This window comes from Catharus ustulatus, chromosome 3 (assembly GCF_009819885.2).
Source record: "Catharus ustulatus isolate bCatUst1 chromosome 3, bCatUst1.pri.v2, whole genome shotgun sequence".
Classification (NCBI taxonomy): Eukaryota; Metazoa; Chordata; class Aves; order Passeriformes; family Turdidae; genus Catharus; species Catharus ustulatus.
Genome location: NC_046223.1, coordinates 31,571,004 through 32,706,012, shown reverse-complemented (window position 1 = coordinate 32,706,012; position 1,135,009 = coordinate 31,571,004). Strand labels below are relative to the sequence as shown.

The following is a 1,135,009-nucleotide window of genomic DNA, read 5'->3' as shown; positions in this document are numbered from 1 at the left end:
TTGCAACAGGGTATGTGCTCAAGAGGGACATGAAGCAGGATCAGGTCCTACAGCACAGACAGTGCACCGTGAGATTTTGAAAATCTCAGAGCAGGCAGTGCATCATCCTTCCCTTGTGTGGCTACCAGAAAGCAGCTCAGAGGTCCATGGTCCTTGTTATATTTGAAATGAGGGCATCCTCCCTGCTAGCCTTATTTACCTTCAAGGCCAGCTTGGCTGTGATATCCTTTGCAGAGGGAACAACCAACACCCCTCCCAAGTAGACACCCCTTCCTTTGGAGGCTGGGAATGCTCCCAGAAGAAGAAGGCGAGGAGTGGGAGCAGGGGTCAGCTGGGCACGTGAGGGCACTTGGGGAATGAGGCACGTTTTCCATCTCTCAGACCCTTGGTGTCTCGCAGCAGCAGCTCCATATATCTTGTGTCAGGAGCTGTAGGGCCTGGTGTAGGGCAAGTGGCAGGAGCAGAAGGGGGCCCTGTTCAGCCCATCACAGCAAGAACAATGTCGGGGCGGTCGCTGTGGTGGGAGTTGGACACTGATGGGATAGGACAGCCTGGGAGCTTGTGTGCCAAGGGCTGCTGAGTTGACACTGTCCTTTGGTGCCCTCTTCCCAACCCAGCAGAGCCCAGCACTGGTAGAGCTGTGGAGCTGCCAGCTGCCATCACTGTCCCTCCAGAGCCATGCTCTGTGACAGATCTGCTTCCCGCTGCTGTGCCCAGCTCCCGGGCACTCCCTGGCCTCACTGCAGGGATGGGGGCCATGGCAGAGCCACAGTCCCCTTGGTGCTTTCTTTCAGGGCTTGGCTGGTGGAGCAGGGCCCCAAAGCATCATGCTGTGTGCTGGGGGGAGCTGGGTGCACGCTGCCAGATGTCCCCCGCTGCAGCTTTCTGCCACTGCCTCCCTGAAAGTCACTGCCACGTCCAGCAGCATCACAGGCCAGCTCAGGCAGAACCGATGGGCTTCCCTCTTGTGCCCCATTGCTGCATCTGGATTGCACTGGCAAAGGCAGCTGGGCTGGCATGCTGCAGGCTGGGCCTGCAGCTGCTGAGCCAGGCTGTCTGCAAACCCTACACTTTGTTTAAGGGTCAGAGATCGCCTGATGCCTGCAGGGTACTTTTGAACCTGCAAGGAGCAACCTGGAGTGTTCCCAAGGACTTCTGCAGTGCCAGCAATGTGCCAAGCCCAGCTGCTGCCTCTGTGCCTGGTCTGTCTCTGGGTTATGCCCTGTGGTGCTTCCTCTGGACCACTAAAGCTTTCCATCCCTGGTTTTAAGTCCAGCTGCCCCCCTCTACTGTAAGGCCTCTGGCTCTGCCTGCTAGGGCCAGCTCATCCCGCTCAGCTGTGGTTTTTGGCAGTGCTGCTTGGTGGGTCTCTCCTTCTTCCATGTCCCTGGCTGGGTGCCCAGGCTGAGGCTGCTCCCCCAGGGCTGGGAACCCCAGCTGCAGAGCACTCGCTTTGCTGTCTTTGCCACACAGAAATGCCAGTGTGAGAGCTCCATGGCTCTCAGATGTGCACAGGGGGGTCTCTTCTCCCAGACCCTGACCCTGGTAGGGAGGAGTGGTGCTCCTGGTGGGGACACCCCAGACATACCAGCTCATCCTGCTGCTGCAGTGCTGTGAAAGCCAGAAACTTTTGGGTCACTCTTGGGGGAACCAGCTCCAGCAGGAAGCTCTCCTGGCTCTGTGGATGTCCAGTCTGTTCTAGGTGGGTGATTCCTGCTCTAACAAGGCAGGGGAAGAAAATTAAAAGCCCAAGTGAGCAAAGCAGCCAGGCTGAGCCAGGAAACATCAGAAATGCCTCTGTCGACACTGCAGCTGAAGCAAGCAGGCAGGCAGGCAGCTTCTTAATTATTGATGGTGCTTATAAATAAATGCTGGGGCAGGGAGGAGAAGGTTATAACAGAGCAAGGAGCCACTTCTGGTGGGGGAGGGAACCTGAGAACTTGCTTGTTTTAAAGGTCATTTAGTTTTGCCTCTGTTTCCCTTTTTTTTTTCTGTAAAACTCAGTGATATTTGAGTTGGTGGATTATCTTCCCTGTGCATATTCTTCCTGAACCTGCCTAACCTGGCCAGCCAGGAGGAGGAGAGAGGAAAGAAACCCATGAGGGAAGTGAGAGAAATAAGGGGGAGGGAGGGAGGAAACACTGTGTGGAATGTGGGACAAACAGGCAAACGAGGAGACAACAAAATTAGTAGAGCAGCAAATCCCAACCCAAGTGTAAATAATTTTTCATCATGTGAAAAGAAGGTCTACGTAGGCTCAGATTTATCTTCCTGTTCCTGGAGCTCAAGCCCAGGCAACCTCTGATGCAAAGCAAGAGGAAAGTGCGTGACATGAGGCTGGGGAAGGACGAGGAGATGTAGGGATCTTGGTTGGGTACTGGAATAGTAACCCAGTGTCTGCATAGCCTCAGGGACTTTTGCAGCAGGCTCAGGGTGGTGTGTCCCAGAAAAAACCAGACTATGTGATGGCAGTAGTTCTGGGATATGGATCCCACAGCCAGCTGAAAACACGGGAAGGGTTTTGGATTAGGATTTTCGACTGGAATTACTTACAGTAATTACTGGAAATTACACCAGCACTTTGAGACTGACAGCCTCAATAGGAGTCTTAAGTGATTGTGCATGGCAGGTCTTCACAACTTGGTCTGTAAACTTCAGCTTACAAAAGTGAACACACAGGCACCGGGTGCAGTACAGACTCAGGCACAATGGAGCTCCTTCTAGTCTGCACCACAGCAGACTCCACAGGGTCTTCTTCCATCCCCCCCAGTCTCAAGGGAGACACTACATGTGGTGGGCAGCAGCACCCCAGTGCCTGGTGCTGCTCGTGGATGCAGCTTTGCGTGCAGGTTTGCTCACCTTTCCACTGGAGCCTGCCATGGTTACACACCTGCAGGATGCATGGGGGGCTGCAGCAGCATATGGCTCCCTGGATGCAGACTGTGTAACACCATGACAGCATAAGTACTTTCCCTCTGTGCTGACAGCCTGGGACACCACAGCCACCCTCCAGTGACTCAGAATGACATCAATCAATCAAAATTCAGCCCTCAATGGAAATGGGCTGCTCCTGGTCAGGAGGATGCTCCTGACAACCGCTGGGATGCCGATGGGGAGGAGATACAAGGGGCAGCAGAAGCGTTCTCCCAGCTTTCTGAAGGAGAGAGGAGCTTTGGGTTGCAGCTGAGGAAGTCATGCCTCTCTGCAAGAGGCATGGAAAAGCCAGCTGCAATCCAGGCTGAGGAGCTGAATGCAAAGTGCCAGTGCTCTCATGCAGGGAACCAGCTGGGCGTGAAGGGCAAAGGCAGGCTGCTGGGATTCCCCAGGAAATGCCTCTCCCGCCTCCTTTGGTGCTCAGCATGCTGCTGTGGACAGTTCTCCGGAGTGGAAACTTCTCTTCCCCAAAAATGCCCCTCAGAAACTGGGGACCAAGAGCTGGAGGAGTGATTCAGCCATGGTGTGTTCCTGTGCAGCCCATGCTGCCTGTCCCATAGCTGAACACCTCTAGCACAGAACCATCTCTCTCCTTTCCCAAGCATCTGGGATGTAGGTGAGCAGCAGCACTGGCTCGACACAGCCCTGAGCTGCTGCCGAGGGATGGGAAATCTCTCCTTGCCATGGCTGCTGGGTCCATGGTTCCCCTGCACAGCCTTGTGTGTGCTGTGCAGCAGCTGCAGGAACAGGGAGCCTGCAGTGCAGGGCAGTGTGAGGGTGAGAGCCTGCAAGCGTAACCCAGAATCGCAGATATGTGAATGCTTGGGTTCCTGGATTACATGTGTGCATGTGTGATGTGACCAGTTCAGTGCACACTATCACTATGCATGTAGAATCACAGAACAGTTTGGGCTGGGAAGGACCTTTAAAGGTCACCTCTGGTTCCCTGCCCCTGAGGTGCTTGCCCTCCCTGCAGGGCTCAGCTTGGACATGCTACATTATGTTCAGTGTCTCTGGGAGATGGCTCAGTACCAGATCTGATGGATCAAGCCCTACAGCTTTTGAGCCCGTGGCTCAGCATGCTTTTAACATCCTCTGCTTGGCTGGGCTCTGCTACTCAACAATCCCAGGACCTTCCTGAAGTGAGTCCTATGGCACCCAAGGTGCAGCATGTCAAGGCCCTGCAGCAGCCTGTGCCAAGGCTTGGGGTGGCAGGGGTGCCTAGGGAAAGCTGGGCTTCTTCAGACACTGTGTGCCAGCCTCCCAGTCTGCAGCCCGGGCTACTGAGAGCAAAGCTCCAGGGGCAAAGTGTGTGAGAAGAGACACACAAGTACGTGCTTTCTGCTCCCCGTTTGCCAATGTCAGGTAGTTGCTTGGGGTTGATGCTGGCAAGCCCTTCCATTGCAGGTGCCCTTAAGGGACCTCGGGGTCCATCTGGCCTTGTGAAGGTGTTGCCAACATGACAGCACTGGCTCACAGCAAAATCCCATCGTCTTTTAATTAGTTTCCCACTTCCTGCCTCCCTTCTGTGTGCACAATGCAGCAGAGGAGGTGCAAACGTGTGCCCAGGACTCTGCTTGCACCTCAGATCTTTGATGTTTGCAAGGAAATGTAGGCTGCAATTTTGGCCAGAGAACTCTATTTCAAACTTGTTTCATTTCCCCAAAGCCTTCCCAGCTAAGCACTGCTTGACCTGCTGCTGACTTGCAGGGCATGCCAAGCACAAATGTGGCAGCTAGTGCAGCTGTAGCACAGCATGTGAATGTCTTGTCCTGCAGAAAGAGGGAAAGAGGAGGATGGGATGTAAGTCTGCACATTAGGACTTCACCAGGAGACTGAAGGAAATGCCCTCTCATAGAATCAGCACCCTGACATGGCTGCAGCACAAACTCCAGCATTTCTACGTCAGTGACCCACTTTACCAGCCTGAGGTGATGTGGACACCATGGATGACTCCACAGAATCACTCTTTGGTAGGACAGGACCCATTTTCTCCTTCAATTCCAGAACACTTTTTGTGCAACTGCACTTAAAAGATCAGGACTTGGTTATGCTGTGACATCATTGATTCTTGCAAGCTCAGAAAGGATACTGAATTTCATGTCTGTAACATCCAAGAGCAGCAAAGGAGGAGGAAGAAAATGGGGTTGCCAAGACAGCCCCAGGTGAGGCAGAAGAGCACCACAGCAGCAGCCACAGCCCTGCTTACAGACCAGGTAGTTCTTAAGGCTTATAGGAAGGTGTGCAGGAGATGCAGCAGCCCTGGGTGTGGCAGGTGCTGGGGCTCCTCTAAATACCCTGGGAACAGTCATTTTCCCATGGAACACAGGAGGGGACGAACAGACCTGAAGTGCCAAGGCATCGGGTCTTTGCTGCTCACTCACCACACAGTGCTGAGACCCAACAGGTCCCACAGTGGAGATGGATCTCCTTCCAACAGCTCTAGGAGCCACTGCTGTGTGGTGCCTCTAGCAGCATCTCTTCACCTTCTATGGGAGTGGTGTCAGGGGCTCAGTAAAGGCATTACCTGGAAAGGCAGCACCCAGACCTCTGCCCTTTGAGGGGCTGGGCAAAAGTCTATGAGGTCCAGTGGCTTTCAGGCTAATAATCAAGCCAAAGCAGGTTAATTCCCTAAGGCCACTGCTGGCAATCTCAGACTCTGCTTTTGGAGCATCATGCAGGAGCAGCTTAAGCCAGCATTCCTTTCCTCCTCCTCACACCTACTCTCCAACACCGTGAGGAGACATCATCTCCTGTAACAGCTATTAATAAAGTAACACAACAGCACTCTGGGAAAGTGCCTTCCCAGTAACACAGAGCACCCCTTCCCAACCCCACCTGGTGCTGCTGGGGCCCAAGTGAAACATGGGAATTGCGCAACACAGGGCACCGATGCTGCTTTCAGCTGATGGCATGAACCATCCTCTGGGACTCCACACACTCTCTCCAGCACTCTACCAGCCTTGTCACAAGGCTGAGGTGTTCCAGCTCTCCCCAGTGCTCAGATGCAGGGATGTTGGGAGTACCAGCAGCACCTCTGCATCCAGAAATGGAAAGAATTTTGAGAAGGCACCAAGCTGCTCTGCTACAGTGGAATGCAGGCAGGGTCTGAGATGAGCAGCAAGCTGCCCTACTGGCAGTGATGAAAGAAAGGGCCTATGCACCCCTCTGATGGGTGAACTCTTGGCAGAAGCAGCAGATATCCGTGACTTTGGCTCACAGATCCCTTTGCAATAAGCCCTGCTTTAAGCTTCCTAGCTGGAAGCATCATATACTGAACCAAAGGCTTAAGGTCTGCACTCTTGCTGTAGCTGTCAGGGATTCTAGGGGAGAAGGGGAGGACAGCTGGGAACACCACCAGCCTCCAAAGGGTCCCCATTCCTTCTGCCTCTGAGTCCTCATATTTATATCCAGCACTTTCCAATGCACAATCAGCTGCCTTGTAAAGCTGTAGGGACCACATATGAGATTTTGGGCTGGGCAACCACTGGGATATGGAAGAAAACCCCTTATCTGCTAATGATGCCCCCCAAAGTCCACATCCCTTTTTCTCCTAAGATAAACTGTTCACTGAAGAGAAGGGAAATGAGGCTCTGCTCACAGCAGCTATTCCCCCTCCCTCAGGCAGACAGTTAAGTGGGAAGCCTCTCATTCGGACACAGCCATTCCCCACTACATCCTCTTCACTAAATCTGTATCTATGTGACAGCCATTTCCTGCTGCCCATCCATCAGCATCACTGTGCTTCTAGCCCTCCTTCCTCTCTCCCCAAAAGCAGGCAGCCACTGGTCCTCCATTTCCCTTCACAGTAACAGGAAACCCTACCTGCTGGTGAAATTCATCTGTGTCAGGCTGCTCTTGCTGCTCACAGGGTGAAAACCTGCTCATATCACTATCCTGTTGCACTTTTGCCTCAGGTACCAGTTATGATCTCTATTTAGGTCAATACTGTATCTAAAATTATGATGCTTTGGTCAGGAGCTCTCAACATCACTAACACTGAAGTCTGAAATGCCTTTATGAATTCAATTTGCTGGGTCCACCACTGCTTGTGAAAAATAACCACTTTATAAGACCTGCTCACCTCAACACAAAGCAGGGTACAGTCCTGCTGCAGGGATTTCCATGCTGAAACACAGTAACAGTTTCCATTCTCACAACTCATCATATCAGTGTTGGTTTTTAGGTATGAGCCAGTAAGAAGCCAGAAGGAAGGACTTGCAAGGGAGTGGTAGGAAGAAACAGAGATAAAAACACTCATCCAAAGCAAAGAGGTGAAGAGGGGGAACAATTTTGCTCCAGTCCCCAGAGGACTGGCTTCAGCACTACCCATTGCATAGCCTAGCAAGCCTGAGTCCAGAAGTAGCGTGGGATTTCTCCAATTTCTAAATTAGAGTAGCATTTTTAATCACAGGGGTGTTGTAAATTCTGCAGTAGGAAGGAACTACTTAGACAAGAGTATGTGCTGACTTCTGGAGCTGCAGGGGCACAATGAACCCCTTTGCCAGAGCAGAAAAAAAAAGGTGCAGCTAACAAGAAATATCAGGCGATACTCTCTACCCTTTAATGGCTTTAAAATAACAGTGCCAACTCCTCATACTCTCACAAAATCTCTGTGCTGGTCTTGTAGCAAGATCTGCAGTGTTCCAGGAGAAGCAGGATCTGCTGCTGCAACTAGTGCTTTCCAAGGCTCCATCCCCAATGCTTGTGCTGAGAACAGGCAGCATAATTTTGACAGTGGGGGTCTCTGCTGATCCTGGATGGTCAGAAGTCAAGTGCTCCAAGGCAGTGGTTGCAGCAATGTTCAGCTGCTAATTCTTTCAGATGGGCAGAATATAAGCTTGGTATCAAGAGTCCAGCTGGGTGCATTCAGCTGTCCTGGTACTAAAGCATCACAGTTTGCTCTGAGCGAACTCCAGTGCAGTAGTCAGGGCTCCCTGCATGCCCCTGGCATTTCCACTGCCCTTAGCTACAATGGGAGAGCCTCCTGCCTTCCCTTCCATCTGTGTACAGACAGCCACGGCCCAGTCAGCAGCAGAGAACGTGGGGACGCAGTTCTGGGGAAGAAACACAGGCAAGTTATTTGAACTGTGGGGCAGCCTCCAGTCTGTGAATAAAGAAAGGTAACAGCATCCTCCCCTCACTCAGCCTGAGGCAGTAATGACTGTGAGGACCACAAAGGCTGAGCTTACATGTTAAGGGGTGTGTCTTGCCCCTGGGCAAACACAGCCTGCAGGATCCAGGGATATCTGTGCCCAGTAGAGACTGAAAGCACATCTGGTCCCAGTACAGTCATCTCAGGTCCTGCTCTGGTGTGATTAACCACCAACACTGTGCAAAACCCCAGGAAAAGCCTCAAGCCTTGCTGAGCAGTGGGTCCAGACCCCCTTGGCAGACAGGTTCCCCTTGTCTCTACCAGGGTTCTGCTTACCTTGGATACCTGACAGGCACAGAGCACCTCACCCGAAGCCTGAGGGCTGAGCAGCAAGACGGATGTGCCAGGAGACTTGTCACACAGCTGGTTCACTACTTTCATTAGGATCTAGGAGAGGCAGGGAGAAGAGAGGTCAGGCAACAGCAAAGACCAGCATCCAGCAGAACATGTTCCCAGCAGCTCCCTCTTGCTGTTTGCAGCACCTGAGGTACCGCTGGGCCAACAAAGAATGTGGAGTACTCACAGAGAGGGAATCAGCTGGGACAGTATCAATGATGATGGGCTGGTTGCTGTATTTTGCTAGCAAGATTTGTGCTGCCTTCTCAGCCTGGAGGGAGAAAAACACAGCACTTTGAAGGGCTACCTACAGGTGGCACACAGTGAGCTGGATGGGGATATATCCATATAATATATACACAAAGGGAATGCAAGCACTGCTCCGTGGGACAGGAGATGTTTGATAGCTGAAGTCAGACTACCAGACTGAAATCTCCATGTGGAGACCTATACAGCTCTCCTTCCCCAAATACAATGATGAACCCCTGTCAGAAGAGGAATGGAGAGTGACTCATTCAGTCCCCAGCCTCTCTCCTGGACCTATACACAGTGCCACGTGTCTCAGGAAAGCTTCTGTGGCAAGATGATCCTACTTTACGAAAGTGATAACTCTTCCTGAGATCTCTAAGTTACCAGTAAGTATTTCTAATCTACTTTTAACATAAATTGGCAGAACACAAACACATGTGGGAAGCACAGCAATATCCATGTAGCTGGAAGAAAGACTCTGTCCTGCCACTGTCTGACTGTATAACTTTGTTAAGCCCACTGTGAGGACCATCTCATCTTCTCCATGCATAAACAAGGAGGTGATGCCCAATGCCTATTGGTGTTGGCCAAAAGTGCTGGTATGGGGCTCTCTGTTCTCACAGGCAAGGAGACATGGAAATTCTGCAGCTGCTGAAAGCCCAGCAAGTCATTCTCTGCATTTTAAACAACAGCCCCATAAACAATGGCCAGTGAAATCAACCCAACACAGGGCTTGTGTTGCACTGTGTGTGATTGTAGGGGCTTTCTTTGGCCTTCTGAGATCCTGAGTGGCTGTGAAGCATGCCAGAGACACCAGGTCCATTGGTGAGTGCTATCAGCTGGCTGCAAGTCAGAGTGCTGCTGCCTCAGTACCTGCTGCAGCTCCAGTTTCTTGACGGCTGTGTTGGCTGTTCGCTGTAGTGCTTTCAGGATGGTCTGTAGCTCTTTTCTTTGCCACTGGGGCATTGCAGCGTTGGCCACCACCTGCAAGACAGTTTGCTCTGTAAGAACATTAAACTGTACCCCTAGACATAAAGTGCTTGTTCTCTGGAAGGTCAGGCTGGAGCATGGTCTCTTCCCAGACCTGCTTCAACCCATGTGATCAGGGCAGCCAGTCACTGCTCAGCAGCCTTCTCTTTTCAGCTGGCCATGTGCAACACAGCCACCTGGACACTGGCAAAAATCCTTATGAACAAAGAGGTAACAGCAGGTAGCAACTTGCCATGGCTACTGACCATGGTAAGATGGGAACCTGATAGGGAAAAAGTCATGTGTCTCATGTGCCCATGCTGGGCTCTTTCTGTACAGGAGTGTAATCCTTACTTTGGTCAACTGGCCCACTTCTTTGGAGAGGTTCTGCATCTCAGGAATAGAGGTGATCCTCTGCTTCATTCGTAGGGAGACAGAGTCCACTTCTGTAGCCAAGCACTGGCCTACCTCCCGGGCCTGCAGAGATGGAATGAATGCATGCTTCAAATGCAGTAACAGAAACAGCCCACAGGGATGGAGAAAGTAGAAAGACAGAAAGGTCAGAACCCTCAAGTGCTGCTCAGAAGCCAGTAAGAAGAGAGCTACAGATGGTTTAGGAATGACTGTTTCTGCAAGACTCTGAAACACAACATTCCTCTCTAGATGTGCAACCAACACTAGATGGTCACACTCAGGCAGACCAAGCTGTCGAGCTTTGTGTAGTATTTATGGTCGAAATTCATGTTTCCTCAAAAATTTGCACCAAAATCATCAGGATTTCATTGAAGAAAAAACTGGGGAGCTCTATGGAGCAGCTTAGAAAGTTTTTTCCATTAGCAAATGCAATCTTGAAACAGCTGACTGAATAAACAAGAGAAAAACACTAACACTAAAAGAAACCTTATCAGCTGTTCAAGCATATTTTCTGAGTTTATCTATCCTGATATATTTCTTATTGCTTTCACCAATAATGCTACTATGAATAACTTTTAAAACAGCTATTACAAGCTATTTTCACCAGTGCCAATCCTTATGGTTTGGAGCATTTCTTCCCTGCTATCTCTGTGCCCAGGATGGTCCTGGAAGACTTCAGAGCAGGACAGCAGAGGACTGCTCTGCCTAGCTAAGATACACAACCCTTGTTTTAAGTAATTCTCTCTTGCCTGCAGCGTCCCTTGTCTCATTAACGCTTGCACAGAGCTCCTCCTGGGGGCTCTCCAGGTCACACGCAGATGTGCCCTGCAGCTTTTTGTTCTTCTGCATGAAGAAAAGCCTCTCTGGGACACAGATGCATGGGATGACCAGCCAAAAAGTAACAGATTTGCAGGGGTGGGCTTTGCCTTCAGTCTTTCCAATTCCAGTGACTATGAGTCACTCTCCTCTGACAGCAGCCCTAAAGGAAGAGGGAAGGCTTATGGGGCACCTGACACTTCCAAATGCTCAAAGGACAGAGTGATCTCACAAACACAATAGTAGGTTGCTTACTTTTTATACAGAACCATCCTGACCAGAATCACAGTTTAGCAAGAAAAAGACTAAAGAAAGGAAGCAAAAGGGTTGTAAAAATGAGGCCACAACCCTGTAATCATAAAGCGCAAATCCAACTGTGATAGACAGGAGGTGAAATCAATGCACAAAGAATTACACCTTAAAATACCTACTGGGGGATTGCAATTTATAGACCAGAGGCTTCCTGATATTTTGTGCAAGTTTTTATTTTGGAAAAGGGGATCTGAAGGGAGAAATGAAGGTCAAGGAAACAGAGAACTACGATGGGAGGGAAAGAAGGTGAATAGTGAGGTTCAGTAGCAAGGCTGAAGCAGGAAGCCAGATGTGGGCACAGCAGGGATGCTCCAACCAAAGCAGTGGGGAACTAATTGTGTATGAGGATCCTACAAAGTTTGGTCCTTCTGGCATGCCTTGACATGGCAGAAATCTCAGTTCCTTCTTTCTTACCTCTTTGGCTTGTCCCCCTGTCACTGCAATGACACGGCTAATCCCTTTGACAAGCTGACGCTCGCTGATGATAGCCAGATCTTCCACAGATCCTGTTTGCAGAAGGTGCCTAAAACGTCAGCAGAGAATAGGAAAGAAAGCAAGTTGCTCTTTGCAAACAGAAATCAGGAACCCTGCTTTCTTTTCCAAAAACTCTAAAGCTCAGCAGCCTTTTCCTAATCCTAATCCCAATACCTTGAATCCTTTCCCATTCCTAAAATCCTGATGGTACCTGTCAGGCAAGAGAAAGCAGAGTTGAGGTTACTCCACAGGAACCTCTGTGCTACCTGACCAGCAGGCTCCAGTTAAATGGTGCAGCCAAGTTCTATCCTCCTCTCCTCTCCTCCAGCAGTGAGATGATTTGGCATTTTTCTCTTTCTCCTCAGCTGCTACTCCACCACTGTCTTGTCAGGCCAGCTCACTGCCTGGCCAGTAGACTCCAGACAAAGGACAGTTGTGCAGTCTCAGGACACTCACAACCTCCCTTTTCCTTCTTGTTTATTCAGTACTGCATATGAAAACTATAGTGCCTCAGGTTCTTTTACCACAAGTAATCATTCCAGACATCTTCATAAGAACTGATCATCTCTTCTCCCATGCAGTTTCTTGTCCTACTACTCCCACAAGAAGATCTCATGGCTAGAAAATTGCTCATTTCCAGCTCTATCTGCTCTCAGGCCAGTTTGTCACCTTCTTTTGGTGTCAGCACTGTCCTAAGACTGATTAGCTTTTCTTCTACTCTCATTACTGCTAAAAGCAGAAGAGAATGAAGATAATTAATTAAAATAATCAGAGCAGTCTCAAGTTCTCACAGCTGAATTGGAGCCTTCAGCCGGGTCCCCAACTCTTCTGCAATCCCAAAGGTAAAGCACCACAACCCTGGGGTGACAGGTCACACACAGCCTTTCCATATTCTGCTGGTGCTCTGTGGCTTCCAGGTTAGTTTCAGACCATGAAGTAAGGAAAAATGCTGCGCATTTCATTAAAGTTTGCTCACCCTGGAACTTCCAAAGCTTTGTAACTAGCCCATCCTGTCCTCCCAATATTTTTCCAGTGAGGAAACTTAGTTTAACAGGGAGAGGGAGGTAAGCTTGTAGTGATGTTTGTACCTCAGCCACTAGTGCCCACAAAACTGGCTGCAAATAAAAGTAACTTACGTCCCACAGCAGAGCTCCACAGAGGTCTGCATTGCAGCCTCAGAGTCACAGGTCAGCACATTCTCCACAGGGACCCCCAGGGACACTATCCTCACTGGGTCTGGATAGCCCTGACAGAGGAGACAGGGATCAGCAGCTAACAACATGGTTGTTCAGGGGCACCTACAGACTAACTACATGGCTTCAGGTGTCTGCCTCATTTTTCCCCTATTCTAGAGCAGCCCCTGAGTCAGGGGTGGCACTGCTTCTCCCCCACATCCAGCCACCAATAGGGAAAAGGAAACTATTGGTAACAAAGGCTTTTGGTCCACAGGCATAAACAGAAAGCCTGTGCATCACCGGTCTCCATGTTTTACAACAGTGCCCTGAGATCTCATCTCTGTCCTATTTTCCCTTCTGAGTTTTAGGAGACAATTCCCTTGCAGAAACATGTTGTGTCAACATCTCGTGTCTCAGATGATTCCTGCTGAAGGAGAAGGCTCATGAAGATGTGTGCTGCCATTCCGTCATACCTCATCCACTGCTCGGAGTCCCTGAACTCTTCTTGCCTGTGTGAGGGGGACTTCAGCCATATGCACCACCTCATTTTTTTGGATCAGATCCTGGACCACCTGCTCCACTTGCTGCAGCTGCTCCACAGTCACATGGCCCTGAGGAAGCAAATCAGCTACACTCAGGAGAAGCCTCCTGAGAGGTAGCGAAGGAGGGAGAACTGGGGCACAGCCACCAGATGACTCAGCTTGGGCACACCACTCTTCCCCTGCATCTCATCATCTCTGCTTGTGAAAGGGAACTGTGAACATCATGGCCCTCCCACCTTCTCCTCCCATGAGAGATAAGGATTTTTGATGCAAGAGCATCAGCCAAATTCTTCAAATGAGATACTGGAATGAGTGACAGGTTACCAGAGTCAGCACTCAGCCTGACCCAAAGCTTCACAAATTACAGACACCAGCTATGTGCCACAGCTAAGCAGCATCTCTCAAAGACTCCTTTACACTATTTTGTGTCAGTCCCATGACCACTGGCCTTGCTTTCCCTTCTGACTCCCATTCATCCCCTCAGCAAGCCCTGCTCAGGGTCAGGTCAATGCAAAATGGACACAGCCACGTCCAGAGGACCAGGCTTCGTCACTCAGATAAAATGTGACTTGTCTCTAAAGGAGTGATTATGGGGAGAGGAAAAATCCCTGGAGAGAAGAGCTGTGCTGGAATGTTGGTACAGCTGAGAACTAGGAAACTGGACTTCAGAGTCACCTTGGTGTCAAAGTCGAAGCGCAGCCGCTCTGCCGTCACGTGGGACCCCCGCTGCTCGGTGCTGTCACCCAGCACACGCCGGAGCGCGAAGTTCAGCAGGTGCGTGGCAGTGTGGTTCGTCATGCAGGCCAGGCGCTGCGCCTGAAAGCACACACCAGTTAGCACGGAGTGCTGGCTCTCCACAGCTCAGGGAAACGGGATGGCACGAAGAGATAAGGAAAAGGCTGCATGTGAGGGGATAGAGAAGATGGAGGAAAAACAACGGGTAGTACAGCTGTCAGATTAGTTATGTGACAGGGCAGATCTAACTCCTTTTTCCATGGGATCATCTTCGTAAAACAGTAAAGGGTAGGCTGGATACTTTTGTACAGACCAATGGTTCACAAAGATTACAGAGTCAGTTGTGATATCTCCTTCCCACTGCACACTATGATGAACAGTCTCAAGGATACAGGGACAAAGACCTGGTGTGCCCAGGTTACTTAGGACATCATAAGGAAAAGGTTAAGAACATTAAGTGATCACCTCATCCACAAAGAGCTGCACTTGGTCACCAGCACGCAGGGCTTCCACAGCAGTGACCTCATGGATCACGTAGCCACCACAGAGACGAACTGACTCTACAGGGAAGAGCACATCCTGAGCAAAGAGACAGAAAAATGAGTTAGGATACAGGGAAGATTCAAATACCTGTCTATGTACCTTGACCCGAATGGGAAACAGAGTTTCCACCAATCCCTAAAAGACAGGGATGGGGTGGGAAAAGCAGAGAGCAGCTTACTGCAAACATAACCAAAGTGTCTCAACCTCGCCTGTACCCAGCCACTCACTACACAGTATGTTGAGGCTGCCAGCTTGCAGTGGAGGGGCAGTAACACCATCCATGCTGACAAATTTTCTTAAGTATGCTCATCCATGAGAAAATGAACAGCATCTGCCAAGGCACCTATCTCTGGCATCCAAGGTACCATTCCTGCCTCACTGGAATGGCAACAAAATTGGACCACCACTTGAGCTTGGGGAGAAGCACTCTAACACTCTGCAAGGCTAAAAAGGCCCAGGACTGCTTATCAAGAGCTGGAAATAGGGAAAGGAGAAAAGGCTGCACCCTGTGTAACTCCCCAGGACAGGGTCAAAGCTGTCCCTTTGGCAAGGCTGAAGGAACTTGCTCCAGAAGTGGATGTCCTCCCTGACGCTCTTACGAGAAATAAGAGTTTTTGCACCGGGTCTCAGGTCAGGCAGCACTTGCAGCTGTCCAGGACTGACCAGAGAGAAGTTACTCAGTTCATAGATTCTCTGATCAATGATTGCCTTCCCTTAGCATTACAACCCCAGCTGGCAAAAACACAGCACACTGAAGGAAGACCTGAGAAGACTATTATCCTCCTCAGCAAGATGAAATGCAAAGGGCTGTGAGAGACAACCAGAGGAGCAAGAATGCCCTTGTGAAGTTACTGCTGATTCTGCCTTACCCCACCAACTCTGATTCTAAGCCAAGGGAACTGTCAAGAGTCAGCAGCTTGTAAATTAACACAGTAGAACAACCCATCCCTTCGGGAATTCTGCCTGGCCTCAGAACTCATGGCAGCCTTGGGTTAGGCAGCAAAGGGCCTTACCTGCTGTCCTAAACGTATCATGTAGCCTTGGTCAGAGTCTTGCCCTCCCTGCTCTGCATAGAAGTTAGTCCTGTCCAAGATGACACCACAGCGTTGCCCTGCCCCAACCTCCTTATGGAGAGACTGATCTCTGTACAGCATCAAGATAGTGGCCTGGCAGGGGCTGAACTCTGTCAGGGGAAGAAGACAGCAGCAGTTAGTGCATACAGCCTGTCAGATTGCAACAGGAAAGGAGGGATCACTTCCCCGTGCCAACCCTGCCAACCTCCCGGGCTATACTGAAAGCTGGCACTTGGCCTTGGTAGGAGAAGAACAGCTACTGGCAGAAAGGACAAAGGACTGGAACTAAGTCACCCCTCTCTTATCTAATGACAGAACTGCTGAGCAGCAGCTAAGCAGGCAGGGACATCCAACCTGGCTCCAAATGAGCCTGGTAGAAGAGAATGTGGCACAGACTCATCTGCATCTTGCTACACTGCAAGCTTGGTAAACCTGACTGACTTTTATGAAGATGTTGTGGATAGGGAACAGCAGAGACGTCACCTTCCTGGATACAGCAAGCTTCTAATATGCTCTCCTGTGGGGTCCTTGAACCCAAACTTGGGCACTACAGACAAGTGGACCATAAGGTGGGTGTGTAATTGGCTGGGCAGAGGGCCCCAGTGACAATCGTTCAATAGTTCAATGTTCAGCTGATATTCAGCTACCAGTAGTGCTACTTGGTGGCTGATGTAAGGGACAACACCACTTAACACCTTCAGTAATGACTACCCATGACAAAATGGGATGTACCCATATCCCACTTAATTGGCAGGGACTGGCTGATACACTGAAGAACTGGACTGTTTTTTGAAGGCATCTGAGCACTCTACAGAAATGAGCTGACAGAAATCTCAGGTTCCCAGGAGCAAGCTGAACACAAGCTAGCAGGGTGCCCTTGCAGCAAGGAAGGCTGCCTGCCTGATGAGCTGTACATAAAGAAAAAAGCCTTTACACACTAAGAGTGATAAAGAACAGGGAACAGAGAACAGGCTGTAAGATTTTTGTCCCTGAAGATACTGAAAACTTAAATGGACAAGGCTCTAAGCAGTGTGAGCCAACTGATGTTACTTTTAACAAGAAATTGGACATCTAGAGATCCCCTTCAATCCAAATTATTCCATGATTCAGAAGCTGAGAAGGTGGGACAGTTCTAGCTTGGAGAGTTCAGCCAATGTCTATGCCAGGCTTTTTTCCTCTGTTGTGTTCTTGCTGCAGTATATATAGCTTAAATTACCTCACTTTCTGCTTAGCGTGGGCTGCCGCCAGCACACTGGGTAAAAGGGAGTTGGCTGTACCCAGCCATCTCTAATTGTCTGTGACAGCCACATCACCTCTTGCGCCCTGTGGCTCATCCTCATGCCTTCCATAGAGCATCAGCAACCGCAGTTACCCTAGATGACCAAAAGCCTGCGCTGGCACCTAGTGGTCTGCCACGGAAACAGCAAGGGCACGGTTTCACACAACTACCTAAAACCTTTGCGCAATTTATCCTTCTTTCTCCCGAGTGCACACACCCAGAAACCCAATTGTTGGAGACAGACTTATCTCTAGGAGAAATCAACAATCCCTGTTTCACCACAGCACCCAGTGTTGCCAACCCTGAGCTCAGCCTTGTCACCAACCCAGAGCCTTCCTAGGGACATACCCACAGCATCCAGTTTGGGATGAGGTACAGGGGTAGGGAAAAATGTGGCAGAAAAAGCAGTCATGCGAGGGACTCCAGCAGTGCTGGCTCTGCAGGTGGGCAGGCACTCACCGTACTGCCCGTGCTGCCCCAGCCTGTAGGCATACTTTGGAGAGTCATCAGTAGCAGGCACGTTGCTGCGCTGCAGCCAAGCCAGAGAGTGCACATCCAGGTGGGTGTTTGTGTTCCCTGGCTGTCCTGCCTGCAGGCCACCAGCCTTCCGCTGCAGCAAAGCAAAGGCAAAGTTAGATGGGAGATCCCTGGGGGCAAGCAAACAAGTAACTGGAGGTATAAGGCTGGGAACGACTTCTTCCACCTTCATGGAAAAGGCTTGTTCAGATCCAGGCTGATGTAGACTACTGCTAACTAACCCCATCCCTTCAAGCACTGAATACCACTCTGTGCTAGCCTTGAGCCAGGTCATACCAACTGTTAACACATCCCTCCTGGCACCACTTGCTGTGTAGCTGTGAAGCTTCCAGGCCATTAAAGCTCAAGAGAGCAGGGCCTCAAACCAATTACTGCACTGGGGAGTGGTGGTGGTGGGTGGGCAGTGCAAGTATTTCAGCACTACAGAGATCAAGGAGATTTTGTACACTCTTAATAAACAATTTGCTGCTTGAGCTGTCTAAGCTGGTTCTATTTGTGTGAGAAGTTAGACTACATGACTAAACAGACAACTGTCCTAACCTACATAAATATTTTATAACCTTCACTCCAGCAGCAGTCAGCATCATAAAATACCTGAAGAAAAATCACCAACCAATACTTCAGTTCCACATTCAGAAACAAGGGGATTGTGATGACACTGCTATTTCAGACTCACTTTCCCTTCAGGGAGAAGGCATGTAGCCCTCTGGTGCTCTGAAGAGCCTCAACAGTGAAAGGGATCCTGCTTCCATGTTCTCAGAAGACAGGTAAGGCTTTGAATTATTCTGACAAGGCAGGTCAGAATACTCCTTACCTTTGCATCTTCCAGAGCAAGTTCATTAAAAGCAGCAGAATCCAAACTGATTCCCTTCTCTTCAAGCATCAAGTCAATCAGATCCAGAGGGAATCCTAAACTCCCATAAAGAGACCAGGCTACTTCAGCTGTAAGACAAAAAGAAGGACAAGAACTCTGTGTGAACACAGAAAGCAAAGGCATCTCTAGATTTGTCTGGATGGACCAATCTAGTGTGTGCTTTGGTAACTGGATCCACCTGTTTTGTGTGCAACTGTACAGTTAATGGGGAAGAGAAGCAGTGGAGTTGTTCTTGCACGGGACTGAGTATTAATAATGCTCCACAGCCCCATTCCTGCTAAAATTCGGTACAGCACATCTAGACAGGCAGCTGCACTAGTTGGGTCCTGTGCTACTCCTCTCAGCTGCGTCTTACAATGACCTCATTGATCAATCAATAAAACAGCAAGGGAGTGTTTCTAACTTGCCAGGTGCCCAGTTTGTTGTGAGGACAAAGTACTAGAAAACAAACGCAAATCTGAAGAAAGGAACATCTGCTCCTTTCTCTGGGGCTAGACAGTCACAGGAAATGAAGGGGTAGCAAACATCCACCAGTTTTGACTGAAATGCTTGTGAGGACCTGGAGTAAACTGTCTCTAAGTGCAGCTTGTCAGAAGAGGGACAGTCACCTGGGAAATTTGTGGAGGGCTCCATCTGCTGCACAGTCCGCTCGATGATGCGCCTCCCACGCTCCAGGGAGGACAGGAATGCAGCCTCATTGTCATTGATGATATCCTTGATCTGCCCAAGGATCAGAAGAAGGGTTAACCAGGGAGTTCCCCAGCTCAGCTCAGCCCTGCTCAGTCAGCTCAAAGCATGTCAACCAGCCTTTTTGTTCTGCATGCATCCATCACAACACGGCTCCGATGCATTATTGAACAGTGCCAAAGTCATTGTGCCTCCTGTCACCATTCCTGTCAAGGAAATATTGACCATCCACGCAGGGAAGGCTTTAAGCTGACAAATGTTCCCTATTGGGCATTCATATCTGTGACCCAATTACAGCTGTATGTCTGGAACAGCCAGAGAAGTTGCTGTCAGGAGAAGCAAGCTGGGACTAGCCTTAAATCATCACTCCACTTTAGACAAAGGGTACCCAGGCGAGGACAGGCTGTACTCGCACACAACATAAAAAGCTACTGTAGATTTTTTAGAACAACAGCCCTCTTACACAGGACATGCAGTCCCTGGTAAGGATCTAATGGAGCTCCCACATAGAAATCTGCCACAGATACTTCTTGTGCCCAGTGCATCTCGGCCCACCCACGAGAACGCTGTTATGGAGGAGGCTACGTAAACTCCTCCAGCTAAGTCCCAACGGCGAGAGCAGTCCTCACAAAGATAATGAGACAGGGATTCCACATTACTCACCTGGTTGGCATTCCTTGTCAGCTCTGGGTATGCATCTCCCTGTGGAAGTGAGCTTCAGTTAGTGATAACATCCTCAGCATCTTCCTCAGGGGATCTCGCAGCATGTCACAAACATTATACAGGTTACTTGCATACATTTACACATGCTTGAGCTGACTGTACCACTGATGACACCACGCCCCCTCCCTCCCATCACAACTGATACGGGGACAAGAGGTTTTTAATGCTGGAATGCACAGCATCAGGTACATCTTCCCGGAGCTCCTTCACATCCCAGACTGACTCCTGACAGCATGCAGAAAACAGACGTGGGGCTGAACAGGATGTGTGATGACCTTTTTCCCCCAAGACAGCAGTTTTACTCACCAGCACTTCCACAACAGTAGGGACTAGGGAGGCCAGGAGCCCAGGTGGAGCCTGTAGAACTTCGGAGCAAAAGCGTACAGCCCTGCGCAGGATCCGACGCAGCACCAGTCTGAAAAACAGTGCAGGATTCCTCAGGCAGCCTTGTGAGCATCTCTGCCCAGCTCCCACATCCAGCATCCCTCAGCCTCTCTGGTCTGATTCACCAGCACAGGCCAACTGCTCCCAACACTCTACACCCATCCAAGGGGAAGTCTGCAGATTGGAATCGCTTCCCAACGCTCATCTTCCTCCCTCCCCAAAAGCTCATGCACTCCCTCTTTAGGGCCCACACAAGAACCTCTTCCCTGGCTGTTCATATTCCTTTCTAGACCTAACATCCTCCATGCCATGCCATTTCCTTATGTCCTTACTCTGCTCCAGTGAAGCCTGGGTAGATGCCATCAGTGATGCACACGCACAGGGTGCGCACGTGATCCGCCACCACGCGGTAGGCCATGTTCACACGCCCAACATCAGCATCCCCCACCAAACCCTGGTATCTGGGTGCCCTGCAGCCCTAAAAGGGAAAGTAGGGAGACAAATCAGCAAAATGTAATGGCTGCAGAAGTTTCAATGAAAGAGGCAGACAGTCACGCCTGACATATTTTCCAACTGCCTCTGAACTTTGTGTACCTAGGATGTACTCATTAAATCCTTTGACAGCACTACAAACCAAGACTTCTGTACCTAACACAGGTCAGCCAATGCCCTGGCACTGAGAAATTTAACACACTTTGAATGAAAAATGAATCAGCAGTGCTGATATTCCAGCAGATTTCCAAACTGGAATTCTCTCTTTTTTCTAGAACACTGCATTGGACTTGGCAGGACATAACCCCGTCTCAACATACTGCTCAGTAATATTCAGAGAAGACTGTACTATGCTACCCAGCAGTAAGTGTCTGTTCAAGGAGCTTTTGTTGAGCTGTGACTAAGCAGAAGCACCATCACCTTGTGAATGGCATCCAAGATGGGAGTGAAGAGATCTGTGTCATAGTTGGAGCGTTTGTTCTGCAGAACTGTCACCAGCCTTTCCAGACCCATTCCTGTATCCACATGGTGCTGTGGCAAGGGAAGGAGATTCCCCTCCACCTCTCTGTCACCCGGGCAGGAAAAATAAAAAAAGGCAAAAGAGAAGCAAGAATCAGCTCATGGGCAAAAATAAGGAACAGGTGAATCAAAGAGAATGGGAAAGTGACAGGGGATGGAAACAGTGGGTGACCCAGCATAAGGAAGCTCAGGGACAACAGTGACAGCAGCCTGTCTTGGCCCCATCAGGCAGCCAGGATCTGACCATCACAGAGTCAGGATAGGCTGCAATGTAAGCAAAAATGCCTTCCCTAACAGGGCCAAAGGCCTTCTCCTCCTCCTCCTCTTGGCAGCTGCAGATCTCTCTGGAAGACAGTATTAAGGGAGAATAGGCAGTGAAGGTTGAAGACAGAGAAATAAAGCAAATGGGACCAAGAGCCATGCTGGACAAATCTCCATAGCTTCTCTCTTTCCCTAGTATTGCCACCTTCTGGAAAACAGTGATAAGTCTGAGGATATACACATGACTTTGGAGTCGGGCTAGGGGAAAGGCTCTGGAGTTCAGATGAGATGCTTGGTACCTGCTGTACTGCATGAAGACCAAGTTCCAGATCTCTACTACATCAGGGTTGCCCTGGTTCACCAGTGCTGCAGCATTTCTGCCACCACCCACGTGATCATAATGGATCTCTGTGCAAGGACCGCAGGGACCTGTGTCTCCCATCTCCCAGAAGTTATCCTTCAATGGGAAAGGAAGCACGTGACTGGCAGGAACCCTGGGAAAGGTAAACAACAAAGGTGAAGCATACACACAAAGCACACAGTAGCCTAGATCACAGAGAAAGCTGAAGAAACGAATACCTTCTTCCTGCTACAGACTCAATAAGCAAACACATCAGAATTCCTCTGCTTCTGCTCACACAGAATTACTCTCTTTAGTGAGATTAAGCGGGCCAAACCAGACAGGACCCTAGTCTCAGGCCAGAATGACTGGCAAACACAGCCTGGCCCTGCTGACCAAGACAGGCTCTCCACTGGGTCTGTGGAGCACTTTACTCTTTGGAGCAGAGGCAAGACCTGAACACCATCAGTGGCACAGAGCTGGCTGCCTTGGATTCAAAGCCAACATACAGCCTGGAATAAGTTCCCTTCAAAGCACAGCAGTGCACTCTGCAATGGCTGCCCCCTCCCACTGAAGATGGAGAGGAAGCAAAGGATTGGAGATCCTGTACACACTTCACCCAGGCCAGCCAGTTTCAGGCACATACTCATCCCTACTGATATTACCTGAGAACTAACCAAAAGTTCAAGAGACTCAGTGAGCTCAGAGCCCAGATGACTTTTAAAAGCCCAAAGAAATCAGACACAAAATGGGTTTAAAACATAATCTCTGACCCCTGAGAGCAAATGTAAAACTGTGGAAAGTGAAATGTGAGCACCTGCTGCTCAGAACCTCTTCTCTAACACACTTACCCCAGGCGGAGCCACACGTCCCTGCACTCCTCATCAGCACTCAGCCCCAGCGAGGCGTCTCCACCAAAATAGGTGACGTAGAGACGATCTCTGGGGATCTCATAGACCTCTGTCAAGAGCTCCCAGGCCATGCTACATGCCTCCTCCTGAGCAGGTAGGGAACATAAATGAAGCACAGTAATTCAGGAAGGGTCTTTACAATGGGAGTCAAACAACAAAAGTTAATTTCAGCTGTTTCTCTCCCTTTCTAATTGTCAGGTGTATTGTAAAGAGCAGGGTGAAGGTCAGGAGAGTGAGACAACTCACTGCAGCCAGTGGAAAACTGACATTCCTAAAATGTTGTGAGACCTTCAGCATGGTGTGCATCTATGTGCTTACCGGCAGAGTTACATGGATTATTTTCTTTCCAAAGAAAAATGTATTTGTTACCTAAAAAACCTAGCATCCTTTATTCTTCTTCCCTTTTCTAGCATCCTTTATTCTTCTTCCCTTTTCAAACTTTCTAGCAATACCCGTCAAATGAACTGGTAACCTCTTTTCACCATATTAAGTGGTCAACACTGGCATTCTCACAGAAAACTTTGATTTTTTTGTGTTAGTCACAGCTTTGACAGGCTGAGTGCTTTAAGAGTCTGCAGCACACATTCAGCAACAGAGCCCATGAGCTGACCACCTCTGTTCCAGGCCACAGAGCCCCCAGGAATGAATCTGGATCTCACCAAAATGTGTTCTCAGGCAGTCCCGTGGCACAGCTCTGAAAGAAAGGCTGTTTTCCCGTAGAAAGGGCTCACTCCTATCACCTCACCTTAAAGTAATCCCCAAAGGACCAGTTTCCCAGCATCTCAAAGAAAGTGTGATGGTAAGTATCTCGGCCCACATCATCCAGGTCGTTGTGCTTCCCTCCTGCGCGCACACACTTCTGGCTGTTCACCACCCGCCGGTGCTGGGCCAGCTCGCTCCGGGGGTGCACCGTGCCCAGGAAAATGGGCTTAAACTGGAAATGAGACACAGCCGCTATTGACAGATGTCACCCAGTGCAAGGGGCTGCACATGGGGCTCCTGAAACACAGGCTGGAAGGGACACAGTGGGTCATCTGGTCCAACTCCCCTGTTTAAGCAAGGCGAGCTCTAGAACACACGGCACGGGATTGTGTTCAGACAGTTCTTAACTATGGCCAGCGAGGGAGACTCCCACAGCCCTATGACAGGGGTCTGGGAGCGCAGCAGCACGGGCAGCCAAAGCAACACCCCCCCAAAACGGCCGCAAATCCCCCTAAAATTCCCCCAAGAAAGCCCCAAAATTCTACAGAAAATACCCCAAAAATTCCCCCGAAAAAAGCCCAAAAATCCCCCACAAGGGACCCAAATTCCCCCAAAAAACCTCAAAAAACCCCAAAATTTCATCCCAGCATCTCCCAAAATGGCCCCAAAAACGGACCCAAAATCCCACCCAAATCTCCCTAAAATTCCCCATAAAGCCCCCAAATTCTCCTCCAAAACGCCCTAAAATTTCCCAAAGAAAGCCCCAAAATGGGGAAAAAAATCAGCATTAAAAGGGCTTCAAATTCAACTGGAAAATGCCCCCAAATTGGCCAAAACATGGCCCTAAAATTCATCCCAAATCTCAAAAGCCCCTAAAAACGGCGCTAAAATCCCTCTAAAATTCGGATATCTCCCTGGCAGGGGACACCGCAAGCCGGGCCGCGCTCCTGCGGAGCCGCCGGTGAGCCGCAGAGGGGAGGTGCGGGAGCAGGGAGAGCACCTGGTTCATGCCCGCGTTGACGAAGAGGAGGCGCGGGTCGCCGCGGGGCCGCACGGGGGCCGAGGGCAGGCGGCGGTGGCCGTGGCGCTCCTCGAAGAAGCGCAGGAAGGCGGCGCGGACCTGCCCCGCAGACGGGCCGGCGGCCCCGCCGCGGCGGGGGCTGCAGCGCCAGCACCAGGGCACCGCCAGCAGCAGCCGCCGCCGCAGCCGGGCGGCCGCAGCCATGGTGCCCCACGGCGGATGGCGGCGCCGGGGCGCCCGGAAGGGGCGGTGCGAGAGGGAGGCGGGACGCGGAGCAGCGCGGCGGGGCTGCAGGGAAGCGCCCCGGGGCAGTGGGAGAGCGCCGCGGCATCGTCCCCGCGGGGCCTGCGGCGCACGCACGAGCTCTGGCCGCGGCCCGGGCTCCGTCGGGGGCGGCTGCCCCGGCCCGGCCCTGCCGCAGCGATCGCTCCCGCCGGTGGCGGCGGGCGGGCGCCATGGCGGTGTGCGGGGTGCCGTGCCTGGCCTGGTGCCTCCGCCGAGTCGGGGCCAGCTGTGACTGGCTCCTGCTGGAGGCCGGCACGCAGGTGAGCCGCGCCGGGCTCCGGCCCCTCGGAGCGGGCGGGTGGGCAGGGCTCTCGGAGCGCAGTTTGGGGCGCTCTCGTTGTTTGTTACAGCGCTTCCCAGGAGGGAGAAGCGCCGCCTCGTCCCGCTTAGGGAGCAGCCGCCGTTCGGGGCCCTTCGGAGGGGCCGCCCTCCCGAGCGGGCCCCGTTCAGCCCCGCAACGCCCGAGGGCGCGCAGGGCGGGCCCAGGCGCTGCAGTCTTCGCCTATTTTTATCTTTAAATTCTTACGTCGTGTTTAGTTAGAGTTGTTCGTGTGACGGTAACGTAAGTGAGGACGAAGGGAGTCCGTGGCCTAGTTAACAAGGTGATGCTTTGGCGAGGTTAACAACATTCAGGTGTAAACGAGGTCACGTTCAAATTATTTTGGTTATGTTTTGGTGCGGTACAGGAGTAGCTGTTTTCTTAGCAATAGTGTTTTTTAATTGAAAAATGGGCCCTGGTGCTCTTCTCTAAAACCCAGCAGGCAAAGATGTGTGGTGAGGTTGGGACAGTGTAAAAGGATTGCTGTTCTGCTGGTCAAAATCAGACAGGTATTTAGGTGGTGCGGGTGATGCTGTGGCCAAGGCCTTGTGCTCACACACTGCGAAAGGCACCCATCCAAATGTATGCTTTTTTTACTCTTCCATCATGGATTTGAAGCCCTGAGATGTGCAGATCTCCTCAGTGAAGGACTTGGAGGTAACACAGCTTGCAGCCAGGGCGCTGATAATTGTGCAGAGAATCCAGTTTGGGATGTTACTGCTCTCATTGTCTGCACAGTGGTTGTTACATGCAGCAGGGAGGCTGATGGCGTTCTGGTGCTGTGCCAGGCCACAGAACACAAACTGCTTTTATTGGAGATTTAAATCATAATCATAGACTATCCTGAGTTGGTAGGGAACCACAAGAATCATTAGTCCAACTCCTTACTCTGCACAGGATAGCCCTAAGAATCACACCACGTGCCTGAGAGTGTTGTCCAGCACTCCTGGAACCCTGTCAGGCTTGGTGCTGTGACCACTTTGGTGCCAAAGGACACTGCTGAGGTGTGGGGATGTGCTGTGACTTGCCAGTACTGCTGTGAGCAGCCCTGAGCTCCAGCAGGAGAGTGATGACATCTTGGACCCCTGTGTGCTAAATGAATTTGATCAAGGGGGAGTTTCTTCTGGCCCTGCTTGTTCTCATATTGATGTGTGAGGTCTTGCAGATATGTGTGTGTCTGGGCCTTGAGGATGCCACCGCAGGGATAAATGCAAAGCTGTTTTTATGTTTGAATCCTCATGAAGAGGGGAGTGTTTATCCATTCGAGTCTCTGTACCTCTTACATATACACTCCATGCTGACAGAACACTATAGGAAACATTTAAGAAGTAGGCACTAATGGTGGTTAAGTTTGCTTTTGTCATCTTAGGTTGCTTCCTTGCCTTTGGTTATGACATGGGGGTCTGAGTTCTTACTCTGTACTCAAGGTGAGACCTGCAGTGCACAGATGAATTAAGAGGAGTGTGCAGAGGAGGCAGCAGAGGGAGGGAGAGCAGGGATGTGCTTTAAATGGCAATCTGAAATGAGATGGGATTTAGTAAGATACTGTGCAAGAGTACAATTAAATTATGTTCCATCTTCCAAAAGATACTATTAGAGTCTAATGCACTTATTTAGATCACTTTTACTACTGATTATGAGCTGCATGTAGCTTAGATTCTGAGCCATAAGATCAACGGTGTGATTTACAAAAGTATTGTGTATTTAGGGCAGTGTTGAGTATGCACTTTTTTTGATGGCAGTTTTCTGGGCTTTTTTTTCCCATATCTTTCCTGTTCACAAATGGTTGAACAGATGCAACTAGCAAAAGAGGGTAAGAAGTAATCTTGAGACCCACACACAATAGTGCTGGTTTGAATAAATGGTGTTTGGTTAGGTAATGACTGAGCTGGGACACAGATGGTTTGAGAGTGGCTTTGAGCAGCTTTGCTGCTGAGGAAGATTTCCACAAAACCAAGGCTGTAATATGGCTCAGAGAAATCAAAAATTCCTCAGTGGGAGAAAAAGATAATATGTCAAACTTTGTAAGCTTCCATTTTCTATCTACTCCTAAATTTAAATGAAAAAAAAAAAAGTATTATGCCAGACTTTTTGTAAATAACTATAAAACATTGATCTAGAGTTTTGCTGTACTTAAATTGAAATGACGTAAACTGAATTTATCATGTCATTACTGGTTGCAGTAACTAAACTACTTTATTTTTAGGTGACTATAGGCCGAGGAGTAGATACCACATACCAGCTGGTGTCGAAAACCTGTCCCTTGATGATCTCTCGTAAGCACTGTGTCTTCCAGCAGAATGCAGAAGGGCAGTGGACTGTCAGGGATAACAAGGTACAGAGGCCAATTGAAGACATTGTACTCTGAGATTCGTTGAATAGAATCCATTGTTTTGGATCTAGCAGTGTATGATATAGTATAAGTGTGATAAAAGGTCCATGGGAATGTGTCTTGCCTGTTGTACACTTCCAGCAGGAAACTTCAGTCTGCTGCAGTTGGGATGCAAAGTGTATTACTTTCTCTAGGTAGATCCAGCTCTTGCTTTAGGATTTTTCATACCAGTATGGCCTTGCCAAGGGCACTTTGCAGTCTGTGAACCTATTTGATGTTGCTTTCTTAGAAAATATCATATATGAATTTTGACATCAGATTTTATCCTTTCAAAAGGATAACATTCTTGTAGTGCTAAGGAAAAGGTAAAGTGCAACTCATTGTAGTGATATAATTGCTGTAATTATAATCAACAAGAATCTAGTGTTAGAAAAGCCACGCTTCCATGTTGTGTGCAAATGAGTTTCTCCTGAAAGTTCTTCTCAGCTGATTGGGATGAAATGTTGATGTCAGTGTCTTCACTTTGACTTCAGTAATCTGTTTTTTATATCATGATTTCTCCACTTTCTCATTTGGTCTGAAAACAGTAAAATGAATGATTTGCTTTAAAACAGCACTGGTAGAACAAAAATGTTCAACACATCATGCAGATTTGAAGGATGTTTGGATCAATAGCAGATTTGTCAGGAGGGAATGGAATGGCTGCTATTAAAATTACACTGCTCTTAAACAAAACCCTCTTATAGTACATGTATAAACTTGAAAACTTAATGTTACTACATGATAGGAAACATCTACCATAGATTAACTATTAACACTTCCTGACTGTTTTCACTGTTGACCAGTTGGTCAGCTTGTTTCATTGAATCTCATTGAGATACATGAGTTCCTAGTGTTTCTACAGTTCATCATGAGCACAGACCAGTTTTGCTGTTTTTGAAAACTATTTATTGAGCTAGTTCTGAAACCTTTTCTGTACTTTGAACATTATCTCTAGAATAACATTTTCCTTCTTCTTTATAGTCTCCTTGTTTTTATGGAAAATTTTGTTTTCTTCAAGGAGTATAACCAATGCTTCATTCTCTTACCTTTTTTTTTTCCCCTGGAATTTCAGGTAACATTAATTGTCAAGAATAATTACTGTAGTATTTTATGTTCCTGACAATGATCTATTGTACAGTCTTTTTATTAGTTATTCCTTATTTCTGAAACTTTTGTGGAGGTTTTGCCCTCAGAGTTCATTGTTTTCCTTCTGCACAAGCACATATATCAAAATGTTGTTCTTGGTGCTTTTACCCAAAATCTCTAATGCAAGAATAATGTGCAGTAAATAATACAGTGCAGTAACTGTAATAAATGCAACACTGAGCCAATAAACTGGATATTACAAGGTTTATTTAAAGAGGTAGCTTGTTCTGATTCAAGCACTGAAGAGGTTGGCTGTGTTTATTTACAGTTGCCAGAAATAACTTTCAGAGGACTCTAACCACATATTAAATTTTGGTGATTCTGTATTTATTGGCAGAGTCTAAATGGAGTCTGGCTTAACAAGCAGCGCCTGGATCCATCAAAAGTCTATACTGTTGCTGAAGGAGACCGTATCCAGTTGGGAGTGCCTTTGGAAAACAGAGAGACTGCTGAATATGAGTATGAAGTAATTAAAGACGAGTGGGAGAAAATTAAGCCCTTTTTAGCCCAAAGAAGTGACCTGGGGAAAGCTAAGACTTCACGAACTAAACGTAAATTTGGTTTGGAGGAATTGGAGACATCTGGATCAGAAGGCCCTTCAAGCTCCAGATGCAAAAGAGACAGAATGTCCTGTGACAATGAACCTTTAGATAAATCATGGGGACAGGCAGAAGAGGCCAGACGACTAACTGAGAAGATTGATGTCAAGCTGCCTTCTCCTGGACCCAGTGAGGGGGATAGTGGTCCAGTTCATGGTAGCCTTGTTCACTCCAAGAAAGCTGTGACTGTCCCCCAGAAGGACGAGAAATGCTCCAGTCTTGCTGAGTCATGGACTGGCTTGAAAATGCTGAGGAAATCTCTAGTAGATACAATGAAATTAAAGGTCAAAGTTCAGGAGAAGCAGACTGCAGTTCTAAATGTGAAGCAGAAGCGCAGGAAGTGTGATCAGAAGGAAATCCTGGTAATGGAACAGGAGCTGCAGGAGTTGCAGAACCAACTCTGCATGGAACAAGAGCATCAGCAGCAGCAGGTGGAAGAGCTGGAGAGGACGTTCTGCAAAGAGCAGCAAAAGCTAGAGGTATTATGGTGGTAATAATTTTGGCCTGTGTCTTCACTTTTATGGAATGCCTTGTATAAGACAGTGATCCAAAATAGCCCTTGAACTATACAGTAACATAAATAGTGTTGGTGTGAATTGCTCCTGCTAAAATTTTCATGGAAGTATTTAACTTAGCATGTAACACAGTGAATGTACCAAAAGAAAGTGCAGAGACAGAAGAGATTTGGCTGCATGGGGAATTCAGAGAAAGGCGCAAGATAAAACAACTTGTTTTTAAATTAAAAAATTAAAGTCTTGGCCTGTTCTCTTGTGCTTATAGAGAGGACAAGTTGAAAAGTAACCACTTTAAGTGTGAATTTCTCTTAGTTTATGGCTGAAGTAATGCCTGGTTTGCATGGCAAATGCACTGTCTTTACAGTCAATGAAATACTGCAGGCCTTAATTCCTGGAGGGAAGGAGATTCTTTTCCTACTTTCAAAAACCCCTAAAACCCTTCCTTGCAATCTGTAAGTACCTTTAAGCAGTAAGTATATATGATAAGGTTTTTTTTGTAACAGACCAAAATGTGTTTGAACTTGAGACTGTTCAAAATCTGGTTGAAAGAAAGTGAGGATTCATCTTGGAGTGAGTCTAATAATTTATTAGTTACTTCCTTAAAGTCTGCTGCTAAAGGCACGATACCAGTATCAGAAATACAGGAAGTTTGGAGTTGTGTCCTTAGAAACAATGGGATGTTTACCTGGAGCTTTAGGTATCTCTGACCAATTTGAATGTGCTCAAAGACAGTTGCAGCTTTTAAACTCATGCTGATCTCTTTACTTTTATGAATATGCTGGTGCCTCTTGAGCTAGAATGATGTGGAGGTATTCCAAATGTAAATGAACTGTAAATCCATTTTAACTCTTCACAGTAAATGATAGCTGTAATTTCTGTTGTACGCATGTAACCCTAGAGTGGAACATCTTGCCGTTTGTTGAAAATCTGTGTTGTTTCTTTAAGCATATCCTCTAAAGACAGTGGGCAGAATAATAATTCTGTCTCTTATGTTCAAGTCTTTTTTTTTTTTGTCCCACTTCTTAACCCATCCAGGGAGAAAAGTGTGAACAAGGGGAAGAGAATCTGAAGGAACAGCTGGCCCAGGTCCTACAAGAGGCAAGTGATTATGAGCCTAGGTTTGGTCTAATTGTGTAACTCAGATATTTGAATCTTTCCAAGTGCTGTGGCCTCAGGGTAGAAGACAAAGACTTTGCCTTAGGTGACTAAAACTTAACTGAAGTGAAAGAGTAACCTGGAAAGGAGAATGCAAAGTGTGGTGGCACTGGGAAGATCATAAAAAATTGACAGTGCATTCCAATTTTAAGTTGAGGATAAATTGCCTTAACACCTCAACTCTTATATGTTGCTCTTCTGGGAGGAGTATAGGAGAAATGAGTATGCTGAACCTTATGACTATGACCACATATCTTTAGTAGGATAGCTTATAATGGTACTCTTATAACTTCTGGAATGGTATTGTTACAGCATCGTGCTTTGATGGAAGAACTGAATCGTAATAAAAAGGATTTTGAGGAGATAATTCGAGCCAAGAATAAAGAACTGGAAGAAACCAAGGTAAGGAATACAGTAGTTTCACGAATACAAGCCGCACGGATTATAAGCCGCACCCCCGGTGCCTCGACAATGTTGCTGTCTTTGTCAATAGATAAGCCGCACCCCGAATATTAGCCGCACTTTCGTTCGTCGCGAGAATCCGTGCGCAGCTTTCACAAATTGGCCAATTAGTAACAGGATCGCGGCATAGCGGGCTTTACTGGCTCGGGGCGGGGCCAGGAAGGCTCGGCCCGCTCATGGTTGCCGACGGGGCCGGGTGGCCCAGCTCAGCGCCACGGCTCGGTGGGGCTGGCCGGGTGGTGCTGCCGCCGCCGCCGCCGGGCTCGCCGGCCCCCCTCTCCCGTCAGCACCGCCCCGCTGCCGCGTTCGCTCGCCCGGCTGGCAGGGCTGCTGCCGCCGGGCTCGCCGTCCGCCCCGCTGCCGCTTTCGCTCGCCCCGCGCCGCGCCTCGCGAGCGCCGCGCCCGCGCCGCGCCCGCCCCGCGCCGCGCCGCTTTCGCGAGCGGCGGCGCGCGGCGGCGCTTTCGCGAGCGGCGCCGCTTTCGCTTGCCCCGCCGGCAGGGCTGCCGCCGCCGCCACCAGGCTCGCCGGCCGCCCCCTCCCGTCTGCACCGCCGCCGCGTTTCCTCGCCCTGGCCGGCACTGCAGGCCCCCGCACCGCTGGGCTCCCCCACGCTGCTGGCCCCGATTCTGCTGGGCTTCCCCCGCTGCCAGGCAGCCCCACCCGCCGGCCTTCCTGCTTCTGCCATGCTCCCCTGCACTGCTAGCCCCAGTTCTCCCGGGCTCCCCCGCCATGCTGGCTCAGGCTCTGCCGCCCTCCCTGCCCCGCCCTGCTGGCTCAGGCTCAGCCGCCCGCCCCCCACACTGCTGGCCCCGCCTCTGCCAGGCTTTCCCACCTCAGCCGGGGCCGGCCGGGCTCCAGCTTGGCTTGGGGCTGCCGCGGGCTCTCACTTCCGTGTTGGCAGCTTTTAGAATTTTGTTAATAGATTAGCCGCCCCGGAATATTAGCCGCACTTCCGGGTTTCCACCAAAATTTTGGTCAAATTGGTGCGGCTTGTATTCGTGAAATTACTGTAAGTGCATTCTTAGTTGTATTCATAAAATGATATGCTGCAGCAAAGGAAATAGTTTATTTAACATTTGTCTTGCCTCTGCCTGGCCTCCTGTGGTGCAAAATTTCTGTGTTTTGAGTTGGCGGCTGACTCTGGTTTCCAGCACTCGAGGAGGAGGCACCTTGCCTTTTTCATAAATTAGTGCCAAACAGTTGTTACTAGATCTTTCTCGATCATAAAGACAGCCCAAAGCACTTGAACAGTGCATTGTGGAAATGAGCCCATTGCACCTTTTCCTTAAAAAACAAACAAACAAAAAATCAAACCAGAAATAACAGGAAAAAATTCACTGACCAACTAAGAGTGTTTGAAAAGTGAGGTTCTTCATATTCAGTTAAAGTGCATTCCATGAAAGCTGCATTGTGACAGCAGTTCTATAAGGGAGTGTAGGACTGAAGCAACATGGAATTTGAATAATGAATGAGATAAGCCACAGTTCTTCCAGCCCTTGACACAAAGTGAGGAGTGGAAAATAATTAAGGAGATTCTTTCCTGTGTCTTCCTTTTGGAAATGATCACATTATCCACCACTGACACTTTGCTTTGTTTTCTTTGTGTTATCTTTGGAAATTTGTTGTTTCAACTATAGCTTCAATTAGAAGAATTTTCCTGTTATTTTTAGAAGATAGAGCAGGTACCTAGCCTAATCAGCCTAATTTAAATCTTAACAAGCAAACCAAAAAATTTAGGTTGTTAAATGCAAGTAAATGTTTTAAACTTTATTGCTTCCTTTTTTTAATATTTAAGGTGTTTATTTTGTTGGGTGTTTCACTTTTTAGATCAGACAGCAAAATATATTTATGAAAGCCAAACTCTTGCCAGGAACAGGTTGAAAAAGATTCTGAAAAGATTCATCAGCTGGTAGTTCCTTTAGACTGAAGGGAATTTTGGTAATGGCTGCTGTTCTTTATTCCAAGTTTTCTATAGTGGGTGGGAATATTCTCAGTACTGCTGAGACTACATAGAGATTACAGATCTAGGTATGTGATAGATACCCACTACACTTGACATATAGAGATTTGCAGTATGATTTTCTTCCCCTGCACAAGCACTTCCTGCTAATTGAAAAAAACCTTGTTCTCTGTTGATACACAACCACATGTGCTTTTCCACTAGGAGGAGAAGGAAAAGGTGAGAGCCCAAAAAGAAGAGGTGTTGAATCAGATGAATGATGTGTTGGAGAATGAGTTGCAGTGCACAATATGTTCTGAGCACTTTATTGAGGTATGTTGAAATGGGTTTACCAGTTAAAAAGAGGCTTGACAAGCTTTCCATAGTTCTAGTGATGCAATATTTAAGCCCTTTTTTTACTTCACTTGTTTAACAGTCCCAACAGACCCACAGTGAGTTGTTACGGGAAAGAATTGATCCAGAAATGTATTCTGTATGTCCTAACTCTACTTTACTTGACAGCAAATTCAGCTTTAATGTCTCTATCTGCATAGACATGAGTGCTTAATCCTAAAATGCAAATAAGTTTGGAGCACTTGTGTAGGTTTTTGAACTGGTCCACTGAGTTGCTGCTGACAGCTGCTTGGGGAAGAATTATTTTGTAGTGGACCTTGCTTTAAGCTGACTAGAGTTGGTCTGTTTGAGGTTTACATATATGGAGACGTTAGTGAGGGAAGGGAGGTACAGTAAATACAGTGAAGTTGTGGTATGTTTATGTTATTTAGATAAACTAATTCCTGGAGAAATTGGTCTGTTTTAATTTGATTCTACAAGTAATAGGCTGTGCTTGTCATGTAGACTGTTATTTTTATTTGTGTTTTGCTAGAAGGTCAGTTTCATTACATTATTTTTTACTATGGGAAACCTGATGCGTTAGCCTTGTTATAATGGCTTAAGAGCTAGCTGAAATTTTAATTTCTGGTTTCTCAGTACAGTAAGATGCTGTTTTGCAGTACCTGAGTGTTTTCTATAATTTATCCTTTTCAAATTGGGGTAACTTGTAATAAAATGAATGAATTTTGTCAGTTTCTGACTTGCTATGACTTACAGTGACTCCATTAACTGACTTGTAAGCTGGCCTGACCTCTGGCATGGGGGAAATTATGTGTGACTCCTGTGAAGGCCCTAAAAACTTTGGGGTCTCCTGTCCCTTTCCCTATACAAAATATTCATCTAGTATTTCCCTGCATTCAGTGTGTTTTTGCTTGACAGTACCTGTGTGAGCATGCTGTGACCAGTATCCCTCTGCTGAATTCCACAGGCGGTCACTCTGAACTGTGCACACAGCTTCTGCTCCTACTGTATCAATGAGTGGACGAAGCGTAAAGTGGAGTGCCCTATCTGCAGGCAGGAGATTACATCAAAGACACGCTCTCTGGTGCTGGATAACTGCATTAACAGGATGGTAGAAAAACTGGATGTGGAAATGAAAGAGCATCGCCTGAGCCTTATCAGAGAGCGGAAAGGTGAGAGGTGGGTGGATGTGGCATGATGAGTACCATCTCTTATTCCATCTATTTTGTACAGCTTTCTTTGGCACCTATATACCAAGAAGATGCTCAGGGAATGCTTGCAGAAACACTGAAAAACAAATCATGAGATCTCTTGACTAACTAGCTTTACTGCACAGTAAAATAAAATTAGTACAAAGTTTGGAAAAAGACTTCAGTATGAATTCCATGGTCTGATGGGACAACTTAATTTAACCATGCTAAAGGTTATGCTCTTTCAAAGAGATCACTTAATAAAAGTAAAAATATATAAAATGGTCTTTGAAGATTTACCAGGCACTTTCAGTTAAACTGTGGAGTATGTAATTACAGAAACTCAGCAGTCCTGACAAGAAGCTCTGAATTCTTTTCTGTGTGTTAGATTTATGTTGGAAATCTCTGACAGAGGCACTGGTATATCATGTAAATGTATGGTTGAACTGACAGTTGCTCTGACATGTTTATTTCTGTGGAATTAAAGCCACAGTGGCTTACAGACATAACATCTTGCCTAGCTGTTGCTAAAACACTGTGCATGATGGAGATTGCTTTAGTAAAAAACCCAGTATGGGTTATTTGTAGTCTGCTTCCATCTAAATTTCTTTCTTGAGCACTTGACACTGGTATCTAGGTGCTGAAATGTAGATGTCTGTTCCTGCTACCCCTTAAATTTCTATTGCTGTGTTCTCTTAAGTAGTTGTCTTGTTTTCCCTTCATGGAGATGAATGCATAATCCTTAATTTTGCAATGTATCAAGCCTTTTACCAAAATAAAGGTGCTTTTGAAACCTTTCAGATGTGCCGTGGTGACATAGAATGACATCACTAAGCAGTGCTAGTTCAAGCCTGAAATTATAACCCATGTACCCCTTTCAGTGTGATTCCCTCAGGAAATGCTGCTTTGCTGAGAAGCTACAAGAATTGCTTTTACCTCTGCAGCCCTTGTGCAATGCATATATCTGCAGAGTGCCACAGCACTCTTGAATTGTCTCATCAGGTAGCTAATGGGCACTGGCTGAAATGCTGCCTTCATTGGAGCCCATTGTAGACTAAACCAGTGGTCTTCATCCTTGTTTGAACAAAAAGCAAATGAATTCATAGCCTACCTTCAGAAATAAGTACCAGTAGGAAATTATTTAAATTTACCATGACACACTTCAGCTGGAAGGTGAAATTATTTCTATGCCTCTTCTTGTGTAGTGATGGAAACATTTAAGACAACTGTTTGTCTATTTAAAATTAATTCCTAAGAAATAAACCTCTTGAAAGAAGAGTGATGTTGCAAATGGCACTTGGGAAGCTGTCACGGCTTTCCAAGCAACCTTTCTAAGTATCCTAGTAGCCCTGGCTCTTAGAAGGACAGTCTTAACAGATGAAGCTTTTGGTGAGACTGTGAATGTCCTGAATAATCACTACTTGCTTGAGAGTCCCTTACCAATTTTTTCTTTCCTTACCTAGCAAGACACTGAAATAGTTAGCAACTTCCATTGCCAGTTGTGTGCCTGTGAAGGGGTGGAGAATGTCTCCTCCTCATCTGTGTTACCTTAATGGGAAAAGACATACAGAACACTTACAAAAACAAGCAAACAAATAACTGCCATACCTTTGTTCTTTTATGCTGAAAACAAAAAAAAAGGCTGTGTCCTGCAGCTTGAAAGACCTATTGCAAACTGACAATGAGAAACTAAACTACAGTTTCAAAGACAATTAGTAATTTAGCACTTGTGGATACAGTGGTCACAACTAATTTTTGTATCTGTGTGTTTTTAATGCAGAGAAACAGAACGTGAAGGTGAAACCAGCCACAGACAATAACAACAGTGTCCCTGCTTCCACCTACTCCATCTTTACAATGAGCAGTTGTGACAGTGAGGACTCTGAGGAGGATTCCACTTACAATGAAAGCTACTATATTATCTGAACGTTGTTACTGCAGATAATTGCCACTGTGCTGCCTAGAACCAACCTCATGGTGTTTGGTTGACTGCTGCTGGAGGAGTGGACTGGGCACCTGGAAGGACCTGTGAAGAGGCTGGAGCTGTAAACTAGCAGCATTTGGAAGAAGGATCTTGTTTTCCAAATGAATGCACAGAAGCTTGATCTCTAAACCAAAACTGGATTTGTGAGAGAACTGCCTGCCATTATTCTTGCTAACTGACATACAAACCCTAAATTTCCATGTTAGCTTGTGACCTGCTCAGTGTAATGAAATAGTTTGTATTGCATCATTGCCCTTTCCTTAGTGAATTACACGTTTACATCAGCATCCCTTATTTCAGGCAGCAGAGGCAAAATGTCCCAAGCCATTTGAGAACTCGGCCATCCCCACCCACAGGCAGGAGATAGGTATATCAGGAAAAAGTGCCAATGTGGGTTTTCCTCTTGAATTTCATGGCAACTAAAGTAATCCCAGGCCTTTGCATTAAAAGTAATAAAGGGTGGGATATGGACACTGTTGGCTGCAAGAGCATTTTAAGCTAGCTGCTGGCCATCAGCTTGCTCTGTTTAGGTAGCCCATTTTCCATGAGATAGGGAGGGAGGAGATTAAATCTTCCAGAAGTCTTCAGGTACTGTTCTTCTCATGTAGTATCTTTGGTTTGTTCCCTCTTCATGCTTTTGCATAAAGGGTTTTAGAACTGGGAAGCAGCATATCCAGAAATTTTTAGCAATGACTTTAAAAACATAGCAGCAGCAAGAGAGGAACCGCTGCCTCTTCAGGTGCGCTGCTCTCCAAATTATTGAAATGTCCTGTTGGCAGGGTAGGAAAGCAGCATTTGTAGACAACCACAAGGTACAGAATGAAGCACTTTGTTTTATTGTCTACGAGACAACTGTTGAGCTGTAGGTTGTACTGCCCTCACAGCAAATCACTCATTCATAAGAGGCTGATCAAGTCTTGCCTCATCCTATTGTGTATTTGTCTATTGAGTTCCATTTTCTAGTGACTTACGCTTTTGACTTAGCTGTTACATGGAAAGGACTCTTACACTGTGAGAACAGGATGGGGAAACCCTTCTCATCTGTAATATTTCTTTGGCTGTTTGTATATAGTTTTGTTTATGCTTATTTTGTTTAAGAATGAAAGTATAAATCTACATGTGCATTAGTCTTTTTTGGTGCAGCCACTGAGATGAATGTCTTCTAGTTGTCTTTAGACTTTTTTTGAGAAAACAGACTATCTCATTAAATGACTTTGTGTCATGTTTTGATTGCTGTATGCAGTGTGACTACTTTAAAGTTATTTTAAAGACTTTTGTATTCAGGAACTGATCAAAGGCAACCTAATACTTCAAGAATGTGTCAACCCTAATGCTAATTTAATAGCTACAATCATACCTCTTACCTTCTTCCACCAAGAAAAATCCCATTAAAAAGGTGCATGAAGGACATCCTAAGGAAGTAGTGTATTCTGATTAATTTGGTCAGTAGGATTTAAACAGGGGAGGCCTGATCTGTGGGCCAGGCAGCTTCCTTAAAATTTTAGTGTAATGTTTCTTTTGTGAAGACGTTTAAAGAGAAGAATACAGAAGATGTAATATTCACTTTCTGTATGTGCTCTTGATAGTTTCTTTTGTGAATAGATGCTTTCTAGAAGAAAGTAAGAGAAGAGCATTCCTGAAAATGCTCATGAAATAGGCTGATGTGGAACAGGCATTTCCATGAAGAGGAGTAGAAGGAAAATACTCTTGATTGCGTAGGACTGCAAATTCTTCTACTCTGTATCTCTTCCACAGTGCTTTGCTTTTTTTCTCATTTCATTTTGCAAAATATATATTTATTTTATTATGGTGGTGTTTATGCATATTGCAGAGAAGTATAATGCTTCCCCTGGTAACAGAGTGGTAATTTTTGGTTTGATTTCTGAGTGTGTCATCTTTTCATTAGAACATGAAGAATGTAAGTGGTGTATTCCAAATTATTTTTGGTCCTACTTATAGGTGCACAGTGTGTAAACATCCACAGAGAGAGGTTAAGTTTGAATACTGTCTGCTTACAAAAACTTTTCACTGACAAAAGCAGACCTGTATATCTGCAGTCTGCTCTCTTTTGCTCTAAGGTCTGGATCCTTTCTTCTACTTGGTTCTACTTGGATGTGCCCTTGGAGATGTTATGCCCTGAACTGTTACTTGTAGTCATTGTTCAAGTTGTTCTTCCCATTCCAGGCAAGCATCCTGCTACAGAGCCTTAGAAACAACTGCCAAATTAAACTTTGCAGAACATGTAGCAGGCAATTCAATAATCCAGATGTGCTCCCTTTCTCCCAAAGTGAAGTGCAGGTTTTCTTTACCAAAGGTATGCTCTGACTAGTCAATGTTATACTTCCTTCTCCTCCTCCTGTCCTGCTGTAACTCAGCCTATTTAGACACAGTTTACAGCAACCACATAACCATGAGCTACACTTCCCAAGTAGGATCCTCCTGTCGTTTGATACTACAGTGCTTGCTTTGGTTTTGTGAGACTAAGCATTCAGGCCTGTGTGCTGAGCTGTGTCCAGGTTTGGAGCTTAATGCAAAGTACAAGACGGCTCCCAGGATCAGGTTGGAAAAGATCTCTGAGGTCATCGAGTCCGACCCGTGTCTGAACACCGCCGTGGGAACTGGACAATGGCACTGAGTGCCACATCCAGTCTTCCCTTGAGCACCTCCAGGGGTGGTGACTCCACCACTCCCCGGGCAGCACATTCCAGTGTCGAATCACCCTTTTTGTAGAGGAACTCCTCCAGCTGTGACCCTGCACCTCCCCTGGTGCAGCTGAGGCTGTGTCCTCTTGGCCTGGCACTGGTTTCGGTGGAGAAGAGGTCGATCCTGACCTGCTCCTTTCGGGAGTTGTAACGAGTGACAAGGTCTCCCCTGAGCCTCCTGTTCTCCAGCCTAAACACTCCCTACGCTACGCTACACGATCGATAAACATTTTTATATCCAGATGTGCACAGATTATTAAGTCTTTGCACCATTTGCCCCATAGTGCCGGTGTTTCAGCCCGGCCGGGGCTGCCCGGGCCCCGCCTGTGGGCCCGTGGGGCCGCGCGCGCGGTGCGTCACTGCCGCGCGCCGCCGGCCGGGGAGGCCCCGCGCGAGGGGCGGGCCGGGGGCGGTGCCGCCGCCGCGTCAGAGCGCGGAAACGAAAGCGGTGGCGGCGGCCTCGCGCCCTCCCGTCTCCGCGCCCTGAGCCCGAGCCCTTGGCTGCCGGAGTCCGTCGGAGCCGGTCGCAGCCGCCCGCCTGCCCCGCTTTCGCCGTGAGTGCCGCCCGCTGCCGTACGGCGCTGTCCGGGTCGGCGCGGCCGCCGGCGGCTCCGCCGTGTCCCCGCCGCCCGCTCTCCGCCTGCGGGGGGGTCTCGGCTCGGCCTCTGGGACCGGGGGCTGCGCGGCGGGCGGTGCGAAGGGGGTGAGAGGCAGAGGACGGCAAAGCTGGTGAAGGTACCTGAGGGTAAGCACTGTGAGGATGAGCTGAGGGAGCTGCGATGTTCTGCCTGGAAAAGATGAGGCTCGGGGAGACCTTACCGCTCTCTACAGGCACCTGAAAAGAGGATGTAGCCAGGAGGGGATCGGCTCCTTCTCCCAGGCAATCGGGACAAGAGGGCACAGCCTCAGGCTGCACCAGGGGAGGTTTAGATTGGACATCAGGAGGAATTTCTCCGCAGAAGGGGTGATGAGACATTGGAATGGACAGCCCAGGGGAGTGGTGGAGTCACCACCCCTGGAGGTGCTCAAGGGAAGACTGGATGTGGCACTCAGTGCCATTGTCCAGTGCCCACGGCGGTGTTCAGTCACGGGTGGGACTCGATGACCTCAGAGGTCTTTTCCAACCTGAACGATTCTGTGACAGGCCGGTGGTGCGGTGCAAGGGGGCTAGGGGCATGGGTGGGGGTATGTAGGGGCTTTCTCTCGCAGCTGCGGGGCTCCTGAGGGTGTCCCTAACTTGCACCTAGTCTTGCATGGTTTGAAATTTGCTGGGAAGTCAGGTGTGCTGAGGCACCCTTAGTGGGGTTTGGAGGGTGGGGGTCTCGATAGGGAGCTGGCAGGAGTGAGCTGAGAGTGTGTTGGTCTCTCAGAAGAAATAGAAAATGGCTGGTTTGTTAGAGATAAACAAGGGGAAAAAACCAAAACCCTCAATTGAGGCAAGAGCAGATGAAGGTGAGTTGTCTGTCACAGAACTTCTGGTGGAAAGGATAGCCATAGTGCAGTGAAGTTGTGAGATCATTTTGTAGTCAGAGTTGTGGGGATGAAGAAAGGATTTGGCCTTAAGCTGCCTTGTAGGTATTTGTGGAAATAAGTTTGATAACTAAAGGTTTGCGTTGGTGACCTGGGGCATTTTTTATAGCCTCAAAATCCTATCTAGGATAATAAACGCTAATCAAGGTTCAGTTTTATTTTGTTTTTCAGTAGCAAGGAGGTTTTAGCTGGTGTGTTAAGCATTTTTGCCTTTAAATTTTTACCTGCCTTCCCTTTCCTTGCTACTTGTCTTCTGCAAGCCTTCCAAGCTGGCTTCTATTAACTCCATCTTAAGCATTAGACTTTGTCTGGGTTTAATGCAACATTTATCAGCCACATCCAGAAGCTGGGTATCTTGCCAGTGATTCCTGGTGAAAAACACAGCTGTACACACAACTTGAGCACACATGTTTAATAAAGTTCTACAATAAAAGTAATGCAGAAAAGCTCCTTTATTAATTAAGATTTGCAGAGGTGAGGTCAGAGTCATTTAGAGTCTCATGAGAAATTGGTTCCACCTTGCATATTCTCCATTAGATTGATCTGACTCTTTTTTAGTGTGTTTGGATAAAATAAATCTGGTTCAGTAGTAGTAGTAATGAACTGCTATATATTTAAGTTATCTGAGTGTGTATGTCTGGGCTGACTTAATCTATTTGCATTTGGGATAAATAGGTTGTAGAAGTGATTTGAAATTCATCAGCTATAGTGGAATTTCCATATCAGTTTCCCATCTGATTAGTTAGACTAGGTGTTTAAAAAGGTGGGTTCCAAAGAAGCTAAGACTTTTACTTAAAGACATTTACATTGAGAAGCCTAATACTGAACAGTATAACATGATCTGTGCCACCAAGCTGCTGTGCATTACAGGAAGTTGACTTGCTTAATGTTTGCCAAGTGTGATATTCTTTTCTCATTTCAGGCCAACATGAAGAGAAGGACAGAACCTGAATTTAGCAGCCCCCAAAAAAAGCAGAAGAAAAGGGTGGAAGACATGGGATTAACCCTCAGTTCTACTTCAGATGATGAAAATCAATTTAGTAATCATACTACTCAAGGTAAGTTTGGAGATCTGGAATGTGCTGCTTCAGGGGATGTAAATAATAACCAGGAACTGAACCTACATCTCCTGAGTCCTAATCGATAGCCTGAATTTTAAGGGGTATCCTCTCTCTTTAGGAAAAAAGCTACATTATTTCTTTTCTCAATCTTGGATTGGTGTGAATTCTTTTAGGCTCTTAAAAAAAATCTTACGTAAATCTTTTCATCTGGGAATTGTATGAATTCAGATATATAGAAAACTGAATTTGGGGTAGATGACATGTGCATGATCCAAAACTCCAAACTTGTCATATTGATCTTTTCAATCTCAGCAGTTATTTCTGGTTTGGAAACTCAGTACTGAGGCATTGTGGGTGTTACACCATAAGGAAGCATCATAATAATAATTTTGTTTAAAAAGGAAGAAAGAAATCAGTAGTCTTATCATATTTCTGCAGATGGGAGAAATTGAGATGAATACAAAGGGGCCTGTTTGTTGGGGCTTCCACTTTTTAGGACCATCTCTTATGCTGGCTCAGTGTGGTTTTTCCAGGGGAGAACAGAGTTGGGAGAGCTCACAGGTGTTTTATTTCAGAAAGAAGATCTCTTTCAGAGTTAACTAACTGCCTACTTTTTCTTGGAGAGTGCTTTCTTACCTGGAGTTGGGGATATACCACAGATGAAGTACTTGATCTACACAATTGGTGTCACTGTTGGGGGACACTTTAAACTCTCCCAGGATGGTACTACAGGTTGCCTCACTGTTGTGCCTGCTGCATCAGAGTCCTAGGATTTCTTATGGTCATGAAGTGTTCAAGTGTCTGAACGCATAAAAAAGCCTTCCCTTGTGAAAGTGGAAGGGGGCATGTGTGGAAAATGAGTGGGTTGATTTGGGAGTAGCTGTAGTTGCAGAGTATAGTGTGTGTTACCTGTCTGACAAGGCCCAAGGTGAGCAAGGAGGCCAGAGGTGCAGAATGTGAGAGCTGGAGTGGGCAATGCCCTGTGCTCTCAGGGCTGAGCTAAAAAATTCAAACCAATGTTTTTTTCATTTTTTTCCCCCCTTTTGATTATTGACTTCATACATGAGTCACAGGCTGTAAGCCTTAGTGTTAAAGAAACAAATTGATATAGTTCAGGGGCAATATTTTGGGTAATTGTTTAGTAGTCTATTACACCCATTGTAGTTTCTAATGAAATAAGGGAGGTTGGGGAAAGAAGTGATTTGAGGTTTAATCTCAGCTGAGCATGGCTTAGCAAATCTGAAAAACGAGAAGAGTTGTAAAGGGACTCCATCGAAACTTATGCAGTGGGTAATTGTGTTTAAAGCACTTTATGAGTCTCTAGAAAATAAGGCACATTTCAAAAGCAGGTAGCAAAATTAACTGAAGCTGTGTACCAAAGAAGTAAAAAGCAGTAACTGACCCTAAAGCAAAAATCGTTTGTGAGTGTGTTCTTAGCTAAAAGCTCTGTGACAAAACCAGAAATATATCTTGTGTGATAGATTTTGAAAATCAGGATGGGTATAGAATGTTGCAAACACAGGTTGAATCATAGCCTTCCTTGTCTGGAGCTGGAAGCCTCAAATGTTAATATTGTAAAACTCTAGCGTAGTAGTTATGTGGGGATGCAAGTCCTGAATCTTAAAAACTGTAGGCTCAGCAGCAAGCACTCAGGACACATTGAAAGGGTTTTAACTACAGTTGTATATTTTACTGTGGTGTCTTTCATTTTTACTTCACTTTGTTGTAATGGCCTTTTTTTGCTGATTTTTCAGTTGTTTCCTGTTACATCACTGATGCTCAGTTTTCCAGAACAGGAAATACAGAGATCTGTGAGTTGAGAGAGAAATAGTTTGTGTTTTTTCTTAAATTAGACAAATGTAAGAAAAGTTCAGTCCTTCTTTCTAAGTATTATAATATCTTTCGGGGGTTTTTTAACAATCTGTGGAGCTAAATTATTCCTTCTTAAGAGATAAACAGAGAAAGATCAACTCTGCTAGCAATCTTCCATTTTATGTCAGGGCAACTTTTGTCGTTCAACTTCCCCTAGTTGTACAAAGCAGCACAAAATGATTTCTAGCACTTGGCAGACAAGGGAGTTCAAGAGGCAGAGGGCCAACACAGAGCATGGCTGTGCCTGCTGTGGATTGCTGCTCCTGTGGTCTGTATGAATTAGCTGTAGTTAGAAACTTGTACCACTGCTTCATCCTCATAGTGATATTACCCCAGGGAAAACAGAAGGACTCGTTGGATTGTAGGGCCTCCCTTGGCACCCAGCTGGTATAGAGCAGGCTGAGACAAATGAGACTACCATGATTTCTGACCAGATCCCAGTGACATCCTGCCTGGAGTGAGTAGGTTTGAGTGTCTCACAGCTGGAGAGCAGCAGTGAGGACTAGGCAACTCATACAGACCTAGGTTTTACCAACTAGATCCCAAGGTGGAACTGAGCACAGACAGCTTCGTTATTTGGTGCCCATAAAGGTTCTGGTGAGAAAGGTTTATTTTGAGTGCTTGCTGTGTATGTTGGTACTTACTACCTTGACTGAACCATTGACTTGATTAAGTTCTTTCTCAAACCTCTCTCAAGGTATTTTAAAAAAGATTTATGTCTTCTGACCTTATCTTTCACTTGAGTTTGTATGTATCAGTGAAGTCTAGCGGTGAAAAACTCTTGCTTGTTGTAGTGAACTCAGGGATCCTTGCTATTTAACTGGATAGTGGTGGTCAAACTGAAGTATAATAAATTTAATTTTCTCTTCTTTCTGCAGTGTTTACCTTTTAGTAGATGCTTATGTACTTGATGTGAGTTTTTGGCTGAGTTAGGGATGGATTCACACTGTAGTTAGGTAGGGTATGGAAAAAAAATTCAGTATGTTTCATCAAGGTGTAATTGTCACTATTCTTGGGAGAGAATCCCTGTGGACCTTCTCAGTTCCTCAGGATCATTGCAAAGGGCAGGCACACTACAGTACTACTGTGGTCATGCTGTGGCTGCTCTGGTGGGGTTTGCCCAGCTCTTTGTGGGGTCTGGAATCCATGGGGTCAGAGAGGTTATGTGTGTCCCTGAGGTAACAGGGAAGATAACCAAGTGTTCGTTGCACAGGGTGTGTTATATTACACCTGCATGCTTCCTGTAACACATTTGAGATACTGAAGTGGGTGTGTTTGGAGAATTTAATGAGTCTCACTGTATTCTAATGGGATTACTGAGATGTCTTCCTTCCATTTTATTTTTGTTTTCATTCTCACTTTTCTGTTTGTTTTCAGAGTCTTCCAGTAGCACCAGTGGGTCTGACAGTGAGAGCGATGAAAAAAGACCAGTCTTCAGCAATGAGTTCAAACAAGACTCCCTTGTGGAGGGTACTTCATCTCGCTATTCGATGTATAACAGTGTCTCCCAAAAGCTTATGGTAGGTCAAAATAATTTTGGACCAGACTATTAGGAACTGATGAGAGTGAAGTGAAAAGACCAGTTTGTTATAAAAAATACTTTGATTCTGATCCTCTTTGTAGCCGGGTTCTCTTTTATTTACTTACTGTCTTGTACATACATGAAATTGACTGCATCCCTGCTTTTTGTTATTGTTCTCTTATTGCTAAAACTTACTGAGAGAAAAACCTGAAAAACTAGCAGATAATGAACATAGTTCTTTTAACCTGAGAGATGTGTATGTGTTTCAGGAGCAGTGTCTTGCATTCCTCCTCTGAGGTTTTACATGAAGTTTTACCTGATACTTCAAATGCATGTGAATGCATGTTCACAACAAAGAATATCATCACAACATGAATTTTTCCTATAACAACATCTTTTTTTAATGAACCATCCATGTTAACTGAACCCTGTGATGAATGGCTCCAGGCTCCTCACTACTTTTCCCTCTGAGCAGGCTGTTCCCGCATTACTGAACCTTTTGTAATTTGCTGTCATCTCAAACATCATTCCTCAGATCTAGTTTATTTGTATCCTGCCTCAGTGAAGTGAACTCACTTGAAAGCCCTGAAAGCTACAAGTGAGGTTAAAAATGCTCAGTGCCTTCAAGTCACTTCAGGGTGATGTGCTGTTTTCCCCCCTACTCTTTTACCTTAGCAGTATACATAAACTCAAGTCTTGCCTCAGAGTGCTCCCTTTGCTCCCTTTTTAGGCCAAGATGGGCTTCCGGGAAGGAGAAGGTCTGGGAAAATATGGCCAAGGCAGGAAGGATATTGTTGAGGCCTCCAACCAGAAGGGAAGGAGAGGCTTTGGTCTGACCCTCAAAGGGTTTGATGGGGAGCTCAATATTGATTGGCAGGATGAGCCAGAGGTAAGTACTTTCTGTTTTAAGTCCCATTTCTCTTGCATTTGGCAAAAACTGAGAAGGAATGCATAACGCAAGTGTTGTTTTTATTGGCAGCTGTCTCTTTTCCAATGTCTCTAAACTGTACTTGGAGTGCTAGACTTCTGTTTTGCCTTGATTATCAGACTCTATTAAAGGGGAACGTGGTGAGGTTTTTTTTTTGTGGCAGAGGTGTCTGGGGTTGTTTTTAATTTTAAAAATAAATAAGACATGTTTTAGTCCAGGAGGATAAAACCCTACAGTTGGCATTAAAGTCATGGAATAACCCCTTATGCTAGCATTGGGAAACAAACTTTTGGGTAGCAATTAGTTTTTACATTTTTCTAGTAAAAACATCTTTGGCTTTTCCGATGACTTGTGTTTGCAGCCTAGTGCCTACGAAAAGGTGGACTGGTGCCCTGAGTGTACCACGGAGATCCCAGATGCCCAGGAGCTGAAGGAGTGGATGACTGTGGGGAAGGTAATTTTTTATCTCAGTACTTACCAGCCTAAGAAAGCATGAGTACTCAGCTGGGGACAGTTGCCATGTCAAATAGCTGTAAAATGGCATAGACATAGAACTTCTTGAGGTTAATAGTTTAGCTTCGTGTTAAAAGCAGATCCCGCTACATCTGATCGGGTTGCTCAAGGCCTTGTTTAATGGAGTTTTGAATATTTTCAAGGATGGAAACTTTACAGCCTGTTTGTGGGCATCTGTTCAGTGTTTGACAATCCAGTTGACAAAAGAAAATTTATGTATGGCTAGTTGGCATTTTTTCATGTGGCATTTTTCCATTGTTTCTTGTCATGTCGCTGTACAACTCTAGGAGCCTAAGTCAATCTTTTCTCTCTCCTGTTAGGGACTTGTCCTGTTGTTAGGTACAGCAATAGGCTCTTCCTTTCTGCATTCTGAAAGAACTGTTCTCAGCTTTTTTTGGTACACCAGGTGTTTTTTCACCCTTGTCCTTTTGATGGCCCTTTTGCTACTTTTGTTCCAGTATGTCTGTTCTTGTACTGGGGAGGGCTAAACTCGATGCAGTATTTCATATGTGGTCTCAAGATGCCTAACAGAAGAAAATTCCTCAGCCTAATTGTCACGCTTTTGTTGATACAGCCTAGTATGTGAGTGGCAGCCTTCATCCATTATTGGTACATGCTGCATTCTGAAATGACAATATCATGCTTGCTAATTGCTCTCTGTGCTATTGTCCTGTTGCAGAGGAAGCTGGTAATTGAAGATGAAACCGAGTTCTGTAATGAAGAACTTTTACATAATGTCCTGCAGTGCAAGGTGAGTCCCCTTTTTAGAGAGGAACTGAAATTTTGGGGGAGCAAGTGAAATACATAATTAAAGAAGATCGAGTAGTTAGGTAGTTGACAAGAGCTCAGAATGTCCTCTGTTGCCTCGATGTCACTGGGATGACCTAGCCTCCTGTTTTTTACTATCTGTTCAGCATCCTGTTTTGAACCTCAACCTTCTAAGAGATTGTCTTGGTTTAACTGCAGCTGGCAACTAAGGCTAAAGGCTTGAATGAGCTAAGGAAATGGGCTCCCCTTCTTTTCTGTTCAGTCTTCTGTCCTAGATTTTATCATGCCTTTGTATACTGCAGTACAAAGTGTGTGTATATGTGAAAGAAATACTTCAGACTGGGACTACTTTTGAGGTGGCTAACCAGATTATCAGGCTCTGGAGCTATCAGTACAGATTTTGTCAGTGTTATTAAATTTGCTTAAGAGCTGAGGTGGCTTAGAAGAAGAGCAAATATCATTATGAGAAAGAAAAACATTTTGTATTGGTGAACCAAATCCTGCATGGAGTTTGCTGTCTAAGGAACGAGAATCAAGAAAATAGGAAATGCTGATGCCTGCCTATCCCTCCAGCCTGTGCCAGATCCAGCTGAGCTTTGTTTCTGTTTGTGCAGAGTGTATTTGATGAGCTGGATGGAGAAGAAATGCGTCGAGCCCGAACAAGGTCTAACCCCTATGAGATGATCCGTGGAGCTTTCTTTCTGAACAGGTTTGTAGAATGTCTGGTAGTGCAGTCCCTTTCCCTTGTATGTCCATTTTCAGCTGTGGAAGCCAAGGATGAGGCCCTATTTATGTGTTCACAGGGCTGCAATGAAGATGGCAAATATGGACCATGTCTTTGACTACATGTTCACAAACCCTAAGGACTGCCATGGGGTGAGTGCCTCTAACTTTCAAACAGCAGTGCTTTCTTAGAGAATATGGAAACTGGGAAGAAAGAAGAATTTTTAGGATACTAGATGGGAAAACAGGTCCTTGAAAGATTCCTCTGAGCAGTGTAGTTTATGGTTTATGTTGTTTGACCGATGGGAGCTGTTACAGGTCAGTAGCATTTCCTCAGTATCCTTTTGCAGGTGCCTTTGATAAAGGAGTATGATGCAGAGCTGCTCTACTTTGCTGATGTGTGTGCTGGTCCCGGAGGCTTCTCTGAATATGTCTTGTGGAGGCGGAAGTGGCATGCGAAAGGATTTGGCATGACCTTGAAAGGACCAAATGATTTTAAACTGGAGGACTTCTATTCTGCTTCCAGTGAGCTCTTTGAACCTTACTATGGTATGTAGTGCACCCCTGAGTGTTACCTGATGTTTTTGCTTATGCTGCAACCTCTGTTAGTGGCAGGGCTGGTATTGATACCAGCAGGGGGATCTAGGAGAAGCCTAGGGAAGCATTTTGCAAGTTAGAAGGGAGCTGTCATTGGAGAAAAGGGTTGAGATTGGTGAGCTTGCATATCAAGTCATTTTTCTGACAACTAATTTGCATTTTTTCAAGTCATTTGCATTTATTACCAGTCTGGCCTGGGAATATATTTTATTGTAGCAGTTACTATTTGAGTACTTTGCTTATCTGAACATTATAGAGTGCTTAAAGATTGCTTGGCAATGCTTTTTCTCACATCACTGATCTCAGCCTGAAACATAGTGAATGAGATGACTTATCACGGAATCGTAGAATTGTGTAGATTAGGAGGGGCCTTAAAAATGATCTAGTGCCAACCCCCCTGCTGTGAACAGGGACGCCTTCCACGAGACCAGATTGCTCAAAGCCCCATCCAAGCTGGCCATGAACAGAGACTGGGCATCCACAGCTTGTCTGGGCAATGTGTTCCAGTGACTCATTACTCTGAGTAAAGAATTTCTTGCTAATGTCTATATTAAACATAGCCTCTTTCAGTTTATAATCATTATGCATTATTCTATCACTATACTCACTGATAAAAAGTCCCTTCCCATCTTTCCTGTAGCCCACTTTAGGTACTGAAGGGTGCCTGGACTTCCTAGAGCCTGTTCTCTGGGCTGAATAGCCTCAATGTTCTCAGTCTGTCCTCATGGGAGAGGTGCTCCAGCCTCCTGATGTGCCCAAAGATCTATTAGCCGAGCCAGAGATAGAAACCTCATTTGTCCGACTGTCGGCATGTTTCTATATCAGACCTTCCTCGCTGTGCTCTGATAATTGATTGTGGGCTCTTAGTAAAGATAAATAAAACAGATTTGAGCTAGAGGCTGTATTTGAATCGCTGTGACTAAATGAGCTGCTTAATCCAAGGAGGTTTTTTATGTTAACATGTTTTACCTTGCTTTGAGACAAACTAAACAGGCGTACGCAGACAATTGCTACATCTCACCTCATGCATTGTAACTTGTTAATCTTGATAATGTGTTTGAGCTATATGCCTTGCCTCTAGAACTAGGAAGGGAAATCCAAGGATTGCTAGTGCTTCTTATTTCAGAGTCTATAAAAGAAACTGGAAGGTGACTGTCTTATAGTGCAGAAGGTTTGCTTCTCCGTTATTATGCCTTGTGTGTTTGTTTTTTTTTCTCTCTACCACTGACTCTCGTTGGCTGCCACTCTTTGACACCTGACTATGAACTCCTAGAGAATGGCTAGTAGTGCTTAAGGATTGCACCTTAGTTAAAGTGAAGGTTCATGGCAAGGGCAACAAGGCAGATAAATACCTTGTTCTTATGGTTGCAGTGTTTGGATCTCCATAATTCATGGTATTACGGAGAGGAGGAGATACCTAGAGAAATTAATAGCCCAATGATTTTGATTAATTTTCTTGATCCTTTTCTGTTACACTATATAGTCTAGTCAGGTGTGTACAGATTCTCTTCCACTGATGGGAAGGAAGTAACGTGCCATGATATTTCTGCTGTGAAGAATGGTAACAAATTCCAGTGTCACTTGACTTATTGACAGGATGGTAGGTGAGGAGTTTAGTTTTCAAAACCATATCATGCATCCCGATCTCTTCTGCTTTCTAGTCCTCCAGCTGAGGTAATGGAATCTGTAGTTGTAGAAGATTTACAGGGACTAATATCGAATGGAAGTTCGGGCTTCCTTAAGGCACAACTGGTGAGCACTAGACTGCACCTTAGGTCAGCTTTCTAAAACACCAGCTGGGGGACAATGTAGCTTGCTTTTAAATGAGCCATGTTGGACAACTGTATGGGTATGTGTGCACAAACCCTATGTCTCTTTCCCTACTCCCTTTACAAACTTGTTCACAGGTTTTTTTTGGGGGGTTGCCTTTTTAAAGCCCGAATTACACTGTATTTGAAAAAAGACTATTATGTTTCCTTGGAATGATTTGAATTCTTAGTAGGATATTATAAATGCACAATATAAAGAATTTTGCCTTGTCTGTAATAACATGTTTTTAACAGGTGAGCTGTGCAGTGAGGTTGAATATTACATTTTCTGTAGGTTCAGCTTTGTGCCATTCCTGCTTTCATGATAATATTATGTTGTCATATAGTCTTCATTTGTCTTTTGCTGAGGCTAATGTACAACTCATCTTGAGCATGGTTATTGTATGGTCTTGTTTTAGCCCGACCACTCAATTGGAATAATTTTTCTGAATGAAAAGGTGTATTTGGTGGTGAACAAGGGACTTTGTTAATGGTTGTTTGCCTATCAAGGTCTTTGTAATTTCTGACTAAATGGTGATTGAATACAATAGATCATCTGCACATACTGATCTTTTGTTTGTATTTGCAAATATGTTATGTCTCCTTTTTTTCCTTAGGCGAGGGTGGGATTGATGGAGACGGAGACATCACTCGATCAGAGAACATTACTGCTTTCCAGAATTTTGTTTTGGACAATACTGATCACAAGGGAGTGCATTTCTTAATGGCAGATGGGGTTGGTTAATTTCTTTTTCTCCCTGCACTAAAAAAACCTGACAAAACTGACACCTTGGTCTGCATACCACAGGGTGTTTGACATGTGTCTGTAGCTACAATATGAAATTCTACAAGCTGTGCCATTAAAATTTCTGGCATTGATTCTTTTACCTTAAAGAAACAGAAATGATCATGATTCCAGGATTTAGTTCCTCAGAATCCTTTGCTTGACCAACAGGTTTGTGGAGATAATAATCATATGCTATGCACTTTGCAGGGTTTCTCAGTGGAGGGTCAAGAGAATCTGCAAGAGATCCTAAGCAAACAACTCATGCTTTGCCAGTTCCTTACAGCGCTGTCCATTGTCCGGACAGGTATGTTTTGTCCATTAACCTTCCTCCTTCTGGTCTGGGTCTGGGTGGCATTGGGGAATATTACTGTACAGTTTTTGTTAGTGCCTTGAACTCTGCTCTGCCGTGAGTTGCACAGAATTGAATGTGTACACGTAAGTCCTGACATGGTTGTCACAAAACTAAGAGATCTGGTCAGAAAAAGTTAATCTATGTCTGTTTTTCTTTTAAGTAAAAGCATAAACTAAAACACATTAATTTCAAGCACTTAATTTATTGGGTTTTGTAGCTGTCTTGGGGGGTAGGGTCAATGCAGTGTGGTAACTGGAGTCAATCTGAGTTTTATGGCACTAGCTGGACCAACTTCCTCAATATCCCAGCTGATTGGAACAGAGTGGTCTTTATCCAGTTCTTCCTTCCCTCTAGCTTCTGAAGGCTTTTCTCCTTTAAATCTGCCATCTGTGTGATAAGAAAAAATCATGCCTTACCCTGTCTTAGCTGCACCTCGTTGCTAAATGATGGACCTTACAGTGTGTCTTCCACTGAGTTTAGTCAGCCTTTGGCACTGATATAGAAGACAAATGGTAGCAAAATGATCATTTTTATCTTGTGCCCTATGTTTAGAAGAACCTGAGGCAATGATATACTAAGGAGTAGTCTCAAATGTGATGTGATAAAAAGGACAGCCTTCTTTAAGTCTTTCCTACATGGGTAGATGATAGTTCTATAAAAATGCCTGCTTTTTGCTTGGGGAAATTGGAAATCTTGTTTGAAGGAGAGGGACAACACAGACTTTTCTCTCTAGATGGTAAGTTGTTCTGTTTACTAACAGACTAACATCTGTTAGCCTTCTCTTGTCTGAGGTTCCTTGTTGCATATATCAGGCCTCCTCTTCCCTGGAGGCTTTGGGATAGCATGCTGCCAGACCGTAGGGCACAGTCTGGGCCTGGAAGGGAAGGATGGGGGTGAGATAGAAGGTTTGCTTGTGAAGACAGCCTACATACAGATCAGATTCTTGCCAAGGGATTGCTTTTCTCTCTTTGCTGCAGAGACAGGGAAGATTTTTCATTAAGCCTTGCTGGCCAGCTTCATAACTGGGTTCTGGATACTGTTAATTTGCACAAAACCCCTGTTACTAGTTCTGCAGAAGGATTGATGTTCTCAGTGTCTCCTTGTTTCCTTATAATCTGCTGACATTGGTGTACTTCCTCTTTTTTTTTTTCCAGGAGGACATTTTGTCTGCAAAACCTTTGACCTGTTTACTCCATTCAGTGTGGGTCTTGTTTATCTGCTGTATTGCTGCTTTGAGAGAATTTGCATCTTTAAACCTGTGACAAGCCGCCCTGCTAACTCGGAGAGGTGAGATGCTTGAGCATGAGGGTCTACTAAAGAAAACAATCCTCTAAATACAGTGATAGATGGATTTGGATAAGCCTAGTGGAAGCTTTGTGACCTGCCTCAATTAGCAGCTGTCTTGGAGGAAGAAACATTTTAGATGTTCGGCAAATTACGGACAAAGTAAAGATGATATTTGCCAAATTGTCCTTATGGGAAGGAAGCTGTAGAATTGGATATGTAACAAATCTTGTTTTGCTTGGAACAACTATGGTTTCAGTGAAACCAGAGGATATATGAGAGGTTGGACATGAGCTGGCACTGTGTGCTCACGGTCCAGAAAGCCAGTTGTATCCTGGGCTGCATCCAAAGCAGTGTGGCCAGCAAGATGAGGGAGGAGATTTTGCCATGCTACTCTGCTCTGGTGACACCCCACCTGCAGTACTGCATCCAACTCTGGGGTCCCCAGCACAGGAAGGACATGGACCTGTTGGAGGTAGTCCATAGGAGGAACACCAACATGATTTCAACAATGAAGCACATTTCCTATGAGGAAGGGCTGAGAACTGGGATTGTTCAGGCTGGAAAAGAGAAGACAGGGGTGACCTTACTGGGGCCTTCCAGTACCTTGAAGGTACTGGCTGATCTTTAAGATCCCTTCCAACCCAAACCATTCTGTGATTCTGTGATATTATCTGTGTTTCATTGTACCTGTCAAGTTTAGCAGAATTAATTTACTGTTTGAGGGAGATCTGTGAGGGGGTTACATAGGGTTGTATTTCACTGTCTTTCCAGAGCTTAGAAAATGTACAATGACTCAGTGATAGGTGAGTTTGCATCTTCGTAAGGATATCCAGGAGGAAAGAGTTCCTGGGATTTGGGAAACTGTCGTTATAATGGAAGTGTGGCAGAAAAGTTGGCTGTGTGAAAGAACTGAGCCCACTTGATGTCTCTGCCTGCTCTGCAGGTACGTGGTGTGCAAAGGCCTGAAGTCAGGGATTGAAGATGTGCGGAGTTACCTCTTCACAGTGAACATCAGACTCAACCAACTGCGCAATTCTGACGTGGATGTGAATCTTATTGTTCCACTGAAAGTGATCAAAGACAACCAGGATTTCTACAATTACATTGTCCAATCCAATGAGAAGTGAGTTACTATGTGATGAGGGTTGCTGGTTGTAGGTAGATTAATTTAGCGTTCAGGTGTAACTTTCTGCACTCGTGGAAGTACTTGCTGATGCTGCCACAGTGCTCTGCTTTTAGTCCCTGAGAGGCTGAGCAGAGCAGAGGGACTCTGTGCAGACAGAAATGCCGTATTACTGTTAGTGACTGTTTGGCCTCTGAGTACTGTGTAAAAAAGAAAGGAAAGTACTGCCTAATTTGTTGCAGTGATCTTCCTGTCAGTTTGAATCATGTTGGCTAAGATCTCATTGCTCTGTGAATCAGACTGGCTTCTCCCTGTTGTCCCAGCACTCTTTCTTGTTTTGAATGGTAGAAAAATGTTGGTGGTGATTAATTTGCTCCCTGACTGAAACTTTTCTTCTCTTTTAGCCACTGCAAAGTTCAGATAAAGGCACTAGCCAAAATTCGTGCCTTTGTTCAGGACACGTGAGTATATGCCTCTGGCTTTTGGTGAAGACTGAATTAACTTACTGTTAATGAATTGTTTTGCCCTTGTTTAATAAGGTGTTGATTTAAGTTGGTACTTGTCTTGGTCTTTGGAGCAGAAAAGTGAAAAGTGCTTTTAGGTAGCTCAGTTTTTGTCTCTGAGTTATTTGCAGATATGTGTGGGTGGCTGGAGGAATCCTGAAAACTGATGGTCTGTTATCACCCTTGTTGAGAAGGATTCCATGCATTGCATGATTTCCAGTTACCATAAGTGAGCTTGCTTCTTAACAGGAATGTAACCAGAAAAGTAACTTGCAGCTGGTTCAATTCAGCAGTAACCATCCAAACTGAGTGTGGTTCATAGTTGTTCATTTTTCTAGGGGCTATTCAAAACATGTTACAGACCTAGAATTACCTTAAGGTTGACATTAATTTCTTGCATAAAACTAAAGCCATTGCAATGTTTCCCTGCCATGGCTTTTCTGTTCACAGGTTATTCAGACATAATATGTGGTAGAAAGCTGAGTGAATATGGTAGATAGAAATTGTCTTAGAGCTGGTTCTAAGCTCTAAGACACTATTTTTGTATGGCCTTCAGCAGGTCTTCACTGTTATTCTTAAGTAGGGCTGTGCTGTTGGAGATTAGCATAAGTTTGTATGAATTCTTAACTTACTGAAAATATTTATACCCAGTGGTACTTTGATGGAATGAAGTGATGGCTGATAGTCAGTAGTGCAGACCATGAAACAAAGCTAAACACAGGAACTGGAGAGTGAGGAGGGAAGGCAGCATCCTCTTTCATACAACCCTTTGTGGAGTAGTTCAGGTTTGTTGTTCCCAAGCCAGATGCTGAAAGTTCCAAATTTTATAAGGCTGGGATATATAATGCTACAAGATCAAGGAGGTTTCACCATGTTAACAGTCTGCTGTCTTTCTTTAGAACGCTGGTTGAGCCAAGGCAGGCTGAAATCCGCAAGGAGTGTCTCCAACTATGGGGGGTAAGTAAAGTGTCAGGCAGATTATGAAGGTGTCCTTGCTATAGTGAAACAAGAGCGGAGCTGCAGTAAAGATGGGACTTTCTAGACAGAGGTCTAATTTCTTGTCTTGTGGGAAAGCCAGAAACTGTTTCAAGCTGTAATGTAATCAAACAGGATGTCCCTGATTTATTGTGTATGGCTTTACTGAACAGGCTTCTTTGCAGTTGAGAATATTTTCATCGTACACAGAGTGAACTCAGCACCTAGATGCCAAGCAGCAGAGCTCTCTGAAAGGTCTTGTTTTATGAGTCTGCAGTTTCTGTTTCCTGAACTTTTGACTGCAGTGGGACCATAGATAAGGCAGTTCATTTCACAGGCTGGTGGTGTAGCTGATGAAAGGATATTTCGTCAAAACATGCATGACATCAGAGGTTTAGACTAAATCTTTCTGGAGCTGCCAGTTGGTTTCTGTGAGATGTGGTATGCCTACATTAAATTTGCAAAACATATGAGACATTTTATTTGCCACATGACATCTCTTCATCTTGAATCCCAAGAACACGAGTTTTAGGGACAGGATGTGCTGTGATATATTGAAACCAGAAATGTTCCTTTCAATGTGCTGAAGAATAACACTCAGTATCAATGATTTGTATTTGTTTTCAGATTCCTGATCAGGCTCGTGTTGCTCCTTCATCTTCAGATCCCAAGTCCAAGTTCTTTGAGCTGATTCAGGTGAGACCTTGCCTAGAGTCCTTTCATACAAATACAACTTTTCTTTCATATTGGAATTAAGAGATGAAGAAGCTAGTCTTGGATTATTGTTTAATGTAGAAGTTGTTGATGTTTACTTGTCTGTTGATGTGTTGTTTCTATCCTGCCTTTTCTATCCTTTGCTCTTTAGGGCACAGACATTGATACCTTCAGTTACAAACCCACTCTTCTGAATTCCAGCACCCTGGAGAAAATTCGCCAAGTGTTAGATTTCCGGTGTATGGTGTCTGGAAGTGAGCAGAAGTTCCTCTTGGGGTTAGGGGTAAGTGCTAAGAACAATCAAGGAGTTTTGCTGATTTATTTTAATGCTACTACTCTGCCTTGCAGTTTCATCCCATCCTTTCCTGTCCCTAAAGGCCTAAAAGAATCCTCATCAGCAGGATGACACTGCTAGTTATTTATGTTTCTTTCTCCTGATGTCACTGCTTTTCACACTAATTAACCCTTTTTCTGTAATCTCAGCCTACACAGACCTGCACTCCTGCTAGTGTCTCTAATTATCTTCAGTGGCCTTTTAAAGGTGTTCTATTTCTGCTTCTTTGTGTGGGTGTGAAAAATCACCGGTAGATTAGAATCGGTGGTTTTGTTCCTTTGCTGTAGAGGTTAAGGTTCTTCCTTAAAACTTATGGCAAAGAAACTGCCTGTGACAGCCTAGGACAAAAAGATTCTCTGGGGGTTGCTCTGCAGCTAGATGTCTCTTCTCCACCCCTGCCCTCAGGAAGCCTTGGCTGAATTTGACTCTGTCTTTATGTACAGAAATCACAGATCTACACTTGGGGTGGTCGCCAGTCAGACCGCTGGACAAAGCTGGATTTGAAAACTGAGCTGCCACGAGATACTCTTCTCTCTGTGGAGATTGTTCATGAGCTGAAAGGAGAGGTAGGAGCCTACTTTCTCTTTTTACAATCATGTTGCTGCAAATACAAAGAGCAGTTTCACCTACCCTCTGTAAGATACTGCACAATAAATGTTCCATCCGTGCTGGGTCCAAGGTTTTTTTTTTTTTTTTAATATGATATTTAGAGTACAGTAGTTTCACGAATACAAGCCGCACGGATTATAAGCCGCACCCCCGGTGCCTCGACAATGTTGCTGTCTTTGTCAATAGATAAGCCGCACCCCGAATATTAGCCGCACTTTCGTTCGTCGCGAGAATCCGTGCGCAGCTTTCACAAATTGGCCAATTAGTAACAGGATCGCGGCATAGCGGGCTTTACTGGCTCGGGGCGGGGCCAGGAAGGCTCGGCCCGCTCATGGTTGCCGACGGGGCCGGGTGGCCCAGCTCAGCGCCACGGCTCGGCGGGGCTGGCCGGCTGGTGCTGCCGCCGCCGCCGGGCTCGCTGGCCCCCCTCTCCCGTCAGCACCGCCCCGCTGCCGCGTTCGCTCGCCCGGCTGGCAGGGCTGCCGCCGCCGGGCTCGCCGCCCGCCCCGCTGCCGCTTTCGCTCGCCCTGCGCCGCGCCTCGCGAGCGCCGCGCCTCGCGAGCGCCGCGCCCGCCCCGCGGCGCTTTCGCTCGCGGCGGCGGCGCTTCCGCGAGCGGCGGCGGCGCTTCGCTCGCGGCGGCGGCGCTTCCGCGAGCGGCGGCGGCGCTTCGCGAGCGCCGCTTTCGCTCGCCCCGCCGGCAGGGCTGCCGCCGCCGCCACCAGGCTCGCCGGCCGCCCCCTCCCGTCTGCACCGCCGCCGCGTTTCCTCGCCCTGGCCGGCACTGCAGGCCCCCGCACCGCCGGGCTCCCCCACGCTGCTGGCCCCGATTATGCTGGGCTTCCCCCGCTGCCAGGCAGCCCCACCCGCCGGCCTTCCTGCTTCTGCCATGCTCCCCTGCACTGCTAGCCCCAGTTCTCCCGGGCTCCCCCGCCATGCTGGCTCAGGCTCTGCCGCCCTCCCTGCCCCGCCCTGCTGGCTCAGGCTCTGCCGCCCGCCCCCCACACTGCTGGCCCCGCCTCTGCCAGGCTTTCCCACCTCTGCCGGGGCCGGCCGGGCTCCAGCTTGGCTTGGGGCTGCCGCGGGCTCTCACTTCCGTGTTGGCAGCTTTTAGAATTTTGTTAATAGATTAGCCGCCCCGGAATATTAGCCGCACTTCCGGGTTTCCACCAAAATTTTGGTCAAATTGGTGCGGCTTGTATTCGTGAAATTACTGTAACTATTTTGGATTATGTTCCTTCTTTCTGTCCAGTGCTAGAAATATGAGCTTTCAACAGTGTTTTGAAAACACTCTGAACCTGATGTGTTGATGTTCTAACTGGAGCTGCACAAGACATTGGCCACCGTGACTTCATGTGTCTGTGGCTCTCTGGGTACATAACTGCTCAGTAGTGACTGCAGGCTATGGGGAGAAGATCCTTGTGGTATATTTAGAGTGTAAGGTGAAAAATCCCAGCTGCCTGGGAGTTTCCCTTCCCTCTTGCACCTCAGATGAGGGTACTGTAGTGTGCTGGGCTTTGTGATACCTGTGAAGACACAGACAGCTGGTGATGGCAGCTGTGGTCCTGCCCTCTCTCCCTCCCCTAAGACAGAACTGCATATTTGAGATTCATAAGCTCTTGGAGGATGCCATGTTCCTGTATGATGGGCTGCAGGGAATTTGTGTGTATCTGGAAAAGTGCTTTCTTGCTAGAAGAGATGTCCTGTCAAAATCAAAGCTGAAATATCAACAGTCTGAATAATAAATTTCTGTATTGCCCTCCTTAGGGGAAAGCCCAGCGAAAAATCAGTGCCATCCACATCCTTGATGCCTTGGTGCTGAATGGCAATGATGTTCGAACCCAGCATTTCAACCAGAGGTATGTAGGGTCTGGAGAAGTTTTTTGCTGTACATGTGTAGGAGTGACTGGGAAACAATGTTTAGACAAAAAGCAGAATGCTGAGCACATGGAGACAAGTGCATTCAGCTGAAACACTGCTATAGAGATGAACAGTGAGTGAAGGTGCTCTGAACTGAAGTACATATAGGCTTTTCCAACTGTATCTTCTCTGTGTATAAGGGCAGCCCTAGCTTCTATCTTAGTGTAGGGTGAGCCAGGCACAACTGGGGAAAACTGGGAATATAAATGAGCTGAGAGAGAAGGAACAAGCCCCTCTGTTTCCTTCCTCAGGGGCACAATGTCTCTGCTAGACCTGCTAGCCTGATAAATATATCAGTGTTCAACAGCATGTGGACTTAGAGAGTAAGTTATGGAGACTGATTCTTAATGGATAATAGACAATATCCTGAGTTGGTAATGTCCTGAGTTGTCTAATCACTTACTCTGTTGAAACTGTTACCGATCTGCTGTGCCAAAGGCCTTCTTAAATTGCTGGGCTCTCCATGTTCATTCAGGATTCGGCTGGCGGAGAAGTTTGTCAAAGCTGTTTCGAAACCCAGCCGGCCAGACATGAACCCCATCCGGTGAGTGACGCCTCCTTCCTTCAGCCTCACTTGCTTTGGTGTCAGTGTATTGGAGGACCTGAAGGGGAGTTAAATTTCATCATTCTATTATGCTCTGAAATTCATAATTCTGTTATGCTCTTTGGAAAGAGGCTAAAAGCTTTTATATATTTATGGTAAATATTGTTAATGGAGAAGTTGTACCCTCCGTTCATGTCAGTCACATTTTCATTGTAGGTGTTTGGCTGGTGTGGATTCCAGATATGTGTGATTGCAGTTCTAGCACCCAGTGACCTTAATCATTGCAAAGAATTCTGTTGTCTGCCCTGAAGGGTCAGCAGCAGTACAGTGATGCTGACTGTTAGTAAATGCAGGACTGACCAGCATCTATGAGGACATGGCTTTAGTGACAACCCCCAGGCAAGCTACTGACAAAGGGCTTCAGCTTTGGTTGTCTCCTGGCCTTCCATTTCATTAATTCTACTGCAGTGTAGCATAAGAGCACCACTGTGAAGGCATCAGATATGTATTAGGGACAAAACAGCTTCTCATTCACAAGCTGAAGTGCAGCAATACAATGAAAGAATCTGGAGGAAGGGAAAGAGTATCTTCTCCTTGATGGCTTAATGAAAGGTAATGAGTGGAATCTCCACGTAATAACAAACAGATAGTTGTGGTAATTGGAGGAGCCCAAAATGCTGGGGAAGGCTGAAGGTGAGTGAGAAGAGAGCTGGGGAAATGGATTGTAGAGGGGGCATTTGCTGCTTTTGTGGAAAGGTGACAAAGTGTTCCTGCTGTGCTCCTTGAAGTCTGATGCTTGTAGCAGTATGTGGGAAATGGGTGGTTGGAGTGTCCAATCAGTGGCAGTGCTTTTTAAACTTACTGATTGTTTTTCTGTGTCTCAAAACAACAAAACCAGTTTGATGTAATGACAGAATGAGGACTCAAAATAATTTTTACTGATTTAAAAATAAAGCTCTTTTTACCTCAGGATAACTAACAAGTTTCTTGTATCTCTGAGGATAATAATGGAGATAGGATAATTAAAAAGATTGGGTTGTTTAATTTTACTGTGAGGCAGCATGCTGAGGCCAGAACCTGCCTGGGACTGACTTTGGTCAATTTATCTGATGGGAAAACAAAAGCACCTGACTTCCACTGTTTTTACTTTTCTGTATTGTGAACCTGAGGTAAAAAAGTGCAGCTTCCTTAGCAGCAAGGATATTTATCTGCTGCTTACAGCAGTCCAGCCATGAGCAGGCAGGTGTCAGGTTTTCTCAAGCCAGGAAAAATTAGGCACTGAAGCATAAGACAGAGGAGAAGGATGAACCTCACTTGTTCCTGACTACCTCATGCTGTACAAAATCAACCATTTGACTGCTCCCTGTTGCTGGGCAGAAAAAAAAGCACAATTTAAACTATTTTGAAATAATGTTTTTGTCTTTCTTCCCAGAGTGAAGGAAGTATACAGATTGGAAGAAATGGACAAGATCTTTGTGAGGTAAGCGATTGGTGCAAATAAAATGTCAGGGCACATGGAGGTTATCAGTCACTAGTGCACAGGACTGGGAGGGATCTTCTGATCTGTGCTAGTGGAATCATGGAGAAAGAGGTGTTAGAGCTTGTGGTGGCTGCTGTTCCTGAGATGCTGCTCACTCAGAGCATCATTCTGCTGTATTCTAATGCTGTAGATGTGGCCAGTGCACTTCATAATGGTTGGAGTAGCAACAGTGCCTGAGTTTGGGTGCAGAAGTATCAGTGGCTTCTCAGTGGCTTGAAAGGTCAAGAATTCACACTTGAAATAGGAACCCCATTTGGATTAATTATGGTATCTCATCACAGATTTTTTACCACAGCACTCAATTTGCAGCCTGATCTAGATGGGTCTGCCTGGTTTCTCTTGTCCTGTGTGGGAAGGCAAAAACCCCAATTCTTCAGAATGTGATAATTTGATCTTGTCCTGTGCAGTGCTCTCATTTCTCGCTGTAACACCCTGGAGAAGGGGTGCAGGTGATAGGATGTGTGTACAAGCACAGTGAAGGAAGAAAGACTCTATCACTGCCTTCTCTCAAAATTTAGGTTAGAGATGAAAGTCATCAAGAGTTCAGGGGGAATGCCCCGGCTGTCCTACACTGGCCGAGATGACCGGCACTTTGTGCCCACAGGACTCTACATCGTACGGACTATGAATGGTAGGAAGAGAGAGTCCCCACTCCCTCTAAATTTTTCTTTGTCTCTCCAAAGGTATTGACCAGGCTTGCTCATCTTGTAACTTGGTAAAAAAATTAATGGCAATATTCCAGTGGCTATAGATTAAGTGTTTGCATTGTAGTGAGGGTAGCTTGGATTTGAGTGAGGTTTTTCTGTTGTGGGTTGATTAGCTATCATGTAGGTAATTCCATTTATTTATATGACTGATTACCTTCTTTTTTAACAAGATAATAATTTTTCATCAAGATGTTTTCCAGATTAATAGGACATGAAAATACCCTGTTTCAAATGTCAACTTCAAAATGCAGGGAGAAGGGATTTTTCTTAGTGAATAGAGAACAACTTGGGAAGCAGGTTGTCTTGGGGGAAGGAAGGAGGGAAAAAGGAGTAATGGAAGGATCACAATTCTTATAGATTCCTTCTCCCTGCTTGCACTGTTTGTGCACTACTTCTATGATTTTTTCCCCCCCTTTTATTTTCTACCTAATCCCTGTAACCCTTCTGCTAGATCCCTGGACAATGGCATACAGCAAAAACTTCAAGAAGAAATTCTTCTTCAACAAAATGACCAATGTAGCAACATACAACCTCCTTCCTGAAGCCATTGCACCCTTTCAGTGAGTATGAGCCAGAGCTGAGGCTCTGGATAGGTCTGTGTGCTGTAGGTGTGTGTCTGAATGGTCTGCGGGTGTGTGTGTGAGCCTGGATGTTTGGAAGGGAGCTCAGCAGCGCTGTGTCCTTGCAGTCGTTTGCAGTGCAAGCGCAGCTAGTCACCAGCAGGGTGTGCTGCAGGAGCCGGCACCTTCTCAGGCTTTCAGGAAACTGCTGATGTGGAATCATGGATTTTGCAATTAATGACTACAAATAAAAAACGTCTCACAACTTTGTTCTGCTGTCTGCAGCAGACTACAAGTTACTGAACCTACAGCACGTGGGAAAGTAGAAATTGAGCCCAGAAACTGTATTTTGTTGCACCTCTGTTTTTAACGTTTGGTTGGAAGTTGCTAATTTAAAAGCAAATCCCAGTTCATTTAGCCCAGGTTCTAGAATAAGCTGGGAAGCTGGGAGCTTTTTTTAAAGAGAGTGGGAGAGAAAAACAGTAGCTCCTTGGGAAAGCATGGAGTGCCTTGTCATTGGACCGTCATTAACATTGTGGTTGCTGAAAACCATCTCTATCTATGGTGTACTAGGGTGAGGGCATTACCCAAGTATAGCACGTCTTGAGTCTGATGCCTAAGGGCTCCTGGGTAGAGATGTTCTGCACTACCACCATTACCCAGGACTGTGTCTCTGAGTGAGAACTTGATATGAAGTAGCACTCCTGATTTTCTCACTTTGAACCTCCTTACCTGTCTTAGAGCAGTGCTTTCAAGAATCCTTATGCCTTTCTTCATGTGGTGAATAGCAGAACAGTTTTAAAAGGAGAGGCACACGATGCATTTTCCCTCTTTATCAACATGGGGTCAGTTCTGCCTATGCACTCTGAAATAGGCCAGCATGAACTTGCAGGAATGGCTGAGGAGGTGGAGGGAGTGCCTGTGTGGGACTCCAGAAGGGATGTGTTGTGGTTAGTGAGTACTAATATGTCTGTAATTAGCCACTGACATGTGCTCTTGTCGCTGTGCTAGTACTGCTTTGTTAGAACAGAAGCACTAAATAAGCTATGAATATTAAGTGTCAGTAATTGTACAAAACTAAAGGCTGCTGTGTTGGCAGTAATTAGCAGCTCTGATTTCATTATGGCTGGGACTGTGTTGATGCAGTGAGGGAGGGCTGTGCTTGATGGACGGAGTGGGAGATGGCATTGTAGGACCAGAACTCTTGCAGCCAAGCAGAGCTCAGTTATTTTACACGAGGGGAAAGAGGGAATGATCCTAGCTGCTCTTGTGCAATGGGAAGTGCTGTTTGTTTGCAAAGCTCTATAGGACAGCTGTTACTGATTATAGTAGGTATGTGGCGAGGGATTAGGTTGCTATTCCTGGCAGACTTTCTAAATTCTTCATTAAGATCTTTCCATTGCCTGCAAAGACAGTTTGATCCTCTGAGAAACTTGGGGGGAAGTAGGGTTTTTCCCTAGTGACCTGACTCCTTCCAGCAAATACTGAACTGAATTTGAGTGAAGCTAGAATTAACAAGTTTGTTTCCATGGAAATCTCTTAGGCTTGGCTGTTGCTGTACTTTGAGGGCTGTAGAGTTTGTAAGGTGAATGAATGAATGAATGCACTAGTCTTTTCTAAGGCACCTGTTCTGAGTATTTCTGTGTGGCTCCCAAAGCAAGGGCAGCTGTCTCCTGCCCTGGGATGGAAGTGTTTTCCTTTCCCTTCCCTGCCAAACTAATCTTGCTTTCCTCTCTGCCCACAGCATCTGCCATTACAGCCGCCTCTTCTGGGAATGGGGGGAAGGTGTCAAAGTGCACGACTCTCAGAAAAGACAAGATCCAGAGAAGCTATCAAAGGAGACTGTCCTGTCTTTCATCCAAGCACACTACCCCTAACCCTACTCTCTTGAGGGTGCAGGGAGGGGCTGAGCCCAGCTTGGATTCTTCAGGGACTGATGGGACTGGGAAGGCTCCACAGCTTCTATCCTGGTATTCTCCAGAGCTGATTTCCTGGAGATGACTGAACCAGAGGGTGGTATGCAGAAGGCAGAGGATGAGGCTTTACCCTGGTAGTGTATATAAGAGTACAGCCCAGGTGGCACCTGGTGCTAGAGTACCCAAGGTGATTCCTGGAGCCGAGGCCTAATGTCCTTTTGTCCTGACCTACTGCATGCGTGAGGCCAAGGGGCTGGCAGCTTTCTTTGCTCCTATTCAAACATTCAGCAAGGTTTGTGGAGCTCTGTGTGTGCCAGAACTCCCCAGGCTTCTGCTTCTCCTGCAATGTGGGAAGGAGCAAAGATGTTTTGATGTCAGAGCTGGGCAACAGCACATTGAAGCAGCCCTGCATTGCTCCTGGCAGCTATCTCCTTGGCCTTGTCAAAGGCTACCCTATCCAGAGGAGGATGGTAAGTCTTTGGCAAGCTGTGGGCAAAAGTTACATGTTCTTGTCAGTGTCTCCAACACCTCTGTTTATCAAGGCACTCACCTAGCCACTGGCAATTCTTTTGTCATGGTTCCCCGCTGGACAAAGGCCAATGCAGGTGATGAGTACAGTTCCTGGCACAGATCTGATATGCTCACACCTCTGCAAGCTGCTGTGACAAGGATTTCCCCTTTCCAGGTTAGTGACTGATGGCAAGCCAGCAGCCTGGGGCTAATTTGTGAAAATGTATCATGGTTGGTATATGTGCTTCATGGTACTTCTGAGACCAAGGTGCTTTGATTCTTGGTACTCAACATTATTACCTAAACGTTCAGGGAGGAAAATGGATGTGGGAGGGAAAACACAGAAAAGCTAGGATGCTGAAGTCTCTGGAAGAAATGATGGGAATGTCTAACTTAGTTGAAAAGACCCAGGCCTTCAGTAGAAAGATATCTTAACTTTAACCATGTAGGTTAATCAGAAGCAATCTTGTCCCCTGACTGTGCCCACTGGAAAGGTTGCCAGACTTTCCTTTTTAAATGTTAGAGTGGCTTTGAAATCCTCATTTGGCTCTGAACTGCATCTGAGGTGAAGGCACAAAGCTGGAAACTCAGTATGGCATTTGTGTCAAGACTTCTCCATGCACTTCTGTGCCAGGCTCAAAGTTGCATGTTTTACCTTCACTTCTGGCTTCCCTGGCACTTTGCCAAGTCTTCCACATAAATCAGTAGATAAAACATAGTTGAATGCTTTTGGACAAGCAGCAAGATAGTCCCCTTTTTTGTTTGTTTTTTGTTCTTGGCTTGTTTTTAAACACAGATTGGCAGTAGAGAGAAAAGTGATTTAGGGGTTTGTCTGAACTGTGCCTTAAGGAAAGCTATAGTTCTAGAATCTATAGCAGTTGTTTAGACTTTTTCTCCACATCCATATGAATGATTTGAACAAGCCTGTGCAGTAAAACATAGGCATTTTGACTTAGACACAGGTCTGTCGAAGCAATTGAAGGACTGCAGGCTTTTAATGCATTCTCTTGGCTGATCTGTAGGCCCTCTCTGCTCTCAAACAGTGGTAAAACATGTAAGAAAGAAATGGTGGCTCTTCCCCCTAAACAACAAGAGGTGTGTCATTGGTAACTTTGTCTTGGCAAAGGCACTTCCATGAGGGATGGAGAGGAATCTCTCCCAGTGGGCAATAAAGTACCTCAACCTCTGGTGTCCAGGCCTGTGTAGTGTTGGCTTTTTAAACCAACCAGCAGTTTGAGTTCTGAGGACCTCTGTGGACTGCCTTGAGGCTGTTCAGTGCCAGCAACACACGCTGCTCCCTCTGCCGTGCTTCTTTGTGGAGTGCTGTATCCTCAGCTCAGAGCTTTGACTCCTGTGGGCTGGCAGACAGAAGTGTGACTATGAAGTAAACTAGGATCAGTGTAGGCCTTGGAGGACCTGGTCAGTCTGCAGGCTAGCTTTTATGAATGGATACTTTGTTTACTCAGTTATCTCTAGTTCCTCATTTTAATTTGCTTTTATTTTTATTTTTGATGCACTGAACCTTGATTCTAAATCTCCCTTCAAGAAGGCAAGCATGAACCACCAAGCTACTTGCTTCCCTGCTGAGGGATTATGTTGGGAAGGGCGGGTGAGGAAGGTCTTGCTGAAGGGAGTATTTATGTATGTTAATTGCACAATGTATTGTTATTAGGCTTTGTATCATTTTGTGTTGACGCCAATGCTTTCATGTTCTATTACCAATACAGCCCCTTTAGTTCACAGCAGTGCTTCTTTCCTTTGCTTCCCACAAAATTCAGTGGCAGTGATAGACACTGGGCCAGCAATGTCTGTCAGTGTGGCAACAGAGAAATGCCAGCAGAGTTAAATTTTCAAGGCAGTCCCTTTTAAAGGTTTTTCTGGCAAGTTTAGAGCATTGGAATGAGAGGCAATTACAGGGGACGGTATCCAGCACTCCTGCAGCATGGGTAGGCTCCTCTTCCACTCAAAGGAAGTACATTCCAGGCCCCAATGAACCAGTAACCCACTTGAGAGCTCACTGACCAGGGGGTTAAATGCCTAACCTAGTGTAGGCTTACCATGGTGCAATCTGTGCCAGTAGGGAGATAGCAGGATAAGAATAAAACAGTGGCTGAGAAACAGGACAGAACAGGGGAAAAAAAAAACCCAACCAAACAAACAGAACAGGAAATTAAAAGGTCAAATTATTTTATTTAAATCTCTACAGAAGCACTTCCATCTCTGGAGGTTGATAGTAAATGGTCTACAAATGCTGATTCTCAAAGGCACAAAATGGCTACCAAGCTCTGATGCACTGGAGAGACAGGCAGATCATCTCACAGCCCAAGCACCCAGATCTTAATGTGGATGCTGTCTGCTTGCAGAGACACCTACATCCCATCTGCTTTTGCGGACGTAGGATTCCTTTGGTCCTGGAAGTCAGGGTGGAGGAGGAAGCATCTTTAGCTCAGCTCTGGGAACATAAAAAATCACAATACCTACAGATTATCCTTTGAATCAAGAGCTTGGTCCCTTCAGTTTGTGACTGTGTCACAGGAGCCACCTGGTGTTGGCAGTAAGTCCAACTGGGCTGGGCAGAAAGCACTTGTCTGCAATCACAAAGGTCCTCTTCAAAAAGGAGAATGTATTGCCTTCCTGGATCAGGCTGGATGGTCCTGACTCTGTTTTGACTAAGATGGCACCACCTTGAGCTCTGCTTGACCTGATTTCCAAGCGCAAATGTGCTGTGATTTCTGGTTTGTCTCCTGTCCTCAATTTGCAGAGAAAAATCTTCCCTACAACAAGGCTTGGAGACAGTAAACAAGAACAGTAATTTGAAATGCTGATCCTCACCCTTGGGGGAGGCACAGTGGTGAGAGGAGGAAGAGCTCCTTGCAGGAGTCATTTGTTCAGCAGGGAGAATTCTTGAGTGCAATCACATCGTCCAGCAGGCGTAAATAAGAGCAATCAGCAATGCCATGGCCACAGCAAGGGCAGCATTCTTGCGATTTTCCTTACGAAGCACACTCAGTTCTTTCTCTGGGAAACAAACAAAAGACTTGCCTGTGAAGGTTCTTCATGTTGCAGCTACACCTCCTTTCAAAACTCTCTTAGAAGCATAAAGCTACCTTGGCCATAGGCAAAAATTTTGGGAGCAGTATGCAAAGCTGCCAATTATAGAATGTTCTGAATGGGAAGTAACTACCTAAACTAGCAGGAACCCTTTCATTTGCTCTCATCCTGACACTCTGGTAGCTGTGCTTGGGAATAGTTAAGTGCCAGAGCAGTTCCTGTTGGCAAATGACATTGCTGTAGGCCTCTACTAAGGACAGACTATCATTAGAATAACTGCTTGTTCCCTAAGAGAATGAAGGAGACAGGAGGGCAGAGAGCTATTTCTGTTATCTTCTAGGTTTAACAGCCTGGTAGCTCTTTGTACTGCTAAAATTTAAATACAACTGTGGCCACCTATGAATGTTCCAGAATCTGTATTTCCTTACACCTCAGAAGGATCAGTAACCTGTGTTTCCGTACACCTCAGAAGGATCAGTGTGGAAAAGGTCTGGAAGCTCTTTAGAGATAGGTAAACAAGGGTGAAGGAAAGCAACCTAAGAACAATAGATACAGAGAGAGGAAGATGGTAGCTACTTCAAGTATGGAGTCTTGCCAATCTCCATTTCTGTTTGGTTCTGTTTACCAAAGATGAGAACCCCACTCTTGCTAGTTCTGTTCCACAAAACTTTGCTGGCTGGTACAGGCAAGCAGTGAGACCTCCAGCCTTACACACTGCATGGCCAAACAACACTAAGTGGCAGGCAAGGTTGGGTGTGGACTGTCTCCAGAGACAGGCTGCTTTTACTGCCGAGTTTATCTGCAGAGACTGCACAGCTTACTGCCTCTACAGTTTGCACAGGCAGCCTCGAGCAGTTCCCCAAGTGGTGTTGGTAATCAAAGGAGACTTTTAGCTGTTCTTTCTGCCCAATTCTTCACAGAATACAAGCATTCTCATGCAACCATGGAGCAATCTGCTTGAATCTCCAAGGCCACAAAGGAGGTTACAGGGTCACATAACCTCATGCACAGCAGTGCCAGCTTGAACTGATGTTGACAATGGCATTGTCAGCAGCTGCAGTTCATGGCCTCAAGGGAATCAGCTGGAATAAGGAAAGATTTAATCAGGCCATAGCAGTGATGTCACCATTAGGTGAGGCTGTCTGAGCTGCTGTCAGACTGCTCTGACATGCCAGCAGGGATGGCTGACTGCTAGCTGGTAAAAGGGTGGCAGCAATTTTCAGTTTATCTCTAGTGGTAGGCCCTTAGGGAACAGCTTTCAGTTTGTTTAAAGTAACTGTTAGTCTTCTGAAAACAGTCCTCTAACATGAGTTATAATTACAAATTAATTTAGAGGGTTGGCCATACCCCAGCTTTCAACCCTCTAGACCTGAAACAATACTTGTGCCTCTTTCCCTTGTGTGAGCTCTGCTGCTTGCACAGCTGCAGAGTACTGCTGAGCAGGTAGCACACTGATCAATACCAGGAGCCTGACGATGTGCAGAGCAGCACCTCTAGTTGAAATGGAAATGCTGCCAAGTGTGGTATCTCAGAGAGACTTTCATTCTCTCTACAGCAGGACTTGTATCAAGGAAAGACCCTAGCTCTCTAGAAGTGCAGGTAGCACATCGGTGTGAATTGCTATGCCCTTGTGGTGAGTGGCCTCATAAATTGATGCAGTAAGAACCTTCCCCAAGGAAGGTATACTTTGCTACACTCCTGACAGCAGCTGCCTTCTTGCCTAGCAAGCCTCTACTAGGAGAAAAAAAAATGGTTCTGGTGAGGGATGTTAAAAGCTACTCGAGCCAATCTGTTAGCTATGATTATCTAAGGACTGGTAATTTGGGGGTATGTGGAGGGGACATTTTCTCCCCTTCATTAGCTGATGCTTCTTTTTTTCCCTATGGAAATACAGCTCAAGTAGGAGGATGCAGACTCCTATTATAATATGCTGACTACATTTCCATTAGTCTAGCTCCCTTTGGTTGAAGCTAAATTCAAAGGCAGAAGTCAGAGGTGGCAGGAGCTTGAAGACAAAGCTAAGCTGCAGCACTGATCCCATCCTACCCAGAGGGACCATTTTTAATGAAGCTCTTACCATAGTTGTCAGCTTTGGTCATTAGTAAGTTTCGCTCTCTCTCCAGTGACTTTCTGTAATGAGAAGAGGAGTTCATTACCTGCGAGGCACAACACAGCCTATTTCTTTGCTTACATGATGGAAGAGAGACTGTCCCCACTGCTGGGGATATCTGCTCAGAGGATAAACCCCTCACCCCTCCCTGTTGGAAGGGTGACAGTTTAGAAATACCCAATTGTGCAAGAGAAAAATGCAGCATTTTAGATTATTTTTTCCTTCCCCCAAATTACTTCCTATCTCTCCTTTCAGGAGAGCAGTGTAGACAAACAGCTAGAAAGGGCTCTTGGGTCAGTCCCCTACTCTAGGTCTTCCTAGGTGAGGCAGGAAGTTCTGACACAGCTACAGGATGGGGCAGAGTCCTTATATGCTCTCTGGAGGATCCTGCCCCCTTCACCACATTTGGCTTAGTGCTGAAAGAGTAATTCTTCTCACCATTTGAAGCTGGGACCCCTCTGTCAGAGGTATCCAGTTTACAGAAATTGGTGAACTCAAGGAAACAAGCTCAATCCAAACCCAGTACTAATAGGTTAATTAGACTGAAGACTCGTAATAGTAAAGACTAAGTCAGGCCAATGCAGTCCTTGTCTTAAACTGCACAAGATGATTAATCAATATACAGCTTAAAATATAAACCCATAATCAAATTCCTGAAAGCAGCAATGTTTCCATTTTCCATTAAGGCAGTGAGGACACAGTCAGTCCTTTCCGACTGTGCACATAATTTGTTAGTGCATATTTATTTGCTGGTTAAGAGAAGGCAGCAAGTGTAACAGAGTTTGTTGTTTCCCTTGGGGCACAGCAAGAACAACCTGTAGGAGGAAGAAGATCCAAATCTATGTGTACAGCTAGTTAAATGTAAGGGAGTGCAAGAAAGCAAGCTACGTCAGGAGAGGAAAGGGCTCTTAAAGAAAACTGGGAGAGGCAAGGTGGAGAGCAGCCACAAGAAGTGAGAAGACAGATCTACCAACATGACCGAAGCTGCTACTTAGAAATTTGCCTTGTGAAGAGAGTCAAGGGAAGAAGGTTTGAGAATGAGACATGAAGAAACCATGACAACTGAACTTAAAAGTGGAAAAGCAGGGCTCCTCTTTTTGTGCTATGCACTGAATCAATAATTTTGATCACAGTACCTTTCCTCCAGAGTTTTTCAAAGGGTCTGGAATAGGACAATGGAAGTTTTGTTTCTATTTTCATAGAAACTGTAAAATTCATAGAAGGCCCCAAGAATCCCAATTCATAATTCTTTACTCTAGGCCCTGTATTTGAGACAGCAACCATCATATATCACATCCTGTCAAGTTATCACAACTGTAGATTTGGTGGTTGGCTACCTAACTACCAGATAAAGAATACAGACAGTAAACAAGGAGAATTTAGGCCAGAAAAGAACTGTTGAGATGAGGAGCTATAGAGAAAAGGGAGAGGGAGAGACAGGACCCTGTTTAAATATGGATGAGGATATAAAACTCCAGTAAAGGAAGAGGGGACAGTGCAAAGGAGAGTTTAAGAAAGAAGTTAAACTAAGCCTGATAACTATCAGGGGATGGAGACATCGCTATTGCTATGATCACTTCTAATGGCGTTCTACAGGACACCATTGTAGAACAAACACTAGGATCATCAGGACAACTCCCAGGGCCTGACTGAGCTTCTCTGCCTTTTTGTGCTCAGAGCAGAGCAGTAGGATGCTAGTGACTGAAAAAATGTCCTCAAGCAGAAAGATTTGAGAATCAGCTGGGAGATCTAAAATCTCTTGCTTCATACTCAAGAGAAACAGCAGGTTCTGCCTGTGTCTGCTACAAAATCCAGGCCAAAGTCCTTGCTTGAGTCCCAGCTCTAGAAGCCAACAGTTGATACCTCTAAAGCAGCACAGTTTTCAGGGGAATTGTCCCTCTTAGCTTTCCCAAGAAAAGCCAATGTGTCAATACATCCCTACATCCAGATTCATTAGCAACACAGGCACAGGTATTTTCCCTCAGCTGCTTTTGCAGCTGGATCCCAGCCTGGTTTGGCCCTCAGTAGTAGTTGCTGCACATTTCTCTGATTGAACCCGGGTGGCTTCTGCAAGGCTTGAGCAGCAGTGTGCAGAAAACCTTTGCCAGACTCACAGAATAGATTCATAACAGGCCAGGAGCCAGATCTGCACATGAACTGGCAAGTTTCAGGCACTACATGTCTGGTTGTGGCACAGGCTGTGAATAAGCTCTCTCTCTTTATATCACTACACTTCTCACAGAGGCAATTCCCCAAGAAAGCTCCAAGCTGTGGGAAGAGAGTCTTGCCATGGGGAAATCACACATTCCCACCCCTTTAAGAGCCCTTGCTGGTTCCTACTGTAGGATGATAGCCAAGCTGAAGTGCACACACACAGCAGTGAAAGGAGCTGGTCAGTAATACCTTCCTTCAGGGCTGAGCTTCTCCCTGCGCAGCTTAAGATCCACCTCTTCCATGCTCTGTCTGCAGCGTGCCAGCTTCTCCTCCAATCCATCAATCTGAAAAACACCACACCAGTCACCATCATTTCTTCTCCCAGCTTACAAGGATTCATTCCCACTCAGATGGTGGCAACTCAGCCACTCTTCCTCCCCAAATCAAGGGAAGAACCCCAGATCTGTGTAGAGATCACAGCACAGAGAGGTCATCTCTCAGATGAGCCTGTATTCTAGCCCAGACAACTGTACCATCACCACTCCAGATACAGCCAAACCAGCTCTGTTGCCTATTGTGTGGCTGGCCAGCACCCTTTTGCTAGGATCTGATCCTGTTCCAGCCTATTACAGTTTCTTTGCATGTGGGTCCACAAGCACAGGTGTGATCTAAGGTATCTTTATGCAATTAGAGGATAAAAAGAGAGACACTGGCCTAAACCAAAGCCTGAGGGACAGGGTTTTGATCTAGCACTGTGAATGGATGCAGAAGTCTACAAAGCACCCTCAGCTGTCTGGTTGGCTGAAGAGGGAACAAAGGGATATCTCCAGTTCTCTTTTACCCAACTAAATCTGCAACAGGAATCTGTACAGTATGCTCCAAAGAGCATTCACCACTGCCTCCTTCAACCTGTACCAAGTGTTGGCAGGAACATATTTCCGTACAGAAAAACACTGGTTATCTCCTTGTGTCTCTTCATCAAGCATCTAACAGCCACCCCTGTGTCTTTCTGTGGAGGGGAGTAACCACAGCTAAGCACAGGAGGGCTGATTTCCTTGTATGCAAACATACTGCCCAGGAGGGAATCCTACCATGGGCAACAGTTCTGGGAATCATTTCTCTCTTCTGCCTGGCAACCACAGCATGGACATCTCCAGGAAAACTTTGTCTTTCAAGCTTGATTGCGGCAGGGAAGCAGTGGGTCTAATTGGACAATGTGAACACAACAACCTAGCCTGAAAGAAAATAGCCTCGGTGCACTAAGGTGGCAATGACCTCTCTTCTGAGCTACTCAGTGCAACACTCCTGCCGTGCCTGGTTCTCCAGGGAAGGCAAGGCTGGAAGCACAGCGTCCCTGTGGTGGGAGCCTTCACACACCAGACGCTAAGAGGCAGCACAGTCCTGGGTAAAGGAATGTGGAATGTGCTGCCTGGACACCATCCTCAGAGGCAGCCCAGAGCACAAACACACTCATAAACTGTAATAAGGGAAACAAAATCAAAGGTAGTGATCCCTAATTATTGCTGCTTTGGGATCAGCTCTGTTCTGATCAGCTCCTGTTAATGAGCTCATTAACAATCTCACACCTTCTGCTCAGGAAAGGCAGGCAGGAATTATAACGAAGCAGGATGGGAGAGAAGAGGCTTGACATAAAGCAGTCCACAAAAAGAAGTACAACCAGTCAGTTAAATAGTCTGGAAGGAACACAGCAGAGCTGGGCAGGGGGACACATATAACAAGGCTCAAATCTTTGATTTTTCAGATAGCAATTTCAAAGTCCTTGGTTATTAGGTAACTCTGCCAGTGCTCAAGATGCCAAACTCCCCAGTGGCACAAAGCTTCCTGAGCCCAAGGGAACACCAAGGCATATCACCTCGCCTGATCCCAAAGCTCAGGGAATAGCATTTCTGTGTTTGGCAATGCTTGGTTTGCCTGGATGAGGATCATTGTCCTCCTCCATTTCCAGCTGTGCCAGTTAAGCATGTTAACTGCAGCTGCTCATTGCCATGTCATCCACTACAACTCAGGCAGCTTGATGCATTGCCCCAGTCTGCTTCAGGGCCAAGAAAGGACTTCACCCAGGCCAGCTCTGACCACACTTACCAGCAAGTTAATTTAACAGCAGAGTGTGGTACAGCAGATGTGGGGTGTGGGTCCAGTCAAATTTAAGAATTACCATCTCCCTCACCAGTTCCTACCATTTGCAAATGGCTGGTTCTGCTCCCTTAGCTGCTGGAAACCCTTATGTGCATACACAGGAAAAGATGCTTCAGCATCTGTTACCTGGCTCCTCCTTAGCCTGTTCAATTATTACAATGCACCATGGCTTCTCTGGAAATGCATTTTAAAATAATGTTAAATAATGTATTAATGAATTAATGAGAGCTTTAGTTAGTCAGCTGTCAACTCCACCACTAAATTATCCATGCTACTGCACTCCAATCCTCTCCTCCATGCCTGCTCCTCCTGCTCAGCTGGCAGTTGCTCTCACTAGTACATTCTCTGCCCATACTTCCCCCATTTCATGAGGCTTAACAAGTGTATATTCTGCCCAACTTCGCAAATCCTTTTACTTTCTGCTGACTAAAAATCTCCAGATTCCACATAATACTTTAAAGTTTCAACTGGTTTTACTGCTCTTAAATCAAAACCCAAGTTTGGGTCCCCTGCTGGAGAGCAATAATTTGCTAATAAACCACATGCCCCTGAACTGCACCATCAGCTGTGCTGAGCTGAGGGCACAAGGGAAAAAAACAGGGAGGGAAAAAAAAAAAAGCAAGGAAGGAGGAACAGACTGCTGAATGAACAAAATACTTTTCTTTCAGAATCTCACTACTTCTTTTCTTCTGGCTAGCCTGCGTTATTAGGGTTTATAAGGAAGGACAAGAGTGGGGATTCACAGATGGTATCCATTCACTGTGCCTCAGTTTCCCCACTTATAAATTAAGACAATATAATCTGCCTCCTGAAGGCAGCTCATTTGAGTAACAAGCCTCAGACACCGACCCAAACTATGGGCAGAGCACTATCTCGATATTGCTTGGCATTTAGGATGTGCTCCTGCAAGCCAGGAGTCTCAGCAACTCAGCCATCCAAGTTAACTCTTCAGTGCAGGACAAAAGAAAGAAAATAAGCACAGGGAAAAATCAGAGTAATGCCTGAGAACTACTGATTATTCTCTGGGCTGCTGAGGAAACTCCTAGTTTCAAACTCACAGTCTGTAAAATTGTAGCACAAGAAAATCTGTAGGGTTTTGCCATAATTCCCTGCTGCAGCTAGCTCTCCAGGAGAGCAATCCTAGAAGCCGGCGCTCACCTGAGCTTGCTGTGGCTGGAAAGCTTTCCCTCCTACTAAATAATACTTGAGGTTAGCTGGGGTATATACCTGGGCACAATGGAAGCTCACAGGAAAACAAACCACCCTTGCACTTCACACTGCCTTATCCCTTAAGTTGCAAAGATGAACCCTTCCTCCTTTTAGCTGTCCTTTCCTTGAAGGAGATCCTCTGGGACAGAGCTGAAATGTGGCAAGCAGAAAACTCACATGACAGCTCCTCAGGTTCACACAGATGGTAGCAGGGACACAGGACTTCACTCACAACAACTTCTTTAAGTAGTTCCAGTTAAAAAGGGGGAGTGAAATATGTGCTTCATACCCAGGCAGCAGATCTGGGCACACAGGGCTGCCCTTTTGAAGCTCCTCAGGAGACACTCCAGAAAGTCAAGTCCCAGCAGCTTTAGATGCACACCAAGATCTAAGACCAGATGCTTCCTTTACTCCACAGATATGACAAGGCATTCAGCTATTTTTGCTGAATTCTGGCAACCTTGCTCATGATCTGGAAACCTTTTTAAACCAGAGAGACCTGGAATGGATTTCAATCCAAACTGACTTACATGCTTATTACAAATTCCATTTGTTGGGACCATTTTGGGCAGGGAGCCCAAAATGGCTCACATAAAGGCAGAGAGAAGTGAAAAAGAAGCAGCTTTGCTTATAGAATTGAGCTGGATCCCATTAAATACATTTTGTAGCAAATTAATGAAAGCTTTCTTTCCAGCAGAAAGGCTAAAAGCGCTTTTCAAGAACTGGCATCCACCCTCCGCTTTTATGAATTCCCTAATTAAGATACTGGCAAAGAGCCATATCACACATACGTCGACATCCAACAGCATTAGGTAATGAGGTTTTCATCTTCTGACCCTCATAAAACAGATCAAAGCCAACTGAAGAGGTGGGGGCAAAGAAAAAAAACCTTCCCTGCACAGTCTTTACATGCCTTGTCACCTGCCAGCACACTTGAGCTGTTCTTTCACAGAAGGATTAATGGTTTCTGCATCCACAAATTTGGCTGGATTATTAAAATCAGTCCAGCAGAGACAAATTTTGTTTAAATTCAAGTGCTAACTTGCTATTCATGGACATACTTCCATTTTCTCCATGCTCTTGGAATAATTTTGTACGCTGGAAAATAACTTCACAGATATTCCACCCACAGCATGCTTGGAAGTATTTACCAGACAAGCTATTCACAGCAGAGGACGATCCACCAGCAAAGTCTAAGATGACTCCTGCAGAACAACCCTGTGTGTTGCTAAAGGAAGAAAGGCTGGATCCTACCTACACCTCCTCCTTCATCCTTGCATGGACCATCTTGTTAGTCAGTGCATCCTGCCTCAGTCCAGACCAGCAGCTTTGCAGGATCACACACAGACGTGACCACAGAGCACAAGACAGATTTTTGAAAACTTCTACAAGAACAGCTTTACTGAGTATGAACTGTGTCAGCATTTTCCCTATTCTTTATGCTCGTTCAGAGATACCAATCGGCCATTGCCCCGTCAGAAGCAGCAACACATGTAACAATACTTTCTAGAAACACGCACCTGGCATTTTGCTGTCCAGACACTGCCTTTAATTTGATGCACTTTCCTGCTTCTGGTGATTGTTTTTTCAGTTGAAAAAAACTGTTGCTTGAGCCACAAGTGTATTTTTAATGGTTACAATATCCTTTGGGAAGAAGTTTCACGGCAGGTTATGGGAAGAACCAACCCCTCCTATTTGTTCTGAGCTTGTCAGCTGCTGGTTTCTTTTGATAGCCTTAACTTTGTATTGACACTATATGTTCACTCTTTGTTTAAAGCTCCAAATAGCATGCAGCTTAAAAGGACCTGGAATGCTTGGCAGTTTCCTGCACAGCTCTCCACACCTTTGGTGATCTGTGTTACTCTCTTAAGTCAGCTCCATTTTCTCTATTTTGGTACAAAATGGACCAGCCTTGCCAGTTTCATTTTCCTGATGAGTTTTGTCAAGCAAGTCCTATGCAGCTCAGCATTGTCAATAGGGCTGCCTGTCAAAAGACTAGAGCTATATGAAAGCAGTGGCATGAATTTAAACCACCACAACATTATGGAGACCCATTTATATCTATTTAAACCAGATCATATCAATTACATCTGCAATTTGTAAGTGCAAGCTAATCTGATAAATGTCCATATAGAAAATTGCATTCATTTAGCATCATGACTTCAGTTAAACAAGCATGACTCTGCCTAGATGAGGCCTCTCAAAGCTAGTCATGCATCAGGTCATATTAGGACTAATTTGAAAAGTTTTCTTTACAATTGTAATAGCTCAGAAGGTAATACTGAACAGAGTAAGTTTAAATTATGAATCAAGTATCTTGGTTGTCATGCACGCTGAAACACAGCCCTCTCTTCCTTTGACTTAAAGGGATTTTTATTTTCTTCCTCCCTAACCTCTCTTCAGCAGTGTTCACATCACTGCAAGTGGAAAGAATTTTATCTTGTAGTAATGTCTTTGCATGGAGATTTTCACCTGTGACGTACAACAAAGAGTAGTTCTACTATCCTCCAAAAAAACTAATCTAAAGCTACTACAAGTCCTCAAATGCTTTGCAGGAATTTTCTGTGGCAGCTAAAATCAGTCCCTTTTAATTCTGTGAATAGCAGGCAGCAGGTCCCTAACAGGCTGAGCCATTTTGCCACTTCTCTTTTTGTAAGGTAGACCTACATTCTCAACTCTTCTTGACTGCCACCTCTCCAACCACAACCACAAAAAAACCCAACCAAACAACAAAAACCAAACAAACAAACCCCACAATTCTCTCAGATAGGCTCACCAAAGGAAGCCTGGACAGTCAGCACACTCCTATGGATTCCCTTTGGTGGTTATATTTGGGTAAGAGTGCCCAGAACTGTGTTTCTCTAATGAAAGTCTAACAAATGAAACACTTCAAAAAACCATAAACCAAACTCCCATTCCACACAGCAGGATGAGAGGGGTTCTCATCAACACATAGAAGTATCTTAAAGGTGCATGTGTAGAGGCTGGTGCCAAACTCTTTTCAGTGATGCCCAGTGACAGGATGAGAAGCAATGCCTGTAAACTAAAACACAGGAAGTTCCACAATGTGAGGAAAAACTTTTACGCTGAAGGTGGCAGACCATTGGAATGGGCTGCTCAGGCAGGCTGTGGGGTTTCCCTCTCCGGAGACATTCAAAATCCACCTGGTCATGTTCCTGTTGTGATCTGCTCTAGGTGACCCTGCCCTGGCAAGGGAGTTGGATGAGATGACATCCAGAGGTCCCTTCCAGCCCTAAGGATTCTGTGACACTCACCTTTATGTTACTAGCTGATATGACACGCTTTGCCATCTCCCTGGCTTTTCCATTCTGATTACCTTGGTCTGTTGTGCATGTGCTCACCTGAAAAGACTTCAGGGCAGAGAGGCAACCAGTGAGATTCACTGAGTGAATTCTGCTCCATTGCAGCCATTTGTGAGGAACATTCAGGATTTGCTGTCCCCAGAGTATCCAAACCCACTGACTTGAACTGGAACACACTTGAGTCCAGACAGCACTGTTCAGTGCAGGAGCCAGTGCTTCAGAGAGACCTTAACCAACACCACTCAGTTTGTTAATAGAGATACGAAGCTTCAACAGGGCTTTCTGGCAGCCCTCCTGCCACCCAGGATCACAGAATCAGAGGATGGGTAAGGTTTGAAGGGACCACGGTGGGTCATTTGCTCCGACCTCCCTGCCCAAGAGGAGTCATCCTCAAGCACAAGTGAGGGAGAGAGAGACAAAACACCCCAGCACAACCATTAAAAGGCAGCTTTAAAAGGGAGGCACACTCGTAAAACCTCGGCTTTCCCCTTTCTCCTGGCTGTGATTTACAGGCCCCTCACACGCTGGTTTATCACTGGGCTCCTCTCCAGGAGCAGCAGCACACGGCTGGCTTCCAGCGCCGCACGCACACACCGGGCTGGTGGTCACGGCCCGCCGCAGCACCCCCACGGGCACACACACCCACCGCCCCGCACAGCGCTGGCTCGAGGGCTCGGCAGGAGCAAGGACACCACACGCCGGCTGTAAGGACGCGGCTCCAAGCCCCCCGCCAGCCCGGCCGCAGCAGCCACAGCCACCGCCTGCCCCTCACCTCCCGGGCCACGCTCGGCCCCGCTCGCCGCCTGCCCATGGTCCGGCCCCGCCCGGCCGCGCATGCGCGGGGGCGCCGCGCGCCGCACGGGGCGGGTGCCATGTTGGGGAGGGCGTCGGTGGCTGCCAGCACCCATGGGGGCACTGGGCCCGGCCCTGGCACAGGCCCTGCGGGCCCTCTCGGCGCGGTTCCGACACAGCCGAGGGCGAGCGGCAGCAGAGCGGTGCCTCCCGCCTTGTGCCGGTGCTGCCCGCATGCCTGCTCCGCCCTCTCTGGTGGTAGCGGATGGGATGGCTGGGGGAGGAGCAGCAGGCTAGGAACCAGGTGGGAGTGCTTGGGTGTGCCTGGTCCTGGGCACATCCCATGGCATCAGCTGGTTTCCCCACGAGTGGCGCCAGCGCATTCCTGGCCACTCCAGACCACTCTTACAGTGCTGGGGGTCACTCAGGAAGAAGGCAACCTCAGAAACACAAGGCAAACCCAGGACGGCTGCTTTGCGGCGTGTTGGGATAAATGAGAATTTTTTTGGACGTAAGGAGGAATTTCTTCACTGAAAGGGTTGTCAAACCTTGGGTCTGCCCAGGGAGGTGGTGAAGTCACCATCCCTGGAAGTGTTTAGGAAAAGATGATGTGGAAAGCAGTGTCATAGTCTAGTTGACACGGTGACATTTCATCACGGGTTGGATTCAGAGGTCTTTTCCAACCTAACTCATTCTGTGATTGTCTTATTCGGATTGCCCTTGGGGCTTCCTACTCAAACGCTAGTGCTGTGCTAAGGCAGCTGAGAAGCCGGCTGTGTGATCTACCTGGAGATAGCACTTTGTGCATGCCAGCCACTTCAGTGCAAGATGCTAATCATGATGTTACATATGCATGACAACACTTGTTCTGACCAAGAAAGCTTTTTATGAAACACCGCTACCTTGTATTAAAAAAGAAAAAAAAAGGAAAAAAAGGTAACACCACTGAAATGAATCTATCTTCAGGGTAGGACATGGCAGCTACATGACAGAGAGCAGAAGCGCTATTTGCTGGCAAAAAAGGAAGGCTGGCTGGGCAGCAGCAACATTTATTAGACATACAGACTGAATTTTCATTTTGACTAAATACCCTCTGCTGACTGAAATTTTGCTAGAATGACGGGAGTGCAGATGTGTGTCACACAAGCAGTACTGATACCTAATTAATGTGTTTCATTTTTCTTTCAAACACCCCCCCTTCCTTCATTTTTACTGTGTGAGATGGCGTGTGCTGGTAACAGCATCACTCTCATTTTGTGTCTGGAGAAAAATGAGGGACAGCTGTACTCTTTTCTGCTTCCCAATGTGGTACTTGACTCTGTGCAACAGAGTTTATACTTCTGAACCCAAAGGAGCCAGAACTCCCACCTCCAAACTGGGACACTGAGAGATAACTGCAGCTAGTCAGAAGGCAGTAAAGAAGCTGAGTAGGACCCAGCCAGCAGCCCTGGGGAAGCTCAGCGTCAAGGGAAGGGAGCAAATGAAAAAGTGGGAGAATGTTATTTTTTCCCCTCTTAGACAGAAGACTTGATTAGTGAGTGTAAATACAATCTAAAAATGCATAGAGGTTTGAAGAAACCCATCTGTTATGGTTTACAATGGGCTGAAATAGCCATTAGTTCAACAGAAAGCATTTTCTCCTTCACAAGGGTGAGTATTGATTCAGGGGAGGACTGTCAATTCTCACATACACTTCTCCACAGAGAGACAAACATACACCATTTTGCGGGCTGATGACTGTGACCTTTACTGTCACATCTTTTGGGAAGACAGAAAAGTAGAGCTGGTTCCTCCTTCACAAGCAAGCCACCATTCCCACCATTAGAAGTAGCAGTTTTCAATTTGTATATTACTCCTCCTGGCATTCCTGAATCCATCAAACTGATAACCTCATTATGCCTGTTACCTGATCTTGTGTCTCCTGGTTCTGCCCTCAGCTGACACCTTTTCTTCATCCATCCCTGTTATGTCTTCATTTCCTATGTAACTTCATTCATGTCATCTACATGCTAATGAAGAAATAAAAACTTCATTTTCCTCTACAAATTTATGGTATTTTTCTTCTTTAAACCTGAAGAACAGGAAGTTGTTCACATGCAATGACATCAGCTTCCGTGTTTTAGAATAGTCACGGACATGAGTATGGATTTGAACTACTCCATATCAAGCAGCTGCTACTGTCAACATGCATATCTAAACTGGAAATCAAAAGTTTTGTTTTGAGAGCAATCATATTATGGAACACACCTCCTGCCAGAAAGGTGGAAGGAAAAGAATGAAATAGTTTTTAGTGGGCTCTGGAATGGGATGTTGAGACAGAAAGCCTGTAAGAGGAAGGTGCAGGATGTGATGACATATGCCAAATAACATATCCAGTAACGAGACTGGATATGGTCCTGGTGAGCCCCTGCTCAGTGTCTCTGATTATGCTGTCCTTACTGCATCCCTGCAGCCAAAATGGGTGGCAAAGTGGTGTTAGAAACCCAAACCACACAACTATCAGCCTTAAAGGAACATTCAGGAGACACTGCACCCACGTGTGCAGAGGCAGGATCAGATACACTGATGCCACCCAAGCAGGTGTTGCCATACCTGTGCTTTGTACAGTAGAAATGCTGCCACCTCCTCAGTGCCTGTTACACTGCTCTGTTTGCCTCCTCCCTGTAACCTAATTGAACTTGTTGCATGTTGATCTATTCTCAGCACACATGGGGAGCCATTGATCAGCATCTTCTAACAACCTTATGTATTTGAGGTTCATTATCATATGCCCTCTTCTGTTTTCTTCCTGTTAGACTCAGTCCTCTTCTTTCAATCCGATGCATTTTGCACCTCTAATACTGTGTGTTACCTTTCTCCAGTCCAAACCTAGACTAATCCTATCCTATCTAACTTGGGTGTATCGAGAAAGCAAAAAAGATCTCCTTTGTCTTATAGGCAGTGTGCCCTACTAATGCAGCCAAGAAGGAGATTTGTCTTTTAATGCAATATTTGAACAATCGCAATTCATATTTGGTTCACAGCCCTGTAACTCCTCAATATTTTCTCAGTGCTGAAGTCTAGGCAGGTGTTACCCATTTCTTTATTGGTGCATCTAATTTCTTCCCCTTCTCAGTTTAGTATTTTGCAACAGTTTTATGAAATTTTAGCTGGCTGAATGTGAGCTATTTCTCCAATTTGCCAAAATCTCTTTTTTCCCCTATTGTGCCTTCTGTCTTGCAGGATCTTCCAGACTCAAGGCAAACTATGCAACTAAACATAGAGTTTTTGATTATCCAAGTCACTGGGGAAACCAGCTGATAGATGTGTTCTTTGTAAGTCCTCCTGATCTGATGACAAACTACTGATAACTAGTTTCAGAGTGCATACCTGTGACAAATATTGTTTCAAAAAGCCTTACTACACACCAGGATAGCCTGCATTGCTGGGCTTGCTCTCTCTACTATTTCATTTACAAAGAGAGCTAAACAGTTTAGATGATTTGTTCTTGGTTTTTTTCTCTGCTGGCTTTTTCGTATTACCTGATTATCTTTAAGTGATAACAAATTGATTATTTAATTTTTCCCCCCACATTTATTGAGGAGATGGGAAGGTAATGACTGAGGAATCAAAGTTTTCAGGAAGGTCTAGGGACATTTGCTGATTTTTATCAGGGCAATGCTGACTTCGAGAGTAATTTAATAGAACAGACATTAAGTCTTCACTAGTAATTAAGTCTTTACTAGTAAATTAAGCAACATCAGGAAACGTTCCTAGAATGCAAACTCAATCATGAGATTTAAGTGTCAGCATATCCCTGGCATGATTTTATTTGGTCCTACTAGGAGTGTCCCAAACAATTTCCAGGCATGACTTGGGAGTTACAGGCAGAGGACCATTCCCAGTGGACTGTTCAATGAGGTCATGGTTTCAGAGATGAAGAGAGTTTAATAATATGGATCTGAGCCATTTGGTGCTAGTTTACAGCATGTATCTAGGACAATGTTCCTGGGCATTCCTGATTTACTACCTTCCTCCCTCTTTTTACATTCTCCATCTGCAAGATTCACTGTGCTTTGTAAGGACAAATGAATCAGTCCTCTGACAAGTCTGAGAGGAAGCTGAGGTCAGATGTCTCACTTTATTGATGTGAGGCAGTATCTGACCCAATCTTCACAGCAATGAAGTAGCTGGGCTAGCACTGAATCAGGGGCCTGACCTCTTATGCTTGGCTATACCATGGGGAGCAGCACTTTGTGTCCCACCATATCCTTCCCCAACTTGTTAGGCAATGTCTCAATGGACCATGAGGCACGAGGGGACCTTCTGAGAACAGGTGTCCCCCAGCATAGTGAGTGTCCAGCTCTAGCCCAATGCTATGTTTCCTCTCCCCTCCCAGCCCTGCTGTACCACATGAGCTGGCCACTGGCAGCACGGAAAAAAGGAAATCACTGTGCTGTGTCAGTGGAGAAGCCTCTGCAGGGAAAAGCAGAGGTGAGAGCAGGCAGGGTGAGCTGGCCTCTCTCTGTGTAGTTGCACGTATGAAGAGGTGGAGGGCAGCATCCTGATGGGACTCGCCAGGAATGGGGAATCCCTGGGACATGATGACTCCTAACACATTGCAATAAGTAGAAGATTTCTCAGGGGTAGAGGTATTGTGTTGACCTCCTGGGGGTAACAAAACCTAAGTGCGAACAAGGCAGACAACAAGCTGAGAGATGCTGTGAGCTAGAACTGGGCTATGGAGCTGAATTATTCCCCCATTTCCCTCCTGTAGGACCAACGTATAAATTCCCTGCCTTCTCCCCAAACTCTATAAGCAGGGATGAAATTGCCTCTTTGCAATGATAACCAGAGGACAAAAATTCCAGTGCAGACATGTCTGCCCCTACCAGCAAAGATAGTAGAATTAAATGCCACCAGAGAGCAGAAGAGGAACAAAAAGCACTGTCAGATTTCAGATGTCTGAAAGATGCTCCTGTAGTGTGGGCTGATTTTTTTCCTCTGGGAAGATAAATATTGAGAATCCAATGGACTGCATCTTCAGTTTGTGTGCATCATGTTCTCTGCTTCCACCTTGATGGGCTTCACACAGATTCTGGGAACAGCTTGAGATGATAGAATTAATTAAATGAAATTAATCAAAACAACCTACCGGAGACAAAACTGGCATCGGTGAAATGCGGAGTTGGACCAAGAAGGGATTCTGTAGTTCGGGCTAATGCCTCCCCTCATCAATAGATTCTGTTTGGATGAAAGCCTGTGTCACAGACAACTGGGTCAAACACGAGGGGCTCTGAGGAGTTGTGTGCCTCGTGCAAGATCACGTCTGCCCATGCAGTGCAGTAATTGTGGTGGGAACAGATGGAGTCCTGCTTTTCACAGAGCCGCGCACAGCGTGTAATCACAGATCTTGCTTTGATGCTGAATGAAGCTGAACTCCAAATCGTACTGTGTTAATGCAGAGGAAGCAGGAGGACTGGAGCAATGGCTTTTAGAGATGTGATCTAAGAGGGTTCCATGGGTCCAGTGGATGTGTCCCACTCTGCAGACCTGGAAACAGAGGTACAGATTTGCCCCGATGGATTACTGAAATTGGAGATTCCCTTCTGCCCATTCCCCCAGCACATGTCAGCCCAAGTGTTCTTATGCCAAGTACCAGTTTGGAGTCATTCTTTTGGGCCTGTCCCAGTCATTTGTGTTCTGTGTTTTATGAAAGTATTGCTGTCCTCCCCAAACCACACTGCATCATCTTGAGGGTCTAAGAAATTGTGTGGGCATGGTTTCTATCTATTGAGCAAGGATAAGAGCACAGTTACAAGAAAAAAATATCTGTTTGAGTGTGAAATGGTCAGATATATTGTGGGGATGGGTCCCTTATAAATATCTGAGAACACAGAGAGAGACCCAAGCAGCTTTATGAAGTGCTGTGTTATTGGGGCCACAACCCTAAGGCTGAGTTTATTCTGCAGCCAGCAGAGGTGCATCCATCACAGAGACGGGCAGCGTGATGCAGAGGCAGCACAGGGTCCTGCTGGTTGCCTGGGAAGTCACGAGGAGCTGTGCATTTCTGAATCAGGGTATGGCTGAATAGAACTGCATGCCCTCCTTTTAACATTTGCCAAATATCAGGGGAGGGGAAACGTGGCCATCACAGTTTCCCCAGACAAGTTTGCTTCTGATGTGCTTGAGGGATCTTGAATAGTCTCTTGAGGAGAACCCCCTGGGCTCCCCTGCCAGTTCAAAATTGTGTGACTTGGCTTTATAGCAATGTTTTTAACTTGGGGTGCCTCAGCTATGTTCAGAACCTGAGCTCCTTCTTGGAAATTTATACCCTTGAATAGGCTTCAGGCAACCACAAGGTACTTACTTGGCAAGTAGGCTGCAGAGATTTAGGGTGGCAAGATTGATCTGGTGATGCAGAGCTCACACACTGCATTTGTGGTCCTGTGCTGGATGTCTCATTTCTAGCTCAGTCATCTGGTGCAGTGTCTCCATTCCTGCCTTGTCACCCCATTTTCACCTGCTCTATTTCCTTGCCTGTCTGTTAGGAGATAATGGGTGGGTGGCAGATTCTCTTCTATTTCCATCTTGACTTTTCTACTCAGTTTATGTGTGGCATTCCCCCATCTCCTTGTCCCAGGGGCATTAAGATCTCTGGTTTCAGTTGACAGTGCTGTAAAAGGCATGAGGAAGCTGAATCACATCTGCTGTTTGTCAGAAGCAGCATATTCTCTTGTCCAGATCCCATGGGGAACTTGTCCTATAAGGTTCCAGGTGCTGTTAGAGTAGTGAAGTGTTCAAGGACTCTGTAGTCTTACTGACAGAGGCAGGAGAAACCAAATCTGTACCTCTTCCCCCATTGTCTCTTCTGCAGGCCTGTCATGTGGCAGAGAGGCTGCTGATCCTAACAGAGCTGTCAGTTGTTATGAGAGAGGACAGCCATGCAAATGCATTCCCTGGCTCATGCACCTTGCTGTGCAGTCAGACTGAGTCCATCCTTGTCTGCAGGGACAGTGAGGGACTTGTCCTCTAAAGTGTCCTGTGGATACTGAGATGTTTTTTGAAAAGAAAGTGCCTAATATTTATGCTAAGCACTGTCCTTCCCAGTCACCCTCCTCCTTCAAAGCTCCTCTTGTTCATTCTGGTGGTCATCAGGCCCCTGCACTCCTAGGAGAACATTGGTTGACTCTTTGCTTCTCTTTTTCCCTGGGGTAATGGGAGAGAGGCTTGTAAGGACAGGGGGTGCTTCAGGCTCCCTGAGGAGGGAGAAGAGAGGAGTTTGCTCCTACATGAAGATGTCTGCAAATGGGAGGTGACAGCCCTGTGCATCCCTGCATGCTCTTGTCTTGTTTAGGTAGAAAGAGAACGATTAGATCCTTCCAGGTCTCTGCTGAGCTCCAAGGGAACGTGCGGCTCACTGCCTCTGATCAAGAGGTTAGTAGGGAGTCTGAAAATAGCATTATTTCTCATGCTATCATTTCTGCTTTCTTAAGTGACTTACTGGGTGATTGGTGGAGACAAATGCTCCAGAAATGGGAACCTGGCAAGAAATCTGAATGCCCCCAAGTCTGACATGACCAAAGAGCTGAAATCAGACAGACAGACACACGCACACATCATTAGCTGCTAGCCTGCATGTGAAATCAATTGAGATTTCCTGAGCTGGGATCCAGCTGGCACCCTAATGAAGACTTCCTCTTGTTCTTGCAAGCAGACAATAAAAAACAACCCTTATACACCCCCAGCTTCCCCAGCCATTTCTGTTATATAAGTAGTCCGGGTCTTGATCAGTGTTTCTTTAATTATCTTCGTGCATCCACATAAATATACTGTGTGTGTGTTCACACAAAATCCATCTATTTATCCACCCCACCAACCATTTTGCTGGGAGACAGCATGGTCTCCTGAATTTTTTATGGCTCTGCTTAGGTTGGAAACAATCCAAAGGTCAAACACTGTGCTATATCTCCAGTCACCTTGTCAGTCAGCACTGAGCATGGGTCTCTGATACTTTCTGAATCTCTGGATCACCCACAGGGCACTAAATTACAGCTATTACACTGCAATTCGCTGTACAATTTTATTCTTTGATACACTACCTGCCTTTGTCTGTCTGCAGAGCAGTGAGAGCAGTATGCATTATTTACCAGGCTAAGTACACTGCTGCTGCTGCTGAAGGGAAAAAAATAGAGAGAACAGGAACAGGTTTGAAATATAAAAAGATGGCACAAATACAGCTTCCTGGGAAATGGTTTCACAATTATGTAAAACTTTCTGAAATTTTGCAATGCCTTTTGCTCCCTTCACAGAGGTGTCTGTGGCCACCCAAAGTTCTTTAGGAGGAACAGAGGTTCTATGGCAGATGGAAAGTCCAGTCTGACCAGTGTCCTGGCTTCAGGAGGACCCCATGGCAAGTGCTGTGTCTGAAGGGAAAGAATAATGAAAAGCACATAGTGAGGAGAGCAGGATGCTGCTTCTCTCCTCATGGGATACTCCAGGCCCTAAAGTTGCCTGGCTTCTTCTATTTTGGTCAGAAATGCTTCTGGGCACTATGAAGCCATTCCTATGTTATTCAGTTATGTTCTAGCCTTTCTTCAACCTAGCCATGGTTTGTATTCCCTCCAGGTTGTCTCTTTGAACCTTGAACCTACTGGGGCAGGCATCTGGGGAATAAAATCAGTTTCAGAAGATTTCCTTTAGGTGCAGAGATCGTCAAAAAAGTGCTTCCTCTACTTTGACAGCCTGAGAAAATCAGCTTTTGCTGCCCTGCATTGGCTGCTGTGTCCTTTGGGCTTCATTCCAGGGCAAGAGTCTGTCTGCCAGGCAGCTTTTGGAACGTGCCTTGGTGGAGCTGGCTGGGTGATGCTGGCCCTGGCTGACCTGCTGAGATGCAGCTCCAGGCTTCCCTGTAGTGTAAACAGCTGGTGGAGGTGGCAAGGCAGAGTCAGGCCAAATCCTGGCAGGAAGGCAGGAGTGAGTGGCAGAGCCGAGGCCAGTCCAGAAAAGGTGAGCCTGGGCACAGGAAGGTTTGCTGTTTCCACCTGGTGAGAAGAGGTGGGATGTGCATGGTGACCCACATGTTTCTCTTCTTCCTTGCAGATGTTCCTTTCATTTCCCCCTCATCAGCTGGCAGCAACAGCCTGGCCAGCTTGCTGTGTCCCTGGTTTAGGCACTACACAGAGCAATGGTCAGAAATCACCTTATCTATCAGGTTGTGAGTACAGTGGGTGCTAATCCTGCAGGGAGAGTGAAAGCAGCTCTGCACGAGCCACCTGAAGGAAGAACTGAGTGGAGTCATGCACTCAGGCCAGCTCCTGATCTTTTATTTGTTGAGATAAGCTGCAGACAGTCTGGTTTTAAATCTACTCTTTGGTCAGGAGTTTGCTTACTGTTTGAATGTCTTGAGGCAGATTTGGAGGGGAGAGAGAGCTGGGGCTCTGATTAGTGCAGAGCATCATCCTGTACTGTGGCAGTCACTGTTCTGATTGTTTCCACTTTCCCCAGTGACTGGAGCCTTATTCACTTTCATTCTATCTGCTTTCCATCTCACCTGGTCCCATTATTGCTCAGCAATACAAAGTAGATTGCAGGTTGCTTTCTCTGTTTGGCCCCCAAAGCAGTCCTTACAGGAGATGTATTTCTGATTGAAATTCTCCTTGTCAATTGCTGCAGGGGTGGTTCCTACACAGCATGAAGACACTTCTTGTGAAATTGCTAGCAAGAGACAGCTGTGTTTCTGTGAGGCTCAGGCTCCCACTTTTTTCATTTTCCTGGCAATGCAATACTGTCCCCATTTTAGAGATGCTTTGCACCTCCTTCAGCCTTTGGAGGTTCCTGAAGTGGGAGCATCAAAGCAGCCCATGGAGGAATGTCCCCAACCCTCTCCCTTCAACAAGCAAGATTGCAGGCTGGGGCACCCTAGATAGGTATCTTCCTGAAATCAATGCTGAGAGCTGAGTGTTTTCCCTTTCCCTGCTGAGAGAAACCAGTCCTGGGTGAATCCCAGAGACAAAACCCCTAAACTTCTGAAACACAAAGCTTCAATTGTCTTCCTGTCCCTTGTGGGGAGCTGGGCTCAGGCCACCAGATGTGGGCTGTGCTGGGCAATGTTCCCCTTCCTTGGGCCTGAACTGTTCTGACTATGGGAACAGGAATTGAACCCACACTTGGATGAGATACTTAAAGCTCCCTTGCTGAGACCCCATTCCGGCCAATCTCAGCGTTTGTTCCAGGCTGACAGTGTATTTTTTAGCCCAATCAAAGTGTGTTCAAATATGGGAATTCCTAGGACACCAGGTGAACCTGTGCATACAGGTTAAATACAGTCTGAAGTTTGGATGGGGCCCTGTCTACAAGCTGTGCTAGAGGAATGCAGGAGCGTCCTTTTTGTTGCTGGTTTTGGAGGCTGCTCTGGCAGAGTGATGTGGATATAGTTGAAGAGACTTTTTAGCTCAGCTAGGAGGTGGTCCAGGAACAGTTTGATATGTTCCTGTCTTGTTTCAAGGGTGACACTTCAACCATCAGGATGGTGGTGTAAAAAGGGACTTCCCTTTGCTGTGATGTTTTCCTTCTGGGCACAGCAGAGGCTGGGGCTGTGTGAAGCAGACTAATAACCTCATTACCTTCTCCTCTCAGACTGTCTGTCTGATGAATGTAAAGAAATGAAACATCAGCATCATTTTCTCTGTCCAGTTCTTCATCTGACATTATCTGCTCGTGTCTCAGACCTGAGAAAAGCCTTAAGTGTCCAAAAGCTTATCTGTCTTTTCCAGTTAGAGCAGCTAGAAAACTGATTCTCCAGCCTCACTTATTAGGGATAAAGCAGCTGTCCTGGTTGGGCTGATCCTTCTCTGAGGAAAAATATGGCACCTTCATGCTCTTCTGATGGCTCTGAACCTGGGCAGCTTGCACATCGAGATAAGGCCAGATACAGCTGTCTGTGCTGCTACAGGCTGTGTCTCACAGCCATTTCCTTGGCTGTGAATGTGGCATTGGCAGGCAGGAGGGAGACCAAGGCATGGGGGATAGAGGCCACAGCACAAGGTTTGCATTTTCTTTTCTAATTTGGAATTTGAACTGTGTGTGGCACGTGCAGGTAGAATTTGAATGCTTTTTGATAACTTTACAAAAGGAGTCCACTGTTCCTAGATATCACAACCAGGAAAGAGAAGAAAATTAACCAAACTACTTAGTTCCAGCCAGCCTCCAATGTCCAGTCCATAAAATGACGTAAAGCATGTTGCTTCAGAGGTACTGTCAGGGTTTGGAAGAGGATGAAGAAATGTCATGAAACAGAGCAAGAAATCTATAGGGGAAACAAGTAGACAGACAAAGCTGTTTTGTGTACCAGCTGCTGCTAAGACTGACAAACATGGCTTAGCCGCATTTTGCTCCCAGGTAGAGAGGACTTGGGTGTTTTCCACACATGTTCATCCCTGCAGTTTAACTCAAGAAGGCAGTCCTTTCTCTCAGCAAACACCATGCCTTACTGACCTCACTCACACTGGCAGATGCTCTTTTGAAGGCTTTGTGGATAAACTGACCTGTATCTTACTGGAACATATTGAAATCTTGGCCTGGAACACCAGTCTCTGATGTATTAAGATTGATGTAAATTCCTTTAAAGAAGGACCCATGCTGGGACTGGAGATGTTGAAGTACCATGAAAATGTGAGGTCCTACAGCACTCCTGACATTTTGCTTCTGTGACATAACTTGCTTCCCATGTGGGGAAATTTGGTTCCCTCACTGAAAAAACATGCTGTTCCTCTGCTTCACATTTTGGACTCTGAAGGTCTCTGCCAGCAGCAGAGCTTTTAGAGGACTAGAGACAAGGAGCCTGGGAAGAGATCCCATTCCTCCTGGAGTTTCCCACATGCATTTCCTACACTGCCCATGGGAGTGTGCTGAAGGCACCACTTTCCTGTGCAGGCTGCCCTGACTTTGGGCAGCCCTGGCAGCTGACAGCTTTGTTCAAGAGCTCTGTGTCCACTGGTAACCCAGTGTATGGGCAAAAAAGAGACAGTGTGATAGAAAATCCAGCTTTTGGCAGCCCTAACTCTGTGTTGAGCCTGGCTGCTTTCCTCTGACTGTCCTGAGGGACTGTGGGGAGTAGGGGAGAGTGACCTGATGTCAGAGTAAGAGAGAGACAGGGGCAGCAGTAGCTGTGAACACCTTGGATCTGTGCTTCCTCACCACGGGGGCAGAGGATCCCTGTGGAACAGAGGGTGATGCAGAGTCTAGTTGCAGGAGTCCCTAACACCCAGTGCCAGGTGCCTGGAGGAGCCTAGGGTTTGGTTGGGACCTTCTGTGTCCTTGTTTCTGCTGAGGGAAATGCTTTTTCCCCAGCAGGCATATGTTTGGCATATGCAGGCAGCAGGTACACCAGCAAAGACTCATTCCATGAACTGCATTGAGGTAATGCTGCTTCCAACTTAAAAAAATGCTCAACAGGAGACTTGACTTTTAAATTAGCAGGAACAGTGTTTCTATGACTTCTCTCACAGTCCCTGAGTGGCTGCCAGCCCTGAAAGCAGCAGGGACCCCAGGCTGTCATTTGAAAGCCCTGACAATGGCAAAGTGGTAACAGAAACACTCTGGATGAGCTTGTTGGAGAAACCCTCAGAGCAATTCAGTTTAGAGACTGGTATTAGCTAATTTATGCTTTCCTGTGCCCTTTATTAGGAGCCTGGAAGCAGACACCTCACCCCTTTGAAATGTCTCCTGACTCCCTCTAGTCTCCATCTCCTGTCACCAGCAGCCCAGGCACCTCCAGGGAAGTGAACAGAAAAGCTGTGCATGTCAGATCTACAGGCTTGGTTAGAGAGCAAACACCATGAGCTGGTAGGAGTTTGGTTCAGAGGTTAATATTCCATACGGGAGCGCTCCAGGAACACAATGTGCACAATACCTGCTATGAAAGGAAAATTTACTCAGCAGGATGGTAGTTGCAGTTCACGAGGAGCCAACCTCTCATTAATTTTGTTCTGTGTGTAAAATAAAGCTGTTAATGATATTTAGTCCTTCTTTTGCGCCTTCCCTTTGAGGAGCTTGAAAGCATTTTGCTGGCACTAATTAGTAATGGGTTGCAACTCTTTGGAAAAACACAGCAAAAATGTAATCTTTTATACCTGGGGAAACTGAGGAAGAAGGACAAGGCATTTCCTGCACAAGCCCAGGGGAGCACAAAGCAGCAGGTAACTAGGTTGGAGACACAGTGGGGGGTTCTCTATCTGTGTGTGTGTAAAACAACCAGCCCCGTTTGCTCAGAGCAGGCCAATGTGGGATCACAGGACAGACAGCACAGGGCAGTCTGCAGCCATCGCCTGAGACAGCTGTCCCAGGGTTTGCAGGAGCAACTTGCAGGACTGTAGGAAATCCTGACCCTTGCTGTCTGCTTCTCAGCTTGAACTGTAGTATCTCTGTCTGCCCTGCTCTGGCAGAAGGATGGAAGCAGAAATGAGTAAAACTGTTTTGTCTGTTGAAAGACAGGCTGAACTGAGTACCTACCAGAATGCTTTCGAAGCTTCTCTGCTGAGGGTCAAAGAAGAAAAGAGGAGTGAGGAAGACAAGATATTCCCCTGTCACTGGGTGGCTGATGCCTCAACAGCAGACAAGCAACAGTCAAATTTCTACCCAGGAGTGCTTTTAATTGGAAAAGTTCTGGGAGAAGGACTTCACTCTCCCGGTTACCAGGCACTGCTCTTTAGGTGGTGTTGGGTGTGCTTGAGTGTGACTCAGCCTGTGCTTCAGCCTGAGTGTGAGAGGGATGTGTGGAAGGGTCACAGGCAATGACTCTTTTGTGGCCACACTGGAGGTTGGTCTTTCAGAGCTTTACAGGCACAGCCAGTAATTTTCAGGCCCTGCAAGCCAGTAGCTCATCCCACGGCATAAAACAGGCTATAGAACTTCATGCTGGTCCCTTGTGTTGTGCCCAGCTGAGGAAAGAGTCACACACATTAGCCAAGTCCACTCCCCCCCTCCTCTCCACTAAGCTCTGTTCCTCACTGCCAGCTGGGATGATTGTCCTGCAGAAATATTCCCAGTATTTTATTCTTGGTTTTCTTGCCTATGCAGTGACAAGCTTGGTGTTTCCCTCCTACCCTTTTAATGAGCACTGCCTCTGCAGGACTTGTCCAGGAGTTCTGCTCAGGTATGCTCAAGACGTAGCATAAATCTTGCTATGAAGGGCAGTGGGATTTTGAACACAGGAGGAAGATAGGAAGTTATTTATTTTACTTTTTTCAGTCTTATCTAAGTTTAGTAAAGGTGACTTTTCATCCAGGGAAAAGGCTAGCTGTCCTCTGCTTTATTCAAGTGAGAAGAGATTCTCTTGGAAGAGTGTATTTTCTACTTAGAAAAATATTTGTCAATTATTGTTATTAGGGCCTGGTGAATGCATGGCAGCTACTGTGTGAAATGAGTTTGGCAAGCTTATTTCACATCCTAGACTGTAAAGTACAGGTGTCAGAAACCAGGAGCTGTCGCTTGCCTGGCTGTGGCCACTGAAGAATCCAACAGCCTTTGGGATCTGGGACCTTAAGAACTGCCAAATCAATTGCAAGGCAAGCCAGGGGGAGAGAAGCAGACAGTGTTCTTTCTCAGTATATCTGCAGACAAATCACAGGCTTTCTGGAGGTTTCAGCTGGCTGCCTTAGTCTGGGGCTACACAAGAAAGCAAAGAAGAGGCATTTCAGGGTCTGACAGGTACAATCTGTAAGCAGTTCACTGACACCCCGCCTTTGCTATCGTTTTAGAAAGGTTGACTGACTATGGGTTAATTGCTGCTGAAAAGCCTCCCCCAGGCAGCTCTTACCCTAATGTAGCAACAGCATGGCTGCAGTATCCTCTGATCCATTAGAGCCTTATCTGGAGTTCTTTATTCATCTTATAAAATCCCTTTAATTCATGTCTTCCCGGAAGATGATCAACCGTCTTCTGACTTCATCCTACTTAGCCATGTATATAATCACCTAAAGTAATTCACAAAAACAGTCCTAATACCTTGCTGCATGGGTAATAAAAATCCATTTATCCACCATAGGAAGAACTTTTTTATCTCTTTCTTCCTTTTTCTTTAGGCAGATTAATAATTTCCTGGGTTTATCACAACCCCCATGGGTGCCAGACTATTCGTCATGCCTGGTATAGACTGTACTGTTCTTTGATGCTAAGTTCAGCATCGCTTCCAGTATTTTAGTAGCACTCCATCACAAACAGTTATTTACTATTTGCTGTGCATTCTGCTCTCAGTTCTTTCCTATTCTTTCCCTCTAGTATCACAGAGATTTGATTTATTCCCTGATGGCGGCTGTGGAACATCTTGATGTAGCCCTCAAAAATACCTGGGAGCGAGGACTACTGAGTGTGGTTGTGTGTGGTGCATGAGAGTGAGCAAGCATCTGCCACTCACCTGGATCTGCAAGGACAAGCTGACTGGCACCTCACCTGGACCCACAGAGCCCTGGATTAGGCACCTTAGCTTTATGATATGGGGAAAGAAGGTCATAGCTGATCCAGTTTTCTTTTAGGACTCATGCATCCACTTCAGCCACTGCAATCCTCCCTTGAGGCCAGGAAACACTGCCTGGAACACAGCCTCTCCTCTCACCAGCTTTTCATTTATCACTTATCCAATGCAAAATTCAGGAGCTTGTCAAGCTGTGCTGACAACTGGGAGGTTCAAAAGAGGAACCACGTGTTCTTCACACGTCATGTAGCTAAGCAGTAGAAGTCCTTACCACAGGGTGTTGTGTATGCTTAAACTATACTTATGTTCAGGAGAAAATTGGATAGGCTCCTGTTGGCTAGATGGGCTTTGGTGGGACTGAGCAAGTTTCAGGATATTTCTTAGAGTCCTTGATCCAAAAGGGAAATGGGTTCAGCTCCTAGTGGTGTGCTTGGGATGATCAAGCCCAAATCCCAATAGGAGCTGCCTGGCTGAGCACCAAGGCTGGTGTCAATAGGTCATTCCCCAATCCTTCTCTGGGGAGAGAAGAAGAAGCCAGATGTGGGTTGCCATGTCTTGGCTGTGCCTGTGCCTGCTGAGCTGAGCTAAGGCACTGCAGGCACAGCAGCAGCAGAGTTTTCCCCAGCTGTGCTCTGCACAGTGGCTGGCTCTGGCAGCATGCTCTGAACAAGCCTAGCAAGGGGAAGCACGCAGCTGGAGGGTTGCCTGGTTGATGTATTGCAATGCTCTTAGCTACTCACTGAGCAATAATTGTGCCTTACAGGCCCTGCAGGGATGTTTTAAGCATTTGCATTTTGTGCTCACGAAGGCTGCTTAATTCACATGTTAATTTTTCAGGTCCAAGTGGAGATGGTTTTCACCTACCTGCTTCCTTGGTGTGTTGGGCTGCTGAGGCAATCTTAAAGAAATCTTTTGCATTCTTGGGATGAAGAGAAAAGAGTTTACATGATCATCCCTAGGCGGGGGAAGGTGGCCACAGAAGCCACAGAATGAAGACCTAAGAGATTGGTTACAAGTTTTCTCCTTGGGACAGATGGCAAACCACATTCCTCTGCCACTCGATTCTTCTAGAAAGAAGGGATAATGCAACATGTCTCATGGGGAACCATCAATGCCGATTTCAGTGACCAGCAGTAAGTGAAGCTGAGCTCTTCTGAGTGAGGGTAAATACTGAATGCAAAATGGCACACAGACAAGGCCAGTCTCCTCTGTAAATCCCTTAAAGAGTCACTAGCACCTAAGTATTTACTGTCCAGCTTCAGGTAGGCATAATTATTTTATAACTTTGGCTTTTCTATGAAAATACTGAAGTTATGGGTGATGTCAAGATGATTAGCTGAAAACCAGCCAACTCTTCTGCCAAGGAGGTATACTTTGGTCAGATTTGCAAGAGCTAAAACAATAGTCTCATCTGGCAAAACGCAGAAAGCAGGCTGAATTCTCCTTTCCTACAGAGAGATAGTAAGCTGCTTCTTTGGCCTTGGGAACTGGCAGATGGCTGAACAATGCAGGGATGGAAATGAAAAGCAATTAAAATCCCTTCTACCAGACTGCTGGAATTATGAGAGCATCTCTGGTATCCCTCTGACTGGTTTCTGTCCTCTCTCTCTTCCCAACACTAAGACTTGTAGAGAAGGTGGCAGGCACTGTGGTGGACATCCACAATTTAGAACAGAGAACATGCCCAGGAGACATCTCCCATCTCCCCTCCTAGTCAAGTAGCAGAGGTTCTCACTGGGCCTGGAGGAGTTAAATTCCTTTCCAGAGAGATTTTATTCTGTCAAGTGTAATGGTGAATATTTTCATTATTCATATCAATGGCTTTTTCTCTTCTGAATGCTGCTAAGCCTCTGTCCTCGGTAAAATCACATGGCAGTGAACTTTACAGGTTAAGTATTCATTGTCTAAAAATAGTTTTTCCTTTTATCAATTCAAAATTCATTGCCTTTCATTCTAATTGCATGTCCTCTGTTCTGGTATTATTGGGCAGTCTGTATGAGGGAACAATTTACTTCTGCCTGTCCAGGGGTTATTTTCTACCTATTTTTCCCATTCCTTGTATTCATCTTCTTTCTATATTACACCACCTCAATCTCCTTATTGCTCCCCATCAGAAGGCTCCACTGTCTTCTAATCATTTTTGCTATGCTCTCTGTTTCTTACTGTGTCATTTTGCAGAGCTGTCACAGACAAAGCCAGAAGATGGGACTCACCCTTGTGTGTCCTATGCTTCAGTCCCAGAGTCAAAGAGGGCTGCACTTGGGTGGCACAGTGGCAGAGCAGGCACAGGCCATTATCACAGAATCACAGAATCTTCTGAGTTGGAACTCATCCCAAGTTCCATGAGGACCATCAAGTTCAACTCTGAAGTGAATAGCCCATATGGGGATTGAACCAACAACCTTGGTGTTTTTAGTACCAGGCTCCACCAACTGAGCTAGTCTGGGTCTATCAGGTTTTTGTTCTTTGTATCTCGTTCTTTATGCACCTATATGCTGTGTTGACCTTGACAACACCCAGCCCAGGGAGCATTTGCCTTGTGGACACCCTTTGGGGTGCCACATCCTGCAAGGAAAGGTGATTCCTGTCAGCATTGTTTGCTGTGCTCCACTTGTGCCTGTCATTAAGAGTCCAGCATCATCCCAGCTGTGGTCCCCCAACACATCACAAGGCAACAGGCAGCTCCAAAATGAATTGGCTTCAAAGTCATGTTGCTGTAAATACTTTTTTTGTTGTTGTTGTTGAGTTTCCTTTTATCTGGGCATTTAAAAAATGCTTAGCAAATGCAACTTCCACCTTCTGTTTCTGTAATTGTGTGGTTTGAAAATCTATAGAGGGATGAGACAAGCTGAGATGCTCAGGAAAAGGTATGCCACCAGGAAGTGAGGATTTGAGACTCCCCCTTTTCCTGTCCTTTGAGTAGTAAAAGATTTATGGAAGAAAGGTAGACTGATAACAAAGGCTCAAATGGCTTTCCACGGTTTCCTCCAGGACAGGTGAACACAGACACTTATGTGTGATCTTGAAAAGGTGGCAGAGGTGCTCTTGTAATAGAGCTACACAAAGGGAGGAGAAGAATGCTAAAGACTCCTTGGGCTGTGATCATTTGTTAGTTCTATTGCCCATACAGCTGCTTCTACCTGTGAAATCACTCACCAGATTGACCACTGATTGTGTTTTAGCAGTTCTTTGAACTTGTTTTTGATCTTCAATAGCTGCTTACATCTTGCTTTTGACTGCTTTGCTTTCAAATAGTGCCAGTCAGCTTGAGGACTGTATATGGAGTTTTTTTGACAGTCCAAATAAACCACCTCAACTTTTCCTTTATCTTCTGTTTTGCTGACATGCACAAAGCATTCTAGAAGTTGTGTGAGGCATGAATACTTTTGCTGAAGCAGTGTTTGTTTGTTCCTGTTATATCACCAGTGTCATCTAGATGTTTTATTCTTTGAGCTTTAATTATCTTTTCAGCTAATTTGCCTAGTTCAGAGTAAGGCTCATTGGTCTGTAATTCCCAGGATCATCACTAATGCCAATTTTAAAGATAGGTATGCTTTTACTGCCCTCTAATCCTCCTTCAATACAGTAGCTTACTTTAATGAAACGTTGTAAGCATTAGAAGGCCTGAATAAAGCATTGAGGCTCTGTGCATTCATGATCTCTGGATACATTAGGTTCTTCTGGCAGCTACTCTCTGAGTCTCTCAATCCTTTGCAATCCCTTTTCCATTTTGCTCAGAAAGAGTGATCCCAGACTAGCTTCATGTCTTACTCCCCTGTCCTCCAGACTTGTGCTGGGAGGGATGCTGAGAAGAGATCACCTTCTTTCCCTGCAGTGTCTTTCCTTGCTCTAGCAATCTCTCTCAGTCTTCTGCAGCTGACTCTTGGTAATGCTTCCTGCTCCTGGCAGTGCCTTGAACAGAGATTTCCCCTCCATTTTGATCACGGACTGGCAGTTGTGGTCCCTCAGTGTGGTACAGTACCCAGCAGATGTAAGGCTTCAGGTGGCCAGTGTGCACTCCTTCCTCCTCTTTACATCCTCAAAGAGGGCACAAAGGCCGTGGGGTGAAACTGCCTTGTTGCAAGTCTCATTTCTTCAAGGCTGAGTTTCTGCTATCACTTCAGTGGTTCTCTGCAGCCTTTTGGGGCTAGCATTTCCTCATGTCAGCTCCCCCATGGCAGCAGAACTACTGTGGGCTGGTGCCAAGGCAGGACCTGCATTTCAGACAATGAAACAAAGAGAGGACAATCTGCTTTCATCACTTTCTGGGTCTTCAGGCTGCCACTGACTTGTTTCTTGCTTCCTTCAGTAGTGCTGAGTTCTCATGAGTTGAGGTGAAGAGCCCCACAGAAGAAAAGGTCTTCATGGTTTGAAGACTGCAGGGTTTGGTGCCTGACTCGTGAAGGGCTGAAGGGCTTGCTGGGTTCTAAGCCAGGACCAAGGCTGTGCTGTGAATGCTTGTGGAGTAAGACAGAAGTCTTTCCTCCTGTGGGCTCGAGGTGGTCCGTGGTACCTCCAAGCCCAGGTGCAAGAGGCTAAAGAAGCTGTGCATGGGCCACATCAGGGTTTAGCAGAGTCTGTTGTTATCCAGCTTCTCTCAGCAGCACAAAGGGATGATACACATGCTGAGGCCTTATCAATAACCTCACAGGTGAATAAAGCCTGGAGCAGTTCTCTTAGTGCAGCTGAATCCTTTATGAGGCATAAGGGGAGGCAGGTACACTGCTTTTTCTTTCACCTCCTCCCATGCTGAACTGTTCTTTTCAACTAGGATTGATTTATTTACATAAGAATGACATTTAAGGGCAATCTGTTCACATTTGGTACCTAGCAATTTATAACCCGTATCTGCACCTTGTTTAATCCTCCTGCTCTAAAGCAAGTCTCTTTATCATCAGCTGGAAGGCTCAGTAAGTGAAATGATACATCTTTGCTCATTAAAAACACAACTCCCTTTCTCTGTGATGAGTATGTAGCATAAAATATTTTAGCATCACATTTGCTTTTCATTTTCTCATGCTCACTATCTGTCAGATGGGTCTTTTGCCTTTTAATATACTGATTTTGTGTGTGTATGCATCTGCCTTTCAACAGCCTTCTCCATTTCTGTAAAGTGCTATGTCAGAAATTGCAGAGCTGATGGTGATTTATAGACAGTTATTCATGTGACCCCTGGTTGAATTTTCTCCTCGCCTTTCCTGGTAATGTCACACCTAGGGACTTCAGTATATGTGTTTGAGACCTGAGTGTGTGTGTTCTGAGGATGACATCTAAGCATAAACTCAGTCTCGCTGGCACAAGATAAGCTGTGGTGACTAATAGCACATCTAAATCACACCATGATCACCAGCAGTGTCAAACCTCGGTGTCCAGCGCTGTCTGGAGATGGGGCCAACATGGTTTAATGGTATCTGCTCTGTTCCACAGGAGGCAACCTGCTGACCAGCTTGGATTGTGTAATGATTAGCCATGGGATGGAGAGGATACCAATTGTTCAGTGCCAAGCAGGGGCTCAGCAATCCCATTTCAGCCAGAATAAATGGAGTAAAGGTAGCCAGCACAGTCTGAAGGAAAATGCCACACAGTGAGCCGTGCATCTCTGCAGGCTGCTTAGGCAAAGGTAAGATTTAGCTGCTGAAATGTTGATGGATGCTTGAGCTGTTTGAGACACCTTGGTGCATCCAGCGTGTTCTCACTGGACTCAGAGCCCCCTGAGGGGCAGCTGAGGGAGGCTGGATATCCACAGAGTCATTATGCTAGAGTAGTGAATGGCTCAACTGTGTGGGAAACGTGTTAACTTGAACTCTTATGCTGGGTTCAGACTGATTTTATGATAGGCAAATGTGTGGTCATAGGCATTGATGTAATGACAGAAGGTATTCATAGAATCTCAGGGTATCAACTCAGACAATGGTATCTGAACATCTTCACCCTGCTGCACTGTGTCAAATTGGGTTGGATGTGAAGAAGAAAAGATTTTTAAAAAATGCACATTAGGGAGCTCTTAAACTTAAAAAAGAGAGTCCTTATCAATGCCAATAGAAATACACATTTTTGCAGGCACTGAACAAGCATCAGAATCTGCTTCTTTTCTCAACAGGATTTTTAGTTCAGAGGGGGGGAAAAAAGCCATAAAATAAAGTCATGTTCTGGTATCCTCAGCAAAGTGCCAGATACCTCTTTTATACACATCCACATAATCCCTGCACAGAGTCCGTGTCCCGAGGACATATACTGATGACACAGCTTCTGGAGAGATGGATCTTGCAAAGATACTTTATGGACTTGCTTTCTGTGTGGGCATAGAAAATAATCTGGCAGCAACATGTAAGAAACCTGCCTGGGTAGCTAAGGGACAAATGAGGACAGTGTGTTTAATTTTAACTGTCAATGCTACATGCTGTCCTCATTTGTTCCTCAGCCAAGCTACTAGCATGTTTTTCTCTTAATTTGATCTACTACTCCTAACCTACTTTATTTCTAGCACAACCTTTCACCACAACAGCTACCCATCTGCCAGCTGCACAACCATTCTTAATGCAGGGAATAAAATAAAACACCTCTTTCTGCGCTGGAGTTCTCAAAAACCCTGGACAAAACCTGTGGGTGATGCCTGTAGGGAAAGCTGCCCTGGTGCCACCTGGAAGAGGCTCTGAGCATCTTGCACCCTCTGGGCATAAGCCACTGGAGACTGCTGCCATCTCATTCCCACTCCAGCCCTTCTCAATTTGCTTTTCAGCTTGAAGCAGCTGTATTACACCATCAGCGTGTTCTCCCTCTTTAGGTGACCAGCTGTGAGACAGCATTAGGTACCAGGCAGTCAGTGATCACATCAGGGTGGAAGCAGACTTCAAATGCTGGATGTGGTCAGTTTGGGTAATTTGCATTTCCAGACTCTGAAAGACTTGCATGCAAATGACAAGCATCTGGCATGGAGCTTTGATTCATCCTTCAAACTGTGAGTAACACCTGATTAGAGATTAGCAAAGGTAGTATCTCTAGTTAATAAGGGTGATAAGTGTTCTCTGGGCATGTGCTTGGCCACTTCTGACCTCAGCAATATTTAAAGCTTTTGAGCCACTTGTGAAAGATGGACAAATTAGCAGAGGTAAATGGAAAAGGTCGTACAATAAAACATGAGTTTTGCCCTTGGCAGGTCATGACAGAGCAGTCTGATACCTTTCTTTGAGAAGACAACTGTTCTTCTAGACAAAAGAGATATGGAAGATCTACTTAACTTCAAATGCAATTCTGATAGGATGCCACTGAGAAACCAATGGGACCGAAGTATTTGGAAATCAGTAGAGCTGACAATTAAGGTAAAAACCTAGCTCAAGAGGAGATGACAGCAGAGCATATTTCACAAGAGTGTACTGACCAGACTTAAGAGTCTAGGGATGTTTCTTAGGGATGAATCTAAGGACTAATGTTTTCATGAACAGAAACAGTGGTGTCCTCCGGTAGAATTTTATGCTTATGGAAAGATAGGAGAATCAGCAGGGCAGAGGAGGATGAGAATATAATGCAGAAGAAATTAGGTTACTTTCAAGTCTGGAGAAGTTTATAATCTGCTACTACTAATTGCAGTGTCAGAAAATCTGAGAAACTGCATATGAAAAGCTCAGCTATTGGCTTAGAGTCTATGTCCTTGAAAGAGCCATGAAGATAGAGATCCTGGGAGTGCTACTGCATCATATTGCCTGGCAAAAATGAAGACTGGTTTCTCATATGTACCTGAAAAGAAAGCAGAGCCAGGCTCTTTTCAGTGATGCTCAGTGGCAGGACAAGAGGCAGTGGGTGCAAGCTGGAACACAGGAGGTTCTTGAACTGCAGAAAACACGTCTTTGCTGTGAGGGTGACCAAGAAGTGGCACAGATTTCCAGAGATATGGTGGAGTCTCTATTCTTGTAGATGCTTAGAAGCTGTGTGGACACAGACCAGGGCCACTCTTCCAAACAACCTTTCCATGAGTTTGTGGGGAAATGATACAGCCTGGAGAAAAGCAAATGGCAGTCCTCTCAAACAAAGCATTTCCTGCAAAGAGTGGGAATTACTACTGCTCTCAGAAGGCCTGCTTACAAATAAGAGTAGGCTGAAAAAAAGCTTTGTGGGTAACAGAAAACAGTGAGGTTCTGGAATGGTTTCTCAGCTAGTTTAAGGGGGAGAAAAAACTGCAGTGGAATCCAAGAAGCATTTTGTCAACATGTGAGAAGAGTATGGTCATTTGCTTGCCAGAGGGGACAGGGGATTTGGCTCAGATACTGCAAGTGCAAGCCTGTGTTTCTAAACTGCCAGGGAGGGCAAATCCGCCTTTTAGGGTATTTTGCCAAACCTGAAGCTTCAGATGGTATCAGCAGGCCAATGTTATGTATTTTCTCACTTTCTAGATTATAATTTTTAATCCCATGCTGAAAGTTCACCTCTTCTTGGTGGCTTCCTATATTGGGAAAAAGTGCAGGCATCACACACTTAAAATACAATCTTCTGTGCTTTTCTAGATTGTTGTAAGCCTAGGTTTTGGGAAGTCAAATATGTCACTATAATTGGCCTGGGCTGCCTCCCTGATGCTCCCTGCTCTCCACAAGAGATGTGTGCAGTATTTCCTGTTATTGGAGGGTCATCTTTTATAATAATATTCCAAATATATTTAACGGTGCACTCTGGGAAAATTACTCCATTCAGCTGTTTCACATTTCTGGGACACCTGCTAAGAAATGTAGCACTTTAAGGGCATGAACAGTGAGCTCAAGGCCCTCATTCTGCATATTGAATCAGGAAATATTTGCATTCCCACTCTGAATTTTCCTGCTCATGGTGACTCATACCCTTCATGGGTTGCTCTGCATCCACCTCTGCTCTCCTGGAGTTGCCACAAGCCTGCCGCAGGCCTAGGATGGCAGGAAGAAAGGTGAAGAAGGCATTAGGTTTGTGCCACTTAGAGGTGATAGAATCTGGGGGAGAGGAGGATCAGGGACATCTCTGTGAGCTGACTCCCAGCTATGGTCTCTGTTGTGCCTCCCTGTGCTTGCTGTATATGCCTGACATGAACCTTGGTGCTTGCCTTGCAGTGCAGAGCCTCCTGAGCAGCAGCCAGCCTGCTACAGTACTCAGAGCATTAGGGGGACAAGGTTTCCTGGAGAAAAGCTGATTCTAGACAGGTCTGCACACACCCACCCCTGCCTCTGCCATGAACTCCAGGCCAGCCCGCTGTGTATTGCTAGAAATTTCTAAACACAGGAAGAAGAGGGATGAAATTCAGATGCCTTCATCCAGGCAAGCATGTGATGAGTGTGTCCTAGTGCCCAGCCCTGCATTCAGCTGCTGGTCAGTGATAACATCTTCTTTTGGGCTAGTGGAAGAGCTGTGGCATAGACTTAACTGCAAGCCATAGGGAACACCACAACACTGATGGATCTGTCAGTGGAGATGGATTTTTTTTTCCTGTTGAAATGTCTGTGTGTATTTTACTGACAGTTTCAGCTGTAAAAGAGCAGCAGAAAGATGTTTGTGCTACAAGACCATAGTCTGTGACAAGCTGGGGATCTGTGCCTCTCTGCTTCCTGCATCGTAGATAACAGTAATGTTACAGTGCATCTCCACAGCCAAACAGAAACACCACCACAAAAGCTGCTGCAGCCCAGAGTAATGATGCCATTGCACTCATAACTATTACTCAGAGATATTCTCCTTTCTGTGAATATGCTGCATGCATTCAGGCTTTCTCAGCTGTGGTACATGTTCTGGTCAGCTGGTGAGGCAGGCTGAGAGAGGCTGAGAAGCTGGATTTTGGTTCAGCTTTCTAGAGCTGCTGGGAACACAGAGAAACTGAAAAATGAGGAAGGATCTGACTTGCATTGCTCCTGACACTAATGGCATTTTTTTACTGTGGTCAAAGTCCCACCTGGCCAGGCTCACATTGTTGAGAGATGCTGCAAGATGCAGCCCTCTTTGTAGCCAATGCTCAGAGCTTTTCCCAGCCTTGCCTTGCTCTGGGAGCCCTGTCAAAGCTGGGATTGAAGCAGAGGGGGCTGAGAGCTACCATTCCTTGCACCACAAGAATGCAGAGGAAGCGACACAAGAGCCTGGCACTGTTTGCTTTCTGGAAAAAGCTGGAGCTTTTGAGATCTTGCATTCTTGGGCGAACTTTTGGTCCCCGAGCAAGGTCTGACAGCCACATTTGTTGTGCCAAACCCCCAGCCAGAAAAAAATGGGATAATGAGTGCACTAGCAAATACTTTATTTACCTCTTGTTTCCCCCCCACTGTTTCCAATTTGCAGAGCTCACTCCTGCGTGTGTTGCTGACTGACTCGTTCAAAGTGCTACCCCAATGCAAGTACGTGACGGTGACAGGTAGAAGGTCACCCAGCACAGCCCTCCAGCAATCTGTAGATCCCTCTTCAGTGGGCTGGAACTTGAACAGGCCTGGCCCAAGAAGCCTGTGGAGGCAGCATGGCAGCCAGTGTGGAGGTGAGGAGGGTATCACTCTGTTGGGATGCTCCTCAGAAGCTGGGTGCACAACAGGGCTATGTACTCAGCATTTCTCTGCAAGCTGTCTGAATCCTTGGCTGCTCTGTAGGAGCACACAAAAGCTTTCTGGGTGAAAAAGACTGTGGAAATAGCCTATGATGCTGCTGCATCTCCTAGCTTTGCTCAGAAGGGGCTTAACTGAAGAGCAAAAGTACACCCATGTACCCTGAGGCTCACTGGTGCTCACTAGAGCAGCACAGGAGCAGTGCCTGAGCTCCTCATTTGCAGGCGAATCATGTTTCAATGGATTGAGTCTGGAATTTATCTGTGCCTCACTGAGCTGTAGCCCAAAGCCACTCCTGGCTTGTCCCCTGTCTGCACTGTAAGCTCCAGCCTGGGCTGGGAGTCTGCCTCAGCATGGGCAACAGGCTGCTATTACATGCTGGATAGATGGAGCCCACATTGGTACAAGGCATGTCCCAAGCTTGCAGTCCCACAGGCACTGCAGGTGTTTTAAGCCTGAACTACCAGCAGCACCATGAGCAAAAACATGTGGATCACAGAGCCTTAAGGGCTCATCACCCTCACAAATCTCTTAACTGCTTTTCTCACAGCATACAATATAGGCTGATTGGAGTGGGAGAAACCTCCTCAGGGAAACATGATACCTTCAGATTTCCCTCTATTTCTCTTGGAAGAGTGCAGCACCAACCAGTGCCAAGAACTGAGCTGAGCCCGTCAGCTTCTCTTTTCTTGGGGAATCAGGCTGAGCTACTGCTTCTTAGGATTCAGGAGACTGTAGAGAATATTTCAAGACTCATTGCACCAAAGCCTCCCTTGCTTCAGAGCTTTGATACGCAAAATATGGAAACCAATCCAAGCTTCGCCTTTTCTAATTACTGCTCAGTGCTTGAGATGTGTCTCTCACATTTCTGTCTGCCATGGGAAGGTGGTGATGTGGAAAGCTGATGTATATTTAAAGAGTGCCGGTTTGGCTCCCTGTTGCTGCTGGCTCTGCTTCTCCCAGAGCCTGCAGTACACCCTGAATTTCTGTAGATGTTGCTGCATGCCTACAGTCTCCCAGCAAAGCTTTCCACAGAGGGAAGCCCATAAGTCCAGCGTGTCTGGAGGGAGCTGCACTTTCAGAGGGGTCTTTTCTTTCCTCCCTGGGCTCCAAAAAGTGAAAATTAAGGGTGGGGAGGCTGTTCTTGGATGGTTGACATTGAGCCTTGAGAGAGCAGCTAGCTAGGATGGATTGGGATGGGTGCTGAAAGGTCACTGTGGCTTAACCTGTGAGTTGGAGTTAAAGGTTTACTGAAAACCATTGTTGATCACTGTTGATCATTGCCTGTGACACTGGGTTCCTCAGCACTGGCCATACAGTGGTGGGTAGGGCTAGTCTGGAAACACGCCTGTTCCTAATGTCATCCTTCCATCCTGGGGAGTCAAAAGGTTTGCAGGTTTCCCAGTACATGTCCCAGTACCTGTCCCAGCGCATCCCACAGTTCTCAGCCTGGCCTTTCTCTGCATTGCATGTACCCACCCTCTTGGGTTACCAGGTCTTGGAGCAGGGGGAATCCCTGCTGTAACTTTAGACTGCACTCATGTGCAGAGTTACCCCTTGAAACTCTTGATGTGCAAGCCCATGTGCTCCACGGTGCCCTGGGGACATTAGCTGAAGCCACACTAAAGATTGATGTGACTACTCTTGATTGAGGATGGGTCGACAGGAATCAGCTGGGTCCCAGGAGCCTGGAGTAAATCCCAGCAGATGGGAAATACTCCTTTGTGACAGATGCAAGACTTTAGAAGCAAGGAGCCTTCAAAGATGATTACCCTGAGATGTGATCTGTGCCAGGCACACACAGAGTGACTGGAAATACTCACTAACCTCAGTGCTACATGTCATGGGGCTCCCCAGCCACATGGGATGGACTCAGTGGGTTGGGGGAAGAGGGGAGGGAGTGGGACAGCAGGCATGCAGCTAGGGAAGGAGATAGGCTGCTGCACAGCTCTTCTCCCTTCATACCACCTGCAGCAAGCAGAGCACAGGGTAATGGAGGCAGTGGAGCTCTGCCTCCTTTTTCTATGCAACTGTCAAGTAAGTCCACCCTTGTTTTATTAATGCAAGTCTCTAATTTGCAAACACAGGAGAAATTTCTCATGGGAGAAATTACTTTGGTTTAAAAAAGCAGACACAGAAACATGGTAATGGGTTTAAAGAAACAGCCCTGACTGAAAAACACATAGAGCTGGAACAGAGAACTGAGATATTCATGTCAGGACCTGCAGTAGATGGTAGACTTGGCATGAAATTTTGACATGTTTGTTTGTAGGTGTTGTTTCTTTTCAATGTTTATGTCCTGAAATGAAAGGTATGGTGTTTTGGGGAAGCTGACAAGTCACTTGTCACTGTCCTGGAGTAGGGACAAAGCTGTGAGCCCAGAACAGAGGCTGATGGTACTCAGAATAATCAGGCAATTGTAGTGGGGATGCTGTTATAAAGGTATGGCTCTGTCCTAAAATGGTGGTAGCCAAAGGTCTTAGCAGTAAATCTGGCAAAGGTTGGGATGCAGGGGTTAGCTCTCCTCATCCTTACCTCTACATGTCAGAACAGCCAACCCTGGCTGCTGAGGAGGAAGTATCAATATATTGAAGGGAGTGCAAATAGGTAAGGAGTGCAAGGCTCAAGGAGTGGGCAGTGCCACCTGCAGCAATCAGGGCATGGAAGAAATGCACCCCTGTGCTTCCCCTTCTCTCAGTCCTCTGCTCCCTGCCTGTGGCGTAAGTCATGGATGTTGTGAAGGGTACAGCAGTGACCATGGGGCTGTGAGACTGGGCTGTCCAGAGCACAGCCTGGCTGGTTTGATAAACTTGCCACTTTTTGTGGTTTGACCTTAGCTTGCAACTAAGCAAAAGAAAAAGAAGGGAAAAATAATTAGAATATACAAAACAAGTGATGCAGAATGCAATTACTTACCACCCTTAACTGATATCCAGCCAGCACCTGTGCAGTGGACCCTGGCCAGCTTGCCTCCTAGTTTATATCCTGAACGTGATGTCATAAAGAATGGAACATCCTTTGGACAGTGGGGGGTCAGCTATCCTGGCTGTATCCTCTCCCAGCTTCTTGTGTCCAACAATCTCATTACTGGTGCGGTGAGGTGAGAAGCTGAAAAGCCCTTTACTCTGTGTAAACACTGCTTAGCAACATCTAAAACATCAGTGTGTTATCAACATTATTCTCATCCCAAATCCAAAGCACAGCACTGTACCAGCTACTGGGAAGTAAACTATCTCTATCCCAGCCAAAACCAGAACACACTTCTGGCTCAACTCAAGTCCTGGAGCATTTGTTTGTCCTGCCTGCCCCAGGCTTGCAAGGATGTGTGACTCCTGTGGAAGCTGAATGCAGGAGCAACCAACAGAGCAGAACTGAGTGCTGCTGTGAAGGAGACACAACGGGTGTTCGTGCCCTACATATGTATGGGTTTACATGCCATGCAGGTGTGCAGGACCCAGATAAATGGCTGTCCAGCTTGGCATCTCACCAGCTGGTCGTGTGTGCTTGGGATAAGTGCGAGAAAGAGACAAGTGTGCAGTGCAGCCTCTCCAAAATATTCCCTCAGTATTCAGAAGCCAGAGATCTGAATTCAGAGATTCTCTGATCAGAGCTGCTTGGTTAAGCCACTGATAGGTTTGCCTTCCTTGACTTTGGTCCACTGCCATTTGTATCCATGTTGAGCATCCCCAACACCCTGTGGCAAGGAGTCCCACACCTGAGAAAGCACTGCAGGAAGAACCACCATTTCTTTCTGTCTTCAGACCTACCCCCTCCCTCTGATGCTCCCCCTAGTTCTGATAGCAGCATGGACAGCAAATATCTCTGCCTTTGGCAGATGCACTGAAATCTGCTTGGCTTACCCTAGATCCGGCTTAGAATACGTTCAGCTTGCAAGCTGTAGGTTGCCCATCACTTTGAGGGTTTTCAGTTTTCTGGACTCATATGTCACCCTACAGCTTCATCATTAGCAAGGAAAGGGAGACCTCATCAGATATATCTACTGCCATGAAATGTCATGGTCAAGGCATAGGCTGCTGAAAGAGGTCCTTGCTCTGCAGGCAGAACTTGAAGGAGGACAGAGACCAAAGCTATTCTGAGCTCCTGGTATTGCAGCCCCCTTGCTCCTGTAGGCTCTGTCTGACTGACACCTGGTGAGCAGATAGGATCCCAGTCTGGCTATGTCACTTCATGGGGCTTGAATACCTTGCCCCAGACAAAGTCTGATGCAGAGATAAGCCTGTTCTCATTGGCATGTGCATCAGGGGAGAGATAAGGCAGCGAGCTGATGGAACCAAGCCACTTTTTGAAGGGCTGCAGCTCGTGGAAAGCATCCTTGCTCTGTTCACCAAGCAGCAGTAGCAGCAGCTCATCTCTCCTGGGATCTCCTGTCCTTTTAGCGTTAGCCCTGCACACAAAGGGAGGCTGCTTTGCATGCCAGCAGGAGCGAGCCTAACCTTTGATCAGCACAATCGGCCCTTTCACTCATTTCGGCTGCCTTGCTCCTCTCTGTACTCCCTGAAGGGCTGGAAGCAGACCCTGGGGCACTGGGAGCCTGGGGATGGGGAGCCTTTGGCCTGGAGAACTGCTGCCCTGGTTATTTGAAGCAGCTGCTTGGCCCCTTTCAGATAGGCAGTTCATTCTACCAAGAGCTGCAGCACTGAAACAGTGACACAGCTACTCTAGCAGCTGGGGTCATTGCCTGTTGTCACCTGCACCTCCCGTGCTGGCACCCAGAAGGACAAGAGATGCTCAGCAGCCCTGCCAAGCCTGGTGCTTTGACCTGGCTACCAAGATCTGGCACTCTCTCTTTGGGGATGGTGCTCTGGTGTTCCATGTCACTCTTCAGGGATAGGGAATAGTGATCCAACCCCTCTCCCTGGCCAGTCTGTAATGTGACAGCTTGGCTCAGGGAGCCTTGGTGCTCAGGACAACTGATTGTTCACCCCTTCTTTCCTCTTCCTTGTGTCTCAGGTACTCCATTCACTCTCTTCAGTCATTCATGTCCCTGTTTTAGAAGTTTGCCCTCTGTTTAGATAGTTCCCCAGAACTGCCTTGCTTCAGAGAGGCGTAACAGGGAGTGAGGGATTGGGGACCAGCTGGTACCACAATCAGTCAGGCTACAGGGAAGGCAGGTCTTGGCAGCCAAAAGTAGTGGAAAAAAATAATATATATATATAAAAGTGTATTTTTTTTATTTTTAAAGCATATCATAGAACCTCTAAATCCTAAATAGAAATCTGCTTTGTCAAAGGCCAGCCCAGCCTCCCAGAGTCTGCTGCTTCCTTCAGTTTCTTTGTGCTCCTGAGCAATCTGCTCCTGCATGTTAAGAAGCACTTAGTAAGTGACTAAAAGCCTCAGAAAAGGAATAACCTAAGGATTTAATATACTGCAAACAAAATTATATAAAAAGATTTCCCAGGCAGTTGAGTTTTCAGTGATTAAGAAAATACAATTTCCTGTAATTAAATCTTAACAAGAAATGTTATTAAAAACACTCTGTCCTGGCTTTTGTAATAATTGCCCATTCCCCCAGAACAGTAAACAGAATTAGAGTCTGCAACACACACTGTAATCCATGTGTCATTTTGATCAAATTTACCTTAATAACTTTATCTGAGAGAAAAGTTGAATCACAGTGTCTGAAATGGAAACTCCTGCACAGCAAATGCAGCATGTGGCTGCTTCAGGGCTGGGGCAGCAGCCAGACTTGGTGGATGATGCTGCCAGAATGGTTCTGTCCTTGTATGGGCTCCCAAGCACTGGGGATAAACAGGCTTGGTGCTTCTCTCCATGTTGTGGGACATGCATCCTCCCTGTGGCTCTAGCCCTCAGCATCTCCATCCCAAAATTCCTTGGTGCCCCAGAATGCACCATGGCACCCCAAACCGCCCTCCTGGGAAGCTCTGCTCTGCAAGGGTCATTTCCCCACATCTGTGGTTTCAGTCCCTTCCCACAATGTCCCTTGTGCCTCATAAAGCACTTCTGGTGCTTTCTTTCACACGGTGTTTGACAACAACACTGCCACCTGCATTTTAGACCTGCTGTGGGGCTTTGTGCCAACATGTCTCTGTCTCCTTTTCCTTGAGTCTGTCTGCCAGGGGGCTCTGGCTGTGTGGCTGCAGCCTTGCCCATGCTGCTTGACTTCCCTTCCCTCTCCTTGCCCATGGCTACAGCCCACTGTGCCATTTCTGCCCTTGCCCCCTTACAGCAGTATCTCCCTTCTCCCCTTCCTCCAGCCCTTGACTATTCTTTCAGGCTCCCCAGCACTCTCCCATCACCATCTGGTCCTGGCTGCTGGCAGAAAGGAGGATTTTCTCCCTGCCCAATAACTCTCCCCGGTGTAGATGACAAGGTGCCATGCATTTCCCCCTTCTCCAAATGCCAGGTTTGGGAATAAAAGTTGAGTGGAGCATAGTGTGGGGAGCGCTGGCACATCTTTCCCAGGCAGCAGAGACTAACCAGGGGCTCTGTCAGCTGGCTGACAATTTCCAGCCTAACCTGAAATCAGTCTGACAGCAGCTGGGCAACCCACTCACCTGGGGGTAATTTTTTCAGCCAGTAATTGCCTGTCATTGCTGTTGTGCCAGGCTATGCCATTCACCCTGCAGCAAAGTCTGAGAAACAGATGAGGAACCTGCTTGCAAGAGGATGAAGGTTTCTCATGTGTGCCATGGGTGGCCATGGTAGAGACGGGGCAGAGCCTCCATATGCTGGGCAGGGTTGTCCTGGCTGCTCCTGCTCTGCATCTTGCAGCACTGGGGAAAAATACAGTCCCTGCTATGAAGAGGAGCTGTTTGAGGCAATGTGAAAGGGGCCTTGTGAGAGGCTTGCTGCAGAGAGCTGCTAGAAGATTTTTTGAAAAGTGATGGTCTGGTACCAAGGGGAGGGGTGTGGGCTTGGATTCAGACTAGTCTAGCTTCAGGTACTGCTCCCAGCCACAGGAAGAGGCTGGGTTCTCTTGGAAATATTATGCAGATGTGCTACAGGGTTGAACAGCCTCTGCCAACAGTAGCAGAACAGAGCACTGAGTAAAACCTGAATCCAATATCTGCAGGGACTTCTAACATTCCAGTGGCTGCTTACATCACTAGGTGGAGGTGAGCATAGAAACTGGGGAGGTTTGAGGGGGGAGCAGAGAAACTTTTGAACTACAATTCCATTTTTTTTTGTCAAAAGACAAGCACCTGGACATACTGTACAGTTTTGTTCAGTAGGACATTGCATTTTTCCACCCAGCTTCATTGTCCCTTTCAGCAGTAGTTAAAGAACCTACTGTCTTTGTTCCCCTCTAGTGATCCAGCTCCCCAGCTGGATGCACCCCAGCTCTTCTGCCTCCTATGAGAGCCTGTAAACCCGTGGAGGCTCTCCTTGTTGCGTTGCAGGAGATACAGGCTAACCCAAGCAGAGAGGATTCAGCTTCTCAAGCAGAATCTGAAGTATGAACTATGAGCCCTGCCAGGTCTCTCTCTTGCAAGGAAGCATGGGTCCAAACCAGAAAGACCTAATGAACCGGTGGCACTGTCCCTGGTTCTGTCAGTAGGTTCCTGGCTGTGAGAAGAAGACAGATCCTGCCAAGGTGTTGCTGCCCAGCCAGCATGGCAAATAGGCAGAAGAAAAATGGTGGAATGAATGCCTCTCTCTCTCTCTCCTGACCTACTGACCTACCTATTTTTCATTCCAACCTTCCTTCTTCTGCAGGTACACCAATCCATTCGTCCATCTCTCTCTAATATAGAAATGCCACATTGCACTGTTTGATGGTAACATCTGCCTCTCTGAGTAGTGTTTCTGTAGGGACAATCATTACAGTATCATGCCATCACCTACCTACAAAAGACAAGTCTTGGAAAGGCTCTGCACCTGTGAAATATGGTGATGAACCATTTTCTAGCTCTGAAAACCTCCAGACAAATAAACAATAGATGCTGGCTTTTTAAGCAAAGGTTCCTTGCAGGAGCAAAGTTATTTGCTGTATGAGATACAGCTGTCCTGCTAGCCTGAAAAGATGCATGCCCCTATGGGACTGAGTCCTGCATTATTTCAGGGAGGTGGCAGGGCAGACTGCACAGTCCACATACTCCATCATCAATGCATTTTGCTGGCCAATTTCTTATCTTTCAGAGTCTAAAATGCCTGCTGCTGTCAGAGTGTTGAACAAACTGCCAAATCCTCTCTCTGTGTCACACTGCTGGCATCTGTTGCTTGTTCTGGCAATAAACCAGTTTATACTGTCATGATCCAACCCAACGGTTCTCCTGAGTCAGTGCAGGATGGCTCAGGAAGGCAGTTTCCTTTTCATAAGGTTTTTATTAAAAACAACAGTGGAGAGTAGAGTTTCTGTGCTGAGATGGTGGAAGCAGCTGGGGATTGGTTTTTTTCCAGCACACCATGCAGCAAGTATTTTATGTGCATTCTTCCTGCAGGGAATGGCCTTGATTCTTCTCTTCGTTCTGCAGGTGTAAAAGAGGAGTCTTTTTAATGGAGTTACCCTGCTGTGAAGCAGGTGTAAGTGAGAGGAAAATCATGCCCCTCCTAAAAAGAATTGGCAAAGTTAAAGTCTTTGGGAGTATGTTGGAGATTGCTGCTTCAGTAGGTACTTGAGGAATATTCTGTGTCAACCCAGACAGCAGGGCCGTTGGCAGTAGAACCAAGTTTAAATAAAAACTTCCTCAGCTATTCAGTGAACAGCAAGGCTAGGGCAGGGCTAGGCTTAAAATATAAGGGCAGCCTCTGTGGAAATCCACCTCCCTCTGAGGGGAGGAGTCAGTGCGACCAAGCAACTCTGATGAGAAACCTGAGGCTGGTTTGAGCACCAAGTGGAATTTGAAAACAGGCGGCTCTGAACCTTCCAGCAAAGGAGAAATTATTTCAAAAGAATCGGTGTCACAAGTGACTCAGACATGGTGCTTTGAATTAGAGCGTCTTGTGGCATCTCAGCACCGGAAATCTGTTGGGAGTTGTTTCATGCTTGATGTGTCCACAGCAGACTTTAGCTGTGAGCCTTCAGAAGTACAGAGAAGTGCAGCAGTCCTGTCTGGAAGCTGGGGTCCAGAGGACTGAGAAAAGTTTGTTCAGAGCAAAGTCGGTTTGTGGTTCTCTCATCACCTGCAGAATTCCATCTTAGGTCGATGGAATGCTCCTGGTATTTCACCTTGTACCTCTATTTTTGGAAGCCTGGCCTCATTGCCTGCTGAGAAGTGATTTGAAGCCATTTAGCTCCAGGCACAAGTACAAGACTTTATCAGTATCAAAGGAAGGAGAAGGCATCCATCTGGGTCACAGGAAATGTTCCACAAACCCCTTGGATGCGTTATGAAAGCTGGAATGGAGACCTCAGGTAGCACTTGTCAGGGAAGCAGCTACTACACCTTGTGCACTCTTGTGCCTTTTGCTGGAGAAGCTTAATGGTCACCAGTTTCCCTGGGCTACAACCCCCAGCACCTCTGACAGTGTGAAACAGGACACTGAACATCTAGAAATTGATCCTAAATTCTTGTCCATCTAGTGTTCCCACTCCTGGAGACCCAGCACTGGCAGATGTAATCAGAGCAGAGCTGTGCTGATACAAAGCTGTGACATCAGAGGTGTTTATCCATCAGGAAATTGTCACACTGATTTCAGCAGTGAGGGTCTTTAGGACCACCTCTGTGGTCTTGCCCAGCAGTATACAGGCTTCCCACCTCACTTCTTTCCCCTGGCCCTGAAAACAGCTGGTTCCCCAGCTCACTTGTCTTACCTCCAAACTTCAGTGTTCATTGCTCTTCCTTCTTCTTGGCAACACAGTCCCCTCCTGCCTCCACATCCTCTAGGGAGGGAACAGCATGATGTGAGTGAAAGTAGAAGGCTGTAAGGAAAGGTGGCTTTTCTGTAATAGCACATACAAACAAGAAAACCTACAGAGATGGTGTGGCTGACTCAGTTTCTTTAAGGTTTTGAGCTTTTGGCTGATGACAGGTGTTGAGTTAAATAACTTTGATCATGTCTTATAGTCATTAAAAAAACACCCCAAAGATAAAAACTGAGAGACTGTAAGCCATTTTCAGGATTTCCTCTTCCTTGGTGTTACTGCAAAATTTCAGTTCTCTCACTCTGCACTTTGCACTGATCATTGGATGTTAAGACTGAGACCTTAAGCTAAGGATCATGCTCTAATTTGGCATCACTGTTGCATGGTATTACAGCTCCCTTGGCACTTTTTGCAAACGGTGAATTCTTCTAAATGCTGCACTGGCTGTTGGGACAGCAGAGCTCTCTGCTTTGGCCATGGCTCTTTTGAACATCATTCACTGCACCCACCCCTGCCCTAGGAGACCATGCAATCAAAGTGACATTCTTCAAAGTCAGCCTGCCCTGCAGATCTTTGCATGCAATTAGTAACCTCCCTGCATTTTTGGTATCAGTCCTTGCTTCCCTTTGAAAACACCTCAAGAATGAGTCCCTGTGATCTTTTTCATCCATCTGAGGTCCAGAGAATGGTGGAGTCAAAAGAAATGTGAAAATAGTCTGTTTTTCCCTAAGTGGACCCAATGCAGGGAAGATCTGTGGGGCTTTGAAGATGAGGAATTTCTCACCAGAGGATGTTAAGCTGCCAAAATTTATATGGGTCTGAAAGAGACTGGACGCAGAGGCAGCTCCCAATGAGTATCTGCTTCTCCTTGGTCCTGACACCCCTTCCCTCTGGCTGGTAGGTGGGCTGGGCTGATGCCCATCTTGCAGACACAAAACTGCTGCATGTACCCATCTCTTGTGTCTCTGCCCATCCGAGGGGCAAGTATGTTCCTGCAGAAGGGCGTGATGAGCAGGCAGGTGTAGGAATATATAAAGTTGGTGCAGGTCAAAGTTACAGCACTTGCTTTCTGGAAGCCACAGACAGACATTAAAGCAAAAATGTGCCTGTCTGTTTCCATTCATTTGAATTTTGCTTGGCTGTTTTTTGAAGGCCCTGAAAGGGCTCTAAGTTTGTACTGTGTTATGCATGTTCAATAATGCATTTCCTGCTCACAATGTTTAAATGGTTATCTTCATTGTTATTTATTAAAACATCTTCAAGAATGTCTGGACATTCATGGCTCTGCATCTCAAATGATTCATTAAAACACCTGCTTTCCCTGTTGGAAACTCCACTCTTGCATTATGTTTTGATCTCCACCACTGAGTGAGTGAAAGGCTCATGTCAGATGGAATAAAATCTTTATCCCTCTGCACATCCACAGGACAGAGGTGTCTGTGCAGTTTCTTGCAGATGGAGGTGAGCACAGACTTGCAGTTCTCCCCTCTAGGTTACAGTGAGTCAGCCTTCCCCTCCTGTTAACCCCTGCTAGCAAGATGCTGAGCTGCACCTGCCCTGCCTGTCTCTTCAGCATGGCTTAGGAATTTAAATGTCATGCCTTGATAAACCATCTACATGGCTTCTGGCTTAGAGCTGGCTGGTGCCAAGCTCAGAACAGGCAGACAAAGCTGGCTGGCAGAGTCTGCACTGGTACCTGCAATAATCATGATGGAAAGCTCCTGGAAGTGCGAAGATGCTATTTGCAAGCCCAGGGAAAGCGTGCTGTCTTCAGTCATCTGTCCCCTCTGTCTGGCACTTGGAGAGAGCATCTGGAGTACCAGGTCCAGTTTGGGGCTCCCTGGGAAGAGATAGCAACAAAGTGGAATGAGCCAAGAGGAGGGACATGTTTGGGGCTGGAGCACCTGGCATGTGAGGAGAGTCTGGAGATTTGGGGCTCTTTGCTATCTTCTGCTATTTAAAGAGCCATTGCAAACAGGATGCCAAGAGATACATAGCAAAGGATGAGGGCTAAAAAACAGCTTCTAGGAAAATTTTGATCAGATAAAAAGGAGAAAAAGTCTTCCCTTTGAGAGTGGTCCCAGCACTGAAAAAGGTACCTGGAGAGCCCGTGGGATCTCTGTCCTGAAGATACTCACAGAAGGCTGGACTAGATGATTTCAGAGGTCTCCACCCTTAATTCTTACATTTTTTACTTATTGTTGGCAACATTTTATAAAAACTCTTTTCATAACAGTCCTCTCTTGATTTCCTGACAGAGCCTGTTTCTTAAGCTATAATTTTTTTTGCCTCCTGCCACCCTTACACAAAACACAGTCAAGGAAGACATTTCTTCCTTCCCAGTGCCCAGACTTGCTGGCGGATTTCCCTACCTAAGTTTTGGTCTCCCAGACTCCACCTTGCTCTCTTGAAGGTAAAACCACCCTCACCTCTGCCAGGTGTCCCAGAAGGAGCTTTGCAGGTCTGGGAGTCAGGTCACAATGTTCCTTAAAATCTCTGGAGGAACAGGAGCGGCACCGGATTTTGGCTTGTTCCTTCTATCCTCCAATTCAAGAGCAAGCATCATCAAATAAAGCTGGTGGGAGCTGGGCTTGAAAGAAGCAAAAAGAAGCATCTCTTCCCAAAAGAGATAATTACTCTGCCTGACACTGCTGAAGGAGGTTATGATAAAGTTTCCACTAAATCCAAAAGAGGAAAGCCCACAGCTAATTAAGTCTACTTAAGTCTACACAGTCTACTAAGCAAGACAAAACTCCCTCTGTTTCAGCAAGTCTCTGTGCTGAAACTGCATGGAAAGGAAAGGGATTAGGAGCAAGTTTTAGTACATGCTTGTCCTGCTCTGCCCTAGTCCCTGGTCCCTGACTGGATCCTGGAATCCTGTGGGATACCTATACATATGTTCTTGTAGGGGGAATGGCATTTTCTTCACTGCAAAACTTACTCCATTGCAAAATGCCAAATAAAAGCCTGCTGTCTTTTGTTGCACAATTAGCTAAGACAACAAGCAGCCTGGGCTTTTGTATTTCTTGGGAGAGTGTGCCACTTCCACCAGCAGCTGTGCAGTCTCTGGCTCTTAACCTGGTCTATCAAGATTTTTCAGGGATGTAACATTTCACCATAGCTGTGCAAATAAGTGCTGCTTTTGCTTGCTACAGGAACAGCAGCATTACAAAAAACCCAACAAAACAAGCCCACAACTGGGGGTCATTGGGAAATTAATTATTTTTTCTGTTTCCTACTGAAATGAAAAGCAGAAAAATCATCTTGTGTTGAGTAAATTACTCAGTTTGGAAGTAAATGTTCTGCTTAGGGATATATAAAAATAAAGGTCTAATGGGCAATTAGAAATCTGTAAAAATAAATTGCTATTTCAAGAAGCTAAACCATCTAATTCAGAAAATGTTGAATTGGAGCCTTTGAACTTCTCAATTTTCTTCCCCTAAGCTGAAATAATTCACTGATTTTTGCAGCCGTGCGTGATTTGGTTTGGTCAATGCAAAGCAGAATCTTTCAGTGAGAAGCAGTGACCCTGAAAGTTGTCTCCTTCTCCTCCTCAGGACCACCCCTAAAATGTCCTTCTGCTCCTGCCACACTCATTTTCAATTGCTGCAGCTTCACTGCTGTCCTTGTCACTAATCAGCTCTCTGGCACATCCCTGAGACACCGCTTCCCTGGTGAAGGTCCTCTAAAAAATAAGCTGTTACAGTGTTGTCTGCCTCATTTCAGCCTTATCCTCCTCAAGGATATATTTTTTTTCCCCTGAAGTGACTGGGTGGCTTTAGGTGTGCTTTCAGCCTGACAGTACACAGCATTTATCATGGTCCTTGCTTTTCTGCCTGACACAGAAAGTGCAAAAAAGGCAAAAGCAGCAAAGGTTGCAAAACTTTTGTGGAAACCTGTGTTGTTTAGGAAGGATGAAAGTGGGTACATCATCTGGCTGAAGGTCCTAGGATGCCATGATGCTTATGCAGACCTCCAGAGTAGATCCCCATAGCTGGGCTCAGCTGCTTTAAGAGAGGGCAAAGTGGATGCTAAGCATTTGTTTTTAATCTTACAGTTCTAGATGGATATGGAGCAGTGGGGTGCACGGAGCTGTGGATTTGGATGTTCACTCAACAGAGGAACATTTCAAGCACAGGCAGGACTTCTGGGTATGTCCATGCCATCATGGTAGCTCAGGGCTTAACTCTGCATGCCAGCCCAAGCTCCCTGGTTGTGCTTTTTCCTTGAAGCCTTGAAGACAAAGGGTAACCTGTTTCCAGGGGGCTTTGAGGCTGAATTCATCAGTGTCCACGAGGAGTTCAGAGGTGGCTGTGGGGAAGGTTCTGGGGAGGGCATGGTGCTGATTAGTCACTTATGAATGCCCCCGTGGTCACAGGGATCCAGGCATTTGCTAAACCCCATTCTAGGAAAGCAGAGTCCCTTCTCTCAGCCGCTTTTCCTTCTCAGCCCCCTCTCACTTCCCAGTGAGGAATGAAAAATTAACACATTTATCACACACCGTCTGAAAAAACAGAGAGCGATCAGTTTGGAACAGGTTGTATTTGCAAATATCTGAGCCCAAAATAACACAAACAAGCAGTCTCATGACAACTCCATGGCTGCTTTTTATCTGAAGCCTTTCACTGAGGTAGAACTTGCCTCTTGCTTTGCTTTTCACTGTCCTCTGGAAGGTGATGCAATACATTTCCACACTCATGTCTTCAGTTAATCCAGCAAAAGCTTTTCAAGGGGCAACAAGTAGGATCTCAGCCAGTGACCCATGCCCACTGCTGGCTGCCCCACCACCCTTGCCTGCTGCAGGGTGCTTCCCAGCGTGGTTTTCTCTAGGCAGCCAAGGTGTCCTTGGTGCTCTGGTCCTCAGGAGGAGACATTTTTGTCACAGTGGACCCTCTGAACTGGGAGAAGCTGGGAGTCGTTGCATTTCCAGGCTGGGAGACACTTTCTCCTCTGCAGTAAAAAGCAGAACCTGATTTTACCCACATTTCCCAACATCAAACAGAAAATGTGGTGGTCCTGGAGGCAAATGTCCCATCTCTGTGAAGACATACATTGCAAGAGGAACAAGCTCCTTTTCCAGTATGGCACTGCTAGTACGTGTAGCCACACCCTCCTGAGATTCTGGTGGCAATGAGGAGCAGCCTGAGCTGCCGTGGTCCTCAGAGCTCTCAGCTGATCCTCTCAAGGGGCTCTGCTTCCTAGCATATTTAGGGTGGGATTTGTTTTGCTGTGATATGGGTCACTCCCATGGGGCTAAGGTCTGGAGAGGTATCTGCATAGAAGAGACTCTCTGTGCAGAGATCTTGGAACATCTGTGTGAGGGAAGGCAGTGACTTAGGAGGGAAGGAGACCTGTGGGGTGGATGGGACAGTCTCTTAGACTCCATTCCCTGCTGTCACTGGCCCATGCAGACACCTGACACTGGAAATGTCACTCTCAGGGGTTTGTTTGTACGGACAGGAGTGGATGGAGGTGCAGACATGTGGGAAGAACTGTTTATTTTTAATCTATGCCAAGTCTTCAGAGCCAACTCCCTTCATTATACTTCTTTCTCAGTTCTCCTCTCATCCCACCCTTCCTCTTGTCACTGTCAGAGGCTCACAAGGATGATGGATGAAAGGCCTTAAAAGCAGCTGGTTTCGCATTTCATCACTGTCACATAACTTGCTTTCCTCTTTGCCTGAAATCACTCCTGCTGCCAGAAATGCCCTTGGCATCCCAAGGTGTTTTCCCTTGCTGGTGCCCTGCAGGGATGGCCTGCTGGAATCAGGTACCTCTGTGCAGAGCCCCTGGATGCCTTGAGAGGAAGGATTCATCACAGCCCTCTGCTCCTTACAGCTGGAGACAACAGCATTACTTTGATCGTGGGAAGAAGGGCTGATTTGAGGTTGGCAGGGTTGTCCAGGCAGAGGTGACTGAATAGGTCTGATGAGAGAGGGAAGGGGTCTGGGGTGGGAAACCTTGGTGGTCCAGGGATGTATGGGAATGCCTTTGGGACTCTCTGTGCTTGTGTAGCCCAGCCTCCTGCTAGCTGTGTGCTGGGTAGCTCTGCCCTGCCCACAGGGAGGTGTGCTTCAGGTGCAGTGGGAATGACAGTGACTCCTCTGGGGATCAGCACTGGCTGTCTGGGGTCCCCTTGGCACCAAAGAGGGTTCCTGTCATTGGCAGGAGCACCCTTGATGTGGGGGCACAGGAAAGCAAGTCCCAGAAGGACTGCAGTGCTAATGCCCTGGTGCCCATGGATAACCACACTGCATCTCCATGTCATCCCCCCATGCCTGGGCATGGCCAGACCTCAGCCTAGATCCCCTGTGCTGGCAGGCTCAGGTCCAAACAATGTCTCACAAACAAGCCCTGATCCTCAGGATGGATCTGGGCAGGAACTAGGTAGAAAATATTTATACGGTTGCTTCTCAAATTTCCTATGTTTGCAGTGCAAGCAGGTGAAAAGCTGGGTTGCAACCTCCCCTGCAGGCAGCTGTGATTGAATGCCTAAGGAGGGGAGGGGAGGGAGGGAGAGGAGGACAAGAAAAGAAATGATCGAATAAAAAAACCCTAAAGTAAAATAAGAATCAGTGTGAAGCAAGAGAAGACATAGTAAATCAAATTCTGCAAAAGGAGGCAGAGAGCAAACACTTCAGCCAGGTCTAAGCCACCACCAGTTATTTATTCAGATAACATATTATTAGTGAGGAGAGACACTCACATCTGATATATATCTCCCAGTCCCAGAGAAATATGAAAAGGCAGCTGGCTCTGCTCCTATCAGAACCATTCCAGATGTTTTCAGCTGGTGTCAGATGTGCTGCTTAGCATGACAAAGCAAAGGGAGGAAAAAGCAGAGAGAAAGAAGGGAAAAGAAATGTCATAATCTTTTTTTTAAACACAGAAGGAATATAAATAATGGCTTCACATATTAAATGTTTCCCCTGGCAGCTCCTGGTGTAGTTGTCATTAACAGTTGAAACAGCAAGGGAGATAGCAGAACACAAGGCTTCTATTTACCATTGTTAATCAAGCACTAATTGGTAGTTTAGACATTCTGAAATTATTGTGGGGAACATTTCAAAAGTGTCAAGAACCCAAGATCCATTCTCAGAAGTGTCACCCAAATCTGATTTCCACATCTGAGTCATTAAAATGTTGTTGAAAATTTTTACCTTAGCAGTCACAGCTGACACTGGAGCATGAATTCTGGTGCCAGGCACTGCAGCACAGAGCAGTGGCTGTGCCCCAAAGGTTTTGATGAATGTGCAGGAGGAAACTCAGCCACCTTGTTCAACATCTGAGGGATTAAGTTATGCAGGGATTAAGGATGGCATCTATGTTGCTTTAGTGGGTAGTCCTGGAAAGCACCCAGGCTGGTGTGTGTGCACAAGCCAGCAGTGCCACCCCACCTGTCCTTGCTGCACGCCTCTGGTGTGGCACTTGCTGATGCCTGCTGGCACCTCCAGGCTGCTGCCAGGCATCAAACACTAATTCTGTGCTTTGGTGATTAACCATCTCTGCTGTGGATCCATAGGGACTCTCAGGTGATGAGCAGGGAAGGTGTTGAGTGAGGTAATGCTTTACCTGTGGGGATCTGCTTCTCTGTGGTTAACACTGTCTCTGGGAAAGGAGGCTGGGAGCTGCTACAAGACCTCACTTTTTGCCTTTGGTCATGAGAAAGAAGGAATAAGCTGCAAATGGAGCATCGAAGATAAACACAAGCACTATTGAGGAGAGGCAAACATGGAGCTGGGATGCAGCCGGAGACAGTTACCATAGTTACTCCCCATCCCTGCAAGGAGGGAGGCTCAGGCAGCTGCCCACAGCTTTGGCACACAGAGCAGAGGTGTCTCCAAGGGCCCAGGGGTGCTGCTGGAAGTGGGAGTCAGCTGAGGGGGACATCAGTCTCCTTGTCCTGAGCTTAACCCCTTACCTGTGCTGACGTGGGCAAGGGAAATGTCCCAGGCATGCTACAGCTAGCAGCCTTGGGGGTGGTGGGGCACAGCTGGGCATGCAGGACCAAAGCAGGGATTTGCTAAAGGATGGGCAAAGCTGCAAGACTGCAAAGAGCACCCAGAGGTTGGTTGCAGACTTAGCTGGGCTGCTTGTGTAGATATGGGCCTGGGAAACTGAGAGGGAAAGAGGGCTTTCCTTAAAATTCCTGATTTGGGATCAGGTCAGGGTTTGCAGGATAATTGACATCTCCCAATCCATTTGGGGGATTGAGTTTAGATCTCTTTAGAGCCAGTGGCAAAGGTGCAGTCAGGATGATTGTGCAGATGGACGATTGAGATGCATGGAGATGATTATGCAGCCCCAACTCTTGGGCAGTCAGTGGAGTGATATGACATGGAGCACACTTTACTGGTATTCACTATGAGCCTGAACCCCATAAAATCCAGCTAGAAGCTTGAGTCATGCTACTAGGTGACTACAGAGAAAGAGTAGTAATTTTTCCCCGTCAAGAAAAAGCCTTTTATTCACATCAGCTGAACAGTGATGTACAACTGATGTACAGTGACACCTCATTAGCCACTAGCTGGCTTTTCCTCTTAGAAAGATAAAGAGAGAGATGAACACGCAAGAGATAAGCAGCCTGCAAAATGAACCACAGGACCCTGGAAGGTGCCTTTTCAGCTCCAGCCTACCAATGTCCATCCCAGCATGTCAGCCTGTCTCCTGATGGACAGCCCCAGCATCAGCCAGACCTGCTTATTCTGGGAGCAGTCCCACTGCTGCTTCCCTTGGGTGCAGGGCTCACTTGGAGTGGGATGTGCTCAGTGCTTTAGTGCAACAGAGATGTGTTTCAAAGCCAGAAGTCTGCAGATACAGAGAGCTGATGCAGAGGTGGCAAGAGAAGTTGTCAATGGAAGGTGGTGCCAGGCTGCAGTGTCCCCTGGGAAGAGGTCAGCATGGCATACAGGCTCCCAAAGGCTCAGCCCACTCCGGAGGATGCAGCTGGGAACTGGATATTGGCTGGTTGGGACTGTAACCATGGCAGCAGCAGCTTCTGCATCTCAACATGGCTTGGGGACCCAAAAAAAAAAAAAAAAAAAAAAACAAACAAAAAACCAACAAAAAAAACCCCCCAAAAAAACCTAAAACCAAAAAAGCCCCAGAAAATAAACAGAAAAGAAATTAGAAAGTCTAATAATTATGTAAGCTTGGTGGCAGATCAGGTTTGCTGAATGTCTTTCACCTAGGCAGAGCCCACCCCTGGGCACCAGCTGAAGATGTGATTTCTAGAGCAAGCCAAGCATGTGCTCTGGGAAATCAGGTTGTGAGTATTCAGCTGAAGCCAGGGAAGGGGCTCTGCTGGCTTCTCTGCTCCTGCAAGCTCTCATTACACTAACAGGGAACATCGTGGGCAGAGACACGGGTACCAGCACCCTTGCTGTGCACTTAATAAAGTGCCTGAAGCTCCTCTACGTATTTTTATTAAAAAAGTGTCAGTGCCTCAGCGAAAGGCAGGAGGGAATGACTAAATTGCTGTTAAGTGACATGTTCAGACACCAAATCAAGCAGAGTGCTGCATTTTTAAATTAGTTTTTGACAGTATTTTCCCCAGCATCTCACCAGGCTGCAGCTTCTGGGAAGAAGTGTCCAGTCCCTCTCCTGTCCCCTCGATTGGGACCTGCAGTACCAGGTTCTCCTTTTGTGGAGATGACCACACTGCCTTATGGACCCTGTACTCCTGGAATCCTAGGTACCTGGTGAGAGCTGGGACAAGTGTGGTGGATGCATCCCCACGTGTTGGAGCTCCTCTGGGCTTCCCCAGCTCATGTGGGTGCACGAGTGGCTGTGTGAGTGGCCTGTGACTGCTTCACACCGTTGTGGATCTCATGCCAGGGTGATGGGCTCTCTCTGGGACTCTTTCTCCCAGGAACTGGCTGTGATGACCATGCCAGACTCCTGCTTGACCTGAGTAAGTGACTTGATGGTGATCCCAAGTTTCATGGCTCCTCAGTATGAGATTCTCCCACTGACAAAAGCAATTTTGGTCCATGCTTACAGTCCAGCCCACGCCCAGCTGCCCATCCCTTGCCCCACATTTTGCCACGTCCCTGCTCTCCTGTATGGCAGCAGAGGCTGGGCTGATGGATAGGGTATTGCTAGGGAGGATGTAGGTGTGTTGGACTCTCAGCAGTGCGGTAAGCAGAGTGAACTGTATGTGTAGAGACGCAGACCTGCTCATGTTGCTCAGCACTGGAGAACACCCCCCTACCACCTTCCTCCCAGCAGAGGGGGAAGGGATTCAGCCCCAAATTCCTGAGCTCAGTTTGCTTCAGCTTGTCTGGAATTTTCATGTAGGGAATTTAGATTGCAAAAAAAATGGCTTTGAAAGTTAGGAATCAGGGTAGGAGCCTCATTAGCTGTTGCAGAGAAGACAGCAGAGACAACAGTGGGGAAGGGTAAAGGAATGAAGAGAAATTCAGAGAGAAGCTGTGGACTTGTGGAAAGCGCTGTATGTCTTCAGGGTCACTCTGTCCCTCCTGTCCCAGCCCAGCATGCTGCAGGGGTTCTGTTGATGTCTGTGAAAAGCAGGAGTTGTGAGCAAGGGGCCGTGCTGCCTTAGCACACACATGCCAGGTGATGTGCTAGTGGATACCAAGGGATGCAAATTCAGGGATATGCTAATGCAAAGTCAGGGATAGGCATGTACTTGCCCAGCCAGGAGCCAACGTGCACATCCCCAGCTCCTATATCTCAGCATATGCACAGCCATGGCATCTCTCCTGCCTTGAGACAGCAGGGCAAGGGGCCCATGCAAGCTTTATGGCACACACACCTTCATCCCTGGCAAACAGTCTTTGAGTTTAAACCTCCAGAAAGCATCTCGAGATTTCTCTCTGAGATTTTCTCAGAGCTCTTGGGTTGCATTTCTGGTTGCAGGCAGCTCATATGTAGAACTTAAAATCTCACCTGCAGTGCATCTCTTGAAAGCCTCTTGGGTCAGAGATGTGGTGACAGTCCATGAGGGAACAGAGAGGGCAAGCTGTCATCTTCGACAGGCAGGGCGCTGCGAAGAGAGGAAGTTTCCTGTCTGACACCCGCTTGTTTCTCCGATCCATCGCTTCTCTTATGGACTATTAAAAATTAACTGAATCTTGTTCGTCATTAAAATGCCCTGCCTTTGTTCTCCAGGCTCCTAGTACCCATTTGTAGGGCTTTTGCTATGTATTTTTCAGCACTTTGTCTCTTTAATTGCTCACTTCTCTCTGATGTGCTGGGCTGTGGTTTGCAAGTCAGCTGGAGGGAACAGAGGGGCATTTTTATTGCTCCAGACTGGATGCCAGTGAAAGGAAAGGCTCGGCAAGCCCCAGCTATAGCAGCTGAAGCTGCTATAGACCCTGCAGTCTCTGGCACCTATGCACCAGATGCTCCTTGCTTCCAGGCAGGCAGACAGACAGCTCTGGAGTCTTTAATCCATTACCAGGGAGAGGGAAGGAGGCTTTTCTGAACCTTAGGCTGCCTTTGCTCCTTTTTACCCCTTTCCTCCCAGACACAGTCCTGCTGCTTTTCTGACTCTCTGTTTTTAAATGATAGAGCTGTGTTTGGCACCCTGAAGTGCAGTGCAGGGCTGGCTGCAGTTCTGTGGTGCTGGATGCCCTGGGCTCTGCTGCTGGCTGCACTGCAGGGACTTGCATGGCTGTGGAGATACCTGCAGTCAGGACCAGCCTGGAGATATCCCCTCGGGCCTTTCCTGATATTAGTCCCTTCTTCTGAACTTAAGTGCTGCCTTCACTGGAGTTTAGCTGGGCCAGGCAGGCCTCCTAACAGCTTGTATGATCTGAATCCCCACAAAAAATGGATGCAGCATAGTAATCCCACCAGCCGGGCTGAGACTGAGCAAATGCCAGCAGAAGGTGTGAGCAGCTGCCCCAGTCTTGAGGTTGTGCTGTGTGCTGTTGCTAAAGGGAGGTGGGCATGCAAGACCAAGGTGACCATGGGTCCTGAGATGCCTCCTCCTGTTGAGGGCTCCAGAGAGAAGGGGTGAAACCAGAGAGTGAGCTCAGTGTAGACACATAGGCTGCTCTTGTTGTCAGGAGAGCTTCCTCCTTTGCTGATCTGGGAGGAAGCCAGGAAAAGAGATTATGGGATAGGATACTATTGCTGAGTCTCCTGGGGCACCCCGTCACTTGAAGCTACCAGTCATGCTGGCAGTCAGCTGGAGAGCATGAAGAGATGGGTCAGCTGTTTGATGCTCATGCAGAGTGAGTCACTCCTCTGCCCACAGCTCCCCACTGGGATGCTGAGCAGAGCTGACAGGCAAAAGCGAAACATCTGCTACAAACCCTTGCTCTTTTTAAGATCAGAAATTCTCAAGCCAAGGGCTCACCTCGTGGAACAGAAGTGCCCAAGGGAGAGGTACCAGGACCTGGGTTCTCTGGTTCAGGAACAGGGGTCTGTTTGGCACTGAATCCTTTACTTTTGCAACTTGTCAGGGAAGAAAGACTTCGTTTCCTTTTGGGTAATTCCTAACGGGCAATTAGGACTAATGCTGGGACTTACCACTTTGATCAACAAAAAAAGCCTAGACAGCATGTCTGCAGTTCAACAAACCATGCTATTAGCAAAGGCAAAGATAATAAGAAGTTTCTTGTGCCCTGAACCTCCTCAGTGAAGGAAGATCTTTGGTCTCAACTACCCTTATTAGTGTTCCTAATGTTCCTTACCAGAAAGGTTGTAGATCCCCAAAGCACTGATGTGTAAAAGCACGAATTTGAATCCTTCTGAAAATGATGTAAATATTTTCCTCAGCTTTATCAGTCTTTGGATCAGGATTGGAAGCATTGTGGTCTCTGCATGGCCACTGTGATTAAAACACCCAGTTGCAGGGGTGATGGTAGGAAGTGTTAAAAGGGGAAAGGCTGGTGTCAGCATTCCTTCTAAGAGCTTTAATGCCCAACATGTTGAAATTTAATAATTAAGGAGATACTTTCAATTTTTCTTTTTCTTTCTTTTTTTTTTTTTTTTTTTTTTTAATAGTCTAACAGCATGAACTAAGCCATTCAATAATTAATTGATAAAGTTGAACTGCACATGCCAGCACCTGAGCTGAGGGTGTGGGCTCAATCTTTGCAGACAAACGAAGTGAGAAATAATTGCTTGATGAAGAAAAGGAGGATATTAACATTAGATTTGTCAGATCCCTCATAGGAATTCATCATAGTGGGTATGGGGCTTCAAATGGGATTTGTGCTGCTAATTAATCACTAATTAACACTCTAAATTGGCCCAAACATGAGGGAGAGAGGGAGAGAGCTGGGGTGATTCTAGATTACAACAAGAGGAGGCAGAAAGAGAAAAACCTTTTTTTTTGTATGGGGGATGATTCAGAGGGAATAAGGGGGAAATAAATATGGATTGCTCATGCTGGACAACATGTGCACATGTGTGTTTGCCATTGGGAGGGGTTTAGCAACAATGACATTCTCAGGGATGATCCCAATGCTGGATGGAGACTCAGTTCTGAGAAAAGGAATTCCAGTTCCACTCCCGGCTGACTGCAGCTCCTTCCTTCTCATCATTCTTGGGATATCTCTGCTGTTGCAGATGTTATATCTTGTCGGGGTGAGATTAGCAATTCAGCCTGACTCTGGTGCTCTGCTGCCTGAGCCTTGCTCCATGTACAGCCTGTAGAAGGAACAAGGTGCCCCGGCAAGGGGAGGCACCTCTCCAATGCAGGCTCAATGCTGTAATATGGGAAATAACAAATCCTCCCAGCTACCACCTACAAATGGCAGCTCTACCAACAATAAAACGTGACACCTCAGAGCTGCTGCAATAATTTAAGTCTGTCTCACCAGGCTGTCTCTCTGTCTCTATGTGTGTTATGTGACTTGGGTCTCTCCTAATTACTTGTTACCATGTGGGACAGCTCCACAGGGACAGACAGTGAGGGCTCAGTGTGCCCAAACTTGGCAGCTGGGTACTGACTAAACTTGAGGTGCACTGTTTCCCTCCACATACTCTGATTCCCTAACTATTAGAGGAGTGTCACCTTTCCTGTGAATTTTTCTTCTTTTTTCCTTTAAGAGAAAGCGCAAAGGCCTATTTCGACATGATAAAAACACTAAAACCTTGAAAAATGTTCCTGGGAGTGCAACTTTCTCCTTCCCATCTCCAAGTTTATTCCCAGGACAACAGATTAGTAACATTTAGAGCTACAAAGGATCACTAGTTTAATCAATAGATTAAAAAAGATCACAACCATTAGTGCCAGACTTTGATTTTTATACTGCCACTACATTTTACGTGGCTGCCTCCCCTTTTGTGGCATTTTATAGTGCACAGGATACTTCTGTGTTATCCCAGTCTAATGTATGCCCTAATTTTATCCTATTCATCTATTCCTTTGCTATTCCTCATCTTCTCAGATCTTCCTGGATCCATGTCCTGCTGTGTATCCATCACTCACGGATCATGCCAGGCGGGAAGCAGTCCCCTAAGAGGCTGGCAGTGTTTGTGTGACATTTGCAAGACAATACAAGGACAGACTCTGTACTGCCTGCTTTCACTTCAGGACCAGCAACTCCTAATTTTGGCTTGAAGCTGACCAGGGACAATGTGATTTGCCTCCCCAGACACTACAGCAGAGTCCTGAGCTCAGCCTCTTCCCCTTGAAGGTGCTGATGTGGACAGAGTACCTGAGCAGGCTGCCAGAATCCCCTGAGATGGGACTGCTGGGAATGGGGTCACTTCAAGTGAAGAAAAGGAATTCCTCTCCTCTCCCCATTTCACTGTTTACAGCAGCTGAGCTACTTACTCCCTCCCCACCCTACATGTTTTTGATCTTTGCCTTGTCTGTGGTGACAACTCTGAAGCACGCTACGGAAGGACAAAGTCACAGGCTTCAGGCGAAACGTGCTGCTGTCAGCTGCTGCTCCAGAAGGGGCAGTGGCCAGAAGTGCCTCTGTGCCTCATGTTTGCAAAGAAAAATAAATGGATATAAAGAACAAACTTGTTTCCTCAGAAAGTCAGCTATGAAGGTCTCCTGAACCTGTGTAATCTTTTTGCTGCCTGAATGTGACTAGATACGTGAATAGATGGATTGAGGTGCTGCAACAGGACGGGCTACAGACAGAAATGAAGGCACTGACAAATTGCAGTGTTTCTTTGGTGTGGGTTATTCCAGAGACCTTGCTGCAGCTTCTAGGGAAGGAGTTACTCTTGAGGGAATGTAGCAATTTTTTTTAAAGTCTCAGGAGATAAAACCTTCCATAAAAATGCTATATTGGCTCCCAGCCAAAACCCCTCTAAGAAATATCTCAGTGCCTTTTGGGCTTTGGGTTATCCATGGATTGTATGCACAAATATACCCCTTCCTTGTGTTATATACCCTGGAAAGGAAAATTTAGGTGTCAGCTGGTTTTAAGACTTTTGGAAATTTTGAAAGCTGGAAAAACATAGGCAACTTCATTGAAGAGATCTACAAGTCCATTCTCTTACTTCCTGGTACAAGTCCCTGGATGAGTTTTCTCAAGTTCTGCTACACAAGAATGCCAATTTCTATCCCAATCTTAAATTAATTGGCATTGCAGTTCTCTACTCCATTATGTTTACGGATGGGAAAATGAAAAATCCCCAAATGAGGTTTCCAGTTCTATATTTCTGTCTCTGGAGAATCAATCTTCATGATGTCCCCTTGGGCATTGCTGATCTAGTAGAAAGCCCCCCACAAGATTTTGTTTTCTGCTGATCATCAAAGCATCTTCTTCATCAGATTTTCTCTTTGGATTTCAGGGTGAGTTGGGAATCTTAACAGCATTTGAGCACCATCTGTAAGCCCAGAACAGGTATGCCATCTGATAAAACACTTCTAGTTAGTCTTCTTCTTAGCTACAGAATGATTTCTGTGTTGGCTTGTGTTTGCTCTGGTGGTGATGTGAGTTATACCTGTTTCCCATGCATGAATAATCAGACATTGATTTGAGGGGGGTTTCTGAAAACACTGCACCTTTTGTGACAATCCTCAGGATTCCATGAGGTCAACACCTCACTTGTACCTTGGTGAAGACACTGAGGCCTTTTTTCCAGAAAACACCAGGGGAACCTATAGCTATCAGTGCTATAACTTCAGGAAAAAGTTGTCTCTCTCTAATGCTCATCTGGGATGCACAAATCAGCATTGATCCAAAGGATAACCTCATGGCAGACTAAAAATACTTGTTACTGGATCCCCACTGCTACCTGTGGCTTCTGGATTCTCCTGGAAGGTTTCCTGTCCCACAGCCAACCAAGGACTTAGATGAGGGTGTGAGCATTGCCTCAGTATGTACACATGGTCCACAGGATAGTGCAAGCTTCCTTCTTCAGTGAGAACAGCAAGCAGTTGCAACCTTGAAGAAGATATCAACTCCATTTACTTCCACAGCAGGATTTTTAAGACAGAAGAGCCAGAGGACAGGTTCTGCTCTATGAAACTCCTTTGGAATTGTGTCTTGCCACAGTAATGAAGGTGGGTGCAAGCTGGGAAGAAATGTTTGGATAAAATAGCTCTGCTTTTGATGTGTGCTGGGAATATGGCAACTGGTGGGGAAAAGAATGACCTGACTGTGGATATTCCTGTCCCTTCAGGTGGGATTTCTGTTCTTTGCCGCATGCTGTGTCCTGCAGGATTTAAATAAAAAAGTGTGAGAGTGAAGGTCGCTGATGCCTGGAAGGAAGAAGATTTCCAGTGAGTAACTGGACCAAACAAAATTCAGCCAAACTGGGGCTCATTGCACCAGAAAAGACTCCAGATTGGGAGGTGGGGCTGTGCTGGCTAACAGGGATGCTGTTCCCATGTCTTTCACACCCTGGAATGTTTCCCTGGTCTCACAGATGAGAATACCAAAACATATCTCAAAGTGCTATAAATCCTGAACCTTTTTGACTTTAAATGGTACAAATCAGATTTCCACTTTCCTAGCAACATGGAGGCTAGAGAGTCCTGGTTGCATTATTGCTTCACTGTGTCAAGAACTCCACATCAAGCCTATTACTTTTACATTTCTGCCTTTTGAAAAAGGGATGCAGGTAGCAGTAGAGTGTACCTGGAAAACACATCTGCAACATTAGTTTAGGCTTGTGGCTCCCTGGAAAGTCCTGGTGAACTGCAAGCAATAGCAATGCATCAGAGTGTTGCAAGAAAAAGCAATGCATTAGCTCTGTACAAGCAATAGCCAGCTCAAGTGGCTCTAATGGCTTTCCACTGACTTTGCTGAAAGAATGACTCTTGGCTCAAACAACAGAGATGTATCTGTGGCCAAGGGAGGTTCCCTTGTACCACAGACTACTGTGAGCTCTGTGAGGGACCCTTCAACACTTCCAGATTAGAAAATCTGCAATCAAAATGACCCTAAAATACCTACTTCAGTGACATTGAAAAGAAAGCTTACAGTTTCATAAATCAAACTGTGGTGAGGAAAAGAAGTGGAGGTTCTGCAGTCTGAGTCTGGAGGGTATAAACAAAGGAAGGGGCGCCTTGAGCCTTAATGCTCGGAGTCAGTTTTATCAAATTTTTAGGAGTTAGCAGTAGTGTCCTGACTGTGTCTGATAGTTAGAGGATGGACGGCCTGGTACAGTCCAGGACAGGCAGATCTACAGCTAAGGAAATAAAACTGAACATGCAATACATATCAAGCAACTCAGCCTCTTTTCCTCCTCGGGGAAATGCCAGCCATTTACCATTTCACTAAATCCTGTTAGCATACAAAATAATGGGAGTGGCTTGCAGAGTGGGGAAATAATCAATTTTTTTTTTTAAGTGACAGCAAAAGGATCAGCTGCCAGGGTCTGATCTGCCATAGCTTGTGGCATGGCTCTGTAAACTTCTCCTGCCATGCCTATGGGAGTGGTATGTATGGCACTGGAGGGACCCTCCCTTAGACACATGTAGTGTCTGCTTTGCTTCTGTTGGCTACTTAGAATATTTCCTGCCTTAGGTAACCTGTCCCTCTGCCCCCCTGGGGACTGGTGCCTTCCTCTTCCTTCCAGTATCAGGGATGGAACAGAGGATGGGGATGCTGCTGGTACTTCACCAGAGGTGAAGTCAGCAAGAGGTGGAGGAACATCCCACAGATGCCAGGGATGCTCCTCCACCACAGGAACTACAGAGCTGACACTGATGGGCAAAGTCACCAGAGCAAGACCAGACAGGGAGAGCAGAAAGGTGTCACCTGTGCCTGGGGAGGAAGCTGTGGTGTTCCCTGGTCCCCTCCACAGTCCTGGCTGGTGCAGCTTGGGAGAAACCATGCCGTAGGGTAAGGCAGCAAGGGCAGGAGCCACCCAAATTTCCTTAGTCCGTCACCTCTTCTCCCTCAGCAGAGCATTCATTCCCTGTCCAAGAGGAGCTAAGGGGCAGCGGGATAGGGATGTGATATAAGGAAGGAGTGACCCAACTCTCATCAGTGAAGTGGCAGCAGGGCTGTAACTCTCCCTCTTGTAAACACTCAGCGGTTCCTTCGTTCAGGCAGATGTAAAAGGAAATCCAATGCCGTTTACAAGCTCCCAGCCCATTACCGAACGGGTTCATAAAGCGGCGAACAAAGGCTAATCAATATGCTGAATGCTGGGGAGAGAGAGCTGAAAGCATTCGCTAATCAGGGGGATGCTGCCGGCCTTATAAATAAGGAGGGTGTCTGTGATGGGGAGTGGGCCCGGGGAGCAGTTTGGCACCTTTCATCTCCATCGCCTCTAAATGTCTCACTCCGGTAATGAGCCCGGGCTCCCTTTCCTCCGCAGCGCCGAGCGGAGCGAGGAGGAAGAGGCAGGCGGAGCTGCCGCTAATGGTGACTTGCCACAGGGATCAATAGATGGGAAGCAAATTAACTAGGATCCCGTGGGAAGGGATTTGTTGATATGCGGGGTGACATCGGATCGGATGGCTGTGCCTTTTCGGAAATACCAGCCTGTAATGAACCCCCGAGGGAGGAGGAGGGAGGGGACCTTCCTGCCACTCTGGAATGCTGTCTTTCCTCACCTCATCCTTCCATTAGCATATATACCGCTTTGATTCCTTTCCCCTTAACGAGTTCTCTCTCTGCCTCTCTGCTTCTCCTAAGTGCTGCTCTCTCCAACAAAACTTCTTCCACAGATGCCCCTGGAAACAGGGTAGGATTGTCAGAGCCCAGGGAGAGTGACCCAGGCAGCTTTGCATTGGATGTATTTGTAGCCCTTTCTAAGAGGCTTGCAGCCTTTCTGCCCTGGAAATGTGGCATGTGCCTGAAAGAAAAGCCCTGGTCTATTCAGCTTGCCTCACGTCGTGGCACTATGCTGTGAGGTGGGCAGGAGAGGGCTCTGGCAGGTGTTGCTCACCCCTTCCTTCTCTGGGTCTGGGGAATGAGGGACTGCTTCTCCAGGCAATGATGCTGGCAAACCATGCTCCTTTTCCAGCCAAGGCTGGCAGCTTGGTCAGTCTTTGATTCCTGAGTGAGCACTCCCAGAGATGGAGATCTCGGGCCCTGCTGCCAGCAGCCAGCACAGGAGGCTGGAGGAGGAGACTTTTCCCAGCCAGCTGCTCCACAGAACAATTTCACAGCTGTGGGACTGTGACAAGGCTAGGATTAAGGAGCAAGCATCTTCAGCAAAAACTGATGCAGCCTGTCCAGACTGTTAGAATCAGAGAATTATTTAGTTTGGAAAAGACCTTTAAGATCACCAAGTCCAACCATTAACACAGCACTGCCAAGTCCACTGCTAAATCCATGTCTGTAAGTGCTCCAGCTACAGCATCAGGGGAACAGCCCTCTTGTAGAGTTTCCTCTCCTTCTCCTGCCTTTCTTCCTCATCTGGCACTGTGGGTGTCAGTCTTGGCATTCTGCACCTCAACTGGAGCCAGAAGAGAAGGCAGGAGGAAAGGTAAGGCTCAATTGCCTGCTGGACCAAGTCTGGCTGGGAAAGGGCAAGAGCTGCAAGTTGTGGCCCTGTTGGAGATGGTTCAAAGAGGAAATCTGTGCACAAGTGGTGCTTTTAAGAATTGGAACAGCTTTCATTATCTTCATGCTCATATGAAGCAGGAGAGTGGGTGGATAGGAAGGGCAGTAGCAGGGGAAAACACTGGCCTAAGAAAAGCAAGTCCTGAGCACACACACAGAGCAGGATGACCCTGCTGCAGTGTCAGCCACATCTGCAGAGCAGATAAATTTTTAGTGCCTCTCATTCACTGCAGATTTCAAGGCACAGCATAGAAAGGGATCAGTTGTTTGCTGAGACAGCCAGGAACTGGATTTCCCAGGGCAGTCAGCCAAGAGGAGGGAGCCTTGGACTCCTGGAAGCCACTACCAGCATCTTTGCAAGACAAACTTTGTGCCTGAACAATGCTGAATATTCCTCCTGGAGCTGACTAAGGAGACCCTCATAGACCTGAGCTCAGTCAACACAGAAGTCATGAGAGGGATCTGAGCCAGTGAGATTTTGGAGGACACCCGAGTTCCCTTGGAAGTCTGGGGAGTGGGTGGGCTGGAGATGTGTCCCTAGCCTTGCAGAGGTGCATGTCCCATGCCTCTCGCTCTCAACACTTGTGGAGGTGACAGCAGGACAGAGACCATCGGTCTGTTCTGTGGCAGGCAGTGCAAGCTGCATTCTGGCAGCTACTGATCTGAAGGAGCGGGGGCAATTTCCCGGCTGTGCTGCTTGTGCCGCTCTGGCAGGGAAAGTTCTCACTGTGCTGGCGGCCCCTCCTCCCTGCCTGACAGCTTATGCCCCGGGGGGCTCATTTGGTGCACATCCAGCAGCGAGTTCATTTAATTTTACCCACACACACAAAAGAGAAATTCCTGTTGTTTCTGCTGCTAGCTGCTTGACTGGCTGCCCAAACAAACAGGCAAGATAAAGTGACCCTGGGCATCTCTGCTAAACCACGGCCAAGACTCAATAGAGCAAATGAACCTGCAGACAGAGAACAGAAAATGGCATGAATTTGCTCTGCCTTGGCTGTCCTCCCCACCAAACACTGCTCCACACCAAAGGAGTGGAGTCCCCTGGGCGCCTTTCCTGCTGGGAGGGCAGGAACAGTTTTCCATGGTGGGGAGTGAAGGAAATCCTCATTTGGGAAACCAGAGCACTAAGTGATCAGTATCTAGCTTACAAGATCAAGAACAGAATTTCTTTGGGAGGTATCCCTTGTCCAGCTGCTGGGAGTACAGCTAGCTCATCTGCCCCACTTCTCTGCTTTCCTCTCTGCTTATGGCTGAATGGTCCAATGTCTCTGGGCACACTTAGGAAGGTCTGTTAGGTGTCATGCTACTAACAACCTGAAAATAAACCTTCCATCACTCCTTCAGTGTCCCCCTCACTGCCTTCTGCATCCTGCTTTCTCATACTTCCATCTTTCCTTCCTGATCTCTACCTGCCTTCCTTATCGTCCTTCCTGTCTCTCCCTCCTGTTTGATCTCATCCTCCCTTTGCAGCGGAGCTGTGCTTTTCAAGCAGCCTATTGAAGGGACTTGCTGAAGGAGCCATTAGTTGGAAGCAAAGCGGAGGCCTGTGGTGGAGGGCGGGGAGGGAAGAGCTGCTCTGTGTAATACAGCTCTTCTCCACTCCAGTTAGAGTGACCCCCTCGCCAGGCATCACTCAGCCACGCTGTGACAGCCATTTGTGAGGAGTTCAAGCATTCCCATCTGCATTCCCTAATGAAGACCGAGACTCACAGAGCCCCAGCTGCATCACTATTCCTTCCTTTCAGCCCCAATATGTGACGCATGAGTATCTGCTGGAGTTTCTGATCCTCTGGAGGAGGTTAGCTCTTGCCAGGAGGTGAGAGGAAGGTGTGTGACATGAAGGGACCTAAGAGACATCTAGAAGTGACAGCAGAGACTGGCAAGCTCCTGGCTCTTTTAGGCTGGTAGGAAACAGGTGAGAATGACTGCATTGTCCCGACAATAACACATTGCCTTGTTGACTATCAGGGGCTGGGTGTGAAGCTCTCTTGCCTCTTGGTCATTGCTGGCAGTGACAAAAGAAGGTCTGTGTATAAGAATGGAAAATAAGATGGGATTAAACATTCTACCACTCTGTGCTAAAGCCCTTTGAGGTTAAAATGGTGTCTGAATTTAGGGTGAACTTCTGTTGGGACTGCTTGCAGGATCTTCTGGGTTCTTTCTGTAACGGCGATGCCTTGGCTGTTTCCCCAGCACCATCTGAGCAGTTTCCCTGCGCAAAGCTCTGTCCTACCGAAGAGCCAGTGTGTGCCTGCAGGACTGCTTGCTCTTTCTGTGGTATCTGTGATCACGGAGTGCCTGTGCTTGGGCAGAGAGAGGGTGCCGGCAGGATAGCTGCAGTTCTGTGCTCAGGGCTTGTGCACTGCAGCCAGTAAAATATTGGGATGCTATAGATATAATTTCATGTAAGAAAATGCTCAAGATTCCAAAAAGGCAGCATTGCATCACTCTCCATCTGTTCAGTGCTTTGAGATCACAGAAAGCAACGTTTGATATAAATGCAAAATAATTATTATTTTAAAAAAATTATTAATTTCCTTCCATTATACTCAAACGCACCAAGGATCACATTCCCATTTCCAGGCATTTGTACACAATCTCTAGAGAGTGGCTTGTCTGATGTGTTTATTCAGTGTAAATAAGTTAAATGCTGGGGAATGAATGGTTCTACTAATTTAATTTATTCTTGTAAATTTAATATGTCATCCTCGCCAAATGTGCCATCAAAAATGTGCATTATTTTGTTCATCTGCATGGTCATCATTGAAATTCAGAGAACACGTTTAAAATCCTACTGCATGCTTGGAGGAAATGGTCTTTCCAGCAACCCATGGAAATACTGTGTGGGATTTCAATATTTGTATATCCAGAATGATGGCAATTGTAATGCTGAAATGTGCTCACTGTGAGAGAAAGTACAGTTTATCAGCTTTTCTTGTTCCTTGCATATTCCTTCTAGGCTTAGAGTCCCTCCTGTGCAGTGAGGAAAGGGACAAGGAAAAGTTATCAGTTTGTGTGCTTTGCACACATTGTAGGAATTGTGGCTGGGTGCAACTCGGCATCAGTCAGATATCTTTTACTGTAATTCTCCTGCTTTGTCACTTCTTAGGAGAACTGACTGCAATGAAAGAGCTGCTTGTGAGGACACAATTGATTTGGATGATCTGGCTGTAGGAGTTTCTTTTTGAATCTGAGTGCTAAGAGGGTCAGTTAGGTTTCTTTAAACTCTTCATCCAAATCTTGTACTGCAGAAGGTCATGGATCTGCTGCAAACACGGTATCACACTTTTGAGCCTGTTGTGTGGTAGTTCAATAGGACGGTTCAGAGGTGGAGCAAGCTTCTGCTAGCCCAGCCAAGAAAGGAAAATAAAGCAAAGCAGAGAATGCCATTGTGCCACTGCCTGCGTGCTGGGTAGGGTATACCCTAGCTTCTCCAACTCAAATGGCTTTTATGTAACAGAGCTAAAACCAGCTCAGAGCAGCAAAGGTGACCAAAGGTGGGAAGTGACCTGGGTGTGAAAAATTATTAACTGGGCTAGGACTCCCCTGTCTGTAAGAGTCTGGTGAGGAGGTGTGGAATTGTGAGTATCACAGAGGAGGAGAACAAAGAGCAATCTGTCCCAGCAACAGGACTGGGCTAGGGATAGGAAGGAACAGGCAGAAAGAGTTTTAGAAGAGACCAGAGGATGTGAGTCCGTGTCAGGGGCGTTGAAGAGCTGTGAAATGCCTGGCAGCAGGCATGTCGAGCGTCCCAAATGTGAGTGGACAACTCTGTGTCAGAAAAATCCAGGAAATATTAAAGGCAGGAATGATACATGTGACTTAGTATGTCTGGAAGCCAAAGGTGGCTGGGAAAGTAATCTGGGTAAATCCTGTGGCATGCTTGCCCTGCCCTCACCTGCTGCTGTTTGGAGGCAGGCTGTCACATGAGATGGCTCTTTGGTATTATCCAATATGATCATTATTGCACTTCTATGTCCATTGCTCAAGAAACACCCTGTGGTAGTGAGTTCAGCTCTAAGACCACTCAAGTTCAGAAAGTTATGTGACTATTAACTGCTTTATCTTCATGTCATTAAGTATCATTAGGTCCTTACTATAGGTTTAGCAGAACCCCTATGAGCCAAGAGGGAGAAATAATTGTAACCTATATGCCTGAAGTCATCCATCCCGCTAAGGACTGCAATTCAGCTTATGAGCTGTAATCACATCAATTAACCTTTGTTCCATTGAACATTAGGAGGGCCATAGAATTACAGTTTTTGTAATTAACCTCCTAAACAGGGGTGTATCCAAAACAGAGAGAGATCCCTATGTCTCCCAGGCCTGTGCAAAGGCAGGGAGAAGGAGAGATTAAGATTACTGAACAAAAAGAAAGAGGGATTAAAATGCCCACTGAGCTCTGTTGTTGCCTTGCAAAGGGAAGGGCTGCTCTGAGCCCTCTGGTCTTGTATGCCTCGCAGACAGGTGGCAGTTCTGCACCAAGGACCTTGGATCCAATGCCAGAGAAAGGAGAGATGTGGGATTAGGAGTGGAGAAAGAGGAAGCTCCCAGAGCCTAAGTAAGGGTGAATAAAGGAAGCTCCTGCCCCAGAGAGGAACCCTGTGAGGTACTGCAGCTCCCCTGGGATGAAGTGCTGAGCTAAAGATGCATGGAATGCTCGAGACCTGGTCTCTGCTGCTCTGTCAGAGGGTCAGACAACAGAAATGGCCTCAGGGAGGAAAAAACATGGTGCAGCCAGTTAAAAGAAAAAATGAAGAAGATTCACTGAACAGTAATGGGAAAGTAATTGAGCTAAACTGAAATGTAATTGGAAAATAATCATGGTGAGCAGCAGTTTAACACATTTTATTGTAATCTGAACAGAAGGTGCTTTATGAGTTTGTGTTCAGCTCCATCTTGGGGCTTGTGGTGTGTCTACAATGTAGACAGAAGATGTCTCCTGTGGCTTGGAACTGAAGCCAGAAACAGACTCTGCTCCCTCATCCTCACTGCCACCTCTGTCTCCACATTCATCTCTGCAGCAGTGCAGGAGGAAGAACCTGGTTTCTCCAGCAGTGTGGGAGAAGGATGGTGGGTGATACCACCCACAGCAGACTGTGCCAGCTGCTGGCCAGGGGGGACAATGCTGGGAGACCTCATTTGGGTACTCCATGTTAGTCAAGAATATTTTCCATCCATTCTTCATGGCTACTGTTCTGCTCAAAGCAGCTTATACAAAGTGTTCAATAAATACCCCCCAAAAGTGGAGAAGATGAACAAAATAATGTGAAGAATAATGAAATGTCCCTCAGCCTCTAGGGAAGCAATATTGACCAGCTGTGGAGAGAGCTCATAATGAGCCCACTTTACCCAGAGAGAGCAATAATACCCTTCCTTTCTGTAGCCCCTGCTTGCCATCCCTGTAAATTGTGTTTGCTCAAGAAAATGATTTGTGCAGGAAAGGAGCCAGGCAGCAAATGCAAAGTGGAAGGGATGGTGTGGAGGGAAAGAGAAAGGTTGCAAGGGGAGCCATGGCTTGGATACAGCTCTGCACAGTCACTGTTGCTGACGAGGTCTGCAAGATGTAAAATGCTCCTCTGGACCCTGCTGGCCCAGGACTCTGGGGGAAGAAGACTTTGGGAATGTGGGAGCCAGAGCTGGCAACAGGGAGTGGGTGCTGTGCTCAGTGAGTGTGACCCTCATCCCAGTCATGGTTTTGCCTTGCTTCACCCAGGTGTCTCTGTCCAAACCCCTGTTCTTTATGCAGGTGGTGCGATCTCTGCAATGGCCACACTCTGTCCTGACAGTCATCCCAGGTCCTGAGCAATGCCCCTGCTCCTCTGTTCTGCTGCATCCATCTAGATGGAATCAGGGAACTTGCACGCTGGACTCACTGACCACTCTCCTCTGGCCCCTGTAGAGATCTCCTGAGCTGTGGCAGAGCATTCAGCTGAGATTGTGTGTCTGGGCAAATGATCAGCCCTACAGGGCTGTAACGCAGAGTGCCCAGTGACAGGGCTGCAGTTTCCCACCCACAGTGGCTCTTGTTTTCTAGCCCATGACCTGGGGCTCCTGGTGGCCTCTCCAGCACCACAATGTCTCTTGTTTCAGCAGTCATGGAAAGTTTTAGAGAGCACCAGCTGCGCACCTGGTTTTAACTGTGCTATCTGTTCAGTGCAGCATCCTGTCTACATTAACCTTGATCACATCATCCCTTCCATTCCTCATTTCCATTCCTTGCCCCCTTGTTATCTGGGGATGCAACAGGTCTGTCACTTTGCCTTTCTGTTCTTCCTATTAATTTCTCTGCCTTTTACTGTCAGAGCTTCCTTTGCCCGCTCCCTCCTTGAACAGCATGCCAGTTGGGACCGGCATCTCATTAGACTGCAATTCCCTTTGCCTTGGTCCAGTGTACAAAGTGCCAGAACATCTCAAATTGAGCTGGGACTGTTGCCTCACAGACAGCAAGGTCACTGCAATCCAAGGAGTTCCTGAGCCTGTGTATGTATGAGGCAGCACATGTTCACACAGTGCAAAAGGCAGCTCTGCAAACTTTAGAGCTGTCTGAGTCCCTAAACACTGCATCATTACTTTGGCAGATTTGGTTTTATTATCATTATCATTGAATCATTTATTTCCTCCGCAATATCCAGAGGACAGACTCCTTCCTGCTTTCGTAGCAGGTGAGAAAAAGGTGCAGGAGAAAACCCCAAATGGTTGAAGCCTGGGATAAGGCAGGAACCTGATAAGGGTGACTGGTGATGTAAGATTTGAGTGTGTGGTAGATCACAGATATATGGTGATCTTCTTCCCTGCTGCACTCTGATGTGGCCCACTGTATGGCCAAACCAGACTGAGTTTTCCAACACCTTGTGGTGTTCTCCATGGTCTCACCTCAGCCGTTGCCAACAAGGCCAAGGGGTTTCTCTCCCTGAGATGTGGACAATCCCACCCTGGCACCCTCATGCCAGGCAACAGAGGGCTTAGGCTTCACTGTGCCCTGAGGAAAAATCTCTGGAAGCTTTTGGTCTAAAGCAAATTGGAAGAGGCCTCCTGCTGTGTTCAATCTGTTGATTAAAGCAGTAGCTGATCTTATTGTCGTTCCTAGCAGATCAGCCTGAGTTTTCCAGTGCTGTCACTGAGGCTGAGCCCATTGTTAGTTTGGCTGGTTGCAATGATCTGAATTTATCCTAAGGGTTTTTGGTTTTTTTTCTTCTTATAATTTTGAGTCTACTTGGAAAAGAACTTCTTTTTCATTTTGTGTTCATTGGGATTTCATGTGGCAGAACCTGCCAGCCTGGCAAAAAACCTTTGATCATGAGTTGCTGAAAGCTGCTGAAGCAAATCAAACTAAACCAAGCTATGTGAAATCCAAAAATGCTAAGCTGTGACCAAACCAGACCAGATTCAAAAAGACCCATCTGACCAGCCTCAACCAGAGCAAACCAGAGACCTTCTTTAACTTGACCAAACCTAATTGAATTAGTATTTGAGTTAGGGGGAATAGAAAGGCTCTTGGGCAGAAAGGCATTTTCTTTGCTGCTTCTACTGACTCCAGGAAAAGCTCTGCTCTGCTTTTCCCTGGGAAGCAGGCCTTCTGCTCAAGTGCAGAGCTCCCTAAGGTGAGACAATTGCTTGAAGAACTTGCCACAATGCCACAGCATTTCAGCAGGGATGTCTTTTCTATCCACAGTAAAAGCCAAATGAAAACAGAGAATCATCCTTACCCAGTATATACTTCCTTAGGAATCTCTGGAAAGAACATGGGAAATGGTGTCTGTTACCACAGCACTGACTATGACTTTTCTGCTGTGGTTGACACCAGACACTAACCTGGATTTTCTCCTGCCTGGAGGTGACACACAGCTGTGATCTAAAAGAAGGGATTAGGGAGCTTTGTGCCTGTGCCACATGATCACAGTCAGCAGCACCAACTCATGGCCTTGCTGCTGTCCACTCAACAAGGTGCTCAATAGCAATGCTGATCAGGAACAGTAATTGTCAAATGGAGCAGCTCCTTGGAGACCAGGTATTTGCCAGGCTGTCACTATCCCCTGAAGTCCCTTATGATTTTTCTCATAAAAACAAGGAAATAAACAAACAACCCAGAAGAAATATTTTTCTACCATCCCAACAGTTAGGATAAAATATTTGCATTTAGACCTTCTCTTCTTCCTCATACCTCAGGTCGAGCTCATTACTTTCCCCAGCTAATTAGCATGCAGCCTGCAGGTTCCACGGCATCAGCTAAATATAAACCATCCTTTTTTTTTTTTCTTTTTGTTTGAGGGCTGTTGACAGAGCTTTTTGTTCTCTTGAAAGGTATAGGATTAGCCATGTGAGGTTCATTCCTCATGTCTGTCTCCTGTCATCTCATTAGCCAGGCACACATCCAAGGCAATGCACTGGGCAAGGTGTCAGACAGGAAAATGCCCCAGCTGGACTCAAGGGAGTGAGTGCCTGGGCTCTCATTTGGCCACAGTCTAGTGCTGAGGACAGGAGCTGAGCTCCCATCACTCCTGGCTTTTCCTACCTGCCTCTTGGCTGTTACAGGCAAGTTACCTCTCCTCAATGTGCTTTGTGTTCTCCACGTTGTTTTCCTGGAACAATCCTGTTTGGGGAGAAGAGTGGCTGAGGTCTATGAATAGAAGAGTTGGAAGGGTATTGATCCCAGTCATCATCCTTTTGGTTGAACCAGCTGGTACCTGTAAAATGCTATGATTTGCTAAGAAATTATCCTCCAGCATACATGGGGCAATCATATGTGTCCTCTCCATGTCCTTTCATGCTTCTATCAACAGAGCTGGCCCCCATATCTCTCTTGTCTGCCAGTTTGTAATGTTTGTGATGTGATGACATTCCAGACTGAGGGAGAGTGAACACAGTTTCTGATGTTAATTTCTCATCATTTGGTGCCCCCTGTGTCCTTTTCATACCCATTAGGAGGACAGGGTGACATTAAGGGAGCCGCAGACCGCATTTCAAAGCCTAAGGGATCCCATCTTGGCTGAACTGTAGCTGACATTTCACCCACCCTGGGCTTTAAATTGCAGCAAAGACCCTCTGGGCATGATACACAACCATTTTATAGAGCACTGAAACAGCATTTTCCAGCTGGGATAATAAAGGAGGGGATTCTTTTTATCCAATGGCTCCTGTTGGAACACATTATGAAATCCTTTGTGAGAGGCTTTAAAAAGTGCCTTTAAAATTAATTCAAATGGAGTGAGACTTGGCAGAGTTTGAAGTGGAAGAAAAATGTGGGGGATGGAGAATCTCCAAACCAAGGGAAATAACTCTGGGAGCATGGAGAAAGCTTATCAGCAGGACTAGATCTCTTTCCTCCTCCCAAACAATGAAGCAGGTGGCAAGACTCAGATTTCCCTCCCTGAAGTTGACACACAGTTGTCCAGTTTATCACTGAGTCACAGGTTTGGTCATACATTCGCTACCGTACAATAACAAACAGCTTGGTGTGGACCCTCAGAATGTGCTTGGAGTGTTAAGATTGGTAGAGCCAGGGCTGATGTGTTAGAGGCTTTCTGGGGCTTTCTGCTGGGGAGCCTGGTGAAAGTAGGTGCTTTCTGATAAAGGCTTGCTTTCTGACTCAGATTAAAGGGTTTCTATAAGGAGTAAGGGATGATTGAAGAGAGGGATGAGTGTGAGAATCTGTGTGAAGGTCTCTTCTAACATATTGAAGTTTTCTTCAGAGAAAAGAGATACAAATTAGCCCATGGCTGAAGCACGAGAGAGCTGTAGCTTTCTTTGGCCTTGGAAGAGGAAGGGAGGAAAGCAATAGTGATCAGGGATCTCCACAGTCTGCCAGTGAAGCCTTCTGGTGCAATACAGGTCTTGTGTCATTGCTGTGATTTCCAAAAGCAGCATGATGGCACTCAAACCAAAAAGAGAAGCTAGAAATCCTGTGGCTGGATCACTAGCCTGGCTCTGGTATCTTTTCCTTACATCCAGACTCATTGCTACACTAGAACCACTAGTTTTAAAACCTTGATTCCTCTGTGCCTGCTCCAAAGTTGATCCATATGTTAACTGTGCAAGCTGGGGTTTTCAAAGCTGAAAATATGCCTTGGGCTGTTTTAATGTTTCATCTAAATTGGGTCATTCATTTCTGAAGAGAAGATTAGGGAAAAAACAAACACCACTGCTCTGACCACATTGAGCAAAATTCTGACAGATGGGTGGTTGGGAAGTGCAAGCCTACATGTTGGAGATGGGAATCAATGTTCGTAAAATTCCACTCAACCTAACTAGAGCTGCCCAGTGAAAAGTCATGCATCTTTGCAAACTCCATGGCCATCTATTTTCTGTGTAGACTGTATCTGGACTGCTCTGTCCTCAGAAGAACCTGTGTTTGCTGAGCTTGCTCTGCCTTCCTGTAGTTCCTGCAGCCCAATTTGACAGCACTTCTAGAGGCTGAATTTTTTGGTGCAGCTGTTACTCTGTTGTATCACAGTAAAGTTTTCAGTCCACAAATCATCCTACAGCACTACTGCTGAGAGCTGTTTCCCCACTTCCCCATTTTCTAGAGGAGTGTTCCCTGGGATGCAGGTGATTGTAAGGCTGGAGGAGGCTCCCCCTCCAAGTGCTGCCCTAGCTACTCCTCATGGTGAATATCAGGAAGAACTAAATGAGGGAAATGCAAAATGCAGCAGAATGATCTCATTCTGCCCACCTCAAGAGACTGTCTTTCTTTCTTCCTCCGTCACTCCACTCCTTGCTGTCAGGGAAAGGTGTCATAAGGTAAGACATTCATTGAGAGCAACTTATTTCTCCTTTCCTGGATAATGAGCCTGATTTGCGCTGTACCTTATTATAACCAGATGGATTCATGCTTCAAACATTTAAAATCTCATGTAAACCCTGAAAAATCAGACTTCAAGATCTTTGCAAATCTAGCATCCCAAATTAATGATAATTTTGAATGAATTTGGCTTTTTTTTCTGTCCCTCAGTTCATCAGGTGTGAAGATAATAAAGCCACTGGATTCAACAGGGAAGCACTTATGAATAATTCATTAATTCAATAATTCACTCAAATGCTGTCATGAGCAGAACTTGGGAAAGGCTTTGAGGAAGATCTTGACTCTGCTGAAGGCTGTGAATGCGCTGAAGCCAGAAAGGCAGAGGCAAAACTGGGGGGATTAGAGCAGTGGGAGCGAAGAAAAATGACTATCTGTCACTGTGGTCCCTCAGTATGGAAACCTTCTCCCTGGTTCCTCTGAGAGGAGAAGACATGGGGATACTTGTCTGGAGGTGCTTGTTGGTAAGACTGGAAGTGCTGAGGAACAGCCATGCCCTGATACTCGGGAATGGGATCCCCAGATGGGATAAGTGGGTCATCTCCATCACAGCATTCCATCATGCAATTTCCACCTATAAAGAAGCAACAAGCTGAAGAGAAGAGATAAATGGCTTTCCTTGTGGGAATGTGGTATTAAAAGAGGAACTCCACCAAGCCCTGGCTCTACTCTGTGTGCCAGGCTACAAGGCAGGACAATGTCAGCTGACTGTCTCCATGCTGCTGGCCTTCATGACTCCTGCTCCCTGTCCACCCTGCAGCCAGGCTTTAGACTGGGAGCAGGCAGCTTGTGCCATCAGCCCAAATGTAACTAGCCTGCAAGGGAAGGAAGAACATGTGTTAAATATTAAATAGTGCATAGCCATTAAGCACTTCTGAAGAATTTCAGCTTGGGTATACAAACTCATGTAACTGCTAATCAGTGGATGATCTCCCAAGTGGTAATTTGTGTCAACAGAGTGGATTAAATGCTTGTGCACACAGTGCAAGGCAAAACCATCCCCAGAGCTCTGCTCCTCAGATGGGCTTCCTCCTGCTGTTTCTGACCCCATATAGACAGTTTTCTCAACCCCCAAACTGTGTCTTTTCCCACAGTCCCCTTGAGATGCTAAGTTATTGGAGGGTTTTATTTCAAATATTGACACTACAAAATGGCAAGACTTTTCTGAGAGGTGGCTCACATATACAAAAAAGAAAAAAAAAAGGTGTTCTTTGGCTATAATGGGGTGGTTCTCCAGTTGCTGGGCAATTCAAAGCATCTGACATGCTTCTCATGGCACAGTGGTAGTATGAACTCCCTTTACGCCACAGAAATCCATATCTTACCAAAAAAATCAAAGTGATCTAAGAGATGGGAATAATTCCATCATCTGGAGGATTACTGGAGGCAATACACATCCCCAGGTGATCCAAGTGTCTGAAACCCTGGGCACTCCAACTTCTTCCATGGTATATCACCAGAACATCAGGACATGGTTCTGCAGGTGCCTCTTGACTGTCTTGGCTCCAGGTGGACAGCCTAGGTCAGGTCAAGCAGTGAGGTACTACTTTGGACCAGGTCAGAAATTACCTGCTTGGGATAGAAGTACACTTTGCAATAACCTGAGCAGTTTGAGCTCATATTTGATCAAGAAGTGCCACAGCAATGGTGTTTTCCACTGGAAGGCTCCAGTTTATTGAAACCCAGAGTGTGTAGCAATAAGAACTGACTTCAGTTATGGGGGAAAAAAAAAAAAAGGTGCAAGAACATTCATTTGTAAGGAAGGAAAAGTTCCTAGACTGTCAAAACCATGATGAAATATTCGGGGCTTTCAGTTTGCAGCAGCTTTCCATTCTTTAAATGTTAGTTAATTCATACATAGAAAAAGAAGAAAAAGAAGCCTTGAAAGCTGTAAAGGTTGAAGAGGCTGCATGAATAGAGGTCTGTAGCCTTGGAGTTGTTGGAGAGGCACTCTTGCCATACAATAGTATGTCAGAAGAACAATATCTCCCATCTCCTCAGAGGAGTGCCCAGGCAGGCCCTCAGCCCTGGAGTGGTGGCCAGCAGCTGGCTAAGAGCACCCTGTCCAAAAGGCCTTTGGCAGTAAAAGGACATATTGCCACTGGACAAAGGGAAAGACACTGACTCCCTCTCCCTGCTGCTTTCCCCTCTCAAGCCACAGCTGGATCCATCTCTCTGCCTCTCAGGCTCAGGGAAGGAGAGAGGGGAAGATCTGCCAGCAAGGAGGGCTGGGTGATAGCAGTCTGTTTGTAACCCTCGATAAATGCCAGAGTGCAACCAGCGTGAAATGAAGAAATATTGCTTCTGGTAAATATTTATTTTATATCAGAAATTAGCATACCAAATGTAATTAAAAACAAATTTATGTGCACGTCCCTCCCCCCACCAAGTCTGTCAAATTACAGCTTAGAATAACTAGTCATAAAGAATGTGGCCTAATTAGCAAGCATCCCAGCCTACTGCTGCTGTTTGATAATTACCCTACAATGAGCTTCTGAAATAAGGATTTCATTCCTCCTCTCTGCCCTCCTTCAAACGAAACCAGCACCTTTTTTCTGGTGAATACCTGAGTGCCTACATGCCAGAGCCAGCCTGGAAATCCCTCGCTTTGCTGAGCTGGGGACAAGTGAGTGACACCTGTCAGCAGAGGCACCCCTGTCATGTGGGGCAGGCAGTGGGGTGTCACCTGTGCTCCTTAACTCCTTGTCCAGGCACCAGAGAGCTCGCCTGGGATGAGAAGAGTGATGGGATGGGAGGGCTTGGATGAAGGGAGACTGAAGAGAGGCATTGGGAAGAACAATTAGAAAGGTCTCAAGACCAACAGGAAAGTGGATAATCCCGATCTGGCGTGTGGCTGCTTAATTGCTTATCCTGGGGCTGCTCAGGGAGTGCCTGCGTGCAGTGAGCCTGCTGCTTCCGTTCACCAAGGCATGCATGAGATAAAAACCACTTTTAAAGAGGGCTTGCAAGTCTTAAATCCCCCAGAAATGACCCATTAACGGCAGGAAAAAAAAAAAAAGAAAAAAGAACCAGATGGTGCCTTGTGAAAGACAGCCTTGTGGGTATAATAAAACCAAGGCTGCCTTCCCCAGCCCTGCACAGGTTGAGCCTGTGGAGAGGGGCTGCTGGCTCCTGGGGACCCGAGGTTTGGGAATGTATGTAGTTCATTTTCTCCTCCTGAGATTTTTTACTGCCAGTAATGCCTGCATCTTGTGCTCATGTGCATTCCTGTCTCACTCTGGCCCCTTCCTTGCGGATCCATTCTTCCCCCACAAGCATCCATGGGCTCCCAGGGGCAGGGTGGATGGGGGACAGTCCCTGAGCAGGGAGACTGCTGGCCTCAGTCTGCTTGTCTCTGAGCCCCTTGCCCCCTTCTCCCTCGGGCAGAGGACACAGCGCCTTTAGGACCTGCTTTGTCCGGCTTAGTTTAAGCACTGACCTTAGTGTGAGACAAATGATGTCATGGAAGAGTTTGTTTTCCTCACCTGATCAAGCAGAGACCACAGGGTCACTTGCTGAGATAAGAGAAACAGCAGTGAAACGAATCCTGTTCCGGGATCTTGTTTTCCCACAAATAGAAGTTTAACCAAGACAAAGCAGAGGAGAGGGGCAGATAGAATTAAAGAACAACAGAATTAACTCTAATGGGAAGCGTTTCCCAAGAGGCTTTTTGAAAGACGCTTTTCATCAGCTCACAAAGAGAGGCACTGGCTTTGTCTGCCTTTGTCTGGGGTGCTTTGCCAAGAGGAATGAGGGCACGAAGAGATGAGATTTTGGAGAGAACCACAGCTGAAAGGGTCACACTGGAGCCGAGTTCTCTGGAAATGCAGATCATTCATTGCTGGGGGTTTTGGTAGCTTGGTTGAAAGGAGGGGGTGTAAGGGAACCAGAGGCTTTAGGGAGAAACCTTGTGCATGTCTGGGAAGGCCCTAGGGACTTCTGTCCAAGCCACCCACATCTCTAAGGGCAGAAGATCAGCATTGTCATACTCACTGCTTCCATCCCATGTGGGACCAGAGACTCGGGATCCCCTCATGGGTCACTGGCTGGTGGGGCACTTTGGGTGTGAGGAACACAAAAAGTGCTGTACTGCTGCTGGGCTGAGACAAGCTGGTAGCCTGAAGGAGGGCAGGAACAGAGGGAAAGGGACCTGGATGGCTTAGGAAAGCCTTCCTGAGATTCTGCAGCAGCATCTGTCCCCATCCTGACAGTGCTCCCAACTTTGTGGAGACTTCCTTCTTTTCCTGAAGAGGGCAGAGAGGATCTCCATGCTGACACTGCAAATGCAGCAGCCCCAGGCACTGGTTTCCTAATTGCTGTGCATGGCAGGGTTCTCTTGGGGATATAGCAAGGAGGGTTATTGAAGATAGAGAAGGCTGGCATTACATTTAAGTCATTAGAGAATTCCTCAGGGAGCTGGAGGGAAGACAAAATGAGAGGTATGGTGGGGGGTAGGGAGAGAGGGAGAGGCAGGAGAAGAAGAGAAAAGGAAGGAATGAAAGAAGGTGTGGGCAAAACAGGATGGAAATATGGTGAAGTATCTGGAAAGCAGAAAAAGAAGGAAGAGTAGAGAGAAAGAAGAGAGGGCAAGGGAGGTGGAAGGGTGTGATGGAGGAAGAACATCCCCATGTCAGAGGATGAGGAAAATAACCCTGGTGCTTAACAAAGCAAGGAGCAGGAGCACTGCAAGTTTTTACCCTGGTGTGTGCCCAGGTCCTGTGGCCATCTGCTTCTTGCACCCCTCTTCCCTCTCTTTTACCCTGCTCTTTGTGTCACCTTCCCAGCGTTTCTCTCCTCAGTTAGGGCTCTGCAGCCATCTCTCTCCCCTGAATTGGGCAGCATCAGGCAGATTTTAACCTTGGAGGTTTTTATTTTTATTTCTAACAGCAGTGAGAGCAGCATGATTTCATTCACTCTTTATTTTCCTTCTTTCTTTTTTCAATATTTACCCTCTTTTATCCTCCTTTCATTTTTTCCCTTTTCGTTTTTCTTCCTTTCTTCCTTCCTGTTTTCTTTCCTTCTCTCCCACTCCATCTCTCTATGTCTCTCCCTGGTTTTGGACTCCTAAGGTCTTTTCTATCCCCTGCCTCCCTACTCTCAAAGCAGGCAGCTGCTTCCAGAGCAGGGAAAGGAGCTGACCAGCAGTGGAGTGAGCTTAGCATCACAGGCTGTACTCTCATGAACTTCTAATTGGAAATAATTAGCTTGTTTTCTTTGGAAATATTTTCTCATGAAAGAAATAACTCTTTCCTATACACATTTTTTGGGGGGTGTGGGTGGGTAGCAGATTGGTTTTTCTATCAGATATTATGCTTTGTAGATGGAGGAAGATCACAAATTTATATAACAAGTATCTCCTCTATTTCCACATAGAGAAAAATTACATGCCTGAAAAAGTGAAGTATTTTCATGGGTTATTTTGAAGTAATCTTTTTTAGAGGTTGTAAAACAAAAGATAAAAGATAGTTTTAACGAATTCTGCTGGCATTCTGAATATACAAAGCAAAATAACCTCACTGTAGCTATTTCACTGCTGTCTTTTAGCAGGGGAAACTGAGACATGCCCAACTTCATGGGCTGTCTCAAAGGCAAGCTGTGAGTCTGAAGGAAAGTGAAGCATCATTCCTGGCTTGCAGGCAGTGCCACACTTGAAATTACTTCCCTGCTGGCCATGAATCCCATGCATCTCAGCAGCTCAACATCTCTGAAGCCCAGGAGGCAGAGGGAAACAGTTTTGCTTGCCCTGAGGATGGGGGAATGGGAGAGGGGCTGGATTAAACTAGGCAGCTGTGCCTAGTTGCCTTACAAACAGTTACCTCATTCCATGCTGAATTGCACCGTGCTTTTTCCCCACCACACACAGTACATTTGACCTCACCTGCTCCAGCTGCATCCCACCCCAGTGCCAGCTGCACCCTTGCCCTCAGGGCAGTGGGCAAACTGGTTAGGAGCTGTCCAACAAGGATGTTTCTGCAAATGAGGAGGCCAGGGAGGAATGGGAAGAAGATTTAATTGCTGAACCTCAGTATGTTTTCCAGACCTTGCAACACAGATTTCTTCAAATATGGGATGCGTCAACCCTAATTGCTCTCCAGGCTGGCCTGCTCCTTAATTAGAAAGTGTTTTAAAGCCCCATGTCAACTCCCTGCTGATAAAACTGCTTTGCAGGATGAAATGAGATCCAGCTGCTCCAGCTCCTTGCAGCACTGCCAGGACAGAGGAAGGAACACAGGATGCCCACAGGGCTGTGGTGTTGTGGGGCTCAAGGGTGGCCTCTGCTTCTGGCTAATTCATCTTCCCTCAGTCAGCTTCCAAACAGAACTGTCCCACAGGATATGGGTACTTCCCTGTGATAGAAATTCTCCTACTAGAAATCCCAATTCAGTGAGGACATGAGTGATTGTCTTGGGTTCAGTCTTGAGGCTGAACAAAGGAGAGCATTATGGGGCAAGCAGGGGAGTTGCTCCCAGGCTTTCCCTGGCATGGAGCACTGCATCAGCCCTCCTGTCTGAGCTGGTCCAAGCTGTAGCAGATCCGTGGGAGAAAGAGGGAGCAAATAGTTTCCAGCACAGCTTCTTCCTTCTGAATGTGCCCCCCTCCTCTGCCTTTCCCCAGTCTGCCATTGTCATTTCCCAGTTGGCCAGCTCCACAAACATCTTAATTTCATGCCTGCTTGTCAGGGCTGCTTTGTGAAACATCTGAATGACATTAGCACAGTTAAAGAGTGTGACAGACTGAGGAGCAGCAGCCTCCTGTGATCTCCTATTCCAGATGGTTAAGTGACAAATCTCACTTCTGATATCTTAACTAGAGAGGTGCAGAAGGAAAACATCTCCAGGGAACACCAACACCCCACCCCCAGCTCTGAGGCTTTACTGGGACCAGGCAGCGGTTAATCCAGACAGAAGGAGACATGCAGCAGATGCCATATTCTTCAGGGACCCTGGAAATATTTTCCCCTCCCTCTGACTTGTTGCTATCTCATATCAATTACATGCACAGCCATAAACAGCTCATCCACACCCAGTGCTTTTTCCTGCAAGTGTCTTTCACCCAGAGACTCTTCTCACTGGGGTGATACCCTATCACATTGCTCTCAGAGGGGATTTGCAGTCTCATAGGAATGCTCCAAGCCTCAAGCCATTGAAGGACATTTGGGAAATGAAAATGCATTCACAGCAGTAGTGAGAGACAAACATTGCTGAGGGTGAGTTTAGAGGCAAAACCTTGGGGAGGGTGTGTGTGTGAGGGTATTGCAGTGGAGGCTCGTGAATCCCCTGGCTCAGTGCCTGCAATCTGTTTGCATCTCAGCTGCCTTGCTGGCTGCAGCTTTACTTTCCACTGTAACCTCTCCTAGGATCATACCTGGCTCCTGGATGTCTCATTAGTGTAAGAGTCTCCTACTACCATCACCTCTGGGAGTGATAGAAATGCACTGTATGACTAGTGCTGACAGGCTCAAACTCTGCTAGCAAGAAAAGCTAGAAGTTTCTGGGTCAGCACAACAGTCGTGTGTGTGAGTGTGTTTATGGGTTGCTATTCTAACTCTTGAAATGCAGCTGACCTCAGCCTGAAACACAGCAGATGATTGGAAGGACAGGACAGGAGGTAACAGGGCAGGAAGTGAAGCAAAATACTGTAAAACTGGGGAGGGGTAGTTAGTGATCACCAACAGCTGGAGTTTTGTGCCTTCTCTGCAGCATAGCAATGTTACAACACTTCCTTTTGTCCAGGCCGTACAACGTAAATTCCCATCCTGGCTCGGGATCTGGATCCTGAGATGATGCTGTTCTTTCTCATGCTGTAGCAACAAATGTATTGTGGGTCTGCAGGCCACAAAAAATTCAACACATAAGGTCAATATGGAGAGGCTATATTCTCCTATGCTCCCAGTTCTGTTCCTATTGCTATAGTTACAGCATCTGTGTGTTTGCTTCATAAATGCCCATGCCTCCCCTAATCCCTGGTACCCTCAGCCTCTATTCCCAAACTCAGACACCTCAGGGGCAGAAACTCACAGAGCCTTTGCTGCCAGCTCACCCGGCTTGCTTGTGTCAATAACCTGTGCAGGGAGCTGAGCAGCTTTGCTAGCCTGTGAACAGGGAAAAGTGTCCATCCTTCCTGACCTGATTCAATCTCCCATCCTTGAAGAGAGGACTCCCTACCTCCAGGAGTGAGAAGCTGAAGTCATTAGCAATTGGTCTGGGCAGTGGGAATGAAAGACAACAGCTGATCAGAAAATAAAACCAGAGCCTCTGGGGAGAGGAACTAAATCTGGCTTTTACTGATCTTACATGAAATAGCAGCAACCTGGTAGTTAGATAATTGCTTTTGTAAAATGCTTGGATTTCAGTGTAATGGTTGAAGGTTTCCTGGTGATGCCACATGAATAAATTTGGAGTCAATGCAGGAGTGCACTGCTTTCATCTCGATGAGATGTTTGCTGTTGGTGGCAGGTGACTCACAATTGCAACTAATGCTCTGTTCTGTGCTTGCACTCAGCAGCTGCAGTCTGGAGGCAGGTCTGACTTGCAGACTCCTGAGAAGTGCTCACAGGAGGCGTCCATGAGCGTCCTGGTCTCTGTCTGCCTTCCTCCTGCTGTGATGGAGCACATCTGTTACTCCAGAAATATCCTTTGAGCCTCTTAGAAATAGAAATACATGGGAATTAGTATATGCTGTTGAAATCCTATCTTCTGCCCTCTGCAGATAGGAGGCAGAAATGGGGCTGGATCCAGACAGGATTACTCTGGATGGCTGAAACGATCTCCAGTCTGGTCCCAGAAGAATGATAGGCAGAAAAATGAATGCAGTGGGAACAGATGTCTGAAACCTTGCCAGTGGAGAAAGGTTTCAAGTTAGACACTCAAAGAAGAAAGGAAATGTTCAAGGGCCCAAGAAAGGTGACCTGGCCTGATTTAATTCACCTGAGTGGCTCTGGGTGTGAAGAATCCCCTGCCCCAGCCTTGGCTGGGACATGGTGTTGCTCATTATCTGCAGCCCCTGCTTCCCTCCCCGGGGATCCTGGAGAAAAGTGACAAGCAGAACAAAATGGAACCTGTGGGACTCGGGAAGACACAGCAAAGTCCCCAGCCATGAGTAAACTGTGCATTTCTCAGCGCTTTTAATCTCCTTATTATGGTAATGGGCTGATAACTGATTGTGTAGTTAAAATGGAATTTGGCACAGGGCTGCAGTTTCTCTGACTTCAGAGAGATTCTGCAGTAAACAACCTGGTAAAGAGCTATAAGAGCTGATGTTCTGCTTCAAACCTGTGCTAATGGGAATATGAAGAAGTGCAAGAGAATAAAGGGAAGCTGAATTTATGTGGATAGAGGCATCAAATGGCCCTGGATAAATAAAGCATTTCTTGGCCTAGAAAGGGGATGGTAAGAGAGGTCACCCTGTGGGTGGAGATGAAAAGGCACAGGAAAAGTGGGAGCTGTTCAAATAAAGAACTCTAGGGCCACTGCCTTCAGTGTACAGCATCTGCACAATCCTGCTGCCATGGCTGCACACATAGCCTCAGCAGGCAACTGGCTGAGATTACATTGGTGGTCCCATCATCCTCTTACCCCTGCAGGGGCACATCACATTCTTCTGATGTGGTTCCCCTCTGTTAGTCCCAGCTGCTCACCAAGTCTTTTTACAGCATTTCTTTTCTTTTTATTCTGCTGTTTTATTAATTCATAGATGCTGATTTTGTATTATCTGCTGTATTGCCTGCTATGAGCTCTAGTGTGAGCCAGCATTTTGGCTAGGCATTTGCCTTCCATGGATTTCCTTTGAATTTTTTAAACATTTCAGAACTTAGCTCTATTGCTTTACATGATCTGACAGCTTTGCTCCTATCCCATCCTATCCTATCCTATCCTATCCTATCCTATCCTATCCTATCCTATCCTATCCTATCCTATCCTATCCTATCCTATCCTATCCTATCCTATCCTATCCTATCCTATCCTATCCTATCCTATCCTATCCTATCCTATCCTATCCTATCCTATCCTATCCTATCCTATCCTATCCTATCCTATCCTATCCTATCCTATCCTATCCTATCCTATCCTATCCTATCCTATCCTATCCTATCCTATCCTATCCTATCCTATCCTATCCTATCCTATCCTATCCTATCCTATCCTATCCTATCCTATCCTATCCTATCCTATCCTATCCTATCCTATCCTATCCTATCCTATCCTATCCTATCCTATCCTATCCTATCCTATCCTATCCTATCCTATCCTATCCTATCCTATCCTATCCTATCCTATCCTATCCTATCCTATCCTATCCTATCCTATCCTATCCTATCCTATCCTATCCTATCCTATCCTATCCTATCCTATCCTATCCTATCCTATCCTATCCTATCCTATCCTATCCTATCCTATCCTATCCTATCCTATCCTATCCTATCCTATCCTATCCTATCCTATCCTATCCTATCCTATCCTATCCTATCCTATCCTATCCTATCCTATCCTATCCTATCCTATCCTATCCTATCCTATCCTATCCTATCCTATCCTATCCTATCCTATCCTATCCTATCCTATCCTATCCTATCCTATCCTATCCTATCCTATCCTATCCTATCCATCTCACTGCATATCCCACTGTTCAGTGTAAGATTTTCCCAGCAAAGCACAGACTAATGTCCGTGGCCAGTGGTTTGTTCTTGTATATTCACTCCTGCCATTGATTTGTCATCAAGCTGTGTTTCTACAAAGGAGGAAAGGGATCTCTATCATGGTCCTAGCAATTAAGTTGCAGAGAATAAGAAACACCAAAGTGACAGGGCTGTGAACCTCTCTTTGTCTCCATCCCTATAAGCACATTTCTCCCACACTACAGAAAAAGTAGGCAAAGAACTTCTCGCCACTCATCCTTCTGAGATAGGTGACAGCTGATAAGGCAAAGTGCAAACCCATCTGAACTGCTGGGCTTCTGGTACTTTTCTAGTTTCTCAATTCTGAGGAATTTCAGGTTGATGACCTGATGGCTGCAAGGAAAATCCTTAAGCAGTGCTGCTGGATTTACCCCAGCGAAGGTCTGTAGTCACGCTCTATCAATTACTTTGCCGACTCCATTCTCCCTTTGGAAAACAGAAAGGAAAAAAAAATCATTATGATGATCAGCTTTTACTTTTTTCTAAACTCACAGTCAAGTACATTTGTGGGGGGACAAAAGACCCATTGGATTTCAAGGTCTCGGGCAGCAGCTATTTCCTCCATTAAGCAAGCAGACATGGGGAAATGAGGGAATGTGTATTGATTGTTTTTACCAAGGTCCATTATAGGTTGTGTGGATTGAAATATCAATCTGACTTTGACATTAGGCAGAGAGGAAGCTGGACTCCTGAGAGGATGCTGTAATGAGAAGGCAGAGGCTTGGGTTTTTTGGTGGGCTCAGCAAGAGGGGGACAAACAGCGTCCCCAGGTGCCAAAAACTGAGGCTTTGTTCAGATGCTTCAGGTAGTCATGTAGTGCTCACAAGCAGCCCCCCAGCCCACCCTCTTCCACCCAGAGAACCATGGATGGTGTAGCCATGGGGTGTGTGAAGCCTCAGACCCTACCATGAGTGTATAGAGATGGGATTGCCTGGCTCCCCAGACATCCTCTGTGCTAGTGCTGAGAATGACATTTAACACGGCTCCTTCACTGGAGAAGCTTGGGCACTGCACTCAGCCTGTCCCTGAGTATTGGAGGACTCTGGTGCTTGATAAAATAGCAGTATTTATGGAGGAGTCCACTGGAACCTACAGCCTGAAAGGTGCTTCTGAGGGAAAGGGCTGGCTGTCTGGTACGATTAGGTGAGAATGCCATATGGAGGTTTTTATCCAGCTGCATGTAGCATCTTCATGTAACGAGAGCAGGATCTGCAGAAACTCCTTGCTGGCCTTGCTTTACAAGTGCTGGGAAGCAAGCAGGTCTGAGGGCATTATACTGTGATGCCCAACAGGGTTCATGGGCTAATGGATGTCTCACATTCACCTTTTACTCTGGGCATGTGTACAATAAGGAGAATTCACTGTGTAAATAAGAGCAAGTTCTGCTCCTTTAGGTGAAGCACTACTGCAAATCAAGCTGTGCTGATGCACACAGCACATGCTAAGCTGTGGAACTCCTTGACACAAGAAATTAATGGTGAGAGTAACTTAACCAAGCTTGATGACACACATAGATAGACAAACCAGCATGTGTAGTAATACAATCTTTTGATCCATGGCATAAGATGGAGTTTCTTTCCTAGCTGTTATGTCTAGGGGGTTCTCCCAGCTGTGTTTTCAGCCTGCTGAACACATACATCTTTGCTGTATGAATGCTATATGTATACTTCTCTTTGCACTAATTTTTTTAGCAGGGGATTATAGAGGTAACAAATGCTTATAATCTGCAGGATGCTGCTTGGCTGATGTATCCTGAGTCAGAAATGCAGCTCACAGGAGTCTATGAGATTCCTTTCCTTCCCAGAGCTGTCAGTAAATCCACCAATTCCACCCTAGAGGTCAAGCCCCTTAACCAGCCTGGCTGTTGTTTGGGAGAATTTGTGATCTTCTTCAGTGAAAGCATGCTCTATTCTTCTTCTGAGAGAATCTCCTTGTCCTTTTTTGTCTACACCCCAGCTCCCTCATCCCAAACTTTGAACATGTCACACATTGTCCATCAACTCGGAACAAACAGACCCTGCTGCCTGCTCGGCTGCCTCCTTCATATCCCTGCACTGTGGTTGCACACCAGATTCAAGGCAGTGTTCCCTGGTGTGAGCTGGGCTCCTGTTTTTCCTTCCCCTCCACTGCACATCATTTGTGTCTTTGTCACCTGTCTGATGCCTTCTTGCCTTGCCTTCTCCCTGGCCTCTCCTCATTAGATGCCACTTCCAGCTGTCACACTTGTCTCCTTCCCTTGACACAGTCCAAGGAGCACCCATTAGCATCAGACTTCCCCTCCTTGGAAGTCACAGGCAGACCCACTCCTTTTGGGCTTAGTGTCTAGTTTTAGCATTACTTTTTTTTACAGCTACTCTTCCCATAAGGTCAGAAGTGTGCCTGCCCTGTCAGGGACATTATTCTCTTGGTAGCAAGCAGATATTTTGCTATCATAAAAACCAGGCTTCTCAGAAACAAGCAACTTCTATCAGGCATTAGGTATGCTGTGATGCAGGATTATTAGGCTAGGCTGGCATGGAAAAGCTCACACACACAACAGCTAGGGGTCCCTCCCCAGCACTGGGCAGCAGAGGGGTCTTCCTTTCCTGCCTGGCACTTCTCTATGACTGTGCCTCCTAAGAAATTCCACACATGCACAGACCTGGACTAATGCCATCTAAGCGCTGCCTCTGGGAGCAGCTCCCTCTTTTTCTTCCTGGTTCCCAAGGGGTAGGTGATGCCTGCAGACTCGCCTGGGGATGACTCTAATCTTGGTCCTAACTCAAAGGTTTTTACTCTCTTTTTATGTTTCAGAGAGGTATTTAAGTGCTGGGGAGAGCAGAGTGCAGCAGAGGTCTCCCCTAGCTCCTCTGGGAGAAAGATGTGCTTCCCTAAGCAGGCATTCCCGGGTCATTCTACATCTCTTTGAGCATGGCTTTTCACAGAAACTGCCTCTGTCGTCTCTGAGCTGACTAACACCCTCTGTAAAGTGAGCTGCTTTTTGGTAGCACTGCACTCAGGGTATGACAGGGCTGTGTATTGAGGTTCTTCGTGAAGAAAAGCAGCCTATGAATTATTTAAGCACCTCTATTTCTGATTAGCTTATGACTAATACTCATTGCACTAACCCCTGAGATGTAGCACGTTAAAACTAATGCAGAAAATATAATGGATTTAATTGCTTTCTAGGTAGCAAGGTACACACAGAGCTTTTGTGGACTTTTGTGTGTTTGTTTTGCTTTTAGTTCTAAATAGGTATGCTGAAAGAGAGCTCAGAAAGTCTGCCCAGGGAATGGGAGTCCACAGTGGGCCTGAATCATTTTTCAAGATCAACAGGGAACAACAGGGAGTGAATACCACAGCAGAGGGGGGAATAGGAAAGAAATCTTTTGATTTTACATTAAGGTTTTAAAAGCCTTAAGACCAGAATCAAGCAGGAAAGATTGCCTTGAGATAGTCTAGGGAATGAAGGGTGCATAAGCAACACCAGAAAATTTTACATCATGTGGAAAAAACAAGGAAAATAGTGTCGGTGGAGCTCAGAAACCAGAGCCTGTTGTTAGAACAAGTTAATAAATGCCTGGTGTGACCTCTTTGTGGTCTGTGGCTGAAACTGGAGGCCATTTCTCCTGCTGGAGTGATCTATGACAACCCCAAGTACCTACTTCTTACCAGAGTGTGAGTCTTACCTAACAGCTCAGCTACTAAATGCTGTACAGATTGAAAACACCAGCTCAGGACCTGGCAATTCAGATATTTAACTAGCAGTTTCATGTATGATTTGGATTCTCAAACACTACAGTTTTCCAAATTATTTTTGTACCTATTAGCATATCCCTTTGTCAGGTGGCAGAGCTATCTTTGGGTCACTGGAGACCACAGACATCTTGTTGTCTGCTTCCCTTTTTTCTGTGAGTCAAATGAGTTTAAAACTCTTAGACTGTGCCTCTTTATTCACATGCACTGACTGTTAGCTGTGTGTCCCTCTGGATATGTGTGTGCTGGCTTATTAATCACCTGAGTTATATTTGCTAACTAAGGGTCTTGATCACAAAACCCAGGGAGCAACAAAAAAGAGAAAACTTCATTATTCATTGTATTATTCCACAATATCAGAGCCACCTGTGCCATGTTCCCATGGTGTTGGTTTCCAGCAGACCTTTTCCTCAGCTGAGCTCCCTGTAGCTAAGACAGCTAGAACAAAAGCTGCTTAGAACAAAAGTTTGGGGTCCAGAAGGAACATCAGGATATTCCCTGCTGGGAACCTCAAACTCCTGCAGCCTCCTTCAAAACTTGCATCTGGTTCCAAAACTCCTTTCTTTTTTTTTTTTTTTTTTTTTTTTTCCCCCTCCATATAGGTCCTGTTTGGATTCCTTCCATCTGAAGGAGCAGTATTTCTTGGGTTTATCAGGATTGTCTGAGACTCCACTTAGCATCAAGAAAAAGGGAAAAAAAAGTTACAACAAAGCCAAGAAACAAGGTCTCAATAGCACAATGTGCCATTCATTGAACTAAAGAGCATTTTCAGTGGGTACTTCATCTATTTTCTTTGTCTGGAATAAATATCTTGTCCTTAGAATTGCTCTTCTCCAGTAAGAGGATCCTGGGGTGAATATTTCACATGGAGGCATTTGCACAGCAGACATGTGGAGGGTGAGCAGGAGGGGGCAGATTTTGCCCCTGGTTACAGAAGCAGATCACAGAGATGAGAGCTGTCACCCAGCTCTTCTATTTGCTGCCTTGTAAAGCAGGAACCAAAGCGGTGCTTCCCAGAACAGACCTAACTAGTGAGTCCCCATTCAGACTTGGGAGCTTCCAGCTTTTAATGTAAGCAAAGGCAGTTTCAAAATGTCTTCCAAGAGTTTCTCAGTGGTTCAGTTCATTTGAGGGATCCCGCTGTGCAGTGGCTTGTGTGTGCCTGCTTGGTGCAGGTGAGAAAGTCAAGGGAACATCTGATCCACAGCTCATTTTCCTGCCATGGGTGCAGAGGGTGGAGCACAGGCTCTCCCATCCCTGCTACCCTTGCCTCTGAGGAAGCCAGCTGAGTCCCAGCTCTGAATTCACGTGGGTACCTCACTCATCAAGGCCTCTCCTCACTGTGTGGTGAGCCCTTGTTTTCCTGCCACTTTGCAGAGACTGCATATCTCAGGTTAAGGCAGGAGATGTGGAATCTTCTTATGCGTACTCCCTTCACTATCTTTGGGGGACTAACTAGGTCTTTCTAGCCTTCTGAATTCACCAGAAGGTCAGGGTTTCTCCAGATTTCCCAACACCCATAAGATTTTGCCTGGTTAGTGTCCCTGTGGGAAACCTGCAGGGCACATGCAAAGTTTCCTGGAGGCTTCCTGCTAAAACAAACAGCAGTGGCTTTCAGCATCACTGACATGGTGTGACATGAAGGGAGGCTTAGGTGCAGGATGAGCAGTCTTGTAGTTTAATCCTGAAATGCCAACTGCAGTGATGCCTTCACAATTTTTATCCCTGGTTTTATGACCATACCACAAACCTTGTGAAAGTGCTTTGTGCACCATAGTTCTCCTTGGGGTATTCATTGTTGCTTGCCTGATTTCTGCAAGTGCTGCCTCCCAGTCCACCCCAGGGGCAGCTGCACTGCAGCACGAAGGGACCCTGTTACTTTTGGGAGTCCCTTGAGAGGGGAGATGCCATAGCAGTGTGTTGATGGTGGCACAAGAAGGGCTGTTGCTGGGGACCAGCTGCTCTCCCTCTCTGCCATATGTCTGTTTCTGTTTGCAGCTTGAGTGCAAATACATTTTATTAAATAAAAAATGTCTTTAATCCAATGAAACTTCCAAAGCTGGTAGGACTCCAAAAGCAATGTTAGCTCTAGGCACTGCTTTCCTTTTCTCTTTGACTTTTACCCTCTTAAGTCCAAACATCTCTCAGATATGATCTCTCCTGCATTTTCAATTGGCTGGGCTCACAGGTTCAAAATATTTCGGTGCTCAGTTCAAGGAACACGCTGGCCTCAGCACTGCTGCCAGCAGGATGCATGTGTGAGGCCATCCTGCTTTAGGAGGAGTTAGGTTAGCTGCGTGGATGTCAGCACCACACCATGCTGTTTGCTTTCCTCACCAGAGAACTCTCTGAGACCAGGAGAAAGGGTGCTTTTCTGTGCATTTCTGGTCCCCTGATGTTCCCTGCCACTGCTTCAGACCATTGAAGCTGGGCTGGCTATGGTAGGAGATACTTCACCTCCAAAGCCACCATCCTAGGAAAAGGATGGATAGAGCAATTATTCAAGAAGAAGAAAGCACTCAGAGAGGAGATGTACAATACGTCCCTCAACAACATCTTAAAGGCATGGCACCAGTGTGGGGAAGAGATTCCCCTTGTCTGAGTATTGCTACAGGAGCAATTTTCTACTCTGTATTGTTACCGTCACTTGCAGGAAGATCGTGAGTCTTCCTTGTGCATCCTTGGAGCTTCTTTTCCATAGTGACCTTTCTGCAAAGCATCTTGCTGAGTCTGTCCTCTCCTTCTTCCTATCAGTGTCAGCTGCTATGAGAGGGTACCTGTCCCTCTGCTACGCTTTGCTACAGCCCACTAAGGAATCTCTCTTCCCTGAGGTCCTGATCCCCACAGTGTATGTGCTGTGCTGAACTAGCTCAAGCATGAGCAGGTGCACTCACCAGCTGCAAGGGACACGTGTCCCATATGGGCTGGGACCCCTGTATGGGGACTTTGAGGGGTAACCAGACTCCAGCAGGGCATTTTCTTCGTTCCTATATCAGTCTATGGCTGCCACACAAAACTCCTGGCTGTGCTCTTCCCACAGACACCCGGCCTTGGAGCATTACAGAGTGATGTGCCCTGGCACTGTGCATTAGGCAACCTTGACATACACTTAACTGTTGTTTTCAAACAAAGACAAAGGTAGTCATTAGTGCACAGACATTATCTCATCCATCCTAGCAGAACCCACTCTGGCTCCTCAGCATTCCTCATGGCAGCCTTTCCACGATGACAAGAGGATGGCTCATCTGTCCGATTCCTCTTCATTGCACTTAACTGCTGCTCCCTGTAGCCAGCACCACAAAAAAACCTGTTTTCTCCCCACAATACTTTCAGGTTTGGGATTAAGGCAGCAAGAAGCCAGGGATATTTCCCTTCTATACAGTGAGATGGTTGCCATTGAGACACTTCATTTGACTGGTTGAAATTTAAGAGTGGAGCTTGGGGATCTGCAATCAGAGCCAATTGCTTCTATCACTGGATGCTTTCAGCACTCACCTGAACACAGTCCCCAGCCATTCCTACTAGCATCATTTCTTGCAACGAGAGCACTTTGCTCTTGACAGTTGTCCACGCTGTGCTTTTTGCAAGACTCTTGCTTAATGTGTTGCACAGAGCATACGATACAGTCACAAATCCCTGGCATGTGTAGTGCTTGTTTCTGGGGATATTCCAATTTCTTCAGCAGGTTTGGGGTCAGATCAGCCTCACTCTATAATCACTGGTCGGGGGTTGTTTTATTTCCCTGAACACAGAGTACCCAGTTCCTTCATGCATCATTTATATTCCCTGCACCCTGGCAAAGCTCTGGCCATTTCTCTATTCCAGCCACGTTTTCAGAAATATTCATTTTCTTTCAGATTCTCTTTATAAAAACAGAGCTGCTCTATCATCTCGAATGACTCTGAGGATAGGTGATTTTATGAATTTTCCACAGTCTCAGCAAATGCTTTGTCTGCAGATTTAATAGACACTGTTAAACTATGCAGCAGATTATAAATTTTAGCCACTATTGTGGTGAGTAAACTGACACATTTTTTTAGATGTTAAGCATTGTTTCCTCTCATAGCATAGAGTGAGCAGTTTTCTACCAAGACACTGGAAAAGCCTATTTTGCACGGAGCTGAACATGTTTAATCCTTTCTCCTTTGCTCTCTGCATGGGTGGGTTCCTCACATCGCTGTACCTGCCCTGTGCAGCTCCCTGTGCTGTACAAGTGGGTTTTGTGGCTCTCCTCATTCACCAGTAACCCAGACACAGGATGGAGCTGAACTGCAATAATGGATGGGGAGAAAATTACTCTAAGTCCTGAGGGCTGGTTTATATCAACAGCTTTACAAAGAGATGGTTTTGTGCACCCACATGGGTGGAAGAACTGTGCTCTCACCCTTTGTGCTGCTACCCAGGTCTCCCTCAGTCTTTTCTGTCTTGGAGAGTCACAGCAGAATCCCTGCCAAATCCTGCATGGCATGGACCATGTTGTGGTTTAACCCCAGCCGTTCCCCAGGGAATGGGAGCCAGGCCCCACACAGCCACTCACTCACTCCACCACCAGCCATGCCAGGGAGAGGATGGGAAGGGTAGAAGTTGGAGAACTCATGGATTGAGATAAAGAGAGTTTAATAGGGAAAGCATAAGGCAAACACAGGCAAAGCAAAACAGGGAATTAATTCACCACTTCCCATGGGCAGGCAGGTGTTCAGCCATCCCCAGGAGAGCAGGGTCCCACCATGAGTGATGATGACTTGGAAGACAAATGGCATCACTGCAAACACCCTCCCTCCTCCGTTCTCCCAGTTTCTATTCTGAGGAAGGTGTCATATGGGCTGGAATATCCCTTTGGTCGGTTGGGGTCACCAGTCCCAGCTATGTCTCCTCCCAACATCCCATGCACACCCAAGTTCCCTGCCAGCCATGGCATATGGAAAGCAGGAAAGGCTCAGCTCTATGGAAGCCCTGCTCAACAATAACAAAAACATCTCTATACTATCAGCCTTATGTTCAGCACAAATCCAAAACATAGCCCCATACCAGCCACTGGAAGAAAATGAACTCTAGTCGAGCTGACACCAGCACAGGCCAGCACCCTCATCTTGGCTGGGACCCCAGCTGCCATGGCTCAAACAATGCCAATCTGCAGGCCAGCTGACAGCAGGCTGCTGACACTTCCATGTTGGAAAAATGATGGAAAAAAACCCTGGTGGACTCTGTGCAGGTTGTTGCCTTAGCTGGACTGTGTTTGAAGCTGGGGGTGGCTGGCAATTGAGCAGGTGAGGCATTACATGTACTTCCTCCTTCCCCAGGCCTAGATTTCATTCTGAAGGCTGGGTGCTGGCTGGCTCATGTGGCTTTTCTGTGAGCCTGGACATCTCCAGCCAGGAGACAGCTTCCCACCTCTTTAGATTTTATAGGCTGGCTGATGAAGATCTGAGGATGCTAAGCCAGTGAGCACAACTCCAGGAAAGCTTCTGAATCCTCTCACTGTCTCCTAACTCTCTGCCTTTGGATCTCATTGTTTTCACATAACACTTCCTCTCACAGCTGGATTTTTCTCCTGCTCAGATCTTCTCCTCTTTCTGCTCTCTGCAGCTTGCAGTCAGTTCAGTGGATGGAGGCATTGGGACAGGAGCAGGACAGGAGCAGGAGCTGGATGGACAGAGCAGTCTGTGAATGTGAGATCCATAGTCTCCTCAGTGTCTCGTGTAGAGGGTGAGACCTAGGAGTTATGGTGCTGTTCAGTATCAAGAAGCTGGACGCAAAATCCCTTCACTGCTGTGTTGTGAGATGGCAGTGTTGGGATGGCCAAGTGGTGTCTCAGGCAGAAGCAACTGAAGCAGAAGGAGAAGGGCTTTACTGATACCTCTCAGCCCCTGGCCTTCACACTGAGGTGAGGAGGTTCCATTGACCATGCCAGTCCCACTGTTCCTGCAGAGAGCTCTCTGCTCTGGGTTGATGTTGTCTCTGCTGAACCATTCAGGCCCCTGGAGTCCTGGGAGAGATGGATTAAAGCAGAGCACACCTGAGCTGTGGGAAGCCCACAGGCCATGATGCAGCTCAGCAGAAAGGCAGCTAGTGAGGCTGCTGAATGTTTTATAGTGCATTCAAGTACTGAGACCACCATCAAAGTTGGATATTATTTAGAGCCTTGTCTTCAAAATAAATTATAACCCTTTCAGGATGAGCTGCTGATAAGTGAAGAGAGGTTGTGTGTCTGATACGGGGAGAGAAACTATACTAAGAAGGCTGAGCACTCTCACCTGAAGGGCAGAAGAGATGGAATATGAGCTCACACAGCCCAGGCATCCCTCCAGATCATGGCATCATCCAAAGCAAATTTCCCAGCAAACATTATTTTTGTATTAAATTGGACAATTTTGAACCCAACACTCCCCAGAAGAGAGGGTTAGCTTAGCTTCTGGGATTTTTTTTTGTTTTGTTTGTTTGTTTGTTTGTTTGTTTGTTAATTAGAGAGGTCAGTAAAGCCTGACTTAGTACAAATGGCTTGGGAAGGAAAGGGAAAATAAAAAGCACTGTGCTGGATTGGGAGTGTGTAAATCTCACTGTGTGCCCAGCCTTGCTCAGACACACAGACACAACTGCTGCATAGAAAAACACATGAGCTACGAATCCAAGCAGTAAACAAAAGGGGTGAGGGAAAGGAGAACAGGGGGCCATTGTGAGCACAGGAGATGCTGCACTGGACAAGATGAATGTCCCTTTAGGCCCTTATCTCAATCCTGACAGTGGCTGATATCAGATGCTCCAGTGAAAGCTGCAAAAATCTTCACAACGCATCTGGGCATCTGTGTGATAGCATCCCCACAGGGGCTCTTCCTGCCAGACCCCATTTGCTGATCAGCCTGCACGTGGAAATCAGAAGACTCAGAGCTCTTGTCAGTTTTGCTCTGGCTGATGTTGCAGCCAAAAGGACTTTCACTAATATAGCCTGCTAGCCCAGCTGGTGTCCTTTCCTTGCTCTGTTCTGTGTGTGGTATGGGGTCACCAGCCCTTGTGGCAAGTGCAGACCCATGAGCTACATCCCTAATCCCTGTGTTCCGGCAGACAAGTGACTATAGCCTTTCTAGCTCCATCTAATTGCCTTGGGTTGGGGGCTCACCCATTCTTCGTCCTGCTGTTTTAAACACTTTGTAGCAACATGGCACCATTCTTTTCCTCTGTGAGGGGTCATTCCTGAAGGATGGGTTAGCAGGAATGTGAAGAACAAACCAGGTGATCCACATACCACTACCATGGAAGTAATGAAGGTCCAACAACGCTCCATGACCCAACTGGAAGGGTGTATACCAACGTTTCCAGGTGCTTGAGGCATTAAGTCTGCTGCCTTCATCCTGCACGTGGCAGGACTGATGAATAGAAGAAATAAATTTGAGGAAGGATCCCAGGAACATAGGACAAGCATCTGGGATTTACTGGCAGATGCTGAGCAGGTTGATGGAGTGCAGCATTATAGCGAGAGATCTTTTACAGGCCCTAGGATGACATTCCATAAGATACCAGAGTGTAATGTACAGACCTATTGTATATAGATCTCCTAAGTGAAAACTGACACTATCTGTTCATACTCAAAGCACAAGCAGACCAAACAAGGAGAGGAAAAAAAAAAGAATAAAAGAGCTTTAAAAGTTTTGTTTGGCAGTAAATGAGAGTTGCTCCTGGCTCTCTTCAAAATATGCTCTTCTGGAGAATTTCTCAGCAACTTGGGTGATCACAAAATCACAGGTGGTGAAACTCTGATCTAATAGATTTTCTGGGCTAAGTCCTTCCCATGGATGTGATTAGATGTGAGCCTGGGACTGCCTTCAGAAAGACCTTCCCTCTCCTCAGCACTGCGTGGGAAGTTGCAGCATAAACCACAAGGGACCACTTGGCTCTCAGCTAGTTCAGTTCCTCTGATAGACTGCTGATAACACTGGGAGGTGTGGGGCTTTGTTTTTGGCCCTCCTGTCCCTTGCATGCACACACGTACATACATGTGCACAAGTACCAGTGGTTTTCAGTTACTTGATGCAGTGGTTTGAAAGCAAAACCAGTGAGAGACTCCAAGTCAGAAATACATTTTGACAGGAAAAAAGAGAAAAATAAAATGCATGCAATAGTACAAAAGAAAATCACTGACAGAGTCAGAACACAACCTGATATCCTGCTAGTTAGCGTGGTGGTAGCAGTCCAGATGAAATGGTCTTCTTGAAGTAGTGATCCTGTAGAAAGGTCTGGTAGCTCTTATCCTCTGGAAACCAGTGGGTAAGGGCTGCCTTGGTGTTCCAAATCTCAGTTTTTATCTAGGTAGGAAATGTTTGGCTCCTTCCTCTGGGTGGAGCATCTCACAATGGGATGATGCAATTTTAGCAGTCATGCAGTGCGACTCAATGGTCCATTAATGGAAGATACTTCCCTGGAGGAAGGATGGGTCATGGAAGAGATAAAGAACACTGCCCTACCTGGTTTTTAACAGATGGCCCATTAGCAGAGGATATCTCACACAGAGATAAGGATCACTACCCTTCCTGGTTTCAACAGATGGTGATAGAATACATACTTTTGGGCACATCTTTACATTATAACTTAGGACACTTGAATCTCTGATTTTTCCCAGCTTCAGGATTACACACTCAGCCAGCAGAAGTGGTTTTGTTCTATTCCCCATGCTCTCCCTCAAATAACTGATTTTGGGGAACACACTGCACCAATTCATTGCTGCTCATTGATGTCCCTACTGTAACATCCTTGACCATGGATCACAGTCCCTCTGTCCTGTTAAGTGTGTTTGGATTCACACCACTACAGCCCCAGGCAGTGGCTGCATCTCACTGTGCCCACTCCTGGAGGAGCCCCAGGAGGTTAGCGCTTATCTCTCCCTGCTGCCAGCTCTCTGGATGCCTGTCCACATCTCCAATCTGCCCTCCATGCCCTGCTGCAGCCCCCAGAGGAGGTGGCTTTTGCTCCCTGCCTGACTGCATCATGGGGGCACGGCTGCGCTGGCTGTGTATTGTCACTGCATGGCATGTGAGACCAGCAGGGGACAGCGGGTCATTCACAGGAGTTTTAGCACATGGCACTTGGCTGGGTACTCCAGTTCCATTAAAATCCATTGGCAGATAAATCAACAGCTCTCCAGGGATGCTCTCCCCATGTACTAGCCCCTTCCCTCTTCTTTCTCCTGGCCTTTGTGGTAAACTCTCAGGCTCATAGGGAGGTAAGTAAGGACACTTGAAAGCTGTAATTTACACTTTTAGGCCTATGCTGCCTGATTTTTTTAAGGCTCAGAATTATTTGCTGCTGGGACACCACACTTGTGCTTTCACAGCTGCTTTAGTGCAATGGTGTTCATGCAAAAGACAGCACACAAAGCACTGCCTCGGCAAGAGCCTGCTCTCCGTGGGTTAACACCGCCCTACCTTGGGAGCAGTAGCAGCTCTGCTCACTGCTCTTTTAAGTTCAAGGTAATGACAATAGGCAAGATTTCTTGAACTGCTAATGGCTCCTGGTTTGATTCATGTGAGCTTTGTAGTTTCTGGTACTTGGTTTGTAGTGTGGCTTATACTGCCTAATGAAGAGCAGGAAGCAAAGCCTACTCACAGACCACATGAATTCTTGCACTTTCTTTCCCTTTAATTAACACTTGCACAGTGTCAACATGGAGTTTTTCACTCCACAGGGATTCGGGGACTTTATCCCCACTTTAATGTAATTTTTTCTTCAATACTCATTGTTGGTTTGTTGATTGGTTGGTTTAGGGGTTGGGGGACGGGGGGGGCTTGTTTGTTTTTGTGTTGGTTTAGTTTGTTTTTAGAGGTAGTAATGATTATTTCTAAGCTGCTTCCCAAACAAAAAAAGCCCCTAATCAGGCTGGGAAAACCCATGAATAACGCCAAGGCAGCTGTGTGCTGACAGAAGATACTGAAGCACACTGGACTCCACCACCCCTCCTTACAAGAGCAATGTCTGCCATTAATAAAAAGCACAAATTCATGAAGTATTCCTTACATGGTTAAAAGAATCCTCTCAACATGTCCTGCCCTTCATATAGACTGTAATTACCCCTCTCTTTCCCCCTTTCCCCTGCCCAAAATAAAAGTGCGGTTTGGAGCGAGGGTAACCCTACTATCCACACAATGCAGTTCCACAGCTCAGGGACTGCACCAGCCAGCTCTACACTGCTGCTCTCCAAGGTCTGCAGTGGGGCAGGGGTGACAGGGGAGCAAAGGTTGTTCCTCTGAAAAGACTTTGAAACAAAACCTTGGATTTTGAGCTTGGATACTCAGGAAGTCAGAAAAGGTAGAGATGGGAGAAGGGCAGAATTGTGCCTCTGGCAATACAGCCATGTAGAAATGTGTTTAGCTGAATAGAGTAAGATCATCTCAGTGTCACAGAATGTGTCCATGTCCAAAAAACTTGCCTCTAATGCTGCTAACATACATGCTGAGGTGGAGGACTGAATGATGGATTTGTAACTCCCAAATTGCTCATAACAAAGATCCCAGTAGTGATCCATGCAGATCCTGTTATTTATTCTGTGCATAAACAAAAGAATTCATCCTCTGGGGACTCTCAGTCTAGTTTCTTTCATTAAGAATAAATGAAGTATTAATAACAACAACAAAAAAATTACAGAACAAAAAATTTTAAGTGCGTGTTTTTGATTGGAACACATTTCTGTAAAGCTCTGGCTGAAATAAGCAGCTTGTAGTGCAATGTATTTCAAATAGATAGAAATAATGCCCTAAATAACCAGGCTAATTAGATGTACTTTCTCTACAAAACCACAATTCTAATGTTCCTGTCTTGCTGTAATTAAAGAAGCATTTACCATGCACTGGAACTTTTAATTAGGTCTAACATATAATAAACTTGGAGTAAACTAACAAATATTTTCTTTGCCAGTGGGTAGTTTTTAATCAGTGTTTAGAGGTTTAAAATTTCAGATAGCAGACATCAGCCAGTGTCTAAAGAGCTTGAAGAGGCATTTGAGCATAACCATTTGAGTAAGTGTTGTGCTCACCCCTGTAGTGCTGAAGGAACCAGTTCCCAGCCTTTACCCTTTGGTAGTTTAATTTTTGTAGGGAGAATTATTCTAGAAACTGTATTTGCACGAGTGGAGTGGATGTGGGTACCTGCTGGGTGCCAAGTGTGGGCTCCTAAACCCTTTCAGCAGCCATCCAGAGGCTAGACCAGCACTCCTGCTGTAGTCAGTGGAGGGAAAGTAGGCTCATTCCCTCCCAAACAGTGTTTAGGAAAGGTGACACCAACCTCCTGCCAAAGATTCCTCTCTTTCTGCATCAAGACAGAGCACCTCGGGAGCCATCCCAGATTAAATATCTGAATTACACACATCCAAAGAAAGGTAAGAGGCCTCTCCCTGCCTTGAACCCCAAGAAAGCTCTGCTAGTATGAGATGGAGTTGTGAGTTTGCTGACATGGCCCTGCACAGAAATCAGAGCATGGCCCACAGGGGAGATATTGGGGAGGAGAAGACATCTCTCAGTGGCAACAGGATTGTGGGAATCCAGTGGGGACAGCTTGTGCTAGCCATGTAAAGAGCTGTGTCCCTTTCCTCAGGAGGGAAGGACAAGGCTGGGGGAACTGGGACCTGGATGAGGAGGAGGACAGAGGGACTGGGGGCAGTTATATCCATGTGCTGTGCCTGTATGGGGTAGGGAAATGGACATGTCTCTTGGTGACAAGAAGAAAGGCTGGCAGTCCATCCTAAGATGTTTACTATAGCTGTGTTGAGGTTTGCATGGCAGTAAGATAGAAAAGACATTGCAATGGCCAGACATGTACACAGATGGACAGCAAAAGTGCACAGAACTGTCTGTGGCTGGCAGGTGTGAGTTCAGGGAAGGAGGTCACCTGAGATCATTAGGACAGAACTTCCCTGGCAGAGGAGTAGAGTCTGCAATGGAGGAGCGCATCCATCTACTTTTCCATGGCTGTTTCAGTGGGATCAGACAAGTGTAGACCCTTTAGGACTTGCCCTCCCGGGAAGTTTTCTGTGCAACAGGACAGCCCTTTCGAATCATAAAACGCAAATCCTTCATGTTCTCCTCTGGAAGGTGCGGCATGATTCTAGACCTCCAAAGCATAGGAAGCAAATTGTGTCTCTGCAGCATCCTAAACTGATATCTTCCCATGATGAAACAGCTCAGAAATTTCCACATTCTCTGCAGAAGAAGAAAGGGCAGGGGAGTAGAGCATAAGAATATATATTAATGGACCTACTGAGGAAGCAGAGAAGTCAGGAGGCACATGCACAGCATAAAGACTGAGGGTATGCTCTTGAGAAAGAGAGCGCTATGGAGGATTTGATACAGTGAAGAAAACTGGCAGGATGTGGAAGGGGTAAAGACTTTCAGATTTGGTCATGGAAATGGGGTTAGGACGCTTTGGAGGGGCAGGATGAAACCCCGGAGCTGCTGAAAAACACTGAAAAAGACAGTGCCCATGAAGGTAATATTTGCTTCAGTACAACTGACACTTGTGGAACAGAAGGTCATACATTATATTTTTTAAGTCTCCTGCATCTAGGGAATTACTTTAATGTAGTTTGAAGTACCGAGAAGTGGAATAAGTATGTGCCATTACCAATAACAATAACAGCCCTGGAATATTTTCTATCCAAAGATCTCAAAGCACTCCTTTTTGTGATTTATTTATTGACTCTTTGTGTTCTCAGAGAAGGAAGGGATTATAATGATCGCCCACTTTGCTGGTGGTGAAAGAGAGGGTAAGTAGCTGAACTGTGAATGGAGCCATGACTGTTATCTCTCATCATCAAGTTCCCAAGCCAGTGGTTGGGAAGGAAAAAGTTGCACAGGTGTCAGGAAAAGCTTCTGGCATCCCAAGGAGCATGCCCAGGGGGTACCTGTTGAACCTTATTGATATGACTGTGATGTGAAGACAGACATTCAGACACCATGAAGGCAGAGCTGAGCAGGCTCAGCCTTGTGCCAGGCAGGCTCTCTGGTGCTCTGGTGCTTGTGGCCTGAATCCCAGCACCATTTGGAGGTGCTCAAGCTGCAGAACTGTTTTTGAGAAACAGATTTACATGGGTGAACCCCAACTCTCTCTCTCCTCACTCCCAGGTACCAGGCTGGTTTCTCAACCACTCACAGTGTCAACTCACAAGTCAACAAGGGTGTTTGGTGTGATCTGAGAGTGTGGAGAATACTTGGGGTCTGCTACCTCCCTCTGGTTATAACTGATGTTCAGGTTGACTCTTAAGCTACCAGACCAAAGAGAAGGGCCAGAGGTCCACACAGCTGTGGGTGACACAGAGAGTGGTGTCTACATGCAGTACTGTGTGCAATACATACAAAGTAGAGAGACTTACACACCTTTCTTCATGGCATCTGCTTCAACCCCTGTGACTTAAACTGCCTTGCCTAGGGTGAGGGTTATGCTGAGGGTTAGGGTTACGCCTAGGGTTAGTTAGGGTTCCTTAAATCACGAAGACTGGAGATTCAATGACTCTGCAGCCAACAAAGGAATGCAAAGAGCAATCCAGGGCTGCCACAACATGGCTCCCTCCACACCTTTCTTCTTGGCATCTGCTTCAACCCCATGTGGCCTTAACTGCTCTGTCTAGGGTTAGGGTTATGCCTAGGATTTGGTGGGGTTCAGAAAATTTGATAGGGAGACTTATCTTTGCCTATATCTTTAAGAAGCCTGCTAGGATCTTATCTGGGAGCTATTAATGTAATAGAGAAGTTCACCAAAGGCAAGTTTTCACTATTGTGGAGAATGTTGTCTCCAAATGCAGTGCAGAATTTTAAAACATTCCTGTTGTGGTGGGAAAAAGCTCAGACCCTAACTGAACAGGATAATGTTAAGCTGCTTGGACACCACTGAAACACCATCAAAGCCTGGTAGGAGGCTAGTGAAGCCTCTGTCTTACCTCCTGACCCTTTCCATCAACATGACTGTTTCTTTCTGTACTTACTGCCTTTACTGTATTTGGCTGAAAATACACACAAAAAATGCAGATCATCAGAGCCAAGTCCCCAAAGAGGTTTTTTTCAGTGGGGACCAGCAGTCCAGCTCATCCTGGGGGTGGAAGGTGGCCTAACCTTGCTTACACTGGCTGGCTCTATGTCTCAAACTATTACACGCTAAAGTGAAAAGCCTGAACTTGCCTTCTGCAGCTGAGGAGGGACTGGGGGAGTAGTGTGGCAGCACTGAGAGTTATTGCTGTGGCATTTATGGAGCATGTTGCTATGAATCGATATCTCACCATAATTACCTCATTTGCCCGTTTCTCAAATTAGATAACAAGGTTCAATGCTTGACCAGATCATTCTTCATCCATTTGCATTTCCTTCTCTCCTTTGCAGTGGAGAGGAGCCCCTCTCCTATTAATCAGAAGGCCTTGGCGTGAGGGGGGGTTTGTACCCTGAAAACTAGTGGCTCCTTTTGTCTCTTATGCCTGAACACAGTCACCAAAAGGTGGGAGGCCAGGCCAGACTGCCCACTCGGGGAGGACAGGGGGCTGTTGGTCCAGCTGGCTCCACGCTGAGACAGGAGGCAGAAAGCAATGAGCTCACGCTCTGTTCAGACAGTGACATTTCCATGGGGCAGGGCTCATCCATCATGATGTGGTGGCTGAGACGAGCTGTTAACTGTTTCGAGCTGGCTGCCTGCCTTCTGTGCTGCTGCAGCTGGGATTGCTCCCACGGAGCACTCAGGATCTGCAGCATCCCTGGGGAAGCAGTGTATGGAGTGTGGGGAGAACCCCTGCCTGAGCAGGGGGACAGTAAGGAGGACAGGAAACCCCCACTATGACTCGGTGTTTGGGGAGCAGAGTGCATTTGTAGGGGAACTGCTTCTGTTTCACCCCCAGCTCTGGGGAGATTTCTTTTCCCTTTTGTACCTGCTGTTTTCTATGCAGAGGACAGCATACTACCCCCAACATGTTTCCTGCCTGTGCAGGAGCTCGGTTTGCATCACAGACTGACACACACCTACCTCTTATCTCAGAGGTTGATTTCTGGCTGATCCCATCACCCTCCATGCTGTGGCTGGAGCTTTTTTGTTTGTATTGTTCTGCAAAGCATCATGCTCATCTGGGTGGTGATTTGGCTTTTGTGAAAACAGCACTTGCTCAAAATCAGAAGATTAGCATATCCTCAGCCCCTCTTCATGCCTCATTCTCCTGAGCCAGCCTCCAAGGCAATACCTATTACCAGGTATTACAAGCAAAGCAAATTCTTGTAGTCAGATGGCTCATTAGCTCCTGCTTCTCTGGGGACGCCCCTGTGCCTTTCCTCTGCTCTCTCTCCCCTGTGAGGAGCAAAGGACTCCACCTGTGCCAGGGCAAAATAAAGAACAATTAGACAGTCATTAATCTGCAAGAAGGGAGGGCAGGAGGAGCACCAGCTGCTGAACTGCTGTTGCACGGCTGAAGTGTGGTTTTCCAGGGCCAGGTGGGAGTGCAGCTTGGATCAGAGATGGGGGAACTGTCTTGTGTATCTCCCTTGCTGTCAATTAGTACAAGAGGTTAGCCTTATCTCCAAGTAGCCAGAGACTTCAGGAGCAGCTCTCAAACCTGCAAGCAGATTCTTTGGAGACTAATTGGGGTCTTTCACCTCCTTTTAGCTGCTTCTCAGCAATGCACTCCGGAGTGCAAGCGGGAGAACAGATGCTTAGTTTGCCAGGGAGTCAGCAGGGCTTTACCAATTCCCTGGAGCCCAAGGGGTAATAGAAGCAGACCTGGGGGACACGGCCCTGAAGTCAGCAAACCACTTTCAATCATTTACCTGTAGTCCTGGCAAATCAGGGAGGTCCCAGATGACTGAAGGTTAGCAAACGTGATGCCCATCTATAAAGGTCAGAGGGATGATCCAGGAAAATACAGACCTGTCATCCTGATCTGAGTTCCAGGGAAAGTCATGGAGCATGTCATCTTGAATGTCACCATGCAGCATGTATGGGACAATCAGAGGATTGGGCCCAGCCACCACAGGTTTATTAAAGGTAGGTGCTGCTTAACAAACCTGATCTCCTGTGACAAGGTGACCCACTTGGTGGATGATGGAAAGGCTGTAGATGTATCTGCCTGGGCTGTAGTAAAACCTTTGACACCATTTCCTCCAGGAGAAACTGGCTGCTTATGGTTTGTGCAGGTGCACTCTTCACTGGGCAAAAAGCTGTGTGGATGGCCAAGCCCAGAGAGTGGTGGTAAACGGAGTCACACCAGCTGGTGGCTGGTCACAGGTGCTGTTCCCCAGGGCTCATTGTTGAGGACAGCTCTGTTTAATCTTTATTGATGATCTGGACAAGGGCATTGAGTGCACCCTCAGTCAGACTGCAGGTGACACCAAGATGGATGGAAGTGTTGATCTGCTGGAGCATAGGAAAGCCCTGCAGAGGGATCTGGACAGGCTGGATCAATGGGCCAAGGCAAATTGCATGAGGTTCAACAAGACCAAGTGCTAAGTCCTGCATGTGGCTCACAACAACCCCATGCAGTGCTACAGGCTGGGGAAAGTGTCTGGAAAGCTGCCTGGCAGAAAAGGATCTATGGTGTTTAGTCTGGAGAAAAGGAGCCTCAGGGGGCACCTTGTTGCACTCTACAATTGCCTGAGAGAAGGTTGTAGTGAGGTGTGGGTTGGCCCCTTCTCCCAAATAACAAGTGACAGAACAAGAGGAAATGGCAGTGGGTTCTGCCAGTTGAGCTTTAGATTGGGTAATGGGAAAAAATTTACTGAATGGGTAGTAGAGCATTGGATGAACAGGCTGTCCAGAGAAGTAGTGAAGTCGCCATTCCTGGAGGTGTTTTAAAAGATGTGGATGTGGCACTGAGGGACATGGCTTAATGTTGGACTTGGCAATGTTGGGTTAATGATTGGGCTGAGCGATCTTAGAGGTCTTTTACAGCCTAAATGATTCTATGTTTCAATGAGGTGCTTTGTGGCTGGAGACAGACCCTTGCATGGCAGGTTGGTACCTGCAATGGCAGCCAGCATGGGACCTCCCCATCCCCAGCTTTCAGAGCCTGCATGAGGCTCCCTGCTCATGTCCTTCTCTGTGCCCAGGTCCTTGGGCTGATGCTCATCCAAACTGTGAGGGACCACCTGCCTTCTTCTGTACCTTCTCCTCCATGGAAAAGTATGGGGAGACCTTTATACATGTGGGGGAAGCTGTTGTTTTATCAATGTGCTGCAGAGGAGGAACATGTGCATCCACATGGAGAAGCCCCCCTTTCCCTCCTGCTGCAGGAGGCTGATGGTGGCTTATATGAAACAGTAACAGAAGTGTCCTATGAAAAGGGAAGGGAAAACACTGCCCAGAGGTCTCCTGCAGGAAAGGTATTTCCTCCTGGGGGGAGGAGAAAGGGATGAGGTTGTTCTGAAAAGATGCTCTGGACTGCACCAGAATACGCTATGCAACGAGTTTGAATGGCGTCTGGTTATGAGCCCCAGTGGGAAGGGCAGCAGGATTCAGGCTCAGTTATTAAGACCATAAATCATGGAGACAGTCATGGGAAAGGCTGATGAGAAGAGTATATGCAGCCAGGAATGCCAGCAGGGAGAGACGGTGGGCATCAGAGGCACAGAGCTTCTACACATTGTGTTATTTTAAGAATTCTTCTTTTTTATGGCAGTGCTGTCAGTTTTCTCAGAAGAAGGGACCAAATGATTTTAGGTCCTATTTCCTGAAGACCCAGGCATGAATTCCAGGTTGCTCCTGATAAGAGCAAGAGGTGGGGACTGGGGTTGAAACAGCATTGGCAAGGGCTGCAGGGCAAAAGTGAAAGGCAAGGACAGGGCTGGAGTGAGGCACCGAAGCACCAGGAGCTACCCATCTTTGAGGCAGGGGCAAGCCAGGATTTGGGATTGCAGTATTTTCACTGTCAAAAGCAGAAGGCAGGTTTTGGTGAGGTGGGGAGGTCAATCCACAGCACTGTCTGCAGTAGAAGGTGGAGCTGTTTGAGGTAGCTGGGAGAGAGTCTCTGCAAAGCCAGGTGTGCTGCAGCCCCTTCCCTTGGGCAACCCATGTGGCACTGATGGCTTCTCTGCTGCCCGAGCCCTGCTGCTTGTGGTCAGCTCTGATATCTCTGTGCTGTGCTGTAGGTGTGATGCTGAACTACCTGAAGGAAACAGCAGGCAGATCTTTGTCCACTTGCAGCTGCCCAAGCCTCCCATATCTCCTTAGGAACCATCAGCTCTTTCTGGTTAAATGCTGAGGTCTCTCAGGAATATCTGGGGCAAGGAGAAGGAGCAGAGTTCCCAGAGATCAGAGATTCAGCGGTAGCGAAAATCCAGGAACGCTCTGTAGCTGCCATCAGCACAGGGCTATTGCTGATAGAAAAGGACTGGAGTAGGGAGTCAGGTTCAGTCAGAGCCCTCATGGGGATGAATGTGTGGCATGTATAGAGGGCCACATGATGGAAGAGCGTGACAGTGTGGAGAAACACAGCTGGAGGGAGGTGACTCCTCCATCACCAGATATCCAAGCATAAGCTAATCCAACAGGTCTCCCCCTTGCTGTCCTCACTGAGCTGATAGACAAGGCTTTTCCAGCCAGACTCAGGACCCAGCTCTGCTTTGGGGCTCACATGGGCTGGCAGGATGCTATTGTGATAGGCTGCAGTTGCAGCCTGTATCTCTAAATCTTCTCTGCTTTTTAGGTCACTTTGTTCTGCTTATAAATCCTGGTCTTGTCTTACAAACCATAAATCTTCCTCTACAGTCAGCACCATTTTTTTTTTTTCTCTGGTCTTGTTAAAATAACGGGGTCAGAATATTTAAAATCCAGATTGTTGCATTTTCTGTGGTTTTGGCTCATAACAAGTATTCTCTTCCATTCTGGGAAAATGCCACAGACCTGTGGCCAGACAGCCTTGCTTAGGAATTTGTAGGAAGAGAGGAATAAGGAAAAGGGCTTCCAAAGGATATGCTGAAATAATCTGCTACTCACACAGCCCTTGCACGTATGTACAACTCCATGCATGTGTGTGGAACACCTGATGCACCTATGTGCATGCAGCCTTACCTTCCCTGCTTACACACACTAACCAACCTCACTGGCACAGCCTTGCACAGATCAGAGCTACATCTTGTCCTTCCAACTCTAACCCTCATATCCCCATATCCAATCCCAGGCATCTGGCAGGGAATGAGTGGTTCCCATCCTCCCCCTTGCCAAGCACAGCTGTTCACACAAATCTGGTGTCTGTCATCCCAGCTTGGTGCTCTGAGCCTTTACACCCTCCCTAGTGTCAGGAGCTACTTCTCAGCAGCCTCCATACCCAGATGTGCTCCTCACCCCTTCCTGCAAGACTAGGAGACACTGGTGGGTCCTCCCCAGCAGAAGCAGCACCTCTCCTCTGCTGCCTGCCTGGGGAGGGGGAGAGACTCTGTGAGTTGGGTTCATGTGTCGGCACAGTGGTAAATAACCTCTGCCAAGCATCAGGACAGCCCTGCACAGGGCCAGGAGCCTGCCAAAAAGTTGTGTGTGATGGTGCAAGGCCAGCACTCCATGCTCAGCTAGCCTGGAGCCCGCAGATATGCAGTGAAGCATCCGTGTGTCTGCATTACAGTTCTCTCCTTAATGACTGTAAAACTCGTGCTTCTGCAGGTTTCCCGTGATGGGCTCTACTCACTTGAGCTTGCAGTCAATACTCCTTTCGATCTTCATCACTCACTGTCTGGCTCCAGGCTTTATTTATTGCACAGCATCAAATCACCAAGCCAAAGACAAAAATGGCTTGCTCCCTCGTGGCCCTTTTGGTGGGCATTCCCAGAGATCCGGCTTTAACGAAATTAGCATTGCTTCTACCTTTGGAGGTGATATTGTTGTCTGCAGTGCACACAGGAGGGACTGAGCTGTAGCAGCTGTACAATCAATAGTACAGAGCACCTTGCAGGAACAGCCTGAACCTCAGCTTGGTTTCTAATCTGCCAGCACATCCTCTTCTCCCTTAGGGAAGAATTGAAACATAAAGCTTGGGAATGTATTAGTGTGTAGGTAGTGAGAGTGACTGCAGATGGGGGATCAGGCAAACACAAACTAAACAGTAAATTCTGGGTTATCAGAGGTAATCCCCAATGGTGGTGCCCTGTCTGAGAGAGCCAGAGCCCAGGCTTTTACAGTATGTGTCATTTTACAGCTGACAACACACTAAGAAATTTGAGTGCTTCTGCAAAGCAGACCTAGTGTGGGGACAACTAGTACATCAAGAATTAACAATTAATGACAAAAATGCAAAGTTCCAGGACAAAAGTAAATGGCTGGAGTAGACTCCAGCTCTCTGGGTCATTTTAAACAATCTTACACTTTCCTTCTTTGGCTGCCCTCCTCTGCCTCATTTCCCTCCCAGCCTGTGCCTGTTCCTTCAAAATACAGCCTGCTTTCCTGCCTAGTCCCTGCCCAGCCTCACAGCTGTTCTGGCCTGTGTGCAAAGGGAGAGGGAGTCTGGGAGGAGTCATGGCAGAGTGCGACTCTGTGTCTCAACATGTGCATGACAAGGGTGAGCTGAACTTGGGCAGGAATGACAGATGAGTGCTATGTGCATGCATATATATGCAAATATATAATATATATGTATGTTACATATATATATATACACATACACACATGTATTTGTTTAATAGTGCTTTCCAGTACCTTGACCTGAATCACCACAGTAATTCCAGTATCTAGCTCCCTTCAGACTCCAATCTGGAACAGTTATTTTTTATTATGAGAGGAGAAAAAGGAAGCATTTACTAGGAATGATTACTTTTATAGAATCATAAAACCAAACATCCTCTTTGCCAGTGGGTTTCACAACTGCTTGCTGTGAGGGAAGCATAGGAGTAATCCAGAAATGCTGGATTACTTTGGAAGACCCTTCTCCACTGCTTTTAGCCCTATCCCCAACTTTCTCCAGGCAGCTCAAGATACCATGGAGTCATCATCAACACCAGTTCAAGTGGAGGGTATGGCTGTAGCTTATGTGATCCACTGCCCCAGAGTCAGGGTAGGCACTTGGGTGCTGTTTTTATTTTAGAATCTGGTGAGGTTCAGCCAACAGCAGCTTGTGTGAAACACACCTACTAGTTTTGGAGCTGCTGCCTTGGCTCATCTTCTTGTGGGAGAAGTCAAGAGCAAAGGACAAAAGAATCAGTTTTGAGTAGTGTCATCCATCAGAGGCCAGCAGACTCAACAGGTGCAGGTCTGGGATGGGAAGGAAAGATTTAGAAAAGGCAGAGGAAGTGCTCAGGAAGAGAACATCAGGGGAGGTCTCTGAGGCACTCCCTTCACAAGGGTTTCCCAGCACTAACTGCCCCAAACCTGCCTGTGCCATGTCCTATGCCCAGCTCCTGTGCTGGGGTTTGAGCAAATTGGAGAAACCTTCCCCAGCAACTTAACTAGATGTTTTGGGAAGACTCTGGGTCAAACACCGGCACATGCCTCAGTGCTGGGCAGCAATACAAGCTCCTCCCTGCCCCAGGCACTGTGAGTACCAATGGCAGGCTGCACCTTGTCACCCCAACCCCACAGAGAGGGACACACAGGCTCACCCACTCGAGTACTGCAGCTTTATTTGAATGAAACAATCCACGTGGAGAGTCTGTAGGTTACACGGCGGGTGCACTGGGGCTGGGGGGAGGTGGTGGATGAGGCAATGCTTATAAAACATCTCACCCTGTTTAAAAGGTTCAGTTCAGTCCCTCTGTGTTTTGTGCTTTTAACATTGTGGACGGCTCGGTATCATGGTGGCAAGAGGGTCCCAGCTGCACTCAGTGGTGATGGCACTCTGTGAGATGTGGAGTGGGGATGGGACAAGACATGGTGGCCATGAGGGAGGAGGGTGGAGATGAGGCTCTATCCCAGGATCCCCACCTAGGATACTGATAGCAAAAAACCCAAGAGACACCAGAGGACCCCCCTCCCTCCTCCACACTATCCCCAAACACACAGACTCTGTCACTCCGTTTGGGGGGCTGTTTCCAAACACTTCTGTCAGGTCAACCAACACTTTCTTACTGGTCTTGGTGACCTGGAAGTGTGAGGCAATGCAGTCCCACTGGACCTGGATCCCACTGAAGTGGCTCACTGTTGGGCCTGAGCTGGTTGTCCCTGCACCTTGGAAGCTGAGGATGGGATTTTGGTGTGATCCCCTTCTATGGGATCCAGGGATGAAATCTACTGCTGTCTCTCCAGGCTGGAAATGAAACACTTGGTGAGGGTAAGTAATGAGCAGGGGGATGGAGTGAGAAGGAGTGTGGAAATCACTGTGTGACGCTCACTTTTGGCCAAAGGCAGATGTCAGAGTTGTTTCCCCATGAGACAGCTGTATCTTGGATGATGGCCTGTTTCCTCTGCTATGTGTGCTGCGACGCAGGCAGGATGGTTCTGACTGGGGAAAAGGAATCAAAACCATGCTGGCACCAAATTTCCCATTCCATCTAGAGATCAGAGGTTCTCTCCATGCTGTCAGGCAAGGGCTGTGACTAAAACCACAAAGAAGAACCATGTATCTGCAGCATTCACAGCTTTTAGGGAATGTCTTGAGATGAATGCATCCTGTGGAGCCCCTGGAATGAGATGGTACATCTAGAAGATCCCAAAAACTGGAAAACAAGCCAAACTCATCTATTTGAAAGCACTGACATTAGGTCACTTTACCAGCTTTAACACCAACAATTACATTAAAGTGCTAAGAAGCTGGGGATGGGCAGCAGAGAAGAACAAACAAGGTTTGATGAGAGGAAAAGGTCACCTCCAGCAAATTCTGAGAGAGTCTTCTTGTCTCAGGATGCTGCATGCATAGGAAAGCTTCTTTGCTCCAGATCTGTGAATACCTTCACTCATCAGCATCTGAATTTTCCCAGGGAAATGTCTAGTGCTCACCCTTTCTTAGTCTCTGTGTGGTACGTGCTGCCACCCATACAGATGACACAATTACTACTCCAGTCAATGCCTGTGGGATTTTATAGACAGAATGGTATCTATATTCTCTCAGCACAAGCTAGGTGCTGCCTGAGCTGACCATGCTACTACAGCCTGGCTGTTGCTTTGTTTGCTGGAACCCCCAGTTGGTTCTTGAGAACAAGGCCCAGTGAGACATGATACATCAAATGCTCACCTTTGAAGGTGCTCTGAGTTAGAGCATGGACTGTGGAGAAGGGAAAGGTGGGGACTCCACCTCCAAAAGTGGCCCTGTCTCCTCCCTGCTGCATTTCTGGCAGCTGCAACACACCCACACCTGAGCTTTTAGTTTTGATCCCTCTACAAGCTGCTAAGATAAACACCTTACCAGTGCCAGATCTACAGTGCAAGCAACACCTGGAAACAGCTTCATCTCAGCACCACATTACTTATCAGGGTCACCAAAAGAAAACAAGCTGGTGCCTGCCTGCAGAGGCTGCAATGCAGAGGAGGAAGAGGGGTTGCACTTGCTCTTAGCTAGTTTGGGCTCAGCCTTGAGCTGCTGTAACACAGAACAAAGGAGGTGCAGCTCCCTTACAGTGGCAGAGCAGGACTGCTGACATCTGGCATGTTCCAGCTCCTACCCAGAGCCTGCCTTTGCTAAGGCTTGTTGTAGTTATGCAGCTTCTGAAGATCTTGGAGTATCTCTCCATTGTAACAGCTGGGCTTCACACAACTGGAAGCCACTTCACTGCCTAAATGGCAGGATCAGAGCCCATCTTCCCCAGCCAAAGCAGATCCCCACTGGCTCACAGCAGCAGTAGCAGGGGAGCTTTTATCCTCCTACAGTCTTGGCTGGCAGACAGGACAGATGCACAGGGGCGGCAGAGCAGACGGGTACCCTTCACTTTGCTCCAAGCTTCAGGCAAGGGCCCAGCCATTACAGCATAAGGCACATCCATCACTATGAGCTTTGGGCACTGGCACTGCCTGGGGACTGGCACTGTATGACAGCTGTCCAGCTGGCCCTGTCTTATACTGAGTTTAGGCCATCCTGGGGGTAAAAAATCCTACTCTAAGTCAAACATTCATAGCCCAATTTCCTTTCAGAATGATAGTTAATGGAAGCACTAAGTTTTGTCTCATTCCACAGGAGCAAATTAGCAAATAGGCCATAGCAAATGCAAGCAAAACCTGGATTTACCACAGCTCTGTACAAAAACCTCTAATCACCCAGCTCTACCTTTGCACCAGTAAAGAAAGCATCTCTCCCTTACCCTTGTTCTCTGCCCCATGCTGGAAAGCTCTCACCAAGAAAGGCAGCAGAGAGAAGGACCAGCCCTTGCAGTTTTTCTCAGGGATCACCCAAGGGAGGACAGTGGCTTGCCTGGCTTCCTTATGCACAGATGTGCTGAGGATCTGGAGCTGGACTAATGTATTTTACTGGGAAATCTTGTCTCAGGATTTTCTTTAGTCTCCTTGCCCAGCATTTGAGAAGCTGCAGGTCAGAGCCTGCTGGCTGCCATCAGTGGAACAAAGGACAATGCACTGTGGAGTTCATCTTTTCTGTCTCCTTTTCCAGAGAACACAAACAAGTTCCATTCGATCCTTTCAGCCGCTGCTGTGAGCCCTCCTTTGCCTCTGATGAAGCCAGGACATGACCCACACTAGGTCCCTGATGGAGCCCTGAAGTGCTCCTGCTCCACCACCACCACCAGGCAGCCCCACCAGCCCCTCAGGCTTTGCCAGGGGTGCAGGGAGCGAGATGGAGAAGGTGCCAGAGCAGATCTAGGTGATCTGCACCAAGCCCCCATTCCCTGCAGTCACACAGCACAGGGACACAGTAAGCCCTGCTGACTTGCTGTCTGTTCTGGAGTCCTCTGTCCTTTTGGGGAAGGATGCTTGATGGCAAAGCCACTGAGCAGGCACCTGAATCACAGCCCAGGGCCTGGATGTCAGGCACACATCTCAGACAACATGGAGGGGGATGGCACTGCTTTTCCATGGCCAAGAGGCTGTCCTGCACACTACAATCCCCTGCAAGCTGCATCCTCCCCCTCTCTGGAATGGCAGTCAGAAGGGGCCCTGGGCTGTCCCACAGTGCTCCTTGGGATGTTTAAAGCCTCCAGGGCACAAGTGGTCTGATATGACCACACCAAACTATAAGTAGCCATCAGAAGACCACAAAATCCCCTGTGGTGTGCTGGGTGTGGCAGATGGTCAGCCAAACCAATCTGTGCCTTAATTCCAAGGGAAGTACTGAAAACACACATATACCACAGCTATCATTTGGGATGCTGGGTGTACCAAGGCTATTCAGCACCCTGCTGGAAAACAGCAGCTGCCAGTTATTACCACAGAGTGCAAATTTGGTCAGGTTAAAATGTAATATCCAGAGCTCTCTAGCATTTTTTTTCTGTAAAAGCCTTTTGTTTCAGGATGAACAGTTGGGCCAAAGCAAATACAAATACAAATTATAGCAAATACAAATCATGGCAACAGCCTGCATGGGGTCCTGCTGCTGCACACTCATCATTATGAACAGGCATGCACCCACTGGAAGGCAGCCTGGACAAGACAACATATTGGGGCTGTTTAAAGGGCTAAAAGTGATCTCTCCCAAAGGCAGGAGTGCCAGAAGGCCTAGTCTTTGCACAGGAAATACTCACAATGTAATCACTGCTTGACATCACTGAAAAGCAGGGTCCTTCTCCCTGGGTACAAGCGCAGGGCACCAGTAGGTGCTGTGGCACCATGTCCCACCACACCCAGCTCGAGGCACAGAGCCCATGGTGACATGTTCCTCCATGCCATTCCCAGGACACCCAAAGGCACCCAGGAGGCAAAGGGATGCTGCAGCATTTCCAGAGAAAAATGGATATCTGCGTGGTGCTGACAGATAAAGGTGACTACAACATCCTGAAGCAGCAGCTTCCTGAGGCTCTCTGCTTTAAAGAAAAAGTTTGTCTCTTCAAGTGGGGTGAGGTGACACCATGTACTCCATGGAGGAAGGAAAATGCCCTGGTTCCTTTCTTTGCCTGTCCCTGCCATGGGCAGCATGAAGGACCCCTGGCAATTCCCATAGGTAAAATTCCTGCCTCAGCCTCGCTGAGAGCTAATGGGGAGCCGGGCTTGGTCCTGACACTTCATGCTCGAGACAAAGCTCGGGGCAGTGGTGGAGTGATGCTTCTCCCACCACCTGACCCCCCCTAGGCTGAGAAGCACCCAGCACCAACCCAAAACTTGGGTGCTCCAGGGCACAGAGTGATGGGGATAGGCTAAGGAGGAGGAATCTCTCTGCTCTCCCTTTGGTAGTAAAGTTAATTTTTTTTTTGTAGTTCTGGAGTAGTGCACCCACAGGATTTTGTGTAGAAAAAAATTAAGTTTCAATACTTTGAAAAGCAATAGGGAATAAAATATGATTTGTATCATGTTTGCTACACTCATTCTCATATGTTTAAATTACTTTTGAAAAAAAATTGCCAGCCTAAATATCTGAAGGGCCTCCCCCCTCCCCTCAATTTTTCCCTGATTGCTACTATATTTTTTCCAGAAGAAAACTAGTTCCCAGAAGAAGGGCTCCCTATCACTGTCACTACAGCTGTTCTCCAGGCAGCACGCTGTGCAGCTCTGCTGGAGCAGCTCTGCATGCCTGCCAATCACGGAATCCCAGAATATGCTGAGTTGAAAGGGACCTGTGAGCAGTTCCCAAACCATTTGTGCACTATGCAAAGCTTTTCATATGCATGAAACATTTTTTCACTCCCATACAGCTGGGAAGAGTTGCACTCAGGTGTTCCTAATTACTTAACTCCAGATCAAACAAAACGTATTAGGTCCATCGCTTTCCAGTGGCTGATCTCAGTGGAAGAAAAATAGTCTATTATTATTACCAGGCAGCAACTGCATTTCAGGGCAAGCAGTAGGAATTGATGTTCATATTGTTAAAAGCCACGGATTAAAGTTCTGTTGATGACCTGCTATTTGGACTTGCACTGAACTGTAGAAAATTATAATTAAAAAGTGTATTTTTCAGAACACGATGAACAACTGCAAAAAGAGGTTTCAAATGCAAGTTTCTTTGTAAGTCCCACTTGTAACTACACAGCAGCATTCACTACTTCTAATATCTACAACTTATACCCAGGAGCCTGCACACTCACATATTTTCTGTTCTATACCCTGAAAAAAAATGAAATTGAGTATATATCGGCTAACACCCACACAGCATTCTTCCTAATGTATTTCTACAACTACCAAGCAGAGGTCTCCTTGTAAATAAAAGCAGTCTCTTAAATTTATATTGCACTTTTCTTCTGCAGGGACTTTCATACTATATACAGGAATAATATCCACCATTGCTGAAATGTAGCCACTTTTGGAGTGGAATAAAGCAGCTACGATAGGCACAGAGCAACATAAAACATCAGGAAGAGAAACATAACATTGGGACTGCAACAGATATTTAAGAAGACAGACAGTAATTAAGTTTAAGGACTGTAATTTAGCCAAACCACAGTGAAAAATGTGAAGGGATCTTTAATTGGAAGGGGTAAGGAGCATGGCTTTACATCTCACCTGGGATGCATTACCACCACAAGGAGACTTGCCTCTGAAGCATGGGGTAGTAAACCTCAAATACCATCACCCTCAAAGAAGAGGGACCCTACCTCCCCTCCACCCCATCACTGCACATCTTTCCATCCTTGCTGCTAAAGTGCCTCTTTCCTCTGATTCCATCTCTCAGCACATCTGCCAGGGAACTGAAGTCTTTCCTTTTGTCCTTGGTACTTCTGACAAGCAGAAGCACTTGGGTTAATGACTTTCCCCGCAACTCACCACCAGCTGCTTTCTAGCCAGAGATAAGTGCAGAGGTCTTAGTGGGAAGGGGCTTCTTCAGACTTTTACTGAAGCTGATGGACACCTGACAGCAGGAGAAGGCTTCACCTCTGGCTGGGGCAATCTCCTTGCTCTGCCCTGGACCTATGACCACCAAAGGGCCTCTTGCCCCCTGTGCCATGGATTGGTGGTGAGGCTCTTACGTCCTTCCTCACAGGGGCTGGCAACTGGGCATGGACTCCCTCTCTGCAGGCATCCCTTTCTAAAAGTGTGGTGCCCTTTTGCTGACACTGCCACATGTGTAATGCTCTGTTCATCAACCTGAACCTTCAGGCTGCACCTCCCCAGCCCCACAGCACCTCTGATGCCCACTAAACACCAGCAAAACCTGGGTGCTTGTGCAGCCTGGGCTGAGCAGTCCATAGAAGCAAACCCACAAGGGCCTCTGCCTCAGAGCTTAGAAGGTGAGGTGGTTGTCCTGGGCTGTCTCTTATCAATGGGGAAGCACTCCTGTCTCCACTTTCTGCCCAGCAGAAGCCTCCTGCAACCAGCAATGCAGCACAAATGTTTTGCTGCTGACAGATCAGGCACCACTGAGAAGCTCCCAAGTGTCCCTGGAAAGCACTGTCTCTCCCCTAGGAGTGAAGGTGGACTCTTAGCAGGAGTGGGGTGATGACTTCTGACCTCCAACAAGCACAGAGGAAAGGAAGAGCATGAGAATGAAAGAGCTCAGCCTAAAAAAGGGCAGCACTGGCTGCCCATAAAAAATGGCAACAGACAGCAAGACACAGAATTGCTGTCAGGACCCACTGCATCCCATGACACTGCCTGGCCCTGGGCAACAGCCATGGGTTTCCTGGTCAAATGTGCACTGTGATTGAGGTCTGGGCTCTGGAGGGAGGAGTGGAGACAGAAAAGAGACAGTCCCAGTTCTCAGAAATGGAGAAAAGCAGAATGAGCTGGGGAGACCGGTATCATACCCTCCCACTGTCTTGAAAGGCCTCCTGTGAAGAAGGTCTCCTTGTCCCTCAGAGCTGATGTCCTTTCTCTCTGATGGTGGCTGGATCTCCTAGGAGTTAGGTCAGAGCTTTCCCCCTCCATCCGTGAAGGCAATGAGGTCCCAGCTGTGGCTGGAAGCTGAGCAGTGCAGGAGGCAGCTAATACATTCAGGTGATTTCAGACAAACACAGCTGTCCTAGAGAAGCTGATATATTAATAAGAAATGGGTAAGCAGCCATGGGTACTGGGTGTTCAGTGAGACAGCTATCTTAACTGTGGTGCTCCAGACAGGGATTTTGGATGGGGTGTCCCTTAGCAGGAAGAGTCACACTTAATTAATTGACAGTGTGGGCTAGTAAGCCCCAATTCACAGCCTTGTGGGACTAACTCTGCCCTGTGCAGGGAGGTAAGTCATGCCCAGAGCTGCTTCCAGATGCAACAAGGCTGTCACAGCTCCCGTTCAACTGGGGCAGGGCAAATCCTTCTCCTGGGGGTTCCTCTGGAGCAGCATGTGCCTCCACCTTGAGGAGGTTAGGTCAGACCTGCTACAGGTCTGCAGCAGAGACAAACAATAGCTTTACCCACTCGTGATACCATCAAGAAAAAGGTGAATTTTCTCCATCCCTGTTCCCTTGTTCCTCAGGGGCAAACAGGGCCACAATTCAGCACAAACCCCTCTTTCGGGCCAACTTCCTGCTTGCATCCTTCTTGGAGCACCTTCCTGCCTGTTCTGCCTTTCAGCTCCTCTGCCTGCTGCCTTGGCAGTGGAAACTGAGTCCCTGTTCACCCAAATTCAGCAACCTGAGCAGTGATGCTGTTGCCACCTTTCGCCCACACTGCAGTGAATGCAGAAAGGCCTCGGGAGGGGAGAGGGCAGCATTGGAGCTGCCTGAAGTGCCAGCCCAGGGGCTGGGTCATGAACACAGGACTTGGTGTCTGGCTGAAGAACATGATTTTTCCCATCATCCAGAGAACTTGAGGTGGAGGAAGTAATGGAATACAAACCAAAATAAATAGGTAACAGAATAAAGGCAGAGAAGCAATCCTGTGTTTAGGGCTGAGGTGTAGTCATCCCAATATTCACAGGGGGAAGCCAATGTGCAACTGCTCCACCCTTCCAGTCCCATCTCATCACATCCCATCCCTCAGCCCCATAGAGACCAGACTTTTCTGTCTGCAGCTCAGACCTGCTCCCTATCCAGCAAGAGTGCTGAGAGACAGACAGAGGCTCTTGGAGGCCAGTGCTGCAGCTGGATCCAGCCAGGACTTCACCACTCAGCGTGCTCCGTGTCATCGGTCCCTTCCTTGCTCCATCTTCTTCAGGCTGGGGGATGAGAAGCACAGAGCAGTGGGGAAAGGCCAAAGCAAACCACACTGGGGGCAGTTAAGTACATGAGAGCCTGGAAGATGTGGATGGATGGAGACACTGAAGCACATGCGGTGCGAGGCAAGGCGCTCCGGCCGCCGGCACGCGGGGTGGCTGCTGCCCCAGCCAGCAGGAAAGCATGAGGAAACAAGGGGAGTGCTGCAGGAAATCATCCACTAAGCTGTGGGCTCTGCAGCAAAGAAGGTAACTGTTCTGGTAGAAATTTGTGCTTTAATATATTTTTGTTTGTTTGTTTAAAACAAGTTCCCATTTCCCTGAGGAAGCCCTGTCTGACATTCCCAAGGAAACATGGGGGTGTTTTTTTTCTTCCTTCATTTGCTCTTCACATTTCTTCATTCCTATTTTTTGTGTTTCATTCCTTCTTTTCTCTGTGTGTGTTTCTTTCCTTCCTCTCTCTCTCTCTCACACTCTCTCTCGTGCACGTGCTTTTTAAAAAAAGTTTTGTCTTTATTTTTAAGTTTTGTTCTAGACATTATGACTTTCTCAAGGAGTGCTCCAGTTCTGAACCAGATCCCTTTGCATGGTCATGCCTGTCAGTCTTTGGTAACATATGGACACTTTGGTGTGCCAGTGAGGAAGGGAGGAAGAGGAGCAGAGGTGGCTGAGTAGGAAAGGAGCAGGAATGTCTTGGTCCGAAGACAGGAGCGCTCGCTTGCCATCATCTGAGCAGCACGTAAAGGAAGAAAGTCAATGGGCCACAAAGCCAAGGGCTGTGCAGGGCTGGGACACCGCTTCCTGGAAGAGCAACAGCTGCCAGCCGAGAAGGGAGAAAGAGAATTAGTGATGGGACAGATACAGACCTCATCAAACAGGTCAGCACACATCCATGTCTTCTCCCACCCTGAAGCACAGAGAGTTCCCTGATCTCAAGGTTCCCCAAAACTAACTTTGGAAAAAAGGTTGACTCTTGGACACTTTTGCAACCCAGTCCTCCTTTCTGCCCCAGAACTTTCAACCTGAGTCAAACAAAAGACCCTCATTGTGCTATGGTTACATCCTAGGCTAAAAGAAACTTTTAACTGCACCTAAAATTTTGAAACTTTTAGAGTGTTCTGACTTTTGCATCCCTCTTCATCTCTGGAGTTAAGAAAATTGCTAGAAGTGACTCTTACTCTGAAGGCTTTCTTGATTCAAAAATAAATACACCAAACTGAACCTTGCTCTCTAGTGCCTGTGTGGCTCTGGTTTGCATACCCTGAGCATCTGCTGTCTGACCCACCTGAGGGCACAGGCAGGACTGAGGCAGACAGCACGCCAGTGATTCCCTATGTACTGCTTACACACACCTCGCTGTGGCTTCAACCCACACTGCACCCTAGTGAGAGTGGAGTTGTCTCCACTATTGTAGTGCTGGCACCAGTTTATGCGGGTGGACTGCAAAGGGGCTGGTGGGATTTAGCCTGCCTGTGCCTCTCTCCTCAGATGGCAATGGAAGGAAGCACAGGGCCCCCTTGTTCCTTGCCCCAAAGAGTAATTTTTTTTTTCTTGGAATAGGACTGACTTAACACTACAGAGGCCTTTTTCAAAGCTTTCATAACTAGAGTTTCCAGGAATTGCAGAAGTCCTTTTCTTATTATGGATGACACCTCCTGGTTGCTCCTTTGACTCTTGTGAACTCCCGACTGTATAGAACAACCCCATGAGTCTGACAGCCCCTCTGGTGACTTCTGCTGGATGGATCAACCCTCCTGTTGAGTGCCACCAACACGTCAGTGTGCTCTGAAATCTGCTGTGCATCCCTAGAACGTGCATTTGTGAATGCACTCCCACCAACTTGTTTGCCTCTGAGGCAGACACAGTCTCACCCTTATTTGGTCCAATTGGCTTCCTTGGGCAGTCTCCCTTTTTCAGAGTGACGTCATCGATGGCAATGTCCCCCTCGTAGCTCGTGCCCCGGACACCTTCAAAGATGATCTACAAGCAGAGCACGGGAGAGAGCCCAGTGTGAGGCTGCAGGTGTGGAGAGCCCTTCCTGCACTGCAGGGCTTTGCAGAGACAAGCAGGACACAGAGCCGATCTTATCAAGCCCCTAGGAGAATTATTTCCTTTGTGTTTCTCCAATATTCATAGGATCTGGAAAGCCAGATCCCACTGTTTATGGGACCTACCTCTTTGTGCTGAGCATCTGAGCTCTGCTTTATTACGTGTCCTGCTCTATGGAGCCAACCAATACCAAACAGAACTTTAAAGAGTAGCTACATTCTTATTTACTATTTTGAAGTATCCAAAAGCACACTGGGCATTTTGCCACAGTGCCACAACTTAGCCAGCCTGTACAGAGCAGCTCTCACAAACAACCCTACAACAGCAAAGTAGCCTGTGGGGTAGAAACCTTAGCCATAAAAGCAGCCCACTGCGTGGGTACACATGAACAACTCTATAAGCACATGCAGAGTGCTTAGTCACAAACACTCCTGGAGTCCCAAGCAAGGGGCACAGCGGGTTCTGCAGCACATGCTAGAAGAAATCTCTAGCACTCAGTCACTTTACACCAACAGGTCAGCATCCCCTGGCTGCTCAGCACCAAGGCACCTGTCTGTCACACAGACATATCCAAAAGGAGCTCCCTGACAAGTAGTTTCCAGACTAGCAATAATCAGGAAATTTATAGTGCCAAACTGAGGCTTGCACATTAAAATCTCAGGGAGGAGAGGATTTGACTTCTGTGCATCCACCAAGCCTTTGCCTTGCCCCAGTGACCCGTAGGGTTGAGAGCTCCCAGTGCCCTCCCTTGTGCCCCACTGGCCCTGTGCTACAGAGGAAGATGTCTGCCAGGAAATCTACATTCCCGGCACATGGATAGGGCAGGTGGCTCCTTGACTGTGGGCTTGGCTTACCTGGAAGGGCCCAGGTGGGTTGATGGGCACATGTGCTTGCTGCCACATGTTGCCCCGATTCCCACTGAGGGACCAGACCTGGGTGTCGATGGCTCGCTTGTTCCGCACACGAACTAGCAGGTTCAAGGAGCCTGTAAGAGAGAAACAGGCCTCTGGCATGCTGGGGCAGGCAGCCAAGCCTGCCTGCCAGGCTGGCTCCTGGCACAGCTCTGGGCTCAGCCTCGAACCACGGCTGTAAGCCCCAGCTGGCCCAGAGACAGCCTGCAGAGCCCCAGTGGTCATCTCTGAAGGGAGCCAGCTTTCTCCTCTGCTCATGGATAAGTGCCACTGGCAATGTTTCATCCACCTGGCCTTTCCCAGGGAAGCACAGACCCGGACAAAGAGGGGCAGGATGAGGAAGAAGTAGTGTGCATGGCTGAAGTGGCATGAGAATGGGGTGGCAGAAATGCTAGTATCCAGAGGCATCCCATCCAATCTCCTGCTTGGAGCTGCCTCCTGCTCTACATGAGGGCAGCATGGTTCTGCCTAGCCAAGTCTTGAACTTCCCCGAGGAAACCAAGTTTTCCTACTGTCCAGTATGAATTGCAGCACTCCCACTTTTGGACACATTCTTATCATAGAATTTAATACTGTGAAAAGATTTTGGTTCCATTATCTTTGAATTTGCCCTTGAAACAGCTGGGAGACAACAGCTGATAGCAACCTTCTCTTTGCCAGACTGAGCAAGTCCAGCTCCTTTGACTTCTCTTCCTAAGGACTTCAGCTCCTGGCCCTTGACCATCCTGATGCCCTTCTGCTGGACCCCACCAACTTCCCTACATTCCATTTGAAATGGGGAGCCCAGAACACGTATTTGTCTACCTCCGTTCACCACTGACACCTGAAATATGCAATGCAGCTAGCAGGGCTCTCCCTGCTCTGGCCCTGGCCATCAGCTGTGGAAACACGACCAGTGTCCTCCTTCACCTCTTGCCCTGGGAGCAGCCTTGGAGTGAGCAGCTGTTCTTTGAAGCACCAGACAACGCTGCCTGTTCCACACCACCTGGTACCATCCCAACGTTTTCAGAGGTTCACAAAGATCTGTGAATCAACGCCAACTTCAAGTTCTTTTAAAAAAAGCAATTCCCAAAAGGTTCTGTCTGTCATTAAACCAAAACCAAAGCCAACAAATCTCAAAGCATTTCCAGTTCTCACTTTGAAAACAGTGTCACAGCTTCCTACCCTCCACCCACACACAAACCCATCTCAGTTTGTCTTCCTGCAGCATTTTGTTAGTATGCCCTCAGATTACTTCTTTTCCTTTTTCACTTCAGTGAAAAAAAAATAAATTAAACATTCAGTCAGGGTTGACCCGAAACACTTTTTTTTCTCAAGAAATCAATCAATTGCAATTCTAGCCATGCTGTTGCTCATCAGTGTTTCTGGTCTCCATACACAGATATATTACACCTGAGAGTATGGAAGAAATAGTAGCCCTTACTTATCCATCTGTAGTCTGTCTGCACTTGGGATGCTGCATTCCCACATGGATATGCCCTTTGGAAAAGCAGCAGAAAGAGGTCGGGGACGAGATAGGGGAACAGACTTTCCTGTATAACCTGCCTCCTACATGATACCCCCAAATCCTTTATTTTTGGCACATCCACCTTCAGGGCACTGTGTGAAGGACAGGGTCCTGGAAATACTCTCATCAAGTGCCTGGCTGTCAGAAACTGAGAGATACATCACAGGGAGTTCAGAGCATAATAAAGATGATGAAATGTTTAGATTATTAGTAAATGACTTACAAGAAAAGGTTAAAAAAATGAAATATGTATACAATTTAGTGAAATGAGGCTAGAAAACACATTACTGTCTGGAAATATTCAGAAGCATTAGCTGTAAGGCCAGCTGAGAAAACTAGATGAAGGCCTGACAGGACGTAGACAGCATATCCAATCCTCTTCCCTAGTGGTACTAAGTTTGGGATGCACACCACAACCCAGGACAAGGAGAAAAATAGCTTGTTTCTCTCTCTCTCTCTCGACCAGCTGGCACTGCACAACCTTGAGGGATCCAAGCCAGTGACACTTCCCTCCTGGAAACACAGTGCCACAGATAAGAGAAGTCACTATAGGAGTCTCTGGCAAAACCAGCACTGAGCTGCTGATCTCTTGGCATCTTCCCTGCCCTCAGCAGCTCCCTATGAAGGAAAGTCTCTCTAAGGATACCTAGTTCTCAAGGAGCACCTTGTCCAAACTGACAGCTCATGCAGGAACTACATAACCCCATAGATCAATGTCAACAGGAGTGTGTTCAGAGCAGCTAATTACAGACACCAGAGCCGGTGAGGTGAGGGATTGAGAGCAAATGAAGAATTAATATGAAGCTGCTAGCAAGCAAGGATTAAAAACAACCATTGTCTATTCTATCCTCATTTGGGGACTTGTATCTAGGATTTGCTGCACAATAGCCTGGCTGAGTAGTCAGCACTGGGACAAATCACGCAGCAAACGAACTTTGATGCCCTAGGAAAAAAGCAAAGGCGAGATAGAAAGAAACCCAGAGAAGCATCTGGAATGCAAATTAGTGCCTCCAAAGCACGAATGTGAATGCCTGGCCTAAACCCAAACCAAGCTGAGCACATCCTGGCTGACAGCTCCATGTCCTTGCAGCATCAGGAAAAACAACCTTTTGGCCCCCGAACTCCCTAATTCAACAATACTGAATACGAGCAGGCATTCTTCAAATTGTTTACAATTGGAAAGGAAGCTCCCTTATCTACTCACAACATGCAGTGTTTCACTACTCCTACCACACATGGAAAACTGAAGGTCAAAACAGAGGAATAGCATGCCCATGGCTATCTTAGAAATCAGTCAGAGTTGTGAAGGGCAGCCAGCTCTCACAGCCCTACCTGAAATCCCTGCTAAGTTACAGAGGCTGGGAAGGAACTGCAATACCTCCATTTCCCAGTAACACTGTCACTGGGAATCTGCTTCTGGGGGGCATGGAAGAGGCTCCTAGACTTGAAACAGTGATGAAACCTCTATCCCACCTGAACGAGTCCACAGTGTTGTAGATGTTAAAGTTTTACAGCTCTTCTACTTTACTCCCTTCTACCACGTCAGTCTGCCACCAGTTGCCAGTCAAGTTAAGGGCACATAGCCTGTGATGGAGGTATCTGTAAATGAACCTCCAGATCTGCACTCTAGGCAGAGCCATAAAATACTGCAGACTTGGACTGTGGGAATCTCCAAGTCATCTTCCTTTCCAGAGGTTACAAACTGAAGAAGAATCAAAGTGTGACCTGCTGTACAACTCCTCATCACTAGAGATGAGAAAGACCCATCTGGGGTGGTCTCCAGTGCCAGTTGCAGCAGTCACTGTTTTTGCCTGGTTTCGCACTGCAATCATGCCTGGTTTCCTCTACCATAGTCCAAAGCCAGCTGGACAGTTTTGTTACCTGTTTCTCTCCTTGCTGCCCCTTCCCTATCTCCTCTGCCTGGCATTTTCTAAGGGCATCTGCAGGTGAGGCACACAAAAAGGCAGACCATCTATCTGCTGCTGTATCTCTCCAGCTGACCGGAGACAGACAAACAAAAGGGAGATCCCAGGACACCAGCAATCCTGTTATTACCTCTTCCCATACAAGGCAATCTTTGCATTTGTCTTGTAATCTGTATTATTCCTTCTCCCCAATCAAAAGGGAGAAAAGGCAAGTGATGAGTGATGAGGAATTAATTATAGGCAGAGCCAGCTGTACCTTCTGCTGCTGCCTTGAAGACCAAAGCTGGCATTTCAAAAGAGTGGCACTCACACAAAAGACCAGCTGGGCTGCAAGATAGGGTAACCCAAGGGATGCCTTTAAATGTTACCTTCTCACAACAGAAAAAGGTCTTCACTCAGTTTCCACAGGACAGGGACTTCACTGTCACATTGAATTGCAGTATAGCTCCAGCAGAACCAGCACAGGCAGCAGTGGGAGGGGGACAGAGCCTGTACAGGCAGAGCCATCAGCACAGCTGGTGTGGGATGGCAGAGAAGGAGGAGGTTTCCTCAAGAATTCTCTTGGGGAGTTAATGCAGGGTGATGGGGTGGGGAAAAGGCCAAGGAACAGCTCAGTTTACAGGGTTCAGATGGAAAGCAGGCAGCTGGAGTAGTCAGGAAGCAAAGGGAGGATAACACCACGCACTGAGACATGGGGTGCCATGCCAAGTGCAGCAGAGCTCTGTGGGATGGGTAGGGAAGGCTGTTGGGATCCACAGCCAGGAGCTGGCATGCAGCCTGGTCTCTCTGCAACTGCCTGCTGCACTCCTATAAGATCCTTGCTCCAGTACAGGGCAATCTCAGGAGATCAGCTATTGATGAGAATTCCTGGCTGCAGCTACAGTTTAGATTTGGCACCCAACTGGGAATTCAGGGCTGAAAGCTCCCATGGAAATTCCCATGGCATTTCCAGTGCAGGCAAGACAGTTGAGATAAGAAGCTGAATGATTGCAAGAGATATCCAGCAGCTAAAAGGAGATGCATAGTGCGGAGAGGACTTAGATCTTGCACAGCTTAGCAGAGTCACTCATAGACCAAAAACGAGGGCTAAAACCAATCCAGGGAGAAAAGAGCTCTTACATTTCTAACACAGGCTCTGAGGACATCTGTGAGTGTTTAATGTTTATGCCACTGATCAAAAACTAAAAGCCCGAAGCTTAGTGGAGGCAAATACCAGGAGCAAACGACAGTCTCCAGAAAGAATCTATTACTGTTTATAATCTCCACAACAAACACAGGTCTCTCTCCCTCTCTCATTTAAATGGATGTTAATGAATAGCAGTCAGCATCAGGCTGGTTACAGAGCTGGGGGGAAAGTTATTGCTCTGAGAGCTAGAGAGCAGAGGATGGAAAAATAATTGTAGCACAGACAGAGATGCAGAAATAATACCAAGTGGTACTGACTCATAATTTCTAGGAATGTAAGTTGTCTTTGTACCATGGCAGGATGTATTTACTCATTCACAGTCTCTCAGGATGCTTCACACATTAACATATGAGCAGTAAGACAATTAAAGCCTCTGGGCTTCTTTCCACTCCTGACTACAGAGAACTTTATTTCTACATGTCTTTCCCTGTTCTCAGCTTGGTGTGCAGGGTCCCCTCTGTCCAGTCATAGGGTCACTACACAGACCTGTTTCTGCAGCCAACTCTTCATTAACTTCAGAGCAGAAGGGTTCAGAGAGCTCATCCTGGTCAGAGTTTGGGAAGCACCATGATCCAACCTTTACTCACAAGGTATCTGCACTGGGGCAAGGAGAACATTCAGCCTGTGCTTCCAGCTGATTGCTGTGGGACACTCAATGCTTTGGTACAGTAGGGAGGCTACAGAGAAAGGAATCAGGGGAATCAAAGCCTCCCGTTTCCTGCTGTATCTAGGACTTTCTAGGGGTATAAACAGCAATAAGGTAAGTTTTGATTGGCAATGTTTCCCCTACAGCAAACCTGTGAAAATTACTTATATATGCCTACAGGGAATTTTCTTTGTAGTAAACTGTGGATTTCAAAAACCCAAAGAAACAAACACATTTCCACCTCTGACCTCCTAAACCATCATCAAATGAGGCTGGGCTTGAAGCAATATTCCTTGACATGGCAAAGCCATAGATCAATTGCACAGATTGATCTATGTTTCATCACTATCTGACTAGTCAGGCACATACAGGAATGTTGGGATGGCGGGAATGTACCAGCAGAGAAGCAACAACACTCTAGAAAGGCAAAGCAGACATATGGCTGGGCCCCTGGGGAAACACATTGGGCAGGGGGAACCTGGCCCCTACAGTGGGGTAAGTGCAGTGGTGGTGTCTCGTGATGAGGAATAATGGGGGGAAAGCAGGCAAGCTACAGCTATAGCTCCTTCTCTCCAGCATATCCCCACCTGTCTGTGTACATAGAGAGCAGATGGTGATATGGCAGGAGCAGACTTGCAATGGAGCTATGCTTGAGCTCCTTTGCTCATTTGATCCACCATTCTAATTAGAGAAACTGTTAGCACAGAAAGATGAATGATACAAGACTTCCATCTTTGATACTGTGTTTATAGAACAAAATCCTGGCACCCCTTTTCATGGAAAATTCCCTCAGAGGTTGTTTGTGACCAGTAACAGGCTTTCTATGTGTGGACAACAGGATGTGGTTTAGGAAATTCAAAAGAGGGAGAAAAAAGATCTCCATGCTCCAAAATGTTAAATTTATGCTATCTCAGAAGAACAAAGGCCCATCTGATATGCAGTTGAACAAAATAGAGGGAGGGTGACTCAGGGATAAGTTCAGAGCTGGTCACTTGTTTGGGCCATGGCTATGTAGGAGCCCAGTGCTCCTGGTGACAGCTCCAGACAGGGCTGGGGGAGCCACAGGTGCAGGGAAATGGATGCTCTCCTTCATTTCTCCTGCAGCTGCTGGCAAGCAGGATGAGAAGATGCTGATGGGGGAAGTTCCTTCCCTCTTTCCTCCTGTAGCTACTGGTCCCCAGAAGTGCTGGGTACTACCTTAGAGAAGAGAGGCCAGCCTGCAGGAAAATCATAGAATTGTTTACATTGGAAAAGACCTTGAATATCGAGGCCAACCATTAAAAATTAGAGCATGATAAACCTAGAAAGAAAGACCATGTTTAGGCAACTTTTCCCACCAATTTTGCAGACTCAAGAAGCAGAGTTAATCTGTGAGGTCTGTTTGCTCCTCACTCACCCTCTGTTTCGTGACATACCCAGATGCCTTCAGGCAATGCTCTCTCTCCTCCCAGCTTTGATAACGTGCCCTCTCATCTTTGGCACCAGAGACAGCTGGGTCCTCATGTGCTCATGTGCTCAGCTCTCAGACTGAGAGCACGCACTGTGCTCAGCACTCTCCGAGCTGAAACAAAGTCTGCTTCATTGACACTGCCAGGCTTGAAAGAGCACAACAGCCAGACAGGGGACTCTGCCTGTCTCCCTTCTGTGGGCAGGCTCTGCAAAGACCTCAGCAAGAGAGGAAGCAGCCTCCCAGAGCCCCCAAAATACAAAAGATGTGTGTGAAAGGGTTCCTGACAAAAACCCTGCAGACACAGATGTACTTATGCTGAGGAAAATTCTGCCTGTCTCTTCTCTATCCCTATTAACAATTTCCCTATTTCCCCATCGCCACTCTGTCTGTGGTGTCTCAGTCCCGGGAGCCAAGCACAGCAGCTGCAGGGCTGCAGGGCTTGGAGCAGATGGGCTGTTTTACTGCAACGCTGAAGCCAGCGAGACAGCAGGAAGGAGCAGCTGAGATCACATATTCTTCCTGCTGAACTGAGGACACCCCTCAAAAGCTGTTCTCTGGCTTCCTCCTCTGCCTGACCCAGGGAGATGTGAGAGGATGAACACTTCAGGCCTCGAAGGTGATTTGCTGCAGGAAGGCTGTTTGTTAGAGCAGGCTGTGCTCCCACCTTTGAGCTCATTATAGCTGGGATGCATTATAGGATGCATTATAGCAAGAGACTTTTCCCACTTCATGCCTGCCTTTCTTGCACGACAAAACTTCAAGGTGACTAGCTGAGACAGTGAGACTCCAAACCTGCAGCCACAAGCTCCTTCAAGGGTTGGGGTGCCTGTCACTCTTGCAGAACTCTCTTTGGGAGAGGAAGTCACTCCAAGAAGTGATGGTGGTGACTGACACTTGTTGAGCTTTTCCTTGATTTTCTGGGACACATTTCCATACATTACAAAATCATGTCTGGTCGAAGCCTGAGTACAGATAGGGATGGATGTACAAGTAGTGTATCATAGTTTGCACTCTGTCTCCCTTTATCCTGTCAGAGCACCCAGGGGGATGTCCAGATGTGAACCTCAATGACCAACAGTGAAATAATTAATGCTCTATGGGGAGAATAGAAGAGTGACAAGGGGGTGCTGAAGAAGTAGCTGGATATGCTCTGAGAGCTCCTGTTAAGTCTGTTAAGTTTTGTATATACCAGTTTCAGAGTCTGACTAATTGATGCAACACCTGATGTCCCAGGAGATGATCAGGTTGCAGTGTATCCTTTGCACAAGGCTGCTGCTGTGATTAAAGTCTGAATGGAAAGATGTTCTGCTGAATAAAGGGAGGGGGAATCACAGCAACTGTCCACCAGAGGAATACCTGCATCTCCAATCAGGTGATCAGGAGCAAAGAAAATCTGTGGGGATTCAGGGCATCTGCAAATGAATGGGTCCCAGCAATCTGTGCTCCATTAGTCTTCCCAACAAAACCTGCAGCAGCAAAGTAGTCAGACATTCAACTGGTAAGACAGAAGAGGATTTTTGAAGAAGGCAGCATTTCAGTGCCTATCTGCACTGGGAACTTGATTCACTGATGTCCTTTTAGTGAGGGGCAAGGAAAGGCAGAGATCAGTGAGCTCACATTCAAGGTACGAAACAGAACGCCTGCATCCACATGAGAACACAGTATTTGTGGAAGGAAAATGACATGCAGTCAATCCACATCTGAACACCTTTCCCTTGTCTCCATGTCTTCATTTTCAGATGTTAAACTCTTTGGCTTAGGGGTGATCCAATCCTACATATCAAACATGCTGTTGGTGCTCTTTGTAAGTAAGCATCTAATGAAGGTATAGAGACATAGTGTTTATTGGGCTCCAGCAAAAGTAGCTGAAGGGAATTCTCTGCCCTCATTTTTACAGGAAGTTTGATTAGATGATGTATCAGTACCATTGGGTCTTAATAATCTTTAAATCTATACCTCTAATCCAAAGTTCACTGAATTCTTTAGAAAAACAATGGCTTCATTTGTCTTTGGTTCAGAGACACTGTATTGAACCTAGAGAGGTTGAATGACACTTTACAAATACATGGTTTTCTTGCTGGGCATTTAAAATCCTTGCTCATGATCATGGTATTTGACTAACCTCCCAGAAAAACCCATGTAGATAGTACTAGATGAGACTATGATCTATCCAAAGGGTCCACACCACAGCCCACAGAAAGGTGCTGGATCTCTTAAAAAAACATTAGTCAAATACTTACATATTGATGGCCAAGAACACATCTGAGTAAGTGGAAAAAGAATGAATATTTAAAAAATTGAATACATTTTTTTCATTGCAAACTGTTTTCTTAACTCTAACTGCAACTTGTTTTCAAGAGCCTAGAGGAAAAGTGAATCATACTCATTAGGAAAATCAGCCTTCCCTCAATCAATCCAGTGATGTAATCTCTACTGAGTAGAGTTATTGCACTGGAGATAATGGCATGGATTTAATGAACTACACATTCCTGTATAAGGCAGACTTCATGTATCCAAAAGAACGCAGCTACCTCCAAGGTGCCACGCGTATTACTGTGCAGTAGCAGAGTGCTGTGCTCGTAAACAAAGTTTGGGTAGAAATGAGGGAGCTATGATGCTGAATATTACAAAAAAATAATGCCTTTGTGGTTCAAGCTGCTTTTGCATTGACACCTCTGGTACCTCTCAATCTGTGTGGCCTGACAGCTCTGACTAACATCACTTGTCAGAAACCACACGGCACCCGCTGGCTCCTACGTGTGATCATCCACCACGGCCTTCTAGACACACCTTTGCACTGATTGTCTGATCTGAGTTGAAGAAGTAAAGAAGCAATTCAGTTTGGCAGGCCTTCCACACCTGTGATTCCTCCTCAGCAGGAGGGTTTCACTGGTGACACTGCCTGTGTAAGTGGCCTGCCCACAACCCAATTCCCTCTGTGAAACAGCCGTGGCTTTCTTGAACTCAGATGCTGTGGCAAGTGATCTGATCAGGCCTTATTGTTTCCAGTGACTCAGAACTAAAATCCTTCCTAATCAGTCCCCAGCACTGTTCCTCATAGGATATTAGAATAGAGTTGAAGAGAAAAAAAAAGGGAAACAAAGGGAAAGAAAAGTTGCAAAGGACTTATGACCACCAACTGCCTGACACGTTGATGACCTCTCTAGGAAGCCCATTCCAATGTCTGACCACCCTTTCAATAAAGAAATTTGATCCTGCCCAATGCAGTTTTGAACCATTCCCATGCAAGCTGTCACTGGATACCATGGATCAGCACTTTTCCCTCCTCAAGAAGCAGTAGAAAGCAATGCGTACTTTATAATTTTATTGGAAGCTTCCCATCCTGATTATACAAAGACCAGACTTAGCACCCCAGCTAAGATAAGGTCTGTGTCAGCACTGGGGCAATCACACCCTTAACTCTCCATTCGATGGCTGAAATGTCCATATCTCTCTCAGTAACCTTCATCTGTGAGCTGACCATGAAGACATCTCTTGCTGCAGGGCCTGCAGGAGCATCCAGCAGCGAGCAGGAGGCCATACAGATCATAATCTGGCTACCACTGAGTTAGGAGGCATGAGAGAAAGGTTGCAGGGGCACTGTGGTGGAACCAGTCTGTCAGGGAAACTGAATTCTTGAAGCATCCTCCTCTCAGGCAGCCCCTGGGAAGGGAGGAAGAGGAGTCTGATGGCTGAAGCAAGGACTTGAGGATTTGCTCCCAGCCAACCTGGCAAAGAGGCTTTTTGAACTTGGCAAATAGTTGCTAGCTGCCATGGCTAGTTTCTTCCCCCAGAGAAAACAAGCAATTCCTCAGAAACAAAATCACAGAATATTCTGAGCTGGAAGGGACCCACAAGGATCATCAAGTCCAACTCCTAAGTGAATGGTCCACATCAGGATGGAAGTCATGATGATGGCATCATTAGCACCAGCTGCAAGTAAGACACCCTTGCTCTTGAATGCATGTTGGAAATGGGATTTCTTTTCTTCCCCTCCTCCTGATTTTTGTGCTGGGGCTGGCAGGATCATAGGGCAATGTGAATGCTTGCTACAGAGGAGGCCAGAGGAAGAAAAAAAGATGGCCAAATAACTTCAGAAGAACAGGGATTGCCTCCAGGGAGCTCCCCTTCATACTGCTCTCTCATCAGCTGAGAGATATTCAACAGCGTCCTGCTCTGCTAGTCACTGAATATTTTATATCATGGCTACAACCAGTGCATTTGTATTCTGTTTCTCTCTTTCGTCATATCTATTATAAACGAGTAGTGTCTGGGAACTCTCCCAGGGAAGATTTGCCTGGATGGCCACGGATATTTTATAGTCAAATTGTGAGAGTAAACCAGCTTTCAAGTTCTGTAGTAGAGGGAAAAAAAAAGGTAATAAAAGGGTTATTAAAAAAATAAATAAGTGTCAGGATTTTATACAGCTACTTTTTGTAGTGACAGAGCTTCAGTTTATTCCACGATGGAGCTGGAGTTGCTGGAAGAGGCTTTGGATGGGAGACACCATCCCACCCTCTTGCTGGTACTGTCTGCTGACAGGAGCAATCTGATACACTCCTGCTGGCACCTGGCTTGGCAGGACTGTGCTGGCACCAGGTGAGCCAGGGGTTGTGGCTGTCACTAGAGGCATCAGGGATAGCCGGTGTATGGAAAGCAAGGCATGGCTCGGGATTGCAGCAACTCCACCTTTACCTTCACATTGTTGTGTATGTGAGATGGATGGGAGGGCAGGGTCTGCCTCCTCATTTTGCAGAAGTCCTACTGAGTCCTACACCCTCCTCTAAACCAGGGCTAAAGAAGAGATGAATAAACTTGTTTTGCCTTAAGAACTCAGGGAGGACTTCAGCCAATAAGGGCATCAAGGTACTGAGTTCCAATTTGCACGCAGATATATGGTGGGTTTGCTGGACCACGTCATGTATTCCACAGGCCAAGAGAAAAAAAACTTTTTTTCTCATTTCATTCTCTTTCAATCTCTGTCTCTGTCTAATCAGTCTGATTTTAAAATTTGCTCTCAGCTCAGCAACACCCACCATGGAAATTATATGGCATTAAAGAGTCACAGAAATTTATCGGCTCCTTTGTACAACAAGAGGAAAAACAGGGTTCAGGCAGGGGCCATAACATTGGGTATGAAGGAAAAAATAAACAGATATAAAAGGTGTTGGAAATTGAGGAACAGAAAACGGCACTCTGAGGCTTTCTTAGGTCTCAGGAGCCACCATCACTTTTGGGTAATTTGTGGGTAGAGCAAATCAGTAAAGAGTTAAAATGCTAAAAGCAAAAAAGCCTGTAATGAATTGATTCTCTGGCATGTCCAGCCCACCCCATCTTCAGACAGACCACCACAAGAGAACTGTTAAACCAAGCTCTCTTCCAAAATAAAGCAAACGTTGAGCTTTTACTTCACCTGTGAAATGAACTTGGGAATATGACACAAGAAGAAAAGCAAGAGAGGCCTCCTCTCTCCACATCTCTTTTTTGCCAACTTCCCACCAGTCTGTGCCACTCTTCATCAAAGAATGAGACCCCTTTCCAAGCCTCCAGGAGAAGATGAGCAGGAATTAGGCAGCAGAGCTGACTTACCATAAGGGCCAGCTGCAGGGAACACGTGAGTTTGCCAGACAGCATTAGCAGCTGGACTCTGTCAGCTAAGCAGGACCAGCAGGTCCAGGAAAATCTGGTGTGAGCCAACACTGACAATGCTCCGCCTGAGCAACCTGCCACCGCTGGCATGACTACAGCATGGAGCAGCCTGTCTCCAGGGGAAATCCAGGTGTGTGAAAACACCTCTGACCTAGCCCAGTTCCAAGTGCAGAGAGCAGATACGAACCCTCAAAACACAGACATAGATGGAGACCTGCTCAGTGAACTCCTGACACCCAGGGTGTCAAGGTTCCAGCCTCGCCCAGATTTTGCAGTTTAACCTCTCACATGTGCACAGAGATGTGGGCACACTCAGGAGCATGTTCCCTCCCAGTGACATCTGCAGTACTGAGCAGAGAGTGGTTAATTAACCCCGCTTATTGAAGGGCGGACACATTCCTGCCTGGGCCCTGATTTTTCAGTCAGGCTCTAGTCCAGCAGGTGATTAATAACCCTGTGTGCTGAGGAAAGAGTGCATCTATTATTCAAATTAATGAAATTATAATCAAGAGGTGACGAATTAGCAGTTGCTCCTTGACTGGATATGGAAACTCATTAGTGTGCCGGGCGCTTCTGTGGGGCTTGCTGCACTCGAGGCTTACAGCAACGAGAGGAGGGAGCCAGGCAGAGCAGGCAGCCCCTTGGCACAGCGGGGGAACACCCATCCTGTGCACCCCGATGTGGCTGTGCCCACCCCAGAGCTCTCTGGCTCACGAAGCCCCTTCGCTCTCTTCTCCTGTCCAATGGACACACTGACTGTAAGGTGCTGCCCAAGGACGGGCTGTGACAGCCTCACAACTCTGACACTACCGGGCTACAGGACAAATATTTGAGTTCAGCCGCCCCCCCTGCTGCTTGGAACACTGGAGTAGGACTCCCACTCTCTGGAATTGCTGGTTGCCGGCACAGCTGCTGGGGCAAGAGGTTGGAGATGCTCCCCAAGAGCCCACGTGAGGCTGACTTTACCCTTCCCTAGGGGCACTCACCAATGTGCTTCCCGTACATGTGGTAGTAGAAGGAGACACAGTAATACTTGGCAGAGATGTTGTAGAGGGGGCTGATGAGCCGGGCTTTGTCTCCTGTCACCCGGGGCCGGGACGCCTCGATGAACATGTAATAACCTGCAGAATGAGAGGGAAAGGTGGGCAAAGGTAGCATGCCTGGGTCTCCCTTCCTCCTAGTGATGGGATGCCAGACCACCTCTCCTCTGGGAGACATGGCCTTGATGTGCCCAGTGTGATCCTGGCCAGAGATACTTGCAGGATATCGGCAGTGCCTCCCCTGCCTTGGCAGTATTTAGGGAAGCGCAGGAGAGATGGGAATCTGCAGAGCTGCTGTGAGCACACGTAGCTGGTGAGCCCCTGAAGATGCACATGCACATCTGGGTGCACAAAGAGCCTCAGAGCTGACTGCACTGTGCAAGAACACCAGAAAGAGAAACCATTTCAGACTAATTTCTCTGCCTCAAGTGAAGGGAGAGAGGGTTTGGTGTATCTAGCCTGAACAGTATTGTTGTTTAAAGAGAACAATACCAAAACAGTTGTTAACAGCCCAGGGAGGAAGAGATTAGCCATTTAATTTGTTAACATCATTTTCAATCCTCAATCAGGCTGGTATACTGAACACTAATGGGAAAAAATACATTTCCTTAGTGAGCCATTGGATGTTTTCCATTTTTTTCTGAGTTCAAAGATATGTGTTTGCATACAAATTTACTTTTCTTATTAGAGAAAGAGGGATGTAGTATCCAGCTAAACTGGGAGCATGTACTCCACACACAGCTAGGGTGAGCAATACATAAGACCAGCCTCCTCCAGCTATAGCTGAGGCTTTCTCCTGCCCCACAGGCAGCTCCTGTCTGGTCTCTCATGCCTCTGTGCTTGGTACTAAGGAGATTGGTTTGCATCACTGAGAACTTCTTTGAGGAAATAGCTCACTAAAACCTACAGGGCCATTTCTAGGTGTAAGAGCTATTCTCCTACTTGTTTATCCATTTTTTTCTTCAAAACAAGCATCAAACAGTGCAAGGGCATTAGGCATCAGGCAATTAGCTGACAACAAGAACTAATGCTCACACTGTTCCCTTCAACAAAGTTGTGGGTGTTTTAATTGTGGTTTTAATTCCAATCAGTAACATGCAAATTAACTGCCTGCTCCCTGTGTGAAGCAGGAAGCAGATCAGCCCTCCATCAGCTCCCAGAGCTGCAAGATTCCTGACAAGAGATGGTGTGCACCTCCCCTCCCCTGCCAAGCCAGAAGAAACCCAGAGTTGTTCCTACCCTCCGGCGTCCCGCTGATGTCCGTGGGGGGCCCTGTGTTGACGGTGCGCTTGGGGTTCTGGGTCAGGGCGTTCTGCCGGGTCCAGTCAAAGTTGTCCATCTTGTCCTGCATGAAGCCGCAGATCTTCTCGTCCTCAAAGCGGCAGGTGTTATCTGTGGGGATGGGGAGGGAAGGGGCTGCTCAGCTGCTGCACTTCAAACACCTCCCCAAGCTGCCTGGCTGCTCACAGAGGTGTCACCACACTGAGGCTCTGTGACAAGCCGGGGGCAGATGGGCAGCCCCTGACCTCGGCAGGAGGCTGAAAAAGAAAGCATCGCAGAAATCATAGAAATCACAGAACAGGTTGAGCTGGAAGCAGCCTCAATGTCCATTCAGCTCCAAATCCATCGCCATGGGCAGGGATGCCATTCAGGTTGCTCAGGGCCCCATCCAACCTGACCTCAAACACTTCCACAGATGGGGCACCCATAACATCTCTGGGCAGCCTGTTCCAGTGCCTCACCATTCACTGAGTAAAGAATTTAGTCTTAAAATCTAATCTAAATGTCCCCTCTTTTATTTAAAAATGTTCCCCCTTTTCCTATCACTACCCATAATACATCAGGGATTAGTGTTACTACAGAAGTGTTAATCCAGGCTGATGGATGTGATGGTCTGACAAAACGGAATAAAGCTATTATGGCTAAAGAGAAAGAGATTCTCTGAGAGATCTGAAGGGCCAAATGTAGAGGAGAGTAAAAAGATCACCAAAGGCAAACTGGGCCTTTATATCAGAACAACTTGATGGTAGAATAATTTCCCCAGGAGAGGGCAAAATGTTGAAGCAGATGACCCCCTTCAGGCTATATATTTAACTAAACTATGACACACATGAAAAAAAATCAGCTGTGGAGAAGAGGTCAGCTCAGCACGGCAAATGTGTCATTTAGCCAGAGTACATCTAATTCGCACCAGCTGAAAGGCACATTTGATTTTGCAGCTTATGCTGGTTCCCCTAACAAAATAAAACACATAGGTAAAAGATTTTTATGTAGGATCAACCACATGTGCAGTAGGGCTCACTTTTATTACTAACACAAGACAGCTACACCCTACAGCAATATTGTAAGACAGATGAAAAATGTTGTGCATAGACATAATCCAATACGGACTTGCAGAGATTGGAATGAATTGGACATGACCAGACTGAAGACTGTAACCTTTGTGTTAAAAGGTAGTTTTGAGTCACAAAAGCAAAGGTCAAGAACCAGCTTTACACTGCTGGCACAGTAGGAGAGGGATGGATAAAACAGGCAAAAAAGAAAGAGAAAACAGGTCCAAGAACTGATGTGCAAACTGTTTTGTGTTTTGAAAGGTCCCTGGGCAGAAACCAGAGCTGGAGAATGAGAGAATGAGCTGGAAGTGGGATCTTGGACCTTGTGAGTGATGTCGATACAGCAAGCACAGATATCTTTAATTGCTGCTTTTAAGTAAGAGCAAGGAGGTGTGCTATGAAACTGAAAGATAAAGCCATGAAAGAACACATACACAAAGGAAAACAAGGCTCTCGGCAAGGGCTGGAATGTGCTAGGAACCTCATCCACAGCATGCTGGTACAAGACTCAACTTTTTGGGGTTTACCTCCCACTATTATTTATCATGCCTAGATGAAGAGAAGCCCAAAAGCCTCCTGGGGCTCCTGCACTCTTCTATCTTCAGTGATGACTTGCTCTGGTTCCTGGACAGGAAGCTTTCTCTCCTAGCACGCATGGCTCCAGCAGGACATGTAGGATAGAGCAGGGTCCTCAACCTATGGGCTGAGTGCCAAGGATGGGACACACAAGGGAAGTTTTCTGCAGGGTCAAAAGTTCCAGATGCAGTACAGTGTGATGGTAGGAGCTTCATACACCTACCACACACAACAAAATCTGTTATACCAGAGGAGAGAGATTAGCCATGAAATGAACAGAATCTTGACTCTGAGATGCTGCACCTTCTGGTGGCTACCCTACAGCTAGCATCCTCTCCATCCCCTCCCATTTGGAAAAGAAAACGACTGTAATACAAACAGACATCAAAGGTCTGCACATCCCTGTGGTAGGGAATGGGTTCCCCCTTCTTTCCCATTTCTTTCCAGCATCCCATCAAAGCAGTGAGAAAAGAGGATGCAGCCTCCTGCAGTAACCTGCAAAAATGTCTTTGCCAGCACAGGTTGGACAATGTCTAGCAAGTCAAGGGCCTGGTTCACAGATCAGGGCAGCTGGGTTTTCAGTAAACTCAGTGGGAACACCGCATGCCCACTCCTTTGGGCTGAGCACAGCCATCGGGAGTTTGTCTGGGCTGGCCACTTAACTGCTGATTAACCCTGGCTAAGTGCTTTCCGCTCAATCTGCTCATTTCTAATTAGCATCCAAATCCAAATTAGCCACTGCTCTGCAGTGCCTAACACAGGGGTCGGAATGCCATCTGGAGCTGAAGGAGAAGGGAGCAGAGGACAGGGCAGATGCTTGCAGGGTCTGAGACAGGGTAACTGTGGGACAGGGGAGCCTTCTTTCATCCCCAGAACAAAGAGATGGAAGGAGAAAAGTCAGAAGGCAGCTCCTAAGGGTCCATCCTCAGCTCTTTTGGCTGAGAGAAGGGAGTCCATGGCTGTACCAGATCCCCAGTGGTCCTCAAAGGAGAGGCTGGAGCCCACAAGGTTGCTGATGTTGCTGGGTGGTGTAATACCCTGGTTTCTCTCCACTGGACCAAAAACATCTGCATAATTCCAGCTCATGGGTTGGCAGCTGCAGTTAAAAGAGACACATTTTCTCTTAGAATGACATTATTTTACACAGCAGGATCCACAATGACTGTCTTTTTGCAAAAGCACCAGGGCGGGTTTCCCCTCTGACCCTGCTGAGCACATGGACTTTCAAAGAAAGATGACATCCTTCTCCAACAGAATTACCTTAACAGGGAATATCAGGTGGAAAGCAGAGCTGAAAGCTGTAACACAGAGGTCAGTCAGGCAACTGGTTGAGAGGGAACAAATTACAAATGAGGAGGCACAGAAATCAAAGCAAAGGCAGATTAAGGAGAAAGCACAAGCTCAGGTGGAGATCAGACAGAGTGTGCAAGTCAAGAGGACCTGAGGATGGCATTCCCAATTTGGCACCAAGCCCTGGTTGTGCCAACCTGGTGAACTACTGTGCCTCATTTGTAAGAAGCCACACACATGGGATGAGACTGCTCAGAGAAGTTGACTCAAAAGCCTATGAAGAGCTCTTTTAACATCCAAATAGGGCTCTGAGTGCATCCTCTCTTCTCATTCAAATGCAGTTCCTTCCAGAAGGCAACACTTCTAGCAGAGCACATAAAAGAGAGAAGGGTCCCATGCATCACAGATTGAGCAATGCTGTTGCTTAACCAACATGATCCATCTTCTGTGCAACACCACTTGCTGTGCAGGAGTTTGAACCTCCAGCACATCACCTCTGCTTATCTTGGGAGCTCAAAGCACCTTGCAAAAGCTAAAGAACAAGGCTTAACTTCTCTATAGCATAGCAATGCCTCTTTCAGTGCATCTTTTGTGGGGAAACAGAGGCACAAAGTATAGAGAAACAAATTTAAGGTCACAGCAGGCAGTGCCTAAGCAGAAAACAGAACCCAAGCGCTCCGACTCCTGGTCCTTTGATTTAAAACAAGCCACAGGGAAGCAAAGCTCTGTGGTTCCTCTGAGTTACAAGTGGAGGTGCCATGAGTAACTAGGAAGTGTTCACTGTGGTTTGGGACATTGCCAGCATGTCACCTCTGCATGGCTATCAACAAGGTTCATCAGGACAAACCTGGCAGATCCAGCCAAACAAAAAACATTTAAAAATCAAGTGCTGTACTTCAGACACCACAGAAGTGATCTGACTTTTGACCTTGACTGTGTGATGCAAAGCGTCTTGAAGACTTTCACCATTTGCCAGGGATCCTGGCTCATCATCGTGGCTTAAAGGAAGTTTACTGTTTAAAATTTAAGCAGTGGATTTAAATATTGAACACAGAAGTTGTTCTCTGGATTGTTACAGGTAAGGTGGAGGTGACAGGGGAGTTGGCTCCTCAAAAGCTGGATTTAGTGCTGTCTTCACCAAACAGATTTCCTCGGCAGGCTTTGCAGTGGTGGCAGCTCAGAGTGCAGAGATGTTTGCTCTCAGTTACAGACTCCTCCCTGCATTCTCAGGGGAGAGACCCTCTACTGTGGCTATTAGCATTTCTTGTTGCTCTGCCTTCTTGAGAAACATAATGGAGGCTTTCCTTTCAAGTCCTTAGGGGAAAGCCATCCCTAGTTCTGAAATTCTGGCTGCCAGATGAATGCAAAAAGTAATAATCCTATTCTAGCTGCAGACTGTGGGTGAATAGCAGATGGAGTGCACTTGAATAAAATTGCCTTCATCACTTAGCTGTGGTGTGACAACTGACACTGGCTTGGAGCATAAAGGACCATGCTCCAAGCCCCAGCTCTGTTGCAGATCTGCAGACCACAGGCTATCATTTTCTGGACATCAGTTTCCCCATCTTCAGAAAATGAAGACAATGAGAACTGTACTGAGACCTCAAAGTACACCGTGATCTAAGAAAGAATATTTAACAGTCTCTCCCACTGCCATTTTCCAGGAATTTTAAAACCAGTAACGGAAGAAAGCTTCACAATGCTGTAAATGGTTAAGTCATTCTATTTGCCATCAGGATACAAGGAACTGTCACCTTTTTTAACCTTTGCATTACAAAACATTCTTGAAGAATGGGCACAAACTTGAGTAATCCAACTCTAAACACAGGCTGACATCTCATTCCCACATGTTCTTACCTGAATAAACTTGGATTCCTCTGGATTCTGAGCACTATCAGAGACCAGACACACCAGCAATAGATGGTAAGCAAGAAACCAGGCTAATCTGCAACAACCAACATCTGCCACAGACCACCACCCACTGTACTTGCCCAGGGTCCCAAAATTGTGGTTTTAGCACCACACACAGTGAGACTGCAGGTATGTGAGAAGGTGTTGCTGCTCTCATAGGGCAAGACACCTTGGCCAACCAAAAAAATAAACCAGCTATGCCATATATTTCTTAATGATTTCACCACCAAGGTTACAAGGTTACATCTGATAAAATAAGGAAACCAGGCAGGGATGAGGAGCTGGAATGGCTTGTGGGGCAGCACTCCAGAGTTTAGCTTAGAAAGCAACCGTTACACCCAAATAAAATTGCAGAGAAGGTAAGGACAAAGCAGATGCCCTAGCACTGGAATTTGGTCATGACATTAAAACAATCAGTTATTCTAAGGGAACTTTAAGGTAAAATCTTATAATTAAGATAATTCTTAGGCAGTTTTAAAAATACAAATTCTGTTTATTACAACACTGATTTTTAAGAGTCAGTCTTATTTGTAGCCTCTAAATATTTGAAATTCCCAATGTCTTTTGTTCACTTCCTCTGCTCTTCCTTTTCTTTTCCTTTATAACCCAATACCTGGGTCTGTCACCATGCCACACACATGCCTGCCCCAATGTTATTAACATCTTATTAGGCTGAGAGAGAAAATGCATGAAGAAGTAATTGTATTAAGTGACTCTCAGAGTTTGTAAATTAATCACCATTGTGCATGCCCTTGGATCAGGCTGCCAGAGGCATTAATCATCTAATCTTTGCCTTTCACTCCAGAGCTTTCAATGTTTGCTCCCGAATTTGGCTCAGCAGCCTAGTCTGAACTTTTCCTTGAGGGTGGTGGTAGCAGGGGAAGCATGAAAAGAAGAGGTAGCAGGAGGGATTTCCATGTTTTTGTGATGAGAGTCAGGGAATTCAGCTGTGGCCAAAGAAAAAGCTGAAAGCCTTTGGGCTTCTATTTCACTGGCAGCAGGTCTGGAAGGAAAGGGTGTATCTGAAAGCAAGTGTGATAGGTCTGATTTTAGACAGTCAGTCTCAAGGTGTGAACTCACAGACAAGGCCCTCAAAACTGCCCCAAAGGTCCCAATATCCACCAGAGGCTGGACAATTTATATCAAGGGAAAATCATAAGTGTTTGGTTTCCTGCATGAAAACCAGGAGTGGCTGTGTTTTGTTCCACCATAGGCAAATTTCCTGCAGTTGTTCTGGACTCAATCAAGCTGCCAAAGCTACCCCAGGCAGGCAATCTGAAGGCTCAGTTTGCAAAGACCCCAAGAGATTGACACAATTAGGACTGAAGTTGCTCTGGGTTTACCAGTGATTTATTCAGTGTAAAAGCAAGTGGCAAAAGGCCAGATTTTGTCACTTCCACCTATGGGCTGGGCTGCTTGCCTCCTCTAACAAGTATTGAGAGACACATTCTAGAGTAGGTCCCTGGCAATATGCTCTGTGTTTCCCAGTGAGTCTTCTGTGGAGAAAACTTAAAGTAGATCAGGAAGTAAGGAAAAGAAAGCAAATGGAATCAGGAATTAGAGCCACAAAATCCCTCTGACTCTGTAAGCAGCTCCTACTCTCAGGAAGAGTATTGTTCATCAAACCACCTTCAGGGTGTGAACGTGCAAGAATTAATGCCCTGTAGCTGCCTTAACAACATAGCTCCCTATCCTAATTCTGCCATCACCTAATCCTGGCTTCTCTTCCGCACTGCTAGCCTGTAGTGCAGCAGTAGCCCTTACCTACACATTAAGTAATACATAAAAACACTGAACACTCACTCAGCAGCTGGAAACAGGGAGAAACAGCCCCATGCTCTCCATGGAGCACTAGCAAGTAGTCTGCCCATCTCTGCCCAAGAGCTTTGCCTGGGCTTACATCCTACAAAGTGAAAGGACCTTGTTGCATCCCCTGGAGATCCTTCCCCCCTACTTGCAGCAAGCTAGAATTCCTCTTTTATGCTCAATGGACACTGTCATGTTGGTATTAAAGAACATTGTTCTTAGACATTGTGTATTATGCTCTCAAAATCAATGGGAACTCTGGATGCTCAATACAGACAGGCCTGCATCTTGCCAAGAATAACCAGAAGGTAAATAAGCAAGTTAACAGTCATGACACTGAAGGGGAAGAAGAGAGGGACTGTGCCCAAATAGTTTGCAAGAAGAGACAGATCTGAGCTGGAGACTGCTCCACACAAGCATGCAGAGATACCAAGTGGTATCAGTCCTAGTCAGAAGAGGATGGGAAATATTCCTAAACACAGATGTTTTGGGGAACATTCAGTAACCTGCTTACTGGAAGTAGATTGTTTGTGCTAGGGCATAGGGGTGGGTGTTCAAGACCACAGCCTACCCCATCACAGAGATATCAGGTGTGAGTGAGAGGAATATTCCTGGCATAAATCTCCTGGCAATAACTCGAGGTACAACAAATGGCAATATTTACTGGAAGCTATAGTGTATGTGATTTCATCCTCTTTTGGGGGAAAAAAATTGACAAAGTCAGCTGTGTATTCCTGCTGCTTGTCTTGCCTAACCTGCTGGAACACTCAACTAATGTACATTACATTCAAAGCATTAACACAAAGGTCTTGCTGCTTACCTGTTGGATTGGGATAGTTGATTGCTGGAAAAAGAAATAGAAAAACAAGTCAAAATAAAGGCACAAATCATAATCAAAGTCTGAAAATAAAACAAACACATCAAGACAAGTCACAAATGCATGAGTCTCCTGGCAGCACCCCTGTGAGAAAGCAGTGCTTGGTGCCTGTTTTGTGATGGAAAAAGATGCTGACACTCAGATCCAAGCAGCAAGAGACCTTAAGAAAACCCCACCTAAGGGGTGATCCTGGGATCATAGGGAAACCCTTCTGGCAGCTCAAGTAGTTTCCTTCTGGAGCACCCAGTAGGATAGCATCCACTTAGATACCAAAGCTTGGTATCTAAGAGGGACATCAAAGCAGTCGGATGCACTGTGGAAGACTGGCATGACACGTATGCTGGGGACGCCCGACATGCTGTCAGTCCACAAGAGGGACAAGAGGGTTGTCTGAAATCAAGCAAACATAGAGGAGAAAGATCTGCACTTTCTGCTGAAACAGAGGGTCCAAACTCCTGTTGGAGAGTAAAGGAATCATAGAACTGTAGGAATATAGAGAACTGGGAGCTGTTGGGATGATGGGGAGAGAAGTATGGTCAATGTATACCAATGGGATAATCTGGGATTCAAGGTATTGGACAGAGCTACAGCTTTTTGTATGACTAGTTAGAAAAAGAATCATACATTCAGCTGTGGAAATAACTGAAGTCTCCCAAAATCCTCTCAATTTATAGCTGTGTTGCTAATACACAGCATTCAGTGGCTATCTTGTATAATAAGCCACTGTACCACTGGGATTTGAAGCATGGCCAGACTGGGGTTTTGAGGATCTCCTGTCCACAGAGTGCAGAGTGTGAGTCAGCTGATGAGTGAAGAATGACTGACCTTCAGAGGTCTCTAGTGCTCCGCATTGATGTCAGCATCCAAAATACATTCAAATGCAACAGTGCTGTGCCATCAGAACTCCTCTGAGCACAGAGACCCACCCAAGGGTTAGAGAAGACCACCTCTCTGCATGCCCACATCCCCAGGGCTGAGGCTGGAACCTGCTCTGGCAGGCAGGACCGAGGAGGAGACACCTACGTTCCATGTACCGGATGACGCGGGCTGCCATATCTCCAGCCCCAAAGCTGGTGATGGGTGTCAGGCGGACTTCGTAGCTCTGAGGCACTTTCAGGTTGGGCAAGATGTGCTCCAGCAACAGGCCTTTCTCCATTTTCTTCACAGGAATGAAGGTTTGGATGGTGTTTCTCTGAGACAGCTGCATGGAAAAAGAACCCATAGTGTTATAAAAATCCTGAGACTGGAAACCCGAGCGATTGCATCCATCATCTAACACCCTATTCCTCCTCTTTCTATACAGATGTACACCTGGTTGATCCATGGGATCTTCATGCAGTATTGGTTTGAAAATTGCCATCCCGGGTACAGAACAGTCATCAGGAACCTGAGCTCTCCCTGAAGGGAAGCCTTGGTATCCTCCAAGGGAGGGACTGTAGGGATAATTTGAACTACAGGCCCTGAAGAAACTTTGTGTCAGAAGCAATGGTTTCAGGAGGGAGAAAATGAGCCCAATTCACCCCCGTTACTGCACCCAGGTCCTGTGCAAACACAGCATGGCATTGCACCAAGATACCCTCAATTCACAATCACTGCTGCATAATTCATTCATTTGCTGCCTGGGCCATGTGGCACTTCATTTGCTGGCTCACTGAGAGCAGTCTACAACCATACTTCCTCAGAAACCTTCCATAGGGTCTATTCTTGGACTGCCTCTGCAGACCAGAGCAAGGGGTCTAGTTCAAGTTGATGGTTCTCTGGGGTCACTCACCCCAGTGAAGGCTCTGCTTCCTCTGCTTCCCATTGGAAGGAGCTGAATTATGCTAGCTGAACCATACCAGCTAAACATTGTTCAGTTTGCTAAGGCAGCAGGGAAGTTTCAAGAAAACAATGGGGGAAATATCGTTATCAAAATCACCACCACTAAAAATGATGAATTACATGTCAGTGAAACTTCCCTGCCATGGTCATGCTTGCTTGGCTGGGAAAGAACAAGAACGAGGATTGCATTGTGAAGACACAATTTCCTGCCTGCTGCTGCGCAGTGCCTGGATCCTTGTGGCAAAATATGTTACTGGGGATGCTGCTGCTGGTAAAAAGACTTTTGGCAGGACTTTCCATAGTCTAGCGTTCACTAAGCTTTCCCTTGCCTCTGATATATCCTCTAGGCTGAAGTTTTCATTGCAAAAGAAGTTCTCCTGACAGGCAGTCTCAGTGTCCGTCATTAACTCTGACGTTGCAGGATTACTGGAACCAGGATGCATGGAGGAAAGTTTACAGCAAATCTGTCAGTGTAGACAGTGTGGGGCAAGAAGATGGAGTGAGGGCACAGCAGAAGCAAAGGCCACTATCAAAGCAGGGTAGGGGGCAATGGTGACGTGGCACTTAGCAAAAACAAGTGCATGCAATCCCTCCTCTGCCTGTCTCCAGCTCTCACGTATGTAAGTCTAAGTCCAAACTCAGAAGCAATGGCTGCTGTAGAGCTTTATGTGCCAAAGCCCCTTCTTTTCCAACACAGCCAGGACCTATTGACCCTTGATCTGCCCACAGTTTGGATGCTGGTCCCAAGTGAAGGGGCAGGGACTGGTCTCTGGGAACCTGTGGCTCTCACAGTGAAAACAAATTTTGTACCTGCCTTACAGATTGTACCTAAAAGAGACTTCTGTACCTGAACAGATCAGGGTGTAAGTTGCTTGAGGAATCACTTGCTGCACTCTCCTCCTCCTCCCCTGGCAAGATGGAGCAGAGAGCTGGGAGCTGTTCTGGTGCCTTTCCCCAGCTTGGTGCCACCCTACAGGGCACGTGGGAGCAGTCCTAGTGGGCAGGACCAGGGCAATGGCTCCCAGAGGCACCAGGATGCTGCCAGGATCTGTTAATATCAACAACGCCCTATCTCCACGCAGGCCAGCTGGGTTCTGACCCAGCTGGCATTCCTACTGCTCAGCCCTCCCATCTGCCAGCCCTCCACACCATCACTCTGGCCAAGCAGTGGCAGAGCCGGCTCCCAGGGGCAGGGACTTAAGCTGGGATCATTAGCATCAGACCCCAAATTATCTGGGAGAAGAGAGCAGTCAGATGCCAGAAGCAGAAGGCTAGAGTGGTACAGCTCCTGGCATGAGACTTTTTGGGGAGCAGAGTGTGACTGGGAGGGCTGTCAGCAGCTCCTCCCCACAGGCTGCTATTTGCTGGGATGTTGGGAAGGCAGCCAGCAAATAAGAGGAGGTCAGGAGCCATTTCCCTCATCCAGACATAACCTTTAGAAGAGAAACAAAATGGAGAGTCAGAGAGAAGCTTGACGGTGAAATTCAGACAGTGCAAATTCCACCTCAGCTGGGAGTTAGGTGGAATTTAGGCATCTAAAGCCTCCGGGAGCAAGGTCAAATCATGTACTCTCCCACATCATCTAATCCAGGACAAACTGAGAAATCAGCCTCCAGTCTGGATCCCCTGGTTGAGTCTGTCCTCAGGGACTTGTGTAACCAAATAAAAAATCGGCTGCCACCCAGGTTTGGCTGCAAAGCAGAAATAATTAAAGGCACATATGCTTCCTGTGTGTTGCAACCTCCCTGCTTTTTAGAAGAGACCTGAATCACTACATAATGGGAAAGGCACAGCCAAGGCTTAGCATGTATCTCCTCTTGGTGCACAGAGGTAAAGTTTTAAGAAGGTCTTTTCCCTCCACCAAATACTTTGCAGCTATATTTTCTCCCAGCGTATGTCCTGTCTCTATCCAGTATGCAACTTGGACTGACACAGAAACTGGCTGCCAGCAAGACTGACCTCTGCACATCTTTACTACGGTCTCTACAGTCCTGGCATCACAACAGAACTGGCCCTGGATGTCTTTGGAAAGGTTGGCTTCTCTGTGAAAGCAGCATGGGCCTGAGCTAGCTGCAGCTGTCAGTAGAAAGAGCCAGGTGCGCTGCCAGCACTGTTTAAAGGGCATGAAATTAGTGCAAGGGAGAAAAGGGGACAGCTCCAGCCAGCTGCTTGCTGTGTGCATGTGGAGCAGGTACTGGCTTGGAGTCACTAGCACAGGTCCAGCAGACAGAGACATAAAGGCCAAGGTCTGCCTCTGCATCCCCCTCCTTAAACATCCTTTGCGTCCCTGATTGCCAGCAGCAGGCACCAGCAGGAACCCATTTTTCAATCCACTTCAATTGCCAGCTGTTTCCCTTTCTCCTGCTCCATGTGTTCTCATGCTATCCTGGTATCTCCGTTCTTCCACCCCCATCTCAGCATCTCTCCTCAGGATCACGTTGACCCGTGTTCCAGTTTAATATTGCTGCAGTGCAGTTAATAAAGCAGAGGCCAGCACAGAGGACAGGGAAACACTGGCCACCTTATTAGAGAGGCTGAAGCCTCAGTGGAGGAGCTCATGCTACAAGCTCATTCATCACCAGGCTCAGGGAGCTGGCTCAGGGGCCAGAACAAGAGCACTGTGCAAAGCACAGATTCGCCTCTGCCTTTACCTCCTTCCACTCCCAATAATCCAAGGAAGGGCGTGGGAAAGGAAAAAACCGAAACAAATCCACAATTTCTACCAGCTGGCTGTGAATATCACAGAGGCTGCAGAGGTGAGAATGTTCTTGTGGAATGGCTTCCCTAAAAACACCTTACAAAGGGCAAAGTCAGCCCCATGTGGTTTGTGTGTATTCAGGTGCAGTGTATGTTACCTGTCCCTTTGCCTGTCACTGTAAGCAGTACCAGTGATCAGGGGAGAACGAACTCACATGCACTCAGCCACCAAACCTCTGGGAGCTGCAAAGTGGGGCTGTCCCTCCTCATTCCTCACCATCACCCACCCTGGTGGTGGGCACTGTCTGTGGGCACTTCTCCCTGTTTTATCATTTGAGCCAGCTTGTGATGCTTGCAGAGTGCTTGTCCCACTGTAGCCAGCTGTGGCTGTGGACCAGGAATACACACCAAGAGTCTCAGAGACAAAAGAAGGATGCCACAGTACCCCTGCCCTGCTTTCATTCCCAGCTGGGGCACTGTCACAGCAGAGGCCCCAGGTATGACACCTACATTTTCTGTTTATACAGGCTATTAAAGGAAAAAAACAAGGATGACGTTTTCAGACTGAATGTTTACTCCAGATATGTACCAGACAGCAGCCTTTAAAAAGCTAAAGGATGTTAATAAACACATCTGTCAAGAGTAAGTGTTGTGGTTCTGCTCTACACCGTCACAACAACCTGCCTGTGCTGAGACCGGTGTGACTTGTGAAGCATGCATGTTGTCTCACAATCAGCTGTATATTCATGCTTGTTTGAGGGAGTAATTAGAAAGAAAATCTGTTTCATTACCAAGCCCCAAGGTATTTCTAACAAACAACAGCTAGAAAAATGAACATTAAATACATGTAGATCCCCCAACAAATTGACCAGAGCAAAGGAATTTATTTGCAGGCATCCAGCTTCCCAGCATTGCAATTTACTCTTGATGCTCCCTCTTTACTTGTCCCACTTATTCAGCAACTTCTCAGCTCAGAGCACAAGCACTAGCTCTGCTTTCCAATATCTCCATTCAAATCTTTTCTACACGTGCTCCCTCTTTCACCTTTTTTTCTCAGCCTCATTCAAATTCCCCTGGCTGCTCCCTCCTGCAGCACAAAAGAGTCAGGGGTGGCTGCCTGCATTCCCACTCCATCCTCACTAACTGCAGATATGGGCTGCGGGGACAGCTCCCAGTTCCATCTGCAGCCTCTCCAGCCTCTCTGAAGGCAGAGGAGGCAGCAGATAAAGGAATGCTGCTGTGGCACATCAGCCTTGCACACAGGCTCCATCCCTCTGGCAGATTCTTTCCTCCTGTGCAGCTCAGCACACCAGACAAATGCTGTTTCTGCATGTGTGCAGGAGGGGTGTCCTAAGCTCCCCCATGCTCTCTCATCCATGAGTGTCAGGACACTCTGGAGAGCAGAAATCCACCAGACTAGGAGCTGTGGAGAGCCTGGTGATGCAGGAAGCACAAGTATCTCAAAAAGTCTGAAAAGAAGTGTGGGGCAAAAAAAAAAAATATCTTTAACTGCCTGTGCAGCTGGTGGGCTGCATTCTGCAAGCAACCAGCAATCAAGATGGTCTTCAAAGCTGAGTGCCAAGCTGCCCAGTTTCTCAGCACACACAGACATCCCTGTTTAGCAAGGTCCAGGGGCCAGGAGAAGGTGAGAATAGCAGAAGGGCACTTCTCCTCTGACAAGCAATACCACTCAGGGTGTGACAGAGCCTCCTGCTTGTACCATTTCAGCCCGTTTGCAGAGTCTTGGCTTCACTACATAGCTTTGTCCTAGAGTGCTGCAGGCATCATCTCTTATCAGATTTTCCCAGTGGCTTCGACTGTGATGACCTCATCCCAACAAAGTCCAGCTAAGATACAGCTGCTCCCTTCCTAAGGGAGTGTTGCTCACAAAGACCAGAAACAATCACATCACTGCCCTCACCGTGATGAGACTGGCAGTGTCTGTGGCCTTGAACTGGTGACAGCCAGGAAAGACACTCCCAAGACACTGGAAGGGGCTGAGCTTGTTTATGGCGCTGGTAACAGCTCCTGGGATGAACATGGAGCTCTGCAGTGCCAAACCTCCTGCTACTTCATCAGACATCCCCTGTCCTCAATTCCTGCCCCAACTGTGCCTCCAAAAGTACAGGATATGTGGCAGAGAGGCAACCTCAAAACATTTAGGAACCATGGACTTCTTAAAAAAAAAAACAAACAAAAAGTTAATATGATTATAGAATTCATGTGTGTTGGAGTTTATAGTACCAGAGATTGAAAACAAATTATCCAGTTCTCGAGAGCTCAGCAGATGAGCTCCATGGATAGAAGTAATTTCTTGGGAAAAGAGGAATGAAAACTTCTCAGGAACAGGGTCAGGTGGGGATTGGAAATTTTAGGGAACTTCCTTGAACATGCGGCTCCAGTATGTTCCACAATGCTGGAAAAATACGCCATAAATCTGGCCCTTCCTTTTCCCTTCTTCTATTCACTCTGACACGCAGCAGTGGATTGAGATTGTAATCCTTGATGTCACCTTGGCACCACAGGGCAGAGCAGAGGAAGATGTCTTTGACACTCCTTTTAAGCACCATGAATTGTGTGCTTGATCTCTGTATTTTGGCAGAGGGATAAAACCCCTCTGCCCCCAGAGTTCAGAGAAGGGCAAAGCATGGCTACAAATCTAGGACACAGCAAGGGATATACACACCTGGCTGACAGGGTTCAGTCCCCTGTCACCAGAGGGGTTGCCTCTGCTTATTAATTTTATGTATGTATCACATCTTCTCTTAAAAGTGGTGTGTTCCCTTTAGGCCTGCTCCTCCCCGGACATCTGTTCTGGAGCCTGACCGCCCTAATGTTCTCATTTCCAGACTGAATTTATTCACATGCAGCTTGCACCCAGTTATCTTGTGCCAATATTGTCCTTAGCTTCAATGGCTCTTTTCCCTCGCTGCTGCTTGACCCCCTGATGTTTTACAGCCAGCAATCTCACCACCTCTCAGCCTTTGCTTTGCTGGGCTAAGGAGGCTGAGCTCTCTGTGACTGCTCTTGTAACACAGACTCTCACTTTCCAGGATTCTGACTCTACAGTGTTTTTCTGTATGATCCCACTTGCTGGAGTTCAGTGCCCCAGCCCTGCATATAGGACACAGTGGCACTTCTCCACCTTGCCCAGAAGTGCCTCGAGTTTCACCTAGGAGTACATTTGCCCTTTCTCTCACCCTTTCTCTTCATTTTATGAGCTGCTCCTTGAAGTCAACTCACTTGCCCACTGCACTCATTTTCCAAAGATGAGCTCCCAGCCTTCTGCATCTATGACCCTGCCTTTGTACCACTGCATTTCATCCCACCAGAACCACTCAAATAGTTTTCTGTCTTTCAAATCTTTCTTCCAATCTTCCAAATTCTTCACCAAGGTGGCATTGTCTCCTGACCTGGTGTCAGCTGCACAAAATTTCACTAATAAGGGATTCTGAACTCTGGCTGGTATCAGGCATCAGGAAGACGCCTGCCTATTCTGGAAAAACCATTTGGGTGAGTTTTGGGTCATGAAGAAATTTGGTTTGGATATGAAGACAGTAATTTTGATGCTTTTTTAATAATCCCCCATCAAACTTTCTCTGCCTGTCACATTGAATTAAAATATTTTCTTTGCTTAATCACCATCTTGGATGGAAGCATTACCCTCATCAATTAAAGGACTAAGGTAAGTTTAAAGTTGGATTTATTTTATTTTCCTTGCTTGATAGCCATTACTCCTAAGGGGTTTCCAGAACAAAGAATCACATTGCAAGCACATTTCCCAGACAAGAACATTGGTGAACTGAAATTCATGCCTATGTTTTTCCTCAGCCAAGCACACAGGTTCAGATCCTGAGATTAAGCAAGGATGGATGCCCAAACCAAATCCATTATTCAGTCTAAATGAGGAGTCCTGGAAGATTTTTGTACTAAACTGTCCTTTATCAGGAGACCCAGTTTCTTGGCTGGAACATTCCCAACTCCAGAGAGAGAAGGAACTGCAACTTTCAGTGGCTTCTGAGGACAGCTGGAGCCATCAAGCCTGGGAGTCAGTCTCTCTGTCTCTTCCTCTTGCACAGGCAATCAGCTGCCCATCCTCATTAGGTGCCAAGAGCAGCAGTTTATGGCTTCCTAGAGAAGCCAAATTGGTGCTGTCATGAATTACTGTAAGTGCTTGTTCTACACTCTTCAATAATGTCTTTCATTAGGATCTGATCAGAAAGCAATATGTATTTTATTAGTGTACATTCCCTGGTCTAAGGAAGAACAGACCTAGCCTTCACTCTGTCAGAGAGGCAGTCAAGCACAAGCCTTAACTGAGGCTCTCTTCTACTGTCTCACAGCCTTATTTTCAACCCTGAGGGCACATGCAGCCCTACTGTTTCAGACTGGAAGCTCTCTACTCTTACTGCAAGTTCCTACCTGTACTGCCTTGACTGTGCACTGCAGAGCCTGAGATCACCTCTGTCTATTATGGGCACGAGCTGGGTAAGAGACAATACCTCTCATGTTCCTCCACATCCCCCTCTTGCAGAGAGCAATGGTTCCAGACTCTTTTGAGCCTCACATCTGAAAACCAGCACTGCTTGGTGCTTACTGGATCCAACTTTATACCCATCCCTACATGAGTAAGCACAGTCTCCTCTTCCACCAATTTCCTTGCACTGGACACATCTGCTTGGAGCCAGACCCACACACGTATCTATGCACTGTGCTGCCAGCCCTTCTGGCTCCAAGAAAAAAACAGCAACTTGGCTCAGCACAGCCCAGCTGTGCCCAGCTGCAGTTAGGATGAGTTCTGAGCCACTTTGCCTATAATACAGGTGTAACTTGCAAGCAGGACGTGCTCCACCAACAGAAGCTTCATTTCTTCGGTTCTCTACAGACCCTGGCAGAGCCCTGGCAGAGCAGGTGTTAGGGCACCTTCAGCCTTGAAAACTAATAAAGGATGGGGCTGATGCTTCCTGGAGCAGAAATAGCCTTTTCATGTGACTTTGGGCTTTCCAGTCTGGTACCTGTAATGAAGGTATGTAGGTATCATTCCAGAGCCTCTAGGCTGTCTTTGTAGAAGAGGCAGAGGCAGCACAGGATATGCAGGGAGACCCATAAAGCCCTTCACATTGCTCCACACTGCCACTTCATTTCTTTATGATACACAGCCAAAACATCCATCTAGTGCCTACTCCTTTCATTCGTGACTAGCTATGGGAGACACTACATCTCTCTTCCAAATCCTTCCCCTTCACACACTCTTATCTCCAATGTGTTCTAGGAAGTGAGAGCCAGCGGAAAAAAAAAAAAAAAACAAAACCAAAAAAGGTAACAGAAACAAAAAAAAGAGGTGGGATACAGGAAGGGGAGCAAGAAAATGCACAAAAGTCCACAAAGAAAAGATGGTGAAGCAGTAGGAGGAACACGGACTGACTGCGAAAATAACAGATGAGCAGAGTAAATAGGGAGAAGACACATCACAGCCTATCAACAGGGACTTTCAGAAATATTCAATACTACCATATACCCCTTAAAGCCACCGAAGGAGTGTGGATAAGTGATGCACAAAAGGAGATGCACAAAAAGGACTTGATACCTGGCAAGAATTTTCCATTCTGTACTCAGCTTTGTAAAACACGAGCCAAGAGCCTGCTGGATATGAACAAGCACAGTGGTGTGAAAGCAACATCTATATCCTGCAAAGCTGCTATGAGGGGTCTGTTGGTTTGGGGAATCTGATTATCACTTCTCTCATGTTTTTCTTTTCCAAAAAGAACACTGAACAGTAGTGCCAGAAGCTAGAAAGACATGAGATTTTCCTTTTAGATGTGTTTTAAGATCATATGAGCCTTTCCCGCAAGATTATTTTAATTGCTCTTCTCAATCACTGAAACTGTTCTGAACACAGAACTGGGACATGTGCTTGAAATATTCCCTTGTACTAGGAAAGCTGAACAATATCCTGCTTTCTCTTTTTCCCAGTCGAGTACTTGAATGGCACTAGGAGCAGTACTTATGAAAAGTTCATGTTAAGACAAAATCTCTCTGCAAGGTGCCTTATAAATGGCAAGACACCTCGTAACACTGTCAGCTACCCTGTTTTGGGCAGGTTACCTTATGCTTTGGGTCTGGCTGAGACAGAGGTAATTTTCCCAATAGGAGCCATCACAATGCTGTGCTTTGTGTGAGCAGCTAGAAAGGACTTGATAACACACCAGTGCTCTGGCTACTGCTAAGCAGAGCTCCCACAGCACCAGTGCTGTCTCTGCAGCACTCTGCCCTCACCAATAGGCTGGGGGTGGGCAAGATCTTGGGAGGGGATGTCATATCCAGGACTGCTGATTCAAATTGACCAAAGGGATATGAAAGTATGACTGTGACATCTGTCATCCTGAGCAACTGCTACATGTACTAAGACCTGTTTCCTACCAAGTGGATGGACATTGCTTGCTGATGGGAAGTAGAGAATTGTTTGTTTTCCTTTGCTTCTGCACATGTCTTTAGCTGTTGGTTATTAAACTGACTTTATCTTGACCCCTGTGTTTTTTCAATGTTATCTTCTCTCCCCCTGTCCTGCTGAGGAGAGGAGAATGATAGAGCAGTTTGGTGGGCAACTGGGATCCAGCCAAGGTCAACCAGCTACACTTTACTTACTTTGGATGATCACAGAAGAGAAATGATACCTTAAAATTTAAGCACAACTAATATGCCACTGCTCATATTACTGATTTTCCCAACTAACTGATTACAAATGATCTGTGGACTAGGGAAAACCAGCTCAGGAAAACCATGCATCATACTGAAGAGTAATTTGTGAATGCAAAAAGACAGAATTAATCAAACTAATTCAGCAGTTAAGCATCCTGTGCTGAGGTCTCATGGGCAAAGGGAAGAAGTCCCAACAGTGGCATTGGAAGCTGTTAGACTACTGAAGGGGGAAGCCTTTTCCCATGGTTAGCAGTCCCTGCCACTGAAATCAGCACCATCAGTGCTGGTCAAGCTGTGCCAAACTTCCCTGGCCACCCTTGTAGAAAACATTCTGATCCTCTGACAGAGCCAACAACAGCCATGGCCAGGCAGAAATCTCCATCTGCAGTGAGTAATGGCCAGGGGAAAACTCCCTTCCTTTGTGCTGGTGGAGGCTCTGCTGTTGTCAACTTAGCCAACAGAAAGCACAAACATGAAGCAAGGAAAAAGCTCCTTGTTTCCATCCCCACCAAACATTCAGCTATCCTGTGATCTTCCCTTAAAACAGAGGTGGAGAAGACCTTGTTCTAGCAGCATCTTCTGTGACAGATTGCTAGGGATGAAAAGAGAGATGGCTCCATGTGCTATCAGCTGCAGTGACTGATGGTGTGTCCCACTTCCAGGCAGCAGAGAGCACAGCTGAGGTAAGATCCTGCTGTCTTCACTCCCACACGCCTGTGGCAAAGTCACTGCTTCACCTCCAGGTCCCACACAGCAATCTTACTGAGCTTCAAGGACTGCTTGTCCACCATTTGTTATTGGTCAGCCAGCTGTCCTTTCACTGGCATGTAGCTGACACTCAGTCCCAAACCCCTCCTCCTCTTGCAGCCTAGAAAGGCAGCACCTCCTCTCCCCTCTCTTGCTTTGCCTGGCTTTGCATCATGATGGCTGTTCAAAACATCCACCAAGCACAACTCCCAGTGGTACTGGCTTATTTCTGCATCCTTTTCCACCTCTTCCTAAGGAATGAATCCTGTCCAGAATCACATAGGCCACTAACACAACTGAATGCAATTGTCTTGAGAGCGCAGATATAATCTGTCTATTCTCACTGCCTGACCAAAAGTTGAAATTAAAAAAAAGAGCATCAGTGGGGAGATAGGACAGTTAGAGCTAAAAAAAGACCTTTTTCCAGTACAGAGGATGGCTCTGCAGGTAGACAGAATTGCATTGATTTAACATCCCATATGACAGCAGCCTGTGATCAAACATCAAACTGGCAGACAAGGTAGGCAAAAAAGAAAAGAAAACTAGAGAAGCTTTCTGACAGATGTGACTTATAACCCATCCTGCAACAGAAGGCCTGCTTTGAGATTCAGTGGTGGGCAAACACTGTGAAGCCAAGTCACTGGAGTCTCCAGTCCTAATACCAGTGAGGAAGGACCAGCAGAGCCCATATCACATGCAATGATGAACAGAAAAAGGGTGTGGTTTGTCACACCCCATGAGTATTTCTGTCTGCACAGCATCTCACATACAGCCAAGGCCACCATGTGCTGCTTCAGGAAAAGCCACACTCCCTTCCTGGTTGCAGCCAGCTGGTACTGTGATGCTCTTGGTAAAGGGACTCACACATCCCTCTTCTACGTGCTCTGTCTGTGTCCTACCCTGGACACCAAACTGGCCTGTCCAATTCAGTACCCTGTCAGCTGGAGGATTTTTTGGTGGATGTGGCATCACATTCCCTTTTTCCAGGTAACACCAGGCCAGTGCACCACAGAGCACATTTTATACAGAGCAGGATGGGTACCTCCCTAGCTCACAAGCTGCAACTCTTCTTTAAATTTTCATTTTCTAGTATGAAAACAAGGATAGCCCTGACTGCTTCTTAAGAAGTTGAGTCCTAAACCAGGTATCCCCTCCTCAGCTCTTGTAGCATCCCCCAGCTGAAAACCCTGCTGCAATACTACTGTGGGAATGCACAGGACGGGGCCAGTGGGGTCACAGTGCACCAGAGAGCCTTGGGATGAGAGCTGTGTACCCAGCTCGGTCTGCAGTGGTTGCCTTGGCAATGGCAGCGTAGTGTGCTGTGGAGTCAGCAAAATGTCAGAGCCTTTGTAAAGCGAGTTCAGCCACCCTGAACTCCGCCTTGTGCAGAGTTGGTTTCTCACTGAGCCTTTGGTGTCCTGTTCCCCCACCACCCCTGAAGTGCAGACCCCAGGCAACCCCCAAGGCACCAGCTGCTCGTTTTCCCGAGAATCTTTGCCTGAAGTCATGGTTGCATGTACAGAAAAAAAGGAATTTTTGTTCACCTCCCAGGAAACGTGGCTGGGCTGCTGCTAGAGCCACCACCCGCTCAAGTACATCACCTTTCAGCAGTCATAGCCTTTTCTAATCTGGGACCCAAAGGCATTCTCAAGCAAACGTTTAGGGGGAAGTGTGGGTGGGTGCACTGCTCGTTCATCCTCCCTTTTGCTCAGTACAACCCCTGCTCAGTGCACAGAGGGAGAGACCTCCCTGCCCTCGGATGGGTGGCTGGCTCAGGGACGTGATGAAGCCAAAGACAGGCAGCAGTAGGCAGACACTGCCGTAGTGGGCTCAGAGGAGAGAAAAAGAACAACTGAGAGGCAGAAATGAAGTGATACAGATCCATAGTCTGTGGGCCTCGGCATAAAACCTCTCCTGCTGTGTTGGGATGGCCATCAGCAGAGTTAACCTTCCACTCTAATCACAGTCATTAAATTCCTGCTAACGCCCCTGTCCTATGTCTGTCCCAGCAGCTCTGTTATCTGTCACCTCCCCACATGGTATGCAGGCTCCCCACTGCCCCAGCTCTCATTAATGCTGCTCTGGCTGGCTGATGAGGCAAGTGGCAGCGGCTCCCAAGCCCAGATGAGTTTTGTAGACAGCAGGGAATGTTTATCCAACATGGAGGGGATGAAAGTACAAACAAAAGAGAGACCACACAATTACTCAGGCATTGCACAGGGTCAGTCTCATTAAAGACGGTCTCCCTGACAGGAATTAATCTGAAGTGACAACCCAGGGAGCTAATTTAGCACATGGGTCTAGGGCCTGGCCCAGTGCAAATTTCAGGGGTCTGTCTGGCAGGCAGACTCAGCCTGCTCTGAGGAGGGAAAAGCCAGGAATATGCAAAGCTGGCTCAGTTCTGGCCCGAGCCTGTGTATGAGAAGGTACAGAGGAGACAGCAGCCTCAGGTCGCCTTGAGGGGAACAATGAAGATTAAACTTTCCCACTGCACCAAGAGCTTCTCCTTCCTCTTTCTCTTGCAGCCTCGGGTCACGGATGGGTTCCAGCTCTTTAAGTGCACAGTTATTCTGCCACTATCCCCCAAACCATAACACCAGCCCAACTTAGATCTTTCCTCCATGATGCAACCTGCTTGCAGTATTAGATGGCTTTTCATTTCTCTTTAATGTTAGAGCAGAGCCCTGGGATGGGTATAAAATACACAGAGAGAAACAAGCAACTTAAAAGGCTTTTTATTTTTTAAGCAAAGATCTGGTATGGGGAGGCTGCTTTGAATCCCCAAGCAATGAAACTAATTTTCAGTTGGAATGCAGTACTTCAGTGCCTTTTCTACACTGCAAGAATACATGGTAGAAAAAAAAACTTGACCAAATAGCCCAAAAGCCTTGTGGCATTTGCCCACAACCAAACCATTCAAGGCTGTGACCTCACTGAGGTCACTGGCTAAGGTGAAGTAAGGTGGTTGGCATTAGGATTGGTTGCCTTGCAGCAAGAAAGGAAAAACCTCCCAAGCTGCCAGAAGAGACGGCTGTGAGGTCCCTGCTGTTCTTCATTGGGCACGTTTTCCCCTCTAAATTGTTGCTCAGCAATGCCCCTACCTAAGCCCACCTGAATGATACCCTCCAGGAAATTACAGCCTCTTTGCTGAGACACAGAGGCTTCACAAGAAGCTGGCTCCAAGTTGCTATCATATGCACTTTCCTGGGTCAGTGGCTTCAAGCTGCCAAGCTGCTTCTATGGTTCTAATCAAAAGTTAATTCTTATTCTGCTGGAACTGGTGCGTCTGTTGTGCCGCTCAGCCTGCTCTGCAGCACTGGGAACAATCAGCTCTGGTAGAAGTGCGTCTGCCCATCTTGCAGGGAGCCCCCACACATTGTTTAGAAAACCAAATTCCCCCAGACTGCTTGCAATCCCCCCAGTAATGCCCTAAGAAGCTGCTGAACAGAAAGAACTGGAGGAGGCACAGCGCCAACCAATTAATAAGCAGCACTCTGACTCTCACCCAGCCCCATTTTCAGCAGCTGCAGCAAGCAAATTTAATTTAAGTGTTCCCAGGTGCCTTGCAAAGCATCCTGCTACTTGGGGATCTTCACATTACATATGCCGAGAGCTCCTTGAGCAAACCAGGGAGTGTGAAATGAAAACCAGCAAACTAAATTGCAACCAGTGGGCATCCCAGCTGGTTGCCTTTTGGATTCCAGCTCAGCAAGAGTTAATTCTCCTCTTTCCATCCCCTCTTCCTCCTGACAGCCCCTCTCCAACCCAAGACTGCAGGCTGCTGCATCCATTCATCCTTAAGGTGCTGAAGAGCCCCTGCCATGACCACGAGGCTGCAGAGCTCCCAGGACTGGGGGAGAGGGTGGGCTGCCTGGCTGGCTAAGCTTTCACCAACTTGATGCTGGCAGCAAATCAGTTGTGAAAGGCCTGTTTCACCAAAGGAGAATATTCCACTCCAGTCCGAGCTCTCTAGGACTATTTTTGTGCCACCACAGCTAGTGCCTGGAAAGCCAGCATCTCCAGTGAGGAGGGTGCGCAGGCAAACAGCAGCTCCATGCTCAGGCAGACAAATCCCCTTTCTTAAGGGCTCTCCAGTCAGTAACACTTTCAGGGCTTTTGAGCTTTTCAGTTATATTCACTAAGGTCCCTATGTTTTGCAGTCCAGCGATGGAACAGAAGGATGCACGGCTTAGCCCAGGTCCTCCAGCACAGAGAAGAAAGTGTGATAAAACAGAAAAATCTGCAGGACATGGGAGAGGCTGATGGAGCACGGGAAGGAATGAAAGGTCAGAAGGTGTCACAAGGCTGCTTGGAGCCCAAATGAGGCGTCACAGAGAAAATGCTGGGAAGGCAGCACGTGCAGAGGGAAGCAGCAGGCTGGATGTGAGAGGGGATGTGATCCTCTGGGACAAGGAAATGAAAAGGGCTTCTTAAGACCTCAGTACGGCTCATGGAGGTGGAGAATGCCAGTGTTTTCATTGGAGAAAAGCCAGGAGGAGGCAATACCATGAAAACATTTTCCAATGTGTCTTTGTTTCAGCCAGGAAGGGGTTAATTTTTTACAGTAGTATCACAAAAAAGTGTTTCCTTCTTATGTTTGACGGAAGTGGGAACAAAGATTCCCTCTCTCCTCCTCTCTCTTTATTTTGGTGGCCTTTCCTTATTCAGTTCCAGGCCACAACTTCCCATACATATGACTGGGCTACAGCGGGGCCTCCGTATTGTGCTCCTCTAAAACACAGCACTCCGTAGTCACAACTGTGTCCTGACTAAACAAAAACAAACATTAACAGCAGTAACCAATGGGGTACACACCAAACTGGGTGTGTGTGTTTAAATTTGCACAGCACTCAGCTTCCTTCATGTCGTAATTTAAAAGCAGAAAAGTGATTTTCCCTTTTCTTGATCCCTTTTAGTAGAAGCTCAGTGAAGGCTAGAACCAAGATTACTTTTAGACACTGTGCAAAAAGGAAAAATGCCTCAGCTTACTGGAGAAGGATAAAACCCACAAATTTGTTGCAGTGCTGATAATGGCGAAACTTGGCTCAGAGGGAAGATCTACTATGACAAACTGCCTTCATTATTAGAGGCTCCCCCGGGTCCTGTATTATTATTAAGTACTGACAACGTGCTCCATGCGGTGTGAGTAACAAACAAAGGCTGTCCCACCCCAGAGAGCTCACAATCAAACGGAGACATAAAACTGGAGCCTACTGTGCAGAACTAGAGGAAAGAGACACTTGACTCTTTTTAATTATTTTGTTTTCTATCTACAGTAAATAAAATTTTCATTGCAAAATGCATTTTCTTCCCAGCTACCACTGAATGGCACAAACCACCAATTTTATGTGTCCCTGGTTTTCAAAAGTGTTGAATGCAGGCGCTTTGCTGGGCGTGGATGAAAGTACCTGGCAATCCTGCTAAGATAATGTGCTCTTTAAAAGCATCAAACTCTTTCCCCTAACCTTCTCCAACCAGTGATGTCTTCAGATTTCACTCAGTTCTCTCCCCCAACTCCCAACCCCCAGTATGATTTCCCTTCAAACTCAGAAACTTTGAAACCCACTTCTCTTCCCCTGCAGAGTTCATATAGTCCAAATAGCTTAGTTAGTGTGGCAGGATGAAAGCCCTTCTGCAACACAAACAGCCATTGACTTTTTCCTGCAGTTCCTGCCTGGAGAGCTCTTGAGCTTTTCCCTTTTCTATACGAGTGAGGAGGATGGAATTCCACTCGTTTGAATCTTTGGCCTACAAAATCTACACCACCAATTAATGACTTTAAGGCATTGTTCCCACTAAAACCCCACTCAAAACACTGAGCATGAACAGCCCAATGGGGGCCGCAGGGCTTTGAAAGACCACAACTGCACCAGCCCCGGAGGTAAAAATGAACACCAAGCTGAGCACTTGGCCTTTCTCTTCCGTTCAGTGGGAAGGCGCAAGACCATCAGAGCTGCCAATTTCATCACTTTCAGCTCTTAATCAGCAAGGAAACCTTGATGTAATTGCCTCCTGAAAGCCCATATGCCAGGGTTCCAGGAGAAGGAACCTTACCTGCCGGACTTCCAGGCGGTACTTGAGGATAGGATCCACTGCATCAGGCTCCTTCTGAGTCCACTGCAAGACGTAAGAGTAATTCTTGGATTGCTTCTGGCTCAAGGTGGGGTTGGGAGTGTCATAGTAAAACTCTGGGCTATAAGCTTTTGCTGGAGGGGAAAAAAAGAAAAAAGAGGGAGGAAAGTAAAAGAGTAGGATCAAGGGGAACAAAAATTGCAGAGAGACTTGGTGAGAGTGGAAGAGCGCCACTCACCCAGCTTATCGACCTGCCTCTAACACAATGGACACCTTTACTATTACACAAATGTGCCACTCTTTTCTGTGAATCACTACTGCTTTCCAGCCTAAACTGTTGGGAGGATTAGCAGCCCTGCAACACCAGTGGGACATGACCAGCACCTGAGAAGGTGGGGACGACTTCAGTTCTCCAGCTGGAACCAGCTCTAATCTTTTCTCTCTTGCTTTGTAGTTTAGATTGAAGTAACAGCTTTAAACTGGCATTTCTCCCGTTTCATCTGCTGCTTTACAGAGACTCCTGCTAACAAGCCCTAAGGAAAGATCATTTGGCCAGTAGGTCATAGGAAAAGTGTTATTTATCACACAGAGACCATAGCATTAAAAAGGAGACCTTGCTCCTTCTGCATCTCCCCTGCCTTGGCAACACAGCGCTCCAGCCTCTTTGTAACACAACAGTCAACTCGGCGGCAAAGAGGACACTGACCTCAGCCTGGGTAAAAGCAGTGGGAGCTTTGGCAGGGGCGGAGATGTCTTTTTTAAACCCATTTCTCTCCTTAAAAACAAAGTGCAGCAGGAGAAGCGAAAGACAGAAGGAAAGACGTACCAGAGAGAAAATGAGCAGTTCAAAGAAGAAGGGATTTCCCGTCATTTCCCCAGCAGTTTCTGTCCTGAGTCACTACCAAACAGAATTTGAAGGCTCCTGCCATGTAGTGCAGCAATTTGCAGACTAATGCACAGGGACCACAGGCAAATCAAGGTCTTACCTCTTACCCTTGGTTTTGCCTGATTTGAAATTACAATCATTTCACTCAGTGAACTTCAATTTTTGGTGGGTCCTGTCTTGAGCTAGGCAGGATTTGGACCTGAATGAAAGCTCAGGTGTCTGGGTTCAGGTCCAATCTGAACCAGCAGAGACCACAAAGATGCCTGGGCAGCAAGGGATGTTGGAGAGCAGAATGGGAATAACCACCATCTCCCCAGGATGGCTGCTGCACCTTTCCACTTGAATCACAGGCCCTGCCATTCTGTGTGGTTATAATTAGGTTTGACAGGATTCAATGTTTATTTTTTATGAACTCAGATATATAATATTGATATTTATTTCCAAGTCCTTTTTCTCTTATTATTTTTATTGACTTGAATTTTTGCGCAAGCAAGAAGTTGAGAACCACCTCAGAGACTAATTGCTGCTTATTCAACTTGTATTGACTATGGAAGTCAAGCTTTATAATGGATTTTGAAATAAAATCAGAACTGATGATAATCATCATCTTGCATGATATTAATTCATTATTAATTGACTCCAAGATGGAAATAGAAACTAGAAAAAAAAAAGGCACTTTTTAATAGAAATGCTGCATATCAAAATACTTTCAGAATTTCCTTCTGGAAGATTTTACTACTGCTCAAAAGTTTTGTCTTTTGCTTACAGGTGACGGGAAGCGCTGAAGATTATCCATGTCTCTCTTTCAGGGTATTCTGTGCTTGTGGCTAGTGATGGAACAGATGATGACCACTATGGGCTGCCCTCATAACTTCCTCAAGAGGAATGGGTTGGATGTTTCGCTGTTCTTCCAAAACATCTTGGAAAGGTAATCACTCATAGAAGAAAATAATCCCATCCTGGTCAGACACATGTACTGCATTTTCAGTGCACCTGAACACCCCACAGTCAAAAATGAGTCACTTTCTTTCACAGAGAAAAGTTTATAGTACTTTTTGGTTTTTTCCCCAGAGAAGAAACAGAAACAAAGACACGATGCCATTTTCTCTGCTCAAATAAGAAAGCTGTGGCTGATGGGAATTAAAACCCAGCAATCCTGAGTCCAAGTAGAGCAGTCTAATCACTGGAACATTTTTCAGGTTGCTCTACAGGCTCAAAAGGTCTAATTAATTTATAACTGTCCAGGACACAAGCAGAGATGTCTGGAGTTGAACAGCTACCATCAGATATCAATGTCTTGGAAAAGGAGAAGGGATGCAGGAAAAATAAAGGCTTGCTGCTTTCCTGATCAGTGCTCTCTAGGCACGAATCCTTTCTGCTGAGGGGATCTTATCTCCAGCACCGCATGTCACACCAGGTGCCAATATGTATTTGTTGTTGCCACCAGCCGGAAATTCCTGGGAGCATTCCCAGGCTTGACAGGCATGCAGTTTTCTGTGATGGCTCATAGAGGGATATGGTTTGCTATCACTTAGTGATGTGAGAGTTACAAGCATATGAAAAGGGTAGAGAGGGCAGAGAGGGCCAAAGCTCTCAAGCAAAATTCGCTGCCAGACAAATGCCAGGAAACCTCAAGGGGTGAGAACAAGGTCCTGAAAAGGGATCCAAATAGTACAGGTAGTTGGGGCTCCCTCAGTTCTGTGGGCATCCCAGACTTACAGCATACCTGAGCTTTCCCAAACCCTAGGAAAGACCTGCTTCAAAATCAGGCCTCTCTGGATGTTATTCATTCTCATTTTTTCAACCCAGGCTTGAAATGTGTTATAAATTGGCCCTGGACTCAAACCTGAGTATTTGGACTGAATTTATTGCTTATTAAGGCAACTTAATGGGAGAGTTTTTCTAGAAAATTTTACCCAAGTCAGTTCTGGGGTCATAGGAAAAGCAGATTTAATGATCAGCTGGAGAGGCCAGGTCAGATGTAGTTTTAGATGCTATAACTCTGCCATCCCTCTTTGCAGTTGCAGGTGCTGGAGAGGAGTTCTGTCACAGTGGATGATGGATTCAAAGAAAACTGTGAGCAGCAAATCCACTGTGTATTAGTGTCCATTCCCAGCTTGTGTTTTTTTTCTAGAAAGCACTGTGAGATGCAGATAGACAGGAGTCATAGGGAAGGCACAGGATTACATAATACAGCTTTTGTTTCTCTGTTTGTTTGCTTTTGATCCTGTTGGAGGGATGTACAGAACTTTTCACTACCCCTTGGTCAATACTTACCAATTATACAGCTTGTCCAAGCTTGAAAGCTCATGGCAGCCATGAGTTTAAGTCTGTAAGTGGTCAAACACTGCTAAATTGTAGCAGTGGCTAGCACTTAGCTGCTCCAGGTCCATCTGCCTGAATGATGGAGACAGATCTCCCTGTTGACTTATGGAAAATCATTCCTCTGCTCTGATGTGCACCCTGTGACTTACCAGACACCTGGAAGAGGCAGGTGGAGACCCCCACATCGTTGGAAATGCTGCACTCGTAGCTCCCACTGGTCTCGCGGCTGACGCTGTCCACCCTGAGCTCTGAGTAGTCCTGCTGCTCTGCCAGGGGCTGCGCCAGGAGGCTCCCGTTGAAGCGCCAGACGGAGGTGGCCACCTTCATGGGGCTGCCCTTGAGCATGGTGCAGCGCAGGGTGACGCTGTGCCCCATGCCCTGCCGCACGTCCTGGAAGGCTGGCTCCACCACGGGGGGGACTGGAGACCCAACAGAGCAACAGACAGGGATGCCATCAGGGAACAGCTGCCTCATCCAGCATGGTCACCCCGACCGCCTCTGACAAGACAGGTACCTACGATTTCCAAGGGGTTGAAGCCAGGATCCATCACACCAAAAGCAGCCGCTGTCTGACATTCCCTCCCGACTGGGCTGGAACCACATTCTACCTCCCTCCCACTTCATGAGTAACCTTTAGCAAGTACTCATCCCACACTGAGCACTGCTTGGAGGTGCTACCAAGCTCTGCTCTCTCATGTGAGAAGTGCAATGCCAGCAGCTGTATCACTGCTTGGATTCAATCCTCAGATCTAATCAGAAAGACTGGTCCTCTTATACAGCATAAAATCCACTCCCCGAGCAGGCAGGTAAGTTCCCAAGCAGTCATTTCTTCTTGTCAGTGTTTGGCAGGGTTATCAAGGACACTGTGTTTAGATGGAGGGATCTGCACTGGCTCTCCCCACAGACCTGAAGAGGTTTTGGAGGGCCTCTCCCAAATACATCAGTACAACACATCACAGACAGGCTACAGGGACTCGGTCCTATTTTTATCTCTGGCAACGATTCCTTTGGGATGTTGGGAGGCGAGCCACATCTATCCATGTCAGCTTCTCTGCCACTAGTGTGAGAATGGGAATGGTGATGTGCGTTCACCTCCTCAGCAAAGGGAGACTACTACGTTTTTTGCACTTCTTTAGCACCTGTAAAAATGTATGGGAACCTCATGATTTAGGCACGGTTGAGACACAGCAAGGAGAAAGTTGGATTGGTACCATTTGGGTTATTCCTTATTTAATGCAATGAGAGAGGACTTAAATCTCCACTGTCTCTGACAGACATGTTTCACTTGCAATAAACTCTTAATTAAAACATTACAGCATTGGGATAACCAGAAGCACTCCATCGAAAATGAGAAAAGATTTCTGAACAAAAAACAGCTGTTAGCCTGAATGTAAAAGAGGGAGAACTGATTTATAGCTGCTTCAGCACAATCCCAACTGACCTTCTCCAGGTCCAAAGCAACTGCTCTTCCACAGACAATTTCTATGCCCTACAGATTGACAGAGCATCTGCCTCCTCTAAAAGTTCATCGAGTTGCCAAGCACAGCCAGGCCCAAAACCCCAACATCTGCAATACCCAGCATCTGCAGCACCACAGACACAGGTACACCAACAACCATGGGTCACTCAGCATCCCTGCTACCCTGAACAGAACTATGCTTGGAAGAGCTTCAGCACACCAGTCTCCTCCCATAGTCTGACCCCAGCAAGACCCAACAGCTCTGTAACATGAGTGACAGACATCTCCATCTTCACCACCGATGAAGGCGGTGTATGCACTGTCCCACAGGTGGGCATGCAGTGCCCCATCCCCAGGGAGCACAAATGCATCTGGGTATCCCACGTACAGTTATCCCCATCATCCCCTCCACCTGGCAGCCTTTGTTTGACATGGCTGATTGTATTCAAGGTACCTGTTCTCAACCCTAAGTCTCTGGGCCCTTTGCTACACTTAGGTGGATTAAAAGCATGAGCTGAGGCTGCTGTGCTGAGTGGCATGGTCAGCTCATTACAGATGGCTTTCCTGGGGATGTGTTTCTGTGAGTGCTTCAAGTGCTGACTTGCCTTTGGCTCACACGTCTCCCACCTCACAGTGAGAATAATGTGAGAAGTTGCTTGATTAGACCTAGTGCCATGCATGTGTCATCTCAATCCTAGCTGCTATCCCATTTCTTCAGTCACATCTGATCCTTAATTGAAGCCACTGGGATCTCACATTATAATCTAGGCCAGCTGGTGATATAGGGAAAAGAAAGGGAAAAAGGGGAGAGGAGAGAAAAAAGAAGGCTCAAAAAAATGGCACGGCCACTTCAGATGTACTCAGAACAGTCTGTCTCCTGAGGAGGAGAGAGAGGGGTGGGAAAGCAGCTTCTCTCACTGCATCTTGCTGTGCCAGGTATGGGGCTGGGACAGAGGAAATGGTCTGAAACTGGACAAAGTGCCACCTGCAAGCACTTGCGCTGCAAGGAAAGTGCCCTCCTGGGCCTCACTGTGGGAGTGTCTGGGGCTGGTAAAGGGTCACGGAGGAACAGGGCTGGGATGCTCCAGAGGCTTCCTTAGGTTACTGGAACAGCAGGGCAGACAAGGATGCAGAAGATACTTAATGTTCCTCAGCTGGAAAATGGGATTTACTCGATTTGCACTGGGACAGGCTCTGGGACTATGTTACCGTCTTGCAAAGGGAATGTCTGAAAGAATCTATCAATTAAAAATTGATTACATTTTCTCCTCTTGTCTCTGGCACTAGGAAACACCTAAAGAGCATTAACTCTGCAGGTAGTCCTGGAGCTCCTGGGTTTTCTGGAGAGAGAGCTGAAGTAGGCTAAACCAACACTACAAAGTATAGAGAACTATACCAGGGGTCAGTTATTTCCCCAAGGTTCCCAATGGATATGAAAACAAAGGAAGGTCAACAGCAATTACAGAGTCAGACATTAGCTCTGGCCTCCAATGCCTACTGGGGGAGCTCACACTTGTTCAAGGTGGTTATACACAAAAGGCAGAATCACCACAAAATCAGGCATCCAGTCTGTAAAACCTCACCGCTAACAACACAGCCTTTTCTGTTTCTATTCTTTTTCCCTGGCTTAAATGAACTGGTGCTCCTGCTCCCCAGAACTAGGAACAGAACAGCTCCAGTACAGCTGAGATGGGGGCAGTCTTGGAGGAGAGACCTGTGATATGAGCCCTGCACAGACACCTTCAGGGAACTGCAGAAAGGATAATGATTTTCAAGGTGCTTCTTATACTCACAGGGAAGCAGCATTCCTGCTGGGTATAAGGAAGTTGTATTTGGCTATTCTGGCTTGCTGAGGTGCTATGATACTCTCTGAGTTTTTAGCCCAGTTCCAAAGGTGAGTCCTCATCCAGAGGCTCCTCAAATGTGTTTTTGTATCTCCCTTGAAATCCAGCACCCATATCAGAACTGCTCTTTTAAGCAGCCTCCACATTGCAGGCAGCAAGTTACTACGCTTCCAGAAGGTAAAAAAAACCTCTGTGCACATAGAGAGCTTCAGGATCTCCTGGCAAGAAAAACAGCAAACAAATACAATTACTCTTCTCTCTCAGCCCAGAGATTAACTCTAGAAGAGCTTGCTGGCAAGAGCAGTGATGAAAGAGGTAAAGAGGCAATGTTGAAGCAAGGGTCCTCCACCAACCTTGTTAAGACATGGCTGCTGTGAAACACAAGGCAGGGCAGCCTGCCTTTGCAGCAGAATTAGCTAGTTAGGAGCAATTCCAATCAGCCAAACACAGGCAACCTACTCCAGCGTGCCAGGCACCCTAAAGCAAAGCTGGGCTGCAGGCAGCTCCTCGCTGTGAGCCAGAGCAGATGCTCTGCACTGAAGGGTTGCTAAGCTAATGCTGCTCACAGTCATGAAGGCCAGCAGTGAGGGAAGGACAACAGCGAAATGTCAAGCACCAAGGAGAGTTGCTTTGTGTCCCAATAACCTCTTCTTTTCTTAGTTTTAGTGGAAATAACCAGAACAGAAATGCTTATCCTGCTAGGAGAGTGAGAAGCCTTCTCACAGTTTAGAGTTATGGTCTGCTTGATTTAAGTCTGTTTTAGTTTTGGCCTTGAGAAAGGGTAAAACTAAACTAGGGCTCTTCCTTACAAGAGCCAAAAAGCTCAGTGGAGAGACCACAGCCTCCTTTCACTGTCACTGTGCTGTCCTGCTCAGCAAGGGATACTGTCGGATTGCTGCAGGTTCCCAACAAACTCAGATGCCTCCAGAAGGCAGAGATGTTTCTTCCACCAGTGATGAAGTCAGAGCGTTCCAGGTTAGCAGAGATGCACTTGGAAGCTTTTTTACTTCTGGGGGAAATAGGGAAAATAAAAAATTCCCCTAAATAAGAAATTGGCAATGTTGTCAGGAGACTGTTTAATCCAGCATGGATGAAAGATAAAGAAAGGCTCCTACTGGAGTGTACTCATGCTGATATCTAAAGATACTACCTAGAACAGAGGCTGGACAGAGTTAAAGAAGGAATAAAGTAGGTATTTATTAAAAGGCCTTTAAAGGATACACCTTGGACAGTACAAGAGCCTGGGCATGGCTCCACCCAAAGTGGACCCAAGATGGACCTAAGACGGGCCGTGTGTCATGAGTTCTCACATTTTTATAAGTTTTGGTCCATCTACATATTGGAGCTAATTGTCCAATTTCAGCTTCAGGTCATGAAGTCCCATCCTCCCAGATTGGTCTCCTCTATTTGTTGTTGTTTACACTTTTTAGGCCTGAAGCTGCAATGGTGTCCTTGGTTCTCAGGCTGGAAAAGGATTGTTTTGTCTAACTAAACTGTGAAGAGAACTTGCTAACACTTTATATGAAGTTCAGAGTTACATACTAAAGCAGCACAGAATCTGGAAAATATGAAGGCTAAAACTTAAGGCATCAATGCACAGAAATCAGTGACAAGCTTAAAAACATACCAACATCTGCAGAACAGGAGAGCACTGAGTGAGAAGACCTCACACAAAATGAATATCCTTCACATCACAGGACAACACTACTATGCAAGACACATGCAAACTCTGCTTCCCCACTGCAGTTTAGCAACAGTGAATAGCATAACCTGATCAAATCTCAAATGCTGGCTTGTTTTAGAAAGGCTGTCAGGGCTAGGGAGCTCTCTCAGAATCTGCTTTCTGACTCACAAGCAGCCTTGTCCCCTGTGTAGCCATCTCTGGGTGGTGAGCTGCCAGCATTGTGCTGCCAGCGTGTGCAGCTGCCATGGGCTGCTACTTTCTTATTTTGCTATAGGAATTTACTTCCCACAACACTTCCTCTGCTGCAAAGAGCACCACAGCACAGCAATGTCATGGGGAAAAGGAGAGGCACAAAGAGAACGATGCCCTAATCAAGGTCACACGCACAGAGATCAGAAAAAAGCAGCACAGGAGTCCTGTATCCTCATCTCCACTATCTGGCATCCTGAAACAGGAAACCTTCCATATTGGGACCCATATCCTGGTCCTTCCACTCTTAGCCCAGTCTTCCTTGTCTGTGAGAAACACCCTCTCCTCTATCCTCCTGAACCAATCTTTAATTTTTTATTTAAATGCAGACGGTGCTGTATGTAACACAAGTGATGAAAATAGCAAGCTGTGCTAGATTAGAAAGCTGCTTCATTTCAGAAGCTCTCATCCCACCCTACTGACTGACTACCTCAAAGCTTAGCCATGCATCACAGCACCAGTGGGACTCCTGACTTTGGTCTTCTCACCTTGGTGAGATCCAACTGACCACTCATTTGTAGGATTAACATTGCAAACAACACACAGATAACCTGGCACGAAAGGCTGCACATAGTGGATTACAATTCTCAGCTGTGTCTTGTTATCCAAATAAGCTAATGACACCAGGAAGTAATTTCTCTCTCTAGAAAGCAAATCAGCACAGGCAGCTACTTGGACCTTATGAAACCTATATGAGTCTATCCAGTATCCATTTATTTTCTTATAGGTATCTTTTAGCAGTCATGCTGGATGCAGTCTTCCCTAATCTTCTCTAGACAACCAAAGCAACCTTAGCAAAGGACGCCTCCCTTTTCCAATGCCCAGTCCCATAACCTGGGGTAACACAGATATCACACACAGCAAAGGTACTGCAACTCTTTTCTCACAGCAGGTAGAAAACTCCATGGTTTCAGCTCTGGGAGAGACCAGAACTCTCTACCCAAACAAGAGGGAAGCTCTTTTATTGTAACAAGGCTGGGAAATCACTGCTGAGCAATTCTGTTCCTTGCAACTGCACCTAAACCCCACACCCTGGGAACACACATTAGGCACCAACAGTTTTCCATGTGGAGACAAATATCCAACCCATATTTACAAGCCCAGTCTCATATGCTTGTTTAATACGTAATTGAGTGGTTAGAAAAAGGGAGATCCAGGAAGGCTTGCTCAAGCTGTTTCACCTAAAAGCCAAATCTCATTCTTTTATCTTATATGACTTTTGCCTTTGCACTTCAGTCTCTCCATGTATTGATGCCTTGAAGAGATAAAACATGTGGTTTTTGCATAGTGCTTGAAAGCCAAGTTGCAAATACTGTTATTTCAAAGAAAACAAATTTGGGTATATTTTCTGCTAGATAAGTAAGTGCAGGATCTGGAGAGGCAGGGCTCAGAGAATGCTTAGATCTGTGCTAGCTGACTGCTCTTAAAAGAAGACCGAATGAAATATATCCACTACCAGCTTTTCTGCTTTCCTCTTTCCCGAACTTTCCAAGCCAATTAGCTCAACCAGTCATCGCCTACTAATAAAGAGGGATTTACTAAAGGACTTCCTCTTCTGCATGATGAACTGTGCTGATTAATACATGAGACCCCTTGCTCGCTTTATAGAGTGCTTTGAAGAAAGTCCATCCTGGGTGGGAATTTCCAGCCCTTTAGCCTCACAGATATGCCTCCTCAAAAAAAGATCTGTCCCAGACATGCTGGAATGCCACTCACACTCACTGCCCAATTAATTCACGCTAACAAGACACTACAAAGACAAGTATTCTTCTGCAGTGTAAAGCCACCTCATTCCCATGCCTCACTTACCTTCTAGTGCCTTGTTTTAAAACAGTACACTCCCCTAACTGAAAAAGATAAGTTGAAAAAGATTCTGCATGTACAGAAAACACAGACACATTTATATGTGAAATGCATGCTGCTAAGCCTTCCCCCACCCACATACCACCCAATCAACCAAGTTGTTCACAGGAGAAACATAGAGGGTGAGAGTGGACATTTCAGAACTAATACCTTCACATACTGCCAGACCAACAGCATAACCCCAAACTTAATGTTTTTTTTCCACAGACTACATGAAAATATTTTCTCTAGCTCACAACCAAGTTTGCTAATTATAACACGGTGAAGCAGCATGACAGCCAGGGTGGATCTGCCCACCCTTCATTCTCCTGCCCACCCACACACCCACAAGAGGGGAGCCCTCCCATGTGTAGCAGTGTCAGACCACCAACGCTTCGCTCAGGTTCTGCCTGTCATCTACAAGATAACAAGGTGTCACCTCATGCCCATGCATCTGTTACTGCATGCCTCTGTTTAACAAATTGGGCTGGCAGTGACACGCCGCTCCCAACAGCATATAAATAGTTTAGATGCAAACATTCACTAACAGTCAACCAATGATACTCTTTCCCCAAAAGCATCCTATATGCATTAACTTTTGGCAGAGAAACAGTTATCTTACTATTCAATAATTCATACGTGAGCTACTCAGCTGGGCAGTTCTGGGAATAAAAGAACTCATTGCCAGTGCAAACTAAGGAAAAGAAAAAGAAAAAAACCAAAACTAACCCCACAAAAATGAATAAATTAGGTTCTTCCAAAGCAAAAAATTCACATCTTTACTACTACTTCAAAGTTCGTCACTAATTTTTCTTACCATCTAACCTAATTCCCTTGCTACAGTTAAAGCCTACTGCAAGTCCTCCCCATAGGTGTTTTCAAGTCCTAGTAATCAATTCTGTACTATCCTCAGGGTTTAAAGAAGGGAAAATAGAGGGAAAACTGCCCATCTATCATCCTAGGATAGGCCCTCCATATTCCTGAGAAAGATTTGGAACAACTGGGAAAGGACTGATAACCTCCCATACCTATGTTTGACAGCAAACCTGGTGCTAGTTGAAGCAGGACTTTAAAGCCCAAATTTATCACATTTTTCTTCACCAAAACACTCATTTTAGGAATGCCACCTCCCTCCAAGGCTATTGAGTGAGAGGGACATCTCCAGAGGATGTTCCAGATGGCAGAAATTCCTAGCCTCTGTCCTGTACCTGCACAGGTATCTTAAGACGATGTCAGCTCTCACAGCTCTGCTAGGTGGGATGGATGCAGAGCAAAGCAAATGCATTGAAGTGGCCAGTGCCCTCCTTCCATATGAGCCTGTCATGAACTCCCAGTGCACTTTGTTTGATGAGCTTATCAGTAAGCTGAGTCTAACACACAAACCTGGGCAGTGTGTCCTGCTCTTGGACAGGAGACACCTCCTGTGCTCCAGCTGCTGTGTGCCACAACAGGAGAACAGACACATTCCCTGTAGCCAACACAGTGAGAAATCTTTGGACTCCAGGAAATAACCAATTAGTGCCACCACCAGGGCTCACATCCAGAGTACACAGTTGCCTCCTACAAGGAATTGTCTGAATTGCCCCTTGTCTACTGGAGGCTCTCATCCCCAACCAGAGGAATTACTGGGCAGTGGTGACTGCTGATTCCAAGCATCAATCCAATAGCTCCTGTTCCATTGCCAGCTGCCGTAACAATTCAATTACTTCCATATATTTACACCCCTTTAATGAAAGAACTGAAATTTAAAAGCCGGGAGGCTGGAGGAGAAAAGGACCTCTGAGGACTGCAATCCTGTCAAAACGGAGAAGAGCCCCTGCTTTAGAAATGCAATTATTGTCAGGGCTGCAGGGGATCAGAGGCTTCTGCTCACAGCTGGACCACAGCATTACCTCACCTTCTGTTTTCAGTTTGAAAACTAAATTGGGACCACAAGACAATCCCTCCACAGCTGCTTTCCAAACAGGCAGGCAAAGTGGGAGGTAGCACAGCCAGAATCAGAAACACTGATTAAAAAATCAGACCTGCTGCAATGTTGGTGTGGTGGGATCAGAGCTGGAAAGGGAAGAGATCCAAGGCAGAAAGAGCCTGGTAGGGGAAGGAAGGCCATCCAAAGCAATTAATATAATCAAATACTAACCAGCACTCCTTAATATGTTTACTTTGAAATCTTCATTCACAGTAATTAAAAAAAAGGATGCACAGGGCAAAGCTAGACCAGGAAGAGTTAATACAGTGGTTCACCATTTATCTACAGAGTAGAAAGAGGACAAGCTTCCCCACACAAAACAGGCTGTTCCTCAGCTTCTCCTTCAGGCCTAGCAGGGAATTTGGACCAAGGATGAAGAACTCTGTGTAGAGCTATGCTCAGTTCTCCATCACTTCTCTATCTTCTACCTAAGAGCTCTGCTGCCAGTTGTTTAATATCCTGCTCTACTAACTGCCATCATTACCCCATTTTTCCATCCTTCACCCTTGATTGGTCTTGATTCATCTGAGGAAGATGACGACAATGAAAACGTAACTGTTCAGAAAGAGGCTGAAAGGATGCTCAAACTAAAAAGATTTATGGCAAACGTTCAGTCTCATAGATGAAACAGCTGAGGTCAACAGATATCAAAGCAATTTTTCCCATAAGAATTAATGTAACAAGGGAGGCAGTGCATACAGGAACTCAAGAAATGCATGCAATTTAAAAACACGGGATCAGTATATATAGCATAGAGAAAGGAAAGGTGAGAACATTTTTTACTGTAAGCATTTTTACTGTCATTCTCTGGATGGTTACCGCTTCATCATTGTCATCATCATTTTCAGATGAATCAAGGTAGATCAAATCAATCACAGACAAAGGATGGAAAAATGAGGATGAGTTCAGAAGGTCTTCAGATGAAATGGCTGAGGCCTTTCAGAACAATGACTGGCTTCAAAAAGCCAGCTGCCAAACAGCCACCATCTCTGCCATCTGTACATCCTGTTTTTCCCCTCCATCCTTCACACCATCACCTGCACACATTTAAAATGTGTGACATCCATCAGGACCTTTGCCCAACACCCCTCTATTAATTAATTATGAAAAAAATACTTTATCTGTCCTATTAGTACTGTCATAGCTTTTCATGAATGTATCTTCAACAGATTGCTCATTACAGAGAATCATCTCCCTGCACTTTATTCCAAAAGATGCTGCCTGCCTTTGGAGACAGCAGAGGATCTGGCAGGAATGGGTTATGTCACCCACCTCAGAAAACAATATGGACTCAAACTATAGAGGACTTACTCCTCCACTGGAAAGCTCCTGTCTTCTCTCAATGCTGGTTCTGTTTCCCAGGGCACACCAGCCCTGCTGCTGAAGCAGCTGCAGCCCTGTAGCCCCCGTCTTTCCCTGCATGAGGGAGACCACTTTCACTTCTAGCAGTCACAGGTGCTTTAGGCTCCCAGAAATCACTTTTCAGGGCTCAGGGTCTCTTCTGCAGCACAGGGCACAGAAAGGAGGCCAGTGAGACAACTGGCAACCATTCAAGGACAGCAGCCTGCTCCTCAACCTCCCCATCTGGCCATCGGCTCTGTCCCATCCTTTCTGGACTTGGACCAGGAGAGGGAAGTTTATTAACAGTCCCACTCACTGGATAAATCTGATCTGACATTCTATTTTCCATGACTGACCTCAAACTGAGCCAGTACAGCAGGAACTTTCTGGATGAGCAGCATCCCAGCAATGTGGTCACTTGCCTATCTCATACAGACACTTGTTTGTGTTGGCCGAGGAGAACTTCAGCTGCAGTCAAGGTGATGTGAAGGACAAGTGGGAAGGACACATCATTTCTTCTCCCAGTTCCTGGATATTGATCCAACACATAAACATCTGAAGTTGGTTCCATAAGTTTTAATTTCTCTCATTCTCAACTCTCCTGGGACACAAAAGTTAAGGCTGTTAACTTCCTCATTCTGACCCACTGCATCAAGATCTGAAAGTGGATCCTGGCCTGAGTCAATTCATCAGCAATCATCATTCTGAGGTGTTGCACCAGCACAAATTGCAACACAGCATCCTGCTCTTTTCACGTTTGCCATAATAAACAATAATGCCTCCCAGAATCAGCTATCCCAGGTAAAAAGGGCATTTTAAACCAGTTTCAGCAATGTTTGCTGAGACATCCTGCTGTAGTGGGAAGGAAGTAAATATAATTCTGCATGCAGTTTTGGAAAGAACCTGTGTGGACTTGTATCTGGAAATATTTGTGGCTAAATCTGTGATACAAGCCAGAGAAGATGTCAGAGAAGACAGGCTACGTCTGTTTGTAAGACTCTAGCTAGGTCTACGTACCCCAATCTGAATTTGTCAGTGCAGACTAACAACAGATCATAAAAATCTTAAAAATGACACAGAAAGTAGTAAAAGATGAGGGAAAACTTCATCCAGTTAGGCCTTTGAGGGAAAGTTTGTGATAGCACCTTGTGAACAACAGAGGAGATAAAATTATTCTGTACGCTCCATGCATGTACTGCCTATAGAGGTACAAACAAATCAACTGGGTCAACCTAAGCAGATGAAACCTCAGAACAAACAGCAATAAACCTTTTTATTCCTCACTGATTCCATAAAAAAACTCATGGAAGATGAATGTGGGATGCAAGATTCAAAGTTAAAAATGAATGATGATTAATATAGTTTTATGGGTCCTTGGCAGACAAATTCGGGTAGTGTTTGAGAAAGCAACAAGAAAAGTAACTATCTTGTCATAACATCCTCAGGCTTTGGAAAGAACCTGGCCTGCTTCCACACGACAGACTAATTGAAAATGTAATACTACTCAAATGCAGCCCACATTAAGCAGATTAAAACCACATTAACTGAAAGAGTTCAAAAATAAATTTTAAATGGCTGCACATATCATTGGGATCTCTCTAGAGAGAAGGAACACCTATTCTAGGAAGACATCTCTAGAAAGAACCCACAAGAACCTCTTAAACTGGTGCTATTTCACATCTCCATCAAGGTCAGAGATCCAGAGAGCAGGCTGGCAAAGCTGAAGTATGTCAGTTATGAAAGTTCCCTGCTCAGGCTTTGCTGCCAACATTGCACATGACCACCTGTAGTGTCTGAATGACCTAACATCTGTTTGCAGCTGGTGTGACTGGGTGCACACTTTGGCACATCTGTGGCATGTGGCTTGGGCTTTGCCTCATTCCCTCCCACACAAAGGCAGTGATAAGTGACAATCACCATCCCTAAACCCCTGTGTCAGGGTAAGAACCAACACTTCTAGATGATACAAAATACGTAGCAGTAAGCAACATTAACTAAAGAAGTACCTCTTACAGGACAATTCAACCCTCCTGATGGAATAGTATTTTGGTAACTTCATTCAGTATGTCCTGGATTTTTGCAGAACCATAGAAAATGTGGGGTGATAGGGACCTTTAAAGGTCATAATGTAAAGGTTCTTGAAAGAAAAATGTTGAAGAAAGAATGTAAGGAAAAAAACAATGACTCTTAGAGGACCCTGAGTTAATGTAACCCATTAACATCAGCTTTCAGCTTAATTCTGCAGTCCAAAGATGGCCAAATCCTTGGATGATTAAGCCAAAGCTTACTAAACATATCGTGAGATGGGCATCACATCTACACTGGTGAGATCATTTCTGAAAGCCTGTTTAATATGTGTGGCCATGCTGACAGAATGATGTTGAGAAAAAAATGAGATGAGGGCTATAAAAATAAATATAGGGCTGGAAAACATGCCTTGTGGTGAATGGCTAAAGAGACCCTTTCTGGATTGCATACTGAAAAGGCTAAGAGATTACTTGTTCTGGTGTCTGAGACTACATGAGGAAGAGACTGCTGATAACAAATAGCTCGTTATGTGAGAAGACAAAGGCATAAAAAGAGCTTGTAGATGGAAACTGAAACGAGACAGGCTTAGATTAAGTGACGACAACTGAACCACAAGAGTAAAAAATGACTGGAACAACTTACTGAGCAACATACTGAATTCTCTGTCACTTCAGGGTGTGAGGAGATGCTGCACTGAAAATGTACAAATAATCCAAGTTTAGATGCACAAAGGTAAACTCTCCTTGTTCCTCAGCTCCATCAGTGATAGGTACTACACCTGGCATATAAATAAGTCTCCTGTCCAGACAAAAGCACAAAATGGTTAGAAAGGGATTCAAAGAGCTCTTGCTTTCTCATAGTGATTGGAAAGCTGGAGTCACAGCATTTTGGATAAGCAGATTGGAGCACATAAGTTTCTCCAAAGGGTTTTTTTAAAAAAACAAACAAAAAAATCCCAACACAAAACCCAACTCTTTCCTCCTCTCTTTAAAATCTGTAGGTAGTTTTATTTGCATTTTTCATTTATATATGTAAGCTGGTTCCTAGAAAGTGAATCAGTATGAAAACTTACCCACTTCCATGCATAAGTTTGGACTTTTGCAGAGCTTCATTACAAACAGCCAAAGGGAAAGAGAAAGATTTCCGAATCACAAAACTCTGTTTTGACTTGCTCTGTTTTCCTCTGATCGAGCCAACTGCCACCATTTTCTTGTCCCTTTAGATCCACTACAGTCTCTCCAGCAACCCATCTTAGATGGAGGGCTGTTCACTTTCCCTCAAGCCCCATTTCTCAGTTTTACAGCATACCAGAATGTTGGCTGAAGGGCCTGTATTATGCATAAACTATGAACTGCTCAGAAAATCCCAGCAGACTTAGTGCTATTAAACTCATCTATATTGCATTAAGTTATTAGCTACTCTATTCTAGCTTGAGATTAGGACAGTGGAGTATCTCCTTGCAATCAGCACTTTGCAAGGAAAAATCCCTATTCAGTGCAAATGCCACTGTCATACTTTGTTCTCTTGACCTCAATCACAGCCACTGTTGGGAAACTCTGTTAGTTTTGACACTCCAAACAACTCCTCCTCTGAAATGCTTGTCAGTTTGGGCCCAGTTGTAGCATATTTGCATGAGATTTGCAGCACTCATTTCATCACCTGTGAGAGCAGGTCACAACAGTTCATGAACCTGAGTTTTCCTTCCACCACTTTCTAATCTGGACCACCTGTAAAACTTGAGATCTGTCTCAATCCCAAATTGCCATTGTGGTCTAGCAGTAGGTTTAGGGTTCAGAGAACCATGAATGCTACAGCTGCAGGGATACTGGGACTGGAAAAGGCATACCAAGTAGAGCACAACACTGCACCAACATTGATCTCTCCATATCTTTCTTAATCTGGGCCACCCATGGTACTGGGGACCTCTGTCCAAAGCTGCAATTAGTGGTAGGGTTCAGAGAAGAAAAATGCTTACAGATCCAAGAATACAGGGGCTGGAAAGCCTGCATTTCCAGGAATAAAAAAAATCCCTAGTCACAAGTGCTGTTCCCCAGGGCTCATTGTTGAGGACAGCTCTGTTTAATCTTTATCAATGATCTGGACAAGGGGACCAGGGGCATCGTCAGTCAGGCTGCAGACACACCAGTTTGGGCTGGAGTATCAATCTGCTGGAGCACAGGAAAGCCCTGCAGAAGGATCTGGACAGGCTGGATTGATGGGCTGAGACCAGCTGTAGCAGAGCCAACAACGTGAAGTTCTGGTTCCTGCCCTTGGTCACAACAACCCCAGGCAGCACTGCAGGCTGGGGCAGAGGGGCTGGAAAGCTGCCCAGCAGAAAAGGACCTGGGAGTGCTGGTTTACAGCAGCTGAACATGAGCCAGTGTCTGCCCAGGGGGCCGAGGAGGCCGATGGCATCCTGGCCTGGATCAGCAATTGTGTGGCCAGCAGGACCAGGGATTGTCCCCCTGTACTCGGCACTGGTGAGGCCACCACACCTTGAATCCAATGCTCAACTCTGGGCTTCTCAATTCAAGAAGGACATTGAGGTGCTGGAGAGTGTCCAGAGAAGGGCAATGGAGCTGGGGAAGGGTCCAGGACACTAGTCCTACAAGGAGTGACTGAGGGAGCTGGGGTTGTCCAATCTGGAGAAAAGAAGGCTCAGGGGAGATCTTATTAGCTACAATTATCTGAAAGGAGGCGGTGGCTTCTCCAGGCATGTAGTGATAGGACAAGATGAAACAGCCTCAAGTTGTGTCTGGGTTTGGGTTGAATATCAGGAAAAATTTCTTCACCTGAAGGGTAGTCAAGATTGGAACAGGCTACCCAAAGAAGTGATGGAGTCACCATCCATGAAAGTGTTCCAAAAATGAGTGGATGGGGCACTTTGTGATGTGGTTTAGTGGCCATGGTGGTATTAGGCCAGAGGTGATCTTGAAGGTCTTTTCAAATCTTATGATTCTAAATGAAAAGTTTCAGAAGTCAGCTTCCTCCCAGTCAACAGCAACAAAAATTTCCATGGTTTCCTGTGACCACGTGTGACCCTAGGAAACAAGGACTCCAAAATTAAACATAATGCAACAGCTAGACATGCAAATAGGAAATTTAGGCATGTCTGTCAATTCCTGGGACCGATGATGTATTTGCAGACCCAAAACTGGGATCAGGAAAGAAAACCAACATTTTTTACCTCAAGTAATGGAGGCCAATTATATTTGAATCAGAAGCAACCACTGAGATAAGGAAGGAGTGTGTGCACACTTGTGCTTATTTGTGTTTGCAATGGAGACGCAAAGAGGAATAGTAATCAGGAACTATATGAAGTGAAAGAGGGTGAAAGGGGTCCATGTTGTAAATATGATTTCTCTTGACTGAGGAAACACTATTTCCTGGCTTCAAAGAAAAAACTTGGTCAGAAACTGGCCCAAGTGGAAAAGCCCAGAACTAGTCACTGAGCAGCTCTACTGAAAGCTCCAAAAAGTTCCTAGGACCTTGCTAAAAATGGAGCCCTCCACCACCCTGCCATGTGTCCCAGCAAAGAATTGGAAACAGAGAGACTCACTGGGATGTAGAGAAGCATGAGCACCTCTGAAATTTAATTCTCATTTAAACAGTTTCCCTATAGGGGTGAATGTAATTAGTGTTGTTCCAGAGCTCGGGGTCAGGATGGTCACAGCTAATTGGAAAAACATCCAGGATGCTCAGTTTTCTACTGGGCCTTCTGTTCATATCAGGAATGTCTCAGGGGTTTCCCTGCATAAGTCCCCTCCTAAGAAGTGGCACCACTATTCTGTGCATTGCTTCCATGTGCCTGCCACAATCCTCCAGTCCTCCTACATTACTGCTAATCTAATACTAATTCAACCACTAAATTGTTCCTACCTCAATCCACAAGTTTTACCTTTTCTTTTTTGGATCTTCCTCCCATCCATAACAGATTCCACACAAACTCAGATACCAGTGCTATTTATCGCCCTTAGCAGAGAACATCCCATAATCCCACATTCCAGGATCCACGATGCTTTCTCTGCCTTGGCCAAGTTTCCATGTCTCTTGCACCTGTACTGGTGCTGCACAGGCCCAAAGAGAAAGCAACAGCTGCAGTGTCAGACTCACTGTCTCTGACCTATTGACTGGAGATAAGCACATGGCAAAAGTACTCACAGTGTATGTTACATCCCTGTGCAAACAGAAGCAGAGCCAGGACAACCTCTCCCTCCAGCTAGGCTGTCTTGGTGCAATCCGGGTATCACCAGCTGTATTGCACTTTGGAAAACTTTGATACAGGTGGTTTTACCCATGGTCTAAGCCTAGACAGCAACAGGACTCAAAAACAAAGCAGTTTCCTCAGAATGGCAAGATGGGAAGCACTGGGAAAGTGTCTGACAATCCTTTGGCAGCAGAATGCTCCTGTGACTCGGAGACAAGCACATGTGTGGGTGAGACCCAAACATGCACAGCCTTGCAGGATGCTCAGTACAAAGCATTTGAAAGGATTCTGGAGTTGTTTCTTATCCCAGCAAGTTGATATATACCTATGTCCTACAGGGAAAATAGCTGCCATGGCAGGAAAACTTTAGAAGGAATGTCTGCATTAGAACAGTATGAGATTTGGTGTTCAGCTCTGAAAGGGCCACAGGCGAGTAAATATTTGCAGAGATGACCAAGATTGTCTGCCATCCACTGTGTCTATACAGCTCTTGTCTCTCCCTTCCTGACAAAACTGTACAGCTTGAATGTGTCTCTCTCAATAAAATTAAGTTGCCCTTTCTGCAGAGTCTGGCCAAAAAACAGGATAATGGCAGATTATGCAACATGTATTTGTTTCTCCCAACAACATCAGAAAAATGGATTAACTGATTTAAACCAGTTCTCTTCTGAACAAACAAATTTATCACTCTAGGCAAGGAGCTCTCACACAAGCTTTTACTGCAACCACAGAGGTGCTGAGAAATGAGCAATGAGCTGCACATAAGCTGAATGGCAGCGCAGGTGGGCTGCAATCTCACATAGCAGACCCAGGTTCCAGCTTTAAGGAGGGCTCCCACATCCCTGACGCACATATCAGGGGATTTTCCTCTCTTCTTTCACGGTCCTTTACCCAGGGCACAGTGAGGAGGCCTCACTGTATTTTGCATCTGATGTGTGGTGCCACAAACTGGACATGCCAGCTTTGCAAAATCTGTTCCCTGGCCTCTGAAATCCTCCTGCCATCTGGGCCTTTTGCTTTATGTCTCAAGTCTCTTGTATCTCCTGGCCACCACAGCGTGCAGACATGCTCTGTCAGACCAATTTCAATCAAAGAGGTAAATCAGAAAAGCTCTCAGGGCACAAGGGAGACTTGCCATGAAATCTGAGTGGGTAGCAGCACATGGGAACCTTCCCCACAAGGCAGCAAGCAGAGAAGAGACCCACAGCTCTGCAGGGTAAGACCCAAAAGTTAAACACTGAGGACAAAAATTCGAACCAGCCAAAATTCATACAACTGCTTTACCCTGTGAAATACCAGTTTGGTTATTTTTTTTAAGCTCCATATAATAAATGGTACAAAAAACACCCCAGCACTGGGAGTCCTGGGGCTTTGCTGTACGAACATAAAGGTGTTCCAAAGAAGAAAGCTTTAGTTAAGCATCCTTAGCCTGCCGGACTATCTGCCCCTTAATGCCCTTAATGCCATGAGGCTGGCAGGAGGGTAGGGCCAACGAGTCCTACACAGTAAGTTTTGGTACAAGCCCATGTGAGGACCCAGTCCTAAACTGATGTAAGCACTGTCACAGACTCCACGGGTCAGGCCCCAGGACAGTAGATGGTAATTGTCATGACAAATCCGGGCCCAGCTGTTAGTCTCTGTGGTTGTTACTTTGCTCTGAGCTGTGGCCATTTGGGTTTACAGCCATGACAGAGTAAAACTTCAGCCTGTCCCAAGACTGACAACTCTAATTAGCTGTTAACAGCCCGGGCATCAGGAAGCAGAGTGAGCAATCCTAATGCTCTATCACCCAGGACAGGGCTGTGTGCACCAACATGAGCTCCAAGGAGCTTAATCCCAAACATGATACTGCAAGAAAAAAGTGTGTTGTCAATCAGGAATGAAATCCTCTGCTCTTAACAGAGGGGAGTAGAGGGTTGCTGAGTATTAAGAGAAATGCAGAAATTACATGTATACTTTCAGCTCAGACACACAAACCTCTCTATCCGGGGTAAATAATAAATAAACTTATTTGGGGATAAGCAGAGAGAATTTCCATCAAAGTGAAACCTAACTGCCAGGTCAGGCTTTGTTCAGACTGGTGGTTCAATACCATGCCCATGGCTATGAAATAATTCATGGCTATGAATTATTTTATTCTTTTTACCAGTTAAAGTCTCTAAGTTTGCAAACACTGAACTTGCAGAAGGTTCAGTTTTCTTTTGACTTTGAATACAGACACATTTGCCTCAGAAACATCAGTTCATTCTTAAGCCTCTGATGGTGTAAAATGAACCAGAACACACCAGAGTTCTAGCTGGCAGGAGAGCCCGAGGTTTCCCTCTCTTGGCAGCAACACATGTACCATGGAGAACAGCAATACTGAAATGTGAATGAAAGAGCAGGAAAGCTCCAGACACTACAAGAGCAGAAAAACCACCTTATGCCCCCAAGTCAGCTGCTGAGCTGTGCTCCTCAGCTTGGAGGAGGGTATCAGGATGGATTTCACCAATGAAAATAATAAAGAAAAAACAAAACAGTCACAATAAATAAATACAGTCAGAAATTAAACCAACCAGGTCTAAAATTCTTAGCAGATGGCTCCACAGTGCAGTTCACATGGCCAAGCAAGACAGATAAGCCAGCTCAGCCACAGACAGAGGGGTCAGCTCTGGCCCCTGACAGTCTCATTTCTCAGACTCCCTTCATAGCAGGGAGAGCTGCAGGGAGCTCTTAGGAGCCAAAAACTCCGTCTTAACACTCTGCAAAAACATCTCCATGCCCAAAACATGTCTCAAGAGCACTTTTAAGAAAGCAGTTAATATCCAAGCTTATATTTCAGGAGGGGGCAGGGCACCAGCAAGAAGCACTGACATTGAGCTATGGCTCCAACAGTTGATCGAAACAGTTTAATGCATTTCCATTTCCAGTTGCATGGATCCAGCGATGTTTCTTACTTATTTACAGTATCACCCCCTCCCCTGCTCCCCGCTCTTGTGTTTGCCACATAGATAACAGGGGAAATTGATGCTGACTATCGCCTGCCTGATGTACAGCACTGCCAATGGGTTCAGCAGGATTTTAAAGAGGAATGAGTCAACAGTGTGTGACCAGGAATAACATTTGCTTGTGTGTGAGCTTGAATAGGAAAACATATCTGTGCCCACCTGAACATTAGTTAAAGTGACAATGGCAACAGATGCCCCAGCAGGACGTGTTCTGGCAGTCTTCCAGGCCAGGGCAGAGCCAGACCTGCTAGTCACCAGCCCCAAAGCAATGCCTGTCTCTAGGACTATAAATGGCTCCTGAAGTTATGGTAACCATCCCTCCAAAGGGAGTGCCAGTCTGCTTTCCTGATTACACCTAACATTCACTATGCTTTGAAGATAAACACAATAACCCACCTGCTGCCTAATGTGGCGGAACTTTATCTAAGGACAGTAAGTGTAATCCTTTGGAAATCAATCACAGATGGTTGTGGGCTATTTAGATCCAGAAGAGGTAAAATTCACAGCCCATGTTATTGCAGAGAAGGAGATACTCAGGTGAATTCCTTTTCTAATCTCTCTTCTTGCAAAGATCTCACCTGCTGCATGATCCCAACATGGGAAACAGGACCAACTTTCAGATTTGACTATCAAAAACAAAGTCAGCCCAATATAACTATCCCCCTTTCCTTCTACTCTTCTTTCATTGGCACTCAGAGACACCAAAACCTCTGCCAAAGACAAAAACATCCACAGCAAAAATCTGCTTATCCCATCTTCAGAACTTGGTGAAATAAATAACAACTCAACAGAAGACACAGGTGCTCTTCCACCAGGCGTTGATGGTTATCCAAAGAGGAAGAGGCCATTCAGATGATCAAGTGTAGGCCTGAGACAGCAAGTAGTGAGTGCTGTGAAGGAGGATAAACCCACCTGCGGGAAAATATGGGAGTAAATGTATTGTGGATCTGGTGGGATGAGGAGTGCAGGGTTGAGCTGGACTTGGACAGAGCTGTGCAGTAGTTTATGAGATGTTGTTCAGGACCAGCAAAGCATTAGAGCTGACATAATATTATTTGAGCAGAAAATATACTAAGAGTGCAATTTTCAGCATACTGTTTTATGAGGCTCTAGCAGAGTAAATGTCATATTCACCATGGTAAGACAGTCATCTCTAGCAACAGCCAGAGTTTAGAGTCACTATTCACCTTTATATTTCCTGGAAATACTGTTTTGACCCAGTCTTTTAGGTTACATGGCTAATACACATCTTTAAATTTGTTGTTACATACTTGCTAAATTAGTATCTAAGTAGCATCCTTTTCACCAATCCACACATGCATGCTTTCTTTCCTCTTCTCAACATACCAGCTCAAATGACAGTATTGTGTTCCAAAACCGAGACTGCTGCACATTCTCAAGCCCAATGTCTGTTTCATAGCCTTAGACTAGTTCCCCTACACAGAGTGGCCCTGCCCTGATTTTAACACACCTCTGCACAGGATTCATTTTTCTGCTGGGATATTCTCAAGTAACTGGTCCTGAAAAAAACCCAAAACCTTAATAACAGCATCAGTGATAGCATTGATATTATTAATAGCACTCTGCAACTCCATTAATATTTTTATTTCAAGACTTCAAAGTGCTATGTTTATTATGCTCCACAAATCTTTGATGAGATGGGTCGGTTTTATTCCTGTTTTGAAGATACAGGAAAAAATGATGAGACATTGCCAATCCAACTGTAGATTCCCAGGAGTTCTGACAAGTTCAGTCTCTCGCTCTAACCATTATACAACATTTCTTCATCTTAAGCACAAAGATATAAGGCTGCACAGGCTTTCATAAACTTATTAATCTTCCAAAGCCCTATACTACAGACCAAGAAGTCCAGGGAAAGATCATCCATCCTGTCAGAGAGCTGATGATAGACAATTTCAGCTCATAAGCTGAAAGAAAAGCAATTTCTTCTGCTTTCTAGATACAAAAAGAAAAGCAACTTTTTCTGCTTTCTAAATACAAAAAAAAAGCCCTAAAAAGTCCAAACACCCTTTTTTGACAGCTGACTTTTCTTTTTGTCTTCTTATTCTCTTTCCATTATTGCAGTCCAGTTGGAAAAGCCTATTTCTGGACTAACAATACAGCACTATATGCACGAGGATGAAGGGAGAAAACCAAGGGAAAAAGGAAACACAGAAACAGGTTCTGACATCTAATCAGATCTGCTGTATTGATTTTGCAACTTTAGCTTTGGAGCAAATCAGAGAAACAGCCACATTACCATCCAGAAAGTGCTGCTCCCTGGAGCGAGGCGGCTCCGGAGGAGCTCCGCAGCTCCCACAAACAGGCGGCCGGGATGCGCACACACGCGCGGCCCCCGGGATGCGCGCCCCTCCCGAGCGGCGCTCCGGCGGGATGCGCGGGATGCGCCGCGTGAGAGAAGCGCTCATCACGGAGGCTGCGGGAGCCACACGATCCCCATTTCCAGCAAGATGAGAATTCCAGAGCAAACCAGCGAACTAATGAGCTGCCCACGCTGGAAAGCTGTGTTTCAATTAACCACAGCAGCCCCTGCTCGCACCCACATCCTTCCAGCAGCATGAGCAGGGAGGAGAGGGATAAACAGCGACTGTTGTTTCTGGGTCTATTTTCTGCATGAAGGGAAAAGGAGGAGGCTGTTAATGGGACGAGGGCAATTCCTGCCCTACTTTCTTGGTTTGCTGTTTCTTTTTCGTATTTATGGAAGGAGCAATTGGTGGCACTGAAACTAAAACTGCCTGCTGAGGTACAGAACAGGCTGTGCCACCATAAAGTCCTTCCATGTTTTCCAGGGAGGAGGAGACATCTCAGGTGTATAAACACTCAGTATGCACCCAGCTTCCACGAAGGGTACAGAGAACTGATTGACAAGGTAAGGGGGCTCTTTGGGTGGGCTGGCATGTGGACTATGTGGCCATTACTTGGGCAAAATCACAATATAGAATTGCTTGGCCATGGAAGAGCTATAGCAAGAGCATGTTCAGCTACTCTTTACACAGAAGTTCATCACATCTTTGCTTTCTTGAGGGTCACGTCATAATCTCTGCCTCAGACAACTTCTGGCTTGCAGCTACCATCTTTCCTGTGTGGGCAATCATGTCTTTTCCCGTCAGCCCAAGATTCAGGTCTGTGATCCCCCTCCAGACCACCCAGCAAGACTGAATTCATCCTAGGCTCAGCACTGCTGCTCCCTCTGCAGGGACAGTGAGGGTCAAGCGAGGTCCACACAGCTTTCAAACAGCAACACCAAACCAGGGACACCAGCAGTTCTGATGGGACTTTGTTCCCAAGGGAAGTTTTGTTTTATCTCTCATCGTCTCTTGATGAGTTAAGTAACCAAGAGTTACCTTCCCTGCCATGTCCCTCCAAGTTCCATATGACTGAAGCAGGCTGCCTTCCTGAACAGCTCAAACCAAGACACACATTTTACCCTGCTTAAGGGAAGCTTTTCCACACATACTTACCTGCCTAGAAATCTTCACACATTTCCCTATCTCATCCTGTAATCTAAGCCCACCACGCTCTTGAATAGACAGATAATTTTAAAAGGGGCTCTTCAAATACTCAAAGTGCCTTCAGGATTTCACACGTCTACTATTGCTATGCTCCCAGCAGCTCACATCTGTGAGCAGTTTGTCTGGTTGGTTTCAGCCAGGTCTCACTTCTCTTATTCCTAGGGAGTGAGCCTGGGAGAAGCGTGGCAGCCTGTCTAATGAGTGCTGCTGTGCTGTGTCTGGAGGCTCGTCAGTCACAGCCCACAGGCAGCATGCCCAGGTGTAAATGAACCTGTTCCCTGCCCGCCCCACACCTGTCAGACGCGCGCCGCTCAGAGTACTCTGCCAGTGTTCAACAATCGCACCGCACTAATGGGACGAGCTCTGCAGGGAGAGCCAAGGCATTTTGTCAGGCTGCCTTCCCCCAGCCTGATTTGAAATCCTGTAAGAGACAGAGCACAGACTGCTGCATGTCAAAACACACCTCAACACCTGTGGGAGCTGAGCAGGCACTCACTTCTCTGGGGGGAGAAACCACTGCAGGGAAAGGATGGAGATCCCACCCTTTATGTTCACCTCTGTTTACAGATACTGCCTTCAAGTGGGGCTGGGAGAGCCACCCAGAGCTGAAATCACCCTGCACACCTACTAAGAATCAGTTTCCTGTTACTCACAGCCTGGTTGAAATGCATGAAAACCATCTGGGAGTATACATTCCCTGTTAGGTCTACCTGTCACTGCTTTTCAGGCAAAGTGATTCAGGCATATCCAGGGGTAACTAAGTTGAAGAAAGCATGGTGTGGAAATGGTCTAAATATTAATTTTCTCCCTTTTTGACTTTACAAAGTTACTAACATATCCTGAGGGTATTTTACACACATGTAATGCACATAAACACACCTGGTAAAGCTCCATTTATCCCCTGACACGGAAATTGAAACCACTGTACACAAATACACACAACACCTCTCCCTTCCACTTGGAACATGCTTGCCATATGGTACCCTGCCCTTAGCCTTGTGTAGCCTGACCAATTAAATACAAACTGTTCAAAGGTCCCCAGACAAAAGACGTATCTGCTCAGCCCAGTAAGAAAGGTCAACCCTGCCTAGCCCCCAGGCTTTTGTGTACGCAGGCATTCAGGCAGGCACTCCAGCGCTGCATGGTTGTACTCACACTGCACATTGAGCTGCACCAGGGCTTCCCGGGGTCTGATGTTAAATCCATTGTACCTGGCTGTCTGACACTTATAGGTCCCGCTCATTTCTCGGCTCACACTCTCCAGGTGCAGCTTCCCATCGTAAGTCTCCATTGTCATTGTCCCTGAAGGCATGGGGGTTTCCTTATCTACCCGGGACCAGATGATGGGTGGCTTCGGCTTTCCTCGAACCTCGCACTGCAGCTCGGCCCTGGAGCCTTCCCGCACAGTGATGGAGGACTGGCCCTTAGGGACACTGATTGTTGGTGGCACTAAAAGAGAGAGACAAGAAGGGAATAATTTTACATTGGGTTGTCAGCAAGTAAGGAATATTCTTCAGATGCTTCTTGTTGAGTCACACCAAGAGCCTTGAACTCCAAAGGTTTCCACTTGACACACTGCAACACCTCTACAAACACACTGTCCATGCAAGTTATCTTACAGGGTCTGGAGCTTCAGGGTACCAAGGAGGATTCCAGCCTTTCCAACAGTGTGTCCCAATATCAATGGTAAAGAGACAGCTGTATTGGGGCAGGCTCCAAGCTCCCATTCCTGTTTGCAAAATGCTATCCAGCAGCAGGGATAGCATCAAGGAACACAAAGGCAAAAAGCCTCTTTGATCCACTTCTCAATTTCTGGTCAGTGAATATCTCAAGTGGAACTGCAATCTTATGGCCAAAAATAGAAATCGTATCTGCTGAGGTATCTAGACCCCTTATTCAGGTCAGACCAAAACTAAGACTTGAAGGGTAAGTTCTTGTAGATCCCATCTCCAGCCTTCTCAGAGGTTCAAGATCCCTATTTGTTCCTAAACCACAGCAAGGAGTCAGCTCTGTTAAGTGTCTTTCCTTATTTTACTTTTACTGCATATTTTATTTTATTATCTATTTTTCTTTTATTGGTGAATGCACTGGGAATTTGTCATACCAATAAGCCTCTGGCTCATCTGAGTGAGAGATGGGTCCCAGCAACAACCACTCCTGGCATCCCTTCAAGGCTGGGAAGAGCTCACACAGCAGAACCGTTGCTGAGCTGAGGACAGAGTTGAATGCATAGTAACACTCAAAGAAATATCCAGCTATCAACTGAAAACCAAAACTTTGCTGATAAACAAAGCTTAAAAGAAATCCAGTGAATACAGGGTACAGAGATGTCAGTGGGAAGAGGTTTGCTGTTCATATCCCCAATTCCACCAAGAGCCCAGAAAGGGGATTTTTGTGCTAAACCACACTAATATTGACAATTTATTTGTGCTAGACTTTAGAGTCAACAGTTCAGCTGAGGCAAATATGGTCATAATCTTTTCTGAAAGCTCCCTTTTCAGCTCTTCCTGCTGACAGTGGCAACACTTGGATTGACACTTCCATAACTGCAAGGGCCATGTACTTCGTTTCCATTTAAATCAAAATATAGAACTACAGAAGCTGTAACAAGCTGCTCTGACCAACATTAGCTCAATTCAGCTCCAGCAAAGGAGAGTGTGCTATGGTAATTGTACATGTTACAGCCTGCAGCTCTTTATGAACAAATTTAGGATGGATCCAGCCTAATCTCCCTCTGCAGTGACCTCCCTATGCAACAGGGAGGCCACATTTTCAATTTGCAGGTCTCCTGTGGGCTGGGGAATCTCATCATACCCTGTCCTGCACAGTGTGAAAGGACAGCAGCACTTTCAGTGCTGACGCTGCCAGCAGCCGCTCACCTGGCGAGCAGCAATTTTCTCCACAGGTAAAGTTGTAAATTGCATTTGAAAATGGTTTTTTTTTTTTTTTTTAATTAAAACTATCTCCTTGGAGTTGCTTGGTGGAGGCAGCCACTTTGATGAGCTCAGGCTTTGCTCAGTGGGGAAACATGGAACCACTGCTGCTGTCCTCTTGGTCTGATCCTGTGGTCTGGGGGAAAACCTGATGTTTTATATGGGAATCACATGATGGAGGTGGCTCGTTGCTGATTGTGGGGATGCTGCATGTTGGACAGCCTTGGCTGCTGCATGGAGGGCTGCTCCAGCAGGGATGGCTGCTTTCATTCCCTGGGACACAAAGCAGTCCTGCTAGCCAAGGCTGCCTAAAATAGGCTTCAAAATGCCCCAGGCTGCCCTCCTCCCTTCCTCATTGGCAGCAACCACACAAGCACATGGGACTCACTCTCCTCCAGATAGGCACAGGGCAACCTGTCACCACAGACACCTCCTTTCAGGCAGAAACTGGCTGGTGCTTGGACCAACACCTGCACTGACAGACACTGCCAAGCCTCTTGGTGGAATCATCCAGGGTCTCCTAGCTCTTCACAGCCTCCTACCTTTGCAGTCTTAAACACAACTGCACTCTGCCATCTAGTGATCTTGGGCAATAAGAATTGTTCCAGGTGGTATCAGCCACACAAGTTTGGGAGAGCCAATTTTGCACCAGGATCGGAGAGTTCCCTCAATTTTGTTCCCTGTTGGTATAACAGGGTTGGTGTCAGCTGGCATGGAGAGGTCCTGCCTTCCATGGCTGTCCACAGAAAGGAAGGACCATTCTTCACTGTTTAGTGGATCCATGGCACAGTCAGGGCTCAGCCTCCAGGCTGCCAACAAGAACTGGATACAATCCTATTGGGAGCAGTATCTCTAATTTCTAACGGGAAACAAGGGCTTCCCAAAGCATCAACAGTAGCTGCAGCACTTTTTTCTGAGGAGCTGAAGTGAGCAGCATCCAGAATCAATAGTGAGATCAGCCTGGCCTGTGGATGCTGCACAACCAGGGACTGAGAAGTACCATTCTGTGAAGGTGCAGGTCAAAATCTGTGCGCAGCTGACTCCCCTGAGGAGTCTTCCATCAGATTACTAATGCAGCGCTTCTTTGTGCTGTGTCCTCATGGTCCTGGAAAGGCAGCACAATGGCATGGATGCAATGGAAAGCACAGATAAACTCACCCCTTCCCCAGAAACAGAAAGACAGCCCTGAGACTCTATATTTTAGTCCCCAAAGTGACTGACACTGACATATTTGTCCTGTCCTCACTGAGCTATGGCGTGAAGTTCTGACCCTGATTTTATGGGGGAGGTATTTATAACACTGGCACTCCTACAGAGAGTGCTCAAGACAGGCTGCATTTGCATTCCAGCAAGTATTAAAAGTCTTCATGGAATTTCTATCCTGGACACAATGCCAAAGAAAGGAAAGAGTAGCTTTCTTTCTCTCTTACTCTCTTCTAAGTAAAGGCACACTTGAAATTTGCTGGAATGCTACCACTTTTTCCTTCCTTCCTTCCTTCACAGTGTGGAATTTGTTTGAACTGTAAAGCTGTCTCTGTAGCTTTGACTGGAGTGCGCTTCGGACTTTTCATAGGGAGAAAATACAAAGGAAGATCTGCTTGGTACATAATAGATCTGACAGAGAAGTTGTAACAATTACCCATCTCCAATCCGAGCCAAGTGCTTGCCTGAGGATGTAAGACCTTTCTCCACTAGCATTCAAGACATGTATGTGAGGTTCTTCAAAAAAGCCAGAGGCACGGGGCTGTGGGGCAGCCAGTGATGCCAAACACTTCTTTGGGGTCTCCACCTGCCAAAGAGGCTCACCTGTCTCTGAGGAGATGTTCACCTCCACACTGAGGTCAGGAATGGGTGCTCCCTGGAAGGTAGCCACGCACAGGTAGGTGCCATAGTCACTGAATCTTAGGTCAATAATCTCCAAGCTGCAGGTCACAGGGGGGAGCTCGGGGTCATTGCGGGTGATGAGCAACCGGTCCGAGAACCTGGCTGGTTTTCCGTTCTTGTACCACGAATAGACAACCTTCTCCTGGGGGACAGCATCCACATGGCATGAGAGCTTCAAGTCCTGGCCTAACTGGATGGTCTCACTCTCTTTGATCACATCAGGAGTGATTTGGAATGTGGCATTCTTCATGGCTAAGATGAACAGAAGTGAAAACTGGTTAGGGATATCAAAGTATCTTGCAAGGGAAAGGAAAACGGTCCTTTGTTCCTCAAGAAGGCACCATTTCCATGCAAAATCTGCCCAAACACCTCTCACATTATATTCCCACAAAACGTCCCAAGTGCCTCACATCTGGCAGTCTGGGATCATCAAATTCAGGATAATGCTACAGCCCAGGATGAAGCTGCAAGCAGTGCTTGCACAGCTGTTGGTCTGGGAGCAGAGAAACTTGCACAGGCACTTCTCCAGAATATTAATTACTACTAAATATCACATTCGCCCTCAGCAGTACAAGAACAGCCAGGAGGAATGCAATTCCCCTGCTCCCTGAAAACACATGCTCAGAGAAAAACAGCAACTTACACCGCACCAGCAGGTTCACAATCTTCTTTGCCGGGTTCCCCACATTGTTGATGGCCGTGCAGTTGTAGTAGCCTGAGTCTTCCACACGGATCCTCCAGATGGTGAGGTTGCCTCCTTGCACAAGGCTATTGGGAGGCATTGGGCCAGGAGAGTGGGACCAAACCACTTCTGGCTGTGGGTCACCGCCCGTCAGAGAGCACTGCATAGTGATGTTGTCACCAGGGTTGACCACCAGAGTCTCATTGACAGACAGCTTCAGAGCAGGTGGGGCTGGAAAAGCACAAAGAGGGACACTTCAGAGCTTGAGAAGGACCCACCCACTTGCCTGTGCATAGCTTCATACTTTTTATGATTTGCTCTTGCTGATGGCTGGTTTGAGCAGGGACAGCTGGAAAGGCCTATGAATTGATTACAAATATGAGGTGTTTGTGCATCTAAAGCATGATCATTACCATGCCTTCAAGTGAGAACACTCCACTCTTTTATGGTTGCAAACAGAGCAGGTAGCACCTCACTCTGGCCCAGAAAACACTCTACCAGTGGTGCTTAGGCCTAGGGCACAAAGCAGATATGACATTTTATCAGTGCTCAGTGCAGGTTCTGTATGGCTTAGGAATGCCATAGGTCAGAAGAAAAGCCCGAGAAACCCACTTTGCCTATACAGGGGCGGCAATCAGGCAACATTTGGCAGTGACAAACCCAAGGCCTGAAGTTTCTTGACTCCTGATGCAAAGAACTGCAGCCAGCCATAAGGGCAACGGAAGCCTTTGTAGCCTTGATGGAAAGGTGACGGAGAAAGCTTGAACACAACCACTGTTTGTGCTCAGGGACAGCTGGCATTAAACCACTCCTCTCGTTCAGAGTTTCCATCCCAAGAAGCAAGCTTTAGGGAAGGCGTATCATTAAAAAAAGCTATCCTCAGCTATGCCATGATACGCCTCTCTATCTCTCACACCCAACCAGACATCTTTGAGAGGCAAAGGCTTTGCCAGACAGATTGTCCTTGAAGCTTGGGGACTAATATGGAGGACCAGGACTGGTCTGAACCTTAACAGACCATTAACAGCAGCTCTGAATATGTTCCTAATCTCCTTCACCTCCTCAGGTGTCAAACATGCCTTTCTGTACACAGCAAAGGGCTATCACAATCACAGCAATTCTCCTTCACATTCAGTTGAGCTGAAACTGATTCAAAGTGTCTAGACAACCTCTCATTTTAATGTCTGGTACCTGTTTTTTGGTTTTATTTTATTTCTGCATCCTTCTCACTACAGCCCCTTCCAGAAACTGATCCAAAATCCTTCCTTTTGTATTCTCCATTTCATGAAAAGTCTTTCAAAGCCTCTATGAGCACTATCACTGGCTCCATCCAGAGAGAGCTGAGAAAGTAGCAGTCCCCAGCAAAAACGCAGGGAGTATGTTTTTAAGTAACAGCCATAATAATGCAAAATAAGACATTGTTCCATATTCATGAAGCCTGATTTAACAGCATCATTATTTCTGCCTCTTCTCTCCCTGGACCCTGTGTTAATGAGCTGTGCTGGATTTGTGTTGGGTCTCTGAATTACAGCCCATTCAAACAAGGCAAGGAGGACTCTTCTCTCCTCAGCACCAGTGCCATAATTTAATAGCACAACTACTGCCATGCTGGGATATTGCTTTGCTGTACTGAATATAATGTCCTCCCTGGCCACTGCACATGCTATTTGTGTCAGAGGTGGCCAGCTATGCCCAAGGAAGAAGGTGGCTCTTTGGCTACCTGCACTGGCCATTCTGAGGCCAGTGGTTGGAGCCTTTGAATTTCAGGAGGCCACAGCCTGCACTCAAAGAGACTGGCAGGTCTCTTTGCAAGAGTCTTGTGAATAGTGTGCAAGGGATATTGCTTATTAAATAGCAAAGGAAGGATTTGTACATTCTCACCAAGCTCCACATGGTTTCATGAGATAATATGAAGCTCGGAAATGCAATAGCTCAACTCACCATGGTTGGGCAGGACACATTCCTGTCACTAACTCAGCGTAGCTGACACCAAATAGCTGTTTCTGCCCTCGGACATTGAACTGGTCTCAGGTTCACAGTGCACAGACAAACCGGCAGATGCAGCATCTTGCCTGGGAATCTCCATCCATCCCTGTCAGAGACATGGAAAACCTGAGACCAGCCCATGTCCAGAGATAAGGTGTCAGAGTTGGAGAGCACAAGCCAGAGGTCCTGCAGGCTCTGGTTAAGATTTAAGGCTCTTGCAGATTTAGGGTTGCATATACAAATATCTGACCCACACTCATCTTGCCCAGCTCTGGGCAAGGCAACATGTTAAAAAGGCTGGTGCTAGCACTACATCAGGGCAGGCTGTGTGTGCATGCATGAACAAGGTAGGGGATCTGCAAATCTGCCACCTGCACAGCTTTGGGAAGCAAGCTCCCATGACATGCCCCAAAATGGAGCCTTGGCTATGGCAGCCTGCATGGGCTACCACTCCCACTCCCATCAGTAGACAGAGGTTAACAAACTGCAGACATTGTTATGCAGGAGATGATTCTCATTTATTTGTAACCTGTGGCAATTCCTTTTGTTCTTGGCTCAGAAAACCTGCTGGCGGAGTCTGCCGAGCAACGAGGGGACCATTAAAAACAAAGAATCGCTTTCAATTCCCTTTGAAGTCCAATTTGCTGCAGTAAAACTGCGGGAGAATTAACCAGCTGGGTGGCTTCATTTTGCAGAAATTGAGGAAGGGGGAAAAGTCAGGCTGACCCTGCTGGAGTAGGTGATGGCAGCCTGGTGCTGAGCTGGTCCTGTGGCTCTGTGGACCCAACCTGCTGCTCTGGAGCCAGGCAACAGCAGCAGAACAGAGGGGGAGCAGGGACACCTCCTTCCCACTAGGGTTGCAGACAAAGAACCCATTCCCTGCTGCAAGGCCCAAGCTGCTGAACAGAGCTTGGGAGAAGTCCATCTCCTTACCAGAGACTATGATCTGCCCAAAGGACACAGAGGAGCCAGCTGAGGAACAGTAAATGAGCTGAGGAGATTCCCCATGTCTGACCCATCAATTCACCTCAAGGACTGTACTGCCTGGACTATAAATATTTAAGAGAGAGAAATTTCCAAGCATTTCAGCACCCTTTGGGCCCTTCTCAGTCATAAAGGCAAAGGCATCATGAGTGAAGCTGCTCAGGATTCTGGGCACAGCCAAGTTTTGAGAATCTGTGAAAGCACAAGCACAAGGGGAACAGAAAAGACCTAAGCAAAAAAGGAGAGAGTTAAAGAATTTAATTTAAATATTTCCTCATCTATGCACAATACTACCTACAGGCCAAGTAACCCATATAATATTTCATGTTAAATATAGTCATGCTATTTAACACAAACCCTGCACACATAGCAATGCCAGCTTCATTTTCACTGCCAACTTTTAATATAATTTGCTAAGAACACATTTTCCACGGCCCCTTTGAGCCTGTAGTGCCAGGCTCCACTGTAACTATGTATAAATATGCATCTATAATTAAAAAACAGGGGAAAAGAAACCAACCCTAGATAGATGTGCTAAAGAAGCTGGTGTAAATTGAGCCATATCGCTGACTTGTCATCGAGTACAACCTGAAAATACATTTTCCCCATTCACTTAGTACAGGGGCTGGATTGAAATGAAAAGTAGTTTCCATGTGCTTGGACTGGCAGGGGGAGCGGACATGAAGAGAAATTTGATTTTCTAACTCTTCAAAGGTAAAGGTACACAGGGAAGAAGAGCTGCATAATATCCCCTTCTTCATAATGAACAGAAAGTAAGTTTTTAAAGGGAATATTTCAACATTTGCTACACTCTCATCCTGAGAGAAATTCAGCTAATAGGGTGAGTTGTTCAAGACATGTTCAGAGATCTTACTACAAAGAGAATACTTTTTTTTCTGACATTAGCTATAATTCACTTTCTTAAGCTCATTATTTTTATTCTTCCTACCTAAAACGAGGCAACTATTGTTCAGCACCTTGGAACTCAACTCAGATCAATAAACATAATTTAAACAGTATCAACAATATCCTGTCAACAGTTAACAACATTAAAAAAAGTTCTGTTTCCACTGCACAAAGATGACACAAGGGATGCAAAATACTTTGTGTTACATTAGAGAGGTGAATAATTCAAACAGCTACAACGCCTTTCTCTCTGATCATGGAATACCCCAGGGCTGGAAGCAATTTCCTGACATTTACTTATTATTTGCAAATATTCAACACACACGGCGGCTTTGCAGGTGAGGATTTTTTATTTTGCATGTGGTTTTGGTTTGGATTTTTTTTTAATGGACCGGTTGCAATCAAGTCCTTGGCAGTACTTGATACGTGGCACTCAGTTATCATTCACTCACTGCACGTCAAGCAAGAGGCACCAAACTGAATCTGCTCACAACTGGAGGTGCCCTCAAGCACTGATGGTACGCGTACAAATTTATTTATTGTGAAGGCACTGGAGATGAAGGCTTTCCACAAACACTGGCACCAGCAGAGCCTGTTACCTGAGAGGTGCTTAGAGCACAGCCTGGCAAACCAGGCTGGAGTCACACACGGATGAATTATTTGTAAGAACTCCTGCAGCACTGCCCCACTCTAGGCTGTATCAAATCTATTTTTAAAGTCACTTAGAATTATAAATAAATAAACCAGTGTATGAATTAGAGGCTACATAGTGCCTCAACACCTACACATAGTCTGTTTTAATGATGCCATGGCAGGCCTGGCCAAGGCAGTGGCTGTATGCAATGCTATGAGAAACTAGAGCAGCCGCAAGACTTCCATGGGAAGGATCTGAAATCCCAGCACCATGGAAATGAGGTCGAGGTGCTGCAGGCCCTGGACAGAGTGCTGTGCTATCCTCCTGGAGGAGTAATGGCTGTTGAGGAGGTAAAGGGCCAAAGGGCTGCAGGGACCCTTCATGTCCCCTCTTACCTGTGGTGTTTGTGAGCTGGAAGGTGATGGCTTTGTCGGGGATGCTGCAGACATTGCGGACAGACACCTGGCATGTGTAACTGGCATAATCCTGAGGTCGAAGGTTCTTCAGCTTCAGGACTTTGGTTTCACCCTGGGATTTGGGAAAAACAGGGGCAAAAAAAAGGACACAGTTGTCCAAGGCACAGATCATCATTCTGAGCCCGTATCCTGTCCCAAAATTCACAGATTACTAGCAGTTCCCATGAAAACCTTAGGGAACTGTGCAGATTTCAAGCCCCCCACCAGCTCTATACATAGGAGACACAAAATGTTTGCAGTGGTCATTTCACCTACAGCATTTCACAAAACAGCAGCTGTCTGACATGACCTGAAAGCACTGCCAAACAGGCCTGGGCATAACTTCTCATCAACTACTGCCAGAAACATCTTGTAGACCCATGACAAACCTTAGCCATCACAGAACAGACACTGAGATCTAACTCTGGGATGTCAGTAGGAAACCAAAGAAGTCACTGGGACTCAACATGGCCAAACCAAAGTAAATCAGAGCACATTGAAGCATTAACACTGGCCTAAATATGACAAGTTCAACAGTTATGCTCTAGAAATCTGTAGTACAGGAAGAAAAAAAGTCAGAGAAATACTCAAAGAACTTCCAAAACTTTCTGATCCCTCCCCTCCAGACTCTAATCTCATTTATGCTGATGTAAATCCAGAGTGACTGCAGAGACTTTGATAGCCTTTTCTCATTCTAAGGTAACAAATAAAATCACTCCCTGCACTCCATTAGTTACTGGTTTGTTATAGAAACAGAATCAAGTTGTTACATTAACCATAGACATGTTCTGTAGACTTTTATTTATGGAATGCAGAAAGCTCTGAGAATCACCCTATAGTCTGCACACCCTGCAACTCGTATGTCTTCCACTGACAGCTTGGTGCTATTGTTCTCCTTGAGTTTGTCTAAATCTCTTGGAGAACCCATTCCATAACTGCCTGCAAGTGTAAGGAGGTGTCAGCATGACAAATCCTCCTGAGGACAACCTCAGGGGACTGGACAATGAGCTCAGGAATGCTAATATGCAGAGAACAAGGATGTGAAGTGAATAAATTACAATTATAAAAGCTAGGGCACTGATAACCCCAGGAAAGTCCTGTCCCCTGAGAACTGTTGCTATGCCACACAAATTATGGCATTTATGATATGCAGGTCATCTACATACTTACAGGGTCATATGTATCCTGTTTATTGATTAGTGAATTTAGCTATATCTGTGTAAACCCTCAGTGTAGGTAAGTTTTAAAAAGCTTAAACCTTCACCTTGTTCTTAATGTAAACGCCTATTTAAACCTGACACTGATAGAGGTTCATCTCTAAGACAACACTGCAAACTCCAGTTTACTTTGTTGACCATTCCAGCAAGATTTTCCCCTTCCAACAGTGTTGCAGAGGTGTGTTTTTGTTAACTTCAACTCTTACCAACCCAAACTTACAGGCTTATGCTGGTGTTAAGGAGAGGACCACAGGGCATGCCTGTCTGAGCACGGCAGTCCCAACACCCGCTTTCAGAGCTGGGAATGACCCATCATGTCAGGAGCATTGCCTGACAGGAGCTGCAGCACGCTAGGTCATTTAAACATTAATGCTGCAACATGGGGAATTTTTGCCAGATGCCTTATTTAGCTAGAGAAAATATCCCAAGTCCTAAGACATCCTCTCATTAGCCAACATCTCCTGTTAATTATACTGAGCCTAGTGAAAAATGGAAGAGCCCATGGTGGCTTCCTCCAAGGCCAGGGATGTCCTAGTTGGGAGCCACATAGCACAGAGACACAGCTGTCTTCAGGGCCAAACAGCAGTGCTGACCTACAGCGTTTCTGCAAATCTGCCCTAACCTGCAGCTCTCTCCTCCCTCCTCATCCCCCCAAATATTTCCATTTGGATGCCCATTTCCATGACCTACAGAGATGGCGTGTTTCAATAAAATATGAACATGACTACATTAACTTAAAGGTTGCCTGGGGCATTGCTCAGAAATCAAACTCAGTCAGAATGTGCTCTGGGCCCAGCTTTGGGAATGCAGGAAGGTGCTTGGGATGAAAACAGGTGCCCTGGGGAGCTGCCCTTTCCACCCTCCCTTCCCACCCATGTGCTTCCTAGCAGCCTTGCTGGAAGTACTGGGACTGATTAGCATCTAAAGGACATTCACATGCTGAGCTCAGCTTAGGGTAACATGCCCAGAGTGCCCTGGAAAAAGCAAACTTCCCTTCCATCTCCCATCGCATTGGCAGGCTAATTACTGTGAAGAAAGTGGTGTTTACAGGGGAAGCCTGGTTGTGTAGGGCAAGTCCAACATAGGCAAGCAGGAGAAGGAGAAAATATGTGGAAACCTTGTCACAGGACAACAGTCAGGTAATGCCCAAGCAGCTGGGCTCCCCATTACTTGTGGCCATTAGAAAAAACCCAGATCCCCACAGCAATGCCTGCCATTTGCTCACACTGTGAAACAGGAAGCCCTTCCCTGATACATGGAGACTGGGCACTCAATAAAGAAAAAAAAAATTAGTGATGGGAGATAGAGGAAATCCAATCTTGGGATTGTTTGGATTTTAGTCTCAGCTATCAAACAGCTGCATAACCTCAGTAGGGGAGCAGTGTCACTGCTCTCGGGGACAGTGATAAAAAGGGAAAGATCCTCCTAGGCCACAATCCATCCTACTGCTCTGCTCCTCTTGCACCCTGGGAATTTGCATGCAGAAGGAAGGTCTACCAGCCCTTCTGGAGGCAGCGCTCCCTGCTGCAGCCTGCACCCTCTCCCCAGCATCACAATCCATGCAGGGAAGGAAACACCACCCACTACGGAGCCCTGCATCAGCAAGACACTCAACACAAGCCATCAGAGGTTTGCTTATTTTCACCTGTGTGTAAAGGGGTTCATAGATGTCCACACCATTGTCCTGACTGTGAGAAAGTGTCTCCGCTCCCCGTTTCCAGATGAAGCGAGCTGGCGGGTTGGAGTTGACGGTGCAGCGGAGGAAGACGGTCTTCTCCTGGTAGAAGCTGCCACGTACATCACTGATGGTCTGGTGAACTGTGAGAACAGGTTCATCTAGATCTGGAAGGGAGGTAAGGAGGGTCGCAGCCCTTGTTAGTAAAGCTTGGTCTGTGTGCACAGCCTGCAGAGCAGATGATGCTCCAGGTACCACTGAGGAGAGGGGAAGGTCCCACGCATTTGGCTGATGACAGCTGCTGATTTAAGAGCTGATCTGAGGGCAGGTAGTACAGCCAATATCTAAAGGGAACAGACAGGAGAAGCCAGAATTCTCCTGCTCACCACACAAACCTTCAGAGAATAGAAAGTCTCTTGTTTGCAGTCCTCAAAAAAACCACTTGCCCGCCACATGAGTCTCAGGGCTGCCTCACATTCCCCAATGGCACCCCCCTACAGAAAATCACTACTTTCTACTTCAGTGAGAGGTCAAAAGGATCCCAAGAAGTCTGTTCCATCATAATTTCTCCATCTTCTGAAATCTGAAATCATGGGGCTCAGCCTAGGGCTGTGAGATGTCCATACAAATGTCATGACAAACTTTCAATAAAAGTAAAAAGTCAGGACAAGATCAAGGAGCTGAGTTGGAATGTCATCTAGACAGAGCAAATCTCATGAGGAGTTATGGTAATATGAGATGCAAAACACTGTAATAGGTATGTATAATTTCTCTCTCTTCCTATTAAATATCCTCTGTGTATTTTCTTCGAAGTCTGTATCAAGTGTCCTTTGGCAACCTCTAGTTGCTGCAACTCCATTACCCTTCCCTAAACTGATCAGGTTCTTTAGTTCTCTTTCTTTTCAGATGGTCCTTTCAACTCTCTTATTGTACCTGCACCAGACACACAGCCACCATGACTGAATCAATGGTGATCAGTGGCCACACTTGCAAGGACAGAAGCAATAGCCCTGCAGGAAGAGGATTTTCTCCATGCACACAGAGCATACTGCCCACCTGCTAAAAAGGGATGATTTTCTCCAAAGTAGCAGCAGGTATCAATGTTTGAACATCAAGGTAGCATGGGGGACACCTTAGAGGCAGTGGGTCTTTCTCCTCACAAAACCACTTTAAGACTGAGGTTAAATGTAAAGATCCCTTCTGTCAAGAAATGGCCCTCTAAAATGGAAATCAGTCCCTGTGTCTTTAAGTATGTTGTATAAAGCACCTTTTGAGCTGAAGTTGAAGCAATTCTATATTTTCAGGAGTCTTATCACCCCATCTTCAGCTGCAAGGAAACTGAGGTACATGTACCCAGTGTCTTCTGCTGCCAGCATGATCCTCTTCACGTGCTTAACGCGCTCATCACCTCCTGCCCTCCCATGCCACCTGGTTTTCATGATATTTTATTTTATAAATTTGTAAGTTTGGAGATCTGATTCCCAGAAAGGAAGAGGGAAGCAGGGATGAGTCTCTGCCAACAAGTCATGCAAACAACGTATGCTCTCTGCTGAATCACAGAGTCAACTTGTGGGTTTGCATCTTTTAGTGCTTTTGTATGCTTGGCAGACAGCAATTGGTATGTGACCTCAAATTTGTCTGCTTGACCATACCTCAGAGATATGAGTAGAGCCATTAGCGGAATAATGACAAGACACAAAACATATCCCAGAAAAAAACCTCTGTCAACCAAAAAATACCCATGGTTGAAGAAAAACATATGCAGACAGAAAAGTCTCCTCTCCAAACAGTGCTGTCTTCCACTGTACTGTGGCTGTAGAGTGACATCAAATTCTTTTGGACCAAGAACCTGAGCACAACCTCTCTTCTTTTTCTCCTCTTAACCCTCCTTTACTTTTAAAACTTCATATGAGTGACTCTGCAGCTACCATCCTTCTGAGACTGTTTCTCAGCAGGTAAAACACTTCCTTTACTAACCAGAGAAGCAGCTCACCATTCCAATCTCCTGGCTCCCAGCTACTCCCCACACAGAAAACAACACCTTCTTTTTGGTTTGCTAAAACTTTCCTCCTTTGAATCCTTCAGCCTTCTTTTGTAGAAGTCAGCTCTAGGTCTAGCCCTCCTGAGAAAAGCTAAAATAAGACCTACAACAATGCGTATGTCCTTGGATGTACGAGTAATGCCACTGATGTCAGTGAGCTGCTCAAATGATAAATTTGGCCCAAGGCTGTTCAAGGAGATGATCACATGGGATATTTCATGAACAATAAAAGCTTGTAAACATTCATTCTTTTCTTTACTTTACTTTCTCTCTCTCCCACATGGAAATACTCAGAACAGCAGCTGCCTCTCTGCCAGTATCCAACCAATACTTTAAAGACTTACCAACGCCCACTTGGAGCAGAGGAATGTCATGCTACACAGATTAGTGTTTCCAGTTTGATATCCTCTGGGCACCAAGGATGCTCTCTGAGCAACCTCACTGTCAAACACTAGAAGTATGACCGAGGACTAGCAGCAGCTGTCAAGGACACCAAGGTACACATGAGGGTGATTACTTACCTCTAGCTACAAAATGGGATGCAGGAAAAGAAGGGGTTTGTTTTCAAATTCTGGTTCATTCAGCTGAAGGTTGCCTGGGTGAGCGTTCAACAAAAACTGTGGCTTTTCCCATGTGTTCCCTTTGTACCTACTGCAAATACTAGCAGAAAACAGTCTCTCCTCCCCAAAAACCAAGTGAGCAGAACAGAGGTGCAGTACCAAGTCCATCTGCAGAGTAGATGTTAGTATGAGAAAGCCCTTGGCCACCCCATTAGCCCCACAGTTCTACAGGTCAGAGCTGCACGAGGGACCACGGGACACTACATCACTCTAGCTCCAGCCAGCACCGAGGGAGCACCCTCAGGGCACGAAGAGATTCACGGCATGTCCTGTTCCTAAAGACACAGGCAAGGTGTCACACTGAGTTTTGAGAAAACCAAGTGTCCTTTGCAATGGAGAGTTATCATATGCCTCCACCACATGTAGGAGAAGAAACAGGCAGAGAAGCCAAGCAGATCTAGGGCAGGTGCCAGAACTTCTCCAAACAAAGTGATGCAATGCCAGTGAAAGAACACTCATCCTATCCGCAGTGGCTGCTGTTGAAGCAATCCATTTCCACAGCCTAGATAGCATAGTGCCCACACTACACTACTCCAATAAAAGGTAGGGAAAGGAAGGAATAGATGAGAGCTACTCCCAGCCATATAGTACCATAGCGGATCATGAACCTGCCAAAAACTAAGGGTGCCCAAGTCTGTGGCACATTTTGTGAGAGTCACATCACAGTGGGGCTGGACAGCAGGACTAAAAGGAAGCAGTCAGGCAGCAGTAGCTGTCAGCTAAAAGGTCTGCCCAGACTCCAGGCATGTACTGGGGTTTTGAAGAGTGGAGGTTGTTCCACTGACAGACAACCACAGCGCCCCTCAGCTCAGAAGGAAGTACCTTCTTGCTAGAAGTAATGCAGAGCAGCTCATGACAGGTTCAGGGACAGATTCATCTGCTTTATCACACTTTACAACTTTTAAGCATCAACCTCTTGCCTTCTCATATAATATGAGTGAGGAGAGGGATTTGGTGTTAGTTGGGCTGGAGAAAATTGGAATACTGGATAGTCAAGGACAACGTAATGGTAATCTTCTCCAAGAGAACAAAACAAGTTGCCTAGACATTAAATCTTGGATTTCTCCCATTTAGGCCTTACAGAATAAGTTTAATTTCCCTCCCATTTGACCACAGCAGCCCAAAAAAAATGTCCAAGAAAAAAACATTATGAGAAACACTCAAAACTTGAACCCTAAGGTGGAAAAGCACTAGTAGCATCTCCAGGACTCAAGAAGGATCAGTACTAGCCAGAGAAATGTTGGGTCACCTTCATGTTATGGGCACTATGACCAACCAGGGCAATGTTGAGCCACCTTCACATTCACTCTATCACAGCTCAGCCTCCTCAGCTGCATTCCAGAGTTTCCAGCTCTGTTTCCAGCATGCTACAGAAGTAATAATGCTGGGAACACGACACTGGTTTCAGGAACACCCCCAACATTCAGGGCACTACCAACTGCAAGAAACATTGCTTGCTTCAAGTTCTGTCAGCTTCAAAACGAAGACAAAGAAAGCAGAATCCATGCTCAATGCTACATCCCAGACAAGTGCTGGGGAGCCCTGTCAGTGACAGACACCATGAACACCTAGGCAAGAATGACTCACAAGGACAGCAGTACTGCATCTTGCAGGGATGGATCTAATCTCCTAGGCAAAAAAGACACTGAGGAGACCATGCCAGTCCCTCTGCTCCTGAGCCAGGTGCACGTGGTGCTAGGGCAGTGCAGCTCCCTGCTGGCCCCGCAGCGAGGCACAGACACGCAGTAGAACTGTGGGAAGGTCTGGGTTGCCGCTAAACGACTTACACTGCACATCTACTCGAATGGACTTGATGGCAGGGACCCCAACCCCATTTTCTGCTTTACAGTAATAGCGGCCCCCCTGCAGCCTTTGGATCTTCTCAATCCGAAGGGTCTCGTTAAGCACTGACGTCTCTTGGAATTTGTCCGATGCGCTGCCAGCAGTTTTGGTCCATCTCACCTGCATGAGAAAAACATGACACATGAAATCAGGGACACAAAATAGAGATCCTAAGATTCAGCAGAGCTCCCTTTGTTGCTCCTTCCCCTCCTCCCTAGCTACTTCCATAAAGAGGTCCTACAGCACTGCCAGACTTACCAAAGCTCAACTGCTGATCTCAGTATGTCTCAGCAGCCCAGCAGCTGATTCTGGTCCATTGCCAATCCCTACATCCAAGAGTCCAGGATAACCTCTCAATTCACCCAGACACACCCTGCATGCTTGCCACTCCTGCTCTGATCCTGCAAAACCAGCAGCTTGCTCAGTTTTATGCCACTATCAGCACAGGACGTTCAGCATTCAGCCTGGAGACCCCACATGGCTGGTAGGCCACGACACTACAGCAGACACCTGCTCACAGCTACAGAGCTTTTACTGCAGTCCACACTTATCTTTTTCTGGACAGCAAGGCTATTTCTGCTTTTTGCGTTTCCATGAGTGAGAAAATGCAGTTGCTATCTGACTCTTGCCCCTTTCCCACTGGGAACCCCTGTGTATTTTATTTTTGTAAGTCATCCTTTTGCAGTACACAAGCTTTTCCTCTGCTTTTAAAGAAACAGAGAAAAAAAAAGAGAAAAAAATCCCTTCAGATTTCAAGCTTTTCATTTCTTTATACTTATGTTACATGTCTTAAGATCCTGGCTTGCAGGGGCAACAGAGCTGCATGATATTTCATGGTGAATGGTGGCAAGAAGGCAGCAATCCCGAAGACTGAAGAGTTTCTCTTTTGTCTGGAATGAGGCACAGCCCTCGCAGCGGCAGTACAAGCCTCCCCCTTGTTTTGTGCACTCCACAATGAAAGAGAGATGGCTTTTCTCAGCCCATTGGTTTTCTATATCTGCAACCTCCCTTCTAAAGGCTGCTGACCACCAGCCTCCTACTCTGGGACAATTTAGACTCTAGAACTGAGATCCAGCAAGGTCAGCCAGCAGAAAGAAGAGGGATTTTCATCCAGCATTGGCCATAGATAAGATGGACGAAATACCTTGGGCACTCTGTCAGACTTTGCCTAAAGCCCACTGCCATCACCTGTCTGGTGCTGATGCTCTGGAAGAAGCAGGGGAGTCCACATCCCACTCCAGAGCACCAGGCTGAGCAGATTTTTGGAGATTTTGACCATGGATTTATTCAGCCTTTATAGGCTTATGAAATTGTCTGGGCCCCAAGACTCTTGGAGTCTCCTGTTTTGAAGGACACTCCAGCCAGCTCTTTAATCTTTTTAATCACAATCTCATTTTTGTATTTTGGCCACATTTTCATGCTTTAATGACTGGCTGATAGAAGGGAAAAGAGAAGATTAAACAAAGGTTAGGATAAGAGCTTAGCTGGGGAAGAAATCAATCCATTAGGAGGGAGGGCAGAAATAGGATAAATGCACATTTTATACATGCAAGTTCCAGTCTCCCTGGTCATGCTTGGTTCCAGGCTCTGCTGTCCTCTGTGCAGGTCTGGGCAATGACAAGCCAGAGTGTTGCCCACTAGCATGCTGTCTGCAACAGGCTCTGCTCCAGAAATCTCTCTAGCTACTCAGGCTCAAATCTCTACAAGGTGCCAGGACCTTTCCACACAATCAACAACCTCAGGCAGGGCCACTACTACCAAATATCCCATTTCTGATGCACACATTTATCATTTGCCCATTTGTCACAAGCCTAGGCTGGTTGTTTTTTGCTGACTTGGCTCGGGTAATTTTCTTTTTGTTTCCAGGATATTCTTTTGTTGGAAAAAACATTTCAAATCCTTGCCTTTGTCATCACCTCATCGCCAAATGGCTCCTCACAAGCAAGCCCACAGAGGCATTGGCTGGCATAAGAAGATGCATGGCTTCTTGCCACAAATATCTTTGGCAGGACTGAGGAACGGGCCAAGCACGTATCACATGTGGCTCCCCTGAGTGTATTCTGGCACATCCAGACTCACAGTGTGCACCAGCTGCCACTCCAAACATGGTCTGTCCCAGGGCTGGCAGAGCCAGGCTCTAGGCCAGTACCTCTATGGACACATCCACAGTGACACTGAACCCTGAGTATCTGAAGGGTGCTGAGCTGGCTGCAGGGGCCTGAGGCTGTGCAAACCTCTGGGCATCCCAAGTAAGGACTGCAACCAATAGCCAAGCTCAGCCTTGTGCCTCCCCACTGGACTGTGTCTGTGACCACAGCATGGATGTGTCCAGTACTGCAAGTCTGACTCTGCTTGGTGGCCACAAAGCAATGAACAGCAGGCTCTGCGTGGGGCTCAGGGAAGTTCATTACCAACAACTTCCCAAACTCCCCCAAGCAGCATCTCTTTGGTTGTACATCCAGAGAAGCTGAGAAATGGATGGACCATGAAGGACCAACTCCTAAGGCAAGCACATAATGGGAAGCATCTTCTAGGATGTTCCTATTTTGTAGTAAGAGGGTTAAAGATTTGAGATTTCAGTTCAGATTTTCAGTTTCTGGATGGACTTCACATACTGAAGACAAGTAGAAGGTCTCTGTAAGCTTCTGCAAAGCTTTGTGGATTGTTTTCCACGAAAGTGAGCTTAAATGTTTCATTATCTTAACAAGCTAAGTGCTTACAAAATGGGGCATCCCTACCTGAACCAAACATGTAGGAGAAAGCTGAACACTGCCCACAGTTGTCTTTTATGTGAAGACTACAAACAAGTGCCATGGGGGAGCAGGGATAACAGGTGAGACTGGAGGCTTACCTGTGGCCGGGGGTGTCCTGTGACCAGACACTGCAGGACCAGCGTGTCCCCCTCCCGAATTGTGTAAACGCGTTCGCTGATGTTGTCTTCCTTCACCACGCATGCTTGCCCAGCATGGATGATTTGGGCCTGAGCAGGAGCTGTAGAAAGTAAAGAAGAGGTAAAGGTGGAAATGAGCAGTACCCCTTCTCCTTATGCTCACTGCCCAGGGTGGCTTCTCCCACCTCTTAAGCCACAGAGGGGAAGAGCCAGGCAGTTCTGGCAATGAGTCTTAGGAGATATATTATTAAACAATTTTCCCCATTTTCTGAGTGACTGATATCAACTGCTATTTAAAAACTTTTGGTTCTGTTGGGATGAGCAGCTCTAGACACTGAAAAGCAGAATATGGAGCTTTTTTGAGGTGTACCCTCCTGCACGGGTTGAGGACTAAAAATGTCCTGCTGTCGTCTCTCCCAGGAAGGAATGTGTGCAAGCAGCTATAGCAGGGACCTGGTCAAATCACAACTGCTCCATGCCTGTCTAAAATAAGCCTGATTACTATGATTTACCTTGCAGGGGGCTGGGATAACTACTGAGCAGAGTCAGAAAAGGCCTTGAGCTCTGTACAGCTATTAGCACATATCCCTAGAATAGGTGTAACAGGAAAAACAAGTCTTTCCCATATTAAATAGCAGCCTGTCAGCCCTGAGCCAGAGGAAACAGCCTCTGCAGGACCAGAGGACCCCATAATGTGTAGGGGATTTCTCCACCTAAGGCTGCTAATGGAGACCAACTACTGTCAGTCCAGCCAGGAAAATGGATGAAGACCAGTTTAGTGGAAAAGTACGTAGACAGAAAGTTCCCAAAACAAAGTTATAAAATGCCACAACCCCAAAAAGCACCTATAGCCCACAACAGCTCTGACAAGAAGCAGGAAGACACAAACCCTAGCAGAACAGGACTTTATGAAGAAAAAAGCCTCAGCTCTGAACTTCTGTGCAAACAGTCTTTGGCTCCCTATTCCAAAGCGTTTGTGGGATCAGAGAAGGGGCTGAGATGCATTGAAGGTGACTGTGAAGCCCAGCTGCACACCTGTGCTTGTTTGAGGGGGAAACTCCAGTTGTTGCACTTCAAGATACAGAGAAACCCACAAACATGCCTCAGAGTTGGTGTCTCACTGACAGTCCCCTGTGATACTGACACAGCTTGCTAGAACGCTTTCAGGTGACTCTGGAGTCACAGCTCTAGCTCCCATTAGTGCAATACAACAAAAATGAACAAACCACAGAGGACATGATCAAAGGATTTAAAGCAATGAGCCTTGGAGCGCCTTCCTAAACAAGAATAAATTTTGCACAACCTGTTAAAGCTGAACCAAGCACCCACTTTTTCCTGAAGGTTAGCTGAGCTTCAAAGACTGCCTTTTAAAAAATTATTTTCATTCCCTTGGCATGACCAAAATGCTCTAGACCTAATCACCAGGGCAAGAGAAGCACTTAGATTTTTTGCTGGTTTGATCCACCAGCAGTACAGACAGCAGGACAGGCTGGGCTCAGGCAGTGGAGAAGATCTGCCTTTGAGACCAGCCTTTATAAACTGATGTCACCACAATGCACTGATCAAACAGCAGGGACGTGAAAGTAGACTCAGGGTTAGTGGGAAACTGCCCTTGCTGCGGGGCTTTACAGCCTGCCATGGCCACCCAACATCCAGGCAAGCAGCAGTGCACATACAGCAAGCTAATCTCTCATTTTCCATCACTTCCATCTTTCCAGCCTGGTGGCACTTTGTTAAAATCATTATTACTCTCCAAACTGTTGACAGACAGAAGCAACATGCCTATTGGAATAATATGATGGCACAAACATGGACAAATCCCTCAGCCCCTACTGTTTTCCTCTTCTGCAGGCCTCCTAAGATTCCTGCCATCGCTCAGGCACCATGGAATACCAAAACTGACTGTTAAGGTTTCACTGACACCACTGAGCAGAGGAGTGACCTTCCCCTGGCTGGATGGTAGAGAGTCTTTTCGAAGCCAGGAGAAAGCACAAACCTGTATATCATGCTTACACACATCTGTGTGTTGGTACATACATACATGTGTGGATATACATGCAGATATGTAAATAAATTAAAATAGTGATTTATCAAGAAAAGACATCATGAATGCTTGTCAAGCCAACAGTTGCAGGGGAGGAATTCAGAAGCCTCCATAACCTTTGCTAATACACCTTGATACAAATGACAGCCTCTTGTGCTGTTTCAGCCCTCAGATCAGCTTTCTGCAGATCTGCCATAACACCTTTAGCTCCTGTACTGTACTGCAGAGCACTGCTTACAGGGCTGAGACACAAGCTGTGATGCTGATCGATCTCTGCTGAATAAAAGAGAGACTCCATCCCTTCCCATCCTATGCCACATTCCCCCAACCCCCAAACTGTGCTGCCTGCATTTCAGCAGGTCCTGGCACCCTGAAGCAGCAAGGCTTTGGTAACCTCTCTTCACAGTCTCTGGGCTGCATTTGCCAGCTGGTGGCTCTATTCTCCCTTTGCAAACATGACCTTGCTGTAAAAACTAATTTCCAGACATCCCATGGAGAATCAGAATATTTATCTGCAGCTCTAGCTCCCAGTTAAATGCTGCTCTTAAGTTGCTCTACCATGCCCCATATGCTATACAAAGCAAGCACTGCAACTTCCACTCTTCCCTTTGTCTATTCCACTTCCATTATTTCACCTGTGTTCTGTAACTCTCTTCTACCACTTGTCCAGAGGCACTTCCACATGGGGAACTTCCACGGTAAAATCATTAGTTAGAGTGGTAGAGGATTAGAAGGCTTTTGTGCAACTATTCTGGTGCCAAAATAGCTGGTGTAATTTGCTGGCATATCCCTGAGTTTGAGAGAAACATTATTTAAACTAATCCCTGTAAGGCGCTAGACTACAACAAAACGACAGCCCTGGGGATAAGCCCTGGGTCATAATTTTGTCCTCTTCTCCCAAATTCTCCCTGGATACACTGAGCTGCAATGAAGCTTACGAGCAAGGGTACATAAATCTGGCTTTGTTTGCAGGTGTCTGAACTTCCTTGTGCCACCATCACTAACAACTTTCAGCTAAATCATTGGAAAGGGATGTCACTTTAAGGGAACCTCCACTGATTAAGCTGTAGCATTCCTCTGACAATAATAGCACCAGGTCCTCAGCAGAACAATCACCATTATTCCACATCTTAAATCCCATGTGAACTCAGATCTCTCAAAAGGGAACTCAGAAAGCTTGACTTGTCTTGGAAAGAAAAGCACTCAGGTAGATGGCACAGAATTGTGAGACACTGCCTCTAGTTTGGTTATAACTTGACATTAGTAAGTGGGGGCTGAGCAATGAACAAATTCAGCTCTTTGGGGACTGCATTAAGTCACAAGATGAGACTCAGGAAGGTCTCTGTTTCAAGCTCAGTCTGCCACAGCACACAAAGGCTGGGAAAGTCTCCTCATGCTGTATTACAGATGGGCAGAGAGACTGCAAGGATTAATTGCACTTTTAATGTGCTTGAACAGAAGGAATACATTATTGTTTGACATCATCCCACGTCTCCTGGAGGATTTTAGCATGCAGACAGCTTGCACACTGCCAGCACAACAGGATGGCAGGACCATGCCTGTCAGAGTAACAGTTCCACAGAAGGCCCTTAGGAAGGCAAAGAAAGGCTGAGATGAAGGAGCAACCGCAGCCATTCTCAGCAGTGCTCCACACAGAACAACTCTTGAACAGACAGCCTCCCTCCCCTGTTGAGTCCTTCTGGGGCAGAATCCCTCACTTCAGGCCAGCCAGCCCCAAAGCAGAGACCCAAGGAAGACCTCTGATGGCCTCTGTGGGGGAAGAAGGGACAGATTGTCCCCAGGAATTTTCAGGGACAGAGGTATCATTACTTTTATTTCACTTTCAGGTAAGACATTGACTTAGGGAAGGCTCTCAATACAAAGTCCCGCAGAGAAACTAGGCCAGTCACATATTGAGTGTCAGATGCTTTAGAAGGCAAAAAAAAATCAGGCTATGAACATGCAGCATTAGGTCCTTGCTCAGAAAATGGCTGGCCTGTAATGCATTTGGCCTCTGTATCAAGATTTCCTACTGCGCTTTCACTTGATATATTTACACATTAAAACAAAAGGAAATTGAAGTGGATAAAATAACTTTATTCCCAGTGCAGTGTACTGTACAATGTTGTTATTACCATAACTTGGAAAGTTTATGAGACTCTTGGTGCTTAGAGGTTACTAATACCATGAAAGTGTAGAAAAGTAGAGAGAAACGGTCTTTTGGAGAGGACTGAGTCATCTGTATTTGGTTCACAGGTCTAGCCATTCATCTTTTTGAACCTCAGATATCATCAGTATAATGACAACGATGAGAGCTCCCTCACAGAGAGGATGGTGAGTGACAGATACTGCACTGACACTCTCTCAGTCACTGTCAGCACAGGGGCTGCTGCTCCCCCGTTTTGCAGCGCAGCACCTGCTGCACTTCTCTGCTGCCTGCTCAGCCCTCTAGCAGCAGCCATCACTGTTTGACTGTCCCACCACTACCCTTGCCATCTGCTCGTCCTGCTGACTGCCTCAAGGATGAAGAATGTTCATCTCCAAAGCTGCAGCTGAACGCACGGGGCATGGAATCCACCCACCTCTGCTACCATCCTCCTCCAGGGTGGGGAGAGAGGGAAGCTGCACTGGAGCTTTCATCTTCCTCAGACTGAATCTACCACCCTGCTTTGCAAGGCAAGCAATGATCTTCCATGCAGCTGGTGCAGACATAATTCAGTCTCTTCTGCACATACCCTCAGCAAAGAAGCCAAGGTCCTTCCCATTCCTGTTCACAGGCTCCCAAGACGCACACTGCTTAGTTACACTCAAAGGAGGAAGGCATCAGCTGCTAATCTGCAGCTTAAACCTCTTAAGAACCTGCCTGTCTCCTTTCCTCACTTTTCCCATCCTGAGCAAGTGGCATGTAACAGATGCATCTTGAAGGGAATTCCTAGAAACGGGAAAACACTTCATGGTATTTATGGACCATGGTGGGGTTGAATAAGCATTTCAGTAAGGAAATCCACATGTGGAATTTCTCACTGAAGAGGCACTGTCAAGACCTGTCTCCCCAGGAACTGCCCTGCAGCACTGTTAGCTACAGAGCACCCAAGGGGCAGCTCAGGCCTCCAAGTTGCTGCTGGTAGCATTTTATCCCATCTGCTCAGGCAATGCACAGATGTGTGTGGAGAGCAGGGGCGAGCTCCGAGGAAGGGGTCATGTCCCCTCAGCAGAGCACAAAGGAAAGCCAGCACACCCATAAAGGGAAGAGATGTGCTAGCAACGCTCGGCAGCAGCAAGGAAGCTCTGGTACAACGGGAAGGGTCTGCAGGGTCAGCATCCTGATGGCCAAACAAAACACCCTGCTCTGGGAGGGGATGGACACTGCCTTGATGAGTGCTCCAGCACTGCTCACCTGGTCTCGCTGATTGCTCCACCAGGGATGAAGACCACAAGCTTTGCTGAAACTTTAGACAAAACAAATTAAGCAGGCCAGATCCAGCCCACAATGCAGGGCACGATATCGATGGGCCATTTGAAAAGGAGAATTCACTCCAGCTTGAGGACAATTATGGAAATAATAATACACAATCAGTGTCCATTAACACTGTCAGCAGGGCTGTGGATCAATATTGTATTAATGGCTGAAGAAAAACCTGCCATACCCATCAGTTAAGACCAGCACAAGAGCAGAGGCAGAGGAGGTGGCAATGGGTGGGTGTAATCGAGCTCAGGCATTGGATGTCTTTGTGCAGCCTGCCCAGGTGAGCCCATTTTACAAACCAAGTGCCACCACCATTTTCCAAACACATTCCCTGGCTGCTTGTCCAGGGGTCTCCTGCTCCTCACCTCAGCCCTTCACAGCCTCTTTGCACAGTAAAATGGCAAAGGGAGCCCAGTCCCTACAGGGAACTTGCCCCATGGGAGGTGCTTGGTACAGTTCAGTCTGATTAAACTCCAGCTTTCAACACAAGGCTGGTCCCCCAGCACAGAGACAGGCAATGCAGAAGGCCCAGGGACAGCTGAGGATCAAAGCATATCCGTAGTCAGGCATCTCCTCCCATTCCTTGGACTTGTGCCTTGTCCAAGCTCCTCCTGTTGACTCTTCAATGTCATCTGCGGACTTGGGAGCTCTGTGCTACCACAGTACTGTCCAAAAGCAAAAGACATCAGGAAGCCTTCCCTAACTACTGCTACTAAGGGGTACAACCCCAAACAAGGCAGATCTCCACCGAGGCTCTTTGGCTCTCATGCCCTGGTGTTTTCACTGCAGCTCAAACTACATATCCTCAAAAAAAAAAAAAAAGAATTAAATATATATATAACATAAAATTTTAAAAAGCTTATCAGGAAACACATCATGTTTCAGTGGCAAAACGTCTCTGACTCCTTTGGTGTTTGTACACTGATCATGATTAAAACACAAACATCAATTCACCCACAAAAATACCACATCCAAGATACGCAAAGTACGAGGTCTGCCCTACACAACACTTCACAGCTACTCTTGAGCAATAACAAAAAAAATAAAAATTTCAGTGATAAATGACAGAGGTGTGGAAAGTAATCACATGCATGAAACTTGGCTACCTGAAATAGCATGGGATTTTTCTTCCCTTGGAAGAGACCAAGACTAAATCTTTACATCTCTGTCTGATTGCATCTCCAGAAATCGAGTTTCTTTTTGTAAAGCACAGCCAGATGATTTCCACAGTCTTAAAATAACTTTTTGCTTAATCAATGTCACTTCCTTGAAGCATCTCTATAATTTTGTTTATTTTAGAAAAATGCCAGCAACCAAATCATGAGAGATGTCATGAATAGCAGGTACACCCCCCAGTGACTGCAACACCTGCTCTTGAGACCACTGTTCAACTTTAAACCAAAGCAAGATTATGTGCTTTACTGAAGTACCAGATCATCACTGATCACCTCAATCTCCAACTCCACTGCCTGCAGCAGCTCACTAGCTTTCCTAGATGTTCCCAAAATATTCTTACATAGATCCACCTAACTGCAAGAGGGTTAAGCAGAAGACCAAAATTGTTCAGCAGCTTTGTTTGGTAAGAATCAAGTGACAAATGTTACACACACACAGAGCATTACAGTGTCTTAAACACTACATTACTGCCTAACTCTTATGCCTGAGTGGAATTTCTATAGACGACTCAATGCCAGCAACATGAAGTATCTTGTCTTCAAATCTTAGGGGCTCTGGATGCAGGGGCAGTCAGAGCCTGCACCTCAGTAACACTGTCCTGGAAGATTCCAGCTTTGGTTGGGAAATGAAAAAAGCATGGTTGTCTTATAATGGTCCTAAAAGAGACTTTATCATCTCTCCCAACCCAGTTCCTGCTGTGCCAGCTACAGAGCCTGACCTGTATCTCTATATCTTGGTGCAAAACCCAATGAGACAGAGAGCTTGGTGATACTTGGGTGAGGAGATGCTCCCAAGCTGATTGCTCAAAATATTGCACATTTCTTCTCTGGTTACCGCTCTAAATCCCCTGAGTGATTTAGAGTGAAAACACAAATCAGGCAAGCAGACTGGGGATTGGAATCCTCTAATCTACGAGATATAGACCACTAACAGAATGACTTGTTTGTCAGCTGGTAAAATACCCAAAAATGAAACAGTCCAGTCGGAGAAAAAAGGGCTACAAAGAGAGGAACTCAACTGGACATGGGCAGCGCAGACATTTGTTTGTCTGGTCCCTGTGCTGCAGGAACAGGTGAGTACTGCAGGACAGGCGAGCACCAGGTTCCTTAGTAGGTTTGATCATTTGTCTCCATTATGAAAACTCTCACTAGGTCTCCAGTCCCCTGAGCCAATCTCCAGCTGCTCCATGCATCCACCACCCTCTGAAGGGCAATGAACAGCTACAGGCACCCAGAAAGACTGCAGACCCTCTGGCCTTTGGTTTCAGCTTTCACTGTGCCCAGCCCTCAGGGCCAGCTCACCAGAGAGCCAAGGCTGGCTCAAATGGAGATGCATCTCACACTTTGGCTCCCCCTCTTTTGCCTCTCCGTCACAGCACCACTGAAGCTGCATATCTCCACTCAGACAGGAAAAATGCCTTGCACAGACATGCTGCAGTTTGCCAGCACTGGTAGCAAAGTCCAAAAGATGATGTCCCCACCATCTGCTGCTAATAACTTGTGCAGGCAAATAAATGGGCTTTGTTCGAATGGTCCCAAGGGCTTTACCCTCTCTCCCCTGAATTCAAGATCAGCTCATTTCCGAAGCACACTTGTGCTGCTGCTTCTGCTTTTTCTCCCTCTTTATACTTTGAACCCCTTTGGTACAACAGTGACTCTTCAACAAAGGGGTCTATGTGCACAGATCTTTAAACCAGAGTACTTTGAAACTCATCTGTTGTTTCATGGCTGGATCATTTGACATAGGAGATGAAAGGAGAGCACAACACAGACACTTCAGTCCTTCAAAATGGGGGAAAAAAAAGTCAATTTGCTAATCATCTGTAGACGAGATTAGCAGCAAAGGTGCATGAAGTCCAATCAATGAATAACTACAGGTTCCTTTTCATATCAAAACCAGAAAAAAAAATCAGATGACAGCTGTTGTTCTTGAATCATGAAAAGTAAGGCAAAGCAGAGGTAGTGGTTTCAAACTGGATTCCCCAGCCAGTGGGACAGGGAGAATGCCCCAGACTTTGCTGATGAAAACTCTACAAGAGTCACACTCACATGTTAAAATTCACTCTGGAAACACAGGAAGAGAAATTAATTCAACCTCTAGGTATACTAAAAACAATAAGAGAAGAAATAGAACAAAAACCAAACCAGTATGCAATCAAAGCACACTATCAGAAATTGCATAAGAATAGGATCATTTCCACGAAACACCAGCTGGTGCTGCACAAAATACTAAACCCTGAGGTGCAAATTCTTCAGTGCTGAGGTGGAAACGGGGGGCTGATGGACAGGAGAAGGACTGACAGAGAAGAGCTGTCAAAGGAGAGGTCATCTATCTACATGGGGAGCCAAAGGGGATGATGTATGCTCAGGGCTGCTAGCCCCAGAGGGTGGGTGTGCAGACATGGGGCAGCAAAGCAAGGCACTGACTACCTGGTGCCCCAGCTCTCCTGGAAACCCCCCTAAGTACATGTCCAAAGCAGTTCCACCTCTGCCAAAAGAGTTTCTGCAGAGGCACAGAGCTCTGTGCAGACCACAAAGCCCCTGTGCGAAGCTGGGTAAATACTCAGGCACAGAATCAATGCTAAATCCTCACTTGTCACAGCTCCACTGCTTCCAGGGCCCCATCCAGGCGGCTCAGAGTGAGCTGGGGATGTGAGAGCAATCATGCCATGATGGCAGTGCAAACATTCTCTTCACGCAGGAGAGGAAAGATTCAACAAATGGCCATGTTTACCTACTGCTATCCCCATCTTCCACGGAAAGCAAAAGGCTATTTCAACTGTGAAACAGAGGGCAGGAGGGGGGACAGGGGAATGAGAGCAAGAGAGAGTGGTAAGAGCCACAAGAAAAAGCCACTGAAATAAAATTTCACTGAAAGCCTGTTTAGAACTAAATGAAAGAGATAGAAGTACAAATCAAAAGCCCAATTTTACTACTGAAAAATGATGGGCAGCAGGGACTTGTCTCTGTCCAAAGCTGTAGGAAGAGCAGTGCCCATCCCACATACACCCCACATCCCCTGCAGCAAAGTCACCTCTCAGGGGATCAAAACACAAGATCTGCTCTCAGCTCTGAGCCACTTGGTGGGACAGGACAGGCAACCATCAAGCCCAGCACAACCAATCACTGGCAAACTTGGCAGAGATGCCAAGGACCATGGGGACTGCAGAGACTTGGTACCCCTCTGCCGAGCACCCCCCTGCTCCCAGCAAGATCAAGGGCTGGAGACGGGTGCTGCTGATGATCCAGGGAGGCTGCTTGTGACACAGCCCCTCAGTGGAAAGAAACCTTTGTGTTTTAATGAGTTCCAATGAAGGCTCTCACAAAACACCAAGGCTTTTATTCCCCAGGTTGTTAAGCAGGGAAGGGCTGCTCTTGTGCTCTGGCTCTGCCATTGTTGGGGAGGAAGCCTAAAGCACAGCCAGGGATCAATCCATACCTAATTCCAGTCTACAATGCAAAGGCCAAGCTCCACCCAAAAGGAAGGGAGAGAGCATCAAAAGCAAATGCCAGCAAATTGTCAACAGAACTGAGGCAACAGAGGCCGAGTGACACCCCTGGAAACCAAGCCAAGTAATGTTTTATCTTGACAGCATCTTTTACGTCCCTGCAGTGCCTTTGGTGAACAGAGTCCTAGAAAGTCCCTGGCACTTTCCCTCTTGAGTACCAATAATTAACAGCCACAAACTGGCAGACAACCGAGCAATTCCCTCTGGTTCCGATAAGAGGAGCTGACATCTCTCTAGCTCCAGCGCCCCCATTGCTTTATTCTCTTTGTTTATTGATCCTTTTATGCACATAATGCAAATTGACATTTAATAATTCAGCCAAGTTAATGGTGCTTAAATATTAAAAGGCTTTTCTCTTTTAATTAGCTGTAACAAAATAGGCAACAAAGGAGTGCTAGATAGACGCCATCTAAAATACTCTTGTCCAAGTTCCTTGGCATTTTTCTGGGGATGGAAAAGAATAGTTCAATGGAAATTTTGTACAAGTCTCCTACTCTCACCAGGAAGGTAACTAACCCACAGAACCATTTCCAGAAGCTTTGATTCATAGAGCATATTAATCTCTGTCAACTCTTTGTTTTCTCTGCCTTCTCCTAACAAAGACAGAGAGGAGTGGAAGGAGGGGTAGAGGGTAGAATGAAAATCCTTCCTCCTAAGAAGTGCCTGAACCCATGTAACATGTTGCGGATGTGGATGGAGAAGCCTTCTGATGCATCATTGCAAGACCTGCATCCAGGTGAAAACAGAGCTAAAAGGTACCAGTGCACACAGCTATTCGAAGAGTTCCAAACTGCACAGAAATCTTGCAATTATTCCCTGAGGCAAGAATAGCTTATTCAGAAAATTAATTGAATATTACACTGGGAAAAAAAAATCCCATATATAGCAGGGTAAGGGAGCATTCATTTCTCTTCTGCTCATTACGCCAAGGGTTCAGAATAAGAGGGAAAATACATGGTATCTTTAAATCTCAGTTCCATCTCAGCTGGAGCTGATGGTAGTAATACATCTTAGTCATAATGTTGCTGGTGTGAATCACCATAACTGAAAAGACTTGGTATTATTTGGGGTGTTTTAACTGTGCATACCTCCCCTCTGAATTAGTGCTCATTTGAAGTCCTCAATTGGTTTGAGTTTGGGATAATGATTTCCCACCTAAACCAGAGGAAAACCACACAGTCACAATAATTAGATATAGAAACTGTTAATAACTTAGTTTAATTACAAACTATTTTCTTCAAATTTAGCCTAGACATAAGATTTCAATGAATTCTAATTACATGCCATGTTTGAAGAGCCTGTGTTATTACGTTATTAATTCCAGACAAAGAAACAGACTGACAAACACTAAACTCCTTACTGAGGATACTTTAAAAAAATTAGTCTTAATTCAAATCAATTAATACATTGACTTGCAAATTCTGTGCAAATTCATTCTTCGAGGAAGGACTACACATTGTAAATCTGTAGAGGGTAAGCTGCAATTTTCACACATAACAAAAATATCAAATTCCCAGTTTATGTGCAAAGCAGAGTTCATTCTTACCACCAGATCTGCTAGGGGCACTTCCACAAAACACTGAGTCATCGTTCTGAAGCTGCCAGGCAGGACATCGTGCCAAAGGGTGTCCTCACGTGCAAGGACTTCAGGATGATGGCAGTGAAATTCGGGTGCAGGAACTGCTACTTCATCTCCCCTTGCACACAAAATCTAGAAGAAAGTCTTTTACAACCCTCTTGGAGTCCCCACTGCTTTTGGCAAAACATGGGGAACCCCTCCTCGCCTCTGTAAGGTTCTGCACACAGAGCATTTTCTGTCACTCCACATGCACCACATGCAGCTCACGCACTGAAATGCTCTTGACACTGTAACAAGTTTGCATTGTCTCCCTTTAATAGAATATCCATCTACTCCTCTCCAGCTGTGCAGCACATCTGGCCCACTGCCTCTCCTGGGCATGCACTCCTTACTCCAATTTTCTGTTTGTTGTTGCTCAGGAGGCTTTGGAATTGATAAGGGAGTAAATGCCCAGTGGACAAGTGGCATCTCCAGGCATTTTCGGAGGCAACAAAACACAAGTTCACTTTCAGCCTCTTCAGTTTTGACCTACCACTTCTGGCCTTCTGTAGCTGTCAGGACTTAAATAATGCAGTTAACTTGTCTCAGAGCACTGCCAAAGAAGGAAGTTTCCTTAAGATAAGCCACCCCAACCGGCTAAGATGGGAAACAGGAGGGTGAATTTCAGTCCTGCATGGATGTGAAAGGTTTGGAATTGGCACAATGGACAAAATTCCACCATGCACACTCTGGGGGAAAATGCAGATGGCAACAACAGAAAGATGCCAGGCCTGGTAAGAAGGATCTGAGCAGCCTATCTGGGCAAAAATTTCCATCATGGCAAACTGTGAGAAAAGGAAGCAGTTGCTTACAGACATACCATCCCAAGTTGTGCAAAGTGCACATACATCTCCCAGACAGTATAAAAGTGCTACCCCCAGAAGAACATGTGGGGACTCCTACCACCAAAGAGACCAGCAGGAACCCATGTGGTGGTGACTACAATGTGCCTGTCTCCCTCTAACACCGTCTCCTCACCCTGCCCCTTTCTATCTATCTCTCTCTACATCACATTTAGTGTTAAATAAAATCCATACTATTGACTCTGGCATGTGCTCTCATTTGCACCTTAATTTGGGCAGAGGTATCTTTTAATAATGAGACCCTAACATAATTTTGTGTCATAACATTATTTTTGTGTGAGAAGTGGGATCATAACTGTAGTCTCCTTTCCACTTGCAGCTATTCCCAGATGGGGCCACACCCTGGAAATACATGTGATTAATTAACTGGAGCTACTGTGATTAACTAATACACTACTGGAAGGCTATTCCAGCAAATAGGATGAACTTTGGGTCATTACTATAAAGACCTCTCTCATTACTATAAAGAGCTCTCTTTAGCCACAAGGGCCAGATGTTGGCCTCAAGAGCATCCCCCAGACCCTGCAAAATAAGGGTAACTCTGGCAATGCCACATCCTGGCTATATTGATGGAGCTCATTCTGACAAACAGCTGGAGCAGCTCAGACAATCAGACCGCGGGAAGGAGGGGGGAAAAAAGGGAAAAATGAAAATGGATTAGCAAAGAGTTTTGCAAAAAAAAGAAAAATCTGATTACAACTGAAACACAGGGAAGGAGAAGTGAGGCAGGCTGATGATGGTTTGGCTGCTCCCCAGTGAGAGACCAACAGCAATGAACTTAGGAGCAAAAGTTCCACAAAGCAAGGTTTTGAATTTATTACTCTGCATCTGTGCAGAGTCAAAAGATCATCTGAAACACCAGAGACTTGCAGAGGAAATTGGGAAAGCACTAATCCACATGGGATAGTGTTTAAAATAATTTCTCAGCTGGCTGACTGCACAGGGGGTAAGAACAGGGATTAATTCTCTACCCAAGATCATGCATTTGTGCAAACATTGTTGAGCAGCTTGTTCAACAGGGGACTCAGGGACTAATGCAGCTGTATCAAAGCAGCCAGGGTCTGGCTGACAGCTTTGCAAAGGAAGTAAGATGATCTTTGACACGAAGGAAATAAAGCTATGAGAGACTAAAATGCTGACAGGCACCAGCCTCAAAGCCAAAGCATCTCTGAAGAGGAAAGCTCTTTAAAGACTTTTGTTCTCAAGCTCTCTTCTGCAAGGGAAAAAGCTTTGGCCTACTTAGGTGAGGCCAAGGGCAGGCTAAGACCTCAGTATATTTTGAAATCACTTATCCTCAGCTCCATTTGAGGTTTTCTTGATATTAATAAGAAATTTCACTTTATTTAAAACACTCCTGGTCCTTCAGCTGCATGTGGAATGACACAGAGTAGTCCATCCCTTGGAGAACAAAATGGTCCCTTGGTCTCTGTAGGGGACAGGAGAAAAGCAAATCCACACAGAGAGCAAAGTCTTGAAACCAGCCTTCTTTCTTAAAAAACCTCAACCAACCCAGCCTTCTGCAGAACACCCTGGGACAAATGAACACAAAACTAGGGAGTGGGTTTCCAATTTACAAGACCAATGTCTGCAGAGGGAATGATGCACAGCTTCTGAAAATGTGAATTTACTGGAATTTCCACCCCTCAGATGAGCAAATCCTTTGTGCTGTCCATCAGGCAAGGAATTGGTTTACTTTCTAAAATCTAGTTTTACAACCAGTTTCAGTCTACTCCAATTTTGCACTGAGGGTAAAAACTTTGGATCTGATTATGCCCCAGAGGAGCATACCTCTCTATCGGTCCACCAGACTGACAGCTGTCAGGGACTGTGAAGCTGTTTCACAGAGTTTGTCCCACAAGACTTGTCACCAACCACGAAGGCACCACCAGTCTGTTTCACTGAGATGGGCAGCACACCTACCTTGGGGCATTTCGAAACCCAATGTCATGAAAGTTTGCTTGGTATAAATTTTGGGGAAACGACCAAGAACCATTTTGAGTCTTGCAAACCACTTTTGCTAATTCTCATCTGGAGAGACAGAAGTTAGCCTGGACAAACATAAGAAACTGGCTGGGGGAGAAAAAAACAAGTCATGTCTTGCTCCTGCAGTGGGTACAACCAGGACTGCTGCTCTTTCCCCAGGCCAACAAGCATGTGTGCTGCTGAACACCCAAAAATGAGCCACTCTGTCACATCTTACAACCATCATGCTCCAGACTTCTCTCCCTGTTTGATCGTATCCCAGAACATGTGGGGAACAATAGGCTGTTATCAGCTATGTGCTTCCCGTGTCGATGCCTGCCACAGAGGAGGCAGAAAGCCGCCGGAGGTAGCTGGGGAGTTGCTCAATACACTTCAAAGGATTTCATTTGCAGCAGCAATGTTCCAAACCAGCAGTCACCACTGAGCACTGATGTGAGCTCTTCAGGACCCTATTAATCTCAAACTACCCCAACTCCATCCAGGAGACATGGTATCCTGTACTTTTGCTCACTTCTATGGACCTAATGGTCTTCAGATTATAGTTTTCACCCTCTACCAGCCTCATACATCCCTGCTCAGCCACGACACCAAGGAAGACAGAGTGAGAAAGAAACCCCAAAACCTTTAGTAATTGCCTTGATGTGTGACCTTGGGCAATCAGGTTCTCTCCTTTTTGGTGCATCTTTGTCTCACCATGTGTTATTTGACCAATTGCACTACCATGGACAGGGTATTTTAAGGCTTAGTGTTTATATGAATTTTTTAAGATGCAAAAATCATATAAATGCTAAGTCTTATTGTAGTTATTACCTTCCTCACAGGGGGGTTATGAAGCTTTGTAATTAATGTTGGTAAAGCAAACGTCTGTTATTGGATAAAATGTAATGTGCTAGAGAAGTGTGAAGGATTAATATCCTCAGTAATCTGATGTGGGTTTTACTGTTCTGTGCAACATTTAAAAAAATAATTAAAAACAAACCTAAGCTGATACTGATAGGAAGGATGAGGAAGCAGAGACAGATGCATGTGGGGACAGACTGCTCTCCATTAATTAAGCCCAATAATCATCCATCTCCAAGACACTGCCAAGTATTTTCTTGTGTCTGGTGATAATCATGCGTTCAATTTAAGGCTGATTTTGGGTAACTAGAACTCTTGAGCACCCCAGAAACCCTTTCAATGCAGTGAGAAATACCAAACACAGCTAAAGCAGCACAGCTCTGACCCTACAACTTTTACACAGGAACTGCTGCCTGGGGTAGACAGCAACCAGGTGAAATATGCTCAGAGACGTGTAAGAGAGCTGAAAGAAAGCTGTAAACCCACAGGGTCACACAAAGTTCTGGCCTCCAGTCACTAGCTTGGAAGTGTAGAGAAATTTCACTCCTGAGGCTGTGCAGGATTCAAGTCCCCTGCAGCACCAGCAGCTACCAGTCCTATGCATCAAGAGCCACCAGCTCAGTGGCACTGCAAAAAATACATAGCAACTTCAAATTTCTTCAGCATGAGAAATGTGGCTGCTGAAGTGCTCTGCAGTACAGTTACTTCCAAGTGCACAAAGATGGAGAAGCATTTGGAAAGTCTCTTGAAGAACAATTACCACCAGAAAAGGAAAATTGCTGGCGATTGCTTTAACTGCTTGAGTACTTTCTCCCTAGCACAGCAGATGCAGCCAGAGTACCTCCCTCCCAGTGTCTCCATACACGCAAACAGCCCTCCAGATACTCACATGACTGAGTTCACATCACACACCCTTATATTTGGGACTATTTGGTACAGGTACTATTTATATATTGTACATGTACTATTTATATACTATATAAAATGATAGGGGCTATCCTGACTTTACACACACAGCTTGCAACAGTAGCTCCCTGGCAGATTCCAAAATCAACAGGATGTCCAAGAGCTGGAGGTTTTTTTTGTGCAACTGTTCATCAGGCTTCACTCTTATTTACTGCATTTGCCCACATGGTTTCTTCTGGTGCCAATTCTCTTTGGTTAATGCCAAAGGGATAAAAGCAATACTGGTTTTCCCCTGAACATGTGCATACAGATATGCCAACACTTTCCACAGGCAAACAGGCCAACAGTAAAACTCAGAGAAGATACAGATAGATTTCAAGGAACCACACGTATTTCAGAGTCCCTGAGCACGGCCAGGTCATCTACAAGCCTTCCCTACAGGCTGCTCAACAGTGACGAGTTTGACCAAGCTTTAAAATGTCCCCAGAGAAGCATCTCCACAGCTGCTTTCATCAGGAACTTGTTCTGGCATTCAACCCCAGTCGTCCCTGCAGAGAGAGGGTTAAGACAGGCTGGAACAGCAGCACCCAAAGCACCTGTCTTATAGGGGACATGACATCTTTTCTGTTTATCTCTTGAAGGCACACAGCAAGGGGATCTGAGCTCACATAAGGTATTACAGTAATAGGTGTGATTATCAATTACCTTGGTAGTGTCTGATACACCACCACAGCAAGACATCCTTTCTCTTTAGAGCACTTCAAGTGATGATGGGAAGCAAACTGCACCACAGCAAGAAAGACAACAGCCACTCAAGAGTCCATGGGATGGGAAACATGAGAACATTGGAACATGAGAAACTAAACAAACACTGTGGGACTTCACTCATTACTCACTTTTAAATCCCGAGAAGCCACTTACACTGACTCACTTGAGACTCAAAAGGAATACAAAACATGTGGTGCTACAGAGCAGTGTAACACACCTCCTGTCCCTGCCCTGTCCCTTCACCATCTTTGGTTTTACAGGGGAGAAGCTGGAGGGGCTGTGCTTCATTGCAGGAAGCTCTGCTAATCCTTGCTATACATGAGCAATAAGGGCAAAGGATTAGCATCACCAGCTGCTCTGCTGGAAAGTGCAACAAGGAAAATTAGATGCATATATGCAGTGTGGAGCCATTAGGAAGAACTGCCTCGAGCACCTCCCCCTCCCCATATTGCAGCTCATAATTCCCCATGCCATGAGCACTGCACTCCCCTTCAATCCTGCCTTTATCTCTCTCTCCTCTGCAGCCTGTTACCCCAAATGCCATTGCCACCCCTGAAACACAACACCCCCCTTACTTTCCCATCAGCACTGCTACAGAGCCTGATACTCTGATCAAAACCATCCTGGACAGCTGGTGCATGCTGCAGAACCATGAGTGAATTCAGCACCTTCTGCAGCTTGGCCTTAGCCAGAGTGGAGATGCCAGACACCCCAGCTGTGAGAAGTGGTCACTCTGCCTCACATTTTTCTATCATTTGTCACATCAAAAAGACTTCATATGTACACAGGTTGGGAGTCAGGGGCTGCTTTCACGAGAAGCAGAGCACAGCTTCCTCTGAGGTGGAACACAGCTGGTTAACAGGGCTCAGGAACATTATCTAATTGCTCAGGCTAGAAAGGGAAAAGCAATCTAAACTGATTTGAAGCTTCAGAGGGAATTAGGGAACAGAATATAATAACCTAAGTTGGAATTTGGCCATGACTCATGGGAAATAGAAAAAAAGTGATTCTGGTCTTTCACAAACACAAATAAATTGCAACTTGGTGCTCCATTCCTTTCCAGAGTGGTACAGGCATGCATTTGATTTTGTTCACACTAACAATGCTCTTTAAGAAGCAACTTTGAGGTAAGGAAAAATGCACCAGCTTTATACCAATATAGCTATCAATTACACTGGGACACTATACCAGAGAGGACACAATTGCATAGGTGACTTCAGCTTTGGGAATATGCAGACTTTCAATCCTTGAACTTCACTATTTTTAAAATCCTCCAGCAAATCTTCCATAAAGCAAATACACCCTAACAACCAACTGCAGCCAAACAATTTTCAGAATATTCTGTATCTGTCACCTCTTTTCACAAAGCACCCATGGGAGAACTGCAGGTTTCCTATGACCAGGTGTCAGCTGCACAGCTCTGGCTCCATGGCACAGGAGACAGTGGCACTGCCCTGGGCTTGTGCCCTGGATGAAGGTCTTGGCAGCAAAAGGCTCACTCAGACTCTGAATCGCCAAAGCAATGTAGGTACAGGTCTTAGCAGTCCTAAGGTGTTGTCAGATAAGACCAGAAAAGTGTGCATTATCAAGGCAGGAAAGATTTCACCCTCATTATCTCCGGCACATGGCTACTTTGAAGCTTTCCTGGTATTTTACAAATTGTGAGAAGCAGCCAAGCCAAACCTGGTCTGTTTTAAACAGCCAGACTCCCACACAGGTGGGAAACACTGCACACTGCCTGCAGCTCACATGAAGTCCACATATGGTACAGGCCATAGCTAAATAGTGCTTGGAAAAAGCTGTCAGCAGTGTCAGACTGCTCCTTTTCCCCCTCCAACCTTACAAGTATCTGTGAACAAGTAAAGACAAGGCTGGGCCCCTTATCCTTCAGCCTACCCAGAAATTCAGCTCTGACAAGGTCTAAGCCTTGGCTATTCCTGTTGCAGACATGGCAGGAACAAGCTGGAGAGCACAGAAGACCCTGGAGAGCAAAGCCCACTTCTCCTGTTCCCCTGAAGAGAGGGATTTTTCCCACAACAGCCACTGCCAGCCCTAACTTTGAGAGCTTTGACAGGCATGAAGTGAGCACGAAGGCCAGAGCCCTCATCATCCCTACGTGTCCTAGCCAACCAACACTCCTTGATGTTTCATCCACTCCTTGATGTCAGCCTTGTCTCACCCTGAAACAGCAAGGACAGAGCCAATGCTGGGCTGATTGAGCATTTAGGCTGATTCATCTGCAATGAAATTCATGCTCAAGCTTTACTACAGCAAGGTGTCCACCCCCAGACAACCCAGCAGCAGTGTTTCAGCCATGGAAATAAGTTCATGTACTATAAGCTACAGCCAGTGCAAGTGCCACGCCAATGTGGGCTTGAAGATGAGTCCTCTGCTAGAAGGATCACAAGGGGACAGGTAGGACACCACCACCACCATCTCTGCTCTTCAGCAGCAATCACACAGCTTTGATAACACTGCTGTTCTTTTCTGAAGTAAAACACAGAGGAGGTGGGATTGGAGCTACCTTGTGGGGGGAAAGGGAGGTCTGCCAGGAAGAATTAATTTTGACAGTTTTAATGCTTAATATAATCCAGAAAAAACAAACAAAAAGAAAAACAAACAAACAAACAAAAACTCCAAGCCTTCACGTAATGGAGACTGTTAGAAAGTAAAACAAAACCCATGTACAAACAAAGGAACAAAATAAATTGGCAGCAGCCTTTGCTCTCCACCCCATCCCACATAATGGTAAAGCAGGGTGGTGGGATACACTGTCCACTGTAGACTGAGTGAAACACTGGTCACAGAAACTTGGAAAGTGCACTGACCTTGGAAAAAGGCCCAGTGGAAGCCAAATGATGGGTTTTCTGTGTCAAATATGCAGGGATACAATTCCACCTTCTGCTGCAAAATGGTAACTTTCACTGCAGTTGATGGGAATTACACCTATTTAATAGACGGACGAATTGATTTTGTGATCCCACGTGCCCGGACCTGCAAGATTTCCAGCCCACATAACTTCAGATAAAAATCCAGCAAACCCCAAGATAATGAAGTCTGAGATTCCACAAACACTGCTTCACTGAGCAAAGCTCAGATGTGCTTGGAGCTCAATGCAATCACAAGCTTCTGCTAAATTACCTTGGGCCAGAAGCATTGCAGATCAGGATATTTCCAGGCAGGTTAGGGACTAATGTCATGAGAATTGCTACCTAAGGGATATTTTTATCGCTACTGTGTTGCTCCTGGGCAAAATGCAAAAGGCATTATGTGTACAGGGAGCTACAATTTCCATCTAAGAGCTGAGCCCAAGCTCCCACATCAAGCTGTTTGGCTTTACCCTGCGAGCTTTGCTCGTCATAGCGCAAATGCACGGATGCGTTTAAGGAGATCCCGCTACCAGGCAGAAGAGCGAGCGAGGCTGCAGGAGCAGCTGTCACCTGCTGAGACCAGGCTTGGCAGCTCAGCCCGTGTCACACTGAGGGCTCCGAAGTGCCTGACGGGGGCAACAAAAGTCTTAGAGATCCACTTCATTCGTTGATCCTGGCACCTTGATCAAAGCACTCTTGGGAAATGGGAAGACTCCTCAGCTTAGCTCCCCTCTGTGTTCTCTTTGCACTCCCCTTGCTGAGCTGCTGAGCATGAGTCCAAGGCAAGAGGCTGCTGCTGGAGCCAGTGGGTGCCTGGCAGCTGAGGGAGTTTGATAGAGAGAGCAGAAAAAAACCTGAGGCACGAGGATAAGCATCTACACACTCTCTCCTGAAATACTTAATCTTTTCTGTGGCATAGGAAGACTCAACATGCTGGAACAGCACGAGGCATCCCCACAGCAGCAGTGGGAGTGAAACTGGAGCCACACTGACCAACAGAATGGGAGCTCAGTGGGGCTCACTTAGCAGTGCAATCCCATGGCAATATCTGTTCCAGACCTAAAGGCTGTTCTAGAGTCCTAAAGATGAATTTAGAGTGTTCAAGCAAGACTTGGGCTTGCAATCCCTGCTCCCTCACAGAGCACAGCCTCTGCTCTCCCTTTCCCTCAGGAGCACTCAGGGAGTGTTAACTGCGCTCAGTTCAGCATCCTGCATCCATTTGCAGGGGACTCTGCAGACCTTGTGTAACATTGCTCCTGCTGCACAGAAATGACACTGATTAGCAGGGCACTGGTCACAAACTGTGTCATTTTGCATTATTTTGTTGGTTCTTGGTCATAGTGATGGTGGCCTACTGGGATAAGAGTGGATGCAGCTTCCAGGGAGCAAGTCCTGCTCCCGACCTACTGCTCCTCTCCAAAGGCAGAAGTACTGTGGCACCTCGTGGGAGCCTGCATCACACCTGGAGAAAGGGAGGTGGGAGAAAGGGGAAACAGACACATCACCTCTCCTCTCTGGAGGGCAAGTGCTTAGACTGAAGGGATTCAGACCACTGCCTTTCCTCTCAGCATTGTACAGGCCTCTCATTTGGAAAGGGGCAGATGCTCGTGCCTCCCTGGCAGGCTGGTCAGGAGCTGCACAAGTAAGGGAACAGGGCACAAAGAGAATAAGGATTGTGACGGGGATATTCAGGGAGTTAGCTGTTCAGTCCAGGAGCTCACTGTATTCATTTGCTCCCATAGCTATGGCAGTATTCAGCAACAGCGCAGAACAGCCACTTTGGTGCTCATCCTTGCAATTCCCAGTCCAACAGCCCAGTCACACGTTTACCAGCCTTCCACAGAGGGAATCACAGTATAGGAAACAACAGGGCCCTCAGGGTCCGTTTTCTGTTTGGTATCCAACACAGGTTAGCAAAGCTGCCTGGTCCATCCCTATGGTAACACTCACTGCAATAGCTCACGCCCCAAAACTCCCCAAGGGCCCAGAAAAAGAGGTGCTACAAAATGGGGGGGTTACTCCACTCATAAGCAACCTGATTTGCTGCTGGAGTAATCCAGCCCCTGAGGAATAACACAAGGGAGAGAAGTGATGAGCAGGTAATAGGTGACTGAGACAGAAAGCCTTTCTGGTGTTTATTAAAACAGTGTCTGCTAGCCACCTTCTTAGCAGTGGTGGCATTTAAGCAGTAAAGCACTGCCTTGAGGCAGAAGCCAGCACTCTTGGTGCAAATGCCTGATTCCCACAGGAGGCTTCCAGCACAGCCTTGCCAGCAGTCCACATGGTTGCAGGTCTTTCACTTCCAAACTACCCAAACACATGGAGCCCCTCAGTCTCCTTAAGCCCTGTTTCACATCCCCATAGCTCTGCGTGCCAGGAAGGGCTGCACTGTCTGAAAAATCCAGGGGCAGGGAGGAAGGACACAAGTGGAAAGGGCAGCTGGAAATGCAAGAGCTACCTACCTCAGCTAGAAATGTAGTCAGCCCAGCCATGAGAACTTGTTGGGATTGCCATGCCCCACAGCAAACACTGGCACTGCCCTCCCAGTAACCTAATAACACTCATTACAGTAGGCTGGATCCTTCATCAGGGAAAGCACAAGGTCTCCCATACAAATTTTTCAACAATGGGTTTCAGGCTGTGGAACATGCAACCTGTGATTGACTCTGATTCATCACTTGAGCCAGGTTCTTCCAACTGGAGGCTGATCCTTGTCCATTCACCTTTATCACTTCTCCCTTTCCAAGCTCCCTTCTTCCTTGAACAATTAGACACTTATAGACAGTTTCATGGTCTGTCTCACCCAAATCAGCCCACTTGCCACAGAAATGCATCCATGTGGGGGCAGAGCTCAGATAGTTTAATGATCTGTTGCAGTATAAATACTTGAATAAGGCAGGAGAAGGAGGAACATTTAGTATGATCTCACATAAAACATGAAAATCCTTCTGTAGTCATAAAAAATAAAGCCTAGAACAGAACATAAACCCATTCGGTGATTTTTGTATTTTTTTAATCTGTAGGTAACAAGGCAAGCCAAAAGACTAGTGCAATGTTGGACAGCCACACTGACACAGACAGCAAGACAGCCTTTCACCATTCACTGCCCACTGATGCTACCAAAGCACTGGGAGATGTTTCCATGTTCTCCCAAACCAGAGATTTTCTGCTGTATCCCATGTTCTGATTCATGCAACTGAAAAAAGAAAGGGTGAAAAAACCAACCTAGCAGCTAATGGCTAAAGGCTCAGAGTACCCTCACCTATGCACCCATGGCAGTAGTTCCTTCATAAAAGGCATGAGTTAGACACCCAGGGAAGGCACATTTTCAGTAGCTTTAAGGGAGGGTTGGTGTCAGGGGTTGAGGAGAGTGGGAAGCAGTGAGGGTTTTTTAGCCCAGACACAGTCCCATCCTAAGTTGTTAATTCTCCTGGGGTGTGTGAGTGCTCTGGGAAGGACTCACCTCAGGAGGCCACTGGAACCAGCCAGATCTGCAAATGGATTTCCCTGGGCACCATGACAAGTAGAAATTCCAGGTTTATCTGGCTAAAGGCATACATGCTGTTTTCCTTCTAATACCTTCCTGACTAATGCTGCTGGCTGCCAAGCCCAAGTGAGGCTGGAAAATGAGTGGGTAGTTTCGGTGAAGAGTAGGGGGAAAAAAAAGGGAATAGTCTGCTTCAGTTGTTTGGAGAGAATTAAGGTTACTCTCAGAGAGAAAATAACAGGGAGCAGCATCAGACCTGCCTGGGGAAAAGCAAATCTCTGCTCACCTGGGGGATGATATTTTATTGAAAGACAGAATAGTTAAAACTCAGTTCTCTGTTCTGTATCTAAGACAAGAATAGATGTGGTATAAAGAGCAAGTCTCATCCTGTAGCATGAGAATTGCCTTAAGTTTCTTTGGATTACATTTCTCAACCTTTTTCTTCCCTCCATGCCCACAATCCCTTCCATAACTAAATCATGACTCTTATGCAGATATAAGGCTGGTGAAGAGCAAGGAAGCATCCAAGCTGGGAGCCAAAAGCTCTGATGGAGATTCTAATGGAAATACAGTGTGTTACAGTGATTTAAAGGTGAGTTATTCTAGCTACATGTTAAGGCATTACTATAGCAGGAACCACCCTAACCAATGGAAGACAAGCATTTCAAGGAGCAGTGCAAATAAAGTAGTGCCATGACCTGAGCTGGCGTTGGTGCCCAGTGAGTCCATGCAGCACAGCACATCTCCTGTCCCAAGTGATCACTCTAACAGATGGAGCCAGAAGTCATGGACTGAATGGACATTTTGTAGATATTTATGGACATTCTGCAGACCTTTCACAGGGTTGGTCCATCAGCTATGGGAATGGTAATTGTGAATTATACCAAAGAGTAGGAAGGGGAGTGCATTGGATAGTATGGACCTGAGCACAACAAACAGTATCTTTAAGGGATGAAGAATGTGCTGTGTTTGGCTAGGATAGAGTTAATTATCATAACAGCTAGTATGATCTGTTTTGGGTTTGTGCTGGAAACTGTTGATAACACATGGATGTTTTCTTCATTGCTGATCAGTGCGCAGCATCAAGATCCTTCCTGATTCTCACCAGCAATGGGGCTGGGAGTGCACGAGGTTGGACAGGGACACAGCCAGGACAGTTGACCCCAACTGACCAAAGGGACATTCCACACCACACACAATTGTGCTCAGCATACAAAGCTGGGGGATAAAGGAGGAAGTGGGAACATTTGGAGTTGCTGTGTTTTACTTTCCCAAGGCACCATTATGCACGATGGAGTCCTGCTTTCCTGGGGATGGCTGAGCACCTGCCTGCCCATGGGAAGCAGTGAATTAACTCCTTGTTTTGCTTTGCTTGCATGCACAGTTTTTACTGTCCCTATTAAACTGTCTTTAACTCAATCTATGAGTTTCCTCCCCTTTGTTCTTCCAGTTCTCTCCACATCCCTACATGGCAGGAGTGAGTGAGTGGCTTTGTGGTGCTTGGCTGTTGGCTGGGTTCAAACCATGGCACAGGGTCAGGAGCACTGGAGGGAGGGCCATTGGACTGAACAGATCACTCTGGTGGGCATCAGACCCAGTCAAGGAGGAGATGCAGCCCCACATGTGCATACATACCTTGTGCAGCATGAGACTCAGAACTGGAAGAGACTTTAAGATGAGCAGTGCCTTCCCCCTGAGTCAAACCAAACCCACAGCAATGTGGGCTGGCAAGCACATAAATAGGCAGATTGCAAGTGCAGCCTGCAAAGAAGACTTCCTCTCATATTCCTGGGGAAATAACCCTGACAGTGGTATCACCTCCTAAAAAAGAAATACACCATACAAGACATTAAAAGGAGCACATGAATACACATCAGCAGGGGTGGTGGAGAAAGCAGGTGCTGTTTGCTGTAGTCCTGAACCAGACAGAGTCTGATATCCTTTCTAGGAGAAACATGATGAATCTGTCTTGCACAACAGCAGGAACACCAAGAGGGTGTTATTCTGGAGACCTGTAACAAACTGTGCTGTGCATCCCAGGGACACACTTGGTTTCTATATACACCCTGTATTACTTTCCCAGTAGTAATTTCCAAGCCATACTCCACAATATATGCTACAAAACTTTAAATGTTAATTGGAGAAAACAGTTTCTCTAAGTCCTTATGATAACCTGTGAGCACTATCCCTCTCTACCCCTGCTTCCCTCAGCAAGGGTCACTCCCAGCATTTTCTCCCTACATCCAAGGCAAGGTAGCCCCCAACTGCTTTCCTGCTTGGTGCTATCCCAGCAGTCTGCTCCTGTCAGGTTGCTGTGTACCACATCCCCCCATGGGAGCAAGCAGACAACCTGATACCAGCTGAGTTCCATCTCCTCAGTGCACTACCAAAGCACAGTTTGCTTGCTTTGCTACAGGAACCAAAACTGCAAAATTAACTGGCAACAGAGACAGTTCAGTTCCCTCCTATAGCTTGTGCCACAGCCCAGGAGGAAGGAGGCAGTGGAATGAAAGGGCAACACATTCAAAGCAAGGCCAAGCACCTGCAGTTTGACAGCTCTGTTTCATGAGTCATTCCCCTTTCTGCTGAAGCCTGGGGCATTGGTCATGCTTAGGGCAGGCACTGGACCAATTAGCTGGCATGAAAGACTTAAAATCCAGCACCTAATGGGAGCCAATCACTGGTGCATGTCAAGCAAGTGGTACCTTGGATTTTAATTGTCTCCCTCTAGCCCGCTCAGAAAGCCTGGCACAGCAGCTACTCTGCCTGTTGTCCAGAAAGCCATGACACAAGCTGGAGGAATGGGAATTCTCCTTCCCTCTCCTGGAGGAAGGAATTCTCCTTCCCTTGGGAATGTGGCCAGCAGCCCTTCTGCAGCAGCCAGCATCCTTGCCAGCTGGGCAGAGGAGCGTGTTCTCTGCCAACCCTCCCCTCCAGCACCGTAACAAGCCTTCTGCTAAGCAGCATCAGCTCATTCCACAGCCCCAATACTGTTAAATACTCTCCTAAATATTACAAAATGCTGCTGTCATTGTACCCATGCACATTCCCCTCATGCCATCAGCTGCAGGGACCTCTACCTGACTGCTTTAAAATCTCATAAACTTTCCCACTCTTTCTCAAAGCTGGAGTTACTCTCTCCCCAGTACTCAGGCTGGTTCCCTGAAAGTTATAGCCAAGTCAAAAATAAACCTGTGGTTTAAAAATTGCACAGATTTGAGATTTAAAGTGATTATTTATTTCTACTTCCTGCCTCCTTCCTCCCTCTAAGTGTTTCTGTAACCAATACTAAATTAAAGCAAGTATAAATAAGGCTGAGGAGAATTCTAGTCAATTTTGAAAGCTAAAAGCAGCATCTCTACCACCCTATTACTCCCTCCTACTCTTACCCTTGTATTTTATACAAAGGATGGTTTCCCCCTCTTCCCACCTTTACTAAACAGATTTTCCAACTCATGCTCCCACATTTGGGCAATTAATGGAAAATAGGCAGCATAGTGTCACTTATTACCATGGAAGCCCAATATAGACTTAAGGACCAGGAGCTTGGTCAGGGAGCTAAGTTTAGAAGTGAAAAACATTTCTAACATATTTCAAGACATAATCCTGATGCTTCTGGCCTTCTCAGAGTGGATGCTTGCATGCACATAAAAGGTCTTTCCAAAACCTTTGCACATCTCTCCAACCACAGCTTTACAACTGACTCATTGCCACAACAGAAAGGCTAAACTCCAAGCCTGGAGATATCCAAGCTGGAATGGGGCTGGCAGGAAGCAGTTGGCATCAGACCTGCTGCAGACCCAAAAGGCACTGGAAGCCGTGAGTCTTGCTAACTTCATCAGTTTTTTCACCACTGTGATTTCTTGGTAGCTGCAGCATCTGGATTTAAGGGATACTGAGACTATGTTTCTTTGTCTGGATTTCTTCTAAAGCAATCATGGAACAGGCAGCCAACAGGGAGGAGTGAGAAGGGACCTTCAGCACAGCTTTGGAAAGCTGGGACCTCAAGCTTCTTGCTATCAGACAGCTTCTGTCAGACTCCAAGAAAGCACTGAGATCCAGAAACCCCTATTGCAGGCTCTTAACTTGAGAAGCACCACCCACCCTGGCCCTCTCCAGCAGGAACAAACTGGGATCAGTTATGGAGCTGAAACCCAGCAGTGGAGAGAGCCATGCAGCCATCCTCACAGGAAACCTGTTCCTGGCCACATGTGGAGGGAAGGAATGGGCATGAGGCAGGAACCACTTTTGCCCTCTCTCCCCATCTCTTTAAAAGGCTGAAGAAGGGCAGCTTTCTCCTTTCTGGGGCAGCTTTGACATGCCAGGTCTGTGTCCCCTGGGCTGCAAGCTTTCCCACTGCCCTCTCAGGCAAGCCTGCTGCAGTGCCCAGTCAGCCCAGGGAGGCACATGCAGGGTGCCCAGCTCACAGTTTAATCAGGCTTTTTCAGCCACTTACCTGGCTCAAGCTTGATTCCCACTTGAGAAGCACCACCCTGCAAACCCCCACGAAGGGGCCCCCCTCTGTAGGCTGTGCAAATTGGAATACAAATCAGAGGAAAAAGCTTTCTTCTGTTTGAACAAATTGCTATAGATTCACCCCCGTCTCAGGTCAGAGCCCCCGATGGGAAATATTTTCACTGGCTGACTGCTAATAGACTCTGGAGCAGCCACTGGATCGATACCTGAATAAGAAAATTAGCCAAAGCACACAATCTGATTTTACCTTGTTTTGAATTACAGCAGGTTTGTGTTTATTTCACTCCCTTTTCCCTCCTTCTCTCTCTAGCATGCTTCCCCCATCCTTGCTCCCTGGCTACCTATCTATCAAATCTAGTCAGATTTGTGGGAATATAATAAAGTACGTGCAGGAAGATGTAATGCCTTTTGAAAAATGTTTACATGCATTAATATTTTCTAGTGACACTGCAGTGCTACCACTCCCTCAGAAGAGATAGTTGAGAAGTAACAGCAAGATTTCCATACATCCCCCTCAAAAAAGCCATATGCAGACAATTTTTAAAAAAATCTTCACAGGAGGATGGAGACTCAGGTGCACACTCCCCCTCAGAAAACCCAAGAGGTCAGTAGCAAGGTTTCAATATCAGGAATTTAATATAATAATAGCAACAACAACAAAAATAACAACAGCTCAGTCTTTTCATTTGGTGTTGGTAGCAATGGGGATGTGTAACCACACCTGGGCTATATTTCAGATGCAGAGGGCTACATAGACACCAGAAGTCATCCTGTTCTATGAAAGACTTCACCAGCAAAGGGACAAGCAAAATGCTGCCTTTCACAGAGATTCAGTGCTGTTTCTGACAGCTGAAGACATGAACCATCCCAACTTCCTAATCCTTTCTTGCTGGTTTAGAGCCTATTTCATTTTAATCTGGGAATTGCCCTACAAGAAGGGGAGAGACAGAGAAATAGATCACAGATACTAAGCACATTAAAGAAAAAAAGCTGCCAAACCAACTGTTCACATAGGGCATGTTGCCCAGATAAAATTCAGAGGGAGTAAAATAATTCCTTCTACTTCCTACCCCAGCATCCCACTCTTCATGCCACCTGCAATTGTGTCAAATGAAGAGAGAAAGCTCGACTCAATCTTCAGCTTCCTGCTCCTGCACATCATGCTGTGAAGCAAAGCCACCAGCCGGGCACCCATGGAGAACTCGAAGTATAAAGAAGCCCTGGAGCATTTAACGTGAGATGAGGTGCCCCTGTCACATTACCACACCACAAGTGGCTTCGAACTAAACAGCCTGAGCAGAACCTCACACCATCCTCTTTATGAAGCTTCCCTGAGAAACTGCATGTCTTTCTTCCTACCCAGTCGCTTACTGCTGCACTCTGGGGACAGGATCCTCTTCCTTTGACTTGGCACACAGCACAGGGCATCTGCTGGACATCCCCTGCTTCCTATTCAAGGAAACAGACTGGGTATCCCAAGGGCAGCCCTGCAAAACCACTTGTGTGTCTAATAAATAAATATATATGTGTTATATATACATGCAAATACACATGAGAGTACACACACACACACACAGCTATTTTACTCCCTGTCATATGTAGTCAAGGGGTTTAATACCCTTTCCCACTGTCTCTAACCCCATCTTTGTTTAATCTTTATGTTACACTTGTGGAAGACTACTAAGTATAATTGTCAGCACACATTATGCTACACATAATGGAATATGTACACACGTCTACCAGTACATCTTCAGTTTCCCTCTTTGTCTGTAGCAGACTGCACCACAAGTTCGTTAATCACAGTATGTTAATCAAGGAACTTTAAAGAGGAGGATAGGCTATAAATACCTTGTAGCAAAGACAACCTCAATGAAAGAAAATGTAAGAGACATTTTTTCAGAAAGCAGTACTTACAGTATGTGATACTGGATCAAGTCCAGTGAAGGACCACCAAAATGGCCAGGCAGGTGGAGCATATGGTATATGAAGAAAAGCTGAGAAAAATGTGGGTGGGTTTCTTTGGTTGGTTGGGTTGGGCTTTTTCCTAAGTCTTAAAACAAGACAAGCCGGAACTTACTGGCATTGCTTAATTGGGAAGGGGTGGATGGAGGGAAGATGGACACAGAGCCAGACTCTCCTCAGTGGTGCACATAAAAGAAGGGCAAAACCCACCAGACACACCCAGGAAATTCACATTTTTAAAGACAGAATCTATTTCACCATAAAGTTGGTCAAACACCAGCAGAGGGGCCCAGAAAGTGTGTGGATCCTCCATCCTCAGGGAAGACCAAAGTTCATCTGGATGAGGCATTTAACATCCTGCCTTAACTTCTAACATCAAAGTAGCTCAGCTTTGAGCAGAGGACTGGACTTCCCAAGTGACTTTCAGAGGTTCCTTCCAACCTCAATCATTCCATGAAGCATCCACACACAAAACAGGTTTAAACTTATAGATTTATAAAATAGGTAAGCACCAAAGCCATGAAGGACTATCATGGACATCAGACTTGTTAGCGTATACTTTTCTTTTGACTTAGTTGGTATGGTTTGGTTGATTTTTAAGATTTGTTTTTATTCCAGATGCTATCAGAGATTAACAAGGGTTTTTATGGTTTAGGACCTCTAAACCAGGCTGCAATGCAGGAACTTTTATCAGTCCTTTCACTGAGATTCAGACTGAGTCCTCAATTACCATTACTTTCATGGAGATTTAAATCTCTGGACCTTGCTGTCTCCCAGAGAAATGTAAGAGGAATGGAAAGTTACCACAGACTAGCTGCAAGCTCAGTCCTGCTGAAACAGAACTTTTTTTCCTTTAAAAACAAACATACACTTTGCTCTGTTTAGAGTGTTGATTTTCCCCAGTAGGAAGTCACTGTACCACATCCCTCCTTGAGGACCATAAAACCCAGAAAGAGCTTCTGGGAAGGTGGCCACAGAGCTCCCAACACAACACAAAATGTCACAGCTTTCCCCAGGCAGGGATTCTAGAGAAATCCAGCAGATTATCAGAGACAAAAGCAGTTGTTCCCAAATGGATGAGTGATGCCTTTGCCGCAGTGCCTACAAGTGCACTGCTCCTCTAAGGCACCTGGCTGCTGCCATCCAGGGGCTGCACATTCCTGAGGGAGAGCCTCCAAATACTGGGGAGGAAGAACAGACCTGCTATGAAAGGAGTCACAAACCTGAGACTCCTGAAAGATAAAAAAGGAGGGTCATTCTATGATTTAAGTAGGTGAGAACCTCCTGCAATTCTTTTCTTCAGCAAAAAGGTCTGCACTTACCTCAACTCAACCTATCCATCCCCAGAAGAACTGCAGATTTGGATGTATTACTCATTGGTTACTCAAGAAACAACAGTACACTGATCCAGCAGCAACAAACATTATGAGCACAAAAGTATCTTGAGGAGACAGCTTCTTTCTCCACCTAGGGGAATTTAGTGTCTGGAGTTATTCTGTCCTAGAACATGTGGAAGTTGAGTTTTGGCTTTGTTCCAGCATCAGCACTGGGCTGAGAGGTACCCTGGCCCAGCTGAGTCCCACCAGGCAGGGCAGTGCTAAGGGACACACATCAGCTCCAGAAGCACTCACAGACCTAGTGCCCGCACTTCTTGGAGGGTGATGAGATGATGGACAAGTGATCCGGGAACGTATCTGCCCAAGAAAGAGGCAACAAAAACATTTCTAAAACAAAATAAAGGCAACAAGAGCAAAAATGCCTGTGTTACGAATATCATAGAACTGAATTTGTGTGTGCAAATCAACACGCTTAATTGGACAAAGAAGATGGTGAAGCTGGAAAGAAGTCTCTAGGAAGAAAGGCAGGATAAGGGAGCGCTGGGAGTCTGAAAAGCTATTTGACAGAAAAAAGAAAACAAAGCAGCTGACAGTAAGTTTGTTCTCTCACCCTTGCTCTAAAATGGAAGCAGTGATGAAAGCTCACACCAGCAAACACTACAGTAGCGATTGCTGCTGCGGCTACAGAAGCAGCCCTGGAAAACTTCAGGGCTCAGATCACATCTGATCTCACTCACAGCCCCCAGGAGACCCAGGAGATGGGCCCTAATCCCAGACCCCCAGCTCCAGCAATGACCACCAGGCCAGGTTCTCACCCCAGTGAGATGGTACATGTAAATGTCAAAACTGTACAAATAAATACAAAAACATTAACAGAAAGGAAAGGAGAGATATGGACACAGTGGAGATGTCCATCCACTCTGGACACCAGGGCAATCTAAGCACATGATACCCAGGTCTTTCTCAGCTGTTTCTCTGCTGTGCTGAGCTCTCCAGCCACCAATCCTTCAGCAGGTGCTGAGAACACCCTGTGCTTCTTCACAAGTGTTCAAAAGCTTTGTAGAAGAGGGTCAGGAAAATACCCCTCATGAGCACTGTGCCTGCTATTTAATCTTATTCATACAAAAAGATCAAACCAAGCTTCCAGCTGCTGTTTGCCTTCAGTGTTGCAACTCAGTATAAAGGCATCACTTGGGTTTTCTTTGCTGCTGCTTCAGCCATAGGAATTTCCATTGTATCTGGAATTAGCATGCAGGAAGTAGGGGAAAAGGGCTTTCTTCAGTTGCAGACCTCTTCCAGGATTTTGTTGACATACTCACTTTATGTACGAAGGCATACAGTCCCTTCCTTTGCAAACTCCTCTCCCTCAGAGCCAATATGTGTATTTAAAATAATGTGCCCCTTTAATACAGTTTTTATTGTTCAAACAAGTATTATTTTAAGCACAGTGAATCCAGGAAGAATTCTGAAGGGGAAGCTACAGGAACTGAGGAAAGAGAGAAGGCACATGAGAAGAAGGTGGTGACAATGGGATAAAGACTCCCCCCCCGCCCCCCAGCAGGCCCTTATCTCCAAAACAATGTGAGATCCTGAACACTAGCTCTATTTACGTCCCATCCTTCTAGCTGCCCTTTTTAAGGACACCAGAAAAGTTAGGGAACAAACACAGGTGACAAAGGAGAAAAAACTTCAACAACTGTAATGCAATTAAGAAACAGGAAGGAAATATCCCTCTTATTCTGGCATAACAATCCAGTGAGAAAGCAAAGGCTGGAGAAAATAAAAAAGAAATCCAAATGATTCTTGCCAGCTACCTCCAAGACAGCAAGGAGAGACAGGCCTGCAGTCACTAGAAAAGGATATTTGAGTGGTATCATATATCAGATAAAAGAGCGAAAAATCTTCTGGGGTAAGAAAGACTGCTTTTCCCATTATTCCAGACTGGCCAATGTAGTGGGGGCATGACTTGCAGAGAGTTAAGATCTGTAGGTCAAGTGTAAGAATTATCCCATTCTGGAATAACCACAAGCACAATCCAAGTCCTCCAGAGTAGTGGTGTTTGAAATCCAAGTGCCCAGGCACTTTTCAAGCCAAGAGAAACAAGAAATCCCCCTACCATGTCAGAAGGTAGATCCAAAAACCATGACTACATTTCTTGGCATCTCTGGCAGCACATTACCTGGAGAGCTAAGTCTTGAGGCACTGCACTCTGGTTAGACAAAGTCAGCACACTTTCTGGAGGGGTTCATACTCCAGGATGTTCTGTGCTCTGATGACAGATCTGCTTCAGGTTCTCCAGCAGCAGCTCACCAAAGGCAGTTTAGGGAGTGCCTGAGATTGGCAGAAGCAGTGACCACAACAACTAGGCAGTGATGAAAAGATATTCACCAATGCAGCCAAGTGGAAACTAAACTGAAGTTTAAAGTTAGAAATGTCTTGAGTGAAAATTTAATGGTGATGGGATGGGGGTAAAAAAATATCAGGTGTCCATGAAAACTGTAAACTACTGAGGCAGGATACCACACAAAAAATGTGGCTGCCCTGTCTGTGCCCCCTCCTTTCACATCCCGATGGAATCACCTCACTGAGATCACCAACATCATCTCCAAAACCTCTGTCTGAGGCAGACAAATGGCACCACCTTCCATTCACACAAGCAGAAAGGCAGAAGAAATAAACAGATTTGAACTTTTTTTGTGTTTTAGAGTCAGTTTATTTGTTGCTGGTTGTTATGTTTTGGGGTTTTTGCTATTTGGCTTACACTGAAGTCTTTAAAATAAAAACATCATGAAGAAAGACTGACAGCAACAGGAACCAAGTCATTATGTGCAGCATTTTAGGCCAGCATTTTTATGAGAACAACAGCTCAGTTGGATTTAACTCCCTTGTCTTAGAATTAAAATGCCATCTAAAGGAGTAGCACAGCAGAGTAAAAAATTGTATCCAGGAAAGCAAATTCTCTAAGATTTCCTCCACCTTGCTTCTAACTGAGGAAACTCAAGCATTTCTCCTGGTCAGGCAGTAGCAGAAGCTTGAGTCAGAGTTTGGTCAGAAGTTTTTGCTCACAGATCACAGGCACAAGGGCCGCTTGCTCACACCCCCACAGCAGCATCACTTCTCCTGGGCTAACGAATAAAAAGCCATCCGTGTCATCGAGGTGAGCAGGTGTGACAAAGCACATATGGGCGCTAAGGTATCAACAAAAATCCAATCAGCCAAACATGCCTTGAAAACTAACTACAATGACTCACTGAATCAGACAAAGAGGGAGAAATACAATGCAGGAAAAATCAGTTAGTTCAGCAAGTGATCCCCTTAATTACAAAGAATCACACATTTGACACCACCTTGGTATTTGGGCTCCAGCCTTGGTGTCACCCACATTTGTTCACCCACAGACATCAGCAATGCTCACAGAGCATCTGGGACTCAAAAAAAAAAAAAAAAGCATCTAGAAGTTCATACATAAATGCTACATTTATCCCTCTCTTTCATGCAATGGAGGTGCTAAGACAAGAAGACCCCAAGACCCCTTTTACATGACCCTGAACTTACTGCTATTGCTTTCTGGCAGATGTGCAATCCTGCTCAGGGAAGGCTTCTGCCTGATGGGGATGGCAGTTCTCACTTGCTCTTCCAATCTTTCACTTTCAACAGCAACAATGCCATGGGTATTATCGTGAGATCAATGAAAGAAAGAAGTATTCTCATTCCTCAAACTTACACACCAGCAGCATCTACTTTTTTTTTTTTTCTCTCTTTTTTTTATCCAGCAATAGCTAGAAACATTTTCTTCTCCTTTCCCTGTCTACCTCACCAAGCACATCAGAGATCCTAGTACTTTTTGGCATTTTCCCATTTCCTTCTTCTGCAAAGTTGTGATTTAGGGCTAGCAAGCAAAAAGCTCATAAGCATGGCCTCCTTCCTCCAACATTCTCACTTACAGCTTCCTCTAGACTTGCTTTGAGACAATCAAATGTAATTCTTAAATCAAACTCTGTCTATTAAGTATCAGTTCTGCTGGAGCTTTATGGCACACTGTTCTATGCAAGGAAACAAAGTTTGCTGTGATGCAGGGCTGGTTCCTCATTTTTCTCTACTGCTCTTTTAAGTGTCTGTACAAAATGCCCTGCTGACCCAACTGAAGCTGAGTGATAAGCAGCTGATCTACTGCTTTTTACCCAACATCTCCTATCTAAAACCATCTCTTTAAGCAAGCCATATGCTGCAAACATACTTTGAAATGTCTCCATGATAATCCAAGAAGCAGAACTGTTTGTCAAATAGCACACGCACTACTGCTGGCCACTTGGAATAACCATCAGCCACAAGTAGGTACATATGCTCATTGTGATCTGCAAAAATCAGCATGGCAACTTTGCCAAGGCTTAGCAAATGCCAGAGTGGTTTCTGGTTTCAGAAACTAGCATTCACTTTGGCTAATTTCTCCTTCTACATGGAGTTCCAAGCCTGATTACCAACCACAAATATGTAACAAATTGCTTCTTTCAATTTGTTGCGGTGATATTCATGCCTCTCACCCAACATCCCAACATGAAAGATTTATGGTATTAATCATGCACATCATAGTAAACAGTCATTCTCTACTGTCAATTGCATTTTTCTGCTGAAATAAGGATGAAAGTGCTGAGCTGCTTATCATCTGACCAGCCAGAACACAAACTATTATTGTGCTATTTTAATCAAAGCTGGGGCTTAGTTTCTATGAGTAACATCGTCATATGCAGTTACATGGTACAGGAGCTTGACTATCCTATTTTGAAAAAACAATTTAGAAACTTAATCACAGCTAAACACAGGGCTTGTCTATGCAAGGAGTTATTCAGAAACAGCTTTTCAAAATGAAAGATTAATTCCCGACCTGTTGTTCAGGGGCTCTCTTTCACCACAACAAACTGCATTAAGCCAGTTTACACTCCTGCATCTATGCTTGCTTGAAAGACACCAGATCAAGAAGAACCTTGGCATTTGTCTTGCTAAGCTGCTGCAGCCGTCAAACTTCAAGCTGCACCCCACAATAAGCCAGCGAGTTGGATTTACAGGATTCCCATGCACAGGCAGGAGTTGAGTCGACTCCATTTGTTTGCACTGCAACCCAAAAGGTTGCATGAAAACCTGGTGTAGGTGCCCCCTGTTTATTTATCAATGGGTCAAGCGCAGAATGTCGCTGCTGGGTGACCCCAGGCACAGGGGAATCAGCACACACCACAGGGCTCACTCAGGATGTTGCACGAGTGGCTGGAGCACAGGCCAGGCTGAGCTCCACGCTGTTGCTGCTGCACTGCAATCAGTAATCAAAACTCCTAATTTAAAGCTAGCTCAAGAGTGCACCACAAGTCACAGTCCCACTTCTGCGTAGGCGTAGTGTGTGTGCACCGTAAGTCAAATTGTCAAACAAATACCACTGACACCAAGTCCTTTTGGTCTTCATTGGCATTTGGGAAACAAACACTAGAAATTTCTCTCTGTCTTCATACTTGTAAGAAAACTAAGAATACGGTTTAGCACATACTTAAAATGACAAAATGTGTTGGAATATTCATGTAGCCCTTTTGCTTCTTCAAAAGCTGTGCTCTGCTCTGGCACCCAGCCATATTTTAAGAGTCATAGCACTCAATATCACATTGTCTCCTTTGTCCTAGGCACTGTCCTTAATCATGTACCTGCTTTTCTTCCCATCCCAAATCTTTGCTCCTTCATGGCAAACACAGCCTTTCTGTCTTTCCACTGGGTACCATCAATAGTCATTTAACCTCCTCCATTCATTACAGAAGTTTTTCATAGCAAGAAATACTGCTTCTTTGATCAAGTGCAAAATAATTTAAATTGTTGCAGCAAGGCAACAGTTTCCAAAACTGATCCTTCTGCAGATCCAAGCACAGCAAAGCCATGTGTGTAGCCACAACTGAAAGATTGCTGTCTCTCCCTGTGCTTCACAGTAAGGCTCAACTTCTAGAGGAACTTGAAAGGGTGTCCTAAAATAAATCCTAACCTGTGTCAAAGATGAGTGAAATTAGTAGTGAATGACAAAATACGGTTTTGTGTTCTTACTAAAATGCTTGATTCAGCTATAACTGGATCAGAGCCTATTTTCAATGGCTTATGCCTTCTTATTGAGGATGTATTTACTTGGATCTATCAGCCACAGGGATTGCACTTAATACCAGCTGCACTTTACCAGAGAGAAAAGGATGGTTAAAACTTTGTTGATGTTCGATTCTCCATTCTGCCATGGGCAAATCACTTAATCTCCATCTCATTTCACCACACACAGAGTGGAATAACCAGGCAACAGAAGCTTTGTAAAGGTGGAAGTTCATAGATATTAAAGGGATGGGAAACACATAAGCCCACAAGAAATCCTATATGCACACTGTGAGAGGAATTTTAAGGGTCTATCAACTGCAGATGCCCCTACCAGTTAAATATTCTTAAAACCCCAGCTGTATTCACTTGACTGGCAGGGGAATTCAGTCTCCCATCCCCAATTGGCCCTTGCTGCTCAGGTTACTTTTATGAGCCTCATCTTCTCACTTTTTTGCTATTTTGAGGAATGCTCCAAGTCAGAGCAATCCATTTATTAAACTTAAGAAAAGACACTCATTCTTCACTCTAAATCCACGAATGCCTTTTTCTGCCATGCAAGGCACGCAACAAGCACCAGAAGGTGAAACAGTATTTGTAAGCAAAACCCATTTTGACACGTTTCTCAAACATCTGTCTGAATCACATCTTTGTTTTTCCATTTTATTTCATCACAAAGGCACACAAGAGATGCACAAGATTCCCATCCACATTTATTTTAAAACAATTTACGCTAATTAGTGAAGGACCATTTCCTTCTGAAACAGGAGCTGCAATAGCAAGCAGTTACTCTTGTATTAAATGTCCACCTGCAGACATCCTAAAGCTTTTCTCACAGCTTGACTTTAGCTTTCAATGTTTTGTCAGTTCTTCTTTAGGCAACATTTGCTAATTTGTCTTCAGAAACTGCCGTTCCTACTGCACCTTTGGCAATTGCTATCCTCACCCTGCCATTTCCATTTACACAAACCCAGCAAAAGTACCTGGATGCCATTTGTCCTACACTACAGCTCACAGAGGAGAGAAACCACAAGCCAGTAGATCACAGCCAGGAGGATTTTTAGTTACATTGGTGGTGTCTCCCCTATGCAAGCTGAAGCGAAGGGTAACAGCCATGAGTGATTTGCAGCATGAGAGAAAAAGGAGCCACAAGAAAGCAAGAGTCTGGCCAGAGCAATAAAAGCTGTTTGAGGTCCTTGCTTGCTGCCTCAATGCACACTCTCCCTGGAGATCTGCAACCCAGCACAGAGCCATGACCTGCTCACAAAGCAGTGCTGGTGACTTCACATCACCAGACCACTCCAGCACCACAGCTGTCCCCAGTGGGATGTCCTGCCCTATGCACAACCACTGACATATATAACTGTATATAACTACACAACTATTCCTTGCTAGCACAATGCTGAGAACACTGAGTGCTTCACAAAAGGAGCATCTTTCTCAGAGGAGTTCAAGCATTACCAGAACCATAAAGCTCTCTGTTCATTTTGGGAACACAGTCACAAGCACACACTGGAGTAACCATATTGCCTAGTCTAGAGGAACAAGTGGAAAATTTAAAGAACTAATCATTTATATTCAGCTGCCTCTCTACTTCCCTAGTTAACTTTAGGTGTCTCCTTCTGCCAGCCACGGGATATAGCATTTGGGCATTAAAACTAAAGCTTTAGTAGTCAGAAGCTGACCTTGGATACAGCGTGGCAAATACAATGGTACAAAGAACTCCCTGCAGGCAGCCACAATGCCCAGAAGACACTGTTGCTCTAGGCTAGGGTCCCTAAGCCATGTTTTCCAAGGGCCAAAGCACGAGCATGAATCCTGTACCTCTGCTGTGGGCCATTCAGCTCTGTTGCATCACAGAATCAAGACTACAGATAAATTGCATTAATGACCTCAACTGAGAATTTTAAAGCCTGATAGTCAGACATCACCTTGCCATCTTTTCTTCCTCTCCCAGAGCAAGGCCATGCACGCCATCCCTCTTTCCTCATATCCATTCAGATTGCATTAATCCTACCTTTTTGAGAATCAAAACCAAACAAACCCAAACAAAAGCCTAAACAAAACAAAACAAAACAAAACTCCCCAAACCACAACTACACTGCACTCACTTTTTTGCATAGTCTTTGTTTGGAAATGGCCAAGAAGGGGTGGAAGAATAGCACATTCATAATCCAGGAGAGAGTGGGACAGGAAGGAAAGAGAGGAAAAACAAATAGAAAAGGAGAAATGGTCAAAAAACCAAACAAACAAAAACGAGGAGGGGAGGTAGTGCTTGGGTACAATTTGAGGTCCAGATCCTAAAACAAACCGGGACACAGGCAAAGCTACGCGCCAGAACCTGGAGGCGGCAGCTCCATGGCACTCAGCCCCCGGAAGATGCCGGGAGGATGGAGAGCGGGTCCCGCCCGAAGAACGAGCTCCCTGCGGGCGCTGCCGCACGCGTGTCCGGCCGGGACGCGGCTGCTGTCCCCGCGGAGGCAATCCCGGCCCCTGAATCCCGGGAAAGGGGCGCTCGCCGGGCAGCCCCGCGCAACGCCTCCCTCTGCCGGGCAGCGGCGGAGGCGCGGCCCCGCCGCCCAGATGTGCTCCGCTGCCACAGCTGGAGAGGAGCCCGCCGGCAGGACGGGGAAGGACGGGCAGCCTTTGCCTCGGGTGGGAGGGGGAGCAGCAGCCGCCTGCTTTCTGCCTGGGCAGAAGGCACGGAAAAGAAGCGGGAATCTAGAAGGAGCTGACACTGGGCACCAAGGCGCTCTGCCTCCCATCATGGGCTGTCCCGGCTAAGCTGGTGGTAACAGCCCTTCTCCCGATTGAATTTCGTTGAGACAAGATCAGCTATAGCCCAGAATCTCCTTTTCCTGCTCCGTTTCTCAAGCTCTTTCCTAGCTCTTTAATGCAGCACTTTTTTGAGTCTCAGCTCCACACATTAATTTGTTCATTTAAACAGTAGGCAAGTGCTTAGCTATAAGAAACAAACTTTTGTTGTTTCTTCAATCGCTTTTCCCAAATGAAAGGCAGATGAAAGCTCTTTTTTCTTTTCAAATCCAAGTACTTTGAGTCCCACCAGAGTAGAGATGTCACCAGTTAAACATGGGCACAGGGACACAAAACACACAAATTCTCCTTTTCCACTTCTCAACCCATCACTATCTCTGGTGGATCCTGGAGGCCTTCCCAGATCAGCATTCTGCTGTGTGTTGTCAATGCCTTAGCTCTCCCCTTTCCTCCACAAGCCCACGGGTCACTGGCACATTTTACCCTTTTGAATTTAAACCTGTACCACATCAGAGGATGGTGATCAGCAGAAAGGGTCTGGGACACAGGCACTGGGTGTGTTCACCTTGACTGCTTGAGAGCAGAAACGGTGTCAAAATTTTCTTAACAGTTTCAGCATACCTAAAATCTGGACTGCCAGGGATGGCCTAAAGAAACAGGTATTGTATCACCAGATGTGAGTACCCACAGCCTTTCCAAGAACAAGCCAACATTATCCACTCCTCTTGTCTAGAGGATTCAAGGGCTCACCACAGCAAAACACAACCCCTTCTGACAACAACACAGATGCACAAAAGATACCAACATCTCACCTGATGAGAACTTCACCGATGAGCTGTCTCTCCAGAGCTGCACATGCAAACCAGTTGCCTGTGGACTCAGCTTATGCCACCTAAAAAAGCCTTTTACAGGTAGGTTTCAGGACATTTCCATGAAGAATAAGAAACACCTTCCACCCCAAGCTGCCTTTCACTGGTAGAAATGCATCTCTCCCTACTGCTTTTATCAGCACACTGGCAATGGGTTTTCCCTGCATCCCCCCCCACCTCTGCCCTTCTGATAAGAAGCCATAGCCATGCAGGCATGATTCTTAGCTTAATGCTAATAGACTATGCTTAATGAACCAAGAGAGCACAGTGTGTATGGAGGGAGGCACTGGAAGCCTGAAACTGCTCTATTCAAGCAAGCAGAATAGCAGTAACTCATCAAAACACAGGCAAAACAGTAGGGCTTCTGGTTGATGGGAAGTGTCACAAGATCCCTGAGTTACCAGCATGGAAATCATTTTTATCTTTAAAATAAGAACAGCAGCCTCAACAGCACAGCACCCCTTACTGCCACTACTGAATTACTGTCTTGAACCTCCCGAGCCACCTTCTGCAGCATCTTCCACTTATTGGGAGTCACTTACTACACCCACCTTCCCCTCTTTCAAACTCATCTGAAATCATACATATATATTTCAGAAACTCCAGTACGAACCTGACACGGTGATAATTTTAAAAGCTGTGCTGCTCATGTCAAATTATTCAACATCTGTCTTCATGTTCCCACAAAAATTAGCATAGGATGGTGGTTTCTGATGACACCTATAGTGAAATATTTTGACTTCATCCAGCAAGTTGCAAACAACCTGTCAAGAGGATAATGTCAGTTTTCTAGTACTGCATATTAAAGTCAATTGAGGGCTTATCTGGTGTGTGAAGCTACTGACCTGACCTAAAACCAGAGGCTCTAGTGTCACAGAAGAGTGAATCTGACACATTACAACTGAAGAACAGCAAGGCATTCTGAGCACTGAGTTGGACAGATTTAATGCCTTGACCTTAAAGCGTTGATCAAGAACTATGCAAATTTTGCACCAAACCAAATACCATTGGTGAAACTAATCCTATGGCACTCCAGTTAGAAAACTCATTCCTCAAAAGACTGTATACAGCCTAGGCCAACACAGATTTAAGATCTAGACAACAAAGAGAAATGATTGATAACAAAGAATGTGTATACATCCATGTAAATATGTATACACACACACATTTTCACATATTCAGTTTGGAGGGTCACTGTGCTCAAGCATTGCATTTTCCCAACACAATCAACCAAGAAGAGGCTCACAGGTGCCAGCTCCATCTCTTCAGCCATTTCTGAGGACACAGGGTGCACTGAGAGGACAGCAAGGTAGCTGAAGAGCTCCATGTCTTGGTCCCCTGTTACTGCTGGCAAAACAGCTCTAGGCAGAGGCACATGAGAGGGATGGATTCAGATCAGCAGGTTCCAGGTGACATTAGAGTGCCTGTGCCCCAGAAACTGACAGCAGAAGACATGGACGCATACAGGTTGCAAGAGGGTGTGAGGCAGCCTACATTAAAAAAACTCTAGGAAAAGTGGTTTTACTTAAAAAAAAATAGGTAAAAGGAGAAGGCAACAAATCATGTCATATGTACATGAAATTAAAAAGCTTGGATATTTACGGCCTAAACAACTGCATATGTTTTACTACGACACTCTCCATCACAGACACAAGAAAAAAGTCTTCCAGTAGTTTGGGGTTGGGGTTTTTTTGCTGTCTGTAGTGGCATCTCAGGGTCGATTCAATGTGATGGTGTCTCTTAAAACAAAGAGCCTTCACAGGTCATTTATTCCCCACCTCTGAGGTCAGGGCAGGACTGTTTGACACTCCAAGTGCTTCACTCTGCCATTTTCAAGAGCAGCCCATCCAGTTCCTCTGATCATGGCGCCAGGCAGTTTTCCTTGCTTCTCAGCCTAAACATTTCCTTTTATTCCCTTTCCATCACCTTGCTCTATGTACCTCCTCACCACACACTGTGATGCCCATTCCTGCAATGCCTTTTCTGCAGCTGAATTAGGAGAGGCAGGGGGCAAAACATCCCACTTTCTTATTCTGCCTGAAAGGCTGCTGCTGATCAGTGGGACTGTGCTAATTGCAGGACAACCCAGAAATGTTAATTATACACTGCACATGGAGCAAGCACAGCAGCAGCACTGTGCACACCAAACCAGAGCTACCCAAGTTCTGGAATCTAGAAGGCAGAGTGGGAGGTAAGAGGCATACTTTTCCCTTTCAATGCCACCACCACGCCCCAATCCTCCCCTCAGTCTAACTTACACTCTGTAAGTGTTGGTAACTCCAAGCTGTGAAGGGCAAGTCCCCTGTCTCCTTACCTCTTCCTTCCTCCTCTTCAATTCTGACATTTTCTAGGGATCTATTACAGTTGGCTTTTCATCTTGACCAGCTGCATTAACACACCAGGACTGAAAAGCACATGCAGTCTGGGAAATAGGCTACCACAAAAGACTGGTAAAAGTTGCCTCTTGGCAGCCTGCTGAATTGCCTTCCCCATCAGGCCAGCCTTGTCTCACTGCAACAAACAAGGCTGAAAGAATGGGATCAGTTAATGAGAAGAGGGTTTCAGACACACTTCAGTCATTACAACAAATGCCAATTCATATAACAAGCCTCTTCAGGTAGCAGGCAAAAAGCACCTTGACTCCTAATTAAATTGCACCTCGATTGCAAATGCTTCTTTCCCAGAACCCCCCTTATACACATTTTATTTATACCATTCATCTCAATAAACCTCTCCAACAACTCTGCTCTCCCAGACAGAGGTCTTTTGTGCGCATCCATGTGGGTGTATTATTTAAAGGGTACATCACATGGATACTTTATCTTGTTTAATCTGATTTAATCTCAGGAGATTTGCTAAAGTAAAATATATTTATAGACCCATATAGATGTCTCCGCCAGTCTCCACTGCCAATATGCAAAGGCAGGAAAAGAGATCTGAACCGTGACACTTGAGTTCCCATAATTTTTACATTAGGTGCCACATGAGATCGACATTCACAACACAGAATGCTGAAGCACAGCTTAAAGCTATGGCAAGAGACCAATATAGAGGAAAAACCCAAGTGGAGGGGGAGCAGTGGGACTAATTTCTAATCCTGCTTTTTATTTATCCTTGCACATAGAACAATATTAATCCAGCTCTGCTTGAGCCATCAGTAACAGCCATCTCACATCCAAAGAAACAGTGCTGGCTGCAGAAGGCATGAAATCAGCCCAGGGTAGTGGACTGAAGGCAGAATTAGTAAGGACAATATGAAAACTATTAGTCACCGTCCAAGTTTGCAGCGTGCTGATTCCACGAGACACTGCTCTGGGTTGCACTCAGCCACAACTGCGTATTAAGGCTCTTGTTGTTCGATAGTTTGAAGAGGTAGGGGTGGGAAGAGGAAGGAAGACACTAGATTTCCCCTTTGTGTAGCTAAGAGAACAGATTGAAGTAGTGGACCATTTTGGCTTAAAAGGATGCCTTCTTCTTAGTGTATGTCTGCATCTGTGCTTTCTTTTGTACACAGCTTCTTCACTCTCTCTCTGAGAGAAAAAGACAAAAACATCAGTAAGTTATTCTGAAGATCTAGTAGCAGCAGCTCTGTCAAATGCAAGTTCACTGAACTGTATGAAAAAATACAACAGGCAACCCTCTAAAGCGCATTTAAGCAAACCTGGATTTAAGCTCTGTCCCTCTTGCTATAATCCTAAGCAGTGAGTCCATTCTACTGACAGCTACACAGCAACAAACACGCTGAAGTGAAATAATAAAAGTTCAGCTAGAAGCAGATTACATGTTTTAAAGGATTAAATTATATGCCCTGTCCAGGTTTCTGTACCACAAAGTCATTCTACTCCTCATCTTTCCAGCCTTTCAAGGGTCATACAATTTTCATCTGGATATGCAGACTGGGAGAAAAGACATATACTGAGAAGAAGAAGAAAGAAAAAATAAAGGAAGCTAAACACCCTCTATTTAAAATGGTTATTTTACAAAACAGACCCAAACTCAAATTAACATCCCAGTCCTCAAGGAGAAAGGAGGAATTGTTTCCATTAAAGAAATACATCATTAAAAAGTGACCTACAAAGACTTACCCATAGTCAGTGAGACTGAACTGATCTTTGCCAGAGCTCACACAAGAGACTGGCTGCGTGCTGTTAAAAAAGAAGGAGCGGGGGGGCTGGATTCTCTCACTGGGGTCTCTCTTCAGAGCTCAGAGAGCTTGGCTTGTTAGAGGCAGTGGCATGCCTTCCAGAAGGACTTAACAGCAACGCACAACTGAGTTGTAAGCTAAGATAAAGCCGGCTTGTTATGAGAGACAAGTCTTGTGGGTTGCTTTTATTTATTTTTTCCCAGTGTATTGGAAATGCAGATCTTGTAAAGCAAGAATTCAGAGAGGGCTGGGAGAGGGAAAGGGGGGTTGCACGTCTGGCTAAAGTAAATCCCGGGTGTTCTCTCAGCCCGGGGCTTGTGCTCGGCGGCACGGGGTGTCATCCCCGCCTCTGCCCTCGCACTGAGGGGCTGCGGAAGCCAGACCTCTCATGAGGAGACCACCCGAGCTCGCCATTCGCCACCCTGCCTGCATGCAAGGAGAGGAAGTAAGCTCCGTAAATGTAAAAATAATAATAGTAAAAAGGGAAAAAAAAAATCAAGCAGCTCGGCATCATCTCTGCCACAGACCACCACCCACCATCACCATCACCTTAAGAAGAAAATCAGCAGCAAAGTTCCACAGCGTGCAAAACCAGAGAGCCTCGCCTCTCCCTCCCGGGGATCCCGGCGGGGCTGGCCGTGGGGAGCGGGGGGAGCCGTGCCGGTGTTGGGAGCGGGCATCCCCCGGCACCCAGGGAGCCAGCCCGGGCAGCCCGGCCGCCCTTCTCCCTGCTTCCCCGTGCCGGTGGTCCTGAGACCAAGGAAACCCGCAAGCGCATCTCCGAGAAGGGATGCTCCGTCCTCCCCCTGCCCCAAAGAAAACGCAACTCGGAGGTGCTCCCGGAGCCGCCCCCGCCGGCATCAGCGTGGCGTCCCCACGCCAGGCGGGTGGGGAGAGGGGAGGCAGGGCCGGGGCTCCAGTCGCTCCCCCGGCGGCAGTCCCGCCGGCGGTCCCTGCGTGCCATCTCGGCGGACTCGTACATGGGAGGCGGCCAGAGGTTACGGCGAGGAATTATGAAGTAGCTACAGGCGCTGGAAGCCCTATTGCTGCGTCAGTCTCTCCGCTCAGGCTGAGACGAGGTTCGGCGGCATCATTTACTTTCTCCTGCAGGTGCTTTTTAACTTTGATCCCACCGCTGCCGTCTGCGCCCTCGCCCCCCACCCCTCACCCCTCCTTCGCAAACAGCGACAGCGTCTCTTACCGTACACTCCTTGTCCCCTGCTGTACACCGGCACCAGAGACAGCAATAAAAAACAGATCATGTCCATCTTCAAGGCAGAGCCTTCATCGCCGGCGAAGAAAAACAGCCAAAAGAGCTCAGGCAGCATCCGGCGGGGGAGCAAGGAGCAGCCGAAAGCCTTCTGAAACGCCGCCCCATGCGCCCCGCTCCGCGCCGGGCACCGGCGCCCCTCGGGCGGAGGAGGGGACCCCCCGCACAGGGGCAGCCCGGGGGTAAAAATTGAAATTTAGGGGAAAAGAAAAAGAAATAAAGAATTATGAAAGAAGGGAGGGAGAGAGCTAGAAGGAGGCAGCGAGGGCAGAAACGCGGAGTGCCGCTTCCCGCTTTTCCTGGCCAGGTTGATCGAGGATCTCCAGGCGAGCAGGCAGCCGCGCCCGCACTCGGGGTACGGGGAAAGGCCAGCCCGGGGGCACCGGGCCGGCACCGGGCTAGGGTAGGGGCAGGGCCCGGGCCAGCCCGGCGCTATCCCCCGATCTCTGCGGGAAATGGGCTCCTTTGTTCAGCGGGAGCTGCCGAGCGCTGCCCCAAGTCCCGCGCTGCCCGAAGTGCTGCCAACTGGGGCCAACTTGAGTGAGTCCTCACCCTCCCTCCTCCTGACGAGGCTCTGGCCGCAGCCCCTGGAGCGGACGGGGAGAAGGAGAAGGAGGTGGAGAAAAAGGGGGGAAGCGAGGGTGGGGGGTAGGAGCCAGCTGCTGAAAGGCGGAGGAAGGATAGGTGATTCTCGCTCCTTTTTTCCAGATCTTCTGAGGAGGGGATTGTTGTAATTAATCAAATCCAGGAAGGATTTTTTTTTTTTTTTTAAAGCGGCTCCCAAGAGCTCCCCCAGCTGCACTGCACCGCCCCAACCAGCCTGAAGGGAGAAACAACCGAGGAGCAGGCAGACCACGCACCCTCGCTGCGCCTGCAGCTCAGCCCGGGCTCTCCTCGCCTCCTCCCCAACCTGCCAGGTCCTTCGCCCTTCAAAACTTTCCCTGATGTTGTGTGCCAGCCTCGTGTGGGTGCGTCGCCTCCGTGCTTGCCTGCTCCGCCCGCCTCGCAGAGGATTTGCAGCTGTACAGGGGCCCGTGTCTCTCCCTCGACGGCTGCCGGAGCTCCTGGTGGGAACTAACAGGCTGCGACTGGAAGGTAGCCGACAGTGAGGGGACAAGAAGACGGACAAAGTTGAGCTACTCCTGCCAGACGCCAGCTGGAGGCCGCTTGGGAGGTCTCTACTCCACCCTTTTTCCTGAAGCGCCAAAATCTCCTGCAAAAGTTACCGGGAACGCCACCGCTCCCCAGCCGGCCCCGGGGCACTCGGCTCCGCCGCCCCCCGACGGGGCGTCCGGGGCTGCCCGAGGGCGCCTCGCACCTCCCTGCCTGCGCCTCTGCCAGCCGCGCCTTATTTTCTGCTCTATTGGCTTTCCAGGTTTTCCCCCTACCCTCTTCACCATTTCATTCCCCTTCGCTTAAAAAAAAAAAAAAAAAGAAAAGAAAAAAAAAAGGAGCCAATTAAAGCGGGTGTGCTGGGGAGAGCCCTGCCTCCTGCCCAATTCTGCGAGCCTCCCCACGCCTCGCCTGGCCCAATTATAGACAAGACCGCAGGGGTGGGAGAAAGAGGGACTTGCTTCGGGCGGGAGACCGGCTGTCAGTCCGGGGTACTCTCATCCTCAGGACCCTCGCGACAAGGTCGGCTTCTCCCGGCTGGGACCTGAGATGCCAAGGGATGGGGGGCAGCTCAGGTTTCCGGGCCGCCTCCCGTGCTGGCGCTCGCTGGTGCCAGCAAAGTTTTTTGGGGCCCCCCAGGTAGGTTGCAGGCTGGCGGGGCTGCCCTGTGCATGCTGCTAGGGAGCGGTGTGGCGGGGCGGGGGTGCTGCGGGGGACGCTGCGGGGCCGCGGTGTCGCCGGACTGGCGGCCGGGCCGTGGTGATGCTCCTACATGAAACCTGGAATGGGGAAGCTCTGCGTGCCCAGCTCCCCGTGACCCAGCGTAATGCCCGGGCCAGAGGCCGGGAGGAGGAAGAGGATGCTGCGCTGGCCCCGAGCATCACCACCGGCAGCGGGGGCTACGCGGGGCCCTGCTTTGCCATCCCTTTGCTAGGGAGATAAAACGCTGCTTTCTGGGAAGCCTAGAGCTGCTCGCCCCCGAGCTGGCGAGCCCACCCGTGCCTGGCCCGGGTCCATAGCAATGAGCCAGACCGTAAAGCGGAGCCAGCGCCGTGGAAACCCCTCTTAGCGGCGCGCTCTGCTCCCGGGAGCCGGGCTCCGGCTCGCCTCTTCCCCAGCGCTGGCCTAGCCGGGGCTCCCGGGGACGGGCTGATGCGGGTGTCCTTAGCGACAGCGGCTCCTCTCCGGCTCCTCCTCGGGCCACGCGTGGGCTTGGCTCGCAGCCCTGGGGCTCCCGGCCCCGCATCCGCGCCCGCTCCCCGCGGCGAGGGGTGCGCGACCCGGCAGGCACTGAGTTGTCATACGAACAAGTGACTCCCTGGATAAAATTGCAATTAAAAAAAAAAAAAAAATCAAAAGATACGGCCCAAAGAGCGGCTGGCAGCTCAGTCGTGCTCTAACAAATAAGCAATTAATAGATATAGCCCCTAATTAGCAAGTAGTTATTCCCACTGTAAACGGTGCTCGGAAAGAGCAAAGCAGTAGCATGCACCAGGAAGAGAGCAGGGATACTGACAGTGCCCAGCGTCCATGCATGTGGGAGGTATGGCAGGAAATTTCCCACTGGACTCTATCCTATCACTTACCAGGATACCACCAGAATAAAACTGCCTCGTTTGTTTTTGAGGTGGTTTAGGATATTTTTTCCTTTGTATTTCTTTTTGCTATAACTAAGGGAAAATTTGCCAAGAAACTGTGATTTCACACTCTTCAGATGCCTTTTCCATAGCCGATGGCATAGAGCAGGGTGCGTGTGAAAGCACCTGATGTGAGCAAATTTATTTTTTAATAAAATAAACCCTTATCTGAGAAGGATTTAATCCTTCCCACAGTGGGTGGTTGCAACGTTAATAAAGGGTGCATAGGTAGAAGGAGGCAGCCAGCACCAGGAGGACGGCTGGATCAACTCCTTTGCTAGGGCATGAGGAGAAGTGGGAGCTGATGATAATGAGACAAAGTAAAATTGTCCACATCTCCACAAAGCAGGCTGAAAGCAACCCAAGGAAAACGACATGAAGAGATGTTTGCAGATCCAGGAAGCTTTGTGGTGATAAAATAAAAATGTGGAGATATGAGTCTTGTTCCTTTTCTGTGCATAATTTTGAAACAAAGATATTTATGTGGCATTTTGCAGCCTTTCCATTATTTTTTTCAGGGATTCTCATTAAATTATGGAGTAGTGCCTCCTTGTTTGAATTAGCATGAATTACATATCTGGCTAATGAGTAAAAAAAAATTCCAAAAAAATGTATGCTTCACACCCCTTTTTTGTGTTAGTATTCAATGCACAAGCTCATGTTTCACTGGCATGAAAGATGAATTTCAAAGTAAACTGCTGAAGTATATTCTGAGTGGGAAAAAATACTGCCAAAACCCAAGAACAGAACTGCATTTGCTAAATAAGGTGATTAATAATTATTGCTTGAGGCCTAATAAATCATAGCATTCATAATTATGGAGTTTCCAATGGGTGACAGCGAGGCAGCACTCCCATGCACACTTGCTAAGCAAGCTACTTGTTACAGGGAAACCATAGCCTGTAGTGATGCTACTTGTCAGAAGGCAAAGATGAAGGATGCCTTTCCTCCCCTCCCTGACTGTTTCCACAGAACATATTTGTCCCATCTTTCCATCTGGGAGTCAGTGTCTCCGGTCACTTCTCAAGACCCCACTTGTCAAATGAGTCCTGTCTCTGAAATATTTATACATACTCCATCACCTATATTTCACAGCTCTGTTAAGAGGTAGACAGTCTCTGGGACAGCTGCTGTGTTCAAAGAGAGCAAATCATATCAAACACGACACCAGGCAAGAAGCGATTGAAGGACTGTGTGAGGCCAAGGTCCAGTTGCACAGACATTAATTATCCCTGTGTCAATGTTTTCATGTTCTACTCTGGTGCAGTCAGTCATTTTATTCTTCCCTGGGATGATGCAACTATCTGGGCCCCAGTGATCTCTGCAGCTTGTGGCTTGACATTTCTATCACCTCTTTCCTGTTCATTTTCTTCTCAGCAACCCATCCAAGAATGTTGCTAGGATCTATGAAGTTTGATCTCTTCCTCCCCTCCCTCCTTCCACACATATATGGAAGCTTTACAGCAACATTTCCTTTGCTATGCCTACTGAAAGGGAGTAGAAATGGAAAGTAGGAATAGAAAAGAATCATAAAAGTGCACCTTAAAGGCAATGGGCAATGCCAGAGTGACTCCAAATGCTGCAGGAGAGATGAGTGGGGAAGGGGAAAGCTGGAGGACTCTGTAGCATTGCAGCAGAGATGTTAGCAGGGAGATGGGAAAACAAGGGAATTCCAACTGCATCATGGGTCTGCATCATGGGTCTGCATCAAGGAGTGGAACATACAGAGTTGTTCCTGTGCTGCTTCTGAGCTGGAGCAGTTCTGCAGCAGCATGGAACAGAGCAACTGTCTGACCTGAGGCTGCAAAATCGGGCAGCAAAGGAGCCAAAGAGGGGGAGCTGGGAAAGTCAGTGTGTGTGAGGAAGGGGGAGCCCCTTTGAACTGCTACAAACCAACTAGACACAACAGCACCAGGTACTCTGCAACACACAAACTCCTGGAAGATGAGAAGCTGGGCAAAGCTACAGTGACATGATGCAGCTGAACTGTCTGGTGTCTGTTTTCTTTCTGTTTAATTTGTCTTCCTAGGCAAACTATAAAAAAATACATTAAAAAATCCTAGTTTGCCATTCTGAAGTACTGGAATCAGAATCTTTGTGCAAAATAATTTCCCCAGGCCTAGATCAGTGTTTCCCATCATTCATAACACCAGGCTGGTGCTGCTGCAGTCCTAGATTCTCCTGGGTATCTCCTGCTTTCAGTATGAAGTGTGCCAAGATAGGGCTATAAATCCCAAGGGCTCCGCTTTGCTGTCCTCAGTTTTCCTTATCTCCACTCTAGGGAACAGATCTATGCTGTGCTCACTTTCTTCCCAGATGCATTTTACACCACTAGTGTTACCTCTGAGCCTCTTGTGTATTCTCTGCATTTTTGATTATCTCTTCTCATCACAGATAGTATTTGGTACTGAAAGAAGTGATGGAGAGGGAGTCCATCTCTATTGTTCACCCAAGGTATTCATCCTACCTGAGCTTTACCACCCTTCAACCCTGCACTTCCCAGATGCTGTTAGTCACAGGGCTGTGCTGGGATTTCAGACAGCTGGTTGCTATTGTATCAGATTCTGCTATTCCTGCCTCCTGACTTTACCCAACTGTACTTTGATAAACTTCTGTTTCCTGGTTAAGGCTTATTTGAAAGCCATTGCAATCCCATGCCCTGTGATCTCAATGTGTGGCCACTCTTCTTTCCCTACTCAAGTGCTCATCCCGTGCCCTCCCCGCTTCCCCCCTCCCTGCTCATGCACTAAACCCACAGGTTTTTAACACAACATTTTCTATCAGTCTCTCTGCTTCTTAGCTTATATATCTAGTTTGACTGAGATCCTGCTGGTTTTTTTTTTTTTGCTCTTATGCTTTAGGACAGATTTGGGCTGGTATAGGAGTGCAGACAAGCGTCTCAGCATCACTGGGAACATCTTCTTTTTGTTTCACCTTTTCTTTGATCTTTTTTTTCTTCTGCCTGCTTCTCCTTCTACATTCATGCTTTCTTCTTCTTTCCCACCCTCCCTTTCATGTGTTAAAAGTGAGTTGAGAAAATGTCAAGCTGGTGCTGGTCAAAGGAACTTGTTCTTCCTTTCTTACAGTTCCTTTTATTGCCTCGGTGCCCTCTCCTAGCCCACGTCTCCCAGGCGAGAGGAGAGGGACACTTTTTCACAAAAAGCAGATACAAAGGGTTTGGACATGATTTTCCCCCATTCATGACCTCTGCCACTACAAGCAAAAAGTGCATCGATTCCAGCTTTTGTCAGTGCCAGGCAGCTGATCTAAAACATGTGATCCTTGCCCCGAGGTGGAGGTGCTGGTGGTGGAGGTAAAGGAGCTACTCCTGAAGTAGATGCCTTCAGCTGCAGGGCTGTGTTTGAACCAATTGTCAGCACTCCCAGGAGAATGTGCTGCTTGAATTTCCCCTGAGGGGTTTTAAACACGACTCACAGCATGGGGATGGTTTATTGGCTCACACAACTCTTAGATGGGACCTTCCTGTTCAGGCCTTGGTGGAGGCAGCCTTTGGCTGCAGATAGCACATGGTGTCTCCCCGAGGAGAGGAGGAAGCACTCAGGTGAGGCTGTGTCTCACGTGTCCTGGCACCTCTAGTTGGTGGGAAAACACTCCAGCTGGTGTTCGCACTTGTTTCCCATGGCCTTACTAGTTTTTGGGAAGCTGATCCTATCAGCATACAGTGACTTAAAATAACACACAAGAAGTTCTCCCTTTTTTGTCCTTAGAGAGAACCACCCTCACTTCAAGAAGTCGAGCATTAGTGTTTTGGATATTAAAAGGCAGCTGCAGAGTAAACTATTTTTCTGCCAGAATCTCTCTTCACTATCCATCCCAGACCACAAGAGCTGGCAGAGCTGGTTGCAGAAAGATCCAACAGGATCCCACCTTCTCTGTGCCAGGCAGGCTGCAGAGAAGAGCATCCCATTCAATGTCTGAAGGAGCCCCACTGCTTCCTGGGGAACCATACCCTGCTGTTCAGAGGTGCAGCTCTCCACCAGCCTCTCGCTGCAACACAACAATGAAAAAAAATTGAAATCCGTAGCTGTCAAAGCCAATGTGCACTGCCAGAATCTGAACAGCTTGGGCAGTCAGACCTTCACAGGGATGGGCTTTGTTCCACCCAGGAGAATGGGTGGGCAGTCCCCAGCTCACCTGGCCATCATTGGCTGCTTTGACTGGAGATACCTCAGTCAGCCCAGTGCCTGGTGGAGGCTTCCTCCAACTCTTTTTTTGGCAGATCTCCAGCCGATTGCTATTTTCCTTCTCTACCACAAATCCACTCTCCAAGTCTGACCCATCTTCCCTCTGCCCAGACTCCTTCCAGGAGAGTTATAAATAAACGTGGCTTTGACCTGAGTTTTGGAAATCCTGAGGCCAGAGTTCTTCTTGGAAATATAGTGGCCCCAGTGCACTTATCTCTTCCAGAGGCACTCAAAGATGGATGTGGACACTTACATTTTAATTCAAAATGACTTATATGGCCTGTTTCACTGTCATTCCTTGCTCTGCTCGTACCTATAGCTCAGGGTGGCAGGTGAATACATCAGAGGGGTTCTAGGCTTATGGAGAGAATGCAAAGAGCTACCTGACTGGGCAATGCATGTCTCAGTGCCACTGAACTTCCTTGCTTTGGCTCTGTAAGCTGATGAGGTGTGGAGGGATAGAGTGCTGCAAATCTTACTTCCGTGAGGGAGGGTGCTCTGAGCTCATCTGCAAGGGCTGGGTCTCTCAGCTCTCATTTGTGTTCCTCAGCAGTCTCTGCACACACACCACTTGTATAAAAACATTATTTCATCTCAGTGTTTTGATCCTGTATTAAATTAAGAAAATGTGGATGCCTGAAGTCCAAGTGCTTTGAGAAATGTGGAACACAGAGAAAGTCATGGGTAGTTGGCCCCTCTGACTAAATCTAAAAGCCACTCCCTTCTCATGACCCAAATCTAGCCCATGGTGCAAAAGTAGCACACAAGCGCAGCAGCTTTAAGTGAGTTTGAGAATAAAGCCCCTGAAGTTAACTTGTGCAGAAGTAGCTTCCCTGTTGGATATTATATACAGTCTATGAGCTACCCTTAAAAGTTGCTATTGCCTGTTCATTTTCAGGTGTTGTTTGCCACTGCTGCAATACTTGATTCAAGGATCCAGTGATTTTTATTTCTGTGTTAAACTGTGTGTGTACACACACACACAAGCACATCCTTTTTCCTTCTGACCAGTGATACACTGCAGCTACATTTTTAACAAACCGCCTGTTGAAGTGAGAATATCTTAGAAACTCATTGCACGAATCCAGAAGTTGCACAAGAAATGTTGAAAGAAGAGAAAATGTTCAGAGCTGTGCCTGCTGAAAGGATGGAAAACACAACATGCACACACACACACACACATACACACACACCAAGGATTGCTGCTCCCTCTTTACCTTTGGGGTGAGTCTGAAACACAATTTCATCTTGCCTCTGTGGTTAAATATTCTCGCATCCTTAAGACACAGCCATATCCTTGGTTTTTCTCTGTAAATTGATCCATTTTGGAAAATTCATGGTGAAATACTCTGTTTCAACTCAACGTGGCTATTTATAACACAATTGTACAGCAATTCAGAGTTAGAAGAACCATTTCTGTAAAACTAAGTAACACAAGGTGCTACATACAAGAAATTAACAGAAAAACCCTACTGGGAGGAAATTGTAGAAAAACCAACTCCATTTACCAACATATTTTTCATTGGAGCTGCTCTGATCATTTTAGAGAAGCTGGGGCTGAGGCTACCTGGGGACACAAGACAGGTGTGTGAGCTCTGTGTAGCATTGAAACACTGCTCCTGGGGAGGCATTTTACCAGCAGAGCTGCTCTGGCCAGGATCACCCATCTCCTCCCTGCTTCCAATCAACTCATCAAGTGAATTTGCACTCACACAGAGGGGTCTGCTGGCATGGCTGTCTCAGCCAGGAGCTGCACCCCTGATCAAAAGTGAGCATGAAGGAGCATTCCCCTGTGAGAGGAGGGGGCTGAAACACAGAGCTGAGGTGTGACTCACCTAAACTCAGACAGCAAGACAGGGAGATGAGCAGAGCTGGAACAGAGTACTTTCTTTTCTCAGCATGGCTGCAGACAGACAGCATAGCTACTGAACTGTGTATTCCAATGTATAATTACTTGCTTATTAGCTGGCTAGCTCATTATGCCAAGAAAGTTTTTGGGATTGTGGAACAAAGACATTTCTGCTCTTCCTGCCTTTCAGACCAGAGAAATGACAGACCATGCAACCTTCTGGGAGCCTCCACCTTCTCCACTCTTCATAGGCTGGCAGAGGTTGAAGTTTGATTGATTTCTCAGTCACACCTAGTCCTCAGAAGAAAAAGAGCTAATCATGCTAGCTTGATTGTAAAGCCAGGGACTTCGATGGCTCTTGCTATTGTTGCTTCCAGAGTGATGTGCTGGGCACATGGGTGATCTTGTAGCAAGCCTTGACGATGTTGGGAGTAACCAGTTTTACCACACACCATTGCTTGGTACCTCACAGGTAGGAAGCACTATGATATGGAGTGTCAGCCTGAGGCAAAGCCAAACACAGGGCCACTGGAGCCAAGGCAGGGATTGACTTACCTGTTGTTTTGCTAGCCCTTTCCTAAAGCTTAGAAACATAATCCCCTCTGTTGCAGTCTCCCTCTAGGGGCTCACCAGTCACTGCAGTGTTTCAAGGCCTGTCAGTTCATGTCTGAGGTGTTGCACACTCATCCTGTGGGCTTCCAAAGATGTTTGTCCCTGCAGCTCCCCAGGTGGCTGCCCTCCACTGAAAGGTGGGGGCTTCTCCTTGCTAAACCAACCCCTGCACCCAAACTTCCCCAGGCACATCAGCTGAGGCTCTGAGCAGCAGCAACAGACTTCCCTATTAGCTATGTCAATCAGCAAAATTAGTGGGAAATAATTTTCAGATTGACCAAATCATTCAGATTACAGAGACAGAACGAAAAACTGCTGGCCTGATCTCCTGTTCTAATCAAAGTGCATTGTGAGGAACAACCTCCAGTACTGATTTCTGATAAGCCAATAATAAACCATTCATTTCTGTTTCACTCAGAGCAGTGCCATATTCCATCAGGATGCACAAACCAGTATTCTGAAGGAAAAAACCCATTTGGAATCAGATTTACAGCTCTTCAGCAGCCCTAAGATTTGCAGGTAGGCCACAATATCTCACCTGCTGGAAGGTTTCATGGCATGTGATGCTGGCCCTGAGGAATAGGTGTCTCTGATTTCCCCACTCTGATTTTTCCTGGTCTTTGGCATGAAGAATTAGGGAGACAGGTGCCCCCTCTCCACTCAGCTTCAGAGAGGACTGGGGGAACCAGCAAGATCCAGGTGAGAGAGAGGATCTAGTGGGAGTCAGGTAGCACTGACTCAGGAGTTAATGGGGTGGACAGAGAAAGAAGGGGCTGGAAAATGGCCTGGGGGAAGGATGAAAGCAGGACATTGGAGCAGCTTGAAATATGGGAGGAGAAACAAGGAGTGATGGAAAGGTTTTGGGAGAAGTGGACAACTGAAGCTTGGGGCAAGCTGGGATGAAGAAGGCACTGCTTGCTGGGCAGGGTCTGGTGGCCACTGGTTGGGCTGAAATGTGGTCCTGTGCCATGGGTGTGGCAAAGGAAGGCTTGCTGGGAGGAGGCTGGGCAGGGTCCCCAGGACCTGGAAGCTCTGCCCCTTCCTCGTGCCCAACTAGCCCGTGTTTTTCTCCATCCCACCTCTGCTGCGCCCCCTCACGTGCCTCATACCCTACCTTAATTCACTTACAGTCCCGCCCTTGCAATGAAGCCGGTGGAGTTGGAAGGGCTGATATGAAGGGGGAGTCAGAAAAGAATAAGGTGAAAAGTGTTTCCTTGTGCCTGAAGATCCAGTCCACTGCCCTGGGCACGCCTGCTGTTGGGAGTAACATGGACTTGGGTCATTGCAGCTGACAGAGGATGAGCTCATCCCTGGTCCAAACATCCTGTGTGAGGTGTCTCATGTTAAACACTCCTCTGTATTCCCCATGTACCTCTGAGTCCCTGAAAATAGCAAATATATTGATAAAAGATGCCGGAGAAAAAATATTTTACAGGAACAAATAGATGCATTTCTCTCTGGAAAATGAGCATTGGTTAATCAAGAAATTACCAATAAAAATTTCTCATATGAGCACTTTTCTCCCCCTTGTTTGTCTGGCTAGAGGATCTCATTTCATTTTCAAACCGCAGTTCTACATTTATCATCCCTGATTTAGCAAATTGCCTGTTGCGGAAGCAATGTCTAACCTACCTTTATTTAAGATTTTGCAGGATAATGTGTTTATGTTGGACTCAGAGAGGCTCATGAAAAAATGGCAAACATATTGCAGTGGAGGTAATATAAATGATTTTAGATTCAAAATATTCCTCCTCAAGTAACACTTTCAGAAATATTGTATTGTCAGTAAGACTTAACTCTAAAATCTTGAAGCAAGAAGAATTTTATTGTCCTTATCCTTTACTTTTTTCCTTAACAGGGGTCAGAATCAACCTTTCAATAAGCCTCTCTTTGTAGTCAAAATAGAAGAAGGTGAAGATACCTCTTTAATCAGAGTTTGCTCAAGGCTTATCATCAGGGTAGGTAAAATTTAATTTTGCAGCCCAAAGATTTTCACTTCACCCCTGGGCAAGCAAGTCAACTCTGTGGCAGCAGCAGAGTGGGTCCCTCCCTGGATGTGCTGCTTCTTTTCTGTGCTGTCTATAGCACACAGCTTGGAGGGGAAAGGCTGGACACTGGGGTCATGCCTGCTGCAGCCACAGCCATCCCCACCCCTGCCAGCCAAGCAAACCAGGCTGCTGGTAGCCCCTGGCAGGCTCCTGACTTTGGCAGCCAAAAGCTTTGCCCATGCTGGAAACTGCCCTGTCTGTAATTAGGTGGAGAAACTCGTATCTGCAAAGCTGAGTCCGGAATCTTATAGTTGCAAATGGAGCCTCTCACTTCAACGGAAGGATGCAGATAATTGGGCTATCTTGTGAAAAACAAATTCTTCTGCCCTATAAACCGCAATCAGTACACATGATGTGATCTCATTGTGCCAAGGTGGAAAGGGGAGTCTTGGGAAAGGGGGTGGCTTGCTCAGCCCAAGCAGGACTTCTGTGCCCTTGGCACACACAGCTAAACTCCAGGAGATCTTGACACTCACACGTATGATCCCTTTCCATTTAAACTCCATGGGAATACTATCAAGCTGACGATTTCCAGTGAAATCAATAAGAAAGTAAGAGGGCATCAGCAAAATCATTAATAATTTCTCCCAATTATATTCTAGTTTCTTCAAATACAGCTGTTGCTGGAGCCTCCAGTCAGAATTAATGATACGGAAAATCTGAAGGACAATAAACAGTATATCCTTGAGCTAGCAGGACGTGAACAAACAGTAAACAAAAATGAAAATGTCAAAGGGGTTAAATCTTTAATAAACTACCATACCGCTATTGTTTGATAAGCTCCCCTTCAGATGTTGCACAAATATTCTCGCTTACTTTCAGAGCCAGCCTGGTCTTTTTCAAGCCAAACACATTTCACAAGATAAAATTGTAGAGGAACTGAAACGAGCCTTTAAAAGAAAAACAGATTGTAACTTCATTCTTACATTTTAAAAGCAATAACATGAATGCATGATTACACATTCCTCATAGTTGGGATTCCTCATTCCTCCAGTACAGAGCCTGTCCTGCATTCAGCACAGAGCTCACTGATGTTCAGAACATTCTGCTTGTTTATAAAGTGAAACGAGCAGGTACATATTGCAGTTGTTAATACCAAGGGTAATAATGTACACACACACATGCATCCACCCACACAAACACAGAGAGGTTAATTCCAATCCAAAAATATTTTGTATGGCAGAAAGAATATAAAATCATTGTCAGTGGAGTTGTTGGAAGGCAGTGTCAGTTAATGGAAGTTTTGTAGTCTTGGGCACACTGTCCATCCTGGGAAACCGCTGCATCACCTCTTGTAAAGTACTTTATCAAATGCTTTGTGATGAAAAATGCTACAATCCTTGTCTGTCTTAAATAAGCAAACAGCAATGCAAATGAAAGAGGCACATTTATGAAGCCAAGGAAGGAAAGGATAAGATATCTTAGGCCTGATCTTATAGCACAGGTGCATTTTTGTTACTTTTAGACTTGTCATGAGTGACTCAAAATGCCAAATTCTAATCTCCCAAGACACAGAGACAATCAATCAAAGGGGAAATGCTGAATTCTCAGTATCCAGCCTTCTCTAAGAAAGCTGGTCAGCTGTGTAATGCAAACTAATTTGTTTCAAGCATCAGTTTTTTTGTTTTTTTCCCTGGTTCACATATATATATACACACATCCAGTGGGAGAGAGAGAAACTAAAAAAAAGGGAGGGGAAGAGAGAGGCTATATCTTCACATATCTATAACTGTTGAAAGAAAATAGCTAATAGGTGGAGCTAGACCTGGAGAAGGTGGGGCTGCTCTACAATTCCCTTGGTGCACTGTAATTAAGATTGGTCCAGAATGATAATAAATAAAATACTGCATGGAAGACAAAAATCAAGGCATGTTTTTAACAGTCTGGTGGGGGGGAAATAGCTGTAGATTCTGACTGGGAGAAGCAGATGGCCATGAATTACGAGAACAGGGCACTGCTGCTGCAGCTGCTGCTGCCACTGCCACTGCTCAGCTCTTTTCCATCTGACAGAGTGGCCCCTGGGCAGCCACAGATGAGTCAGACTCGTGTGTACAGGCATCTCTGGAGAACCCCAGGTTTTCCCTTTTGTTTGTGTGACATTGCTTCAGGGTTTGAAAAGAGTCGCACAGCCCATACATCCTAAGAGCACCCTTTCCCCTTGCACTTACTTTTCCCAGTGTCCAAGATGTGGCCAGCCCTGACCAGCACAGCATGGCTGGCTGGCATCATGCAGGAGGGAACTCTACAGTCTCCAAGCAAGGGTGGTACTGGCATCCTCTGAGTGGTGCACCAGAAGTCCTCAGCTGATGATGAGATGCAGAGAAGGAGCCATTGAGGGCACCCACGTTGAAGCCATCTTGCTGCACTCCCTGGGGAGACCTGCACCCAAGGATGTGCAGCAGCCACTCTGCAGAGCATCAGGATTTGGCTGACACACTTAAACCTGTAGGTTACCTGTTAGCACTGGTGAATGATCCCCTTTGCTGTGGGAGACACTGTAGCCCCTGAGCAACGCTGGCCCAAAATTCCAACAAAACAGTGGAAGCAGAAGGAGAGTGCTTTGAGCTGGAGACTGGCCAAAGTACACATCCAGAGCATCCACAGTGTGAGAAGCTCTTGCCTGCTTGCAAAAGAGAAATTATGCCAGCACTGGCACCCTGGATTGCTTTTTTTTTACAGAAGACATAGATGTTGGATTGAAGCTGAGATGTTTCCTATCCTCAAAAGACTATTTTAAGCTCCACAGAGAGCAGTTGTTGAACAAGCTCTGTAAATACAGAAGAGCAGTAGCAAATTCATTTCACCTTCTTAGCTAATGGCTTCCCCTTCTGGAAAAGAGATTGCTGAGTAAAGAAGCAAACAGTGTCTGCCACCAAGCCTGACCTGAGCTTGCAGATTGCAGCAGACTGCTCCCTTCTGCAGGTGGAAAGGAAAGGGGCGCCTCTCTGCTAAAGGTGTCTGCCTTCAAATACAGGACTGCAGGCTGAGGGCTGTGGTAAAGGAGGGGAGATAAGCTGGGTGAGGAATTATTGTTTTCTGTTCTTTGATACCTTCTGGGAAAAAAAATAGGGATACTTAGCTGCTGTCACACAAACATTTTATGCAAATCTTATCTTTATCTTCTGCATACTGGTACATAATTTGCATCTGATTATCAACTTTGGGTCTATTGTTTTATTCTAAACAGAATTCTTGCTGCTGAAAGGTGTTAGATTGACAACCCCGGTGAATAAAATCATCTCATCATCCCTCTATCAAGAGGGTAGGAGAAGAACAGCTTCTCACACAGGGCTGTGCCATTATTCCCCAGCCAGGGCCAGCAGTGAGGATGCCAGCCCTCAGCATCTTTTGAGCTTGCCAGCTGATGTATAGTGGAGCTATGAATATGGAATCCCTGTGAATTTTCTACAAAGACAACCTAAAATCACTTAAAAAGGCAGCAGGTCAGATTCACATGTGCTACACACACGAAGGACTCCAGCACCTAGCTGGTTCCAGAGTCACACCCAAGGATCGTGAAACAGTTTGCATGGTGGGATCTTCAAACCCAAAATGAAAACCTTTACACTCTTGACTTAGAGGACTGGAGGTATTTGCTCCCTTTAGCACATGCACAGGTATTGCCAGCTGGATACAGCCCTGCCTCCAGCAGTAACACGCTTATTCTTTTTCCTGACAGTAGCAGGGTGTCTTGCCTTGTGTCTTAAGTTAAAAATATTTGCCTGGAGCTTAAGTGTTTCAAGTCCACTGGAGTCAGTGGCTTGACTGTTCTACTTCAGTTTACCCTGGCTGACAATTTGTCTCAGGTACACCACATTAGCAGGAACATTTTTGGAAGCCCCATGCAGGAATCAGTGATGAGCAGAGATCATGGCCTTCAAGTTTCACATATTGATCTTATCACTTACCTCTTCTGTCTCTGGAAAGATGCTTTTCTTTCAGAGTGCCTTCCCCTCCCTAATTCTGGGGAATTATTTACAGTAGCTACAGGATGAAGGCTGCTTCAGTCAGGCCAAAGGATGAGGACAAACGAATGTGAACCTGATTCTTAGGCTTCAGCAATCACTGAGCAATAGGAGTCTGTCCACTTGACTTTGGGATGGATGCCTGTTCTAGCTGTGTTTGTCCTGTTGATAAAATATTCAGCCCAGTAACAGCTGCTAGTGTAAGAGCACCAGATTAAGACAAATAATGCAGACTTAGTGCTCTTTACATGGATTGCATGGGCTGACCGTGCTGCAATATGCACATCCACAAATCTTCTCAGCTCATTACCTCATTGAACACGGCTGCTGCTCTGCGAGGACAGGAGCCTGGTGACACCTCCACAGAATTTGAACATGACATGCCGAGTCAGAGGTGGAAAGAGCTGACAGAGCTCAGGGCCTGCCTTGGTGGGAAGGTGGATCCTGTCAAAAGATGCACTCTCAAGAAGAACACGACAGCCCTGATGGACAGGACCCTTGATGTTGTGGAGGAGCTCATTAAGACATCCCTCATTATTTATGTTATTTTTTCTTTGCTATCACCCCCTCAGTATTTAATTTCTCTTCTTCTCTGCACAGCCAGTTTTGGGTTAAGAAGGGAGGAATATGGATTGTGCAAATAAAGCTTGTTGGTTTTCTTTTAAGTATGTGGGAAGGCTTTGAAAACCCAACTGTAGCCGTTCCCAATAAACTCAACTTTCTGCTCTATTTCTCTGGTTAACCTTGCTGACTCAAAACAACAAAAAGCATAGCCTCAAGGAAATAGTGTTCAGTGCTTTCTTAACTTTCCAATGGCATTTTCCCAGAGATGTTTTCTTTTTGATCTTTAAAGTCCATTCCTCTCTTTCTGTGTGGATTCCCACTGAGACCAAATGACTTCCCAACCTGCTTCCCAAGGCCTCCAAGGGGTAGGAAGCATGGCTACCTTCCCCAGGTGACAACATGAATAACAAGATAACAAGAAGGAAGAGTCAGTGAGGGGGCTACTGAGATGACAGCAGTAAACAAGTGAACACAGAGATGTGTTTTGTTTTCTTCCCAGAAGATGGTAAGAGTGAGATCTTCCCTCACACATCCCAGCTAGAAAATGATGACATAATCTATTAGGATTCTTATTATTTTTATAATTTATATTTTTAAATATTAGAATTTTCTCTGCCCATCTAGTATGATTGAGCAAGTTTCTTTCTCACATTTCTTTGCAGTCAACTCAAAAGGTCACTCTTAACTCAAGCAAATTTTCTTCCCCACCCACACTTGTTGCTCCTCACCCCTAGCTGCAGTTACAAACTGATTGACTGAAGAAGGAAGTGATGGGGACTTCACATCAAGGCAGGCTCTTGTCAAGCTTTGCCAAGATACCTGCCTGGATGAGCCAACAAGATCACTTGAGGTAAGGCAGACACTCTTCCTTGCTCCATTCCTGCTACAGAACTTCTGGGCAAGAGTATCTCCTCCCTCATGTGAGCCCAAAGGACTGTGGCTTCTTTGCCAACCTCAGACACTTTTCCACATGCTGGTCAGTGGCTTGACAGGCAACCATCCCATGGCTGCATGGCATAGATAATGCTTCTGCCAAGGTACAAATCCTGAGTGTGAGGAACGTGATGGAGAAGGACATTTGCCAACTGTGAAGTGAACACCATAGCACTACACTGCACTGCAGGCTGAAAACAGGAAAGACACAGCTGGGAGATGTCTCTGCCATCTGTCCCATAGGTAGAGCTTTCATCCTGACCAAGTCAGCAGAAACACCATGTACCCACCACCCTCTGCTTCTGTCTCATCTAAGGAAATTTCTTCAGGGGAAGATGAAGAAAAAGACATGTTCTGCTTCCATAAACACCAGCCCTTCCATCATAGATGTGATGTGTAAAGGGAGGGAAGAAAGGACTGTACAAAGAGGCCCCTTGAACATAATTGGAGAACTGGACTAATTTGGCTTGTCTTTATAAACAGTCCAGAGCTGGGCACTAGACTTACCCACAACAGATAAAAATGAGTAACTACATAATGAGGTTAAAATATTCATTAAGCTAATTGCATGTTAATTAAGTAAATGATGCTATTAGGGATCCATTGAGCTCCATCTGTGTGTGCAAACAGGAGTGAGAATAATCACATTAGAAAGCAGGGCACAGGCACAAGGGGTGGAAGGGACAATCAGTGGGGGAAGTTCCAGGTCCTGGGGGTACTGATAGCTGTGAAAAGCAGAGTGGTCTCATGAGAAGAGGGGGCTTGGTCACAAGAAATCCTACATGCTGTTGCCAGCACTGCAGGTGGGCATATCATTTTCCCATACACGTAAAACATGGACCATAGCCTTGTCTCAAGTGAGAAAATCCATGAGGGAATTCAGGAAAGGATCTGGCCAAACTCACCTTCACTGTTGTGTCTGTTGATTCTATGAGAATTGCTTGCAGGGGCAGAGATCCATCCCCCCAGAAAGAGCAGCAGGACTCAAGCCAAGAGGCCATAAGGCACGGGAAAGGTCTGTTATTGAAAATGGCCAACAAGAAGGCTAAAAATAAGGAGGCAGAATAACTCTTGCATTTAAACTTTCTCTGTCAGCACCAAGGAGGACAGTTCCTAATAGGTACTTTCTCGAGAAAAAATTCCGTCTGACATAATTATGGCCAGTGTTCTATATGGCAGAATAGGGAAAAAGCCTACATATTTCATGTCAAAATTCATTAATAATGAAAGGCAGGGGTTAAATTATATAACTGTCACCCTAAAGTTAAATAATATTTTCAGCAGAAGGAAAGGGAGATGGGACAACTCCATAACCGACACGTTTATTTCAGCACATGAATAATTTAGGCAAATAATACAACAGCTTTTTAAAGGGGAGAAGATTGGAGGAGGAGATCAGGTTAGAAAGGGCTCACACTGCATTTGGAGATTTGAATGACTGGGAGAATAATTCATAATCAATCATTCATTCAATTAATTTGTCCTTTCTTTCAGGCCATTAATGGGCAGATTGCTCTTTTCACAAATGCACTTACAGTTTGAAGTTACTGGAATAAATCTGGCCCATGGTTCCCCTTGCATGGCCAGTTTTTTGAAAGGAGACACTGCACAAAATGGAAACAGGTTTGGATGGGGAAGTCATCTCCCAGTGGGCTTCTGATCTCAGACTAGTTCCTGAAGTACTTTTTCTATGAATCTAAATTTAATATCTTGTCATTCTTCTGCAATAATTGCTTAAAATTTCTTCTTGCCTGGGTAGACCTGGCAGCTCACCCTAGTTATCCCGCACAGGTTCAAAGTAGAAGGCAAAACTGAACTGAACGTGAATGAAGCAGATTCATTAAAAATTTTAGCCCGTTGTTAATGAAACATTAGTTTATTGTGTTAGCTTGTCCCCAGTGAAGCTGGCATTGTTCCAAACAACCCTTCTGATGAGTGGGAAGGAGAATTGGTTAAGTCATTCATATTTCTGCAGTGAAACCTGACAGATGATGCTTTATCCAGAGGCTGATTATTGTCTTGGGACAAACAGAAATATCCCTGTAGATTCTGCCAAGTGCCCAAACATATGTGCTCTGCTGTGCAGACCCAGTGCCTCCCAGACAGACTGGCTCATGAAAGATGCCCGGGAGAATTGGCACAGCCCTTCCCACAGGCTCCCAGATAAAACCTCTGCAAAAGTTAACCAGATTTCTCCGAGTGGTTGGAGCCCTTGGCAAGAGCTCTGTGTGGGTCTGGGATGATGATCCCTGCGTAACAAAAGAGCTCTGGTGCCCAGAAACCATTCCTGTGACTGACTCAGCAGGAAGCCTTAATCCTGATTATTTTATGGCTCTTAGAGGCCTGTGCCTAATGATTTTTGTCTGGGTTGCCTGCCCATTTCCAGGTAGATAAATGTCTGTGTAGCAAAAACAGAAGTCTGTTTGCCACTGAGATGCCTGCCAAGCCAGGGATCTCAACAGGCAGCCTCAGGGCTCCTGCTCAGTTCAGCCTCCACTGCACATGCAGGGAAAGCTGTTTTGCAGCAAAGGGACAGACAGCCAAGGAGGCACAAATACATGTTGCTTCTGCGCTGGTAGTAGAAGTAAGCAAAGAAAACCTGTCTCCAAGGATGCTAATTAATTTTGCACCACATTCTCTTCATTTTAAGAAAAACTATAAATAATAAAAACTTCTGAAAATATTTCCATTAGGTTTGACATGCAAGTGAAATATAGGGTATCCATATATGTAGGCAAAATTAAGAGTGAGCAATAATGAATGAGAGTGTGTGCAGGGGATATGTGTGAGCAGGAAAGACTGTTATTTTATCTGAACTCTTTTGTGGGGTTAGAGGACCTAGTAAGTCTTTTCCATCTCTATTTTCTCTGCTTTACTTATCCCTAGTTTATCATTAAGGAATCACTCACACAAATTCTATTAAGTATTTAACATTTTCTTTCCTGTAGCTCTCTGCCTCACCGACTTTTCATCCCATTTCAAATCTCAGCTGACAACATATCTTACCTCTCTGGCTCCCTTCTTTGCCCTTAGACTATTAACTCAGTAGGTGTATGACTTAATCCATGGAAATATTTTGAATTCTTTCTTTCTTGCAAAGGAGACGCAAAATGAAGCTGTAGTGTAGGGCATTACCAAAGCCCAGCTGCTGACTGCACAGTTGTGTGCTGCAAAAGATTACCCCGCTGGTCTGTCAGCTCTGATGACCCCAGTTCAATGCTGCATTCAATGAATGTAGGAATGAAAATGAGGTTTCACTTCCCATTGTTTGTGTTCACTGGCAACATATGGGGCTGAGTTTAGCAGAGTGCATTCATGAGCTTGGGATGGGAAGAAGCAGGCTGTGACATGGGCCAGAGGATGGGAAAAACCTGTGCAATGAGGAGTTAAGGGCTGGAATAGCAGAAGGTGAATGAATTGCAGGATGTACAGCAGTGGTGCACAGTGGTGGTCAGTCTCAGCCAAGAGATTCTTCTCTGCTGGGCTTTGAGAAAGAAATTTTAGCTGCTTACCACCTTGGTTTCCATCTTTCTGGGTTTTCTACCATTAGTCTTCTGGGTTTTTGCTCTCTCTGGCATATGCTATCCTCCCTTACCACATACGTGTTAATGCAATTAGATGTAAACTTGCCCAAGTTGAAAACCAGTGTTCTACAAAGGCTCAGGAGCAAGTCCTAGCTCTGTGCATAATTACATAGTATTTGGAGTAATTTTCCTTTTCCTCTGAAAATGCTCATTTGCTCTGATTTTTCTATCTGCAGATTGTAAATTCATAATTAGCAGTAAATTACTCACACAAGTGACAAATCTTGTGATTTCAAGTAAACAGACAAGATACAGTTCACAAATTGCCTCGTGGTGGCACAGGCACCTGGCTTTTCCTGCTTCCATCTATCCCACTTGCGAGAGGGATGGATGGATCAGAAGACATTTCTTCAAGGAGCTTGGATGAGGATATCAACTGAGTTACTTCAAAAAAGCTATAAAAGGCAACTGCTGAGCTAATACTGGCCAGTCCCTGAGGATTGTGTGGCTTGGCTGGGTGTGAGAAGGAGAGCATATGGCATAGGGACCTCAGGAGCAGAGGGTGTCCCTGCAGCCACCCCAGAGTGTCTGAGAACATCAACAAGCCCTCAATGCAACAACTAGAACTTCCCCTCTCAAGCAACAGGAAAAAAAATGTGGTCTGGAAAGCTGCTGCAGAACACCGGAGGAAAATCAAGGCACTAAGCTATTATGGAGCAAGGGCCATGTCATCCTTGAGGGTGGAACAAACTTCTCAAACTGCACTCTGGTCTTGGGCAGTGCTGTGCAATGAAGCAGTGCCAATACGATTTGTTCATCACAGTTAATCGTGGTTGCTGGGGGCAATAGCCCAGAGTGGGTGGACTTCAGGGCAAACAAGGCAGTTATTTTCCAGTTTCAAGAGTCATCAGCTGAGAAATAGCTTCTGGAAGAAGCCCCAGAGATGGGTGTAGCTGGATGGAAGATCATCTGTACTGATTGGATATCTGTCTCAGACTCAGAGAATGGCAACAGACCTGTTCATCTGATTAATGAGCTGTATGTTTTCAGGGGTCTGACCCCATGGTCATCAGTGTCTCTACTACATAGTGAGAAGGTGTCTCAGGAAAAATTGCCACAGCAATTATCAGAGAGGTAGAGATGACTGCAGAAAAGAAATTTTTCCTGGGGTTAAAAAGCATTTGTTTGGCAATGTGTAAATACAAAGGAGGGATTATTGGAACATGCCATTAGCAACAGAAGCATAATGTGAGGAGGTTCTGCATGAGGGATGTTGATTAGGGCTAGAGCGTCTTTCAGGAACCAGTGTATACAGTGGCAGAGTAAACCCAGTTCCCTGAACACATGGATGCTGTTGTGAGTTTAGGCATAAGCAAATGCAAAAATCATATTCTTATTTCATCTTCACTGGAAATTCAGGGGGGAAAACACATAATCTACCCAGCAGCAGAAAATAACAGAAAAAGGAAAGGAAAGGCATTAAAAATGGAATTAAAAAAAAATAACAAAAAAACTCCCAAACAACAGGAAAAGATTATATGAAAAAAAATTGAAACCAGAGGTTGCTGTTGGCCTGGGATCATAATCCCTTTGTTATTACATATTAATATGTAAGGGATGTTTGCAGGGAAAGGATTGGATAAAACAATTAATCTAGAACATCCATCCAAATAGAGGCAATTCTTTCTTAAGCATAGCATCATGCAAATGCATTGGAAACAGAGCTGATCACAGAATCATTTCATGTAGAACTCACTCACATTTTTAAAGGTGGACTGAAATTTTTCAATATATATACATAAATACATATTTTTAGGAATACTGTGCAGGTCCTTGAATAATAGTACTTTGCACTATTGCGGCAACTTCCTTCTGAAGAACTCAAAAGAACTTTACAAAAATGAATGAAGCAACTTTCTCCAACCCACTGTGAGGAAGATAACTGCTTGTGCCTTGTTATACAAAGGAGAAGGAGGGGAAAGAGCAAGACAAAGTAGTTTAGCAATTTGATGGAAGTCATGCAGTACATCCAATGGTCTGAATGAATTTAAGAAGGAAGTTGCTAAGTTGCTGCAGAAAGTGTGCAGCCTGGCTGATATCAGCTCCAAGGAGAATCAGGAGGTGGCAGATGTAGCAGCAGCCCTCTGCAATAGGTGTTTGGGAAAGCAGAGCAGAAGTGTTAGTTACCTGTGATGAAAACAACAGTGGAATGACAAAATATCTGAAAGTTGCAGATATAACAGGGACTCTGGAAGGGCATTTGCAAAAACCACTTGAATCTATTAGCACTCTTTGAGCGTGTCAGCAAACACGGGACAAATGAAAATTGTCTGCCTGTTTTCCCTTGGATTTTCAAAGCATTCTCGACAGGATCCAAACAAGAGAGTAGGCAATCAGGTACTCTATTAATGAGAACATCATGCCATGGCAAACAGACAAGCTGGCTAAGCATCCAAAAAAACAACTACACAATTTAGCATCAAATCTGCCATTTCCAATGCAGAAAAATACTAGAAGCAGCATGCATCTACCTCTGAGAAATATCTCTGTTGGTTTGTAAATTAATGGACAATGTGGTAATGGCAAATTAAGGTGGAGATACTTGCAAATGGTAAATATTCTTTGTCAAACCTAGAGAAATATGTGAGTAATCAACCACATAATGGGGCAAAGTTCCCTCCTAATAAATGCACATTGGAAGAATTCATTTGAAGCATCCATATCTGATCCTAGGGTCAAAATCAAAAGGATCTGAAGTCCTCTGAGGCTGCAGTTTACATCCTTGTAACATCATGCTCCTCCAGGGTCAAACAGTGCTCTCCATTTGTTGGTGCGTGCATAGGGAATAGGGTGGAATTTCTTACCAAAAATGGTGTGAGACCAGTATGAAAGAGCATTATGTCCAGAATGCTGTGTTCCATTCTGTATTCAAAGAAAATTATAGCAGAAATCAACAGGGTCCAGAAACAGCCAACACAATTGTTTCAAAGAATACCATGACTTCCATGTAGAAAGCAAATTAAATGGCAGGTGTATTTATTTTAAAAATCATATGAACAAAATTGGCATCCAAAATAGTTAGAATAAATTATGTAGAAAAGAAAATTCAATGTTCCTATTTACCTTGTCTTTCACACTCTAGCACCAAAGGCACATCTCATTAAACTGAGAGATAGGGAAAGTATTCCATCAAAGGGAATACTTTTCCTCAGGCGTCCTCATTCACCTGTGGAAATCTCTTCCACAAGATATCTCTGAGGTGCAGGGTGTGGAAGGATTCAAATAAGAAAGAGATATTTGTGGATATTGAAATCTTCCAGGTTTACAATAGAAGAAGTTAAGATACGAATGATGAATATAAAAGCTTCACAGCTTCACTCTACAGCATGTCAACCAACCACTAATGAGGATGCTGGGGAAGCTATTTCCCTAAGCAATGGTTATCCTTAACTGTTCAGCATGAGATTCTGTAAGCCTTCCTTTGAAACTTCTGGTACCCATCAATATCAAAGAAAAAATACCAAAAAAATGAATAATTGCCCAGATCAGACGTGGCATTTCCTGTGTTCTTGAATCTTCTTTTCCTTTATTTCTTTCTGTCATCAAGGCCAACCTTCCTGTCATCTAAAGTGCATGGAGGTACAGTTGAATCATTTAACATTTCTATCCGTGGTTTTTTGGCTCTTTTAAGCACTTGAACTCATGGCGCCCAGCATCAGCCTCACTGCCAATTTTGACTTGACCTGGTCACAATTTTGCAAACACTGTCAATGCCAGAGCAACAGCTGAAATGGAAATTTTAATGATGTTAATGAGTAAGAGCTTAAGCTGTGCTTCCTGCACCTGGGCAGCAAAAGTGCATTTATAATTACTCACTGAACAAGCCTCCTGGCTGCATTCTATCTGCCCCAGGCAAGCAGTTAACTGAGGTTCTCTCCTTTCACCAGGATTATTTTTGAGTGAATACTTCTGCCAGTGAAAGCTGTTGGATTGACAGCTGTGGAGGCTGAAGTCCTCTATTATGTGACAGAAGTGAAAAAAATCTGTAACAACAGTTTTTATTAGGTCACCTAGTTCATCCCTCTGTCAACACAGGATTGTTCGTTATAATACATTCTTGAGTGATTTCCACCGCCCCTATTTTCCTCCTGCTCTTAAATATAAATCCCTAGGTCTTTTCCATTTTGCTGCACAGTCTCTTCTTTACTGACATTGTAGAAAAAAACCCTGTGTGTGTGAGTGTGAAGATATGCATGTGCATCTTCCAGACTCCCAGACTTCATTAGAGAATGGGCAACAAGAAAGTTTGAAATCTGCAGGGAAGATGCTAAGAAAATATCAGATAGCAATTTCTGTGGAACAATGATTTTCCTCCTAGAAGCATCCTGAAAAACAATGTTCTTTTCCTTGCTCTGATGCTAATGCACTACAGATATTGTCTGAATGATCACCATCTTTTTACCAGCAGAGCACCCTTACAACTTATCATAGCAACTTTGCATTTGTTGGAACACAGAGAATGGAGGCACAGGGGGGTTAAGTGACTTGCCCAAGCTTACAGTGGGTGAAAGGAGTCTGCTACCTTCTAGACCAAACCCTTAAATCCTCCCTGGGACTGCCTGAGTAAAATTCAACTACCGATGAATCTTTGTCCATGACAGGATACTGGTCCCACATCAGTGAAGTAGGAACAGAGGAGTCCTTCAAATCCTGCCTTGCATGGATTTCTGGGAGTTACGATCTCCTCTTAGCCCCTTCTCCCCTTGCATATCAACAGGATTTACTGCCTCCATAGTGTAACATAAAGGTATTTCTTCCAGAATACGTCCTCCTCTCTGTCAAAGTCAAACCAACAGATGAAAACAGGAGTCTGCATAGCCTCATGAGAACTGTGACAACTGTTTCTGTTTGTGCAATCATAGACTCACAGAATGGTTTGGGTTGGAAGGGACCTTAAAGACAATCTAGTTCCAGCCTCAGTGCCATGGGCAACCTTCCAGCAGAACAGATTGCTCAGAGCCCCATCCAACCTGGCCTTCAACACTTCCAGGGTTGGGGCATCCACAGTTTCCCTGGGCAACCTGTTCTGCTGTGTCACCACCCTCACGCTATTTAGTACATGAATGGGAGTGGGAGCAGGAGCTAGAGATGACCAGTTTATATAGATGCATTTTCTTTCTGTTTTGAGGTAATGTATTTGCAAATAATTCCAGTAGTCAGCAGCAATTACCATACACCCTTTCTTATCAGACTCCTTTCACACTACCAGTCCTTGTACTGGAACAGTCCTGTGCTAGATAGCTTCCTCCAGAGAGGAACACCCTTAGCTTCAAGAGAGCATTACCAGTATATAAAATGGCCAAGACTACTGTCCCAAACATGATCCAGTTTGATTAGCATTTGGGTTCCTACTGTTTAATTCTATACATTTAGTTTATAAAAGGATCTTAGCTGGCCGGTGTCAAGCAGTAACCAAGTGTGTTCAGTCAGGGAGTTACAACTGATTTATTTATTGCTGTGATAGTGCACATGGATGGATCCTAGACTGCGTGCCCAAAACCAGAGGGCGTCTTCTGCTCTCACACCACAGAGCATATGTCCATCATGCAGCGCATCTCATGCAGAAATTTCCAGGCTTGCACGTCATGATTTTGCTTTGGTTTCAGAGGCACTGGAGCTTCACTGTGTGGTGCTGGCTCCAGGGAGCTGGTCCTGCTGGGAGCAGTCTGCTGGCATTGCTATGCCACATCCATGACCCGACCTAATGTCTCCATGCCACTCCCTGCTGTTGGGCTCACTCAGTGCTTCAGCACAGCAGTGCACTCTGCAGTGTGGACGTGCCCTCAGGTCACTTGCCAAAGTAATTTTATTCCTCCCAGCTCACGCCATGACAACAGTGCAGCATCCAGATGTGGTTATCAAAAAAGAAGGTGATTACAAGAGGATGTAACAGTCTTGAAGAGCTTATACAGGAGAAGGGCTGGCTCAAGAGAGTCAGAGCATGAGTAGAGCTTAGAAAAATGACTAAGACTGGGGACAGCCTCTGCTGGGATTTCACTCTGCAGGAGAAAGGTACATGCACGGGCCAGAGTCAGCAAAGAAATAAAGGATATTGGAAGTGAACCTATGCTGAAAAAAAATCAGCAAGGCACTTTAAAGAAGGTGAGAATCTGGGTGGCAAATGGGGGTTGTGTCAGATATCTGAATCCAGCCTGGCCACCTGGCCTCCTTCTGTCTTATAGCGTTACTTTGTGCTCAGCAGAACAAGGTCTGGCTCGCTGTGCTGAGACACCTGGAGCCTGCCCGATCCTGGAAGAGATGCTGGGCCTGGCTCCCAGCCACCCTCATGCACCACAGAGCAGCCAAGGACTGCAGCTACAGGGACCACCCTGGGGTCCACACCTCACCCACGGTGCTCATCCAGAATCACACTATCTTGTGCCTTGGCAAAATTCATGCCCTCTCTAAGTGAACAATTTCCAAAAGAGTAACACAAGTGATTCATTCTGTCTTACAGTCTTTCACATGTAAATATTTTATATTCCTATTGAATATTTTTAGATGATTATGAATTCTTGATGTGATGAGGACCTTGCTATGAAACGCAGGCAATACCAAGGACTCCAGAAGGAGGAAAAACATCCAAGAATAAAAAAGATATTACAAACAACAAATTAGAAAGAGCTGGGGTAAAAACATAGTCACATACCACTCTTTCTTTCTCCCCTGTTTGGACATTTTCAGAAACTATCTGGAGTTCACATAATGAGCTTTGCACATGGGTTGATATGGAATTGGCTGCCTCTCACCCCTTCCATCCCTTTCTCTCTCTCTTTCTTCCCTCAATTCAGATTTTGTTTCACTGTTCCTGTTGAAAGATGCAATACCAATAGCCTGAGGGACCCAGGAACTGAAGTCACTCCAGAGCTTCTGCTCTGTCTGCAGTTTGACTCTTTTTCTGCAGTGCACCCAGAAACCCAGACTGAGCCTCTGAATCCATGTAGGGAAGTGGGACTGAAGGCAGAGAATTTCTGCGAAAGAGATAGATCCTGAAAGGATCTGGACAAGACAATGATTAGTTTTATAGCCCTAGTATTGATAGCGCAAGTATGAGCTTCATGTACAAGTACCAAAATGCCTCAGTGCCAACAGGGGGGACCTCTGCTAGATTGCAGTGACCTCTCTTTTAGGTTTCAATCATCCAGTTGGTCAGAAGGATGTGCACACATACAGAAGTGAAGGGGTGAAAAATAGTCAAAGTCAACTTAGGACAAAGTTTGTCAGCAGAAACCTATCCTCCTCACCGAACTGAAATAAGCAGGGTGAGTTATAATTTATGTTTTACCCTATGTATCCATACATAAGCTTGTCTTCTCTTCTAAAAGTCCATTCGTAATGCCAATTGTTTCTGTGATGTCCTGACTGACAAGATGTCAGTGTCTGTGTGTCACCTCAAGCCAGCTGAGGCCTCACCTACTGGTCCAGATCTAAAAGTACATTAGCCTGAGCCTATCCAAAGAGCATGTAATTTGTCTTGTTGGTATGTCTACATAAACTAGGAATAATAGTCTTCCCAAGGTTTCTCCAAGATCCTTGTTGTCCCTTGTCCAAGGTCCCAGCAATTGCATCTCCATAGAAATCCTATGACAAGGAGTCACACTGCTATCTGTACAAGAATAATTTCTCCAAGCCAGTACAGAATACCAAGATGCCTTAACTTTCTTTATGTGGTGAGAGAAGAGAACATTCTCTTTGTCAGAGACAAAGCTAATTTGCTTATCTGACCCATCTTCCAGACCTGTCCACCTCTGCTCATGCTTCCCTAAGTAGTTGTCTCCAAGCACAGCCCCCCATGACTGTGTGCTTAGCATGTTTCCTGCAAAGACAAGAACATCCCACTGTCTACCGGGGAAACAAGGCCAACCAGCACAGCAAGGGAAGTTCTCAGCTGAAAAAGCCCAGATAAGGATTGCACAAAGGACCCTGATTATCTGGTCCCTGTCATGCTGGTATCAAAGTCCTGCACTGAGCATTAGGGTTTCCACATGTCCCCAGGGTGTAGTACGCTGACTTTGCTTGAAGTGCAATTTAAGATTGATGAATTCACACATTTTAAATCAACTGCAAGCATCCGGGCTGGCCCCTTGATGGAGGCTATTAACTTAATGAAACTGAAAGGCTGTGAAGTCAGATAACAGACATTAGAGTCTTTATTTACCTAGAGATTTAAGGAGACCTTTCTGAGATAGCTCATGGCTTGTCTTCTGAGAAGTGTAAGCTACTGCCTAGCAGCTGTTCCCAGACACGTGTACACATGCACTCAAGCTGCCAGGAAGGCCCTGAGTGCTGACAAGTGCTCATTCCCTCTCAGGTGGGCTGACAAGTGGTACATTGTGGCACACAGAAAAAGGCTTATTTTAAAAGCCCAGGTTTTCTGCTGCAGTGGCTGTCCAGTATGAAAGGAAGAACACCCAACAAGTGTCAGGAATTATGCAGCTGGATGACTAATGGATGGGATGGTCTTGACCAGGTGTGTGCAAAGTCACTCAGCAAGTCAGCAGCCGGGCCAAGGGTGAAGTCTGACTCTGTCAGCTGCTGCCTGGCTCTGTTGGCCACCAAGCAGCACAGCCACCCCTCACACACTTCAAAAGGAAGAGCCAAAGCAGTTCTCCAGCTGAGCAAGCCAATATCTAGCAGCCCCTGGGATCCCCCTGCTCCCCCGCCATGGTTAATGCATGCAGCGCAGCACGTGCGTGCTCATCCTGGGTACAAATGTTGTCCATTTCAACTGCTATCAGACAGTCTCTCTGATAAGCTCAAACATTCTGTTTGCTGCCTCTGCCCCGCTCCCACACACAGCTCCAGTGCCAGGGTGCGCAGTTGGAATGCTCGGGTGGCTGCTCACGAGGCGGGACAGGCTGGGCCATCTGGCTTGCTGCTTTCAGGAGGGACAGCAGAGCAGCAGAGCAGCAGAGCAGCAGAGCAGCAGAGCAGGCGTCCAGCATGCACAGCAATCCCAGGGCACATCTCACACACACAGAGCAGTGCTGCAGCGGGCCCCATGCAGCTTCCCAGCATCAGTGGTGCAAACAGGGAAAGAGCAAGGAGTACCAGAGCAGAGGATGGAGAGCAAACAGATCTAATTACCCCCACAGCCACTTGCCTCCTGGGCAGTCAGTCCAAGAAGGAGAGAGGGTGTTCAGAAAAATAAAAGTGCACCAGCCCTGAATCCCTGCCTTCACTGCAGTCAGTTTACACAGCACTGAAATCCAAACAGACTTCATGAACCATGGGGATTGTGATGAGAGCTGTAAGAGTTAGGGAGTAGCCTCCTGCAAGGCAATAAGGATGCCCTGCTCGTGAGATAATCTGAAAGAACAATCTTAAATGGAGCACGGGTATTCAGATGTGTTTGTAGTCATGCCTCCTTTTTTTGAAAATAGACCCTTACTCAGTCACTGAAATGAACCAGAGCAAAATCTTTATATAAGTCATTTTTGTCCTGGAACACCCACTGCAGACCCTGGTATATCTTGCTCAAATGTACTTGGGCTCTTCCCAGCATCAGACAGAAGAACTCTCAGAAGCATGTGATAGAGGATTTAAATGTCAAAATAGCTAAGGAGTATTAGGGAATTTATTTTGGCTAAATGACATATGTTTCAATTTGCACAAGGCTGAGGACTATTACATTTAGGCTCTTATGCAAATGATTTTTGCTCTTGTTCACCTAGATCTAGCCATGTTTTTTCAGAGAAAGTCAGGGGTCATTCTGAAACACACTTTCTATTCAATTCTCTTAAAAAAAGGAGCAGTTAAAATTCACCTTTTAAATTCTTTCCAGTTTCCAGTTTTCTTCTTTTAGTGATGTAATATCTCTTTGGATTTTCCTGTGGGTTGAATGCATTAGTTAGACTGTAGCAAGCAGACTAAATTTAAATTACAGAAAAATCTTCCATCTGCAGGAAGTTTAAATCAAATATTATATGCAAGTTCTTGTTTATAGGCACAACGGAAATGCGAGCACATGTACATATATTTTTATATATGTATTGAAACCCAAGAATCCATTGCTAGTATAATTGAAGTCTTAACTGTGTAATCCAAGAATAACACTCCAGATCCAACTGTAACACATAAAGGAAGCATACTTCTGTACAGAAAAAAGCCCTCAATAATAGTAATAATGCACTTTAAAGCATCTTAGTTGGCACCCCTTTTTCTGCTCCTGTGCTCCCCTTTCCACTGTTCTTCTGGTTCTTGATGGTGGTGGTTTCTCTCTGGTGGGAGACATCTCTGTCATCAACATCTGGAGTCCTTCCCAGAAAAATGTGATATTAATGTTGATGGCTCCTTCTTCTTCACCCTAGGGTCCTGCTGAGGTGTATTTTATATATCTATTTCTACACCTTACTCTTTTTTTCACTGGTCTGCAACCCCACATTACATCCAAATGTATTATGTATGGATAGATACTTGTTCCTTGCTCTCTTAGTTACCCAGGATTACTGGTAGCTCCAGAACACCTGTACAGCTGTTGCTGAGTGGTTTGTAGCCATGCAGCTTCCAGTGCCAGCCTCTGACCCATCTCCTGCCACCCCATATTTGTACTCTTCTAAGTCTCTTCATGCCTACAAAACTGACAGAGATCCACGTGCAGCACAGCCCTGCTGGTCCAGGCATTTTTGCTTCAGTGTTGTTCTTTACTGTCACAAAAATCTTGAAGACCAAACACGAAGATGGGGAGCTTTTCCTTTGAAACCCCTGTGGCTTTCATTCCTCTTACCTGCTGTCTGCCATCTCTAATTGAAGTGAGAGGACCACGTCATGAGGATGGTGAAGTTGTACCCAGACTGCAAAATTTGTTTTTGCCCTGTCACCAACTTCCCAGCTGACACCAGACAAAAACACAGTGTGTGCCCTTTGTTTTTCCTGTTGTAAGAAAACGATGACATCGCTTGTATAATCTCTGCAGAGACTTTGAAGGAAGGACAGATAATGTATTGACCCAAGTTTGCAGATGAGCTCTGACAACTCAGATAGTGAAGGAAGAGGCTAAACCATGGTAATTCTCTAGCCAATTTTTCACTGGTTGTACGTCCTGGAGCAGAGAAAAGAAATCCTGGGGATCACCAACAATGGCAAATTTATGTACAGTAATTTCACGATTATAAGCTGCACCTGACTGTAAGCCGCACGTCCAGGTGTCGGCAACTTTTTGTTCTTTGTCCATATACAAACCACACTGGATTGTAAGCCGCACTTTTGTTTGCAGCGAGGATCTGTGTGCAACTTTCACAAAGTGGCTAATTAGTTACAGAATCGCGGGATCACGGGGTTTACTGGCTCGGCTGGGGGCTGTGCAGGCTTGACTCGGCGCTGCCTCGCCACTGGGGCTGGATGGGCTCCGGCTCGGCTCAGGACTGCTGCAGGTTCACACTTACGGGTTGGCAAATTTCTGAACTTCATTCATATATTGGCAGCACCTGATTATAAGCCGCACTTCCGGGTTCGGACCAAAATTTTAGTCAAAATGGTGCGGTTTATAATCATGAAATTACTGTGATTCCTTAGGGATTATCCACCTGCAGGGGATAGTGAAAGTACAACAATTCCTCACTTTTCCCATATTCCTCATATGCTCAGTGCCAGGGATGGTTTAGAGATGATGACTTAATACACGAGACCTGTGCCAGCTGAGTGTGAGGAGCTCCTCAGCAGCTGGGTACCCATCCCCTCTGGCAGGACAACAGGATGGAGAAGGTCTGCTAACCTTTCAGAGGCTGTAATAACACCAATAAGAGGAGCTGTCTCTCATGCAGCCTGCCTCCCAGAGAGAGAATTTCTTGCTGAGGTTCTCATCCTAATTCACTGCTTCATGCCTCCTGGGCTGCAACTACAGAAGCGTGCCATTGTGCTCAGAAACATTTCCAGTGTATGGCTTCTGGCTCCATTATAAGAAAATTGTGCATTATCTGCTGGTGAGTGACTTGCATGGTAAAAATCACCCACAGGGCCTTGTCCCCTGTGCACACAGGGGTTACAGCCTCTGGTCACTAAGATCCACCGCATTTGTTTCAAGCCTGTGCAGATCACATTTCCTCTCCTTCACTGTGTCCTTCTGCCCATCTCATTGCAGCCATAATGCTGTATACCAAAGAGCTGCTCCTGCTAACCACAGTGCAGATGGGCAGCAGTCTTGCGGGCAATTGATGGATATGTTCCAGGGGGGAGAAAGCAGAATTCAGCCTTCCAGTTCTCTGACACATCTCCTGCAGCAAATGCAAAAAAATACCATAATACAAAATAATTATATCTCCTACATCTTACCTTTCAGCATTAGGAATAGTTATGGACCTGGATGCAGCCCATATCCTGAGTCAGGACTGTAAATTTTGCCTTTTCAACACAGCTGATAATAGGTATCAGAGAAGAAAGAAAAAACAAAAGAGCAACAAAGTGATAATTATTCCTTCCCCTATTTCCTACTGGAGGATTTCTTCCCTTTGGCTGTTGCAGACCCAGAGAAATAGCAGACTGACTGGCTGTCAGGTTTTTTCTTTGGCAACTGGCCTTCCAAAGGCAGTGCCTTTTTCCTTCTTCTTTCTGTCTTGTAAGACTGCTCCTTCCTGTGCCCTCACCTTTGTTTTTTGTCCTGCTTGGGAGAAGCAGCCAAGTCCTCATGCCAATCTGAAGTCAATCTGAAGTGATGTCAGGGTGATTGATACAGCAGTCCTTTAGCTTCACAGAATCATTTAGGTTGGAAAATGCCTCAGAGATCATTGAGCCCAACCTATGGTCAAATAGCACCTTGTCAACTAGACCACTGCATTCCATGTCCCGACTTTCTTTAAACACCCCAGAGATCGTGATTCCACCAACCCTGGGCATTCCAATGCAAATGCTTAACAACCTTCTCGGTGAAGAAATTCCTTCTGAGGTCCAGTCTGAACCTCCCTTGGTGCAGCTTGAGGCAATGTCCTTGAACTTTCTCTGGGGAAATGAAGGGGAGCTCTGTAAAAGAGAATAACCAAACCAAACCTATTATCATTTGTGAGAACAATTATTATTATATTCACTATGAACTACTCTATCCCTCCATTCCGCCATCTGCCAGGTTACATGTCCTAGGGGCACAAAAATAGCTTGAAATGAGAGACCACCCCAAAGTGAGATGCCCTGGAGTTACCTGAGCACATGCCATGTCTGTAGGAGCACCTGGGGCAGTAGCCCAGCCCATGGGCAGCTGCCTCCAGCTACCACAGAGAATTAAGGACTCTCTCAGCTGCCCTGCCCAGATACCCTGGGCAAATGTATCATTTACCCTGTAATACATGAGGTGGATTTTACAAGGTGTAACTTCTGTTTTGTTCAGGAGCAAACCCAGAAAGGCAGCTACAAGAGAGCCCTGAAGAGGAACATATTCTCCCAGCTGTGAAGAAAACTTCTGCATTGCCTGCTGCTCAGGCAGGGGGGGCCATAGCCATATAGTGAATGTGCTGCCACGTGCTGAGCAGAGAGCAGGAGAAGACCCCCAGCTTCTGGCTCTTTGAGTCATTCACAGCCCTGCCCCGGCCCTGCCTTCCCCACTACCTTCTCCCTTGGAGGGGAATTAGTGCTTCTCCAGCCAGGCTGGCCCTGCCCCATGTATTTAGCCTTTTCACTCTGTCATAGCTGGATTAACCCTCCTGCTCATCTGGACAAGCTGATTAGTTTAAAGAACTTGTTTCATCCCTCTCTGGGGCTTTATTTTTCATCTGTCATTTTCCTCTTTATTACCACAGTAAGCTTCTGCCTCTGCAGCTCTTTCCATGCTTTCCACTCACTGTCCCTTTCAGTTCCTGGCCATTGGACTTTACCAGCCTTTCCCAGCAGGGGTGAGAGTGCAAAGCCTTTCCATTCACCTCAGTGTGATATTTCTCCACGTTCATCCTTCCTTCAGATGTTCCCTTTCACCTGAGTTAATCCCCAGTTTATTCCTTCCTTACTCCCTTCTATTTCATCCCTCTGGATCCATGTTGGTCCCATGGACAGCACTGTTCTCAGAGACTCTGGTGCTCTTGCACATTCCAACACAACTGGAGGATGACTTAGGGGCTTTTATCACTGTGTTTGGTAATCCTGGGTCAGGAGTCAAGGAGGAAACAGTATGCAGGTAGTTGTCCTGTACAACACTTACACATATGTGCTTGTTTCTGGCCAAAAGCTGCTTTGGATCATGAAATGGAGGCTCTGGGACTTTGAAGTCCATTAGAATGACTGGTACTGAACCTGGCTGCTTCTCTCAGCCTTTTGCAGACCCAGCAACACCACTCCCTCCACTGTCTTATTCATCTTGGCAGCTGGAACATGCCCTTATTTCTCCTTGGCTGGTTACCTTATCCTGACCACTGCTCCCTGCTCCTGCCATCTCCTCTCTCTTTTGCTGTCCTTCCAAGTGTCCCTGCACATCCTTCTCCATCTCTGACCAGTAAAGGAAACACTCCAAATGGTGGGCAATTGAAATGTATCTTTATAGGGGAAAAAAAGCAAAAAGAACCTATGATTATGCTACCCCCGTGGCTGCCAGCAACAGCTCTGATCACTTTGATTGTACATTGTGACCCCTTTTGCCATGCTCCATCTGTTTGTTTTCATAGTCTGGATTTGTAGCAGCAGCAAAAGGGCAGTGTCTTCTTATTTGTATCTACATGATCTCCTGTGCAATCTGCCCCAGCTCTGACTGAGGCCTTGCTCTACAGGAGAGATCAGGAAGAATAACAGTAAAGAGTGGGAGCCACAGCCAGCAGCATAGCCCTGCTTTTGGGAGCAGAATAAAACAATTAAGGAAAGAATTCTCAAATAATCCAAATGAAGAATACAAGGGAATAAATATTTAATACTCCCTCATGCTGTTTCATCCTCTCTAATAGTCCCTAATGTTTCTTCAGCACCTCTCAAAAAGAAGCAGTGCATAAAGGGCAAATTCAAAATGTGGCTCTGACAGGCTAAGATCCTCCCTCTTCCCCAGTGGGATGGTGAGTTTGCTGCTAGAGCCAGGACATGAGGGAGTCCTGTCAGTGGCAGCCACAGCTGTAATCCCACAGAGCTCTGTTGGAAGGATATATTCTGCTTAAGCCATAGCTGTGGCTATATTTCCTATTCTTACTCCCCTTGACTGCACAGGCAGGATCATGCAGTGATTATGGATTTAGAATACAGTAATGCTCTGTTCAAAATTGAATAAAACCCATTCACACTTTTTGCAACACAGTCTGTGTTCCCGTCTGTCTGGCGGCTCAGCAAGTTACTCTTCCTGAAAGGAGAGGGTGCAAGAAACCCTCCATTACACAACCCTCAGGAAACTTCTCCATTGCACAGACAATTTCTCTGTCCTCCTCTTGCCCATGCATCTTTAGGTGTCAGGCTCCACTGAGGAATTCCGGTACATACCAGTGTTGGTATGACAAGCACTGATGTCCAGGCTGGATCAAGGGGAATTGAGGACAGTGGGAAAGGACAAACAGATTGCTGGGGGACCGGGCTCTCTATTCCCAGAGAGGGGGAAGGACAGGCAGAGGAGCTGTGTGTTCCTATTGGAGGATGCTGGAGCCGGCACCTGGGATATTTTGGATATTTTGGAATGGGAACATTTTTCCTTTGTGTGTGGAGAAAGGGGAGGCTTTCAACAGTCTGATTTTCAAACCTTTTTCCCCTTGTCTGATGAAGAGTTGTGATCATAATCAGAATTAACAATGCTCCTACTGGGTAGGTAATGTCTGTGAACAAAAAGGTCACACACACACACACACACACACACACATATATATATATATATATATATCAGGGAATAGGCCACCTGCAGAGCATCTGCAGTCTTCTCCCCTCTCTAAAAGCAAACTTGTTCTAGTTTCCTTCTTAGTACTCTAAGACTAGCTGCAAGCAACTGGAGGGAGAGGGAAGAAGTTACCAACGTGCTGCATCTCTGCTTCTGAGAATACTTGAGTGTATTTGGGAAAAAAGAAATCCCAATTGTAAAGGATAGATCCAGATAAATCTAACTCTGGGATCTAATAGGCTTATTGGGGATTGTGTTAGCTTCCAGAGTCTTGGACAAAGGAACCATATTCCTTTCACAAGTTCTCTGGATTATATAAACCTTTTCAATTTTCAGCAAAATCTACCATGCGAAAAGCATGGAGAAAGCACCTGCTTTGTAAGGTGTTCTTAAGGTGGTTTTATACAACTCAGTTTCAGGTCATGCTTCCCAAGATGAAGACAGGATGGCATTTCAAAAAGGCATTTTTTCAGTAGCTCCTATGTAACCATGAGTGCAGCACTGTGTAGTGGCAACCTTGGGTGGAGAAAGGAGCAAAATAAGGAATTGCAGAATAATCCAGGTTGGAAGTGACCTTCTAGCTCCTGCTAACTTCAAAGCTGAGTTGGGTTATACTAGGCCTTGTGCAGGTGAATTTTGAACATCTTCAAGGATGGGGTTTCCACAGCCTCACTGCTCACCTCTCTCATGATTGCCCTCCTGGGAAAAATTTATGTTCAGCTGGAATTCTGTGTGCTGCAATTGATGTGTGATGACTGCCTTGTGCCTTTTGATCTCTGGGAAAGAGCATTTTCATTATCAATGCTTTTAGGCAGTAGAAAACAGCAGTTAGATCTCCCATCTGCCTTCCCTGCTTAAAACTAAACCGAGTTTCCTTCAGCCTCTCTCTCTGCACTGTGTGCTGCTGCTTCCAACCACGCTGGTAACCCTGCACTGGGCTCCATCCAGTTTGCCAAGCTCCTCCTTTTATAGAGCAATCTCATACTGGACACTGCACACTCGGTGTGTCCTCACGAGTGCCAAACAGAGGGACTAATCCCTTCCCCCAGTTTGATAGCTCAGCTTCCCAGATCTGCCCCTTATAAATGCACACCATGGATGTGATCTCTGCAGTTCTGCTCTATGCACTGCATACATGGGAGAAAAGGAAAAACTTACTGCTGAGCATCAGACAAAATTTCCTTTAATACAAAAAAAAATTTAAAACTTGAAATAATTAATGTTTGAAAGCTACAAAAAGAGAAGAGCTTTTAAATGTCCAGTAAAATTTAAGGACCAATTGTGTGTGCATGCTTGTGGGATGTGAGTAGGTGGCTGAGTGGGTGTCAGTAACACTAGAAAGGAATTCTTACAACTTTTTAAAATAAAAAACATTAAGGATCAAGCAGTATGAAATAGCAATTATTATGAAGCATGTTCTCATTTCTGAATTGGGTATGAATTTCAGGCTCTGCAGCTATTACATTTTGAATAAATAGCAATTAACATCTAAGGCTTTTATATTTCTTTTAATTTCTTTTTTTTTTTGCCCCCAAACTTTTGGATAACAGACTAACTTCAGCCATTCTGAAATTCAAATATCTCTGAAGAGAATGTCAAGATCTCTACATCACCACTAATGAAAAAAAAGAATCCAAAGCACATTCTCCAACTTTGAGATTTTTACTTTATCTTCCTGGACTGACAAGCGCTGACCACTTGTGGGTTGTCATTTATTGCAGTGTCAAATGCCTGCAAATCTCATACTGACTTTGAAGCTGATTTGTATTTCAGCTTTTCATTCTTGTGCCTCACTGTCAAGTTTCGACTTTTTTTTTCCCCTTGTTTGTACGATAAGACCTATAGAAAAGTTTTGCAGACCACATTCTGCTGTCAGTGGTATCTGGAACAACTCTACTTTCTGTGGTTCACTGACAGTGATATAAGAGCTCTAAATTGTGCCTGAAGCAGCAGGTGTGGGATGCCCCCACCAACATGGAAAGTGTGAAAATGCAGTGTGGAGATGAAGCATGGAAAGCTGGAGCTTCAGGTCACCCTTCCAAGTCTGTGATAGTGATGTAGGAAACATAATATGGAAAACCAATGAAAATGTAGTTATCAGAAAAAAACCCAACAAATTCTCAGATGGCATATTTTCCATTCACTAGAAAATCCTTTCTGACCCATCTTCTTCCCTTAATGTCTCCAGTCAGTATGTCTAATATCTACACTTAGAAAAAAGCCTTGAACATGAGATGAAACATCAATGAATTAAACCATTCTTTTCAGTTTATTAGCTTCTTTAAAAAAATTCCAGTGTAAGTGTTATTTATTTCCTGTAGAACAAATGTGACACTGCATTCATGTTTCTTTGTTATCATCTGAACATCCTGTGGGAGCAGTCTGTGGACTTCCAGGAATCTGCAGAGCCCAGACTGCAAACTCTTGCAGTGATATATGTGGAACGGATACACCGCCTGCAGAGCAGCTGTTGGACTGGTATTCAGCAAGATATGAAAGCTTTGGAATAGACAAAACACTTCACTATTAACCTCTGTTTAATAGAAAGTGCTGTTGCTGATGGAAGTTTTGCTGCTGAAGAGGAAGCAGTACTACAGCCCACTTGATCCTAAAATGCATTAACCTTACCAAGTGATTACCTTACAAGTGATGCAGATGGACCAAGACCAGGTACTGCCTGTTGGAAGGAAACCACAGTCTGCCCCTCTTTCACATATTACCTCTCCAAGTGTACTTTTCAAGCCTCCTGTGAGGCAAGCTGGGGTGTTGCCAATACCTTCAGAGTGTGACACAGACTCCAGTCAGTTGTCCTTTACCCTCTTGTCCTGCTTTACTCCACGTTACACTCCAGCAGACACAGCAGGAAATCTGGACAAAGGAAGATTCCTGGAAAGTTTCCTCCTGCAAGTGCAGGGGGAGGATGCAGCTTCTGCTGTGGTTTCCAAGGGGCAGAAGCAGGGAGCTGAGTGGTGTTGCTGAATCTTAATTCATGGCCATTATCAGAGGTCACTTTCAAATGCTTCTCCCTTAATGAAACATTGGCTGTTCCTTCCTGGTGTTTCATTAAATCACAAGCTGGAGCAGACAAAGATGCACTGGAATGAAATCAGGGAAAGAGGGGTCCCAGCTGGGCCCCTTGGGGGTCTTCTGGGACCCCCCTGTCTCCTGCAGCTGGAATTCTCCCCCAGCTCACAAAAGAATAAAGAAACTATTTTCTGTTTTGAGGGGTTTTGTTGTTGTTGTCACCTTTTCCCAGTGCCGTGCCCAACGTTCCAAAGAGAGAAGAGAATATTTGATTGCAGTAATTAGTTAATCAGTAACTGGCATAATTTTTTTCCCTGATTAATGTTCTGAATAATCATTGCAGCCCTATCTGTAGGCAGTCCTGTTATCAGAGTCACTTTGAAAACAGCTTTGAAAAGATAGATCTGCATCCCTACAGATAAAATTAGACAGGTCAGATGCTCCACCCTCCAAAAACTGCTCTTTCATTGAAATTGGCCAGGGGGAAAAAGAGATCAAAAATTCATTCTCTTCTCTCAGCTCACTCATTTGCACTTCCCTGTAAGCACCATTCTGGAAGAACCTGGGGAATGAATCCACATGGAAAATTTCAAGCTCATAAGGCAGATGGAGGCACAGGATGGGCCTTCCAGGAAACGATGACCAGGAAAAACATTTATACCAAGACTAATCCATCTCTGTCCCTAGAGCTTATTCCACTGCTACAGGGGAATGCTGAAGCAGAGGACCATATGCTGATCTCAGGGAAGGGCAATCTCAGTGTGGACTCTGTCTATTTATACATATTTACAGTACATGTATAAAAATAGGGGTGTTTTTTTAGATATATACTATATTTTTGTATAATGTGTGTTTCATATGTCTTAGACATAAAAAAAATGCATGCATGAGATAAACAATAAAGTTAACTTTGGAGAAAGAAAAAGATGTGATCTTTTCCATCCTGCAGGAGTTAGACCAGTTCCTAAAGCAGTATCAATGTTCAAATCAGCCTTTAGAGGCATGAATAGTGCAACTCCAAAAATTTTTTGTAACAAATTATTAATTCTGAAAAACTAAATCTCTCTGGAAGAACATCCCAGGTTCAGAAGCAGTCTTTTGGCTCCTGGGTGAGATTTCTAAATTGCATATTTCCAAGAGAAAGACTTCTGTGAGAGGAACAGTACAAGTGAATATATGCAATGCTCAGAATGCTCAATGCAAGATAGTGCTCATTGGGAAGGGCCCAGCTGTCAAAACCATGGCTTTTCCAATTGACTTTGAAAACCTGGACCTGAGCTTTACTCATTGCTGGTCAGTGCTGTAGCATCTTGCACACAAGCTATTTTGAGTGTTCACTCCCAGTCTGTCACCTCTCACCAAAAAACCTTGATAGAATGGAAGTTTTCCTTTTTTGTTCTTTTTCTCCCATGAATCAGGGATATTTCCAAATTCCTGAAGGTGCTGGGAGGATGAGATACCATTGACCTGCCCCCAGAAATTGTAACATCTGCAATGGGCACATCAGTAGCTGTGGGAAGAGCCCAACAGTGACTTGATCATCACAGATACAAGTTGAATCCCCTCCCTGAGTCAGTTCTCAAACAAGCCACAAGAGATAAGGAGAAAGAGAAAAGAGAAGAGAAGAGAAAGAAGAGAAGAGAAGAGAAGAGAAGAGAAGAGAAGAGAAGAGAAGAGAAGAGAAGAGAAGAGAAGAGAAGAGAAGAGAAGAGAAGAGAAGAGAAGAGAAGAGAAGAGAAGAGAAGAGAAGAGAAGAGAAGAGAAGAGAAGAGAAGAGAAGAGAAGAGAAGAAGAGAGAAGAGAGAAGAGGAGGCAGATTGTATGTGAGGACAGACACTGCATCATTCGCAATATCTGGACCCAGGTACCTTGTGTGACCCCACAGATATCAGCAGCAAAGGGGTGAAAGAAACTCCTCTATGAAACCAGGATTTCTGTAATTTGTGTGAAGAAATATATTTACCAATCTTACAATGTGATACCACAAGTAAATCAGGAACAGTGCGATAGAATTACAATCAGACCATCTTACCTTTATCTAAACTATGTCCTCAGTTATGTTATAACTTTAGTGAAAAATTGCTTCTTGGCAATGAGGCCATTCCTTCTGACCTTTTGCTTGTGGAAAGCCTCAAATCATTTGTCTTGCACCTCCAATATTTCCTGGACATTTAACTTCCACTTAGCCTGCCTAATGCTGAGCTGACAAAAGCTGTCTTGGTAATGGGTACTCATATGTGCAAAACTACTACCTATACTCCTATCATATTCCATTCCTAATGATTATTGTATAATATTTCCTACTCTCTCTTATGCTTAATACTATACTTAGACTTCCTAAAAGAGTCAAGATTAAATGACATGTGAACAGCTATCAAAATGGATAATACTACTCCCCTTGCGACAAGAAGACTCCCAGAGTGATATGGTCTGGCTGGCTGATGCATTTGTAGTCATGAGAAACAGAGCAGACAGATCCCTCCTCATTTCTGTCTCTGGAGGATGGAGAGCAGCTTAGAGCTGCTTTTTGTCTGCTTAATGGGTAGTGGCCACTTATAGGGATGAATACAGTAGGACCCAGACAGTTACTGGAGAGGACTCTTGGACATCTCTGTCTCGTTCCTGTACTTGGAAGAGCCAGGTCACTTACTGGTAAAGCCAGTAAAAGCTATGAGATTCATTCTTGGTTTTATGATTTCAGAAATAGTTATCATCTTCCAAAGACTGTTTATGCCTTAATAATTGACCTGGTCCTGCCAGTGTACAGATATCTGCAGAGAGGAAAAGATTGTAATTCACTAATGTTTCCCCATTCTCATCCCAGTGGGAATGCAAATACAGAAGGTCATGGCCTCCCTTGTCCATTTATTTAACTAAGGGAATTTCTGCCTCCAGCTGCCTGGCAAACCCAGACTGGGGAGAGCTAGGGCTGCTGTCCTGTCCCTGCTAGTAGCAACTCCACAGCCCCAGGAGACTCAGACTTCCCTGCAAATGCAGGGAGCAGAAGCAGTGTTAAATTTAGACAACGGCGTTCATTCCCACTGTCTGATGGAAGAGTGAGCAGCTGCCTATGGCCCGGATTCCACATCTGAGCTGTCTCTCTCATGCTTGGATGCTTGGGCACACAGAAAGTCTGGGAAAGAACTGGGGGCAAAGGCAGAAAAGCTGGAGGACCCCTGTGCAATCTCATCCCCAGGGAGAATCTCCCCAGGCTTGGATGTATTTTTAATCTGTTCCATCAGCAATAACAAACACAGTCAGAAGAAGTAATAACAGGGATTTTGCTGTGTATGAACTTGTTATCATGAAATGTAATCTCTCGATCAAATTAGAGCTGTGTTCACACATTCTCTTTACTGACCTTGGGCTCATCAAGAGAAAAACATTTTCTTCCAAAGGTGGCCTGTCACAGCTGTGTCCTTTAATCAGCCACCTAAACACTTTGCCCTTGTAACTACCTCTTTAATCTGTTGATGCCTTACTGTGTCTGAGTCAACAAGTAAGGTCAAAGCAACATGAGATGTTGTCTTTCAACATGAGATGTCCCATAAAAAGCACATTTGAGTCTGATTACTATCTTGTTGCTTCTCTGCCTGAACCAAATACCAAGTCATAAGAGTTTCAGTCCATTCTGGATTTATCCTATTGTCTTAGATGGCCAAGAGTAACTCTTTCCTTCACACTCTTAGCTGATGTGTAGCTAAGAACTGAAAGGCAACTGCTGCAGTTCACATCAGGGCTGTGACTGGACTGCAGTGCGGGGCAGAGTGCTGCCTGAATGCAGGTAATAAGTTGGTGAAGTTTGTTAGATATCTAGAGTGGAAGATACTCACTCATCACTCACTGAGACACAACTCCTTAGACAATCAATTCAGGATGTCAGACATCCTCCATCCCACAGTGCCAGTGCTGAGGGGCTCGCAAGGACCTTACAGCTACTGCATCTGCTTGCTGGGGCAGTATGATAAATGTCTGGGGGGGTTCCTGAAGCTGATCAGACAATCCCGTGATGCAAGCTGGCTGAATCTTTGTTCAATGCTCCAGAAGACTTGTCTAAACCCACACAACAGAAGTTAAAGGGTAGAGGTACCAAATGACCCTGCTGTGTCCTTAATGTGCCGGCATGCATAATTCATCATCTTCAGATAACCTGCAGTCCCTCCACCCTTCTGGTGACTGTATCAGCATTTGCAATGCAAAGCACTCCTTTAATTTTATTTATTGAGGGACTGATTTGCACAGCAGGGCATCACTTTGTTTATTCTCTGCTATCATGGTTACCTTTAATGAAGACAATGAAGAATTTTAAATAATAATTATAAAATAAATCCCCCTCAGTTACCGTGGCAACAAGCTGGAGCTTTTTAACACTGCCACGTATTCCATCTGTTTCTTTCTTTTAAATGACAAAACAGCTTCCTCCCATACCAGCATTGCATGGAGGAGAGGAGACTCTCAGGAGGAGGAAAACAGAAGTTCCAGCTAACAAACAGCTCACTTTACTACCCTAAAGGAAAGCCTAGTCAAGAGTGGTTTCCTCCCACCAGTGCTGTCCAACAAGGCTTTCTCTAAACAAAAAAAAAGGACACAGGTCTTTTAGCAGCCAAGCCTCCAGGACTTCATTCACTTCTTCAAGGAGCAATAGGTACAGTGGTGAATGCCTTCCTCCCTTACCTCCATCTAAAGCTAAATCAGACACTGTCAGCTAAATGTCCTTCAGCTTGGTGCAAGTCTAGACCTACGTATGACTCATCCCAGTTTGGAAACAAAAGTAAGTTCTTGTGATACTGCACGAGAGATGTCACAACAAGGTGCTTTCCAACAGATTTTTGGGATGCGCATTAAAGGTAAATAAAATTTCATAAAAATGTTGTTTTTCTAGACTCAGTTTCTCTCAGTATTCTCCCACCCAGATTTCAAGGACTGACTTTTTTGTCTTCCTCCTCTTTCTCAGATTCAGTTTTGGGGCTTACCCCAGCTCATCCCCATTCCCAGAAATTTCTTAGCTCTCTAAAATGAACTCTGGTCTTCTCTCTCCGTTTGTTGGCAGATACACCCTCTCGCCCTAAAGACTGGCTGTCTGCCACTGTTCAGATGTATGTCACACCTGCCTCCTGCCTAGCATCTGACTCACAGATGGAACCATTTGTTGTACGAAGTCTCCATCTGCAAGATTTTACCCTTACTTGTAAGGATGTAAAGCCAGTGCAATTCTCCCAAATTTCCTGGAGATACTCTGTCTCTTATTCTTGCAGTACCAACACCACAACTATGATCAAGTGTTCCTCTTGGTCTCGTAACTGATGTTCCACAGAGAAACATCAATGGACAGAACTGAATGCTTAGAAGGAAAGCTGGGAAGTGACCTTACAAGCACAGCAAATACAAGCCTTATCTTCAGAAGATCTTCAGATTCAAAGAGTTTGCACTCTCCCATCATTTCCAGCTTTCAGGGTTCATTTTGATTTGTGTGGAGTTTTTTTCCCCTATTATCTAAATGTTTCCTGCAGTCTTCTGTCTTCCTTTTCAGTTTTTTTCATTTTCGTCTTGTGTCCCAGTGTTTTTTCCAGAGTCCAATTTAATTACCCACAATTTTATTTTCAGGCAGGCTGTGTAGTGTTTTGGGGTCTTGCCTCTCCTCATATTCATCTGTTTATTGGTTCCTTCTGTCCCTCCAAATGAACAGCAAATTGCAGCTGAGGATCAAGAGGAAACTAACCAAGCCTGAAATGAGAGTCAACTAGTGGCCAGGAGAGTTTAATGCCTTTTGCCTCTGCATATGTGGGTCCTGGCCACAGCCAGGAGCACTTGACCACTGCTGATGGACACCAGATAAACCATCATGGTGGCAATCTCTGCTTTAGAAAGATTCAAGGCTGAACAGCGGAGGATCAGGACAGCCAGTAGCAAGGATGCATCTGCAGGAAAGCCTGGAACTGTGTAGTGGTTGCAGTGGAGCACTGTGGCAGTGAGACTGGTCTGACTGGAGAATGAGTAGGAAAGTCTAGGTGAGGACACACAAGAAAGGACAGCAGAAGAGCTCTGAGAACAACCAATGTTAATAGCACCAAAATCCAGAGGTCACCAGGATCATGAAGATCAAACTAAGAACAAACTAAATCTGAATATAACTTCTCTGTTTTGTTTTTGGTATCATAGCCCTGAAAAGTAGCACTAGCCTTTCTCTGTCACGCACAGACTGAGGTGCTCTTTCTTTTCTTCTTTTCTCCTTATCCTCAAAAGCAGACTCCTATAAATACTGTTGGTTTCCTGGAGGAGCAGACAGTTGTGAGAGCAGAGGAGATGTTTGCCTGTGACCTGTTGAGCCATGGAGCTAAGACTTGGGAGCTGTGAAGCTTGTCTGCTGATCAGTAGAATGTGGGATGAATGGAACAGAGCTCCTCAGTGAAACATTGGACAATGGTGGAGAAGAAGCAGAAAGGCCATGTGACCTTTTAAAATTGGGATAGAAGAACTACTAGGTGACCAGTAGGAGATGGAAAACCCAGACTTCTTTTGAGATACCTTGCCTTGGGATTTCTAAGGGCAATGTGCAGTGTCTGAATGATAAACTACCAGAATTGTGGTTGATATCAACCTTTAGAGATGCTGTGTTGAAGTTTTTGAAGAGCAGAAGGGGAGAACAGATCAGTAACATCTTCTGTAATATCACACTCCTGAGCCTGGAGGGCTTGGGGCAAAAATGCCACCATCCTGCCTTGGCCTTGCTGTTTCACAGTTGTCCATTACTGGGGATTTTAACCTTCATTCTGAGGTGTCCCTTTGTGTCTAGTGCAATAAACAGGACCCTGGAGCCAGATGGTCCCATTAGCAGTCCTGATGCTGGCAAGACAAGGGCATAGCACTTGGCACTTTACTACTCACTCCTTTACATTGCTTATAACTGATGGTTGTGCTGCTAAAAAAGGACAAATATGATAAATAATCATGGGAAAAAATCTATGTAGATGGATATTCTACTGTAAACCATATGTCTCTGTCCAGGGCTACTGCACAGTTGTTACAGAAAGCATCAGGGTTATAAAAAGCAAGATTTCCTACATTTTCAATGATGTTTTCTGACCATGTGCAATATCAAGTGTTGAGAGACTGGCCAGAATTTCAGCCCTGGAGGCCAGACAAAACCTCCTCACGTCACACCTTCTGGGATCTTTTGCTAAAAGGAGGAATCCATTGCTGCCAGTCAGTGCTTGCCTGGCACCAAGCCCTCCTCCTCCTTCTGGTGGTGAATCTGCCCCTCCAAAAGAAGCAAATTTTTCACTGCAATCCCGGTGATCATAAAGCTGAAGGTGTTGGCCCTTGAGATTAGCTCTTCAAGGGCAAAAATCTTCCTTAGAGAAAGAAAACATGCACAATCTGAGGAAAGTGCCAGCAGAGACTTAAACCTCCAGTTTTCCAGGATCCCTAATGACAGAGTCAGCTCATCAAATTACTTTGTTGTACACTGATGAGGATGTCCTCGGGGCTTCTGGACACCCGTCTCCCAAACTCCACTCATGACTAGGCATACCAGCTCAGGTTCCCCCAGAATACCCTCCCTTTGCTGCCTGAAAGCGAATCCAGCTAATTATTCACCTCAATTAGCATTGATACAGAGAGGATTTACTAGAGTAATTTCTGCTTTAACAATGCCTTGACCATCAAGTTTCATCTTATTGTCTGTAATAGTTGTCATTGTCAAGCTTTCCATCTCTGTTTGCTCTCTGAATTCCTTGATTTATATCTTCTGCAGCAAAACCTTAGAGGATGAAAGCTAAAAGTGCTTAGCCAAGCAAGGACTGAGATCGATGAAATCAAAGGTTTGGTACTCCCAGGTGAGGAGCAAGACATGAGTAAACACGATATGCTCCAAGTTAGAAGCAGTTCTATCCTGTTACCTGCATCCAGGGAGACATGGTGAGTGGGCAGTTAATTGTTGCCCCCAAACACAAACGTTTTCTGCAACTGAAAATCAATATTTTTTTATCTTACAAATCTGAAATCTCAGGTAATACTGGTTTATTGCCCTGTCACAAAGAGCACTATGAGTAGGGAATCCATAAAAATGGAAATAGTCAGAGTCATTTCCTCCTCTACCTGAGTAGACGGAATAAAGAGTCCTTCATCCCTTGGAGCTCTGGTTCTTGGGAATTGGCAAACTGGAAAGATTACATTTTTACTAACAACTGTGGATGTTAGAGGGGTTTTCAGTTGGATTTCTGCCCCACTGGGTTGATGGAAGTGAAGCATTACAGGAGAGAAGAGCATTTGCAATCCTTCCTTCCAAGCCTTATCATCTTTTCCTAGCTGTTACGATGAGCTGAAGGATTTGTTCCCCTACCTGTCTTCCATGAGCTATTTTTCATAGTGGATTGAGAAAGGCTTAAACGTTACAGATGGCTGAAAATCTTGTGGCATCAGCATGAAATGGCTGTTTCTGTTCATGCTAATAGCCTGAAATGAACAGCAGCAGCAGCAGCAACAACATACCATTGTGAGCCTTGCCCTGGCCCCTTCAGTGTCTATCAGCTGAAAAAAATGAACCAAAATACCTGGTAGCAAATACTGTCCAAAGCCTTTTTGGCCAAAACTTGCCACTGTTTCTAAGACTGATTTGGCTACTTCAGTGATAGCAATTGACAGGTGACCCATCCAGAATGCACATATCCAGAGAGCTGCCAGCATTTTTGATGTGCTTTCTTTTTCGCAAAGATGAACCTAGGAGGCTGTTTAGGATGCTTGTTTTTTATGTGAATTTGCAAAAGCTCTAGTTGTATTTGAGACCATTTGTCTACCAGGTCCCATTAAGACCAGCTCTCTACAATAGGTGGGACTCCTCAGGTCAGTGTCACATAGCCTTTTCTTTGCTGTATGGTTTGGGAGCAGCGTTAGAGGTGACCAACATCTGACTAAGTGCTTGCTGCCTTTTAACCAAAGCAGCGGGTAAATGTGCATCCTATATATCTGTACTTTTGCCTGGAGGGCTTCCCAATCTGTCCTTGTACAAGTCCTTTCTCATACCTGGTCCCTTCATGACCTGCCTTCTCTTTCCCTACTTCCTCCTTTTATGAGAATGTAGCTGTCTCTGGTATGATGAAAAAGCAGCACAGCAATCTGATTTTCATTCTCACATCAAGGAAAAGCAGTAAATCCAGGTTCTTGGTGCAAAAGCCATCACTGGAGCACTGGAGACTTCTGCTTCCCATCTTCCTCCTCCATGCAAGAAAGGTAAATACCTTTCTTTTACATTTTCTCTTACCTGCTGTTTGCCAGCAGACATTGGCACACACGGGTGTCATCTCTACAGCCTTCTCTGACACGAAGTGTGTAAGGAGGAGGTCAGCCATGCCTGTGCTTGAATTGTTGATTTAACAACAAAATGAGTCATCCTTTTAAAATAAAAATATTCAGATTAAAAAGAGATGTGTTCGTTGGAGACAGATTTCAGGGTGTTTCTGAGCAGTGATTATTAAGTGACAGGACTAAAACTCAGTTTCCATGTTTTTCTGCGGATATGTTTTTAACCTCAACCATGATTATGCCTTGGACTGGCATCCTAGGAAAGCAGATGGGTTTTCCTGGCATCAGGTTTCCTAGGCTTTTGACTGTTGGAGTCTACTGCATCCTGTTGTAAGGAGAATGTATTTTGCAGTGCCATAACAGGATTCAGTCTATTTCCAAATATAGTGGTTCTCTTCTAATTCTCAGGCATGAGGTACTGCCCGGAATGGCTCAGCTTGACACCATTTTACTACAATGGACATGTGAAAATAGCCTGATTTCTTCACTGAGATTCCAAGCCAGGAATTAATTGAGCCAAGAACAAATAAATAATTCTTTGTTTATTCCTCAGCTAAGGTTTGCTGCTGTTGTCAGGCCATAACAGGTCAGGGAGGAAAATTGCTCTCTCTGCCTCAAAGAAAATACTACTCACAGTTAGAGATAATTAATAAATGGCAGGACTCCTTTTCCTCCAGGAAAAAGATGTGCCCCCCCCCCCCCCCCCTTTTAATTTAGTGTTTTTTAATTTCTGTCTCTTAACTATAAGTGGTTGGACTATCATTACTACTTTATAACACATGAAAATCTTCATAACTTCCCTGGAATTTTCTCCCACCTCAGACCCCACAGTAGTTACTCAGCTGGGGAAGATGTTAAGGTCACAGTTGGCTTTTGGGGAAAATGGAGCGATAATGTGCCTGGAGGCAGTGAGCTTGTGAACTGAACCCATAAGTTTCTATGTGGAAGTATGGAGGAGTGAGTGAGTGAGTGAGTGAGTGAGTGAGTGAGTGAGTGAGTGAGTGAGTGAGTGAGTGAGTGAGTGTGTGTTCTACAGAATGCCATTGCTTCACCAAAGCCATGAGATACAAATCTCGACCTCCTTCTGAAGCTCTCCTTTCCTCTATCATGCTGGCAACAGGACCTCCTGGTACCCACAGACCTCTTCCTTCATAGATACTATTGAAAAGCTCCTCACCTCGTTGTTCAGGCTCTGATCACCAGAAGTTTACTCTTGGCTTTACATCTCAGGTGAGTGCAAGAACATTTCCTAGCAATGTGAGCACTGCTTCTGCATGGCAAACCCTGAAAGGAGAGCTTTCCACAGCGCTCGACCTCCTCTGTTGCAGGCTTCTCTCTGGCAGCTGAGGGCACTCTCCATGGTCTCTGTGCAGCAGGACAGAAGATGTGCAGCTCAGGAACCTGGCTTGTGTCCCAGCAGGGGAGACACACGCACTGCTAACACCCACCTGTAGCACAGCAGCAGCCCGTGGTCATGTGCTGGAAGTCGCCACGCTATGGGGGCACTGCCAAGATGCCTCCTTGGCTAAGATTGCCTTCAGGAGCAGGGTAATTAGAGGGGCACCTGTGAGGACACACAGCAGTCCTGCCGCAGCAAGGGAGGTGCCCAGGCTGCCTCTCCCTGCTCAGGGCTGCTCAAGATGCTCCTCTGCTTGGTGAGACAAGGGGATGCATCACGATTCTGCTCCACACCTCTGCTACCCCCCTGTCCATGTGGCTACTGTTACTGCAGAGGGCTTTTACCTTAGTATTTTACATTTTTATGCAGCTTTTAGTTTTAACATCATTTGATGATCAACTGGCCGCTTCCATCATAGTGTTAAGCACCACTAGAATAATTCATAATTGGTGGAACCTTCCAACAGAACCTGATTTTCCACCAGCCTTGAGACAAAAACTTGTGGAAAACAAAAAAGTGGCTGTTTAGCGATGTCCACTAAAATGATGCAAGAATATAGGACAAAAAGCAAAGTGAAAATCTGCTCTAATCTGTAGTGTTGGGGATGTGGCCAGGAAAAACCTTTTAAGTGCCTCTCTCTCTTTAAAAAAGGACCTGAATTTTATGCATGTAGCAAATAAAGAATTTACCAGAATATTAGCAACATCCCCATTCCTATATTGGGTACAAATATAATGTTCAAATAGGCACCCTTGGTACAAATAGAAAGGTATTGCTGTCCACCCATGGTCTGTCTGCTACTTAAAGACCCCAGGCACTTTGCATTTTGCCAGCCACTTGGAATATATATACTAGCTATAAAATGATACTTAAAGAGTTCCTGCACTTTGTACAAATGGCTATTTATGACCTGCCATCAATGTTGTTCTACAGAGAGGCATGAGGAGGGGGGATTGATGAAGCACTGAGCCCAATCCATCAGTCACTTTGCTACAAACTCTAAACAGATTTTAATTGTGAGGCCAGATTTACTCCAGCCATCTGTATACGAAACGTGTCTCCCCGCTGAAATAGAGAAATACTTTATCCTGAATGTTCTTTTGCAATGTATATATTGTATCAATGTCAATAAAATATTTGTCACAGCAAAAATGTAAGCCTGTCTGCTGTGTAACAGAGAGCCCCAGTGGAAGGCAACATTCCCAGATTTAATGCTGACTAAACTTCTCAGTTTCACAGGAAATTAATGGGGCTGGGGAAGAGCCTTGCAATTAGAGGAGCAGGGCTACAAATTCTTGCCTTGCTGTTGGCTTGCTTTATTGGAAAGATCTCAGTTCTCAGAGCAGTACTGGGCTGATGGCTGGAATTGCTGGGAGCTTTTATTTCTCCTCAAAGCAATAAAAATAAAGCCACTGGCATGATAAGCTTACCTATGCCTCCATCCCCTGCTTTGCCAGAGCACCCCAGGTTGTTCCCCACCCAGAGCAGTGGATTTACTCCCCACAACCCCTTTAAACTACAGCTTCACTGCTGAGACTGCCAACATGGGAGCCAATTAGGTGGTGCTGCAAAGATGTGAATGCTTGTGGTGTGACATCTATCAGCTCATCTCAAATATCCCCTGAACTGCTGTAAGTGGTAGCAGCTTTTAATCATTGCTGAGCTTGACTCAGTTCAGGCCATTTCCTTGAGCTATCCAGTCCTTTTGTCCACCTTATTTCCACGATGATTACAACTCTGTTTACTGTAAGAAGGCAGTATCTTCTTTAAATGTTATTCCTTTCCTCCTTGCTTGCCAAAATACAATTGCTTCTGAAGATCCTTGGGTTATGTGACTTCCCCCTCTCCTGTGGTAGACCCATTTTGCCACCTCAGATCTCTGGGCAGCCCAGCAGAGTCCTCAAGACCGGGTATGCAGTCCTGCCCTGCTCAGCTCTGTCACTCAGAGAGGCATTGCATTGCACCCTCCTTTCTGCATTGCCATAGACACTCACAGATATGTTTTACCCAGCAGAACAGTTCTCCCTTGCAATCTGGAAACAGATTGCAAACAGATGCAATCCTCCTAATGCATCTATTAATAATACAGACAAAAAGTGACCAGTACAGGCTGAAAGGTTAGTCTCTGGGACTCCTAGAAGTGCTGTGCGTGTGAGAAACATTTTCTCCACAATCAAGTGAACACTGCATGGAGGTGTCATCGCTATTTCTGTGAAGGTGCAAACCCTACCAGCCCCATTACATCCCCATTAGTACTTTTTTCTCCTGTGATGTGGGTGCCACTCACTCATTTGTTGTGATTTTAGGTTATTCACTGGCTTGTGGCACAAGACTCCAGTCTAATTAACCTGAATGGATGCTGGCATGCTAAACATTGCGTACTCAGATTTATAGAAGATCCCTCAAAAGCTTATCCTTGCAAGGCTTTTTGAAATCCAATTTGTTTTTCACGTTCTGTGGTTTCCTTGTTCCTTGGCATTTCTCTCTGATGGACAATGGAAACAGACGTCTGGCTTCCACTTCAGTTTCTAGTCAGGTTTACTCTGAATTTTGTGCGCTAACAGAGCAACGTTTGTGTTTGCAAGTTCCAAAAGGGGATTTTTCCTTGTTTTTAAGAACATTTCCTTCATGTGAAATTTTTAATGAATTGCCATGTGATATTTTTATTGGTCTGTGGTATTTATGGGGCAAAAGCTGGACTGAGGGTTAAGCCCCAGCCTTGGAGCTTCCCTCAAAATGGTGGCCCCTGGGCCACAGTTACTGGATCGAAAACATTCATCACAGGCTTCTGTGTGCATGAAGGGAGAAATAGATATCAACACCCTCTTATCTCCATTTCTGGTCAGCCATGCTCATCATCACGGCAGCTAATTCTCAAATCACCAGATGAACCTCTGTGCTGTGTGATTCACAGAGATCTGCCAAGGAAGAAAATAATAGGTCAGTGTCAGTCGTTCTGCGTTAACCTGGCGGTGTTCATTGCACAGGCATGAGCCTTGTCTCCTGGGTGATATTGAACAACCTAGGAATGATTCCAAACACCTCAGGCTTTGCTTTTGCTAGGCTGGCAGCACATGTCACCCTTCTCCCATTAGTGGTGAAGTGAGACATGGAGTATATGGATTTGAAGATGGGAAGGAATCCCAGTGAGGCAGGCAATAGTTTGGCAGTTAAATTCACCATCAAAACCACTCTAATGTATTCCAGAGGCACTTTAAGTGCACTGCATTAAACACAACTGGTAATACAAAAACAGAACAGAAATATGTCTTTGATTTTCTTGCCTGTTTTTTATTGCTCCAGTGTAAAGCACGTGAACATTTGCATGCAGGATAAGGCATTAAATGACAGTGAAATTCAGTGGGCAATGTTCCTGCCTTTAGGCAGCAGCGTTGAAGGTCTGTATTTTCCTTCAAGCTCATACCTGCTAGTAGGAAAGCAAGAAAAGGCTGGAGGGGTAAGTTGCTTTTTGGACCAAGCATTAAACAGAGAAACATTGTGAGATGCAACAGGGTGAAAATGAGGACGCACATCACTCATTCCAGAAACATTATTGCAGAGTATGTACATCTGACACATAACAAAACTTATTAAAATGACAGTACAAAGTCAAACACTGAAAAATTAGGAAAAGGCAGGGATCTTCAGGCAACCATTAGTTTGCTCCCTTATGCATTAACTATGTGGCTACACAGTGTTTTCCCCGCAGGGCCCTGTTTCATTCACTGCACAAGGTAGGCAGCACAAACTTAATAAATAGTATTTCAGTATTTCCTTTCTCCTTGGTGATCGCTCTGCTGCCTTCACGGTTGGGTTCCTCATCTCCTGTGTCCCTTTCTGCTTTCTCGGTCCCTGTGCTCCCAGTCATATTCCCCTCCCTTGCTGGTGTTCCAGTCCAGAGCCCCTCCACAGGCACAATGCCAAGCCTTGCTGCCCTTTCCCGTCAGTGCCTCCAAGACATTCTGTCACATTTGTTTCTGCTCCCCTCCATCCTCTTCAACTCCTCTCCAGGGGTTGCTGCTGTCTCTGTAGGGTCCCACCACGATCTCCCCACAACCCTTATCCTTCTCAACCCCATCAACCCCAGGGAAGGACCAAGGAGTCACCACTGCATCCAGGGGCTGCAGGGCTTGGACTGCGACATGGAGAGATGCCCTGCAGAGGGTTTTCGTGCCAGCCTGGGACCAGGGATCTGCCATACAGTCAGATACCCAATTCTCATCAGCCTCGGAGGGTTTAAATACCCCTGAGGGCTCAGCAGCTGATGTCCCTCCCGCAGGCTGTGAACCCAGGCCCCATCTGATCAGACACAGAGGTGTCGGTCCGAGCTCATCATCTGACGAGCCTTTTCGTCAAGGCAGAGAAAACACAGCGGTCCTGGGGCATGATTCATCCTAAACAGGCACTTTATATAGGTCAGTCGAAATGTTCCCCAGGAGTGCCACTGGCTGTAAACAGAAATAGAGCCTGCAAAACTGTGCAAGCCCAATGCCACACTGGTGGTCAGGAGAGGGAGAGCACACAGTCGCCTAGATGTGGTCTCAGCCTCTGTAATCTCAATCCCAGCCTGACTCCCTGATCCCACTTCCTTCACACAGATCATTTTCCAGGCCCAATCCCTTTTCTCATTGTGTTTCAGTCTTTCATCTTTCTCCAAAGCCCAGCCTCGTTTGCCTCTCTCCCTCTTGCTCTCACCAGCTCCCAGGTGAAGTTCCAAACCTCACCAGGCTCCTGTAAAAATCTGCTGCCCCAGCAGCCACTAAAAGCAGCTCCACAAGGCTACTGACCTTGAACAGCAAATTCTGCATAGCCTGAGGTATCAAACAAGCCCAGGACAGATGGACTCTTGGGGTAATGATGCTTCTACAATCCAAGTAATTTCACGATTATAAGCTGCACCATTTTGACTAAAATTTTGGTCCAAACCCGAAGTGCGGCTTATAATCAGGTGCGGCTTATATACGGACAAAGAACAAAAAGTTCCTGTTTTAGTTTGGAGGACAGGTGTCTGTTGAGAAAGGCAGGAGCTTCTCTTTGAAATGGAGAATGTAAACCCCCTCCCTCCAAATTATTATAATTTTGAAATCAAACGGCTCTCAGGCAAAGACATGGGAATTAGGAATAACAGTTCTTTTCTAGAGAAATTAAAATAGAAATACAGTACTACAAAGAAACAAACTCCAAACCCTGACAAAGTCAGAGTACAACCTGACACCCTGTCAGGCAGGGTGTTGGTAGCAGTCCCATTAAATGGTGGCTGCATCCTCCTGCAGTGACAGATGTGGCTCAGTTGGAGCAGTGCTCCTGCAGAAGGTGCAGTTTCCCTCCGGAGGTCCAGTGGTGATGTGGAGAAATCCGGTTTTCCTCTGGAGTCCAGTGGAGAAAGGGGCTCCCTTAGTGTCCCAAAACCTCTGTTTTTATCTTGGTAAGAAATGTTGGGCTCTTCCCCCTGGCTGGAGCAACTCCCAATGGGATGCAGTAATTTTATCAGTCACACAGTGGGACTCAATGGGCCATTAGCAGAAAATGACTGGCTGGAGGAAGGATGGGTTGTGAAAAGATAAAGAACAATGCCCTGCCTGGTTTCAATGGATGGCCCATTAGCAGAATATCTCCTGCGGAGATAAGGATCACTGCCCCCACCCTCAACAGATGGTGATAGAACAGATACCTTTTATCACACTCTGTATTGTAACATGCGGTTTATAATCAGGTGCGTCTTATATATGGACAAAGAATGAAAAGTTGCTGGCACCCGGAAGTGCGGCTTATAATTGGTGTGGCTTATAATCATGAAATTACTGTAATTCCCAGTAGGCATGTACAAATCACAGTTTTTGGGGACCACATTTGGGGCAGGTTCATAGAGAGACAACAGTTCCCGACCCAGAGGCTACCCAAGTGCTCAGTTTTAAGTCTTATTTCCACAGCATGCTGGACACAGAACATTTAAAGGAAAAGGTCACCTTTATTTTTTAATGTGCACAAAGGCATAATTCTTTCCAGGCTTCATTCTTGAAAACTGTTACATCATTTTGGATGTAACAAATGTATGTATCCCAAAAAGGAAGACTGAGTAACCATGAAAAATCTCTGCCTGGAAACGCTCTTACATATAGAAAAGTAAGATCTTATGATGGGAAGTGCTGGAAAAGCTTAATTATATGTAGGTCTAACAACCTTCACGTAAAGATGAGGCACTGTCAGGAACTGATGTGTCAAAAGAAAAAAATGTTAGAATAAATGCACTACATTAAAAAGTTATAAATCACCACTCTCTGATGGCCCAGGTTAAACAATTCTGAAGGCACCTAAGAAAGAAATTTTGGAGGAAAATACATAATCTCTCAATAAAATTAGTTAGCTGAAAGATAGCAAACACCAAGTGTACCTCTTTCAGAAACACTAGGGTTACTCATCCCATGCAAATCAATACATCTTACTCTGATAAACAAGTTTTGTAATGAAAATTTAAAACGTAATTACAGTGCCACTGATTGAGATACGTTAAGGTCTAACAAGCAAATTTTCGACACGGGGAAATCATGCTTCATTGTTTGGACTTCAGATAAAAAGGCAATGGAGAATTGGTTGCTACAGGTTGCTGGATTCCTACAGAACTTTTGACAAAGTCTTTCTTAAGACAGAATTGCATAAATTAAGTAGCCAGAGGCAAAAAAACCCATCATAAACTAGAGCAAGACTGCAAAGTGAAAGAAAATCAAGAACAAATGACCAATTTTCATTATGGTAAACACCATTTGTGAGATACAGTAAATTTTAGTACCAGGGGATTGTACTGTTTAACAAAGTCTTCAGTGATCCTGAAATGTGAAAAAAAAAAAAAAAAAAACAGCAGCAGAAGGAGCTAATGGGGTCCCTTTATCTAGCCAAGGCTTTGCAAGACTGTGGGGTGTGCTAGGTGCCTGGGCTTCTCAAAGCTCCAGGAGGCCACCACTGAACCACCAAGCCAGAACTTGGGTCTATAAACCTTGCTTAACACTGTATTTGCCTGCACTGCTTTCACAAGATTGCAGCTGCTACTTTAATTCACAGTACAGTTGGTCTTCAAACGAATGCTCCTTTAAAAATTATGGATATTTCCCTCCTGGAAAGCTGTCAAGCATAGCCCATGCCAAACTCACTTTGGACATTGAGGATCAGCATTTGTACAACAGGGATCTGTTCCTAGAAACCTTTGCTTCAAACTCTGTGAAATTTCAAACACATTTTTAATAGTATTGCATCATGTACATTTATAGCATTATAAAAATTAAAATAGTCTTTTTACAACAACCAGTCCACTCCAATCAAGGGTCAAGCTAAGCCAGGTCCTTTGTCCTGGCCCGTTTGGATAGGAGTCTCCTTAAACTCCCTGCAGGGTCATCCAAACTGAAGCCAGTTACTTTAGTGTCTCACCTGTCTCTGCCTTTGAAGCCTTTGCTCAGGGTTGCTGAGGACAAGGCACTTTTAATCCCAGAAGCTGGGCATGCATCCACAGATCACAGCTCCCATTCTCTTGGGCCTGACCCCACTTTTTGTTTTGGCATGAACAAATCTCCCAGATGGTGCATACAGTGGGTAATAAATACGTCTTGTGCACCCAGGCATGCCTCATTGCTGCAGCTGGGGAGCCAAGGAGGATATGCTGTTTCTTGTGGCCTCAGAAATAATTCTCTCCTGAGATTTTCCTCTCTCCTCCGGTAGGTAGGAATAGCAACACCAAGAAATTTTCAAAAGCTTTCTACCCACAGTAGCTCTCCCCTGCGAAGAGGGACATGGGGAAGGAATGGAGAAAGAAGAAGAGGCAACATAAACTTGTTGGGAAGCAGAGTCAGACATGGGAAGCATTACTAAGCCTTCACCTGAAATTCAATACTCAAAATGGGCAGGCTGGTTTGGAAGCTGTAGTTCTGTGATAAAGTTTGGGAAGTGTCCTGGAAAGAGCTGGGCAGTGCCCAGCTTGGTGTCTCTGCTGTACGAAGGCAATATGCTCTGTGGCTATTCACCTCCGGGCAGCGCCAGCCACCGGCGTGCCAGACACTGCCCAGGCTCTTGAATCAGCTGTGTGCTTCAGAGGTGCTCCTTTCTTCTCTCTGTGGTCATTTCCTTCTCTGCAGACAGTGCCAGGCGCTCAGCTGGAGATAATGGGGATCTTAGTGATCTATGTGAGACAGCCTTCACCTCTCCTGCCCCTCTACCTCTCTTCCATACCATATAAGCCACCTCTTGTCTGTACAATCTGATGTTTGAGCCCAGTTTACCGTATAGAAATTCATGTTTTCCCTGTTTGACTTCCACAGGGGTCCTTCCCCAAGACCCTCTTGATAAGTGAACAACAATCTACATTTTTCCTATTCTTCGACAGCACAAAAAACAAATAAAAATATTTACTGTTCCTTCAGCTATTTACAAAGGCAGGTGGACATTCCCACACCAGAGAAGGCAGGAAGTAGTGAAAACTGTATTTCAGGACTACTGAATAAAAGCAGCTCCACAGAGCAGCCAGCTGAGCTGAGCTCTAGCACCACTCCCCTGCCCCCACTTTCACTTCTCACACCTTTCTCCAAATCCCCAGCTGCAAAGAAGAAAAGAAACAAATCTTTGAAGGTCAAACACTTGTGCTGGCTTGCTGGAGTGGGAGAGTTTGATGTCAGTGTGGGGCTGTTTTCCCTAGTGCTCACGTCAGTATGACAGATTGTTTTGAGGATGACACCTCAGAAGTAAGATAAATATTTGGGGTCTGAGTTGGATGGCAGCTGTCTAACAGATTAGAAAAAGTCTAAGAGGACAGTCATGGGACAGGCAGCAGGGGACCAGCCCTCTGCTTAGTATCTTCACATATAGGCTAGAAAGTAAGCTCTCCCCTCCTATCCTTATATCTGACTGCTTCAGAAACATGGGGAAGTGTTTTTTGAAGCTCCTCTTGCAGAAGAACATCTCACAGCAAGGAAAACATGGTCAAAAGCAAGGCAGCTGTGGGGCATGGTGCACTCAGGTCTCCCTGAAGTGATGTGCTGAAATTACTTGCCTGTATGCGAACAGTTTAAAAAAACCTCTCAGCTGCCTTAAAGAGGGCCCATGGAAAATAATAAATTTCACATTTTTGACATGAGTTTTGTGCTAGAGAGTCTGTATTGGAGGTCACATGTTCCCCTGTCTTGTAGCTGCTCTTAAAAGGGGAGGTTCTGGGGGGAAGAAGATAGAGGCAGGCCATCATCTCCCATGCAAAACTGGATATTGCCAGCTAGATTCCACAATCATTTAGGAAAGGGGGGTGATAGGGACTGCTGCAGCCTCCCATCCTGACCCAGCATGGACATGTGTGTCATGCAGCTGACAGAGCACATCACAATACCTCCAGTTCCTGGGCAGTCAAGGCTAGGTAGGGCAGCAGTGCTAGGTAGGGCATCTGCACTTAGACCCGGGGTGGAATTGTGCCTGGCCATCAGCACACACATTGACATGTTTTGGTTCTGTGCCTAAACCATGTCTGGGGGAAGGGAGATGTTTCAAACATACCTTCTTGCCCCAGACAGGGGCTTATATTAATGCATCTATTGACATAAGCAGTTTAGACTGTTAGAAACTGAGGGCAATCCCCACCAATTTTATTTTTTCTTCTTTGCACTGAAAAAATCACCTGAGACTGAGAAGAGTTTTGGAAAATTTTCCTTATTGGAATTTCTGAGAGAAGTTGTAAGTTGGTGAGGCACTGGAACAAGTTGTGGATGTTTCATCCCTGGCAGTGTTCAAGGCCAGGTTGGATGGGGCTTTGAGTAACCTGGTCTTGTGGGAGCTGTCCCTGCCCATGGCAGGGGGTGCTGGAACTAGATGATCTTTAAGGTCCCTTCCAATCAGAATTATATTATGATTCTATGAAGTTTGTTGGGAAACCCAACAGGTAGTGCAAAATTCCTCTGATGCTCCAACAGGACAAATGCTGGGTCCCAACACAGGGTCAGGTAAAGATCAAAAGCAGCAGTAGTTTGACTTTCTTGACAATATCATGAGTCCTAATTAGCAACCTCAGGCATCTTTCTAGTAGTGCATCTTTTCTACTAGGGGTCAGGCTTTCACCTCTTCCTTCTCTAAGTAATACCCCAGGGGAATTAAAATAAAGGTCCAAGATAGGCTCTGTCAAGTTGTGTTCCCTTCAGCTAAGCTATCCGAGTTCAGCTCCACAACGTGACCACATACAGCAGTTAAAAGTTGGTCAAAATGTACTATTTTGAAGTTGAGTGGGAAGCTGAGAAGTTTATCCTTTTACACCATTCTGTCAATGATTTTCTCCATTAGAATTTCTCTTCAATAGGAATTGTTTCAATTTAGACCCTTAGGAATAGTCTGTGCATAATTTTTCATTCTGACTTAATGATATTAGCTTCAAAGCCAATGTAATTAAAGTAGTATTCCCTCCTCCTCCACAGTCACACTTTAACTGGTACAAAGGGACTTACTTATAATGGTACTATTTACATGAAAATTAACTGCATTAATTTTTCCTTCTCTGCACACCTGTATCATATGCAAACAGCTGCAACATCACAAGGGGATGAACTGGGGATGAAATACTGAAACCCTTTTGACAAATTAAAATGTGTTCAGGACTAGGCAGGTGATACTAACAAGGCAGACCACCTCACACTCTGGTCTTGCACTTAGACAGAGTCAGCATCCGTGGGTTTGAGGGAAAGGAATCCAGAAGAGTCTGATTTGGGATACTCTGTCAAGAAATTCCCAAAAGAATGGGGAAGTTACAGCTTCTGGTGTCACCCCAGCATGAATCAGAATCTCCACTCCTGACAGCAGAGAACAACATGTTGGTTTCAATTACTACCTCTCACTATCTTCTCCTACACATGGCTCTGTCAAGTCTCACAGCTCCTTGTTTGGGTATTGAAGTTTGCAGCCATTCCTCCACCCTCCCCTACCCTGCTTTTCCATCTCCCAAACTCCAGGTCTCCTTCCAAAGTAGCCAGAGGCATCCCTCATCAGGTAAGCACCTCTAAGTCACCACAGTCATCTTCCTTGCACGGATGCCAGACAAAGTGCAACATAATTTCACATTTGTCACTTCCCAGTCTCCCTGATTTGTGATTTCTATTTCAGGAGTTCTGCAAAGGAGCTCCACTGATTAATCCTCCATCCATGAACTAAAAGCAGCTTTAATCCCAGGGCATGGGGGAGGGACCCTTAAACATTCCTGGTGGAAAGAAGCAGTATTAATTCTGGCATAGGAACAGTACTTAGCTTGCCTGTAGAATTGCTTAATTTGTTTCTTAATGGACACAATGCTTTGCTGATAAAAGCCCTAAAGTGCCTTTAAAAAAAAATTAAGAAAGAGATTGTTCCTTCTTTACCCATTGGAGATTTCATTTGTAATGTTTATGCTCCATCCTAGAAAGTGGGAAGGGTTATGCTTTGGATGGAAAATTAACAGGTGCAGGCTCAAGTACTTTGTTAACTTTGAAAGGGAAGGGAGGAGCCCACCATTGAAGAAATGCTGAGAGCAGCTCCTTGTAAGAATTACTGTCCAGCCAGAGGACAGCCCCTGAGTGGGGCAGGAAGGATGCCTAGATATCCAGGGAAACGTTTACCTCTGATCTTGTGTGTTATCGGAAGAGGAGATCAGAGATTAAACCCAGTCTCTAAATTTCCCTAATCTGGATAGTAAGGAAAGTCAGTTCTGCCACGTATCAGGTAAAAGCTGGGAGCAAACACCACTCCCTAGGCAGAAAGGGTTACCAGCCACTTGGCTCTTTCTTCTGATGCAGCCTTCAGGTGTCATCATTTTCTTGTAATTGCTGATGTCTCAGCAAAATGGAAGAGGAGGAATGGTAGATCCTAGAGATGAGAATAAGGAAGAGCTTTTTAGATGATATATATGACATCAGAATATCAACCAAATACTCAGAAACTGAAAACAAGATCCCTGCCCAGCTCTGGATCCTGTCCCAGCGCTTTGTTTTGGCCATTTCTTCAGGCTGAATTTGTGCTACTGACCACTGCCAGGCAGTCTAGCTCTGAGACAGACGAACCATTTATGTAATCTAACATGACAGGTCCTGTGTTCTGTAGTGCATGATGTATTTACAGATACCCCAGGCTTTCATCTTAAGCCCAACTGCCAGGTTTTGATATCCAGGCTAAACTGCTGGGGGTCCTGCTTGTATGCCTTGCCACATTTGCCTGGAGCTGCTGGGTGGGTGCTGGACCCAGCACAGCCATTTTTCCACATCTCCATGGCAGGCAAAGCCTTTCTGGCATCCCCTCAGTACGTGGTGTGTGCTGGGTATGGTGCTGCAGCAGTGTTGCTCAGGTTTCCTGTCAAGGTTAGCGGATCACTCGCTCTCACCCCTTCAGGTCTGGGATCCCTCGTTCAGCTATTCCCATGCTGGACGTCTTGGAGATGCATGACTAAAAGGACACCATCTCCTCTTATGTCTGGAAGCCTCTTCCAGGAAAGAGGGGAAAGCAACCCATCCTCTGAGATTTATCTCTCTCCAGGATGGGGACAGCAGGCTGGGTTGGATGCAGAGAGTTTGGAGGTCAGTCTCATGCTCTGAAGCAGTAAGCTTCCTCCCTGTCCAGGAGATGAGGATGGGACAACAGAGCTTCTGGAAGCTGGATTAAAGTAGATGAGAAACCAAAGTAAAACATTTGAGCTGACAGAGAAAACTTGATGATCCAGGAGTATCAGTGGAATGAGGGAAGATCTTGCAGAGATCAGTGCTGTAAGAGCAATAAAGCAAAAGAACGTGACTAGCTACTCAAAATAAATCTCCTTGAATCATACTGCTTTAGCCCATGCAGGAGAAGAATATCCTGTGCAATGTACAGAGCAATTATGTACAGAAATCCTGGGCCAAAGCTGAGAGAGGGGGAAAGTGCACAGGAGTCTCTGTTTTAGTGTCACTCTGTCATAAGCACTCACCAAGGCACAAATATCAATGAAAACTGCATATCATCCTGCTCTGGTGAGCACAAAGGGCACCCTTGTGTCTGTTGAAAGAGATGGGGATGTGGCACCAGATCCAACCAACATCGAAAATTCCTTGACATTGAGAAAAATCTAGGTTGAAATCAGAGGAAGCTCCCTCGGGCTTCCCTTTCTCTTGCCTAGCAGGTAAACATATTGGTAGTTGTTCAAACAGGAGAAATCAGTGAAATCCCATTCCTAAATGCACTATTTTCTGGCACTTAGCATCTAACCCAATACTGATCTCACTTTTATGGGCATCAAGGCAGCATTAACATCAAGTGAGGAACTTCAGACTTAGAGTGGTACAACCACAATCAGAATCAGGCCTTCAATAATTTCTGGCATAAGAGTCTGTTCCCCTCCCCCTGTTCCTCCCATTATTTTCTGTGGTCTATAAGATAATTCACTAAAAATATTACTCTGTGCTGTTTGTACCGCCTGCCTCTTCAAGGTGTTCCTATGCCGTCATCTCTTCCCCACTCCAATCTGCGGAAATTTCATAAATCACTACAGGTTACACTCACCTGCCATGGGGACATGCATCACCTAAATACCCTCTTCACAAACTAGCTTTCACTTCAAGGACATAAGAAAAGATGTTCCTGCTGGTTAGTCTGCTTCTTGCCTCACAGAGGATGTGTGAGGAAAACTCCAAATGCAGGAGTATATTGATCTAAATTAAACACACAGACACAATCTAATTACACTGACAGGAAACTGGTGTTTAAAGGCAGAAAATTAAAGCTGTTAATATAATAATGAACAGTTGTGCTTACTGTCTGTTCCTCTGACATTTCATATTGTCATCTCACAGCTAATCACCACCTCTCCCTCTTTTGTGGGAGTTAAAATGTTTTCATCCGTTCACCCAACAAGGTAGCTCTCCAGTTCTATGACAGTTACTAATATATCCTACCTGCTAATGAGCCACCAAGCTGGAGCTGCCCAGGTGATGGAACAACAGCTGCCCACGCTCCACAATAACCCTGGTCAGGTCAGGCACAGCACGCTATAAACCTCCTGGCTGCTTGTCTTGCTCCCTCAGATGAGAGCAGCACCCCAACAGCCCCACTCACCCCCTGATGGAGGGACATCAGGAGCAGCTCTGAACAAGGCTGCCCTGAAGGAGCAGGGGAGATCCACTGCCTTTGGCCAGGGAGGTTCCTTCCTAGCTCAGGGATGGAAAGTCAGACCCTGGCCATGGATGTGAACTCCAGCTCAGCTCAAACTGCTGCACCACCCATGGCTTTGCAGGGGACCTGCCCATTCCCAGAACAAGCTGCTATTCCCAGAAGAAGCTGCAGAGGCTTTTGAGGCAGTGCACTTGACACTGGTCCTGGCTGTTACAGTAATTTGGCTCCCCTTATCTCCATCCAAGGGCTGTGAAAACTTCAGCCTGCAGCCATTGAGGCTGCTGGGCTGGGTCACTGCAAAGGGTCTCTGAAAGTTCACTGGCCAGCTGCCACCTGCCTGCTCTCCCAGAATCAGGGACACGAGCACTGCAGTTCGATGGCTTTTTTCGCCTGGGGAACTGTGCTCACTGCTAAATATCTCTGCTGCACAGACAATGAGCCTGGGGGGAGGCAGGAGGACAGACTTGCCTTCAAGTCAGCAGCTGGACTGGGAACTGGACCCTTGCCCCAGCCTCCAGCATTGCCAGTTCCCATTTCCAGCAGCAGAAGAGGGAGAAGGGGAATGAGGCTCATCTGCCTTTAAAGACAACCTGCACGCTGATTTCCTTCAATGATTTTCCAATAAACTTGGCTACATCGCTTGAGTGGATTCTCGACAGCCTCAGCATAACAGAAAGGGCACCACATTCCCCTGCAGTAGCCCCCACAAGGGCTGCATGAGCTGAAAGCCTGTGGAATAAATGTTACATTACCCAGGCCAAATCCTGCTTTGTGCTGCCCGCCAGTTATGTCCTAGGTGATGAGTAATGACCTCGTTAATGGTAGAGGGATGAGCTTGGAGTTGCCAAAGTGATTGGACCTATGGCTACAGATCAGCCTGACTGGGAGACACCTTCTGCTTGCACAGCAAGTGTGTACAGAATCCCGCATCCCACTGCAAAGGAGTAAATCCAGAGAATTAGGGGAATTTTCATAATCCATATTCATGCTTTTTTTTTGTCCCATTCTGTTTTTTGGACACATTAATTTTTGACTCAAGGAGTTCCTATGGACCTGGAGCTATGTATTACACAAAAATAATTTCCTAGCTTTTTATGAGCAGCTTTTCAATATAATGAATCATCTCTGAGAAAGAAACTAATTAGGAGCCTCCAGTACACCTTGTCTAACCCATCTATTGTTTTACTCTGGTCTACCACAACTTTGTTATTTATCTCCTGTGCAACTAAAAAAAAATCCAGTATTTTCCACCCTTTTTCTACCTGACTGTCAGTTCCTTTTACTTCTCCTACACCTTTTGTGGAGAGATCTCCAGGGCAGAGTATAATATTGCAGGTAAAAGCAAGCCATCTAACAGTATCATGGCATTACCACACAGTTGATCTCCTCTCACATTTCCAGCTGTTCTTTGCCTTGCTTCACCACCTTCCTGCATACTGGAGGGGTTTCATGGAGTTCTCTGCACTGGAGAGCTCATTTTTCCTTCCCTTAAGTGAAGTCACAGCAATGTCACTGAGCAGTTTAAATTACCTCTCCTTGCTCCTCACCTATGATGGCACCCACATCTTTAGGAAACAGACTGTTGGCTTTGCTTGGGTTATCAGTTTTCCATCCCCTGTATTTCTGTCCACCTGTCGCACTATCTGGCAGCTCCCTCTGTTTATGGGCTGCATTAATTGCCCACCAGTCCCTCAGCCAGCCCCACATATGCAGACCCACACCTGTGGCTGGGAGCAGTGCTAGATGATAGTCCTATCTCCTGCAGTTTGCCATAAACCTTCCACTGAGGATCTACAGGAAATCAGCCTCCAAGCCCAGACTTTCCACTAGCAGAGACATGAAGAACAAAATAAATCTTCATTCACCCATGAGGGAAGCAATACTCATGGGTGATATTCAAGTTGCTGTGGGGAACAACAAAATAGTCAGGAAGCCTGAGCTGCTGCACAGCTTTCCCAGGTTCATTCCAGTGCTTGGGTTGATTAAATCCAGAGGACAGTCAGGAAAGGCTACTGAGCAAGCAGGGACAGCAGAAGTCGTGTTTCAGAGAGAGAGTAAGGACAGCAAGGCAAAGTGTAGGGGCTCTGTCCTGCAAAGCAGAGCCATCCTCACCATCCTCGCCATCCTCACCATCTTCACCATCCTCACCACCCTCACCATCCCACACCACAGAGCATTAGTGCACATAATAAAACTATGGTAAGAATATTGCTTACATTTTTCAGATAGAACAAGATAGACCATAGGTGTAGTTTATACGTAACCTGGCATGCTAAGAAACTAGAATTCTAATAGGTTAAGAAGAAATGGTTTGAGTTCATGTTTTTATCTTGTTGGGTAATTTGTGTATAAGAATCTATGCATTGGGGAGAGATTTGCTCTTACTTGCTTTTGCTCTCTTTCTTCTCTCCTCTCACCACTATCATCAACACCCTAGAAGAAGACAGGAGCTGCGGCAGCAAGATCAGCCTTCTTAGGACTTTGACAGGAGCAGCTTCTGCTTCTATTTGGGACTTTATTTCTATTTAGGACTCTGCCAAAAACTTTTAGTGTGGATTTTAATGCTTGGTACTCTCTGCCTTTCGAGACTGATGTGCCTTTAAAATAAACAACTTTAAAGCAACTAAAAGCTCTTTTAAAGAAAACAACTGCAACCCAACAGTGGTGATGGGGAACGATCAGAAAAGCCAAAATGTGATCAGCTGTAGCAGTGAATCAGCATTTTCCCTGGTCTGGTCTTGCCAACATGGAACAGAGAGTGGACACTGGAAGCAAATCATGGCTACTGCACCTGCCTTTCCCATCGGGAGTGAGCCCACTAACATCCTCCTACATATGGATCCCATCCTCTGAAGGTATGCTTGCCCTGCAATTTGTCACTCAGAGGTCTCTTCTGGGGCACTCTGCTCCTTACTTGGCCCACAGCATAACCAAGAGGAATGCAGAGAAGGATGTTATTTCCCATTGCCCAGGCAATGAAAGTATCTTTCCCCGTTTTATAGGCACCTGCCGTCAGGCTTTAAAAATAGGGGACCCAATTTCCATTTTCATGGTGTTCCCTTATAACATAAAGGAGCTTTAAATTGGAGTGATCTATATTCATCTCATGGTTCCTTTCCACTGCCATCATGCTGTAAAACCTGCTGTAGTGTAAATGAGAATCGGGTCCTAAGCGTTCCCCCATAGCACAGAACAGGTCTTTGAGCAAGGCACCTGGAAAGGGGGAGAAAAGGAGAAATTCTGTGGTCAAAAAGGCAGGGAAATAAGAGGGCAGGATGGCAAATGTGACCTTGATAGGCCCATTTGAGAAATAACTCTCTACCAGCTTATGGCTGTGGGATGAGAGCGCTCAAGCTGTTCACACATGGGTGAATTAATGTGAGTCCAGGCTTGTGAGAGAAATAGGCACCATGCAGGTGACACCTTCAGTGACACAGTGTGTTTGTGTATGTATAAATCTATATATTTATACTCATAGATATCCCAGAGTTTTGGCAAATCTCTTCAAATTTGTTTCAACTACCACCAAGAGCCAGTGGATTACTGATATATTAGAGTTGTCCTTCCTGTACAAGATAAGCAGTTTCATATGCAGTGTAAGCAAATATGTCAAGCAATTTCTTGGTTCACCCATCTGTAGCTGCCAGTCACACTGGGATTTATGTATTAACTGCTTTGGATCAAATGTTGGCTCAAATATTGGATAATTTGGTGAGAGAGGCCAGTGTTTTTCCAACTGCAGAGAGAACGTGATGGAAGATGGACAGGACTGTGAGCAGTGGAATAATTTTACTTTTTTAACCACAGACAAATGCCACAGGCAGCAACACTAATCACCTCCACTCTTAAAACTGGGAGGACTGTGGGTTTGGTGTATGCACAACTTACATGGAAGTAGCCACTGCCTTGGGCAGCACTCCCCTCTGACCACCTCTGCGGTGCCTGTGGATGCAAACCTGTGACTCCTGGGCTTGGAGGAGGAGGAGAAGGCAGTGCAGAGGTCAAGAGTCAGAGAACAGCAGCTGCTCAGCAAGAAGTTTCTCTAACAACTCTCAGCCTCCACAAAGCACATCTTTTTCTGTCAGGGTGTCTGTGCAGCCTTTCCTCTCACTGCTAATGGGTAGGCCAGCACAGCTAGGAGGCATTTTGGTTTTATGACCCAGATCTACAAAGTTTCTCAAGTCACTTTGTGCATTCTTCTTCTAAAGAAATTGGTATGGAGAGAGAAGAGTAACAGTGTCCCATCCCTTGGACCCTCACTGAACCCAGAGAAACTTTATAGCTTGAATAAATTGTGCTGAGCAGAACCCTGGGATCTGCACCAGGCCAGTGGATCAATGTTGGCATGTCCCAAGTCCCCCACAGAGGTGCTTTGAGAACTGGAAGAGGGACAACCTCTCTGACCCTTCTGCCTTGCTCTGCTTGTGGTACCTTCTGCCCTTCTAGTTCCCAGTGGGACTCTGAAACCTGACTGCCTCTCTCCTTGGAGTACCATGAAAAAGTCAGGTACAGGATTCTGGCATGTTGAAAGAGAAAAGAAGGAAGAAGGGATTTTCCCAACCTAGCAAAGGTGAAAGATCATTAAGTTTGTAGAAGGCAGCCTTCAGCCAGAAGAGAGGCTTTGTCTGAAGTCTCAGATAGGCTAAAAAGATGTGTAAAGTGCAAACACACTGGCCAATGCTTTGCACCATGAAGTTAACACTGCCATAATGTGACACAGCATTTGGGGTGACAGGGCTATGTGAATGTCAGTGGTGTGGGTAAACAGACCAGGAGACCCCATTAAGTCACTCCTTTAATGGATTTCTGCTTCAAAACAAAATGTCAAGTTGGCTTGAGGTTCCCCATACAGAAAGCAGGTGGCTGATTGGTGGTCTTCTCATTCTGCAAACATCCATTGCTCCTCATCATCAAAGACAGAGGTCAGGCACAGCACAGCAGCTACGAAAATACTGCACATTTCCCAGCCAGAAATTCTGAAAACAGAGTGGGTTAGAATGTGTCCAGGATGCTGGTACTCTGTCCTAGTAAGAAATGCTGTGGCATTTGCCAGGGATTAAAGATATCACTAGCTGTACAGTTTGACCAGGTCTTGCTAACTGTTTTATTGAGCGTGAATTCAAATAGCAGAGCGTGGCTGTTTCCTGCAAGCACAGACACAGCAAAACACCAGTTCCATTTCCCACAGCAGTTAAGTTTTCCATAGTGGGGTAATGACACATTCTGGTGCTGCTTACTTTGTAGGACAGGTCAGAAGCAGAGTCCCAAAGGACATTATGTGCTTATCTTCTTCCTGTAACTTTCTCTTGCTGACACTGGTCATACCACTCTCCAGCCTCCTTGGGCCACATATTTCAAGCAGAGAGATTGCTGTCACCAGTTGAATCAGACCTGATTTAATAAAAAATCACATCTGCTGGCTCTTCCAGAGCAAGGCCTGTTCGCAGCAAGCCAAGAGATGAGTCAAGAGTGGTTTTCCCAAGCTCCCAGGCAAGAAACTGTTCATGCCAGGTAGTGCTTCCCAGAAGACTTACCTGGTTGGCATTGTTCCTCCAAGACTCGTTTTGCTTTTGCTATTTCCTAGCTCATATTTGACTAGTTAAAAGTTTTATCAGCCAGGGCCATAAATTATCATGACAGCTTCTAGGGAAACTCGGCCCTTTCGTCTCCTGCTCATTTCCTCTCTGTCCCTTGCCATTGATCAAACCTGCAGAGTTTTAGACTTTACAAAAGCAGAAACAAAGAAAACGCCAACCCTGTCTAATTGAGATGTAGGTAAAGTTAAAAAGCAGCTGCCACGCACGTCTTTGCCTCAATTAAATTGGCTCCTTGATATTTCTGATAATTCCTTTTTCTTCTTTCCTTTTCATATCTTTTTCTTTTCTCCTAGAGCAGCTTTATGATTAATGGGTGCTGTGATGTGGTGACATTTCAGCTTTTCGCATATCCCACGCCCCTGTTAAATGGCAGGGGCTCGAGCTCCTGTTTACAAGGAGCAAAAGGACTGCAAGTTGTACTATTAATCAACAGGGTAATTCAGCAGGGGTGTGGAGAGAGAGCTCAGATCCCTGCTCCTGGCAAACATGATACCCCCCAGGAAATTTGAAAATGTTTGCATCCATTGCAGTCTGCAGCTGAGAGCAAAGTGGCTCAGCTGAGCAGCGGGCTCAAGGAGTATCACTGCACTGCTTGAAGGTCATTAATTTGTGTCTGACGAGGGAGAAAAAAGCAGTGAAAGCCAATGCTTTTCCAATGTGTGGATTGAGGGCTCTAACAGGCCCTGAAGAGCTGATGCTGGAGAGCAGGAGTTGTGTTTCAACCCATTAAGCCCTGGCCTGACTTTCAATGTCAAAAAGGAGATGGATGATGGTGCTGAGAGCAGTTTCCCTGCACAGGAGTTTGGAGGCTGTACAGTAAACTTTGAACTGGAGAAAATGTGAGGAACATCAGGCTTTGCTGGGGGCTACCTCTGTAATAACTGTAACTGTCTCTGATCCCAAAGGGACTTGGGGAAAACTGGGTTCAGGAGTGCCTCACTGTGCTGAGAAGGGAAGGGAGGCTGGTCCAGAAGGGAAACAAGTGCAGTGGAATAAGACAGCACTGCATGCCAGGAAGGGGGGACTGATCCTTCTACTTAAAGGGCTCATTGAGAATCCAAAAGCAATGAATGAGTGTAAAAGTAATGTTTAACCATGTCCCTAAGAGTACATCCTAAGCTGCGTGAGCATTATGATTGCCTGGCAAAAAGCCACAAATTTCCATAGATGGGTTTCTTGGTCAGATCTCTACTATGTGCAGCTGGGGAGGGCAGATAGGGTGGTAGCCTGACATGACTGATAAGCTTTGTGCACAAGCAGAGGAAAGCAGAGCTGAGGAATGGGCTATCAGGATTCTCCCTTTCTTTCCCTGATGCAGCATTTCTCATCAGGGTTGCCAGCCCAGCATCTAGCATCTGATGAAACATCAAAGCACAGAATGTCCTTTCTTCTGAATGGGAGCAGAATAGACTTCCTTGCCATTCAAGTGGGAGTTGCACAACGTGGCATGTTCAGCAACAAACAAAAAGACACAGGTTAAAAATAAGACTTCCAGAAAAGGCTGGAGAAGCTAACTTCGATCTTCTTATCAAAACACAGAACACAGCCCTATAATCATCAGTGTCAGGACAACTGAGGGGGCTGTAAATATGTTACAAGAGGAGAAATTTCTTAAGTCAATTTTCCGAGTAAAAGAAACTTATGATGTAATTACACCCCACCAGCAGGCACAGCAGCAGCAGGTCTCTGTTGTCTCTGTTGTCTCTGGATGTCTCTGTTCCTCCCTACATGGGTGTAGTCATAGAAGCAATCCAGCCAGCCCAAGCTATCCCACGTAAAATAGCAGCAGTGAAGAAAATAATCTAAGGCTTTGTCTGCCACGGCCATATAGGGCTTGTAAATGATGTTCCCAGTTCTGAGAACAGGAAAGGCTTCTCTAAGGGACCAGGACACCTAAAATCAGTGTGTTGTCTAACAACTGTGGAGATGGAAGAAGTTGTGCTTACTCTCTGGGAAGGCTGGTAGAGCAGCAGCACTCAGAGAAAGCATCAGAGCTGGTGGAGCTGTTGTGTGGAGCTATTGCAGGGATCACTGTGGTTCAGCACCACAACAGTGATCATCCCACAGTGGCTGGGAGGGGAGCAAAGAGAGCAAAGCAAAGAGGAGAAACTCCCAGTCTATTCTACATTGCCACCTCTCTTTGCAAAGCACCAGCAGAGACATACAAGAGATGAAAGAGTCCCCTCTTGGGCAAGCAATGTCCAAACATCATCTTTTCTGCTAACTCAACTGTGAGAGATACTGAACAAATACTCTCCAACATAACTAAACCAAGGGATGAGCACCAAGTGCTTTCCCTGAGCTAGAGGTGCTCCCAAAACAGGGGTTGGCAGGCCTGGGAGGTCCAAGAGAAAAGAATTTAAGGAGGCTTTGGCAGCAGGTTCAGAGCCACAAGCTTCTGAAGGGGGAACATCAGAGGGACATGTTGGCATGACACCTTGCCCGGGGAGTTTCTGATATGGGCACATATCTGCTGGGAGAGACCCAGCTCTAACCAGCCCTGCTGGGGTAGGAGAATGGGCTAGCAGATCTCATGGTTTCCCTTTTACTTCCATTTTCTGCAGTTCCTGTGAAAGATACCTCTTTGTAAATAAAAGAAATCATCATCTTAATTCTTCCACAACCAGGCTTAAGCAAAGCAAATAGATTTAGATATAAACCCCAAAGGACAGAAAGCTCTGTTGGAGGCCACAGCTTTATCCAGTAACCTCAGCCACATCCTCTCCTCCCTCCCCTGCTGAATAATTCAGAGCTTCATTTTCTTATCTGCTCTAATCTGGGTTTGTACAAACCAGCCCTGCTGTTAAGTAACATGAGGAAGATAAAGAACAACAAGGCATCTTTGTGCAGGGGGAGCCTCAGCAGGCAACAGATACCTCCCCTTTGTGTTGCTGCTGTTCAAGAGAGGAATTGGCAGCTTTCCTCTGCTCTGGCACACTTGTTTCCCTTCATTTTTTCTTCATGCTCCTTTCTCCACAAGGATACATTATGTGCCTAGGCTGGCCTGTACCTGAAGCAGGAAAAGCCAAGAAGCACTGAGGGGGGAAAGGAAAAACAAAAAAAAGCCCCAAGCTCTGTAATAGACTTTCCATTTACTAAATCTTTTAGAAGTTTTCCTTCTTTCTGCACTAAATATCAGTTGCTTAAGATAATCTGTGAACCTGCAGAACGACCATTAGGAGCTCCCTGGTGACTCGGTTAATTCACAGTAAATTACAGTCCCTGCCAAGGAGATTGCAGGGAGGTTAGGAAGAGATTGGAAGCGGCAGGCAGCAAAGCACTGTAGCATTTACTAAAACCAGAAAATAGAACAATAATCAAGGATTGTAAGGAACAAGGAGTCCAGGCAGCGAATGCATGTTGGAATAGTCATTTCCAAACTCTGACAAATGCTGGTGAACACTAGAATCAACACTGCACAAGTTTTCTGAGTGACAGATCAGCAGTAGCCTGTGTTACCATACACAGGAAGCATGAAGAACAGGCATAAAGAGTCTGCCTTTTTCCCAACTATTTTTTAATATGGGAAACATTATAAAATATTAACAGGAATGCTGGGCAAGAGCCAAAAGCTTAGCTGCACCAGGCACTGTACCCATGGAAAGATGTTCTTCAGGAAGACGACAGTCTTTTCCACCTCCCCTTTCTCCTCACCATCCTTCCATTCTTTCCCATTTGGCCATTATTTTGATGACACTGACCTTGAAATCAGCCCCACCACTGGTGCTGCTGTGAGGATTGGGCCCTCTGACAACCCAGATATTTGCTAGTGCACTGTGTGTGCTGCTGCTCAGAGGCAGGCTCTCTGGGTGCACCATCCTGATGAAGACCAGCTAGTTTTAAGCGTAAAGTGGAACACAAGTCACATCCAGAGCACACTTTGCCTCCTTTCTTCTAGCTTCGTTTAGAGCCCAGGTTCCTCTCATTTGCTTGGCTACTCTGAGGCTGGGAGTAAGGACATTTCCATAATCACACTCGAGAGGAAAAAAAGGGGAAAATGCCACAACCCAGGCAATCCCCAAATTACTGAACAGTAGTTTCAGTCACAGCAATGTCTAAGTGCAACAAAATTGTGCCTGGAGAGCATTATAAGAATGTCAGAGTGGTCTCCACTGTAGGACTATTCCTATCTACCTGGAGACTACAGCTGCCCACTGCAAAGCTGCTCAGGGCTCCCATAACAATTGTGTACATCAGAAAACTGCCAGGATTTCTTCACCACAGCTTCCAGACAAAAAAGACTCCCTCAAAACATTTGCCTAATGTCTGCATCCCTTCAAGATACCAGCATAGTGAGGACCAACTTGGCCCACTTGGCCCAAGTGGCAGTGTGGCCAAAGAGAGGTCACACAGCAAGTGTCACCATCCCACAGTGGCTTCTCTTCAGCCTCCTACCCAAGATTTGTTTCCTTTCTCTTGCTATTTCCAGAGTCCCTTACAACAGCCACTGCTGTGGCTACCAGCCAATATTCAGATCCCTGTGATATTCTGGTTGTGGCTTCCTAGGGTATAAAAGCCTGGTATTCAGCACTTTCCCACTACGTTGTAGTAGATCATCCTCCAGTGTTCCAGGGTTTTCTGCACTATTCAGCTCAATTAATTCTCCCACCTTCCTGGTGGGCAACAGGCAACAAGGTATAGAGGTCTCTGGAAACTCAGTTACCATCTCACGCTCCCCTCCCGCCTTCCTTTTCTTCTTCCCTCCCCCCCACCAGGCATCTCTGGGCTGCCAGGGCTTTTTAAATATTAACTTTAATTTTTTCTGCTAGTAAAATATAACTGTACCAAAAAATCATTTCTGCCTTTTTTCTTTCTTCCTGAAAATATACATATTAACCTATCGGAAAGCCTTCGTTTCTTCTGCCAACTGGTATCAACAGTCAATCAGAATCTGTCAACATACCAATTTTATCATCTCCAACTCGGATAGCAGTGCAGTCGTCATGGGAACCAAAATAGTAACTATGGAATAGCTGCCTTAGTAACAACAACAAAAAATGTGTTGGTATAAAATTGCATTTGTAGTAAATTTCAGTTAACACTTTAGAAATTAAACAGCTGCTGTGTGAATCCTGTAGTTTGTAAAATCAAGGGCCCTTTCCAAGGAAATGGTGGCTTTTAAAGTTCCCCAAGATCTAACCTTCTTGCTGGCCCCTAGTGCTCTAATTTGAAAGAGAAGTAACAGAGGGAAACACATATTTATTTTGATCTGGGCATCTGTGTAACATGAGATTAAAGATGCAGAAGCTGTATCCTGTTTGAAGAGGCAACCTGCACTCCTTATATAGAGTTAAATTTGTAATGCTGAGGAGAACTACTAACTACAAAGACTTTAAAGACAGCTTGCTTTGGTCCTTGTGAAAATCCAAAAGAACATGACCATGGGCAAACAGCATGCTGGAAAGGAAACATGGAAATTGCTGTATCAGTGCTGACCTGTGGCCCAGTATTCTGGGGCATATGCACATTTCAAAGGAAAGCACATATTCTCAAAATGCTTAGGTCACATATGCACAAAGATTCAGCTTTTCAGGATGGGGGTCATTCCCTTAGTCCATTTAATGCTCACATTACATTCCCAAAAGCAAGTGAACAGAAAGGGAGGGTATGGCTAAGAAGAGCACTTGCTGGGTTTGTCTTTTCAGAGGACAGGTTAAATACACTCAGTGCTTTTATCCCCTCCAGACCTCTGGTTTCTGTCCTGAAACACCTTCAGAAACAGAAAAAGTCAATCCTAGCTTTAGTTTGTACATGACCTGTAAAGATCCTGCCAGATCTCCTTGCATTGCATAGATGAACATGACTCTCTTAACAGCAAAGATGAATAGCTAATTTCCAGGTCGGCTTTTTTAATTCACTGTCAAGGAGGTGACCTGCTCAGCTGAGCATCAACGCTACCCACAGCAGCATGTTCAAATCCCAGTACTGTCTTCTCTGCCCTGCATAGACAAATTCAGTTCTCTACCAATGAGGTCCATCAAACACTGTGGACAGTTGAGGAAGAGTCCCCAAAACAGTAATAAAGTCCTTTATGAAATGTCTTAGGGCTCTTTTTGAAATGACGGTATTATTAATTTCAGTTCACCAAAACTAGCAAATATGTAGAAAGCAGATCTGGCACTAGAAAGGCTGAGCCACAGGAGGTTGAAGGCTGGAGAAGACACGGGGAACTGCCATTATCTTCTTACACTGGTCTTACATATTTTCTGAAAGGTCCAATTTTTTACTCCTGACAGATAAAAGATGCTGTGCTGTGGGGATTTTTGACACACATGGTTTAGGTATTATAATATTCTTCCATACACACGCCCAGTTCATACTGGCCTACAGCCAAAGAACAGTTTTATATAATCGGTGCTGTATTAAAATTGTGAAACCATTGTCATAAAAAGGGAATGGATAGGTAGTAAATGTTTCTCTTTCTAGAATAAGAGGTAATTTAAATATTTGTGTAATTCCAGTGTCACAGGGTTATAATCCATTCACTTGAGCACCAAGACACTCTTTACTGGGAACAAGGCCATTGAGACTGTCAGTTTGCAACAAAGGCCAGTGACCCAAACTCCTGCTCCAGTAGATCATGTCCCCAAGTAAAGAACAATCATTTAGAATAATATAAGTGCTACACACAATTTAAGTGACCTTTTGGCCAGATGAGTGTGTCCTAGTGACTAGTTACCTAAAGAGAGCACGCTCAGAGGACAGCAATGGTCAGAAAGGTCAAGAAAGCTTTCCATTCTTCCACCTTTGTAAACCTTTTTGTAAGAATGCCTTGGGATGCTCCAGAGAAATCAATAGAAAAATTCTGCTGGAGCGGTAACAAAATCTGTGTCATGTAAAATGAATTTAGACCTAAGGTTTAATGCCCTTATCTTAAAAGGGCATCTCTCTACATTCTTCCTAGCACTGTGATAGTACAGTGGAGAATGGTCTGAAAAGGTGTTTCTCAAGAGGAGGTGTGCCTACTGAAGGGTTTGGAGGATTAACCTTTCAGTTTTGAACCAGAGCTGTGAGAAGTGGAGCTGCAAGGCTATCAGCATGGACAGAACTGGCAAGGTTACAAAACAGTTTGGGTGATTAGCCAAGAGCCCCAGTGGAATCAGTGACAGAAGTGAAAACAGATTAGAAATGCTGCAGCTTTGAAGACATGAACCAGGACATCGGCTAGAGAATGAGTTTAGTTTGCTCAGAGGCATCTCTGTGCTAATAAACAGGGGCCAGGGGACTGTGGGGGGAGAGAGGGGCCCTGTAAAGCTGATTCAGAAAGCAGAACTATGCTGGAAAAAGGACCAGCTCCGGAGGCCTTAGCAAGCCTAGGGTGTACCCATGAAAAAGCTTGTAGTTATTATTTCCTTACTCTACACACTTACCACTCTCTATCACTTGCCCCTTCTCCCTTTCATCCTGACATAGACAACCACTTTTCCAGACAAAAATGGAATGAGGTCAGAAACCTTTGCAGTTTTACCACTCAGGAGAGCTGAGCACTACCTGGGATGTCCACATGGAGCTGTAATGGACTAATCAAGTTCAGGGACTGTTTGCCAAACTTCCTGTGTTTTTCTGTGTCTATGAAGCCTGTGAAAGATGAATGCTACTGTTCTAATTTCTGAAAGAGAAACTGTGATTTCCTTTTGCATCTTGGAGTTATGGGTTGATCCCAGTGTTAATGGTGCCTAGCTACTGCCTATAATGTGCTCTAATCCTCAAAAGTTTCCATATCCCACATATGCTACAATTAAAATGTTTTAGGGAACAATTTAACACCGAGAAGAAAGAAGCTTGAATATTTAATAAATCCACTAAAATCTAGTGGGATATGAAGGCTTTAGGAAGAGCAAAGGGAGGAAATAAAGTTATATCAAAAGACAAATGAGGCTCAACATAGGATGTGCATGAGAACCAGTTTGTCACTGCTCCTCAGTGCCACCTCTGGCTCAGGAGGTCGCATGACTGCAGTCCACAGGCAGACAAGGAGAGCACACCAGGGAAGCTTCGTTGTCTAGTGGCTTATTTCTGGTGCTCTTCTCTAGGCCATTGCTGCTGCCAGATACTGGATTCTGAGTGAAACAGCTCTTGGGTGTCACCCAGAGCAGCGGGTTGGATGGTGGTGTCCTGATCCATTCCTGGAAGGCAGCTTTGACTACATGAGGTAGAAAGGGAAGATCTCAGTACAGAAGGAAACAGTATAAGCAGTTCACAGTCTCTGTGCACTAAAAGCACGTTTACTTTTGGCACGTCCAAGAAAATGTTTCTGAAATTAGGTCTGCAACTGCTGACTTATTTTTCCAGTTACAAAGCATACTATTTTTGAAGAAAAAGTGACCAATATTGAAGCCAATTTCCCCATATCTCAAATAAGGAGCCAAACGGGGAAGACGTTACCAGTATGCCCTGCATGGCTCTAAGCAATATTCCTTGTAATGCAGCAGCCCTCAGGGAAGGGAGAGGGAGGTAAAGCCCTGTCTCAGCCACATGCATGTCCCAGCACCGCCAAAGAGCTCAGCTGCACTTGGGTGAGGAGTTCTCTGAATGCCACAGCAAATGGAAATCCAGGCCTGAAATGGTTTCACGCCAGCTTTGTGCAGCAGTATATTATCATTTGATGCAATTATGTCATTAACTAATTTGCAAATTTGCATAGAACCATTCATTTAATCTTTAAATAAATAGCATGGATTTAGCACCATTGAAAGCCCTCCAGATTAACTGCTTGGTGAATGAAGCCTTCCACTTATCTGTGAGACAGCAGCAGGACTAGCTTTATCCACATGCTGACCTGCCAGCACATTGCAACCTCGATGTGACAGATAAGTGCACAGCTTCATCTGAGGAGCTGTAGAAAGGAGCTCAGCTCCCTGGCTCAGGCACCTCATAATCTCTCTTGGACCTTTATTGCACATCGGGGCAGAAAGTGTTCACAAAGTGCAGCTGGCACTGAAACTTATCTCGGTTCCTGTGCTCAAATCTCAGCATCTTTGGAATTGAAATGACTAGCAAGTTGTCACAGGGAGCCAGAAATGGCCCCTCCACAAAATGAGCACTCTGCATCTGTGAGCAGCCACAGCAGAATAACATTTTCACACATTCTCATGCTGTCTTATTGTCCTTTGCCAACCACCTCACTTTAGTTACACTTGTGTGCTGCACAAGATACTCACACCTCCTTACACAATGTCTGATGGTTGCTTTATGACAATCGGCTGGATTAGCTCTGCAGCTTGGAAGCTGCACCAAGTTGCAGAGAGGCAGCCATGGTGTTGAGGAGGAGCAGCAGATCCTTGTGCACCTCTTTGGTGGCAGATGGAGCTGGATTCCTTCACCTACCTGCCACAGCCGGGCAGACTGACAGACTTTCTCCCTTCATCTGGAAAATACACAAGGCCTACACTGTAGAGGCGAAAGAAGAGGAGGATCTACTCTACTGTCTTTCTGAAATCCCAGGACCACGACATAACCATGACAACTGCAGCTCTGCAATCAGGGGGCTGAGTGCTCAAAGACAGTTGCAGCCAGAGGAGAAGAATGGCAGAGGAAACTCAGAGGCAGAAAACTATCAGGAAGCGGGTGATTTTGCAGCCTGTGTTGTGAAAGGAGACCCTGTGCCTCAAACCACTGCCAGGCAGGCACATGCAGAAGCTGGGCACACCTGGGCCAGCCACTTGGCTCTCGGCTGCTCTTATTATTCTCTGCAACCCTTCAGCACGACTCTTGACAGAAAAATTACCAAATGTAATGCACTTGTGACTTAGTTAATTTGCACCTGTATCTAATTTCAGACCTGCTAGAATAACAGAGCAGTTCTGTAATCAAAAATGGAGAGAGAAAAAAACCAAACCAGAGCTGCCAGTCACTGGCTGCTGCAGGAGAAACTGTCCCCACTTCATAGAGTGTCCTCATGCAAGAGCTTGCATGAAGGTCACGGCAGGATGCAGAGGTTTCCCTGAGAACACCCAAAGCAAACACCCTATATAGGACTCAGAGTGAGCCCATGGCAATTCCTAGTGGCAGCTGGCAGTACTGTGCTCCTCCCTGCTTTGCCAGTCAGCAGTTGCTTCAGTCTAGTACATGTCTCTCCATTTTCATTTTGGGAGATTGTTCTGAGCAGTTTACAATTGTCTACTGTGGCTAATGGCCATGACTTTCTGGATGCCAGAGAGTGCCTTGCCTCATTGTCAGAGAAAGCACTAATGAAACAAAGACCCTCTGGCCCATGGCTGTGGCTCATTAGGGCACTAGTCACGATACCTCAGTTTCCCCTCCAGGCTCTGCAGAGACACAGATGTTATAGCTCATGTGCCATTTTTAATCCTCTCCCTCAGGCTCTGCCAGAGTCTAGCTCCTCCAGAGTATTCAAATCCTTAAACATGAGATTTAAGGAAGTCAAACCCACTTTACTTTTGCCAGCTCTCTGAGTACCCTTACCCATGCTGGTGCCAGGGTGCTCTGCTCAGCCTGCTCACACCTGGCCATATGTGGTGTGGCACACCAGCCCTCAGACCTCTCATGGGCTCTTGTGTGGGACCTTGGGCTGGCCTCATCCTGCCCAGCCAGCAGCTGCCTCTCCATTGCCTGGCACAGAGCTGTGATTCCAAAAATGTTCTCTCTGAAGGAAATCAACAAAGGTTTTTGGTTTTCTTCGTGACCAACTTGTCTGTCCAGCCCTCCCCAAAGAGGGCCAATCCATCAGCCTCGTTTCCTGCTCTCCCTTCCCTTTGTGGATCCCCTTGCATCCTGATACCCCTTAAACCCGGTGCAACTCTACCTTGCCACACGAACCACCATTTATACTAAATCATCTCAAGCCATACCCAGCCATCTTCCTACACCTTCCCTCAATGGCATCTGCTTTCCTGTAGCACAATCATCCAGCTCATCCCCAGTGTGTGTGGTAACTAACCCCAGCCACCTCCTCTCAGGGGGGACCTGAAGGCAATACAGACACAGTACAGCCTGGAGCAGCCTGCACTCTTTCCCCTGAAAGGCCAACAGTCTTCAACAGAGCTGCACAGAGCAAGCAAATCAGGACGTAAAACATTTTGAGATCTTCAAATGAAAGGGGTTAGTACATCATTAACATCAATTTCTTTTGCTGAGACATATGTTAAGCACAGCTCTGGGAATATGAAAGTCTGATGTTTTAACCTTGGCCTTCTCACTGACCTTATCTCTCTAACCCTGGTCATACATTTTAATACCCATATCTTAATTTCCAGCCTAAAAGGAGTTGGGTTCTAACTGTCCTGCCTTGCCAGGCTGCTGTGGTTCAGGTACAGCCCATAGGTACAGCCCATAGATTTCTTTAAATGTAAGCATAATCCCTCTGTAATAGCCTCAAAACTCAGTGTCCTGCAATAGCAGGTGTAGCACAGCAATGTGCTCCCCGAAGAAACAGGTCCTTCCACCTCACTTTTTTTTTGCTTTTCTCCACATGCAAGGGGTCTCCTGGGCAGCCTGTGCAGGCAGTATCTGCCCATTACAGCTGAAGGTGGAACCGAGAGGAAGGAATTTCAGACACTGTCTTGGGACATCCTCACATATCATGCTGTATCAAATAGGCCTTCTCTGCACCAAATGCAATCACAGGAGTGGTTGCTCACTCACCCAAGTGAGAACAGTGCAAAGCTGTTCCATGCTGATCATATCACTGCTGAGATTTCCTCCCTACAGCAAGAGCTCAGAGAAAAGATCTGGGTGAAGGATATGCACTTCTGTCTTCAAAGGGACCCCTGAAGCCACTGTTCCCAGCCTGCCATAGGAGCACAAAGGTCATGAAAAGATCATGCCAGCATTCACACCAGATCCACAAAAAGAATTATTTGGAGGAGTAGGACAAACTCAGGGCATTGACTGATGTCGAGGACTTCCTTCATGTCATAATTGGCTCCAGCAAACTTTCTGCTTTAGTCAGCTGAGAACTGTTTCACATTCACAGTAACTGTGCAGAAATTCTTCTGTGCCAAGTAGCCTTTATGTGAAACAGTCTTAGTATGCTTAGAGCAAGCAACTAGCAGAGGAGTGGAATCCTCTGAAGCCATGGTGACTCATGACTGGGTAATTACCTACAGTCCTGCTCCTCTGAGACATGCACCTACCTATGGGCTGGCATTCATCAGTACTCCTAGTTTCAGTCCCTAGCAGAAAGGCCAGGCCTCAAGTGCACCAGGGAAACCAAACAACTGATCCCCGGAGGTGATGTCCCCAGGGCAAGTTTGAAGGCGTATTAACAGCGTGGGAGAGCTGTAGTTTATCTCAGGATCCAGAGCTATCAATACAGCGCTGCAGTGGGGAGATGCAAAATCTTTAATTAACTTCTGCTCACTCGCTCCCAGCACTGGTGGAGGTGGGTGGATGTGATTGTTGCTCAAGGGAGGATTCTCCCCTCCCCCTGCTTTTGAATTCCCAAGCAATCAGTGCTCTGTATAGAACAACATAAATAGAGCTCCTCAGATCTGGTGGGCTTTAGTTTTGTTTCGTTCTGTTTGGGGTGGGTTTGCCCCCCTCCCTGTTCTATCAAATACCAAGCAATTTATGGACCACTTTGAATGTGTTTGCACACCCTCTTTGCATCTTAACTGACAACATACATGCTTTTTAATTAAAATTTTATTGGCTTTTCCATAAGTGATGTACCTACTGTAAGTAAGCACAGTTTGGTACAGATAACATGTGGTTTGTTTAGTTATCTTGCAGGAGATTATTTCTGTTATCATTGTAAGTTGATTATTGTAATTATTGAGAGAGAGAAGGCTGACAGAGAGAGAGCATGCAGAAGGAAAATGGGGGGAATTAAAAGATAATAATAAAAGATAATAGCAGTCTCCTTTGTTCTTATTTTTTTCTCTTGACAACCTACTGTACATGTTAAATTTCAGTTTAATGTTAGAGTCCCTCCTTTTTGCTAACATACCCCCATCAATAACACAAGGTCTTTAAACCCTAGATGCCTGTAATTAACTTCAGTATCAAAAAAAGACAGAAACTGTCTCTCTTGTTACTACTACCAACCCTGTGAATATCTCAGAATTATTCTCTTCACCTCTGAATTAATTTGATATTTTTAACTCTCTTTAGAAATTGTATGGTTTGGGTGCACAGAAAATTAAAGATAAGCATTATGTACGTAGGGGATGTATGTGCATGAAAAGACTGAGGGAGAGACATTATAGACTGCACAGATAACCAGGTGCTCCTGGTATCGTTCTGAGCAGCCAGTCACCATTCTGTTGGTAGAACACTGTGCTGCCCTGTGCCTGTCTGGAGGGACACATGTTCCAGAGGCAATGAACATTCCCTGTTCGTGTGAAGTGCAAGGGAATCTGTACGTGCAGGTAATCTCAGAAAGAGAGGTGCTAGTCGTCTCAGGTAAGATTATTTTTTCCTATATTTCAGAGAGACGCTGGGCAATGCTTAAAACTACTGGAGGAGGGTGACAGAGGGCCACCTCTTTCCTTTTGCTATAATGGAAAATGGCAAGAGTCTCATATAAATCAGATGGTGCTAATAAGGTTACTTTTTTAGATACTTTGATCCAGACTAGTAAGGCTCTCTAGGACTGAGACTTTGAACTTGGCCATGTATTACCTTAAAATGTGAGAGAAATGAATGGCACAACCAGCATGAGCTATTGAAGTGTTCTGGGCTGCAGCAATGTCCCCCACACCTCAATGACTTTGAGTTCAATTGGGTCAGCAAAAAAGGGGAAAAGCATAGGTCTTAGTGGGACAGCACCACATCCAGGCATTAGTAGTATTGGCTTATGTTTCCATCTCTAGCAACTGGGTATGTTCCACTATACCATTACCACCAGACTGGAAATGCCCCCCTCAGCAGGGACATGAAGAGTTTCATGGTCAACAGAGTCAAATGAGAGATACAGCAGGAAATCTATCCTCTACGTATCAGATGCAGAAGTGCCACAAAAGCAGTTTCAGCTAATGTCCTGGCCTGACTCCAGCCAGAGCCCCTGTGTCATTCCAGGAATACTGCGAGCGGCAAACCTCACTTGGCTCAGAGGGTCAGAACTGAAGCCATCCAGATATGACCTATTCAGATGCATCTCAGAAAATTCTCCCAATAGACCAAAGCCCGTGAAACCAACCTGAAAAAGAAAAACCAAGAAATCAATGCTGTGCTCTTTACAGTTTTTCTGTGGTAAATAAATACTGCATTACCTACACCGTGCTCACATTAAAGGATTCTCTTCACTCAAGGTAGTTACTCACTTCAGCATATTTGGTGTTTGCTTCCCCTCTTTGCCAAGGGACCTGATTTGTGATGTCACATGAAACTTCAAAATGAAGTGCAGCTCTCCCTTCCCTCTCTGAAAAGGAGGCTAACAAGCTGCACACCCTTGTTCACCTTTCCCAAGGAAGGAGAGCTGCAGCCCATTTTATTGCTTTATAATGACATGACTATTTATGGTTTCAAAAGCTCTTGTCAGGGTTCCTCTAGTGAAGAGGAGAAAGACAGGAGATAAGGCTTTGAAGGTCAAAACAAACAAACAGACAAACCAGGATAATTTTCTTTTTCCATTGGGGGAGGGGTGAGAAGTGGGGAGAATACATCCCCTAAGATCATCTGTGGTCATAAAAAATCAGTAGGGATCAAATCAGCTGATTTTCATTTGAGGTGTAGAAATCTGGAGATCAGACTAAATATATTCAAGAACAACCAATTTTCCCGTGCCTTCATTATCTAGCAGTGCCTACCCTGATCGGCGGGAAGCAAAGCAATGAAAGAAACAGAAAGGAAAATATTTTAAAATTAACCCAGATTTCTCAAGCCACCTCAGATAGGCAAACAAACAAATAAAACAGGCTGAACCGTCACTCACTTCTTGGATGCAAGCTCACGTCAACTTTTATTTTTCTGAATTGATTTGCTTGTTCCTATTGCTTGCCATTTTTATTTTTTGGTCCCTGAAAACGTTGTAAAAACCAGCTAATAGGGGTACAAAACAGTAAGTTTTATGTACATTGCAGAAACTTGTATATGATGCAGTTTGTTAAGATCTCCGCTGTTCCCCCAGCAGCGTGTCAGGTTTGTCTAACACCCAGCCCCTGAGTTACAGTTTTACGGCGCCGATTTATAGCGTTGTAAGTTTAATATAGTGGCGCATTGTAAAAGGCCTTTTTTTTTTTTTTTTTTTTTCCCCTTTCCCCTTTCCTTAATTAACATTCCAGACGCCGGGAGAGCAGCGCACGGGCGGGCGGCGGGAGCGGGGCCGGGGTGCGGGAGCGCCCGGAGCGCGGGCGGGCGCGGGCAGTGCTGCCCCCTGCCGGCCGCGCCGCTCCCGCCGCCGGGGGCGGGCAGCTCCGGCCCGCAGGCCGCCCTCAGGCCGCCGAGCCGCCCTCCGTGGAAAAGGCGGCATTTCAGAAGAAGAAGAGAGCTCTCCCTCGCTAATGAAAAGAAAGAAATAACCCACCCCGCCCAAGAATATGGCAACCGGGAAGTGATGCAAATTGAGCAGACGCAAACCCTTCCATTGCCTTTCGCGGCTAATGATAGCATTAAACTGTAAATAACCTAAAACGTGGCAGCCCTTGTGCACTGAGAGTAAAATACCAGCTTTAGGCAGAGGAGCTCTTTCCAGTGCTTCTCTGATCCTCCTGGAAAGATTGTTCCGTGGCTGGGATCGCGCCACATGCTGGGGCCACCTCTTCAAGGCCTTCACCGTCCTGGAGCGTAATTACCTCCAGCTCAGCAGGGCTCTTCTGGGATGCTAGAGAACACCTGGATAACTACAGGAAAAACAGCAGTGTTGCTGCTACTTTGTAATGTAATCATGGACTAGCCTGGGTTGGAAGGGACCCCCGAGTATTCCTGAAGTCCAGCTCCTGGCCCTGCGCAGGACTGCCCCATGAATCACACCATGTGCCATTGTCCAAACGCTCCTTGAACTCTCTAAGGCTTGGTGCTGTGACTTTTAAGTCTCCTTGTTTGCCATCCTCAGTGTGTTGTTCTTTCCACAGACTAGTGGGACCTAGCAATGCTGCCAGCAAAACCAAGCTGTATTGTCTTACAAGGGAGGTGATGTGCCAGAAGTGAGTTGCAAAGTGAAGATACTTCAGGGACAGAGGAAAGAAAAGACGCTTTGGCTTTCACTGCAGCCCCTCTTCCACTGAGCCCCCTCTACTCCAAACAGGTGTTTGCCATCATACAATCATCATACATACATCACTGGAGTTGGCTCCTGCTTTAGTCCCTTCTCCCCTCTGTCACTCTTCTCTACTTCCCTGGATCACCAATTTGTCTGATTGTTTGCAATTAACTGTTGATTATGGTGCACCAAAGTCCGAGGAGGATAATTAAAAACTGCTCAGCCAGCAGCAGTGGAAAGACTCTGCTGCTGCAGAAGAGAGAACAGTGCACAACAAGCACATCCCTGCTTCGGGTGGCAAGACGTGGGCTGGTGAGGACCAGCGAGCCTGGTGTGCACAGGTAGGAGGTGGGCTGCAGGAAAGGCAGGGCAGGTCAGAGGCTGGTGGTGATCTCAGAGAGCTCAGATGAAACATTGCCGCTTACTGCCATGGCCCCTGGAACCATGAAAAGAGTGGTAATTCCCCACCCCAAGTATGATTCATGAATAACAATGTAATCCTGAAATCAGGCAATGAAGTGAAATCAACAGACAGAGGAGGAATTACGGAGTTGAAATAAAAGGACCGTAAATTGCCCAGATGATACTTAATGAAATCTTGAAATCAGGGAACAAAGTGAAATGAACACAAAGGAGATGTATTATGATGAAATAAATTGCAACTGCAAATCACCCAAAAATTCTGAAGTGAAGTGAAAACAATTAAATGAAATGGGATGACATGAAATGGACCAAAACTGGCCACAGTGATAGTCATTGAATTCGTGATATTTCATTTCCTTTTTTAATTGCATTTCCTTCCATCATATGTCCTCTCCAGTCTTTTCATTCCAGTTTGTTCCCTGATTTTGAGATTTCATTTCCTTTCATGAAATGGAATGAGATGACATGAAGTGCAGTGAAGTGGACCAAACCTGGCCAAAATTATACTCATTGAATTAGTAAGATTTCATTTTCTTTCATGAAATACCAGTGGGACCGGGAGCCCAGGAACTGCAACATGCACCTTAGGCCATAGCAGTAGCATTGAAGCCTTGAGTGATTTCCTCATTAACTTTGCTGAATGGGTTGAAGAAACACACTTCTCTGTCTTCTTGAGCAGCATCTCTTTTTACACAAATTGTCAGTGGAAAACCTTTCAAGAAATCACCTTGCTGTGAATTACGCTTTTGTTGCATGAAATAAAGCACAAAGGCAAATGCTGGAGCTGATAATGCAAAGTGCCCAGTCAGTACTGTGTCAACACAGATCGTTTTTATACACAGTAATAGATAACATGGGGTGTTGAGGAGAGGCTTGGGCAGGAACAAAGTACAATAAATTTAAACCTTCGAGGATCGAGTGTGAGAAGCAGAATTTTACTGAGGTACGGGCATTTTGCTTCCCCAGTTATACAAAAAAGAATTGCAGATCAAATAGAATGAAGAAAAGTGTGACCAGTTATATGTGCTGAATGGACTCTATACACAGAGCCTCTCTCAGATGCCACCTGTAAACAAGAACAGCCTCTGACTCTACAAGGCAAGTGGGAAAAGGGATGTGCAGGTAGGACTGCTGTTTGTCTCCAATGGCATCTCAGAAATTTAAAAAAAAAAAAAATCCTTTCCCCTTGAAAAATAAGTAACTTTTCAAATGAACCATGCATCCAGAAGGAGATACTGAACTTGCTCCGCCATGGGTGACCATTGATACATGGTCAGCTGAGCCCGCATAGTCTTTTCTTCTTAAAGGAAGGGATCATCTCCCTCACATCCTTGTCTTTCTTTACTGCTGCACTTCCCCTCCTCTTGTGAGCTAAGCTCTCCTTCCCCTGGCCCTTTGAGCCCATTCTTGTTGCCCACCAAACCCTGCAGTGAACTATATGAATCATTAGCCTGGCAGGATGTGATCCTAATTTCTGGGGTGGTTTCTGCTATCTTAGTGAGTTAAAGCCACTCAGGGTATGACACGTGCAAGGTAAGAAGATGTTAGATACAGCTGGAAGAAAAAAAATCTTTCTTCAAAAGGGAATAACACAGTGCCAAAACCTAATGAAGTGTTTCAATAGTTTGCAAGAAATAAACCTAGACTAATTCCCAACCCTGACCTGTATTTGTCTGACCATATTGTACCCCAGATAAAACCAGCAATACAGAAATGGGTAAAAATGAAGAGTAAAAAGAATAATTGAACTGCTTTGATTTTCAAAGAGGGGTTCAGGACAGCCCAACTGTGATTATAATGAGCATCTTTGAGCATCTTTTGTTTCCTCTGTGAGAGACCTGTAGGGATACAGTTGCTATAAAAATAGGGGCTCAGCAAACTGGTAGGACATGATTACAGGAACTGTGCCTTGCTGCTACACAAAGCATAGTTCAAGACACAGGCATAATATTTTCTCTGAAAAAGGTGGATTTAATTGCAAATTCTCTTGGTTTCACCGAAATCAGCATCTTGGATTCATTTTATGAAGCCTGAGCAAAGGAAATGAGAACAGTTGGAATACCAGAGGTGGAGTGAAAACAAGAAGGAATTCAGTGCAGGGGAAAATGCAAAAATGCAAACTGAATGAGGCCTAATATATCAGGGATTAACTCTGGTTTGACTTTTTAAAGTAATATCCCTTCTTCTGAAGACACGATGCTAGGTGTTAGAAAATTACTGTCCTCTGAAGCCTGATGTTTCAAAATAATGAAGGCTAAAGTCCCATTAGATGTTTGTTAAAGGACTAACACATTTAGCAGCTGTAAAACCTAACCATAATGTCTTGCTGTTTGTCCACTAAATCCCATTATTCTCTATCAGTGGGATGTGTATTCTGTTTAGCTGTCCTGCCTGCTCCTAACTGGAGTGCTCTCACTGAATGCCACTTGGTTGTACAGTTCTTGTTCTAGACCTTGAATTTAGGACTGGTCAAGAAGGATGTGAGAAACATCTTTGAAAGAGCTGACCTCCTGCCAGGCAGCTCAGGAGCAACACGGGCAAGACTTAGACTGAAATACAAAAAGGAACAGTTTTTCTTTTGTAACAATTTAAGCAGCAAACAGTAGTTCCTGCAATACAGAGCTGTGGGACACTCATTCATTCCAGTGACTCTTGCCCAGTGTACTGCTGTCTGCACCATGGAATGATGGACAGGTTGGAGCAAATGGGAGTTTTCTCGTGGCAGACACTGTCCTAAAACAAAGCAGGCTGCCCATGTTTCATTTACAATTTCAGTGAGAGTTTTTGCTCTCTTGAACCCCATGTGCTTTGTCAATGGATCCTATCCAGCAGAAAGTTTCATGGAAGCTCAGCTACTCACTGAGTCTGTGCTTGAGTGGACTGTTAAGTCTCAATGTCCTGGCATTCAGGCTGACGGAATGCAACACCTTGAAGTCTCAAATCTTCATGTCAAGCTTCTCATTTCAGTCACTGACAGGCTTTCATCTCATTCAGATAAACTGCTCTCAGGGTTTAGAAAGTCATCCTTGCAGCCCAGTCTAGCTTCTCTGCTGAGACTCTTAGCCCAGTGACACTTTTATATCTCCCTCTCCTACTGTGGATGTGCCAGACCCAGAATGACAATCCTCAGAACTCAAATCAATAAATTGTTCCCCAAAGTTGTGAGTTTTGTCCAAAAGTTCTAAGCTCAGATTACTTAGGGATAACTTTTATTTCTCTTAGTCTGTATTTCCCTGTCAGTTCCTGGCTGGAGATCTGGGCTTTAGAAAGAAGGAAAGAACAAAGACATTAATTCCATGCTCCAGCAGACAGACCTGCAAGACTTCGGAAATCCGTAAAATCCTGAGCTGGCACCACCCCCAGCCCTGGGATCTCAAAAGTGCCACTAGGCAAAACCAGGCACCACAGCTCATCAGCACAGAGCAAATGCAAACTTTATTGTGTAACCATTGTTGCTGGAAGAATTATCTATTCTTTATCTCTGTGAGAGCGTGAGAGATTAAGTTTGGAAGCCTATTAGCAACCACTGAAATGCCATTGTTATCATTCACTGTTAATCATCACGCCTGGCTCTAATGCACTTCATCAGAGCAGTTGACGCTGGGGCTCTAAATGAGAGTCAGCCAAGCGGGAGAGAGGTGGAAAGTCCCCATGGCTCTTGCATGGGGCTGGCATCATCTGCTCATGGCAGCTTTTGAGTCAAATAAAGACCCCAGCAGCAGGGTGGGAACTCCTGGCAGATCCTTCCAGATCCCTGACTGATTACAACTGGTCTTGGCAGTACGTTTTAATGGCAAAGGGAGACAGCAGAAAAGCTCCCTGTCATGAAACATCCCACACAGGATTCGCAGACATGCAGAGGAAGCCAGCCCCTGGTCAGGGAAAGTGTTTCTTGGGGTCTTTTTGGAAACTCTTGCCTGCCAGCTGTTAATGGATGGGGCTGAACTGCAGTCTGCATGTTAATGAGCCTATTATGAGCGGCACTTTATCTTGTGACAAAGGTGGATTTAATGGAGTTGAAAGGTTTCCCAGAGTAAATTCTAAATGTCCTAATAATGCAATGAAGACTCTATTAGTGTATTTATTAATTACAACACAGCCACTTTTCAGCAAGCCTGTTTAAGCACCCCAGTATGTGACTTTCCCAGTAGAGAAAGCTCACAGGATGTGTCCTGCAACCTGAAGATGGGAACCTGCAGTCTGTGTCAAAGCCCTTCTAGAAGCCCTTAACATAGTGCTCCTTATCTCATCTTGCACTTTTACTTCCACTCTACTTTATCTGGCAGTAATTCTAGCCTTGATGTCTATGAGGAGTTCTGGGTGCTTATCACCCAAATGCTCCAAAACACCCCTTCAGCCTATGTGTCACTGCCACAGTTGTGGAGTGGACTGAAGGCTCATCTCATGTAGATTTGGGCCATATCTCACAGCTCCCCAGGCATACCCCATTGTTTCTCTGGGCTATTTTGATGAGGCTTTACCTGTACCATGAATCTTCCAGCAGAAGTGATGGCCATGTCACCTTCCACAGTGCTTGCTTTTACAAGGTACTATGGCATGTACCAATTGTTATTCTTTGCATGCCTGGGCTCAGATCCTTTAAAGTTCAGGTCAGTCTCAAAGCTAAGATGAATTCCTTGTCTCAGGACTGATGCTGTCTTTTTTACACTACTGGTCAGAAGACTCTTCTATCTTAGACGCTCTGGCTAGGTTTCCATGAAGATTGATCAGAGGAGAAAGGGACCATGATAATTGTTTTACAACACTGTCAGATAGAGGACATCTTTCTTTGTCTTTCAGGTTCTGATTTGCGTTAATAGTGAAGTGTGAAAGACTGCAGGCTTTCTGTGGGTTTGCTGGAGTCAAGCTTTTGAACTCTTTCCTCTCCTAGGAACTAGAACATTCAGAGGTGAGGAAAACAAGATGTGCAATTAACATAAAATTCTGGCACAGTATCATGATTCACCGTATCACCTAGGTTTTTTCTTTCTGTGCTCATCACCTTTGTCTCTTATTGAATGGCATCTGTGCACAGAATACCTGTGTTTTCAGGCTGCGATCCACATCTCATTTGGTAACCACACATCTGTTGAAAAAAAATACGCTAATACAACAGCTCACAACTTTTCACTGACAAGGAGAATATGATCTTTCCTACCTCCACCCAAGACTACAGTTGAGAAACTTGTGGTGAAAGGACCTGCACAGATCTATAGGAGATGCTTTCCTTCATGCCAATGGACTCATTGGTAATTTTAAAGAAAAGGTTTAAAAGTCTATTCCAGTTGGAAAATGGGACTAAATAATCTCCTTCAACCCAGTTTCACTCCACGCTCTCAGCTGCGTTGTAATTAATGTCTGCTGTATAAGAACATTTTCAGTCAAAATAAGAAATAATGCTTCTTCTATAGTACTTTCTATCCAAGACTGTCATCCTACTGTCTGTTGCCTTCCTTTGCAGTGAAGCAGCTTGTCTCTGCTGACAACAAGCAGTGGTGGGACAGAAAGACTCTGTCTCACTGGCCCTGACTCACTGCCCACTCGTACGCACTCTGCTGTCTCATTTGAAGACATCATGAGAAAGACCGTTCTTCATGAGCCCTTCTTGGTGGCAAGCGTGCCTTGCTAAGGAATTACAGATCTCATCATAGGTCTAGCAAGTTTTAATACTGTATCTAGAAGAAAAATGGCTGCATTTTGGTCTTTTAAAGAAAGGAAGGTGGGGGCATTCCATCATTTCTTTAAAGCAAAGAAGAAATTTCTCTGAACATGGAAAGCGCTCAACTCAGATCGTCTGGATCATGCCTGGACTCACATGCCATCATATAACTGTGAACTTCCACATCATCAGAGCAGGGTATCCTTACAGAAGGAGGTCAGTCCTGATTAACAAAAGTATCCACACTCTTCTGAGAAACAAAAGGACCATGACAGATCTGAATATCACTATTCTACCACTGTTCAGCGGGTAAATCGCAGGCAGACATCATGAAGGAAGAGATTCGCTTCCTGATTCACTTCCATAAGTGATCAGAGAGGCACATTAAACCACAAATAGAGCTGTTTGTATTTCTAAATCAGTCCTGAACATGGTGGCTTTTCTGGAAAATAGAAATAATATAAATTAATTTGTCAGCTCCTATCTAGATCCCAGCCTGTTCCCCAGCAATACATTGAGAAGAGCTGGTTGAAATAATTATTCTCGACTTATGCAATCATTCTTTTTATTTCTGAAGGCTAATGGAGTGAAAACATGTTTTCCAGACCTTTGCTAATGACAGAGTCAGAAATAATGATTGGGGACCCTTATGTTCCTCTCATAATGAGGAAAGCAACACAAAATGATAGGGATATGAGTCCTCAGAAATCACTTGTTCTTTATTTAAAAGGCAAATGGAGCATTCAGAGGAGTTCTTTAGGTTAATGGAGCCACAAATAAGGTTTTGGGGCAAGAATATTTCACAGATAATGCAATACAGGCAATCACTTCTCTGGAGGACAGAATTATTTACAGATGTTGAAATTTCTCTATCACAGAGAAGCTGAAAAGACAACATTATGAGGACAAGTCAAATTAATCCTTTATTTCTCATTGCCCCAAGTCTTTGCACAAAGTCCCTCGTGGTGCAGAAGCACCACATGCCCAACCTGGGTGTCAGCTGCTGAAGTGGTACGGGATGGTCACAGGAAATGAGAGCCCCAAAAATATTCAGAGAAGGGGACATAGCAAATTTGAAAATCACTTCTCATGTGCCTTTCACCTGAACCTTATGTCCCTCTGCCATGCACTTTCCTGTCCCCTACCCTTCCCTAAGCCCAGATTCTGGCACTAACCCAGCTCACACAAGACCTCCAGCAAAATTAAATGACCCAGAGACTCCTGTTCCACTGTTTGCTGGGGGTCATGAGACTGGACAAAGCAAGCCTAGGAGATCCCTCAGAGGAGCCCTGAGTAGGAGCTCAGGCAGTTTTATCCCAAGGGAGAAGAGGGCAGAGGTAGTCATCCACACAACCATAAAGCTTCAGAGACGAGTAGAGTGTGGGAAGTCCCCCAGGCTCTGCTGATGGTTAGATTCAATTTCCTTGACATCTTCTAAAAAGAGCTGAAAGAAGTGAGAGCCTGGAAAGATTTCTTCCCTGCTGGGTCATTCTTGCTAAGGAGATTGTACCTGTTTCTTTCTCACAGGCTGATGAAGGCAGTGACAAAATGGAGCCCCCATAACCTTGGAACAGCAGTTCAGGTCCAGCTCTCCAGAGGCTTCTAATTTTTCGCCACATCACCACATGAAGCAGGTTCATGTTTCTTTTATAGTTCTTGTTGTACTCATCAGTACTTCTGTAAATAGATCTGAAACAACATCCATAGGCTGGAGACTTTTAGGGAAAGAGGCCTAACTCCTTGGTTGCCAGCACCACAAAAATTAATTTTACATCACTGCTTTCCCCTCTAGTGCAGCAAGAAGGGAACCTCCTGCAGGTTCATGCGGTTAAAGAGTCCAATGCAGGTATGCCCGTATCATTGATTACTCAGCAGGGGGAAGAGGAGGCAATATGTAATCCACTGAATAAGTTCTGAAAGATACATGATCAGTACAATTTACAGTATCTCATTCCTTTCAATATGAAACCATCACAGGGAGAAAAAACTTCTAAAACAACTTTTTAAACAATCACTATAATGTTTATAACTGGATATGTATCAAGAAGCAGTCTCCTGGACAGAAAGAGAGAATAGTTCACAGATGCATTTGTTTTTTATCAAAGCCTGCCTAGCCTGTTGGAAAAAGAAATTTAAACCCATTGATCTGTCAGGGTTAATGGCAAGAGAAGCACATCTGAGAAATTGGTTCAATATTCAAGTGGCAGGAGCTTTTTGAATGTGTTCAATGGGGTGCCATGAACATGTAGGGGGGCATCTTGAAGTGATGGGGGAAGAGCTGACCAGTCCTACAAGTCAGAACTTGAGTCCAGTACCCTTGTTGACATCTGCTGGTGTAGTGATCCGTGAAAAGAGATGTGGAGACATATGTGACTATAAAATATTCTGCAAGACTTTGTGGGCTTACAGTAGAGTAAGTGGTGTTTCATTTCAAGATGGAAAAAATTACTAAAGTAGAGCATCTATCAATAGATCCATTTTCATATGTGCAACTACTCTGTTAAGATTTTTGACTTTCACTCCAGATTCTGCATGAAATCAAGATATTTCTAATAATTAATTGGAAATAGACTCTCCCTGTATAATCTTTTTCATTATTCTATAGAAATATGAGGTTTTGATGCTGTAAAGCAAATATGAGCTGCAGAAATTCTGCTACTGTGACTTTTCCCACCCTGCCCAAGACAGTGTGAGATGCTAATCACCCTTCAAACCTCCCAGCATGAAGACTGAACCTTGAGAGTCTATTAATGAAGACCCAGCTGCAGTAAGCTGGGTTTGTGGCTTGGACAGATGGTATGAGACTGCCCAAATAATGAACTGGGAAGGGCAGTTGTCCAAGAAAGTGCTTCAAGTAACTTTAAATGCGCATTTGACTCTGTGCAATTTATCAGCCAATGTATGAATCTTTAGTCACAAGCAGAGCACCAAGCTCAGGGATGATGTGAGCCGCTTTAATCAGCTCGCCCCCGGGTAGGAAAAGCACACAAGGAGAAGAGTACTGTCAGCTGCAGAGTGACATGTGCTGAGCACAGAGTAGGTCTCAACAGTCACCTCCACCAACTCTGATTCACTCACTGCTGGTACAACACTGTCACTCTCACCTGTAAGAGACTAACACTAACATACGCAACCACCTAACAACAGTCTGTGCTGGCAAAAAAACATTTGCAAAACAGTCAGTGATCATATCCAAATGTATTACCCTAAAAGATATTTTAAGATGGGGGAAAAAAAAAGAGGAAAGAAAAGGAAACAAACTATGTGCTAGGGCTGCCATGAATAAGAGTTGACTGTATCAAAACTGGTTTCCCTGCAATCCAGGTGAATGACTTAGCATTTGGCAACATTAAAAAGCATTTTATTGTAATGGGCACTGCAGACTGCACCATCCTATCTCTATGTAACCACTCTGTCCGCATCATTATTGGCTACTCTTTCAGTTTGTGTGTCATTCTCAGATTTATCAGCAGCAATTTTATATTTATTTCAAGATCACCAATAGAGAAAGGGAAATAACACTGGACACAGACTATTTCCTAAAAACCTCATTCCTATCAGTCAGCATTCCCTATCTTTTTAAACTCAAGTCAAAATATTGTGCTGGGACATGCTGAACACAGTGCAAAAGCACATTATCTCTCTGCAGTCTCTGTTAACAACTGAATTTGTAATCACATACAAAATGGAAGTTGTTCTGTTTAGTGGGCTCTACCTCCTTGAAAGCTAAGTTGCCTGATATTAATTATACCTTCAGTTAGAACCTCATATTTCCCTGTGCACTATTTTGCCAGATATTAATTCAGGTTGTTCAGCTTATAACTATCTTCACTACTCCTGTTGTACCCCTCTGAAGGTGTGGCAAACTACTGGCAAAACTTAAGACATTTGCAGTTATCTGCAATATTGCCAGCACTTCCAGGTTCATTAAAAACAGATGTTTCCTGAGCCAACCCTCTCAAGACTCCTAGATATATTTGGTCCTAATAGATAATGTTTAGCAGACTCTTTGGTTACTTCTTCTGGGAAGTAATCAACCTTATCTAAGTCCATATGCTGTGGATTTTTAAATATAGAGTGGAAATCATGACATAATGCCTTTGACTCCCTGCCTTCATTATAACATCTTTAATTATCTCTGGCTGATGATGCCAGCATTCTTACAGTTCCTAAACCTACAGAAAGTCCTCACTGCCTCTACCTTCTCTCACTAAATCAGAGGGTTTATGTGTTGTGTTTAGCTGCTTCCCACTCCAGCAACCATTTTTCTGCTGCCTCTTTCCCCTCTCTGATACTGGAAGGGTGTTTGTGGTCAAGGAACAATGGCAGTTTCTGGAGGGGGATCACAAAGGATGCCTAACAACAGCTTTGGGATTCAGAGTCTTTCTGAAATTTCATCAACAGTTCATGGGGTGAAAAGCCCTGCCTGCAATTAGAGGGAAATTATGTGAAGAGAAAAATTTGAAAACTCCCGTTCTCATGGTCTCTGTGCTGTTGTACAGGGTTTCTGTCTGTCAAAAAATGGTAATGAAAAGTAGGTTAATAGATGGCACAGAGGCCTAACAAAGACAGGGACAGAAGTCATCACTCTAAACTATTAATTTTGTGTCTTTTTCCATTTCACTCATTTTTCTTTTTCCAAATTACCTGGTGCATCTTGCCTTTACTGCCACATGCACAACAGAACTAAAAGCTTTGCTCTCAGAATAAGTTACTATAAGGAGAAGTTTGTTATTGTAATAGCACATTTACCACACACACACACCCACCCCATATTCTAATAACTACAGGTGTGTAGTGAAATCCTCTTAAATCGAAGAAATACCACAATGAATAATGAGAATGTTCAACAAAACTCACTGAAGCAAACAGGGAAATAGAAAGATTGTTTGACCTTTTAATACTGTAAATACATCTGGAGTGCCAAGGAATGGCTGCATCCCACAGCCTCCTAAACAAATACCTGATGCCTCTAATAACATTGTTTTCCTGCATGTGTCTATAGCAGCCACATGGCTCCACTAAGCAGCAGGACAGGACAGGTGGGATTATATGGAGCAGCATTTCCCAGATATTTTTATTTATGTGGGTTTTGTTTTGTTTAGCTTGGGTTTTTCTTCCAGGAACTGGGTTCATTGAATAGTCTAAGTCGCTGAATACAGTACCCATTTCTTCTCAGTAGAGTTAGGCAATAGCAGAACACCAGGGATGCACATGTGCAGCCAGTCAAGGGCTACTTTGGTAGTCATGACAGCCTGAAGGATCAGCTGCAGGGAAGCACATGTCCCACTGGGCAAGCTACACTTTGCTGGGAGAAGGAACATAAGCAGACTGATCTCAGAAGTCTCCTAGCCCTGAAGAAACTGTGAGGGTCAGAGGGGAATTTTGATGAATGTCTGAGGCAATGGCATGTTCACCTCCTCAGTATCTCCACGTGAGGGAAGCAACCTCCATAGGTTTTGGGTTCACCCCATGCAGAAGTGGTTGCAGAAAGAGGTTCCTCCTTGTCTGAGATGGGGCATGAATGTATACACTCTCCAAAGCACTTTCTAAGGACTTCCAAAGCACAAACTTGTCTTCTTGGTACAATCACACACAGGACAAAGGCCACCAAGCTAATTCTGCTCTAATTATCATCCAATTTGGAAGGTGAATAGCTATGAAGCTGCTTTTCTGTACTGAAAGGCTAATTTTCTGGGCACTGAAAGGTCTACTGGATCTCTGGAAGCTGAGTTTGTTACCTGCACAGAGCTGGTCTGTGCCATGAAGACTCATCAGCTTGTTAAGAGGGGCCAAAACACAGCTCTGGGTCAGGTTTCCAACATAGTTCTGTTCCCACTGAGTTAGATCTGTGAAACTCCAGGCCTAAGTATTAGTACCGAACTTTTTGGAAAATCAAGCCTGAAACTCTTGAAATCTGTCCTTTTTCATGCTCTTCCAATTACTACTGATCTTCATATTCAAAAACCTGGTTATGCTGAGGGGTGGTGTGATCAGGATGGCAATATAAATAGATTTTTGGAGTCTGATAAGCTACATTTGGTTGAAATGTTTTAGCCATCTTTCTTGAAAGTAACATTAAGAATGAGAAGAAAATAGTAGCAGAGTGTTTAAAATGACAGCCAGAGAAGGCAAAAGTGTTTCACTAATCTCTCATAATTCTTTGGCCATGTCAGAGGAAAGCCATGACCTACTGAGACTGTCAAAATGCTTTTGAGCAAACATCACAAGAAAGAGAAACTGTAGGAATTCAGAGAAGGAAGTAAACTATTATTCTGATGAAACTTTAATAAAGGGAAAAGAAGTGAAGAATCAGATGGCCTATTTTTGCCCTGGAAAACATCATATGCCTCAAGGTTCCACTCTGGATTCCACACTGTTTAATTTGCTTGTATTTATGAACAAACTAGAAAGGACTGGAACTGAAATAACAAAAATGAACCAGCTGCAAAATTTTAGGTGGGTAAGTAATAAGAACTATGATGACACTCAGAAAGACCCTAGGCAACCAGATGACTGGCTCAGGTAACCAAATTCCAGTGCCAAAACACTAAAGATATGTGACACTGGAAAAGGAAAAAATACTGCTTGCACAGCAATCTAAATGAAGGTGGGAAATCTTTACCAAAAAAAGCAAAAAAATTTTTATACCCATCCCATCATCTATACCTCCAAACTGTTGAGGCTGCACAGTGCCTCCCCTTAGCAGCCATGTGCCCAGGATGCCATAGCAGCTCCGAGCAGCATTTGTCCCTGTCACACCATGGAGAGGCTGTGCCCCACAGCAGGACAACACCTCCCTCCCTGCTTCCCTCCCCCAGCTCACAGCACGGGGCTCTGCCAGTTCATCCAGACAGGTCCTCCTCTGCAGTGTCTTGCCCACCACACACCAAGACACACATGGGGCCCTTGGGTACCCCTCAGCCTCTGTCTCAGTGAGGGGCACCAAGCAGGAGAGAAGATCAGAGGGTGAAACATGAAAGAGAAAGAGGTTCTGATGTTATAAGGAGAGAGAAAATAAAGGATGGAGAAAGAGCAGGGAGGAGGAATGGTCAAGAGCTGAGGTTTGGGAGAGAACACCGCACTGCAGGTGGTACAAAGATACAAAGGTGACACAAGGAGGCAGTCCAAGTCATCACTATAGATGTATCCATGTAGATCCAATCTGTGCACAAACGATAGCAGAGAGCTAAAACGAATTAAAAACTAAATAATCAAAATTATTTGAGAAATTGTATGTAAGCCCTACAAATCCAGCTGAAATCCTACACATTACATCACTTCACAGGCTCTAAAATTTCCTCAGAGATACTGCACAAGTTAAATGGGGATATTGTTCCTGTTAAAGCAAAATATTAATAAGACATCCTAGGGAAAGAGTGGAAGAAAAGGCTATTAGCAAGGGTTAGGTTTAAAAATCACTGCAGTAAGTGCTACAAATGGTGCCGGGTAGAAAGGAAGCCAAAGGAACAGGGAAGCTGGAAAACCATTCTGGATTGACAACTCTTCTACCTCAAGGATGCCTGAGAGTCCTGGGAAAGGCTGTGCTAACAAAAAGGGTGAGGGGAAGGGTTAGTAGAGACACAAGGTACTGCTCCAGCTGGAGTAGGGCAGGAAAGGGCTGCCAAGGGATGGATGGTCTGCGAAAACAGCTTTCCTATAAGATCTTGCTTATCCTGAAAATAACTGGGAAAGCTGGGACAAAAGTCAGCCAAGGTCAGCAATTTGGAGTGAGGTATGGATCAGAGTTTGTGTTGGGAGAGGTGCAAATCTGTCTGTATTTTTGAGTGGGGCTGGAAGCAGGCTGCCAAACCAGTGCTTCAGCTGCTGAAATAATTCATCTCATGAGACCTTTTGTACAATAATGTGATGAAGGAATGTGTAATCTTTAGAGTATACTCACTTTATCCCTCCTCCTTAGCTCAAAATGTCAGGAAAAGAGACATACAGTGAAAAAAAATCACAGCAAAATCACCACAGATAGAAAGAAATATTAAATACCTTTTGCAAACAGGTGTTTAAGCCTATGTACTCATTGCTGTAGTAGACCAAGGACACAAGGTGATTCAAAATGAAAATGTATTTGTCTATGGATAACATTAGTTTCCAGAGTCATGGGAGTTAATGATAACAACAATTTTTAGAGTATATTAAATGCCATCCTTCAAGACTTAATCCAACCTCTAACTATTTTGGGATCAGGATGAGATCTAATGGGGCTTGAGAACAAGGTTGAAAGGATTGATTATCCTGCATCTGCCTGCTGTGAGGTTCTTACATCTTCCTCTGAAGCATGTAGTGCTGGCCAGGGTCAGAGGCAGGCAGCTGGATAGGAAGGCACCCTGGATTAGCTTGTTTGTACTCCCACTGCTCTGCCTTGGCTGCAAGCTATGCAAGGTTTTATGTCTGTAATCCACAGCTCTCCTTGAGGAACACATAGGGCTTCTGAAATGCTAAATAACCCAGGGAAAGAAGCTTACCTGAAGCCATGAGTAAACCCAGCAGTCAAACCTCTGCCACAGATTTTGGCTTCTTCCTCTTCTAAATGGCTCAAGGTTTGGATGTCTTTGTTTTCAGCCCTGTATCTGAAAGATAAAGGAATTAGCAGGATTTCTTTAATCTTTGTGTTCTCCCAGATAAGTGTATTAGAGGAATTTTGTGGGTTATGAAAATATTTATTTTGAATTAAAATTAAAGCTGCACCACATTGTGTTCATTGTATCTTAGTGTAGGGCACAACTGAGCCATGAAGTCTCCTATATCTGACTGCAGAAACACAATTCCTTTTGCCCAGACCTGGATAAATGAAATAACGATGCTCATTTTCAGCAAAACCCAGTTTATAACTTGTTGTGATGCAGCACACACAGCATCCAAAATGTCTGCTTAAATAGGTATTTTATTTTCAAAATTTCATGGGGAAATTGATTTTGGCTTTCAAGCGGCAAAGAACTAGAGGTGTAACCTAGGGCATTATGGAGTCAGCATGCCCAGCTATTGACAGAGGAGACCAGTAATTGTATTTTTGTGTAAACTTCTTTTAGTGAACACAAGAAGATCTCAACTGTCTTTAGCTGAGCTCTCTCTAGCCAGTTTCCTCTAATTTAGCCAGAGGAGAGGTTGCGGCTACTGTCAAAGATAAAGAAGAATACAGAAAAAAGTGATAGGTAACAGGCAGGCATGTTTCTTCTCTATGAGCAGAGTTCTTGCAGGTGTCCACAAAATTTCCTTCCCACCTCCAACTGAAATACAGTTTTCAGAAAAGATCAAGCCCAGAACACACTCTAAATCTCACATGCAATGATTTGAAAACCTAGTGACTGTATTTCTGGGGTGCAGTGCTCCTCTGCCTGAACATAGGGCTTAGAGGGGAAGGTGAGGAATACAATATGAACACCTCCCATCTCAGAACCTATGGCGTCTCTGGTTCTTCCTCATGGCAGTGTGATGCACTCCCTGAACAGAGCAGCCCACCAAGCAGCATAGCCCAGCACCAGCTGAACTACATTGTCACCTAAAAATCCTAACAATGCTGTCATAACCTTCTGAAAATCTTGCACTCATAGCCCTGGCCCAGTCAATAGTCAGGGAAATGTAATTTAATTAACCCTTTGGCATAAGGACTCCATTTAATACCACATCCCAATAAGCACTAATGTTGGCTCAGTTGTATTGCCTCAGTTTCTCTTGTCAGTCTCTTTTTTTTCCCTTTTGCCTCTGGTAAGCTCTTTAGATTCAAGCACTAACCTCAGGCCAATTTTTTATTTCAAAGCTGGATTACTGCCTTAACTCTATCTTCCCACTTTTCTACCACTTAGTTCAATGCTCTCTGACTGTGAGGATGTAACACAGCAACAAAGGACCAGGAAGAAAGACAAGGGATTAAAGTATAAATGGATCTAAATACTTAATAGCTTGAAGGAAGAAAAGTGTGACCTACCTTAATCAGAAACAAAGTGGTGACAATAGGCTTCAGCTGGCTGTGTACCTAATTGTTTATTTGTTTGGTTAGTCATATATTTATTTATTTTTAAAGCAGCAAGTATCAAGAAAACATGCTTGAAAAGCTTTCATTTAAATGTGGTTTCAGACATAGTTTGGAAGTTTTCTACACTTTGGAAATAATCAAGGCATCATTCAAGGAAAAAAATAAAATCAACTTCATGAAGTCCAGCCCACCCGAAAAGGGCATCAAGAAATGCAGATGGAACCCACTGTGTGTAAATTACATAGATTTAAATACACCACAAGGATCTTTGTTGGCAATTCTTGAAACTTATCCACATTCCTTTAAAACTGCATCTTGACGCTTCAGGCTCTGGTGTCAAGAGATTATGTAAGTCTCAGCTTCCATCACAAAATAACACTGAATGTCAAGGTTCAGATATCAATAAAAAGCCTCCCAACTTTCTCTTTTAGGCTTATGATTTTTGAAGGCAAAGTTATGGGGATGGTGTACTTGTCTGTAGAATCACTGGAGTGAGCAATGCAGCTCACATGGGGCTGCTGTAAATGTGGTAGATCTCTCAAAGCTGCTGGCTGCATCCTTTACTCTTACTCCGTCTGCACGGAGAGAGGGGACAGAATATTTCAATGGCAAGTGCAAACACCTAGACTTGTGCCGCCTCCTGCTTTATGGGAAATCTGGGTGGAAGACTTGTTCTGCTGAGACTTGGCCTGCCCCAAACAGAGTATGCCTTTGGGGTCCCCCAGATTGAAGCAATGAGCAGCTGAGAGCAATGCATGGATTGCTTCAACCTATATCTTATTTGCTCCCCTCCTCTGTAGCACTGCAGCTTGACTCATCACTGTAACTCATCTCAGTAGCCTCTTGAGCCCTGAGCTGGATTGGGTTTCCTTTAACAAATCAGCCTTCTAGCCCCCATTTTAACATTAATTGATTGGAGATGCTTTCAACTGTTCCTTCTGGGTGTATTAATTTTTTACAGATTGAATTTGGTTTGATGAGGCAGGAAACCTGAAACTATTCCTGGCATCTCCTGCATACTCAGAATAACCACTCTAATGCATTCAGAGCAGCACACAGCAACAGGGTGGTAACAGAGCAGGGCTGCGGATGGGGGGGCAGAAGTGGGGCAGGGTGAGCCTAGGTAGTCACCTATCCATTTCCAAAAGACATCAGTAAGTGATTGCTTACCCATTTCATCTTTTGTATTAAACACTTTTTTTTTTTCCCCAGCAATGCAGGCATTCTGATCAGGCTGGGGCTGCTGACATTAACAGATATTAAATAGACTCAGGAGAAATATGATCAAATGTTTGAAGTGTCTAGTAAATGTGCTGTTAGCTGCCCTCCCAGGGAGGCTTAGTGCAAGCTATTGTGTTTTGCTGAGCAAGAGAAAGGCTGGAATATTAGACAAGGAATCCAAAGGCAATTTTATCAGCAGTGTTATGCAGCCCTGGAACACATTGCTTTTCTATTGGAAGCTTTTCTGTTATAGCCATCAAATTACTTGCTATTCTTAAACATTGAAATGCCATTTTGCATTTTAAACCCTCCAAGCTGGCATGTGTAAAGGATTGCTGTGCTCAACAGCAATACCTCCTTCTTCTGCCACTATGGTGAGGCTCTGGACAGGCTTTGATGCTCTGTTAAACCAGATGGAGGTTTCATCCTTCCTGCTCACCCAGACGGGAGTGGGAGAAAAACTTAGCCAAGTTCTTCTCTCACATAACCCTGCTCAGGTCAATGTTTAGCCCTTAGATGAGGTTGACTGATTACATTCCTAGCAAGGTACCCTGAATCACCAAATAAGCTTTGTCCATCTCAGAGAGTGTTTGTTTCTTCCCACAGGATTTGCTGTCCTTTTATTTACAGAGATGCAGTACCAACAAACCCCAACATTACAGCTCAACTGTTCTGCTCCTGAAGCAGAGAAAATAACAGATGAGAAGATAATTGCCAGAAGAGAAAGAGAGGTGGCCAGAAGTTGTATAAAAGGACATCAAGAAAATAGTCTGGGAGAAGATCCTCCCTGAAAAATATATCTCTGGCTATTTCGTCTCTGTTTTTCAGCTTTTGGTTTCATAAGAAGGAGCTTGAGGCTGCTTCTTCCTCTTGGCACAGGATACTGTGTCTGAACCTGTGAAATCTCTGTTAGGTTGGGCGATGTAAAACTCCCTTGCAGAGGTTTTCTCATCCTTAAAGCAACATCTCTGTCCTGCAGGACTCTTCCACAGGGCTAAGAAGGAAACCAAGTAAAAGTAAAGGGCCACTTTCTTTGGTAAAACAACAGGTTTTCCTTAGGGAAAAATTCCTTTAGGCTGTTACATTTTACAGAATAAATTCCATTTATTACTAAGTTACATACAGTATTTTTGGAAAGCATCCCCATTCCTTTAAAACTTCCCAGTATATCCAAATAATACATATAGAACCATATCTGGACTAGATGCAGTCTTTCAAAATGCTCCTCTCTAGCCTCCTCTCTAGCCAAAAGCTCAATTCAATCAAACAACTGAAGGACCAGCTTTTATTTTGTATTAAAGAATTCAAATACCATACATATGGTATATATCCATACCTTACCTGAGGGGGTCAGTCCCAGGAGCAGCCTGAGGCCTAGAACTATACATCCAAAGAACCCATACAGATGATTTGAATTCATCCTGAATTCAGTCCTATCCACCTTTGCAAGAGGCAATGCTAGTGCCTTGTGAGGAAGGACTTGAACATCTCATCTGTCCAATCAATTGTGATGTTGCTACAGGGCACAAGTGAGGACAGCAGAGCCAAGTATCATGCTCTGGGGGTCTCTGCACCCAGCCAGCCTTTAGCACCTGTTCCTTTTCTCCCTCTTCCCCGTAACCTGAGCTGAGCAGCTGAATTAGTCCAGAAGTAGCCCAAAGCAGCGATTGAGCAGCCTAGACAGCCAGTGCAGTTGGCTTCATTCAGGTCATTGAGATTAGTCATTAGCTGGTCATGATGGTCAACAAGAATTGGCCAGTGCACTACAGAGGATTTTAACCCAGTGTCCAAGCACCAGCAGGTGCTGGCTTTGGTGAACCAATGATCTCATTGAGAAAAGTGAGCCCTGAGGCCTCCTGTTTTTTAAAGCAGCATGCTTATTTTAAAATTCAAACCTGCTGTCTTTTTCTGCTCCTCTTTTTCTATTGCTAAAAATGGTTTTATGACAGATCTTGATGGATGCGAATTGTCTGCCATATGTTGTTTCCTTTCCTGACTGTTATCTCCATATGTCAAATGTACTTGGATCTGATGATCTCCATACAAATGATAACAAAACAAACAGACAAGGAGAGGCCAGACTACAGGGGAAACAGAATCTCTACCGGAGAACTGAAATACCAGAAGACAGCCTTTCTACAGGAGATTGTACAGTTTACATGCTGTCACTCAAAAACAGTGACTCCTTCTAGGCACTCTCACACATTAGTTGCTCTGTGCTAAGACAGGATGTGTTCAAGGGGAAATTCCCTGGGGATCCACCACCAAGCTTAGGATATACAGAGTGGTGAGAAACATAATAAATAAGATTTGTTTTTTGTCCTGCATAACCAGTGCCAAGCTTTTATAATTTGGGGGTTTTTTTCCCGGTAAATTGCGTAAATTATCAGAAGGGCCTCAAGTGACTTAAATTTACCAAATATTTGATCTCTTAAGTCCCTTAGACACTTAAGAAAAATGGATCTCTTCTCTCTTACAGTCACTTCTTTTCTCCTTGGTTTTCTTTTTACCATATTGCCATTTTTTGGGTGTCTTTGAGACCTCTCCCACTCTCCAAGGCATCCAACAGCAAGGTGTATTTAGGAAACACAGGATCACAAACGCCTCATAATAAAAGATAGTGTAAGGTTGGAATCCTACCATGTTGTCCCTACTTACTTTTTCCTAATGGTCCCAGTTTTGCTTTCCTAGAACAGACACGAGAATTGCTGCTCATCCTTCAGGCTGTTCCCCTTCTGCAATGGGCATCTGTGAGCATGGGAGTACTTGGCCTGGCCAAAGTCTCTTTGTCATGTCTGTAGAAGAGAGGACAGGATATTCCATGGAGATAGGGGTCCCTGAGGACAGGTGAAGCCTTGCTCCACAGTGCTTTCCTCTTCTCTCTGTGATGGGAGCTTTCTCTGAGGCAACACAGGTCCAGAGTCATGTTGTGCAGCCCCTGTGACCATATTACATCACTGTGAAGGAATCATCTTTCCAATGGGAAGCATACCTGTAGCCCTGCCTCCTTCCTTCTGTTGCCCAAACTTTCCTCAAGAGAGCATGACACAGTGCCTTTCTTCCTGGCTAAATCCACAAGGAATGAAATTGTTCTTTACCAGCCAAGGTAAATTTGTGCAGTTCCTGAGAAAGAACCCACCACAAAGGGAAAAGTTCAAAAACATATTTCAGGTATGATAGCTTTTGGCTTCCTCAAGTTCTACATCTATGAATCCTTCTTTTCTTTCCTTCTTCCCCTCAAAATTATTGCCCTGCTGAGCTGCTCAAGAAGGGAAGCACAGTGTTGGAATAGAGATCTTTCCAAGGTTAGAGAAGACACCTTTCACTTTAACAAATGACAGTCTCCATCTGGTTAGCATCCCTCTCATGTGTCTGTAACAGATACAGGCAGAATTGATTATCTTTACTTCAGGCCTACTAATTAAAGCCCTGCTCTGATGTAATGGTATCACTAAAATTTCCACTTAGGTCATCTGTGTTTTTCTGTGGATCCTATTTTTTTTCAAGAAACAGGAGATTATAATTAAGGGAGTAAATTTTTTAAGGGAGACCAGATAGCAAAGAAATGAAAGGGGATAATGAGTATTAATAAACAATACAAAGGAGTTTTAAGATGTAGAATAATTCTGGTTTGAAGGGATTTTAGGAATCCATCTAAACCAAGCACAAGCTCAAAATCATCTTCAAAAGCAGTTAGATTGCTGAGGGACCTGTTTAAAAGTTTTGAAAATTTTCAAAGATGGCAATGCTGGAGCCTCACTGGAGACTTGTTCCAGTGCTGGATTTCACAACCTGATAAAGGGGTTTGTGGTTTGTATCTGTCTCAAGCTGTCCTTTCAAGGCAAAATATGGAAAGCAGGCTGGTATTTGCTTGGGGCTCAGTATCTACCCAAGAAAATTTTAGGTTCCAGAAGAGGAGTTGGTAAATTGGTGTTTCAAACATTTTTACAGCTGCAAAGCACATCAAGGATGCTAACTCCTCAGGAAGTGTAACTCAGCCCGTACAGCCATTTGGTGAGCAGAGGAGGAAAAAATGTAACAATTTCCCTTGAAGAACTGCTCTTGTGTACCCAACACTTCCCAGAGCATCCCTCATCAGAGAACTGGCCACAGTGCTCTTCAAAACCAAGAGGGTTTAGGGACTCATTTATCACTCATCATGCTACAAGTGTTTTCATTAGTCTTCCAGTGTTACACAGACCTACTTTTCTAGATAATATGGCTACAACAGATTTCCTTCCATCTGTCCCATAATCTTTTCCAGGACTCTAGTGGGAGATCCAGGTCCACAGTACATTCAAGGGGGCAGTCACAGAGGGTGCACAGGCAGATATGAGCAGCAATGAGCGATCCAGATCAGAGGAACAACAAACCAGTTCATGCCAGCTTCAGTGCCAAAGTGGGTGCATTAAAATTGTGCTCTGAGTGCTGAGCCACTGAAAGAGATCTCACTGGAATGAGTACTGATGCTTGTGTGAGCACTCAGGCACATGAAACAGACTGAACCCTTCAAGAAGTGCCTGTTTCTAAAACTCAGGTTACCACTTGCTAGTTTGAGTAATTAACAGAGGTCAGAGGTTCCCTGTAGCTCCTGGGTGAGCCCCTCACTTCATAAACCTTGTCACCATTTGCTCTTGTGATGATGGTAGTTCCTCAGACCTCTCTCATCAAAGGAAAGAAGATTGCAGCAGATGTTTGTATAGTCAGAGAAAGTTGAGATGTTTCTAAGAAGTTTCAATACAATGTAGTTTATTTTTCAAATTTACTAACACCTAAGATAAAAAGCTTGCTGTTGGCTCAGGCCAATACTAAGCAGACTGGTTGGGTTACCTGTCTTCTACTTTTTGGTTGTTACTGCTTGCGTATTTAGAATATTAAAATAAATTAAAAAAAAAAAAAATGTGTCTTTTGAGCTAGTTGAAACCATAAGTTGATCCAAACAGAGTGAATAGACATACAACATGCTTGTACACACTGCAGGCTTTTTCTGAGTAATTCTTGAACCAAACTCTCAAACCTGAAATTTCGGTATTTAGCAGTTAAGTTCACACTTGTTAAAATTCAAATCTTCTGGGCCACTTGCTCATAAGCCACAGAAGTGCTTTTCTTGGAAGTGCAATATAAGTAAAGAAATAAGGGATCATATACATAATTCAGTTTAAATTCAAGAAAAATTACCTTGGGTAATTTTTTTACCCAGCTTTCCAGGACTCTGGCCTTCTGACTATGCTTTGACACGTGCTCTGAAAGCAGCAGCCAGTTAAGCAAAAGGCATTGGGATATGGGAAGGGCTGAGGACCAGAAGGGATCACTTTGAGTGGACTGCGATCACCCCAGCATCAGAGCTGAAAGAAAGCAACAATTTCAGACCTTCCTTCTCCACAGCCCCAGTTATCAGAAGTCTGTCTGTCTAAAAGGATTTACATAGTAAATAACTCCTAGTTTTGTCTCTGAACATTAAGTACCAGTGTTACTGCCCTTGGGGAGCACTTAATGTCTCTATATATTTTAATTTCATATTATTTTGCACCAGTTCTTTATAAATGCAATTTAATGCATTGCTTTGTTTCAGTCAATACCATCTAGACAAATTGAAGTCACTACATACACAAGCTCCTTAAAGGTAATAATGCCCTGGGATGAAAAGAAAATATTTGACTGCTTCATATGCTTCAACAGGAAGGACTTGAAAGAACCACTGCCAACATCAGACATCCTCATCATTTCATTTTATATTTCAAGAATTTGATTATGTTTTGTTGTCAAACTCTTGCAGCTCAGTTCAGTACTGTTTTTATCAATATACAGTGCACTTCAAAGCTGCTGGTGTAATTGCTTCTGTTTAGATGGTGGCTTTTAATCAACACAAGATCTTGCACTACAGAAGCATATGTGGAACTCCTAGAAAGCCTTCCAAGCCAGAACCTTCACAGGCTCTAAAAAACCAGGCCTCTCTGTGAGTGGAAAATAATAGAAATCATACAGCTTCCCTAATTAGTGCATTCAGTTTTGGTGCCATCTAAAGACTGAAGCATGTAAGTCTCCATGTTTAAAATTAATTTTACAAGACAGAGAGGAATCACTGTAGTGCACAAGCAGAACCAGGAAAGATGAGAGAGGAGGAAATGGAACAGCAAAATGACCATGGCAGTAATGATTATGGCTAATAACTAGATGTTGCAAGAGCTAAATTGTCCAGAGAGAGAGAGAGACAGAGTATATGTGTGTGCGTGGCGCGTGCGTGTGTTTGTGAGAGCATGGGTTTGAATCAAAAGGGTGAACTCTCAAATCTCAGTGGAGTTGAGCAAGTTTTTTCATATAAACAACGTCTTAAATGAAGTTTATATTATAGTCTATTTAGTCATTGCAAAATGTCTGTTCACAGCTTTGAGGTTTTTTTTCTGAAATTAATTCACCATTTGAAGTTGTATCTGAAAACCTGTTAATTAATTCAAGTGATCTACAGTTCATTCACAAGATGTTTTTGGAAAAATTCAGTACCTAAAATTGTGCTAGTTTTGTATAGATTTCTAGATAGATTATTATGTTTCTTTATCCCTAGCTGCTGTGCCTCATTAATTGCTAACACTGGTTTTCAAAGGCAGAATCTATTGCAAATTTAAAATTCACTGTCTGAAAAAAAAAATCACACATCAGCTAAAATTAATGGTAAAATGTAAAGGATAAAATTTTTCCTTTTTCTAAAATTTCTGTGGGCACATATGCTCCTGTGAACTCTGACCTCCAGCTTCCTTTGGGAGAACATGGCAGGAGCAATGATAACAACATCGTAAAACAATAGAGGGCTTGCAAACATCACAGCAAAGGACTAGAGAAACCAACTTGTGGGAAAAGCAAAAGTTTGAGCCTCCATCTCTTGACATGAAACACATTTCAAACAGATGTTTTGCATAAATTCAAGAGGTATCCCAAGCAAGGACAATCCCAGCACGTTAATTTGGAATCAGAAATGTTGATGGCAAGTAAGTTAAAGGAGTCCCTGAAATACTTGATATTTCTATAGTGCTAATGAGTTGAGGCATCCTGAGTTTAGGTGGTACATTTCTCTGCACTAATGAAGGATGGTCACATCCCATCCTGCTAAAGCAGTACATCTCTAAATTTCCCCAATATTTGGGATGACAACAGCACAGATACTACAGCACGTGACTGCAGCTGCTGAAGTTTAATTTTATTAAGTGACAGATCTAAGGAGGACAAAGTAACTTCCTGCATGTATTTGAAGACCAGAGTTGAAAAAAGGCACTGTAAATGGTACCTAAATATAACAACGTCTGTATGGTGCTAAGCAAGTCAGAGGATCTGACTGCAACATGGTGAGGACTCACACATGCCATGCATCTTAAATACATTACAGGTGAGTTCCCTGATTCAGCTGCTCAGATGGATATAAAATGTGAAGTATAATTTTTTTTAAAAAAAGAATTTCTAACAGTGCAATCTACCAAGCCAAGGGACAGAATTGCCAGAAAAGGGGTATAACCCACAATTTTGAGATACAGACATTCAATTTGGTAGAGGTAGCTAGAGGGAAGGTGATTCAGTCTTTTCTGTGTCTAGCCATGACTTTCTAGCAGCCAGTGTTACAGAAAAAAAAGAAACTTCTGTTTTCCTGAGGGTAAAATAATCTACTCTTTCAAATTCATTTCTATGGCAACATTGATGACTCCCAGAGAATGGGACAGTGTGTTCTCCACTCTGCTTTGTGGTCCATCTTTAGACAACTCTTCCCTTGCTCAGAACCTCCTTCTGATACTTATTGCTTCCTTGTCAATGGCAAATCTACACCCATCACTGCTGCTGTAGGTTATGGCATCAGGCTAGACTCTGAAATCCTTGGAGGCAGGACTGACAACAGGCAATAATTTAAATTAATTGAGATTTCCCTCCTTGTTTGGAAACAACTCAGGGAAAACATAAACCTTGTCATGTTTGAAAGACGGCTTAATTCTGCACTCCTGAATGAGACATGACTGAGTCTTAATCCCACTGAGTGAAACTTGACCTCTTTGTATTAAGGGTTTATTATTATCTCTGATATTTCTCTCACTCCAAATCCTGTGTGCATCATTTACATGGGATTTTTAAATGGCAAAGCAAAATCCATTTGGAGAGACATTTTCCCATTTTAATAACATTTTCACACACACCAGCTAAGTCAGTCACTGTTGCAAGCTCAGCCTCTCTTTTCTGCAGTGATCAAAATTAAATGCCAGCTGAACTCCTGGGAGGCTACAGATTGAGTCCAGCAGAGCAAGATGCTGTGGTAGGTACTGATGTTCTTGGTGAATCCCATCACTACTTATTCATGTGCTTAGCAGTAATTCAACACCATGTTCTTATGGAAATCACAGGATCCTAGCCCAGCAATTTTTCCTGAAGGAGTTTCTTTATGCTCTGAGAACAGACTTCAAACCACCTTGCAAAAGTGCCAAGTTAGAACCTACCTCCACAGTGGATCAGGTGAAGAAGTGGCCCTGAAGTTAACACAGGAGCTTAGAGGTAAAGATGGGAGGTCTTTCCTATCAAGAACCTAAGAAGCAGATGTCAAATTCAGGCTTTGCTCTTGTTTGGACAAACTCAATTATAAAGCTTCTGTTTTTCAAGAAGGAGCAGAATATAACTTTCTTTATTTCTCCTTCCCACGGAACAGGTCTCTCTCTGTCTCTGCTGTAAGGAGTTGAAAGGAGAACTAGAAAGACCAGAGTGCAACCTCCCTAAGTCATGTTCAGCACTGCTTGGCTTAACCAGAGCTGGCCAGGGTCCATCTAAAATAAACACTGGGACTCTTAGCACCAGCCATGTCTTTTTACAGGTAAGGTCCTTCTTCCTAAATGCTGTGATCACATATATCATGCTCATTTCCTAAGGATAATAGCCCAAAAATAATTCAATACCTATGGATTTGCATTGACAGAGAGTATATACATGTTCATCTGAGGACACCAGAGGAGAACAACCTCACTTGCAAAAGGAGGAAATACTCTCACATAAGGGGTTCTTCCACAGTTACTACCTCCTCTCATCCCCCAAGAATATCTGTCTTCTTAATAACCTGAGCCTGAGCCCTTCCACTTCTATAACAGAGAGCATTTGCTGTGAGAGTAATCCTTAAGGGAGGGTCACTCTGAATTTTTCACAGAACTAAAAACCATTTAAAAAAAAAATCCGAACAAAACCCAAATATGCAGGATCACTGTATAATAAAAGACCTTTCATTCTCTCTGAGATATGAAATGGATCAGAGGTCACGCAAGTGTTTTAATTGTGAGTGCATGCCAAATCCTTTGTCATCCATTATGTGCTGCAGTTATAGGTGATCACAGGACACCCAAAAATTATTGAGGGTGCAAACTGGCACTCTTATAGTTCCTACTTGGGCTCATATTTTAAAAAATTAAATTTTGTTTGCAGGTTGCAAGTGAACAAAGTCATGGGAAATGCTATTTTGTACCTAGTAGCTTTCTAATTTTATGCCAGTTTTGTTGCGTGAGGATTGTGCTCAGTCTCAGTAAGCCTGTCTTCAGACAAGAGGAGAGGAACTAAGGAAATGTGCTACCATGTTTAAGCATTTGCTAGTAACATTCTGTGATTGGGACTATTATAGCATCTGAGCTAGTCTTGCTTTGCACCTTGCACAAGGCATTCATGCTTGAACAAAGAACATACAAAATGCTACTCTTTGGATTTGGCAGCATGTTATAGGCATTTGGCACAAGCATAAATTTCAGTGTAAAGTGCAAGGCAACAAAGAATCCAATTTCATTCACTCCACAAAGAAAAGAGGGAAAAAAGTATTTTGCACTTACCTAATGATAAAATTTGCCAGGGCTGAAGAGCCTTTTTTTTTTTTTTTTTTTTTTTTTTTTTTTAACGTTCCTATCAGCCTTGCTTTTAAAATTGAAAGAATGGTAGTGAAGGCAACTAATAGCTTACAGGGTCAATCTCAGCAGTGGGATTTGAATGAGGAGATGAAAGAAGTCTAAAGGGAATGAAATCCCCAGACACAGAACTATGATCCTTTTGGGAATCATTCCCATAGGGCCACTTAGCAACAGGCCACCATCCAAGCACAACACCCCTGAGAGTAGAAGAAAAACTTTCTTCTTTTTATCTGCCCTCTCTGTTGAAAATAATGTTTTCAGCTTATTCCCTGGGGAGTCAGAGGCTCATCAGGAAGAAATAAAGCTGGCCAGTCTGGGAGTGATTGTGTCTCATGTTCTGCAAAGGCACACATTTCTCTTATCCCCAGGAAGAAAATTGCCTCATTTTATATTCAGATTCAAATGTACTGAAATTATAAGCAGTAGAATAATTACGTTCAACATGACACTCTAGATCTGACCTTAATAAGACAGCCTGGTGTCCTTAGCTGTTATGGGACCAGCTCCTTATATTTGCAGACCTGGAGATCGTTTCCACATTCTCCCTCCAGTAAAAATAAGTGATGTGCTTGCATCATGTCCATGTGCTCTGTGTGACCCAGGGGTAAAGCAGTAACTCATTCAGTTCTGTTGTGTCTGAGTGCTGGCTTGGCCAGTGCCACTAACATAGATAGAAAGAAAGTAAACTTTTACTTAGAGAGAGTAATAGACACAGCTGTGGTGTTATTTTTAACCCTTATTAGTTTGGTACTGAATTTTAGCAATGCTAGGAGAAACAGTGATGCAATGAATTTGCTGTGAATGTTGATGGCTCCACTGGACTAAGGACATACCTCTTTCACAAAGGTATTTGGTATCAAAACCTGTCACAGACCAAAATCTACCAGCTTCTTCGCTCCTGACCTCGAGGTCACATTGGTATTCCAGTGCTACCCCCACACATCTCTGCCAGTGCTGCTCAGCCATGACCCATAGACCCTACTATTAAGCACCCCACACTATGCAGACAACTCATTTTTCTGGTGGGATAGGTGTAGCACAAAACCATCACACTAGTTGGAATGGCTTGCGCTTGTTTGGAAACCTCTGTGTACTTAGAAGATGGAAAGCTGCAGATCTGTCCAGGACATATCCTTTGGAACCTGCAGATGTGCTTTTTAATCCCTCTTTTCCTTGGGGATCATTTAATCAAAAGTACCTAAGAGATGAAAAATGAACACATCAGCTTTCTCCTCAGTAACAGGAGCAGCTGGAGAGAAATGTGTGGATATAACTTAGATCTAATGACTATGTGCCAATTCTACTCCCTGGAGAGGCTCATACACGAAAATTTGGGTAAGAGCTTGCCTTCATTCCCTCCCCCCCTTTCCCTGATAGATGAGAAATTAGGGGTTTTGCAAGTAAATAGCAGAAAACAGGTTATTAAAGTGCTTCCTTCTAGAATTTATGCAAACATAGCTTATTAGCAGTTCAGCTTTCCATATAATTTTGGATTTCTTCAAACCAAAGGCATAAGGCATGCCTTAAAACCCTGAATTGCTACTTGCCAGGTGTAAAAGGAGGCACTCTAGCATTTCCTTCACAAGGATTTTGGAAGGATAACACTGCAAATGATTGAAAGGTGTTCAGAGGCCGTGGGTATAGATGTTGTAGAATATGAGGAAATACAAAAAGAACTGACTTGTGTCTTTACTGGGAAACTGCATATGTGTGCATCAGACTAGGAGACTTGGAGAAAAGACATCTGTATTATTTTCCCAAGTCTGTGCTTGGTCTTCTAGGTGATAGTGGAAAAAACACTTTTCTTCTCAGTACATCCATCTCTCCAGCCATAGTACGGGAACAATACTACTGACCTTACTGAGGAGCTGAGGAGGTTGGGAAAGCTGAATTCACTCACTTGCAGAATGCTTTGTGATTTGCACCACAGATAGTGGGTTAGAATTAACAGTGTCATTGTCCTGGTGCAACCCCAATGAAGCTGATTTTGAGTCTCTCATATTTCAGTGTTAAAGCAAGGAAAGCAAAAGTCAGTCTTGCTTTAACTGCCTTGAGCAAACTGCCTGTGCTTTTTCGTCAAGGACAACCACACAACACGAGGTTGCCTCTACAACAGTGACAAGCCATACCACCTCTTGGCCCATCCCTGTTCAGTGAGCTCTACAAAACAAACTGCAAACAAAACCAGAGGCTGCAAGAGAGCTCAAAACCTCTGTTGTACCTTGTCCTCCAGAGCTTCCCTGGCAGAAATTCCTCAGTATCTTTGATCTGCCTTGGAGAGTCTGCAGGACAGCAGACACCTCATGGCAGTTTGTCATTCAGCGTTACAAGTCAGAGACTTGTGTTCTCTTCCCATAGAAAGCCTCTGACAGTTATTTCCCAAGCTTTAGTGTGTTCTTTGTCTCTGAGGAAGATCCACAATCTGAAGTTGGAGAGGGTCCCCTGCACGGTAGGAACTGGTCAGTGCCCTGCTGCTTCCCAATGACAGGGATTTTGCTCCTTGTCCTATTTCTCATGGCCTCAGCATTTATAGTCTGTAGCCTCCTATACACCCCGCTCTTTGCAGTGCCACCATGAAAATGTCTGTATAAATGTGCATTTCAATAGCCATTATACTCCCAGCAGCAGCAATTGCTGTTCAGTACCTCAGAGCCTGCTAATCTGTAGTAGTCATGAGGTTACTTATCTCCTGCTCTTTTCAAATACCTCGGCAGTGGATACAAAAGGGAAATGGCAGGAGCTATTCTTCTCTGGAGTCTGAGAGGATTTTTTTCCTCTTTTCTCTTCTTTTTTTTTTTTTTTATGGTATACTGTTGCTACATTAGCAAGCATCACAATCAAAATCCAATGGCAAAGTTTGCAAGAGAGATAAGAGATGAAAATCTCCCAAATTTCTGCTGGTGTAAAGCTCTCAGCCCACAAGGGCAGCAAGCTGCAGGTTCCAGAGTGTTTAGCTGTCAGCTAATTAAAGCACTGTGATCTGAGAGCTTTGAAAGATTTAGTTCAGATCTTCCTTGGGGTCATTTTTAGCTCCACTACCTATTTGCTGATGAATCCTCAGCTCCAGCCTACAGGTGTTGAGCTACAAAGGATGTTTGGAGAGGGGTGCTTATAGTCATGGACTTAGGCATTGTTAAAAGGCAAATAGAGATGTGGATCCACAGAGACTTCTGGATAACGAGAGCTAAAAATGTGCAAAGAAAATAAAGTATGAAAAAAATAATTTGGATTGGATTTAGAATGCTGTTGCTATGCCTCTTATGGTGAAGAATTTGGGTTACTCATTCATTTAATGTCTGCCACTGCTGACATCCGAAGTTGAAGCCATTTCAGCAACTAAAAACTCTCCCTGAGAGCTAGCCCTCATCCTTTTTATGTCCCTAGGTGGAGTGTCACGGAGTAATAGAACACTGGAAGATCTCACTGTGTGGCCAGCTGTGACTAAAACAAGGCCACAAGAAAAAGCATTGAGCCACGAACTCCATGATTAACCAGCTAGGTTGGACACCCTGTTTTTTTCAATAGAAACTGAGGAAAATTCTCTAATGTGGGATGAAGTGTCTCAGACAAGATCAGAGATCTGCGAGGTGAAAATCCAGCTGTGGAGCTGAGTCTACAAAAACAAAGGAAGGTAACTATTCTTGCACTTCCAAACACACCTGAGCAGAGCTGGGTCCTGTAAATGAAGAAGAATAGAGCTGACTAAGGTAGGACACAGAGTATAGCAGATGTGAAGGAATGAGGAGGATGCTGAAGATGCCTAGCAAAAAGCCCCAAAAGATGGGGATGATCTGGTTCTCATGAGGATATGGTAATAATACAACCTTATTTTCTGTTTATAGAAATTAAGAAACAATAGTTCTTTCAGTTCAACTTTAATAATTTGGTAAACGAGAGACCCTTAGTCAATGGACAATAATGAAATCTTCATATTTGTTGTCCATCACTCAGGCTTTGAAACAAAGGGATAGAACAGGATTTTCTTCTATCCTGCTGCCCAGGGTCCCAGAAAATTCAGTAAAGGACATGTTGAGCTCTTTGAAAGTATCTTTATTTCCTACTGGATTTCTGCAGGCACAGTCATATATAAAAATAAACAAGACAAGGCAAAATAAAAGCAAAGAACAAGGCCTGGAAATCTAAGATAAACTGTGCTCCTTTTGTTGTTGATCACCTGAACCCTGCACTTTCATTCTTAGTCAAATTGGAGAAAGAAATAACTTAAGGATTTCAGAGAAAATAAGCCTAATATGGTATACCTGAAAAAATATCTGTCTCAAAAACCATGGGCCAGGAATGGATAAATGAAGTTCAATTAAAATCTGGCTTTCTTCTCTTCCATTCTCCCCACTGAACTGAAAAGCTCTGCCATCATCTGCTTGTAGAAAGACAAAGGCTTCAGGCACCTATCTTTTTCTGTGCCAGCATCATTGTAATTACATGAGCAGCCACCAGTATAGTAAAGGAGTCATTGTCTTCAGTGACTCTGCCTGTTTGTCCAGCCTGGAAGGAATATACTTTTTGGTGTCTTTCCTTGTACATCCTCATGCATGGCAACTTGGCTGCTACTAGCTTTTCCTGCCTCACAGGGATAGAAATCCAGGAGCAAGAAAGTAAATGAGAGAGTGCCCAAGGTGCCTCCCAGCATAATTCAGTTTGCCTTCTGAATTATTGCTGCCACAAGCTAATGAACATTTCTCCCTCAGCTTTCTCTTACAAGGATGGAAAACTCTCTTGGTTTAACAGGATTTTCCGCATGCCCATTGTCATGGGTACAGGCTATACAAGCCAGAAATGAGAAATATTTTCACTGTTTGAGGCAGCTGCATTAAAGTAATAGAAATCAGGAAATGCAATGAATGAGCTCAGATTTGCATTCAAACATTACCTCAGACCTCAAAGGCAGAGAAATTTGAGGTGATCTTTGCAGCATGATTCCCTGACATCTTCTGATGTTCAAGTGCATGATTACAATTTTTTGGTATATGTGTGAGTATGTATATGTGGCATGAGTGTGTATTTACATGCTGATTATTTATGTGGACTCTGGCATGGGTATGTATACACATGTTCAGGGCTTACTCTTTGAGCTGAGGGTATTTAGCCTGGAAAGAAGGAGGCTCAGGGATGACCTGGCTGCTTTTACAACTACCTGACAGGAGGTTGTAGAAAGGAGGGGGTGATCAGCCTCTTCTCCAGGTAACAGGAGTGACAGGATGAGAGAAAATGGCCAGAAGTTGCACTAGGGAAGATTTAGATTGGATATGAAAAAATTTCTTCACTGACCGGGTTACCAAGCTTTGGAAAAGGCTCTCCAGGGATGTGTTGGAGTCAGAATCCCTGGAAGTATTTAAAAGTCATGCAGATGTGGCACTTAAGGACGTGGTTTAGTAGCGCATTTGGCAGTGCTGGGTTAATGGCTAGACTCAATGGTCTTAAAGCACTTTTGCCATCTAAATGATTCTATGATTCTAAACCTATTTTCTGATGTTTACTTAAGCAAATAATAATCCGGTTGTACTTACAGCACTTTGCAGCCAGAACACTTGGGGCACTGCAGAACAACAATAGAAACGCTTCAGAACACAATACAAATGCAGTATTAAAAACATCTTATAATTCAAATAAAGCATGCTGAGTTCCTGAGAGGCAAAGCCATGGAGATGTCAGAAGGGAATAAATATGTGGTTCCAATGGTTTTGTTTCAAAGCACAGTGTGAGAAAATGTGGTTTAGATGGATTTAGAAGAGGAGTGATGGTGGGGTGAGTTCTTCCTGCCAGAGCCCTCTCTGACAAAGACTGACTATAACAGCTGAGCTCTGTCTGGTGCTGACACACGGTCAAATTAAGCTTGAAGGAAGCAAGCCTGGGTTATTGCAAGGATCAGCTCTGTAAAGGGCTTTCAATGAGCAGTATCAGCATGTGACAGTTGCCCTGCTTCAGAGAAAGCAGCCATAGTGCTGAAATTTAATCTTTGCCATTTTCACCTACTAGTAAGGATTGAGGGAGTGACCTCCTAACCAATGTGGGAGCCATGTGAAGAAACAAGGAGTGACACTGTGAACACAGAGGTGAGGGCAGCTAAATAAACAGCAAAATGTTGTTCATATCCGTGGCCCGTCCCAGGTACAAAATAAAATCCCCTACCCTCCTCTTTTATTACCATGAGCCCTCACTTTCTCAGAGGTTTACCCAGAGGAACACAGGTCAGCCCACTGGGAGCACCAGCTTCCCTGCTCAGCCATCAAGGAAACCCAGCAAATGCCACTGGAGCAGTTGTTACTCCTCCCATGAAATATCTCTGAACACAGCACAGAGATATAAAGGCAGCAAAAGTCTTGCAAACAAGAACCTCATGATTTGTTGAGAGCCTTCTCCAAGGCTAGTGCTATGCAACAGGAGCTGCATCTGGCGATAAGCGCCTGCCTCCAAGGCTACTGAAAGCTAAATAAGCCCGTGTTTGTTTGTTGTGCAGCAAATAGAGCTCTAAGCTGGATGCTGCCCAGTGCTTTCCCCATGTAAATCGGGGAGTTCCTGCTCAGATGCCAAATGTTAGAGCTGCCTTTGAGTGCTTGACATTGATTTCAGTGGAATACAATTGCTGAAGCTTGATTGTCACTGAACAAAATGAAAGACCTGAAGCAAAGTTGTGCCTGGTGGAGCTGAGTTTGGTGTAGCAAGAGAAAGGAGGAACACTGCCCTCTGGCTTTTCAACTCTTTGGAATAGGCATTTTTCACGCCCCGACTCCCATGCTATTCCAGGAAAAATGCCAGGAAACTCTCAAAGGAGCTTAGGGTCAGGGCTGAGCCCTGCTGGGAGTGTGCATAGTGAACTAGAAATAGTGCTGAGAGGCAAGAGTACTGAAGAGGGAAAAAGTGGTAACCAGGAAAGCACCAACAGTGCAGTGGAGCACAAGTGTTAAGTATCAGCTGGCTCAAGAAGGTACCAGGAAACCATGGATCACGTTGGTTGTCTCAGTGTCATTGCAGCAAAAGATCCCACGACCATCTCTCTGACTGTCTTGACAACTCTCTGCCAAAGGTCCACCCTGTGACAGACCTGAAGTAGTGTAAAAATAAACCCTGTATTTTAATATAATCCTACTGACATAAACACGAATTTCACATGCCAATTCAATCACAAATATGACATCCATATTTTCACTCTAATTTAAAGAACATTGAATGATCTTGACCCAAACTTTAATTTAATATAACCAGATAGGGAAAGAGCCTTCAGCATATGGACAAAATTACTTGTTTGCTTTCTCAGAATAGAATAGAATACAAATTAGTTACCAATATTTGTACAGCACTTAGACAATGAGTGCTTGGGCTCTTGGAGTCTCCTCTCAAGAAAAGGACACAAAAGACACTGTTCTACCGTCTTTGTGCTCCCTCCAGCAGCTTTCCCTGTGTGATGAGTAGGAAGGGGGTCTGTCTGGCATGGGGCCTATTGGAATTCCTTTTCTTTTACAATGCTAGTACTCCTAAATGTCTAATTGTTAGCTGATGTGTAGGGTGCTGTGTGCTTCAGGTGCAGTGCTCAAGCTGCACTCCCAATGAAATTATTGGGGGTAGAGAGATTGAGAACTTGAAGTAACATTGAATCAAGAACCAGAATAGTTTTAAATTTATACTATCAGAGTCACTACTGATATTTTTCAGTCTGTGCCTTAGCTGGAAATGTTCCTCTGCGTCTCTGAAATCAGACTCAGAGACTTCAAGCTGACCCACCCAAATCTAAATTTATTAAGCGGGACCGTGTAAGAACAGACACAGCAGCTTTGTCATTACAAGGTTAAATGTTTGAAATCTAATATATGAAAGAAGGTGAAACACCAGGATATATTGGGCCAAATAGTATAATTAACCCCCAAAGGAGGACTGAATTCCACATGTCCAGAATCTCTTAAGTGCTACCTTCCTCTCCAGAGACCTCCCATTATAATGCCTCATGTATTATTAGTGACATTAGACCCATATCTATGGCCTCTCTCCCTGTCACAGTCCCTACACATCACACACTGACATTGTCCTTTCCTCCTTCATAAGGAATGACATTTTTGACATCACCCTATGAGCAAGGAGTAAAGAAACAGCACAGCAGCAAGCTATTGCAGGATGAAAATGCAAAGATCCACCTAGTTAGTGATCTGAGAGTTTTACAGGCAGGTGATGTAGGTTTCTTCTTCACATGGAAGGAAAAAGGACACATGGAAGAAAGAGTATCTCCCAGTCCAGGGCACCTGGTGAGAAAGCAAGAGTGTTCAGAAACTTCCAAAGTTCATTTCGTTCTTTTAGGGCACAGTTACACTTCTGGGTGTTTGAATTAAAAAACCTCCTGGGGCTTCCTTGTTCATTTTGAGAAACTCCTTTCTTATGTGAAACACTTCCCTTGGACATATGGGCATGAGAAAGTGTAGAAAATGTACAACCTGGGAGAAAAGTCTGGAAAGGCTGGCTATTCTGGGCATAGGTTTGAAGATGCTGAAAGAGACACTGAGACCACTTCTGCTTTCCTGTTCTATTATTCTCCTTTTACCCCTTCTTTTTTTTTTGCCTGAAAAGAACTTGAGGATAATAATCAGCAGCAATACAAATAGCAGAAAATGACAGATACCTAGAAATTAATAAAGGAGATGCTTTTCTGGGATTGAGCTGGGGTCCATAACAATGTTGGAAGGTACTGAAGAAACTGACTGCCACATTGCTGCAATCTCTCTATTCAGTTTCTCACTTTAGTTTTCCTTGGTGTTAGCACTGTATCTATACAGCAATGTTATATGTAAAAGAAATTAAAAACCCCAAACATTTAGTGCTGCCCAATTTTCTGTGATTCCAGCTCAGTTTTAAATCAGTCTTTACTCAAACTCCTTCTGGAGAAAGAGCTGAATGATGATTAAACAATGGGCATGTAAAAAGGAAATGGATAAACAGAATATGAAATGTTTCTCATGGAATTTTGTTCATCCTTCAGCCATTACCCTCTATTTACGTACAAAGAGGTGAAAGGATGGTACAAATATGTTCCACCCTAGACAAAGTAAAATTGATGAAGGCTAGAATGCCAGAGCAAATGAGATCTCTGAGGGCTCAGAAACAAATTCTCTGACACATCCACTCAATATTCATTGAAATGAACTCGGGAAACTTTGCTCAATTAAAGACTGGCTGCAGGGGAAAGCAGATCCAAGCTGACCTCTGCAAAAGTGTTTTTTCATGGGCACCTAAGATCTAGGTTAAAAGACATGTAATTGTCCAAGGGATGCAATATGTTATAATGACATCTTCCAGAAGCAGTGTTTTGGAGTGCTATGGCTTAATAATGTTCATCTTTCACAGTTAGACCACTGCAGTGTTAACGTCTGTACAGCTGGCTTAGCAGCACAACAGTACCTAGAAATGCATATTTCCATGGACAAAGTGGACTTTTGACCCTATGAGTCAGTGAATAACAATTAGGACAGATTCTTCTCCTAGTGACATTAAATCTGGAATGAATCCCTGGAATTCATTGAAATTTCATCAGTTTTATAGCAGTATAGACTATTTTAGCTTATTTAGTTGTGATATTGCAGACTTATATTGATAAAATCATATATTTCATATCCATTTCATTTGGAGAGAGGAAACTACAGATGGCTAGAGCCAGCACTTCTCATCACCTCCCCAGAGTTCCCATAAAAGCTCCAGAATAGGCATGACATGACCAGGTTAAGCAAACCTGTACTGTCATACTAAACAATGCCATATTGATGGCACCACTGCAATAACAACTTACATTTCTGTAGTACCTTTCATCCCAAAGGAACCAGTGAGGGAACTTGTTTACAGGCTTTGGTGGAATGCTTTGACTCTCCTTTGTTGCACATGAGCTTATTAATTAATGGTGTTTTCATAACCAGCACTTGCAGCCCATTCTGTTTCCCACTGCTGCAAAGTCCTTTCCTGGAGCCTATGCTGCTCAGCCTGAAGCTCTGGAAGGCCACATCACCCACTAACCACCCAGCAAACCCCTATGTCCAGCTGAAGCAGTGAATGAATGTGAAAGGCTGCCAGAGAAGAGCCACACTTCGCAGGTGAAAATCAGCAAAATCTCATTGCCCTATACAATGATGCATGAAGTGGATTATAAATCTTAAAACAATGGATAAATGGCCTGACCTATCAAATACGAAATTGGATGAAGCACACACAGAGACTTATCAGTCTTAAGAGAGAATCTAGGTCAGCTGGGGGCCAAGCAAAAGCTGAGTACTTTCGTCATGTTGCATTCTCAGGTTATGCCATGAATATCTAAGACAGAGAGAAAAATCTCTCCTTTACCTCCATTTTTGGTAATAGCTCTCATGACACTGAAGCCAGAATATCATGTAAGTAAATTTGATAACTAACTCTGGAAATAAGGGAATTAGAGCCATCAGTAAATCTTTCCACCTCAGAACCTAAACAAACAGGATCAAATTGCTATCTGGTGTGATCTAATTGAATTCCGTGGATTTACAACCACAGATGAACTTTAACCAATAAAGAGAAGAATGCAAATGTTTTATTCTGATACTTGTGACATCACAAAACTAATATAGCTATGCAATGAAGAGAAGATTTCTAAGCACATTTGTCTAATTTAACTCTCACTTATAATCGAAAGTAATTAAATACGTTCCATGAAATTGGAGAAAGCAGAAAAGAATGCTGAAGAACATCTCTTCATTTGTGGGACTGAGATGTATTTTGTTGTTTCCTGCTGTTTATCTTTAGCTCTGTGAGCAGGAGTTCACATTTATGTTCAGTTATCAGCTGCCAACCTAGAGCCCATTGGAAGATGCATGTCATTTCCAGATGGATCTTAATAAACACCACCAGTGGAGAGGCATTTCACACTTGGCAGTTCATCTGTCAGAGCAAGGCATAAATTCAAATTATTTCCATGCCTATTCTGCAAGTGTTTGTGGAAGAAAATTAATGCCCAGAAGATAATACTTAGGGAAGACGCAAGTTAGAGAGGACTCACTGGTTTCTTTAGGAGACAGCACAGCTCAGCAAGCTCAGTGGTGACACTTGCTTTACCATTGATATGCTACACCAAATTTCATCAGGCTAGTGGAAGAAAATGGAAATTTCCTTGCAATGAAGAGCTCAGTGCTGCTAACAGCATTCCATAGCTCTGGAGTGCCACAGCCAAACCACTCTCAACAACATCGTGGTGGACAGAGCATCTGCAGGGGGAGATAGGGCCCAGACAAGTGCTTGCATTGCACAGGAAAGTTAAGAAAGCACCTTTCAGTCTCCATAGGAGCCTGCCTCTTTAGCAGGGCCTGCCTCTTTATAGTTACAGTCTTCTGGAAACTGACAAAATTACTCCAGTTTAAGAATAAGACCATATAGTTCATACAAGAATCAAGTGGGTGAAAGTGGTAGCACTCACCGAGCACTGCCCATGTCCCTCCGGACTGTGCTTCCACTGCCTTGTTTATCTGGCAATGTTCCTCTCTCCCCAGTTTCCCCTCTCTTTATCACCTTCCTCTAATTCTTGGGTAAAAAGGAGAACAGGGTGATAGCAAACAGAGAAAACAGGGTGGCTGAGTCACAAGCCGGCAGCAGAAATTGAAGCAAGTATGTGTGTCTTGCATTCCCTAGCCAATGGAGAGTCAAAGGCACAAAGACATGCATCCACAGAATCTCAGGAAAAGTTCTATATCTATTTCTATTTCACTGCATATCAGCAGTGCATCTAAGGAAAGGCATGGCTGAGAGTATGTCCCCACAGCACCACAAGGTTGTAGTAGGTCTTGAGAAACACGAGCTGTGCTATTCTGGACATGTATCCCAGAGGTTTTTTTTTCCTTTTCTGCTTGTCACCATGGATATCACTACATCATTACACTGCAAGTTCACCATTCCCAGCTACTGCAGCTGGTAACTACTGAGTTTGGGGACGCAAACACACACACACACACACACACACACACACACACACACACACACACACACAGTCACACTCTCTGAGTGTGTAGCTCTTCTCTCTCCCAACAACACTTTGACAACAAGGGTATTGTGACATTTTCCTGTTCTAAGAAAATCTATCCATCACCTTCCCCCAACTCATGAAACATTTTTTCTGGGGCACTTATACAAGAATCACTCCATTCTACAAAGAGTTAATGTGGAATGCAAATGAAATATGTATTTGAAAGGCTGGAAAAGGCATGACAAAGCTGGAGGCTACTGAGCAATATCTGCTCCTGTGAAGTGTAAACCCACTATATTTTTTTGCCCCATAGCTTAACCTAGTTCTGAGCCTCACTGGTTGGTAGAAAGGTGAAGCGCAGGGTCTTTGGACATGGCAACATCAGCAAATTTCAGAAAGTCATAGCTCAAAGGTGTGGGTGGTTTTACACTTCTTCTTTAAGCCCAGATGCTAACCATGCTAAAATGCAAGTTTATTATGCAGCCTGGCAAGATTTCAGCAATTTTATTGAAAGGGCATTTTGTTATGTTTATTAGATTTGTCAAAAAGGCTTTTTATGATGTTTATGAGATAGCATATAAATTTATGAAACTGTAACATTTTTGTCAAAAATAGCCTTTGCTGGAAATCAAATAATGCAAGTAGTAAAACCTCCCATCAAAAAAATCCAGGCAGAATTTTCCATCAGGCAAGGTACAGACTCATCCCAAGAACAATCTGTGAAATACTGTCAATAAAATCCATGCTGTAAAGCAGTGTAAAAGATGCTGGGTGCATGCAGGAAGACTGCAATGCTCCCAGCTGGGTGCAGATGTGGCCATTCTGTCTGATGTCCTTGCCTGACTACAAGTGAGGGGTCTGGTTTTGTTGCTCCTGCTTTTGTCGAAGGAAGGAACAAGCTTCTGGCTTGGGTCTGGCTTTGTGTTGTGTACCTCTGCCCATAATAATCACTTGTTCCTCTGCTTTCCAGAACATAGGTGGATGAGGTTGACAGCTCTCTGCTTTGTCTCCAGTCCAGAAGCCCCTTCTGCAGGGTTGTTCTTTCTCTTTGTTGCTGTTGTTGCTTTTCATTTACTGCTGTTCATTTCTCTCTCACTCCTACAGCCCCTTCAAGTTAAAAGCTGTCTTGTATTTCTGCTCAGAGAGCTCCCTTCTTCTCCTCATTTTTTCTCTTTTGTTCATCCTCCGCAATACCATCAAGATGATCCAAAACACTTGATCTCTTCCCTTCTCTTTCTTACTTAGGAGGTCAACTTGGCACTCTGCAATTGATGCTCTCCCCTTTCTTGGAGACTGTGATGTGGCAGCAGGACAGGCTGACAGATTAAGCCATTACTGTGGCAGCTGGGATCTTGATCACAGCCATGACAATGTTTCCACAATAAGGATTTTGGAATGCCGCTCCCAAGACTCTTCCCATTGCTTCCATTGTCCTGAGGACCCCTAAAAAGTTGGAAAGGTGGGGATGAGAGGCATTGGGAGGTTAGGCAGGAAAAATCCATGCACTAAGGAGCTGAAAAGTAGGGATGGGGAGAGAATGAAGTCAGCCCTGCCTGCGTGTCAAGGCACACTGTTTTTGTGCTGGAGAAGTTCATCCTGCCATGAATGATAGAATCATAGCATTTCTGAGCTTGGAAAAGTCTTTCAAGAGCCCAACTGTTAACCTAGCACGGCCAAATCCACTGCCTAAACCACATCCCCATTTCTGCACTTACATTTACAGCTTGCTCCACGATATATCAAAATGAAACAGACCTGATACTCGTACAGACTTAATACCAATAACCCCTGCTAGAATACTGGAAGAAATAAAAACTAAATGTGTGAAAGCTTGCAATTTCCAACTGGTACCTTTTGCACTGTTTATATGTATTCTAAGGAATGCAGTGAAAATAGTATAAATGTACTACTCCTAGAGTGACTGCCGTCTTTTAAACAGTAGCTTTTCAAAACACACAGGATATTTTGGTATTGGAAAAGCAAAAAGAGTGTTGCAACTACAGTATTTCAATTTCAAGTTTTTTATTAAATAAGGCCCTGAGGGGCAGAGAAGGGAGCTGTTTGAAAGCAGAGCACAGATAAGGGACATATGGTCACTTTGTGTAACCAAAGAGTCGTCTCACAGGTCGTCACTTCACCAACAATCCTTCTGGAACTGCTTTGTCTTGCACTCCTGCTGAGGAGGTGCAGCACTGCCTTGCTCGCTGTTCTCCCTCATTCCACTAGGGGACACATTCAAAGCACAAAGCCAAGCCAAGTCCTGCAATAACCTTACTAGACCAAAACTCTGATGATGCCAAGAGTATGACTGTGACAGTGATCATCCCACGGGTATTTAACCTCCTTCCATTTCCACACATCTTTTTTTGGTAAATATACCTCATAAAATGCCATGGGAGCTGAAAGCTGACAATGTCTATCAAATAGCAAAGTGCCTTGTTTACTGCCCGAGCTCTTCCTAGCTGCAGTAGACTTGGATGTCCCTATTAAGTAATTATCCATCTGAAAGTGCTACACTGTCATTAGTTTGATTGAGGTGCAGGCATGTACCACAGTGATTGGCCTGAAAAGTATGAAAATGCAAAAGGCTGGGAGAATGGGGATGGTAAGTGACAGTGTGCAATTACTATGCAAATTTTAAGGGAATGATCATCACCAAAGAAAACTTCCTTGGCATGGATGCTGCATTCAGCAGACTTAGAAAGCACAACCCAAAAAGATTGAGGAAACTGCCTAATTCTTTTGGACTAAAATGGCTTCAATTGCAGGGCTCACAGAACACATTTGTGTGCCTTCCCTCATCCCTCCCTCTATAATCCCAAGACACACCTGAAAGTGAAGTCTACCGCCACCATATTGAGCACTTTTTTACTGTAGCTGTACAGCAAGTTTATGCTGCATTTAAGGAGTTTCTTGTCTGGGTCTGCCCAGGGTTTTTGTTTGTTTGTTTTTCCACAGGGAAAAGGTCCTAGGTTTACAGGAATTTTACATTCTTGTAGCCCTGACTAAGTTAGGATAAGACTCCTCTCTTCCACCAGCACAGGTCACAGCACACAAGCTTCTGCACCAAATATCAGACACAAAGCCTTGGGGAAGAAGTTGGTATATGAAACATTGGCAGAGAACTTGTTTACAGACTCTGAGGTTATTCTCTCATTTTTGCCAGTTTTATTCCATCCTTGTTTCAATGAGCTATATCCTAAGCACATTCTTCTCCATTATTTTAGTATATACTCCTATACCTCCAGGTCACTCTCAGCATGTCTGATCAGCCTGCTTTTCCTGGGTGTATGACAACCTATGAATCCTGGATGACTCCTCATTTAATGGGCAAGGAGATTGTGAGGTGTGAATTAGTGCATGAGATTTTGAGTATATATTCACAGGCTACTTTTGGGTACATGCACCATTAGCTGAATCCCATTAGCTTGGCCCTTGATCCAGCGAGAGCCTACAGGTAGGCAGATGAAACAACCCTGGCATGAAGAAATATCATATGGGATATCAGCAAGAGGCCAGGCAGAAAAGTTCAAAGTATATATGTGTCCACACAAAACTTAATACACCGTAGCTCATCCAAAGATTTTTGCACAAGCCCCTTTTTAAATTAATCCAGTGTATCAAAAGTGAACATGGGTTTGCTGTAGTTCACTGTGTGATTTCAAAGTGTTTCAGGTTTATAAGGAGAGGGTAGTACAAAAGCACAAATAGAATAAGCCGGCCGTTAGGTAGCGTTTGTCGTGTGGCTGTGAATAACTGAGGAAAGCACGTGAGCAGCACATATGAGAGAGCCACAAAAAAAGGAGAATCAAAGTAATGTTAGAGCTTCTTCCTCTTTAGAATTTATTTAACCACTGACTGCTCATTTGTTTAATTAAAAATAAAAGATTACTGAAAGATCTCCATGGTTCTTGGATGATACATTAAAGAGACCTTAATTCAGCACTTTGGGCTGATACTCTTTGGACTGAACATTGCCTTGGCATAACCCTACTGCCTTCTACCAAGATGCTCCCCATTACAATAGAGTTGACTTTGCCCTTTCTTCCTGGGGCCACATAACTGTGCTCAATAGTTATGAAAGGAATGTACGAAGCAGAAATTAAATAGAAAGAACAGTATGACTGCAGCTTCATGAATTTTACTCCAGTCCAAATGAACTTGGAAAGATTTCTAGGCAAGATTTTAAAGTCAGGGAATATTGAGGCATCAGGTTTTTAAAGTCTATCAGCCCTGACAATGATATAGTATTTTCCATATCACTTTAAACACCAGATTCATAGACAATCTGTCAGACTTTCAGAGGAGACTGTCCAACCACTTTGAGGTCACAAATGTCTCAGAAACCAGATGTCCTTAATATCTGCATGCTGTTAGCAGGTCAGAAGATTTTCTTATCCACTGAGAACCTTGTTTTGCCTGTGGTAACTTGATATGGATTACTTGACCAAAGAGAATTTGCTTAATACATAAAGGTGGCTATTGCCATTCCTGGTGAAGACCTGAGATCTTCCGAGACTTGTAGCATTGTTTACTGTGGGAACAACTTTACTGCACTGTGCTTTAGGGCTTTTGGAAAAGAGCCAACAGGGGTGGGGAAAAAAGCATGTCTCTGAGGGGCTCAATCACCCCTCCCCAGTGCAGTTTGCCTACCTCGTGATGGGATGGCAGTGGGTATCTGTCAGCTGAGTCCCACTTTGCCTTTCCTTCCACCTGTGCTGCCCCAGATAGGTTTGCATCCTTTCCCTGAGTCTGTGGAATCCTCTGTCTGCACACCACGAAGCCTTGATGCTCCTGTAAGATAAGCAGAAGGGTATGTGAGAGACTGGATGAGTTCCAAACTACTCCCTGAGCAGCTCAAAGCAGAGCAGCTTGTGGCTGAAGAGATGGCACCATTCAAAATACCTGGGCTTCCCACAGGCCAGTTCCAACAGGGCCAATTCAACCAGCTATTTCCAGTTACTCAGTTTCACTCCACATATTTTCCTGTCTCTAATGCTTTAGATAAGACATCACATCTTGAAGCTGTGCCTGCTTTGTATGCCTGCAACATATTTTGAAGCACTCTGGATGAAAGCTGGGTTCCCCCCCGTGATTCTGGGTAATGTTTGCACCAGGAATTATCCAAATATCTAACTGACAGGAATCCTAGACCTTCTGGGGAGTAAATTTTCTGGGGAGGTATTCAACAGATAAGATATTCTACTATGTATCTATCAATATTTACAAATTCTAGGACCAAATCTGGAGTCTCATTGAGTAAGTGGAAGAAAGCACACATATTTTGACAGTGCTATGTAAGCACTTTGGACCTTATTTCTAATTTATAATGTGCTTTGGGATTAAAGGTGTCCTATAAATGTAAGATAATTATTAGTAACAGTATCTCTGCAAGTCCCAAAACAGTCAGCTAGGAACAGAGACAGGACGTTCTGCATGTTTGTCAAACCAAACATAATCACTATAGGAGAGTATTTCTTGTCTTTTATTAGAATGAAGCAGAGAAACAGTATGAACAAATAAAATTAAAAATACCTTCTGGATTACATGTACCCTGATTGCTCTTGCAAGCCAGATATCAAATTTTGCACTGTTTTCTAGGGGTTGATTTTTACCCAATAGTCTTCATGTGATTTTACAGTCAGCATTACTTCAAGCTTATTACATTTGTAACACAATACAAATGCAACACCATTAATTTAATTTTATTTACATTTCAGAGTTATTCAGCCAGAATAAATTGAACACAATTTGATTGAAATTGTCCTGCAGGACTGACTTTAGAGTCAGCAAGAGTGCTTTATAAATAATGGCAGCATTTAGTACACAAAAGACACCCTCTTGAACTGGAGGATTTGCAGGAGTCATTATCCGATGAGGGAAAAGCAACATTGCCAAGCATAGAGCTAAGCGGAACGCTTCTCTGGAGTCTGCTTTTCACTGCATGTGCCTTCAGAAGAGACCTTGGCTGGAGAGCATGATGTCAACACATATAGCTTCTATAGAAAGCAGTTCCCAGCTTGGGTGTTTCACTGGCACAGAAACATCAGCACTCTGCTAAACTCTTCAAATTATGGAAAAGGAATGAGAAAGGTCAATGTTTGTTGTGCAGTGGCCCTCAGAAGTCAGTGACAGGGAAGCTATTGTGAAGACACTTTGCAGATCCAAATAGACCATCCCTATCTTCCAGGTGAATGTAAAGGGCAGCAGGTGCACCTGGGCACACAGGGCAGTGGGTTGTTTGGTCTGAGTCCTGTTTGTCAGTGTGATGGAGAGTGGCCACATGGCTGGCAAGCTTTTCATAGGCAAACCCCAACAGTAATTTATTCTCTCTCTCCTGCATGCATAGTTTTCATAGGCAACACAGTAAAGGAGTGTTTTCAACAGAGATTTGGAAAGATAATTAGGGTATTTTGCTGCTCTTTACAAGGATTCTTCCCAATAGCAGTAAGAAAAAAAGCCCAGAAGTTGTTTCTATAAAAATGTTAACAAGTGAGAAATAGAGACTGATAGAATGACGAGAAGGAGACGACATTGTCATAGCAAAGGAGAGCTCCTTGGCAGGGTGGGAAGGGGCTTGACAGGAAAGATAAATAGCTTGTATTTGATGGAGTAAAGAAGAGGAATGTAGTAGAGAGGAGCAAAGAATGTGCAAAATCCTCAAACTGATGGAATAGGAGGATGATCTTTATAGCAGCATTTTCCACACACACCAAATACACCTGGCAAGACCAAAGAGAAGGGTGTTTCAGTAATCAAAATGCAAGACAGTTGAATTTTAGCCAGGTTAGATAAGGCCATCTGATGCTTTTTAATGGGAAGACTAGACTACTAGCAGTAACTGTCTTATCCTACCTAGAAGTGGAAGGGTTTAAAATCAATTTTTCCTTCTGATTACCATTGGGTTTTGTTCCAAATTCTGAGAGCCTGCAGCATCCATGAGACATTCCCATTCTCATCTCTGAGAGGACATAGAATCATAGAATTGTTCAGGTTAGAAAATATCTTCAAGATCATCCATCAAGTCCAAGCATTAACCCAACATTGTGAAGTCCAACACTAAAGCATGTCCATAAATGCCACATCTACACATCTTTCAAGTAAGTTTAGGTATGATGACTCCATCACTTCCTTGGGCAGCCTCTTCCAATTCTTGACAGCCCACTTGGTGAAGGCTGAGGCATCTTTGGTGTCCTGCCACCTCCCTATCTGAGCTCGTGTAAGTCCTGAATGAGAATTGGAAGATACTACTGTTAGAACAGGTAAGTGAGATTTGTTGGCGCTGATTTGGTGGTGTCTAATAGGTGGGCAATCAAGTTCAATTCTCTTACGGAACTAGCAGAAGAAAAGGGGAATTTTGTTACAGACCACTGAGACTTTTGTGATCTGTCAGCAAGACTTTTGATTATGAAGAAATAGAATTGCCACGCTATACCAAACAAATGGACCATGTAGTTTAATAATCCTGCTGCGATAGGGCCTGTAGAAATAATTCAGATTAAGTACAAGGAAACTAGCAGAAGACAAGTAGGGAATGACTTGCCAAAAGGGGAAGTTTCTTTTTAATTCTTATCAGTTAGCAACTAGCCTAGCCCCTGAAGCAAGAGGGCTTATATCCTTCCATAACAAAAGAAAATATGTATTCCGTTTAATAAGAACATCCCCAATTACATTATCCATATAAATGTCTAATCCCTTTATTTAAATCCTACTAATCTCTTAGGCTTAATGTTATCTTATGGGAATGAGCTAATTAGCCATTGTATAAAATATACTTCCTTTTAACAGTTTTATATTTGCTGCCTTATATTTCCATAGAATGTTCCCTTGTCCTTGTATTCTGGGAGCATGAATAGGAGCATCTATTTCTCCCTATTTCTCCTTTCTACTACCCACATTTTTCACATCCCAGTCAGGGACCTCCTATCTGATGTACAACTTTCAGTGTCTCCAGATGTTCCCCAGCCAAACATCACATTCAGACAGCTTTGCAATTTCTGCCACTTGTATCTGAGAGCCTTATTAAGTATCTTTACTGAACGGAAACCAGAGCAGGGAAAAAGGATTGTGCCATTGACCCAGCCAAAGGCATTACCATGATTGCAGGCTGGTTTGGCCATTTTGGCCAGTTTGGCATACTGGCATTATCTGCAAATTTGAGCACCCCATTATGCCTCGAGCAGGAGAATCCACTGCACTCTCGCAGTTCTTTTCCTGAGGCATTACCGTTCCAGGAAAATCCTGCAAGTGCCTGGGTGCTCTCCACCACCACTTCCAGAAGCACTGTCCTCTGCCTGCTCATGCAGGATGCCTCTGCCATTGCTCCATCTCCTCCACATGTGAGGAGGCTCTGTGGCAGTGTCCAATCCACCTCTAACGCCTCACTTTCCCCTCCCTTTTCCAGCTAAATAGTAGCCACAGCAGGGATTAAGGAGGTGTTTTGCTGCCAATCTTCACCAGCTTTAAAACTGAATGCTTATTCCTGTGCTTTGTTTATAGCCCTTTTGCAGATGTTTGGTGCTTCTTCCTCTCATCGTTTACCCACCTCTCTTTTTAACAGTATCTTCGGGTGGGGGGCGGGTGTTGATACATGTTTTTAAATGACCAAATAAAATCTGACAATTTGTTCACATCCTGTACAACCCTGCAGTGGTACTGGAGTCATGATAGTAAAGCTTTGTTCTTGCTAGACTATAAAGAGCCTGCACAGAGCAAAATACAGAAATTGTGAAGGATTTCTATATTCTGGATTCAGTACAATATTTCTTCTGGCACTCATCCAAGCTTCTACACATTGATTTTTTGGTTTTTTTTGTCAGAGCTTATACAGGAAGCCAAAAAACCTTTACATTGAACCCAGAAGTAAACTGATCACAAGCCAAAGATAAGTCCTCTCTCTGCAGCTATCTGAACCATTATAGCAGCATTTATTGAGTGCCTTTATTTTTCTGGTTTTAATCTGCAGAGTGCTGACAGCTCCAGAAAGATCTTTCTTAATGGACTTCAATAGTGATGCAGCACTAAACTTATATAGCACCTGCCACACCAAGGCATCCCAGTAGACTTCCCAAATAATAGAGTTTAAAGCTTCTGCTTTCAAAAGCCAAAGGCGAGGCTCAAGAGAACAAAATTAGGTTTAGCTTTTAAAATATTGACAAACTTGACATTATTAATTTCAAGAGGTGAATTCATCACTGCTGGAATCGATTGCAAGGGATAAACCAGAGGAGGATCAGCAGTGACAGTATTGGTCAGGTCACAGCCACACACCTGTATGGGAACCCAGGAATGAAAACCTTTGTTCAATGTGCAGCAATTGCATGTTTACAGCTGTTTAACCCACTACAATTAAAATCAGTCATCCAGAAAAGCAACAAGAAGTCTGAAGTCAGACTTGCTATATGTCATTTGGAGCTTTCATGCAGTACTTTCTCTGCAATGGTCTCAAAGCATTTTACAATTATTAAGAGGTTACATCTCCCTGAGAGCAAAAGCATTAAAGGTATTGCAAACCAAGACACACAAAGATCAAGAGATCTGTGGAAATAAATTCATAGTAGTACCAACAGCAGAAACTCAGGAACTCAACTTCTAGATTCTCCATCTATCACTTAGTTAACAAAGCTTCCTGAAACTCCAAGAGACCAATGTGTTCCAAGAGTAACTCATCTTTCATTTTGGTCCTAATCCTAAGAATGGATGTTATTATGGCTAAGATAGCATTAATAATTGTAGGTTTTAACTGGTATAAAGCAGGTGTCTTTTCCTTTCATCAGTAGGATCTCATGCTTTGAAAGCCAAGAAAGCAGGAAAAGAACCAGATCTTGTGTTTTCTGAGCAAACCAGTCTTTTGGGAATAAACTAAACATGTCAGAAACAATTTGCAGACCACCTGAAGAAAGAATACAATGCGATGCTGAAATGTTTAGAATATTTATGAACACATTTGAACAGATCCTGATTAGATATTTTACCCCAACAGAATAGGAAACCTATTTCCTAGTTGTCTGCATGAGCTGATGGAAACTGCTTCTGAACTGTAACAACAAAATTCAAGACAGGTCACACTTTCCAGTAGGAAACAGGGCCCAGGCTTACTTAGTGTTACACCTAATATATACTTATTTTTGGTTCCATATCTTTCAAAGTTAAATGCATCTTCAATTGATTACAGCTATTTTCTCATTCTCAAGTTACTTATCACATGTCTAATAAATCTGTGAGCACCAATCAGTACATCAAGCTACAAGTTCCCATTTGAAACTCCTGAAATATTTTTTTTATAATAGCAAGAAATGTTTTTGATTCAGACAGAATAAGCAACTGCATCTTACTGGTGTTATGCAGAACTGAGCATGGAATAAGGCCTTTTTCTTTCTCTACTGTAAGATGGTCCTCCATAATTTTCAAACCATTCTCAGACATTTTGCTACCAGGTCAAAGGTGACATGTAAAATCAGCTACTGGAAGGAAATGGTATGACTGGGCAAAAGGTATGCATCAAAAAAGGCTAAACAAGCTCTTCTCTGAAAGACAAAGTTTATAACCAAACTCAGTGGAAAAAAGGTAGTCTGGGGATTCAAACTATTCTTATCATCCCATATGGGAATTCCATCCTTCCCCAAGGTCATTCTCAATTTCTGCCTCCTATGAAGTCCATTTACAATCCTTTTTGAGTGTTTATTGAGAGTGTGAAGAGGGAAATATCTCTGACTGAGCTATGTCTAGCTAGGAACCAATTTCACCTTTCACCTAATCCACAGATTTGCAGCATCACTTCTTTATACCTATGAGCAGAGCATTTGATTGTGGAAACCAAAATGCTAACTTGGAGCCCTTGGGTTATCCTGCTTTTTTTTGTGTGTGTGTTGGGACAATAGAGCTGGGTAAGTCAGATAACAAATATCAAAGGCCCAGTTCTGTCACTTTATGAAAATATGGGAGTACTGTCAGTGCTATTCAATGAAAAAGGTATATATTTGGATTAAACAGATCCAAAATATGAAGTATTAGTGTATTTGGATGAGAAAATTATAAAGAGATGTATTATCCCAAATGCCTAAGCCCCACAAAGATACAGCATAAAGCGTGAGGCACAGTGCACAGTCAGGCTCCCCTTGGTTCATGTGTTAGCCTGCATGAGCTGGGAAAGAGGCAGTATAAGAAAAGAAAGGTATGCTACCTTTCATATCCAAAGCTGGGGCAAAAAGTCATCAAGAAGCAGTTGATGCTGGTACTGATAAGGGAGGAGATCAATCTAGGTTGGGTCATGGAGAAAAGGATCAGAGAGCAAAGGGGACAAAGAATACTTGGTTGTAGTACATATGGCTGACGTGTCTAATCGGGTGGGCCTTCCAGAGAGACACTGCCCCCCAGGCAGAGAGTTTGGTGGGGGACTGAGAAGCAGCTTTAGCACTTTCAGCGGGGAGAATGAACGATCACAGCTTTTTGCTGTGTTTTGTCCAGGATTGGCACGGCATGGGACAACAGCAGAGGGGAGAGGAAGTTTAATAAATGGGTACTTAAGCTGGGGCTTTTAGTGGTTTTGTACCTGTAGAGGATTTTATGCGTTTCATTCAGGAGCCCAGTACTTCTGGGCGCCGTCACAACATAAACTACACAGGCAGTTCTGCCTTGATAAAGTTACCAGCCAGGAACAAGGAGCCCAGAACAGATCAATATATAATGTGGGAGTCATTGGCAAAGCACCTGCTTAACCAGTGTCTAACAGCCTGTCGCCAGAAATAGAATACAGGAGACTAACATGGGTGTGAGAGACTCTGCAGTTAATAATTATGGATTAAGCTACAGCTAACTACTGGTAGTTTGTCTCTCATCCATTTTTGTACTGCCTTACCTATGGTTGCTGTCCTCATGCATTTTACTTCAATCCCCAGAAAAAGAGAAAGCTAGACATAGACCTTTTTGCAGGGGTATAAATTAGAGCCTAGATTTCAGTGTAAGCTGAACCCAAACTGGATTTCAGGACACAGCTGAAACCTAGACAGCAGAGTTTAATTTTAGTAGTCCTTCAATGCCATCACTCTCCTAAGCCTGTATTTTCCAGACTCTCTATTGCCCCTCCTTTTCCTCCAGCTTACTAGAAGCCACCTGCTTGTTTCTAGCAAGGCTGAAACCCAAAACATCACAACATTCTCCATTGCTTCACTGCTCAGATCTCTTCAACAGCCTGAAAACTCACTACCTGAATGGACTAATTGCTGGGTGCTCAGTCCTGGGTGCTCACTTGTGAGAGAAGGGGAAACAATGTGGTTTGGGTAAGCACACTGACATGGGTGTCATGACACAAGTGAAAATAGACATGGGAAAATGGCAAATGAAAGGCTTGGGCAGACATATGTCCTGCTTTGGGGCAGGTTGAACACGATTAGACCACCTCACTATCTGCTTTACAAGGCAATGTACTGCAACAGCCAGAGTTGCCACGAGGCTGTCCCAGAGCAAGGTGACAAGGCACACGGGCAAGTGTTGATACAGGATCAAAGCAGAGAGAGCAGAGTCCTTGGGAGAGTCCTTGGCAACAGGAGGACCAAAAAAACAAGAATAGACCTTGGGACAGATTGTGTGGTTAAGTGGAGCTGGAGAAAATTTTGTTTTAAAGATCTCCTGGGGAATGGGCTCAGAATAAATGCAGCAGGAGAGTTGGATGTGTAGCTGTGTGTAAAGCAACGGATGCATTTTTCAGCATAAGGCAGGAAATGGAGAACCATGGTCTACATGAGTACATTCCTTTTGAGCAGGTCAGTGTGCTGTTAACCAGATGTGCCAATACCAGTGATGCAACATTGTCCCACACAGGCCCTTACAAGTCTGAGGGCTATACTGAATGAAAACGTTGACAGGAATACTAGTCTCCAAAAGTTATTGTTCACAGCCTGCTATTTGGGAATAATGCAGAAAGTTGGAGAAGAAATAATTTTTAACCATCTTCTGGTTCTTGGTTTCAACACTACCTGGATGTTCACTCCCTTTATTCCTTATTTCTGACTGAATGTCCTTTTTATTTTTTTTTTTTACACATGACAGACTTGCTACAAACAAGTAGGATGAATATTCACAAGCAGGATGAATGTCCAACAGGTGCCAGCTAGCTCTCCCTGTTCATTCATATGATGATCAGTCAACAGGTGCTGAAATCTGCTGCCCATGCATGTGTGCAAACTAGCAAAGCTTTGAACCCCTTGCTGGAGAAGTCTCCTGATCTCCTCACAGATGTTATGCAGATGCACTGTGTTTCAGTAAAGATGAGCTGCTTCCAAATGGGCTTTGCTAGCAGCATGGCCATGCCTTCAGTGTACCAGAAAAGCGCACTAGCAGCAGCTCAGAAAATACAAACCACTGGCTCCCAGGTACTTAGATTTCATAATTTAACTTCTGGAACCAGAGCAATGCTGTCTGCTTTTCTCTATAAAGAGATACCCAGCTTTCAGTTTCATCAATACAGCCTCCCTTGCCTGGTTGCTGGAGCCCTTTAATCCAATGCACCCAAGGGCCAGGTGAATGACCCCGAGTGTGAGAGCAGCTACGGCCCCCTCTGCAGTAAATCAGCATTGCCAGAAAGTGCTGGAGTAGAAGTGAGAGAGTCACAGTGTGTGGCCTTCAGGAAGTAGGGAAGTGATGTGCCCATCCCAGAAATCAGGGATGCACTTCTCAGAGTGAGTAATGGCTATCAACACCTTCTCCCAGTCATGCTCCTGAACGACTTGTGACACCTTCTGACCCTAGAAGTGAACGAGCTTACATGGTAACCAAAGTTGGTGGCAACAGTACTTTTCTAATAAGCACAGGCACCTCACACCTCAGAGCTGTTGTCTGTAAATTGCCTTCAAAAGCTGGTAGAAATTCCTGAATAGGCTTTTTCAAGACTTTCTTTGATCAGGATAGCAGAAAGCTTTCTTCTCTAGTGAGATGATTAGGCCTGCACTGACACAGTCTTAATCCAGCCTTGACTATGGATAACAGAATTGGAAAACAAAGCAGTTTGTCCCAGATTCCATTCTGAGGTGTTGAACTGTCACATTTTTTCAGACATGGAAGTCATTATAGACAAAGCCACTCTGCCAGCTCTTCCCTTGGTCTTCTTAAACCTCCCATGTTAACCGCTGCTGGAGGTTTAATAAAGAAATTAATAAACTCAGCAGGTAACACAAGTGACAGTCCCAGCAACACAGACAAGCTTCAGAAGGCTAATTGTGACAGCAAGGGCTTGAGGATCCCTGCTCAGAAGTCTATCAGTTTTTGTATTGCTTCCTAAGAGTTCGCCGATAACTTCCTCTTTCCTATCCTTCTGTTACTCTTCTCTCCAGTGCTATGGTTTCTGCCTGTAGTAATTCACTTAACTATTTTTCTGCTTGTTAACCATTGACCTGCCCCATGTTCCACCTCTTCCCCTCAGCAGCCTTCAAAATGTACCCTGTAAGTTGTCTTTTGTTGAAAAGTTGTCTGTAAAATGCAATATTCCTCCTGAGACTGATATGCAAACACCAACAGTGATTTATTCTCTCTCTTCTGCACACATAGTTTAGACATACAGGATCACCCAGTGTTTTATTCCTGTGCCAGCACTCAGCTCCACACCTGAGTGTAGGCATTTGCACTGGTCTTCTAGCCAGACTCTTACTTCACTCAATTTAAATCCACACATTTGGAGTCCATACAAGTGAGACTCACTGCTGAAGTTGAAGATGTGTTTGGGAAGCTGGAACGGTAAGTTGAGCTTCAGAAAGTGAAGAAGCTGCAGTGAGCCCATTTCCATCTCCTCTCCTCACTCCAAGACCTCTACCTCCCTCACCCTGCTCGTAAGAAATACCCCCTCTCACAGCAGCTGTGTGACTCTGGGGCCACCTATGTCCTTGGTGTGTTACAGGCTACGAAATCTGGGATGGAGAGTCCCAAAGACTTTGGAACAAAGCTTGCCATGTCTGATGCTGTAGGTAGGAAAAGGATGGCTGCTCCTTGTGGTTTGGGGAGACAGCATCTCCCTGTCTCCATCCAGCAGCAGCCCCCCACCATGCAGGTCATTCCTCTTTCTGCATTGCTGATATCATCAACAGAGCTGTGCAGGAGCAAAGCAAGGATCAGCAGCTGGAGTTTCCCAGCTGCTCCCACTGGGGCTTGTGGTCATGAAGTTCAGGTGCTGCAGTCTGTCTTCATCCAGTCTGCTCCCCACTTTCCATCCCAACTCCAGTGTTGTTGCACAAATCAGTTTCTTCCTCTTGCAGCTGGGCCAAGGTTTCTCATCATGGCTAGTATCTTGTCAGAAGCATCTCCCTAACTGCTGCTTCACTTCCAGATTCTGAGTCGTAACTCCCCCAGTTCCCTGGAAACTATTCTTTCATGGCTTATGTCCCGGTTTAAAGGGACAGTATTACCAGGAAAAGGAAATTCAGGAACTTGCAGGCACAAAAAAGGTATAGGTTGGGAATAACAGTTCTTTACTGATATATTTATAAGACAAACAAAAACAGCATCAGCTATATGAAAGAAAAAAAAAACAGTGACAGAACAGAACGGAATTCAGTCCCAGTCCCTTTTTCAGTCACCGATGGCTCTCCGATGGACCAGGGCGGGCGGCTTCTCAGTCGCGGCTGCTGTAGGGGCAGGGGAGGGGGCCAGGTGGCCTCACCGCCCCAGGTGGAAGAAAGGGTGAGGAAGGAACTCTGCTCACCGTGGGCGTCCCAGTTCCCAGTTGTTCAGAGGAAGCAGGAAGCTTTAGCAGTCCAAATCCAAGAAGCCTGATCCCAACAGGAGAAAAAGAACCTCTCTCCTCGAGTTCGGCCGGCGAGCTGTAGAGTTCTCTTACCCCCAGTGTCTTCTTACTTGCCGAAAACAAAAGCAGGACTCCACCTTTCCCTAATGGGACCATCAGGTTGCTTCAGCTAGTCCTTTGTCTCCAGCTCTTAACGGCTAATAGGAGAGCCATCCCGGCTAGCTTAACATAATAATGGGAAAAATTTCTAAACCTCGCCAACCCACAACAGCTTACTGCTTGGATTTCTTACCTGTTGCTTTGCTGTCTAGGTTCTCAAATTTCTTGCCTGACTGAAACAAAATGGGGTATCTGGCTTTAGCAGTAGCCTGTGAAATGCTTTGCAGCTTGACAGAGGGGGGTACAGAAATCCCCTGCTGAGTTTCTAAGGAAAATTCAAAGCCTCGGCATACTCCTTACCTTCAACAAGCACGATTTCCTCACTCTACGGCAAATACTCCATCTCCTCTAAACTGGAGTAGCAGTTCTGCCCTTCGGGTGAAAGACTCCTTCAGATCTGTGTTTTCATCCCAGGGAGAGGAGAGTAGAGCACACTGCCCCAGGTATGTTACTGCAAGAGGCAGGACAGGATTCCGCAGCAGCCCTTCACCAATTCTCTTCAGTATCTGTTCAAGGCTAGTGGTGGCTGTTCTGGCCTGGGGAGCACTAAGCTGGTCAGGGCCACCACCTTCTCCAGCCTTTCCTGCTTGTATCCTGCCATCACCTTGATGTGACAGGCAGAGTGTGAAACACTTGGGGCTCTCTGGAGGTGTGACTCCCTGCCTGGAGTCAGAGAGTGACACATTTAACAGGATGGGCAGAAAGTTTGAGGACCACAAGCACTGCTCAGCCCAGCAGATGCTGCTGCATGGCATGATAGTTTTTGTTGGCTGCACGGCACTCCTGCAAGTCCAGGAGTCTGCCCAGACATTTCCAGCCCATAGCTGGAGAAATGCATCTCAGAGGAACAGCAAGGGAGCTGAGCACAAATGTGGTAGCTCAGTTATATGGCATAAAGGAAAGCTGTCAGTGTGCACACAGCAGGGGAAACTGTGCCATGGGTACAACTGTTAACACTTTAAACTTGTTTTATAACAGCATCAGACAAATTTGAAACAGCTGCTCTGTATGCTCTTCATTTCCAGTTGCAATGTATTTTTTTTCACTTGCTGTAAAAGAAATTGGTGCTGCTGCTGTTTACAAAATTACCCAAGCTGCACTTATGACTTCTAACTTCTGATCTTGCTGTGATCACATGGATACCATAAATGGCAGGATCAGGGTTTGCTCTGCTAACACTGGTGCCACAGCCCTGAAAAAGCTAAATGCTGGATACATTATGGAGGGGAGCAGGCAGGGCAGCAAGGGAGAACTGCCGCCTCTCATTTCAGGTTCTCTAAGACCTTTTGTCATTGAACTACCAAACACTTTCTCATGACGCCAAGCAATTAAGCCTCCCTGACACTGGAGTGTTTATGAGGGAATTATTGCTCATCTCAGCCGTGCTCAGAAACACCAAGTCAGAGGTCAGAGAATTAATAAACCTATTGAGGTGCCAAGAAATATGTTCAGTGCCGTGTCCCTGGGGCTGACATCTTCAGAGCAGTGGAGGAAAGAGCAGAAATAGCTTATATTCAAACAGATTACCAGGGGCAGGCACCTTCCAATCTAATGAAGGGTGAACTTTTTCATGTTTATACAAGATGAGAGTTTTATAATGCTTCTTTATCTGTGTTGCAGTAGGACCCAGAAGACCTAGGTGCAGACAAGATCCTTTTGCACAAGGCATTATGAAAATCCTGAAGACAGGTAAAGAAAACAGAAGAAATATATAATTATTATTAATATTCTACCTTTCCATTTAACCATATTCTTTCGTCCTAAGCTGCTTTTTCAAATGGAAAGACATGTATAGTGCTTTGTTAATTTTTATCCATGCAATTTATAAACCAAGCAGCTGCACAAAGATGATTTTGGGATACCACTGTTACGCAAACCTGGACACTGTGGCAGAGGAAGCAGGTCCTAGGAGGTGCTTATAGGAGCACCCAAGGCATGAGTTCTGCAAGGCAGCACAGACTCTGCATCGGTTGCTATATTGGGAGTTGAGCAATGTGAATGCTATTACTAGATCTGCAGGTGCCTTCTTGTGTGACCCGAGGCAGCTTGTTTCACTTTCCAAAGCTACTTTCCTCCTCACAAAATTGCTGCCACAATGCTTACCTTTAGTTTAGTTTTGTTTTGTTTTTAAGAAGTACTGGAGATCATTTGCTGAAAAGAACATTCAAAGGCTAAGAATGGTCTTTGCTGAGTCTGCCATCCAGCACCAGGAAATGCCTAGCACAAATTCAGCATCATTACAGATTCATAAGTCTCATGGTTTCTAATAATAATGAAGGTCTCACTTATATAGAACATAGAACCATTGTATCATTTAGGTTGGAAGAGACCTTTAAGATTGTTAACCCAGCACTGCTGCCAAACCATGTCCCAAAGTGCCACATCTACATGTCTTTTAACATCTGCAGGTTTATTTTTGTTTGAGTGATTTCTGTATTAGTCGCTGGCACCCCATTGTGTGAGGTCACTACTCACTTTTGTTTTCCAGGCATCCTCACTCCTTTTACTATATCATGTCTAATATTCTGATTTTTTATTTGAAATATATTATCTGGAATTTCTAGACTAGCCTAGAATGTTTGTTTAATTGCACTCCAATTTTTCCATCCGTGCTTTTTTCAAAGTGCCCTGGATTACATAAGGGGCAGGAAGGGGAAGAAATACATGTGTGAAAAAAAGAGAAGTATTATTAATTGCCGCTGGGTTAGTCATAATAATGCAAATTGCAACTGGTTAAGAATTTTCTCTTTGACCTTGGACCCTCCATGCAGCCATTAATTGCAAAGAAATGGCACTCTCTTAGTCACAGCAATAGCAACAACAGCAGATTTTCATTTCTAAAAACACCATCCAATGTGTTACCAGAGTGCCCATGAGATTATTGTTTCCATTTGAGAAAATGAAACTGAGGCACAGAGAGACTTAAAATAACCAGAAGAATGTCGAAGTCCCAACTCCAAATTTGTGTTGTAACTAAACTTGTCCTTTAGTTTTCAAGCTTATGTTTTATGTTTTAAAAAGACACAGCTACAAAAACCTTCTAACCTACATGACTCATGAATTAATAATTCATGGCTGGTTATTTTTTAATTTTTTTTTTTGCTTTGTCAACAGAAGCAGTGTTGAGAGCCAAGATGAGCTCAGCTTGCTTTCTTTAATCTGGAGATTTCCTTTGAGCAGCAAAGAAAACTGAGCTGGATTCACTGAGGCCAAGCCAGAGGCTAAGGTGCGGGCACTTCTCTCTTCAGACAGCTTGCACTGACACCTAACTCAAACTAAATGAATAAACAAATGCTGAGGCATTCAGCTGGATCACACCCTGCCAGGCCAGGTGCATACAAAACCCAAGGTATGTGTTTCAAATGGAGAAAGTGAGGTGAGCTATGCAGAGAAGAGCAGGCACTTGCAAGCCTGGCAGCCTCAGTCCTGTCCCGATTCAGCCAGCCCTTGGCGCAGTTCAGTCACCTTTTCCAGGGTCAGATCTATGCTGCTGACTTGCTCCAGGTTAATGCCTTCATGGTCTGCAGTCTGTGCCCTGGGCTCTAGTGAATCATCATAATTGTTCACTTTTATTGTTTGCTATGGCTAGAGCTCAGACATGTCCTCTCCACTGCCCTTTCCTACATGGCTCATTTTATTTCACAGCCTCAGTACAGGTTTTAACAAGAATGATCTTCCAAAAGAAAAGATTTCACTATGGATATCTGCCTCCTGAAGAGGAATTAAAAAGTGGTGATTATTTCAATCAGTTCAAGAGTCTCTCAAACAGACTGGCATCACGAGTCACTTTTATAATTTCATGGTAATTTAGATCTCAAGATGAGAAGGAAGATGTACAATACTTGTGACATTCTCCACCTGCTCCACTTTATGGTTGTGCACATGTATTTCAGTCAGGCAATCATGTTTATACTAAAATAAACCACCCCCAAATGTTCTGATTATATACAGGTACAACCTTTTCTAGCATACTGAGAAAAAAAAAAGGCAGCTCTTGAGAAACAATAGTATTTAATAGATGCTTCTAAATTTGGTGGAGTTTTGCCTCCTGATTCTGTGAGGTCTATTACCTCATCTAATCCTGCAAGGGGGTCCTGCTGAGAATGATCTAGAAGTGAACGTCAGCGAGAGGTTAAAATCAGACTTTACCATGAGAACACTTTCAGCATATGTCCTAAGCATTTATCTCTTTAGAGACATCTGTTTGTATTTTTTACTAAATTTTGTGTGCCCTGCTAGCAAATACCTTCTATTTTTGGTGACGATTTTAAATAAGAAAGTATGGTTATAATCTCTCCCCAAGAGGCCAGACAGTAAACATCAGATTTTTCAAGTATTTCAGCATCTGCAGCCTGTATTTTGGCTGCTTTTCTCTGTATTCTCTGAATTGTCTGAAAAAATATGCCTGGAGAACAGCTGCAGGATCACTCATTAAAAAGGATTAGCACCTTCCCCATCTCTTTCATGCATTCAGATACACAGAACTAAAATTGCATGAGCTGTTTCTCTTATTATGTACTTAAACTGTTGCTCACTGTTCCACCAGGCATCACTCTTCTCCAAATTACCTTCCTATCACTCAAGAGATTCCCTCCCCCTGTCGCCCCATGCATGTTTACAATCATATTTGCTTCCAAAGGCTGAAACATGCTTTGCTGTATCTGGACCATTTGACAACTTTCTGCATATGAATATTCCTAGCTCTGTCCAACTATACCTCCATATGTTTCCTAAGTGCTGTTTATTCCTTTGTCTGTGGATGTTTGTACATTGTTGACAAGCATCCAAGGCCTGGATTCTGGATCAAAAAAGCCAGAGAAAATGTCAGTTAGCACTGAAACTCCTTAGGGGCCAGAGGCCTGGCGCAAGAGGAGATCTGTTGGAAGGAGAGCCCGCACACTGATTGGAGGCTGCAATGCCCTGTTCATGACAGCATTAATTTTAGATCAGCTGAACCAGTTTTCTCCTTGCCAGCCTCTAAAGAAGCGGCGCTCAGTCGTACTTCCCCTTGCTGCCACATTTCAACACAAAAACAGATGTTCTGCTGGTTGCAAATGGATGGATGTGATTAGCAGACACATGACACAAATCAAAACATTAAAGGGTTTAGAAAAGCAGGTACAGATTAACACACTGAATTTTCAAGAAATGCTGAACTGATACATCAGTAATTTTCTGTTGTCTAAACAAAGTAGGAAATATCACACATATGTAATACCAGTGTTGCAAAGGTCATATTTAAAAAAAATAGGCCAAATACATTATTACAAACATGGCATGAAATCAAAGCACATGCTTCCCTCTTCTGGGTCCCATAGCATTCAACTACACTATAATCCTGAAGTGTGTAATTTGTGTATCCCTGAGATTATTCTTCCTTAGGGCATTAGTAGTGGCCAGAATTAATTGTTTGTGTATCTTCATTGGCAGCATCCTTAATAAGTGTGTGTGTAACAGCATTGTCCCCAAGTTTTTTTGTGTTAAACTTTGGAGTGAAACACCACACCCTTGCAGGGTTTTTAAAAATCTGAACGGCTTGGAAAACTGGAATTTTGACATTATCCCAACATCATTTTACAAAATTATAGAATGGCCTGGGTTGGAAGGGATTTAAAGAGACTTCATCTAATTCCAACCCCTCTGCCACAGGCAGGGACACAATTCCACCAGACCAAGTTGCTCACATGCTCAGCCATCCAGGCTAGCCTCTAACATTTTCACGGATGGCGCATCTACACGTTCTCTAGTCAACCTGTACCAGTGCCTCACTACTCTCACAGTTAAATACTTTTTTTTCTCCTATTATCTAATCTAAATCTACTGTCAGTTTAAAGCCATTCCCCCTTGTCCCTACATGCTCATGTAAATAGACTCTCTTCATCTTTCTTCTAGGCTCCCTCTAGGTGCTGAAAGCCAAGGTTTATTTGAAATGACACAAGAGTGCTGAGCAGAGTGACTGCTTCTCCACAATATTTGTAATAGTTGAAAGCTAACTCAGTATGAGCTTACCTTAATAGCAATTGCAGACATAAAGCCTACTAAATAATCTTGAAGAAGCCACTCCTTATCTGAGGGGAGTTTACAGCCTCTGGTAGTAGTGCAGGTAACCAGCATAGGAGACCATTTCAGTTTCTAGCTGACATGATGGCTTAAAGGGCTGAGTTAACAAGGCCAAGGCTATTTTTTTGCACATACCCACTTCTCTTGGTACCCTCAGCAGTGCTGCCTCAGCAGCTCAGCTTTGTCCTCAGAGAGCTGTCCCAGGCAACAGCTTGGTGCATCAGTACACAGGGTGGACTGCAGCCACAGACACTTTAGAGTTACATCAGTTGGGAGTCAGGCAACCCAACTAGAAAGGTTTGATAAAATCACCATCAGTAAACTGTCATGAACCAGCCCTTTCACAAGAAATCTGTTTACATGATTTCAATTAAATTCCAATTTTTTATTTAAAAGTTTTAAGTGTGTGTGTACACGTACTTTGTTATTGCTTTTTTTTTCTGTAATGAATTAATTTGATAGAAGATGCTTTAGGAAGCTTAATACTAAAGCCCTAATATCTTTGTCAGAATTAATTAGTTGTTCACAAAGATTCACATACTCGGAACTTTTTAAAGAACGTTTATTATTTTCAAAGTTTAATAACTTTGGTTTCAAGTGCAAAGCAAAAATCAAAGTAGAAGACAGACAACAGCAGTCAGGAATAGATCAAAATTCCACATTCATTAATGCCACTCCAGTGTTTTTTCCACACATTTTCCACTCAGATCTGAAAGTTCTAGCGGGGGGCGTCAGCACTATTTCCATTTCACAGACAAAACCAAGGTACAGGGAGTGCAAGGCTGTAACTTGCTCAATGCTATTGGCTAAACCAGTGCCAGAAGTAGAATCTCCATTACTCAAGTCCTCAAGTCCAGGTGCTGGAAATTCCCCTCTCCTTTCCTGTCTGTCAAAGGGCGGCAGGCAGTAATGACCGTGCCCGCTGTGCTCTTCCCTCCCTGCCCTACCTTACCTCTTGCAGGTGCCAGGGAATGGAGCCAGCGCAGCCAGCCCACAACTCCGTGTCCTCACGCAGCTAGTGGTGTCTCGGCGAGGAGACCCCGAGTACGTCAAACACGTACACGGCCTTATTTCGGACGGAGGGAACCGAGGACGAACATCTACACACGATAAGAAGGCGATAAGAAGGCAATCAGAAGCCCAAACATCGCCCTCGGGGCCCTCCAGACCTCTCTCCAAGCGGAGCCCAAAGGGAACAAGTCCCTGTCCTCACCCTGCACTGCACCGGAGCCCCCCAGAGCCGCCCAGCCTCCGGGGAGAGCTCCCGAGCGCGCACAGCCGGCCCGGCTCAGGACACTGCGCTGGCAGCGAGCAGAACAAGTGAAAGATATACAGTATTCCCCCCGCGGCGAAGCAGCTCCCGACACTGCGGGAGCGGCAGTCCCGGGACGGGCCCGGCCTGGCCCCCCGGGATCCGCTCCCTCCAACACTTCCGCGTCGGGGGCCCGTCCGCGCATGTGCGAGCGGCACCGGCACCCCCCACCCCGCCGGCCGTCCCTGGCTGTACCACTGTGTGCCCAACGTATGGGTAGAGGCAGAAGAGGGCAGCGGCTCCAGGCAGCTCTGCGCGCCTCAGCCCCGCTGAGACTCGTCATCGAGAATCCTGTTCTCTCCTTCAGCCTATGGGTGCCCTCCAAACTCGCTTCTCCCTCAGTACCCGCACGCGATCTACCCCAACTTCCCCCGGGGATGTGCTGTGGTACATGCCGCTCCCAGCTGATTCGGTGGCTTGACGAAACCATCGCTCTCAGGACGGGGGGAGCCGCGGTGCCGAAGGGGGGCACGCATTGTTGCGCGAGGGGCCGAGCGGTGCTCCGGGGAGGGCGGGCGCGCGCCGCTGCGGCACCGGGGCGGTCACTGGCACCGGCGGGCGGGCGGCGCCGCCGCACGAAGCTCCGCGTCCCCGTGCCGCCGCCTCTCCGCTCCCCTGCCCGCCCCATCGGCAGGGTGCGGCCGGGCCCCCCCGCGCCCTCCCCTCCGCCGCCTCCCCAGTGGTGCCGCCCGGCTCCAGCTGACCGGCCTGGAATCCCGGCCGGGAGCCGCGCGCCCCCCGCCCGCCGCCGCCCCGCGCCCCGGCCCCACCATGGGAGACGCCGGCAGCGAGCGCAGCAAGGCGCCCAGCCTGCCCCCGCGCTGCCCCTGCGGCTTCTGGGGGTGAGCCGGGCCCGGGGCTGGGCTGGGGCGGAGAGGGACGGAGGGGGGCGGGTGGCCAGGCGAAGGGCGAGGCGGCGGGGGGCCGCGGCCGGGCGGGGGGGACACGGGCCAGGTCGTAACCCCGGGCGCTGGCCTGTCGCGGGGGCCGAGCCCGCAGCTCGCTACGGGGAGGGGGCGGCCCCGGGCCCCTGCCGGGCGGGCCGCGGTGTTCCCCCCACCTCGGAAGAGGGATGTGTCCCTGCCGGTGGGTGCCGGGTCCCGGGGGGCCTGGTCCGTGCTGTCGGCGGCGGCTCCTGGCTCGGAGGCAGCGGGTGCCCCGGGGGGAGGTGGCTGCGCTGCCCCCGGCGCGGAGGGGGAGGGGGTGCCCGCGGCCCCCCCGCCGCCCGGACACCGCGGCCTTCCCGGCAGCCCGGCGGGGGAGGCCCGACCGCTTCCCCAGGCACGCAGGTTTCGTGGAGAGGCCGCCCCTCCTCTGGGGCTGCGGGCTGCGCTCCGGGGCCTGCCTGCAGCTCCTCAAAGGCGCAGATGAGTAATGCGGGCCCCTGGGTGCCCTGACGGGTGTCCCTGACACATCCCTGCCCCGTGCCCGGGAACGGAGAGCTGTCGCTACGATTCACGCAGGGCAGCGTAACTAATGAGGGAAAAAGGCTAAGGACAAAAACATACTTCTTTCTCCACCTTACGAAAGCGAAGTGGTTCATAATAGATAAGGCCCTCGTTAGCTGCTTGCTGATACCCTTCTAGGAAGAAGGAAGTAGGGGTCATTACTGTTTGCCGAAGGTGAAAAGAAAAAGTAAATCTGTTCCTTCCTAAAGTACCATTTCTGGGGTCATGTCTGTTGAAGACATTTCCGTTAGTGATTTTTAAAAAAAAAATCAGATGTGTCAGGGGAGATGGTGTTCTAGCAGATACGCATCGTCATAAAATGTCTTTAGTGTCTATCACAGCAACATTAGTCCCTAATGTTCTTATTTATGGAAAATTCAAAGAATATGTGACTAAATAGACTTTTGAGGGCCCACCTGAGATTTACACTTGTCTGATTGTACCTTCTTGGGATTTATGTAATGCAATTTAAGGTACTCTGGGGAAGTGGAGGCTGAGAGAAAAGAGATGCAATAAGAGTGATTTAGTGATGTCACTGTACATTTGGTTGGTTTATTATAGTGGCAGGATTTTAAATGAAATCCCATTTTTGAGTTATGACAGAAGCCTGAATTGCAACAAATGCCATGGCCCTTTTGGGAGTCATCTTACAAGACAGATTATAAATACATGGTGAATTATTTTGTTTATTTTTGTCTTGTTAGGCTCCCATATTTGGGTCTGATATTTTTTGTAAAGTAGTGGAGAACAAGTTTTTGGTATCTCTAATGTGGTGCACAGACTTCTGTAATGTAATACTTATGGGAGAATTATCAAAAGTTGAAAGTGAACTTTTTTCTTTGGGCTCAACTTCTTGGCTAGTTCAGCATGTTTTGATAATGAGAAGAAAATCTGGTGCTTTGTGTTCAAGGATCTGCTTAATAGTTACAGGAGGCTCTCAAGAAAACCCATTGCCTTTAAAGCTGATTTTTTTAAAACATGCTTCCCTTGCACAAGTGGTATTTTTTTGCCCTCTCCCTTTTTTTTCCTTTCAGAGTGCCATCCATGCAGGGGTGTTTTTGTATGATAGTTTTGTAAGACAGCAGTGTGGAACAAAACCCTCACTTTTTCCACTGATACAGTGAATGAATTAGCCTGTTTTGCAGTCTCTTTAAGTGTCTGCCAGGTGCATTTCAATACACAGTGGCAAACTCAATATCTATTTGTCAGCTTTATAAAAACTGTGCTGTCAATTTTCAGAGTTGATTGCTGTACTTTTCAGTCCTGAAAAAGCTTAAGTGACTACATGACCTTATTTACCTAGGCCTTGCTAGTACTTGGACGGATTGTCTGGTAAATCAGTGCAGATGTGCCTTCCTATTGAAGTTGCATTGTCAGGAGTTCTTAAGGGGTTACAGTTTTATGCCAGCTTTTTGAAGAAAGTGAGTTGTGATAGCAAAAAGACTTGCATTCATCTGAAGTTGAAATTCTGCTGCTCTGGATGTCTGCTAGGGTTATGACCATCAACACATGTTAGACAGCATCTTACCTGTGACTTTCATGTCATCTTAATGTCTGTCAAGTCACGTTTTGGAACAACAGGGCCAGGACACTTAAAGCTATGAAAAGTTTTGAAACTTGAATTTGAATTCGTAAATGAGGTAACGTTGAGGAACAGTATAGTTTTGAATTTTCCGGTCCCTGTCAGTGCAATGGTTGAGAACCCTTTCACTGTTCTTGAGTGAACCCAAGCCAGGTGAGCAGCACAGCAATTCTTTGTCTGGGTGTCAGACAGTAAGGACTAGATTTTACCAAGTATAAAAGATGATGCCTTTTTTTTTTTAATTGATTTTATGTAATGCTTACAGGACTGTTTGTAGTAATGTTTGTGCATGTTTTCTGTAGTAAGCCACAATGACAAGAAACATTAAAGACTGAAAGAAGTGTTAAAATTGAAGTAAGCTGTGGGTTACTGTGCTAAAGCTTGCCAATTGGTTGAACCAGGGTTAGAAGTAGCTCCAGAGACACGTGGTGATAGTGATGGCATGCAAAGAGATTACAGAGCAGACTAGTATGTACCATTGCATTGAAGTTGGAGGGGTTCTTCTTTTAAAAGACTTGGGTTTATATTAGAAATTCAGATCCTCAACATTTCAAGAATCTCTAGAGACTGGAAAACTACTAAAATCTTGATGTTTCAAGATCTAAGAGACTGAAAAATGAACAGCTGAAAGAAGATAGTTTGAGTGAGGCTGTTAAGAACTTCTGAAACATCTGCTTAAGGTCAACAACTAACTTTTGCTTGCCTTTTGTTGAAGATCACGGAATCCATCCTTAAATCTGCAGACTTGCCCTTCTTTTTAGAATCCCAGTCTGTCATTTCTGCTCAAATAAAGTTTAAATGGAGCACTGAGATGGTTTTTATATTTTACAAAATCATTTCACTTACCCGGATAATCTCAATTGGGAAACCTCATCAGTATTCATGTTATTTATGAAAAATTCATACAATTTAGTGTTTGGAAATATTTTGCTTCCCTTTCTCCCTGTTTTTATATCTTCAACTTCGATCATTAACAATTATCTCACAATTTATGGGAATAGTCTTAGTGTACAAAGATTGGAAAGGGTTCAGTATGCAAGTTTTTATTTTAGATTACTTCATCTAAAGTATGCTGTACTTAACTTCTGATTCCTATGACCCGGAAAAATGCTTTCTTATTTTCCTGGTTAACAGACCAGAGAATCACAGAATCGTGTAATGTTTATTTTTTCTTGCACTACTGGATTTCAGAAGCCTTTCTCTCATGGTGTATATGAGCTCGAGGTTTAAGATTTTATAAACACATGAAAATATTACTGGGTGTATTATATTCCAGTTGAGCCTTTTTGCTTATTAGAAACGAGGCTGATTCTTAATGACCTACATGTTGGCAATTTCCCACTGGCTTTTAAAGATCTCCATGAAGGTTTCATTTGAGTGAAACCATCAGAGGACTGGAGATACTACTGTTAAATGGTTATATACATAGAAGGGACTAATGAGCTGGTGGTAGCATATACTGTGAAAAGAGCATGTCACAGAGGGTTATACTTCTACAATTCTATTTGTACTGTAGTGACTGCTGCTTATCTTTTTTATTGTCTAGGCTGATACCATACCACTGCATTTAGTGCCTTAGAACCAGAAAAGAAGGAAATGTGTTAATAGATGTAAAACAAATGAATTCCATTCTTGAAATGGTGGCAGCCAGCAGGAAGTTGATTGAAAACACAGTATGATTAGTTTAATCTCATCTTAGTTCTGGCAACTATAAGGTACTGTAGTCAACTAAAACTGATAGCAATATTATTTGAGAACATGCCAGGAGGGCTTTTGCAGGATCTTACCATTTGCTCTGCCTTTCTGTGACACTGCATGCATCATATGTGTGATGAGACACTGTGCCCCAAGCATTTTGTGCAGGCCCAATTCAGAGTTTATTTCTGAGTCTGGATTTTCCAGTCACTTATTTATCATCAGATCCTTACCATGCCAATCTGGCTCTTTCCTCAATTTTGTTTGCTAAAATTAAACATTTGATCAAACAGTGAATCATTTAACATAAGCATGATGAGTTTGTGAGTGTATATCACCAAAGCTTGCTTTTAGCTTCTAAACAAACAGTGGTTATATATATGTGCCATTTAGAAGCCTCTTTTCTGACTAGTCTTTTCTTTTTTTTGTGATTACAGCTGTTCATTCCATAGGAACTCTCAGTGTTCCTTTTTAATAAACACTGCCTTTTTAATAAACACTGTAATCTCACAGGCAGTGTAGGTCATTGTGAATGCATAATGCCTCCCTAAACCTAATTTTGCGTTAATTGTTGTGGCAACCTCACATAGATGTTCCTAAATGAGGCTTGAGCAAACTGCTGAAATATGTACCTTTCCCTCTGAGAATCTGTTTTCACTGGGCTTGGATCATGCAGTTCCTTAGCCAGGCTTTCACTGACTGGCACTTTGGATCAGATGCTGGAGTAAGCAGTGAATTTGTTGGTTTATGTGAGACAGTGCTATTTTGCTCTTATGTTAAGACAAAAATAGTTTAATATTGTAATTTTTTAATATTATGCATCTGTTAAATTCTTGGATAAAAGAACTTGAAGCAGTTTATATTTAAATCCAGAATTAACTGGATATATATATATAATATATATTATATATAATATATTAACTATATTATATATATCTATGATGTGTTGCACAGACAGAAGTGACAGATTATTTAACTGAGAAACAAGGAGTCTGATGAGAAATTGATTTATTTACAACTTTCCTACAAAGTGCTACAGTGTATGATAAGGGATATTGGAGAGACACTGAAATTACTTGCTTAGATCCTAATTTTAGATGATATTGAGAGTTATGAGATAGAGAAACTTCTGTCTGACGAGAGAGTGGTGGTGAGGAATTGAGCTTTGTCATGTTAATTTTTTGAATAAAAATATGCAGAATAAAGAATGATGATTGTGATTTCCTTCAGTCATAATACAACTAGAAGGACATATCAAATAAAGTCAAAAGATACAAATTTTATTGACTTTTTTGTACCATGAGCACTTGCCTCTTGCAACTGCAGTTGCAAGGTACCACATTTTTGCTAAGTTTTCCATTTGCTGTAGAAGCTTACCTTGTGAAATGGGGCTTATTGGCACTTGAAGTAAAAGCAGATGAACTGGATTTAATGCTTTAACTGTAATAAGCTCTTTTCTAGGAATGTGAAAACAATGCTTTCTTTTGCAGTACTTAATGGAATAGACAAAACAGAAAGGAGATTTTGTTATTTGATGAAAACCATCTGTTCTGGATCAGACCGAAGTTGCATCCAGCTCTATTTCTGATTTGGGTGATAAGTGATGCTGAGGGAATAGCATAAGGACAGAGCAAGCATGCAGTGATGCTTATCTTGGTATACCTCCTTTGCTTCTGGCAGTCTGACGTAAGGATGTCCTCTGTTTTATAGATTTACAGCTTAGTAGGTCTTACCTATTTTTCAATAAATTTGCATAATGAATTGGTGAAGCCATATGTACTCTTGACCCTTAAAATGTCCTGCAGGAAGACATTCCATAATTTAACCATTCTCTCTGTGGGGAAAAAAAAAGTAATTGATTTTGTTTCCTTTAAACTTGCTGTGTGATAATTCTAAGGAATGAATTAATTCAAACAGCCGGTGTATGAGGGCGTTTTATTTAAGAAGATACAAAAATAGGCTTACTTGATTAAAAATGTCTGTTAACTTAGTGCAGCCAGAATTTGAGGAAAAAGCCCTCTTGTGCAAACCATGAATTTATTCAATATCTGTATATAAAATGTTTTATAAATATTTTCTAATTTTAAATGGGTGCTGTGTTAATTATAGATAGGCATATCAAGCACCCTTTAATCTAATTGTAACTTCCTCATCGGTGAGAATGAAATTCACTAACATAGCTGCTGTTCTTAGAAGTGGAACAAACAAGGAAGAAGTAGATTGTCCTCCTTTTGGAAGCTTGGAGGAGTTAAAAGTTACTGTGTCTAGGTCACCTTCTGAGTTTCTGTCTTCCTTTGTGACAGAACCTTCTTCATCTCTTCTGTAAATGGTGGTAGTCAAAGGCAGTACTGTTTGGGCAGTGCTGACAATTATTCCACAGGTAATACTAGGAAATATCTGTCTTAGTGCTAATTAGTAAAATGTTCAAATGTTGTGTGGTACCATAGATGAGATTTGTATATATAATGCTTCATTTTGACGAAGATGCTTTTGGTTCTCAAAAGTTTCTGATAAGCCTAGTCAGTCAGAGGGTTATAATATAGGTATCAGTTTTGGGGAAATACTGATGCTGATTTTAATTCCATAAATTTCAAACAATTAACCACTTCCGTTGAAATTTGATGTTAATATTTTTGCTGCATGTTGGACAACTGTTGAAGTCTCAAATTGGTGGAAGCCTTACGACCCAATATTTCTTTTAAGGTGTTGAAATCGGTGATGCAGAACATTAACTAGCGAGAATGATCCTTGATTGATGTATTTATTGGACGTGTCTAGTTTTCACTTGAATGTTTTCACTAACATGCTGTGCCATTGCTGAATTTTAATTCCTTTTTAAATGGGAAGTTAGTGCATATAAATAGACACAGGCTTTCTTTAGAGCCAGTGGGTAAAAATTATGAATGTGATGTACTTTCTCAGCCAATTACTGCTTATATTCTTTGAAGTTAAAAATGTAATTGTGTTCATGTGTCTCCTCAGATATGCAACCTTGACTGATACAATTGTCATTATTCTTCACTAGTTAAGACAAATGTCTTGTGAGTGTTGTTTTTTCCCCTCTTTTTTTAACTGAAGTGTCAGAAATATTTCCTGTGTATTTTGAACAGGCAGGGCTCACTAGGTTGGAGTCCCTTCTTTGCTTTTGGAAGAATTGAAAATCAGGCAGTAGCTGCAGCATGAATCAACTTTTCTTGATGATAGATCTGTGAAGAAACTTAGGTCACAGTAGCTGCAGATATTTAAAATGGCATCTCCTCAAGACACTGAGAAGGCCACAGAACAAAATATTGTTGGGGACACCATATGCATTGAATAATAAATGGTTCTGACAAGTGAAACCTTTGTGTGAATGACCACAATGGTTTCAGGCTGTGGAGATGACATTAATGTACAGAAGTAGTGGGTTGGTATTTTTAGGTTCTGCAAAAATGCACTATCATTATCTTCTAATTTAAGATTTTGATGTAAAGCTATTTTTGTAATAGAGATGAGTCTTTTGTTTGAAATGCTGGAAAGTTTATATACTTAAAGAATGTGGGGTTAAACTTCTGTTTTTTGACACTTTTTTGGAATCTTGAATGTCAAACAGTGTACTGTAATGCATAGCTCCATTAACTCTTAAGTTATTCCTTACCTGTACTCAGGAAAACATAGTAGTTTGAGAGTTGCAGTATTCCATGAGGAGAAGGAATATGTTTGCAGTTATCTGTTCTGTTTCTGTTTATAGCATCTGCCTAGTAGCATTGTGGTGAGTGCAGTACTTGCCTGTACAGAAAAGTTGTATTAGAAAATGGTCAATGGATTTTTACACTTAAAGTGTCATCTGTCATCTTCTGTGCAGCAGGGAATGCTGCTCCATGTTGTGTGGGAAAGACTTTTCAGTATCCTGTTTGATTCCATCTGTTTAATCTGGCCACCATTTGCATGCTCTGAACTTGAACAATATAAGTCAATGCAAGGAAGATAAAATTCAGTTTCTAAGTATTGTAGTATTTTTATTAGTGTTTTAAAGAAATCTGTTTCTAATATTACTTTCATCAGTGTTATGTCCTTTAATAAATGTACTTTGGCTATAGTGTTGCATTTCCAATGTTTGTGTGGTGTAAATTAGAGACTAACCGGAAGTGCTGAAAAATTTTGAGTGGAGATAAAAACCAGTTGTCCTGAAATAATTTTAATAAGCAGTCAGACAAACAGAGAAAAAGAGTTTGGTTGATGATTACTGTCTAGTTTATGGCTCTTTAGATTATGTAGTCTCTAATGTTGGGTGAATTGTTTATTTGAAGACCTGTCTTAGTAAAGTATATATTTAACTTCTGCTTGGTTGAATGTATGATTTAAGTTGAAAGTCCTATTTTAAGTCCTGAGCATCTAAGGAAGGGAGAGGAGGAAGGAGCATGATACTAGATTTGAAGCAGTGTTTAAAAGAACAAAAAACAGAAAAAACAGGTTTCAACCTAGTTCTGCCCTTGGAAAAGCAGAGTCCAAAGTCATGTCCTCATTGACTTTATTGCTAAAACACAACTGTCCTTCACAATATGACTGTTATTGGCATCAACTCTGTCACCATAGCTGCAGCATTTTTAGCTGTAATTATTATATTCAGGAGTGTCTCAGAGGAAGTTGTATATGTAAAGTAGGCAAAATGCTGTCATTTAGCAAGAGTCCCTCAGTATTGGAAATTGTGTTGTCCTCTAACTATTGATTAGATGTTATTTTAGTCCAGGATAACGTCAATATTAAGGAGCCTGGCTTTTTGATGAATCAATTAAGTGTCTTTGAAACTTTTCTTTAACAAGTATCCACTATTACTGAGTGAAATGCATTTTTTACCTGAAGCAAGAAGAGTTCTGGGTTGGGTATTGCTGACACCAGTTTGCCAGATGAGGCATTAGTAATGCTTGTTCATTGCTTAATGCCCTACTGTTACCGGTTCCTTAGTAATCTCCTTCAGTGAACTAATGGATAGTAATGGTTTCCAAAATTGTCTGGGTGTTAAAAATGCTTGCTTATTCATGCAAATAGGTTTCAAATGTTCTCCTGAATTGTTAACATGTTTATCAATTTAGAATCTATTCATTTCTATTTTTAGAATAAACTTTTGACTGTGTTCTATGAAGAAATTAAAGCAATTCTCATGTAGCAAGTTTCCATAATGAAGATTCTCTCCAATTTTAATTTGTAAGCATGTTAGTACAATTATTTCATTTTTAATAGGAAAAAAGCATCATAATTTGAGTTTTTTAAATGCACAGAATTTTACAAAATTTAAGATATATTTCAAATTCTTTGAAGAAGCTGAAATATTGTTGTTTTTTTACGTAGATGTGTGGATGACCATTATTTTTGCCGTTACTTGTAAAGGACTTTTAGGATTAGTCCATGTATACTCACTACCTTCCCAGGTGCTGACTCATTTTTTAACTTTTGAAAGAAAGCAATTAACAATAATATTTGCACACTTCAAATATATTTTTCTTGGCATTGAGACTTTGTGATTAGTAGTTCTTGGCAAAATAATTGAAATTAAACTTGCCTTGGAAATAATAATTAAGATGGAGCAGGTTGACTCCTTTTATTTAGGAAAGTGGACTAACTGCTGTTTGTTAACTCCTGGCATTGTCAAATACATGGAGTATTTGTGATACTCCTAGCATATCTATTTTGGAGTATAATTCTTTTCCAAATCTAACATCAAGCTAAATGCTAGAATGCCTCTGCATATAGTGTTGAATGTCACTATGTATTCTTGTCTTATTTTGACTGTAGTTTATTAGAAGTTACTTTATTTTGGACACTGGATGTGTTCCTGTTTTACTTTCTCTTGGGTACTACTTTTAGATGTTGAGCTCTAATGCTGATTTTTTAAAGACATCTCTTTATTACAAGACTTTAGAGACTATAAACCCATAAAGATATGGGTAGTAGGATATTCAATTTATAATAAAAGTACCCTTCCTGACATTTAAGTTTGGAAAGGATTTATTGCTATTTCTGCTGCTGATACACTGTTTGACAGACAGTCCATGTTTTTCTCTGCATGGACTCTATCTGTTTCCATTTGTGAACCATATATCCTCCTTCATTCAATTCCACAGGAGCCTTGAATGAGAGATGTAGCAAGGAGTATTTAGGAGCAAGGACTATTTTAATTTAGAAGCAGGTGTTTGTTTTAAATCAGAACTTGCTGTAGGACAATATTGACCCATTGACATGTTGTTTCCCAAGTGGTTCATCTAGAAGGAAGTGTTTGTGGTGGGTGGAGGAAATCTCTTTCAATCAGAGGAGTTGCTATGCAATTAGAAGAGCAAGAACTGCCTGCATTACACATCTGTGAGTCTCAGGTGGTTTTGCAGCACTCTCTTGATGAAGATAGGACCCCATTATTATCCATTATTCTGTGATGCAGTCTCTCCTTTGACTATTAAAGTTCTTGTGTGACTAATTCAGGAAAGACCAGAAATCTTTCTGGTGAATAATTAACGCTTCCTGTTCCGCTCAAGTGACTTGCAAAGAGAGATTCAAAAGGTAAAAACAAAACCACAGTGATGTATATTATTATATAGCAAATTGATGCATTATATTATACTGAAAATGCCATCACTTAGTGGTATAACAAGAACTCCAGCATTACAGTTTAAAATTCAGTTGCCTTAGCTGAAACAGAGCTGAAATTCAGATAACAAAATACTCGTTGGTGCTGAAACTGCTGTAATTGCAATCCCAAAGTAAACAGAAATAGACCAGTGCTTTGAGAAACTTAAGTCTGCAGCTTTCAGAGATTGTTTTAAATGTTTTTTTGGTTGCTTTCTGTGCTTTTTTTTGCCCCTTTTCAGTTCAAGTTTCCATCACACTCCTAGAGCAATTGAGACAGAAAGTGATTGAGCTGCTTTCTTATTAGCATCCTTTTTGACCTTATTATTTCAGTTTGCCGATTTAGAGTGGCTTTCTGACTTCTGCTAGCAAGGTTTTTTGCAAACTTGTATGAAGAAGATATGTTCTATTATTATTATTATTGACTATTTGAGGCCGCTAAACAACCAGTGAGTATTTAAATGAGTTTATGGTCCAAATGGATTTATACTTTTAAGGTTGCCTAGTAAAATTCTGACACAAATGGAAGCTTCAAGGACTTGTGTTCTTTGGGTGTCTGTGAAGGCAGTTAGAGAAGAGGGCCTGGGAAATGTGAGCATGATCTTCATCTTGTGATTATTAGCTGGTTAATCAGTGGTGCTTAACTTTCTGTGGCTTAGTTTTCTTGTCCCTCATCATTCTGTAGGACAAATTCTGAAAGTAAGTGTTACATTTTTAGTAACACAGCTGACTACTTAATTTGGAAAAAGTAGACCAGCTTTTGGAGGCACAGGCATTTCTTCAGTGTATGGGAAAGTTAATCTACTTTTTCTAAGAATGTACCTAGATATTACCTCTGTCCCCAAAATCAGTCTTGCCCATACTCTTAGGTCATCATGGTTGCAATGACATGGCAGTCAAGTGTGTTCTACCAGCCAGGACAGGTGGCCAGATTTAATGTTTCTTTATTTTTTTTCAGCTGTTTTATGTGTATGTTGTTCAGAAACCCCTGTTTTTGGCATGATAAGTAGCAAAAAATGTGGTGTTCTCCTTACCACAAAAGATTGAACTGTTTGGTTTGTACCATCTAGAAAAAACTAGAGATGTGTTGAAATTGCTTTGAGTCTAGTTGAATTAGGCAAGTGTAAACATTTTCTTTGAGTGGGTATAGGTAGTATTTTACTTTCCCAAAACAGAGCAAAATCATCTACATGAATTGACTGGAGAAAAATGATCCTTAGCTGAAAATCCAAAATTGTCATCTGCCAGTCTACTGTTTGCACAGTCACATGTTGGGTAAAAATTCTGGGAACTAAGAGGGCAAGAAAACCATGTACATGAAATTAGTAATTCACATATTTACTATTAGTTTAATAGCTGAAGACACTTTTTTTTTGTTCTGTTGCATGTCACTAAATTTCCCAGATTTCGGTCATGCATTAGTGTAAATGGAGAGTGACAAAAGATTCTGTGGGCCCTTTTCATCAGGGGCCTTCCATGTATAAAGGATGCAACTGAAGAAGGTGCACAGTTTTATGATAATAAACCTAAAGTCAGGCAGAATCATTGAAATACCAGGTTTTCTTTTTTATTTTACTCAAAGACTAGAGATGATTGAAGAGTTATGGGCTGATACTGCTACTTACATTAATTTTTAAAACTCATTTTAACTCCTGCTTCTGTTTAGGATTCAACATTAATTTGAGGTGGTTAATGTACCAGTAGTAGAGTTGCCGTTTGCAGCTGCAGCCTGGCACAGTGGTTAGGTGGTTAAAACTTGCTTGTTCTTGTGTACTGAGAAGGTTACACAGCTTGGACGAGAGTTCAGGATGAGGTAAGGTTTCGGGGCTCATTTGTATTACTTGCTGTTAATGATCACTCTGCTTGCTTACCGTGCCTTTGCCTGAGATTGCCTTCAGAGATGCATAAAAAGCTGCTCTAACGAAAGAGCCTTTGCTGTTTGCATGCATGAGAATAAAATATTTAACTTGGCCCTGATTTTCCGCTGTCAGAATTGGATGAAATAAATGTACTGACTGTGATTTATTCCCTCAGTCCCCATTATTAGAGGAAAATAAGAAGTTGAGGATTGTTCCCACACTTTCTCCATGTTTTTCTAAAATAGGAAAATGGTGAGACTAATAATGGTTTCTCTGAGTACTGTGATGCCCTTGTTTTTGTTTGTGTAAATAATTCTAGGCTGTCTACTTTGAACACTTAGAAAATAGTAGAAGCTACCTTGTGAAAATGACAGCTGTGAAGATTACAACTTACATTAGTTTGGATCAGTGAAGATGGAAAAGCCAAAATATCACCCTGCTTAAAGGTTTCCTTCTTTCATAGGATGAAGGATGTAGGATGAAGGATTTTTTTTCACTAGATGTTTAAAGCCCTTGAACTTTAAAGCAAAATATGCATTCTGACTTCTTTTTACCCTGGTAATTGAAATGCAGTTGCCTGAGACCTGGGAAGTGTGCTATGTGAAATAGGAGAAGGGCACAACGCATTACATGGGGGGGTCTCATCCCATCTTCACATCTGTCTGACTCCCTTTCTAGAAAGTGCTGTTCCCTGACCTGCCAGCCACTGAAGGGCACGTGCAGCAGCTCATTTTCTCCCCTTCCCATGGAGAGATGACCAGTGCAAACCTAGTGGAGAAGACTGAGCTGCCCTTACTGCCTTCTGTAGTAGCTGTGGTCTTGCTTAGGGGGCTTTCACCTGAACAGCAGTGCAGTAAGAGCTCCTGACTCAGCTTCCTAGGCACCATGTGAGAAAGACTGTCCACAAACATCTACACTCGGGAATAAATTTAGGCTGGCAAAACTTTAAAGTAGATAGGAAGGGGGAAGGGTAAAGCATGTTCACATTTCGATTATTCCTTTAGTTCCCTTGTTGCCGCCTCTTCTAAGTTTTCCAAGTACAAAAGAAAAATCTAGATATTTTTATTTTTGTCAACGAAAGAATATAATAGTTTTGGGTGACCTTGTTCTGTCTGTCCTCCAGCCATTAAATTTTAGTTCTGCTGCACTTGCATAAATGCTTTAGTTATAAATTTATAAGGAAAATGTCAAGTGGCTAGTCACAAAGTGTGATCTGTCTTATTATGTAGATGCTGCAAACTTCTCCACATACTGCTTAAAACTCTTTAGAAAAAAGTCACTGCTTATGTGCAATTGAATTATGACACCAAGAAACACATTAGAGAATGGTAAGCACCAATGCTTTTTGCAATTTTACTTTAGATCCTGACGGAGTCAGTAGGACATCGGAGGGTAAGGTTTAAGATGTTTGAGAGATCCTAATTATTTACTTAGAAGAGGCTGCTGATGGGTTTTATGTAGCTTTGAAGTACTTCTCTTCAATTAATTGTATGAATTAACAGAGCTTATATATTTAAAATGCAAAAGTACCCTGATGTAGATCCATCTATTTAAATTTTGGAGTTTAAATTTTCTGGGTCACTGACTAACTCAACAGATTTGGTTGTGTCAAAGTTGTTTCCAAACAAGACTTACTGCTGTTGATAGCATATTTGATGATTGACCTAAACACTTAACTAACCCCCCTGTGATTTAGCATGCATGGTGTTTACTTACTTGCATTTCTCATTAGCTAGATGCTGAGAGGAAATGAGATTAGCGGGTTTTGTTTATGTTTTGGCAGATTCTTGTATAACACTTTGTTGTACTGCTGCATTGCGAAGATGATAAATAGGAAATGCTGGGTTTTTCAAAATAGAAAAACTTCTACTTGTTTCTTTGCGCTTTATGTGATTTGTTGCAATTTACAAGTGATAGCCGTGTACATCCTGCTTTTCAGAGCTGCCACAGAGACTGAAATATAAGATAAATACATTTTTCGTTGATACTTCGGTTTTACTAAACCTAAACTTGCAACACCAATCACATGAAAATATTTATTTGTACTTTAGGGACGCAAAGAGTTCCCTAAACTGGAGGAATCATTTGTCAAGTTGACATTATGTAGAATTGTCATCTGTTAATAAATCGGTGTGTTCTGCACTAGAGTAGTTCAAAATCCTAAAATGGAATTACTTCCCAAGGCATGTAAAAGAAGTGTGATGCAACATAGACCAGGAAATACCTGTGTCTAGTAGAGATACAAATGAGTTCAGCTACAAAAGTATAACATTGGGAAGAATGCAGAGGAGATTGAAAATCAAATTATTTGTTATCCTACTGCAAACATAAAGGGAGATCTGTGAATCTGTGAAGGTGTGTATGAGAAATGCTGAATGATCTCTACTGGGTATATAATTTGCTGCTTACAGGAGCAAAATTTGCATGGTGACTGGGTAAAAGCAGAGGGCAGGGTTGCTTGCACACTGTACAACCTGTGAGGAATCATTTGAGCTCAATTTCAGAGAAAGCACAAAACAACTTTATATTGCATTGGATGGGTGTTATCAAACTCCATCTTTGGGAGACAAGCAGTAAGAAAGAACTTGAGCTTTATTTTCCCTCTCTATGTCATTAAGAGGAGTGAGAACGATGCTGAAAGGCATAAGGTTGAAAGATATTTGTGAGAAAAACAGCTACAATTTCTCACTACACCTTGGAGCATGAAAATGGAAAAATATTACATTGGTAGAAATCATGAATCAATGGGTATTTTCATTCTAGAGAGTATTATAGTCTTGTCTTCTGTGTTTCTCTTACTGAGGTTGTTTTTGTATGATTTCAAGTATTGAAAAGCTTAAGACTGATGTAAACACAACTGAATTCTGATATAGAGTCACAGAGTCTGTTGTATTTTTTTCCTTGTGCAGCTTGAGTTTTGAGTGATTCCTGAGAGGGCCTTTTAGGTAGCGATGCCCTGAAAATAACATGATTGGGTTAAAACCAAGAGAACTCATTATCTTTCATGAGTAACAAAGCAAACATAGTTCTGGTAACTGAGTGTCCTTCACTGAAAATCTAAATATAATAAATGATTTCAAAGCATTTAAATGACTTGTGCATTAAGCCCCCTTGACACTCAGGAGCTTTGGAAAATGTTGCATTATCATCCATACTTATATAATGTGATCAAACAGCGATTTTAGGTTTGTAGGACTGCATCCAGAGCCAGAACTGTGCTGAATTATCTTAGTGGAGTGATTTACTTCAATGGCAGAGTCAGCACTGGATAGGCTTATATATGACTTGATCTAAGTACATCTAAAATGTAGTTGTGCAGTCTTACTTCTTTTAGAAAACGTGTATATGTTTAATATTGAACCAGCTTTTAACAACCCTGAAAGGAGTTGCATGTTGGAATAAATAATACAGTTTTGCATCTTTTCCCCAACTGACAATACAACAGAGCAAAAACTCCTGTATATGCAATCTGTAGTTCACATTCAATCTAGTTTTAAAAATTGAGAACATTTTAAAGGAATGTAATGAAATAAGTTAATTAAATAAGTTAACTATGATTCTGTCCCTGGTTTGCAAATCTGAAAATAAGTACATGGCGACATTCATATTCTTAAATATCCATACAAAGTGTTTTTCTCAGGAGTGCAGTTGTTTTTTGTTGTAGCTTCACAATAATTAATTTCATAAGGCAGGGTTTTTTACTTCTTACTGGTTACTCTTTTATGTGTTTAATTACCGGCAGAGATCATCTTGTGTGCATACAAAAATGTAAATGTTTTCCCCACTAGTAAGATGCATCACTCCACAGTAAACTACTATTGTTTCTGATCATAAACTCTTTTGGAAGAAATACTTTATCAGTATTATGTTCACATTTTTTTTATGACTATTTTTTTGACAGACCCTGTAGCACTATGCCAAATTTTTGCATCGTTTGACTTCTTTTCAGTTTTGAGTTGGAAATTTCTTCAGGTATTTGTTATCTTTCAAAAAAATACAGTAATTTTTCTTTGCAAAACATTGTGGATTTGTTGTGTGAGTATGTTTACAACCTGCAAAATAGTCTACAAGTTCAAGGGAAAAATTTGGAAATCCCAAGTGTAGTGTATCCATTCGGTTGCATTTTAACTCCTGTGTGAGTTTCTCTGCAGCCTCATTGTGCAATATGTTTAAGTATCTCATGGAATCTGGCAGCGCTGGTAGCAATAGGATTTTTTCTGAACAGAGCAATCAAATAAATTGTTTGAAGTAGGGGACAAGACAGGATTACTGAACACATTGACTAGTGTGAGGGGAATAATTTAAGTGATGGTAATGGGAAAAAAGGGTGTTTAAAATATACTTAAGTTTGGGTGTCGTGAAACAGCAGGTTTTCAAGTTCCCATACTTCTTTGTTAAATTCAGAGGAGAGGTGGCAGTGCAAAGAGGCAGGGACAATATCTGTCATCAGTATGCATGTTTAATGTTCAATCCTGTGAACTTAAAGGTATTTGGAGTATTTTTGCCTTTACCTACAGTGTTTACCATAATAAATGCACCCCAAAAAGCTCCTCTAGTTTCAGTGAAGTGTGGATACCTGTGCTGGGTATGAAATAGTCCATGAGCCCAGGCAAGCTGTAAGCTTGACATTCCAGGGTGTGATGTTTGATTCAGTTTGAAAAGCCTCAGTAACCTGGAAGACGAGTCAGTAGTGAAAAAAACCTACATTACTCCATCCACACAAATTCTGCTTTTGCGATTATATATGGGGCCAACAGAATGTAAAGCTTTCATACAATACAGCTCTTATGGAGAAGACTAATGTTTTTGGCGGTGTTCTTCCTTCCTCTAAGCAGCCTTTGAATTATTTAAGACACTTCTATAAAATCATAAAAGTTTTTTTTCTAATTATGCTGTATATGCCATAAGTACAGCTGCAATCACTGACCTTCAGCTGTATAATAAGGTAAAAAATTTCAAAACCTTTGGGCTTTATGTATAAGTGCATCGCTTTGTACATCAGGGAAACTTCACTGAAGAGTGAAGGCCAGATTATTCAACTGAATATTCCAATTCACAGGATCTTTTTTTTTAACCATAGATGTAATACTTCTATTCAAACTGAAAGTGATGATTCAAAATAAGACACTTACCTTTAGGGAACAAAAAGCAGAATGAAGAGAGACAGGTATGACAGTCTGTCCAATTGGCAGCTGAGAGGTAAGAAGCAGGTAGTTCAAAAACTTGGTTTATTTTCCTCTTTGGACCATTTGGTCACTGTTACTGAGGAGGCTTCTGGACCTTGTGCTTGGGGATGAAATGTTCACACTGTATTACAGGAACAGACCTTGCCCACATTGTGTGACCAGTTTTAGTATAGGTGTTAGAAAGGAAAAATGAAACTTGCAGTGTAGTTATGGTTCTCTTGCACAGTACCAAAACCACAAAACTGAATATAACTTTTATTCCTCTGAAACTACTTACTGTGATGCTTGCTGTAGCTGATGGGTAAACTGTGAAAGGTGATTTAGTTAAATGCAAGCTAGAATTCCTATTTGCATCTTGAAGATGCACTTTAGGAAGGTGTTGGTCACTGATTCACAAATAGTAAAAAAATTTAGCTTTAATAGCCAAAACAGTGTAAGATAGCTAGGGAAATGGGAGGATTTGTGAATTTTTGTTGAAGTTTTTTGAGTGTTTTTTGTTGGGTTTTTGCCCTTCTTTTTTCCCCCCTAGAATGAGTGTTGTAACAGGGAAGAGCATAGTTTCATAATTTTAAGGCATTTTATTTCAAGTGTGAGGGTTTAATGTATGTTTAGAAAGTTGTCTAGATAAAATGACTTGTAAGCATTTTGTCTTTATATTGCTTTGTACTCTTACATTAGGAACGCCAAGAGCTGACTGCTTATGATTTCTAGTCAGTTTCAGGTTTCCAGGCAGCACATTTCACAAGCCATGAACTGTCAGCAGCATTAACTGTGTACTGATACAATATACATATCTATTTTTTTCTCTATCTGTCTACAGATGTGTATTTCTGTCTTGTTTGGAGCATGGTGGTAATGATGCCAAGGTTGTGGGTTTGATCCCTGTATGGGCCATTCACTTCAAGAGTTGGACTTGGTCATCCTTGTGGTTCCTTTTCCAACTCAGACTATTCTATATTTTTCTCTATATCTGTATATCTCACTTACTTTGAAACCATTAACCTTAGTGCTTTCTTACTAAATTCAACATTTAGTCTGCTGTAGCTGACTTTAGCAAAGAAGCTGTCTTACCTTTTTTTAAACTTTAAGGTTGTCCTAGTTTGGAGGACAGGTGTCTGCTAAGAAAGGCAGGAGCCTCTCTTTGAAGTGGTGAATGTAAACCCCCTCCCTCCAAATTATAATTTTGAAATCAAGGGGCTTTCAGGCAAAGATATGGGAATTAGGAATAACAGTTCTTTTCTAGGGAAATTAAAATAGAAATACAGTACTACAAAGAAACAAACTCCAAACCCTGACAAAGTCAGAGTACAACCTGACACCCAGTCAGGCAGGGTGTTGGTAGCAGTCCCATTAAATGGTGGCTGCATCCTCCTGCAGTGACAGATGTGATTCAGTTGGAGCAGTGCTCCTGCAGAAGGTGCAGTTTCCCTCCGGAGTCCAGTGGTGATGTGTAGAAAATCCAGCTTCTCGCTGGAGTCCAGTGGAGAAAGGGGTTCCCTTAGTGTCCCAAAACCTCTGTTTTTATCTTAGTAAGAAATGTTGGGCTCTTCCCCCTGGCTGGAGCAACTTCCAATGGGATGAAGTAATTTTATCAGTCACACAGTGGGACTCAATGGGCCATTAGCAGAAGATACCTCGCTGGAGGAAGGATGGGTTGTGAAAAGATAAAGAACAATGCCCCGCCTGGTTTCAATGGATGGCCCATTAGCGGAATATCTCCCGTGGAGATAAGGATCACTGCCCCCACCCTCAACAGATGGTGATAGAATAGACCTTTTATCACACCCTGTATTGTAACCCAAGACAGGTATAAGGAAACAAAATTTCTTATGTGATGCATAGAAAAGCAAAAGCTTTACCAATGTTTAGAAAGTCCAGTAATTACAGTTCTCAGATGACCTGCAAATGAAATTTGAAGGAGAATCAAAATCTGGAGTCTAAAACCCTAGCCATTTAATAATACTAAACCACTTACCTTTTTAAAAAGGGACTGCTGAAAGAAAGTGTCTCACTTGCTTTTATTCTGTTGTTTTAACCTTTATAGAGACACTTGAAGACTGAAATTTTTCAGTAGAACTGGTGGGCCTGTCAGACTACTACTTTGCTTCTGCTGAAGTTACAAAAATCTCCAGTGCAGAAGTGGGAGTTCCTGCAAACCTTTACTGAGGGAGCGGGAAGTGAGTTGAAATTATGATTTTATGCACTTTGGCATTACTCAAATATTTTTGAATGACCCTCATTCTATTTAAATAGAATAAATATTTTTTTTTTAATAGATTCTTACCTCGGTAGTAATACCTTCCAATGTGTTCATTCTTTCACCTTCTGATTTGCTAGTTTTATTGTCCTGAAAAGAAAAGCAGAAAAAAATAAACCAGGATTCTTGTAATACAGTGTAAAAAGGAGGCAAACAGATACATGCTTGTGTAATTGCTTGTATTTTCTTTCCTATACTAGCCAAGTTTTCTGGGTCGTTTTGCTTGTGCGATACTGAATCCTGTAATATGCTAAGTTGTAATATTTATCCCATTTCATTTAATACAGTATTTAACATTAACCCTTCTAATAACATAAAAGACTACCACATCAATAAATGTATTTGATTACTAAATACTAATTTTGGTGAGTTGTATTTCTTATCTATAGATTTATTTGCAGATATGAGCAAATAATATTTGCAGGCTAAGTTATCGTATAGTTGTGCCCACTGCAGATGGCATTCACTGCAGCCTTGCAATGCAAATGCAAGCAGGTTATGATTTAATTTGGATTTTGTAGAGCTGAGGGAAGATCTGAACATGCTGTAAGTCCTGTTGTGACTAACCCATTGGTACTGGAGTGTGGTAACTTGTTTCTGTAATGCACATTAAATTCTTTTTAGTGTTTCTAGTAGTTCAACTGATCCAGTGTTTACAACAGCAGAAACCCATGTGTGTTGGTAGTTTGAGTTGTAAAATGTTTCACAGATGTTAGAGTACCTAGAGAATTATAAATGTTCAGTGCAAACTAGCAGAGACCCAGAGTACGGGTTTAGTTAACACAGCAGACAGGCACTGTGTTAACTCCTGCCTGTGTGGGTACTTTTCTGTGATGCCACTTCATTTTAAGGGTGCTGGGTAGAACCCATGGATGTTAGACCAGTGGTGTATTTGAAAGTATATTGAGTCATTAAGAGTTTTCTGACCTTAGTTATGTGTGAAGGCTAAGGGGAAATGACCACCATCTAATAAAGGAGAAGCAGTTTCTCCCCAGCTTCTTTTACTGCTTTTGTATTGCTATATCTGATATTTTAAATTTTTTTTAAGCTCCCCAGACCTTTTAAGCCAAGAACTAAACTGAGATTTGGAGTCCAGTTCACTTTCCCTCAGTAAGGTAATTAGATACACTGGAACAATTTGCCAGTTCTTCATAGGATGTGCTCAATAAAAACCAGGTTGGAATATTTACTATTAAATATCTTCCTGTATTAGTGAACACTGTGGGACCCAACTTGTCTTTCTTAGAAACACTTTTGATTGAATGCATACTGAGCTCATATCATACACATCATAAACATCTCTTAGGAAAATGAGTGATTTTAAGAATTATATTTACAAGATGTTTTCAAAGTTGCTTTCGTAGTTGCGTACATATCACAACACCTGCATTATTTATTTTGTACCAAATTCACCCTAATACCTTTAAGAAAACAAAGATTAAACTTCTGATTATAGAGTATTGTTGTTGTAGATCTGACTGTCTTCTCAGGTAGTAATCAAGTAAATAACAGAGTTTGATGTTCATGCCACTGGTTCCAATTTAACAAATTGTAGCAGTCCCCAGGTAAGGTGGGTGGTAGCTGGAAGTTAGCCCATGCGTAAGTGATTAGAATATGCTTGCTGTAGATTGTGAGCAGTGCTGATTGACAGCATGATTTATTCTGTGTCAGGGATAACAGCAGCAGCATTTACAGTGATGAGTGTTAGTTAAAATTTCAAGCAGAGAGTCCTTTAAGCCTGAGATGACAGGCTGTATGGAGAAAGAGAACTTAAAATGTATCTGTGAATCTGTTCTTTTCCCCAATCCTTTTTCTGCTTTTCTGGTACAGATACTCATCCTGGAATATAAGGGATTGATTTTCAGGCATGCTGCAGTTGAACATGCAGAGAGTACAGTTCTTGGTCACAATCAGAAACAAAACAATTGAGGACCAGATCCCCAACACTTGGATATTTAAAATAATTGTAATTTGTTAGGATAACTAGATTAACTACCAAATCTGGTTATGTGGAAACAAATTGCTGTTACTTTCTTTTAGAATTTTGAGAAATGTGGTTTTTGGTCATATTTTGAAAAGGTATAGAGAGTTGAAAGATGCAAAAATAAGAAACTCAGAATAATCTGGCATAAAAATACCAGTGATCCATTAGGACATTGTGGCACTTATCTGATAGATCCAATTCAGCACTGCTGCTGTCTGGGTTGTTTTCTGTGTGCTGTGCTCATTGTGTTTCAGTTCTTGTGGAAGATACTTCATGCTGTTGAGTTCCTGATCAATGCCATGACAGCAGTAGTGACCATATAGCTGCAAAAGGGAATGAAAAGATAGTGGTCTATTTAAAAAACAAAAAGAAAAACATCTGTATAATTATTAACATTTACATATTAAGACTCAGAATACTTTTATTTAATTGTATATTTTTGTTTCATTGTTGACAGAGAAAGGTAAACATGCAGATGTTTATGCAGTAACCTTTCCCATAATGGAGAGTTCTGCTTTTATCAGGTGTTTGTTTGAAGAGTTTCAATTTTCTCTGTGGAAGAAATGAATAAAAAGAGACTAGTAATATTTCAGTTTTATTCAGTGAGTCAGGTCCATGTTAACTTGAATTAACCTGTGATAAAAGAAAATAGCAAAGACTGGAATACTCTCTACAAAAAGAGCACATATGGTGCTCTTCATCTGTGTTTTGAAAAAGCTTTGCTACAGTAAATAAATAAACTTAGTTCTTCTGTAGTAGAACCAAATTGTATGGCTACCATTACAGAAAGACCAGCAGCCAGACCTATAAGCTAGCTGTAGGTAATGAGAAGATTTAATATAATCATAATTTAGAATTTGATATTATATCAGTGATAGGCAAGTTTAAAATCTGCATTTAGCAAATAACTTTTTTTCTCACTCTAGAATTGTAGTGGGATATTTAAGATGCTTTTTCTTTCTGAAAAAAACTCGGGGTACTATTTCTGTTGTAATTACTCTTGGAGGTCATGCATTTGCAGTCAGAATGCTGGAAAATGCAAAACATGGACACTGTGGTGCATTACATTATTTTAATGTTTTTTCCTGTTTTTCAACTACAAATTCTGGACATTATGTCTCAAATCATTTGGGCTCAGGATGTTTATTGCAATCTACTTTTTAATGTGTGGTTCTTTAGCCCAGTTAAATTTATTTTAAGCATTTTTCTATGTAAAGGAAAATTGAGAAGGGTTTTCAGATAACATACTTGGATAAAGTAGAGTTGAGGCAGCTGTTCCTCCTGGGCACATGAATCATAGGATTTGAGCAAAAGAGCACGTTTACTTGCAGTTCGGTTACTGAACTCTACCACGTTGTTTACTCAGTAACTTTCCAAAATCCCTTGAAAAAAAGAATGGCATGGAGCAGCATTTCCTGGGTCAAGCTCAGGTCTTGGAAATTGTGTTGAAGATATAGGGAGGAGCTGAGATTTTCAGATATTAAAATATCTTTCATGTTTAGTGTTTTAATCACAGCTTAAGAAAACCTCAAAACTAACCAAGCAAAAAACCCAAAATAATGTTTCCCTTCCCCCTAAAAGAACTACTCAAGTCTTTCATGCACTTCCATTTCATTTTGGATTTCTTAATTGTGCAGATTTCCTACACCGCCACTTTGGGATTTGTTTTTGGATGCACTGATTTGGGATGTTTCATAGAGCATACCCCTTCAGCAAATGAAGGGTCTTGGGGCTGATGACACTTGCCATGGCCAGTGTACACTGTGTTTTAGAAGCTCCTGAGAAAGCAACTTCATACAGAACAGTGCTGAAAAAAGGATGCTGCTTTATGTGAGCTGTTAATGGAGCTGTAGGTCCCTGCCTAAGTTTGGTGTTTCACTGAACTAATGGTGGTATAACTGCTGTTGTATTTCTTTACCTGTGGTTGTGCCTGGGTGCACATGTGGGAAAGAAGAAATCGCGCCTTTTTCTATGTGCTGATTCATGTCTTGCTTTGTATAAGTCGTTGTTATTATCGGCCTCATTCTTGCTTATAGTGTTTTGGGTGTTTTTTGAGGGCTTGTTTGCTTTTTGAAGTGGTGTTACCAAACATGTTTGTGTTGCTTTGTTCCTTAACTCTTTGTTCTAAATTTTACCTGTTTTATTTAGTCTTTTTCAGATACTTTAGAAGTTGAATGTTTAACGCAGAAACACTGTGAAGAAAATATTTATATACAGTTTTATGCTGGTTAGAAATTCTATTTTGGTTGGAATTATGCTGTACTGTTAGAAAACGTCAAAGTTACTTATGAGAAGATAGCTCTTCTTAAGGTTAAACATTCAAAGTATTGTTCTGAGCCAAGGGTTTGTGTAATGTGTTGGTGAAAACATTAGTTAATAACATTTCTGCAGTATAGCAAAAGAGTTACACTCTTTCTTTACTTAGGTATAGTTCTTTTGAGGGTGGGAGCTTCTGTTCATTACCTGATAGATACAAAATCCGGGACAGACATCTACCTGAGAGCTATTAGGAAATAGACCCAAAATTTTGGGGTAACCAAGATGAACATGTAAACTTGTTTTTGTTAAGAGTAGCATAGTCTTGGGTGGTTTATTCCAATTTTAAAAGTGAGGTTTTATGTGGTTTTTTTCCCCTGCTTTCTTTGTCTTATTTTTCTGCTATTGTAACAGCAGTGGGGGAATTGTTTTCTGACAGTGTAGGTAGATCTGCTTCCAGGAATGTTTTGTTTAGTTAACTGACAGATTGTTCCTACTGTAGGCATAATCTTAATACAATCCAAATTCATGAGGAGGAGCTGAAATACTCTAGTTTTCTAAAATAGATCATGAGACATAGCTGCATTTTCACACCTGAGAACTGAAAATGTTTGCATGTAGTCCATCAGGTGTAGAGGCAGCAGTGACCAGAGTAAGAGCCCCATTGCTTCTTGACTGTGCAATTGAATATAAGGCAGACTAGGATGAAAGAAAGTGAATTTCAAATGGTGAAACTTCCCATCCAACTAAACTTTTGGGGACTACTGAAACCTGTTTTAAATGGGGAGAAGGAAAAATGCCTGCTAACTTCTTTTTGCTGTGTTCATGAACAATGCAGTAAGATAGGACTGCAGGCACCTTGTCAGATTTCTTCAACTGCTTTTCAAGAAGTGCTACAATTCATATGTGCACTTGTGGAAGGATTCGATGACCAAGGAGTGCAGAAAACCATAAAAGGGAGCTTGTCTCTCATTCACAAAATGTCTGTCATTGCTGCTTTTTGGGGTTGTCTAGGCAGGTGAGAGATCCTGCTGGATAACTTGCTCGTTACTAAATAAGACATAGCTCCTTACCCATCTCAGAATAATAATGCTTTCTTGCTTCGTCTGAGACATACTTTTTCCTCTTGGTTTTGGCTGCTTTATTTCTGAACCTAGCTTCCTGTGCTTTTTAAGTCATAGACTAACTAACTCATCCTGTCAGATCTTTTGCATATGGTGCATCTTCAGATGCTTTCTCTCTCCATGTTTGGGATGGTTAGCACTTGAAATTCCTTTTTGTTTGATTGCAAGACTTGCTAGACACAAAATGCAGAGCTCAGCAACACAGTACTTTGTTCTATAATTTTGGTGTTCTGCTAGCTTTTGAGAGAATACACATAGCACAGTATTTATACCAGTATTTATTAGTGTGATTTGTTAATAGTAATGCAACAACAGCATTTTAAAACCAGTTTACATACCTTGTCCTTTAAAATGTTATTTGACATAAACCCTGCAGTCTTGAAAATACTTTGCAAAGCTGTTCCCCTCTCCCCCCACGAAGAATTCCAATATTCTAACCATTCTAAGCCATCATAATGGCAGGCATTTTTAAGTATACTTGTACCATAGAAAAATAACTTCGATTAAAAACCTTAATGCTTCTCTATGTATTTGCATAGAGAAGAGACACATTGGGCTTGAAATCAGCAAGAATCAAATATTTTCCTACTTTCTAGGCCTAATCTGGCAGTTCAGGTCAGGAAATATTTTAGGAGGATTTCCTGGCAAAGTTTGATGTGTAATTACCCATACCTTTAAGTCCGAGGACAAAACAGTTTCTTTCTTGAGGTTTCTTCCAGCCACTTTTTTTTTTCTAAGAATGTTTTACTATTTAGTGTCTATTTACTGATCCTGTGGTAAAAGGAATAACTGAAACGGAATAGAGTTTTGAGTAGTGCTTATCAGCAGAGCATTTATTGAAGTGTCTGATCTGAAGAAAAAGATAAAGTTGATACCCCATATTCTAAATCTCAGGAGGATGATTGTGTTGTCGTAGGGCAATGTTAGTTATTACCTGCAATATACAGCAAAATAATATCCTTGAGGAATTGGTGGAAGGCGGGTAGATCACAACTTTCAAGTTTTATTCCTACTTCACTTAAGGCCTCTTCAACTCCTAGAATTCCAACCTTTTAATTGTTCTTTAAATAGTAGACTACACATCTTGAAAAAGATTTTGAAAAGTTATCAGAGGAATGTTTGCTATATGATTTTGCTGCTGAGATTGTTTTTTTTTTTTAAGTGTAGATTTGTGTATTTATAGGAATATGAACCTTTTAGCTTTGACTGGAGGGCAACAACATTGTAAGTTCAGATAGAAACCAGATGAATCAGATTGAGGTTCTCACAACCTGTCTTAGCTAGTTTAAATGAACTGGGTTCTTTTGCAGTTTATTTTAAGAATTGTTGGAGAAGGCTTTCAGTGAAAACTCTCAAGTGTTTTTGTGTGTTTTGTAAGACTCAACTACTTCACTGTGTATTTTCCACATTCTCCCCTCTTACCACTTGTGTGTTTGTGCTGTTTTCTGGACTAATTGTCAACTGAGCACTTCAGTGTCTTTATGTATTTAAAACACGAGAAGTCTTTCAGTCATAGAGTTTTAAAAGGATGCTTCAGTGTACCCATTGGAAAAAATAATGAATTAGGATCCAGCTACTTCATTGGGCTACATCAGCGTATCTTTTGAGCATGGAAAGCTGTCTGAAGGGCATTGCATTAGTACACTGTAATGTTCATAAAGATTGCATTCCATTTAATTTCAAATTGAGGTATGAACATGTGACTTCACTGACTGAAGCACCATTTTCAACAGCATAACAAAAGTTTGTAGATGATAAGCAACATTTAAATTGTTTGTGGTGAAAATGAGAAGTCCGACATGAGAATACTGATGTTTTTAAAACAACCCCCTATAATAGCTGTAATAATAAAAAAGTGTTACTGGTAGCACTTTTCTAATTGAACTAGAGTTATTAACCCTGAACAGATGATGAAGTAGAAGATTTTGAATACACTTGTGGGATATTTGATTTCAGATCCTAATTCACTTAAAAATTTTTTTCTGAATGCATATAACCTTCTTGTTGTCAAGTTCTCTGTAGGACCACCTGTTTGCCATGCTCCACTTCTACTCTTTTATTTGAAAGGAATTTGGCATGCATCATTTATGAAGAATAATTGAACTACCTCAGTTAAAAAATATAAATAATTACTTAAACTGCCCCTAAAAACTTGCCTGTATTCCCTTAACAAGATAATAAATTATGGAGGACCTATAAATACCAGACATGCAGCATATATGAAATCAGTGAGGTGACTTCTGATTTAGAAAAGTAAAATGGCTTTTTTCAGAAGGTAGTGTACAGAATATATAGAACTTTCAAAGGACAACTGAGGATCTTGTTAACAGCCTAATTAACCTCCCTCCTGTACAAGGTGAAGCGTTAGATGCTCTGAATGAATGATGAAAAGTGTCAGGCAAATACAGAATTGGATCGATTTTCTTTTAATAATAAATAATCCTTCTAATTTATTTGGATGAAAGTAAATGTGTCTGCTAAGGTTTTGCTTTTGCCATGTGCCAGGATTCAGCTCAGAGTGAATTCTAAGCAGAGGTCTAACGCACTGAAAATTGCTTTCTAATGGAAATGGTGACAGATCATTAACTACAGTAGTATAAATGCATTGATTTAACATGTGTATAGTCGTCCTAAGTTGCAAAATGCATGACATAATGTGTACTGAGCATATAGGGAGTATCTTTGTGGTTTTAACTAATTAATGACATGATTCATACTATGTTAATCTTTCTCAAACATAAGGCTTCCTGACAATGTTGGACAGGTATCATTCAGGGCTGAGATACATTTGTACTGTAGTGACACTGTGATCCTACTGTAATTGCTGTGCTGGAAGGGGACCAAGAAGCATTTAGCGTGCTGCATTTAATCACCAATGCAATTACAGGGACACTGAAGTAGATATGTTTTCTTGCTACCAAGTCATAGCAACTTCTGAATCATAACAAACCATTACTAGATATGCTGGAAGGCTTTGTTTCCAATAAAAAGGCAGAACTGGGATTTTATAGTCATACTTAATTAGCATCTGTGGTTTTAATATGTTTAAAATTAAATGTCTAATACACATATGCTACATTACAGCATTTTTTTTCTCCAAAATCCTTATTCTTCTATCATCAAAAAGCAGGAGAACAAAAATTAGTTTCAAGAACTGTGATTATTCTAGTGTTGTTCTTCCAGCATTGAGAATGCATACCTGTATGTAGTAGAACTTTTAGTCTGAGACAGCTGCACAATTCTTGTCATTGTTGAGCATCTGCACTAATAATGTTAGTTCACTGTTACCTTAAAAAGTGTAGTTGACGTGCTAATACAGGTGAAATTGAGCATTTTGTATTGCCCTTAGGCACTTGGGTAGAGTAAAGCTAGCATTAGTTTTTAGTGTTTCTGGTCTCCTTTTGTTTTTTTTAATCTTAAAGATGGGATGGGGAAGTTATGAAACACCTGACCGTCTGCTGGAAGATGGAGTATTCTGTTACCAAACCTTCATTAATTATTAGGTGTTCCTATCTAAGCTTCTTGGCAGAAGTCTGTTTTTGGAGGCTGAGTATCTTGAGATCAGTCAAATTTTGGTACTCTTCCTTTTAACTCTCTTCAACTGCACAGAATTTCCACATGTAACTTGTTCTTGAATCTTCAGAATGAGATTGTCTTTTGATTCTGTTTATTCTGATCAGCTACTGTGCATCTAACAGTTGTGTCTTTGAGATTTAGGGCTAGAATTCAGTTGCATTCTCTGAATGTGGTTTTGTTTTGGTTGTCATTTACTGGAAGAGGGGGAAGGAAAACCAAACTTCCGGTGAAGACAGAGTAGAATGTGCATTGATTTGGGTCGTACCTTGGAATGATATACTGTAAAATACGGATAAAATAAGGGATAAAAGGAGTAATTGATAGTATAGAGCATAAAATTAAGTTTATAAGATCAAGTCATCTTCTTGGAGCAGATAAGGCCACTTCACACCTTCATAAGAACGTAAGGGAAGTACCATATGAAAATGGAATCAGGGAAGCATTCTCTTCAGTTTTCATAATTAGTTACATATCAATTGTGGCACATAATATGACCATGTATAGAATTTGAAGTGTGGGATTTTAGCTATTTAATGCCCATTACTGTCTCTCAGTTTGCATTACGCACCTTTAACTGGAGATGCAGATGCATCTCTCTGAGGTTGGGACCTTATAGTGGTCTGTGTGCAGGTCTGTCTGAATGCTCAAATAGTTTATTTTCTGTGGCAAGTTGTAGGCACAACAGCACAAGAAGTGGGTGATGGTTTGGAGAGCCTCAAGTGTGCATTTTATTTTTACCCTTGCATGCAATTTATTTCCTGCTTAAAGTATAAACATATTAGAATTTCCAGGATTTCCCATTTCTGTGAATTTCTTCCTTTTTCAAAGTCCCTTTGTCATTACTACTGCTTTCATGGCCGTGTTAAGGGGATGGGTTTTTTCCTTTGGCAGCAGAGGCAATTTTAATACTCTCCTTTCAGACCAAACCCTGCGAAACTGTTGTATGCAATCATTCTGTAGCCTCTGGGCCTGAAGTATCCTCTGCGTTTAACTTAGACTGCCACTTGACCTTCTGAGTTTGCTTCACCTTGTGCTTTCCAATCTACATAATAATTTTGTGTCACACTTTAGTTAAATGGTTTCTTTTTGACAGATGGAAGTATCTTCAAAGAGAGTTTAACTGTATATTCTACTTCAGCAATAAGGCCATTCTATTTGACTTGATTTATCTATAAATATGAATGTCTTTCTGCATACCATCTTAAATTATGTACAAACAGAGATTATAAATTATCTCTATAAAAATTACTTTCTAGGGATATTGTACATATAAAATGTATACTGTGAGTAATTCTGGATTAGGTGCTGTTCAGCATGAAGGAAATCCAGGAATTACTATAATATGTCCAGTTAAAAACCGTGGTGATTTGATATCAGATTCAGAAGCATATCCCAAGCCAGCTGTGTCAGAAGGGTGTAGAAGTATTGGGTGTCAGCCTAAAGACTTGCAAACTAAAATAAGCAATTTTCATTGCCAGGACTAACTTAAAATTCTAGCTTTGCTGTGCCTTATGCACCACTACAGTCATGATTTTGCTATGTGTTCCTAGAAACAGAAATTGTATTGCCATCCCTGAAAGTCATCCAGGACCAGTTTTTCCCTATGAAGTGGAAACAGAGGATTGTGTCATGATCAAGACTGTTGGATATTTCAAAACTTTGAGTGTTTCAAATAAAATTGCCTCTAGAAATAACAGATATTGCAGATGTATGATACATTTGAGAAGGTTGTTGGGAGCAAAGGAATTTTACATTTTTGTGTTCCTCCCTGGCACTATGAGCTTCTGGTAAATTCTGGAGTCGCTGAGAAATAATTAAACCAGTGATGTGGTTAACATGTGCTTCACAAGAGAACAGCAATATGCAGGTTTGCTCAATTTTAAGTCTGGTGAGTGAATCCTTGCCTGCTGAAAAGAGGAGATCCTAGCAATGAGAGAAGGGATTTGCAATGTAGCAAAAATCTGTCAAACGTTTTACTTGACAGTCAGTGACCTACTAAATTTGATGTATATAAACTGCATAATGCATTTTCTTCATAAAACTTTTGCTCTAATTTAATACTGCATTTTCACAAAGAAGCTGATTGTTGATCAATGCTGTTACTCTGCTGTCTTCTTAATTTTAGTGTAGTGTGTTTCTACTTTCACAGAAGTGGCTGTGTAAAAGAAACTAATAAAAAAACCACTCAAGGTTCAGGTTCTCATTGCGGTAGTAGCTTCAGACTGCCTTGGATGCCTTGAAAAGGTGTATACAATGATCGAAGAGAAAATGATCCTTGAAACTGTAACAGTGTTACTTGGCTTACAAGGTCACTTGTCCAATAGTGCTGTCCTTTCAGAAAAATTTGATGGAGTTTTGTGTGTTAGAAGAGCATGGCAGCCTTTTTTCTCTTTTTCACAGAACTTTGTGTTATGTTTGCATCTGTGTTTTCCATTGTGGGTGTGCTGATAAGTAAATATTATATGAGGCTTTGGATTGATATTTAGCAGCTGAGATGGTTGATTATACCACTGAAACATTTGTCATTGCCCATTCCAATGCCATCAGTATGAACCAGCTGAACTCTGCCTTTCTTTTTCTTTGCTGCCCCTGGGGTTTAATGGCTTTTCAAAGAAAGTCCTGCTTGCATATTGAGCTGCTCCAGAAGGTCTAACCCATAAGCAGTGAGTACTGAACTGCAGCACACTAATGCTGTAGGTGTTGACTCACCATGCTGTTTTTAATTGCAGTTCTCTTGAAGGTAGATAGTCTGTGCAGACTGTCATCACATTAAATCTTTGGGTATCTACCAATCTGATGATATGTTTGTATGGCTGCAAATGCTGATCTGCTTTTCTTTTCTTGGGAATTAACTTTTCTCCTGTGCACATACTGTTAACATTTAAAACTGGCTTTCATGTATCTGTGGCTCTTGCTACAGCTGGCAAATGGTTATGTCTCAAATCTCTGGTGATATGTGTTCTTATAGAACTTCTCAGCCTGAGGTAAACCAGCTTTCAGATGTGCATGAATTGAAAAGCATCTGTAATGTTTTGATGTAATTGATTCCAAGATGTGATTGACCAAGACGTTATTACTGGAAAGTCATTCAAAATAACTATCTGCAAATTCGGGCAGAGGAGTCTATAATTCTGATACATGTTCATTTGTGATATAATTGCTTTGAAAAAATTGTCAATTTTTCTTGTCTCAAAGTAACAAGCAGTTTTTAATTTATGTGTTGTTAGACATAGATCACCTCTCAGAATTCCATTCCTGTTTGAGTGGAGGTAGGAAACAATTGTTTTGGTAATCTCAGTTGTTTCTTTGTATTCATTTTTCTAGAGAAAAAGATGCAACTAATTTGGCAAAATTATATGTTCCAGCTGGAGGTTGCCCTGGGAAAGAAAAAGGTCTTGTGGTCATGGACAGTTTTGGTACAACCTTGCCTGTTAATTGGTACTTTCAGACTTTCCCAGGATGGCATTAATGCCTGTAAATAATGGCAGAGTTGATTCAGTAATGTTGAATAAATCAAATATTGGGCAGTGTGCAAGAAATAAGTTTGTTCTTACCTAAGGATACTCTAACACAGAGAGAACTTTTGAGAATATTCTCCAGGTCTTTTTGTAAACTGGGGGAAACATGGTGTATTGCTTTGGTTATTTGCATGGGAGCTCTAGAGAGGTCTTATAACCTTTTTTTTTTTTTGTTTTATTTTTTTGGTTTTGTTTTTTGTGAGGCTACTGACTTTGAGGTTTGACCACCTTGTGGTATAATTGCATATGCACTTCGTAGACATCTGGGAGGCTTAAGATACTGCAGTTCTCCTGCTGTTTTTCTTTCAGCTCAAAGTTGCTGCCCTCAAAAGCTGAGCCGCCCTTGTGGATCTGTGAACTATACTAGTCCATGTCAGTGCAAAGTCAGCCAGGTTATTTTAAATTACTGCTGAATTCAGCTGAAGGTAGTAATGAACAGCTTGATATAATAACTGCTTAAATCATTCCAGCTAGACTTCCAAGTGCACATCTGTCTGTGTCCTTATAAGTAAAATATTTTAATCTCTCCATTGCTGTATTGTATTCAGGATTTGTCAGGACTGCAGAGCAGTTGCCAAGGGGAGTCTAATATTCAAGTGGATTGTATTTGTGCTTCCTGTCTATCATTATTATCACATTGCAATATGAGGATTAGAATGATGAATGCGTAACATATACATTGAATGGTAAAGTAAGTTTCTTTTCATATATGAGGTTGTTATAGTTATAGTAACTAGCACAGAGGTAAATGTGTAGAAGTCATATTTTGGAAATCCCTTGGAAAGAGATTGCCACACAAATTCTCTTTCCATACCCTTGTTTCTAGTTCAGCCACTTCTAGCCACTTACCTTTGATTCCTAGGAATTTAAGTTCTTAACTTCTCTATACCCTTGCTTCATTCCCCCCAACACTTCCCTGTATTGATTAGAAGTATAATGAATTTTTTAGCTCTATTTTTTTTTTATTTTTTGCCCCAGGTCCAGCAAGACTATGAATCTCTGTTCCAAATGCTTTGCTGGTAAGTGCAGTAAAAGGTTTTGTGTTTCCCTTAGATTATTGAAACCACATTCTTGGCATCTCCCTTAGGATTTGTGCATGGGTTTATCTTCCTTCAGTGTGTATATATAATCAGATTTTCCTCACTTTGGTGCTTCCTTTATTTGCTAATCAAAACCCTCTTGTGTAAATGTACCCACCAAACCTTGTTCTTGAAGTTTAGGGAATTAAGGTACATCCTTGCCTGCACAGCTCCTGTACAGATGATGTGGTTTCCACAACACATAAGTCTGAATTGTAATTTGGAATTTTATAGGATTTATTTTGTAATAACCTGTGATATATAGAATGGATAAAAAAATTTAAAAGGAAAAGTTGGTATAGAACACTTAATTCAATTTCCTTTAACTTGCAGCTCTTGAACATTAAATCATCAGTAAGTCATCAGTAGGCTGTTCTAATTACTTCATTCTATTTTCTTATTGTAAGGTCATTGCTATTGTGTAAAATCTTAGGAATTGTTATTGACCTTTTCCTATTACCAACTTCTGGCTTTGCCATTCTGAATTAATTTTTTGGTATTATTTAGTATTGTAACCTTCCTTTTAATTGTAATTAAAATCCTGTCATAGCTCATGATTTTTAACTGCCTTGGGCCAACAGATAAAAGGTTCAGCTTTTTTTTTTAACTTTAAAGATTTTTAGCATTTTTTTAAACAAAAAATGAATTTTGACTTAGATTTCAGATCTTTGATTCAGCACCACTTCATTGAACAAACACATGGGAAATAAAGACTGTTAAAAGGTTGTTCAGTAAAATGTATTTCTCTGGCTGTTTTCCAAAGGCATGGGTCTCTGGAAAGGGTATATTGAAGAAAGTGTAAGTCGTTTCTTGTACTCTTTGCCTACTGACCACAGTCACAATCAAGTGTTTGATTTGACTCAGTACCACTGTTATGTTTCATATTGGCTCGGTAAATAACTTGTGTCTGTGTACTCAGCAATGCTGGTGTTCTGATTACTGAGAAATCAAAACAGCCCATCCCTCATTTGCTGAGTTTAGCAGAGTACCCAGCACTTCACAGCCAGCAAACCAGGCATTAGGCAGAGAATCTCTTCTTTTGGTTTTTACAGTTTGGAATTATTTTTTGTTTGTAATTTTGTTTCTTTTTAACAAGAAGAAAAGATCTTGGCTTCTATTCTGCAATTTTTTTGAGATGCCATTACCTCTGATAAAGTTAATTTTTCTCTGCTGTAAAATTGTAAGATGAGACCTTGTGTGATTGGCGGTTTGGGGGTGGGAGAGTTTATGTTTTTAAAATTTCAAGATGTTCCCTGGAGCCTTTTTATTTTAATGACATAAGTCTTTGGAAGAGTTTTAATAACGTAAAGAGCTACTAGTGGTTGGAATAAAGGTACTGTAGAAGATACTGTGGAAAAAGACAAATTTGCTTTATCTTATTTAGATCCTTTCTATGGTTCCTTCAGCAAGTAGTATTGAAATGACCAGTTCTGTTGGAGTCATAACTCAAAACCTCTTGAGTGTCATCATTCCAACATAGGAGTGATTTTCTATTTTTTCTTTTTTTCCCAGATGTTACTGAAATACTTTTAGCATATTTTTATACTGGGTTTCTAGGTACATATTGATATAGAAAGATAGGTACTCCTGTTTCTATAAATTTAACCACCACAGGTAGCAAGATTTTAGGCAACTAAGGTGTTGAAACATGTTTTTCACTCTTTCAGGCACTCCAGGGAAAGAATATGAAAAATAGTTCCTCTTTTTTTCTCTTTTAATATGGCAGATTATGTTGAAGCAGAGGGAGAATTTAAAAATGTTATTTCTCTTGACCATCATTTCCTTTTTCTTTTATTTCAGAAAAAAGAAATCCACACAACGAAAAAGGTTAGTAACTCTTTAAATTACTTGTTTTGTTAATTTTTTTCTATACAGAAGAATCCAGTCTTCCTTTTTTAAAAAAAAATTAATTTGAGACATAGCAGGAAAGACCCTTACATTTGTGTAAGCATTCCTTTTTTCCATTTCCTGGAACAGGAGGTTATTCTGTACCACCTCCCCTCGTTGTCAGGGATGGGGGAAAGAGACACTCCTCCAGGGAGAAGGGGCTGCCTTCCAGCCAAGAAAGACTGGCAGAGGGAGTGGTTGGATAATGCCAGTTCTGTGCATTTTGCATGTGAACCACTCTCCTCTCTCTGGTACATTTTTGTTAGTAATATTGTCACCATTAGTGTTCATTTTCTTATCTCATTGCTGTTTCCAGTAAATTGTTATCTCAGCCTGCAGACTTTCCTTTTGTGCCTCCAATTCTCCTCTCCAGCCTACCACAAGGGGAGGGGGAAGTGAGGGAGCAGCTTGTGGTTTGGAGTTTCAGTGGGACACTAAATTTGGGAATATCATTCCTAAACCATTACAGCCATCCCTTGGGGAAAAATAATCAAGCTTGACATCCGTCAGAGTAATTAGCCCAGAGCAGGAGCAAAGGGTAATGCCAATTTGCCTTATTGTTTGACCAAATACTTCTGTATTCTAAATTTATTGATCAAAATAATTCACTGAATTTTCACTCACGTTTCTCCAAAGATGAGACAAACTGCAAAAACAACCAGATAGTATAGCAGGGAGACCAGCATTCCTTGTTTTGGTTATCTTTTTGTACTTTTTCTTACATTAAGTGTGGGAATACTGCTCACAAGTTATTACAGATATTGTTCATTTTTCTATGTCAAGAACGAGCTGCATATTGCACAGATACATGCAACCCTTTTGCCTGTAACTGTCCAGTGCTTTGATCTAGTTTCAGGAAGTTCACTAAGCTCTTCTGTACGACCACAAAATTGCTGTTCATTTGCCACAGATCAGTTCTTAGCTTTTACATAAGGGTTGATAAATACTGCAGAAGAACTTGAAGTTAGCTACCCTCTTCAGTTGTCTTTGCCTCCTCTTCACACCATCTGCCTGTTCCAATAAGGAGCACCTGACTTGTTTTACTTAAACCCTGTAGAAGCAACAGACTGAAATGTTCAAGAGCTTCTCTCAAATAATTTCAAGTTAATTGTACTCCTGCAAAGTACTTTACAACATTCTGTCTCCAATTCAGTGCTGACCATGTGTTATCAATGCCTCAGAGTCTCCAGATACAGAACAAGTGTAACCCTGCATATTGAAGTGCTTCAAATAAATACGGTCTTTAGATGGTGAAGACATAGTTGCTTTAGACTTCCCATGCATCAAGAATACAAATGCAGTGAAGTGGTGTGGGTTTCAGAAGTTTTTTTGGGTTTGTTTTTTTTTTTTTTTTTCTGAGAGAATATAGGCTGGTGAGGAAAAAAAAAGTTAATTATGGCTGGAGTATCTCTCTTTGTGACACTGCATTTTTCAAGAATGCTGCAGCCTTTCTTCTTTCAATACAGTAAACTGTGAATTCTGAGTCATTAAATACAGGACAGTGATGAATTAAAATTTTCCAGAAGTACTCTTTATTAACCTATCTTTGCTCCCATTAGGTTTGTGGAAGTTCTAGTATCAACTTCAAGTAGGGACATTGTTTGAGTACTTTTTGAAATGCCACTTGATGGAAAGTAGTATCTTTCAGGCAGGAATTCTGCATTCGTGGAAACAGCACCTGGTACCTCAAGAATTCAATTTTAATTGGAACCTATGGGAACAGTCACAGAATGAACTATTACAGAGTACAAACAAAAATTTAAATAGAGAAAATGATAAGGCTACACTTTCTACTTACATCACCCTCCAAAAATGCAGTCTATCTTTAATCCATTTGATCATGAGCCAGGAAGGCTTAATTTGTGTTACGTTCTATCAGCAATGGAAAGAGAGGCACAGGATGTGGATTTCAGCTTGTTCAGTAGTGTATGAAGCTAAAGGTAAGTGCAGCAATGGATGGTTTGGTGGACAGATACAATTGCAAAACTGGAAGATGATGAAGTATGATTAGAGTATCTTGGATTTGTGAATCAAAATCATAGACATTCTGTCTGAACATGTAATTGAAACTTCTGGAGGTGGGTATCCATTCCTTAATCTAGCTGTGCAATATTTATATTCATTTGGGGTGAAGTACTAGAACAGTGTCACTGAAATTGAGAAAATAACACAGCTATATAACCCAAAAGTTGTCTGAGTTTTAGGAGCTTCAACTCATAGTTTGGTCTTACTTGTAGATTGAAATAAAACACATATTTTTAATTACTGGATTCTTGATGAATAAAAAGTTAGAAATTTTTAGTCTTCATTATACTAGCAGAAAGTCAGTATTGCTAGAACAGCATCTGTATTTTCAGTACATATTCTTAACTCTATGCTAGGTTATTATGAAATTTTGAAACTTTGATAGTATTTTTATGTTCCTGAATTGAAAAACTCTAAGAAGGAGGTAAAAAGAAAAATAGACATTAATATGTATTATGTATTGTCTGAGTCTAGAAGTGTCAGATTATTCGTGTATTTCTTGAACTCAAATGTCTGGCTATAGAGTTAGTTCATATTTTTGCATATCTTAACCTTCCTCCTTTGTTGAGCAGACCTTTATTTTGTCGTGCTTAAATCACACACAGTTTTTGGAGCTTACAAAATTGGCAGTTTTTTGTGTCTCAGACTTGTTGAGTAGTACAATTTCCTTTTCTCTCAGTTTTTGTAGATCTTGGGCGCTCTTTAGAACTTGTCTGTTATTGCTACCACGTCTGGCAGTAATGATTCCTATTGTAAGCATGAGCTGGCAAAAATCAGCATTACTACCTAAATAGATTTTGCTGTTAATTAACTGCTGATTTGATTCCTAGTAAAGCTTACAGCTTGCTTGCTGGAAACCTTTCCAGCAGGTCCATCTTGCATGTTGCTAGTTCAAATTATGCTTTTTTTAATGTACCCTATTGTATGGTAATTACTAAATTATGCTTCATTCAGCATTGTGTTCATAAAGTTTTCAGTCCTGAATGAATGATACAGATCTGTTATGTTTGTATTTTTCATATGCTTGTAATTTCTGATGTGAATCCACAAGTTTTAGTACTTTGTTAGAAAAGCAGCAAGAAGTGTTTCCAGAAATTTGAAAACATCACTGAGAACTAGTTTTCTTTACCACTACACAAGATATTTCTTTCTTCAGTTTGGTATTCCCTTTGTTGGCTCCTGTAAAAGCCAGTACCTCAATATGTTGCTTCATTCGGTTAGAATTTGCTGCTGTATTCACATCTGTATTTGTACATTGAAGTACATGGACTGCTTGCTACAAAAAATTGCCCTCACTGGCTAGAGTTTGAAAGTAGTCAAGCTTCATCTTTAACTTCTATTGAACAGTCAAGCTTGCAGCTAAATACTTCTTTGGAAAATTGTGTAGCTGTTACAATGGCAACAATAACGTTTCTTATTTCTAGAGCGCCTTCTAGTAAAGACTGTAACATTTCAGACATAACCATAGATATTGTTTGGCATACATTCAATTTCTTTTACTCTGTACCCAAAGAATGGGTAAACCTAGTAGGAAAAAGATGTTTTTGCATAATTAGTAAGCTTGAAATATGAGATGTATGCTGAGCTTGAAAAAGAGAGTCACCATGAAATGGAATTAAGAAAAAAAATTGATAAATCGGCTCAGTTATTTATACACTTGATTTGCACCGCTGACCCCAGTCATTCCTTTTACTTTGTTAGTATGCGTTATTCTTTGGCATTGAAAAAATGTAAAAATCTGAGTAGTAGCTCTATTTGGACTGTTAAAACAGGGTAATATTTTATGGAGTGTTTGGGAAGGGATTTTTAGTTGACTCCTTTTACCCTAACCTCTCTTGAGGGTTTGGAGGGGAAATACAAATCAGCAGAAAATTAATTTATTCAAATACAGTTGTATGATCTAGGGACTAATCATTTTACATTTGTCAAAAGTAAGCATCAACCAAATCATCCAGCATGCAGTACCTTCCTAGGTCTCAGTATATGCAGGAGAATTGGAAATTCTGGAGAGAGGGATACCTGAAGCTTTCTAGCCTTGCTGGAGTTAAATACAGATCACAAGTTGAGTGAAGTTAGTAAAACATTACTTGAGAGGTCCGTATCTACATTGTCATGGCGTGGAAGCTGCAGAGTACAGTGCTCCTGTGTTGCTTTGTGTCATCAATACTGCTCTGGTTTAGCTGTGCCTTATATAAAAGGTGGGGAGGACGCTGTGTGGAAGGCACAACCCTCACTGACCTGGGACCTGGCTGTGTGAAGGCATCATGTGCACAGCAGTGCAGTGAAGGGTGTCAACAGGGCCAATGGCTCAGCTGCTGGTTTGCTGTGCTCAGTTATTTTGTCCTTTTTCGTCCTCCTTTGATTTCTCCTGGATGAAATAGTGGGAAGGGGCAAGTGCTGATGGAGGACAGACCTATGAAGTTTCTGTGCAATTTTTAGTGGAAGAAAGAATTTCTTTCACAGCTGTCACTCAAATGTTGTGTATTCAGGTAGGACAGATTTTTCTGTATCTCTTCTCTTCTTTCTGGCTTCTTTAGGTTAGTGGGGCATTATCCTGTCTCATAAGTGTCTTTTTGCCTACAGAGTTTAGAAAATAAATAATAATAAATAATAAATAAATAAATGATAAATAAATAATAAATAACTATTATCATTTTACAGTCAATCAGTTCTATCAGCAAACTACCCTTTAGGACATTAGTTGCTGTTAGATTGTGTTTTGCAAAATTCAGTCTAGTAGACTGGGGCTAATTTGTTAAAAAAATTAAATTACACTCAAGCAAAAATATGACCTTTTCTCAGTACTGGCTACTTGAAAAGACTACCAAAGAATCTTAATTTTTTGCTCTGTCTTGTCAAGACATCACTGATGTTTTCCATGTGTTTTCTTTTCTTCTCTCAGGGTATTGCCAATCCCATTGTATAGATTGATCTACAAGCCAAGAAAAGCACTCAAGCCCTTTTTTTCATAGCTTTGTTTTCTAGTATGTTTTTTTCTTTATGGGAATGCCGGTTTCTTTCTCTTTTCTGAATATCTTGTTCCCCTTCTAACTCGTAACCTTTCCAAATGACTCGTTGAAGCACCAGCTGTAATTTAGTCTCTTGTGTATAGGTTCTGTGTTGATGTAAAAAAAATGTTTAGAAACATGGCTTAATTGCCATGATGTTTGCACTTTGCCAGCATGAAAGTGGAGTTACCTATCGAGGATGTGCAGCCCATGGGTTTAATTTATTTAACTTTTTTATGACTCCATTCTCTTATAAATGTGTGCATAAGATAGAAGGAGGAATGTTATTTTTTTTTTTCTAATAAAACAATTTGCTTGATTTATGGAAAAATCTGTGCTCTTTTTTGTGGATTTGCTCGTTTGGAACCCTTCTATAGTTTATAGAGACACTAGTGATTTGTTCCTTAGCCTCCCTGTGGAGTTTGTTCCATATTACAATCTAATTCCATGTCCGTGTCGTGCACTCCTGAGCTGTTAATTTGTACATTTCGATGCAGTTTGTTTCATCGTGTTTTTGTAATCCAAACTGAATCTAACGAGCTATGTGCTTTAGGGACCCAGCCTTGCCTTGCCAATTAGAACAAGTGGTTACTGAGAGAGAGCATGTTTTAAATAAAACATGGCACCTCTGTGTGGGACCAGCAGCCTTCGGGGAATAAAAAGAGGATATTTAACTCTTTCTGCCTGAGGAGCGAGGGGCAATATCAGAATGCACATTTTAGAAACATTCAACTCATTCCTTTAAAAACTATTATGCAGATTCATGGTTTGTCTTCTAAATAAAATGTAGTTTACCATTGGAGATGTGTTGGGTACTACTGTCTGCAGAGTATTTAGGAATTCATGAGGATATCTGTTGAGCTGACTGCATGTTTTCTAGGATTCTGATTGCTAATGCCACATCAAAATTGTACAGGACTAGCAGCTACCTTTTTCTTTCCCCTTGTACTGCTATACAAGACGCTAAGAGAGAACAGGAGGAGTGCCACATGGTGAAAGAGCTGATTTCAGAAGGTATTTTAGAAGGAAAGGAGACCAGAAACAGCATTTTTTTATTTAGAGTGCTAAGGTTATGTGCTAGATGACCAATAGGAAGTTACCACTTCGAGGTAGCTGGGAAGATGTGCGTTTATGATCAATATTTGTGATCATTGAAGAAATTATCCAGCATTCTACTGATCTTCAAACTAACTTATCTACTTGGTGCATTCAAGCAAGACATAATAATGTTTTATGAAGTTAACTCTACTTTGCATTTCTTTCTTGCATTCCACTCCCAGCATTTCCTTCCCTTTTTCACTTAATTGCTATTAACTTGTACATCTACACGCTTGAGCATCTCCAAATGGGAATAGTTACTGTCCAACAAGTCTTAGCTAAGAACAATGAGAAAGAATTTAGGTGAACAGTTATGGCAGTTAGACAACATTTCAACAGTCCTTGCATACACAAGGCAGGCAAGACCAAGAAAGACCTCCCTTGTGAAAACCGTTTTGTTGAGCTGCTAGCTGTAAGAGAAGCACAGCTGTTTGCTGATGTGATTTAAGCTGTTGGAGAAAACAGGTGTATGGGACAGATGTTCTCTGGACAATAGAATAAAATGTAACTGATGATTTTTCAGTTCTGCAGCCATTTCGTATGAAAGAAATGTGATCTAGCAGCTAGACAACTAGCTAGGATCCTGACTTGATTTCCTTTTCACAGTCAATGAGGATTTCTTTGTGATACTGGACAGATTGTGTTTGTTTTGTCTTGGACTTCTGTTCCTCATCAGTTACTGAGAGATGATACTATTTCCCTGCTCATTTTGGACAACCTGGTTTTGGACTTGCCTTTCATACCCTTGAGGAATGTATGCAGTTAGGACCTTTTGTTCCGTTATTTAGTCTTGACCTTCAGAAGTCTTAGGCAAAATTTTGGAATTTCAGTTGTTTTCTGTATGTGTCTTTTCTGCAGTTGAATTTCTGTTCATCTTCTTGGCACTTGATCTTCAGTCCAGTTTGTTTCTCCTCTTAATTTAAAGGAATTCATACTGCACTGCTACAGTTAATGCAAACCATTTCTTTTAAAACTTTTAATGCTTTTTCTCATGGAGCCTACAAACATGCCAGTCGTCGTTTATTTGTACCGGTCTTCTTACATGTATTGCAAAACGTTCTCACAAAGTTAGTCACCAGAGGGCAAACTGCTCATGCTGATTTAGTCAATACAACTATAACTTCCTGCTTTTTTTTAAAAAGCCCAAGAGTCTATGAGTGAGTTTCCATGTAGTAATAATTAAATGAGAAGCTTAATGACTGTTGTATTCAGAGATAAAGAAGTTACAATTTTATGCTGAATGAGATGGAGTTTTTAAAAGGCAACATTAAAACTGTTGGACTAATTTGTAAGTATTGGGGGAAAAATACCCCTTTAGATAATCTTTTCCTTGTTATCACAATAAATAGCCCTTACTAAATAAGTAATTAAATATAATTTAAGTATTAGGGAGAAAAAAGTAGCCTAAAACAGTTTTCAGTAGGAATATCTTTATCCTTAGATTTAAGTAGATGATTCTCTTATGGTGGCAGGTGTGTGTGTGTGTGTAATCTTATGCTGCAGATACAGATATGGCCTTTCTTGAAAAGTCACCTGAAATAAATGCATCTCTAGTAGTTGAACCTTTAAGATTTTGTTCATTTCCTTTGCAGAAAGTGTAGGCTGTTGACTGAATCTGGCACTGAAGATTTAGGAAATAGCGAGACAGATTATAGTGCTGTAATAATTAATCCAATCTGTGTGTATGCATTGTAACTGTCTTTTAATTATGATAAAAGGATCAGAGTATAGGAAAGCACAAGATTACTGGCCTGATCTCCTGGTTTAAGTCACAAGTCATTAAATATCATTTAGGTAAGCTCTGTTTGCTGAAAATTTCTCCTTTGAACAGCTACTCTGTCTTGATGTGAGGATGGTGGGGGTTCTGAATGCATCATGGTTGGTAGTATTTCTAATGAATAGTCCCCCTCACTATTAAGTAATATTAAGTTATGCCTTCTTAATTGCAACATTGTAGGGATGACATTTGTACATTGAACTGAATAGAGAATAATTATTTTCTTTAGAGAATTTCTTTAAAGAGCTCATTAGCCCCCTAGTGCTTTCAGAAAACAAGTAATTTACCATCTTGACATTTGTGTGAGTCAGAGGTGGCGGTTCACTATATATACATAGATAAGAATCTAAAGCACAAATGTCAAACATCCACAGATATTGGGTATCAACTTTGAGAAACCTTGGAACTGCAATCCTTTCTTAATGTCTCTCCCCCAAGACATAAAATTTTTTGATACTATGGAACTTCAAAGATATTTAATGCTTCTGTTACTGAACCCGAGAATAACTTTGAACATCCTGAAAATAAATACAATAAATACTTTACAAAAATCTTGTCAAAATTCTGTAGCAGAGAAAGTTGGTAGAATTTAGTTCGCTTTAATTTTTCTTTGGAATCTTCCTTGGGGTTAAAACAAAGTCAAGAGCAGAAAGGAGCTTTGATTTGCTTTGCTTTCTGTAAAATTCCAATTGCATGTTTTGAATGTCTTTCATTCTATCCAGTAAGGAAGCTAAGGGTCCTCTAAAAGAGAGGTTCTGTGACTTGCATGCATTATGAAGTAATTTAAAATTAAATAAAGAGGTCAGATCACAAGTGTAAAAAATTGATTAGATCAGGCACTTCTTTATTTCAGACTGCTTGACGTTTCAGGCTCAGTGCAGGATTTTGCCATCCTGTAATGCCACCCCCAGTCTTCTAGTATAAAAAAATGCAGTTATATGGAACTGTTAACTGTTACTGGGCCAAAGCATTTGGAAAACATGGATCAGGAGTGCTGATTCTGAGCTGTTGGGTTGCAAACTGCTGTTGGACCCAAACACTGTCATGGTTGATCAGAAGTGGTGAAGCTGAACAAGCAATCTTATTGGGATCTTCTGTAGAGTCCATCTTCTGAGATTGCTCTTTTCTTGCTGCAACAAAAGCAGCTCTAGTAATAGTCTTCAGAACATAATGCAGGATTTTTTTCTCTCTACCATTAAGGCTTTTGATCAGACAAATATTGCTATATTTTAACTACTAATGTTACCCACATTGTAGCTGTTTATTACTTGAATAAGTGAGATGAATGTCCTGATGTGCTAGGTTAATGATCCCATGTATAAGGAAGAACCTCGGGGCTTCCTATACATTTTTGTATTTATGTACATTTATTTACATTGATAGCTTGGCATCATTGTTAGCATTTTTATTAGGTTTCAGCTCCTAAATAACTGGAGCTTTTATATTTTGAGCTTGGGACATTTCTGTCCAGTTCTGTGGAGGAGGTCCCATAAAAATGGAGAGCAAATTATGAGCAGACAATAGATGTCTTGGGGCGTTGGTAAGCATTAGAAATGATCAAAAGTACACTTGTACATCTCAAATGCTTTAGGATTGCTCGAAGTAGACATGGTATTCACTGGAAGTTGTTTGTGGTGAGCTCAATCAGCAATAAATGATTCATTTATTTTTTTGGTAATTCTGTAAGTTACAGGCTTTACTCTTTTAACAAAAGATGTTGGAGTTTTGCCTTCCATCTTGTGTTTTGCTTCAGAATAGAAAAAAAAAATACCAAAACAACAAAACTTTGAACACTTTAGAGGGTGTTTGTAGAGGTAAATACCAGTCTGGCTCATTTCTAGGCTGAGAAGGAAATACACTGTGCTCTTTGCCTTTGTGTTCCAGCAATGTTTAGTATAGCCTTACTACTCTTCATAGACAACTGCTCTTTCTACTGCTCTTTCATTCTCCTCTGTTGACATGTCTTGCCCTGCAATATGTGAAGAAATAGAAAGTTGATCCCAGTGTAGGAGAATGCAGTCTTTCACCATGACGTTTTTTGTGCCTCAGCAAAGTCAGTGCTTAGCTTCAAGTTGTCAGCAGAACTGGCATCTGCTGGAACTTTGAACAGCAATTTGAAAACTAGAGTTTGACAATGCTGGTAATTTTTTTTCTTTCCCCTTGAGATTCACTGATATCTCGGGAAAATTGTGATAGGTATAAATAATCCCAGAAATGCAAACGCATATAATAATGTTGACATCTACTCAATTGACACAGATAAGTTAATGTTTAGAAATTGCTCAAACATTGTTCTTTGTTCTGCACTGCTTCTGTTAGTGTCCATAATTACTATTTCAAAAGAGTTAAAATTACGGTATAACTGAAACTTTTGACCGTAAATGTTTCATTTAAGATAGACATAGCAGTGACTTGTTTTGCTAATTGGCACATGAAAATCATAACTGATACGTGGCTGCAGCTAGTTGGAGGCAACTGGATGTGTTCCTGTGTGAATATTTTTTTTCTTTTTTTTCTAAATGAGCTCTTAAATCTATGCACAACTGAATTGTAACAAAAACTAACTCTGAATCCAAAATCAAGGTGATTGGCAATATTCTCCAAATCAATGTATCTGATAGCTGTGGGTAGCAGTAGGTGTCCAGTGCATTTCAGTCTTTTTGTTCCCCCTCTTTTTTTTTTCTTTCTCTTTCTTTGAAAGGGTCCTGGTGTGCTTTAGTTGAGGGCAAAATATGTAAGAATATTCATCTAATAAATTTAGAAATGCAGAGTGCTGAAAGCTTTTCTAACAGAACCAGTTTTTCTTGGTTGTAACTAAATGAGCTTTTCTTCATGTAAAGGTCAGATTTCATGTATTTGTTCCCATTTGAGTTCTTTTTTGACAGAAGGAAAGCTATTTTGCACTTGATTTATAAGATATTTATTGTGAGTTAGTACTGCATAAACATCTGACATTGTGAACAGCACTGTGTACTGCTGACCATGCCTTGGTGAAAGGAATTTTAAGATATTTATTCTGGTCTTTTCACAGGTACTGTTACAAAGTAGAGAATGTCCATTTACAGGAGAGCAGGAGTAATTGTTTTAACTTGAAGCTGTTTTCTCTTTCATACAGCAAGCTGCAGTAACTCCTTGCAGATAGTAATGGCCAATTGTGACTCATCCATGCACCTGGGCCTGAGAAATTAATTGTGACTTAACTTACAAGGAAGGGAAACTTATGGCTCATTCACTTAAGGCTTCTGAAGGTGATGTTGTCAGTAGGACTTGAGAGTGTATCTTCATTTAGGAGACTTCAGAAAATAATTAAAGTACTAAATCTTGTATTCTCTTATGGCAGCTTGTTCCTTATACTTAGCAAGGTGTTCAAATTAGGGTCTAGCTACTTTATATTAAAAAAGGTAACCAGATAATTGTGTTGATGTGATGACACGTAATTTATAAAAATTCAAGTTGAAGATGATTTCTGTGAAATTTTTACTATCATTTTATTATAAAAGCAGTCATTTTTGCTAACAATGGTGGTGCCTCTAAATAAATACAAAGCATTTGAGATAACGTCTTATTCAACTAAGAATCAATTTTAATTTCCTATATTTGTGAACCTTCTGTGAAATTCCAGTTTGCTGTGTTCCTAAACCATGAATAGATAAATGAACTAGAAGACTGTAAGTGTCCAACAAACAGGACAAATAGTAAACTTAATTATTTTGTAAATGCATGTAGGTAGCCCTTAGGTTTTTTTAGTTAACAAAAAGAATTTCATTATTAAATGTGAACAGTGACTAAGAAGCAGTCTTTAAACGTGTTCACCAAATAATAAATGGTTAAAATGAGTCCTTGTGAACCAGGATTAGAATAACATTTTCTGTGTTTAAAATCTGAAAACACTTTCTAGAACTGCCAGATTAGAACCTATTTCTTCCATTTCTCTTTTATTAGTGAAACTCAAAGGAATTCAGGCCCTGAAAATTGAAGAAAATTGTAAGGTACTGTGAGATTGTATTCTTGAGCAGGTGGGGAAATCCCATGTTCTGTTGTGTGTTCTTCATTGAGGCTGAGAAGCTGAAGAACCTATGTAAGCAACTAACTGCAAGGGTTGAGATGTTTGCTGGTTTCTACCCAGCCTTCTTTTTTGCTTTGCCAAAAGGAACTTTGTCTTCTAGACCCTCAGTGGAAGCCCTTTAGCCTGGCATATGTCTGGGCCACCTTCCTCCCTCTCTCTTTCCCCAGTCTCTCAACAACTCAGGGTTGGGTAGGTGGAGATGTTAAAGTGACATGGCATTTACTGTGACCAAAAAAGACATGTTTCTCCCCTCCCTTGTGTTAGAAAACTCTTCTTGCCTTTTATATTGTGCTTTATATTGCATTCAGCAAGGTAGTGTATTCTAGTAAGAACACGAGCACCTTTACAAGACATACATGTATAACTGAATTATTGAAGAGAAAATTTCCTGAGTTTTGAGTGTACTTGCAAGTTCCAGTTGGTTGGATGAAATTAGTAACAAGTTAGTACTGTGGCTATTCTGTGCTGTTCTGACTCTCTAGGTGCACAGCTTTTTTCACTAGAGCATGTCTATAGTAATATTTAGTATCACTTATTAAATAGAGGCTTAATATGAAGTTGCATTTCATGGTTAACTGCAACTCATTTTCTACCTTTTGCTCAAGGGAAAGCAAGTAGGAGGCTTCCCACTTCTTTCCCTAGTTATACTGCTGATCAGGGAAACAGACTATAAAAGTTAGCTTCTCTTTCCACTGTGTAAGTTGTGCAGTAAGATATTAATGATTTTTCAGTTGTGCCCTGGCCTATTAGCAGGAATATACAGTGGTACAAGAATGAATTTGTTGAAAATTTTATGCCTCCATGACCTATTGAAGAATGGTATCCTTCTGCAGTGTTATTAAGTAGTTTTTCTTCTCTTAAATTAATGTTGACATTCTGTAACTGGATTTGTTCTTGTCTTCCAATTGGAACATAACGGGGAAAGCATCTTACTCCTGGTACATTAAAATTAATTGTTGAAATATTTTCCTTGAAGTAGAATTCAACTAGAAAGACTATAATGTAAATCAGTGTATGATTTAGTTTTTCTTTCATGTATGAAAAAGTGCTTGTGGAGCATTCAAAGCATCAGGAGAATGCAGAAGATAGGATGAGTGGAAATCACAGTGAGAAAAGGGCAAATTCCTGAGGTAGAGGATATACTCTTGTCCATCTGTGTTAGTACTACAATGGAAAACAACTCTTCAGAGTTCTGCCTATAGTGAGCATTATAGTGCCTTTTCAATAACTGCCTTGTGACACCAGTGATGTGCATTTTGTGCAGTGTAGGGAGAGGTGGGAAAGCTGTTTGATATTGAAATGTCAGTCCTGGTGGTTGGGTTTGGTTTTGTTTGCTTTGAACAGAGCGTTTTTACAAAACTGGGTTCAGGTTTGGAGCTGGCATTTTGCAAATGCTTTAGCTATAGATTTTTGCTCTGATTCAGCTCAGGTCAGGCTTAACTAGAAGTTATTGATAAGGGATTTCTGTTTGCCTATGGAAGATAAACAGGCTTTATAATCCTGTTTCTATTGAATACTTTGTAAAAAATTCAGAATACTCCAAATGAAGCATTGTTTTTTAACTTCAGCAAAGAGATAGTTCTGTATAGATGCAACTGGAGTGCTCATCAAAACCAGTAAGAGGTTCGTGATATGGAAAGGAATTATTTGTTTTGCTTATAAGATAATCTAATCATCCTACTTGAAGGCTTAAAGCCTGGAGACAAAGCTTAGGTATAAGTGCAGGTGAGCTAGTATTTGACAAGGGGTGGAGCACAGACTTCTGTCAAGGGGGGGTGGTGTGTACACGAAAACTACTCAACAGTTTTACAGCAACAGAAAACAATAAACAGCCCTAGATAGAAGCACTCCGATTTTTGATAGTTTTTAAGTTGGACATTTTAGAATGTGCTGCATTCCTTAGACATGTGGGGATTTACTCTTACTGTTTTGTATTTGTTATGGCTTTTTTGTCCTAGTGGGATGGCCAGCAGCTGAGGAAAAAGGGAGTAATCTTCAGTTTGTTCTCTGGGACAATTGTGGTTTTCCAGTTTTTTAGTGTCCCGTCATTCTACTTGCTCTCTAAGGTCTATTATTTTAATGCATTTGACTAATGTCTTCAGTAGATACTCAGCTGGCTAAGTTATAAAATGAAATTTGCTTTACATTGGTTTTAATAGTTTTGTGCCTGAGACTTTTATAACCGATGCAAACTGCTGGTTTTAACCAGGAGTTAGAAGCGGAGTCATGCACTGAATGGAGTGATATGTTGAGTTGGGAAAGTTAGTGAGTTAGTTTCTTTACAAGGCTGATACTGCTAAATGAGATACCAAATGAAGTTGAAATACATATGCGTAAACCCTGACAATTGCACTGCAAATACAAAAAAAAAAAAAAAAAAAAAAAAAGAAAAATTCATGTTATCAAACACTATGTTTTTGCTGTTGGGCTAGGTTTGCTCCTAGAGGATTCAATAGAGGTTTTAAAATAATAACATAAGGTTTGTCAATATGTTAGCTTACCAATAAAGCACAAGTGTGAGTTTTCTGGGGTTAAAATAAGTTATAGGTAACACTGAAATTAATTTTTTATATTTTTCCTTTTAAGCATTTTCCTTCCTTCTTAGAAGTGAGACCTGAATTCACAGACTGTCAAGTATAGCTTGGTGCCCAATAGGCATGAAGAATCTGAGGCATGTACCTTACCTTGGACTTGTCTTCTTTCAAGAATTTTTATAATGCTGTCAGTCTAACTTAGCCTCACAGGCTCCTGCTTTAGAAAGGTACTCATGACTGAGCCCAACTCAGAATGGATCATTACCTTAATTTTTTTTAAAGGTTTGTATGAAAGATCACATTATTCTACTTGATCTTCAGAAATGCACAAAAGAAAATGGGGAATCTGTTTGAACAGAAGAGCTTTCATCTAATGAGGGACTGAGCTTGGGATCTCTGTGTTACAGGTGGCAATAGTTTGTGCTGCTGTATCTGCAGGTGTCTGCTGGAAACAGTTCCCTTATAGTAGACAGTTCTTTGTAATGCCCCTGTCCCTCTGCATTTTTATTTCCTGGTTTAATTCAGAAGATGACACATATGTCAGTGTGGAAATACCTTACAGAGTGCAGTACAAAGTGGTTAAAAGAAAGCATCTGTATCTCTGATAGGTTTCTGAGAAGCAGTTTTAATCTGTAGGATACAATGCATTGCCTGTCTTGTATGATGAGTGGAAAATGTTCCTTTAAAATCAGCTGTTCTCTGGTAACATTTTAAATTCTTGAAATCGAACCCACAGTATTCAAGAATTGTAAAACCAATATTATGAAGGTTCTCTGAGAGGCAGATGTGCATTAACGTTGTGCTCCTACTGTTTTTTCACTGAGAGAAAATAAGTGAAACCTTAACAATTTTTGTACTTTGTTCATGTGGTGAGTAATTTCCTGACATTTTTTTCCATGTAGATATAAATGGTAACTGTGAACTGCATTTTTGAAGGATTTTTCTGCATCAGTGCTGTCTGGTGTTAAAATTGATTGGACCTTTTTTTAAACTCTTATAATGAGATTTCAGAACTGTTTTCATTTCTAACTGAAGCTTTCAGATACGTTCACGCTTGAAATGTACTGACTCTGAGTAACTGTTTTTTTTCTGTATGTATGCTTATTACTTTTCCAAAGAAACTGAAAATTAATCTTAACTGTAACCTGGCAATAGTGTATGTGTGTGGTATGGGAGTGCTCCATGATGTAAAATTTAGGGTATGGTTAATTTTCTAGGTCCTGACAGACAAATTGTGAAAGATGTAGGAGCTAACTGGAACAGAATCTGTAGAGAAACTGTGCTCCCTTTTGAAAATCGTTAATATTTAATTTTAATTTTAGTTCAGTAGCTTGTATCTGTCTCCCCTGGACATTCCGGGGGAATTGCAGCTGTAGCTTGTCTTCTGCCAGTATCCAGTGAAGTGAATATACAGAGCTCTATCCACATGCCTAAAGAGATGAGAGAATTGTGTAAAATAAAAATAGAAGCTTGAGAATTTATATTGAATCTTAGGATTCAATTTAAACAAATTGCCAAAAATTTGAGTTGCTGTTTATTTTCAATAGTATTTCACACCATTCCTGTCAAATTTTTTGAAAACATCAAACAATGGTGCTGTATTCACTTATGTAGGGTAGGCATCTGGGTTGGAAAATCACACTACTCTCTTGGAGCACAGCAAAGCTCTTCAGTAATCAGTAAATTTAAAAACAATTGAGTCTGCATGAGTTGGTGGTACCATGTGATACCACTGATAAAAAGCTATTAGGAAGCCTGAAAAAATTCTTTACTCCCTAGTACTCCAGTCACAATAATGAATCTTCTAGGTCATCTTAATTAAAACTGGTTCCTCTTCTCAATGTGGAACTCACGTGGGCTTTTAAGGGGTGTTTCTTGCATGATGCAGGAGAGCGAGACACATTTTGATGGCAAATGTATGTCCAGTTTGAAATACTGCCTTGCTGAGAACCTGGATGTAGAATTTTCTCTCTTCTTTTTAATTGTGGTGTCACAGAGAGGAAGATTTTATGAAAAAATGTGGGTGCAGGTTAAAGCAGAGCACACAGAACACACTGAAGTTTCTGTATGGATGCAGGATTTTTACTCAAAAAGTAAAACTTGGAATGTTGTGAACAAAAGATCCGGTAATGCTCCTGAAGTATGTAAGCATGTACACATCAGGGTTTTTCCTTTTTCTTGATCAGATGGCCCCATATATAGCATATTTTGGATTTGTTGAGAGTAAGGTGCTTTAAAAAGAACTGTTCCTGTTTTTTCTTTCTGAACAGAATCTCCTCTAGTAAGTGTACAGATTTTCTTGCATTCATCAAAGCAAAACAAGAAACTACCAGAGAGGTGGAAGTGCAGAACTCTTAAGTGGCAGCGGGGAAGGGTTTTCTGCCTGAGGTTGTAAAAGGCATACTTGTCCTGTAAAACCATGTAGGATGTAATAGCTTCTGGAAATACTGATGGTGGCAAATTATTAAAACTGTTGCTTGATTATTTTTTTTGGGGGGGCAAAATATATTGGTTTTTAACTCCTAGAGCAACTTCTTTCCAAAGATTTTTCATTTGTCATAATTTGATAGAATAGATTTTTTTACTAGTTTCCAAATTCTATTATATGGTTGTGGCTGTCTTAGGAGAGAGAGGAAGACTGTGCATGTGTGCACAGCCATTTATTTTTATTAGTTTCTCTTATAGAAATCTCTTAGATGCTGAGAGCCTCCTGTTTTGGCAGTTTCCATAGAAGGAAGTGACAACTATCCCAATCTCAGTAGAAGAAGGAGGTATTGCTCAGTCCTTATTCCTGGATTGAAGACACTCCCCTTTCTCGGAGTAACTACCTGGCGCATTTTATTCTTGTTACTAGTCATTGTAGGTAGTGAGATTGTTTAATCAGTAAAATACCTTTCCATCTAATTCCAACTTGTTTCTAACAACATATATGAAACACTTGACAGAACAACAAAACGTGTTCATCTTTTACTGGAGTTCCGGATGGACCTTTGCAAGAGGACATTGTCTACTTTATGCGTATTCTGCGCATAATTTATTTTCTTTCCCTGGTAAAAGGCTCATTAAAGGACATCATGCATCTGTTTAAAAAGGGAGGGGAAATGTGTTCAGCATGGCCTGAAGTATGCCCTCTACTACCTCAACAGTTCTAATTGAAAATTTCTCCTTTGCTAATAGTGAGATAATTTATCAGCTGCATTGTTTGACAGTGAATGAATGGAAGATTGAGAGGTGAAAACAGAAGAGGGAAGGTGAGAGCACCATAGTACTGGAGACATTACTAAAATATTAGTTCTGTTGATGCACTGTGCTGTGTCAGGGCCATAGTGAAACCTATTGACTCTTGCAGAGATTCCATTAACCAGATTTTTCTCAATTTAGGAGGCTTCTTAGTAGAAATGTATTTTGCTAACCTGACACAGACCTTTTCTTCTGTTGCGTTGGTGTAGAAAACTCATTTTTTATCAGATGCTTTATTCTGAATTTTAGTTCAAGTTCTTAGAAATAAATCTCTATTTCTGTATTCAGACAAATCAAACTAGAAGTTTCCTCTGTGAGTTCTGTTTGGTGCTGTCACTAGCATGTAGTTATTCTGCTGTGTGTGAATCTACATCTTAGCTGCCGACAGGTTTTCCCTTCTGGAAGGTGCAGTTGAGATTTGGAATATAGAAAATGGACATCACAAAAGTGTTTAGTTAAACAGTAAAGGGAAGAAAAAATCAGTTTCTACTTGCATAAGAACATCAGCATATACAGTATTAAGTTGGACTTTCATTCTCTGTAAGAAAATCTATCTGAAGACAAAAGAATATAGTTGAAAACAGTTTTTCCATTGATAACGGTAATATAAGTAAAACTATACATTTTGCTATTTGGTTTTGAGTAGCAGATTGCAATACATCTTGCACTATGATAGCTTCTAAACTCATTTTATAGTATTTAAATATTTTCATATACATTGTTTCCATTTTTTTTTTTTGCATTCTTCTGTGAAATTCTCATTTAAATTATCTCTAATTTTTTCTTCATTTCATATATGGTTTTGTATCTTTGTGTTGATTGCACAATGCAAAAATTTTAGCAGATCAGAGTTGCTTTGAGAAGTTAAGAATTACCAGAACTATATTGTTATAAAATTCTGTTTCAAAAGTAAAATTTTCGTGAGCTGAAAAATGAGAATAGTGATGGAAAAGAGGACATCAGTCACTGTCATTACAAATGCAATAAATCTCAAAGCAAGATAGCAGCTCTGGAGAATAGTAATGGAGCTATGCCTTACAATTATTGAACTAAACAAAATTAATGGGTGATTAATACTGATTATATTTATGCAATGTTTTCTACGTGAGAAGAAACAAATCTTTTATAAATACACTTCCTCCAATTTATCAGTTGCTATACCCTAGTTTTGGGTGTAGTATGTGGGCTAGAATACATTTTGTCCCAAAGTGTAAACATGCACAAATATTTGCATTGGAGAAAGGCTTCAATCTTACACTTATACTCTATGTACTTTTAGTGCTTGTGATTATTACAAAACAAAAATGAGAGTTAGTTTTCAGTGTAATGGAGATGAAACAAAAATCCCCATAAAATTGATTCTAAAAGGAGAATGTTTGTAAACAAAAGGGGAACGTGTTAAAATTCATGAGATAAATTACATATTACATGGTGTCTTTAAGAGAAAGCCAGAGATAGTCTCAGTTAATACAAAAGTCATCTTTATTGTGGAATGTTGTAAGGATTGCAAAAACCTGTGTCCAGTGTGTCTTAAGTGTGTCTATTTGTATTTAAGTATCTACAGAAGGCTTCCAAGCTGTTGGTAGCCCTTCCTGGTAATGTTCTACTCAGCAAGAGCACGGCATTCTCTCGATTCTCTCTGGTATTATGTGATCTTCTAGTGGGATTGTGTTCTAGCCTAGCTGCTCATCGGCCCTAAATACGTGTTTTCAGTGTCCTTGAATGCTGATTGTACTGGCTCAATTGTGACACTTTCTAATGAATTTACCTTCGTATTGTGGGTTATTGTTTCATACGCAGCTCTCCTTATTGTATTGCCTGAAATCAAATAAGCAATCTGATTAGCATCTGCTGTGAGTGGTTTGTTCTTTCTTTCCCCAAACTAAGTCCTATAGGGTTGTTACTAAATACCATTCCTTTATTCTCTGTTCTGTATTTGTTAGTGAAAGCTACATCACCAGAGTATACCTTGCCTTTAGAGAAGATACTGATAGTATTTGCGGTGGGCTTAGTTTCTGTAAGAATCCATCACAGTGAGTTGAATTGACTGTGGGGAAATCTGTGCTCTGAAGATGAGCTTCACCCTTGCTTTAGGCAATTTGTGGTGTGTTCTGCATAGTTCTCTTCAGGTACCTTCTAGTACCAAGTTGGCAGATAACACCACAAAGATAAGATCTGACATCTCACCTGAATTTCCTTTCTGTGAAGCCAGGATAAAGGTTTGGACAGGTTCCATGTGCTACTGGCAATATGATGATGACTGCTATATTCAGCACTAGCTGTAGTTCCCTGAGGGTTTGGACTATCAGCATTGCTGTAGAGCATCCTGAGTATGACAGAGTTGAATGTAGTTCAGGCCAGACCATCACCATCAGCTGGGCTGCAGCCTCCCTTACAGCAGCCATTTCTTAGAGATCATATTTACCCGTAGGTAGTGGGTATTTATAGGTTGTTGTCTCCTGTGGTTTTCACACTGACTTAATGTTCCATATGCTGTCTAATTTTTTTTTTTTTGTTCCTGTTCTCTAACAGTGGCATCAGGAATACAGTCTTAGTACTGCAGGTTACTCTGCCTGCAATTAATGAGAACTGCTTTATGTTGAGAGGGATTCTTTTCATTGGTCAGAGTGCTGCATATTTTGCAGAATCACAGACTGCCTGAGCTCCGAAGGGACCTGATCCCTTCTTAGGCCGGGCCACCTGCAACTGATTGCTCAGGACCATATTCAGATGGTTTTGAATAGATCCAAGGATCTGAGACTGCAACCTGCCTGGGCAACCTGTGCCAGTGCTCAGTCACTGTCATAGTGAAAAGTGTTCACAGGATCACAGAATATATGGATTTGGAAGAGACCTGCAAGGATCACTGAGTCTAAGGATCATCCTCCTGGCCCTGCACAAGACCATCCCTGACAATCACCTGTGCCCAAGAGCATTATCCAAACCCTTTTTTGAACTCTGTCAGGGTGCTGCTGTGGCCACTTCCCTGGGGAGCCTGTTCCAGTGCCTAGCTACCCTCTGGGAGAAGAACCTTTTCCTAGTATCCAACCTAATTCTCCCCTAACACAACTTCAGGCTGTTCCCTGTGTTTATTCATATTTGGATGGAGGCTCATGTGTTTCAGTGTGTGCCCATTGCCTGTATTTGAAGGAATGTGGTTGTCAGGGAAGGAGCAGGATGAGCAAGTAGTCTTAAGTACATGTTCTTCCCATTCCAAAGTAAATATTTGTGAAGAAAGAAAGAAAATATAATTAGATTTTTAATAGTTCACATTGCTTCAAGGAATATTCATTGCTTCCTTGGGCTATTGTGTGTTGAAGTCATGACATGGAAGCAATATTGTTTCAAAGTTCTGTTTGCTTTGACGCGGTCATGTGTCTAAATGCATAATAGTATTACTAGCCAAATATATCTTTGAATTTCCATTCTGTGCTGCATAACAGTATTCCATTTCACTTAACTTTTGTCTTAGAGCTCAGTCAAGCACAAGTGTATTTCCTGAAAAGGATGAAAAGCTTTCTTTTTCTTTAAAGTCCAGGTGTTAGAGGTCACATGACAGGAAGCAATAGGAGACTTTTTCCTTCATGCCTCCCAAAATTTCAATCAGGAATAGATTTACTTGAGGTTTTAATGATAACAAACAACTATTCATCCTCTGTGCTGTTACAAGAATTGTAATACATTAAATAATTAGGTTAGCTATAATGATGGATTTCAGAAAACATCTTAATTTACATACAATTATTGTGCTACACAAAGTAAAGAATTTGTAGGTTGTCATATGGCAAGCAGTTACTTCAGGTAAAATCAGTATTTGGCCCAGTTCTCACCATCTCAGTTTTTCCTGGCAGAGAATTAATAGCAGTGTCCCAGTGTTATGTCTTGTCATTTCCAGGAGCTATTGAAGCAATTTTATAAGAATAGGCAGAAGTTATTATATAATTTGCATACAACAGGCACAGATACCAGCCATGTGAAAGAGTACTTAGGTCTATTTGTCTCCCTCAAGGACTGACCAGGATTCTCAATCCTGGGTATTTCTCATAAAGGAGCAGTAAGGTAGATGACTGACACTCTCCAGGTTACCTACAGAAGATGTAACTCCAAAAAGTGACACTAGAAGAACATCTAAAATAATTTTAGGTTTGTATTTGAGTGACTTTGAGCAGGAATGTATCATACCCTAGAGAAAGGTCAGGTTAATACTCTAGCATTGTGTACTTTATACCATGTTTCCCGTAGAAAAGAGTTTAATGAACCATCAGGTAGTGTTTAATAACTGAGAATGTAGGTTAAATTGTCCACCTGTTACACATCTTTGCATTTGCTGCTGTGGCATGCTGGAGAAATTTCACACTTACTTTGTTTCAGATTGTTCTAATTGTTTCTTTTTCATGCAAAGCATGAAAAGGCTCTCCCAATTAAGAGAATGCCCTCTCTAAATTAAATGTGAACCCAAAGATTTAATCAAACTAAGTCCCAAAATACATTCACTTGGCTTCATTGTGGTGCCTTGAAGGGTTAACGTATTATTTCATAACTGAGTTGAAACAGAACTTCATTGCAAATGATGCCTGAGGTACCTACTGAGTCGTCTTTGTCCCTTTCCTTGACTGATTTGCATTTGTTAGAAGATTGCAGTTTCTCCTGAGTTACCTGTCTTGGGGTTGACTAATAAGCTGCATAGTGCTTAAAAATCCTGATAATTTGCCTTTACATATGTTTTATGGAGGTGTTTGAGGTCACCGAGCTAACTGGAGATTCTCATGAAGAAATTACAGTAAATAGTATTCAGTAAAATTTTGTCCATGTGCAAGATATGGGGAAGAAGGTGTTAATTTGAGAGACTCAGTATAATTATGAAGTTATACAGTCCCTTGGCAACTCTTATATTCTTCGATGGACAGCAGAAAGGCTGCACCATATGCTAGTGGAATAAATAGCACTTCCTCATTATGGGGAGCTGTAGCATCTTGGTGTCAGCTAATTTGAAAAATGTCCAGAATGAAGTCATGCACCATAAATGAGGGCCCTCTTGAGAAGCTGGTTGCTAACTGTTACACAAAACCACTTTCTAAAATCAAAGTTGCTTCAGGGATCAACGTGTTAGTTGAAAAGTGCCCTGAAGCTGACATATATTGGAGGGAAAATCAATGTTTTATCTACAAAGTCTCTTTGGTAGTGTTGTAAGGGAAATACTGTTCACTTCTTCCCTGTACCTAGAATTAAATGGAAACCTATCCTTATAGGGTGTGTGTTTGTGCAACTGAACTGTGTAAGGGACTGATAAGTAAAAATCTAGCCTTGGCATAAATTGGAATTTAATTTTCAGTAGGTTTTTTTTTAATTGTCTATACAGTTTTAAGTGCTTTGTAACTGAGAAAATATTTTTATTAGGAACTAAGTCTTTATTTTCTGTTATTCTGCATCAAATAATTACAGCTGGGTAAAACAGCAGTAAAAACAGAACCCATATTCTTAATAAAGTATTAAATAATTATTGGGAGCTGTTTTAAACTAGTGATTTTGGTCAGATAATTGGCTGTGTGAGATAGCAAACTAAACCTAAATTAATGAAATGTCTGTATTTGGTTCAGAAATACTGAAGTTGCTGCATGGAAAAGCATGTTACTGATTTTGGGTGAAAAAAATAGCATTATCTTTCATTTAAGGGTGTTAATTACTACATGTGTTTACCTAAACATATTTTTGTTGCTGTAGTCCCTTCCCTGACCCCCACAACAACATATCCACATGATCCACTTGTGACTTGATACTTAACATTAGAAATACTAAATTCTGGCCACTGTGCATTAGGTGTGGGAATGTGCAGTGTGGGGTAGTTGTGCCACTTGGCACCCACTGATCGTGGGTGGTGTGAAGTGTTACCTTGTCTGATTCTGAAGGAGAGCTGACATCGCTTTGACCCTTTTCGAGATGAGGTGATGATCGTATTAGGCATATAAAAGTATCTCCTTCCTGAAGAAGGAAGTGTATCTGTGGGTTCAAGGTATATGCAAGTTCTGCAGCTGGGGAAGACATTTCTTAAGCTGGATCCTAAGGGTGTAATTGTTCAATTACCTGTTTTATCTTTGCACTGAACAGAATTTTAGTGCAAAAATACCTTGGATTTATTTGGCTTAAAATTAAACTACTTACCAAGAACCACAGATAATGTCTGCCAGTCCTTTATTTTGAATTCTCTTTTGGTAGACAATGATAGGAGCAAATTCTCAAGTGTGTCTGTATGTTTTATTCCCTAATAGAAGGCATTTAAGTGTTTCAAGGTCTGCTTTTTAGGTATTTCTGTAAGAATTGCTTACGCTGCTTGTCAACCCATTAAGGTAAATGGCTATTGATTGTTTCTCACTTGTTATTCAAAGTTTCCTTTACTGTACATTACTGTCATAGTAATAGAAACGAGGGAGAAAGCAGCTGCACCATGTGGCTTCCAACACAATGAACAAACATCATTGATAAAACAGTTGTGTTTATGTAATGTCTTTTTTGTCATGCAATGGGGAAAGTATTTGCTTAAATCCAGTGTGCAAATGACAGAAGCAGTGTCCTGTATAGTCATACTTGTACACACTAGTATTTGTCATAGATGATATTTCACAGTTGGTCTCTGTGGCATGGTATCTCTCCCAAAGCACAGCCGTATATCTGCTGAGAATGACTTCTCTCCCAGCTCACCAAATAGTTGGTGATAACAGGTGAAACAACTTAATGCTACCATCGGTAATAATAGATGAAACAATTTAACTTTTTAAATATCTTATAGCTCTGTTGGTTTTGCAGCAACCTGCCAAAGCAGATTTCTGTGCTTTGTTACCTGTGTTGTGGTCCTGTAAGTTCTTTATTTCATGTAGGAAATGTCAGCTTCCTCATCTGTCTCCAGGCTTCCTATTACTAATGTGATAAATATTTGGATGATTAACAAAAGTTTGTACTGCTTTACTTACTTGAATTTTTAATTTTCGGTTCCCAATTGGTTCCCAATACATTTCATCAACTATGAAGAATAACAACTTCTATAATTTCTGTCACTGGTAAAGAGAAGTTCCATCCCAAAGTTTTTTTCCCAGGAGACAAAATTTCTAAATTGAGTCGCAGCCAGCACTGGACTTAGTGCTAAGACGATAATGAATATGCATATGTTCAAGGGATTATTCTGTTTTCACTGCTGGGTGCTAATTCTCTTGCTTTCCAAGTGTCTCCATGGCTTGGACAATACAAGAGATTTTGGAGAGCAGAAATTACCATTAAGGAACTGAGATATTAATCTTAGGTTCTGCTGTAAACTTCACAGTGTTGCCTCTCTAAACTTTCATCTTTTAATGGTTTAAAAATACTTTTTGTTGACTTTATCTGCTAGACTTTGCATTGATAGCTGGGACACATATTTTGGAATGTTACATTCTGACTTCCATCAGCTAACATAGGAATTTGTGTTGACCTCAGGTAAGTAAAATAGTTGTAGAAACTTAAGTACTGCACCATACCCAGTGAGAACACGCTTGGTATCCCAGCCTGACAATTAAATGAGGCTATATGTGGTCTATAACTGCTGTAGACGTGGAAAAAAATAATAGGGAAGTCACTCTCACTGTTCTGGATATAAGGAGAGTAAAAAGCAAGTGCTCCTAAACCTAATCTAAATCTAAAAAAAAGTTTTCTCCAGATTCATAATAGTTAAATAAGTGTGACTTTATTTTCATAACAGTGATAAGACTTCCTAACTCAATCAAAACAACAGGGCACTTCTGAGAGTAAAAGCCAAGCCATGAGTCTTGTACACAAAATAGTTCTGAAGTTCCACTTACACAAGTTTGTATATATTAGTTTTCATTATATGCAATAAATAGAGAGATAGACTCTATTTATTTTACATATTAGCAAATATATAGTGAAGACTTATATTATGGGGTTTGTGGACAAACAAGTAGGAGTAATGGAAAAATAAGCTGTTTTTCCTGCTTGGCTTTTATTTAGTTTGGCTGTCTTTCCATTATAGAACTCCTTCAACTGGTGTTTGAAGTTCTTTATTAGTGTGCCCAGCCAACCATGTATTCAGTGCTTTAAAAATACAGTCTGAGAGCTTGATCTGCTTAGTTCCACTATATCAATGTTCCTGTTTTTGAAAACACTTTACTGCCTCTCTTCACTTTGTGCATACAGGAATTCAAGATAAATTCTGAAATGTATAATTTTTCTTAAAGCTTTTTCTACTGTCTCCTGACAAGGCAGAAGCAATAGAAGGAAAACAAAATTCCACATCTTTGTAAGAATTGCCTAACCTGAAAGCAAGAGCAGAAAATCATATAACCTCTCAGAAGCTGTGGAGCTCACTGCTGAAATTTCTCCCAGTGTTGTTCTTGGGGTTGAACAGATGACAGGATACAGGTTTCTCAGCAGACAGTGAAGTGACACTATGATGTGTTCTGTTTTTTTGTATTGAGGATAAAACCATCCTCTAGAGACATCATGTCATGTTTCAGGTTACTGCTTTTTCTGTAAATCCCTTTTAGAAGACTTGTACTGTCTACTGATTTAATAGCTGCTTTTATCTAGTATCTTTTGCACTCTAAACTGATATTTTTCCTGTTTTGTTTTGGACATCACCTTATAGGTGATACAGAATTAGACACATGGTGGTATAGGTTGCTTTATTAGACTTTATGTCTTCCTTTCCTCATTCTTGCCTGTCAAGCAATAACCATGCCTCAAAGTGCTTCAGTTACTGAGCTGTCCAGTTTGCTCTCTAGGTTTCCTAGCCATGTTTTTGTTTTGGTAAGTTTGTTTATATTTGGACCAGTGTTACACTCCTCTCGATGGCTGGTTCCTGCCTCAGTGTTTGGAAGTTTCATCTGAAGCTGTAGGTGATCAAGCTTTCTGTTTAGATGATTGAAGTCAAGTTAGCTCAAATGTAACTCACTATAGAGTTTCACTATCAATATGGAGTGGTTTAGGTAAACTGACTTGGAAAGCCTCATATGGTATTTCTCTCCGTGGGTGTGCCACACAACAGACTGAACTAGGGATAATATCCCATCAAAATGCAAACACCTGGGTGACTTCTGTATTTCAGTGTATTTCACCACCTCACAAGTAACTTTGAGACCACAATGGAGGAAGCAGTTATTCGTGGGTTAGAATAGATGGGTACTGGAACTTAATAAACTAATTTCAAACTAAGGCTATATTATTAAACTGACAATGAATTTAGGAATAAATAGAAATGTCTTGATTTTGTCATCTGCATCTTAGAATGAAGGAATCAGTAGTAACGACCTGTTCTTACATATTTTTAACAGGGCAGTGCCTTCCAACCAAAGTAATACAGTAGTGAAAGCTGAAATATAAAAATAAATTTGTAAATTCCCTTCATTATTGCCAAGAAAAGTTCAGAATATCATGGAAATGACACTTGAATTGTATTGCATTTAAAATCTTATCTGGAGTGGGAGGTATCCAGGACTTCTACTAAGAAAAGTAGCAAAAAACTTATCTAGAACACAAAATGCACAGTTGTCTAGAAACTGATAGCAAAGGGAGTCTTATTTTTGACCCTTGTTGGCAACTGATTTACCTTGAGCAGGAGGATTTAATTTATAATTCATTTATTCTTTCAGAGAAAAGCATTGTCTATGTCCCCTCTTCTAAATCTGTCTAAAATGGTGACTCCCTTTATATATCTAGTAAATATATGTCTGACTGCAAAGAAAAGAACTCTGTGCTTTAGCTGAAAAAAATGGAAGAAGGGAAGGTTGTGGAAGATGTGTAGTTGCATTTAGTATGTTTGTTACAAATACTTGACTGTGTCAGACAGACAGTAGTAATTGCTTATGGTTTAGAGAGTTACTTCTAAAGGAGAATATATTGAAAATCTTATATGAGATTGTCATGCCAAAAGATAAAAGGTATTTTAAAGTTTTGCTGTTAGGAAGTTGAAGCTACATGGAGGGGAGGGGAAAGGTCTAGGTTGTTGACGTACTATCTCCAAGTGTGGAACTATTCGTTGATTCGTACTAAAATATGTATGCCTCTATAGGTAGAGGGTATCATTTAAGAAATTTCCCACAAAGCTGCTGAAGTAACTACATTAGTGGATTTTGCAACCAGTTTTCAGATACTGAGAACACAACTGCTCTGAAAATTTATCACTACTTACTCTAGAGATACATGAAACTGAAGTCAGAGTTTCAAGTACATTTCTTCTGCGATGGATACGATTTCAGGGACTCACTGTTGTTTGTTTCCTCGTACAGCCACAGTTCTTTTGTGTAACCTAGGCTGGGAAGTAAGTGATCTTGACCAGAATAAAAACGTGTGGCTCTTTAGGATGAGAGGAGGTGGTGTATTTTTTCCACATTCAGCTTTCTGTGTGGTTTGTCACGCTGGTGTAGGACAGTCGCCTGAGGAACACGCAGGGAAAGCTGTTGGGAGAAACGCTTTCTGAACTTTGGCATGGTTATCTCTTCAAGATGAAATTTTTTAATGATGCAATCATCTTGTTTTGGATATAGTTTGGGTGGAAAGTACTTTGGTTATTTTTGTATTGGACAGAATTTCAGACTTCTTGCTCTTGCAGATAGTAGGGTGGGATAGGTTTAGGATTTTTTTTTCAACTAGAGATTGAATTAACTGTATTAGAAAAAATACTTTTTAAAAGTGAATGAAGTTCTGTTGTAGCTAAGGAGAAAAACTTCAAAATTTTTGCGTAAGAAGGGAGGATGGCAAGGCTTACCATTAACCACAAAATTGTAAAACCTAAGGAAATGCTGCCTAATAATGCTGTTATGATATTTGGGGACTTTTTAGTTTTTGGTGTACAGATGGTTCAGAGAGAAGGTCTGGAGGAGGAGAGTACTGGATTTGCAGGTTACTTCAGGGTTGTGCAGGGCAATGTCGGATGCCAGAAAACAGACAGCCTGATATTTTCCTTATTTTTGTTATTGCAAGGGATTCATGCACTTGAAATGTCACTGCTCTGCAATAAGAAGTGCCACAGAAAGTTGCTTAAAAATACTAATGAAGAGGATGATTGCCTTTTATACTAGATCATAAAATCGCTTAGTTTGATCTTCTAGTGACCAGAAAGATGGAATCCCTCAGAAATGCTACAGAAGACTGAATTTGTCATTTCGTTATGTTATTTGAAGTTGTCTGTAATATCACAGATACACTTCTCTGCAGTCTTGCCTTTACCTGTTTTTTTTGTTTACAGCTCACCTTGTGCAGTGGAATAGCAGCCCTGACTTGTTTGGGCAGCTGATTACTACTGCAGTATGAATAGATAAAGAACTGGGGCTTTTTTCCTTATTTAACCATGTAGAAAGGTTTTGTGGTGTTTGGGGTTTTTTTAATTTGTGTTTTGGGATTTTTTAAATCATTATATGTTTCTCTCTATTTCCCAATACCAGTAGTTGGTATAATTCAATATACTGGTTTGCTTTTCTGTCAGTAATTGCAAAAGGTCTGAGAGTGGCTGAGGTTTGCTTTTTTAAATGGTCACAATGTGGGAGAGAGACCGTGATTTCTATTACAACCACGTTCTGAAGTGTCTGAAGAAAACATGATATGGTGGCAGTGTTATTAGCATGAAAATCTCCTTTTAACTCAAGCAGTTCTGTGACATGCTCTGTCCAGGGAACTTAAAGATTTCTACAAAAGCATTTGCTTTGCAAAACAGAGGCAATGGTTTCTGCACTGAAGCAACAAGGCTAAATAAAATGACTTGTGAAATTAAAGACTACCATCTCCTTGAAGAAATGCATCTTGTTTTCCTTCTTCCAGCTTTATACAGCCTTATATTGTCCAGATTGCTTTGGGTCTCTTTGTTAAATGCACTTTGCATCTCTCAGTTAATTTTGTGCCAGTATCACTTTGGAATGACGACTGTGGGTGTTTGTGTATCCATTAAGCACACTGCCAGGACATGTCCACCACTTGCCACCTCTCCCATTAAATGGCTGTCAGCAGGTTTACAGAGCTGCTCTCTTGCTTTGCATTAATTTCTGCAACTCAGTAGATGCAGTGGAAAGCACCTATAAACAGAGAGCACAGTTTGTCTTGAAATTTCTAAAGGTAAATAGAAATGCCATGAGCAGTTAAGTCATATTTCATATATAGTCATATCAATATGATTAGCAGGAAAGAAGTGTCACTTCTTTTTAAATTTTGTTTTTTCAACTAACCTTTCTCCTTGAGCTCTGACCTCCAACAGGAAAATACTGCAAATCTAAACAAGTATATGTCAGCAGATTCTTACATGAGACTGTCTTGTTGAAGTTGTATATAATTCCATGCTCAGATTTACAATTGGTTCTGAAATGAAAATCTGTTGGGATTAGATCAAACGTTACCCTACCTCAGATAAGCAGTGTGGGGAAGTTTAGTGATTTGTCCATGAAAGTCAGTATATAGATGGGTTATTACTATAAGACTTTTCAAGAAATGTGCTAAAATGCAGGTGGTGTGCTATCTTAATTTAATAGGCTACAGCTAGTTTGCTGCATATTAATGTGGTGTACTTTTTTGGGACTTAGGAAATTCTGATTCTAGTTCTTAAGATAAAGAATCTTTTTTGGGGTGAAAATTCCTTTGTACTACTTGAAGCAGTAAAAGCAATAGTAAATTAAGGAGTGAAGCAGTAATTTTGTATATCCAAGCTCTTATCAAAATAATACTTTGGAAATCTACTGCTGAATGTGTGTGGAAGGCCAGTGCAAGACATGGGAAAATTTAAGTATATGGACTGGAGGTGTGACGTTGAATCTCAAGCTTATCTTGGAGAAATTTATTTAAGACTTTACTGTGCTTAACCCTATGCTCAGACTTTAATTCATTTTAGTTTAATATTCTGGAGCATCCTTTGTAGATGAATTTTGAGAACAAATCATTGTGGTGATGAGTTTACAAGCTAATTTGACATGACCAGCATATGGAAAATGCTGAAAGAAATTAGTGACTTGTGCAACGTCACCCAGAGCACCAGTGTTGGAGAGCTGAATAGCTCCCAAGTGCTGTGATCCAAGTAAGTATCCTCTATGCTGGGTGGCCCAGTCTTCTAAAAATTACCAAGAATTCTATTTATTCAGCTTTGTGTGTCTTCTTAGACCATGCAGGACTGAATTTTTCACCCAGTAATGTTCTCTTCAGAATCTGTGTTTTATATATTTGGCTGAATATGTGAATTGGTCTTTTGAGGGTTGTTCAGTGCTGCTTTTCAGGTAGCCAGTGGTTGATCACACTCACTCTCCTACCAGACCTGCTGGTGGTAAGCTGCCCGCTTCCACTGGTCACTGCATATTGGTGAAATAAACATGTTTTAACAGTGATCAGGATCTTCACTACCTTCTCTCATAGAGATTTGCGTTCTCTGTTTTATCCCTATGCAGTATTTCTTTTTACCCAACATCTCTATGCTCTCTACAAATAGAGTTAGATAAACCTATTCCTGATGCAGGAATAAAATCAAATTTATCACTAGATATGTTCTATTCCAAGTAGTTTCTAGACCACTTGAAGATAGCACTGTAAAATAATGGTCAACATCTGATTTAAATACTTTGACTTCCTTTCTGCTCTTTAGTAATCATTGTTGCTGATAAAATATTGATGGTTATGAAAACGTGAAAAACAAACCAACATCCAAAACAAAATACAAAAATAGCCCTTCTAGAAATGTTTATGTTCAACTTTCTTGTTTTGTGCTTCATATTTTCTTGTAAACTATAAACTTTTCTGTGTTTTTTTATTGCCTCTCAAAATCTTTGGAGTGCCTACTGCTCCATCTTGCGCAGCATTAGTTAAAATTAAATCAGCTCTAAGGCGTGTCTGTATAACATTTTATGCAAGATTCTTTACCACATGTCAGTGTATGTTTTGATCATTTTCTGTCAATGCTGGAAAAGTATGATATTTTCATGCTGACAGTTCCCTTGTTCTTTTGCCAGGGGTAAAATCCTGCACAGGCTATGCAAGTGGTTTTTTTGTTTGAAATATTTTGGGCAAGGGCTGGGACTGGGCAGGTAGATGTGTGTATAAGTATGTTACATGTTAGGATGAATATATATATAAAACATACTTGCATATGTAGATAAATGAATTGAACTGTTTGTGGTTCATTGACCTGAGGGAGCTCATTGCAGCTTTTGGTGAACAGTTTGCCTCATCCATTTCACTTACCTGATTTTTTAGTTAAAAAATACTATTACTGCAGAGATCTGTCAGCCACTGTGTCAGTGCCATCTCTAGCAGAACACCTTTAAATCTGGCCTTTTTGAATATGATTCCAACAGTTTTGGTAGCCATATCAAAACTAAAGATCTGTTTAGTCCTACAACACCCTCTGGGTTTTGAGCAGATGTGCCTGTGTGTATCCACAGCTGTGTTTCAGTGTACACTTAGAAAACATACTCAAAAATCAAAATCAGGATCGTCTGCTACTGAGATGGGAAAAATTCCTGTAACCAGGAGAAAATAATAGCAGTAACTCTTTGTTTCCCATTGATGGAATCCATTGGAGGTGAAAGCAGAGCTCTTTTAAGTGCAAATTGTCCATTAGGAATCAAAAAATCACAATTTCAAAAGCGACTTTTAGGAATCTTTACATGTAAGATGGTAGAACACAGCTTTGTGAGGTCTATTAGGCTTGAGTCATTTAGGGTCTTGTATTTTTTATTTACTTATAATGTGGTGATACATAGATAGATATAGATATATCTGTTCACCCACTAATTATCTAGGAAACCAAGTTTATAAAATAATGTTAAAATGTAACAAATTAAACTGGGAAAAGAAAAGGATCTGAAGATGTGGGATAAGTTTGGAATTTCCCACAAGTTACTTTTCTACCCTAAATAAAATTATATAATTTTCCTATGATGTCTGATTTGTCAAATGTGTATTTATGAGGAATCAATAGCATTTAAATATCTGAGATGAAAATTCAGGTCAGAGTTATCATGTAAACAAAAATAGTGATCCTTGCAATAAATAATAAATCATCTTAACAACCAGGAAAAAAGTAGTTTAAATATTTTTCTTTATTCTAGATTTTCACCCCTGACCCTAGACATAGGGCTATGTGGTGATTACATTATAAGTTCAGAATTTCACTGGGGCTTGAAGAAAATTTTGAACTCTGGAAGATTTGAGCAAGAGAAATTTAGACTTTAATATTTAACATAGAAATAGCAAACCATAAAATCATAAGTATATTAATCAAAGATCTTTGAGACTTGCACTGGAAAGCAAGCTACTTCACAAGTACAAGGATTTGTTCCATATTGAAAAGGTACTAACTCAGGTTGCCTTTCTTTGCTTAGATAATTGTAACTGAAATCTGATGAATGTTTAACTGATGTCTGACACAGATCCATTTATTTACTGCTTGTAACTTGAAAATTGGTGGTCAGATCTTAAAGTATTGACATCAGATGTCAGACACGTTCAGTAACTTGTTTGTGCGAAGAATTTTATCAGTAGAATCAAAATACTTGTGTCTTTTCCAGACTGCTTTCCTTCCCCTTTCCTCCTTTTTAATCAGAAAGAAAATAACTCAGCAAGTGCTGTGGACATGTTATGACTGTGTTAGATGTGAATGTCAGAAGATGTTCTGAAGAGTTACACTGCTCGCAAATTCCAGAAATCTGCAGGTGAATTGTGTAAGTCATGAAAAAGTGAATGGCAGCTGGGAAGTTACATCATTCTTTTGAGTCTGGTGCAATAAAGAGAACAGAAATAAAATGCAATTTGGAGGCTTTGTTTTCTTCAACATCTTAAATTTTCATTGCAGAGTTCTTTGCTACACAATCTCCTAAAGCACACTTTTTGTATACAAAACACCTTGAATGTATGTATTTTTAAAATCCTTATAATCAAATATATAAAATATTAATGAACATACAAAGGATTAAAATCCTGGTGGAATTCTGTAACTAACTCAATTTATATAATAATAGGTGAAGTCACAGAAAATCAATATGAAGTTTTGAAGAAAATTTTTCACAGCTGTTTGGCTTTGTATATGAAAGACTGCTGTTAGCAGAGACTATGCAACCAATAATAGATACTGAAGGGGAAGGTTTCTTAATCAGTAAAAATAAGATGTCATGAAGTCAGCAAAATTAAGGTGATAGAGGTTTCTGAAGCCTACTGCAAGTTGCCTCTCTTGTACTTCTGAGAAAATTCAAGTTTTGCACTTGAGTATGGATTTGTATTTTAAAAAGGGCAGAGTAGTATCTCTTGTAATTCTAGCTCGTGTATTTACTGAGAATGTGGTTTGACAGTATAGTGTGTATCAGAGTCTCTGATAATAACTGCCTGTCGTGGTACTCGATTAAAATAACTTGATGTTTTTTGGTTTTCAGGATATTTTTGTCATTTTCTTTGTCTTGTCTTTTTACAACATGTTGATTAGAAGAAGCAATGTTATGCTGGCTAGAGAACACAGTAATTGTTACCTTCTTGCTCAGTAAAGCCCTAATTAGTGTGAATGAGCATGAAAAATAGATACTAAAATACAGTAGATAAAGGTAATACTGTGCCACAAGAGAAAAGCGTTTTTCATTGGGACCAAATTCTGCCATATTTAAAGTATTAAGAGGATTAAATGGGTGAATTAAATAGTTGTGCTCTCACACACCACATTTGCATTTGAAAAGAGGGACTATGTGGTAGAGTTTAGAGGAGGAAATGGGTCCCAGCCTGCTTGAAGTCTCTACAGGGGCAATGGAAACGATAATGGACCTACTGGGTCTTCTCACAAGAGTTTTTCTTACCAAATCATTTTTAGGAGAGCAGCAGAAATGCATAAATATAATTAGATTTAAGGTAGATTTACTTCAGTTGTATTTTGTTTGTAGATGTATTTTTGTTATAAATTTTTGTTACTAAATTACTTTTTAAAATCATTTAATGAGTGCATGGTGTATATATGTGTACAGTAATTTCATGATTACAAGCCGCACTGGCTATAAGCCGCATCTCCAGATGTCGGCAACATTTCGTTCTTTGTCCATAAATAAGCCGCACCTGATTATAAACCGTTCTGTCGTTTGCAGCGAGGACCTGCGTGCAACAAAGTTGCCAAGTAGTAACAGAATTGCGGGATCATGGGGTTTACTGGCTCGGCTCAGGCCGTGCGAGCTCGGCCCACTTGGGGCCAGGTGGCCCAACTCAGTGCTGCCGCTCGGCGGGGCCGCTTGGGGCTGGCTGCCGCTGCTACCAGGCTTGCTCACCCCGGCCCGGCGCTGCTCTGCGGTGGCAGACAGGGACGGAGCCCGCTGGCACCCGCGGCAGCAGGCGGGGAAGGAGCCTGCCTGCTCCTGCAGTGGCAGGCGGGGACAGGAGACCCCGCCTCTCCCCCGGGCTGCGCTGCCTGAAGGAGAGAGCCCCCTGCCTCCCTCCCCCCCACGCTGCCGGCACGGAGCCCGCCTGCGCCCGCCGTGCTACAGAGTAACCAATTTGTAACAATCATGCAATCCTGGGTTTTACTGGCAGGTGCTCGGGTCGGCGCCTCGGCTGCACTTCTGGGGTTGGAAATTTCAGAAAATTTTTCGCATATTTGCTGCTCCTGAGTGTAAGCCGCATTTCCGGGGTGGGAGCAAAATTTTAGTCAAAATGGTGCGGCTTATAATTGTGAAATTGTATATATTCCTCTAATAATTTTGAATCTTGATTAACCTAGGACTGTTGAGTACTTTCGTGTACTCAAGATGAAAACTATGTTTTTAAAAAGATATATGCAAATTGCATGCTGTTATTGCAATATCTCTTTTCAATTTTTATTTTCTGATAAAATTGTTTTTAGGTTCATGATACCTAAAGAGGATCTTTTCTCTTGTGGTATAACTAATCACTCTCTGTTTATTCCCTTTTCTCTCATTATATTTAGTTGCTGAATAGAATCTCAAATAAATATATTTTTTTGTTGCACTTACAATTTTGTTGGAAAAAAATTGTGAGGTTGTTATTATCTTTGCTGCTTTTTCATTTGCATCTACAGATTTCTAATCACTTCATAATTCAATTATTCATTAGTCTGGTGTGTTTTTAAAGAAACCTCATAAGTTGTTGTGATATACTCTAAACACTTGCAAGAAATAGCAACTGTTCTTAATTGGGTACTACGTATATAGCCTAGTGTTCTTTGCTTTTTCTGATGTAAGTTCTAGTGCTTTAGCTTAGATAGTATTTCCAGAAATACATTGTTGGCAGCTGAATACAGACTAGATGCTGGATTTTGCCTAAACAAGTCATGTAACCTCTTGCTTAAAACTTTCAGAAATTCATAGTTGTCTACTTTGCACATCTGACTCTTTCTGAAAAACTGAGCAAGTGTAGGTCCCAAGGAACTTCTATGCATCAATGGTAGATCCATGACATAACACACTATAGAGAGTTCATCTCCTCTTCTTGTGAAAAATGGCAAAACTTTGTAAGCAAGACAAAATAGTCTGCAGAGGAGTTTTTGCTTGGCACTTCCGGCACTTTCATTTGAACTTCAATTAGACAGCAATTTTGTATTAACGTAGAGAGGCTGTGCTACCAACCTCTATTTTTAAAAGCAGATGTCTCTGAAGATATTTTAGTTCTAATCAGGCATCCAGGTGGAAAGTTACAGCTTTCTGTTCTTCACCACATGAGATTTGATGAAAGCCTTTCATTCTGCTGTCATTGAACAGGTAAAGAGGAGAATAGAAACTCTCCTTTCTCAGCATCAGAGTAGCAGGCCAAGATTTGTTTCCCTAAAGAAACTATGAAAACGAATTGAGGATGCAGGAGAGCTCTGTACCTTTACTGGATTTTCATGTCTTCTTAAATGTGATACTTCTGGCATGCTCTGCTTTGACAGGATTCAGCTGCATTGGGACTGCTTTGTCTTTGCCTGGTGATAACGTGTTCTGCTTTCTCAGCAGGTTAAGAATAAAGTTACCCTAACTTGCTTCTAGCCATGGGGATTTTTTTCCCTTATGCTTGGTAACAGAAGTAAGAGAATGACCTAAAGAAAAAGAAAGTAGAATTATGCTCACATGAGAAGACAATGCAAATATGATGTACAATGGTCTTTACTCCCCTTTTGTATAATGTCTTTAAGATATTATTTGATTGGGGATATTATCAAAAAGGAGGGGAAAGAAAATGCATGAAGTATCCATCAGTGTAACACTTGATACTGCTCCCTAAAAAAAACAAGTGTTGAAAAGAGGACGTGTATCACTGAGATAAAATACTTTTTACAACACTGAAAGAAGGCTAGAAGGCAGCTAATGCAAAAAATCACAAACACAAGTCTTTAATTTAGAAGCTGATGGCAACGTCATTTCTGGGCATGTACAATTACCACTCCCCACTGGCCAATGCCTGCCTCAGTCTTTAGCATGACTATAACAGAAAGCTTTAGAGTCCAACATTGCAATAATTTGATAGACAAACCTAGTCCTAACTGTCTTTGTGACTGTAATGCTTTTTAAAAAGTCATTACTTTTCTACTATTTAATTTTGATCTGAGAACTAGTCTGAAAATACCTAAGGTGAGTGCCTTGTCTTCAGCATGAGGGACTGCTGCAGATTTTCAGATTGATGCAGTTTTTCTCCTGACTTGTAAAGCAAATTTGATGGGAAATACTGACTGTGTAAATCATCATTAAATTGACGTGGGAGCATAAGATTCACATTTCTAAAACTACTTTTTTGAGGGAGTGTGGAGAAGGAAAGAGGTTTCAGGTTTGATAAAGCAAGAATAAGAGGAAGTCTCTCGAGAATCAGATTGGTAATTTTCCCATACATTATAATGAGCTACTTCAGAGTTCTCTGGAAAAGGAGAGCAGAAGTCAGGGACTGAAAAGCTCTTTATGTCAACTGTGCCATTACATCATTTAAAGTTATGTTAGTCACTTTGCTGTTAGCAAAATAGCTACTTAAGTATTGTGTAATGTTTATAAAGATGTTACAAGTGCTGTTTCTTTTCAGAATGGCTGGGTGATCTCCTTTTCAAAAATAATTTTTAAAAACAGGTTTGTTTGTCTAGAAGGATTAAGATAATTAAGCAAGATAAAAGTGGCAAACCTTACACTTTGCAAGCAAAATGGCTACTTTCAGAATTTTTAGATTAATTGATGTGACATTGAATTCTTCACACAGTATACAGTTAGGAACTGCATTATTTCTTTCCTGTTCTTTCCTCCAATTTTGCGACAACAGTGCTTACTCTTTTGAAACTGTTTCCTGTGTACAAGTGAGCAACTCCTAAATAATTCATTAATTTAAATAAAATAATGTTTGTACAGGGCCAGCCAAAGCTATGACTAGTCAGCACCCTCTCATCAGTTGTGACCAAAGTGCCAAACTAATCAAATATGGCAAACTGCTTTCAAAATTTCTAAAAATACTCAACAAAGAAACCCTTCCTAAATTGGAAATGAATGTTGGCTTCCTGACTTTGCCATTCATCTCCAGCATGAAATTGGGCTAGTAGCTTAATTTTCCTTATGCATGACTTTTCCCTATCTCTAAAGACAGTGGGATACCCTTGGAAAATGTTTATGAAAATATAGCTAACAGTACTGAAAGTGTATTTGATAATGCTGAAAAGATCAATCAACAGTAAACACAACTTAACCTTCAGTCATATAGCATCAGACATTTTTCACTCTGGTGTTCAGTTCAATGTAAAGCAGCTTGAAATAATCCAGTTGAACAAACTACAGGCTTGGATTTTGTCTGTCACCTCTGCCACCATGGTTTCTTCTGGGCTGCTAATTTATTTGTCTCTGTTTTTATAAAAATCTTTTAAATGTGCAAATTTGAATCTGCTAATTTAAGTAGCAGCACAACCAGAACTTAGTCTGTTGGTAATTTAATAGAGCAGAATTCAACTTGGGACAGACCAGGCAAAGCAGAAGTAGCCCAGCTGTTACTGTAAATGTCTGCAAAACATAAAAATGAGTGTTCTTGCTTAAATTAAATATGAGGTCTTGAAATCTTGTAATTGAAAGTTCAGCTTCTGTAATCATACTGTTTATCTCAGATGCAGCTGACACATTCTAGTATAGCCTGGGGAACTTGGAAATGAAGGAAGCAGGAAGCCAGACCAGTGTTGCAGTCAAGATTGAGTTATGTTCTGAACTGGAAACTGGAGGAGATTATAAATTGAAATCCCAGAGTGCATTGTAGAGGTCACAAATTAATTAACAAGGGAGTATGATGATGGCATTGAATATATGGGTTTCATATCAGAGGGCTTGTAGTGCTAATGTGTTCTTAGTCATTGCTGAATTTGGCAGGAAAAAGATAGGGCATAACCAGCAATTCTCTTGAGTCTGTGAAATCGAGTGTAGGAGATTTGCAGATGATTTGCCTTTATGAAACAAGATTTAAGATTCAGACTTTGAGTTCCTGTGGAGTATCAGTGTAGTTAGCATGCAGGTCTGCAAATTAATTTCTTAATTAAAAGTCTTGGAGAAAGCATGCATCAACTTGGAATTTAGTTCTAGGAAAAGAAAAATGCAAATGTTGGGCTGTGGATTGATTTAATTACCTGAAATCTCTTCATTTTACTTCTGCTTTCAGTTGAGCTGCCACTGTTATTTGCTGTGAATCTTAATGTACTAATGTTTAGAGAAACCTTGGACAACTAATAGAAGGACAGATGTTTCCTGATGTTGTCTTCCAGAATATCTAGTGCAGCCTATTTTTTATTTGAATAAACATATAAGACATATTTTTATGTGTGTAACCAGTGCTTCTAGAGATAACCTAAGCCCATAGTATGAATAAAATTAATGGTTCCATTGCTCCTGTCCCTGTAGAAAAACAAAAAATTCTTATTCTTTAATTTTTACCTGTGCTAAATATATTTTTTTTGTTGAAGTTTATTTTATATATGGGCATTACAATGTATCTGGTGTTATATATGTCACTATGGTCCTAGTATATGATTATGGGAATAAAATCTATACTTAAAAACAGTAACTTTGTTTGCCTCAGATATTTTAATGTACAGACAATTAGGCAGGATTGAAATGTTACCTTACAGCATTTTACATGAGGACAAACACTGGAACATCAGTCACAGAGTATTACAAGTTAGATTTACTGTTGCTGTTACCAAGAAAATCCATTTAATGGGTAAAACTTCACTTCCCTTTTTTTCTTAGATATATTTCTGCTTCTCCAGCAAGATCAGATTTAACATTGGAGATTGTCCTGATAAAAGTTACCATCTACTGTTCATATTTTGAAGAACTTGCAGACTTTAGAAATAGTCAATGCATTGGATGACAGATTTCTTCTCCTGAAGACTGGCATTTGGTGTATCCTGTATTTGAAGTGATACAGGAAATCCTTGTTCTCTATTTTTCATCTGCATTATTATTTGCTGGTTTGAGTGTTGCAGGTTTTACCTGTTTCAACTCTCTAGGAAACATACAACTTTTGTCTTTTTTTTTTTTTTCCAAGCAGGAGGTTTGTTTTTATTACTTAGGCAAAACAGGAGTAATCATTGTAAAACAAGATGGCAGGGTTGTGACATATTTTTTTTTTCCATGCATGAAGTTGCTCACTGTAGTCAGTGGAAGTGTGTATTTCAAGAGAGCCATTTAGGCACTGTACATTGTAGTAGTTATTTTACTAGTTGTAGGCACTCTGAATGTTTTTTTGTTGTTCCAAAGGTGTCTGCCTCACTTCTCTCAAACTTATAGAGAATTAAATTCTTGCAGTTAGACATTGTTGGTATCACTCCTTTGTCTCATGAAAAACTACATTACTGGTTGCTCCCACAGATTTGTACAGCAGAATTATACAGCAGAATTTACCAAAGATGAAATTACATCAGTCTTGCTTCTGCAAATATTTAATTTAAAATTTATTTTTCAAGTTTGATAATGTGCTGACTTCACTTTTTTCCTTTTTCTTTTCCCCTTCCCTCCTCACTGAAGAAAGTAGAAGTTTTTGCAAAAAAAGTCTGTAATAGTCCCCAGTCATACAGAGGATGAGCATTTCTGCTGTCTTTGTTTTATGTGTCAGAAATAGGATCAAGAGTAAGATTTTTGTTGATTGTTTGAGATGGGAAGGATGGATTTAGTTACCAAGTTGCTTCTGTTAAATAATCAAATTTGCCATAGCAGTACTTATTCTAAAATTGATATACATAAAAAGAGACTCTTCAAAATGTCTTTACAGAAATAAGAAGCTCTTTCTCTGCTGAAGATGATTAGAATAGAAAGCAATGTGTAGGGAAGGAAGGTTTTGGAAAATGCAGCCTAATAGAACACCTCCCTCTGGTGGTAGATATTTAGTCTGCTCTGTCACACCATGAGCTGGAACCTTCAGTGGGGAATGCCACTGCTGCTAAGGAGGTAGGGGAACTTTTTAAAAATATAATTGAATTGCATATATAGTTTCCTGCACCTGTAGCTCTTTGGATATGATGGGGGAGGTTTAGGCTGCTTGACCTCCTTTACTCTTGAGTTTGTTAGGTAATCCATGCTTTCTTCTCTTCCTCTCTTGCTGCTGGGATTGGTTGCATTTTGCCATTTTTGCTGGGCTGTAGGAATAGGCTCTATGGATGTTGGTGCTTCAAGCAGGTAATTGGAACAGTATGCATGGAACAGCTCATTGCTTCTAGCAATCATTTGGCTCGTTCTGAAAATGTAATTAATCTCTTAGTTTATTCATATTTGGCTGCTTGGTCTGAATTTCATGTGTCAGTCCTCAGTTAGTTTCCAAAGTAATGTCTGTAATTACTTGTACTTGAAACACAATTAGCCACCCTAACTGGACGAGAAGGGTTGCTGTTAATAGGTTATCTTGTAGGGTATTAATGCCAAGAAACAGATTATTTCAAAGATTTTGTTTTTATAAGCTGTTCAGGGATGGGTTCAATCTATCAATCAGGCATGTGAGCTCCCAAAGAGGCTGTAGAATTGTTATTTCTAGCTCTGTTTAGGCATAACAAGAATGCTTTAAAATACTTCTTGAAGGCATATTTTAGTTCCTTGCTTTTCATGCCCATTACACTTCAGAAAGTGTAGCGAACTAGCAGAATGTGTGAGAATGACATTTTTGATCCATGTTTTCCTTTCCTGTTTTTCTTTCACAGCACAGTGAAATCTCTTATCCCCCCCATCCAGGCTGAACACTCAAAACACTTTTAGCTTTGTTTTGTATGTCATTAATAGAAGAACCTGTGAAACCTTGTAAATCTTCTCCAAAACTCCAGTTGAAAAGCAAAAAATCTGGGAGGTTTCCATGAGTAGGAGTCCTAATTCCATGACTGTGACCCTGTTAAACTCAGAGATACGAAACTTTGGACATGGAGAACTGGCTACAAAAGCATGATTTTATGTGCGGGATCCCAATGTTACCAGCATTTAATTAATGCATTGGTCAAGGTCAGCACGTCAGTCTTCTGGTTTGCAGGTTTATGCTTTGCTTCTGAAGACTCCCTTTTAAGGGATTCCACACCTATTGTGCCAAGTAACAGCCATTTGTAAGCCAGAGCTCTGGAAACACCACTGTGAAAGGCGACCTTTCCATTAATCTGCATTTACTTAGAAGTGATAGCACAGGAAATCAGATCACATCAAATGACAAATTATGGATATGAGGAGCAAAAGGACTGTTTTTTTCTTATACCTCTTTTCTATTGCACTTTGTCTTAATATGGAGATACACACATAGACAAGAGTGGGTGTTTTAGGCAATCTCAGCAATGATCCTCCAGCACTGACAGGCAGAAGGATCACTTCATCTTCATAAGAGATGCTTTAAGTTCTCATGTCTTTGTTAAATAAAAATAAGGTGAATTGAGGAGAAGTGTATTTATCTATGTTTTCCACTGGGGGGACAGGAATGCAACATTCTGAGGAGAGCAGTTTTTCCATTCCTTTTTATTTTCTATACTTCTCAGGTTTCTTTGCATTAAAAGAAGCATCAATATCAAAATAGTCAGCATTTGTAAGGAAAAAAATACATTCAAACATCCATGAACTTCTGATATTAACTCAATAGATGACTTTTTTGCTGCCATTTTATACCAATTTCAAATGTTGAGATGTGTTTGAAGTTTTTCTTTGGAAACAATTGACTAATAATGAAAATAGATGTTGTCTGTGACTTATATTCAACACTTCAAATGCCTTCTTCTAAAAGACAATTTTGGTAAGAAATAAAGAAACTTTTATTAATTCAAAACATCATGTTTTGTTGCTCACAGAGAGGCCTAAGCAATGTTTATTTTATGTAGGCAGTCAGTGTCTGTGTCTGATATTTTTGTTCCTAAAGGACTTGAAAAGAAATATGTGTATTTAAACTTTACTGAGAATAAACATGGTGTGCTGAAGTATAGGTTTGGTTTCTGAGCCATGATGTTCCATAGCCAAAATTTAATGCAACGCCATGGTTTGTTGGTTTGTGGCAAGCGCAGCTAGGGAGTTCTCAGTGTTTGAGCTTTGGGATTTATAAACCGAAATCAGCTTTGCTTTTCTTTGGCCTTGAGCTCTTGCCTTTTTTTTTTTTTTCTTTGTTTATTTGTTGGTTGGATTTTTGTTGTTGTTGCTGGCAGATTGTACATTAAACTCCAGCATTTCTATATGATTATAGAATGTGATGGAGGGGATGGTAAGTGGGAGACTACAGCTACTCCCTTAAGCTTCTGGACTCCTTCCATAATTATTGAGCTCTGGAGCTTGAGGCTAAGACAGAAAGGTGTCAGATGAGACTTCAAGAGAGTGTTCTCACTTGTATGATTAAAACATTACTTCAGTTTTCTTCATATTATTGTAGATTGTTGAAGTCACAGGTTGCTCATATAAACTCTAACCATTGCAAAGTTGTTGCCCCAACAGCTGAGGACTGTCAGACTGGGAATTTCCTCTCTAGGTTTCCTGTACCTACTTCCTATAAAAGGCAGTTGTTTATTACAGGAAGAAGCATGAGGTTGCAGTAAGGTTGAGAGCAGTGGGAAGATTACCCCTTATACTTCACCATTCATTGCTTTGGTGGTAAAACCTAAATGTGAGAAAATACTAAATCTTCGTTACAGACATACATTTCAAGTATTGGTTGGCTCTGGGGAAGTGAGGCCAGGAAATGAGACCTGCTCCCCATTTTCTTCCAGAACAGCCTCTGGGCTGTTCAAAGGAAAAGAATCTGGCAAACGAGTGATTCTGGGAGATGTTTTAAGAGCTTCAGTATTGAAAGTTATTAAGGTGCCTTAACTGAAGATAAGGGAGAGGAAACTGATGAGTGGCTTACTTCTAAGCAAGGTTTAATCTGCTGCAGGGGCCTTTAGTCCCCTGTGAAAATCTTGTCAATTTATGGCATAGTCAAACGTTTGGGAGTACTTGAACCATAAATGTGACTATTATTGACAGAAAATGAGGCAAATGTACACGTTAATTGGAATCACATAAGTTAGACTGGAAGAATTAATTAAAAACTAATAGACATGTGTCCTGAAATTGGAAGGTTCTCTCTAGATATTGGAAAGGGCATGGTAAGGTGATGAAAGATAACTCCAGTATAAGAAAAGCTAATTGAAACATTTCTTTTATTAAAATAATATTTCCTATGTGTCCAGAATAAATATGAGTTGTAATTAAATTCTATCAGTTAACAATCCCATTTTCAGGATCTCTCATTTATTATAAACACACCTTGAGAAGTTCACTTCATTAGTTTGTTTCATAGGACTCACTGCTGTTGCAAAGTTCTTGATTTATGGGTTCATGGGTCAACTTCTTCCATCAGAACAAAAGTTTCTCCCTCTTTAGGAGCATAAATTTTGATGTCTCATCACTCTGAATTTAGTTCAAACTTGTACATTTACTAGTCTGTGTAGTTTCATAAAGGGATACTAATACTGAAAGAATTCTAGTGATAAACATACTGAAATTCAGGGGAATAATAGAGGTGCGGTTTTTATAGGTTATGTGCTGCTCTTAGTTTTATGCTTACATTTTTGAGCATTTTCTAGAATTGTCTCATCTGTTGTCACATCACACGTTTTCCAAGTTGTCTTAGAGAGCAAATTCTACAGATCACAGCTGCTTAGATGTTTTCCCCAGGTACTTTTAAAAAATTTTCCTGTATTTAATTGTTATATCTCCACTTTATTACACTCGGATCATAAAGGAAAGGAAATTTAAAGTGGATTGTTAAAGTAGGAGTTTACTCTTCATGGCTGCAGCACTATGGATGCTGTAACAGTCAATAATATTTATTCTTTATGTTGATGAGTTTTCTGGAATAGGGAAATTTTAGTTGAAATAATTGTAAACCTGCTACTTTATGTAAGAATGGGAAATGTGACACGAGGGTACAGAGGTTTTCAGTGACCTTGTTCCTGGTCTGTACTGAAATAGCTACAGTAAGCAAACTGTCATTATCAGGCAGAGCAAGGAATATTTGTTCTGTGGGGAAGCTGCTCTCAGGGGATACTTTCTCGATTATAATGAAATTCCTATTTCATCAATTTAGGATTTCACAACTGCTTTGGAAATGGTGGGATCATATGCTGTAAAAACGGCAATTTTTTCATGTCTGTCATGCAATGTGTTATAAGCCTGGTTAATACAGTTGCTGTAGACTCTCTTGTGCAAACCTGCATTTTCCTTCCTTAAAAATATGTCTGCATATATAATAATGACCTGATCTTAAGTTGAAGGTCATCTGTAACAATGGTATGCTTGTTGTCTTGATATTCCTTGCTTATTAGCTATTCATGAATTTTCTTGTTAAATAATAGGCAAAATCTGGTAGTCAAATCTAGAGCTTTCTATGTAGCTTTGGGGAAGAATCATTTTATTGAGCCAAGGGAAATAAGGTTTATTATGGAATGTCATCTTCAAGCAAGGAGTGTCTTTTTGGAGAGAAAATTAGCTCAAAACACATCATCATCATCAAACTTCCTGGGGAGAGCCCCCCAACCTCCCACCCTCAAAAACTCAAGCAATGAAAACAAACAAAATCCCTACAGCAAAACCCTCTCCAAGCTAAATTCCCAAATATTGATACATTGCATAAGCTTTGCAAATGAGATGGTGTTACATAACTTGATCCTTATTCCTGACTGATAAATATATGTAATTGTAGCTGTGTTGTCTCAGTGTTTGCCACCCTTTGCACGTGTCTTTTTAATTTTGCCTTTGTAATATTTCTCTGCGTATTTGAAAAGACAATGGAACGCTTATGAAAAACTCAATATATGCAACATGCAAAGCTCAGTGTTATTTGAAACTTATTAATAATGTGTTGTAATATTAAAAAGTATAATAATCATAAAGGATAACTTAGCATAAAGAACTCATTTCAGTTTTTCTTCATGAAGAAGAAGAGCTGAAAAAAAGAGAAAATGTTGTATTTAATAAAACCCCTAAGAGCTGAATAGCTTTCCTGTATCATATGTGCTCATAACTCTAAGTAGTTTTACAGAAAATCACCTTTCTAGTATTTTTACTGTTTAATTCTTTCAGTACTTTGTACTGTGAAAGCAATGAGATCTGCTGATAGCTCATATAAGATATACTGCAATTGTAATTTTACATTTTCCAGTCTAATATATTTTATTTATATATTTATAAATATAATTTACTATAATTAATACGTACCTCTGATTCCTTTTTATGACTTTGTTTGTCACCTCTTAATGCAAATGCTTGTGCATATTCTATGGTGCACTCCCCTAATAGCTGGATATTTGTGTTTATTCTCCAAGTGGGCTAATGCATCTTTCTATCTGCATGCTATTTAAAAAGAAAAAAGCTTAAACTTCTCTTTCCAAGTGGAGTTTTATTGCCAGACCATTACTGGAGGTCTAGATTGCATTCAAGTATGTACTGAAAGTGAAGGTTTTATCCATCACACCTTAATTTATTATTCAAAAAGTAGTTATGTATGAATGACACTTGAAATGCCTAAGTCAGTGAAGAGTTCTCAATTAGTAAATAAAATCTTTAGGACTTTCAGTACTATTCCCAGGCCATATGTGAACAATTTCTCTGTTCTCAGTTCTGTGAACAGACAAAAAAGGCCATCACTTAGATTTCACAGTAGCAGTTTTAATGTCATAACATTTGTGTTACTGCCCATAGAGTACTCTATGAAAACAGTTTATTTTAATTGTGGAACTGTTTTCTGAGTAGACTGCAATAAGTCTGTTGTGTACATTGGGATGCTAATGGACTGGAGACATTTGATGTTATACCGACACATTAATTTATGCTCTATAAAAGAAGTTGCTCTGGGAATGAAAAACATGCAGATTATGCATTTAATGCGGTGTAAGAAGCTAACACTCTCCAAATAACCATTTTGCTAGTTCAAATTGCTATATTATGGGAACTGTAAGATTGAAGAGTAAGGAAGTGTAATATTTCCTATCAGTTAAAATAATTATGTTAAAGACTGATTTTCTCCCCTTAGCATGCTGTTTACTCTGACATGTCTTCTATAATATATTTGAATGAATTGATTTCTTTTTAATGAAAGATCTTTTATAGGTCAGAGAATAGGAATTGTTTGTAACTTAGACTCTTAACCCAAAAGGAGATTTTGGGAGATGTCATGATTTCTTATACCATAGCAGGAGTGCAAATGAGGAAACAGTCTGGTTTAGGATTAAGTAATTTCAGGCATTTTGCCTGTCTTTTTCAGAAGAAATGGTTTGTGATATGCTGATAATATTCATTCTTACCTTTACCTTAAGTTTTAAATAATTGTAATCACGAAAGTTACCAGAAGGTGTGAAGGGCTGTTTCTTGCTTAGTCACAGAGCCCTTTGTTAAGCAAAAGTTGAGGACTCAAGATTTTCTTAAGATATTTTGTTGGATATTGATGCCTAAAGAAGGCTAGGTACTGGAATTGGGACTGATTTATTGTTTCACAGAATCAAGTATTTTAGGTGGTGGAAGGGGTTTGATGTCCTAAATTTTCTTGAGACAGTGGGCGAAATGAACAGGCTGGGAAGATGGACTCTTGCAGGTTGCTCACCTTAACCTGGTAACAGTAACTGGACAACTGAGCTTGAAAATTTTAAGGCTGTGCAGAAGGTGTGATATTGTGTGGCAAAAGATTGTCCTGCAAAAGAACTTCTTACCTGAAGTCTGGAAGCAAATGCAGCTTCTTGCCTTCCTTTAGTCTAAGCTATTAGAATTCTTTGTATATATAGAATATGAAATGTTTGTATCATGTCTGTCTATTCACATAGGGGTTATTTTGTTTATAAAGAAACACTAAGCAACAGAACAAAACACTTAGTATGAATATTCAGTGCATGAGAGCTCTGAGATATTCTGTTCTTGCTCAGCTATTTGAGATACTAGGTGTGTAACCCTTGAACTCAACAAAGCAAAAGGATTTTGGAGCTTGAAGACTGACAGCTGCTTATTCCCCACAGCTTCTCTACAATGCAGTAATAGTTTATTGAATGCATTTCATGCATTTTATTGATAGGTCTTTCCATCTACTATTTCCCCATATTTGCAGAGAAGAGGAAATTTGCATGTGTTATTTTGATGCTGACTCTACCATATAGTTAACAATGGGATACTTTGCAGTTTAACAAGAAAAGCCACCCATCACAGCCGCCCCAAAAAGCCCCAAAAACCAAAACCACCAAACCTGAAGGCAGTGGAGAAAAGGAGAGAATATCAAGAGGAAAAAGAAAACATATTTTCTGACAAATAAAGAAGGTTTGTGTTAAAAATTTCAAAGATGCATTTCATTAACTGGGAAAGGGCAGTGCAGGTTTCATGGACTTTTGGTCACCCTTGTGCATTTTGGCACAGATTTTGCTAGTAGTGAAAGTCTCAGGAAAAATGAAAAAAAAGGTCTGTGTTTCTCATGCCTTTCCAATTAAATAGGAACTTCTGCAAATCGTGATTAATGTCTTGCCAACTCTTGTTCTAGTTTTTCCTTGTTGAGATTATTAGGCGAGGTCATTGTTCTGTCAACAGAATTGCATTCTGATTTTAATCAGAATAAAGTTTACCTTTCAAAACTTGCCAGGGTCTTGCCTGTATCATGTGTGTATTTTTGTTTTATTTGTTAAGCAGTTAAGGCTTAACTGGATTTATTCAGGCTCAGCTCTCCTGGAAATACTGCCAACTTTTATGGTGCTTGCAGGGAGAGCAAGGTGATCTGCAAGTTGTGTTAATGAGAGTCCTGGTTGGCAGAAGCCAAATGCCCCCCCCCAGTACATGGACAAAATACAAGGCAGCTTCAGTTACAGTTCTTGTGTTTCAAGTACTTGGGATCATCAGTCTTGAGGCTTTTCTCAAGTACTCTTGTCTGTAATGAAGAAAGGGTTAGAACAGGGGCGGGAGGTGTTCTTGGGTTCCACTCAACTGAGCAGGCTAAAACTTTTTTGAAAGTTAATTGATTTGCTGTCTGAGTAAAAGTTAGTTCTGAGCAGGAGGTCATGAGTTCACGGAGGCAAAGAGCATTTCTCTGCCATGGTGGATTTGCTGCTGTGGCAGCTCTGAACCGTTACGTGTGCCACAGCTGCCTGATTGTGGCTGATGCAGAAAAGTGTCTGAAGCCTTCTTGATTGCACAAACACACAAATAAAATCCAGATGCCCAATTTGGGTTAAGCTTTGTTGATAACTAGTGAGACCTGAGTAGAACATCTTCCTGAGTCCTGTAACTTGTGCCCTGATAAAAAGCTTCCCACAGGTTTTTCAGAGCTGTATTGTGGAGGTGGATGACTTCCTGTCTGCCACCTTCTCTTTCCTCCCCCTCCTCCTTGGTTTTGAGCTTGTTCCTCTGCTATCTGGACTTCTGGCTGACTCTTCTACAGCAGAAGTTAAGGCTTAATTTTTCTGGCAAATCACTTAAATCCTAAATCGGCATTTAGGGTCTGTTTGGCTGTTGCACTTCTCAATCCCAGTGACTCATGGTTGGCAACCTGTGTTTCTAACACATCATCTGCAAATATTTATAGATTGCTCTATTTTCTTCTCTGTCATGACGTAATAGTGAGCAATCAAATATTGATTTATCTATGTAGTTGTGTATTGAATAAATTCTACCCTTGTATGTAATTTAGAAAAAATATACTTAGATACCAAGTCGTGGTGTACTTCATCTTCATCTGTCTCTTTACGAAGAAAAGATGAGAGAACTAGATGCTAAGCAAACGAAAATTTACTTGGTTGGCATGTGTGCTTCCCAGAGGCAGAGTGTGCCAGACTGAAATCCAGTAGTGTAGCTGGTAGACTGGTGCTATAATCGATCATTTATCAGGACTGCAGATTTGGGAAGAAGCTTTCAGTGGGGGATTTGCACTTGAAAAATACTGCCTCTCAAACCTGAATCTGGGTTGGAGGCAAGGTAAGCTGGAGGGTGACATTTGTCAAACACCTGGGATTTGGACTATGAGAGCAGTTTGGAGACATGGCATTTACTGATAAAAAAAAAAAAGAAAAGTTTGAAACCAAATCATTTGTACACATCTTTAATGTATTGTAGTGATTTACTTTCTATACCTAACTCTCTGTTCTTAGATCAGTGCGCAACTTTTAGTACCAGTGTTGGAGTAAATGAAGGAAGGAGGAAACACCCCAGTCTTCCCCCACATTCTTCCCACACATTCCCCCCCAAATACCCGTCAAACCAGAGGCAGTCCCTCACCAGCTCCCCATGCTAACCTGGAATTGTAGCTGTCTACTATGGCTTTGCCAAAACTGTCACTGATAGGATATTATATAATGGCAGAGAAAAGTGTAAATTTCCCATAGTGCTGTATTATATGCCTTGGTTCTTCCCTCACTGGATGTTTGCTCCCTTTATGTTTCTATACATGCTTTGGGTAAACCCTTAGACAAACAATACCGTGTGCTGTGGTAAGCTTTGAATGCTCTTGGATGGCTAGGGAAACAAGACCTTTGTGTAATTCTGAAAATATTTTTTCTGCAACAACTAACTCCTTAGATATTTTAAATCTGAAGTAAAAATTGGAAGGGCACTGTTTGTGTTTATCAAAGTGATGATACCTCTGGCAGTGGTTTGTTTTTGTTACATGGGGGTTTTGCATAAAATTTGATAATTAGACCGAGCAAGCGTGATGACATATGAAATCTTGGTTTTGATAGATTTCCAGAAGAAACAGCCAGACGATGACTCTACTCCCAGCACAAGCAACAGCCAGTCAGATTTGTTCTCTGGGGAAACGAACAGTGACAACAGCAATACCTCTCTAACCACGCAGGCCGCTAACTCCAACCAGCAACTTTTGACAGAACTGAATGTAACTTCACCGAGCAAAGAGGAATGTAAGTGCACGAGTCCTGAGTGAAAGCAAAGGAGGCATAAACATTTTGCTTTGTTCTCAGTTTGTTTCACTGACTCCCTCTGGGAGCTGATGGCCTGGCTTTTGGGGTAAAGGGAAGGGTTAGAAGCTATTCACAAAATTGACATTGATGGCTTTAACAGAAGAACAAATAGGAGTTTTTAACTTGCTTTACATTTGATGTGTTGTATTTATTGTATATGTAAGCCATTTGATGTGTGGGGAAGAATTTAATACGTAAATTCTTACGTATATTCTAGCATCAATACAAGTATCTTGTGAAATTTGACTTTTGAACATGTTGGTTTTTAATTACTGTAGTTGCACACAACTCTGATTATAATGTGTGTTTGTCTAGACTGCTACTTACATATTACTTGTTTCATGTGGTAATTTATCTATTCTTTCATGACCTATCTTTTGTCTTTATTGAACTGTCAGGCAAAAATTTTCCCTGAAGGTAAGTTAGAATGGTTAGCAAACACAGTGAGATAAAATTTACTTTTAAATTATTCTAAACCTCTATATAGAGTTCATCTTGCATCTGATATATTGAGTTTTAAAATCTGCATTTTACAACCTAAGCTCCAGTGTGTAATTTGTAGCTTCATTTTTCTCCAGTTGTAGATTTATTTTAGAAAGTGCTCTATGGAGAGAAGCCCCCTTGAGCTGAGATTACTTTAGTTTGTGGCTAATGAATATTGATCTACACGTTGCAAGAAAATGCTTGGTTTCCAGTAGAAAATTTGCTAACTACTCTGGTTCTTGAACATTTAGGTAACTGCTGGATATAACAATGTTGACGAAGCACTAGGACTAAAATGTCTTGCTTTCAGTTGTATTAACTATTTGCATAGCATGGTTTTGCTGAGTTGTCCAAGTATTTATTTTGGACAAAGCATTAAATGTCATTTTGGGATTGTGGTGGTTTCTTAGACTAACTAAAGTAAAACTTTTAAACTCTGATGTTGTTATCTAACTGTATTTGAGAATATTTTCAGAAATACAAGTATTAAATGTGAATACTCTGTGACAAGTTCTTGTAATAAGACTAAACTTGCCGTGTAATTTTTGTCTCTGCTTCATGTACCATTGCTGCTGACCACCCTTCCATCTCTTCCTTCTGTTCAGTGCTTCTTCAGGGGAAACCTGTAGCCTACTGTAAAACAAGGCCTTAAAACAAGTTTCCTGGAGAATTCAGGAAAACACATTATGCTTTAGCCACACATTTGGGCCTTCATAGTGCAGGGGATTTCAGCACCCCACTCACTTACTAACCAGTGTCACAGGATGCTTCTATAGTACTTACTGGGTCAGCTTTTCTGAAAATTTGTTCAGGTAGAAATGAAATTGTGTTACAACAAAGTGTTTCTGTTGTGACTGAGTAAGATTTGGTAAGTGGGAAGGCGATTACAGGAATGGGAAAGAAATTAAATAGTGTCCTTCATCCTGAATTGCTGTGAGCTTGTGACTATACACTGAACGTGATGGATATCAGGCAGCACAACCTGCAGAGGATTTAAAAATATTGCCTGTTAAAAAAACCTCTCTTTATGACTTCCTGCTGGGATGTTTTTAAGTGAAATACAGTGAAGAGATTTATTTACAGCTCTGCCTTCTCTCACATCCCCACTACCTCTTTAATGAAGCTTAATATCATTTATCAGAAATAATTATATACAGATGGAGATTTTCTGATGGATAATGACCTCACTGTGCAAGGTTCTTTCCTTTAATGAAGACTGCCCAGACTTAAATGTCTTTTTGATTATAGTTTGAGGGTGTCTTTTTCTGTGCAATATTTATTTATTTTGCATCATATTCTGTAAAGTATGCACTGCTCTTAGTCCAGCTGTGTTCTTGAAAGACTGATACTTTTTATTGCTCTGTGATGATGTACAGCTCTGTTCTGTTCTGAATAGAATTGTGGTAATTCACCAGAAATCAATTGTGTGGGATCACTGTGGTAATCCCTATCCAAGTGTGAGAAAATTGATCTAATCAAGAAGGATCCTCATGTTTCATTCCATTTGCTTCTCTTTCAAGATTTTGAGGAGAGTCTTGCATCAAGGCCACAATACTTGAGTCCACAGGGTAAACAGAGGGGACAAAATTGCAGCAAGTCATGTAGGCAATTAAACTCATTCATGCTACAACAACTGGAGAAAACCATAGAAATCACATGTGGTAAGATTCATACTCAGTATCAGAAAAAGTGAAAGGGTTTTTAAATAGCTATTTCCTTTTATATCACAGAATGAATTATATATGAGAAAAGTTCCTTGCAGTAAATTTTGCAGGAGTTCAGTTTGACAGTGTGCAAGTATTTATGTGTTTTTTGTTATTGTTTTTATTTTATGTGGGAGTTGCATTTGCATTCCTGGGTGTCTTAAATATACAACCAGGTTGCAGTGACTTTCCATCTCCCACCAGCCTGAAGTCCTGAAGAGTTACCTACCACAGTGGGCTGCTGTGCTTTCTAATATTTCTCCCCCTTATAGGTGAAAGGTAGTTCTCAATATTATATTTACAGTCAACAAAAGTGTGTTAAAAATTTATGCGCAGAGACAGTGACACAGCTTCAGTAATCTGTTTGATCATTTCACATGTGTTTGATCTTTTATGAAATATTACTAATCACTGAGTTTTTTAGGTTTTTTTAAATGCTGTTGAAATTGGTGAGGGGGAATTCTATGGAATTTTTTCCCCCTCTACATATACTTCTTGAATTGCCTCTTTTCTGTCTAAAACCTTCAGGTCTCACCAGTTGCAGTAAATTTTCTGAAATCAGTTTGCAGTCAAAGAATAATATTGATATTAGTATAACTCTAGTTAGTCTAGAGCTGCATGGATTTTACTGATCCATTTTTTAACTGGTAGTTAAATCAGTCTAACTTTTGTTCTGCTGCTGCTTTATGTGGAGATAAGTTTAATCTCTGCTAGTTTTCCTTCCATCTCCTCCTTTCATTTAGGAGCTCCTAATGGTAGTTATTTCAGCATCAGTCACTATATCAGCCAGTTGCTCTGTCAAAGATTTCCTTTTCATATTGGTTAGGCAAGGTTTTTGATTATTTTTAGCAGACAGGAAAAAATGAATTTGACAATGGCCCTCACTTCCCTATGTCCTTACCTTCAGCCACCAACATTCTCTTTAAAAAAAAAAAAGCAGCTTATTAAGCAAGGTTCTATGTAGTTTGGTAGAGAAAAGGTCACACTGCACATGGAATAATTTTGCTTAGTTTCAGGCCTTCAGTGCTTTCTTTGGGGCTGTCACATCATTTTTCTGTCACTGTATGAGCAGAGCTAAAGCTGGTTCTGTGCAGATTTGAAATTAACTGTGTTGTTATGTGACAGGAGAAATGTCAATGTGAAGAACACTGACTCTGGCAGCTTGATCAGATTTGGTATTTCAGTAGTTTTTAGCTTCGGCTGACAGGATTTTATTTTAATTGTGTGCTTAACTTTTCTTGGCCTTCTTGAATAGCGAGAACCACAATTGAAAAAGGACAAAAGGAATATCTTCTGTTTCTAAAACAGTTAAATGCTCTTCATTTCTGTGTTGAAGAATTTCTAAGAAGATAAACAAAGATCTGAGCTACTGCTGTGAATGTCAGAAAATACACTGGAGATTTCAGCCCAGAAAGATGGTGATGATCATTGACCACTTCTCTGTGGGCTGAATTTTAGATGTCCAAATACAAAGGTATTTCACAACTGAATATCTGTAAATTTTGGCTGGTTTTCTGTATGCCCTTCAGAATTTAGACCACTGCACATCAAAACTAAAACACCTTTGTCTCGAACATTTAAATTTGCAAGATAAGGTTAGAAAAATGCTTTATAACATCATTTATTTTATTAAGCATTTGTGTGCAGTGGAAGCACTGAAATACCCCCAATTATAGAGTGATTTTAGTGAATTTATTGTACATTAAGTATACTAGTCCTGACACAAAGATTCAATATGCTTATATAAAAGATACCTGGCAGAAAGGTGAGAGATTGTTTTTCCTACTGCACCTATTGGATGTTTATACTCTGAATTTTATTGCTTGTTGAAGCATGACTCTGTAAAAAGCCACATAGGCTATAGCACTCAAAAAGTAATGGTATTTTTTCTCTTTGGAATAAAAGAAAAATATATGTCTTTTTTTCAACATAACTTTGTGAAAAATGGATAAACAAGTGAATTCTTCTTTTTGCTTCTTTCTTGCTGAATGGTCTTTTCTCTGACACTATGCAAAAGGTTTCTACCAATTTATAACAACTTCATGGTTTTTGTATTTTGCCTGGGTTTATTAGTAGAGTCCTAGATGACAACTTTTCTATTTATGCTCTGAAAATACTTCATATTTTGAGTTATTATGATGACATCCTTAACTTCAATTTGTGTTTTTTAAGGAGAGTGATTTTTAAAATGGCAGTTGTTCTTGGATGTGATTCATTGTATACTTCTGTAAATGCCTCTGAGAATTCAGCTGCTTATTGCAGTAGGAGTCAGTTTTGTACATTCTGTCTTCATTTGTTTTGGGTCTTTTTGAGCTTTTTTTCTGGGGAGTGGGATCTGTGCTTTTGGTTTGGTTTGGTTTTTTCCTAATTCAATCAATGGGGAACTTTATTTTCTGGCTCATCTCTGACTGAAAGGTACATGCATACCCACTTCTGTAAGTAGTAAATGTATAAACAGACCAAGCTAGCTGTTTTTGTCTTCTTGTCACAAATGGTTGTAGAAAAAGGTTTGTTTTGTTGCTAACCTGATTTATTCTCATACAAATTTCTGTGGTTTTTCTCTGATTCAAAAGAAGGCAGTAACTGGTAAAATATTCTACTGAGCTACAGTGAAGCCTACGTGACTCACGTGACCCAGTATTAAATTAAACTTATACCCAAACATAAACCTCCTGCTGGGTGATGGTGAATAATTCTAATTTTCTTTATCAACTCACAAGATTGTCATGTGTTCTTTCTCATTGTAGTCAATTTTGTGTCTTGTATTAAAGCAAGAGGGGACACACCTCTAATACAGGATATTAACTGTACCTGCCTGGTTTTTGCTGTTATAGGCATCTTTGGGTTTCTATGCTGCAGAACAATAACTGTCTGTCTTCTCAGGCTTTTACTTCTATTAAATTATATAATAGTAAAAGTTGTTTTACATTATCTGGGATTTTTTTTATTTTTAGCCTTGTTTTCATTAGAAGCTATTTACAAATAGTACTTTGGTACTGTTTTTAATGTTAAAATTAACTACATTTTTAAATTTGATTATCTTTCAGTCTGATTTTTTTTAATGTTTATTGCAAAAAATATATATTTTAATATCAATGCAAGCTGGTTTTCTCCGGGAATTTGTAAGAATGGTTTCAAACATAAAACCATATTGAGTTGTGTTACTTTTTGAGTTGTCTTTTGAGAAATGCCATCAGTTTTAACTGCCAGTACAGGACATAAAGACAGAAATCTGAATAAGCAGTGTCATCATCTTTTCTTCAGTGAAGATCTTTCTGTAAATTTCCATCTATTCCATACAGTCTCAGTTTCTTATAAAGAATGTATATGTTTTCTAACAAGCAAAGATCTGGCACAGAGGTTTATGAAATGAGCACTTCTTTCCACGTCTGTGGCATGGTAATTTTAAAGCATAATGAAGACCAGGGATGTTATACTACTGTTAATTGTTCCTTCTGATTTATAGTCACTTCACATTGCAGGGTAGACAGTGTATCCTAGGGTCCCATTTATTAGAGTGAAAGGACCCCATGGAACACAAAACAGAAACACAGTCACATTGGAAAAATGTGGGTTAGAGCTGCACAGCTATTGAGGTTAAGTAAATTGTTTATAGATGTTATTTAACTACTGGTTTCAAAGCAAATTTTACAGTCCAACTTACACCTACACTTAGGAGAATATAATGTCTATTACTGAGGAAAAAAAAGTGAGACAGTGGTAGGGAAGAAGGTGGAATCTGGGTCCTGTCTCCCTTTTCTACATTATAGTTGTTAAATTTACCTTTCATTCAGCAACAAGGCAGTCCAGTTTTGTTTCCTTCTCCAAAAGCTTCGTGCAGACAGAAATCCACAAAAGTACCTAAAGGCCGATTTCTAAAACTAAATTTTTAAAAGTAAGTGTTTTTATGTGATATAATCCTCTCTGTGTAGTAATGACATCACTTAGATGATCATGCACTTTCCCATTCTGCAGCAAATAAGCAGTACTTAAGTGTTGTAAAGTTCTTTTACCTTTTTTCCTGAAAGATAGCATAGTCTGTCTGTGCAGACTGAACTTACAGATTTATGTTTCTGTTTGTTTGTGTATTGGTGTTCATAATCAATGACTGTCTTCAGGCTCAGTTATGTAGATGAATTAGATGATGTCTCTCCCAATTCAAGACATGTACAACTAAGTTACTGGTTTGGACAGGTTTCCCGAGGTGGGTTCTTTCCTTTGTTGCAGATAGACATGAAATTGTTCCTGTCCTGGCTAGAGCTCTGCTGTCCAAGGAAATTCAACTCTTACTTATTACCTTCTTCCAACCTGTTGCATTCAAGGGGTCAGTGTGGCTTATCTGGAAGGGAACCATCACAGTACCAAAAGCTCAAGGAGGAGATACTCCTGTCCTTATGTTACTGTGATCAAATGATACTGAGCTTCAAGCTCCTTCACTTACTTTTCACATTTGTTCATTACCTGGCTTGCAGCTGAAATTGTTTCAATGAATTACTGTAATTTGGACTTTTTACTCATGTGCTTAGTTTTGCTCCATTCTGCATCTCTCTGCACAATGTGTGCTTCTGAGTGCTGTTCAAATCCACCTGATATGTGTACTCTGGACTCAAATTTAGTGTTTCTTCAAACAGCAAGAAGAGGGGGTTAAACACCCTAGTACTGAACTTTTTTCTTGGGTAGGAGGCTCTGACTGAGTGGAGTCACTTCACTTTATAACTTCAGGAAGGGGAAACAATAAGTTGCCCTGACTCAGGGATGTCCTCAGGACAAATACTGCTTGGCAGCAGTTAACATAGTTCAGGAAGGGAGGTGAACAATGCAGAAGGGCGTTCTAAAAGACAGTTTAAACATACAGAATTTAGAATAGTGAACAATAGTAAATAATTGCAATAGTAATGTATCCATAGAAATATAAGCAATATATGAAATTTTACTGCTTTGGATAATTAGAGAAATTGGGTTTGAATCTGTTTTTCCAATCAATATATTTTGAGTACAACTAACAGTAAATGATGGAAAGCTGTGGATATCAGAAGCCAAACACATAACAACTACATTAACAAGACCAATTGTATTATGTGATAAGGTTCAAGTTATCTTGTTTTGTCCTTCATTAATTCTATGTTTGAATTTGCAAATTCAAATTCAAATGCAAATTGACAATTCTCAATATTCTCACAGTTCTTCTGATTTCTTCAGTAGCTTTTAGTATTTTTGCATTTATAATCATCTTCTCTTGGGATTACATTATCCCTGGGCAATGGCTGCATTTGTTTCAAAGAGAAGTTGCAAATGTCAGAAACCATACACTGGAAAAAATAGGAGCAGAAGCTGTTGTGTTGTCTGTTAATTGGATATAGAGTAGAAAGATATTTCTGTTCTTTTATTTTAATGTCTTGTTTGTACTGAGCAAAAAGAGCTCTACAGCCTTATGGGTTATGTTAGAAGCTAGACATTTGTGGCCTTTCACTGTGCACTGAAGTGTTTTATGTAGCACAGTTAAATAACCTTGAAAAATTTACTTTTTTTGCACTGAAGATGCAGATATATCCTGAATCATGCGAACTTATAAGCCTACCTTTGTGATAGCCAAAACTGGTGTTCTATTGTTATGACTTCCCTTTTCTTTCTCACACACAGTATTTTTATCAAAGCTGTGAGAAATATACCGTCCTGCTTCAAACAATACAAAGATGCCTGAATTAGCAGTTATGTATATCTAAAGATTCCATGTAGTAACTTCCACATAGAACTGCACAGTCAAGCCCACAGTACTGAATTATGCATGATATTTTTAATGGTGGAACAAAAGCAGTAGCAGAAGGAAATGCTGCAAAATACGTGCTGCCTTCACTGGTTATTAGGCACTAGTGTACATGCATGCAAATCCCCAGATACTCTTTATTGAAACTCTGGTGCTGTGCTATACAAATCAAAGCTGTATGAAAACCATACCTAATGAGGGAAGAATAAATAACAGGAAAACTCTGACAAAGGGAAGTGCAGAATGCATGCCAACTTATTGTACTTTAGAGAGTGAGAAATAAAGTTCTTATATTTGGCTGGATGCTGAAAGTATCAGCTAGTGTAAATATTTACCTTACAATAATTGAAAGGATTAGTCTTATTTGTTAGTCCACAGTGATGATGCCTCTCACTGTCTATTCAGTGAAAACTAGGAGAATGTAACTAAAATTATTTACAGAAGACTTGCTGCATTTTAAGAGGCAGCTGCGTCTAAAGTCAGTTCATTGAAATTCCGTACCCTGTTGAATTTATTGCTTACACACATTCTATATTGAAACCAAATACTTGGTGTCTGAAAGTAGAGACTGACTTAACAGACCTTTTCTGTAGGTTTTTGAATATGTAGAAGGTTTCTCTAGAAAACTTTCTCTAGAAAGGATTCTGTTTCAGTATTGCTTTTGTTCCCAAACAGACCAAACACTACACTAAGCATTTTTTGAACCTTTTGCAATAGTAGTACTAACATAGATCAAGATAACATTTTCTAGGCCAGAATATTTAAAAAATTGCAAATACTATGTTGTAAAAAATTGTTTCTGCTTACTTAACCATTTATTGAGAAGAAGTTGTTGCTTGCCAGTGCTGTCAGGCTTGAAGCCAACACCACTTCGGTCATGCCAGGATGCTTCCTCCATCCATCCAGGATGCTGTATTTTTGGCTAGGAAAGGACTCATCCTGGGACTCCCAGTCCTCCTCACTGCAAAAGCAAGCTTGTCTCTTCTCATATGCAGACTTCACCCTGCAGAGAGGTCCCCATCACTCCCCTCCTCTTACCTGTGCAATTCAACCATTTCCACCAGCTCCTTCTTTACCAGCCTGGAGAATCCAACAGTGCCTTGCACCACCGTCTGTAACATCTGCCAGCTGCTTATGCTGTTGCCTGTCACAAATAGCAATTTCTTATGTCAGGTTTGATAGTTTCCCATGTCTTGATGCTTTGCTTAACCTCAGGCCAGCCCTGGTGAGTGCTCTCAGTTGGTCTGCAGGCCTTATTGGTCCTTCTCTGGAAAACTGAGAGTGTTCCCAAGTGAACTTCATTGAAATTAAATGCATTAAAAGTAAGTTCCTCGCATCTTTCCCCCTCAACCGCAGAATTTTTTTTTTAAGTGTTAAAATGCTGTGAGTATTTCAGGGTAGACAAAGTTGCCTGAGACCTGAAACTTAGTGAAAAGGAGAAAGGAAGGAAAGATTCAAGGGAGAGCGTCCTGGAGTGAAGCACAAAGAAACAGTTTACTAACAGGCCAGGCTTGAAAATACTTAAAAAAGGAAAAACATTGGCATAGTCACAGTGCTGCTTTCCAGATATGCTAAGACTGGGGAAAAAAAAAAGGAGAAAAAATATTTTTCAGTATTTTTCAGTGCATGAAGACTTGATGTTAAAGGTTATCCTGTTATACTAAGCTCTGTTGTATTGCCAGCAAGCATTACTATATCACCAGCAGTTTAGTGCAAACTTGATTATTGGTATTTTGATAGCCAAACTCTAGTAGGTCTGACTCAATTTCAGGCTCTCTAGCATCTTCCCATTTATAATATCCAATTTTCAAAGCTATGATGTGTTATTACCATTGGTAATGCTACTGTCAATTTGTCTTGGCTTCCCTGCATGGAGTTTATTTTTATTTATTTTTTTTTCTGCAAGTCACTGTGTGCACTCAATTGGTTGCTATTTTAACAAGATCTCTGGAGAACTCCTCAACGATGATGCATATTAAGAAAAAAAGCAGAGAGTAATTTACTACCCAGCAGATACCAGATGAGTGGGCAAGAGTCCAGAGCCGAAAAACCTTAAACATGGAAAGAGCTTGTTAGCATATGCTTGTGCCACACTTAGAACACATAATGAGAACAAGATAAGAGGCAAAGTCGTTATCTCACTGGAGTCAGTAGCAGGGTTTGATATCAGAGAAGTGATCACTTTGTCCCTTGTGTTACTTGTGGGTCACTTAAATACATTTCTAGCATGGCAATTACAGTGTATATTTTCCTAAAAATGCCTCTTGAAATATTTATAAAGTATATTTTAGAAGTGTAACTTTGTCCCAACTTTTCATCTATTTTTTTACCACAAGACATTCAGATCCATGTGGGAAAGAAGTACTGGGAGTAGAGCTACTTCCATATGTGCTCTCCCAAAACAAGTTCTCCTTGTTCCTACATAATAATCTTCATGTGGTTGTAAATGTTAAATATAAGTGGTGTTTTGAGACATACAATCTTCTCTGTTTCCAGGTGGGCCATGCACAGGTACAGCTCATGCCTCGTTAACCACACCAACCAAAAGATCTTGCGACTCAGGTATGTGTTTTGTGGGATCAAGGAGTTAGGTTTTGCATTATATTTAGCAGTTATAGTTTAATAGTAAAGTGTTAATAACCATACCTGGCAAACACCAAATGAAAATAAATATTGTTGCTTTGCTGAGAGAAGTGTACGTATAAAAGGATTAGTATAGCAGATAGTTAATCTGAGAATCCTGTTAAGCATAATTCTATAAATACACTCAGTTTTCCATTAATCTTTCTAAAAACAAGACATACAGGAATAATCAGTTTAATGATTGTGACAGTGTTCTGGAAATCCTGCCCTTGAAATGCAAAGTATTGAGTGGAACACTTTGAATACATTGACTTTCCCTGACTGAAGATGCAGTATAGACAACTGATCTTCACATTGAGACTAAATTTTACCTGCATTGGGTCCTTTCAATGCCTTTATTTCTGTATGCAGGATGTACATGGATAATGTCTCACAGAGCTGGTATTTGTAGTGACATGTTAGGCCAGGCTGAAGTCACTGCTTCTGCATCAAATCTCTCCTGAAGAGCTATGCATGCACTCATTGAGTCCTGCAGCCAGGTTACCTGCATTAGCTCAGATCTTCTCCAGGCTTTAGTTTTGTGTGGATTAAGGAGAACTCACATGATCTTTTCCACCAGGACCACTGTTGGAAGCCATAATCTCCTGGGGAGTGGTAGGTGTGTAGGTAATGGTAATGTTCTTGCAGTCTGTGTTTCCAAAATAATTTTTACCTGTATTTGCATTTATGTGTAGAAAGAAAAGGTATTCCTGTTTGAGTAAGGGGCCTTTTTCTTTAAGGAGTTCAAGGGAAGTTTTCTCTGAAGTCATTCTTTCAAAAAGTCTTTCAAGTTACTGTTTGTTGAGCTGAACTGTAGTTATTCCATAAGTGAGTGTTGTTAATTTGCAGCAGATGTGTGATCATACAGGTTGGCTTGTTCTGCAGTGAAGGAAGGTTACAGAGAATCTGCATTACTTTGCTCTTCGTGCAGGTGCAGACTTCTCAAGTAACACATGATAATCTGTGACAGTAAGTGTTGTTTGCCAAAGAACTGAGTTTGGAAGTGGAAGATAGTTCTTCAAAACAGGAAGACTGGATTTTTTTTCTGTGTAGCCATGGAGGTGTATCTAAACAAGAGGGAATGTTTGCCACTATATCCCTTGCAAAACAATATGCTTTGCTCATGCTATTACTAAAATGTATTTTTTTAATATATTAGCTGTTGTAATGTTTAGCTGGTTTTCATGGCAGAATTATTTAAAAGCTTGCTATGGTGCTACACATACTGTAAACTGAGAGTACTGTTGGAAATTTTTTTTGTGTTTCTTTTGCTCAGCAAAAAGAAATGTAAGTTTGTTATTTGGAATGTCATATAGCACCAGTGAAAGCTCCTTGGAGTAAAGCAGGTGAAACTGTGAGACATATTGAAAAATGTCTTGGCTAACTTTGCTCAGTAGTTCTTTTATTTTCAGTTTGTGCTATTGTTTTGTCTGTACATCCTTGTATGTTTTTCATTTAGTGTGTTTTGCAAGAAAATGAGGAGATTACAGTAGTTTCACGAATACAAGCCGCACGGATTATAAGCCGCACCCCCGGTGCCTCGACAATGTTGCTGTCTTTGTCAATAGATAAGCCGCACCCCGAATATTAGCCGCACTTTCGTTCGTAGCGAGAATCCGTGCGCAGCTTTCACAAATTGGCCAATTAGTAACAGGATCGCGGCATAGCGGGGTTTACTGGCTCGGGGCGGGGCCAGGCAGGCTCGGCCCGCTCATGGTTGCCGATAGGGGTGGATGGCCCGGCTCGGCGCTACGGCTTGGCTGGGCCGGCCGGGCGGTGTTGCTGCCGCCGCCGCCGCCAGGCTCCCTGCTCCCGTCTGCACTGCCACTGCTGCGTTTGCTTGCCCTGCGGGCGGTGCTGCTGCCGCCGCCGCTGCCAGACTCCCTGGCTCCCCGCTGCCGTCTGCACCGCCGCTGCCATGTTGGCTCGCCCTGGCTGGCACTGCTGGCCGCCGCACCGCCGGGCTCCCCCACGCTGCTAGCCCCAGTTCCCCTGGGCTCCCGTGCACTGCCAGCCCTGCTTCTATGGGGCTTTTCCCCGCCGCCGGGCAGCCCCGCGCCGCCGGGCTTCCTGCTTCTACTATCCTATCCTATGCAATGTGGCTCCCGTGCACTGCCAGCCCTGCTTCTAGGGGGCTTTTCCCCGCCGCCGGGCTTCCTGCTTCTGCTATCTTCCCCTATGCAGTCAGGCTCCCGTGCACTGCCAGCCCCGCTTCTGCCGACTCCCCCGCCATGCTGGCCCGGGCTCTGCCGCCCTCCCTGCCCCGCCCTGCTGGCTCAGGCTCAGCCGCCCGCCCCCCACACTGCTGGCCCCGCCTCTGCCAGGCTTTCCTACCTCTGCCGGGGCCGGCCGGGCTCCATCTTGGCTTGGGGCTGCCGCGGGCTCTCACTTCCGTGTTGGCAGCTTTTAGAATTTTGTTAATGTATTAGCCGCCCCGGAATATTGGCCGCACGTCCGGGTTTCCACCAAAATTTTGGTCAAATTGGTGCGGCTTGTATTCGTGAAATTACTGTACCTTAATTTGATACCACAACTTTAATCTTCAGTCAACTAAATCTACTGATTTTGTATTGCCTCAATTTCCCCTGAGGCTCTTACCTTATTTGCTCAGTAATCTAAATATTATCTTTATAGTTCCTTACACAAATAAACCTGGTACCAGGAGTTAATTTTCTTCTCCAGATCTTGAATTTTCAGCAAACTTTCATTTTTAAAATAAATTACCATATTACCACAGTAATTGACAAGAAAACACTGGCTACAAAATACTACCCAGAAGTGCTGTAACATCTTCAGGAATGAGCAGCATATCATACAGGTGAACATTTGTCAGGGTTTAACCACAAGGCCAAAACGTAGCCCCATTATCTACTGTAAAGAAAATTATCTCAACCAAAACCACACTAGAATCACTTCAGCTTCCTAGGAAGCTACTTAAAGGATGTAAGCAGCGTTTGTCAATACTACACATTGTTTATAAGTCTATTTTCTGTAAGTATCCTATACTTCTTCTATTTGGAAGAGCTTTGAAGAAAAAAAGTGTTGGATTTTATCTGTGTAATTCTGTTCACCCTTCAAGTGTAATTTTCCCCCAAAGTTTCCTAAATCAGCATTTGAGACAGAAAATTAGAAATTTGACCTACTTATCTGATATGTAAGTTTCCATCAGAATATTAAGGAAGGAGACAAACGTTTCCTATTTTATCAGCATGAGTGTAACAATTGAAGGAAGATCAAAACAATAAATCTACCATGGTACAGGAAAAGTTCTCGTTGAGAAAAAAGAGGTTTTACTTAATGCACTTGTCAACCTGCATGCTGTGGGAGCTGTTCTGATAAAAAATAGTACTATGACACCAAATAGTGGAGTTTTTCCTCCTGTTTGCCAGAATCATCACTGTGGTAAAAGTATTTCTATTCCAGTGTACCCACAGGACAAGGATTATAGTGAAAAGAATGAATAAAACCTTGCAATCATTAGTTTGGATGATGCCTGAAAGGCTTCTGAGCACTAGCAGTCTGAAGATTTTGTAGGAAGAAAGATGGGACTGTGTGGCCCAGTGTATAGCTTCTTATGTATTTTGATTTGTTTCTTAATGGCTGGGTAATGTGATGATTGATGGCAGGTACTGGGAGGCTTGCTGTAGTCTGCAGGGCATACACATCCCATTTGTATCAGGTGCCCATGTTAGGAAAGTGCAGTACCAAGTAGCATATTACTCTTGTTTTCCTGCTGTACAACTTTAATGATGATTTACTACTCTACTCTAAACAGACAGATTTTATAATATTTTCTTGCAGCTTAAAGAAATCTAGAAAAAAATTGATGGAACTGTGCAAGTGTGCTAAGTTAATTTTTAATTGTGCAGTAGAGAAGGTGGTAGAAACAGGCAGAGAAAATGTGGTAATGATACAATCAATTCATACATTATATCCATAAAGTTGGTGAGGTTTTAAGTCCTTTATTTCTAAGTAACAGTTCATGAGAAATGTGCATCTGTAATATTTTGTATAGTTACGTGTAGATAGCTCACATTTTATGAGCGTATCTGTTGTATATTGGTGTGGTGGTGTTTATATTGTACAAGATGAGAATCTGTCTCTTCGTGTGTTTTCTAGTTTAAAATTTGAGTCTAGAAGATGGAAATAATTATTTCACTGCTTGAGTAAAGTGGTTAAACAGGGCAGTGGTCCTTTTTTAAGTTTCAAATTTATTGATGTTCTTGTACTAAGATATGTGCTTGCTTGTAATAGTGCCAGGAATCCAAATGCTTTGAGGTTGAACCTGCACAGTTGAGAGGACAGCCTTTGAGGAGTTATAGGAAGGTCAGTTTGTGGAAATAAAAGTACACAGATTTTTGAGCCTGAGCCAAAACCGTGAAATCATTACATTGATATGGTGTTTTTCTTTAATCAATCCTTATGTGTTGAGTAAGGACAAAAGGACCTCATACACCACTAATTATATTTTCTTTTTTAATTGCTCTACAGTATTAAGCTCCTGAGCAAAAAATACACAGAAGATTACTGAAGGGGGCTTTATAGCACTAAACCAACTTTGAGATCTGTTTTTCACTGGTGTTTCAAGGGACTATTAAGGTGTTCTTTAGTGTTTGACTTCTGGAGGGCATTGTGTTGAAATCCAGCCTTCTTGGAGCTCTCTCACTGACAGGAAAGTGATGATAGAACAGCCTTTGAGCAGCATAGTAAATCACCCAGCCCTAGCAATAATAGTGCCCATTAGGGACGCTCTTCCCCCTCCCTCTGCTCAGTTTCCAGCTGTACTAATAGAGCAGCACATCAAGCAAGGCTGTAAATAAAAGTTACAACCTAATAGGTGGGTGCTGAAGTGGAACGGAGGGGAGCTGAGGCATGGGGGCCTTATTGCTGCTCATCAGCAATTACAAACAGGATGAAGTGCCTGGGACTGGCACTGATGCACAGGAACTCATAGAGGCTGGGAGATGACGCCCTACCATGATCAGATGATGTATGGTGATGGCTTTTTACTGCCTCAGCTTATTGCCTAGTCCTGTGGCATGCTGGATTATTTGTTCAGTGCTCCCATATCTATCTGGATGCACAGATTGGTTTCCTCTCCTCCTGGTAATCTAAGAGCCTTCTCAAAGTGTTATGATTATTGTAGATTAAAATTCTCCTAGTGGTAAGGATCATAATAGTCATAGCAGTAAACAAAATTAAGGACTTGCTCTAATTGTATGATTTATTTCCACTATTACCTTTCTCACAAAGCTACCCTTGTTCACTAAAAATAGTGGATATGGTTCACCTGAACTTTCATTTACACTGAAGGCATCCCGTGATTTTAGACTAGTTGAGTTAGTTGGAGAATTCAAAGCGATGGGCTTGGGGTCAATACATCAAAATGTTTGTTAAAAGTCAGCTATAGCTGTGATGATCTTTGCCTCTGAGTTTAAAAAATTCAGCTATTCCTGGGAAAGTTTATAAGAGCTTGTTAGCACACAATAATTGGTAATATTTTTCTTTGCAAAATGTCTTTCTTGATTTTTATCTACCACAGTCTAGCACATTTCTGTGCTAGACATCTAAATCATTGCTTTACTAAACTGCAGTGAAAAAAATGCCTTGAATTTTAGTCCATATTTGCTTTGATGTAAAGAGAAGTTTTGCAAGCATCTTCATAGTTCATACATTAATCACTCATGCTGTTTACTTTTGAAGAGAATTTTCTTCCAAGTAGTGGAGAAAACACAGCATTCAGAAATGAAAAGGCGTGCAGCAGCATGACAGCATATGAAAAGACTGACTCCTGTCCCTGTCTATTCAGTACAGGCAGGATAAAATAAATAGATTATTTTTCTGTCATCTTATGGTATTAGCACAGCAATACTTTCATCTGTCTGTGTTAAAGTACACTAAACTGAATGGAAACTTTTCACAGTATTACTTTGAAATTAACTTTCACACCTAGTGGCTCCTAGGTGTACTTTTTCTTTGCATAGATCATCAGGTGAGGAAGCTAGATAGTTGAGGTGACCAAAAGGATGAAAAATGTAGCATGGCTGTGAAAACCCTCTTTCATACTTAAGAAACATGCCAGTAATTTTTATTTAGGATTAACTCCTTTTTCTTACCAGTCTATTGAAGTCATTCCTGAAAGGACTGTTGAATAAGAAATAAAATTGCTGTTGTGGAATGAGATAGATAGATGAATACAATAACTTACATGCTTAATAATGTTTCCCATTTTATAACATAATATTTCCAAAAACCACACTAACTCAGATCAATTCTCATAAGAGCATGTAAGGCAATCGAACATGATCTCCAAGAAAGAAAACTCCTGGGTATAAGAAGAGTTTAATAATTAAATTAATAATAACTTGTAAAAAAAAGGAAAATAGGAAAAAGGAGAGAGAAATAATCAACTTTTGCCAGCCAGTTCCTGAGCAGCAGTCCCTAGCCAGCTTTCCCCCCAGTTTATATGCTGATGATGAGGTATGGAACATCCATTTGGGCAGTGGGGTCAACTGTCCTGGCTGTGTCCCCTCCCAGCTTATTGTGCCCTCCAGCCCCTCTCACTGGTGGGGTAATGTGAGAACATCACTTTACTCTGTGCAAACACTGCTTAGCAACATGTAAAACATCAGTGTGTTATCAACGTTATTCTCATCCCAAATCCAAAGCGCAGCACTGTACCAGCTGCTAGGAAGAAAATTCCAGTGGAAACCAGGACACTATGTCATGCAGAAAGTGGGATTTGGTGTATGCTGGTATGAGTGGCAGAAATGTGCAGTTATTCAGATGGATTTTGGTTATTCAGAGGTTCATAGGTTATAAGAATGAACCATTTTTTCCCTTGTGGGGAGGAAAAAAACGCAACCCAGTAAAACAGAAGTAAAAATAAATAATCAAAATCTCTCTGTGGAGGGGGAATAAGGGCCTCCTGGCCTGCTGACACACACACCTCTGTGTACCTCATAGTACTCCCAGCTGTCTGAGGTCAGTTCAAGTTCAGCATCATAACAGAAAATGTCCTCCAAGTACTTTAAACTGTTATTCCCACTATCTTTATTTATCCTCTCAAATCACCCAAAATCATCTTCTTTTATCCTTTGTGCAGTTCAGATAAGCCCTTGAAACTTTTTCATTCTATACCAAATAACCCCTTTAAGACTTTCTGGTTTTATGTAAGTCCATTCCTCAGCTTTCACTTGTCTTTAGCTCTCTTTGCTGCTTTTGTTACGAATTTTTCATCTGGTTTCATTTCCATATTCTGAATCCTGTAAAAAAGAACAACTTGGAAGAAAATGTACTTGGGTCAATAGGACAGTATGATCTGTTGAGAGGAGTTCACATTGAATTGTTAGCCAATAAGAAAATTACTTTGAATGTCAAAGTAAAGGTACCAGAAGATAGGAATAAACAGTGCCTGGATTAACTGTATTAGGAGCGGTATAGCTGGCTGATTAAGGGCAGAAATTTTTTTCCCCTCTTGTTGGCACTGGAACAGGTACCCACACAGACTGTGAAGTCTTAGTCTGAAAATTTTTGAAAATGTACCAGGCCTGAGCAACCTGATCTAATTTCTTTGATGTTTTGCTCTGCACCAAGCAGGAGGTTGGACTGCATGACCTCCAGAAATCCCTTCCAACCTAATTTTTGCAGTGACACTAATGGAAAACAAGTATGTATGGGTGTTTAGAGATGCTTAGTCTAACCTCAGTACCATTCATAGTACTTAATGAGAACTGAGGTCTGGAAGTACAGGTAAGCATTTAGTGCCTCAAGCACTGTGGAGAAGAACCAGGAGAGAGACTCTTGGAAAGGTGGGAGAGTTGGGATGGTCAATGCAAAGCAAAGAGCTGGGAGAGCAGTCCATGCAGCAGTGCTGTCTTGGACCATGAGCAGGATAAATGACATGCATTTTTGTAAATGAAACTCTCCTGTCCTGAAAAAAAGATGTGCTGCTGCCCTCAACATTTTCTCACCACATTTTCTCTATGGGCTGATGTTTTTCAGTCTGGTTGGTGAAATTGCATACAGAACTATGCAATTAAAAGGTCATTGTCTTTTAGAATTCAGATATTACCGCCTCTTTTTACCAAAGTTTCAGGGAATTATGATGAAGGATTTGTCTTCAGATTGTTGAAACTGAAGAGCAAATATTTTGTCCTTTATATATATTTTGGTTAAAATAAAACAGCTTTACCTTAATTATTTTAGTGATTTCATGCCATGTTTAGTTTTCAGAACTCTCAAAATCTCTATGGTCAATTTAATGATCTCTAACAGTAGGTATGTACTATGAAAGAATATGCATCTATTATCCTTACTTAATAATGTTCTCCCAACAGCTCTGAACTCCTTGTTTTATAACCAGAGACTACTGGAAAAATTGCATCTCATAACTTTAAACAAAGTACATCTCCATTAATTTCAAGGGTAAAGAAATCAGGGTTGTACATAGTGCATTTTTTACCTGCACCCTGCACTGTACTGGAAGAGGATTTGGAGAGCCTAGAGTTTGCTTTAATTTTGACAATATGGAGAATGTCACAAAGAATAGTTGAGATCATTAACTTTAAAGACCTGGCTCCTGTCAGGCTGAAGAATTGAATTGATTTTATCTCAGCACTCAGCACCCTGATCTGATCTGTTCAGATCAGACAGCTTCCTTACAGGTATGGTTTAGCAAATGAGACACATAATTTTAAATTTATAATTTTAAAATCATTACTGATTTTTAAAATGAAATTAAGCATTAAATAACTGACCTGAAATATGTTTGAAACAAATAGCCACTTACATTTATTTATTAACTCAATTTTATTTTTTTTAAAACACATGTAACCTGCAGGGAGCCAATCCACGATCAGATTCCTGCTGTACTTTTTGAAGTGAATGTTCCAAAGGTTTCATCTGACTCTTGGTGAAGTTCTCTATTCTGACTAATTATTTCAGTGAGCATCAGACAACTTCTAAGAGCAAGTTTTCAGTATTTTCATTTAATTATAGTTTTCATAAGGACTCCAAAAATACATGAAGGTAATTCTAAAGCCTTTTGGAAGTATTCTTTAGTCTGTTGAACATACACAGGAAAAGTGTATCTTCCTAGAAAGAGAGGAAGTTGTTTGAACATATAAGTGATGTCTTTTTCCTGTCCTATAATAATAATAATTTCTAAATTATTTCCATAACATGAACTTTGAGGAATAGCTAATAGCTAATGAGAGCAACATCTTGGAGCAAAAGAGGATTGAAAAAGAGCTGGATGTAAGATACAAGACAGTGCACGTACTGTTGCATCCTCTGAGTTTCACTGATCTGTTCTTCCTCTCCCTGGTCTTTGGTTCAGGTTATTGTAGAAGCTTCCCAAACATCTCCTTTCCAAACTGTAAGAATTGCCTGGTAAACCAGCCTGACTTCTGGTGGACTGTAGACAGCAATCAGGTGAACAGGAATTGTGTCCTATGCCAGGGCTGGTTGTTTGCCCCTTACAAAAAAAAAAATGCTAGAAAAAGTAACACAGTCAAAATATAAACTGATCATTAAGGTTTATTTAAAGTAACAGGATTAAAACCAAGTGTACTTTGAAGATGGATTAGCTGTGCATTTCAGAACCTTCTCACGATGCATTCAGGAAAATTCTTATCAAAATACAAGAGCTCTTAGGGTTTTTTCCTTGACATTAATCAGTTACAATCCTTGGAACTATAGCCTCTCAATGCAAGATTTCTGTTACTAATGACATCACTGAAGTTCTGCCGTTAGAAGACAAATCAGTTTTTTGAAAGATAAATATTGGTAAGTATTTTTTTCACTGCTAGCAGCCAAGAGTTCTTTACCATTCCTCTTCTGAATATCTCTCTTAGCCTTGGAAAACCCTCATTATACCAATGGGGGGAAGGGTCTACTAAGGAGAACTCTGTGTATGAGTGAAAAATAACAGAGCAAATATTTTCTATATAGAACTGGTTTTAGGCTATTAGTTTGAAGAATTACCTTCCTGAATACTGTATACCATCTGATTGATGAGGACATAGCTGGAGTATACCACTAGGATTTGGAAGCAGAGCAGCACCACTTATTTATGCATGCTGGAGCTGACTAGCAAATATGAAATATTTATAGCATTATCTATTCTTGCTAATCATATTTTAGAGAATTTCACAAAGCATAAGAAGGTTCTCATTAAAGTCAGCAAAACCAAAACTATGATATTGCTGAATGCTTTTAAATTTCCTATTTTATCAGAACCAGTGTGAGCTTATTTGTGTGTATTTCTGCATATATATTCAGATATGTAAATATGCATATTTGAGTACTACTAAGTAGTCTTCAGGTGCTGTGGAATGGCCAGAATGTTTATGATTTGTCTTCATAGGTTCTTCATCGTATGTGCTACTATTATGACTTTTTTCTTCCTACTTGTGTCTTGTTTTTCCATTAAGCTATTTGTACATGTGCATTAGCCCTTCATTTAATAATCCTGTTCTGATTATTCATGCTATTTGGGATGTCATTTGTTCTCCAGCTTCAAGTGTCACCAGAATGGGCCTTTGTCCTTCTCCCAGCCCTGACCCTGTACTATTAAAGTACATAATTAAATAATGAGAAAAGAAGTTCAAATTAAAATAATGCAATATTTTTTTGTAATTTTTTTTTTTTAGTTTCATTTAGTGTTGTGGCCCTTTTTCTCTTCTGGCCTTTTCAAGGTTCATTCTTTGTAATAGTCTGAATATATGAAGATGAGGTGCTGGTTGTGAGCCATTACAAAAACCTCCACCAACAACCTAAACCAACTTCCCTTAGCATCCTCAGAATAGTATCAAGCTTTTATCCTGCATCAATTGCCCCCAGTAATCAAGGCAATGGGAATTCAGCCTCGTGGCTCTACACACCAGCAGTCACTGTGTCTGTATGATGTTGCTGCCAGCAGCTGCTTGTAAACACATTCTTCAGGTGTTCACCCTTGGAGCATGAGATGAACAGCAACCCAGGACTGTCCAGCCTGTTCTCTCTTCACAAGCTCATCTGTTGTGGCTCTGCAGGTTTGCAGAATTCTCCCATGGGTGTAATTCAGGAAAGGAACCCCACTCACGTTGTTTTCTAAACAAACAAAGTCCTTCTGTCAGCCAGCAGCAGTAGAGGTGGTCATTGCCTTAGGAAATGTTCTAACTAATTGAAATGCCCAAAGTTAATCCATCAAAGGAACTGCACAGTACAGGTGCCTGAATACATTAAAATATGTGCTTGTTTAAATCAATCTGGTATATAAGTAAAAATGTTTGAGAAATAAATTAACATTTCTATTAACTAAAGACATGCTGACATCAGAGAGTATGGGGGAAGCAATGCAAAAAACTTAAATATAAAGCAGATGTAGTATAGGAGCCTAAATACAAGATGAAAACTAATTAGCTTTTCACATAATTTAGCAATTATGAATTTTATTGACAGGAAAGGATAATAGCCATTTTCACACTTTTTCTAATTATAGCTTAGCTAAAATGCATGCAGGAGTCTGTGTTGTTCACTGTTTGTCATACATTTTCAACATGCATTAGATTAGTCTCTTCTGTTTCATTAGAGATGGTAGTTAACACTTTAATTAAGTTACACTGCAGTATAGTACACTTCCTTTTTCCAGGTGTTAATACTGACAATACAGGTTTAGATGAGGAAAAAAATGGGAATATTGGGAAGAAATTAGTGTGTAATTTTAAATTTTATTTTCCTATCCGTGAAGTAGAAAAGGCTGAGGGTGGGAGAGAGCTCATGAGACTGATCCAACCTCCCTGCTCAGAACAGTGTCACCTAGAGCAAGCTGGGGCCTGTGTCCAGTCAGGTTTTGAGTACCTTCAAGAATGGAGCTTCCACACACCCACTTGAGCAAGTTGTGCCAGTGTCAGGTCTCCCCTACAGTTGCAAGAAAGCAAGTGGAATGCTACCCAAACTGTATGTATGGTTATGCCCTCACACTTGTCTGTTTTCCTGAAATCATAATCATTAACACTCATTCAGTCACATACATACATGTATATGTATATCCTCCTTTCTAGCAACACATGTCATTTGTGCCAACTAAGTTCCTTTTTCGTTTTTTGGTTTTTCTGAGGGTTTGTTTGTTTTTGGGGTTTTTTAAAATTAATCCAGCACTTTCAAATCTTTAATTGAATCCTTTTTCTTAGCTCTATTGCAAAGGGGGAAGGAGAATTTTTCTGTCAAGAGTTTGAAGCACATCAGTAATGTTTCACATTTGGAACATCTTGCAGCAATTCTTCCACTTAAATGTCTCCAACAGCTAGGATGAAAGTTGTGGGGGGTTTTTATTGTTGTTTTTACTCATTAGAGTTGGAAACAACTACTGTTGCATGGTTGTGGTGATGGATGAGAAATAATAACTTATGTAATGCAACTTATGGGTGTTATTTATAGTCTCCAGTGTGATTTAATGGAGAGCCTCCTGAGGCAGAGAAGCGACTGATGGGATGTGAGTTCTGTAGAGACTGCTCCCATGTGGTCTCTCTATTCCACATTGTTTAGGGACATTGAGTTTTAGTGCAGTTTCTTTTAAACTCTATGGAGGGGAAAAAAATAAATTGGTGAAATAATGATGATAAGGGCTCTGCAAAGATACTAGAAAAGAGATTTTGTGGTTAAATATTACCACAGGGCTTATGTAAGATATTTTTGAGATATCTGTCTGTAGAGTTTAAAAAAAACTGAGGTGAAATCACAAAAGAAATACATTTCTTATGAGTGTGAGTGGTTCCAAAGAGATGCACAGCCTTGAGATGCAGTCACAATTATGCGAGAAGACGAGATAAGATGCTCATTTCAATTAAATAACAGAGTTTCAGAATAATGTTTTCCACAGCACTGTACAGCAACAGGGAGGGACTGAGGCGGTCACAGCTGTCAGATTTGGCTTATGAGGTGTTAATCTTGAATTTCTGTTTTTGCATTAATAGTCAACAAGCTAAAGAGTTTTGGAACAACTATGTTAATTTTAGATTCATTTGAACTAGAGAGATTATTTTAAATGATGATTCTGGTAAATGTGATAGGGAAGATTTGTATAGAGGCCGTTTTCTCTAGATGAAATTTTTAATGCATAATCAACATGCCAGGCAGTTAAGTAATCCCTCATCTAAGAACAGAATAATGAGTAAAAAAAAATAACAACTAGAAATTGGCAACAAGCTATTGCTCAAATATTAGTCAATTTATGTTACATAGTTATTGTTTGCAGCTATGCAAGTTTCTCCATGGCCAGAGGTTTTAACAGCTTAAGCTGCTTCTAAAATAGTTTCAGGGGAGATGGCAGTAATGTTTGAGGGTTCATTAAAGACTGCTTGTTCTGGTGTTTGCACAGACAGCTGAGATCATAAATGCCAGTCTGTGTGATAGGTTCTTTATGATAAGAAAAAAACCTGAGTGCCTCAAAACCTGTCATGAAACTGGAGATTAAACAGATTCATCTTCTTGAAAAAAGCAGCAGCAGAGGAGAGATCCTCTTTTTCTTACTATTTTCCCATCTCTTCCATCTTTCCTCCTTCCTTGTTAAGTTTTGTTGGCCCACATCCCTGTTGGGCCTAGAGCATCCCACCCTCCCTCCAAATGCCATGGAGGAGCCATCATGATTGTAACTGAAGCCATCTGCATGCAACCTGCAAACTCCTCCAAGGCTGGAGAATCAGGGAGTGGAATTCAGCTCAGGCACCATTTTTTGGAAAAATTTTGAGGGGAGAACATGAGTAATGAAGATGAGAACAGTGACAGTGAGGAATTAATGTGTGTCTCTGTCCATGACATAACAGTAAATAACACTGCTCTGCTTGTTGATTCCAGACAAGCCTCAGTTTCAGCCTTGCCTAACTGAACTTCTTTGTTCTCTCATTTCAAATGGGAGTTTGATACACAATTAGAAGGATCTCATCAAATATCAGCTAGAAGAATCCTTGTTTCTTAACTCAGAATTAAAATTGCAGTGGGAGTGTGTCAATGGCAGGTACTCTGTTGAGCAGTTTCTTCCTAAAATTTTGGGGATTTCTCATGCTTATTGTTCATTTTTTCAGAGAAGTTTTATGATTTTTGACATCTTTGGGTTAAAGAGGAGCATTTTGGTTCTCGTCTCGGACGGTGTATTTATTGGTTTGGGTGCAAGCTGAGCATGGAAAATGTTTCTTAAAGCAAAGGAAGAAGTAACTGTTGAATGAATCAACTGTCTGAGAAAAGCCACTGTCAGTCACTGAGAGAATCCTCTTCTCTGTAGCTTTTTTGGTTGTTTAAAGGTTCATACTGATTTTTGTTGCAGCACTTCAGCCTGTATTCCTAGGGGGTTTTTTTCAGTTGCACTCCAAATAATAAAGCTATGTATGACAATTTCATTTTGCTATCAGATTTTTGAACTTGAGGGTTGCAAGATTCCAGGTGCTGGAAGATGTATTTTGTGTGCTGTATTGCATGTGTCAGTATCATGAAAAGCAATGTGATGTGGGAGAAATGCATGCAGGACTGATTCTAAAAGGTCTGATTTCTACTCTATGCTTTCTCCTTGCTTGTTGTACTTGCCCTTGGGAAGATGGAAGTGTGCGTGCTGTGGGCTGGTTTGTAATGAGTATTAGCTTGGACTCCTGTGTTCAAGGCCCTGAGCCATCAGTGATCAGAGAGATGGTGCTGTCCCTGAGAGCCAGGTTGAGTTTACCTTAGTGCTAAGTATTTTAGTTTATGGCAGAAAGATACACATTGTAAAAAATGAGATATCTACAATTTCTGTGATAATGACCAACTCATGTTAATATTCAAGTTAGTCATTACCAATTAACAGAAAGTGTGTGATTAAGTATTTTCATTTCTAGGACTACTAGCCTGAATTGAGGTAGTTATTTTTCTCATTAAGGCATATGGTTTCATTAACTTATTAGACACTGGTTGACTCACCTGATGAATCCCTTATTTGGATTTCAGGATCAGCAGACCACTGTGGTTTTCATCAGCGTAATTCAGAATACCAAATTGGCTTCTGAGAACTACCAGAATGGCTTAGATTTCCAGAAGCAAAGATGTGTGGGAGGCAGCTGTTCCATATTGGCAGTGCATCTGTTTCTTTGAGTACTGAATGAACGACAAATGTTGTAGATCTCCATCTGGGGCAGCAAGGTCAGCTGGAGCAGGTTTCACTGAACGCTGAGTGAGCCAGGTCACAGGACAGAACCTGCCTGTTGGAGGGGGTGTCCTTATGCACTCAAGGCTAGCCTGGTGTTCCAGGCACTCTGAAAATAAGTGTCCATGGGACAGGACTGTTGGCCTTGGAGTATGAGTTGGGATCTGTGTTCAGAGAGTCAGGCAGTCTCTTCAGAGGATCTTTCCCTTGAACTGTTTTCTCCAGAGATTTAAGACAGGACTAGTTGTTCCATAGCTGCATTAATGCATTATGCACTGCTTTCTTTTCCTTGCCAAGGCTCCTGCACAGCCAAGCATGCAGAGGTGAGGTACGTTATGTACTGAATGTTAGTTTAGGCCTAATATATGTATTTTGTAAGGTGTAAATTGTAATCTGTGACACTGATCAAAAAGGTGGCTGTCTTGAGGCACACATCAGATAAAATCATTGCAGCTTAATAAAAACTTATCACCTGTATGCAGTGCAGAAAGCAATTTTGCTCTTCTATGAAATGTGAGATATCGAGGCTTTATACTTGTTGTAAAGCCAGGCACATTTTCAGCATATCTTGAGAGCAGTATGACAGAAATAAAGTAGGACCCAGTGAGGCAAAGTGTGTATTTGTAATGGCTGTAACAGTGGGGTACAACAACTGGAAAAACACTGTGACACAAGGGCTGAAACACAGGTAAGAAATGTGAATTAGTCTATATTACATGTGAGAAACCAGGAGAAGTTCACAGAGCCTCCCCGAAGGGAGAAGCTACCAAGTGTTCCAAGTCTGACTCCTTTAGCTATTAACTAAAGGATAGTCATGATGTTGGTAAGCAGTGGCTCAGGTAAGATAGCTAACATAACAAGGTTATGTACAGTATTGTATCCATGGGAGTTACCTTTTCATGCCTAATCCAGGACAACACAAAGCAGACATAGGCAATGGAATCTTAGAATAATGGTACAGACATGTTCAGTAGGTTACCATTCTGCCAAAAAGATAGATTTAGCCTGTTATTTGTTGGATTAATGTTGGTTCAAAAGGGATTTAACTCAGCTAATGGGCTTTTTTTCTCTTGCTCACCATCATGCAGTAGAATACTGACTGACTGCAGTAATGTCTTTCATCAGCTCCTTGCAGCACTACAACAAATAATTTAATTTTTTGGTACAGTTAGGATTAGATTTATTTGCAGTTCTTTTTACAAAGAAGTACAGGACTGATTCTCCTGTGCACAAATCTGGGAAAGGAAAATGTCTTTTCTGACCCGACTTGGATTGCAGAGCAGCAGATCTACTGAAATACCGTGTCTCTGACATGCCACAAAAACAAGGCTTGGGCATCTCACAATTCAGTCAGTAATGGGCATTTGATGTGCTACTCTAGAACCCTTGTCAGTACACTCTCCATTGTAGAAAAACAAAGGAAAGACTGGGGAAAAAATGACACTACACTACCTGAAGTAAGACTGTTGGAAACTTTAACTTCTGAAGGCTTTCCACATACTATTTTCTTACAAGTTGAAATTTATGAAGTTATTAATGCAAATAGTGTTCTGACTAATACTTTAGAAATGGCTGAGCATTTGGAATTTATAGGATGTATGTACAGATCATGCTTATTTTGTTTGGGGTTGTATTGTTGGCGTCTACTAATTTACATTTAAATTGTTATCCATGTGGAAAGAGAGGGAAGCACGGTATGGTGCTTTCATGTACCGCCTTCAGTTATGAGAGATACAATTTACATGCTGTGCTTGAAAAATCCCCCTCCTGCCCAGGGGGGAAATAGGTCAAACCTGTGCTCAGGTGTTTTTCATCACTTCAGTCAGTTTGTGTGGGGACACCAAAGGCAGCACACAGGAGAAAATAAATGAGACAATAGATGAACTCTGCAATTGTTTAGGATGGTGTATGCTGCACATGTATCTCTGTATGACCCAACCAAGGCCAGAAAGAAGCTAATCAGTTCATTTTGTATTCAGTATTGACAGCAGGAGGGGTTCATATAGGGAACGAAGATAATATGTCTTTTAGTTGATGCTCATTTTGGTTGTTAAGAAAACATGCATATGCAATTGAGTGGGAGGTAACACACTGCTGGGTGATGACCCCAGCTGAAAGCAATATACCTTCAGTCTGCCTGAAGGGTTGCCTCAGTGAACAAATTCTAATATTTTTCCTAAAATATTTGTTGTGAATACAACAGATTCACAGTCGGAGAGTGAGGCTTCTCCTGTGAAACGGCCACGGCTACTGGATGACAGTAATGACAGGCCTGAGGAAACCAGTCGATCCAAACAGAAGAGTAGACGTCGATGCTTCCAGTGCCAAACAAAACTGGAACTAGTACAGCAGGAACTGGGATCATGTCGCTGTGGTGAGTACTGTTTGTCAGCATCGTCCGGCTTTCAAACACAGCCGTGCTCAGATCTGTGTCACACAGAAAAACAGAGAACACTTGAGTTTTTCACCTTGCAAGGATGCTTTGGCATGGCTTCCACTGGTAGCAAAAAGTTATAATTAGTTCCTAATTTCCCCTTTAAAACTTTGGCCTTGATGTACTGCCCTGTCTCTAGAGATGCCAGATATTAATGAATTTAGCTTCAGAAGTCCCTGTAAGGCACGAAGGGCATCATACCCACTTGACAGGAGAAGAAGCACAAAGCACATCAATAAATATGCAAAGATAAGAAGGTTTCTATAGGGTGTAATGGAACATAGGTCATTATCTGCTTCTGCATGTTATAATTGCATTAATATTAAAAACTTAAATCCAAAAAACCTCTCTAACTGAAAATATTTTCATTGTCACACTCAGTTTGTGGGGGGAAGACTTACTGTTCAGCATACACTTGGCTTTTCCAAAGCTGATGACACTGTTCAGATAGTTGAATTGAACGATAATCCCATGCAGGCAGCTAATTTGGGGTTTCATATTAAATGCAAATAATCTTTCTGAAACAATAATTAATGTGACTAGATTCCAAAGGAGATGCACTCTCCTTCATGGAACAATTGTGTTCTTAACTGGTTTAAATGTGCTCATTAGACCCAGTCATAATGCATGTGGTAGTTTTACCTGCTAATTATTTTTTCATATAATCACGTATTGAAGGTTGCATTGAACTCTCTGACAATGCTTGTACTGATATATTTGGAGAAGTTTGCTTCAATTAATCCAGTGTGTTCCTGGCAGGGAATCATTTCCAAAGGATCTGCACAGATGATAGGTGCAATTCACCTGTGAAATACAAAATCTTGTGTTAAAACAGTTTTGAAAATCTTGTGGAAAAAAAATCTTTAAAAACGATTTTCTGGGGAGAAGGCATGTTCTGAGCAGCAGTGTGGCAAGGAAAGGTGTAGCTAAAGTAGCTACAAAAACAGTTAATCCTATACTGAATACCAAATGCCAAGTGAAGAGCAGTCATAGAAAGCTGCAAAGATTTTGTGTTGTGCTTTGTTCTCTTCTTCAGCAGCTGTCTGTGTTCAGGCTGTAGAGATTGCTGTTGTGTTGGGCTCTTTTGGACATGAGATAGGCTTTGTTTTGATATTGGAGCACTGGCACAGAGCTTACATATGTTATCTGTGAAACCACCAAACATGAAATCAAAAGCTGTAATGTTGAAATTCTTGTTATGGAAATCATGTGTCAGGATACTTTGAAGTGTCTGGTAACATTTTTATCAAACTGAAGAAATCCAGGACTATCAATGACACATTTTGGTAGGGCTCTTTCTGCTCAGCATGGTAGAGGCAGGAATTTCTGCTCTTGGTCTGCTGTTGTCATGTGTACAACAACTCAGGCTGCTCACGGGCACCTGACTGAAATAGCAGAATGGTCCCTAATATTGGGAGCAACAGAGTTTGAATTTTGGGGTGGATTGGATAAATGATTGCTTAAACATTATGAAACATCATTAATCTTCCCTGCATTCTGCAATATTGGCACTACGTAAGAGCAATTAAGTTGAAAGCAACTTTTAAAAAGCCCTTTTCTTGATCAGTAATGTTTTTAACATAACAAAATAAAACCTGCCTTTTTTTTCTGTAAACTGGATTACAGATATATTTGGTTGGCTCCTCTCAAGTTTTCATGAAAAGTATTTTCATAATTCAATACTGTTGCAATATAAATGTTGTAGGAATTATTCTTTAATTTTCTTCTACTGGATATATATAGCTTTATGGAAATATTTCTGTTAAAGTTCATAAAATCTGTTAATAAAACATGAATGTGAAAAAAATTCTGAATTCCTCAGCAATAAGTGAGGAGATGAAAATTTGCATTCCTGTATTACATCCTATACAGTTTATAGTTTGTATTATAAAGATTTCTGTTACATACTTTTAATGAGAAAATAGAAGGCAGGAGTCTATTTCCATGTGTACAACAGGGCTGAAAAAAACAGAGATCTTTAATTTCTGTGCAGTTACAATTTTTCATTAATACTGTGTGCGGTAAGGGTGTGTTATCTGTTCTCTGATGTGAATGTGGGCATACTCTGTGCACTTACATTTAATAGTCAGAGTAGTAAGAAGCAAGTGAAATGCTGCCAGTGAGCAACACAGGGCACCTGAGCTTCACATCACCCAAGCTTTACCAATAGTAGCAGCATGTGGCTCTGGTGACTTTTAAAAATGCTGCCTGAGAAACCATTCCTGCTAGCTTGCCCTGCTGTCTGTAGAATTTAGGTTAGAATTTAGGACATGAGTGACAAGCCCATTCAAAAACCTTGGGAGGAGGTGATGGAAATGCAGTCAAACAAATCTGTAAAATTCTCATTTGTTTAAAATATTACCTAAAACTACACATGACTGGGCTATCCTTCTCTGTCTGAATGTGAAGCACAGGTAATGGTGTGTGGTCAGGTGGAGGTGATGAGATAGAATCAACTGCTGTAAAATAAGCATGTCCACTTCTCAAAAGTAATGGTCAACATAGAACATTGTTTGATCTGAGTATTGAATACCTACTATTAAATTCTTGGTGTCTTAATTCTGAACTGAAGCAATGGGAAAAAATGGGGGAAACCCCTTCCAGTTTTAAACAGTAAGAGAAAATCTGATACCAGGATCAATAAAAAGGCAGACAACATCTTCAGAATTATAAAGGTATGGGTTTGCTTGGAAGGAAAAAGGATTTAAAGCGTAACAATGTTGATCCAAAGCTGTGTCTGAAACAGTCTTGTTAAAATCCAAATTGACTCCATCCACAGACCAACAATTTAATTGTTCGCAGTTGCACGTGTTCTTGTCCTGATGTTAAAAGTACTGGAAATCATCTTACTTTTTGGTAATTTGTCCTGGTGAGTCCTCCAGTGAGATTTTTAGTGAGACATAGTGGAAAGGAAAATATCTACATACTGAACAATGTTTTAATGTAGACATATCTGCAAATAGTGATCCAGCTGACAAGGCATAGCTCTTTTGGAAAGGAGACTGAGAGAGCGACTGGTGCTTTACACTGGCTTGGAGATCTTTGGGAGGCTACTGTATTGGCTCTCCTGTAAGCCCTGTCCGGAGAGAGGTGATGCTGCTGTGCTCATTCCCTTCACACTACATGGAATTTTAGATAGATTTGACTGTGCTGCAGGGCTTTACTGTGAAGAACAACAATTCACTACTGAGAACAGAGTTCCAGCAATTCAAACACAACATTTTTCAGATGTAGAAAGATTTGTTTGTTTTCATACACACATACTCTGAAGATCTTTTTTTCATTCTTCTTCTGCTCTGTTCAAGTTATTAACTGCTGACAAGAAATTCACATCTCATAAATAATGCTTAAGAGCCATTGCTATATAAATTGAATGTGTTATGAATTGTGATGGGCCTTTTTGTAGCATTCTATGCCCGGAGCAGGAAGAACAGAGGATGTCATTTTCATTAATTTCTAATGAGGTGCCAATTAAAGCTAAGGAAGGAACTCAGAAGGGAAGAGTCACAGAGCTCCCCTGAATCCTGTGCCCTGGGGCTGTCAAATGAGTGTGCTGCCAAGCTTCCACTGAAAGTTCCAGTAAATTACAAACTCATCCAGAGCACACACAAGACAAATTCAGCTTCCCTTTGATCTTCAAAAGAGCAATTTGTAAGACGAGTTCTGAGCCTTTTCACACAGCAAACTGGGAGAAGTGATAGGAATTGTTAATTGCTGATGCACTTTGCAAGCTCCAGTGAGAAAGAGAAATTTTAAAATGAATTCTCATTTTGAGCTTCTGACAGGATAACCTTTATATCAACACCACTAAAACAAAATCAGCTTCCTGTACACTGTTTGTAGGTGACAGTCAGAGTAGGCAAGTCCTGCAGACAGCAGTGTTCTCTAGTTTGGGCTGGATGGACCTTCCAATAGTTTAGTGTCTTACAATGGGTAATGATTGCATTGAAATAATTTGTATTTAATATTAGATCCAGGAGTTTTGTCATCAGAGAATCGCAGGAATCATATTTTTCAAGTTACACTTTGTAACAGCATTTCTGTAAGCAGTCTGGAATCAACTGCCTGTGATCCTTGATCTGAAAGGGAGATTGTTATCTCAGTGGTGTCATAACTGGATGGTTACCAGAGAGTTGCTTCAAAACTAGGGGCAGTGAATGTGCGAGTGGAAGTAGCTATAAAGCACTGAGTTCTGGAAATGTATTGTAAAAAAGGCAGGTTGGTTAGTTGCAAATTACACTATAAATTTCTAGGCCTTCTCCTAATTGCTTGACTGGATGTATATTGCTACTAAATAAAGTTGTGTACAGTTTTAAAAGACACTGAGCTGTAAACTTTTAATCTATAGAAATTATTTGCACAGAAAGCAAAACTTAATTTTATGGAAGAGGCTTACAACTTTACAGTAAAAAGTAGTTCTGGTACCACTAGAGCTGTAAAACCAGCATGCAGAAGTCTGCAATGATCTTGTTGTTGGAATGGCATGAGAAATATGAGGATATTTTAGGTAATCAGTAAAGGAATTCTACATTTGTCATGTTAGATCAACTTCTAGCCAGCAGTTAAAGAAAAATTAGTGTAGTGTGCCAGCTCTTCAGCAGCTTTTGTGTGGAACAGTTTGGTGTTTGTAGACCACATCCTTATGGGTGTGTGTGTACCTCAGACTCCACCTGCCTCTTGGCAGTCCGTGGGATGGCTGAGATAATGGGCCCTGCAAAGCAAACCAGGCTGTAGTTCCAGTAGCAGTGCCATTTGTGTGCTTCTCAGATAGGAATTGCTTTGTTTTTCATGTTCTTGGGCCAGGAGATGCTTAAGAGGATGGGAAGATGTTGAAACCTTCCAGTTTGATGACACTTTAAAACTAATTGCTCAGTCATGTTGTATTCTGATCAAACACTTGCTAGCCATATTTCTTGCCTGTGTGGACAAGAAAGCTTTTCTTGGAATTTTACTGGCCTAGGCTGTGTTGTAAGAAGCTACAATTTCCTGGAATGCGTCTGACCTAACAGCTGTGCACTTGCCTCTGCGCTTGGAGGAGGCTGCTGTGAGCACTAACCTCAGGCAGAATGTGGTGTTTGTAATTTTAATTTCTGAGATGTTGGCAAGTACTGATGTTTGTCTGCTTTTTGATTGGAAGGGATGCAGTTCACAAGTGGCCTCTACAGCAGCAAGACCAAGCCAGAAAACAAGAGTCAAGCTTTGTAACTCGGCCAGAGAGCCACCTCAGGGTGCTGAGCACCTGGGATTGAGGGTGGAGCACATGGCCCACCACAGACTGTTCCTTTAGAAGGGCATAAATGTCATTCCTAGTACTGTGCTTATTTTTCCACATCCCTACTTTTAGTTTAGTTCTGTATAAATCTATAATGATCTGTTTAAATTCTTTTCTTGGTGTTACTGTTGGTTTATTTTGTTTTGGTCTAAGCACAGGGATAAGAGGGAGAGAAAAAGAGATTACTCTCAAACACCAGCAGAAACAAAATACATCCACACAGCAGAGACTGTACCTATTTTACAGATAAAATAGCAGCAAGTCTCACTGTCAGTGAGTAATCAAAAAAGTGGAAGAAAAGCAGCTGCAGATTCTTAAGTTGGATAATAGAATTGCTGGTCCATAAACACAGGAGATGAAGCACTTGTTTGGATTATGCCAAAATAAACTTGGAGTGATTTGATTTACTCAGTTAATTTAGAAATAACCTTTAGAAAGACAGGAAAAAAGAAACACATTTGAATAGATAAGCTGCTCCATCTTCATACAAAGTTGTTAAACATGTCTGAAACTAATGTTTCTCTTAAAACTTGGTAAAATATTAAATCATAGTTCCATTTCCATGGAACCTTTTTCTGTGGAGGAGAATTTGCAATGGTACTGGTAAATTAACTTTCTAGATGGATAAGGTTTATCTGGTACAAACCAAAATGGCTTCAGGGCATGATAATGTCTTGGTGTAACAGATGTACTTCCATTGATTAAGATGAAATATGCACAGTGCTTCTGGAGAGTATGAGTCAGCCAGTTCAGTAAGAAGTATTAAAATAAATCTTATTAGTGACTAGTTACGTACTACAGTCCTGGCAAGTTTTACTGTCAGCCTGGAAGATGTACCACATTCAGCTGTCTTGTGTTGGCTGTTCTCCTAAGGGAGTTGCTTCCAGAGTGGTTATTTTGCTTCAGCCATTTCAGGAATGTCCAGAATTTTACCCTATATTACTGCAAGTATTAAAAATACCCAACGAAACACAAAGTCTATTGATGCTTGAATTTGAAATCAGAAGGGGGGTTTGTTTTGTTGTATTTTATGAAGATATTATTCCAAGACTCCAATTTGATTGATAGGGAATAGGAGATGTTAACTAATGTTAGTCTTTCTGACTATGTGTTCTGAAAGTACTGGAAATGGAGAAGTAGTTGATTTATTGGTGCATCATAGATTCCAAGTGTAGGACCCAGAAAAATGCTTTAGTGTCTAGATTTTGGAAAAGCTACCCATAGCTTTAGAAGTGTTAATGGAGTTCATGCTCCTTATAATTAGGAATCATGAAATACTGTTTGAAGAGGCTCCAGTGTATTTCTCCAGTTTGTGCAATTAATCTGGGTTTCTTACAGGATGTGCTGATTTTGATTTCTTCCATTGTGCTACCAAAAGTTGGGCAATGCTGATTTAGTACTGTGACCTGAGCCTGTTCCTTACCTACCTGCAGTTCCAGTCAGTCCATGTAATTGAAATGGGCTACTCATCTCTTCAGGCCCCAAGTTCTCCTTAAGTAAAAAAAGTTAGAGTGATCCTTCTACAAACAAAAAGTGGTTTTATTTTGACATTACTGATGTGGTATGTCCTTCAGTACCTTCTGGGAGTTTTCAAATGGAATCTGCGGTACTGGGTGAAAAATCAGCATTTTGTAGGTGTGCCACATCTTCTTCCCTACATACCTGTATTGTGGTTACAGAAGAAAGAAGTATATCCATAAAGTGAAAGATGATGCAGTTTTTAATTGTCTTGTATGCACAAGAGACACTAGTGAACTTGAATATAAAAATCTAAGACTACCTTATATCTCTTCCAGTACCTTTAGGGAAGTATTTGCTCAGTTTTTGAGTAATTTTTTTGTTATGACAGAAGGACAGATAAGTCCTCCTAAAAGTGATTCAAGCATGTTTGTCCATATGTTAACAAACAGCTGTGGACAGAAGTACTGATTCTACTTGTGTTTGATATTTGAAGTAGACACAGAGGGCCCAAAAATATGTCCTAATAATCTGATGAATCCTGAAGGAACATTACCAGCTAGTTAACTGACCACAAGGTAAGGCTTAGGTAGGGAGGAATATGAATTTTCTTGATGAAAGTCTAAATTATTTGCAGGTAGAAGTGGGAAAACAACAATTACTGCATCAGAACTGGAAGGAGTAAAAGGACATTGAAAGGAATTGTCTAAATTTGCTTGAAAAGTCAGGATTCTTTCCAGGAGCTAGAGTATTTTTCTCCTCCAAACTAAATAAATAAAATCTTAGAGGAAAATACCACCTGTGGCCCTAAATTACATAATTCAGTTATGAGAAGATGTTAAAGGTAGGTACTGAGACATGATACTACTTGATGTGGATGTTCTAAGGATATTGATATCCTAAGGAAATGGCATTAAAATCAGTGTGCATTAGTTTTCACAAAAGTAAAAAGAATAGTATTAGTCTATATCAGGACCTTTTAGTATTAAGTATTACTAGCCTTGGAGGATAGTTTCAAGAGCTGAAAAATGGATATTATAGCCACTTTTGAGTGTTCAGATAGTTTTTTAAGTAATGTATTTATTTACTGTATCTTTATACATATTGAAATGCAAATGGTTACAGAGTCATTCAAAGCTGTTAAACTTTCCCAAGTTGCTGAAAGTTTTGCAAGTTATAGGTGTAAATCATGTATGGGGGTCCTGCCATATTCTGAACAAGCAAGAGCCAGGAATGTTTTGTAAATGTACACCAAAAGAAAAAAAAACAAAGGTAAGAGTGCAAGTATACATTTCTCTAAGCATTTGTTTGGCTTTGGTATAAATGAGGCTTCTGAATGGAGCTCTGTTTTCCTGTGAATAGAAGAAGAATTACTCTTGACACAGATTGCAAGAGGCTACAGTAACAGGATACTTTCATGGAGCAGAAGGTATAATCTAAGGGACCCTGGACATAAGGAGTAAGCAGGGAATGAAGACAAAGCACATTTTATTTAGGTTTAAAAGAAGTAGAGCTACTTCTCTCTTGTTTGGCCAGTAAGCCCAGCTGCTGTCAGACTGTAGAGCACTATAGTGCAACCTCTAGGAAGCTAAGAAACCCAGGGCATAAATAATACAACTCAGGAAATACACTGAAAGCCAAACCTGGAATTGCATTCAGCATGGGATGAAGTCAAAATACATGGAGGATCCAGGAGAACTGGAATTAATGCAACTCATACTGGATGTTAGTACAGACCCTTTCATTATTCATTTCAGTTCTTTATTAGTAGCCTTATCTTTCCTGCATTTTCATTGGGCTAAACAAAATTACACACATACATTATTGAATCACCAGATATTGCTTGCTATTTTAATTAACTTTCTGGGTACACTTTGGCTTTTAATTAAATCCTCAGCTTCTGGGAGAAGTGTATTAGCTCAGGTGGACTTGGTGTAGAGAATTCTAGAAGTATTAAAGCTCATGCAGCTCCTTTTAAGGTGTTAAATACTGCTCAAGTCCCTGCTCTGACCTTAGGAGAGTTCTCTCATCCACCTGACATTTCTCAGGACACTTTAATTAAGGTTTCACACCTCTCAAATCTAGAGAGTCTACACTGCTCAAATATGTTGAGTAGGAAACAAATCCCTCTTGATAAGCTGGTATAACCCATGGGAGATCTAATTTTCCAGCAGTACTAACATTTGTGATAGTGTAACCTGTTAGTATGAGTTACCTCTACTTCATTAGCTGCCTTGGACGCTCAGAGGCCTTTTGGCATCATTCTGCTTTTTTACTGTACATTCTGTTTGTGGGATTTTCCCACATACTACAGGATATAACTTTGTGAAACTAGGAATGATTTGGGAGGTGCAGTATTATTTCAGTGTGTTCTTGGTCATGCAAACGAGGCAATGAATATTCCTTTTACAAGTGTAGCAGTGATACTAATTCCTCTTGAATACATCACTGCAAAATCACACAATTGCTCAGATAAGGAAACTTTTCACCTACCTAAAGTCTAAATTTTTAATTTTGAACCTTGCTTTTCCTTTCCTTAAAATAAGTTGATTGTTGATGTTCACTATTTGATGCCTCATTTGATACTGTAAGTTGTTGGGAGCAAAATGGTTTCTCCAAATATTTTCTTATTAAATTAAAGTTTAACTGATTTTGGTTTTTAGAGGGGTTTTCCTGCCTTTGTATTTCAAACAGTCGCACAAGCCTCTGGTGAAAAATTTTTTTTCCAGTTGTATTGACAGATTATATGACAAATTAAAATGCTAATTTCTGGGAGCTTGCATCCTTTATCACAGATGAACTGGGACCAGAGCCCAGTTCTGCAGAGATTTCACAAGAGCGGTAACCCAGCAGTTGTGGTGCTTGGAGAGTGAGTTTGTGGTGTCACAGTTGCTGCTTGTGCCTGACTGCTGTGGGTGAAAGCCGAGACCAAAAACCAGGGACAGTGTATGGGGTCAGAAGGGGAGCCTACAGATGCCACTGTCACCACTGTGTAAGTCAGTGACCTCTGAGGTATGAAGCAGTTTAGAAGTGAGTATTGATTGCATGGTGTGTGTGGGAGTAATCCTGGACCTGATAGTCTGTCCCCAGTAGCTAATAGCCTTAACTTACAAATCTGTAGTGGTGAAGAAGTTGTGGTGTGGAAGTGTTTACTCTCAAATGCATGAGTTCTCTACAGCAAGAAAAGTATCTGGTCCAAATCAAATGTTTTAACTACTCTCTTCTTCTGGTGCATGATGGAACTGAGACACGATCCTGTCTGAGACCTGCAGAACCCAGTTAGACCTGACTCATAGCAAACATTTTTTAATGGCAGCTTACTACTATTACAAAGCAGATGTGCTGTATTTATGACCTTGATTTATTAGGGATTCTTTGAAATTCTGAAATAATTTCCTGAAAAACTCAATTCTGTTCCTAAACATTTTCCCTACTTCTCTGGGCTTAGTGTTCACTACAGCAAAAGTAAGAATCAAATCTAGTGTAGTGCCATATCTTAATTTTTCCCACTCCAAATACAATGTCTTCAAAGAAACAGGAGGAAACTTTGAGTTGCTCTTTTTAGTCCCAATGACAAGGAATAGAATAGTGTCTTGTGTAGAATTTCCTTAGGAATCGTTGATCCAAAAAATTCCCCTAAAAATCAGCACATCCGCTGTCCTCAAGTGATACAAATTCTCTGTTCAAAATTTGGGTCGCATTTAATGTAGGAAAAAACAGTTTTACATCTTTCTATGCAAGTAGTCAGATAAATAGGAAAGTGTATTTGAAATTAGTATGAATTGGGATAAAACGTAGTTTGTTTGCAGGGTCTCCACAGTGGCAAACTGTATCTCTTTTGTGCTCCCTAAAGGAGCTTCCCAGACTTATGATCTTAAAAAAAACAGACAGAAAACAACTTTGAAACAGGTTGTACATAACCAAACTTGGAAATAAAAAGTCTTTCCCTTGCAGTTGAAAGATTTCTTGCAGAATCTTTAACCATACCTGTCCAGTGGCTGTTTCAGTATTATGTCCTCTCTCTTTTGTATGCAACTTCTTCCATTCACTTCTTGGGCGGTCCTTTCCACAAATGCTTTTTCTGTCTCTAATGCTGATACATACACATTGTTTTACTCTCTTTATGGCAGAGAGCAAAATAGAAGAAGAAGGGAGAAGAATTCTTTGTTCTTTTCTACTAAGCATAAAACCAGTCGTAGAAATACAAAATGAATCTTTAGGATCTCTTGAACATTCTTATGTAGCACCAGAGATATCACAGAACTCTGTGCTTCCAGCATGAAAACTGAGATAATTGCTGACTGAGAGCAGGGTGGAAGTCCCAGGGTGCCCATCCAGTCCCAGGGACGGATTGGCAGAGTAAAAGAAACATTCTAAGGTGTCTTACAGCACCTCTCTCCTTTTCCTCTCTGTGATTAAGCTATTGATCATTTTGGTTGTCATGAGTATCAACAATCTGTATGAAGAAGAAAATACTGAAAACTTAAGTTGCAGTGATCATAGCAAAAGGTTAGAAAAATAAGTTAATGGGAAAAGTACAGTTCATCCTACTGTATGTTTCGTGAACTTTTTGCAGCTGTGCTGTTTGTGAAGATTTATGGAATTGAAATGCCTTGAGAGGGCAGTGCTTAAGACAATCTCTAAATACTTCCACCTTTGAGCACCTAGAGGTTAATATTCCTCATCCACTGAATTTGGAATAGAAATTATAGAAAAGACTGCCTCAGTTTTGTAGAGTTTTAATAAATATATATGCCTGGTTAAAAAGCTTCATCATACTGTGGCTTGCTCCCCTTTCCCCTTGGAAATGAATGACAGGATTCCCAGCCAAGTTATTCTGAGGCATTTACCAGTTAATCAAAGTCCATGACAACTTGCAAAGCTGGGAAAGAGAAATAGAAGAGTTTAGTTCATTTATTTCCAAAACCTCATTGTTTAGCTTGGTGGGATTTGGTTTGGTTTTATAGAAAATGTCAGTAAAACTGACATTTCCTTGAGTTGTGTGAAGAAAGTTGGCAATGCTAGTGCAGAGCATTCCCACAGAAGAGAGAGGAGAGATAATTAGAATATATACAAGAATGGAGCTGTCTAAAAGAGAATACCAGATACCAGCAGACTAGAGTATATTTATATTGCCCAATGCAGTGCATGCAAGCTGCACTGGAAGCTTTCATGGCTGGACTATAGCACATGTTCCCGACCTCCTAGTAACTCATGTTCTTGCTAAACCACCTCCAGAACATAGGGAAGCAGGCTGGATCATACTGCTGTTCTCAGGTACTCAAGGCTTTAGGATCTTGCTTTGTATCTTGGTAGTTACTTGTTCTGCTATTCCATTCATTTCTTACCTATTTCATGTCTTTCAAAAACAAAAAAAATATATTTCCTTCCCATATTTACTTATATAGTTTTATTGTTAGCATAATTTGCAACACATTAAATCATCTTTCCAGTTGGAAAGGTTGGGGGGAGATGCATAAATGTTATTTTGGGGGTGAATGGTGTGCAGTTGTTCTGAACAGTGCTGCAGCAGCGTGAGCTGATCTCTGCTGGCTCATCTGCCTGGTTTGCCTGTGATGTATGGTAGCCTGCAGATACGTTCATTGCTTAAAGAGATGTTAAGATCTGTTCTTGCACAGAAATCTGCTTGTAGACTCACACAATACCTTGTTAGATAATACACTTTTGGTGTATTTAGTTAGTTTACTTCCAACCTTTGGTAGAGAATTTTTGCAGCATCTTCAACTCTTAAGTCACAAGGTATTTTTAAATTCTGTTTGAACATGTGTTTATTAGAATTTCAAATTTGCAAGAGAAGTAAATATCTTGTGAAGAATGTGAAGGAGCCAAAGCACACAGAACAGAATTCTGCACAGGATTATGTCTATGTCATTACTAGGACTACTTTTGAATGGGCTTTTTATGGGGCTCTATACAAACACAGGTTGTTTATTAAATAAAATTTTGAAATGGTGTAAGCTGCAAGTTCTGACAGTTCTGAAGTTCTGCCTGTTGACTTGGGAATGGAAATGATAAATACCGATCCTAGTGGGCAGGTAAGATGATTTTTAAGTATCAGAAGCTCAGGGTATTATGGTAATGTTGACTTCACTTTCTTTTACCTACCAGTGGGAGTTTCTTTGAATGTATCAAAAGAGGGTCACTGTAGTAGTATAGGAGGCTAAACCTTCAGAGCAGTTGGTGCCTGCAGTGAAAGCATAAATGTCTAGAGTGAACAATTAAGATGATTGATGATACTTAGTAATGAAGGACTTTGCCTTTCCATGTCAGCAGTGATACTTGCATGGCTCAGCTTTCAGAAACTCAGAAATGTACCAGGGCTCTTAAGTGTAGCAATGAAGAAAAGGCAATTGTTTTTCATTATCCACACACAGCATACTTTAGGTCTGTGATACTCTCTGGCCTGGAATATGGAAGCCTATTTTGTTTTCTGTTCTCTCCAATATCCCTTTCCCATCAGGTTCCTCAGGCATGATGGAAGCAGCTTCATAGCTGCTGGTGTGAGTCTTGGGTTTCTTTTGAGGGACTCCTCTGTAAGGCAGGGATGGTGCTCTGCTTTATGGCTTTAGCCATTTTTACTCTGGTGATGAAATGGAAGTGAATTTTTTATGATGTATTGTGAAGAAGTTTCTGTGGTGCTCAGAGGAGCTCAAATGTTTTGAGGCACTACATAATGTTTTTCCAAGATGTTTGCATTAGAGACCTGAGGAGTAGGTGATTCATAGTTTACTTCTAACATCAGAAAACAATTGCAGTGCTGTGAGATGTATTATTACATTTACTAGATTGAAATCTTCCATGCTGGAAGTCTGGCATGTTTTACGTTGATGACTTGGGCAAATGAACTTCAGCTGGCAGATGGATTTCCTCTTGCAATGCTCTTTCCACTAGTAGAAAAGTTATTTATTTTGTCTTTTAGTTATAGTGTGCTAAAAGAAGCATTTCTGCAGTAAATTCCCTTAAGAGACACAACCTGTATTTGATGCCATCCCATAATGAACTTAACAGCATGTACACTGCAGGAGTTCATTTATCTAACTTACTTTATAACCATAAAAGCAGAGTTTTCAAGAGAAAAGGTTTCACCTCTAAATATGGATTGGCATTAAGGATCAAAATACAGATACATCTATTGGCCTTGTGCCCCAGCACACACAAGTTAATAATGGAACTGCTGTAAAATCTGATGGCCTTGATATGACATCAGGCACCTGTGCACATGCAGACCACAGAATGTCCATTCTGATTTTCAAACCACTGAAGAAGCAAGGAATGAATGCAGCAGTAATACCCACTGTGAACTAATGAAAAAATGTTCAGAACTACTGTCACTCAGTTGCTGAATAACAGTGTTTTACAGGTCTTTAAATTTTAAATAAAACCTACAAAAATACAAATTCCAATCTTTAAAGCATTTGTAGCAATGAGACTAAAGATCTGAATTCTCTTTTTGGAGCTTCCAGGACATCTGCATTGCTAATTCAACCAGAATAAGCCCCCTTCCATAAATCAGCCAATATATGCAGAACTATTTTCGTAACATTCAAAATGAACTTGGGTATTCTTTCATTAGATACTGTCTGTTCTAATTAGTAATACATATTTAAATATATATATATATACATATATTAATAACAGGTTTAGATCATTTAGTTGCTGAAATTAGACATACTATTCCCATACTCTGGGAAAAATGAAAATCGCCTGCATTCTTTCGTGGACATTTACTGAAACTTTGTTCAAGAATGCATTAAAAAATGCTTGATGAACAGAAAAAAAATCATGTGTCATGTGGAATAAATATAGCTTACAGTATAGATTTTCCTGTGTGAAAACAGGTGCTCTACAAAAAAATAAAAGGTGTTCAGAAATGAAATAAAGAACAGGCAAAACACAGATTGTATTGGGGTGGCAGGGTAGAAAGGAACATCTTGAAGCTGTGCTATCTGCACGAGGCTTTCTAGAAGGGGAAGAGATGGGGCAATTGAAAGGTCAGGTTGAAAAGTGATAAATCATGGGGCATATGTACTTCCTTACCACACTTACAGAATTGTCAAAGGGTCTTGGTGAAGCAGTGCAGAAGATTGTATACATTTTCAAGATCTCTTTTCAGTAACATTAGATGGCATTTTTATATATGCTTATTTTATAATTGGAAAGGATTTGTAAAACTGCCAGGATTTAAAACCAGTTTTTATTTAGAAGGGAATGAGACACCTCCTGCCCCGTCCATATCTTCATGGTGTCTTGCATCTGCTCCTTAGACATTCATTGCAGATAAGATGATGAACTTGATGTTTGAGCTCCTCCAGTCAGGTATTTATGATTCTTGTACCTGCAGTGGACATTGGTTCAGCAATTTGAAATCTTATTTCAGGAAATAAGAGAAGCCTTCAGACCCTGCTTTCTGTGAGAGAGAACTGAGTGAAGTGCCTGTTCAGTATTGGCACTATAGTCCAGGGATATTTTCATTTTAACAATCAGACCTTGAATTTTTGGCACCTCAGGAAAGATATTTGTCACATTTGAGTGTGGTATGACCCAGACTGAGATTGAAGTGGAGGCAATGATCAAGGGGTGAGATACATATCAGTTCAATCTGCACGTTTCCATCCATATTTCTGAATTGTACATACCAATACAGAAAACTTGTCTCTTTGGCTTTGTTCCTAGAACTGCATTTCAAAGCCAGCCACAGATAATAGGTATGTCTTTTCATAGCCTGGTGCAACTGAAACAAAGAGCAAAGATAAATCAATTTTTCTTCACTTTTTACAAATAATTCCATGTAGGATACTTTTCCACTCTCTGTTTTCTTAACAATCACTCTAATATAAAGGTAGCATGTTGTTCCCTCCTGCAGTTGATGTTTTATAGTCCAGGAACTTAAATTATTTCACATACATATATATGTGTGTATATATATGCACAAAACACTCTCCCAATCATACACTCACTCATTTTTATCTTTTCCATCTCTCAGATATCATAATTTTGTGGGTTTGATATCTTTTGAGCATTTGAAGAGCAGCAGTAATGTAAAGTATTCAAGAAAGAGGCAGAGCTACTCTTTGCACCATCAGGCAGGAAAAATGTCCCATGAACCATACTTGGTTTCATATACAGAGGACTAGTGAGCCCTGTTCCCTCCTATAGCATCCTAATGCTACTTACTGCTATTTAACATTCATTTACTGTTACAGTTATGAACAAATAAGTAAAAAGCTGGTTTCCTTTGTAGGCTAGAAAGTGGTGACTGTGGCAGATGCCCTCCTCACCTGCAGGGAAAAGCATTGGCATGTTTCTAAGTTATGTGCTCCCTGAAAAGCAGAGTAACATTGAGGAGCTTTAGACAGAGACAATAACCTCATCTTCTCAGCTACAGAGCAAAGTGATGTGGCATGACGTCCCTGTGTCAAATGCCTGTTCCCCCCTGTGGTTAGTGTCAGAATGGCTCATGGGGAGAAGCTTCTGAAGATCAGGATAGCGAAGGAGCAGTGAACTCTCCTGCTGTCACTGCCAATGCTGGCAGTGAGGAGGAAGAAAGGTGCTTAAATTTAACAGCTGTGACTTGAAAATCTGCTTGGGAGCTCACCCTAGAGTACCATAGGCAGAAATGACAACACAGTCCACTTAAAAGTAGGAAAGATTTCAGTGAAGGTGCTTACAACCCAAAAGCATTAGTTTTATTACTATATAGACATATATGTAGCTTAGATGATTTTGCAGGTTTCTTGTATAAGATGAGAGGATGACCAGAAACCCCACAAATCTCGTGTGACTTGAGCTTTGGTACTGTGTTGATAAATTCTCAATAAAATGCAGTAAATTATCAAAAAATAGTTGTAACAAAATAAGTGAAAGCTTTAAACTAGCATTAATTTTTGAGAACTGAGTAGTTCCCCAGAAGGCGGGGTTCTTCACCTGGGGTTGAGGTGAGGTGCCACCACTGTAAGCAGTCCCCTAACTGTGTCTCCTGTCTCCCTCTGGCAGGTTACGTGTTCTGCATGTTGCACCGCCTGCCCGAACAGCACGACTGCACGTTCGACCACATGGGCCGCGGGCGCGAGGAGGCCATCATGAAAATGGTGAAACTGGATCGGAAAGTAGGGAGATCTTGCCAACGCATTGGCGAAGGATGTTCCTGAGTGCAAGACTGCAACCAAATGCTGTTCTCTTAGTTCACTAATGTTAGCCTTATTTAGGACAAAGTCAGCCAGACACCTTGTACTAGGCAAGTTTCAGACTACAGCCAATCAGTTTCCTTTCTTTAGCCAACCGTCCTGGTACTGTAGTTTAGGGATTGATGGTGGTTGAAATTGATCTCTGGCTGGTTACTAAGGTGCCTGCTAGCCACCGTATAAAAATAAAACATGAAGAAATATTATTTTTGAGTATGGCTAGTGGATTTAAACAAAGCAAGAAAAATCCAAAGGCTTCTGTTATTGCTGGAGTCACTCTAAAAGCCTTATGCTGGAAACATTCCAGCTGCAGAGTTAAAACAAATAGTTGTATAGAAGCTGGTGTAAAAGTTTGCTATGCACATGGCTTTCTGACAAACTGTTTAATGTGCAGCCTTTCACCTCTTCACTGCTACTGAATCCTGAGGAGGTGAAATACTACTTGGAGCAGCAACCTCAGCTGCTTAAGCCCAGAAGACCTGACTGGTCACTCGTGCCTTCATCGCGTGTGGCTTTTGAGTTAGGCAGTGTCACCAGCATCAGGGATTCTGTTGGGGTAGGAACACCTTTCTGGTTCTTCCCAGGAAGCCAAAAAGAAAAGGGGACAGAGATTCTTATGAAAAATTTTTATATGTATCTTACTATAAAGAACCTATCAGGGTTTTTTTTTTTCTTCTTTTTTTTTTCTTTCTTCTCTGTTAAATTATGATCTCTCTTTAAAGCCAACTCCATCCTGGAGCAGTAAATGGTGCATAACTTTTTACATGGCATCCACAGAGATTCTACGCGTTATGTGAACAGATTCCACATACCTTGAGCAGTGCAGCCATTCCCACTGGCCGAAACCTGATTGGCTCTTGTTTGCCTTTTGCTAAGTGCAGGTATCTGATAATTGATCAAATAAGGCTAATTCACAGCACAGTAGCCATGGCTGGATTCTACAGACTGACTTTCTGTAGCTAGACTTACATATTGGGGAAAAAAGGACATTTTGTAGCAAACGGAATTCAGTAACAGTATTGGGGAACAACCTGTAAAACAAACACCCTTTGTCAGAATGAGTTCGTGTTCCTCACGTTCAGAGTGTCAATGAGATAATCAAAGGGGCTCCACCAGCCCTCCTTCTATGCAGCTGAACGCGCCCACGAAAATCCCTGCCCGCAAAGTGAGTATAGCAAGTGGATGTGAAAAGCATGACCCGGATAGAACGTTCTGGATCTGGTTAGAGCCGTGGTTCTGTGTTATGGTGTGTCACGCTGAGCTGAGCCCAACCGCACCAGCTTTGCCACTTTGGAAACATAAAAGCAAACATCACAACCGGGCTGTCTCCTGCTGCACGCAGGGCATACGCAGGTAAAAATGATTAGTGCCGATGTCGCCCAGCTTAATCCTGTATGAGTTTAACTTCTCAGTCAATCAGTAAGTTATTAACAAGTGGGTAAACCTGTAAGAAAATCTGAGGGAGGGATCGACTTTGTCTGATCTTCAGATACTGGGCAGATCTGAAACATTGGGGATGAAGTAACCTGTCACTTGGAAAACCCCAGCTTGTATGAGTCATCCTCCATTCTACTTGTTACAGGTAATTAATTCCTTATAGGCCAAATTATACTGTTACTTTGGTAGCCAGTTAGGAACATTTAACAACAAGACAACTAATTTAAAAAGGAATACAGATATATATATATATATATATATATACACACACACACATATATATACATATATATATATGTCTCTCCACATACACACTCAGCATCTGACTGTATTAGCATTAACCACGAAGCACATCAGAAGTGTCCCATCATTATAAATGCAAGCTGTCTGGAAAGCAAGCTACTTTTTTTTTTCCTTGTTCTTATTGAAGAATATGAACCAGCAGCAAAAGCTTCTGTAATGGGCTGCAGTTTCAGGAAGTGGTCCTGGTGAGAGGGACTGTCCAAGGATTTTATTTACATTTGCCGTGAGGAGTTTAAAAAAACATGGATTTTGGCGGCTGCTGTGATACGCACTTTCTTTTCCTACAAAATCCTACCCTAGTATTTGATGGGCATTCTGATTAATACACAAGACTTTTCTGCATTAATACTGAAGATGCTATTTTGTTCCTCTTTAATATTCTCTTTAATCTCGTTACAAGTGCACAGACGGTTTCAAGGTGGCTCTTGAGAGGACACTACTTAAAGTTCATGTGAATTATGGACAATGTTCACTTTAAACAAAAAGTTGGGGAGGGGGTTGTTCCTTTGCAGTATCTGTTCTGTGAAGTTTGTAAAACGTAAAGAAAGCTTAAGTTCTTGTATCTTAAAAGAAGATCTTATTTAACCCTTTTGTGTTCTAGATTTACTTACACATGTAGCCTAGAGCTCAGTTTTAGTTTAACATTGTGAAAATATTAAAAGAATCTTGTAACTTTATTCTTTTTCCTCATGCTAAAAAAAAAATTAAACCGATCAGATTAAAGTTTGAATTCCTCTCTGCCTATTCCAATAGGTCTTGCTATTTTGCACCATTTCTACTGTAAATTCATGTAACGGGGAAAAAATCAAGGTTAGGTCAGTAACTTCAAGCTGAATTTACAATTGGTGAAGGGTGGACTTTTTGCAGGTTTGGAAGGGAAGGATGGTATTTCTGCTGGGTTTGAGGGATTTGTTTTGTAAGCAAATCTGCTGTTAGCCAGTTTGCTCCATTTAACTTTGAGGTTAGGTCCAATAATCAAAGGAGTAAGTTGTGCATACTCTTCAAGTCAAATGCATACTGTACGCTGTATCACTGGCATCAAAATGTCTTAAATGTTCTTTCATGCACTTTGACGGCTTCACCTAGAGTAGCTGTATTCCAAATCCGAATCAGAATTCATCATTGATAAACAGAGTTATAACTATTGTTTGTTACTCATTTCAATGCTAAAAACACAAGGCTAATTAAAAATTCCACCATTTACTGGATTAGAGGGGGAGAGAATGTAAAACTAATAATTAAAAAAAAAAAAATTGAATATAGTTTGGAATTGAAATTGTGCCTGGTTCATGGGACACATATACCACTTTTTTCCCCTCAAATTCTTATGGTACTTTCAGTTACAAAACTACATGATTCTTGAACAAGATGGCTGTGTTCTAGTAAAGGTAAGTTACATAAAACAGCTCTGCCTTTCATCCAGTTTTACACCTGTGTGTAGGTGTGAGCCAGGGCTTAGGAAAAAATAAGAATTGCTTATTGCAATCCTAGGAATGTTGCTGTGTACCTGTTCTGTTTCAAAGCAGCTCTGTGTCTTGATAGAGGAGCAGCACATCTGTAATGTGAGGTACCTGAGAACATGAAGTGCTCTTCAGTAGTGCAAAGGCAGCACCCTGAAAAGAGTCCTTGTGCAGTTCCAGCAACCCAGAAGTTATATTATCTGCTTTTATCAACTGAATGGCAGGTGATAAATAACTTCAAAACGTGAATTTTGCATGACTTTTCTTTTGGACAAATTGTAGTTCCCTGGCGCAGTGAACACAATGTCCTCTTTATATTTGTCTTTGTACTCACTGTGGTGTTCAGTTCATTCTGTAATCAGCAATTCCTTCTGTGATTAAGCTACATTTTAGATATAAATCTCTAAGGGATAAAAGCACTTTTTTTTTTTTTTTTTTAATCTTACAATGATTATTTCAGTACAAATACTCACCAGGGAAGAAAACTGATATTAACTGTGTCATAAAAATACAGATTTTATAATAGACTCCAAGAAGTATGCCAGTGTAATATCTGACAGCACCTATTTTCACAGTTGATGTGTAGACATTTAAGTGCCCTGACAAATGGTAATAACATTCTCTTTGTTGTACTGTAGGTGCTGATATTGTCAGTCATCAGAGGAATAGCCAAGAGAAGGTCTAAGCAAAGTAATCCCTTAATGTAACAATGAGCTTGTAGCCAGTTCACACTGGAAATAAATTCATATTCTCCTGGAAACTTTCATGCCTAGAAAACCAATGGAAACATTTAAGACTGCACTTTTTAAAATTAACCATATTTAATGGCACCCGGTGTTTTATCTCGTTACTGAAATACCTGATTAGAATTCTGCATAAAGAACTAAACTAATACATGTGGTCCAACACAAAGGCTGTGGTGGCAGGAGCTGCTGTGTAAGGTTGTAGTTTTAGTATAACCAGTTTATAAGATTTTGATTGATTAAGGCTGTGTCTGTACATACTTCACAAAGGACCACAGTGAAAGAAGAGTGCATAAGATTAAACTGCTCAAAAGTATTTGCAGTGCACATTTCACATGGTGAACTGGTGCAATAATGGGGTTTATTTCTCACTATCAGCAGCTGTTTTGGGAGAACAAACTTCACTGCTGCTGGAAAGAGCCACTCTTAAATAATGGTCCTGAAATCCATCAGTGAGAAGGACTCTTCATCTTCACTAATTTTTCGTTTTTGTTGAGGCAGTCAGAATGTGCAGCTGGGCATTTGAAAGTAGTTCTGCTTCAATGTTCCTCTTTTTGGCTTTTCAGCATTCCCCACCAGAAAGAGTAAGCATCAACTTTTTTCAAGTCCCTGCACGTTAGTTCAGGCAGATTAAAATACAGGTGTTGGTCTACAGAAGCGATTACCTCCTTGTATTTTACTGCAAGGACAGGATATTTCTTCAGTTAACTGAAACATAATGCAAACACAATTTACCTGTTCTGGATTTTGGACTGTGAGGTTTTTGAACTTCAGTTCTATGATTCTGTTCACAAACACCTTCCAATAAACTTCCATTCTGAAGTTAAGGGACAAAAGAAGGCATGAAAACAGGAGACAGAGGATGCAAAGTGACAAGTGCTTAGTGATCACATTCACCATTCTCTTCAAGTTAAATTGGACCATCGAAGAGAAAAGAGGCAAATACTTACTTGCCAAACAACACCAACTTTTTTGACTTGGTACTACAGAAACCGTTTTGCTTTATCTTTGTGACTATGCCTGTGTAGAGTTTGAGTCAGTTCTCCAACAGACATTATATGCAAAGAAATGCAATGGGACATCATAATAAGAAAACATTTTTGATGGATTATTTAGTAAGAACTACATATTTTGCTACTGGACCTTCCTATTTTGCAAATGCTGCTGTTTTCTTTGGAAGAAAAACGAGCAGAACTTTATAAGACTTAACTGTAAATTATCTCAAATTCAATACACGCATCTGAAGTATTAGGAAGAAATTACTGAAATTATATATAGTTTTTAAAGATGGTGATGATGACTGCATCCTCCAGCAAAAGGGTTTTGTTCTTCACATTGTAGCAAGTGTTGATGGCAACGGTTTAACCATAAGCAGAATGTTCCTTTCTGTTAGGTTTGTGCAAAGCCAGTAACATGCAGTAGAATGCTCTGAGTTAATAACCTGTAGCACGGCACAGTGACTGTGTAAGTAATGAGAATAAAATTATAGAGACTTACTCCTGTCTGTGGCTCTCCCTTCACACCAAAAGACAGGTAACACCCACTGCTTCCTTGTTGCTTAGTCCCCTTTATTCTTCTCTGAGTTGCAGAAGACACTTTCCTTCTCTCTACCAGCATGCTCGAGGAGGGTGGAAAACCAAATTCTAACTAAAAGTTTTTTAGAAAAAAAAAAAGTTGACATCTCTGAAGGCAAAGTATTGAAGTCATCCTCCATATCAGAGATGCAGCTCCAGGAGCTCTCCTTAGGGTTCTTGGCAGGAACACTTGAAAATTTTGGGGTGTCTTTATCTTCGCAGATTGTTTACGATCTCTTTGAAGCAAAGAGCTAATCCTTAAAAAATAAAAAAAATTAAAAAACAAACAAAAACACAGCATTGTGTCTTCCTTTGAAAGGGCTCTGCATGATCAGCACTGCTGCTTTAAGCCAGCTCAATGAAAGGTTCGTTGTTGACTCCTGAAACGCTCAGTCTCATCTCTCCGCTTTCCAAAGGAGCAAATAAATACAAGACTCTTAGAGGAGGGAGGAAAGAGTATGATCTAAAGCTAAGCTAAATTCATTCTTCATTCTAGGAATCATCTGTCTTTTTTCCCCCCACCTCCTCCTCATACAGTGTTTATACTACATTTGCTTTAGATTCCTGAAAGTTTCAGCTACACCAGTTTCTGGAGAAGTCTTTTAACACGCTTAAGCAGCTTAACACATTTAAGCAGTAGCACGAGAAAGATAATGAGCTCCAGTAGGTTAAAATGAAAATTCATCACTGTTGGCCAGCACGACACTTGTCCACACCGGAGTGTTGAAAGGATGGCTACCTAGAAATGTTTTAGCTCATCCTCCTGTATCAGCTTTGCATGAATCCTTCTCGTTTGGGTAGTTTGTCATGTGCAAGCAGACTCTGCCCTTCATTACACCCACCCACCCCAACTTTTCTATAGACAGAAATGCTCACCAGGTAAGCAGCAGTTAGTTACAAATTCTACAGCTATACACCTATTTTCCTTTTGACTGTTTGGTCTCAGATCTTGTCAAAAACAATAGTTCCACACATATTTCCTGTACATGGACCTATATACACTCCAATCTTCTGGGACATCAAATGCTGTAGCATAATGATCATGCTGGAATAAGCCAGCTTTCACTTCCTGTACATCCACATGTGTATTACCACTCTGGCTTGTCTTCTGGGGAGATGTAGCTTGTCCCCATATCTCAATTTACCTCTTTAACAGTAGCTGTAGTTAAATTATTGTCAACTACTGTAGATGGTCCTGGAGCCACCATGATGTTCATAAAAACACTCCCCTCGAGCAGGTGTGAGGTTTGAGTGACTGCCAGCAGTTCTGATTTTTCTCCATAGTGTGTGTCCTGCTGTCCCAGGGCACAGAGCTCTGAGGGATGACAGGAGTGTGCACGTGTGCAGGATCAGCAAGGTGATGCCGATTTTGTTCCATCTGCCACCTTAACAGAAATACTTTTCCTCTGAGGCAGCAACTCCTACTAAATTAGTAGGAGCAGATAAATATGTGCTATTTGAAATTTACTATCCAATAAATATCTATTTTTCAGCCTGTATCAGCATCCCTGTTGGCCTTCATTTCTTTATTTGCTGTGATTTCTATAAGCTTTTCTCCATCATCCCTTTTGCAAATTCTCCCTTACTGACTACACTGCCCATTCCTACATCAAATGTTCAGAGACAGAGTCTCTATGGAGAACAGGAGAGCTGAACACATATCTAAAGGTGATGGGGTTTGTATTGCCATCTGTAATGGAAACATTAATTTTTAAATGTTAAATGACTGCTGCTGTTTAGTACATGAAACTCTGAGAGCTGTTTTAATACACTAGCAAATAACATTAAGGTTGTGTTCTACTTCCAATTCAGCCTTCTTCCTTGCTCTTAACTCTGGACTTTCCATCCAAGGAACCTTAGGCTAGCTTGATACTGCAGCCACTGGAGATACACAGGCAGTGTTTAATAGCACCAAATACCCATCCAGACCAAGAATAAAAAATTGTCTCTTTGTTCTGCTTTAGTTCTTTCTTCCTCTTGTTAACCCAATATTGTTATTCTGTGGATAACATATAAAGCTATCATTCGTTTGCCAAGTAATGCTAAACTTTTATCAATCACAGTGACTGATTTAAGGCTTTTAGCATGTGGTTGATACTGTGGGTTTGGTTTCTTTACACCAAGCTTCATGAAGCCAGTGTTTAAGTGTGAACTGCTGAAACAGGCAGATCTGACTGGCACAGAAATCACACATCAGACAGACCCAAGTCAAGACTTCTTAACATGAATCAGAAGCAGTTCCTTGCCTTTGCTATTCTCCATGTGGAGAATAAAGGTAAAGCCAACTCTGCTGGCTCAGCAGCTGGAGGGGTGTTTTGTGCCATGCCCCAGGCCCTGAAAGGTCTCTGGAGTCAGGGAACCTTCATCCACGAGTCCCTGAAGGCAGTCAAGCTGTACACTGTACCTCCTCTTTCTAAACATGTTTGTTCTGCAAAACAATAAAATTGTTTATGAAGAGATGTGATGTATTAAACAAGACAGTGCGGACCTGTGATTGAATCATGCATTCTGGGGTGGGTTTCTCTTAGCAGCCTTTGGCTGGTAGCAGTAAGTTGGGTATGGAACTTCAACAAGCCTATGGAACTTAAATTACTCCACAGAAACTGAATCATAGGCCTTATGTAGTCTGCATATATCCAGAAAGGCAGAAAGATTAATTCTTTTATTTCACACCAGCCCTGATTCAGTCACTTAACAAAAACACAGTTCAGTTTCCCTCAGCCAACATTCAGCATCTTTCTAGAGTAAAGGCAAGGAGGATCAATCATTTTGAGAGCAGTCTGCAGATAAAACATATCAGAGTTAAATATCTGCTATAAGGATTACACAGTTTGTGTAAAGTGTACCAAAATAGAATTCTAATACTGCAATGCATTTCAAATGCAACACTACATTTCTGATTTCTCAGAAAGCTCCATGGGAGTCAAGATTGGGGCATTAACAGTAGAAAAAAAACAAAAGGCAATAGGCTTCCCACACCATGTAATTCTTCACGGTAAGACAGTCTGACCCTTGCTGTTCTTACTGTTTATGGATTTCTTGGTGTAATTTTCTGTTTGAGAGAGCTTAACGGTGAACTACAGTTTGTGGATACTGTGTAATTCCATTGCTAGATAACTGCTACTCCAAAGTGTGTGAGAAGAATGAAAGCATTAAGTGTTAGAATGCCTAGTTTTTATCCTTTATGTTTTGGCACATGGTTAAGGGGTTGATCCCCTAAATATAGAAAAAACAGGCAAATTTAAAGTAGCAAATTTTCTTAAGGAGCCTGTGAAAACTTCCTGCACAGATTTCATCAGCGTGTTAATTGAGAGCTGCCAGGTAAACAATCTTCAGTTTAAAAAAAGCCTCAGTGATAAAGTGACTTGCTCACTCTGGCCAGAGGCACATTTTTCATGCCATGCTTCTGTTCCATACAAATTATCTGTGACTACTGGGTCCCTGCCTGTGCCAGCACAGCCACACAGATGGAAGTACAAGCACTGCACACCAACTCTCACAGTCCATGGTGGCAGCTGAACTTCAAAGGTTTACAACAGAGAACAGGTTTACACACTGCTGCTCTAACCATCTTTTGTTTTGCTTCCTCTGCTGGCACATAGGTCTTACGGAGGAGCATAATAAATGCCTTTGTTTTGTGAGGTACCAAACCAACTAAGACTTAAACACTGCACATAACCATCCCCAAAATAAAAAGGATGTTTCCTTCTTGAGAATATGAAACCTGGTCACATTCCTCGAGTTGAGATGGGCCTATGACACGCACAGGGCAGTCTCACACAATCATTATTTCTTCAGAGATGACAGACTATGCAACCTTCACCTGCAGGCAGTTCAGCAACTAGTTCATGTAATTTGGCAAGGAGAGATAAGTAATACTGGGCTCTAAAATACCCGCTTACCTCAAATTTATCTGAATGTGGTAGCCAGTTCTAATACTGAGTTACAGTCTGCACCAACCCACGTGAAAGAATCAAGCTCCATTTCTGTGCTTGTCCCTACTGACTATGCCAAACCAGTAAAAGAAATGCCATCTGTGATCATCATACAAGTCCCTTGTCACTCCAAAGTCATAGGCAGCATCAAGGAGTTCAGACTGGCAAGGCTGGGACCTGTTCACCAGCCTCTGTGCAGAGAAAAGGGTACAACTCCCTGCTAGTGTGGAGAGAAGTCACTGTGACATTCCAGCACTGACTTGGGTAGGCAGGACAGAAGGGCAGCCATGCATCAGATACTGTCAGTACAGTGATTGTGCTGTGCTGGAGCTCCCAAGGCACCTCCTGTGTGAGCTCCATGCTCTGCCCCTACATCATTTGGCCATGACTTGCCTGTACTCTGCAGACCTTCTCCTCCAACAGTAGAAAGGGCTTATGAGCTCCTCTGCAATAACATCCACCCATGTTCTCTCCTCAGACAGGTGGCAGATCAACACTGGCAAATGCTTGACCAAAAGTTGTTAAAGCAAAAAGAGTAGAATTCCCTATGCTGCTTTGGACTGCTGAAGGTCATTTTGAAACCTTCCCTCTCCCCATTCTCCAAATCTTGTTTCAGGTCCTGAACATCTGTCAAGCAAAGGTCAGTGAAGGGATGCACATGCTCCACAGAAGCCTCCTTCTAACATCCCACCAACTCCTGTCCAAAGTTGCAGTGGCAGCTCAGTATTTGATGGTACTGGAAAATTTGGTGTGGATGGCATGGGATGCAAAACTTGGGTGGAATGTCCTCCTAACACACAACAAGGGAAGTTGCTTTGCTGTTTTTAAAAACTGGCAAGAACCAGCCTCCATTTAGTGAGCTGACAGTGCCCATTTTATCATTTTGGACACAGAGCTTCCTGCAGAAGCGAGTTTTAGTCAGTGACCTGACCTCTGGGTACAAGACTGTTCCTCAGGAACAGGAACAGTAAATCTCTCTGCCACCATTTCATTCTCTGCTCAAGCTGAGCCCTGCATCAGTGACTGCACAATGTCAAGGTGCAACATAAAATATCTGGCTCCATGCTGAACCAATGCTTTGACTCAGTATTTCATTTTCACAAGAAATGAAAAACAAATGGACATGGAAGATTACTGAAAGGACAGTTCACTAGCCAGGGTGACTGGGCTCTACATTACACTGACTTCTTACAAGCCATTCAAGTTCCCTAAGGTTAGCTGGAGTACTATTCTCCTCTTTCCCACACTAAGAGGGTGTTTGATATTGCTTTCGATGTTGTAAATGTGTCGGATCCCTCCCAGAGGTATTTGCCCTTTGGGAAAAGGATCAAAGTGTGCAATCCAATTTGTAAAGCACAGAAATACTTGCAAAAAAAGTGCTGCATACAGGCTATTAAGAGGCTGTTTCTCAGTATTCATTTCAAAATAACCTCTGTGTAGCAGAAAGGAAAAGAAGTGTGTGACCCTAAATATAGTCAGTATGTGGCTCCTGAAGATAAACATGAACATTGTTGACCCAGAACCTGAAGGGTAGGGTTTAAAGGACTTTCCTTTCATTTTTGTTTTAGCAGCCTTGAAAGCAGAAATTCCCCCCATCTCACATGGTTACCTCTCTCACAGATCAGGTCTTAGGTAGCACTCCAATTTCACATCTGTATTTATTAATAAGTGGACAAAATGTATTGAACTGCCTCATTTCACAGCTGAGAATTAAGAGACCAAATAACTATGAAAACATCTGGTATCTAGCTAGAATGAAATTAGATCCCAGATAAACCTGAAGTTCCAGATTATTATCCTGACCATTATGATTCCTCCCAATTCCACTGATATTTAAAGAAAACCTCTCTGGGAATGCTGTAGCATCACAGAAAATGTGCAAGACTTCCATAAGTTTCTGGGCTAACAGAACTTTTAAAAACCCCAACAAATACCAATGCCATGAAAATGCATTTGCTGCCATCTCTTCAGGCAGCAAAGACTGAGTGACACGATGTCACCTTTCATAAAGGGTTTTAGCAGTTCTGTGGACCGAAATCAAATGCACAGCATTACGCAGCTGTGTTACAACGCCACAGTATATGGAATATAGCATGTCCAATGCTGAGATCTCCTGACTGCAGATTTAATATCCACACAGTGCTCAGCACCTCAGTATCAAGACACAGTGACACTGACCAGACTTCAGCAAACCTTGGGTTGCTTCTTGTATTTATCAAGTAAACCATGTCTAGCCTTGCCCTGCTAGCCTTCATAGCCTTCCTCTGGCCCCAGTAGAGCCACTGCTTTGGCATAAAGACCTTTTCTTGCTGAAAACTGGACAAATTCTCTTCTGCTCTAAGATCACCAGGCCACACCGATTGCCAGCTGCTGAGCTCTGTTGTTATCTTTGCTTTTAAAGCGCTCCAGACAACCACAATGCTGCACAAAACATACTCATTTATTTAGCCAAATTACATTAGCCCTGCCTATTACACTGATGCAGCCGAACTGGCATTCTTATTGATCCAGGTAGCCTGTTCTATGTACCTTCTTCATTATTTTCCATTTGTCCAATTAAAGTAAAAGGAGCGAAGAAAAATAGGCTGTGACAGAACCCTGAAACAGCTTGAGTATTCATGTGGAACAACTCCCCACCTTTTCTTTCAGATAAGCACATCAAAGTACACCAAGAAGCTCTCAATCTGTAAACCAGGAGATGTTCTAGTTTATTAGGCTCTAAAATAAGCCCTTTCTTCAAATAGATAAAAAACTGAGATTTGCTTGGTAAGGCAGTCAATAAAAGAGTTTCAGAGCACATTCTCCCTTTCTTCCCATCACCTTTTTCTTATGGAAAAAGAGAGGGACTCTGTCTCTCTGTGAGAGTTTCCCTACTCACATTGCTGATCTTTCCTGCTGAAGATTTTCTAAGTGAGAAGAATGGCTTTCCCCCCCCACCACCCCCAAGAGAAAGTACAAGTACTTCCAACTGCATTTCACTCTTCTGTAGCAGCTGCAAGACACACAGGCAGCCCTTCCTGACTGCTACTTCACTACAACACACCTCACGAGAAACAAGGGGATAAAATAGAGCAGCTGCACCCTTTGCTGCAAAGGCCTGCATCTGATACCAGTTGCATCTGCTAAACAAAGCAAAATTCAAGAACTGTGTACAAGAACTAGGACAGCTCAGTTGATGTGCCCAACCTGCATTACTGTACACCCTGGATAATGAATCTCTTGCAGCTAAGAAAACTTAAAAAGTCATTTAGAATAAACAGGAAAGCTGGGTAAAATGAGCTTGCTAAATTTAATTCAGCGCATTAGACCTGGATTTTTGTTGTCACATTTTGTGAGCAACTTAAAAGTATGCCATGAAGAGCTATGAAGACAATATTCTTCCTTTGACAAAGAAAAAAACAGACAGAAGGCAGCTGCCAATAAGGTAGCATTTGTTTTAGTCACGTAAATAATATCTTCCATGACCCCCATGTCTTGATGTCAACAAATGACAGTAATAGAGAAACTGAGATAACAGCAGGTCTGCGTGAGCACAGAGGTAACTCCAGGTCTCCAGTGAAGGGTGGGTGAGCACTGTTTGACAGATGGCCTGAAAACCTGGGCAGTGGCTCGGCTCATTCTGAATGGCTGCTCTTTACTGTGGAATGCAAAGGGCACGTGTTGACGACACTATGCAGGAATTAGAGGGACGTGGTTGGCATAACTCTATTGTTATGTTATGTTTGTTTGTTTTTAAATGAGGTGTGGGAACACGAAATCCAAGGTTCTTTTAAATGCTCTCCCTTTTTACAGCTTCCTTTCTCAGCTGCCAACATGTTTTATATCTACATGCTTTGAGAATTTCCATAGCTGTTACACGCAATAGCTTCAGCAGCAGTTGTGGGGCTGTTCAGTGTTTACAGACATATTCAATTATCCAATTAACATGGAGAAGGTTTTGGTTCCTAATTTGTTCCATTTCTGTCTTCTCCAGTACCTTTCCACTGAGATCAGAATTCCAGAAGTCAAGTCAAACTGTGCAAGTCAGTCAATGTCAGATGCTGAACCAAAGTGCTTTTTGAATAGCAAAATAAATTTATCTTCTTTCATTAATTACAGCAATGTAGCACCCCTTTATCGTTCTTACCTTCTCACCATCCAAAGAAGACAGCTGAGATGGCATATGTTGGCTAAGCTCTTTTGTCTCATTTGGAATCATTTCATGGCTTTGTAAAACAGGCACCCAGTCGGTAAAAAAACTCGCCAGAAGGTTTTCCATTCAAACACAAGTTTGGTTACAATGGTTAATCTCTCAAGCAATTCTGTCATTTAAGATGCAGGTGAAAAATCAGTGTGATTAGTGCCTATTTCTCAGTGGTAGCTGAGTTGACCTACCTTGTACATGCCATTTCCCCCTCCTTGATGCAAGAGCATCTTAACTTCAGTAGCATAAAGGGAAGATCAAGTCAATTAGTGGCAAAAGGAAAAAAGAGCAGTTCCTCTTATATGTAAGAAAGGGAGAGCAAGTACTGCACAGATTAGGTGGCTCATTACATTCTTTTTCATCTTAGATTTTTAAAGGCAGCAAAAAATGCTAATATATCATCAAAAGTATTTGCTAGGAGTTTCTGCAGTCAAGCCAAAGTCTAAATGCAACAAAGAAGTATTAGAAATCGCACACAAAGCCTTGGTGCCAAACAACTCCTGATCAGAGCAGTGAAATGCTTAACGTGGCATTTAGAATGCCACAAGCATCAGAGATCTGCCCTTTGGAGATGATATAAGGCATCAGAACATCTCATTATCCCTTACACTAGAAAAATCCAAACATTCACTCTACTACTGAAATTTTACTGCTAGATGTAGCCTCAATTGCAAAAAGCCCCAATCACAAACAATTTGTTCTTTCAAAAAAGAAAAACTGAAATATGAAGAGCACTCTTCTCTTGCTGAGTTGCCTACAGAGAGGTAAACAAAGCCCAATGCTTTTCACACAGGAAAATCATCAAATGTGTGGATTAAAGTGAGATTCATCACTATGCCTCTGAGAACGCTGGCAACACTGCACATTTCTTTGGCGTGAAGAAACCAAATCATCTTCATATGAGATTGCTGTCTCCATCTTGAATGGAGCTGCAAGTGATTGAGTTACTGTGGTGTACAGTGGATCAGAGCTTGTCCACTGAGCAGCAGCAGCAGCCAAGGCCATGGTGTGCCCTTAACCCATTGCAAATGCAAAGTAAAACCACTTCCACACGGCCTAGCTTAAAATCTTCTACTAAGTTACCATCTATCACCCGCACTTCAGTAATTTTTCACATGCATTCTTGTCCTCTTGCAAACACAGGCCTTCACACACAGTTCCTCAAACATTTTTTATCATAGGAATGTAGATTTAGGGAGGCAGCACTGAAGTTGTTTACATGGAAATTTGAACAGGCCATGCAGAATAAGATTCTCACTGCCTTGGGAAGTTTTTAAGTGCAGCATAAACCAGATGCAATTTTCATGTAGTGCATGAATGATGGCACTTCCAGAAGGACAACATCTCCTGTTATCACAGCAAAGTGCTGTCTGCCCTTGAAGAGAGAGGAATGCCAGCTCCTCCATCAAAGAACTACACTCCTTGCAGCACAAGCTTTTCCCTCAGCATTCTCCCACCTAAGAACTGACCAGATTTGAACCTGCATTATCTCACAAAATTTAGCAGAACCACAGCCTGTGGCAGACAGTATGCCAATCAAAATGCTACTCTGATCTGTGCAGTCAGTGTCTTTTTTCCAGCTTGACTGATTGCCTTTGAGATGGCTCCTCAACTCAGTGACATCTTCAAAGAGACCAGCTGCAAGATATCGCACTGCTCATGACAACAGTCTGGCACTAAAATGGCTGTGAAATCCCACTGCATCAGAACGGGACACAGATATTGTAGCCCAACAAGGAGATGTGTACCAGAATGACAGAACAAGGCACACAAAAGGAATACCACATCTACTGATGTTAAAGGGCAGCCACCCAAAGTATCATTCCACTTTTCCTTCACATCTGCAAGTCCCAGACAGATCAAATAGCTTTCTGGAAGGTCACTAGTCAGGAAGAGAAGGATTCAACAGCCAGTATTTCAAAGTCAGCCTCACTTGAAACACTCAAGGCACAGCCTCATGTGTATATCATAGTCCATCATCCTTGGGCTAGAAGACATCCCCCTAGACCACAAAGTCTTTGGGATTCTAGATTAAAGCCAGGGATAACATGGCAGAATGCAAGGAGCACTGATTTCACAAGAGGAGTTTCCCAAGCACACACATTTTACACAACAGAGGCAGAGATTCGCTGTCCAGGATTCAGGAACCTCAACCCTCTGACGCAGCAGCCACCACAGCCCATTGATGATGTAGAGGAACAGTACAAACACCTGCAGAAAGATTTCAGCAGGTTCATGTTGTGACCACCTCACTGGCTGCAGGCACTGAGGCAGATCTCAGCAGCAAGGTTTGCCAGCAGGAATGCTGTGGGATGACAAATGGGCCCAGGCTAACAAACCTGGGCTAATGACCTGTCCCTGGCACTGTGGAAGCACGTGCTGCAGTCGTGGCATGAAGGAAGCCTGTGGGAGTCCCGGGTGACATTGAGATGGGAGAAGTAATGTATACCTAAGAAGCACCTGGGATCCCACAGTCTGGTTGGCAGAAGCAGTGTGAGAACTCTGAGGGTTCTCTTGGTCTGTTGTTGGTAGGTGCTATATTCTACATCGTCCTTTCACTGATACAACTTTCTGCACATCTGTACTCTTACATCAGGCATGACCTGGACCTGTCTGAACTGCTGAAAGGAGACAGAGAGTAGAGACAATGTACTCAAAAAAACCAGAAAGCAAATTCTACTTCAGCTTTCCCATGAACAGCCAGGTGATCAGAAAACAACTGAGAAAAACAGAGGTGGGGTTACAGGGTGAAACTAAATAAGGAGAGGTCCAGTCCAACAGCAGCTGCACAGCAATCACAAACACTCTCCTCTCCCAGGTTTTTTCTGTATTCCACAGCTGGGAGCAGTCAGAGGTGTGACCTCTGCCTTTGGTAAGAACTGGGCATGAGCATCTCTGAAGTGGGACAACACATCTCAAGGTAAAATGAATCACTCTTCTGTAGATCCTCATCAGACTCTCCATCTTGAGAGACCCAAGATGGAAAGTACAAAACCCTTGTTAAAACCCTCTCTGCAATTTTGCTGCAGTAGAGGAGCTGTAAATTGACAGACATTCAGCATATTTTTTATCAGCTTAGCAATACAGGAATCATGCCATAGATAGTTTAGATGCACTTCACCTCCTGCCTTAACTACCTATGTAGAGCGTGCTCTGAGCTAAGCACTGTGTCTGCAGCCCAGGTGTTAACTGGCACTGGGCAAGGAGGAAGGAAGTTCTTCCTTCGCCAAAACACTAGTGAAAGCCCTGCTTGATAGACTACACAAAGAGTGCAAGGGTGATCCTGAGTGACACAGAATCACTGCACAGCCTCAACATGCCAGACACTGCTTCATAAAACTGCTTCTGCAGTTGTAAAATCAACAGAAAAGCTCACTCCACACCTGCTGTGGTTTAATTGGTTTGGCCACAGGTGACCAGGCTGTACAATACAATATTCTACATAAGCTGGTACAGTCTTTGTGCTTTCCTCTTGCTGCTGCAAAGTCCTCATTAAGCATGTCTGGAAACAAAAATACAAAGCTGAGACTATCACAAGGTGTTGGGACAGTGAGGTCTATCCACATTCCATTTGTCACCTCTGTTAGGGCAAGGGGCTCACCACTATTTTCCTCTTTCCCTCAGACTACGGGGTTCATTTACATTACTGCCTCACATAATGCAACAGCCTTTACTCCTTCACAGTTCAGTTACCTCCACGCTGCAGATTTTTGTCCTAATGTTGAGGCAAACTTAATTGCTCATCAAGTCAAGTGTGCCTCAGGCTGTTCCTGTGCTGCCCTTTAAACGCAAAAGTAGTCACACAGTAAAATCTACAGCGTCACTGAGAAAATTCTTCAGGTCTCATCTTCAATGCATTGCCCACAAGATATATGACAATGGTTCGATGGATCATGCTGTTCCAACACTGTTCACTCTCCAAGTTGCAATTTTTTTCCCCCCTTCTACAGTTATCCTGCATTACTCTGGTCCCTATCTCTCTATTTTTTAATAATTGTTCAAAGGTCTTTGGGACAGGGCTTAACTTTTCATTACATACAGAGTACAGTCCTGAGTCTGATTGGGGCCCTTAGTGCAATGATACAAAATAATAATAATAGCTGCAGAGAAGTGGTAATATTCTCCAGTTGTAATGGGCATGCTGGAAAGATTACTTGATGTTTATAAAGCTTTTTCAGACTCTTAGATGAAAGTCAAGCTAGTGATGCACAGGATTTATTATTCTATTCAGCACTTCAGTATCCAAGGCTAGCATCTATTCTAGTTGAAAAAGATTTTTACTGTATTGTAAAATGGAAACAAAATGAAATATATACAGTGCATGGTGCTTTATATATAAGGCACAGGCAGCACAGGAACAGAATTTCATTATTGAAATGGATGTAGCTGAAGCTGTTACACACAGCAGGTAAAAGACCAGATTCAATGACCTCTTATTCCATTTAATCAAAATTGTTAGTATATGGTTTTCCAAAGGCCAAAGAAAATTTCTGATTTTTTTCTCTTCTTTTCTTTATTACATATTTCATCACTTTGTAATAAACCTTTGTAGTTGCTTATGATGTGAAGCTCAAGCAGACTTGACCAGCAAAGAAATGAAAATAAAGCACATGTAGGTTTAGCAAACAAAGCCACAGCTCTCCTGTAATACCCCGTGCATTTAACCACCAGTTCACAACCATCTGAGGCGGCTGCACTCCTGCTCCCTCATCACAAGTTTCTGCTCATTTCACAGCATCCCCCACTGCTCTATTTAGATGTGAGTTCCCCCCTCCTCCTGTCCTGCACTTGCTGAGCACAGAGGGAAGGCGATGCTGTTTTAATGGTGCTGGTTATGCTATATGTGGTCTTGCTGTTTCTAGGAATAGACATGCTCAGACATCAATTAACATCTAATTGCGGGAATTAATCTTGTTCCTCTGCCTCAGACACCACAGAGATCAAACCAAGCCCATTTGCAGCTCTATTTTTAATTCACTGGAATTATAGTTTTTCCCATCCAGTGAAAATTAAGTGACATGCTGTCCAGACAATACAGTTCAGGGATCTGGGTGTTTACAAAGAAATGAACCAAGCAGGAAAATATCATAACTATTTGCGCCAAAGCATCTTTGTTACTGCAAGTTTTTCCTCTGTTCACACCTTCTCACCAGTACTTCACTTCACACCTTCCAGCTTAAGTGATCCTCAGAGAGACAGTGAGAATTACAAGAGGGGTTTGGGAAGGAACTGGATTTTCCACCCTAGCAGATAATCCCTAGTGCTCAGCCTGTGCATACGGGCAAAGCAAGAGTGGAAAGATAAAACAAGGAAGTGGAGGGAAAGATTTTTTAAAAATCAACTACCAATACCAACCAACCAAAAATCAAGTAAAATGTTTTTGCAGCTTTGCCTGAAAGTAGTCTTAAGTAATAAATCTTCTTTATTATTTCTTGAAGACAGACATTGCAGGCCATGGACAATGTATTTTGGAATTTTTTGTACCAAATGGAGCAAAGCAGCTTTCAGCAGACAGCTCCCAGTCTTAAGATCCTGCCCCAGTTTCCTGTACATATCAGCAAGGATGGCTCGAGTGTGGCCAGTTGAAGTTAGGGTGGAAACAGATTGGATTATTTAGCAAAAGAAGAACAGAATCCTACACAATAAGAGTGAACATTCAACCAGAAAGCTGAGCTGTAAAGGGCTGTGTGACATAACTCAGACACAAGACTGCACTCTGGGACTGGGTCAGGACACCTTCTATATGAAACATAAAGCAGCTGAAGTAGGCATTATGTCCATGTACAATGCAGACTGCTGATCTATATTTATGGAAAGTTTTTTGATGGTTCCTTTGGTTTTCAGAAAGAGCTGAGCCACTCTTCCTCATTCCTAGGTTAAATTGGCAATGTCCTAGGTTAAATTCCAAGGTCAATTGGCATGACATGTAGCATCACTCGTTTTTACTGCCTGTGTCAGTCCAATTATTCTCTTAGCTTGTCAGCACCAGAGACCTGAGCTGATCCCACCTAAGGCCATCACCCCTTTCCTTCCTTTTTCTGTCATTTGCCAAATACGGCATGCCCAGCAATAAACAACACTGAACCCCTCTTGCTAGAGGAGAATGTGGAACATTCCCACTTCATGCCAGCTCAGACTCTCTCCAGAAATGCCGTTTAAGAAAAAGGTGCATTTGTGAAGCTTTCTGGCTCCTTTACTGTAGACTGTCTCTCCTGGTGCGAGGAGCTCATTTGGAGGCGATGAACATCAACCCAGAGACATTCCAGAATTTCCACACCCTACCCCCCAAAAAAAAAAGAGTGTGGAAGAGCACCACCATTCTATTTGCTCTCACACATTTTTCCAAAATCCCACCTTCTTACTTTTAAAAAGAATGGTTCCCAGAGCTTTGGCAACCAGACCCATCATTCCCAAATTGCATTGTAGTCATAAGCATGGCAAGTGTTGGTGGAGATCTGTCATGTCATGCCTGACTGGAGAAGCTTCTGGTTCCTTTAGAAGGGAAAGATGCTCAAAAACAAGACTCAGTTTGGTGATACTTTCCTAGGAAAAGGTCAAATTTACACATGCTTATGTGTGAGTGAAGGGCAGAGGCAGGCTGTGAGCAGCAATCTGTGCTAAGAAGTAAGACAAAAAAACCAAAGTGCATTTATTCAATGCACATCATTAGTTACTTAATTTACATTCCTACCAAGCAGCAATAAACATCCTTCTGCTGCTTCCCATTTCCCCTCCCCCCAGTATTTCTATTAGGAGCTCAGCTGGAGGCAAGGAAGGAATGGGAGAGGAGGGAAATAGAGAACCTAATTCCATCTATCTAGTTCTCAAAATACTGATACGTAATTCTGCCAATACACATTACCTTGACTCATGACCTTTGTGTCCCCAGCAGTCCTTACTGCTGACAGAAGAGCTCCCAACTACTAACACATCTCAACAACAATTTGACTCGCTTGGCACTTCTTCCACGACCTTATTTCTGGGGTTTGGCCCTCTTCCTTCTAATTGGAACCCCCAAACCACCAATAATCCATACCACTGGATTATTGTAACTGTAATCCTGTAACTTTATGCAGCAAGAAAAAGTAACATAATCAGTGAGTGAAAGAATCCATTCTCTACTGTCTCATCCTGTCCTACAGTAAATAGTACTTTCTTAGCAGATGGACATTGCAATGAAGCCAGAACATAAAGAAAAACAAACCCTTCCCAGCCTAAAGGTCTTCTGTCCAGGTGAAACACCCACAAAACACATAAAGTAAGGACCATTCTATGTGGATGGTATTTACCTGACTTGCAATCACACAGAATTTTTTTAGTGTGAAAAAGCACTGGCTATCAAGTGCTAAATACATCCCAGGGTAGGGAAGACACAGAAAGTAACCTTAATGTAAACCCTAAGCATAAAGCCAGTATTTTTAAAAGTGAGCCATGCCCAAACAAAAACACTTTCACATTCAGAGATTTTCTTTCTTCTGTTCTTCAAAGGCATAGACAGAGACTGATCCCAAAGCTATCAGGCTACTCCTTCAGAATAATGAATACACACCCGAACTCAAGAGTAACTAACAGGTACAGTTAAAGTGGTGGGAACATGAGAAAAGAAATCAAGTAGCTAAACACAACACTGGTTTGGGGAACATGCCCCAGGCATGGATGTAATGCTGAAGCACACCAGCACTTTACATTGTTTTTGTAAAGAACAGCAAAGGTTTTACCGAGTAGGAGAAAAGGGTGTTTATATGAAAGACTGTAGTATCCCATTTCTGACTTAAGCTGCAAAGCAAATCGAAGTGTGACTTGCATTCCTACCTCAGTTTTCCATTTATATAATCAGGATACTAACATTCAGACACCTTTAAAAAATATTTTACTATCTTTGTTTGACAAATGCAACACTAATTAAGTTTATTCATGCTAGTCACTTCCATCATACTCATTAGCTCTACTTGAAGACATCACAGCTTTATTAGAGACACCAAAACTGCTTCATAAATTTCAATTACCTAGTACAAATCATTATTACTATTATTTTATTAACTCTTGTGTAATTGCCTGTTGTGCATACAAAGTTAATACATGCAAATCCAACTTTAGAAGTTCTTTCTGTAACTTTTATCTCCGTATCTGGTACATGTGTATGCTTACATAATTTCTTCATTAGTTTTAAAATTTCCATCCTGAAATTTTCACTGTGCTCACACACTGGCATGATTTAGACATTAAAAAATGAATTTTTTTTAATGGTCTTATTATTTCCAAAACAGCCATTTGTATCACTGAAAAAAAATTAAAGCCATCTTACCAGATGTATGCAGAAATATCCGTATTTACAGAAAATCTTGAAAAGGAGGATCAAATGATTATTTCTTTGATTATTTTTAAGAGGAAAACAAAGCTACCTAGTTGGGTTCTAGGCATAAGGTTATCAAGACCCCAAATTACTAATCCACAGCTTTCACTCAGCTGTTGCTTATTGATGACAATGGTCTGCTTTTCCAGAGCACCTGAGGACTTAAAATATGCAGCTGAGAGAAGGCAGCACTCAGTTTTGAGCATTACTCCAAGGATCACTATTAATTGGTAAAGTAACTACGTGTTCTCTGAGGCAGGGATCAGAACTCTGGACACCTAGGTAACAGAAGTACTTCATGTGGGAGCCAAATTTTCTTTTCTCATGTATTATCTTCTGGATAATGACACAGGTAACAAGTACTGTGCCTCTCTCCCAGTAAACTGCAAGCTTAGAATATTTTGGGAGATGTGACTTCGAAAGTTGTGAGGTTGCAAAGAGAACAATCTCTCACTTGCTACACAGTTTCTCTGTGCAGCAAGACAACACCTGACAAGGTGCTGTATACCGAGATGATACCTTCATCTCACCTCCTGCATTAAGGAAGAAATAAAAGCTCTCTTCTCTTTGTAGGCATCTCTGCCCAGTAAAGAACTCCAGACAATATCCCAAATGTTTCCTAATTAAACACTTGAGCACTAAAAAGAGACATGATGGATGAAGAACCCTTTCCACTCACAGTTTCCTACTGGTTAGATCTATCTTGTGGATTGCTGTTCCAGAAACACTACTCTGGAAGTAATTTCGAAGCATCTTTGAAATACAGTTCTGGAAGTCAGGTTGGTATACCCAGCCTTTCCTACAGCCCATTCAAGAAGCACAAGTGGGATTTGATACAGATTTCAGATTCAGCTCCAAGGAGAAGTGATTAAAAAATAAAACATTTTGGCATTTACAGTGTTGTACTTCATTGTGCTGAATTGCTTTTGGTATCTAACTCCTAGAAACATAATGAAGCTGTACTTACCTGCTGTCCTAGAACTAAATGAGCATCTGAAGGTAAACACAGCAAGTTGTTTTTAAAAGGAAAAACATGGGGGGGGGGGGGGAAGGTACAAAACTAAATTGATAGGAAGCCTAAGGCACCTTTCATTGTAATATTACAATGAAATAGGAGATTTCAGGTAAGACTACAGTGATTTTACCTAGGCAAGGACGAGCAGGTCCTGTACAGACCCAAACCCTGGGGCACGGCACAAAGGAGCGACTGACACCCCGGGAGCCAAGAACTGCACAGGAAATCATGGAACCACGATTGGAAAACGAAGAAAAACAACAGGCAGAAACCGAACGAACAACAGGGCACCTCTTTTAAATAAACACAACGACGATGGAATTGCTGTCAAATCAAATTATACGAAGCACAGCTCGTAAGGTGCAGCTGCAGAGCAGCCGGACCGATCACCCGGCGGCGGCCCCTGGGGCACTGCGAGCAGCGCTCACCCTCAGCGGGCCCGGCACACCGAGCAGCCCCGGGCCGGCCCTGCTCTGCCCCCACGGCGGGCCCTGGCAGGACGAGGGAAAGCAAAGCCGCTCCTCCTGCCCAGAGCGAGCACGCCCGGCCCCAGGGGCCCGGCGCCGCCTCCTCGGCTCGGCGGTCTCCTGCTCCCTCTGCCGGGGCCGCACCAGCGCTGCCATCTCCGTGCCCCTCGGTGCTGAGGGAGGGCCCCTCCGAGGGGCTGCGGCGGGCACGGGGGTGCGGCCGCTGGAAGAGCAGCGGGCCCTGGAGGAGCAGGCGATGTTGGAAGTACCGGGGTGCGGCTCGGAGCCCGGCTCTGGAGCCCAGGCAGGCAGCGCTGCTGTCCCGGTGTCTCCGCCGGGAGGGGCGGGCGGTGCCTCCCGCCCGGATCCCGCCCGTGTGCCCCGACCGGGGCCGAGCAGAGGAGTGCGGCCTTGTGCCTCACCCCGGGACAGGTACACCGCCTTGCCTGGAACAAGCATTCTCCTTTCCCATTTGAATGGTCTCTTTCAATAAAATAAGTTGTTTTTATCGTTTATTCTGTCTGTACAAAAGGCACCAGATTTGTTGCTAGAGGTAAAGCTGTAGCAAAGGACAATGTTTAACAAAGGTATCAAAGGGTTTCTCACAAAGCAATGCTCAATACACGATTCACATTATTGATACTAAGTAAAGAAATAGATGGCCATTGTAGATTATCCATCTCTATAGAGAAAAGAACTCCCCCCAGCAGTTTTTAATGCAAAATTACACCTGGCACCCAAAATGCCCAAATCTGTTTTTTCAGCTGTTTTTCACTAAGGATCCTAGAACAAAATCGTAAACCCTTAAATGCATGATTACATTAAGCTCACAATGTCAACCTTAATATGTCACTATTGCCCTTCTGGCTGGTGGATATCAGCCAGCATTATGTGGATATCAAAAAGCATTAAGTGGTTTGTAGGTTGCTTTCCCTTCAATCTTTCCTTGCCCAGCAGTTAGGCAGCATTTGCTTGGGATACTCTGCAAGAAATTATGCAAAAGAAACAAAACTGAATATTGCCTCAGCTTCTATTACAGTGTGAAGCTCATCTTGTAGCTCAAGTAAATCTTCCTTTGAGGTCTTGTCTCCACAAACTGTTACTTAACTCACCTGCTTTTATTTTTTAATAAAATTGTCTTTCAAATGTATGTGGAATATTGGAGGGGACAAGGTATACAAGGACAGAAAGTGCACTGTCAGCCAAATAAGCAGCTAAATGCAGTAAATGAATAATGAAGGGAAGCAGAAGGCCCTGAAACATGGGGCCATAAAGATGTGGGAATGCCCAGGAGGGCAGTCTTGTAAAAGAGCAAACACTACAGCTTTGCTTCCAGCCAACCACCCAGTACAGGGGATGTGGAAGAGAAAGCTACTACTGATGAGGGAGATGCAGTAAGGCTCCAAGTGCAGGCACAGGCACTTCCAGGGCTCGAAAAATTAATGCTTCACACAAGAGTCAGATGCTAATTGCAGGTCACAAGGGAAAGGAGAATCACTTCCTACTTGCAATGATGAGCTCTGTGCGACTGTCCTAAAAAGATCAGGGAGTCTGCCATTTCAGGTCACTAAAAATCTGTGATGTTGCTCAGGAATGACTGAAGCCAATTCAGGGAAATCAGGAATTGTCCCTCTTCTTTCTTTCCCTTCCTCCAGGGTGAGAAGGGCAAGGCTCACCTTTCCATAATGCCATGTTGGCAAATTTCCAACATTTGTTGAAACAGTGATGCTGCCATGAAACTGTTAAATCCAAGTTGATGCCATTATTCCCAAGAGTTTCATTGATTTTTTATATAGCAAGGAACATTATTAAGTGCCCAGATCACTGTGTGCCCTTGGTTTCACAGTTTTCCATTTAAATAGATGGGGACTCAGGGAGATATTTTCAAATAGAGGAGCTGTAAATTTAAACACTGTTTAATTTTCAGAGCTGCTGATATTTCTTAACTACCACTGAAATTACTCAGAGGGGCATTTGCTCAGCACTGCTAAAAATCAGGGTGGTTTTATTCAGGTATTGCATCCATTTGAAAATAAAAACCCAGTTTGTACACCCAGGTTAAAGATTTTGGCCATGATTTTTAGCAAGCATCAGTCTAAGGCCTAGTGCAAGATCCATGTTGCACATGGAAAAAAAATCCTCATTTCATTCTTTGCTAATGTTAAGAACAGCATTTTTGACTCAGCTTTTCTTTCTCAATAGCACACAGTGTTCTGGAGATTACTGGGCCTGCTCTGTTCATGCTTGGATGCTCATTAACAGAACTGTCCCCTTTGGGGAGAGGGATGGGGGAGAGAGGCCTGAAGACTGATAGCTGAAATACTGATACCGGCTGTGAAAAGCCCATAAGAGGAATAAACCTATAAAAAGATGATTTTTTTTTTTACCATGAAGATGCAAAAGGGCCCGTGGTACATTAATTTTTCATATGGAAAAGATAGAAACAGGTTGCAAGTTTAAATAATTTACTTAGAAGAGTTAACACACTCTCTTTTATCTCTAACTCATTCATTTTTCAAATACAGATATTTCTGAAGAGCAGACTACTGCTGGCTCCTGACCAAGTTTGTAGTGGGTGTGGTTTTACTGGCTCAGTGGAAACTCCAGGTGATAAGCCAGTCCCTAATGCCAACTCATCCCACCACAGCAGGAGCAAGCGAACAGCAGGGTGAAGGAGAAGAAAGGTCCCATTTGTCAAGGCTTCTCTAGGTCAATGCACAAGTGAAACTCAATAAAATTTCCCTTTAAAGCAGCTAAATCTTTACTGTGATATCCTTATGGATCTAGTCTCAAAGCACCTCGAATTGATGTTATTCCTGGACTCCCATCTGTAAGGATTTCTGGGAACACTTTCATGCTGTAGTTATTAGGTGAAGACCAAGCTTTGCTGTGCTTTAGTCATCCTGCTTCTTGCTGAGATTAATCTGTGTATGAGGAAAGAGGAACATCTCCTAAACCTTTTATGGCTATATGGTACAGTATTGTTTAATTTTATAGCTATAATTAATATGAATAGAATAGAATAGTAATTAATACTATGTGGAGGGTTATGAATCCAACTGTGCTAAATAGAAAGTAAGAACAGAAAATGTTTCAAATGCACCAAAACGTTCAAAATACTTTGCAACAGCAGAAAAATTGGACTGTCTATTGACAAGCAGTCCCATCTTTCAGAAATCTCCATCTGAGTATCAGTGTTGGAAGCCTTTCTTTTCCAAGAATTCACACTAATTAGAGATCAGAAAGCAAACCCTCTAGCTGCTTTCAACATCTTTCCCCACAGGAAAGAGGATTATATGCTTAACAATAAGGTGTATTTTTTAAGGCACTACTATCATGCTAGGAAAACAGCTTTGGAAATGCCACCACCTTGAGCCTCCTGCCATGTTGGGAACAGCATTAATGAAAAGGTTGGCAGAGAAAGCGTGTCTTAATCTCTGCTGAGTGGTATTGGGGTGTAGCCACTCCCAAAGGTCTTTCCACCATGCAAGGTCTACTAATACAGATTTAGATTACTGTCTCTCATCTCTCACTACAAAACAGCCTTTTTAAGACAAGTGTAGAAAAATAATTGTTTTCAAAACTCCACATTACAAAACCACCTGACAGATGGCAGCTGACAGGGAATGTGGCTGTTTTGATGTAACTTTTACATCTGAGGACCAAAGGGTATTCTGCATTTAGGATGAATAGTTAAATCATGCTCATATTATTGGCTAATGATTAGTTTGTGGGAGGTGAATATATTAGATCTGAGCTATTTTCCAACAGCTCTATGACCTCATGGAAGAAGCCCATATCAATCTGATTTTAGATTGCAAACATTACAGTGCCAAACAGTGATGTACAGTACAGTCCCTTGGTTAAAATTTCTTTACACAAAATACTCAGTGAGTAGCTCTGTGTGAGAAACTGTTCTCTGTTCAGAAACAAAATTCAAACTCAGTGAGTAAATAATTTGTTGCAGATAGCTCAGGCAGATCAACAGTGGCAGGCTGGATGCTCTGTTACTGTTCTATGTACCCACCAAAAAACATTTGTAAAGGTGTGTGCTGCAGATCAACATAAAGGACAAGCAGAACATCAAGCATTTTCTTCATGGAAAAACGGAATGTGATGCTTTTGTCAGCTGCTTCCAGTAGACAACATGAAGCTGTGGACAGGAAAGAGGAAGCTCTAATAGAACAAAGCTTTTCTAAAGGGCAAGTCAAGCAAGCGCTCTATACAATTTCCAAAGAACAAGCACACTTTTTGTAGTCAAATCCGCTGTCCAACTGGATTTGTTTACCACCTGCCTTATCTCAGAGGCACAGCTGAAATAACAGGGATTTTGATGCTGGTGAGTTGCTTAAATGTGGCTCATTGAAACCTAGAGCAACTTGTGAAGGTGAAATATTTTCTATGAGGCTGAGTAATGTCAGTATCAGGGACTGACGTATAGGAATGCTCTCCTTGCTGGTGGCCTAAGGTGGCCAACAATGAGGGCTGTCTGCTCTAAGAGTTTGGAATATGATTCGGTTTCACTCTGGAAAAGGATCTTGAGTGGGATATGAGAAAAAGGGCAAGTTGTATATATCAGAGAAGCTGCAGATGGACAACCTAGTCTACATTTATATCAGTGTTACTATCACATTAGTTGGCAGCCAAGATTTATTCTTCCAGAGCTTTTATAAGGAGCTGAAGCTTCTAGGCAGGCTGGAGAGAGAACTTCTCCTATTAAAGAAACGTGATTAGCCTATTGCTTACAGTACCTCTTAACCTTGGTGATTTGAAACTTGTTTCATGCTGACCATGGCTGGCTATGATCCCAGTGCACAGAACCGTGCTGTGAAGGCACTTGGCTACCCAGGGCAGATGATTAGTGACTCCCCTCATCACCGTCACACAGACTAGGAAAATAACATTTATCTGACCTCCCCAGAATATCTGAAGCCTTGACAGCAAGGTGAAGTAGATACTGATCAGTAGGAATCTTGCAGCTAGTATCTCTGGTCCAGTCCTGCCAGTCTTCAGAACATACCTGACTTTTGCACCCTTCAAGGAAATACTCATACTTTTTTATCAGTTCCTGAGTCACCTTTTTGTTGTCATGAATGTAACAAAGGAAATGGGTATTCAGTGAAGCCAGGGACTTTTAACCAGAACTTTTCTATTAACATTCATTCTGAATCCTTATCCACAAAAGTGAAATGTTGGGCTCTTTATTGGTTATTGCTTCATGTTAAGTAGAACAATTGATTCTTCATGGAAAGGAAGTACTGGCACAGAGGTATCAATCAAAATTCTGGTCCCTAAGCCTCAGCAGTGTTAGCACATGGGAACCAGAAGAATGTGTCAAAAGAATCAATGTGCCTTTACCCCTCATTAAATAGTAATAAAGAAGAATTTCTGAATCTGTATCTATATTCTTCTCCCTTTTCTCTTCCCAAAACAGGGCAACAGAATATACATACACCGACTTACCCAAATCCGTATTTAAGACAGCAGAAAACTGATTATAATACTATGCTCTTTCAGCTCTCCAGAGATCTTATCACAGTTCATAATTGCTAATTCAGGCTCAGAAACCCTGGTGAGATAGGCTGGAGCCAGTATTTTCATTTTCAAATGTGAGTAAACAGAGACAGAGTGAGAGGTTATGGCTCATGGAGCATTGCTTCAGAAAGACATCTTAGAAATGTGGCACTGCTGCCTGGAAGCAGACTGGTTAATGAAGGCTCATGCCCCATTCTCACCGAACTCCAGAACAGTGTACTTACTGAGCTTAATGGTCTTGGTCACACGTGGGCAGTTACAGCACCAGATAAGTCAGAGGAAGGTATAAAATTCCTTTGGCATGAATTCATATCATTCCCAGGGCATACATTAGTCACTCCTATTAAAAACACTGTCTCCCTCTTGCTTAATTGCACTAAAACCTTTGTGTCCTTTCTTCAGGATATCAAAGGGATAAAAAAAGAAATAAGTAACTCTGGGGGCAGGGACGCTTTTGTTTGGGTATCCCTTACCCATTAGAGAATCAGTGTAATCTATTAATGCTGTCACAGTGAAAATACAGCTCTCCTTCAAATGCTTTAAATCACAAAGAGAGCTGATTTTAGTGATTGGTTACATATTCATTTTAATGGAATTTTCCTTTTTCCCTTGTTAGCCAAGAAAGGGGAATGTTTCAGATTACTGCTATCCCCCGCAGTTTTCCATGTTCTCCCAGGGAGGTGACTATATCCAGGAGGCAAATGAAACCTGCTTTGGTTCTCTCTAAATATTTGAGTACCTGGGATTCCCTTCGAGGGCTTTTTCATTTAGCTGCCTCTCCTGCATATACATTTCAGCTGATTTAAGAAGCTCATCCTACTTTTTCCTTGACAATACTCAAAGTCAAGTATCTGATTTATCATGACAGTGTAGAAGACAAGCACTTTTCCATGTTCAGCTCAAGACACCTTTGCAGTCTTTCTTCTCCTGCATTTCCACACTCATCCTAGCCTTGCGGAGCTGTAATTTGGAGAAACTAACACCATGGACACGACTATGCAATCACCTCTCTGTTTTCTGGGATTGGATTATTCAGATTGTGGTTTATCTCTGGTATGGCTGCAGGGGGAGTTGGCTCTGATACAATTCAAATTATTGCTTAGGTGGAGAACAATGACACCACTGAGAGGCTTGGAAATTACAGAGCTAATCTGTGTGGCATGGAGCCCCCACTGTAAACCTGAGGTTCAAAGCTCCTCAGTGCTTGTGCCACACTGACAGGACCAGGTGGGCTGTCAGGAAGAGTGTGCAGGAAAAACTTCCAGAGCCACAAGCAGAGAGACTGAGTACAGCTGTGCAAGCAGCCCTGTGCAAGCTGGATCTGAGTTAATGCTGTGCAGAACAACTGCCTGTGCACTGCAGCTCTGTGCTGGCTCCAGGGCTTGTTTGTTCAAGCCACAGTGCAGCTTCAGACCCAGATCCAGACTAGCACTGTGCTGCATTAGTGAAGCCTCTCTGGAAGATTAGGGAATGCCAGTGTGACAGCAAGAGCGAGCCTGGCTCTGATCCAGCCACATACCAGGCTCAACTGAACTCAGCCCTGCACTGGACACACACATAGTGTTTATTTTATTGTGGTCTCAGGTGCACCCAGTAGCACATGGGCTTCTCATCTCACAGATTTACTCATTACCTTTGGTAAGGGAGATTCTATTCTAGGCTCTCTCTCCCATCTCTTATCCAATAATATTTAATGTACATGGGAAGAACCAATGTGGCTGAGATTTGCAAATTACCAAACACTGCAATTTAGCAGCTCAGCATCCACATTTCCATTAGTTGAATACATTTTGCTAGAGATTCTAAAGATGCCCAGGTACAACTTTATCAAGCACAGCTTTATTCTTGGCTCATTTGCTACCTCTGATGTTTTACTTACTTACACACAGATAAGATCAACAGATTCAACCTAGAATAGCACCTGTCTTACATTTCCAAGAGGCTAGGGAATGGCCAGGCAGCATGCCAAGGCTGAGGATGCCACTGGAGAGGCCACCTGACGCAGAGGAAAATGGACTTGTTTCTCTAGCAGGGGTGCTAAATTAATTAACTGTAGTTTGTCATAAATCTGATATGCTTTTGCACATTTAATGTTCAAGAAAAACAACACTTTGGAGGGAAATAACAGTGACAAATTTTTTTGGACTAGCTGATTATGACTACCATTTCTCTACTTCTAGCTCCATTCCCAAGTCCCTGGCTTTCATTTTTGCACCATTGGTGTGTGTGATTTCCTTCAAGCTGATTTAATAGAAAGCATATTTGCACATTTCATTTCACTTCAGTTTCTCTAAAACTAAGCTTCTTTCAGATTTTTGGCTTCCTGTACCTGATTTTTGTCACAGCTTCTTAATTTTTTCTTTGTTTTGGCTGAGATACAATTTGAGATTTGAGTAACTTTGCTTATTGAGGTTCCATTTTTTAAAAGAACCAGGAAATAACTCAGTTTTCTTAATGGAAACTTCTATTGGCTGTTTTCCTTTTTAATACCCCTTCCATTTTTTCTTAAGGATCTGTACTGCCCTTTTTGTTTGTTCTTGTTCTCAACATCTTTTTCCCTCCTATTTTTTCTCACTTTCTGCTCCTCTAACCTTTTATTTTCTCTTTCTTTCCAGCTTCTCTCTACTGTGGAGTTGTGTTTAAATTTGAGTATTCTCTGCAGTGTTTCCTCTTTCTGACTGTCACTCTCCAGTACTGTTCTAAATTCCTGAACAAGCTGTGAGGACACATGTTTGTTCAGAATTTTCATTTCAGGGGTGAAGTAAATGTCATGGTTTGCTGAGGCTTATAGGAAGTTTTGAGGTGATTATTAGCTGATTAATAATAATAAATCACTGCCCTGCGAGTAGCATCTGACAGGCTGAGAAACCCATTTGAATGTGGAGGTATGATTCACCAAAAAGGGCATTTCAGGAGGAGTGTTTAAAACTAAAACTATATTTCAGAAAAGAAGATTTACTTTTTCTATCTGCAGTCAAATTACAGTCATATATGATCCTCTACATGCCTGCAGGGACCTGCTCAGTAGTCAAAAATGCAAGGGATTTTTTTGTTTCACTCTTGAATTCATTAAAACAAGGCCCAGATTTACATTTTTGAGCATGTATCCTACAGAGGATTTAAACTGTCCTACAGCCATAGATTGTAAACCCCTGTCCTGACATGCTAGTGAGTGATTCTTGTTTGCTCCTTCCCTGCTGCAATCATTAGAGAAGTGCTTTCTCTTGATCAGAGGCCACAAAATGGATTCCTACAGATCTCAGGCTAGCCAGAGAGTCAGTTAGCCTGTTCTCTTTCTGTCATCAAAAGAACTGTGTAGAATGATTAAAAAGAGGCCATGAACATGGAGAACAGTGCAATTATTTCAAATCCATATTTTTGCCAGCTGTTAATCATGCCAGCAGTTTCCTCCCACTCTGCTTCATGTGCTGAGCCTCCTCATTTCCTTTAATCATTAATTAGAGCACTTGTCAAGCAAAAAGATTCTCACAAACTCCAAGGCCCCTCTGAATTTAGTGACTGTCAGCCCTGTCAGCCTTTCAGTGAAGTTTACTGGTTATGTTTTATCAACTCCATTCACAGTAAAACAGTTTGTCACTGTATTGATCCTTGCTGGTTATATTGTGGGATAGCCACTTTCCTGACACATGCTAGGGCCAAGGGGACACTTGCACCAAAGACATGCCATAAAGTGATTGCCCAAAAGAGCAATAGCAAGAACCAGAAAAGAGGAGACAAAAATGTGCAGAGCTTAGGATTTTTTAATTTAGGATACTCTATTTCACATATTGCTTTCTCATCCCTCTCTCAGCAGTTTTTTCCCTTAACATAGATGTCCCTTCCTGCCTACCTAAATTTTAAGTCTGATGTCCCAGTCTGAATTTAGTTCTGCTGTTTTGTAGAAACATATCAGGTTGAGCATCAGTATAAATACAGTGACTTCTGTGTCTTGATCTTTTGCATAGTGAAGCCTTAAATCTTGTTTGGTAATCTAAATCATGCTAAAGGGAAATTCAGACAAAACAGTAATTGTAACACAGATGTACCATGGTGAAATACGAAAGACAGATGTTACAATCTCTTTTGCCTCAAGGTATGAATGAAAAAAAAATCCTGACATCCCAAGTTAAACTTGTTATGTGGTAAGATACTTGCAGCAAATTTTGAGGGTAGGCCTCCTGGGACAGAATATACTAGCTGCTTTCTCTAAATACAAAACTACAATGAAAACAAAATCTGTCTTCTACAGAGACACCACTATTCTGTGGTTTCTATTTTCATATAATAGACATTTGGAAAAGTCCCTTTAGATCCATAATCCACTCTCTGGGCAAAATACAAACTTATTTTCACTTGGAATAAGAGAATCATTTAGGTTGGAAAGGACCTCTAAGATCATTGAGTCCAACCGCTAACCCAGCACTGCTGTGTTCACCACTAACACACATCCCCAAGTGCCACATCCACACGTCTCTTAAACACCTCCAGGGAAGGTGACTCCACCACTTCCCTGAGCAGCCTGTTCTAATGCTAGACAACCCTTTTGGTAAAGGAATTTTCCCTAATGTCTAATCTAAACCTCCCCTGGAGCAACTTGAGACCACTTCTATTCTTCCTATAACTTGTTACTTGGGAGAAGAGACTGACTACCACCTCACTTTCTTTTCTCGCTTTCACCTCACATCTCCTTTCAGGTGCAAGAGATTTGCATGCACTGACTGAAGTGCTTTGCCACAGACCTGTCTATTTTTTTCCGACCTTCCTTATTATTTGTGTTTGAAATCAGACTTCAGGTTCCTTGAGACAGGAATCCCATGCAACACAGAGATCTTTAGAATACGCTGAGGTGACTTTAAAAATACATTAAAAAGAAGAAAACACAACACGGCAGTGATTCTGAATTTCACAGACCTCCATTATTGTACATCTCCAGCAGTTTTTACTTCTCATACAAAGGATTTTGCATTAGACTTGTAACTAAAGATGTATGTGGGCAAACTGGGAGCATAGGCTATACTCATCATGCTTTTACATTTTAACGTTTTAGTTTCACAGACCTCCTGTCACCCATATAAGCAAAGATAAATCTCCCCACCCAGGTAACCAATCAGGAGATGGTTTCACCACAGGCATTACTAAAGTCATTAGCTCAGGAAGGTTTTTTATAGTTTTTCTTGCTTATTTAAAGATCCCTTGGTCTTGTGAAAATACCAGCTCTTTGGGGAAGAGGTTGCCTTCAAGCCATTTCTCAGATACCTAACTGCTATTGCTGGGACACGGATACCTCCTTCTGCTTTTGCATGGGGCCTTTACCTTCCAAGCATTTTTCAAGCTTCTACATTATAGAAACTCATACTGATTCAGTCACAGAGTGTAACATTGCAATCTTAACTTACCATACCCATCTGAACTACCTAAGTGTGGGTGGTGCTCACTGCTACGGTACCTGAGTGCCCATGCAGACAACTCAACAACAGTTTTACAGACGAGTAATAGTGTAAACCAGATAACTGTGCAGTTTTGAGATCAGAAGTGTGTCTCAAATATGTCCAGAATCTGCACTGTCTGTGCCACTCTGCTGATTGTTCTTACCAGAGTTCCTTTTCCAGGGGACATGGGACAGGAAAGAAGCAGAAAAATCGTTGCATTCTTGGTCTCTTGAGCAAGGATGACAGCAGCGCAAATAGACCTTATCTATCAATGATGAATACTCCCCATAAATACAAGCAGTTCAGGAAAGCAGCTGATATTGCATCTTCTTTGGTAAAACTCTGTAATTCAGAGTGTAACACACAGCACTTACTGTGTAACTTCACTACGGAACTCCTCCATGATTTATAGAGGTTCAAACCATGTGAGAGCATTGCCAAACACTGTGACTTGTGTGAGGCAGAATCGGGAGAGTAGAAACTGTGGATAAATATAAGACATTGTATTTACTTGGTTTAGCTACTCTATCATATGTATTTGCAAGTTAGCTGAGAGACCTGGGGAGCTGGATCCAAGAAAGCTCTTGTGTGTGCGTGTCTGTGTGCATCTGCATTTTTTTGTACATACACGTGCATAGATTCATGCATACGTAACCTTACCAGTATAGAAAAGTGGGTGAAGTCTTCCACTCTGTCTAGACTTACATGGTGGAAATAGTTGTACAATCAATATCTATGACCAGTTCATTAATCTCAGAAAAATACCCCGGTGGTTTTTAAAGAAAAATTTTTTTTATTACTCTGCTATTCCTAATTTTGTCATCTTAATGCTACAGTATACCTGATGCTTTAGAGGTGTGAAGTATATGAACAGAGTATAGGAAATACCTATAAATACTACATATGCCACAGACCTTAGACTATATCCTTTCTGATTTACAGCCTGTCAGTACACACCATCTGCCTGATTTTGACTAGCAAGGGGAGAAAGGACAAAGAGTGGACTTGGGGGGTTGAAGGACAGAATTTTCTGTTTTGAAAACAAAGACAGCTAGAATTCTCACACTAATGTTGTTTGTTACCATTAATTAATCTTGATAATATGCATGCACTGTACCTCTCAAAATCACAGTGACATCTTTCACAGTGCTGCTTTCCAGCATCTGATACCATTGTAATAAGATATTATATGAAACTCCTTTATTACGATGGCAAAGGATATAAAAATCTAACAGATGTCTGAATGACAAACATGTAATTGAATAAATCATACTATGCTGGGCACTGATATGTCTAATGGGAACTGGAAAAAGCAGCATCTACTTTGGTCTGTGTTCATTTTTCCACTGTGGTTCCAGCTGGAAACCTTTGCATAGGAGCAGCATGTTGCTCATATCCTGAACAGTCCCACTGAGTCTGCATTTCTTTGGACTCTGTTTCAGGATTTTTTAGGATGGTTTGCTGACTTCACTGACTCATGCTGTCCTTCACAAGGTGAGTTTCGAGCAGGCTGATGCACTTGTTCACTCCTAGAATCACTACTCACTACCATGGACATGCCCCTAGTACAATGATGTGAAAAGTCATGGTCTTCAGTGTAACGTGAAACAGCAGGAAAAGTGCTTTATGATGAACAACAGGGGTTTGATTTTTTATTGTCATTTTATTAAATACCCGCTGAGAACATAGATATATTTGGTTTGCCAGTATCAACAAGGTACTCTTATATTTTAATATTGCATGGGTGGAACTATGATGCAGTCCTACATTACTGTAATAGCTCAGCAAAGACTCTTGAGAATGCTGCATGTTTTGAATTTGCTGTAATGGAAGAAAATATTTCTGGTCACTTCAGGTGGAGGGGAGATCTCTTTACTGTGATTCCCCAAGCTTTTCCATGAAAATCAAGTCATAGTCAGCTGTAGGCAGTAGGAAGTCAAAGCTGAGTGAATACTAATATATGATGCCTTCTGTTTGCTCTTCAGTGTTTCTACAGCCTTCAGGATTCAGATATTCAGCTTTAAAAGCCTTTCCCAATTTAACACAGAGTCCCTGATGCATCCCTAACAAGGGAGGATGATTAGATGAGCCAGGCACATAGTGCTGTTCTGCTAAGGATAGTGTCTGTGGCAAATCTTTGAAAAGCAAAAGATAAACTCCCACTGGAATACACAAAGAAGCAATAACCATATGGGGATTGTGATGTTGAATATAAGAGAGAAAGCAGAAAAAAATATATCTCAGGATAAGTCACCATATGGCAGGCATCAGCAAGGCTTAGATATTCTCCTCAGCTTGGGCTGTTTCTTGCACAGGTCACAGATAAAACCCACTAATACCAGGGAAAATAAAAAGAAAGATCAAAGTCCGCACATGAGTTAAAAGCATCTCAACATGTGGGCACAGCATGTAATCCATGGAGCAAAATAAGCAGTGTAATATATTGCCAATATATTGTAACACCTGATTGCACACAGGGGTACAGGATCTCAGTTCCTTCTGCCTGCAGCCTGGTGCTCTGACCACCACTGTGGGAACCATGAAGAAAAAAGTTAATCTGACCTCACATTGCAGGACAAGCAATCATCATGTGAGGAGATAATTAGAATTTCTCTTTATCTGAATCTTACACCATGCTGATTACCACAGTTTCTGAAAATGCGCTTTAAATAAAAATTAAACTTATTTTGTCTCTTCTTCCTAACCTGCATATTTTCTCAGGAATTGCTTTCTGACTGTCTTCTGTCCAGGACCACTCAAATCATGTATGTTTTAGAGAATGTTTCCCTTCAGTTGAAGCATTAGACACCAGTCCTTGCCAACAGCAATGGAACTGATTTGACAGAGCAAGAGATGTGTGACAGCATCTATGCTAGGAATAGTTTCCCTCCCTTTCTGGAGGCAGTTCATACATTCACAAACTGGACACATTTGTTTTGTAATGTACTGGTCTATCGCTTTGGGAAGTGAGTTAGCAATTTCCAAGGTAATTCCCCAATTTTCCTGCCAAGAGCTCTGACAGGAGCCCCCAAGGAAAGAACCATTAAGCAAACATCTGTCTACTTCCTATCTGTCAACATCACAACAGCTTCAGAAGTGGGGACTGACATGAAGGACCTGCCAGCTTTACAGAGCCCACATTCTGAGGCTGCTGAGATTAGCAGAAACTCAGTCTCAACAGTGATAAAGACCCAGAGAGATACTTAACTGCACAAAGTAGCAAATTGCTGTTTTCCTAAATGTATTTTGATTGCCTTGATACAATATATGTCATTTTTTTACAATAAAAATCTCTCTTGAGAACCTGCTGCAGTATTAGCATTGTCACCTGTCTAGTGATGATACATTGTACTGCCAACTTGTCAAAATGATTAAGTGAACAAGAAACCCAAATTTTTAGCAGTTTCTTGATGAATTAAGAGCAGAAGGGGCTCTTTCTGTTTGTCAGCATCTGCTATGTTTTAGTAGTTTGGCTCTGATGGTGGAGGGAAAAGGAAAAACAATGTGGAGAAAGACAGGTAAGGAAACCTATTAATCTTGAGAAAAACAAGACTGTGATCTGCCCATCAACCTTAAGATCAAAATCAAAACAATGGGCAATTTTATTTTCACTTAAGAGGAAAATGTTAGAGCAACTTGCTACTTCACATTCTCAGAAGAACAATCTATAAAACACCTGTTACCTAATAGTTTCTAGAATACTTTCTGGGGAACAGAATATGTTATCTTCCTTGCCACAAAATGGGCCAGCCAACACTTCTAGACTACACCTGAAATAACACTTTTGCATAGTACCTAGCAGAGAATATTTTCACCAGTTAGATGGCTACCAAAATTGTGATCTTATGTCACCAGGGAGGTGCTGCAAGTGATATTAGTGACAGAGACTGCACCGTAGTTACCTTGACACAAACTTGTAATCAAGCTGAAAACATTCAATGTTTTGGATGTAGATGTTACAGAAGCATCTTAATGGAATAAAAGTCAACCACTACATTTAATACAGAACTGCTGCAGGCAACCATGAGCATTCTCTGTGGTGTCTTAGCAGAAGGCACATAAATCTGAGTCTTGCCCAACAGCATGGTTGATTTGGCCTGCTCACTACTGCAATCAGTGGAGACAATTAACAGATCATATTCAATACACCTAATATAGGTATCTGCCAGCTTCAAAGTTCAGGCTACTTTCAACTACATAGTCAGGATTTCACAGCCTTGGAAAGCAGCTGATCTAAATTATTTTGTCATCTCTTGACCTTAGAAGCTGTGACAGGTAGACACCAGCCTTACCTGTAGGTCAATTGGCTGCTGTGGCACTGAATATTCATGTTGCATCAGCTCTTATCTCTGTCAGAGAGGAAAAAAATACTTGCAATGTTTACAAGAGCATCTCCTTAACTATGGATCACATGATAGCCTAAAGTGAAGTGCCAGGCCCTTTCATGAGCTGCTTCATATACGTAAATCTGACTAAAGGATCATTTTCTGAAGATAAATAATAGGGCTGGCTTCCTGTTTTCTTATACCACTGAGAGAATATCTAAAATGTGTAACAGTTAAGCTTAGAAATCATAGCATTTAAGTTATTGGGACAGTCATTTCCCTAAACAGCTATCACTGGGAGCTGTTCAGAGTTAATACTTGGAAAACAAGAAAGAAAATGCCCTGGAGTATCAGTAAATTTGTAGCTTGTGTTTCTGAGCCTGCCAGTGTTAACAATGGCATGAAGGGAAAACGGCATCCTCTTTGAGCAGATGTTCTATTCATGTACTAGAACCCCCATGTGTTGGGCCATCACCCAAACAGCTGTGTGCCAGTGCAAGGGATGGTGGAAGTTCTTAAACAGACCATCACTCAAGCCTGAATCTGGGAGATGCTAGGAGATTACAGGATTTCTTGCTGTAAGTCATGGAGCCTAGTCTAGTTTGAAACAAAAAGAAAGGTCAGTTTAATGGGGAGTTCCGATTTCATAAAATATGCAGGATAACATACATATGCCTATACTATTGCTTCTGGTTCCAGAAAAATAGGAAGAATACGGGACTTGCTGGCTGTTCTATATCAGGGACTAACACTAAATCACAACAGTGCCAAAACTTTCCTTAGTTTTTGAGGCTTTTAAAGTACTAACCCTGTATTCAGTGTTCTCTGCCCAAATACTTCCCCGGTCTGCAGCTGGGAGCCATGCTTTTGACATGGGAGCTACTGGCATTTCCCACCATTTAAATAAACATTTGTACCAAGTCTGCATGAGAATGTGGACAAAGAAAATACCTGTGTAGTAATTATGTGCTTTATTCCCCTTTCTGTCGATTGAACTTGAGAGCTGGAGAACAGAACTGTCCCTGGCAGGGAGCCCTCCACACTGGAGTTACAGAAGCTGCTGGGAGCAGGACAAGAAAGCAGGACAAGAAAGCAGGACCATTAAACAGATGGGAAAAGAGTTCACTGTACACATCAACTGCAACACTGTTGACTGGGAACATTTGAACATCCCGACTGTTATCTCCTGTGTTTTTGCAGAAAACCACATTTCTTCTAACAGCCTCAACTGCAAAGCTGTGCTTTTTTATTCCTCAACTAAGTTATAACCAGGACAGTACTATGGCAGCATCAAAAGCACAGGAAATTCTTTTCCTTGTTCCATTCACTTCCAAAGGTAGCCATTTCCATCTGGTATTATCATTAATAACCAGATAAATCAAAATATAACTATAATGTAAGTTTACATATTGGCAGCAAACTTCTACTAACACTATATAGCTTAGAACATGGCTAAAGGATCATTGTGACATATGTTCCACTTATATCAATAAACCTCCATTTATCTGTTGATTAATAGTGAAACTTTAGCTTAGAAAAATGTTTATGAAAGAAAGTATCACCTCCATTATGTGATACTGAAGTCTGAGCAGTATAAGTAGCAATAAAACCATACTATGTCAGCACCTTGGCAAAAATATCTTTCCACCCAGCAGCTGATAACAAAATGTGATAATGTCACACCTGAATTAAAACAACAAGGATATTTATGCAGAGGTTTAGCACAGAGCATTCAGCACAAAGAATGCACCAGACAGAAAGAGATGTATTTCTACCACATTCTCCTTTCTTAAAATACACATTGTAAGTGTTCATTTCATTAGACTGCTGGAAAGCAAGACCTTTTCAGATCCTTATAGCAGCATCAGTTTAACACATTGCAATGATGGATTGATAGTAATTTGCCTTCTAAACAGAATGCACTTATAGAACTGCACCAGGCAGCCTCAGCTGTGCCTTAAGCAAATTTTTAATACTCTTACCATGCCCTTCATTGATATGTGCAAGTACATTGGTTTGTGCATGATCTCTTTGTACATGTGCCTAATGAAACCATTAAATCAAGCTGCAAAATGGCTATTTATCAGAAAGTAAATACCTCTGAACAGAGCTCAGGCTTGGTCTCATGCATCTCCAAGGCAAGGGCAATTAGGAGTAATTGTTGTTAGAATCACTTTCACATGGTTTTTAAGCAGCAATCCTGAAACCTGTGACAAAGCTTACTACCTAAGGATACAACAGCCCATATTTTTAGAGCTCACAAATTCTATCAAATTGGGGATCTCTCATTAGCAAAGCGTGTGCATGAGCACAGCTGATTTGCTGGTGGCCATTTGCATACATCAGGTGTGCAGAAATATGTGTGAGCATGCATCACTTACAAGGCAAAGAGGTCTTTGTATTAAATAAGCACAGCTGTGTCTCAGTCTCTGCTCTTGCCCACGCGTGAGCTCCAGGCAGTAGATCCAACTATTTGAGAGTAGCTGGGGCATGAGGCAGGAGCTATGGGTAGGTCAGGGAGGATGCACTGGAGAGCAGTCACACCTCCATGAGGATTTTAGCCTGGAAAAGAGGAGGTTCAGGGGAGACCTTATTGCTCTTTACAACCCCCAAAAGGAGGCTGTAGCTGGGTGGGGATTGGCTTCTTCTCCCTGGCAACCAGTGCCAGTCCCTCAGGCTGTGCCAGGGGAGGTTTGACATCAGGGGGGATTTCTCCACAGAAAGGTTAATTCAACATTGGAATGGATAATCCAGAGTGGTGGTGGAGTCACTATCCCTAAAAGAAATGACCGGAAATGGTATTTAATGCCATTATCTATTTAACAAGGTGGTGTTCAGTCAAAGATTGGGCTTAATGATCTCAGAGGTATTTACCAATCTAATTGAGTCTGTGATTCTGAGGATGACCAAAGCCCTTGGCTATTCCATACCTGTGCTGCCCTGGCTGGGGCAGGTTCATTCCTGACATACAGCACCTGCAGGTGCCCAGCAGCAGCTTGTGTCTTCTAAAAACCATACCACAAGTGCTAGTGAATGAAACTGGGGACTGACAAGCAAGTCTCAGGTAAAAGCACACATATGACCTGGCAGATGTGAAAATGTAAAAGCTATTGCACAGTGCACAGAAGGGTAGATCACCTTAATTTCCTTCTCAGTAGAAACACAAGGGAACACTCAGGATGGCTTTTGCAGAGAAGATAATTAACTCACAAATAGATTTAGTGCCTTGAAGAAGTCAATGAACACAAGGATACCAGTGATCTAGTGGGTATACTTAGGTTTCCAAAAAGAAACTCAGTTGTCATAGGGTGTAGAATGTCCCCTCACAAAAGATAACGTTCAGATGATGGAAAACCAAATATACCTTTTATATTATAAAAACACCTCCTTCTTGCCAACTTGATTTTATTCCAGAGATGGTGATATTTCAGTGCTAAGCATACCACTATCCCCCTTACACACATGCTGTGAACATTCACATCTGAAAAACATGGAAGTGTTTGATCAAACAGAGCTACAGATGAGTTTCCATGAACACATTGAGAACAACCAGCCCATGATCTCTCTGCAAGCCAGAAGGGTTCCTGTGCAACCAATTTGTTGCTGAGGGGGGTGAAGATTTGTGAATATTTCAGTTTCTCCCCGAGTCATGCAGTCTTCAAGGAAAAATAACTAGCAATTTAAACATCAACCTTCAAGTTGATGTTTACCACCTTAAAAAGCAGACAAAAAAGAACAGTCTTTCATAAACAGGACTAAAGGTGGCACTGCATAGACCAGGCACTTCCCAATGACTCAGCTGCAACAAGGAGTACTTTTGTGATGTGCCTACTCTCATTAAGTGGGATATGCTTTTATCTCTATACCTCAGTTCCTGCTTTTGAGGCAAAACCCACACACTTTTCCAGCTGCAGAAGGTCAGCATATTATTGGATGATTTCTTTTTTGCCTTGAGCTATAAGGCAACCATTGACTACTTTCCAGGATGTTTAATTTAACTAACACAGCCTAAAAGGACATTTAAACAGCAGTTAATAGAGGGTAAAATACAAAATGAATAAACAACAAAAACACCCTGTTTATGTGCATCTTGCTTGTATTGTAAAGATAAAATGATTGTGATTTGATCTGTATCTGGTCTTTCCAACTCTTCCTGAAATGATGTGTCATGGTGTTTTAAGCTTCAATTGCCACTGCTCATTAACAAGTGAGTCCATCACTTAGAATCAGAAACAACTTTGAAATAAATCCTCAGGCTGTAGCAGTGACAGTGCTGACTGCACTCCACTACTGCTTGGAAAGGCAGCTTCAGTATTTCCACTTCAGTCTGCACCCCCCTTCATGAGCCCTCCCTGCTGATGATTTTACTGAAGCACAAAGATAAACTGGACTCTTACCAAAGCAAGAAGAAAGAATATTTCTTCTTGGCTTTGTTCTCATCCTACCTCTTTTCCTGCTCTCTATGCTTTTTTAAAGTGTTTTTTTCTTCTAGTCTAATAAATCCAGCACTCACTACAAATTGCATTATCTTGAATACAATCAAGATTTTGCTGAGGGCTGCAGTGAAAATTTCTCAAAGGCCTCAAGAGGCCTCTGATTTGTCAAGACAGTAAAAATCATTGACTCTCTTTTTAACTTGGACACATGGCATGGGAATGCAGATGGCTCCAGCATGAGCTTCTTCTCATTAACTGGATTATACCATTTTCTGGCTTACTTTCAGCCTGTACCTGATAATGCACACATCATTTCAAAAGTAAGGCTTCGTCGCCTCAGTATTTCCACGTCACAATTTAGTAACTGAGCTGAGTGGCAACTTATGCTTCAGAATCTACACATCTGTTTCTTAAAATGAACAGGAGGATCTGACACTTAAAAATCTCATTTTTATTCTCAAAATCTAATAATAACAACTGTCAACATAAATATTGTATGACTAATCAAGGCACAAAATAAATTAGATTTAATTACATTATGTAATTGTATGGTTTGCTGTGGTAACTCAACTTGATCTTACAACTTAGTACCATCTTTTTTTTTTGAGTTTGACCTCTCCACTTTCTAGGTAACAAAGGTTATGAACTTTTATGAAGGAAACAGCATGACATACAAATGTTTGGAAGATTACATGACAGAAGAATGTAGCATAGTTACAGAGAGGGACTGGAGAACTGTCACTGCTTTAGGAATTGAAATTCTGAAAGATGGGCATGGCTTACAAAAATTCTGTTCAACATGTGAGGCTGATAAGCCAGGAAGACAAAGGTCTAAGATTCATGAATCAAACATTCAATGCTCCCACCTTTCATGCAAGTCTGACGGGCATCAAGCAATTTTACCAGATACAGACCTCTGCAAAATCAAGTGTTTTTTGGTTTTTTAGGAAACAGAATCCCAAGCCTCACAATATTTGTCCACTTTTTAATTTTTTTTTTTTTTTTGTGAAATGAAGTGAAATACTCATTCATACACTTCATCTAGAGTGTAGCAGACATCCTGGTAGCAACACCAGCACCTGTTGGTCCAAACATTTGCAGTATCTTTGTGGATGCCCAGTGGCCTGGAAATCACAATGAAAATCACCACCATTTTCTATGTTAAGACTGTGTAATTATGAGTTAATGTATCAATGATGAGGTTATTAACTTCCTTGCTGTGATATCGATACAATTCTGTCCAAAGTCTTCTATTCACACATGCAATATGTGAGCAGCATCAGACAGGTTCTAACATTATGTTAACAAAACTACAGACAAGCAGTTAAGCACAAAAGATCACTTTATTTTTCAAATCACACCTCTCTCATTCTTGAAAAGGTGTATTTCTAATTGTTACTATTTTAAATATACTCTATATTTTCCTGTGAAGTTAAACACTTTGAAGAAGAATCCCCAAAGAAATAAATACAAAGCACAACAGTTTCACTTTATGATTTGCTTTGAGCATTGTCTGGTCCTACATCCACTCTGGCACTCTGCTGCTCTTTGAAACTGTAAAATCCACAGCCAGCCTTCCTTGTTTGCCACAGCCCTCTGCTTATCAGCTGTTAATACAAATTGTAAATACAATGCCAGAGCATGCACAAAATAGATTACAGCAGTTTAATAATTCTAAAACTTTCATTACAAATACACACATTGCTACTAAGAAAATAATTGGGATGCTTCTTTTTCTGGATGCTCATAGAAAATTCCACGTTACAAAATGCTTGTTTGATGATGTGCATGTCTGCTGGTGAAAAGGAAATCAGTACTAATGAGGTTTGCCGGGTTGTTCAATGGATAACTTACAAAACCAGACAATTCCCAAAGTTATCAACTGGGTCACTGCAGCACAATCTGCAACCACCATTTAACCTGAAATCTAATTAGCCCACAGGGTTGGTAATGCATGTCTGTCGCAGTATAAAATGACAATAAAGTGACACCAAGGTTATCAGAACACACCATGTGGGGTTTATTCTCATATGATGAGCACAGTCCAATGCAACAGCATGGATCCTGCAGCCAGGGATGGAGGCCTGATGATGCTTGTCACAATAATGGAGAGGTGGAAGTCGTCCAGTGCAGGCAGCATCATGTCCCTTCAAAGAGAAAGTTGAAGTGCTTCCCCTACCAGAAGTTGTGCTCCTGAAAAGCTTTTCTTGAAAGAGGTATCAGCGAGAACCTGAACAGGTGTGGCTGTGAGTTCATCCCAATTAATCTCTCACTTGGGATAGTATTCCTGAAAATGCAATCTGGGTCTGGCAGGCTTGTTTTGCTACATACACATGCACTTAAAAGAACATTCAAGGACTATGACAAAGGCTAAAAACTGTAGCTGAAGCTCGTACCTGTTCACAACAAAGTCTGAGGTAGTTCAGAACCACTCTATGAGAAAGAAGGAAAGGAATTTAATGCACAAAAATTTCAAGATACAATTATAATTGCTACAGAGAAGGGTGGGGTAACATAGTGTAAAATGGATTTAAATTACTGTCTGTCAAGAAAGAGGAGCCACTAACAGAGAATGAGTGAAAAAGTTCACTAAAAGCTAAACTTCTATTTAGCCTGGCTCTCAACATTAACATTCACTTATAAAAGAAAGCCAGATAATAGTGAAATTGAGCAAAGCAAAAAAGAAAGAACATTTTATGAGAGACTGGACAAGGTTAATAGACATGGGGTCCAAACTGTGAAGTAATGCTGTACTTCACAAAATGAGTCCATGTGCTCAGCGTGATGTTCAGATCCCTGAACAGCTGAAATACCTTCACACAAGGACACTAAAAAGTTATGAATTCTTTCAAGGTTCACTCTTGATGATGCAGTTTATTTAGAAAAGAACACTTATGTACAATTAATGCCTTGGACAAAGCACAACTAGCAAATTGAGCGTATATCTGGTGTACCATGGTGAGAAAGAAATACTTAAAATTTAGATTTAAACTTGTAAGCCAGCATAAAAACTGGCCTACTTCTTAAGTCAACAGTAAACTTCTTACTTATTTTCCTCCTCAGGGTAACAGTCTGTAGACAGATCATGGAAGTACAAGGCCCAAAAGGACTAGTAATTCACATATCCATGTTCATCCAATTCAAATGTTGCTCACTGACACTTGACAGTCTAGTGATAGTTTTAGAGTCTGATGTGAATGAAAGGGGATGATGATATTTCATTCAGCGTAGGATAAAGAGGTAAAAATAAATAATTTCTAAAAATTCCTTAATACATCAAAATATAGAGGAAAATTACAGGGAACACCCCACCAACAGTGATATGATGCTATGTTGGGAGGAAAAGAAAATGAGTAACAAGCAGGTTGGGGAAACATGTAGGAAAAAGTAAGAGCTGGAAAGATTGGGGACAAACAGAACTAGCTCAGACCAGAAGAACTGTGTATTTGTGTTGCTCTTGCCATAAAAACTACTAAAGCCTCACTTCCTACGTTCTCTTTTAGTACTCATACTCAGATGAGTGATAGATTCCTTAACAAAATTCCATTTTTTAACAAAAAAGGCCATAGAGAAACACATCTTTGCAAATAGTCACTCAACTTGCTTAACACATACATTTCCATTGCTCTATATGCACAGATGCAACCATATAATTCCATACCAGTCTGTCTTTCCCCTAAACTGCTCTTTTTGTAACTCCAGTGCTTGCTTTAAGTGATATTTCTAATCTAATCATCCAAGCCTCATGAGCTTTGTATTACTGCATAAAAACATTCTGTTAAGTATTTACCTCTCAAAATGGATAAGTGACACAATTTCTGACACAGATGCAGATCATGCAACACTGACACCCTTGTTATTAAAAATACAAAACAAACAAACAAACTTAGAGAATAACCCAAACAGGATCCTGGCCTGTAGAAGCAGAAGAAACCTGCCCCCTGTTCTCCAGCAATAAACCTGCCATGATTGTTTCAAAAGCCATTTCTCAGCATGACAGATCTCTATGAGAAATTACTGAAAGGAATCTTACCATCTTTTAGCAATTGAAGATAACTCAAAAATCCAACAGACAGCTATAGAAGATGCCCAAAAGCCAATTCTGTGGCCTGACCATATTTCAAAAGCACAAGCTAAAAGTTTTGAGTAAAGACAAAAATTTCTTAACATCCGTGGTTAAACACACTTATTGGATTCTAGGTATCAATCACAAATCTTGCCTACTAGCAACTACAGCTCAGGAATACAAAGACAACAGACAGGTGATATAGATGACAAATTACATGAATGAACTGGGACTGCTCAGCCTGGAAAAGAGCAGGCTTTGGGATGACCTGACCGCTTCTGTCCAGTAATTAAAGGAAGCCTACAAGAGAGATGGAAAGGAACATTTTATAAGGACATGTAGTGGCAGGACAAAGGGGAATGACTTCAAACTGAATGAGAGTAGGTTCAGATTAGGTTTTAGGAAGATATTCTTTACTGTGAGGGTGGTTAGGCACTGGAACAGGTTGCCCAGAGAAGTTGTGGATGCTCATCCCTGGAAGTGTTCAAGACCAGCTTGGATGGGTCTCTGAGCAACCTGGTCTAGTGAAATGTGTCCCTGTCATGGAAGGGAGGTGGGAACTGAATGATCTTTGAGGTCCCTTCCAACCCAATCATTCTGTAATTCCCTGATTGCTCTACAGAAAGATGCTGTGATAACTACTGTTCACTTGGATTATAGGGCACATAGTTTAGATACCCTCATCTGAGTAGTAAGACTGTTCAACTCACTTGGCGTTTCAGGACTTGGCCAGTACTTTCTGGACACACAGAATTTAAAAGACCATATTAGATTCATTTTGTAAATTCGTCAGACCACTTAAAATAATTAACTGAAGTTGATGTGTATCTGCCAGTTTTCAGGAGTCATAGGATAATTCTGAAAATAATGAGAAATTTGTTTAACTGAGCAGCTGCACAGAGAGAACAGATGTGCCGAGATGGTAAGTACAGAAATGATGAATAAAAGTTCATTTTACCAATAGTGCAGCTTTCTTCCACTGTGATAGCCCAGGGGCTAAAGTAGTAAGAGGCACTAGAGGGACATGTTTACACCTGTGCAGGGTGATGCCACCACTCATTCAAATATTTAGTAATCTGAACTTCAACTCCATTACATTCCATTACATTCATGTAAGGAATCAATCACTGAGTTGTATTATTAGTTGTATTAGGCTGCAAGAACAGTATGAATAGTACTTCTCTAATGACTGGCTGTGTGAAAATGGATAATGTCATGGGTGTATGGAGTTCATTCTTCACTTCCACCATGTGGACATACTGTAGTAATTAAACACGTACAGTATGATAAGATGGGTGTGTGGTTGCACAGGCAGTCAGTACACGGGTATATGACAGATACCTGTAGTTTTCTCATGCTATGCTGCAGTTTAAAATTTGGGCTTTTTGTATCTAAAGAAAGTTGCAGAGTAATTTTAAAACTTTTCATGTAAGCATTCAAACACAGACCCAGATTCCACCATGGAATATGAGTGGGTCTTTGTCATTACCTCGGTCAAAGCTTTGCAACAAAAGCTTGGTAAGGGCCAAAAAGACTGCAGAGTTTTTTTCAGCAGGTAAAGGAAGTGCTATGAAGGTTCATTCTGTAAACACTGGAAGCCATGGCAGACAAGGTAACTACAAGGAGCATCTGTGTTTTTCAGATTGCACCCATCTTTGAGATGAGCATTTAATTTGCTTTATATTGTACAGACCTCACTGCAGCCAGATCGCCAATATTTAACAATGGGACAAAAACTTTGGACTGGTTCACCTGTACCTTTTTTAGACATTTGCACTTTTAAAGCGACCAGCATCCTGCCATAACACAACAGCAGCGTTTCACTCCTGCCTGCGTAGATTTTTTTTTCTTTTTCATTTTGGAGCTTTAGAATATATTCTAAATGCAAGCTAAATAATTAGCTATGACCTCAATTTAATGCACATATACACACACACATATATATATATATGAGTATTTAGGCAGCCCTAAAACTTGACCAAGGACCTTTCTTTCTCCATCCTGAACTAAGCTTTGTGGAGCTTCCACACACATATATATACATATATGAGTAAACTACTACAACTGACAACAATAACAAGCAGTTCAGAGAGAACTAACGATTCTAACCTAAACAAAACCATTAACTGAGAGATGGGGATGGGAACCAGGCCTCAAGCATCCTCTGGGATCTACAATTATTTCTGAAGCATGGTTGAGTCCTCTGGCAACTGATATGATGACACACAAGTCTAAATGTTTCCTCTTGGATACATTAACTCTTACTGGCTCTATCATTTGCTTACTACTCTAGCCACAACAACAAAATTACCAATGCATTGACTTGCTTATTTGGCAGTAGACTAACACCTGTCAAAATATAAGCCAATTCTCTTCATAGAGAAATGCAATCTATATCTTATTAAATCAAAGTTCTAGCTAATCTCTTATTCAGCGTCTCTAAGTGGGCGTCACTTTATAACCAGACACAACAATCAGACAAGAATGGCACTAACTTTGTCATCTAATTTTTGTACTGAAAATTTAATTAGACTGAAACAGTTACAGACTTCTTTTGCCTTCTTTCATGGAAACCAACTCTCATCAAGTCAGGTACTCAACTGAAAATTCTCTAATGTTGTCATTAGTAAAGATGAAGATGCATTAAACTGAATTTTTCAGCAATTCTGAGAAGCACTGAGCTCTTGCATGAGTTGTCATAATGAATAACTCAATGATTTTCATGGAGAAAAGAAGAAAGAAATGGAGCTCTGAAGGAAGGAAACTGCAATGAAGAAGAGTTCTTAGTCTAGCAAAATTAGCGAATTCTCCTCTGTATTGTCTTTTATATTAGACTTCCATTAACTTCTCTCATTGTAATTCCATTTAACAGCCATTTGAACTTGTTTTAAAGCTGATTGGAAATGGCTTGAAAAGCATCTTGAAAAATTGTAAGCTGCACAATGTTTGCTCACTTCAAAAATTAATTTTCTCAGATAATAATTTCCCCCTACATTCTGTGAATAAAACCCCTTTTATTTTCATTTGGAAAAAGTTAACTAAATAAAAAGATTTTAGAAAGGCTTTTTCTGAGCTCCACATGAGTTAAATCTAAGCCTGAATTCAACCTATGGAAGTAAAATTGAGAGAAGGAGGCCTGAGGAATTTAAAGATACTGAAGTACGAAATAGAATCAATGGCTCAATATTGTCAGTATAGTTATTTCCATTATGCAGAACTCTAACAACAGGTCTTTTTTTATAGTTTCTGATAAAGCAATAAGCACCTGGTCAGTTCTGCTCTAACCTTGTTCTGAATAGAGTAAGACTGATTACACAGTTATGAACAATTACAGCATTTCATCACTTTGATAAACCGTGATACTATGTTGTAACAGCACAACTTACTTTTACTGAAAGGAAAAGAGAAGATAAAAAAGAAAAGTAAAAAAAACCCCAACAACTTCAGAGGAATATACAGGGAGTACATCTGAACTCAGGAGTCAATAAATACAGACAATAATTAGAAAGAATGAGAACATTCACACAAAACCACAAATCAGTTCTGTGTTGAATCCTCCTTTGTCACTACTAACACACTGTGACACAATGTTTAAGACAAGGGGCCTCTTCTAGCTACTAGGGGTGTTTGTTGGTGGGCAGCATTAGAAGACCCAGAGGAATTCAGCTCTCTGTAAACATTATATCTTTAAATAAAAAGGGTAAAGGTTGAAAATGTGAAGGGCTTGTTGCAGGACTTGCCTTAAAAGTCTGGGAGCTCACTTGGGTCACCTTGATGATAGATTCTCAACTGAGTTGTTTAGAGCAACTCTAAATAAAATGAAGCCTCTGAGAAAAGCCATTGTGACTGAGAAGTCTAATACTAAAAATTGCTATTCACTTGCTTGAAGAGACAATGTTTTTCTTTTTTTTTTTCAGATTTATGGGAGTGGGAAACTGAAGAGTCAGTAGAACCTCAGAGAAAAGGGATCTCAGATATGTTCATCCAGATCCTTGGCAGAGAGTAAATGTCATGGGAAATAAAGAGACATTTCTGTTCCACAATGAGTTACAGGACAAGATCAAACAGATGTTCCATAGGTTATAGCCTACAAGACTTATTTGTATCATAAAAATTAACTGTGCACATCAAAGATTACAAATGGAAAAATTCCATTCTTTCTATGAGAGCCTAGGTTCAGACCAGATGGCACAACCTTTTTTTGATTTTAGTTTTTTTAACATTCTCTGCAATGGTGGCTACTAAATACTAACAGCTAGGAAGTTATGCCCTTTGCTTATCCACAATTTGAGAAAAGCAGACTTATTTGATGGAACTGGAAAGAAATACCACCACTGCCACACAAGGACTTATCTGTCAAAAGCAAGACATGCTCCAGGCATCTCAGTAGTTCCAGCATGGATTGCAACTGAAAAAGTTTGGTTTTAAAGGGAAAAAAATTCCAACTTTTTGGACTTAATGTATAAACATGAGAGTGGTGTCCTCAGTAGCTGGTCTCAATTCTTCCATGCTCCAAAGGCTCTTAAGCCATAAGGTAATCAGCCCTGCAGTCTGGGAGGTGGCTGGCACAAGCAGTATCCTGCCTCAGAACGCCACACTAAGGCAGCTGTGGCACATGAATTACAAGCTTTATACAGCACAGTGGGCATCCATCTTCACCAACAGACATTGAACACAGCAGTGGGAAGGGAAAGAACTGTATGCAAATGTCAGAACTAAATTGTAATTTGGCAATGAAAAATACTATAATATTATTGATAAAGCCTATTCAATTTTATTTGAAAGAAAAGGGATGCTTTTCTTATTTGAAATATCCTCTGATTCATTGCTACCACTGATTATATTTCTTCTTGGGTTTAGCACAACTAGTATCCAACAGGGAAATTATTTCAAATTAAGTAGTGTGATAAATTAACATACAATTTGCTATGTTGATATAACTCATTTTATCACTATGGTTATGTAAAGGAAAACCGTATTTATCCTGCACTAGCTTTGTTTTCTTCTGACAAGGTTATTTATCACCACAGGAAATTCCAAGTTCATAAAACTGGTTAGCTGACATTTCCAATATAATATACTTTGTGAGGAGGAACAAGCATCCTAATCAATTTTGCCAATTACATCAGCATTTGTCTTAATACAAAATCTCTTTATCCCATACTGAAAGACTGACATGGAGCTCTTCCTAAAAGTCATGAAGATCTGGAGGGTAAGAGACTACATCATCATCAGTGTGAAAACAGAATGAGCAAAGTAGCAGGCAATGTAATCCAGACAGATATGGATGGATAATGAATTCTTTGACTGTGAAGTAAGAACCAGATCTTTTACAATACGGTGCTAAAGCATCACATTTTACGAAGATCATCAGAAATGTTAATGCATACACAGCCTTTGAATTTTTAGCTCCAGACTGTAAAAGAACTCTTCTTGGAAAAATGCAAATTATCTGCAAATTCTTCTTTTGGTATTTGAACAACTGCTTGTCAATGACCAGATGGAGTTTCACTTTTCTAAACCAAACATTTTTATGTTCCGTTGCAAGTTGTCTTAGGCAGGCAAAATTTAAATGATCATCTTAAGGAGTGAAAAAATACAATTTCTTCAAGAGAGATGTTTGATGTAGAAACTTCCTTTTGAATGTAGGAAATGACAATTTTGTACTTTGAAAAGTCAACTAAGGTCAAGATTTATATAGATACATTAATTAGTTTGTTGATATAATGAACGCTTTTCTTGTCATCCCACTGATGAATGAGAGAATTTGCATCTCAGCAGGTAAGCATGTCTGATACTTCCTTAATCTACTGTACAGCATTTGCTATAGCCAAAAATAAGAAAACTAAATGGAATACAGAATCAAAATGATTTAGAAAACAAATTACTAGTTACAAAGGAATACAGATGAAGAATCACTTTAAAAATAAAATATATTCTGGACTGATGTGTTCCATAAACATTTTTTTTGCTAATAAAAGTCTCCTGGGAACAAATACTTATTTTATATGCTTTTCATTCTGCTTGAGTAATTTTAGATTTCCAGTGTAGCTCTGCCTTTTATTTCCTTCTGTTTTCCTTGCCTGGGTTAGATTAGAGAGGTAGGGTGTTAATGGGGTACTTGATGAAGATTGAAGACCTATTTTTTCCCCCCTTGGAGACCAGCCTGATTTGAACATATTGAGGAGAGTGAAACAGCCTCTTCATGTCCTTGGGAGAAAGCTTTTTCTATTTCAATACTTCCTGCTTTCAGACATGGTCCCCTTCATTCACAAAGAAAGAAAAGGTGCCAGCACAAGAAGGTTCTGAATAACTTCACAGAATGTCAGTAGGATTGCAAAAGCTCCCTTTCAACCTCCTTTATGGTTGGTGAACATGAGGATGCGAGGTGGATCCAGGAGGGGAATGCAGGGAACCAGGTGCTTGCAGCTCCAACAGGGCGAGAAACAAGCTACTGTCCACCAGTCCCCACCTCTGTTGTTGCTACTTCCTTACTACTCTCATCCTTGTGGGTGCTGTTTTGTGCTGGGCACTCAAAATGCACACAGTGAAACACCTGGAGAGAACAAAAAATGGAGATAAAGCAAAACAATTTAATGCTGGCAAAAGCATGACCAAAGTAAGATGGAGTCTATATGGGGGTCTGCAGGACAGATCAGTGACAAACCCAAAACAGAATGTTTCCTCATGAAATCAAAAACATTTACCCATGGGCAATAAACATTAGACAGGGACAACACTGGAGCAAGAGAAGGCCACGAAATTATACCAACCTTTGCATATGGCACTAAAAATCAGAAAGATCGTTCCAAAGTGAATAGGGATATTTGTAAACGATTTTTTTCTTTGCCAACTAGAAGAAATACCTATGACATGCTATTGGATAATAACAACAATTATATTAATTGCCTTAAACACATTTTATGATCTAATCACTTCCTCAAGAGGCTGAATGTTCATGCACACTAGAAATGAAATTTAAATCATTACCAACATGATTCTATTTCAAGATTGCCCTCTGCTGTAATAACATGGCAGCTCTACAGACATGTCCTGGAGTATGTAGAAAGGTATTCAGAGTGTCCAAGGTGGCTGCTGCTTCATCAGATGAAATATTCCATTTGAAATAGTGATAATTTTCTGATGATTCAAACAATACCTGGGACCAGTGTACAGGAGACTGTATCTTAGAGTAAGAGGACCATGTGTTAAGCATTTTTTTCCAATTTATTTTCTACTTTACTTACTTCTACTTGTTCTTGAAGAGCCTGGGAGAAGAAGGGGGAGGAACTCTTTAAGAATTATTACAAAACCTCTTTCCATATGATTTCTTATTGCTATGAATTACACAACTTTGCCACATACTAAACGTAAATATTTTCTTACACTGCTTTAAATTTGCTATTTTCCCATGCATTGTAGTTTAAAAGTTAAAGCTTGATGAATATTAAATCCTGAATTTTAAACTTATTTTCTTAACTTCGTATACTTCTACGACATCTTCTATTATTCTTGTCTTTAAAGCTCTTCTCACAAACAAAGATAATCTCTTATAATCTTAACTGCCCTTTCCCAGACCCTTTCAAATTAATATATGCAAAATCAAATATCACAAACAAGACATGGATATACTAAATATTCATACAAGACTACAGGATACTATCTTTTCTATCTTTTCTTCAATACAACCTAAAATCCTATTACTCTTTTTGACCATCCCTGCTCAAGTGAACATTGAGCAGACATCTGCACTGACATGTTTGCAGTAGCCCCTGGTCTTTTCTGAGGATGTAGCTAGCTAATTCAAATTCTGACAACATACATAACATGAACTTTAAAAATCTTCAGTCACTGCTTGGTTTTTAAAATCCCTGTTATATTTTTTTGTGCCCCTCACTGTAAGTTTTTTATGCAGATACATTGCAATATGTGCTTATATTTCTAGACATACATTCATGCTCACATAAAGATGAATTGCTAAGCCTTATATATACATATATGAACAGATTACAAATCTGCACCAGCACCCACACATAGACATGTGCACAAAATGGTTTTCCTCTGCATTTCTTCTGTTTTTTCCTAAAGCTGAACTAATTCCTATACTGGCATGCATTCTCTCCATCTGTTACAGTTCTTGAGAAGCCAATTTATATTTATGTCCACTTCTAGAGCAGTCCCTTTTGTACTCATCCCACTCCCATATTTTTAAGTAACAGCTATTGTAATTTTTCCAGCTGCACTTTTCAGAATAAAGCCTCACAGAAAAGAACATTCTCTCATCAGTGCACCTCTGTAAGATGCTGCTTTCCTTGAAAGGAAGCACAGAGTATGAGGGAGGTCTCTAAGCCAGAAGATTCTGTATTTCTACTGCATCCCACGATAACAGTGTTTCTCATTTAAAACCTCACTTTACATAGTGATACAGCGTTTTTACACACAGTGTGGACAGCTCTGAAACTTAGTTAATACTAGTCTAGAAAGTCAGAAGTACACAATCCTTAAATTGTAACTTTCATTTTTTATTATTAAATTCTTAATGGCCAGAACATGTGGCATATTGACAAGCCTGCAAACTTGGAACATTATTCTCAGTTACTCTGCCACCTCAGCATATAGAGAATACTGCATGTGAGAGAGGCCTAAGCCTGAGAAGGACAGTTAAGCCCAGCTGCTTCATCCAGAATCAGAATTCAGCATTTCAGAACAGTATCACTAAAACAATCTTGCATCTGCTTCTCTCAAAAGAAAAAGATGACAGTTCAGGATCATCCTGTGACCCACATCATGTTCTACTTCTTATGGATATTTTAAGAGAGTTCAGACACACAAAGCAGGAAGGCCAAGTACAAATAGATTTGTGCAGTAATTTGTAAGATAAAGCTCTCACATCAGCAACTAGGTGTCCTTTCCAGGTCAGTAATACTGGAGAGGAATAACCAGAGAAAACTTACATAAAGTGTCAAGTGACCTGTCTGACAAATACATGATGACTAGGAAAAATAATTCTTTTCTCTACAAAAGTAGGATGTGAGTAAGCTCAAGAAAACAGAAATTGCACTTCCATCATGCTCTAATATACCAAAAACTATTTTAACTCCATTCAAAAAAATTGTGAACATCACATCTTTCAAAACTTGGAAAACACAGTAAACAAAAGATGAGTTTAAAAAAATAAAGAATTCACAAAATTGAGAAATTTTATGGGATTTCTTTTGAATTCCAAAAATCAACTCTTTCCTTTGGGATGTACAGATTGTGTTTCAAAATTCAAAGGTATGTATTGTTAGAACAAATAATGAGAATTTTGTACCTATTACAACACTCCTTGATAAGAACATGCTGCTGAATATGCTGTATATTTTATTTAAAATGAAAATGATTTGACATACTGTACAACAAGCTGTGGGCAAAGTAATTCTAGACACTGCCTGTATTCTTACTGAAAAAACTACTGAGACTATAGAACAAACAAGACTGTTACTATATAAATTGTAAATACAAAAAATATCTTGCTGGTTTCTTTGAAAAATTAAAATCTATGACAAAATGTTACAGACCCTCTGTTTCATATATATATATATATATAAAATTAATTTAGTTATATGTGCACACTGACAATGCTCCTCCTCTATAGGCATTAGAAGAAATAATTTAAAAAATAAAAAATAAGTTAAGTGTTGGATGCAGATTTTACAGACAAAAGAGGAAAAGACAAAGGAGAACAGCATGTGTTTATAATTCAGCTGAGACACTACATGAATAGCTGTAACCTCTATCCATACTCATCTTCACCGTAGTTAATGCAATGTTCTATATAAATAATAACACAGGATATTAAATTCCTTGGAAAGAGTAACCAATTTGAAATTCGAATTATGGCTCAAAGGCCATTGCTCTTCAAGGCTTAAAGCTACCTTTAAGAATTCAAAGTTGAAAGCAATGTTTCCTGGTTTGTTAAATGTACGCAATACACCTTGTTCTTTTTTAGCCAACATTGGCATGAGAGGAAACAAAATTGTCGATATGGATCAGTAATGGAAGATGTCTTCTTCACACGTGTACTACCCCACAGGCAGCTTCTGACACTAATTCTAAGGACTCACTGATTAAGGTTGAACTGTATGTGGTGGGAGACACTGTTCAGAAACACAAAACAAAAAATTGTCTTCCCAGTTCTATTGGTTGGTCAGCTACTTTCCAGCAGTTGGCTGAGATGTTGAAATCTGGTGCTGCTTTTGTTTGCAAGAGTTGTGCTACAACAGGGCACAGATGCTCCCAGTGCTTAGGAACCAGCAGCCCCAAATGCTAAATACCATCAGAAAACCACACCTCTGGAGCTGACAAATTCCAATTAATCCAAGTGTAGTAGTGCTACCCCAAGCTCAGTGTAAAGCATCCAAGTACCATGTTTGGTGGTGAGCTACATATGTGGGATACAGACAGGCAGGACTATACACAAAAACAGTGGTTTTTGGTGCCTCTTATAATGTTGTCATATCAAGTCCTAATCTCACAAAGACATACATATACTCTTAAATTCACATACTGTAAAGTGCTTCACTTTAGTGAAACAGATGAAGTCAAGAGTAAAATCTGGACTTCATCTGAGACAATACACAATGATTACAAAAGAGAGAAGCACAACTAAACAAAGATGGGATGATAATGCACTTGATGGCCTAAAATAAAATATTTCTTTCTGTATAAAACGAAAAAAAATCTCTTGGCTTGGTCGCTATTATTACACTGATTTACCAGGTATGAAAATTAATTATAAGTTAATCTTATGCAAATAAGATTTTCTTATGAATAATGAGATTTTTCTTATGTTTTATTAATTAAAAAGATAATATATGAGTGATAAAACCCAAGTATATCAGAGACCATACACCTTTCCCATGTGCACTAAACTGATATTTTAATTGTTCATCAAAATAAGGATTGATTTATTTAAAACTCCAAATAGGAGTGTTTGATGGCAGTGTGGAAAGGTCAAAACGAGGAACAGATAATAATACTGTTCAAGTGTTTTGCTAGATTGCCAGAGCAAAAAGATGAAGTATGTACATTTGAGAAAGCCTTATCAATTTCACTGCAAGATACGAAAAACTATGCTGTTGTATATTCATTAAGAACATAGGCTTTTTTAGAAGTTCCTTACCTCATTAGCTGTGTTGCGAGTTCCAACTATTCTGATAAAAGATGCAGGCTGTTTATCAAAAGTAATTGTTTGCCAGGATCTACAAAGAAAATTCAGAAAGACTTACAAATATTGAACACAGTCACAAAAGCTTGCAATAAAATACTGAGAATGTATTCAAGTGACAGTATGTTCTATTACCATTTAACAGGGCAAATGGAAAAACACTTTTCATTGCCTGAATTTCCAGCACTACTTCCTCATTTTTAAGTGTCTTGACTGTGCTTATGCAATTTCATACATACCTTACATCGCTATCATTTGTATGCAGGGACAACAATTATAGTATTGCTGAAAGTTAAGAAAATGGTCAAAGAAAAAGGGCCTACACCAAAGTCTAAAATCCTTGACTAATATTGACTGTAACAGATAAACAAAAGGTCAGATAAATTAAAGGAAATGCATCCTCCTATTAATTTCTCACGAGGAATCACCAGACCTTGATCAAAGAAAATTACAACTGTAGGAGAAAAAAACCTCAAACCAAATCAGCTAAAACCTCCAACTTTTCACACCTAAGTGGAGCAGTAGAACAAGAGGAGCTAAGCTTTCTTTGTGTGGGTCAAGGTCTTTCCAGGAAGTTACGAATGTCACAAAGCACCATTTGCAGTTCAGCTTGTGAGCATTTCCTCATCTTGAAAACAGCAATGAGGAGAACAGACCACTGTTCCAGAGTTGGTGTATAATTTTCAGGCTAGTCTGAGAACGCTAGAGGTACACTGGGACCATTATAATCTTTGTTCCTCACTCATACTCATCTGATGTGAGTGAGGTGCAACACCTCAAGCAGCCTAGTACACAGCAGGAAAAGGACACCATAATTTTGTGCTCACAGTAAAACAGAACAAATAAGAAGAACTAGAACCAGGAACTAGAGGTTTCAGTTGGACACCAGTTTTCCAGTAGTTTAGTACTTGAACACATTAAAATATTGTATTAATGATATGATATATGATATGATATTTCATAAAACATGATAAGAAGTTCCAGAATTTAACTTCTCAGTCAAACTACACTCTATCACGGAAGGCTTCAGAAATGAAATTACAGTAATTTCACGAATACAAGCCGCACCATTTTGACTAAAATTTTGCTCCCACACCGGAAATGCAGCTAATACTCAGGAGCGGCTAATATGTGAATAATTTTCTGACATTTCCAACCCCAGGAGTGCAAACCCAGGTGCTGAGCCGAGCACTAGCCAGTAAAATCCGGGTTTACGCGATTGTTACACATTGGTTACTCTGTTGCACAGTGGGTGGAGCTGGGATGCCTGCTGGCAGCGCAGGAAGGGGAGGGAGACAGGGGAGCTCGCTCCTTCCTTCCTCTCCCGCAGCTTGGGGAAGGCAGGGGCTCCGTGCTGCCAGCCCCGTGGCTCGGGAGGGAGGCAGGGGTCTCTCTCCCACCAGCCCTGCGGCTCGGTGGGAAGCGGAGGGTTCCCGTCCCCTCCTGCCGCTGCGGGAGTTGGGGGGGCTCCATCCCCGCCTCCCACCACCGCCACAGGTGCCAGCGGGCTCCGTGCCCCGCTGCCACCACGGGGCAGCGCCGGGTCGGGGCGAGCAAGCCCAGAGGTGGCGGCCGGCCCCAAGTGGCCCCGCCGAGTGGCAGCACCGAGCTGGGCCACCTGGCCGCGTCGGCAGCCCCGAGTGGGACGAGCCCTCACAGCCCGAGCTGAGCCGGTAAACCCCGCCCTGCCGCGATTCTGTTACTATTTGGCAACTTTGTTGCACGCGGGTCCTCGCTGCGAACACAGAGTGGCTTATAATTGGGTGTGGCTTATTTATGGACAAAGAACGAAATGTTTGCCAACACCTGGCGAGGCGGCTTATACTCAGTGCGGCTTGTATTCGTGAAATTACTGTAAGTTAGGTCTGTCTTGATTAACTTACTATAGAAAAAAGCAGGATAGTTTTCCAGAATGGGTTCTGAATACCTTCAGAAGTGTTCATATAAGAAAAAGGGGACCAAAGCAAAACTGGAATAGAACACTGGTGCCTACCAGCAGACTACCCCAAAGCCTGGCAGTATGAACAGCTTAATTGCTGACAATTTGTCCAACATTTGATTTTTCCCTTGTTGGGAAAACTCTTTTTGTCACAAACATAGCATTTCTCAGCTTAATTTAGTTGGCTATTACTTTTATCACTGCTGTCTGGTTATATTTTCTTAAAGAATATTACAAATCCAATCAAGTCTTAATTTCAAGTAGTTTACTGGCCTTACTCTATGAGGTAATGGGTGTAATTAGAGTCATTCATGATAACAGAAGATTGTTTATTATTTTAAAGCGCAGGCTGTTTCTTCATGCTCTAAATAAAATATAAAATGGGAATAGACTATTTTGTTGATTGTTTCAAGACCTGAAAGATTGTTATGATTTAAACATTTCTCCCCTAAACAGGAGACTTATTCTTCTTGAGATCTCTTCTAACATTACACTGTAGGGTCAGTCAATCTCCATGGGCCAATAGAATTTGTTACCTTGAACTACAAAGTCCCAAAGATGAGAGGCTGGGACAAAGAGATGATCACAGCACTACTTGTCATAATAAAGCATTGCCATAGTTTGCATTATGTAAATGCTTTGATATTTACACATGCAAACTTTATACAAGGAGAATGATGATGTAAAAACCAGTTTGCTTTCTAGTGATTTGGAAAATATTTTAAAGCTGCACTAAATAAAAGAATTTAAAATCCTAAGGAAGCTATTAAGAGCCTGTGCCTCCCTAGACACTAACGTAGAGTTTGTGTTCTGTGGTAAGAAAATGGAAATTAGAGACCATAGAACAGAAGTGGGTCTGTATCTATTTTTACTGTTTCTGAGCACTGATCAGAAACACACTACAAGAGTTCAGTGCAGAATTTCCAAGTATGGCAATAAATGCCATTGTCTGTCCTATGTCATGCCAGGGAAGTTAATGCATCTGTTTGGGAATACAGCTGAAGAGCACAACAGATAGTAAGAGAGATTAAGAAAAAGTCTCTGAGGATTGTTTTGATGACATACTTCCAGATCAACTCCCCATGAAGTTCCTATGTTTGTTCACTTCCCACTGCATTGCAAGTCCTTACTTTCTGCTACAATGCTATAATTAGGATTGGATTATAATTACGCCTTTAATAATACTAAAATATTATGGAAAAGAATATAAAATTTCTTGATGGTTTGATAGATAGCATTTTCAGTAAACTCAGTCCTAAGAATATATACTATTTTGGTATGTGTCCATTTTATTCCTTTCTCATTGGAGAAAGAAAGTCAAAATTACAGACAATTTGTAGAAGAGTTATTAAAATTCAGGAATATTGCTACTAGAGAATTAATACTTTACTGCATAATGAGAAAATTAGGTTTCTCATTTTATTTTCTTAGCAAAAAGAAAAAAAGCAAAATAGAAAACAAGCCAAATGGATTTGGAAAGAATAATTTTTGAAATAAGCAAGGCAAACCTTCACTAGAAAGATGCATTTGACTGCAACACTACATTTGAGAATGTCGTTATATGTAAGGCAATACCTCTACAGTATAGATATAATTATGCAGCAAAGAGATAATTTATGCATGTAACTATACCCCTACGAGAAAAGAGATTACTGACAGAACATTATCAAGGCATATCTGACCTCTTTTTTGCATTTTTTGCTGATATAACAAATTCACTTAGAATTCTATTAATGTATAGAGCCGTAATTTTTCACTGGTGTTCCTCAATTAAAGACATCATATGTAATCCTCAAGTTTCTTTTTAACCTTCATTTTTTTACTACTAGTTATCTCAGCTGGTACTATTTTAATAATTTCAGTTTCTCTATAGAAATTCTACTTTGCAAATTGTTTTGCAGTCGTGTCATTTATCTATACAGTCCTGCCATGCATATGTGCTTACTTTACAGTTTCCTCACACAAGTTTGCCTTTCTATTCACAAAATCACTTCTGATGGCCTTTACAAAAATTTCCTCCAAACTTTATACATTGCTCTTACATTGATTCAAACATAAGTCACTCTGTACCAGGAACAGCAGCATTAAAGCAGATCAAAAGCACTTCATTTTTATCCTGGGATTAGATAGTCCTGTGTAATGGATGGCATTTCTTCACCTTTACTCCCCATATGCCAAACAAACAAATCTTTCAAACTGGTGGCAATACTTTTACTGTCTTTACCTAGGACATAGTCATAAAGAAGCTATCAGAATTTACTTCTCTCATAAAATGACACTGCTGTCTTTTGGATTTTTTGTGTCTCTGTACACCTTATTAGTGACCCTATAACAAATGTATTTTTCAGGGTTTAGCTTTATTAAATATTCAAGCAGTGTTGATATTCTTTATGCTTTGACACCTGTCTTGCTGGTTGATTTGTTTTAGATTTGCTGGCTCAGTCTGCAGCAGTTCTGGCCATCGCTTTCACAACACAAATAATCACTGCGTCAAGCAGAGGTTTCCATCTCAAAGAGAAGACCTGGGACTAGCAGCCTACTCAGATTTATACCAGGATCCTCAAGCTGAAATGCAGCACTACAAGTTGTTTGGCTAGCAGCTCCACTTTAAAAAAGAAATTAGCCTTGTTACAGTCCTACAGCGTTTAACGCTCTACATCTCACCTCAGCCACATGACTTCTAACTCTCTTGTTCTGCCTGACTCCCCTAAGGAGTCGCAGTAATTGATGATTAGCATTCCAAAGCCATGCTTGCATCCTGTGAGCCTGTCATATTTAATTACATTTTAACTATATTCATCTTCTATAATAGCCTGAACATAATTTAGATAATTATCTTTTGCTCTCTTATTCTCTGACTCTGCCTGTCTCAGAGTTCCTAGCAATGAAAATCACTTTCTCTGTTTAAACATATAAACAGACTCTTGAGCCAAGAATTTTCACCTCTCCAACAGCAACAACTGAAAACCTGATGGCTTTGTGCATCTCACAATCTCTTCACCACACTCTATTCAGATGAAGGAAAAAGATCACTAGAAACCACCCCTCTTCTCATATTTCTTCTTTTCATTTTACATATTAGGCTATTCCAAGAAGAATGCAAGAAATTCTGATGTCCAGGTCAATTAAATTAATACCTTGCTATTCCTTAAACTATCTATAGCTCCAAGATAGCAATTCACCTCCTAAAGAACATAATGGGTTTTTTCAGCATTTGGAATATTTTCCTAGTTATTTTTAAGAAAAGCTGCTATCTTTCTAAAGATTTATTACATGCAATAGGACATAAATAGTGATTCTTCTCCATTATTTCCTTCTCTTTTAGAAAGAGCAAATTAAGAAAGAAATTGAAGGTTATATTTTATTGAGGTTTTCTAATGAGCCAGTGGCACTACAGAATACACCACACCTTAGGCTTATACCAGAGCAGCGACCAGAGCTGTAACCCAGTTGAGGCCAAAGATACCAGACAAAAGAGAAAGCTGTTTGTTACATGCAACTAACGTTCATCAAGCTGTAATAACCATATCATATTCATATCAAGCCTTGCTTTAGGCTTAGCATGTACAATTTCAATGTGCACATCATGTCTCCTTACTTTCCTAGATGACGTACAATTTCAATTTTTCTGTTCCTCACTCCAAGAAAAAAAAAAAAAGAACAGACTGGGAAGCAAATGTAACCTCCGTTTTTACTTGCTAATGTTTGTCTACCTACATATGCCTTATTCTACAGTAAGTGATGAAACACTTCTTAGCTTATTTGGATGTAGACTTTTTCAACTGTGACTATGTGTTATTTTAATGTATTTGTAAAAGCAGGTAAGAGATCAATGAAATAAGAGTTGTGTCCTTTTTCTAGATATTAGCCTGATGACTGTACTGGTATAAAGAAGGCAGATTGTAACCAGCATGTGATGCTGCCAAATAAAAAAATTGTGTGCACAGATAAGCAAGCTTACTGAGACTGGAGGAGTACCATAGTGTGTTCTGCATGGTTTGTTACACCCCCTGCTTTGTTAATGAATACCATACTAGCCTCTCATATGCAGTACCTATAAAATAAACATAGAAACACACACCATAAATGCTATAAAAGTAATTGTTATACAGACACTCTTTGTTAAAAAGGTCTACAGTTACCTTATAAATTGCCTATAAAACCCATGTTTTCCACTGTAACAGTTCTAAACAAAGAAGTAATACTCCCTCTCCTGTTACAGCTGTAATTTAAAACAGGAATTCAGAAAGACAAATCCATAAAGAAGTCAGACTGAGCAGCCAGCTCAACCAACCTCTTGCCATCCAGCCTCCCAAGCCACTGAGGGGAAAAGACAAAGCATGAGAAAGAAAATATTGTTAGGAATCAAATGTCATCAATGTTTTGGTTTATAAATTGAAGTCAATTAAGATAAATTCTACCACTGGTCTATCTCAACTAAAACTGAGTTTCCATCTCAGTTGGCATGCCCATGACAGCACTTTCTCAAACACAGGACTCCTAAGGAAGCAAGGAAGGTACAAGCTGGAAATAACAACTTATCTCTCAGAGATGGAGGCAAAACTGACCGAATTAAGCATCTTGGCATAGATGCACCAAACAGCCAAAAAGGACCCTAAGTGCTAACAGACCAATCAAATGCCAATAAAAATAGTATGTATAAATATTACAAGAGTCTAAAATAAATGTGAGAATAACAATAAATTCACCTTTACAGTTGCAGTGTTTGTTGCATAATAGCTTTACATATTGACAAGTAAAAACATGCATTTTGGGAAACTTGCCTACAAAAGCTTTTATTGTAAATATACTTCCAATAAGGACTGCATAATTCTGAAAGCATCTGAACTAAATTTTTAGCTACTTGTAGGATAATTTCTATGATTTAGTCCCTTGCACCAATTCAAACAAAATATCTTTCCTCTATAAGAATGCTTTATTAAACTGCTATAAATGTTGTATTGCATAGAATTTGTTGTAGAAACCAAGTGTGGGCTTGACAAAACAGACCTACTAGAAAAAAATCCTGATATAAAATAGATTTCCTGACATCTATACTGGCTTTCTGACATCTTTATAAAACTTCTCACTTGAAAGACTGCATATAGTAACACCTGGTTTCAAAGCTTCAGTGCTGATATTTTTACATTTTCTAAAAAGTATTACAAGAAGAAAATGTTAAGATATAGTCAAATTGAACAATGGGAAAATTGAATGTAATAATTATCTTTCTATCTAAATGAAACAATCAATTTTCAAATATTTCCACATATTAATGTAGGCAACTGCTAGCATTTTTGTACTGCCTAAGCTCATATAATTTAACTTGCTTACATCTTTTTTCAGTTTCAATAGGTCACCTTTCTGTACTCTCTAAAATATAGTTTATATTATAAAATATTACATAAAATTAAATTATTAGCAATTTGCTGGAAACTGGCAGAATGCCATGAGCCAAATTTCTATTTGTAGCAAGTTCTATGTTGCAGCAAGAACTGTGCATGTAGTACCTACACACACATCCTTGGAGATTGGCAGTGGCAGACGAAGCTGACAGCAAAGGCTGTGAACTGGAGTAACTTGAGAGTTCATCTTCCTTTTGAGTACATCAGGGCACACATGCACAAGTCTGCATAATCCCAGAGGCTGAATTGGGTTTTTGTGCTTACTTATTACCAATAGTTATTGCTCCTGATGTTTACACTGGTAGCAAAGAGATGAAAAGCCATCCAATACAATAACATACCCAATAATACAATGAATGGGATGCTTTCAACTTTGAAGACTTCTCATCCTCATATATATACAACAGATTGTGGGCTACTTTTATTATATAACTTTTCATACCAATGGAAAAGTTGATTAAAAATATATATATAAATAATTCTTTTAGAGATATGAGGCAGAAACATGCTCCCTATTAATCAGTTTCTTTGTAGTGTGTACACTAACACTATTTATCGCACTTGTCTCTTACATTCCCCTGGGCGTAATTTCATGGCCCACTCATAAAAACTTCACATTCACAGCAACCGTTCTTCTATTACTGTCGATAACATCTAATTGACATGTCAAACCTCCAAGGAATGCAGTAAATTGAACCACAGCCTCTAAGAAGAATAAAACAGTGAAAAAAGTAAATCAGCATGTGCCTTCTCCCAACAGCAATACAAGCACAGTGAGGTTTGGTAATGGAAGGGAGGAAAACTGTTACCCTTTCTACTACCACACTGAATTATCCATTAACCTCAATGTCAGAAAGGAAAGCCTGGCGACCTCAGACTGAAACTCACCCACTAAAAACCCTGAACCTGAATCCATGACTGCAGTAATTTTAGATGTGAGAGTGAAGTGAACCAAGACAGACAAAAGTAACAAGTACAACTTTTCTTCTGTTACTTTTTGAACAGAAAAAGTAAAAATTCCTCAGAATAGTTTCTGGGAAACTGAATTTTAGTATTTAGTTGGGAATTCTCTGCCTTCAAAACTTATAGACAAACAACTGGGTAAAATTTCACAAATACAATTTTAAAAAGAAAGGAAACATGACTCATGATGAAAGAGCACAAAAAGTCAGGCACAGTAACCAAGGTATCAGGAAAAAGGTAGAATGATTTTATAAATATGTACACGAAATATATGAAACCCATGAAGAAAGAAAAAACAGTTTACAGATATAGAAGAAAAATAATGGAATTAAATTAGGTACTATGATGATGTTCGTACTGGTATTGAGAAATAAAAAATTCTTTCAGTGGGAATTCAGTGTAATGGAAAAGCAAAGAGCAAAATGGAAACACCATCTCTTTCAGTATATGAAACAAACTGACAAAGTATTATCCTAAAAATATAGCCCACAAGCCACACAGTGCAGAAAAACTCAAAGGATGAACCTAAAGATATAATAATTCTTCAACTTTGTGTTTCATGGTTATAACTTGCCCTGGTAAAAAAATTACTGTGAATAAATCAATAGTTTAATACTGCATGAATCTCAATGCAAAATATTTGTAACTCTAAAGACCATACGTGTTTTGGCCAGCATAAACAAATGCCTACTTTTCAGAGTTTTGATGAAATTAGATCCTGAATATCAACAGCCAAATTAGGGCAAATCTCTTGATTTGACATGTTAACACCTGACCGGCCTCCTGACAATAGAAAGAGATGTCAACAGTTGCTGTATGATTTAATGATATTTCCCTGTAAGAAGGGGTTACAGACAAAAAAAGAAACTATTTATATTCTAGATCGTGATTATTTGGGCATCTCTTATTCATCGATTCATTCATTATCTTAAGCAACAAAGAATTTCAAAGTAAACAAATATAGCCACAAAACAACATTAGGCATTCCTTTCTTATCTCAGGCAGATAAATAGATCAGTTTCACAGGAGGCATGTACAACTGGACTAGTTTTTTTAGAAATACTTACTTATAGAGGTGCTGAGAAGGTGCATGTGTGGGTACACCTACACGCATGTGGGTATATGCATGCACACACAGACATTTTCAAGAGACATAATTTAAGATTGTGAAAGCAATCCCATGCAGTGCCACAAGACAATAATTCTTAAAAGTAACTGAGTGTTGTTTTAATTTTTTTATTTTGAATAGAAGACTATTCTACAAATATTGTACACATACCGATTTGCTTCTCTTTTAAAAGTATTTTTCTCTAGATGGTAATAGCAATACATATATCTATTTTTAATTTAACAATTTTTGCTGGTCTCCAAAGAGACATTCAAGCCTTTGCTGGCATGGGGGAAAAACGAAATATCTAAAAGAAACAGGTAGTGATATTTTGGGTATTATTTGGTATTGCTTATTTTCTCTGAGGCAGAACTGAGCTAACATCCAAATTGATGTCAGAATTACTGTGGTGTTTTCAAAACTCTTCTCACAGCAATGTGCATGAAAAAGAGCCAAGATCATGGCACCCACAGGGCAAAATGGAGCAAGGCAAAACTTTAATGAATCTGGTACAGGCAGAGCTGTAGTGAACAAGCACATGGAAAAACATTTATGGCAGAATAGGACATGCAAGTTTGCTCAAAAGATACATGTATATTTGTGGCTGAAAAGCAAGCACAAGGAACTGAAGGTAGAAGTGGAAAAACAGAAAAGACAAATGAACAATTTGAAAACCACGTGATCCTGAATTGCTGTTAAGAAACGTAACTTTAAAGAAGCCAGACCTTTCTTCAATCAAGCTAGAATCACCTAAAATAGAAGCTAGCAAATGAAATCTTAGATGCAGAAATTCTACACTGCTGAGAGGCTCCTAATGCTCTGAAATAGAAACTCTGGTTTCTCTCTGTGAAATCTTAATTCTTTGTGCTTAATGAGATGGCACTGTGAAGCTAGAATCTTTCTTCTTTTGCCTTATTAGAATATTTAGAAAATGTGAGCATATAAACACAGGGAAAAATATGTACTTCGATGCCTCTATCGTGCAGGGCTTAAAAGCTCAATAATTACACAAAATGACCCTTTATATCTGTCTGACTTGTTCCAGTAGGCATTATTACTGAGATAACGAACAGACTAATGAGAACTCTTAGTTTATTTTTGTGAAGTGAGACTTGAAATTGAGCTTAGCAGTGTAGCAATTTCCCAGACATCTTGCTTGAATATATTTCATTTTGTATTGTATGAATGTGGCTACAGTGAGTTCAGCAACCCTGGAGCAGGCATCTGGATTTCAGAGCTGCTGTGAAATTTGCTTCATGTGAAATAAATAGCATGAACCACAGTTGAAATATACTCTATTTGACAGAAGAGGAGGTACAAGTAGAGTTTTTCTGTGAAATCAACTTCATGTAAAATAGGACAAAGTATGGTCAAAAAATCTCTTGACATCAGAGGTACAATGGCAGTTCCTTTTATCCTGTTCCACCCCGCCACTTGGGAGTTCAGGCATGAGACAGAATTAAGGACTACACAGAAATGAGGAGATATGTTTTCTCATTCTAGGTATGACAGGACAATAGATGCATGCACAACTGATGGGAAACAAAAGAAGAAATGTGATGCAGGCATACAGGCAGTTGGAAACAGAGCTGAGAAACGTTTGAGCCATTTTATTATGCAGTTCTGTGAAAGCAGTTAAGGAGAATAATGATTAATGAAAACAGATGCAAGGGAATTCTAGAAATGGGATCATACAGTGAAGTGCAGGAACTAGAAGAGGACAGGAATAAAAGACAGCTGTGTTTGTGGTTAAACATAAGAAACTACAAATATAAGTACATAATATGCCAAGCACAGTTACGAGGAAAGACATTCATATGCTTCAAATATTATCTCCATGGCAGAAGAAATGATCATATAATGATAGATATTAACCTGGTTTCACAAAAGTATACCCAGGAAAAAAATTCCAGCTTGAGTTTGCCACTATTATTTTTTAGAGCAGAAGCATTTTCTCACTTGAAATCCTCAGACAACATAGAAAATACAATTCTGTACATCCAGAAAGTGGTTTAGGACTGTTAAGCATGTGACCAAGATCTCTCTAGTTGTTCTTTACCTGTGAATTATTGTGAAATACAATACAGTACTGAATGAAAACTTGAAATGCACATAATATGCCATACGCTAGAAATATGAAATACTGGACAAGAGCAAAAACCTCAAAGTTGAAAATTATTCTGAAAAAATTAATCAGAAGACAGTTAATTAATTTTGATAATGAATCTTGCATCCACACCCCAAAGGTTGTTTTATCTGAAAGTATTGATTAGATTTATATATAAACTACAGAAAAAAAAATTGAGGGGAACTGAACTGAGAATTGAGAATTTGAAATAGCTATCATACAATAAAAACTCAATAAGCAATGGAAACGTGAAATTAAGTTTGGCTGCTTTTAGGCATTTATAACAGCCGAACATTCTGGATAACAAAGAATTTCAAATAGATCTATAATATAGTATGTTATAAACCTCTTGGAAATCAAGTAACACCTGCCACAAGAAAATCCCAACCAGCCCATACAGACAGTTGGTAAGAACTGCTTTAGAACTGTCCATCTATACACAATATTCACTGTCTCCCAAATTCTATCACAGTATTAGATAGAACACACTATGCCTGCTGCCAAAGGATTAGATCCATTTCACAGTAACTACAAAAAAGAGAACTTTGAATAATAATACTTTGTTGATGAGCACCATGATAACTTGCTTAGTATTTGTCTTTGCAGGGTTTATTTTATCAGAAGTGTCATGAACTCTGAGGTCTGGTTCTCCTACCGGCCTTTGGTATCTTCTGTTTTTCATTTGACTTTCAGACTCTGTCAGCAATTCTCCTAACAAGTGCAAGCCTCTATTGTTTGACACCAGTACGCTCAAGTCCACTTACCATAAATGTTTTAAAAAACAGAAGGGAACATGACTGTTTTTCATTACTGTCATACTGTGTAGAGAAAAACAGTTTATTGTGGAAAAGAAAAGAAAAATAGCCTCCACAGAGCATGTGAAAATTGTCATTTACACAACCAGTATGCATTAATTGGCTCTCACTTAGGGAAGGTACACAAGCCTCCCCTGTGAAGATAACAGACATCCAGTTTTTTTCTTCAGCCTTTTAAAACTGGGAGAAGAGAAGGTTAGGAGTAGCCTGTCACTTCCCGCCTTTGAGCAATGAATTATTAATTTACACAAAATACTACATTAAAAATGCCATTAGAACAACCTAAAGCAGCACACTGATAGTTTAAAGGGGAAGTTCAGTCTTCAGTATTCTGCCAAAACCAATACATGCTCTTTAAATACAATTTAATTTTCTTTCTCATAGTTTTTTTGCCATCTCTCGATTATCAAAGGTGTCTGTTAAAGTCTTTGTTTTTGCAGACTGTTCATCCTACCCTTTGTGCCAGCAAATGAGCAAAAATTATTTGGAGACCTCACAGAACACTTGCAAAACAGCAGGCTAATGACTTCCACAAAAGTCTAACTCCAGTGCAAGAACAGGTAGCAAAAAAGTCAGGTAGCAAACAGTGAAATCAAAACATCTTATCCACAGAAAGAACTCCTACCACACATCTTTGAAGACAGGGAAATTAATAAGCAATATTACTAGTAATACAAATTTTCTCACTGAAGTATTCTGTCTCTTCAAATGTGGGGCCCTGTAAAATTCTCACGTTTTGACTACATAAACTTTCATTTTCTACCCTGGAAAGCAAGTGAGTTATTTTCTTCAGTCTGCTGCAATATATTAAACACAGAACTAATGCCAGAAAGGGTAACCTCAGGATTTTAAGACCTTAACTACTTACACTGCACTCACATCTCTAGTATTTGTAAGAGAAACAGATGTAATTTGGAGCATTCTTTTCAATAGAATTCATATTTTAGCCTGACATGAATACATGTAAAAGTTGACTGTTCCTCCAAGAGGTACTTGCAGTCAGGCAGGCAATTACAGTCCCATGAAAGGGTATATCTACTTCTTATTTTCCTTAAACAAAGACACAAGTCTAAGTGAAAACTATTTTTATACCAACATAGGATTAGTTCATTTCAGGCTGGGATGTCAAATATTCATTAAAAAAAAAAAGCTGAGATAAAAAATATCTGCAAAATTGGACCATATTAGCAAAAGATTTATTTTGTCCCATCCAAGTGAGAGAGGAGCACAGCATCCAAAAATATAGAGAGAACAAAGAGATGAGAGTACTGTTGTTTCTATCCCTGTATGCTTAGTCTGGTTAATGAAAATTTCCAAATGTAGGCATTGTAACTGTCTGCCTAAACCTGATGGTGAGTCAAACCCAGGCACATTGCTTCAGTTTGATCCTTCTTTTTCTTGGGCAGTCTGTAAATCAGCAACAGAAGGCATTCAGAGGCAGACTAAAAATACCGATGTAATGCTAAGAGGAAGGACAGACAGATAAAAAAGAAACCCTTTGCATCCAGCAGGAATATCTTTACTGTTACACTGTGACAGTAAAACCAGAAAAACTGCACCACCTCCGCTTTACTAGCATCTGTTAATTTTGGTTAAAATCCAGCTCTATCTTCTCTATTTGTTGTCGCTGTTAAAATTATCTGAAGTGAAAACAAGTTATTTGCTTTCATGGCAACCCTCCCCAGGTTTTCAGGCTTAGCTTTTTTTTTTTAATTACAGAATCTAACCCAAAAACTAGTTTTTCACATATTCTTATCATTGACTGGTTCAATTTTTCCCTCTGCATTAACAAGTCTCTACCACCATACTACTCAACAATTTTAAGTGAGGGCCTTCATTCAGCACGAGCCACTGAATGATGATATCTCTTGTATTCTACCTTCAACTGTTTTTAAGCACTAAGAATATGGCATTTCTAGATCATACTGTGTTTCAGTATTTTTCAGTAAAAAAATTAGTGTTCCAGTACTGTATGTAATTACACACTATATGAAATTACAATGCTCTGTTCTTTATAGACCAATCCTAACATTTGTAGCAGTTATATAATATTTTATATTTATTTAATATATTTGCTAGAGAGAATATATTGGTATTATAGATATTACTGTATAATCATATTTTTATATGATACATATGCTTAGTTATCAAACTGCCATTACAATTAGAGTAATTTTTGAGCTGAAGTAACTTCAGTGTTTCTGGAAATCATACCTGAAAATAAAATGAAATATATTTCATTTTCCTCGACTGAAAAAATCCCAATCTATATTTCTAATCAAAAAGGCAAGAGATATAAATTGAATATAAAAAAATTCTACAAGATGCAAAAAAATCACCTGAAATTTGATGGCCAGTGAACTCTGGAAGCTTCATGACCCAGTCTTCTTGTTTGTTTAAAGCAGATAGTTACAGACAGTGCTAGGACACTCTGTCTGTCGACTTCAAGAAAAAAGACTGGCATTATGCCAGTTGACTGCACATCTGTCAGAGCAAGAATTTAGGCAAAATGCAGTTCTTTAATCCACATGAAAATTGTTCCTGCAGCCACAGCTTTGAGAACTTCCAGAGTACCTATGTTTTTAATCAAAATTTTGAAGTATACCCAAAGAAGGCGGCTATCTTTACTTTAGGGATGTACCTTTATTTACTCAAGGCTAAAGCTTTGAAAATAACAAAAAAACCAAAAAAGCGTGGTTTGAGCATGGTGGAAAGATATTTCAACTGGGCAGTCTATCAGCAATTTCAACAGCACTGTGCATACTTAAGCAAGTGCTCCTTTTGACTCTCATAAGGCTTTCAATATCAAAATGTAAAAGGAAAATGTGCACAAAGATTCTTGATATCACTTTCTTTCCCTTTTGTGGTTTCAGCCTTTTAGTGCTCCCACTGCTGGAGGCAGACAAAAAGATGAGTTTTATCTATTACGCTGAGATGTCTTTGAGAACGAGTAAAGATTTAATCATCCTCCAGACCTGCAGGCAGAACCCAGCTTTTCTGCTCATCAATACCCTGCCCTTTACTGGCACTGAAAGGACGTGTCAAGTTCTCCTTCACCAACACGTCTAGAGTGCATTGTAAAGCATTTGAGTCACACTGTTTGTTAAGAGATGAAATATAAACTTCAGAAAAATGTGTGTCAGCAGTGCTGCTCCAAAGGACTGAATAACTCTTACCCGATGTGACAAACTGAGAATTCAGAATGCCTCTGAATTTGTAAAATCGATTTTGTTTTGGTTGGCACAAACACAAGATGAGTGGGGACTGACCCCATATAAGCTGATGACTTGAATTTTGTCCAAAGAAAGCAAGCACATCTTATGGAAAACTGACTCAGGGAAAACGAAAGATGTAAGATTTTTATAATTCTGAGCTTCCCCATGGCTTAATCAGGAAATCACATCCCATCAACATTCACTGAATGCTGAACATACCTGGCAATACATAAATTTGCAGACTGTCTTGTCAGAACCAAGATAAGTATCTAGGTCATTCTTTGGAATTAGGAATTAGAACCATCATCACATGGTTTAAGAAGGCTCTCAGCACTAAAGTGCTCTTCCATACTTGAGGAAGGGATTTTATCAGCAGAATCTACACTAAAGCCAACAGAGAGTATTTATGTGGAGAGCATTCATATCTGATTTCTCCTGATTTAAGTATTCAAATGAAAATGAAGTTTTTCTCTTTATCTCTGCTTGAGGAGCACTCCTTTTCTCTGGAAGGGTGCTTTTCAAAAGCATAAGTCAGGTACTCTACTTTTGAACAGAGACAAGGTCAAGCTTTGGCAATTGTGTGGTCTATTTGGTTCCTACCCTCACTCACCCCACTCTCTTCAGATATCATACAATAGATTCATGTGTTTTGATAAGGGAGAAAGGCATGTAATTAGCAAAATCTGTCATCAAGTACACTTTCTTCCCTCTCCTACCACATTTCTCAAGGCAGGGTGGTTTGACATCAGGGGTTGTCATAAACGTGCTCTCCAGAAACACGCAGTTGAACTTTTAGTGATCACAAAACCAAGGGTATGGTAGGCAGACTTTTTATGAATGAAGAATCCAACTGATTGTCTGAAGATTTAGTACCAGTCTTAAGAAATTGATTCTGCTTTAAATCAATTAATTGCATTAATCTACAGGTTATGCTATGATCATTCTTTTCCTAGTAACCTATGTAAGCAGCAAACAAAAAACCCACCAAAATACCCAGCTATCAGTTCTTAATTTGTACCAATAAGTGGAAAAAGCTAAACTTACTTGCAGGAAATTTTTGTGCGATCCACCACCATGGTCCACTGTTGCTGATTGGTTGAAACCTCAATGTAGTAGCTGTAGCTCCGATCATCACAGTCCCAAAGTAGCAACCTATGTATGAAGAAGTTGTTGAGTGCTAAGTTAAACATCAAACCAACCTTGACTTTTTTCCAGCCCTTTATTTTCTCCACTTAATACTTTTTAAATGTAACTGTTTCTTTCGGAATGTACCTCTAACACTCAACAAAGTCTTTACTGTTTCTGCCATCTCAAACTATGGTATCTCTATTCTTATTATCCTGAGGCCAGTAACAGATTTACAGGCATATAATAACCAATTAATGAACATTAATCTATTACATTCATCCAATTAATTTATTTGTCATGCGGCATTGCCTTCTTTAGACATGATGCAAAGATCTGTTTCAAAAAGTCAGTTTAGGAGAGGACAGAAAAAAGAATTAGGTGATTAAAAGGATTATACTGCTTTAAATGTATTTTCTTGGTTTTGGTAAATATATCAGAAATATATCAAATAAAAGGAAAGTAAGAAAATGGGAATTCTCAGTCCTCGTTCATCGGAAAAAGAGGAAAAAGGCTATAAAGTATCAAACAATTTGCTAAAAAGGCAGAAGAAAAAGAAAGGCCATAGGTCTAATAAACATGTATTCCTTCAGGAAGGACACTAAGAGATATCGAATACCCTTTGATTTCCATACTTGTCTTATAGAGACAAAGACCTAAAGCATCAGGGATGGCATTTAGCTCAAGTGTTATCAAAACCCACATCTGGCAAATGTATCTATTTTTCTTTATATAGGCATTATCTCTCTCTGTTGTAAGAGATATTTGGCCCAGAACTGGACAAGGTACTCAAGGTGCAGCCTCCCAACCTAGTTCAGCCCTTTCTTTTCAGCTTTTGAAATCTCAGTGTTAAAAGAGGAATTAGGTCTAGTGGCCAAGCAGATACAAAACAAACTCCCTAAATGCTGAATCTAGCTCATTAATATTATGAGAAATAATATGCTTTCATAAGTAGTTTTCAGAAGTTAAATTACAACACTTTCAACAAAAGTCTTTTAGCATTTACAAATACTGACTATTTGCAAATTTAAAAAATCAGAGTTTACTTAGTAAAAAATAAAGAGTTGTCTGTAGCATCATGACAAACTTAAAAAGAAATCCCACATCCCAACACATAACCACCCAACTTCAATGCCTCTTCCTCATCTGATTATCCCCATTCTGCTTTTTTTTCAGCTGAAAGGTCTCCAAAGACACTGAATGAAGTGCATTATCCTAAAAAAAGTTTACTGATTACAATCCTCTATGTGGTAACTACTACTAATCAACAGGTCCTGAATTGATTTAACATTTCTATTTAAGCCAAGTCTTCTAAATGATAAAAAGAGCAAAAATAAAAAACATTCATAAATTTGTTTTCCTTCAAAAAGGCTATCAAAATGTAGCTAATTATGCTTTTCAATAGAATCCTTTTTATCTTGGTGACTCATTGCTGTTTCCTTGATCCATGTTTTCAAAGCTATGATCAAGAGTTTGAATATCAGAAACACACTGGTGACTGTAATTTTGGCTAACAATACCAGAATTAAAACACAGCTGGCATGGTTTTAAAGCAAAAGGCTAACAGGACATTTTTGTTCCTTTCAAAAATATATAATTGCTCTCTCCAAAATCAACCTAATCTCATTAAACAGGCTTAAAATCATATGGTTTAGAATTATTGCAAACCAAATAATGAGTGAATTAAAGTCAGCGGCATCTTTCCCAAAGTGACTTTGCATGAACGCTAAATGTAGGTTTCTGTTTCTTTGATACTTCTGAAGGAAAATAAAAAGTTATTTCTTCTCTAGTAGCTTTTTAGGGGAGACTCAGTATGTAGACTGACAGTAGAACTCATTTGGAATTTACTCTGCTTGAAACACCTTTCTGGACAAGCAGTGAAAAACTTCCATGTGACAACTAAAGTATTCACCAGTGCACACTGAGCATAAAGGCAACTTTTTATGCCAGGTACAGCAACCTTTGCAGCACATTACAGGCAAATTACCATGCTGAACTTTTTTAGCAAAGCTATGTTTTGCTAAGATGAATATTAAATGATAGGAAGGAGAATATTCCACTTGAAAAGTCAGAACTATATCCATTAGAAATGCATCTGTTTACAGCAAAATTGCCCATGTTCTTGGGACTCTCCATTCTGAAATAAAAAGCTAAATTAGCTCATTAGTGTACCTTGCCGTCAGGATTGAAAAAGAAAAATTGAGTGAAGATTTATCCAGCTTAAACCTTCCAACACTTTGAGATTTAAACATATTTCTATTTTTGGGTATGTGGAGTCTAAGCCTGTGAATCATTTAATATGACACTGCTTGTTTACATCACATGTTCACAATGCCTCACTTTATAAAATAAAAACTTTTCAAATATGAATAAAACTCCACATTGCAGGCATAGGGAAATTATTATATTGGCTACCTGTTACAAAAATAAAAAATGCTGCAGTATTTTTTAAAAATGGTATGTCCCTAAATGTCATGTGTTGCCCTGTGATTGATTGTTCTTTGTTTCTAAAAACACTTTTTGCTGTTTGTGCTTACTTTCTATTTTTAGATTTCTGTAAAAAAGATTCTCACTGTTTAGTTCAGACTGTAAGTACTGTAAGTCACTAGAGAGAACATACAGATAAATATTTGACAGTACTGTGTTTATAAATCACTTACATACTTGCAGAAACCCAAAAGACAGAAATTAAAACATGAGGTAGCAACATATCTTGAAAGAGAAAAAAAGAGAAAGAAAAAGAAAAAGAAAGAAAACCCTCCCACATGGAAGGATGTTTTTCATACAATTGTTGCTGCATTTTTGCCTCCGGTTGTCTATAAACCCCTTCAATTTTCTGCACATATTTACGTTCCAGTAGTTACTCTGCAAGAAACCAGTCTTTCTTCCTACAAAGAAGTCAAAATTTCTTCAAATTTTCTAAGTGCGCCTATGATCATTCATTCTGAGTCATAATTTTACTCTCAAATCAGGCAAGCACAGAAAATGAGCAGCAAAAAAAGAAAAGCTTCATAAGTGGAAGTGGTATGGAAAATCAGAAAGCATAAGAGATGCATATGATGAAGGCATAAGCAAACAGAAAACACACTCAAGTTCACTGATGCTGTTTGTTAATTTAAGGATTACTCTGAATACGAAAAGCTATCATTTCATACTAGCATTAAAGTCTTCAAAAACATTAAAGTTGGATAAGTAGTTAATGTACTTTTCTAAAGACAAAAAGTATTTCTATTTATTCTAACATGAAAATCACTATGGCATAGAATTCCATTTCTACTAAAGACTGTAGCATAATAGCACTAGATTTCAATTCCAGATAAATGCAGAGAGAATTAGACAGAGTTATTGTGATATGACAGCTGCTGCAATATTCACATTTTAGCCATTTGAAAATTAAATAATATTTACTATGTTATAGACACTAGTTGCTGTCTTTCTGTTCCTAATTAAACAGCATAGTTACTCTGTCACTGATATGGGTCTTTTCAGGGACTAAAAGGAGAAAGACATTTTGTATCCAGACAGGCAATTTTGTGGAAAAACATCTAAACGAACACTCACTCTGTTCACTGTTTCAAGTATTTTGTAAGCTGTTCTGAGAACTAATACAAGAATAAAACTCTTAAATACTGTTTAAAATTTCATAATCTAAAAGACCATATTTAGTAACAATTAAAAAACCCACAAACATAGTATCATAGAATAATTTGGATTAAAAGGGACGGGTCAAAATCTCCATGTTTTCCATGTCTTCTCTATTAGAAAACTGTATTAAGCACTGATTGTCATTAGACCTCTTTCAGAATTTCTGAGTAAATTTTGACGTGGAAGACAAGACCTCCAAATTTATATACAAATACATGAAGAAGTATTCAACATTGATGAAGTTTCAGTGTGGTGCCCCATGGAATTCCTGAGTCAAACTGAACAGATGCTATTAGTTGTCTGTGTGCCTTCTAGCAGTGAAGGCTAGAAACATATGGAGATGGAGTAACAGGAACTGAGCCAGCAAAACAATGGAAAGAGATTATTGTTCTTTATTTGACACTTGTTAGATCATGCCTGGAATACTGACTCCCTTTTTGGATCCAAAATTTATACATCTGAGCAATTCCAGCAGAGCACCATCAAAATGTTCGTGAGGTTGACGTACACACACTGGTTTGTTTAGCCTAAGGAGGCTTGGGACTGGGGAGGAACCTAACAGCACTTATCTGTATCTGAGAACAGGTTACCACAGACTACCCAGAGAAGTTGTGGAATTTCCTGCCCTGGAAATTTTCAAGGCTTGAGTGCATAAAGCCTTGATTAGGATGGTCTTTTTCCATAACTGACCCTCCTTTGAGAAACAATCTGATGTTAAATGTCTTCTTCCTCAAGTCCTTTCCAAACTGAAGAATGCTAAGATTCTTAGACATTGGAATGACTTTGGCAGAAAACATGCATACAATATATATCCTTGAAACATTCAACTCTCTGAATTTCCAAGGCCTATTTGAAGACCAATAGCTCTTCTGTTTTTACATACTCAGAATTTAGTTGCCATGGTAACATATGTCTTGGAGGCTCTCTCCAGTGATTCTCCCATTTCTATAGACTAAAAGCAGTTACTACCTTATTTCAAAGGTTTATATATTTACCCTCTCTGAAATAAATATATTCAATTGTGCACTTGTGCTTCTGAATTAAAAAGATACATACTTAAATTCCTAATTATTCACTTAAAATCCAAACCCATGGGTATAATGACTCAGTTTCTGAGGGTAGCGGAATTCATGTCATTCTGTAGTCATGGTGTACTGCCAGCCTTTTTTTCTATTAGGTGGGAGCATGTGATCAAGGGAGTTTTCAAACAAGCAAACAGCAGGAAAACAGGAAGCGAATACAGTTCCATCAGTTGTGGTAGACATTCTGTTAAAAAAAAAATCTCTTACTTCCATTAAGATTAAATACTAAGACTTTTTGCTGTCATCTATGTTTCTATGTTTATATATGATTTGATTTCTGTACCAAACACAGACTTCCTGATGCTGAATAAAGAGACCATTGTCACCATCTTTAGCACTGTATAATACAAAACATGTTCCAGACCCTGCCAAAGCTACTGTAGATGCCACAGAGCAAAATCTCCCTTCCTCACTCCAAGGGGCAGCTTCCCTTCACTGCCTATGTCCTGCAACAGACACGGCTGCAACTCAAAGCACTTGTTCTTCTAGGCAGTACACAAAAAGGGAAAAATGATATGGTGCTAGCTTTTCTGTCTCTAGGCAATGCAGATAGTCTCCTCTGTCAGAAGATACCCCAGACTATGATGTTTATTACTGTTATTTTTGTAAAATAAGCTATTAATCTTGTTTTTACTATACAAGCAGGGAAACCAACAAGAAAAGATGAGATTCTGAATCTGTAGCTGTACAATTCAATACCACATAAATCACTAAGCTCCTTAGTTATGAATTATGTAATGTTTGGGGTTTTTTTAAAAAATTTGCTCTACACACTTGCTGATTACACAGTTACCATTTCTTGGCAATCAGAAGTTTAATTCACCTAACACATTATTAAGTAAGAGACTTATTAAAAATCTTCTGCAAAAGAATAAACATTTATAGCATTTATTACAGGAAAGTCAGGTTTTTTCACTAACTGTAAAAGATGGTACAATGCATCAATTAAGGATAACAGAAAGCAGTAAGATAGGAAGACAGAGAAACTGAGAAACTATGCATTTTAGGTCAGTATACTCTTCTCTTAATCTTTTATATTGCTAAAGCCTTAACTGCTACTTAAGTTTAAAGTGTCATGAAAATGGTAGAATTATATTTTCATTTATCTATTTAAAGAAATCTGAGTACTGCTTGGTTTTCTATTTGAGATGCAATATTTAATAGAATATTAACAACACCCAACTCAAACGAGTGTGGAAAGTTGCCAGCCACACTTACTCAACTGTTTCCCACAGTGAGAACAATGCCGGATTGCATTACGCATAACATCTATGGCTTGCATACACACAGAACACTTCTTTTGTTTGGTTAGGGATTTGCCTAGATGTCTGATGTCAAACTTTCTCTTCAAAGTTTTACAACCATCATAACAATTCCATAGGCCAGAACCAAACCACACAAAACAGAAATCGGCAGTTATAAAAGAGCTTTCGAGTCTCACTTGGCAGCTCCTAACAGGGGGAAGGCACTGAGCTCCTAGAAATACGTATCTATGTACACGGCCTCTGCTGCTAACCAGTCCTCACCTGAGATTTCAGCCTTTGATCACTGGTACTCCAAACTGCAGAAATCGTTATTTCACTGTCACAGAGCATACAAATTAAGTCCCTGACTACACAGTCTAAATTCACAAAGATGATGATGCCATTAAAACAGGGTCTTGTGTGCCTGATTTATGAAACAAACAACCCACTTACTGTCACAGAATTTGAAGTTGGCAAGACTATTTTTCTTTTCTTTTCTTTCTGTGAAATATCCCACTCTCCTAAGTCTCTACATCAACCAAAATTTTGATCTTCATATGTATACACACATTTACAGTAAAAACAACCCAATGAACTTCAGTCCAAATCTAAATACATTCATTAATCCGGCCTTGTAAATCAACATTCAGGTTGCTGTACCTTTATTACACCTCCCATGTTTAAGTAAGAAGTACCACTAACAGTACAGTGAAAAGGAAGCCTGGTTGACTTGACATGATGATTTTCTTCATGGAAATTGTTTTCAGAATGAAGTGGACAAGAGTTACTTAACCATAAGTGAGACTGCAATTAAATTCTATTTAAAAATAAGTATATAACTTTAATCGTATAATTTGACTATTACTACTGTTATGCCTCTGAAAAGTAATATTTTCTGGAATTGCACTCTGTATCTTGACATGTAATTCACACATTTAATTTTTAACATGCCTGTTATACTGAAGTAAGAAGTCAAATGACAACTACTGAACTAGCCCCCTAATTAATGTCATTTCTAAATGTCATACAATCTAAAGAAAATAACTGCTCAGCAAAAGTTTCACTGTGGTCACTAATTTAGAGCAAAATAAACCCTCTTACCGTATTGATCCAATCATGTAGGGCTGTGCCAGCTGCACTACAATAGCTCCACTCCCAAGCTGGTGGCATGTGTATCCAGAATCCCAATCATAGTTTTTTGTGTCTCCATTCAATAACGCATTGCGACTGCGACTTACACCCTCAATAACACTGGCACAGTCTGCAATTGTTGCAACATTTTCAGTGGGAACTGTGAATTAAAAACACAAAGATGACAGACATACAGTCAGAAAACAGTTCAGATGCCAATGGTCTTTATTTCTGGAGAAAAAAAAAAGAAAGAAAATACAATCAACAGAAGGAAATTTAACTCACACCACATGAACTATGAACAAGTGATGAACAAGTGGTACAGACAGTTTTTACAGCACTGATTCCAGAATAGCTTGGTAAACTAACAGATGGATTTCAGTACTGGTGATATGAAAGCATTCTTTTAACACAAAAAAAAATCTTGTCCAGCAAAACTTGAGAAATTTCGAAATAATTTCTTCCTGTTTTCATGATGAAAACTTTTTCTAATACAACATTTGAAAATGGCTGAAGCATAGCTATGAGAAATTTCAGAGCTAACTGTATGAGTCTTCAGCAGGAAAAAAGGAGCTTATTTTCCATTAAGAACTAGGATTCTGTGATTTCACTGTGCTACTAGTGTCAGAAGCATAATCTTAAGAAAGCCACTAACCAACCAAAACATCTTAAAAAACACAGGGGAAAAAACTGCAAGCTCATTGCCAAGTAGTAATCCAAGGCAGTGGGAAAGCAACCAGTTCAGGAAAAGCTACTGTATTATCAAATGCACTATCATCTCTGTCTGCTCATAAAAAATGCTAAAACCATCACTTTACTATTCTATAAATCTCCTGATTCTCCTATTACTCCTATTAAGAGTCACTCAACAATTCCTAGATTCTTATGGGGGAGCAGGTGTTAGACATTAAAAGTACTTCACTGGGAACAATCCAAATAAAGCAAAGACTAACAATGCAAACTAAGAGTACTGGCATTGAATTAAAATTTGCCTTGACTTCCTTTTCTTCCTCTCCTCCCTGGGAATAAGGGAACTTATTTGTGTATTCACTTTATATAGGCTTTAAAGCATCTTCTACATAGAGCTATTTTTTTTAATATATAGGAAGAAGAAGCTATTGCAATCTTCGTAGAAGTCAAAATTAGTAAAAAACAGAGTCAAAATCAATACACATGTTGAGGCTACATGGTACATTCCAGACATATTCCAAGCTAAGTGATTAATTGAATGTAGTGCAACTCAATTCATGCAACACTTTGCCTGCGTGCCCTCTGACCATCATCCTGCTCCTTCTCATGTTTAGATTTCTCCACTAATCCTTGACCCTGCTAAGCAGATGTTACCCTGATTACTGAAATTCCTTAAAAACTGTACAGAAACTGTCTTGTGTATTTTTAATACAATTCTCTGGTCTTCCCTACAACAGCTAATTAGAAAGTGACTGACTAATTGAAGTGTGCAGAATGTGCCATCCTGTTCCTTTTCTCTAGGGGGTCTGCCACTCCCTATTTTGAATGTTCATTATCATCTTTTATATACGCTTGATAAATTTATTAAAAGTACCATCTGGTGGGGACTCTGTTCTGTGCTGTATTTTCAAGTCTTTTAGTTGTCTTCCTTTTTCCCATTAGAATTTCAGCTTCAATTTAGGTCACTTATTTACAAATACAAACTGTCAAAACCAACAGTCTTGTTTCTATTTTTGTTTTCTTTGTTGTTGTTTTTTTAATCCACCAGCTATCCAGCTCTTACAGTAACCAATATTGTCAGAGAAAAGATTACATATAAAAAACTTGTTGGGGCTTTTTTCCTACTGTTCATACAGCAGTTTTGGGTGGAAAAGTCTGATTTGCCTTTATGGAACAGAAAAGATGTGTGTTAGCAAAACAAACACATTCTGTAAGCACACAAAAAGAGAAAATGATTGAGGTTACAGAACAACAGCATCAAACATTTATTAAAACTTACTTTCTTGTCTCCTTGTCTTATGCTGCAGTATGGAGCGATGAAGAACTGGCAGTATATTTAATTCTAGCAATAGTATTTTTATAAAGGATTGCAATTTTCAAGAGATGGCCTAAGGGTCATCTATACTGACTATATTTAAAGATAAGACAGATGTGTTACTCAACAGCCCTTAGAGATCTTCCAAGAAAAAAATGTACCAGAAGCAGGTTGTAGGCTCAGTCATATTTGTTTGTCACTCCCTAAGCCTGTTTTTCTTACTTTGTCTTTTTAGCATACTTGATTTTTCATAAGAATTTTCTTTCCCCTGAAAAAAAAGAGTAATTTCATGACTATAAGGCACACCCTTTTGACTAAAATGTTTGTCCGAACCCAGAAGTGCGCCTTAGAGTCCGGTGCGCCTTATATAATGGACAAAGTTGCGAAATTTTCCAAACCGGAAGTGGGAGCCACAAGGGGGGGCGGTGCCGCGGGAGCGCCGAGTCGCAAGGGGGCAGGAGTGGGCAGCCCAGGCCCGGCAGGAGCGGCACGTGGGGAATGAGGTGGGCGGCCCGTGCCGCCGTGCTGGGAAGGAGGGGAGCGGCAGCCCTAGCTGCCGCGCCAGGAAGAAGGGGAGCAGCGGCCCCTGCTGCCGCACCGGGAAGGCAGGAAGCGGCGAACCCCGGCGGCCCCCGCACAGGGAGTGAGGAGAGCGGCGAACTCTGCCGGCGCGCTGGGAGTGAGGGGAGCGAGTGAGGGGAGCGACGGCCCCTGCCACTGCGCCAGGAAGGTGGGGAGCGGTGATCCTGACACCGCGCCGCCGCGCCAGGAGCAAGAGGAGCGGCAGACCCCAGCGCCACGCCGAGAGTGAGGGGAGTGGCCGACCCCGCCGCCGCGCCTCTGTACTGGGAGCAAGGGGAGTGGCATCCCCTGCTGCCGCGCTGGGAACGAGGGGAGTGGTGGATCCCATCCCTGCGCTGCTGCTCCGGGAGGGAGGGAGGGAGCCGGTGGCCAGCCCGAGCCAACCTGGAAGTGCGAGCTGCGGCTGCGCCTCGGCAGCCCTGAGCCGCCCCAGACTGCCGGCAGCTCCGAGCCACGCCTTGCCAGCCGGTGCCGGGGGCAGGTGGGAATGCCGAGGCCCGCGACACGGGGAGGGTGCTTGGGGCTGCGTTTAAAGGCCACGCCAAGCTGTGAAAAATGTTTGCAAATTGAGCACCTGCCAGTAAAGCCCCCAATCGCGCGATTCCATTACTAATTAGTTACTTTGTTGCACGCGGCACGGATCTTCTCGGCAAAAAAAAAGTGCGCCTTATAGTCCGGTGCGCCTTATGGTCGTGAAATTACTGGAATGCTGCTGCAGCCAAGTGGCTTCCATATCTGAGTGCAGACTACTTCCTTTCATCTCTCATTCTGGACAGGTCAGTTTTTGCTCTCTGTCCACCCACTGTAACGTCACTACAATGTGAGTAGGTGGGGAAATGAAAGAAAATCCTCAAATAACTTTTTGCAACACAGGAAGGACCAGAACAAAGTGGGTGTTTGTACTGGTTCACAAAACCAGCCATTAATAAACCTTAAATAAATTATGAAAATAAGCATACAGGGAGACAGCAGATCTACTACATAGTCTGATTTTATAGGAAAGCAGCAATTTAAAGCATTATAGACTGTTGAATACACTTCTACTGCACTCTAGGCAATAGTCAAAAGTTCTCTGTTTATGCATAATCATTGCAACTGCTCATTTTAGTGAATTCTATTAAGACACTTAAAAACTACCACTGTGAATAAACTATAAACAAGAAATTGTACTAGAAGAAACAAATTTTTGTTTTAGTTAGTATAAAGGAGTTATTTTCCTCTCATGATTACATCTGTTAAATGTTCAGCTTCCAATCACTCAATTTTTAACTATAAAATTGCGTTCCTTCTCTACTTGAACATGTACTAAACTGACAAAAGTTTCCTTCCTGACTGGTTGGAAAATAGAAAGTTGAGACTAGAGAAAAAGAGAATTACGGATGCAAGAATTATTTCAGAGTTTGATTATTTCTGAGTGTGATTATATTGTATTAAAGAATTGAAAGGATATTAGGCATTTTGCTCTCATTATTTTCCACATGACAAAAGATTTGTTAAGGTTAATCTTTATTCAGTATATGAATTAGCTCTTGTTTATTTGCCACATGGTAGAAAACATATGAAATCTACAGACCTTCCAGTTAATTAAAAGTACAGTCACATGTTGTGTCTTTCATTCCACATACTCTTTCTAATTTTCTTGAGTTCAAACTTGCTGATGAAATGACTACATTTAATTTAAAACTTCAACAAATTATTCAAAGAAATCAAGAGTTCAAAAAATATAAACTTCAAACCAATATCAACAGTATTTTCACCTGTTTCAGTGAAAAAAGCTTTCTGCAAGCCACTTTTAGCTGGAAAAGAAAACCCCACTAACATGTGTTTTTGTCCAATTGTCAGAAATTGTGTTAGAAAAGCTTCAGAGAAGGCTGATTTTTCACTTGCTACATGTTACAGCTCATGAGTTCTAATCCAATAAATTAGAACAAAACTATTCAAGTCACTAGAACTGGTCATACTTTTCATTGCCAACTAATTGGCTGCTACAGGCTCTTTCATTAAACATTATGTCTGCAGAAGGCTTTCAGAAATATCAGTTGTTTTAGGAAGTGTGCATCCCTCCTTGTGGCACTGGAAACAGATAAAAGGATAAAAAAAAGAACTGGAACCACATGAACAGATTTCTCTCAAAACCAATGATGCGGCTGCCCTTTCTTGAAGAAAAGGGGAAAAAAAGTCCCTGCAGTATTTAGATTTTTCTTGAACTTTTCATAATTTCCTAAAGCTATGGCTGCAGCAGAGCTGACTTATATTGCTGGGTAAGCCTGCTTTGTTTTGAAAAATTGTGAACCTTTTTAGAAGAGAAAAAACAAAATAAAATAGCTTTGGATGGAGTCAACATTAAACTAGACAAAAACCAGCATCTCTCACTGCTTCCTTGGGGAGAGACAAAGCAATCTTTTACAAAGCTGAACCACACATTAGGAAGCTGATATGAGGGATTTCTCCCTGTTACACATTTTGTTTTGTTTGTTCTTTTTCTTTTTGTAAATAAGTGCCAGAGTAAAAGACAAGTGACTATTTATTTGTATCATTTTATTCCTTTTAAAAAAAGTTCTCCTAAGGCACTGAACACAAATGAAGGTTCACAATGATTCCTAAGTACTGAATAGCATTCCTCAGAGGGTGACCAAGGACATTCCAGTGTTTTACATCCATCTTCTGCTCTTCAGTCATTATTCACTGTTCTCTCTTTCATGTGTAATGTGCAAGTTACAAGACAGTCTGATAGACTGAGACAGACTACAGACTGACACTACTTTGTGGAAAAGCCATCCACATTGCATTCTCAATGACCTTCACCAGGCTCAAAATCAGACAGATGGTTGGTCAAGCCCACATAATCCTTGACTGCCCCTTAACACTGAGCAGTGATCAAAGGACTGAGGTTATCAATTTTTTTTCCATTTGAGGCAGAGAAGAGGAACTTTTTCCTCTATTAAGATGGGAAAAATATTCCCAGAAACCTGAAGAGGCCTTGCACAGAAGTAGTCCTTTAACTGCTCTTGTAACTTCTTGCCACTGGGCAGACTGGAACATTTTACAATACACTGCATGACACCAGGTACCACTTCCAAAGGAGTATGTCTCTTACTTGTGAAAATGTTAATGGTTAAAGACCATTCAAAATTTCATAAGCAGAAATTCATTATAAGCAAGTAGTATGATTGTGAGATTCAATAATATCTATGTCCTTGTTAAATGAAAGAGTTATGCTAATATAATGAATTTAGTATGTAGAACTATTAACTTACACATTTAGAGATATTACAGGGACATACCATTCTTAAGGCATCAGGGTATAGGGTTACAACAATACTATGCCAAAAAGAAAAATTTCAACCCTAGCATATCAGTTAGGGAAATAATTTCATTTGATTACATTCCTTTCTGTCACCTCATTTCATAAGACAACAAACTGTATACCAACACTTAAACACCAGACAGTGCTATAAAGAGCATTTTCTGCTGCTTTTGCTTCAAAATTGCTACTCAGATACCATTGGGTTAAGTCAGTACCACATCCAGTATTGTACAAAGTAACTGTATAAATCATCTTCCACATAAACTTTTAATTGTAATATGTCAAGTTAGTAATTTTTCATTAATGCGTTTATGCAAAACCTCAAGAACATAAAAATGCTGTTATTGTGAAACAGCACTTAATTTTTATTACTTACTTACCAGCTTTCTCATCTTCACTGTACTATGACAGCCATTACATAGATACTACGTATCAGGAGTAATATATCTGATAAATTACGCTTTTCCCTTATACAGCTCTCTGATCAAGCTGAGTATCTTTCACAAAAATTAGATAATTACTCAAGTCTCTATATAACATCTCTAATCAAACACCTCAGAGGCCTCATTTCTTTGGAAGGAGTTTTCAAATGACAAAGTCTTCACATCTTATTTTCAGTGTTGTTTTGGTAGAAGTAGGGGTCACAAAGTCTTTTTGAAAAGACCTTATAGCCTCCAAGGGTTGACCAATACTTCATTTTTTTAATAAAACAGGGTATAGAAACAGCTGTGTTTGTTCTAACCTAATTTAATATTGTATTTAATATCATATGGGATAAGCAATGAACCCAATGAACTGCTTTTCAAGGGTTTAAGATGAAAGTTTCTGTACTCAGTCAAGCTTAAAAGCAACCTACTCTGATTACTGCACTTTCATATATTTAATTGGTTTTTCCTAACTGCTTTCAATTCACTTTATCCTATCCGGTCACTTCAGAAACAGAAACAAACATTACAAATCCTCATCAGAGCAGTAAAATAAATCTGTGCCAACCCACTGGTACTCATACTGAGTTTTTACACAAGTGGACCTTGGACAGTCTGCTTGATCACAGGAGCCATACAATGTGGCACCTTATGGTAATCATCACACTGAAAAAAGCATTAAATAGATATATCTTCTTGCTGGATCAAAGATGCTGAGAATATTTTTGAATAGCAATACTGATGGCCAAAAATTCTGATGGAACAGCCATAAGTGCCCCTGCTCCATTTCAGAACTGCACTGGCATCAAGTAGTTCCCAAATCTTTCCATTTTTATCTTCCTCACCATAAACCCTGAAGAGTCATGTATACAACTGCTGGTGCCTCATTGACAGTTGGAAGACTATACACATCCCACTTTCAATTAACTACTCCCCAAATTCTTACTTTTAATTTTCTATCAATTGCATTGACTAACATCCCTACAGGCCTCTCTTTCCTTACTGTTGATCACTTCAAATGAGTTACACATACAACAGCTTGACTGATGCACACTGAACAACAGCAAAGCTGCCCTTGATTAAGAATCACCATTAACACCAGAAACCCTCACTATTACGCTGCTCAAACCCTACTCACCTGTAAGATTCTACAAAAACATTCACAAACTGAGAATTTTCAATAAATCCATATAAAGTCTCCATCCCCCAGATTACCTTTGAAACTTAAGAAATGCTAAAATAGATCAGTTTGTCTCACCAGAATGATCACTCAACCAGAAAAAATAGTCTATGAAAGATGAGTCACTTAGAGAAGTTCACTTACACAAACATGCACAGTCACTGCCTTGCCTACTTATCATCAAACAATCTTTGTGTTAACACTCAAAAAAAATTAAGTCCCGAATTCAGAATTTACAAAATAAGTTTGATCAACTGAAATAAAATATGTACAAATATTTGTACACAGTAACTAATTTTGTATGAAGTTCCTAAAAATTCATAGCTGGCAGTGCTAACTATTAAATTTAACTCAAAGGTCTTACCAAATCTGAGATACTTTATTTCTCTGCCAACTAGCTTACTGAAGGGAGATGTTTTAACACAGTTATTCCTTACTGATATTTTATTCTGTAGTCAATGGTAATTGCAATGCTATTTGCACACTACCTAAAACAAAGGGAAGGTTTATGATTTGCCATTGTATAATGCACGGGGAACAGGCTGAAGGAACTGGGTCTTGGTTTTTCATCGCTAAATATTTCAGTTTTCTCAGAAAAAAAATTAAAGTGAATGTGTCTTACTAAAAATTTTCCTCTCATCCTAGTTTGAAAACTGTTTTCCCTTCCATCTGTCATGGGTAGATATCTAAAATTTAAATTTGTTTGAAACCAGCATGAACTCTGAGAATTTTGCTGAAATTCTTTATTTTATGCCGTATGTAATAAACTGTGGGAAATCCCACCTAGACAACTACTAAATACTCTCTTCTCCAATGAACTTCAGGATCTGACTTTTGTGAGTTTACATGGAAGAAAGCACAGAAACCACCCCATCTGAACTACTGAAAAAAAATAAACCGATATTAAGTGTTTCTGTGACACATTTTATCATTCAGTACCCATTGGTCTGTTGGGGATTTCTACCTTAAGTAACATAAAGGCACTTAAATCTGTGTTATATAAGCTGCCCAGAGCTAAGAGAGCTCCATCAGCATGGTGTTCTGAGAATAGCAGCATAGCCGATACAATGTTCTGCCATGGTTAAGCATGTCTATGACTCTTTGGGGGAAAATCAACACATGAGAGTTTACTTTCAGCAGTTGTAACCAGGCTGTATAAGAGGCCCTAAATGTCCAAATCCATCATCACTACAATAAATAGCTGTGCTTAGTCCATTCTTGTAAGAGAATTCAGGTTAACCTACTGGGAGGCATGAGCACTGTGACGTGCAAAGAAAAACCACATTGCCAGCACTGACTGACTCAGATACCAGTGGCTTTGTCAGCATTCAGCATTTCAGCATTCTTCCAGCATCATTCATTAATCCACAGCACTGGAATTTCATAGAAGTTACAAGGACTAGCCAACTAATTCTATGCTTACAACACTCTTAACTCAATTTAGAGATTTCTGGATGGAAACAGAAGTAGAGTGTAGTAACAGCCAGGTTTAAAAGACAAGTGTTTACAACAGTTCATGAAAAAGGAAATGGTTTTATCTCTTACCTATCAGACCTTTCTCAAGAGTAAAGGATTTGTTCGTGAACATGCATTCAAATGCCACAATATGAAAAACTTTGTTCACTGTGTTGTGCGTCCCAACAATTCGAATATACCTATAGGGAAACAAAAAAAGGCAAACAGCACAAGTTAAACATGACCAACTTCTGTGCACTTAAATATAAAATTGATTCAGTTAGACTATAATGTGCAGACCCATAAAAACTGTTTAAAAAAAAGAAAAAGGAGTAACAAAGACTATCAATTTTATAGCAGGTTTTACATAAAGTCAGGATACTGGCTCCAGTGCAATTTAAGAAGGAAAAAAAAACCTTTAAAGAGTAGAGGAATCTGTTAAAAATGTTTCTGGATTAATTTGCCAAGAAAAGCAAAACTAGGGATCTTCTGTTTCAGAAATGGTCTGTTAGTGCAAATATGTGCTCATGGAGGTTTTTTAATAATAATAATAATAATAATAATAATAATAATAATAATAACAACAACAACAACAACAAGAACTACAGTAATAATAATCATCCTTTTACCAACAAATTTTCAGCACTGTGAAAGATTTCATACAGCCACGACAAACTCAAAAAATGAGTCAGGCTTTTCTTCAAAAGTCAAACACTAATTCCATTTTATTAAGATTGTTTCTAATTCTAACACTGGATGTACAGGATATCAATCTCTGTTGGTGTATCTTTTATTAATAATGAAAAAAGAACCTTCATTCAAGTATTATGAAACAAAGCTACTCTGAGTTTCATTCCTAGTGGTATAACTTACATTTCTACCCTCCAATTACAAATCAAATAGAGCTGCTCTTAAATATTGTGACCCATTCACCTCCTGCATTACCCTGAAGGCTTCACCTTCCATAAACAACCACTAACCTTGATTCAGTCTGATGCTGCATTTTCTGAAGAGACCCAACAGTTCTTACTATAAATTTTGAAAAATCTCAACAGGACTATTGTATACCTCTCAATAAATGCTGAACAAGCTACCAGAAAACTACTAAACCAAATACCAATTACTTCACAATATGGGTCACCCATGCTTGCAGAAAGCTTTGAATGAAATGAACTCATTTCAATTAACAACTAACAGAATATATGAATCTTAAGCAATATCCTTGGTCTTCCATTTACATGGTATAATTATATTTCTAACTTAATGGTCATTCACCAACAGCATCATTTTGGCTTGTGTTCATCAGATCAAGTTGAGAAGATACAGTGTCTTTTCTGAGATTTTCTTTTTAAACAATAAAACAACCATCCTAGCTATATACTGTGCTAATGCTCAACCTCCAAATTTCATTTAGAAATTATTTTAATAATCATAACTTGGCACAAAGAATGACATATTATTGCCTAATTAACATTAACTCACAGATCAATCAATTATCACAGCAGCAAATGTCCTGAAAGTCATTCTATGCAGAAAAAATAAAGTTGCAAAAGCAGAGAAAATATTTATTATTCATAAAGAAGATGGGCCTGTGTTCTAAGAATAAAGCAAAACTTAGTCCTTACTTTGTAGCCATGCCAAGTGCCTGCAAGGAGCATCGCAGGAATCTTGGTTGACAGTCAGGCAAACAGGGGGTGTTTCCCCAGACCTCCCCATGTGAACCAGCTGACTTTCTTTTTATGAACTCATGACTACACTTTTGAACCCTAAACATACAGGTAACGTCCAAAATTTGACAACAGTAATCAATCTTGTTCCCTCAGAAGCACAGAATTCAATTAAACACAGGAATACTTTTGGAATATTTTGAAGTGCACATGGAGGCTGGCTTGCCAGAGACTCCTTTGTCTCTCCCAGGCAAGGCAAGGATTGACTGAGTTGTACTGCTTGGACAAAATGCACCAAGCAAACCAACAGAGTGTTACTAATGGAGATGCACTTTGACATCCTTCAGTTACGCTTCCTTGCATTAAAGAGCTTAGAGAATAAACAAGTAACAAGATTAATAGGAACACAAGAAACTGCTTCATAATTAGCTTTAAAAGCTAATTTACTTAGATTTTTTTTGTGTTATAAAATTGTATCATTAGAGCTAACTTCTTGATTGTTCAGAGCCAACTAGAAAACGTTCAAATTCCTATCATCAACAAAGCAGGTTCATATGACACAAAGTTATCTATTAATCTTTGTGTGATTGCAGAATAAAAGAATCACAATCCAATGCCTAGACTAGCTCCACTGTTGATAGACTTTAGACTCAACTGCTAAGACTGGAAGACAGGAAAAAAATCTAAATCATTCTTTAAAGACAAATGCTTGATTAATTTGTGGGGTTTAAATGAACTTCCCTAGCAGGTAAAAAAGAATGTAACATGAAAATTTTGCCCCTTAATTTTCTGGCCCTTTTTGAGAACAATGAATACTGAGAATATATAAGTGCTCTAAGAGTTTCATTCACATGTCACAGATTTCTCTAGACACAGAAAGTCAAGCTACACATTACCCTAAAATTCTCACAACAGGAATATCAGAAAAATCTGGTTGGTGGGTTTTTTTCCCCACTACCAAGAAAATTGTTTTGACTATAGGGAAAGATATGTTCTACTGGATCTTGGTAGAATTTCAAACCAAACCAAAATTGAATGGATTACCTGGGTTGATTAATTAGGCATCTACATCGCAACATCTCTCATTTATCCCCCATTTTTTCCCAGAGCAATTCTTCTCCTTTATATGAAATTATGATATTGGTACTCTGTTGTGACTATATATCTGAACAACTAAATTATGTTTTACTACTTCACTTTATATTTGTAAAGCTGACACATATAATTCAGATAACAGCTGCTGCAGATCACACCCCTGATTCTGCTGTGGATACCCTCGAGGACTACAAACGGCAAAGCTCAGCTGCCTACATCATCACAACAGTGCCCAGGACAAATGTGTCAAGTCATGAAAATATGCATACTCTAGGAGTCATTTTAATTCTTCATTATAGTAACAGCAGAAAGACACAGACAAACTCTAAAATACATTAAGCACAATTTCCAATCCCTTGAGAATATTGAGACAGAAGACTAAATAAAGGGAGGGAATAGAAATTAACAGGTATTTTGCACTGATATCCACTCTTCAGTTTCAATCAAAGCAACCTAGAATAGCAACAGCAAACTCAAAGAACGAAATCTAATACGTACAAAATGCGCTTTTATGAAATTGCATTTAATTTTCCTTGTGAAGCATTTGGTATGAGACACCAGTGCCAGAATTACTGCATACGTTATCCCTCCTCTAACAGTTTAGAACCACTAACATTCACATTCTAATCACCACCACAAAGATGCACGAGGCACAGCTCAACACACAAGGGCATTAGAAGACATTGTGTTTGTTTTTTAGTGGAAAAGGAAACAGTGCTATTCAACACCATCTAAACTCCATTTATTGACAACTCCCTAAACCGAATAATCCTTCAGACTCACACAGCTGAATCAACAGTCCTGTGAGCAGGAAGATAGAAAAAACAAGGAAGAAAAATCTATTGCCAGTATTAGATCATGTGGGAGAACAGTGGACATAAATAAATACATAAAATAAAGAATTAAGCCAGAACAAACATGAAAAGCATATCTGTCTTTTGACAGAAGACAAGTTTTCCTGCACTTAGACAGGAAAGTCTAATCAAGTCTATTTTATACCAAAGGAAATCCCAGCTGCAAATATTGAAAACAACAGTGAAAAATCAAATAAAACACAATAGACAAAATCATTGTACTCCAGCAGCAAAAGTACATCCAACACCACCAAAACTTGGACAGTAACAAACATTTTCACCTTGGAAATACAACCTACAGTGAAGCAGTTTGAAAACACAACACATTTCACTTTGCAATGTGCCAGAATGTGTATGCAGGTATTTTATGTGGGGGCATTCAAGTGACTAAAAATATTGGTACAGAACACTTAAACAGAACAGGTAATTGTTTGTGTACCACATGTAAGCAGCATGTCAACCAATGTTTCTCAAACAAATAACCAAATTAACACTGATGTGCTTTTAAGTAACACTTGCATAATGTGGTAATATGTTGTGTATTCCATACATAATAATCTGTAAGAATAAGTTTACAAATGCTTTGTTCTTTTCTTATGGCTTTCAATTTTTATTTTTTTTTTAAACAGAATAAAACCAATTTCAGATTAACTTGCTTTAATCTCCATCTTCACTCTGTATGCATCTCTAGTTCCAATGAAATACTCAAACTTGAACTTGGTTCACCTAGTTTTATTTCAGGTCAGACCTGAACCCAAAACAGCTCAGTTTCCTAGAACACGTCTGGATATAAGCACAAATCTGTAATTACACCTGATCTCCTAATGGACTTCCACTATAAGAACACAAAATAAAATATAAGAAGATATTAAGATTTGGATGTCATGAAATCTGTACTTAAACCATATCCCTGATCTGACTTTGGAGCCAAGCACAACTTAAAGATCACCCTCACTTATCTTTATGCCATCTCTACTGAATACATAAAATGGGACTCTAATATATTAAATTCCACTATATAGAAAAAAAGTTTTTAAATAGAGAAGAAAGCATTGTTCTTCAGAAAGTCTAATTCTAGAACAAACTGGACAAGGAGATTCAAAGAACAGACACAAGCTGGCTGTGCACATCCTCCAGGCTGGTGTGACATGAAGCCAGACTCTTTTCAAAGTGAACCCCATCTTCAATAGGACTTGTTTTCTTTGAATCACACTACATCCTCATCATCCTCATGAGGTTTTCTGACTAAGGATCAATTTAGTTTCATTATATAGATGCTTGGTAGCCTCCACATTTTTAAACATATTGAATAAAACATAAGAAAATACAGGAAAATGCTGTTCAGTGAAATCAGAGAATGTTTTCCATTTTCCCCAGTTTCTCATGCTCTACCAGTCCGTGAATTTAGCATGCAATACTTATTTCTTGCTCCAATGACACTTCCGTAAGTGCTGTCTAGATCTAGACTAAAATCAGACTATAAATAATATGACAAAGAAACACCTGAAAAGTATTAGAAAAAAGTGAGGGATGATGGAAGGACAGAAGCAAAGAAGAGAAAGATAGATTGATTTCAATCTCCATCAAGGTAGCTCAGCAAAGGAATAACTGAAGTTTTGACCTGTGCTTAAAAAAAGCATGGAATTTGGAAATTTGTCCTATAAAACTGTAATGAAGATATATACAAAATTTTTTTATTTAGCTCTCACATCACAAAGATCTGATAGACAGTGGTAAAGAAGGGTGTATTTTTTTAAAAAAGTCTGAAAATTATTTTAAAAAAGGAGGCTGAAAGAAACTTTTTTATATAAGTTTTGTTTGGATTAATCATTACTAATCAGAAACACAGTAACTTCTAGTATTTCAGCTCACAGGCAAAGAGAATAAGAGAAGACCTCCAGGGCTCTCAAAAGGGGGTCAAAAATGCACATGAAGAATTAAGTATTATAAAAAGGTAAAAAAACCTGCTAACAAACTGACCAACAAACAAATAAATCTAGTGCTCAACAACTAAATAAACCACTACCCCTTATTGAAACACTATTCAGTATAACATTTTACAGAAGAATACATTCAAGGATACATGAAAGAAACCTTACCATTCAGTATGTTAAAATTATACTGGAAAACTACCAAACAATATTCAAAGGAAATTAGCTAAGTATTGGTAACTTAACATAATAAAAATGACTGATTATATATTTTTCATCAATATTTTTATGATTTGAAAACTTGTACCTACAGATACAACTCCTTGTAGTTGCAGGCGGTTAGAAAATTGATGCAAAGCATTGCTGGCTCAATTTCAAATTTGCTACTCAGTTTTGGAATGCTGAAATATGGGGTAATTCATTAAGCAAAGCATGTCTCATACATTTTAAACATTTATGATATAGCATGTAGTGTTACTATTCAAGTGTGGTCTGAATCTGGGACAAGAATGCCTTTGTTATCTGAACAAGCTTTGGTTCCTTAACGAAAGCTATGATCATACAATTATTAAACCCCCGTAATTCTCCGTGATAAACAGATTTGCAAGCACCAACCAACAGTAACTGCATCTCAAGAAATATCAACTTGAATTGTTCAACATTAGGAGCCATGTCTGTAGGAACAAAACCACTAAAATTAAAAAAAAATCACAAGCAATGTCCCACCAAAGCAGTGGAATGCCAGTTCTGACTGCTTTGGTGTTCCTTGCTAAAATGAAGTGTGCAACACCTGTTCTGATAACACACAGCTTAGACAAACTTTCTAACTATGATCACTCTTTAGATGGATTTTAGAAATTATTAATGAAGACTGAAAGTCACATGAAATATGTATCAGATACTATGAAAGAGAAGTCTCATTGAAAATTACAAGACATGTTTTTTGTGTTTGTGAAACAAATGTCTGATGTGAGACAGAACAGTGAAAGTGTCAACCAATCATTTCTAAATTCACCAAGTTCTGTCTTTTATGAGAAAAATCTCACATGATATCCACTAGTAGTATCATCTGCTCCACATTGCTACCTTAGTTTATCAGAGTCTATAAACTTTCTTGCTTATACTTTCCAGCATATGCAAGATCCAACTCTAAACTACTGCAGGCCTGAACTGAGCTATAAAATAAAGGACAAAAGAAATATTATTTATGGGACTATTCATCAAACACAGACAGTATAGCAGATTCAATCTCGCAAGCTTCATAGGTCTAGATCTTTTTAAATCAAATTGCATTTTACTGGAAATAACTGATGACACAGTAAAAGATGATAATAAATTTGGATTACAAGTAGGTGGTCTATATTAACCTGCACAAGCACTCCTACACAGCTCATCAGCAATGAGATGGCAAAAGAGAAGGGTAGTGCCTTCCAATATATGTACACAAATAATAAAATATCCAGAAACTCAAGTTCATGTGAGAATAGTTGAATATGGTTAAAGACAAAGCACTTAAGACAGATAACTATTGCAAAGATTTCTTGTTCTCACCGTTTCTCTTTTTTCCATTTTTTTGGTGGTTTGTTTTAATTGTAGAGTAGAACCACATGTATCACACATTTGCCACATTTCTCTTGCTGACTTAACAAGCAGTAAGAACCGTTTAATTCAGAGTAGCACTCAACAGTGTTGTACCAATTAAACTGATTACAATGGATATTTATTCACTGAAACACTCCAGCCATCAGGCTGGAGTGGTACACTGAGTGCCACAATCCCAAGAAAATGTTATTATTTTGTAAAATGGAGTTCTTGTTCCCCTACAAAATGAAAATAACTTATGTTTGACCTGTTTATGAAATACACCACTAAAACTTGTGAGCAGGCCTGCAAAAAACAGAAATACATTGACTGAGCTACTGAATTCAGATCTCTTTCAATTGTTTCCTTAACCAAGGAACAATAACCATTCAGGAAGTTTTCTTCCTGTTGTCAAGCATGTAAAAATATGAAACTGTTTGAAATCTAATTCCATAAATCTTAAAATCACTTTGGGTGCAATGAAAAAAGAGAATAAATAGCAACCAGAAAAATAAAGTAAGGCTTTTCTTCCAAACTTTATTTCTTTTAGAGTGCAATAAAAAGTTAAGTTCTCACCTGCACAAAATTTCCCTAACACTGAGTGAGCTGCACATAGGTTACTTCTAGGTAATAGTAATCCAGTGGGAGATTGCAACCACTGATGCACTGATCACCTCCTCAGAATGGACCCAAGACTCAAACGGAAGGAAGAACACTACATACAGACTAATTAACATGAGAAGTGAGGAGTATAATGAACAAATAGGGGTTGGGTACTAATTAATGCAAAAGTCATACAATTGCTAACAATGAATGCTGATGTATTTGTTTATTGCAATGTATAAATAGCATACAGTTTCGATTACTGGGGAGCCAGCATTTTGTTCATTACCATCCAGACCCCTACTTGGAGCAAACTAGAATAAAAAATAGAAGTATCTCACCTCAGTGTGTGAATCGACGCTGCACAGGTAACAAGCTCATGTTTAAGATAACAATAATGAATATTTGTATCAGTAACAATAACAAATCTGCCTTGATCTTTCTTAGTAATGCCTTTCAAATACTTAATAACAGATTCTTCAGAGCTTTGAAGGGACATGAAAAAGTCAGTACTTGCCTGTGCACAATAATTTCAAACAGTTACAGGATGACTACTTCTGTAGTGAAGTAAGCTTTACGGCCATGGAAAAAACCACCAGAATAATAACTTCCATCACTATGAACAAAGAATCTCTTATCTGAGAATGAAACAGAGCTTTATCTGGATGCCTATGTAAAGACAGAATGCATTAAGCCATCATCCATTTGGCTATCTATATATTAAAAAATGCCAAAGAGCAGTTTCATCAACTGTTTCAAAAAGTAACAAACTGCACCGAAAATGCTGGAAGTTGCAAATCTATAGTCTTAGAGCCAAGTTATGACAAAATAAAGAATTCTTAAATAATTTAATGATCTGCCTAGGATCCTCTAATGTAACAAACTTATTTCTTTTTCATAAACCTCTGCCTTTTTCAATCCAGATGACATGCAATACTTCTTTTCTGAGCTTAAAGCTGTTTCTGAAATATTTTCATTACTCAAAAAGGTAATGTATTACACCTCAAATCAGATAAATCTTGGTATCTTTTTCCTCTACTGTTAAATTTGAAATTATGTTCAAAACCACTCAAATGTAGCTCAAAAATTCATACATACATATATATATATGGAAAGAAAATGCAAAGGAGATTTAAGTGCTCTGATCCATCTAAACATTTACCACAATATCCTTGATACCACCTTCTAAACCTGTGTCATGCTTCTGTTTTCACCTCAATAGCAGCTGGAAGAATTCTGCCTATACAGCACATTTCTAGCACTGACAGAGTTTCCAACATTTGGTTTGATGGGAACTTGTTTTCTGTGACTTCTACGTTTGACTGGTGCTGAATTCACTCAGCTAAACTTAGAATGTGACTCCTCAATGAAGAAATAAACCACTATACTTGAACAAAAAAGTCAGAAGAAAAAAATATAAGAGAAGATGAAAAAAGAAAAATAAGTAAAAGGGATTTCCCTATACTGCACAGCAGGTAAGAGAGTGAGGAATTAAATTAGTGATCTAGGATTATTAGCTCTAACAATTGTACAGTCCATGAGAAACCTGCAGTTACACATTTGTGTTGGAATCTGCTAAACTGGTCTATTTATGTGCTTGTTTCATCACAGCTACCCTCTGGATATTTGATAGCTCTCCATTGTTATTACCTTGTATGTGGCCTTCCCAAAGTGGCTATGAGCATACACAACTCTCCTATTCGAAATCCAATTAGATCATTACAACATTACATTGGAAAAACAGCCACTGAAAGGCATTACGTTGTATTGTATCTTCTTCAAGTAGATTTTTTCCTCTAAATAACACAATTCTTGCCTCAATAGTGACAGAGGTGCTCTGTGGAAGAGTATCTTTTAAATGAATCTACCACACAGTTACATGAATCTCAGTTCTGTAGACATAAACTTCATTAGTACATCAATTCAATTTTCCTGTATGTCGTGCATTACCCTCAAAACCATCCACTTCACTTTATTAAACTGATAATTAGAACTTAGTACTGCATTATTTTGGTATGTAACTGAAAGGTAAGTTAATGCATTTTATTCTTATATATGAATGCAGTGAAAACATGCTTCAAGAGGTAACTCATTGTTATACTTCATTACTTTATTCCTAGTTGTAACTGATGTCAGTTAGGTGGCTATCATCAGTCTAATAGTACTTTTCCTCAATAGTATTATTATTACTCTCAGTAAAATGACATAAATATCCATTTAGAAATGGAGGCAATCAATATTATTTATTGCTATATTTTCATTAACTAGAAATTTGCAGAAAATACAAGGCTGTGACTTCTTTCTGTCCTTCATAGAGTAAACCTTTGAACTTCAGAACTAAGGATCCCCCACCTGACCTCTCTGACCTTCCTTAGCTATACTAAAAGTCAATTTTTCACACTTAATTTTCAGATCTTTTACTCTCCACCTCTCCATTCATGCAATCTTTCCTTCACTTTGGCATCCCATACTATGTCAGGTATCCTGAAATAGTGTATTTGATATATTCAAAATGAATATTGATATACTTAGATGTACAGTCTCCAGATTTTAGTGGAAATCAATAATTAACCTGTGAACTTTTCATTATGAAATGACATTTAAAAACCCTACTGCCTACATATTTAGCAGGTAATTGTGGTATTGATCTATGTAATATATATATTATGATGCATACCCTAACCATTTATTACATAACTCATCAGAGAGCTTTCTTGATGTCCTACAACCTCTAATTATTCAACTTCATCAATCCTAAACTAAACTCAAACTTTCTGATAATTTTCTTTATGTTACACAATAGTACTAGTTCAGAGAAGGCTGGTCATTGTCTCTATCTAAATATACACAGTTGACTCTAAATACTTAAATTTTCAGATTCTAAACATCAATTCAGGAAAGAGATGCCAGCAGCACCAAAATGCTAGGAAGAGTGGTTTATAGACTGATTTCCAAGAAAGGAGTCCAGGACCACAGATACTTAGCAAAAATGACCAAAGCCCAAGGAAACAAAATAATTTTTATGCTAAAGTACCACTGACTTTACAGCTTACATTATGGACTAAAACACGTACAAGTCATACAAGTAACCCTCAGAATCTCAGTAGCTGAAACCTGCATCCCTACAATTCACCTACTATTATTATCCATGGTATCCAGATTAAAGTTAAAACATGGATGCTTAATTCATGTTAGGATCATACTTTCATTTTGCTATACACATACACCATAGAAACAGGATTTCTGTGTTATCAAACTGCATTTGAAGTTCTCTCTTATACACAGGGATTCTACTATATTTGCTAATCTTCCACAAGTAAGTAAGTAAACCAGAAATACAGTGACTGGACATGAACAAATTTAAGCTCTAATAATTTTCTATAGCTGGAATATTAAAAATTATTTTCCAATGTCTTATTCCATTATATACATAAAGTTTATACATTAACTATTTGGTGAAAACATTACAACTAGATCGTATAAGGATGTATGACTATACATGACAAGCTATTTGAGCAACAAACATCTAACAAAATGCCTAATGCTAAGAGAAGATCAACTAATCTATGAGACTTGACACCTACTTGTGTTTCAGGAGAGATATTTAAACAAAAAGGAAAAACAAAACAATTACAAAAACCCCCATCACAATCAACCAAACAACCCCCAAAACTAGGGAAAGAAGAGAAATAGTAGGAAAAAATGCAGTGAAAATTAATAAATATGCAGTTCCACATTATTGTAGACCTATCTCATTTCAACACATATTTTTAAAGGAACTTGCTTTAAAGTATTATTTAACCTTGTAGTCAAAAGTAACTAACAAAATCTTTCCCCATACAAATGACATCTGATTTTACTGTGACATCTCTTAATATATTTAGTTTCAGACTTCAAAATATTCTCCATGTTTAGTGAAAGACAAAAACAAACCAAAGCAATGAGTGAGTACAGCATCATTTTGAAAATACCTTACTAGATGTGCATTGTCAATATTAAACAGTAAGAATTCAAAGCTCATTTTTATTATCAATAATTCATTATTACTGCAGAATGCCAGCATTCTAGAACGTAAACCCTGTATATATGCTTTTAGTTCTGCACCTACAGCTTTGCTTTTCCACCTCTGTTTCAAAGCATTAATATTGCACATACATAAACTAAAAAGGACATCTAGAATGAATAAATAAAATGCAGAAGACTGCTTTAGTGCACTGCAAATGAAGAGCAGTGTAGGTGCACCTTACTATGACTGGTACGTACCATGTCTGCTTTGCACTGGTGAAGTCTATGAATCTGCCTACTCTACATCAAAAATCTGAGCCTCCAAATCACTCACATTCTCATAAATACTAAAGCTAAAGGCCTGAGACACATTTAAATTAGAACTCAAAGTTAAACCTTCATGACTTTTGAAATATTAAACCATCATCAAAAATACATTTTTTTTGAAGTATCACTTATATTTTATGCTATGATGTCCCTTTCCATAAAGAGATATTTCAGACCTGTAGTTTAATGAAAGATCTGGACTAGAGACCAAACTTCATACAAATAAAGAGCTGAAAATGTGGTGAACATTTTGGCCTGGAAAAAGCAGTCTTGTTTTTGGCACTTAAATCTAAAGTTTAAACCACTCATTTTTGAGAGTGAGTTCATACACAGTTAACATATCCCTTCCCTCTTAAAACAGATAGATTACTTGAAATATTCTTCTACCAATTTTCTTCTATATTTATAAACATTATTGTTAGTGTATTCATTACAATCACAGTTAAACTCTGCACCTGTTGAACATCAGTATTGTCCACAGTAGACAGAACTCACTTTATTGATAACTGATACAGGCTTATACCCAGTTTTCTTACTCTGTAATAAATTCAGTGTGAAAATTAACATTAAACCTGTCCCATGCCTTATGAATACGCAATTAGCAAAAAAAAGCCAAAAACATCTCAAAACTTTTCTGTATCAGATGATAATATATCTTGAAAAAGGATACATTCAGGACAGAAGTCATTAGCAGTAGCCATCATTAGCACACTCCCCATGCAGAGTGCAGAAATGTACTAATCTAACAATGACCACTGAAGTGCCCACATTTGATATTTTGCTTTAAAGTATAATATTTTCTCTGTGGGTAACATATTCAAATATAAAGAAAAAGAGTTTCTGTAATTTTATCTGAAAACTAACAGGTGGAGACTATTGCAGGGGGAACAAATGTTTCAAATAAGCAGTACATCAGAAAGTAGCCACATAAAAATTTCCACTCCTGCTGCCCATTACAGGATATATGATCATATTAACTTTATATCTACTTATATGTATAGATGTATGCAGTACACATATATAAACATGCCTAAAAAGAAGTCAGCAAAAAGCCACAGTTAATAAATAGAATGAACATGACCTATTAGCTCAAAAGCTTGAGATTTCAAAATAAGAAGTTGATTTAACATAATACTCCATTACAAAGATCCAACAAAAATGCTTTAATAGCTTGAAATAATAGGATTGAACACCTCATCTGCTCAAGGGCAAACATGAACTAAAGGATGCTCATGTCATGACGGTTACAACAACATGCAGTTGATGATTAAAGGAACTTTATATATATTCATGATCTCTGATGTTTCTGAAGTTGAAAGAGTCGAAGGTTACCCCTCTCTGCCCTGAAACATAATTAAATTTTACCTAAGTAAAATTAAGATTATCAGAGAAAGATAAATCATCTTTTGATATTACTGCTTTTGATATTATACTTCTAAATTTTTTTCAAGATTTTTGGTTTGTCTGAAGGGTTTTGTCTGGTTTATTTTACTTTTTTACAGAAATGTTAAAAATGTTATTCTGGACTCAGATGAACCTTATAAAACAATGCTTTAGCCTCTTCTATACAGGAAAGAAGTGCAGAAGGGAGATCCTGACATTTTATTTAACATCAATAATATTGCCAGTTAATATACACAGTCAATGAATTTGTAAATTACAATACAGAGCAGGAAACTAGTTTTTCAGATAAGTTAATTATATGAAATATGTATTTATTTTGATAAGGTCAAAACTCTTACAGAAACCAAATATTTTCCTTTTAAGGGCATCCATACAAAGTAACAAGATTTAAATTAATATTGAAATCTTAAAATATATGAAGAATTTTCTAAATTTAACACTTGACAGGAACTACAATTATTTACTAAGGATTTGAGCTTTATTTTTACATACATCAGTTGGAACGAATCATTTTATGAAGATACATAGCCTATAAGTTCAATAGTGCAGAATACAACAGAGAACAGTGGGGGATATTTTCAACTATCGGTATGAAATTCTGAAGTAAACTGCCTCCTCCAAATACCTACACTACATTGTGCAGAAATTCCCAGTCACAGAAACAGGATTTAAAGGAAAAATGACAAAGATGTTGGCATTCCCAACCTCACAGAAAAGAGAACACTCTAATGATTTAATTCTTTTTAATTGTATTGGGTTGGGGTTTTTTGCCAACCTTAAAATATCAAGGTTGCTCTTACTCAATGCAGAGTTTCAAGCTCTTTCTTATTTTTTTCCTTTATAATCCTTGCTCTAGCGAATTTAATTACCTTGGCAATGCCAGAATGCTGCCTGATTTTAACAGGTCAGCACTGATTGCTCTAAACCAATTGGTTCCTTCATTACAGAGAAAATGAGGTAAAGAGAAAAGGCAGGTGTGCTCTCACAGTCAGCTGTACTTCAGCACTTGCCCTTCTTTTCCCTCATTAACTAGTAACCAATCGATCAGGAACCTACCCAGAACCCACAAAAACTATTCATCACTTCTGACATGCAATGGTTTTAACAGGTCACACAAGGAAAGAATATTTGAGGTATCTATCTTTAGAGCCTTTAAAGCTCATACAGCTTTCCAACTTCAATCCATGAGAAAGGAAAATTGAATTGTTATGCTCCTATATAGTTTCAGTCTAAACCTTGAATCCAAAATAAAATCTGTCAGCTATTTGCCCAAGATAACAATTGTGCTGTACCTGATCTCAAGTGCTCTTTATTGTGAAGAACTTTGATGAAGAGAAAGATCACAGATGGGAGAAAGAGTACAGACAGACGCACTCCCTGTTTAAAGCTCATTTTCTTCTGCAGTTCCATGGTTGAACAATTTAAAACTGCCAGTGAATGTTAATACTAAAGCTTAACACACCGTTTTTACCTCCACCTTTTAAAATATTTGAACACTGCTTGTATTTCCAACCATTTCACATCACTTTTTCTAAACAGTCCTTTTACTGTCAAGCTCCATACTTCATTTGCCCATACAATTGCCCCTTTACCTTGCTTCTCAAAATTACTAACTGTTCAACTAACTTTTCAAGAAGAATCATTAAGAATAATCTGTACTGGTTAGCTCTTATTCTGGTCAGCTGCTCATGTTTGTTTCTTTTCTTTCTCTGATTGTAAACTCTGCACAATATGCCTTGTCCTTGCGCTTTTTTCATTAACACAGATTTGTAACTTCACATTACTACCAGTTCGAAATATTGCTATCAAGTTGATTTCAGGAGAAAAAAAAAAATCAAAGAGATATTGTAATGAACATATAAGCAGGGAATTAGACATTTCATAAAGAAGAACCAACACACCAACAAAAGATCTCAAGAAGAGAACTAAACAGAGCATAAGAGAACAAGAAATGAAGAAAGGGAAGAAGCAGTAGACAACAGATTGTGTGAAGAAAAAAAGGTGTGGCATCATTTTGATTAGGAAAAAGAAAATTCCAGTGAAAGATAAAGTATTACTTCTACTAAAAGAACCAGAAAAGAGAAACATCTAACCAGTATGTCACTTTATGGCACATTGAATAGGAAAAAAAAAAAGTAAGAAGGTTGCAGAAATATAGGTATAATCCTTTTATTTGCAAATCAGTGTAAAAAACACTTCTCTCCCAGTTATGTCTCCTGTCTAACAAATGAAAAGAAAAGGTTAAGGTTATTATTTTGAACAAATCCACAGAAACTAATTGACTGAATCCACAGAACATCATAAAGAAAAAATCAGGTGTTCTACCTGTGTTCTTTATAATAGAAACATGACATGTGACCAATCATATTGGAAACTAATCTCAGTTGAAATTAGAGAAAAGTTTTAGCTATTACATCATATTCATCCCAGACTACTGTAACAATTCTTAACTCTACAGCAAAATGGAATTTCCAAGCGCAAATAAATTAACTAATTCTCTTGCTAAAGTTTTCATCTGCTATTATGATATACAGATTCAGTCTGCTTTCTGCTGCTGTTTTTCACCCTTTTGAAACCTCTGAAGCAGGTGTGAAGTCCTGTGTATCACCTAAAGGCCATTATTTCTGAAAAGATGATATTGCTATGCAGGAACAAGCCCCTGTGAAGCAAATCAATTTACCAATAGAGTACACTACGTAAAGGGCTACTCATAGGATCTAAGCTAGCAGTTTGGATTCTACCTGAACTCTGAATGATGATATGAGTTCCTCAAGTCTGGCTGGGTCATCAAACCATACACAATTGCACATTTATGAGCAGGCAACTAACTCTGACAGATATTGGATGATGAGCTTTGTTGTGACTATTCAGCAACACATAGACTTTCATATGTCAGAAGAAAAGCGTGAGCATTTTCAGCAGCAATTTTAAAGACTGTATGATTGTCCAATAATTCAGAAATAATCTTCCAATAGTAAAAATACACCCCAGCAGATTTGTCACAATTCTGCTAGAAAAAAGAATTAAACATTTTACATATTACTGCAGAAAAACATGCATTTAAAAAAACAACAAAATCAAAGGTTCCCAAATTCTTTGGTCAGTGACTATTCTCCAAGTTTTCTTTGATACTCCCCTTCAGATCACTCTTCTCTAAATCAATCAGTTACAAGTTTGTCCATCTTTTCTTGTAGGTCAGACTATGCTGCTTCTTGGTGCTGTCCTCTGGACTCTTCACAAGCTTTCTGAAGCGGAATTTTGTTTTCCTAATCATAAAATGATAATTCCTTCAAGGGTCCAGAATTAGTAATTCGGATATGACTGAACTGAGTGAATGACCCTGGTTCATATTACAAATTATACTCCTGTCTATATATTAAAATGATATTTTTTGCACCAGCAGGTGATACTGCAGTCCTATATCCAGTTTGGGATCACTAAAAATTGCAGAACTTTCTGGTCCTGAAGCACTATTCAGCCACTCGCTCTTTATCCTCATTCTCTAAATCATATTTCTCTACACACGTACAGATTTTTGTCCTTGTTTTTAGGAAACTGCATTCTATTTATTTCAGACTGTGTCTCCATTTTGTCAAGATCCCTTTTAACTCTAATTTTGTCCTTTTGCATAACTGCATCTTCTCTCATAGTTTCACGTTATCTGCAAATTTAAGAAAAATACATTCCTAATATATGGAGTAGCGTGGACCATGTGAAAGACCCCATAAAAATCCCACTTCACATTATCATTCCATTTTCCATTTCTATTTAACTATGATTACAACAGGTGCTAGTCAAATTTTATATTCACTTTACAATATTTTCTGTAGATCACGTTCCTCTTGCTTGTGTACAGAAATACCATTTTACCAAAAGCTGTACTTACGACAATATATAACATGTACTGATTTATTTCTTATCCATACCCTGTTTTTCTGCCTCAGAAGGAAACTAAATTGACTATCTGTTTTTGACAAATCCAGTTGAGCTGACAGTAATTCCTTTATCTTCGAGTGCCTACAAACAATTTGGTTCAATTACTTGCTCTAATATTTTTCTGGAAACTGAAATTGTGCTATATGACACAGTTCCTCAGCTTCCTGTTTTTGCCTCTTTTAAGGATGGAAAAGGGACAGGTTTGGTACTCATTACATATTTTCCATGAATTAATAAAATCAGTAAGTCTTCCAAGCTAATAGGTAAAATCTACAACTACTAGTTCAAAAGCTGTTTTCTAGGGAGTAAAAAGCAAATTCTGTATTTCTGTAGAGAAATAAAATGGGAATTCAAATATAAATTTCAACTTTCTTCCTGGTTCTACAATTACTAATTGTTATTACTAATTGTTAATTGCAAGCATTACTGTCAAGAAATTGGAAGATTACATACTGTAAATTTTCAAGGATAACAGCTGCTATTTAGAGTTTAGCTTATTACTTATATTTCCCAATTTGCATGAGATTTTATTAAGAACTGCCTCTTCCCTAACATCACTATTGCTCCTTACAGCCTTGTATTGAAATAAATAAGGAATTTTGGAATTAACTTATCATGAAACCATCTATAATAAAAGTAAAAAAGCCTCAAAATGGAAGACGAAAATTACCTCTTACTAAATAATATTCTCTAAGGAGCACAAATCAAGAACATGTAGAGAAAGACATTAAGATGATGACACGACCTTTTCATCCCTTTCTCGTCAAAAAAAAAAAAAAAGGAATTTGGAAACAGTTTAAATGAAATAAAATATTCAGTGTTAGTGTTAAGACAGAATGTAACCCATAAAGACAAGAGCTCTATTCACTAATTTAATCAGATGCAATAGTACCCTTAACAATACACCTGTGATGGCTTCTCAGAGACCTCCACTGCAAGGCAGAAGAGGAGAAAAGACCTTAAGTGAGATTGTTGTATTCTGCTGCAACCCCCCTACAGAAAAAAAAAATAAAATATTGACACCTTAATTCTCTTTTTCCCTCCCCACTAATTGAAAGATACAGGTCTTCCTGTGATGGATGGATGGATGGATGGATGGATGGATGGATGGATGGATGGATGGATGGAACCCAACAGCCTTCTGACTTCATGAGAAGATCCCACTCAAGGAAAACCTCTGCAGGTGAATGCTCATCTTACTGGAAATGCACAGAAACTTCTGTTCAACACAGACCATGATAGCATGCTTACAGCTCTGAAAAACAAGTCCACCTTATTTTTTTTTTTAATTTACTGACTGAAATCACTAGAAGCGACAGCTGATCTGCTGGTATCAGCTAAGAATTCATAAGAATTATCTGTTGTTTTCTACCTAAACCTAAGTGTTACAAAAAACTGTATTTCAAAGTCTGTCTTGTCATATCATATATGGACGTTAAAATAATAAAATAATAAAGTTAAGAGAAGAACTATTTAAAAATATTTTTTCTAAATGTAAATTGCGTGCTGGAAGGCACAACAAACCCAGGGAAGACAGTTAGTTCTGTTTTGTTCTTCTGTATGCAAAAGTAATAATGTTGAGGTAAAATGACGTGGAGATTTTATTTGAAATAATTGTTTTATAATATGGATAAATAGGAAGAAAGGAGAAAGAATCTATTGCATTTGTTTGTTTCATGCAAATACCTGCACATTAATTTTACCATTGTTTCAAAATCTGGAGACTCAAGGTAAGGGAGCAGAGAGAAAATCAGCTGTGTCAATAATAATGTCTTATGTGCTCTGCAACAAAGCTGAGAGCTGCATTCCCACTTTACATAAATGGTTCCCTGTTTAAAAATGTTTTACAATGTTTTTTCACACTTCAGTAACATCAGACTATGGTGTTGGTAACATAGCAGCATGTTTCATGATGGTATTCTTGTACTATTTAATGCCGTAATCACTGGGAAAAATAAGAAAACTCAGAAACCTGTAAGACAAATCCTTACCTTAGTACCCCCCAAAATTCATACTCTAATTAGAAATAAAGTAATTTCACGACTATAAGATGCACCTTTTTGACTAAAATTTCCCCCCAAACCTGGAAGTGCGCCTTATAGTCCGGTGCGCCTTATATAATGGACAAAGTTCCGAAATTTGCCAACCCGGAAGCATGAGCCGCAAAGGGGGAACGGTGCTGTGGGAGCACCGAGTTGCAAGGGCGGGCAGGAGTGGGCAGCTGCAACCGGCAGGAGCCGTGTGGGGAGGGAGGGAGCTGCTGCCAGCCCCGGCAGCCGCGCAGGGAGAGAGAGAAGCGCCGCCGCTGGCCCGGCGTGAGCCGCGCAGGGAGGGAGGGAGCGGCTGGCCACAGAAGTCGCGAGTCGCGGCCATCCCGAGCCAACCCAGACCACGGGCAGATCCGAGCCGCCCTGGACCGCCATGAGCTGCGGCCGCCCCGAGCTGCACCTCGCCAACCAGCGCCGCGGGCAGGTGGGAGTGCCGAGGCTCACGGCATAGGGAGGGCGCCTGGGGCTGCGTTTAAAGCCTACGCCAATCTGTGAAAAATGTTTGCAAATTGAGCACCTGCCAGTAAACCCTGAGACTGCGCGATGCCGTTACTATTTCGTTACTTTGTTGCGCGCGGCGCAGCTCCTCGCTGCACAGAAAAAGTGTGCCTTATAGTCTGGTGTGCCATATATAATGCACAAAGTTGCGAAATTTGTTGGCTCCCGGAGGTGCGCCTTATGGTCGTGAAATTACTGTACACTTAAAATCCCTCTAGGGTAGCTGAAGCAACACAGGTTTCTTTAATATATAAATATAAAGCAAAAAAAAGCTATGTTTGTTCCTTTAGACATATCTTCTGACAAGAACAGCCTCAGAAATAGCAAGGGGTAAGATAAAACACAATAACACACCCTAGAAAAAAAGTTGAGTACTTTAGTATGCTCAATTTTCAAACCTATTATAGTATCCTTTGATGACTGTAATCAGGTAACAGAAGAATAAGCACAATTCCACGAGAGAGATTAATTACCAACTCTTCCTATTTAAAGCTCAGTCATTTTACATTCAATTTTTCTCCATGTCATATAAAAATCTTAAAAGAAAGTAAAAAACCATAACATTATTGTAAAACATTATTTCATAAATTGTCAGTCTTAGCACTGCAATTCTGGAATTGTGACCAGAAGAAATCACAGTGTGGGAAGAGCAGTACTTCCATGTAGATTTAACTTAAATCCACAAAGACTGTTCAAACCACTTCCAGGCTAAGTCTTGCAGGGCTGCTGAAGCATTTCCACCCAAGCTTACTATACTGGAACAAAAACAACACCAGTACAAGATTGTAAACAAAAACGGAAAGAGACTTCACAGCAGGAATGGACAATGTTCATCATCCTGATCATCAGGAATGGAAAAGCAGAGGGCAGAGGCTTCCAGGCAGGTTTGCAGAAAAGAAGATGAGTCTGCACTGGGGCTGAGATGTTGCTGACATCTCACATCACTCTGTGCCTCTGAGCAGCTCTTAAATACACATCTTGGAGATGCCCCTGCTGAGCTTTGCAGCAAAAGAGGATTAAAACCCAGGCACCAACTACTGGTTACTAACAACTAGCTAATACTGCTACTGCCCCTCCCGTTTTCCCAGTTGTAATTATTAGCTAAGGTAAAGGTACATTCAACCTCCCAAAGCAAAAACTGATGTCTCTCTCTGTACTTGTATACTTTAATTCACTGTAAGAAATAGTCTGCACATCGTTAAATGTAACATCTCTCCTTTGATAAAAGGCTTTTCAAACTGTTAAGCTGCAGTAATGGTTTTCTAACTTCAAGGACTCATGTTCATTCATTTCAGATGGACTGTAATAAAGTTTAGAAGTAGAATTTCAAAGACTGAAAATAGCTGCATCCCACTGAGGAATTTATGTGATCTATTTCTTATGTCATTATGGAGAAGAATATTGAAATGAAAGTCAAGACACTGTTCCATACTTATTTTCAGCCTTGGCTCATGCTTTCTTTTATAGAAGATCTCTTCACTGCACATTCAACTAGAATAGTTACATGGTCACCTTATTATTTCACTAATAGTTCATTCTCTGTTTTTAATATAAACTTTTTTTTCCTACAAGTAGCTTGCTGTTTCTCTGTGAAATAACAATAAGCTCTTGCATTTCATCACATTTTATCAGTTGAATCCATCCAATAGAGTTAAAGACGCAAAAGATTGTCTAGGCTAAAGTGAAACATTGAGACATTCAGTGCAGTCTGGACATTATAACAGCATCCTGACTATCACAGCTACAGTGACCCTGACACCTTTGTTGATCTCAGTAAAGAAAAAAACCCTACCAAAACAGAGCTAACATTACAAAAATTATAAAAATAAAAACCACTGTGAAAAGTAATTTATTTGCTGGTTTTTCTATTTTGTTGATATTTTTGTTTAACAGATGAACAAGAGATGGCAATCACTTTCAATTTTCAGAATAGCATCTTTCATCTCAAAGTCAGCACTAGCTCCTTCTCAATTAATAGCTCAATCAAAATATGCAAATTACATCAAGTAAAGTATATTTGGAAATAAAAATATTGAATGACAAATTAAAATCTGAGAGTCATTTTCCTAGAAGTTGCTTGACAAAAAGAAGCTTCAAGAACACTAGATCTGTAGCTTTGACACTTTGCAATTTCAAGTAACATCAACAAATTTTGCTCTTGAAAAAATATTGTAACCCTACAAAATGAGAACTAGTTACATTTATTTTACCACTCTATTGAGTGTATTTCTACGACTTTGCTGGTGCTCCTGTCACCCACCGCATTTAAAGGGTGGTAGAAAATACATCAGCAGCAGATTCAGTATTGCTTTGCTAGTTACAATACTGTCCTTTTGTTTTTAACACAAACTCTGGTTTTGACACGATAAGAAAACACATAACAATTAATCAGTTCAACTTTTGCTTATCTCAAAGATTAATCTATTCTGCCCATTACAGTACTATCTGACTGATAGTATAGTTGCAAGAATAAAATCAGAGCAAACAAAACTCAGTCTGCAGCTTTCAGACAGAGTACTTCATTCCAGAACCATAATTTCTAAACAGGATAATTATTTTTCTAAGACAACTAGGAAAGCAGCAGGTGGTTAAACAACGTTTTCCAGTCGAACTTGTCCACCTGTATTAAGACACTTGATACATTTAATATACTTTCAGACCAAACAAAACACCCTTTTCAAGCTCATTCAATGGCACATTATCATTCCGTGTTTCAATATGTTTATTTTATCTCCCAGAGATAAGACCCCAGAGCAATCACCTAGAATGCATCACTTTCCTTATCACACTGTCCTCAGCTGGTGGTCAATTCTGGTGATGACATAAAAGACGATGCTATAACAGCCTCAGACACTATTGACTTAGCAGGAATGGCAATGTCTCAAATACATTGGCCTCTCAGAGAAAGAAGGCTAAAAAACAGGATGCAAGAAACACATCAACACTGCTAACACAATCAGAGAAGGAAATTTGAAATGAAAAATATTTCTTTGAAATGCTAGAGCAGAATTTTTACAAAGAATTATGGAATTACAAAGAATTAAGGAAAAGTAAAAAAAACCTCTTCTGGACTGCATGAAGTATTCTTTGTAGGATTTTAGCCTAGCTAGCACAATAATACGAGCAACCCGGTCTACTGGAAGATATCCCTCTCATGGCAGGAGGTTGGAAGATCTTTGATGAAGCTTCCAACCCGAACTAGTCAAGAAAACAACACTTTCTTTACAAAGGTTTCACGGTGGTATATTTATATTGTGGAGTATTAAAAACCAAAACAAGCCAATAAAATTTATTCATAGGATTAAGCAAAACAAATGAAGGCTATTTCATTCCTACAGGACAACCATCATGGTGATTGAAGATTCTTAGCTAGTATATACCACTCTCTCACACTTCCACTGATTCAACTCTGCAGTTGCCTTGGGCCATTCCCACATGCACGCATCCTGAGCAGAATTTTTTTACACCCCCAATATTATACTATACCACATCCCACAAAGTATACTGTGCTACAGCACATAAAATCTGTGCCAGAAAAAGCAAATGCTGCTTACAAGATATTCACTACAGTAGACAGGTAATGTCAAATTTCTACCAGGAAAAAAAAGAACCAAAAGTGTAGGAATTTGGCTAGGTTCCTGAAAATCAATGTTTTCTTTCCTTGTTACATTTAATAGCAATAACTACCTGTCATGTAAAATTTTGTTGATTTTCCAGCGGACCTCTCTTCTCTCTTTCACAAAATTGCTGGCAATAGTGGAACCTTCTGTTTATAATACACTTCTCATATTTGCCTGTCATTCATGTTGAGAGTATAATGAAGACTACAAGTATTAGCAATGTTATGTTACTTTATTTGCAGTTTCTTCTCACTCAACAGATGCACAGTGGTTCTTCCAACATGCAATGTTTTACAAAAGTTAGTTTAAGCCATTACAAATTATCAGTTAATATCTTTATTGTACAAACTGCGTATAGGCTTGGTCTATAACTGTGAAAAAGTAACTGCTGCTATCCCCAGTACCATCTTAATCTGTAAATAAAGGTGAACAGAAGCATTAAATCTCTGCATTGCACATAAAAATCCTGCAAGTCCTGCATCCTTACATGAAGGACTCCTGCGCATCTGATGCCAACTAAAACCTTTCCTTATGTTCCATGATCCAGTGGCTATGTACACACCAGTTCCCCACTCCTGCCCCACTGAGTTACTCGTTCACCTTCCTCCACGCAGCCTGAAGTGCTTCCACTTCTCAATATCCCACTTCTTAAGACACATGATGCCTGTGCTTCAGCCATTTGCTTCCATTCTAAGAGAGCTAATTCAGTACTCTCAAGGGCAGAGCTTTGAGTTTACAGAATCAATTAGTTGAAAAAGACCTCTCAGATCCTCAAGCTCAATCTATGACCAAACACCAATTTGTCGACTAGACCATGGCACTAAATGCCATGTCCAGATGTTTCTTGAAAAACTCCTGGGATGGTAACCCCACCGCCTCTCTGGGCAGTCTGTTTGAATACTGGAAAACTCTTCCCATCATCTTGATGTCCAACCTGAACCTTCCCTGGCACCACTTGAGGCTTGGTCTTCTTGTCCTTTTCACTGCTTGCCTACCCTCACCTTGAATATCGTGTGCAGTTTTGGTCACTGCAACGTAAGAAAGATACTACAGAGTATCCAAAAAAAGGCTATGAAGATGGTGAAGAGCCTTGAGATGAAACCATATGAGGAGTGGTTGAGGTCCTGGTCTGTTCAACCTGGAGGAGACTGAGGGGAGACCCCATTACAGTTACACCTTCTTTGTAAGGGGAAGACAAGGGGCAGGCAGTGATTTGTGGTGGGCAGTGACAGGACCAGTAGGAAGGGCCTGAAGTTGTCAGGGGAAGGTTAGGGTGGATATCAGGAAAAGGTTCTTCACCCAGAGGGTGGCTGGGCACTGGAACATGCTCTCCAGGGAAATAGTCAAAGCACCAGCTTGACAGAGTTCAAGAAGCATTTGGACATTGCTCTCAGGCACATGGTGTCACTCTTGGGGTGTCCTGTCCAAAGAGTTGGACTTGATTATCCTTGTGGGCCACTTCCAGCTCAGCTTATTCTGTGATTCTGTAGGGACCCCTCCAAGCCTGCTTTCCTCCAGGCTAAACAATACCAGCTCCCTCAGTTGCTCCTCACAAGACTTACCCTTGTGCCCTTCTCTGGGCACACTGCAGCACCTCAGTGTCCTTGCAGTGAAGGGCTCAAAACTAAACACAGGATCCAAGATGTGGCCTCACCAGTGCCAAGTACAGGGGGACAACCACTGCCCTGGTCCTGCTGGCCATGCTACTGCTGATACAAACCAGGATTGGCCTTCTTGGCCACCTGGGCACATGCTGGCTCATGTTTAGCTGGCTGTCAACCAGCACAAGTTTGTCACAACTTTTCCTCCTACATTTATTGATGTTTATTCTTCTTAGAAACAGCAGGTGTGTGTGTGTGTGTGTGTCTACACATGTATGAAACCTGGGCTTTTAAATGCCTAAGCTAGATGGAAGGAATGTTTTATATTATCACCTGGAGGATAGGAGTTTAGCTGTTTTTTTAAAATGTGTAGGAATTTTCACAGAAAACTCCAAGATGGAAATAAGAGTGACTCAAAATCCAGAAAAACACCAGTAGCATAACCAAAACTAAGCTAATATCAGCATAAAACTGAACCAGTATGATTCAACCTCCCTTATATACAGAAAGCATTTACAGGTCTTCTGAAAAGCTTCTACTCAACAAGACCACCTAAAATGTCAGTGGGCAACAATTTGAAATCCACAGTGAAAAGACATTAAAGTCACATTTAGATAAATAGAAGTGAATAAGTTAAATTTATAAATCTAAAGTAATAGATTTTATAAAATCCATAATAGTATCTCAAAAATTGTGTATTAATAGAACATATAACTTAATAGAAGTTAAATTTAGAAGTGCCTTGTGGGGCACAAAAGCAACTGTACATCACTTGTAGGGTTTAGAAACTTGCATGGAATCTGCATACATTAAAATACCTAACAAAATACTTTCACCAACTAACAAAATCCTAAAGTTATAGTTTTAAATGAATGAACCCTGGAGCATTTAATTTCCTCTTAGTAACTAATTTCCTTTATATCTGCTATTCATTTAATTTATTAATATATTATATAGAGCTTTGGAAAGTCATAATATTAGACATACTCCTGCGCACAAATTCAGTAAATATCACATTCTCTACTATGCCTTAACTTCAACATATTTTAAAAACTGAATCCATTTAAAAAAACATTTAAGAATCTAATGTATTTAATGCTACAAAAAGCAGGATTTTGCCCTAGCTAGAAGGGATAATTTGGTGCTTGCAGTGTGAACCTGCTAGGTTAACCAAGTTTATCCCAAGAAGAGAGCAATTCATTTGTCCAAATGTTATCTGTACTACCTGGATCCTCAGAGGAAAATAAAATACAAGACAGCAAATAATGCACATGCACAGCTGGAGCTGAGAAATCAGGCTGGTAAAATTAAAAACTGCGTAGGACTGACTGCAGAAAACCTGTTCCATTATTTCTGAGGATGAAACTACAGGGTAAAACATGAACAAGAGGCAAGGACATGGGGAATGTTGTATGATTCAATGTTGTCCTGTTGAAGCGGGCACAGTTCCTTTGCAGGCTGCAGTTCTGATGGGATGCCAAAAACTGATAGAACAGGCTTTTCTCAAGCACCCATCAAGTAGGGCTCCCCAATATCTGAAGCCTGTGCCTTCACTTAACACTCATAATTGTAAACGGAGTTCAACATGAAACGGCAATAAATGCAAGACTTTATTATAAACATAAAACTAAGGAGGCCAAGTAAGGTTATATATAAACATCTTGATATCAGCCTTTCCAAACATCCAATTACTGGATTTGCAACTTTGCAAAGAAAATTCACAGAGAAAATTCAACCTTAACTTCTGATCTTTAAAGCCAATGTCTATCATATGGTGTAACACTTTTCGGTATTATACATACACATGGTGTATCACATAGTGAACATCATTGAGAAGACCACAACATACACATTTGTCATGCAGGAAACATATCTTTTGTTGACAACAAAAAACAACTTTTTGTCAACAAAAGTTAAGCAAGAGCAAATAAGAACACTCATTCTGCACCCCATCAGCAGTACAGGTGAATGGGACATTCAACAAGTTTCACATATATTTGCTGCCAGTAGGAGAAAACCAACATTCAAGAATTTCTGGTGCTACTTTAAAATCAATTGGATGAGGCAGTTCAGTCAGATGCCTGCTGGGTCTACTCCCACCCAACCTTTTCCAAACCAGTGCCCTACTTGATTATTAAAATTCAAGACATCTGTATGTGATATTAGTTATAAATAGAAATACAGCAAAAATTAGCAGTCCTGGTTTTAATTTTTCTTCTTAATTTATTTATGCTCATACACACTTCAGATTTAGGAAGGTGATTTTTCTTAATTTCACTTCGAAATTCCTTTTGTGTTGAAAATTATCTTGTATTTTAAATGAATACACATGCTTCTGAGGGCATCAATCATCAAGATATTTATCATTAAACCAATTAAGGATAAGACACATTATCTATATTGTTGACTATAAACTGCAAAATAAAGGTAGAAAAATACCACCACTCTGAAATAAGAATGCGTTTTTCCTTAAACCAAAATTTTTGAGAAATACATTGCCAAATACATTTTGCACCTGTCCATTCTTCCCTGTTATCCATGAAAATATGTCATCCTGGGAAAAAGAAAGCAGATCCTCGAGTGTCTTAATGCTTTGATATGAAAAAGTAGGCAGGTAGCTATTATTTAAGGGAATAGTCACAACAAATAAATCTATGAGGAAAGGGAGTCGAAGAAAGAAAAGTATCTTTCAGTTTGAACCAAGTAACACAGAGCAAGCAGAACTTCTCTTGTTAACAATTACTCAGTTCACAAGAACCCAAAACATTTTCACTTTGTGAAGTCACACACCAACAGTAATTTCATGTTTCAATTAAAAAACGAGAAAACAAAAAGAAAAAAATCCAGAGAAATAAATGCTTCAACAACTGATGGTAATTTCATGTCATTTTACCAACAAAACAAAAAAATGAATTTATGTATGATCCTTGAAAACGAAATTTCAGCTGTGGCTACTCTACTTTTCAAATATTTATATAACATACTCAGTGCAGGAAAAGTAAAAGCTGTCATTTTTTCCAAGTCTCGTGGTTTTCACCTATAAATTTAAGAGCAAAGAACTCTCTCTCATCTTGGGGAAAGAAATTCAAAGACAGAATTAATATAGAAGTCAAATAATCTGACAAACTGTCAAGTGATTAGATCGCTGTATTATGATGATCAAGTTGACAACTTCTCTACCATCTGAGGAGAGAGGTCTCACTTAATTTCCAATTTCATTATTTCAAGCTCCCCACTTTTTAAATTTCTGGCCGAGGAGTTCCACCTCCCAAGACTTCTGGTGCTTATCAGACAGAGCTTATTCACTTATATCAACTTATTGGGAGGTAGAAAACTACCCTCTCATGTGTCAGTGAATTGAAACTGTTCATGTAAAGGTCAGACATGCACCAGAGCCAGCACAATGCAGCAAGGCAAATATGTTCACCCAAGAATGAGGAGAAAGATCTTCCATCCTTGTCAGCTTTCCTAATATCTTGCTACAGATTGTACTTGCACATACCGCTAACCCATCTTATGAACAACTGGTCCCCTAAATTGCTTCAAAGAAGTAGAAAACAACTATTTCCTCACTGCTGAGAATTATTCTAACAGTGAGCATGTCAGGACACCAACTCCGAGTACTTCTCACAGCCTTGCTATGAAGCAGGGGATGACCAGAAGCCCTGTGGTGGAGCTGGTGTACGTGAGTACCTGAATGATACATGATTGAAATCTTGTCAGGCACCTAAAGCAAAGTATGGAACCGCACCCAAAACACTCTACTCCCATATCAGTACTTCAAGCAGAATAACCTCTCATCTTCCCAATAAATATGAAGGTAAAGGGTCATCAAATGACAGATGCAATTACGTGGCTGTCAGAAACATGGTAGCTATGCTTCCAAAACCACCTTACTCGGGCCACCAGGTCACACCAAGCTGCAGAGCAACTGACCTACATGGAACATCACAAGCAAGGTACATGCTTTCCAGTATTTAAGCTACCCAAGTTTAAATTTGTACACATTCCTAGGAAGTCAACCCACATAACCCAAACTAAGGAAATTTAACATAATTACCTCAAACTTCGTAAAAATCTAAGTATCAGAATCCTATGCACAAACATTGTTTTGCAGACGTATTTACTCTGCTTTTCCTTTTTTATAAAAAAAGAAAAAGTATGCATTTCCTTCTGAAACTGCTAAAATGTAAGTGTATGACAAATTGCAACAGATATGGATCTGAAGCAATGAAACACACACATTAATAAAAAATTAAAACACATGGCTAAAGAGATGTTTAACTAAGAAAATTATCCGTTGCCAAAATCTAGCAGCAATGTTCTTTAGTTTTCTCCACAAGACACAATTTTATTATTCATGCAATGCCATATCAGGTCTGATTAAAATATAAAATCTCTTTAGGAAATGTTAAGACTATATTACACCACAATTTACAGCTTATTTGTCAAACTGTGACAACACTGTATTTCTTATCAAACAACCTCTATTACTATGTATGAAAATTCACCCTAAAATAACTTCACAGTTGTCAGAGATGATTGTAAAATTAAAGCCCACGGTTCAGTAAGAAATGCATTCGATACATAAGCATAATGGCTGTATTGAGCTTTATATCATGTACCTGCTCCTTTTGGGAAGACATATGGCAACATTCACTCTTACTTTCATTGCTCACTCTGTCTTAAGCTTTCTTAAATATTGTTTCTGGATGTGACAAGAAAAACAGAGGCCTGTTGAAGTGCTCTGAGCACCTGGAAAATCAGATCAGGTGGCTGTACCATCACTACTATTCCTCACTGAGATTAAAGGTTATTAGTAAAGACTCTAAAGGGAGCTTCTGTAAAGGGAAATTTGAAAGAATCCTCATTGCCATAACTTTGACAGTAATTAAAGCAAAATAATAGACCTTATGCAAAGGTTTTGACCAACATTTTAATGAGGTTGGAGAGCACTTTTTTCAACTGCTATAGCTATGTACTCCTGATAAAAAAAAACTGAACTATTGAGTGCTCACACAATGTAAGCTATTGAATTTCCAAACAAGAAAAGCAGCCAGGACTCTTACAGTTTTCTACCAGCTAATTTCAGTAAATTCAAACCTTTTAAAACTGCACAATAAAGTACTTTTGTACACCTTTATTAGCTGAATCTGTATCAAAGAGCAAAAAAATTCCTGATGAGATCTCTGGGCTTGAATGCTGAGGTTTTAACTTCAGTAGAGAATACAGGAATTAAAGTACTTCCACTGTCAGTTAAGTCCACATTTTAGTTCCCTGTTTGACGATTACACTAATGTCATTATTGCCACAAACACAACATTCACTTCTGTTCAATTTATAGAATCATACAAATTTTAAAAGGTATAATTATGACTTCAAAATCAAGATTCTTTAGAAACAACACCTACATAGAATCAGAGCTTGTTTCAAATCCTGTCTGTAAGTCTACTAGAACAGAAACACAGGAAGAATTATAAAGAACTATTAAACTGAGCAGAAGGAAGAAAATAATAGATAAATTGAGAAAATTCTAATTTTAAAAAATAAAATCTTCAAAGCTATGTTTAACTTCAAACTCTCTTTCCATGTAAGAGCTGGACAACAAAATATGAATTAGAAAAACTTTTGGCTTTTTTTAACATATGCATTTAAACTAATGCTAAAAACAACATCAGTAGCATTTTGTTTTGATTCAGTCAAATAAGGAATCACATGACTTTCAGTAAATTATAACCTTAAAAGTTTAAATAACTTCCAATGAAACCATTACTGTCACTCAAATAATTTTCTACAGTTAAAGCCTGCATGTTAAGTGTAAATTAATTTGCCATTTGAAGAATATCAATAATTTATCTGCTCAGTTTGAAGGAGGAAAGATGCAATTGGAGATTTTTTCCTGGAAATATTTTCGTTATTGCATAGCGCTCTCTAGTGGCAAAACGTGTTCAAATCAATTGGAACAATTCTGAACCAAGAATTTATGTTCTAATTTATGTAATAATTTCTTTTGCATGACAATGCTTACTTATGTTTCTTTGACGTTTGGGAAAATTGCTTGGTTTTGCAATGTTTTTTGTTAGTTTTGTGGGATTTTGGGCATTTTTTAAACTACAATCTCCCACATGCAACTTTTCTCATGGTAACACTTCACATACAGTCTTTGTGAAGATCATTAATGCTAATCTAATAACATTTCATCTTTCTCTAAATCATGCCTTTTAATTTCTACCTACGCAGGATATTCCATGAACAACAAAACAGAAAGCATTTGTATAACTCTCCACTGATGTTCTCTGACTTCGAGCATAGCCCATAAGCACAGATCACTTTGAACTGCTGGAAACCAACCTCTACAGTCTGCATGTATAATTCCTTCTAAATGATATTTGTATTTCCTATGAATCAGGAGGTTACAAATGAAGATTTGGATACCCACACATGTAGCCAAGTTCTATTTTGTACATTATAAATCATACCTAATGCACATAACAACAAAGATCACCTATTTCTATCAATCTGCAAAAAAAAGACATAATATACAATATTTTCTGTTATATTTTTTAAAGTAAGTTATTTTAAGATTAACATTATCTTTGCATATGTCATCACAAATTCACTTATCCATCACCTGGAAAAAAAGACACAAGGTTGATTTCTGCAAGAAGTGCAGAGGAATTTACTGGTCTTTCAATAAGTTCACTCCCTAGATCTCCTAACAGCAAATTTTAACTGAGATCCTTGTGATAGACTGCGCAGATTTCCTTTTGTATTTGTGATCTAAGAAAAAAACCCCTTTACATTACTTTTCGAATGAAGATAAACTTATTTCCATGTTCATTAAAAAACTTAATCTGAAATTCATCTGTGAAATGTAACAGACTGTACCTTATTATTTAATAAGGTTCCCAAACTACCATGTTATGCTTTTCGGGGAAATGGCATCTTTTCTGGCAGATTAATAAATTAGTAATTTAATTCTAGCAATAAAACAAGCACAGGTAAGATTAGCTAATCCCGTCTCATGACAAAATTGTAAATATTCTGTTAATAACCGTCTATGACAATTTTTAAGCACTAAAAGTGAAGTTGCATTGTATTAAAAGTCATTGTTAAAGATATAAATATTATGAGTATCTGACTTCCAATATACTTTGTCATAAAAGAAATGACAAAGCAAGATTAAAACCCTGAAGACAGATGGGCGTGTCTTTGTTTTTTTTAAACAAAATGCAAGGATTAGATTAGAAAAGATTAGAATACTAGTCAGAAGCTAGGAGCCATTGCAATGTACCACATTTGTGCAATTTCTTGTTGTTTAAATGGTTCATTCTTAAGTGTTAAGTATCACATGCAAAATTATGCTTTCTAGGCAAGACTTTTACCCAATAAAGTGAGTTTAAAACATCTGAATTACTTAACTACATCTCAGCTCAAACCTCCAAAGAGAGAACTACGGATACACTGGTTGGTGTGACATGTCCCTGGACAGACTCCCCAGGCAGGAGCAAACAGCGCATTCCACCTGCTGACAGCGAGAGCTGAGCAGGCTCTGATCAAAGCAAACTCAAGGACCAGGGATTCAAAAGGCTCTGGCAGGCAAAAAAACCTTATGTATCTAAATATTGAACTTGTTTCAAGAAAGCAAGCCAAAATGCTTAGCTCCAAGGAACCACCTAGTGCTGGAGGAATATACAGCCCACTGGAAAGCGCTCAGATGGGTCAGTTTCTTTGCATGCCTAAAATGTACACACACAAGCTCTGAAGCATTATTGATTTCTGATACCTCTTACCAGCTGAGGTATGACCCAGGGACTAGATAAAAAAACTCCTAATAAACCAGAATTTTTCTTAATTTCTACTTCTTATTACTATTACTATTACTTCAATTATTATTATTTCAAGGTCTTTACATTATCCAGAAGTAAGCTGCTCCTGTTGAGAATACAAGGGTCTCTGAACACTCTTTCGAAGACTCTCATTGATTTCATTACCAGGGTCTGTTAGGATTTTCTAAAGCAATTTACTGAAGGTAAAGGTACACATTTGTTGTTCTGAAAAGCCACCCTGGCAATAAACAGGCCTTTCTGGTACATTACTATGACAGTTTCACAATTTCTGGAAAACACCACAGATGCAAAACCAGCCTTTGCCCATACCAGTTCAGAATGCTAGGGAACTCTGCTGAGCACAGCAGGATCTCTGTATGAACTCAGATCTCAGAAAGGCTTTGGAAGTACAGCTTATTCCTTTTAAGGGTTGTACCATTAAGATACTGATGGTTTAAAAACTGCAGAATTCTTGGAAAAAAACCTTCATTCCACAATATGATAAAGCACTAATCATTGTCATTATGTAAGTTTAAAACATGAACTGGATTCCCATAAAGAACTTTTTCCACTATCTACTATCTGCTAGAACAGTTTGCACCATTTAGTTTTCATTTTGAACATAGTAAAGAGCAAATGCTGGAGAATCCTACCTAAAAAAAAAACCAAAAAACAAAACAAACAAACAAAAAAACCAAACAAAAAAAAAAACCCCAAAACCCAACAAACCACAAAAACCAAACAAAACCAACCAACCAACCAAACAAAAAAACGAAACACACCAAGAGGGCTTTTTAAGACCATATAAATCCATGCTATTCCTTTTTAAAACTACAGAAAATATTCCTATTTCAGATTGTCAAACACTTATTCTAAATTAAAAGACTTTCTTAAGCATTTTTGATCTTTGAATTAACTTTAAAGAGTACGTGACCATGGAGACTGTGGTTGTGTCCAGAACCAATAATTTAGGAAATGAAATTTATCAGCACTTCATTCTGAATTTCTTACTTTACTTTAACAAACAAGTTCTAGTTCTTATATGCATAGGTCTCTTGATAGAAAGAACAATTTTAAGAAATCTTTTATTATAAAAAATCTTGCATTATTGTTTTAAAATATTACATGTGGCATCTAGCTAGCTAGATTTTCAATACTCCCAGTTTGATCTTATTTCAATGTAAGATTTTGGATTTGGAATGCTGCATTCTCCATATAAACTGAGTCTTACACCAGCATATAATGTGCAATTAAAACAATTATTCATTGTACCTATAAAGGAACTGAAATTAATCTTCCTGAAAGTAGTCTTAGCATCCTGCTTAAATAGGTTTGTATGACTTAATGTATATACACATAAATATGTGTGTGCATGTGTGTAGAGGTGCTTTACACAGCCACTGAAAACACTATCAAACACTGTGAAAACACTAAAGGCAAAATCAATTTTTCATTTGCTACACATTATAAAATAATGATACAGCACCAGAGAAAAATAGTATGGGAACCACTGCATATATAAGAAAATCAGTTTTCTTGAACTCCTAATTTATTTTAATTTAAAACATTCTTACTGATGTAAAATTCAGTACCCTACCTGGGCTTAAATACAAGACACACAGTTTTGTTTCCTACTCAAAGAAAGCTCTGACTGTGTACATTTCATGTTACTTGAAATTACTGTAAGGATAGAATAAATAGGCTCTCCACAGGCATATTGACTTTTGCTACGAAAATACACTGAATTTATATGATAGTTCTTATACACTTACTGCTCCAATACAGTGTCTTGAACTACTGTGCAGACTAAAAAGCCCAGTCTCCTCTTCCGAGAGGTGTTTTTAAAGCATTTTCATAGGAATAAGAATTTGAGAAGTTAGCATGGTGCCTTAGAATTGTGACTAGATGTAGTGTTTTGCAGACTTCTTTCCTTACCATCAAACAAAGGACATTCTGCATATAAACTGTCAGAACAAAAACTAAGTTGATGTTTCCTGCTTGCATTCTTTTCTCAGAGTTAATCTTCCTCTGTATTGCAAACTTTAGTATAACACTAGAGCCTAAAGAATAGCATTTTTTAATGTCTTATCACAATTTTCAACAACAGACAAGCAACATAAACATAACAGTTTTCATCCTATGGTCCTTGTATTCCTTTCCATGTGAGAATGCAAATGCCTCAGTTCAGCAGACAACAGAAAAGTGTCCAACAGCAGAGACAGAAACCCCTTTTTGGGCTCCTAATGAGGTCTCCAGAGCCCAAGGCAAGCCAATAACAAATTGTACTTTTCACACATTGGGATGTGGGGGTTGTGAGGGAGGAGAGAAAGAAAACCCTGGAGCTTGTCATCTGAAATTAATTGAACTTAGCCATGCCAGGAAAACATTGGTAATAAACCCTCCCCAACTAAATAAAGCTTTTTCACTAGCAAAAAAATAAAAATTTATGGCAGCAATTTCATCTTGGGTTTTTCAAGAAGAGCTTACACTCAATAGAGAAAACCCAAAGGAGCAATGTAGGCAGCAATAAGGCAGACTTCTAAGAAGATACCACTTAATTTCTCACTCCTCCTTTGCACTATTGCTCTTCTTCCCCTTGTATTTAACTGAATATTAACTCTATCACTGGAATATGCTACCTCAAGGTTTCTCATTCTGTAGGGGTAGGAAGTCTTATGCTTCAGCATCCCCCTGAGAGGGTATTCGATCTCTGCAGGTTCATCACTCATTCCATCATCTTAAAAGCAGTCCAAAGATGCTAGACAACTTGGTATTAACAAAATGCCATAAAAGATCAAAACATAAAAGATTTAAAAACAATAAATCTCAACTTGACCCAGAGGATAAACATTCTATGTAGCAGTAACTGACACTGCACTTCTTATTCCCTACATGCCACAGAAACAAAGTGATCTTGGACTTGGCAATTGCTGAATACATGTTTTTCTTTAATCTCTTATGCATCTTACATCCTATTAAAATCCAGCAACTAATGTTCATCAAATCTAGTAAATATACAGTATCCAAATTCTTCAAGCACTAAAAATAAAATTCTGTGATTTTAGTTTCTGTAAACAAAAGCAGATTAGCTAGTATTCTGTAGTTTAATTTTCCTCATTTTCAAAAGACAACACAACTAAAGGAATTTTTTAGATGACCTATATTAAAAAAATAGCAATGCACTCTACAAAACCTAAAGAAATTATCAGTGACATAGTTTATTGCTTCACTATGTATCATAACAGAAAATAAAAAATTCTGTACAGCTCACACATATATCTATTGTGTCATAGAACAACTTACACTGATATGCTTTTGATGCATCAGAAAAATGACAACCAAAGTTCTGCAAGTTAATTATTTAACAAGCTGAACCTCATGCAAAGAGCTTTCACACTCTGTAAATGTCTGTTCAAGCAAACCAAAACTATGCCCTCACTAGAACTGATAGCCTCCATTTCAGGCCTGCTACCTTTGAGCTTTTCCCCTACTCTGCAGGCTTATACTGTATGATTAAAGAAAGTCTGGAGGATGCCAATTGCCTTTAAAAAGGATGAAATAGTTTTAGGGTTTTTTTCTTTTAAGAGCTACAAAATTTGGATTAAGAAAAAAATAGTGCAGCATTTGTTTCCCTTTAAATACTGTGATTATCAGGCTGATTTTCTGATAGAAAATTTTCTGAGAATAAATCAGTGACATTGGCAGATACTTTATTATGCTGCATTTATGCATTAATCCAATTATATTACCCAAATATCCACAAAAAAGCTTTACAAAAAATCTTGACTACTTGCCATATATATGTCATTTAATTCACTGAAACAGTTCCAAATCTCATCTAGCACAAATATCTCACCATTTTCAAATCAACAAAACATCCCTTCTAATTCTGTTGAAACTATTTGATCCATTTTACCTTAAATTAACACAGCATCTACAAGCTGTTGTATCATAGCTGACCATAGCATTCACCTAGCTGTCCAAATTTTTTTAAGTATCTTCCCAGTTCAGTACAGCAAGATGCTGCCAGAATAAAACTAGTTAATTCCAGTGAAGAGTTAAGGCCTTTCCCACATTAAGTATGATACTTTCACTACTTATTCTTCCCTCCCTTCTTCCTGCAGTATGACCCAGGTCTCAGTTTTACTGAGAGAAATTAATGATGAGCTCTGGTTGTCTTTATCACATCTGTGTAGAGGTAAGAACATGCTTAAGGAATTAAGCCATGTAGAACGAACTAAAAGCAAAAGAAAGGCACAAATGTGAGATAGCTTTAAACTGTTACTATTGGGAACTACCTCAGCAGAAAATTAAGACCATCAAAAACACAGAAGAAAAAAGATTGATATAAGAAAGTACAGAAACCCTACCAGAAACAGAGAAAAGGGGAAGAGCAGCTCAGCAAAACAAAGGCTCAGTCTGCTCCTGGGACTGATTAGATCAGCAGTTTTCCACTTTACTGATGACTGGCCTGCAGAGTCACTAGGGTACTGTGTTCAGGGTGAAGAGCATATTCATGTTTAGACCAAGAACATATTTTCTTAGTTAATTACTGTGCATATGAACAAGAACTATTCTTCACTCACAAACTGATGACTTTTTGTATCTCCTACCACTGTAAGGTGAGGGAATAAAGCAAAGGAAGTTTCAAGCTTGATTCTTGGATCTCCCATCTACATCTAATTTAGCTAATTGTTTTTCTTTCTGTAAGAGGCTGGCAGAGTTTCCCCACACACTCTGGAGTCCCAGCTTCCAGTTTAAGTATAGAAGGTTAAGTGGAGCTCCAGATGTTTTCCCTTTGAAGAGGAAAGTGAGAGTCAGCATCAAAAATCCCTGCCTCAGTGCTAACCTTAAGCTCAGGGCAGAGGCAGACCAGACCAGCAGGATCCTTTCCAACAGGGCCTTCCAAAGGAAGATGAAGCAGTGACAGCACAGTGTATTGCAGCTGTGTGTTAATCACTATGCCAAGAAACCAGGTGTCTTAACACCTGGTTTACTGAACTAGAATAAACTACTTACAATTTAGCCCTTGCCTGGAAAACAATTTAAAGGATTAAATAAGGAATTAACAGGTTTTTTAACTATAAGCATCTCCAAAGCAATAGAGGAGGAATGTGATCATCAAGACATTGATAATGTGCAAGTGAACTGCTGCATTTAACTTGCTCAATAGAAAATGGTGTAAAGAGGAACGCAGAATCAAAAAGAAATGTATCTTCTAGCATGCCAGAGAACAAGCACTTGTTCCATTTGTTCTTTTAGAAATTGTTAGAAACTGCATTCTAGAAAATAGGCCACAGAAATTACTCCAGTGGCCCTGGAAAAAGTATTCTTCATTAAAGCTCTAATATTACAGTAACTATGAATGAAAATTTTTCTAACACTGAAGTGTAAGTATGGCCACAATTCTACAAAGAATAAAATAAAAACATTATTTTTAAGGCTTGTACCTCCAAGTCTTGTGAAAAGCACAATTATTTCAGAATAGCTGGATAGAATTCTCCATTTTTGTCTCCATATTGGTGTTTACTACTGTATTTTATACTCATTGTATCTTCCAGATCTAATAACTCAGAAGTAGAATGTTGAAAATATTTGCCTATAATTATTATGGAGTAAGCTCCCTCTAAAGCACCATATGTGAACACCTAAAACATCCTGCACAAGAAAACAAGCTACAAAAATCTAACTCCTCTCCCTGAGTGATGCTAATTTGTATATATATCTCATCTCTTACAAGTTTTGCATCATTGAGATGAGACACATTAGTCCATTCCACCTTAGTGGAACTTTTGCTCACTCAATGTAAGAGGATTTCAGCCAATTTTCATGATACTACTGTATTAAGTGGGCTAGATCTTAGAGATAACTAAGAACTGACCTAATAGTACATGACTTTGTTGACCCATAAATCAAGATTAACTACAAGGTCAATATAAAAATTCTCTTTAAAAGACAAGGAGGGTAGAAAAGCTACACAGTACTGTGAAGACATTTCTTCTAGCCAATGTCTGAAGCAGCAATGATGGATTCTGAAAGCCAGAAGTCAGAAGGAGCAAACTGTGGAAGGAAGCAAACCAAAAGATGTGCAGAGGACCCCAGAAACAACTGTTCCCTCCTTTAAAAAGGTCACTAGAAATAGGAAAAAAACTGCAGAGATCACTAAAAAGCTCAGTCCCTTTCTATCAGCATGATCCTATGCACTTCATACAAAAGCACTCTCCATTCATCGTTTGTGACTCCACTGGTGACCTCTGTTTTCTTTAAAGTATTACAACTACTTCAAGTAATTTCCATGGTAACTGCACACGGTTTCTAATTTTAATAGCTAAACCAAATTCTTACCTGAGTGAAATAATACATATTTTAGCACTTTATGCAGACATAATTCACTAGAAGCTAAAATGAACAAAGATATTCAAGTGCAGTTATGCCTGAAAAAGAAAAGAAGGTAATTTTCCAGTTTTACAGCTGCTTTCAGAATTCTGCCTGAAGGATTACACTCAGCAGTTACTCAGATGCAAAATATTACTTCTATTCCATAGATTTTGAACATGAACTATTAAATCTCTTAGATCAATAGCCATTCCTCCACCATGCACTTAAGAAATTGATATAATGACTATAACATTTTAATACTGAAACATTTCCATTTTAGGTAAAGGATTAGAGAACAAACACATTCAACTTTTAAAATTGCATCACAGCAGTTGCATACAATGTAAGCCACAAAACTACATAATAAAGATTATATTATGAATTTCACCAAAATGGCAATTTTAAATAATGTACCACTGAGCTTACCTTAAAATAAACTGGGATACTAGATGTTCTTCAGTGCATAGATGTATCTTTCTCCCCTGCAATTTTTTTCAGATGTAGCTACTAAATAAACTTGATCATTTGTTTTTGAACAGCTCTAACACTGGTCATTCACAGTACAAAATGAGAAAGTGTCAAGTAAGTTCAGAGTAGAGAGAGAAGATGTATTTAGAAATCAGTTAATTGAAAAAAAAAAAAAGTTGAATCCTCCAAAAACTCAAAGAGGTTGCTTAAGAACAGTACTTCACACAGGCTGTCCAGCAAAGTGGGTGAGTTATCATCCCTGAAGTTACTTAAAAGACATGTGGATGTGGACTTGGCAGTGCTGGGTTAATGGTTGGACACCATCTAAGAGGTCTTTTTCAACCTAAATGATTCTGTGATTCTGCTTCATCTTACATGGTGTACCTTCCATAAAAAATATATCATAGAATCATCCCAAAATGCACATCACATTTTTAGCTGAGGTCCTGTATTCGCCAAAGTTAATACAAGAAATGGGCCAATCTGGGCAGACAGTTTACATTCCATGCATTTCTTTACACTATTTTCCTTAGCCTATGATTTGGAGGATCCCGCAGCAATAACTTTTGAAAGAAATCTGCTCTAAATGAGTTTAGAGGACAGAATAAAATGTTCCATCAACTCCCCATTGCTAAATGCCTTTTCAATTTTAAATACAAAGTAATATTGTATCCAACATGCGTATTTTGAGAATTCCAAAATAGAAACTGCTTCTTAATTCAAGAAGCGCAAAAAAATTTTGGTAAAACATTACAGAAACAAGGTATTCTAAATATGCTGCTGACCTCAAACATATTTACTTCCATACACCTATGGGATAAACCAGTTAGGTGCCAGATGTTATGGTGTCAACCCATGCCCACGTGCCAGAGGACAGTAAAAAGCTTTGAGTCAGCTACCTGGGAATCAGGTGATGCAAAGATGGTGCAGACAAGACATAGGTAACTACAAAGTTTCCATAATACGAAGAATAAAAAAGGATTACAGAGTCTGAAAAAATAAATTTTCTAGCAGTGAACAGTAGCTTCTGTTAAAAAGATGGATTGCACTCTCTCCTGTGCAAATTACCTGTGAGTACAGTGAACCCCTTTTACTTTACTATAATTCAATACTCGTGAACATGTCTGACAACTGTTGATGATACAAGGAACATTTTCTTACTACTAATCTGCATTATGTCAATCCACACCAAGAGGATAAAATATATTTATAGTCTCTAGTTTCACCCAAGAGTGAACTATTTCAATTTCATTCATTTTCATTCCAAAGAAATAATATAGATTTGCTATATTGAAACAATTTGTTTCCCTTTCATTTACACACTTATCTATGAAGGCAAGATGAAATATGACACAGGAAGTCATCTCTCTTTACAGCTGTTACATATGTTTTATAATTTACTACAAGCTGAAATCATCAGCAATAATGTCTTCTAGGCCTTCATCCTATTTTGATCTACTGAAGTTTTAAAATCGGTTTTCATCTAAATATACATTAAATCATTCCCTTAAAAAAAGGGGATGAAATAATATCTGAATGGGAAGAGTGTCTATGCATATACATACAGCGTTTCACACAGATTTCATTTTCCTAGCTATTAAATAAAAATTAAGAATTCTCTTGCAATAAAACAAACCAAAAACAACCCCAAATAAAACATTAACATTAGCAAAACTGAAAAAATTTGCCTTGCTACCAATACTACAATAAAAATAATAATAACAATTCTAAAAAGCCAAGTTCAATAGAAATTAGAAGAAAATCTTGCAGATAAAAAACTTAGTAATATGCAGTGAGGGAACACAACTGCTACATGAAAACACCCTAAGGCACAGTTAAGATTGATTGTATGCCTCAGTATTACGTACTCATAATTTAAATCTTTCAAATGTCCAAGTACGTGACACTTAAACCCATAATTTCTAGTCTAAAAATCTTGTTACACTTTACTCTTTTCAGCTATTTCTTTCTTAACTGAAGTTATTTTTAAATGCTATTATCCAAATTTTGGTGGTATAAAAAGGGCAGGTTCCCATTTAATGGGAAAATGAATATATAATCTTAGATCACATGGAAAATTAGTATTAAGTGCTCCACTACAAACCCTACACACCTGAAGAATCAAGGAACTTCAAGGTAAACTACAAAACAACTGAAAAAATTCCCCTTTCAAGTCTTCATAGGAGGATGTGAAATAAAAAAAATATTTTAACAGAATATCTCACTAATTTTTAAGACTACAGTACTAGTCATGAACTTAAAAAGAAAAAAAATCCATGATCCTCCCCCAAAATAGATATTTAATAACTTAAGAAAATTTCCTGGATAGGCTTAGAGCAAAAATTTTGGAGAAAATAAACAAACAAACAAACCCCCAAAAAGAAATCAAATCAACTAACCAACAAAGCAGAAAAACCCATCTCCCTCCATTTGATTTTAGCTTCTGAAGTATATAAGGGAACTAATCTTTGCAAACCATGCATCAAATTGAAAGGAATGCTACCAAATCTTAGTTTAAAAATTGAACCAAATTGGAATTCTCATGTGACTCACACAGTTACTTACATAACTGTGTGAAAGCCAAAAACATTTTCATTTGCAAAGTACTGTCAATATCAACAATAAAAGCAGTGAAATCTAGAATTTTGTTTTTAAGTAGCCTGGGAGCAAAATAAGCTTAACTTTTTGTTAGTGAAGTCTCAAAGTCTGCAGATGAAAGTAAACTTTTTTGGCTAGTCATATGGCAGGGAGGATCACTGAAATATACTGCACATAATTGGGAAGGGTGCTGAGAATAAAACAGTGCTGCTCTGTCACTCTGTTACAGCTTGCTGCACCCGAATCTCAAATGCTCACATACAGTTCTGGTCTCCACACCTCAGGGAGTACATACCAGAGTCACAGAAGGTACAGCCACCATCACCTAAAATCATAAAAGCAACTGAATAGATGGAACCAAAGAGTAATGGTTGAAGGGTCTACACTTGACATTCACAAAGGCTTAGTAATAGTCAAACAACTGAATGCAATGTTTTCATTCACCAGATCTACAATACTGGAATTAGAATAAACAAAGTAGCAAAAGAACTGTCAAAACGGATAAAACTTTTTTTTATGCAGTGGTTAATGAGTTTTTGGAAAGTGCTGCCACTACAACCCACAAGCAGTTGATAGCACCCCAGTCAGAGAGGGGCCTTAGATAAATGAACAGCCAAGCTATCTATGAATATGTATTAGTGGGGTCAGAGGAGGACAAGGATGGAACACATGTGTCTGTGCTCACAGCCTCTCCCTGACCAGCACCTCCTGCTTTGAGGTCAGAGACCAGACACATGGCGAGGTGCCTGCTGACCTGACTCAACAGGGCACTTAGACTGTTAATGAAAGTGCAGCTTGATTAGCCAACTTTGCAATTTACCTTTAACTGAGACAGGGTAATTAAATTGAACAGAATACAGATTTAGAAATCAATATTTAATACACCTTCCATCACAGCTGTTATTCTCCAATATAAATGAGAATGACAATGGTAGGAAGAAAAGTAATGAAACTACTACTATTTTATTGATCACTTAAGATGTAACTTGCAGTACCTAAAATTTCCAAGATCTTCATTACATCTGCCATGAAGTACAGAAAATTTGTCCCAATCTTACAAATGAAAAACAAACTTGGAAGTATAAAGCTCTTAAAGTTGCTTTGCAATAAAAATCAAAACCCAAATGCAGAATCTCGTGTTTTAGAAAAAACATTTTTTCTTTCTTTTAGGATGCATTACAAATAACTGCTTCCAGTACAATAGCAGCCTAAAATTCATAAATCCCACATGGCTTTCCTATCATTAACCCTATCATAAAAAAATAATCTATCTTAAAACATTTTTCACTTGCAGAATTTTTCCCAAAAATTGTATTTTTTCTGAGTGATTGATATTTCTTCCACTGTTTTCATTCCTTCATTCACTAATTTCTGTCAGTGGAAGAGACTTATATACACACACATCTCTTATTTTCTACAAATTTGATTCTCTGAAACATAATTTGTTCAGTTTGATTCTTCATTTTCAATTGTTTGTATACTATCTTCTTTTATATTAAAGAGTGAATATTATTTTAAAAACTATTTAAAGCTGCACGAAATGCAACCACAAGCCCCATCTTCCCAATTGAAACTGAGAGGAGAACGAGCAAATACAAGTGAAGCCCAAGAATCTTAGCTTCAAGACGAGTTTCATGAGCTTCTTTTGAAGGGAAAAAGAACACTGAAAGAGTAATTTACTTCAGGGTTTTTCCACTCATACACTTACCTTTCAGCTACACAAAAGATAACTTGAAGTTTGTGAACAAAGAATCAAGTTTAATTACTGACAGATTTCCTTTACTGTAAAATTTTTATCATCCAAATTATTTCACAGCTAAGATTGGCCTAATGTTGGTTGACAGATGGCTTTATAAATGTAAGTCCACAGAAGTGCATTACTTGGTTCATGTAAACAATTTGAATATTTACAATGTGCAGTTTTAAATGTAGTACAGTGTTTCAGATACACATGGGCAAACTGTGCCATTATCTGCTAAGAAATGGGAATACAGAGAAATGCTTTACACAATGGCATGCAATAAGTTCAACAGATGGCCATCATGGATCAACAACCTAAAACAAACCAGAATTCTTACAAATTTGCCAAAACATTATTTTCTTTTGGAAAAGTCTGTCTTTGTAAATATGTATGGCAAGTTTTCACAGTTAATTCTAACCCTTGGAGTGCAACAGAAAACATGAAGAGAGTTTAAAGAAAAGAAGTGCTCAAGATGCCTTTTAAACACACTCGTCTTATGCAACATTAACTTTAAAATACAGCTTACTGTAGAATTATCCTCAACAATGTGATAATTCAGCATTTAGGTGTATCTTTATGTATCACTGTCAAGATGAACAATTACTGATAATTTTCACCTACATCAGATCTCATTTATGAGGTGAAATACTGAAAACAGACCTCAAGACAATTTAGAGTTTAAGAGACTCAAAATGAATACCTCAAAATTCAGACTAAAGAAATTCTAACTATGCTACAAAAAACCTACTTATTATTATGTCAAACATGAGAAATATGTAATCTAGGTCTCTTAAAAAGTTAATTGTTTCTTCCAAACCATAAAGCAAAAATAAAATAATAAATTATACTTTTTAAAAAACTCATGTCGAACAAGCTGGATTGGTAGGCTCTCCCTATCTCTCAGGTATTTCTATATAAGGTATATTGCCCCTCTACATACACTTTTTCAGACAAATACTCATTTTCAGATGATAAGTTGTCTGGAAGTTGTCATTGACAGCTTAAATGCACACTAGTTTTTTTACTTTTCCTCAAATTGGAGTTGGGCTCTTTAGGTTAGGATAACTGAAATTGCTGTAACAGACAGGAGAAGGAATCTGAGAAGAAAAATAGCTGCTTTGATAAAGTTCTTGATGAAAAATATTATTGATTATTCCTGTAGAGAAATGAGCTTTTTTATCACTAGGAGCACATTTGGAGCTGAATTTAGAAGTGTAAGCTTAAGATCAAAAGTATACATAACCTGAAATGAAGAAAAAGATCTTTTAAATCAATAAACACTCCAACCCAGATGAGGCACTAGCTTTCTTGATCCTGTGTAGATGATCTACATTGTCTGAAAAATCTCCGATTATGACCTTTTCTTAGGAACAGAAAAAACATCAGAATGAAAACCTACTGGAAGAGAAAAAAGGATGCTTAAACACTAATAGAAAACGAAGCAGCAGTTATTCACTAAAATGGAGACTACAGGAAACCATTTCCTCCTATTTCACAGGTAAAGGCAAATTATTGGAAACATGCCAATAAACACTCCTAAATACAATCACATCTTATAAGAAGTAACAATGAGTTATACTCCCCATCTTCAAAATAAAACAAAAAACCCAGCCTGCAATGAAAATTGATTTTTGAAAATAATGTCAGTGAAAAGTTTCAAAGGTCTGGAGTAACATTTCAAAATTGCTTTCATTATTTATTACTATGCTTCTGTAGCAAAAATCAAGATAATTTTTACTTATTTCTGGACATTACATTATTAATGTATTATTTATAGTATTAGATTCAGGAAAGTATTTTAAAATTTCAATTATCTGGAAATAAAGAAAAGCTAATTTGAAGTACGCAGCAAGGCTGGGATTTCTTCCTAAACTCACAAACACCAGCATATCTGCACAGTTAGAAGTAAAATATTTACACAAAAGTCAATGCTTCCCAAAGAGCAGTACAAATAAAATAACTCATCAACATGTTACCTGTGTAACTATTTGAGTTCTCAGATGCAGACTAAGGTAAAGATGGTTTCAGTTACCCAAGTTTAATCATTCCATTTGCAAGAAGTCCTTTTATAAGGATTCTAAGGACTTACTGATGAAAAAATATCCACATACTTTTCAGACTGACAGAAGTCCTTACCAGGCTCTCACCAGCATCTATTAGTCTACTTTTTCTGGTTAGGTCAGTGATGCAGCAGGGCTTCCTTTTAAGTTAAAACAATATTCAAAAGCTCCTTTTGGATGCCTCCACGCTTTTTCTGAACACCACAATTCCCTACTGGGAAAGGGGAACCAACGCATAAAAACCACTCCCAGTGCTAAATTAGATCTGCAGACACTGCTTTCCCATCAACTTATTTCAAGTATGTGGGACAATGCTTCAACTGCATTTTCCTTCAAGAGTTGACTCCTCACTTGTTTCAACATCTTCTTAAATCAAACCATATTTGAAATGTCTTTTGGCAAGATACTATCCACTAAGATTCCACCAAACTCAGGAAAACTGCAAAATGGCTATCTGTAACAGATAACATTGTCAGACCTACTGGTAAGGTTGAAAGTGAGACACTGCTGCTTAATCAGTAGCTAATTTCAATGACTCTCCCAGAGACAAAAATTATATTACTGCAGCACCACCAGTAGAAAGCACAGATATTTGCGGCTGCCTGATTAAGACCAAATTAACGAAAAATGTTTTGTCTAGCCCACACTTCAAAATCACATCTCCTCTCATATCATTACACGCAAAATAATTATGCACAACTACTAACATTTCTGAGTTTAGAACTGCCTTAGCACTAAAAAATTCACTCTTCTTGCATTTTTTCAATGTTCAGGAGACATGGTCTACAATTTAATTTGTCTTCACTCAGGCAGAGGATTACAAATGGTGTAATCATTAGTAGCAAAAACTGTTGAAGCGCTAAACAAAAAAAATCCACCCAGTATCATCAATGCTTAATAAAAGGAAAGGCAAGTAATTTTCTCTGCATCAATAAGTACATTTAAAATACAAATACAACTTCTAAAGAAAAATAATTCTAATGACACTTTCTATAGCACCCAAATGCTTTAAGGGAAACACGGAGTCCTTCTATCGCTATTTATCCAACACACTAGTATTAGAAAACCTCTAGATTTTTCAGCTTAAAGCAGATTTAAAAAACAGGAAAAAGAATATGTTTAAATAATTTTCCACATTTACAGCATGATTCTACAAGCATCTAGCAGTTTTCTTAATAGAAACATACTTCAAGACCAAATATCTATGCAGTAATAATTAATACTTCCTTTTGATAAACCACATTATTATAATCACAAAAGGAGCTAAGACAATAATAGCAAATACAGATAAAAACTGATCTCTTTACCCTTTCAATATATTTTTGAATGTTGGTATTACTGACAAAAAAGCATTGATTTCAGACTATAAATTGGTCTGGTCAGGGAAATACTTCAATCAAAACACAGAATCATCCAGTGTCAGACTAAAAATGGAAAATGAATTGAAGGTTTCCTTCTGATTTTATATACTAACTCTGTACTTGCTCCCTCTATGGCATAAACAGCAAACCAGAATGATTTCGAAAATCTGAGAAGTTTAATACGCAAAAAAAAGCACGCAGAAGGAATAGCACTTATCAAAGGAGTGTAAACAGAAAGAAATTAAGTCTTTTAAACTTTTATTGGAGTGACACCTTGTGGCTACATTTGCCTTATTATGAAATCTCAATTTTTTTCATTTTCTTGTAATTCTTTCAGTGCAGTTCTTCAAATGTTGTGGTTGAGGACGAAGTAAAAAGATGAAGTCACAAAACAAAAATGAAAGGATGAAAAAAGTGAGAAGGATAAAACAGAAAACAGCATTACCTGCTCAAAGACCTTTAGCAGTTTTAACATTCACTGCTACAAGAGGAAGATGGAGTAACTAGGAACCTGAAATTTGTTCCTAACTTCCACAGGAAGCTGATTACGTGAACATTTTCTGTATCATGTCTTCCCTCTAAAGAGTTTTCAGCCCTACATGAAAGTGTAAACAAAGAAAACAGGACCAGACGAAATTCTAAAAAAATGCACTACCGTACCAGGAAAAAGAAGGGGGGAAAGTCTACCCTGTAATCATGCTCTCTTACTTGCTTTTTCTCCATAGTACATGACTGTTCAATTTTCAAAGATGGTAGAATAAAGTGTTCTAAAAGCATTTAAAGCAAAAATTAAAAGTCTAAAACAATTATGTTAATAAACCCACTGCATGTTTTACTCAAAATTTTCTTTTACTAAAACCCCTCTAGATACAGCAACACCCTCTTATTTGTTATACTAAGCTTTGACACTGAGCAAGTAATCTTTGTACAAAGTAGCTTGTTATCTAAATCAGGAATTATATTCAACAAATAACAAATCATCTGATGTGTGTGAGAAAGCACAAACAATCTTCTCATCTTCTTTTCATTCTAGAATTCAGTCTTCAGTTACTGCCCTTCCATTTTTTTTCACCTATTAATCTAACAGAGGTTATGGCAGGCAAAAGTTACTCTGAACCTATTAAGACAGACTGGACCATATAAATAACAAGAAAAGCCAAAAGTGTAAATGATCTTATCCATTACTTGACTTTCCCTAATCAGTTTGGATGGTTTGATACATGCTTTGTCAAGTACAAATTATCTTTCATGTGAATGTACCCACCTCCAACATTATTGTGAATATTCCAAACCACTCCATATATCAAAAAAGTCAAATCATGATGGAGACTATGACATAAATGACAAATAACTCATTAAGGAGGCTGAATTGGCCTAAATTAACTGTGGTAAAAGTTACTTATTTTATTTAACAACTAACAGCCAGAAGGTTGCATTTTTTCATCCAGCTTGTGTGAAAAAGGCATTGATTGTAGAATCGAACATGGATAGATTTGCTTAAGAGGAAAGTTACAGATTTTCAAAAAAGACAAAACCCCAACAAAAAAACCAACAAAAAACCAAAAACCCCAACCTGTATACATGCAAATAAAAGACACACTCCATTACTTTTTATGCCCATGTAAATGTTTGAGTAGCTTCTTAAAACTTAGATTAACATATCAGTTCAGACATTGACAGTTCTCACATTTTACAGCTAATATTTATGTGAAAAGTAATTCAAAAAGGCAACTAACCTTAACTAATGTTGCAGGGCTCATATCCTGTTTATAATCTATGTTTGAACAATTGCTCTAGTGTATCACACAACTGGCTGTCCGACAACGAACTGTACAGAATCTGGCATGTTCTACTCCCTCACTTTGGAAAAAGGCACACAAATTTAAAAAAACCCCAGCCAGTAATTCTACTCCTCAATTCTTTGTTGCACCTCAAATTGACATCTTACACAGTGACCACATAAAAGCACTTTGAGCTAAAATAAATTTTTTTAAATTAAAAAAACATCCAAATCACCACCTATCTGAAGCCCTTTCTGGTAAAGTCCATGATTATAAAAATACATTCAAATAGTAAGACAAAAAGAGTAAAATGCCAAAAGTAATGGCAAGAAGACAGAACATAACATTGATGCTTCCATTCCTCTGTACTTTCGTCCATTAGCAAGAAAATTTTGGCACTGGGACTTGTGATACTAAAACAAGACTATACAACACAACAGAAGCAGCACTGAGCAAAACAGCATATAAAATGCTTAAAACATCGATAAGAATGTACAACATGCCTGTGAAACATAATATCAAATATTAAAAGAATACATTCGGACCACCTCATATTAGTTCATATTTTAAATCTGTGCTCACAAGACTGGAGAACACCTCTATTTCAGTATATTAGGATTTCTGCTTTGTATATGTTAGTATACTAGAAATAACTAATTTAACTCATTTAAGTAAACAACAATTATAAATACATTATCACAAAACATTGAAATTAGAGACAAAAGTTTAGTAGTCCTTGTCTACTTCTTTCTGAACAGAATACTGATGAAAAGACAGATAAATAAGTCTCTAAATGTGTACATATTATCTGTGTGTACCTAGTCTCCTCTGCTCAAAGCCTCTCATCTGCAGCGAATTTGATGAAAATTCCTGATCAAACAAGAGTCAATCTTCAAGTAATACCTACCTACTTATATTAATATAATAAAATAAAAAGTTTTTAATGTGGAACTCCTAAAATTTGTCAGCAATTTTACATCTCTAATTACATTTTAAATAGTCTCTTCTTCCTATAGAGGGGAATGAATACATAAAAAACCAGTAAATTATAGCCACTTTTAACTAGCAAATGCTAGTCAAATGCTACATTCACACTATAATTTAGGCTTCAATTCACTGATGTAAATAAAGATTACAGAGTAACCTAATCTAAACTGTCTTTATTTATTATGGTGACTCAGCTGAGAACTCATTTTTCCTTAAGGTTACTGTTCCTTAACAATAAGTGCTCATAAACTTATGCTGCTATATTACTTTCTCTTTAGCTCTTCCACTTGCTCTTCAAATAAGCCATGCCTCCAAGAAATTCCCTATCATTTTGTGGAATGATAACGAGGAACAGAGATTTATAGAAAAGAACAGGATTTCTTTGGGAAAACGAAAGCACTTCTCTCCATGGGGATTCCAAGAGTTGCCGTGCCAATTAAAAAGTTTGTATCTATAGAATAAGTATTACAAACACATTATTTCCTCTCAGGGTCCATGACCCAAAACCTAATGATGACAGCATCTTTGGTATCTACAGGTTGCATCCTCCCTACCAATGAGATCAATTCAGTTTTTGAGTAAGACTGCTTCAATGTGATTATAAACTTCCTGCAGAATTCACAACACCTACAGTTAAAACAAATCATCATTTAAATAACACTTAAACTCATTTAGTAATTTTCACAGAATGGCAGAATCTCAGAATATGCTGATGTGAAAGGGACCCACAAGGATCATCAAAGTCCTTGTCCTGGCCCTGCACAGCACCATCCCCAAGAGCGACATCATGTGCTTGAGAGCAATGTCTAAATGCTCCATGAACTCTGTCAGGAGTCAGGCTGGTGCTGTGACCACTTCCCTGGGGAGTCTGATCCTTGGCCAACCACTCTCTGCGTGAAGAACCTTTTCCTGATATCCACCCCAAACCTCCTCTGACACAGCTTCAGGCCATTCCCTCAGGTCCTGTCACTGTCACCACAGAGCAGAGATCAGTGCCTGCCCCTCCTCTTCCCCTGACAAGGAAGGTGTAACTGCAATGAGATCTCCTCTCATTCTCCTCTCCAGGCTGAACAGACCAAGTGACTCGGCTGCTCTTCATACAGCTTCCCTTCAAGGCCCTTCATGATTTTCACTGCCCTCCTCTGAACTCTCTCACAATATAATATCCTCCTTACATTGTAGCACCAAAACTGGACATCAGAGGCATTCCTCAAAGCTCCTTAGTTCTAACTTTCCCCTTTCTCCCTTTCAAACAATTTAAAACAGTGCAACAGCAGAAAACATATAATACATAAAACTACATTTTTCAGCTGCAACCAAAAAAAAAAAAAAAGAAAAAAAAAAAAAAAAAAAAAGAAAAGGAAAAGGAAATATATAGCTATGGAAAAACCCCAGACACCAACATTGTATCAACTACATTAACACTAGAAAATAATAAGATAAACTATTATAAAATGATATAAACTAAGGTAAACTATTTTTTAGTATTTTTTAGCATAGTTGATAGAAGTTGAGATATAATACATTTTCAGAAATACATAATGAAGTAATGAAGTAGCAAAATCCAGCAACTTATTCTGGTGCCTAGATTCTTTTTACATCCAACACTGTGTATTACACTGATGAACTAACCTGCAGACACGGGCAGGAAAATACAGGTTCTGCCAGGACCGACAGAGGTATTTCGAGTGATCGATAACCCGAATCCAGTCCAACTCATCCATGGACACCTCAATGTAGTAGGAATAAGACCTATGGATTGTCAAAAAACACTGGTTAGAATACAAGTCCACAAATTTTTGGTATTAAATTTTACACTGTCTTCTTGATTTTCAGTTGTGTTGAAAACTATTTGTTCTTACCCAGAACCCTATTTTCTAATGTGCTTTGAAAAGAAACTCTCACAGTTAAGATGTGTTTTCAGAATGATTTAAAACGTCCACACACTCACAATCTACAGCCATTACATAAGACTACTACACCTCAAAAAATGAAATAGAGACTTTTGACTCTGTCATAAAAGTTATAATTTGCATTCCTTTCTTGTGGAATAAAACTAAACTACCAGTGATATAGCACTATTTCTATCGCCAAATCAATAAAGAAAAAATGAAAAACAATTACTAGATCAAAAATGCAAATTCAAACTCCTCACTTGAATAAAGCAAGTTTATTTTATGATCATTTTCACTGATGTTGTTCTTCACTTCTGACCCTTTCAGTTCTTTATAACACATCAAGCCCGTCATTACTTCCTTACACACTCAAAAATTACCTCATGAAAAATAAAAAAGCCATTAACAGAATGTGTCTTCCTCTTGCTTATCAGTTATGTTTACCTTATAAGTTTGCTGTTAAAAGAAAGCAAACCCAACCTAGAATTTGTAAGTCACAGCTAAGTCCCTATTATATCCATGACTGTAATGCTAAAAGTAGAAATTTAACTTGCGGAACTGCAAGTCACTGAATATATGTTTCAGAGTATTTTGTTTCTCCTAAGGCACTAGTCTGCAACATTCACAGGCATTTCAACAGCACCATGTCAGCACTTAACATCATTTCACACTGATTTCTAAAGAGGAGTTGCTCTTAAAGGGTTCTACACAAGCATTTCTTATTAAACATTAATGCCATTGTTAATGTTTCCAATTTTCCTGAGGGCTTTAAAAGAGTAAGTACTTAAAATAATATTGTTTAAAAATCTTCAAAATGTTAGATACCTGTTAATACCTTGGAAAAGTAAGGCTGAGTCTTTAAATGTAACTGCATAACCAGCTTTCCCATTCACACCTATCATTCACCTAATATTCACAATCAACATAAAAACAATGTATTTTAGCAACATTACTATTACTAACATATGTGTACTTGACCAAACCAGGCCCCAAAGTTTTACAGTTTGAGCAGTTTGTATATAAAAGTTACTGACAGTCCTCTGTGCCTTGAGAATTTAGAGGTTCTCACATCGTTGTTAACTAATATATATTTGCAACCAATATACAACATGCTACTTTTTGGTTTCTGAAGATACCAAAGAAAGAAATATTACATCAAAATGCATTTCCATTCTCATACACAATAGTATGCCTTTAATGCTTTTAAGGCTGGGGAGCATCTTATTTGAGGAGGCATTTTGAATGGCTACTCCCCTTAGCACTTTTACAGCTAAGATTCAAGCTGTTAACACATCTGAATTAGAGGTGTAAAACACCTGTTAGTTTCCATTTGGTTCTGTTAAGACTATCCCATGGACCAGAGCTTCACACAAACAGTTAAAATGAACATAATAGTTTAAGAAATTGTTCAACAAGAAACAATCATGCTGTACAGATCTGAACATGTCTGTACAGGTGTTAAAACACCTCTTCAGAAGGCATTATTCATGTATCCCATGAGAAAGATGCAGTGTAGTGGCCAGCAATTGTTAGACAAAGACTGTAGAAAGGAAAAGATCTCTACAAAAAGCAAGGACAATCTCAGAGCAAGTTCCTTAAGATCTTGGCTGGCAAATTTCTGCACACCTCTCTGGCCAAATTCTTCCCAGGTTCAACTACCCTGCTGTAAATTGTTTTCCAAATATTAAATATGAATTTATCTTCTTGCCTGTGTCCACTGCTCTTTGCACTCTCAGCACACAGCTGCAAGAGAATTCTGTCCCTGTATTCTTTATATTCTTCCACTGACTAAGTGAGGAGAGCAACAAACTCTCCCTTCTAAGCCTGCTCATCTTAAAACAGCAGGTTCTCATGCGCTCAAGCCTCCGTCATCTTGGTGTCCTGCTAAACTCACTCCAGAAAGTCAGTATCTTACACTGAGGAGCCCACAAAGAAACAAAGTACTACAAATGCCTCCATTTCTATTTATCTTAGACAGCTTAGTCATTGGAGGGAAAAAAGCTTGACAATTCATAGAACAGAGAATCACAGAATATTCTGAATTAGAAGGGAACCCCTAGGATGATGACAGTCCAACTTACACAGGACAGACAGCGCTAATTCCACTACCCTGCCTGTTGGGAAGCAAAAGAAAGCCCAATAGCAAACTTCCCACAGAAATTTCTGCCAGCAATAATAGTTTGTTCAACAAATTTCAGATGAAGTACACAGGACACCAAGCAACAGGTAACTTTTTAAGAAGTTGTCCCAAGGAGAACATTTTTGACCTGAGTTTCACCAGCTGCGAATTTATGCCCTGCATGAGGGGCATTTTACCAGTTATAAGAGTTCTCTAAAAATTGCTAGAGAACTCATGTATCTCTAACACTGTTTCAGATTTTATAAAGTTGGTTGATAACTGGTTCATAAATTTGGTTGATCTTCTGGCACAATTAGTACAATATTATATAAAGCAGTTGTTTATATCTGCAAATGTCCACTTTTTGATCTTCAGAAAAGAAACAGAAGTCAAACAAATTCCAGTTGAACTGAAGTAGAATTTCCTTGAAACAGTTAAATAGCTAAAATTAATGAAATTGGTTTTGAATTCTTAGTAACTAACTCATATTTAAAAATTGATTTAAATTTACAAAAAACCCCACTCTAACTAAAACTTTTATATACACCCTGTTCTAGAATAATATGGGTTAGCAAAAAAAGCAAAATGCAACTGTTCTGCAACACTAAACTGTTAGTCTGGAAATAAAATAAAATTAATCCTTTCCCAGAAAGGTAATAAGGTATATAATAAATGTATAAGTAGCTTGTTTTATTGTTTTTAACAGCTTATGATTATCTGCTGAGCTGTCTACTAAACTGTAAGATCTTTGTCACAGCAAGTTACAAAATTAACATATTAAATTTGTCAGATAAAAGAACCTTGCAATTTTTCTACTTCAGCAGCCTCTCAATTGTTCAAATGAGCCTAATTTGAATTTTCATACATTCCATAATAATCTAAAGTAGCTCAGTAACAACTAGCTATGTCATCTATGACAATTCATATTTCAGCAGTCTAACCATGAAGCGGCTTCTAATAACTACTGCAGCCAGTTGGTAACTCACATTCTAAATAAATTTTATTACTTCTGAATTACAGAATCACACAATCATTTAGGCTGGAAAAGACCTCCAAGATGAAGTAAATCTTAGCGTTAAAGCATGTAATTTCTTAACAGTTTTGATATATTAAAAATTTTTCAACAAAAAAAATCTTCTGCAAATATATAAAAAATATTTAATAATATCTGGTGTGTAACCAACCAAAATTATATTTAAAAATCAGGTTGTTTTCAAATAAACCTTGAAACTGTCATCTCCAACATTATCATACTATTTCCATAAATATTTAATTTACAGTTTGCACTGCCACAATATCTCCAGCACAAACTGCATTACTTTCCCTTTTTCTGTCACCTTGGCACCTACCGACTGTCTCTGTCCCACAGCAGAATTCGGATGTGGTTGATTATGGAGGGCTGGCCTAGTTTAATCTCAATCCCGGACCGGCAGTCGTCGTTGATCGGGTGTCGAGAGAATCCATGATCCAGGTCGTAGTTCTGAGTATCTCCATCCAACAGAGCAGACTTCAACTCCCCTTTCACAACTTGTGCTCCATACTTCATTGTTGCTATATTCTCCCCCGGTACTAAGAAGAAAAGGAAATAATTGCTTAAATGTTACACTCTCATACTGCAAATTAGATGTTCTGAATATCAACTTTATTAGGTCAGACCAAAGATTCATTGCTAGTACCCTTTCTTGCCCACAAACACACGCTCTAGGGAAAAAAATGGAAAAAGAAAAAAAAAAGAGGAATTAAAAAACTTAGCTTCTTCCATTTTATTTGGTATCCCCTATGTGTTTTATGGTAACAAAGCTGTGGTAATTTACTATTGTGTAGCAGCTATATTCTCAGTCTCCTTCATGATTTTACAGAATTCTGTTGCACCTGTTGTTTGCTTTTGGTTTGGGTTCTATTGGGGCTTTTGTTCCCCTAAATGGAAGAAACTTACATGTACAAGATGTGTATCTAATGTTCAAGATGTATCCTGAATCTGCGGAGTGGTGTATAAAGCCATATATGCTCCTTTGACAGCTCTACAAGCTTCCAGTACCCTGCAGAGCTAAATGAACTCAAGTGAAACGGGAAAATTCTGGCTACTCGGGTTTGAACTTACATGGAAAAACAAATTTTTAAATTAATAAGCTTGTGTCCTAGGAACAGTTTCCTTCAAGCTAGCCAGGAAAAATGATCCCTAACTTCAGCTGTATATAGAACAATACTCTGTAAACTAGCCTCTTCAAAAGACATTTTTAATAGCCTTGTTTGAGGAGAGATCCTAAAAAATATGATCTGAAAACTATGATGAAATGATGAAAAGCCACCCCAAACTTTTCAGGCAGGTAGACAACAGAAGTAGGAATTTTAACAGGGTGTTAAAAATGTGACATCTAAAGAATGGAATTTGAAGTTAAGTGGTCGTCAACATTTCCCCAAGTACAAAGTTTCAAGATCTGAATGAGTACTAAAACAACAAAGAAATTCCACTTTCCAAAAAGCTGTGATTAGGAGATTAGGAGAATTTTATTGTGGAGACAAATATCCAGGAAAAGAAGCCAGAAAAGACCATTTGACTTATTCAAATTAATCTACTGCAGTGACAACAGAATGTCTCACATGACAAGAATTTTATAATGTTCTAATATTAAACTCATGTTTAAATATTAATAACTATAACTTCTAAGGCAGAACAAAGAGAATATGTAATTCTAAGACAGCAGTAATTTTCAGGGCTCATCATGCATGACTAAGAATACAGTGCAGACTCCTAAAGAACATTTAACTTTTTTCTTTTCTGTGGGTCAAATTCACACATTAGGTGGCTAACAGTATCTTTTTAAAGCTTGAGTGTTAGATACTCTTGTTGAATTAACAAAGAGCACAGAAAAAAAGTTAACCACAAGGCTTCTTATACTTTTTAGGCTTCCATTAAAACAACTTCAGAGACTTGTTTAAACTACTAAGACAAGCATGTAAATAGTAAGAGAAAAGTCGTAAGTAGTGGAGAAATTATGAAAATTTTTATGAAGTAGAAAACAAGTCACCATCAACATAAAACCATTTAAATATCTCACAGTAAATTCATTTTTATTTTCAATGACTTCATAAAACTTTTTCTACTAAATTAGCACTTCCTCTAGGAAAATGGTATTACATTCATGTTTGAGCAGTATCTGAGATACAAAGCAAGAAAATAAGTGACTAATAGAAAGAAATAAAAATGGCATGAACAGTTACATAACAAGATGCCTCATGTAGAAAACCTTTTATAACACACAGTAGTAGATGAAAACTCAAAGCACAAATTAACCACATCCAGACAATCACAGTCACTAAATGAGAAGGAAACGAACAAAAAACCTGATGCTTACTTAACATGCCCCTGTAGTTGAGGTCCATGTCCCGACTCTCAGAACGAATCTTAATGGCATCTAGGATGGCATCAGGTGACAACAATCCAGAAGGTCTTACAACATTCAGTAGTTCTGTTAGACTCATTAGTGGCAAACGTACTGCTTGCATGATTTCAGCGTGGTTTTCCTTCGGGTTATGTTTACACCAGTTCATCAAAGCTTGGAAAATGTCCTTTTCAGGAGCTGCAAATGAGTCTCTCAGTACAATATTTAGAAGAGCAGCCTAGAAAAGAGAAATAAAAACAAAAAATATACCCCTTAAATAAACAGAAATTAAATTTTATGCTCTTAATCAAGGGAAATTAAAATAAGGCAAAAATTAATGGCTATTTTAACTTCAAGATATTAAAAATAAACTCTGAAGGGGTGACTCCCTGAAATTGTAGCTTGTTTTAGTTATGCAGGAATTACAGAATCCATTACCAAAATAATAGGCAATATTAGAAAATCACTAGAAGAAACTGAAATGTAGAGAACTAATCAAATCAATATACAGTAATTTCACGACCATAAGGCGCACCGCACTATAAGGCGCACCCCCCGGGAGTTGGCAAAATTCGCAACGTTGTAGATCAGATAAGGCACACCGCACTATAAGATGCACTTTTTTTTTGCAGTGAGGCTCCACCCCCAGCTCCCCCCGCGTGGTTGCTGGCCGAGGTCCCGCCTCAACCCAGCAGCCATGGGCCCCCGGGACTGCCTGCACCTGACAGGGGTGGTGCCGCGGGCCCCCGGGCTTGCCCCCACCCGGCAGCCATGGGCCCCCGGGCCCGTCTTCACCCAGCTGCTGTGGCACTGCCAGCTCCCCCCGCCACAGCTCACAGCTCGCACTTCCAGGGTGGCAAATGGTGCAACTTTGTACATCAGATAAGGCGCACCGGACTATAAGGCGCACTTCCGGGTTCGGGGGAAAATTTTAGTCAAAAGGGTGCGCCTTATAGTCGTGAAATTACTGTAATACCATTCAGTAGTTCAAATTTACTTTGGAATACGACAAGAGATTTGAGGACTTGGCAATACAGTTCAAAATATTCCTTTAAACTTAGGTTGCCATAAGAGCACTGATGAGGAAAAAAAAGCACTGCTTGGAATCACTTTTTTTAACCATTTCTAACTACTTCCGATTTCTGTCCTGTCACAGTCTTTCTCTCTGTCTTTTGGTACCAACTAAGAATCACCAGGTAAAAATTCCAATGGCTCTTATTCATGTAGAAAACCCACTGACTGCAAAAAGAGAACAAAAATAATCAAACAACTTTTTAATTTTCATTTAGCTAGCAGAATAATCAGGAGCTTGCCTAGAAAAAGGAAACTTCTCTCATATGTACCAGGACTGTCTATGCCAAAGACCTCAAAGTGTGCACTTCCTGATGAATGATGTTTGCCCATTTCTTTATTGATAATACGCTCTCAGAGCTCAGATCTAACAAACTGCACATGACAAAGTACAGAGAAAGAGAGAGAAAAAAAAAATCTTTTTTCCTTATACAGTGAGTAACTTGCAGCAGGCAGGGTCATATACTAATTCAAGGAATAGACCCTTCATAGCTTTTCCCCTAAGAAAAAATATTTTTAAAACTCCCAATTAAAGTATAATTCATTCAAGGTTCTCTGCTGCTTCATGTGAACAATACTTGAAAACACTCTCTCACTATTATGTTCAGCCCAAAGAACCCTTCAGAGTAAGTGCAAAATTTCAACTTCATAGAACAGCTTGCCTCAGTCACAAATATTTATGCATCTAACAAAAAGCACACAAAAAACTCAAACCACCCTACCACACCACCATATTCTGCAAGTTCAGAACATGATGACAATCAACAATATAAACCACAGTCATCTCCACAATGCTTCAGTTTACCCAGCAGAAAATCACCCATCACTGATGAAGCCGATACCAAGGAATTAATAGAAAAAAGATGTCCTGCCATATTCAAGTCTATATTTGACTTCCCCTCTGCAGCATTTAGAAGCCAAATTATATTATACCAGGAACAGATGAAATAAGAAAAATTAAAATTAAGATTGCCTGCTGCCATCTTTTAGAGTACTCCATCAGATATACTATATTTAGCTATATTGATTGGTCAATACCTAAAAAACTCAGAACAGATTTTCAATTCAGCTTGTCGTGAATATTTCCAACCATCACAGTTTCACAAGTATAAAATAATCATGAGCTAAAATGAGTTTTTAATTGGTGCCCCTATTAGTATTTCATCACAAAATTCTATTACCATTAAAATTAAGAGTCCTGGGGGGAAAATGTGCAAACAAAAGATATACCTTAGAAAGTGACAGGAAGCCTTCACTGGAGAGCACCTCTTGGGCATTTCTATCCATGAACATACAGCACATAAAAGTTAATTTGGGAAGAGAATAAAGACTGGCAACATCAAAAGTCATACAGACATTCTGAATATTAAGTATTGTGCAAAGATACTCAGATGTGGAATCCTCCAGTTCTGGGAATCCGTATTTATGTGCTAGGCTTAGGAAGTCAAGAAGAACCTCTTCTTTCTCATCTCGTAGCGTAGCACGACCAGTGTAAATATATTTCAACAGCATGGTAAATGCTTCTGCAGTGGTGTCCTGAAGAGGAATTTCTGCTTCAGGCTGAGATTCTCTCATTCCTCCATACAATAATGCTCTGTAAGGAATAGAGTTTAGTTTAGTTAGTAGTTTATCCCTCTGACAAAATTCACTGAAATATTAAATGTATTTCCATTGAAAAATCCCAAGCACTTAAAAAAAAGTTGGATTAGGACTACTCCTAGTTTTAAAATATATATTGTAGTCTGTGTCAGTGAAACCTCAATTCTAATTCATCAAAATGAAACTTGCTATCAGAGTATATTCCATAGAAACACACCATTTATACTCTGAGAAATCAAAACAACTTTGCAGTAGTACTTTCCTGTTCTCAAGTTCGCTTTCTCTTGAATTTGTGAAACTACCTTCAAAATCCAATTTAATGAAGGTCAAAAGAATAACACTATGACATGGTATTTATCTTTTTCTATTTGAACACAATGATTTGATGTGCTGGGAAACATTCCCACAGAAAAGGTCACACTCAATGGACAGACGATTACACCCTGAAAAGTTCATAGAGAAACAATGTTTATCTCATCTACATAAATATTTCCTGTGAGCCTGACAAAAAGCCACACTTCACCTGAAATAATGGCATCTAGCAGCCAGGATCACTCTGTGTGCCGGAAAACGCTTCTTTTCCACAATAAAGGTAACATCACTGTATTCCTCCCCATTCATTAGAGCACCAATGTGCTCTGACAGAATGTGAACGTGGTCAATCTCCCCCACAGCCGTGTACGGACGAAGTGGGTGGCTGTTACTCATCTTGGAGGGATGGTGATACTGGTAGCCTAAAGGACAAAGAAAACAAGCAGTATTATATAGGGCAAAAATATTATTAATAACATAACTGCAATAACAAAAAAGTGTCTAATCTAAGTAATCATACATTAAAAGAAAAATTAAATCAAGAGGTTTTCTATGTAAGTCCATTTTCAACCAGACAATATGGCTGGCACCAACAATTCTAACTAAGTATTTCAGAGAATTCTCACCTTGTTATTCAGCCAACCCATTTACTTAAAAGTTTCAAACTAAGGGAATGAAAAACTAAACTATTTTACATCATGTTACTATTAGAAAGCAATTTTATCCGAATTAAAATGCATACACACAAAATAGAAATAAGCAAGGTGACCAATTAAGCTTAGTCTTAACTTTCCAGTCTCTACTAGAATCAATGAAAAGTAAAAACTCCTTTTGCAGGTTTCTAGTCAGCTTTTCAGAATTGGGAGAAAATAAACAATCAGGATAACTTTTAATAAATAAAGTCTGTCAGAGAGAAAAGCCTAACAATGTAGAATTAAATTTTCTTATTCTTTACACTCAGTTTTGTTGATGGCTTCTTGTTCCCTCAAATATATATATATGAAAACAAACCTCCTAATACCTCTTAGCCATAAAATTAGGAGACTGCCCACTAATGTACAACATAGATAAAAGCATCAGTCATATCTTCTATGGAATCCTTTTGTTTCTTCTTCATTCACAACAGGTTCCAGTTTTTTATGGTTTTGGTTTATTTTGGCAACAGAGGCTTTCTGTAGTCTCAATGGTAAGAGCATCCAAAAGCTAATTTAGGTCTTACATTGGCTTCTACTGTTACACTTCGGTTAACTTTTCTTTAAAAAGAGATTGGTTGTTTTAGACAATGGCCATCCATCTCTTCAGAGACATCTTTCCTACTCCAGTTACTAGCCAGTTTTCAAAATGGACAGATACCTAGTGCTGAAGAAAGGTGGTGCACCACAAGAACCAAGAAAATGATAAGGCCATACCTTGCACACATCTAACACATGAATCTTTCAAGTCAAATATTCCTGACAGAAGTACACTTTTAGGTTCTACTGTAAAAATATTATGAGAAAATAAAAAACACACCATACAGATGCACTTGGGTTCAATTATTATTTGCACTTTACCACATGGAAATGCTTTACTCAAAATCAAGATACTGAGGAAAGACAGTACAAAAGAACTTCAAATGAAAATTTTTAAAAAGTGATAGAAATCGAAAATAAAATTTAAGAAAAATACAGTATATTAAATCAATAATAGATCACAGAATAAATGGGATCAAACCCCCAGATTTCCACTGGCTGTCTCTGCTACTTGAATTAGAAACTGTGTACAGTAATTTCACGAATACAAGCCGCACCAATTTGACCAAAATTTTGGTGGAAACCCGGAAGTGCGGCTAATATTCCGGGGCGGCTAATCTATTAACAAAATTCTAAAAGCTGCCAACACGGAAGTGAGAGCCCGCGGCAGCCCCAAGCCAAGCTGGAGCCCGGCCGGCCCCGGCAGAGGTGGGAAAGCCTGGCAGAGGCGGGGCCAGCAGTGTGGGGGCGGGCGGCAGAGCCCGGGCCAGCAGGGCGGGGAAGCCCGGGAGAACTGGGGCTAGCAGTGCAGGGGAGCATGGCAGAAGCAGGAAGGCCGGCGGGTGGGGCTGCCTGGCAGCGGGGGAAGCCCAGCAGAATCGGGGCCAGCAGCGTGGGGGAGCCCGGCGGTGCGGGGGCCTGCAGTGCCGGCCAGGGCGAGGAAACGCGGCGGCGGTGCAGACGGGAGGGGGCGGCCGGCGAGCCTGGCAGGGGCGGCAGCGGCTGGCCCGCCGGCAGGGCGAGTACGTGAACGCAGCAGCGAGGCGGCCGGCATGCCTGCCAGCGGCGGCGGCGGCAGGCCGCCGGCAGGGCTAGGGAACGCGGCGGCGGCCAGCGAGCCGGGCGGCAGCAGGCCGCCGGCAGGGCTAGGGAACGCGGCGGCGGCCAGCGAGCCGGGCGGCGGCAGGCCGCCGGCAGGGCTAGGGAACGCGGCGGCGGCCAGCGAGCCGGGCGGCGGCAGGCCGCCGGCAGGGCTAGGGAACGCGGCGGCGGCCAGCGAGCCGGGCGGCGGCAGGCCGCCGACAGGGCTAGGGAACGCGGCGGCGGCCAGCGAGCCGGGCGGCGGCAGGCCGCCGGCAGGGATAGGGAACGCGGCGGCGGCCAGCGAGCCGGGCGGCGGCAGGCCGCCGGCAGGGCTAGGGAACGCGGCGGCGGCCAGCGAGCCTGCCGCCGGCAGGGCTAGGGAACGCGGCGCGGCCAGCGAGCCGGGCGGCGGCGGCGGCAGGCCGCCGGCAGGGCTAGGGAACGCGGCGGCGGCAGGCCGCCGACAGGGCTAGGGAACGCGGCGGCGGCCAGCGAGCCGGGCGGCGGCAGGCCGCCGGCAGGGCTAGGGAACGCGGCGCGGCCGGCGAGCCGGGCGGCGGCAGCCCGCCGGCAGGGCTAGGGAACGCGGCGCGGCCGGCGAGCCGGGCGGCGGCAGCCCGCCGGCAGGGCTAGGGAACGCGGCAGCGGGGCGGTGCTGACGGGAGAGGGGGGCCAGCGAGCCCGGCGGCGGCGGCAGCACCACCCGGCCAGCCCCGCCGAGCCGTGGCGCTGAGCTGGGCTACCCGGCCCCGTCGGCAACCATGAGCGGGCCGAGCCTGCCTGGCCCCGCCTCGAGCCAGTAAAGCCCGCTATGCCGCGATCCTGTTACTAATTGGCCAATTTGTGAAAGCTGCGCACGGATTCTCGCGACGAACGAAAGTGCGGCTAATATTCGGGGTGCGGCTTATCTATTGACAAAGACAGCAACATTGTCGAGGCACCGGAAGTGCGGCTTATAATCCGTGCGGCTTGTATTCGTGAAACTACTGTAATTGTGTAGCCACTACAGAACCAGAAACACTGGCCAAGATATTGGAGGCAGCCTAACCATGGGAACACAGAACACTGTACAGCCACTCTTCTATCCTGGTATGAAAGTAAATTCTTTTTCAGGTTTTCATAATAACAGACTATTTCTTCCAGTTGCACTGGTTAATTTACAATTAGTTAAGACAATTTAGATTTATGATACATACACTTCCAGTAAGATTTGCTTTCTAACAAGCAAGATTAATTTACATCAGCCCAGGAACATCTGTACCAGCAATACCACTTACCACAACATAATTGTTTGAGAGTTTATAGACAACAGTAAAATTTAAACATCCTCAAAACAGAAAATTTTTTATTACACTGAGGGAGGATACAAAAAGAGGCATTTGTTATTTGTTACTCAGCTGCAATCTCAGGCCTCCATTCTCCATACCACACCCATAATTGCTATTGTTGATCTTCATTTGCAATAGTCAGGCAACCAACTACACGTGAATCCTCAAGGAACTCAGTTGTATCACTCTTCTGCTAAATTAAACATTTATTGATTAAGGAAGCTGATTTATGGTACTTCATCCATGTACAAATATTGGTATATTTTAATTTTAAAATCTGTTTTTATTTCAACTTTTTTACTACATTCTACTTCTTTGTTTTCTGAATCCATTTGTTTTTAAAAAATAAGAACTGGTACTGTCTGAATAAAACTGAGAGTCTGTAAAAGTAGTGAAGACAAGGGAATGCCTCCATCTGCACATTAACTTGCTTTCAGTATTTGCGGATGTTGTTGTTTGCCAACAGGGTGAAAAGCTCAGAGGAAATTGTTTGTATTTAAGGCTAAATAAACAAATAAAATCAAAAGCACACTTCCCTCTTAAGGGTACATAAACCTCTGTCTAAACAAGTACCCAGTACATATAAGAGGGCAAAGTCTGAAGTGGGAACAGCTGCTAGTGACCCAAGGATGCCCAATCCTTAGGAACATCAAGATGCTGAACAACAGCAAGCAATGAAAGTAGAAATTTGGATATCTCCCTGTGTGTAAGCAGCAAGGTAGATTTCTTCTGATGTTTAATGCTCTCCAAATTGCTGGTTCCGTGGACTGTTCTAAACCATCCATTTCAAACACAAACCTGCTGAGGACAGGAAATACAGGACTCAAATGATGGCTACAAGCTGAGGAGGTCTTTCAAACGCTTGAATGACCCAAAGTGTTGGGCACTGTCACCTTTACAAAAGCATGTTCATGTCTTTTCTGTGCTCTATGGGTACCACCAGTATATTGAATAAACACACCAACTCATCTATTGTCTACTAGTATGGATTTCCAACACAAGTTTTGTCTGCATTGTGGATTTTTCATATAAAGCAGACCATTGAGACAGTCCTGCCTTCAAAATATAGAACCAAAATAATACATGAGTTCATATCTTCCTAGGCTGAATGAATTAATGGTACAAATTCAGGCAACCCTTTAAGCGATTTGCACATTTCTTGTTTGAGGAAGTAAAACTTAATAAGCTCTTTAGCTGTGCCAAGTTGCTATAAGCTCACAACTTCCCTGTATAGCTAAACACATCTTTTTCTAGTTGTTATTCAAAAGTACTGTTTACAATTTTAAAAAAAGATGGATGCTGCTAAGAACTTGGGCAAAACCCTTCCTGAAGCTCCCTCCGCATCTTCAGTCATCAAACAACATCACTTTTTCAGAGAATACAGGTGCTTACTCTTCCTGGCAGCCAAAGAACATGCCATTTACAAGCCTGTTGCCAGCACCATAACCTATTTCCAGGAGGTATTCAGAGATAATTAGCTGCTTCAGGAGTCAGCTGCTGCAGCTTTGGTCATGACACAGAAGTAAACAAATAAAACAGTCTTCTCAGTGATTTTGAGGCACCATTAGAACTGCAACCATCTGAAAAGGCATTTTTTAATTCCTAAGGCCTACAAACCACTTCTCTGACCCCCCTGGAAGACACTATTCAGTGGCCAGCTTCAACAGAGAGCATGTGAAAAATGCAGCCTGGTATTTATGACATAAGGCAGCATGCAATACTACATAACGCGTGCTGTGTCTGGAGAAACAACTACCCCCTCTGAGCTTACAGTTTCCTGTATTTCTGTTCAGTATTCTATCCCATACAACCCCAACATGATCTAGGAAATGCAGCAACAACAGCAATGACATCCTTTCTAAACAACTCTCAGTTGCAATGAATGATCAGCATTCAGTCTCTTCCCTCTCTCATTTAGGCTAACCCTCAAGAATCCTCTGAAAAGCAGTGCTGATTCAATGAAACATGGAAGTGTTGTTCTTCTACCAGGTGTAGAAAATTGAATATAATAAATTAATCATTAATTATTTGAAGAAAAATTTTATCTAACATGAGTGAAGAATGCTTACATAACTGATAGTTCTATCAAAACTTTAGAAACAAATGCAAGTAAACAGATCATTGCTGGAATTAATTTTTTCATTAAATAAGTCTAGATTATAAACACTGAGCAAATAATTTCATACCCTTAAAATAACTAATTCCTACATCCTCTAGTTTGTACCTAGCAAACAAAGTTTAGTTTCAATTTATATTAACACAGACTCCCAGAACATGATAGGTATAACAGTTACACTACTGTACAAGCATACCACTGGTTCAAATCATATGGTTTATATTTTCAATGGATACACATATATCTTTTTATAAATACATAGTCTCAGGAAATAGAAATTTTCAGTAAACACTTCAACATTCATAGTGTAAATACCTCGGTTCTGTCAGAATCTTAGCTCCTTTGTACTTCTAAGTAACAATAGCAAAGTTGAAGGTGAGTGAAAATTGCAATAGGAAAAAAAAACCAAACAAGTTTTGATAATTTGTAGCCAAAAATAGAAACATCATCATCAACCCTTAGGACTTCATAAATACAGAATATGAAAGGTCAAGGAAGTGCAATTCACAGAACTTCCAAGTCTCATCTCCAACCCTTCTGTTGTGAAAGGACTAAAAGGAAAGCAGATGGTAACATTAAGGGAAACTAACCACACCATCCAATCACAGCATTCTAAACAGCAATTTAGTACCAAAAGATGTTTTGACTCAAAGCATATGGGAAGTTGTGCCCTGCTCATTCCTGTCACGTAAGTGTCGTAGTGCTAACATTTCACATTCCGCTAAGAGGCTTTCCCACCACAGAAAAAGTAAGTTTAGCTAAGTACAAAGAACAATATACTTGGTGCTGATTATTTATTAACACATATATAAAATTAACCTGGTTAAAATGGCATACAATGAAAACATTAAAATCTCAAGAAAACACAGCGGGTCCACTCACCAGCGAAGTTGTCTGAAGACCTACAGTGAGCGTAGCCTGCAGGCAGGTTCCCTGCTTCTGGGAAATTAGGGTTCTTCGCCATTCTGAACAACAGACAGATTGAACAGCAAGCTCATAGAAAAGCTATTCAGCAACATCCAGCTGCACAGCAACAACTGGACCATTTCCTGGAACAATGCATGAAATACACACCATCAGAATCTGTGAGCACAAAGCCTTATGAAGAAAGTGAGAGAGATGCATATTTCTCAATTCAGTTTTTTGCAGAAATAAATTCTTTAAAAAACCTTTAATATAACATAAAAACTTCTAAAAACATTATAATTCAGGAATAGTATTTCTGTTTTGAGTCATCATAATTTAATTTTGACCGTTCATATTTTTTACCATCACAGAAGACAGTAAGTAACATGTTGCCATATGCATGATAAGCCAAAAAATTCCATCATGACATTTCTGCTACAGCATGAATGTCCCTGAAAACACCATTTTCCCATATGGTGTCCTAATTAAACCAGGTCCACACAAACTGTATCACATGTATTTTATTGCCTACGCAGACAGAATTCTGAAAGTGTTCTTGCCTAGCTAAAGTTTTGGGCATTCTGTTTGGATTTTGGTTGGTTTTTATTTTGTACCAAACTTGGCAGTTGCAGACCTTTCTATTGCGCAAGCCTTTTTTTAAACAGGAAACCAAAACAAAACTGTAGGGTCAGGAAATAGAGAAATATAGAGGCTTGACTTGCTTAAATACATAACCAACATAATGAGTCTCTCTCAATAAGCATAAATTACTGTTAACCTTCCCATCAAACCTGCCAGGAGGAAAATAAACTGTATTTAATTTGCTAAACAGATGATAACCTTGATCTATGAAATCTCTCATAAGGGTCACTCTAATTTTCTTTATGGGCTATGTTTAAGAGAACAAAGGAGGCAGAAGAAAATACTTTTAGGTAGTTTCATGAACTAGAAAGTAACCACACTTTAATCCTGCAAATCAAATTAGGAGATTGTCCACTAATGTACAACATAGATAAAAGCATTAGTCATATCTTCTATGGAATTCTTTTGTTTGTTCTTCATTCACAACAGGTTTCAGCTTTTTATGGTTTTGGTTTATTTGGCTTTTGACAAAGAAAGTATCCTGGTTTTGAGGATCAGAATGTAATGTGCAAGTATCTTTCCTATAAGTAATGTATGTTATCAAGTTGGCCTGTGTAATCAAAATAATATTCAAAAGCCATTCATGAAAATTCTTGGGGTCTTTTTTGTTAAATTTAAGTAAACATCTCAATAGAACAGTTCAAACACCTGATTTACAGATTTGTAACAGAAGACACATCAAATACACCTGTTTTGTGAGCAGGCTCAAATTCAATCCTAAAACACATAAAAACTTAAATTATTCCAGCACAGGAGTTTAGGAAGATATGTGCGCAGCACGTTTAAAACGTGAGCAAAGAGCATTGCTCGGCAAGCGAGATCACCGGCAGATTGCTAACAAGTTAGCACCAAGTTTTATGGTTTTGTTCGTTTTTGGTTTTTTTTTTTAAGTCTGATGTCTTCTCAGTTAAGAGCAATTTCAATGAATCACAGTAGCGCGTAACTTGCAGAGTGGTTAAACTACTATGACACCAAAGCACTGGGGACAAAAACATTGAGTACCGGGAGAGCGTCACAATACTGAACTTATATTTTTTTAAAAAATAAAATTCGAATTAGATGGCCACAGCAGGGCCTTGAGAAGCCAGCCCGGGGCAGGACGAGGGGGCGGCAGCTGAGCGGGCGCGGACCAGGGACGGCGGCGGAGCCGGCGATGCGCCCAAGGTCGTGCCCGGGGTAGCCCGGGCCGCCACCGACCCCCGGCTCGGGAGGCATCAGGAGAGGCGACCCCAGCGTGCTCGGCCGCCCCCTCCCTCGCCTCCTCAAAAAGGCACTTCAGCCGAAATCTCTTCCCCTCCAAACGCGCCCGGCGCCTTCCCCGGACGGCGGCGTTCCCCCGGCCCGCCCTGCCCGCTCCCGGCGGGAGCCGCCGACAGCAGCACCTCGGGACCCCGAGCAGTCTCCGGACCCCGCTCGGCCCCGGGGTCGCGGCCACCGCGCCCCTCCCGCCCGCGGGACTCACCGGCCCCGCCGCCGCCGAGGCCTCCTCCCCCTGCCCCGCCGCCGTCCATACGTCACCCGGCGGCGCGCTGACGTCACGGCCGGCGTGTGACGCGAGCGGGTCCCGCCGCCTTGTTTCCTGCCCCGCCCATGGAGCCGGCGGCCGGGACGCTGTGGCGCTGCTGGACAGCAGGCCGTGCGAAATAGCGACTGGGGGGTTTTGCCTTCCCCGCCGCGCCTGTCCGCTGCTCCTTGGCTGCATTCAAAATCCCGTTTCCTTGGTAGCGTCAGGAGAGGCTCTCCCAGCGGGCATGGGGAATGTGGGCCTGTCGCTACGTAACCGTGAGAGTGACTTCTGCTGCCCTGCATGAAGCTAAATTTAAGCCCTTCGAGAGGGAAAGTACTACACGCGGTTTAATTCCATGCTTTATATAGCAGAAAAGAAGCCTTCCTTGCAAGAGGCAAAAATAGTGGCTTGTAATCAGTGAGAACATTAAATAATTTCAGAAGTTTTCCTGCGTTTAAAATATTTTAATATTGTTGCAGGTTAAAAGACTTATCATTAAGTGTTTTTCTTTAGTAGTTTATTCTTGGATTTCATATCTGCAAATACTGGTTTAAATTAGTTCTCAGTATGACAAGCAGCGGTAACTTTTTTTTCCAAAAATCCCAAACTCACACCTTGCTCACTTCCTGATACCGCTGTAACTAGTTTGTAGATGCCAGTGGTTTTTTAGTAGTTTTCCTCTTTATTACCCCGCAAGCTATCACGTCTACACTTTGTCAAGCACTTAAAACCAAGGGTCACTACAAGATTACCCAACATGCTTAAGAGTTTTTGATTACTAAGCAGAGAAGCTTTAGCACAGCCTGCTCCTACTTCTGTAGTTATCCACTGGACTACATGATAGGAAAGATGTGTGCTAATGTCTTTCCAAACCATTCCACAGGTGAGGGCATGGGTGTTAATGTCTTTGAAATAGTTCTTAATGTCTCTACCAATTTCAAGCCCAGGTTAGTTACAGAGCCCAGGATAGTTTGACTCTTGAAACAGAGAAATGGTATTCACAAGTCTGAGTTTCTGAACTTTGGGGGAAAACAGCAATTTTAAGCAGGAATATGTGGTAGGCGGTTCGGGAAGGCTGTACATTCCCAATACCTCAATCAATGGGGAAAGGAAGAGGGCAACATGTGGCCAGGAGTTTATAAAACAAGGCTGCACCCCCAAAACCTCGAGAGAAAACCCTGCAGACATCTGCCCCAATGGGCTCTCTCCCTTTATTCAAATAAAGTTGCAGGACTCCTCTGTCTCTTTTGTGGACACTGGCTTTTCATAGCACAACTTTTCTGCTCACATGGACTTATCTGGGATCCTTCCACTGTCTGGGTCCAGCACAGGGCAGGAGGAGCTGGAGGCGTGCCTCACCCAGTTTTTAGGTGACACAGCTCTCCCTTTGGCACTGGCCAGCACCGGGAAATTGGGTTCCCAAGACTATCCAAGAGACAGACGAGAGGTGGACCACTGAGGTCTGTGAAGAGTCTATAGGAAAGAACCACTGGAAACTTCACTGCTGCGTACAATGATTCAAAACAGACTCCTCAAAGCAAAACAGCAAGCCTTTCAGCCATCTAGAACTCAACAATAAGCAAAGCAACAGGTCATCGTGCTTTTTTGTAGTTTTCACCAATGCTTTATTGAGAAGTGAACTGCAATTACGCTGTTTGTTAGCCTTTGGTTACATTACACGTTATTTGATAGCCACATAACTGAAGAAGTTACGTGCTACTCAAACTAGAGTAAGACAAGGCAGAGGGTCTTTCTTGATGGAAGAAAAGGATTTCAAACTTCTCATCATTTACACTGTTTATAACACATGAAACTGCATAAAATCAAATAATTTATGTAACACATGTAAATGCTACACTTTCCTGCTGCTCACACGTATGTACCATCACTTGTTTTGGGAAGGCAGATCAAATGCCTTGTAGTAGAGAAGTGTTGTTTCAGATAATTTTTCATTAATGTCCTAAGGCAGAATACACAGAGCATTTAAGTCAAATATAGCCCCAGGCTTCTACAGAAACAAAAATTATGAGCAAGTTCTTCCTAGCATTGAAAGAGACAAGTGCCACTATGGGTTAGCAACTATGAGATATCTTCTCTTGGCTGTTAATCAGCAGTCAGAAGCTGAGCTGAAAGATTGAATTCTTTCTGCTGTACAGATTTATTGCCTCTATAAAATTTCTTTTTGCAAGACTGTTTAAGGCTGCTCCTTAAAACAGTTTTGCCTGGAATACTGTAAGTAAGATTATGACTTTTATAAGCATGCTACTACTCCAGTCAAAATTAGCCTGATGTTTTATTTTCTAGTATAAAAGATAGGACATGAAGTCTTCAGGGTTATCTGACTTCATAAAAAAATATGCTGAAGCTTCTTTTTGGCTCCTCCTTGATGCTCATCAGTAGAAACACAGATTTGTTGTTGTTGTTGTTAGTTTGAATCTAATCAGTGTGAGATGCAGTGAATTTCTGGTCACGTATCTTTTGACAGTGTTTATTGAAATATTGACATAATGAATGTTCAAGAGGAGAATCTGTGTAAGTGCTCTTCCAGAAAATGATTGAGTATTCTTAACTAGAAACAATTTGCAGTGGCATCACAGGACAAGTGAAAAGGAATCCAAGTGAGGTCCCAGGGGATAGTTTTGAAGGAGACTCTGAACGTGACTGATTCCTCTCTATTAAGCAAATTTCACAAACACTGTTACAGATTTCTCCAGTAGTCTGAAAGTAGGCCTCTCTTATATACAATATACTTCACCAGACTTAAGTGAGAGTCACCATGTGGTTAGGATTCAAAATTTCAATCCAGTAGCCATCAGGATCCTGAACAAATGCAAGTCCTTTCATTTTACCTATTAGGAAAAAAAAAGACAAGATAAAATTAAGACTACATGACTGATTCTAAATGTCAAATATGATTGCTTTGAAAAATATTTTTCCTTTTTTCTTTTTGCATGAGAATTAGTTCAACTTTAGACAGATAATTCCAAAAACATTCAAATTAGTTTTTAATCAGCATTAGGTCTTTGCATGCAAAACTGTCAATCCTACTCTCAATAAAGCCATAGTTAAAAGTCACTTTTGAATTCCATCTTTTGTTGATTCAAGTATTTTTGCATATGCTCCTGTAACTGTTCATCCTCAAAATTCAGAAAAATATTTTTGTGCAAATATATTGTGGAGATGTGTTGATATGTTTTCTTGAACTGGCTTTGCTGGTACAAAATCCTGTGTTCCTCTGCCCTGTTCATCTCCCATCATTCCTGACTCTACACTGAGATTTTACATAACATTTTTAGCCTGATTTGGTTTACAGTACACTTCTGCATCACTTCATAAAGCAGAGAAATGCAAGACAGGATTGTTCTAAGTTTTACTGTTGGAAAACATTTTATTCATTAAAACAGGGTCCCCAAAAGTTGTTTTCAACAGCAGATCAGGATAGCACAGCTTAACATGATATCTGTAAAGTGTTAACCACATACTTGTAGTTATACTTGCTCCATTGAGTTAATTACTGTAAGAGAACCAGCCTAGCTCTTAATATAGTCTAGTGAGAAAAACAACTGAGAAAATAGATGTTTGATTGGTAAGGCAGGAAAATAAACCCCACGCTTGATCTCCCAACCTGCTGTGCAAATAATGTGAAACCCAAAACTTCCTCCTCCTCCTTGGCATTTGCCGCATCAATTTTGTTTCTTAATTTTGAAGAGCTTTTGCTCTGCCCCTACCCCTTGTCTGTTTCAGGAGTTCTTTCTTGTGATTCCCTCAATTTATAGTCTTAACTTATTCTTCTATGTACTTTCATTACTACCACTGCACAGCTCTAAGTCAGCAACTCTCATTTCAAGCCTCTCAGGGTTTAACAAATGGCCAAATTTTAAAAGGCTCAGAAACTCTAAAATGCTAGAAACACCAAGATATATTCTTAATTCAAGAAATCGAGGTAAATTTTGTGCTATATCTCTTATTTTGCTTCAGCTGAGAATACAGTGAATATGATGAAAATCACTTAAGTCTCTTCAATTACTAGTATTACATGTCTGTTTTTGAATCCATCAGTTCTAAAAATCTCATGAGTCTTTTTATGAAAGAGTATCCAGCTGAAAAATGCAAGGCTTCTCACCACTTCTGCATTTTGAGGTATTTTCACATAGACATTCTTTGCTTATGTACTCTCTACACATTATGCAAGTCAATTATGATACAGATGAATGGGATTATTCCTACCAAAGCTGACAGAACAGCTAAAAATATAATAACTAGTAGGTTGTACAGTAGGTGTTAGGTGGATTTACATGAAAATAGCCAGAAAAGTTAAGAATTACTCAGTTTAAATGGGTGGGAACTAATATATTTTCTGACTTTTTTCCTAAGACAATAACCAAGCAGATATACCATGTGAATTTGATCCATGTTACAGTAAATTCTGTTAACAACTCTAGGCAGCAGTATACATGACATGTAATCTATGACATCAAAAGAGAATATGAATTTTACTGAAGGCCAGGCTGCATACAGAAAGCATGTGGTAGACTGATGTATTATTTTTACTAGGATAGCTCTATTGCAAATTTTGCCCACTCTATAAGGGAGTGCAGGGGTAACTTGTTCTAGAAACTTCTAAGCAGTGGCAACTCCTACCAACACATCACCCAGCTTTCCAGGAAGATCTCCTAGACAGAATACACTAAAACCAAAGGAAAAAAATTACTTGCATTTCTGATCAAGACTTACCATCATCTGGTTTCTTCACAAATTTCACTCCTAGTTCTTCAAACCTCTTACAAGCTTTATAGACATCAGGAACAGCAATTCCAATGTGTCCTGTACAAGAAGGTAAAAAGAGTGCATTGTAAGTATTGCTGAGTGTTCTGTGAAAAAAGTTCTAGTATTTCATGTTGTAGTTCACATAAGCTATGAGTATATGTAAGAAAAAATTCCAGAAAGAAGAGTGTTTTGGGTATTAACATTATTCTTCCTCAAAGAGTTGTCTTATGATAATGCCTTTTAAATACGAATGTTAGAGTTGAAGTATCTCATGTTGTTTAGACAACAACTTTTTATTTAGAGTAGGAAATACAAGATTTTCAATCAAACTGTTATATTGGTATTTTCTTCCTTAAAGCACAGCTCCATAAGAAGGTTTTGTTTTATTAGCTCTGTTTAACAGCACATGGCGTTTATCATTAATGCTGTTCTTGCAGAGACTGACACTAGTGCTATGCAAGGACCGAGCTAACAAATCAATTCAGGAGCTTTAAATGTCAAGTGGCTGGACCAAGTGTGAAACTTATTTCACAGCAGTGACCTTTCAAGCACTCAAGGGTATTAAATCAAGCCACACAAATAATATCCTCAGTGCCAGAGACAAACACAGTTGTCCTTCTACATTAGTATCAGTAGTGGATTATACAGTGGAAATGCAAGATTAAATCAGTTAAAGCATGATGATAATCTAATACAAGCACAACTGATGTTCTTCACTCAGTAGTTACAATTAGCATATGTTTGCTTGCCAAAGGATTAGATTCTTGATAAAGAATGTAACTATGGCTCATTGCTCTGAAATACATTGGTTCATTTAATTTTGTCATCCTTTACAGTATACATGTTGAAAGAAGAGAGATAAAGGTTAAAAGGGAAGTTCCCTCTTTCCAAGAGTTAGTGCATTTTATTTCAAAGCTTAAAAAGTATAAACACAAAAGACCTACCAAATCCTCGAGGATCTGAATTGCCATTGTGATAAGACTGACTGTCATCATTTTCAGTGCCCCAGTTGCTGTAAGAAGTAATTATTACATATTGAAGGAAAGCATTAAAATTAACAAATCCTAAATGTTAGTTTCCTTGGGAAGGGTAAGTTGTTTCTCCTAAGAAACCAGAGAATTTCAGCTGTTGGCTGAAATAATTGAACTACAAAGATCTTCCCTAGTCATGGGATCCAAGGGATAGTCTTGGGGCTAATCCAGTCATGTTCACATTCCTTCACTATTATTTAGGGTCTACATTTGAATGAGTCAGAAATACTCCTGTCTCTCTCTGATTAGAGAGAAGGTTTTGCTGCACAAATCAATTTATCTACCCATCACTGGGGAACAAGTGAAGGTAACAGGTCCTGGAGTTAAGTAAGACAGCATTTGGGAGGTTGTTTCTGCACAATTATAATGATTAGTAGCATTAACCAAATTGTCCTGTTTACAGGAAGCATATGTTTTGACTTAACACTCCTTTAGATTAGATTCCAAAAGCAGTAGTTACCCATTATTAGAATGCTTTAGGGATCCAAAGAAAGGTTGGGTTTCCCTAAATTACTTACCCAGATGGCATGCATATAAAATATAGCAAGTACCGTTTCATATTAATGTTCACCTAGCAGCTTGAAAGAGCTCTGAAAGAGGAAGATTACCTTTCCAAGTATCCAATCTCAGATATATTGTAAGGATGTATGACAGTGAAGATACAGTAATGATTAAATTTTTTATTCAATCTGAAGGGAGTTACAATTATCCAATACTCTTTAATCAGATTACTTTTCAATCACTGTTAGCTAAATGTCATCTCTCTTTATGTAAACACTTACTGTGTCAGTTCAAGTGTAGCTTTTCTAGAGAAGGTCCAAGGTGTTCTCTCAGCTTTATCTTTCGGGATATCGTTTTTATCTTCATACCCCAGGAAATAGAGTGAGAACTTCATGGTAGGAAAATCAAATTTTTGAAGCAGTCTAAATGGCAACAATTATTTTGAAATAGTAACTTAAAAGGGTAGTCAGTAGCTTGCAAATAAACCAAGATGCATCCCCTACGGAAAAATTATTTCCATGAATTTTTGCTCTTCTATAATCCACACCTTGAAATAGCTACATTTTAAACTATCAAATAAAAATACTTCAGAACACATTACAAACCTACAAAATTTAAAATAATCCCCAAACTACCAGTAACTGAACAGAAGTCAGTACAAAGGCTTGCATCTTCAGGTTATCACTCTGTTACTTGACTGTGTTTTCGTAGGAAAACCTTTAACGACTTTAAAATTTCACTAAGGAATAAAAAGATCTACTTTGAGTCATACTCATCCTAGAGAGCTCTCTGATACCTGACAATGTTTAAGAACACAGAAAACATACCTTTAGATGAAATTTATAGTTTCAATAGCTAGCTGTAATGATAAAACCCTTTCAGATGTGACAATTTAATAAATTAAAGCTACATGAAGCATACGTTTTTATGTATGACATTTAATTGGAACAAGTAGGTATGCAAAATTAATTTCTTTTTTACAAGGTATTTAATTTTTATTTGCACACATTTTCACTACAATGGAAGTAATTTATTTTACTTTAGTCTGGACTCATTTCAAGATGTTTGGAAACACAGTATTTTGTTTTTAAATAACTCAAATGCTAAGAATGCAAAAAAAGCCCCAGCATAAACATTTTAAGCTACTGCATGGCATTTGCCTCCCAAGTCTTCTCCAAAAGACTAACCCTGGACTTTGCCTTCACCTTTATTGCCTTGTTCTTATGTGACTGGAGGCAGACATAAGCCACCTCTGAGAACTAGCAGAAAAAAAAAGTAATTTCAAGGTTTTTAACAATGACTCCTCATTATAAACACAGTCATACAAGCTACCAGTTAGCTGCAGGCTCACTGAAGAGGAAGTAAGCAAGCTGTACCCTGATAATTAATGACCTATTTAAGAAAAAAAGAAATTTCTAGTCAATGCCAATATTACTTTATTTGGAGCTTAGGCATCTGCAGTTTACTGCCAGACCATCCAAGTAAGCATCAGCTGATGGGCCAGCATTGTGTATGTAAGTCAGACCAATTAGTATAATTACATCCAAAAAAATAATTCTCTTCAGAAGAACAAAAGAAAAACCCAAACTTATTATGGCATATAGATTCTACTCACGTCATTCCAAGTACCCTTGTATAAAAATCCAATGACTTCTTAGGATCCTTTACTCTTAACATTGTCTGCTGAAATATGAAATCCTGTTGGGAAAAAGGGTTGATTCTAGACACATCAGCCAGAATTGATTTATGGGTATTTATAAAGATGCCAGTTAGTAATGACTCTAAAAGCAGCAGGTTCAGAAGTAACAAAGAGAATCACATTAAGTCTAAATAAAAGCTTTTTTCTTTATTTTATACATACAGATTTGTGCTAAATAAATATATCTTTGTAACGTAATATTTAAAACAAATAATCCCATGAGTGGCATCATTCAATATGTATTATCATAGCATCAAAAAAGATTATCCCTATATTTATTATTCTTTTATGGCTATACCATACATTAACAACTTCACACATAAGCACAACAGACACATGAATATTCAATATGGAGTCTCCTAAACTCCTTAGCTCATTATTTTTATTATTTCATAGGACGGGTATTGAACTTCTGTCCAACTTGATTATATCTTGGCAGCAAAACCGGCCTGCAACTCTGTAAGAATATTTTCTTGAAGCCCCAGGGTAACTATATACCAAGAGGCTTGTGAACAACCAAGTGAATAAAAAGTGAGTGGTAGAATAGTTGACAGAAGTAACGGGAAAAAAATCCCAAAAATATTCAATTACAAGGTTCTCCTAATAAAAAACAGAAAGGTTTGGTGGGGCGTTTTGGCGAGTTTTTTTTGTGCCGCCTGGGCAGGGACGGCCCGAAGCGCCCCGGAGCGCTCGCTCAGGGTCAGGACAGGCGCGGGCCCGGCCGAGCGCGCCCCGCGGGGTTCAGGGGCTCTCAGGGACCGGCCCGGCCTGGCCGCCCCCTCCACGAGCCCGAAACCCGCCGGGCTGCCCGGCAGACAAGCCGCAAGGGCTGCTCCGTGCCCGGCCGCACTGCGCTGCCCCGCCGGGCCCCGGCCCGGCCCCATGCCGGCCCCCACGCCCCGCACGTCCGCCCGGTGAGGCACCCTGAGGACACCGGGCAGAAGCGGGCGCCGCAGCCGCGGGGCGCGCCCGTCACCCCCACCCACCCCACCTTGGTGCTGGGATCCGGCTCCGAACAGGCGCCGTAGGCTGCCTCGTCCGTCAGCCCGCCGAGTTCCGCGGGGGCCGCCATGTCGGGAGGGGAGGAGGAGGAGGAGGAGGAGGAAGGGGAGGAGGAGGAGGCGGTAAGGCGGCGCTGCGTCCCGCCCCACCCCTCCCGCGGGCGGGCGTCCCTGCAAGGATGCCCGAGCAGTGCTGCGAAGGTGTGGGAGCCGATCGGGGTCTGCCAGTTCACCCCTAACTCATAGCGAGCCCCTCGAGCTGTCAATCAAACTTTTCAATTTTTGTTTTGCTGTTAGTCAGTAGCTATCTGAATAACAACTGTGCATATCTGCACGGTTATGATTTGGCAGCTACATTGTGAATGTCGTCTGCTTGGCTAATCTTCTGTTTTAAGGAAAAGAGAAGGCAATCCTAAAATGAATGGGCTGTCAGGAAGGGAGCCTCCAAGAGTGAAGTCAGCAAAAAGGAGCACTAAATGAGAAAAACGTAATCCCAGCAATGGACAGTCGTGACCACTGACTCATTGACCCCAGACTCAAATGGAAGGAAGGATTGCACCTCTGGACTAATTAGTATTAGAAATGAGAGATACAACTAGCAAATACAGTGTTGAACACTAATTAATAGCAAAGTTATGTAATTTGTAACCAATGAATGCTGATGCCTTTGTTTGTTGAAATTTAAAATACTGTAAAATTTTGATTATTGGGGAGCCAGCATTTTGTGTGTTGCTACCCAGCTCCCTACTTGGAGCAAACTATAATAAAGAATAGAAATATTTTGCCTCCGTGTGTGAATTGATGCTGCACAGTAACGAGCCCATGTTCAGGACAACATAAGGACCAAAGGGAAGGAGCTTCCCTGACTGTGGCATTACTTAGCTGAAAAATGGCATGAAAGTGAGGATGTCCTATGGTGACCTGACAATGCATCTCTCCAGTTGCCTCTGGGAGGCCGAGGGTGCCACACCAGGGCCAGAGAAGACACAGCCGAAAACCCAGCTCCACTGGAAGGCACTGCTTTTCTAAGTCCTGGCAGTATCAGGCTGTTTGGGAATCCTGGCCTTGCCTTGTTATCATGCTCAAAGTGGCCTTGGTTTAGTATTTACTTTAGAGTTGATTTCTGCTTTTGCTTCCAGGTGCTGGGAAAAGATTTCAGATAGCATTTATCACAGAATCACAGAACTGGGGAGATTGGAAGGGACCACAGTGGATCTGTTCCAATCTTCCTGCTCACGCAATGTTATCCCAGAGTATGTGGATTGTGGGCAGATGGTTTTTGAATATCTCCAGTGTGGGACATCCACAACCTCTCTGGACAACCTGTTCCAGGGCTCAGTCACCCTCACATTAAGAACTTCCTCATATTCAGGTGGAACTTTCTGTGCATCATTTCCTGCCTTTTATCCCTTATCCTATTGCTTGGCACCACAGAGAAGAGCCTGGAACCATCCTCTTGGCACTCCCTTCTTCCTCACCCTTTAGATATCTTTCAGTTGTCTCTTCACCCTCTGGAATGACACACTGTCCTTTAGTATAAAAATATCATTTCAGGCCTAAGAGTGAAGGATATTTCTCTAAAAAATGCAAAATTAAAACCAGGATTGAATACACTGTGTGTGTGGGGGGGGAAATTTAGAACTACACACGTTTTATAATCGAGAGCAAAGCACTTTCTTAACTTCCCATAGGCACATTTAACATGCCAACCGCGCAAGGTACACGAGATCTGTGCGCTGGAATGACGGTTCCGACTCCGGGGGCCGAATTTTGGCCGCCCGGCGGGCAGGCGCCGGGAGCGCGCCCTGAGCCCCGCGGGCGCGGCCCCGGGCGGGCGTTGGAGCCCCGAGCCCGCCCCGCACCGGTTACGGGCTCCCGGTACCGGCACCGATACCGGCACCGGTACCGGCCCCTGCCCGGACCGGCAGGAGTCTGCCCGCGGCGGGCCCCGGACCGCCCGCCCCGCCGAGGGGAGCGCCGGTGGGCGCTGCGCTGCCCGCCCTGGGAGGAGACAGCTCCGGCCGGCTTGGTGAGGATGTTCGCCTGCATCTCTCTGCCAAGGCTGAAGTGCGGGCTAAGGCAGCTCAGCTGTTCGAAAGAGAACCGAAAGGCTGTATTGCCAATATTAAGTGCTTGGGAATCCTCCGCTTCTTCCCTCTCTCTCATTCTCCTTTAACCCTCCTAAGATGATGCATGCTGGAAGCCAGACCTACTTTCCTTGAATGAATAGGTCCTGTAGAGAGGGTTTGGGGCATCCTCGAGGGCAGGAAAGGAGTTTTTGACATAAAAGCATGTTTGTTATCCAGCCGGTGGGCAGATGGAGCTCATGCATGGTTGCATGAGCATATAGAGCTCATGGATTTTGAAAGGTGTGAGAATCTCACCTGAGGCACCAGCTATCTTGAGTATAGATTTTGGAGAGCCAAGGAAGATGCCAGGATACAATACAATCTTTGTGGGTTTTTTAAAGAAAGCTACGAGAGCCCCACCTCTCTGATCTTGTGCTTTAGGGGAAAAGTATCAGCTAAAAGCGAACCAGTTAAAAGGCGAGGAAATTAGCATACAACTTACTCTACTGGAGTGGAATAATCAAGGAGGAAAGTACCTCTGCTAACCTTGCAGATGACCAGGCCAGTCATAGAAACATGAAGAAAAAGATTTTTTTTTTTTTTAAAGTGGCTTTCCTAAATTTGTTTTTTGGATTTTTGATGGTATGTTTATTTCAAGAAAGAGATGAACACTTTCTATAGCAGGTAATTGCATGCCTAAAACCACAGAACATCAGCCCATTTGTCACCTATTACATGGGCAAAAATAAGAAGCTAGTAATTCATTACCAGGTATTGCTTTTCAGGTTATGCTTTTCATGTCAGCTCACCTTTGATTTTTTATTTCCCAAATCAGGTAATAGTGTCTAAGAGAATATACAGTTACAGCAGTGGCAGGCTGTCCTTAGCCCTCATATGAACTACTAAGGAATTCTTGATAGTTATCTTGATCCTTACTGTAATAGTACACAGAGCAGAATTTCTGTGTATGCAAGTGTCTTTGTAAGCTCACTTGTTGAATTTGGATATATATTTGAGAAACTAAAATTTAAATAAGTCATTCATATTTGAAACAATTTAGATTTCTCAGTAATTAGATATGCACTGAAATGATTTCTATTTTAAAACATATTTGTTACATAGAGAGACATTCAGTCCACAAAAGACATGTGCATGAAAAATTGTTTTTAAAAAATGTCTCAATCTTTATCTTTTCAGTCCTTTCAATCATCTGATGTTTTTAACCTATCATGAAAATTTATATAAATGTTTGGCATTTTTAGAACTGGAAGAGAACTTTATGAGATTAAATTTATACAACAGAAAAGTCAGTTTTGTGATGGACCTCTCCTTGAAAAGGTAGACTTGGAATGTCTGGATTGTTATGAACATAATTTCTCTTTTCGAATTTCAGATTATAGAATGGCGGGAGCACAAAGAAGTACTAAAAAATTTTCAACCGTCGGGGAAGATATAGTCAGACCTGCTCAACGATTAGCGAGCATTTGTTCGTCTCGTTCTTTTGGAAGTCAAAGTGTGGCAAAGTTTTACCGCCCTAGTGGAGCTCCGAGTGCGCAAAGTTACAAAGCAAGAAAGGTTATAAGTTTCTGATTCTTTCCTCAGATTATTGATTAATCATTAGTTTAAATTTTTTTAAAATTTATTTATTTATTTTTGTTTAGACTCAATTATTTTACTAAATTACTTCTGCCAGAAAGTGAGTCTTTTTTTCCATGTTTGTAATATTTTAAAATTTTAAAGTGATAGAGGTTGGAAGCAGGAGATATTAACTGAATAATTTACATTGAAGCAAAGCTGTACTCAGCTTAGTTCCTGCAAACATTTACCCACCCTAGATACTTTATTTTAAATGAATGCTTTAACCTTTCTGTATTAATTTAATAAATGGAAATTTTGATTGTGAGCAAGGAAACCAGTTAATGTCACATAAAAATCTTAAAATCTAACTGTACTATTCTTAATGTTTGTTTTTTCTTGACATATCCTCAGATTTGACTTCACATCTTACAATGACTTAATAATTTGTTCTTCTGTTAGCCTCTGAAAATTTAGATATTTTTAAAGATTAGGGCGTTTTGCAGCTGTAAATACAAGATAGTTTTCAGCATGAGTTGCAAGCTAAGTAGCAGGTCATTGTGATTACTTAGTGTATTTTTAGATTGAAAGTCTTGTTTAATATTTTAGCTTCAATATGAAAAAGCAAGAGAAGATCGAAGAGCAAAAATTAATGCTTCATATAGATACATATTTGAAGCTCTCAGTGCCGGGGTAGGCTTAGACTTGCCAACTGTGGAAGAAATGATATTGGATGTCCCTTCGGTGAGTCTGTTCTCTATGCCTGTTGATTTAAATTACTAGTTAAAATATGTAGCAGATTACTCCTTTGAAAGAAAGTGTTATCTATCATTTTGATTGTTTATTTCAGAAAATGTGATTACTAAGGCACACAATCAATCTAAAAGTATTCCTGATTAAATCTTTCCACTGAGTTTCCTGGAAGATTTGCAAATATCCCCAAGGTTTTTGATTGTGGCTTTTTCATCTTTTTTACCTCTAGGAAAATATCAATACTGGTGTTATTTTGACTGAAGGGTTTCTTTTCACATCTGCCAGTTCCAAACAGTTTCATCCATCTCAGACTGACTTCATTATGTTCTAATTATGTTCACTTTTGTTTGTTAGGCAAGTTCTCACAGAAATTTTGAAAAATCTGCAAAAATCTGTAACTTATGGGAGCATTTTGAAAATTAGCATGCTAGTAATAAGACGGAAGATTAATCCTACACCATTTAAATACATTTCAGAAAATTTCTGAAAGACTCACTAACAATTTCAGTTTTGAGCACTTTATTTATGTTTGGATGTTTAAAAGACTGGATTAAGTGGGTTTGTAGAGTGTACAGATCTCAAACCTGTGGAACCTCTGAAATCTTTAATTATTTTTGTGTGTTTAATGTTGTCTTTCATGATGTTTTGAAGTGATTAAACAAATGGGAGGAAACAGTTAAACTGTACTTTTAGTAGATTATCAAAACTCAGTATGGCTGTTGTGAGAAGATATGACTTGACTTCTTTTCTGATAATGTTGTTATTTGACTGTTGTTTCGTCTCATTGATGTTATTTTTGTCTGTTAAGAGAGATTTGACTTAGCATTTAAAACACAGCCAGATAATATCTCCTTTGATAAAACAAATAAATTTTTAGAACAGTTCTACAGTTGCAAGCCAAATTTGTTTGGGTTTTGTTTGTTTACTGATATTTTTATATCATCAAATGTACTCTACCTCATTGGGGTTTTTCTCCTGCTTACACAACATAGAGGTGTGCTAAGTATTGTCAATTTTTTACGTTTGCTAAAAGATATGTAGTTTTAAATCATTCTGATTCATGTGAAACTGCTGTTCTACACCAAGTTTGATTAATCCCAACACTTGAGAAAATGAAAAATTTTGGGGTCTTGAGAAGTTGTTTTTGTATTTGGTTTTGGTTTTTCTGTTTATATTTGTTTGGGTTTGGTTGGGTATTTTTTTTTTTTTTTTTTTTTTTTGCTGTCACCAGGACCATCTGAAAAATTTTTATAGTTGAATATTTTCCTACTCCCAGTTTCAGTTTATTTATAAACAGTTTAGGCTGTTGGGGCTGTGTCAACATTGTCCCCCAACAAATTGTCATTTATAAAATTCCTGTAAATATAGGTCTTTGAAGGTTTTGCCCTTGAAAGTGTTAGCCTGCATATATAGTCACACAATGGGTGTGAGAACCACATGGACTTGAAGCAGCAGCTCTTTGCAGAATCAGTAGCTGTTGGGACAGCTCACGTCTTACCGTCTGTGCAGAAGCGTACAAGCCCCAAAGTTACTGTTTGTCCTCCTCTTCCTCACCAGCTGAAGTGCTTCTTGTAATAGTGAATTTTTTCCTACTGTTTGTCACTGCGCTTTCAGCACTTTAACAATTTTTCCTTTCACTGTTTAGAGGATGGGTTTTTAAAATGTTTTTTTTTTCTGTTTTAACTTCGCTATTCACTAGTGCTGTTAGCGATAGTGAAATGCATTTCTAGAGCTGGCTTGCTTTTCTCCTTTTGTTTTCATGCAATGTTGTCTTCTCAAAGAGTGACTTTAAATTCTGTCCAACTGAATGTCAATCCCTTTCCCATCACTGTTTTGATTCAGCTGGATTATTTGTTTATTTGGGGGGAAAAAAAAAGCATGCTCATAAGAAATACACCACAACAAGAAGTGTATCCTTTGTCCTTGGGCAGGTGATGCATCTCCACACATGGTTGCTAAACTTCTGACCTTTTTTTTTCCTGATGAGGAGGAAACAGGAGATCACACCACCATGGCTGAGTCCTTCAGCTGGACTCATGATTCTCACAAGATTTGAGGATAAACATTGCATGCCAACAAAACCTTAAACAGTAGCATAGTCAAATTACTTTTGTACATCTTAAAGGGACATAAAAATATTTTGACTAACATGTATTCACTCTTTGATTTAACAGTTCGAAATATTTTGACTAACATGTATTCACTCTTTGATTTAACAGTTCGATGCCTTTGAGTCCTTTTTTGCCAAGGGAGGAAAAAAATCATTGGTAATTTTCTATCAAGAAACAAGTGTACGAGGAATAGGTAAATGTTTAGCAATAATAATACAGGCGCATATAACAGTACATTCTTTTGTTCATTTTATTTGCGATTTCTCAGAATAAAATCTGCTTTTGCCTGTTCAGAATTTTGCAACTTTTGCTCTGATGGCTGCAAATTCATATTTTAAATGCTTGCTTCAAATCAAATTGTTTAGGAAAAAAAAAATCTCAATTTTAGCCATTTCTGGAAGCAAGACTATAAAGAGTTATCCTGAAATATTGAATTGGTTGTGAGCTTCTTGTGCATGAATTTTGCCTGCAGTTCATTAAAAAGAGCTTTCATAAAACCTGTCTCTGAATTTGCATTTATTATAAATATTTGAAAATTTTCAGGTTTCACATGCATGGTAGAGAATTAGAATGTAATGTCTGAAATCCCTAATGATTCACTAGTTACTGCAAATATTGTTCTGTTACTTACTTATGTTGAGCTATCAAATTGGATAGGAATATATCCCCAGAGGACCGGAGACCATCTCATTGTCTCTATTTTCTCACTTAGACCTGACATCTTTTTGGTAGGATAAATGAAAACAAAGCACCTTAGTCACCAGTAAATTGTTTCAAACTATGGGCCTGAGCAAATTCCCTTTTCAGCGCATTACAATGTGCCCAAATAGGTTTGTAAGATACACATTGCATGTAGCTGTAGTTTTCTAATAGTGTGATTAATTATAGCTACAAATTATGCTGGGTATTTTTCTCTGACAAAAGAAGAAAATAAGTGATTTATATGTTTGTTTTTATTTCCTTATATTGATGTTAAGCATTTTATAATACTCTCATTTTTAAAAAGAGTCATATCTATGAAATTCCTTTTCAGAGAGTGGTCGGGTAATTCCAAATGTTGAGAGAGGAACTAAAATTTGGCAATTTTATACGGAGAGGACACCAGACAAGATGATAGGATTATGCTTATATTTTGTTCGTTATAAGAATGACACGCCCATAAGTGATAAAACTATACATGAGGTACTCTCTGATATATTTTATAAACTAAAAGCTTTTAAATCAGCTATTTATTGTTTCATTATTTTTTTCACTGTTGTCATGTAACTGAAGTTGGTGGTAACTGCTTTGCTCTCCATTTTGGGTAAAAAACAAATAGCTGTATGTCTTCAGCAAATGCTTGTGAATTTAGTGTGTCTTACAGGATTCTTGTTAAAGAAATAAACATTAATTTCTCATTCTCCTTGATATTTTCAAGAGGTTAAAGATGCTATGTATATTTTAGGATGTTCAAAATCTCTGAACTACAAGGAAGCACTGAGAAGACTTTATTGCAAATACTAGGAGACAAAAAGTTTACCTGTACCTTTCTAGTTTATGTGTTTTGTTAAACAAAATACAAAATACAAAATACACATTTAGCTTGTGTAAATTATGTGGCATCCGATTTTCTGCTTTACAACAAAAATTTTTACATAAGTGTGGGCTTCATGATTGTTCATAGATATATATCAGTATTTGGGCAGTGCTTAAGGGACTGTAAATTGATTACTAATAGTTTTAAATATGTAAATTAATACTAATTTACATATGTTAATTAGCATTAATTAGTATTATTTCAAATTCTTCTGACAGAAAATCCATTATTAGTTTACATGGTTTATATTTCATGTTAAAATATTCCATTCTTTTTGAGAGCAAAGAAGGTGAAAGAGAAAAATGCTATTAGAAGAGACAAGGTCTGTTTTTATCAAGCACCTCAGTATTGGTCATAAATATTACTTTTCCATCAGATACCTTCCCAATTAATTCCAAATGCTGAAGGGATAAGGAAAGGAAAGATTTTGTTCTAGGAAGTTTGTCACATAATGTATGTTAATACTTGCTTATTTGAAGGACATTTAAAATACTGGAATATTAGAAATAGTCAGACCTTGTAAACTTTTGTATTGGAGAATAGGAAAAAAATTAACTTGATTTAAAGTAATATATATTTAGTCAGATAATTGCTTCTAAAATAATTTCAGATAAGGACATTCAGAGAGGTTTTTGCTACTCGCAATTCATGAATTAGTACCTAATTGTGGATGAGGACATTTTTCTACCATTTAAAATTTTCCAAACTCTGCATGATAGATTAATAACTGATGTAACAAAAGCATAACCGGACAGTTTTTAAAACAGTATTATTAAATAATTATTGACTTACTTTTTTTTAATTAAAAGTACTATCTCACAGGCACACTATAGGTGTCTTATGTAGTGATCTTCTTAAATTAAAGTTTTGTTTGGCATATTGGAGTGCTTTTATAAAAATAAGTTGAAATTATAATACTGTTTCTACTGTAAGTTACTGCTTTGATAACATTAATGTTTTTGCATGGCAGGAAATTTCCTTTGGTGTTTTGGATGCCACTGAGGGACTCCTACCTGGTGTTAAAGATGTAATAGAAAAGGTTTTTCTGCCTGCTATGCTAGAAACAAGTAATTGGGGTAATTTAGGTCAGTCCAAAGAAGATACAAAAGACAAGCAGAATTTTGTGGAAACAATTAAGAAATACATTTCATTTTTAGGAGGTAAGCATTGCATTTAGGAAACAAACTGTAGGAACTCTGCTTAAAATTTCTATTTCAAGGCAGTAGTGCATAGATAAGGAACTTTTCTGATTCTTCAAGGAAAAAAATAAAATTACCAATTACTTGCATAATATATACGTGGGTGAATTATTTTCTTAAGCAAATAGTGACATATTGCTTTTAAGGAGTATCATTGCATTTAAAATTAGATATTTCTGCTTTATTGAGTGCAGTAAATTGCTGTTATATGAAAACAACACTGACTGCAGATGGATATTTTCAAATTTAAATTGCTTTGCCTAGTGGAAATTTGTTTTAAAGTCTTAATTGGTTCTATATTGTAATTGCCCTTTTCTCAGGTGCTACAGCATGTATTGAAGGAAGAGTTGAGTTGAAAAAAGTAGATGACATTGACTTTTCTGAACTCCAGACATTTGATAAAATAACTGCAGCTGCTGACAATTACGACACAGTTCACCATCTAGAGGAAGTACTTACAATATGGTATAGACAAATTGAACATGTAAGTTGTCGTTTTAACACATCAATTCAGCATGAAAATGGTTAAATATTTATAAATTATATGTGAGACTTGCCTGAAGGTAGCCAGAGGCTTCAGCTACATCTCCACCCCAATTAAGAGAAGCACTCTGCTTCTATGCACAAGTGAAGTTAAGTAGATAGTTCTTATACCTAGGGGTTTACAGTCTAGCAAGAACAAGAGTTTCTGAGCACTTAGTACACAAATAGGAAGAAAAGAATGGAGGGTTGCAGGAGTAATAACACTGGTGAGGACCACATATGTATATAGAACATACCTAATTGTACATTACCTGCCGCTTGTGGTGGGAAATACTGCTCTTAGAAAGGTTTTTCATCAGGCCCAGGAGGGCATATTTTATCCTGTGTAAGTTTTGCCTGGTAAGGTCTCAGTTATCAGGGATATTAATGTCTGAGAATTCCATGAAAAAGAGAGAAGAATCCTGCATCAGAATATGAATCTGTGTAAGCAGAGATATATTCTACTTACAAGGCATACTATACTTAGTGTTTTTAGCTCACAAGCGTAAAAATGTAAAAGACATGTAAAAAGAGCTGACTGCACATTTATCAACACACAAATGGATAAATGACTGGTATCTAATACTTTTATTAAACTACTTATTGGAGTTCTGGACAAATGAAATTATACTTGGTGCATTTCAATCAGATTCTGGTTAAAGAATTATCTGTATATGCTGATATTCACTCAGACTATGACAGCACTCAAACACATGTATTAAATGCCCTTATTTCATTTTAAGAATATGATTAAGTGCAATTCAGACTTGGAAAACTTTTCCAAATGGGAGCTATTTTCGCGTGTCAGTAAATGCAAGCTTGTTTCTTTTTAAGTGAGTTTCCTCAAGAGCGTCTCTTCTCTATAATGACTTGTCTATTCGCGTATTCGCAGTAGTAGACACTTGATTTTTTTTTTTTTCAATTGGGTTGCAGGTTCTGATTGAGAGCAAACAGTTAAAGAGAGAAGCTAAGGATTCCGGTCCACTGATGGAACTGGACAACTGGAAATACACGTCTGCTAAATTGAACTTTATTATTGAACAGATCAAAGGACAAAACTGTAAAACTGTTATTAATGTTCTGAAAGTTGCACACTCTAAAGTACTAAAGGTAATTTTTTTTCCTTTTTATGCTGTTTTTTTACTATGAAGTTTATTGTTTGTTTGTTTGTTTTTTTATTTCATCTAAGAGAGATTTGCCAAAGAGAATTAAAAGAGGAAAATTTTGATATGTTGCTGGTGTGCTGAATGTATCCAGACAAAGAACAAGTCCTTTCAAGGATACAGCCAAAAATGAATATAAAATACATTATATGTTTAATAAATCCAATAAATTAACTTTTATTGCTTGCTTTGACAATGCATCTTAAAAATTCATTTACCAAAGCTTACTTCTGGCAGGTGAGTGCAAGTTAAAGAAATAGTTCACTATGTATGAAGTTTTTCACAGTATTTTTTTCCCACTAGATGTGGCAAGAATTAGATGGAAAAATCACAGATGCAGCAAATGAATCAAAAGATAATGTGAAATACTTAAGCACACTTGAAAAAGTTTGTCAGCCACTTTATACCACTGATGTTGTAAGTATGCCTTTCACCATTCTTTATGCATAGTTTAGGTATTTACATAGAAATTTCAGAGCAAAATGAATTTTCCCTTCCTTATATTTACTTAAAAGTAGTTTTTTGAAATTTACATTTCTAATTTTCCTGACTTTTTTTCTAAAAACTTGTCAAGCTAAATGTTTGAACATTATTTTATTATATATTTAATAAAATATAGTATTTTAAAATATGTGTTTAGTAAATAATAATAATAATAAGCTACTGGTATTATTTTTGAAAGCGGTTAAGCTAGCACATATTTTATAACACAAAAATCTTCAAATATGTCTTCCTCTGAAAATTCCATATGTGTCAGTGATCACATAACTGACCAAAGTACCAAAACTTCAGTTATATACAAAACAATGAAACCTTGTGAGGTCCTAAATGGGAAAATCTTATTTTTTAGTACAGAGTACAGTATTATCTGCTTCTATTTTCAGAGGTACCTACTAGTCAGAATTTACACAGTTGGTTTTCCAGGGACACCATTCAATGCTAGTCCAAGATATTAGTTATTTGGTATAATAATTATTTATTACTGTAACTACATGCCTCCAACCCTCTGTCAGGAAGTGCTCCATTTCTTTTGAATCTCTGGCAGCTTAGGATCCTATTCCAAAGCTGTAACTGAAGGCAAGCAAAAGGACTTTAGTAATATTTGTCATAGAGCTCATATTGCATGGAATAGTTCAAGAGGCAAGTATGATAAGCAGTGTCACTAAACTGTTTATCTTCAGCTCTTCAGGGTATCACTAGAGGGTGCTAGGTACCAGGCAATGATGAACTACTTCATAGGTGTTATGAAGATAAAATTCTTTGTATCATAAACAAAGACAGACATTAGTGGGTGTAAACCCATTGAAGAGTTCATAATTTTACTAATACAGGATAATTAGACTTTTTTAGTCTGGAACAATTTGGATACATATGATTTTCTGTTTAATCATGTTCTTGAGATAATTTAGGTAGGATTTTCTATTATATTCAGCTTAAAAGCAATGATTTTCAAGCTAAATATATCCTGTTTTAAACAGACCTTCATTCTGTTTAGAGTTGCATTTAGTATCTGATATGGACAGCTCTTTTATGTATTAGTGAATGAGGACTGGCATACATATGGATTTATGATGATATTTGGTATGTGCATAAAATACAGCATTTAGTGTATGCAGTACCACACAGTGACATTTGTGCTGAAGTAGGTTAATACATGAAAATTCAGCCTGAACATTTAACTCAAGGCTTTGAATCAGAGAACTTTCTACACAGTACAGTATTCAGGGTTTTATTTTTTTGTCAGGGATTGAAAAAGAAAACCTACAGACTCAGAATCTCCTGATTCCATTTCAGGGATGGAGTTGGTGATGAGCAATATGGGCATAGATTTTTTTTTTTTTTATACTATATAGCATTTCTTTTACACTCTTGCTAAATGCAAATGCCTTCTATGTCTATTCACAGTATGAGTTTGAATTTACAACTCAAAGTTAATTATAGGATCTTGGCTTCTCCATTGAAGGTTGACAGCCAAAATTACTTTCTTGATGCTGTGAATTGCAACTTTGACAAGTCCCTGATAATGTTAATGAATTACAATTTTTACCTTTTCTTTTGTTTTTTTTTTCTTTCCCCTCCCTCCCCCCCAAATATTTTGGAAGTGTTTGAGCTACTGAGTACTTGTAATGCCACAGTATGATTTTAACAATGTGAGCATTGATTTCACAAAGTATATGAAAGATTTAGTTGTTTGATATGATGCTTGAAGGCATTTATAAATGAAACTAACATTGTGATAATTATTTAATGAGTTTTCTGAAGTGTCTGAATGAAATACTTTATGTAAAGATTGTTACCACAATGAAACTACAATAGCAACCTTACCAGAAGGAAAACAAAAACATTCATCTCAGACAATCACTGTCAGAAAAATTCTTCCTATTGCACAAACATTGCACAAACATTTTGAATCAGTGTTTAGTTTTGTTCATCAAAATAGGATATTACAGTTATTTTATCATGTAACATCTTTACTCTCAGCCAATGATTAAACGTAGCCATTTATTGTTCTTGTTTGTTGATGTTTGAAATCTTTTTGAGCATGGTCTTTTTTCATAACAAAACTTTTGGTAAGATGCCATGACATTTTAAAGACTGATTCATGTGACTTAGGGAAATACATAATTTAGAAGTTATGAATAGAATGTAAGTATAGTTGCTAAGAATAGGAAGTGATTTTTTTCTTTAAACTCTACTTTGAGGTATTAATGACACAGGGAATACCAAAATTGATGAAGACTGTGCAAATGATTCACCGTGTTTCAAAATATTACAATACTTCTGAGAAAATTACATCATTGCTTATAAAGGTAAGTAGATTAAACAAAATAATAATTACAAAAATTGTGTGACTTTTCAGAAGAAAAATTAATTTTGTTTAAATCAGTAGAAAATGTTAGTAAATATTTGGGTTCTGCATGGGAAAGGAAGAGAACTCTGTTGATCATGAGTGGCTTAAACTTAGATTACAGACTTCTCTTCTGAAAGGAATGTTGTTTATTCTTGGTTCATCATTGTTAGTTTTTTAATATTCTTGATTCATCTTCTGATCTGAATTAATCTGATCAGTTTTCCCTAAATTATGGAATCCCAAAGACTCTTTTATTCTCAGCTTTGAAGACTTAATGGCTGATGACCATCAATCTGACTAGGCTGTTCCTCCAAAAAGAAAGATAAAAGGCTCCTGTTTTCTGAAGGAAGTCATACTTGAAAGTTAATTGAATTTCAGATCATAAACTTTCCTTCCTTAAAGAGAAAATGAAGACTGGCTATGTGTTTATACCAATGCAGAATCCAGGTATTCACTGCGTGCAAAGATGGTTTGTTTAATGGTTTTATAGCAAAGAAATTCTTCATAACTACACCACTGCAGTAAGCGCTCAGGGGAAATTCACAGTATACAGCTCATTACACAGATACATATTTTTTGTTTCCTTACACCATGGGGTTCAGCATAACATTTTGTTACATTTCAATTTGAACTAGGATACTAAGAAGTATGTGCCCTTTTGAATCTGTATCTGTTCGTGACTGTGGCTGTTTTCTATATATCACATATTACCTGTCATATAATGGGTCTTTGTAGGTTTGTGTATCGACTCTTGCTACTGTCTATTATTTAATGTTCTAAGGGAGTGTGTATTTTACTGCAAAGGCTAGTAACAAACTGGTTGCACGAAGCTGTGCTGGAAATAGCAAGGAGAAATCTGTATTTTAATCCAGTGGTTTAAGGTCCCTATTTACTTACTGTTTGTTTCCAGTTAATGATCATTAGAAGTGACACTGGAGGTCCTACCTCCAACTTCGTCAATAATTTTCTTAAAGTTTGAGCCTGCCTTTGATATGGCAGTTTCCTGTAGTTTTTTAGTTAGAGGTATTTTAAACCTGCTTTACAGTACTCTCATGTCAGTGTTGCCTTTTTCCCAGCCTGGAAATTAAACTGAAGAGAATTTTAGTAAGGAGATAATATAAAAGAGGATCTTTAATACAAGTCTTCAGAGGCAGTTGTGGGACGATGTCCGCAAATGCTCACCCCTATGAGGATGAGTACAAATTTACAGGTTTTAGGAAATTAGCATAATTGATAAAAAGTGCCGATTAGGAGGACAAGTGGTGATGCAATTTTCTCCCAAGTCAAGCCCCTTCTCTGGAGCCCCCCTGTCTTTCAGTACTAGCTGTGCTTTGTCCATGAGAATTTATCTCCAAGAGTTGTCTCAGCCTTGGTTTCCAGGAAAAATCAAGATAGCACCGGGGCTTTTTACCCCTGGGGGTTGGAACTCTGGAATTTGTTTGTCTTTCTGCTTAGGGAAAGGCCATGGAAAAGTAATGGAAAACCCAGATACTAATACAATAGGTGACATAATTACAAATATATGTGTGAAGAATGCAGAGAACATATAAAAGAAAAAAAGGCAAAACCCAAACGCCATCATCAGGAGAATTGTTTTGAATTGTTCATATTGTTTAATAGACAAAAATATTTGTCTACCTGTAGCTGTTCTCTATGGTATGTCTTCTATATCTGCACATGATCATCTCTTTCTGTCATTGCTAACTTTGGATTTTTGGAGTTGAGAAGTAGAAGAATGTTTTTTCCTTTTCAGAGCCACAGGTAATCAAGGTAAAGCCATACTGCTAGGATACAAAATTCTTTAAGAGCAGATTTTAACTAAGTGCTGTAAATGTAAAGACAACAGTGTAAGTGAAGAATAGTTGGAATTCAATAAATTCTTTTTGTTCTTGAATTTTGATTGATGATATTCTATGTTTATGTATTGCTGAACTTACAGGACTTACAAATACGTCCTGGTACTTACATATATTTCTGGGAGTGTTCTCAGAGTTTTTATAGGGTGTTTGTTGTATATACTGGATATATTTTTTAGGCACTATTATTTCCACAAGTGAGATTTATTCTGATAGTATTAACACATGTATATGAGAATTTTATTAGATTTTGTGAAACAGACAAATTTACTGTTTAGTTAAAATTACTGTTAAACTTTTTTCAATTGTCTGCCCTAGGTTACAAACCAAATGGTCACAACATGCAAAGCATACATTACAGATGCTGGCTTGAATCGAATCTGGGATCAGGAGACACCAACAGTCATTGGAAAAATCAATGTTTGTATTTTGGTGGTATATTATTTACATGTCAAACCTATTGATTACCTGTTGATATCATAAAGAAGTCCATATCAATATGTGTCGAGTGCTTCACACATTTTGGCTTTTTTATTTCATGATACTTTGAATGTTTTTCCAGTTCTTAGCCCATGGCATTGTTGAAATTACAATAGCTTCATATTTATCAGTGTGGTCTGTCACTGACCTTGGAATTGGCATCTTTGCTTTATGTGCAACCAAGGAATTAATATTCCACATTTTTCCATCTTGAGGAAGAGGGGCTATGGAGGAGGGTATAACTCTGATATGGTACCTTTTTCCGCTACCATGGAAAATCTGGTATTTGGATAGATCCTGACTTTGTTACAGTAGTTCCTTTCCATACAAGATTTTCTTGGCGTAGTATGAAAGGTCAGTGTTAAGATATCTTCCTCTTCTTCATCTGATGGTAAAACAAATTTAGCAAAGGCAATATGCTATGGCAAAATGTATGCAATTGTGGGAATACTGGTTGCCAATGTTAACTTCATTTCCACCTTCTCCTTTTCCAGGCTTCATTTACTGAGTTCCTATCTTCCCAAAAGGCATAGAACACAGGGGGAAAATCACTTCCCTAGTCCTGCTGGTCACACTATTACAGATGGAGGCCACGATGCCATTGGCCTTTTTGGCCATGTGAGCACACTGCTGGCTCGTGCTCAGTCTGCCATCAACCGGTGCTCCCGGGTCCCTTTCTGCCTGGGCACTGTCCAGCCACTCTGTCCCAAGCCTTTAGTGCTGCAGGGGGTTGTGGCCAAAGTGCAAGACACAGCACTTGGTCTTTTTAGACATCAAATTGTTGGGTTCAACCTGTTTATCCAGCCTGTCTGCATCCCTCTGCAGAGCCCTCCTACCCTCCAGCAGATTGGCACTGATACCCACATCTGCCAATTGGCTGATGGTGGACTCAATCCCCTTATACACATCATCAGTGATGATATTAAACAAAACTGGGCCAAATACTGATCCCTGGGGACACCAGTAGTGACTTGCTGCCAACTGGATGCGACGCCATTCACCACCACCCTCTGGTTCACTGTGCTGTACTACTGTGTGTTCATTCATATGTTGCATACACTTCCTTCAGATAATGAAAGAAAACCACTCTGTTCAAGTTGTTGTTGTTGCCTGTTGACTGAAACCAAATTAAGTAATAACTAATGGCTTTGTAACAATTAGTCAATAGGTTTGTGTATGCTAGTCATTCATAAGCAGAGCATAATGAATATGGTATTTATTCTTTCACTTTTTAGGAATGCATATGTCTTTTGAAAGAATATCAGAAATGCTTCCGTGAATCTAAGAAAGAGACTTTGGCAAGTCTAGGAGAAAAGGCATTGGAAGTGTCAGAAGTGTACATTTTTGGAAAATCTGAAGCTTTTTGTAAGAGATTAGAAAAAGTGAGTATATTGGGTGCTGTTATTATTGGTAAAGAAGTGTCTCTCCAAAGAGCATTTTACGAAGAACAAAGAAAGTGGATACTTGCCAACATACATTCTCTTAATCATCCTTTAAAGGAGTCTGTACAGTAATTTCATGACTATAAGGCGCACCCTTTTGACTAAAATTTTTGCCCGAACCTGGAAGTGCACGTTATAGTCTGGTGCACCTTCTATATGGGCAGAAATTCAGAAGTTTGCCAACCCGGAAGTGTGAGCCACGAGCTGCGGGGGAAGCCAGCAGGGTTGCAGCTGCTGGGTAGAGGCAGGGCCGTGGGGCCAGGGCTGCTGGGTACAGGTGGGTCCAGGGGCCCGCAGCGCCCTGGCAGGCATGCCCTGGCCCCGGGGAGGCGGTGCCAAGCAGCGGTGGGCATAGCCCGACCCCGGGGAGGCTGCACGGAGCGGCGGGCATAACCCGGTCCCAGGGACGTGGGGCCGAGCAGCAGCAAGGCATAGCCCGGCCCCGCTGGGTACAGGCGGGCCCGGGGGCCCATGGCTACCGGGTTGAGGCGGGGCCTCGGCCAGCAACCACGTGGGGGGAACTGGGGGAGGATCCTCGCTGCAAAAAAAAAGTGCACCTTATAGTGCGGTGCGCCTTATGGTTGTGAAATTACTATAAGTCTCTGTTGAGATCATTTAGGCACTTCCACAGTGTAGGTTATCCCAATGCTTGTTGCTATTACTTCACAATTGCCTTCTCAACTTGTCAATTTATCTCTTTTAGTATGGAGAGAAATAACCTGATTGATCTAGACTTAAATCATTATTTTAAGAGGTTTAAAATTACGCTTTTGCTTTTTTTGAATGACATTAAAAACTCATGTTTACTGCCAAACACAATTCTTTGGATGATTCTGCCGCTTGGTGTAATCTTAACATTTAGCTTGGTAATGCTCTGAGGGGATTTTAAACTGAGATTCTTGAGTGGAAAAGGTAGTAGGTGCTTCTTGGTACAGAATAAGGTCAGACAGACAGATTCTTTGATGTACTTCTTCATCACTCAATATACATACTAATTTGTGGGGTTGGGTTTTTTAATTCTTTTATACGTGTTTTTGTCATCAGTATGTACATGCCATGTTTTAACTCCTTTTCCATATTGTCCTATTGGATCTAGCAGTAAAACATAAAAAACCCTCTTTATCATTAAGAAAAAAAAAGATTGTTTTACTTTGTGGTAAGAGCTGATGTTGAAAACTGAATTAACCATGGTTCAAGTATTGAAGATACTTGACTCAGAAACAACACATTTGTGAATGCAGTAGCTAGAGGAGTAGTTGTTGATTATTTTATTTTGCTCAGGTTTTAGTTTATAGAGGAAATAACAAAAAAATAATTATGAACATGAATATAATATCTTTATTTCAGATAATGCAGATGATAACCATAGAAGAGCATTTTAACTCACTGACTCAGTGTGCAGTTGAAGGTATAGATCTTATGGCAGTTAAATTCAAAAATATCTACCACATTTTTCAAAAGAAACAATATGACAACCTTGATCCACAAGTAACAGAATTTGATGTGGATTTTGCGAAATTCATGTCAGAAGTTGAACGTTTAGAGGTAAGTAATATTATGACTTACTAAAACTTGCTTGGGAGAGAATCTATCTAAATTATCATCAGTGACTTTGGATTGTGAATAGGCTACATTGCTCTTCTAAACAGCATGAGCTTTGTGTTTGTCTGGGAGAAGTATTTTTCTATTCCTTCTCCTTCTTTCAAAGGAAGGTGTAAAATATATTAAACAGTGCTCATGGATGATTTTCTGCTGGCAAAATGACAAAAATTATGAAACCTGAGAGAATGATCTGTGTGGAAGGCATTTATTAGCCTGAAGAAATGTGGTCAGATTTTGGGCAGAATGAAGTTGCAACTAATTTGTTTATTTCATAGAATTGTATGACATTTTAGAGATTATTTGACTGAAACTATTTATTAATTATATTACGCATGGCCTGATGAAGGCTGCTAATTTGTGCTTTAAGTAGTAAGACTTTCAAATGCTACTATGCTAAGAAAATATCATCAAAATACTATTCTCTGACCTGAAAAACCACACTGAATTATGTATTCTTTAGACACAGCTACAGAATTTTATGCGTACCTGTTTTCGGAAAATTGTGTCTTCACAGAATTCGCTTCAATTACTTCAAAGGTATTGGCAAATATGTTTTAAAATATTTTTAAATCACTTGAATTTACCGATTACCACAATTTAAACAGCACAGCAAATTTTAGAACAAAGGGCCTAATTGAGAATTTTTTATTACTGATATTCTGAACCACATAATCATGATAAAATATATATTTTATCTTTCTTATGGTAGTCAATATCTTCTTGTTTCTTAATTTCATTAGAATATATTTATACATAAGAGGATAGTAAAGGAAAAGCCTAAAACATACTAAGCAACAACAACCAAAATACCTTCCAGGGCACAATTTTAAACTTCCTCAAAGGAAAAAAGTTTTCCAGATTCAAAAGAATTTCCTAGATTTTTTACTTATTTCACTTTATTCAATGTTCATATACTCCCAAATAAATTAAAACAGTTATTATTTTTGAAATGTCATTTTGGGTACTAATTTTTAATACAGGTTTCAGAATCTGAATATGCCATGCCTTCAAGAAGAAACAGCAAATACAGTTGCTAGTATTCTTCAACATTATGCAGCAGAACTTGAAGCTACTAAAAAGGTATTTAATTTCCTTTCAGTAAGTTGTAAAGATCTTGTTAAAATAAGAGCAAGCATTTTAGTAGAAATAATTTTTATTTATTTTATTTCGCTGATTTACTCCCAATTCTCAATTTATCCTAGTTCTGTTTCCCTATTACAGAAAACAGGCTCTAGTGGGTGGGCAACACAATAGGCACAACTGCTCTTAAAGGCACATTTGCCATCACAATTTTACTTTATAAGCCAAAATATTTTCTGTTATTCCTTCATCAATTAAATTTAAAGAAGCATGTTCTTAAAAGCTTGTTCTTAACTGTCTGTGTACGTTGCTTGTATGTACCTTTTGGATTTATTATTAAACGAGGCTTTGACAGTTAATTTACATTTATAAGTAGTTATTTTCAAATGCTGTGGCAACATAAAATACATATAAAATACAGGTGAATTGCATGTACGTTTGTTATGAAGTAATTTTTCATTATTTTTGTGCTGCACCCTGACTGAAGTATAAATGAGAATCAAGTTCTGGCAACTGCTTATATCACTTGACTGTAAACTTTTACTTTGTCCATAAAATATACCTCTGCATCAGAACTAGATGTCCAAACTCCCTTTCTACTCAAGAAAGAAAGGAAGAATTACTCTAGAGTGAGTTAATCTGATCAATTTTATGTCCTGAAGGTTTAAAATCCCTCCAAATGACCATTTTTCTTCAGTGAGTATAAAGGGAATCTGGAAAACCAGACTGTTGAAAAATATATTTTGAGATGTTTACATTTTGTAAATGATAGAAGTTTGCACAAGGAGACAATATCTATAAACTCTGCACTTATTGGAATATTTTTATTTCAAACAGTGACTTAAAACTGTAGCCTAGCAAAGCTGCTCTGAACCACTCTTTACAGTGTCCTTTCCCTACCTACTCACAATATATAACAATCCCTGAACCTTAATTACTGGCTTAACTATATGAACAGATTTTCAGCAAAAGAAAAATGGGTACATTTACTGTGAGGGTTTCATCCAGGTCACTTCCTCTCAAGGTCACCATGAAGCTGCTTGGTTTTCTTTGGATGGGACTGTGCCAGACACAAGGTAGGGCTGAGAAGACATGCTAGTTAGCTGTGAGTTGTGTCATCACAGAGTCAGTGTTGCTACAACCTGAGCTCATGTGCCTAAAGTTGGGTGGATACAAATACTCTTTTCTTCTGTTAAAGAATATGTCTAGATTCTACTGACTAGTTCTATTTATTAGATATTACTAGATTGCCTTTTATCTTTGCCAAGCAAGTTATTTGTAATAAAACGTTACTCCTACTGCATTGCTGGTTCTAAAGTGATTGAATACTTTGTCAATGCAAATTTTGTACAGTATAATTTTAGGCCTTTTTTTTTTACCATAATGCAGCCATTCACTGAGCAGGGGACATTTTTTGGATTTTCTTGGATTTTTTTTTGCATTTCAATGGATTTTTTTAATATATGTGTCTAATGATATTGTTCTTACTGTAGCTTTACCAAACCCAGAAAGATGACCCTCCTCTTGCTCGAAACATGCCACCTATTGCAGGAAGGATATTGTGGGTGAGACAGCTATTCAGAAGGGTAAATGAACCAATCACCTATTTCCATGTAAGTTGATGTGCCAAAAAATTAGGTGTTTTGTGTAACAGCGAACTGTCCCGCTTCAGTAGAGTGATCATGAAGTTTCTGGTTATGATTATGTCACTTTTTATATGATAAGCAACATTTTTTCTTCATATGTTTATACTGCTCTGTAGTAACCCTTGTTGTAGATCCAAGATATAGTGTTGGAATACAACAGACTAGACTATTTCAGTTGAAAATAACCTTGAAGAATTCTTGAAATGCTTGAATGATTCTCCTACAAAGCACCTAGGGTCTCGTGCCAAATTAATTTCTATGTGAGAGAGCTTTTCACTTTCCTGTTTCCCTCAGATATGAATATTGATCATTTAAATCTGTTCCAAGGAAAACAGGCATAAAAATCATTACTGATCAAAAAAGGAAACTTTGGCAGTAAATTTTCAGTTATTCTATTTTGAGTAGAGCTGAGTATCCATTTCACTGGGAATTGCAGGTATTTTCGAGAATATATTAAAATAATTGCTCTTACTGATGTTGAATATTTAGTATTTATGCCTTTCAAATTCTTACTGACTTTATTGCCCTGTAAATTTGAATAAATATTTGATACAGTTTTTACGAACTCTGTCAGTATAATTCCTAGTATTAACCTACACTACGTATATACAATAGTTAAGTAGTTAAATATAGAAAAATCCAAGTGGTATGGTTAGTTTTTGATATGGTTTTAATTTGAGTATACTCTGTTTTAATAGAAACATTCAGATATCTTGGCAAGTCCAGAAGGTATAGCAGTTGTTCAATCATACAACAAACTTGCATATATATTGGTGGAATTTGAGGTAGTCTATCATAATGCATGGATGAAGGAAATTTCACAATTACAATATCGTAAGTAATCAAATATGTACTTGCCTCTTTAAATTGTTGAATACTAAGTAACATATATTGAATCAGATACATTTTTAATCCTCGTTTACCCTTAAAATGTGCAAGTTAGTCATGATCCAATTAGCAGGCTCAGTATTGCAATTTCAGTGCTTACTGACCTTGCTACTTGGTTTTGATGCAGAGGATTGCAGATTTGGTGCGCTGTTCAACAGATGACTGTAAACATTAGTGACACAAATTTAAGACATGGATAACTTTGGTATTAATATTCTCTATTTAATAATTATTTATGGGGATTTTTGTGTACTAATTCATAAGGTTGTATTGCCTCAGTCCCTCTAAGGACAAATACTACTTAATGCCTAAAAGTATTTGAAATTCAAGCGTTGTATTTCCTGGTCCTTAGAGAATTACTTTCATAATTTTTTAACTTGGGCTGAGAAAAATTAGAACATAAATAAGACTAGATGTGAGGCTTGTTTAGTTTATGAAGAGAAAGGCAGAAAGTTAAAATGATGGAATTTGGTTGTATATTTTCTTTAACTGAAAACAACATGAAGCTATTTTACAAGTAACCCTACATGTTTAGTCACTATATTATAATTTTAGAAATCTGGATTTCATAGTAATTTATAGAATTTAAACAATTATTTATCTGAGAAACTGATAATAGAATGTCTTTGCAGCCTTACAATCCACGATATTTGTGCGTCATCCTACAACTGAGAAGTTCCTGGTTAATTTTGATCCCCAAATTCTAGAGGTTGTGAGAGAGACAAAATGTATGTTAAAGTTGGGCCTGGAAGTACCAGAGCAAGCAGTCAAGATAGCAGTACTAGAAAATAAATTGAAGTCAAACAGGTTGCAATTAGAGGTAAACTTGAAAAGTATCATAATTGCTGTTCAAAAAAATCAACAAGGAAATGTGTTTAAACATGGATTTTTTTACCTCTAGCTAAAGATTAAAGCTGTGTAAGAAGTAGTTTAAGGTAAATTTACAGAATGCACAGGTGGGCATAGAAAAACTCATTTGAAAACCCCCTACTAGGTCCTGTGTGGGCTGGTAGATATTTAAATATAAAAATATATACTTCATATATCCAATGACTCACTAAGTATACTTTGGTCATGAAATAATTTAAGCTATACAAAAAGTTTTCACAGTCTGGAAATCAGTAAAATGCAGGTTTTTAGCATTTTTGAGAAGAAATATTGGCATTATTCTCGTTTGGAATGTATGGTGAGCCACAGAATTGTGAAGAATTTTGCAGGTTACCTGCAAGAGAAGTTACATTTGTAATACCTATTGTAGTCTTTGCTATGGTATTATTTCAAGGAGCCTGTATCTTGGGGATGAGGTGCATCATACAAGACTTTTCACTGTCTGTGTGTGTGCACATGGCATAAGAAAAGAGGATATTTTAAAACTGAGTTCATGCCTGACTTAAGCATCTAAAGCATATGATACTCAATTTTAATAGGGTGTTTCAAGTTATGGTCACTAAAGCTCAAGCTGTCTTTAGTTCCAGAGAATGATCATTCTTTTTCTGACTTTGTACCTTAAGAAAATATTGCACAAAGCTGGCTTTCATTCCTCTTTCTGTAGCATGATGCAAATTCATTACATCCCAGAAATTATATTCGTAGGTATGTAATGTCTGTATAAAATTTTACAATTCTTTTCAAATACAGCATTGTACCACTTTCAATATATTTTTCAGATGATTTGTTTGTATGACAAATTGTTTTCTTGAGTAAAGAAATGCTTGAAATATTGTGCTTGATATTACCCTTTCTAATAATCAACAGGGTCTCATCCAGTCTTATGAAGATTTGCATAAAGTAACACCAAATGTGTTTATAAATCTCTTGACACCAAACATTGAAAAGGTTGGTATTTCTGCACGCACTTCAGTATACCTAATAAGTTAAAATAACTTAATAATTTATAATTCTGAAATATTTAGATGGATCTGCATGTTGTGAGTTTAATGGATTTTACTGAGACCTTTGAGACTAAAAATTTGTTCTTTGCATCCTTCATACAGTTCTCAAATAATGTCTTTTCTAATCAAATAATCTTAGTGCCTATGAGATAGAAGACCAGTAGAACAAAAATATGGTCTTTGAGGTCACTTTATCTCCACAAATCTCTGTCTTTGACATGAGAGTTTGTTCAGAGAGAATTATTAACCTTGTAAATTCATTGGTGTAGAAGGCTACACTATGATGCTTTATCTACACTAAAGGTATAGTTTTATTGGAGACGCAGAATGTCTACCCCACAACCCATTTTGTTTTGCCAGACTTTTACAAATGTATGTATGTGACCCTTCTAAGTAACTCTCCCTGTTTTGGTTATAAGTAGTCACACCAAAAGGTTGCAGAGTTTGTGTAAGTTTGTATAACTACAAAGCTGGACAGAAGTGTGAGAAACAAAAAACCTGAGGCTGCAGTATACACTACTCTCCCCTTCCTTTCTTGCATAATTGCATACATTTCTTTGACCTTTTTTGTTAGAAACTTGTAACCTCCATTGCAAATCACGCTAATTTAAAAACAATGTTAGTGATTCTAATAATAACGCTTGCTTTAATTATTTTCTCTTCTTTTTTTTAATCTATTAAATTATATCTTTATGCTTAGGTGGAAGGTGTGTTGAGGCAAGGACTTACCTTGTTAACTTGGTCATCTGTCACTCTGGAAACTTTCTTTCAAGAAGCTGAAGAAGTTCTGCATGTATTTAGACAGCTTTTGAGAAGGGTAAACACTTGTTCACTATACAAATAAAACTAAAAGGTCACAGAAGTTATTTCTAGGACACTATTTTTCATATTTGAACATAATCTGTACTTATTTTTGTACCATACATAGAAATTTTGTTGCTTTTTAAAATAGATTCCTTTTTTTGGAGTAGGGTTATACTCAATGATTCTCTCCTATTATTGTCATCATATGTTTGATTTTTACTTCTGTCCTTAAAATAGAATCTATTTCTACTTCTTGTCTTCACATTCTGGGGCTTTCACTCTGATTCTCAGAGTCAATGCCTGTCTTTGAGTGCTTGTCCATGAGTGCAACTGCATAAAAGATACTTTAATATGAAAACTATTGTGTGCGGAACTTTGGAACACAAACTGTATTCATATCAGGCATGTTGTGAAACTCTGTCCTCTTTGAAGGACACTTTTCCTTTTAATGGAGGAAAATATGTTTTTTCCTCACAGTTCTGTGCATGCTGCTCCATGCTCTTTTTATTTGTTAGAGCTCTCTAAAATAGAATACATTATGCTTTAAAGAGAAGTGTATAGTATTAACGTGATTTTCTCTTTTTAGGTTAATGTTATAAGTGATGTGCAGATTGGTTCAATATTAAGAGAAATATCAAGTACTTCTTTGGTTAGCTTACCAGTAGATGCTCCTATCAAAGTGGAAGATCTGTTGGCTGAGAATGAGGTGTGTGCTACTTTACATCTTTCAACTTGAATTCTAGGGCATGTTAGAAAAAATACCTTAGAAAATGAAAAGAATAAAAAAAATTCTCTGTATGGAAATACAGAGCTTTATTTGTAATTAAATTATTTTGGTTAAAACATTTTATATAAAGATACATTGGTTCTTTGGTATTTGAGATAATTAAGTTGTAATATTTCATAGATAATCTTATTTAAGTGCTTTATACTTAGATGAGGTTTTATTGTGTATGAAGGACCTCAGACATATGTAACCTTTCTTCCCCGCTATATCTTCCGAATTGTTTTTAAGGAGAAGGCAAAAAATACTTTCCAACAAGTATATTTGAAAATCTGAAAGTTTTCTCATTCCAAAATAGGCTAAAAATGTATTAATTATCAAATCAGTGCAAGTAAATAAAATCATTAAGGACTGCTGAAACAGTATTTGGGTAATTTCAGATTCAGACTGGGACCTCCCTTCAATATTTGGGATTTTTTTTGAACACCTGAAAGTACCATTACATTTCAAAAAGAGGGGGCTTTTAGGCATTAAAAATGTAATGATAATACAACAGAAGTTTTTATAAATATACAAGTAATTTTTAATAAATATATACATTTCATTGAAATGGTTTTGGTCTGATTAATGCAATATTTAGGGAAATATTTTGAATCTCCATGAAGAGAAACAATAATAAGATAATCAGTGATAGTAAGACAATTCATTGATATTTTTATTTGACAGAATTATACCAAAGAATGTGCTGAATTATTGAACAGCAAAAGCATGCATGTCGAAGATGCGGTTCAATATTTAATAGATCTCCTTGAAAAGAATTATGAATTTCCATCTAAGTCCTCAGAATCACAAGGTAGTTAATGTTGCTTATTTAAATGAAAAGTTTTGTAGCCTTAGCTGGTTTTTATCAAAACTGATCTGTTTAGCTGATTTGCTCCAGACCTCTCCCTCCCACTACAATTTCATCTGTGTCACTGTGTTACTTTCTTTAACCACTGTTAAACTGAACCATTAGCTCAGGAAATATGGAGGCAATTCATTTTGGTGGCGTTTCTAGAGTTAAAAGCCATCCTTTTGTTTAGATTAGCTAAGTATTTGCTCTAGAGGAAGGACATTTCTCTCAGTCACTCATCACAACTCTCCCACTGCACATCCCCCACCTGTAAGTGAAATCCAGAGTTCCTCTCTTCTCAGCTCTGTCAGCTATTTGGTACTGTCTCTCTGTTTTTAACTTTCCAGCTGTAGTAGAATTATGTGCTTGGCTGTCTGGTCAGTTTAAATTAGTATAGTCAGCTACTGACACTTGTATGACTGGTTCCGACTTCTTTGGGGTGTGTTACAAAGATTTTAGAAGATCTAGTATTGTTACAAGAGAAATAGTTTTTATTTGGAAGAAAAAAAATGTTTCAAGAAAAAATTTATTTTGAGGCTTAATCCGTAATGGAGCTCTTTTCTTTCATGGGACTTTTTCCTTCTGGTACAGGTTTCTCCAGCTAAAGAGGCATAGGCAGGGTCAATACTCTGGATGGTTCAACAGCATGCAAACAGAAAAAGATGACACAAAAATACTTCTCTATCTTTTGTTAAATTTTTTATACTGATTTTGATTTTTTGGCCATTTTCACTGATATATTCATGTCTGTCTATCCATCTGCAGTAACAGACTGGTACTGCACAGTGTTTGTTAAGCTAAGGCTTATAGGCTGGATATTACTAAAATAAAAATCAGTATTGTTTTGCCTCCAGTGATGGGATAGCATGCTGTAAAGCAGAATATATAGGCAATTACAATTTTTTAAAAAAATTATTTACAGGAAAGCATATAGCATTTGAAACAAAAGAAAAGGAGAAAGGCAAATCTGCGGAAGGATCTCGAAGTGATGATAGCAAGAGCGGTGATAAAGAAGAAGAGTTTAGAAAGGTATTTTGTGAAAATAACGAAATTATTTTTAGAGCAATTGGATTAGTAAACAGGATCTTGAGTTTTGGAGCTGCATATCTGTGTTACAGAAAGACATCACATGGACAGTATCAAATTCAATGTACAAATTATGAAATAGCTTACCTAAAAAGTGCATTTAAGATGGATTTTAGTTTTCACAAGTATATTTCATGTTATTCCAATTATCACCTTTATTAAACAAATTCTTGACATGAATGATAAGTGTAAAAATTGGAGACAATAATGTGCCTAAGCCATAACACAGGTTTTCCTTCTTGGGTAGGCAGGATCTTTCATCCTATCTATCCTTCTCTTACAACTTCATCAATAAAGATTGTCTTTGTACTTTTTCGGTGAAGAAGGCAATCTCTTCATGTTCAGCAGAGGAGGAAAGTAAAAGTAAAGAACAAAGACTCTCAAACTTGCAAGCACAAATGCAGTAATACTACAGTGTTGCATTGTTTTTTAATAGTAATCATTTTATGTTGCTGTATTTTCATATTCTTAATGCAGTTGGATTTTACTGTATTTGTCTCTTATTCAAAAGAGGGATGTGCACTAATATTCTTGAGTAATTAATGGTTTGCTTTTGTCGCTTGGTTTTGTGTTGGTTCTTTTTTTAATATGGAGAGCTTTTCTGAAGCAGCATATTTCAAACAGATGTCAGTATTCTTTATCTGAATAAGACACTGTTTCTTCACATATTGTATTCTATTTTCCATGCAGCTTTTACTTATTTACTTACTTACAACCTGCCAGCTTCTCATATTGTGTTTTTCATGTAGCTTACACCATAAACTCTGTCTGTCAAAATCTATTCAGTTTGACTTGAAATGTTTTTGCAATAATTTTCAGGTTCCTATGTGAATGGGATGCTAAAGAATATATGGTTTATTTATTACAGAACTGTAAAGACTTACTTGCTTATTTCAGTCGCCGGCTGCTAATCAGCCTGCAGAAAGCAACCCGAATGTCTTTGGATCGTATTAAAAGAAGAATGAGTGTTCCAATGTAAGTTGCAAATGAAAGATTCCTTCAATTCCTTCAATAGTACCCACTCTTTATGAATTCTTCATGATAATGGCAAATCCATACAAAATCAGTCTCCTATATTCAGTATGATTTCTATAGATTCTCCTCTGCTTGAATAGGCATACACTTTAGAAACAGAATTGTTTCAGTATAGTATCTTGTATATTGAAAAGCCTACTTAGAATTCTATTAAGTGAATTTATTTCAAGCAAGTGAAGTTTATGATGTTTTGTTGTTAATGTTAAAGTCTGAATTATTTTTTTCTTTTTCTAAGGACATTTTTAATGAAAAATATATTGGAGTCCTTATCAAAGTCATGAGGAATTTTTTTGGTTGTTTCCTTCATATTTGTCTACTGTATCATATTGTTGAATCCTCTCTTATTTGTCACTATATCATAGCACAGCATTAAAAATTTTACTTTGCTCTATGTTTTTAGGTTTTAATTTTAGTTTTGAGTAGGTTAACATCATGTTTTTTATCATTTTGCACTAGCTTGTCATCCTTGAAACTTTTTTCCGTTCTGTTGAATATTTATCTAAAATGTAATGGGACAACTTTTGCTCTTGATAGGTTGCTGCATGTAATGATCAGTGAGACTTTCTTATGCCCTATTCAAAGCACTGGCAAAGTTCTGTCATTCTGAACCTAAGAGATTAAAATCCAGAATCAGAAAATACTCTGGATAAAAAATTCTAGAAGTGATGGCTGGGACCAAGCTAACCTTGGTCAGAATGGTGGAGCTCTAGCTATTTTCTTTATCCTTTAAACAAGAAACTTCTGTAAGTTTGAAAATAGTACATACTTTTATGTGAAAATTCCCCATGTGGATTTGGTCAGAAAATGTAACTCAAAATTATATTTCTCAGATAAATTGAGGAGGTTTTGTGATGAAGTGTTTATGATATGTGTCAAAATTGTTTTACAGCAAATCTGAGGACACCACTCCTTTTCTAATAGCAGAAGTATATCTTGATAGTGCCAATCTGGTAAGTTTTATGTCACATAGGTAAGGCAAGAGACACTGTTTTATAGTTATCTCTGCATTTGCCCAAGTGCAGGGTGTGGGCATGCTTCCACTGAACCAGCATCTGTTCCAAAGGAGAGCAGTTGCTCACATCTTTCCGTGCACTGGGAACAATGATGAAATGTGCTCACAGTCCCAGTGCTCTGACTTGTGTCTCAGTGGTGCTTGCAGAACCTTGCTTTTAACTTTGTGTGTTTTAGCAATTGCACTACGATCTGTGTTCTTTGTAGAATGGCTACAGTTCTCCTCACATGTAGTAGTTGCACTACTGGAATAAGTTCATCATCTTGCTTTATTGTTGTTATTATTATTATTATTATTATTGTTGTTGTTGTTGTTGTTATTATTATTATTAATAATAATAATAATAATAATAATAAAAATAAAATTTTAACTCTTGTGTAATCTAAATATTTTTGTTGGATTTCAATAATGAACATTATCTTTGCTCAGTTTGGCTTTAGTCACTTAAATGGGAAGTTAGATGACCAGAATGAGGAATACTGAACAAAAGTAGAAGATTCAAAACCAGAAGGAGTTGGGGTTTTCTATGTACAGGGAAAAAAAGGCAGCTCAATTGCAAAGAACTAAAGCATTAGTTTGTTTTCCTTTTGTACAGTAAGATAGCTATGTGTCAGCAATATGTATTTTTTATTTTATGAGGGAAGGTAACAAAATTTCTCAAGTATCTTATTAAGATTATTGGTTTTATATTAAAATTACAATGAAAAAATGGTTCTGCTCTACAGTGATATTCGTTCGACATTGAACTGGTGCTTTTATTGTCTGTTATACATTCACACTGTGTGTGTGTGTGTGTGTGTGTGTGTCTGCAAGTTCTGTTAAAGTGTAGAATGTTAACCTTGTTGATATTTGTAGAACCATAAAACACCAAACTCTACCCATTGCAAAGGAAGTACATCTCTCTTTCCAGTCCTCAAATGCTTGGCTAATCCAGGGCAGTAATCAAGTAATTCTGGGTAAAACACCACTTTGCTAATGCCAGTAATATTTTGCCTTGCTTTTTTGTATGCAGCTGGTCATACATATGGCCTGAGAAGGGTGAGAAGTAGTGGTTGCACTATAGCATGCAATTTCTAATGCTTTATTATTCTAGAGTGTAAAAAACAAGATTGTAATGTATTCCTACACATTATATAAAAATTATAAAAATTATGCTTAAAATGTTGTAGGAGTTTTTAAAACAGCTATTAAAAAAGTCAATTAATCTATCTACTTATATACTTGATTGCCATTTCACCTACAGTATGACTGCATAATTAGATGGTAGGTCATTACAGTATGTTTCATCTCTTTGGAAGCAATTCTGAGCCAGACAACCTGCTAAAGTTATATTTTCCAGCTTCTCTTCTGTGATAAACTTTGCAATTCACTATGAATGGAGTAAAACTGAGGTCTCAAAAATGACAATCAGTTCCATTTATTTCAACAATTTTTCAACTATTTTAAATAGGTAATTGTTCCCAGTTTAGATGATATACAGCAAGCCATCAATCGCATGATTAATTTAACACTGGAAGTAAATCGAGGAGTTGCTCAGTGGGGACAGAGGCGTTTGCAAAAATCTATTTTAAAAGCAGAACCAGGCACACAGCAAGCAGGCTCTGCAGGCTTTGGAAAAAAAGCCAAAAAAGGAGAAAGTAAGTATTTTGTTTATGTTTTGTTTTACTTTTTACTTTACTTTTTTGCTTTAATAGCTATGCCATATATAAATATTTGTGAATAAGCTCACTTTCTTTCAGAGAAGCCTACTGTGGATTGTTTTGCATTAATTTTGGGGGGTTATTTTGATTTAATTAGCTGTATTTTTCAGAAATAGCTTTTCAGGCTTACATAAGTATTACAACTCCTGAAAACAAACAAAAAACTGAACAATTGCTAGATTCTGAATATTTTGCTTAATTTAAGGCAAAGTAAGCTGTTGATCAATATTTTTACCTACTTATTGTGGATTGTAGGCATAATGATATAGCTGAAACCATAAACCATGGCTTTATAGTAAATCTCATTGAAATATTGCGATACAGCAAGAGCCAGATTTCAGGAAAGATTTTAATTGCTGGATGTATTCCTAGATTGCATTATAAAACACTTCAAATGTTTTTTCATGTGAATGAAAAATATTTGCCTGGAGACACACCTACATCCATTTTAGTCAAACACTTTATTTTTTAATATTATTTCCAAACATCTCTCCATACATTTTGCAAGACACCATAGAAGTCTAAATATGTTTTTAGCTTTGGGTTTTCTTAGTTGTTTGGCTGACCCAGTGATATGCAATGTCGTTATATCTTTGTTATTGTTCCTTTGAAAAATCTGCAACATCTTGGAAAGTCTTTCTTTCTGACGGTCCAGAGCTGTTACTTTATCCTTCTACTGACATGTCTTGTGTGATTCCAAGCTCTTTAAATGGGCTTCGAGCCAGTCCTCATCAGCCACTCAGAGACTTTTCTTCTGCTGTGTCAAAATACAGCATCAGCAAATGACCATTTTCAACACCTGTAACTAGACACCAGCAACACCTCAGGGCATATATTAATGTTAGGGCAATGAGGTTATGGAACACACTGGTAAGGATGGATGAATCTGAGACTGTTTCCAGTAAGCAGATCCCAGAAAAGGTCTTCAGAGAACTTGGAGCAGTCTTAAATTCCCCTCATGAAACAATACATGCAGAGGGAAGGGTGAATTTTTCTTCTTCATTCACTGAAATCTGCTTCAGAATGCTCAGGCATTCTTATGACAGAAGCAGCTCATCACATCTGAAAAATATCAGTTTCTATGTTGACCCTGATTGTCTTAGCAATTAATCAAAGAGTTCAAGAAGCTTACACTGCTTTAAGCAGCGTATAAATTTAAAAACTTTAATTATAAGAATGTCTTAAAATTATGAAATAATGTGAAATGTTTATGATGTTCTGCTTACAATTAAATTAAAATGGAGAAAATGAAATTTGTGAATTGAGAAGACTATTTTCTTTCCATTTGAAAACCTTCATTTTAGACTGAATTTACTCTAGCTGTATAGTGCCTAGCATGAGCTAGCAGCTGGCACTTTACATTAAGCAGTTTGACAGATTTTTGAAGAAGAATATTCAGTCTTAATGGAGAGCATCATTGTTCAGTTTGGTATGTGGAGATTTGGAAGACAATTTTAATTGGCCTGTCAACAGTTCACTGATTTATATATCATTTTATTTTGCAGAAGGATCTGATGATGCAATCATCAGAAAGCTAAAAAATTTCTATTCAGGTGTTGCAGAAAATGAAGTTATTACTAAAATAATTGTGCTTCTCTCTTCTGCTGCAACTTCCCTAAAAGAAGGAGTTAGTGAAGTTCTGCAAGTGTTTGATAAATATAAAGAGCTGTGGACAGAAGATAAAGACACCAAATGCCAGGTCAGTTTAACGATGATCACTTACAGGACTCTTCTTCATTAATCTTATGCCTTGAAATTGGAAAACACTGGGAAAAACCAAGGGGAAAAAAGATGTAGAAAACACATTTACAGCTGAAATTTTTATCTTTTTTGTAGGAATGGTACTGTATCTGCTAAGGAGAAGTAATACCATTTTGCTTCTGCATAAAGTAATTTTTGTGGTTTGGTTTGCTTTTTCCTCCTTCTGTGCCATGCTAGATACTGAAAACCTGGTAATTGCTTTATTTTGTCTGTGTAAATCTGGATTTTTTGCCACAAGAAACCAACCCAGTTTGATATGAGGCATGTCTCTGTGCAAACACAGGTAGCACAGGGAATTAACAAGAAGAGCTAGAGACATGCATCTGCCTTCAAGGCTACTGGTATCACAGGGGTATGGTGGGATGGCACCTGTGATGGAGTTGCTGGAATAGAGGGACACAGGCTCTTTAGGAAGGCTAGGCAGGGAAGACCAGGTCAGAATTAAAAGAAAGGCATGGACAGGTGACATAGTGGGGATCAGCTACGGGCTACCTGACCAGGAAGTCCGAGCAGATGAGACTTTCTGTAGACAGACAGGAGCAGCCTTACATTCACAAACCCTGATCCTTATGAGGACTTCAATCACTCTGGTTATCTGCTGGAGGAACAGCACAGCAGGGCATAAGCAATCCAGAAGCTTCCTGGACTGTGTTGATGATACTTCTTTGACCAAGTAATTGAAGAGCCAATGAAAAGAGGTGCCATACTCTAACTTGTTCTCACCAACAAGGAGATGGTGGGGAAGGTGAAGCTCAAGGGCAGTTTTGTGCTGCGGTGACCATGAAATGGTGGAATTCAGGATGAGTTTTTTTGGGTTAAAACCCCACCAATTCAGAAGCAGGGCTGAAAATTTACTGTTAGTCTAATTAAAATTTGAAGTCTAATCAAATTAATGTTACTAGCTTGATCTAGTTACTACTGAGGAATAGGACACTGCTATGGTGGAAGCTTCCATAATAAGGCAGTTATACTCACGTTTAATTTCTACATTCTTCCTTTTCCACTATGCTGACCCTTCCACTGCCTGTCTGTGTACTCTTGGACAGAAGAGTAGAAGTGGGATAAAACTTTCAGCATTTATTACTTGCCCATGCAGTGCACGCATAATCGATACAGGTCTTAAGTAACATTTCTGAAATGCAGCTTTTCATAATCACAAAATGTTTCTACCCTTGACCTCTACTCAGGGACCTACTTAGAAAATGTATTTTATTTTGATTGTTTCACACATAATTTGGTTTATGAGGTAGTCTTTCTATAAGTGTAGGCACGTATTTGATCTCTCATCACCTGTTTTCACCAAACATCTAGATCCTTGATATTTCTTGATTATCTGGTTTTCTGTTAAATTTGGTTGGAATTTCCCAACAAGGTTGATTATTAGTGACAGAGGAATTTATAAACATCCATTTTACTATGCTAGCAAAGCTACAGAAGGTTAAAAACAAGTATAATAATGGTATACATTTTCAGTAATTGCTGAATAACAGTTGCAACATGTTTTACCAAAATTATGGTAAAGGACACTTGTTGATTGACATTTTAAACTACACACAGGAATTTCTTGCTACTGCTCCCACCCTGTCTGAAATTAAAGAGGAAATAGTTCACTACGATACGTTTGAGCAAGAGATGAAAAATTTAAAACCCACTCTTCGTCTTGGTCCAATTGAATTGCAAACAGGTATGCCCTTTTTCTAATCTTAATATGTACAGTGAGATAATGAGTAAAATAGTCACAGAGTCAGAGAAGATGCATAGTTGAAAGGGACCCACAAGGATCATTGAGTCCAGCTCCTGGCCCTTCACAGCAAGAATCACACCATGTGCCTGAGGGCAGTGTCCAAACATTTCCTCGACTCTGTCAAGCTGGTGCTGTGGTCCTTGGAGAGCCTGTTCCAGTGCTCAACCACTCTCTGGATGAAGAACATTTTTGTAATATCCACCCCAAACCTCCTCTGACACAACTTCAGGCCATTCCCTCAGGTCCTGTCACTGTCACCACAGAGCAGAGATCAGTGCCTGCCCCTCCTCTTACTCTCACAAGAAAGGTGTTAATGCAATGAGATCTCCTCTCATTCTCCTCTTCTCCAGGCTGACCAGACCAAGTGACCATTTGATCATCCTTGGTATTCCTGGCTGGCACCAGGTCAGCTGATTATAATAGAGCATTAGAAGCATAAAGCACTTCCTTTGGTGCTGCTGAAAGACTAACTCTTAACAGCATTAATGTGTTTTTTACTTTCAGTATTTCTTCCAGGAGGAGACATGGCTACTTAGTCATGCCCATGTTTAGTATCTCTAGCTCTCAGAACATTATGTTCTGAATTAAATTGTTTGTTCTATGGCATTTGTGTCGCAACTGATTTTGCTAAGGATTCCAGTGGTGCTTACACCTTTCATCTCACAGGTGATTACAAGGCTAACACATCCTCTCTGGACCCACTGTCTGGTTGGTATCTAGCAACAAGAAAAAAATGTGTCCCATTGCAAATATCGGTGTGGCTTCATTTCTGATGAGCAACCCTCCTCTGACAGATTTGTTTGATTAGATTAAGAAATAATCTGTAAAATTTGTCTTTCTTGTACATCAGAGAAGCAGAAGCTACCTGCTTTGAAGACTGGAGTTCATTTCAGGATCTTTGTGGTGTGTTAAACCTATTTCCTTCAGTGAACATGCAAAAATATCAGACTGCTGACTGACCATCCTCATCCAGTTCCTTCATGCAGTTTCTTTTTAATGAGACCACTCTGGAAAACTCTATTATTGTATAACCAAGAGTTGTAAGAAAGAGTATATCCAAAAGAATGTGGATTTTGTTGATGGTCACAGTACTCCCTCACCTGTGACCACTGCATCAAAGGTTACAGAACAAAGATATTAAATATCTTTTATGATCTGGGAGAGCAGGTATTTTCTTGGACTCAATTTAGGTTTGGGAACTGATTTATCATGATTTACAGATTTTTAACTTCTGGCAGGGTGTGGTAATTTTCTTGAATTACTGCTGAGCTTCAGGAATCATCTATTTAATATAAAAGACACATTATTAAAGGAGAATCTCTATCTGCTGTAAAATTTGTTTTGTGAGCAGAAATGTTTTATGCTGTTATTATACTTTGCTTTCTTTTACCAGAGTACTAAATACTGCCCAATAAAATCCTTATTTATTCTGAGAATAAATATAAATTCTTGACTCTTCTGTCTCTTCAGTGTTGGTTTGGGTTTACATATTAACTGCATATAACATGATGTGTCACCTTACAGTTTTATCTGTGAACTATTCCAAGTCCCAGTTTTGAAATCCCAAGATACCATTTCCTCAGTGGGTATAAAGCATTGAAATATCACTGTTCTTTATACATTTGGTTAATGTATATCAAAGCTATTCTCTGAAAATCCACATTAATAAGTAGACATTTTGTTCTTTATTCATCTTCTCCACTAGGTAAGCTTACCAATATGTTTTACAGATACCATAATGTACAATAAAACAACAATAATATATTTCATTATCGTTGAAGTAGTATTGAAACTTTTGAAATGCTGTATTGGAATTGTTTGTCTACTTTTTTCTAATTGCTGTTGAAGAACCATATGTGATGGTGTGGGCTTCTTTAAGAAAAATAAATATGTATGAATCAAGTAATTTTTTTAATTTTTTTTTTTTTTAAACCAGGACCATTGATAAAAGCTTTAGAAATTGAAGCCAATTCCTGGAAGATGGTCCTCTGTCGTTATTTAAATGAGGAATATAAAACAAAATTGCTAGAGGTGGTGTCGTTCACAAGTGAATACATAAACAGATTGTCTCGACCTCTGACTGACTTAGATGATGTCAGATTAGCAATGGAAGCTTTATCTGTCATTCAGGAAAGGAGAGCAGACATAGATATGTCTATGGCACCTATTGAAGTAAGATGACTTCTCATTTGTTGTATTGGAAAATATTATTGTTATTATTAATAATAATCAGTATAATAAGTGTCACAGGATAAGATAAACTTTGAACTCTAACAAGTTCACTGCCTTGAAGGAACTAGGCTGAAGATGGGGAAAATATTAATTTTGGTTTTTTATACTATAAATTATGAATCAGGTAATTTGATAGATTCTGTATTAATACAATACAGAAAAAAATTCATTCTCAAATAATAATAATATAGAACCAATCTAGGAGTCAACATGCAGAAATAAGAAGATGAGAACACAAGACAAGGGAGCTCTATGTTTCCTTTTGCTTTTCGTTAACCTTAATCCTCTTACTTTTTCTGTATGTGTAAACAAACATCTTGATCATCTAGCCCCTTGAAATATAGCCAGAGAATATTCGTGGAACCACACATCATGGTATGCTGTCTAAAAGTGTCAACGTTCTTTGTATTTTTTCTATAAGAAAGCAGCTGAAAGAAAACAAGCTCATTACAAGTACTTGGTATTTTCTATCACTCTCTGAAACAGTCAACTTAATAGAAAAAATTAGCTTTATATTTTCATCCACCTTTTGAAGAGAAATTTTTCACTGTAAAGTGAGAATTTATTTTTTGAAGACTGATCTATGACACTTGAAAGGAGTTTCTGTAATTGTTGTCAGTTCTGCTAGTTTTATGGTAGGAATGTGAATTTTGTCTTAGCATTTTATGCAGTGGTTTGTAAGAAAACAATGAGTTCTGTTATTAAATGATGTAGTGGTAAACTATGGAAATACAGCTGCCTTCTTAAGTGTGTATCAAGAATGTTAAGAAGTCTTAACTGTACACCAAATAGAAGAATCTGAAAAATAATTTAAACGTTTAAAGTAATATTCACATCTACTAAATGTTCTTTGTCTTCAGGATATGATAATCATACTCATTGCTGTTAAATAAAGCAAGAGAGAGGAATTGAGTTCAGAACTGTCTACTTGCTAGGTTTTACATGTGTAGGGAATGATACAAACTTTGTAAATAAAAGGTATTAAAAATAAGAAGTATTAACATTTTTATTTATTACTATTATTATTGTGCTTCTTCCACTTTGTGATGAATATTTAAGATACTGATCTTTCCAAAACTACTTATATTTTGCATATCTTGTGAACATTTACTTCCTTTCTATGTTAATATAATGAGTTCTGTCCATGTCATTAGGGCTACTCATGTTAACAAGTCACCACTAGATCTTTTTCTCCAGGAGATGAATAACCCTAGACACCAGTGCAGGCTGGGTAAAAATCAACTTTGCAGTAAAAGAACTAAATTCTTCTTTGAAGCCTTTACAAACTGTGTTGCCAGCAGGTTGAGGGACATGATTCACTCTGCTCTGGAGTGTTGTGTCCAGTGCTGGGCTTCCCATTACAAGACAGACATGGACATACAGGAATGAGTCCAGAAAATGATGAATAAAATATAAAAATTGACTTAATTTTAAATAATGCACTGTGTATAGGAGGAGGATCATAAAGCAGAACATATGCAAACAAATTGCAGATGAGAACAAACAATGGGAAAGGTTCATTCCATTACAGATACATATGCATATATTTGACAGTTTGGCAAACTTAGCAAAAAAGGTTTTATAGATGATATGGCAAAATATTTATAGATGTGTAATTTAGTGTGCACAGTTATTCAGAGTTAGGGAGAATGTATCAAAATCTGCATTCAGTTGGAATGTAGGTAATTGCAATAAAATACCATAGAGATGATAAAATTATACATTTTCTGATATTAAATCTATGATATTTGTATATGTTTTCCTAGTATTTAATCCAAGACATCTTTGAAGACCTAGTTTTTGCTCTTGTTCCTCATCCTTATTTTTTAAAAAAACCCAACAAGCCTAAAATATAAGAACATATTTTCTTTGAAATATCTTTTACAAATTTGAGCTATGTTTCCTGAAATGAATTTGTAATATATTCCTAAGTTTTTGTGGGTTTTTTTTTTTTTTGTTGTTGTTGTTGTTTTTAATCTAGGAAGCTTACAGCCTTTTAAATGCATTTCACATGGAAGTTACAAGAGAGGAATCAGATGGTGTTGATTCAATGAGATATTCTTTTACTAAATTAAAAACCCAAGCTGTAAGTATATAAAATTATGTTATTTTCCATTTGTGGAAAACATGTGAGTTTCTTTAGGTTATAAATGAGAGTGTGAGACCAATTGTCCATCCTTTCTGACTTCTCACACATGGCATCACTTGTGCAGTAATGTCTATATCTTCTATTAGTATGTTCATTTTTAAATTTTATTTTTATAGATAACTTTGATATTTTAATATTATTGTAGCTTTTAGATGTATGTTTAAAACTTACAAGAAAATTCTCTTTCTGCTTTCCTTCATTTCCAGTTTTTGTGTCATTCTTGTGTGATCAGGGAGTTTATTATCCTAAAGTTAGATTTTTCTTAGAAGTGCATACTCTGCCAGTGCCCTTACTCCTAAGTGGTGGATGTACATTCACTTTTTTATTTAGGACAGCCTTATATCCCTCAAAAACTCCTTGTTTATTCAGTATTTCATATGATGGAGATGGTTAGATGGAAATATGTAGATATTTTGTTGAATTGATTAAGTAACATCTTGTTCCAGAGATTAATCGCTCAGGAAAGGACTCGAATATGTTTTACGTTTTTGTGCAGCCCTTGGTTATTTCTCTTTAACAAATTTCGATCAACAAAAAAGAAATTTGTTTAAGAGAAGTCATATGTGAGGAGGACGACTGCTAGCTTGGGGTTTGAGGTTTTTTGGAGAGAGTAAAGAAAGAGAATAGGATCTTGTTCACCCCCTTGTAATGAAACACATTCCTTTATAGGCTAATGTGAGATTTTGTTACAGTTTTTGATTGAGGTGGTTCAGTTTCCCCCCACCCTTTCCTCTCAAAAATTCAACATATAGCACCATAAAGTGAAAAAATTGTATTCAACTTCAAATAATGAATTTTTGTTCAAAGATTTGAGATGTTTTATTCATAATTTTTATTTATATCTAATGCAAATATCTGTTCCTGGGTCTTACAGAAATGGCTTTTATTTTAATCTTTTCCATGTCAGATTGCAGTTCAAGATGAGTTGGTTGAAGTTCAGCCCAAATTTAAGAGTGAATTGCTAGAAGCAGTTGCAGTGTTTCGGGAGGATGTATCAAACTTTGAAACAGCATATGAAACGGTAAATTAATTTAATAGTGGCAGGGAAGACTTGTACTCGGTGTTTCAATGTTTTTGCTTTGCAGGAGTTGGGTACCAGAATTTTATTCTGCCCAGCTACTGATGTTTGATGCCACCTGTTGCTAAGCAGTCATCACTGTAAGTCAAACTTTCCAGTATGAAGAAATAGCACACAACTCTATGAAGAAAGAAGAGAAGCATTACAACTTGTAATGAAATCGTAATTATAAATTACAGAATAATTTAGAAACCGTAGGACATGTTATGGCATCTTTGCATACACGTCACCATCATAAAGGACCATTGTCTGGGTTTTGCTATTTTCAGCAAAATAAGGAAGTATGAAAAGTTAGAGTCTAATCTTGTTAACTTTAATTCAGGTAAGGAATTCTGAATTCCATAAAAGTTGCCTCTTCTTAGATTTACCTTTATAAGTATTGAATTACCAAGCTACATAACTTAATTGGAGTTTGACTAACAAAAATATGAATTTTGTAATGATCTGTAAATATAGAATGGCCTACTGTCACTTTGAGAATTAATATTCCATTTTTGTTAATTGCTTATTTGAAAGGAAGGGCCTATGGTTCCAAACATTCCACCTCAGGAAGCCAGTAAGAGGATGCAGATCTTCCAGGTAAGAAAGCAAACTGTTGAATTTGCAACTAATTAATTAAATCCTCTCTTGCTTATCAAAACAAGTTTACCAAATTATAATTTGGATATTCTGTATAATATTATGTTATCTATAGTTTTTCTCATGCAATGTTTTCCTTTATGTGGAAGGATTGATTGATTGATCTGTAACCTTTCTTCACTCTTCCTATTTTGTGAGCAGAAATTATCAGTCTATAGTAATAATTGTAGTAATCTGCAGTAGAAAAGGAAAGAGTCAATTATGACACCTTGATAAGGGATGAAAAGAAGCCAGTTTACAAAGCAGTCATGAGCCAATCTTTTAATCTTTTAAAGATCATATTTTTCATTAGATAATTATTTTTCAACTTGTTATTTATTGGTTATGAACCTTAATTCATAGGTCCAGGAGAAGTCTTTTCTCTAGTTTTAATGCTTTTTTCCTGCAAGTTATAGTAATTTGAATAGTACTTTTGTCAGTCTAATGCATAAATTTTATAAAATAAATTCTGAGTTTGTGAAAGGCACTGAGTGATTAGCAGAAGGTGCTTAATCCTTCTAATGTATCTAATATGTACTGAAAATTGAATGATTCTGGTTAAATTTGCTGTGTTGATTATTTTGCCAAGAGAATGCTCTTTCCTAGTTGCGAAAATCATTCTTCTTTTTATTTTTCTGTGGTAGTCATATCCTTTGCACAGCAGTTATTCTTTGAAAATAATTGTGCTATTTGGCACTCTGGTGGTTTTCTTCAAACTATATGTTTGTTTAGATAAAAAATATTTTCAGATATTTTGCATATACTTCCAGTATACTTACTAAAAGTTTGAAACTGTTCAATGATTTATTTTTAGACAATTTTAAGTAAAAACTTATGAACTTGTATTTTTGTTTGGTCTGTATGAAACACAACCAGGCTAACTTTGATGACCTGTGGAGGAAGTTTATCACATACTCGTCTGGTGAACGGCTGTTTGGATTGCCTGTCACAGAGTATGACATTTTGCACAGAGTCAGGTAACTGTGGAAATGTGGCTGCCTTAAACATGTTAAGTATGTTAGAAAGTCTTAGGCCTACACCAAAGGTAGAAATATTACAATATACAAGTTTTCCATTGCCTTGAACAAAATAAATAAATAAATAAATAAATAAATAAAATTTGAAGAGTTCTAATGAATTTGTTAATTTTAAAAATATTATTTATTTATTATTGTAACAGAATGATACCAGACGATTTTACTGTGTATAAATACCGTATAAAGGATCAATATGCCCTGTTCTAACCATAAATAGAAGCAAAAATATGTATTTATATACTAGGATACGGTAAAAAGTGAAGAAGAAAATGCAGGGAAAGGTCATTTTATTGTGATACAAGAAGAATTTAACTACAGCTTTTATGGAAGTCTGAATTTTTTGAGCAGCTGTACAAATGATAATCAGATTCTAAAGTTTTTGCATTAGCCATTTCAATAGTTTGATCATGATTCACACCAGAGGAGGATCTCTCTGTTTCTGTCTGGTTTTAGGTCAGAATTTTAGTTCAGATTCAGAGAGCACTTCCAAGTAAATTGACAGTTTGTTCGCACCAGCCATGCTCTGCTTTGCACTGCAGACCCAGCTCAGAGCATGTAACTTAAGTTTCTTTTGGACTAATGAGGGTTTTGGAGAACTGGGCAAAAGCAAAATTTCTTCCAATATATTTACTGTAGATATTAGGTCCTTAGAACCATCTACTCTTTTTTGTGGATTCTTTTTGATGAAGTATTCTTTCCTACGTTAAGTAAAGTAGTCGAATTGTCTACCTCTATTTTTGTATTATTATTTCATATATCATGTATTTAAATATTGTGAGATATCCAGAGAGCTGATTGAAATTATTGACATAATTGCTTCTTTTTTCCCAGGAAGGAATTAAACTTGCTTCAGAAATTGTATGGATTATATGATACTGTAATAAGCACTATCAATGGTTACTATGACATACTTTGGACAGAGATAGATATTGAAAAAATCACTAATGAACTTACGGAGTATCAAAACAGGTATGTTTAACCTAGTAGTAGTTGCAGATGGTAAATGCATTAACATTTAGGTGAGTTCAGCAAAGCCATTGATATACTTATCAAAACCTTCATGAATAAGGCTTATTGTAAACAATAAGATTATTCAAGAAGAAATGAAATCACACCATACTTCTAGTTAAGCAGCCTTTTACCTGTAGCTTTGATAACTGAAGGGCATATGATTAGTTGAAGTGCTGATCTCACTAGCTAAACCAAAGTTAGGGGGACTGAAATTTTATTTGCAAAAGCTAAGTTCTTTGACTGGGATGATTATCCTATTGATTTTAAGTTTTGCATACAAGAATAACAGGCACAAACAGGTGTTAAACATCCAGTTTGACATCAAGCAGGGAGCTGACCAACACGGACATCCTGACAACCACCCAGCACTGACATAGCTCTAAGCCACATGCATGCTACTGTGTTGTTCCTGATTACTGGGAATATGAAATCGTATCAGTGGGAGGTAGAGAAATATGTGGTAAAGGAGGCAAAGCCAAGGATTTATGGCTTTACCTGATAAGGATATACTTTACCATTTGCAATAGGCATTCCTGTGGTAGATCACCTGCTCGGTTCTTGGAGTGTTGATTGTTTAAAAGTGTGTTAAAAGAGGTGGATATTTATTTAACTATTCTCAGACTTTCTTCGTCATTAGAAGTATATAATTTTCATTAGTGAAGGATTTCAGAACCACTAACCAAAAGTGGAAGAGGCAGTCATATTTATCCCATTTTCATGTCTGTCTCCGAATTTGTGTAAGTGCCATGTGCATTAAATGGAAATAAATATTATACTTGTACAAAGATTTCATATGTGAAATTTAACTAATTTAACTGTTTTTTTCTTTATTTTTTTCTTTTCCAATGAAGAGTTTCTGATAGAGAGGTAACTATGTTTTAATGAAAACAACAGTCATTTTTATTTTCTTTCAGGGAAAATATCTGTATTTGAGACTATTAAATATTATGATTTTAAGTAGGGCATTTGTATTAGTTTTTCTTAAACAGGTAGGCTAGCTGACATAGAAAGTGTTGACATTAATACAATCCAGTCTTTTTTAAACAATTCAATTTTGACAGAAGGGCATTTACTAGTGTATCACTTTAATATAACTGCAGGTGCCGTAGACTACCAAAAGGCCTCCACCACTGGCAAGCATTTTCAGATCTCAAGAAAAGAATTGAGGATTTTATTGAGTGTTGTTCTTTGCTGGAAATGATGTCTGACAAAGCAATGAAGCAAAGACACTGGGATCGTATTTCTGAAACAACAGGACATCACTTTGATGTAGAATCTGAGACCTTTTGCCTTCGAAACATCATGGAAGCTCCAATACTTAAAAATAAAGAAGATATTGAGGTAGGTACATATGTTTTTCCCTCCTTGTTCATTTTATATTGTCAGCAAAAATAATGTGTTTGCTTATAAATGGTTATTCTCTTTAAAAAAATTACTTCATTAAAGTCCTTGAATCTCAAAAGACCACATTGGTTTAAAACAATCTGTGTTTTATTTAGAAGCTCTTAACTATGTCAGCAAATATAGAGGTAGCAGCTTATTTTTAGGTCATTTCTTTACATTACTACTACCATTATTTTTTATTATTTTCTTAGCTCTTTTTAAACAGGAAAAAATCTCTAACCAAAACTTTAAATGGCCATGGTATCTAAATTTTTACTCTGTTACTGCTTTATAGTTTTGTAGATAAATCAGAAATTTTAGATGAGGACTTCATGCTTAATAATATTTAATATTAAGGCTTCTTTTAGATTATTATGGCTTCTTTTGAACCACACAACTTAAAAAAACCACCCTATACAACATGTGAAAACTTAGTGGAGTAAATGGTAAATCCATATGCAAAAACTTATTATATTTTTACTTGATTTATATGGAAGCATTCCAAGGTGATCTGCTTAATTTTGTATTAAACTCTGATTTGAATAGAATGTTGGACTTGACCTTTACAATTTAAACTATTCTTAGATTCTGTGATTCTATAAACTGAAATGTGGTAAGAGTCAGAGTTCGTCTGGTGATGGGTCTAATCACTACCCCTCCTCAGCCTTGTAGAAATTATGATCCAAAAATCTTTTTCACATAAAAATAACAAAATGTGAAGCCACAGAAAGTATATATCCATCCATTTCCAAAAGCACTTTTTTCAGTTATCCATACAAGTAATTTGAGTGAGTAGGATTTGCAGTGTGATATCTACACTTTTAATATTCTGTGACTGGATGTGCAGTATTCAGAAATCAATTTCATAGCATTGGAGAGTCTAAAAAGTGGTTCTTTCTTTGTAGGATATATGCATATCTGCTATGAAGGAAAAGGATATAGAAGCCAAACTGTTGCAAGTAGCTGACACCTGGGCAGCTCAAAGTCTGAGCTTTGCACAATTCAAAGCAAGAGGAGAGTTACTGTTAAAGGGAATTGAATCAACAGAAATTATGATAATGATGGAGGACAGTTTAATGGTTCTGGATTCTCTATTGTCCAATAGGTACTTGGCATTGTTCATGTATGGCATGAATTAAATGTTCTTTAATGAAACAAAGTATTACGAAGCCTAATTAAAAGCATCTGTATGAGAGAGACTTCCATGCACATTCAATTGAGACAACTTTCATCTCAATATACTTGAATGTAACCAACCTGCTAAAATCTTTCCATAATATTGTTCTTGTTCTAAGTGAAATTTTTGATTTGTGATTTTTCACCATAGTCAAATAAAGCTATTATCCTATAATAGCTTTATTTAGAATTAAATAGTTTATGCTCCTCTTCCCTTTTAGATATAATACAGCATTTAAAAAGCAAATTCAGAGCTGGGTTTCTAAACTAAGCACCTCTTCACACATAATTGAAGAATGGCTGGTTGTGCAGAACCTCTGGATTTATCTTGAAGCTGTTTTTGTGGCGGGAGATATTGCCAAAGAGTTACCCCAGGTAAACTTTACAATGCTTGCCTAATATTGTGTACTGAAAGCTTTCTGTGCAATAATTTCCAACAGATTATGCTTCGGTTTTCCTATATCTAGGAAGCAAAGCGTTTTCAGAATATCGACAAATCATGGGTAAAAATAATGCAACGAGCTCATGAAAATGCAAATGTAATTGCCTGCTGTGTTGGAGATGATACTATGGAACAACTTCTCCCTTACCTACATGAGCAGTTGGAAGTATGTCAGAAATCACTTACAGGGTATGGATTGTTTGATTTTTACTGCTTTACTATATTTTAAATAGCTTGTATGAATCATTAATTGTATTACAGACTTACTTAATCCCCTATATAGAAAAAATTACAACCTGAAATAGTTTAATAAAACTCTTGTTCAATTTTAAAGATATTTAGAGAAGAAAAGACTGCTGTTTCCAAGATTCTTTTTTATTTCTGATCCTGCACTTGTTGAAATTCTTGGGCAAGCAAGTGATTCTCATACAATCCAGGTATGAACTTAATTATTTTTTCCTACTTATATAAAAAATTAGAATATGGAGGAGCATTTAAAAAAATCAGATGCAAACATTTTCTTTTTATAAATTTTGCTGGAAAAAGAATTTTGTTTCTTTCTCTCCATTCTTTAACAAAATATGAAATGAATACCTGTAATTCAAAACCATCTTCAGAATTCAGAGCACTAGAACATGGTTTGATCAAGTGATTTGCTGGTGGTTTCTTTCCCAACTAAACTAGTGAAAGGACCCTGTGAGGCTTTCCTGCTTTGCATATTGCAAAATTCTTACAGCTAGTCTGGATTGTTACTGAGGACTGATTGAGATAAGCCAGTTGATGTCTGCTAGATCATCTCTGGAAACTGTAATAATACAGTAGACAGAGATAAAATTATACACAGCCATTTCTGTTGTGTAATTGTTACCCACAGATGGCCAGAAATTCATCTGTAGGTTCAGATGAGTTTTGCAGGATAACCTCATTTGAGATTTTTTTTTTCTGTTTGCTACTGCTGAATATTTACATTGAATAACTCCTGAATTATCCTTACAGCCACATCTGACTTCCATATCTGACAACATAAATGAAGTAGAGTTTCACCCGAAGGATTATGATCGCATACTGGCAGTCATATCAAGAGAAGGAGAAAAAATTTCAGTAATTATCTGATTTTTTTTCCTAGAAACATTAATAGATAAATAATTATATTATTGAACATTTAAGATGTATTAAGGTGAATTATTGTTAATTACAAATAAATATTTCAAGGATTGTTGTTAACAAGACTAGAATATGTCTTCATTAAATAGATTGTTTGGATATTAATTGAAGTAAAATCTGTAGCTCTCATGAATAGAAATTTAGTAACTATGTAGTAACCAATATTCGTGAACAGGTTGGTAAACATGTTCTATTTTATACATTCATTTTCATTAATTTTACAGTTGGACACTCCAGTGCTTGCAAAAGGACCAGTAGAAATTTGGTTGAAGATTTTATTGCAAATGCAGCAGAAGTCATTGCATGGCATAATTAGGGCAGCATTTTACCATATTAGTGACCCAGGATATCAGTTGTTGAGTTTTCTTAATCAATTCCCAGCCCAGGTAAGAATAGGAGATGTGGACCTGTGTGTGCAGTCTGGGTTGTGTCTGGGACCAGGTGGAAGGCAAAGAGCATGTGGGATTGCCTGTATGAGGAAGTTTTTATAGGGGAAACAAGGGGAAGGATCTGGTCAGTAGAAGGTAATCCTAAATCACTTTGATTTTGATATCCAGTATATAGCATAACATTTTTTCTTGTCATCTGTTTTAAATTTAGTTTTTTTTAGTTTTCTTAGAGAATATAGAGTTTATATTTTCTGTAATGGATTTTGAATCCCTTTCAACTGCAAATAAAATTGCACGGGTAGATTGATTTCTCTCCTAATTTAAGATTGCAAGAGCTATGATTATGATTATTTATCTCATAATTTACAAGATTTATAGTTCATATATTTGTCACTATGATAATGCAGTCCTAATACAAGACCATGTTGAATGATTCTAGAAACTCCTCCATCTACTGATAATTGATAAATTTCATTAAAAATTAATGAACTGTTTCCTATCCTATATAAATTCTGAATCTGTAATTTGCTGACTGGTACAGTGCTAGGTGTAATTTTTAATAAAAATTCTGCAGATATTAAAACTGGCCAGTATGTTGCTATTTTAAAAAACATCCATACATTTAAATATTTAATAGAATTATCCTAAAGCTGTATTTATGGTGTAATTGGATGTCTCAGCAGTATTTACTTGGAAATTTTCGCTACCTTAAACAAATAATGTTTCATGTCAGACATTTTGATGTGGCTTTACTACCATCTGCAAAGATCTTTTCTCACATCTTGCTAAATTCTTATGTTCAAAAAATTGTTTGTGTTGAAATGGTTTGACGAACAAATTTCTACAAAGAACAGCTTTGTAGAAGAAGAGAGAAGAAGTTGGGCAAAATAACAAAACTACCTTTTTCCTGGCTCAGAAGCTGCTGTTATAGATAGCTTGAAGTAGTCACAACCAAATATTTATTTAATTTAATTTAATTTTTGTTTTCCTTTGACTAATTGGTCATTCTAAAATTTTTTTTTTTAGACTCTACCTATGATAACTCACCATTTAAAATCATCAGGCTATCTTCTAATGCACAAACTCTGTAACCTTGAGCTCACTACAGGCATAGGGAGCCAGAAAAGTAGAAAGATATTTTGAGTAAAATTTTTAGGGCTTGGTGCTTTGTGAATATAGAAATGTGGGTAACAAAAGTAATAAAGGGATACAGTGCTTGTCTGTCTTGTTGTGGGTATTGTAAATCAAAACCAATCTGAGACAGTAATTTATGTACAACATCCTATAACTCTCTAGATTTATTTGGAAGCAAAATACCTTGTAGTTCAGTGTGCTCCAGGCTGTACTCCAGGCATGACAGAATGTTAGAAGGCAAGCCATCCCATGGTCAGTGAAAATTCACAGCAATTTAATGTTCTTTAATTAGTTACAAATTGGCAGTGGAAAATTTTCAGAAGGTCTTCTTCCCCCAGAGCCAGTTTAGGTTTGTATTACTGGAGTCCTCTAACAGATTAGAAGGGAAACTGACAGTAGTCCTTAGTTTGAGTCTATCTCACTATGTGAGATACAAATTATTGTAAAATTTTAAAATGTTTTCTCAGCAGGATGTGCAGCAGAGCCAATTAATTCAGGCATGGTGTCCTGGTGAGATAGATTCATGTTGGATATAATGATATTTTGGAACTGTCTATGCCATAATTTATCATTCCTATTATAATTAAGCCTTCTGTAACACAGCTAGAGTTCAACAAGTGATTAGTTTTTATATTTTTCATATATTACATTTTTAGGTTGGATTACTGGGAGTTCAAATATTGTGGACACGTGATGGAGAAGAAGCGCTACGCAATGCTAAGGAAGACAAAAAAATCATGGATGTAACCAATGCTAGATTTCTGGATATTTTGAATACACTGATTGGCCAGACCACACAAGATCTTTCCAAGTTTGAGAGAGTGAAATTTGAAACACTTATTACCATTCATGTGCATCAGCGTGATATTTTTGATGATTTGGTAAAGTATAGATTTTTATTTCTGACAACTAAATGCATTTTCTATCATAATACTCTTTCTTTTATATAGTGGTAGCCACACTTCCATGTACATGCATATATAAGAGAAAGATGTCCATAATTTCACCACAGTAAAAAGAATACAATTTTGCCTAAACTAGAATAACATTAATTAGTTCTGTCAACTAAATGTTTCTGCCAAATGTTTACACTTTTCTTAGAATATTTAAATTTTCCATGTCTTCCTATAGAGGTTTTTTTTGGTAGACAAAACAAAGTATTTCCTTCCTTTGAAAAGTAGTTGTACTACACATACTTGCATTCTCATGTGAAAAGTGGACTGCCCTACCAAAGCAGTTTAAGATTTATTTGATAACACAGATGTTGGGGTGATGGTGTTAAGCAATCTGGACATTCTTTAATATTACTTTAGCATACATCTGAACATGTTATCATATTGTGTTTAAGTTTACTTACACAGGAACTTTAATCTGAATAATTATAATTTAATCACTCATTATTTGCATACAAATAAGTTAGTAAAGGCATTAAGTGTAGATGCTTGGTTATAACACATATTTTTACTTTCTTTGAAGGTAAAAATGAACATCAAATCACCGACTGATTTTGAGTGGTTAAAGCAGTCTAGATTCTACTATAAAGAGGATTATGATCAGGTCATTGTAGCAATTACAGATGTTGATTTTGTTTACCAAAATGAATTTCTGGGTTGCACTGATCGTCTCGTTATAACACCTCTTACAGACAGGTTAGAAAAGCAATTATAGATAAGGAGTACTTTTAATATCTATAGTGTTTATTTAACATTTATCTTTAAAGAGATCCAATCTGAGTTAAGTCCTGTGTGGGCAAGATCATTCATGAAACATATTTGCTTAATATACTCTTTTAGAAAATGTGAAATAGAGTCTCACTAATCTGTACACTTTTCTTTTTCCTTTATCACTGCCCAGTCTTTAAAAGAACATTTAATAACAGAAATTAATTGTTTTAAAGTTGTATAGTAACGTACAGTTTATCAATATACTAAAGAGAAGATTAGGTCAAATATTTCAAATTTTGTAGTAAGAGTATCTCTTAAGTTTCTGTAGCTTCTTTGAAAGTCTAACAAAAAGCTGTAAGCACTCACCTTCCTTCTTCTGTATCCAGAAGTAGGCAGGCAAATAAAGGGTCATTTTATTTCAAATTCCTCTTGGGAATTTCTTTGCTTCCTTCCTTGTCCAAATTCTTTCTCTATTCGATCCTTTCTTGAGATGCCACTTTTAACCAAATGAGAAAATAGAAGACCAAGAGATACTTCAGTTGCAAAAATATCCCCTGAGGAAATAAAAACAACTTCCCACCTAAAATAATTTACTTTGATATCGATGTGCTTCTATGGCTTTTTAAATACCTTGATTTCTCCAGAAGAGGTAGAGCTGCTATTGTGATGACATGGAAAGTTAAGTAGATTTCTGCAGTGAACTGTATTGCCATCAACAACTGAGTATTGTTGGTGTAAAATTGTCAAACTCTGCCCTAAAATTGATTGAAGTAGAACGGCAGAAAGAAAGCCTTCCTGTCACCTCAGAGTTTCTTATTGTATAAAAAGCAAGAAAGCTTCTGTAGTGTAAGTTGTGCCTAATAAATTACAGTGATTCAAACTAAATTGAGGAACCAGTTAGTTATAAAACTATGTTCAAGTATGGATTAAAACCAGAAATATTTCAGTTAGAATGCTTCCAAACTTTGTTGATTTGACAGTGGAGGTAGCCCATTGCATAATTCCTTTAGCATTACTCATCCATGCCTTGCCATAAGTGAAAATCATAACTAAGATTTTTTAAGACTTTTATATAAGTAAAACTGCAGTCTAGACCTTTTAAGACTTAAAAAAAAAAAAAAAGGATAAAACTTAGGGTCCTTTTTTCCCTAGAATTGTAATTATTTCCTACCCATGACACGGGCAGGGGCCATCCATATATCCTTATCCTTTCACACTTGAGGATTTAGTCAAAGGTAACATGATTACTGGTTAGGATGCTGCAAAATATGATGACATAGCAGAATTCAATAGCAGAATGTGCTCTTTATGGCTGCCAGAAAAGTTAATGAGAAATACCTTTATGGGATGTGCATTGAGTTTTCAGCTTCTTAACACCAGGGTTTGTTTCTTTTGTTGTTTGTTTAATTTGCTGTTCTTTTTTTCTTTTATAAGTCATGTTTAAATGTATTTTGTGTCTTTTACCTCTCTGAACTTCTTGCACTGAAATCTATGGAATTGCTTTATGAAGAATTAGCATTTCAATGTAGAATCTATTGCATAACTTGATCTGTATTTTATATATATGCATTTACATCTTCAATATAATTTAATAGAGTAACATCAATTAATATTTGTAGGTGCTATATAACTTTAGCACAAGCTTTGGGAATGAACATGGGAGGAGCTCCAGCAGGACCAGCTGGAACTGGCAAAACAGAAACAACAAAAGACATGGGAAAGGCTCTGGGAAAATACGTAGTAGTCTTTAACTGCTCTGATCAAATGGACTTCAGAGGTTTGGGCAGGATTTTCAAAGGTAAGATTTCTTCCTGTAGGATAGAAGAGACTTCCACAGGTCATTTAGCAGGTGAAGGTAGGGCAGGGTGCTCACTCAATAACTTATTTGTGTTGGGTTTTGATGCTCTCCAGGGATGGATGTTCTGCAACACCTCCGCTCAGGTGTTTTGATTGTTCTCATTATCACATTTTTTCATACTTCCTCTGGCTTGGAATCTTCCACATTGAAACACTTGTCCATTGTCTTCTCTTCTTCCTCTGCACCTCTGAAATAAGCCTGACTCTAATTTCTCGGTGCCTCCTATTATCTATTCAACAGCAATGGGATTTTCCCTTTTCTTTCTCTTCAGGCTCAACAAATGCTGTTCTCTCAGCCACTCCTGCTGTGTCCTGTCCTCCCTCCAGCCACTGACCATCACAGCAGCCACTTGGTGCATTCATGCAAATGCATCCATGTCTCTCCCCTACTGGGAAACCCCCAAGTGAGGGTGGTGCTCCAGCTGCTATCTCACAAATAGAGGTGAACAGTGATACACCTCACCCTGCAGGCTACGCTCTTGCCCAGTATGCAGCTGGCTTCCCTTGCTACAAGGGCATAATTCTGATTCATGCTTAATTAGTTGTTAAATGGAGCAGCAGGTCGTTTTCTGCAAATCTACTTTGCAACCCAGCCAGCACAGAGCTTGTACTGCTGCATGGGGTTATTCTAAGTACGGGACTTGAACTTCTCGAGATTTCTGCCAGCTTATTTTTCAGAGTAATGGTATTCTATGTATTGGAAGTAAGAGGCATAAAAGTGGCTAAAGCTGTGGGTTTATAAACATATTGCCCATTTGAAAGTCATTAAAATTTTAGAAAATCTTTGAGTGACGAAATTCATGACAGAGTGTCTCTAAAGTGATTTAGCCTTAACTGCACAACACGAATAAACTCTGAATGACTTGCATAAATTATTAAAAATTAAATAGCAAGCTTTCAGTATACATGAAAGAAAAACATGGCTTGCTGGTACTTTAATATCATTTACTATCATTTGTGAAAAAATGCTGTTAGAAACTTTCTTATAAAACATTATGAAAGGAAAAGCTATTCTCTTAAGTGCTGCTACATACATGTTACTTTTCCAAACAGAAATTAGGCAACTGTAAAAATAATAATATGCAAAAAATATTCTTGTTATTAATATAGTACTTCTAGATTTCTTTTTTCATTTATTTTTCTTTCTCTGAGCTTCTCTCTTTCTTTCATAGACATATCCACACTTCGAATGTTGTTAATATCCTGTACTATTACATGAGAACTTTTTTAGTGTGGACTTAAAATGGTCAAATAAAAACAGTGACATTTTTTGGTGACATTTAGGACTAGTGTTTTGTAACTGTAAGTCACTTGTTTTTAATTTTTTAGACTAACAGTACTGCTTTTTTCAAATAATTGAATGGTGCTCTATAATAAAATGCTATATTCACAGAATGATTTAAAAAAATATTTACCAAATGCCCCAACTTATCATAATATTTTTTCAGACTTTGGTTCACTTTTAAGCATTGTGTATAAATCAATTAGTAATAATTCAGACAGATATGGAAACAGTCAGTTGGATTGGATGAAGATTGGCCTTGACCACAGGGCAATAAATAAAATTAATATGATTTAAAATTACTTGCAGGAAAAGTAATTTAGTTCAGCTATTCAAATAAGCATGAAGGACAAGAGACAATTGGTTTTTTCTTTCCCTGTTTTAGGTCTTGCACAGTCTGGATCTTGGGGATGTTTTGATGAATTCAATCGAATTGAGTTGCCTGTCTTGTCAGTAGCAGCACAACAAATCTATATTATTTTAACAGCAAGAAAAGAAAAAAAAAAGCAGTTCATTTTTTCTGATGGAGACTGTGTAGATTTAAATCCAGAGTTTGGAATTTTCCTAACTATGGTGAGTGTAGTAATAATTTCAAAGAAATGAGAAATTGTACTGCATAGAGGCTAAGTGCCAAGGTGAAAATAGCTGGTTTTATTAATAAAATAATGTCACTACAGAATTAGATTAAAGTGCACGATACAAAAATAATATGATTATTTGTGAAGGGCATCCCTTCATTTTAACTTTAATATTATTGAAAGGGTTCATAATTATGTACCTTCATTGCTGTAATGCTATTCACCATGCAGACTAAGAGTTTGACCAAACTTGCAGAATTCTCTGTGCTCACTGAGAGGACTGAAACACTAATATGCTTTACTACCATATCTCTAATAGTGCAATAACAATGCATTATTAATTCACTAATGTTTTAATAATATTAACATAGTAGTAGTTTAATAGTATTAATACTTCAGCAGTATTAATGAGAAAGATACTGTGGTAGGGGGAGAAAAAGAACACTCACTTAAGGAAGGAGATATGAGAAATATTTTTCAGGGACACAGGTCTTGACTAATGGGTACCTACATTGATATGTAAAAATTCTTCTATCTCCTGTAATATTAACTTTCAGAATATGGTGTCTTGTTGCCATAGGATTCTTGAGGCTTCATAGAACTCTTTCCTGTAGTTTCATGGGCAGGAAATTTTAAAGTGTATGTTTCCTATTGCCAAGGCAGATGGCAATCCAAGACTACTTTATGGGAGATTAAAATTACAATAATTGATAGGCAAGTCTTCTAACTCCAAACTACTCTAAGTGTTTATACCTGCATTTTTTAAATTGAACAATAAAAAGGAGGCCATTTTGACTATTGCAAATAATAATGATACATTATGTTTTCTTATTTAGAATCCTGGATATGCTGGACGTCAAGAACTACCAGAAAATCTCAAAATTCAGTTTAGAACTGTTGCAATGATGGTTCCAGATAGACAGGTATAACTCCTGACTGAACTGAAAGAAAGAGATGTATTTTAATTTGCTGACCTGTCTTCAGGAGAAACTAATAGAATTTCTACAACTATTTGTATTTCAGATAATTATAAGGGTTAAACTTGCAAGTTATGGATTTATTGAAAATGTGGTCTTGGCTAAGAAATTCTTTGTTCTTTATAAACTTTGCGAGGAGCAGCTCACTAAGCAGGTAATGTTATGAATTCCCTTTGTCTTTGTATGTACATACTAAAGCCTCTGACTTTTTGGGTTATGTAGATTGTTTCTGAAACATAATTTCCATGCCTTTTGCAAAATATTGAAGTAGTTTAAATTTAATTTAAACAAATACCTCTATAAAACTTCTGAGTAAATTACTACATTAATCCATGAACTTCTATATGCATCTTTTTTTGTTAAAAATTATGGTTTTAGTTAGTTGCTATTGCATGAGATTCTCTGCCTAAACATGTCGGCCAGAAAAAATTTATCACAGTCATGTAATTTTTCTGTAAGAATTTTCTAGGGCTAGGATAAGTAGTTGGAAACTGGAGACTGGAGTCCACAGGAGAAGCATCTAGTTTGTTTTAAATTGTTCACGTCCCCATTGCACTGCCTTGATCTGAAGTCTGTGCTTTAAGATGCCTTATTTGAAAAGACATGGTCTAGAATGGAAAAATTAGTTTTTTAGAACCCTGCTATTCAGAGCTATAATTTTTTTCCTATATGGATTGATAAAAGGTGAAATCAATTAAATTTTAATTAGGAAAGAAAAACTTACAGCAGACACACATCCTGAAAACAAATTTATCAGCCTTCATTTATTTGAACAGAATAATTCCTAAAAAAAAAGCAACAATTCCTGTTTTAGCTATGTTTTCCAGGCAGGACAACTGTACTATACTATATGCATGTAAAGCTTGATATGTTGATGAAATAAAGCTAGAGAACTGGTTACTGATACATAAGCCTTCTTCCACTCTCTAGGTCCATTATGACTTTGGTCTGAGGAATATCCTTTCAGTATTGAGGACTCTTGGAGCTCAAAAGAGAGCCAGGCCAACTGAAGGGGAATTAAGTATTGTCATGAGAGGGTTAAGAGATATGAATCTTTCTAAGCTGGTAAGAATCTATTTAGTATTTTAGCACCTTGTAGAGGCAAACCTAATATATATTTAATGGGTTTTGTATGAGATCAGAAAAAAAATCTCAAACATTATTTTCCTTAAAAATTGAAACATGATAACCTTCATGTTGTCATTAAACAGCATAGAGAGTTTATTAGACTTTTAAGGACTATTCATTATGCAAAGGTTCAAATAGATTAATAGTGGCTTACCTCTGCATGTGACTTTCAGTGTCCTCTCTTATCCACAGACTGACCACTGTACTGCAAGTAAATTGAATAATGAGTGTATACTAAATCAGACTTTTAAAGATTTCTTTCCAGATAGGATGTTCTTTCCAATATACGTTGCAAGAGTTTTACAAATCAATTTTATAAATAGACTCCAGTGTGTACTCAGTGCGAAATTTCTTTCAATTCTGAATTTCTCTTTTGCATGGCTTGTGGATGCCATTTTCAAAACACTATTTTTGTGGCAAGCTCTCCTGTTAGCTGTCTGTAAGCATCTGTAGCTAGAAAGTATGTTATTACTGCTAATACTTTTAAAACAGAGGCTAATTTTGATTTGGAAATGTTCTTTGGACAGACATCCTTTAAATGTTTAATAACATTTTTTGTTTCAGATAGATGAAGATGAACCTTTGTTTCTCAGTCTTATCAATGATCTCTTCCCGGGGTTGCAGTTGGACAGTAGTACCTATGATGTGCTCCAGGCTGCAGTAGCTCATCAGGTTGAAGAGGCAGGATTGGTTAACCATCCACCATGGAATCTCAAGCTTGTTCAGGTAAAACTTTCATTTTTCCTAAAATGTTCTCCACAATCAGGAGTCAGAACAATGGCTAGACCACTGTCTTACCCAAGAACCTGCACATCAAAAATGGGAAAAACCGAAGGTTGTGTGTGCACCATACTAAGGAAGACCAATGCAAGGGACTTGCAACTGTGGAACCTGTAGATCTTCATCCCAAGCCTTTATTCAGCTTTCAGAGGAAAAGTTGTATATGCTTAATCTTATAAGATTTTGGCTCCCAGGAGGACTACCACTGCTTTGTGCCATTCAGTTCATTCATACTTGTATAGGCAGACTGACACTTCCACAGCAAACCTAATGCCAATATTAAAAGACAAATAGAAAATCCAGTAGAGAACTCTCCTGAAACTAAATCCGTACACAGTTCTGGAGAAAGTGCAGTCCCTATGTTTGGTTCATACACTCAGGTATTTCAGCACTGTAGTAATTAATCATACTGCTGTAGCATTAGTAGTGTTTTGGTACTACTAATTTTTCCTTTTGAGTAATACAGAAAATCCCTTTTCAGATCTTGTAACACTATTTTCAATTGCTTTAATAAACTGAGGTAAGATTTAGTTCTGTGAACCATTTATAGTAAACTTGCTTAGTGCTGAAAAGATTAGGAACTGAAGCTATGTACTCTTCCACAAAACACTAGAATTCAGCAAATGCATGCTAAATTCAATCCTGAGCATATAAATTGTATGTCTGATACATCTTAATTACTACTAAGTGCAAGCAAAAATCTTTCTAAAGCATGTATTTATTTTGATTTTTAAATTGAAATATTTTATTTTGATTTTGTTTATAGTTGTATGAAACTAATCTAGTACGTCATGGGTTGATGACACTTGGACCTAGTGGATCTGGAAAAACAATGGTCATAACTGTATTAATGAAAGCCCTCACAGAATGTGGCCAACCTCATAAGGAAATGCGCATGAACCCCAAGGCTATTACTGCTCCTCAAATGTTTGGAAAGCTAGATGCTGCAACTAATGACTGGACAGATGGAATCTTTTCTACTCTATGGAGGAAAACACTGAAAACCAAAAAGGGTATGTAAATACTTTTCATTTGGTATCATAAAAATACTTGAATTATAGATTGAAAAAAGCATATTGAATTCACAAATGTTCCTCTTGAGGAAAACTACAGAGAACATATGAGATGAGACTACACTTCTTAAGGATACCAGACTAAAGATTTATTATTTCAGTAGTATCTCTACATTAAAAAAAAAGAAAGATTGTTTTCTTGCCACTTCAGTTCTACAGTGTAGATATGATACTTGGAGGCTGAAAAATCATAAATTAGACTAACTTGTTCTAATGGCACTATCTTTATAATAATGTTATTCACATGGTTTTACATACCTTGGTTGCCCGTATTTATATTTCAATATTTTAGGATTGGCATACTGAAATTCCTTTTCACAGTGTTTCATTAGTATCTGAACAAATAAATATGGTAAAGAAAGGGAATTCTTCTAGGGAACCTTCCTAGAAGGATCTTAATTTTAAAAGATAGTTGAATTTCTTACATTGAATATGCTTATGTTTTCTCTATTAGAAAATTCCAAATGAAGCTAGAATTCTAAAATTTAATTGCCAAAACATAGGTATTTACATCTATGTTTTTATTTCCAAGTATTAGAAAAATAACCTGATTTTAAGAACAGAGGAGTGAGCATAGGTTTCATTAACTTGAGAAGGAGCTGTGAACATTTAATGTCTCTTGTTTAGTTGCTCAAAGAACCCTTGTTTGAGCAAAAATTACTAAATTCCCCAACCACCCTGTTCTGCTGGAGTAGGATTGGGGCAGGAGGAGGAAGAAGGAAGAGTTAATTAGGTTGTGGAGGAAGAGGTCGAATCTGGAGAAAGAAAATGGAGTGGGGTAAAGGTGTTCTAGGTGGTTGTCTTTGCTTCTCATCATCCATATCTTTGTTAATTTGCAATAAAATAATGTTTTCCAAGTGGAGTCTGTTTTGCTTATGAGAGCTGTCAAGTGATCTCCTGGTCTTTATCTCAACCCGTAAACATTTTCATTGTATTCTCTCCCTCTGTCCTGTTGAGGGAGGGTAGGGAGAGAGAGTAGCACAGTTTCTATCTGGTAGCCAGCCAAGCCAGCCAAATATTCAACTCTAAAAAGGTATATTTGTGCCCTCATTTGCTCTCAGTTGTTCCAAAAATATTTTCTTAACTAAGTATGCAATTTATTCAGTAATGAGCATCCATATAGATGGCGGAAATTACAATAAATAAAATAAATTTTTATATGGTGTTTAAGTACCAAACAATCTTTTGTACACGCATTTTCTTGTTTTTCCAGCAATGTGATATGAACCATCTCTCTTTTGATTATTTTTCCAGGTGAAAATGTGTTTCTGGTTTTAGATGGTCCTGTAGATGCAATCTGGATTGAGAATTTAAATTCAGTTTTGGATGATAACAAGACCCTCACTCTTGCAAATGGAGATCGGATTCCTATGTCTCCTTCCTGTAAACTGTTATTCGAGGTTCACAACATCGAGAATGCCTCTCCAGCAACAGTTTCTCGAATGGGTATGGTCTTCATCAGTTCTTCTGTCCTCAGCTGGAGACCAATATTGCAGGTAACATAATAACTGCTGGCTACTCCTTATTATACCTTGCTATACATTTTATACAGAACATTATTGTGGATGCTTTTTTCAGGCATGGCTGAAAAAACGTACTGCTCAAGAAGCTGAACTTTTGCAAAGCTTGTATGACAGAATCTTTGAACCAGCATATACATATATGAAACTAAACCTTAACCCCAAAATGGAGCTTCTGGAATGCAACTACATTATGCAGGTAAAACAGATACTGGATGAGTCTGCATGAATTGACTGACAATAGTTAAAGTGCAGAAATAGCAAGGACAACATTTGATATTGCCTCCCAAAAATAAAAGCTCGAAATCAATATTTGTTTCTTGGGCAATATAAGAGGAAGTGTGAATATATACAGAAGAAAATTTTTCTTCTCTGTATTACTTCATACCTAGGATAGTCTTCTAATGACTGGAATTTGCAGGCTTCAGTAAATTTCCAGAAGCATATGTTTAATAAGCTAGTGGATTAATTTTGGTTCTTTTAGTACCAAAAATTGTGGTAAGGGTAATTATATCTCTACTGGCAGTGTCAGCAGAGAGAAAGAAGAAGAATTGTATTTATCTTTTTATCTTCAGATATAATAGGTGTAATTCTGTCCATCAATTCTTTCAAGGTCAATGTAGTAATTTTTTTCTCTCCTTTCCTCTCAGTTGGAATTCTACCTTGAGTGGAGTCCAAATTATATCAGTGATTTATTAATAATATAAATATGTGTTTGGCAGATTTTGCAAGACTTTCAGTCCTGTACTGCATATCTCCTGTTGATTTGTTTATGAATCTGTTGTCATCTGCAGATTCTAGTTTCCAGAGTTTCTATTTGTCCATGTAATCTCCCTTTTATTTTGACACGCTCATAAAAAATTCAGTGGTGCCCTTGAAGAGTCTAGACAAGGTAATGCTGTGGATAGCACTCCGGTTTAATGTTAAACTACTGAATTTGCACCCAATATCTTTTTGCTGTTCATTAGAGAGTTTGCTTCAGATTTTCAAGACTGTGAAGTATTTTACTGCAAACTAATAGCCACAGTAAATGCTGGATAGCTTAACTGTGCAGTATCAAATGCAATTGGAGTATCTTTAGAATTAAAGTCCCCAGGCAGAAACAATTGAACTAACCACTTTATGATGTGCAATGCACAGCACTTTTGAGAGAGGTATCATTTTTCTTCTACATTTCTTATCTGTGAAACCTCTGACTGAACTGAGCTTGTCTTCATGAAAGATTTTTTCCTGTGATCAAAAGTTTCTGTTATTTTTGATTAGCACTTGTTAGAAAGCGCCAGCAAGTCAGTGTTCTATTCATGCTGCTTAAGCAGGGAAATACTTCCCTGATTTAAGCTATGTTGAATGCTTCTTTGTGTGAATGAAAATATCTAGTAAGCTTCTGTCACATCTGTGACAAAGTAAATAACTCTCAACAGGCTCCCATGCTTGTGATGTCTACGAGTCAGTGACACCAGAGATTTTTTACCCTCCTTGTGCCTTAAAATCCCACCTTTGCCTTAAAATGGTCTCTGTGCAGAAGCCCTCTACCTTTATCATTTTCCTGATTTGTTTGGTCTTATGTCTCTTAGCAATTGCAAGATTCAGCACGTGCTGTTTCTGTTTAGTGCATGCATTTTCAAAAATTATGACCAAATCAAAGCAGTTGCATCTGGCAGACTTGTATTTGAGTTCCAAATCTCAGTTTTGGATATTCATCCAAACATGCACATGTACCTGGTTACGTGCCCTTTGTTATCATTCACAATTTAAGTTACCTATTCATGTATGACAGCTTTATATTGGCTTCATATAAATGTGATCTCACCTTTGCTTCCGTCCTTGTAATTTCCACTGACTTTCTAACTCTTTGTGCATCCTCTGGCCCACTCATTAGGCAGACAAATATAATTTACCTTAGTAGAGTCAACACCAGGTTTTGTTTAGAGTTATCCTGCCTTATGAGCCTGTTGGAAAAGTCAGTAAACTTGTAGCTAAAGGAGATCTGATTGATATAGTCTGCATGAAATATCAAAGGTGTTTGTTATCAATTTTTACCAGGCATTTACGTGGATGCTAAATAGTCACAGCAGTAGTTTAATTTCTAGATAAACAATACGGGATGATAGGAAATGTGTGACTGGATTATCAGTTCTCAGGAAAGACAGAAGTTATCACTGTTCCTGAGGCACCTTTGCTGGGACCAGTGCTGTTCAAAATGTTCATAAACAATTTGGAAAAGTTTTAGGTGTAGAAATTTATTGATGATACTAGATTATTCAGGGTATTAAGGACAAAACAACTAACCATGAAGAACTGTAGACAGACTTTATGAGACTGAATAAATAGGTAATAAAATGGCAAATGAAATTCAGTGAAGATAAGCATGAAGGAGTTCACACAGGAAGAAAACAAACTGTTCAATGCCATGAATAGCAGACCTATGGGACATCTTGCCAAAGGTTGTAATAGACAATAAAAGTTTATGTACGCTCAAGACCAGGCTTGCTATTTTCAGGGTAGAAAAAAACACATGGGATTATAAAAGCAGAAAAAGTGTGTCTTGTTCAGAAAGTCACAAGCTGAAGAGGATGCCAACAGGCAGTATTACCCCAGCACCACTACAAGCCAAGAGAGATTGTTTTCTTTTACTCTTTTCCACTTCTGGCCGCTGTTGCAAAGGAGATGCTGGGCAAGCATTAGAAGTATTTGTTACTGTATTACTTTCCTCTCCAAGTATAAGAGCAAGACAACATAAAGTCTGAAAATCTGTTTCACTGTTAAAAAGATGTATTTTGAAACAATATGCTACACACTGCCTTTATAGAAAGGGATTATGAACTGGGTTACCTAAGACAGTCAAACATCCAAATTTATAAGCAATATCACAAAATTGTAGATAATAAGTTACTATTTTTCTAGAATCTGGACTCTAGTTCCATAGAAACATAGTGAAGCAATCACATAATAGAATAATTGAATCTCTTTTTTTAAAATGAAAAAAAAGAGAAGTTATTGTGATGGATACATAAATTGTACCATAATTGAGATAAATACATCAGACAGATGCTGAAACATCTTCCATGCTTGGAAATTGAAAGAAATGGCTAGACTTCAACTATTCTTGGAGTTCTGAATAATATAAAATCCCTTATAAAGTTTTGTTACGCTAGTTCACAAATGACATTTATTTTGTAGGCATAATTTAAAAGGGTAACTGATTACCTAAGTAAAATTACCTGAGAAATTTTGAAAATTTTGTTCAGTTCTATATAGTTATCTGTAATATATTTTACTGGGTTTGTTGTTCTGAGTTTTATGCTTGGGTTTTTTTTGTAATTGGTATTGATTTCCATTTTGAATATATATAAATAATTCATGTGCATACATGTATAGGTAAATAAAAAGTGATTCTGTAATATTTTCTAAATGCGTATTTTAAAATATTTTCAGTCTATTAATCTTCTGGAGGGCTTGATTCCATCGAAGGAACAGCCTAGTGAATCAGCTACACAACGTCTGCATAGATTATTCAACTTTGCAATAATGTGGAGTTTAGGTGCCCTTCTGGAGCTGGACAGTAGAGATAAACTTGAAGCCTTCATTAGAGCTCATGATAATAAATTAGACTTACCAAAAATCCCTCGTGACAGCAATCAAACGATGTATGAGTTTTATGTTAATGATCGTGGTAAGAAAAAGAACCAGTATTGTTTTTTAAACTGTCATTTTAAACCTGTTACTGTTTTAGTCCTTATTATACAGTCCTATAAGTTGAGGTTTTCTGACAGTGTAGTGGCAGCACATTTGTGAATGTGAGAAGTCAGAGACAAGACATAGAGTGCTCATTGCTAACATTTTATTATTTCTTTTTAATTTCCTTCTTACAAACTGCTTTTCTATTAATTTAGCCAGCCTGCAATTTGTAGATAATTTGTGCTTAGGCTGGTTCAGCTTAGCTTAATATTATGTTATGTTTAATTTTCTTACAGCTGGTAGTCTTTGCTAAAGGAATAAAATATAATTTTAATTTTGCTTAGTAATTATTACTCAGGTCTAATAACTGATCATAAATCTGAAATGTTATAGAATTACAAGAATAGTAAGATATTTTGATTCTTGATATTTCAAATAGTGTGCTGTTTTCTAGAACAAAAATTTAACTAGCACACACAACCCTTGACACAAAAAACTTCCTGTTATGACAGAATGTGTTCTCTTCTGAAGAAATCGGTTTCTTTTGTATTCAGATTATTTTTATTTTTGCCAGCAACATTGAATTAGTGTACACATATGCCATCCATATTGTCATGTATTGTAATTTTTCACTAGCAGTGTGATAATTAGTGTCTAGGTAAACATTCTTTGGGGTTTTTATTTAGATAAGTATATATACATTTAATAAATACATCTACATTTAATAGGATTGTGGACTAATTACAGGTCATGACTAAAAATGTCCTTTGTTAGATGCATTTTAGATGAATTTGATAACATTTACCCCTTTTCACACTTTGTAGTATTCTACCCATAATATCTATTTTAAAAATTATTGTATTAATGAAATATTGAACATATTGAGCATGATCAAAATATTATGAAATTTTCCACTAATTTATTTTCTTTTTTTTTTTTCTCATTTCAGGTGCTTGGGAGCACTGGAGTAATAGAGTTCAGGAATTTGTTTATCCAACAGATCATGTCCCAGACTATGCGTCTATTCTGGTTCCAAATGTTGACAATACCAGAACTCAGTTTTTGATAGACACAATTGCAAAACAAAAGAAGGTAAGTAGAGGATTACATATTTTAGTATATACCCACCACATAAAATAAATAGAAAACTACTTTAAAAGTAACTGGATGTTACAATCATTCTTCATCTTGTCGTCCTTGTCATCCTTGAGATCCTGGAGACAAGTCATCCTTGTGTCTAGTCATTGCTTCCCAGGTGCATCATTATATTAGTTTAATTTTATTTTCTTAACATGCATCCTCTGTGATTACTTTTGTGCATGAACAAACCTTTAAAATATAAAAGAAGAAATTTACAGGAAACCTTCTTAGGGTCATCCACTAGAAGAGGCTGATGTCCACTAAAAGAGCAGATGTGCTAGAAACTGGAAGAAGTTTGGCAATTGGAAGAAAATCCTCTAGCACATTCTTGTTTCCTCTTTTCACTTTTAACTCTGCAAAGGAATTTCTTGGAGACTCTAAGTGGTATGAAAAATAAATATGGTCTCAGTGCATATGGAGATAAGAAAGACCTATCAAAAAACATGGCATTTAAAAATAGTCACAGAAACTATTCTTTTCTCAAAAATAGGTCTGTTATGCATATATAGATATATATTTTGATATTACTTATGTGGTTTAAATATCTGTTACAGGCTGTTTTGCTCATAGGAGAACAGGGGACTGCAAAGACAGTTATGATTAAGGGATACATGAAGAAATATGATCCAGAAGAGCATTTGTCAAAAAGTCTGAACTTTTCATCTGCCACAGAACCATTTATGTTTCAGGTAAAAATATAGATTTTAAACAATGTTGCTTACCATTTCCTTGCTAAGTGTATAAAGGGTACTTAATTATGATGATAAGTGATTTAGAATTAAATTTCAAATAATCTTTTTTGTCAATTCACTTCAACATTTCAGAAAATTCTATTAAAAATTATTTTTGTAGATCATATTAAAATATAGCCACTCACATAGACATACATGTATTCATGATTGCTGTGTGTTTTTTCATTATGGAATTTTAAGAATCGATTTTTTTGCTAAAGAATGTAGATTTTCTTTTTAGATCTTTGCTTATACTTTGGGTTTTTTTCTGATTCCTTAGTATATAGTGTTAATTTTAATTTTTGTTAAATAAAGAACAGGTTTCAACCTCTTGATAACTTTATTTTTCCTCAGCTCAGGAGTAACTACTGCATCAGAAATCCAATCTTTAAAGACCTCTAGCATGACAAATTTGTAGAAATTTCTCTTTCCCAATGTAATTGGTAAAAATTCATATAGATAGAAAAAAATGCTGTACATAGTTTTTTGAAGTGATTGAAAGGATGTTTTATAACACTGTGGTATGATTTGATATTACTAATTTGCTAGGATGTGATTCTGTAAGTTGAATTGGCTTCATTACCAATTCAATTCTATGAATACATGGTGATGAACCTCTAGTAGGAAAAAAAATTCATTTTGGGATATTTCTTGATTGAAAAATCAATTTGTGGAATAGGTCTTACAAACTCCATTCCAAAATTAGGCATCTTTTCTTATGAAGTTAATGTAAATGTTATTAAGAAAATGGTGAAAAATAATGGATTATACACCTATTTTTAAAAAAATTCCAGACCCACAGAATGGCTACTGAGTTTTTCCCGGCAGGTATTCTTATGTATAAGATCTCTCGTCATGGTATGTATCAAAATGAGACGGAATAAGGCAACCATCCTTACATGCAGGCAAGGATGTATACATTTATATCAGTGAAGTGTCCTTTAATGAGCATATTATGGGTCTTCAGAACATTCTTGGAAACAAATCCCAGACTTACTTGTCTCTGGCACAGAGAGGACCTTGGTGAGCCTTGTCTGTGCTGCAGTCCTGCACCTCAGAGGAGGGGCGCCCTTAGCAGAGTTAGCTCAAGACGAGGCTCACTCTGATGATTTCCAATAGAGAGATGTGGCAGAAAAGAAGGGGAAATGCTTCCAATCACTCGAAACATGTTACATTCAAGATTTTTTTTTTAAATTTTGAGTCATCATTCTGAGGCCATTTGAAAAGGTTGTGTGATTTTACATGCATTAGACATGCTATAAAGTTACTGATTTCTTATGTGATGACTTATCAGTTTCTCTTTTCAACCTTAATCACATATTCTTTGTATGTCTGTATCTTAAAATACTCATAAATATCTTCTTGTAAAAATGGGACAAAAACATTGGACAAAAGATGTGTCTGTTTTCTGTTTCAAAAATACTTTTAATACTTTTACCTTTATGACAGCACATGCTGCATTACTCATATAGGGTGACATTTGTGCTTTTATGAAGAAAACATTACTTGTATAAGGAAAACATCTGGTACCATCTTGCAAGGTGTTTTTTTCTGTCATTGTTTATGTATCTTTAGAAATACAATAAAGCTGTAGAACTTTGAAGAAACATTTCTGTTACATATTAATCTTACTTGTCTATTGCATCCTCTTTCTTGACACCAAAATATTAAAATTTTGCATTGCATCCCTCACAAGACACCTGGGAAATCATAATTAAAGGAATCTAATTTGCCTCTCTGTGCTCTGCAGTTGTATTGCAAAAATTAAACAAGTGATATTAGTTAGGAAAATGATAATGCTGATAATGAAATAATAATTTCTAAGTTTGGAAACTTTTCAAAAACCTCTGATAGCCAAAGATGGGTTGTAGGACAGGAGTTTGATGCCTTGGGAACCAGGTTCCTTAATACTAGAATTAAAGATGAAACTGCTAACAAAAAGAGGGAATTACTGGCTGAATGCTGTAGTAGCTTTTTCAACAGTGCATTTTAAATATTGTTATTTTAGATATAAAATGAGAACTTTATTTACCTTTTTAGAGAACAATAGAGAGTTATGTGGACAAACGTGTTGGAAGCACTTATGGACCTCCTGGGGGCAGAAAGATGACTATTTTCATTGATGATATCAATATGCCATTTATCAATGAATGGGGAGATCAGGTAAATTTTTTAATATCTCTACCTCTTCTCAAATTGCTGTGCTTTTTTTATATATATGCACATGAGAATCAGTGGACTTCTTAGAAATTTTAATTAACTATTAATTATTGGAAATGCTTTATAATTTTGCAACACTGGCACACACAAAAAGAGAGCAAATTAGATTTACTGATGAAACATGTAATATAATGGTGTCATATTTTTCATAGTCTTCACTTCCTTATTTTTTAAGACTAAACAAAAATCAGCACCCTACCAAAGTAGCATATTATCAAGTTCAAGATTAACGTTAATCTGAGAGCACAAATAAATAAATTTCTGCCAAGAGAAAGGACAGTACCTTGGAGAGAGAAATAAAGGACATGAAAAACTCAAGGCCTCCTCTAGGACTTGCATTATGACCCCAAGACATGGCTGAAATATTTTTGATGGGACAATAGTCTGTCGTTGGTGAAATGCCACATATCATGTTGGTTTTGGTGGGGTGTGTGAGCACATACATAAGACTTGCTGAGTATCATTGGAGCACTTGCTATGGGGCAAACTCTGGAGCTGTAGAGTGGAATGAAGAATGAATAACCTTTCCAAAAGAAGCATAAAAGAATTGTTTTAATTCAAAGGAGGCCCAGGAGTGAGCTGAAAAGCATAGATGGAACATCTGTAGCTGAATTTCCAGCAACAAAATAAGGAAAAAACCAATTTTCTCCCCGGTTCATTTTTTTACTTTTGTTTAGTTCACAAGAATACAAACACATTTTCTTGATATTATGTGGCAGTAAAATTCTGAAACTGTTTTCCTGCCATTTAAAATCACATAAGCCAAGATCTTTCATATGACTAAAGAAGGTAGTTTAATCTGGTTTTAGATTAAGGTAACAATATCTCCTATGGATTAGTAGAATAACAAAAATAAGTTAAATTATTGTGGTGTATTTTTTTATTTTCTTGCATAAATTTCTAATTTGTACAACTTACATAAATTTACAGATAACAAATGAAATTGTCCGTCAGATGATGGAAATGAGAGGAATGTACAGCTTGGATAAACCTGGAGATTTCCTTACAATTGTAGATGTACAAATAATAGCTGCAATGATACATCCTGGAGGAGGCCGTAACGATATTCCCCAGCGTTTAAAAAGACAGTTTAGTGTATTCAATTGTACATTGCCATCCAATGCATCCATCGACAAAATTTTTGGTACTTTTTTCTCTTGTTTTAGCACAATTTATTTCCCTTCATAATGGACTTAAAATTTATAAAAGTATGCTTTCTTTCTCACTTTCGTTATGCAAATTCAGAGTTCATCCGGTAGAACAACTGAAGCAAAAATAGTGCTGTGGAAGAGAAATGAAACCCTTTAAATGTTTGTCTTTCTAATTTTGGGCAAACAAATATTAAGTAAGCAATCACATTTCCTGGTAATCTATGAGCGCTGCTATTTCTGTGTAGGTTAACATTCCACCTCTGATCTGTCTGAAATGCACTTTGTTGATAAATGTCTCAATTCTGGTAACGTTGTCAATACAGGATATTGGAGAAACCCAGCACTTACTGCCCAATGTTTCTATACCAATTCAGAAAAGTCACAGACAACAGAGAAAAATTATTTCAGCTATAGCTTTTAAATTATGCTTTACCAAGTAATGTTTTAAATAAGCACCTATTTGTCTTGGTCATGACCTACCTTATTATATTGTACAAGCTGAGATTATTAGTTTATTGCATCTTGTCTTTTCAGGTATAATTGCCACTGGATACTTTCATCCCTGTAGACAATTCAACTCTGAAGTATGTGAAATGGTGGAAAAATTGGTCTCGACAGGAAGAATATTGTGGCAGCGGACAAAGGTATAAATTCAAGGAAAGTTTTATCTCTGAATAGAGTGACTATTAGTTTAGTTTAGGCAACTATTCCCTAATATCATACTTAGAAAAACCCAAACAAAAAACCAAACCACCCCACCTCCTCAAAAAAAAAAAAAAGGAAATGAAAATAAAAAAATTTATAAAAACAGAGGATGGACTACAATATTTTCGAGATGAAATCTGGAAAATATCAGATTTCAGTATACAAGACAGATGAATGGAAATATCAGTCCATTCACTCCTACAAGTTAATTCATGCCACCCAAAGTTTTAATCTCCAAAGCTAAGGAACAGGGAGTGACATTTTTTACAAATTATAATTTTTAATTTATAAAGCCAGAGCAACACGTGAAAAAATTACATGTTGTAAGTAGTGATGTTCTATATTTAGTGACAGATCCTGCTTTCAAATAATTAGATACACTTGGTGGCTTCTTTAAAGAATTCTCCCACAGTATTATGTGTAAAAATTGGTATCTTTTTTATTTGTATGTTTTATATATGTTATTAATGATCAAGTTATAAATTTTATTATTATTGATTCTTTACAGGTGTTATTGATTTTGAATATTAACAATATTTTTCTTTAGGCAAAGATGTTACCTACACCATCTAAATTCCACTATATCTTCAACCTTCGAGACCTTTCTAGAATTTGGCAAGGAATGTTAACTATAAAGGCAGAAGAATGCACAACCAGCACTGTTATCCTAAAACTTTTCAAACATGAATGTACCAGAGTAATTGCTGACAGGTATAATATTTACAGCATTCTGTATTTAGTAGGTTTAGCCATTTACTTCGTTTATGCTCATACATCTGTAAAACTTCTAAATATTATAAATCTTATTAGACCAATATGAAAAATTTTATCTTGTTTTATGTACAGTCTGCATTGGGGTATTATTCCAACAAATATCATGGTATGTACTGATAGATTAACCTAGTAAATTATCTACATATTATATATTTTAACCTACTTTTTTTTCCTCCCCTTTGGCTGCACTCAGTGTATTCCACTGTAGAAAAGAGAAATTTATGGTGTCCTAAATTTATACACATAGGATAATTTAAATCTGCTTTGCTGTCCTCACAGAAAAAAAGAGGATTGCATTCTTATGACTAAAAATTGGCCCATTTCCTATAAATATCTTTCAAAATATTCATTAAACAGATATAGCTATTACCTATATGTCTTGAAGATCAGTATTATTGTTCTGGTCATTGTGTTTCAATTTCTTGTGAAATTCTAGATGTAGCACTATAGCTGCTGCTAAAAACCTGACATATACCCACTACTACTGTGTGTGGTTATAATTAATAAAATTTTTTTCTTACACTGAAGGAATAGTATTCATGATTTTTATAAAGTAATATTTTATACTTAAAGCATTAAATCTAAGTATTGACTCTTAAAAACAGTTATGTCTATTTTTTTACACTTCATTGACTTTATAAAGATAACACAAAGTGAAAGTAATGGCAAATATTTTGTCATGGACAAAAGAGAGCATTTTGGACTGCTTTTGCTTTTAGTTATACCTAAAAGTTTTTGAATTGAAAAGTGATCAGGCATTACCTGCCATGACCAGAATGTTTTCAGTATTCAACATAGCTGCAAAACCTTAAAATGCAATTTATCTATTTTAAGATGTTGACTACATAAATGTAGATGATTTGGCATGGTAGCAAGCAAGACAAATACATAATGATTGTATTCTAGCAGGATCATCCTTAATCATATTATTCAATTAACTTATTAACATAAAGAAAAGAGGTATAGAAGAAATATAAGAAGTTCCATCTCTGTCTTTCAATTAGAAGAGGGACAAAGTGACATTCTCCTAGGTATGTGTAGATATGTGGACTTTGGCATATATTCAGCTGAAACAGAAAAAACACCAAGGCATATAAAACTTGGAGACGAATTGCACACTGCTGAAACTGGTGGATAAAACAACTGCACTCCATTTCATGTGAATGTTAGAAACAATTCCAAACAAAACATAGAACACTGTCAAAAAGTTTTGTTTGCCATCCCTGCCTGTATCTTCTTAAATACCTCATTTTCTTTCATGAGAGTTCTGAGTAGGCTGACAGAGCCCATCTCTTTTTTTCTCCAGAAGATGCCTTAACAAACTTAAGAGCCAAAGAAGATTGCTGTTATCACCAGTTTCAATATCCCATATGAATCATAATCTTGCTCACTTTCTCCATTTTCGTAAGATACATAAACTGAGTTCAGAAAATGCATGCAGGAAATGTGCAAGTAAATCTTATCCATCTGCTGTCAAGAATATAAAGGCCAAACTTTTCTGCTGACTTAAGTAGTTATTTCTCCATGATCAGAGAAAGCCCATCCACCACAATATATTAGAATTGCTGATATTTCTGACTGTCTGAACTATCATATATTACACTAACTTACATATTTGCTGAAATTTGTGTCTGTACATTCTTATGTGCAGCAGAGTGCTGTTGATATGAGATGGGGGAAAATGTTTAATTTTAATTTAAAGTTAGGGTCCACCCTACTAAGGCAAAAGTATCATCCAGAATCATACAGTATATTATTTTCTGCTTTAAAGCAGAAAAGCAATATCACTGGCATTTATTGATATATTGTTCATATATGCTTTTAATTTGTTGTGATAAATTTAAAAATGCATGGAAGAGATGCATTTGTGCAGATATTAGAAAGAGGGAGAGAGAGAGTGTAGTCATGCATTTCCTGTTTCCATTCTGCTTTTAAGTTTCCTAGTGGTTAATACTATAATGTCATTACTAAAGACCTCTAAAAATAGTGATGTAATGCACATTTAGGTTGTCTCTATAACAGTTCTTCAATTTAACTTCTTCGAAAATTCACAGCACTGTGCTTCTTCACATTTGTTCTACTTTTCTCTCAGTTCTATCACTGAAAAGAAAAAGAACTAAACATAGGGAAATTATTTTTTTCTGTACTTCGACATTTGCAGTTTGAATGAACTTTTTCTGTGGATGATGAGGTTCTTGTCTTTTACATTTACTGCTGAGTAAATGTACATTTTACTCCTAAGTAAAATCACATTTTACAGTTACTCCTAAGTAGCATTCTTCATTGCTTCGCTAATAATCATAAGCAGAATAGTTGAAGGTCTGATCAGTATTAAAATCAGATTGAATCTGTTAAGGGAAGCAGATAAAGTTGTTTGCACAATGAAATGTAGTCACTATTATATGTATGTAGACTTGCATTTGTTCCCTCAACCCCAATGCATATTTGTCTCTGCTAATTATGGATTTTTTGTGTAAGAGGTGTTGAGAATGGAGTCAGATTGTAGTGCCATATTCTACCTTCCTTTCACTATTCCTTGTCCAATTGCAGTTTCATAGGCAATATGATACCATAAATGATGCTGTTCTGCTGCAGGCTGGAAGATAAGGCTCACTTAGCCATGGTTATTTGGGAAAGCATTCACCCTTTGTCATCCTTTTTTATCTGAAAAATAATATGGTCTGTCATTGCCTCATTCTTGGTGAAAAGTTGGAAAATCAAATTATTTTGTTTTACATTTCATGTCACTGACTATATTATGGAAGCACTTGTTTTTTTGAATATTGCCTAATCCATTTCTGTGACTACTGTGTAGTATGTATTGTCTAATAGGTATTTTTATTTAAAATGTTTAAGTTTCGAGTTTTTTTCAGGGTTTTTTTCTTACTATTTAGTTACCTGCTTTCTCTCTATATAACTAGAAATATTTTTTGAAATTTGTACTAATTTATGATTTTCAGGTTTAATACACCTGAAGATACAGTCTGGTTTGAAAAAACTATTGATAAAACAATTGAGGAATATGTGGAGGCGGATTTAAGTGAAGTTCTCCAAGCTGAGCCGTATTTTGTAGATTTTTTACGGGATGAACCTGAACCAACTGGTGAAGAACCAGAAGATGCTGAGCTTCAAGCACCAAAAGTTTATGAGGAGGTATTTAATTTTATGCATCAAATTCTAGGCACCAAAGTTTTCCTTTCTTTATTAAGTGTGATATATTGCTGAACTCATACAGTACACGAAGTTTTGTTGAATAGCTACCACATTTCTTGTGAAAATATATCTAGATTTTCCTGGTGAGCAAGCAATAATCATTTTAGTGATGTTAGATTTAATAAATGTTAAATATAAATAAATAAATAAAAATAAGTCAAAATTTAATAAATATGGACTATTTTTTCCTGTTCTTGCTTCTTTCTTTCTTGCACCATTAGCAAAAAATTTCTGCTTAAACACAACTACAATAATTATGGTGAATTAGCAAGATAATATCACTACATATGGACAGCACATAAGACTGAAGTTTGTGTAAAAATATCAGGGGAGTTTTGAAATTCTGAAGTGCTCTTCTAGTGTTGTTACAGACTTTTTTTTTTTTTTCCAGATTCCAAGCTATGAATTCCTTTGTGACAAATTGCGGGCATATCAGTCACAATACAATGAAAGTATTAGAGGGTCGTTTCTTGATCTGGTGTTTTTCAAGGATGCAATGACACATCTTATTAAGGTTTGGTATTGCTACTTTTTTCTTTGTTTAACTGTTGTAACAGTGTACTTTTTTTGGATGGGCTATTCTTAGAAGGCACATTGCAAAAAGCTATTCTTACCCCCAAACTGCTTTGCCATCTTTGCATGGTCATTCTCGAGAACTAGGAAAGAGCTACAGTCGTTTTACCTGTTTCCATGTTTTATAATAAATCCTCATTTAAATATCTTAGTTAAAACTAGTTTAAACTTCTATGTATTCAGATAGATGAGGATTTTCCTCAACAGGAAAGGTGAGACCATAAATAAAGACATTTATATTGTCTATATTAATTTTTAAAAAATAACTTAGAATTCAGAGAACACTTCAAATGTATCTGTACCTCAGAGGGGTCAAAAACAACCTGAGACAGAATCTGATTGGATTAGAGAAAAGGAAAGGAAAGAAAAGAAAAGGGAAGGAAAAGGAAAGGGAAAGAAGGAAAGGAAAGGGAAAGGGGAAGGGGAAAGGGAAGGGGAAGGGGAAGGGGAAAGGGAAAGGGAAGGGGAAGGGGAAAGGGAAGGGGAAGGGGAAGGGAAGGGAAGGGGAAGGGGAAGGGGAAGGGGAAGGGGAAGGGGAAGGGGAAGGGGAAGGGGAAGGGGAAAGGGAAGGGGAAGGGGAAGGGGAAGGAAAGGGGAAGGGAAAGGGGAAGGAAAGGGGAAGGGAAAGGGGAAGGGAAGGGAAGGGAAGGGAAGGGAAGGGGAAGGGGAAGGGAAGGGAAGGGAAGGGGAAGGGGAAGGGGAAGGGGAAGGGGAAGGGGAAGGGGAAGGGGAAGGGGAAGGGGAAGGGGAAGGATATAAATTAGGGCTAAATAGAATCAGTTTGTAGGGTAGAGTTTAGGGTGTGTGTAGGCCTCAACTAACAATCATTTGTTCTCCTACTCAGAAAGGAATATATCAGAAAAGAATTCATCTGAAATCAAAATCAGGTTCATGGGGGTGAAATAAAGGCAAATTATGAGATTTCTGTCTCAAGCTTAAGAAGTGTTCTCTCAATGAATTGCATTGATTGGATGATCTGATTTACTGAAAGACACACAGAAATTGCAGAGAAAGAAAAACTGAAGAAATTTTGTTCATCTCTAGTTGATCTCAAATTAAGTAAATGTTTGTTTGCTTTGCATTTAAACAGAAATAAATAAATTTCTTTTAAAATGTGGTTCACATGGTGCTAGGTGAATTTCAGAACACCTTGAAAGCTTCTGACATTCTGTTTTTGTTGGCAAGTTTTAGCCAGAATATCCTCAATATGTAATTAGTGACAGCAGGGTTCCTTTCTACCTAAAGTAACAATAAATCTAGTCACCCACTAATTTTAAATTTAGACTTCTTTAATATAGTTATCTGGGTAGGCTCAGAGGAAAGTGAGCACTAAGGTCACATTTTATAAAAGATAAAAATTAATGTATTTCAAAGACTTGATTTAGATGCCAATCTTTTGCGTTTTGTGCATAATTTACATGTGGACCAAAATAAAATGTAGAACCTTAAAAGTAATAATGCACTAATGTATCATAAACCCAAAGAAAATGTGTCAAGAAGCAGTAGAATAGTAAATTTGTAATTCAGCTTTTATAGCTGGAGACTTGGTAAGAAAACTATCACAAAAGACATGTTGAAAGTAGATAGACTAGAAGATAACATTAAAGCATGGTATAACCATGTTCAAGTCTTTCAGACTACTAAAATTAGGAATGCATTATATTTGTTCTTACAACTGAAGCTTTTTATTGGTATTTTAAAACACATTCAGCATGATGTCTTCAAAATAAACTGGAGCTCAAAATGTCCCCTTTCATGTATTTAAATCCTGTGTTTAACTGATTATAACCATCCTATATTCTATTATGCAACTTCTTCATTAGCCACACAAAATTCCTAAAGAATTTTAAAGTGTTCTTTTGAGGAAAAAATTTCTGCAAGTATCCTTTTAATAATTTTTATATTGTATCATAGTAAATTAAGCACAAAGCATAATAGATTTTAAATTTTGCTGACTAATATTTAAATTTATTACTGATATTTTTCCTTATTAATTCCTCTATAGGTTTCCCGAATTATTCGGACAGCATATGGAAATGCTTTACTTGTCGGAGTTGGTGGTTCTGGAAAACAAAGTCTTTCAAAATTAGCCTCCTTCATTGCTGGCTATAAAATATTTCAGATCACTTTAACCAGGTAAGAAGTGCAAGAAATACATAAATCACTTTTATAGTATTGTTTTGTCTTTACTTGGCCACAGATTTTTCTCCTTTTTTTCTTTTTCTTTATTTTCATTTTGTCACCATTGGAAAAATACTGAGAACAATACACTCTAATCTGGTTTGTATACAACACTGGATTTATTTTGACTTGAAAAAGGTAGACCATGTGTTTGCTATCCCTGCACTAAAATATGTGTGATTACAAAGTATGTTTACAATGTCATTTATAAAATACTTTAATCAAAAAAGAGCGGTATTCTGAGTTGTTTTGAATTAACAGGTAATGTTTCTTATCTCTCTTAGATCCTATAATATAACCAATCTGTCAGAAGATTTAAAAGTATTATATAGAACAGCTGGACAGGAAGGACAAGGTATCACCTTTATTTTCACTGATAACGAGATAAAAGAGGAATCATTTTTGGAATATGTAAATAATCTGCTATCTTCAGGAGAGGTAAGGATCTCAGCCTGACAGGCAATGTACTCTTGAGGCAGGGTATGGTAAATTTGTTCTCACTACTTTATTTATCTTGGTAACACATTGTAAAATCAATAATGATTAAAATATTTCAACTTTTTAAACAAGGAGTGCTCTGGATATGTAATTTCTTTATTTTGGTGTAAGCCAGGATAATACAAAAGGAGCTGTGGTAGGTATTTCAGCAGCCTTTTATTAAATGATGATTCAGTTGCCAGTCAAGTTCTGTATTCTTCTGGAGTTAGACTTTTTAGTTCCCAGTGGAGTTTTGTAAGTCTAAACCAGTGGCTTTTAGTCTAAACTGTGTGTGTGCAGAGAGAGAGAGACACAGATGTAAACAGCCAAATATTTATAAATTCTATAATAATGACATCCATGCAACTAATTATCAATTTTTTATTTTATAAAAAGATTTCTAATTTATTTGCTCGGGATGAATTGGATGAAATCACCCAATCGTTAATATCTGTGATGAAAAAAGAGCTGCCTCGGCATCCTCCTACCTTTGACAATCTTTATGAGTACTTTCTAAGTCGGGCAAAGAAGAACTTACATGTTGTCCTCTGCTTTTCTCCAGTAAGTTTTTTCTAAATATCTGTTTTCCTTTCTTCCATTAGCAAACTTGCCTATGAGGTCTAAGAGAATTATTCAAGTTTTATATTTTTAAGGGAGTTCAAGATGCAAAAAAAGATTACTGAAATCTAATGGTAATTGCTGAGAAAATAAAAGGAATAGTGCAGCTGTGAGAACTTAATAGCAAAATACTTAAAAAATAATTGATATCTTACAAGTTAAAGTGTTTTTATTTTTTTTTTGCTCTTACATATTCTTTCCTAATACACATCAGTGAATGTATTTTTTGTGAAATTATGGCTTTTAACTGGAAAACAATATTTTACTGGTAATTAAAATATATTATTTGATGCTTCAAAATATTAAAACCATATATATTTGTAATGAACTTTTTTCTTCAAATTTCATGAATGTTGAATATCAGAAATTTCATGAAACTCTATATGAGGAGAAAAAAATTTCAGAGTGTTCTAAGCAGAAAATGATCAAGAGAAAATAGACTATTTAATTGTTTATACTAATTAAAGACTTTCATTGACCTTTGCTTAAGAACCATATTGCTAACAGACAGTGATTCTCTCTTCAGGTTGGTGAGAAGTTCCGTGCACGTTCTTTGAAATTTCCTGGTCTGATATCAGGGTGCACCATGGATTGGTTCAGTCGATGGCCCAGGGAAGCTCTTGTAGCTGTGTCCAACTATTTTCTTTCAGAATTTAACATGGTCTGTGCTCCAGCAGTCAAAGCAGAAATAGTACAAACCATGGGTGTCTTTCACGATATAGTTTCAGAAAGCTGTGAGGATTATTTCCAAAGGTAATATTTCTATGAATGCAATCATTAATCTAAAAAATGTTGCTACTGACAGTGTTTTTTGAACTTGTGTTATATGTATCAATAAATGTTTTTTAAGGGTAATAAAAAGTAAATCTGATATAGCATTATATCTTCAGGCTATGAAAAAGAATTGCTGTCATGTTGTTTCATTCCTACTATTCAGCAGTCTATGTGGTTAAAACAAATATAACTGAAAGTATAAGCATCATGAAGAAATCTGATTTTGAATGAATAAAGACTTGAGATATATAATTTTCTTATTTTTTTGGAAGTGATCAAATAGCTGTATGTATCAAAATTATGTGTGAAGTTGATGTTGCCAATTATGCTTTGGTTTAGGTACCGAAGACGAGCCTACGTGACACCAAAATCCTATCTCTCTTTCATCAATGGCTACAAAGAGGTTTACACTGAGAAGTTGAATAGCATCAATGAGCAGGCTGAACGCATGCAAACTGGTAAGCAAATACATTCCATGTATGGTCTCAAATGATCTATTTTTTTAATATTAGACTTCTTTCTCAGCGATCACTTATAGGGGATCACAGTCCAAAAGTGGTAGCATATGAGGCCCTTTACCAGACACTCCCACAGTCACAACCTCACAATGATTCTCTTGTAAAAATACCTCAAGAGGCTACCAGCTTAACCATTCAGCTCAGCATTGTATTAAACGTTAATATTTGCAGATCAGAATTTGTAATAGAAAGTAGAATCTGAAAATGGAGAGCGGTAACATCTGATTTACTGGTGTAGAGAGAGGTAATTCTAAACATTATTAACTTGCTTCTGGACTTGTCTGTGGAAATTCTCACCATGCAATCTCACCACTGGGTTGAAGGTGCTGGGTTGGTGGTGTAACTCGATAATATTGAGGGTTTCTTCCAACCTAGATGGTTCTGTGGTTCTGTAGCATGGCAGTAACCTAACCAAGAGGCAGCTGTGTCAGAACAAGAGCTATGCTGGGACAGAACACTTTTCTGTTTGAAGTGTGGTAGCAGAAAATTGGAAGACATCACAGAGAAACATAGCACATCAAATGTGTAGCTGCAAGGGTGTGCTGACTCAAGTGCTTACAGAGAGAAGACAATAAGGGGAATTACTTCCAGGGAAACTTGTAGGATTTAAAGATTCAGTGATGAGAAAGAAAGAGGCTGGAGAGGCTTCTGCAAGCAATGAGGAACTCAGGAATGGCCAAAATATCTGTGCTCAAGTCTATGGGCAAGAGAGGAGAGAAGAGAGAGAAGAGAGAAGAGAGAAGAGAGAAGAGAGAAGAGAGAGAAGAGAGAAAAGAGAAGAACCTATGAATACATGGGAAAAACTGAATAAATAAAAACCATACAGGAGGCAAGCACTTCTATTTCTGGATGCTCTCAGGCACATGGTAGGATTCTCAGGGTGCCTGATGCAGAGCCAAGAGCTGGACTAGATCATCCTAATAAGTTCCTTCCAACTCAGCATGTTCTGTGATTCCATGTTTTAGGAAAGGCTGAGTAGCCTCTATGGGTGGTTTCTATAGCACACAGATAAGCTGTGATGGGACTGGCCCTCAGCACATATGTACCATTTCACCCTCTCTGTCACCACGGACAAGAGAGGGCAAACTCAATATGCAGGAACTGGAGGTCATAATTTTGCTGTGATCTTAAGGTCCACTTTTGAATCCACTTCTTCCCAGTTTTTTCTGGAAGGGACTCCCTGTTAGAAGGCCATCATGGATTCTTAGGTAATTTCTTCATGTAATGACACAGCGAAGCATCGTTCAGAAATTCTAATTGTCTCATGACTTTATGATGCAACATATACTTGACATAGTTCCTTTGTTGTTTTCTTATGAAGTAAGCTTATTTATCATAATTTTGTGTCTTGTAAAATTACTTATATGAATAGTAGACACAATCATGATAGTATGACTGCTTACACCCACTTTCTTTCCTGTACATAAAATGGAATGAGAACACAAAGTAGAACATATGAGAGATCTGGACCTAGACTGTGTAATCTAAGTAGAGAAAAAGTAGTTTCTATATTTCTCAGTTTTATCTTTTACTTAACAGGTCTGTCCAAGCTGATGGAAGCCAGTGAATCTGTTGCTAAACTCTCTAAGGACTTGGCTATTAAGGAGAAGGAGCTGGCTGTGACATCTCTTAAGGCAGATAAAGTGAGTGTTAAATGCCACTAGCATGTACTGCAGGTAAAATGCTATTGCAAAACTTTATCTTAATTTGTAAAAATTTGCCTCGTCTAAAATGAGGTTTTACTCTCTCTATAGCATGTTGATTCAGCATTTGCTTCTGAAAGTGAGGCACTTTTAGACTGCAACAAAGGTTGAGTGCTTTCCTTGCTCTCCTCCCATTTCTTACCCACTCAGATAACCATCAGATCACATTTTTTCCAACTTTTTTTAAACTTGGCTTAATTGACATAATTAAATTTGGGATTATATGTGCACTTACAAGCAGAGAAAAAGTTAATATGTTAATGGGACTCTTCTATTTCAAAATTCATTAGAAAAATGTTCATCACAGTCCAATTTCAGATTTTGTCTTTTACATTAAAAGGTATCTGTGTCTTCATTAGACTGGTGGTCTGCTAGAAGTCTGGCTTCCAAAATAACTCTCTGGAAAGATATGCCAGGGAATGGATCAGTACAGACATTCTATTTTCTGAAAGATACAATAATGCTGTGAAGGTGCATATTTAATGTGCACTGGAGACCAAATTTGGCTGGTGATGACTAAGGGACTGCCTGCATTCTTCGAGGCTTTTAATCTCATATGAGAGAAATATGTGTGAGAAAGGGATGAAATTGAACTTCTCACATTTAATTTTTGTAAATAGTTATATGATGTCCTATATAGTTAGCTGTAGTTGGGGTTAGATTTATATATGTAATATACTGTTTTATCTTGTGTCTCGCAATCATTTGTTCCACCATTTTGATTTATAGATTTTATGTGTTTATTATTAATTCCAGGTATTAGAAGAAGTCAAAGAAAGTGCTGAAGCTGCAACTAAAATAAAACTTGAAGTCCAGGGTGTGAAAGATAAAGCACAAAAGATCGTGGATGCAATTGATATAGAAAAGCAGGAAGCAGAGAGAAAACTGGAGGCGGCTAAACCAGCACTAGAAGAAGCAGAAGAAGCTCTGAAAGTGAATAAATTACATTTTTATTGGTATAGTATTATTTGCATCACCTGTGAGAGGCCAGATCCACCAACATACAGTTGTCTCTTGGTATTGACAGCTGTCACCAGCTCCTCACTGTTGCTGGCCGTGTCTTTCATGAATACTTCAAGGCACACATATTTCACCTTAAACACATAGGAACTATTTCATAGTATTTTATTCCTTCCACCCCAATACTTGATCATTATGAGAGTGTAGATCTTTCCAAAAGCTACAGATGCCTTTAGAATATCTGTTATTCTGAAATCAAGAGAATACTTCTTGTGCTAACAAAATGTTTTTAATTCAAACTTAAGTAGTTACACCTGTCTTTTAAGACAAATAAAAATCTATCTCTTTCTTCACCAAAAATCCTAATGCTTTTAATTTTAAGAAAAACAGGAAACAAAGGGGATTCAGGGCAATCAGAATCAGGATTCAGAAATTTGGAGGCATTACTGTGCTGCACAATTTCAATATTCTGCTCTGAACAATTAAAGAGTAAAAAGCTGAGATCAGAAATCAATGATGGCCTTCATTCCACTTACCAGAATTTATGTGACAGAAATTCTTGAGTAGAAAAAGCAAAAAAAAGGAGCATTGTTTACTCTTACACTGACATTTAGATTATTAGATAAATGAAACTTCCAAAAATAGTCACAAAATTCACTCATAGAATTTGTGGACTTAGAAAATGTTTTCTGTAATGTACCAGTAACTACTCCTTCTGGGCAGGTAGTGGTGTGTGTGTATTTTTAGACACAAATAAATGTTAGTTTTGAAGTTTTAAATATTTGTTAAAATTTTGTAATGATTGTTGAACTAAACCAAGTGACAGTGACAGTGATGCAGTTAGAAAATGAAGTTAAAAATTATATCTCATACCTATAATAACTTAAACTGAACAAAAATAACCAAATCCATCTCCCAAAAAACTCGACTGCTAAAAATCTGTACTACTGTTTTATCAAGCTAACTGTTCTTAATTAAGTCTTATTACAATTTTACAGTAATGTTTCTTTAAACACTTAGACTGACAATTCAAGTCAATGCTGCTGTATGTAAATTTGGTATTTGAATGATGTCTTTAATATCGGGAAGATATTCTTGTCTAATATTCATTGAAATTGCTAAAGTTTCAGGAAATGAAGAAATTCATTTATTAGGCCAGATTTCTCACTTTTCTGTATATATTTAATACAAATGCACTTCAGAGAAAAGTATTACAAATGAACATGAAAATCAAGCATTGAATGGGAAAATAGAATAATGGTATTGATGCAGGATTCTATTACATCTTTCTTCAAACAGACCATCAAACCAGAGGATATTGCTACTGTTAGAAAACTTGCGAAACCTCCTCACCTCATTATGAGGATCATGGACTGCTGTCTTCTTCTATTTCAAAAGAGATTGGATCAAGTTACCATGGATCCAGAAAAGCCTTGCTGCAAGCCATCATGGGGAGAATCGTTAAAAGTAAGAAGAGTTTTAGAACAGTGTTTCTTAAACTTTGCAAATAGCAATTGGCTTATTAGAGAACTTATGATGCTGTTTACCCAACACGACAGAATTTTGTTAAAAGGCAAACACATTGTTTTAAGATAAACTGTATCTACACACTATGTCTACTATGTCTAACTGGTAGAAATAGTAGGTGAATTGCTTAGAGGCTTTTGCAGCAGAAGCTTTAGTGTTTCCTTGCCCTGTTCCTTGCACATGGCCTGATGGTAACAGGTAACAAATAGGGCTCTTGCTTTTTATTTAGGCTTTCACAGTTTAAAAAATCATCAAAAGCTTTTATTTTCCACTGGTATAATAAAATGAGATAAGGAGTTATTCCATGAATTGCCTTTAGCATGCTAAACATTTGTTAGAAAAAATTAAACCAAATGATTTCACTTTTCAGAATTTAGATCACATTTCTCAAATGCCTAAACTTTTTTTTCCTGGTGTTTAGTCAAGTTACAAATATATCTCTGAGTCTTTATTTTTTGGTCATTTTTTTTTATTAAATGATGCTTCTTAAATGCTTCTGAAATGCAGTACTGGAATACAGAGGATGGAAAGTACACCAGTAATTTTCGACTCTAGTTACTGGAGTGTAATTGGTTAAACCTTCAAAATAATAGAAAGTATGAGGGAGCAGTTAAACTGAATAGCACATTATAATATTAGCAATATAAATGGCCTCTGTTTACAGAAGAATTTTAGGAAAGCTTTTTAACAGCTTCACCTATGAACAAGACTTTGAACCTAAAATGTGTAAATAATCTTAATGAATCTAAAATGAACCTAAAAAGTGTAAATAACTCGTGTGCGGTTTTTTGAAGCTTATGAGTGGCCCGTTCTTGAACAACCTACGGAACTTTGCTAGGGATACAATCAATGATGAGACAGTAGAATTAGTCCAGCCTTACTTTGAAATGGAAGACTATACACTGCAACATGGTAAAAAGGTGTGCGGCAACGTGGCAGGACTCCTCTCATGGACACAAGCCATGGTGGTATTTTATGGTGTTAACAGAGAAGTCTTGCCTCTTAAGGTAATACATCCTCTCTTGCTTTGTGTTTGCTTACCAAGTAATTGAGTTTAGTTTAATTTAATATGATCATACAAATGCTTATATATATATAAATAAATTTATTCAGCCATAATAGCCTGTGGATTCACTGACTAAAGATGGTAGGAGCAGAAACAAACCTATTTTCTTCTTTTTTCTAGAGAAAACACAGAACAAAAAAATATCCTAGATTGAATTTATGTGATCTGGTTTACTGTGTACAGGGAAAGGTGTTTTCAGTCTTTTTAAAAATTATATTATAATTACTTTATAATTGTTTTCAAACTGTTGTACCAGGATCTCCATTCCTTCTCTAAAGGGTCCTGCAAACAGAGGTTTGCAGCTATTTTATGTTCTTTGTTTTTTCCTGGTAACTCAGAGGCAGTGGAGAAGGACTGACATCTTGCCTAAGTATTGGCTTTCTAAAGAGGTTCAGAGTTCACATCAATAAAGCATCTCTATTGCAATAGTAGAAAGCAAAATAAGGAAAATATTTTTAAGAGTGGATTTCTACTTTAGTGTGAGTGTTCTTTTTCAGGTTTATGAAACTCAAAGACAGTGATTATTTTGTTCTAAACAAAGTATTTAATCCTTAAATGTAGCATACTAAAAAAAAAAAAAAGATAGTAAAAGGGGTGAGCACGTGGGAATCCCAAAATATTTTTACATTTTTGTCACTGGTAGAAGTGTTATTTGCAGAAGTAACAGTAATACAGGTGAATTATTTAGAAAATATTAATTAATTTCCTGTGTTCAACATAAATATAATTTTAGGAGCAATAGGAAGAGTCACTGTTTTAGGACCATTTTGTAGTGGGTCAAAAGCAATACTATTAGACGATAAAGGACCAATCTCCTGTTGTGATTGTTGGTCAAAATTCACTAATTAAAAATAAAAATAAAATTCACAAAAAAAAAAAGTGGAAATTACATATAGTCAAAAGATATAGTCAAGCAAGAATATTGAGTATTGTTCTTCTAGTCTGACTAATGTGTACAGATCAGAAACCTTACTTCCTTAACCAGGTTCTTGAAATGTAACTCCTTTTTAAAGGAATAAAGTTGACAATATATACTAGAACTTTAGGTACTGTATTATTATTGAATAAAAAAAATCTTCAGTATATATGTGATATAGTTTTCAGCTTAAATGTTTTTGATATTTAAATAAAAGTTACTTTGATGTATTATAGTCTTGTGGTTACCAGCTAAGCAGGCTTAAATAGTTCATTGAATTATTTTGAAATCTTATATATCATTGTACTTTTAACATTTTTTTTCTCCTTTGCAGGCTAACCTGGCAAAACAAGAAGGTCGGCTGAAAATAGCTAATGCAGAAAAAGATAAGGCTCAGGCAGAATTAGATGAAAAGCAAGCTGAACTGGACAAAGTGCAGGCAAAGTTTGATGCAGCAATGAAGGAGAAAATGGTGAGATAAAAATATTTTAGTTTTATAAAAAATGCTTGTACAATATTTTCATGTACAGTAATTTCACGAATACAAGCCGCAGCAAGAAGACTAAAATTTTGGTGGAAACCCGGAAATGCGGCCAATATTCCGGTGCGGCTAATCTATGGACAAAAATGTGATATCTGCCCTTACCTAGTATCATGCTGGTCCAGTCCCGAGCCAAAACAGTCTGAAATCCATGGTTTCCCGTTGTTCCGACGATGAACCAATCAGAGAACAGCTTATTGCCTGCCTGTGGATGGCGGCGTTACTGAGGGGCGGGGGTTGTTATCGGGGTGAGTTACCTCGGCAGTTCGATAAAAGTGTGTGATATTTCTCTGTACTTTTTAAAGTGTTTTCAGTCTTGTGCGGCTACAGGGCTGGCTGGGCTTGCAGGGAGAGGGCTGGGGGAGCCTCTCTCCCCGCAGGGAGAGGGGTAGAACGGCCACTCGGCTCGCAGGGAGAGGGCTACAATGGCCGCTCCCCCCGCAGGCTGCAAGGGCTACAACGACCACTCGCCCCGCGGGCTGCGAGGGCTACCACGGCCGCTCCCCCCGCGGGCTGCGAGGGCTACAATGGCTGCTCCCCCCGCGGGGCTGCGAGGGCTACAACGGCCACTCCCCCCGCGGGGCTGCGAGGGCTACAACAGCCGCTCCTGTGCCAGCACAGAGATGTGGCTCTGCTCGGAGCTCAGCTGCCTGCCCGCGCGGCTGAGCGGCTGTTTAAAGGCAACGCGGATCCATTGGGAATGCTCGCAAAATGACCACACTATTGTTCCTGTCTTTTTCGGCTTGTAAATAAAGGGTGTGTCTTTTTTCACTTGGAAACAATGTTTCCGAGGTCGGCAGTAAGCCAGTAAGCCCCGGCGATCCCGCGATTGTGTTACTAAATGACGATTTTGTGAAAGTTCGCGGCGAACTAAAGTGCGGCTAATATTCCGGGTGCGGCTTATCTATTGACAAAGACATCAATGTTGCCAACACACCGGATATGCGGCTTATACTCCGTGCGGCTTGTATTCGTGAATTTACTGTAATTAGGGTTTGCTGCAAATACACATTTACCTTGAATAACATGGCTGAGATTCAGGTATAAAAGTAAGAGATTTAAGCCTATGTCCTCTCCTATTCCCCCTCTTTCTGTGAATAAGAATATATTAGACACCTTTAATTGTTCTCAAGTATGAGCTTTAAATAAATAAAATAGGTATAATAAATATAAGAGGATGAAAAGCATATAAAATAACTCCACATTTTTGTATTCTATGATTAAGTAGGACATTTTTTCAATTTTAGGACTTAGAGAATGATGCAGAATCATGCAAAAGAAAGATGCAAGCAGCCTCTGCACTTATAGATGGACTGAGTGGAGAGAAAGTTAGGTGGACTCAGCAAAGCAAGGAATTTAAATCTCAGATTAAAAGGTATCAAATCCATTACACAAAAGCAAAAAAGATAATGCTTGTAAAAACTTCGATTTAGTAGCTTTAATTGTGATACTTAATTTTATTCTTAGAAATCTTAATATAACAATGCAATCAAATGAACTATCCTGAAATTTGAATTTTCCTTCCATAAGTAAGAATACATGGATGCTAGTATTGCTAATACTAATGCTAGTATTTCAGTTAAGAACAATACCTCTGATCTTGGAATTAGCTTCCAAAGAGATTACTAGGACTGTTATGTGCCTGTATTACAGCTGCTTCTGCGGCCCCCCTAATACTGCAACTTGTTCTGATGTCACTGAGGAAGTGAAACTTTCAGATAGCTCAGCTTCTGTAGAGCACTCATGTTACTATAAATTTCCTGTGGGGAAATTGGGCATTTCTGATGAGAGTTTCAATAGAACTAGATTGATATCCTTGATAAATATTGTATATCAGATCTATTTTTAAGAAATAAACTATTTTCATGTTTCATTTATGAAAGAAGCAATAGTTCTCATCAGGGCTTTATTTTTTTTGGGGGAGACAGTGTTTTCATAAAATACTACTCTTAAGTTTTGCCACAAAAATGCTCTGGAAACAGAAATTTTTTTCTTGAAATCTTCTTATGTTTCTAAAGCTGGTTGTCTAAGTCATTAGAAATTGAGACCGTGCATCACCTTTTAATTATGATTTTTCTTCCTTTTCTAGACTTGTGGGAGATATATTGCTCTGCACAGGTTTTCTGTCATACTGTGGACCTTTTAACCAAGACTTCAGGAACCTTTTGATTAAAGACTTATGGGAAGCAGAGTTGAGAGCTCATAAAATCCCCTTTTCTGATGATTTGAACCTGATTTCTATGTTGGTAGATCAACCAACAGTAAGTTCTTGGTGCTTGGAGGGTTTAATTTGAATTTCCATTAGCATATGCTATGACCATTAGCCAGCATTATGCTTGCTAAGAGAAGAACTCTAATCCCCAATATTCCAGGACATTTCTAAAACAGTGGGTTTGGTTGTAGTTTAGAATACCATGAAGTCCTTTTATTCAATGTGAATGTATAAGAAATGGGCAAAGAGTGGGAAATGCCAGAATGTTCATTTCCTTCAGTAAACATTAATTCCCAAAAGGTCTCTTAAACTGGTTTTTGCTTAATTGATCCCAATGGTTTTCTTTGTCTGTCAAGCTGTCTTTTGACATCCTTACACTTTAAAGCCTAATTTTTGTGATTCTATATAGTTAAAAACATCCATAAAAATGAAATTCTGAAAATATTTTTATACCTGCATTAATAGTTCTTCAACAGGTTCAGATATGCATTTCTTTGATTTCCCTGTTACTTCTTGGAAAGAATTTTATTGACTAAAATTCCAGTGATAATTTATTCCAAACTACTCTTTTTTCTTTTTTCTTTTTTTTTAAATTTAGATTAGTGAGTGGAATCTTCAAGGATTGCCTGGAGATCACCTCTCAATTCAGAATGGTATCATCGTCACGAAGGCATCGAGATACCCACTTTTGGTAGACCCACAAACTCAAGGAAAAGCGTGGGTTAAGAATAAAGAACAGGAAAATGAATTACAGGTAAACAGTGTCTTAAAGGAATGGTGTGCTCTATTGTACTCCTTCAAACATTATTGCTTTCAAGGGAGGTTGCATTTGAGTCAGTGTGATCTGAGATAACTTTGACATGGATGTGACAGTTATGTAGATGCATCAGCAGGGAACTTGAGAACGGCTGCAAATCCCACTCAAGGGCTTGAAAAGACTATCTCACTTTCATGAAATCTAGCAAAAAGTATAAAAGTATTTTGTTCAAGATGGGTGAGTATGGTCTTAACACAAAAAAGGACAGAGAGGTGATAAGTAAAACAAAAGAGTGTAATATGGAATATTCAATGAGAGTAAATTGAGCTACAGTTAGTAACATTACAGATAAAGAAAGGATAAGTTACAGCTCAGAAAATGTAGGCAAAGTGTCTCAAGTGTTGCAGTCCATCATTTAGGAGAACACATCCATAATGAGGTTGTCACTACAACAGGAAGTTGAGGAAATCTAGCTCAAGCCAAACCCACAAAAAATTTGCCTATCCTAACATTACTGCAATCTTCATAGCTCTTTTACAGGTTAAGCCAATAGGATAAAATGCCAGCTCATGAAATATAATATAAAGATGTTCACCATTTGCATCACAAATTATTTTTTCCCAAATGATGTGGCATGGTGAAAGGAAACTGCATTTTAAAACCCTTAGCCTGAATGTTGAGAAAACTCATATGTCCTGAATATCAACGAATTTTGGAGGGTTTAGAATTATTTAATTATATAGCTTACTATTTTATGCATGCTTTTTAATGATTTCGTATAGTTTGAATCCCATTTCATGAAATATCAATCTGAATTCATAATGTTGTAGCAGTGATTCATCTTTTAGATTGAGTTCAGATTTCCAGAAAGAATTTCTCAGTACTTCAAAGCTAAAATTAGAAAATCTGGTCCTTCTAGGACATAGAACAGAAAATTAAAGGCTAAGTGTCTCTGATTTCTAAAATATACATAACATCTTTAATATGCAGTAAGCTGTACCAGTTTTATTTAGTGCATTATTACTCTCATAATGAAGTTCTGGGAATTTAGTTACAGCCAACCTTTTAATTCACCTTTTTATGGTACTTTTCATAGAAGTATTTCTGCATAAATTGCTGCATGGTCAACATATATAGCACCTTCTTTAAAATGCAACTAACAAAAACTATGAAAAAAGTTTCCTTGGTTAGATCTGTGGTTTTCATGTAAGACTGTAAGAAAATACTTTGTCCTTACACCAATTTATAATTTACTTTTTGAGGTAACAACTCTGAATGACAAGTATTTCCGACAACACCTAGAAGACAGTCTTTCACTGGGACGATCACTCCTGATTGAAGATATAGAGGAAGAGTTGGATCCAGTCCTTGATAATATATTAGAAAAAAATTTCATAAAATCTGGATCTGCTTTTAAGGTTAGTAATCAAAGCACAGAAGTGGAATAAATAGTTAGCTTTGTGACAAATGTTATTTTACCATTTTTACAAACGTCTGCTGAATCAGGTAAACTTTGTATTCAGTAGCGACTTGTAAAGAATCAAACTGAACTGAAGAAATATAACAGTCAGAGCCTCAGCTGCGTAGTAAGTTGGCAAGTCTAAACTATGAGTTTAACTGCCAGAGTTATTACTGAAGATTCCAAACTGGAACCAATTATGCTTATCCGATTAAATGTTTAAAATTCTTTCTACTGATTTTCAAGCGGTGCAAATATGCTTAAGGGAGTGGTTTGCTCCTGCTCCTTCATAAGCTGGGTGTTGGAAACTGCCTTGGACACTCATATGTTGGAGTCTCATATGCCCCCCACTGCCCCATGGCAGATGACCTTTAAGGTCCCTTCCAGCACCAACAATTCCCTGATTCATACTCTGACATACAGTGACCAGACTTCCTTGTGCACATGCAGATTTTGAGTTAGACTGCTATTCTGGAATATCTTAATTCTATAAAAATTTCTTTTTAACACTCTGAATATATGTTTAATTTCTTTGGAAAGATTCTTTGAAACCTACTTAGTCTTAATAAAGATAAAATTATGTCCAGTGTCAGATCACATAATTCCTTTTACCTTGGACATATGAGAGTGATGGTTTCTACAAAGGTCAGCAGTTTCTACTACCTCTTCATTTGAGATGTGATTAGAAACCAAATGGTTCTGAAGCTTTTAATCATAATCCACAGTGGAAGTGATTCCTATATTTAGCTGGAGGGAAATGCTACTTTTATAACATACTCTGACTTCTAAATTTGGTAATTGACTTTTATTTTAATGACAAATTTGAATTGTGAAATAAATTTCCTCTTTTTGGCATTTCAAATAATGTACACTTTTTTTCTGCTCAGTATTACTGAGTATAATAAAACTCATTTTCCTCTGTTTAATACCATTTAACTTAATCTACAGGTGAAAGTTGGTGATAAGGAAGTAGATGTTATGAATTCATTTAGACTGTTCATTACCACAAAGCTACCTAATCCTGCTTTCACACCTGAAATTAATGCAAAAACATCAATTATTGATTTTACTGTTACAATGAAAGGACTTGAGAATCAGTTACTGAGAAGAGTAATACTCACGGAAAAACAGGTAAGTTATGATACACGAAAATCATAGCGATATTTAATTTTTTTCATTTAATTGATTTTGGTATGTAGAAAAAAAAATGTTAAGTATTAGCTGTTTTCTAAAATTATATTCCGATTCAGTATAGATATTTCCAAATATCAAAAATACATTGGGAGGCTCTTAATATATATATGACTGTCACAAACAATTACATACTCACCAGGATTTGACATTGATAAGAAACATTATAAGATACAGAATAAACACTGCTTTAAAACCATTTGTTATTAAAAACATGCTTTAGATACCAAGTAAAGTAAGATGCGCACATCATGACTGGATCCAACTCTTCAGCTCTATCCTCATTTCATTCACTTAAAAAATCAGAAACTGAATTTTAAGTATGCCTTATAGTTGCAATCCACAAAATGTCATGCCATTTTCTTGGTTTTTAATAACAGGAACTAGAGGCAGAACGAATTAAACTCATGGAAGATGTAACTTCTAATAAGAGGAAGATGAAAGAACTGGAAGACAATCTTCTTTACAAACTAACTGCAACCAAAGGTTCTGTATCAAAGAATTAATCAGATTAGGCAGATAAAAGTGATTCACACTAGGTCCTTTCCTTACAGATTTTGATTTATCCCCCTAAGATACAATACGAGAATGTACAATGGCAGGAGTATGTGAGGGATTTGGTGCTATAGCATGCCACTATGTGCAACTCCGGGCACTTCATAACACCTAAACAAGTTTTGTGAAATACATCCATTTTTTGAGAGCTTTCTACCCCCCAGACGAGATAAGGTACCTGATCATGATAAAGTCTTTAATCCATTGAAAATTTAAATTGGAATGGCCTGGCTTAAAATTGTCTTAAAACTCTTCTGTGGTACATTATGAGCCTGAACATGATCACTTACTATCTCTGGTGGAAAAGGAATCTGGTAACAAAAAATCTGTAAGTAACTGCTGGAGATTCATGAATATTGACCATTTCCCTTAGGACCCCCAAGACTTTTTTACTTAGGGAGTGCCAATGAATACACTTCAAAATAATTTAAGTAATTTGTTGGCTGTGTAGGTTGTGTGCATAAGAGAGGTGACTTCTCTAGTACATTTTGCAAAGCTGTTGATATAAATACATTTAAAATAATTTGAATGAATTTGCTTAAATGTGTTGGATGTAAAAATAATTTTTAGTATTACATATCCTATTTGGTCTCTTTTTTAAAAGCTTTCTGTTATTCATAAATAATTTCATTTTTAAAAATAAATAGTTCCTGTAATTTGGCCTTTTGTTTTATATATGCATATGAAGGGAAAATATCATTACAAAAATGTCCTAAACACCCAGTATTTTACTTTTCAGGTTCACTAGTGGATGATGAATCCTTAATTGGTGTCCTGCAAATAACCAAGCAAACAGCTGCTGAAATAGCTGTCAAGTTGTCTGTGGCAGCAGAAACTGAAGTGAAGATTAACACAGCTCAGGAGGAATATAGACCTGTTGCTACACGTGGAAGCATTCTTTATTTCCTTCTTACAGCAATGAGCATGGTTAATAATATGTATCAAACTTCACTGGCTCAGTTCTTGAAGCTATTTGATCAATCCATAGCCAGGTAGGAAGACATAGATTTTTCCTGCTATTCAGATGTTTGCCTTTCCAATGTATTTGCTCTTATTAATGTGGTTTCTTTGTGCTTTGTTTTCATTATTTAGGTCTAAGAAATCTCCTGTGGCACAAAAGAGAATCTCAAATATTATTGAACATCTTACCTTTGAAATTCACTCATATTCTGTTAGAGGGCTGTATGAAAACCACAAATTCCTCTTTACTCTCCTCCTGGCTTTAAAAATTGATATTGAGAGGGGACATGTGGAAAACAGAGAATTCCAAACTCTCATTAGAGGTAAGTTTTAAAAACTATATTGTGTGTACAGCTAATTCAACTTTTTAAAGTTTTATGCCATTTCAAAGTCTTTCTTCTTTGTCTACATGGTTTCTATCAACATTTCTGTGGGAACTGGGCTTGTTCAGCTTGGCAAAGGGAAGCCTTAGAGGACACCCAATAGTAGCCTTCCAACATCTATGAGAAGGCCATTAATAAAGCTAAGTTTTCCTTTGGTATGAAATAAATGCTAAGTACACAAGAGTACAGTTAGTATCCTGGGGAAAATGACTTAGCTCAAAATACATAATTTAAAAAGAAATAACTATTATATCTTGACCCCTGGGATATCATGTATTTCATCAGAAAGTACATTTCATCCTGTGTTTTTATCTACAGGAGGTGCAGCTTTGGATCTACAGGCTTGCCCACCCAAACCATGCCGCTGGATTCTTGACATGATATGGCTAAATCTAGTGGAGTTGAACAAACTTCCACCCTTTGAAGAAATTTTGGACCAGGTGATATTTTTAAATTATCTTTTAAATGTTAATAACCAGTTTTGTCATCATAATTGTGTTTCCACAAAAATACAGAATAACATCATAGAGACAAACAATTAGGTACCAGGAATTATGGTGTGTGCATTTATCTGCTTTATGGTATTTGGTGTTATAGTAGTTGAGGTAGAAAAAGGAGAGAAGCAAAGGAGCAAAGGAAAAAGGAGGTCAATAAATGAGACATAGGCTAAAAAAGTAGAGGTATCAAAAAGGCTCATAAAATTAATCTTAGTGTCAGGTTTTAATTTACGATGTCTGCCTTGATTCTGATGTATTTTTATAAGTGAATGGGTTGCTGCTCGTTTTTAAATACTCATTTCCATTCCAAGGTTAACGTGCCATTCATATGTGATGAGCTGGCTACAAATTGTTTTATGTACACATACACGAACATACATGCACATAAGCTTGTGACGTGTTCAATTTGGTAAATTTATTTTTCTTTTATAGTGTAGTTAAACCACTCCCCAAGCATTTCTTGTATCTAAGTGCTCCTTGTTAATTGGGCTGATAGCCAGGACAGTAAGTTCTCCTTGCTGTTACAGCACTGGCCAGCCAAGTCCATTTTGTGATGGCACATATTGCCCTGGAGGGTAGCCGACATTTTAGCTAAATGGTTACCTGCAAGTGGTCCTGGCTTTTTCTAAACCCTGTATCAAGGCAAGAGCTGGATACATACCAGCCCAATTATTCCAGTTTTTGGTTTATTGAGGTATCAAAATAGATTATTAAGCTAGGAGAAAGTTGGAGAAGCTTTAGTTAGGTTGTTCACTCTGGGCTCTTAGGGCACCAGATCCCTATTTCTAGAAAAGTCCTTTAACCAAGGCTTTTCTAGAATGTCTGCAAACAAAATTTTAGACTTGAAATATTTAGGTGACCATGTTACCACAAAACCTCTCCTTTTAAAATTAATTTGTTAGCACTGTCTTGCTTTTCCCAGGTAGTTGCAATGTAAAAAGTGACAAAATTATTTCAGTAATAGATAGAAATGGAATATGGGAGGATGCTGACTAGGATATCAATTAAAAATGCAAATATTTTAAAACCATCTTTTTAATACTTATTTTTATCCATTAGAAATGCTGTTCTATTTGATTCATCATATTAAATACAACTATATCATTATTTATTTAGATGAAATAATTATTTAAAGTGACCAAAAAAGGACTGAGAATGGTATGCCCAGTTCTCAAGAAGTTTCTTGTGCTTTTCTTTTTTTCATGCTAGTTTCAATTTGCTTTTCTCCTCTAAAAAAATAAGTCCCAGATGCCTAATTTAACATAGACATCTGCTTTAAACCTTTATCAGTGCATTTCTTGTCCTTTTTCCTGTCATCTAAGAATATTGCAGTAGCTGACCCTTAGTCACTGCATTAAAGGCTCAGTTGCTTTTTCACTATGTTCTGTCCACTGGCATTCCTTATCCTATTAGGTCAGGGGTCCTAAGAGGTGCCTAAAATTGTGATCGTACTTGTGGTCAGGTTTCTTCTTAAGCAAAAAGCTTACTAGAATCTGTTACTTTTAATTTGTGATTCATTGGCTGGCTAGACTGTACTGGGACAGATTTTTCTGGTGCTCTTCATATTTTGTGACCAAAAGGAATCAATTAATCAATCAATCACTCAATCAATCAATCAATCAATCAGTCAATCAATCACAGTGTATTCCTCTTGTAGTATAGAATTCTCCTGCTAATTACTTTTTTTAAGTAGATGCATGTGTTTGGGAGGGGAATGCATTGATAACTGACTGGCTTGAGAGCCTGCATCTTAACACTGATTGCAGCTATTGAATTAAGATTATTTGTAATATTTTAATAGCAATTCACATTGCATACGTCTTAAATGCTATAGCAATGTCACTTGTAATATGTCCTAATATAATAATGGCCTCTCATTAAAAGCTACATTTACAAGGGGATTTTTACTGCAATTGAAATATATTTATTTGTGTGTTAATGTAATAAATTTAGATAGCTCACCATGATAAGCAATGGAAAAACTGGTTTGATAAAGATGCCCCTGAGGAAGAAACTACGCCTGACGGATACAGCGATACACTTGACACCTTCCGCAAGCTTCTACTCATCAGGTGAGCATCTTCAGAAATTTTGAGAAATTACACAGTTGCAGCACATCTCAAACTATCAGTATGCTATTATCATAATAGTGTAATTTTAGTTATCTCTGGGTGACATTAAATATTAATTCACTCACATGAAATATGTTGTTATTCAATTATTTCAGAGCTATCCTCTCCTGTCTAAAGGTATTTATAGAAAATATAAATAAAAAAATAAAATAAAAGCTTTTTATAGAGAAACTTTGCTTTTATGTCAGGAGAAATGGAAACTAGGAAGCCCATGAAAAAGTAGAATATTAGATAATTTTCAATTTTTAAAAAATTTTGTTAAAATTAAATACTTTAAATAGCCTTAAAGAAGAACAGTAATTTCACTACTATAAGGCGCACCCTTTTGACTAAAATTTTGATGGAAACCCAGAAGTACGCCTTATAATCTGGTGCGCCTTATATATGGACAAAGTTCGGAAATTTGCCAACCCAGAAGTGTGAGCTGTGAGCCGCGGGGGGAACTGGCAGGGCCACAGCTGGTGGGTGCAGGCGGGGCTGTGGGGCTGCAGCTGCCAGGTGCAGGCAGGGCCACGGCCAGAAGTCGTGTGGGGGGAGCCAGTGGCGGATCCTCGCTGCAAAAAAAAAAAAAGTGCGCCTTATAGTCTGGTTTGCCTTATATATGGGCAAAAGTTCGGAAATTTGCCGACACCCGGAATTGCGCCTTATAATCCGGTGCGCCTTATAGTCGTGAAATTACTGTATATTAAAATATTTTAAAAAAATAAAAAAGAGATGGTGAAATCCAAAATAGGTATTCAAAGTATCATATGAAAAGTGTGCTATAAATTATACTTTTGCATCATATAAGACCTCTAAGATCTTAGAACAAAACGGATTTCCCCAAAGAAGCATTCAGCTGCCTTATGCATGAGATCATATCTTCCTCCATTCATTGTATACTTTCCAAGTGCTGTAACAAATAAATCAGAGGTACTGTGAAATACCCCAACAATATTATTTATTAGACTGTGGTTTGTCTTTGGAATAGATTCAACCTGTGCAGTAAAAAAGAGCTAGAATCTGATGGAAATAGCATATTGTTGAATGCTCTACACCCTAAGAGGGAGGGGACCATCTAAGTCTTAAGCATTTAAATAATCCTCAAAACCGGAAGATTTTCAAAGTAATATATTTTATCCAAAAGTAGTTGTTTGTTTGTTTTTCTGTGGGAAAAACCCTCATCACCAACACAAATGCTATCCAGTGCAAAAGAATTGAGTTTGTACTCCAAAAGGCTAACAGACCCAATGAATCATCTGCAGGGTTTTAATAAAGGGCAAAAACAATCTTAATGTTTCCCTCTTTGTGTTCTCAAATACAAAAATTCTGCTTAAAATGAAGAATGTCTCAACCTATTGAAGGTGTCTAGAACAGAAAATTCCAATGGCAAGCAGTTAAGGCAAAATTGTAAGCAATTGGATAATATTATAAGTAGAGGGAAGACCATCAGCTCTGCCTGTTACTGTATCTGTGAGGAGAAATCTACAAGAATATATATATATATGAATGTGTGTGTATGTGTACATGTACATACATATTATGGGTTTTAAAATTCCTCTATTTGATAAAAATAGAATTTCTAATTTGAGTGTGATCTTAGAGGGAGGGGCCGTGAATTATATCTTTGTATGTATTTTAATTTCTAGGTCTTGGTGTCCAGATCGAACACTCTCCCAAGCCAGGAAATATATTGCAAGTTCCTTGCATGAGAAATATACAGAGCCAGTTATTTTGAATTTAAGGAAAACTTGGGAAGAAAGTGACATGCGAACACCTCTCATCTGTTTCTTGTCTATGGGATCTGACCCAACTGATCAGATTAATTCCTTGTGTAGGAAGCTTAATTTGGGTATGAAAGTAATTATTCATTGTCATATGTTAAGACACAGAGGGGTAGTGTAAGTAATTTCAGAGATATTTTAATCTGAGAAGGATTTCTTAAATTCTCTTGCACTGCTGTTTGTTACTGAAACATTATCTTAGAGATAAAATAATATTTTAAATAGAAGACAGTATGCTAAAAACCATTCTGTATGAAGCTGAAGTAATTCAAGTATTTTTTTAATAAATTGCTATCATCCTTCATGGTGATGATAATTTTAAAATCCCTATCTTGTAAAGCAATTAATTATTCTTTTAAAATTCTGTTATGGTGACAATAACATTTTCTTGTTTTAACTCTTTACTGCAGGTAACTTAAAAATCAGTAATCTGCTTAGAGATTACTTTGTAACAAAAAATAGCAACAATATCTAAATTTGTATATTTGGGACTTTATTTCTACATTATGTGGAAGTTTTGAAAAAGTGTGAATACACTTAGTTGGGAGTAGTCCCCATATATTCATGACATTAGTCACATTAGTATGTTCATAAATGCAGTTTTACATATCTGCATTGTGTTTATTTACACTTTGAGAAAAATCTCTGTTCATATTTCAAATGCTCCAGTGTTGTTAAAATTTGGCATAAATTCACATTCACAGTCATAACATTAGCCACAGTTTTAAACTTTTGCAAGTATTGTGTATGTGTATTTCAATGTTGTTATACAAAATGTCAGTGTTTGTAACATTTATACATAATAGCATAATATGATAGTGAAGGGGTTCTGTTTTCATAAGTATACATTTTTGCATTAAATTTATTCAATTGTGCTGTATTTATATCACTGGTTTTTGGACTGAATTGAAATTCTTACTTTTTCTCAATAATGTAAGTTCATTAACCTTATATTGTCAAATATGTTATAGAATGTAGGACCATCTCAATGGGCCAAGGACAAGAAGTTCATGCACGCAAACTCATGGAGGTGTCAATGGAACAGGTGGGGAAAAAACAAAAACATTGCAATATAAGTTTATTGTATGTTTACACCCCTTTAGCATGCAGTCTGTAATATTCTGCATTTTCATCTTACTATCAAGCATATCTCAGGGTAACCATGTCTTTTTGGGTTTAAAAACACTTCTCTGTGGCATATATGTGACAGTGGAGTGCAAGCCAATACTTCTGGCAGCAGCGCTACTGAGCAGCATTCCAAAAGCAGCACATTCCTTACTTATCACTATACTATTAAAGAAGGGTAAAAGGACATTGGGGCCTGGTCCTGTCCTGCAGATCCCACCTCATTATTGGAAATTTTTTTCCCTCCCATATCAGAGATAACTGGATGTTGCATAGCTTCTACTAAATAAAATGGTGAGTGCACACATAGCTTAAGGTTGTAGATACAGAAGGATGTGCTTGCTCCTGATACTGCTTCACGTTTTTCTTACTACTCTGCTAGTGACAGGACCTTTTACTCACCATCATTTGGTGTCTCTTCTTTATTTCTTTAATTGTCACATTTTTTGCTTTGTGTCCCAAGCATGTTTAAGAATTTCTAAACAATATATAAGAATTTTTATCTAAATGTTGTAGTGCATTTTGTTATGGCAGATGATATTCCCCAACAGTAAACCCATGAAAAACCTAAGTAGCAGCTACAGAGAGATAGTAATTGAAACCTCAAACACAATATAAAAGTTATATTGCATAGGTGGTACCTTCTGGTCAGCTGGACACTTCAAGGAGCTGTGGACAGTCTTGCAAATGAAGACATACAGCCTAAGTTGCCTGCAAACTCAAATACATATACCTGTATTTTGGAGGGCTAGAATATCTCCACTAATAGAGAGCAGAACATGAGTATTGGCATAAAGATGTACACCAATTTGGAAAAAGAGAAAAAAGGAATCTCTTTATTGCAAATGACAATTTATATTATATGTAAGTGCACACATACATCTGGTATTTCATTGTTTATATGTCCAGAATGGTCACTGTCAACTCCCAGTTCACTGCAATGGTGAAAACTGGAGCATCTCTTTCCTTTCTTTTGCCCTTAATTTGAAGCACAAGGACAATCAAAACAACACTCCAGTAGATGTAGCAGTAACATTTTCTGAAATACATGCCTTAGTGCTGAAGGGAGGAACATGTGAACATCAGATTTGAAACTACAGAACAGAATTAGTGGATATGAAGACAAATACCTATTTGGTTTTTTGGCACCTCTGGCCAAGAGCACATAACATGATTAAAGCTGCTGTGCTGTGCTGCGTTACAGGAAGATAATTTTAAAAAACTAAGTCTGATCATTTGGAAATGTATCAAATTGATTAAAGATCTCCCTCAAAAAATATGATCCCCATAAAAGAAGGAAAAATAACTACCTTTATTTAATCTTCATTTTTTAATATCCGTCAATTCACTATAAATATTTCAATTATATTTTTCACCAACAGTTACTGATGTCTTTTTAAATGAGCTAAAACAAAATTGTTAAAATGAAATTACAAGCTCTAATGAAATCCACTGTCCATCACTGTTTAGAACTGATTAAATAATGTCCCATTTTAATATCAGGCTTCTAATTCATCAGGCTTCTAAAATGATGCTAAAAAAGCTGATTGAATTTAAATTCATAAGCAGAAGTTTGGAGAGACAATAAACCAACTAGAGCTTTCATGCAATTTGAGAGATGAATAAGATCAAGATAAGTGAAGGTTGAATTTCATGTAAATGCCTTTATTGCAGATAAACTAATTGGAGTTAGAAACTTTTCAAGTCTTATTACCACCTCTTTACACTTACTTTAGATTATGTTATTAACAAATCAGTTTTGAAAAATATGTATTGCTTCAATTTCAGCTGTTGCTTTTCCACTCACATTCTTTTAGATCTGAGGACAGGATTGCTTATCACTGGTATTTTGCTGGGAGAGTACAGGAACTTCTTTTTGCCACTAGATAGCACTGATTCTTTACTTACAATATTGAGTCTGGTTATGTTGTTTTCATTGAGAACAAGAGAATGCTGAAATAGCTTTTGCACTAACTTATCCTATTTTTTTTATCTGTGCCAATATCTTATAATATCAAAAGATAATATAAATCCAGGAACAGAACAAAAGTAAAAAAAAAACCATGGAAAACCAAATTTGATTCTTATATGGACAGTTGGCTTTAGCATTATGAATATCTTGTTCAAAATTTTATATGGTAATAGTTGATATCGTTCTTTAGGGTGGCTGGGTGTTGCTTCAGAATTGTCACCTTGGACTGGAATTCATGGATGAACTACTGGAGACACTTCTCACTGCTGAGATCCAGAATGACACATTTCGAGTTTGGATAACTACTGAACAACATCCTAGATTCCCAATTACACTGCTACAGGTTTGTTCAAATATTTAATTCAGGTACTTAATGAAAATTAATCAAATTAATAATATAAATGGCAGTGAAAAAAATTGAGGGAAAAACCCCAAAACCCAAGAAAAAAAATGGATTTGTGTTAAAACGTAAATATTGTTTTAAACAGGAAGGTTTACCAGTAACTGGAAGCTCTCGATGATGCATTATGTATGTGTGAGTCCACACTAAATCTGTACACAGAAGCACTTAAATAAAAATTATTTGGCTTTACTTGTATCCCTTTTTGCCCAACCAGATGCCTTGTGGACAGATTAATGCCCCCAAAAGTTCTTCCGGAGAAAGATTCTAGATTCCCCTATAATAAATAAATAAAGTACAAATGGGACAAAACACACATGGACAACACATCTTAGAGAACATCATCTACCCAATTTCTTTGGATGAACTATAAATGGCTGTTCTGTAGATCTCAAGGATACGCTTTTTGTCAGAACCAGGAAAATTGCCTAAACTCTTACAAAGTACACTTAAATCACTGATGGCGGTTCCCAACACTCTCATAGTGGATCATAATGCTACTAAGTATCTACAGTAATAGCTGTATGTTGTCATTTCTATGTTCCCTTTCCTCTAAAAAACAGTGGAAATTTCCTTAGTAGCTCTCATTTTTTCTGAATAAAAATAGATGCCTCACCTGATATACAGGATGTGAAGCGGGGAAGGACTCCTGTCTTGAAAGAGTGTAGAGACAACCTTCAGTAAGAATTGTCTGTCACCATGGTCTGTGTATGGAAAGTTAGCTGTAGGGACTCCTGTGTTCTCTCAGCAGAACATGAAATCATCCAAGGGGTTTATGAATAGTGTGGTATATGGACATACAGTTTGCTAAAAGTGAGAAAAGAGAACTCGGAGGGTTGCTAGATTGGTCTTCACTGCACTTATCTCAAATATTTCACATGTGATTTCTCCCTGTATAGTGTCATGTTACCTGTTAGAATGTTAACATATTCAGGGATTCCACAACAAGAATAATTGACAAACCAAAGCCCCTTCTCAAAAAAAGGAGAACAATTTGCTGTGCTCTTTTTAATATAGAATTTTCATCAAAACTGAACAGGATATCCTTTGAAATGTGGAAACTTTGATTTTCAAGTGTTCCAATTCAGTCCAACAATAACAGGAACACAACAGAGTGTGTCCATGGACTGCCTGGCCTTTACTGTCCTTTCTGTGCAAGCTACCACATTACCCAAGCTAGGCAGACAAGTACTTACAGTTGGAGGAAAAAAAAATACCCTTTATTTTTATTTGGGTTCCTCCAGAATTTTTAATTGTCTTGAGCAGCAGAGATTTTGGTCAAGCCAGTTTGTGTTCTGAACTAATAAATTGTTCCCTGAGCATTATCCAGCCAGCACCGGAATGCAATACCCAGAGTGGTAAGTAGTTACAATATTCTCTGATGTGAAAACCTGTGCTTACTAGCACTTTTCCGAATAATTTGCAGGTATGGTTTGAAAATTAAAATTGTGTGGCCACTCTTCCCATTAGGCAGTTTGCATGAAACTAAGGGGCTGAATTATAAGGGGCTGTGGCAATTTACTGCCGCAAATATGGAGTCAATGCCTGCTGACACTCCTCTGAGGAGGAGTGAGATTTCTTTGTGTTTACTGTGAAATTCTGGGAACAGAAATACAATTCTGTTCTTGTCATTTATACTGGATGCTTCTCTTTCATCATTCAGTCATTGAAGCAGGGATATAAAAGCCTTCTGAAAAGCATGGTGACTGCTTTTATGTCATTGATGAAAATCTTTAGGTCCATGGCCAAGTGTCAGTGATGGTTCTGACCAACAGAAATTAAAGGTCTATGTTAAAAATCCTTTGTGGCCTTATCTAGTATGACTGCAGAAGAGAAGGCTTTGGGAAGACGACATTGCAGCTTTGCAGTACTCAAAGGGGACCTTAGGAAAGATGAAGACAGACGTTTTATTCTGGCCTGTTGCATCAGGGCGAGTGATTCTGGTATTAAACTGAGGAAGGTTTTATTTAGATTAGATATAAGAAATGAGTTTTTTACAATGAGGGTGGTGAGGCGCTGGAACAGATGGCACCCAGAAAATGTGGTGGATAATCCATCCCTGGAAACATTCAAGGTCAAGTTGGAAAGGACTCTGAGCAACCTGATCTATTTCAAGATGCCACTGATCATTGCAGGGGTGTTGGACAAGATGGTCTTTAAATGTCCTCTCCAGCTAAAACTATGTTTCTGTGGACTCCTTTTATGCAGTTTAAGTACATATCAACTTTATTTCTGCAAGGCTTCAGTTATTTACATTTTATTTATAACTAGTAATGATATTTTCATATGTTGCTGGTTTTGTTTCAGTAAACAAATACAATTCCTTAATATTTTTCTTGTGACAGATTGCTATAAAGTTCACAAATGAACCTCCACAAGGTATACGTGCCGGACTGAAACGAACGTTTTCTGGAATTAGTCAGGACCTTTTAAATGCTAGCAACCTGCCTATGTGGAAACCCTTGCTTTACACTGTAGCTTTCCTGCATTCTACTGTTCAGGTATTTCTTAAAAGGTTTGCAAATAGTAGTATAATATATGGAGTCACTCTAATAGAAGTTCCTGAAAAACACATGCTGATATTTGTCGTAGTATCATTCTGCAGGACTAAAGCTTTAATTTCTGTAATCTGTATTTCAAGGTTCATTATTATCTCTCTTTTTTTTAATAGCTTTTAAACAATTCTCATATGATGGGCATTTAGAATTTGTATTTTCTCATCTAACTTCAGCTGATAGAAAGTTAGTCATTGAGTATATGGGAAAAATTTCTCTCTGTAAATCAATAGAAATAGATAAGCACGCTGAAACAGAAAACCAACTTATCTGTTGGTTTCTTTCATAGCTGGCTATTTTCCTGTTAATACAACTGTTATCACTTTATTTCCGAATAGACATGCAATAATATATTTGAATAATGTATTGGTGGCAACCTTAAAATCAAGTTATGAATTTTGAAAAAATGTACATTAAAAAAAATTGAATCAATAAGACAAAAGTAGCAACATAGAACTCTTTGGAAAACTAAGCATAAATATAGGAGCTTGAAAATTTGAAACTAACATTAGTCAACAGTATATGTAAAAAGAAGAGAAAAACTATGCCATGATAAATTAATTAATTACTTAATATAAAAATCTCATTATCTACAGAGAAGTGAGGCAGTGCAAACTTGTGACTTATAAATTGATTGGTAAAGTTACTAATAAACTATTTTGTTGCTTTTTTCTATAAATATTTATCCCTCATGGTATAACTTAGCTGTATTATTGATGTGTATGAGGCATACAGCCATTTCCTAGGCTTTCTTCTCCAGTTCAATTCTATACTCCATTGATATTGTTATTCTTGAAATTTATTAAGGAAAGAAAATTATAAGTTGTTTCATAAATATATTTGGTTTCAATTTTATTTCTAAGGAGCGACGCAAGTTTGGACCTTTGGGTTGGAATATTCCCTATGAATTTAACTCAGCAGACTTTACAGCCAGTGTTCAGTTTATACAAAATCACCTGAAAAAAATTGACATCAGGAAGGTGAATAGTAAAATTTTTTTATAGTACATTTTAATGCTTTTTATGTCCGCAGGAATTGTTTTTTCCTCATGCTTATCATAATTTGCTCATTGCTATTCATTTAGTGCCACTTCTAATGATCAAAGGTTGAGGTTCTCTGCAAGAAAATCAAACTGAAGTATTTCATGTACGTGTAAAATACATATACATGCATGCATGTATTTGTTAAAGACCTTAAAATTTGTTTTTCTTTTTCACTACTATATCCAAAATTATCAAGTTCTTAAGTTGTCTGTTTTGGAAAGGGAGCTAAAATATTTACTGAGTTGGACAGAGGCAATCAAACTTCTCTACAGCTACCATTTGATCTTCTACTACTTAGCAGGGAATAGTCATTCTTTATGAAGCAGCACTTAGCCAAGAGAGAAAGATGAGAAATAGGGAGAAGGAGTGGGGTGGGGAGGATGGAAATGAGGGGGGTTAAGAAGAGGGGCAATAGCAGCTGTGAATGATTTCAGGTCAAACAAGTAATAATGAAATGTATTTTATATATTATATATATTTTTTTTATATATGATGAGATTTTACTTCTAGAGATTAAGGCATATGACGAGTGACTGAGAGAGCTGGGGATGTTTAGGTTGGACATTAGGAGGATTTTCTTAGTGGAAAGGGTTGTGAAGCATTGGAATGGACAGCCCAGGAAGGCTGTGGAGTCACTGTGCCTGCAGGTGTTCAAGAAACAACTGGACATGGCTCTTAATGCCAAAGATTGGATGCAATGATCTTAAAGGTCTGTACCAACCTAAATGATCCTGTGTTTCTGTATTTATACCAGCAGGATCAGCTCTTCTAGAAAATTACAGAGTTGAACCCAGTAAATACATTAAAAATAAAGTACTATTGTTATATAATTTTTTTCAGTTTGCATTTCCCAATATTATGAGCTTCAGATTGTATTTAAATTAAAATCTTCTTACATATAATAATGATAGATTTTCATGTACTTTACCTTCATCCAGGGGATATCATGGAACACAGTACGCTACATGATTGGAGAAGTACAGTATGGAGGCCGAGTCACAGACGACTACGATAAGCGTCTTCTTAATTGCTTTGCAAGGGTAGGAGACCTTGGAAATACAGTTATTTGTCATTTTTAATGGCAGCTGCAATACAGAAATTAGAAGGCCTTCTTTCTGCTGAATATGCACTTCACAAGTTTATAAGACTTTTCAAAGTAAAACAAATTGTTCAAAACATTCTTTGGCAGTGAGGATCTTCCCCTTGGTTCCTCTTTGGTGAGGAGCACAAGCTTAAAAAGACCTAGCTGGAAGTCATACTTAGAGGAGACATAATTCTTAATGATTTACAGTTGTATTGAAGTAAAATTAGATGCAGTAGCTGAAACAAGAACCCTAATCCTCCAAGAGTAAAAGTGAGATTAAAAAGCCCTCTAAGTAGCAAATTAATTATTGTCTTTCTTTTTTCCCCATGGGTTTTTCGCAGGTATGGTTTAATGAAAGTATGTTTGACAGCGCTTTCTGCTTTTACACTGGGTATAAAATTCCAGTTTGCAAAACCCTGGAACAGTACTTTGACTACATCCAGTTACTTCCTGCCATGGACAGCCCAGAGGTGTTTGGTCTCCATCCCAATGCTGATATTACGTAAGTAGGTCTCAACAGATTGAAAATGGAGAATGTTTCTTTTAGTATTTGGAAACAAGTCCCTATCAAATATCTAAGTAAAGTATATTTTTCACTGGAAACCTGGGATTCACATGAATTTCCCTGTTGAAGTGGAACACTTGCTGTGTATGTACATTGTTAGAAATGCAGTATCTTCAGCTACATTTTATATGTCCTTTTAAAGCAGTTGGAACTCTTATTACTTACTCCTCATGATTTTACATTTTTTAGTTGAAAGCAATATGTAACTTTTACATGAACATGTGATAGGTGGTTCTATACAGTTCAGTTAGAGAAAGTTTCTAGCGTTTGCCTTCTGTTTCGAGCAGGATATATTTCTGTGCACACTTCTGTGATTCTCTGGATTGTCATTTGGTTTACAAGTATGCCTTTGGATACAACTACAAACTTATGTCGCAATCAATCCAGCCATTTCCATTATTTGAAAGAGGCTTTTCAACTGCACCAAGTACTAGCTCCATTTAAAATTTTATCTTTTACTGAATTCACTCTTTCATTCCAAATAAGCTGTATAATAGCTTGCCCTTTATTTCTTTCTAATATTATATGACTTGTGAAAGGATATGAACATCATCATATTTTTTCACTGAAGTTCTTAATAATTCTCCCATGAAATACTGCAGTTTCATATGCAGTATGTCCACATTCCACATGAATTGTTTCTTCACGTAGCTATTTTTCTATTTTTAAATAAAACAAATGTTATTCAAATGCAGAACTGCTGTGAAAACTTAACATAATCTAGTATTTTTGGATGAAGTAATAATTTCCCACAATTTTTCAGTCTCAGTGTTGAGAGGCTGATGCCATGTCAAGAGGCCTGTATTCTAAGCATGCTGTGAGTACACAGTTTTATTGTCAACTCTGCCTAGCACATACCGCTGTTAATATACGCTTGAGAAGAAAAGAATCTAAGAGTAGATTCTGTTCCAAGTCATTCTCTGATACTTGCAAGGCCTCCTTTCCAAAAATGATTAAAGAAAGAAGAGCCAAGATTTAACAGAGAACTAAACAAAGTCTCGAAGAGAGACATGTTGTAGATCCAAAATTAGGCTTGTAGGAGAGCTAATTTATAGGAGGAAACTTGAGACTAACACTGTTGGGGGGACTTTAGTGAGTAGGAACAGCTCTCTGTTTTCACTTCAGTGCCCAGTTTTTCTTCTACTTGGTACCTCTGCATATTCCTGTTACTTTAGCCTTTTTTAAAAAATTTTTCCCCTGCAGATTTTGCCTTGTAGGTATTTCTTTAAAGTTTGGGGAAAATATTCAACAGCTTCATGCTTTTTTCCATGTCTTATCATGGTCTATAATAAGCAACAATGCACAGCTACTGTGTCTGAATTTCATCTTTGATGCACAGACCAAATGGATTAGCATCCCATACAATATAAAATGTTCCATTCAAATTCTCCTTATAATATCTTATCAAGTCATCTCAGAGTATGCAGAAGGCTCACTGCTAGAATTGAAGCCCTTAGAGAGCCAAGACCTCTCCATGTTACTATTACAGAGGACAAGAAAAATCTTATCTCTCACTAATTTACTGTGGCAGTTTTACAATTCAGTCAAAAGCCCAATCTGTTGGTTCCAGCTCTAAGGCTTCAATGAATTTAGTGCTTCCATTTAGGATTAACACCTGAAGTCATTGAGAATGATTTTAACTTGCTTTATGAATCACAGGCTCTGCAAAAGCCCCATAGTTAACAGGTACCTGAGCAGGAAAAGAATATGCTGACAATCATCTGCCAAAACCCCTTCCCAATTGGTTCCCTACTGAAGCCTTTAAATGTAGCTGAATTTTTGTTAAGCTATTGCAAGCTGGTGAATGTAATGTTTTGAACACTGCTCTGTAACAGATATTGCTGTTTTCTACACAAAGCTGAGGCAATGGTTCTGTCACATGCATTTTTTCTTAGTTTTCACATCCAGTACAGAAAATCCCTGATGGCACATATTCCAGCTATCAAATAATGACAGTATTTTACATCCAAACTCTTGAGAAAAGACTCTTAATAATGCTTTTTTGGAGTAAATAAAAATCCATAGAAGATTAATTTTCTTTTTTCTTCTCATGTCACAATTCACTTTACAATACTGCTTTGGGGAAAAACAATATATAAATAAGTATTGAGTGCTTTATCTTACATACTTTTAGGCAACACTAACACTATAAATGAGATTCATTTAATGTTGCTGTAGCTCCCTTTTTTGTTACTCTAGACTTCCTTAACAGTAATAGAGAAAAATAGATCCTTGTAAAGTGCAATTTCTCTCATCACAAAACAGACATCTAAAATACATGAGCTGAATTGGGCAATATAGACCAAAAGCTGTTATGGAGACATCTACATAAATATCTACATGTGATGAGGGTCAGCCCATCATGTGCAACTGATTCTGTTCTCGAGAACTTGGTACTTCCTCTCTACTTCTGCCATCTTTCTATCATTATTGTTTGCATCTATACTTCAATTTATTTGCAATCCAAAGGAAAGTGATGTTTTCCAAAGCCCAGAAAAATTTTGTTGCAGAGTGGTTTTTATGTTAAATATATCCCAGTGATATGTAAATGAAATTTCTTCTGACTATTTTAATCTCACTTCCACACTGAAAAATTTTTAATTATATAATGTCTTTTTTTATTTACAAAAAATAAGTCTTGTTCAAAAGTCTTGTAATTGTTATTCAGACAAGATTCACATAATTTCTCCTCTTCAGAAGGATCCTACCTTGTATCATTGAAGAAAGGAATATCACTAACCTTTGATTGTGTTCTTTCAATGCTATTTTTCAAAAGCCGTTCTCTCCTTTTACCCAAAATTTGCATACTGCCTTCTTTTTAAAATTTTTTCTATATATTTTTTTTATTTAGAAAGATCATTTTTAAAATTTTGTATTTTATTATAATTTATGTAATAATCAGGGAACCCATACCTTCTGCATAAAATAGTCTGACAGCAGAACCGGGAGAATGGTGCTTACAGTACGAACAAGAATGTTCACATCTCTCTAATCACTACTTGTTAAATCAGCAAGACACAGAGTAAAGGTTACAACCACCAGTATGTCATCCAAATTACCAATGAAGCCATGAGTCCCAGAGAAGTTTTATCTTTTTTCCTCATACATGGTCTTGAATAAATCTTTCATTCTTTTAATGGGGCCATAAATTAAAAAAAGCTTAAGAGTTTTGAGTCTAAAGTCAAGGTTTATGAAAAACCTTGAAAGCCCCCACCTTCTACTTTTAGAAGCCGAAATGATATCCTCTGAGAAGCAAACTCCCAGTAGTATTAATTCTACTTTTGTGATTTATAGTCTTTATAATCGCATTCACCTTTTTTATTCTGAAATACTGTAGTATCTAGCTTCTCTAGTGTTGTGACACTGTATCCAAAACATCTTTAGGTGCTTTAGGTGCTTTAGGAGTTCACACATTCTAACTTTGGTTTCATGTCTTATATAATGATGTATGACAAAGTAATAGAAGGAGATGGGTGTCCTATGAAAGTTGTAAAGTAAAGCTGACATGCAAATCTATGCTTTGAATCAGTATAAATGTATGTCCAACATCACTCATTGATGTATGTTCCTTGTGTAGTTGATTCCATAAGGTAAAAGTAGGTATTGCTGACACTTCAGTACTTTAAGCTTTCTTTCTTATTTCCTCTCATAGCTCTATGACACTGGATAGCACTGTAACAAAAATACTCCTATAATTCTTCTGTTGAAGGACTGGTGTGGTCTACCATCTTTCATTATCCAATGCCACACAAATTTAATTCACATTTTTGTATTGACTCAGAACATTAATTTACATTAGCACTGCCCATGCTTCACTATGAAATAGAAGATTTCTACCTGCAGTGCTGTAAATCTAGCAGCCCTTGTCATTAATCCTGAAACATCTCAAAGCAGAATGAATTTACTAATTATGAAAGGGGCAGCTCGCAGAGTTATACCTCCACCTTTTCCTGCTTCTGCATTACACTTTCAGGAAGAAATTAAATGAGGCAAATATTCTTCCTTGTTACAAAACTTTTGTTGCTTCTTCTCAACAAATAGCCCTTTAGAAGATCCTAATCAGGAATATGCCATTTCCTTCCCTTTCCTCAGAATCCCTAGTATGATAGGTTCTTCACCTCACAATCTAAGCTTGCAGCCCTCCTTGTTATCCCTGAATCAGACACACAGCAAGTGTATGACAGGGAAGAGGGAAGTTCATATTTTTTAAAACTGTGGTAAACCAAACCTTCATGATCAGTGTATTATGGTTGGTTCAGGATGCAAAAGAAAAGAATTTTCTGCAAGTTTTGATTTGACTTCATGGCACACTGGTTTTTGAGTGTTCCACAAAGTAAGCATTAACTGTTAAAAAAGTCTATGTAGCTTATAATATATTTCTAATCCTCTCAGATACCAGAAAAATACATCAGCTGATGTTCTGGATACTATTACCAACATTCAGCCTAAAGAAAGTGGTGGAGGATCTGGAGAAACTCGTGAGGCAGTTGTTTATCGTTCAGCTGAAGACATGCTGGAGAAACTTCCTCCAGATTACATACCACATGAGGCAAGCTAATCTTAGTCTTGTCTTACTGCTCTCTCTGTCGAGTTTTCACACTATACATTCCAAAAAATGCTGAATTGTACAAAAGGTCGTATAAATGGTAGCAGATTCAAGTAAGGAACCAACACCCTTATTGCTACCAGCATTAATTGGAACGAAGATTTTTTATCTCAAACCAAGACATCCAACAATTGACCATGGAGATATGTTAGGGAGACTCGGACTTCCAAAGCTACTTGTGAAAACGGAGAATAATCAGTCTCGACATTTTGTGATAGAAGTCTCCTGGGTCCTCTGGGTGAAGTTCTGTTCTAGCAAAATCATGAGTAATTGGGTAGTATCATACAAAAAGTAAGAACTGCAGTAGTTTTAAGGGGAAAAATGTTAGTTAAATAATACAAATTTAGTATTTACTTCTATGAACACATGGAAAGTTAATATGTTGCATACTAAAACGGCATTTGAAGAATCTAGACTTCACTAAATTCCTTCTGTGCTTTTATAATTTAGGTAAAGGCTCGTTTAGTTAAAATGGGAGCACTTAACTCTATGAATATTTTTCTTCGCCAAGAAATTGACCGCATGCAGAAGGTGATCACGGTTGTCCGCACCAGTTTGAATGATCTGAAACTAGCCATAGATGGAACTATTGTTATGAGTGAGGCAAGTAAAGTACTTCTTCTACATATGGGATACTTTGCTTTAAACTGTTAAATTGATTTATTTACTTTTAATATTATTTAATTCTTTCAGAATTTAAGAGATGCACTTGATAACATGTATGATGCTCGAATCCCTCAAGTATGGAGAAGAGTATCCTGGGAGTCTTCCACACTTGGCTTCTGGTTTACTGAACTTCTGGATAGAAATGCTCAATTATCTCATTGGATATTTCAAGGAAGACCAAGGGTGTTTTGGATAACAGGATTCTTTAATCCGCAAGGTAAGATTACTAAAAAGACTTGAGTAGTAATGTATTGAATAATAATTTAATTGTTATGCTGCCAGAGTGTATCATAGAAGCCATGATGAAAAATGTTGGAATTTGATGATTTTTAAGGTCCCTTTCAACCCAAACCATTATATGTGATTCTGATCTTTTATTCTGACCCGAAAAAGCAAGAAGGAAAACATACGGTTAATAAATAAAATAATTTAACTTGCTGACATACAGTAGCATGATATTGTATATCTTCTAATGAAAGTATACTTAATGATAATGATAGAGCTTTTAAAGAAAACACTATTTTTTTCTGGTTTGAAACTGTTTAACTCATTCTAAACTGTAAATTGCCAGTATGGAAGAGCTTTAATCTAGAGCAGGATGTTGCAGTAGCAACAAAATGACTTCTTACAGTACAGTAAGAGCAATCACTCACTGGAACAACCTCATCAGGGACATGGTAGAGTCCCCATTTGTGGAGGTTTTCAAGATGGAGTTGGACAGTGATAGATAATCTCATCTGATCTTCCCTTTCCCATGAAAGGTTGGACCAGGTGAGCTTCCATGTCTCTTGCAACGTGGACTATTCTATGATTCTATGAATGTGCAATTGTACCAGAATTTATAGCAGTTATTTGTCTTCCAGAGAATCATCAAAATGTAGTTTTACTGTGTATCCATTTCACATATTATTTAATGAACAGTTTCTTCAAATTCATCATAGATATGCTGTGAAGTACAAGTAAACATTATCTATCATTATCTGTTATAGCTTGATATTTTTACCATTTAGAGGAAAGAGGAAAAAAACAAATTTTAACCATCTCTATGAGTAAAAAAACCCATTACCTTATGAGGTGTGTGTTCCTAGGAGAATCTCCTTCAGCCTACACAACTACCCGTACAAAATTCTCATAAGAAACCTCTGTGTGACAGCTGTGAGGTTTTGTTTTTGTTTTTCAGTTTTTTAAAAAAATCAGAATTAACCTCTGAAATTCTTGAATGTTATATGAGTTACCTGTGCTTTGTGATGCTTCTATTCTTACTGGCCTTCCTACTGTCAGAACTGTAAAAAGTACTAATATCAAAATCTATTTTAGAGTCACTTTCAGAAACAGCTGAAGTGCCTGGAGTTCATCCAGTTTATTATTAAAAGATGGTATTGGGATGCCAGTAAAAACATCATTCCATTTGTATCCTAAGTGGCACAGCTGATAAGCACGCTGATCTCTGGTGACTCAAGAGCAGCACTCACAGTGGTGTAAAAGAAGATAATGGACCACATTCTTTTGACAAACGAAAACATTTAGCCTAATAGGCAACAAACCTGAGATATAGATGGTCTTGAACTTTATTATTGCTTCAACCTCCGTGTTAAAGAAAAGGCCAAAAATAGTCCTGCAGCTAGAGAGAGGTTTGCTAAGTACAAAATGTGTGCTATGGGTAGGGGTGAGGGGAGTATATTTGTAGTATTTGTAATACTGCTTACTAGGAAATTCACTGTTAAGTTTGCAGTTCTCTATGTTAACTTCTCCTTCTTGGTCTTGATCTCTATGACTCTCAGTTGCAAGCAATTCTTCATCTCACAGCTTAAAATAGCAGATATTGAGCTTTTGATAACTTCACTGTTGTCTTCTGACACACACAGAAACAACCAGGTATTTGGCACTAGTGTTTCTGTTTCTGTTGCTTTTTCCTTTATAACACATTCAAACCTCTTTGCTGCTCAGTCATCTGTGTTTAAACTATTCAGCCTTTTGCATCTCAAATCTTTCTAATTTCAAACTTCTGTAAAAAAATCACCTAACTTGCTGCTCAGTTATGTCATCCTCTACCTTCATTTCCGCCTGACATCCATTTTTCCCCTAACAAAACATACATTTTTCATTCTTCATAGGCCCTGCATTGACTAGATTCCCCACATTCACATAGTTATTTTATTATCATATTCAGATACATATTTTCTGTTTTCCATCAATGAAACTCATTCTACTTCTTTCATTTAAATCACCCCCACCTTTTAGCTAGGTTGCCTTTACATAAATGTCAGTTCACACAGTGGATAACTTGATGGCCTTTAAATTCTTTCTTGAAAGACACCTTTATCATGGATCCTGTAGTTGATTGCCTTATGATAATTTGTAAGTCAGTGTCCTAACCAAATATTTCTTAATAGTGTAATTTAATAGAAGAAAAAATGTCCATGCCATTTAAAAATATTTTTCTCAGTGTAATGCACACTTATGCCACTTATGTCACTTGTTCCTGTTTTGGTCCCAAAGCAAAGTTTGCTATCATTAGTCAGAATGCTCCTTTTCAATACAACTCTGATTATCTGTCTATAAGTTCAGTGCAGAACCATGCTAATAACTGTGAAAGATTTTATTTTATCATGAGAGATAAATACTAAATACCTGGCTTAATTTCTCAAGGATTCCTGACAGCAATGAAACAAGAAGCCACTCGAGCACATAAAGACTGGGCTTTAGATAAAGTTGCAATACATAATGACGTGCTAAAGCTAACCAGAGAAGAAATCCTATCACCTCCTTCTGTATGTATGACATGCAAAGATGTTTCAGTATTAATTTTGGTATTTAGTTTATATTATGCATCATTGAGTCATTTTGGATTGATAGAGGAAAAGGTTACTATTGTCTTCACCTTAATGTTTTTGCTCAACATAGAAGCCAAATACTAAGTATGAAGATTTTAATTAAGCTAAAAAAATATTTAGTTAGAAGAACTGTTTGATTTTACCACCTGTTAATTTTTGAAATTTATAGTAAACTTTACGTGAAACTTTTTAGTATATAGACTTTATTATAAATAACTTTTGTTGCCCTCCATTTCAGTAGCATTATCTTCTGAAAAAGGATTATATTATAGTTTAAAATGAAATAGTTTGAAGATATTTAATGTCAGATATTTTTACTATAAAACATATATTGTTTTAATGGTTTAAGAAAATTATTATGCTTTATATGTTGTGATGTATGTGCTTACTCTTCACACAGGAAGGAGTATATATCTATGGGCTCTACTTGGAAGGTGCAGGCTGGGACAAACGAAGAAGCATACTCGTTGAGTCTTCACCAAAGATTCTTTTTGTCCAGCTGCCTGTGCTCCATATGTATGCTATTGATTCAACCAGACCTAGGGAGTCCAAGCTTTATGTTTGTCCTCTTTACAAGAAGCCCAAGAGGACAGATTTAAACTTTATTACAGAGGTATTTTTAAGGACAGCAAAGCCTCCAGACCACTGGATTCTGAGAGGAGTGGCTCTTCTCTGTGACATCAAGTAAGCTGGTTTTCCTACTATGACAGAAGAGAAATATGTGGCACATATAACAAATTTAATGTGTAATTCTTCTACTGCTCTTTATTTAGAGGCTACTTGTCGTTATACTAGAAATTGCGTTTCAGTCTTGGCTTACTGATTTTTTTTCTCTGCTTTCAGTAAATTCAGTTTGCCTTGGCTGTTTGTTGATAGTTTTAAAGTAAATCTTTCCAAATAAGTTCATTGCTTGTAGTCTTTGAAGTACGCATTATATTACTTTAAATGGATAGTTGCTTTAATAATGTCAAATAAAATGTTATTAAACCTTAAAAAAATAAAAACTGCTTTTTTACATTCTTTCACATGTACAACTTTTATCTTGTGTTTCAGTGACATATAGTGACAACAAAATTTAAAATCTCCTAGATACAAATTTAAATTCCTAGATTCTGCATGATACATACGTTATTTTCTGCTAGTCTGTAGGAAAATATACCACAGAACAATATATATTTGATCCATATTTTTTGCTAGGGCTTTCTCAGAACTCACTTGTTAAACTAAAAACTACACTAGGAATGTTTGTGTCTGGAATATCTGACAGAGATCAGTATGTTTTCTGTCCAGTTTGGCTGTGTGGGAACAGAAGTAGAACAGTTCCAACTACTAAATATGGATGTTTTTTTAAATTAGAGAACCAGATTATTTACAAGTATAATTATTTTTTCTGCATTTCCTTGTAGCTCTAAAGTGTGGGTTGCAGTCTTTGAAATTACTTTCACAGCATTATTCTGTGATGATACTAAGGAATATCCTAACCATGTGTTTTCCAGACATAATTAGTATTAAAGTAATTCTATTTATTTATTACTAAACAAGATATGCAGTCTAAACCACCTCTTTAATAATCTCCAAAAATATTTCTTCCTTCAGATACCTTTATTTGGCAACACAGTCCATGACTGGACTGTTTTTCCTTTTGCCATTCAAGAGTGTTCAAATGCATCTGTTGAGGCAAAGTGCAGCTATTACTTGACAAAGTCCTGGGCATGTGTTGAGATGATAAAAGATCCTTCCTTCTGCTGGAGTCCTATGGCTTTCTGTTGGAGGTCACCATCCCAGGATGGCCTCTTACAGAAAGTCTGTGGCATATAGGAAATAAAAATACACAAACATTACATCATCAGCAGATTAACAAAAAGTGACATCTCCAAATGCAATTAAGTGAAACACTTTTTCTCTCTCCTCTATAGATTTACTTAGATTCAAATACAAGAAACATGCTGGTGCTGGGTAATTTTTATAGTTTTTATGGTTTTTTAGAAGTTGTACCACAGAACTACATCTGCAAAAAAAGGAAAAAAAAAAATCTGACTTTGCAATTGCAGAAGATTTTTTCCCCAAGTAATCACAACATTGATGATAGAGCTTGAGGTAGGTTGACCAGCAGCTAAGTACCCAGAGGCTTGCCCTGCCCTGCCAAAGCAGAACGGGGCAAAAAATTGCAAGATCGGAAGCTGAAAATAAGGGGATCAAGATAAAGAGAGTTTAATAAGTGAAGCAAAGCTGCACACACAAAAAAATTGAGTTAAGGAATTTATTTACTGCTTCCCACTGGCAGGCAGATGTTTAGCTGCTTTCTGGGAAGAGCCCTAGCACACATAATGGTTACTTGGTAAGACAGATTCAATGAGAACAAATGTCTCTTACCCTACTCCTTTCCAGAAGTCTTCAGTGCTGAACATGATATGTTTATGGAATATCCCTTTGGACAGTTTGGGACAGTTGCCCTAACTTTTTCCCCTCCCATGTTCTTGCACACTTCCATTATACTCACTGCAGGGGCAAAAACAGTTCATATCCAAAAAACAGCACAGGAACTATATGTATTCATTCCTTAAAAGTGTTTTCTCCTGGTCTAGCCTTTCAGCTTAATTACAATGGAGAAAGAGTGTGTAACCTTGAATGCTTCCACTGGTGGAAGATGTGCACTGACACATTTTCAAGTGAAAGTCTATATGTGAAATAGCAGGGAAAGTATAAATTAATGTGCTGAGTTACACAACTTACACTGAAGATGATTTTATTCTCCATCCAGTATAATACCAAGAATAGAGATGAATAATATATTGTTATCTCAGCTATATAAGATATTGCATCAGATTTGTCCCATTCTCTTTCCTCAATACCATGCATCAGTTCAATACTTTCAAGTTACAGTGAATGTCAATTTTCATAGAGCTCTCCAGTTAATGTATGGAAATAATCTGTGTTTTGTGACAGCAACAACCTACTATGTATTCAGAAGACTATTTTTTTGTCTCTGCATGCTCCAAGAATACTTATGAAATATTTTCATGTCCTGGTCATATGTGGGATAGTATTCTTATACTTAATTTGTTTACAGACAGCTCTTCAAACATCTAAAGAGGTGAAGTTAATTACTTGAACCGCAAGTCATTCCTCCCAGCTGTCATAATCTATAGGAATTCAAGATCTGAATTCAAGACTTTTAGCTCTCAGGAATCCTCTATACCACCAGGATATTGTAATAAGCATTCAAATTCCTAAAGTAACTCTAACACTGTTTGTTTTGTTTTTTTAAACTAACTGAACAGAGTTACTCTCTGAACTTCTCAATGCTCATTTGCCATTCAAGTTGTGAGACAGTATTGTGGAGCCTAAACTGACAAAGAAAGGAACACTGTGTCAGCAAAACATAAATATTTAACAGATGATCAAGAAAAGACAAATACTTGAAATATGACATTTAATTAGTCTCTATGAGAGAAGACCTAACTCATGAAGGCCTGTGTTTTGAGAATGTGAAGAAGAACATGTCCAGAATTGGCTTAGTGTATTCATAGTGTGCATTTTTCTCTCCTCCCTTGGTGTCACCTAAAAGAATTTCCTGCCCTTTTACTCTGATTTTCAGAGGTAATCCAAGCCAGTGAGACAAGGGAAGGCATCTACTCTTTCCTGCTTTGGAGCAGACACCTTAATTAGGAGCCATTGATCTGCTGGTACCTCAAGATATTCACTTTTCACAGAACTTTTTCTTCTTAGGTGATGATTTATGAGAAGCCTGGAGCTTGGCTGTGTGAGGAGGTTTCATGTGACAGTGGCTAAGAATTAACAAAAACCATGGAAAAGAGCTTGCAAATGGCAGGAAGGGGAGGATTTGTTTTCTGGCCAGGTTTCTAAATCCCACAAAACCACTGACTGGAATAAGATTGTTCCAAGAGCGCAACATTTCAGCTAAGTTTTAACTTAAATGATTTGTTAAGTCCATAGAATCATTTTCTTCATCTATACCCTGTTTCTGCCTCTAGATTCTGGTCAGCTGTAATCAAAATTTGTTTGGAATATTCATAGTTTATGCCAAGACCCCACTGTTTTCTTATTCAGTAACCTCATTCACTGACCATATCTATTCTTAGTATTTAAACTAATACATTATTTTTGATAGTCTGGAAGAACATCTGGCAGCAGTATATAAGTGTGTGCCTGTTGACACAAATACTGAAAATCAAATGTATGGAATGTGCAAGCCGCTGTTTTAAGTATATTGATGTTTCTGCTAATTTTGGAATGTTTGAGTGTAACTGCATTGTTCTGACAAGTCTCTCATTCAGATTTCTTCAGAAGCCAGTGCTGTTATTTATACTCCTATACACGATAAATACTTCACCAAACTTTGTAAGAGTTGGTACCTATATCTGCGTCACACAAGCAGGATATTCCTGAGGTGAGTCTAGTTTTATAAAAACCAAAATCCCATGTCTTTTCCAGTGATTACCACTGCCTTCAGAGCACCAAGAGCCATGCATACATTAAGTCTTAGAAATTCAGGAAAACTATTTTTTAATTTAGCAATGGTCCATGATAAAGGTCAAATCCAGAAAAAGACACTGAAACTAGAAACATCTTGTTATTTTTATATAGCAGATATTAGCAAGGGTAAATAAGGCACTGCTAACATGTCTGACTCATTTCTATGCCTCTCTATTTCCATTACAATTTCTAATTTATTTGATATAACTATATGCTGGTAACATCATTGGAGACATCAGAACAGTCTCTGACTTACTGCATCGACTATTTAATAAAGGAATGACTCAACCAAGGTATTAGTTAGTTAGATGACTAGGAATTAAGGAATATCCAGGAATACAAGACCCAACTTATCCAATTTCCACTATCTTCACATTCCCAGGTGTCAGAAGGGATTAGTGATTGCATTCCACCTGTGAAAACTTAATTTTTTAGGACTTTAATTATTATCTTACTGTTTGATCTTAAAATTTGCCTTATATTTTTGTATTCTTTATTATGAAGCAAGATACTCTTCACACTATTCCTGTGAGATTTAGTCTTTATCAAAATTATTTTAGCATTTTTCATAAATAATGAAATCTCATCCAAAATTCATCCTTAATATCAGTGCCAACATTTACCTTAATTAACATACAGTTATCAGTATTTTCCACCTAACTCTCATTCAGCTCCAGGGATATGTGATTCCACATTCTGAATATTAAGAAAACACTACCTTTTATTATTTCCAGGACAAAACGACACACCTAAAGTTAATGAATATCGTCTCTGACTCCTTGCCTTTTCCCTTACCTCTGTAACTCCTGAACCTTCCTTGTGGATCTACAACTTCAAATGTCTCAGTATCAATAGACTGACTCCTTCAATTCACCTTGTGCTTCATTTTCCCAAGCAATCATGGCAGGATTCACAAGTAATCTGTCTGCAGTTTCCGGCATATATTCACTACTCAGGAGTTCCTCCTACCACTGTTTATAAGTTTATATTTGATATTCAGGTTAGTCGAGTGGTTGCTCAAGAGATTAACTGATTAAAACCCCAAATATGAATTTCTCAAAGTCTGCTGGCTAATCACCAAAGTGGGATTTCTGTGAACAGCCTCTCAGAGGCAGATGATTATTTCCCTTGCAGACACGGAAATTCAGAGAGCTGTGTTCAACAAGTAACTTTGTCCCTGAGCCTTCAGATGGCCTGTGAGCAGGCTGCTGGACAGCAGTGGAAATGAAGGATGGTTAGGGTAACCCTATCTTTTTAGGGGGATGTTTATGATGTGATAGGCAACAGCCTCAAAGACATTGTGATTAGCAGTTTGTGATCTTCTCACTGAGCACAAAAAGTCAAAATACCCTAACATAAACGGCCATATAAATGGAAGTGAAAGCTATTAAACCTGAATAATTACAACCTAGAGAATTTTATCTAAAGAGTGCCCTTCTCTCTCTCTTTAGCCACAGCCATGATAACACATGGGAAATCCAAGAAACAGGTTCTCAATTTCACTCATTCATGAGGGGAATATTTTGACAGGAAATGCTAGACCATAAAGCTTTATTTCTCAAGAGACACATCCTGTCCCTCTTCAAAGGACATTTTTCTCAAAAATCCATTAGATACTACAGACAAGCAACTAAATGCTTATCTACACATTTGGGAAGCATTTTACTGAGGGGATACAGGTACTACCTATGAGGCATCTAGAAATTCTCTCTGACTCTTTGGAAAAGACCAGTACTGGATCATTGCACAAGATGTTCAAGGCAGTCTTCCTCTTATGTACTGAGGTGTTACTTGGTGGGAAAACACTGAAGGGAGGCATTTAAAAGTAATTTCCTAAAGGAAAAAAAAGCTACCGCAACAAAAGAGGAAGATGGAAGAATAATATTTCAGTCAATTTTATTTAATAAAGAATAAGAAGACATAGTTTCTTCCTTTGTTCTGTGGGTCATTGCTTCCTATTTTCTTGTTAAAAATGAGGAGAGAAATTGAATTCTTTGCTGAGAATTTCTTACCATTATTAATTCATCCTAGCAGCCCTCTGTAGTCCAAAACACAATTCTTAACAAAGCTTTTTGAACAGAGGTTTTTAATATGGAAATTTTGAATAGGAGTCAGGGATTTTTGGTAAGAAATTCAAATTGTAATAAAAAAGTTATTTTCTATTATATTACAAGACTGCAACTAGCTTTGACATTTCTAATTCTATAATTCTAAGACTTTTTAAATATAGGAATGACTGGATCATATTCACAAATTGGCACAGTCATATGAATTCTTTAACATTTTTTAAGGAAAATATTTAAATCAATTTCTTCTTTATACGACACAGAACTGTATTGTATTGAAATTAAATACCTATCTTAATTATTCCCTCCATACAATCATTACAGAGAATAAAATCCACAAAGCATCTAGACTCCAAAAGTAAATACAACTACTTCAGTTCATTATGTAGTTTAAAAAACTTAAGTAAAACCAGAATTTATATTTGCACTCATTTCCTTGTTGTCATCAAGAGACGTATAGCCCAAAGTGCACAAGCCATACTGTCTGATAGCTGAAAAATGGAGTTGTCCATTACCTGTAATCACATCCTTATGTCTGGAAAAACAAGTGAGCAACAGATTATGTTTATTCATTCTGAGTCTGCATCTACAATTATGGAAACCTGGTTGATTTCAACCCCTGCATTCCACCGTGCAGAGCCACCAAGACATTTCATGAACTGAGGATATTGTCCTACGTGTAGGCAGGTAATATAAGTAATAGAATAATTAGTACTTAAAAGCACTAAATTAAAATTACCGAGATTTAATAAAAAATGTGTATTACAGTCAGCAACCAGAAGAAATTCTTCTGCTTCCTAATGGCCTTTAAAAACATTTAGAACTTTTTTTACATTGATCTGTCACATAAGTATTTGCAGTAGTTATGTTCCGATTCAAAATAAGATAATTTTGAGTTTTACTAAGAAGTATAAATTAACCCAGAGTTCAGGTTTCAAGGTGTAATTCATGTAATTTGGTATTTCCAAAGATACTGAAGTATATATAGCTCCAAGACTAAACATTCTTTCTAAATACCAATGTACTGTAATCGTGACTGTGGCTTATATGTTTGTAACTTTCATTTGTATAATCCTGCCCAGAGACATCTTTTTTCTTTCCCCAGGAGGCCCACAGAAGGATTCCACTTAGATAAACTTTTAGTTAAGAAGGTATTGACGAGAGTTACAGTTCCACAAAAACCATGCAAATTCAGTGATTCAACACTGAAATTCTTCTTTTTCCTTTCGTAAGCACATATTTCAAATTTTTAAGTGATTTATTTGAGTTACTTCATAGGTGCTTCTTCTCAGCTCAGACACTTTAGCTTTTATTGATCTTGGAAGGATCTTTACCGACAGTTCCTCTTAGCATTGTAGAGAAAAAAAATGAGGCAAAGCACATTCACTGCTGCAGCCCACTACAGGTGTGAAACACAACAGCAAATGGCCCTTGCCTTTCAGGCACTTGGGCAACACTTGTACAGCCACTGTACAGGGCAGCCACTTCCTCCAGTTTTCATTTTAATCCTGAGTCTCAGCAACACTTAATTCTCCAAATGTCAGCAACCCTGTACCCTGCAAGTTTAAATACACCTGTACAAGGTAAAAAGGAATCAAATTCCACTGAGAGTTCAGATCTATTTGCACTGAGATCCAAGAGTATATCTCTATCCCAAAGTTAATATGAAAGATGATGTTTATAAAAGCTAGTAGTTACTGGTCATGGAGAAGCACAAAGTGGATAACTTGCAGTTAAAACTGATAACATTCCTTAGGATACTGGCTATGGCAGCTTAGGAAAATGTCTGCTACCCAGCAAATGTCACAGCAGAAAGACACAATTTCTCTGTGACAAAGACTTTTCCTTTCAGAAAGTTTCAGAGACAAAGCACTCAGTCTCATGGGAGAGGGATGTTACTTTCTGCATATACGAGTCCAGTGGTGACAATTTTCAAATAGCAGAGAGCCCAAACCCCTGAGAAGGCTTTGTGTATTGCCTGCAGTTACGTTTATGCCATCTCCGCAGAAAGGTATTATCAGGGGAGATTATTGAAAGAGACACTGGACTTTTGCACAGTGCAGTTTTGTCCTCAGAACACAGTCAATTGCATTAAGAATGCTTTAATGGTCACAGAAGGACGACAACCCCTGTGTTGCAGTGTAACTGCAAGGCAGCACCTCCTTAATACATGAGAGGTCTGCTCCAGATGGAAGGTAAGGGAACAGGAGAAGGAATTACAAAGTCCTGCATTTTAAATAGTATCTGCAGTCCTTCAGCTACAGAAAAAGAAGTGCTTGCCTCAACAAACAAAATCCTGAAGTTCAACAAAGCTTCATCAACTCATTGCATTTTTTTTAAACTAAAAGGATCACAGCTCCTTTCAAATTTGGATAGTTTCATTTTAATGATTCACTTACTTTCAAACTGTTTTTTTCTTACATAATCATTGATAAAAGATCAAGTTAAATTTTAATGTTATTAAAAACATGAACAAATATAACAAAAATCCAACAGACCTGGGACTGAGAGACAACTTTCAGCAGTATTTCCCCACAAAAAGATTTGAATTTATTGAGTAAATACTTTTCCATCTCTAGGAAAATGACATGTCTTTTAATACAGTCATTTCAGTCAACAGGATTTTTTTAGTCTTGTGATAATAGCTTCTTAATGGGTACAGTGAAAATGCACCTGTTCAGACTTTACTCTGATCTACTTTGGTTTTTTCCTTTATTCATATAGATAGCACTAATCTATGTGTTTTGTTAAGAGTATAGAAATTTGGCAAGAAAATAAACACCTTTGTGCTCCAGCAGGTCCTGGGAGATCAGAGGGTCTGACTGCAGCTGGGATCTATTTCTGATTATTATCAACTTGGCCATCAGTCTGGTCATGTTCAGTAGGAACTTCCACGAGCACAGATTTGCAAATATTGCAGTTTCAACCCTTTAGGTCTGGTTGTGGTGAATATGAACTTGTTCAATCACAGATCCAAAAATAGTGTGGTTTAGTGAAGCAGTAGAAATACTGATTCAGAATTGACGTTGATAAATTCACTTGATGAAATAGAGATATATTAGTAACAACAATAATAACTGTGTGCAGAAGCTTACCAAAAAAGGCGTCCTTGCTTGGGAGGAGGGGAAAGAGAGAAGAGAGGAGCCCATCAATGGTCTCCAAAGTCCTTGTGGGTCTTCTTCCTAACCAAGTGATGTTTCTACCCTGCTTGTACACAGCCCAATCTTATACCCCTTCTCCCCCTTCTGTGTATCATGATCTAAGGGGGAATTGAGAATTATAGTCATGTATGCAGCAGCATGTACTTCCTTGAGCTTATTAGCACATGCAGACTTTGCCTGTTAATATTTAAATGTCCCTTAATTAAGGCAAGAGTGGGTTTTCTGGCCATGGTGCCCTTCAGAGTTCTGGTTACATAACTTTTCTCTATTCTGTGCATTCTTTGGAGCCTAACCAGAACCATCCAATCTCCACAGCACCTGCTCCTTCAGCCATCTCATCCTTTCTTGACATTGGCCATGCACATCTCCATCCTCAGGAACAATGCAGAGTCCACGGTGTAGGCTGTGATAGTTAAGCCTTAGTCTTTGCCTGGCTGCTTGGTCATCATTCCCTGGTATGATGTCATCATGCCTGAAGAGCTACCTTGGATTATTTCTGGAAAGCAGAGATATTCTCCAAAGTAAAATTCCTACTTCCAACAGGATATATGTCACCGTCATAGCCCTGATGAGGTTTTTCAATGGAGGCATGAGTCTACCAAGGTCTGGCAAAAGCAGCTGGTCCTCTGCTGCATACGGGTGCTGGGAATCATCTCAGGAGGAGAAGTCTTAACTGGAAAACTTAAATTATAAGCCTGGTTCAGAAACAATAGAGAGCAGTAGAGACTGGCATGTGAAACAGGTGCACCATGCTAAGGCTGGTGGTGCTATCCAGGTAAAAGAGGTTTCTTTCTCTTTATTTAAAGGTTTCTGTTGCCTGGCTTGGAGGTAGTAATTTATTTTTTTTTAATCTTTATTTTCTCTCATTTTAAAGAAGTTGAAGGAAATATCTTTTCAACCTTCAGTTAAACAAATCACCATGGCAGATTCTTTCTTTCTGGAGTTAGCTGTTGAGATATAAATGCTGCCCTGGCAATTCACACTCTGAGGAATGTAATGATTTCATTATATCACAGCATCGATGCTCTAACTAGTTGCATTTCCAAAGCATCAGTCCGATGGTGTGTTGTATTTGAAATTAATACATATCATTAATATTTAAGCTATTAACTTGTTTATATTCTAGCTGCATCTAACTAACCAATGTGAAGTATTTTCCTCACTTCCTGGTTCAATTTTGAGCTTTCCTTCTAGCTCTGATGGCTTTCTTCCAGTTTCTGTGTAGAATGACACCAACTATAGGTGCTTTAGTACAGGTTTAGTTCTACCAGTCAGTGCAAGGTGAATAAGAACAGTAATATGAATCTAGCACAAAGCAGATTCAGAGCCTTCTTTTGCTAGGAAAATAAGTATTCTAAATCTTCCAGATTTACACATCATACTACTGCTGGGACTGACCTGTGCCCCATCTTCAACTTAGAAACCAAGCTCTGCATGCAGCTCTGCAAATTCAGGTTATAAATGGATAATTGCATTCACTATTATTAAGCCTAATAAAACTTGGACGTCACGAACAGCATGAAGGTCACCAAAATGCCCAAGCATGAACAGATTCAGAGTAAAATAAAAGAAAATAAGAAGTTGAAAAATGGGGGACGGGATCTCAGAGGCGCTGCCTCTACTTTTTTTTCCCCTTCCCTTCCCTGACACAACCCTCGGCGCTGCCGCCTCCGACACCCGCCCGTCCGCCCGCGGATCGCGGCAGCTCCACATCCGCGCCGGGCGGGGCCGGGCCGGGCCGGGCCGTGCCGTACCTGGACCAGCCCCTCTCCGCCTCCTCCTCCGATACAAAAGCGGCCGCCGGAGCTGTGGGTGAGCCGCCGCCGCTCCGCTGTGCGCGCTGCGGAGCATCCACGGGGAGCGGAGCCGGAGCCGAGCCGGACCCCGCGCATGGGGGCCGCCCCCGGACATGCCCCCCTCGCCGCTCGGCTTGGCCGTGCTGCTGCTGGCGGCCGCGGGAAGGTCGCTGCCGGTGAGGCGGGTGAGTGCCTGCGCCTGCCCCGCGGTGCCGCTCCTTTCCCGGCCGGGATCGCCCCGGGCATCCCTGCGGGCTGCGCTCCCTGCGGTGCTGCCCTGGCTGCGCCTCGAACACAAGTCAGAAGTTTTCAAGCCGTCACTTTTCGGGCGCCCCCGCCAGCACTTGCAGCACGGGCCGGCGGGGCTGGAGCGCCGGGAATTCTCCGTGCGCCGGGAATTCTCCGTGCGCGGGTCCCGCCGGGGGTCTCGGCGGGCGGGCGTGGGCTCAGGGCGGGCGGGCCGGGGGAAAGGAGCGGAGTCTCTGCTGCTGCGAGGGCATTGCCCGCGAGGTAATGCTCCCACAGGAAATAACACGCGTGTCTGTAGTGGCAAACAAGCGTAGAGCCGTGGGAAAACCAGAGCAGGGTTCTGGCGGGGGACTGTAGGGTCGGCTGTGACACAGCGTTGAGGGTGGGAAAGCAAAATGTAAGCAAGCGGAGGCGGTGGGGGAAAGGGAAAGGGGCACGGAAGGGGTAATGGACAGAGGAGACTGACTGTGGTTTGGCGAGCTGGGGACTGAGAGGCAAGAGACCCTGATGGGGAGGGATGGAGGTTACAGCGTTGGAGTGGCAGCAGGAGGCTGCTGCTGCAGGGAGAGCAAGGACAGGCTCAAAGCTGGTGTTGTGGGCTGCAGAGGTCAAGGAAAGGACAGTGTATCTGATGATGGACCAATACACTGTTCAGTTTCTTTCCAGTTGCTGAAAGGTTTTGAGGTTATAGACTTCTACAATACAGCCCTAAGAGGATCTTTTAATGCCAAACTGGGCCTAAGCCTGTAGAGTTGTCTAAAAAGTTGGGTTTTCTTGGTGAGTTTGTTTTATTTGCTGTCTACCTCAAACTTTTAAAGGTGCTCTAGGGAAAATTCTAATTCGGAAAGTTGCTTCATTGTTAAGATGATTAAATACAAATAGGGGCCCCAACAGGCTGGGAAGCTTCTATCTGTTGAGGTATTTGACAGGCTAAATCCCTGAGCTACTTGAGCTTCAACCACAGAGCCAACTAATAGTGGAGCTGCCAGTAGAGAATCAAAGTGAAGTTCATTTCTGAGCTTGGGGTCGTTCTTTATCTGGATGAAGAACTGGGAGCAGGTGAGAAGAAAGAGGCTTCTGTGGGCTCAACACTAACTGTAGTCATGCAGCAAAACAAGTACTTTTATAGCCTTTTCTGTCACTAGAGGGTCTTATCTGACAACTTCTCTAGAGCAGTGATTGTGCTTGTTGTATGCTGAGAAACTGAATAAAGTACTCTGCTCAGTTGTAAGTGTACAAAAGTATGAGATTTTAGCTATCTGGATTCTGTTCTCAGGTTCAGTTTATAACAGTGTTAAAGGTGATATTTCAAGGAAACTGGAAATACTGCACAGGCAATACGGGTAGTAGAATCTGTGAAAGACAGGTGTGAGAGGAAGGCAGAAAGATGTGATACAGAGTTGATTAAAGAAGAATTTCATTTGTGCTCTGACTAATGTTTTACTTTGACTTTTTCTCCCCTCACCCCCTCAAACAAGTGAGGAAGAGAAAGGGAAGAAGAGAAAAAGGGAAAGCTGAGAAGGTACATAGAAGGAACAAAAATTTTAGTCCAGAGTTTTTATGAGGTGGCACCACTCACATGCCACGATCTTAAATGCAAGATGATGGGTAATTCCTAGGTCTAGGTCCTCTTACAGCACTGAGGGTAGTAAACTGACCAATAGTTGGTAGCACATGGCTGCATTACAGAATCTCATTACTAATGGCAAGCTTGTGTCCTTTCCCTGTTTGGCCTTGAGCAGTGATGCCCTGCTGCTGAGAGAGCTGACAGGCAGCTGGCCACTGGTTCACTGCCATCCAGCCCTCTCTTGGATTTGGATTTCAGATCCTGTTTTTTTGTGTAGTACTTTTGCTCAAAGGTTTGATAAGATAATCTCAAAGAAGTAGTTCAAATATCAATGAAGAACAGAAAAGAGCTGTGCCACAGCTCTGATTCGGGTTGTCCTGTTCTTCAAACTACCCCCGATTTTGTTTCTGAGGCTAAAAGGGAATAATAGAGGTGGTCTGGGTAGAAGTAGAAACAGATGAATTCTGTGGAAAGGCTATAGATATTTTGCTGTCCTCACCTCTTATTCCTGAAGTGCTCTGATACGGGAATAGAAAAGCACGCATGTAAATATCAACACTGTGTGTGGATGTATGTATGTAACTGGTGCTCTCAGTTTTGTTACTGAGGCTTATTCAGACACAGCAGCCAGCTGTTCTCCCGACCAAGAGCATGACTTTGTTAGGTTGCAGGTACAGGGTTAGGGGCACATATAGTTAGTTATTGCTACTTGCTCTCCCTTCCAAAGCCGGCCCTGGCTGCTTTCTAGTTCTGCATGCAGAATCTGTTTCTTCAACCTTGGGTGTATAGGACTGAGTATTTGCCTCCAGGAGGGCTAGTTTTGAATTCTGATAAGCTTTGAGGAAAAGATGCAGTGTGTGAATGGGTTTTAAAGGGCTTTTAATGCCTTGCTAGTTGTTGTACTCTGCCCTTGAGGGCATGGAGGTCTCCAAAGTGTTTACATGACCCAGCCCAGACTTGCAGGACCATGCCTGTTTTGACTTCTTGTCTTCTGTTACGTGCCCTAATGCTGAGAAAAATGAACTATGGTTCTGACTACCACTGTCCTGCAGATCTGTGTTCTTTAGAAGTCATTAGGGTGGGAAAATGGCTGTAGATAGAGCTTGTCTGAAAAACAGAAGTGAACCTGTAAACCAGTGACTTCTTGCAGAAGTGAGGAAGGTGAGTTGGACTGCATCTTGGTTTACTGGGTCTTCACCCAGGTAAAAAATTCCTCCATTCGTATATTGGCTGGAAGTTCGGACTTACTCCTTTTCTCAATTTTCTGCTCCCAAAAGCTTCATAGAACTGTTTTTTTCTTTGTTTGTTTTTGTTGTTTTTTTGTTGCCTGCACTCTGAAAATGAAAATATGCTAGACTAGCATCAGCAGCACATACTGGCAGAGGTATAGAAGGCAGTGGAGGAAAGAGTGGACACTGACACTGGGCCATCTTGCTGTAGTTATTATTCAAGGATACTTGGCTGGCTTCTAGGTAATGGGCTGCTTTCCCAGGAATATGGCCAGGTTCTTAAAAACTTAATATTTGTAGGCTACTCAAGTTCATTACTATATTGTTATGGTATAAAACTTAAATTAGGTGATTGTATTATATAATTCAATACAGATTAAATTGCTATCCCAAGTGACTAAAACCTTTATGTATTCATAATATAATGTGGGGAATTTAGTTTGTTTTGTTTAGAAAAAGCTAATTTTCTGGAAACTTTAGAAACCTAGTGACAGTGTGTGTATGCTATGTAGCCAGATGGCCTAACAAGGCAAATCTGATCATACATGTTAAAAAGATACTCATTACACTATCCCAAATGTAACTATATTGAAGGTGGGTGGGAATGACACATGGCATTTCAGGCTTAAGGAACCTGGGACAAGAGCATGTAGTGACAGGACAAGGGAGAATGGCTTCAAAGTGAAAGACTAGTTTTAGATTGGATGGTAGAAAGAAATTCTTCACTGTGACAGTATTGAGGCACCGGAACAGGCCCAGAGAAGTTGTGGATGCTTCATCCCTGTTAGTGCTCAAGGCCAAGCTGGATGGAGCTTTGAGCAGCCTGGTCTAGTAGAAGGTTTCCCTGCCCATGGCAGAGGGGTCGTAACTAGGTGGTCTGTAAAATCTCTTCCCAACCAGGCCATTCTATGGTTCTGTGACCTCCAAGGGCCAAAGGAAACGACTACATTTCACACAACAGAGCAATGACTTGGCCCTTGGCATTGTTTAAAAGCTATGATGTCTGTTTCAGGAAAGTTAGTGAAAATTGGTGAAACAGCTCTTAAATCCTTCCCCCTATTTCTCTAGCTGTGAAACCACACTGCAAACTAGGTGACAATCTGAGACAAAAGTATTTGAGGGAAAGTGTAGACAGATACAACTAGGGTTGGAAGGACAGGTATTATGGCTGTACAAGCTCATGTAGGTAGCTTTCGTTTGTGAGAACTTGTGTTCTGCAAGTGATGGAGCAAAACTAAACCTCCTGCACTTGAAGATGTGACTCTAGCTGAGAAAGTTCAGTGAAACTGGGCCTGATACACAGAACATAAACAGTTGTCTGCCTTCTGTCAGATTTTTAAAGGTATTGTATCATATCCTGTTTCTGCGAGCCTGTATAAACAGGGCTTTAATTTGCTGCATTGATTGATTGCCAGTTACTTGAGAGGACACACCAGGAGGAGCTGTTATCTCTGAAATCACAGGGCCTTCACTAGTTTTTAACTTGGAAATAGTCCTTTTCAAAACGGATTGCTTCCTTCTGTAGTGCTGTAGGGAAATGAAAGCTGTTATTGTCTTCTTTCATGAACAGCTTTTGCGTTTCTGTGATTAAACCAGTGTATGTACTGCCACCAAGGCTGCCTGCTCAAGTTTCCTGGTGCAGTACATCAGTTCTATTAGTTCGTGTCTTAGCAAAAGTAAGTGTACACAATAGCAGGTATGGCTCTGTATTGGAAAAAAAAATTGTCAGCCAAGTAGATAAAAGACCTTTTATTTAAGCTCTACAATGTTTTTCTTGTGAACAAATTAAAACATCAGGCAGGAATTCATTTCATTAAATAAAACTTCCTAACCTAGCTACTGCAAAGAGGCAGAGTTTATTGCTTGCATCCAATGCTTCCCATTAGAAGAGGGATAGTGTAAGCGGTATCTAAGGATCTCCAGCTTGCCAAATAGAAGGTGACTGCTTCAAATGTCATAGTTTCTTATGCAGCAAATTTGAACTTACAAAGGGTGAAAAAGTTTGGTGGTGGTGGCTGAATACTGTTCTTTGATGCCTTGTTTTGTTCAGTGGTGGAAACTGGTATTTATGAATTTCAGCCACACTGGGCTATGATTACTGCATTCCTGTGATCCCTTGCCTTGGTGTGAATGTGGACGAGCTTAGGAAATACGTGTTGATTGTCACAGGCAGGAGGACAGTCTCCAGAAAAAGTTGCAGCAGCAGCATCATGGTCTGTGGTTTGCAAGCATAAACATGAAAAGCCCAGTGCTTCCATTGCTGAAGGAATGTAGACGAGTCTACTCTTACTGACAGGGATACAGACCCACGCAAAAGGAAATGCCCTGCAGTTTTACTGGGACTTCAGTAAGCCTTAAAGACAGTGTTCCAGGGATAGTGTGGCACATCTTTGTGGAGGAGAACCTGTTTAGATTTCTACCACTTGTCCTCCCCTTAATCTTTATTGTCTTGTCTTCCCAAAGTAAGCTGCTGTTGCCTCTGATGTACGTGAATGAATCGATACAGGTTGCTTAAGTGTGACCTTGATAACATGAACAGCTCTTTCCTACATGTTTGCATGAAACCTTGTGAGCAGCCCCTGCCCCAAGGTCATATATGGCTTCTTAATAGTCTTGCAAGTACTGCACTTATTGTATAGAGAAAATAGAGACTTAATTTAATTGAATGAACAATCAAAAATATGGTAACTGTGTAGAGGAAATTGCAGTTTAGACATGTGAAAAAGAATGTTTCCTTCAGCTGGTCATTTTACTGACTATATATTTTATTGCTGTTTCACCATAATTGATTGTTAATAGATTGCTGTCTTAGCGTAGTCTGGTATTGACTGCTATTTTTCTTGCAATTGATTGCATTTCATTGTTAGTTCACCTTCTCACCATCTTTCTCCTCAATTGTTTTATGCTGGCTTTTAGAATTGCCATATTTTTGTCTTGTGCTTTGTCTGTTCACTGAGCTCATCTGCATTCACCCGTTCTGTCTTGCCTTGTCCCACTTGACTGCCACTCTCCCAGTGCCTTCTTGGATGATTTCAGGGCAGTTTTTGAAGCTTGGATTCTATTACTGATAGACAGTTTTATCTATGTGCTCTCTGCTGCACTGTAGGACACCTCAGGAAAAGGAAACTGCTTGCTTGCTGTGCCTTGGAAGCAGCTAAAGAGTTGGGACCTTTGTAGAAGAACCTTTTTCCATGTGTGAAACTATGAATCCTTTGAGCACAACTTAGAAGCTTGTGGCTTTTTTGGTCTTGGCTTTTTCCACTACCTTCTAGTTTTCTGGTTCTTTAGAGAAGAAGTAAGCATGAGTTACCTTGTCATCTGAATTTTAATTGGGGTGTATCTGCTCACCTCTTACCATTGTTCAGACTCCTTTTTCCCCTGTCCCTTCTGTAAAACTGCACTGCTTTTCTCCTTTTCCCCCACCTTCCCAGCTGCCCCTCTCCCCATGAAGCAGTGTCTTTGTTAGATTTAATGAATTTAGGGCAAACAGGAAGGGGGATGTGGGGTGTGTATATGAACACATCTTCATAGGGCAATCTCTGAAGTCTTGATCTCTTTAAGACTTTCATTTCTGATTAGGATGCTTTGGTAACTCCTCTGACATCTGGAGTTCTGGTGCTGCTCAGTACATAAGTCTGGAAGTAGAATCACACTGAAAGACCTGGCATCAGGTAAACGAAAACACTTGTGTGAGCAGCCTGAGGGAGAACAGTGCTGTCCTATAAATCCTTCTCTAAATGGGAAGAATGATGACCACTGAAACTTCTGCACTGTGTGTCTCTGGTGCAGGGCAGGAGTGTGCGGAACTGTGCTCTTACACCAGAACATGTATTTGTGGCAGCATGAGTAGGCTGAGACTTGCTGTTATGTTTGGACAAGCCAAAAGCAGACAAGAAGTTCAGCTGGCAGAAGAGCCCTCCCAGCTGCTCTGGCTTTGCTTAGGGTGGATATTTCTCTGGTGCTTTGAGAGGCAGTCCAGCTACCTGTGAGCATGATGTATGTGCTGAAGAAAGTTGAAGAATGGATGTCAAGTTTTACGCTGATGTCCACCAAGCTCTCAATACAAAAGTATTTGTGTTGAATATTTGTACAAAAGTAATTCCAATGAAATGGGTGGATTGCACCACTTAAAATGAGGTTATTCCATGATATGTAGCATTAATCTTCCTTTTCCTGAGTTCTGCTAACAGTAAACTTTTATATATTATAGGAAGCAATTGCTGTATTCTTTCTTTTGGTAATATTTCTACTCCTGTTCTGCTCCATATATACCAGCACTGCTCATGTTGTGACCAACATCTCCTGGATACTGTATTCATCCTTACGTATTATTTCATTGTGAAAACTGGTTTTTCTTTCTTTTTGCTTAATGCATATTCCAGTTCAACTGCATCTCAACTTTTTTAAAACTGAGTTTCAGAGAGTTTATTTCTTAGGTAACCAGAGTCAAATTTTGCATATGATCATCTCTTTTAGCAATTCAGTCTTGACATCTGAAAGAAGCCCTTATAAAATGAGTGTCATTGGGATTTATGACACTATGGGGTGTGACTGGGGATGTAAAGGACAGATGACAAGTGACTTCTCAACTGCAAGAATGGGGCCACAGTTCTCCAAGAACCTTATAGAACAAATAAATCAGAGGATTGCCTGATTACCTTTGATGGGTGTCAAAACCTGTGACCACCTTCAAAAAAACCAAACAAACCAAAGCCAACTTGAAAATCACTCTAAAACAGAACTGAACTTTTTAAAACATTGTTTTAAATTTGAAATTTACTGTAACTTTATAAGGCATTAGGAAGATAGTAGATGAGGGGGTATTCTGTGTCCCTGCAATTGCTAAGATATTATCACCAAGTCCAATGTTTTTCAAGATGACATAGTCAGCTTTTAATGAAGAGCAGAAAGGACAAAGGATTTGGGCTCAGTTAGATGGGAAGACTGTTTTTAAACTCACTTGCTATGTTTGAGGTCATGTATGCACAAAGCATACAGGAAAACATGTAATGCTCATGTTAGGAAGAGCCTTGGTGGATGTGGCTTAACATTGTGCTCTGTGCTGCAGTTCATCTCTAAAGCCCCAATACTGGGGAAGGGTTGGAGACATTAGAATAATTTTCTCTTAACTTCTATTTAGTCTCCTCCTGTGATATTTGTCTCTTTCCTAGTTTTTCATTGAGCAGATGACAAATCCTAGGCACAATGTGCCATGTGTACTGTCAGCAACCCAGCAGGTGTTTTTGCTCTCTCCTGCGAAGGAGACTGAACTATGAGTCTCTGAACTATGGCAGGTAAAGTAACAGCAGAAGACTTACAGTAATTTCACGATTATAAGCCGCACTGAGTATAAACCGCACTTCCGGGTTTCAGCAACTTTTCATTCTTTGTCCATATATAAACCACACCTGATTATAAGCCGCACGTTACAATACAGAGTGTGATAAAAGGTATCTATTCTATCACCATCTGTTGAGGGTGGGGGCAGTGATCCTTATCTCAATGGCAGATATTCTGCTAATGGGCCATCCATTGAAACCAGGCGGGGCATTGTTCTTTATCTTTTCACAACCCATCCTCCCTCCAGCGAGTCATTTTCTGCTAATGGCCATTGAGTCCCACTGTGTGACTGATAAAATTACTGCATCCCATTGGAAGTTGCTCCAGCCAGGGGGAAGAGCCCAACATTTCTTACCAAGATAAAAACAGAGGTTTTGGGACACTAAGGGAGCCCCTTTCTCCACTGGACTCCAGAGGAAAACCGGATTTCTCCACATCACCACTGGACCTCCGGAGGGAAACTGCACCTTGTACAGGAGCACTGCTCCAACTGAATCACATCTGTTACTGCAGGAGGATGCAGCCACCATTTAATGGGACTGCTACCAACACCCTGCCTGACGGGGTGTCAGGTTGTACTCTGACTTTGTCAGGGTTTGGAGTTTGTTTCTTTGTAGTACTGTATTTCTATTTTAATTTCCCTAGTAAAGAATTGTTATTCCTAATTCTCATATCTTTGCCTGAAAGCTCCTTGATATCAAAATTATAATAATTTGGAGAGAGGGGGTTTACATTCTCCATTTCAAAGAGAGGGTCCTGCCTTTCTCAGCAGACGCCTGTCCTCAAACTAAAACAGCGACTTTTCGTTCTTTGTCCATATATAAGCTGCACCTGATTATAAACCGCACTTTGGGTCTGGACCAAAATTTTAGTCGAAATGGTGCGGCTTATAATCGTGAAATTACTGTAGTCCCTTTGGGTGCTTGCTACTTACGCTAGTTCGCTGCTTCTGCAGGTGCCTGGTAGAAATTCTGAAGTATGAAGTAGCTGAATGTAACTACTATGTTGTGGTTATAAAAAAGTAGTTTTTGTTACCTTTAAGAACTTCTGGGAGAGACTGATGTGCCTGGTATCTGCAGTCCTCTTTTGCAAGAGTCATTTCCTGACATGCAGAGGCTCTTGGAAAGGCAGTAGCCTCTTCATAGATCTTCTGCAGGATGGAAATTGCTGACTTTGTTTCTCCTCTGACGTGTCTAGAGTGTTGCACAGAAACTACTGAGGAGTTGCTGTAAGTCATTTTGATACAGAAAGGGTTGGGTGTACAGAAGCATTGAGAAGTATCAGGTGTCTTACTTTGTCTAATTGGAGTGGGAAACCAGGAAGCTCAAAAGGCTTCATTTATAGGTTACAGAATGTTCTATTCAATGGCTACTTTATGAAATTATTAATTTATGTGATCTTTGTGTTCAGGCTCAGAGTAGCACCTTGAGAGCAGGAATAGGGTGGCACAGCAATGTACTTGTCATGTTTGCAAAGTCTAGAAACATGTTGCCTTTATGGCTGGCTGTGACTTCTCTACAGACTGATCTTGGTGCTGAAGAGGTCTGTACAGAGAAATCCACACTTTGTGCCTTTCAGAGAGAGTGAGAACAAGCATCAGCACTTGAATTTTTCGCTCTGTTTCAGTTTGTGAAATTGAGTGGGAAACATGAAGTAGGAGGGAACACACCAATAGCTAGGAGGGTAACAGCCTGTCTCTTATGCCTGAAAATCATCAGAGGTGCTACTGCTGTTGTGGAAGGAGCCAGACCCTGTAAAGCACTTACACTTCTTCCTAAGTCACCTCTAAAAGGATATTGATAGAGCTGTGGATGAGTTACAAATAAGATATATAGCTATGTATCACTAGATCAGTGATAATCACTTAGGTCAATCTCCATCTTCTTCCTTCAGTCCCATTCCTCCCAAATAAAATTGTTCTGTACAAAGTGTGTTATGCAGAATGAATTAAGCTTTTAGTTTTTATCCCTTGGGATGGGAAAATTAAAGGGGTCTAAATTTGGTCTAAATTATTTGAAATAGCAATTGATCTTTGTTTTTGTCAGATACTTTGGTCTCTCTAATATACTGCCCTTTTCATTACCATTTCTTAAGACAAATTCATCAAGTATCATTTGAAATTCATCACTCCAAGAATAACAAAAAGATCCTATTCCTTTTAAACTCAGTGACACTGCAGGCAGAGTACACTCTGGAGAGAAAAAAGACAGGATGCTATTATGTGCTGTTTACAGTGGCACTGTTATAAATTGCACAGCAAATAAATTGTGTTTGTAGTGGACTTCTTTCAAAAAGCCCTAAATCCTTAATATGTATAACCTCTCTAAATGAAATACAGAACATCACAGATGGCATGGATGGCTTTCAGTTATAAAGGTAGTCAGAAACATCCTGTTCAAACAGTATTTCAGAAAATGAAATTCCAACACATTTATTGTTGTGATAGATGTGCTTTAAGCCTAGATCTTGGCAATGCTGTTTATTAGTTGAATTGAGTAAAAGTTGACACAGGAAACTTGAAAACCTGCCTTCAGTTGCATTCAGCTTTGCTCCCTATGGGCTTCCAAGGGGCAGCAATTTTATCTTTTAATTAACTATAGTTAGAGGAGAAACTTGTACTAGAGGAAAACTGTAGAATAATGATTCTATAACTATTCGGTATGCTCTGTATTTGTTCATTGCTCTTTGGGGATTAGGACACCTGGTGGTAATGAATAAGGCTATTAAAGCTTTGTAAAATAAAACTGGTTTTATTACTAATAAGATGTAATGATAAAGGAATGTTAGCTTAATAGTTTGAACTCTTAACTTAATGGTCTTGCAATAGAAGTGATGGTTTTAAATTGCAGGAAACAAAGCTGGAGTTGGAAACTGCATTTCTTGATTTCTGACTTGTTTTGATACCTAAATGACACTGGAACCACAGAATGGCTAAGGTTGGAAGGAACCTCTGGAAACAATCTGGTTCAATCCTCTTGCTCAAGCAGGGCCACTGAATTATTTGTGTAAGGTAACATCAATGCCATTGAACTGTCAGAACTCTGTATTTCCTGATCTGTTTTCCTACTTGTTGCTTACACTAAATGAGTGGTGGGACATCCTGTAATGGTTGAATGAAGCTTTTGTCTTGTTCCTTGCTCCTGTCTTCTTTTGCACTCTGCCACCATTCATCCATCTTAATTAGCTGTAAACTGAATTTACTGTGGTATTTCACCAGTCTGAGCTTTCTTTCAGGTGAAAAGGTCAATAAGTCTGTCCAGTAGATTTAAAATCACCTTGGATTGGACTCAAATAGACCATTGCAAGATCACATCAGCATTTAAACACTGAGTAAGGAAATAGGCAAATGAGTACATGGATTAATCTCTTCCCCTACATATTAATTCTAGAGGAAGCTCTTATATTAGTAGACTGTTAATTTTCTGTAAAAGAAACCTTGTGTTGGTGCAGCTTTGACTTCTGCTTGGTTTTTGCAAAAGGGTGTCACAGACTTTCCAAATGTGAGCAGAAGTCTCATCTTTGGACCTTTACTGTGATTTTCCAGGATGCTCTTCCTGGAAGGGTGATAGAGGGGTTTTGGTGCGGGTCTTTTTTGTATGTTTGTTTTGTCATGAGGGGTGTGTATGGTGTATTGTAGAAAACTCTTTATATGGGGAGAGGAGAATGTGGGGAGCAAGCTGTCCCTCTTGTTGCTGTAGTTGTCATGGTTAGTCTGAGCAAGCAAGGGAGAGGTGCCAAGACAGTGGTTGCTGGTGACAAGGAATCTGCCTGTGACTTGTGGCTCACTCACAACTTTTCTTTTTAGCTGATATGATGTTTTGACTTTCAAATAAAGGCTTTCTTCAAGAACTAGACAATGGAATACTCAGGTGAGAAAAGAAGCAGAGGCGTCTCAAGATTTGTTAAATGTCTTTGTAGCCCCTCATCAGGTTTGATCTTTTAGTTGATGATGAGAAATGTCCAGATTTGGGCCTTGGGAAAGTTTCCTTTTTCTTTTACTGTATTGCGTGAAAAGATTTAAAGTTGCAGACTTCTATTATCTTGCTCCCCTCATTTTAGGGAGTCAGGTGAGTAGAATTGCTGTGGTTTTACATATTAATTATTGAAGAGGGGAACGGAGTACAGTGTTGCCTTACATTTGCATAGGAAGTAGGAGTTGTTATCACTCTTGCTATTAGAAATGTGTGTGTGGAGATAGTCCATTTGGTAAGATGACCCCTTCCTAATACCTGTTATGGGGAAGGAATGGCAGTGCTTTCTTCTCTGTGTACTTAATTCACCAAGTTGGTGTGTTTGAATACTAATATGATGTATGCCTTGGAAATAATCTGTAATAGCTACAGAAAGCAGTAGAGGAGGAATTGCTTTTTATATTGAGTCAATGTTGAAGGACTGTGTTTGTCTGAAAATATTCTCAGTTCCTGTATAATTGATTACTGGTGGAGAAGGGGTTACAGCTGCACAGAAGAGATCTTCATCAATGAGACTGTTTGTACTATTAAACAGAGCCAGGCACTTAGTAACAAACCAAGCTGTCAGTCGGTGCTGCACATACTACTGGCAGAGCTTGAAGGCTGTAACACTGGGAGAACAAAGCTAATGTAAACATCATTTGTAGTTCATGAGGTTAACTTTATACACTTTATGCTCAGGCTTTCCATGATTAGTTTCTTTCATGTCTATGTTTTGTATTGCCTGTTGTATGTGGAGTTCTGAGGTGTTCAGCACTTTGGTTCACAACCTGGCTTTAAGCTATGCTGTGTTGTTTCTTTGCTCTGCTGTCTTTGAAAATACTCTATAGTTTTTCTTCAACAGAAATAGTTACAGTTCTCTTTAATCGTGGCTTTGCCATTATGGCTGAGCTGCTTTGCATAATGTCTAAGTAAAGCCTTAAAGAAAATTCACATTTTTGAGTAATTCATTAATATGCCTGTACTGTATGGAGGAGGGGAAGAGAGCCTTTGTACTGACAGATCAAGGAGAAACTAAATTTCCAGCTAGTGTGCTGAAAGAATATGGATAAAAATTCTGAACTCCCAATATTTTCTATTATCCCCAAATTACATCTGAGATGGTGATCTTTGCTGATGCTACTTTATGGCCTCTGGAGTTTTTTGGTTTGTTTTTAATTTATAGCTCTTCTTATTCTTCCCTCTTTCTCCTATTTTTGTCATGCTGGAAATATTTGGAGCCAAACCAAATTGTGGAAAAAACAGATTTATTATACTGTCCATAGTATCTGTATCCTGCTCAATGGACAGCTGGGATCAGCACAGAAGAAAAGTATTATGTGAAAGACAGCATGGGCAGCAGACTATGTCACTGGGAAATGAGAAGATAATTTCATAGCAAATTTGTAGCAAGGTTGGAAAGCTGTCAAGTATGGGATGACAGGCAGCCGACGTGGAAATATTCAACTTCCACCACCACTGAGATCTAAATGCTTCGTGCTTATTTTGCAATGCTTATCTTTTATTTAGTTTTATGATCCAAACTGGAAAATAAACTATTTGAACAGTTGGGAATGGAGAGTGTCAGCCTACTTTGTTCTTGACTAAATAATTTTCTCTCTAGCTGCCTTTTCCCTCTCATCTGTCTTTTCCTTCACCTCGGCGCCTTCTCAAGTTTTTGACCATTTCTGGTCCAAGGAATCTGACAAGAGAAATGTTCTTTGGGTTAGTGTCCTTTCCATTAAAAGTTCTGGTAGAAACAAAACAGACAAGCTGGCCTGTCTGCTGTGTTTGTCTGCTTGCCCAAGCTGCTCATCTAGTGGGCCCCTCTAGGGAGTGTGTCCCAGCTCTGGCCAGTGTTGTCTTCCTGTCCTCCATGTAGTGAGTTACTGCCTTTTTTGGTTGTGTTGTTTCCTCCCTTGAATTGCCTGAAATGGATACTTCTGAACAACTCCAGTCAACATGGAGATTTTTAGGAAATTCCACCCCCACTTTTTTGTATAGTGACTAGCCTGTGGAGATTCTGGGCTTACCTGGAACCTCACTATATTGTAGTGATGAGCATTTGTTTCTTCTGGTTTTTAAAAGCCAATAAAAATGTCAGTTTGTCTATTTTTTCCCTTTTTAAATCACTGTATATAGCTGAATAATCTATCGTTTTGGAGATAGGAATTGTAAAGCATTTAACTTTATTATTTTCTTGACTTGTTCATGTGAATAATTGGAGACTGTTGTATAAAGGATGTTGCAGGAGGCTTGCATGCACGAGGACTTACTCATTGCATTTGAATAAATCTTGGTTATCATAAAGGAGGTGGATGCATCTTGGTGACCTGAACAGAAGCTGTTCCTGCAGGTTGTTAGAACACAAGAGTTTTTAGGTTTCTGCCATTTCCAGTCTATTTTTGGAGCTGACCTTTCCTTTCTTTTCCACTGAGTACTTTTAAGTCTACCTGGGTAGTAAGTGTTTTTACTTGTGTAGTGATGTTCGAGCAAAAATTTCACAAACAGTGGCTTATTTACCTATTTTAAATCTAAGTGTTTCAGTGAACTTTCTGCCTTCATAATCTACAGTGCTGAAACAAAAAAAAATGCCTGAGGTGAAAAAGGGACTGTTGTCTGCACTACAGCAGTGTTCTACTTTGGTAGCTGCAAGGAACAGATGTGTTTTTTTGGGCAAAGTGTTCAGACATGAAAGCTTTTACCGATCTCTAAAAGCAGATGTGATCTACAGCCCTGATACTGCAGCACTTCCATCTACTACAGATTTTGACTTGCTTACCTAATTCATTCCTTCTAACTGGAAAAGTAGAAAAAAGGATGTAAGCTGCCATCTGCAGCTGCAAAGCTGAAAGAGTAAAAATTGTGTGAAAGGAAAACATTATCATATAAAAAGCACAGGTATTTTTAACTTTGAGGTGATAGTGATGCTGATAGTGTCCCCAGTACCTCCAGCTCTGCAGATATCTTCTCAGAACTTAAACTGTTCTGGTAAGAAGTGGATGTGGTTGCTAAAATAATTCCAGCAGTTATGTGTAATGAACAGGTAAGGGAGCTGATGGCTGCCAAGTACAAACTGACAGTTTCAAAAATGCTAGTGAAGATGAAACTGTCTAACAAGTGTGTGTAATCTGAGGCTAAAGAACAACTGGCTTCTTTATCAGAAACCAGCTTAATGGCAGTGAGGTAGAGGAGCCTGGACTATGCTTTGCAGAGCTCCACAACAGTGTTGGTATGTGATGGTAGCAATCTATGAAAAATGCAATTTCTATTTGGTTTCACTAGTAACTCTTAACTGTTTCATCTGATATGCATCCGACAGTTTTGTGAAAAGACTAAAAAGTTATCTAACCTCATAAATATTAATCAATCTATTATCTTGGGAAAATTGAGGCACATATGATTTTAATTACTTCAGATTCATCTTATTAATTAAAACTATTGTGATGTACTTCATGTTTTGCAAGGTAGTTACTTTAAAGAGAAGTCATTTGTATAGTTAATTTAACTCAGACCAGAAATAAGTAAAGAATTCAATACTGAGGATGATAAACCACAGTAGCGTCTAAGAGTGCAGTGGATCCTTGGTCACTTGGAGTTTTCAGGTCAAAATTAGATCTGTTTCTGAAGGATATTTTCTGGTCGAGCTGGCACGTTTGAGATGGATGCAGCAGTTGGTATGAGACTCTAGAAGGTGCTATGTGGGAAATCGATGAACTTACCTCATGAGTCCTTTGGCCTCAAGGTCACAGGGGTTGCAAAAGGTGACAAATCAGTAGGAGCTGTATGGTAGGAGTGTAGATGAGGAAAGTTTAGGGGCTATTTCTCCAATTGTTGAAGTAGTCGAGTCTTTGCTTCTTTTGAGTAACACATTTGACTCCTAGCTTAACATTTTGGTACGGGTAATTCATTTTATATGCTATATAGGATTTTACTACTCACTTCTAGGATGGTGGATAATTGAGATTGTTCTTATGTCTTACTGTGAGCTGTGCTGCATTTGTCTCTGCTTCACAGCAACACTTAGCCTGTCAAATTTTTTTCCTGTTTAATTTTACCTCTGAGGGTAAGGCTGTTTGGCTTGCAGTGCTAATGGTATGAGTGCATAATAAGGCATAAGGAGACAAGGGGAGTGAGGTGTGGGGGAGAAAATCACCCCCATTCTCTAGGCACAGAGAAACCACTGCTTTCAACAGTGGTGCTGGTTTATGCTGCTTTAAATGCTGATAGTTATGCTGCAAGATGACCCAGCTCTTCAAAAGTACATTTTAAGGGTGAACCGAAATGAAAACATAAGTCTTTTGCAGAGCAGGTTCACTCAGAGAGAAAACTTTCTCGGAAAATACATGTCAAGCCAAGCCTCTGTTATTTAAATGCCTAAATTTTTTCTCTAGCATCTTCTCTGTGAATGTATTCTGTTCCTACAAAGCCTGCTTGATTTAAGGTTAGTGTCAGATGGGGAAACGTGTAGCTGTGAAACTGCTAACATGGAATGAGCTTAATTCCTTTAAGTGACCTATCCATTTTCAGCTTTATTACTGCATGGTCACTGCTTCCCTCAGTGCTTTTAAAATTGGAGCTGGGTGGAGGGGAAGCTTTGTGCACAACTTCACCTCCCTCAAAATGAATAATTTGGAGACTTGTCTGTAGGGGCAGGTCTCTCTTCTAGGTTTCCATTTGTCCAGGCTGGACAACTTACTTGAAACTCTCTGCATGTTTTTCTTTGCTTGCCTTAGTAAACTGCTTTACCCTTTGGCTTTATCCTGTCTCTTGCTTTCTGAAAAACAGTATGCTTACTGCTTGAACAGGAGTCTTCTGCTGCTGCTTACTTTCCCTTTTATTTTGAAGGTGTCCCAAGGAAAAGTGGCGACAAACGGAAGCTTTAACATCAGCACCATTGCAGTTGACTTCTGTAGCTAAACCACAATCCTCTTTAGCTACACGTATCTTGGGGAGAGAAAGGGGAGGAAAGAAGGAATGAGGTGGAGACAGGCTGATTTCTGTGGAGAGTAATGACTGTCTTTCAAATTGGCTGTTCCCACAGCAGACTTGCTGGACTGAAGGCTGTGCTGTCTGAAGTAAAGAATCAAAATCCGGCCCCAGGGCTAGTAAGGATCGTGAGCCAAGAGAATACACTGAATTCCCATGCATTGAGAAAATGATGTAATGAGAGCCCAACTGATGAAAATCAGTGTGCTAGAAGTCACCTGAAGATGGGGTAGGGATAAACTGTTTGTAAAATAGAAGTTAGGTCTTACCTCTGAGTTCCTGTCTTCTGCTACTGTTTGGGGACAGAAGTGTTGGGGCTTACGGGATTGCCTTGCAGAACTAATGCATAGATCCTTTGCTACTATTCAGCTGTAGCCAGAGAGCCTGACTGCACAAGAGGGACTTCATATTAGTATTTGGTATGTGAGGTTAATGCAGCAGATTGGAAAAATAACCTGAGCTGATTCCTGTAGCAGTAGGGTGGTTCGTAAGTTGCTTTGCAGTCCTGGAGTAAGGAAAGTCTCTGATTCAGCTTGACCTGTCTGTGCTTCTGTAGTCAGCTTCCCTGGCTCAGAGGGATTGCAGGAAAACTGAGAAGTAAATCTCTCCTGGATGAATTTGTCAAGTATTTTTACTTTTTGGGATTTGGAAGGCAAACAGATGACGTCTGGAGAGTGAGCATCGCTGGCAGAACTTTTCCTGTATGCTCTGCTCTCAAATGTGTTGTGACTGTGGATGAAAGCACTGGCAACTTGTAAAGGTGCTACATATAACTGCCTTGGCAGGGACAAGCCATACAGCAGATAATGGGACAGTGAACCTTGAGCCACTGTGACAATGAGCTGCTGAGGGAGTTAATTTGCATTTGTTAAACCCAAAATAAACTGTTGCCCTCGACTAGGACCGGTAAAAGCAATACAGATTTGATTGCATTCTACTCTAGCAATCTCTAAACGATAGTAGATGCAGAACCCATGAAATTGTAAACTGAAATTTTGGGGTTTGTGTGTGGTGTTGTTTCTTAAATAGCTTTGTGGTGATTGTTTTTCTGTTGAGTAATTTTTTAAACTGGAGAACTCAGTTTGTTTACAAATAAATGTGTAGATGGGAATGCTTCCAGTGAGAAAAAGGTTTGTGAAGGTTAGTGTGACTGATTTATATGGTTGCTTTGGTTTTTTTCTTGTTGTTGAACTTATTGCAGGGATTGCAGTGATAGGATGACAAACTGGTGACCAGGTTTTTTGTGCTACAGCATTTGTGATCTTGGAAAAACTAGCTACACTTTGCACCACAGCTCATTAAGAAGGGTGACTGTTAAATAGTAATTTGAAAAGTTGGGGGAGCTTAACTCTCTTGGGCTGTTTTGGTATGGAAAGTGGAAAGATTTAGAGTTTTTCCTGCCTTGTGAAAATAGATTATTTACAATGAAATGATGTTCATGGTTTTTTGTGGTAACTTTTTTTTAACGTGGAAACTCAAATGTTGCAATTCCATGGCTCTGTGGAGCTGCCAGCTCAGTCTGTCCCTCTACTCAGCCAGCACTGGGACTGTCCAGTTGCTGGCTGGTACAGAGAAGTCAGTTATAAGCATAAGATAAAGATTCTTTTAAATGCACTTGGCTCAGTATGAGCTAAAGAACCAGCTTAACTAATTGCATTTTAAACCTCAGCAAGAGGAGCCAGAAGTCCAGCTTTGACAGATGTTCTTTACTTTATTTTGCTTGAACAGCTTAGAGATGAGTCAGTTGCCCAAATGTAGGCATCTAGAGCTGCTCAAAATTTTTACAGTATTAAAGACTCTGTATGGGACTAATGGATATGATGTAGGATATAGGGGAATCCTCTATCTCTCTGTAGAAGTGGCAGGAGACAACATGAGGGACACATCTATGCTGAAAGGAACAATGATCAGGCATCTGAATTCCATCCTGAACATCCTTGGTTTTTTTCATCTCTATATATATCCCTCATTTTCCCTCTATTCCATTTAATAGTATATGATTGTGATGTCCCTCAGGGGTCTGTACTGAGAATACTGAGAATTTCTGTCTTTTTAAATACCTTAGTGGATGTAGTGGGATTGAGTGCACCCTTGGCCAGCTTGCAGGTGGCACTAAGCTGAGTGGTACAGCTGATGCCCTGGAGGGAAGGGGTGCCATCCAGAGGGACCTTGACACACTTGAGAAGTGGGCCCGTGTTCAACAAGGCCAAGTGCAAGGTCCTGCATCTGGATCAAGAAAATCATCAGTATCCATACAGGTTTGGTGAAAATGGACTGAGAGCAGCCTTGCAGATAAGGACTTCAGGATACTGGTGGGTGAGAGGCTGGACATGAGCTGGCAGTGTGCACTCAGAGCCCAGAAACCCAATTGTATCCTGGGCTGTATCCAAAGCAGTGTGGATAGCAGGGTGAGGGAAGTGGTTCTTTCCCTGCTGTTCTTGTGAGATTCCACCTGGAGTGCTGCATCCAGCTCTGGGGTCCCCAGTAAATGAGAGAAATATAGACCTGCTAGACTGGGTCTGAAAGAGGGCTGTGGAAGTGATCTGAGACTTCTGCAAAGGGCTGAGAGCACTCAGTTCAGTTCTGAGGAGACCTTATGGTGCCATTTCAATACTTAAATGGGGCTTATAAGAAAGGTGGAGAGAGATTTATCTTTTTAACCAGACCTTATAGTGTTGTAGGACAAGGTTTTAAACTGAAGGAGCGTAGAATGATTTTTAGATAGAAAGAAGAAATTACTGTATATGAGAATTGGTATGGTGAACCACTGGAACAGGTTGCTCAAGGAAGCTGTGCATGTCCCATCCCTGGAAGTGTTCAAGGCCAGGTTAGATTGAGCTCTGAGCAACCTGATCTATGTGAAAGATGTTCCTGACCACAGCAGGGATGTTAGAACTACATTTAGAACTACATTTACTTAGAACTACTTTAAATGTCTTTCAACCCAAATAATTCTATTATTCCATGTAACTACACAATTTTTAATGAAATGTTGAGTTGCTCTTCTAGTAGCCAAGACAGAATTTTATTTCTAATTCTGTGAGTTCTGCTCTTCAGCTTTGTGGCTTCCATTCCTCCTGCAGTGTTCTTCAACTCTGCCTTTGTTCATTTCATGATGTTTCTAGAGCTATACCTGGCATATCTGTCTAAAAATATATGTTAAACTACTGTTTTGCTTGCTGTGTTGTACTACTGCATCAATAAAAGTCCTCTGCTAAAGAGCACTTCAGAAAGCATATGTCTAAATTTGCAATGCACAGTAAAATCTCCTTGTATGCTAATGTAATTCTCATGAGTGCTGTATGCTGTTTCCCACTAAAATTGTTGGATTGCTTTCTTCTCTCCAAGAGTTTGTAAGTTACAGCTGCTTTTGAATTTTGCGTTTTTCTTCTGTCCCTTTGCATAGTTGCTCAGTAGTTTCCTTCTGGCATTTTTGAGTGCCTCATGTAATACATCCTTGACAGGAACACTTACCAGAACAGATGAAAGACATTGTAATGAAAATAACATTTTCCAGTAACAGTGGCTGCCAATCTAAATGTGTACTTGCCTCAACAGTGAGTATATGGATTCATGGGTCCTAACAGCCCCCAAAGACAAAAGTCTTTCCGTCTTTTGGAAGTTATTCATGGGACAAAACAACTCTGCAGGTAAGTGTTCTTGTCCCAGGTCTGTCCATCACTGGAGACAAACATTAGAAACTTGAACCCTGTAAACACAGGTTTGCACCATATTTTTAGACTATCTTGACCTATGGGAGCTTGATTTTATTATTTCTCTAGAAGATAATGCTGATTTTTGTAGCATGCTGAAATATTAGGCTTTACTTTATTCCCTTTATTTTGAAACTGTATGTTACGCAAGTTGATTTAGGTCTTTAAAAGTTTGCTCAGACATCTGTGTGTCTGAACGCCAAATACTTTATCTTGATCCAGAAAACTACAGGGCCAAGAGATATTTTTCTCATTGAGATGCACCTTGTCAAAACAAAATTTTCAGGGTCGGGAAAACTGGGTATTTTCAAAGCACAAATGAAAGATCCCAGGACAGACCTGGAGTGTTTGGTCCTGGAATGGAAACCTTTGTGGTTAGGGCTGAACTCTCCTGCCTGCTCAGGCAGTTCATGTATTTGGGATGATTTGTGGAACGATCAGTCAGCTGAACTGGGAGCTCTCTGTGCAGAAGTACTAGTTTAAAAGCATTAGTTTAAAATGCCTTGTCTGAGATTCTGTGCAGAAGCATTTTGCATCTCTAGACCTACAGGAGATGACTGTGCTTATTCTTTTTTTCCTTAATCTAGTAGGAACGGGTCTTAAGAATGGAGGGGGCTGGGAGAGGGGAATGTGGACCACTGGTGGTAAGTGCCCTTATAGGTGCTATTAAAGCTGATGTGGGATTGAGCTTGGCCAAACCTTCCTTCTGAAGCTGTGCAGAGGTGTAAAAGAAAAGAAAAAGACATGAAGGCAGGAAGGGCCAGGATAAGGGACTGTGTGATGCAGTGTTCATTTTCAGCTGAGAGAGAGGAATGCTGATATTCAGCCACTGGTTTAAAACAAGCAAAAAGAATAACAACAACAAGCACCAACAAAAGAAAAAGAAATCTGAAGAGGAAAACAGAGGAATGTCGTTTCTGTGAGTTGATCTTATGTGAGTATCTGATGAGAGCTTCCTCTTGCAACTTTGAGTTCAAAAGCTTGATGTCATGAAACTTGAAGTCAGTGACAGAGCAGAGGGCTTTCCATGCTTGGACAGATAGTGGAACACTGTTCAAGATTTGCCTTTATCGAAGTCCTGAGACTTTTTGTTTTTCTTGAAGGGCTTACAAGTACTAAGCGGCTGCACCCTAAGGGCATGAACAGCTGGCAGGTGTCACCAGGGAATTTCTCCCTGAATTCAGTAGCTGCTTTTGAGGGAACTCATTTTTTTTTGCTTTTCACTAGCAGGGAGGATGCTGAAAGGTTTCTTTTTCTGGTGCTCCTGAGCTTCTGAAATAATTGGTTCATTAGTAACTAAGGAACAGAAGCATTTACAGGAAAAGCTCCTAGAAGCTGGTTTCCCTCTGAAAGATAAGTTGTTTTGATCCTGTTTATTTTTTCTGAAGGGTGAGGAATTTGTACAGAGTGATCCAACCACTGACAAAGTATCTTGTAAAATATGAGTTGGGAAGCATAATTAATATTATATCATCTGATCAGTCAAGCAGCCCTACAGAAGGGACTGAGAGTAATGACTTTATCTCAGAGGGTCACTTAGCATTGCATAATGTCAAATGACTACATTAAACTTGCTACTGGGCAACGTAATGTGGGAAGAGAATGTGATAAATACAGAAATCTAGGGAATGTCAGTCCTGAAGTATGATCTAATTTATGATCTCTGTAAAAGGGTACCTTTAATGATACTTCTTTTGAACTATCTATAGTAGAGACATCATTTTTTGATGTACCTTATTCTCCTTTGGCATAGCTTCAGCCCTTAAAGGAGAATAACTGGACTGAGATGTTGCACATAATGGATTTAGGTTAACTTATTACACAGAAGTTGAACTAAGCAGTTATAAAACTGAGTTGACTATCATCTCTTTGGGAGAGTGAGGGTTGAACAATAATACCTTATCCCACACTAACACACTTCTGGAATGCCTTTGGGTCTTCAAGAAGCGCTGGACTTGAAGGACTGAACCTCGACAGGATTGTTTTATAATGAGGTGAACAGTGAGTCAAAGGACTCTGTTAACACTAATTCAGTACAGTGCATTTTAGTAAAGCTTTGGATACTGTCTCTCATGAGATCCTTCTGGACAAAATGTCCAGGACACAACTGGATAAACACATCATGCTGTGGGTGAGCTACTGGTTCATGGGTTGGGCACAAAGGGTTACAGGGAATGGGCTGGCATCCAGCTGGGGAGCTGGCACTAGTGGGGTTCTCCAGGACTCTGTCTTAGACCCCATGCTCTTCAACATCTTCATAAACAACTTGGACACAGGACTGGAAGGGATACTGAGGGAGTTTGCAGAATGTACAAAACTGGGAGGAGCTGTTGACTCACTTGAAGTCAGAGAGGCCCTGCAGAGAGACCTCACCAAGTCAGAGGGCTGGATAATCACCAACCCTATGTAGTTCAACAAGGGAAAGTGCTGGATTCTGCACCTGGGATGGGGAAACCCTGGATGCAGGGACAGACTGGGGAATGAGAGGCTGGAAAGCAGTGGCACAGAAAGGAACCTGGGGATCCTGGTTGATTGAAAGCTGAACTTGAGTCAGCGGTGCCCTGGCAGCCAGGAGAGCCAAGCATGCCCTGGAGCTCATCAGGCACAGCATCACTGGCCAGGCCAGGCTGGGGATTGTCCTGATCTGCTCTGCACTGGTGTATTGATACAAACCTACAGCTTATGTTACCTAAGTGATGATTGAATGAGATCAGTATTATATCAGAAAGAATGTTATGAGTCAGAAGGAGCATAAGGCTTGTAATGTCATCTTCACCTATCTTAGTGCTGTGCTGATCCTGAGAAAATTAGCCTTGAAATAATATGTTTCATTGGGCTTTTCAAAAAAGGGCAGTGAAGTTTAATTTACTAGCACCCTTCTGAGCTAAAAGGCAGTAAATATAATCTGAATCCTCCTCTCACAAAGTAGATATAGCAGCATTACTATCCAAGAGAAGAACACCTAGGCCATGCAAGCTGTTATTCAGTGCCAGGTTCCTTATCACATGCCTTTTATGATTAAGGCTAGCACTTTGGAGGTCCCAGTGGTTGTAATCTTACGTGTGAGCCTGTAGCAACAAGGCAAAGTCTTGCTTGTAATCCTGAAATAGTTAAACCATGAGACCTTGTATGTGGTAGTGGGAGAAGAGAGAAGATAATCCTGGGGGTCACCAGTTGCCTCTGAAGCTCTGAGAAATCAGCTTTCCGCTTTAATTCCATTTCATGGTACATTTTGTCTGGAGGCTTGATACCCTCTCTGCTCAGATTTGACTGTATTAGAATATTGCTTTTGTGGCATTGATCACCTTGCATCTGTGTGGATGCTGGTTTTTGTTTCAGCAGGAATAGTTCCAAAGTGTTGAGAAGTGATCAAAATGCTTACTTTTACAGTAGGGCCTATGAAGACAAACGATGGCTATAGAAAGGGGCTTTCCTATGAAGGTGTCAAGGATTTGTAAGGAATTCTGATTTCAGGCTGTTAATGTGCTAATTTAGAGTGTGCTCATTAGAGATTAGCTGCACTTAATTGTATACATACCCTGAGAGACTCCCAGTCTCTGTCCCTTTAACTGTCCTAATTTTCTTCATTTGTTTCATGTTCCTTAGGCTGCACCATCACTCACCTCCTTAATATCTCATCCATTCATGCCTTTTGACTTCTCCACCTTAACCAGTCAGCTGTGTTTCCAACTTCTCTGCTATTCCTCTGTGGTATATTTTCACCACAGCAAAACTACTGCTGTTTTCCCACCCGTGGTTGAATATGACAGGAATAAAACCCCTGAGTAAATCATAACTACATGCTTTCAGCAATGAAAACATAGTTCTGAGTTTAACATTTTCCATTTGCTCCAGATTTTAGGTACTGACCCAGGAACCTTGGACTTTGTATACTTTCATGTAGTGCTTTGTTACAGAAGGATTAAAATAACTTCTCAAGAAAATACAGTATCTTGTATTTAAATAGCTGGTAAATCTGTGGCACTGTGTAGCTTGTGATTCTTGTTTGTGTAAGCTATAAGCTCTGAGAAATAGAACGTAGCATATATTAAAATCAAGTTGAAGTCAATTTGTCTGACAACAAACCACAGTGTTTAGCTGAATCACAGTGAACTGGTGCATAGAGAGAACAAATTATGTAGTCTTAGAATTTATATTTGATTGTCTTATTGCAACAAACTATAGATAATAGAAAACTGTCTTCCAAATAGGTCATTTCCACAGAAAGGCACGTCTAATTATTTTGGTCTTACAGTTATGCTAATCTCCTTCTTAGAGGTGTCTTCTCACATTATGAAAAACCAGTATAAGTAGAATGTTTTTGCTTTTTCATTAAATTATGGGATAGAGGCTTGCTTTTAAGCTCTAGTTAAAGCTGATTGTTCCTGGATTCATGAAGGCAGATGAAAGCTTACTTTAGAAAAATGACTTTAAAGTTTCCAGATTCCAAAAGAGCTACATTTTTGTGTAAGCAGTGTTAGGATATTGTCAGGATGTTTTAAAAGGTAGAGTCTTGTTTCTAAATGAAACTCTGTATGCATCTGTATCTTGTAATGATTTTAAAAGCTAAGTTTTGATTAACCTGATGTAATTATCAACATGCTTGATCAATAGTTACTTTTGGAGAAGATTTGTGGTGTTTAGTAACTTGTGAAATGATACTGGATTGTACTTTAAGAATTCATCCTGAAAACGTTCCTTTAAATTCCTTTATTAGTGTTAACCTGGTGCTGAGAGGATAGTGAAACAGTCTTATGTAACTTCAATTAACCACCCTTGTAAAATGAAGACCTTTAAATGATTCTCTGATTCTAAAAGATACATAACCTAAAAGTCACTTTGTGAAGACAGCCTGAGAGAAACTGAAGTTTGCAAACTGTTTCTCTCCCTGTATTCAGGTCATCTGTCATTACTCAGCATACATGGATATGTAAATGGCTTTTAGTTACTGATTGTTTCTCTACACGAACCTGTAGATCTAATTTAGGTGATGTTTTCTTTCCCCTTCAGGTATGTTGAGCATAGTTCACTGTGCTACAGGTTTGTTTTTCCATTCAGTAGAATCCATTTGTTTTACAATAGACAGACTTTGCAACATTTATTGGCATAGATAAGGTGATTTAAATCAGGTAAACAAGGTCAGAGTTTCCAAGATCCACAGGCTTGTGCTGGTTTTGACTTCAGGGGAAGCCAACTAAATTCTTCTAAAATTATGGCCATGAGGCCCTAGCTACAAGTTAATAGGTACTTACTCTTGAAACACAACACAGGTATTTACTAAATGTTGTACTTTCCATCACATGTACAAGACCATATTTGTAATTGAATGTGGGTTAATCCAGGCAGAAGCATTATGCATGTGGTGCTTGGTTTCTTTTCAAATGGGTTTTTAATTGGAAGGATATAAAACAGGAGGACTTGAGAGGTCTTGTCTGTTATACCAAGGTGGTTGTATTGGTGCCTAAATTTTAGTCAAATCGGTAGTAGTGGCCAGGATTCAGTTTGACATTACTGAAATGCAGTAGGGTTTTATAATTTAATTTTAAAATAAATCTTCCCATACTCTGGTTTTATTTTAACCATCTAGAAAAGGTTTAGAAGCACAAGTGGAAAATAAAAATTAGCAATTGAAGCTGGGAGGGTAAAACTGCAAGGATTATTTACCCTTGTGCTTCACTAAATAAACTGATTGACATCTGGGATTAAATGAACTTCCTTCCACTCAGCAGCATTAGTGTTGTACCATTAGGTTCATGCTGTTGGTTGTATGTCTGAGACACCCATGAGGCTTTCTCTGGAAAAAGAAGGCTGAGTTACCTGCATTGTTGATTGCTTACAGCCTCCTAATCTGGATATTTAAACTTGGTTTATACAAATACAAAAAGGGGGGAGAAGGAGTAATGTCTCTACTCAAATGCAGTGAGTAAAGCTGGATCTCTGTGAGCCAGGCAGGGCATCTTCTAGGGTTGAGTGAGCAGCCAGCCCTGAGTTAGCTGCTCACTCTAATAACAGCTAATTTCCTTTGTCCTCAGATCAAGTCTGTACATACTTTCCCCCTGCCCCCTCACTGCTTGGGTTAGCTGATGGTGGAACCTGCAGCCTGTAAAAATGTTCAAAAAGGAGGCTCCACGTCTTTCTGCAGTTGCAGGAAAAATATGTAGGATGCAGGGAAAAGCTGTTCACCAAAGAGAAAAAAAAAGACTGAAAAAGCTTTCATCCATGTTTTGGAAGAATGCTTGGGGAAATGCCCACTAAATATGTTGAATTAAATTGTTTTCATCTATGGGAAAGCAGAAATACTGCTGTTGGAAAGAACCTCTACTAATAAAGGACTTACTGCTGTCCCTGTCTTTTCATGAGATAATAAATCACACAACTGGGACGTGTTCAAGAGAGCGAGGCTAGCTCAGTGTGGGTTTCAGTGAGGACACCGTATAGTTTGTGGGGATGTTTGTTTCCTTGTGGTGTGCAAATAGAAGGGGATTTTTTTTGTTGAAATTAGGCAAATACATAGCATCATCTTGTACCCTTTGTGATAAGCAGTGCTATTCTATCTCTTTGTAGTCATTTTCACACTCACCTACTCATTCTGCATGAAAAACCTAGTTTGAATCCCTGTAGTGGCTGAGACTTGTGACTTTTCTTTCAGAGCTCAGATGGGTCCCTTTCTGAGGTTGTGCAGAAATGGAAGGAGTATCAGCTCCAGTGCCAGAAGTACTTGTATGAGACACCCCCCATTGTGGCAGGTAAGCTGATTTGGTAGGGATAGGATGTATTCGTTTTTAAAATGCATGATAACAGTAGCAAGGGAGTGATTATGAGCTTGAATATACTTCTTTCTGGTCCATTGCTTCTTTATCTCATTTGCTCCTGCCTGCTCTCTGTGGGGCTCTTCCCTCTGCTTGGGGAAGTGTTTTTAGGAATAATTTCATTGTAAAGATGTTTGTCCTTTGGTCTAGAGTGTTATGCAGTGGCAAGTGGTAGCTGTACCATTTCAAACAGCCACTCGTGTAATAGACCTGAAACTTCTTTAGGGGTCAAGGGGTTAGGAAAATCTGGAACCATGCTGTTCACATTGAACTAGGAGCTTGTGGGTTGTAAAGTTGGTATAAATTATTCTGAGCCTTGTAAAATGCTGAAATGGCTTGGGGAAAAAAAAACAAGTGACTTAAGGAGAATGTAGCTTGCCTTAGTGTTTGAGCTCCTGTAATGTGCTGAGAGCATCTGTGATGTGCCAGCATCACGGTGTTTAGAGGACGAGTGGTGACTTGTCAATAATGCTCACAATTGGACACCATGCAGCCTCTCCTCTGCTTCAGTGCTTTTGTGACACACTGAAGATGTGTCTAAAGTTGTGCCTGTGAAGAATTATTTCAAAACTTAATATTCCTTGTCTTAACTACATTATTATGTCAGAGTGAAGGCAGTGGCTGATGACAATGGCAGGGACACATTCATCTCCCTCTGCTGCATTATTCTGTTGAACAGTTGAGTGCTGCCCTCTAAGAATGACAGTTTAATGAATCGGAAGTATTCTCATGTTGATTAAGCTGTAATGCAAAGTTATGGTTGTGTGTGGATATTTCATTGGTGGACCTATATATTAGGGTAGACTTTCCAACTGCATGAATTTGTATTTGAACCCACCATTCTGAGGAATTATTACCTTTAGTGTTCATAGCAAAAATTATTTTAAATTAAACTGTAACCAGGAAGAGTGTAAAAAATGGATAGATAAATTAATACTAATCCATTACTTTTGTGTCTGTTGATTCAGTGTAAAACCCTAATCTGTTCCTTAGTTCTTCCCTGAAACCACAGTTTCCTGTGTGAAGATAAACTCACTCGTTTGGAAAAATAAATGTCATATAATTCCACATCAGAGTTTAAATGCATGTTGTCTGTATTTTCTTTTATATTCTGCTCTTCAGTCTTCTTGCTGTATTAGCACAAGGCAGTGGCATGAGCCTCCCTTCTCTCTCTCTGCAGAAGGCAAGTTCTGCAACAGAACATTTGATGATTATGCCTGCTGGCCAGATGGACTGCCTGGCACCTACGTGAATGTCAGCTGCCCCTGGTATCTTCCCTGGGCTAATGCAGGTGAGAGCCTTTGCTTATAGGCACAGCTTTAAACCAATCCCATTTTTCTTGCCCAGTCTTAGAAGGGACAAGATTGGGTTAAATGTCTGTGGGTGCAGTCAGTTCTCTGTAACATAAAAGTAGGGACAGATCTTAGTATGATACATTCTTTATCTCTGTTTAGCAGGAGAAGATGAAAATGAGAGAGCAGACTTCTTAAAAGTTGTGTTTAGCTGGGATATTTTTGCTCTCATCTGGTTTTGCTGCTTGGATAGTGGTGACTATTAATAAACCTAGCTCTATCTATGAAGGCTATCTAACAGTGATAATGGCTTAGTTGGAAAACTGAGATAAAAGTAACACAGGTAACTGGTACATGATCCTGTAGAAGATGCAGAAAGAAAAGTCTACAGTAAAAGTGTTTTGTGCTGCTTCCTGAGAGAAACTTATTTCTCAGAACACTGTGAGATGAAGGCATTTTCAATGGTTGCAAAGACTTCTTCTATGAAGGACTGAATATTACCTTTAAATTTTATACCCTTATGTGCATGCACACTTGAAGACAAGGTGTATTAGATCACTTTGTCTAGCATTCTGTCTTTAAAACAGTGACTTGTACAGCTTGTTCTTTTGAAGACCTTTCTATGCTTTGAAGTCTAAATGAAACAGTTTATTAGCCAGCTTACGGGGTGTGGAGAATTGGCTTTGGGCTCTGTTAAAGGACAGACAATATTAGTTGATGAGGATATATCATTCTGATTGATGGGTGCTAAGTGTATGGTGTAAGCATGGAGAACACGTATTGGTATGGAGGGATATCAGGAATGATAAGGAGAAAGGATGGGATAGTCAGATTACATAAATGTATTGCATAATGTAGGACCTGGGCATAATGCTAATTAAAATAGCATGAAATTAGGGATAGAGATTATATTGGGTCTGGCTGGGTTGGAGATTACTTTCTTCCCAATAACCCTTGCTCAGTGTCAAAGCACTCACTCCAAGCCCTGCCCGAGACCAGTGAGCCTGGGAGTCTGCATGAGGCTGAGAGGTGACATAATTGGGACAGCTGATCTGATCTGACAAAAGGGATGTTCCTGCTCTGTGATGTGGTTGGCCATAAAGCTTAGGGAAAGGGAAGTGAGTAGAGGCATTCATGATGGTGTTTGTCTTACCATGCAACGGTTATATGTGCTGAGGCCCTGCTTTCCAAGAAGTGGCTGAATGTCTACCTGCTAATGGGAAGCAGTGAATAAATTCCTTATTTTGCTTTACTTCCACGTGCAGTTTTGCTTTATTTATTGAACTGTCATTATATTGAAGGATTGGGGTGTGTGTGTGTAAATCCCCATAGTTAAATCAAAATGTCACCACAACACTGACGAAAGTCAAAAATTTTCACTCACACTACTACACCCCTTGGCCCTTCATCACTTCACAACCACAAAGGATTCCCTGTAGTTGTTCCCCTCTGTGGCAACATCCTGTCCCAGTTTTTCCCATTACTTTTCCTTTATCTTGACCAACAAGATACTACATCTTGGTTTTTTTCCCCCCGTCCTGTCAAGGAGAGAAAGCCGCTAGTTTGACAGCCCACCAGTCAGTTTACCTCATCCACCATGGAAGCCCAAGGGCTGTGAATAAATCTATGCCCCGGTGCCTGCAACATCTCATCTTCTCTGACCTTAGTGCTCTGCACAGGGCTGTTTCTCACACTTCTTTTCTCACCCCTCACTGCCAGGCAGTGTGTGTCTTTTTGTTGCATATTTTCCCTGGGGTGCCAGGGTCTACTTGATAAGATGGTGTTAGGTCATAGGTTGGACTTGATGATCTCAAAGGTCTTTTCCAGCCTTGTTGATCCTGTGATCTTGGCTGAGGGGCTCAGCTGTGCCTTGCAGTGGATCTTTGGAACCAGTTGTGTCCAGCATAAAACAGCTCCAGCCTCTTCTTGCAGAGGCCACCCTTGGTTACCTCTTCAGCCTTGTCAGCTTTCCTAAGTGACTTCAGATGTTAAAATGCTGTTTGCTAATCCTCCTTAGGTTATTGAAGATGTTATGCTTTTGGAGTGGACAAACAAGCCCTTTCAAATGTATAAAATTAATATTTACCTCACTGTTAACAGAAAATGGTTGGATACTGCAGGTTTTTTCTAGTAATGCTTTTCTGTCTGGATACCTGAAATTCTTCACAAACTTTAACTTCTTTCCTCTAAACCTGTTTACTTTCAGTCTTTAAGACCTGGACTTCTAACTGCTCTTGAAATGACTGCTGGAAAAAGCCATGGTTTAACGGAATACTGCAGATTAATAAATTACTTGAATGTGCAATATCTTTCATACTTTAGGAAATAAGTTTTTAAAAAAATTAATTATCCTGAAAATGGTGTTTGTTTCAGTGAGAAGACCAGCAGTCTGTAAACTCCTTGCTTGGGAGAATTGCAAAATACTTCAGAAAATCATTAAACCTCTGGATGTGTTCCCTTGTTGAGCAAATTGTGCATATACCTCAACCTCTGCTTTATCAGTGAGGAATTAGAATGGAACAAGGAGGACTTTCACTGTACAATATAAAACAAGAGGTTTGTATCAGTGCCAGGTATGCAATTTAGGAGCCTGAATTACCATGACCTGATAGTATTCTGTGACATCTTGTGGAGTCATGTTCAAAGTGAATGCTAATGAGCTGCTGTGATGAAGAGGTAATGTCTTTGTGTTAGAAGATCTAGAGCAACAGAAAATTGAACACCCTGTGATTTAGAGTGGTCACTAAAGCATGTTGATTATTTGTTCTGCTTAGCCCCCTACTCGGAACTTGAAATAGGTTCTAGCACTGCAGGACTTCCATCTCATCACTTACTGGAGATGGAGAGGAGGAAAAGATGAGACATTGTTTGGAAAGTACCTTCAAAACATGTTCAGGGAAGGTCATTGTCAAGTACAAGATGCTTCAACCAAGCAAACTCAAATATTTAAGATTGCTGCTCCCTTGACTAGGAGTCAGGTTTTCAAGTTTGTACAAAGCTTGCTGGGGTATACCCCCAGGAATCCCTGGGAACTTAACTGAGTCTCTTGAAACCAAATGTTGCTCATGAGGGGGTACTGAAATGGAAGAAGCATTGAGGCTGAGTCTCTTCATGACTTAACCACTTCTGTATAAAAACGTAGAAGAAGGGAAAGGTGATCCAGGAAGCACACACTGGTCATTAAAGGATAGCATTGGTAAAGTCACAGCCTACCCAGAATCTTGTCAAGTGAGATGAAGAGCAACAAAAAGGACTTCTAAACAGCTATGAGAAAAATTTGGATTCATTGCTGAGTGTGGCAGAAGAACCTTTGGCCAAGGATAGGGAAATGACTGAAGTATTCACTGCTTTCATCATGGCCTTTTCTGGTAAAACTCACCTTCAGCAGTTTGAGGCCACTGTGATCAGTGGTAAAGTTGGAAGCAATGAAGACTTACTAACTGTATTAGGATCAGAATATGGAAAATATTTCATGTACTATACCCAAGTCCACAGCAGTTGGTAGGATGTACTGACAAGTGCTGAAGGAGCTGATCAATATTGATGTGAGATCACTTTTGAGTGTCTTTGAAAGGTCATGGCAATTGAGGGAGATTCCTGCAATTGTCACCACTATCTTCAGGAAGTGCAAGGAGGCAGATCTGAGGTATTACAGATGATTGGCCTTCTGTCAGTCCCCAGACAAGTAACGGAATAAATAATACTAGGAATGGTTTCCAAGCACTTGAAAGACAAGGAGGTGAGTAGGAGTAGTCAACATGGGTTTGTGAAGGTGAAATTATGCATGATGAACCTGATAAGAGGACTAGCCTGGTGGCTAAGGGAAGAGCAATGGAGCTGTTTTATTAAGACTTTTGACACAGGCTCCCATAACATCCTCTTTGACAAACTGATGACCTGTGGATTAGACAAAAGGAAAAAATGGACTAACAGGAGTCCTGTGAGGTTCTTCCCCGGGGAGGAATAGTTGTGTGTGTCAGTGCTGACTGGCTGGAAAACAACTTTGCAGAAAGGCTTTGGAAGTACTAGTGGACACCAAGCTCAGCATGAGCAGCAATGTGCCCTTGAGGCAAAGGACACCAATGGCTTCCTGGGTTGTATTAGGAAAGCACTAATGACAGCTCAAAAGGATGATCCTTCCCCTCTGCTCTGGGGAGTGACATATCTGTAGTGCTTTTACTGATTCTGGACTCCCCAGTATGAGAGAGACACGGATTTACTTCAGCAAGTCCAGCAAATGACTGAAGTTTATTGAGGAGTGGGAGTGTCTGTCTAATGAGGTGAGACTGAGAAAGGTGGTATTGTTCAGCCTGGAGAAGAGAAGGCCTCAGGGGAAGTCTTATCAATGTGTATGCTTATGTATCAAAACACAGAAAATTTCCTTTAAACATAATTATTTTATGGTGAGGTTGGTCAGATACCTAGGACAGGTGATCCAGAGAGAGTTTGGAGTCTGTCCTTGAAGAAGATGATCATAGCCTGACTAGTTATGAACCTGAGCAACTTGCCCTTTTTCCTCACTGTATTAGGAAATCTCCAGAGTTTCAATCCAATATTGACTGTTTTGTTATTCTCTGCTTCTGTTAATTTCTTTTTTATAAGTCTTGGTAACCAATTATTGTCAGGTGTTACAAATTTCTGTTGGTGTCAGCCAGAATATGAGATGGGGAGAAGAAATTACATGGTAAATGCTTGCGAAGCTGGAGCGCTCCTTGGAGAGTTACAGGTTTTGCAAACTATGCTTTAATAGCTTTTGCTGTTTGTGTACCACTCTTGTCCTAGTGGCTGTCAGTCTTGAGCCTGCCCTTCTGCAAATCTCAACAGCAGATGTGGCCCAGCAGGTTGCCTAGCAGAGTGGCAAGCTGAAAATGGTATGAAGAACTTTTTACATGCTCAGCAGGTATATGCTGTGTCACTAGTCCAACTGCACATCATGTCAGTCTGTTCTTGTGAATGTTCTACGTGATGCCACAGAGCTACTCACTGAGGTGTGACATTCTTCTTGCTTGTTTAATGTGGAGGCCTCTGAATCCCTGTCTGCACTGTGGGCACGGTTCAGCAGTCGTGCTTTCTCCACTTCTTTGGATTGCTCATTTATCTCAGGGTACAAGAGCTACTGCAGGGAGATGAGAATCTGTTCTTTGAGAAACTTCAGAATTAATCTGGTTTCAGTGCTGTGTACCTATTCAGACTTGTGTGCAGAGAGACTAAAGACCTGCCTTTTGCCAGACAAATCCATGCAAGATGGGCTTACAGGTCTTTTGGGCTAAGGAATATGGGCACTTGCAAGATTTTTCCTTACAAGATCACTTTCCTTTGATTGCAACACTTATTTTCAACCCTTTTTGAAAATGCTGCTTGCAGAGGCAGCCTGTAAAGTACAGCAGAGACAATCAGTACTGTCCCACTTGTGTCAGATCTCTTTATAAACATTTCTAAACAGAGAGTTTTTTGTTGTGTTACCTAACAGGTGTGTCAGCATCCCTGAAAGCATCATTGTTGGCATGCTGTCTGCAGGGATGGACTCTTGAGGGCTGGGAATATGCTCACGGTAATTGAATAGAAGAAAGATCACAACATTAGACCAAGACTTTATGCTTGAAACCATGTATGCCTGTACTGCTACTACAGACTTTTTTTGTGACAAAAGTAAATTAAAAGGCAAGTAAATTAAACCTGCTTTTGAAAGGAATTTTTTTATTATAGGTTGCACTGAAATAGTGGCTATTCATTTGTGGGTGCACTTTTGAGATGTGCTCTGAAGGTTGGGTTATCTTCTCTTCCTTCAGTGGCACTGCAGTGCTGTCATTTTTGCATCTGGAGTTAAACAGCAAACTAGATTGGAAATTTCACCCAACTGAGATGTGGGAGTTTCTTCTCAGTCCTTTGAGTCTTTTTTTTTTCTCTCATGTAGATAATTTTCCTGATTAGTGTAATTGCAGCTGTATTAGCATTCATCTGCTTCAAGTATATTAGTCATTATATTATTTTCTTAAAAGAAAATTGTGACATAAGGATATTAGAGGTATATGGGTAATCTCACTAAAGCCAAAGTAGCTGAGGTTTAGAGTGGCCTCTGCTTCAATGCAGGTTAAGTCATTGTCACTGGAATGAGAAATAGGTGGCTGATGTCTCACAGCACAGGGGTTGGTATCCTAGCACATGAGGAGCCCAGACGCTGCTGGGCTGCAACTACCAGGCACGAGTTCATAAAGTTATCTGTGTCTCTTGAAAGCCATAGAAAATAGCTTTGTGCATGTAGTGAGGGAGCTCTTTATTGCTTCTTGACAGCAAGAAGCAGGATCATTGGGGCAAATGCAATGTGAAAAAGAATCTAATTTTGGTCAAATAAAATATTCTGTTCAGGGCTCTGTAGGGAAATTCTTAAATTTTCCTTGGGAAGATTTCTTGGTTTTCAAGTGTTTTTGTTATGCTTTGAAATATAAAGTGAAATGTGTAGACTATCAAAACAAGCACATGCTTAACTTTTGCATGACTTGCTTCTCTACCCCCCAAAAAATCCTAACCCAAAGTGCTTTTTTGGCCTGCTTATACATCTTTGAAAGAACAAACTACAGAAGTGTCTCAAATCTGTGCAAGCAATTTCACTCTAGCTCTATTTGGCTTTTATTTGTTCTTATGCAACTCCCACTGAGGGCAGGTCTTTGTGGGGAGATGCTGAAGTAGCAGGAGGGAGGTTGCTGTTAAATGAATTTGTTCTGCAAAGTTGCCAGTACAGATCTTGGCCCACAACCAGAGCTTGTTGGAGGCAAATTTTCTATACTTGTGGCTGACAGAGTTGAAGCTTTTGCTCCTGTATGTGAAGCCCACTCGGGTTATGATAGCATTGGAGTTGCACCAGGTAAGCCTTGCACACCTTGTATTTGGAGAGATTATGACAAGTTCTGGGGCCAGTAGCTGTCTCAAAGCCCAATCAGTGCAGAAGCTCTGAGGGGAGCAGCAGGGGCTCCTCTAAGGGACCACGGGCACCTTGCCTCACTGTCACTGGCTGTGTGCTTTTTCTTGTTACCTTCTCATAATTGAAGGCCAGCTGCCAGTAACACCATGTGGATTTGGAAACCGTGGAGCTGCACAATTTGTCTTGCAATTATGCCTCCTCTGGGGTTCTGATATTTTATTGTTTAATAGCACTAAATCCTTTTTAATTAAAAAACCTTCCAGAGGTACTAGTTTCAGATGAGTTATGTGAACAGTGGCCACATCAGTTGCTCCTATATGCACTGGACTGCACCAAGGCTGGCTGCAGACCTGCATCAACACAGATGTGGCTGTTGCTCAGATCTCCACTCAAAATCTGAAATCTTCAAATGCTTTTGTTTCAGCTTAGAATCTGTCTCTAGTTTTGAGGGGCCTGACAACTGAATTAGTTTGATGCCAGTCTGTATTTGTGTTGGTATCTTGCTATGGCACGGTGAGTTTTGAAGCAACCCTGATTGCTGCTTGCCGAGACTGATTTAGTTTGAGCAGCTTTGGTGTCTGTTTCTTCAGAGGAAACTAAGCCAGCAACTGTGCCCCAGGAGTGCATTGGATTCTTTTCAGTCCTGGGGGGAGACATAAGACCTAACAATTTAGCTGTACTACTATGAAGTCTTCCAGAATAACCATACATGGGCCTGTGGGGGACTTGTGCGCTAACAATTTCATGAGATCTTGGAATGTTTCTTGTGCCAAGTAAAGGGCCAGATGGCTTGTATGCCATGTATTGACGTTGTCCATGAGGTCTTAGTGCTTTGTAGTTCCCTATGCTATCTAAATCTACCTTTCTCCTAGTTTGAAATTGTTTTCTTTGTTTACTTAATAACTTCTGTTGTCATTTACCTTTGCTTGAATCACTTGTCTCCTGTAATTCACTTTATTATCTCTGTTATCCTCTCTTTACTGTGTTTTGTTTTGCAATGGTTATACCTGCTCCTTTGTTTTCCCAGATCATCAGGTAAACTATAGCCTGGGGACCCCTGGAAACAACATTGGTTTCCAGCCTGTGATGTGAGAGACCTGGAAGTCTCTCTGGTGGCAGACTAACCCAGCAATAATACCAGATGACCTCTGATGGTAACCTTGTGGCTGTCTCTGCTACTAGAGATGGAGTTGGTCTGATTAAATCATGGAAATATCTAGCACCACAGCTGTACTTCACACAATAACTTTGCCCAGTCACAGAGATTGTATGACCTGAGCTTCACGTGGGGATGTGGAAGTGCAGAGATCAGACTGGGTTGTTCCTCCAGGGTACTGTCAGCTGCAAGGATACATTGAGGTCAGTTCTTTCTCATTTCTCCCTGCTGTAACCTATGTTTGAGACCCTCTTCCAGCACTCCCCATTTTTTCTCTGTTCCCAAATACCAGAGGTTAGCAGTTTGACCATGAGGATTTTATGCTTGTTTAAAGCAATTTTCCTAGAGTTATGAGAGATAGACAAATCTTATTGAGGTGCAGCAGAGATCATGGATATTATCTGCACAGTCCCCACCCAGCATTAGTCTCTAAGTTAGTCCTGGCTGTTGCTTAAATCATGAATTGATACCTTCCTTCTTAAGTGGTGCCTTTCTTTTCCCAAGAGCTGTAATTGTACTTACACAATTGCACAATTGTAATATTATCATGTACAGCAATATTGCAGATTCCATTCCCTGCTACACAAGCAGAAAAACCAAAAGTGCTGAAATGAATCCATCTGATCCCAAACTAAATTCATCTGTGATTGTTGTGCCTAACAAGGAGAAGGGCTGAGAAAGGAACCAGAACCTTGTTTTGTTTGTCAAGGTGCTGCCATGAGTGCTTTGGTCTGTGGCATACAGAACTGTGACCCAGGTGACAATCACATGTAGACTTCTGCCTCAGCAGGATTTTGTGTCACTGCTGCTGGAGTGCCTGGGCCTTTGGAAAAGCTTCTGCAGCTAAACTCTTCTTAAGTGTGATTTAGTACCTCCCTCAGCCCCTTGCTATCAAACACAGTCATTCAGGGCTGGTGTTCAGGAATCTGCACTCCCAAGGCATCTGCTGTCCCGCAGGATTAAATCCAGTGTCCTTGTGCTCTGCTCTTTCCATGAATTGCCTGTGTTTGCACACTGTTCAAACTTAGAGGGGGAGGGAGTTTGGGGACAGCGTGCCATAGTGCCAGCAAGAAGCAAAAGCATTAAAAAAATGTTTGATTTTTTTTGTTTGTGAAACCTCCTATGAATAGCAGTGCTGTGATGGTGAAACTCTAATATAGCCTATGCAAAGCAGACCAAAAGAAACTCTGTTGCTTTCTAGAGGGCTCTGTGGAAAACCACAGCCAAGGAACCAGCATAAAATAGCAGCATCTGTGTGAGAGTTCTCCTACAGACGGTTTTTGAAGTTGCATGCATGGCAGGAACATTTGGTTCAAGGTACAAGTTAAACCTTGTCTAGTTTAATCTCTCAGTTTTTGTTTAATCATCCAGCTTCACAGTTTGAGATGGTCTTTTAAAACCAAGACAGCAGATGTCTTTGTGAGTGCGTGGTTAAAGTACCTGCTTGTCTTGTTGCGTGCAAGAAAATAAATTTCACGTCAAATATTGGATCCTCTGAAGATGATTAGACTTTTATTAAATTTCTTCCCTTCTTTGCGTTAATAAAACCAAGCTTCCAGAAATTTCTCTGTAGTGCTGAAAAGGGATGTGACCTTTTTTCAGTGAAAAATATGCTTGCATTTGCTAACCTAATTTTGAATTGTAAGCAATTCAAAATTTATGTTTCCTTGCACCAGAAGCTGTCTCAAGCTAATTGGCAATTTCAGTTTGCTTAAAGTAATAATAAAAAATATCTTAGTCTTTCAAGTTCCCCTCTGCCTCTGTTTGTCAGTCTCCATCTGGTAGTATACCAGAGAACTCTCAAACATATGTTGCTCATCTCAAGGGTAGATATAGGGGCTGTTGACAGAAATAGTTTTTAATATCATTAACAGATGTTATTAACATGCATTTATTTTGGGCCATGTGGCAATACCATTCTCCATTTTTATCAATTTTGCTTAAGCAAAAGAAACAGCTTTTTTAATAAACTGCTGCTTAACTTCAGATTGAGGTATTATAATAGAGCAGTGGTTTATGACCTTCAGCTGGGCTGAGATGTGCCGTTCTGTGGGGACAATGAAAAGCTCTCTGCTGTGATTCCTCTTCTGTTGAAACCAAAATGCATAAAATGTGTTATAGAACAGGAGACTTTGCATATGGCCAGACACTAAAATGTACATGTGTGATGGAAGCATGAGGCTCATATGTCAGGTATAGATCTGGTCACCTGAGACCTTCTAGGAAGAATTATGGGTTTTGCACTGCTCTACAAGCCTGCTGTTGGATATCAGCTTGCTATGTCTGTGGGAGTTGGAGCAGTTGGCAGGACTGTATGTTTTCCAGAAATTTTTTAGTTATAACTGTATCATGTTTTTGTGTGAAGTAATTCCTTGAAATGCACTGTCAAGGATGTCAAGGCACACCTCAGAAGAGAGATAGCTGAGCTTCGTTTTGTGAGTGCTTGAGACGTTTTGGTTCAGCTGATCTGGCCGGGGTAGCGCCTTTCACTGAGAAATGAACACCATTAGACCCAGCTGCAAGGAACAACTGGACTGCCTCTGTGCCTTGCCCATAATAGTCTAGCAGGTAGCTAGATATGTTTGAGCTCTACAATTATCTGTACTCTCATTACATACCTGCATGACTGAAGTTACTGTTTACTGGCTTTTATTTGTTTTCTGTACCAGTGCACTCTTAAACAGAGGAGGTCAAACCTTTCTTTGGGTTACTTACACCTAAGAACTTGCAGTTTTTAGTTGCTGTGGACAAGGAGTAAATGGAACTAATTAAGAGTCCAAATAAACAATAGTGGTTTTGTGTGCTGCATAATTAAATGCCTTGATGAAAACAGATTAACTTTCAGCTTACTTAAATGTTGATAATTAGTAAAATTTTGATTATTTTGGGTCCCCCTGCTCCAAGTCCCAGAAGATGTGATAAGAATGCTTGATTTCAAAATGGCATAGGCAGAGAGCAGCTTGCCCACACAACTCACTTATTTTCAGGAATTCCTGGCACTTTACCTTGGGTGATGGGAAAGACTCCTCTCACATTCAACCTACGTGTGTCCTCTCACATAATAGACATGCTTCTGATATGATAGTAGTCTTAAAACTTTTTTCCAATATCCTCAGTTAAATTTTGGTAAGATACAACTCCATCTATGTATATATGTGTATGTATATATAAGTAAATGCTTTATGTAAAGGCAGCTGAGCCTCTGCCTCTTTAAGTTAGCAACTCTGTGGTTGAATCTTCTATAATATTTTCATTTGACAGAGTAGTCCTGCAAAAAATTGTAGACTGACTTAAAAGATGCCTGAATGTAAGTCTAATTATAATAGAACATCCTCCCTTTCATGCCATTTCACATATGCAACTTTAACTTGAAAATATGTTGATCTTTACAAGGATTACATTTTTTAATCGTGCACACAGTTTTATTTGTTTAGCAGTATTTTTCTTCTTGCATATTTTATTGGTGACTTTCCCCTTGAGAGTTTTGTCATAGATTAGATTTTCCCTAAGAGACCCAGGTCCCTGCTATGAATTTTGAAAGTGTCTAATCCTCCTCAAACATGCTCCAAATGTTAACTGTTAGGATTCCCATATATCACTTTAATTTTTCTTTGGATAAGAATAAAGCTTTTCTAGGCAATGTTTGTGAGACAACTTTGGTACATTACTTGTTTGATGACAAAAATAATTTTGGTTGATGCCTGGTCAGACTCATATGACTTTCTGGTTCTAATTTACTTTTTGACAATTGGAATGAGCAGAAATGAATTAGGCAAGGAAAGGATCAAGTGTTCATTGTCAAATTTCCTCTGAAGGCAAAAAACTGACATACGCAAAAACTGCCTGGTAATGGCCCTGGAGCTTAATGAAGCAGGGCACCAACAATTCTTTAAACAGAATGAAAGCATGGATAAAATGTGGAAAACATTGCATTGGTGTGACTGATTAATGACAGTGGGCCTCTCTAAGTTATTTTAAATGTGAGGTATCATTGGCAGTAAATATACAAAGGAAGGGATTGCTCCTTGGCTGGAAAAGTTTAAGTCAAAGGGATTTTATGTCCATTCAAATACCTCTTAAGCAATGAAAGTTGAATGGAAGTTAAAATGAAATTGAAAACTTGGTGAAAATTACCCATATAAGGGTATAAGAGATCCTGATTTTTAGATCAGGGATAGGTCCCAGCTTTGGGTTGGAGAGTAGGAATCATTGAGATTGATGTAAAGAAAGACTTTGTAAAGGAAAGGTAAATCCAGACATACCTGCAGCTTCAGTAACCTCCAGTTACTACTGACAGAAAAGATGGTGGTTTCCATAATAAAATTACCTGGTCCTTTTTTTTAAATCTATTTTTTGTAAGAACTTGTATTTAGCATCTTATGGATTTATAGTATTTGGCATGATGAGATTCAACAAATTAGAACTCTATTTTAAGGCTGATATTTTCCAAGAATGTTCTGTCAAAATCTCATTCTGTATTTTAGCATATGGATGAGGGAAAAATGTGGCTGCTGTGTTACTGGTGAGATGTCTCTTGCTGCTTGTGGGGATGAATTCCTTATGTGTGCTTTGTTTGTACATACGTATCAGTGTGGAGTAGTGCTCCTTTCTCCTGAGATGTGACTGTTGAGGCCAGATGTGCTTTTGGTGCACAGTCTGAGCAGGGCTTCTTGTGGCCTTGTTGGCTGGAGTAGGTCTAGATCTGAGAGCAGATGTTCTTCACTGATTTTGCCCCTCTTTACTGCTTGGCTGGAGCATGAGGAGCTTGGAGTATGATGAGGAAGTCTGAGGAATAGACTGGAGAGAAGGGAGATGAGAAGCTGGAGTTAGGATGCAGTTTTAATTATGGTGGTTTCAGGAAATGGCAACTCTGAGTAGGAGCTGAGAGAGAAATTGGAGAGTGTGGCAGGGAGGGAGGCAACAGTGCAAAGGTACAGCAGCAGCATAGAGATAAATGTTGCAGCAACAAGAAGGGTTGAAGGAATGAACCTGCAATGGAGAACCAAGGAGAGAAATGCAGTTAGAGGAGAGAAGAATGGTGTGTCTTCAGTCTTTAAAATGGATGAGATGCTTTATTTCATTTGTTCTGCTTTGAAGTATCCACATTATTTTGTGTAGATAGTGGCTAATTTTTGTGGAATTGTAGTTCTATGTATAGCTCTAAATGAAGTTTGATAGCTTGAGATCAATTTTATGATCTATTTTGCAGGTGTCTGTGCTGAAAGCTTCCTATCGTTCGGGATTTTTTGGATGATCTTTATAACTGTCTTGCGAGAGATGATAAATTTAGGATTATTTAATCAGTGGTTCTTTATACCATTATTTTTGCACATAACCAAATACCACTAATTCTCATGTTGCCAAGACTGGTAGTTTGCTTGCAGCACCTGGCATTTGTTTCAGCCTCCATGTTCTGGAACTTTTTATTTTGTGCAGAAGGCATCAACCAACCAGTGTTTATTTGCATGTGTACATCCCTCTCCCTCCTGGTTGTGCATATTTAACATACTAGTTATCTGTTGTCTTTTCTCAATTTTTTTTTTTTTTTGCTTGCTTTAGCTCAGCAAGCTTATGCTAATGATTTGTCTAATTTTTTCCTTTCTTTTTAGCTTGCTTTGAGGGGTTTTTTGTTTATTTTATAAGGCCTTGGAATATGGGCATAGTAAAATAGATCCGTTCCTCTGCCCTGGGAAGACTTTAGTTGTGTGGTTTGCAGCCTTTTAAGAGAACTTTACTGCAAGATTTATTTTTTTTTTTGCATCATTTTGATATTGCCTTATAGGATGGCTTCTATTAATTGCATTAGCTGATCCAATAATTTAAAAACACAAAACCTCTTAACAGCATTTTTACAAGTTTATTTTTGCATTAAACTTCCAATCACGTTTGTTGTTGCAATAAATGTATTCTGATCCACTTTTATTTATTCTGAACAAAACTTTTAATGGTACTTTTTGGTACCTTACCAAATGTTGACAAAGCTGTACCATTATCATAAATACTTGTTTTTTGTAGGTTGCCTTCTTTTATTGCATTAATTCACACATATTTTATAGTTCATAAACACTCTCTATTAAACCTGATGCCTACATGCATGTATGCACTTTAATGATTTTATTTTTGTTAGTTTATTTCAAAAAGTTATGTGAAGTGTCAGTGTTGTCTAGCATAGTTAATGGTAGCCCTTTCTTAATACAAGTTCCTCAAATTAAATGCTTGGAGGGTATAGCTCCTTTTAGGGTAATGCTCTGTTAAAAACAATTTTCTTTTCCAGAAAGCTATTTTAATTTTTGAGATACTAACTCATACCCAGTGATGTATAAATTTGTGACTTAAGGAATACTTTGATTTGGTATGGTCTTCTTTGCTTCCTTAATCTTTACTGGCCACCATTATGCAAGTAGTTTTTGATTCTGAAGCTGTGGTCTGTGATTATTTTCTTTTTCACAGACCTTACTCCTTCAGTATGAAGAATAGATTTGTGTGTGAGATGTAGTAAAGGGGGCTCTTCTCTGCAGGATCATTGCCTCATTAACTGGGGAAGTTTGTGTTGAGTGAGGCAAGATATTGCAGAGCTGGCAAGGATGATCTCTGCACTAGGAGAATGGCATATGCCCATGCAGAATAAATTTTGTGGCTGCATGATTTTCTTTTTGTATAAATGTGACTTTATTATGTTACCAAAATATGGTCTTTATTTTTTGTCATCTCTTTATGCATATGAGCTAATAGCCTTTAGTCTTCTGGGGAGCTGAATTGTTGGTAGTCCTTGAATGGACTATACAAATAAGAAAATGTGATATCTGGTATAGACTTGATTCAGTCTGCTTAAATATGGCTTGCATCTCATTGCAGTAAGAATGAGTAATTTCATATTAAGTTATCTCCCTCTGTTCTGTGTCCTGAATAAAATCATGGGTTCTGTTGTGAAAAAAATGACTGTATGTAGAAACAATGTTATTGGATGGAGCTAGACCTCATATAAGTAACTTTAGCTTAACACTTCCTAATTCTTGAATCTTTAGTGCTGCTGTGTTAATGTAATTTCAAAAGGAATGCTTTTAAATAAGAACTTACATGCAGGCAGTATTCCTTGGGTGATACCAAACAGCATCACCTCCATCTGCAGTGTCTGTGACTTTGTGCTTTTGATAGCACAGCAGAGGATTCTGGCACTGGGACATGCAGGGCTGTCTGTGCAGTCTGTGGCATGGCCTGTGCTTGGTTGGATCTTCCCTTGCACCATGTGAAGGTATCTTTTATGTCTGCATAAGTCATGTCGAGTGTCACTTCAAGTTCTGGTGCTTTGGGTGAGAGGTGGGGAAACAGACTCAAGCATCCCTATTGTGAATGTTCCTCATAACTAGCTGCTGGCTTGGAAGATCCAAGAACCCCTCCAGCCTTTTTCAATTAAAAAAACCCAAAGCATTGCAAGGAAGAAGAGTAACATGAGGAAAAAGAAAGTAAATGCTTTCGCACTTCTACCAAGAGACAGTGAGCTTGCACCCACCTAACAGCCACCTTTACATGGTACAAGGGAAGGTCCAAATGAGCAAGCACAGTCTTGGGTTTTTTTTCTTTTCGTTATTACAAAAGCAAAGAAGTTGAGATGACTAATATATTATGAGGGAAGAGGAATGGTGGGAAAGAATACTAAATAAAGTACCTGTAGTTAAACTGCCTGTTGAGGTAATATAATTTCAGATGATGTGGCGGTAAGCCCAGCACAAAGGAGCATTTTGATAAATGTGGTTCTTGGACAGTGGTGCAGGCTGGGGCTCTTCCAGCTCCCTGGAGGCTGCAGGATCAGGCTGTTCCCTTATGTCATGTTTTTAGCTGCAAGCTCCTAGGCATGAATCCTGGGTTTAGGATGCCTTTGCAGAAAGCAGCACCAGGGTTGGGGCTGAGTGACACTTAGTGGTAGCTTTTACAGCCAAGAGTGATTCCTTTTAGGAGAGCATTGCCCAAGTCACAGAAAGTGATAGCTCAACAGAACTGCTGATGGGAGTGCAACCTCCTGAGTTCTGTTAAGTTGTTCTCCCCATCAAAGGGCAGGTTGCTCATTTCAGGAATAAGCCAGTCTGTCTTGAAGACTGTAGTGATACTCTCTACTGCAGATTCCCTGCTTTATGGAGAAAATTGTTACCTTTTCCAAAGCAAGTCCCCTGGTGGAAGTAGAGAATGGATGTTAACAGAGGACAGGTCTATAATGCTTGACACAGAGCAGACAGACAAAACTGCAGTCTTGTTCTTCTCATTCTCTCCTCTCTCTGCCTGAATAGAATTGATTGGCTAGGACATGCTGTAATTTATTTTTACAATGAATAATGTTCCAGTTTATCCTCAGGGACAGTTGGGTGAGTAATGTCACACTGACCTTGACACCCTGATGTTGTAAAATGCAGATGAGGTTGGCTGTTTCAAATAGAGAAGACATTTGATTTTTTTATTTCTAGTAAGGAAAAGCCTGTGAGTTTTTTGCCCATGCTGTCCATAAGTAAAAGTATTCAGCTACTTCTGGGATTTGATTTACAGGTTCAGTAGATATATGTTATTTGCTTCAGTGCTAACTCTCTACCTTTTATCAGTTTACAGAGAATGAGTTTTGGGTATCAGTCCACGTTTTAACATGTAATTACAATGAAGTGTGATTGACACTCTTCAAATAAACTCCTGCCATTAAGCTACTGTTCCAAAGGTTTTTGCAACTTTTTGCACTTAAATTAAAAAGTAAATAAAATCAGATTCCCTATGCACTGGATGTGGATTTGTTTATTTTCAGAGGATGATAGCCAATTCTAGAATATAGTGGAATGGTTTGAAACATTGACTGTATGGTAACAAAACATAATAGCACAGGAAAAAGGTATTGCAGGATAGCAAGGAGGCAAGAACCACCCTGAAACTTTAAAAAAATATTGTTTGTCATTCTGGTCTGTTAGAACTGATGCTGGTCTGTGTATGCTTGGTGTTTTGACTGCATTAAAGGTGAGAGAGCCTGAGTCACTGCAGAATTCAGCCATGGACAAATGTGAATTGCCTCTGAGTAAACCACCTGCAAGCAAGAAGCTGAAATTGTTCAGCAGCTGCGGTGGAAGCTGTGTGGGTGCCTTCTTTCTGTCATGGCATACAGGTCACCTCCGAGCATGTCACTGTTAGTTTGCCTCAGTGTCTATTAATAACTGATATTCTTTTCAGCAGTGGCATCACATGAAAGTTGCAGGAAATGTGGTTCCCAGTGAGCTTTGGACCAGGGTCTCAGCAAAGACAGAATCTGTACACATGCTATCCCTTTATCTCTTTAGAAGGTTGAAGATTTCCACCACCTTAAGCCAAGACCAGAGAAAGTCATAAAAAGTATATGTGAAAAAATAGTTTTAAAACATTTTTAGGTAACTTTATTGCAAACCACGTGCTTTCCTCTGAGCAGTAAGAATGGTAAGACACTTGCAATTCTTGAGTCAAAACATTCCTGATTAAAGGCTAGTGTATTCCTTGAACTTTGTTAGAACTGCTTTCAGTAAGCAAAGAGGAATTTTGTAAATGAGAAGATCTAAAGTCTCCAGGGTTTTATTGGTTATTTTGGAGAAAGACCAGAGTAGATTTTCTGGTGTTTTCAAAGGCTTTACTCTGTCCCTTATGTCACTGAGGCAAGACTGGGGCAGAGCATTCAGCTCAGGTGAATCTCTTCTGAGCTGTCAGTCATTAGCAGTCTTTTTTTGTGTTTGGGCAGAGGCAGGTGGCTGCCTGTGACTGGGCCTGTTGCCCAGAAGAGTAGCTGGAGGCTGTTTGCCTTCTGCTTCTGGGAATGGAGAAAGCAGGAATGACCATGGGCTGATGCAGTTTGGGAGGGCTGTGTTTCAAAGGCACACCTCACACAATGTTTGAAGGTGCCTGCACCCCTGGGCTGGGTTTGTCTGGGAGACCCTGCATGGTGCTGGTGTTGGATGGGCCAAGCTGCAGGGCATGAAGGGTCTCATGTGTGTTGTGTTTATCCATTTCTAAGCCCTTCACAGCTCCACAGAGTGATGCTGTGTGGGTAATGGAAAGTCTGACACATTACTGAAAGCGTTCCATTATCACAACAGTGAGACTTTTCACATTTGAGAGTAACTGGCTGCCTGCAGTGCATCAGCCCTGTGTTATTTTCATGTCCTGCTTTCTGCACTCTCTCAACTCTCATGAGCATTGTCCCATGTATCAGCTAGAATCCCAATAGTACCTCAAAGTGGAAGTTTTCTATTTTTTCCATCTCATAAGCATTTTGGTTAATAAATTATTCCATAGACCAAATGTTTGCGCTTTCACATTGTGATGTGCAGTCTCATCTATTTGGAATTTGTTTGATTTATTCTTTTACATTTTAAATGCTCCTCCTGGGTACAGATAGCCCAGCTGGTCTTCAGTTGCCTCTGAGTCTTGCACTGATCACTCACTGTTTTTGCAATCAGTGAGTCTATGTGCCCAGCTGGCACGTGACTACCTAGAAGTCCGTAAGAACCATCCACTTTGAGCATTTGTGCCTCCTAGATGTGGCAGGAATGTTCCTGTCCAGTGTAATAGTATTATGTTATTTTTTTCTTCATATCTAAATGAATTGCCTTGTCTGTCTGATAGCCAATTCCATGTTTCGTTTACAGTAAACCTTTCAATTCTCTGATATATGCCAGGCTTCAGGATACACTAGATTTTCCTCTTCATTATTTAAAAAGTGTTATCAATAAAAAGAAAATTAAAGTGTGTCATGATGATTGGGAGAGAAAATATATATATTGAAGCTAAGCGTTCATCCCAATTAGACCTTGTCACTAAGAAATACTGGCAGAGGGGGGAAATTCACAGAGTTTCAGAAAAGATGAAATAATGATGAGGTTTGGGGTTTTTTGTTTGCTTGTTTTTTAATTAATTCTCCTTTAGCAGGAAGGGGTTTTTTTCCTTTTTTTTTTTTTCAGGAATATAGTCAAATCACTTGTTTTCAGATATTATTCCTCATAATAATTTTGTTTTGTAATACTTGGTTAGAGCTCATCTAATGGCAGTCAGACAAAATTTCCTAGTCCTGTGACCCTGTAGACTTACACCTCCTGCATTTCACATTCATTGTCTCCAAATATACAACATTTACTGATTCCTAGGGCTGCTTTTGCATGGGTGTTTTGAATGGCTTACTTCAAGTTGCCGACTACTAATCCTTAGGGGGAGTGGGAATGTTGTGTAAGATCCTTAATATTTTCATAGAATCATAGAGCAGTTGGGTTGGGAGAGACCTGAAAGATCATCTAGTTCACACCACCATGCCCTGGACTGGGATGTCTTCCACTAGGCCAGGTTGCTCAAAGTCCCATCCATCCTGATCTTTGAACTCTTCCAGGGATCATCCTTAGCCTCTCAGCATAATGTGTTGCAGTGACTCACCACCTTTACAATGAATTTATTTCTAATAGCTAATCTAGATTCTGCTCTCCAGCTTTCTTGTAGCCCCCATCAGCATCTGTAAGGGTGCTGTAAGATTTCCTTGGAGCCTTTTCTTCTCCAGAATATCCTGACCTAAGGAAGTGGTTGTCACTGGCAGTAGATAATGAGAGCAGGTGCAGTTAGTGGCTGTGAATGTGTGTTGCAGCTGCTGTACCTAATCTCTCCTTCTGTTCTCATGTGAACAGATACCCTTAATAATAAGAAAAAACCTCCACAAGCATAACTTAATTTTTATATCATCTTTGTATTATCTCTTACTGGTATATTCAGTATAGCAATTACAAAACCTGCACCTTCTTTTCTGCCTACCAGAACCATTATCAGGTACCATTTAGTATACCCATTAAAAATGGCTTATTAGAATATTAATGTCTATATTGTTTTTATTAAAACATTTATTACTTAGAGTGCCTACTACTTGTCTGCTGCTGACAATTATCAAACAGATTACCAGTTGTCAGCTAACATGCAAATAACCTCCTGGGTTGTTGGAATTTCAAATAAGTTTTAAAGTTTTCCCATTGAATGGAAATGCTAAATTCTAATGATTCTAATTTGCAGTAATGAGCGAGTTGACAACAAGATGAGGTTGCAGCAGGCAAGGCTGGGTTTGAGCAAAAGCTGTAATTGGGAGGTATTTCAATGCCCCTGTAGAACTGAATCCTAACTCAGCTTCTTATACCCCAGAATACTGTAAGTCTATTTTTCCAAGCATCGTCTGGGTAGAGGCTAACCCTGGTTGAGGGGCTGACCCAGCATTGCTTTTTGAGGGGTAGCTTTGTTACGTAGAGTAGGTTAGGTTACTGGGTCAAAAACATGATTAGTGAGAAATTTTCTTTGCAAAGCAGCTCATACAAGGACACTTCCAGGTTGCTTATGTGTACAACTGTTTAAGTTGTTAGATTTCCCCAGTACTCCAGACCCTACAGAGGGAGTTTCTTGTCATACACTATGACTGAGTGGTGCTTTCCCTTTGCACTTTTTCTTTTGGAGCTTCAGTCTGACATAATTTTGTTAGGAGCCATTTCAATGTACTTGCTTTTACAAGATCAAGCAGCTAACTGCTCCAGAAAGGTATTTACTTTATTGCTAATTTTGTTATTTAAACATGTAGACAGAGGGAATAGAAAGAGCACATAGGTAGTTTATGAAAAGATTGATGGCTTCATTTTTTAGCACAGATGTTTGTATAAGCATTTACATTTTGGGAAGCTTGTGTTAGTGTACCTGCTCTGAGGTTTCTCTGGGTCTGCGTGCGTTCAGAAAAGCAAAAAAGCACATTTAGTCTTTCTGCACCTTCTTTTCCATGTAAAATCTGTAGCTGAAGCTTAACATTCCTACAATTTGTATGCTTCAAAATCTGATATTCTAGTGAGCTGGAATTTTATGCATGTTGTAGAATCCGCACAAAAATGGCAGCTATTATTTCAGCCTCTTGTTACTGTGGAACAGCCAGCAACTGTCCTGGAACATGTCCTGGTGCCCTCTGATACCTGGGCAGGTGCTCCAGGGCCCTGAGCACAAGGAGCAGAGTGTTGGGAGCAGGCAGGGAGCAGGTGCAGCACTTCCCCTGCCGTGCTGCAGCTGCCCCCTCCAGCCAGGAGGGTTATGTGGAGATGGTCTGTGAGCTTGCCCTCGTTCGAGCAGGCTCTCCTCCCGCTCACCCTGTGGCTCACTTTGCTCCTGGCAGTGCTGCATGGACAGGTGTACCGCTTCTGCACCTTGGAGGGGACCTGGCTGCTGAAGGAGAATTCGACCCTGCCCTGGAGGAACCTGTCTGAGTGTGAGCCCTCTGACCAGGTAAGAGTTTTTCCCATTTCCCCCCCACCCCCTTGCTGCTGTTGTTTAGGACAAAGCAGAAGAGAGGGGGAAAAAAATAGTTGTTGATGTGCACGCATTTTTGTCCTGTCAAAGTAATCTTGACTGCCTCAGGTCAGTGAGCCTAATGGTAAGGGACATCAGGTCTCTCTCCTTCAACAAAGGGAAGATGGAGGGTAGAGGAGAGCACGTTTAAATGTACGTGAGAGCCAGGAGAAGTGACTCAGGTCATCCCAGCTGTGGTGCAGTGCAAGGAGCTCAACTGCAGGAGCAACCTACAGTTATTCCTTTGCCTTTTTTCCATTGTCACGTCATTGTAATAGAGACCATTTGCTCTGTCTTGTTAGCAGCTATTAAGGTGATTAAGATGAACTGAACTGAAGGATATTTGCTTTTCCACCTTTGGGCATGGGGCAGTCCCTGCCCTTTTTTTTATTGTTGTTTAAAGTTTTTTTTTTCTTTATACCTTCATTTTCTGTGGGCGATGGAATTAGGCTGGTCAGTGCTATTTTCTTGCCCTCGTGCTTTTTGCTCTGCAGGGAGCTGAGATGCCTGGCACTCAATGAAGGAGAGCACAGGGATTTTGAGAGGATTTTTGACAGCCATTGGCGTCAGCCAGTGCACTGTGTGCGTTCCCATGACACGTGATACCACTACTACTGTGAACCTCCAAGGGTGATGCTTTTCCTCACAGAAATTATGTGCACACTCTCTGTCCTGGTATACTGGGAACCAGTGCATTACCTATTCCAAACAGTTTAAATTTATGAAAACCCCAAGAGCTGCAGAATCTATGCCCTCTGTAGTTTCCATTGCTCAGTGCCTCATTCTTCAGAAGAAATAGACTAGGAGGAGATGGGAAAAGAGATAGTTTCTGTTCTCCAAATATGTGAATTTTAACCTTTTTGTTTGACTTGCAGCCTTATTCCTTGTCCCTTTTGTGTTCTGTGCTGTACCACCAGAACACATTGTCTTAACACTACATGTAAGCCTGGTAGTTTGACTTTTCCTTGTTGGCCATTGTGATTTCTTCCAGAGCTGTGTTGGGACATGCCAATGAGTAAGATACCTAATGCTAACACTTGTTCATTTGGCACCTGCCTCCAATTTTTCATGAACTGATCTGGAATCTGAAACCTTTGTATGTGGTGTCACTCCCTGAAATGTGAACAGCCAAGTTTGGTTTTCCAGCTAATGTATATAGAGCCCCATAGTAACTTTGGTTTATGCATCTGGCATGTGGGAATAAGTTGTTTTATAAGTTTGTTGTGTGTTATATTACAAATGTAACTAAAAAAATTCCAAAGTGTTAGTGGATCTTTATAAATTTAGGTGTACAGTGTCATTTTCATCTGTGTACGTGTTTTAATTGTCAGGTTTGAGTTGTTTGCTTGAGCTTTGATACTGAAGAGATTTTTCCTTTTCATAAGGCAGTTTTTGTTGCATTCCCTTTAAAGTATTAAGCTAGCAAATCTGAGGTACAGCCTGTATGTTCACCTTAAATCCTCCTGGCTGTGCAAAGTGCATCTGAATAACTGTGCCTAATTTTTGAAGTACAAGGAATGTATTCCTTTGTACAGCATAGGTCTCTGGAGTCGATTGCAGACTTAGCAACTGGAAGAAGGGAAATAAAATCCCTGAGTCTGTTTAGACAAAGATTTGTGCTTAGAGATGAGCTACAGCAGTGAATATGAATGAGCCTTGAAAGCTGAGCAACAAGACTCTTAAAATTCAGAGCTACCTGTACTTTTTCAAGTAATTCTCTTCTCTATACGGATTTTGGCCAGAATTTTCAAGCTAGGATCTCAATAATCATGTTTTCAGTGACTCTGAAGAGAGCCCCCACTGCTCTGATCTGCAGCAGGTTGCTCCCTGTCAAACAATGCAGTAACACCCAGGTCACGAGATGCTGTTGGGCTGTGGTTTGTTACCAGGAGCTTGCATAGCTGAGGCAGAAGGCAGATTATTTGGGGGCAGGAATGGGTTTAGCTATGTGAATGCAAGGCATACTTTGCCTCCAAATCATCAAATAGGACCTGGACTATTGCACTTTGAAGTGTAGATGAGGACCCCCCTCATTGCAGTAAGGAGACTTTCTTGAAGTGCCCAAGTCTGAAAATATTAGGTCTTCCATTTTTGCTTCAGGTCTGAGTTGTATCTGTGCTTCCTGCCATCAGTTTTAAGACTTGCTTGTGTGGTAATTCATGTCTCTCCAACTTGATTATGAAATAATGTCACATTATCTATTTTTCTAGCCAGGCTGCAAAACCCAACTATTTGAGCGAACACCTGGGAGCAGCTGAGGAATTAAGATTAAATTTTTATTTCTTTAGAGCATATGGAAAGTGGAAGACTGATTTGACATGTGCATTTAAACTTGAAAGTAGGGGAATGATTTCTGGTTATCATTAAGAAAGTGAGAAAGTAGCTGGGAGAAAAGAACTAAAGGCCATGAGCTCTTTGCCCCCTCCACTTTTTTGTTTTTCTTTTCTTCTTTATATGCTCTCAGGATGCACCAGAAGAACAACTCCTGAATTTGTCCATCATATACACCATTGGATATGCTCTTTCCTTCTCTGCCCTTGTAATAGCAACTGCCATTCTTCTTGGATTCAGGTAACTGGTGAAGCTTTGAAGAGAGTGGACTAAAGGTTTTATGTTTTTCTATATGACAATATCATACTTTGACAGAAACATTTGATAATTTTTTCCCTCCTTCCATCATGTCATTGTCTCTCTATCTCTTGTACTTCTGTGTTCCTTCCTAAAATAATTCCTTCTCAAAATGCAAGTAAAATTGCCAAAATTTTGCAGTTACCCCTGTGGAACAGGTACTTTTTAATAAATTGGAATATTTTGTTAGGCAATTTTTTTACTTCCATGAAATTTTCACTGGAAGAGGTGGTAAGAGAGAGATGCAAGTGTTCCTTTATGGTCTTGCCTTGCAGATGAAGCACAAGTCTGAGATGGGCAAGGACATTTAGGAGAAAGATTTTCATCTTGCTTTGCTTGGAGTTACCCAGAGCATAAATCTCTGGCCTATATCCCAGCCCTTACATGCAAGATGTGCAGAAATGGATTTTTGACAAAATTTTTATTTTTGGAGGACTTTCAGAAATTGTTGTTTCTTTTGCAATATGAAGAGAGTCTAATTTTCAACTTGAAAAGTTTGTGAAATAAATTGCTGTCAGCTTGCCATAGTGACATACTGAGTTCATCTAGGTTTGCACCTACAAATTAAACAAAACATAAAAATTTAAACACTCTTGGTTGCACATGCCAAAGATGCACTCTGTGTGTTTGGTTAAAAAATAAAAGACAAAAACCCCCACCCGACCAAAACACAACTTTGGATTCTAAAAGAGATCCTTTTTTTCCCCTGCTCTGTAAATGTGAGAGATGTTTTGATTCCAGCCAGACTTTACTTCAGTTTGGGGGTGCTGAGCACAGGAGACTGATACTTAGAAAACACAAAGATGAGATTCTGTTCTGTTGTGGGAAGGAAGTCCCTCTTCCATGAAGCTGATCCCTACAGCCAGGTCCCATCCCTCTTATGTCCTAATGAGACTGCCTCCCAAAAAAGTATAATGTTCTGTGTCCTAGTACTCCTATTTGAAATCAAGTCAGGAGCCTACAGTGCTCTGATCCTTATGGAACTTCCTTCCCTGACTGAAGAATTATAATTGCCAGTTATTTGTCATTTGGTCTGGTGTCTCCACTACATTTTTAGCAAGGCAGTCCCTTTCCTTTCTTTCCTTATTTATTTACAAAGATCAGTCATGTCTTTTAACTTCTAATTACCTAAACTAAAATGAGGCAAGCCTTCTCACATTGAACCATACTTTTTTTAGTACTGTATTATCTTTTCCCCTTCCAGTGGAGAAGCATACGTGGACAATATCAGAGAAGTGTTAAAAAGACTGCAGAAATCCAGAGATAATGCTCACCCTCTGTGAATGCCATGTGATAATTATGATTTGTATGTGTTGTACCTGTGCAACTTGGGAACCTTTCTGAAAAAGCACCAGATGGTCTTGAAGTCTCCAAATGTCTCCCAGGATAACTGTTGTCTCCTTATTTCACCTACCAATGACACTTTTTGAGTAATCTAGCAGCCCAGATGTAAAGGTTACAGAGCACAAGCATGTACTTTTTGAAGGAAGGAAGAAAGGATGCTTTCTGGCAGGGGACAAAGAGCGAGTTTGTCACCAAGGACTGGTATGAGAGAGGGAATTTTGATGCCCTCACTTTTTGGGGTGATGCTTTAGCATTTTTCCCTTCCACTATGAAGCAGGGACTGGAAAAGTGTACACAAGTGTGTGCTTCTCATTTTGAAAGTGAGGTTCCCAGGAACATCAGAGGTGCCAAGAGTCTTGTTAAAACTATGCTATCAATCCACTTTGTGTTCACCTGTCGAAGTTGTTCACCAGGGGGCAACTAGGTCCTGGATCTCATAAAATAAGGAACTTATCCCTCTGTGATTTGCAGTTTCTGGATTCTGACTGGAATCTCTGCTCATGTCCCCAGAGCAGCTCAGCCTCAACAAATAGGGATCAAAATCTAATTCAATGACATTCAAATACTGATGGACCTCTTAGAGTTCTTGGATTACAGAATTGCCTTTGTATTTGTCTTTAAAGGTGATACAGCAGAGGAAACAGTATCTCTCTAGAGTCTATTTTGCGTCCTCCCCAAAAAATGGAAGGAAAGTCTGTAATTTCAGTGGTAGAAGCTGAATTAGGCCCATAACCTCATGACTGAAACAATTTGAATAACTTGCATTGCCTGTGGCAAAAATACTCAGTAACTACTTGCAACCTATTTTCTTCAATTGCCTAATTTACATAACTATTTCAATCAGATCGAAATGTGTAGCAGTTCTGAAGGGTAGCAACAAACAAATATTGAGTTTAAGGAACAGAAATATTAATAATAGGTAAGTTTTGAAACAAATTGTAATTTAGAAGTGATACACAAAATTTATCTGACCTATAGCAAACAAGTTGTTCTTCAGTGCAAACCTCTAACTTTCAGACCAAGTCAATTTTTCTACCAAAATTTATAGAGCTGTAAAACCCAGACATTTAAAGTATAAGTTTTACTTATACTGCACAAGTTTTGCTGGAATAATTGCTCATTACCATATGTTATGTCTGTCTTTTAGCACCTTAAAAATCATACCCAGTCTAACTTCCTTTGAGGTAACGTGTGTACCCTTGCAGAGCTGGGAGAAAAATGTTTGTGAATAAGGCTGGTAAAATATTGGCAGTGCTCTGCAATTGGATGACATTTACATGACTGCAGTTTCTTTTTCTATCCCTTAACATGCTTTTTTTTGACAAGTAGCAATTTTATTGTCTTTGCAGCTGGGTGCTGAAATTCAAGAGGATTTTTCCCTTGTTTTTTGTTTTCAATTCTGAATGCAGAGGTGAAAAATCTGTTCCTTTTACTTCTACAGAAAGCATTTACAATTCTTCCAGAAGGCAATTTGAATACAAATTTTTCTCTTGTTGTCAAAGGGTGATTTGCAGGTGGATGTTTTTTCATTGTGGGTTTGAGCACAGCCAGAAGCTGCACTGCACACCAGTCCTGAGCTTTGCCAAGGTAAACTTGCGCAGTGACATTGGGGTCAATTCGAAGCAATTAGCTTCAGCATTATGTGGAACTTGACTTTTTTAGTCCTTTCAGATAAGGCTGCTGAGAATGACTTCATTTTTACACTTTTTAAGCTTTTGAAATATTTTTTTCTTAACGCACCTATCTTCTTCCTTTCCCCAAATTTTGGCTCTAAGGGCTGAAGTTTTGAATGTGTTTTCCTTGATAGTATTTTCTTCCCAAAGACAGTGTGAAATCCCTACAGCCATTCTCAAGTGATGGGATTTCCTCTGATACCTCCTGATTTCTTACAGGGCTCATTGTTCCCTTTCTCAGTCCTGTGTCTGATGTTGCCTCTTTTATGTAGGTAGTGGATTGTGACTATACTTTTCTTTTTACAGACATCTGCACTGCACAAGGAATTACATTCACCTGAACCTCTTCACCTCTTTTATCCTCCGGGCTATATCTGTTTTCATTAAAGACTCGGTGGTGAAGTGGATGTACAGCACAGCCACACAAGAGTACCAGTGGGAAGGACTTATAGCCTTCCAGGTAAGGGCAGACACTGTGGCTGTTCTCAGGATATTGGAGTCATCACTGTGGTGTGTCTGCATGACAGTAGGTAGTTTAATTCTTTAGTTTGTCATATTTCTCTGCCTGTGGGAAGTTTGTCCCCACTAGACAGAGGAACAAGAAGCTGATCTTTTTGCATACATACATATATGTACACAAACCAATGGCCATATCTATGCTGCAGTTTAATTTCTTTCTAGCAGTGACAGGAGGACATTTATTTTCCTAAGCCAGAACTTTTTGTGATAGAACTGTCCATCTAGTCAGCTGCTTGTCCACCAGCTACCTTGGTTGCTCTTGGGCATCTCTATATAATCTCTTGATGATAGGAAAAAAAGGAAGCATCTGATTAAAATGCAAGTTTGAAAGCAGTTAGAAAAGCTTTGGAGGAATAGGCTAATTAAATACTTCTAATTGATGAGAGAGGATATATAACTCCTTTGTAAATAATGATGAAAGCGTTCCCTTCCCCATTTGGATTTGGAATGCAAAATGTACTTGAAACCTCAAAGCAAGGTAGCTTTATTATCTGTATAGCTCTTGTGGCTCTAAAACACGGGTGCAGCATTTGCTGCTGCAGTACAGGGATGGAGTGGTACAGGCAAACGCTCCTGATGCATCCTTAGTGCCCATCCTTTTCTGACACTGCCTAAGGCAGAAGTGCTAAGAAGACTTAGTGAATCTCGTATGATGGTTGATTTTTTTTTTCTCATCTGCAATTTATCAGTTGTCAGAAAATAACATTGTAAAGCACATCTTAAATGGTGTGGAAATGTTCATATTGGATTGTCAGTCATTTCCTCTTCCCAAAAAGTGTAGACTTTATGATTTTACACACTGTTTACTCAATAGTGGTTTCATCAGGTCTGACGGATACATTAATTAAGTAATCAGGTTCCATACTTATCTAAAGCCCTACTGATCATCTTTGTAATTTACCAGCTATGAGAGAATTTGCACTTAAATAGGGTGCACTGGGCAACATTGCTATTCTGTGAAAATATCCTTTGCTTTGGCAAATAGTCAACCTTATGGCATCCACTTTTTTCTTTTTAATAGAGAAATTCTCAACTGCAATACAGAGTGTTCAGGAAAGTGAAAGATTCACTGACTGTGGTTGATATAGTACCTTTCACTTGTTCTTTTCATCTTTATTCATACTTTTCAAAATAAAATCTATTGCTTATTGAGGAGGAAATACAGAACATGTCCTTTTTTTTTAGGAGTAATGTTGTTGAAAACATCTGTCTGCTGCGCATAGCACCTATTACTGGCTTCTGTCCATTCAGCAATAACATACGTGATTAGTTTAACAAGCTCTTTTTTTGAGAAGCAAAGAGAAGTAATCTTTTGAGTTGGTATCCTTTTATTCTCAGTCTCAGTTGCGTTACTTTGGGCTGTGCTTTTTTTCTGTCACAGGAATCACTCAGCTGCCGTTTGGTCTTTGTGATGATGCAGTATTGTGTGGCTGCAAACTACTACTGGCTGCTGGTGGAAGGCATGTACCTGTACACATTGCTGGTACTTTCAGTCTTCTCCGAGCAGAGGATTTTCCGCCTTTATCTCTGCATTGGCTGGGGTGAGTTGGTTTTTCTGTTTGTCCTCCTGTGCCTGCACTGACAGAGGAACAACTGGAAAACTTGTGTGCCTGTGCTAATACTTCCCAGTTCAAGTCCTGCACTCTGCATTCCATTTTTGTTCCCAATCCCTTACCTTTGGGCTGGAGGGTGTGGGCACAGCTCCTGGATGCTTATGGCACAGAGGTTGTGGGACACTGCAGAAACTCACCAAACCAGTGGCAAACTACTTTTCCTGCTTCTCAGGACAAATTACGTATGGGTGATTCCAACTGGGTGTGGACTTTTCTGGACTGCCCTGCTTCACCTCCTGAAAGTTTCTCATTGCATTTAAAGACATGTTAACTGCTTGTGGTGCGAAATAGCAATGGTGCTTTGCTTCTAGGCAAGGACAACAGTAGAGAAATTCTGACAGCGTGAGAGGGAGTGATGCAAAGGGACTGATGAACAAGGGGCTGCTAGCAGGGAGGTGTCAGGTTGGCTAAGTGAGCAGAGCAGGTCACAGAGGTATTGTCTGGGAAAAAAGGGTCAAGGGTGCACGTGCCATGGGCATGTGTGTGTTTGGAATCAAGGACTGTGCCTTGAAATCAGGTGGTCGAGCAAGAGTCACCTTCTGTAGAAAGGCTAAAGCTTTGATTCTTTCAATGTATACTTCACCTGAAAACACATTACAATTTGGGATTAATCCTATTTTTTGGGGTGATCTTGCATGTAGTTTTATTGCATTCTCTCCCTTCTCTACCCTCCCGCTTTGGTGGAGTCAGGCCATCTTTTGGAAAGATGAAAATAAATTCAAGTAAATGCTACAAGTGCTTTCATAGATGCTAGTTAGAACATTTAAATTGCTTTGATTCTATTCATCTCTCTATGGATTTCAATGGTGAATATTTTAGCAAATTAGTTCACTGGAAAAATGCACATAAATGGCATATTATTGTGAATTACCCAATTCTACAAAAATGTGATATATAAGGAGAAAAGGTTTTCTGGCAGATTAATAGGAATAAATAATTAATGCAAATAATAGCAGTTTCCTGCTGGAGACTTTTATTTAAAGTTCTCTATTTTCCATATTCTTTCATGTCAGGCATGCAGCAAAAGCAGCACCATTTTGTTTAACATTTGAACTATGTGTTTTAATTAATTAGACCCTCAATTTAATTTTAAAAAAAGGGGAGGGGGAGCTATCCTGAAGCATTGACTGAGGTCATTAAAGGAAATGGAAAAGAAATTAGAACAAAAATTATATCTAGTCAAATCCCGAGGGGATTGTGTTGTTTTATAAGAAAGTGTAAGGTTGCTTTTGGTCCAAATCACTTCTATTTAGAGTTTGTCTCCTGCAAATGCAGAAGGCAGAAAGAGTTGATATTATTTTGGTTTTGTTCTTCCTTTACAAAGATGGTTTTGCTATTATATATTGAATTTCTAGATGAGTTTGTGAAAATGAGCAGCAATGCAAGAACTTGGCACTAGATACATGGGTTTCATCCAAGCTTCCTAGAAAAGCTCTGTCCATGCCATTTAATTGTTTTCTGTACAGTTTCTTGCTCTTCCATATGTATCTGCATGCGCAAACCTTGCCAATGATTCTCCACCTTCAAATGCAGAAGCATCTGCTATTTCAGTGCTCCCAGGTTAGTTATATCAGATAAGCTTCACCTCTAACCAGTGGAAATGTACAAAGATTTTTCCCTTTCTTTCTGCTTCACTGGTGATTCCATTTCTTGGGTGCTCAAGTCCCTCACCAGGTGACTTTCTGCTATATGCAATGCTCAGAAGATTTTTATTTAATTTGATTTTTGAGCTGTATGATAGCCTCAGTGTAATGCTGAGGCTTCAAAGAGAGACAGTAGGTTCCTATTTGAACTGTTATCCTGCTCTTTGAAATAGTTAATCAACTGTAAAAATAAAGCTGGAACAAAAACCTAATATTTATTTTATTGCCAGAGCTGATTTGATATTCTGACCCTTTGTTCCATTAGTGAATTATCTTCTTACATGATAATATTTTAACTTGCTCATTTCTCATCATTAGATTAATATTTATGTAAAAAAATTTCATGTCTGTATTGCTCAAAAACAGTCACTTCATGGTGTTATGTCTTAAAACTGAAGAGTGCAATCACTCTCAGACATGCTGGAGGGTGCTCTCCTGAATCCCAGGGTTCTGATCTTAATGTGCACCCTCCTCACTGCCCTAAGCTCCTTGGATTCCACCATTTCATGGTCACTGCAGCCAAGGCTGCCCTTGAGCTTCACATTCCCCACCAGTTCCTCCTTGTTGGTGAGAGCAAGATCCAGCATGGCACCTCTCCTCATTGGCTCCTCTGTCACTTGGAGCAGGAATTTGTTTTCAGTGTGATCCAGGAAACCCCTGGATTGCTTGTGCTCTGCTGTGCTATCCTTCCAGCAGATATCTGAGTGGTTGAAGTCCCCCAGGAGGACCAGGGTTTGATGCTTCTGTCTGTCTGCAGAAGGGCTTCCCAGTCAGGCAGCCTGCAGCAGACTCCCCTGTAATGTCACTTGTCCCTGTCCTCCCTTTAATCCTGACCCATAAGCTCCTAGTCAGCTCCTCATCCATCCCCAGGTGGAACTCCATGCCCTCCAGCTGCCATTGTTGTGGTGACACCCTCTCTTCCTCTCCCTGCCTGGGCTTCCTGAAGAGCCTGTGGCATGCTGTTCCACCACTCCAGTGAGGAACCATCCCACCATGTCTCTGTGATGCCAGTGAGATCATGGCCCTGCAGGTACTGGCACTGGCATCCTGCTGGTAGGAGTGGGATGGATTAAGGATCCCATTCCCCAGTAACTTCAGTTTAAAGCCCTCTTCCCAGGCTTGGCAAGCCTATGACTTAAGATTCTCTTTTCCTTCCCTGTCAGATTCAGCCCACAGTAGACCAGTTGTTTCAAGATATTCCAAATATGTATTTGTTATATGATAATATCAGGTCAGTTCTAAAGTCAGTTATTAGACAGTAGTCCATTTACTATCAGTTCAAATTACTAATTATTCTTTGCTGTTGAAGTGTTTATAAAGGGGAAAGTCTGTCTTGTACTTTACAAAACCTAGAAGAGTCATAAAATCTCAATAGATCTAGGAAAACTAATGTAGTTTCATAAATTGGGGGTCATTTATACTAACATCATATATATTGATAAGATTCTGTAAACCTTCCCTATTGCTTGTGAGGTAACTGCATTCCTAGTAGCCACTTGTGGAGATTTCATCCATACTAGGCTTCAAGATGGCAGTGTTAAATTTTTCCTGTTTCATTTAATGTGGAATATGTCTTGCTTATGTCTTCTATTTCTTTGTCAAAGCAGACTTTCATACATTTGTGTCAACTTAAAGTTCCATATATCTTACTGCAAAAACAATTGTATGTTCCATTTTGAACGCTGATGGAGGGAGAAAAAGGCAGATACACGTAGCAGCATCAAAAGCCCAAAATTTTTAATAGGTTAATGGAAGAGCAGGTAGGTGAGAGGTTTCCTTCACTCTGGGGGTCAGCACAACAGCAGCTACAACAGCTGTTGTCATTTGCACCTGCAGAAGAGAAAATCTGTTGCTATGCACTGCTGGTACCTGGTGCTTCCTTGAGAAATCCTTGCCCATGGATCTCAATTTCTAGAGAGAAGAAAAAAAAACATAAAAAGGGGTGAAAAAACCCCCCAGCCTAGCTACAGAGATCAAGATCATTACTTTTTTGGTTTGTTTACTTCTCAGTATGTGCAGACTGGTCTGAATCAGTGTCCAGGACACCAACCCAGTGTTCATCATGTCTAAGCCCGAGGCAGGAGTTGCTGAGCCTGATACTGATTTTCAGCTATCAGTACTGTACTGAGTAGTCTCTGGAGAAGAGCAGTTTATACCGTAAAGATGCTGTATCAGCAGATTTTAGTGGAAAAGGGTCCTGTTCACATTTAATAGAAGAGAGGACGGAAGAATGGGGAAACAACAGAAACATCCCACTGTGACTCTGAGCGACATCCAGACATAAGACCATTTTCAGCACTAAAGGCTAAGAAGAAAATGTTAATAAACAGCTAAATATTCTCTGAGCTTTGGTGGTAATTTTACACCCAGTTGCACTTGCAGCAGGAAAATCACCATAAAAAATAAATAATCTGCTCCCTTCCAAGCCTTGGCAATCCAAACTTGCTCTAAGGAAGAACACTTTGAGGAATGAAGCTATTAAAAGCAGGAAGCCTGGCTAGGGCATCAAAATCTACATCCTGATTGCAAGGAAGATCTGACTGGAACAGAGCCAATAAGAAACCTTCCTTCAGAAGCCCTGTGTGACCTATAGCAACAGGATACATTCATTGCAACTTCTATTTTCAAATGGAAACTCTGCTTCAGACAGAGATGTAAAAATAGATTTTGTGTCCAGACTGATCTCAGTAAGAAATGCATGTCAGGAGTTCCTCCTACTCCTCTTCACTCTCTGTCTTCTAAATGAAACTCTCATGTTTTTCCTTTTTTAGGAAGAAAAAAATGTTTCATCTTTTCTTTTCACGTCATCAGTGCTTTTGCTCTTTTTACATGTAGTCGTATTTATTTATAGTTTCTTTAACTTCCTCATGACATCAGTCTTGCATTCCTTCATCAATCAGTTGTTCAAGCCAGAGCATCTCAGGTGCTTTCTAAGAGGAAGAAGGATGGACTTGTTCTGACAGCAGTAATGTCCTTCTGGTTTATGTGCCTGGTTTTCTCAGAAGTTTAACTTATCACACGTGGAAATGAGGGATGTCAGGTTACGGCTAAAATACCAAAAGCAGCCCTAAAATGCTGTATTTAGAATATGTCCTTCTTTAAGGGTTTTAGCAGGATGGCAGTGCTCTGATCCTTCAGAGGCAAATCTACTTCAGGAAGGATCTCTAATAGCAGGTGAGGACGAGGGGAGCCTCTCTTGCTCCTCATTCCTCTTATGTCTTTCCTGAAATTGCCTCCATGTAAAGTGAGGCACAGCACAAAGCTACAAATGGGGTGTGTCTAAGAATAGAAACCTGCTTGCACGTGGAGGTCAGGGAAAGATGATGGCATGGAATAGCACCACCTGGTGACACCTCTCTTGGTAGTGGGGACAGTGTGGGTTCCAGAACATACCCCAGCTTTGCTGTTCTGTTACCAAAATATCTCAGACCTGTTAAATGAAGAGACTGATTTTGCATGCTGGTATCAGGACATGGTAACTTCCATTAGCAGCTGCAGGAATTTCCTGCCCCTCTCATAAGTGATAGTGGAATATTCTGAAAATGTCGACCTGCGCAGATTTTCTCAACGTTTTGTTCTTTTACCTACCCCAACTTTTTGTCATTCTGAAAAATGATTGTTTTTCCAACTTTTTTTTTTTCCTTACTATGCAGACACCTGGCCAGGTGTAGAATATATTAGCTAGAGTGAAACTAAGCAGATTGTGCTGCTTATTTATGCAGTGGGATGTTAAGATGTTGATTGGCAGTTCCATTACTTTTTCATCATCCATAATTATTGCATAAATATTATTGCAGCCTGTAATTCAGATGCCCAGTCATTTGAAGTTGAACTTTATTAGCTGAACTGTCAGCAGGCTTATTTTCTAGTACACTTGACAGATTTCATAATCTCTATGTAGTGGTCAAAGATTTTGGGTCAGCTATCAGCCTGCAAGGATTAACATCGCAGAGTTTATCATGATCAGGCTGTTGCAGTTTGTGGCATCTTCAGCACTGATGCTGAAGAGAAGAAAAAGTGTACATTGCCATTTCCAGAATTCAGAGACATTTTTCTGGTCAATTAATCTCAGAAAAGATCCATTTCAGAGCTTTCTGTATGACAAAACAGCAAAATCAGAAAGAATTCAGCCAATACAATAAATAAATGCCACCTGCAAATGAGTGCAGTTTTTTCTTGGATATCTGATATACTTTGAGTAGCAGCAGCAGGAGAGAGAACTGTGAGATGGAAACTCAAATGCATCAAAAGTGTTATGTTGGAAACCCAGGAGAGGAACACACCACTGATGCTGTTAATGAAACATAGTCATGTGTGGTGTTTATTCAATGAGTTGTATTCAGTTTACTTACGCTGCTCAAGCCAGACAATTCTCAACTGACCGAAATAACCAGAATATGGTGTTTTTTACTAGTTAATGCAGGATAATTAGGTATCAAGATGGTAAATTTGTCTTTGGAGAGTCTCAATGACCCTTGCAAACTGTTACTGTTGCAGAGATGCTTCAGATTTGCTCTTTTGCTGTGATGGAATGACTTCTACAGGCTTGAAGTGAATAAGGGAATATTCTTGGGGCAGTTTCCTGTTTACATCTTTACTAGGGCTTTAGAAAACTGTATGTATTCCTATCTGTTGAAACTGTGTCCCAGACAGTTTCCAGAGCAATCCATTTCTCAGGACAAGGCTTTGTGACTTTGCTAGATGTAAGGTAGTATCCATGCAGTAAGGTTTGAACATCAGTGTAAATTCATGTGTGTATTGCACTGTAAAGTCTTGGTGTCTCAGACTGAAATGTGCATTGCCAGCATAGAAAATAGTGTAACTGCTGGTGCTGCAATACCAAGACCACACCAGTGGTGTGTATTACAAGTGGGAGTGGGCAGAGAATATTGAACAAGTTGCTTTGTACTTGCTGCCTATTGATTTGTATAATATTTGCATAGCTGATGCAATTCTATTGTATCGTATCAACCTTCCTCTACTTAGGCTCTTTTGAAATATAGTATTCATAATAGGTTCTCAATTCAAATGTCAAGTGATTTGACTAAACAGGGAGAGATTTCTAATGTATCCAGAAGACTGAGATATCCACAAATCATTATTGTTATCACTTGATCTATCAAATGATATATCCATTGATATACAGCCTTTGTGCTGTCAGTGTTTGTGTCTTATCCAGTAAGTTTCATATTAAGATGTCTTAATGCTCAGCAAAGTCAAGAAAGGAATAATTCAAACTATAATTTGTTTCTGTGAATAAAAAGTGTCATTTGGTTTGGAAGTGATGTGCAGTGAGTCTGTTCTTAATCTCTTTATATGACTATCAAGGCAGCATAGAGTTTTTGGTAACTTTGCTCCCAAAATACTGTGTATTCTCAGTATCAAGTAAATCTGTGGAACATGGTACTTATTTGCCCAAATAATCTCTACTCAATTCATTATCTTTGCTATTATTCTAATGATTGGTATTTTTTCCATACTGCTCTTTGTTCTCTCTTTTTTTTAAATTAACTGATTAAAGAGAATATTATTATTCTGTGTCTGTAGTATTCAGCAGTTCTGATAGCAGAGAATTCTACAGTACAACAAAAGTGAATGTTTTTTACTGATAATATCCAATAAAGATACTTCTTGAGGTATTCAGACTGTGGGAGATCACAAATTTCCCTGTGGCTTCTGCTGCCACAAACTATGGATTTGCCCTGTGCAGAACTTAATGCTGCAGCCTGATGTTCTTATAGTCCTTTACTTTACTGGCTCTTAAGAATAATGTAACAAAGTATGCTAAACACTGCTCTTTCTGTACAATGAACATGCAGCATCAGACACTGACCAAGGAGGAATTAGGCTATCTTGATCTATCCTTAAGCAGAAACTCCTCATCCTGACTTTTGAGTCACAACCTACTTTCCTTCCTTGTGTGCATTTTGATCATTCTCTTTACTGAGTATTGGTTGGTAGATGCATCTTAAAATTATTTTTAATGACCTAGGCTCTTCATAAATGAAATAAGTTAATTAGAGAGCCTTTGACACTGTAAAGCAGGTAATGAGTGTCAGCTTACTTGGCTTGTGTTGCTGCCCTTTACATCCCAGATGCACTGACCAGCTGTAGCCCATGTGCTGTCAGGTGAGGGTAGGGGCAAGCCTCTCCTCACTGGCAGCTTTGTCTGCTGTCCTCACTGCAGCCACTCAAGTCCATGCCAGTACCACAGCCAGAACTGGGACTTCTCTGTGCTGGATGTGCCCTCTGCCATGGGGAGCATGTGGGGCTGGGCGTGCTCCAGCCTCCACACCAGTAAACAGCCTGAACTTGGTCCTGCTTGAATGGAGTGTAGGTGACCAACAAGCAGAAATTTGGACACAAAGGTTTTGGCCAGAGCACACTGTACCTTCTCTAGCATGAGTATGGAGGTTAGTAGAGCTTCCAAAATTGAATTCCCTTGTCTGTTAAAGTATCCACGGAAGAAGTGGTGAATGCCTGTTATGGGGCACTTGTGTTGTTCATTTTTTATGCCTGTTGAGAACTAGGGGGGAGCCCACTGGCAATGTGTTCATGGCAATGTGTTGGAGAAGAGCTGCAACCAGTTAATTATGTTGCTCATCATTATTTGGGGGGGAGGGAAAGAGGGAGTTGTCCTCCTCTCTGCTTTTCCCAGTCTCAATGTCAATACCAGCCTTGTCTCCTCTTTTTTCAGGTGTGCCAATGCTGTTTGTTATCCTCTGGGGAACTGTCAAGTACCTTTATGAAGATGAGGGGTTGGTTTAATTCTGATTTTTACAGCTATCTCATTTGTGCTGTATGTGTGCACCAGCAGGTCACTGTTTGCTTTCTGTTCAGTATGGTTTGCTTTGGCAATGTGCTGAAACCTCACATAATTGCTTCTGTTTTGTCTGAAGGTCTTGCATAACATTTCAGAAAAGAGCATATGTTTTTTTCTGATGAGAATTTTCTGCATGTCTGAATAAATCTATTCTTTTGCAGGTCAAGGAAAGGTATGTTTTGTTTTTCAGTACTTATAGGATCAACAATAGCAGTCATCCCACCCAACCAAGACCACTCCTGATACTGTGCCTTTGGCAGTAGCCTTTACAGTTGTTTCAGAAGAAGACAGCAGCCTCCGACAGGATTCTGCCTGCAATTTGTAGTGATTAGCTTATGCCTAGCAGCAGAGAAGTGATTGCCTTTTCTTGTTTAAGCTCCCATTATTTAGATTTTCCTAAAATAAAGGCACATTCTGTCTGCTTACGTTAGTCTTGCTGAAGTCAACTATGTCACGCACAAGACTGCTGTAAAACACAAAATACTTTTTGTCCATTTTTACCATGGTGACTGTTCTGGAAAAAATTACCTTAGTATATGCTTTATAAATAGCTATTTTACAAATAGCACTGTAGCTTGTTGTTTCTGTTGTTTGATTTTTCTTAAAGGGAGGAAAGTGGCTGCTTCTTTTCTAGAGATAGTGGCTGCCTAAAAATATTTTGATAGCTTTCTTTGTGAAGAGAAATCTGTGTTCTTTCATTTTTATTTTAAATTTATTATTTAAGGGGTTTTCCTCTTAATTAATTTCCAAACTACCTAGCCAATACTTTTGTAGAGGATCTTTTTGTTTGTTTGTTTTTGTTTGTTTGTTTGTTTTTCCCCCCTCACAGACACAATTATTGCTGGAAAGATGCTGTAATGTGAAAATTCAGTTTAGTCAAAGCCACCCTCAAACTATTTTCTGGTGTTTGAGTACTAAAAACCAGCGACTTTTTTTGTGTTTTTCATGGTACTGAACCAGTTCAGTCAAAGCTGCCTTTTCTGGCTTAAGCAATGCTAGGATTTTTTTACCTTCTTTTTCAAGGTTGACTTGATGATATTCTGTAGCAAGATTGTGGCTGTACTGATGTACTCCAAGTTTTGTTGAAATTATCAGAATAGGTGTAGAGACCATGCAGCCTCTGAACAGGCAATGTTCCATGGGCATATCTTCCCATTGATGTAGAAAATGTATTCAAAGTGCTCATGCTGAGCCTCCCACATTATGCGGTGCTCAGAGCTGATTTATATTTTCTATTAAGAAAAACTGTCACTCACTGCCTTCAGCAGATCTTAAAAGGGGCAATTTTGCACATTATTGAATTTTCTAAATCTTGACTAAATATTTGTAAAATACAGCAATAAATAACCATGTGCAGCAGCTGCTTGAAAGGCAAGATTTCTGTGCCTTGGGCAGGCATTTGCTGGAGCAGCCAGAGATATCTTTCATGCTGTTTGCCATAACTCTGTCACCATGCAGCAGGCTGTAAATTTCATTTGTGATTTAACTACTTCCCTGGCTATGAAGAATAACTGGAAATAAATGTGGTCAGGGCTAGGAATCTGAGGCAGTCCTGTAAACGTAGCCATTTGAGTAAAGGACTGAAGCCTGCAAGACTTGGTTGGTTGCACTACAGCTTCTTCTTCCCTTACATGTGCAAGTATAAACTCCTTTAGAATGAAATTAGTGTTTTAAAAAGTGAGCTATTCAAAAATATTTTGTTTAGATTATAAATACAGTTAAAGGCAAGCTGTTGTTCTCAGTTACTGGACTGTGCCTAAAAAGCTGATACTTACACATTTTCAAATTCTTTCTGCCTTTAAGTATGGGAACAAAACAGTCAGCCTTCAATCCTTTTTTTTTTTCATTCACCTGTAGCAATTCAAAGTAAAAATTCAGTGTTTTCACTTTTAGAAGGAGAATACTGGATTGATAAGCAAAGGCAGAAACATCCCACTAGCATTTTTTTCACTGGACAAATTCTCCATTCATGGCTCTGAGGCAATTAGTTGCCAAGCATCTTCTGAGAGGTGCCAAGCAAACTGTAGGGCTAGATCCCAAACACAATAGATATTGGTGTATTTATCAATGTGGCAATCACAGAAAGCACAGATGGGCAAGAAATCATGTAGAGATCTACCAGTTTTATTTACTGGATGCTTCAATAGCCATGACACCTTAATTGACCTGTAATGGTTTTTTTATTGCACATATTTGTATAAATTTAAAGGTAGCTAAAATCGATGTGTGCCACAGGAAGCAAATTAACACAGAAATGTAGCAGAGTTTATGTAAAGAATTGTTTCTCAGCCTCTGTTATTACAAAGAAATTTTTTTAATTACCTCTGCATCTACTGCAGCTAGTGAGAAAATTAGAACTCCACTTCCAGCTATGCTTATTATCCCATCAGTCTTGAGGTGTTCAAATAAAATTAATTTCAAAGGCTCCATGAAGCTGGCTCCCAATCCCGTGTACCAATTAAGAAGTTCTGTAACTCAGATTCTGGCTCAGGTAAACCCCGACTGCACACAGTCTGCAAACCTTTTTTGTCCAATACCTAAAATGCAATTGAATTGGAGGCTACTGGTGGCAATAATATGCTTTTTGTACACATTAAACTGAAGTTAAAGGAAAAAAATTATATCTATCCCGAGCCCTTCTCAGATCTGCAGTCTCTGCAAGGGAATGTGGAATTGCCACAGCCAAGCTGCTACGCTTTCCTCTGTAGTAAGTGAGCATGTGGGTGTTTGCTTGTAGCATGGATCCCTCCCGGGTGCTGCATGATTTGCTCTTTTCTCTTAGACTGTCCCACCACAAGGCTGGAGAGGGTTTCAGCTCCACCAGTATCACCCAAGCTGAACTTTCATAGGTCTGTTAAGAAGCCTTAGGGAAAACTGTGTGTTTTGGCACAAAATGCTTTGGCAGAACAGATTTGGAGATGAAGAGAAACTGTATTTGGGAAGGAACCTGTGTTTTATGTAGTGCTGTTTCAGAAACCTGCTGGCTTTACTGGTGACTGTTGCTTTTGAGTAATGGTGAGCAGGAGGCTAACAAAGTTATTTCATAGAAATATTAAGAATGCTGTCACTGCAGCAACAAGCAAAGTGGCACGTGAGCACTGCCCTAATACCTGGGCCATCCTACACCAACATGGCCCATCAGACAGCGGTGGTGGCTAGCTGAGGCCAGAGGAAAGCAACTAGATGTACAAACCCTCAGTTTAAGGTTCACTTCAGAGCAGTGATCCCAAACTGTGGCTGCCACAACTTTTCTTGTCATTTTCCTCTTGTATTGCTCAAGTAGACAGGAATTTTAGAAGCTGAAATGAGACTCGTGGTAAATAAAGTATTACATTGCTGCAGCATGCTACTTACTTGAGGGCTCAGGTCAGCAAAAGTTAGGAGCTGTTGATCTCATTTTTGATTTCACTTGTTTATGGTTTTTAAACTCCCAGTGGGCCTGATACCTTGTGCATGTGGACTAAAGGAGCTGGGGTTCATAGCTGTAATTGCTTTCCCATGGTTGAAATTAGTAACTCCTTTTTGAAAATAAGGACAGATAAAATAGATGACTGATCTTGATATGAGAATAATGATGGGAAGTAATGGGATACAAACTAACAAGCAATTAAATAAGATGATCTGACATTGGAGATTGAAGAATAATAAAAAATAGTGCAGGATGAGGAAGCTAAGAATGACAGCAGAAAGATCAGACTCAAACCGATTCCGCCCCCCCTTCTCCTTTCAGCCAAATGACAAATATGACCTTGGTTTTAATGGAGTAAATCTTCACAATTAATGGATGATAATTCATAGCAAATTGTGGAGGAGATCTAGCCATTAGTGGGCAAGAAAGGCTGATGAGTAGTACCCAGTTGGATGATGATAGCTGCAATAGTACGAAGCATTCAGTGTTTCTCAGAAGCAACTGCATCTGTTTCCATGTCAGCATGATGTGCTTTCCTGTTATCTAGTCCTTAATATTGTTTTCCATCTGCATTGCTGGAACAGAATGAAAAGCAAGAGATTTTAGTAATGTACTGAAACTTTTCCTTCATCTCTTTTTTTGTCCTCCTACCAGTTGCTGGACCAGAAACTATAACATGAATTACTGGCTAATCATCAGACTGCCCATTCTCATCGCCATCGGGGTGAGTCTGGGACGTGTGCTGTGAGATGGCACATTTCCCTGAGAACAGCACGATATGGTACAAAGATGCACACGTGGCCATTGTGCATGTCCAAAGGCTAATAACCTTTGAGGCTATTGACATTTTCATTCAGAAATGGGATTTCATGAAGCCAAGTTTGTTTCTGTCACTGAAATTCCAGACTAGCATTTTGTTTCTTCAATTTGGCCACAGGCTGTCATGTTGTAGTGGCAGGACATAATAACAGAACAGCATGCTGCAGCAGTCCCATTAACTCTCCTGTGAGCAGGAAGGTAGTTCAGGGAGACCAAAGATACTATTTCAGATGCTGGGCTACAAAAGAGCTGCAAAACGTGTGGCATTGTGTAGAAATGTTCTGCAGGCACAATACTGTGTCAGGCTCAGACCTCCAGACAAATGTGCCAACCCCCACCTTCACTGTGTCTCACTCCCCAGAGAGTAAGTAGGGTCCCCTGCCTTGTGTAATGAAGTGCTTGTATTTTCAAGGGTGGCTTGTGCACACCAGCACATTTAGACCACAATTCCTTAGCAAGGAGTTGAGTTCTGTGGTAAATTCTGCAGCTGCTGCATATCAGGATGCACACAGAGCTACATATGCACGCACGAACCAGTCTTTTTGATTACTTATGCACATGTGTTTATTGAGGGTGATATAAAGTCTTCTTTCACTTCTCCAGGTGAATTTCCTCATCTTCATCAGAGTTATATGCATCATCATCTCCAAACTGCAAGCTAATCTGATGTGCAAAACTGACATAAAATGCAGGTATGTCTTAAGGTGATCTGACACTTTTCATGCTCATCGAAGTAGATAAGGACATACATGAAAAGAGTGGGTTGACAAAGGTGGTTAAAGAGCACAGCCCTTGAGTAATGCACAGGTGTGGTGTCACCCATTAGTGTAACTTCTTGGACAGCCAGTCCACTGAGAAGTCTCATTGAAACCAGGGCAGTTATTTCACCTGTGTTATAAACAGAAGGCTTGATGTCTGTCACTTTTACAGTCTTCCATTAGACTGGATGAATATTAATTAAGCAGGTATTTTTAAAATACCTGCAGCACATGCAAGTACTGAATGCTAGAGCCCTTGAAATCAGGCAGAGGGCAGCAAAGCTGGTGTAAGGGCTGGAAGGAATGTCCTGTGAGGAGTGGCTGAGAACTTTGACTTGTCTAGTTTGGAACAAAGGGCTCATTCCCTTCTACAGCCCCCTGAGGAGCAGAAGTGGAGAGGGAGTGCTGAGCTCTTATCCAGGGTTTTCAGTGATAGGACATGTGGGAGTAGTTCACAGCTGCACTGGGGGAGGTTCAGATTGGACATTAGGAAGCATTTCTTTACTGAGAGGATGGTCAAACCCTGGAACAGGCTTCCTAGAGAGGCAGTCAATGCCCCAAGCCTGTCAGTGTTTAAGAGGCATTTGGACAATGCCCTTAAGAACATGCTTTTAATTTTGAACAGGTGCTTGTCATAGGTTCCTCCCAGCTGAAATATCCTATCTTATTCTAATTTGAACCAAATAATACAAGTTGATAGAAATAAAAGCTTTCACTTCAGGGAAGACAAGATGGGATCATTTTGAGTTTTACTCCTTGTTCTTCCTAGCAGTTATTGCAAAAACTTTCAATCTTGAATGCATGAACTGTTTCAAGAGAATGTCAGGGCTGTCACAGATATGTTCAATTTTTGGTTTCCAGTCAATCTATCCCTGTTGTATTCTTTCTGTTACTTAATAATAACCTTGCTAAGATTCATGGTTGCAGCCTTCGTTTCTGTATCATGACTTTTGTACTGCAGTCTGAAAAACCATGTAAGAATAACAAGTTAGCTCTTGAAGTGTAGAGCTACATGCTCTGGTATCTGGACTGCTGCAGGCACTGGACTTAGGTATTTTACATTGGGTATTTCAATGCTGCAGCCTTCTAAACTAGATACAGCATATATTTTGGTGATTTCTTATCAGTGTAGAGTTGCCATGTGTGTTACCTACCTTCTTTACCTGACATGAAATTTTGGAAATCCTGATGTATCTTGAGGGTTCAAAGCAGAGATGAGGACTTGTCTGAGCTGGAGGCTTTGATTCCAAGTCCACTTTACAGAAAATAGATTATTTTCAGAGGGTCACAGTGAAAGGACAAGGGCAGAGGTCACAAGTTATAGCAAGAGAAATTCCTCTTGCATGTCAGGTGAAAATAAACTCACAGTGGGAGTGATCTGATGCTGGAAGAGAGGCCCAGAGGGGCTTTGGAGGACCTTGGAGATACTCAAAACTTGGCTGGACACAGCCTTGATTAACCTGCTATGAACTGGAATTGGTCTAGAGACTTCCAGAGGTACCTTCCAACCAGAGTGGTTACATGATTCAGAATAGCAGCCAATAGCCCTCAGGCACACAAGGTCTACAGAGGTCTGACAGCCCTGCTAATTGAGTGATTTTGCATCTACTGACTTGTCTCAAGACAGGTTGCTGTGAGATGTTGGTACGTTCTATGGCCTAGGAAGCTCCCACATCATCCTCAGGCATCTTTCACTAACCTGTTGGGTGGCTGGCATGTGTGTCTATCAAAAGAGAATTAAGGATCATTCTTGTGAATTTTTTCCTGTGGTTGTGTACCTTGAACTCTCTCACAGGTAAAGAATAATTTATTTCAGAATGGTTTGTCTTTCATCCTTTGCTAGCTGTGTCTTTGAACTTGCCATCACTCATTTCAAGACACTTTGATTGCTTTGACAAAATGTGCTGCAGTTACAAATAGTTACAATATTTAGAAGATTTAACACACCACAGAGGTGGGAAGGAATATCAAGTACTCTTCCCTTTGCCAAGATATTTTTTAAGGATTCCATTTACTGATAGATGATGTCTTTCAGGCCATCAAGAAGTTCGGTTTTGGTTGTCTTTCCCAATTACTAGGGGAGAAAAATAATACAGAGGAAAGACATCTCAGGTACAGGAAAGCACATGGCTTCTTACTGAGTTTGGAAGATTTTCCAGGTGAAATACAGCCAGTAGCTGGATACAGAGCTTTGTTCTCATCAATAAATGGTCTGCAGGAAAGTGGTAGGGGAGGTTAAAACTTATAGGAACTTACTAAGGTTATTCTGATAAGGTTTTTGTCCTGCAGCCTCTGGAGGAGGACCCTGCATCACAAAGTGGTGCAGCAACTTACCAAAGTTGAAACTGTGTCAGAAACAGAATGCAGAAACAGTGATTCCAGTGATCATTTGGATCAGCAATGGTCTATTCAATGGCACTGTGCTTTTTAATTTCTTTGTGATCTTAGGTTGGCCAAGTCTACACTGACTCTGATCCCACTGCTGGGCACCCATGAGGTCATCTTTGCCTTTATTACTGATGAGCATGCCAGAGGGATGCTGCGCTTTGTGAAGCTTTTTACTGAGCTCTCCTTTGCTTCATTCCAGGTAGAACTCACACTGTGCTCATGGGCATGAGATATTTTTAAACTGCTGTTTGGGGATCTGCTTTCTTTCATTCATTGCATACCCCCTGTTCCTTATATTTCTCAGTTTAGCACTGGATATTACAGGATTATGACAGTGTAAGGGAAAGTGTAAGGACTAATTTTAACAACCAACTTTACTACAATAAGCTGGTATTCCTGTCCACATATTAATGTTTACTTCCTATGGTTCACCTCAGGGCAATAGCAAAATTGTCTGTGATTTCCTGTAATTGTACAGTGGCATTACTGAAAGTACATTTTGTGCTTTCTCCAGTAATTCTGATACTACTTGGAAAATCTGGACTGGGAGAGGTAGCTGTAACTACGTGTGAGGAGGGCGTAGACTTATTGTGATTTTTATTTAACTGTTGCCTTAGGTAAAGCTATTTCAAATGAGTCTCCTTGTGTAAGGAAATTATTATTCTGTTTCCCTGTACACTCACTCATTCCCTGTTTATCAAGCACAGAGCTGTATTTAAGACTACTGTGAATCACTCACTTATGGAGTGTTTAAGACTTGAAACCTTTGCTTTGTAAGGAAGAAAGGGAAAGAAATCGTTAGACAAAAATAACAGACTGAAGGAAACAACATCTTTTTCCTAAGGCCATGTGCTTTGAGACATAGTTTGATCAAACCTCTGCTCTGCCATCAGAGTTGACAGGGACCAAGGATTCTCCAGCTTTCAGTCTAATCAGAGATGTGTCAGTGTGGAGCCTCTTGCCCTCTGCCACTGAATTTGGCAAAGTGAGGAAACTGCTCTGCTTACTGTTCTTGTTTTTGTTGATTTCAGGGGCTGATGGTTGCAATTCTTTACTGTTTCATCAATAATGAGGTAAGAGATACTATTTGCTCGAATTTGCCTTATTAGCATACACTACAGGAAAAGGAAAATTTTCCTTGTTCAGGACATTTTTCGTTTTACAGAGCCTTCCCTGCACAGCTCTGTGGGATAGCTCCTCAGATGAATGTGTTTGGAAGGAATTCAGGCAGTATAATTTACAATCACTATTTGTAAACGTAGAATGTCACAAATAGCCTTGCTTACAACTGTGTAATTTGCACTGGTGGATTCTTTAATTGAGAATTACAGCTGTTCTTGTTACTCTGTCTTATAGTGCTTCTTATTTGCTTGTTTTTGTGAATGTGGGAGTGGAGTCCATTTTATTCTATGAACTCGGCTCAACTTGCTGATGAAGCTGGAGAATCCTTGTGGCTATTGCTGTACAGTTTGGTTTCATTTGGTTTCCTTGTGGCCCAGCTGCTTGAAGGCATCATCACTCTCATTAAAACTGAACTTCATAGAGTGGTAAACTCAAAGACCCAGAAGAAATGTACCTTTGGCTTTGAGTTAATTGATTGCAACTACCATCTTCTGTGACTTCTGCTGAATCCCAGCCTTGTTGTTCTGTTTCAGTATTGTAGGAATCTCTTGTGTTACCTTCTAAGTGATTATTATTCATTTGTTCATTCAGCAGCCAGCTTTGTAAGGGAAGCAAACACTGCTCATTTAGTCACTACATTATTAAATTAAATGCACATCAATATGTTTTGCACTCACAACAACTCTGCTTTTAATGATGACATGGTAATTCAGGATCACTTATTGAGAGACAGGCCACATCAAGGAACTGGAGTCAGTAGAAAAATGTGCTACTTGTGTCATTATGGCCAGGCTGGAGTCAACAGAAAAGCAGCAGGCATCCAGAATTAAGCCTTGTAGGAGTCTGCTCACTTTTGTAGGTTGTGGATAAGATTTTATTGAAGTGAATATATTAATTCTACTGCTTACCAAAATCAGAGGTGAGTAGCAACAGGCTTTGCTGTTGGGAATGTATGTCATTTGCTGCATGTCATGAATTCGCAAATATTTGTTTCAAATTCCTTGTATGACTTTACAGGTGTACTTCAATCCTGAGATGCAGCACCGTCTGCTGGTGGATCATGTATTTCTTTGGATTCACCTTGGCATTTGCTCATACATCCCTTGTGCAGCTGCAGCCAGGCCTCTCATGTGTAATGCTCAGTAACTTCCTTCACATTAAATAAGGGCAAAGTTACATCATAACCCAAACATTATTACAAGCCCTCAAACAGGCAGGCTTGTTTCATTTGAGGGAGCTTACTGTGTTATAGCTTGCCTATGTTTCTAAGAAATGCTCCAAATCTCTTGTTACTATCATTCTCTTGCCTTTGTAATGTAGTTCATAAAATCTAAAACTGATGAGTTCAGCTTCACCAACAGTCTAGGATTAATTATTTTGCTTGTTCCAACTCTTATTCAGAGGGGAGTAGAATTTTGTCAAGCCTGGTCATCAGTATCCATTAAAAAAAAATCTTTGTAAAGAGTTTGATTAAGTAACATCTGTTCCAAACTATATGAGAATTTTTTTCCTAAGCTAAATGAGAAACAGTCTTCTGACACACTGCAATGTGCTCTACATTTATTTTGTCTGTGACTCACTGACTCCCTTTCTTTTTTCTTAACCATACAGAATGAAAGTTCTTTGCAAGTCCTGGTGCCCAAATCAATAGTAGAAATGAAGATGGAAGTTACTTTAATGTCCTTTTCTAATATCTACTTCTGAAAAAAAATTAGAATTTGTTCATATTTCAGTCTTATTTTGCCTGAAAGATTCTGGATTTCCTCTGAACTTGCTATGAAGCCAACCATAGGGTCTCATGAGATTGCTTGTTACCACCACTGTTCTTTGCAAAATCTACTAAGCTTGATATGACCAGTTTTTCTGCTTTTAGTGGTTCTTTGTATAAGAAATATTTTAAACCACAGAGATGGTTTCCACCACTTAGTTGAAGATGGTTCATATTTCATTCTCTGTAGCCTTGGTCCTCCTTTTTGCCTTCTTGTCACAATGGAAGTACAATTCAGTGTCTTCTACTTTAAAGAACCTTTCCTGATGCCTTTTCCTGAGTTCTTGAAATACTGCCCAATCCTCCCTTTTGCTTTTAATTTCTTTTAATTCTCTATAGAAACTATTAATTAAAACTCTTCTATCAGCTCAATTCCTTCCCATTTTAGAACTACTTTCCTTTCACTATCACTTGCTGAGATTTTTTTTGCCAAAATTCAGCACTTTTTAAAATTAGATTCCAGATTCATTGCCAACACCGTCGCCTTCCTTCTCCATTAGCTGCATAAAGCTCAGTCAAGAGCTCTTTGTGAGAGATCTTCAACTTTAACCTCCATGACCATCTTTTTCAAGTCCTCCCACCTCTTTCCTTTCTCTTTTAAAAATTTTTCCTCCCCTTTCTCACATGTCGTGGTTTAACCTCAGACAGCAACTACGCACGATGCAGCCACTCGCTCACTCCACTTTGGTGTGATGACTGAAGGAATAAAAGTGAGAAAACTCTTGGGTTGAAATAAAGACTACTAAAGCTACTTCCCACTGGCAGGCAGGTGTCCTCTCAACTTCTTGCATACCTCCAGTCTGCCTGCTGTCAGGGTGGGATGAGAAGCTGAAAAAGCCTTGGCACTGTGCAAGCAATAACAAAAGCATCTTTGTATTACCAACATGTTTCTAGCACAGATGCAAAACACAGCCCCATTGCTGCTGTGAAGAAAATTAACTCTACCCCAGCCAAAATCAGCACATCATGGAAGCTTTGTTCTTGGTATCCTTTTTCCTGTATAGCTTCTTTCTGGGGAATCTTACCAACACAGGGAAGTTACTAGGATAGTTTGCTGAAAGATCTGTAGATCTACTTCTGTGCTCAGGAACTGCCTCTGCAAAATAAATCTTAACCAATTCCAAAGCCATCTAAGTGAAAACTCAATTCAACTCTGGCAAGCAGAGCTGCTCCCTACCCTCTTCCTGACTCCGGGATTGAAAATTGGTATTATGCCAGTCATATCCATTCCTAAGATAGACCCTACAGTCTTTTGTTCAGGTCTTCCATTCACTTTATCTCAATTTTGCAGGCTATTTGTATCATAGCTCAAGCCTGTCATGTCTAGCTGGAGTAAAGACTCATTTCCTTCCTTCCTTTGACTGACTTAAAGGTACCTATTTCTGTTGCTCATTGACTTGCTCTGTCAGTCACTATGGTCATGCTTTCATTCAGGATTTGCCAGTAAATGCCTGCAACAGCTTTTTTCCAGTGCTGCCTTATTGTTTTCCATACCCACAAAAGCTGCCAAGTACGGAGCGGTAATATGGTCAATTCTTTTCCTGCAGACACCATGGGTCCTGCATTTCTGCCTTCATCTGACCATTCTCTCTCATTCTTCTATGCCAAGCTATCCCAGCACAGTGTCTTTCTCTGGTGTCTTTGTGTGCACCTTTTCACACAAAAAAAAACCCTTAGCATGGTAAAATACAAGCATCTGTCTCAGCGTCTTTCCTTCTGACCCATTTGGTTGTGACAATGGAGGTCAGGTTCTGGATTCTGACAGTCAGAAACGCAGAGATGCAGCTGGTTCCAACAGAACATTCAATACAAGGGCTGTAGCCCAGAGCTGACAAGCACTGATAGAGGGACCAACCAGGGGAAGACAATTAGTTTTGTGAGGCTTTGTTCCTATTTTAGGACTGCCTCTCAAATTCAGTATTTCACAGTGAACAAGCAAAGAAAGAAGACATACCGCAGCTGGTTCCCTACAAAGTTTCCCTCAGGATATAAAGGTTTCCAAACCTGTGATGAAACTGCCATCAACCTACTTAGTCTCTTGGAAGTCAGATCCTAAAATAAAAGAAATAAAAATTAAAAATTAAAAAAAAAAGAAAAGAAAAAGCATCTCTCCAGAGAAAGTTCCCTTAAGTGAGCCACCTACAGTGAACTTACTTCCTAGCTAAAGTACACACCATAATGAACTTATTACTGTGGACTCCTCACTTGATCTAGAGTAACAAGTGTGAAATTTTATGTCCTTTGCCTTATGTGTTAAAAGCTAATGGAGGTTCTTACCTCAGTCAAGTGGCAAGAACTTTGCTAGTGGAACAGGAAGATCTAATTCTGTTCTTGTTTAGCAGTTGCAAAATCCTGGATAAACTTCCAAACCAGTGCAGCAGTTAACCTAGAACCTGTGATTTGATGAGCACTACTTTGTAGTTTTATGAAAAGCTAATATCTGGAATGAGATACTGTAATTGCTATTTAAAAGGGGAAAAAGTCTCAAACTTGCTTAAGTGTTCTTTTCAATTCTGAATAAACATTTGGTTTTGTATGAAATAAAAAGAACCCACATAAATATTGAAAGAACAAAAATAATCCAGGACATAATAATGTTTAAATCAAACCAGAAGTTAGAACTCTTAAGAATACCCGTAGTGCAATATTGAGCAGAAAGCCAGTCTTTTCAGCTGTTTCATTGCTGATAAGCAAAGTCAACTTAATTGTTAGTACTGGTAGGGCATAGAGTACAATCAGTAATGCAGGTGAATACAATTTAGAGCAAAATAATGAAAGTGAAATTTTCTGGCGCATAAAAGAGCTTATTTTCTACAAGTAAAAACGAATGTCATAGTTATTTTAAATGTGGAATGGCTTACAATGGATTAATGAGATAATTGGATAATTGGAAGCAATAATATTGCAGGTTTAAAGCACTTCCAGCTTTTCTCAGTAGTGTGATATCCTTGTTTTTTTTCTGATGAAGTAATTTAAAGAGGTGATTAGTTCTACATTCATTCCTTTTGTTTCTTTCTTTGCTTATGGTAGGTTCAGATGGAGTTTCGGAAAAGCTGGGAGCGCTGGAGATTGGAACACTTGTATGTCCAGAGAGACAGCAGTATGAAACCTCTGAAGTGTCCAGCCAACAGCATCAGTAGTGGGGGCACAGTAGGCAGCAGTGTCTATGCTGCCACTTGTCAGGCCACATTCAGCTGAGATTTCTGCAGGTGAATCAGACTGAGAACGGTGAACTGTATCATACACCTGAGAACCCTTAAATACCCAAGCAAGTGGCTTAAGTTTGCCATCTCCAGCAAGAAACTTAAGCATATGCTGCTCATCGCCGGCAGGCTGTTGGACAAAGGTTTCTAGGGAAAGCAATCTGCTAATGTAATCAACACATCAGAGGAAAAATTGGTCACGTCTAAAGTAAGTTAAAGGAGTTTCTTCCTATTTTCACACAAGGCCTCCGGGGGTCCAAAACTTAAGTGTAGCATTGATCCAGTCTGAAACCACAGGGTCAATGGCTTATTACTGTTGAGTGGGTGAGCTGAGTGTTCGACTGATTAAATTACAAGGATATAGAATATGATTATTGCCAAAAAATGCGTTTAGACTTTTCTGGGGATAGGGTAAGGTGTCATCACCATTTTTAGAAAAAATAAGTTAGTGGGACACAACTTATGTTTCAGGGAAGGATCAGTTTTGTAGCAGGGGTTTCCAGAAATTAAAGTTGGAAATATGCTAATCTGTTTTCTGGGTAGGTGAAGAATAGTATCGTGAAGGTCTATCAATATGCAGCAGGTAGTGTAGTGAACACTTCTGAATGCTATCTTTAAGCTTCCCCTAAAAAATTGTAAGAACCCAAACAAAAATGCAGTATCTGCTAGAAATAGGTGCGCGTTATCTCAGTTGACATGGATGGAAATATCCCCTGCATGCACAGCCCTCCATTGTCAGTGCTAGACTGCCCACCTGGTGGGCACACAGACATTAACAGGGATGGGGTGATGGCTTGTTTCAAGGAATGTTTCCTGTCTTAGCTTTGCTTGTTTTGGGTGCAGACACACAGAAGTCAGGTTGTGGCCACTGCTGGTATCGGCAGACCTCTCCTCATTGGAAAGATTCGGTATTTGACAATGTGCACTCACTTTTGTTCCCCCTCCTTGGTCCTTCTCTCCTGTGACACAAGGTACCCACATGTGCGGAGGGGGAGGCGGCCCTTGCGCAGGGCGCAGGTTCAGGACCAAGGACAGATCCCGCTCCCCGTCCCGGGGTGGGCTGCCATCTCCAGGGCCTGCCAGCTTCCCATTAGCGGCATTCAAAAAAAAACCCCAAACAAAACCAGCAACTTCAAACAAAAAGCCCTGAACTCCATCAGCTTTTTCCCATCTGTTTAACACAACAAGGGCTCGTGCAGTGACTCTAGTGTGTTCCCTCCCTGATGTTGATAAGAGTTGCTGGGGACAAGCAGAAGTACCTTTAGAAACAGCATGTGATAGGTTGCATCACTTAATAACAAACTTTGCACATCTTAACTCTCTGCTCTTACTTGGGTCCCTTTACAACAAAAAGTGCCAAAGACTAGCTCTGAGAATCTCCCTTCTCACAGATTTCTTGTAATAAATAAGTAACTTCCTTGGCAAAGCAGTTGCAACTACTCAGCAGAAATAACCCTCCCTATTTTCAAGTGTCTTTGCACTTGCATTCACAGCCCCTGTTGACAGGAAAGTGGACTGGATATTCTGGGATGTAACTCAGCATCTTTCCTGCCTGAAGCTAGATTGCTTTGCATGGGATTATTTAATCATTGTATTAGAATCCTAATTGCCAACAGCATGGATTAGTTTTGCAATCATAAGGTTAGAATTAAATTAAAGAGGATGTGTTACCTTTTTCTGCTCTAATGCTTGTAATTGAGCTCCAGGGAGAAAGACATGTTTGCAGAAATCCACCACAGTTCTCAGGCTGCCTTATGTGTCTTCAGCATGCTGGCTTCTCTGCAGGCTGCTTCCAGGCCTTCCCTCCCTAACACCAGTTGCAAAGCTGACTTTGGAATTAAGCACTTCAGATTCTTCTGTATGTTTAATAACTACCTTCTGTGTTGTGTGACCATCAATACAATACTTGTCTACTACATGCAGGCGTTAACTCTGTCCTACAAGTTAGTTAATCAGCTTTCTGTACGTTCAGAGTATGCTTGACGTTTCCAACATCTACCCTGAAGTGCTAATAGGAAAAAAGTGCTAAAGATTGTCACTGGCAAGTGAAAGGGCAGCAAGGTGACAGATGCAATTTACAGCTGTGGCTTAATGAACACTGGTGGGAATAATTTCACTCATTAATATTCAAGAGTGAATGCTGGTCCTGCTTCGTTGTGTGCAAACCTGGGGAAAAAAACTTCTGCTGCTTACACAGCTGTTGGCAAGATGATAGTTTTGCTATGACAACAGGAAGTTACAGAAGTGTTTTAACTCACTGCTGTGCTGTACAAACAAGTGTGTGTAACAAATGAGAGAGGACAGACAAGGGAATAAAGAGCATTTCCAGTTTTTGAATCAGTAAGCCATTCTTGTCTTTCCTACTCATTTGTGAACTGAGGGCTTTGCGCCCACAGGAGTAACTCCAGTTATCTTGGTGACTTCTGCTTTCTTAGAATACAAGAGAAAAGTGAGGTAAGAAAGTGAGGTCTTAACCAAGCAAAAAGCTGCAGAGAAAATTTTTTCCCCCTCTAATTAAGCTCTCACTTGTTCAAACTTTTTAAAATCCCCTATCAAAACAGCTCAGTGGAAGTAATTACCACCAAGCAGAATTACAGTATTTGTGTATTTAGAGACTGTGCAAAGCCTCAATGCCAATTTTTCCATCATACTTTGCCTACTTTAGTAAAACCTTTGTTACTTTAGTAAAGCCTTTGTTACTCGTGCCATCTGTATTTCACAATGTGTAATGTACATTTATTTGAGTAGCATGAAATAAGCAAACCAACACAAAGCACTGGAACAGATGAACTGTGTCAATTTTTATTTCTTGTGCCTTTTGGCTTCATGCTCACTTACTGTGGTAACTTGTTTCATGAAGCATTAAATACAAGAGTCTATAAATCCACCTGGACATAATGCAGCTAGAGTTTATAGCAAGTGAAAACTTTATTTCCAGCATTGCTGCTATGAATTTTTATAATTTCATGGATCTTACCTTATATTTAATATTTATTTGCATGTATTTCCTTGTTTTAAAAAATACCCACAGAACTGAACTGTACAAAATGTCAGATTATCAACTCCCCATAAACACTATGCTGATGTTTATTTTTATTGTTGTGAATAAATTTTCAACTCACAAAATTCCATTGCTTACAAGTGTTTTGAGTATCATTTAATTACTTCTTACCCTGTAATTAGAATACTTTTTAAGAATGGGAGGATTCACAGCCTGTGGTTCTTCCAAGGAAACAATGCTTTATTCATGCAACTATGTGTCTGCTACCACGAGGCCTTTGACCTCGCTGAGCCTATGTTAATCAAATCCAAAATGCAGCATGTTATAGATTCAAAAGGAATCAGTAAGAATAATGGAAACTCTGGGGAGTTTTTACTGGAGGACAGCAGAATATGTGCAAATGACAATTTTTTTTGCGTTTAAATAGCAGGACTTGGAATTTATACAACAGCCCAAGACAAACTGTGAGAGTGCTGTGGAAGAGCTACTATGGGATGCTTAGCAGTGTCTACATATTACATGTGCTTTAATCTATTACTCTCTTACAGTCCAGTTAAATTCAAAGCACCGCCTTCTTTTGTTTCTACAACCAATGATGAAACTTGTGTTGAGCCTTAACAACGTGTTTAACTGTTAAATTAGAGAAGACATAATGGAACAGGATTTCAAAGACCAATTTGTGACTTCTCACAGAAACAAGTTCTAGGAGCTGCTCTTCAAAATTATGACTTAACGAATCATAAAATTGTTGTGGTTGAAAAAGACCTTTAAGATCATCAAGTCCAGCTGTCTATGTAGCGTCACCACCATTTTCAACACTCAACCATGTTCTCAAATGCCACATCCATGTGTTTTTTACATGCTTTGAGCAGTGGTGACTACCACATTGCTGAAGCAGGTCTGACTCCGTGCAATGATGTACATATTAAAAACAGAAGTGGATCATACAAAAGTATTTTTTAATATGAAGCAAAAAGGGAATTATAATCTGATGTTTGTGTTAGATGGAGGACACCACTGCAAACCAAAGCAGCAGCCTATTTTAGGTATATGGCTATTGCTTCACCTTGTTTCTTCGGACTGAGGTTTCCAGCCGGTGCAAGGGAGAGCAGCAGCGGGCCCTTCTACTGCAGGTGTCGTCAAACACCAGCCTTTCTGTCACCTGTGCCAAAGCTCGGGAGCTGAAGCCCTCCAGCTGACACGCTGGCAGCCGCAGCTGTGCCAAGGCCGTGCCTCCCGGGGCCGCTCCCCAGCGGCCGAAACAGCTGCTCGGCCCCAGGAAACGAGACCAGAGCGCAGGCTTTGCTACGGCTTTATTCGGGACGGGCTGGCGCGGGGGCACACGGGGCCAGTAGTAAGGCTCGGGAGGTGTTTTGCATAGGAACAAACCCCATTTCCTTCCCCCAAGCCGCGGCCCGTCCCGGCGCAGCACAGCGCAGTCCCCGCCGGGCCGGGCGCTACCTGCCCGCCGCAGGCCGGTAGTGCAGCTCCCGCTCCAGCTGCTCGGCCGTCAGCGTCCCGGCGATGGCGGCGCAGCCGGGGTTGAACACGGAGTAGGCGCTGAGCTCTCCGGGCCGCCGCTCGGCGGGGCCGCGCGTGCCGGCGTACATCCAGTAGAGCAGGGAGAGGATGAAGAAGGGCAGGCCGAGCTCCAGCTCCGCGAACAGCGCCAGCAGCACGGCCCACAGCAGTACCTTCAGCAGCAGCGGGCGCGCCCACACCGGAGCCGCCGCCGCGCCGGGACGGACCTGCGGAGGCGGCGGGGAGACGCGGCGTCAGGCACCGGCCGGCCGCCGCACCCCCGCCCCGCCCGCCTCGGCGCTCACCTGAGCGCCGCCGCCCGGGCCCTCCGCGGCTGCCCGCGGCCCCTCGGCGGCCTCCGGAGCCGCGGCTTTTCCTGGTGGCTCGGCGGGGCGCGGAGCGGCGGCAGTGCTGCCGCGGGCGGCGCGGAACTGGGCGAGGCGCCGCTCCACGGCCGCCGCCATGGCCGAGCCGAGCCGCGCCTGCGCCAGGGCCCGTGACGGGTGGGGAGGGGGCGGGCCCGGGGAGCTGCCGGGAGAGGGGCCGGGGTCCGCCTGCGGGAGCCGACCGCAGCTGCTGTGCCGCTCCTCGCCGTCCGGGATGGACAGCAGAGTTGGGGGTTCGCTCTGCAGAAAAGCTGGAATTCGCCACAGGCCTCTCGTGTTTTGTTTTCACACAATTATTGTGTTGGAAAAGGCGTCTGAATTATAGTCCACCCTTGACCAAACACCAAGTCAAATAGATCAGGGCACTAAATGCCATGTCCAATAATTTCTTGAGCATCTCTAGACGTGGTGACTCCATCACCTTTCTGGGCAGGCCATTCCAGTGTCTGATGAGACCTTTTGTTAAGAAATTCCTCCTGCCATCCAGCCTCCACCTCCCCTGGCACAGCCTGAGGCTGTGTCCTCTTGTCCTGTCACTGTTTGCCTGGCAGAAGGGGTTGACCCTTACCTGGCTACAACCTGCCCCAAGCCACCTCTTCTCTGGGCTAAACAACCTCAGTGGCTCATGTTGGCACCCAAAAGACGAGGGGACGGAGAGAATAAAGCATGGAGTGACCAATGGGGAGGGGAATGAGGTAGCCAGGCTGAGCAGCGCCATTTGGGCCTGGAGCCGAGGTTCCAGCTGGGCTCGGCTGTTCACCATTTGGGGCCAGGACTCGCCCTGTGCCATCCTTTGCTGGCCCTGGAGAAAAGCCCGTGCTGGGCTCCCCCAGCACAGCCCCACGGGCCTTGCCCGCATCCATCCCGCCCTCTCTTTAAGTCAAATAATGACGTTGGGAGAACCAGCTCTATCACATCGTACTTCAGCTATCGGCACTGCCAAGAAATAAAAATTTATTTACAGAATCTGTCTTAGCCTCAGGAGTAAAATATCTATCACTCTCCAGCAGTAATAGTCAGCAATGAGCCATCATTTCATCCTGCAGTGCTGTTTCCAGTTACTTATAGCCTTCTCAGAAGTGACCTTTGGGGCTGAATGTCTCATGCATGTGTCAGCTCCGAAGTGAATATGAGAAGTCTAATAAAAATCAATTTGGGTGTTCTTAAGTTATCTTAATGTGGAAAAAATTGTGTTTTTTCCCAGCTAAATCATTTTTCAAATGCCTATTTTATGCTTGGTTACAAAATGACTTTCTTTTAACCTTCCGACTTAGCAGAGTGCCGCAATGAATAAAATTTTTCGCTTTATTTGTGGAAATTTGATTTTGAAATAACAGTCAAAAATGTTTTAAGATAGCCTGCACATGACATTATTTTGTTTTGTTTTTTTTTCCTTCTTGTTGTTCCACTGTTCATGGAAGCAGCTTCTTGTTCTGTAGAGACTTCATTAGTCAAATTGAATTTTTATGTGAATAATATATAAAATATCACCTTTGCAAGCTGCACCCAGTGATTCCTATGTTGTCAGATTTTACTCAAGATTTACCAGGTTTAGTATGAATTTACTATTATGCATCCAAATAGCTATTTTATGGCTATTTTATAGGGCTACATATATTTCCATGTGTTGTTAGGAAACAAAGAAGAGTGCCATGAATCATGCCTTTGAAGCTTAAGAGCACTCTAGTAACTTCATCTCTTAATGAGTGTTACACTGCAGATAAATGCCTAAACAAATTTGTATCCATAAAGTCTTGAATTACTTCAATATATCCTCTTTTAAACAAACAGCTTAATTGTATAGACATTTCATTTTGTTTGTTTGTTTAACAAACCAACCATCTGAACAATTTGTTCTGTATTCCAGTGCCTACAGAAGTTCTTGGCAGCTCAGCAAGCTTAATCTTTGGATCCTCAGCCTGTGCTTAGGAAGGCAGGGGACCTGGAGAGGCTGAAGAACACTTCTTTGGGACTTGAATTCCATGCCTTCCTCTATTCATGAGTAAAACAAATGGGATATGGTGGGTTTGTAGTGTCAGACTATGAGCCAAATATTTCTCCCCTTGTGCCACAGCCAATGATGAATCAAAAATGTTGGGTGCTATTGATAGATCTCTAAAACTGTATTCTTTATAAAAAAAGTTCTGGAACTGCCCATCAGCTTCTAGAAAGCAGCATTAAGATCACGTTAAAAACTTTTTTTAAATTTGTTTCATACTAAATCATAATACAAAGCAGTTCACATGTGTATTTCTCTCTGCCAAGAAGAGAAACTTTGTTCTTTATAAATTTCCACTTCGTCGATTTTGAAATATTTCCCTCTATCCCAGCAATCAACTTTTTGTTATATTTTAATATTTATGACAGAGAAGAATCATTGTATTCTGTTCTCAGCCAAGTATCATCAGCTTAAGGAACTAAGGTTCTAAGCCATTAGGCACTTTGTCTGTGGCACTCTATCAGCAAGTGAACTGAAGGAGGTGAAAGAATTGACAGAACAAGAAGACTGGCAAAGCCATGCCCAAAGCACAGTTGGTTTTATACTTTTGGGGTGGTGACTACAGAGTTTTTCTTAATTAATTTTCAAACGTTTTCACTCTTTCATTCCCCTTAAGGAAGGAAGAGAAGTGAGTGCTAATTAGATGAAGTATTTTTACATGACAGACAGCATTAGTACTATTTGTGGCAAAATACCAACCCAGCTGAGTTAACCTAAGTGTTGATAGCAACATTCAGATCCTGTGGCACCCTTTGCATGTGCCACATCAACAGCCTATCACCAGGTCTTGGTGGCAACCACCTCCTTGCTCAATAGTGCAGGCTTGGGGCCTTGCCCAGTTGTTTGGAGCATTGTTGCTTGCTTCCTACAGCTGCAGATACCTGTTTGTGTGTGCCAGCTTCTTCAGATATCAGCAGTAATCAAATCACATAATTCCCTTGATGGATTAATGTAATTCATTGTCAGGAGCTCTCTCCTTCATGAGATAAGCGTTCACACTCACACTGACTTGCTAAGTGCCATAAATGCAGACAGAAGGGCAACCCATTATTAATATAATGACCTAGCTTAATTAGTTCAATGGAGCTGAGGGAGCATTAGCTCTAGTTGTTGAAGTCTTGCAGAACATGTATAAAATAGATTGAAGTGCACAGATTCATATTTGTCTAATTTCATAGAGAGCTTTCTGCATATCCATTTATTAATCAGTTCTAAACTTCAGAGAAGAACTGCTTCCTTTGTAAAAAATGGTCATTAATTTTCCTTCCTAAAATAACAACATCAGGGTACTTTGTCATTAGACATAAAGAAATTTTTTCTGTCTTTTTATTCAACTTGTTATTCAGCTTCTCAATTGCAAATTTTCCTGTCTGTGTGGTTTCAAAACGTGTGCATTTGTATATTCAGCAGTGCATGCTAAAGAGTTCTGAGACACTAGCACTTATGTTCCTGCTTTATATGCTGAAGTGCTCCACATTCAAATAAATTTAAAATTGGACAGAGTTATTAATGTTTCCATCACAACTATGAAATGTTCCTCATCATTTCATGAGAAAATTCCATTTGAGGGAAAACAGAGAAAAAAATCCCTCACTAGTTCAATGTCAGCAGGAAATGTCAGATTTAGTGAAATAATTGTAACAGAAAAGGGACATGAGTTATTTTACTGCTTTTGGAAGATAACACCCAATGAACACTCTAGTTGGGATTGTTTTGCCATGTTCATAACTTTGATCTGATTCCAGAGCCAAAGTTTTGAAAACTGTTTTAAAACTTAAAAGATCTGGAATACTGTCTTTTGATTTTTATCATATAGGTAGGATGAGAAAAAAGGCATTTGCCACTTGAGATTCCTCATAAATTAGGTGAAAAAAAACCTGTTTTGTCTCTCCTATCTGCCAACATAACAGGGTTTAATCATTCTCCTCAAACCTTTTTTTTTTTTAAAAAAAAAGGTAAGTTAATTATCAAATTACTTTTGTGAAGTTGGAAATACAGCTCTTTGGGCTTGGTGTGAATATTTTTTTATAATAGGTTTGTATAGCACTTTAACACAACAGCACTTAAATGTACCTAGATGCTGTACTAGCATTTCCCCAGACAGAAAAAACAAAGTAAAAAGAATATCAGACAAGATCTTAAAAACAGTTGTAGATCTGAGTTGTGGTTCAACATCTATTTCCTTTAATCCACTGCAGTTTAAAACACAGAAAGTTCTAGGTGCTAGAAGGTGAATAAAGAGTGAGAAGCAGAAGTGGGCTACATTACCCCCTTACACACATACACACTCAGTCTTCAGAAGCTTTTCATTAAGAGTGCACTGTAGACTTCAATGCCTACATTGGCTGCCCGTTTTACACATTCACATCTACAAAAAAAAAAAAAAAACAACCCAAAAAACAAACAAACAAAAGAACACTTGTGAGATTCATTTTTAGAGGAGCAGAATGCCCAGAAAGCTGTTGCAGCAACCTTTTCTCATGCCTTCAAGCCTCTGCCCTGTCTAGGACAAAACATCATGCAGAAGAGCTTCTCTGTCACTGCAGCTGTTAGTGTGCATTCCAGCCAGTTGGTTGGAACCTCAGGCTCTTGCTGATAAATAAAATTTCCCTATAAGTGGTTCAAGTAGGGGTGAGACTTCAACTGCGCCCCTGCAATACCAGGTGTAAGGGCTTGGAGCTATTTCTGAATTACCACAAATTATTCAGCAGACTACAAGATGAAGGAAGGAGATATCATGGCATTCCTCTTCCTTCTGGGCTCTAAATGAAAGAAATGAGCTTATCTAGAATAAAATAGTTGATTATGTATATCTCCACATCATCTACAGAATAAAAGTCCCAACTAATATTTCTGGCAAGTTGTTAGATTGTATGGAAATATTATCAGTTTACTCTTTTTGGCAATTTCTCCTCTTCATTATCTTCTTTTCATCCCAACCTGCACTGGATTGTGGAATATTTATGATGTTTACCACCAGGAGTGACAGATGACAAACTTTAGGTATAAGGCCTTCCCCAATGCTTTCAACAACAGGAATAAACTGGAGAGTGCACCAATAGAATGAGCCCTTTAACATGACTGAGGAAAATGCTTTTCCAAATTGATATTTGAACATATGATACACCAAGTGCTTCTTTCCAAACTGATACAGAATAGCAAAAATAACTGATTGTCATTTATAGCAGAAGATTTGAGATCCAAGCTCCTTTTAATATACACAAAGCTCACCCCTGAAAATTAGTGGATGGCACACACAAATAAAAAGTGGGTGCACTGGTAATGAACTTAATCCCTAAATTCATCTTCCAGTATTGGAAAGAATTTTTATGGGTTTGAGAATTTTAAGAGAAAGGCAGAAGCAATAAGCTTTATATCCCACCCGTGTAGTAAGTCAGGGCTGGGGCATCATCAGACTCTCCTGTGAAAAACCTGATGTTCATGGAGGTAATGGTTCTGTGGTGATACATCACACAGTGTGGGCATCACCACAAGTACAAAGTTCCCCAAGCACCCATTCATTTTCTAATTGAAGTGGTGATAATTTTTTTAATGCTCTGTGCTGAATCCAGAGCTATCAGATATCTCTGCTATGTACCAGAGCAATTTACCACCACTAGGGTTGAGTGGTTTGAGTATCCCTAATTAATTTCTTAGAAAATAGGACGTGAGGTTACTCTGCTCAGTTACTATGACAGCACAGAAGCATCCACAAACAAGGAGTGTGTAATCCCTAGAGCAAAGATTTTGTGTGTACCCATCTTGGATTGCAATAACGCAATCTAAATTCTGTCCCAGTCCCTCGCCCCTGTTTAGGTGACTGTAGCTGGTCTATTTATGTCACATCTAATAACTGTAATTTTGAATGGGGTCAGAATCTAGACTGCAACTGATCTGTGTGTAAGGGTCTAATTAAATTTTAGCTCTGCTCTAGGTGATTTCATGACATTTTGGATCTCAACCCCAAATGGTAGCTTTTAATTTATTAAGAAAATATCAACAAATTTATCTTCATGATTGTAAAGAAAGCACAGGAACCCAAATGGATACAACCAGGGTAAAAAGTGCCATAGTAGTTCAGAGCTCTTTTGTAATCAGAGTTCCTTGCTTTTTCAGTTAAATTTAATAGAGTATAATTCACAGAGAGAGTATTTTTCATGTCAGTATTTGTTCTAATAAGGGGAATAAAGATCTGGAGGAAAAACCTATATAAAACAAAATGTGAAGAGAAGAAAGATGTAAAGAGAAGAAAGATGTGCCTTGAATCCACAAAGGACTTGCAGAAATACAGCCTTTTCTAACTGCTGAAACCTATTAAAAGGTAACTTGGCCTGTTGGAACAGATTAATAAATCTTTGATTTAAATACACTGTTACCCCTGACTTGCAAAAAAACCCCACAAGTTCAGTACTCCAATACATAATGCCTTCCTCTGACATCCTCAAAAAGTGAAAAATCCTTAATCTTCCACTAGTTATCACGTTGTTTCAAGCTTACTTTCCTGGCTTGGGTCTGACTGTGAGACCTGAAAAAACACCTATCAAGCACCACATCAAGCAGAGATTCAGCAACAGCTTCCTCTCATTAGAGACCAAGATACAATATCGAGAGTGTAAAGCCGAGAGGGTGGGACTAGAGGAATACAGGGCGGAGATAAGAATAAGGGAACTCGTGAGAATAGCAGAGATGAGCCTAGGGACACTCTGGTGGGTCTGAAAGAAACAGACACATCACACCAGATCCTGTTTTCCTGAAATGATGTGACCCTGTGGGGTTAAAACCTGACCCCACTGAAGTCAGTGAGGACTTTGCCAGGACTATACTGGGGTTGGGATTACATTCCTGATGGGCCAAACTGATCTCATACCTTGCTATCTGTATGATGAGACCTCATACAAAAGATCTTCATGTTATTTCCCTTAAAAATAAATGGACACAACAACAAAGACTTTGCAACTTTTTTTTTTGTTTTTACCATGACAGCCTAGCCAATTTATTCTATTTATTATACTGTAAACATGCCTCATAAATCTTGCACCTTATGCATCTAAAATAACATAAATTGCATGAGGAGGACAATTAATACCTAAGGAAGATTAGCTTCTTATATATTAGATTGTAAAGACAACCTGGAATGGGGCTGTCTCTGAATTTATGGCAAGCAGATCTCAGAACTAGGTCTGGCTGTTCCAGCACAGTAAGAAATGCAGAGTGTTCATCCTGTGTCTGGTAGGTTTAGAAACCATAAACTGTGTTTTGGCATTTTTGTGCTGACCCTGAGGAACACTCGGCATTGCAGCAAGTTCAGCATCTACCCTCCTGCCCAGGTTCTCTCTGCAGTCAAACTTAATCAGAGTTTCAGTATTTCTTTTGACTGTGGCCTCATAGGCCATTATTTGAGCAATCAATTTATGAAAGGAAGGGGAAAAAAACCCAAGAAAACCATGCTGTGTATGTAGTGGCTAAGTAGAAATTTCAGACGGCAGAAAAGACTGAGGACCGTTTCTAGACCATTTATTTATCTCAGAGGCCAGGAAAGGATGCAGTACATTATTTGGTCAGCTCTTCCAAAGGATGACTGAGTGACTTTCATAGGCAGAACACTGCAAACATTTAACAATATTATCCTATCATTCCTGTTTTAGCAGTCCAGTTATGACAACAATATGCAGCAGACAAGGCATGAATTCGTGCGACAGAAATATTTACAGATTAAAAGGTCTAGCATTTATGTTTCTAAATTAAATGTAAACAGACAGTAGCAAAAAACTTCCATGTTTTGTACAATCAAAGTACTCGCAGGAGAGCCTTCACATTTTGAAGTTGAATTAAATCCATACCAGTGTATATTTTTTCCCTGTATTCGTGGTCTTTAATTCCTTTCCAGAACAATTCCACTGAATTTCAAAATTTTCTGGGTTGTTTGGGTTTTTTTTAAATTCTTTAGAGTAGCAACTTAGGGGGCAAGAGAGCTGCAGATTCACCTGACAGCATGAACCGAAGAAGAAATGACAGCACCCTCTGGTGTCATTTTAGATGATTACCTTAAAGATTTCTCTGTTAATCGCACTGGTTTTATCTTTCGCGGGAAAAAGCTGACAGAATCTTTGGTTCATAATTTTTATTTCATTTTAGGAAGACTGTGACTGCCTTGTGCTTTATTTCTATATTGATGCTTGGCAAATGATGGTTATATTCTGCAATTCAAACTAATTTGTCTTTTGGCATCTAAAAGGAAGTGAAATTTTAAATCTGTGGCTTCTGCTTATGTGAGATAAGATTAATCTTTCAAAATGCACCTTGTCTTTCAATAAACATGGTTGTAATCACATGCACATGGAATTTTAATATATGTTTTCTAAAACCCAGTCTCTGACTGATGAGCCAAAGAGCCCAACAGGTTTAATCTTCACTTCATACAGCTGATATCAGGGAGCAGCACAATTAGGATTACATCTCCCTTCTCCCTGCTGCAGACACAGGTGATTCTGACACTGAGCTTCCAAGCATGTAACTGTGGATTGACTACAGAGACCAGAAGGGATTTATTTCCATGATCAGGGATTGAGGTAAAATTTGAATTATATTAAATGAATATATACTCTCTCTCTAATTCCCACTTCCCTTCTGTGATGGACATAGGGTTTTGCTTCTGAGATAAATAAGTTCTAAAATAAATGTAAAATCACAGGAACTTTCTTTATGTATCTATGGAAGTCGAGTTATTTGCTGTAGACCTGATCTGATTGTTGCTTTTAATTCCTTCACATGCATGAAGAGAGTGCAATATATTCGATTTATAATATTGTGATCTGCACAAAAGCATGTGTGTCTCCAACCTGTGGGATACGGAAAATGGAGATCTGGACCAATTCCAGGAAAATCCTTTACTTTGAAACTTTGTGAGCTATTAAGACAAAAATGGATTAAGTCTTCCTTTATAGCTAAAGTTTGTTTCATTAAATGGACTTAGGAGTTCAGTTTCAGGTTTTCCAGCTACTGCTTTTTCTTTCCAGAGGAAATTTAGGAAATTTAGTAAGTATTCTGTCCTCTTTCTTTCATTTTTTTTTTTTTTTTTTTACATTTTAAATTGAAGTGCTAGGAAGGATTCTTCTGTATTCATTAAAAGAAACTGTTCTGCTGGCTGTGGTTTTAAAACATTGTTTACTCATTCATGTTCTTGAATAAAAGTGATTTTCAGGAGAGAAATGTGATATAAATATGGGTAATGTACATTAAATACTAGGATTCTGTCTGGGAGAACAAACACATAATTATCCCAGCATTACTTTTGCTTCATGTAATTTCCCGGATTTTTTAGCATGCAGTAAACCAACAAAACCAATGGGGAATCAACAGGACAGAACAGATCAGGTTCTCAGTAGGCATCAGCTGGTACATAAAAGTCACTGATGCTGCATATTGCATACATTAGCATGTACGTGCTGCACATGCATTAGCAAGGATCTGGCCAGGATTCCTCATGGAAGGTACAGGCCCGATTCTAAGTCTCATATGGCTGGCTCAGTTCAGTGTCTGTGTCTGTTTCTGGGAAAAATTCCTAGGAGATTGAACAGAATGGCCTCTGCACTGAAGCTGTATGTACTGTGCATCACCACCTGCAGGCTTTACAGCCAAATGTGCCCTGTCTCCAGACCTATCACAGTTTGGGTCTGGTTTTAGTTACTATCTCAGCCCCCATTTCACAAGTGAGTTGGTTCCTTTTCCTGTTGTCCTGTGTTTTCTTGTTCTCCAGTCTTGGCTGATTGAAGAAAAATGCAATCCGTGTTCCCTGGCTGCAGCCTTGGTCCCTCCCATCCCTCCTCAGCATTTAGCAGGGCCATAAGGCTTCCAAGCCACTTCCACCTGACAGTGCTGAGGTGCTTCATTGTAACTGAGTCTGGTACTGCAGGGTCAGGGTCCCCTGATAGCAAATCGAAATCGGGGGGAATTTCTGTGCGCAGTTCTCCACATTCTTTCCCTGTTCCTGACATCCACCTCTGTACGAGTCGGTGTTCTCGCCCCTCTCCATGCCCACTAGGTGGTAGCAGAAAGGCGTTCTTGGGAGCGGAGGGGTTTGCAGGGCTCCTCCATCCTTCTGCCGGGAATCTGCAGGGCAGAGCCGGGGCCAGGCTGCTGCTGCTGCTGGGCAGGTGGGGGAAAGCCCTGAAGTCCTTCGGTTGTACACTCCGAAACTACGAGCTTGCTAAAGAGTAAATCCTTCTCGAGCTTTACGAACATGGAAGGAAGGCAAGCTGTTTTGTCAAAACCACAAAATGGGTAGTAGGGAGTTCTTGGGGATTTTCTCCTCCAATGCACTTCCAAAACCTGTGAGGGAATGTTGCCGTGCATTGCTGTCCCATGTTCTGCTCATTCCATCATATAGTGAAGGCATCCGTAGGGGGAGTGCTAGAGGTCAAAGAGAGCAGCAAGGTAAAGGCAGTTCATGTCGTGCTGGTGACATTATTCCTTCATTTAAAAATGCCTACATTTAATAAATTAACTGAGCTCTCTGTTGGGATGAAAATTCAGGTAGAAGCTTGAAACATGGGTCTCCCTTTGTAACATGATTAGCACTAAAACTCAGTAAAAATATGAAACTTCTGATCTCATAGTTCTTTTCTATATGGGGACAAATTCAGTATTTTTAAATGGAAGATGAGATTATTTTTTGGTGAAGAAAAAGAAAATTTAAAAAAGGAATGCCTTAAAATAATTGGAGCATTTACATGGGAAAGGAAAGAAAATAAACAAAGAAAAATCTCTCATTCAAATCATTGCTTGATTCAAGACAAGCCTTGATTTCAGTGGGAAGCTTTACCAGAGACTGGGGTCTCTGCATTAGTTCTGCTGGGCCACCTCATGGGACACAATGATGCAGTCTGTGCCTACCCAGCCTCTGCCTCTTTGCAGGTCCCTCTCAGAATGTTAATCAAAATTACCACACTACAGGAAGCATCTTCTGCTGTAACATTGTCGCAATATATTTGGCTAACAAAAAAAGAAGCATCTTTTATTTGGAAAATTGCTCCAGGAACTCCTGACCATCTTTGTTCAATGGAGCAGGAAGGCCATGATTTCAGAGGAAAAACAGCAAGCTCAGCAAACTGCCTGACCTCTCGTGCACATACAACTTCCCAGCTGCTGAAGCATAATGAAAAGAGTGGCAGAATGACTGTAGAGTCTTTTGGTACCGACCAAATAGCACTGAGAAAGATGCAGTTTGCTTCTCTTCTCCAGCTCATCAGCATTTAAGCTGCAGCAGTTCAGATTTCTTTGGAAAAATCCTCACCAGAGTGCAATTTTGTTGAGTTCTTATTGCATGAGAAAAGCAGAGCAAAGAAAGAAAAACAGACAAACAGAACAAACCCAGTAACTAGTAAAAGTGAAATGACTCAAGAGCAAAAATTCAGAATATGTCCCTCATCAAACAGGATCACTTATATTAGCTTTTCATTCCTGCATTCCTGCAGGTTTGATTCACAGGCAAAGTAATCAATAATTTGCATATTTTCATCATCTTAACAACATACAGAGGAAATATTTTCACAGGGATAAACCATTCAGCCTTTCTTGAATGTAAGACTGTGCTTCTGCTCTCCTTTTTGTCACTGTCTTTTTTTTTTTTTTTTAAAGCAATACTGAAAACAAAACAAAACAAAAGAAAACAAAACCCCTGGTTTATTTGTCCATTACTTAACTTCATATCCTTTTCACAAGACAAGTTTGCCCTGAAACCCAATCCCTGTGGCACTTCATTTCCTCATATAAATTCTTATTTGTCACAGTTCCTGCATTTAAGTTATAACCCTGTCTTGCTCCATTTTTAGATTTCACTGTAAAAAGAATGATTTAGATCAAGGTGAATGCATTTCTGTTACTGTGGTGGACTTCACAAAGGCTTTTCCTGATGTCAGATCTTCTCTAGGCTCTTGACAAATACCATTGCATTTGTAGATGGTTTTTCCCACTAACAGGATATGTAGCCTTTCACCTCTAAGATGCTGTTTTGAATCCTGCCCTTCTCAATTGCCAAACAAGTGTCAAAGAGCAGCAATTTAGATTGCAAGACTTGAAGAATCTTGATCTAATTTCCAGGGAAAAGATGTTCAGAAAGCACAGAAGTCCCTTTCTTCTGAGATTGGCCTTGCTCACTGAAGAGTTAATAATCAGAAACTAAAGTTAGACCAGCTCAGTTATGAAATAAAGTGGACATTCTCAGTAAGTCATGCAATTAAGTATCTTACAGATTTAGCAGACTTCAGGGTCAGAGAGAGGGTGTCCAGTGAGCAGAAGCTCGTGCTGTACATGCCATGCTAATGGAAGCTTTAATGCCTTTTGCTTTACCTCCACCATCAAGAAGGGTCTGGTGACTGCAGCATCCCCCAGCACACCTAATGACTGTTTGGTGCCTACCGGTGCTTTCCCCAAACCAGGGCTTGCATACAAGCAGAAAAAACACAGGTTTTCTTTTTGCATGCCTGAACCATACCTGTCCCCTGGTTAAACAGAGTATTTTGTTATCATGTTCTTCACGGATGATGGTCCAGGAGAGGCAGTAATAATAAACTCTCTTGCCCTGTGCAATTTCATTAACCTTCCTCATTTTGTGCCTATGAGCTTTGCAGCCTCAAATGTCACCTTATTTTTTTGCCATCAGATGCATGAGTTAGTCATGCGCAGTTGTATTTATAAATATAATATCACCTTGTTTATTTGAGTCCCAGAGACTTAGGGTAAACAGAGCCTGAACAAATGGGGATGCTGGGGCTGAGCATAAAATTCAGCATTTTCTGAGCACTCTGTGCTACCTTAGTAAGAGCAGGTAATCATCCTAAACGAAGGAGAGACCATAAGGAGAGCAAGCAGAAGCAGGACTCAAATTAAATCCAAAGCTTTTACTACACACACACACACACAGACACAGACACACACACACACACAATTAAATTCAATTACATTAAAAAAACACAAAACCAAAACCCCAAAACTCATACGCACTCTGCATAATACATGGACACCAAAACCCCAAAACTCATACACACTCTGCATAATACATGGACACAGGGAAGAAAGACCTGCCCTGACCCATACTGTACTGGGACAATAAAGATATTGCAGTTGACTCTTGCCAATCCTCCTGTTGTTGCTTCCCATCTTTGCCTTTTTGGGAGAGTAAAGGGGGATTCCAGCTGCCCTGGCACTGCGCTGGTGAGCCATGGTACCTTTTTGTCAGCTGCTCTGGGTAGACACAGTGTTCAGGAATTTTGTATTTTTTGGGCTACAAAACAGTCCTTTTGTTCTGGCAGGTCTCTTCCTTTTCTTCCTGGTGCAAGCTGAGATGGAGAAACTGCAGTGTTTCCCAGCACTATCTAGGGCATCCATGAACAACTTCCCCTTGGCTAAAGCAGTCTCTGTCAGACCTTTTGTCCCTGACATAATTATAAATGTCCTACTTTGACTTCACAATCTTCAACCCTTTTTTTCTCACACCTTTTGTTGGCCTTCTGACGTTTCCAGTTTTGTTGACTTATTTCCCAGCATTTTGCTCTTTCTTTGGCTGTGGGATGTTGTGTTGATCCTACTGATTTATATTTTTACTGTGTCCTTATTTATTCCACATCCCAACCCTGAGATACACAGCTCATCATTTTTTGCTCCTCAGGTACTTCTGGCTTGGTTCCAAATTTCTTGAAGTCCCTCATCGTTACTCATCATTCCTACTCCAAGCTTATGCAATTCTCTTCTATACTCAGTGAAGTCCATAGCCCTCCCTCAAAAGGTCAACAAAAGTCATGTTTGTGCATATCAGGACATAATTTGGCATCAAAACTTCCATTTTCCCATGTGTTACTTTAAAAAAAAAAAAACCTTAAAATAGAAATGTAAAAAGAAGTGAAGGTTTTTCCCAATCCACATTTCTCACTTGAGCAGAGCTATTTACTACCTTAGTGATGCAGGTTTTCACTCGTACCCAGTATCCCAAAAGATCCAGATAGGTGTTTCTCAGGAGCTTAGGAATATGATGTCATGGAGCATTTTTCTGGGGCTCTCAGGACCCCTACTTTAAGCATTCACCTTCAAACCTTTCCCACCTTGCCTCAGATCACCAAATCTGCTGTGCCTTTTTAGTTCTACCTGCTCTGCTTTGGTGATATTCCCATCTGCTATATTCCTTCCCTGTACCTGGGTGGTCAGCCAAAGTCTCCCCTATTCTTGGCTGTCCTTGCAGGATAAAAGGCAAGAGTCAGAGCTTCTCCTTTATCCAGGATTTCAAAAGTTCAAGTCTGCACTTACCAGATGTTAACAAGAAAAAAGTGTTGTTGAAAGAGCAAGATGAGGAATAGTATGTAGGATAGCCACATTTATCCATAAAAGTCTCTGCAGTCCAGATATCTATCTCTAATTCATCATAGGAGAAGACTGGAGAAGGAAATTTGCCTAGAGGAGGAAATAGGCAGAAAACTTTAGCCATGTCAGCATTCCCCTCTGCAAATCCCTGGAAAGGTAGAAGGGGTCAGAGCAGTGCATCTCCCATCTCCCTCAAATCTGCATTACTCTTCTCTTCTCCAAGGCATCTGGAAAAACACAGACCAAGCTGTCCTACGTGTATCACGTGTGAGTTCCATCTCTGGACAGAAGGAAATGGGGCCCTGGACCCCAAAACCCTTGGAAGCATAATGAAGAGTGCCATCGGGAACCTGACTGAACCAAAGGGGGAAATTTCTGGTTTGGATTTTGAGAAGTTTGCAACACAGGCCATAAAAATTTTCCTGGAGGTAAGTATGAACAACTGCACTGCAGCAGCCTAGTGCTTGTTGTAGGGCATTACAATGGCAACTGGAGCATTCCTTTATGTATATTGTTGCAAAATATACTGAGCAATATTTAGGAGTATATTATTTTTACCTTGGAAGGGACTAATCCTGTGCAGATTTAAGTTTATCAGAATGTCAGGCAGTGTCAAGGAGCAAAGCAGCTGGACCATGGTACAAACTGCAGGGAAGCTGTTAGCAAGGACACCTGGCACAGGAAGAAAAGCTGAAAAAACCCAGTTTCCCTTCTGCTTAAGTAGAATTTCTTGACAATATAAAATTATTTTCTTAGAGAACAAAGGGTCGATAATAATGTAGAAGGATCATTTCTACTGGCAATAGGCTTCCAAATTCTGAATAAGAAACAAACCAGCCAAATATTGTATCTTATATCTTATATCTTATATCTTATATCTTATATCTTATATCTTATATCTTATATCTTATATCTTATATCGTATATCTTATATCTTATATCTTATATTTACATATATAAAAATATATGTAATATGTTTAAATACATAAATATATTTACAATATATTGTAAAGAGCACTACACTATCAAACTTACATTTTTACAGCACACACAACATATTTGAACACTCCAGATTCTTTCTCATAGATGTCGCTTGCACAGACACTACCCTCCTCATTATTGTACATGAGGTTTGTAAATTCTTCTGCTGAAACTACTGAAATATTCATTTAAAAACAACAAACAATATTTCCTCACATGCCAAGGAACACAGGAATTTTAACATCTTAAGCCTTCCCTAGAGATGGCAGGATTCCCTTGGTTTGTGTGTTACTCCAGAGTTGCATGTTATGCCAGTGGGAGGGAGGGGCGTCTCCTCTGGTTTTTTCCACTAACTTCACAGTGAGGAGCTTTTTTTCTCCAGACTCCTACAACAAATCTTCTTGTTTCCTGTCTTTGCTTATCATTAATTTTTGAATCCACCAGGTAGACAGTTTTGTACAGGGTGGGAGGAAAAAAAGTAATTGTATTTGCCCAGACTCCTGTGGCAAGCAGCAGATTTGAAAGGAGGAAGCATGACAGGTTAAGGCTGGCTGAGTCTCCTTCAATTTTGGTCCTTCTTCAGAAAACCCCTTGCTTCCTGCCAGTCAAACGTTTGTGATCCCCATCTGCTCACATCTCAATTTAGTGCCTGGTTTCCCTCTGCCACCAAGATCTGTGTGTGAGCTGCTTCTCATGGACAAATGTTCAGCTCAGCCACCACCCTCTGCAATCAGGGCACTGCTCCTCTGCCTGACTGTGACTCAGAAACAGCTGGGGGCCTTCTGCCCTTGGTGCTTGGCTCCTCTTGCCCCAGGTTCAACTCCTATCACACAGTGCCACGCTGGGCTGCCAACTATTCCACTTAGGTAACACTTGGCATTTCCAGCCCCAAGGCCTCAGCACTGACGCAATTTCCAAAATTATTTTCTAAAAAGCCACAAATATTTTGAATTCCTAGCAACTGAAAAACCCCAAAAGCAAGAAAGCAGCATTCTTCTGCCAGGAAGGGAAGAGGAAAGGCTGCTGTGGGGAGCAGAATGGTGGATTGAACACTGCTTCATTTTTCTATTCCCTCCTTTTAAAACTTGCTGGTAATTCAAGGTAATGAGAAAGGGAAGAAAGAAAGAGACAAAAGCTGGGGTGGAGGAAATAAATTTTGGAATAATTTCTCCTGGAGTAGAAGTGGAAAGATCACATAAAGCAATGCTGGCATCTTTCTGTCTCTCTCCTCTAGCTTGCCACCTCTTTAAAAGCCACATATCAATGCAGGTGAGAGACAGATGCTATTACTTTTTCCACTTCTTCCTTCATTAAAAATAAACAGAGGCATAGTTAATGGTTAATGCTGCTGAGTTCATGGAACAAACAGTTCTCTTTTCCCATCTTGCCTGTAGTTCAATTATGAACTTAGGCTGCCTTCAGGCTACAAAGGGCAAGAAAGCAGGAAATACATATATCCAGAAATGCAGCCAGCGTTTGATGTCTCTGAGCTGAAATTAAGTAAAATTGAAGTGGAGAATAAAAGCAATATGCAAACCATTGAGCTTGGAGTCAAACAGAAATAAAGCAAAAAAACAGGTCTGAGATAACTGTACAACATGGAGGACTTCCAAATTCAGCAGTAATGCTAGAAAGATGTTTCTGTGAAGGTTGTTAGTAAATGATCTTTGAAGTAGTCACAGATTAAAAAGTAAGTGAACAATATAAGTGTGGCTTATATAAGTGTGCCCTTTGGGTTTGCCAGCACTGAATAAGCAAGGTAGGAGAAAAACCAAGACTCCAGGATCTGGAGCCAAAACAGTGACTGAGAAACTCAAAACCCCTGTAGGGATATAGAGAAGCCAGAGAACGGGTTCATCTTCACATTCCTCCAAAACACAGGGGAAATTTCAGAATTGCCTTGGAGTGTTTGGTGCACTGAAGATCAAAGGTCAGTACGTATCTGTTAGGGAGGTGAAAGCAGAGGTGAAGTACCATGTTGGATGAGGATGCTCATACCAGTCTGACACTCAGCAGTGCCATAAGCAGGCACTGGACAGTGTCACAGACAGAGGCAGCAGGCTTCAACTCCTGATGCTGCAGGAAGGAGAAGGGAGCTTCTGTCTGGGTTATTCCATGGTGAAAGGGGACAGTGTGTACAGAAGCCTGCCAGAAGGCGAAGAAGGATTTGGAGCTCTAGCACAAACCAAATCTAGCACTCCAAATACTTCCTTTAAGTGTGACCCACATTTTTCCACAGCTCAAAGTGAATCAGAGCTCCAAATCTCAACATTGCAGTGAAACACGTGAGATCAAGGAATCGATCCAAAGTTCACTAAGCATCAGAGAAATGAACCTGGCTTGCCTTTGGATAAAATAAAATACAGGTGTTGTATTTAAAGGATTAAGAACTATACACAAACTAGCTGACTTCACAGGACACACGAGGTGACTTTTATCTGAAGAAACCATGAAACACGATGAATGGCATAAGTATGCTCAAAATTGTTATGAATGAAAATAATTATATTATTAATAATTATAAGTACCTGATAACACATGGCAAATCTAGCTTTTCAAAAGTCAGGTGGGTAGGCCGGGTAGTCAGGCAGATTTCAAGGAGAAACTCCAGGGAATGTCTGAAAGAACACTGCATATTGAAAGAACAGTGCAACTCAACATCAGACAACACATCAAGAGATGCACAGGATGGAAATTCTGAATACACAGCACCTGCATTCTGCAGACTCTGAAAATATCTATCTAAGACAGAATAAAAAGGTACTGTAATTTTAACCACTGTATATATCCCAGAGAGCTGTCTTCCCAATTGGTGCCTTTCCCTGCATCATCTACTGAAATCATCTTGTTAATCAGCACATGAGTTTTCTAAAACAATTGAGGGCTAAGTGAACACTATAGGAAGGACAAAGTTTTGAAAGAGGAAAAAAACCCAGGCAAACAACCACCCCAAAAGCCTAAAAGAAATGAAAATTCCAAATAGCTTCTTTACAGTTTTATGTCTTTAATATATTTAAATTTAGATATTGGCATCTAGATTACAGCCATAATACAGTAATATTTACATATATATCCCCAAATCTAGTTATCTTGATGCAAAATGAGTCCTTAAGAAACAACAAAAATAAAGAGCAACTTGTGGCAGAGCATGTCATCAATGTTGATATGTTGAGATACACTTAAGGCTGAAGAAGAGAAAGAAAAATCCTTAAGTGATGTTGGAAGATTATCACTTGTTATTAGAATAACCATGGACTTTCAAACAGAAGCCAGAATGGGTTATTCAAGCCCAAATGTACATTTATGTCTTAGAAAAGAAGAACCCAGATACTACTGTGAAATAAGACAGAGATAAATACATACTCCTTTCTTTGGTTTTGGTGTCATTAGCACAGATGATCCGATTATGAGTGGGATGAATTAAATTTGAAAAAAAGAAAAACATAACAGTTTATTAATTCATTGTCCAAGGACAGCATGTCATTAACCTAATGATGCACTTGTTATGTTACAGATTGAAATGCCCTAACAAACAAAAATCATTATTTACAGTCTTTTCCTTAGCTGAGTAATTGGATTGTTACAAAAGCTGTTGTGATTTACATACATTTTTACTATTTTTTTCTTTGCTAGAATACCAAATCTCTTCTCAATGAGGGATCTGACCACTAGTTGGCATTGTTACTTCACTCAAATAAATAGCCTTTAAATGAGGTGTTGAGCTACAAAACCTGACTTCTGCATTTTTGTGCTCTAAGTTACATTTTGCAACATCTGGACATGGAGATGAGGGAAAAGGGAAGGGAACAAGTAATATGTGATTGGAAGATTATTTCCCCTTCCCCACCCTGTGTATCTCTTTCAGCACATTTTTAGTTCTACCTTAAATTCTGAAAGAGTGAAGCAATATAAAGTGTATCTGTGGAGGGAAAAAACCCCAAAGCAAACCCCAGCCGTAGTCATGCACACTTAACTGGTACAGCCCAGGCTGTGAGTGTAGACCCAGTAGTATTCCCGGGTCAGGAAGCTTAAATAACAGAAACACAATTGTTGAATGCAAACATGAAATACAAGAACTTTATACCCCATGAGCTGTTCTTTCTGCTACACCAGAGCTTTTAGTGGTGCCTTAGGCTCTGAGCTGCTGGTAACAAAGCAAGTGCCAGGTTTTCTGCATGGTGATTCTGTGAGTCATGGAATAAAACAAAGGTGTTTTCCTCATCTTTCCAGAAAAAGTGGGGTGATACCTTTGTGGGTTGGAGTGCAAAGAGGCCTTTAGGGCAGAATCTGCCTGTGCTGCTCAGGCCCTGGTCCATTCACTCTCAGGCTGCTTTGTCACACACAGGGTGGGATGTGGGATTCCTGCTGGCTGTGCTGCCCATAGCTCTGGTAGCTGTGCTGTGTGACACTGGGGAGCCCCTCTGAGGCTCAGCAGCACAAGTTGGTTCTGGAGGGCCCTGCAGACAGGGAAGTGGAAAAGACAGCAGATTGTTTCTCTGTGTCCCCTTAGTGGGAGAAGGAGTTTCACCTTTTGGAGTCTGACTTCTAGGACTGATATTGAAACAGTTAATGGTTTGCTTTAGCTGCAAATCAAACTTCCTTTCAATTAAACTTAGAATTTCTGTGATATAGAAGCAAGAGTTCAAAAATATCCACTTCTCAAAGGAAAATGAACACAACCTGAAAGAGCTGCTTTAGAACAATAAGAAAGATGTAATCTCTGTAATACTGCAAATCCTGGCTCATACACAAACCCACAGACTGACACTGCTTGCACATTAACTACAGTGAGTCACAGTAATGTTCTCAAATTAAATCCTCATCTACACTACTGACACACTTTAAGGCCTTAGGTATGTCTCATCAACACTCTTGAGCTCTAAAATACACATAATACTTACCCAGCATTACAGAGATTAATTCATTAGTGACTGCAAAGTGCTAGGTAAATGTTTACAACAATTAACTAGCAGGATGTTTTCATCACAAAACAGAAATGAATATAAAATGCAAGCAGCACCAATGTGAATAATGAAAAATAAAAGCAAAAACTTCCTTCCAGTCTAATGAATGTTTCAAAGCCAAAACAAAGACCAGTCAATCAACCAGGCAGTGGTTTTGAGTAACCTAAATAACTTGACATCAAGTATTTCAGAAAGCACATTAGGCTGATATATAAGAAAATTTAAACAAATTTTGCAACTGCTTTGCTTGTAAGACTTTCTAAAATTTCATGATAAAAAACAGCTGATTCCACAATATCCAAGATATCCCCTGCTGATCTAGATTTAATTAAATTAAGCCACTCACAAAATTATACTATGCCACAAAAGGCAATCCATGAATGATCACAGAAGCTATAGCAAGTCATCCCCAAATTCTCCACTACTGAATATCTTAGCAACTGTTTTCTTTTGAAGCAGCTGTACATTAGAAATTCTCAGTGAGTTGGAGTGAGCAGATGCAATGCTGCTTCAGACACCCATGTTTGCAGTCTACTCTCCCTCCTCTCAGGGAGAGCAACTGAAGAATGTGTGATGGCTCCTGGTCTATAACACAGACTGGAGTCTGATATCCAATTGTATTCGTTATCAAAATCTATATAAATGCCATCTACTTTATTTAGCATTAAAAGCTTCCATCCTTTGAAGATAAACAGGTTAACAAGCTTTAAAATCATTAAATGAAGTAAGGCTTGAGGAAAATCTTTCTGAGCAGCATAAACATTGGCTCAGCTAACATCTCATGCCATCAATGAAGAAAGATCACTAGCAGACCCAGGCCAAGATGCTGTGGGAAATAAGTGGAAGGCAATAACAGCTGGAAATATTTGGCACATACAATAAAGTTTTGAAACCCTTTGGATACTGTGTTTCCAAGCTCTTTTTTTCTTTCTCTTTTTTTTTTTTTTAAACCACAAAATATTTCATTAGCACTTGTGTGAGAAACAAAGTCAGAAACACCCAGGTGTGGTATGAATGACCATGGTTACCTGCCATGAAATGATACAAACATCCCTCTCCTTCCCCCCTCTCCCCCTCCAATTATCTATTTGCAGAATGCATGTAACAGTACATCTTCAGAGCTAATGTTCTGTGAGCTGGGTAGGAATACATATCTGTCTGTATCCAGTACAATTGGGAATCCAGTTTTCTTAGGCTACTTTGCTCATTAAATGGGCTTTATGCAAATGTGCTGTAGGTCTGTCCAGCTTTGCATTTCCTAATGGTTTCCAAACACAATGAGCAATTTCAGCCACATTTGACAGATGCATTGGGGTTCAAAATCCCTGAAGTACAAGATTTGCATGGTAGAAGAAACCAGCACATTTCCCTCTGAAGGGAAAGGCTGTGACAGGGACTCAGAAGCTCCTTGCTGAGTAGGGTCTTGGAGGACACACTGCTCAGAACTGGGCATCCCACACAATGCTTTTTGCCCATGCTCAAGTGCAGGAAGATGACAGTGTTTGCAGGGAGAAGAAGGGCAGGGAACAGCAAAAGGGGAAAAAAACCTACTGATGGAGGCCTCAGAAAAGATGCAACTTTAAATCTGGAGAGGTTTATAAAATTTATTTTATTTATTTTTTTTTTTTTTTCTGGCAGAAAGTTGGGATGTGAGTACACTAGATTTCTGCAACTCAAAAGAAAAATATTCTTTTTCTACTGCAATTGGTACTAACTATTTAGACATCTCAATCAGATGGGATCTGTTTATCCGTGGATCCACTGGTCAGTTGGATGTTGGATGAGAAAAATGAGGACACAAATAGTCATGTACTGTGGCACAGGAGTCCCAGTTGCTGCATAGACCTGGCTGTACTTACTCCACAAATGTAAACAGAAAAGATTATTCTTGTCCTAGAAAAAATAAAAAAACCAACCAAAACCACCCCACCATAAATATTTTTCCCGTCTGCCCTAAAATAGTGAAACCCAAAGTAAACATAAACCAACCACCCTCTTTAATGGTGATTATAGCCTTGCTGGATTCTGTGCACAATAACAATGGTTTGCATTTGTTAAAGGTCACAAGGAAAAGTACAGCAACAAGACCTTGTAGCTGGCAGCTTAAAGCACACACAGTAGCTGGCTACACAGTGAGTGCTTTTAAACAGCAAACTACAGGGGAAAAAAGGAATTAACTATGCACTGTTGAGCAAGGTAAACTGATAGATAAAGGTATGGCTGCTACCCTCTGAAATTTCATTGCTATTTTACCTGTGCCAAAGCCATCAGGGCAAAAAAGTAAATAGCACTTCTCCTTGACTGTACAGCCCAGAGCAGGAGGATCTCTCCTGCTGTCATGTCTCTTGCATACAGAGCTTTGCCATAACGCGGTGACACAAGGAATATTCAAGGAATCCAGAAAGTGCTTCTCTCCCATGATATTTTTTTATGCACTAGAAAGGAGGAATAACAGAGGCAAAACAAACTTGGATTCAATCAGTACAGCATGACAAGTACTCAGTTGTACTCCAGGCCTTTGCTTGAATAAACAGCAGTGTGCCTGTGAAATGTTCAAAACAAAAACATAAATAGTCTTTAAAGACACAAAGTGTCTATATAAACAGAGGGTGGGGGAACACTACTCGATTACCAACACCTTTTCATGGAAAAAGAAATCTCTCTTTGGCAGGAATGGAGAACTGGGATACAGATCCTGCAGTAAGGCTTCCTGCAGCCCCAGGAAATCGCACAACAGATGCCCAGGTGCCCACTTTCCACACAAATCCCACCCAATACTGATAACCAGATAAGGAGCTAAGAAACAGCTGTAGACAAAACAGCCTTGGACAGAAGGCAGCAAAAGAGAGACTGAAGGCACTGCTGGTGTCCTAGATCCCTTCAATAAGCAGGCAAACTTTTAAACAAAGTTTGTTACGTAGTTTATGGGGGACAAATCTCTGCTGATCCCGACAAGAAAGGGGCAGAAGTCTTAGCACAGGATTACCAAAAAATAAATACAGTGCAAGCAGTGATCTGGTTTCCTTTTGAACATAGCAGTTGCATATGGATTCTTATCTTCAGGAATTCTCCAAATTAGTTACACAATCCCTTCCATTGGGTTTATCATGCTCAATCTCCCAACATTTTAAACTCTTCTCTCCTTCCAGTCCTGCGTAAAGCTTCACTCTATGAGTGTTCAGGAACCTTCCAGTTTCTGGCCTAAATTAACTAGATAATAAACACTCAATCTGGGATTAATATTATCCTTTAATATAATTTTTTCTCCCTGATATACAACCCTCCAATCCATTTACAAATAGTTGTCCTATCCCTTTATAAGCATCTGCCAACCAGGCTATAGAAATCAAGCTATTTTTATCTCTTTGTAAGGAATAACAGAGGAAGGTTTAATCCATCTCATTCTTAACCAACCTACTAATCCTTGCTGCTACCTGTCTAAATTCAAATTAGGCTTTGTTAAAGCTAGGTGATCTCAGCTGTACAAAAAACCTTATCATGGTCACTTACAATGGCTTGGGTATCTCTACAAAACTGCCTTGCTTAGTGTGCCCAGAAAGTACATTATGCCTTTTACTTCTGTTTCACACTGGTTGCTCATAGACACTCACAAATTCAATTAACCATCACGTTCGTGTGGATTTTTTTCTTGTATTCTTTTATTTGTTTCAATGACCCAGCAGCAAGTACAAGCAAGACAGTACACATCAGAGATGGCTGCTGTGCTGCTTCTGCCCCACCACAGGGCTTGTGGAATATATGTTGTATTCTGGGCTACTTTCTTAAATCAGTGGCAGGATTAGCCAAGGTGAACAGATTATTTTGCAAGATTTAAGTATTGCAGAAATATAGTTCTCCTCTACAATAAGGAATTAACTTTCTCAATATTCCTACATCAACAGATACTTGTGGTTACATGTAAATTGAGAAGGTAAAATAGTTTTTCATGCAAAATAGCCAACAGGGCGTAACTTTTGTATGTGGATAAGGGAGCCCCTGCCTGGAGTACTGAGTCCAGCTCTGGAGCTCTTGGCATGGCAAAGATGTGTTGGACTGAGTCCAGAGGAAGGTCACAAAGATGCTCAGAGGGATGGAGCACCTGAAAAGCAGGAGAATCAGTAACAATGAATGTCACAAGAATTTACAGAAATGTGAAAGCAAAGCTCTAGGGACATTTTCCAAAAAGATGTTTGCAAGAGCCAAATGCAACACATGAATGAACAAGAAAGCAAAGCAGTCGTATTGCAAATTGGCCTTCCAGCTGCACTACCCTTTTGTGGCTGCTGAATGCCACCAGAAAGCTCACAGCCATGATCAACACTACAGATGTAACAACAAGACCAATTGCACAATTTTAAAAGTTTATTGAAATTACACATTTCCTGTAAAACATTTTAAATAGCTAATTAGCTTCAAACACATGCACATGCTCACAGTGGTCTCAGGGAAAACTACAAGTTTTTGCCTTTCAGCAAATCAAGGCCATAAAGAATTATTAATAATATTAACTTAGAGTTGAGAAGAGCCAGAGCTAGGCTTCTAGCATCTTCTTAAATTTGAATTATGGTCTGCTTCTGTATTGCTTGGCATCACAGGGGAAAGAAGTAAAATATTACCTGAAAAAATTGCTTTTGAGTGACCTCAGACACGCAGCTCTTTGTGACCTACAGACACGTGGCTCTGAGTTGTGCTCTGCTGTAGCTTTGCCACAAATTGGTTTGGTCATGGCACAGACACAAAATCTGGGAACCTAGGAAAGCAGGATGTCTTCCTGGACAACTGACTCATGAGAGGAGTGTACTGCAAATGCACCTGACTACCTGTCCTGTTAATTACCCAAGGACAAGGCTTTTATGCTACCCTGCCACTACACAAACTCTATATCAACTGTTGATTTCCTCTCTTTCTGACATTTCCATTTATTTACAAAATACAGAAACAAAGTGCTACTGTGCATTCAAGGAAGCACTTCCTTTGCTCTTGATGCCAAGTCTCCTTCCAGTCAGTAGCTGAACCCTGAGATCTCCTCCCTCTTGGCTTCATGCTTGAAATAAATCTGTGTGATGTTTCTGCAAACTTTCCTTGGCTGCTGCTCTCCCAGACCCGCACTTCTATAGGAAGATCATAGTGATACTGGATTTTGTTTGACTACTCATAAATTCTGCCTACACAGCTCACAGCAGTTTCATTGAGATTTCTGTAAGACTTACACTTTGAACAGCAAAGATAATTATTTTATCTGTGCCAGAAGAGAGACAGATAACTTTCTTACACTTGTGAAAGTTTCACCAAAGTCTTCTAGCACTGCTTTTTCCACAGCCTGCACATTCCCTCCTCAGTCACTGTGCATTTCTGATGATCTACAAAAAAGGCAGAGGACCATCCCTTCTGCACCTTTGCTCACTGCTGTGGTAATTTCTGCACAGGAGTCAAAGGGACAGTCATGGTCTTGGGCCTGAATCTAGAGCCAAGGCAAGCTCTGTGCTCCTTTTGAAAAGGGAACATCTGGCCATGGACCAGGCACCAGAAATAGTGAGAGCAATGGAATTAGGCAAAGCTGAATTAATCCTCTCCCAGGCCTCCCACCCCCTCACTAAAAACCTTGGGAAAACTCAAATCCAAGCTTGATCTTTAGGTACAATATGCGTCAAGGCCACAAAGTGCAAGCTTGCAACTAAAGGTGCTTTGAATACACAACAGATTTTCCAGATGGGAATTTCCTCCATTATTATTTTTAATTTTCCATTTCCTAACATTCAAATACCAAAGAATACATCCAAGCTTTGAAGAAAGCAGTTAAGCAAAGACTAAACTAGGAAAGAACACTTGGCCTTCTACAACACAGCCATTACATTAACTCCTCTGAGAGCTGGTCTTTTGAATCCAAACATAGTTTGTTTTTTTAAAGTCACTAGTGATTACCAGGGGAAGAAAATAATTGTTGGGAAAAGCTTGGTTAATTGAGTGACCAATATAACATTTAACTCCATCCCAAGCTTTCTGTGGAATAGTACATTGTGAGATGATGGCATGCTGTACTCTGAGAGTCAGCCTCAGAAAAAACCAGTCACCCAGAAATTCAGATCAAATGAAAAGCACAGTTGATTTTTGGAATAGAATGACTGGTGGACACACAACATTAGGTTTGAACTCTGGCAATATTAAAAGACTATTATTATGTGTAAACAAATACTATGTGAAAGTTTAAATAAAAAATATCTCTTCAGAATGTTCTGAGGGCTTCAGGACCAAAAGCAAAAAACCCAACAAAAACCACAGTTTTATAGAGAGAAAGTTTTAAAAATTAAATCTATGCAAGGAACCCTAAAAATATGCAGCTAAAATCCTAGACTATGACAGCATCTTTTATTCTTACTTTCATTACCTCTAAACACCACGAAAGAAAAACTGGGGGAAAAAAAAGAAAATCTTTCTTCTTTCAGACTAAGCTGTATGCATCAGCTGTGGAATCACAGATCTTCTTCTTTTAAGCCAAGGCTGCTCCAGCTGAAAGCTTTATACAGTCTGCAGTTAGAGCAGAAAGGTATAGCAGAGGGCAGTGGCCAATGTAAGGAGAGCCTAAATGCAATTTGAGGTTTTGATGGTGCAAGCTGGTATTTTCTGAAAGAACAAACACATCAGCATCACTCACTTCAGCCATAAACCTTCACTCAGAATGAGGTATAAGTAATGAGACTGAGTGTAAACCTTGGCAGTGCTGCCAAGTATCAGGAGAAGAGGCCAGGCTCTTCCAAACCCACAAATCCAGAAAGAAGCCCCATAACTTTTGACAAAAGCAAAAATGTTACATGGAAATAAAAACTCAGCTGTTTGTCTGAACGAATCACCACAGTAAAATGTGCTTACAAGCAGAAAACTTGATCTGCAGTCAGGAGATGTTATAATATTTTCAGTAACTGGACGCTTCTGCAATTCCAGTGCTACTTTTAATCGGATTTACTGACTGTGTTTTACAAAGTGGTCATGGAGAGCCAAAAGGGGCTCTCATCCACCCTGTGTGCCTCTGCCAGCATAACAGCCACTGCTGCTTCATTAGGAATTACAAAACACGATAACTGAAAGAAGCCCTTTCATGAAATCAGGGAAGGAAAACGCAGGTGAATTTGCCCTGAAATAGCATTGGGGAGGAAAAAGCATTTCCTTCTTTTCAAGTGTTTTCTAGTTTTGTTTTGTTTTTTCTTTTTCTTTTTTTTTTTTTGGTTTTTTTTTGTTTTGTTTGTTTTTTGGTGGGTTTTTTTTAATAGTACATTTTGTTTTAAATTAGAGAAAATGTCATTCCCAGGGTGAAGAGAAACTGAAATACTGAAAAGTTCTCTGATCTTGGCCCATCGGTGAAAGTAGTTTGAAATGTCTGCTTCTACTAAATGTTTTGTTTGGGTAACTCCACTAGGGATTAGGCTTTATTTCCATTAGAATGTCCTTTGAGCAGGATTTTATAAAAGCTTAAATGAAATGAGAAAACACTTGGGTCAGAACTTGTTCATAGGCAGTGTTTCTTCAGGACTTGATTAGCCCGGGATTGAATGAACTGCATTCTATCAGCTGACAATCAGTAAATAAAAGTCTGGGCAATTGTGGGGATTTTTTCAGTTCAGTGACCCTTTCACAGCAGCTCCAGCAAGGGAGCTTTGTAAGCAAGGACGTGAAGCCATTCACATTCTCAGAAAAGGACACATTTGCTTGCTGACACATCTGCAGGCATGCATACACGGTACCTCAGAACACAGGCAGATGAAAATAAATGTAGCAGATTTTGCAGTTTATGGGCCAAGTTTTGTTCGTATTTAGACAGGCCTGTACCTGGGTCATATCTACCATTTCGCAGAGTTTAAAAACAAAACTGAACCTCAAACTGGATCAACAAAAGCATTGTCTGGATCTCTGAACACAGCAGAGAATCAAAAGGCATTTAAAAGTGTTTGAAAAGAAAATCCTCCTCCTTTAGGACTTTATTTTATGGATTAATAAATTTAAAAAACAATAATAAAACTGACAGTACGCAAGTATGAGAGAACTTCACCTCTTATCTCACATACTTTAAATCATAATCCAATCTCTAGCTTCTAGGGATTGGTATAAATCCTGCAGTGTGAAGTGTATTACCTCTTCAAACTTTGTTCATATTATTTATGATGTCCCTTCTGATATCACTTTTTCTTTCCACAATGAGTTGTAAAGAAGCGAAGAACACAAATATTTCTGTGGTCACAGCAGGCCTTTAAAAAACCCTTATACACAATATTTCCCTGCAGGGTGCTCCAGCTGGTTTTCAGCATATGAATGTGACAGAGAACCAAAGCATTAGTCCCTAAAAGAGGGAATAGTATCTGGATAAACATGTTGGCAGAGTACAGCAGTGAAAATTTTAATCATGACAGCACCAGAGCATATGACTCTATGGTTAGCCCTGGAAATTTGTCCTACAATAAAAATGTCTCCATATTTCTTCCTGCATTTTTAGCGGGGGAAAAAAAAGTGACTCCCTTGATTTGCAGTAAATTACAGCTCCAGGCAAAAACTTCAGCAGAAGAGAAACATTTCTGACCATCCGCTTTTATCTATTCACAAGATACAATCAGTTTCTGTTGCAGAAAGTCTCCAGCACATTCAGTTATAATTTCATCCAAGGTTAACTAACATCCCTCACCCCTCCCCACCCCAAACCTGGTCTTGGTCTGGAACACACTGGTGATTTTCCACTCTCTGTACAACAGTCTCTGATGTTTGTCAGGTGTCTGGGCTACATGGATCAGGATTTTCTCACCAGGCAATCCTTTTCTCCATGATGTACCACGCTTAAAACTCTTCCCTCCTCAGAGGAAGTGATGTCTGAAAATAAACCCTACCTGTTTGTTTCATTTGTTTCAAGGAAATTAGTTATTAATAAGTTATTAAAATAGCACCCTTTTCCCCACTAGTATTTTATTTCATATTCAGCTGAAGGCTTCTCAAAAATCACTACTTTTTGATTGCACATAGGGAGCAAAAGAAAAATATTTTCTAGAACATGGTGAAATAAGTGTGGGGCAATTGTTAAGCAGAGTGTCTCACCATGCAGCCTTCCTGCAGCCTTCCTTTCTCTTCCCCTACCAGCCTTTAGCATGCTCCAGAAATGCAACTTGCTCTTAAGAAAGCAAACCAAACCCATGCCATCTCAGGTCTTTCTTCCCATCCAACCCTTACACCACCATCTCTTTCCAGCCCCACTTCCCTCTCTCCTTCAGTACAGCTTTTTTGCTGGACCATGAAATGTTGCCACCAGCTGCATTCTTTCTTGGCAGAGTTGGAAGAAATTAGCTCAAAACATGCCTAAATACTGTCCTAGCAGCAAGACTTACAGGTATACAGATGACCTCAGGTATCATTGCCATCTACCTGTAGTATTTACATTAATCCCAAACACCGGCAAAACAACAGCCAGCAACTCCTGAGGGAGCACTGATGCCATTGACTGAACCCTGTGCAGAGACACACCAGCCTGGGTTTCCTAGGAACCCCTCCACCTTCCAAAAAGCAACATGTGACCTCTCCTCTGGACAAGGGCAAGAGCCCTATATAAAGCTTATTTCAATCTCAAATCCACTCAATTTCCTGCTTTACTTTATTTATCTTCATCAGGCACGACCAGATTCAAAGGGAGACTTGCTGCTGCAACTCCTATGCAGGGAAAGTGCTTGCCGAAAGCAGAATTCAGAAGTTCTGTTGGAATCTGTCTGGCAAGATTTTCTCCTCATCCTTGCAGAGGTCTTATATCCTCCAACATATTTTTCCCTCAGATGTCTCCAAATCTGCTTCAACTACTGCTAAACTTCAGTGGTTTGTCTGAACCCCCAGATGTGTGTTCTCTAACCATGTGCTAAGGCCACAGGAGCTAGTGAGGAAGAGACCTGACCAGCATCCTCATGTTTTCTCAGATTTGACTGAGGGGCTCACAGAACCGGAGTTTATCAGGATATGTACACAGTTAAAATAATTTTAACTGTTCTGAGTTCAGAGTCACAATCTTAAGACATCGTTTATTTGTTTATTAAACAGCGTAATGATGTCCTGGGAAACTTTTAAAGTTGCTTATATCCTATGAAGTGACATCACTGAAATGAAACAGCAGGTCACAGTGTCACAGCTGGAAACCTTGAATCCATCATAACAAGACCTTCAAGTTTCCAATTCAAAAGCTCTGGAGTGCTCAAGTATTTTTCCCCCTAAGGGTATTAGCTGAGGATCCTGCTTTCCATGGTTCATTGTGAACAGGACTTGGTACTGAGCTATTGATAGGATATCTCTGGAAACTCTGGCTGTGAGAGCACTGTGTATGGAAAAGCACAGGGCCAGAAGCTGAGCTACAGTCCTTCCAGCCCTGAAGGCAGGGTTACATTGCTGTGAGGTTCCTGCAAGCTTCAGAACTGTATGAAATACAGGAAAACAGTCCAAGTTAGATGACAGATGCATCCAGTGTCCCTAAGTAAGGGAATGCATGTTGTAAGTCAGTTGTGCATGCATGACAGAAGAAGAGAAGAGGATCTATGTGAAAAAGATGTCCACCAAGGCAGAGGACACAGCCATACACACAAATGCATGGAAGAGGTCCCTTATAAAGGAATATCCTATGTTCAGCTTTTTCCTGACCGGCCAATGCAATTCAACATCTCTATGATGTTGCAGACAAGAGTGGTAGAAGAATAATGCTGAAGTAATTTGGACAGAGCTAAGGACTCAAATTTCAAGCCTTCAAATTTATCTGACAGTAATCTTGAGCCATGATGCAGACAATTTCTGCAAATGCTTCTGAGTGAAGTCGTCTGCAGGGAAGGAACTTTCTAGTGTCTAGCATCTGATGTCTAAATAGTCTTGTACCTACTGAAGCTGCTAATGGGGACTCGATTTCTATTACTACATTTACTACAAAACTAGCATCTAGGTCATGTGGAAACCCAAATCCAAAAGGATTTTTATGACCACTCCTTGAAAGAGTAAATTTCCTCATTTTCTCACCAACTGCAGAATGGTTCAGTTTTTCCCCCAAGCCCTTCTAGTGACTACAGTTAATTTCTAAAATTAATATTTTCTTGAAACTCACTAAGATGCATCTGTAGAGGGGGGAAATATTAAGTTACTAACTTTAATAAACAAACAAACAAAACCATTTAGAAAAACCTTCCAAAGATAAACAGAATTCCTGTATGGCTTACTGGCCCAGCTAGGATTAATCAGCCCAATAAGAAACATCATTAAGCCTTTTAAAATGACAAAAAAAGGCCTGAGAAATTTCAACATGATCTGGAGGAAGAAAAGTTAAGTAATGAATGTTCTTGCCCTCACATATAAAACACAAAGGATTATTTCTTAAAGATAAAACGTACAAAAATAACTACTTTAGTGCCAATTTTAGTTGCCTGGAGAACAAGGAGTAAACTTATTCAATATTTAATAAGTTTGATAGAGGAGTCAGTTATTCATTAGCTGTAGCCACTTGTTATTTTTTTAGCACTGCAGGTCATGCCCCAGTGAAACAAAACGGGGGGATGGTGGAAATTGAAGGAGTCCTTCAAAGAAGGAAAAGAAGTATGGAGCAGTGAGGTGGCTCACCCAAGAAATTTTGAACAGAGGGAAGAATGAAGTCAGATCATTACAACAGTTAGCAACTGAGGTAGAAAACAGTGATTTCTCCTCTCATCTGTCTGTATCTGAAATACCAGCACCTGGACTCACTATGGACCAGCAGGAAATCTCGCCTACAGAAAACTCCAGAAGGAAAACCAGGTAAACACTCAATTTTTCACTACATAAGGGTAAAATTAATGGAGAAATATTAATATAATTCCTGAAAAATGAAGGAAGATATCTCTCTCCAATACAGTACTGCATTGGGAAAAAAACAAAGAAAAATTCTGAAAGAAATGTTTTTTCAGTAAATACTCAGCTTTTTGCACCTCTCAAAGCTAGTGAGAGAATATAAAATAAAATCTCTTCCCAGCGTTCACGCTCTTTCACATAACACATTAAAAGAGAAACAAATAAGTTGTATGGGACAGTGATGAGCCTCTGAACAATCCCTCTTTTCATCAGGATCCAAACTGGGTTTCAAAAGCTGCTTGAGACATGCCTAGCTATTTCTGTTCCACAGAAATACAGTCATGGAAAGTTTTCCATGTACCACAGCAAGGCCACAGAGCAAACAGTTTATCACTGGAGTGTCTGAGCTTGCATGATAAAAAACAAACAGGGAGTAATATATGACAAAACCTTGGAAGTGGAATTTTGGACTCTAATTACCTGGTCAGAAGCTCTTTTGAATGGGCTGTGTGAGATAATAAATTTCTTGTTGGAGAACAAGAACAAGTCTACTTTGTCTGGACTCTAATCTTGGATTTTTAGCAGATTGCTATCAGTGCTTTGCCCCTGGAATTCCGTTTCTCTGCACAGAATTAAAAGAATAAGTCTTTTTCTCTTCCTTCAAGGCAATAGCTTGTGATATAGCTGCTGCTATTTTTTGCCCATATTTGGGGTGAACAGCAACTGGCTTAATTTTCACTTATGCTTAGGTTTCCTTTGCTTTTCCAGCAAGAAGAGCCTGCAAAATTCCTACAGAAGACCTCCCACTAATTATTTTTTCTTTTCTTGCTCTTCTCTGCGGACTTCAGTGGGGAGGCATTAGATGCATGCTTTGTATCTTTGGGAGCTGGTGGCAGGGAGCTCAGGGTAGCTTGCACCAGGAGATGATGGGGTTTCCTGGTGGGGCTTGAACAGCTGGGTTCAAGAGCAAATGGGCAAATTCAAATCCAGTGGTTCTTGCTGTGCCATTCCTCACAGCTGAGGACAGCTCTACAGCCCTCTGGCACCCCTTGGCTGGTCAGATGCCAGAGCACCAACATTACTAAAGAGCTATGGCTTGGCTGCTCCAAAGATAAAATGATTTAAAAATATGGGAGGTGGGGGGAAAGTGAGGATCAGGACTTGGATTTTCTTATTTTTATACAAATCCAGAGAAAATCACAGAGGTGGGGTGAATCAAGATGACTATAGAGTTTGACAGGACATTTGAAGGTCATCTTGTCCAGCCCCTCTGCAGTGACCAGGGACATCTTCAAGGCCTGGCCTTGAATATTTCCAGGGATGGGGCATCCACCACTCTCTGGGCAATCTGTTTCATTGTTTTACCATTCTTACTGCAAAAAACTTCTTAAAAATACTTTTTTAAACTTCTATTAAATAACAATGGCTCCTTGTCTTGATGTGTTTCATTAAAGTCAACCCATGTCTTCCCCTTGTTTTGTTATCTAAGCCAATCTCACTGAAAATACTGATGGAGGGTCCCCTTGACCCTTCTGTGATCATGTTATCACAAATGTAAGACTTCTCCAAAAGAGCAGATGTGCCAAACCAGCCCAAGGATGCTGGGCTAAATGGAAAGTACACACTGATCAAATATTTTCTATTGCTGATGGAGAGGGAGCTGAGAGGTGGCATTTCCATGACATTTTGTTCTTGTAAAGCCAAGAACTGCTCTATAACCTTTGAATGTGCCTTGAAATTGTTAATCTCACACCAGAAGTAAACTGAGAGATATGGAAAGGATGCAATTATTTATTCTCAATCCACAGTATCACACATAAATAACTCCTGTTAGGAAATACCATTAATAAATAAGTCCTCATGATGACTGGGAGAAATAACTGATCATATCAAAAGAATTTACAGCTGAAGAGCAGGGTGACATAGCAACTCCATGCAAGGTTATCTTGCTCTGTCCTGTTGTAATAGGCACGTGTGCTTAGCTGAAAGTTTATTTTAAAAACCATACTCATATTCCAAAAGTCAGCTAAGAATAGTAGTCTACAAATATGAGGTGTTTCCATACCATCCATTAGCCAGAGCTCCGGGAATAGCACTGTACAAGAATCAGGGAATGAAAACATTTTTACCACTTCTACCCTGCATTGGGTCATTTCTCATGAAATGTGAGCTCTCATGAAAGTTGCTAGTACAGATGTGGCCTGGAGTACAGATTGGTTTGACTTGGATAGAAAGGAAGCAGGAACAAAAAAAAATGCCATGTTCAACGAGGAAACAGTGAAAAGACTCAAAATACAGCTGAAAAGTTCAGGACAAGACACAAAAATTATTTCAATTGCTGATTCTTCTGGCAGAACAGAAGTCCTATTTGTCTCTTTTAAAAATCTGTGTAAAACCTTCTGAAGCAGCTGCCTTCAGCCTCCTTTTTGCTCCTTTGCAACCCTACTGGGATGCATTGGCATGAATAGACACCACTTTTACCAAGCATCACAAAGTACCTGAATTCTGTCTGGTTCTTTTCCTTTGGAAAAGTGCAACAGCACTACCTATCCTAAATTTTGTCTAATATATTGTCTGATCTAGTTTAAGAATTTTCCAAGTTATTTAAAACAATGACAAGAGTTGTCATAAGGAGAAATCAGTGCATTTAGCAAACAGTCTTGTTTCTTCTGTTACTGAAAAGGAGCTACTATGGAGGAGGAAAAAGACCAAAAAAAAATCAAAATTGGAACAACAACAAGCAATACTAAAGCCTTCCCAAAAAGTAGAGAAACCTCAGAAGACCATAAAAATAAAATTTAAAAAAATCATTCATCACTGACCCTAAGATATTTAATCTGCAGCCTGTGGGATCTACAGGCTGCTTAAAATATGGTCAGGGTTTGTCATACATGCAGATTTCACTTATGCTCTTATGGCTTATTTTATTCTCAACCTGGATTTTATTGTATAATTGTTACCACACAAAAAAGGAAGTCAGGCGTCTTGAGGTGACTTTATACAGCTGTTTCACTCCACACTCCTGGGCCTTCATATCTCTGCAGAGACACATAATTTATCACAGTGGGTAAAGCAATTTTAAAATTGCTGTTAAGGAAAGGCAAGTCCTACGTGGTGATTTCTCTGAATCAAAATCCCTCACAAAATGGGGAATTACATGAAATTGCTTTCATTTTGCAGAATGGGAGAATGACAGCCACAACAGAAAGATTTTAGATCACAGCTTAATTGCAGATGCTGCATAATTCTCACAGCATCCCAGCCCGCCTCCATCAGGTGAACATCAGAGTTTTTTAGAAAACTAGAGCATCACAAAATTCCAATAAAAGTAAAAACAAGCAAACAAATAACCTGTCATTTGATATATACATTGAAGTAATTATCCTGTATTAATCCAACCTCACACCACAGAGCAGTCATTCTCCTTCAACATTTTCCAGACAAGCCTATACATTCATCCAAGCTCATGCATATAATATTTAGTCATTTCCAATAACATTGGATTTAAATGTGGCCATTAACTTCTGGAGACTTCTTTAAAATGCAGACTAGACTATCCCTACTTTCTGTCATTTTGTGGTTGCTATGTTTGAAGAATCTTCCCTCTGGGAATTTGCTGTGGTCAGAAAGCTTCATAACAAGCGCACTGTGTTACATTTGCTGTAAAAACAAGAAGCGAGTGCCTTCTCCATTTCCTTTTCAAGAACCATGGTTTATGATGTTTTAATTAATGTCTCTTAGCTTGACAATTCAAGAATTTAAGCAGTAATTTGAAAATGCTTTATTACTACAACCTAATGCTGTGGTCATTGGTGCAGAGGGCTGTGTGCTCATTGCATATTCCTAGGTGGGTTCATGTCTGACTGTGTCATGTACCAGCTTCTTTTTCTTCCCTACATAAGACACAGGTATTTCGAATTTTAAAATAGCATGGAAAGACCAGAGACTGCACAACTCTCATCATAAGATCCTGGAGGTCTAAGTAAAACAAAGGCAACTCAAGCTATACCATGAGGTAAAAGACAAAACTAATATTCAAAACTAATGGTGAGACAGCTTTAGTATTTTTGAAGGATGATCTATGAAATATTTACAGTGGTAAAAAAAAGCATAAGGATTGCATAGGCAAAGCTCAAAAAAATGAAGGAGATAATTCAGTGTTTAAAAGTGGGAAATGAAAAAATCCCAACATTTAATGCAACTCTACAGTGTGGTAGCAGAAATTCTGAAGGGCTAGATGAAGTCTATCATTTTTCTAGTCTCCCAAGAATCAGAAGTATTTGGCAGATGCTTGAAACAGGAAACAAATATTTTTTATTTAGGCCTCAAACATTATTTATAAAAAGTCAGCTCATAGTAGTCAACCATGAAAACCTTGTACTATCACATCTATAAAATGCATATTTTAAGATACAGCTTTAGAGTTTTAGAGTTTCCTGAACCATCTACATTTCTGTCTTTCGTATATATATATATATGCACACAGAGATATGTATATATTTATATGTACAGGTGTGTGTGTAGATATATGTGCATTTATAAAGTAATTTGTTTGCCTTTAAAATTTGTTTCCCATAAGTTAAAACACTCTCCTCATTGCACTAAATTGTTTGGTTTAAACATTGATCTCTAAGGCACTGATAAACAGTATTTTTGTGGGTTTGGGAAAGCTGAAAATATTTTCACTTTAAAAATCCCATAGTGCAGAAAAGCAATGTTCCAGCAATCAAACACATGGCAAGTTCTCCGAGCATGATTCACTGTAGCTAAGCCCCCAAAGAATCAGTGCTAGTGGATGATTGCCAGTGGTAATGTGTTCTAGAGAGAGGAAAAACAACCTGTGAAAGCCTAAATAGGTGCTGTTCAAAACAAGCTGTGCACAGGTACCACTCACAGACAGGCAGCCAGCATCACATCTTAGTCCAGATGTGCTTCAGGTTACTCCCTGGCAAACAGGAGCTTTCCCATTAGATATTCTCAGCCGAAGAAATAAAACCCAAACCTGAGCCTGATATAAAAAGTTGTCTGTCCTTGACTAAGTTAAATCTCTTCTGGGGACCCCATCCTGAGAGCACCTGCCCTGCTTACTCCCACTGTGGGGGGATGTGCTGCCAGCTGTGGGACGAGGCTTCCCGCATGATGTTTGCCACCTTTGCCGGTCACTGGAACGGGAGGGATTTTTGACAGCAGTTTTGCAGACGACATCAGGGTTGGCTAGTCAAGTGATTAGCATTTGAATGAATCCCAGCTACCTCTCTCCTTCTGGCCCAGTCCCAGTGCAGCTCAGTGCAGCCTCAGCAATAGCATTTGATATACAGCAGAGCAGGAACACAGCACCTGAAGCTTCTTACCGTAAACCATATACCAAGAACTACAGACATTTATTTAGTGGCCATATAAGGAGCAACCCTGGCACTGATCTGCTATGCTCAGTTGTCTCCCTCACCTCACACTGCTGCAGCACAGCTTCTGCCTGTGCAGACTCTCACTGACTTCTGGGTTGCATAACCCTGTGTCTGAAAGCAGGAATAGGTGAGCTCAGTAGCTCAATGACCAATTCTACAATCTACAATAACAACAACAACAACAACAACAGTAAGCCCCCAGATCTGTGACCCCCAATGTCAGAGGGTTCATGGCAAGGGTTATTTTCTCTGCCCTACATTGGACTAACTGCTCTGTTCCCCAGTTCTCACTAGGACATGCTTCCTACATCTCCACATCCCCCCATCGTAGCAGAATGGCTCCAGATTGAGACCAGTTTAGCTGAAGATGCCTTTATGCAACTCCTCCCATTCCAACCTGTCCAAACAGGTCCTGAGGAGCTCGTTCCTCTGCTCAGTTTTCATATGAGAGCAGAGGTAGCTTTGACAAACAGCCTCAACCAGGATGAATCCTACCTAGCCTGCACAGTGTCTGCAGGAAACATGGGTCATAGATATGACTGGTTCTTCCAAAGAAATATGGCTTCTTTTCATTCCTGAAAGTCCAGGCAGGGACAGAGAGACTGTCCTGGCAAAGGGCAGTAGAAGTCCCTGCCGTGTTTACAGTAAGTGCACTCAGCAGGAGTCAAAGTACAAATCACAACTGAGCCCGTGAAGTTTTCTAGCTTCAGGTATCAGATATTCAGCCTTAGGTCAGGCAGTGAAAGACCCTCTGAGCTCTACCATCTCATGATCAATCACTCCTGGGAATGACCAAACCAGCAATGCCAGCACATTTCTAAGGGGCAGCTCAGGAAAGGTTAGTGCTGCTCAGAGAGGAAAAGAGTGGTACTCATATCTTCATCCATTCAGGGTATTTGTATTGACACAGACACTGTGACTCCCAGGGAAAAGGAAATTGTTGTCCTCAGGAACACTTCATGGTAAGAAAGGCCTCTGTTCTATTCTCAGGGTGAATGTTGCTGAGAAGGACTCGAATGAAACCTGGCCATGAACTAAAGAATATAAAAGAATGTCTCTGCCTATTTCAGAAGAAAGACATATTTGCAGCTTTACTTGTGTTTTTAAACAAGCAGACAAAGGATTTTTATCTCCTATATGAGAGACAGACAGGGAAGAATTTGTTTATTTTAACTGCAAAATTTTATAGATGGTCTGAAGTTGGGGGAAGCATTTTAACCAGCTGAAGCCTGAGCTACTTTAGGGCTGGGAAAATACTTTATCTTCCATGTTTGATTTGGATGACTTTATAAAATGACAGAAAGGCCCAGCTTTGCTTGTAAGTGTCACAGCAGCAGGAAACAATTTTACTTCCCTGAGCTGTCATTCCCATTGACCAGTCTCCATACTCATGTTTTCATAAACCTAGTTGTCCATTTTGTCTCCAGAGTCAGATTTTGTCAAGCTATGGTAAATCTCCTCTATGCTTTTGTATGCCCCAAAAGATGCTCCTTCTGCTTCCAGACGACCTTACCTGGCCATATGCATGTTCTGTTCTGGCTCTAGCAAAGTCACAAGGTGCAGGTGAGCTAACCTGCTTCTTATCCTATGAGGTGTCTGCTTCTGAGATCTGATATCCTTCAGATGTTTCTACTGCCTTAATGAACAATTGCCAGCAATATCGCTGAGAGGTTTTGTTATTTCTTCCTTCCATCGTATTTGCATATTTTACTTTCCTGTCTTGTCAAACTTGACAGCCTTACACACATTTTAGTGTGTAACATCATTAATGAAGTAAATTATTGAGTGAAATAAAACATCCTCTATATGATTCAACTGCAGCAGAGAGCAAAGCAGCATCTTTCCTTGCCTGCAGTCAATATCTGATAATGCTGGATATTTTTAGCAAGTCAAGAGATGGCCACCATATTTTCCTTTGAATTTAACAGCAAATACTGAAAACCAAAAGGTGCTCATCTGTACATAGGCGAAGGCAGTTTTTTTTAAAAAAATGCACTCATGTTTTCTTCTTTGGCTCTTCTTGTTTTCTGAATCCTACAATCCAAAACAACACTGTAGGGCTTTTCTACCTCTGCCAAAAAATGAGATATATATCATTGGGGCCTGTATTTAGAATAATTTAGATGTTGCTACCAGTTTATTAAATCTACTGGAATTAAAGGTGGCTGCCAGGCATCAGTCCGCTTTTGTGTTGTGTGTTAGTTGCGGCAGAGATTTCATAAGCCACATGAACTTGATACTATACAGTTTTACCAAGTGAAAAGAAACCTGAGGGGGAAAAGCTCCTTACAGCCTTTTGTTGCAGATTCCTTTGTGCATTCTTGCTTCTTTCTAAAAGGTCAAAATCATGGCAATGAAGAAAAGAGAAGACATCTCTTGATAAAGCCTGCGTCCTCTCACCTTCAGTTCCCATCTCTTTCAAAATAGCTAATTCTGAGTTTACATAGGGATACTTTAAGATGCATTAAAGTGCTGGGAAATGCCTCCTTTGAAGGAAAGAAAGGATAGCTATGGATGGATTTGGTGAAAATTAAATTATGCAATTCTTGGAGCTACCAGAAAAGTGTGGGCCACAGGACTGGTTCTGTATTCACATAAGGGAATACAAAGACAACAAAAATATTTAGGATGCCAGTATAAAACCAATACACTTTTTAGGTCCTTTATTCTTTTCATCATCTCTTCTTTTGACAGCACCTCTGGCCCCTGCGGCTCAAATACCAGTATGTGTGGGTAGGGGTGTTTAAGCTCTCTCCACAGATGTTTATGGCTTTCAGACCAGCCACTTCATCTGCCCAGCCCACACAAGTGACAAAAGAGATTGCGACATATCCTAAAACCTTACCCCAAAACGCACACCCACTCATCCAGGGAAAAACTGACACTCATTGGTTTTTAAAGTAGTGCTCCTCCTCTGTCCAAACTATGAAGGTAACATTTATGATGCAATCTATATTTGAGTGCAGTTTATTCATTAAGCCTCTTTACAACAACTTTTACAAAAGTGCAGGGTTGATCAGACACCAGGTGGATTTGCTTAGACACAGAAGGTAGATGCAGTATCAGAGGCACCACAGTGCTATTTCCTACTGTAGCTTCCTCAGGAGATAAAAGTATGGAGCACTGGAACACACTATTGGAATTTTTGTAGGGTTGATAATACAGAAAGTAATGCACATGCTTTTGCTTGTCTTATCACCACGTCTTTAAGGTTTTGTGTTAATGGACTGCTTCCTATCACAATTATTATTAAATAATTGGTAATGTTTTTCCCAGATTACTTATAGAATCATAGAATACCCTAAACTGGAAGGGACTCACAAGGAGCATTGAAGTCCAGCTCCTGGCCCTGCAAAGGACAGCTCCACAGGTCACACCACGTGCCTGAGAGCATTGTCCAAATGCTTCTCGGACTCTGTCAGATGTGACCACTCCCCTATGGAACCTCTTCCAGTGCTCAAACGCCCTTCTTTTGTCTGGTCTTGTTTTGAAAATTCAGCTACGTTCTTTTTCTAGCTCAGTACAATAAAATGCACACCATACTTTAGTAACAGTTTCCACAAAGGAAATGGTCCCCAGGAACTAAACAAGTTGCTTTCCCCCTACTTCTCCCACCTTTTACTCTCACTATACCCACACATTTCCAAATAGTTTTGGTGCTTTTTAAAATCATTGTTTACTGTTCAATGGTTGGATGGTGCCATTTCTAAAACTGTGAGCTGACCTGGCATATGACCAACATTTCTAATGCTGCTGCTGCATTGGGCAAATAAGATTCCCCACAAACCAGCAACACACACAAAAAATTCCTGATGGAGAAGAGGCAAAGCACTTAGTCGGGAAAGGATAAAGGTCAAACCCATAGCACATAATTGCTCAGAAAACCATTTGCGGTTTTGTGGTGTAAAAGTGACATGACTTTTTTATCAAACAATGGTATTCTGATGCTGTCATAGCTTTAGAGATTATTCCACTTCTTGACTCAGAGCTCACAAATGGCCGGAAAAACAACTTAAAGGAATAAGCAAGTTCAGTGACAACTTCCTTAGTAGTGGATGAAAACACAGTGTCCCAACCACAAGACTGTCACCAAATGTTATTTCTTGTTACCCTGTGACTCACTTAAGAGGCAGCTGTTAAAACCATGAAGCTCTCATTGCTCTTTTTCCCCCATGAAGGTTAGATCCATGTGGTGAGAACTTGGATGACATAGGAGCTAATGATGAGTGGTTTATAGCATCAGACTACTTAAGAAGTATAAACTAATGGTAACTTCCTCTGTTCTAAGTCTTTATGATAAAAGTTCTGAGTGTCACTAAAACCAGAGTTGCTCCAAGTAGAAGAGAGAGACTGAACACACCAGCCATTTCAAGCTTGCTGTAGGTCAAACAGGCAATACAGTGCCCAGTTTCCAAACCATGCTGCATTTCACACCTTGTTCCTCTGCAGGACAAAGAGGAACAGGGTGGGGATTTTGCAGGTTTGGGTTTGTTTTTTCTGAAATGAAGCTGACAGTATTTCGACAGAGGAGAAATCCCCTGCAGAAATGTGGGGATGTACCCAATCTCAGGAAATAGTATTCAGGCAATTGAATTCTTGGGGGTGGACAGACAGCTAGATGCTGAGCCAATTCATCCTGAGGGACATTGCTCTCACCAAAAGCAGGTATATGAAGAAGTAACAGAATCAGATAAAGCTGTTTGCAAAAAAGAACAGCTGCAAATGCTGTCTGTGGTGAGAACAGGGCTGGAAGCTCACTGGACTGAGGGCTTTACTTGCTCTTTTTCAAGTCTGATAAATGGCACAGAAATGTGCCTGAGAAGAGCAGGTAAACACCAAATGAAAGAAATGTTCTTTATGTCTGGTCCAGACAAGAGCTGAGGCCAAAGTCAACACAAAGAGGTAGCTTTAGTCATAAAACCCCTCAGTCATCTTGATGGCCTGGGTTTTTTTCCTCCTTCCTTAGGAATGTCGTAATTATGTGCAACAAGATTTAATACAGTTTGCTTAAATATTAACTACCTATGATTTGAGGAGAAACCACAGACTTCGCATAAATATTCTATTATATGCCAATGAATGACACACATCCCCTCTTCTGAAAGGGCACCATGCTCACCCCTTCTCAGCAGTATGCAGAAAGTCATGATCACTTGTTTGATGGGAAGAGTTGCTTTCCACAGCTATTAAGAAGGGAATCAGAATATTATGGTTGCGTGAAAATATAATATAATGGACAAATTCAGTGAAAAAGAAAACACAATATCTGGAACAAGAGCATTAAATCTCTGTGGGGAAAAAAGTGGTTGCAGAGTATGTACAGTGTGCATTGAAAACAGTGAAACCTCCATAAAAAGATGTATCTTACCTAAAGGAAAAAAATGAATACATTTAAAATCTTTACTGAAAGTCACAAGGAGACATTTGAAACAATGAGAAATATTTGTGCTACACTATTATCTTTGTTATTTTCAAACTGCTGTAGGAATTTATTCATTCCTGTTCTTGCCAAACATGAAAGTGCATCATTGAAATGGCGTGGAGTTTTTTTATATGGCTTGATTTGGAATTGCTTGAGTGCTCCTTTAAAGTACCAGTTCAGAGTCCTTTACCCTCCATTCAAATCCAGCTCTGGTGTGGCAGAGGCTGTAATGAACACAGAGAATTAACTCAGTCCAGGGCTGGATCAGCTGCTGCCTGCGCCCTCCTCATGATTTGCTCTCTGACTTGGGTACAGAGGCATGACCTGAGCATGGGCAGCATTTTTGTTACCAACACACTGATGAGCTTCTTAGAAGTTAAAACAACCCGTCCAGAGTTACCATCATTTACACAAGAATGACTGGGAGCCAAGGGAATAGATATCCTAATACAATTATGTTCCTCATTCCTCGGGCTGCATCTTTTGTGGAGCTTAAAACTGCCTGAACCTGGAGTAAAGCAGCATAAAGACTACCATATTATGGTGGCTAATCATAACTATAGAAATGCCATTAATGAGTGTTATTTAACTGCTGCAATCATTGTATAACCACATTATTGCATGCTTGGATTTTCACTTATGTCCTTGTTGCTTCAATACCATGACTCAGTGGAGAATAATTCTTAGCTTATTTTCCAACTTCTTTGTGGTCTCTCCCATTGATGCACGTAGTACAAGACAGGAAAAGGACAGCAGAAAGCACTTCAGATCCTTCCACTGTATGCAGACCTGAAAGCCAAATGTTCAGACGTTGTTTCATCCAGCATTGCTCACTGATGGGAACCATTGTGTTAAGTGTTTGGGCCTCCTTTTGTACATTGGATCTGTGAGCTATCAGGACTGAAGTGACCTCAGTATTCCTCTCCCAGCCTTTGTACTGATGCTGTAGTGTTTCCAGATGTAAGAGCAATATGAATGCAGGATATGGTGCACTCTTCCTCACACAGGATTTGACTCAGACTCCCTTACCCAAACAACACCCTGAGCAAGTACTACTGCTCCTGAGTAATCAGCCTCTCTTCTAGACCATGGTGCTCATCAGCTCGCATGGCTCCTTGCTCTGTTCTCACCAACTTTATGGCAAGTGCTTGTGGTGTTCATAAGGCTGAGCTGGGAGCAGATAGGGCTGAGCACACAGAGCTTGGCAGAGACATGAGCTTTACCATCTATAGAAGATATTTGGATGCTCCAGAGGCTGAGAATAGCAGATGTAAAACATTCCTGGATCTCTGATTTTTAATTAAAGATTTAATCATGTCATTTGACATTTTCTATTCCAAGATTTCCCCAGTGGTGAGCTTCTTGAATCGGGTCAACACACGTTGTAATCCCACATCTTCAGATCAGCTGTCAGCTGGATCACTGAGTCTCCTCCACAAACACATACATTTCGGGATGATGATGATGTATGTGTGCATGAGATTAACATTCCTTGGAGTCATTGTTGACTGGGGAAACAGACCTCAGCTCCTCAGAATTTTGAGAAGAGTTGCACATTCTTTTTGGTGTGATTTGAACTAACTTAAAAAACAAGGGAATTAAGGACAGAATGACCACTCCTACTCCCTGTCAGATTTTTTCAGCCCTCTCATAGTGCTAGACAGGTACCTCATCTTCAGTAAATTTAACTCTTTTATCACAGTCTCCCAATCCTTCAGGTTTTGAAATCACTGAGACACTGTGCAATTTTGGGGACTGAAAAAGAATTACTGCAACAATATTTTCTGTGGGGCTAAAACCCTACTTGGTTTTAGATTATTACTTGGAGCACATTTCATATATGTTGCTTCTACCAGCTGTGATGACTAGACTAAATAAATAACTAATATATATTATTTGTATACTAAGACACAGGAGCTACAGGTGTAGTCCAGGGACAAGAGCAGCTGCTGTGGCTGCTGCTGTTGAGGAGCCATCCCATAGTCTGCAGCCTTCAGCCTGAAGGACAGCAACCATAAAAAACCTAAGAGAACTTCCTGATTATGGAAAAGCCTCACAGCAATATTTTCTGTGCTTCTGTCAACCCAAGAAAGAATGAAATAGCCTTTTTTAGTTATTTTATTTCTTTTTGGGGAAAAAAAAAGCTCAAAAAATGGTAACTGTTCAAAACAAAAACTCAAAATATTTTGGAATCACAGAAGTTTAAATCTATAAGAACCTCAAGGTGTCACCTACAGCTTGTTTGATCCAGATACAAATATATGAACCTAGATGTTCCCTGACAAAGGGATCTTTCAAAAACTTCCGAAATCAGAGTCCCCAAAATGACCTATGTAGCTTATTCCTAGACTTAGAAAGCACTTTTCAATCCTTCAGGTGAGTGTTCATCTCTTCATTTTTGAGTCCTGCCTGGTACTGGACATGGAGAGCACTTCATGACATTTTTTATGTTTGAAATTTATTATCAGACAAGCTGATGACTTTCATCAGGAATAAATACATTCCTTCAAATTTCTTCCACCTTCCACACAATTCTTACACTTCTTGATGACTACAACTTGTGATATCACTTGTGAATTGTGGTGCTTTTGTCAAAAGATTTGGAAGGCCTATGTTACCAGGGATGCACTTTTACACAGTCTTAATTTTGGGTAAATTTGAGACACTGAAATTTTGGGATGCTCTGTACATAGACCAGGAAAGCTCTTTCCACTTTAACGCTTCTTCATTATAACATTATAGTCACTTGCATTACTTCAAGTTTAAAATACTTTTTCTACCATCAAGATAGGCAACTATTTGTGCTGATAGGCTTAGATAACACTTCAGTCCAGCAACCTGTGAAATAATTGAACTTCCCTCCAATTCCGTTTTCTCAACACAATAAAAGTCAATGGAGATATATACAGAATAATGTTTCCAATAAGTCTACAGTGAACATCAGAGGACTGGGTGCTTTATTTTTTACTGTGACATTTATTTGTGATTGTCTTGTTGAATTTCACTCAGCAGCAGGGTTGATTCCTTGATTTTGCATACCACTATCTAGCAATCACTAAAGCAAGATTAATAATACAGGCATATTTCAAATATTTGCTAATGATTATGATTATTTTTTTTGGTACTTGTTCCTACACAGCATTTGGGCATCTGTCAGTTGAAAACATTGTGCAAGTGTTTGGCAACACTGCTCATGTCCTCTTCTGCTGAAGGAATACTGGCGTTCTCCGTTGTAGACTTTGTTTGTTTAACACAGTGATCAAAAGGCACATTGCATTGCCACCAAACCTTGAGTCACCTTCCCCAAGGAGCAATCGCCCTTTCTTTCCATTTGGGTGGAGATTGTATATTTCTTAGTAAGGCAGTGGTGATCTCAGTCCAAAATTTCTTGATAATACTTACTAAGCAGAAGAGGGCTATTTTATATTGAGGCAGAAAAAAGAAGGCTTATTGCATATACGCTGGTAAGCTTTTGTCATTGCAGTGCTGAGACCATGGCAGCAGCCTGGTGTCTGGTTTCTTCTGAGTTAAAGAGGGAGAAGGAAGAAGCATCTGTACAGGTGGTGCTGTGAACTTTGCAAAAACATCTGGCAGATCCTGGCTGTAGCAAAGGAATAGAAAACGTCTCTCAATTATTTTTTTTCAGACACGCTACCGGGTGCGCTTTGTCAGTTTCTAATGGAGACATTCTTCTGTGGAATCACTGGGTTTGGCTTTTTATGGTTAGCAAGATGCAGCCACGTCAGGACACACCAGGATACACCTGATGGTGACTGCCCGCTGTGGGCAGCAGCACGTGGTAGCAGAGGGAAATGGTGGGAGGTGGAGGGTGATGAAGCTGCCTGTCATGTGCTAGAGGATGGATGGGAGTGTGAGGAGGACTGGTTAATCCTGCCCTAGAGGATGCAAAACGAAAGACTTCGCAGCCAAATGCCACTTCCTTTTGCACCAAGATGAAAAGCGGAAGGGAGTAAGGAAGGGGAGGAAGGACAGGCTTCAGCGCCAGGGATATGACAAACCAGCCCCTCAGGGTCTCTCCATTTCTCTCCCATTACTACCACAACCCTCCCAGCAGGCTGGTCAGGGGCAGAAGGAAAGAGCAAGGAAAGGGAAGTACAGGGGATGTAGGGTGGCATATCAGGAATTTGCTGGAATTGGGCATTTGGGCTGGACCATGACGAGGCTCTACAGAGTTACTCATATTACAAAGTTTCAAAATATGGATAAGTCACACTCAAAAAATTACTTCTGTCTGAGGGCGGGGAATGTTTTCCCCAGCCCCTGCTTGTAAGACAAATAGGAAAATGGAGTGGGTGTGTGAAATTACTGCAGTGAACTGTTTAAATAAGGATAGTTGCACTGAAGTTTGCTCAGGTAATTCTTCAATTTGCTGCCTGTTTACTAGAGACTGTCCAGGGCAGGTACTGATACTGAGTGCCTATGTTTTTTTAAAAGGCTGTCTGCAATCAGAAAGATTATTAATTTCTTTTGGCCTTACAGAGACAGCAGCTGGTAGATGATAGTTGCCTTTAGCATATTATATTTTCTCATATGAATTTTTGCTCTTCTTTCCCAAATGGATAAGAGTATGAATCTCCTTATGCACAGATACACTTCTCTACTGTCTATCTAAAATATATATATTATTTAGAGCAATGGCAGTAAATTCTGATTTTCACCAATTTGCTCTTAAAAATTATTGAATCTTATGGCTGGTGTAAATTTTGCCTTTGTTGAACTGGGTACCAGTGCTACTGCTTTACCATCACTGCCTTTCAAAGGCCATTCTGAATAGATGCATCTTGACTGCTGCAAATAATTCAGCTTTGACTATCCCTGCATGAGTATGATGTGACTGACAGTGACCAGACACCTGGATTTCTTAGTTGCAGAAGATGAAGTGAGAGAACAATGTTTGAGCCTGATGAGAGGAAAGCTTCTTCCAAGCCTGTCTGACTTTAAAAAGATCTTTGGTTGCATCAGCCATGTATCAAGTCACTCTGACCCGCTACAGTCAGGTTTCCATAAATACAATCTACAAAAGGAAATACTTGCTCTAGCTAATGCTGCAGGAAATTACAGGTCAATTCATTTATCATACGCATCAGTATAATATAGCAGTGGGTGCACACATTATTCTTTTGATTATTCAGAGCACTGCTCTAAATCACTCAGTGCTCAGGACATGTTTCTGCAGATGGCAAGAACCAGCAAGTTCAGTCTAAACTGGGGAGCCATAATTTCCTGTCTCTGTAAGTTACACTGACAACTCCATGGGAGTTCAGCTGTGGTACTGAGCACTGAACTGCTCTCTCAGCTTGAAATTGAACTTCAGGTGATGTCCTGGTTAAATGGACATCAGGAGCCAGTGGAGACTCTTGTCATCTGCAGATGCAAACTCATGGTTGATTTTCCCTGTTTTGTCTCTAGCTCTCCCTCTTCCATTTCCACCTGTCTTTATCTGAAGCTGCTGATAAGATATGTGGTACCTGCTGCCTTTTCCATAGTTGTCACTCTGGGGTGGTGGGGCAAGAAGCAATCAGAAATTAGCAATACAATGAGGGTTTGCCAACACAGTAAAGTGATAACATTGATAACATTGCTCTTTGCTTTGAAGCTCGTTTGATCTATCGGATTTCAAAGCACTTCACAACAGGGCAAAATTCAAGTGCTCTGCTGCTTTTTTTCAGCTGGGACCACTGTAGCACAGAGATGTACTAGAATGTGTTCTAAATTACCTAGTGAGCCAGGACTCGCTGCACCTGGCACTCCAAAGAGCCCTTGCTCTGTCTGCAAATTAAAATAATGTAGGGTGGGCAACTCAAGCCTGGTGATACATGTAAGGAAGCAAACATAGTCTTTGCAAGAGTCACACATGTCATAGGAAGGACTCAGTAAGAGCTGGTGTCTCCTTTCAAGCTGCATTAGAGCCTCTCCCAATATTCCTCCTGCATTCTCTTCCTGCAGATGTTTTGAAATATATATATTAAAAAAGGCCTGATGAGTATCTTCATGGTGGATGCTCAGCAGTTATTATAAGACTCAAAGACAAATCATCACTTCTAAAAGTCTTTTTGAGACCTGAAATTCTTTGTAGGAATAAGGACCTCTCACAATCAAAACCACCTATCTCCAGGGGACTAGAAGTATGATCTAGTGTGGGTTAACATCAACACTCAGATTATCCTTGTGCTAGGTATAGAAGGAAACCTTTAAGTTTCACTTGGAGGTGTTGAGAGCTGTTGGAAGAACAGGATTTCATTAAGCAGATCAATCCCTGGTGCTGATGTTCCCTTCTTCCCAAACCATTCCCAAGTATTTTCATTTGACTTGAGTTTTAGGCATAAATAAAAATTTTGGAAAATATCATAGCCAGGCACATCTTTAGATACTTTTTTATGTTTGAAGAGTTAACTGGGTGAACATTTTGATGGGAAGAAGTTTCTGGTGTTATCAATATTTTTATCACTCTATAGCCTTAGGATTTCCTTACAGTACATTCACTGAGTGAGGTTTAAAAAAAAAAGAAATAAGTAGATTTCATCTGTTTGCCAGTGAGATTCAGTTTTTGTTTCTCACAGAGTTCTCAGATTTATTGTCCTTGTCACCTGAAGCACTTCATGACAGGAAAATGATGTTCCATTACCAAAAGCCATCAGCACAAAGATCCTGGCAGTGCGGCCATGCTTGATGTTTACTTAAATCAGCTACTGTTTTAGCAAATTAGATCCACTTTTACAGCAAGGTGTTTAGATTTGGGAATGTTTCAAATTGAAAGAGAAACCCAGGTGCTGTTCTATTTAAATGAGTATTTATTTACTGAACTAAGCATACATTTGAGAAAGGTGGTAAAATAATATTTCTATGCAGAAGTGCAAATTGGTTTATCAATTCTCCACACTTTCAAAACTTTAGTGTGCTGCAAAACTAGGCTGAAAAAATATGACAGTATTGCAGAATTATCAAAAGGAGATAGAGCTGGAATGAGGACAGCTGCTTATTTAAGCAGCTGTGAGGGAGGGAGGGACAGTGTGGGATGAGGATGATAAACAAGTTAGTTGGTTCTTCTTCCTAAAGTTCACCAATAATTCATTCACCACAAGGCACTAACACTCAGATACCTGCTAAGGTGAGCAGAGTAGTTTAGAGAGACATTTTTCAAGTAGCAAATACCAATGCATCAGTCTGTGTTCAGGTTTCCCTTGCAATCACAGTGGTTGGAAGCTGACTTTTTGGTAAGTGAAGTCAGATCTGAACAGATTACACACCAAAGGTAAATGCCATATTCCAGGCTCACAGAAGTCATGCAGCATGCACAGGATTGCATAAGAAGCTTGGCTGATTTGTCTCTGTGATTGAGACACAAAACAAATTGTTTTTCAGATGAAATCAACTCTTGCTTTTTATCTCCATTCTGCTGCTTTGTGGGGATGTTTCCTGGAATATCCAGGGTTTGGTTTTGTTCCCCTAGAGAAGCTCAGGAAATTTCAGCCAGATTTGAGTTAAGTCTGACCTAAAATGTGATGTCAGCTCTCATGAAGTGTGTTAAAAATATGAAAACACTGTGTGAATCATAAAGAACCAAGTGATTTTGATTCCAGGATTATGATTCTAGCTGGAAACAATGAGAATCAGTAAACTGGAGACACAAAATGATGCTTTGACTTTGATACATTTCCCTTGAAAGGGGAGAAGGAAGAACAAATGCATCTGTTGATTAGAGTATGAAAAGCAGATACAGTACAATTTATTGCTATTGATAAAATAGCAGTAGTATCAATAACAGTAGCACCTAGAGTTTATTGCTATTATTGAGTATTCCTTGTTGAATTTCCTGGTGTGAAAAAGGAATATTTATTTGATGAGCTTTAATCTGTAAAAATTCCTGACTACTGCTGTGCACACTGGAGTGGAGCAGAGAAAGGCAAATATGCTGCTTAAAGAGAAGATGAAGGACATCAGCTTGTTTAGTCTAACAAACAAGCACAAAATAGTGGAGTGGGGATACAATTACTGTAAGTAAATACACTGGACCATAACACTTCAAAAGGAAGAGAATACTTAAGCTAAAGGATAAGGTTAGCTTGCTAAAAATAGGTAAGAACAGGTCAAGAATAGATCACTGCTGGAAAACAGATTTCCAGACTCCACAGGAATGAGAATTTGGAACAGCCTCCTTCTAGGGCCAAAATCCCTCATTAGCTTTAAAGGGAAGCTGGATGTATTTGTGAAAATGCTACCTGTGATGGAATATGCCTGATTGTGCAGAAGACGAAGATACTCTCTGCTCTGTCATTTTTATTTTCTGCCCTTTCTTTTGGAAGCAGGATGAGAAACAATTCAGGAAATGTGCAGGCCAGACATCTTCACTGTACAATTACAGGGCAGTAAGGGTGCACCTCTTGTGCATCTGTCAGTGGGAGTTGAAACATGGTCTTTCTCAAGTGCAGAGCTGTTATCAGTCAAACTAAGCAAAAACAAATTTTCAACAAGTGAAAAAAGTTACTTGTTTCTCCCCACACTGTGTTTTAGTTATTTGTTTCTGTGCATGCTGTATTTTGTTCCCAAAGGAAAGAAACCAGGAATGTACTCCCTTGGTAGGAAGGATAAAAAGGAGAAACTTTATTGCTTTGGAAATGACCTTGTTGAGTTGCTCCAAGCAAATTGATGGTTCTACATCTATCAAGTGCAAAGATTAAGTTATTAATACATGTTTATAGAACACATAAGCAAACCTCCCTACTATACATAGACAGCAACAAGACAGAGGGAACAAAATACCTAATTTAATGGGAGTTGGTGAATCTGAAGAGTCAGTGGGGGATCAGACCTGCCAAACTTTTGCTACATCAGACTGCTGAGGTAAAGTGCCTCTGGTGCTTTGCTGCTGCCAGCACCATTCCTCAGGCATCAGCTCCAGTGAGATCATTAGCCTGAACAAGGTATCCCTCTCAGCAGAATTAAGTCACAGTCTCCAAACATTCAGACATTATGACTCAGGCCTCATAGAGGCACAAATTTTATCTTTAAAAGGCCTTTGATTTGTTAAGTGTGTGTGTGTCTAATCTGATAAAACTTTAAATGCTGTTTTACCATTCTTTTGCATAAAAGATCAGGACAGATTAGGATGTGCCTGATCCTCAGTGTGAAATTCTGACAATGCTGCAGGCAGTGGGAGTTCTGCTGCTGACTTCAATAGACCAGATGCCTTTTGCTTTCATCTCAGGAACCTTTGCTACTGGTGAATAAAAGCCTCATTTGTGAATTACAGAGGGAAATCAGTTTTCTTCCTTTGTAATTGAGGAAATTAGTAACCAAAGGTCAATTTGAAAGATGCTGTAACCTAATACAAAAACTGGGGGGAAAAATGCAGTTTCTCAGCTCTTATTAAAACTAAATTACCTAACATGTAACTTTCTATATCCTATGAAAGCAGGGTACATTTGAAGCTTATTCCAGGTAAGAAAACAAGAAATCCAGGTGATGTTTATTTGATAAATAAGATTATATTTTGACTCATTTTTAATATGTCTTTTGTGCTATGCAATTCATTGGCCAATGGGCTTACTCTCCCATGAAAGCTTTGGTAATTAATGCAAACTCACCCAAAGCCTCAGATCTTTTCTGTAGTGAAGCTTGATGGTAATGTGAATATTCACATCCCAAAGCAGTGCCTCTCTACTGCTTCCTCCATGTTGCAGACAAGACAGTAGCAAAGAAACATCTCTGTGCAGCACAGTCTTGAGAGAAACATCCTTAGCTGGGAAGGGTGGGAGACCAGCAGCTGGAGGTAAGGATCAACATGAAGTAAATAGCTGAGCACCTGCATTCATTCACCACTGGTAGTGTGGGACATTTCTAAAGGTCTTCAGAAGTAAGAGCAAGGTCTGGCCTTTAGGGTAACTGGATGGAGTATCTCAGATACTTACACTTGTCTTTTTAGTTCAGAGGAGTAAACACTTCTACAGGACACAAGGGCACTGTGGTTTGATTTTGGTAGTTAATCAGTTCCACAAATTCCCTATAATCCATATGAAAAGCAATGATAAAAAAGAAACAGATTTTGAAAGTTGTATCGAGGTTTTGATTCCTTTTTAAGGTATATGAGCTTTCTGTGAGCCAGCAGAGCATCCAAGGACAATGCCACATGGGAGTGACGTCTGGGATGCAAAGTCTGACCTGCCAAATCACGTTCCAAAGAACAGTATCTGCTACTGCAAAGACTTATGCACTTTCAAAGGAGTATGTGGAATGCAAAATATTTACATTAGGTGCTGAGAGCATCTGGTGAAGTCCTGGTCACATCTGTCTCAGACATATATTTGGGTCACAAGATCATGGGAAGGGTTTGTTACTGTAAAGTCAGATGTTGATAGATCAGATAGTTTCAAGATAAATGCTTGTATGGCAGTAAGTCATGAGCAGGACAAAGATACCTTTCCAGGTGGAGCAGAGGAAAAATCAAGTTGATTTAGTGCTGAAGCAGGATCCAACACAATGTTGGGGCTTCCTGTCTATGGCTCAAGGGTGATATACAACCACAATGGCAGCTTCTTCAGACAAAGACCAAAGCAGAAAGCTCCTTCAGAAGACCTTGCTAACTTTGAGGTCCTGAGAGATGTTTAGCTGGTTTTGAGCTTCCAAGGTTACAAAAAACAGAAGCAGATTTAAAGAGGTGGAGGGGAATTCCATCTTAAACATGGGGGCTGAAGACAGATCAAAATGACTTGCAGAAAAGCAGACTAGAAGAGAAACTGGGAGTGGCTAAGGAGACTAGAACCCCAATGGCACTGCTCTATGGCTTTGGGCAAGGCAAAATGCCTGATCTTGGCAGATGGCGTGCATGTATATCCCCAGTAATGTGCATTGACACTGTCTCAAAGAATAATGCAGATTTCCAATTGTTGTTCTAAGACAAGCTCAGAATTTATAAAAATAAGTTATTTTGATAAATTTGATCTAAACATATACGGTTAAAGAGAACAGATGGCATCACAAGTTTTGAATTACAGTTGTCATTTGAACATTTCATCTCCGATAAAAGAACTGTTGCTTTCTATTTATTTGTGCCATTGCTATTTGTTATTATGGACAAGCAAACTAAGGGAAGAGAACAATTGCCTTCTGAAAATTGTTACTTGTATATAGTTTCATGTTTGTTTTCAACACTTTGAGTTCTGGAAAATTATAGTGACCAACAGTGGTTTATATAACAAGTTAATATAAAGTAGTTTGCAGTAGTTAGATGCTGTTGCTGTCAGTCTTTTCAGAGTGTATTTTATCAGGAATCGAATCTATTGGATTTTCCAGCTGGAGTTGATATGAAAGATCCATCCAAACCTTGCAAGACAGGACTGTGTTGTGAGTGCCTCATACCTGCTAGTTTTCAAGGCCAGGCTGGATGGGGCATTGAGCAATCTGGTCTAGAGGGAATTGTCCCTGCCCATGGCAGGGTGAGTTGGAGCTAAATAAATCTTCTTTGTCTCAGATTTCTGCACTGTTGGCGCAGGCACTGCATGCTACCCCAACACTGGCTTTCCAGCAGGATTCAGTGCAACACTTCAAGCCTACAGTATGTTCAAGCACTGTGTGACCCTTCAGAGTTAAAAGTGCCACCTAACATTACCAGGCTGCTTGCACACCCATGGTAGTCATTCAAGCAATTTTCTTAGATCACTCTTGCTCATGTTCCCTGAGCTTACAAACCAACTGGACTGTACTTTCTTTAGAAATGAAGGAAAGAAACACTATGAACAGCATTTGGCAGAGCTGCTTCTTGGTTTCTAGACTGGTTTGTTCATAAATAACCTGAAATCAGATTCCACTTCAATAAGTGACAGGTTTTCCCCTTGCAAACATCAGGACAGAACGAGCAGAGGGGTTGCTGTCTCACCAGGATGCTACAGCTACAGATGCTGTAGGAAGCTGCTCAGGGAGTGTTTGCACAGGTGTGGTCCCCACCCCATGAGGGACTGCAGGGAGTCTGTGCCCCCTCTCCTCCTGCCCAGGGATTTTGACTAGCTGAAGAGATGGAGCTGTTGCCTGATGTGCTCCTGTGTTTCTACAGGGTGCCAGTAGAGGGCAAGGATGGCTTTAGGCTTGATGTGAGCAATCGCACAGGTTGCCCGGCAGAGCTGAAAAGCAGCATGAGCTAAGGGAAAAGGCAAAAGTGTATGGGAGTCTGCGGAGAAGAGGGCCCCAGGACCTCTCTCTTACCTCCTTCTCCTGTCTTGTGAGACAGGCAAGGGCTGTGGATCATGGTGGTGAGCCCAGGCTGTGGCAGGAGCCTTGCAGGACTCAGGCACAGGAGTCTGTCTGTCCCTGCCAGAGGTGCTGTCAGTCTCCTCCATGCCTGGGAAAGGGACAGGCCTGGCTGCTGTATCTGCTGTGAACAGAGGCTGCTCTGTTACACTGGTCCAACCCCCACTTCTTCATCAGCCTTCCCACTGTCTTTGTGAACTGCTGCTTAGCATGAGATTTGAGGAAGGGTCTTCTGCTGATATCATATAGGACCTCATTTCCCTTTTCTTTACCAGAAAACTTTAAATAAAAGGGAAAAGAAGTTTTTTTGGCTCTATTCTGGGGGAATGGAATTAGCTGTAGTATAAATAATCTTTAAAGATTTCATAATCCAAATAAACCAATAAATTAAGAATAAGAAAGGCAGCTCTTATTTAGATACTTTCTCTGAGCTGAATAAAACATCATTTTTGTCAGCAAATACTTTAGATAGTCTCTAATATACCTTAGAAAAGCGCTATTTTCTCTTTTCACTGCAATTTCAAGTCCTATGTCCAGTTGAATTATAAGTTCATTATAATACACTTCCCTTCTCTACAAGCAAATCGTAGGTGTCTGAGAAGATTCATTCCTCTGCTCCAGAAACAGAAATAGCGTAACATTTTGGAATAAAAATGAAAGTGAATTGTAAATAAGCCTCTTGCTTTTTTTCCTGAAAGAGCTCTTTTCATAAGACTTCCCAACAGTCAGAGGTTTTGCCAGTTCTCTCACCCACGAAGGGAGTGATGTTCCTCTGAGATACCAGTTGCTGCTTTTTAGCTGTGACTGTGCAAAGCATCTGTGCTGCTCTGGAAGGCAAAGCCTTTCACAGAATTTCTTACCTCCCTTTCCATCCCTTCAACAAGCTGTGAGGTAAATGAAGAGGGACTTATTACACAACAGTGAAAGGCCACCAAATTTAGAATCCACGAGACTATAATCAAGAGATAACTTTTGTAACTTTACATGCATGACAACTGATGTACACACAACCACTTCATCCAAGTCACATAAATCCATACATGTGGCTGAAAAGCAATGGAAGGTGGCTAAGGAGTGGGAGGAAAAGGCAGGCAAGGGGGACATACTGTTCAAGGAGAAACTGCTTGAAGTGGAAAAAAAAAAATTAATTCCTTCTTTCAAGTGGAAAAGCAGATGGAATACACTGGCATAGACCTAGCCCTCTTTGCCTCAACACTATTATATCCAAACACTTGACACTGGAAAGGAGAGCCAGACAATGAACTAGAAGATCCCACACAGCACCATTTTCCAGTGGCCTTGACAACTAAGGAAGTGCAGGAAATAGAAAGGATATGAAATCTCCTTGTCTTTTTATTATTTACATGGTTTTTTCTCTTTTATGTTAGTACATTCTAACCACGTTAGGGCAACCAGTTAAGTAAGGAGAAGAGAATATGTTATTTCTAAGATGCGTATGAAATATTGCATCTGATTTATAGCAGAGTCTCATTAGTCTGAGTCACCCTAATACATAAGAGCAATAATTTAGAGAGTAATAAAACCAGATCAGACCTCTTAGAATGGACACAAACTACAGAAACATTGACAAACTTAGAATGGACACAAACTACAGCTGAAAGGGACCTCCAGAGATAACTGAATATACCCTTCTGCACTGGCTGTCCTCACATGTAGCAAGACTATCCCTGACAGTTTAGCTGTTTGCCTAAGCCATTTGCAAATTCTCCAAGAATTTAAAGTCCATGTCCATCTAGGAGTTTATTGCTCTTACAGTTGGAAATCATGTTGTTGAAGCACTAGGCTCTGTCATTTTATTGCAATGTTGACAGATTTCTTTTATTTTCTCCCAGGCCTAGAAAAGAACAGTTTAGCCCCTGCTTAGCAGTCTTCAGCAGTCTTTTACACATCAGAAAACTTATGTGTACTGGTTTTTTGTTTTCTTTTTTAGTCTGAATAAACATTTTCAGCCTTTTCTAATGACTTTCTCAAATGTCATCCTTTCTTAAAACATTTTCTTATTGCTGTAATACAGACAGTTATTACAGTTTACCAACAGCTTCCTGAAAATTTTGACGATCTCATCCCATGCAAGAGTCCATGTTAGCCCCATGGACCATCCTAGGGAGTGGAACAATACTTCTCATCTCTCACATGTTCTAATTTTCCTCATACATCTCAGGAATTATGGCTTTGTGATGTGTTTGGTGGGGGATCTTTGACACGTCCCAGATCCTTTCATACAGTAGTAATTTTGATGCTATTCTAGATATTTTATTTTATTTTAATTACCTTTAATGTGTTTGAAATTACTTTCTTGAAGCGAGAGGAAGGGATTTTAAGAATTTCCTGATCTAGGCTCTATACTGATGCATGTTGGTTTCTTTCTCATTAATTCTGTTTTTAGTTTCTTCCTATTTTAGCTGCCCAGAGGTCTCTGCACCCAGGACAGTGAAAAATTAAAATGAAGAAGAGAACAGGAACCAATTATTTCTACTTGCTAATGGGAACATAAAAGGATCACAGAATAAACTTCAGAGAGCTGCGTGTTACACATAAGAAAAATTACCACGTTACCTGAGAAAAGAACCTGCTGAGAGAGGTGGTGGAAACAGCACCATTATATCCCACCAAAGCTACAGCCAGACAGCAACTTGTTGGCAGCACAGTGCCATATGGTCTGTATGGTCTGTATGCTGTTACACACCTCATGGTCTGTAACAACAGGGAACAAGGTTATTGCTCCAAGAACTGTCAGCTTCCTCCTGGAGAGTCTTCTCAACAAGGGAGGGTTGTACGCTTCTCATGAGGCTTATGAACATCATTCTTTGCTTAAATGTCATCTAATGGAGACCTTTAGTATGAAGACATAGGTTTACCTCTTTTTAACCCTTGAGGATCACTGTGGTGATTCAGTGGGAGGGAGGAAACAACTCTTTCTTGTGAGGTGATGACAATTTTTGCTTCTGGCACCATATGCACCCATATGCAGCTGGCATATGGTGGCATGTGCCCTGCCCTCCTTGCCTGTGAATTTCTGTTGAGGGAACAAGTCCCATCCCAGAGTTCCAGTGCACAGAGATACTTCAGGGCCTTCAGCTGCAAGAAGAAATACAAGAGACAGCGTGCTAAAATGCTGAATCCATCCAAACTCATGTTCTTATCCTTCTCACTCTAGATATTAGCCTGGCCTAAACATAAGTCCAACAAAAGGTCTGTTTAGCAGGACGTGGGGATTTTCACCTATAGTTGATATGGTTTCTTATTCTACCTCATGTAGAGTACCTGCTGTGTGCAGGTGATCTGGAGTGAGGGTTGCTCCATTTTCCTCCTCCTTTCCAAATTCTAGATTGTGACTGTCTCTATCTAGTCCTGTTTCTCATTCCTGGGGTTTCATTTTTGTGTACAATGACTTTGGTGCTGCCATATATCCCTGATCCTTGAAGAAGATCCCTCTACCTCAATTTGAGACTAACCAGTCAAGAGCAATGCAAGCTATACAGATGTCTCTGATAATTCTGCCTGGTGGGGCCACTGGCAGCTGCTATTCACAGTCTGTTCTGTGCCTGTCAGCTGATTGTCCCTGTCTGAAATGGTCCCTTTACACTCCCTGGCACCATAACACCCTAAAATTCAACTATGGCACATGGTCCCAGCAGCATCCATCCCCTCTCACTGGCATTCTGAGGCCACCTGAAGTCAAGTGTTACACATAAATGGTTCCTGACATTGATCTAAGGTATTTTTAAAGTCACAGCTTTGGCATTTATTTGGAATTACTGTAACTGGGAAAGTAGCACATATGGATTTCTCTGCTGCTTAAAAAGATTCCACTGTGGGAGTTTTCTGTACCCTAAAGATTCGATATGTAGGCTGTCTAGATTATATTGGTTGCCATCTGGTTTTCAGTCCCACTCTTTGTTTTCAGTCTCCAGGTCATTATGCCTTTAGTAAATAATCAAACATATTTTGTTCTATTCAATTTCTTTTCTTCTGGTGAATTGTTGATTAGGAGCCAAAGGTTTATTTAAACAGGTGATAGCTTTGCTGCTTACTTGGTGCATTGGTAACATGATTTTAGGTCACACTACAAAGACAAATGTAGTCATGCCAAGAGAGCTGAACACACAGCAAATAGGTAAGGTGTATCTAAGGTTTGGAAGACTTCTGGAGAGTTCCAGAATAGAAAGAGCTGAGCTTTATCCTCCAAGTTCAGAGGCTGCAGCAGTAGGGACACTGTGGTTATGAAGCGGGGTGGAGGAGCGTAGGAGTGGCAGTAAATGGGAACTGGAGTGGGAAGAATGGGAGGAAGAACATGGAGCTAGAAAAGGTGCAACTAAAATTCACAATAGGCATAGCCTCTTTCAAAACCTGTTTTGAACTGGAGCCTCACTAACAAGTTCCTGTATTTCAATAGCCTTGCCCAGTCTACTTCATTGCCCCTAGTGAGGTTCTACCTGTGCCCTTTACTGAACTACATCCAGGCAAATCTTAATCCCCAGCAGATAAAAATAGCATGGCTGAAAGTGCGTAGAAGCTTGAGATTTTTCACTGAAGGAAGCCAGGACCACTCAGCTGGGTGCCTTGGCTGTTCAGTGTCTGCCTCCTGCAGCTGATGCAGCTCAGACTGACATTGTTTCAGCAGAGAAGCCACGGCTATCTTCTGCCTGTCAGCCTCAAATGCCAAGAGGCTGCTGTGTCCTGCCTGCAGGCAGCCCTGATGTTCCCAGGGGGCATGGGACAGGTGCAACACAGCTGCAGGAAGGGAAAATTAAGACATATAAGCAAGAAAAGTGATGGGAACCAATAGGTATAGATCAAAGTGCTGGAAGTGGTATCCTTCCTTGAAAAATTAGTTGGGTCATTACTGCCTAGGTCTGACTAGAATGTGTCTTTGAAACCAGTCTCAGTTCTCCTCACCCTGAGTTCTGTTGATACTGCTTTCAAGAATGGTCATTCTACAGTAAATATACTCTGACAACCCCAAAGTCTCTTCCTCCCTCTGTGCCAGAGTTTATTCCATGCATTTCCAAAATCACATAGCACTTGAAGGCACAGTAATACCTGGGGGCAGAAGCTTTTAAATAAGAGCCAATTAGAGTTACAATCCATCTCCACCTTATCTTTTTTTTTTTTTTTTAATTTTCCCTGCATTCTATGAAAGAAGCCTGTCTCAAGCCCACACAATTTAAAAGGCTGCCAGTTCTTTCTTGCAGATTTTGGAGCTTTCAGCTGTTATGCCTCCATAAGATTTTACTTTGCATCTACTGACAAACATCATAGAATTAAATTCCCCCAGAGACATCAATATCACTCGACCAGACAACATCTTCAGAAAACTGCTTGAAATTATTTGCGAGAAAACTAATTTCTTAGTGTTTTAGAGCAAATCTCCCCACGATTAACAGATTTCTCAGCCACTGTAGTTCTGATTTCTTCCTGCACTTCATACAGATTTTATCTCTCACCCTAAAAAAAAATTGTTCTTAATTCAATATCCCATCCCTTTAACTTTGCCTGACTCACATTCTGGGATTACCAGAGGTGGAGGTAAATGTCAGGCTCTCTCTTTGAGCAGCTGTGAAGGACAGAGAATTTACACCACAAAACTACAGATAACTTGAAGGTTAAATTTTAAAAACAAGTATTTGCTTTACCTTCTTGCCTTCATCTGCTCTCTCTCATATATCTCTGTCTAGTCTCACAATTTACATCGGTGAATTTCACTTTCTGAAGATAAGCAGCACAGAAAAAAACCTTAAAATTTGAGTCCTCTTCATTATATGAAAGAAAGCCATCCTTGCAAGCCATTCTCACTTTAAGCTGCTCATTTTCTATCATTTATTAAAAACTAACAGCCACAAAACCAGCCAAGGAGTGCAGTATCTCCTTCAAGTGTCCCAGGTGTGTTGCTTACTCCTGCTTTTGTATTAATTTCCTGTTCTAATCAGCAATTAAAAAGCAGGCCAATTAGCTTACTATTTTCCCTTTCTTTCCAGCTGTGCCAGAGATGAGTTGGCAAAAGTCCCAGGATGAGAGGAATAGAGTATATCAGTAGAGGCTGTCTGCATCTGAAGTGTTAATTTGTTCCTTTACTTTTTGCTAGCTGCCAACAACCCATAAGCCACAAATACGAAGGGTGCCAGAGAAGGACAACAGAGCATTATGAATAAACACACTTTAGCTACAGAAGCTTGTGACTTCTATTTCAATGTGAACACAGATTTATTTCACGTTGGTATGCACATATTTTGCAGTTCTGCCCAGCAACCAGCAGTATGTAGGAACAAGTGCTCCTCTGCACAGTTTATTTTGATCACTATGGATAGCGCCCAACCCACAAATCAGAACAGAAGACGATTTTTGTCTCTGATCTTAGCAGGACTAGGAATTATGATACTTCCTTATACACCCAAAAACTTTACTAGATAAATAGAAATGTGATCAAGTATCCAAAGCCAAAAGTCCACAGAATGGTGCAAAGCTGTTGACATGCCTTAAACAGGAATTTTTTGCTCTTGGTGAATCATACTGAGTGCATTAATTCTCCTCATAATTACAGGCATGTTATGGTGCCACACTATACTTCTATATCAAATAAAATTTAAAGTACATCAAAATATTTATATTTTGCCTGAATTAATAGTGCATAGACGTAATTTGAAAACATGAGTGCTTTTGTTTAGCATTTTTAGGAGAGTAGCTGAAATAATGTTATTAAAACCTAGCATGGGAAATTTCACAAAATGTCTGTAGGAAAAATACTGAATTGTACTTAAGATATTTTGTGTTTTAACCTCCTCACAGAGGAGAGATTCAGAGTTTCAGAGATTTACAATTTTTCAGAATTCATATTTTCAGGGTTTTTTTTCTGGGGTTTTTTTTTTTGTCATTTGCAGCTCCACCACAGTAGGGAGAAAAGAGGGGATGGGGTGTATTTTCCACAGCTTTATGTAGGAAACAACATAACCACCAAAATAAGAAGAGTGAGTTATCACTCTTCTGCTCTTTCCTATGAGCAGCAAGGAGTGACAAGAGGGAGAAAAATTCTGGCATCCCATAAAAAATATTCTAAAAATAGAAAACCAGAACTCTTCGACTTCACAGTTGTTTCAATTTAAATGGTAAAATCCAAAATGATTAACAGAACATTTTAATCAGAATTTTTCTCATATGTTAATATATTTTCCATATATCTACTCACTTTTTCACTAATCAGAAGGAGTTCTGGCTGTGGGCTGTACTTACAATCTTGGCTATCAGAGGAAGCCCTCCCAACTACAACATGATACCTGGCTTTCAGAGAGCCTCAGTGCAGGATAATGCCTTCACCATTCCAGTCCACACTAACTCTCCCTTCCCATGGAAGCCCTGCTGGTGTGGAATAGCAAATTCCCTTGGTCAGTTTTTGTTATTACAGAGTATTTGTGGGTGTTCTGTTTTGGACCTCTATGCTCCTATCAGTCATGGCACCACTCCCTGTGCTAGGCTGGCTGCACAGTCCAAGATAACCAGTGGCTGCTACTTTGTTCATCCCAAGATGCACAACACCTGCTTGGACACCTATAGTCCACAAAACATCAACCCCCTCGACCCCCAAAAACCCCAACCCCTTATGAGTCTGTTTCCTTGGGAACTGGGAATGAAATCAAGGCAGTAAAGGGCAGTATTGCACCCCTTTGTTCCTAAGTCTTTGCCTTCGTGCCACAAGTCAGCAGGAGTTGCATCAGCTGCATTGCAAAAGCAGGTATTGTCCAAAAAAAAAAAAAGTGAATATCCTTCACCAACCCCTTTAATACCCCAGACTGCACAAGACCTAGTGATGAACAAGTTTGAGGGGAGAGCTAAGGGCCTGCCAGGAGGCAATGCCATGGCTTTGCTCTTGGTGATAAGACTCTGGTCAGGGCTGGCTTCACTCCCATTCACCCATCACTTCCCCTTTTTCCTCAGGGATGAAGCCACAGCCCACAGTCAGCCAGTAAAGCCAGGCAGGGTATGTGGAGAAAGCCCAGTCTGGGTGCAGGTCAAGAGAATTCTCCAAGAAACAAAAAGAAGTAAAAATCTAAGGGATGTTTTACTCAGCATGACCTTTTATTCTTATATATCACAGTATTAGTTATCTTACCAAGGGCAGGTAGAGGCTAAAAATATAGCCTTTTTATAGGTTAAAAAAGTAAAAATCAACCAACCAAAAAACCCTCAAAAACCAGCCAACCCTTGCTGACAGGCACCAGGTACAAGTCACAAATTTAAAAAGAAAACCCTTCCTCTCTAAACTATAGGTGACAGAGCTCCACCACCTCCCTGCAGAAGAGTTGAGAAAGTATTTTATGGGTTCTTCAGGACCTGGGTCCAGCTGCAGGAAATTGCCCTGAAGGGAGTAGCATTTCCCTGTTTAAAATGGTCCTGAACCACTGGTCCTGCTTTCTTACTGTCTTCACGTCTCAGAAATAAAGGTTTGAGCTCTCTGTGTCCACAAACTGCAGGTTGCTGGTATCATGTTGCACTGGGCACTGTAAAGGTCTATGATACACATTCAGTGAAAACATATCAGGCTTTTTAAGTGCCAGCTGGTCTGTGATTTTATCTATCTATTAAGCTATTGTGTTCAGAGAACCTGCTGCCAGGCATGGAGCATAAGAACAGGCGTGTAACAGATACAGGTTTGTCCTGTTTTCCTACTTCGTGCTACCCTCCCCTCTATAAATTAATGACATTACTAACATTCCGAGGGCAGAAGGTGAACAGTAGTCTCCAACCTGCTGGGAGCTGATAGAAATATTACAGGGTAGTACCAGACTCCATGCTCTGTGCTGCCCTCAGCTCCATGAGGAGCTGCCACCTCCCTCTTTGGCTGTTTTTGGCATCAGACACCAGTCAGGCACTTCCTCCTTCATTGCTCCTGTCGTGTGGCTGAAGGAAAAGCAGAGTTTGGATAGACTCACTCAAATCCCACAGCACCCACTCTTCATTCCCATGACCATCGCGTTCCTCACTTTCCTAGCTCGTGCCTCAGCAATTCCACTCAGCTGTCTAAACACCAAGGTTCAGTTTCTTCCTCCTCAGGCCGAGGTTGTCCCACTTTCTTCAGATGGCTCCATCTCTATCATGGGTATCACCAAGTCACATTTTGCTGCTTGTTAAGGCAGGTAGTTAGCTATTTGCCAAAGGAACTGCCGGGACTGAAGGACTGCAGATACATCTAGCCTAAAAAATGGTGAGCATTGCTACTAGAAATACTGCGAAAATTCATAAACAGCTACTCAGATATTTTAATAGTTCTGGCATGAGATTCAGATACCAGTCATAAATGTCCATTTTATTTTATCACAGTACTGACTAATTCCAACACTTCCCATCTCTGTGCATCTTCTTTAAAAGCAGTGCACTGATAAAACACAGCCCTTAAAATAAACTTCAGTTTATTTCCCAACAGCTGTCCAAAATCCACATTGAATAATACTTTGCTATGCTGTATCTAATTGAAGACCAGATGCCATTGAACTGAAGTCATCAATACCCCACACAAGTTCAGGCATCTGCCTGCATAAAAGAACTTGTATTTTTGGCTCTTTACCTTCCAGCTCTTTGGGCCAGGACCAGTCTCATCTGTAAGGTGCATTACGAGTGTAGGTAGTTGTAAAAAGAAATATTGATTGCCATTCTTCTCATGACAGAGAGGATAAATTGTACATTTTTTATTGCAAAATATTAAAATAAATTACATTTTACAAAGACTTAGCAAATATTTACATACAGTGTGATTCCAGTGACAATCAGCAACAAAGAACAGACAGACAGGCATATTATGGAGTGATAAGGTCAGAACTACACAAATGTCAAAAGCTGTATGAAAGACAAGCTAATTTTTAAAAGTTAAATCCATCACAAATGGATCAAATCCCACGAGGCACAAAAATTACATGTCTACAAAGTTCTTTTGTTTAGTCAACAGACATATTGCTTTTTGCTCTCCTCATCTATCTCTACACACTCTCCCAGATCAACTGGAGGAAAAATAAAATCTTTGCATATACAGCTGTGTTACCATGGATCTGTTATCAGCCTGGTTTTAATTCTGCGTGCTTTGTGATATCCATTGCCAGCAACAGATTCACAAATCCTTAGTTCAGAAAAATTCAACACTCCGATCTTGTATTTCCTCAGTGACTTCGTACCAGTGTATCAGATGTGTCAGGCTTCCTGATGTGAGACAGGTATCTGCAAGTGATGCCCTTCTAGGAAAAACAGCCTTCAATAGCACAACACAAACCCAAGAAGCATCACAACAATGTCATGAAGAATGCAGTCACATAGTCTTATAGCACTTAAAAGGCTTTTTGCAGGAACAGACTTCCATGGTCACGTTTCAGGATTTAATTTTTGAAAAAAAGAATAAAATTGAAAGTACTGGCTCATCCTGGCAAAATTAGTAAGTGAACCCATCTTTCACATGATGTGGCTGGAAATAAAAACTACTTGTAGGCAATAGCTAGAAAGAAGAGTTTTCACTGCTATTCCATCCCTTCCTTATACATGCTTTTAAGCTTTTTCCTCGTTTAAAAATCCCCCTTTTCTCTCTTTCCAGGAAGAGATCTGTCTCACCTATAGAACAAATACCACAGCTTTAAGAAAACTGTTAACATTATTAGTTAGCCAAATGAAATCAACTGGCATCCAAAGAAAATGTTTCCAGATTGACCAAATAATTGAAATAACTACAAGACATAACCAGGTAGCACTGGGGAATTCATTCAAGAGACACTTTTGGAGCTGAATAGAACAAATTCCAGCCTGGACACCCCTCTAAGTCACTACTTATAAATCTGAAGGCAGAATGACATTAGTTTAGATCCCCCAGGCAGCTGCTTTTCTCAAGATATGGAAGACAGGCAGGCAAAAAGCTGTCTTGTTTAGCACTTCGGCACTTATGAGATGGCACCATAATTTTAAAAACCCTGGGAATGGTTCGGCTTTTTGGAGAGAGCCACTATGAAAGCTATGCACCAACTAAACCCCTCCAAAACCCTGAAACATGTAGGGCTTAACGAGACCAATTCTGTTGGCCCCTGTGTAAAGCGGAATTTTTTCCCAGTGTTAAGATTACATTAAGGCACATGGTGGGATATCTTGAGAACAGTTTTGTGAGGTGTGATCATGTTTCCCCGAAAAACTGGGAATATTGTACTTTGTTTTAATAAATTCAAACTATTACTTTAAATCCCACGATACTTATTATGCAGACTTACAGTCTATGCTGACTACACTGGGAAAGGCCAGAGAGCCACATCTAGCTTGATAATATGAAACAGATCCCATCTATTCTCAGCTCTGGCGTACAAGTGCACTTCGCTACGCAGAATACAGTCTGGGTTCCAGTGTGCAACATCCCCTCCCAATCAAAGCAGCCCAGCCAAGTGTCTGGGTTGTATTATTTCAGTATTAAAGAGAATTTTTTCTTTATTTTTTGTCTTGTTTTTTAAATGAAGATTGGACTATGCTTTTCCATTCCACACACTTGCTGAAAGTCTTTTCTTTCCTTGTGTCCTGTAGCTTTCTAGCTGTTAGTTAAACTTTGATCTTTGCATCAGTAATGGAAGACAAGTTGGAGGACAACGAAAGCTATATGGAGTGCTTTCTCATTTTCTTTTAAGTTAGTGTGGATTTTTTAAAACAAAAAATGTTAAAAAAAAAGAGCAGGCTAAACTGACTACACAAGCATCCTGCACATATGCACATAATCCTACCTAACATTTCTTAACAGTTATAAAGTACAGCTGTCAACCACAGCCCTTCAGATACAAAAACCTGAAGGGCTTGGAGTAATTTTAGAAGAGTGGGGATTAAGGTATTTTACTAGAAGTAAGTAAGAATCATCTTGATATGGCCTCTCCCTCTTTCCTGTTCAGATGCAAGTCAAATTCATCCAGCCACCCCTGCTCCAAATAGCATAAATACAATAAAATTTGATTACAAATGAGAATCTCTCTTCAACAACACTACCATAAATTGCAGATTAAATACAAATCAAATTATGTTGCTTAGTATAACAGAGGTGGATGCAAGTTGGCCACAATTTGGCCATTGTGTTCACATTCTATTTGAAAAAATGTCATATATGTGGAAAATTCTAGGAAAGAAACAGAATAGTAAAGACAGTCCCTTTTCTTCCCTTACTGTTATCAGAGTAGGTAACTTCAGAACTTCCCATCTAAAGGCTACCCACCCAGAGTACCAGCTCCCCATATATCCTCCTCTTTCTGTGGAACAGGCCAGCAACTGAAGCTGCAGTAAGTCTTTGTAGTTATCAGAAATAGCCAGAAATTTAAGATTAGTATTGTAAGGTTCCATAAGGTCTTCTTAGTGAGTCTGCCAGCATTACACTGAAAATGAGACTGAGACAACATTTAACTGTTTGCTGAACTCTGGAAACTTGCAGACATACCAGAATGACTTAAATACTCTAAAACCAAACAGATAAGCAGAACCTGACGTGTTAAGGTTTAAAGGTCTTGGCTATTTTCTGTTCCAAGTATATTGGATAAAATTGAAGTCAGTACCTTTTGCCAGCATATAATCAAGAGCCTCATTTGAAAGAGTTGTCAGGGTTAATGTATAGATATAGAAAAAGAAAGAAAAATAAAACCATGGTAAAATTTCTTTGTAGCCAAAACAATTTGGACATACATGTTATGAACACGTTTCCTTCTAGTGAGTAGCCCATCTCCAAGTCAAAAGATAATACTTTTAGAAGCTTAGAGCCAAAGTTCCTTCTAAAAAAAGTGCCTTATGGCCTGAAGTCACTTGATAACATCTCAGTTTGCCCAAGGTTTGATACTGCCCAACCTTCTATCAAGTGGGATAGAATAACCATTGTATATGCACATAGGTCAAACTCTAAAAACAACCAAAAAAATATACAAAGTTTAATCAACTGTTTCAAGAATCATCTCCCATTCAAGTCATGTCTGAAGTACCAAGGCAGGGAGGAACATCAAACGACAATACTGACTAACACACTACTGCCCAGATCAGCAGCAGTGCTACAGGTCCCTTCTAACAGGCATTAGGGCATTTGAAGAATATCTGTGCTTCTCAAGGTGATTTTTTCCTAAGAAGAACAGTGTCAATAAAACTTCACCTGTACACAGATACTGTATAAGGTTCATTCAAGTATTTCCTTTAGGAAATGGACAGTGGAAGGACACTTTCAACACTAAAAAAGTTCATTGCATCCTGCTTGTGCTCATACACACTTTAATCAGTCTTCCATTCACTTTACTCTGACAGTCTGGGGCTGATGTGCAGCTTAGCAGCCCAACTGGCGAGCTTCATCCCAGATGATTCTTCCTTGTTAGAGGGCTCCTTCTTGATCCATTCCTTTGGAACTATTAATTTTAGTATTTTATTTATGTAATTAGAATTCACTATAATTTGACAAGCACTACAGAGATGTTTCAGAAGCTTCCTTCTCAGTCTACCAGCACACCTCAGCTCAGGTCTGTGTGTCCTGGCATTCCATCCAAAGTTCCTCATTAAGTACAGCGTGCTAGCGCTGTACTTTTGGTGGTAACAACTTAACAATGGGCAATCCCCTTGATTTCATTTGTGATAAACACAGGATTCAAATCCAAGTTTTCAGAGGTGAAAGGCTAATGGAGTAACCGAACATATCTGATGCCCAAAACAGTCTTGCAACAGTATAGCTACACTCCCAGAATATTTGTTCAGTGAAATGCATGAACTCAGAGCAGATCCAGTGTATTAACTAGTCTTTTCTATTTTGTTCAAGAACCATAAAATCCAAGGAAGGAGCGGGACTCCAAATTCAACTGTTATTTTACAAGTCTTTCAGAAAAGCAAAGCTGACGGGCTCAGAAGCCAACTTAGGATGGGAAAAGGACGTTGGAGTTTCTTAGTTTGGGACTTGCTTTTGTTCTCAAAGAGACAGGAGAAATTGCAAACCTACTTTTCTCCTTGCTCTGTGTTCAATATGCATTGACCACTTTTGGAAAACCATTGTCCAGCATTCTTCACGTAGCAGCCTTCACATTGCTTACTGTATTATATTCATTCATCAGTTGTTCATAAGGCACAGAAAGTTCTAGCTCATTATTGGTAAAGGTAGATTCATCAGAGGATGGGAATTTTACCAGTTTTTTTGCAGTTTCAGATTCCTCTACAAGATTATCATCCATAGAGGATTTTGACGTTTCCTCATCATCTGAGATATCTTCCTCTTCATCATCATCTTCATTTACAAATGTTATATTGGCATTCTCAAATATTAAGGGTCGATAGTCTCTGGAATCCCACACTTCACCCTCTTCTTCACTAATCCTGTCCAGCTGGTTCACGAACATGGTTCCTTCTATAGGGCTGTCTCCAATACGTTTGTCATGGAGCGGTCTCAGTACGTGACCATTTTGAATGTCCAGAGAAGCCTCATCATACTCAAATGACTCTGTCTTTGTGTAAGTCACCTGTACATCTATACTGGCATTCATTTGTTTGGCATTTTCCACTATAATCATTTTGTCATTGCTTGTCTTCAGGGCCTTCTTCCCAATTTGCTTTATAAGGTCATTGTAGGTCTCTTCCTTCTTTGAAAGAAAGCTGAAAATGTTGACATCCTTTGAGGTACCCATTTGAAGGGGTTTTTTAGACCGAGGATGGTTGTCAAATGACTCTTTTCTTTTTTTCCTCCGTTTCTTGATTGCTTTGTGGACTTCCACAAACATACTGACCTTCCAGTTAACAAAGAGTGAGAGCCAAGCTAGTCCCAGGTAGATCCATAACTCCACAAAATATCGGTAAAGCGCATGATAGTTTGCATCTGGATTTACACCTACAGGAAATCAGAAACAAAAACATTACTGAAAGAAGACTCACAGCTGATAAACCTTTGAAGTTATGACCCTGAGAACTGCTGTCTTTCTCATTAAAAGAGCCTTGTTATTTGAACACTGGCCAGAGAGGTAGAGAGTAGGGAAATGAAAGAAAAAGTTGAACCCACATCTTCCACTTCCATGGCCCCACGTATTCTGACCACTGGACTAACAAAATAAAAATGAAGTATATTTATCCTCCCCTTATAAGATATAAAAGTGAACATTTTCCTGTTTGAAAATTGCAAGTCTTCTTGTTGCCACTGAAGTATGTATATATAAGTACCTCTCTTGACTAAAAGATTCAGAGTTCCACTTATGAGGACCAAAGTGCTGAACATAACAGTGGATTTTAGAGAAAGAAGAGCTTTAGGAGGGAGAGAGGAATATGCTCAGGATTCCCCACTGATTACTTCTTAGGCAGGTGTAGAAAGCATTGCCCAATGCCTACACATCCTGCTATACTGGATCCCATTCAAAGGTGCACAACTAGCAGGGTGGGCAGGGTAGCTCCTTGCCTGAAATACAGACCTGGGGCACCAGAAAGTCTTATGGACTCTAGAACCTGGCTGCAAAATTAACCCAATAAAGGCCTTAGATGTCTACACCAATAGTGAAGAGCCAGATCTAGTCCATTGGATCAATACCCAGCATTAAAAGAATTTTCTATCCTGCAAAATGTGCTGGAAAAGCTTTTCAAATTAAGTTTGGAAGTAGAATTGCCACATTATGCATGTAATGAAATAATACATAAAATACAATTACTGACCAGCAACAAAATCTCCAAATCCTATGGTGGTGATAGTGATGAATGAGAAATAGAGGCCTTCAATGTAATTCCATCCTTCAGTTACCATGAAGACAAAGGGAGGAATAACCAGATGGACCAAGACACCCCAAACAATGAAAATAGCCGTGCATGTAATTTGGGCTTTCCTCTGTGAAGAAAAAACAAAAAGTCAGGAAAAGATCTCAATTTTTTCCCCCACCCATTGCACCAAGAATCATCTGACATACCAGATATTTCAGTTTTGTGCTAACAGTTTAGCTACCACAATTAAAAGTCACAAAAAGTGACTAAAGTAAATACGCCTTTTTTTTTTCCCTTTAGGCAGAATCCCCTATTTTTACAACTGTTTGCTCAAAAAAGATTAATTGCTCATAGTTTTCTTTCATGCTCTTGGAAGAGTTTAAGGAGTCCCTGGTATTTTATTAACTGGCCTGGGATACAGACATAGCACTCTAGTCTAAAAAGCCATCAGTACATCTAATTTTCCTTTTACTCATTTGAATATAGAAGATCAGAAGCATTTTAAGGTGTTTCTCTCCTATTTCTGTTTCCCTCCCTTTGCCACTCATGTCAACCTCTGTGCAAACATGCACATATACATGCATTTCACTGTTATTTTTCGTACTTTTTTCTCAGGTGCAAACCCAAGAAATTTCTTGCTCTGATTCTGAAACCAGGACCTAAAGCAGTCCCAGTGCCCTCCAGGCACTATGACTCCCATTTCTGTGCAGAGTTAGAACTGAGAATTCACTTGCAATGGGGAAGGGAGGAAGGGGGAGAAAGAAACCCACACAAACCATCACCAAAAACTCAACAAAATGCCACAAACAAAAACCCAAAAGCCAGTAACTCAGAACAAAATATTGTTTTGAGGTACGTTCGTTGCCCAGCAGGAAATATTCGTGCCAGCACGCAGGCAGGTGGGAGCCAAGCAGGACAGCTTAATTTCTTTTCTGTGCCTGAAGAGCTTTAATGAAATGTCTGTGAAACAGCCTCATGTTCTTCTTAAGCCTTAAAGTTCTTCAATATAAGAAGAAGTACCAAAGGTTTGTATGAGACCTCATTTTGCTAAACTTCTTGCAGAACTAATACATCGGACCCCATTCCTCTTTCATTTCTTTCATTGCAACAACATTTGGGAAAATCTGTATTAGTGCAAATGTTCATTTACTACAAGATAAGCAGGCAAGTTAAGAAGTGTAAGCTTAGTTCATGCATCGACACTACACAGTCCAAGGGTAAACAAGTAAGGGCTTACCAGGCTTACTCCTCTTTTCGTCAGAAACTGGCCCAGCCTCTTGGCACGTCCTCCAAAGAATTTCCCCAGAGCACTGATCCACGTCAAGCAGAGAGGGACTCCAAAAAGCCCATAAAATATGCAGAAGAGACGCCCAGCATGCGTCTTTGGGGAAACATTTCCGTAACCTGAAAGAGATAAGAATGTCCTCCGTGTGTTCTTGAAGAGAATTCAAGGCAGCTCTACCTGTGCACAAAATAACACTCTCTGGGCTCCCACTGTGTTGGGCGCTCCTTAACTCACCATCTAAAAGGGATTTAGTTTACTCCAGCTGCTCATCTTCTGAAACTGGATGCCTTCCAAGTCTACTCTAACAAACACGTATTCCGTTACTGCACTTTAAGTGTTCCTTAGATTTTGTGCACCTTCTTCTGGACAAGATGGGATAAATAGAAAATAAAGCTAATCTCATAACTTCTAATATGTTGCTCCAATCTTAAGCAGCACTGTTAAAACTTGACTGATTTAATTTTATGTAATGAAACTCAAAATTCATCCTGAAGCTAGCTCCTAGATGAAACATCCACTATACACATTTAACTTGTGACCTGATACCTTTGCAAGGTAAGAGCTTGTAGGTTAAGTGCAAGGCAAGTAAGTGCAAGATATTTCAAAGGAATTTAGTTCTTTGCTGGTCACAGAACCCAACAGGACATTACAGATTCAGGCTCTAAAATCAGCAGCCTATTTTCTGAATTTCTGACAGAGTTTTCTTATTTAGGTGTGTCATTGACTTCAACATTTTTTCATAAGTTTCATATTATAAGCTGGGTATTGTGAATTTTAAATAATAAAGAAAACCACAGCACTGCATATGGTTTAACAGTAATACTTCTACATTCAGTCCTCTTTGATTATTTTGTACTCCTTTTTTTTGTATTGTAGGTGCAACAAGTATGTAACAGCACCATGTAGAAAAGATTTTTCTGTAGAAGCAGAAGGCAAATGATGTTGAATTCTGAAAGCCTATATATTACAGGAGGAAGAAGTCTTCCAGTGCAGAGGGTCTTACAAGCACAAATCAGTAGTGATATTTAAAAAGCAACAGTTCTGCTTTACCTGATTTTTAAGAGGTGGACAAAAAGTCTAGTTAGTTCTCCAAGCCAGAAAAACTGATAATTTACTAGTAGCTCAAGAGTACGTGTGTGTGTAACATGACAGAAATCCAAAAACCTCATATGCACTTGCTTTAGATATTAGTTTAATGGAACGCTTTGTTACACGTTTGTTTTGGAATTTTATGATTTGGAAATTTAAGTGCATGAATCAATGAAACTGGAATGACACCAGCCAACTCCAACAGCACCTTTATTCCATTACTTATTGGAAAGACACACTTTTCTCTTCTGTACACACACAGAGAGTGCCAAAACCCTTGTTTTTTTCCTCTGTGAATCTGCAGGTGAACACGTACTTTAGGCAGCTCCAACCACAGAGACTTTATTTGGTGGCTACCTTGACACAGAAATGGGAGAGTACAAACACAGTAGAGCCTACAGAAAACTACAGCTAGGAAGGTTGACATAGTAAATATTTACCGATTGTAGTGATCACAGTAGCAGCAAAGATCACAGCATTAGGCCAATTCCAGTTGTTGAAAGTATTGTTCCCAGTGATGGCAACCCCCTGTCCATCAGCCTCTGACACAATCTGTAAGGACAAAGTAACAATCAATCTTGTAAAATCCTACCAGCTTGAAAAAGAAATGTGTCTGTCCCTCTCAGGTTTTCCCCCTTAGGTTATACGTTCAAAATAATCTCTTGAGTATTTTGTGAAGGCTAGTCCAGTACATTCCCTAACAATAATTTTATGAAATACTGACAACTTGCTTCACATAAGAAAAACTAATGCAGGTGCTCTGACATTTCAGTAGGGAGTTTTAATTAGATAAACTTTTGCTTGACTTACAAGTTTAAAACAAATGGATCTCTTCCAGAGAGCAAATAACACTCCTGCAGACTAAACTAGCACTTAATCTACAGTGCAGATCTTGAATTTGGTTTAATATTAGGGACATCTTCAGAACTACTATCCATTTCAAAACACTGTTACATGCCTCAGCTTGACTGGGGTATGAATGTCATAGAATTCTTGGCAAAGTTCATGTGATTCATGTTAATTTACCTGCTGTCTCTACCAAAGTCAAACCATCTACAAGCAAATGGTAAAACCGTGCTCTTCAAAGACAGAGAAATCAACATTTTTTCACAGTTTTTCCTGTTTTTTATGCAACAGGACTCCAATCACTGTCCTTGAATGTCCTTTTCTTCTCCCACACTGGGATCTGGTATGTCATGATTAATGCAAAGCACTAATTACTATTTTGCGCAGAAAGCGAGAGTTTCAGATCAAAATCATACATCTTGCTTATTCCGGAGTGCACTTTTATTCCCCAAAGTAAAAGGAAAAAACCAAAAAGATACCATATTCTCTCTGGGAAACCTCTAGCTATTTAAATCTTTACCCTGTCACATCATGATGCAGTTAAAGCCTTACCAGGTTACTCTGCTTTTTTCCCTTCAGTCTTTACACTGAACAAAACTGTGAGGCTACACCCATACACAAAAAAGGTGAAGATATCTCCAAATGTTGATTTGCAACATTACCCACTGTCTACATGCCTCCCTCAATAAGTGTTGAACATAGAAACTACCTGCAGCTAAATATCTAAAAAAATTGAAAGTAATACACTTTAAAAAAAAGTTTTCTAGAAATAAACATGACAGGTGATGTTTCTCTTAAACTGGCAAGAACTTATAAAGGTAACTACAATCAACTCTTCCTTCCCCATCACCCTTTCCTTCCTTTTCTACTTGATTAAGATCTGATCTTGGACTCAGCAGAGACTCAACATGAAGTTCAATCACTACTGAAAACATACACAAGTTAACACAGGTTTTAATTATTCTTGAGACTTATTACTTATCACCACCCTCCTACTGTAATAAAAATGCCCTCAAAGTGAATGTATTGTACATATACAAGATGCAAACAATTTAATTAAAAATGCACTTTCAACATACAGGCTGTTCCAGAAGATAAAAGAAAGTGAATGAAGGTAAAGAACTAGATTTTTTTTTTCTCCTGGTAAACTCAAAGTGTGTGTAAAACTGGATGCAGTGTCTTTTCATAGCCTGCAGGCTCTGGATAGAAAAGAACAGAGTTCTCACTAGGCACTCACTTATCATGAGAAAATGGTGTACAATGAGAAGCAGCCCTAAAACAGGCAGGCTGACAGTAGGCAAATAAAACACACAATGGTACCTTTCAGAAAAAAAAAAAAAAAAAAAAAAAAAGATTGCAAGGGCTCATCTGAGAAGAAGCCAGTCAAAGTACAATCATTCATTTCTGCCATGGTCTGCAGAGGAACTTCCTGAAAGTCCCAAAGGACATCCATATCACCTGAAAAACACCATCTGTTATCTATTATTCTTGAAAAAATGCCTTGACTTCTTCCATTGCCTAAATGTTACACTAAGCACCAGTTTTCCAGTCATTTTCCATTCCGTAAGCAGACTTGGATTTTTTTTAGTTGTTGTTTCCTCACAAAGCAAGTTATCTCCAAGAGACCCAGTGAACTATCCGCTCCCATTGTCATGGGCCATTATCTCATTGCATTAATCCACTTGGCCTGACCTGATGAGCTCAGTTTCCCAGTACATACAATTATGTCAAGACCTGCCAGGATTTGTGGTCTGGAGGTCTAAAGAGGGCCCAGATCTGAGGGGAAGAAGCTGCTGGACTGAGTGGCACACAGCTGCCCTTCACAGCCAGGTAGCTAACATTTTTGGGGGAGATGGCCAGCTCTACAAGTTTGGTATAGTGAACCACAGATAATTAATTCTCCAGACACAGCTGACACCCTCTTCCTGTCCCTATTTGCATACAGCTATTGGCTATTAGCACAGAAATATCTATGATCTACAGTTCAGTCTTTTATATGCATCCCCACTGCAGGAACAAAGATGGTCACAAAACATACTTAGATAGCTTTGGTGCTGTGGGAAATATGTAGCTGCTTTCCGAGCAGCATAACTTTTGCCCATACTGAAATAATTAAAGATTTTGGCTTAAAACAAAACAAAAAAAAAAGTGACTGGACACTATACAACTGAACTGCAAACATGTTTATTTTTTTTGCTTGGCAAATGTGTTAGACTTTAATGTCAGAGATGACTTTGTTTTTATATGCTAGGATACAGAATGCCCCAAGAAGGTTGTGTTGATTTCTTGAACTACAGAAAATGTCCTCCAAAGGTCTTTGGATTATAAAATAGGAAGCAAGGAAGAAGAGGAAGAAGAGGGTAGATGGTGCAAGTGCTCTTAGTATTTTGAAAGACGTAATTCAAAAATATCTTTTCAAGTATGCCCAAATGCAAAAGCTGAAAATAACTCATAATTTATACATCGCCTTAGGTCTCACCTCAAGACAGTTCATACTGATAGAGGCAGGACTGCAATTTCAGTCAAATGTCTTTTGCCTCACAGAATCAAAACCCCTCTTCTCCCTCATTCCCTACAACTCCAGCTCTGCTTCTTGGCAAAGGAAAAAGGGGAAGAAGTTTTAGAGACTCTGGTGGTGTTGTTGAAAGTTAAACAGACTTAAAACTACTACCTCTTCTGGTGACATTAACACAAATAGAAACAGGGATGTCATTTGAAAGTAATCAAGCAGACAATAAACTCCATTTTTAAGGTACCTTACTGCTGCTCCACAAACCCCAGCACTGCCCCAATACAGCCTTGTGTTTCCTGTCTTTGGTGACATTTTATTAATCCTCTGATGACATGGGAAACACCAGATTCACCAGGTTTCACAGGTAATAGTTGTTAAATCTCCTCTATCTTGGACAAAGAAGAGGAATTTCTCTCAGATGTTTCAGGCACCTGCCACTATATGATTAAGAGTAGGGCTGAAAAGTTCTCAAAACAAATTTAAAAATACCAAGGCAAAGTCTTGTCCATATAGGTCACATACCATTACTGATTTTATTCTAAGAGTTAAGGAGTGCAAGACAATCTTAAGATACTCTAGTAAGGAACAGTTGGGTCTGATGACAATAAGCAACAGGAAGAAAAAAGGACTTCTAAGGTACTTGTGACCAGATAGAGAATATACCAGACTGAAGACAGAAGACAATAAACCGGCTATATATAAACTAGAGCAACAGATCCTGCCCCCCAGGCACCCATACATACAGGAAGAACAGCCAGATACTGCTCAGAGCCAGGTCTCTTTCGAAGAGGCTAAAGCCTCCCATGTTATTCAAAGCATTCCTGGGGATCTGACATACAGATCTAATGGCAGCTTTAAGGTTCTCCCAGTGGTGTCAACAATTGTCTTTTGAAATGCTGTTTTTCCACAAGAAAGGAGATGTAATTGAACTATTAAGCCTGAAATTAGATCCAATGCCTTTCATTCTGCTCTCAACAGCATTACAGTGTAATGGACAACCACAGCTACTAGATCCAAAAGCTGAATCCATTAAAGCAACAACTGATGCATCCTTTGAGGACTACTAGGCTTTGTCCTCACTTCTGACTCCCAAAGAACATCGGAGTAATTTTTCTCAAGTTCTTTTATCAAGGACGTAAAGATTTAATTTAGTGCACTGAAAACCATCGAATTTCAAATCTACCAAGTACTTTAGAAGTTTTCCTACAAGGAAATTGCTTTAGCAGCAATTTTTTTTACATTGACATCGAAATCTTTTATACAATTTGAAAAAACCAGGAAAGTGCAGTAGTTATCTCATGATAGGTACGTATAATACTGACAACTTAGCCAACCACAATAAAATTGTCCTGAGTAATAAATTTTAAATTTAAACTATCAAATGAACAGTATACTACTGTTCATCTTTAACTAGATTTCAGTTTTAATCAAATCCAGTAGCAGCAGGGTTAAACACATGGGTGAAGTGGCACAAGCAATTCTATGAACAAAAAGCCTAGAAGAACTCGTAGTGACTTTAAAACTACATAAACAGTTAAAATCCATGCCATGCAAATTGCACATCCGTTAACTTGTCCCACGTGGGTTTTACAGTGATTTAGGTTTTCTGGTTCCAGCTATAAAGTTACAGTAGCAGTCAGCTGTTTACAACAATCATATTTTTAAATGCAATAAAAATATATTTAATTGCTAATGAATATCTTTCCAATAAAAACCTGAGTCACACGTTAAGACTCCAAGGTCAGAACATACATTACAAAGTTCTGCTGACCTGGATAATATTGTCTCAGGATTGACTATACGTATGTAAAGAGAGAAGAAATCCTCTCAGCCAGCAACCCTTTTGAAGGAAAAATGCCTGTGGGTGGTCACAGTTAGATTGACAGGACAGCTTTCTCAGACTCATTATGTAGACAGGCAGCACAGTGGCCATGGTCAGAAGTTTCCTTTCCTGTTGGCACATTGCACTTTGATGTCTGCTTGCACATTAAAAGCAGCAGAACCTATGAAAACAGGTTCTGTGAAAACAGGTTCTGAAAACAGACCTGTGAAAACAGGCACGGTCTGAATTTTGTTAGTACTTCATAGCTAGTCAAGTTGTAGATTCACAGTCAAACTAGACTATATTAATCCTGGCTTACAGCTGTCATAGCTGAACTATTGGGTAAGTTTAGTTTAGTTGTTAAACATCAAATATATACCCAATGTAATACTAAACACCATAATCTATTGTTCTATTATTGAGTTATAATCAGAACAGAGAAAGAGAAAACAACAAACAAACAAGGTAGATATTGAAGGTGATTGGCTTTCACTCTGTACCCCCGAGTGCCCCAACAGAATGGAAGATACTGTCCATCAGAGAAAATATTTTCCTCTCTGGAATACCTTGGCAGCTTGGGTTTTGGGTAAGGAAGGGGAAAGTGAAGCCAACTATGCAACTAATGATTTTACCAACGAATAAAAAACTCTTTCTCCCCAATTACTTTTCATGTCTAAATATATGAGGTGTATACAAGTAATGTTTTATTAAAATTTCCGGCTTGAATTCTATAAAAACTTCATATTAACCTATATATTCTTTCACCTCTCTTCCCAACCTCAAAGACAGACGCAGTACTGCTAAGAAAATCTTGCTGTGCCACGCTGCTTACTTTGGTAGCCAGAGACACAACGTGGCAGAGCTGCAAAAGCCGAGAGAATTCACATACGGTGAAATGATTTCATCGAGGCAGCAGAAAAATCAGCTATTCCCATGGCATCTTTAGAACGGCTGCTATACACGTGTCAGTGCACAGAAATGGAAGCTCATCACTTCTTGGAAAGGAAAAAAAATTCTTTAAGGATTAGAATACGAAAACCCCACATAGCCTAGAATACAAAACAACAGCACCCGATCTGGATACATTTCTGCCACCTGGTACCTTTAATATGTAATCTTGCTCAAGGCAAGAGTTCTCAGGAAAGGATGGTAGTAACCACCCTCCCCTTCCGAGCACTCAAAGCCACCCGAAAAGCACAGAATTGTGGTTCTTGTCATCTTTTTTTCACTGCCATCTCATACCCTAACTGCTTGCTCAGACTCAAGAGCTCACAGCTGAATCACACAGGCAGTACGACCAGGGCCAGCACACAGGGCCAAGTGGACAAGCCTTTGAGGCTGCCTTTGCCACTTGACAGTCTCTGCAGGATTACACGAACCAGCAGGACTTAGGACAGCTGACCTCTCATTTCCCTCTCAGCATTATCTGTGTTTGCAGTATGAACTTCATGTTTGTCAGGGCAAGAACCATGCCAGATGTAAAAAGAAGTCTTTTAGCTGAGTCCTGGATTTCCTACTTCTCTTCTGTGGGGAATGGTTTGCGACCTTTTTTGAGAAAGAAAAATAAGACAAATGAACCACATTGTCTCAGTCTGACAGGCAACACCCTTGTGTCTTGCTAACCTGTGAAAGTTTTACTGTCCTTTACTGACCTATGCAGAGAGTTGAGCTGGAAGGTGGTTGGGGCAAGAGATGCAGGATATGAGTCAGCAGCACCTGCATTACAGAATGATGGTGGGAATTAATAAATTCCACATTAAGTAAAGAGTACATCAGTTGACTACACAAGTCTGATTCCGGATCAACCAAGCATAAAGCAGTGAATACCCAGCTGGCATATATTAAACTAGGTTCTGCAAGGCTATTGATAATCCTAGGACTTGTATAGTCTGTTTTAACAAACAAAATCCAAGGCAGAAACAGCTTGCTTCTAACAGGATGATGGGGTTGTAGACAGTAGCCACCCACCACGAGGTCGAAGTTGAAACTGAAGCAAAAAATAGGAAGTAGTCATCGGGGGAATAACATTAACTTTCACTTCTAGAAGAACAGAAATTCCACAAGCTTCATGCTTGATGTTCACAGATGTAAATAACACACAAAACCAAAAGAATACGTGAAAATTATGCAAAAAGCTAGAGCAATCACTACGAGCATGCAGGATTCCTTATCTATGAAATGAAATAGAAGAAAAAAATAAAAAGAAACCCTGGAAAGCAAGTGTTATTCTCCAGGTTTACATTCTATGTAGATCTACTGCAGCTAGGAGGGGATACATTTTCCCCCTGCTGTCAAAGCCAATTGCTTTATAAATGCAGTGCAAATGCTATTGCAAGTACATACATATTTTGCATTTTTCAATCAACAGTTTAGTCTTAAAATATAGTTCTCTTATCAAAGGACAAAGTTTTGAAAATTCCCAGTAGAGGAAAAAAATCCTGGCAAAATATGGATTAACATACTCCAAGGGAGGAGTTTTTTCCAACAATAGCAAGATTTAATCCAGAATGAGTTGATATTTTCACACTTCTACAAATACAGCAGATAGAACATATCTTCTCACTTTTCCAGAGTCTTTGGAGAAAGAAGAATTGAAAGAAGTTTTTTTTTCAACTGTTTCAGCATGTGAGTGGTTCTTGTTTTTGTGCTTTTAATAAGGCAATTACAAAAGTTACTTAAATTTGCAACAAGTGACTTTAAATGATCCACCATTATCTTACAGCATACAAAATAGAAACGTGTATGTAGAGTTGAATGCATTGTATATAATACACTTTCTCCAAAAGGTTATATAACAAGATTGAACTTGCTCTGCAGAAAAAGTTTGGCTAATCTTGTTGATTCTTCATTTACCCAGCCAACTTCTTAATGTTTTATTCTGTTCATGCCACAGTGCTTCTCAATGCCTAAATGAATTACAGAACCAAGACACTCTTTTGCTTTCCTTTCATTATGCTTTACTTTGGTCTGTCAAGAGCTTGTGCCTTCACCTAAGCAGAATTATTCTTACTGAATCAAGCCTCCAGCAAATGCCACTTCATATAAAGCTGTCCCTACATCTAAGCCTGATATTTAAAGAATGCATGTAAATACATGCCTGGGTTTCTCTCTGCATAGTTTTGTGATATAACAGACAGGAAACTAGACATTTTTGGCAGTTAGTTTAGAACACAGAACACCCAGGTTTCTTTACATGTCTTGTTCTTGATTACTTATTTAAGTCATTTTGTCACAATTCATTATTGATTTATTTTGAAGTGGGAAAACTCCTGTTCTGAGACTTCAGTGTGGCTGGCACTTCTTTTCATTTAAAGTAGTCTTGCTAGTTTTATTGCAGTATTTTATTATCTCCACTTAGATGGAGAAAGCAGAGTGGGATACCTTGTCATGTACTGGACTTTGAAAGCAGATTCCAGTGAAAGTAATTAAGCACATGCTATGAAGAAAATAACATGTGGATTAGAGCTCAACATCCTTTTTATTTTACTGATTAACCAGCACAGAACAGGCTGTGCAGTTAAGAGCACCAAAGACAAGAAACTGCCAAACAAGATACTACCAAACACAGAGAAACATGGAAATGGTCTTTACCAGAGGGAAAATACGCTTGACTAAGTAACTGCATCACTGCACTGTAAAGAAGCCCTGTGTATGTCCTTCAAAGGGCATAAGTGAGTTTGAAGAGGATTAGAAAACATTCACATCTTAATCCTACACACATACCCTTACACTTGAGAATATTCACCATTTAGTATAATCCTGAGGAAGTTTCTATAAAGTTTATTTAGGTGCTCAGAACTGAGGAAGAACACTGATGTACTCCAAAGCAAACTGGAACTCCTCAACATGAGCTCCAAAACCTCTCTGCCAAAGAGTTTGTTGGATACGCCAGTGAATTCCTATTTGCATCCAAAGTTCTATCACAATAGATGTTCTTAAAATTCACACTACCCAATCCCAGAATCGCCTGTAAATACAAAGAGTATTTAAACAACAGCATCCTTGCTATGTGTTAGTGAGTCTATTGTACCTGTGTGGCCAAGCTTTGGTAGTTGGGTAGTTCTGTGAGTATCTTACTGAAGCTTCCTCCATGTTCAGCAGAGCCAATGCCAGCCAGCTCCATGACGGATGTGCCACTGGCCAAGGCAATGATGCTAATACCTCTATCATAATGTAGTTAAGAAGGAAAAAAATGTTATTGCTCAGATGTAACTGAGCCAGAGCAGAGAGGAGTGAGAATGTGAGAAGAACAACTCTGCAGACCCCAAGAGTGCAGAAGGAGGGGCAGGAGATGCTGCAGGCTCTGGAGCTGAGATTCCCTGCAGCCCGTGGTGCAGCCCATGGAGAGGCAGCTGTGCCCCTGCAGCCCTTGGAGTCCATGGGATGCAGAGATCCACCTGCAGCCTGTGCAGGAGCCCCACAGGTGGGTGTCTGAGAGGAGGCTGTGACCCATGAGAGGCCTGTGCTGGAGCAGGGTCCTGGCAGGAATGTGTAGACCCACAGAGAGCTCACTCTGGAGCAGGTTTCCTGGTAGGACTTGTGAACCCATGGGGACCCATGCTGGAGCAGGCTGTGCCCAAAGGACTGCACCCCATGGAAGAGTAACCCACACTGCAGCAGTTCAGAGAGAATTGCTGCCCATGAGATGGACCCACACTGGAGAAGTTCATGGAGAACTGTCTCCTGTGGGAGGGACTCTGTGGCAGAGCAGGGGAACAACTCCCTGAGCAGGAGCAGGAACAACGTGTGATGAGCTGACCATAAACCCCCATTCCCTCTCTCCCTGAGCCACTGAGTGGGAAGAGGGAGAGCCTGAGAAGGAAGAGGGAGTGAGGGGAAGGTGTTTTTAAGATTTATTTTACTGTTCATTATCCTGTTCTGATCTTGTTAGTACTAAATTCAATTAACATCCCCAAGTTGAAACTGTTTTGCCTGTGATGGCCATCAGTGAGTGATCTGATCTCTTCCTGTCCTTCACTCACAAACCTTTCACTTCATTTTCTCTCTCCTGTCCAGTTGCGGAGGGGAGTGATAGAGAGACTTTGGTGAGTGTCTGGCATCCACCCAGTGTCAACCTACCACGTTTTACTATTGCACACAGTCTCCAGGACCTTCCAAAAATGTGTGTGAGTGCAATTTTTCAAAAGCATTTGTGTTTAGATACAATGCCATTATAAATAAAGCATAAGAGATAATTCTGTCACAGCTCCCTACCTTTATTAAGGCTAGTGGCTTAAAATTCTATCTTGACTTTGCAGAATAGAACTGCTTTCTAACTATTCTGCCAAGTGGAAAAGTTTTCCCACAGTTTCTCCCAGGCACTGATGATAGATAGATAGCAGTTTTCCACCCTTTCTCTTTGGCATCATTATTTAAACACAGCACCAATCACACACGTTAAACAATGCAGAAAGTTCTTCAGTGAACTGAGTCCCAAATTTCAATCTGGGTGTTTCAGGGGTTTTCTCCTGGGTTTTATGTTTTTGCAAGTGCAGAGTGTCTGTGGGAACAATGCTAAAATTATAAATTTGTAATGGGGACCAAGAACTGAGCTTTACATAACTGCTGACAGTGACAACTCAGTGAAGATAGGAAATAATTGATTTAACATGCAAAGGGCAGACTCATTAAAGAAGTAGTACAGGCACAAGCACCTCTTTTTGTCTCTGTGTCCTCTTACTCTATATGCTTCCTAGCAGGCAAACTGAATGAGGGTAGAGAATGCACATTTGTCACAGACCGAAACACTCCTTATTTCAGTCTTTTAAGTGCTCATCTGTTTTCTTGTTTTTCAATTAAAATTTAATCAGACTAAGTGATCCTTTAGAAAGGCAATCTGTTAATTAACCCATATTAGACAGCAGAAATCATGTTCTTCAAGCACAATCTCAATTTATTATCCAGAAATAGCTCTCATTAGTCAGACACAAGGAGGGGGGGGTAAGTTTTTACAAACAAATTTAGAAGACATATGCGCTACTCTGGTTTTAGCTTGTTATCTGAAGGCCATGCAATAAATCATGAAGTTAGAGGAGATGTAAAGAACCGTCTTTTTACGTGCCTGAACCTGAAAGACACATAAAACTCTAATTGTGGCTTAAATAAAATATTTATGAGTCTGGAAACTTCAGGACACAGTCCAGTGGAAACAAGTGTGAGTTTACAGATAAATTAATTCCACATCATTGTTTAGAAACAGAAAAGGTAAATAATTCTGCCAGATAGTCCCTGCTTGAATAAATGATCAAAATTAGACAAAGCAGGAGCAGCATGAAGCAGGATATATAAGACTATAGGATAAAAATTTTATGCTACTCTATAGTGTCAGCATTTGCTATATTATTTTTTTCTCCTACTTTTGCCCTGCACACACTCCAACCACTACCTTCTACCCCCCAATTAAAACCAGACTTTCATGTGCTAGCCATTTTAATTCACATAGATGTAAATGCTGATCACTGTAATGAATTCTACTCTATCTACAAAAAGTCCTTGGGTTGCTTCAACTTGGAGAAACAATCTTAATATGGTGTAATGTTTTGCTAGATTAGCTGTTCAATCAGTGCTGGTAACTAGCACCACCACCTTTTTCTTCCCTCCAAGGTGGACACAAACATCACAAGGTATATTGACATGCTTGGGTTTTGCAAGGAAAGTTACAGTTGAGTAATAAACCTAATCAAGAGAGCTTTCCTAAGGATATGATGCTTCCCAAGATGCAAATGCACATTTTTTTGTGTGTCACTTGGCATGGAGAACAAAGACTCAGAGTTTTAAAGTGAGTGGAAACTATCCTGGGAAACAATTCCCATTTGATGTGATGAGAGAGTTATCTCTTGTGGGACAAACAAATGGGTGGAGATCAAACTTAACCCTCCTAGCTTTCCAACTTCTGCAATATCAGAAAATGAATAGAAAAACCAGTAGTTCCAGGAAAGGCTCTCAATAACAAAAAGTGTCCCCCTGTAGAAGAGAACCACAGAAAAACTATTTGACTTAGTTCCATTATAGAGACAACAGACTAGCAAAATAGCTTAAAATGGATCTAGTTTCTTTAATTTCCTAGTTCAGTCCATGCTGTGAACTTAAATTCTCCTTGAATTAGCCTACAGTAAGAGTTCCAAAACTTCCACATATTGAAACTGGACCTTATTGCCCTTGAGAACAATATAGGTTTTGTCATCAATTTTATTTAGAGAAGATAAGCAAGTTGTACTGCAAAAATAAAAGGTGAGAGGAGATAGCGTTGCTTTCTTTGTACTGTATCAGAAACTATAATGCAAGACTGCAAACAAAAGCCATTTAAACAAAAAGCCAGTTTGGTATAAGAATAAACAACAACAAAAAAAATAAGCCTGAGTGAAACTAAGCTGCAAATTAAAACAGGCTCTAAACCAGGCAATAGCTGTTAATCAAAGAATTCATCGTGATAGTGTTTAAGAACCTCTCTGTGCCTACACCAAGATCCAGATTAACAGTGATTAGCTTAGCTAATGTAAATATTTCTACAATGTGGTGTTACAGGTAAGATTTTGGATCTGGACTCCTTATTACTACGACAGTGCACTGGGGAGTGTATTTTTGTCCTCTAGTAAAATCCTCTTAGTAAGAGAAGAGTTCTTCAGAGCGACATTGGGACAAAGTGTTTACTTTTACCATTTTCTGTGTCTCCATTCAAAGGCATGCAGGAGCTCTTCTTAAGGATGGACACAGTGCAGAGTGCAAAACAAATTACTTGGACAGAAACAACTCTGCTGATAAATAGAAGACTAATACTTTTGCAGCATGAGCTTGATTCATTTTTTCTCCTGACAGACTTCTAAAAAGAAAGTCCTTAAGTAAGGTTTGAGTCATATAGAATATACATAATTTCCTTTAATGAATATACTAGCAGCTACAAAGTGGATGCATTTCCCAACTGCCTTTGTGAAGCCTTATCTTAAGGTCACATTGAAAAGAAGTACAAGATTACTGATTTTGTAATGATAATTTGCACTCCTTATTTGTACCAAGCGCTATTCTACTGAAGGTTTACAGATGGCTATTACGTCTACAGCTACAGACATAACACAAGAGCTGTCCTCTTCAGATTAAGCAAATTTTGCATGAAAATTTTCCATCGGACAATGGAAACAGAGCAGGAATCTGAGCAACATGGTCTAGTGAAAGGTCTCCCTGCTCATGGCAAGGGGGTTGGAACTGGATGAACTTTAAGGCTCCTTCCAGCCCAAACCATTCCATAAATTTGTTCTTTTGTTTTATAAGAAGCAATGCAAGAGTTATATTTGTCTTTGCAGCTTTCCATCATAAGCATCTATTTTGCAAAATAGTGTTTTAAAAATAGGCAGTAGAAGACATTTTCAGTCAAAACACATATGTGTTTTCTAAAAAGTCCTCATATAGTGTACAGGAGTGTTTGTGGAAACCTGTTGTAGACTGCCCAGACATGATCTGGATAATGCTTATTGATTTCATGGCCTGCAACGAGTTCTATGTTTGCCTTTCTCCATCCTCATGGAAACTTCCCATTGCTTTCCCAAACTACCTTTACTGAATGTCCAAATCTGAGGTTTCATTTTTCATGCAGTAAAATTCAAGGATAAAATCACAGAAGGATGTTGAGCCCAAACAGGGTTGGACCTAAGCACACTTCCTCACTAAGCCAAACTGAGGTCAAGCCAGCATTGCTCATGTGAATTGTCAGAAAAACAGAGTAGTCAGGTTTTTGGAAATATTTGTTGCCCTTTCAATACCATGAAATCAAACATGCAATCAAGCCATGAAGAGAAAGCGAAACTTAACAACACTGATCAGAAAGTGAGCAGTTTTAAGATGCTACATGGTGAATTTTGAGGGGTTTTGGCAAAACAAACCATTATACTTGAATGAATAAAGCTTTCCCTCACTACCAACCACTGCTGTCCTGCTGCTAATTTCTCTCTGACATAACCACTAGCTAACAACATGCTTGATTAGGGACCTCCCTGCCCAGATGTGTAAAAAAGACAAGGGGTAAATTATTGTGATTATTACTGTGATGAACTACTGTAATTAATTCTGCAACAACCCCCCAAGTTTTGGAGTCGTTTCTATTTTAGAGTGAAACATGAAGTCATTGAAATTTAGGTGGTAAGAGTCCATAAAAAAACAATTTCAGCAACTGGAGTTCTACTTCTATTATGAAGTACAAATAGGTGTTACTGTTTCCTTTGGGAAAAAAGGTCTAATCTGTAGGGAAATTAAGCTCTTGGAGCCATGTCAATATTTGTACAGCATACACTGGTTAAGAATTGCTTGTGTATGATGTATAGCATGGACAGTTAATTTTCCTATAAGTCATAATTCATAGGACAAACAATGTGAGGGATATTAATGGTAAGAGATCAACAAGGTTATTTCCTTTTTGTGACTTTCTGCAGAGTTAAATAATAAGTGAAACTCTTAATTCAGCAAGTAAATTAACTGGAACTATTTTGTCATTGCAGAATTGAATACTGAAGCTTCCCTATTTGTGATAGTTGCAGATCCTATGCTTCAGCAAACTAATGTTGCTTAATTTTATTTCTCCTTTTGATTTATGTGCAATGGATATAAATGCCAACTGTTTTGAAGAGGCATCTGGATTTTTTTGACAGATCATGACTATAGAATTTAGCAGCTTATATGGATTTTCCCCTATTAATTTCAGAACTAGATTCCAATTTTATGAACTACTTAATAAACTATTTTGATGAAAAGCATATTCAGTGCTTTACCAATGCTCTTTTGATTAATGCAGTAATAGAAATGTTTCCTTTTCACTTTCCCAAGTTCCACATAGACATGTTTTGAAGACAAATTAGCTAAAGGTTATTGCTGCATGAGAACTGCAGCTGTTCTGCAGATGCTACTTTTCATTGGCCCACAATCATTCTCATTCAGAAAAAAAACCTATCAGCTTTCATTAGCATAGCTTAATTTTGTGGGCTTCTGTTCCAATATGCCTGTAACACACTTTGCCTTGGATGGTGAAAAGAAAAAAAAAGTATTTCAACAACTTTTATGTTGCACCAACTGAAATTAAGACATTGGAATAATCTATAATACCAGATTAGGCTTCCTTCCTATCTGAATACATACATGGTGTCTAATGTAGCCAACTCCCCTTTAGAAGGGCTTTGGAAAATGCTGTTGTCCCCATTTCAGAGATAAGAAAGTGGAAGCAGAAGAGTCAAGAGTTTAATCAAGCCCTCACACCAGCTGGTGACCTATGTTAGGCAGGGTTAGAACCAGACAGTGTTTGCATGAGACTCTTGCAACAGAGCTGGTACCGATTGCATAAGCAGATGGTAACCCATGCAGCAGTCTGTTTCCAAAATAACACATTTCAGTTCAGTTGCAATTGATTTAAGTAGATTTAAATGAAACCAAAACAGTCCTATTGTCAATAAAAACACAGTTGATTGAGATGAATTTAATAGATGCAGAGAGGTTGGACAGAAAATGTTGATATTACATGGGAGAAGTAGAAGAGGAAACTGAGTTTAAAATGAAGATTCTCACCACCCCCTCTCCCCAAGCCCGCCATGCTCTCTGTGTAAGAATAGTTAATTAGGACAAGTCAAAACACAAGTGCTCCAAGCTTGACAGCTTTGCTTACAGAGGCCCAATAAGCTTTTCAACTCAGTAAGCGAATTGAAGCATAAAGCAACACTGTATACTACATTCTCTCCCATTTACAGCCATGCATTAAAATGTGCTTCAGGTTAAGAAATGTACAGAAAGCTACTTGTTTAGAACACCCTCAAAACTGTTCAGTTTCTTAGGCACTAGGAGGAAAATGTCATAGACTTCTGGTTTCACAAGCACTTTTGTATGTCATCCCCAGATTTCAATACAACTTTAAAGGTCTTGTATCTTTGAAGACATGCTAAAAGCTGCCTTAGAAGCAGCATGCTAGTAGCATCACACACCTCATTTCCTATTCAACAACTTATATAAAGAAGAAACAGGTACTAAAAAAGAAAATATAAAGCAGGTCTGTTTAAAACAACTTACTTGTCTGACAATTCAATGAGCTTACACATGCTAGAATAAAAATCTTGCTTGTCCCAACAGTATCAAATAAAAAAACCAAAAGTGATCAGACTTGGGTGGAGCAGAGTACTGCCAGTTACAACATTTTTAATCAGGTAGACTTTTGAACTACAGAACAGGAACAAGAAAAAGACACACTGTTGGCTATTAACTCTTTAGAGTAGTACTTTCACTAAGCCATCTTGTTAAGCCAAACAACCAACCAGGTTTCCAGGGTCAACCAAAAACTTTACATAACCTCAACCACACCAGTCTATCTTCCTGTATCACTCCTGTATGAGGCAGCAGGAGGAGGAGGCAATGCAAGGCATGCTTCCAATATCAACAGGGACAGGATGCTTTGTATGAATAGCAAGGTGATGGGTTTATCTTAAGAGGTCTAACAAGGCCAAAAACCTGCCACAGAAGGGCTCTTAGCTTTGAGATTTCTGTTATTATGTATTTAGCTTTATCCAGGGCTTAATCTGAAATAAAATGTTTTTATGTTACTTACTATAAATCTCTTCAACACTAGATTAACTCAAGACTGATCTCTGAAGAGAACTGGGGAAAGAGTGGAGGCTGCTCTGAACAAATGTTTTCAAATACAGAGATCTGCTGGCACAGTGTGATCAGAAAGAAGTGTGATCAGTAACTGAGATAAAAGACTAGGAAACAGTCTGACCTAGACACTCTCAGACCTGTAATAGCTTGGGTTGCCTAGTCTGTTTCTTCTGCTGGATGATGAATTAGACTGGCAATAACATCAGTTTGCTGCTAAGAGCTGGCTGTGCATTAGAGTATTTCTTAAACAAAGTTGTGTCAGCATATATACAAATCCCCCTTATTTTTTTAGGAATTGTAAAGCATTAAAAACCACACACACAACACATGCACTAGAACACAATCTTCTGCTATTTTAATACATATGGTACCATACTAATAAGTACACAGAAAGGACTTTCTTACCAAGGGAGCTTCCAACCACTGACAGAAAGCAGAACAGATACTGCTTCAATAATTCTCCAATAATCTTTTCAGTCCTACACCACATATAGGTCCTGGTCAAATCCCACTGGTAAACAAGAAATTGCATATATCCTGTAGAAAGTATTTTAAGTCAGTTAAAAAGTAAGCTTAAAGTCAACTGAAAAATATTTCCACTTTAACACTACCAAAACATGCACACTTTCAGTTTCACAAAATTTCCCACACATTTGCAGGTTTCCCCTGAACAGCTAACACAAGACAAATTGCAGGCAAAGAGTAATGTACAGCATTGATGTGTGGCAGGTAATTAACAGATTCTGTGCCCCATCACTTCTCAACTGTTCCATCCCTGAGGATGCATGACAGCCAAAGGAATTTGTCTTCTTGCTACTGTATTAAAGGCAAGAGGGATCAACTGGCAGAAGTACCACAGTTCTTGCCTTCTGTTACTCTTTTCCTTCCTAGCCCGGATTTCCTGCAACTGACTGTGACTGTTCAGTCATCTACAACCTTCTCAGAAGCTGAGACACAGGAAGCACTCATACATTTTTAGGTAGAGAACCCTCAGCTGCTCGCGTACAAGATGCTGAGGGAGTCAACAAAAACACAGAAAAGCTGCAGTTACCTCAAGTAAGTGAAACGGTTTTTCTAAGATTCACAGAATTCAGTTGAAAGCTCCTACTCAATGTCTAGTGTGAAACTACTTTATGACAATATTTCTCCACTAGGAGACAAGAAGCAGCCAGCTGTGAAGACATCTGTCCAAATAACCAAATGCCTAATTGTACCAGAGCTGAACAAGCATTATTAAAACATGAAAATAAAGCCAAGTCACTCTCAAAGTTTGATCTGTGTTTTACTTCCTCTAAATATAAGATAAAGACATCTATTCTCATTTCATTAATCAAGATGACAGCTTTAGGACCTTGCAGAGACTATGTAACAACTTCATGAAAAGCACTGTTATTCTATAGTCACAATCCAGTTAAGACACTACCTAAAAATCTAGTATTACTGTAACAAATAATGTAGAGACACAATAAAGATGACTATTGGGTTTGTTGCTAAACAGAAGCAACTTCAAAACTTTTTGCTCTCTCTCCCTTCCCTTGCCTTCCACTTGAAAAGTCATAAAAAGTTGGAAGTGGGTAAGTGGTATTTTAAAAGGACAATTGATAGTGACACAGGTGAAAAATTTTCAGAGAGCACTGATAAAAATAAGAAAGAGTGAAGCATAAACTCCAGTGCCCTTCAAAAACCCTTGTGCCAACAAGGCAAGCGTTGATTGCCTTCTGTCATTCTGCAGTCACGTACACACCACTTAGACAGGCCCAAAAGCCTTAACTGGCAAGTTATCATAGATCAACTATTTAAATTGATTATAACATATTTGCATTACAGTCTGTAGCTGGTTAATAGCAACTGTAAGAGCTGAGCATGTGGTAGGTTGAGCGTTCCAGCCAGACTAATGCAAGAGAGGCTAAGGGAGAAGTCAATATCACAGTGAGCTTGATTCGACCCCCTCTCTTTGTTCAGCTTCTTGGCTCCAAAAACCTCCTCTGTTTCTTTGGTGCCTGGAGGAGACTCATCAACCTCACTTCCATTACAGGCCAGGACTAACCCACTTACAAACCACTGTTTCTCTAGTGAGGGACCAAACAGTGTTTGGAGTAGGCTGGGAGCAGCAAAGAAGACAAGCAATATGAGCATTTGGAGGTCACACAGAGAAGTCATCACTGATAATTTGATATTTGCCCAGGCCATCAAAAAGACTGCATCATTATCTGACTATTCTTTCTACCTCGGGACCTTCACAACCCTATGCAGAATTATTTTCAAGTTCCATCAGCTATTACTCACTCATTGCCATTATCTAACAATCTTATGACTTACTTTGCAGTCCAAAGGAATGTCACTGTTATTGGGAAGTATCAGACTTCAGAGACCTGTGATAGGTCCAACTGGGACATTATTGCACCTCTCGCAACCTCAATGAGACACACAGGTCTGGGTTTCGTTTCTCAGCAGTTAGAAACTGCTTACACAGTATTTGCGAGATGCCAACACAGAACAAAGTCAATTTAGTATTTGGCAGTTTGCTCTATCACAATCTGTGTCTACTTTTTCATTAAGGCAGAAATATAGTCCTACAGACTGGCTCATCTGTAGCAATCGATCCCACAAGAGAGGTTAAAAAAAATAGGTCCATCGTAAGAAACACTACAGATACACATATGGTTAGAAAAGGAAACACAACCTATTATTTGTTTCCTACTTCCTTTTTATCACTCACATTTCTTTCTCTTAAGAAAATCAGTGTATGAGGTCTGATTTAAAAACATTTCAGAAACTATTTTGCAACCAAGAGTGTCTGATCCACTTGAGTTCACACAACACAATACAGGGGAAAAAAAAAAAAGAAATCCTTACTGATTTGACTGTAAATAGAGCTACTAAGGCAATACATGCCTAGGAACAATCTCTCCTGCCTACAATTTAAGTGTGGACAAGTACATAACTAACAGAGTAAAATCTAAAAACTCTGATAATAAAGACATGATAATATAAGATGGGAAGACACAGAAAACAACCAACCAGCCCAAAGAACCTGGTATTTTAAATAAAAGATCTAGTAATGCTAGAACCAGCAGTGCTGATGAGGGATCTGACAGAATCAAGACAGAAAACAAAGGAAGACAAAGCTCCTTCAAGCCCAAGGCATCCCCTCAGCAGACAGAGCTAGCAAAAATGCACAGTACATATTGCATGCTTATTTAGAAAGTTCAATTGCCCTTGAAGTGTGGCTCTCCTGAGGACAAGTGCTTCAGGTGTGACCACAAGTGGGATGTTAATTTAACTGAAAGGTGCAACTCTTCCACTCTACCTGTTACCACATTCTGTTACATACTACAGAGCAGACTCAGCTTGGACTAAACAAAGCCCAAAGACATACTACTACTCCAAGCTACTCCAGGAAGAAATTTAACTGCACATTCATATGTATTCAATCCATAGAATCAAACAAGTGCCAGGGACAAAATAAAACCTCTGCAAATCACAGGCACTATGATCAGCAGATCCACAGCACCAATATGCAAAAGTATTCTTTGCTCTCCAGCTGATCAGATTATTTACTGTCACTTGTAATCCAGCTTGTTTCTGGGTTGTCTATTACTATGTTGACATTTGTTTGCACTACCAGCAAGGAATACAGCTGTTCTGAAAGCCAACAACATTCAGAGAAAAGCAAAACAATTCATTGTGTTTAATTAGTATTAACAGCAAAAACAACAATTTGTTTTTAGAAAGGAAATCTGTACAAAGTCATCATTACACTGTATCTTCACTGGTTACAGAAGATATCTTGCAAAAACCATATATACAGTATGAACCAAAGCACAGAACAAACTGTTGATAATTTGCAAAACTACTTGCATACCATGGTCTCTGGAGCAGAGCTTGCCAAAAACACACCTAGCAGCAGAAGGTAACATGAAAGGTAACACAAACATTCAGTTCTAAGTTGACAGAAGGACAGCATATTAGGAACACTCCAAGACTAAGTTCATAACAGGAAAAAGGAAAAGCCCATAGCAGAAAAATTATAGCTTCTGATCGATTGCTATTGCTCCATCAGCAGAGTTGCAGTGTATGCACTATCAGCTTTGTTTAACTATGTTCCAAGAAAGTTCAAACAATTTAATGGTTAAACAGGGGGGAAAAAAAGAAAACACAACAGAAAAGCATGCCTGCTTACATTTGGTTTTATGTGTAGAAACACACACAGAAAAGCTGTGGGGTAATGCAGTTGGACATCAGAAGGAATTTCTTTGCAGAAATAAATTGTTAAGCATTGGAATGGAATACCCAGGAAGGTGGCGGAGTCACCATCCCTGGAGGTGTTCAAGAAACAACTGGACATGGTACCCAGTGCCAGAGTCCACTTGACAACTTGGTGTTTGCTCAAAGGTTGGACTCTATGATCTCAGAGGTCTTCTCCAACCTTAATGATTCTGTGCTGCCTGTCCTCAATTCTTTTCTAATGCTGCAGGGGCAATATCCCCAACTTACACTCTGAGGCACCTTAGCCATCTATGGACAGTGGTCCTACATTTTCATCTCAGTTCATACCTGCTAAAAATATAAATCTGAAAAATCTAGGAATACCTATTTCACAAGCATAACCCTTAATTTACACTGTCAAGTTCTTATATAAAAGATATTAGAAGTAGTTAACAACTTTGTTTCATTGGCAGTCACTTGTCCTTGTTGGAAAGATGCTCGGCTTTACTTCGTTCAGCCCATGAAAAAGGCTTAGCCTTGAAAGACACAAGTCAACTGGCATTCCAGATAATTAATTCAGTCCCCTATTTATCCACTCCACCTTCCATATCTTCAATGGAAGGGATCAGGAAGGTAAAGAGCAAACAAACAAACCTAAGTAAGCCTGGAATCTCATTATGCATCTCCTGAAGAGCATAAAAATGGGAAAATATTGTGAAAAAGATGCCCCTGCTAACTTTACACTGAAAACCAAATCACTCTACAAAGCCTAAGCAAAAGCAATCATCTCTGTTAAATGTTGAACAAAGCATTGAAAACGTAGTTCAAGATTTTAAGAAAACTAGTTTGCAGACTCACTCAAAATTATTGCACATAGATTTAAACCTTAAGGGAGCAGCTTGAAAGTAAAATACATGGGAAAGAGTGTTCAGAATCAGAGAATATTCTTAAATTTTCACAATTTAAGATAAATTCCAAGAACATTCAAATCTAGAAGCAAGCTTCACCATCTTCAAACACAAACCAAAATACTGGAAATGCACCTGTAGGTACTTCTGAAAAGTGAAGACACTTTAAAAAACAGGGGAGAAACTACTATTGATCCACTTAACTGTTACTTCCCTTAGCATAAACCATGTGCCATTTATATTCCAATAGCCATCCTTAAAAGCCTGCTAAAATGTTTGTTCACAGCACTGGGTTTTAAGTCTAAACATTTAGGTTTCTAAAGTTACATCTCAGGCCTGTTTAGAGTCTTGTATGCTTTTCAAATAAAGATATCAACTATTTGTTCTCATACTCAGTATGTTTGTCTGCTTCCCCTAAACACAGTCAGCAGTTTCTCTTTTCATTTTATTGCTGTTTTGAAAGTAACCATTTTCACTCATCTGCAAATGATTCCCTTTCTGTTCACTAGCCTTGATGTTATCAATGGGAAGCATATCATTTTTCAATGACTCTGGTGTGCAAGTAAAAGATTTCCCAGTAAATAAGACGTGGCCCAGGGTAGGCAAACCTTTGCTCATGTGAATAGACATGAGGGTCAAGAGGGCACCTCCTTGCATGAATAGCTCCTTTATCATTAAGCTGATGTTTCACAACGAGGATGGAGCAATAAAGAGTAAAAGTAAGGAACTGGCGAAGAGGGAAATGACTGAATCACCTTTTATTTGTTTCAGTCTTCCAAACTCCCTGCTACAAGCATGGTAGATAAAGGTGTCATCACTGGATCTCTGCTTTCCTGCGCTTCCTAGAGTCCCAGGACTTAGGGCCACTGAAACAAGTGGCAATAACAAGCCTTAGAACTGTATCAACAGACAAAGCTGCTACACTACTTTTAAGATTCTATAATGATTATAAATATGGTATAGTGACATTAATATTAACAATGCTAATTTCTGCATATATTCCAAAGAATTATGAGACATTTCTCTTCCAAAGTAATTGTACATAAAGATGGGAGATTACACAGTTCCTTGTGTCAATACACAGTTGTGGCTGAGGGTCTTTGGAGGCTTAAATAATGTGAATAATATGGCATCTCAGCCACATTTACATTTGAGCAATTTGACCTCTACCCAGAACATGGACAGGCACAAACCAGCCTACACACTGCCCAGGGTGAGTCACCTTTAAAATCAGGGTCTATGTAGCGTTATTCCGAGAAGTGTTTAAGTACTTTCTATACCTCTTACAGTTATGATATGTAATATGGTACTCTCAACAATCAAAAACAAATTGATTCTTCACACAAGAGACTCCTAAAAGTTGCTTTCAAGCAAGTTTATTTTTAGGCATTTCTCAATAGAGGGAAAAGGTTTTCTTTTTAGCATATCCTACAATACTCAGCTTGTAAACTTCTGCAAGTGTGTTAAACAGATTTCAGTAAACATTTATTGTGGTGTATTTCTACTGTAATACATTATGAATTTTTTATTACAGAATATAAACTTTAGACAGTATTTGACCAAATACAGCCCACTTAATAATCAGTTGAACTGTTGGCACAGAGATGCTGCTCTGTGCGTGAGCTGAGAACTTGTGCTGATAACCTACTTGTCATTTTAAGTGCTCAAGATCAACACTAGAGATCTAGCTTTGCAGTCACTCCACACAGTTTCCATTGCACTTACAGCTAGCGTTAGGCTCAAAGAACACACGAGCTAACCTGGGTGGGGAACAAGGGCAGCAGAGAGACCGGTCTCTGAATAAGTCAGTCCTTGTCACCTTTCAGGCTGCTTCTGGAAACAAAATTGGTATTGTTAGTTCAACTGAACATCTCTTGGCATCCTTCCATTTTACCAACACCCACTTAAAATTCTACAGTTTGTGATACTTGCTGAAGAATTTTATCCAGTATGTTTTAAATGGGGGTCTTAAATAGAATATCTGAGAAATAACAGCAAAGCTTAACATGGCTCTCTACATATACTCTCTACTGATACTCTACATGAGTATCAGTGGGGACCAAAAACAGAGTGAAAGAAAAGACTTCAAAATGAAATCACCTATTAAAACAAGAGACAACCGCAGAAAAATTAGTTAAACCACACAAAATCCCCCAAAAAAGTTTAGGGAGTCCATGGAGGAAGCTAGAGAAAGAGGTTGAGAGGAACAAGACAGAAGTCGGGATGAGGATGGGTGGGGAGGTGTTACAAGTCCATTTTTCAAATAAAAAAAGTTCTGGATTTATTACAAGCAGATAAATTTGGAGGTTTAATAAGAGAAGAGGATTTGTGAAAGAGATGCTAGCAATGCTTTTAAGAGTCGGCGGAACCCAACAGAAGCAGTATTGAGTGGCTGAGAAAGGACAACTGGACTATTTCTGATCTAGTTTACAGCTTACTCAGAATCCTGATGTCCTTACATAATTCCCCCCATCACACTTAACTTCAGCTAGGTTAGATTTCACCCTGCCATCATCCTCTGTCGGATGTGACACACTCCCTTATTTCCCAACACTTTTTACACAGAAGTTGAGTATGAACAGGCACAAAACCACCAAGTCTAAAAGAAAGCAGGCAGTAAAGTTTGCAGTTACCAATAAGTGTGAAATAGAGGTATTTATATCTGGGCTAACCTGAACTTAGGATGACAACAGAATATCTGTGTGGGATCATCAGATCAGCAAGACTGGACATGGAAAGTAGGATATGATTGGAAGAAGTGCAGAGGGAAACCTCAGACCAAGTATCACCAGGGGCTAATGCACTGAAGAGGAAAGGCCCTCCACATTTTTTCATGTCATCTTGAATTTTAAGGGAAAAAACCCAAATCCAAAAAACCCCAACTTTCTGCAACTTCAGGATTCATTGCGATACACATCATGGGAGAAAACAAACAATCATAAAACCCCGTAATGATTCCCCCATACCAACATAATTTTCATCCTAAATTGAGGCAGAATATAGACTCTGCATTATGTCTGCAGCAAATTAAGCATGCCAGGCACATCCCAATGCAAACAAAGTTTTTTTTCTTGAGGACATTAAAACAGGTTTGGGATATAATCTAGAGTAAGATTTCATTAAGATTCCAGAACAACAAAAACATACTCCAAACACATAGCACGTCTTTCATTTTCCAACATCTCTTCATAGTTTCAAGCCTCCATCCACCTGTTCCACTAAATACCACAAAGACACTTAACAGGGCACTAAGATGGTAAGAGTAAGGACACTGCCACCAGAAAGCTCTGCTATCTGAAGCAGACAGAAGGAAGCCACCAACTGAAGAAGGGGAACTAAAACCACAAACTTTTAGGATAAAGAACCTATACTTTTCTAAGCTTGCGCAGTATCGATTACACCAAGAAAACTGAGCCACTTTGCCATTCTTCTGTATTTGAGCATTCTAAAGGACTTTCAGTGAATTTGAAAATAGAATCATTTTTTAAAAACCCAGAAGATAATGAACAGAAAATCTACTCGGTATAAACACTTCTGAAATAAAAGTCCCAAATAGCTCATTCTCACCACTGAAGCCCCACATATCCGAGCAGCCTGTGTTTCACAGTTCACTAATGCTTACCATGACATTTTAAGGGATTCGACATAAGAAGTCACTAATTCCATATTGCTCTCGGGTTTAATACACGCTATCGATTAACAATTAGTTTTGAAGAGGCATTCTGCCAGATGAGCGAGACAGGACGACTATCAACTCCTTATGGCTTGGAAAAAAGTCAGTCTCCTAGAGTGTAAGAGCGCAAGAGTTGCGAGCATCCCTCCGTGCGAGCCGTGCATCCTTTCCCCCAGTCACCCCGACTGACCCCCGGGACCCCCGGCAACTCTCCAGCATTTAGCAAGGGAAGAAATAAAAAAAGACATAGGGAAGAAAATCAGAACAAACACAAGAGGATCGAGACACTTGGCTTCACCTTCCCGTCCTCTTAGCACAACATCCATTGAGGCAGAAGGAACCACCCCGGGTGCTCAAACAAGAGCCGCATTCACGGGCGCGGGCTGAGCGGCGGGCGGGAGCACACTCGGGCGGCACCAACCCCCAGCTCCTGCAGGACTCGGAGGGAAAGAGAAGGCAACGCAGACACATTGGAAGGCTCTATCATTAAGTAGTTAGGAACGATTAAGAGGTTTCCCTGCGCTCCCGCTCGAGGGACAGTTTTTCGGCACCGGGCTTTGTGAACGCACAGACACGGTCGGGCTGTGCCGGGTCCCGGCTGGTTCCTCAGCGCGGGGCTTTCCGCTCCAGGGCGCCCGGCAGCACCAGCACCAGCACCAGCACCTGCTACTCCTGCCGCTGCCGCTGCCACCCCCGGCCCCAGCCCCGGCCCCCGCCCCGGCGGCGCCGCTGTACCTGCAGGATCCTGTCCAGCCCCTCCTGGCCCAGGCACGGGAACTGCTTGAGCAGCTCCGTCTTCTGCCGCTTATAGTTGTCGGTAGCCGAGCGCCAGTGGGGCTCCTCCAGCACCTCGAAGATCGCCGCCCCGATGGACAGGTAGAAGATGATGGCCGAGGTCAGCAAGGGGCCCCTGTCCACCATGGTGCCGCCGTAGGCAAGGAGGGCGGGCGGGCGGAGCGCGGCGGGGGGAGCGAGCCGGGCCGGGTGCCCCGCGCTGCGGCCGTGGGTGCCCAAAGCCGTCCAGTCCGTCCCCTGACACCTCTGCCTGCCCCGGCCGGCCGCCCTGCCTCCTCTCCCGGCTTCTGCCGCGTTCCCTTAGAGTCTTCCACACTCCCCTTCCACACTCCCCTCCCACTCTCTCCTCCTCCCTCCTCCGCACCGTTCCACTCCCCCCGGGCTGTCTCCTTCCCCCAGTTTTCTCCCCTCCCTCCAGAGCAGCGATTTGAATCTGGTGCTCTCCCGCTTCCTCTCTTGCCCCCCCGCCCGCGCATGCGGTGCTGCCGCCGGGGCGAGGCCGGCGGGGCGCGCCGGGACCCGGCCCGCGGCCCGGCCAGGCACGGGCCGTCCCCGCGGGGCCGTGGGGTCCGACCCCGGGATCTGGCCCTGGGGTCCGGCCGTCACTGTTGCCCACCCCCGAGGGGCCGCCGGGGGGAAGGGGAGCGGGGCCGCGACCTCCGCTCTTCCCGCCCTGCGTGCCGGGAGCCGGTGTGGGGCCGGGGGGGCAGCCCGGCCCCGGCCTCTTCCCCCGGAGCGCGGCTGGTCCCTGCGCCCGCACCGTCCGTGCGTTCCTCTCCGTGTTTCCCCCAGAGTCAGGGTAAGAAGGGGTAACGTAGCTCAAGTTTTATTTTGCTTGTTCCCTCATGCCGGCAGGTTCAGCGGAATTCCTCGTTTTCGACGCCGGGAGGCTGTGAATCGCGGTCTGTGGCATTCTGGGTGCGTGGAAGCAGAATGGTGGGGAGGTGAGCAGGAGCTCTGAGAGGAAAAGGAGGTGTCCGTCCACAGATTTCACCCCTTTCCTGAGACGTCCACACGTGGGCATTACAGATCATCAGGAGCAGAAATTGCAGCTCCATTTCTTTCATGCCTTTGGTACCTTCAATAAATATCGCTATGTCCGCTGTCTTTGTGTTTGGGAGGGAGGGGGAGACATCGGGTAGTGATTTTCCGTGAGATGCTGAAAGCATCTTTCGGGCTGAAGCTCTCTTGAAGCTCTCTTGAAGCTCACCCTGTTTGTGAAGCCTTCTTCAGGAGCCGCTTACAGCCACACACAAGCCCTCGCCCGTCCGTGTTCGAATTGGGCTGGAAATGGGATTAAACGGCTCACGGAGAGATACAGTGATGTATTACGAACAAAGCAAAGTGCTTCTGGTGTGGACACGGTTCATCTTGCAAACATTATATTTGTGGGGGTAACAAAAACTAGCCCTTCCTCCTCTGGCCCCCACAACAGAAGTAAACACTCAGGAGTAGTTCATATCAACTGCATCAATACAAAGAGATTTGAGATGTATAGGTACTCAGAGTACACAAACTAAAAGGCTAAGATAAGCCTATGAAGACATAGTTGAAATGGGAAGAAGGAGAATGGAGGAGAATGGGAAAGACAAAGGAGGGAGGTAGAAAATAGGCAAGAGAGTATGAGAAAACAAAAAGAGCTCATAGAAGGCAGAGGAACATACACTGGTTAGAAGGTACATGGAGATGTCTAAAACTGAATCATGATCAGTGGATGCTCGTGTGAGATTGTCCCCAGGAAATCACACGGTCCTTAAGAAGTCCTTCCTACTAATGTATCTAGTGCTCAATAAAAATACATCTGTAAGAGGCTCCTAGCAGCCTAAAAGCAGGACAAAATTCAGAAGCACATGAAGTGATCGGTCTTTGCATGGGATTTCCCAGTAACTTAAAGGAAACATTAAAAAAATACTTTCAAACTGTTAAAAAAAATTATATACACGAGAAAATAGCAAGAAAAAAGCATCACCATAAACATTTTTAAAATGTTATGAAGAAACTGTGCTGATCTTTTTTATTAAGGTAAAAATGGGGGATGCTTCATGAAGTTGAAAGGCTGTAATTTCCTTTTAATTAAAAGGAAAAGAAGAATTTCATGATGCACAATTACCACATGAAAATTATTCCTAGGTGTTATCACTTGGCCCAAGATCTTTGCAAAACTTGAAAAGCCATTGGCCACGTAAATTATAATGTGAGCATCTGTCGTTATCTCGCTGATTTAAAAGTAAAGTTCAAAATTGTATGTAAGTACTTATGGCAAGTGACTGAAAGTGTTGAAGAATTTTCAGTAGGCAAATTATGATATAATTTTCCTTTTGGTGCTCTTGCACCTTCTTCTGAGTCACCTGCAAGTGGTTAGGTTATTCTGACAGCAGCAGCAGTAGCCTGACACATTACAGCAATGCTGCACTTGTGTGTTCCTGACCCTGAACATCTGCACTTCGTAACTGGAAGGTATTTGATTAAGTTTTGAAACTGTATTCTTCTCCATCTGTCTTTAAGTCTCTAAAGACCCATTTATACATTGAAACAGTATCTTAAAGGCACAAGGAATGACATGAATGACCCTGAACCCACTGCAGTTACAGAGCAGAGACAAGAGAGAAAACACTTTCAGGCGTTTTTCAGAAAGTTTGTTGGTGATTTTGATTCATTCAGTATTTCTACTTTCCACTCTAAACTCCCAATCACTGTTTGCATAATTACTAGTCTCGGTAACTGAGTCAGTCGGTATTTAAAAACAAACAGACCTGTACATCACATACCATTTTTCCCTGTGTTGAAATGCTATTGCACTTATTAGACTGTCTCCTTGTGTTTCTCTGGGTTTAAAAGAGGTGAGCCTGGTAAGGAGCAACATCCAGAACAGTTTATTCCCCAAGGAACCATAACCAGCTACTCCTGCAGGTAGAGATGAGTATCGACAAACTTCAGTCACTTAGATATTTCACTCTGATTCTATTGTCTTTTGCAGAACAAATTACAAGGCATACTTTTATACTGCCGGCCAAGTAGTGTGGCAAGAAGGAATGTTTTGTGTAGCTGGCCTCTCTTTGCACCTCCTGATCTAAAATGCTTCTCCTGACCTCAGAAGAGATCCCATATCCTTTTATTCATGGCCCTTTTTTCCTCTTTGTTTCCCTTGGATTAAACAGTACCCCTATTGTCAACCCACAGCACCTGCCACATAGGCCCCACAGCTTTTCATGCTAGCTAAGTTAATCAAAAGGCTGGGGTTATTCACTCACAGGCTTTTAAATCTCATTAAAAATCAAGGGAGAAACAGCAGAAAGCACTGTGGTGAGCAATACCACAAGTATCAATCATTTGTATTATTTGCATAGGACATTATTTCAGGCTGTCCAGTCCAAAAGGAAATCTCTTTCATCCAAGCTGTATGCCTAAGACACATTTGCTGTACAGATGTTTTCTAGGACAGCCTGGAATGAATGAATAAATGTCAGAAAATGTTTTAAATGGAGCAAGTAAAAGACAATATTTGAGCAAAAGAAACCTGTCATGTAGTGGCAAAGACTGCATGTTATACTGAGTATGAGCTATGGGCCTCTCTTCAAGTCTCTGCCATTTTCACTTAGAAGTCTGTTTTTGTCTGGTTGATGACTGTTCTAAATGCCTGTCAATTCTGCCTCTTTCATTTTGTTTTAACTGTTGAAATTTAGACACCTCCAACGTTGCCTTCAGGTGTTGCACATCCAGCCATGTATCGTTTAACTGAGTTGAGGGGTGCACTGTCGTGACTTTCGTGAGCTGTTTTGCTGCTTTGATGCGGTCCAGTGCACAGAGAGGAAGGATGGTCTGCAGATGATGCAGAATTTTATATGAGGCATTTGTGGAAAGTTCAAAAATTCTCCATGGGATTGTTCATACCTTTTGGCTTAAGTATTTACAAAAGCACGTTTTATGCTCTGAATATACAGTAACACATAGTAAATCATAATAAAAATAATAAAAACCTTTACCAAAACAACCTGCATACCACTGCAACAGACTTCTTCACCCGTGGACAGATAATGAGTGAACAAACACCACATGACAGATATTAGTCATGCTGCTTAATGAATAACTGGTGATGAGTACAATACCTGTGTGGAATGGCTGTAATATGTTCAAGGAAAAATACGCATTTGGATCATCTGTTTTTCACTGAGGTGCCTGCAGTGCTCGAGAGAAATGTCTTCATCAGGAAGAAGCCTAAGTATTTCAACAGTTTTCCTGCGTCTGTTTCCTTGACTGCCTTGTTCCTCAGCCATCCATAGTAGTCATTGGATGATGAAACATTTTTCCTTCAAAATATTTTAAAAAGAAGTACTCTGGCCTTCTCTTTCTGTTCCACCATGACCTCACTGGTAGTGCCAGAAGCTTTATGGCAGTCCTTCATGCTGACATTCATGTCAGTGATCTAAGCATTTCAGAATACAGCTCTACAAAAAAAGACCGACTCGTACAATGTCAGTCCTGGACTGGCTTTTACACGATACCCGGAGGACATTACTCTTCTAGATAATATGCTCAAGGATAGCTGAGCACCATGGTAACAGAGTCAGTGAACATGCAACAATCTGTTATTTTGTTAGATAAAACATCACTGTCAAGTCTTATTTTTGGGTCATTAAGAAGGAATTAAATTTTATTTGTGTATAGTAATATGGATGAATGTTTGCACATCGTCCTGAGACTTGTTTCCCAAACCAGTTTAATTTAACTTTTATCAATCTTGTGTCATGCAGTGCATGCAGTGCATACCTTCCCTGGTGTTACTGCCTGAATGTGGCAGTGCTGGATTACAGGGGGGAATTCAAGGAGCTGTTAGCCTCCCCCATCTCCCAGCTGGGTTGCACAGCTGTGTGTCTGTGTGCCAGGTTGTGCAATGAGAGGCCTCGTATGTGACTGGGCAGCTCCCAAATCCAAACTGGGCTCCCTTCCATGCACGGTGTGTAGCACTCACGTTTTGTTAGTCAACATGCTGGAAGAGCTGTTCCCACCTAACTCTTCCCTTTATAGAAAAAAAAAATCAGCATATTAATTTTGGCAGCAGGAAAGAAGAGGGCGGGCTGATGGCTTTTTTTTTTTTTCCTCTTGGGTGGATAGAGCCTCGTGGATAACAAATGAAGACAGCTATACACCAAAAAAACATTGAAAAGGATCATATTTTTATCATCTTGTTCTCCTGTTCCAAACCCTGCAGCAACAGTTTATGAGGTTAGATTGGGTCTTATCTAGGGAAAGAAAAGATTGAGTAAGTAAGTGAGAGAGTTGGCTACATGCAGTTAAAGGAGTATGGATTTTCAAGATTTTTGTTTCCTATGCACAGGAGTTGCTTTTGTGCTTGGTGTCCTGGGATGAAAGAAGGGTCCTGGCTCATGCTGTCTCTATGTGTGTGCCTCTGCCTTATGTGTTTAAAGGAGTTTTGGAAGAAGATGAGTTCCTGGCATAGTCAACCACCACAGCCCCTTAGCCTGTCACATGGTTCTTTGTGATCCCTCCTCCGTCAGGTGTGGTATTGGGAAAGAATACAGCAAAGGCTGAGCAATAACACCCACAGCTGTCTTGCAAGTGAAGGGCTTGCAAAGCTGTTAGTGGCTTTTAACTTATATATTGTACTTTCTCAGGAGAGACGTTAAGAGAGTTAGGAGGAACTTGGATTTCAATGTTACCGCCTTCCAGTGGTGCCTCCCACATGACAAAACTCAGTGTAAAAGTAGCAAGCAAATCCAGGTGACTCGCAGATATTACTCTTGGGAGGTAACTTGGCACAAAAGTGACTGGGTTGAGCACCAGAAAAAAGTCCACCTGGTCTGGTGTGTCGGTCAACAGCAGGACTGTTGTCATTGCTTTAAGCACAGAAGCTGTCTGCAAGTCCAGGTCTCATGGTGAGCACCATGGTCTTGGCTCTCAGTGGCTTTGTAGGGATGTGTGCGAGCATGGTCACAGTCAATTGCAAGATAACCCATGAGTGAGGTGGAAAAGCAAGTCAGATGCTACATAGTTTCCTCCTGTTGTGTAGCACCTCAGTAGTACTCTGTTCATCATTCTGCCTCGCAAGTGGAACAGAGTCTAGGGAAGGTGAAGAAGCAGTGAATGAAAGGAAGCAGACTCAACTTGCCCATGTTGCTGTTCTCCTTTGGGAGCTCTTTGGTAACTCAGGTCAGACTCACAATGGTGCCAGCAATGAGGTGTGCGGGAGGCCTGGCAGGAAGCAGAGTTGAGGGAAGGCACAGGATATAAGAATAGACAACTCCTAACTATACCTGTGCATCTGCAAAAATCTCTGAAGCAGCTGGTGGAGAGAGAGAGAATATGGGGGAGGGAACATTGACCCCATCAAGATAAAGGGCTGTGATGCTCTCTAAGGGCATCCAAACAGAGGTGAACATCCCAAGCCTTTATGTTCATTCAAAAGGACATCTGAGGCTGAACATCCCCAGGGAATACTGCATTGCCAACGTGGTTACAGAAACTAATGGTTAGCAGCCTGTTAGAGGTTTCACAACTCATTTCCTTTGAATATTAGTTATTTCTTTTTGCAAAAGCGAGGCAAAAAAGGGGGGAGGAGGAGGAGGAAATAAAAACTAAATGGTTTAGTTAATTTATTTTATAAGATCAAGTCAATAAGCAGATGGGTGAACTCTGCAGATGGCATTGCTTCAGTCAAGACAGAAAATTCAACACTTTCCCTGCATGTGTTTTTTGCAAGATTTCTTTGGAACAAGGAAGTGTATGCAAGTAATGGGACCAATCTGCAAATTTTCATTCAGCTCAGCAGCCACGAACTCTCACTGACTGTGGGTACTTGCAAAAATGAAGTTACAGGGAAGCCTGGCTCTTAGGTCTGCTTCATATTCTACCCTTGCTTCACTACTCCCTACTCTCATCTCCAATCTTTTGCAATTCAGTGACAATCTGAGTTAATAAAGGTGTGTCTGTGATCCTATAGAGCAATTTGCATCATCATCTTTTCTGATGAAATTTTCACAGGGGAAGGAGGAGCAGCAGCATTTTGTCCAAGTAAAGGTTGCCCTGGCAATATACCAAGAAGCCTGAAGCCCTTCATTTTCCTAAGAGAGATTTGATTACTGCAGCCCATATCTGAGTGCAGAAATGTGTCCTGCAGAAACTACACTCCCCCACCCCTTCACTCCCCCTTTTCCAAGATAAGTCTAAAAGTAGTCTAGATCTTACAGTCTTGCATTACTGCCACTGTGTCACAAGCACATGGAGAAGCTTGGGCTGCCTTGCTGAAATTACTGTACTAGGTATACAGAAGATCACAGATCTGCCTCTGCCCTACCAAAAACATAATTTTTCATAGCTGGGTTGAAGAAACTGTGCTGCCTTCACTAGACAAAAGTGGCCAGGACTTGCCAGTTGACATTAACTGTGTTGTATGTTTCTTCAATGTGTGTCTATTATAAACAAATACAACTTCCATTTTGACTAGAGGAACTGATAATCAAGAAATAAGTAATGTCTAAGCCAGATAAATAAATGAGCTGTTGGAGAAGTCTTTCTTCTGCTGTGCTGCCTAGTGCAAATACAGCAGCCTTGCTTAATAAAGGAGACCTCATTTAGTGCTGGGCTTGTCTCAACACTAGTCTTTTACAAGCACTTTGGACAAGATCATTAATCCTGCATGTATCAACTGAAGATATGCCTCCCAAATTTCCTTCTAATGCTGAGAAAAGCCCTAGTTACACAATTATACCTTAGCTAACAAATATCTATTCTCAGCAGTGGGAAGTGAGCTATTCTGCAGCTATCAGAGTGTACAAATGCCTTGTATGACATTTAGAGAGATTAAATTCCTTTTCCTCTCTTTATACCTGGACTGCTTGTAGGGCATGCTGCTTAGAAGATGTGGGAAGATTTCAATTGGAATATCTATTATCATGATAACGTCTGAAAATCTGACAGCTGTTAACAGAGCAGTGTGGTAAGGACATTGCTGGGGTTCATAGGTGAAGAAGAGAGTGGATTTGGATGTCAGTCATTAGGACAGGACAGTGGGAGAAGCTGCTGTGGTGCCTCACTGGCAAAACACGCTGAGGAGGTTGCTACTGCCATAAGCTGGACATTGGAACAAAGGGTGGGATGGAGCCTACAGGAAGCATTGTGCATGCTGGCTGACATGGGAGGCCTTTGCTGGCCATATTGTGGGCAACCGGGCCACCCTGGTATTCCAGCAGCACATACTCCAGCTATCATTTTTATTTTCCAGAAACAAGTTGGCTTTCCTGTCTGGGGTGACTAAACTAAAATGGTTTTTCTCCATTGAACCTTGATGCAAGCTCATCTGTTTTTGAACAGAGATTGCAAGTTTTAACATCCAATTCAAATCTGAACCTTTCCTTATGGTCCCCACTGTGCAGAATTCCTCTGAGTCTGGAAGTTTTCCATATTATAAGTCTAATATAGTTTACATTGATCGTGGTTTGGACATAAAGCTTGAATTTGGTCCTATGTGGATAGAAGGATTGAATATCTTCTAACGGTGGTGCAGAGAGAGAAAGAAAGGAAAAATAAAAAGGCCTTGAATAATATATAAGATAATATAAAAGATGGGATCTAGCACTGCTAAGGAGGCAGATCAAATAACCTCATGGTCTTTTCATATGTAACTTTTTCAGTTTAGCATAGACTTTTCAGGGTAGCTGAGTACCCACTTCAGGAGCAGGGAGCAGGGGTAGGGAAGAGCTCACAGCAACATCTTGACAGCTTGCCAATGCACACACAAGCAATACGCACCTTTCGGTTAGTCCCTGCAGTGAATTATGTTTTCAGTTGTACCTTACAGACTGAATAGCAAATAACTTTAGACTCTAACACTGTCCAATCTGTTCCCCCCATACGCACTCCTTCCAAAGAATACACTGTACTGTGCAGTAATGAGTGCGTTCAAATAACAATGGAAAGAATGACTCTGATATTCTCCTGAACTAATTTCAAAGCTGCATATCCAGTTCTCTCCCTTTTTTGGTCAGTCTCTTTACACCATTTATGCCTGCTTTTAAACAGACTGGATAGGCGAAGAGATTCCAGCACACCTGATCCAACTTTTTAACCCAGCTCACAGAAAGGCAGATAGTACAGTAATTTCATGATTAGAAGCCGCACCTGATTATAAGCTGCAGCTCTGGGTGTTGGCAACGTTTAGGTCTTTGCCCGTATATAAACCACACCGGATTATAAACTGCACTTTCATTTGCAGCGAGGATCCACGTGCAACTTTCACAAAGTCACCAATTAATAACAGAATCGCATGATCACGGGGTTTACTGGCTCAGCCCCACTCAGGGCGGCTGCCAGGGAGCAGCCCTGGCCCCAGCCCTGCTCGCTGCTGCCACCAGAAAGTGGGAGAGCGGCGTCCCCGGTCGCTGCCACCGGGAAGTGGGGGTGCAGTGTGCTGGGCCGCTGCCACCGCCGCATTTCCGGGGGCCAGGCAGCACTGCCACTGTGCCGCTGCCCAGGGCTGGGTGGGCTCCGGCTCGGCTCAGGGCTGCTGTGGGCTCCCACTTCTGGGTTGGGAAATTTCCAAAATTTGTTCATATATTGGCTGCTCCTGAGTGTAAGCTGCACTTCCAGATTAGGAGCAAAATTTTTGTCAAAATGGTGCAGCTTGTAATCATGAAATTACTGTACATAACCATGAAGTTAGAAAGTCAGTAGAACTTGCCCTGCTCCCACTACATTTTTATTTTTTGAAACTTAAATGCAAATTCCGTGTTGGTAAGGTAGGTAAAACTGATTGTGGGAGGTTACACATGAACTGGAATACATGGCACAAAAGGTCATATCTTTCTGTATTGCCTCACATATGGGAGGCAATATGTCAGAACTCACAAATCCTCTTTTAAGCACCTGTAAAAAACCACTGAAACCAACATGGGCCATCTGTGACATGCAAAGCCCTCAGCTGAAACAGTCACATTCACGAAGCTGAGCTATGAAGTGCTCTATAACAGAAAGTCCTCCAAATTCTAAAGATTTATTCCTCTTCTGGGGGCAGTTTTAGGCACATTACTTATTCCCATTGAGCTCTGGCGGTTTCTCATACCCTGGTTCTTCTCACAATATCTTCTCTATGGCTAGTCCTGCAACCAGTTTGTTTTCTAGCTGGATAAGCTGCCTCTGCTATAGTATCAACATTTGCTATAGTATCAACAGGGAAGACAGTGGAATCAGATACATATAGTGATACTGTATATTCTTTATTCCTTGTACTGACTTTCTCTCTGAAGGACTGTGCACAGAACGATACTGAGTGAATTTCTACCCTGTGTACAGGGCTAGCACATGGTTTCTACAATACCTGACTTCTACTTCATGCTCAGGTTGGCTCTAAGTAGAAAATAAGTCTTGGTGCACTTCTGCACATAGGCAAATTTTGATTAAAGACAATGAAAAATTAATTGGGAAGAGTGAGGTTACTTTTTTTTCCTTCTTCTCATTCTGGAAAGGACCACAGAAGCCCTTCTGTCTACTGAACTATAACAACAAAGGGTGCAACTAATGTGGGGGAAAGGGAAAGGTTTTACACCACCTCTCTGTTCTGTTTGAGGCATCCATCTCAATACATTGTCATGCTTGAATAGTGTAGTTTCTATTCAGAAATATTCCTGCTTGAGTGTCTGCCTCATGCAGTGATAGTTAATAGAGCATTGTGTCATAGACGGTGCCTGGCACAGGGCATTGCTCTCCTGTAAAAGGGCTCAGCTGAGCACAGGGGCTCTGAGAACATGGTTGAAGGCTCCCAAGTGCACTTGCTGAATAAAATACCCTGCCTAAAAAATAGTGTCTTGGAATAAACAAGGAAAAAGCAACAAGCCTCTGATTGTAAAAGAGACAGCCCAATTATTCCTTCAGAAATTCCATTCATGTAGGAGATGGATAAAAGCCCTTCATACCTCTAAAATCCTCCAACTCTTGCAGACAGACAGGTCTCCTATTAACCATTGTCCCAGATGTATTTCAGCTGCAATACAAAACAAGTCTGTCTCAACCCTTTGCAGACCTCTGAACTGTCAAAAGCCTGGAACAGCGAGACTCTGGAGTGATTGCATCACGTGAGAGGGGAGGAGGTCAGAGGGAATCATCGCTTGGGAATGCATGCCCACATCTCAGCTCCTAATCCTGGTCTGACACTGGGCGTGTGGGATCACGCACGAGGAGATGCACAGGGCATGCCACTGCTGGCAGGTGCCTGCTGCCGAGCAAGGTAGCTTTGAATGCTGGCCCCTGCAGGTTCTCCTCCACCTGCTCCAGCCCCAGGCTGGAGAGCTTCCTCTCAGCAGCCACAGTACTGGCAACAGCTCCTACCCTGGGGATTCCTGCTGCAGGGAAGGGTGCAGGATGGTGCTGCTGCAGGGATGCGTGCAGGATGGTGCTGCTGCAGGGATGTGCACAGGAGGATGGTGCTGCTGCAGGGATGGGCACAGGAGGATGGTGCTGCTGTAGGGATGGGCACAGGAGGATGGTGCTGCTGCAGGGATGGGTGCAGGAGGATGGTGCTGCTGCAGGGATGGGCACAGGAGGATGGTACCAGTGGAGGGATGGGTGCAGGATGGTGCTGCTGCAGGGATGGGTGCAGGAGGATGGTGCTGCTGCAGGGATGGGCACAGGAGGATGGTACCAGTGCAAGGATGGGCACAGGAGGATGCTACTGGAAGTGGAGGAGTGGCAGCAGTGGGAATCATTCAAACTGCCTCAGGCTCAGCAGGACTTCTCTTGGCATTTCCAAAGGATCATGCCATTGCCTTCATAACTGCAGAAATACTGACCAAGGCTGACTTTTCCTTGTGGAAATAGAGAAATTTCTGCAGTGAACTTTGTATTTCTTGGATGTTATTTTGCTTACCAAATGGCTGTAACCTGTCAGCCTTCAGTTTCTTTCTACCAGATCAGCCCAAGGCCTAAAAATGCTGTGTCTTGTATCTTATTGCTGAAAGATTAGTTTGTGCATGCTTGGCTAGAGAAGTCTTGTTAAGAGAATCTGTTATATAGAGGTTACTAACCTCCTTGTAGCCTCTTCAAAAAGTAAATGTGTCCTTTCCCCTAGAAAAACACTGAAATTATCAAGGGATTAGCATATGTTAAGGGACTTTAAAAAAAATTATAGCAAGAAGGTCAGAGAATACACAAGTTCTTTGGGTTCCTGTGTTTTGCAGCCAAGGTTCTGAAAAGCACTTCTGTTCAAGGACAGAAACTGAGGCTCTCTGTACTCTCAGAAGGGTGTCAGCAATTGCAGAAGTGTGGAAGAGGAGAGGAAGTCTCATGGTGCCAGCTGAAGGAAGGAGCAGCAGTGATATGAGGAGTGTCCCTTCAACCAGCAAGGAAAAGGGGAACCAGCAGCTCTGTTTCTAAGCCACCAGGTCTCTTTTCTGTGCTAGCAGGATGTTCCTCCCTACCCCTGCTTCAATTTAAAATTGTCTTTCAGGGAAGCAAATGCAAATGCCCCAGGTGTAAACTAATTTGTGTCATAGAAAATGAAAGGAACCCATGAAGTCAGGAAAAAAAAAATAAAACAGTCTGAGTTTCATTGCCCTCACTTCTCTTTGAACTTGCTGAAGTTTAGATACATTCAGAACTGGAGTTTTGGAGCAGACCCATCTCTGTTGTCAACTCACCCTCTGTTGTTGTGGATTGTTTATTAGAAAACAGTGTGCACAAGATATCACTCTAGGTGAAAATGTAGAAAAATTAGTTCTGAGTGCAGTGGTTGTAATAACCACTCAAACATTCTTATATTCAAACTAGCTGAATTCATCAGGAACTCTTCAGCTGTGGATAGAACATATTTCAGGAATCTGGAAGTAGTGCAAAATAATCATGGACTGAAAAGGTTTTTGTCCTGTTCTAAGGTGTAGAGCAGAAGCTCATTGAATGAATGTAATAATAAAATATGGTGCTTTTATTTCTTTTACCTTATGGTCTCCAATTCATTTATACTATTTAGCACCAGCTACAGCTCTTAGTTGCGGGAATGTGTTTTCACAGGCAGCTGGGATATGGTTGTGTGATTTACCCTGATTCACAAAATTTAAAAACAACAAAAAACAAAGAGTAAACTAAATGAAGCAGGGAAAGGAAAGCAAGAAAAGGGCCAGGGAATCAATCCAGATTGGAATGAAAGTTTTGCCTTCTATTCCTGCTGGACAATATTCTCTGCCACCATCATTCTCAATATTTTATCTGACTAACAGGATGTCAAGTTGCATGCTGTCATGACTCTATGAATGCTATTTTTGACTTTTTTTTTTTACTTCCTTTTTGACCACTCACCAGGTTTTCTCAGGGAGGGATAATAAAGTCTACACTCAGAGAAGCCCAAACTATATTATTATACTCCTGGAACAGTTTCTAAACCTAGTTGTTCCCCAAATATTAGAAATGGTTATATCTGTCAAACCATCCCTTTTAATTTTCCCAAACACTGGATGTTTGTGCAGTGCTTTATGTGCATATAATTGCAATGACACAATTGAAATACCCTTAAAAAGATAGTTTTATAATATGTCTCTGTGTTGCTACTCAAGTGAGGTTACTTCAGTTTCTGACTTGTCACAAGAACTAGACATATAGGTAATGTATGGGCCTTTTCACATGAGAGAAAATTATTACTGCGAACTTTGTAACTAAGATGATGTTGAGAGATGTGCACCCATTAAAGTCTGACTAACAAACCAGGGAAATGAGGGCAGACCACTGGTTACTGTGAGAAAGATGCTCTTGCAGTTTCCCCACCCAGTAAAGGCTGGGTCTAAATGTTTGTTGTCAGTTGCTAGTGAGCCTGTAACTTGACATAAGTAAGCGCTGATGTCAGGGCTTCAGGACTAATGCTGAGCTAAGATCTTGTCAGCATTTATAGTTAACCTTTTTGTTACAGATAGATGGCACAAAGCAAACTTCAGTCAATGTTTACCTGTACTGTTACAAGCAAGGAAAAGGGAAGAGAACAGTTATTTGCTTCAGGAGGGCTTGATAGCCAAAGACTAGTGTCCTTGTAAATCTGATAAATAACAGACAGTCCAAATTTTTGTAAGAGCTCCAAGGTTTCCTGTGGGATTCCTTTAGATAAGAATTTGAAGGGCGCTGGTTACTTCCGAAGGTACGTTCCTCACTCAAGGTCCAGTATGTGGGGAGAAACAACTTTAAAACTGAAAGAAGGAACATATGGGGAGAAGCAGCTTTAGAAAAACCCTGAAAACCAACAAACCAACTAGTACCTCTTTGCGTGGACTGTCTACACTCAGAAGAAGCCCACAGTCAGTGGATCTGTAAAGCAAGAGGAACAATTAGATGAGACAGTGGTAAGCAGAAACACAAAATGCAATGGAACTGAAAACCAAACAAACCCTGCTATGTGTAACCCCCAGAGTCAGGGTCATGCCCTAAATACACAGTATTGTCAGAAAGTAGTGCATGTTTTATTTAAGTACCTAAATACAGTCTGAGTGCATACCTGTAAAATATTTTCCAGATCCAGCATAATATCCTTTTATGTACAGTATGTTCCTTTACTAAGGAAGAGATGGCAATCCTGAACCTGCAGTCAGAGGTGCTTGTCTTAAAGAAAGTTCCTGGAACCATCTTGGCTCAGGTTCAAAGGCTGCTCAAATGTTTAAACTCAAACTAATCAAATTAAGTATGTTCTTGACAGATTATGTTCCCCCTTTCCTAGGTCTCTCCTGAGGGATATTAGTCATAAACTCAGCAGAACGCCTACACTGCATCCACACAATTTGAGGTAGATGTTAAAATAATCCCCCCCTGAGCACACAAGTCTGGTAACTGTTCAACCAGTTATTCAGTTTGCATGTGTAAATGAATTTAGCATTCACCGATGGATTCCTATGTGTATTGTGGATAGTTAAGAGTGGAATCTAAAAATTTTTCTGTAATATTTCTTTCCCCTAATGGAATTTTATTACATCAAATTTTAAATCTACTTATATTATGTAATATGATATAATTATATTATATTATATTATATTATATTATATTATATTATATTATATTATATTATATTATATTATATTATTATATTATATTATATTATATTATATTATATTATATTATATTATATTTATTATATTTATTATATTATATTATATTATTAATATAATATAAATCTATGTTGAGATATATCTATATATAAAGATACACAGAACATATCTGCCTGTGTTCCCTTCTGGAGCTGTAACAGTGCTTATCCAATTGAGAACATGATGGTAGAGCTCCATACAAAGCTGTCTTTCCTTGTCACATTTTGGGAAAGTGAGCAGGACAGCAAGACTGGCAAATTTTTTTCAAACTGTAGTGGCCTCTGAGAATTGCTGATTTCATGAGCTCTGTGTGTTTAGATTTCAGTTTTTAGATCATTTCGACTCTTGCGCTATTTTTTGGAATGCAAATCTTCAGGTTATGCAATGTACTATTCACATTCTTTATTGTCAGTACTCAGAAAGGAAGTGTGTCACCAGTCCCACTGGCTACTTACTGGCACCAAGTTGTTAGCAAAGTGTTGTATGAGTGCTCAGTTTCTGGCCTTGACCTTTTTTAATATTTTTGGTTTTTTTAGAGAACAGACAAACACAGTTCTGAGGTACACAAAGGAATGTAGAAAAATAAGGTGCTTTAAGGTTTAAGACTGCCAGCTCTGTCAGTATTATCAATTTCTGAAGTATAATATAAAATGAAAGTATTTTTGCATGATTAAGGAAGAATTGAGTGGTTAAAATGATGAATACTTCACCTAACCTTACAGAATTCAATTTTCATCAATTTTTAATGAAAACAGAAACATCTTCAAGATATTCATGTGTTAAAAATACAACATCTCTCACTCATATGTTTACAAAACTGTTGCCCTAAAAATAGAATTTTTTGTTTCTAAATGGGTGAGAATTCCAATAAAGGTAATTTAAAAAAATATCCTACACCCCATGTTTAGGGATCAGATTAAAGCTTGGGCAAGAGTAATGGCACATTTAGACTTCTCAAATTCCTCACAGCAACCACAGAGCTACTACTAAGAGCTATGAATGTGACTTTGCCTATATGCCTGTAGGCATAGATTCTTGTTATAGTAGTATAGGTTTATATATTTGAATATTCCCTGTCAGATAAAAGAACATTAATCAGTGTAAGATGTTAGGAATTGATAAATCTCTTGACTAATCCTATGGGGACATCTCGCACATACCGATCTGCTTTTGGATTAAATGAAATATGTTTACCTTAAATTTTATTCTGCATCACCTTTAAAGTCATAATCTCAAAGATTCCCAGGAAATTTTTTGGGAAATCAAGAAAAAAGAAGCAAACAAACAAACCGATCAAAATCTGCAATACTCTTCTTAAGTCATTACACAAAAAATATTTCAGCACTTCTTCCTCTTGAAAAAAAAAAAGTAAAAGGATACCTCTAAATACCTGGATTCTCTACCTTGTTGGTTTATTTTTTAGGAATAAAATACTAATAGAAATTGAAGAATTATAAAAAATTTAGAAGAAGTATTGTACCAGTAAGCAGACACTGGTGTAGGACATTAACAAATTAGATCATCTGAAGTGATGGGGACTCTTTTCTGCCTACTTAAAACTCAGTTTCTACTATGCAAATTTACAATTCTAATGCTCTGTAAAGACTTACTAGGTGAAAAAAGTCTTTGCTAAAGAGTTCATGTTTCCTTCTTTTCTATTCTGTCATGTTATTTAATAAGCCACTGATGACAGTAATTCGAATAGAAATAAAAATCTTGCTATAAAACATCCAGAGTCCTTTAGGTAAACCGGTGTTAAAAAAATAGCATTGAGAATTCTTCTCAGTTCCAGAGCCTCATAAGAATTAGAAAGCCTATTACTTTCTCTTTGTAAATCATTTTATCATCAGGGTATGTTACTTGAAAATTTCAACTCTAAAAAAGAAATAGTCAAAAATATTATTAATCCTGTCCACTAACTTTTGCAGCAGATGTGCTGCCACAGGCTGCCACAGGCATTGTCTGTGCTTTGCTGGGTTTTAGCTGCTGCCCTTGTTTTTACCTGCTACTGGAATATAGCTTTGTCATATGAGGCTGCTGTGTTACAGTGCTGCTTCCTGCCAGTGTATTCCTGTCTCATTTCTTTAATTACGGTCCACTATTCATGCCATTTGCAATATGTGAATGTAAACAGAAACCAAGGCATAAAAGAAATTGAGAATATAGATTAAGTTATAAATCTGTAACCTGTTTTAGTGTCCTACTTCAGACTTTACTATCCTCACATGTATTTTATCTTGTTACAGTGATATGCTGGATTTGTCTTTACCACCCTAAAAAGTAAATCAGTTGAGAACCCTTTGGTGGTAAATCAATTGGGAAGCCTTTGGTTAGCTAAGTAGTAGGATCACTTTTTCAGGTACAGCAAGTATGTTTCCATCCAGCTCTATCTTCACAAACTCAAGATGTCTTTGACAGATAAGGTTATTAATTTCTTTGTCATTTTCAATGTGGACTGTTTAGCATGAGGCATAACTATATAGTTAAAACCTGTAGGAAAAATGCAGCTGTAAAGAGCAGATACAGTGTTCTGCTTCTCATAAGGTAGGGAACTTCCCTCCTACAAACACTTCACTGTCAATATATCTTCATCCTCAATTTAGAACATAGTTGGAACAGTATAATTTTGGGTGGAAACAGGGCCCACAGGACTTTCATAGTTCTTTTTAAGCCCAGCTGGTTCTCCTGATTAATGTGGAGTTAAAATTCAGTTTGATAATGGATTCATTTAGTTTAAGTGGTTTTTTTTGAAAAAAAATGTATCTAAAACATTAAGTTAATCTAAGATTAAATGCTTTGCTGCACAGGAATTTAGGTAAGTGGTTAAGAGTTCTGATGAATCAGAACCCAGTGAGTAAATGAATAGCTACATGGCTATTATAGCTACAAAAGCTCCATTTAGATTATGCATTCTCAAGCTCAAGAATTACTGATATTTCAGCACAATAATTATTATTATTATTATACTATATTTTTTTACCAGAAAATATGTTAAATGTTACCACACAAATATAAAATAGAAACTGTTTTAAAATGTTTATTATATTAATAATATATTATGCTATTATTACAGTATCCCCCCCATATGCTAGATGAACAGAATCCATAAAAAGAGTATGCTTCTTCTGGTAAAGCAATTGTCTAAAGACAGAAAGAAAACAAGAATTACGAGGAGATAAATAGTATATTTTAATCATAAAATCACTGTGAGGTGATGTGATGCTGAAGCAAAGAGTGTCATTAACATACATAATTTTATCTACTCAGGCCTCAGGAGAAGAATATTAGTGAAGGTTACTTCTAATTTTTCTTGTCATTTTTCCTTGCAAATGAATTTTTAGACAGTCTCCAATCACTATCAGAGTCAAACGAATCAAATATTTTGGGATAAACTGTGTGAATATCGCAAAAGGCAATTGTGAAAATTTAATAGTTGAGAGTAGTGAGAAACTTGCAATGTAAAAGGTTTTTTATTTAAAAATATATACTAATAATATATCCTCATAAATCCCCAAATGTTGCATTAGAATACTTTGAGTGCACTTCTTATAAAATGCAGGCTGGATCAGCTGGGGATGTGCAGCTCGTTCTGAGTCCAGCCATTAGGTCAGAACCAAGAGCTTGAGCTTCCAAGTCCATAGCTCTGTGTCAGTGCCACACTGCTGGCTTGGTGTCTCACATTTGTCCTCCAAGGTACCCAGATCCTCTGCCAACAGCCTGGCTTTGCCATGTGGGTTGTTTCAAAACCAGCGGTCCAAATGTTTCCTTGCTTCCTATCTCTGAGTGCCATTGCTGGGAATGTGGGAGTCTGTGTGAAATGAGGTCTCTGAAGCTGGGAACAGCTTCAGGATACCCAGAAGTGATGGTTGATTATCTTGTACCACGTCAGTGTTCTCATCTACATGCATGACACCAAATCACTATTGAATTTAGGGTGCATTATAACAATGATGTCACTGAAGGACAGATTCACTCTTCTCAGAGCAGTTCTTTGTGTGAAGTTTCACTCACATAGCTATAAAGGTATTAGGCAGGTTTAAGTCTTATATTTGTATAGAAACTGATGTAAACCTGATATAATCTGAATGAACATAGCATTCTGTATTTGATTTAGCTTTAGTTAATTGCCTACTGACTTAACCTAAATCCTTAAATCTACTCATATCATATCAGGGTGTATTCTGTCTAATCATTATAGTTTTCTTTTCTGTAAAGTGACTTATAAGTTCAAGATTCTTCCTAGGAGTTACTTGCATGTTCAGGAACCTCAGACTTTTTGAAAGACACTAAAGCTTATCTTGAAAATTGTATCAGTGGTCTTAAAATGGCAAATGTCTCTACCTGCACCGTGCAGCATAAAGCCTTAGATTAGAAAACAAGTCCAAAGTAAATATTTAATTGAGGATAAACAATTAACAGTTCAGAGAGAGTTCAAAGAGAGAACTCACACTTCTGACCAGGACTGTTTAAACTTGCCCAGCTGCAGGTTAGGAGCAGTGATCGCTTTGAGGTCACCTTCGCACTCAGAAATGACAGGAACTTCAACATTTAAGCCATCTCAGGTTTCCAGGCAGAAGTTCTCTGGAGAACCCTGAACTCTAAGCTAGCTACACTTTTTCCATGCCTGAGGAATTCACGTCTCATTTAATAATGATCTCCAGTCATGAAAGCCAGTGGTGATCACACGCTCTTAAACCCTCAGTTATCTGCTATTTGCATCTCTTACTGAGGAGAAAGAGCAGGGCGTGGAAGGGAGAAAGACGACAAGCAAAGTGAAACTGAAGTCAGAGAGAGAGCTGCAAACATGCAGGCTGAAAAACCCCTGCTGTTAAACTGTCCCATAATAAGTAGACTCATAAAAAGTTAGGAATGAGGATGTAGCTTCTGGCAGTGTCAATACACCAAGTAAGCAAAACGTTAGAAGACAGTTTCATGATCTTAATGTTCCTTCCCTGCATCTTTCATCAATCTGAAAATTTAATATAACCAAGGAGATTGAATATTTAATCTTCTATCTCTGTTGGTGGCATCATTTTCAAATCTGAGACACGAAGGTATATCGTCATCATCATATATTCTTGGCTAAACTTGAAGACCTCGCCTTGTGAGTATAAACAGTTTTAGCATTAATCCTAGCTTTCAAGAGGCAAGTATTTTCCATGAGGAGGGAAGATGATTTGAACAGAAAAACATCTAAATATCTACATAAGAAACTCACAGAATAACGTCTTTCTGTGTCTTGCTAGGGGAATGCAGCCAAATGTTTCAGGGCTTGCAGATGGACCTAGTGGTCTGACCACAGCAGCCCTTTATATCTGCCTGTGAAGTTTTGGGATTCTGTTCCAGGCTCTGAGACAGCTGGGCAATGCTTCTCCAGTGCACCATCTCAAAAATACTAGCAATAACAAACTACTTCCCTGTCAATATAAAGTGCTATCATGCAATAAAATGACCAAGACGAAAGTACAGAGGAAGTACCTTAGTGCAGTTGAAAACAAAGACTAACGTGTGTGTGAAACAGTGTAAAAAGTAAAGAACTGAATTTTTTAATAGCTCAAAAAGGTAGAGTCGGGCCTCCAAAATCATGATTAAAAAAAAATAATAAAAGAAAAGTCTGTGTTTCTTGTCCCCATTGCACAGTCTTATCCCCAGACTCTTGCCCAGCAGGAGTGCCAGCAGAACGAGATGACAGGGTAGACAACTCCCAGGTATACCTAAGATTATGAAGTCCTACTGTGCTAAGGTTCTAACCCACAGCCAGCATCTCTTTCCTGTCCCACTGCAGCTGTTTTGTGGCTGCAGATACTCTTTGCCTTTCCTTTTGTCTTCAGAAAGCTGATGTACGTCAGCCACCCAAAGGTTTAAAAAAAAAAAAAAAGATAGAAAAAGCAGAGTTCAGCATTGAAGACAAGCCCTAAGGAGATACTGACAAGCAATCTGTCTTGAGGGGGTAATTTCCAGATGGATCTGGAAACCTCAGAAACCACATTCCTGAAACTGATAGATGAAAGCATGGCAGCTGATACAGTTTAAATTTTTGACTCGGGCAAATCTGTGTTTACCAGATTAGGATTAATACTGATGCCAGTCAGAACTGCAGTCCCTTAGTGCCAGCAGTACAGGTTTGGGGATTGTCCATCTAAAATAACTACTTGCTTTACTGAGTGTCACAAATACACCATTGATTTCTTCATGTATTTGAAAAATGGCAAAACAAACATTCCCAATACAATCTGGGCTTTCATTTGCAGGAGGGCTGAGCTGGTTCAGGCAGGGTGTAGTAATTTGCCTGTTGACATTCTTCTGATGGACAAAATGCCTATTATAAATAGGTTTGGTTGCTTCTCCTGCTCTGGTGGCCTCTCACCAAAAGTCTGGTGTGATCCTGGCCATAAGTGTTGGCTCTGCAGATACAGTGTTCCCATATGCAGTGCAGCTCCAAACACTAAGAGAAAATTAATTAGATATACCACTAAGGGAATTTTAGAAGGTTAAGTGTTCCACAGTTGAGTGGAATATTTAAGAGCCACATATCTGTGTATGGCTGGTGAATTCAAAGCCTATGAAGCTTTTACATTCCATTAATTGTGGGGAAATGGTATAAAAGGTCCACAGGCTTGCCAGTGGCCTTGGAAATTAAAAAAAAAAAAAAAAAACCAAACAAATAATCTTCAAAAAGTTGCTCTCTGTAAACCATATCATCTCGACTGTAAGAGGGATGGAAACAAAAGTTCTACCAGGGCCTGTTGTAATAGGAAAAAGGGTCCTGGTTTTAAACTGAAGGAGGGTCAATTTAGATTAGATATGTAGAAGTTATTTACAACGATGATGGTGAAACTTTGGAACAGGTTGCCTGGAAATGTGGTAAATGCCCCATTCCTGGAAACAATTCAAGAGCTGGAGCTCTGAGCAATCTGATCTCGCTGAAGATGTCCCTGCCCATTGCAGGGGGTTTGGACTAGATGCCCTTTAAGTGTCCCTGCCAACCCAAACAATTTGTGATCTCACAAATCAGATCACATTGCAGACATATATAAATATTAGATTTACCACAAGGAAGAAGGAAGGAATATGAGGCTGGGAAGGAGAAAAAGGAGAAGTTAAGATTAAGACTGCCCAAATTTAAATCAGCTCAAGGTGCCTGGAACCCTACCTATAATGTCTCCTAATGCCTTTCAATACACGTTTGCTTGTAGACCAATGCAAAATGAGCTAAAATTGTACATGCTTGTGGAGCTGATTTGTCTGCAATTCTAGTTTGACTGTATCAGTCAAACCTCTTTCATTTCCCTGGGTCCCAGCACCCTTCAATGGGCACTTTACTCAAATTAGTGATCCATCTACTCTAAAACCCATTATCTATTTAACTACAAACAAAGTTCTCAGGTTCAAAGCTTGCAGCAACAAGATGACACATGATGACAAAAGGGCTGAGAAATTCCATGTCCCTTCCTGACCCCGCTGCTTACCAGTGGGAATCAAGAATTCCATTTTTGATGGATAGATGGATTTCCATCTGTCTGGCCGCAGTCTCAGGTGGGCTTGGACTAGCTGGACGTTCAGTCTGATTTCTCATGGAAATTCCTCTAATTGAACAAGGTTCTTAATTCAAGGTTCAAGTCTGATTTCTGCAGTGCTATTTAAACACAGGTTTAAATGCTTCGCTAAATCGGAGTTTATGTTGGCACCTTTTTTGGGCGCTGCAGGAGTTGCAGCACTCAGAGGAACCGACTTCTGATCACTCTGAATGCAAGCACATGACTGTTAGCTCTGCTGGGGTGATAAGCACATGCTAACCACTTGGGTGGATGTTTACTTAAAGCCATCTGCTCAGCTAATCTGTGTAACTGTCTGAAACAATTCCTGAGGTCACTCTTTTAAACAAGGACATTGGACAGATGGTCAGCTTTACAATGTGGGTGGAGCACCGTAGGTTTGAGGAAGCAGATATCATTCCAATAGAAGCTTGAATTACCCACTTTTCTTGCAGTTGTTGCATTTGTAAAGCTGTTGCATCAGTTCCCAGCCAGTGCTCCTGGTAACCCATATTAATTCCTGCTGCTAGGACAATATAGAATCTGAGACCCTACATTGGGCTACGTGCATTTGTACAATAGTTTACTGTTCAGCTTCCAGCTACCACATACAGCAGCTGCTGCCCATTCAGCTGAATAAATACAACTATTTGAATGTGGACAGCTTTAGACACCTTCTGGAGAACATCTAAACTTCTCTCCTTAGTTTGCAGTGCTGTGACCATGACTGATCAGTTACTGTACCTTATCTGCTAACTCCTTCAATTCACTAAAGATAAGAGAACCTCTGACCCAAAACCCTTCTGGGTACTTTGCTTGGCTAAAGTCAAGCCAACAATCTGCCTACCTGTGTCTCATTGTCTGTACTTACAAAAGAGAGGGATAGCACATATCTTGCTCCTTAGTGTGCAACACAATGAGAAGATATAAAAACACGGATTGTTCTCCTCACAGGTCTTTCGAGGGTACCACATATTGAGCATGGACATCCTCACAGAAAATAACAAGCTGTGTTTGGATGTTTTGGTTGTCCTTGAAAACTACAGAAATGGGGGAGCCAAATGGAAGGTAAATGGTTAAAATATTTTCTTAGCAAGGAGATTACCATAAAGACGGAAAATTATGTTTACATAGTAGACACATCTACCAGATGGCTGTCAAATAATTGATTTTATACTTGGAAGACAAATAAAAAGTGGAAATTCAGAAGTTGAATCTTCTTGCCAAACAAATTATTAGAAATTTATTTAATTTGACACGTTCTGGCTAATACAAAATATTTAATTTCAAGAGTTTTCACAAAACGTAAACATAAACACTTACAGCAGCAGTAGTTCAAAGTACTGCTCTGGAGGAGAGAGTTGCCCCTTTTTTCAGTACCTCAAGAGCTCTGGCCCTTGTAAAGGACATGAACTACCCAGATTCAACTCTATTCTCTGTCTCCATTGCTCACTTTTCAGAAAATTGACATAATGAGCACGTGTAGTCAAAGAGCTCCTCTCCAGTTATCTGCTGATGCACTTTCACTTTGGACAAACATTTGTAGCCCCAGCCTTCCAGGGAGCTACTCACACAACAGGTGGGGGTTCATTCCTGGACACTTTTCTGTGGTCTTTCTTTTGTAATACTGTAATGTGGAGTAGTGGTGCCAGCCCAGGCTTTAACACAGCCTGGGCTATGAGGTACTGGATTTATGTGACAGCCCAATTCCCAGGCTGTCACATAAATCCAGTATGTGTCACATCCTCCTTTATCTTTGTGGCAAAAGAAGAGAAAGACCAGGATCTAGACAAAGGTATATACTGAATTCAAACTGGATTTATAAATAACACTGGGACAGATAATCCAAACACACTTTGCTCAAAATTTGTCTAGCTCAAATAATTTCTTTGCAAACCCTTGAGATAGGAGTGCCTAATTTATATACTTCGTGTGACACAGGAAAACTCAGAGGATCTGAGAAAAGGAATTGTGCTCCAAAGTTTAATTGTAATTGCACTGAATGTGTGCAGTATACAATAATCTGCATGAATATATGAGAGTTACATTAATGAGATATAAAAGACATTCCTGGGCTGGGCTGGACAAGACAAATTGAATGAAAATGTGTATTAAACTGACTGCCATTAAACATTTTTACACTTTATATATATATATATATATATATGCAAATATACTATATATACACAAAGTTATACGTCCTAACAAATATTCATACAAATCCAATGGAAACATAGTGATCCTCATCTCCAAAAACACAATGACTATATTCTTTGTCAGATTCATTGCCTGTTAGCTACATTCAAATACAAAAAAATGCATAGAGAAGACAAATAAGGAAAGCTTTTAAGAAGTCCCTTGAAAAAGATGTAAGAAGGCATGCTGTCTCATGTGTTGATGCTGATGCACGAAAAGACTGCCTGGAAAAAGTCAAGACAGTGCCAAGAATGCTGGCATAAGTAGATGAATGACCAGTGCCTTTGGGGCACTGATGTTTCATTACATAAACAAAAATAGGCAAGACCATCACATGCACTCACATGTAGCAGGAATGAGGAAAAAATTCTAATATTTTCTTAAGGTCAAAGATCTAAGCCATGAGACTTTTTGAAATATGTTGACAGATCACAAGATGAGCAGAAAAAATGGGGGCACCCAGCAGCTTTTATCTTCCTTGCTACTCTTGGAAAAAACGAATCAACTAATGAAAACAAGTCATATTTTAGACCACATCAGAAATCACTGCAGTCTTCTGCCACCAATGTTAGGCAGGAGTGAAACACAAACTCGGATCAAAAGTGATACCAAGACCTTTCTGCTTGGATGCAATGGCTTATAAAAGGGCATCACTTCATTCACCACTGTTGACTAGTGGTGGCAGGAAGGAAAAACCCAACCACACCAGCTTCTGTTTTGTAGAACTCCAGGCTGCTACCGTTGTACTTATGGTGAAATGCCAGAAGCCAAATTTCCAGTAAATGGGAACAACTCAGTCCACTGGTCAGCCAAAATACCTGCTCATCTGTAAGCAGGGAAGCCAAGGGACTTGGCTGATTCCACAAGAAGCTCAGCCAGATTCTGAGTCCATCAGGCAGTCACACCTTTAGCCAGGCAGCCAACTTGACAGGCTTCTGCCAAGAGCTTTCAAAGTACCAGTGTGTCTCCAGAGGGAAAATAATAATAAAAAAATTAGTTATGGAGTTGCCAGTGAAAAAGTGTTATTTTCTGGAAAATGTGTTTTGGTGGAAAAATTTGTAACCAAGTAAAGAAGCAATTCTGTTTGTGGTGCTTAAATAGCCTCTATTGCCTGAGGTCTAGAATCATTACAAAATATTGCTGAGGCCAAAAGAGAGGCACACACTGGAAATACGGCATGTGATGATGAAGGACTGAGTGGTGAGACTGACAGTAGAAGGTCTCAAAAGGCTGGCCAAGACCACGCTCAGAATCTTTACCCTGCCCCTGCTAACACCACTCCACTGAATAAGGAACTACTGTTCTTCATAGTCTCATTACTAGTTATTTCACCCATGGGACCAGGCCATTTGAGAAATTTTGCCTCTAAATTTGCATTCTCGCAGTTAAGAGCAGCATTTGTTAATATTTACAAATCCGTCCAGAGTATGTTTAGTAGGTTAGTTTAGTACACCCAGAATCATGCATGTCTGAGCTGTAGCTCAGACACTCCAGCCACTGTCCAGAAGTTGGATGTTCTATTTCTGCAAAACAGTCCCTTTATTATTATTTACATCTGGCTTGTGCACTTGTGTGTCCTACATTGACCCTCATTTGAGGTGAATTTTGAATAGAAAACTTCATTCAGTCTCTCACTAAATGTTCCTTTTATGCTGCTTCCATAACATGTCATAAAGACTTAATGGCTGTCACTAGAACCTTATGGGACTTGATAGTAAGAACTAAAAGGTGCCATTGAACTGTGATGGACCGCTTACAGGTCCTTGAGTTCCTGGATGTACCCTTGGCTGACAGAAGCCAGCAGGAATACAGAGCAGAGCTGAAGCACATTCTTTGCAATACAAATCACACAACCATGACAAGCTGGACAGTAAAGTGCTCTGTGTTACCAAGAAACAGCAGCTTTACCTTTAAAGAAAATCTTCACTAGTGCTAAATATTATTCCTGCCCTCATCAGAATTCACATATCCTGCCACATATCCAGAGACCAGACAGTTTCAGCTCTCAGAGGGACTGTAGCTGGCATTGGAACCTTTGATTTAGCCAAAGCAAACATTGACAGTATCCCCATTTTCGTATTTATATTATAGACATACTTTGCATTCCTCTAGCACCTTTTATCGGAGGATTGATCTCCTTTACAGACAGCAATGAATTAATGCTTGCAATGCAAGCGATGCCAATGTAATTTGGGATTTGTTTTCCTTGTTCTGTAGATAGGAAAGAATGAAGCTCAAAAATGATGCAACTTATTTAAAAAAGGCTTGGCAGAGCCAGGCACAGAATCCAGATATCCTGATACCTGAGGCAGTGCCTTCACCTCACTATCATTGCCCTTTCACCTGCTTGCTGTGCAATAGGCATTCAAACTGGGCTGAAATACAAAGGAAAGCTTCACCTGCTTTTTAAAATGGATGCCTAAACTCATGAGTTCACAGCTAGACACCAAGTGTGATAAATGTCCTGGACATCTTCAGCCATAAGATTTCACTAGTTTCAGAAATCTAGTTGCTAAATAAGGATTAAGAGCCCTAATTGTATCTGTGCATTAAAAAAAAAAATCCCTTTTCTTGATAGCCACTTCTAAGTGGCTAATTTGAGTGTAAAAGTATCAGAGAAAAGAAAAATATATTGTGAAAAGAAAAAGAAACTGCTTTTGCTTCACTGGTGTCCATATGCTTATTTGACATATCATTTTAAGGAAGGCTGGTTTTATTACTAAATATTTGGCAAAGTTTTCAGAAAATATATGCATGATTAGACATGTGGGTTTGAACATTGTAGCCCTATATCAACAGATATCAACAGAATATCAACAGAGTATCCTGTAGCACTCACTTTTTTCACCCTGTCCAATGACACTATCTCATTTCCAATTTATACCACGTGATATTCATATATAATGTCTATGCCAGCCATACCAATCACTTATGTTTGAAGAGAGGCAGGAACATAAATGATCTTGTGTGACACTCAAATTCTACATGCACCAAAGACTTTTTTTGTTACACTGATTTTGGTATATCGCTTCATGCAAGGCACACATGCAGACCAGTATTTCAGTGGAGATAAACAAAAGTGGGTATAAGCTCGAACATATCTCCCTACCTGCCCCTTCAGCAATTCTGTGGTTCTGAGCTCTGTCCTTTCTTTCAGAACATGTTTGAGAGTTGGAGTCTGCCTTGTCTTGCTCCTCCTTGCACACAGAGAGATATTACCTGTATGAATCCACTCGAATATAATTTCTGATCCAGCCCACAATGTGAAGCTCCTTTGGGCAGAATGCTGTTGCTTTTCAACTCCTGTTGTTTTTTAAAATCACACTTACAGAAGAGTTCTCGAAACTCTTACTAGTTCTCTAAAGCTACAACTGTGTCTGGCTAAAAAAAAAAGGGAAAAACAAAACCCAAAAAATCCGAGGATTTAAAACTTCCTAGCTTGAATCAAGATACTGTGAATAAACGACCATTTTACAACACATGGAGTGTTCTTTTGCTCCTGTAGACATCACTGCAGAGGTTGTCATGGGAAAACTCATGACAATACTAGCAAAACTGACTAATTGTCACTATTTAGCTACTTTTTTTTTTTTTAAACTAACTATTTTCCCTTCCTATTTGCCATAGTTACTAATCTGTTCTGCCATAACTTCAAACCATGTGAACACTACCTACAGAATGAGTCCACCCTCATCAGCTGTAGCTCTTTATGGAGATCGGAGAGAGAGAAAAGGCCCTACCAGTATTGAAATACACTACAAAGGCAATTCACTCCTGCTTGAAGGTCTTATTCTACAGAAACTGCTTTTTTATATTTACAATTTCTTTACTTTCCTATCTGAATGGGCTTTTTGACATTAAAATTACACTGTATTTCTTGCAAAAATTGATCTGTTTTTCTGATGTTATCCCTGATGAAAAAATTGTCAATAGATACCCCAATTGATTCTTAATGTAACTCTGTTGTGAGATTCAGGTGTTGGTGGATGCACTGCTGTGTCATGCATGTGTACCTGCACACAAAGTCCAGCCTGAGAGCTGTTCAGGCAACCAGGCCAAATTCACCAATTCAGAGCTTCCAGGACAAAGAAAGCAACTTGTCTGCAGTTAGGTGTTTGACTTCCATCCACAAATACTTGATCTGTATCTGTACTACTGTTTAGTAGTTGTACTAGATAAGAACGAAATTGTATATGGCCACTGATTCCTTGTCCTTTTGCTTTCTGGAAATCGCTCTGATCCTAACATTTTCTCTGGTTGTGACTCTTCCTGCCTTGTTCATGTTTTCATTAATATAAGCAGCATTACACCATATGTTCTTAAACAAGTGACCACCACTGTCACTCTATTCCTTAGTCTGTTCCAAGTCAGATTTCTTCCTGGACCCCTCAGTACATTCTGCAGATTTTCAAACTATAACCATTGGCCACAGACATTCCCCATTGCTTTCAGTTTTGTCCTCGTTTCTTTTCCACGGCTATTGGACACTTGTTTGCCCATTCCTCTCCTCTCTAGCTCATAAAAGCAGTCACTTAACCTTTGCCACAACCAGCCCCAAACCACCTCCAGGGACAAGGCAGGGTGAAAACCTCCCAGCACAGCTTTCCCAAGGGAGGCAATAACCAGCAGTCATGGTAGAGTTTTTCCACGGAGCCAGACTCAGGCTGGCTACCGCATTACACTGCATGAAGAGTTTCTAACTGGGATTTAAATCATGGGTCTCAAAGGCTGTCCTTCAGTCTTTTAATTTCCTAATCTGCCACTGATCCTTGTTTTCCTCCTATTTACATTACCACAAGCTCTCAAGTAAACCTAAAGCAAGACAAAACCTGGAGTAAAAGCAAGTCCAATTCAGTGTTTCTTGTTTACTCAAAGCCAAGGATGGCTCAGTTACCTTTGCCATGGGGAGCTCTCTGAAAGGCAATTCTTCCTCAGCAATGCCTCTCAACAGACAGCACCTGTGTGTGTAGCAGACCTCAGGCAGCTAAAATAGCCCATCTTTGGAACAGTGAGGTCAGGAAGGCAGGTCAGCATCAGCTTGTTTAACAGGCACAGAGGCATCTCTCTTTGCCTTGCAGAGCACCACAAACACTAACAACAAGGTTCCTGGCCAGAGGAAAACAACAGGGAAAAGTAAGAACATATTTTTCTTCTGAGGCTTCACTTTAAGGAGTACTTTATGATTTTCCACCTTTTCTTATCTCTGTTCTTTCCTTCAGGTATCGCTGTTTATCTTTGAGGAAAATGTTTCCTAAATAGTCACTATTTGGCTCCTTCTTATTAATGAGTCTTATCAGGTGCTTTTGATTTTAAATTGTGAAATATCTCCCCTAAAAGTATTTTTGAAGTTCATAGCCATAACATGGAAATATTTCCAGACACCAACAAAGGCAGTACATATGCCTGATTTTAACCCTGTTACAAGCACAGATGTAGTCCTTCTGTCCTATCAGTCTGAAAGGGGCTTAAAAGCCCAGAAAAGTATAAACTCAATTTGGAAGATGAACTCCAGGATAGGATACTCAGTGCAGCTGGGCAATACAAGTAGTTAATACTACTCCAGTCTCACAATTTTTAATGCCCAAAGGGGCAAGTAGCAGTTAGTTAACTGTGTTAATTCATCATGATCCTGGGTACATGGCTAAGGTGTTTTGTTACCTCATAGAGAGGGCTTGAGGCTTGATGTTTGAGCTCTTTCTGTGGAAGGTCATTGAGGCACTAATTCAGTGTGTTGGCGGAAGGTCCCTAGCTGTGCAATAGACGGTGGGGACAAGATATACAAGGCTTTTCATGGACTTAAGCAGTATGGACAATACTGGTGAGGATCCTGCCATTTCTAACATGCAATCAGAAGCTCAAACTGTAAACAATCTTTACACAAATCTGAAGCTGTGCAGAATACCTCCAGATTTTTCTAGTCCCTATTTTTTCATTTTTCAGTGCTTTGTACTTCATAAAGATTGGATTTCTTCTAGCCAAAGCGTACAGTAAAACTGAGCAAAGAATTCTCAAATAGATGCCTATAAATATCTTTGTCTCCTCAGAATGACTATGTTTGGGCTTTTGGTTCTGCAACACATTTTAATTTCACTTATCCTAGGGCACGTGTACAGCAAATAATGGAGCTGTACAGAGATTCCTCATTTAGCATCTCCAGATGACTCTCTATGGAGAATAAATGTTCAAGACACTTGCTGAGGTCCACAAGCAATATAGGTGAATAACATACAGACTGGTAAACCCTGCCACTCCACAAGTCTAATCGCAACCATTTGGAATTTAATCTCCTGGTCTAGAGTGCATCCAAGATTCCTTGTGAACAATTACATGTTTGTAAATAACATCTCTGGGACCTGGGCCCTGACCTGGATGAAGCAAGATGCCACAAATCAGCTGTCCCACACTGCTAAGCACTGTGCAGAGCAAGGTAGCCACTGCCAGTATCCCTCTGGTCCCCACACTGCAGATGCAGGAGCAAGGCAGGACAGAACTGGGCTGGCAGGCCAGGGATGGGCTGGGGGGTGAAGGTGGGAATGCGCAGGAGCTGGAGCCTGCCTGGAGAAGTGGAGAGACCATGGATGTGTCAGAAACCTGGGGTTACATGGTGGAAGAGGTTTCTGGGGACTCAGAGTGAGTCCCGGGGAAAACAGAATCTAAGCAGGAATAATTCCCTCTATGTCTGCATGTGTCCAGATGTTCAGCAGCAGCAAGTGCCTGTCTTGGCTGAATGCCCTCCAGCAACAGCCCCAAGCATCAACAGCTCCCACAGCTCCCTGCCCTGTGACAAAGACACCAACCGAGGGTAATGCACTAAAAACAGTGGTCTTAAATGCAGACACCTGAGGCAAAGTTTAATCCCTTCTGTTCGGTTCCCAGCATATGTTTTTTATTTGTCTGCAGCCCTGGATGGGCATGTCCAGGGTACATGCTGTTTACCTACCAGGAATCCGAAGCATTTAGTGGCATGCCAGCATCGGGGCAGTTACTGCTGTGCTGGAGCTGCCCTTGGCTCTGGGCTCTGATGTGATATCCTGTCTCAGCAGCTGCCAGTACTCTGCTCTTCCCATCCTCTTGAGCCATCTGAATTTGCAATATTCATTTGAGGGTGACCTGAGGCCACATCAATTCGTGTCAGTTTGCAAAGACCTGGGTGAATCATATGCACTATGAGTTTCTCCTAGTTTCATCCACTAAATAGTGATGGGGTTTATGTGACAGCATAATTATGGCCTGAAAAACTAATTTTAATTTAACTTGAGAAGAGAATTTATGTCAGCATGATTCAACTGATGTGGACACTGCCATTGCAGCTTTGACAGATGAGCACCAGCAAAAATCACTGCTGTGTTTCAAGTGTACAGCTCTAATTATTCCCTCTGCTCTTGATTGACTTGTCCAATAAGAAGAAAACTGTGATGGGGATTTACTTAATCCTCCCTCCTTCCCCATGTGAAGAGGAACATAATCACCATTCAGACACTTCTCATGTATAATTTTTTTCTCTCCAGTTAACTATGTGTAATTTTTTTCTCTCCAGTTAACTTTGTGTGCCTTGAATAATTCAACACTGTAAACTGAAGAGACACTTTTCTACTATAAAAAAATAGTTGCATGGACAGCATATATTCTAGTTTTTAAGTTTAGGAAGGGCTCCCTTTCCTCTTCGTATATGTTCCCTAACAGAATTATATTTGTGCTGTGAAGTGCATGAGCATCCAGTACAGTGAGGCTCACAGGACTGCACAAACTCTTAACTTTCATCTGCACAAAACTTCTGGAAGTTTCTTTGGGCTTTCTTGTCAGACAGTCCGGGCAGGGCTGTACTACTGTAGAAACTGGGCTACTGGGCACCTGGACACAATTTCTAGCAGAAAGAGAGGACACATCTGGAAAGACATGGAAGTATGGAATTCCTTAAAGGTAGATATCTCAGTTAAGTGCACATACTGTGTTAGCAAGTCTCCAGAGAATAACTGAGTGTGCCAATATTCCTTCTCTGCATCAACTGCATAATTGCCAACCTCTGTATTCCCTCTGGATGCCCACATGAGGAAATGGCACCTATTTTTTCATTAGTTAATTACATTATGATAATGGAAAAAATATATATCATGTAGTCAAACAGGCAAATCTTTATCTACACTTAAATTAACCACTAATATTCTGAAATAGGAGTATCTACATAACCTCTTACATTGTTTAGAATCTCTTCACGTTCCATTAGAGTAGCTTTCCCTTGCAGAGAAACCATGAGTTTCCTTTTACGGTGTAGATGACTTGCTTTGTAGAGGGTTTTATTGTCACTAGTTTGATATATTTCCTTTTTCCAGAGCCTGAAAATTGCTTTTTACCCTGTGATTTAGATTTTAAGCTCTCTGGAGAGAAATAATTTTTGTGTGTATTTGTACAGTAGACTTGGGTCTTGATGACTGTGGTTTGTAAACATTACCACAATATAAATAGTACATTAATTATAAATTATATTGTTGATACATTACTATGTCTTAAGTGGTGTCACTGTCTATGACTGTCTCATCACAGAGATAAGATCAAGACAGTTCCACAATCAAAACATTTGTCTGAAGTAATGGTTGCTCCAGATCCTCCTGGAACAGATTCAGAAATAGAGATTGACATACTATTGTAAACTTCTTGCCTAAGGTAGCATCCATACCAAAGATTGACATATTTTGTGACACTTCAGAAGATTAAAAATTATTAAGTAAGGTAAGTGCATTAAGTATATGCATCTACACACAATTTGATACACATGAGAGTCTCAGACTGATTTGCAAAATTATTTCACTACTTATTATGTACAAAAATATCATAATCTCAATTTAACTCCAGGATAAATTAGCCTGTTCGGTCAGCATGCTCACAAAATATAAGAAAATAAGTAAACTTCTGTGATGTGTCTAAGAAATGAATAAATGCTTGACTCCACAAATTGGGTGCAGATACATTTCAATTTCTTGTATTTGCCAATGCCTTGAACACTGAGTTCACTGTTACTTGACCTGAATTGATTTGATTGCCAAGGTCGTGTCGGAAATCTGTGACAAAACAAAAAATAGAAACCAGATCTTCTAACTCTCACTAAATTAGTTTCTTAATTACAGCAACTGACGGAGTGATCCATAACAGCGTTTAACCACATGAAGAGCAATTTAAGACAGTTTCCTGACTACTTGAGGCAAATAACTCAAATCTCATCTAAACTGCCTAGGGACACATAGGTTGGACTGAGAAGCCAAGTTTCACTCTTGCATCCATGGAATGGATCGGCAACACAAAGAATCTACCCAACCATGGCACAGGAGGGGCAGGCCCTCCCCTCCTTCCTGAGCACCCAGACACTGTGGTGACATTCTGTGTCTCTCTTGTCCTGCTGATCCTTGTCATGTGAGCTGTGTAGTCCTGACCCCTTATCTTCCAAAGAAGAGTAGGAGGTGTCCACCAGGAATGGCCAATGCCCTGGATTCAATGCCCCTGGGGCTGAGGAGGGCCACTGGAATGGGCTGTTCTTCCACCTCATTTGCCTTCCTTCCGCTGTGACTGAGATGTCCATGCTCAGGAGGTGGTTTCGGTTTCTGCCTCACCAAAGTGCCTAACTCTGTTTCTTAGTTAAACTACTTTATGGAGGCCAGAGGGATTAACTTCAAACACAAACCTTTCTTCAGCATGTCCTGTTGCCTGGCTCAGTGCCCTGAATACTGAGATGCCTGTTGTCAACAACAGCTTTAAACATCTACCCTTGTCGACTTGTTGTGTGCGACACCCCACTTAGCACTAGGGACCTCTCTGGAGGTGAGCACACACAGTTCAGGAACTGAATACCACAGCTCTCTGAACCTTTTTAGAGAGGGTCTTCTGAAATAGTTCAGAAACCAGACACTGTGTTTCAGGTGCCTCCAATCCTGGTTTGATATAGGCCATCCAGGAAGGACTTTAAAATGCAGGGAAGATACAACACTTAACCAACTGGGGAAGCAGAATTCATTGTGCAAGAAACAGCTGGAGTAATGAGCATGGATTTGGAAAACCCTAATTCATTTTATTATTACTTGCAAATTAAAACTATCTGCAAATGATGTCTCAATGCCTTATTTTTTCCTCTTCAAAAGGAAGAAGAGTGTTGGTGTGTCCTACTTAAACTGTGTGCTGTGAACGTAAACTGAAGTGTGGAGATAGGATGGGAACAAAGGTCTGACACAGAAGTGATAGTCAAGTTACAAGTTTTTACTCACACACATAGCAAGAAATGACTGTGAACAACAACCTTCACCTTGGGTGTGGCTTTTTCATTTGTCCAGGCACTGTCATGTTGCAGCTGTTTACCTGCTTTGGGGAACACACCTAGAAAATCAGTAGTAAATTCTTTGAGTTTTACTGGGAATAAGAATCCTCATTCTTGAGCTGTGCCTGCCTGAGCTTTTCCTTTCTGACCATCCTAATTATCTGCCTGTATTTGAGTCCCAGTCTTACATATCTTCATATGCAGACTGCAGTTCTGACCCACAACACCCTCGGGTTGCCTCCACATCCCGGTGTCTGTAGAGCAGAAAGGTCCAGGCTTAGTCCGGAACAACCATTTCACAGGTGACTGAAAAGCTCAGCAGAACATTAGGATTTGTATGAGAGTTTTTCTTTTGCACCCTTACCAGGCGCAGTTTCCAAGTCTTTCAAATCAAGGTGTAAGAGCAATGCCATTGTTTGTTCACTGTTATAAATACGCCCATCATTTAGCAGATGTGTTTATGTCCTCAGAAAAGATCAGGTACAGCTGTGTGTCTGCAAGAGATATGCCTAAAATGTTAGATTCAGACAACTGGTGAAAGAAACCAAGTAAATGGAGGAAGAGTAGAACAACAGTGACACTTTTCAGCTGGGCAGTTAAAAGAGAGAGAATATCCAAGTACTTTTCTACTACTCTACAAGCTTGTATTTGCTAGTTTATGTTACAAAAACAAGTTTCTGGGAGAGGTGTGGTAGGAGAGACACCAGTTGTTATAAACAGAGAGAAGAGGAGGTGTTTAATGCTAGAAAAGTAAACAGAAAGGTGAGACAGACTTTGTTCATGGCAGAGAGGCCATTGGCTTACCCTTATTGCTCGTTTAGAGGAAGTCACTGAACTTTTCTTTAGTAGCAGTTATCCATTTTATAAGGGTGTTTTAAATTCACATGCTTAAATATTCTACAGATGTACTAGAGGATAATTAACCAACTCTAATAAACTTTTGCACAGTCAAATAGTCTTTGTCAAAATCCAGCTGGGTAAAGGTCACCATTTCTGAAAAATTAGCTGTTGGATCTAATAAGGCCCTGCACCACCCCTCATTTTGAAACTGAACCTAAGTGGTCCTCAGATATTATTTATCAAGATCAATTTTATTCTATTGTTTCTAGTACACTAATTCAATTAAGCTCTTTTGTAGCATCATTTTTTAGTATTCACTTTATTCCTCCAGATAAATCTTAAAAATATTCTCTCTGTCACCACAAAATTGGAACATTTGGCATTCAAGTTCTGGAAAAATAAGGTGATCATTCTTATTACTGGAAATCACAGTGACATTACAGGAGGTAGTAGAGCAGCAGTAGCATGGATTGTATCAAATGGGAAAAGTACAGGATTTTACAGCTCTAAGGAAAGAAAGGATTTAAGCATAGTTGGAATTAAGGAAGCATATGATTAAAGATATAAATGGGAAGAAATTGGAAGACCAGAATAGCACAGACAGAAGAGAAGTGTATGGGAAGAGAGAGAGAGAAGACTAGGATTAGGTGTGTAGGAATAACATTTTAAAGGTGTTCACATTTGTATTCTTAATCTGAGCTACTGGTGGACAGTACAGACCTGGATGGAAATTCTAATTAGTTCTGCCTTTCCCTGTCAGGAGCCCTGAAACCCAGACACACAGAGAATATCTGGGGGGGCCCCAAAATCTTACTTGAACTAGGGATGTACTTGCACAGGCTGCTGGGGCAGGGTGTAGGTCCAAGTTTTCAAGTCATGCAATAGTTATCCCATCCAGTGCACCTCACTGTTTCTTTACGAGAATCCATACCAGCAACCCCAAATATTTCAGCCCCCATTTCTATAAATAATAGAAGAATCACTTGGAGATCATATAGACTGCTTTATTTTTAACTAGTTGCCATAGCATCTTTCCTGCAAAACTGTTATAACTGTGGCTTCCTAAATGATTTCTAGCCCTCGCCAACCGTGTTTCTCTCTTCCCTCAGAGAAAAAGAGTAAGGATAGAAAATTAAACTTCAAATAGTTTTGTTGAAGCATAGCTGAGATTATCTGATGAAGTCTAATGCCTTTTTAGAAAGAATCAAGTCAGAAAAATACAAGTTTCTGTACAGTAGGAAGGAAGAATTAAAGTACATATTCAGGCAACCTTTGCCCTGCCTGGCTGGTGCATCCCGGCTCCGGGAATCGCTCCCATAGCGAAGGGTGGCTTTGAACTCTGCAGGGGGGTGGCTACACCTGCCCTGCAGCCAAATTCCTGACGCACCTCACCCCCAGCACAGCAGATCACTCACATTTGATAAGCCCTTTGCTCCTCTTTTGTCTCTCTGCCTTGATGTATTTGACACATCCAGCCCTACGCTCACCTGCCATTGAGCGCTGAGAGCTGCGGGCATCCTTATTGACGGGACAGATTCAATGCAGTGCTTAAATGAGGTGTGTTAAGTGAAGCTACAGGAAGCCCTCTTTTGTTCAAATGAAGGACCTGGCAAGGAATTTTTTTCCTCCATTCACGGGTGGGAATGGTCCATTCACATCAGCTTTTAACACGAATCACAACTTTGCTGAACTGCTGTGACTAATCCTTCTGGCTAATCATGCCTTTCACAGGCAAAGTAGTTGGATGGACTACTCATTCCAGTGCTATTGACAGGGAAGGGCGAGTGTCAAAGTTTCAGATATATGTCCTTTAATCCTTTATTTCCCATATTTTCACATGTGGGTGCCAGACCCGAAGCTGACTTGAAGGGCATGAAATACCAGGGGACAGCTTTAACTGTGCATTAGTGATGCTTTTTCTCGGTGACTGTAAGATCTGTCAACGAATTTAGGAACATCCCCGACGTGGGAGCAGTCTCCCACTCTAGAAGCTGAGATGGGAGATACCAAATCATCAAAGGTTCATCCTTGTGATTGCAAGGATTAAAAGGAGGATCTCAGAACACGCTTCAAACTAGATGTACACAGGAATTCGAATTAACAAGGTTTGAGACTGAGATATTATTTTTCTGCTGTTATCTTTTTAATGAAAATACCTAATCCCCAATACATCTATGGCAAACCATTTCTCAGCACTATTGCCTGGAAAAGAGTGTTCAATCATTTGTCTCATAAAAGTATGCATCAGCTTTATATGAAAATTATTTTTTGTATGTTCCATGATTCAAAAAAGGATGAAATACAAAAAATAAAAGGATTAAATGCATCTCATTTATGACAGTCCACTATTTTAGAGTTCACCCTGCTTTAGAAGAAATTGCTTTTAAGTCCTAGGAATGGTGGCTTTGGTTTCCTCTGTACTTCGGAAGTTCTGTGAGCTACAGAAGTGAGTTAAGTCAACTGCTCAGAAAAATAAAATTAGCGCCATGTTCTGCTGTGAATCCATCACCTGGCTGCTTGTTGTAGGCCTCTTTCTTATGAGTCACTGTGAGCAGGACAGTTTGCTGAGCTGAATGAGCTACCAGAGCTCAGGCTGCTGTGAGCAATGCATGTCATAAACGCAGTTATAGGCAACGTGATGCAACTGGATATTCGCATACCACTGGGGTATAAATGTGCTCTACAAACACATAAAAGCAAACAGACACAATGTTTTCCCTGTGGTCACGTTGGTTATTTACAATAGCAGGTGTCAGCCTCTTGAACAACTAAGATACTGAATAAGTTTAGAAACGGCTTGTATTAATTTATTTATGTCTGTCAGGGATACAGGTAGTATTGAGAAGTACCTACCATTAAAGGGCACTAATCAGCACTGCCATTTCCAATCCAAGTCTGCTGTATGACAGTAATACCCTTCTGAGCTGTGCTCCTGGCATTTCAGTTTTTCATTAGCACTTAAGAGAACATTTAAGCCCACACTCTAGCTTTTGTGGGCATGTAACAAACAGGGAAAGCAAAATCTAAGATTAGCATGTGGAAATTGCTAAGGAAGTAATAGAAATATGTTCTCAGTAAATATGTAATTTTGAGGTCAGAGCAAAAGGCCAGGAGCTAGGCTTCCAGAGCTTTATTCTCTGGTCTGGTATTAATACCGAGCATCCTTGGATGAACCCTCTGCCAAGCTCTCTGGGTGAACCCCTGAAAGCACCTGGAACCCTGAAATGTGAATGCCCTACATTTGCATTCTCCTCTCTTCCTCCACTGAGGGTGCATCTCAATCTGACACACGGAATGGATTATTCCTGGTACAGTACTGTGGGATCCACTGAGGAAAAGGACTAAACAAATTAAGCATATGGATAGAAAAGAAATACACACATGTCCACTTGATTTTGCTTCTTTGCCCATTCCCTCTCCAATACAATAAAGAAGCAACACTCACAACAGACCCCTGCAGACACCAAAACCATTCAAGGCAACTCTGAACACACTACAGGGTTATCAGAACTCACAGTTTCTTTCTCATTTATCATGTCACAATTTTTCTGCACTGCAGAGGGTTGGTCAGTAACGGAAATGCTTCAAAAGATTAAATTATAATATATTTTAATATTGAAAAATATATCTTAATATTATAAAGGCTGATTATGGACTTAATTTTAAGGACCCCTCTGCTAGTATCAAAGCAAAAAGTATAGCTGCTTCCCCAACTTTCTCCATGGTAAATGGAAGAGACTACGAGCCTGCTTGACTGCTATAAACTTTTCATCTGAGATTTTGGGGCTTATCTGGATGCCAGGCAATACAAAACTTTTTTTCAGAGCTGGATTAGTCCAGATTTTGTTCAGTCAAACTGGAAAAAAAAAAAAAGAAAGAAAGGAAGAAGGTGGAAAAAAAAATTGTCTGTTTGGCTGTTTTGAATTACAGTACCTCCCCAGCTAAGATAAGAAACTATTGTCCTGAGCAGTAATTCCCTACTAGGATGGATCTACACTGGGAAAAATTGAAATTTCTCTTTTCCAAATACATTTTTATAATGTATTATTACATTATAGAAAGAGTTCCATAGGCTTAGGTAGGAGATAAATTTATTGCTCTAAAATGAAATTTTCTAGCTGGATTTTACAGAACTTGAACAAGGGAATTGTTACAATCTCTTCTGCGATAAATATCTATTAATTCATAAGAATGAATTCCTCAAAATATTTTATCTTTTATCTTTCCAGCACCAAACATTTAAATCCAAAAAAAGATTCAGTTTTTTGTGGATGAAATGGACAGAGGGAGCTTCAAGCATCAAAGAGTCCACACGAACAACTTTCCAACCCATTAGCTGGAGCACAAAGACATGAAAGACTTAAAATGGAATAAGTGTGGGCTTCCTAATACCTCATGGTGGCTTCTCTTCACAAACTGTGGCTGACATATGTCCCTCTTCCTCCAGGTTTCCTCCTGTGCTATTTTGTTAGACCATGCACTGGTTTCCAGTCGGGACCTACCTCTCACGGCACTGTGATCAACGCTTGGATTGGCAATGGTAACTTCAATGATATGTAAATTAATTGTATCTATTTTGTGTGGGCAATGCAGCCACACCTAAACCGAGAAAGATTGTCAGTGCACTTTCCACTAATTGCACTGCACGTTGGATCACAGATCACAAAGCCTACATGACACAGTGAGTTTGGACTCGATTCATTCCCAGCCAGCTGAAGTTGAAAGCAGTCTACTGAAAGCAATAAAATTTGCAGGCTTGCTTTCAGTTCTATAGCCAGTGGCTTCATCTCTGTGGCTTCACTTGCAACCAAATTTTAACTCACAAAGCACAGTGGTTTCCCAATTGTAGTGTAAATTCCATGTAGCAGTCTTAGAAAATTTTACAGAGTAGCTTTCACTTTTTAATCTCTCTCAGATCCTTCTTCACTCTCAGAACAGAGAAAACAGTCAATTTTCTTCTTTCACTAGAAGCAAGACAAAGCCTGTGATTTTACTAGGCATGCTCTGGTAGATGGTAATAGTTAAAACAAAGCAGGTCTTCATTTCCTACCACAGCTAACTTGATTCCTGAAGTGATGGTGGTGTGTGGGGAAGGGGGCTGTGAAGAACTCCACAGTGGCAGAGGCAGTGTTAGGAATGCAGGAATCTGAGAACACAGGAGAAACTTTGGATTTTTCACTACAAATGTGCAGTTTCCAGATGTGAATACTATCCATATATGAATAACGTATATATTGCCTGCACTTCTGTTTCAAAATATTTAAAAAGCTTTTTTCCTTTTGTTTCAGATTGCTTACAAACCCTCCTTCTGCCTCTCTGTGTCTATGCTGGGCTGGGTCAATATGCTCCTGTCCCCGCAGCTCTGAGCTGTGACAGTGGCTGACATGGAGCTGGAACTGCCAGACCTCTTTCAGAGCTCCAGGACTGGGAGCCAGCAGAGAAGTGTCTGGCAGTGACAGCACAGCATTCAGCTGTGCAGCACTCCTACCCTCCTAATGCATTTCACACTCAGCAGATTGAATTGCTTTGGTCTTCTCATTTCTTTTTCTTCCAGCAAACAAAACTTTTTACCCCCCTTTTCCTTGACAAAGAGTTTTGCCATATGCTCCAAATCAATTGCAACCTTTCAGATGCTTTGTTACCGCCTACATCTTGGGCTGCATTCAAAAAAGAAAAAAAAGCAGCTTGAGCATTTCTGTTTCTGCTTCAACCAAACTAAAATTGAAACATTCTGTTCATTAATTCAAGGGTTAATGTGTCTTATCACTCCTTTCTTTCTCAGAATTAACTAGAACCCAGCCATCTCTTTACTGTAACTGACGTATCTGTCTGACACATTTTTGTCTTTCTGCATGGATGGTTGCCATGAATAGAAAAGAATTTGCTCATATTCATTCACCGATCAACATTATTTGTTGACTTAAGTTTTACTTCCCCAATTATCTTAATTTGATTTAATGTTACACCTCATGCAGTTCTGTCCCTTCCTATGTACTCCCACTACACACTATGTGGTGTATCCACATGGACAGCCAGGCTAGTCAGCTGAAGAAGAAGAAACAAAAGGTTTTTATTGATAAAACTCATTTTTGAGCAGTTCCCTCAAGAGCCTCCCTTATGAGCATCACTGTGGCCCACAGAAGGGGCAGAGGTGGGGCTGCCTCTGCTTTCAGCAGCAGTGGGACCTGAGATCCATTTCAGCTTCTGCAAATAGCTTTCAGACTATGTTATTGTAGGTGTTACTTAGGGCATAAGGCATCCATACCCCATACTAACACCTGGTGAGGACACGTTTATAGTAACAGAACAGTCATGCATTCACAAATTATGAACCACCTATTGATTTCACTGACAAAAGCACTTTGTTTGGGAAATAATTGAGTCACCCTCTTGGGTATCTGCTGGCACAACACATACTGATGAGGAATCATGCCCCTTTCCACAGATGATGAAAGTAAACACACAGAAGTCTGCAGGGTACTTCAGGATGTGATTTACTTAGAGGAGTAGGAATAAGAAGGCAAATATTCAGACCATGAAAATGTCATTGTTTGTGTTTGACCCAAGATTTCTATTACCCCACTTTGCTCCCTCCTGCTCTTCCTCCAAGGGCACAGGCCACTGGGGAGGTCACTCTGTACCAGGGGATGGGAAGAAGAGATACCAATGCAATCCCGCTCACTCTGTGTCCAGGCCTGGTGTACCATGAGTACTGCTTTGTATTCCTCAGCCAAAATGTGTTTTACAGGTACCTGGCTGCTACTTTTGAGATGGGTTTCACTGAAACCTTCCAGTTATTTGATATGTTTGGATTTTTTCAGTCCCTTTTTTTTCAATACAGTTGTTCTGGGAATGGAGAGCTGCATTTTCAAGATCTATATTAATTTTTAATCTGATATTTGCTACAAATGTACTTTGTTTTCATTAAACTACTTGAATCTGCTAGTGAGAATTTTCATGGAAAGCAAAAGAGAAGGTATGGAAGCACAGAAGGAAGAATGAAAGATGAAATCACACCTCTGCTCATACAGGTGCAATTAAAGCAGAATTAGGAAAATCATGGAAAGAAATTTTTAAAAAAGGAAAATTAACTCTTTGGGTCTTCTGGTTTATTTAAATCAGCTAATTAGTTTATACACATTAGGTACAACTCCATTAGGGAGATTGTCAGTATAACTATCCTGGTATAATTATATTCATGGATAAAATCAATTTAAATATTAAAATGAAAGGCTAAAGCATATTTTTCCTCTAGCGCTCCACATTTACTTTTACACTATAAGAGCATATGCAGTCAAAGTAACCTTAGTTCAATTTACATCGTGTGATAGAAAGTTGTCACTGTCACCTTTTAAATCACAGTAGTCTGTTTAATAGCCTTAGTACTTGCCTTAGGTAAAATAGATTAAATACTTTCCTTATGTTAGTCCTTGAAAACAGCACAGGAATATTATATGACTGCAAACAGAAGAAAACAGCTCTTCTGAGAGGAAGGAAAATGTAAGCCATTCACTGGAAAATTTGAGAACAGATGAGTATGGCAGACAAAACTCGGGAGCAGATTGGTATCTTCTCCACCTCTTCTCTTTGACTCAACATCCATCTTAAACCATGCAGCTAAAGCCTAAAAACAGTTTATGATTATCTTTCTCTGTCTATCTGGAGTGTTAGGAGTTAAGTTCCTGAAGTTGGTACAGTACCCTTCTTTGCTTCTGGAGACACAGAACCCATAGAAGTATTATCCCTTCAAAGAGATCAGCAGCTGAAAAAAAGGATGAGCTGAAATGACTTGAGGCTGTGAGGTGAGTCTGCACTCATCTGAGTGAGCAAAGGCACAGGTTATTCAAACTCATCTCAGACTATCACATTTGTAAGTCACAGAGCCCTGAGTAACCAGGCTCTTCATTTCATTTCAGTGTTTGTTCCCAATGGCTGTTTCCATAAATTTGCAATTTACAGAAGGTAAAGCAGGTATTCAAGCCAATTGCATGAGGTTTAACTCATTCCAACAGCTCAGACTCCTAAGGGCTTTGCACCACGAATGTCTTAATGTTCTTAATGTCAGGACACCCTTAAAGCAATTTACATATTGTAATGACACATGCACGGCACAAGCGTAAAGAAGGAGCTACATCAGTACAGATTTGCAATTTTCTAGATTAAAATTTAGACATTTTGGTCAATCCTAGACAGGTTATGAATACTTCAACCAGACACACAATATATTGTTTTTTACCAGACAAATATTTAGGCCCTAAATAAAACTGCCTGACACCATTATAAGCTTTAATGCTTCTCATGCCCAAATTAACTGTGCAGTACTTTCAGCTGATATCTTTATATTTGTGTATATTTGATAAAGTGTGGGGAAAGGCTACTTGCCTTGATTGTACAAATACAGTAAAGGCTGCGAAGCTCACTATTACTGAGATGCTCTTGCTCATTGAATTGCCTTTTCCTCAATGCAATGCTTGTTATCCTGGTGAGATTTTTTTTGCTTCAGTGTAGATAAGGTTTTATCATCCATCTCAAGTGCCAAATGTTGGGGCAATTAAAATTAACTCTTTGCTGGCTGAAGGCAGCTGCAGGGTGTGTCCCTACAATTTCCAATTTTTCATAAGCATCAAAGCTGGAGAGGGAAATGGGTCTCTTTGCCTGTAAGCAATAACAAACATGGAAGAGGAATGCTGTTTATTTGGTGCAACTGGAAAGAATGAAGATGATCATCTTCCTTTATCCCTTTCAGGAATTCAGACTGCTGTTAGGTAACAAGAAAGCTATGCTAATAATTTTCCACGTAAGTAAGCAAGCATTTCACCACTGATGCTGCAATGGGCTTCTCTGCTGCTACCAAGTTGCACAGGTAATGAATAAAGCTTATACAGTGATTCCAGGTCCACAGACAAACTTCTTGCCTAACTACACTGTAGTGATTAAAGCATTTGAAGGTGCTTGGCAGAGGACTCTTCAATTTTTTTTGGTAAACAGAAATAATATGACATATATGTTTCAACTTTAAAGCAAGATCTATCCATTACTAGGCCATATTCCTTCTCTTGCTTAGACTACATCCTTTTTACATAATTAGATGTAAACCTTGAGTTTCTCTCCTTTAGGATGTGATTCCCAGAAGTAATGTTTCCAAGTTCTTTACTCAACTCTCTAGTTGCGCTGGACCTGGGGTCCCAGGCTGGGAGCTGCTCCCTGTGTCAGGGCAGCTGACATTGGAAGCAGTATTGTGCTTTGAGGGTTCAGCCCTTGCCATCCGCAGTGACACGAGGGTGTCTCTGGACAGGCAGGTGCAGGTGGTCCCAGGGCTGCTCCACCTGCTCTCCAAGCTGCCAGCACACAAGCCAGTTTTGGCAGATGTGAGAGCCTTAGCGTGGTACTCACGTCCAAGCTCAGATGCTCTGCTCTCAGCAAAGCTTGTGTGCTCAGGGGCAGGACCGTGCTAACACGACTGCTCGGTTTCTGCTTTGGGTCTGGCAGCCATGGGGACAGCAGATGTGTGGATGTCTGCACTGGAATGAAGCTGTGCTTCAGTGTCATATCTGATAATAAAGGGTTCAGTTTCAGTGTGAGCTGGGAAGACTGACAGAGATATTTTGGGTTGGGGCAGACAGTGATTTTACTCCTATCCACAACATGAAGACCATGAGTATGGAAAAACAGTGGTGTGGGGCAATGCATTCAGTAGATCAATCCATGAGTTAGTCATATGGGCACCACTGTCAGGAGACTGAGGCATGGAAGGGGGAGTCTAGCAGTGAGTTATGGGAGTGCCAGTGGAATTTCCAAAGGGATTTTAATGGAGGTCCTGAAGAAAGGGATCATTGCAGGCAGGAAAAAGTGCTAATCATAAAATGTTTTTTGTCATGCCAGAAAAAAAAACAGCAATCAAGTTTCAGGAAGCCAAGATATCCCTTGCATTTTGTGAAGGGCGAAGGATGTAAGAAGAAAAACCACAAAGGGAAAAATTTATGGACTCTGTTATTCCATTTAACATGCAAAAAATGCCTCATTTTTGGATAACAACCTTGGTTCAGTACCAGTAGCTCCAGACAATACTGCTCCAAAAAACTTCGCATGCCATCTGCTCCACACCCCACCATGGGCCACAGAGCCTTTACCATGCTCTGCAACAAAATTCTGCAGGGAAGACTGTAACAGAAACTGCCATAGGAAGACATCAGGGTATCAAAGAGTTCCTAGTGCCCTGCATCATTGCCCTATAAAGGATATATTAGATAAACAATATGCAGAAAATTTAGGAGTGTGGCCCTACATTACAGGAGAAGACCAAATAAATAGGTAGGTAGATAACTAGTTAGTTAGTTAGTTAGTTCTTGGCAGATTGATCCAAGGGAATGTTCTTTCCATACTCCATGTTTGGTAATGAACAGATCTTACTCAGATGCTGGGAGGGCATTTGGCTTTCCCAGTTCCAGT

At 41.2% G+C, this 1,135,009-nt stretch overlaps 12 protein-coding genes and 2 long non-coding RNA genes across 25 annotated transcripts; 6 read left to right on the top strand and 8 right to left on the bottom strand.

The window, feature by feature from the left end:
• Positions 1-7,476: 7,476 nt before the first annotated feature.
• AARS2 (alanyl-tRNA synthetase 2, mitochondrial) lies at positions 7,477-24,699 on the bottom strand. Its single transcript, XM_033055844.2, has 22 exons — positions 24,437-24,699; positions 23,480-23,668; positions 22,675-22,820; positions 21,783-21,977; positions 21,124-21,268; positions 20,544-20,689; positions 20,134-20,242; positions 19,768-19,806; positions 19,026-19,137; positions 18,358-18,485; positions 17,466-17,616; positions 15,668-15,837; positions 14,577-14,690; positions 14,052-14,192; positions 13,308-13,445; positions 12,796-12,905; positions 11,600-11,708; positions 9,998-10,120; positions 9,548-9,658; positions 8,613-8,696; positions 8,366-8,476; positions 7,477-7,991 (listed from the first exon to the last, which is right to left on the bottom strand). Exons 1-22 carry the CDS (start codon positions 24,659-24,661, stop codon positions 7,827-7,829), a joined length of 2,961 nt encoding a protein of 986 aa, XP_032911735.1. The 5' UTR covers positions 24,662-24,699; the 3' UTR covers positions 7,477-7,826.
• Positions 24,700-24,881: 182 nt separating this feature from the next.
• On the top strand, positions 24,882-38,010 carry RNF8 (ring finger protein 8). 2 transcript variants are annotated; one of them, XM_033056033.2, is made up of 8 exons: positions 24,882-25,002; positions 27,268-27,396; positions 28,919-29,659; positions 30,731-30,793; positions 31,163-31,252; positions 33,478-33,585; positions 34,574-34,778; positions 36,577-38,010. In XM_033056033.2, the coding sequence occupies exons 1-8, from the start codon at positions 24,913-24,915 to the stop codon at positions 36,720-36,722; spliced, it is 1,572 nt and encodes a 523-aa protein (XP_032911924.1). In that variant the 5' UTR covers positions 24,882-24,912; the 3' UTR covers positions 36,723-38,010. The 2 variants fall into 2 exon arrangements, with proteins under 2 accessions (XP_032911924.1, XP_032911925.1); XM_033056034.2 differs by having other exon boundaries at positions 34,574-34,785; positions 36,577-36,706.
• A 1,934-nt stretch (positions 38,011-39,944) lies between these two features.
• On the top strand, positions 39,945-66,925 carry CMTR1 (cap methyltransferase 1). 3 transcript variants are annotated; one of them, XM_033054399.2, is made up of 24 exons: positions 39,945-40,036; positions 41,935-42,070; positions 45,323-45,465; positions 46,198-46,356; positions 46,757-46,849; positions 47,588-47,659; positions 48,291-48,385; positions 48,480-48,552; positions 48,750-48,948; positions 51,422-51,540; positions 51,799-51,895; positions 53,098-53,230; positions 54,174-54,353; positions 54,758-54,814; positions 55,756-55,813; positions 56,459-56,527; positions 56,697-56,828; positions 57,323-57,445; positions 59,254-59,345; positions 59,882-59,950; positions 61,383-61,430; positions 62,009-62,121; positions 62,649-62,757; positions 64,502-66,925. In XM_033054399.2, the coding sequence occupies exons 2-24, from the start codon at positions 41,941-41,943 to the stop codon at positions 64,632-64,634; spliced, it is 2,496 nt and encodes an 831-aa protein (XP_032910290.1). In that variant the 5' UTR covers positions 39,945-40,036; positions 41,935-41,940; the 3' UTR covers positions 64,635-66,925. The 3 variants fall into 3 exon arrangements, with proteins under 3 accessions (XP_032910290.1, XP_032910289.1, XP_042635026.1); XM_033054398.2 differs by lacking the exon at positions 39,945-40,036 and adding an exon at positions 40,111-40,227; XM_042779092.1 differs by lacking the exon at positions 39,945-40,036 and having other exon boundaries at positions 41,884-42,070.
• A 428-nt stretch (positions 66,926-67,353) lies between these two features.
• On the bottom strand, positions 67,354-80,022 carry CCDC167 (coiled-coil domain containing 167). Of its 2 annotated transcripts, XR_004417337.1 has the most exons (5): positions 79,960-80,022; positions 72,748-72,842; positions 70,312-70,364; positions 68,016-68,201; positions 67,354-67,635 (listed from the first exon to the last, which is right to left on the bottom strand). XR_004417337.1 is itself a non-coding variant. In XM_033054400.1 (4 exons), exons 1-4 carry the CDS (start codon positions 79,996-79,998, stop codon positions 68,098-68,100), a joined length of 291 nt encoding a protein of 96 aa, XP_032910291.1. In that variant the 5' UTR covers positions 79,999-80,022; the 3' UTR covers positions 67,354-68,097. The 2 variants fall into 2 exon arrangements, 1 of the variants encoding a protein (XP_032910291.1); XM_033054400.1 differs by having other exon boundaries at positions 67,354-68,201.
• Positions 80,023-190,606: 110,584 nt separating this feature from the next.
• On the bottom strand, positions 190,607-328,042 carry MDGA1 (MAM domain containing glycosylphosphatidylinositol anchor 1). Of its 2 annotated transcripts, XM_033053755.2 has the most exons (17): positions 327,595-328,042; positions 281,158-281,297; positions 278,252-278,426; positions 273,774-273,970; positions 270,852-270,984; positions 265,908-266,177; positions 265,187-265,516; positions 261,603-261,896; positions 237,454-237,723; positions 234,076-234,227; positions 217,081-217,258; positions 216,001-216,024; positions 208,504-208,656; positions 207,211-207,345; positions 193,805-193,935; positions 192,773-192,881; positions 190,607-191,717 (listed from the first exon to the last, which is right to left on the bottom strand). In XM_033053755.2, the coding sequence occupies exons 1-17, from the start codon at positions 327,719-327,721 to the stop codon at positions 191,626-191,628; spliced, it is 2,910 nt and encodes a 969-aa protein (XP_032909646.1). In that variant the 5' UTR covers positions 327,722-328,042; the 3' UTR covers positions 190,607-191,625. The 2 variants fall into 2 exon arrangements, with proteins under 2 accessions (XP_032909646.1, XP_032909647.1); XM_033053756.1 differs by lacking the exon at positions 278,252-278,426 and having other exon boundaries at positions 327,595-327,659.
• A 147,093-nt stretch (positions 328,043-475,135) lies between these two features.
• On the bottom strand, positions 475,136-476,031 carry LOC116994196. Its single transcript, XR_004417430.1, has 2 exons — positions 475,803-476,031; positions 475,136-475,689 (listed from the first exon to the last, which is right to left on the bottom strand). It is a non-coding gene; the product is annotated as an uncharacterized LOC116994196 (long non-coding RNA).
• Positions 476,032-476,586: 555 nt separating this feature from the next.
• ZFAND3 (zinc finger AN1-type containing 3) lies at positions 476,587-610,625 on the top strand. Its single transcript, XM_033055204.2, has 7 exons — positions 476,587-476,743; positions 509,962-510,002; positions 511,863-511,889; positions 562,804-562,983; positions 573,490-573,555; positions 590,973-591,143; positions 607,948-610,625. Exons 1-7 carry the CDS (start codon positions 476,673-476,675, stop codon positions 608,100-608,102), a joined length of 711 nt encoding a protein of 236 aa, XP_032911095.1. The 5' UTR covers positions 476,587-476,672; the 3' UTR covers positions 608,103-610,625.
• On the bottom strand, positions 602,776-768,957 carry BTBD9 (BTB domain containing 9). Of its 5 annotated transcripts, none has more exons than XM_033055202.2 (13): positions 768,881-768,956; positions 766,753-766,919; positions 760,323-760,533; positions 759,431-759,794; positions 757,103-757,367; positions 755,096-755,315; positions 751,365-751,484; positions 699,450-699,559; positions 690,376-690,565; positions 683,223-683,330; positions 666,561-666,639; positions 606,591-606,685; positions 602,776-602,815 (listed from the first exon to the last, which is right to left on the bottom strand). In XM_033055202.2, the coding sequence occupies exons 2-13, from the start codon at positions 766,832-766,834 to the stop codon at positions 602,791-602,793; spliced, it is 1,869 nt and encodes a 622-aa protein (XP_032911093.1). In that variant the 5' UTR covers positions 766,835-766,919; positions 768,881-768,956; the 3' UTR covers positions 602,776-602,790. The 5 variants fall into 5 exon arrangements, with proteins under 5 accessions (XP_032911093.1, XP_032911091.1, XP_032911090.1 ...); XM_033055200.2 differs by lacking the exon at positions 602,776-602,815 and adding an exon at positions 606,130-606,289; XM_033055201.2 differs by lacking the exons at positions 602,776-602,815; positions 606,591-606,685 and adding exons at positions 652,302-661,952; positions 662,644-662,664.
• A 1,563-nt stretch (positions 768,958-770,520) lies between these two features.
• GLO1 (glyoxalase I) lies at positions 770,521-778,022 on the bottom strand. The gene is made up of 6 exons (XM_033056293.1): positions 777,915-778,022; positions 776,840-776,922; positions 775,506-775,646; positions 774,637-774,704; positions 773,660-773,749; positions 770,521-771,774 (listed from the first exon to the last, which is right to left on the bottom strand). Exons 1-6 carry the CDS (start codon positions 777,993-777,995, stop codon positions 771,686-771,688), a joined length of 552 nt encoding a protein of 183 aa, XP_032912184.1. The 5' UTR covers positions 777,996-778,022; the 3' UTR covers positions 770,521-771,685.
• A 1,643-nt stretch (positions 778,023-779,665) lies between these two features.
• Positions 779,666-892,972, top strand: DNAH8 (dynein axonemal heavy chain 8). Its single transcript, XM_033053827.1, is given in 93 exon segments — positions 779,666-780,014; positions 781,387-781,568; positions 782,178-782,312; positions 784,541-784,625; positions 785,466-785,614; positions 786,979-787,168; positions 787,528-787,691; positions 788,663-788,839; positions 789,196-789,309; positions 791,595-791,702; positions 793,918-794,019; positions 795,315-795,461; positions 796,869-797,066; positions 797,584-797,660; positions 798,104-798,203; positions 799,697-799,816; positions 800,548-800,683; positions 801,370-801,557; positions 802,493-802,573; positions 803,330-803,446; positions 804,020-804,139; positions 804,884-805,013; positions 805,972-806,078; positions 807,004-807,102; positions 808,028-808,120; positions 809,633-809,819; positions 811,388-811,581; positions 813,201-813,327; positions 815,324-815,559; positions 817,601-817,705; positions 818,676-818,789; positions 819,363-819,425; positions 820,341-820,441; positions 821,333-821,470; positions 822,613-822,853; positions 823,801-824,000; positions 824,293-824,446; positions 824,539-824,702; positions 824,848-824,950; positions 825,510-825,614; positions 825,902-826,063; positions 827,857-828,081; positions 828,677-828,849; positions 830,484-830,662; positions 832,389-832,576; positions 833,418-833,504; positions 833,605-833,712; positions 834,489-834,623; positions 835,251-835,412; positions 836,233-836,479; positions 837,794-838,035; positions 838,118-838,258; positions 841,495-841,732; positions 842,687-842,829; positions 843,432-843,566; positions 845,649-845,771; positions 846,759-846,972; positions 847,514-847,623; positions 848,232-848,395; positions 851,419-851,611; positions 852,063-852,185; positions 854,250-854,380; positions 854,710-854,863; positions 855,299-855,463; positions 856,047-856,273; positions 856,634-856,752; positions 858,352-858,455; positions 859,272-859,448; positions 860,775-860,942; positions 861,797-862,009; positions 863,319-863,456; positions 864,773-864,900; positions 865,615-865,786; positions 866,336-866,491; positions 867,757-867,912; positions 868,902-869,084; positions 869,525-869,630; positions 870,439-870,691; positions 870,792-870,982; positions 871,361-871,482; positions 873,493-873,611; positions 875,300-875,502; positions 876,406-876,479; positions 878,722-878,874; positions 881,277-881,432; positions 882,350-882,466; positions 883,468-883,569; positions 883,955-884,115; positions 888,571-888,727; positions 889,235-889,387; positions 889,478-889,667; positions 892,100-892,221; positions 892,685-892,972. Coding segments are annotated over 93 exon segments (14,250 nt in total).
• Positions 892,973-903,819: 10,847 nt separating this feature from the next.
• On the top strand, positions 903,820-985,419 carry GLP1R (glucagon like peptide 1 receptor). Of its 3 annotated transcripts, none has more exons than XM_033055949.2 (13): positions 903,820-903,989; positions 931,491-931,587; positions 932,831-932,941; positions 954,183-954,292; positions 956,820-956,926; positions 960,307-960,460; positions 961,901-962,060; positions 970,473-970,533; positions 974,662-974,731; positions 975,430-975,518; positions 978,033-978,171; positions 979,004-979,045; positions 983,893-985,419. In XM_033055949.2, exons 1-13 carry the CDS (start codon positions 903,918-903,920, stop codon positions 984,058-984,060), a joined length of 1,380 nt encoding a protein of 459 aa, XP_032911840.1. In that variant the 5' UTR covers positions 903,820-903,917; the 3' UTR covers positions 984,061-985,419. The 3 variants fall into 3 exon arrangements, with proteins under 3 accessions (XP_032911840.1, XP_032911841.1, XP_032911842.1); XM_033055951.2 differs by lacking the exon at positions 903,820-903,989 and adding an exon at positions 916,043-916,058; XM_033055950.2 differs by lacking the exon at positions 979,004-979,045.
• Positions 985,420-988,362: 2,943 nt separating this feature from the next.
• SAYSD1 (SAYSVFN motif domain containing 1) lies at positions 988,363-989,836 on the bottom strand. The gene is made up of 3 exons (XM_033053826.2): positions 989,734-989,836; positions 988,893-989,224; positions 988,363-988,814 (listed from the first exon to the last, which is right to left on the bottom strand). The coding sequence occupies exons 1-3, from the start codon at positions 989,834-989,836 to the stop codon at positions 988,524-988,526; spliced, it is 726 nt and encodes a 241-aa protein (XP_032909717.1). The 3' UTR covers positions 988,363-988,523.
• Positions 989,837-1,053,853: 64,017 nt separating this feature from the next.
• On the bottom strand, positions 1,053,854-1,088,947 carry KCNK5 (potassium two pore domain channel subfamily K member 5). Its single transcript, XM_033056013.2, has 5 exons — positions 1,088,568-1,088,947; positions 1,062,684-1,062,795; positions 1,061,107-1,061,273; positions 1,059,828-1,059,996; positions 1,053,854-1,059,018 (listed from the first exon to the last, which is right to left on the bottom strand). Exons 1-5 carry the CDS (start codon positions 1,088,751-1,088,753, stop codon positions 1,058,204-1,058,206), a joined length of 1,449 nt encoding a protein of 482 aa, XP_032911904.1. The 5' UTR covers positions 1,088,754-1,088,947; the 3' UTR covers positions 1,053,854-1,058,203.
• LOC116994358 lies at positions 1,088,646-1,089,734 on the top strand. The gene is made up of 2 exons (XR_004417465.1): positions 1,088,646-1,088,727; positions 1,089,483-1,089,734. It is a non-coding gene; the product is annotated as an uncharacterized LOC116994358 (long non-coding RNA).
• The last annotated feature ends 45,275 nt before the right edge of the window (positions 1,089,735-1,135,009 follow it).

Coding starts and splice junctions, on each gene's coding strand:
- GLO1 (XM_033056293.1), bottom strand. CDS start 777,995: ATGGCGGCCCCCGCGGAACTCGGCGGGCTGACGGACGAGGCAGCCTAC. Junction 776,923..777,914: donor AGCCGGATCCCAGCACCAAG/GTGGGGTGGGTG, acceptor TTTTCCCAACAG/GATTTCATATTTCAGCAGAC. Junction 771,775..773,659: donor TGTGAAGAAACCAGATGATG/GTAAGTCTTGAT, acceptor TTTTCCTAATAG/GTAAAATGAAAGGACTTGCA.
- CCDC167 (XM_033054400.1), bottom strand. CDS start 79,998: ATGGGCAGGCGGCGAGCGGGGCCGAGCGTGGCCCGGGAG. Junction 70,365..72,747: donor AAGCTCAGCCCTGAAGGAAG/GTATTACTGACC, acceptor TTCTCATTACAG/AAAGTCACTGGAGAGAGAGC. Junction 68,202..70,311: donor GACCAAAGCTGACAACTATG/GTAAGAGCTTCA, acceptor TTTGTTTCCCAG/AGAAAGAACTGAGTGTGCTT.
- ZFAND3 (XM_033055204.2), top strand. CDS start 476,673: ATGGGAGACGCCGGCAGCGAGCGCAGCAAGGCGCCCAGCCTGCCCCCG. Junction 510,003..511,862: donor CTGTTCCAAATGCTTTGCTG/GTAAGTGCAGTA, acceptor CTTTTATTTCAG/AAAAAAGAAATCCACACAAC. Junction 573,556..590,972: donor CAAAAGATCTTGCGACTCAG/GTATGTGTTTTG, acceptor TGAATACAACAG/ATTCACAGTCGGAGAGTGAG.
- SAYSD1 (XM_033053826.2), bottom strand. CDS start 989,836: ATGGATGCGGGCAAGGCCCGTGGGGCTGTGCTGGGGGAGCCCAGCACG. Junction 989,225..989,733: donor GCGAGTCCTGGCCCCAAATG/GTGAACAGCCGA, acceptor GGCGAATTCCAG/CTTTTCTGCAGAGCGAACCC. Junction 988,815..988,892: donor GCCCGGGCGGCGGCGCTCAG/GTGAGCGCCGAG, acceptor CCGCCTCCGCAG/GTCCGTCCCGGCGCGGCGGC.
- KCNK5 (XM_033056013.2), bottom strand. CDS start 1,088,753: ATGGTGGACAGGGGCCCCTTGCTGACCTCGGCCATCATCTTCTACCTG. Junction 1,061,274..1,062,683: donor TACTGTGATCACTACAATCG/GTAAATATTTAC, acceptor TATCTCTTTCAG/GTTACGGAAATGTTTCCCCA. Junction 1,059,019..1,059,827: donor ATTTGGAGATTTTGTTGCTG/GTCAGTAATTGT, acceptor GATTTCCTGTAG/GTGTAAATCCAGATGCAAAC.
- AARS2 (XM_033055844.2), bottom strand. CDS start 24,661: ATGGCTGCGGCCGCCCGGCTGCGGCGGCGGCTGCTGCTGGCGGTGCCC. Junction 21,978..22,674: donor GACGTGTGGCTCCGCCTGGG/GTAAGTGTGTTA, acceptor TACCTTTCCCAG/GGTTCCTGCCAGTCACGTGC. Junction 12,906..13,307: donor GACTCCGAGCAGTGGATGAG/GTATGACGGAAT, acceptor CTCCTCTGTCAG/GGCTATCCAGACCCAGTGAG.
- RNF8 (XM_033056033.2), top strand. CDS start 24,913: ATGGCGGTGTGCGGGGTGCCGTGCCTGGCCTGGTGCCTCCGCCGAGTC. Junction 27,397..28,918: donor GGACTGTCAGGGATAACAAG/GTACAGAGGCCA, acceptor ATTTATTGGCAG/AGTCTAAATGGAGTCTGGCT. Junction 33,586..34,573: donor GTTCTGAGCACTTTATTGAG/GTATGTTGAAAT, acceptor TGAATTCCACAG/GCGGTCACTCTGAACTGTGC.
- BTBD9 (XM_033055199.1), bottom strand. CDS start 766,834: ATGGCGAAGAACCCTAATTTCCCAGAAGCAGGGAACCTGCCTGCAGGC. Junction 760,534..766,752: donor GTCTTCAGACAACTTCGCTG/GTGAGTGGACCC, acceptor TTTGTCCTTTAG/GCTACCAGTATCACCATCCC. Junction 690,566..699,449: donor TCTTGAGAAAGGTCTGATAG/GTAAGAGATAAA, acceptor TTTAATTCACAG/TTCCCACTGAAAATGTTGCA.
- GLP1R (XM_033055949.2), top strand. CDS start 903,918: ATGCCCCCCTCGCCGCTCGGCTTGGCCGTGCTGCTGCTGGCGGCCGCG. Junction 903,990..931,490: donor GGTCGCTGCCGGTGAGGCGG/GTGAGTGCCTGC, acceptor CTTTTCTTTCAG/AGCTCAGATGGGTCCCTTTC. Junction 970,534..974,661: donor TACCTTTATGAAGATGAGGG/GTTGGTTTAATT, acceptor TCCTCCTACCAG/TTGCTGGACCAGAAACTATA.
- CMTR1 (XM_042779092.1), top strand. CDS start 41,899: ATGTTTGCCAAGTGTGATATTCTTTTCTCATTTCAGGCCAACATGAAG. Junction 46,357..46,756: donor ATTGGCAGGATGAGCCAGAG/GTAAGTACTTTC, acceptor TTGTGTTTGCAG/CCTAGTGCCTACGAAAAGGT. Junction 54,815..55,755: donor CGTGCCTTTGTTCAGGACAC/GTGAGTATATGC, acceptor GTCTTTCTTTAG/AACGCTGGTTGAGCCAAGGC.
- MDGA1 (XM_033053755.2), bottom strand. CDS start 327,721: ATGCTGCCTGAGCTCTTTTGGCTGTTTTTCTTCGCCGGCGATGAAGGC. Junction 278,427..281,157: donor CAGGACACCCCCGGCCACAG/GTAAGCCTCCAG, acceptor TTTCTCATGCAG/GTGAGATGGACCAAAACTGC. Junction 273,971..278,251: donor CATTCGAGTAGATGTGCAGT/GTAAGTCGTTTA, acceptor CCTCCCTTCCAG/ATCTAGATGAACCTGTTCTC.